The sequence below is a fragment of the Planococcus citri genome, chromosome 5 (assembly GCF_950023065.1).
Source record: "Planococcus citri chromosome 5, ihPlaCitr1.1, whole genome shotgun sequence".
Lineage (NCBI taxonomy): Eukaryota > Metazoa > Arthropoda > Insecta > Hemiptera > Pseudococcidae > Planococcus > Planococcus citri.
Window position 1 is genome coordinate 51,518,112 of NC_088681.1, and position 1,006,401 is coordinate 52,524,512.

At 34.9% G+C, this 1,006,401-nt stretch overlaps 8 protein-coding genes, 4 long non-coding RNA genes and 3 other non-coding genes across 19 annotated transcripts in view; 7 read left to right on the top strand and 8 right to left on the bottom strand.

Moving 5' to 3' along the window:
• Nucleotides 1-154,593: 154,593 nt before the first annotated feature.
• LOC135849538 (uncharacterized) lies at nt 154,594-156,334 on the bottom strand. The gene is made up of 3 exons (XR_010559562.1): nt 156,233-156,334; nt 155,931-156,104; nt 154,594-154,827 (listed from the first exon to the last, which is right to left on the bottom strand). It is a non-coding gene; the product is annotated as an uncharacterized LOC135849538 (long non-coding RNA).
• Nucleotides 156,335-158,270: 1,936 nt separating this feature from the next.
• On the bottom strand, nt 158,271-160,693 carry LOC135848386 (uncharacterized). The gene is made up of 6 exons (XM_065368286.1): nt 160,422-160,693; nt 160,190-160,264; nt 160,011-160,085; nt 159,734-159,916; nt 158,968-159,198; nt 158,271-158,838 (listed from the first exon to the last, which is right to left on the bottom strand). The coding sequence occupies exons 1-6, from the start codon at nt 160,503-160,505 to the stop codon at nt 158,278-158,280; spliced, it is 1,209 nt and encodes a 402-aa protein (XP_065224358.1). The 5' UTR covers nt 160,506-160,693; the 3' UTR covers nt 158,271-158,277.
• A 3,824-nt stretch (nt 160,694-164,517) lies between these two features.
• Nucleotides 164,518-166,866, bottom strand: LOC135847863 (uncharacterized). The gene is made up of 7 exons (XM_065367593.1): nt 166,595-166,866; nt 166,216-166,505; nt 166,063-166,128; nt 165,850-165,972; nt 165,520-165,693; nt 165,182-165,421; nt 164,518-165,095 (listed from the first exon to the last, which is right to left on the bottom strand). Exons 1-7 carry the CDS (start codon nt 166,674-166,676, stop codon nt 164,562-164,564), a joined length of 1,509 nt encoding a protein of 502 aa, XP_065223665.1. The 5' UTR covers nt 166,677-166,866; the 3' UTR covers nt 164,518-164,561.
• A 36,261-nt stretch (nt 166,867-203,127) lies between these two features.
• On the bottom strand, nt 203,128-204,495 carry LOC135848074 (uncharacterized). Its single transcript, XM_065367848.1, has 3 exons — nt 204,327-204,495; nt 204,021-204,230; nt 203,128-203,887 (listed from the first exon to the last, which is right to left on the bottom strand). The coding sequence occupies exons 1-3, from the start codon at nt 204,471-204,473 to the stop codon at nt 203,333-203,335; spliced, it is 912 nt and encodes a 303-aa protein (XP_065223920.1). The 5' UTR covers nt 204,474-204,495; the 3' UTR covers nt 203,128-203,332.
• A 22,491-nt stretch (nt 204,496-226,986) lies between these two features.
• Nucleotides 226,987-867,905, bottom strand: LOC135846965 (cell adhesion molecule DSCAM-like). 4 transcript variants are annotated; one of them, XM_065366342.1, is made up of 8 exons: nt 867,658-867,905; nt 809,871-810,000; nt 770,045-770,169; nt 290,451-290,635; nt 251,524-251,734; nt 237,616-237,660; nt 228,145-228,444; nt 226,987-227,876 (listed from the first exon to the last, which is right to left on the bottom strand). In XM_065366342.1, the coding sequence occupies exons 3-8, from the start codon at nt 770,154-770,156 to the stop codon at nt 227,770-227,772; spliced, it is 960 nt and encodes a 319-aa protein (XP_065222414.1). In that variant the 5' UTR covers nt 770,157-770,169; nt 809,871-810,000; nt 867,658-867,905; the 3' UTR covers nt 226,987-227,769. The 4 variants fall into 4 exon arrangements, with proteins under 4 accessions (XP_065222414.1, XP_065222413.1, XP_065222415.1 ...); XM_065366341.1 differs by lacking the exons at nt 809,871-810,000; nt 867,658-867,905 and adding an exon at nt 796,476-797,014; XM_065366343.1 differs by lacking the exons at nt 237,616-237,660; nt 809,871-810,000; nt 867,658-867,905 and adding an exon at nt 796,476-797,014.
• LOC135848920 (uncharacterized) lies at nt 487,126-495,494 on the top strand. The gene is made up of 6 exons (XM_065369016.1): nt 487,126-487,234; nt 487,425-487,717; nt 493,295-493,489; nt 493,581-493,757; nt 493,857-494,096; nt 494,223-495,494. Exons 1-6 carry the CDS (start codon nt 487,150-487,152, stop codon nt 495,207-495,209), a joined length of 1,977 nt encoding a protein of 658 aa, XP_065225088.1. The 5' UTR covers nt 487,126-487,149; the 3' UTR covers nt 495,210-495,494.
• On the top strand, nt 498,372-502,631 carry LOC135848966 (uncharacterized). Its single transcript, XM_065369077.1, has 6 exons — nt 498,372-498,483; nt 498,765-499,051; nt 500,095-500,289; nt 500,379-500,555; nt 500,662-500,901; nt 500,997-502,631. Exons 1-6 carry the CDS (start codon nt 498,399-498,401, stop codon nt 501,975-501,977), a joined length of 1,965 nt encoding a protein of 654 aa, XP_065225149.1. The 5' UTR covers nt 498,372-498,398; the 3' UTR covers nt 501,978-502,631.
• On the top strand, nt 576,548-578,737 carry LOC135846234 (uncharacterized). Its single transcript, XR_010558926.1, has 3 exons — nt 576,548-576,822; nt 576,910-576,979; nt 578,617-578,737. It is a non-coding gene; the product is annotated as an uncharacterized LOC135846234 (long non-coding RNA).
• LOC135848658 (maltase 1-like) lies at nt 596,777-600,932 on the top strand. Its single transcript, XM_065368611.1, has 10 exons — nt 596,777-597,114; nt 597,201-597,380; nt 597,465-597,625; nt 597,754-597,879; nt 597,992-598,236; nt 598,315-598,510; nt 599,317-599,557; nt 599,647-599,842; nt 600,336-600,479; nt 600,557-600,932. The coding sequence occupies exons 1-10, from the start codon at nt 596,952-596,954 to the stop codon at nt 600,699-600,701; spliced, it is 1,797 nt and encodes a 598-aa protein (XP_065224683.1). The 5' UTR covers nt 596,777-596,951; the 3' UTR covers nt 600,702-600,932.
• On the top strand, nt 773,156-774,701 carry LOC135848788 (uncharacterized). The gene is made up of 4 exons (XR_010559436.1): nt 773,156-773,336; nt 773,422-773,513; nt 773,699-773,869; nt 774,279-774,701. It is a non-coding gene; the product is annotated as an uncharacterized LOC135848788 (long non-coding RNA).
• Nucleotides 817,251-817,325, bottom strand: TRNAA-GGC (transfer RNA alanine (anticodon GGC)). Its single transcript has one exon. It is a non-coding gene; the product is annotated as a tRNA-Ala (tRNA).
• Nucleotides 817,570-817,644, bottom strand: TRNAA-GGC (transfer RNA alanine (anticodon GGC)). The gene has a single exon. It is a non-coding gene; the product is annotated as a tRNA-Ala (tRNA).
• On the bottom strand, nt 817,889-817,963 carry TRNAA-GGC (transfer RNA alanine (anticodon GGC)). The gene has a single exon. It is a non-coding gene; the product is annotated as a tRNA-Ala (tRNA).
• A 35,700-nt stretch (nt 867,906-903,605) lies between the features above and the next one.
• Nucleotides 903,606-904,474, top strand: LOC135847636 (uncharacterized). Its single transcript, XR_010559207.1, has 3 exons — nt 903,606-903,808; nt 903,904-904,113; nt 904,210-904,474. It is a non-coding gene; the product is annotated as an uncharacterized LOC135847636 (long non-coding RNA).
• Nucleotides 904,475-951,088: 46,614 nt separating this feature from the next.
• LOC135848551 (microtubule-associated protein futsch) overlaps nt 951,089-1,006,401 on the top strand; it is a 124,605-nt gene continuing 69,292 nt past the window's right edge. The window contains exons 1-2 of one of the 2 annotated variants that reach the window (XM_065368482.1): nt 951,089-951,186; nt 964,733-964,957. In XM_065368482.1, the coding sequence (XP_065224554.1) occupies nt 964,771-964,957 (187 nt within the window). In that variant the 5' untranslated portion in view covers nt 951,089-951,186; nt 964,733-964,770. Of the gene's footprint in view, nt 951,187-951,240; nt 951,473-964,732; nt 964,958-1,006,401 lie in introns of those variants that run through there. The other variant, XM_065368481.1, reaches the window with a different exon arrangement.

Here is a 1,006,401-nt window from a genome sequence, read left to right on the forward strand (position 1 = left end):
CTCGCATAATGTGGTAATTTTGGCTTTGCACTTTGAGCGTGATTTTCAACAGATGGGCAAATGCCAGGGGCAGGGAGGCAGCCAACTGTACACAGACGAAGCAGAAGCATGGTCGTAGAACTCTAAATGAGACAATGTTTCCTTCGCGAATTCACGAGTATTTTCTTCCTAAAGTACGGTTGTGTGATCTTTTAATGCTAAAGAGAGCAACAGACATGAGGCGATTAACAAAAATTACAAACAGTTTTGAGTATCTTACTTCAACTGAAGAAAAATGATTTTTTGAGTTATTTTCTACAGACTTGAGAACGATTTTATTCCACATTCTCCCCCTTTCTCCGTCTAGAATTACCTATAAATGGATTGCAAGAGTCTTATCTGATGAATACATCGATGAATAGAACAAATACAATCGAGTTTCAACCGCAACGTTTTCTAATACATACGAATGCGAAAAATTTGGTAAAATTGCGGATACAGGAGATGTCGAGCACGAGCGCCCATTATCGTACGATCGCCGGTCTTCAATTTACATACACAAACTGCGCCAAATGCGAAGCCAAATTCCAATACTTTGTCACGTTTTACTGTTTACTTTTCCAATTTTATTTGATTTTCGCGGAAATTAAAGAAAGAGAGTAGGAAATAGTGAAAATACGAGTCGATGAACTACACATGAATTTTCTTTACATCTTCTCGTCTTTTTTCTCGTCCTGGATTGAATTTATTTCTAAAGAAACTGCATCTTTTTTTGTTTTTTTTGTTTTTTTCAAAAAATTGCCCGAAAATTTAAAAATGAACTACAGTATCTGAAATTTTGATTGTGAGGAGGAGGACTTGGGGACTTATTTTTTTGATTTATTTTGATTTTGGCCAATTATAAGGTGTCAGTTCAAATTGACCCGATAAAGCTGAACAGTGAACATGTAGTCTAAAAAAAGAAAAAATCATTTTAAGAGGTTGAGAGGTCGATGGTGCCACAAACCCACGAAAAATTCTTCCTAGACACACTTGTGACAGAATGATACATTTCACAACACTCTCCTCAAATGCTTAGGTACTCATCTCCAAACTTCCTAAGATATTAATAAGAAATAATAATAATTTTAAAAAATGAAATAGAAAATTCGGCGCTAAATGATGTCTTATTTTAGAAAATCCAATTCAAAATCCTAAGGAACCCCTTACATTGATACCATGTTGAATACCATGTTGAATTTTTAAAAATAGGTATGTTTTGCACCCCTCTCCCCCTTTGATGGCTCATTTCAAGTTTTAGGGGAAAACGAATGCTAAAATTGATTTCAGCGACTCGGGAAACCCCTGTTTCGATACCCATGTCGAATTTGTCAAAATTTCATGTTTTGCATCCTCCCTTTTGAAGGCTCATTTCAAGTTTTTTGGTAATATGAATGCTAGAATTGACTTCAGCGACCCAAAAAACCTCTATTCGATACCCATGTCGAATTTTTTCGAAATCTCGTGTTTTTCACCCCCTTCGCTTGAGAGCTCATTTCGAGGTTTCTTTTGAGGGCTCAATTTCAGGTCAGTAAGGGGAATATGAATGCAAAAATCGACTTCAGAGACCCTGAAAATTCCTATTTCAATACCCATGTCGAATTCTTTCGAAAGTTTATGTTTTGAACCCCCTCCTCTAAAGAATTCATTTCCAGGTTAAAGGGAAAATCAGTGTCAAAATTGACTTCAGTGACCTAAAAACCCCCACATTCGAAATGTTACGAATTTGCTTTTAAAATTAGATTTTTGGCCCTTACTTCTTCATTTCAGACTACCATACGCAATCTCGCTCGATCTGAAACCAAAGTTAGATCGAAAGAGCATATTCTAGAACCCCCCCCCCCATTACATATAATTTCAAGTTCCAATGTTCATTTTTAAATTTTTGGTGATTCAATTTTTAAAAATTTAAAATTTTTAGATACCTAAGCTGTTTTTATTTTATGATGTTGTGATGAGCAGGATGGCCTTAACCGCCTAGCGGTTGATAATGTAGCTCCCCTTCTAGTAAATATTATTTGATCTTTTGATCTAATCTTGGAGAGAAGCTTCATTACTTGCTCTCTTTACAGTTCATCGCTCCCATCTCCTTCTACTGAAAGTATGGTAATGTCAAGGGATTCTCCGCTCGTGGATCTAAAGTCATTGACCAAAAGTCCACGAGCAAAGCTCTTCACTTAGCATCGGAATCTCGAGCTCTCTGGAGCTAAGTCAAAATGTAGATGTGTTAACCCTTTTGGCACAATAAAGTATAAGCGCATTGGCATTAGCCAGTGTCCTTCTGTTATCGTTTTATCCACTTTTAGCGTGGTAATTTGTGTTTTTATAACATGATGATTAATTCTGCTTACTGCTTAATCATTATTGCCCAATTTGATGCAGTTTGATCATCCCTGGCAACAAAAGCATTTCTCGTAATTACATTGGTCCTCACGTTTTACGTACCTATCATCGTACCTGGTTTAAGTGAGTACATAGGAAAGGATAGGGGAAATGTACAGTGTCTTTGGTAAGTATTGGGAAATACTTATTTGGACTTGACTAGTCCACTCAATTAATTATAGTTTTAACGTAAATAATGGGATTAGCTGAAATAGGTTAATTACATCAAAGATACCTATCTAGTTAATTTGAAATGATTGTAGTTACATCTCAATTATTGGTGTTATTTAGATTGATTAATTACCAAGTAGTCACTTAGTCGGTAGTTGATCTAAATTATTATTATTCATCAAGGTCATAAGTGGCAGGTAATTGCCTGACCATTTAATACAGAATAATCAGGTAATTATTGTGTATCTTACGTACCTTCTTTAATGTAACTAATCGATAATAAATACATTTTAGTAGTCACTACAAAATGTGTTTTATTATATGTAATTAAGATACATCTGTGTGTAGTTAGGATGGTTTGATCAACCTTTTACTCCTCATGAGCTAACCAGGACTCAGTTAAGAGGTAATTATTCCCCTCTTAGGGAATAATTATGTATTTCCCATCTCCAGTACGAATATAAAGGTAATTCCCGCTTATAATGATCACTCCTACCCTCACTATATCAACGTTTTTTAAATTTTTTTTACAGAATATATATTCTTTCATGTTAAATCAAAGACAAACGAATTTTCCATCTTTTCCCTCCCCTTTCCCCAACTCGACACAGGCACTAATAATATGAGAAATTTTTGGGGCTGAGCAAATTAAAAAAATTTGTTTTTCTTTCTTCGATTCAAGAGCTCTTTCCCCTACATTCAAAAAATAAAATTTTTGTTTTCTACAAAGAGTATAATTATGACATCAAAATTTGAAAAAAAAATTTAAAAACATGCAATCTCTTGCAAATTTTAAGAGTAAAAATTTCAGAATAATTGATCAAAAAGGAAAAAAACTGGAGTAAAGCATGAAAATCATCGAAACTTGCCAGAAAGTAATAAAATTTCAGTAAAAGTTGCCAAAAACTCCATGAATTATTAATTTTGAAAACATGTTAAAATTACGAAATAAATCATTAAAAATTTCCGAATTTGGCAAAAAATGCAATAATGTCATAAAAGCACGAAATACTTGAACATCCGAATTTATATCTATCAAAATCATGTAACAATACAGAATTAAGCATGACAGTTTTAATTCCAAAAACTGAAAGTAGATTGGCCATTGGCCCTGAAGTAAAGCGAGGGCAAAGGCTCTTGAAAGTTTATACATAATTCACGAAAGTAAAAAAGCATTTTTTTTTTCGGAGAGATGTTTTGCTGATTTGGAAATCGTTCAAATTTGAAAATTACGAAATTTTTAGAAATTCAAAGTTTTAAAAATAAAAAGCAAGTAGTTTGGCCGGAGCGAAGCGATGATGAAAGCTATCGAAAATTTATAATTCAAGAAACTAAAAAACTAGGTATTTTATTTTTCAAATTTGAACAGCATTGAGCAGAAATTCCAACTTTGAAAGATGGAAGTAGATGGGCTCGAGCCCAGCGAGGGCAAAAGCTTTCGATTTGAGAAAGCTAAAAATCATATTTTTGAAAATAGTCAGGTATTGTTTTCCATCAATAAATTTTCAAAGTGGTCGTATCCGATTTTGGATATTTCTGGAACTTTCAAAGAGTTTTAAATTTTCTCCAGAAATGTCAAATTTTTCTGGAATGGCTTAAAATTACTTTAAGCAGGTATATAGGCACTTTAAACTATGGTTGGTTCTCATTGGACACCCCATCGACCACTTGAGGTGGTTACACCAAAATTCCAAAAACATCAGCTCAAAAATGAATTTTTGACCAAACATCCACGTATTATACTTACTTACCTATTCCAGAATTTTTTTTCTTAATTTGATTTTTTAAAACGGTAAATATATCACGAGCAGTTTCTCATTGAGACATCGTCACATGTTTGCATGAGTCGTGTCTATTCATTGTTACCTACAAAATGGTAAAATTCCCTGTAGGCTAATTTTATTGAAAATTGATTTTTAATAATACTGTATTTTTGATTATTTTACTTTAAAGTAGTCTTTTTTCGGCATGAAAATTTTCAAGTGAGAGTAAGGCGTTCATTTTTGTCTAGTTGAGGCAGTTTTAATGATGAATACGAGTATATGTACTTAAACGGTTAAACGAAAAATAGAAAAAAATTCACTCAGAGTCGTAAATTTTATCAGAAATTTACCAGAAAATAGGATCTAAACCACCTCAAATTGAAAAACCCACGATACACGTTTTGGCTAAATTGTTGAAATTTTCACTTTATACTTATTGCTCGGTTGTTAAAGGCTGGTCGTGTTTTTTTTTCGCTCGCAAAGTCGTTAGCTTTTTTTCTCTTTCTATTCGTGTTATATCTTTTACAAAGACTTCGAGGTGGATTATTTATTGGTATTTGGCTCGTTAAGGTATAAATATAGGCGTTTTCGCAAATACACACGTGTGTAAATATCAACGTAGTGTAAACCGAAGCCAACAAATTAGATCGGGGCGCTTTTAAAAGCTTAATAAATTTCACATTACAGCCTCTTTATGAAAAGGGTTGCATTTTCACGATAGAATGGTCGTTCGTGTGTATATGGCAAATTAAGAGCTTACATATAATGCACGTCTGGACCGATAATTTTCGAGCCGACGATTTCATCGCCGTTTAAATATACCTACCTAGACTTGCTCGTAAAACTTGGACGTTGGCGAGAAAGTTTTTAATTTTTTTTTTTAAGGGAGTGAGTGGGATAAAAAAAAAGTAGCCTATAAGTATTGAAAAGGAAAATCGGAAACGTGACGATTTAATGGATATTATTTTCAAAGACGATGTATGAGGTGAATTATATGTTTTCGATTTTCGAACGATAAAGTTATTACTCGATGTTTTCTTTTTTTTTTCTTCTGTTAGTTGATGTTTTTACAAGACACCTTGTAGAAAACGTACCTAAGAAATAGGTAACCGAATATTAAAGCTTGTTACCCCGCAACCCGCGCTGATCATTGTCCCAAAATCTCAAGTAAGACAGCTGCGATACGCGAAATAATTCCAAATGTTTTTCACGAATCTCGACATCACATACACGCGTACCTAGTTGTTATATTGTACTTATTCTATTCGGATCGCTATAGCTGTAGAAATTTATGGTCCCAGCTGTAGAAGTAAATAAGAGACGAAGGCAAAGTTCGAGAAATAGTAATTATCGATGATGTCTGCGAGACTACGGGACAGGTGAATATGAGCGGGGGTGTTTTAATTGAACAACGCCTAACAGTAACACAGCCAAAGCCAAAAATTTAGCGAAACAAATTTGCTTTAATTTCGCGTTCGTCTTTCGCGTGCTCGTTTGTAAACGTATTTTTACGCTCCAGTTGTTTGTCGTTTTGATATCGCGATGGCAATTTTTGAAACGGTAATTTAAGCCGGAGTAAGCAGATGAGATTTTCTAAGACTGCGAAATACGTATAACGTAGATATTTTGTGAACGTGAATTGCTACATAGGTGTACAATTTGTAGGTATGTTTATGTATGTACATAGAATCCACCTTTTGTACGATTTGCATTCTTATCACAAAGAGTACTTCGCATGTTGTCGTCGAATTTAATCTCAAAGACGATGTCAAAAGTCTCGAAACTTTGGAAACCGAATCATTAACATAATGTAGATACTAATTATTAAATGTGTTACGACCTGTTTTTTTTGTAGACTTCGTCGAAAAAGGGAGTATCCAAGATTGTTCAATGTGACATAAAAAGAAGTTATCAAACGAAGAGGCGTTGCTCATCATTAAACCATTCAAATACAGGTAAGAGTTTTCTCATTTTTCTTACAAAAGAAAAAATTCGCTGAGAGATGGATACAAATTCTGTCACTGATGCTGCAGAAGCACAGAAGCATATTTCATCGCCTCGTGTAAGCCTCTCTTTTACCCATGATAATGTCACTTAAGAAGATGTGAAAATAGCACATTCCCAAATAAAAGTAAGTAGTTATTTGAGATTGTGCTTAGATCTACGATATGCTATTGTTAAAGCTATTGTTATCAAAATCCAAGACCGCTTTTATAGTGTTCTACGCAGCGGTTGAAAATTTGCAAATCGCTTATTACAGACATTGATTTTTGAATCAATTCGTTCGCGAAGGACTCACCGAAATTTAATCAATTTGTACGTGAATGATTCGACAAAAATTAATCAATTCGTTCGTGAACGATTCGCCAGAAATTGATTAAATCGAGTCGTTTGCGAATAATTCACTGAAAACTATTCAATTCGTTCGTGAACGATTCACCAAAAATTAATCAAATGAGTCGATTCATTTACGAACGAGTCACTTATACGAATCAATTTGCTCGCGAATGATTCACCGAAAATTAATCGAATCGTTCGTTTTTAAATTAATGATTCATAAATAATTATTCAATTCGTTCGCGAATGATTCACCAAAAATTTATCAATTCGTTCGTGAATTATTCCCCCAAAATTTATTCAATTCGTTCGTGAATGATTCACCAAAAATTAATCAAATCGTTCGCGAATGATTTAGGATTCACCAAAATTTATTCAATTTGTTCGTGAATGATTGACCAAAAATCAATAAAATGAATCGATTCGTTTGTGAATGAGTCACTTATACAAATCGAAATGAATTCGTTCGCGAATGATTCATCAAAAATTTATTCAATTTGTTCACGAATGATTTACCAAAATTTAGCCTTATTCAATTCATTCGCGAATGATTCACCAAAATGTATTCAATTTGTTTGTGAATGATTCTCCCAAAATTAAATAAATGAATCGATTCGTTTAAAAATGAGTCACTTATACAAATCAAATCGTTCGCGAATGATTCATCATAAATTTATTCTATTCGTTCTTGAATGATTCACCAAGATTTATTCAACTCGTTCGCGAATGAGTCACTTATACAAATCAATTCGTTCGCGAATGATTCATCAAAAATTTATTCAATACGTTCGTGAACGATTCACCAAAAATAAGTAAAATAAATCGATTCGTTCGCGAATGATTCACCAACATTCATTCAACTCGTTCGCGAATGAGTCACTTATACAAATCAATTCGTTCACGAATGATTCACCAAAAATAAATTAAATAAATCATTTCGTTCGCGAATGATTCACCAACATTCATTCAACTCGTTCGCGAATGAGTCACTTATACAAATCAATTCGTTCGCGAATGATTCACCAAAAATTAATTTAATAAATCGATTTGTTCACGAATGATTCACCAAAATTTTTTCAATTCCTTTGTGAATGATTCACAAAAATTATTCAATTCGTTCGCGAATGATTCTCCAAAAATCAAATAAATACATAAATCGATTCGTTCGCGAATGATTCACTAAAATTTTTTCAATTCGTTCGTGAATGATTCACCAAAAATTATTCAATTCGTTCGTGAATGATTCACCAAAAATTATTCAATTTGTTCGCGAATGATTCACCAAAATTTATTCAATTCGTTCATAAATGATTCACTGAAAATTAATCAATTCTTTCATGAATTATTCACAAAAAATCAATTATTCCGTTCGCAAATGATTCACCTAGAAATCAATTAATTTATTTAATTACTAATCGTTCGTGAATGATTCGATTCAACTTGCTTGAGAACATATCAATTCCCACACTAAAGTTTCACAAAAACCAAATCAATTCGTTCACATATCATTCACTTGAAAACAGCATCAATTCGTCATCAATAAAAAACCACGTGACATGTCGAAGTATTCCTTAGTAAATAGATGTACCACGTACGCCTTAGAAGACTACGTAAATTAATTGATCCATTTGTGAATGATTTGATTCGATCGTAAAAAGATCAATTTCAATGCAAATGTTTCACAAAAAGTGAATCAATTCGTTCACTTCAACTGTTCCATTTTCCTCCACATGTCAATATCCACAGACAAATTCTCTGCCCAAAAATACGTGCATATTATCCACGTCAGATATACCTACCTACGTTCGAACAAAAAATACCCGATTCTGGAAAATCCATTCAAACAAAATTAACGTTTCAAAAAAACGCGTTAAAAGAATAAAAAAGAAAGCGACGATGCAACACGCCGAGAGGGAAAAAATTGTTCTCGCGAAATCGCGTGTTATAAATGCGTCGTCATTTTTCCTCCGTTAATCTGTGAGCGAATAAGAGAAAAGTTTCCCAGGAAAGTGAAATATTTATGCGAGAACGAGATTGTAGTCAGAAGGCCGGGACGAGGGGAGGAAAAAGTACACGAAGGAATACATTGTTCGCTCGACTCATACAGTACCTCTATTTATATCTACCTGCGAGAAAAATACAAGTGAAAAAAATACACCGAATGAGAAACGTGAGAAGCCAGCAAATTCCACGCGAAGGTGAGCAGAGGTACGAGTATTTTGGACGCATCGACGAAGACCGACTTTTTCCAGATTTATATCACGTTCTTTAATGAGCAGCATTTTTCGAAGTGAGAACAAGAACGTAGGGACAGACAGAGGCACAGTTTCAACAGTTGTTTGCATCCTGGCCCTGGTATTTTGCGAGAAGAGAAACTATACCTACTGTTTCTTTTCGTCTCACGACGCCTGCCTCGTTTGGCATTTCGCTCGTTTCTTTTTGTTAACGTGTAAGTGAAAAATAACTATAAGGAAGTGGTGTCGTCTTCGTCTATCTTCCCTACTTCCCTACTTCTTCCTTGTCGTCCAGCGCGAATTATTTTATAGGCCCACCTGCCTGCCATCTTATTCTGAATGTTGACAAACGAAGATGAATACTTCGACGAAAGTTTTTTTACCTTTATGTTTTCTCCATTATAATACCGAGACCTACCTACGCAACGAGAAATAACTTTTGTTTTAGACTAATCCTTTTCGATGATGAAATGTTGCTATTTATACGTTGAAGTAAGTTGTATTTTTTTCTACAACGAAAACGTTTTATAATTTTTGAAATATCTGCCGGGTGAAATCAGATTTCATTTTATCTTGATGCGTAGGTGAGTAATTCATTAATCGTCACGAGTAAGTAGGTGAATGATGCAAAAAAGTTCGACGAAGGATGTTTTTGTTTTTAGCATTATACGTAATTCAGGCTGAAAATTTATTTGTCTTTTTATCCGAAAGATATTGAATATTGATGAAATAATTTTAGACATTGTTAGTAGACATCTTTTTTAGCTTATTGGAACAATTTTGTGGCAAACAATCTTCAAAAATTATGTTTCTATTTTCTTGAAAACTTCAACGAGCATCATCATAGGTAATTTCTCACTCTGTTATTTCTCCCTAAAAAGAGTCATTATATATTGAGACCATTTTTAAAAAGACTATATTGTTTGATGGAAACAGAGATCCGAAGAGACGAGGGGGGGGGGTTAAGAATTGAAAAAATTATCCGATATTTGTACTCACACTCAGAAAACTGTAGAATACTTTTTACAATAAATATCTTAGACATCGACGAACTTCTGAATTAATTATTCAGAAATCGTAACTCGCGAAATAAATCGTAAATTGCACTTCAAATCATATTCGACTTTAATCACATTAATATCACATTGAAAAAATTGAGTTTTTACAGAACAAAATGCAATACTCAAGACCATCATTTTACTGCATGTGATTCAATATTTTATTCAATCATGTATCCTGTGACACACTCGTCCCCCCACCACTTTCCAATTTACTTGCGAGATAATCAGATAGGTAGGGTTGTTTAATAATCTGCACAATTTGCTGGTGTATCATTCTGTATAAATTATATTTGTACAGTTATTCAAACTGTTTTGTTCAATCTGAATCCAGGTCTCTAACTGCAAATACCTATTATGTACAGTAGGTAGGTATAGGTAAGTACTATACGCAAATCACTGGCGTGAAAAAGTTTGATGAAATTAAAGTATAAAGTACGAGTATGAACAAATTTTAGGAAATAAGCATATAAAATTTCTAACGATTTTTTCGCCTAGAATGAGATTAAAAATTTTAAAGACCCATTCTTAATTTAGTGGTTTGCGCTGTTGAGAAGGCATAGACTGGGCAGCTTTTAAGGTAAACTGCGTTGCTTTGAAAGAGTTGGTCGATAGTGGCAGATTTTTTCCTATAGAGTCCCCCACCCGCCCCCCAAAAAAAAGAATGTAGTAGAGGATGAGAAAATTGTAAAGATTTTCAGGTGGTTAAATGTTATATCAAAGGGTACATAGTGGTACAGTAGAGTGGGGAAATAGGATGAAACTGCTTTTGAATCGAATTTTTCTTTAAAACACGATTTTCAGAGGTGTTACCTTACATCCAGGAGGGTCATTCCACGTCAATTGGACCAAGAAGTGGTAGGTGGGTTCGGCGATTTTTTTTGAAATTTTTCCTGTGGAAAGACCTTCCGAAGGGATGATCAATGGCGCAAATCGCAGCCCTCTAGCCCATTTTTAACGGCAGCCAGGGGGTGTCAAAGTTTTCCGTGAACCTAAAATATCATCCATTTCAGCAGTGGGTTACTCGATAACCGTGATACCTACCAAAATGGAACTTTTTCCCATAGTTAGGAGTTTTGAAGGGCTTTTTGGTGATATCATGAAAATCAGTGTTGCCACTTTTTTTCGTACAAAAATTAGCTCAAAAAGTTTCAAAACGTAGTTTTCATAATATCGTTCCGACTCTCAAAAATTCTGAAAAAAATATATTATGGACAACTGTTCATGCTGAACAACATATTGAAAAATTGGGATGGTAACTTGTCGCAAAATCGATTTTAAAAAACTTAAAGTTTGCAAAAAAATGAGATTTTTTTATTTAAAACATGAAACAAAGTTTTGATTGGTAAAGTTGATCCATTTGACCCCTATTTTTACGTACCCGTTGAAAAAGTTGAGAACCCTCCTTCACTCGATGAAATGAACTCCTCACAAAAAAATCAAAATTCGAAAAAATTCAAAAAATAAACAAATTTTATTTATTTTTTGCTGTGAGCGTGATTTTTATAAACTTTTTCATGAAATACGTCAGCAAGAGGTCAAAATAAGACAACAGAATGAATTTAAACTTTTTTTAAATTTTGGAATTGAAAATGGAATTTTTTCGAATTTCGATTTTTTTGTGATGAGTTCATTTCATCGAGTGAAAGGGTTTTTTCAAATTTTTCGACGGATACGTAAAAATAGAGGTCAAATGGGCCAACTTCACCACTCAAAACTTTTTTTCATGTTTTGAATAAAAAAATCGCATTTTTTCGCAAACTTTCAGTTTTTTTAAATCGACTTTGCGACAAGTTACCATTCAAATTTTTTAATATGTTGTTCAGCATGAACACTGAACAGTTGTCCATAATATATTTTTTTCAGAATTTTTGAAAGTCGGAACGATAAAAAAACTACGTTTTGAAACTTTTTGAGCCAATTTTTTGTACGAAAAAAAGTGGCAACATTGGTTTTTATGATATCACCAAAAGGCCCTTCAAAACCCCTAACTATGGGGAAAAGCTCCATTTTGGTAGGTATCATGGTTATCGAGTAATCCACTGCTGAAATGGATGATATTTTAGGTTCACTGAAAATTTTGACACCCCCTGGCTGCCGTTAAAAATGGGCTAGAGGGCTGCGATTTGCGCCATTGATCATCCCTTCGGAAGGTCTTTCCACAGGAAAAATTTCAAAAAAATCGCCGAACCCACAGTACCACTTCTTGGTCCAAATGACGTGGAATGACCCAGCTGTTTTGAACTGATTTAAAAATTGGTATGAAAGTGAAGATACTTGAGGGTAATGACCTTGAATTTTTGTCCACTTTTTTAACACTTCAGCAACAATTCCAAAATCCACTTTGAAAACTTCAAATCAATATGGAGGGGGATCCAAAATCTAGAAAAGTTGAGAAAAATTGAATACTTATTTTGTATACTACATATTAGACTTTTCAGTGCGTTTTCTACCACTAGTAACTTTATCAGAATTTTTAATAAATTGGATGCTGCTCCATGGCCATGAAACCATTTGGAAACGCGATTGTCTCGCTCAAAAAGTGGCCAATTTTGTTGGAAATTTTTTTTCTTTCACAATATCATCAAATATATGGAAAACAGGAATTTTTTTCAAAAAATGGATCAAAAAGATTCGTCAAAAACATTGGTCAAAAACTCTTTTTCATAAAAATAAAAAAATGAATTTGAAATGAAAATTTCATTCTTGTTTTCATTTTTATTTTTTTCAAATTCATTTTTATTTTATTTGTTTTGAAAAAGTGCTTTTGACCAACGTTCTTAATTGACTCGTCTTCTCATAGGTAGGTAAATATTCGTATTTTTGTCGGAAGTGTCACATTTGAGCTTATTTGAAATTTTCATTTTACAATAAGATTTTCTTTCAAAAGCTCTAATTTTTTTGATTCCGCCAATTGGGCAAGGCGTCCTATTACACTCTTCAAAGCAATTGAATATTTTTGAGCATTTATGCGTTTTTCAATTTTTGTTTCTGTCATTTTGAGGTCTACTTGAGAATATTTCCATATTCCTTACTCGACATTCTGTTTTTCAGCATTTTTCCGAAACGAGTTTATCAAAATTAAAAAAAAAACGCTCTGGTCCACCCTGACTACTACTTTCCTGATCTAATTTTATGAAAGCTCAACAATCAACGTGTTCATCCAAAAGTAGAGCAAAGTCTCCGTATATGAACTGTGAGTCAAAGTGAAACTTGTGTTGATCTAATTTAAGATATCGAAAGCATATTTTTTACATCGCACTACAGGATTCAGTTGGGCCTTTAAGAGTTAACCTGAATTTGGATCGAAGTCGTCAATTTTTCCATATTTTATCATTTTTGTTTGAAAAATTGGATTGAGTCATTTAGGGAACCCCTGACAACTCTAGTAATGTGTATTTTTCAAAACAGTCATTTTTCTATAGGTAGGTACATTTTCTGATTGATTTGTATTATTTTGTTAGAATGATTTGAGGCGTAACCCATCTAAAAAGTGGAAAAACTTGACTCTGACAAGTAATTGATTTTTTGTTACTTTTCAGGATATTGTCTGAATACGAGATTTTTATTCGTTAGGCCTACTGCTTGAAAAAATTCAAACGAGTCGAAATCTAAAATTATGTTGGTAGGTACACGAGATTTTCCCCACAATTGTTGTGGTTTGGATTTGGTAGTAGGTGTTCTAGAGGTCATTTTCAATGACAAATAATCAATAGTGTTTTCCAATTTTCATTAAAAATAAAAACAAAAGATATTAGAGACCTTGATAGTTACCAACTTTTAATGCAAATTTGTATGGTTGAATAAACAAAACTCTCGTCAATTGAATCTATCTGGTATTTGCCTACCTATCTGTTTGCTTTATGCTCGTCTTTTTGGCCACATAACCAAATAAAATAAAACTCTGGCGATGAGAATCACAAGTGTTGACTGTTGTAGGTAACTCGATCGAGTATAAATACACCTATAACGAATGAATTCAGGCAACTATATCGAATTCAAATTTTTCTCTTCATCAGTGCAGAGATTGTGCTTTTGTTGAAGTAAGTACAATACAAGTGTCGAGTTAGTGATCTAATATATAGGTATAGTTCACAAGTCTGCGCTTTCGTCTACACTTAAAATCGTTGAATTGATAATTTTTTTCTTTTTTAGAATGAAAGCCTCATCGTTGATTATAATTTCTATACTTTTCAATTTGTATTTGTTTCGGGCTACTGCCACCCCACGATTTTGGATATTGGAGGTTTTAATGACTCTCAGTGGTATTTACAGTGATGTCGCACTTGCTCAATATGATAATAGTTGTATGTTTCCACCATCGTTCGGTGAACCACCAGTCACTGCAACACTTACGATTGGTCCTCCATCACCACCTCATGGGTAGGACGACTAGTGAATAACATTCAAGCCTACTTATGCAGTATACATACTATAAAGCAGGGTTGTTGTGATCCGGATCATTACGTGATCCGGATCACATTTGAGTGATCTGTATCCGTGATCCGGATCATTTTCTGCAGTAGGAATCGTGATCCGTGATCCGGATCATTATTCCACAAGGATTCGTGATCTATGATCCGATTCAAAATATTCCGCAGATCATTTTTTCACGGATCTTTTTTTTCACCAGTAATGCTGCATTGCTGCATGTTTTTGCTTTGAAAATTCGATTTTATTAAAAATTAATGGAGTTGAACTCATTTTGTTGGATATTGATGCAGGTAAAATCGACATAATGTCATTGGTTTTTCGCTAGGATGCCTAGTTTACAAAAAACCGCAAGTAAAACTTTTTGAAAATTATTTTTTGAAAAATTTGCACACTGTGTTTCATAAAAGTCAATCTGGAGGCGAAAGGAAACGTCCTACGAAAAAATTACCCATGACCAAAATTGTAGAGAATTAATTTCCAATCGACATGGTCTCATTAGTTTTTCTCTAGGATGCTTACTTTTTGATTTATTGACAAAAAACAAAAATTTTTTGAAATGTAAAAATTTCATTTTTCAATTTCTGCAAATTTTCAAGCTGAGGCTGACTTTTTCCCACCCCTGTATAATGTGTTATTGCAAATTTTTTGAAAATAAAATAGAGACTATTTTGTTTTTTCACGTTTTTGTTCAATCTTCAATTTAAAAAAACCAATTTAGTACCTTTTTTTTTTTTTTTTTTTTTTTTTTTTTACAATCCTATCATACTGCACTTTGAAACTGCTCGTTTCTCCTACACACCAACCTCACCAACCGCTCAGACCACCTCGCGCTCACTCCACCCAACATGGCCGAAAGTCCCAAGCCCAAAAACCTGAAACCCACAACTCACGCGGGACAACTCACACAAGGGATCCACGGCCCCGGGAGAAGGTGCCGAGAATTTGCATTTATTATTATTTGTTTATTCAATTCTGCCCCTTGGTAGAGGCACCCAGCAGCGGGCCAAACTCGGTGGCTACCGACAAACGGTGTCTTGCCTCCAGAAAGCAGGTTTGCAGCGGAGTGTGGTTCTACCTGGAACAGTTAAGCAGCAGATCACATATCATTAAGTACATATCACATAAAGCATAAGGCATAAGCATATATAAAAACAACAAGAGACTTTGTACATGGTAAAGCTTCCCTAGGGCACCGGACTGTGCCTTGGACAGTGACTACTCCCACCGCACAGATGACCCCTGTCACAGATCAGCATGCCGGAACAGGAACGCAGGAAAAGCATTGCAAAACCCGAGAGTGGACCCAAAGGCCCACTAACTGCCGCGAAGACTTGACCGACGTGACCCTGAACAGCCAAGGGCTCCATCACCGTGGGTCACTGACCGGACCAATAACAAGAGAAATGAAAGGGAAGTCCTGCCAACCGGAGTAAATGGACCGTCACGTGCCTAGCCAAGGACCACCAACCAAGAGTGACTCCACTACAGAGATCTCTTGCCCAGTCTCCCCCTCAGGATAAAAAGAACGCTTGTCCTTTCGCGCAACGATCCAAGGCACCAGCCCGCAAGACAACTGGATGATAGATCACACACATTTGAGTGATCTGTATCCGTGATCCGGATCATTTTCTGCAGTAGGAATCGTGATCCGTGATCCGGATCATTATTCCACAAGGATTCGTGATCTATGATCCGATTCAAAATATTCCGCAGATCATTTTTTCACGGATCTTTTTTTTCACCAGTAATGCTGCATTGCTGCATGTTTTTGCTTTGAAAATTCAATTTTATTAAACATTAATGGAGTTGAACTCATTTTGTTGGATATTGATGCAGGTAAAATCGACATAATGTCATTGGTTTTTCGCTAGGATGCCTAGTTTTTGATTTTTTGACAAAAAACCGCAAGTAAAACTTTTTGAAAATTATTTTTTGAAAAATTTGCACACTGTGTTTCATAAAAGTCAATCTGGAGGCGAAAGGAAACGTCCTACGAAAAAATTACCCATGACCAAAATTGTAGAGAATTAATTTCCAATCGACATGGTCTCATTAGTTTTTCTCTAGGATGCTTACTTTTTGATTTATTGACAAAAAACAAAAATTTTTTGAAATGTAAAAATTTCATTTTTCAATTTCTGCAAATTTTCAAGCTGAGGCTGACTTTTTCCCACCCCTGTATAATGTGTTATTGCAAATTTTTTGAAAATAAAATAGAGACTATTTCGTTTTTTCACGTTTTTGTTCAATCTTCAATTTAAAAAAACCAATTTAGTACCTAGTACAATTTCCTTGAAATGATCCGAAAAACGATCCGTGAAATTTGATCCGGATCACTTTTTTCTGGAGTGATTCGTGATTCGTGATCCGGATCACAATTTCCCGGATGATCTTTGATCCGTGATCCGGATCACAAATTTCTCAATGATTCGTGATCCGTGATTCGGATCAAATTTCCGTGATCCGCAACAACCCTGCAATAAAGTATATAATTATTCCTACACTAAGCTTATCTCCTAGATAGAAATATTCACCTAATTACCTAAGTATAGGAAAATCTATTACTTATTCTTTACTACTACTACTACTACTACTACCTACGTATTATTATTTTCACGAGTTTACAGCGCTGTATTATTTGCAAATTATATGTACCTATACCTACGTAGGTATATGGGCGTCTTTCGATGCCTTCATTCTATCTTTGAAATTAATTTCTATAGGAACTTATTTTGAAGTTTGCGGTTGATTAAAGCCTCGATTTTGATATCCACATTGAAATTTTTGAAAACTTTCAATTTTGCGCTTCCACTTTTCAGAAAAATTGGGTGTAAAATTTCCTCTCCAGGAAAGCTTTCGTAGTAATTTTTTTCAAGCTTCAAAATTCCAATATAGTTATAATAAATTTTCAAGAGTGATAGAGTATGATATGAAAAGAAAATGCCAATAATTTGTCATTATTTCCATTGTTTTTTGAAAGTGTCTGACATAATGTCAAGAATTTATCGCAATTTTTTACAAGTTCTTAAGGCAGGCAAGTACCTCTACCTAGTACCTAAAATATTATGAAATCATTTGAAATTGATCAATTTTTTTCTAAGTCCTAGCTAGCAGACAAACATTTATCACATATGTAGGTAGGAGGCAGCTATTTTATCTTTGTTACATTGTTATGTCACCCCTTACTTCCATCGTTCACTTATCGGTAGTGGTCGTCTGCCTTTTGTTATAGGTATGTATTAAATACCTACTTTTTCAACGTTGCGGCACCAATATACATATGTACATATAGATAAGCAAGGCATTCCTCGTCTGGTTTTTTTCATCACCATTTCGTGTGCTAGGTAATATGACTAACGACTGCCTATAGTATTCGATGTTTCGCGTAGTGATTCGGTGACGAAAAATAAAATTCGGGTCGAATTTATTGGTGATTGAATAGTATGTTTTGAGCATGAAAAATTGAAGAAAACTTCATCGTTGATTTGATTTGAAGAAGAGCTTTGCTGTAACAGGTAATTTTCGCTTTTTTCTGTCTTGTTCGTCGATTTTTTTCGTTTCGTTATTTCGCAATGTTTTCAAGAAAAATGTGCATCCACAGAAAAATTTGATCACTTTTTTCCACAAAACATTTTTATTCTACATATCATTCAGTTTCATCGATAAACCCATTTCTAGACCTACTTACTTATATTTTCGTTTCAAACAACAGTTGTTTTTTTTTTTTGTATTTTCCTTCAAATCCTTCAACGTTTTCTCAGACGATTAAGATGTAGGTAGTAGTGTTAGGTACTATAGGTACATATTATGTAGATGCTCCAGTTTCATTCGATGAAAAGAACTCGACGATGGATTATTTAAAATGCTTTGAACTCGTACATACTTACCTAGTTATTGTGAAAGAGTAATACATAATTCGAATTACATATTTTCGTTTATCGAATGAACAAGTATACCTACTTGATATATTCTTATCAATGCTTACGAGAGGATACTTCGTGACACGTGTCTTATTATCCCATACACGATCTAGAGCAAGAGTACGATTTAAATATGTGTCGTATGTGTTTACGTATACAGAAGAATTGTTGCTCAACAAAAGGCGAAAGAGTTTCGAGTACACAGAGAGTAGATTTTTGTTGACAATGAGAAAGCAGAAGAACAGATTTACTGGAAAATTTCGCATAATATAATAACACTGTTGGATGAGGAATTGGATGTCACACTGACACCCTCTAGCACGCTATGTGTATTAATGAAAGTTACGTTTTTATGCAGACAATCAGACATACAGACAAAAGAGTTTGCAAACATAAGTACTATGACGTAGATAGAGTAAATTTTTATCTACGTAGGTACATTTTATTTTTATTGCTTTTGACTACAATTTCAGTATCTAAAACTGCTAATTTACAGCAAATAGTAGAGGTTTATCTCTTGACATTTCACTGCACTGCAGACTATTTACTCGTACTGATCTATTTCCATAATAGTACGCAGTTTTCGACCAAATATTTCATTCAATTTATTTTCAACTTCGTTCTGAATGTCAGGAGTCTCTCGATTTGATGTTTCATCCTTCCCTCGATGATCCGGGAAACTTTTCAAACTGAGAATACCTGTTACAGGTGTTCTTTGACCATAATTCAACTTTTCACGAAGGGTATCATTCAGTTCACAACAGTAAATAAACTGAGACTTTTCTTTTTTCACCGTTGTGCTCAAATACTGAATACTTTCCCATCCCCATTCCTCGCATCTATCGTTACAAAGATTTTCTTGCAATGATATCTCAGGCTCATTATGAATAACGATGACCATTACAAAGCTGCATTCAGATAATTTGTTGCAGTCTGGTGTTGTGGAGGAAACGGTTCTGTATAAAATTTTATGCACAGGGAGTCGTTTTTTCTTCGAATACAAGTATATTGGTATCAATTCTGGATTATTTTGATTTTTATTTGGAAAAGCAAGTATGTTGTGGACACCTGTTGTTACTTCTATTTCATTTCCAACCGTCTGAAATTCAACATTCAACTTGAAATGCTCAGTAAAAGCATATAAATTAGTAATTTTTTGTTTGGAAAATATCAGCAGAAAAGAACGTACTTGACTCAATGCAATTAAGATCTTTTCTGTATTATCCAATAAATCCTTGGTTCTTTTGTACCAAATCGGAATTGAAGTCAATTTTGAACATTCGATTTGTTCTGAAGTTGAGTTTTGAAAGCGGTAAGCTGCTACTAAGTCGTATTCATCCACACACTTATTATGTGATTTGCAAATTCCATCCACAGATTCGGGTAGTTGTAGCTGGCTGAAAATTTTTTCTTGATTTACGTGTCAAGACGGTGTTAGAAATCAGTCATTTCATCCGAAAAAGTACCTACCTATTTTTCTGAATTTTTTAAAAATATCATTCGGTTGATATCTTCATTTTGTTTCAACATTTTTGGGTTTGATTGATATGCACTTACATCTGAATAAAACTGATCCAATGTTTGTTTTTTGTGAAGACGATATAATTTTATTCCCAGGTTGAAGTTCTTGCAGGTAGCTTGTAATTGATCCATTTTCAAATTCATCGAGTACCATACCCATTCGAGTTTCCATTCTGAACGATCATATTTCAACCTAGCTCGTGATATCCATTGAAATTTCTGCAATACATGGCAATGTTGACTAAAAATTTATAATTTTTGTTTGTTTGATGCATAATTACCCAAATAATATTGAGTATTTTTTGAAATGAATTGATCACTTGGAATTTATATGTAAATGAAGCTAATAAGAAGAGACGCGAACAATTCCCAGAAACAAACTTTTGTTTTTATCAGCTCACCATGTACGATTCCCAAATATCACCCCTGATGTAACCGCATGGATCAATCGCATCGCGTCCTTGAATCCATGTCTTTGGCCTGTCGTTAGAATTGTTGAAAATAATATTAGTAGGTATTTTCGCAGTCAATAGGGCTTGTTTATCTATTTCAGTGTTGTGAAATTAGTTCTTTACCTTTCCAAATTCAATGTACTCATCATTCCATGGAACACTCTCTGGGAAGGATAGTCGCCGTTTATCGTAATAAATCTATTAAATAGCACGCATCAAAGTAGCGTAAAGCATCATAATTATTTATTCATTGTGTGACTTTCAAATAAAGAATTAAGATCATATCTTAATAACCATCCAGCCTGATGTGATACTAAAAGAAGTTTTCGGGGGAGGGGGGGGTGTGTGTGTGAAATGTGATATGCTGTGGACTAAAAATGTTGTAGATTTTTATTAGAAGGGATGAAATTACAATTTTGTCAATTGAAAATATTGGAATGTATTCATATTATGACTTGTAGAAATTTTCATTTGCCTTTTTAATTTTTGGTGTTTCATTTTGGAAAAGAATAGCGAATTTTTTCGAGCTACGTGAGGGGAGAAGCTTTCGAAAAGAAAGAAAACGTTATTTTTCATACGAGGATGTTATTTTTTTGGCTTCAATGTAGATGCTTTTTTTTATGTAAGATTCAAATTATTATTTCTTGTTTTGAAATTTCGAATTTGAAAAAAAAAAACGAACAGGTTCGAGTGAAGGGAGGGTTGAAGTTCTCAAAAATTCGTGGTTCGAGAAGTGAAAAAAAAAACAATGTTTTTTATGCAAGGATTGATTTTCTTCCGTTTAGCGTTTTTTGAATTTCAATGATGATTTTTGAGAAATTTCAATAAATTACGAGTACCTACTTACCTACAATCTACAAGCCAGATTCAAATTTTTAAATTAGTGAATTTCCGACTTCAACATTTGGCAATTTTTTTTTTCAAATTTAGTCAATTTTTATACTTTTTTTGAATCATTCAGACAATTTTTCAATATTTCGGAAAAATTTCATCGAATAAACTTTTCCGATTTTTGTAAGTAGTAGATATTAATTCTCGATTTTTAAAAAAAATACTCAAATCGTAATAATTTTGAAATGTGTTGATTTTTGTAGTCTATTTTTAAAATTTTTCGAAAAGTCTCGCGACAAATGTTTGAACGAGAAGTGGTTGACAACTCCCCCACCCCCAGATAGTTTCCGTCATGGAATCTAGCATACCTCAGTGCACTTTTTATGATAATTTATTATATGTATTTATTGCTTATTTGTAACTTTTTACTCACTTCATAGCCAAATTCCAGCAATCTTCCGTAATTTTTCATCTTATGATATACGACAGACATGCTATACGGTGTTTCACACTTGATCTTATGTAAACCAGGATCATCTTTTTTCAGCAATTGTTGTACAAATAACCCTTTGCCGTCGAATGATGAACTTTTATTGAGAGATAATTCCCTTTTAGAAATTGCCGGACAAGCCACAGCAAACGTACCTTTGTGTGGGCTTGATGCGATATTTTTCAAGTCTTGAATTTCCTTTGTGTGGGGGTTGAAAATAAGAGCTATTGGAATATAAAAATTGAATTCAAAAATTCGTTGCATCTGCTCTCACGTTCGTGCTTATTCATTGCAGGGTAATGGATATTTATTTTCGTACTTACGATCTATTGTGTGTCCTAAGTGAACCAGTGAGGTGAGTGTATGAAAAATCAGTGCATATCGCATCCACTTTTCATTCATTTTGATCCCCAAAAAGTTGTGTGTAGTTTAGGAAGAATAACTCTTGCTTCTCAGTTTTTACTATTTATTAGTGCAAAGCTTTTCAAACACCAAGTGTTCATCATCAGGCTTTCGTCTTACAGAGTAGTAGAGATAAGTAATGAAACATTCATCTGCGATTTTTTTGTGGCTTGTACAGATTGTGCGTAGTTAAACAAATCTCTACGTAGGTGTATCCGTCAGACATATTAAACAAACACATTTGGGGAAACATTGTCAACTCATGGCAGTGATGCAAGTGTCTTTGAATGTTTCGCGTAAATAATATTCTAGACCTGAATCATATTCATGAAGTTACGAGTAAGATTCCCATCTGAAACTATCTTGCTTCATCACGAACTCTTCATTACATTGTGCAAAGCTCTAATCAGACTTCTGAAAAATTCTGGGAAAAGGGAGTTGATCTTTCGAAACTGCTCAAAATTTAATTCTGTCGTAGGTTCGGTATGGTAAATTGATTAGGATGGCCTAAAGTAAATCACAAATACCCACGAGGGGACGGGTTGAAAGATGAGTTTTTTGACTTGTTGAAAAAGTCGAGGGAATTCCAAAATTTCCCATTCATGCAGAAAATTACTCTCAGCTGCAAGAAATCCCAAACTAACGAGAGAAGGTGGCCATCTTATCTATACGAGAAACAAGGAAACAGTTTTAATTCACATTCACTGATTTGAACAAAATCAAATTAGATCGAAAGACCATGTCCTAAAACTCTCGTAACCAAAATTTCAGGCGATAAAGTTAATTTTTGGATTCTTGGCATTTTTTTTTTTTAAATTAAAAAGAAATCAAAAAAGCTGTTTTAAAAACGATTTTAAAATTTTTTAATGGAATAATAACTTTCTGTGCAAAGTCAACCAATGCAAATAATTTCTTCAATTTAACTCCAGCTCATCCATAAATTACCAGTTTTGGGTCATTCTGGGACCTCTAGCAATTATTTTTCAATTCTTTCCAGAAATTTCAAATTGATTAGGGAGCGTTAAAAATTTGACCGGTGCTTATAGAGGGCCTTTTCGACCATTTTCCTGGAGTGTGACTTCAAAAGAAATAAATAAAGTTTTTTTTAACGCATTTGTATCTATAAATTCCAAAAAAAATTCGAAAAAATTTCAAATTTTCAAGGAAGGTGTAAGTATCACGAGCGGATTTCCTGCTGAGATATCGTCTGATGTGTCTACATGATCATCGGACTCGAAAACAATCTCAAATAGACTTTCATAGAGTTTGCAGCATAGTCGCGTCACATTTCTAGCCCTTGTCCTAAAAAAAAAACATGGCCCTACTCACAAAATGGCAGCCATTTTGATTGACATGGTCAGCCGAAATCGGAGATTTTTCGTTCCAACGTAGGACTTGCACAAAGCTTTGAACCGTACAAAAATAGATCGAAAGAACAGACAAAAATTTATCACCTGTCAAAATTTCAAAGGGCTAAAGTGCATTTTTCGATTTTTGGTGAATTTTTGAAAATCAAAAGGCCAGAAATAAGGGAAAAAATAAAAATCTTACCAAATTGACCTAGAAAGCTGAAATTTGAGATATACCCTATTTCCGACGCTCCAAATCGATTGGAAACTGTTTCAGACCGTTTAGAGTAGTTCTGGAGCCTCCAGCAGATTTTTGAAACTTGAAATTCCCACAAAATTTCATCAAATGGAGATGGAAAGCCGAAATTAATTTCGCAAACTAATTTAAATACGCTACGAAGTCGACTGCAGGTGGATTTCAAGTCATTTTGGAGCCTCCAGCGACTTTTTGAAAATTCCAGGAGTCTGCAGCAGATTTTTGAAACTTGAAATTTACTCAAAATTTCATCAAATGGAGATGGAAAGCCGAAATTCATCATTTTGCAAACTAATTTCAATACGCTACGAAGACGACTGCAGGTGAATTTCAAGTCGTTTTGGAGTTTTCAGCGACTTTTTGAAAATTATTGAAGCCGCCGGAAGATTTTTGAAATTTAAAATTTTTACAAAATTCGCATTTCCTACATTTTTTTTGAAAAAAATCAACAGCACAAATGAAAGAAAAACAACGAGGCATTCGTGGAGGGCAGGTACAAGAGAATATCCATCAAAAATGACTCGAAGAAAGCATGTTTGTGCAAAAATAGTCTAACGAAGAACGGTCGTCAAAGAGGAAAACTCCAAAAACCAGGGTAATAACGGTATTTACTCGGGTAAGCGTCATAATACAAGAAGAGAGGTACACTCGACGTGCTCTTACCGCCATAATAAATTGTTCGACATAACATTATCATGCAAATGGTGCTAACGCAAAATATAGGACTAGCATAAAGGCACAAATGCCGAATTCGAATGCTGCTATATAAGTACAGAAAAAGAGGGAAAGTGTCTCACAGCTCTTGCCATCGAAAAGATACATACAGAAGAGCATTGCGGGGGTGGCGTTAAATAATGCTACTTACGCAGCTAAAAGGATGAGGGAGTGAGAGGGTGACGTTATCTTTGTTTCTTTTGTTCGTTTTGTTCATTTCCTTTATTCGGAGAGGTATCGTCGTTACGTAAAATAGTACTATTCTTTCTCTCGCCGTCTCCCCCAGCCCCCTCGCCTTACCTCGACCGTGCCCAGGCATCGCGGCCGGAAAATACGCGCGCGTAAATTTATCGCGTTGTCGTCGAGTACCGCCGAAAGTACTTTTTCACCGACGAGTCGAGTCCGCCTTTTTTCTCGCGCGCTTTGCGTTGATTATTTCCTTCTCACTATACCTCCCCCCCTCTTGTCCGCACACTGGCTCTCTCAAGCCGCCGAAAATAAGGTATTAGTTTTTTTTTTATCTCACCAAATCCTCCTCTTCCTCACACAGCGGACCACGTGCTATATTCACCCACTCTCTCTATAGCAAAACAGTTTCCTATGTAATCGCGAAAAAGGCCGTTTTTTAAACACATTATCTGCTCATTTCTATACCTTATGTATCGTGGGTGAGATATGAGCGAGGGGAGGAAGCAAAGGAAAGCTGGAGGACCACCCACGAAGAATGGCCTGGTACTCGTCGCGTCGTATATATATCTGATCTTAATGGATTTTTAATCCGTATTCAGTGAAATAATTTTACTTTTAGCTCGGTCCAATTTTATGGAAAACGATCGAAAGGCCCAGCCGTTTTCTTTCTGCAACAGTCGCTCCTCGTCGACTTCATCCGACCATTTTTATCGTTCAGGAATTTCCTTCTTCGGAAGGGTTGCAGATTTTTAACCAACTGAACACGACTCTCTATACCTACTAATGCATTCATTCGTTATTCATCGTCTGTTCTGCGTAATACCGGAGCTGTATCTTATACTCGAAGCCTTGATTTTTTTTCACCCCTGCTAGTTGTTGACTTGCTTTTTTTCGTTAGTGTAAGTACGATGGAAAACCCATAAATTTGACAACCCCTACTTCCAAGATATTGTTATAGGTACATGTGAACGTTGTTTAAATTTCTGATAAAGCTGTTAAAATTTTTTTTTCTATTGCTACGAAATAAATAACTTTTTACTATGTACTCGTAGTATCTACCTAAGTTGAGATTTTTCGTGCTTTTTTGGCAATTTTTGGAGTGTTTTTTTGTTTTTGAATGAGATTTTAATTCAGGAAGTGAAAGATGAGGAGAATGAGTTGAATTTACTAACAATTTTGGTGCGCAGGTGTTCCAATGTTGAATTCGACTTTTGTGAAATTTCGTCAAGATGAACATAGTGTGAACAGAATTTATTTAAATCATCCAGAAACATGTTAATATGTAAACAAAATCTAAATTGTATCAAATTATTCTGGATTTTTTTTGAGTTTGTGAGAAATTAGAGGAACGTTCAAAAACAACGAAGTTAGAAGTGAGGAAATATTCCGAAAATTGAACAAAAAATCGAGAAATGGAAAATGTAAGCGATATCATGAGAAGTGTGTAAAATGATGAAAAAAATTACCTGCTTGAAAATTTTTGGCAAAACATCCACCATGCAACATTGTTTGAAAATAAAATCTAACAAATTTTGTGAAAAGAGACCACCACCCAACTCTTCCTTGCCATCCAATGATGGATATTTAGATACAGACAATGCTAGATTGATTTCATTTGCATAAATCTTTTAAAAACATTGGAATACTGGTGCTCCTGGCGCAGAACCACTTATTCGAAAGTACAACTTTCAGGGGTAAATTATCTCCGAAAAATTTTCTAATGAAAAAGAAATGAGTCCATTCCACCACCACCTACTTCCTCTACTAATTCTGATTTTGCTTTTGGTGCAGGAATCTCTGTTCATAAAACTTTTTTTCAGGGAATAAAACTTTCCAGATCAACCACATAAAATGCGATTAATTCAAAAAACAGTTTGATTCTCCATCTCTTTCCCCTTCTCCTAGCCATCCTGATCGAGCTTCGTCATGCACAGAATAATAACTAGAATTATTTGCATAAACTATTCGACAATATTCATCATGTTTTGCTCCTGGCGCAGAACCCTATTCAGAAAAAAATGAATTTTCCATCCTCCTACACTTTATCTGATCTATTTGCATAAATCTTACAAAAATACGGATCATATTGAGCTCCTGGCGCAGAAATCGCATCAAATCTAATGAATTCATAAATTACACCTTTGATCATATTTCTTTTTCACACCATTTGAGTAATGCTTGGGATTCGTGGGATTCGTGCACGGGAAATAGTAGATTGAAGCCCTTTTTAGAATGGCTATAGAAAGCTATGGCCATTATGAAAAAGCCTTCAATCTATGTGTATGCCTAAATTTTTCGGAAATACCAATCAAATTTTGCTCCTGGCGCAGAACCCCCTGTTTGAAAACACATCATTAATGAAATTAATTTTCAAACTAATTTTGCAAGATGTAAGTAATTAATCTGAAAAATGAGACCTTTCCTCTTCATCTCCTCTTTGCATAAATCCTTTGAAAATATGGATCACATTTTGCTCCTGGCGCAGAAACCCCTGCTCAGAAAACACGTATCCAAGAAAATTAACTTTCAGATAAATCATGTAGAATCTAGATATTGAATTAAACAGAAGGAAAGACCACCTCCCTCTAACAGAGATTCTTTTACATAAAACTTTTGGAAATATCAATCACATCATGCTCCTGGCGCACAACCCCCTTGTTTACAAAATACATCAGTAATGGAATACATTTTCAGACTAATCTTAGATCTGATTAATCTGAAAATGGGAGACCCTTCAATCTCGTCTCCTTCTTGCCAAAATACTTTGAAAATATGGATTACACTTTGCTCCTGGCGCAGATATCTTTGTTCAGAAAACACATCTTTTGGGAATATGTATCAATCACATCGTGCTACTGGCGCAGAAGCCCTTGTTCTGAAAATACTCCAATAATAGAATGAATTTTCAGACTAATCTTGTAAGATGTGATCAATCTGAAAATGAGACCTTTCAACCTCATCTAAATCATTTAAAAATGTGGATTATATTTTGCTCCTGGGGCAGAATCCTCTGTTCAGAAAACATGTTTACAAAAAAAATGAATTTTCAAATTTTATCGATTATGTATAATTTGTTAAATTAAACAGAAGGCGGGACCCCCTCTCCTTAATCTGGAGTTTTTTTCATGCAACTTTTTGGGAAAATATCAATTATGTAATGCTCCTGGCGCAGAACCCCTTCTTTGGAAAATACCTCAATAATCGAATTAATTTTCAGACTTAAGTATCTTGTAAGATTTAATTAAGTATTCTGAAAAATGAGACCTTTCAACTCCATCTCCTTCTTGCATCAATCCTTTGAAAACATGATTATATTTTTCTTCTGGCGCAGAAACCTCTATTTTGAAAACATGTTTCCCAAAACATGGCCTATTCTGAACTAAGTATATAGAAAATCTATTGAATTAAACAGATGGTGAGACTCCCTCCCTCTAATCATTTTTTTTTTTTCATTGGACTTCAGAAAAATTACAATCACATCATGCTCCTGGCGCAGAACCCCTTGTTTGGAAAATATGTCATTATTCAATTGAATTTTCAGACTAATCTTGTAAGATGTACCTAATTATAATCTGAAAAATGAGACCTTTCAACCTCATCTCATTCTTGCATAAATCCTTTGAAAATATGAATCACGTTTTGCTCCTGGCGCAGAAACCTCTGTTCAGAAAACGCGTCTCCAAAAAAAAAATGAATCTTCAAATTTTAATAATTATGTAAAATCTATTGAATTAAGCAGAGTGGGAGACCCCTTCTCCCTTTTCTGGATTTTCTTCTCATAAACCTTTTGGAAAAATATTGATTACATCATGCTCCTGGCTCAGAACCCGTTGTTTGGAAAATACATCATCAATTGAATGAATTTTCAGACTAATCTGGAAAATGAGACTTTTTCACCTCATCTCCTCTTTGCATAATCCTTTGAAAATGCGGATCACATTTTGCTCCTGGCGCAGAAATCCTCGCTCAGAAAACACATATCCAAAAAAATGAACTACTTATGTATCAGATTAATCATGTAGAATCCATTGAGTTAGCCTGAAAAAAAGACCACCTCCCCCTAATCTAAATTTTTTTATAAAAATGTTGGAAAAACAGCAATCACATCATGCTCCTGGCGCAGAGCTCCTTGCTTGGAAAATACATCATTTACCGAATGGAATTCCTGACTAATCTTGTAAGATGTAATTAATTCGAAAAAAAGACTTGACCCTCACCTCTCTCTTGCATATATCCTTTGAAAATATGGATTACATTTTACTCCTGGCGCTCAAACCTCTGTTCAGAAAACACATCTCAAAAAAAGGAATTTTCAGTTTAATTAGGTATGTAGAACTAGAATATTGATTCAAACAAAGATCGGACTCCTTCCTCTTGGCTGATTTTTTTTTTGTTCATGGGACTTTCAAAAACGTCAACAAATTGCTCCTGGTGCAAAACCCCCATTTGCAAAATATATCTTTAATGGAATGAATTTTCAGAATAATCCTCTAAAATGTAGTTAATCCAAGAAAGGACATTTTTCACCCTCTCAGAAAGATGAAAGAGGTCAATGAGCGAACGAGCTGTTCATAAATGATTAAACCTGTACTTATACCACTAGTGTTGATTGTGGCGCAATTATTTTTAATTTACCTCTTTTTTCCTCAATTGTTTATACTTTTTCGAGCTTGCCTAAACATACTTGAAGTTAAATTTTCAATGAAAAACAACACTCAAAAAAATGATTAATTTTTTCCATTTCTTTTCTATGTACCTAGCTACTTAGGTTAATCGGATTTTAAGCGAATCCTCTCATCAGCGCCGTTACTTTAATTTTTTCAAATTCGCGATCCGACGATAAAAAAGAGACGAGACGAAACGAGCATATTATATCCTAAGAAAACGGAACTTTCAGTGATCAAAATAAAAGAAAACATTACGCGGAATAAATTGATTCTCGTGTTTACAAAGCGTATACGGAAAAGTACCGGCGCGGAGGGAGGAAAACAAACGAAAAAGGAGTGGAAATGGGGCGGTTGCGGTTTGTGTTTTAAGGAAATTTTTTCTCACTCGCCAGCTCTCGGATTTTTTGCACTGTGCATAAATCGCGTCGCGCGTCGCGGCGAAAAGTTTCATCGATAAAAGTCTTAAAATTAATGGACAAAGTTAGCCCATAACAACCTTTCGTCGGCGAAATATTCATTTTATATATAGAAACAGTTTTACGAAGCGTAAATAAAAATTACGTTGCTAGAAATGAATTAAAATAATTTTTTATGTTCGTTTTCATTATATATAAATGAAGGGAGGAGAGTGAAAAAAAACTCCCTTAACGTTTTTCTTTAGTCGAGTTCAAATTGGATTTTTTTCTGTGCAGCGCGGAAGGCAAAGATGCTGGCGAAAAGACCAAGAAAATAAATTAAAACGGAGAAAAAAAGCATCTTTCGTTTTTTAAGGTCATTCAATTCGTATAATTTTAAATTGACTTTGAAAAAGTAAAAAATAAACAAAAAGTGTGGATGGGTAATTTTTTATATTTATTTTCAGATTTTTGCTGCTGGTAGTTTTACGTTGCATTAAGAGGACGATTTAATTTTTTTATTACGTCTGCGAGGTTTTCAAAGTTGAATTTGTAGTTTATGGGAGTATTTTTTCTTCTCTTAAGTGTAGGTATAATCACCGTAATAATTGATAAATTCAGTGAGAAGAATTTTTTACTGCTTTTAACAAAATTCACTCATCATTGATGAAGAATGTATTTGGACGATTTTGTATTCATATCAACATAGTAATATTGGTTGCAGATCGATATAAAAGAAGGAGTTTGTAAGAAGCATCCTAAACATGGGGAATTGTTTCAAAGCAGCATAAATTGCTTATATCACTCATTGAAGCCATAGAATATCGTTTGTATCATCTCGCGAATGATTTAAATTGCATATTTTGTTATAATTATTGACAGTTTAGTATAGGATTGAGAACCTTCCCTCCTTTGTGAGATTATTAAATTTTCGTTCAAACGAAACGTGAAACTACCAAGTTGAAAAAAAAATTACCGACAGAAACTGAATCCATACCAACGAGATAAACTAAAAGAGGTATAGGTACCAAACTAATGAAATATCAATGAAGTTTCTCGGATTCACTCCTCGTATACAGCACCGGTCGATCTTAAATGATTTGTAGCGAGCTTTTTTCCAGGTCGCTTGGTCATACTGGGCAGTGGGCAGTGAGTACATCGAAGTGAGCAGGGTTTTATTGTTTATTTCATCGTACACCACCTGTTTCTTTTGTATCTCTTGCCACGTTACTGTGTATCCCGAAAATAAAATGTCACCTTTGGTAAACTCCACTGGAAATTTATAGCGGTGTTGAAATAATCAAACGACGGATATTTTTCACCATCCGGCATAGCAATAATTTGATTTGGCCGATGATATACGAAGGCGAGTCTTCGTGTTGAGAAAAAAACCTGGATATAAGGTTGTGACAAATACAAAAATCCTTCTCGGAGGAATATGCTCGTATGAAAGGATTTTGGTGTGGAGATAATTATTTATAGTTATACCTATGTAAGTACTTATCGATTGATTCCGGCACGAGTAAGTCCATCTACAGGATAGGATCGGAGAGTAGAAGGAGAGAGGAAGTTCAAAAATTTAATCAGTGGTGATACAATTTCATTTTTTGATGCATTGCTTTGTATGTACTTGATAATGCAATATGTTCTCAGAATGCTCCTCAAAAAATTTAGCACAGATGACTCATTTTTTGTTCTTTTATGATTTATCGTGATAATATATTGTGTAAAAATTTATTTGAATTAATATGTACATTGTACGTAATTTAAAAAATATATTTTATGACTCAGTTTTAATTTTTTTTTTTTAAATTCAATTTTCAGATTGCCAAATACCTACTTGTACCTATGGTCTATATGGAGTAATAGGGCCTAAAAATCGAGAATCCTGGGGTAAGTTTTTCCTCTTTTTTAAAATTCCGTTCTCATGTGAAGTTTTCGTGTCACCAATTCCCAAATTTTGAATTCAGGAAATGTTTTGTTGAAAAATCGTCGAACATTCCTACGAAAAAAATTTATCATTGATCAATTTTTTTACGAATGGATAATTTGATTTTTTTTGAATTTTATTGGTTCATCTTGTCCAAAAAATAAAATTGTGAAAATCTCAGCTGAAAAAAAATTGACCCTTGGGAGGTTTTTCTGTTTTATAGGTACAACATAACTTACATATATCTAATTCTTCGTTTATAAACCTCCAAATTTGTATTATGTACTTATTCCATTTTGCATAAGATTATGAGCACAGAGATTTTTTGTGGGGGGGGGGGGGCTTACTGAAGTTTTCGATATTGAGGCTGACATTAAGAAAATCCTGGTCTCGTTGACTTTTTATTTAGATCAGGTCATATGTATTTAAGGTAGAGGGTCTCGAACTCAAAAGGGAAAGGGAGGGATAAGTGACCCAAGAATTGAGAAAATTAATGTTTCTGTTATTTTTGTACATTCATTTTTGTAATTTCGCGTTGACTTTATACTGATCCTAAAACCAAAAACATATGTACAACACACACTTCAGGAAATAATTTCAACCCTATAAAAACCCTTGAAAGAAAAAAAATATCAGCCTTGAAATTTTTATGAACTGTGAAAATCCTCCTAGTGATAGTAGGTATTTTTGGCTGAAAAATTGAGTTGAAAAAATGGAACCTCGAAACAACACCCCTCAATTTGAACGAAAGCAACTTAGATAAAAAGACCATATTCTGGAAACCCAATAACCAACATTTCAGATGTACAAGTTCATTTTTTGATTTTTGGTGAATTTCTGAAACGTTGGAAAATTCAAAAAAAGTTGTTTCGTATAACGATTTCTCAATTTTTTCATAACATATTTCATTTCGAACAAAATGAGTCAACTTCATGGAAGTCTGTGAGAGGAGTGGGAATTTTCCTCGAAATTTTTAAAAATAATGAACACTTCTCCAATTAAATGAACTTTTTTAATGAATAAATTCAGATGAATAATATAATCATGAAGCTTTCTAAAAACGAACACTGGAAGGGGGCGAATTTGACTTATTTTTGGAAAATTGAAAGGGAGATTCCATAAAAAGTTGTGGGGTGATTTCGTAAGACTCGCGTAAACAACTGTAATGTGACTAACGCTTGATATGTTTCGCATTTCAATGAATGTCATAATAAATTACGAACTCATTCTTAAGTGAGTCGTTTGGTGTTACACTAGAAAAAGGCTCAAGTTTTTATAAACACATGTCCAGTTGACTTTATTCAAGATCGATTTGTATACTTGAGTAGCTACGTAATAAAATGAGGCCTTTCCTTGTGTGGGATTTCAAATGGCCGCAGGAAAGTGAAATAGTAATAGTTCAGTATTCGTCTAAATTTTAAAATATTCGCAATCGATTCGAAATGCAGAAGGCAGAAGGAGGGGTTCACGGTTCACTCTCAGTGTGAAAATCTATTTTTCACATTCTTTTCTCAATATACGTGAGTAGATATAGGAGCGGTACCTACACTACCTATCAAATTTTTATACAAAATAATAATAATAGGTAATATGTAATAATAAATAGGAAAATGCATAAACCTACCAATGAGCTAGGTATTTTGTCCATTTCAAAAATTGTTTGAAAAATCAACTTTGATATTTTATTCTTTCAGGTCGAATTAAAATTAATTACATTATTTACATCAACAATACCTAACAATATTGAGCCTACTTACATTTTTTATTCCGTTTCAATTTCCTTTTGTAATTTTTCCATCCTATTATTGAAATCTTTCTTCCTATTTAAATGGAAGGTATTATCATTCTTCAAACTGTAGATAGGAAAATTGTGCAAATCCAAATTATCAACAATATTTTGGCTGCTTTTGTAACCCAATAGTTCTCTTAATTGTTCATCCCATTTGCAGCAATAAATATGTTCCGAGCTATCTTTTTCATTGGTTGATGCGTTTGTGAACTTGATTCGCTCCCATCCCCATTTTTCACACATATCTTTTTCGCAAAGTTTTTCTTCTTCGGAAACCTCGGGTTCATTATGAATAACAATAACAACATCGAACCAGCATAGGTCATTTTCTGCTTTGCATTGGTGAGTTTGGTAGCTGATAATTTTATAAATAATTCTGGGTACGGGGATTCGTTTTTCTCTCGGATACAAATATATAGGCATCGATGTCGATTTGGACATAAGAGACATCTTTTTTTTCGGAAATGAAAGCACACCGTGGACACCTGGTATAATTTTCAATTTGTTTCGAGTCAACTGCAATTGAAAGTTTCGTGTCGAATGAAGTACAATCTTAGGTATCTAGTGAATTGCTATAATAATTGAGAATTTCTGAATATTACTTGGCCCATGGCGATTAAAAATATCTCCAAATTATTGAGCAGCTTTTCGATTTTTTGATGCCAAATTGGAATTGTTGTAAGATTCGAGCATGAAACCGGAGAACCCTGGTATGGCTCAAAATGATAAGGCAATAATATGTCGTATTTCTTCACACATTCGTAAGTCAATTCGCATCCACTGCCTTTTGGTAGGTTTACTTTCTCGAAAATCTTTTTCTGATTGGCCTGTTTAAAGTTTATGTGTAGAATATCGAATTGAAGGAAATAATATTTGTTTTAAGACTTTTTGCTCTTCCAAAGTATTACTCGCTCATTTAGGTATGTATACTTACTGGGGAATAAAATTTATTGAAGGATCGATGCTTCATATCGTAAAGCTTATTTCCCAAATTGTGATCGTTGCATTTTACATTCAGTTGACGAGAAACATTCCGATGTATTGAATAATTTATCTGTATGAAATTCCATAATTCGACATTGTATCGTATTCTGATTTTTGTTAACCACAGGAACTCCTGTAACGTAATCATTAATATGAGTACCTTAATAGGTATATAATTATTTACGCAAGCTAATTGAATGAATTTACCAATTTATTATGATTGATGGTAGGTCCAGTATACTTGTAGTAATAACCATTATACATCGACAGTTTCTCAGTATACAAATATGTACGAAAAATTCGGGGCCAAATGGATCTCGCGTATGAAACCTACATGAGAATGATTTTTAAAAAAAATGAAATTATATGAAATGTCGTTCGTTTGGGGATTTAAGACGTCCGTCCTTTTGTATACCCGCAGATCTTTACCTGTTCGATTACACTGTCGTAGAGATTGAAGAAATGCATTTTTAATGTACTCTGTGTGAAATAAATCTGTCAAGCACACATTGATGAATATCAATTTTCTCGTGGTAACTCGTAATTGTACCTACTTTTTCGTTACTTACCTCGTAACCAAATTCGAAAACATTCCAATAAGTATCTGTACCAGTTCGAAATACAGCCGAAAGCTCAAAACCTTTCTTACACGAAGCGTATGGCTTTTCTGTTGGAAATGTCCGAAATTTTTTAACCATTAAACCTTTACCATCCCTTGTTATATTTTTATTTATTTTATTCTCTTCGCTGTCCTCTGTATCAAAAGGACAAGCTTCGGCGAATTCATCTCCAAACTGCAGATTCGACGAATCCACCGAATTGGTGTAAATCTCATGCGTTCTTGGGTTGAAAACCAAAGCTAAAATAATTAAAACGTAACAAATAACATTTATACGGGATAAAGATGTAATTTTTGGTGACTGAAAATGAGTAGGGAAGCTATAAATGTGAAATTTTGAGCGCGAGACAGGGCAAAACATTGAGCAAAATGAGAAATTATTTGATAGATCATATTTAATAGCGATGTACTTTTTATGCTACTTACGTTCTGCTGAATATGAATGATGAATCAGCAAAGAGAACAAGGAGAATAACAACAAAGATCCTTGTGTAAAGTTCATTTCCTTCGGATGGAATTTTTTTCAAAAATTGTTACCGGTTTGTAAACTGAAAAGTGATGAAAGAACTGTCGTCGTAATGTTTTTTCCCTTTTATTCTCACTTTTTCAAATCGTTTTTTGCTTATGACGATTACTTGAGTATTTGACAAAACTTGGTGTTGTGTTTTCCGAAACACTGTTCTTCAAACATTCAATGTGTAGGTAGCTGTCTATAGCGATGTTTGCAGGTTTGCAGCAGTGCTCGGCATAATGGCGATATCGGCGATGACGAATACTATATCGTAGCTTGTGCTTGATAGTCATGCTTAGTACCTGTTATCGTACCGAGTGTCCAAAAATGAGGGATTTTGATGTTATCAAAGAGAAAATTCCGTGCTTGCAAATTAGAAAATTGAATACTTAATGAAGTATTCAAAAAATGGACGTTTGAGTGCTTATTTGAATGAAATACGAAACAATAATTCAAAAGCACATTTTTTCGATTGATTAACTCAATATTTCAATTTTTACTTGGGGAAACTTTTCCCCCCATTTTGGCTTATCAGAACATATCAAATCCCCTCATTCTTGGACACCCAGTAGGGGAAGATAGGGACGATATTGGAGATTATCGTCGATGTGGCCGATTATCATGAGCACGAATTCATTTTTTTTTTAAAATCACAATTTAAATGCATTTTCTTCTCTCTTTTGTGGGAACCAAACAATTAAATTTTGCACTTCTCAGATGATATTTTATTCCCCTGATCAGAGGCAAATTCAGCATTTTCACGCCCCTAGACAAAATAAAAATTGCCACAGCCCCACCCGCCTTTAATTTTTTAAAATTAAAAATATACTTACATTAAGCATTGTTACCCGAGCATTGCTGTTTTTTATTTGCTATTCTCAACCTCTCAGGGATACCCTAAAAGTGGTTTTGGATTTTTTTGGTGGTGACCTAACCGGGTCATTTCCTCCAAAACAGGTTGGGTTGGAGCTGAAGTGAATTGTGAAAATGCCTCTCCTTTCAGGACCCATATCTTCCCTCCTAAGGCGTCTCCGGGCTAGTTCTTTGCGATCAACTTCGATAGACCACAATTTTTCAGCTCCGATCATACGAATCATTGAACAATGTTATAACCAGCAAATAAGTTTGAATTTTTTCAAAAATGTTGATGAATATCGAATAGTTTCTGTGCTTATTGAAACACATACCTACCTACCTACGTAAAATGTACACTACATACTCGTATTTCTCCGTATTCCACAACATATTACTCATCAGCATACGTAGATGAATGGTAGAAATGATGACGATTGAATAAACCACACTCACGGTATTTGCTCAGTCGGCGGTAGCGATAAAATATTCATAAAATTCGAGTTTTCTCGCCATTTGCTCACATAGCCATTTGTTTATTCAGTTTCGAGCCTTATTCACCAAAGAAAATGTGTTAATGTAACGAAAAATTTATCTTTCGCAATGGTTTCGTTTCGCATTGCCACACTCAACGATGTTTCTTCGTTGTTTCTCGATCAATTTGCTACGGGTTTTAGTTGCCTGCAGCAGGTCAATTTTTATTCTCGTCCAAGAAATCATCTCATCGGGGTGAGTGTTTTTTTAAAAAATCTTCGGAGGTTTCGACCCTACTCGTGCAGACTTTTATTTTGAGCTGAAAGTCACCCAGCTCCAGAAGTGCTCGCGGAGGGTTGATAAAAATACTTCAAAGAAGGAGAATTTTTATTAGTTGGTCGGAGGGCCCGCACAAGAATTTATTGCACAGTGCACACCCTCCCTCCCCCCGGTTGATCCTCTGTGACAACTTTTTTCTTAAAGGGGGAGTCCTAAGGAACATTTCTAGCCCTTGTCCTCAAAAAAAGAAAGTGGCCACAGTTACGAAATGGTGGTCATTTTGATTGACAGGTCAGCCGAAATCGCAGATTTTGCGTTCCAACATTGGACTTTTTTATACCGTACAAAGGTAAGTAGATTGAAAGATGAGGCAAAAATTCACCTGTCAAAATTTCAAGTGCTAAAGTGCCTTTTTCGATTTTTTGTGAATTTTTAAAAATCAAATTTAGACCAAAAATGAGGGAAAAAATCAAAATTTTACCAAATTGACCAAGAAAGCTGAAATTTGGGGTATACCCTATTTTCGACCTGCCAAATCGATTGGAAACTGTTTCAAACCGTTTTGAGCAGTTCTGCAGCCTCCAGTAGATGTTTTGAAACGTGAAATTCCCACAACATTTCATCAAATATGAGTTGGAATGCTGAAATTTATTCTGCAAACTGATTTGAATACGCTATAAAGTTCATTGCAGGATTTCAAGTCGTTCTTTTTTAAAGGTTGTATGCATCCCTGCAGGTGTCAATTGGACAAAGCTATATGAGATATTACGCGAGATGGGAGTTCCAGAGCACCTAATTGAGCTGATCAAATCGCTGTATGACAAGCACGAGATGATGGTGAGAGTAGGCGGAGAAGAGTAGAGAACCCATTTCATCCAGAACGGAGAGTAAGGCAGGGCTACGTACTCTCTCCTCTGCTGTTCAACATCTATGGCGAGTAGATACATCACGCGAAAAGCCTTGGAGAACTGGGAGGGCAGCATCAAGATAAGGAGTAAGAAGAATCTCCAACCTCCATTACGCTGATGATATACCACCTTAATAGCCGCAAATGAGGAGGAGCTGGCAGAACTGATCAGGGGGGTCAAGATGGTCAGTGAGGACATGGGACTCCTCAAATTTATATTATATTGTACTCGTTCCATTTTACATGAAATTATGAGCGCAGAGATGGGTTTTCGGAGGGGGAGGGGAGGTGCTGAAGTTTTCGATAATGAGGCTGAAATGAAAAAAGTCCTGGTCTTCTTAATTTTTTTTACACACAAACACTCAAAAATTCGCGAGAAGAGATCAAGTAAATAGTTATACCTATACCTATACTTATTAAAATATTGAAGTAAGTAATGAAAATTTTCTCAAGTCAAGAAATTTTGAATTTAGATCAGGTTATATTTGAGTTAAATATTCTTGAAACCAAGATGGAAGGGGAGGGGTAAACGACCTCAAAATTAGGAAAATCAGTGTTTCTGTTATTTTTGCACATTCATTTTTATCATTGCACGTGGACTTCATTAATCCTAAAACCGAATAATATAGTAAACACACACTTCAGGGAATACTTGATTATTTCAACCTTATGAAAGCCCTTGAGAGAATAATATAAAAGCCCCGAAATTTTTATAAACTGAAAATTGTCCTGATTAAGTATAGGATTTTTGGCAGAAAAATTGAAAGGATTGAAAGAGAACTTCTAACCAACACCCTATAATTTGAACGAAAGAAAGCTATATCAAAGGAGCATACCTAGGTATATTATGGAGTCTGGAAACCCAATAACTAACATTTCTGACACTTGAGTAGATTTTTTCATTTTTTTATAATTTCTGAAAAGTTGAAAAATTCAAATAATCTGTCATTATGACGATTTCTCAATTTTTCCATAACATAATATTTTCATTTGAACAGAATGATTCAATCTCATGAGAGTCCATGAGAGTGTAAGGGTGAGATATGGCCCAACCGCTATAGGTGGTTTATATTGTAAAGTTCTCGCAGCAAAGATTATTGAACTTATTCCATAGTGTGGACTGAAGGTTACGTGTACTAGTATATTCTCTATCCAAGGTCCCAAGCTCTGATCGTGAACCTCTAACAATCACTTGGTCCAGGTATCTCGAGCTCGCCTGTTCTAATGTCACGGAGTTAAACTACACCAGGCAGGAGTGGCCCAGTTCCACTCTCCCTATTTTATAATGTTACCCATCGTGTGGTGAATTTGTTGTATATGAACATTAATTACGTTATGTCGATTAATTAATGGTGCTATGGAAGAATCCCTTTTCGTTCCGGATCTAAGGGATGTCGACCCAATTGAACGTGTATCTACCAACCAATACCCTGCGACGTGCTTAGTATGAGTAGCACCCCGACAAGCAGGGAACATGTACAGTGTTGAGGTAAGAGATGTATCCTAAATCTTACCCAGTTTCCTTCACCACCCTATTAATTATAAGTAGTGTAACTTCACCGCACTTTTGTAATTAATCTCACTCGCTTATTGATTACAAGCCGGGCATGTTCCCGAGTTAGTTCTGCACAATCCGCATAATCGTGGCTGATTATGCTGCTGACAGTTTTCCATGTCAACACAAAGTAATCTTAACCTAGTTAAGATTATTTGGTATAATTATGCTAAGCCATTTTATTCAATTACATCGAATATAGGAGTAAAATAATTTGTCTACTGTGTTTCATTTCATAGGTAGATTCAGAATTAGTGTTGAATTGGAGCTAGGATAGATTGACAGCCTCTTCTCTGAGCTAGACAAGTCCGAATAAATATTACTTCCCTAAGGAATATTTATTGGAATCCCCGAGGCATTAAGTTATTATCAGAATATCCCCTATAACCAATCTTTCCCTGCCCCCTCTTTACAAGAGGAATGGAAATGTGCCTCAAAATTTTCAAAAATAGTGAAAACTCTCCCAATTAGAGAAACTTTTCGATTGAATAAAATTCACAGAAATGATAACTATAATCATGGAATTCTCTAAATAGACACCTGAGTGGGTCGTGTTTGAATTTTTTTTGGAAGATGGGAGGGAAGATTCGGTGAAAAGTTGTAGGGTGATTTCAAAAGACAGTATGAAAAATTTTTAGTCCCTTAACTTGAGTCATCACTTTTTTACCAAGAGTTCAAATTTTAAAATTTACATTGAAAATGAAAAAAAAGAAGGTTTTTTGAAAGGAAAAATTTGGTGTTGATTGATCCTATTATATCGACATAATAAAACCAATTTGAAAGATTTTTCACTGTTTTTAGGTCATTTAAATTTTTTTTGTGAATTTTTGAGAATTCGAAACGGACATCGATTTTTTAGTTTTTTCTGAAAGTTATCATTATTTTATTTATTTTTAAAAATAAAATGAGAAGCAGTGTGATTTATTATGTGCTTAATTTTGACTACATAGGTATCCCTTCCATCTCTCCACGTATAAAACCAACAGTTTTAGGTCATTTTGGAGCCCTGGGCGGTGATGCTTGAAATTCGTAATAGGTTTTATTGGCGTGATCAGTCGTAATGAAAATGTTGACGCAAACGGCGTGAACTGTCGTATTGGAAAACCTGCTATGCTTGAAAAGTTTGCTAAAAATCGAGAAATTGATTTTGGAAACTGAAAATTTTGTCTTGTGAGGATTTTTTAATAATTATTCTTTCCAAAGATTCAGATTTCATTTCACGCATTTTCAATCCATTGATTATCTGCAATCAGCAATATTGAAATGCTGTGATTGGTATACCAAATGGAAATTGAAACTCAATGGCGATAAAAGTGAAGCGAAAATTTTTGGTCTTCGGAACATTCAAACACAACGAACTCTATCCATCCAAAATACATCTCTGAACTGGAAAGAAGAAGCTGTAAGGTATTTAGGAGTTCTTCTAGATACCAGATTGAACTTCACCAGTCACATAGACTTCAAACTAAGTACAGCCTATACTCGACTTCGCCTGTTGTATCCACTCCTGAATCGTAAATCAAGATTGAATATTCGTTGTGGTAGAATACTGTATCTATCACTTCTACGTCCGATAATAACTTATTCATGTATTGCATGGATTGGAACTTCGAAAACGAATATAAAAAAATTGGAAACATTCCAAAATAAGATACTTCGCATAATCACAAAAAGTCCATGGTTCCTGCGAAATTCACAGATCCAACGTGAACTTTCAATAGATACTATCCAAGAATGCATCAAAACAACCACATTCAAATGCCTAAAAATATCGAACTTTTGATCTTCAATGTGGAACTACTATTTTTATGATTTTTTTTTCCAAGGACCAACAATATTTCTATGAATCATAATTCTACTGGTAAGCTTATATTTTTTCAGAAACAATCAATTTTTTAACATTTTGAAAATAGATGAATCGAAGAACAAAAAAAGACATTTCTCTTTCTTCTACGAGTATCTCAATTCCTGCTGAAATTTCTACTTATTCTGAATAAAAAATGAAAGAAAAAATCTCGATTTCACGGGAGTATAAATTTTATCCTTGATTTGTGCAGTTCAAGGTCTCGCATTTGCCATGCTCGCTACCGATGCCAATGGCAGGCAAATAATGAACGAATAAAAATTGAAATAAATCGAATGTGGAAAATGACGATTTCTCTTGGTATATGTACGCGGTACCGAATAATGAAAACAAATAAGTATTGTTTAGCTGTTTGATTTCTTTGCACACGTATGTATGCATAATACAGAGCGGAACCTCTAGCTACCCTCCTCGTCGCCTACCTGAATTCTCTACATAATGTAGTTGAGGAACAGAGTGTGAAATAGATTGTGTATTGCAGTCGTCGAGTATCGATGGTATACAATAGTAGTGGTTAATATTGGATACATAGACAAAGACATACACGCGAATTTACGGCCAAATAGAAATTAATATTGATTTTGCAGCACGCCGATGAGAAAATTTCCATTTATCTTGATTAGCATTTTGGTAAACGCTGCGGTACACCGCGTCGTCGACTCGGTATAACATTAATTTTCACGAAGCCCAAAGTCGCGCGATAAATGCTGGCTTTTTTATCTACCATATCGAACTCTGCTTCAGAAGAGCACATCGTGTAGCGTCGTAGTATAGGTACCTACTCGGTTATAATTTTGAAAAATGATGCTTCGATAGAGATTCGCGGTTTGTTGCTTGCTGTAGTTTTTTTCAGACGATATTTTGTAGGTGTCTGGGTAATTAATGTGCTTCGTCGAGGATCGATTTTTATCGCGGTTGTGAAGCTCGAGATTTGAGATCAAAGGAAAATAATTTTAAATTACCAAATAAAGGGATTAGAGGAGCATATCAGTTATTTTTTTCCCTGATTCGAGGTTCTAAATTATTGAAGCAAATTCTTGAAATTTGAATTTTGAATTTATTCATATTTAACAGTAATTTTTAGCGAAAAGTTTGAATTTACAAATTATTTAGGAATAACATACATACGGTTTCTATAATGTAAATTCATTCGACTTTCAACATCACTCATTATATAAGAAAAACCAGGTTCATCACCACTTACCCAATACACTGGAAATCGTTTCAAACTCAGAACTCCATTCGAAGGTGTTTTATCATCATAATTTAAACTTCTTTTCATATTGTCGTTCAATTCGCAGCAATAAATAAAATCTGAAGTTCCTCCCTTGCTTCTGTCCGTGTTCAAATACTTAATACTGCCCCATCCCCATTCTTCACATTTATCTACACAAAGCTTGTCTCTTGTGGCTAATTTGGGATGATTATGAATCACGATGACCATATCATATTTGCACGAATCTTCATCAGTTACTTTGCAAATATCTGGCGTATAAGTGACTATTTTATAGATGACTTTGGGTATTGGTATTTTTTTCTTTTTATGGTCCAAGTACAACGGAATCTGTTTAGGTGAGTTTACTGAGATGTCCGATGTGGACATTATATCATTGACACCGACTGTTACTTCTAATCCTTTGCCTACAACCTGAAATTATTCAACATTTTTTAGAATAAGATTTTTTTTAAAGAAAAGGTACCCTTGTTAAAAATAATGAATTCGACATGCGTACTTGAGCTGCTACAGTCAAAAATATTTCTGAATAATTCAATAATACGTCAACTTCTTCATCCCAAATAGGAATTATGGTCAGATTTGAGCACGAAACTGTTTCTAAATTTGATGTTTGGAAGTAATCAGCGGTTACCAAATTGTATCCTTTCAGGCACTCGTATTTCAGTTTACAATCGTCGGACACCCTCGGAGGCATTGGCACGTTGCTGAAAATGTCTTCTTGATTGTCCTATACTCATCAAATTTGTGAAAAATATTGTATTTAGATGATTTTATTCTGTAAATGGCAGTCTGGTCATTCCATATCAAAATGAGTCCGATTCTGAGTTTAGACTTTCCTATTTTCATTTTTTTCAGATTTTTTTTTTTTCAAGTGGTGCCAAGAGTCAATAGCATTTCTGGGGAGCTCAGTTCTGCTTCTGTTAGGGACCAACAAAACCTCGATAACAAATATTTGGAGTCAAAATATTATGCAATTAACTCGTTTTCCTTGCACTTACTTACTCGTAAGATTCTCCGGTAACGCAATTTCCTCTCTTTATATTTGACTCATTTTAGGGGCGTTGAAACCCAGTTTAAAAATCAATTTGTTAAATTTCACAAATGATTTTTAGAAAGTTGTGCATATTACAACATAAATAATGGGTTAACGAAATGTTTGAGTAAAATCAGAATACCTAAACCCAAAAGCGGACATTTTGTTGAGGTAGGTATATTTCTTTACTTTGGAATAAAGTTCATCCCAATTTATATCAAACCAGCGATTACTCAAGTTGTTGTCGTCACAGACTCTTTCCATTTGGTATTTTCTATAGTCAACTGGATATGATACTCTACTTACACTTCTTTTTTCGACATCGTATTGTACTTTGACTTTTGGTATCCAAGCAAAGATCTATGAAAATAAGTAACATGAATGATTTTTTTTAAGAGTTCAAAATTTTGATTATAATCCACAAAAAAAGGATTTCTTCCAAGTTGGTATTTACAGAGCTTTCAACATGATCTGCATTTTGCCTAGCCATGGTATGATCTACAATAACATCTATAGGTATATCAAGGTTTTTACCCATTTCACGTCTTGATCTTTAATTGAATTTGATTTTCCTATCAGCGATCGAAGGGCCTATTGAGAAAATCACAAAAGAGAATAGCTTTAAAAGGTATCTGGGTGGTTATAAATGCGATATTATAAAGTACCTACCTACCTTTCTAAATTCCTTGAATTGGGATTGCTTATAATCTTCTTTGAATTGGAATTCTTTGTAGTAAATCTGTTCATTTATTAGACATGCCAAAAATATTAAACACATAAGAAAATAATCTCGAGTCATTCCACTGATTTGATTATCCATGTTTCGATCTTAAACCAACCTCGTAGCCAAATTCTAAAAACTTTTCATCGTCACTGGAATGGAATACGATCGATAATTTATAACTTTCTTCGCACTTGATCTCGTTTAAATCGTGATTTGGATCGTTAGTGATGTTTTGCACAAATAATGCTTTATTATCCAAAGAAATGTTGGTATTCAGTGATATTTCTTTTTTTCCAACTCCTGGACAAGCGATAGCATATGAACCTGTTGTGATGTTCGATTTATCTTCTAAATTGTGTATTTCCAATGTACGTGGATTGAAAATCAAAGCTGTCGAATTGAAAATTATTAGACATGATGTAGATATGTTTAATTTTTTGGGTTTATTTTTTACTTACGTTGTTTGGTTGCCTTTGAGTGAATTGAAGAGATGAATGAGTGCAATATCAGCAAATTTATGAGCCCAAGAAACTTATTCATTTTTTTCTACACTTGATCGAATATTTCAATAATTTTTTATAACTACGTGTATGATCTGGTAAAGTGTACCTACGTTAGCGAATTTCAACGTTTATAGATTCAAATAGAGCAAATACTAGTGACAGCAGTTATACAAGTTTATGGCTATATGTTCGTATTTTTTATTGAAAAAAATGTAAACATTAAAGTTATATTTGTAGATATGTAGAACACGAATGTTACTGCTGAAGTGCTGACGTATTAATTATGTAAAAAAAGAAAAGAAACATAAATTATCAACTACAGTAATATTTTATGGTGAACTTCGTCTTCGAATAACACGGTGTTGTTTGAATAAGTATGAACGATGTGTTAAAAAATGAATTATTCCCTGGCAGTGCAGCAAAATTTATTTGGGTGGTTCCTGGATTTAGGTAGATTAGTAGAAGTCTCACAGTCTCAGGGCAGATCTATGTCTGAAATCTGTTACAAGCCAGCATCGATTTTCTTACACAAAACAAGGGATGCAAAAGACTGCAGAAATCATCATACCATCATCCTAATACCAAAAGTGAGAAAAATTTGTAAAGGGAGGAATTGCGCCATTTTCTATCGCTTAGGCGAGGGAAAATTGTTCTCTCTTTATTCCTTTTCGAATGTAGTACCAGTTCTCTTACGTAACCACGCTATCTAGCGGTTTAGTTTGCGTCAGTGAAGTGTTTCACGTTATCCGATCAGTTCTTCAGTCAATCACGGACTCACCAAGCGCAAGCTTGGTTTCCATTCGAGAGATAGGTCGAAGTGCAGAGCCCTATCTAGTACATTCTACGTATGGGTTGTGTACTTTCCACCTATCGGTTGCTAGAATATGTTATATTCTCTTACGTAAGGGTAAAGTGCCCTATTGTCGACCACCTAGTTTATTTTTGGAATTATGAGACCTGTAATTGACGTAGCTGCGCGCACAATGGCTTAAATGATAGCCACATACCTCTAGTTTAATGCCATAAAGCCACTAAACCTAAAACCCCCCCACAAATTTTTTATGACGTTTTTTCCAAAAACAGAGAAAATTGAAAATTGCAAAAATGGTGTCCTAATTCCGACCACACCAAAAAAATTGAAAAAAAGAAGGTAAATAATATGTCAACATCCTTGTTTATTAATTGAAATGACACAAATAGAAAGGCAATTAATTATTTAAGCAAAGGGGAACAAATATTCAATTTTTTTAAAAATTTTTCTGACCCCTCATCACAAATCTTATGTCCCCATTTGAAACACTTGGAAATTGTTCAGACGACTTTAGATACCCACATTCTCGTTTTCTTACAGCTTTTACAGCTTTGTTCATTGCATCAGCACACCATTTTTTACATTTTGGCGTTTTTTTCAAAAATCCAGGAAAATAAAAATTTCAAGTATATAGCCAAATCATTGGTGGTCGGAATTAGGGCACCCTATGAAAATAAATTTGATGGAAAATTTATGCAACTTACCTTTAATCGATCCAAAAATTAATAATCACCTTTTAGTCATAAAACTATGAACTTTTAAAATTAATCGGAGCTTTTTTTAGGAAGAATCACACATTTACGCAACAGGTGATTGAAGTTGTCGGAAAAGTTAATTTTCACTTTCTGAATTTCGTTTTTTGGCAATAATTTCGCGAGTTTTGGGTTTTGGGTTGTGATTTTGGTCTTAATCGTTTTATCTGTGAAAAATACATTAGAAAACATTTTCTCCCGGATAGTCGAGGCATTATTGGACGAGATATGCTGGTGGTCGGATTTAGGCACCTGGTCGGCAATAGGGCACTTTACCCTTAACGTTGTTCGGATCGGAAGTTGTGATCGTGGTTACTCAAGATGAACTGCAGTCATCTTTAAATTCACTCAAAAGAGTCACATATGATGGACCTGCCCTATCCGGCATATGTGCCCTCCTTCCCTGGGTGGTGTTTTTACACGCAAGTACGAATACTGAGTATTCAATTCCTGTTATATTCGTAATTCTATTACGTAACCTTGAATAATTAGACTATGTAAATACAAGTGCTTAATGAATAATAAAGCAAGTATCAATACATAGTCGTCCGAGTATTTATTTATTCTTATTCAGTGTGCATAAATATTTTATACTCTTATATCCGAAGAGTAGGTATACGAGGCGGTAAATCGCCAGTGCCTATCTGTGTATAGCACTAGGTATAAGTCCAACGCATTCGTAGGGTAAAGTTGGACCATGTAAGCTATTTAGCACGAAAGTGCTAAATACTGTCTTTACAAATTCTTTCGAGAATCATACACAACTGACTTTTAAAAAAAATTCATCATTCTTGCCAAAAAAAAATTGTTATTTTCAAATTTCAAAAATTCGAAAGTGGAAACACAAGAAATAAAAAACAAAATGTCATCCAACTTATACTTAGAAAGCAAAAAATTGATATTGTATACTCTATTTTCGACTTGCTGAATTGATTACAAAATATGGATTTGAATCGTTTTGAACAGTTCTGCAATAATCTCCAGCAGATTTTATGAAAATAGAAATTTTCTCAAAATGTTACCAAGTAAAGATGGAAAATGAAAATCACTCTACACCGCGATTCATTCAACCTACTGAATGGGCTGAAGATGGTCTCCAGTCGTTCTGGAGCCATCAGTAAGGTTTTGAAAATTCCATATTTTCATGAGATCTCCTTAAAGCATGTTTTCCAGGGGTTCTACGTTACCTCGGCCTGTTTTAAACCGATTGATTTTAACTTTGGTGTAGCAAGAATACTTTGGGATAATGATTTACCTAGTTTTTTTTTTTCAATTTTTTGACCCAAACAACGACTCCAGAGTTTTATTTACATTTTTCAGTGTATTTCCTACCTGTGGTCATTTTTTCAGAATTTTTCGAGTTGAATGTCCATTTTTATGTTTCTATTTTATTGGGAAGGGGGGGGGGTGGATCAAAGTTGTAAGCGTGATGCACGAAAATATTCAACAATTTCCAAAATTTTTAGTACATTTGACCATACGACCCTACGCTTAAGAAAGCTGGTCTCAGGAATACCTACTCACTTGATTTACCTACTTTTTTGATCAGAAAGTTTTTCTACATAAATGAAGTGATTTGGACTTCGTTTTCCTCTCCTGATTTTAGCTTCATAATTCTGTGGATAACCTTAAAAGAATCCCTCTCTTTGCCAATTTTTCATGTTTATTTACAAATGGATAAGTACCTACCACCTATCTACATTATTACTCCAAAAATCTGGAAATTTAGAAAAATTGGTCTAGAAAGTCGAGAGAAGTCATAAAAAAAATTTCTGTGAAAGAGAGATCATTTTGTATGTAGCATTATTTGACTTTAGGGATACCTATGTCGAAAGGTTTCAATTTTCACTCTTTTTAAATTTTATAATAAGTAATGTAAATTTTCAAATGTTTTCTTTTTTTCAATCTGATCACAATTTTTATCTAGAAATCCAATCAAAAATTTGAATTCTGAAAAAATTGATTTCCAGAGATGTTTGATTCGTTGAGTACGAACCTGAAGTTTTTAAGTCAAATTTTCGAGCAAAAAATGAAAAAAGCTACTCAAAAGTTTTTTTATACTCACATTCAGTTGAGTTTATTCAAGCGAGTCAATTCGGAAATGCCGATTTATGTACTAAGTACGTGATAAAATTGGGCATTTCCTTGTGTGGAATCGCAAATGGCCGGAGAAAAGTGAAATTTTGCTGCAGTATTCGTCTAGATTTCAAAATGTTCGAAATCGATTTTGAAATCCAGAAGGAGGGATTTACATTTACTGTGAAAATCAATTTTTCATGTACTTTTCTCGATATACGTAAAAGTACACTACCTATCTATTTTTTTATACAAAAAAAAAATAGGAAAATGCATAAACCTACCAATGAGCAATTTCGTCCATTTCAAAAATCGTTCGAAAAATCAACTTTGATATTTTATTCTCTCAGGTTCAATTAAAATTAATTACATTATTTACATCAACAATACCTATACAACAATATCGAGCCAGCTCATATTTTTTTATTACGTTTCAATTTCCTTTTTTAATTCTTCCATCCTTTTATTAAATTCTTCCTTCATATTTATATAGGAGGTGGCAGAATTCCACGGAATGTGTATAGGAAATTTATGCAAATCCAAATTACCAACAATTTCTTGGCTGCTTTCGTAACCCAATAGTTCTCCTAATTGTTCAGTCCATTTGCAGCAATAAATATGTTCCGAGCTATCTATTTCATTGGCTGATGCGTTTGTAAACTTGATTCGCTCCCATCCCCATTTTTCACACATATCTTCTTCGCAAAGTTTTTCTTCTTTTGAAACCTCGGGTTCATTATGAATAACAATAACAACTTCGAACCAGCATAGGTCATTTTCTGCTTTGCATTCGTAAGATTGATATCTGATAATTTTATAAATAATTCTGGGTATGGGGATTCGTTTTTCTCTCGGATACAAATACATAGGCATCGATGTCGATTTGAACATACTCGTAAGAGACATATGAGTATTTTTTTCCGGAAATGAAAGCACTCCGTGGACATCTGGTATAATTTCCAATTTGTTTCGAGTCAACTGCAATTGAAAGTTTCGTGTCGAATGAAGTACAGTTTCAGGTATCTAGTGAATTGCTATAATACTCGTAATTGAGAATTTCTGAATATTACTTGGCCCATGGCGATTAAAAATATCTCCAAATTATTCAGCAGCTTTTCGATTTTTTGATGCCAAATTGGAATTGTTGTAAGATTCGAGCATGAAACCGGAGAACCCTGGTATGGCTCAAAATGGTAGGGCATTAATATGTCGTATTTCTTCACACATTCGTAAGTCAATTCGCATCCACTGCCTTTTGGTAGATTTACTTTCTCGAAAATCTTTTTCTGATTGGCCTGTTTAAAGTTTATATGTTGAATATCGAATTGAAGGAAATAATATTTGTTTTAAGACTTTTTGCTCTTCCAAAGTATTACTCGCTCAATCAGGTAGGTACTTACTGGGGAATAAAATTTATTGAAAGATCGATGCTTCATATCGTAAAGCTTATTTCCCAAATTGTGATCGTTGCATTTTACCTTCAGTTGACGAGAATCGTTCCGATGTATTGAATACCTTATCTCTATGAAATTCCATAAATCGACATTGTATCGTATACTGATTTTTGTTAACCACATGAACTCCTGTAACGTTATCATTAATATGAGTACCTTAGGTAGATAATTATTTACGCATGTTAATTGAATGAATTTACCAATTCATTATTATTGATGGTAGGACCAGTATACTTGTAGTAATGACCATACTGCGACAAATGCAGAGTATACATATTGTGTCTGCGAAAAATTCGGTGCCAAAAAGATCTCGCGTATGAAACCTATATATGAGAATGATTTTTTTTTTTTTTTAATGAAATGATACGAAATGTCGTTCGTTAGGGGATTTAAGACGTCCGTCCCTTTGTATACCCGCAGATATTTACCTGTTCGATTACATCGTCGTAGTGATTGAATAAATGCTCTCGTAATGTATAATACATGAAATAAATCTGTCAAGCACACATTGATGAATACCAAGAAAAGTTATAAGATGGGTTAGGAAAGAAAGCGAGAAGTGATAAGACAAATGAAAGTTCAACGTTTTCATATTTCTGACGTAGACGCAAACGATATAATGAAAAAAACTAATCTAATAGGTACTATCAGATCTGAGTGTTGATCAGATTACAGATCTGTTCAGACCTGAGTGTTGATCAGATTACAGATCTGTTCAGACCTGACCAGATCTTCTTATTTTCTTGTGGTAACTCGTAATTATATGTACCTAGGTACTTTTTCGTTACTTACCTCGTAACCAAATTCGAAAACATCCCAATAAGTATCTGTACCAGTTCGGAATACAGCCGAAAGCTCAAAACCTTTCTTACACGAAGTGTCAGGCTCATCTTCTGTGGGAACTGTACGTAATATTTTAACTATTAAACCTTTACCATCCCTTGTTGTATTTTTATTTATTTTATTCTCTTCGCTGTTCTCTGTATCAAAAGGACAAGCTTCGGCGAATGGAGCACTTTGCAGATTCAACGAATCCAACGAATTGGTGTAAATCTTTCGCGTTTTTGGGTTGAAAACCAAAGCTAAAGTAATCAAAACGTAACAAATAACATATACGGGATAAAGATGTAATTTTTGGTGACTGAAAATGAGTAGGGAAGCTATAAATTTTGAGCGCTGGGAAAAATATACCTACGTATGTAGAGGTAGGGAAAAACATTGAGAACGATGAGAAATTATTCGATAGATTATATTTAATAGCGATGTACTTCTTATGCTACTTACGTTCTGCTGAATCTGAAAAATCAATCAGCGAAAAGAACAAGGGGAATAAAAATAAAGGGCCTTGCGTAAAGTTCATTTTCTTCGGATGGAATTTTTTTCAAATTTTTTCACCGGTTTGTAAACTGAAAAGTGATGAAAGAACTGTCTTCGTAATGTTTTTTCCCTTTTATTCTCTCTTTTTCAAATTGTTTTTTGCTTATGACGATGACTTGGAGTATTTGACAAAACTTGGTGTTGTGTTTTCCGAAACACTGTTCTTCAAACATTCAATGTGTAGGTAGCTGTCTATAGCGATGTTTGCAGGTTTGCAGCAGTGTTCGGCATAATGGTGATATCGGCGATGACGAATACTATATCGTAGCTTGTGCTTGATAGTCATGCTTAGTACCTGTTATCGTACCGGGTGTCCAAAAATGAGGAATTTTGATGTTATCAAATTCCCTGATTGAAAATTAGAAAATTGAATACTTGAACTTGATCATTTAAAAATGGGAGTTTGAGTGATTATTTGAATGAGACACGAAACAATCTTTCATTTTGCATCGAAACAATAATTCAATGCGCATTTTTTCGATTGTTACTCAATTTTTCAATTTGTATTTGCGGAAATTTTTTCCCCCATTTTGGCTTATCAGAACATATCAAAACCCCTCATTCTTGGACACCTAGTATGGGAAAATAGGGACGATTTCGGTGATTATCGTCGATGTAGTCGGTTATCGTAAGCACGGATTCATTTTTTTTTAAAATCACAATTTAAATTGCACTCCTCAGATGACATTTTTATTCCCCTGATCAGAGCCACAGCCCGCCCGAAATTTTTTTAAATTTAAAATATACCTACTTACACTACGCATTTTTTAAAATATACTTATTAAGCATCGATGATTTTTTTAAAATTTCTTTCATATTTAAAAAAATAAGTAATTGCAATTATCAACCACTCAGGATGAATACCCTAAAAGTACGTAGTTTTGGATTTTTTTGGCCGTTGACACAGATCTCAAACACTATTCTTTGTAACTGGGTCATTTTCTCCAAAACAGGTTGGGTTGGGGCTGAAGTGAATTGTGAAAATGCTTCTCCTTTGAGGATCCGTACCTTCCCTCCTAAGGCGTCTCCAGACCAAATTTTTTTCTGACTGACTTCAACTCAAAATGAAGGTCTACATATTTAATCAGAATTCTCCCGCCATTTTTTTTTTTTTTTTTTTTAGCAATCCACCCTACCACACATGCCTAGATTGCCTAGATCTTCGCGACCAACTTCGATTATAGACCACGATTTTTCAGCTCTGATCATACGAAACATTAAGCAATGATATAACCAGCAAATAAGTTTGAATTTTTTCGAAAATGTTGATGAATATCGAATAGGTTCTGCGCTTATTGAAACACTTACCTACCTACGTAAAACGTACATACTCGTATTTCCCCGTATTCCGCAACACATTACTCATCAGCATAGATGTATGGTAGAACCTACGACGATTAAATATCTAAACCACACTCCGGGTATTTACTCAGTCGACGGTATAGCGACAAAATATTCATAAAATTCGAGTTGGCTCATCATTTGCTCACATAGTTATTTGTTTATTCTGTTTCGAGTCTTATTCACCACACAAAATGTGACGAAAAATTTATCTTTCGCAATGGTTTCGTTTCGCATTGCCACACTTCGAACAATTCTCGAAAATTAATACTCTATAAAACGATGAAAAATCCTGCTGTGATCATTCAGTCTACACGAACCAGATTTTGATTGTACTGCTATAACGTGGATTAACGATGTTTCTCAATTTATTCTCGATGAATTTGTTACGGATTTTAGTTTCCAGCTGGTCAGTTTTTATTCTCGTCCAAGAAACAGTCTCGTTGGGTAAGTACTTTTTTAAAAAAATGTTCGGGGGGTTTCGACTCTTATTGTGAGCTGAAAGTCAACCAGCTCCGGAAATGCTCCCGGAGAATTGAAGAGCTCTATTCCAAAGTGCGTTAAGTCATTTTTTTAAAAAAAGCACGTTTTACAAAGATTTTTACTTCAAAAGTGAGTCAAGTCGTTGATTTTTCAAAATAAATTTTTCTACAAGCAATTGTTCTATGTTCAAAGAAAGGAAAGGTGCACCGACCTTTGGAAACAGAACAAATTTTAGCATCAAAAATTGTAAACGCATTTTTGGGTGGAAAAAATGACTTGACCCACTTTGGAATAGAGCTCTTCAATTGATAATAATACTTCAAAGAGGAGAAATTTTTTATTAGTTTGTCGGAGGGTTCGCACATAAATCTATTGCACCCCCTCCCTCCGTCGATCCTCCGGGACAACTTTTTTCTTAAAGGGGGAGTCCTCAGGAACATTTATAGCCCTTGTCCTAAAAAAAAAAGCGGTCCCAATTATAAAATGACATGAACATTGATTGACAGGTCAGCCGAAATCGCAGATTCTGCGTTCCAACATTGGGCTTGCAGGAAATTTTTTAAACCGTACAAAGGTAGATCGAAAGATTAGGCAAGCATTTATCACCTGTCAAAATTTCAAATGCTAAGTAAGTGCCTTTTTTGATTTTTTGGCTAATTTTTGAAAATCAAAAGACCAAAAATGAGGGCAAAAATCAAAATTTCACCAAATTTACCAAGAATGCTGAAATTTGGCTTTTTTGAGCTGTCAAATCGATTGGAAACTGTTTCAAACCGTTTTGAGCAGTTCTGGAGCCTCCAGTACATTTTTTAAAATCGAAATTCCCACAAAATTTCATCAAATGTAGTTGGAAAGCTGAAATTCATTCTGCAAACTAATTTCAATACGCTAAAAAGTCCACTGTAGCTGGATTTCAAGTCGTTTTGGATCCTCCTGTAACTTTTTAAGATTGTATGGCGTTTTTTGGTAAATTAAAATTTCCAAATAATAGCTGGAAGCTTCAAAACCATTTGAAACCACCATGCAGTCGACTTCATATCGTATTGAAATTAGTTTGCGAACTGAATTTCAGCTTGCCAACTCCATTTGATAAAATGTTGTGGGAATTTCGAGTTTCAAAAATTTGGTGGAGACTCTAGTAATTTTCAAAAAGTCGCTGGAGGCTCCAAAATGACTTGAACCCACCTGAAGTCGTCTTCAGATGGATGTTAAAATTGGAGTGCAGAATGAATTTTGGCTTTCCGTCTCCGTTTGATGAAATTTTGGGGAAATTCCAAGCTTCAAAAATCTACTGGAGGCTTCAGTAATTTTCAAAAAGTTGCTGGAGGCTCCAAAACGACTAGAAATCCACCTGCCGTGTACTTCGCAGGGTATTGAAATTAGTTTGCAGAATGAATTTCGGCTTTCCAACTTCATTTTGATGAAATTTTGTGAGAATTTCGAGTTTCAAAAATCTGCTGGAGTCTCCAGAACTGCTCAAAACGGTTTGAAGCAGTTTCCAATTGATTTGACAGATCGAAAATAGGTTGTATCACCAGCTTTCTTGGTGATCAATTTGGTGAAATTTTGATTTTTTCCCCTCATTTTTGGCCTAAATTTTGTTTTCAAAAATTCATCATAAAATCAAAAAATGCACCATTGAGACTCTCCTTTTAAGAAAAAATTTGTCCCGGAGGATCGATGGGGGGGGGGGTGAAATAGATTTTTATGCGGCTCCCCGACTGGGTGTTTTGAAAATTCATAAAAAATGTAGTTTCTTATTCTAATTGCCACTAAAGCATTGAAAAAATATAATTTCCGAAACTGAGGAAATATTTTGGTACAAAGTTGTGACAATTTTTTTTAGTCATGATTGCCAATTTCGAAAAATCTATACTTAGTTGAGCTCTAAGTATAAGTAGTCTTGCATTTTAAGGATTATAAAGTACGTCGATGCAGAATATTAAATACATAGGTATTATCTATTGGCACTTGAGCCATTTCCCCCAAAAATAGGTTGGGCAAGAGCTAAAGCGAAAAAAATTACGATTTTTTTTTTTTAAAAGGCTATCTTTTTGAGCACTCATATGTCCCCTTCAGGGGCACCTCTAGAGCTAAAAAAAATTTCTGGGTGACTTTCAACTTGAAATGATGGTTCTTATTGAATTTGATTGAAATCCTGCACATTTTTTTTAACGCAGTTCGTTCATCCCCGAAATACATAGTGCATACATGCCATATCATCAACTTGATTTTTAATATAATTTTCCCAAAACTGACGAAAAGTTCTCTTTAAAATACCTACAATTAAATATGATACAATTTGACGTACATTCCAGAGGAAGTTTTATTGCTGAAAGTAGCTTATGATACTCCACTAGCTGTGATTAAGAATCGCGACTCAACTCTAAAACTCGCAATACCTCACTATAAAAACAAATACGACGACTACGCTGCTTATAATTACGATGATACTGGAGGCGAAAAACTGCTGATCGCATGTCCTGCATCTGGTGATAAACAATTGAAAGTAGAAAAGAACAGGAAGCTGAATGGTGTTACGTTAAGTGAAAGCAAATTATTGTTTCTCTCCGAGTACACAGAACCCAAGGTGCAATGCTCGACAGAGGTAGCACCCACAGTACTTAAAGTCACGGAAGGAAAACACGTGGAACATTGTAGTCGATTGCAAGCAGAAATGTATGAAGTCGGATATCCGGTAAGATGATCGGATGAAATAATATTTCCAATATTTATCACTATCAAAGTACCTACGAACATACCTACATATCAATTAAAATTTCCCATTTTTTTTCTCAGGTATCAAACGACGATGAAGGAAAGGTAATTCAATGTAAATTATAAAGACAAATACTTATCATTGTTTTTTTAATTATTTTTTTTAAGACGCATAATTTTTTTTCTCTGAATTCGAATTGGATGCAGGTCATTCAGTTTTTATCCATTTATAAAATATGCTATTCCCATGCCGACGGTAAAGCAGCTACACTATACTCAATTCACCGTATAGAATCACCAAGTCTTTTGTTTATGGACTCAATATGGGAACTTCCTTCTAATGATAAACCGTTGTCGTCCTTTAGCCTTTATAAATCTGAGTTGGATATCAATCAAAGCACCAAAAAGTCATTTGAAGGCATGGTAAGTAATGAGCAGCCATCTCAGGAGATTCGATTCATATGAAAACGTCATCAATGTTATCAAAGTACTCGTACTGAGAGAGAGTTGAGATTTGGGAAGGTCCAGTAGAGTACGGCCCTAAATCTGACCTCATATTTGTGTTCATGAAGGTGAATTCTTATGAAAACGACTCCAATTTTATCACAGTATCCCTGTTTCAAAACTAGTAGAAGTTGGTAAAGGAGCTAAGACTGGGGCGAATTTAATCTCAATTGTCTAAAATTTCAATTTTACCCGTAGGTTTACTATAAACATCAGTTTGTTGGAAAACATGACATGTCATCAATCAGACGATGGGAACTGACAACTTATTTTCTTTTCAATTACACTCCTATCACCTTAAACGTGGATTTATACAAAGGCATAATAAGAGCTGAGTGGTACATTAGACTACTTAGTAAAAAAGTAACGATTAATTTTACTACAGAACACATAGTTCAACACTGACCTGATAATGTGAGCTTTATACCTCCTGTATGACAATTTTTGCTTCTCTAGGAAAACAAGCCACTGACTTTGTACTCTGGCACCCATCAACGAATAGGGGAAAATCGTCTTCTGTATTGGATAAAGAAAAGGATACATCTTGCGAAACTCGTTGATTTATTTTGGAGAGTTATATTGGACGATAAAGGTTACGCCATCATTTTGGTAATCCAGCATAATTTGAAGAAATGTGGTCGATCAGCATATTTATGCAAGGAACCTATTCATGTGAAAAAATATAAGAAAGGGGGGTGCATATATACGTGTTCGATGAAAGAGAACGAAAATCTGTTTGAATTGCTGGGCTTACCTCCGTTGCGGATTGCAGGAGACTTGGATTTCAGAATTCAATCAGAGAATGAAGTGGATGGACGACGAGGGCCAACCTATGATATCGTCGATTTTTTGAGCAATAAAAGTTTTCTGGAAGCCCTGACAAACGTTGATCCGAATATTCTTCGAAAGGGAGGTTTAGTTCAAGCATAGATTGAAGAGGGGGTTCTGCGCCAGGAGTGGAATTTCATGCTATGTGATGTCAACGTTTTCATTAATTTTATTTATTTCAATGTAACTAAGAGCACGTAAATTAATTTTTTATTTTTATTTTCAGTTATTTCTAAAGTATGTAATTATGTGCAGTATATTTTCATTTTTTACCTATCATTAAAAAAATAGAAAAATTTTACGATACATACCTAATTCATTTCAATACCCATACAGGGTGTTTCATAGCTTCATAGGTGACCTACCTCCTTCTACCGGGAAGTAGGCAACTTATGCTGAGCACTAGAAGAGGAAAACTTACACTCGCTTGAAAAAAAAATTGTTCAATGTTAGTTGGAAACTTCAACCTTTTGTAAGTCAAGAACCATAGTAGGTAGGTACCTATGTTGACGAATATAAATTGACAAAAATTATTGAAAATACGTTCACTTTTAACTAGCCATACACCCTAAGACAACGCTAGCGCACTAGGTAGAGTGATTTTGGGACTCTTTGCTAGTTTGTTTTATTAATTAGTATTTCACGTTAAAAAATAACTAGCAAAAAGCTAACGTGTTTGCTAATAAAAAGCGAGCCTCTGCTAGAAGAAAGCTAGCAGAAAGATTGTTTTCGGATTTTTTTGAACGATAGAAACACTAGCTTCATTCCAACAGCTCGCTATACGCTATCATTCCACTGATAAAATAATATTAACCCATTAGGATCAGAATTTTATTTTCAAAAATTAAAACAGTGGGGTTAGGTACCTTCAATTTTACATAAGTACATCTTCACATCTGAATTCTCCTCACTTCAACGAATTTTTCAAGACCAAATTTACCTACGAAAATTCAAACCCGCAATGGTATGCTCCTATCTACCTACGCTTAACGTCATGGCCACGAGTGAAGTGTTTGATTCAGGCCCTCGATATATTAATACGAATATGTAGGTGTATCACTATAATTTTTTTGGCTCCGGCATTTTTTTTAAAAGACATGAAATTTCAAGAATCCGAGGACAGGTGCATTTCACCTATTTTACCCGGGAATACCCTTTGAAAACAAAGACTACCTATAATCGTAATCATGTGATTGTGACGTCAAGAGTAGGAAAGCTAGCAAATGTTCAGTCGCAGATTGCTAGAATTACGCGAGCAAATCTATAACCATTTTTAAACTAGCTCAAGTGCGCGAGATGGTCGCTTGCTTTTTGCGAGCATCTAAAATGCTAGCTTACAATCGCTAGTGAACTGCTTGATTTGCGTGAGGAAGGAAATGTTGCTAGCTGGAAATCGCGAGAAATTCTCCAGATAAACGCGAGGTTCCGCTAGAAAAACGCTTACGATTTTGTCAATTGGGATATCGAATACTGCGCTTATTGAAACACAATACATACGTAAAACGTACGTACCTAGTCTCTCCGTATTCCACAATACATTACTCATCTGCAGCATAGATGTAGGATGTGCTATGTAAGTATGTAGAATCTGTGAATCACGTTCCCGGTATGGTATTTACTCAGTCGACGGTATAGCGACAAAATATTCATAAAATTCGAGTTTTCTCATCATTTGCTCACATAACCACTTGTTTAGGTATTTTGTTTTAAGCCTTATTCATCAAAGAAAATGTCACGATAAAATTTTTCACATTGCTGCACTTCGAACAATTCTCGAAAATTAATACTCTATAAAACGATGGAAAATTCTGCTGTGATCATTCAGTCTACACGAACCAGAGACGTTGATTGTACTGCTATAACGTGGATTAACGATGTTCCTTCATTTTTTCTCGATGAATTTTCTACGGATTTTAGTTGCCAGCTGGTCGATTTTTATTCGCGTCCAAGAAACCGTCTCATTGCGTAAGTACTTTTAAAAAATGTTTGGGGATTTCGACCAAATTCAGTGGAGACTTTTATTTTCATCTGAATGAGTCGCCCAGAAACATTTTCAACTCAAGAAGTGCTCCCAGAGGGTGGATACCTACAGATACCTCGAAGAGGGAGAATTTTTGCTCCGGTCCCTGCTCAATCTGTTTTGAAAAAAATATCAGTGTTTGGAAATATTTTATTGTTTTAATTAAGTATGGAAAAGCACTGAAAAGATATAATTTCTGAAACTGAGGGAATATTTCGGAGTACAGTGGTGCTAACTTTTTTGGACAATTGCCAATTTCAAAAAATTGATAAAATAGTCTCGGATTTTCAGGGTGATGGTACCAATTTTTTTTAGTCATGATTGCCAATTTTGAAAAATCTATACCTAGTTGAGCTCTAAGTATAAGTAGTCTTGGATTTTGAGGATTATAAAGTAGGTCTATGCATAATCTCAAATAGGTATTATCTATTGGCACTGGGCCATTTCCCCCGAGAGCTGAAGTGAAAAAAATCACGATTTTTTTAGAAAGGCTATCTCATTACCCATATCTTCAGGGACACCTCTAGAGCTAAAAAAAATTTCTGGGTGACTTTCAACTTGAAATTACGGTTTCATTGAATTTGGTCAAAAACCTGCCACCATTTTTTTCTCTAAATCCATCCCCAAAGTACATGTCTAATAATCAACTTGGTTTTTAATATCATTTTTCCAAAATTGATAAAAGGTTGTCCTTCAAATACCTAAAATTAATTATAACACAATTTGACGTACATTTCAGAGGAAGTTTTATTGCTGAAAGCAGCTAATCATACTCCACTAGCTGTGATTAGGAATCAGGACTCATCTCTGCAGCTCGCTATACCTCATTATAAAAAGTACGAAGATGATCACTACGCTGCTTATAATTATGATGATGTCGGAGGCGACAAACTGATGATGGCATGTCCTGCATCTGGTGATCAACTATTGGATCTAGAAAAAAATGGATTACTTTTTCTCTCCGAGTACACAGAACGCGACGCGCAATGCTCGACAGAGAGAGCCCCCACAATAAAAAAAGTCGCGGAAGGAAATACAGAAGACCATGTGGAACATTGTAGTCAGTTGCAAGCAGAAATGTATGAAGTCGGATATCCGGTAAGATGCCGGGATGAAATAATATTTCCAATATTCATCATTATCAAAGTGCCTATTAAGATACCTACTAAAATTGATTGAAATTTCCAACTTTTTTCTCAGGTATCAAAGGACGACGAGGGAAAGGTAATTCAATGTAAATTATGGATACAAGTATCAATATGCGTTTTTTTTAAAAATCGTTTTTAATGGCTCTTAATTTTTTTTCTTTGAATTCAAATTGTATGCAGGACGTTCAGTTTTTATCCATATATAAAATATGCTATTCACAAGCTGACGGTAAAGGAGCTACACTATACTCAATTCATCGTATAGAATCACCAAGTCTCTTGTTTATGAACTCAGTGTGGGAACTTCCTCCTGATGACATCCCTTTGGTGCCCAAGGACCTACATAAATCTGCTTTGGATATCAGTATAAGCCCCAAAGAGTCATTTGAAGGCATGGTAAGTAATGAGCAGTCATCTCAGGAGGTTCGATTCATATGAAAACGACACCAACATTAGGTACCTATCATAGTAACTTCTGCTTCAAAATAATCCTAAATATTGAAAAGGAGCCGAGGTTTAGGAAAGACCTGGAGAGTATGGCTCTAAATCTGGCCTCAAATTTGTGTTCACGAAGGTCAATACATATGAAATCATCTCCAATCTTATCAAAGTATCCCTGCTTCAAAACTACATAATAAGAATTGATATGAGGGATAAGGCTTGGGCTAATTCAATTTAAATATTCTGAAATTTCAATTTTACTCGTAGGTTTACTATAATCACCAGTTTGTTGGAGTAGATGACATGTCATCAATCAGACGATGGGAAGAGGCAACCTTTTTTCTTTTCAATTACACTCCTATCACTATAAACGAGGATTTATACAAAGGCTTGATAAGAGCTGAGTGGTTCATCAGACTATTCAGTAAAAAAGTAACTTCATTTTATTACAGTGCACACAATTCAACACCGACCTGAGACTATACGACCCTTTTTATTTTTCTAGAAAAACAAGCCATTGACTTTGTACTCTGGCACTCATCAACAAATAGAGGAAAGTGGCAAACTGTATTGGATAATGAAAAATATAGGTCTAGCGAAACCCACTGATTCATTTTGGAGAATTATAATGGACGATGAAGGTTCTGCCATCATTTTGGTAATCCAGCATAATCTGACGAATTGTGGATCAGCGTATTTATGCAAAAAAATCCTTGGAGTGAGAACATATGAGAAAGGGGGCTGCATATATACATGTTCGATGAAAGAAAACGACGATTTGTTTGAATTATTGAGCTTACCTCCGTTGAAGATTATAGGAGACTTGGATTTCACAATTCAAGCAAGTATGGGTTTAGGCGGAGGGAAATTCTACGATTTCATCAAATTTTTGAGTAAAGATAGTTTTGTGGATACCCTGATGAAGATTGATTCAGATATTCTTCCAAGGGAGAGATTTATAATGGCATAGATCGAGAGGGTGGTTCTGTGCCAGGAGTGGAAATTTGTGCTATGTGATATCAATATCTTCATTAATTTCGGATTGAAGATTTAGAAATTTGGCAATAGGTGAAAATTTAAGAACAAAAGTTATGCAAAATAGTGTTGATTTCATGGCCTCAAAAATTTATAATAAAGTACCTCAGGAACTAAAAAATACACCATCCAAAAAACTTTTTAGAAATAAACTTAAAAATTGGCTACAGAGATATGCGTTCTACAGTATTGAAGAAATGCTGCAGCTAGAGTGATAGAATTTTTCAAGTGCTATATAATTTTATTCTGCTGTTTTTTATTTTGTTTTATTTTTTTATTTTTTTGGAATTTTGCTTTTGTTTCTTATTCAAACTTACAACATGTACAAAAGTGGAGAGTATTATGCTAAATGTTATCTACATATGAGTATCCATTAATATGTTTTCTTTGTATCATTTTACCCTGACACTGTAAATACAGCAATGATTGTGATGTACAATAAAATAAATTTGAATTAAGAGGCAAACTTATGCTCGCTCGAAAACAATTTTTTTTCAGTGTTGGTTGGGAACTTCAACCTTTTGTAAGTCGAGAACCATAAACTTTTCTTCTTTACGCATGCGCATGGTTTTTATTGATGTTTCTCAAAGAAAGTCTGATCCTTTCAATGACCCAACGCGCATCTCCTTATCTTGATTACCTAGTTAAAAAGTTACCAGAGTTAACATTTTTATGAAAAACGAGAACAGAAAAATTCAAAATTTTTTTTCATGTTGGTTGGAAATTTCAACTTTGCGTAAGTCGAGAGCCAAGACTGATACAACCTTGCACTTTTCGCCATTGAATAGCAAATTTTGTCTACAATTTTTCCATGTGGATTATCATTATGGTAGTTGATCAGGAATACCCACACAAAATGAAATCACTAAAAAATTAGCCACTTTTATCAATTTCATTGAAAATCTAAAAAAAAAAAGTGTTCCTCTTCATACATAACTAGATATTATTATCGGTTCCTGAAGATAAAAGCTTGATCTTTTCAATGACATACTGCTCATTTACCTATCATGATTACAATCTGACGTTCTTATATGTACCTAACGACCAACAAGTACGGGTTTAAAATGATGGCTAAAAAAAGTACATACTAACATACTTACTCATTTCAAAGCTCGATAATCATTCATTTTCATAGTTTGAGAGTAAAACAATCAACAAAAATGGGATTTTTTTTTAAATTAAATATACCAACTTTAGAAATGTTTTTCTTTACTTTTTATCATTTTTCCATATTTTTGGCCTGAATGGATCATTTTTGTTTTTTAGCTCAAAACAGGTTGCATAATTTTAGATCAGAATCCTCAAAAACCTGTACTTCTGTGTTCACGTTTTCGTATAGATGTGAATAGGTTGGTCATGGTTTATTTTCATAGCCATAAAGATCAATCTTTCCAACTACCTACATACAGCCTTCTTAATAGGATTTTTTCAAAATGACCTCTCATAAGGCTTAATTGAAGCGTGCCAATGCAATCAAGTCACGTTTTATTGGAAAAACTTGAAAAATATAATTTCTGAAAGGAGCATCAGATACAAGGGAATTTAATCTTTAGTTTAATTAACTATTGAACAAGCCTAACGATAAAGTGCATAATTTTGTCTAATAAATCATGCGAAATAAAAAATAGAAATTGACAAACTGAAAAAAATGAACAAAATAAAACTGGGTTGGTACGATTAGAGATGCTTTGGTATGCAGATATGTCTATGTACCTACACTCGTGACATTTTTTTATTTAGGCATTAATTTTTGCAGCGCTGCTGCTTCCATTAAATCGTTGTTTGCTCCGTAATATCTGATTCTGATTTGAATTCAGCTAGTGATATGTAGCCTATACTTCTTCATTATTTATCCGCCGGAGATAAAAATGATTCATCATCTTTTCCTTTAAAATTTAAATTTGGAATGGTGTCCCAATCTACTGATGATCCGTCTAGTGGAAATAACTGATCCATTACTCGTTCAAACTCCTCCTGTCTGTCTTCAACTCCTCGTTCATTATTATTCTCATCATAATAAGGAAATTTTCTCAAATCCAGATCTTCGTATTTTAAGTTTTCTGGCGACATGTCCAATTTATTTTTCAATTCGTCGTCCAGTTTGCAACAGTAAATATGGTCCGAGACTTTCCACCGGTTTACGTTTTTATTGTAGTATTGCTGAATTTTCCCCCATCCCCATTCGAGACATTTGTCTTCCAAGCAAAGTTTATCATCGTCGTTGAAGTCTGGTTCATTATGAATAACAATTAATACCTCGTACAGGCACGTTTCTTTTTCTGTGTTGCATTTGTATGACTTGTATCTGACTATTTTGTAGATAATTTTATGGACGGGAATACTTGACCATTTAGGATCCAAGTACACATTTTTTAATTTATTTCCATCAATGGTTGGTAAAGCGAGTGTTCTATGGACTCCGGAGATTATTGTGAGTCTTCTTTCAGCGCACTAAAAGACAAGTAGAATTACGTTAAATTTTTTTGATGGGAGGGGGATTCTTGATTGGTGTTATTGCGAAAACCATCAAAAAGTAATTTTTTTGCATTTTTCACCTTGATCCTCCCTTCCCTTTTAAGCCAAAAATAGTAGCTCAGTAGGTCTATTAGCTTATAGATCAATATTTTGGCAAATAAATTTTTCCAGCAATTTTTTCAAGGTCGAAAGTTACACCAGTTTGAAATTTTATTTTAGGAATTTTTAATTAGAATGAACTGTAAAAAATGAGAAATTTCCATAAACTGACCCTTATCTTTCCTACACACCACAGAAATGTCAATATATTTCGTGAATTTGGCGATAAATCGAAATTTTTTGTAACATAGAGAGGATTAGGGGTAGGTAGGGTTACTATGGTATGCAGGTCAGCCTACTTGTGATGTTACACATGTGGGTCATTCCATGCCAAATCGGTGGATTTTTGCACGAGAGGTTTTAGATTTTTTTTTCAAAATCAGATCATTTGTAGAGGTCTTCAAACGATGACAATGACAAATGACGCAAATGACGCTTCAAAATTCTCCAAAATGGCCGAAAATGGAAAATTTCAGTTACAAATTGCTGTATAGAATTTTCAACTGTTTTAAAATTGTAGTACTTTGAGAGGGTAATCGACGAATGATGTCAAAATCAGTGTTGCCACCTTCAAAAGCCTAAAAAAATTGATTGAAAAACTTATAATTTATATGTAACCGTGATGTCCCCCAGTGAAAATTCTGAAAAATTCTCAGTTTTAGTCCTTTTCATGTAGAATAACATATCAAAAAATTGGACGGGCATTTTTTTTCATTTTCGAGAAAAAAAATTACAAGTTTTACAGTTGTTGCAAAAGTACCATCAGAAACCTAAAAAATGAAAATTTTGCATTTTTGAAATATTTCACCAATTTGTAGACGAATACGCGAAAAAAATACCCCCCCTCCCAATTTGTCAACGAATTGATGAAAAATGCATTTGTATTCCACTCTTAAAATAAAATTATAGCACGAAAAATGGCATATTTCGTCAATTGGTTGACAAATTGGGGGAGGGTATTTTTTTCATATATTCGTCTATAAATTCGTAAAATATTTGAAAAATGCAAACATTTTGATTTTTTAGGTTTCTGATGGTACTTTTGCAACAACTGTAGTAAGTACCCATACAACAATGACCATGCTAATTTCGATGTGAATGTCGACCCATCCACATCCGTCACTTTTGGATGCCACATGTCGATGTGAATTTCGACCCTGTGTTGAGCTAATTGTCGATGTGATTGTCGACTGATGTTGATCTACATTCGTGTCGACAATTGGCTCCACACAGGGTCGAAATTCACATCGACATGGGGCATCCAAAAGTGACGGATGTGGATGGATCGACATTCACATCAAAATTTATGTCGACCTCCTGTTTCGTTAAGTTATAGAATTTGAGTTTAAAAATTATTAATTTTTTTTCCAAAAATTATTTCCTCTGATGTGGCTATTGCTAGTGCTGAAAACAGCATCGATGCAAAGACCACTTCCGAAGAAGTACAGACGAAAAGTCTGTATAATCAAGAAGTTCAACAGAAATCCCTTATATCAAAGATGGTGCAATACTTTATCTGCGAGTACTAAACTAATCCATTTTCATGTCAACATTTCGATGTTAATGTTGATGTGAAATTCGACATCAACAAATACATCCACAATATCAACATCATATCATCTACAACTCCAAACTGCGGAAAAGTGAATAATTTCATCAATTCCCTGAAAAATTTGTTTTCCAAATTGAACAAGATCATATTTGTGAATGTTTACTAAAATTTTAAACACTAAAACAGAAATTTTAATTCTGAAAAATTGGTCGACATAGTTGTAGATGTAAATTTCGAGCATCGAATTTTACATCTACATGTCGAGATGGCATGTCGAGGTATCAGAAATAATGAGAAAATTTCGAAAATTTTCATTTACCTGGCTTTTGCATGGACAGAAGATTCCTACTAAATAATTAATTGATCACTTTTCCATCATATGTTGGAAAAAAACGTAGTCGATGTAAATGTCGACGTCAACAATTGTTGTGCGGGTAGGTAATTTTTTTCTCGAAAATGAAAAATAATGCCAGTCCAATTTTTTGATTGTTATTCTACATGAAAATGACTAAAACTGAGAATTGTGATATACTACCATGCCTGATGTACTTATTCGGAGTATTCCGGTGAGTCAACGTTGGTAACACTGATGCATCCGCTTGGTCCAGGAGGTCCAGGTATCTATACCTGGATGCTGCAGATGTATCGTCAGTCTCTATAGTTGGGTCCACACTTCTATTAGTTTCTCATAGTCAAATTGTTAATGCAACAATTATACTTAGCTTGTCCATTCGCTTGGATATTAACTTTCAATAGTCAAGGTGATAGTATAACGTGTTAATTTCTATAGTTAATTAGTTGATCGTACCAAGCAGTTTTATTTCAAGTTAATCGTCAAGTTGTTAAGAAGAAGAAATATAATCGTGGTAGGTAGTAAGTGATTGTGTTCAGTGATGGCAAAACTTTTTCATTTCAGTTCAAGTTTTTAGTTTTTAGTTAAAGTTTTATTTTTTTCAGTTCAAGTTTTCAGTTTTTAGTTTCAGTTTTATTTTTTTCAGTTCAAGTTTTAAGTTTTAAGTTTCAGTTTTACTTTTTTCAGTTCAAGTTTTTAGTTTCAGTTTTCAGTTTTGCTTTTTTCAGTTCAAGTTTTCATTTCAGTTTTCTATTTCAGTTTCAGTTTTCAAAATTTTTCTTAAAGTTCAAAAGGAAATGAAAAAAAATGTATTTTCTTTCATGAATTTTTTCATACATTAATCTAATTTGCTACTTGGCAACAAAAACTTCAAATTTCAAATTCAAACATTTCAAACTCAAAAATTATGAATAAATATGCAGGGCTGTGTAGAGAAAATCCGGGCCTGAGGGGGCCGAAGAAAAGACAAGTTATGCTATACTTGGGAGGAAGATCGCATCGTCCTTTTGCCGACAAAAAATTGTTATTTTGCCACAATAATCAAAATTTTAATTAACATGCTGAGCAGTGAGCACTGTATAGTATCAAAAAACTTTGAAAATCCAGTAGTTCTGTTCTGTTCAGAAAAAGTGAAATATTTGCATTTTTTGTACACCTACTTACAAGTGGGTCATTCCATGTCAACTCAACCAAAAAAAGGCGATTTTGAAAGTCATGTCTTTCGATTTCGCTCAATTTTATCTTACAATATCTACCCACCCAGTAAGTAAGAAAGTCGCAATCAGTTTGGCCCCAGCCCCCTCAGAGGACGGGTGGGGGAGGGCTTCCATTATTTTCACATTGTCTCGAGGTACTCAACTTCAGCAGCCCATTCCTCCAAAACTATGATACTTTGATCAAAACTGATTTCACAGTTCGAAAGGGCCTTGAATTTTGAACTTTCTAAGTATTTTGAAATTGTGATCTGTCACGAGAAAACCAGGTTAGTGTCCAAAAAATCGATTTGGTTTTTTTTATGGATATTGGTAGTACTCAGTGTGCAGAATCCACCAGTGGTGGTTAAAACGTTCGCGAACGATTCTTTTGACCCTAAATTCAAGGTTAAAAAAATAGAGCAACTACAAAAAAAGTTTGAAAAAATTTTTTTTTGTGATTTTCTCGAAAAGTATGTTCTGGGGAGTCAACATGCAAATTTTTGGGGCAATCGGCCCACATTTGGAGGATTAGTGCCATTTTATTGACATTTGAATGAGGCTTAAGCTGGAAAAATCAACTCTTTTCACCTTGGACAAAATTTTTGAAAAAATTGAAAAACTCAATAAATAACTTCATTTTATATTAATTATTCATTCTTAGTAGTTTTCGCGACATTTTTGGCGCAAAATTTTAAAAAAACGAAAAAATCGATTTGGGGAAATTTCGATTGTCGGCCTTTGGCAACCCTGATTTTGAAAAAAAATGTCAGGTTATGTTGGCAACCCTTGTGGCCAAAAGTGGTCCAAGTTTCAAGGACCTACAAATCATAGATCGCCGAACACATTGATTCAAAACTTCAAATGCCCGTCCTGTAAAATTTACGTTTTGGACACTAACCTGGTTTTCTTGTGACAGATCACAATTTTCAAAAGTTGAAAGTTGAACTTTGAATTTGAAAGTTCAAATTTCAAAATGGTGCTGTAAGTGGGAGCTACCATTTAAAATTTTGAAAAAATTTCCATAGATGTACATTTTGATACTTTTTCGAAATATTCAAGTTTCGAGATGGCACTCGTTGACGGAGGGGGAGCACCCCAACCCCAATTTTGGGTGAAACGTTCGAAAGAAAATCTGGGGCATGTGATATATCGAATTGTATGTTTTTGGCGACGCTGAACACGAATATGACGTTAGATTTTTGATAGGACCTCATCCATGGCCCCAGCACCTTCCCAAAGGGGATAAAAGTTCAAAAAAGTGTTTTGTTCATGCGACACATGGAATAATATGTTTTTGGTGATGCTGAACACAAATATGACGTCAGATTTTTGATTGGGCCTCATCCACGGCCCCCAACAATTTTTTTGAATTTTTACCTATTGGGGGAGGTTCTGGGGGCCATAGGTGAGGTCGATTTAAAAAACTATGGCTATATTCGTGTTCAGCGATATCGAAAACACACTATTTCATGTGTCACACGAATGTTACCATTGTTTTTTGGGTTACCCGCTTTGGGGGGGTGCAGGGGGCCGTGAACGGGTCAAATCAAAAATCTGACGTCATATTCGTGTTCAGCGTCACCAAAAACATATTATTCCACGTGTCACACGAACAAAACGCATTTTTGAACTTTCGTCCCCTTTGAGGAGGTGCTGGGGGCCGTGGATGGGGTTCTATCAAAAATCTGACGTCATATTCGTGTTCAGCGTCGCCGAAAACATACAATTCGATATATCACATGCCCCAGATTTTCTTTCGAACGTTTCACCCAAAATTGGGGGTGGGGATGCTCCCCCTCCGTCAAGGAGTGCCATCTCGAAACCTAAATATTTCGAAAAAGTATCAAAATGTACATCTATGGAAATTTTTTCAAAATTTTAAATGGTACCTAGCTCCCACTTACTTCAACTTTCAACTTTTGAAAATTTCAACGTACAAAAGTTCTAAATTCAATGCTTTTTCGAACTGTAAAATCAGTTTTTTTGATCAAAGTATTGAAAATAATAGAAGCCCCTCCATCCGCCCCCTGAGGGGGCTAAGACCAAACTGATTGCGGCTTTCTTACTTACTGGGTGGGTAGATATTGTAAAAAAAATTTGAGCGAAATCGAAGGACATGACCCAAAAACGTTGGTTGAGTTGACATGGAATGACCCAAGTAGCAACTAAAATGGCCCCAGCGACGCGAGGGCGAAAGTTTTCAGCTTTGGAAAATTTGTGATTTAAAAAGTAGAACGACATCAATTGATTTTAATGAAAAAAATAGGTTTTTCTTTTTGGTTTTTCTGATCTCAACATTTTTCAAATTCAATAGGTTTCTTGAAATTGTAACTCTGACTTCTGAGAAGAGTATCAAATTGACCCATGCAAAGCGAGGGCAAAAGATTGCATAACATTTTGTAGTTCAAAAAGTAGAACAATATCAATTTTAATGAGAGAATTCGCCATTCTGTTTTTCTGATTTCAACTTTTTCTAAATTTCATTTTCATCAATGTTTTTTTTTGGAAAGAAAAGATTCAAATTGGCCCGAGCGAAGCGAGGGCAAAAATTTTTGAAAAAATTAAGAATTTTGAGAATAGATTGATGATTTTGTCGACAAAATTCAGTGAATGGCAAAACTTTTACATTTCAGTTCAAGTTTTTAGTTTTTAGTTTCAGTTTCATTTTTTTCAGTTCAAGTTTTCAGTTTTTAGTTTCAGTTTTATTTTTTTCAGTTCAAGTTTTCAGTTTTAAGTTTCAGTTTTTCTCATTTCAGTTCTAGTTTCAGTTTTAGTTTCAGTTTCTCCATTTCAGTTCAAGTTTTTAACCAGTTTCAGTTTTAGTTTCAGTTTCAGTTTTCCATCACTGATTGTGTTATTATTGACTTCTATGGTAATATTTCTGTGGAGTGTGTAGGTATAAAGTGGAAGCTGTGCAAGTTACCCAGCGGAACGTGTATTTTCACAGGTAGTGTATCTCAGAATAACTCCGAGGAGTATATTCAAGATTTATCTCTGTAGGAAGGTTTTACATCTACATAGTCAATTCGTCACAAGTTTAATATACCTAAACTTTATTCCACTCTCACATTAGCGCCCAAAATGTGTTGAAGCTCAACTTTAATTAGTTAGAACTCAACTCCTGCAATTTCTCGTATTATATACAGAAATTCAACTCAATTTTGCAAATTTTCGCCTATAAAAGGGCTGAAAAATCACGAATTTGTAGTAATACAAATAAAAAAGATATACAAAAACGTGATAGTTTTATATTCGCGTAGGAGCAACAGACACCTGGTGCCAAATTCCAACGGTATGGTATAAGATACCATTTGTGTGGTGCAATATTTTTACTGGGGACATCACGGTTATATTTAAATTATAAGTTTTTGAATCAATTTTTTTTAGGTTTTTGAAGTTGACAACACTGATTTTGACATCATTCGTCAATTACCCTCTCAAAGTACTACAATTTCAAAAAAAGTTGAAAAAAAATGTCCGGTTTGCTCCATTTGTTATCGTTTGATGACCTCTACAAATGATCTAATTTTGAAAAAAAATCGAAGATCCCTCGTGCAAAAATCCAACGATTTGGCATGGAATGACCCATGTCCTAAATTTTCAGTCAATTGCTATCCATACCTAATATTGACAGTAAAAAGTCGTTCACCAACAAAATCACTTAATTTGACGATTAGTAAAGTTGGGTGGTCTTTTTGTGCACATCAAAGGTAGGTATTCTAAAAAAATTTCACGATTCAAAGTTACCAAGTTTGAATTGGTGTTTGGGGGGGGGGTGAATATTTGTGTTAAATTGAATCATCTCTCTTCAAAATTGAATGTTTTTCGATAACACTTGAAAATCAGCAATTCCTCACCTGAGCCATTGCGATTAAGAATTTATCCAACTGATCCAACAGAGGTTTCGATACTTCGTGCCATATTGGAACTGTTGTCAAACTCGTGCATGAGACCGGTGCTGAAGGCGATGACTGAAACATGTAGGGTTGTACAAAGTTGTACTTTTCGAAGCATAGACGTTTCATTTGGCAATCTCCGCGAGGTGATGTTGATTTTGGTAATTCAAACTCCTTCAGAGTAGTTTTCTGAGCTTCCTTCATAATGTGTTAGAACAGGATGGAAATTTCGTTTAATTTGTGCTAACCTAATCTATCCTAGAAAGGCTATAACTTTATAAGTTTTACTAAGCGTACTCACTCTGGAGTAATGTGTAACTAACGATCCGAATCCGTACAATGTGTTACCCAAACTGTAATCTTGGCATTCTACCTTTTGCTGCAACTGATCAGCGTGTCGATGGATCTCGTGAGTCATTTTTTTCAAACTCCATGATTCGATGTCGTATTCTAAACGCATCTTTTTGAGCCATACAAAGCCCTGTAATGCGAGCATGACCATTTTTTTATTGCAAAAATTCGATGTTAACTGTTTCATAGCTGCCTATTGAATCATTTATGTACCATTTTTTGCTTTTTATCCAATCTCAATCGAGGAGAACGTATTTTTAATATCTTGTTGATGGTTTTTTTGAATCCAGATTTGGTTGTTGTTGAAATCTGAAATTTTAAATGAACGGGAAAGAATTCGAGGTAATCTTGCTCTTACTGTACAGTATGTGGTATGTGTGTATTATTTTTTGTAGGTAGGTACTCGAAATACTCAAATGAATGTGTTGGTTTTTCTTACCTTGCCGAATCTGCTGTAAGAAAGAAAATTGGTGAATTTTGTGGGAAATTTTGATTTGTCGTAAAATACCTAAGTGTACGTTTCAAAATTTGAATTAAATGACATCAAAACTTTTTATGTATAATACCAAGGCATCGACGAATACTTGATCAGAAAGCTACTCTGGCCCTTTGACTTTGATTTCTAAAATTACCGAGCGTGTTTGAGAATTCATAAAATGACCTATTTATTTGCCAATAAAGAATGTTAAAATTTTGACCGCTTTTTAAAACAGGATTTTTAAAAGTTATTTCCTTGAAAATTTTCGGTAAATTATTAGGTGTTGTTAAAGTTTTTAAAAAGTCGTCAAAAATCAAAAAGTGGTATTTTTTGGTTGAAATCTCTCTCTAGAAAGAATGCAAACTAGTTTCGAAATCAAGACAAAAAAGTACCAGAGGAGTTTCGATCTGAATCTTATTTTTCACCATTTACTTCGTAACCTATTTGTAGTTCACTCCATGCTCGAGAAGTACCATAATATTCAGCTATGGATAATTCGAAGCCCTTTTTGCATTGTATTTTCTCCACCTCATCATATTTTTCTTGTAATCCTCCTCGTACAATCAATGACTTCTCATCCAAAGAATATTTCCTGTTGAAATTCTTTTCGTTATCGTTTTCGACGCTTGGACAAGCAGCAACGTAGACGGACGGATCATTTTTATGTGCGTGCATAGCACGTACATTGAAAACATCATGGGTGTATGGGTTGAATATCAAAGCTGAAATTAAATAAATAGTATATTCGCTAAAAATTGTAGGTATTCCAAGAAATTACAAGTTTTAATTTCAAAATCATATATATGTACTTGACAGCTTACGTTCTAACGCCGAAATGGAACAAGTCAATGACGTCAACATTATGCATAACTTTACCAGCGAGCATTCTCCTGTATTCCAGATCATCGTGATTTGTGCTCCTACTTATTTTGGATTTTTTCTGAAAAAAAAATCAAATTTTCCGGTTCAATTGTTACACTTTATGCTCCTTTTCGTGTAGGTACTGAATGTTCTATGTTATTACCTACTGTGATTCATTTTTTTCACTCATTGAAACAAACACAGGTGTTGAAAAAACTGCCAATGCGCGTGAAAAACTACCTACGTCATTTTATTTTTTTAATGGATCATAGATATGCCCATCGTGTGATTCAAATAAATCTAATGTATTGCAGGCACTTATACACATACATCAACGGTTGAACTTTGGGGTGAATTATGATTATTTGTAATTGGTGGTCTATAGCTCGTACTTATATCTACTTTTTACCTAGCTACGTTTTTTTTTTTTCAAATTTTTTCATACACATAGAAAATCTTTAAAAATGCGAAAAACTGATTTTTCTCACAATTTTTTCAGCCTAAATTTTTCGATTTCACTCGAAAAAAATATACCTATTTATCAAACCCACATTGAATTGCGCAATTTCGAGAACTCGTGAATCTCTTTCGAGGTCATTCAACTGGAAAAAATGTATGTCTAGACTAACGAGAATTCGAAAAACACTACTTGCTCATTACAATTTTAATGTCTCTGAAATTCCTATAACATCTGTTTCTATGTAGTTGATAGTATCAATCTAGACATGGAGTTTGGCTCGATGAGTCACCCGAAAAGGAGGTCGTTGATTTCCACAACTGCGCAATCCAAATCTTTTCAGTAAAAATTATAAAACACAGAAAAACTCAAGTAATTCTATGAAAAAAATCGTTCGCGAACGAATAAATCACTGAAAACTGATATTATAACGTGTATACTAATGATTTATGGAACCTTTAAAGAAGTTTTTATTATACGAATCGAACATTATAACATGATAAGTTATCTCTTAGAGTAACAACAAACGAATGAAATAATAATAAAAGAAAAAATGAAGTTTAGCATTACATAAACATCAAAATGAAGTAACCAACAGTATTTGAATTTAGAACAGAAACGTTAAAATAACGTAACGTAACAATTGAGTTTCTATAAATCAACACCTCCCCTGAAACTCAAGAAATTTAAAAATAAACATCCAAAATAAATGAAATTATGATAACGCGAAAAACGAATGGATAACAATATTTGCAATTTGAAATTTTCACTTTCTTTAAAATAATTAATAATTAAATGAAAATACATTATATTCTACATCTAGAGTATGACTCCGACCAATTCATCTCTGAATTACCATCACTACAATCAGACGAATTTCGATCAAATTTTCTCGGCATAACCGCTTCGTATTTTTCAACAAACTCAACTCTTTTTCTCCAACTTTCTACACTAATCTCAATTCTTTTTCTCCAAACAATAATACCATCAACAATACTAATCAATCTCATCCAACCAACAAAACTAACCGATCTCCAACCAACAAAACTAACCGATCTCATCCAACCAACGAAAATAAAAAACATCATCAACCAATACTTCACTTTTTCAAAAATAAAACTATCCTTCAATTCCATTTCCATCTCTACTTTCATGTCTTCCTTCTCTTCCGCCTCTTTCATCTCTTCCTCTTCTATATTACCAACAACATCATCATCAACTACATACTACAATTCCATCACTATCTTCAAAAAATAAACTCTCACTTTCCTCAGTTTCAACTAAAAACGTATAATTCCTACTTTCTTCTACCGAAAACAAATAACTTTCATCTGTACCTTCTTTTTCAACAAAATTCACTCCCTTTTCGTTTTCACAACTACAATTACATTTACATTTCGAAAAATTACCGTTACCTCCATTTGAAAAATTACTATTTCCACTTGAGGAATTATTACCTCCATTCGAAAAATTACTATTTCCTCCGCGACCTCTTCCGCGAAAATTATTTCCATAACTACCACGACCACGATTAAAATTATTCGAATAATTATTACTACTGAAATTTTGAACATCTTGAACATTGTTAACATTACTAGGACAAAAACGTGAAATATGACCAGGTTTTCCGCAGGTATAACAATTTCGAATGTTGGAAGAATACGATGTTAACATTACGGGATGCACAGAATCAGATATACGGATACTGAGGATGATGACACAGGATTTACAGGAACGACAGATGCTGACACAGGAACAGATTGCGACTGATGACTTAGGACGCTCATAAAATTTGGTTAAATTATGTTTCGCTAGTTCGATTGTCATTTCGTCTGCTGCTAAAATTATGTGAATCTGCGTTTTGTATTCATCTGGTAATGAAGTTACTAAATGCATAAGTTCGTCATTCGCATCTAAATTACCTCCAGCAGCTCGAAGGTCTTTCACGATCTCATCAAATACGACGAAATGAAGTTTTAAATCGCTGCCAGAAAGCATTTTTAATGAATTCAATTGTTTTTGAATAAGAACTTGTGAGAGAATGCCTTCATTTGGGTATGTGAGGTCCAATCTATTTACAATATCCTGACACGTAGGTACACCTCGAGCATGTACCAGTTGTGAATCAGCCAAACAATCGAAAATTACAGATTTACACCTAGCATTTTTTAATCGCCAAGCTCAATCTGGCGCTGCAGGAATTTCACCAAAAATTACGTCATCCAATTCCAACGCCTCCAATAATACAATCAACCGTTCTCTCCATGCAGAATAATTTTGACCATCGAATAACGGAATATGACTACGATTTCGATTTCTCAAAAATGTGTCGTTTTCATTACCAGCCGGAGCCGCCGCTACATTACGATTCAGATTTTGATTTTCAGCATCACCTCGACCATTATCCATTTTTCTGAATATTCAAAAAACAACGAAGAAATTTCTGAGAAAAATAAATACGACAAGAATTAAAAATTATTGAAACAAAATCAATATTCAGAATCTGGTATCAGACAGAAGACTCTGGGCCCATAACCTAATGATTTATGGAAACTTTAAAGAAGAAAAAATGAAGTTTAGCATTACATAAACATCAAAATGAAGTAACCAACAGTATTTGAATTTAGAACAGAAACGTTAAAATAACGTAACGTAACAATTGAGTTTCTATAAATCAACATATACTGTATAGCCGTATAGGTATAAAAAATATGAATGGCATCATGAAACCTTGGCTTGGCAGTTTTAACTTTTACCTAATCCTATCATCTAAAACTTGCCTGAATTCGTTCGCGGACAATTTGCTTAGAATTGACAAATCATTCGAGAACGACTGAATCACTGAATCTGAATCAAATTCAGGAATAACCTGACAAAATCATATGGCTTTTTCTAATTCATCAATGAAAATTGAAGATGATTTTGTTTGTGAATGATTTAACCTACTGTATTGTACCTAATCATTTTGTAAATCGACTAAATTCATTTAGTTTAAATTTTTGACTCAAAGTCACAGTGTATAGATACCATATTATTATTCGTGCTTTTTTGATAAATCTTCTATAGTTCCATTTCCAACGTTTTCATTTTGTTTTCAAATTGTTCTTTTATGTCGATATAATCATCTCGTTCCTTTTCTTTATCGTATACCGGAAACTTATTCAAATTCAATTCTCTGTTTTGATCTTTAGTAGGTCGAAAACCTAATGTTTTTTCTAGATTTTCATCTATTTCGCAGCAGTAAATATGTTCCGATCCTTCTCCTTCAATGGCCGATGCATTTATGAATTTGATTCGCTCCAAACCCCATTCTTTACATTTATCTTCGAGGCAAAGTTTTTCTTTTATTGTGGATTTGGGTTGATTATGAATCACAATAACAATATTGAACCAAAGGCATCTTATTTCATCTCGTACTTTGCAGTTGCGAGATTCGTATCTGACGATTTTATAAATAATTCTGGGTATGGGGATTCGTTTCTTTTTGGGGTATAAATACATGGGCACTGATGTGGATAACATACGTGATTTCTTTTTCGGAAGTTTTAGTAAATCGACAACACCAGGTATGATTACCAATTCGTTTTCGGTTACCTGAAAATTTTTCAACTGTGAATTTAACATAATCATTTGAAATTTTATCAAGATGATTCACAAACAATATTATGTACTTACTTGACCAATGGCAAATAATACTTTTTCCAAATTATCAAGCAGTTCTTCGATGTGGTCATGCCAAATGGGTTGTTGTGAGATTTGAGCATGAAACAGCTGAGCCGGGGTATGGTTCGAAGTGATAAGGTTTCAGTATATTGTATTTTTTAACGCATTTGTACGTCGATTCGCATCCACTTCCATTTGGTAATTGTACATTTTCAAAAATCTTTTTCTGATTATCCTGTTTAGGGAAAATCATGGATTAAAGCTCATATTATTAGATGATTCCATTTTTTTAACACTCAACACTTGCTTGTTGCGTTTTTTCAAAAACATATTATGATAAAAATATCCAAATTTCAGCTTCCTTGGCCATACCCACTCTTTTTAAGGTGGAAACCCCCGAAAATAGGGGTAAAAATAAGGGGGTTTCCACCTTAATTCCGCCATAAATAGAGTGGGTATGATCTAGGAAGCTGAAATTTGGATTTGTTGATCACAAAAGAGGTACTGACCAATAGTGTGATTTTGGACCCTTTTAATCCATTTGGGACCATATTATGCCCCTCTAAAAAAATGAACTTTTTGTAATTTTCAAATTTTGACCCTCATTTTCACTCTAGGGATCAACTCTAGGTCTCAAAAGAATCCCATTCCCCAAGTGAGACTTTGTTTGATCAATTAGAACAGGTTCCAAGTCCCAAGTCATTAAATGTAAAATTATTAAAAAAACGTCACTTTGATGGGTTGTAGCGCCGCCCCCATTGGGGCTAGGGAGTTGGTTGATAGCTCATTTGATAGGTATTTCAGAAGAGATGTATGGATTAACCCCTGGGCTACTCTTATGATGGTGCAAACATGCGTACTTACCAGAGAATAAAATGAATCAAATGAGCCATGTTTTTCATCGTAAAATGTGATACCCAAATCGTGATTTTGACATTCTACGTTCAATTGACGTGGATTATTTCGATGTAGCGTGTATCTTACATCTATGAAATTCCATAAATAGACGTGGTACAGTATGATGAATTTTTTTATCCATATAAAATCCTGTAAATAAATCACAATGAGATTTTTTTTGCAGTTCTTCCAAGTTCATCATCATTACATAGGTTACCATTTCTGAAAATTTTGCATTTAAATGGCTAACTGATAAAAATTATCATTTTTTGTAATCATTTTTATTTAGAAGCGAATTCATTATTGTAATAATTTGTTTTTGAAAATTTTGATCCTTCTTGAGGAATTTTTGGTAATTTTGAATGTTATTGTATTTTCCTAAGAAAAGGGGAGGGGGATCATCAGATTCAATTCCTTTTTTTATTGAGAGGTAAATGCAAAATGAGATCAGAAATGTATATGTCACGATTTCTTTTTTATTCAAATTACCAAAGTGCGATCTTTATTATTGGAGTGACACCCAAAGGCTGCACAATATATTTGCTTCCTCATGGAATGTGCGTATGAAATCTGAACGGAATAAAGTTTGTTTCAGATAAGTTATCGTTCAGTTAGGTAGTTCATTTTAAGGTAAGCGACGCTAAAAAATACTCAATTTGTTACATAATGTATTTACCGGTGTGAATGCTTCAAAATATGAGGAACTGTAGTTATATCCTCTTAATTGTTCTTGCCTGAAGTAAATCTATTCATTCATGAAGAAAACTTTATCAGTTTGACGTAGAGTTGAAAAAATGAATCGAATGAATTGAATAGGTAGATATCAAAATCTTTCAAAGCACGTTTTTAATTTCTATTCCATCTACATTATTCCAATTTTTCTTATATTTCAACGAATCTGTAATTCTTATTAGAGATTGACTCGATTTTTTAAAATATCTTCGACCTCCCTCTCATTCTCATTAAAATAATTCAATTTTCACACGTTTTTATTACACACATTTTCCTTACTTACTTCATAACCAAATTCAATGACAGGTTGAGAACCTCTGTTGTGAAATGCGGCCGCCAATTGGAAACCTTTCTTACACGATTGACCTTTCTGTACGACTGGCGAATTATAAGCACGTCTAACAAATAAACCTTTACCATCCAGAGTCTCATTTGCGTTTAATTCATTTTCCACTTCGTTTTCTGTATCGAAGGGACAAGCTTCACCGTACGGACCTTCGAAGTTTTCATTTGCTGAATCTGGCGAACTCTGGTACATTTTCAGTGTTGATAGTTGGAAAATTAAAGCTATTAAAGAAAACAAAATTTTGTTACGAACCAGTGCCAATGAAATTGGATTTGTGGAATCGGATGCATTTTTTGCACATTGAAAAATGATGCATAAAAACACAAAGAGAAAATGATGAGAGAAAGAGGATAAGAAAAATGACCAATTGACCAATCATGTTCAAAAAGATAGTTCAAAATACTAAAATGGCCAAAATGAAAGATACCTACATAATTATATTTTTTTTTCTTTTCATTCTTAATGTTTTTTTTTGTAATGAATTTTTTGTATTACTCACGTTCTGCAAAATCTGAAACTCGAATCAATGAAACGAATGAATAAAGCCGCAACAATTGCCACCCAGCAAACTTCATTTTGATTTGATTAAAAAAAATTTTCCTATGAAGAGGAACTGCTTTCGAAATAAAGATGTTTTCTATGAAAGGTTTCTTGTCTCTGATTTTTTCACAATTTTTGCTTGAATACTTCATTGCGACGAAGCTCAACCAACCTTGTGCTCAACTTTGTTGAACGTAGAATTGTTTGAATATTTTCTAGACGTACCTACTGTATGTACTTGGTATTAAGGCGTACCTACTACCTATGCAAGAGAACATGAGTTTTTTCTCATGGCTGTACATGTGTTGATTTTTACCGTTTATTTATGTAGGTATGTTCTCTGCAGGAAGAGCGTAAAGAAGTTTGTACTTACCCATTTCTCCACCCTCCCCCTTCCATCAAAAAATCAGGTGCTCTGTCTGCTTCTGTGTTTATTGAATAGGATTTTTCGTGAAATTTGGATTTGAAAAGTGTATGAAGGAGTAAACAAGCCAGTAATCATCACAAAAGGTGTTTTGTTTTCGAGTTGTTGAGTAATTTGTCTGGTAGACCAGCAAAACAACCCAAACTACGCAAATGTGAATTAATTTGCCGACCCTGTAATTTGAAGGAGTCAAATTATGACTTCGGATCTTCTAGATGATTTTAATACCTATGCTTAGGTATGCTTGTTGCAGAATATTAGAAAGAGCACCAAAAAAGTCTCCAAAATTCAAGGATCTATGATTGATAGAAAATTTGAAATTTTCCAAGTGCTCCAGCTCCTTTAATATTGAATGTTGATGAAATGTGAAAAGGTTTTCTCTGCAGAGAATTTTTAGTTTCATAAATTAAGGTCGTAGGTACCTATTCATATTTTTCATATTTTATCATCTAAGAATTCAATTTTGAAATTTAATTAAAATTAAAATAATACATCGTATTTTTGATAACAGGAAATAGAAATTAGGTACTCGTATACTTTCCCCTTGAAAAATTGCCTGGAATGAGTTTTGAAACTTTGAAAGTTAACGAACATCTAAGTCGTACCATAATATATTTTAAGAAATTCACAATTGTAACATTAATATCTAGCCTACGATTAACACAAATTATAAAAATAGGTGCAAAATGAAATGAAAATGGGAAAAAAGGAGACTTCCTGAAAAAAACCCATCACCACCCAATAAAAACTTGGAAAAATTTCAAAACTGATCCGTAGGAGATGAAGTTGCTGGTGGACTCTGATGCTCAGAATCCCTCTTTTTAAACATCGCCATCATTTCATCCATTTTTGCTTCGAATTTCTCTCGCATGTTTTCCACATATTCTAGTTTCTTGCTGTTTTCAATATATTGCGGGAAATGGTTCAAATTCAAATCTTCAATTACTGGTTTACCTTTCTTGGAGCCGAATTTTTCCAACAACTTGCCTTTGAAAGAGCAGCAGTAGATATTATCGTACGTTATTTTTGTTCCATTTTCGTCTCCTGTGCTCAAATACTGAATTCTGTCGAATCCAAATTCGTGACATTTATCTTTTGGGCAAAGCTTATCAGTCTCATTGATTTCTATTTGGTTATGATTATGTATGACTATGACCATACTGAACCAGCATAAAATATTTCTTTCGTCACAATCGTGAGATTTGTACTGTACAATTTTATAAATATGTCTTGGAATTGGAACTCTTTTCTGGTTAGGGTCTAGATACATTTTTTGTTGCTGATTGCCTGTAGTCGAGGGCAATGAGAGTATTTCATTGACTCCTGGTTGTATCACAAGTCGATGGCCCGTTACCTGTGAATTTGTTATTGGTTAAAAAGATTAGTTCAGATTCATGATATAACTAAATGTTATATGTACAGCCCAACGTTCAAGTAATTAAAAAAATGAAGTTTTTGTCAGATTTTTCTTTTTCTATCGGAATAATATGCTTTATTGTGCATGTTTCTGTTTCCTAACAGAAGGAAATTTCATCTGATCAGGCGACGCGGTAGCGTTGCCCCCCCGCCCTCCCACGGTTTCAAGCGCGTCATGAAACGCGTTCAACCGTAGGCGGCTCAACGCACACGGAGTTATATTCTGTAACTATTTCGTAATGCAATTCCGGGAGTTTTCAAACGTATTTTTCTCAAAAACTAAGCGTTTATTTAAAAAAAACGCAAATACAGTTTTTCTTATTTTTCAAAGACCTTTCAGAATATATAAGAATAATTTTTGTACGATGAAAATTCGCGAAGTTTCAAGTACCCTGTTTTTTGTCATTTTGGGTAAAATTCTTCTTAAAGTTCCACTTAAAGTTAGAAGGATTGGCCGAACCAATTTCGATGAAATTTGGAATATAGCTTTGATTTGCCAACCATTACTGACTAAAAGCAAAAAATTGTAAAATTTTTGAAAATTGACCCTGCACCCCCCCTTTTTGGGCCCCAAAAATTCTCGAAATTGACCCAAAATATCATAAGGCACTTCTCCACCACAAACTTGATGTTCATGCAAAAATTGAGCTTTGTAGCCCAATTACATCAAGCTTGAGTGGAGTCTAAAGATGCTGAAAAATGACAAATTTTGAAAAAATGAGCAGTATATTTATCCGAAGCACAACCAAACCAAAGCTGGGATAGATGTACGTACATCAAAAGGCACATCTACGATGTTGAAAGTACATTTGAACAAAATTTCAGCGTGATTTGTGCCCTATTCGAAGCTGTAGCTTTGTCTAAAGAAACAATAAATTTATAATACTAATTTTCGCCATTTTTGATTCTTTAGACAAAGCTATAGCTTCGAATACGGCACGAATTACGCTGAAATTTTGTTCAAATATACTTTGAACATCATAGAAGTGCCTTTTAATATTTTCAAATTGATATGAGCTTTCATTCATGCGCAATAATAATTATTATTGCACATAAACGTTCAATATCAAAATGTCCGTTAAGTTTAAAGCACAACACGTGTTGCCGTTACAACGTGAGCGTTGTATGCAGTTGAAATGCGCCGTTCTCTAAGCAGCCCAAGTGGTTGCTTGGTTTAAGCAGCGGCTCGCCATGCAGAAGGCCTGGGTTCGAACCCCATCCGATCCTAAATTTTTTTTCAATTTTTCAAGTTGATTTTTTCAAAGCAATTTTTATTTTTCATGTTTAATTTATAAAAATAAATTGTGAAATCAAAAACATACGGCTCATCACAAAACAACGTTGTTTTTCACTTCTGACTTCTAAAATAAATTTTCTTTTGCCCTAGCTTGGCTTGGACCTCTTGTGTTTTTTTTTCAAAGTCTAAGTACATTAAAAAAATTCCATTACTTAAATTTTTTAAAAATATTTGAAACAAATAAGATACACTTTTCACTTGAAAAAATATTGTTTTTTCACTTCACGAAATAACGTTTTGCCCTCCCTTTGCTCAGGTTTGTTTGGTTTTCATTTTCAAATTTAAATTTTTAAAAACTTGACATTTAAAATTCCAAAGTTTTGAAGCCAAAAAAATGAACAAAGTTCTGAAAAACACATCGTTTTTCACCTCTTGTATTTTTTTCACTCGCTTCACTCAGCTATTTTTTATCCATTTCCTAAACTAAAAAATTCCATTTTGAAACTTCAAAAAATTCAAAAAGGAAAATAACAATTTTTTAATAGGTATTAAATAGGTAGGTAATTATCAATTAGTGAACTTGTCATTTCATCTTTCATTTCAGTTTAAAAATTTGTATCCTCTATTCATCATTTTATTTGACAAAATTGAAATTTTTTCTTTTACTGGTTGGCGAATTTTTGGTGGCCACCCCCCTCTTCCATCATCCTTGAAACCCCACTGGTTTTATTCCAGTCAGTTCAATGAAAAATGTCCGGTAATCTTTCCACTATCTGCATGCTACTGCCTACAATGCTATTTTTCATTCATCAGATTAATCACTTCATCACAATCACAACATACCTACATAGAAAAAAAAATACTGATATCCTCCAAAAAAACTCTTCAAAAAAGAATTACACCCCACCCTCTCCACGATTCCTAATGAACCTACTCCATGAACAAAAATTAAAAATTTCAGTAAGAAAATGCTGTGATATCATGGTGGAATCCGCCCCTGATAAAAAATACCTACCACTTCACCAGATGGTATGAGACAAACTATGAAACAGTTAATGAGCCAAAAATTTGGGGCGGACAGATCTCTCAAATAAGTTTGATAATCTAACTTGACTCTGGAGTCTGGTAGATTTGTCAGCCCCCAAATTTTTGGCTCATTAACTGTTTCATAGTTTGTCTCATACCATCTGGTGAAGTGGTAGGTATTTTTTATCAGGGGCGGATTCCACCATGATATCACAGCATTTTCTTACTGAAATTTTTAATTTTTGTTCATGGAGTAGGTTCATTAGGAATCGTGGAGAGGGTGGGGTGTAATTCTTTTTTGAAGAGTTTTTTTGGAGGATTACAGGTACATTCTGTGATGTTTGATGAAGCTAGCAGGAAGGATCTTAACAATGGTTCCAATCATCATTTTCATCGTTGATGCGTAAGTAAATCTACGAATTTTCAATTTATTTTTGACAGTGAGTTTTCTGTTGTCATTCATTAGAAAATTTGTTCGTTTCTTTGTTGTGTTGCTCGAAAACTCAGGCAATTTTTTTAGCTTCTGAATGCTCGGATTGGTGGGGGGGGCTCAACTCAAAAAATTGTTTGGGATTGTTTTACATGAAAACTAACAGTTTGGGTGAGTTTCGTCAAAATTGGAGAAAAGTTCATTGGATTTTAGCGATTTACGGAATTTTAATGCATTTATTGAGTTTTAAGAGGGATCAACGATATTTTACTTAATTTTTGATAAATTTCATCATGCTCTGCTCCCCCTCAAAATAATATTGTTAACTATCGTCAACTCTATTGCATACGTATACTTACTTGAGATATCGCAATTAGAAATATTTCCAGTTGATCCAACAATGCGTTGGGTATTTTGTGCCAAAGGGGAACTGAAGTCACATCTGAGCAGGACACTTTACTCGAAGGATGTGCTTGAAAATGGTAGGGCATAATTAGATTGTATTTTTTTACACACTCGTATTGAAGTTTACAGGATGGTTCTGATATTGCTTGCAATTGCATTTGGCTGAAATTTGTTGCCTGATTATCCTAGTACAGGAAAAGATAACATTTAGAGTGATTGTCGTTGTGTACTTTTTAATTTTCCAATTAATATTGGTCTACCGAACTTTTTCAGGAGGATTGGGAGGTATCTAGTTATCTACTTACGGATTTATACAGATCATCTAATTTTGTATTTGAATCATATACAGTTGTACCATAATCGTATTGCTCGCATTTCACCACCAGCTGTTTCTCTTTGATGGGATGTATCGTATATTCCATTGTTTTGAACATCCAAGTGGAAACATCGAAATCAATCGAAATTTCAGGTATCCATATTATTCTCTGTGGTATTCAAAAATAGATAGGTACCAATTTGCTATTGTAGCGCCTATTTTAATTATTCGATTACTTATTAATAATTATTTACCCAATTTCGCATTCTTTTCTTTCGAGGATCCGTTGGATCAAAGCTATAATCTTGAATCGTCTTGGTCCAACGCTGAAACATTCTGCCTACTTCTGTAACCTACTCGTGCAATTGAAGAAAAAAAAAGCCCACAGGATTTACTTGTAAAACTTGCGAAAATTAGACAATTAAGGTAAATGAGAACGATACTCAACATATCCAAAATCGTATATGTCAGCGGTGGTAAAATCTTCGTTAAGATATTTTGACTTTGGGTAGTACACCTGTTGGTCGAAGTAGAATTAGTCAAGTACATCTCGAATTTATATTTTCTACTTATTCTAAACAATTCTTCACCTACCTCGTAACCAAATTCAATGAATCTACTCGAAGGTCGATATACTAAGGATAATCGAAAATATTTTTTACACTTGATCGCACTCTCGTCCTGTAGTTTTTTTTCGATGTAATTTTTTATGAATAGTGATTGATCACGTTGAGAAACAATGTCGACAAACTGTTCTTCGTCATTGTCTTCGGCCGGGCAAGCGAATACGAACTTATGTTCTGCATCAGATTTGGCATAATCTTCAGAGTCGTAAATTTGTAGCGTATGAGGGTCGAAAATGAAAGCTGCAAAAATATTGCAAACTGTGTAATCTCCACGTGTCTGGTTTTCATACTTTAACGCCATTTTTTTGATAAAAATTTGTGTTTTTCGATCTCTCCTGTCCTAAAGTTTTTAGTTTAAAATAACTAGGGATGATGGCCCGTTGGCTCATCTCCTACATTACTTAATACTCACGTTCTTTATCCGGCGATGATTGAGAATTCATCAATGAGACAGAAGAGAAAAACATCATCGTGTGAAGAAACCAGCTAATTTGAGTCATTTTATCTTGGAAATTTTTTAGATTTTTGAAGACTTACTCGACAGGATGGGAAAGTACAACAACTATCGAATAATGTCGAAATTTTCTTCGGCGATGCGAATTGTCAAGCAATAATGTAATTTGGTGAAACATGGAATTGTTGATTCATACCCTATTGTTTTGCCTGAAAATGATTTTTTGCCTTATGAAATGAATTATTGGTGTCTGTGAGAAGTGAATTTTACAACAATTTTTTCATATGGCGTGGAATTATTCATCAGCTATGGAAATTATCGAGTAATTTTTCAGTGTCTTAGTAAGTGTAGGTATCGTGTTATCTCTGTCTGTCTGGCTGAATTCTTATATCCAAGCACAACTGTTGTTTATGGTTTATTTTGTCAGCTGAAAGCTTCGTCATACGAAGTAATATCGGTTGTAGTGAGTGAGTCTCTTCAGTTGTTTTATTGTGTTTTTTGATTTTATGACTGCCGTCATCATCGCATTTCCCCATCATGATTATCCTTGATTTCACAACTTCAGGTAACGGAGTAAGTAAGGGGGTTGTTTGAAAAAATTTCAAGATTCGAATGAAAAATTAATACATACCTACGAGCTAGATTACGTTTTTTTAATTTTATTTCCGAGAAAAATCAAAATTCTTTTCAATTTTTTTTTTATTTCTCATTAATTTCGGAATTTTGGAATCCTTATTTCCAATAAATTTGCACGAGAGCATTGAAGAATAACTTTGTTTTCGTAGAGACCTGTTTTGAAAAAAATTTTACGAACGCTAAATTTTTCTAAAGTAATGGACATTCCCCCCTCCCCAATTGAAATTGATATGGGAATTTTTTAGCTGAAAAATTATTCCAAGTTCTCAAGTTGTGCTTGGAATAAAAGGGTATTGAAATTTTCAAAATCATTTTTGGTATTAGGTACTTATACCTATTTTTGAACATTTTGTAACAATTTTTCGTTTTTGAATTCAAATAAATACTCCAATTCATGTCATGAGGGATGTGAAGTGGCTGTGGAAGAGCCAACCTGGAAGCACAGTAGATACCTATTCACACACACAAAAAAAAACAAAAAAAAAACGTGATAGGTGTAACGATTTTACGAATTTTGGGATATTTCGAGCTGTTTTTCCTCTCTTGCAATCCTCAAAACTGTAAAAAATAATTTTCTATTCTAAGTATGAATGCTTTCTTATTCAAAAATTTTTTTTCAATTTATTCCATATAAATTAGCTTGTTTTTTAAAAAAGATACCTAATACTTACATACGTACACCTACACATATTTCTCATCTCGAATCAATTTAGCTTAATTTTCGATTACCATTAAACAATATCTAGGTACTTTATGTGAATAATTATTGAATTTGATGATCATCTAAAAAGCCTCTTCCTACACAGCTCAACAGGTATAAATGACTTGAGAAAACTTTAGGTGGCAGGGCATGCTTATTGGTTGCTCACTGGAGATGGCTTTACTACTTCTGTTGGTGGAACACTCGGTAGAGGAGAACCTAAATAACATAAACCAATAATTAAAAAAGTCACGTGTGGAGTTGATTATATAATAATATTTTATGCATTGTTAATTTTTATAGCTAAGATTTAATGCCTTTTTTAGCGTTCTCACCGAAGCGTCATCACTTTTTGATAATTTTCACTCGTTTAAAATTTTTTTTATTCTTTTTTTTACAAGAATGCTCACCTTTTCCCTGATTTTTTTCGTCGCAAGGATTCGCCACACCATATTTCTTCAGCTCGTCACAAAAAATTGTTTTTATCGTTTCATCCGTTGCTTCGGCTGTTTTTTTGCTAGTTTCTTTGTCGAAAGTCTGGTAAAAAAAAAATGGAACTTAATTAAAAAGCTCTCATTGATAATTTACTGATTATTATTATCACAAGAGAAGCTGTAGAAGGTGATTTATTGTACGTACCAATTCGTAACTGAATGATGGAAAATCCTTGGTATCCGGGTGTACTTTTGCGCTAGCCAAGCATAAGTTCTTACCCTCATCTCCTTTGGCGCATTTTTTTATTGGATCATATTTAACATTATTGTCTGCTGCGCACTGAATAATAAAGTATGCATAAGTACCTAGTTAGTTGGGTACGAACATTGTATTTTTTTATTTTTCTGACTTTTTCACTTCGTTGCTGAAGTTGTTGTAGCTTTTACAATTTTGTAAAATTCTTCCAAAAAATTCTTCGATGCATTCTTCTTCATTTCGAAATTAAAATCTAATCGGGGGTTTAATTTTTTGGGGGAGGGGGGTAGTTTTTTAACAGATATATGTAGTTTGTTGTTGTTGTTTTTTTTTGAATTTAAATTGTGAGATTTTGAATCAAAGTAATAGCTGAAATACAAATTTTTTAAATGAGTAATCATACTCATCTCTTTGTTGAAGAGAACACGACGGAGAACTGTTTACAATCGATGCGCAGCGTTTAAATTTTGATTTCATCCCATTTATTTGCCATATATGTATTTTGATTCTCAAAAATTTGGTTGGTACCTAACATTTTGTACTTACAGTCGAGGACATCATATTTTTTTGTGATGTGTTCATTTCGTAGAGTGAAAGGGTTTTTCAACTTTTTCAACTGATACGTAAACATAGGGGTCAAATGGGTCAACTTAACCAATCAAAACTTGTTTTCATGTTTTAAATTAAAAACTCACATTTTTCCGCAAAATTTCAATTTTTTTAAATCGACTTTACGAAATAACGCCATCCCAATTTTTTAATATGTTGTTTAGCATGAAAAGTTGTCCATGATATAATTTTTTTTCAGAATTTTTGAGAGTTGGATCGACATGAAAACTATGTTTTGAAATTTTTCGAGATAATTTTTCGTACGAAAAAAATTGGCAACACTGATTTTTATGATATCACCAAAAAGCTCTTCAAAACGCCGAACTATCGGAAAAAGTTCCATTTTGGTAGGTATCGCGATTATCGAGTAATAATATACTGCTGAAATGAATGATATTTCAATTTCACTGAAAACTTTTATACCCCATAGCAGCTTTTAAAAAGGGACCAAAGGGGTGCGATTTGCGCCATTGATCATCCCTTGGGAAGGTCTTTCCACAGAAAAAATTGCAAAAAAATCGCCGGCTCCCCCCTCACCACTTCTTGGTCTAATTGACGTGGAATGACCCACTTGGATAACGTGGGAAAAATGTAGGTAGGTAAGTACATACTAAGCATGATGCGAAAAAGCTTCAAGACGATTTAATTTTGTTTTCAAATCAATAAACCATTGCAAATAACAATTCTGATTCTTTTCCTTTCACAGAAAAAGATTGGAAAAAAGACATACATTATTTTTAAAGCTATCTTGTGGAATGGGGTATGATATTTTGAAAATTTGATAATAAGCACCCATTGAAGTTCATTATAATTCACTGAAAAATTTATTATAGTTGACTTACTTTTTCAAAATCTGGCAGCTGGTCAGTGCCTTGCATTGTACAAGTCAAAAAATGAAAAAGCGTTTTCTGATCATTAATAAGCGATATAGCACATACATGCGTTCTCCCAGCTATGCAATTGTCATCATTTTCGTCTTTGCAGTCTAGTTTATTTTTTACATGGCCTGGCAGCAATATGAAAAACATTTGATATTTTAGATAGTTAGGTATTTAGATATTTTGTAAAATACCTACCTTACGTTGTGTACTTAGGTAATTAAAGAGGGGAAAAAACTACCACTCACAATGAAAAAAGTGTACGAATTGACTCACCATTTCTTTTCAAGGGTATGAATTGATTCCCACTCTTTCTTTTCAAATGTACGAATTGATTCCCACTTTAAGTTTCTGCCTGTATTTCGAGGAGAACGCCAATAAAATTATAAATGCTGGGATGGGAAGAATATAGAGAATATAGAAATAGGAATTCAATTTAGAATGGAAACTTCCACAGGGATTGGTCGTTCTATTTATGGTTGCAGCATACCCAAAGTGCTGGCTAGAATAGAGATGATGTTGAGATGTAGTTTTTGTAGACATACCTATGTCTCAAATTCAGCAATCTTTGTCGTCCTTCGTTTTCTTTTCACGAAGATCAGTTGAGTTTGTGAAACACTCAGGCACATCTTCAGGAGAGAGGAAGGGAAGTCCGAAGAAGTACTTTAAAATGTTTTCCATCGTCATTGGTAGGTATTTTATTAGGTTTTGGTTAGGCCTGTTTCAACGTCGTGCAATGCTCAATGATTGAATCAAAAGCCACTTAGTAGACATTCTGTGTTTTGCCATTTAAGAGGAAGTAAACGAAAGGTACGAATACTGAATCTTTGTATCCATGAATCTATGTACATGGGAATCAATTCGTACGTCTGTCAAAATGACAAGGGGATTAATTCGTACACTTCCAAAAATGAGGTGGGAATCAATTCGCACACAGATATGGGAATCAATTCGTGCACTTGAAAATAAGAGGTGGGAATCAATTCGGACACTTTCATTTCTAAAAAAATCGAACGAGAATAAACTCACCTAAAGCCGTAACATCTACAAATTTCCACTCTGCTTGCATACAAGGTTGATACTGAAGAGTAATATAATCGCTAAATTCATCGAATACTTTAGAAAACGATTGGAACCATTCCTGTGATTTACTATCCATGGCTTTGTAGAAGACTCCAAGAACAATTTTCTGTAAGAAGCGATTTAATCCATCATTTCTAACTCGGGAATCTTTCGAACTGGCATGAGTTATTATTAAGAGAAACCTTGCATTTTTGCTTCATACACATCGAATTATTTACCATTTTTTGAGTGGATTTCTGCCCTTCTTCTGTAACACTTCCTTCCTTATCATCTATATCATCATCCTTTTTTACCATTTTAGGAGATCGTATTTTAGAAAACACTTCACCAACGCGATTTAATTTACTGGAAAGTGCTCGTGAAATCTGCAATTATTGTAATAGAATGAATAGGTACCTACACATAGAATTTGCGGTGATCGGATTCTATAGGTTTATTAATGGTTTATTAACAAAGGAACTTCTCAGTTACTCAGTCACAAATTTTGTTTATTTTATTTTTTACCAGCTGTAAGAAGAAGATTCAGGGTTCAATTCAGGTTTGAATTTTCTCAAAATAGTCCACAGAAAATGACGCTTTGAAGTTACAGGCTGAACATATGTAATACTTTTTGGTTAATTTTTCAAAAATCAGAGTAAAATTCTGTTTGCAACGCAAAGTTAACGCCAAGTTCTAGTGGTAAGAGGAGAGTCTGGCTACCGAAATATTTTCCAAAATTTTCTTCGAAAAAAAAGGGAATAAATTCTCATTTTTATTGTTTTTTTTTTTCAATTTTAATTGTTTACTCAATCAAGTGCAGCAGAATCAAGTTAAATTTTCGACATTGTAATCGAGAGACTTCTTTGTAAGTAATTTTTCAAGTCGCAAGATTGTTTGAAACTTAAAATAGTGGTTTCAGTATAGCTTACCTCGCCGATTCCGGAGTAAAAAGTATCACTGAAAGTTTCGGGATATGCTGATCTATCGTAGAATACCTGTTCAAAAAAATGTGAACGGTGAAAATTTTTATTAATTGAGATCTGTTAAGTTTTTAGCTATTTTTCTTGATTTTTTGAAATTGCATGACAATAATGACAAAAAAATTGGCACCACTACGTTCTAAAATATTTCCTCTGTTTTATAAATGATATCTTGGCTTGATTATTGTGAAACATTTAGGATGAAAACGTGCATTTTGAGGTCTCTCATGCATTTTTAAGCAGAGAAAATTTGAGAATATTCTCATTTCTGAGGTGAGAATATTCTCAAACTGACTACTCCTGATAACCTCAGATGATGATCTCTTGATGAGGGAAAATTCTCCAGAATGTTTTGACCCCGACCCCCCTATCTTATTTTTTCACAACTCACTTCGTAGCCCAATGACAGTATCTGTGAGTCTCCAAAGACGATGTGTGAATATCGCTCTACTATGGATAGTTCGAAGCTCTTTTCACAGTGAATTTTTTTCATATCCTCGTATTCAGTTGATGCTGGTCCTCGTATAAATAAGGATTTATGACCGGAAGAGTGCTTCGTATTGAAATCCTTTTCGCATCCGTCATCGAGAAACGGACAAGCAGCGACGTAAACAGGCCAATTACTTTTTTGTAGGTACATCGCTCGCACGTTGAAAACATCCAGAGTGTACCTATGGGTTGAATATCAAAGCTACAAATCAAGAGAAAATACATTTTGAATTGTGAATTTCTGGTAGGAAGAAATACTTGAAAATGCATACGTTCTGACGCAGATGTTGAATAAATCAACGAGATTAATCCACAAAACGCTACTAGCAAGCGTTTAAATTTAACCAAGATCATTGTTTCGTTATTTGTTACTGCTTTGGATGTTGTTTTGAAGAAAACTGCGAATTTTGTGGTTCGTGTTTGAATTCTTATATATTTCATTTCGTGCAATAAAATCCATAATTATTGCAATTTGCACCTGGTCTGAAGTACTTGATGATGTAGAAAACCACGTACCTATCTAACGCTAAGTACTTTGGAAGTCATGAAATACCTACGTGTGATATTGCCTATACAATTAAACATGGATATATTTATTGTAAGATATCGATCGTTTAGAATATTACAAAACGAGATAGTAAGATCCTCTGAGTCATTTGAAATTTGGTGCAATAAAATCCGTACTTATTGAAATTTGCACCTGCGTTGAAGTACTTGACGACGACGTATAAAATCACGTAGTAGGTACATAACGATATTTTACGAGTCATGAAATTCCTACGTGTTATGTTGCCTACAATTAAACATGGATGTATTTGTTGTAAGATACCGATCGTTTAGAATACTTACTCGTTGCATTACAAAAACGAGATAGTAATATCTTCTGAGCCTAGCCCTTTGGAGATTTTCTATGTAGGTTTCCATGTTGGGGAAACAAATTGCTTTGAAGAATGTAATAGGGTACTCTGCTCAGTGCTCAATTAATCAAATCACAAAAAAGTTGAGTTTTCAATGAAAAATAATTTTGGAAAATGAAATTTTTGAAAAAGCTCAAATCCTTAATTTCCAACAAAACAAATGAACATTCAAATCGGGAAATATTAATTCAAAAATAATTCCACGACATAAGTAAAAAAATTCACAGAATTTTACCCAGTGAAGCTGGAAAGCTGAAATTTACTTTGATTGTGTCTTGGTGGTTTTGAAGCCTTTTTAGAGCCTTCAGCGACTTCCAATCGACTCAGATAGTATTGAAATTATGGTATAAAGTAAATTTCAGCATTCCAACCACATTTCAAAGGTAAAATTTTGTGGAAATTTCAACTTTAAAAAATCTTCTGGTGACTTTTTAGAACTGCCCAAACAGTTTAAACTGTTTCTAGTTGATTTGGAAGCTCAGAAATGAGTTATTTACCAAAGTTGAGCTTTCTATGTCAATTTGGTGAAATTTTGATTTTTTTATTTGTAACCTGTTCCTTTGATTTTTTTTTAATTCACCAAAAATTTAAAAACACACTTTTGGCGCTCAAAATTGTGGCTGGTGATGCATTTTCAAGTGCTTTTTCGATTTAGTTTTGTATTACGGTTCAAACCTTTTTTTTACCAGTTGAGATTCTTCCCTTAAAGAGAAGAGGACCTGTGATGAAAATTGACATAAGAATGGTAGTATTTAAAATCCATTACAAATTGTGAACATTTGAAGAGTGATATTCCAAAACTCGCTTTGTCCATTTTCACATTTTTCAGGAAAGAGGAAAAACAGTTTCCCTTTAAACGGGTAAATTGGCATTTTAGGCGAGTTTAGCACTTTATTTGGGTGGATTTATGATGTAGAAGTGTAGGTATACACTTCATCCACTAAATACTACTGAAAAAATTTCAATAAAAATGGACCTAGTGCGTTTTGGAACATTTTTTTTTTTTAATTTTTAGTGAATTGGCTATTTAGGTGAGTTTAACACCTCATTTTGGTAGGTTGATGATGTAGGAATGTGAGTTAATATTTCATCTACCAGGTACCGCTGAAAACTCAACTTCGATAAAAATGGACAAAGCGAGTTTTGGAATATCACTCTTCATTTGAGAAAATTATGGAAGAGAATTTAAAAATTTGAAAGAAAGACAGGAAAAATGAGTTAAATTTAAAGGAAATGTATGGAAATGAAGTAAAACTTGATGAATATCATGAAAACTTCTCAAAATACGAGAAAAGTAGGTTCAAAAATCAACATAACAAATTTTACGTAGGTAGGTCAAAAATTATTGTAAATTTTGCAGAATATCAGGAAAGATGAGCATTAAGTAGAGCAGAAGGTACAAATATGGACCCCCTCTAGCTTTTTGGCTTTAAAGGGTAGAAAAAATCATCAAAATTTTTTTTCGAGTAGGTATACCATTTATGTCAAAGACTCTAGTAAGTATATTGTGTAAAAAAATTTTTTTTTTTTTTTGAAAACTCACGGAGAAATTTGAAATTTAGAAAAGTGACATAAAATGGTACAAATATGGACTCGGGTACAAATATGGACCCCCCTCAAAAAATGAATAAAAAGTTCAGAAAATTGAACAAAAATTTATTTAAAGATGTTTTTTGATGCTTTGGACTTGTCTTCTTTATTAATAACACTTTTCTCGGTATTCTAAAAACCATTGAATCAAAATTAGATTAAAAAAATTTAGGGGTCCATATTTATACCCATGCAAAAAATCGGCTCAGTTTATGAAAAATGAAAAAAATTATGAAAATCAGTTGAAGTACAGACAAATGAAGAGTGATATTCCAAAACTCGCTTTGTCCATTTTCACAACTTTTCAGGAAAGAGGAAAAACAGTTTTCCTTTAAACGGGTAAATTGGCTTTTTAGGCGAGTTTAGCACTTTATTTGGGCGGATTTATGATGTAGGAGTGTAGGTATAGGTACACTTCATCCACTAAATCCTGTTGAGAAAAATTTCAATAAAAATGGACAAAGCGCGTTTTGGAACATTTTTTTTTTTTTTAATTTTTAGTGAATTGGCTATTTAGGTGAGTTTAACACCTCATTTTGGTAGGTTGATGATGTAGGAATGTGAGTTAATACTTCATCTACCAGGTACCACTGAAAACCCAACTTTGATAAAAATGGACAAAGCGAGTTTTGGAATATCACTCTTCAAATATGAAAGTATATTTTGAAAGTACACATTGTAAGCTACTCACTTCGCTAATAATTTTTTTTCAAAACTTTATTTGAAGTTGATGAATTACCGAATGAAAAACTTGTAAAATTTTCCATTGGCAAGAAAATAATGCGCAAAAAAAAACAATTGCTGATGAGAGACACCCAAGTTTGCATGGATCCGAAATAAGTACATGGATCATTTATACTACACTACTAGTATAATTTTTAGTACCCAGCATGACCGTAGCGCTAGTGGTTGTACACTAAACCATGGGGGGTCCATAATTGTACCTTCTCCTCTACATATTTTATCCAGTCATGAAAATATTTTTTCAACTTTCTCTTAATTTTCTGCAATTTTTACATCAATTTTATTGATTTTTCTGATCAGTTCGATGTATTTCTTTCACTTTGAGTTTGTGCAGTTTTTGCCTATATTGAATAAATGTTGGTATTACTCTACTGATTTGCTGTCATTTTTAACGACCTTCGTAGCAATTTCCTGAAATTTTCGCCACATTTTTTCTGATGAGACTGGCTTTAATCATTTTCATCAAGCAATAAGTTGACCTCATTTTTATCTAATTTAAAGAAATTTATTGCATTATGATATTCTATCAATTCTTCCATTTAGGTACGTCACCTGTTTTTGTGATTACCAATAATTTTTGCATCATTTTTGTAATTAATTACATTTTTCTCAATTTTTTACCTGAAATTCTTATGCCCTTTATTCATGCTACTTTCATAATTCTGCTTTGTGGCGTAATCAGATTCAATTCGTACGTAATATTTATAAAATTGAGCAATTTTGAGGAACCAAAAAAAAAAAAAATGGATAGTCACTTTGTCCCTTCAATTTTTAGGGTGAGCCACTCAACTCACAACTGTGTAGTATTTATGAACACTCGAGGTGATAATTCTATGAAGTGAGACAACAAAGTATTCATCTAAGATTAGAAAATACTTAGGAATTTAATTTATCAGAGTAATATTAGAGGGGTAAGTGCTAATGTGATTAATTCTTATAGTTACTGCTATACTAAAAATGACGAAGATATCGTAATGAACTTGAAACAGAACCTGACTTTTGATCAAACAGTTCATTGACTTTATTCTCAACTTCACTCTGTATGTCTGGAGAAATACGTTTTGGTTCATCATTTTATTCCTTTATAAGCCTGAAAACTGTTCAAATTGAGAATTATTCTTTTTTCCACTTGTAATTTTTTATTGTCGGGTAGAAAGTACATAGGTACAGACATATTTGAAAGCTCGATAAACATATTATTTGCATAGTTCAAGAGTAAAAAAAATCAACAAAAATGGGTCTTTTTCGAATTACGAGTAACTATAGGTACCAATTTTTGCAACGGTTACACTAGGCAACGTTTTTGAACTTTTTTTGTGTTTGAGTTGAAAATGGGCTCAATCGATAGTTTAAACCCTAAAACTAAATACAGAGTGAGTTATTTTAAATTTGAGTTATTTTTGTGGCCAGAAGAGACTGGCAAAGTTGCGAAAATGACTGTTTTTGCCCTGCTTCAAGAGTTCGTAGCGACATGCGTATTTTATTTTTATTTTTTTTCAAAAGCTAGATAATTAAAATTAATAATTGGTACTTTTACTGTAGGTAGGTATAGATAGGTACTTGGATTAATAAAAACAGAAACATATTAGATCAGCATGATCATTATTAAGCATAGATTTTCATAAAGTCTCTTCTTCCAGTAGTTCTTTTTCTAATTGTTCCATTTGTACTTCGATGTCTTTCTTTTTGTCCTCATAGGTAGTGTCATATTTCTTTTTATCGAAAATAGGAAATTTATACAAATCCAAAGGTTGACCTTTACTTTTACTATCTTTGTAACCTAACTCATATCGTAACTTTTTATTCCATTCACAGCAGTAAATCCTTTCTGATCCGTTTCCTTTTTTGGGTGATGTGCTGGTAAACTTGATTCGCTCCCATCCCCATTTTTGGCACATGTCTTTGGGGCAAAGTTTTTTTTCCTTTTGAAAGTTGGGTGCATTATGAATAACAATAACTATATTGAACCGGCATAAGACTCTTCGTGCGTCGCACTTATAAGTTTGATATTTGACGATTTTATAAATAATTCTGGGCACAGGGATTCGTCTTTTCATCGGATACAAATACATAGGCGTTGATGAATTGAACGTAAATGACTTTTTTTTTGGAAATGAAAGTACGTCGAGGACACCAGGTAGAACATACAATTCATTCGGAGTTAACTGCATGAAAAAAAAAGGCGAAGCCAGTAAATTAGGCGTATGAATACCGAATTTCAACCAAAATTTGGTTCAAGATGATCTGAAGAAAGTAACATTAGGTACCTGGCCAATGGCGAATAAAAATGTTTCCAAATTGTTTAGAAGTTCTTCGACTCCCTCGTGCCAAATAGGAATTGTTGTAAGGTTGGTGCATGAAACAGGAGATCCAGGATATGGCTCGAAATGATAAGGTCTCAATAAGTCGTATTTCTTAAAGCACTCGTACGTCGATTCACATCCACTTCCTTCTGGTAATTCGACGTTTGCGAAAATGTCTTTCTGGTTGGCCTGGTTGAGAATAACATGGATGATGTTTTTATTTACTTCAATAGGGACCGGTTTTGTGCAGTCAGTTTCTCTGATTCAACTTACTACTGTGTAAAATGTATCAAAGGATCCGTGCTTTTTATCGTAAAACGTAATGCCCAAGTCGTGATCTTCGCATGTTATCTTTAGTTGCCGAGAAACATTACGATGTATGGTATGTCTTATATCTTTGAACTTCCACGAAGAGCTTTCATATCGTATTATTACTTTTTGTATCCAAATGCGCTCCTGTAACACATTAGGAAGTAAGTCGAGGTACCAGTGTTCCCATAACGTTAGAATAATGAGAAAATCAATCTTACTATTCCATCGTCATCGCTATCATCATCATCATCAATAGCATTATAGTATCTAATTTTATGTTCGATTTGCTTCCAAGGAGATCTCGCGTACGAAATCTGTGAAAAAAATTTCGTATGAAATAATGCAAAATGTTCTTTTAAGAAGATTACTTACGTACGTATAGCCTAAGAAAATTAGCATTGAATAGGAAACGCTGCCGTACAAGCTGAATTTTTGTATACTAGCCCATTTTGTACACAGAACACGACTCCGTTGTGTCCCCATCTGTCCCTAGCGAGCTTCTCCCCCAATTGTGGATTTTATCCCCCCAAATGAAGTTTTTCACCCCTATGTCCCCAAATTATGGTCCTATAGCCAAAAATGCATGGGGTCTATAAAAGTTGTTCTACATAAATCAAATTTCCTGTCAGATGAGCTATGAACCAACTTCGTCCCCCTAAGGGGGGTGGACCTATAATCGATAATGAGAAAATTAGCATTGAATGTGGAAACGCGGGGAGAGGCAAGCTGAATTTTGGTATACTGACCTTTTTTTGTACCCTGAAAACGAATCTGTGGAGGCTCCACCTGTCACAAGGGAGCTTTCCCCAAATTGTGGATTTTAGCCCCCCAAATGTTCAGACGTTTTTCACCCCTACCCCCTCCCCCAAGTTGCGATCCTGGCCCAAAAATGGGGTATTAAAGTTAATCTAAGTACGTCAAATTTCCGATCAGATGACCTACGAATCAACTTTATCCACCCAAGGGGTAGAGCTAGGCTCAATTAGATATAGGGGGTTCTTGAATATGAGTTGTGATAGGTATGAAATAATGGATAGAGGGGGTTCAGGACACCCCTGCTCTAATAATTTCAGGTCATAATTTATTTTCCTACGCTTTTGTGAGGTCAAAATTGGTGTAAAGAACATATTTCATGCTAATTATGTCTCATATTCAAAAATTTGATTGAGTCTAGCTCCGCCTCCTTTGGGAGACGAAGTTGGTTCATAAGTCATCTGATCGGAAATTTGACGTAGATTGACTTTTATGCCCCATTTTTGGGCTAGGACCGCAATTTGGGGTGGTAGGGGTGAAAAACGTCTGAAAATCCTCATTTGGGTGGCTAAAATCCACAATAGGAGGAAAGCTCCCTTGTGAAAGGTGGGGACTCCACGGATTCGTTTTCAGGGTATAAAAAAAGGCCAGTATATCAAAATTCAGCATGCCCCCGCGCGTTTCCCCATTCAATGCTAATTATCTTATTATCGACTATAGGTCCACCCCCCCTTAGGAGGACGAAGTTGGTTCATAGCTCATCTGACAGGAAACTTGATTTAGAACAATTTTTATAGACCCCTCCATTTTTGGGCTAGGACCATAATTTAGAGACATAGGGGCAAAAAACCTCATTTGGAGGCTAAAATCCACAATTGGGGAGAAGCTCGCTAAGGACAGGTGGGGACACCAACGATTCGTGTTCTGGGTACAAAAATGGGCTAGTATACCAAAATTCAGGTTGTACGACAGCGTTTCTCTATGACCCCTTTTTATTGGCTAATTTTCTTGGGCTAGTAAGGTAAACTCGGGTAAGATGGCCAACAGGGTAAGATGGCCAGATGGCCATTACTCGAATGTGGGACAGTAAATCGCGCTGCAAAACATATAGTTTATTCCTCAAAGAACTTACCATGACATAAAAATGTTTTTCAGTATGTACTTCATTTGTGTCTGTTTGAGAAGTGTTAATAATATTTCCAAGGCTAATTTTTTAGAAAAAAAAAAGAATTTCAGATTTTCATTTTGCAAAAAAAAAAAAAAAAACATTAAACGAAGTGATAAGTAAATATTCCATATATCATTCGAAACCTAGAACTCTCATCTTCATTTTTATATAAAGCTTTAGTCATTTTAAGACTTCACAGAGTCACCAGAATCAAAAATACATGACCGTGTCATTTGGCAAAGATGGCCAAGGGGAAGATGGCCATATGCTTTACATGTTTAATTCACACTGAAAATGAATTAATTGATCTAGTACATATTTCTGTGATTGTAATACATGTCTCTGTGTAATTTTACCGCTATAAAAAACGGAAAAGATAAATGTTTGGAATCTGTACCCCATTTAGGGTATAATGGCCACCTCGCTGTAAAAATGATTAAAATTGCAAATAAATTAACAAAATGCAAGTTTCTGAAGTTTTTATTAAATTTAAAAAATGTAGGTAATAAAAACCCTCGGAATTTGATTTTTGTTAATTTATTTGCATTTTTAATCACTCTTTATGGGGTAGCCATCTTTCTTTCCTGGGTTACTTTTTTGAGAACTGAAAAATCAACTTTTTAAATTTTTTTTTTACATGAACAAGTTTACTAAACCAGTTTTTAATTAATGGTAGTTGTAGAGGGATAACTAAGCTGGGTACATTAAAAAAAAAAAAAAAAAAAAAAAAAAAAAAAAAAAAAAAAAAAACAGAATCGGTCAATTTCTGTTGAACCCAGGGCGGTTTTCCCAAAACATGTCCATCTTAGACTGGTTTACCTTACTCAAAACCGATTGTGCACATATTTACTGGTAAATATTTTTCATAGTTGACGTTGTATAAATTCACTGGTAATTGATAATATTCGAAGTAAATCTGCAAAGTGGGTACATAATCATGCATTAAAAGAAGTAGGTACCTCGAATTCACCAGATGAGATAGTACGTGTAATGGCAGGGAAAAAGAAGGAAAAATCTCCTTCCAGATCAAGGTTAGTATTCACTATTCAGTGAAGTTGTTCGTGACTATCTACTTATGTATTACCTACTTACTTCGTAACCAAATTCGATAATATCCTGAGTACCTCCAGTATAGAATGCAGCTGCCAGTTCAAAACCTTTTTCACACGAAAGAGTAGGCTGTGCAGTCAATGAATAATGATACTTTCGAACCATTAAACCTTTACCATCCAATGTTATTTTTCGGTTTATTTTATTCTCTTTTTTGTTTTCTGTATCCAAAGGACAAGCTGCAGCGTATGGACCTTTGACGTTATGTTTCGACGAATCCGACGAGCTGATGTAAATTTGTAACTTGTGGGGGTTAAAAATTAAGGCTGAAAGAATACAAAAGTGTTCGATAAGAATTTCAGATGGTTGTTCAATACAAACTCATTTAGATACTTAGGCTTAGAAAAGAGAATTGAAAGTTGAATGCGAAATTACTCGAGAGGAAATCAAAAATATGAAATTTTTGAGTTTGATTTGAAGAAGTAGGTACTTTCAGAAAGAGAGAAAATTGAAGGAAATGACGAATTTAAGTATTGATGCACGATTAGATATTTTGCTGATTTTGTTTTACTCTCTATGCTACTTACGAGATGCTGAATCTGAATGATGAATCCATGAAATGAACACATATAATAGCATAACGTTCATTTTACTTGGGATTGAGAAACTGAGAAAAATCACGAATTTACTACTGAAGAATGACACGTAGGTACCTACTCGTACCTATCGATTCGCAGTGTTGTTAAAACGTTTTCTTATTCTCAAATTTTAATGTTTTCTGCTCGAAAACTTTATTACTTGCGTATTTGACGGAACATCGTTCTGTTTTGACGTATATCATTGTTCTCTAAACATTTACGTACAGATATAGGTACTAAGCGACGTCGCGTTTGAATTCGTTTCAAACTTCACCATCACCGTTACCTTTCATCATAAAAATGAATAATTTTTTTTGAAAAATTGAAAAATCGAGTGAATAAATCTCTTACTGCTGTGAGAGGAGGCTTCTGCCTGGTTTGGGTTTTTGAAGGCGTTGATTTTGATTCTGAAACACACTTGACCGCCTCAAAATCACAATTTTTGAAAAGAATATGATTTGAAACCTAAGTATCTAAGTAAAATTCCATCTGCCCAAATTGATTTTTTAATTTTTTTCAACTTTGAAAATTCAAAATTTGATACTTTCGATAGCCAATACCTTTTTTTTTTTTTTTTTTTTTTTTTTTTCAAGTATAACAATATAGGTACCTATTTTATTCAGTAAAAATGGCGAAAATTAGTCCTGAAACTAATACCAACTCCTCTTTTAATTAGAACTAGGTACAACAATATTTTTTGGCTGTATGAAGCCTCCAGCGTAATTTTCATTTTCTCCAGGCGCGTGTAAATTAATTTGGGCAGCTGAAAATGGAGTACCTAATGGCTCATTCTCGACCCGTTTAGAAAGTTTATTTATATTTTAAGCGATTTTCAGGCGTATGTAGATAATTATGCTTCGAGTATGTTTTTCTGATCAGCAGAAAAGATATCATTACAAAAAGTTGAAAGAATTAAAAATTTTATGTTTTTCGAATTTCACCATTCCAAGTCATTCAGGAGCATTCCACATGATTTTTTTAAAAATTTGTTCGGTAATTGTATAGCAAACTCGACGCGTCAATACGATTTTTGTCTTCAAACTGTAATGTTGTTAGAGCTTTTAAAGTTCGAGTTAGTTTATACGTACGGGTCTGTTGAACCATTTAGGTCAACGACCGCTTGAAATAAATAAAGAATTTCATTCTCTTATTTTTCGTTAGTGAGAATTTTATTCTCTTGTAAAATGTTAAAGTTTTGATTTTTCCGAAGACGTATTAAGTAGTCAGATTTATTTTCCGAGTCGACAGGAAGATTTATCGTACAAAATGTTTCTCTTTTTTCACGAAAATTGCGAAAAATCATATTTTGTTCGCCAAGTTAGGTAGAGACCTAATTAATTAAATCTATCTTACCATTATTTTAAAAATTTCACAATTTTAATAAGTTTAACTTTTTTTTAAATTCTAGAAAATTTTACTGTTTTGCCAGATTTTGCGAAAATTTGTCAAAGTTTTGCTTTTTTAAAAATGTAAAAAATTTTCCTTTTTCAGCTCAATGGCTAAACTTTAGAAATTGCGTGAAAATGTTATTTTTTTAGCATGACTACTTTTTATGATTTTTGCTGAAGTTTTCAAAGTCTTGCTTTTGGACTTAAATTCTCCTTAAGTATTTTACAAAATTGCCAATGATTCCTGAAAAATCACGTTTGTGTGTGTGTTTTTTTATAACTTACTATCAAAAATTTTTGCATATTAAAAATTGACAAAATTTTTTGTGTTCTATTAAAATGGCTGTAATCGTGTTTTTTTTCTGTAAATCACAAATAAAAAATTTTTCAAAAGTTTCGCTTTTTTGTCAGAAATTTCAAAAGGCTTCTCCTTTTACTATCTAGAATGTTTCAAGTTTCTCGCTTTTCTCAAAAATCGCTTTCCCCATCAAACTGCAAACATTTTGTCAAAAAGTCTTGCCGGGGAGGGAGGCGGAAAATTGCCAACTGTCTATGTATAGGAGCGCGAAAATGTTAAATATCTGGTTATGAAGTAAATTTTAGCTTTCCAACTTTGATTAGGTGACATTTTGTGGAATTTTCAACCTTCAGAAAAAATCTGGTTCTCAAAACGGCTCGAAACCGTCTCCACTTGATTTTGGAAAGTAAAAAATAGGGTTCATACCAAATTTCAGCTTTCTAGGACAATTTGATGGAATGTCAATTTATTTTTCACATTTTTGGCCCTTATACTTATACAATTTTTGTGCCTATAAAACAATAGGGTGGATTGCGAACGAAAAGTTGACTGGTTTTAACCAAATTCAGCAGAAAACTTCATTTTGAGTTGAAAGTGATCCACAAAAAATTTTAGTTTCCGGTGCCTCTGGATGAGAGATTTCGACCCTCAAAGAGGAGGCATGGTTTGGAACGCAGTGGTGCCAATTTTCGGTTCCTTTCGCCGATTTCATAAAATCAAAAAAATCACGAATGAGTAATATATTTCAATATTTTGGCATAATTAAATTAATGAATATCTCTGCAAGGTGAAGTGAGTTTTAAAATAGAAACCTATGTCATTCAAAGTCATTCTCTGCATTAATTTATCCAGAATGGAATACCCACTATTTGGAATTGAATAGTTCATCCATTTTATTTTCAACTTCATTCTGTATGTCTGGACATTCACGATTGGCTGAATCATCCATCCTTAAATTATAATTTTGATAACTTTTCAAATTAAGAACTCCATTTACGGGCGTCCTTTTTCCATAATTCAACTTTTCACGTAGTTTTCCATTCAACTCGCAGCAATAAATGAATAGAGATTTTTCTTCCTTATTTGTTGTGCTCAAATGCTGAATACTTTCCAATCCCAATTCCTCGCATCTATCCTCACAAAGTCTCTCATCTGGTAATATTTCAGGTCCATTATGAATAAAGATGACTACAGCGAAGCGATATGTGGATGTTGATTGACCACAATCGACTGCAGTGGAGGAAACAATTTTATAAATTATCCAAGGTACAGAAAGTTTTGTTTTTTTCCAATTCAAATATATCGGTATCGGTTTGGGTTTCTTTTGACTTTTTTTTGGAAACCTGAGTATATCGTGGACACCTATTGATACTTCTATTCTGTTTCGTACTACCTGAAATTGAGCACTGAATTGGAATCGTTCTGTATGAAGAATGTTCAATTTCAAGTAACATACTAATTGGTCCAATGCAATTATAAATTTTTCGGTGTAATCCAATAGTGTCCTTGTTCTTTTGTACCAAATTGGAATCGATGTTAATTTGGAACATTCGATGGGTTCCAAAATTGCTGCTTGGAAGTGGTAAGGTGCTACCAAGTTGTATTCTTCCAAGCACTCATTCTGCGATTTGCAAGTACCATCTACAGAATCAGGTAATTGTAGCTGGCTGAAAATTACTGCCTGACTTGACTATGCGAGGGAAGTTGGATATTGAAAGTGAGGCGTTAATTTCATTGATAAATAGACTGTGGTGTGATTCAACTAAGTGTGTACTTAGTATTTGGGCTTACTGTGGAATAAAAGTGGGACAACTTTTTCCCTTTGCGTAAACCATATAATCTGAAACCAAGGTCATCGTTCTTGCAGGTTGCTTGTAACTGATCAAGTTTCAAGTTCATTGGATACGAAACCCATTCAAGACCCCATGTAGGACGGTTGTACCGAAACATTACTTTTGAAATCCATACAAATCTCTGTAATAAGTATGCATAGGTAATTGTAACTAAGTTAATTGCAGATAGGAAGGTTTTGAATGAGTTTGCTTTTTATATCTATAGGAGTAGATATAAAATGTATTTCCTGGCACTGGAGTAAGAATTCTTACAATACTTTTTTAGATTCAAAACTATGTGAAGGTTTATGTGAAATTTTTCACATAAGTTTTCACATACTTTTCATTCAAACAAATGCAAAAATTCATTCAAAACCTAAACATTTCAAACAAATGCAAAAATTCATTCAAAACCTAAACATTTCAAACAAATGCAAAAATTCATTCAAAACTTAAACATTTCAATGAAATGCAAAAATTCATTCAAAACTTAAACATTTCAAACAAATGCAAAAATTTCATCACAACATTACCATTATACCACTAGTTAAAGAAAACATTATCTCTAATAAAGCGGTAACACAAACACCAACACCTTTATCATAGAAACTGATTCTTTTAACTAATGCACCCACCACATGTGGAGGTAGTTATTGAAGAGAAATTTTTGCATTTGATTAAAACAAATTGACATTTTTTTTTCTTTCTATTATAAAATAAATAATGAACACTATTGAAAAGAGCCACCTTGAATTAATAAAAGATTATGTTGATTGGGAGGGAATTTCTGAATATAAAAAACTATCAGAAGATTTCATGAGAGAATTCAAAGACAAAGTAAATTGGAGCGCAATTTCAAAATATCAAACACTATCAGAAAACTTTATAAGAGAATTCAAAGATCAAGTACATTGGAAAAAGATTTCAAGATATCAAGATCTATCTGAGTATTTCATAAGAGAATTCAAAGATCAAGTAAATTGGGAAAGGATTTCATGGCGTCAAAAACTATCAGAAAACTTTATAAGAGAATTCAAAGATGAAGTAGATTGGAGTGAAATTTCAGGAAATCAAGCACTATCAGAAAACTTTATAAGAGAGTTCAAAGATCAAGTAGATTTTAAATGGATTTCAAAACATCAAACACTATCAGAAAACTTTATAAGAGAATTCAAAGACCAAGTTGATTGGAGAATGATTTCAGAATATAAAAAACTATCAGAAAATTTCATAAGGGAATTCAAAGGCAAAGTAAATTGGGAAGAAATTTCACGTTATCAAGAACTATCAGAAGATTTCATCATGGAATTCAAAGATTGTGTAAATTGGCATTGGATTTCAGGTCATCAAAAACTGTCTGAACATTTCATTAGAGAATTCAAAGATCAAGTAAATTGGCATTGGATTTCATGCCATCAAAAACTGGCTGAAGATTTCATTAAAGAATTTAAAGACCAAGTAGATTGGTATAGAATTTCAAGGTATCAATATTTATCAGAAAATTTCATAATAGAGTTCAAAGACAAAGTAAATTGGGAAGAAATTTCACGTTATCAAGAACTATCAGAAGATTTCATCATGGAATTCAAAGATTGTGTAAATTGGCATTGGATTTCAGGTCATCAAAAACTGTCTGAACATTTCATTAGAGAATTCAAAGATCAAGTAAATTGGCATTGGATTTCATGCCATCAAAAACTGGCTGAAGATTTCATTAAAGAATTTAAAGACCAAGTAGATTGGTATAGAATTTCAAGGTATCAATATTTATCAGAAAATTTCATAATAGAGTTCAAAGACAAAGTAAATTGGTGCGCAATTTCAGAAAATGAAAAACTACCAAAAGAACTTAAAGACATAGCAAATCGCAATATTTCAAAAGGCTTAATTGAACATATTTTATGTAACTTAGACTCAAGTAATATTCATATTGTCAGACTTTAATGATGTGAATAAAAAACTTTTTTATGAAAAATTTTTTCATAAAAGATGTAAGATTAATTTACAACAGCTCTATTTGTGAAAGGGTTATAAGTAGAAACAACATTATAAATAGTTACAATGTGTATTACTGTATCAGCAGAAAGAGCTTCCTTGAATCTAAATTTTAATTTTACGTTTGTGGTACTCTCCTTTATGCTTTCAGGTTGGCAGGTACAATCAATAGCTATTATGGGATATTTGTTGGCATAATCATTTATAGAACAAATTGGTTTCCCTTCATTACCATAATAAGCTAGTTTGAAATTTTTAAACATTTGATAAATTTTATTATAATCATTTTCTGAACTATTTATATTTAGTTCAGTTTTAGGATAATGTTCATTATTGTTGAGAACAGCTTGAACGTTTTCAAGGCCACATAAATCAAATTGACTATTATCCACTTTGATGTTATCATTTCTATTTTTTTGCATCCCAATAAGAATAAATATTGGTTCCCCATCACAAGTATATTCACATGTATACTTTTTTGTTGTTATACCAGTTTTAAACTCATATCCCCAATGTCTATGAATTTGTTGTAAATCTTTTGAAGCCAGTATTTGTTTTAGACATTTGTTTTCCATTTCTCTTCTCAATTTTACCTGTGACATTATCAACGCAACATCTGTAAATTTTATAGTAATAGTATGTTCATTTGCAAAAGTACTATCAACTTGAAACATATTATTATAATTATTGAGATGGGTTTTTGTTAACCTTAATTCATGTGGGACGTGAAATACATAATCCTTGTGATCCTCATGATAACCAAATAGTGTTTCTAAAGGATCATACAAAGTAAAATACCCAGATTTGTTCAGAACATTTGAGTTTGGAGAGGAGATATTCCAGCCTCCATCATTGTAAATCGAATCAGAACCAAATGAAACAATTCCTTTCATAGTAGTAACCACACCTGGCTCTTCAACTGAATCTATTACTTTATCACATTCCAAATATTCAATTTTTGAAAATAAATGTGGTAGTGGATTAGTAACAAATGATATTTTTTTCAAATCAAGTTCTGCTACAGCACTCTTGTCAGAATTTTTAGTCACTGTAACAATTCCTTTCACAAGTAATCCACTTCTATGTGGATGGGTAATGACATCTTCATTGTATGTTCTTATACGAATTTTACTGTTTGGTTTATTTATATCATCTTGTGGAGAGGGTCTGTAGACTACAAAGTCTTCACTTTCAATGTAATTTTGTATCATATTTATAATAGGAAAAATTTTTTTTTATTAAAACTTGGATTTTAAAAGTTCTTCATTATAGAATTTCCCTTCAATTTCTTCACCATCAGTATCTTTAATAGAATAAGTTACAGGAGTTGTGTGAAATATTTCATCAACTACAAAAATTTCTTTAGTCCAGTTATTCTTGTACTTGTTATCAAAAACTTTTTTATATGCAAAAATTCTAACTCTATCTCCCTGCTTAAATTTCTGATTCGATTTACATTTGGGTTTATTTTTGTTAAATTTCATCAAAATTTCTTCTGCATTATCCTTATCAACTTTAATAGGTGGCATACCAATAGTTCTATGAACATCTTTTGTGTTATATTCTTCTAGTATTTTAGGTAAAATATCAATCCATCTGAAATTCTTCCTCATCTCAAAATAAATTTTCAACTTTTGATTTAATGTTCTGTTGAAACGTTCAATTATTGCAGACTTTTCCTCATTATTGGTATGATACATTTTAATGTTGTGTTTTTTCAACATTGTCTTGAAAGTTTGATTTACAAATTCCCCACCTTTGTCCACATGAAGTAAATTGGGTTTTCTTTTCGAGATTTTCAAAATATTTTCAAAAGCATCTGTAGCTGCTTTGCCTGACTTATTCTTCAAAGGTTCAATCCATACAAATTTAGAAAATGTATCTTCAACATTGAGCATATATTTAAAACCATCATTTTCTTTGGAATATTTGTCCATAATTAATAAATCAGCTGCCCATAAATCGTCAATACCTTTGGTTACAATACTTCTTTTACAAAATTTTTTCCTAATAGGTGCATGTAATTCTTTAGCTTCTTCCATTTATTTATTGTATATAAAAAAATCCTTTAAAACTTTGTTTAAAAATTTCATTCACATTATCACAATCTTTATCAATTACTAGAAAGCCATACTTAGTTTTCCAACAAATATTGCACATTTCCAAATATTCATCAAATGTTACTAAATGCGAGACATGATTATCGTAAATGTGTCTCGAATTTCTAAGATCTTGCATAAAAATTGCCAGTAAATTAAAATTATCTCTTATACATTGTTTTGGACATTTTGAATAGGATTGAGCTAGATAAAAGCAAGAAATATTGTAATGTCTTCCTCTCAGATAGAAATTTGCTATTTTATCTTGAGGGTCTGTCAAAACATCGTCAAAAATTATAACTGAATTTGGTTTCATTTCTTCAGGTTCTTTCAAATCTTGAGGTAATATAGTACTAAAACCAATGTTCTGTTCTGGTGATGTTCTGTTGATAATATCTATTATGTTTTTCAATCGAATATATTTTTCTTGATGAGATGTTTTTGAGCAAAGATAAATATGGGTATATGTATTTATTTCCATTAGAATTTGAATTAAAAGATTGGTTTTACCACAACCTGATGGACCAAATATACCAGCTCGAATTACATTTGGAAAATTTCTATTATATCGTGGACCCACCTCCTTGTAATCATAATTTTCAATTTCAATAGGTATATCACTTTTAACTACTTTTATAATACGTTTTTTCTTCATTTATATTAGGATTTTTTTTTTGTATTATAAATATGAGATTTGATTTAATAGGCGAACGTAAAGGAGAAACTTTATCTTCTTACATTCACACAATATTTAAAAATAGAGTTTATCTGTGTTCTAATAAACTCTATGGAGTTTGTTTACTCATTCTTAGTCTCTTTAATTCTTTAATGAATGTAAGAAAACATAACAACAGGCTTGATCTTGTAGATGATCAAGGAAATCACGAGGAAATTTATATTCCAGAAGGTGCCTACGAAGTTACGGATATTATCAACGCTATAAGAGATAAAAAATTCAACTCTTTATATAATGTTGAGAGAAAAAATATACGATTTGATCTTTCAGAAGATGAAAAGAAGATGATACCAGTTCCAGAAGGAATTTATGATGTGGATAATCTAGAGAGTACAATCAAAGCAAAGGAATTTGATAAACTAAATACAATAATACAAAAAAGGGAAGATTTACATCTAGATAAGTTATTAGATAAAGAGTGTCGTCATTACATTCACATTCCTGGAGATAAGTACAAAGTAGAAGATATCTTACAAGCAATTAAAGAGAGAAGGTGTGCAGCAGATAAATTAAAAATGAATTTGACACCATATACTCATAAAGTAAAGATAATATCTGAAGGTAAAAAAGTTGACTTTAGTGTACCCAACTCTATTTGTAGAGTTTTGGGTTATAGTGAAAGGGTTTTAGAAAAAGATGTAACACATCATTCAGATAGAATGATTGACATTTTTCCTCTTACTGCTATTCAAGTAAAATGTAATTTAGTGAATACAAATTATGAAAATGGAGAAGGAGGAGGTGGTGTAATATACTCCCACCCCTGGTCAGCTCCAACAGGTGAAAAATATTGGATAATCCCGTATCACTACTTATACTATGAAATAAATACACATTCTTTCAGGGAAATTGTAGTTCAGATTGTAGATCAAGATGGTAATCTGTTGGATTTTGGTGATGAAAAAATTTATGTAGCATTGGATATTAGAGAAATGTAATTTTAAGAGAATTTCTCTTAAAATACTTAGAACTCAGCTAAAAATTTCAAACAAAGATGTCCACAAATAACTTGATTGAAATTTTGCTTTTGGTCAACATTATAATATACATTCTTTTGAAAATAGTTTAGTACTTCACTAGGAGGTCTTTCACCAAAAGAATCAAAATAAATTATATAATCATCTTTCTTGAAAAAACAAACCCAATGAGATCCAGGTCCAATAGAATCATCTAAATTGATAATCATGCTTTCATTTCTTCCAATTTGTTTTGGTAGTTGATCTTTCATAAACACTCCCCTAAAATAAGGTATACACAATTCCTTTGCATATAATTCTAGTTCCATATTGGATAAGGGTTTAATAGGAATTTTTATTAACCTCCCTTCCTCTTTTTTTTTTTTTGCTTTCACATTAACCCCAGCACCTTCAACAGGTTTTCGATGAGAAGCTGGATTTAAATATAACCCCTCACCTTCAACAGGTTTTCGATGAGAAGCTGGATTCAAATATAATCCTTTTCCTACTTTCTTCATAGCTAATTTGATATCTTTAGAATTATTTATAAATTGCAAAACCTTTTCGTTGTTTTCCAAACCTGTACCAGACTTTACTGGTTCCTCTAGTATATCAGTTAGTTGTTTGTGAAGAGGTTTTTCTTCTTTATATCTTTTTTTAACTTCTTCAACTAACTGATTGTTTGCTCTATGATTGCTATAGGCATCAAAACCATTTTTAATTATGGATGATGCTGCAGCTATAGCTGGTAATGCAGCAACTAGAGCAGGTAAGAAACCTCCAGTTTTATTATTTGTGTTGATAAATTCCAATTGTTTTGCAGACAACTTTATCTTGACTGATTTCTTTTTAGTACGCGCTTTACTGATTTCCTTCTTTTGATATGTTGTCACTGGTAAATAAGTCTCTTTCATCACACTGTTTTTTGTTCGAATCAATTGTTTGTGATCCAAGTTTAAAGTAATTGGTTTCCCTAACTTTATTCCCTCTAGAATTAACAGTTGTTCTTTTTCATCTAAATTGACAGGAATTTTTTCATAATTTTCCTTTTTCATACCTGTACCAAAGTACCTTTTTACACCCATGGCAGCATCCACAAGCTGAGCTTGTTTTTCCAATTTTTTACTTGTATCTTTATCACGTGCAATATTTGAAGCTTCTCTCTGTAATATATAATCAGCTTCATGAAGTTCAGCAGGATCTTCCATCAATTCATAAGCAACATCATGTCTCCTAGATGCATAATCCAGTTTATTTCTTGGTTCAACTCCTTTCAATATTTGTAAAGTTGGATTTGTCCAGGGTCCAGTAAAATTATGATCTTCTAAATGCATGGGAGGTAATGGAAGCTTCTTTATTGCCCAATTTGCAACTGTACCCAACATACCACTACCTTCTTTCACTTCACCATCAAACATCACCTTGGGAATTCTTTGTCGAATTTTGTCATTCAATATAGTTTTAAAGTTGTTACTATTCATGTTTATTACAGAAAAAAAAATATCATTTCTTCTTTTTGCGTCTAATCACTTTTTTTCTAAATTTCCAAATACTTTTCAAGAGAATCCTCATCAAGAAAATACATGTTTTCATATTTTGATGCTGGGAGCTTGTTCTCCCACTTTGTGTATTAGAATTATTTCCTTCACTACTACATGGAGAGTCACTATTCATTTTATAATAGGAATTTTTTTTTTTCAAAGTTCTTTAAGTTCTTGCAAAATCCTAACAATTTCATTTCTTATATGAGGGTTGGAATTTCCAGCTTTCTTTTCACCATACAAAACAACTAATTTATCAAACAATTCAGGCAAGTTATCCCAATAAATACATTTATCCCCAGATGTGTTGGCATACAAATTAATTTTTTTGAGAAGATATAAAATTGGTACTATTGCACTAGCATCTAAAGATCCATTTTGAATCTTTAAGTAAGTTGTAACAAATTTTTCTAGATAAATATCTATGATATCATCAATTTGATACAACCCTCCTCCCTTTTTCAGATATTTATCTATGATATCATCAATTTGATACAACCCTCCTCCCTTTTTCAGATATTTATCTAGCAAAGGTTTTATTACAGAAATGTATTTGATTCCACAACTTGATTTCACTCTGGAAGATGGATTATTATTTTGTTTATAACTACTGGTTTTATCAATAATTTCCCAAAAATCCTTTAAATCTTCAGAATCATACTGATTTGGATCTGGATTTTTCAATGTCAACAACTGCCATAAACCATGAGTTCCTTTAAATTCAATACCACCTTTAAACTTGATGTTATTACCATTAAAAGTAATTTCTTCATTGCCAATCATCCATTTATTAATGTCTGGATCATATCGAATCCCAAAAGTAGTATCACAAATTTCTTTTTTATCATCAGCAGCATAAAATTGTAAATATTGTTTTGCTATTTCGCCAAGAACATTTTCATGAGAACTATTCCACTCAAGCATATTTTGGGTAGGTTGTGGGAAGGTTTCTGGAAGATTTTGGGAAGGTATTTGGATGGTTTCTGGAACATTTTGAGTTATTTGGTTTCTAATTTTTTCTAGTGGTGTAATGATTGGTTTAAACTGTTCTTCTAATACTTCTTGCTTATAAATTTTACCTGCTTTACTTGCCTGATACATTGCCTTCAATTCCTTTCTTATATTAACATTTTCATTTACTAAATTGTAATTATTGCTCATTTATAGTAGAAAAATTTTTTTTCCTATTATAAAATGAAGTGTGCTGGTATTATTCTGTTTACCCTTTTTGTATCAACTTTACAAGAACATGATTTATTCTTTAGATCTCAAAAAATAGTCAACAATGAGGGAGTTACACTATTTTGTAACGTTACATTTTCAGAACAAGAATTTGTGTATCAGCTGGAATGGCTTAAAGATGTTCCTTTTGACATTCCAGAACGTTTAAGTATCAATAAATTTGAATATTTGAATTCAACATCGAAGAAAAAGGTTGAGGTTGTATCATTTTTGAAAGTTATAAATGAAGGACAATACATGTGTCGAATTAGAACAAAAAAATTTGGTGAATCTTCAAGTAACTATTACTATGATTATTTGGTAGTGTCGCAGCAAAATTTAAAGAGTCAACAGCATTTGGTGACAAAAACTTGGGTAAAATTGCTTATGGAAACAGAGGGAGTCAATACAAAAATTGAATGTGTTTATAATTTTGAGAAATTTCAGTCAAATAATAAGTGGTTCAATTATAACAATGAATCCATCATTTCTAATGAGCGAATTCGTACCACAGACTTGTTTATTGAAATCAAAAATCTAACTTTTACAGATCAAAATGCGTACAGATGTGTGAGTCCAAACAATGAGTTTTATACAGCTTTAGTGGTTACAAAAAATTATAAAAAGTGGTAATATCTTTTAGAACAGTGTTCTAAAAGAACAAAGCAGTTAATTAGATGAATATTTCCATCCTAAAGAAAGGAATATTTTTCTGCATATTTCATCACATTCCCTCTTGTTGCCAAGTGAAATGAAATCTTCTGGATCAAAATTGTGACCATCTTTCAACATTAATTTATGTAAAAGAAATTTCATATTTATAAAGTTTTTTCTATGGCTATTTATCAAATCAAATTGATTGGAAAATTTTTCAAAATCATTTAGAAGTTGTTGTTCTAAATGGGAAATATCACTTGGTTTCTGCCCTGTTAAATTAGAATGAATTAGAATATAATCGTCATAGTGTTTATGATAACCTAGTTCTTTCAAGAAATAAAAAACAGTTGATTTTTTCACTTGTCCAAATGTAGATAAAGCTTCTTGTAAATGTATATAAACCTCTGGACTTATAAAATCAGTTTGTTTTCCTTGATATTTCTCCAAACACTTTTTGAAATTACTTAACCTATTGTAGTTTGAATTTTGTTTCTTGAAGCAATGAGGTTTAGAATTATGTTTGTAGTGAATTACCTCGGCAAAACATTTTTTGCATATTAAAATATTATCTCGATCTTTGAAAAATTCTCGAGTACTTCCACAGTTTTGACACCTTTTGGATGGATAATACTCTTTTTTTGATACATTGCATATGAGACCAAATCTCTGTGAAGCTTCCTTCATAATCTCATAAGGAATGATTTTTTTCATTTCATTCAAATATGTATTCACATTTGTTTTCATCAAGTTTTCTCTCGTTCTCAAATATAACATCAATATGCTTTCTGAAAATTGAAACTTGTCCATGTTTTTAAAATCATTCACAACTTCAGGAGAAAGAGCATCCTCAATGTTGTATGTTTTCACTCTTTGCTTAGATTCTTGAAATAATTGAATATTGTTCCTTAAAGTATTTGTTATAAAATTATCCAATTCTATAATAGAACTCATTTTATTATAGAAAACAATTCTTTTAACTATTACATTTTTTTCCTAGATACCCAATCTTTCAATTCACATATGAAATCTTCTGATAGTTCTTGATTTTCTAAGATTTCTTTCCAATCTACTTTGTCTTTGAATTCTCTAATGAAATGTTCAGACAGTTTTTGACTCCATGAAATACATTCCCAGCATACTTGGTCTTTAAATTCTTTAATGAAATCTTCAGCCAGTTTTTGATGGCATGAAATCCAATGCCAATTTACTTGATCTTTGAATTCTCTAATGAAATGTTCAGACAGTTTTTGATGACCTGAAATCCAATGCCAATTTACACAATCTTTGAATTCCATGATGAAATCTTCTGATAGTTCTTGATAACGTGAAATTTCTTCCCAATTTACTTTGCCTTTGAATTCCCTTATGAAATTTTCTGATAGTTTTTGATAACGTGAAATTTCTTTCCAATCAACTTGATCTTTGAATTCCCTTATGAAACGTTCTGATAGTTTTTGATAATGTGAAATTTCTTCCCAATTTACTTTGCCTTTGAATTCCCTAATGAAATCTTCTGACAGTTTTTGATGAACTGAAATTGCAAACCAATATACTTTGTCTTTGAATTCTCTGATTAAATTTTCTGATAGTTCCTGATTACTTGAAACATCATACCAATTTACATGAGAGAGTAATAATTTAAGATGTCCCTTTTCATTATTGATCATATTATTATTTTATAATAAGGAAAAAAAAATTTTAACCAAAGTTATTTATATTAGTGAAGAGAGAGTTTTCAAATGTGTGATAAAATTCTGTCTTTCTACTTCTAGTTTATAATGTCCCCAAGGTAAAGTTTCATTGTCAAATATACATCTCTTGTCATCAAATGGAGATAAACCTCTTTTATCTTGTTCAAATGTGTAAATATTATGATTTTTACTTTGTATAATTTTCTGCTTGAAACTCTTTGTTATTTTCTTCTCTAAGCATTCTTTATAATCATTATGGGTGATTTGATTTTTGATTACATGTTTCTTCACTCCTTTTGCTCTTTTCTTTTCATCTTCTTCAAATACTTTGATGGAGTACAATTTAGAAGCTAACCCTATGAATTCTTCAATACTTTTTCCTTTCATTTCATCTTTGAATTTACCAATAACTTTTTTATTAACTTGAGGAATACCATATATATTATTCTCAGGATAGTCTGATGTGTCAAATTCATCAATCATTCCTTTCATATCACTGTAAAAGTCTGGCGTTTTTATTGACAAAATTAATGAGTCTGTATCAGTATACAAAAGTTTAACATCATTTTTATATTCTCTCTTCAACCTATAATAGAAATCATACATCAATGTTTTTGAAATATCTAAAATAGAAACACCCACATAAATTGGTTGATTGAAATTGATGTGAGTTTTTTTCATGTGAACAGCTGCAAGATCTTCTGCAAAAAATGTTGATTTTACAAAATTTGGTTTTGAAACATACTTTGTATATTTTTTACCTTCACTAATCAATTTTATATCCACATGATTTCGCACATTCATCATTGTTCTACCAAACACCGAGTTATTCATCAATTTAAAAAAGTCTTTTTCAAATTCATTTTTTGCATTTTGTCTATGCTTTGTATTTTTATCAATATATACTTTCATCCAATCTGATTGGTTGAATTGAATAACTCTGTGAATTTTTTCCAATTTCAAACCTGCTTCAAGAGCCTGTCTAAGATTCAAATAATGTAAAACATATTTCTTCTTATCATATAATGTTGTGAATAATTTAGGAAGTCTATTTTCATCAATAATATTTTCTGCACAATAAGGTAGATCAGAATGATAATCATGTAATGTTTCTGGATAGCTTAAATCAACTTCAAACAGATATCCTTTGCTTTGGTTATCTCTCATTTTCAAAATTCTACTGTAAGTAAAATCGTTTGGATTTGCCCACCAAAACCCTCCATATGGTAAATGTTTACTCATAGCCCATCCATATAAATTATTTGCATCCAAATACTGAATGAATGTTGATTCTTTATTTTTATCAAATTTTTCACCCATGTACTTATGATTGGCTTTTTCATATCTATTTGAACATTGGGAAATTCCACCACGCTTGGCATTTTCAAACATGTACAACATGTCTACATCAGTTATCAATTCCAATTTTTGTTTTGTTGTTTTCAACATGCAATCCCAAGCAAATCCGGGGGTAGTATAATACCAAAGTGGATCTAACTTGTAAATTTCAAGTGCAGTTTTTCTGAAATTTTCAATCACATCTGCTAGCAAGAGTACATCAATTTTATTGTACAACATTGTAAACTCTTTTAGATTTTTAATGTTGAAATGTTCCCAAATTTTTTGAGCACGTAAAAATTCCTGTTCATCTACATGTTCATCATTCAAGGAGTTGTAGAAATTTCCCCTAGATGGTAACTCTTCCTCATCATATTTTTCTAATGAGTCCATATAATCGTAAGGGTAAGCCAATTTTTCAGTCAACAAATTGAACAATGAATCATTTCCAGGTGGTACTGTATTATCAAACCATTTCTTTAAATTTTTGAAATGACACATTTCCAAGTTTTTAGCCAATTTAGAAAGTGGTTCAGATAGAAATTTGTATGAATCTAAAAATCTAAGTTCTATTTTACCCTCTTTTCCTGAATAGTGTTGAAACTTTACAACTTTTGAGAAGCTGATGTAAGATTCCTCATTATTTGGAATTAGTTTTAAATTATCTGTAGTTCCAGCAAATTCTTTGACTAATAAGTGGGAATCATAACCAGAAAAGTTGTGAAACAAGACGGGTATGAAACTAGGTACATTGTAATTCAAGTTGCAAAGACTATGAGCTGCACCTCTATATTCACCTGTTATATGGTCATGATCCTGAACTTTCTTTTTATTTTTTTCTTCATCATCTAATTTCTCTTTCAAATCTAATTCTAATTTCTCTAGTCTATCAGTCAGTGTTTGATCATCATGATACTTTAAAATATTTGAAGTAATTTCTATTTCTTTTCTCAATTTATTAATATTTTTTTCCATCATAGGTGGGAAATCACTCAATTTTCTTTCACAAATATGACATATTGTTGCTTCTTTATATTCACATTTTTGTATATTGGTCAGTTTCTTCATTTTTTTACAATTATATATGTATTCATTAGCAATACGTACTGCATCTTCTGATAATTTTTCACACAATACTTGAGGGGTATTACTTCCAAAATATTCAAACATGTTCTCTGATATTTCTCCATTCTCATATAAAATGTAATAAACACAACTAATTGGTACGTGCTCTTGAATTTTTTGTGTTTTAGCATCTTCCTCTACTTTAGTTTTTTCAAGTTTTCTAAGTATACACTCAAAATCAGCTATTATTGTGAAAGGAATTTTCATTGATCGATTATAGTTTGTAAATTCACAAATGTTATCACTTTTAAGAGGAAGTTTTACTGCAACTGGATCATGTACTTTACAGCTTTCTCTATGTTCTAAATATTTAACTTCACTGTAAAAATGACAAAGGCACCTTTTGCACAAAAAATGTATTTTTTGAGTGTTTTTGGTTAATTGACTTTTAATCAATTTTGTTAGATCCTTAATCCAACAGTAGTGAGTATTTCTATCATTACTCTCTTCACATAAATACAATAAATCAACATGTTTTGTTTTCTCTTCTTTAGTAATATGTAAGGGATAAATTTTATAACGATCATCATGATGATAAACATTAATAGATAATCCACCTTCTACCAATTTCAATTCATTCACTTTATTTTCAAATTTCTCTATGTCTTTAATTTTCATCGGAAATTCAATATCTTTCAAAGCTTTATCAAAAGTTTTCTCATATGCTTTGTACTTTATTATTTCTTGTGGATTATCTTTTGCAGGATATAAACATGCTAAAAGTGACCATAAAAAGCATTTATTATCAGTATTTTTAACATTTATAATTGCTTTCTTATCTTTTAAAATTTTTGGAAGATCAATATAGGAACTTGCTCTAAGCGGGTCATATTTGTTTATATTTACTCTAAAACTATTGATTGATATTATTCGCCATGGACTACCTGTTAATTCATCAATGATATTTTCATGTCTATCAAGTACACTCTTCATTAAAGTTGAAATTCCATTTGTTAATTCACTTCTATTAGTAATTCTATCATTCTTAGTTTGCAAATGTTTGTATGCAATTTTTGTTTCATCTCGAGTGTCTACATAAGTTGCAGAAACACAAAAATTCACTTTAATACCACTATGCTTTTTCATCCATTCTTGAAGTAAAGAACTAACATGTTTTTTCATAAAATGTAAAAACTTTGACATATCTTTAATATCCCAGTTATTTTTCATATCAAATTGAGCATGTCTTGATTTAAAATTTTCATCCACAAATTCCCATTTAGGAAGAGGCAATGATTTGTTTGAGTGAAAATCAAGCAATCTGTCTATTATTTGATCTTTTCCCAATTTTTTATTGATATTAAATTTGTTATCCTGAATAAATTTGATCAAATTCTTTTCTGATAATTTCAACAATTTTTCTCTATCAATATTAATAGCCTTGATTTTATCTTTGTTCACTAACAAATCTGATTTTTTCATTTTATCAACATTTTTCATTCCATACCACTTCAATTCCGTCTTTAATTCTTTCACATTAATCTTGACTTCATTGTGTTTCTTTGTTTTTAAATGTCTGGCATAGTTCTTGTATGTAATTTTACACATACACTTCTCACATGTTCTTAAAGGTGCTTGGTTATCCATTTTATTATAGTTATTCATTTTATTATTGAAATTGATTTCTTTAACTAATGGATCAATTTCTAAAAGATGGTGTACTTCAAATGCAAAAAAATTCGTTCACAGTGGAAAAAATTCATTAGTTAAAAGAATCAGTTTCTATGATAAAGGTGTTGGTGTTTGTGTTACCACTTTATTAGAGATAACGTTTTCTTTAACTAGTGGTATAATTGTTAAAGTTTTGTATGATTTTTACAGTTCAATGAGTTTTGAAAGAATTTGTATTTCATTGAAATGTTTAAGTTTTGAATGAATTTTTGCATTTCATTGAAATGTTTAAGTTTTGAAAGAATTTTTGCATTTCATTGAAATGTTCAAGTTTTGATGAAATTTTTGCATTTGTTTGAAATGTTTAAGTATTGCAAAAAATTTTGCATTTCATTTCAATATCTAAGTTTTGTAAATATTTTTGCATTTGATTGAATGAAAAACTATGTGAAGGTTTATGTGAAATTTTTCACATAAGTTTCCACATACTTTTGAATTTAAAAAGTATTGTAAGAATTCTTACTCCAGTGCCAGGAAATACATTTTATATCTACTTATAGGTACCTAAGTATAGAACAGTTTTGAGCTCATAGTTTAGGTAATCATTTAAATGCATAACATTTTTTAAGAGGTTCAGCGAGTTGGAAACTGCATTTTTTGATAGTTCAACTTCGGAAATTAAACTCAGACTGCAATTTCAAAATGAATAGCCTAAGCTGATCTATCGTGGAATAAATACTAAATAGGTAGCCCGCGTCTGTTTCCAATAAAAACCACATTTTTTAAAATACTGAACAGAAGCATGACATCATTTTATCACGTTCGTTCCTTCAAAAAGTCATCCTTTGCAGAAACAAATAGGCCTACCGAACCGCGAAATTCGGTGAAAGCTCTCTAAAGCTAAATTCTACTTGGTATAAGTTGCGAAAAACTGTCTAAACTGTAAATCTTTAATGAATATTTAAAATGTTCACTTTATATATCATTGGAAGATATTCCCTGGCGAAAAATTGATAAAATGTTCGCAGCCTTGAGTTTTACTTCTTCAGCCTATAAATTAAACGAAAGTTAGTATTTACTCAATGGGACACATACATATAAGTAGGTACATAATTTAAAATAATATATTCATCACTTTTCCAAATACAATCGGAGTCTCGTGCCATATGGAACCTTTGGCCATTAGAAATTCAGAGTAATAAACCTATTGAATAATACAGTAATGATGAGTAATACACCAGTATGAAGCAGTCTTTTGTCATACCTACCTATTTGTACGTGCGAGTATGTAGTATGCAAGTTTACTATTGACTTTTTGCTCACCTCATAACGAAATTCTAACAATCAGCCGTAATTTTTCACATAGTGATACACGACTGCCATCCGATAATTTTTTTCGCACTTGAATTGATACAAAGCAGGGTCTCCTTTTTTGCACAATTTTTGCACAAATAACGATTTTTTGTCGTACGATGTATGCTTGTTGAAGTACAATTCCTGTTCTGTTTCTGCCGGACTAAGGAACTAAATACCAGGTATGGAAATACGCCATCTTTGGATATAGAAAAAAAATTTTAAGGACTCAATTTATTAATAATACCGCCAATTTACATTATTTTTTTACTTCATATTCATTTTAATACACAAAATAAACATTTTCCCACCATTTTTTTGATTTCATTTCTTTATATGACTGAAATGAAAAAATCACATCACCGTCAAAACTACGAAATCTATATCCAAAGATGGCGTATTTCCATACCTGGTATTTAGTTCCTTAGCCGGACAAGCTAGAGCGAACCAACCTTCATGTGTGCTCGATGCGACACTTGCCAGTTCATAAATTTCTAGTGTGTATGGGTTGAAGATGAAAGCTATTTGAGTATAAATTCAGTGTCACGAAATTATAGCCACCAAAAACTACCTAATCAAAGTAATGGAACATATCTAGATCTAGATGTGATTTTTCTCAAGCGTGTTTTCATACTTACGATCTATTGTGGGTTCTGAACGAATTGATGCGATGAATATATGAAATATCAGCTCGTATACTATGATCCAGTTTTTATTCATTTTGATCGAAAATCGAAGAATATAGGTTCTCGATAACGACTTCTATTCACCTGCTGCGACTTATGGTAGTAGAAAGACGTGTAACATGTTTTTGTATTTGTCATGTGTTTGGTTAGGAATGGTACATTTATGTAGTTATCTTGTGATTTCTTATACCTACTCGTACATATCTGAATTTAAGAAAACGAACATATGTGCAGGTGAAACAATGTAAGTTCACGGCAAGTTTTTTTCTTTCAATTGGAAATGGTGTACCTAGACCTTCTTATACGTTATCTAGGAAAGATGATATGTAAGTTTTTTGGAATTTCCTTCTACGAATACCTACCTAACGAATACCTACCTAACAAGGGAACTACCCAAGCTGTGACACGCCGATCGAAAAAATTTTTTCACAGGTGGATAGAGCATCAAAAAATATATCATGAGCCAAAATTTTAGCTGCTGAGGTTCACAGGGGGGAAACTTATGGGGGTTTGAATATCGAAAAATCGCAAAAATACACAAAAATACACTGAAAAAAATATAAAAATTGAAATCATTCGGCACCCTGATCGCCTCAGCAGCTAATTTTTTGGCCACGATCTACCATCGATATATGACGCCTTATGGTGGACAAGTCATTGCGATCTGCGTGTAACACCTTGGGGATGAATTTTCCCCCACCCCCTAATTTTGGGCGAAACCTTCGAAAGAAAATCTGGGGCATGTGATATATCGAATTGTATGTTTTTGGTGACGCTGAATACGAATATGACGTCAGATTTTTGATTGGACCCCATCCACGACCCCCAGCATCTCGCCAAAGGGGGTAAAAGTTCAAAAAACTGTTTTGTTCGTGCGACACATGAAATAGTATGTTTTTTGTGACGCTGAATACGAATACTTATGACGTCAGATTTTTGATTGGACAAGTCGCTGTGATCCGTGTGTAACACCTTGGGGATGAATTTTTCACTTATTCAAAAGAATAAAAACATACAAAATCAAAATAACTCGCCATCCTGTTTGCTTTGCAGCTATTTTTTTTATCATGAACCATCGTCGATATAATGATGTCCAAGGGTGGACAAGTCGCCTAAATTCGCTTGTGACACCCGAGGGGTGATTTTTTTACTCGTAAAAAATGATATCATTTTTAATAATTTTTGGTTTGCACAAAAATTCATTATTCATGTTCAAAAGTAAAAAAAAAAAAAAATTATTACATTTTCTGTCAAAAATCAACTCGTAGAAACAAAAATTAATGTAAAAAAACTTGAGCTCGAGGTGCGATTTGATCTTTGCATCTTCTGATCAACAATCTCGCACCAGTGGCAAAGGGCTAGCGCTGCAGTTTGCAGGGATGAGTTTTTTGACAGTATACACACGTTACTAAACAGCGTCGAAAACTACCTCCCCCTCCCCATCACGCACGTGTACGTATACGCGTACTATTTCATGTGTTGCATGAACAAAACACTTTTTTGAACTTTTACCCCCTTTGGCGAGGTGCTGGGGGCCATGGATTGGTCCAATCAAAAATCTGACGTCATATTCGTATTCAGCGTCACAAAAAACATACTATTTCATGTGTCGCACGAACAAAACAGTTTTTTGAACTTTTACCCCCTTTGGCGAGGTGCTGGGGGTCGTGGATAGGGTCCAATCAAAAATCTGACGTCATATTCGTATTCAGCGTCACCAAAAACATACAATTCGATATATCACATGCCCCAGATTTTCTTTCGAAGGTTTCGCCCAAAATTAGGGGGTGGGGGAAAATTCACCCCCAAGGTGTTACACGCAGATCGCAGTGCCTTGTCCACCATAAGGCGTCATATATCGATGGTAGATCGTGGCCAAAAAATTAGCTGCTGAGGCGAACAGGGTGCCGAATGATTTCAATTTTTATAATTTTTTCAGTGTATTTTTGTGTATTTTTGCGATTTTTCGATATTCAAACCCCCATAAGTTTCCCCCCTGTGAACCTCAGCAGCTAAAATTTTGGCTCGTGATATATTTTTTGATGCTCTATCCACCTGTGAAAAATTTTTTTCGATCGGCGTGTCACACCTTGGGTAGTTCCCTTGTAAGATGCTCGACGCGATGGTGATTATCAAAGCCTCATATCTTATGGGCTGACATCCATGAAAATTGAAATTTTAACCCTTAAAGACCCAGTCTAATCCTGAGATGTTGTGTGAAAATGCTTTCAATTTCCTGAATTAGATCATCACAAGCATCACTTTAACCCACAGTTTGCTCCCCAGCCCCTTAAAGCCGTCTCGTAAAAGCCGTACCAATTTATTTAATTTTCCTTGAAAACCGAGAAAGCAAAAACCCCAATGAGGTCAATCATGGAATTGAATGATATAGTATCATTATGTGTACTGAATGAGTGAAAGCATATCCCCAAAGAACATCCCATCCCTTTTTGGGGGGCAAATTTTCAAAAAAGTTGGGATAAAAAAATTGGACCCATGCTCCATTTTTGGATAAACATATTGATGGTAGACCCTTCACAAAATGAAATCATGAAAGGTGTGAAAATGGTGGACCAGAGCGATTTTTTGAAAATTTGATTCGCTTGTCTCGATAAAAACCCGAAAAAACAGAGCATGAATACGCAAAGTACATAATATGGGAAATATTATCAAGTAGGCTTGAAATGACAGAAACAAGAATTAAAAGGAACACAGATGCTTTTAACAGCACATAAGTTCAGATAATCTACAATCCACCCATCAAATCTGTTTATCACTCCGTGGATATTCTTTCTCGATATTTGTCACCAAATAGTTACATCCTACAAAGGTTAGCAGTACGATTGTTTTTCTGCAGAAATATCGAAATAGGTTTATCAACCACTTTGAAAAGCTTTACACAGTCAAATTGCAGCACTCCCTGGCATTTCATAATGTTCAAGCATTCATGAAGAAGTCACTATCCCTTCCCAATCATAGATAATGTAGTTCTACATCATGAAAATTGCACGAGCACAAGTCGTCGTTTACAATCATGAGATTGTGTCTAGCTTATGACTACAGGATTCAGGGGATTTGAGATTCAGTAAAAAGCTTTCAACTGTTGTTCAACCACAACTCTGAACTTTTGAATGTTTTGAGAAATTCCTGCTGAAGTTGATATTCTTTCTCGATATTTGTCAACAAATAGTTACATCCCGCAAAAGGTTAGTGGTACAATTGTTTTTCTGCAGAAGTATCGAAATAGGCTTATCTACCACTTTGAAAAGCTTTACACTGTCAAATTGCAGCTGTCTCTGGCATTTCATAATGTTGAAGCATTCATGAAGAAGTCACTATCCCTCCCCGATCATTGATAGTGAAGTTGTACATCTTGAAAATTGCTTGAGCAGAATTCGTTGTTTCCAATCATAATATTTCATGATGTTGAACTACACTATCAATGATCGAGGAGGGATAGTGACTTCTTCATGAATGCTTCAACATTATGAAATGCCAGGGAGTGCTGCAATTTGACAGTGTAAAGCTTTTCAAAGTGGTAGATAAGCCTATTTCGATACTTCTGCAGAAAAACAATTGTACCACTAAGCTTTTGCGGGATGTAACTATTTGTTGACAAATATCGAGAAAGAATATCAACTTCAGCAGGAATTTCTCAAAACATTCAAAAGTTCAGAGTTGTGGTTGAACAACAGTTGAAAGCTTTTTACTGAATCTCAAATCCCCTGAATCCTGTAGTCATAAGCTAGACACAATCTCATGATTGTAAACGACGACTTGTGCTCGTGCAATTTTCATGATGTAGAACTACATTATCTATGATCGGGAAGGGATAGTGACTTCTTCATGAATGCTTGAACATTATGAAATGCCAGGGAGTGCTGCAATTTGACTGTGTAAAGCTTTTCAAAGTGGTTGATAAACCTATTTCGATATTTCTGCAGAAAAACAATCGTACTGCTAACCTTTGTAGGATGTAACTATTTGGTGACAAATATCGAGAAAGAATATCCACGGAGTGATAAACAGATTTGATGGGTGGATTGTAGATTATCTGAACTTATGTGCTGTTAAAAGCATCTGTGTTCCTTTCAATTCTTGTTTCTGTCATTTCAAGCCTACTTGATAATATTTCCCATATTATGTACTTTGCGTATTCATGCTCTGTTTTTTCGGGTTTTTATCGAGACAAGCGAATCAAATTTTCAAAAAATCGCTCTGGTCCACCATTTTCACACCTTTCATGATTTCATTTTGTGAAGGGTCTACCATCAATATGTTTATCCAAAAATGGAGCATGGGTCCAATTTTTTTATCCCAACTTTTTTGAAAATTTGCCCCCCAAAAAGGGGTGGGATGTTCTTTGGGGATATGCTTTCACTCATTCAGTACACATAATGATACTATATCATTCAATTCCATGATTGACCTCATTGGGGTTTTTGCTTTCTCGGTTTTCAAGGAAAATTAAATAAATTGGTACGGCTTTTACGAGACGGCTTTAAGGGGCTGGGGAGCAAACTGTGGGTTAAAGTGATGCTTGTGATGATCTAATTCAGGAAATTGAAAGCATTTTCACACAACATCTCAGGATTAGACTGGGTCTTTAAGGGTTAATCAGCAAAACTCGATACCTTTCAATATTTTCTAATAAAGTAGGTACTACGTATCAAAAAAATAAAATCCACATTTTTTTTAGATTTTTTTAATTTTTGTTATCTTATTACCCAAGAAATTTTTTTCGAAAATCAAAATCCCAGTAAAAGGAGAAAATTAGAACACAAGGAGGACAGCAGGAAAAAGTACCTACCCGGAAAAAAAATCAGAACTTTTATAAAGACTCTTTCTAATCTGACTTTTTGACTATTACATATTTTCGCAAAAATAAAATACCTACCTAATTAAATAAATAAATATGTAGATATAGGTGACTTTAAGTTGAATATCTTCAATGATACAGAACAGCGTGAACGAAAGCAGTGATTCTGTTCTTATTCTAATTCACAGCTTCTAGAAAAAATTTGACACAGATTTTCCAATTTCCCAAAATTTCTGCAATACAAGTAGCTAAGCTACACAAGGTTTTTAATGGCGCGACTTCCACGTGCGTGCCTATAATTCATATGCGTGATTATATAATAGGTTCTGATCTGTGTCTATATGTGCCCAGTATACATGTAAAAAGTGAAAATGTGCACAATTTATCTAGGTACATTTTTTCAGTTTAAATACATGTACCTAACAAGGAAAATATTCCAACTATGGCACAAAAATTTCGGAGTCGGAGAAATGGGGATCGATAGAGGACCCAAAATACACTTCCAGCTAACCCTTTAGGTTCTAAAATTCATTTTTTGATTATTGGTGATTTAAAAAAAATTCAAATTTGGTTCAAAAATGAGGGGGGAAAATTGAAATTTCACCTTGCATTTAATGGCACTTGAAAATCTGGAATTACCAAAATTTGAAAATATGGCTGGCAGCTCCTGAATGGCTTGAAACTATCTTTAACTGACTCAGTAGATGTATATAAGTCAGAGTACGAAGTAAATCTTAGCTTTCCAATTTCAATGAGTGACACTTTCTGGAATTTTCAACTTTCAAAAATCTGCTGGAGGCTCCAGAATTGGTTCTCAAAACGGTTCGAAACAGTTTCCAATTGATTAAGGAAGTCGAAAATAGAGTTAATACCAAATTACAGCCTTCTAGGTCAATTTGATGAATTTTTGGCACATAGGGTATCGTATTTGATTTTTGAAAATTCACTAAAAATCAAAAAATGCGTTTGAGCTCCTGAAGTTTTTGGTGGTGATGTATTTCTGTATTATCTTTCGATTTACTTAGATTAGTTCGGTTAAAAATGTTTGTGCCGGTCGGGTTCCTCTCTTGTGCGTTGAAATTGTTCCATGAAAAATTTGAGAACTCTTGGCTCATTATGAACTCATCGCAAAAAAAATTAAAATTTGAAATAATTCAATTTTCAATTCCAAGCATCAAAAAAAGTTTAAATTTATTCAGTTGTCTTATTTTGACCTCTTTCTGACGTATTTCATGAAAGTTGATAAAAATTACACTAATAGCAAAAAAATTAAAATTCGTTCATTTTTTGAATTTTTTCGAATTTTGATTTTTTTGTGATGAGTTTATTTCATGGAGTGAAAGAGTTTTTTCAACTGATTTTCATGATACCACCAAAAAGCCTTTCCAAACCCCTAACTATTTGAAAACGTTTCATTTTGGTAGGTATCGCGTTTATCGAGTAATCCACTGCTGAAATGGATGATATTTCAAGTTCACTGAAAACTTTGACACCCCCTAGCTGCCTGTATAAAAAGGCTAGAGGGCAGCGATTTGCGCCATTGGTCACCCCTTCAGAAGGACTTTCCACAGGAAGAAATTTCAAAAAAATCGCCGACCCACCTTACCATCGCACTTCTTGGTCGAATTGACGTGAAATGATCCAAATGTAAACGTAACAGAATAATTATTCCGAACTTGGATAATTCGATGACCAGTGCGAAATATTGGAAATAATTTCATGAAAATTTTATTATCAAGTTCAAAATTGAACAAAATTATAACTGAATGTACCTAACCTAATATTATAGGTATGATAATTGAAAGTTCTAAAAACAAAACCTAAAATAAAATTCAATGCCTTAGTATTATGGTAATGCACCTAAAACAGAATACAACTTTGAAGTGAACAATTCATTCATTTTATTTTCAACTTCGGTCTGTATATCTGAACTGGAACTGTTCGGCAACCCACTCTTGCCTTTGTAATACTGGAAATTCCTCAAATTGAAAATTTCATTGGGGAATAACTTTCTACTGTAGGCTAATCTTTTGTGCAGTTTTTTATCCAACTCGCAGCAGCAAATGAACTGGGATTTCTCTTTTTTATTAGTTGTGCTCAAAAACTGAATGCTGTCCCATCCCCATTCTGTGCATTTGTCGTCACAAAGTCTCTCTTGTGGTGATATTTCAGGTCCGTTATGAATAACGATAACTACATTAAACCTGCATCCTGATTTTTTTTGGGCCACAATCTGGTACTTGAAAGTTGACGACTTTATAGATAATTTTCGGTGCTGGAAGTTTTGTGCCGTTCAAATATATTGGTACTCTTTTGGGCTTCTTTTGACCTTTTTTTGAAAAAGTTAGTAAGTCGTGGACACCTGTTAGTACTTTCATTCTATTTCTATCAACCGTCTGAAATAAGGGATTACTTTTATAATGTATTGTCTGTTCTTATTTCAATATAGGTATCGGTTTCCTATGTAATTACACACTTGAGCCAATGCAATTATGAAGTTTTGCGAGTAATCCAACAGTTCCCTGGTTGTTTTGTACCAAATCGGAATTGACGTCAAATTTGAACAAATTTACTGGCTGTGAAATGTACGTTTGAAAGCGGTAAGGTTTTACCAGATTGTATTTTTCCAAACACTTGTGCTGGGACGAGCAAATGGCATCTACAGATGTAGGTAAATTAACCGTGTTGAAGATTTTCTCTTGATTTTTCTGTCACAAAAACGTTTGAATTGTTTATGCTTTTTCGTGATTCATGTGTTTTTTCATACTGGAATTATCTAATTGACACACTCACCGGGGAATAAAAGTCAAGTACCTAACGTACTTCCTTCTGGTAGATTGTATAAGTACGACCCGAGGTCATCGGCTTCACAGATTACCTTGAGTTGATCAACTTTCAAATTCAAGGTATGCGATACCCACTTGACACTCCATTTGGAAGAGTTGTATGAAAAAGCCGTTTTCGATATCCATACAAATTTCTATAAAATGATGAAGAATTTTGATGAGGCGAGTAATTTCTTCAAATGAATTGATGGGTTTTCGTTTGATTTTTCAAATTAGATCTAGTAACTTGAAAAAAAATCTTAATTTTGACGCATCATTGATCTCACGAGTTTATTTCCATCTACCTGTGCTAATTTTCCATTTTCGAGGAGATCTGTACTTATAAATTGAATAAACCGTTCCATTCTAGAATCCATTTCCGCAGCCTGTGAATAAAATAAATCGATTTATTTGTATTTTCTGAATGGAATGATTATTGTGTTCGTTCATTTAAGTCTGATTGTGAGTAGTATAAAATTTCAGATTCATTACAATTCCAAACGAGAAGTCATAGTCATCCAGGATAAAATTCGGCTCCACTTGTAATTTGGTGTAATAAATCTATTCGATAAAAGAAGTAAAAATAATGTCATGTATTGTTGGTGGTGCTGAAATGAAAGAATTTTGTGTTGATTTTGGCAATAAACTTGGTTGAAAACTACAGTCAAAGTCTTCTACTCGCCTCATAGCCGAATTCCAAAAGGTCACCGTAATTTTTCACCTTATGATAAACGAGAGCGATGCGATATGAATTTTCACATTTGATTTGGTGTAATTTGGGGTCGTCTTTTTTCAGTAAACATCGTACAAATAATGCTTTACCCCCCAAAGAAACTACTCGATCAAATTTCGATTGCTCTGAGGTTTCTGCCGGGCAAGCCACAGCGAACAATCCGTCGTGTGTGCTGGATGCGATATTCTCCAGATCGTGAATTTCCAGCGTGTATGGGTTAAAAATCAAAGCTATCGGAATATGAATTTTTCACACAATTAGATCTACATTTATTTGAATCTCTTGATGATTTCGTTTTCATGAATATCTTATTGATTTTTTTATATTTTTGCACTTACGATCTTTTGTGGGATTTGAACAAAATGAAGAGTCAAATAAACAAATCATCAACGCAACCAGGATCCATTCTCGGTTCATTTTAATCGCGAAGAAATAATTAAGTGATTCGGAGTTTGTTCAATGACGACTTGACTGTTTGATATAAAAAAACTGATTCGATCATTCAACGAATTGTACAGTCAGCAAATACTGAAATACAGAATTTTCGACAGTACGGTACCTATTATAGGCATGTACTCACTCGATATCATGACATCACGTATTATTTTTAGCGTAAAATAAACATAAATGACAAAACGCATCTGTTCGCATTGTGCTCCTGTCAATTTTAAGTATTTTTGTCGCGAAATTTATAATCATATTCTCAAATCGAAATAAGAACGTGTTTTTTTTTTTTTGCAATATGAAATATGAAGAGTTTTCAAAACGTTCATCGTTGGTAGGCATTTTGGTTTCCGGGCATTTTCCCGAATTCGGATCCCCGAATGGAATTTTTCTCGAATAAAAAAATACCCGAATTTTTTCTTCCCGAATCCAATTTCCCGATTCCCTTTTCCCGATTCGCTTCTTACTATTCTGATAATTCAAAATACACCTCCCTCCACAAATAACATGACGTCGATCAATACATTTTTGAGAAAAAACTTTTTTTGTGGGTGGGGTAGGGTAGCAAAAATTATCTGTGCGTAAATATGAGGAGGGGTACGAAATTTCATGTTTGGAAGCAAGAAAACAGAATGAAGAAAGCAAGAAATTTGCTTTTTTGGTTTCAGTAGACACTTTGAGTACTTAATTTGAATTAAGACAAAAATTGGGTACTTTTATAATTCCGAAAACATTTGTTTAAACAATAGGTAAAAAAATAATTTGGTGATCAATTTTTTCCTCAAAAATTCAAATTATGTACAGTGCGGTGAGGGGGGGGGGGTGAGTGAGTATGAAAATTAGGGACTTGCAACTTCAATTTAGCGTCCCCCTCAGATGAATTTTTGAATTTTTAATTAGTGTTTTCATTTTTATTCTTTTTTTTTGGAGAATACCTACATATTTAAAGAGCGTAGATTTTTTTCAACTTGATGTCTCTGAAGTAAGTCTTTCCTAAACCACATTAAATTTTCACCCGAGTCACTGACCTCAAAAAAAAAAAATGGAAAAAATATTGAAAAAAATATATAATTACTTGCTAGGCAATTAGCAATAATTAATTAGGTAACGAATATACAAAGTTGAGTGAGTTTTAAAATATGCCATTAAAGTCATTCTCTGCATTAATGGTGAATTCAGAATGAAATACCCACTACTTGGAATTGAATAATTCATCCATTTTATTTTCAACTTCATTCTGTATGTCTGAACTTTCACGATAGACCGAATCATCCATTCCTATATAATTCTGGTAACTTTTTAAATTGAGAACTCCAGTTACAGGTGCCCTTTTACCATAGTTCAACTTGTTACACAGTTTTTCATCCAACTCGCAGCAATAGATGAATAGAGATTTTTCTTCCTTATTTGTTGTGCTCAAATACTGAATACTGTCCCATCCCCATCCTTTGCATTTATCCTTGCAAAGTCTCTCATCTGGAAGTATTTCAGGTCCATTATGAATAAAGATGACTACAGAGAAGCGATTTGTGGATGTTAATGGATCAGAATCGTCTGCTGTGGAGGAGACAGTTTTATAAATTATCTAAGGTACAGGGAGTTTTCTTTTTCTCCGATTCAAATATATTGGTATCTGTTTGGGATTCTTTTGATCTTTTTTTGGAAAACGAAGTATATCGTGGACACCAGTTGATACTTCTATTGTGTTTCCAACTGTCTGAAATTAGATATTCTGTATGAAGATTGTAATTCATGAAGAAGTCAATTTGAAGTTACATACTTTGTCCAATGCAATTATGAATTTTTCTGTGTAATCCAATAGTGCCCTAGTTCTTTTGTATAAAATTGGAATCGATGTTAATTTGGAACATTCGATGGGTTCTGAAATGGCTGCTTGGAAGTGGTAAGGTGCTACCAAATTGTATTCTTCCAAACACTTCTTCTGTGATTTGCAAATACCATCCACAGAATCAGGTAATTGTACCTGTCTGAAAATTGCTGCCTGACTTTTCTATGGGAGGGAGGTTAGAAATTGTAAGTGGGATGTTAATTTCAATGACGTGTACATTTATGTAGACGGTGAAGTGATTCAACTACTTATTTTGGCTTACTGTTGAATAAAAGTCGGATAACTTTTTCCCTTTGTGTAAACCATATAATCTGAGACCAAGGTCATCGTTTTTGCAGGTTGCTTGTAATTGATCGAGTTTCAAATCCATTGAATATGAAACCCATTGAAGACCCCATGTGGGACGGTTGTACCGAAACACAGCTTTTGAAATCCATACAAATCTCTGTAATAGGTAAGTATACATAGGTAATTGTAAGTAAATAACATACGTAGATATTTGCAGAATGGAAGATTTTGAATGAGTTTGCGGTTTACGAGTACATCTCAATTTGTTGAGGAAAACGATCAATATAAGGTACATTATGTATTTTTTGAAAAGAAACTATACACATAGGTAGAACAAGATAGATTTCGTCGTTTGGTTGAACATTTAAAAGTGTAATATTTCTTAAGAGGTTTAGCAAGTTGGAAGCTGCACTTTTTGACAGTTCAACTTTGGAAAATGAACTCAGACTACAATTTCAAAATGAATAAGCTGATCTGCAGATAATGGAATAAATGCCCTATGTCTGTTTTTAATGAAAAGCACAATTCTTAGAAATGATCAAGCCATGCGAAATGATCAAATTGCACGTTTTTTAATGTGCTGAACAGAAGCATGACCTCATTTTAATAATCTGACTCCTTTCACATTCCTTCAGAAAGTCACCCTTTGCAAAAATTTAAAAAAATACCGAATCGCGAATTTGGGGGACTGAGAGCTCTGAAGCTAAATTCTACTTGGTGGAACTGTAGAAGTTGCAAAAAAAAAAATGCCTAAACTGCAAGTCTTTATTAAATATTTGAAATGTTCACTTCATGTATCATAGGAAGATCTTCCTTGGTGAAAAAGTGATACAATCTTCGCCACCCTGAATTTACTTCTTCAGCCTATAAATTAAAAAAAAAATCAGTATTCTCCTAATTGGACACATTATTGTTCATAATGTATCTAATCATATATTTAAATATATTCTTCACATTTCCAAATACGATCGAAGAGTTGTGCCATATGAAACCTTCCGCCATAGAATGTTCAGAGTAATAAACCTATTGAATAATTCAGTAATGATGAGTAATACGACAGTATGAAGCAGTTTTTGGTCAAATATACAAGTTTAGTAATGACTTCTTGCTCACCTCATAACCGAATTCCAATAATCGGCCATAATTTTTCACATAGTGATACACGACTGCCATCCGATAATTTTTTTCGCACTTCAATTGATACAAAGCAGGGTTTCCTTTTTTGTATAATTTTCGTACAAATAATGATTTTCTGTCGAACGATTCATACTCGTCAAATTGCAATTGTACTCTCTAAATTTAAAGCAGTCAAATTTCACTGCTTAGCAGTCACGACATTTTGCCTTTTTAAAGCAGTATTTTTTTTTACTGCAAAACAGTGAAAAATTACTGAATTGGTCAGTCAAAATGATTTTTTACTGACCAATTCAGTAATTTTTCACTGTTTTGCAGTAAAAAAAAACTACTGCTTTAAAAAGGCAAAATGTCGTGACTGCTAAGCAGTGAAATTGACTGTTTCAAATTTAGAGAGTAGTTTTGTTTCTGCCGGACAAGCTAGAGCGAACCAATCTTCATGTGTACTTGATTCGATATCTGCCAGTTCATAAATTTCCAGTGTGTATGGGTTGAAGATGAAAGCTATTTGAATAAGTAAATAAATTCAGTGTCATGAATTAGGTACCAAAAACTTCCTGGAGCTTAGTTATCTAGATATGATTTTTTTCATTCGTATTTTTGTGCTTACGATCTATTGTGGGTTCTGAACGAATTGATGAGAGACATATTATATGAAATATCAGCTCGTATAAGATCGAATTTTTAGTCATTGTAATATAAAATCGAACAGAATATACGACGAATTCAATTCACCTGCTGCGACTTATGATACCCAGAAGAAAGACGTGAAATATGTTTTTGTATTTTTCATGTGTTTGGTTAGGAATGGTATGCAGTCATCTTGTGTTTTTATACCTGTCTGAGTTTAAGAAACAAACATATGTGGTGAAACATTGTCAGTTCAAGGCAAGTTTTTTTCATTTTCAATATCTTATCACTCGAGAAATTTTTTTTCGAAAATCAAAATCCCAGAAGAAGGAAATTTTAATGATTGAAATTTTTTTCAAAAAGTAGAACGTATCAAGCCAGCAGGAAAACAAGAAAACGTACTTATTTTTAAAAAAATCAGAACTTTTATGAAAACTCTTTTTCAAATCTGACTTTTTGACTACGTAGGTATTATTTCAGCGAAAATGAATAGGTACCTATTAAATAAATAAAATAGATAACCAGAAATTGAACAGCCTCAATCAAGCAGAACAGCGAACGAAAACAGTAATTCTGTTCTTACTCCAATGCACAGCTTCAAAAAAAAAAATTGACACTGTTTTTCCAATTTCCAAAAATTTCTTCATTACAAGTAGGTACGTAGCTATACAGAAGGTTTTGAATGACGCGACTTCCATGTGCCCAGTTCGTGTGCATGATTATTGGTTATGATCATTCTGTGCCTATGTGCCCAGTTTGCTTGTAAAAAAAAAGTGAACGTTCGTCCAATTTATATATTCTGAGTTGAAATACCTAACAAGGGAAATATTCCAAACGGTACCAAAATTTCGGAGTCAGAGAAGTGGGGATCGATAGAGGACCCAAAATACACCTCCAGTCAGCATTTTAGAATCTAAAAACAATTTTTTGATTTTTTGGAGATTTTTCAAAAATTTAAAATTGGGCCAAAAATGGGGAAAGTTCAAAATTTTACCAAATTGACCAAAAAAGCTGAAATTTGGTTTGTACCTACTACATTTTCGATCTATCGAGTTCATTGGTGATGGTTTCAAGCCCTTTGGAGACTTCAGCAGGGAATTTCCGGATTCTTCGGTTTTCGCAAAAATGCTGTAAGCAAAGATGAAACTTTGCCCTTGGAAATTGGATTATATAGTAGTTTATTTAACTTCTGAGCAAAAGTGAATTAGGACACATTTTCAAAATTTTTTTGGATCGGTTAAAATCTAAAAAAGTTTTGAGTGATTGTTTTTATTTTCAAGAACGAAAAATTCATCTTTCGAGAAATCGCAAAAGAAAAGAGTTGAATTTTGGTTTTTACCCGGTTTTCGACTTTCAAGTCTGTTGGCAGTGGTTTCGACTTGTACTGCTGTGGAATTCGTTTTTTTTTCTCATTTTTATCAAAAATAATTACTGTGGAGAGAATTTTTGGATTTGAACCAGTACCTACCTATAACAATTTTTTGAAAATGTGTGGCTGAATCGATTAAAAGAGTTACATTTGTAACTCAAGTACTTATCTACACAGCATTTTTGTAGAAACTGGCAAATCCGAAAATCCGCCGGAGGCTTCAGGATTGTTTGAATTTTGAAACTATTAGCAATCGATTCGGAAAGTAGAAAACAGGATACAAACTTTTCAGCTTATTTCTGGGTCAATTCCGTAAAATTTTTATTGTGTCCATTATTGCCTCTTTGGATTTTAAAAGATTCCCCAAAAGCCAAAATATCAAATTTGGTGCCCATCTTAGCTGGTGGTGTATTTTGAGGTCCTTTACCAATTTGTCTGTTCCAAAAAAAGTCTCGGGTAGGTACTCCGTTGCCAGCTTCTATAAATTATTTTAACTTGTCGATGTTGAGACTTGGAATTTTCAAATTTTCATCCCATCAAACCACCATCATGAGACTTCCAACAAGAATTCAGCATGAGCCATTTTCAAATGTTTTTGACTATGGGCTGCAGTCAAATTATGAAAGACGGAGTTCAAAACGAAAAAAGCTGCACAGTGCACATGGAAAACATTCACAATTTTTACATTTGAGAAAGACTTTATTTGGTTACCACTTACATTACACACACACTTACAATTGAATAGCTATTGCTGTACATATTTGAAAAATTTTTCAAAACTGAAATTGAAGTACTCAAGTATTTCTTATGGATGAGTGTACTTAACTAAAATTGAATACAATCACTCCTATAGATTGAATAGTTCATTCATTTTACCTTCAACTTCCTTCTGTATATCTGGATTTTTACGATTTGGTGAATCGTCTTTTCCTTTATAATTTTTAAAACTTTTCAAATCGAGAACCCCACTTATAGATTTATCTTCAGGGTAATTCAATTTTTCACGAATGTTTTTATCCAGCTCGCAACAATACACGAACGAGGATTTTTCTTTTTTTTCTGTTGTGCTCAAGTACTGAATACTGTCCCATCCCCATTCTGCGCATCCATCATCGCAAAGTTCATCTCTTGATAATATTTGTGGTCCATTGTGAATAACAATGACGACAGCGTAGCGACACGTCGATATAAACCTATCACAATTAGATGTTGTTGAGGTGACAATTTTATAGATGATTTTAGGCACAAGGAGTCTTTCGTTTTCTGAATCCAAATATACTGGTTTTGGTTTCTTTTTCTTTTTCTTTTTTCTAGAGAAAGTGAGTTCACCATAGACACCTGTTACTTCTCTGATTATGTTTCCAACCGTCTGAAATGAGATATTATTTTGCTTGAGATAGGAAATTTGGTTGTTTCTAAGAAATATCACCCCAAAATTAGATCTATACACGTACTTGGCTTAATGCGATTGCAAATTTTTCTGTGTAATCCAATAGTTCCTTAGTTCTTGTGTACCAAATTGGAATCGTTGTCAAATTCGAACATTCGATAGGGCCTGAAATGGGTGTTTCGAAGAGGTAAGGTGCTAATATGTTGTATTCTTTTACACAATTATTCTCTGATTTGCAAATTCCATCCACAGATTCGGGTAACTGTAGCTTGCTAAAAATTTTGTTTTGACTTTCCTATTGAGAAGATTTATAGATGTTTATTGTACTGACAAATTTTTTTATTATAGATATAATTTCTAAATTATTTTTATTTGAGTTGTTACTGTTTTTTTTTCGAGTAACATGCTCTTACCTTTGAATAAAAGTCAGAATACTTTTGTCCTTCGGCTAGACGAAATAATCTGATACCAAGGTCATCGTTTTTGCATGTTTTGTGGAATTGATCAACTTTCCATTTCTTTATACAACGTGATACCCATTTAACACCCCAATCGGATTTATTGTATTGGAACATAATTTTTGGTATCCACACAAAATTCTGCAATTTTGTTGGTAACACAAATTTTATGATCACAATGAAAGATATAAATGTTTCAATAGTGATAAAAAAATTGCCTAAACAAGGCCGTCGAGAACCAATTCGGGCCCGGAGCAAACACTGCAATTTGACTCCATTTCTAGGGACGAAACTATCGTGGAGGTCTTTGAGAGGGGGAGAGTTTCGACTAAAAATTTACCAAGGAAAAAATACCTCGATTGGTATTATTTATGTATACGTATGACTCATACAAATTTTCATTTACTGTATTGGATTTTTGGGGGCTCAAATGTGAATTTTTTAATTTTAAAACAAGAAATAAATTGTCGCGAGCGAATCAAGGGAGAAAGTTTTTGAAAATTTGATTTCAAGGATCCTAAAAACGAGTTTTTCTTAGGAAGTTGACTCTGAAAAAAACGAGGTGAAAACTTTTGAGAATTTTCATTTTGAGAGAACTAAAAACAATATTTCTTTATGCAAGGAGTTTCTTTCTTGGTTTTTTGAATTTTAAAATTTGAAATATATATCTATTTTTTTTTTGATGTTGATTTTGTTAAAGAAAAAAGAGTAGGCGCAAGCGAGAGTGAAAGCTCTTGAAAATTCTTATTTCGAGAGGCATAAAATCATAGGTACCTACTGCTTACATGAGAAGTTTATTTTTTCACTTCAAAACTTTAAAATTTGAATGATATTTTTTTAGAAACTTTAATTTTGAAAATTTGTCTTTGAAAAGTGAAAAAACTGGGGATTCTTTCATTACAAGCCTTTCTTCTGCCTGGCCCTCTAGAAAGCGTGGGCCTTTTGCCCCTATCTCGACAGCCCTGTGCCTAAAATGTGGTGCTTTAATAACTAAGGTGGGGGTCACCTTGATAAACTTGGAAGGAACGCACTCCCTGTCGAAAAATTGACAGAATCGTTTCCATTTTGAAAATGCTTCTTCGGCCTATCAAAATAATTGGTAGAAGGAACGTCAATAGTTATGGTGCATTTGTTTATCTACTCACATTTATGTTTGATACGATATTTCAGTTGAATAGGTACTTTACCTTTCCATATTCAAAGTTGAAATCTTTCTCAACGAAATCTTTGTGAAATGTATCATGTTGGTAATAAACCTTTTAAAAAGCGTAAAAATGATTCAGATCATTTCTAAAAATTTTCTACCTGCTCTATTTTTTTACTCACTTCATAACCGAATTCCAACACTCTACCATAATATTTCGAATTATGATACGCGACAGCCATACGATATGTCTCCTTGCATTTGAAATTGGTCGTTGGTGGATTTTGTTTGTAATACGTAAATCGTACATATAATGCTTTACCGTCCAAAGAATTGTACTTGGTAAATTCCTTTTGCTCGTCAGTTTCTGCCCGACAAGCTACGGCGAATGGACCCTTGTGTGGACTCGTGGCGATATTTTCCAGACTGTAAATTTGTAGTGTATATGGATCGAAAATGAAAGCTATTCGAATCAGAATATAATTCCAAAAATTAATTAGGTAAGTAGGTATCTGGCTACTTGAAGGTAATGGAAAGATATCGATTAGGTTTCTATCATCATCATACTTACGATCTTTTGTGCCTTCTGAACGAACTGTTGAGACAAACGTATGAAACAATAGCACGAATAAGATCCAGTTTTGATTCATTTTTTTTCACGATAAATTTTTTTAAAATTATGATTTTATATTGCTGTACGTATGTGAGGACTGAAGCAGTCGCTCGAGTTTTTCATTTGGTTGGTACTTGGTATGGTGTGTTCGCAGATGTCTGTTGTTTAGGTACCTGCATATTTGTTTTTATTATCGAGCAAACGCACGTGATAAAACATTGCAAGATTGTCTTCAATCCCAAAATGCTGATAGTATTCAAGGAGGTGCGAGAAGAATGTTTTTTGGTGTCTTCTTGCGATGCCTATAGGTATTTTTTAGACCATTTTGTTAATTTCTGCAGAATTCAAGTCGTGATTATTCAGTTCCAATTTCATCTTCCACGACGAAGAGACATCACAAGAGAATAAAGGAATTTTTTGAACCGACTGTCTCCGATCATAAAAAAACGAAACTGAATTGAAAGAGCATACTTACCCTAAAACCCCCGCAACTACGATTTCAGATGCTCAAGTTCATCTTTGGATATTTTGCAAATTGCAAATTTTTGAACCCTTAAAGAATTAAAAAAAATAGTTTGTGAGGAGCAGGAATGCCTTAACCGCGTATCGTGTATACTCGCGGGTATTAATGTAACTTTTCGTTATGAAAAACCAGTACACTATGATTTTCACGTACTTCTCTACCGTGGTGTGAGATTTGACTTTTGTCAAGGACTTTTCCGAATTCGCATAGGTCTCATCTCTATGCGAATCGCGCTCGATTCTCACTTGATCTTTTACGTCTGGCCAGGGTAGAACTTCTCGTCACCTAACGATTATTCATATCGTTCCAAATGGGTATTAGTATCCTTCCTTACACTTTATTTAAATTATCACCCGCTTGTTCGGTGTGAATTTGTGTCTATTAACGTAATGTAAATCGTGAGATGTATCGTCTCAATAAATCGTAATTATGGTATTTTGGATCACGTCCCATTATCCGGACATGGGGCTGTGATCTCGTTTCAAAAGGTATTCCTCAGACTTTTAGAATTATCGATCAGACCTAGTATTGGTGAGTCCACAGGAGAGATAATTTAACGTGAATAGTTTTGGGTAAGTAATAAAAAAAGCTTACTCGTGGAGCTAATTACTCCACTGCGGTTAACTCCTTTTAATAATTTAATTTAATTATTATTACGACTAACTACCTAATAGTGAATAGGTATAACTATTTCGTGCCTATGTTCATAGCAACGTTATTGCCTTAATTGATAACTAAGTGATTACGTGTTATCAAATGTTTTGTGTTTTGCTACATATTCAAATACCTATTTGTTCATTTGATATGTATTTCTTATATAAATCTCTCTTTGGCACACTTGATTTGTATAATTTACGTGTATAGATGTATTGAATGAATATAGGCTATCTATACATGAATCGGTGGGTGCAGAAAGGGAGCAAGTCACATTTTTGGAAATTTTTTTTTTCACCGATATAGGGGTTTCAAAGTACGGCGGATCGACTGGTGATGTCAGATTTCTACAAAACTGCCGGGAAAGTGGTATTTGGGCGCAGAAAAAGGGCGGATCCGCATTTATGACTTTTTTGTAAAATTTTTTAAATTCCTTGAAAAATAACTAACATTTTTGAGAAGACCATTTTTTGAAATTTAAGTTAATCTCTGAACTGAAAAATGATGAAAAAATTAACAACTTCGGCAAAAAGTCTTAGAACTAAAGGGGTTTTGGGTCAATTTAAACGAGATAGCAGTCTAAATGATGTACTTAGATGTAGAATAAAGCCCCATTCGTGCCCGAGCAATTTCAAAAGAAATTTTGTCGATTGGGTGCAGAAAGGGTCTAAGTCCCATTTGTTTAGGCAGCAACAGCGCCGGCGCACGTGAATATTTTTTTTTCTAAACAGTGCTGAAAATTGTGTCTTGGGGTCCTCTTTCAATGACCTTAAACATGTTTACCAAAAATTTTTGATTTTCAAATAAATCAGTTTTTTGTTATTCCTGAAAAATGCGAAAATGTGACTTAGCCCCTTTCCGTACCCACCGATTCACATGTTCTTTCGAGTTTTATTAATTCATACGTAAAGCTCAACTTTTATAAATGTTGGGAGAAGTTAATAGAAAGAGCCTGCCTCCAGAGCTAGTTAGGTATCGAGTAATTATTCCCCTCCCAGGGAATAATTATTAGATTCCCTTTTTATGAGCCGCAAGATAAAGGTAATTACCCTAAAAAGTAATTAGCTACTTTCTACCACTGCTATCTATTACGAATCACCCCATTACAAGTTTTGAAGGCGATTTTGAAACTTTTTCATAAAATGCAAATATTCTTGAGAAATATAAACTAATGAATTCAAGTTCCACTCATAAACAGTTACTAGTTTTGGACCGTTCTGGAGCTTCCAGCGATTTTCCAGGTTCATCTACGAGTAAATCCAGATCACTCTGGAAAGAGAAAAAATCAACTTCAGCTTTTGCAACTTTCGCCGGTCTCATTTGGTGTTTTTACACGATCGCCCGACTCGTAAGCAATCGCAGTTTGGCTCTAAAATTCATTTTTCGATTTTTCGGAGATTTTTGAAACAATGAATTAAATTTTGGCCAAAAATGGTGAAACAACTAAAATTCCATCAAATTGATCAAGAAACCTGAAATTTGGTTTGTACCATGAATTTTCGACTTGTCGAGTCTATTGGTGATCGTTTCAAGCTATTTGGAGCCTCCAGAAGATTTGCGGATTCTCCAGTTTTCGAAAAAGCCCTGTAAGCAAGTACCTACCCAAGGTAAAAATGAAATTTAGCCTCTGAAAACTGGATTTAACACGTTTGTAACCTTTTCAATCAATTCAGACACCTATTTGAAATTTTTTTGGACAAGTTTACATCCAAAATTTTATTTTGTGAAGGGGGGGGGGTTATTTTTTCAAAAGAGAAAAATTCATCGTTCGAGAAAACGTAAAGGAAAAGAGTTGAATTTTGATTTGTACCCCACTTTTGACTTTCCTGTCAGTTGGTGGTGGTTACGACTTTTATGTACTAGAGCTCCCAGTGGATTTAGATTTTTTCTTTCAGAAATAATCGCTGGAAATTTTTTTAGATTCGAACCAATACCTATAACATTTTTTTCCAGAATGGTTTGAATATTGAAACCATCGCCAATCGACTTGGAATGTCGAAAACCGGGAGCAAACATTTCAGCTTAAGTATTTCTTAATCAATTTTGTGAAATTTTGATTTTTTTTTCATTTGTCTCTTTGGATTTTGAAAAATTCCCAAAAAATTAAAAATCTAATTTATGTAGTGGCTATATTAGCTGGTGGTGCATTTTGAGGTTCTCTATCGATTTTATTTTGTCTGGATGGTTCCAAAATATTGATGTCAGTTGGGATACAATTTATTTGTAAGTAGGTATGTAGATATGGTACCTACCTTTTCTTAATTTTTATTGAATTTGACTACCAAGTGCGTTCAATTCAATTTCAAAAAGGTGAAAAATAAGCGAACAAAAATCACAGTTGAAATAATCACAGGCTGGATGGAATAAACTTTCTTGATGCTGAAACTTGGAATCATCGAATTTCATCTGATCAAAACATCTTGAGACTTTTCAAGCTCAACACGAAAAACATTCACATTTTTTGCATTTGATAAAGATTTTATTTAGTTTTTTACATTACTTACATGAACTCATGCACACTTGAAATTGAATCGGTACCTATAATAGGTTTATGTTGAAAATTTTTTGAAAACTGAAATCTAAGTTCTCAAGTATTTCTTATGGATGAATCACCTACAGACCGAATAGTTCATTCATTTTACCTTCAACTTTCTTCTGTATATCTGGATTTTCACGATCGGGTGAACCACCTTTTCCTTTATGATTTTTGAAACTTTTCAAATCGAGAACCCCACTTATAGATTTATTTTTAGGGTAATTCAATTTTTTACGCATGTTTTCATCCAGCTCGCAACAATACACGAACGAGGATTTTTCTTCTTTTTCTGTTGTGCTCAAGTACTGAATACTGTCCCAGCCCCATTCTGCGCATCTATCTTTGCAAAGTTCATATCCTGGTAATATTTCAGGTCCATTGTGAATTACAATGACGACAGCGTAGCGACACGTCGATATAAACCTATCACAATCATCTGATGTTGACGAGATAATTTTATAGATGATTTTAGACACAGGAAGTCTTCCGTTTTCTGAATCCAAATGTACTGGTTTGGGTTTCGGTTTGGTTTGATTTTTTCTGGAGAAAGTGAGTTTACCGTGGACACCTGTTAATTCTCTTATTATGTTTCCAACCGTCTGAAATGAGATATGAATATGCTTGAAAAATAAGAAATATTATGTTGTTTCTAAGAAATTCACCTATAAATTAAATCTACGTGCTTGGCTTAATGCAGTTGCAAATTTTTCTGTGTAATCCAATAGTTCCTTAGTTCTTGTGTACCAAATTGGAATCGTTGTCAAATTCGAGCATTCGATTGGGCCTGAAATAGGCGTTTCAAAGAGGTAAGGCGCTAATATGTTGTATTCTTGTAAACAATTATTCTCTGATTTGCAAATGCCATCCACAGATTCGGGTAACTGTAGCTTGCTAAAAATTTTGTTTTGACTTTCCTATTGAGAAGAAATTTTTTTATTATAGATATAATTTCTAAATTAGGATATTTTTATTTGAGTTGTTACTGTTTTTTTTTCGAGTAACATGCTTTTACCTTTGAATAAAAGTCAGAATACTTTTGTCCTTTGGCCAGCCGAAATAATTTGATACCCAGGTCATCGTTCTTGCATGTTTTCTGGAATTGATCAACTTTCCAGTTCTTCACATGTGATGCCCATTTAACACTCCAATTGGATTTACTGTATTGGAACATAACTTTTGGTATCCACACAAATTGCTGCAATTTAGTGGGTACACAAGTTTTAATGTCAATGAAAGATGTCGAATGGGAATTCGGTAGTTTTTTCAAGTTCAACACTGCATTACGAGTATATTGTTTCAATGGTGATAAAGAATTGCTTTACAAGGCCGTCGAGAGCCAATTCGAGTCAGAGGAAAATATAATTTTACCCCATTTCTAGAGAGGAAACTGTATAAAGGTTTTTTGAGAGGGGGTGCGGGAGGGAGTTCGATTGAAAGGGAAAAATACAAATTTTTTTAAATGATATCCTTATTCACACGACTCATGAAAATTGTCATTTATTGTTTTGAATTTTTGGGGGCTCAAATGTAATTTTTTTTATTTTAAAACTATAGATACATATAAATTGTCCCGAGCGAAGCAAGGGCGAAAGTTTTTGAAAATTTGATTTCGAGAGGCCTAAGAACGATGTTTTTTCAGGAATTTGATTTTGAAAAAAAAGAGGACAAGCCCGAGTGAATCGAGGGCGATAACTTCAAAGAATTTTTAATTTGGGAAAAATAAAAACGGTGTTTCATCACGCAAAGAGTTTATTTTTGGGTTTTTAAAATTTTAGAATTTGAAATGAGTATTCATTTTAGGATGTAAAATTTGAAAAATAGAAGGAAACAAGCGCACGTTAGGGTGAAAGCTCTTGAAAATTTGTACTTCGAGAGGCATAAAAACAATAATGTTTATGCGAGATGTTCATTTTTTCACTTTAAAAGTTGAGTGATATTATAAAGAAAACAAGCCCGAGCGAAGCGAGAGCAAAAGCTTTTGACAATTTTTGCTTTGAGAAGTGAAAAAACAGGGGGTTCTTTCATCGCAGGTCCTTCTTTTTCCAGGTCCTACAGAAATCTCGAGCCTCGAGCAAATTGTCCTTTTTGCCATCCCTTCACTCGATGGTCCTAAATTGTGGTGCTGGTAAAAAAAATTAAGTTGAATCACCTTGATAAACTTGGAAGGCACGTAGTCCCTGCCGAAAAATTGTTGGAATCGCCTCCAGTTTGAGAATGCTTCTTCAGCCTATCAAAAAAAGAAGAAACGTCAATAGATATAGTGTATTTGTGTATGTAAGCAATATGATATTTCAGTGGAATACTTTACCCTTCCATATTCAAAGTTGAAATCATTCGCAACGAAACCTTTCTGAAATGTATCACGTTGGTAATAAACCTTTTAAAAAGCGTAAAAATAAATTCAGGTCATTTCTGAAAATTATCTAATCATAGGTTTGATATGTTACAAAGCCCTATTTTTTTACTCACTTCATAACCGAATTCCAACAATTTACCATAATGTTTCGAATTATGATACACGACAGCCATACGATATGTCTCCTTGCATTTGAAATCATCGCTCGCGGGTGGATTTTGTTTCTTATAGGTGAATCGCACGTATAATGCTTTACCGTCCAGAGAATTTTTCTTGGTAAATTCCTTTTGCTCGTCAGTTTCTGCCGGACAAGCTACGGCGAACGGACCCTCACGTGGACTCGTGGCGATATTTTCCAGAGTGTAAATTTGTAGTGAATATGGAGTGAAAATTAAAGCTAATCGAATAAGAATTCAATTCCAAAAATTTATTAAATGCTTGGCTGCTTGAAAGTAATGGAAAGGTACCGATTTGGTTTCTTTAATCATCATACTTACGATCTTTTGTTCCTTCTGAACGAACCGATGAGACAAACATAAGATACAGAACGTATAAAATCCAGTTTTGATTCATTTTTTTCACAATAAATTTTTTAATCATGATTTTTTTATTGCTATACATATGTGAAGACTGGCAAGTATATTAAAGAAGTGAAGCAGTCGCACTACTTTTTCATTGGTTGGTAGGGTGTGTTCGCAGATGTCTGTTGTTTACGTACTTGTGTTTGTTTGTCTTATCTAGCAAACATATGCGATTGATATTGCAAGTTTTTCGTAACAATGGTAAAATGCTCATTGTTTTCAAGAAGATGCGAGAAGGATGTTTTTTAGTGTCTTCTTGTACCTATATCTAGCTATTTTTCAGAACGCGTTTTGTTAATTTCTACAGAATTTAAGCAGTGATTATTCAGTTCAAATTTCATCATTGGGTTGTGCGGATCCTTGAGGAATTTTTTGAACTGACTGTCTCCGATTTGAACAAAACGAAACTAAATTTAAAGAACATATCCTAACCCCCCTCCCACTATGATTTCAGGCGCTCTAGTTAAATTTCAGATTTTTTGCAAATTTTCGAACGCTTAAAGAATAAAAAAAAAAAACAGCTTCGAACGATTTTAAACATTTTTCATGAAATGTAATTTTTTTCTTGAGAAAGCTGAACTAATGAATTCAAGTTTCACGCATGAACAACTACTAGTTTTGGGCCGTTCTGAAGCTTCCAGCGATTTCCCAGTTTTTTCTAGCAAATTCAGATCACTCTAGAAAAAGTTGGCCTGTCTCATTTGGTGTTTTTACTCGATCAGACTCGAAAAAAATCGCAGTTTTATCCTTATTGGAGCCTCCACCGAATTTTAAAATTTCTCCTGGAAGCGCAAATCTCCTCGCAGGGTTCTAAAATGAACGTCAGCAGCTAAAAGTAACTACGGTTGATATTGATCGGCCCATTGGACCATTGATCTATTTATTTTAGTAAATTCCAGAAACTACGATAAGGGGGGAGGGGTGAAATTTCCCAAGGGTGAAATGTCACACTCGCGATTTCTCAGTCTGTATGCAACACAGCTGGGTGACATTTTTATGATTAATTTAGCGTTAATTATTATCGGCGTCGAAATATCGAAAGATATCATTCCTGAAACTGTGGAAATAATTTGGAACACGGTTGACCTTGGTGACATTTTTTTTTACCTATTCATAACCGCCAATTTCAACAAATTGAGATGCATTATCAAAAACTTGAAAATTCTTTTGAATTTCTTGAAATCGGCAGTAATGATTAGAAAATTAACACGACACGATGCGACGTTCCAAAATATTGTCCCAGTTCCAGGAAAATAGGGATATTGTAAAGTTGAAGTGGGGTGAAATCAAAAACTACCCTTACGGTACACTTTTGAAATTTTTGCCAGTTTTTGGGTTCATAAAAGAGCTATTTTGAAATGCGGTAAAAATCAGTGTTGCCACTTTTTTGAGCACCAAAAATTATCTGAAAAAATGGCAGTTTTCTATGGCTTCCACGGTCAAAAATTCTGAAAAAATGGGATATGGGTATAATCTACTTTCCATTCTTAAAAGTCAGACTTACCATTGTATCTAGAAGTCTACTTCATTGTAAGTGGTAATTTCAGAAATGGGTAATTTGTTCAGTTTTATTAAAAGTCTGACTCTGACATAATGTTGAGAATTCATAATAGTCTGGTAGAAAGTTGTGAAATCAAATTAATATTGGCAACTTTTGTTCGGAGTTTTCAGAAGTCTGACATTTAAAATGTCTGGTCTTTAAAAATCTGACATAATGTCAACAATTTATTCAAACATTTTCTAAGATTTCATTGCTTCAGTATTTTTGAGAGTTTGACAATTGTACATAAGGTGCACCGGGGGAAGTTGGAATTCGGGGTAAGTTAGAAAACTTGCTCTAGTGCCTAGAGGTTTATATCTGGCAAAGTGCCACTAAAGGTGACTTGAGGGTACTACCCCTACTTCATCACGACATGAAAATTTTCACGATTCAGTTTCATTTTAGATGTCTTTGGTTCAATTGTATTTTGTTGTTGTTTTGAACTTGTTTTGAATTTGTTCTAAAATGCAGACTTTCTATTTCTTAGTTTTTCGCATATAGCGGACAAACCGTGCGTCCTAGTGAAAATCTGATTAGAGTGATCTCAAAGAGAATGAAATTCTCTACAATTTTGCATTTGAGCAATTTTTCTAGGACGCTCCGTTTGTGATCTACGCCTCTGCAAAGTTTAGCCTGTTCTGACTTCCCCCAATTGGTGAAAGTCAGAACAGTTTATATTTTATTCCACTGAGCGAAAGCTACTGTGTCAATCGCGCTCAAATTTTCACCATAAGTTTAAGAACCCTTATGGAAACTTACATAATAAATTTGATCCATATTGGTTCATTAGAAAGGGAGTAACAGCTGGTCAAAGTTGAAATTGCAAAAAATCATTCTGACTTGCCACGGTGCACCTTATGTAAGTGAATTCATTAAGTAATTTCCAACAGTCAACCTGCTTTAAAAACATTCATAATCTATGTCGATATATACATATATATATTGTTTTCGATAAAAGGTTGCAACTGTGTGAATTGACATACTTTTATCAACTTCACATTCAAATAAAAAATTAGTTTAGCCACCTTCCAAGCAGCCGGAAAATATGCCCTTTTCAGACAAGAAGTGAACAGATTGGTGACCTATTCTTTATTATGGAGAAAAATAATTTTCATTACTTTGTTGTTGACATTGTCCACTCCAGGGGCCTTACCATCTTTCAAATTGCGGATGATTTCCTCAATTTCATCAGTAGTAGGATCTTCAAAATCATGTTGTAGTGGGTAACCAAGCATTTTATGGATATCCCTGTTTGTATTAATGTGTTGGTGCAGGTTAGCAGTATTTACAGGGTGCCCATCTTGAGGGAAGAGGTGGTGGAGGAGGAAGTTCACATTTTCATTGTCAGTTTTTGCATTAGAGTTGCGTAGCAGTGGTATTGTTCTGCTGTTCCCATACAACAATGACCATGCTAATTTCGATGTGAATGTCGACCCATCCACATCCGTCACTTTTGGATGCCACATGTCGATGTGAATTTCGACCCTGTGTCGAGCTAATTGTCGATGTAATTGTCGACTGATGTTGATCTACATTCGTGTCGACAATTGGCTCCACACAGGGTCGAAATTCACATCGACATAGGGCATCCAAAAGTGACGGATGTGGATGGATCGACATTCACATCTAAATTTATGTCGACCTCCTGCATCGTTAAGTTATAGAATTTGAGTTTTAAAATTTTTAATTTTTTTTCCAAAAATTATTTCCTCTGATGTGGCTATTGCTAGTGCTGAAAACAGCATCGATGCAAAGTCCACTTCCGAAGAAGTACTGACAAAAAGTCTGTATAATCAAGAAGTTCAACAGAAATCCCTTATATCAAAGATGGTGCAATACTTTATCTGGGAGTACTAAACTAATCCATTTTCATGTCAACATGTCGATGTTAATGTTGATGTGAAATTTGACATCAACAAATACATCCACAATATCAACATCATATCATCTACAACTACTCCAAACTGCGGAAAAGTGAATAATTTCATCAATTCCCTAAAAAAATTGTTTTCCACTGTAGTGCGAGAAAAAGAAAACTTTTATTTCCTCTAAGGGGGAAGAAAAGTAACTTCTTTTAGAATTTAGAGCAGTGCACCTACCTAACAGACCACGTACCTATCCGCTACGGCATGTATAGGGACGTTGTTAGGTAGGGATTCGTTAGCCATAATATGGCTAACGACGCGATGGCTCTACGTGTCAAAATTCAGTCTACATACGTCACTTACGAGTGCATGTACATAGCTCACAGGGTTACCTATCCGCTAGCTACGGAATAGGGAATCCGACCTTGTACCTACACCTTTTGGGTAGGTATGGAGTGAGGGTGCTCCTGTCTCTCGGATGCTTTTGTGCCCGGTACCGAGGGGTATAGGACTGGTAGGGTAGCGCTGGGATAATCCCACTCATTATTAACTATTTTTGTTTGCTTTTTGTTCCTTATTTTTTGCCTTTTTGTTCCTTTGTTTTGACCCATATATTGTCTTGTTTTATTCCTGAAATATATGGGATTTACCAGTGCTTAAAAAGTACTTCTTTTTTTTCATTTCACCGAAAAGCGAATGGTGAGGCGGTAATTCGCCAGACATTCGCGAAGCTACTAGATAGCTAGGTCTTCCCTTGGGATTGTCTTTAGTCAACCTAAGGGTTGTTTTAAATGCGTGTAAGATGGTATTTTAGGGCCTGTCTAAGGACAGAGAATTTAATTTATTTTTTCTTGCACGTCATTTTTGGTGCCGAAACCCGGGAACGTCCTTTAGATATACTAGTGATCTAAAAGTGCGTTATTTCAACATCACGCCTCGCCTAAAGAGCTATGGTTAGTTTTTTTTGCTTTTTCTTTCCTTTGTTTTGCCTAAGTCGAATGTTTCATTCATTCGCAAGCGTTCTCTATTTTCGCGCTATATGTGTAACATATTAGCAAATAGGATACTGATTCAGCTCACGCAGATCAAACATACTGATCAGATAGACCAGATCAACCTTTTTTTTAGTGTGTTCTGTATTACATAGCGAAAAGTAGTCACTGATAGTCATGCGCCTATCACACGATCAGTAGCCTCAGTAGTTAGACATACATAAGTGTTTGTGTTTGGGTATTTAGAACTGTGAAGAACACCTCAAGTCACTGGTAGGTTCGCCTATACATACAAGTAGGTAGTAACAGATTCTAGATACAATTGTGTTTTTTGTGTCTCATAATGGAGAAATCCTATCACCAGACAGTGCGATTTACGAACGCAAATCTAAAGCTAATTTTATCTCGAAGCCTATCATAGGTAATTTAGTTCAATTTACGAATTGATTAGCTGCACCTATTATAGGTATTTCTTCCTAGTGAAATATTTACTGAGCAAGTTATTATGCGAACGTGTCTATTCTCCTGAGTATAGATATGCATCGGCCAATGTATAGCTGTCCTAAGGGATTATGACGTTGTTTTAAATGTGCAAATATCTGTAAAGTTCTTCATTTCGCGAATTTTCGTGTATAATTCATACCAAAAATTATATGCGTTGTAGGTTGAAAATAAGTAGTAAAAACCCTGTTATCTAATGCAGACGTACCTACCTAGGTAACGTCGTGGGAAATTTCTACAGAGATATTGAACAAGATCATATTTTTGAATGTTTACTAAAATTTTAAACACTAAAACAGAAATTTTAATTCTGAAAAATTGGTCGACATAGTTGTAGATGTAAATTTCGAGCATCAAATTTTACATCTACATGTCGAGATGGCATGTCGAGGTATCAGAAATAATGAGAAAATTTCGAAAATTTTCATTTACCTGGCTTTTGTATGGACAGAAGATTCCTACTAAATAATTAATTGATCACTTTTCCATCATATGTTGGAAAAAAGACGTAGTCGATGTAAATGTCGACGTCGACAATTGTTGTGCGGGTTATTACTTGTTGCCATTTTTAGTAACTGTTGTGAGCCGAAAATCCTGTGATTTTGGTCAGATTTTTCGAGCAAAAGTGTGCCAAAACCAGAGAGAATCACAACCCGCACCTGGGGGTGCGAAAAAAACGAGGGAAAAACCTCTTACCTGGATAGCTCAAAAGGGGTATGAGGTTGATAAAACCATCCTAACTAATCACAGATGTATCCTAATTATAATAAAACATACTCATCGTAATTGATCATTATTTAAATGGTCAGACGATTACCTGCCACCCCACTTGACAATAGATTTGCCGATAAAAAAAAGGCCAGTGAAAAAGCCGGCTCAAAAATGACTGTAAGTTTGCCGTTAAAAAAACGCCAGAGAAAAATCGGCTGTTTAAATACCTAATGCATTAAATCACTGAATAAAAACCTGAAATCTACAAAAAATTTCTAGCCCGAGCGGGGATCGAACCCAGGATTTCCACTTGAAGATCCAATGCCCTAACCACACAGCTATCATTGCAAGGTGAAGATTTCTGTTTTCAAGCGGTATACATGTACTGCACTTCGTACTTTTATTCAATTTTTTAAAAGAAGTTGAGAATACCCATTGTGCATGTGCACTATAATCGGCGAATAAAAAACAGCTGATTAAAACAACTGTTTTTAATAAAGTAGCCGATTTGAACCCGCGACTTTTCACTTGCGAGAACTAGCAGTTTGGAAAATAAAAAATTCTGCCATTCACTGGTCAAAAACGGCTGTTTAAATGGCCGTTTTTATAAAAAGTAGCTGTTTCTAACCACCGTTTTTTCTACAGCAAATTTACTGTCATTTTTGCCCGCCTATTAAAACGGCAAATTTACGAAAATCAACTAGCGAATGGCAAATCTCTTGTCAAGTTGGACTTACGACCTGTATAAATAATAATAATTCAGACCAATTACCTATCAAGTGATTATGTATACTTAGTAATTAATCGATCTGAATAACACCAATTAATAATTGAGAATTGATTACAATTATTAAGAATTAACTTGATAGGTATCTTCGATGTACTTAATTAACCCATTTCAGCTAACTCCATTAATTAAAATAAACTGTAATTAATTGAGTGGACTTGCAAGGCCCAAATAAGTATTTCTCAATATTTACCAAAGACACTGTACACTTTCCATAGGTATCCTTTCTGTTGTACTCATTTAAACCAGGTACAGTGATAGGTTAGATAGGTATGTAATACGCATGAGGTCCAATGTAGTTATGACTATGAGAAATGATTTTGATGCTCAGGATGATCAAATTGCATCCAATCGAACCATGATGATTAAGCAGAATTAATCACCATGTTATAAAAAACACAAATTACCACGCTAAAAAGTGGATAAAACACGAAAAGAAGGACATTGGCGAATGCGAATGCGCTTGTACTTTTTATTGTGCTGAAAGGGTTAACACATCTACATTTTGACTCAGCTCCAGAAGGCTCGAGATTCCGATGCTAAGTGAAGAGCTTAGCTTGTAGTCTTTCAGTCAATGTCTTTAGATCCACGAGTAGAGAATCCCCCACGTTACCATTTTTGAAGGGAGCAAGTAGCAAAGCTTCTCTCTAAGAATAGATCGAATAATATTTTGTATAAGGGGAGCTACAATAATAACCACTAGGCGGTTAAGGCCATCTTGCTACTCACATATTTATGAGTTTTTTTCAAATAAAAACTTTTCTGTTCACAGAGAAATTTTTGAAATTTTTACAAAAAACTATCATAGTATCTTTAGTCAGGTCTCAATTGCACATAAGATCCAAGACAGTGTGATGTTTTATAACTGTTTGAACAACATTCGTTTCGAAGTACATATACATATTACATACTATAACTAACTTAATTATGAGAAAAATAATTCTACATATTACAATTAGGTATGATCAAATAGATTTAAATAGTATTAGCATTAGATATTCAGATCGCAGATTATCTCATTCTTATCATAATTAATACGTCCCTACTATACGATTAATTTTCTGTTCAATATTTCCCTGCCAGTTGTGATATTGTATTCCACCTACTTTTTTATTAAATTTAGGGAAATTATTCAATTTCAAATCCCCTCTAATAGGAGTGTCATTTTTATATCCCAATTTATTTTGCATATCTTCGTTTAGCTGGCAGCAGTAAATGAATCCGGTTTTCCAAGCTGCTTTCTCATAACCTTCTCTTACAGAATGAATACTTTCCCAACCCCATTGTTGGGATATATCTTCGCAAATTACATCTTGTGAACTAAAATCGGGCTCGTTATGGATCACGATAACTATATCGAACCAACACAACTCTTTCGTTTCATCGCAGTCGTGTGATTTGTACTTGACTATTTTGTAAACAATCTTGGATATTGGGATCAATTTCTTGCGGCGATGCTGGTGATTTAGATACATTTTTTGCCGTCTGTTATCATCTTTTATGGGGAATGTTAACGTTTCATAAGTTCCGACGATTATTTTTAGACTCAGATCTGCAACCTGTAATAACGTAAATTTTTAAAACAGTTTGAGTAAAACATTCGCATTTGGTTTTCTTCAAAAAAAAAAATCTTCACGGATTTCGTGTCGCATGTGGTGTGCCGTTAATCAATTGCTATTTGTATACTTAATTGAAGTTATCCATAAAATTTGTTAGGTATGTATGGATCAGTTCTTACATCAGCTACTGCGACTAAGAATTTTTCCGAGTAATCCAAAATCCTACCGGCGGTTTCTTCCCAAACGGGAATAGTGGACAACTGGGAACACGAAATTCGTTTCCTTGGAGAAGGTTCGAATAGATAAGGTGACAATAAATTGTACTGCATCACACATTCTCTTTCCAATTTACAATGTCCTTCATCCCTCAGTGCATATTCGGGTAAGGTCACTTTGTCGAATATTTCCTTTTGATTGCTCTGTCCATCAAATGAAACGAAATTAAATACTCAACAACGTGTATTGGGGCCGATTGCGAAAAAAATGTCGCAGAATTTTGACCGCATTTAATGGAGATCTTCATTTCAAGTTGAAAGTCAACAAGAAAAAATTGTGACTTCGGAGAGATTTTTTTTTCAAAATACGAATTTTCCCAAAAATAAGCGAAAGTGCTAAAAATGGTCTTGGATTTTGTTGACAATGGCCTAGGTGGATGCAGAATCTCAAATACTGCGTTTTTGAACCTTCTTTGATGTCCCATATCTTTGCTTCAGTGGCACATTTTGAGCTTTTCGGAGCAACTTTCAACTCGAAAAGAAGGCCACCACAAAATTAGTCAAAATATTTCGATTTTTTTTCACGATCTGTACAAATGCAGAATTGAGCTAGTCAAATTGACACCTTATACTTTTTTTTTTCAATCTGAATTTTGCCAAAAAGGTAGACTAAGATGAAGAAAATTCACAAAAATTTATACCCCGAGTGAAATTATTTTGGGAGTGGGAACCAAAATGTGATTTTTGTGGTCATTTTTTTCATTTTTATATGAAATTGAGAAAATAAGTTTTTATTTTTTATATTTAAGCGGTCATTTTTTGATGAAGTTTTAGAAATAGATACTGGAACTATTATTTCACGGAGTATGCCTAATTTATTTTTAAATATTCTAGAAAAAGTGTGAAGTTGTTCAACTGGTGTAACATTGCCAAAAAAAATGAAGGGATCAAGAAATTATTTAAAATGAAAAGCAAGCCGAAATTCAAAACTTTGCTCATGAAAATGATTTTCAAACAAATTCTTGAATTCTCTCAAGTACCTACTCATAGATTTCCATAGTTGAAACCTATAAAATTTTAGTGATTTTTTCACGAAGATTGGAAAAAAATTGAAGACCATTGAGAAAAAGTGCAGAAAACTTCTTAGTCCCCCACTTTCACAATAATTACGCCGAGGGTCCGAAATTTTTTCAAAAATATTTTAAGTCATCCGTTTGGTCGACTTTGAGGGGCTCATATGTATCTACTTAGGTATCTTGACCCATTTTTTTTTCTTTTCGTGTAGGTAGGTAATAATTTTTACATACTGTTGAATAATACTTCTTCAAATCTTCTGTCCCGTAGAATTGTATGCCTAAAAGTTCATCCCGACAATCTTTCCACAGTTCGCTGGCATCAAGAGTTATCCAATAAGTCAAACTTTGTACATTCCACGTAGAAAAGTCGTATTTTATTGCAGCTTTTGGCACCCACACAAAATCCTGTTATTCGCAGACCAATAAAAACAATTCAGTTTTAATCTCTTCTTCATTTGATAACTGGTCAGTTGATCACTTACCTATTTACACTTACCTAATTATTTTTATTCAATAAACGATTAGTTACTTACCAGTTTTTCGTTTATTGTACTTTTTGTACTATCGTCCAAAGTATCTGGATTTGCTTTCACTATGAAAGGAAAATCAGGCCTGGTAATTGAGGTAGATGGCAAATAAAGCTGTTTTATGTATGGAAATGAAATAAAAATTTACTGGCGGTCAACTCATTTTCTCAATACAAAAATCATGTGTCTTACCGGTCTGAAATGTTTGAAATCAGATTTCTTGAAATACTCGACAAAGATACTTGGATCGATGAATACCTGTGCAAGTGTGATAGGTATTCGTTATCGTATGAATATAAAAATTAATAGGTACCTACATAGGTAGGTATACCGAAGATGAGTTAATAGATTTCTATCGAACCTACCTCAAAACCAAATTCTATAAATTTCCCATCGGATTTTGGATCTGTGTGTAGTACAACTGCTAGTTTTATTTCTTCAAAGCATAAAAGCTTGTCAACAGAATTTGGCTTATTTGGAAAGTAGTCTTGTACAAATAGGGATTTATGATCTAGCGAACCGTTCCGGTTAAATTCTACTTCATTATACTCATTCGCCGGGCATGCCATTGCGTAAGGACCTACTTGTTGTGGCACACTTAGCCAGTCAGGGTAGATGTCCAACGTTACAGGTTGAAAAATAAGAGCTGAAAAAATAAACGAATAGTAAAAATCCTTGAATTTCGTTTCCAGAAGATCGTGAGTTAGTTTTATTGCACACTTACGTTGCTCTGTTCGTATTGAAGAAATTGAAGACACCAAGGAATAAGCCACCAGCGCACGTAAAATACAGGAAATGCAGCTCATTTTATAGGCTTTTGAGGTTGCTTCGATGAATTTTAATCAGTTTATCGAAGCTTGGAAAGAGATTTATTCTTCTGCAAAGATTCTAGATGAATTTTAGTCGCCTAGTTGAAACTGAACAATCTGTTTCACTGGCAGATCTTGAGAAACAACATATTTTTCGCAACTGCTGTCAAAATGTATCCAATTGCGGTGTTTTAAATGAATTCTCACTATTGCTCGTGGGAGGTTGAAGGGGAGAACATAACAGATATCGCAAGGATGTGTTTTTTCATTCGAATACAGCTGCGTTATCTTGCAGTTTGCAGTGTAACTTCAAAGATGAGGTTTTCTTTGCTATTTAATTGTTTGAGAAGGTTGTGACTATGTCTGGGGTGAATCATCATTAAGATGAACCATACTTGTCTGCTGGTACAAGGCATCGAAAAATTTAACGACGCGTAATGTAGGGGATTTATGCTAGTGAAATTAATCCATTCGATGTACCATTCAGAGATTTTGAATCATTTACTTAGTACGTAAAGTATAAAAATTTGATTTTGACGATATAAAATATCTAACAAGGGAACCTCTCGAGATGTTCACCTCCTATTTGAATGAAACAGCGATTTTTTGGGAACAGCACCACCTGACACCCCATAACCGAAATTTCAGTTACCCCAGATGATTTTTCTATTTTCGGTGAATTTTTGAAAATGCAAACTCAACTAGGTACCTTATGCTATTTTCGGCGATTTATGCTTTAAAAAAACGTAAGTATTGGTACTTATTCAATAAAAATTATGAGAATTAGTCTTGGAAAATATCAACCCCTTGAACAGAATTTCACAATTTCTGACCATTCTGGAGTCTCCTGCTTGATTTGTGATTTCTCCAAAATTTAAAAATTTTCTCCAAAAAGCGTGAAAATCAATGGGTTGCTAAAAGTCGAGTTGTGATTTATCTTCGACCTGTTAAAAAGATCTGTCAAGATTTGAGCCGATCTTTAGGTGGACTCCTCTAGTGATTTTCATCTCTGACCAGAACATATTTTACGAGGGGAAATTCAAAAAATCAAAATTTCTGTTTGTTCGCTTTTTTTTTAAATTTGCACGAATATCTGTAATCTGTATCTTAATATTGAAAATCATCCTTCCCCCACCCCCCGAATCCGAATCTCACAATTTCGACCTGTTTTGGAGCCTCCACAAAAATATCAACTTTCAATCAAAATAAAATTATAATTCATTCGTAAATTAATTAAGGTATCTATCCGGTTAATAAACCCAAAATAGAATACAATTTCGGACTAATTTGATCTAGTTCGTAAATTTTATTTTCAACATCATCCTGTATATCCGGATTGACACGATCTGGTGATCCATTCTTCCCTCTGTGATCTGGGTATCTTTTCAAATCGAGAATCCCAATTGCAGGTGTTCTACTACCATAATTCAACTTTTCACGCAGGCTTTTATCCAGTTCGCAACAGTAAATGAACTGGGATTTCTCCTTTTTATCTATGGTGCTCGAATACTGAACACTGTCCCATCCCCATTCTGTGCATCTATCCTCACAAAGCTTCTCTTCTGGTGATATTTCAGGTCCGTTATGAATAATGATGACAACAACGTAAAGGCATTCGGATATTTTTGTATCGCAGTCTGGATTTTGAGAGGAAATCGTTCTGTATAATATTTTAGGCACAGGGAGTCGTTTTTTCTTCGAATTCATGTATACTGGTATCATTTGAGGTTTCTTTTGATTTCCTTCTAGAAAAGCGAGTACGTCATGGGCTCCTGTAGTTACTTCTATTCTGTTTCCAACCGTCTGGAATTCAACATTGAACTTGAAATTCTCAGAAACGATATTTATGTATCGATATTGCTTGGTTAAAATAAAACAATTGGTAATGTTTTGCTGGCATATATCAGCAGAAAGGAACACAATATTATTTACTTGGCTCAATGCAATTAGGACTTTTTCTGTAAAATCCAATAAATCCTTGGTACTTTTGTACCAAATCGGAATGGAAGTCAATTTTGAACATTCGATTGGTTCTGAAGTGGAGGTTTGAAAGCGGTAAGGAGCTACCAAGTCGTATTCCTCCACACATTTTTTCTCTGATTTGCAAATACCATCTACCGATTCAGGTAACTGTAGCTTACTGAAAATCTCTTTTTGATTTATCTATCAAAAAAACGTTGAAAATTATTCATTTCCTTTCATCCACAAAAAGTATACCTTGCACTTTTCAGCATTTTTAAATTTACATTTGAAGAGTGATATTCCAAAACTCGCTTTGTCCATTTTCACAACTTTTCAGGAGAGAGGAAAAACAGTTTCCCTTTAAACGGGTAAATTGGCTTTTTAGGCGAGTTTAGCAATTTATTTGGGTGGATTTATGATGTAGGAGTGTAGGTATACATTTCATCCACTAAATACTGCTGAAAAAAATTTCAATAAAAATGGACAAAGCGCGTTTTGGAACATTATTTTTTTTAAAATTTTTAGTGAATTGGCTATTTAGGTGAGTTTAAAACTTCATTTTGGTAGGTTGATGATGTAGGAATGTGAGTTAATACTTCATCTACCAGGTACCACTGAAAACCCAACTTTGATAAAAATGGACAAAGCGAGTTTTGGAATATCACTCTTCATTTGTCGATTTTTTCATTTTTTATTTATTTTTTTAAATTTTAGAGTTTGATTGATACACACTTACAGTTGAATAAAAGTCATCCAATTTTTGTTTTTTGTGTAGACGATATAATCTCATACCCAGATTAAAGTTCTCGCAGGGGGCGTGCAATTGATCCAGTTTCAGCTCCATTGAGTACCATACCCATTCAAGCTGCCATTTTGAACGATTATATTTGAACTTGACCTTTGATATCCATAGAAATTTCTGTGATACGATAAAATTGAGATTTTGAATGAGTAATTGGACCAGAAAAAATTTGTGAAAATACTTATATCAGAAAAAACATTGAAAAGCTTACCATAGCCATGTCAGGAAGATAACTTCTGGAGAAAAATTTATAAATTCGTTTCACCTTTGAATTCATTTCTTCAGCCTATTAAAGGAACCGTTGAAAAATTAGGAGTATTTTTGTAGGTAATGAGGCATGCTCTTAATTTATTGTGGTAATGTGATTTATCAAATGAGTTATTTACTTACCTGTCCAAAATCAACGTTTGAATGATCCCATTGAAAATCGTCCTCGAACCCGGTTAGCCATTCACGGTAATAAACCTATATTGAATAGTACGCATTAAAAAGGCGTAAATTTACCTTAAGTAGGTATTCATTTGAAAACAGATCGATAGAACCACTTGGAATACTTTATGGTATTTTTCATGATATTATATTTTTCGTTGTCACATTATATCATGGATTTTCACCTACTCACCTCATAGCCGAATTCCAGCAATCTTCCGTAATCTTCCACTTTATGATAAATGACAGCCATACTATATGCTGTTGGACATTTCATCGTTGGCAAACGAGGATCATCTTTTTTGACCAAAATTGATACAAACAATGCTTTACGGTCGAACGATTCATTTTTATTGAATTGCAATTCATGTATAGTATCCGCCGGACAAGCCACAGCAAACACGCCATCACGACTTGATGAAATATTTTTCAAGTCGTGAATTTCTCTCGTGTATGGGTTGAAAATAAAAGCTATCAGAATGCAAATTCAGTTGAAAAATTTGATGCATCAGGGCTTATCTACTCGTCTATCTACTTGCTACAAGAAAGCTAATCGATACACATTGGATTTTGTTTTATTATAAATAGTATGTATGTACTTACGATTTTTTGTACGTGCTAAATGAACTAAGGATGAGATGAATATATGGAACGTCAGAGCATATGAGATCCATTTTTGATTCATTCTGATCGTGGAACAGTAATGTACGTATAATGTGCTTGCATTTCTGCTAACGATTTCGTGTGAACGAAGTAGTGAATATGTACATTCATCTGAGATTTTCACGCGGATCGCATGGATACGTGGGTAGTTGAACAAATATTTCGTCACGCTTTGTAAAACAAACACAAGTAGGAAAACATTGCCAGCTCATATGACTGTGATGCAATCGTCTTTGAATGTTTTCTCGTAAAAATGAAATCGTACCTACTCATGAGTAGGTATAAGAGTTCCATCTTAAACACTATGTTTCTCAATGGCAAACCTTTCAATCTCCAGTTGGATTACTGAGATACTCTGGACTAAAGGAGGAGTTGATGTTGCGGGCTTTCAACACCCCTGACAAGGTTTATTATAAGCGATTAGCAAATTTTCAACCGCTCAGTAGAACCCTAAAAATAGTCTTGAATCTTGATGGTAATTCCTGAATCCAATTTGAACTTTTCGATTTCTTTAGAATTACGAAATTCCCCAGAAAACGTGGAAATCAGTTTGTCTAGCTAAAAACTGAGTTGTAGCTTATCCTCGACCTGTCTAAAGGATTTAAGTGACATTGCGTATGAAGTGGAGAAATTTTGTAAAAAAAATCAAGTATTTGAGATGTCTGTTTAGAAATCAACTCAAATTTGGATAAATCCTTTACAAACGAGTCGAGGATAAGTCACAACTTGATTTTTAGCTAAACAAACAGATTTTCATGCTTTCTGCAGGAATTTTAAAATTCCGGAAAAATCAAAAATCAAGCTAAAGGTTTTACTCGTAGAATTGCCAGAAATCGTGATATTTTGTTTGATGGAATTAACAATTTCAGGATAAATTTCCATTACATTATTTTTATTTATTTTTTTTATTTTAAAGAAAATCGCATAAATTGTAAAAAGTTGCATAATCAATTTTGAATTTTCAAAAATTCAGCAGAAATCGAAAAATTAACATGAGTCCCTATGAAAGTTTGAGATAATACTCTTTCCAAAAATTGCGGTACAGTTTAAATTGGATGTGCACACCCGAGAAGTTCGTTAGTAAGAAATATTTTCAGTTATTACAAAAAATTTTGATTCGATATCTCCCCCATTTTCACAAATGGTCTGCCCCATTCGCAAAATAAATTGATTTCTCTCATTTCAACTGAAAATTTGAATCGTAATAAATGGAATTCCGTTCATAAAACATAAGCACCAAAACTGGAAACACGGCCAATTTTTTGGATCAGAGCATAGCACAAATTGAATTGAGAGTCGGGTAATTCTCAAACATTTGGCAAATTTCAATTTTTTTTTCAATTTTGAAAATTTTAAAATACGCACTTTTTTGAAATTTTCAAAATGGTACTCATAAATAGGTATACATACCCTCGACCTCATTTTTGGTATTGGTCTCAATCAACCCCCCCCCCTGGGGTAGTGGGAAGGAAGGTTTTAAGACTTCTTAAAGACACGACGAGGAAAAAATTATGCAGGGGAAATGTGAGAAAATCTCGAAAAAAAGGGCATTGGAAAATATCATTTGGTGAAATTTCTTGTATCAATGTAACCGTACATACCCTTTAAATATTTGTATACTTGTTTTCGGACAGAAGGCCGAACATTACCGCGAAAATATTGAGACACGGCTATGGAAGTTGAATTTGAGACATGTAAAAATTTCACATGTATTTCGATTTTTTTACGAGCTAAATTAATTGGGATTTGTCTTTTGAAATGTGGATAGCACTCTTATCAACCATTCGAATCGGTGTGACCATTTATCCACATAAAAAAATATTTTTAAAATGGTAAAAAAAAATCTGAAAAATGAACACGGCGATGGACATTAAAGTCGGGGACAGACTTTAAACCCCCTGTAAAGTTATTTGATAAACGTTTTGAGTTCAACTGATAGCGTCAAAATGTAAAAAATTTCACCTAGAACAATTTTGTATCCTTCAGTTTTTTTGATAAAATGCATATTTGTATCATAAAAACGGAGATTGAAAAAAAAACCTGTGCTGGGACAGGACACGACTAGGAACTTTTGGCCATTCAAGCGATTCCAGGTGTGGAAGGGGAGGGGGTCTAAGCATGTTTAAATAGTTAAATAGATGCCCTGGTGGTATTGAATCAAGTTCTGAAAAAAATTCACATATTTTGTATACTTTTGAAGAAATTGCTAGAAATTGTCTTGGGACAGAAATTTGCCAAATTTTTGAGAATTACCCAGTCTGTTGGCAACTGTTTGGATGAATTTGTACCTGGGTAATTCTCAGAAAAAGGTAAAATTCGTGTACATGGCAAATTTCTCAACGGTTTTAGCGTGAATTTTTTTTTTTTTTTTTGGTCCATTCAAGAATGACCCCGCACACATTTCACACATGGTATTGAGGTTTTTAGACCCTCCTTTCATTGGTGTACATTTGATTTTATACCCCAAATGTCCTTCGACTTGGCTGTCACACATCATGTTTTTGAAAATGAATGTTATTAAGTGTCATGAACTTCATTTTTTTTTTGGAAAAATTGACACATTCTCATTATCATAGAACATGAAGGTCTCTTATTGTGCAAATTGCAATTGCAATAAGTCTATAGGAAGCTCACAATTCACATTTGAAAACTGTCACACACTTTTTGCGCAAATTTTCGAGCAATTTTCAATTATTTTTGGTAGCTTCCCAATCCAACATTTTTTTCTGGTGAGTGGCTGCACTGGTTCACTGTTCTCATAGAAATGTTACCCCGCACCGTTCTTTTTAAAAACTACATTACAGCTCGTTCTGATCGTACTTATCTATGAAGTTTTGATATTTCGCAAAATCTGTGTCCTTCGGCTTGGTGTTTTCATTTACGCCAATGAACCCGCCAAAACCAATAATTGAGCACGGGAAGTTATTCTACATAATAAGTACACATTTATTACGTGTTAAAAATCGAATAATGTCCAGTAGGTAAGGCTAGAAACGAAAAAACGTTGAGATTGTCCTTCGGCTTGTCCAGCGCCCATTTGTCCTTCGACTTGGCCAAATTTCAGACAGCTGTACTTTTATCGCGCTAGTCAGCATATTACACGGTAATACAAGCAAAATTTTACATTTTCTCCCTCCCCACACTTCACCTCTACCCCTACCAAAAAAATAAGTCCAGATTCGAACTCTGCGGCCTGAAAAACATAAATCGACATATTACACGATAATATAAGCAAAATTTGACATTTTCCCCCTCCCCACGCCTCACCCTCCGCCTCTACAAAAAAAATAACTCCAGATTCGAATTCTACGACCTTGAAAACATGTCAATCGACATATTACACATCGATGAGGGTCGAATTCTAATTATCGCCGTTTTAGGGGGGCCGGGGTCCACAGTGGGGGGGATTGAATTGAGGCCAACACTAGAAAAGGGATCTGGGACACATATACAAATGATTCCCACTTGAAATTTTCCAAAAAAATGATTTTCGTTTTTCAAAATTATGCATATCAAAATCGACCCTTTTTTTGAGAATTACCCACCTATCATTATTTTTAATCAAGTAAGTAAGTATCCACCAAATCAAGTTTAATTTAAAAAATATCTATTTTTCTTTAGCACAATATATTATAAGTACTCACAATTTGTCCAACCATTATTCACCTCTCTATGAGCTCTGTTCAAACAAATCTCTCATTTTTTCTTCAAAATCTTTCTTCATCCCATCTACAAATTCTAATTTTTTTTCACCTTCATTGTAGTAAGGAAAATAATTCAATTTCAAGTCCCCCTTTCGTGTATCACTCACATAACCTAATTTCTTTCCTAATGTTTCATTCAGTTCGCAAACGTAAATAAACTTTGATTTTTCATCCACATTCTTGTTAGTTGTGCTCATGAAACGAATGCTTTCCCAGCCCCACTCTTCTGATTTATCTTCACAGATTATATCTGTTGGTAAGACTTCGGGTTGATTATGGATCACGATGACCATATCAAACCAACATATATTTTCTTCATCCTCACCAATGCATTCGTGCGAATTGTATCTGACTATTTTATAGATAAGTTTGGGTATTGGAATTTTGTTGGTTGTTTTAGATATTTGTAAATACATCTCTTGGTCGTTGTCATATTTTTTCGAGGGGAATTTGAGTATTTCGTGGGTACCGGCTATGATTTTTAGCTCTCTCTTGGTGACCTGTAATGTTCCCAAAAAATATGATTTGAATTAGAATTCGAATTGGAGAGTAAATGAAAAAGTATTGGATTCGATTTGATTCTTACTTTAGCCCCAGCGATTAGAAATTTTTCTGAATAATTAAGAGGTTCTTTGGCCGTTTCGTACCAAACAGGAATCGTTGTCAGCTCTGAACACGAGAATGATCTCGTAAGTGCAGATCGATACTGGTAAGACCACAATAAATTATATTGTTTCACACAATTCTGCGCTATCTTACATTCACCTCCATCCTTCAATAGGTCTTTCGGTAAAATTACCTCCTTGAAAATTCTCTCCTGAGCGCTCTGTTCAAACAAAATTATATTTTTATTCCATTTCATACTCCGATTAGATATGGTCCCATTGAAAATAAATTTCGATAATTTTTCACGAATTTACATACAAGCCAATAAAATCTGTTGGGTTCGTTCTTGTCGAAGAAATTTGCCCCTAATTCGTTATCCGTGCACATTGCATCTAATTGATCAACATCGGGAGTTATGAAATAAGTCAACTTTTCCACATTCCAAGTGTCAAAATTATATTTCAGTACTGCTCTCGAGAACCATATGAAATCCTGTAACAGAACGGTTGATTCTTTACTCATCGAGCTTTTTACAATTTATAAAATGGTCCTGTTTGCGAAAGGATAAGTTATTAAGATATAGACCTTAGTACATCTACCTTTCAATCCAGTTTTATTTTTCTGTGTATTCAATGAATCACTACTTACCAGCGTTTGGCTTACTGTCTTGCTACCAATATTGGTTTGTTCCTTTTTATCCATTGTAGGAGCATTGTTCGAATTAGCCATGAAACTCAAGGCTCGATTAAACGGACTCGTAGGTGGCAGAAGCTGTTTCGTGAAAGAAATAATAATGTTGAAAATAGCACACATTCTTGTTTTAAGTAGCACCTTAAAAAATTATATATTCCATATGCGTACCCTGCCAAATTGATTGAAATCAGATGTATTAAACTCTTGCTTGAATTGGGATGTATCGATGTAAACCTAATCATCAACGTAAGTATGCATACAGAATGTACATATTATAAATCTGAATATTAACACATATTTTTATCAGTTCATTATTCTCACCTCGTATCCAAATTCTACGAGTTTCTCTTTCTTGTCTGCCTCCGTAGTACGAACCACAACTGCCAGCTTGAGATATTTTTTACATAAAATGTCTCCCATATGATTTTCTTTGAGTGCAGAATAGTATCGTACAAACACCGATTTATTATCTAGAGATCTTCTCTGGTTGAATAATTCTTCATCGCCTCCTTTAGCAGGGCAAGCAAATGCGTAAGGTCCACTATTTACTTGTATTGATAAACTTTCCCAGTCAGGATATATTTCTAGCGTTTTGGTTTGAAAAATTAGAGCTGTAAAAGTAAACGAAATTGGAAAATAAAGTGGAGAAATTTTATATCTTAGGTATAGGTATTAAAATATGTTTTTTTTTGGCACTCACGTTTTTCTGTTGGATCCGAACGAACTGAGGAGATCAAAGAGTAAACAGCCAGCAGACGTAGAAACTGAAAGATTTCTTCCATTTTATCAATGAATTTGATTCACTTTTTAGTACAGCTTGAAGAAAGGATAGCGAAGATGTTGTTTTTTTGTCCAAAGTTTTAGACGAATTTCAGTAACTAGATTTTCTGATGAGGCTTGAATAGGTAAAAATGCAGCTCAATAGGAATCGTTCACAAAGTGTATCTTGATATTACGTAGTTTTCGATCAAGTTTAACAATTCGATTAAAGCTTGAAGACAACTGCGCAGTAAGTATTTGTCGTCATGATGATTTATTGCATTTTTTATTGCTACATTTCGTATAAAAAGTGGTATCGAAAGATTACGCTAGGTAAGCGTTGTACGAGTCGATTTCATGTCTTGTGTTGTAGGAATTTTGATTGTTAGTTACAAATCTGAATTTTGAGTTATCGTCTACTCGTACATTACATTGATTGATTGATTATGATTGATTGATTAATTGATTGGATGTAGATAATCTAGGTATTGAAAATATAGCATATATCTACTCAAGTTGACTTACAGCAATTCTGGAACCTTCAACAAATTTTCAGTCTTCAGTTCACAAAAAAATAAATAAAATAAAATAAAAAACACTTTGAACAGAGTTAGAACAAAATCCAGCACCCATGACCTCGAATTCACCATCTTTGTGACCCCTTCGATTGATTTGGGCATTTAGGGAGAAGTAGATGTTGGTGGAAAGATTGCAAAGTTCCTGAGAGTCACAGGACTGATAAATAGGACCCTGAGAAGCAGTAAGGTGCGAAAAGAAACAAGATTGAAGGTGTACAATACCCTAGCAATACCAATGATGACTTATGGAAGCGAGGTATGGGCACTGAAGAAATCTGATAAAAGAAGAATAATGGCAGCAGAGATGAAGTTCATGAGGAGAACGGCAGGGGTGACTCTCAGAGACAGAGTCCCATCTGAGAAAATAACAGCAGATCTCGGAGTGAAGCCAGTCATGAAGAAGATAAAACAGTATAGGAAAGATTGGAGAAATCATGTCAAAAGGATGGAGGAAACAAGATCACCGAAACAGGTCCTTCAATATACACCAACGGGGAAGAGAAGCAGAGGGAGACCAAGGAGGAAACTCACGGATACCTCAGGCTCATCCTCAACAGGTTCCACACCGCAGCAGACAGGCTAACAGGCCTACCGCTTATAATGAAACGACGACGACGACGACTTTCGTAATATTTTTGTGATATGTTGTATTCGAGTTTATAGGTGCTAAATTTCAGTTAGACCTGATTTAATTTGTTTTTTAAAATACTGAAGAATCTGAAAATCTGCTCGAGGCTCCAGAACGATTCAAAACCATCAACCTACTAGGCAAGTTGAAAACAAGAACCAAACCAAATGCAGATTACTGATAGGTCAATTTGGTATACCTAGTTTTGACTTTTTTCCATTCTTGACCCTTTGATTTTCAAAAATTCATCAAAAATCGAAAAATGAATTTCAGCACGTGAAATTTGAACTGCTGGGTGTATTTTTGAGTCTCATTTCGATTCCTTAATGTGAGGTTGAAATTTTTGTTTGCCTGTTGAGATACTTTCTTTGTTATGAAAAGTACTTATTTGAGGAAGCTACATCTGAAGCTCTCAAACTAATCTGATGCAAAAAATTTTCCTAGTGAAAACATTCAGCTAATTGTAAGTCAGCATATGAACCTGAACTGTAATTTCCCAAGTGAATGATACGAGAATCAAACGATCAACTGAAATGAATTCAAATTCGGAATTGTCATACAGGTGTTGTTTCGAATGTGAATTTTGTACACGTAAGTCTAGCTGGTGACGTGTGTACGACTGTACGTATCACGAGTATGAGTCAGCACTGCCTTCGACACGTGAAATTAAATAAAATATCGATTACTTTTCACTGATTTGTATGTTTCAAGAAGTTGCAGACAGGGACTTTATACCTATAGGTAGGTATCTATGTAGGTGGTAGGTAGGTGTTATGAAATGTACCTCTAGTACGAAGATAAATCACACAATGTTAAAAAGCTCAACCACAACTCCAAGTTCTGCATAAATTTTCAAACTGAACAGAAGAATTTTAAAATGAAATTCAAAAATACATCACTAAATCAAATTTCAGGAGCAAAAATTCAGTGTACATTTTTTACTTTTTTTTCTTCTTATTTTTTAATGTGAGAGCTTGAGTATATTTTTCATGAGGAAAAAAATCAAAATTGGTTCATATTGCGGTAAAAATGAGCAGAAACATTTTTTGAATTGACTTGCGAAAACAAATTCTTTAAATTTGCTCTTTCAAAGCATTCAAAACGATTTCAAGAACGGTTGATTCGAGTTCGTAGATTGAGGTGTCAAACATCAATTTCAACGACACCAGCGATTTTTGGAAACAGTAGGTATGATGTGGAACATCCTAAAATGGAATTAAAGCTGCGTACATTGATGGTGAATTTTTGAAAATTTATAATTTTTTGGTCATTTTTTGCGATTTGTGCCATTTTTGAATGTATTTGGACGGTACCAAAATTAATTCAAGCTGCTCGAGTTGTGGCTTATTCTTAACCTGGTTTATGAGCTACTTACGTATTTAAGCTTATTTAGAGGAAAAAATTCAAAATATCCAGGGCTTTTTTGAAGTGAGACGAGGGAGGGGGGACGCAGTCACCTCAGAGAAAAATTTGATAACATAAAAACATTGCCATAAAAACTAAAAAGTGAAAAAAATTGAAAAAAATTAGAAAAATAAGAAAGTTGGTAATTTTTTAAATAAATTTTGGGAATTTTTTGAATAAATTTAGTGGATTTTTAAAATGAATTTTGGTAAGTAATTTTTTCAAAAAGTTTTGAATTTTTTAAATAGGTAGGTCATTATTTGAGTACAAAATCTATAAATTTAAAACACTGGGGCCGAAGGGGGATGAAAATTAGAAACTTGCAACTTCAATTTAGCGTCCCCCTCCTAAGGAAAGAAATACCAAAAAAAATCTTGAAAAGATCAAAAAATTTATTCACGCAGGAGAATTTTTAAAACTTTGAGTGGCTGTTTTTTGTCCATAAAACCAACTGCTCGAATCTGAATTTTTCCACACTGGAGCCTTCAGCGCGATTTCTAATTTCGCCAGCGTTTTCGAAAATTTCTCTAGAAAGCGTGAAGAATGGATTTGAGCTTCTGAAATTCGAGTTCCATTATGGTTTACTCTTCAGCATTTATTTACTTTTATAGGTAAGGAAAATAATTCAAAAAAATCAATAATTTTTCGTTTGTCGGAAAATTTTTGTTTTTTTTTCTGAGTTATCGTTTTTTTCCCGTCTGAAATCAACCCCTAGAGTCCGAGGTTCTTCATTTCGGGTCATTCTGGAGTCTCCGGCGCGATTTTTAATTTTCTCTGAGTTTTAAAATAGGTACCTCTAGAGGCGTGGAAATTGATTCGAGCTGCTAAAAATTGAGCATTAGCGCATTCAGTTCATCCACATTGGAAACAATTTCTATGGACACCTTCAGTGTCTTTTTTGACCAGCAGGCAAAACAAAAAAAAACTTTGAATTTTCTCATCGTGCAGAAATAATTCTCATTCGCATAAATCGCTGTATTTTGTCTGAAATCGGCCCTGGAATCCAAATTTCATCATTTTTCAAACTATTCGAAGCTTCCAATGTGATTTTAGATTTCAGGTAGAATGTCTCCAGAAATCTTGGAAATTATTTTGGGGTGCTGAAAATTCAATTTGGCTTATTCTTGACCTGTATATAAGCAGCATATTCACCCATCGGGGAAAGAATTCAAAAAATAAGAAATTTCAAAATGTATATCTGAATGGCTGTTTATATTGTCTGAAACCAACCCCTACTTCTGTATTTTAAAAGGAACAGTAGAGTTGTTTCTGAAATTGTATTGATGTATAATGTATTCAGGTACAAATTAAATTACTTAGTGAATTAAAAATCATCAAACCCGCCGAATAAAAATATCTTAATCTAAGTTTATGAATAGGTAATTACACTCCTTACAAAACTACTTAAATGATAATAAACTACCTGTACCAATTTCTATATTAAATTGATTCATATTTCTTTCTATGTTTGTGACTTGTTAGAATCCACCACCGGCTCCGGGGTCGTTTCAAACAACTCTCGCATTCTTGTTTCAAACGCTTTCTTCCAGTCTTGAAATTCTATTCTAGTTTTCTTTTCATTATAGTAAGGGAAATAATCCAACTCGAAATTCCCCTCATAACGTTTATCAGTCTTGTAACCTAATTTCATTCGCATATCATCGTTTAGTTCGCAAACGTAAATAAAAGCAGATTTTCTATTCTCATCCCTGTTGGTTGTGCTCATGTATCGAAGACTTTCCCAGCCCCAGTATTCGGATTTATCTTGACAAATTATATCTTCCTGTTCGACTTTAGGTTGGTTGTGGATCACGATAACCGCATTAAACCAGCACGTTGATTTTTCAGTATCGCAATCGTGTGATTTGAATTGTACTATCTTGTAAATGATGTTAGGTATTGGCATCTTTTTTCCATGCAGAAACATTTCGTGTTTTTTATTTCCTTTTTCGAGTGTGAGCGTTTTGTAAGTTCCTACGATTATTTTTAGTCTTTGATTCGTTACCTGTAACAAATAATTTTATAAGAAAAGTGTGATTTTTGAATGGATTAGGTAAATTCTAGTAGGCTAAGTACCTGTTATGGTCATATTTAAATTAATTTACTTCCAGTAATAAATTTGGATGGAGATTTACTCGTGATTATATTTTTATTCTTACTTGAGCTGCGGCGACTAAAAACTTTTCAGAATAATTCAAGGGTTTTTCTGCTGTTTCGAACCAAATAGGAACTTCGACCAAACTGGAACATGAAATTACTTCTGAAGGAGCGGTTTGAAATTGATAAGGTGATAATAATGCGTACGGCGAGACATAAACGGTGCGAATTTCGGGTAAAGTCACACCCTTGAAAACGGTCTTCTGATTCACCTATTCAAACAGAATGAGATTCAATTTTTATTGTATTTGAACTGTTTGAAATGAGTTTATTTCTACGTTCACACGAATTTTTACTCACATCCGAGTAATATGTGTTCACGTTGTCTTTTGCGTAAAATTGCATTCCTAAATTCTTATCCATGCACTCTATCTGCAAATCACTTTTATTTTGTGTGATGAAATAAGTCAGACTTTCCACATTCCAGTTCGAGAAGTCATATTTCATGAAGGCTCTTGAAATCCATATAAAGTCCTGCGATAGGTATAACAATTTATTGTTTTGTACCAGTTTTGGCATAAATCATAAATTTTTTATTATTATTTGAAAATTTTAAATAGGTAGGTACTCATTTGGATTTGTGAATTTTGAGATACATAAAAATGTCTGTAATATTGGTCGAAACTATCTCAAATTTCACATGAGGTACATATCTTATCTACTATTCTCATTATTATTGGGTACACGAATAACAACTTACCAGGTCACTCTTTAATGGATAATTGAAAGGACTATCTTCATCTTTTTCCTCAACGTAAGGAGTTTTGTCATCGCCCAAATTCTTTACAAAATCTATAGTTTGTCGGATGATTGAAGGAGGTGGCAAAAGCTGGTTGAAATGGTGAAAAAATTCAAATCAGCATTTTGTTTGACAATTTTCTCACTTGCTTTACAGAAAAACGATTGGCTAGGTAAAATATATGGTGTATGGTACCGGACTAAATAGTTTGAAATCAGACTCGTTGAAATTTTCTTTTTCTTCCTCATTGTACACCTATTCATGGTAAAATATTACCTATATTTCAGCATTGTGTATGAAATACGCGAGAAATTTTTCATCAGCTCGATGTTGAATACCTACTTACCTCGTAACCAAATTCTACGAATTTGTCTTTAGATTTTGGATCTTCTTCTTTACGTACTACAGCGGCTAGTTTGAAGTGTTCATTGCACTTTTTGTCAAGCAGATACGAGTAATTCTCTTTAGATTTAGCATGGCCTCTTACAAATAGAGCTTTATGATCCAGCGAACCATCTTTGTCGAATTTCTGTTCCCTATCTAAATAGGCTGGACATGCAATCGCATAAGGACCAGGATTTTTCGTCGCAGTATTCCAATCGGGATAAATTTCTAGTGTATCGCCATTGAAAATTAAAGCTGAAACAAAGAGTAGTTATTAGGTACCCGATGAGATAGGATATTTACTATATTTACTTGAGTTCTACCTATATTGAGAAATACGAGTAATTTCGCTATGGAACTTACGTGGTGACTCTGTTCGAATCGAACCGATTGAGGAATAAATCACGAGTAGAGGTAAAATGCAGAAAATGTTGGCCATATCTTTGGCTTATGAATTCAATCGACTACCTACTTGAAAGATAAAGAATAAATGCGATGTTCTGGACGAATTTCAGTTACTTTATGTGTGATTCAGATCGATAGGTGCGACCAGCTCATCAGTAGGTACTGATATCAATATTTGATTTATTACGAATACCTACCTAGTACCTACCTTCGATGAATTTCAACACTTCGATATTGAAATTCAAAGAAAACAGCGCAGTATGGTTTTCTGTATCATACCTTGATACCTGATAGCACAGCTGCGTAACAGAACAATTAAATTTTTGCATGATAACATGACGTCAGACAAATTGACATCACGCAATGTCTCGAAATCGAACGTTTTATGCGGTGCTATCTGAAAAATTCGTGTGGCATGAATTATTGTAATTATTGTAAACTTGCTCAAGTTTTCGCATCAATGTCAAAACTGGTGCACGGTTATTACAAATTGTGGTAAAATATGGCATATATTTTTCTCAGGTTGGCATCTTTACAAACAAAAATGAGATATATAGGTACGATCCTTCATTATTTTTCTGTTGGAATTTGAATTTTTTAGAAGAAGGAGATGTACGAATTTTTATGATTTATGCTAAGTAGCTAGTAATTCTTATGAATAATAGAATTTGAAGTTCAAACTCCCTTCTTGATACAAAACCATTATTTTTACATGACACATCTACAATAAATGAGTACTGATCGAAAAAAAAAAAAGAAAACAGAATAAATAGGTAGGTATCTCTAGGTACGTTCCTAGTTACGGAACAAGAGATTGCTGGAAATCAAAAACTCCTGAATACCATACGTAGGCAATTTTTTTTCATTTTATTGCATTTTCGGATAGGTAGTGTTTTTCTTCCTCTTTTCAATGGGGCAAACAGATTTTTGAAATATTCAAATTTGATAAATCTACAACATTTAAATTTGTGTATTTTTTGTAATTAAAAAACAAAAAATTCCAAGAACAACCAATTTTTTAATTTTAATTTTAATTTTTTTTTTGCAAATTTATCGAAAACTAAGCCTTTTAGAAAAAAACTAGGTAACGATGAATTTCAACGGTTATATGAGGTATTGCCCGACAGAATAATTTAATGCACGTCTGTATAATACATTTAACGACAAATCGTGCCCGGCAAAGAAACGAACAACATAAAAAATACGAATTGCACGTACAAAAATTGATAAAAAGCACGGCATAAAAAAAACATACTTCATCTAGTATATATCTATTATTGCACAAGTGGTGCTTTTTTGGCTTTTGAGGGTCTGCCCCTCTTCCGCTTCTGTCCCGAAAGAATTGACTTCCCTTCAGCAGGAACTTCAATGAGCTTGAGATAAATGTGCATACCTATAGTATGCTTGCACAGTGCTGAATTTATTGCTGCAGGGGCAGGAACAAATTGACGTGCATACGCTTCCCTTTTAGTCCGGGAGCCAACCTGAAAAAAATGTACGAGGGGGATTGAAATTGGGGACCCGGCCCAAAAGTTACTATATGTAGTCCTCTTTCCAGAAATGTTACTCTGGCAATTCACAGGTGGGGCTTTTAAGCACAGCGAAAGCTCAAAGTTCACAATTTTTATGAACTTTCAACTTGGAAAGTATTATGGCTGAAACCGGGTAATTCTTATAGGATTTTTCACGCTGAATCCAAATATGTCGGTCTGTCGACCCCTAAGTGTCCCCAAAGGAGTTCCAGAGCGGGTTAAAGGGGTAAAAATCGCAAAAAATGCTGTATAGTTTTTGAATAAATTTTCGTAAAAATCAAATAGATGACAAAAAGTGGCGAATTCTTGTAGAATTTTTCGCGTTGAATCCAAATATGCCAGTCTGCCAACCCCTAAGTGCCTCCAAAGGGGTGCCAGACTACTTTAAAGGGATGAAAAAGGCAAAATATTGAGGTTTTTCACGTCTTAGGCGTATTAAACGTAGCATTATTTGGTACCTAATCATTTTATTCGAATGTAGCTTTCGAGCACATTTTTGAAAACAGCATAAAATACTTGTAGACATCCATACGCGAGGGATTTCGCGAGGTACAATTTTAGAAGCACGTTTTTTGGATGTATTTTTGACTCTTGAACATCATATTATACCTACCTATATTTTTTTCTTATTCAGTGGGTTTAAAATAATGGAGCTCCACTTTAAAACTATATAATAGAAATCGAGGATTAGGTTGAGGTTCAGACAGGACTTTTTCATGAGTATAACACGAAATTCAACGCCATTTCGTGTTCAGGAGGTTGGGTTCGGATCACAATGATACCATATGTTGTAAAAGTATGTAGCTTAACTTCAAAAATAGTCGAAATTTAGAAAGGAGCCAAGGCTCCGGATGCGCTACTTGAATTTAAAACGAATTCTGACGTCATCTTTGCGTTCAGGAAGTCCGGTTCATATGAAAACGACGCCAATATTGTAAGAGTAGCTCCATGTTGAAAATAATGGAAATTGAGGAGGGAGATGAGGCGCTGGAGGGGCTGTGTAAGTGTAAAACAAAATCTCAAAGAACTATTTCAAAAATAGCAAAAATTGAAGCCGCGGGGGGCGGGGCGGTTGAAGGCTCTGGAGGAGATTTGATGCGTGTAAACTAGTCGAAAATCTGAGGTCATATTCGTGCTCAACCGTATAGAATAATGCGGATATGACAAACTACTTATTCAATTATTTTCCTCAAAATTCCTATTTTACCCACTCTACGACTTATTATATCAATTTTTCATCGCGGCCCACCAGAACAAAAATTTTGAAAAAAATATGCAGTACTACTCAAGTACAATACCAGTACTACTTCCAGTATGTACTGTAATAGGTACTGAACTACAGTACAAAATAGTACCTACATGACTTTGAAAGAAGTACTGTAGTACTACTAATCTATGATTTTTTTGCTAGGGCCACTGATTGAAAACGGTGTTTGATTCAACCCCAGGTCTTTACTTGGTTCTGAAGGCACCCACTGATTGAAAACTGCGTTTGACTACCTCGCGAAATCTACAGTGTTAAAAATCATAAAATAAGTTGAAAAACGCCATTTCAAGGGGGAAATATGAGGAGAGGGGTTGAAAAATTTTGTCGGGACACCTCGCGCATGGATGTCTACAAGAATTTTATGCTGTTTTCAAAAATGTGCTCGAAAGTCACATTCAAATAAAATGATTAGGTACCAAATAATGCTAAGTTTAATGCGCCTAGGACGTGAAAAACCTCAATATTTTGCCTTTTTCATCCCTTTAAAGTAGTCTGGCACCCCTTTGGAGGCACTTCGGGGTTGGCAGACTGGCATATTTGGATTCAGCGTGAAAAATCCTATAAGAGTTACCCGGTTTCAGCCATAATACTTACCAAGTTGAAAGTTCCTTCATAAAAATTGTGAACTTTGAGCTTTCACTGTGCTTAAAAGCCCCACCTGCGAATTGCCAGAGTGGCATTTCTGGAAAGAGGACTACATAATTATAGTAACTTTTGGGCCGGGTCCCCAATTTCAATCCCTCTCGTACATTTTTTTCAGGTTGGGCTCCCTGACTATTTGCTCGACTTATGCGAATCACGGGCCAGCAAACCCAAATAAAAAATTGGAAACTCTTCAAACGAATTAAAGTTTGAGTTGAACTGAGCAAGAGGCAGGAGACAGTTCACCTTCCTCCAGGATGATTTTGAAGTTGAAAAATTGTTTAACAATGTGAAGAAATTGAGAAAATTTTCAGTATCTAATTGAAGAAAGAGAACATAGTGTTTTTAATTCAGGATTGTAACTCAAAATATATGAGTTTTTTGACCTTGCTCAGTAATTAGTTCAGTCATGAAATCAAGAAACTCAAAAATGAACTTCTTGCATAATCACAAAACGAGTTATTTTTCTGGATTTTTTTTCGGCGGAGAATAAGTATCTACCTAATTAATTTTTCCGGGAATTTTTTTTAGCGGGAAATAATCTATTTTTCAGGGCAATTATTTTTTTGGCGGGGAATAATTTATTTGGATGTGGATTACATATTTTTGAATTCCTCCAGCTAGACGGCACCGAAATTCATTCATCAGCTCAAGTTGTGGCTTATTCTTGACCTGTTTATGAGCTAGAAAAATTTGTAACTCAGGCTATACAGAGAAAAAAATTCAAAAAATCAAAACATTTTTTCACACAGAATTTAAAAAAATTTGAATGACTGGTTTTTGTCTAAAACCAACCTCTTGGACTTCAACATTTCCAGCCTTCAGCGTGATTTTTGATTTCTTCAGAATTTTCGCAAATTTTTCCAAAAAAACGTGTAAACTTTCTAATAATGGATTTTTGGTTTATTCTTAAGCATTTTTTCTTATACGTACCTAGCTATAGGTCAGGTAGGTACATACGAGTACCTATAAGTAAGAGAATTCAAAAATAATCAAGAATTTTCTGTACGTGGTAAAATTTTTTATTTTTTTCCAAGCGATCGTTTTTTGTTTTTTGTTTTGGTCTGAAACCAATCCGCAGAGTCCGATGTTCTCCATTTTGTGTCATTCTGCAATCTCTGGCGCGATTTTTAATTTTCCCGGAGTGTTCAATTTTCTCCATGGGTGTGGAAACTGATTTGAGCGGCCGAAAACTGAGTTGTGGCGCATTCTCAATCTGTTCAATGAGATCATCCTTATGTAGACAATTTCCGTGGACACCTCCATTGTGTTTTCTGACCAGCGGGGAAAAAAACTGAAAAATTTAAGATTTTCTGATCGTGTAAAAATAATTCATATTTGCATGAATAGCTATATTATATCTTGTCTGAAATCAACCCTTGAATCCAAATTTCATCATTTCGAGTCATTCGGAATGTCTAATACGATTTCAGATAGAATTTCAAAATTTCTCCAGAAATCCAGGAAATTAATTTGGGCAGCTGAAAATTGAATTGCGGCTTATTCTTGACGTTTTGACGTGGTTACATATGAACAGCATTGAGCATATTCAACCATTATAGGGTAAGAATTCAAAAAAATCAGGAATTTCAAAATGTATATGTACCTATCGCAGTGGATGTTTTTTGTCTAATACCAATCTTCACATCTCTGCACTTACTACGTAAGTAATACCTAGATATAATATGTTCAATTCAGCACATTTTTGAGCCATATAGGTGTGAATTGGATTTTTCAAGGAATAGCATGTATTAACAAGCGCTGTTTTCGAAATTGTAGGTATTTATTTGTACCTACTACCTAGCATATGCAAGTAAACACATTAAATTACTTGGTGAATTAAAAATCATCAAACACATCGAATAAAAATATATAATTATTCTAATTTTATAAATAATTACTCCTTACAAAATTACATAAATAGGTAATAATTACACCAATTTTCACATTGAATTATCTCTACTTAATTCATGTTTCATTCAATGTTTCTGATCTGTGGGAATCCATCTCCGGCACTGGGGTCGTTTCAAACAACTCTCGCATTCTTGCTTCGAACTTGTCCTGCCATCTTTTAAATTCTATTCTAGTTTCCTTTTCATTATAATAAGGAAAATAGTCCAATTCTAAATTTCCCTCATTAGGTGTATCGGTCTTGTAACCTAATTTAGTTTGCATATCTTCGTCTAGTTCGCAAACGTAAATAAAATCCGATTTTCTATCCTCATCCATGTTGGTTGTGCTCATGTATCGAAGACTTTCCCAGCCCCAATCTTTGGATTTATCTTCGCAAATTATATCTTCATTTTCGACTTTAGGTTGGTTGTGGATTACGATAACTGCAGTAAACCAGCATGTTAATTTTTTGGGGTCGCAATCGTGTGCTTTGTATTTGACTATCTTGTAAATTATGTTGGGTGTTGGCATCATTTTTCCGTGCAGAAACATTTTGTGTTTTTTATTTCCTTTTTTGAGTGTGAGCGTTTTGTAAGTTCCTACGATTATTTTTAGTCTTTGATTTGTGACCTGTGACAAAATTTTCGATTAGAAAGGTGTGATTTTTGAAACAAAATCGAGTGCCTGCTGCCTGGGGTCCATCTGAATTTGATTTCTTTAAAGTAATATGTTTAGGTGACGATTTACTCGTGATTATATTTTGATTTTTACTTGGGCTGCGGCGACTAAAAACTTTTCCGAATAATTCAAGGGTTTTTCTGCTGTTTTGAACCAAATAGGAACTTCGACCAAACTGGAACATGAAATTACTTCTGAAGGGGCAGTTTGAAATTGATAAGGTGCCAATAAAGCGTATGGCGACACATAAGCGCTGCGAATTTCCGGTAAAGTCACATCCATTGAAAACTTTATTTTGATTCGGCTATTCAAACACAATGAAGTTCAATTTTTATTATATTTGAACTGTTTGAAATGAGCATCTTTCTACGTTTGTAAGAATTTTTACTCACATCCAAGTAATACGTGTACACGTTGTCTTCTGCGTAAAATTGCATTCCTAAATTCTTATCCTTGCACTCTATCTGCAAATCACTTTTATTTTGTGTTATAAAATAAGTCAAACTTTCCACATTCCACGTTGAAAAGTCATATTTCATGGAGGCTCTTGAAAACCATATAATGTCCTGCAATAGGTACAACAATATTCATTGTTTAGTTTGAGTTTTGGCATGAATTACGAATTGTTTACTTATAGGTACCTACCTATAAGGCATTAAAACATTAGAAATACTCATTTGGATTTGTGAATTTCGAGAAACATAAAAATGTATAGGTATATATCCTCATTATTAGGTATTGAGTGCATGAACAGGAACTTACCAAGTCATATTTTATTGGATAATCGAAAGGACAATCCGAATCATCTTTCTCAACGTAAGGAGTCTTATTATTACTGCCCAAATTCTTTACGAAATCTAAAGTTTGTCGAATCAATGAAGGAGTTGGCAAAAGCTGATCGAAATGGTGAAAAAACTCAAATTAACATTTAGTTTGACAATTTTCTCATTTGCTCTAAAAAAAAATTATTAGGTTGGTAAAGTATATTGTGTACCGGACTGAATAGTTTGAAATCAGACTCCTTGAAAATTTCGTTGACTCCTGCTTTATCATTGTACACCTATTCGTTGTTAAATATCATAATTTAACATTGTATATGAAATACGCCAGACATTTTTTATTAGCTCGTTGTTGAGAACCGTACTTAGTACTTACCTCGTAACCAAATTCTATAAATTTGTCTTTAGATTTTGGATCATTTTCATTACGTACTACAGCAGCTAGTTTGAAGTGTTCTTCGCACTTTTTGCGAAGCAGATACGAGTAATCCTCTGTATCTTTAGCATAGTCTCTCACAAATAGAGCTTTCTGATCCAGCGAACGGTCTTCGTTGAATTTCTTTTCCCTATCACAATTGGCTGGACAAGCGATTGCATAAGGGCCAGGATTTTTCGTCGCAGTTTCCCAATCAGGATAAATTTCCAGTGTATCACCATTGAAAATTAAAGCTGAAACAAAGAGTACCCGATGTGATAGGATATTTATTAGAGTTCTATATTGAGAGATAATCTCAGTTTGAATCTTACGTGGTGGCTCGGTTCGAATCAAAGAAATTGAGGAATAAATCACAAGTAGACGTAAAGTGCACAAAATGTTGGTCATATTTTTCGCTAATGAATCCGATCGACTACCTACTTGAAATATGAAGAATGAATGCGAAGTTCTGGATGAATTTCAGTTACTTTATGTGTGGTTCAGGTCGAAATGTGCGACCAGCTCATCAGTACCTACGTAAATACTGATATAAATATTGATTTATTACGAATACCTATACCACATTTAGTGAATTTCAACACTTTGATATTGAAATTTCAATAAGACAGCACAGTGTGACTTTATGTATGTATCATACCTTGATATGTACTTACCTGCTGATAGCACAGCTGCGTAGCAGAAAAATTATATTTATGCATGATAACATGACGTCAGTCAAATTTGGCATCAGTAATATGTCTTGAAATTGAACGTTTTGTGCGTGCTATCTGAAAAATTTGTGTATTTAGCGTGAGTTATTGTAATTGTATACCTGCTTGCTTAGGTTTTGGCATTATGATATCATATTTGGTGAACGTTTATTACAAATGGTGGTAAATTATGCCATATATTTTTCTCAGTGTGGCATCTTCATAAACAGAAATGAGATATTGCTGGCAGTTTCTCCCTCATAGAAAATCACTACTAGTGATTTCAAAAAACTACTAGCGTTTCCGAAAACGTTACTAGCGTGAGTACTGACGCTACTAACGACCAACTTGACACTACTAGCGACCAGCTCGATGCTACTAGTGACCAACTCAACGCTACTAGTGACCAACTCAACGCTACTATTGTCAATTGTCAAGAGCTTTTGTCCAGGCTTGTTCACTGAGAAAAATGTATAGTACATATAAATTACAATAAATTTATAGTAAATGTGCTCCAGTTTTGGAATTATAGTCAAAATTACTATAACTATAGTAAATGAAATGCTATAATTATAATAAAAAATACTATAATATAGTAAATATTACCATAGGTATAGTATTTCATTTACTATAGTTATAGTAATTTCGACTATAATTCCAAAACTGGAGCACGTTAACTATAAATTATGATCATTCATACTAAAAAAAATTTTCTCAGTGTTCGGGTCCCATTTATATTTTTAAAAATATCACAACTTCCTGAAAAATTAAAATGCCTAAATCATGAAAACCAATTTTTTGCATCATTTTTAATTTGGATAAATTTCAAAAAAATTACAAATAAGGTAAGCTTATTTGTTTTTAGGTAGATATGACTCAATATCCATTTAATTTCTATCCAGAAGCATTAACATACCAAAAACTCATCCATATATGCGCAGTTTTAATTTTGTAAAGTCATCATACTTGAAATTTTTCCAAGTCTAGAGTGCTGAAAAGTGCATATACCTATATGCTTTAAGCACCGATTCTTCCAAACTTCCACAGTGGCCTAATAGGTTAGGCATGAGACTACGATGCGAGGGGTTGTAGGTTCGAAACCCACCCAGGGTGAGAAATTTTTTATGATTTTCAAAATTTTCTGGGGAGAATCCGTTGTCCTAGGAGGGTCTACGAGTACATATAGCTACTACTGTTAACATGTTTTTGACATGATTTTCAGTGCAAAATGCGCAAATATGCATGCGTCACTACTATTGACAAACGTTACTAGTCATTAGTAACATCTGTCAGTGTCAGTAGTAGTGACGCTACTTGCCGAAAAAGTTACTAGTGTTTTTTTTTTTTTTAGTAATGATTCTAGTAGTGATTTTCTATGAGGGCTTCTAGCATAAAGGTACCATGTTGCTAGCATGATATGAGCTAGTAAAAAGTACACTATCCATACACTAGTTAATCCTAGCAGAATAATTATCTTATCAACAATTTTACTAGCAGAATGCTAGCATTAGTAGCAGAATACTAGCACGGTGCTAGCATGGAATAAACTAGCAGATTACCAGTTAGAATGGTGTTAATAGCACTTAGCACTTTGCCAGCAGACATTTTATTGGAAAATTTATCCTAGCATAGAATTGGTATGACGCTAGCATGCGGTGAACTAGCAAAAGACAGGCCAGCAATTTGCTGGTTACATGCTAGCAGCATAACCACCAAGTAAAGTTAGCAGTAACTACTAGCATATTGCTAGTGCATTGCTAGAACCCTGTAATAATGGTGCTAGCATGAGGTGAACTAGCAAAAGGCATGCTAGCAATCTGCTAGTTACATGCTAGAAATACAATCACAGGTAAACTTGCACTAGTTCACTGCTAGCGCTATTCTAACCTTGGTAGAGCTAGCAGTCAAAGTACTAGCATGGTGCTGGATTTTTGTTAAAAGACTTCTTATCCGGGTGCTAGCAGTCAAGTGCTATAGCATAATGCTAGCAAATTGCTAGCGTTGTTCTTTATCATGATACACTTAACTTCTCTTGGATGAAGTATGTAGTCAAGTCGAATATAAGCTCAATACAGTTTCCTGTTTAAATTAATAAGAGTGAAGTTGGCAAACTAATCACTCAGTTTATACTAGCACAAGATGCTAGTGCAATGCTAGTTCTAAACTAGCATTGTAGGGCAATTTCCCATTTTTGGATATTTTTGGGAAACATACCATAATTAAAAATACCCTATTCTTTTATAAGGAAATTAATGCACTTCTAGCATTATACATATTATACACATGCTAGCATATGCTAGCAAAAAGCTAGCAACATCATGCTAGCACCAGTAGCACCATTTTGAACACCTGTACTAGCATATCTGCTAGCAAACTGACGCTGTCATAATGCTAATCCCCCTGCTAGAATTATGCCAATTGTATGCCAGCATATTATGCTAGAAATATGCTAGCATGACTATGCTAGCACCAATGGCACCATTTTGAACACCTGTACTAGCATATCTGCTAGCAAACCATCGCTAGCATAATGCTAGAAAAATGCTGCTAGCGTGGTGCTAGTACCATTTTCCTAGCATTGTGCTGGCAACAGTTTGCTAGCAGATATGCTAGGAAAGGTGTTCAAAATGGTGCAACCAGTGCTAGCATTCTGCCACTTGAAATTGTCAATAGGGCTGTGTCATATTTACCTTTCCAAATTCCTTGAAATTAGATTGCTCGTAACCTTCTTTCATTTGTGTTTCTTTAAATAATACCTGATGTAAAAATAAACAATACACAAAAGGAGGTCTCATATTGGTCATTCTAAAGTCTATTGAACATACCTCGTATCCAAATTCTAAATATTTTTCATCGCCAACAGAATGAAATACGAGGGATAATTTGAAGCTTTCCTCGCACTGGATTTCAAAATAAATGATAGGCTGGATCTTCAGAGATATTTTGTTCGAATAATGCTTTATTATCCAAAGAAATGTTCTTATTGACAGATTCCTCTTTTCTGCCCACTGCTGGGCAAGCGACCGAGTAAGCATTTTTTTTCTTGTATTATGCGTTGCTTGTCGTCATCCGAGTTGTATATTTCCCAATTACGTGGATTGAAAATCAAAGCTATAAGAATAGGTACAAATTAAAATTAAAAGATTAAGCTTACCTACTTGATGGATAAGGTGTTTTTTTTTCTGAATTACTTACGTGGTTTTGTGGAATTTGAATGAATTAACGATGAAAATGAATGCAGTAAAAATAAACTTAGCCACAAATTTGATTCATTTTCTTTTCTGCTTGGTAGAATATTTCAAAAATTTCAAATATTTTTTCAAAATTTATTTATTATGAACTTACACGTACTTAAGGTAACTACTGTAGAAACAAATACAAAATTTATTGAAGTGTTTGCTTCTTTATGGCTGAGTTCGTTTTCTATTGAAAAAATATGTATAAATAGTCAGATGAATTCTTTGTGAAGAAAGAACATAACATTAATCATCGATCATAAAAATATTTCATGGCAACTTTGTCATTCAATAACATACTGTAACTCAATAAATCAAAAATATGGTAACAAAAATTAAAATGTGGTGTAATAGGTATTTAAAATGAGAGAACTAAATTTTTGATCCATCATTTTTCAAAAATGCAGAATCAGAATGATATAAAATAGCATTTTATGGCTCTTGCAAATCTGGAATTGCCCAAATATGACAGAAAGCTCCAGAATGGCTTGAAACTACATATCTCTAATCGACTCAGTATGTTGAGATCAAGGTATGAAGTAAATTTCAGCTTTCCAACTTCATTAGGTGATATTTTGTGGAATTTTCAACTTTAAAAAATCTGCTAGGGTTCATACCAACTTTCAGCTTTCTACAAAACAATTTGATGAAATTTTGATTTCTTTTTCACCATTTCAGTCCATAATATCTACTTAGTGCATTTGAGCTTCTGAAATTTTTGCTGGTGATGTATTTCAGGATTTTCTTTTGATTTAGATGTGTTTAGTTGAAAAAAATTTTCTACCAGTTGGGCTCTTCCCTTGTGAGTTGAAATTGTCCCATGGACAATTTGAATATTTTTCTTCTACCATCCACCGACAAATTTTCAGTCCACACCACCTCCCTCTCAAAAATCTAAAAATAGCTTCTGCTTTAGGAATGGGGCGCATAATATGTTCTCGATCGAAATTTTTGGTTTTGCATTCGCAATGGCGTAGCCAATGGTGGCGACGGGGGCCATGGCCCCCTTGCGACCGAAAATTTGAAGTAAAACATGCAGAAAGGGACGTTTTTTTGTTGTTCTGACCCATTTTTTCTAAAAATTTTCGCTCTTCATTTTCATAAAGTCATGTCGCATCATGACAAGTTTCCAGAAAATTACCTCTAATTTCGAGTTTTTATGCCTAAAAATCTGGCCTCTGACAAAGTGCAATCATATTGATGTAAAACTGTGAAATAAATGAAATTATGGTGTCATAAATGTTTTTATGACGAACTACAAAATGTAATAATTAATGTAGAGATATGTATTTCACTGAACCATACACAAACTTTAGTCTGTTAGCACGATAAAATATGAAATTATGGCATCATAAATGTTTCTATGATGGACTTCACAATGTAATGTGGAGATTCTACTAAACACTAAACCAAACACGTACATCAGTCTGTTAGCACAAAATTCATAATTCAAAAAAAAAGCTATTGAAAAATCATTCGTTTGAACATCAATGTTATTTACATTTGGTACCTACTACGAATCATGTAAGCATGTTATGTAGATATGATGATGTGAAAAATTGAAAATGAATTTTATACAAAAACGTTCTGCTTGCAGAGATATTGCAGCATTCAGACTCATCACTTTTTGTTACACTCGTACAGACAGTAGATTTGGGTAAAATGTCTACAAATTGTTCATATCAGTTGTTGTTCTTGTATATTATAATAATAATAGAATTACTCATGCATCCAATCCGCAGCTTATCTCCTGCCGAATTCAACGCTTTTAAAGGGTAAGAGTAGACGTTTTTTACAATGTAAATTTTTATAAAACTTTCTCAGCTTTCAGCATAACAAAATTTTTCAGCAAACCTGTTGACACGATGACTAAGGACGAGCGGGACAGAATATGCAATAACGCATGTACAAAGGTGGGATCTAGTTGTGGTTCAGGGTTAACATCTGAGCTTATAGACTGCAAGATACATTATGGAGAAAGGGATAATGACTATACCATGAGTAAAGTATGTGAGTGTAAACTTAACGGTGATTACGTTTTCGCTTATGGCAGAGGACAATCGCAATATGGAGTCTGGCGTTATCTAGTTGATGCTAGCACTAATCCTCTGGTTTGCCATCATGGTGAAAATATCAAAGGACCTTTATGAATGAATTTTTTCCGTGCTTTTAAATAATAAATATGTAGGTAGGTACAATTTATTTTATTTTATCCTGTGAGTAGGTACGTAATTACGTATATATAGGTACTAGGTACCTAATGATATTTTAGTTACTTTATGTTTTCAAAAAAATACAGTGGGATGTGTGATTAAGACAATTATTACAACTCTGTGAATTTTTTTTCTCGATTCCCTGTACATTTTATTTAATAATTAACGGTGGTAATATTTCTAAATGGGCCAATGAGCGTACATATTGTTCAGCGAAACATTCAGTTTTCGTTTTGAAATTTGATACTACTGGTTGAATTGGTTCATTCACGTTTAGGGGCTCTCAATGAACTTTTTTTGAAGCACTCAGCTCCCATCCCTCTAGGAAAGGATATGCTTGTTTCCTCAATCAAAATAATATTTTATTTTTCTTGACGTCGATTGAATTTTGAAAAATGTCCCTCCCAAGACTCAAAAAAAGAAATACTTATAACTACCTTTATTTCTAAAATTTTTCCTATCTGAGAATTTTTGGATGCTGTTTCAGTTGTTTTGGCCTCGATTGTATAGATCAAAATATCGCATTTCACAAAGTTTTGAGCTTTCGCTTAGCCTTAACTGATAACTTTTGAAAGTTATTTTCTATCATAAACTGTTTTTCCGCGGAGATTTTTCAAGGTCCAATACATATAGGTACGTTTGTCTATCCACTCAATACGACATTATAGATTATTGAACTTTTTTGAGCTTACAGAGCAACTTTTTGAACTTTCAACATGAACCTGCACATCTATACACTTTGAAGCCTTAGGCCAATCACAACGCAGCATTCAGCGAGCAAAAAGTTTGTCCTAATTTCAGAAAAAAACTCAAGTGTTATGAACTTTTAAGCTTTTGATTAGCTTTGGCCGGAAACTTTCTTAAACTTTTGTTCACCAAGAAATGTTGTTTTGTGTAGCTCTTTCAAGGTACAATATACCTACTGCGTTGTACATAAGTATATGTCAAATAAGCTAAGTACGGTAATATACTGCATGGGTACCATTTGTTTCGCCGCGGACGTTTCGCCGCTGCCGAAAAAAGGTCATTTATGAAAAAGCGATCATTTCGCCGCCACAGTGATACATTACGCAATACACATCGGTTCATACATGAAATGAACTGAATGAGAAGTAGATGCGTAATACACGGCTGTTCATACAAGAAATTTTGTCGAGGCTGCAAATCGTCGATTACAAAATGAGTTGGATGCACACCCATCTTTTTGGAAGTTCATTTCCACTCTGAGGTAAATCCAAAAAGGACGCGATCTAGCTAAGACTTCAAGGAACTCAAATGACCAAAGTGCATAAAAAGGGCCTCCGGCCGAGGAGACCCTTTTTCCATCAGGCCCTTCATTTGTACTCGTAAACATGTGAATAATGTTCCTATTTCCTACTTACTTTACTTTGTACCTAATTTTATAATTCTCATTCTTATAAAAATATAATTCAATTTTTCATCATTACATAATGTTTCACTGTGGCGGCGAAACGATCGCTTTTTCATAAATGACCTTTTTTCGGCTGCGGCGAAACGTCCGCGGCGAAATGTCCGTGGCGAAATGTCCGCGGCGAAATGTCCGCGGCGAAACGTCCGCGGCGAAACAAACAGTTCCCATACTGCATATTATCAAGTTTTCTTTCGAAAGTTTTTTTCAGTCAAAAATTGCTAAAACATCTTGAGACTTTTCAAGCTTGACACGAAAAACATTCACAACTTTTGCACTTGAGAAAGATTTTATTTAGTTATTTACATTACATGAACTCATGCACACTTGAAGCATGAATAGGCACTTATATGTTGATAGCTTTTAGAAGACTGAAATCTAAGCTTTTAAGTACATATTTCTTATGGATGACGTATGTAGTTGACTAAAACTGAATACAATCACTTACAGATCGAATAGTTCATTCATTTTACCCTCAACTTCCTTCTGTATATCTGGATTTTCACGATTGGGTAAACCACTTTTTCATTATACATACTACGAAAATGTAGCATTTTACTCCCGTTTACACATCGCGAAAATACACATTTTCCTACTTTGATTGAAAAAATTCCTCTTTCCATCCCTAGGGATGGAAAAGAAATTCTTTTCCGTCACAGTGTGATGGAAAAGAATTTACGATATATAAGTCAATGTGAATTATTTTCCATCACACTGTGACGGAAAAGAATTTAGAACATATAGTCAATGTAAATTCTTTTCCGTCACAGTGTGATGGAAAAGAATTTCTTTTCCATCCCTAGGGATGGAAAGAGGAATTTTTTCAATCACAGTAGGAAAAAATTTTCGCGGTGGGTAAACGGGAGTAAATATGCTCTATTTTTTCGTAGCATTTATAATGAAAAATATCTTACAAGATAGTAGTCAAAAGTGAATGAATTCACTTTCGTCTACTGTGTTGTAATATACTATTTCCTTTATGATTTTTAAAACTTTTCAAATCGAGAACCCCACTTATAGATTTATTTTTAGGGTAATTCAATTTTTTACGCATGTTTTCATCCAGCTCGCAACAATACACGAACGCAGATTTTTCTTTTTTTTCTATTGTGCTCAAGTACTGAATACTGTCCCATCCCCATTCTACGCATCTATCATCGCAAAGTTCATCTCTTGGTAATATTTGTGGTCCATTGTGAATAACAATGACGACAGTGTAGCGACACGTCAATATAAACCTGTCACAATCAGCTGATGTTGAGGAGATAATTTTATAGATGATTTTAGACACAGGAAGTCTTCCGTTTTCTGAAACCAAATGTACTGGTTTGGGTTTTGGTTTGGTTTGATTTTTTCTGGAGAAAGTGAGTTTACCGTGGACACCTGTTAATTCTCTTATTATGTTTCCAACCGTCTAAAATGAGATATTATTGTGCTTGAAATAAGAAATATTATGTTGTTTCTAAGAAATTCGCCTATAAATTAAATCGATGTACTTGGCTTAATGCAGTTGCAAATTTTTCTGTGTAATCCAATAGTTCCTTAGTTCTTGTGTGCCAAATTGGAATCGTTGTCAAATTCGAACATTCGATTGGGCCTGAAATGGGCGTTTCAAAGAGATAAGGCGCTAACATGTTATATTCTTTTACACAATTAACAATTATTCTCCGATTTGCAAATGCCATCCACAGTTTCGGGTAACTGTAGCTCTTTGAAAATTTTGTTTTGACTTTCCTATTAAAATTTAAAAAATTTAGATGTTTACTAAGTACATTGACAATTTTTTTTATTATATACAGAGATAATTTCTAAATTATGTATTTTTATTTGAGTTTTCAATTTTTTTTTTTTTTTTTTTTTTTTAGTGTGTGTAGCACACTGTTACTTTCGTTCCGAAAGTTGAAAAATTCTTTGGCTCGAATGTTCTCTTAGAGGAATGGACCGACTTTTTTGAATCTTTCATATGTAGGTGAGGCTTAACTTGAGGGAGGGAATGTCGTAACTATAAATGTAACTAGAAAACCCGTTAAAACCGCGCATATTGCGCGGTTCTCCTAGAGCGTGGAAATATAAATGTTGAAAATATATATCCTCCAAAAAAAACTCTTCAAAAAAGAATTACACCCCGCCCACCCCACGATTCCTAATGAACCCACTTCATGAACAAAAATTAAAAATTTCAGTAAGAAAATGTTATGAACTGTTTTTATTCCAGTCAATTTAATGACAAATGTCCAGTAATCTGTCCACTCTCTGCATGCTCCTGCCACCAATGCTATTTTCATTCATTAGATTAAACACTTCATCACAATAATATAGAAAAAAAAGTACTGATATCCTCCAAAAAAACTCTTCAAAAAAGAATTACACACCGCCCTCTCCATGATTCCTAATGAACCTACTCCATGAACAAAAATTAAAAATTTCAGTAAGAAAATGTTATGATAGGTGGAATCCGCCTCTAAGAGAAACAACCTACCACTTCCCCATTTATTGTATGAGACAATCTATGAAACAGCTAATGAGCCAAAAATTTGGCTGACAAATCTCCCACACTCGAGAGACAAGTTAGATTACTAAACTTATTTGAGGGATCTGTCTGCCCAAATTTTTGGCTCATTAGCTGTTTCATAGATTGTCTCATACGATAAATGGTGAAGTGGTAGGTTGTTTCTCTTAGGGGCGGATTCCACCATGATATCATAACATTTTCTTACTGAAATGTTTAATTTTTGTTCATGGAGTGGGTTCATTAGGAATCGTGGAGAGGGCGGGGTGTAATTCTTTTTTGAAGAGTTTTTTTTGGAGGATATCAGTACTTTTTTTCTATATTATTGTGATGAAGTGTTTAATCTAATGAATGAAAATATCATTGGAGGCAGGAGCATGCAGAGAGTGGAATGATTACGGAACATTAAGCTGACTGGAATAAAACCAGTGCGTTTTCAAGGATGATGGCCTGATGGGGGAAGGGGTTGACCAAAAATTCGCTGATCAGTAAAAAAAAGAATTTCATTTTTGTCAAATAAAATGACAAATAGCGAATACAAATTTCTAAAATGAAATGAGAGATGAAATGACAAGTTTGCCAATAATTGATAAAAATAGCTATTAAAAAATTGTTATTTTCCTTTTTGAATTTTTTGAAGTTTCAAAATGGAATTTTTTAGTTTAGGAAAAAGGTAGAAAAAATAGCTGAGTGATACGAGTGAAAAAACGACGTGTTTTTCAGAAATTTGTTCATTTTTTGTCTTCAAAATTTTGGAATTTAAATGTCAACTTAACTATCATTGGTTTGTCTTCAACCCTCCTCGGGGGTTCATGAGGGTTGCTTGATTTTTCAAGTAACACACTACTGAATCATACATTTGAAAAACAAATCTGGACGTGCGATATATCGAATAGTATGTTTTCGAGGTCGCTGAATACGAATATGAACTCATTTTTTGCATACAACCCCTCAAAGCCCCTCTGTGCCCCAAAATGGGAGTCAAAATTTTGAAAAATCGTAAAAAGTCGAGTGATATATCGAATTGTACGTTTTCGAGGTCGCCGAGTGCGAATATGAACTTATTTTTTGGGTCCCACCCCCCAATGTCTTTCTGTGCACCAAAATGAGGGTTAAAATTTTGAAAAATCGTGAAAAGTCGAGTGATATATCGAATTGCATGTTTTAAAAGTCGCTAAGCACAAATATGGCCTTATTTTTTGGGCCCAACCCCGCACAGCTCCCAACTGCCCCAAAAAAGGCCAAAATTTTGAAAAAATGTGAAAAGTCGAGTGACATATTGAATGGTATGTTTTCGAAATCGCTGAGTACGAATATGAACTTATTTTTTGCCTACAGCCCCTCAAAGCCCCTCTGTGCCTCAAAATGAGGGTCAAAATTTTGAAAAATCGTGAATAGTCGAGTCATATATCGATTTGTATGTTTTCGAGACACTGAACTGGAATAACCCTATGCACTTTTTTCCTGCTCCACTTACGATTCCTCAAAATCTCCTTACGCCCCCTAAATAGAATAAAATTTTGAAAAGTCACCAAAACGCCCCCTAAATAGGATAACATTTCGAAAAGTCACCAAAAAACGTGTAATACATTCGAATAGTATGTTCTCAAGATCGTTGAATACGACTACAGACTCATTTTTATTATTTTACTCATTTTACTATTCAAACGTCCTACTAACGCCACAAAATTATCCTCAATGTCTTTAGTAGGTAAGATGTCGATCTTCTTGTCTATCTCAGCTCAGTGTTTTCATTTCGATTGTTTTCCTGTAAAGTTTTCGATTTCATTTTTTACAGTAGACTCCCAATTATCCGACTTTCAGGTTATACGGTACGAATTTATCCGACTTACTTTTCGCATTATGCGACCCACCAAGGTCGGATAATCCAAAAAACATCTAATTTTTGATTTTGGAGTGTAAATAATAATGCAGGATTCAGCATTTTGTATTCTAACAGTGTTATTTTCCTTGAAATCGATCCAACTTATCTCAAAAAATTATAATTTGAGTCAGTATTTCATTGTCTTTTATTAGTCCAAGAGCTATACCACTGCGATTGGGCCGAAATAACTGAAAGCTGGGGATGGTCTCAAAAGTTAGTATACATACCCCTATTTTGAAAACACTTGGTCTGCCGATCCGCAGCTGCTGCTTTAAAGCTCAGTGAAAGCTCGAAAGTTCAAAATTTTTCTGAACTTTCAGCTGAGAAAACTGATGGCTGAAGTTGGTGTCTAAATATAGCATTTTTCGCGCTGAATCCTAATATATCGGTCTGCCGACCCATAAGTTCCGCCAAAGCCCCACCAGACTGGGTCAAAAGGGGAGCAAATTTGACAAATTTCATGTTTTTGGGCTAAATTCTCATAAAAAGCTACATAATCGGGTTAAAAATTATTTTCAAGCAGTGTAACAGAATGCTCTATGGCTAAGATGATTTTTAGACACCGAAATTTTTCAAAATTTTCATTTTTTGAGGGGTGGGGCGTAAGGGGAGTAATAATGAATTCAGCAAATATGGCTTTGTGATACATCAAAATATATGTTTTTTGATCGTATTGTCCTCCAATGCAAAAAATATTGCCATAATCGAATTCTACAGCCCAAAAAACATATATTTTGATATATCACAAGACCATATTTGCTGAATTAATTAATACTCCCCTCATGCACCACCCCCCAAAAAATGAAAATTTTGAAAAATTTCGGTGTCTAAAAATCATCTTAGCCATAGAGCATTCCGTTAAACTGATTGAAAATAATTTTTAACCCGATTTTGTAGCTTTTTATGAGAATTTAGCCCAAAAACATGAAATTTGTCAAATTTGCTCCCCTTTTGACCCAGTCTGGTGGGGCTTTAGCGGCACTTATGGGTCAGCAGACCGATATATTCGGATTCAGCGCGAAAAATGCTATAATTAGACACCAATTTCAGCCATCAGTTTTCTCAGCTGAAAGTTCAGAAAAATTTTGAACTTTCGAGCTTTCACTGAGCTTTAAAGCAGCAGCTGCGGATCGGCAGACCAAGTGTTTTCAAAATAAGGGTATGTATACTAACTTTTGAGACCATCCCAAGCTTTCAGTTATTTCGGCCCAATCGCAGTGGTATAGCTCTTGGACTATATGTACAAAAGTACGTTATTTTTGTTTATTAGTTATTTTATCGGTTATTTGTTATATTTTCTGAATGAAAGCTTGTCGTCTCAAGCGTATGCACTTCATTTTTACGCTTAAAACATAAATTTTGGATTATCCGACCTTTTTGATATCCGACCCACCTTACACCCCCGATTAGGTCGGATAATCGGGAGTCTACTGTATTGGCTACCAATCGAAAACAAAATGAAATCATTTTTTTTTTTTTTTGATGGAAGAAAACATCGAAAATTAGTAGTTCGTAGTTCGTGCTTTTTAAAAAAAACATACCATTCGATATACGTATCAGTCGACTTTTCACGAGTTATTTTGACCCTCATTTTGAGGCACAGAGGGGCTTTGAGGGGCTGTAGGCAAAAAATAAGTTCATATTCGTACTCAGCGATTTCGAAAACATACCATTCAATATGTCACTCGACTTTTCACATTTTTTCAAAATTTTGGCCTTTTTTGGGGCAGTTGGGAGCTGTGCGGGGTTGGGCCCAAAAAATAAGGCCATATTTGTGCTTAGCGACTTTTAAAACATGCAATTCGATATATCACTCGACTTTTCACGATTTTTCAAAATTTTAACCCTCATTTTGGGGCACAGAAGGATATTGGGGGGTGGGACCCAAAAAATAAGTTCACATTCGCACTCGGCGACCTCGAAAACGTACCGTTCGATATATCACTCGACTTTTTACGATTTTTCAAAATTTTGACCCCCATTTTGGGGCACAGAGGGGCTTTGAGGGGTTGTATGCAAAAAATGAGTTCATATTCGTATTCAGCGACCTCGGAAAACATACTATTCGATATATCGCACGTCCAGATTTGTTTTTCAAATGTATGATTCAGTAGTGTGTTACTTGAAAAATCAAGCAACCCTCACGAACCCCCGAGGAGGGTTGAAGACAAACCAATGATAGTTTGATTAGTAGTTGGGTGAGTAGACTTTGTAAAAAAAATTTGAGCCAAAACGAATGATTTTAAGTGGTAATTTTGATTAATTTATTGGACTGACCTTTTTTGAAACACCTACTCTGTCCACCCCTTTTTTTGGACACCCCCCTTGAGCAATGGGTATCGAACGTAGCATCAAATGGTCGAGAATCTAAAGGGGAACATTTTTCGTCATGGTAGTTTTTCTCAAAAACCTAATATTTACGGAGTAAAACGCAAAAAACGTGAATCGGAACCGGTTTCAGCCCCCTAAAAAATTTTCCTCCAGGGATAGGAGAGTCGGCTTTTTTTTGGTGGTTCAGAGGGTTCATCCGAACACATTCCCGAAGAAAAAATTGATGTGCCAATTTTTTCCTTTTTAAAACCGCTATTTACCCGCTCTAGGTTGGTAGGTTGCGCATTTCAACACCATACAACCCAGGTTGTAGTGCCCGCATGTGTTGTGCTTCAAATCTAAAGGTCATTTTGATATTGAGCGCAATAATAATAATTATTGCATACAAACCAAAGCGCCAATTAGTTTAAAAATATTAAAAGTCACTTCTGCAATGTTCAAAGTATATTTGAACAAAATTTCAATTAACTGTTCCTCTAGACAAAGCTACAGCTTCGAATAGGGCACAGATCACGCTGAAATTTTGTTCAAATATACTTTGAACATTGCAGAAGTGACTTTTGATATACGTACATCGATCCCAGCTTTTGTTTGGTTGTATGTACTTAGAATAAATATACTCATCATTTTTTCAAAATTTGTCATTTTTCAGCGTCTTTAGACTGAGCTCAAGCTTGATGTAATCGAGCTACAAAGCTCAATTTTTGTATGAACATCAAGTTTGTAGTGAAAAAGTGCGTTTTAATATTTTGGGTCAATTTTGAAAATTTTTGGGGCCCAAAAAGGGGGGGGTTCAGGGTAAATTTTCAAAAAATTTGCAATTTTATACCCTTGGTCAGTAATGGATAACAAATCAAAGCTATATTCTAAATTTCATCAAAATTGGTTCAGCCAATTTTTCACTTGAGTTTTTTTGAATAAACGCATAGTTTTTGAGAAAATTGCGTTGGAAATATCCCCACTAACATGAATGAAATAGTTTGAGAATATAACTCCGTTGGTGTTGCCGTTTCATGACGCGTTTGGAATCGTGGGAGGGCGGGGTGGCAAGCACTACCGCGTCGCCTGATTATTGCACAAGTAGTGCTTTTTTGGCTTTTGAGGGTCTGCCTCTCTTCCGCTTCTGTCCCGAAATAATTGACTTCCCTTCAGCAGGAACTTCAATGAGCTTGAGATGAATGTGCATACCTATTGTATGCTTGCACAGTGCTGATTTATTGCTGCACGGGGCAGGAGCAAATTGACGTGCATACGCTTCCCTTTGCTCGACTTATGCGAATCACTGGGCAGCAAACCCAAATAAAAAATTGGAAACTCTTCAAACGAATTAAAGTCTGAGCTGAACTGAGCAAGAGGCAGGAGACAGTTCACCTTCCTCCAGGATGATTTTGAAGTTGAAAAATTGTTTAAAAATGTGAAGAAATTGAGAAAATTTTCAGTATCTAATTGAAGAAAGAGAACATAGTGTTTTTAATTCAGGTTTATAACTCAAAATATACATATGAGTTTTTTGACCTTGCTCAGTAATTAGTTCAGTCATATGAAATGAAGAAACTCAAAAATGAACTTCTTGCATAATCACAAAACGAGTTATTTTTCTGGATTTTTTTTTTGGCGGGGAATAAGTATCTACCTAATTAATTTTTCCGGGATTCTTTTTTAGCGGGAAATAATCTATTTTTCAGGGCAATTATTTTTTTGGCGGTGAATAATTTATCTGGATGTGGATAACATATTTTTGAATTCCTCCAGACGGCACCAAAATTCATTCATCAGCTCAAGTTGTGGCTTATTCTTGACCTGTTTATGAGCTACATAATTTGTAACTCAGGCTATACACAGAAAAAAATTCAAAAAATCAAAACATTTTTTCACACAGAATTTTAAAAAATTTGAATGACTGGTTTTCGTCTAAAACCAACCTCTTGGACTTCAACATTTCCAGCCTCAGCGTGATTTTTGATTTCTTCAGAATTTTCGCAAATTTTTCCAAAAAAACGTGTAAACTTTCTAATAATGGATTTTTGGTTTATTCTTGAGCATTTTTTCTTATACGTACCTAGCTATAGGTTAGGTTGGTACATACGAGTACCTATAAGTAAGAGAATTCAAATAATCAAGAATTTTCTGTAAGTGGTAAAATTTTTAATTTTTTCCCAAGCGATCGTTTTTTGTTTTTTGTTTTTTTTTTGGTCTGAAACCAATCCGCAGAGCCCGATGTTCTCCATTTTGTGTCATTCTGCAATCTCTGGCGCGATTTTTAATTTTCCCGGAGTGTTCAATTTTCTCCATGGATGTGGAAACTGATTTGAGCGGCCGAAAACTGAGTTGTGGCGCATTCTCAATCTGTTTAATGAGTTCATCCTTATGGAGACAATTTCCGTGGACACCTCCATTGTGTTTTCTGACCAGCGGGGAAAAAAACTGAAAAATTTAAGATTTTCTGTGCGTGTAAAAATAATTCATATTTGCATGAATAGCTACATTATATCTTGTCTGAAATCAACCCTTGAATCCAAATTTCATCATTTCGAGTCATTCGGAGTGTTAATACGATTTCAGATAGAATTTCAAAATTTCTCCAGAAACCCAGGAAATTAATTTGGGCAACTGAAAATTGAATTGCGGCTTATTCTTGACATTTTGACGTGGTTACATATGAACAGCATTGAACATATTCAACCATTATAGAGTAAGAATTCAAAAAAATCAGGAATTTCAAAATGTATGTACCTATCCCAGTGGATGTTTTTTGTCGAATACCAATCTTCATATCTCTGCCCTTACTACGTAAGTAATATAATATGTTCAATTCAGCACATTTTTGAGCCGTATAGGTGTGAATTGGATTTTTCAAGGAATAGCATGCATTAAGAGCTGTTTTCGAAATTGTAGGTATTTATTTGTACCTATACTACCTAGCATATGCAAGTACACATTAAATTACTTGGTGAATTAAAAATCATCAAACACATCGAATAAAAATATATAATTATTCTAATTTTATGAATAATTACTCCTTATAAAACTACATAAATAATAATTACACCAATTTTCATATTAAATTATCTACTTAATTCATGTTTCATTCAATGTTTCTGATCTGTTGGTATCCATCTCCGGCACTGGGGTCGTTTCAAACAATTCTCGCATTCTTGTTTCAAACTTTTCCTGCCAGTTTTCAAATTCTATTCTAGTTTTCTTTTCATTATAATAAGGAAACCAATCCAACTCTAAATTTCCCTCATTAGGTGTATCGGTCTTGTAACCTAACTTCGTTTTCATATCTGTGTCTAGTTCGCAAACGTAAATAAAACCCGATTTTGCATTCTCATCCCTGTTGGTTGTGCTCATGTATCGAAGACTTTCCCAGCCCCAATATTTGGATTTATCTTCGCAAATTATATCTTCATTTTCGACTTTAGGTTGGTTGTGGATCACAATAACTGCATTAAAACAGCATGTTGATTTTTCAGTATCGCAATCGTGTGATTTGAATTGTACTATCTTGTAAATTATGTTGGGTATTGGCATCATTTTTCCGTGCAGAAACATTTCGTGTTTTTTATTTCCTTTTTTGAGTGTGAGCGTTTTGTAAGTTCCTACGATTATTTTTAGTCTTTGATTTGTGACCTGTAACAAAATTTTCGATTAGAAAGGTGTGATTTTTGAAACAAAATCGAGTGCCTGCTGCCTGGGGTCCATCTGAATTTGATTTATTCAAAGTAATATGTTTAGGTGACGATTTACTCGTGATTATATTTTCATTCTTACTTGGGCTGCGGCGACTAAAAACTTTTCCGAATAATTCAAGGGTTTTTCTGCTGTTTCGAACCAAATAGGAACTTCGACCAAACTGGAACATGAAATCACTTCTGAAGGAGTAGTTTGAAATTGATAAGGTGCCAATAAAGCGTACGGTGACCCATAAGCGCTGCCAATTTCCGGTAAAGTCACATCTTTGAAAACTTTATTTTGATTCGGCTATTCAAACACAATGAAGTTCTGTAGAGGGTACTTGGGACTCCATGTTACCACTCTACAGTGGTAATTTGATGCCCAGGCCGGAGGCTGCACTGAGCCAGGCGCAACGCCATCTGGTGGACTGGTTCAGGGTAGTTGACGGCCGAGAGTAAGTTATAGAGTAGCTTGGCAGTTTCCTTTTATTCATCTTTACGAGTAGTATGAGCTTTCGCAGCTGGCTTATGCCACTTAAGGAAACGCCTTGTTCTCAGCAGAATCTTTCGTCATACGAATGGTAATGTTAGTACATCGTAGTAACGTGTGCTGTATTATTTTTATGTGCTCGAATAAATATTCAGAGTAAATTGCTTTGGCCATTTATTGCGTTTGGTATTTATAAGAGTACGTTTGTGGTAGGTAAAACAGATATAGGTGTCATACACCTTGGTACTTTTGGCCTAAACGGTCTGATCGAATTTAGTGGCCTCAGAGCCAGATGGTATAAGTATTCTGAAGCCATCTAAACGAGAAAGTAGAGGTTTTACCATTACAGTTCAATTTTTATTATATTTGAACTGTTTGAAATGAGCATCTTTCTACGTTTGTGAGAATTTTTACTCACATCCAAGTAATACGTGTACACGTTGTCTTCTGCGTAAAATTGCATTCCTAAATTCTTATCCTTGCACTCTATCTGCAAATCACTTTTAGTTTGTGTTATGAAATAAGTCAAACTTTCCACATTCCACGTTGAAAAGTCATATTTCATGGAGGCTCTTGAAAACCATATAAAGTCCTGCAATAGGTACAACAATTCATTGTTTAGTTTGAGTTTTGGCATGAATTACGAATTGTTTACTTATAGGTACCTATAAGGCATTAAAACATAAGAAATACTCATTTGGATTTGTGAATTTCGAGAAACATAAAAATGTGTAGGTATGTAATATTCTCATTATTAGGTATTGAGTGCATGAACAGGAACTTACCAAGTCATATTTTATTGGATAATCGAAAGGACTATCCGAATCATCTTTCTCAACGTAAGGAGTCTTATTATCACTGCCCAAATTCTTTACGAAATCTAAAGTTTGTCGAATCAATGAAGGAGTTGGCAAAAGCTGATCGAAATGGTGAAAAAACTCAAATTAACATTTAGTTTGACAATTTTCTCATTTGCTCTAAAAAAAAAGTTATTAGGTTGGTAAAGTATATTGTGTACCCGACTGAATAGTTTGAAATCAGACTCTTTGAAAATTTTGTCGACTTCTGCTTTATCATTGTACACCTATTCGTTGTTAAATATCATACGATTTAACATTGTGTATGAAATCAGCCGGACATTTTTTATTAGCTCATTGTTGAAAACCGTACTTAGTACTTACCTCGTAACCAAATTCTATAAATTTGTCTTTAGATTTTGGATCATTTTCATTACGTACTACAGCGGCTAGTTTGAAGTGTTCTTCGCACTTTTTGCGAAGCAGATACGAGTCATCCTCTGTATCTTCAGCATAGTCTCTCACAAATAGAGCTTTCTGATCCAGCGAACGGTCTTCGTTGAATTTCTTTTCCCTATCATAATCGGCTGGACAAGCGATTGCATAAGGGCCAGGATTTTTCGTTGCAGTTTCCCAATCAGGATAAATTTCCAGTGTATCACCATTGAAAATTAAAGCTGAAACAAAGAGTACCCGATGTGATAGGATATTTATTAGAGTTCTATATTGAGAGATAATCTCAGTTTGAATCTTACGTGGTGGCTCGGTTCGAATCAAAGAAATTGAGGAATAAATCACAAGTAGACGTAAAGTGCACAAAATGTTGGTCATATTTTTCGCTAATGAATTCGATCGACTGGCTATTTGAAAGATGAAGAATGAATGTGAAGTTCTGGATGAATTTCAGTTACTTTATGTGTGGTTCAGGTCGAAAGGTGCGACCAGCTCATCAGTACCTACGTATACTGATATAAATATTTGATTTATTACGAATACCTATACCACATTTAATGAATTTCAACACTTTGATATTGAAATTTCAATAAGACAGCACAGTGTGACTTTATGTATGTATCATACCTTGATATGTACTTACCTGCTGATAGCACAGTTGCGTGGCAGAAAAATTATATTTTTGCATGATAACATGACGTCAGTCACATTTGGCATCAGTAATGTCTTGAAATTGAACGTTTTGTGCGTGCTATCTGAAAAATTTGTGTATGTATAGCGTGAGTTATTGTAATTATTGTATACCTGCTTGCTTAGGTTTTGGCATTATGATATCAAATTTGGTGAACGTTTATTACAAATGGTGGTAAATTATGCCATATATTTTTCTCAGGGTGGCATCTTCATAAACAGAAATGAGATATATAGGTCGAGGTACGAGCATTCAATATTTTTCTGTTGGAATTTAAATTGTTTAGAAGACAGAGATGGGCGATTTTTTTATGTTTCATGCTACTTACGTAGCTTGTAATTCTTAAGAATAATAGAACCTGCTGTTCAAACTCCCTTCTTGATACAGAACCATTATTTTTACCTGAAACATTTAGAGTTACAATAAAGAAGCATTGATCAAAAAAAAGAATAAGTACGTTCCTAGTTACGGAACAAGAGTTTGCCGGAAATCGGAAATTCCTGAATGGCTCGAAACCACCAAAAAATAGTTCAAAATCGTTGCCTAGTGTAATGAGAAGAACATTTTTTGATTTAAACTTGCGAAAACCAATTTTAAAAATCTGTGCTCGAAATTGAAAACGTAGGTATGCTGTGAATCATTCATAAATGGAATTCAAGCTGTCCAAATTTATTTTTCAAATTTCGATGAATGCTTGAAAATTTATAATTTTTGGCAATTTTTTGCAAGTTATGCCATTCTTAAATACCTCCACAAGGCACTGAGATTTATCCAGCAGCTCCAGTTTTGGCTTATTCTTGGCCTGTTTATGAGCTGCATATTTTTAACTCGGGCTAGAGAGAAAAAAGTTCAAAACATCAAAAAATTTATTCACACAGAAGAATTTTAAAAATTTGAATGACGGTTTTTGTTGCCTGAAACCAACCTCTTGGACCTTAAAATTTCCATATCGAGCTATGTTGGAGCCTTCAGCGCAATTTTTGATTTCTCCTGCGTTTTTGCAAATTTCTACAGAAAGCTTGGGAACAGATTTGGGCTTCTAATGATCGATGTTTGATTTATTCTTGAGCATTTTTTTCATATATGTACATATAGGTTAGGTATAAGGAAAAGAATTCAACTATAATAAAGAATTTTCTGTAGGGGTGAAATTTTTATTTTTTCCCGGAGTAATTGTTTTTTTGTTTTTTTTTTTTCTGTCTGAAACCAGCCTCTAGAGTGCGATGTTCTCCATTTTGTGTCATTCTGCAGTCTCTGGCGTGACTTTTTAATTTTCCCTGAGTTTTCAAATTCTTCCAGAGGCGTGGAAATTGGTTTTAAGCCGCTAAAAATCGAGTTGTGGCGCATTCTCGACCTGTTTAACAAGTTCATCCACATTGGACAGAATTTCCATGGACACCTCCCGTACGGAAAAATACTATGGTCAACCATAGTATTTTTCCGTACGGGCTCCGGTGTGTTTTCTGACCAGCATGCAAAAACCCAAAAAATTTAAAATTTTCTGATCGTTTACAAATAGTTTTTATTTACATGAATGGCTGTATATTGTCTGAAATCAACCATTAAATCCGAATTTCATCATTTCCAGTCATTCGGAGTCTCCAATACGATTTTAGTTTTCAGGTAGAATTTTAAAATTTCTCCAGAAAACCTGAATATTAATTTAGACAGCAGAAAATGGAATTGTATTTGTGGCTTATTCTTGACCTGTTTATAAGCACTTAAGCAGCATGTTCAATTGTTCATCCATCAGGGAAAGAATTCAAAAAATCAGTAATTTAAAAATGTAAGTACATATAATAATAATACGAGTACCTTAGAGTCAAACCCAGAATTCTCCACTTTTCACCATTTTGAGAAAAACGCAAAAAACTGATGAAAGGTGGGAATCAGTAGTAGCAGGTTTCTGATCTCGCCTATATATAGTGCTTCGGGTAACAATCGAATTGACAAAAAAAAAAAAATTTCAAGTCTTTCCATTGCAGTAATTCACGATATCATTTTGGAGAATTCTGGTTTTGACTCCAAGTATGTAAAAAATATCGAAAATACACGAAAATGCATGATAAAATGAGGGATGATTCTAGATTCAAGTCCGTTGAAAGTATCTCAAGGTTGTTTATAGTCGACTAGAATAAAAAAAAAATTTTTTTGAAGTATTTTTTTCAAAGTTTGACTCGAACCCGGTACTTTTGGATCCCCTAACCATCATGGTATCGAATGAGGTAAAATGTTGAATGGCAATTGATGCGTACCTACTAACTGTACCCAAAACTACCATAATCTCATTTTTGAAAATTTTGGACATTTTTCGGAATTTGACTCTGACCCAGTACTTTGGACCCCCCCGACTACGTCATTGTGTCAGGTAGGTAAAAACGGAGAATGGCAATCGATGCGTACCTACTAACTGTACCCAAAACAATCATAACCTCATTTTTGAAAAATTTGGAGAATTCTGGGTTTGACTCTAAGGTACTCAATATGAGTGACGGTTTCTTGTCTAAAAGAAAACCAACCCTCACCTTAGTATTTTACAAGGAATAGTAGAGTTGTTTCTGAAAGTTGTATTTATGTATGTGCTGTACAATTGTGTAGCATATTATTCAGGTAGGTACAAATTAAATTACTTAGTGATTTAAAAACCACCAATCCCATCCACTAAAAATAACTTATTAATCTAATTTAATGAATAATTGCTTCTTACAAAACTACTTAAATAATAATTACCTACACCGTTTACCATATTGAATTGATTCATATTTCTTTCTGTGTTTCTGACCTGTTAGAATCCACCACCGGCTCCGGGGTCGTTTCAAACAAATCTCGCATTCTTGTTTCAAACTTTTCCTGCCAGTTTTCAAATTCTATTCTAGCGTTCTTTTTATTATAACTAGGAAAATAATCCAACTCTAAATTTAACTCATTAGATGTATAGTAACCTAATTTCGTTTGCATATCTTTGTCTAGTTCGCAAACGTAAATAAAATCTGATTTTGTATTCTCATCCCTGTTGGTTGTACTCATGTATCGGAGACTTTCCCAGCCCCAATATTTGGATTTATCTTCGCAAATTATATCTTCCTTATTGACTTGAGGTTGGTTGTGGATCACGATAACTGCATTAAACCAGTATGTTCTTTTTCCGACGCCACGATTGTGTGATTTGAATTTGACTATCTTGTAAATGATTTTGGGTATTGGTATCTTTTTTCCATTCAGAAACATTTCGTGTGGTTTATTACCTTTTTCTGTCTGGAGTGTGAGCGTTTCGTAAGTCCCCACGATTATTTTTAGTCTTTGACTTGTTACCTGTAACAAAATTTTTGATTAGAAATGTGTGATTTTTGAAAAAAAATGTCGAGTATTGTGATTCAATCTAAATTCAATTCACTTCTCGTAATGTTTAGATGAAGATTTACTCGTGATTATATTTGATTCTTACTTGAGATGCGGCGACTAAAAACTTTTCCGAATAATTCAAAGGTTCTTCTGCTGTTTCGTACCAAATAGGAACTTCGACCAAACTTGAACATGAAATTTCTTCTGAAGGGATGGTTTGAAATTGATAAGGTGCCAATAAAGCATGTGGCGACACATAAACGCTGCGAATTTTGGGTACAGTCACATCCTTAAAAACGGTCTTTTGGTTCCCCTATTCAAACAATATAATAAGGTTCAATGTTTATAGTACTGTATTTCAACTGTTTGAAATGAGTTTCTTTCTACGTTCGCAAGAATATTTACTCACATCCAAGTAATACGTGTACAGGTTATCTTTTGCGTAAAATTGCATTCCCAAGTTCTTATTCTTGCACTCTATTTGCAAATCACTGTCATTTTGTGTTATGAAATAAGTCAGCCTTTCCACATGCCACTTCGAGAAGTCATATTTCATGGATGCTCTTGAAAGCCATATAAAGTCCTACAATAGGTACAACAATTTATTGTTTTATACCAGTTTTCGCATAAATCATAAATTTTTTACTATCAAGTACCTATATGAAAATTTTAAAATAACTACTCATTTGGATTTGTGAATTTCGTTTCGTGAAACATAAAAATGTCTGCAATATTGGTCTGATCTATCTCGAGTTTCTCATAAGATACCTATTTTGCTATTCTCATTATTATTGGGTACACGAACAATAACTCACCAAGTCAACCTTTCGTGGATTTTCATAAATATCATCTGAATCATCTTTCTCAATGTAAGGAGTCTTGTCATCGTCCTTATTTACGAAATCTATACCTTTTAGGATGAATGAAGGCGATGGCAAAAGCTGGTCGAAATGGAACAAAAATTCAAATTAGCATTGTATTTGACAATTTTCATACTTGCTTTATAGAAAAATGATTAGGTAAGCAAGTACCGGACTAAATAGTTTGAAATCAGACGTCTTGAAGCTTTTGTTGACTTCTGATTTATCGTTGTACACCTATCAATTGTAAAATTACATTTCAACATTATGTATGAAATACGCGATAAATTTTTCATTCGCTCGATGTCGAATACCTACTTACTTCGTAACCAAATTCAATAAATTTGTCTTTAGATTTTGGATCTTCTTCTTTACGCACTACAGCGGCTATTTTGAAGTATTCCTTGCACTTTTTGCGAACCATATACTCGTACGGGTAATTCTCTGTATCTTTAGCATAATCTTTTACAAATAGAGCTTTATGATCCAACGAACCTTCTTCGTTGAATTTCTCTTCCTGATCATTATAGGCTGGACAAGCAATTGCATAAGGACCGGGATTTTTCGACGCAGTTTCCCAATCAGGATAAATTTCCAGTTTATCGCCATTGAAAATTAAAGCTGAAACAAAGAGTACCCGATGAGATAGGATATTTACTTGAGTTCTGTATTGAGAAATAAATTTCAGTTTGGAACTTACGTGGTGGCTCCGTTCGAATCAGAGAGATTGAGAAGTAAATCACGAGTAGGTGTAAAATGCACGAAATGTTGGTCATATTTTTCGTTTATGAATTCGATCGACTATACCTCGGTATTTGAAAGATGAAGAATGAATGTGAAGTTCTGGATGGATTTCAGTTACTTTATGAGTGATTCAGATCGAAAGATGCGACCAGCTCATCTGTAGGTACTGATATTGATATTTGATTTATTACGAATACCTACCACCTTCGATGAATTTCAACACTTTGATATTGAGATTTCAAGAAAACAGCTGCAGCGCAGTGTGGTTTTCTGTATCATATCTCGGTACCTGATAGCATAGCTTCATAGCAGAAAAATATGTTTGCATGATTGATAACATGACGTCAGATGAATTGGGCATCACTAAATGTCTTGAAATTGCAGGTTTTATGCGATGATACCTATCTGAAAAATTCGTGTAGGTAGCATGAATTATTGTAATTCTTGTAAACTTGCCCATGTTTTGGCATTAATGTCAAAACTGCTACACATTTATTACAAATTGTTATGAATTATGCTATAATTTTTCTCAGTGTGGCATATTCACAAACAGAAATACGGGCATTCAATATTTTTCTGTTGGAATTTGAATCGTTTAGAAGACAGATATGAGCGAATTTTCATGATTTATGCTACGTAGCTAATAAATCTTAAGAATTATAGTACACTATGAAGTTCAAATTCACCTTCTGATACGAAACTATTATTTTTACACGAAGCATTTAGAGTTACAATAAAAGTACCTACTACGTTCCTGCATTAGGGAACAAGAGTTTGCTGGAAATCGGAAATTCCAGAACGGCTTGAAACCGCCATCAAGATCCAGAAATTCACTTAAAAGTGAAAACCTCAGAATAGACAGCTTAAAAATTAAAATATTCCTACCTATAAAATCAGCCTTCAATGCCTTCTCAAATGTTGATTTTTTTGTGAAACAGGAGCCAAATTTGAATTTTTAAAAATCCTCCAAAAATTAAAAAGTGATGATCTACTCTAGAAATTAGACGTAGTGTTGTAGTCTTTAATGCTTATTCGATTTTTCTCCTGGCCACTATATTTTTTCTGCTGGCTAAGATAGACCAAGTTCCCTTTGAGAATCACTAATCTGAGTTTGAAAGTAACCAAGAAAAAAATTCAGCTCCGGAGGTTCCTTTGAAAGGGAGATATGGGTCCCCAGAGAGGGGACATTTTCGAGAAAAAATGTGGTTTTCAAGTCCAGCCTTCATCCAGCTTGTGCTGGAAATATGTAATTTCCCAGTTTCAACTGCTCATATTTTAGATTCTGCATTAACCAAGGCAAATGCTCTCAGGGTTATACTGAATAGTTGAAAATTTGTAAATCACTTATTTTTAGGTAAATTCGTTTTTAAAAAATTGTTTTCATCCCTAATATTTTGCATGAATTGTGCCAAAATATTGAAAGATATCATTTTTAAACTAGAGAAATATTTGAGGACTTTTTGTACCGATTTTTGGCTGTCATTGTGAATATTGAGAAGCTCAAAAAAGTGATAAGTTTTTGGCTATTTTTCTTGATTTTTTTCAAAACAGGTAACATCTCATGGCCGAAAATTGGCAATGGAATTCCTCGTAGTACTTCCTCTTGTACAACCACTGACTGGTCTACTTTCAAAACAGAGCTGGAAGAGCTTCCACCTATTACTGAAGAGATTTTACAGAGCACTGAAATTGACTCTCACCTTGACTTTCTGTCAAGAACAATTCTTAGTGCTGCCTCCAAAGCTCAATAAGCAATCTCTAAAGTCAGTGTAACAAATTCTAATCGTCCTTTTCCTATTGTTTGACTCATCCTAAAAAAAATCGCCTGAGAAGACAATGGCAAAGAACAAGAGACTATTCCTTGAAAAATCGCTTGAATCATCTAAACTATAATGTAAGTACAGAAAAGATTGGAAGAATATCAACATGCCAACTACCAAAGATATCTTGAGAGCCTATTGCCCAATTCTTCTTTATGGAATCATACTAGAAGTCTTCTCAACAAACCAACGATATTACCTCCACTAACTCATAATAACAAATCGGCGACTACAAACCACAAAAAATGTGAATTATTTGCTGATTTTTACGAAGATATTTTCTGCAATAGAAATACAGGCACTCTTGATATTTTGACTGAACCTAGCAATCATCGTCTTCGCAAAATGCTTTGTAGAACCTCAGTTGAAGAAATTCGCTATATTATTAAAAAAAATCAAAATCTGGACATCACTAGGCTCGGATAACATCAGTAACATTATGCTTAAAAACCTTCCAACAAATCGTTGCCTAAGCGTACGTCCATCTGTTCACTTGATACCTCATCTAAAATTGCCTTCAATCTGGAGCACTATCTATTGGGTTTTAGTGTTCAACCAATATGTAGATATGCTGGTGGCATGTCTCTAACATAGCTACCCATTGGTTGAACACTAAAACCCAATAGATGACACTCCAGATTGAAGGCACTTTGCAATTTAGACAACGAAATATCCTAACGAGCTTCAAAACACTTTTCAACTCTTGCCTTCAAATTGGTTACTTTCCTAATGCCTGGAAAATTGCCAAAGTAATTCTGCTATCTAAAAAAGAATCTCCTTCTTTGTCTCCTAATGATTATAGACCTATCAGTCTTCTCTCTTCTCCATCCAAAATCCTTGAAAAAATCATTTGTAAAGTCTTTTGGGCTTTCTGAAAAAGGAACAGATTTTGCCATCTTTTCAGTATGGTTTTCATAATAAAATGAGCACAGTTCATGAGTTGCATCGAATGGTACAACTTATTAACAATGGCTATGAAAAGAAGCAATTCACAACTGCAGCTTTTATAGACATCAAAAAGGCCTTCAACTCTGTATGGCATTGCGGTTTAATTCACAAATTAGTTACAATCGAAACATCCACCTTTCTACATAAAATCATTTCTTCCTTCTTTCAAAATAGGAAATTTTATGTTCAAATCAACCATGAAAGCTCTTCGCTTTGAGGAATCAGCCAAGGTGTACCGCAAGGCGCCTTATTGAGTCCAACATTGTTCATCTTATACTGCTATGATATTCCTAAACCAGCTGATAATGAAATAGCAATGTTTGCTGCTGATACGTGTTTACTCAGCCGAAATAATCTTCTAATTGCTTGTAATCAACTTCAAGCTGGTATCAAACCTCAGCTCTCAAAGTACATTTTCAGTACAGATAGAGGTGCTCAAAGTTTTGAGGAAAATAGGGATATTGTAAAGTTTGAGCGGGGTCAACTTGAAACCTACAAATGGCATACTTTTGGAACTTTTACCAGTTTGTGAATGTGAGCATATGGAAACGCTTTTCGGAGATGTGATGAAAATTAGTGTTGTCACTTTTTGAGCACCATAAATTAGCAGAAAAAGTTGAAAAATGATTTTTCTCCAGGGCATCTATGTGGAAAAATTCTGGAAAAATTACCCCAAGTAAATACAACTTTTTATGCTGGCGGCCTACCTTGTTGGATGAGATCGAGATGGAATAAATTTGATCCAATCAAAACTTTTGATCTGATCAGATTATGGTTTGATTTGACTAAATCCAATCGTTTTCTGACCTAGCTTTAAATATCTGGGCACGTTCACAATCGATGAATTTAACATTCAACGTGCACTTACTCAGAAATGGGAATTAAAATTCTAAGACAAAGTTTTAATTCAAATTTTATTTAAATTTTTTATCAGTGTATATAGTCATTTTATCTATGGATAATTCAATATACCTACAATACTTAATATTAGGTTAAAATTATTGTCTAAAGTAAGTTCAGATGCGGAATCTGCTATACTTCTAGTTAATTCCAATATTCAGCACATAACTTCTACTCGAACAAATCATACATTTCATTGTCAAACTTTTTCTGCCAATTCTGGAATTCTATTTCGCCTGTTTTGCCATTATAATAAGGGAACTGATTTAACTTCAAGTCCCCTTTTTTGAGCGTGTCATTCTTATACCATAATTCTTTTTCGACATCTTCGTCTATTTTGCAAACATAAACCAATCTCCATTTTGATTGAGCATCTCTGTCAGTCGTGCTCAAGAATTGAATACTTTCCCAACCCCATTCTTGGGTTCGATCTTGACAGAGTTTTATCTTTGGCTCGATGTCGGGTTGATTATGAATCACGATGACCGCATCGAACCAACACACCTCTTTTTCAGTATCGCAATCGTGCGATTTATATTTAACTATTTTGTAGATTATTTCGGGTATGGGGATTTTATCCTTCAGTAAATACATCTGTTGAGGTGTTTCGTTATCTTTCTTAGGGAACGTGAGTATTTTGTGAGTTCCTACGATTACTTTTAGTCTTTGATTTGTGACCTGCGAAATAATTTTTGATATGAGAAATTCAATATTAAAAAAATAATGATAATAATAAGTACTCATAAATCTAATTCGATTCTCACTACAGCCATTGCAACTAAAAATTTTTCCGTGTAATCCAAAAGATCTTCTGCTGTTTCGTGCCAAACTGGAATGGTAGGTATTTCTGAACATGAAATGGGTTTTGAGGGAGAAGATCGGAATTGATAAGGCCACAATAGAGTATAAGACGTCACACAGCGTTTATCCAATTTACATGTGCTTCCCTCTGAGAATGCGTTTTTAGGTAAAATTATTTGACCGAAGACTCTCTGCTGATTTCTCTGTCCAAACAAAATGAAAATCAATTTTCATTATGCTTGAATTATTTGAAATAATATTTTTGGTAGGTAGATAATAAATTTCAAATACATTTGAATAATACGAATCCAGGTTATCATCTCCATAAAACTGCTTTCCTAAATCGGAATCGGTACATGGTACCCGCATATCTTGAGCATTTTGTGTTACGTAATAGGTCAGATTTTCTAGATTCCATGTGGAGAAGTCGTATTTCATTGTGACTCTTGATAACCACACAAAGTCCTGAAACACAGTTATTGATTTTTACTCCTGGACGGAAAGATATGTAGATTTTTTCAAATCTGACTTCATAAGCTGCAGATGATGATCTTTTGAAATATACCTATCTTTGCATTGATGGAAGAATTCGTGATTTTTTTAAAATGAAAATCGGATTAAAAATTTTTAAAAGTAAGGTACCTAGTATATTAATGCGAAGAAGTCAATAAACAACTCCTTCCCCATTTTTTTGAGTATTTTAAATTCTGCGATTCTTTCGTATTCAAATTTAATGATTACCTACTTACTTTTTCATTATTATTCAATGTATCAGCACTATGCTTAATATCTGAATTATCTTCTGCCAGGGAAGAAGGAGAATTGTCAGTACTCAAATTGATTACAGAATTTGTGGACTGCTTGGCGAATGAATATAGTGGCAAAAGCTGTTCAATTTGGAGCAAATATTGAAATTAAAATGCAGTTTTCTGATTTGTGCTTAAGCATAAAAATCATGTTGCATACTGGGCCAAAGTTTTTGAAATCTGACGTCTTGAAAGTTTGAGTGAATTTTTCACGATCAATGTATACCTATTGATCATACAGATAATAAGTTCAGTATACGTAGACGTAGTCATGAGAGCTCATTTTTATCAGATAATTGCGAAATGCCTACTTCATGGCCAAATTCCACAAATTTTTCTGCTGAGTCAGCATTTGTGTGTAGTACAACTGCCATCTTGTAGTATTCGTTGCACAATATGCTAATGCTTTGAATCGATTCAGTTTTTTGGATAGAATAGTCTCTTACAAATAACGATTTGCGATCCAGCGAACTTTGAAGGTTGAATTGTATTTCTTCATCTAGTTCGGCTGGGCACGCAACTGCATAAGGATCGCCATTTTTAGGAGTACTTTTCCAATTGGAATAGATTTCTAGCGTTTCGGGATGGAAAATTAGAGCTGGAATGTTAACGAATGTGAAGTACGTCTAATGAAATTTGGGCACCATTCTTGGAAATAATTTATGTTCAAAACTTACGTTGCTCCTCGGGAACCGATTTGATCAAATAAATCGACGAAAAAAACGTCAGTATACGCAGAGGCCAATAAATGCCATCCATTGTGATACCTATGTATTTTTTGTTGAATCCTCCTTGGTCTTGATGAAGCCAGCAATAAGTACGTGTGAAATACTGGGAATGATGTGTCTTTCTATGACGTTCTGATTGAATTATAGTTTATACAGCCTCGAAAATAATATCGAGAACTTGGCATTGATATATTTAAGAAAATTCCACTGCGTGATTTTTTTGTTCAATTTTATTGATTGCACAGCTGCGCCTTGAGAAAATAATACGCCTGAATGCAAACATGTATCTACAACGTCAACCCACATCTGAACATTGAATTTCGCATTCACTTGAAAAATTGCAGATTTAGTAAAAAATTTGTAAAATCTATCTACTTTTATAAGTTGAATTTTTTTCCATCTTCTGAAACCTTATAGAAATGCTTACTCTGAAATGAGGGTATTCTATGACTAATTTCAGACTCAAATGTGAATGTGTGATGAAGCCAGGGGTCTTAAAAGTATGATCATTAGCCTGATTTGGCTTGGAACAAAGAAAAAATAAGGCTCAGGTACAGGTACAGCTTATCATAATTCTTGAATTGGTGGTGGGACCAATTTCAATTCACAAACTCTGTTTTGGGACCCCAGGAGTCCGAATTTTTTTTTATTATTTTTTTTTCGGAGCATAAAATTATCTCAGTCACAGGAATTTCAACAAAATTCGTTCAAATCCGATTTTTAAGCTTGATTTGGTGTAGGTATGAATCAAGATGTTTATGTGAGAATAATGTTGGGTCAAAATTCGTAAATGTCCATATTTTTGGTAGGGCGTGGAGAGGGATAGAAAAAATTGAAAAAATCAAACTGAGAACTCATTGAAAGGAAATCAATAGTATATTACAATGCAAGAAGCGACGTGAAGAATGTTTGGTCTCGTGCTTTAACTCACCTCACCTTCGCCTCGGCGAGTAAAATTGCACTCGACCAAACATACTTCACTTTCGCTCCTTCCATTGTAAGATATTTTTCATTATTCATGCTACGAAAATAAGTTTTACGCCCGTTTTTGGTTAAAGTGATGAGTATGACTCCTTTTTTGCATAGTAAATAATTATATCGAATACTAAGCCTCTTAGAAAAAAACTGAAGGCATTATGTCGATTGGAAATTTAATTCTCTACAATTTTCCTCGACTACATTTTTCCGTAGAATGCTTTTTTCCGCCTCCAGAGCGCTTTACAAGTTAAAAGATGTTCATTTTCGACCCGGGTAAACATGGAGCATTTTCGTAGCATGTACGGAGGGCGGAAAACTTATACTTTCGTAGCATGTATAATGAAAAAGTTGTATGACATTTTTAAAAATTAACCTCCTAGAGCAAGCTAGAGAGGAGGAATCAGTTTTTTTGACCTCGAAAAAATTTGTATCACGCCTCCATCTTTCCAAATGGACCTGGGAAACTGAAATTTGGCATGTAAGTACATCCGGAGGATGACCTGGAAGTATTCTTTGGCGGGGTCGACTTTTCAACCCCTCTCCCACCCCTTTACAACTGCAAAAAAGTGTGGGTAGGTAGTTGGTAATGGGGTATAGTCTTGTAGACCTCAAAGCCTTGCACAGCTCTCGAGTAGATCATGTTTCAACACTCTTAGAATGAGCCTTGAATGTGTTAACAGTATTTTCCAAAGGCGAAGTATAGTTATTCAAATTTTATTTTTCTAGTGTGCACAACTTAGTATGTCAGGGAAGTATGTACATGGATTAAATTAGTGAGTATTTTAAGAAGCATCAAACATATCAAATTGAAACATCCGATCATTCTATAAATAATCACTCCTTACAAAATTGAATAATATCTAATAATTTTAACCTATGGTGCTTTCGATACTTCTGATTTATCAGAACTCGCTATCTGAGGTTGTTCAAACAATTCTCGCATTCTTCTTTCAAACTTTTCCTGCCAATTTTTAAACTCTATTCTAGTCTTGTTTACATTGTAATAAGGAAAATGATTCAACTGCAGGTTCCTTTCATTTGGTGTATCGCTCTTGTAACTTAATTTCGTTCGCATACCCTTGTCCAGTTCGCAAACGTAAATGAACTTCGATTTTTCATCCGCATTCTTGTCAGCAGTTGTGCTCATGAATCGAATGCTTTCCCAACCCCATTCTTCTGATTTATCATCACAGATTAAGTCTTCAGGTTTGACTTCTGGTTGGTTATGGATCACGATGACCACATCAAACCAACATGATTCTTTCTCCGCGTTGCAATCTTGTGGTTTGAACTTGACTATCTTGTAAATGAGTTTGGGTATTGGCATCTTTTTATTGTGCAGAAACATTTCTTGTGGATTTTTATCTTTTTTTGACGGCAATGTTAGCGTTTTGTAAGTACCAACGATTATTTTTGATCTTTGATTTGTTACCTGAAACAAGATTTTTGATGTGAAATGGCGACCTTAAAAATTTTCTTTTGAACTGACACTCCTAGAATTTTGCGATGTTTACCTAAATTGGCCCAGAGGGTGCCCAACGAGCATGGGCCAAAGTTATGAATTTTAGAAATAATTTTTGGCCCATCAAGAGTAATTTGAAATTTTTGAAGAAATTTAGTAACTCGTCAAGTGCTTCAGAAAAAAGTAAAAATGAGATTGTTTTCGAGTTAGATGATCGTGTAGATACTTATTATACCAGACAATAATTTATGTTGCAAAAAAACGTGAAAAAGTGCATCTTAGTGAGATTTGAAATTATTTCTGGAGAAATCTGAAAGACCCCAAAATCGCGAAGAGTGCCACTTAGAAAAAAACCTTGATTAAGATTATAATATTAAGATCTGGATTCTTACTTGAGCTGCTGCTACTAAGAACTTTTCCAAATAATTCAAAGGTTCTTCCGCTGTTTCGTACCAAAGAGGAATTTTATCCAAACTTGAACAAGGAAACGCTTTCGAAGGAGAAGATCGAAATTGATAAGGAGACAATATGCTATATGGTGCCACACAAATTGTGTGAACTCGGCATTTGCCTCCATATGTCAATAAATTTTCGGGTAAAATCACTTCGTTGAATACAGTTTTTTGATTGGCCTGCCCAAACAAAGACAAAGTTGAATTAGATTTTTTTTTAATACTCAAATTGCTCGAAATGAACTTCTATCCTTAATTCTTACTCACGTCCAAGTAATACGAATTTACGTCGTCTTCACCATAAAATTCCATACCCAAAGTGTAATCGTTATTACAGCTTTCCAACAAATCACGAGCGTCTCGAGTTATGAAATAGGTCAACTTTTGTACATTCCACTTTGAGAAGTCATATTTCAAGTAGGCTCTTGGAACCCATAGAAAGTCCTGCAATAGGTTATAACGATGACCAATTGTTTTGAACCAGTAATGTATGCCATGATTTTTGAATCATCACTCACCAATTTGACGTACTCGTACGGACTTTCAGAAACATCATAATAATATATCTTCTCTTTCTTTACGTAAGGAGAATTGTCAGTGACTAAGTTTTGTATAAAATTCATGGGTTTCTTGATTAATGACGTTGGTGGCACAAGCTGTTTTACATGGTACAAAAATTAATGACGATTTTCTGATTTTCTCAGGATCAAAATAATCAAGTTGTTTACCCGGCTAAACTTTTTGAAATCAGAAACCTTGAAACGTCCGTCGACTACGGTTTTGTCAATGTATACCTATTCATCGTACAATGATTATTTCAACAAACATGTAGGTACATACCTATTTTGTTATCTCATAGTTGAATGTCTGTATTGCCTACCTCGTAGCCAAATTCTACGAACTTCTCTCTAGATTTTGCGTCTTTACGTACTACAGCAGCCAGGTTGATGTATTCATCGCACTTGTAATTTAACATATGGAAAGATATTTGTTCAGTATAGCCTCTTACAAATAGAGCTTCTTGATCCAGTGAACCATTCTCGTTGAATTCTTTTTCCCCGCTGGTATAGGGTGGACAAGCAACCGCATAAGGGCCCTTATTTTGCGTCGCAGTTGGCCAATCAGGATAAATTTCTAGCGTATCACCATTGAAAATTAGAGCTGAAACGAAGAGTGTGATGTCATGAGATATTCATTGCAGTTCTATAATTTATACATATTAAGAAATTATTTCTATTTTAAACTTACGTGGCTGCGTTCGAATCGGTAAGATCAAGGAATAAATTATTAGTAGTAGATGTAAAATGCGGAAAATGTTGGTCATATTTTCTGCTTGAATTCGATTGACTAACTATGTAAGTATACCTATGTATTGAAAGCATAAAAGGTGACGAATAAATGCGAAGTTCTAGATTAGTTTCAGTATTTATGTTATCCACATTGTATTACCTATGAACAGTGGTACCTGCTTCGATAAATTTCAACAATTCGATATTGGATTTTCAAGAAAACGTATTTTTGATAGCACAGCTGCGTTGTAACAAAATTGTATTTTTGTACGAAAGCATGACGTCAATCCAATTTGACATCGCCTGAGATCTTGAAATCGAATTTTTGTGCGCACAATTTGAGAAATTTGTGGGTGCATACGAGGGCTGATCAAAATGTTATTGGACAATCCCATATTTTGGGTTTAAAATAATGGTAGCGAGTTCGTAAACATACCGTTGGAAAGAGCAAACCTTCCTCTACAAAACAAGCATACGACGGGTTTTCTATGTGAAGGGGTTCCCAAACTGTAGCGGTTTAAAGGGTGGTGCCTCAGGTGTGTTCTGCGAATTTTTGATTTAGTGAAATAAACGTACAAAAAGCGCTCAAAAATTTTATTTAACAAGTCTACGGCGAACATTAGAGTCAAAATTAATATCCCCCTTAAAATATTCCCCCTTTTGAGCAATACTTCAAACTCGCACATTGCTCTAAACGACAACATTGCAACAAACACAAAATTTTGCACGCTGGTCTTGAGGATGTGTTCGTTTGAAGCGGATTGGCTCGCGTGTCCTTCAACCCACACAATTTTTTTTATCTCGTTGGAAAGAGGAAGGTTTGCTCTTTCCAGCGACATATTAACGAACTCGCCAGGATTATTTCAGCCTGTGTTTTCCGGACTTCAAGATGTGACAGGCCAACCACCATTTTCATTGTTTTCGACACTTTCAAAACCATTAAAAAAAATTTTACCCAAAATGCACTGTCACACGTTTAATAGAGTTCCCATACACTGCATTCATAACATTAAAATATTTGAAAAACGATTTATTCAACCGCAGTTGAACTTCGAACTCGCGCGCTACTCTAACAACAAACCCAAAATTTGCAGACTGGTCTCGAGGTAGGTTCGTTTAAAGCGGATTAGCTCGCGTGTCCTTCAACGCACACAACTTTTTATTATCTCGTTGGAAAGAGGAAGGTTTGCTCTTTCCAACGGTATGTTTACAAACTCGCTAACATTATATTAAACCCAAAATATGTGGATTGTCCAATAACATTTTGATCAGCCCTCGTACAACACACCTTATGTAAGTAGGAACCTACGATTATAGTACCTAACTAAACTTGCTAAAATTTCGGTATTTTTTTGTATGGTACAGGCTACATTTTTCTCGAAGTCGAATTTTAGTTAACAGAAATACGAGCATTCAATACTTTTCTGTCGGAATTTGAATTTTTCAGTGGACGGAAATTTGCAAATTTTCATGATTTACGTATGCTGTGTACCTACATACATACCGAGTACCTAATTAGAGAATGGATCTAAAATGCATACTCGCCTGTTGAAAAAAAACACATAAATTGAAAAACCTGTTTGGTCAAAAAAATTGATCCGGTTTTTATTGGCACAATGTTGCGGAGAGAGAAATATACGGAAAATTTCAAAAACTACCATAGATGGAAAAATTAAGAAATTTTTTTGAAGTTTTTGAATTTTCACCAAGAGTTCAAAAATGGAAATTTTTGAATCTTGATTTCTTTGAAGATAAGAAAATATAGACTAAGTAATTCAAATCCTCTTTGGCCATCTGGATATCTGTTCATGCACTCTCGTCCTGTTGGAAAATTAGTAATGGAAATATTAGTGATGTAAAATGATATCTCTCACAATTCTATAACTAGCTCAGCATGATCTCAGGATCGGACGAATCGCGGATGTAATAATTGGTTTCCCTCCCAAATATTTAAATATTTATAATATGTGGGGTTTAAAGCTGGATTAATTGAAGATGGCGCTATAATATGATTGAACTTTCGACAGAATGATATATTTGTGGTTAAGTTGGAAATATTTATTGGATTCTCAAAGTCTCGAAAGTTGAATAAAAGTCCAAGACAAATTCACATTTAGTACATTTATTCTTATACATACTTAGAGGGTAAAACAAAGACAAATGGGAATTTGGGAATTACTTAAGATTAGGAGCAACAAAAAGGAAAATAAGTACCTATTAAAAAAAGAAAAAAGAAAGGAAGACACAGTTAACCATGCGTCTGGACTTAAAACTAAAACGTGCGACGTGAACCAACCACCATTTTCAAACGGGGAAATATTTTTTGCACGACGAAAAAGGGCGTCATCACGACAAGCATTTTTTCGTTCATAAAATATGAATGAACGACAAACAATGATGAGGTTTCACGCCAGATGAAGCCTGACAAAAAAGTATTTTTGAACGACTACAATTTAAAAACGAAATAAGCAGTATTCACGCCAAAATAATTTCATACACGACAGAAAATTATCAGTTCGATTATGGTTGAATTAACGACTTTACAGTTATAATTTTGTACAAATTTTGACAAATAATCAACAGAGGGTTTCTTTCAAAAAAATTTCAGTGAAATTGTAACTCAGTAGTAGAGAACCAAACTGGCCTAAGCGAAGTGAGGACAAAAGCTTAGGGAAAAAATGAGAATTTTGAAGATTGATCGGTGATTTTGTCGGCAAATGAACGATAATTTAATACATCCTACTTTTGCGGGACCGGAGAGGTGCTTACTGTCACCCCTTAGTCCCCTTTCGTTTTGTCCCTGAGGTCAAAAGAGGAAGAGGGGTCGCCCAAAATCCACAAAACATTACTTCTATAAACAGCAATTTTTTACATACCAACTCGTTTTTTTGGTATCATTTCAATATTTTTTAATCGTTTATTTATGTCGGTAAAATATATCAGAGGGGTCGCCCAACGAAGTCAACGAAAGCTTTACTTTTATCAACACTAAACAGAAATTTTTCTAATAAATACTACGTTTCTTTGTATATTTTTCAAATTTCAATGTAATTTTTATATTTTTCAAAAATTAATTTCTGTCGGTGAAATGCCTGTTTTTGATAGAAAAATTTTGTCGTGCATTGCCTTATATAGCAGTTGAAAGTAATAAAATGTCGTGAATTTTTTAATTCGTCGTTTGATACTTTATTTTGTCGTTGGAGTACCTTTTATGTCGGGGTAGGCTCTTTATTGTCGGGAATTTCCTATTTAGTCGTGGTAATGATTTTTCTGGCGTGAAAGTGCCTATGCTTGTCGTGCTGACGCCCTTTTTTGTCGTGGTATTAAATCACACCCTTTTCAAACAAAGAGGAAAATAAAGACAATGTGAGCCAAGGTCTTGAACTTAAATCTAAAGATGGATAATGTGAACCAAAACCACTTGTTATTAAGACCTATCTCTGTGCATTTCAAAGAGTGATCCAAGACAGCTGAAGATTCACTAATTAACCCATAGGGACTTAACGTGAGAAACAATGTCATCGCAGATGATGGCAAAATCCGAGGCTGCAGATGCCAAAATTCATCCAAGTTCAATAAATCACGAAGTGTAGGAAGCTAAAGCTGGAAACAGTAGGAACTACAGTTGGAAATATTGAAACTAGAGATGGATTTATTGGTGCCTTCTGGCGGATGGGCTGGAGCCCATCCTTGGAGATGGAAGTAAAGTTGGATCTATACTTGGCGGTGTTGATGTCTGCAGTCCTGCCTATTTTGTCTCGGATCAGAGCTTTTATAACTGCGCTTTTTACGAAAATTGGGTGAGAAACATGTGGAGTCAGTGGCGCACGCGCTGAATGCTTCTAGCGGTGCTATCTTTTGCGGCTGGCGCTAGAATTACATCATGTTCGACTATACTCGGTGATATTCGTGTTAAACTTGCTTCTTATTGGTTAGTATCGCGAGAGTGGTGGACAACTTGGAGTCACCACCTAAAAAACGATGATGTATTCTAGTATAATCGGATATATTCGAGAATTAATTATCATTGGACGTAAGCGCCACCACCACTGAGTAGGAAGGTAAAAATTGTTGCGGCTTGGTCACTGATGTCATAATTGGTCACTAACATGATCGTAAATCTGTCACTTAGGGGGTAGAAAAATATTCTGCTGCTGAGGCAAATGAGAATTTCTCTCCCAGTTAGATGACAGGGAAATTTTCTCCCATTACAGGTGACTGAACTTTTCGTGTGTAAATTTCTCCCAGTATAAGTGACGGATAAAAATATTTTTCTCCCACATAAGTGGAAGAAAGCTGTGTATTTTTCTCCCACTACAATGTATTTTACACACTATATAAGACAACAAAAATGTGACATGAATTTTTTGAAACCGGTTCATCAATTTGCAACCAGTTTTTGACAATCACCCAAAAATTAGAGACTGAGAAAAAAAGCTTCAAACAAAAGTTGTAGGGCGTGAGAAATTACACAATTCTGTTTGATCATATTTTGAAACCCGTTCAATGGTTCACATTTAGCAACCAGTTTTTGACAATCGCCTAAAAAATTAGAGGTATAGAATAAAAAGCGTGAAACAATAGCTGTGGAGCGTGAAAAATTGTACTTTTTTGCCAATTGAATTTTGAAACTGGTTCATTGTAACCAGTTATCGAAAATTACATAAAAATTGGAGATGAAGAAAAAAGTTTGGAACAAAAGTTTATAGCGTTCGCTAATTAGATTTTGAAACCGGTTCATTAATTCGCAACCAGTTATCAATAATTACCTAAAAATCGGAGATGAAAAAAACTTGGAAACAAAAGTTGTAGGATGTGAAAAAGTACACAATTCTGTCTCATCATAATATTTTGAAACTAGTTCATTGGTTCACATTAACCAACTATAGTGTTTGACAATCACCTAAAAAATTTTAGGTGGAGAAGAAAGGTTGAAAAATTGTACATATACTATTTTTGCAAATCAGATTTTGAAACAGGTTCATGGATTTGCAACCAGTTATCCAAAATGACCTAAAAATTGGATCTGAACAAAAAAGCTTGGAACAAAAGTTGTAGAGCATGAAAAGTTGAACAATTTTCGAATAATTTTAGTTGATCGAATTTTAAAACCGGTTCATCAATATGAAACCAGTTATAAATAATTCCCAATAAGTAATTGGAGACAGAAAATAACTTGAAACAAAAGTTGTAGGGCGTGAAAAAATACATAATTCTGTCTCATCATATTTTGAAACCGGTTCATTGGTTCACATTTGCCAACCAGTTTTTGACAATCACCTAAAAAATACGAGGTGGAGAAAAACGTGAAAAATTGTACTATTTTTGCAAATCGGATTTTGAAACCGGTTTATTTATTTGCAACCAATTATCAAAAATTACCTAGAAATTGGATAAAGAGAAAAAAGCTTGATACAGAAGTTGTAGAGCGTGAAAAATTGAAGTATTTTCGCTAATTGTATTTTGAAACCGGTTCATTATAATGTGCAACCAGTTATCGAAAACTACCCAAAAACTATACAGATAGAGAAAAAAGCTTGAAACAAAAGTTGTAGAGTGCGAATAATTACACAACTCTGTCTAATAACATTTTGAAACCGGTTCATTGGTTCACATTTAGCAACTAGTTTTTGACAATCGCCTAAAAATTCGAGGTAGAAGAAAAAGCTTGAAACAGAAGTTGTAGAGTGTTAAAAATTTAACTATTTTCGCAAATTAGATTTTGAAACCGGTTTATTAATTTGCAACCAGTCATCAAAAATTAGGTACCTGAAAATTGGAGATAGAGAAAAAAGCCCAGAACAAAAGTTGTGGAGCGTTGAAAATTCAACTATTTTCGCTAATCAGATTTTGAAATCGGTTCATTAATTCGTAACCAGTTATAAAATATTACCAAAAATTAGAGATTAAAAAAAAACTCGAAACAAAAGTTGTAGGAAGTGAAAAATTACGGAGGGTGAGGATATGTAGATCACTATGGAGGTCACCAATGGTATGTTTTGGACCCTTGGCATCCATTTGCTGCCATATTATGCCCCTCTAACAAAAAATGGCCTTCTTGTAATTTTTAACGCTAACCATCCCTACTCCAGAGATCAATTCTAGGTTCCAAAAGAATCACATTCCCTAAGTTTGACTTTATTTGATCAATAACAGGTTTCAAGCCTCAAGTCATGAAATGTAAAATTATTAAAACTGCGTCACTTTGAAGAGTCATATCCTGGGGGAGGGGGGTTAAGCTGAATTGCAAATTTAATGCAATTTTTAGCAAATCAAAAATTGTTGAGCTTTAAAAACTTTTTAAATTTTAGAATAAGTAAAAAATGATTATACCTATCAAGATTTGTTTATTTTTTGGCTTAGCAATCATTTCCGCATTCATTTTTTTCATGACGATTTTTTGATACATAGGTACCTAATTTTGATCATTTCTTAAAGTACTATCGACCCCTATGGTCAAAATTGGATTTTGGCTCTTGGATTTTTAAAACGTACTTTGCCCCTGCAATTTTCAAAATAGGCAACTTGTTTATCTTACGGTTTTTTTTACTCGTACGCAGTTCCTTCTTATCCAAATCTGAAGTTTGTACCAACACTCTCCGGACACCCTGTATATTTTTTTCAAATTATATCAACCAGTGAATAGCTAGTTGATTCATTTGGGAGTGACCCTTCTACCTATTTTAAAAAAGCCACTTTTGACCCATTCTGGAGCCTCCAACAAATTAAAAAAGTTGTCCAGGATTTTCAAATCATTTGAAGAGGTTTAAAAATTATTTGGTTCAGCACAACCGTCTAAACAGGTGCTCATTTGAGACTTTGTTATCTCAGCCATTTCTGGGCATCAGTTATAATTTCAAAGAAATGCTAAGGAATCAAGCAAAAAGCAAGCGATGGCATGGCGTAGTATGGCATTCGATACCTAGTGGAGTTCGTGGTGGCAAAAGTTGCGCAAATCTTGTAAAGATGGTATATCATTTTGTAAAAGGGTGGACGCAGCAGCAGTCGTGAGTTTTCCATAAGTATTTCAACGAGCTGTAGCAAATATAGGCTAAGAAACGAACGTCGAGAAAATCTTTTCCTGTGAGGAAGCGCGGCTGAAATTCTCTCCATGAACGAAGAATGTTATGTCGCGAGCGAACCGTTCGTCTTATACACGAGCTTATTTATTATTTAAAATTGGAAAATTCTTCTCGGCCGCAACATTAATCTAAAATTTTACCAAATTCCGGCGTTTGTACGAGAACGTTGTTGCTGGTATAATGGAAATTTCGCTAATAGATAACAACGGTTTAGGCGTCAAGGCAGCGATGGTTGTTGCGCGAGATGAGAATACCAATCTTGTGTAATATTTTTCTCGCCTCGTTTCTGAAATCCGCGCGAATTACTTTGGAAATAAGAATAAGAAAGGAGAATCCGACGTTTTTACCCCCGTTCTCGTTCTTGCCAAATAAGAAAGGTGTGTAAAGATTTATTCGGTCGTTTAAATACATTACCGTTGAGCAAATGGTTCTCTCATAAACAAATATAATTGGTATCCATTATACGTAGCTTGAAAATCAATTTATCGAAGCCCCGAGCAGTTTCGTTTGCTTTTATTTCCGTATAGTTTAATTTTATTTTCGTTTTGTTTACAGCAACATTGTGGCGCATGCTTTGATTTGCTGGAGGTCGAGCTTGATTGGTTCTGGTCTTTGTATCACTTCTACTTCTACATATTATTTCGAGGAGTTTGCTGGGAAATGTAGGTAAGTTTGGAGAATGTTGCAGTTTATTCTTCGTCTAGCGAGCTTCTGGAGTGCTGGATATGGGTACCTGAAAGAATTTCTGCGGGGCTTTACTGTAAGTACGTCGAGTGTGGTAAATGTAGCAGATTCGTGTGATATTGTTAGTGTTATTGCCAATATTGTTGTTCTTTTTGTATAACCCTGTACCTAATTGTTGTAATTTATAAACACCATTAATCCTTTTGTTTCAATTCAAAAATATGTTGTACGAGTATGTACCTACCTACTAATTTTCTGAAAATATACATTTTGAACCTCGTTTATAATTTTTTGTAAAATATTTTGTTTTAATTATCCGAAGGAAGAAGGAGACCAAAGGGAAAATTCATTCAAATCCTTTACGATGACATTTAAAAAAAGGATTAGTGATGTGATCTAAAACTTTGCATTTTGGCACACATTTCAATAAAGGAAAAAAGTTCAATTTTTCATGAAATTTGAACTTTGGAGCGTACGAACACCAGAAATGGATTCTCCATATCAAAAAACAATATCGACGACTATTTGTACAAATCAAAAAGCTCCTTATACAGCTCAAAAACTAAATTCAAAAGTTCAAGTATTAGGAGTATAGATATAGAACCTCCTAATGTACTATATTCTCCTGATAGAATATGCCCATTTTTACATCCAAAACTAGTCAAACTAACAATTTGGTGAGTCGTTTTGGTTGCATATCTTGACAATTCGATGGGACAAAGTTGAACTTTAAAAAAATAATTTTTCTTCTTTAATTAAAAGCTAGTAAAGTGTACGAGGGAACGTTTATTTCTAATTAAGCATCGCTAATCACGATTATGACATTTATTTTAATCTTTACTGCATTTTAAAGCTTGAAAGTTCAACTTTTTTTCAAAGAGCTTGATTTTCACAAGAATCTTGAACTTTGGAGCGGTACGATCTTCAGAAATGGTTTCTCCATATCAAAAAACCTTACCGACTAAGTACTATTAGTAAACCTCAAAAGGCTCTGTAAAGCTCACAAAATCAATTCAAAGTTCAAGTATTAGGAGTATCGAACCTCCTAATACTCTATACTCCCCTAATGAAATTGGTCTTATTTTGAATCAAATATACTTACTCGAAAACGACTAAAACTAGCAAATATGAACGTTTTCAAAATTGAGCTTTTTGTCCGAATGAAAGCCAAATAGGCTGTACGAATAGTCGATTATCACTAACAAATAAGCTTCGCTGATCAAATCAAGCTCATTTATTTCAATCGATCGAGCTTTTTCGTACCTGAAAGTTCAACTTTTTCGAAAAAATTCTTCATTTTTCAGTGAACTTTGAGCTTTTTGGCAACACCAACACCGAAAACCGATTCTCCACCTACGAAAACCTCCCCATTCGTAAAGTTCGTACAACCTAAAAAGCTCTCTAAAGTTCGCAAAATTGATTCAATAGTTTAAAATTTATGAAACAGCGCTGCAGGCGGTGAAAATGAGAAGTTCTTTTGAAATCCGGATTTTGGGATACAGGAAAGGTGTATTTACGACGTATTTTTGACGATAACAAAAGAAGTTCCATTTTCTGCCACCTGCAGCGCTGCATCATTTTTTTCAAAATTGTGTTGTCTCAAAATCGATCTTTTTAGCCGAATGAGAGTCAAATAGCGTGTACGAATAGTCGATTATCACTAATTAAGCATCGATGATCTCGTCAAACTCGTTTATTTTGATCGATTGAGCTTTTCTGTACCTGAAAGTTCAACTTTTTTGAAAACAATATTCATTTTTCAGTGAACTTTGACCTTTTTGTTAGAACTAACACCGGAAACGGATTCTCCGTGTGTCAAAACCCCCACTACGACGGTTCGTATGGTCTAAAAAGCTCTCCAAAGCTCACAAAATTGATTCGAAAGTTCAAGTATTAGAAGCATCGAACCTCCTAGTACTCTATATTCTCCTAATGAAATTGGTCTCATTTAGCACCTAAATATACTCAAAGTACTAAAATTATCAAAAATGAATTTTTTAAAAATTGAGCTTTTCAGCCGAATGAAAGCCAAATAGGCTGTAAGAATGGTCGATTATTCCTGATTCGGCATCGCTGATTACATCAATCTTTCGGTCGATTGAGCTTTTTTTTACCTGAAAGCTCGATAATTATGAAAAAAATGTTCATTTTCGATGGAACTTTGAGCTTTTTGGCAGCAACGACACCGGAAACGGATTCTGCGTCTGCAAAAACCCCCTTATTCGTACGGTTCGTACAGTCTAAAAAGCTCTCTAAAGCTCGCAAAATTGATTCGAAAGTTCAAGTATTAGGAGTATCGAACCTCCTAATACTCTATATTCTCCTAATGAAATTGGTCTCATTTTGCATCTAATATACTCAAAAATGATCAAAACTGGAAAATTTGTACTTTTTCAAAATTATTGAGCTTTTTTAGTCAAATGAAAGCCAAATAGCCTGTACGAATAGTCGATTATCACTAATTCTGCATCGCTGATCACGTCAATCTCGTTTATTTTAGTCGATCGAGCTTTTTTCTACCTGAAAGCTCGATAATTATGAAAAAAAAGCTTCATTTTCGATGGAACTTTGAGCTTTTTGGCAGCACCAACGCCAGAAACGGATTCTGCGGCTGTAAAAACCCCCCTATTCGTACGGTTCGTACAGTCTAAAAAGCTATCTAAAGCTCGCAAAATTGATTCGAAAGTTCAAAATTTATGATGCAGCGCTGCAGGTGGAGAAAATAAGAAGTTATTTTGTAATCCTAATTTTGGGATACAGAAAAGGGTATTTACAACGTATTTTTGACGATAACAAAAGAAGTTCTGTTTTCTGTCGCCTGAAGCGCTGCATCATTTTTTAAAAAATTTGTTGTCTTCAAAATTGAGCTTTTTGGCCGAATGAAAGCCAAATAGGGTGTACGAATATTCGATTACCACTAATTGGGCATCGCTGATCACGTCAAGCTCATTTATTTTAAGTTTCGAAGCTTTTTTTCACCTGAAAGTTCAACTTTTTCGAAAAAATCTTCATTTTCAATGAAAGTTTGAGCTTTTTGGCAGCACCAACACCGGAAATGGATTCTCCGCCTGCAAAAACCCCCCCTCGTGCAGTTCGTACTGTCTAAAAAGCTCCCTGAAGCTCGCGAAATTGATTCAAAAGTTCAAGTATTAGGAGTATTGAACCTCCTAATACTCTATAATATTCTCGATTTCTCCTAATGAAATTGGTCTTATTTAACATTAAATAATACTCGAAAATGGCTAAAATTAGCCAAAATGAATTTTTTCAAAATTGAGCTTTTTGGCCGAATGAAAGCCAAATAGGCTGTACGAATAGTCGATTATCACTAAATCAGCATCGGTGATCACGTCAAGCTCGTTTATTGTAGTCAATCGAGCTTTTTGCCAGAATCAACATCAGAAACGGAGTTTGGCCTGCATCCTCATCTGAGTGAGAGGAAAACTTGAATTCGAAGCATACCTAGGTATAGTTCTATTGAAATTTACAGAAGCTTATAAAAAAATCTGAATGAGTCATTTTTGATATCATGTATATTACATTCGCTAAATTATTTACAAAGTACGTTAACAGTAAAATAGTTACAATTTTTGTCATATTGTTTGTAAAAAAAAAAATGTACAGAAAACAACATCTAAAATCTACCTTAGACGCGGATTGAAAAAATAAAATGAGGAGGGGGGAGGAAATGAAATCTCTAGTGAAATTTTCTTATAACGCGTAAATACAAATGGAAATACGAAAGGGTAAAAGGCACAATGTACAAAAGAATAAGGTGTTGGAAATATAACAAAAAAAAAAAAGTGACGTAACAATTATATTTACACAAAATCCACCTGAAATGGATTCAACTTTCGACATTACAAAAAAAGAAATACAGAAATAATAATAATACACATACTGGTTATATTTTTCCCCTCTTATCGAAAATCCCCATACATCAGCGATATTCCTACGTACACTTTGAAAGATTTATTTACCTATGCGAGGGTCGTTGACGACGACAAAAAAAGTAAATAAAAAAAAAAAACAAACAAAATCAATTTGGTAATTAAAAAGACAGAGATTCGTACAAATTACATATTTACGTCGCATCGTGACAATTTTTTTTTTATTTTTAATAAAAAAAAGTACAATATTCGATTACGAATAAAAAAAATCAACGTTTCTTTAGCCTCCAATTTTACATCCAATAGCCTAGATAGTCAATCGAGGGCGGAGGAGGTACTTTTGGCGACGGTTATGGCCTACTTCGAGGGCTTCGTCGTACTTGAATATATTTCGGGTGATTTCTCCGATCACCTGATTAAGATCACAAGTAAGGCAAACATGGTAATCCACGACCTGGTCATTAATTTGGTACTGGCTCCGAGTTCGCCATGTTGCATTGCTGCTGGATGTTCACCTGGGAATCAGAAACAAAAACGACGATGACATTAGTAAAGTTTTGAAGGATTAAATTTGGCAGACGAATCGTATAGTGAGGTTTGAAGTATTGCTCTGTGTCGGTGTCCACTCCTCACCTCCTTTCATGGCTCTATGGTTACCTATAAATTTCTCATCCCTTCTCTCTTTCATCGACAATACTTCAAATCTTTGTAATACGATTCGTCTACGTTGGGTTGGAATTTTCAGCACGTAGGAAAGCAAATTAAAGAAAATGAGCCTCTCACCGTTTAAAACGTGCACAAAAACGCTGGCCGGATTCGCATTCGAAGGCAGACACGTATAGTTTCCCGAATCAGCTAGACTAGCTTTGGTCACTAAGAGTTTGCTAGTTGTGCCAGCTTCGGTTTTTTCCGTTTCCAAACTAATTCCACCTCTGGAAGATTCGAAATCGACTATCGTATTACCTTGGTACCATACCACAGAACCGGGAGGCGAAGAATGAACGTTAACCGAACACGTTAGACTAATCGTGCTGCCTTTCTTCACGTATACGTCTTCGGCGCCTAAGATCATTGCCTGAGCAGCTGCACGTCCATAAAAACAGAAGAAAAAAGAACCATAAAAATTTACAGTCACATTTTGAGGTTTTGTTTTATTTATAAGTAGGTATATTAGGTAGGTAAGTATTAAACTCAAAGGTTCAGATTTACATATGAGAAGAAATTATAGAGACGAGGAGGAGAAAGGAGGAACCCGAACCAACCATGAAGCCAATTTCACACAAACTTTTTTCAAAAAGCATTTCTTATAAGTATTAATTTCAATGCCCCCCTCCCCATTGCCAATCTCATGCATGAGACATATCCAAAAATTCAACAAAAAAAATCGTACTATGAAAGTTCAAGGCAACCAATCAACTCTCTCGAAACACTGAAAAACTTGATAAAGCTCTCGATAAAATACAAAAAATTGAAGGAAAAAAAATCCAAGGCAGCGTTTTTAGCTCGTCCTTCAGTTAGGTTAAATATCTGCATTTACCAGCCATAAATAAATTAGCTAAAGAGGCCCCGTATTTCTCGTCGAATAATTAACGCGATTAACGAACGTAAAAGTTGTCTGAAAAAGAAAAAGGATGGCAGGGCGCGACACAGACATTTAACACCTCGACTTGACTGCGACAAAGACGCATTTAAAAACGTCTTTGTAAGATTATCCTATATAAGACAGGAGGTGGCGAACAAACCTCTTAAACGAAGATGAAATAAAATTCTCGATTGCGAGTGAAAAAAGAACAAGACTGCGAAACCAAATTAGCATAATTTTCTACGACGACGATGAAGAATCGCATGAAAAAACAACGCAGACGTAGAGACTCGACGATGAGGGGCTGCTTGTAGCTTTAGGGGATGAACGCCTCGTATTCGAAATAATTTCCAATTTATGCAAGAATCAGCGAGAGTGGGAAGAAAAGAAATATAAGAATATAGCGGAGATTTCGTTACAGTTTTGATACCTACACTTGTTTCTCATTTCGCGATTCGTGTCTTTGGGTAAGATGAAGAATCACGTGGCAGAGACATAGACAGCGACATCGGCGGCGGCGAAGATTCAATTTCGAGCACCGGAGATTAAATCTTGGGCAAAGAATTCGCGGCAGCGTGTATAAAAATAACGAATTTAGCGAGCTCGAGAGAACTTCATCGCTGTTTAAATAATTTTAGCAGAAAAATACTTGTAACAGCTTTTTACTAAGAGTCGAGGTGATTTAAAATTCGAGCAACAGACATTAATTATTTCATTTATAATCGAATTATTTATGAAGACAATTAGCTTGGTAAACATCTTGTCAATTTTTTTCGAATTTTAATCGTTGTATTAGTATAATAGTTGGATATACTTTGAGCCTTCCAATTGAACCTTACGAGTATTTTCCAGCTCGAAATCAAATTTTGCTAATTATGGTACTTCAGTCATCATTAGGAATCACCAACCACATGTCCTCCCTTACATCAATACACTGATCCGAAACTGGTTGGGGATAACGGGTTGGAAAATATAAATTCATGTTTGAATAATTTCTCAAAATACATTCCATAATTGAATCGGTGGGAACGGAAAGGGGCTAAGTCCATTTTCGCACTTTTCAGGAATAACAAAAAACTGATTTATTTGAAAATCAAAAATTTTTGGTAAACATGCTTAAGGTCATTTAAAGAGGACCCCAAGACACAATTTTTAGCTCTGTTTAGAAAAAAAAATATTCACGTGCACCGGCGCTGTTGCTGCCTAAACAAATGGGACTTAGACCCTTTCTGCACCCAATCGACAAAATTTCTTTTGAAATTGCTCGGGCACGAATGGGGCTTGATTCTACATCTAAGTACATCATTTAGACTGCTATCTCGTTTAAATTGACCAAAAACCCCTTGAGTTCTAAGACTTTTTGCCGAAGTTGTTAATTTTTTCATCATTTTTCAGTTCAGAGATTAACTTAAATTTCAAAAAATGGTCTTCTCAAAAATGTTAGTTATTTTTCAAGAAACCAAAAAAATTTTACAAAAAAGTCATAAATGCGGATCCGCCCTTTTTCTGCGCCCAAATACCACTTTCCTGGCAGTTTTGCGGAAATCTGACATCACCAGTCGATCCGCCGTACTTTGAAACCCCTATATCCGTGAAAAAATTTTTTTCCAAAAATGTGACTTGTTACCTTTCCGTTCCCACCGATTCAATTAACAAGAAAGCTACACTGCAAGCGAACTCATCAAAATAACATAATTGAACTGGTTTCTTCGGAAGGCACTTTGGAGAATATTTACAAATTAGATTATAAAACCCCAAGAAACCAGTTTCTACACCATCAAACACCCAAATTAGCAAGCTCGAAGCGTGAACACCAAACAAACCGTTACAATTCAACGTTAAAATCAGCTTATTATGCAGCATTTTTTGAATCACTGAACTGGTTGCGATAAAAATACACTTATTTGTTCTAAAAAAAGAAATCCCCAAAGTCTAGAAAAATAACAAAAAAGACAAATTTTGAAAAATCTGTGTAAAATGAAATATTTTACTCATTTTTATCACAATTCACAACCAGTTGAAACCGGTTTCTAACATATCAAACCGGTTTATCAAACTGATGCCAATATGAACAATTCTACATCAGATCAATGGATTGAATGAACGCCCACTGAATCATTGAATAAAATATTTTACACAATAGTAACTTTATTGAATCATAATTTGAAAAATATTGAACCGGTTTTGATGAAACTGCTTTTTTTTGACGAGCCACAAAACCTTTTCAAACAATTTAATGCGTAATATACAAAAGCCACACAAAAACTTTTGAAAATTCATCAGCCAATAAAACTCAAAAACTGCCGCCTCTTCCACACACATCCTGAACTCATTCGAAACCGGTTCTCTCATAACCATGAGCCAGTTTTTTCAAACTTATTTCAGAAATTTACATTTTCACATCACAGTTCTTGTTACAATCTAGTTTAGGTGAGACATCATAAAACAGAAGCAACTTAATTCTTCTGACAAAACAGTCTGAACCGGTTTCTCACTAACGACTTTCATCCGCAATCAACTAATCACCTTATACCTACATTCTATGTAACCATCTCACTTCCTCGTATCATTGAAAAATGTAGTGGAGACACTGATGATGATCAGCCCAGCTTCCTGGTAGTCACATGATTGAAACAACCAGCGAATTTAAACTGGTTTCACTCATCACCTCTCATCTTGAATGGAAAGGAATTAATTTCATGCCTTGATATATTTGGATCAAATTTTGAGGACCACTCACCATTGGAAATTATATTTCAAACACAAAACATCCGTCTCTGAATAAATTCATTCTTTGCCATGTTATTCCAGATCCGATGAAAACAGTTTTTCATCACACAAATACTGGTTCAAAACCGGTTTCATGAGTAAGTTTTCACAAAAGTTATAGCAACATGAATGAGATGAAAGATGACCGTTCTAAGTCAACTTATTCCTTGCCTCACCAATCTAAAGCAGATGAAACTGATTTATCAACAAACAAGTCCGGTTTGAAACTGGTTTATTCGCAGGTTGATGTTCACTATTTTACAAACTGTATGAGAAAGGAACACAAAAAAGTTTGAAAGATGAGACTTCTGAGTAAATTTATCCTGTGCCATAGATGCTCATTGAGAACAGGTGAAACTGGTTTCTCATCAGACAAATCCTGTTTAAAACCGGTTTTGTAAGTCGGTTTTTTGTAAGTCGGTTTTCTCCATTGACAAGCTATAGAAGAAAAGAGCAAGAGCGAGATTGAAAGATGTATTAGCCTTCCACTGAATTTATTCACTTCCTTACCCGTCTATACTTACAAGGGAGGTGCCCGAGGTGACATGCACCGATTTAAATGATTCTTGCACCATTGGATAGAGGACATCGAACATAGTCTACCACAGAATTTTCAGGTGCTGAAGTTGATATTTCGATTTTTCAGACCAATTTTTTGATTTTCACATTGCAATTTTGAAAAATTGGCCAAAAATAGTCGGCGGAGGTCGCATACCGAAACCTTCCATATTATTTGGGCATTTCAATACATATGATAAGAGTAGCCCACGGTGAAATTTTCAGCTGCTGAAGTTGATATTTGAGCCCTCCAGGGCGATTTTTTTATTTTTACATTGCGATTTTGAAAAATTGGCCAAAAGTAGTCGCGGAGGTCGCATACCGAAACCTCCCCTATTATTTGGGCATTTCAATACATATGATGAGACTAGCCCACGGTGAAATTTTCAGCTGCTGAAGTTGATATTTGAGCCCTCCAGGGCGATTTTTTGATTTTCACATTGCAATTTTGAAAAATTGGCCAAAAGTAGTCGGCGGAGGTCGCATACCGATACCTCCCATATTATTTGGGCATTTCAATACATATGATGAGACTAGCCCACGGTGAAATTTTCAGCTGCTGAAGTTGATATTTGAGCCCTCCAGGGCGATTTTTTGATTTTCACATTGCAATTTTGAAAAATTGGCCAAAAATAGTCGGTGGAGGTCGCATACCAAAACCTCCCATATTATTTGGGCATTTCAATACATATGATAAGAGTAGCCCACGGTGAAATTTTCAGCTGCTGAAGTTGATATTTGAGCCCTCCACCCAGTTGACCACATGCTAGCAAAAAGCTAGCGTTTTATTCGCGTTTTGATAAGTTGCTAGCAATTTACTCGATTTTTGTGGTCAGCAATAATTGTCTCCCTAAAAGTAAGCGATTTTCTTGCAGTTTTTCGCTAGCAAATTCAATTCTAGCAATTTTCAAGCTGTTTTCCAGCAACTCTCAGCTAGCTTTTACTTCACTATAACTTGCTCGCCTTATGCTAGCGTATTACTGGCAGATACTTGCTCGCAATTCTATGCTAGGACAGTTCAAGCAATATTCTCGCATATCTCAGCTAGCTTTTACTTCACTTCATACATGCTCGCCTGATGCTAGCGTATCACTGATGGATACTTGCTTGCAATTCTATGCCAAGAAAGTTCAAGCAATATTCTCGCATATCTCAGCTAGCTTTTGCCTCACTCTATACCTGCTCGCTTAATGCCAGCGTATCACTGACTAATATGTACCTGCTCACAGTTTTATGATAGGAAACTTCAGGTAATATTCTTGCATCTCTGAGCTAGCATTTACTTAGCCATCTGGCTCTAGAAAAATGTGAGCATATCTCTAGTTTCTGCATCTGGTGACTTGGCGTTTTCTTTGTAGCCAAATGATAGGAACGTGCTACCAGATCTTACGCATTTCTCACCAATAAACCTTTTTCTGCGTTATTTATTGTAGCAAAATGCGAGCAAGTATCTTTTCCATCCCACAGCGCGCGTACAAAAATCATTAAAAATATTCCTGCATATGACAATAAGAGTAATTGCACCCCCCCTGCCGATCTTCCAGGGCAACTTTTTTCTTAAAGGGGACAACAAAATTTCATCAAATGGACATGGAAAGCTGTAATTTACTCTACACTCCAATTATTTTAACACCCTCTGAAGACGACTTCAGGTGGGTTCAAGTCATTTTAGAGCCTCCAGTAGGCTTTTGAAACTTGAAATTCCCACAACATTAATTTATCAATTGGAGTTGGCAAGCTGAAATTTACTTCGTAGGTTTCAAATGGCTTTGAAGCTTCCAGCTACTTTTAGGAAATTCCAATTTTCCACAAAACGCCATACAACCTTCGAAAAGTCGCTGGAGGCTTCAAAACGACTTAAAATCCACAAGCAGTCGACTTCGTAGCGTATTAAAATTAGTTTGCAGAATGAATTTCGACTCTCTATCTCAGTTTGATGAAATTTTGTGAAAATTTAAAGTTTCAAAAATCTGCTGGAGGCTTCAGGAATTTTCAAAGAGTCGCTGGAGGCTCCAAAACGACTTGAAATTCACCTGCAGTACTTCGTAGCGTATTGAAATTAGTTTTCAGAATAAATTTGAGCTTTACAACTTCAATTTGAGTTTCAAAAATCTGCTGGAGGCTCCAGAACTGCTCAAAACAAGTTGAAACCGTTTCCCGTCGATTTGGCATGTCGAAAATAGGGTATATCCCAAATTTCAGGTTTCCTGGTCAATTTGGTAAAATTTTGATTTTTTTTCTCACATTTTGGCCAAAATTTGATTTTTGAAAATTCACCAAAAATCGAAAAAGGTACTTTACCACTTGAAATTTTGACAGGTGATGAATTTTTGCATGATCTTTCGATCTACGTTTGTAAGGTTTGAAAAATTTCGTGCACGTCCTATGTTGAAACGCAAAATCTGCGATTTCGGCTGACCTTTCAATCAAAATGGCCGCCATTTTGTAAGTAAGGCCAATTTTTTTTTCAGCAAGTTTGCTTTAAAATGTTCCTTAGGATGTCCCCTTTAAGGAAAAAGTTGTCCCGGAGGATCGGCAGGGGGTGCAATTACTCCCATTGCCGTGGACTAAAATGTTGTTCAAATGTTTTTGAAATTTTTCATTTTCATGGTTTGTTTGATACTTCATTTTCAAATTTTAAATTTTGACAATTTTTCTATTTAAAAAAAAAAAAAACTTCATTTTTTATTTAATAAAGAGATTTTTCAACCTAAGCGCTAGCATAATGCTAGCGAATTGCTAGCGTTGATCTCTCTCATGGTATAGTTTGCTACTCTTAGATAAAGTGTGTCATCAAGTTGAATATAAGCTCAAGGTGGTATCTTGTTGAAAAGTAAGAAGAGTGTCATTACTCTTCTTATACTGTCCCAAGATGCTAGCGTTATGCTAGCTCTGAGCTGGGACAGTCGCCTAATTTTTGGAATTTCCTGGAAAACTACCACCTGTTAAAGCAGGTTAACACCCAGAATTTTTAAAAATTAACTAATAGTAATTACTTTACTGATCAAAGTTTTTCTACGCTAGCAAAATGCTAGCTTCTTGCTAGCGTAATTTGCGCTAGCGTAAATGGTGCCGGAATATGAGACACTTTTTGCAAAAATTGCTAGCAAATCAGTCGCGATTTAGTCGCATGTACGTAGCAGAATGCAGAGCAAAGCGTCAACAAAATGCTAGCTTTTTGCTAGCTTTGTGCCAGCTACGTGCTAGCTATTTGTGCGCAATTCTGCTACTCTAATGCGACCTAATCGCAACTGATTTGCTAGCATTTTTTTAAAAAAGTGTCTCAAATTCCGGCACCATTTACGCTAGCGCAAATTACGCTAGCAAAAAGCTAGCATTTGGTCAACTGGGCAGGGCGATTTTTTGATTTTCACATTGCAATTTGGAAAAATTGGCCAAAAGTAGTCGGCGGAGGTCGCATACCGAAACCTCCCATATTATTTGGGCATTTCAATACATATGATGAGACTAGCCCACGGTGAAATTTTCAGCTGCTGAAGTTGATATTTGAGCCCTCCAGTGCGATTTTTTGATTTTCACATTGCAATTTTGAAAAATTGGCCAAAAGTAGTCGGCGGAGGTCGCATACCGATACCTCCCATATTATTTGGGCATTTCAATACATATGATAAGACTAGCCCATCGTGAAATTTTCAGCTGCTGAAGTTGATATTTGAGCCCTCCAGGGCGATTTTTTGATTTTCACATTGCAATTTTGAAAAATTGGCCAAAAATAGTCGGTGGAGGTCGCATACCAAAACCTCCCATATTATTTGGGCATTTCAATACATATGATAAGAGTAGCCCACGGTGAAATTTTCAGCTGCTGAAGTTGATATTTGAGCCCTCCAGGGCGATTTTTTTATTTTTACATTGCGATTTTGAAAAATTGGTCAAAAGTAGTCGCGGAGGTCGCATACCGAAACCTCCCCTATTATTTGGGCATTTCAATACATATGATAAGAGTAGCCCACGGTGAAATTTTCAGCTGCTGAAGTTGATATTTGACCCTCTCATGGCGATTTTTTGATTTTCACATTGCAATTTGGAAAAATTGGCCAAAAGTAGTCGGCGGAGGTCGCATACCGAAACGTCCCATATTATTTGGGCATTTCAATACATATGATGAGACTAGCCCACGGTGAAATTTTCAGCTGCTGAAGTTGATATTTGAGCCCTCCAGGGCGATTTTTTGATTTTCACATTGCAATTTAGAAAAATTGGCCAAAAATAGTCGGCGGAGGTCGCATTCCGAAACCTCCCATATTATTTGGGCATTTCAATACATATGATGAGACTAGCCCACGGTGAAATTTTCAGCTGCTGAAGTTGATATTTGACCCTTCCAGGGCGATTTTTCTATTTTCACAATTGCTATGTAAAAATCGAAAAATTGCTCTGAAAAATCGAAATATCAACTTCAGCTGCTGAAAATTTTGTGGTAGACTATGTTCGATGTCCTCTATCCAATGGTGCAAGAATCATTAAAATCGGTGCATGTCACCTGGGGCACCTCCCTTGTTAGTAAGAGAAACCAGTTTCTATCAATTTAAAACCAGTTTCATGGTTTGCTTTTTTATTAGTGGAAAGTAACACCAATGAGATCAAAACATGAAATCTCCAAAACAATTGATTCTTCCTGGCCTTTCCATAAAAACTGAAACCAGTTTCTCATCAAGTAAAGAACCCGGGCTCAAAAACCAGTTTCACTACTCTTTTTCCAAAAAATACAAGACAGAATTCCTGTTCCAATAATTAATTCTTTGCTAGGACTTTCTCACATGTACATTTTGTAGTATTTGAACCAGTTTCACATCCCCTCATCTGTTTTTCACTCTCATCACCGCAACTTCAATATTTCTCCTCCACATAATCAACGCTACACAACCAGTTCTGCCCCCCTCATCTTTATCATCATCACTATACGCAAAATCAACACCAGCATTATATGTATACAGATGCAAATCGCAAATAGATATAAAATATGCGCAAATTCAAACGGCTCAGCTCAAAATAGAATAGAGAAATTAAATAGCTTCTTTTCTACTCAACGAACGCGAAACTTCCGTCAAATAAAATGAAAGAAAAAAAAACACAATCTCCATTCGCAATATACACCAAGCTACTTCATGTCATTCGCCAAATAAGTTCAACTCAAATAAAAAAAAGAATAAAACACCTCAAATTGTAAAATACTGCCATTTTTACGATAGTAAAAAAAAAAGAAAAAAAAACGAAATTCAAGGCTACTCTTAACAAAGCAATTTATAGTATACTTGGCGTACGCCCGAAAAAATTATAAAGCCAAATGCGAGTACAACATTTCAAAAGATTTATATATAGACCTTTTGTAAAATTCATCAGCGGTCCGTTCAATCCATTGTTCATGTCTATAATGGCAAAAAAAGAAAAAAAAGAAACAAAAAAAAATCGCATCAGAAACCTCGTAGTAGTAGTAGTATTACACAACACATAAATCCTTTGGTGTTAATTACACAAAAACTTTGTATAAATTTACCGTACCATATAACTATAACAATATTGTCGTTGTATGTGAACAACGGTCATTATTCCGATATAACCCTCCGTTACCTCCTCCTCCTCGTCCTATAAGCTAGGCAAAATAATAATACTCATTTTTCTTAACGACATCGTATAACCATAGACTGATTATATGCTATAACACATTGTAACATATACGAATCGATTCCGAAACCCGGCTCTAATACCTGATAATTTACTCTCTTTTCTTTATGACCATTATAAACACGGACCCCTTATATAAATACGATAAATTTATACCACGCTTTACCCTCTCCATAACCTTTCCTCCGGAATTATACACATTGTAATGAGCGTGCAAAATTATTACCAAGATATCATCATCATCATCGTCATTATCATTTCACGAGTCAGTTGTATCGCTAATCCTTTCTCTTCCCTTGTACCTCTGCTTGCCTATAGATATATCGAATGTAATCTCATCAAGTACCCCGGTCCGCCGAAACCATCTTTACACACCAAGCTCTATGGTCAAAGAGACACATAGATGGAGATGGTTATTCATCTTTTAGCCTCCCTTTGCTCCTCTATACGTACCTATTCTGTTCATCAACGTATACGTGCCCAAGCGAGCTCACTTATACTGTCATTATTATTATTCCTGGGTATATTATACGGAGTGCGCTGTACTTTGTGGTACATGTACCTAGGTCAAAGTATACTAAGTATACGGGGTATTAACGTAAGCACTCTGGGACAGCGAGTACTTCGGTTAAGATCGTTGTTAATGTAATTACCAAACATCAAGAACCCTTTATTTTCTATCCCTCTTCATGTTGCGAATTTTTTTGCGCTACACTTCGTACTATCTACATCGTCGATGCTGTCCTCGTTATTTTTGTGTAAATGCTTCATTTTTTAGCATCGTTAGAAAATTGCTTAAATTAGGATAATAAAATTTTCGAAACTGCGAAGGAACATTTTCTATTAAATAGTGGCCAAATTGCCCGAATGAAAATGCTAAAAATTTCAGATGAGTATTTATTGCTTCCTCCTGGCGCAGAACTCCATACACAACAAGATGACACATTTCCTCATATTTTTTGAATTTTAAAAGCAGAGATGTTTTCACAGTGACCAAAATGACTCAAATAAACTTGCAAAAATTTCAGACCGGTATTTAGGGCCTCCTCCTGATACAGACTTCCATGCACAATAAGATGAAACATTTTCTCATTCTCATTATATTTTGATTTTAAAAACAGAGAGGTTTTCATAGTAATGAAAATGACTCGAATAAACGTGCTAAAAATTTCAAATTGATATTTGTCTCCTCCTGGCGCAGAACTCCATACATAACAAGATGACACATTTTCACAAATTTTTCGAATTGTGTAAGCAGAGATGTTTTTACAGTGACTAAAATGACTCAAATGAATGTGCAAAAAATTTCAGACCAGTATTTAGATGGGTCATGGGTGCTTCCTCCTGGCGCAGAACTCTAAACACAACGAGATGAGGTATTTTTCTTTTGTCTTGAATTTTGAAAAAGCAGAAGCCTCCATACTCGCCAATTTGACCCATGTAAGCGTGCTAAAAATTTCAGACTGATCAGTAACACCTCCTCCTGGCGCAGAACTCCATTACTAGGTAAGATGACACATTTTCTCATATTTTTTCAATTTTGAAACCACAGAGATTTTCATGCAGACCAAAATGACCCAAATGAAAGTGCAAAAGATTCTAGGCCATTATTTAGTGCCTCCTCCTGGCGCAGAGCTCCACACTCAATAATACAGCACATTTTTCCATATTTCTTGAATTTTGAAAATAGAGATCTGCATAGTGGCCAAATTGACCCAAATGAACGTTCTCAATGCCTCCTCCTGGCGCAGAACTCCATACACAATAATATGACACATTTTCACATATTTTTTCAATTTTAAAAACAGAGAGGTTTTTATAGTGGCCAAAATGACCAAAATGATGATGCTAAAAATTTCAGACACGTATTTTGTGACTCCTCCTCGCGCAGAGCCCCATACACAATAAGGCAATGTACGAGTAGTCAAGTATCCAAGTGTTTTTCTTTTATTTTGAATTTTGAAAAAAGACAGGTTTTTAAAGTATCCAGACTAAAAATGAACATTCCAAGAATTTCAGATCAGTGAGTATACCTCTTCCTGACGCAGAAATCCATATGTAATACAATGAGCATTTTTTTTTCATAATTTTGAAAAAGTAGGGGCCTTAATAGTGGTATTATGACACATTTTTCATACTTTTCAAGTTTGAAAAAAAAATGTCTTCATAATGACTAAATTGACTCAAATGAACGTGCAAAAAATTCAGAGCAGTATCAAAAGCTTCTTCCTGACACAGAAATCTATAGGTTGTACCTACATCATAAGATGAGGTATTTTCCTTTTATTTCAAATTTAATAAGAATACAGGTTTCAATAGCAGCCAAACTGTCCCAAATTAACGTGCTAAAAATTTCAGACCCCTGTGAAATACCTCTTCCTGGCGCAGAACTTCAATACACAATAACAAGACACATTTTTCATACTTATTTTTTAAATTTTGAAATAAGACAGGTCATGGCCCAATAACCCCAACTAAACTTGCCACAAATTCAAGACCAGCATTCGATGCCTCCTCCTGGCGCAGAACTCCACATGCAATAAGATGAAGCATTTTCATTTTATTCTGAGATTTGAAAACAAAAGGTTCTCCACAGTGGCCAAATTGATCCAAATGAACATTCTTAAAGTTCCAGACTGACTGGTTATATCTCCTCCTGGCGCAGAACTCCATATATAATAGAATCAGTGATTTTTTTTCATAATTTTGAATAAGTAAGTAGGGCTCCCAATAGTGGCCAAACTGAAAACTCAATACCAGTATTTGATGCTTTCTCCTGGCGCAGAACTCCATGCCCGGTGAAACGAGGTATTTTTCTTTTATTTTCAACTTTGAAAAAAAAAAACAGGTTTTCACAGTAGCTAAATTGACCCAAATGAACGTGCGAAAAATGGCGTACCACTGGGACAATACCTCCTCCTGGCGCAGAACTCCATAAATAATGGAATAATTGATTTTTTGAAAAAAGGGGGGTCTTAATAGTAGTGAAAATAGCTGACAGAAGCATGCTAAAAATTTCAGACGCTCTCCAATTAACTCTTATCTATCTACTAAGAATCTAAGTCTGGTTGGTCACTAACTCAAATTTGGAAAATATATCTGTGAAAATCACAATTCGAAGGAGGGGAGTACCAAAAAAAAAAAGTGAAAATCGAGCCACACCTGCTTTAAAATATGCAGGTAGGTATTAAGTACGTATTTCGATACAACACGAATACCCATATTAGGGTGACCCTTAAAATGCAAAAGTAAATATTTTTTCGGTCTGACCCCCTAAATTTTTTAATTATATCATAAAATTCTCGAATACAAAATTTTAGCCCATTTGGAGGTCATTAACCCGTGCCGAATTGACTAGAATGTTTAAATGGGATTTAACATGGGTTTTTAAGTGAAAATTGCATTTAAATTCCTCTTAGGCGCCTAAAAAATAATTCCGAGGGTTTTTTACAAGAAAATGCTACAAAAGCATGTCAAAAACCATATAAAACAATAACAGGTTCATGGGGACCCCCCTGCCCTTCCTTCCTGCCCTAAAAATATAGGGGAAAATTCAATATTTCCAGTGCGGGAAGGAAGGGTAGGGGGGTCCCCATGAACCTGTTATTGTTTTATATGGTTTTTGACATGCTTTTGTAGCATTTTCTTGTAAAAAACCCTCGGAATTATTTTTTAGGCGCCTAAGAGGAATTTAAATGCAATTTTCACTTAAAAACCCATGTTAAATCCCATTTAAACATTCTAGTCAATTCGGCACGGGTTAATGACCTCCAAATGGGCTAAAATTTTGTATTCGAGAATTTTATGATATAATTAAAAAATTTAGGGGGTCAGACCGAAAAAATATTTACTTTTGCATTTTAAGGGTCACCCTAACCCATATACGACTTCGATATCCAGAATAAAATCAGCCCATACCGACATCAAATAAATATTAAAACCGTATCTGCAAAAAAAAGTACCATTGTACCGTCTATTACTTGCAAAAGCCGTTAAAAATTCCATCATCGAAGGACATACACCAAACCATTGCTACACCATCATTTCACCGCGTATCTTTTCCAAAAAAAAAAGGCGCGTAGAGCAAAAAAAAATGTCAACTAAAACATCGCCAATTTCTTGTTGCTCAAACGAAAAATCTAAATTCATCATCAAATATTCAAAACTCGAGAAACCAAAAAGCACCTGTACTTTTTACTCTCAAACTGTGTTGCAGCTGTATTGAAAATAAATACGAGAGAGCAGGAACCTTTTCAGCTTCTTTTTCTGTATGCTTGACGCGGTTACGTTATTCGAATTACATTTGCACGTTTATTTACATACAGGTAGGAGCGACCTCCCTCTTCTAACCCCTGTCCCATTCTCGTACTACTTTTCACATCTCTGCGAGCTTTTTCTTTCCTTATTCTATTCGAAATGACAACTTTTTCCTTTTATATTTTCTCCTTACTTATTCTTTTTTCCTCCGTTGTGCTGATAATTGCGTCAACAAAACTGCATACATACAATTCTGAGAACGTAGCACAAGCTATACACAACGACAAATTAACTTTAATTTACTTCCCTCGTGCACCCTGCTTCACCGCAGTTACTTTTCGTATACGTAGCTATACGCTAATAAAGCAAATGCAAAACATGTTAATTCAAATGCAAACCTTTACGTATCGTAACAATTCTTCTCGATTCGTGGAATATTTCATTTAATTTCGACGCGCATAACGCGCCACCGACCGATACGAATAGGGTTGGAGGTGAGGCAAAAAATACGACAGTCGAGTTATCAACTCAGTCGAATGGAATCTAAATACACCGAATAAGAATTTCATTCGAATTTCGAAACTAAAAACCAAATTAATTATATAATGAAAAAGTTTATACCTTTCAACGTGCGCAATTTCACTAACAGAAACGGTAACTAGAAAACTTTATCTGTATGGAAAAATACTAAATGCTAACAACCCCTTTTCTCACGTTTTCCTCAGGTTCATTCTCATATTCTATCTTCATTGAATGTGCTTCACCTCCCCCTTTTTGGATCTCCCTCTTTCGCCAAGTTTACCAATAGTTCAAATCAGACTACACGTTTTTCTGTTAGGTAGCTAAAATTATGTGTATTATGACGGAATTGCCAACTGTCCTATGATAATTCAACATTTCAGCTCAATTTCCTCCCCTGCGCAAGTACAGTTTTTATTTTTTCCAGAAAGTTATCGTTCTAAACCTAGAAAACTCATTGGTATTCTAAGAGCATACGACTGCACGAAGTTTTTTTCCATCCTAATTTTTCCATTATAGACCACTGAAATTTAAGCTGGGCCATTCCACGTCAATTTTACCAAGAGGTGGTGGGGAGGGGGGGGTCAACGAATTTTTTTGTTAATTTTCCTGTGGAACGACCTTCCGAAGAAATGACTAATGGCGCAAATCGCAACCCTCTAGCCAATTTTTAAAGGCTTCTAGGGGATGTGAAAGTTTTCAGTGAACTTAAAATATCATCCATTTCAGCAAAGGATTACTCGATAACCACGATAACTACCAAAAAGGAACTTTTTCCAATAGTTAGGGGTTTTGAAAGGCTTTTTGGTGATAACATAAAAATCAGTGTTTCCACTTTATTTGTACGAAAAATCACCTCGAAAAGTTTCAAAACGTAGTTTTCATTTCGTTCCGACTCTCAAAAATTCTGAAAAAAAAATATTATAGACAACTTCTCATGCTGAACAACATATTAAAAAATTGTGATGGCATTATCTCGTAAAGTCGATTTTAAAAAATTGAAAGTTCACGAAAAAAATGCAATTTTTTGATTTAAAACATGAAAAAAAGTTTTGACTTTTGAAGTCGACCCATTTGACCCCTATTCTTACGTATTCGTTGAAAAAGTTGAAAAACCTCTCTCACTCGACAAAAATTAATTTCATCATAAAAAAATCAAAATTCTAAAAAATTCAATTTTCAAATTCCAAACATCAAAAAAAGTTTAAATTTATTCAGTTGTCTTATTTTGAGCTTTTCCTGACGTATTTCATGAAAAAGTTCACAAAAGGACACTAATAGAAAAAAAATTGAAATTCGTTGATTTTATGAATTTTTTCAAAGTTTGATTTTTTGTGATGAGTTCATTTCATCGAGTGAAAGGGGGTTTTCAACTTTTTCAATGGATACGTAAAAACAGGGGTCAAATGGGTCAACTTCACCAATCAAAACTTTTTTTCATATTTGAAATCAAAAAATCGCATTTTTTCGCCAACTTTCAATTTTTTTAAATCGACTTTACGAAATAATACTATCCAAATTTTTCAATAATAGGTATGCTGTTCAGCATGAAACTTTGTCCATGATATATTTTTTTTTCAGAATTTTTGAGAGTCAGAACGATATGAAAACTACATTATTTGAAACTCCAATAGAAGCCTTTAAAAAATACCAGAGGACTGCAATATGCGCCATTAGTCGTACCATTGGAAGGTGTTTCCACAGGAAAATTTTCAAAAAAATCACCGACCCCCCCTCCTCCCCTCCATTTTGGTCGAATGACGTGGAATGATCCAGCTCTGTGTTTCTTCCTCTAACTTCGAGAAATTGAGTCATAAAATATCCAGCAAATATTAAGTCAAAACTCTTTTTTGGTTGGAAAGCTGTGAATTTAATCACTCGAACATTTGTCCAATTCTCTCATCCTTCATTTGTTCTGAATCCCACAAAAGGAAAAAATATTTCTCCCAAGAAATTTAGAACGAAATTTATTTCAAATTGAAAACTGCTGCCACATTTTACTCTTGTTCTATTCTAATGATGTGAAAATGTTTCCATGTGAGTCATCGAAGTTGTAAATAAAAGAGCTTTTCCTTCTTTCGAATAGTTTGAAGTCTGTCTTGCTGGGGCTTCTTACCATTAAAATCGACTACCTCATGTTTTAAAAATTTTTTGAATTGCAGATTTTCTCGAATTTTTGTAATACGATGGTATTACTCGGCATCGTACAGTAGGTAGACAGGTACATTGTTACCCACCAGGTGTTGTGTGGAACATTTGGCAGTTCATCAAAATAAGCAAGTGACGTGTGTATAACGTTGCTCGAGATACAAATCTACAATATACCCCTCGTAACAAGACATACCTCAGTACCTCACCAATGCTTTATTGCTTTCACTAACGTGTTCGTAAGTTACTGTGCGACAAACTGTTGTTCACATTTTTCTTGTAGGCTTGAATAATCCTTAAAATCAAAACATGCTTCGCTATCTGATATCTGTTCAATACGAATGAACTACCTAATACATTGTTGAAATGTAAAGACGATGCATACGATATTCTACTCACATCTGCATACCTGGCATACTTAGTATTTCAAAACCAACATGTTTTCACGTTTCACCAGATTATTGAAATAATGAAAAACTTCGCGAAATTTTTCAAGGCGATCAAGTGACGTTAATCGTAGCATTTCGCCATTACAAAATAACCATAGAACTTTCGGTGTTCCACCATTAAGTTACCGTTCGCTTATCTATAGTCGGAAAGTTAACTTGAATTCGTTGTAAAATTTTGAGCTACCAGCGTAAATTGTCTGCATATAACCTATTACAGGTATCATTTTTCAAGATAAACCATCAAAAATCACAATGAGTATTCGTATTCTCAATTGTCTGATCTTCTTGTCGATTACTCTAAGCGTTGATTCGACGTTAAACATATCTAAGGCCGAATTTGATCGCATACAAGGGTAAGTTGTTCTACAAGTATACATTTTTTTACCGAAGGTTGGGTGTTCATCAAAGATCTTCTAAGATTTTGAATTTTTCGAAACTGGTCGAAAATTTCACTATTAGATAAGTAACTGAAACCGAGTAGCTGTTTTTTTTTATTACATATAATTACGGAAAACTACAGCCTTAATTTAAGATGAAAAACGTGTTTTGCTCCCATGAGAACAAGTCGAACAGTTTTTTGTTATCTAAATTGAGAAAACAGAATTCATGTAGGTACCTATGTATTTGGAGAATTTATTTTTACCTAATTTACCTATTTAAAAAAAAAAAATCGTTCGAAATCACGAAAAAATTTCAAACTTGAATTTTAAAAATGGAGTTCTGTGTCGCCAAAAAATTTGAAATCGCTCCCCCCTCTTCCGATAAAACACATTTAAAACCACCACAGACCCATTCTTCAAGTATCCAAATTCTGAATCACTGCAAAAAACATTAGGTAGGAATTCTGAATTGCCGGCAAAAAATTATTTTAAGAATCATCAAAGGAAAAATTCATTCAAAATTACAAAAAAAAAAAAAAAAAATGCAAACTAATTCAAGAATTGAAACATAATTCCAAATACCCCCCCCCATTCCATCTCCACCCCTAAGAAATAGGCATCATAATTTAACACTGATTCAATTGAAGCATTGGGTAAAAATTCATTTAGAATTGAAGAGTGATATTCCAAAACTCGCTTTGTCCATTTTTATCAAAGTTGGGTTTTCAGTGGTACCTGGTAGATGAAGTATTAACTCACATTCCTACATCATCAACCTACCAAAATGAGGTGTTAAACTCACCTAAATAGCCAATTCACTAGAAATTAAAAAAAAAAATAATGTTCCAAGACGCGCTTTGTCCATTTTTATTGAACTTTTTTTCAGCAGTATTTAGTGGATGAAATGTATACCTACACTCCTACATCATAAATCCACCCAAATAAAGTGCTAAACTCGCCTAAAAAGCCAATTTACCCGTTTAAAGGGAAACTGTTTTTCCTCTCTCCTGAAAAGTTGTGAAAATGGACAAAGCGAGTTTTGGAATATCACTCTTCAATTACAAAGTAGATATCTGCCAAAAAATCGAAATCAATTTGAAAAAAAAATTGATCACCAAAGAAATTTTTTTTCTAAATTACTACACAAAAATTAATTTTCGAATGTAGAAATCCGAAATCGCACGGAAAAGTTCATTTGAAATTAAAAATTTTCAAAATTGTTTAAAAATTGAAAATCTACGATAGATTCTAGAATACCTAGAACCCTCAACCACAAACAGCTATGGAGTGCTTAGGAATAAGTAAATCAAATTCAGCTTTATATGTATTATGTGATCCGCGCTGACAAAACCAACCATTTCGACTACATTTCAAAAAATGCTTTTTTTTTTCAAAAATCTGATCTTTCAACCCTTAAAATTCATTTTAAACGTCATTATTTCGGAAACTTTTTTTCGTCGAAATGGTCGGTTTTGTCGGAGCGGGTCAAATACATATCTTGAAATTTATGTATAAAGTCCCAATATTGAAATTAGTACACACATTTTTTTAGTTTTGGGAGGTGGAGTAAATTTTTTGTTGTTTTACAGCTCGAACGTCTGTCACAGTACATTTTTCGATGTGGATGGCGTCTGCAGCGAACTAGCCAGAGTTCCTGACGAACAGTGTAAGACGATAAATGTTGAATTTTCTGACGGCACATACCCGGTTCATCTAGTGGTTTGCTATATCAAGGATACCACTACAATTGTCGGATGCGCGTATTCTGACCACCTTAATTCTATAACGACCGATTACTGTGCATCAAGCAGCGCGTGTTGTTAGCACGTTTTCGAATTTTTAAGGAGAATTCATGTACTCGTATATTATTTTACGATTTTTCACATTGGTTAAATTTTAATTTATTTTACTTTAAATAGATTCATATTTATATTCGTAGTGTATTATTTGAAATTAATATATTTTAAGAGCATCCTACGTACGTGTTGATAAATTTTAAAATATTTCAATTGATTGATTACTATCAAGTAGGTTCACACAATTTCGGAATTCTATCAACGACTGGCAAGTTGAATGATTACTTAACGTATGAAAATTATCGTCGTCGTGGTTCCTTATCCTTTACAGGACATTGGAAATCGCATTTTTGTGGTACCCTAACAGGGCGAGGCGTATGCCTATTGCCACTGCGATTATTCTAGGGAATCGACGTTGTTTCGAGCTTCACTAATAGTTTCCCATTGCTTTCTAGTGACATCTACACAAGCACCTTGGAGCTAGCCAGGTAGTTTAGAGACCCTGAGCTCCTCAGTGTTGATCTCTATAGACGCTCGAACCAGTTTCAGAGCTTTCTGATTCTGCTAACAGATGGCATGCATTATCTGTTAGCTCGGCTAAACTGGTAGTCCCCGGTACTTGGCGTGTAATGTTGATAATTGCACGAAAGATTTTTTTAATTACATGCACAAGCTTGCCTCTGTAGCTGGGTTTGAACAGGGTACCTCGTGAACGGAGGTCTGTGGCTCTACCTACTACGCCACCGAGTGCTGAAAGGATAAAAAAATTTCGCTACAGACTGGATCACTGAAAAATCAAGTTAGGCATATATTTGTTAGGTGATATGATGTCGAAATTTGGCAGCTTCAATTTGAAAAACTATTATCAGAAATTAAACTCAATTCGTTCGCGAAAGATTTGCTTAAAATTGACAAATTATTCGCAAACGACTGAATCACTACTGAAATCCAGTGAATGTGACAGACGAAAAATTCGACTTTTTCAAATTCATCAATAAGAACTTTGATGATTTGTTGATGATGAATACATCATTACACTTGTGGAGGGAGAAATATTTGGAAAAACCCAAAAAGTACCATAAAATAAAAAATTAAATTTTTCATTTTGAAGTTTTTGATTTTTCACCAAGAATTCAAAAATGGAAATTTTTGAATCTTGATTTCTTTGAAGATAAGAAAATATAGACTAATTCAAATCCTCTTTGGCCATCTGGATATCGGATTCATGCACTCTAGTTCTGTTGGAAAAATAGTGATGGAAATATTGGTGATGTCAAAATTGATATCTCTCGCGATTCTATAACTAGCTCATCGAGACCTCAGGATCGGACGAATCGCGGATGTAAAATGGGTTCCCTCCCCAATATTTACATATTTATAATACATGGGGTTAAAGTTGGATTAATTGAAGCTTGAGCTAAGATATGATTGAACTTTTGACGGAATGATATATTTGTGGTAAAGTTGGAAATATTCATTGAATTCTCAAAGTCATGAAAGTTGAATAAAAGTCCAAGACAAATTCACATTTAGGACATTTATTCTTATACTTAAGGGATAAAACAAAGACAAATAAAAAGGATCACAACCCTGGGGAATTTTGGGAATACTTAAACTAGGAGCAACAAAAACAAAAATAAATATTAAAAAAAGAGAAAAGAAAGGAAGACACCCTGAACGATGTGTCTGAACTTAAAACTAAAATGCATGTCCTGAGCGATATACGTCATTTTCAAACAAAAAAGAAAATAAAGAAAGACAATGTGAGCTAAGGTCTTGAAACTTAAATCTAAAGTTGGAATGTGAACCAAGGCAACTTGTTATTAAAACCTACCTCTGTGCATTTCAAAGAGTGATCCGAGACAGCTGAAGACTCACTAATTGACCCATAGGGACTTAACTTGAGAAACGATGTCATCGCAGATGATGACAAAGTCCGAGGCTGCAGACGCCAAAATTCATCAAAGTCCAATAAATCACGAACTGCAGGAAGCTAAAGCTGGAAATGGTAGGAACTACAGTTGGAAATATTGAGCTAAAGATGGATTTATTGGTCTCTTCTGGCGAATGAGCTCCAGCCCATTTGCGGAGATGGAAGTAAATTTGGAACTATACTTGGTGGCGTCGATGTCTGCAGTCCTACCAGAATTGTCTCGGATCAGAGCTTTTATAACTGCGCTTTTTACAAGAAATCGGGCGGGGGAATGTATGCAGTCAGTGGTGCACGCGCTCAACGCTTCTAGCGGCGCTATCTTTCCTGGCTGGCGCTAGAATTACGTCATGTTCGATTATACTCGGCGATATTCGTGTTGAACTGGTTTTCTATTGATTATTATTGCAAGAGTGGTGGACAGCTTGGCGCCACCACCTAAAAAACGATGATGTAATCGAGTATAATCGGCCATGTTCGATAATTTCTTGATTATAATTGGATGTAAGCGCCACCACCACTGAGTAGGAAGTTTAAATTGTCGCGGCTTGGTCACTGACGTCATAATTGGTCACTAAAATGATTGAAAATCTGTCGCTTAGGGGGTAGAAAAATATTCTGCTGCTATGGTGAATGAGAATTTTCCTCCCAATTAGGAGACAGGAAAATTTTCTCCCATTAAGGTGACTGAACTTTTCGTGTGTAAATTTCTCCCAGTGTGACGGATAAAAATATTTTTCTTCCACGTAAGTGGGAGAACTGCGTGTATTTTTCTCCCACTACACACTTTTGAAAAACATGGTCCAAAATTTGGAAACACATACTTGAATGAGACTTTCAAAAAACTTGAAAAAAATAAACAACAACAAATGAACCAAGAGGCACGAAAAACACACCACCAAAACCACGTCGATTGTAATACCCACTCTTCGTCGTTTCAGATGAATCGAAGCGAGTGACAAGGTATGCAACTTGACACGAAGTTTACACCGTTTTAATTATCTTAATTAGAAATATACACAGAAACCATGTATAATATTTTACTGCTTCTATACCACTGTGTGGCTGGAAGCGGCATAAATGATGGGAAAAGAGCGAGGGGATGAGAGCATTCAAAAGTACAAATATAGTGTATGTTGTAACAGCCCCTCACTCTTCAGTACCCAACTAGGAGGGTTTTACAGTACAAACATAGCGAACAAAAGCAGAGCAGCGACGTAGACAATCTGACACCAGTTGTCTTTTCGCTTTCGGTTCGGTATTTTCCTGTTTTTATCTTTGTCGCACTTTCGAGCCTTACCATCGAATACAATTAAATATCGTTGTGTGAACCTCGACATCAATCTAGCAAACTTCTTTTTTGGGGCAAACCGCAAACACTCCGTTGTTGTAGACCTTTTTCTCATTTGTATTGTGAAGCGACAAATTTAACCCTTTTTTTTTTTTGTGAATCGTCTTTTAACATTTTACTGGGTGTGTTTATTTTTTACCGTTTAAGAGCTGACCTTTGCAGAATGCTCGCTTGATTTTTTTCCCCTTTACGTTCTCTTCGATGGCAAATTAGAAAACCTGCATTTGATATACATAATTGAAGAATTGTTTTGTTTTTTGTCAGACAAAATGAAGAGAAACTGCCCACTTTTATTTGGATATATCTTTCTGGGCTACTTACACATCCCATTGATCCTCTACAAGGGTCCATTTGGGTCTTTCAGTTGACTCTTGACCATTTTTTCTGCTTTGTTTTTTTTGTTTTTTTTTCTGAAGGTAGAAAGAGCAACATTAAAAGAACTAATTCCTTCATTTTCCACACTATTATCCTTCCCTCATCATGCCTCAAATCACACAGAAGATCTAATACACCACCAAAGACATCGAAAATACCAACACAAGTCTTTCTCTCTTACACACTCAAACATCTAATTGTTGAGGAAAATGACGTCATCGTTAGAACATTTTCAACCTTAGTAGATGGTGGAATTGATCCACATATCGGAAGGTATTTTCACCAAGAGCCACAAAACCGACCCCTCCCTCCTTCCATCATCGACCAGGTAGGTATATATTAGCAATTACAATGAATCCATTAAAATATATTATACCTTAGGTGGTGTATTTGCAAACTTACCTTCGACATTTAAAAGTATAGCCATGTTTATTTTAGGTTCGGTGTTTACTTGACACTCATATATGCCGGCGTCTCTTTTCTGCACGAATTCTATCTTCAAATTCCATTCGTCGCTGTTTTCCGGGTGTATCACGCTGAATCTTCCATCGCCGGTATACGTGTGAATATTCGAAGTCAATATATGTATATCTCGTTTCCTTATCCACGATACCTGATCATCCACGAACATGCAAAAAAACATAACCCAGATGAATATATCAGTTAGGTATTTTCTTTAATACAAACACGATATGGTAGAGAAAAAAAATAACAAAGGCCGGAAAGTTCAATCACATTAACGAGTAGGTTTTATCGATACTTTCTCTTATATTATACCACACACACACCCGCAGAGGAAGATAAAAAAAAAGCGAGAGAGAAAGTCACACCCGAGATGAAGAGGAGGAAAAAACCATCGAGAATAAATTAAAAGACCGATAACACGCGAAAACTCCACCCTCTTTGCCTCTGCCTTCTACACATATACTTTTAAAAGAGTATGGAACCTTGAAACACGACGCTTTTGCAAAACTATTCTCTCTCGCCTCTCTTCTCGCAGCGCTCTACAGATAAATTTAGGCAATTTATTTTAAAAGTATATTCCCGGCGGGTAAGAGTTATTTTCCGAAGAACAACTCTATACGTACTCTCGACCTCGCTTCCGCTACCAATTTTCTCTTCATAATTATATCTAAACAAAAACTTTTCACATGAAAAACACGATTATTCCAACGTTAAGGCAATGGAACTTCTTATATAGAATAACAATCATTGCCACTATAATGTTTTTAACCACCGTTATACACAATAATTTTTCTCCTTTTGAGTTTTTCTCCTTCCTCATCCTTTGCAACTATCTTTCTACTATCGTGCTTTGCTTAAGAACTTCGCTATTTTTTTCTTATGCTCGTTTTGGACTTTTTTCTTCGATAATGCTGCAGCTGCTGTTGCTGTTGGGTTTTCCTGGTACATAGTTTTAATTCATTTTTTCTTATATTTTTGTTTAGTTTGGGGTGAGATTAGAGACAAAATTTCGTACATGAATGAATTTTCATCTAAAAATATGTGAAAAATACATAATCTTAGAATGCCTGAAGTTACATTATCGTCCTGAGTGATCTGTGCAGGGATTTGGATACTTTTTTGACAAGTGAGGAACCCAAATTGAATTCTGCACTCAGAAACATAAGAAAAGTACCCAAAAATACGCCACCAGGTCAAATTTTAGGTCATGAATTTCATTTTTTAAGTGTTGGTGAATTATTAAAAAATCCTATTTGACTTTTCCTCAAAAAAAAAAAAAAAAAAAAAAAAACAGATTGGGGTAGAAATCTGGAATCGAGAGTTCACCCTGATTTTGATCTCCAGATTCGATTAATGGAAGTTTCGATTTCGAGACACGTTCTAAAGTTTTCAGAAGATTTTTGAATTTTTCAGTTTTGAAGAAATTATCATAAGGCGAGATGAGAGCTAAAGTGAAACTGAGTACGTTTGGTCAAAATTCTTTGAAAGTGGTCACAAAGTTGTTATATCCGAGTTCATAATTGGTGAATTTCATTTTAGATTTTTTTTTTACCCTAAATTTGGAAAATCAAAAAAATTATCTGGATGCTTCAGAACAGCTTGAAATTGCCAACGAATGGATTTGGGAAGCTCAAATAAAATCATATTTCAGCTCTGCATCAAATTGTGAATATTTCATAAAAAATTAGCTAAATTGTGAATCTTTCAAATTTTCCAAAAATCAAAAAATGAAATTCAGCTTTTGAAATTTTGTCTGATGGACTTCTTTTGGATACTCTGTCAATTTCCCTGCTTACTTTAAAATTTTTTCTGTCTGTCAAGGTGCTTCTTACGCCAGTAAATTTAAGCTTATTTTCAAAGTGAGAATCGCACCAAGAGAAGTGGTTTGCCCAAAAATTGCTCATTTTTGATCCCAAATTTTGGTCACATTTTCCAAAAACAGATCTTTAACAATTTGTGATTTAAAAAAAAAAAAACAAAAAACAATAATTTGGATTTACTGAATAAGAAAAGACTCTCAAAACTTGGGAAAAATGGTAATTTCTGAACTAAGCACCACCAGATTAAATTCATCGACCACAAAAATTAGTCAGATTTTTTTTTTTTAATCAGATGCACTTGAAAAAAAAACACACGAAAATCCAAGGCTAACCGAATTCGGAATTTGAAAATTTTATTGCAAGACCGGTAATATTTTTTGAATTTCTGCTTCATTTTTGATCATTCCCAAAACTCAATTACACACAATTCTAATAGGTAACTTTCTCTTTATTTTCAGATGTTTTTATATCAATTTCACCAATTTTCTGATACATGTTTCATATTTTCGCCAGAAGTTGCAAACTTTGAATTATTTTGAGTCATTTTAAACAATTTTTATAATACAGATTTCAAGAAGGTTGCACTAGCTCTCAATCATCTTTAGAGGCCATTTTGACGAGTTTTCTGATCATTTCAGGAAATCTTTTTGCATCTACATACCTACTCTTCTAACTTTTTAGGCTTACTTTACAGAATTCAACATTTTCTCAACTCTTTTTCAACATTTAGCAATGATCATGTCAATTTTCTGCAGTTTCTAAAAATTGCAAGCAGTACCTATTGTAATTGATATTTTTGTGGATTTTTTTCAAATGTTTAATCTTTTTCGTAATTTTACAGAACTTTTTGGCATTTTATTACCTTCTTAAGAATTTTAATGTTTTTTTTTTCATGTCAGACTTGACCTATTTCGTGATAGGTACCTTTCAAGCATTTTTTTTTTTAGTAGATATCTTTGTTAATACATATCTACTTACTTCATGAATTTTTGGTGATTTTTGGGTTCATTTCTATTAATTTATTACTTACTTAATATTTTATCGAGTTTTTCTAAATTTTCAACTGATAAAGAGTAAATTTCTATAATTTCATTTTTGTTTCACAATCACAAATTCTTGATTTTTTTTCAAAATTATCAATAAATAAATTTTTAGACTTTGACTGGTGGAACAGAATTTTGAAAATTTGGGCTTAAATTTATCAAAAGGGTCACTAAAAATCAAATTCTGAGTAGTTTGGCATGAATTTCATGTTGACTCTCATTCAAGTGAATTTTTGCAAAATTAGAAACTTCAAAATCTGCTGGAATCTCCAGAATGGCTTTCAGCTACCTCAAATCGTTTCTGAAAGACAAAAATAAAATGAGAATCCAATTTCAGATTTCTACCTCAATTTGATCAAATTTCAATTTCAATTTTTGAAAATTCTCCCAAAATCGAAAATTAATAATATTTTGAATACCTATTCTTTTGATTTTTCTTCGTACATTTGAAAAAAAAAAAACTCTCCAGATTGAGAGGTCTGCTTTGTGAGTGTTTGCAAACCTTCATAATTTTCCTAAGCAGTTCCCTAAGTGCTTCATTTCTTGGTAAAATAATGTTGAACCTTGAATTGAGCCAATGGTGGGAGAGGGAGCCGAGGGGTTTACTCAATTCAATCACTTTGGATCAATTTTCTTTCCAAATATTGGGACTGATTTTCATGAATTTGGAGCATTTTTCATCGACAGCAAAAAAATCTTTGAACTTGACAGAAAAAACAAAAATTTTCAATGCCCAAGTTGATTTTCAAGTCGAGTTTATTCTCCATTTTAAAAATAAAAATGCCATCAAATTGAGGCAATGAACTCGCTAGTTAGTTTCTTCCTAGTTCCTAACATTTGTGATGCTAAAAAATCATTTCGAAAAAATTGAATGTCTCCATTTTCATCCAACAGGTATTTCGGAAAGAGCAAAAGTGCATGGTGCCAAAACTCTTGGGAAAAAAATATACCTACTAGAGCAGGAGTGAGAAAATACTCGTTCATTTACCTTTTTTTTCATCTCCCTCTCACCTCTTTTGTGTTTCACTCCTCTCATCAACGAAAGGTTGGTGTACTCTTGTAAAACGAACCAAACAAGAGTGAGATGACCCCACACCAAAAAAAAAAAACAACAGAGGAGACACGAGAGAGTACATAGGTATTACAGAAAGCAGGCAACCGCTGTAAATAGTTTATCGCCTTCAGTCATTAATCATCTCGACGAACGAGTTTATTTAAATGGAGATCAGTAGGGTGGAAAAATTCGTAATAAAAGTATTCAAAATTGGCGGCGATACGAAAGGCTTTTTATTTATGAGTTTTTTCGCCAAGTGAAGCTTTTCTCCCCGTTCTCGGTTCGAGGTTTTTTTTCACACTATTATTCAGTCGCGTACTTCTACTCTTGTTATGCGTCGAGAGCGTGTCTACACTCTACATACAGTAGACTTATATCCAGCAACGTGTGATTTTGTCCTTATTTTTTGGGGTACAGATTTTGTCGGGATTTCGAAACGGATGATGAAGGCGGAGAGGAGAGAGCACATCGACGAGCATTGTTGCGAGCGAAAAGTTTGTTTAATGCGATTCGACACACGTGAGGGTGAGTAATGATGTTGGAAAACGAGAAAATCCCATATATTTTGGGTGAAAAATTCAACTTTATATGCGTAATGATGTTTCGCTAACCTTTCCGCATCGTTGAAACATATATCCGAATGGGTTACCGTGTTCATTTGGTGCAACAAAATGATGTGGTGCGAATAGTCGAGCTCTTCGCTCGAGATTATGGCAATTAGGTACTCGAAAGAGATGACTATAGTTTTTAGTGAATCGTGAAATAAAAAAAAAAAGAAATTGTATTTTATTGGGAGCTTGGTGAGATTTGGAAAGTGCTACGTGCGAAAGTAGGTACATTTGTGTGATGGGATAGGAGAGATGTGTGTATCTATATATGGCCCATACTTAAGCATCCCATCATACAATATCGTTCTGCTCGCTCGTTGTCGTCGAAATATGTATTCGAGCTTGTAATTCGGAATTAAAATAAGGTCGCTAGCTTAACGTCGAGATGCTTTTTGAGATTTTAAACACATACCAATGACCTTTTATAATAACATCTCTTCCTTTTGTAATCCTTTGTCGCCTTCGTCATTGGTTCGACTTTACCACACGAAATGATATAAAGCAACGCCTCCGCGTGCCCTTAAAATATGTACTTGGCTGTCAAACTGGACTCTCAGAATTGTATATTCGCGAAGATACTCGTGCTATTATTATCGTACCCACTCGTCCCCCGAATAAGGGTAAAGTTTGTGTGTTAGTGTTATGCATAGAGTTCCTTCTGGCAGAGCTGTAGTATAAGAGGATCGTTATGAGTCGAATAGGAGGAATACATATACACTTGTATAGTGTAAAGGGATAATGCGAATGCGACTCTTTTACTTCTTCCTTCGTCCTACGTGCCTTGTTTAATTTCCCTTTCGAATGTAATGTACTGCTATAATAGCTGAAACGTGAAATAATACTACGCCCGGTCTGTACATAAGAGGCTGGGTCGAGGTGGCAATCAAGAACCACCGTATAAATTATGCTAAATACCGTAGTGTGTGAGTGTATCGCGTGTGTTGTGTACTTTACCTAACCTAGTGTTCTGTGTGCTCACTTTCGTATGGAAATTAACTCATTTAAGCGCGTTTTCGTACAAAGGTACCTGACTATATGTATATGTAGTATAGGGATGTTTGGATTTGGAATGGTAGTTGGTGCCCTGCCCCCATGCCCGCGCACACCAACGCACATTTCAATGTGATATATACGTGTAAAGAAGTACGTATAGAGGTGTGTATTGTGTAAGCCCCAAGATAGCGCGTGTTTTGGAGAAGAGAAGTAATGTACCCTGGGTACAGTTAAGTTGTAAGAATGCGCATTATCATAGCCCGCATCGGAATTATTGCGTTATGGGGCTGGGGGAGACGATTCTGTTGATAGGATGGTGACTGCTGAGTGACAATACGAAAGAGCATTAGGAACATTTGAACCGATTTTGATCAAATTTAAAATTTCACCACTAGACTACTAGCCAGACATTTCGTCATCTTCATCTTATTTCAAAAGTTCAGAGTTTCCAAATTTATTGAGTGACAAGATTTCTATTCAAAATATTTCAGAACTCATTACCTAAATATGGCTGAACCGATTTCAATGAAATTTAAAATCTCATAAAGCCTCCACCATTCTTAACGAATTAACAAGTGGATCTGCTTTCAAACGAATTGTTGTTTACATACTCGTATAGGAAAATTAATTCAATTCTCAGTGAATTGTTTGTGAGAGTATTAATTCATTTAAGGGAATAAATCATGAACGAATCAATTAATTTTTTGAAAGAACCATTCGCGAACAAATTGATTAATTATTCAATTTATAAATCAATTCGTTCGCGAATGATTCACCAAAAATTATTCAATTTATGTGATCGTGAACGATTCACTTGTACGAATGAATTCGTTCACGAACGATTCACTTGTACAAATCAATTCGTTCGCGAATGATTCACTTGCGCAAATCAATTCGTTCGTGAATGATTTACCAAAAATTATTGAATTTATTGGATCGTGAAAGATTCACTTGTAGGAATGAATTCATTTGCGAACGATTCACTTGTACGTATCAATTCGTTCGCGAACAATTCACTTGAACGAATCAATTCGTTCGCGAACGATTCACTTGTACGAATCAATTCGTTCAAGAACGATCCACTTGTGCGAATCAATTCGTTCGCGAATGATTCACCAAGAATTATTCAATTTTTTGAATCACGAACGATTCCCTTGTACGAATCAATTCGATTGTGAACGATTCACTTGTACGAATCAACTCGTTCACGAACGAGTTACTTATACGAATCAATTAGTTCGCGAATGTGATTCACCAAAACTTATTCAATTTACTGGACTGTGAACGATTCACCAAAAATAAAGTAAATCAATAGATTCGTTCGCGAACGATTCACTTGTACGAATCAATTCGTTCGCGAACGATTCACTTGTACGAATCAATTCGTTCACGAACGATCCACTTGTGCGAATCAATTCGTTCGTGAATGATTCACCAAGAATTATTCAATTTTTTGGATCACGAACGATTCCCTTGTACGAATCAATTCGATCGTGAACGACTCACTTGTACGAATCAACTCGTTCACGTACGAGTTACTTATACGAATCAATTAGTTCGCGAATGTGATTCACCAAAAATAAAGTAAATCAATAGATTCGTTCGCGAACGATTCACTTGTACAAATCAATTCGCTCGCGAACAATTCACTTGTACAAAACAATTCATTCGCGAACGATTCACTTGCGCAAATCAATTGGTTCGCGAATGATTCACCAAAAGTTATTCAATTTATTGGATCGTGAACGATTCACTTGTAGGAATGAATTTGTTCGCGAACGATTCACTTGTACGAATCAATTTGTTCGCGAACGATTCACTTGTACGAATCAATTCGTTCACGAACGATTCACTTGTGCGAATCAATTCGTTTGCGAATGATTCACCAAAAACTATTCAATTTATTAGATCATGAACGATTCACTTTTACGAATCAATTCGTTCGCGAACGATTCACTTCTACGAATCAATTCGTTCGCGAACGATTCACTTCTACAAATCAATTCGTTCGCGAACGATTTACTTCTACGAATCATATCGTTCGCGAACGATTCACTTCTACGAATCAATTCGTTTGCGAACGATTCACTTCTACAAATCAATTCGTTCGTGAACGATTCACTTGTACGATTCAACTCATTCACGAATGAGTCATTTATACGAATCAATTCGTTCGCGAACGTGATTCACCAAAAATTATTCAATTTTTACTGGATCGTGAACGATTCACCTACATAAATCAATTCAGTCGCGAATGATTCGCCAAAAATTATTCATTTCATTGGATCGTGAACGAATGAACGATTCACCAAAAATAAAATAAATGAATCGATTCGTTCACGAACGATTCACTTGTACGAATCAATTCGTTCGCAAACGATTCACTTGTACGAATCAATTCGTTCGCGAACGAGTCACTTATACGAATCAATTCATTTGCGAATGATTCACTAAAAAATTCAATCCGTTCGCGAGTGATTAACCTAGAAATTAATCAATTTGTTCAATCGCCAACCGGTTGTGAATGATTCGATTCGACTCACTTCGCTTGAAAACAGATCAATTCTTATTACAATAGTTTCACTTTAAAAAAAAAAAAACCGAAATAATCGTGAATTAATTGATCCGTTTGCGAATGATTCACCAAGAAATCAATTAATTTATTTAATCACCAATGACGTTCGTAAATGATTCGACTTTATTGTAAACAAATCAATTACATGCAAGTACAAATGTTTCAAAAAAAGTGAGTTAATTTGTTCGTAAAAGATTTGTATTTTTTGAAGAAAAGTCAGTCGGCAATTTATTTCCGTATCATAATTTTGGAGTTATGTCCCGGTTTCCATTCCAACTACATATTTAAGCATTTACGATCAAAAGTGGACTCGTTCTGCCACAGAGATATTCCCGCAATCAGTACAAAAATTGAACTGGACCAAGTCAAAATCGATAGAGAACAATTCAAAAATACTTCACCAAGTACTCAACATTTCAGATGCTCAAAAATGCGTTTTTGGATTTTTGGTGAACTTTTAAAAATCCAACATGTGCAAAAAATAGGTAAAAAGTCCATATTAACACAGGCTGCTGAAATTAGCTAATGGATTCGTGCGAATTCCTTGCGATTTCGTACTGGCGGTTTCTGCACCAGGAGCTGTTTCCATCGAGCTTCACATCGAAAAAAACTAGAATTTTCGCAACTTAATTATCGAATAAATATACTCGTCTTTTTATAGGCATACTCAGATATTAAAAAAAGAAAAAAAATCCCAACTCGAAAAAAATAAGAATTATTAGACCTATTCCAATGAAAATTAGGTATCCATAAGCAGTAGGCGTTAAATGAAAACGAATTTTCTCAATATTATAAAGTTTCTTCTTTTATTCTCGTGTCTTTGGAGATATTTTCGAGTTTTAAAATAAATTTTATTCGAAAGCGACATCGTATAATTGGATCGATAGGTATGGCAAAAAAATTACAAAGTAATAAACTTATGAGTGACGATGGCAGCGCGAATGTCAAAAGCGTAAAAATTTATACCGAGTGTTTTTTTCATTCCCCTCCAGCCTCCTCTCACACAATCTTTCCTCATTCCGCGTTAAAGAATAAATGAAAAATAAACTTTCATCGTCAACTTATACCCCGATTTCGACGGCCACAATACCCCTCAGTGTACGCCTCATCATACCACCATAAGTATATTAATATGAAGATTGGGGTAAGGGGAAGGAAGAGAGACGCGAGCAGCGAGAAGTCTGTGACCTAAAACTTCAAAGCCAATAATCTTTTCAATTTGTTAAGTACCCACTCCCTACCTACATTTCCAGTTTGAATGTTTTAGACACGAGAAAACTTCACATGTACGAGTACAAATACAAGTTGGTTGAAGGCGCAGCAAGAAGGGGTATGAGAAAGACGAGAAAACCGCGAAATTCGTTGCATTTTATTATGTAGGTACGTCTACGTATACGAAAGTACGTATACTCGGTGATATACTTATTTATATTTTAACTTGACATGAAACGTTGTAAGTACACACGACGTAACATTATTTAAATTCCAGTTAATAAGTGGTGGTAATTTTACATATGTATGAGTAGGTCAAAGGTACCATACACTTGTGTAATATTACCTCAAGTTTTATTTTTAGCAAAATGTCAAACGCAAAATTTTGCCCGACTTGTAAAACGATGAAAGATACTAGTGCAACAAATGTAGGTACACGAAAAGAGCAATTCAACAAGTACGCGTGTTTCTTTTTTTTCACCCTCGAGCTGCTGAAAGCGCATTAAATACATTTAGAGCTTTTTTGATGTCCTCCCCTGCACCTTGTTGTATTTCAAAGCGTCGACATATGTATTGCATGCTGTAGGTAGCTACTGTTTGAATGCAGGAAACATCTGTATTATGTGTATGTTTTTTCCAACATTTTTACCATCGCAATAAGCAGCGTACCTATATTTTCGATAATCGGATCATCGTTTCTGGTATCGTTGTGAATCTACAATCTCTCAATAACAAATTTAGATGTAGGTATTTTCAGTACTCTATGAGAAGAAAAAAAGAGTTACAAGTGAGGTACAAATAAATCTACTTTATATTGCTCTTATTTAATGCAAATTCGAGCCTAGTATATTTATTAAGTACAAGCTAGAGGGCAAATGGACTCCTTTTTTTATTTAATTTTTCGTTTTAAAAAATCACGTCGCAGTATAGTCTGTAATCCGCCATTCGCGTTCGTAATGGTGGCAATTCATTTTAAAAATGGTACCGAATACGATTTTGTACTCACTACATTATATCGTGTAGAATTGTGCACGTCGCGTCGATCGTATGTGTATTATAGTGTATGGTTTAACTATACAGTAGTATTCATCACGACCGAGCGTATCTAATGCAGATTTAATTTGAAAAATGAATAAAAACCAGGCTGGAAAAATAATGAAAATTATTCGCGGTTTGAGCAACGATTATTTCCCCCTGGGTGTTCCCTCTCGACCTATATCGTATGGCCTTAAATACATTATCCGGATGCTTGGTAATCGTGCGATTCGCTGAGCTGTTTTTTTTTTTTTTAATCGGATATTGGCAGCTTCAATTAGCGCAATGGGGTTTTCCATCAGGAGAATTGGAGTGAAGTGGATGAATAAAGCATAGCTATGCATATTTTTGGGAAGGCATGATGCTATCGTGCTCCAGCTCTTGAATTATTTTGAGAATCTGTGTAAACTCTTTGGCATTATGGTACCTAAATAACTAGTGAATATTGACGAATAACCGGTAATTTTTGGTTAATTATTTGTTACTACCTGTGAAACTTTTGTTAATGGGTAGTAATTTTTAGTAAAATTACATGAGTGGTTATTTTTTGGTAAATTATTTTAAAATTTGATAGTAAATTTGAGTAAATTACATGTGATTCTAGTAAATTACCAACACATTGTGTAAGTAAACTGGTAAATCCTGGTTTACCTGAGATTTTTGGTAAATTACCTGTGATTTTTGGTAAGCTACTAGTAATTTTTTGATAAATTACCCGTAATTTTTGGGTAAATTACCCATAACTTTTTGGTAAATTACTTGTAATTTTTTGGTAAAATTAAATTACCCATAATTTTTTGGTAAATTACCCGTAATTTTTTGGTAAATTACCCGTAATTTTTTTTGGTAAATTACTTGTGATTGTTTGGCTCTCATGTAGGGATGGGTCAAGAATATCCCTATTAATGTCAGGCGGGGTCGCTTTAATAAAAAAAAAATTTTTTCTGCTCTGTACCATGCAGTGTAGAAAGATGTTTATGAAAAAATTGCACCTTTCAGTGTGTAAAGTACGTCAAAACGCACAAAATGACCTTTTTGTTTTTTGTTTTTTTTTGTGCCTCAAAATTGCCCTCAAAGGCCGTATCAAAGTCACCCACGAGATGGGGTCACTTTGATAGGGGTACTTTTTTTTTTCAAAAAATGATTTCTCATCACCTTTAGACCTACCATACAAAATTTCATCAATTTTGGCCGAGAGGAAGTCATCATATTATTGAAAAAGCGATAAAAGCCCCTGTACCTATTTCCCCAATTTTTTATAAAATTCAGTTTTTTAACAAAATTTTTATATATTCAATAAAATACCTTTGCGACCTATCAAAATGGGATGAAATTTCACACAGAATTCGAAAATGGCATTGATTTTCACTTTAGTCTCAAAACTTAAATTTTTAGCCTCAAAAATGAAAAATTGATAACATCCCCACTGAGAACAATGGGCCAAGGATCGGAGGCACCTCAACCTAGAAACTCAATACTTTTGGAGATATTTCCCAATGAGTGTAACTTTACGATAGACTATCAGCCAATGTTCTATTACATATCTGAAAATACTATAACATCAACTTTTGTTGAGTGATGAAAAATCTTGAAAAATTACCACTTTTAAAAAACTCGATTAAAAGCAGAGACGAAAATAATTATTTACCAACTCATCACTATTATCGTATCAATTCACCATTAGTGCAACCACTTCGCTTGGAAAAAAAATTTAATTAGACATTTTACTAGCTCAACAGATCAAAACGTGCAGAAAAATAAGCGCTATCAAAGTCACCTCGCAAAATCAAAGCGACCCCACCTGATGGTAACCCTCTGCCTGTTGTAAGGGGCGACTAAAAGAGGGCCAGGCAAGCATGGAGGCCTAGATAGCAGCCCTATCACCGTGATACATCTGGCATTGCTGGTAACCAAGTCAGATGAAAATCAACCTTACTCAAAATCAACAAACAACAGGAAAACGATGGAACTATGGGATCCCAGGCGGAGGTGAACCTCTGGTTAAAATAAAAACGCACGCAAACAAAAGAGAATATAAGTTTGGAAACTGGAATGTAAGAGGATTATGCAGCCAAGGAAGCAGAAATAAACGAAATTCTAAGCAACAGAAATAAATAGACTGCCATGATGTCTGAAACAAAGAAGAAAGGAAGTGGAACAATCAAACTTGGAAATTACATTGGTATCTACAGCGGAATCGACAAGAAACTGGAGCTGTAGGCAGAGTGATGTTACACATACATAATAAACACCGCAAAATCATTGACTCATATACCTAACATATGGCATGAAAGAATTGTATTAGCAAGGATGAGATTGAAAAAAAGACTTTCTTACAACAATCGGAGTATATGCACCAGAAGAGAGAAAATAGGAACAAAGTGAAGAGTTCTATGAGCAACTACAGAGGGCATGTACAAGCAGTACACAATATCATACCATGGAGAAGTAGATGTTGGTGGGAAAATTGCTAAGTACCTGAGAGTCATGGGACTGATAAATAGGACCCTGAGAAGTAGTAAAGTGCGAAAAGAAACAAGATTGAAGGTGTATACAATACCCTCGCAATACCGACGAGACTTATGGAAGCAAGGTATGGGCACTGAAGAAATCTGATAAAAGAAGAATAACGGCAGAAGAGATGAAATTCATGAGGAGAATGGCAGGGGTGACTCTCAGAGACAGAGTACCATCTGAGAAAATAGCAGCAGATCTCGGACTGAAGCCAGTCATGAAGAGGATAAAAAACTAAAGGAATGATGGGAGAAATCATGTCAAAAGGATGGAGGAAACGAGATCGCTGAAACAGGTCCTCCCAATACACACCAATGGGGAAAAGATGCAGAGGGAGACCAAGGAGGGAACTCACCAATACCTCAAAACTCATCCTCAGCAAGTTCCACACCATAGCAGACGGGCCAACAGGCCTACTGCTTATAAGGAAACAACAATGACGACGACTTGTGATCGCTTGGTAAACTACCAGTAATTTTTTGGTAAATTACCCGTAATTTTTTGGTAAATTACCCGTAATTTTTTGGTAAATTACCCGTAATTTTTTGGTAAATTACCCGTAATTTTTTTTTAAATTACCCGTAATTTTTTGGTAAATTACCTGTAATTTTTTGGAAAAATTACCAGTAATTTTTTGGTAAATTACCCGTAATTTTTTGGTAAATTACCCGTAATTTTTTGGTAAATTACCCGTAATTTTTTGGTAAATTACCCGTAATTTTTTGGTAAATTACCCGTAATTTTTTGGTAAATTACCCGTTATTTTTTGGTAAATTACCGGTAATTTTTTGGTAAATTACCGGTAATTTTTTGGTAAATTACCCGTAATTTTTTGGTAAATTACTTGTGATTGTTTGGCTCCCATGTAGGGATGGATCAAGAATATCCCTATTAACCCTCTGCCTGTTGTAAGAGGCGACTAAAAGAGGGCCAGGCAAGCATGGAGGCTCAGATAGCAGCCCTATCACCGTGATATATCTGGCATTGCTGGTAACCAAGTCAGATGAAAATCAACCTTACTCAAAATCAGCAAACAACAGGAAACCGATGGACCTATGGGATCCCAGGCGGAGGTGAACCCCTGGTTAAAATAAAAACGCACACAAACAAAAGAGAATATAAGTTTGGAAACTGGAATGTAAGAGGATTATGCAGCCAAGGAAGCAGAAATAAACGAAATTCTAAGCAACAGAAATATAGACTGCCATGATGTCTGAAACAAAGAAGAAAGGAAGTGGAACAATTGAACCTGGAAATTACATTGTTATCTACATCGGAGTCGACAAGAAAACCAGAGCTGCAGGCAGAGTGATGTTACACATACATAATAAACACCGCAAAAACATCGACTCATAAAACATATGGCATGAAAGAATTGTATTAGCAAGGATGAGATTGAAAAAAAGACTTTCTTACAATAATCGGAGTAAGTATATGCATCAGAAGAGAGAAAATAGGAACAAAGTGAAGAGTTTATGAGCAACTACAGAGGGCAGTACAAGCAGTACACAATATCATACCAGGGAGAAGTAGATGTTGGTGGGAAGATTGCTGAGTACCTGAGAGTCATGGGACTGATAAATAGGACCCTGAGAAGTAGTAAAGTGCGAAAAGAAACAAGATTGAAGGTGTATATAATACCCTCGCAAAACTGACGATGACTTATGGAAGCAAGGTATGGGCACTGAAGAAATCTGATAAAAGAATAATAACGGCAGAAGAGATGAAATTCATGAGGAGAATGGCAGGGGTGACTCTCAGAGACAGAGTACCATCTGAGAAAATAGCAGCAGATCTCGGACTGAAGCCAGTCATGAAGAGGATAAAAAACTAAAGGAATGATGGGAGAAATCATGTCAAAATGATGGAGGAAACGAGATCGCTGAAACAGGTCCTCCCAATACACACCAATGGGGAAAAGATGCAGAGGGAGACCAAGGAGGGAACTCACCAATACCTCAAAACTCATCCTCAGTGAGTTCCACACCATAGCAGACAGGCCAACAGGCCTACTGCTTATAAGGAAGCAACAACGACGACGACTTGTGATTGTTTGGTAAGCTACCAGTAATTTTTTGGTAAATTACCCGTAATTTTTTGGTAAATTACCAGTAATTTTTTGGTAAATTACCAGTAATTTTTTGGTAAATTACCCGTAATTTTTTGGTAAATTACCCGTATTTTTTTGGTAAATTACCCGTAATTTTTTGGTAAACTACCCGTAATTTTTTGGGTAAATTACTCGCACTTTTTTGGTAAATTTTCGATGAATTTGTTTGTTGGTGACATTTTTTGACCAGGTAAGTTTTGATAAATTATTTGACGTGGCAATTTTTTGTTGCTTTTACGAGGTGGAAAACCTTGAGTGATTTTTTGGCGAAAAAAACAGGTAATCAATTTTGACCTTTTTACAACTTGTAAAAAAAAAACATCTTTATTCAATCAGTCATCACTTCGAGTTCACGATTCACCTGCTGTGATCGATTCGAAATGTAGAACTTTAGGTGACAGGATCAAATTTTCAGCAATTCTGGAGAACCCAAATCGACTAGCTGGAAAATAGCGAAAAATCAATTTCGTCAGCTTAGAATTTGGTTCTGATTGTGAGAAGTGAGTGATGTGTTCTTTCGAAAGTGAGCAAAATTTCAGCTCAATCAAAATTATTGAGACAAGTTGTAAAAGTTTCTTTGTTAGTACGACTTTTCAAAACCAAAGGATCTACCCTGATAAAAAATTTCCATGTGCTTTTTACCGCTTTCTAAAAAATTTAACTCTCAAAATATCTAAAAAAAATACAAAAATAAGTCAAGTGGTTACTTGACAGCATTCTCGAAATTTGAATTTTATTCTCATTACGAAAACTCAACGCACCGTGTAGTGAGGATTATCTCATAATGACGTCGATTACCACACATGCGGTGACTCGAAATAATAATGGGTATAAGGCAGAGAGACTAAAAAGGTACCTATTTGAATTTTTTGTGCAAAAATTTTGACGCAAGCGAAGATCAACCGAGGAATTTTAGCCTCGAATAAATTACTCAACGAGGATTAAATTTTTTTCGTATATGGAAATACCATCAATATCGTATCGGTTAACATAGTATCCTTCGAGCTCTCATCCTACACACTTCGTCCCCGAATCTTCCTTCCCTCCAATTAAAAGGTTCATCGCAATCTGTGGTCGGCATCTCGTTAAAATATTAAAACGATTTAAACGTCGGCGTAAAAACCGCAATCCCTACGAGATTATGTTGTCCATCCATCGGAGAGAAATAAAATATGGCCGAACGTACTCGTAGGTCGTGGATAAAAGCATTCCACCTCTACTTCTTCCCTTCTCGATGGTTCTCTCGACCTGCCATACATCTATGCATCTAGTATAGGTGTGTAGTCTACCCTGTGATATACACAGTAGCATGCAAATACTTATACCTATACCTACTTAAAAAGTATATAGACTGGTTAGGTACACAGACACATACACCTTCATCCTTCTGTACGTAGACGTACCTATCTACATTATATAAAATGGCGTATAGTGTATACGTAAATATACCTATGTCCATCTCAATGCAGTTTCCAAACCAATACCGAACATATTACTCTTGTTTAACGGTGGCGAATTATTTACATTTGATTGCTACGATCTACCAGCTAAGGTGATTGATTTGAAATCATCGAACGTGCCTTATATCGCGCCAATTCCACCCCAGTCAGACAGCCTAAAACCACCTATTCATACTGTATTCTCGTGCGCCTTTAAAGTGGTAGCGTGGTACCGCAGTTGTGGTAACACCCCCACCTAACCTCAGGCTCACTGTATCGAGTGAAAGCTCTTTATCTTGCGAGTATATAATTTCCCATATCCCTCGTTTGTTTGTCCTAAAAGTGTACCTTGTACATTGTACCTATATTTCCTATATTGGTTCACCTACTAAAGCCACTAGGTAGGTATATGTAATCGTATCGCAAACGTGTGTACCTATTTATTCAGGTTGTACGTATTCGCAAAATCTTCGATTTTGCTCAACTTCAAATATGTTTTTGATCTGAACACTCCCACGTCCTACGAGTTTTTTTTCCTAATTCATCAATATTTTATCACGATGGCGATGAATTGTCCTCATTTTGTGTGTTACAAGTTACATTAGGGACATTCCACCTCAATTCGACGAAGAAGTGGTAAGGGAGGTCGGCGATTTTTTTGAAATTTTTCCTGTGGGAAGACCTTCTGAAGGGACGGCCAATGGCGCAAATCGCAGCCCTCTAGCCCTTTTTTGAAGACTACTAGGGTGTATCAAAGTTTTCAGTGATCTTAAAATATCACCCATTTCAGCAGTAGATAGTTTGATAACTACGATACTTACTAAAATGGAACTTTCTCCAATAGGGGGTTTTAAAAGGCTTTTTGGTGATATCGTAAAAATCAGTGTTGCCATTTTTTTCATACGAAAAATTAGCTCGAAAATATTCAAAACGTAGTTTTCATATCGTTCTGTCTCTCAAAAATCCTGAAAAAAATATACTTATTATGGACAACTTGGGATGGCATTATTTCGTAAAGTAGATTTAAAAAATTGAAAGTTTGCGAAAAAATACGATTTTTAGATTTATTGAAACATTGAAAAAAGTTTTATTCGGTGAAGTTGACCTATTTGACCCCTATTTTTACGTATCTATTGAAAAAGTTGAAAAACCCCTTTCACTAGATGAAATGAACTCCTCACAAAAAAATCAAAATTCGAAAAGATTCAAAAAATGAACGAATTTTCATTTTTATCGTTGTGAGGGTAATTTTTATCAACTTTTTCATGAAATACGTCAAAAAGAGGTCAAAATAAGACGACTGAATGAATTTAAACTTTTTTTGATGTTTAAAATTAAATTTTCTCGAATTTTGATTTTTTTGTGAGGAGTTTATTTCATTGAGTGAAAGGGGTGTTTTTCAACTTTTTTAACAGATATGTGAAAATAGGGATCACATGGGTCAACTTCACCTATCAAAACTTTTTTCATGTTTTAAATCTAAAAATCGTATTTTTTCGCAAACTTTAAATTTTTTAAAATCAACTTTGCAACATGGTACCATCCCAATTTTTTAATATGTTACTCAGCATAAAAAGTTGCCCATAATATATTTTTTTCAGAATTTTTGAGAGTCGAAACGATATGAAAACTACGTTTTTAAGCTTTTTGAGCTAACTTCTTGTACGAAAAAAAGTGGCAACACTGATTTTTATGATATCACCAAAAAGCCTTTCAAAACCCCTAACTATGGAAAAATGTTCCATTTTGGTAGGTATCGCGGTTATCGAGTGATCCACTGCTGAAATGGATGATATTTTAGGTTCACTGAAAACGTTGACACCCCTGGCTGCCTTTAAAAATGGGCTAGAGGGCTGCGATTTGTGCCATTGGTCATCTCTTCAAAAGGTCTTTCCACAGGAAAAATTTCAAAAAAATCGCCGAACCCCTTGATTGAATTAACGTGGAATGACCCATAGTGAATTTTAAAAAATTTGAGGGAGTCGTCAAAACGTTTTTGAAATTTAATTTTTTCAAAATTTAATTTGTATTCTCGGGGGAGTAAAGAAATCTGAGCCATGTGAGGGGGAGGGGGACGACTAGCAGATGTAGCTCGTGGGAAGTCATTTGTTCTGATGTTAGAGGATTTTCACTTGGCAAAGGGAAATTATTTTCTTTTTTTGTCCTTTATGAATATGTATACTTAAGTAGACGGTAGGTACCCCAAAAAATTTCCAACCTCTGAGCCAAAGATCGATTTTTTTATCTTTCAGACTCGTTTCTGAAGGGATGAGGAAATCATCTGTGAAATAGTGACCCATAAATTCAATCACGAAAATTAAGATCCGAATGACGAATTTCTTCCGGTTTGGCTCACTATTCTGATCACACTGTTTTCTATCTTCACCTGCATCTTGAAAAAAATACCTTTTAAGGCTGACACCACCAATCGATACCAATCTATTTTTTTCTTCAATTTCACATCGAAACACCACAGGGAAAAAACAACCGACGAAATTAATTTCAAATCAACATGGCGGCGCAAAAGAAAATGATGTATTATTACAAAAGACACACGATGACGAAGCGAAAATAAGTGAAAAAACTTCACGAGGCCGGTGTCGTCTTCACGTTGCCTTCCTGCAACTTGTCATCGCCTCTTTAGCTAGTTTTACAGATGTGAATCCGCACATCGGAACTATTTTCCTATAAATCACGCAGATACGAAGCTCGCTTGTAAATATGACACTTATTTCCATTTCTCTACTAAATTATAGTATGAATTTCGTATAGCATCGTTCTCCACTCCTTTTTTTCTACCCTGTATTCTCCTTCTAAACTTTCTCCTTCCTTTTTTTTTTTGTTAACGTAACTTTTTCAACGCTACAAAAACACAGAGAGAGCCAATTCCACAATATATATATACTCGAGCCCGTTATTCTTTGGCGAAATTCAAAAAAAATTCTCCTAACCCATTAAAAACCAACTCGTAGATAAATAATGTCTCCTACAATTCTGCACCATGCTCGTGGTTCAAAAAATCAAGACGAACCGAAAGCAGCCAGCCGAGCTGTAAAAATGAGAAGGTAACGTCCGATATGAAGAAGAAAAAAAATACAGCATTAAAATTTATATTATCATAATTGCGAACGATAGTAGAAGAAAAAAAAAAGAGTAAACTTTTCACATTTCACCGAATACAATGATAAAAGAATAGAAGGCGAAAAAAAGGTGCCGAAAAGTTGAAAGAAAAATCTCCAAAGATTTACAAAAAGAATACTGATAATTACCAGAATTTATTATTTTTTTCCACGAATTCGCGAGCTGAAAAAAAAGAGAAACGAAACAAAACGTCGACTAAAATGGTCTTTCAAAAAAAGAAACTTTTCGAGCGAGATTTTTTTTCTCTTTTCGAATGAAATGAAAAAATAGCATCTCAAATTAGGATACTCGAAAGTAACGCGAGGTTATATTTTGTAATTTTTTCTTCTTTTTTTAGTTAGTTGAATCAAAATATGATTCGAAATATTGTAAATTTGACTCGATTTGATTCGAAATATTCAACACGTCTTTTCTATATGAGGTTGTGTTACAATTTAACTCGTATTTTGGTTACTTAGGTACCCTTGTTTTTCTACTCGTACTTATTTTTTGTGCCTTTTTTTTCGATGCAAATTATATTAAACTTAAAATTCTGAAAACGTTTTTACTTGTCTGAGACTAAAACACAGACGATCATTTCTTTTGGCGAATTGTAAAGAAAATCGAATCGTTTAAACACCGCTCTATATTTTTTTCTCAGAGTAGGTACTCGAAATTGAAAATAAATCAGTTATTTAAATTGAACATTTCGATCAATGTTCGCGTATTTATTGTTTTTATCGTATTCACCCTACTCCCTGTCGTCTCTCCAATTCTATACGAAAGCGCAGGAAATGTTTACTTTCGACATTTCGCCCGAGAAAGAAAAATAAAACATTACGAAAAACGAAAAGTACCTCCCCCCTCCTTCCACGCCTCTCAAAGAGAAAAAATAGTACGTATAAAATTTTCATCGTATAAACGCGAAAAGAAGCATGTGTCGATCTGTTCAAATATCGTCTAGTCGTATAAGACGTCGTCGTAGTTATCGTCGTTTTTGCGTAATTCATTTTTATTTTATTCGTTTTGCTCGCTCTCTATGCCAACGATTTCTTCTCACGTGTAAATCGGCAAATAAATTTTTCTCGTGTACTTTTTTCCTCCTTGTTCTTATACCTACACGTAACTATCGTCGAGGGCGTGGAAAACTACGTACATTTTTCTACACCACGGTATAGTTATTTCAATTTTCACACTTTTACGGAACAGAGTTACCATCACATATACTCGACTCGTATGTACTTGGAAATATATTACACTCTTCTCTTCCTCAGCATCTTCATAGATATCCTATGAATCTTTGCATATAAATATGTAGGTGTATAGGTACATAGATACAACATGCGCACGTGGTCTGAGTATACGTGTTATTGTGTGTAGCGCAGAATACGATTTTGTTTTATTTCCATTTCGAATATGATTGCATTTGTTATTCATTCTAAAACCAAGACCTCGAAATTGCATTCAGGCGAAAGAACGAATATAAGAAGAAAACAAAGCGAAAGGTTTTTCAAATACCTCGTATTTCTCTATCTCATCTTTCTCCTTCCAAGTTCTGACAACTCCCCCCTATTCTTTTTGGATGTTTTTGTTTTGTAAAAAGAAAACTAGTACGTGGAATATGTGGAAGAATTTATCGTGATTTTCTTCATTCTTTTCTCTTTATTTTTTACATGCACAGGAATACCTGGAGGCTTACGTATCCTTTACCTAAGAGTTGAGAATAACGCGAGGAAGGGAGAAGCAAGGGTGCTGGAATTCTTTTCATAATTTTACCTTGAGATGTCAATTTAAGGCTATGAGATTCTCCATCCACCTGGGCTATTGTCATCAAAATCAAAGACCGCTTTTAGGGTTTTACTGAGCGGTTTAGAATTTAAAAACTGTTTATTTTAAAGTGATTTCGCACCTTGGGAGCAGTAAGGTTACATCTCAAAAAAGTGAAATTTTACAGGAGAGTGATTTTCTTTTTTTTAAAAAACTTTATTCATTATTTTCATCAACTTATAATTAATTGTGAGGAATGAATATAACCTCATTTTAAAGATCTGGTACCGTACCTTTATTTAGCATAAGAACACTTTGAAAAATAAAATCGTAAAGAGAAAATATTTCAATGTTTGGAAAACATTTTGAGTCATAACCTTTCATTAAAATTGATCTGGAGGCGAAAGCAAGCGTCCAAAAAAATTTCATTTTAACAAAGTTGTAAAGAATTAAATTTCCAATCAACGCAATGCCGTTAGTTTTTTTTCTAGAGTGCTTAGTTTTTGAGTTTTTCTCAAAAAACTAAAATTTCACTATACGTGCAAATTCTTTTTTCTGAAAAGTGATCAATTTGAAATTTTTTTTTCGTTTGGTACAAACCAATAAAAAATACATTTCTTGTGACTATTTCTATCTGACAAACATTCAAAACAATCAAAGCTGTTTGTTAACACTTTGTATGTACGAAATTTGCTCAAAAAATGTAGAGTTTTTTGAGATGTACCCTTAGCTCCAAACAATTTGCAATGTTGTTGGATTTTAAGCTAAGCCATTTGCGTTTTTACAAGATCTAGATAATATACCCAACTCAAAGTGTTATTTTTGGTTGAGGGGGGGGGGAGGGTCATACAAACCCCAAAAATGCAAAAATGTCAAAATCTATTTATTTATTTTTAGATTTAACCTTTGATATCTTCGATGTTTTGCCATGATCAATACAAAATATTTTCGAAACACGAAAGTAAATTTTTCTAAAACAGGTTAGGCAGAGGCTGGAGCAAAAAAATCACGATTTATTTCAAAAATTCCCCTTTTTGAAGACCCATATTTTTTCTTCCATAAAGGCAATTACGGAGTTGAAATTTTTTCTGAGCATTTTTCAAGGGTTTACATTGTAATTTATCTAAATTTACTTTCAAGTTTCAAAGTAATATGTATACCAAAAAATAACCACTTAAGTGGATGATACTTTGATCAAAACTGATTTCACAGTTTTAAAGGGCATTGCATTTGAACTTTGAAATTTTCAAAAGTTGAAAGTGGAAAATTTTAAACATTTTTGAGATGCGATCTTTTAATGGAGGGGGAGTGCCCCCTTCCAAATTTGGGTATAATTTCCAACAACAAAAATCTGGGGCGTGTGATATGTCAAATTGCATGTTTTATGATGACGCTGAAGACGAATATTACATCAAATTTTTTATTGGACTCCATATAAGGAAATCACTACCTATTTGAGGAGGTTCTGGGGGCCATGGGAGAGGTCAATTTGAAAAACTAGGGCTGTACCTATTCGTGTTTAGAGATATCGAAAACATACTATTTCATATGTCACACGAATGAAACCATTTTTTTGACTTTTACTTCCTTTGGGGAGGTGCTGGGGGCGTGGATGAGGTCCAATCAAAAATTTGACGTCATATACGTGTCCAGCGTCATCAAAAACATGCTATTCCATGTGTCGCATGAATAAATCACTTTTTTGAACTTTTACGCCATTTGGGGAGGTGCTGGGGGCTGTGGATGGAGTCCGATCAATAATCTGACCTCATATTCGTGTTCAACGTTACCATAAACCTACTATTCGCTGTATCACATGCATCAGATGTTTTTTTGAAAGTTTCGCTCAAATTTGGAGGAAGGGGTGCTCCCCTCCATTAAAAAATCCCATCTTGAAAATTAAATATTTCAAAAAGGCATAAAAAAGTCCATCTATGGAAATTTTTTCAGACTATTAAATGGTAGCTCCCACTTGCAGCGCCATTTTGAAATTTAAACTTTCACTTTGAAAGCTCAACTTTCAATTTTTAAAAATTTAAAAATGCTTAAAAAGTTCAAAATGTAATGCCCTTTTGAACTGTGAAATCAGTTTTCATCAAAAAATCGTAGCTTCGGAAGCCTGTGCTGCTCAAGTCGAGTACCTCGAGACAATGTGAAAATAATTGAAGCCCCCTCCACCCCGAGGAGGCTGAGACCAAACTGATTGCGGGTTTCTTACTTATTGGGTGGGTATAGACATTGTGAAAAAAAATTTGAGCGAAATCGAAAGGCATGGCATGACTCTCAAAATCGCATTTTTTTGGTCGAATTGACACGGAATGACCCTCACTTGAAAATGAAAATTTTGCACGCTTTACTTCAATGTTCATCTCAATTTTCTCAAATTTGACAAAGCTGTCGTTTTTCATGCAAAACGCCTCTATTATGTGTGTAGGTAATTAACAAATTAAAAAATCTGGGCTGTAATCTACTGTATTTCACTTTGCCTACATTTTTCTCGTGAATGAAATTATCACCGAATTTGCGGTAAAAATTAAATTTTTTAAATTGTAAGCTGAGTAATAAATGTAAAAATTGGAATGATTCGATTTGTTAATTTGAAAAATGACAACGAAAAAAATTTCGAAAAAAATTGTTTGTGTCTGAAAAGTGAGGTAGGTTTACTTCAAGTTGTAAAAATTTTTTATACTGCACAGAAACAATTGAAAGATTTCATAAAAATACACAATCGTGCTTACGTGTTGAATTTAATTTTTCATTTTTTCAGCGAAAGACATCTGGTTTGCTTAAAAAAAAATCAGAAAGACTGCTGAAATTTAATTTTTGTACCCAATTTTCAAACTCCCAGGTCTTGCATATGGTTGGGTTTCAATTCAAAATCAACTCAAGTTATGAGATCATGTACTTACACTTGCAAAAAGAGGAAAGAAAATATTATTTGTAACAAAAATAACTGCATGAATGATATTTTCCATGCTTGCGTAGGTGTTCCAAGTAGAACATCCCTACCTGGTGCAATATCTTTTTACTGATTCACGTCAGACAGTTTTGCAATAAATTGAAACGCACGTAGAAGATAGGAATAGGATACCCATTCAATTCATGAACGAGTACCTAGGGTATGCGTAGTTGTGTAACAAGAAAACAGATAAATTTAATTAAATCACCTTTAGAGCGATAAAAAAAAAAACTAAATAAAATTGAGTACTACTTTCTCCATTTCGTGGTTAATTTCTGTATCGTAATAGTTTCTGCGCATAACGATCGCAAACTGATGTAGGAAGAGAGAGGATAACCCTGAAAACATTTCGAGCTACGTACCACGTAAGTATCTAGGTAATTTAATTCAGGCTCGAAATGTGGGGCATCATTAAAAATAATTTCTTTTCTGAAATTTCTCTGTTCGATTTCATTTCGCAGGGGCAAATTAAGTACATACGAGACTGACTTTCACCAAGAAAGGCGAGGTGAAGAGGTATACGGCGATAGTTATAAGAGTGCATACGACAAGATCGCGCCTTCGTTAAAGTACACCTTCGAGAAGTGTTCTAAATCTTAGTCGCTACATAGTTTTCTTTACTCGTCCCTCCTCTCCGCGTGGCTTCATGTACCTACCTACGTACTTCTCGTTCATTTCTTTGGCACAGAAAAGCATAAAAAAGCTTCGTTAGCGAGTCACCCATCTGTATTTAATATCCAAAGTTACGTCGTTTTAATTAGATCACCAGATAAGGCAGTGAAGTGAGGTGCATCAAGGTAAGAAAACGTAATGCGGCGCGACCAATTACTAAGTAATTCAAGTCGTGTCCCAGTTTCCAAGCAGCTCGCAATATCCTGCTTCCTCAAACAGACCTTTTCTGCTGCTTCTTTGACACCGCGGCAAACAAATTACCAATCTCACCACCAACACATACTTGACGTGGGATTAATGAGACCGCCAGATCGTACTTCGAATCCCAACAGTAACTCGAGTATTCGAAAATGTGGCCACGAGGACTATTGCATCGACAAAAAACATCACACGTTTGGCTTTCAAAACTTTGCGAGTTACAACCGAAAAGCAACGAGCGTGTTTTTTATGTGTTTTCTTTTTCTTCAATTCGACGAGTAGTTCTTGTTGTGGGCCATCAGGTTGCCCTTCCTCTTGGCTTAATGCTCCTTCGATCTTTTTTTAAAACGCGTATAACAATGCTAAAGAAGTTTTAAAGTTGAGTCAGCAAAAACAAAGTTTCAATAAGCAGGGTACAGAAAAAAACAATTTTTTCTCTATTTGAAATAAATTACCGAAAATCCAAGATGGAATTATGGTAGCCTTTCCCCTCGTTTTTTTTTCAAGTTGTCGTCATTTTTTAATACAATACCTTAAGTATTTTAAAGGTGGTCAAAATATACTTACTCCAGTTCATTGAAAAAATGAAAATTTGAGCCAAAAAGAAACAAAATCTGTCCAATGAACTTAATATTTTAACAAAAATGTTCCCAAACCTACGAAGGATTTTTAATAAACCCTACGTGCACATTCGCAAACTCGTATCTTCGTATTATTTTCTTCATTCAGTCACTTTCACGTACTAGGTTAGTAGGTAGGCGCATTACGAAGACTCTACGACGACAAGTGGGTGGAAAAGCTTCGCAATCGCTACGAAAATTTGCCTCATCGTCAATTGTTTTCGAAATCGAATTAAATTCCGTTATTTGGTATCAAGACGATTGTAGCACTAGTAGCGTTGTAGTGAACGAAGTGGGACGAGGACGCCAGTCCTATAAATATTCACACCGTTGTTTACATTATTATTCCGTCTTCCAGGTATCTACTCTATCTCTCTTATTCTTTATACTTTTCGTACAAAATCGAATACGCGAAACGAATCGTCGTCATCCGAGAACGATGGGATAGAGAATTTGCGAATCGGATATCGAATTTTGCGTTTTTTTTGATACGCCTTCGCAGTTTTGCGTAATTCGATTATCACGCTATGCGCCCCTTCCAAAAGTATTACTCTCGATAAGATACCTTTATTTATCTGTCTCTTCTCGTACCTGTCAACCAAGTATTTTTTTCACACATAGTACCTACGTAATAGATAGATAGATAGATTTATTGATTGTTTTTCGCGGACCAGCGTGAAGTCGCTATAACTCGCAAACAAACAATATTACATACTTAAATCATATCAATTATGTCTTGAGCTAATTTAGGCCGTAGACGCCGATTTGGAGTAGGTGCTGTTAAATGAGTTATTTCTTCAATTTCTCGCATTTGATCAAGGCATTTCATGCTTAATAGTTGGATATGTTCTTTTATTGAGGGTAATTCGAGTTCTTTTCGTAGCTGGATGTTGCGTACAAACCATGGGCTCTTGGTAATAATTTGCATTATTTTGTTTTGAAAGATTTCCATCTTCTTGATATTGGTGTTTGATGTACTTAGCCATGTTATACATCCATAAGTTAAGATTGGTCTAAGTAAGCTGGTGTATATAATTTTTCCACAGCTGACATTAAGCTTTGATTTCTTGTTTAGGAGAGGATAGAGTAATCGAAGTCTTTGGTAAACCAATTGCAATTTCTTCTCGATGTGTGCAGTGAAATGAAGCTTCGAATCGAGCCATACACCAAGATATCTAACAGCGTCTGATTTCCATTGAATTTCGGAGTTGTTGACTGAGATGCAGTTTTGTGGCTGTCCTCTTCTTAATGTAAAGATTTTTGATTCGCATTTGGAAGGGTTAAGTTTCAGTTTCCATCGATTGTACCAGTAGCAGACTCCATTTATAGATGACTGTAATTTAGTGATAGCTTCTTCTAAGGAGTCATCCTGTGTTAAGAGGCAAACATCGTCAGCAAACATGAGTGCTTCACAGTCGATGGGTTTCAGATCGTGACAGTATATATTGTATAGAAGCGGGCTTAGTACTGCTCCTTGTGGTACTCCAATGGATACTCTTTTTTCGTTTGATATTTCTGTTCCAATTTTGACGACAAATTTTCGATCTTGCAAGAATGAGCGAATCATTTTAGTAATATATAGTGGAATGTTGAGGTTGGATAGTTTGTAAAGAAGGCCGAGATGCCAAATGGAATCGAATGCTTTTTCTACATCAAGGAAGGCAGCTGCTGTATACTTTTTCTTTTCGAAGCCATCATTGATAATTCTGCATGCTCTGTGAAGAAGGTACGTTGCACTATATTTTGCTTTAAATCCAAACTGGACCATTTGAATGATTTTTTTTCGTTCAATTATCGTATCAAGTCTTCTTTTGATAATTTTTTCAAGAATTTTAGATAATGAGCTGAGTAGGCTGATTGGTCTATAGGATGCAGGTTCATTTTTAGGTTTGCCTACGTAATGAATTAGGTACCTATTGAAGAGCAAAGTTAAGTAGCCTAATGTACATATGTGGGAGCGATTACTGGAGGCTGAATTTTATATTATTGATCAAGTTCCTAGGAAAAAGTTCCTTTTTGGAATTTTTGAATTTTTTTTTGCATTGCTTTCTTGCCTAAAACCTCGAATTTTGGAAAAATAAGAAAAAATTGAAGTAGTGCGACTTAATTTTGAATTGAAAATCGCCCAGAAAAAATTTCAGCTCAGTAAAGTGCCCTTGGTGGTGAAAATTTGGATCTTCAAAAAGCGGAATTTTTGAAAAAATCATTTTTTTTGCTCCAGCCTCTGCCCAACCTGTTTTAGAAAAAGTGACCTTTGTGTTTCAAAAATGTTTTTTCCTCGCAAATATTTTGCATACTCGTAGATCAAGGCAAAACATCAAAAAATATCATTTTTTAACCAGGCGAAATATTTTGAAATACAGTGGTGCCAATTTTATTTTCAATAAAAAAATGTTAGTGAGTTTTTGGCTATTTGTTTGAATTTTTTGAAATTCAAAATACTTACCCAATGAACAAAAAATTAGCATTATATCGCATTTCAAAACACATACGAGTTTCAAAAATTGTATTTTTCGATGTTATGATGACGTAACTAAGGCGAAATAATTATGATGAGCCCCCCCCCAAAAAAAACGCTTTGTGAATTTTCAACCGTTCATTTAGAACATTAAAAATGGTCTAAAATTTTGATGATAATGGGCTAGATTGACGCAGAATCTCATTCAACACCTTTTGCAAGTGAGTCATTTTTCCTAAAACCAGTTCAGTAGCAGCTGAAGCAAAAAAAAACACGAGTTTTTCAAAAATGACCCTTTTTTGAGGACCCATATCTCCTCTCCAGGTCCCACTACATTTAAGAAGCAAAAAATTTTCTGAGTAACTTTCAAGTCAAAGAAGGGTTTTTATTGAATTTGGTCAAAATCTTTCAACTTTTTTTCTGACGATTAATCTTTTTGAGCATAAAGGCACAGGGCGATACTGCAATAGATTCAGTTAAAAATGAGACTAAAACAAGCCAATTTCATTCACTTTTTGTCGTGCTATGAACTTGCAAAAAATCGATTTCAAAAAACTGAACTATTTTTATGAAAATGGGTTCAATTTGAAAGCCTGCATTCCCCCCCCACTCAAAAAAACTGGCATAAAACCAAGCATTTTACAAAAAGAACTGAAACTGTAAAGCCTAAAATTTCCTATCCTTTCTCAGAAGGGCCCTACTTGAACCCAGTCTATCTTTCTTTGAAAGATGACCCCAAACCACAGGTAGAATTAAATTTTTTATGGATTACTATGTACTTACAGAACGCACGTTGAAATCGAGTTTAAAATTGTTCAAAATTTGCCAAAATTGTGCGAAATGGAATTTTTAGGGCAAGCGGGTTCTGCGCCAGGAGGAAGTGAATAACCTCATAATTGGTCATTTGATGACTCACTGCTATTGTGATTGATGGTAGTCCAGTGAAGGGTTGACAGCAAGTCTGATGAGAAGGAGAGAGAGTGTCATGTCCCCTCTCATCACCACATTATCAGTTTGGAAATCATTTTTGTAAAAACTACACAGGCAATATACTATTGTGGTTCGTGTAATTTTCACATTTTCGTGTTTTTGCGACATTAACATTAATTTTATGAGAAAATTATGCACCCTAGAAAAAAAAAGTTGAAAATCTAATAATGTATACTCGCGGAGAACAACTATCAACTCCCCTTGACCAAATTTTTTCCAGTTTCAGTCATTTTGGAGCCTCTGGTACGGAATTTGATTCCTCTGGAATTTTGAAATTTCTCTCTGAGACGTGAAAATCAATTTGGGCAGCTAATAATCGAGCTGTGTCTCATTCTCGACCTGTATACGGGGTTCATTCACATTTGAGCCGATTTTTAAGGGGACACGTTCAATGCTTTATTTTGAACAGAATATTAAAAAAAGGAATTCAATAAGTATTTAAAAACAAGGTAGAACTGTTCGAAGAGATTTTTTTTTAACCTGTACGACTGACTCTATCTTGTTTAAAACCAGCTCCTAGAATCAGAATTCTAGAATTTTGAGCAATTCTGAAGCCTCAAGCGTGATTTTGAATTTCTCCAGAAGGCTTGAAAATTAATTTGGGCAACTGAAAATCGATATGTGGCTCATTCTCGGTCTGTTTAGAGGTTTCATTCATATTTGAGCCAATTCCCAGGTAAACATTTCGAGTGCGTATGTTTATACAGCATAATTTAATAAGAGAAAAAATTCACAAATTTCTGTTCATAGGAAATTTTTTGAAATTTTCACCAATGGCTGTGTCTGTCTGGAATTTATCCTTCAAAATCCGAATTTCACCATTTAGAGACATCCTGAGACCTCCATCGTGGTTTTCGATTTCTCCAGAATTTTTAAAAATTATCCAGAAGACGTGGAAATTGATTTGCGCAGTTTAAAAATTGAGTTGTGGCTTATTCTCTACATATTCGAAGAGTTTATCCAAATTTCACTCCACATTAAAATTCTCCTCGCCGTTTTTACTTACTTTCATTGATTCGTGTTAATAAAACTTATCTATACCTACTTTATAATTTGTTAAAATGAAACCCATCCAAAGCACCTCCTACTTCGAAATAAAAATGAACCAAAATAGGACCTCTCCTTTCACTCTCTCTTCCAATTTTTTTTTTTTTTTTTAATTTTCAGTGAGCACTGTTTCGCTAAAACAGATACTGACAATTTAAAAAATAGAAACGCAATCGTATTGTCTGGACTATAATGACATCTGAGGTGCAATTACGAGATCCCACTTCCCCTTCTATTTTCATCTTGCCCAGGGCATGGCAGGAGGCAGATACTAGTTTTTAGTATGGCAATAACGACGCGTATAACTTTTACACAAACTCTCCAGTGGGTAATTCATGTACTCTTCTATGTACACGGAGAGATTATAAAATTCAAGCTGAAAGACGTGCCGATGTGACTTGATCATACAACTGTGCCATCTTCGAGCCATTCAGTTACGTTATACGAGTATTCTACTACACGAGATGAAGACCAAGGCCACGAAGAGTCAGTTTGGGTCGAAACTGAGAAAATTCAATAGATAGTGAAGGTTTACGAGAGAATTTTTCAGGTATATACGTAATTTAATTTAATCTATGGCCATCTACTGCAGAAGACATTTAGTCAATTGTATTCTCGTTCTCATCACAGGAAATGAAGAATTAAGTTTTCGGAGCTATACATCGACACCAAAATCGTATCCGGACCGATCCTGTACGCGGAACGAATCTAAAACGAATCCTTATCTACGTTCATGAATTTGGTAAAGCGAAAAATTGATATTTATGTTACATCTCTCGTTCGCATTAATCGTAAATCATGTCGTGTTTCCTCAACCAACCATCGCAGCTTGGGAAAGATACATACAACAAAATGTGTTACGTTACGCTACAGAATGCGGTGCTCGCTGATGAAATAGCTAGAAAATAAAAGAAAAATCCGTAGGTATTTAAGGAGATTTCCGCGACGACCGCACGTACATATATCGCAATTCCCACGGAGCGAAGAAACTTTTTTCGCATGCCTTTGACACGATGACCGGTAGGGGAGGCGACGTCCGGAGGGTAATTTTTAATTAATTTTCGCCTTGTAACCGAGATGAATGACACAGCAAGGCAATCTACCCTCGTATGCTATACATTTGAACGATTATACCAAACGAGTTGACCGAGCTTGACCCTTACCAAATGTGTAATCTTATCCGAAGCGATGGGAAAAAAGTGACGATGAAAAAAGGTGATACGAGGCAAGACGTACGTACCAGCACCGGACCGCGATCCGAGCCGAGTCTTTGGTCGTTTTATATACCTATATATGTATGTATCTCGTAGATGTAATAAGAAGATGGTATATCGTGCCTTTTTCTCTCTCATTTTCGTACAACTTGCTCGACTATAAAAAATGAACAGGATTTCGCTTATTCGCAGCATCACACCATATACCATTACTCGAAGATGTGGTGCAGAAATAACGAAGCTAATACACGGTCTGTTGGGAATTCGGGCACGGATACGGTTTCTGTACCCGTGACTTGGGCTGTGCGGCCGTAGCTGACGATGTCGATGCCACCGCCGCTATCGCCATCATCGACACTGCGTTCAAAGTTGAAAATCTTGTATTTCCAATTTCGCTCAATCTTCACTCGTCACCGATTTCCGATTCCAGGTTTCCAATCATTTTTGCAGGGTTATTATACGAACGTACATACACAAAATACACAGATGTGTAAGCTCAATTCTTCGTGTTTGACGACGTTGTCGCATTTGAAGGAATATCGAGGTATTCGTTAGTAGATATTTTATCGAATTTATGATGTACATTTTTTTTTCGTAAGTCAACTGTCCCAGCTAACTGGGAAATCAAACTACACTAAGATAGTCTATGAAATAGATTATGAAGAAGTATACTAATAATTGAACTTTTCAGCACAAAAACATAACTTGCATTGCTTTCTGATTCTCATCATCCTTTTGATATAAGAGAAGGGAAATGGAGAAAATTCTAAATATTCCAATCATTTTAAATAGTGTTGTATTTCATTCGAAAAATTGAGAAAAGTTACTGACAATTTGAATAAGTATTTATACTCATGATAATGAGCGGCAACAAAATTCCTTCCCTTGAAGTGAGATGAAGAAACTCAGAAAAGTTGAACCAAAAAATACATCCACATTCTGCCACATTGCCACATCATTTTTGAAGTGTACTACCTACTTAATTGAAATTTGATCAAAATTAACGAATTTTGTAACTCTAAAGAACAATCTTAGGTAAGTAAACAAAATTTTCTGTTTTCTTTATTTTTTTATTTTTTTAAAAATAATTTTATAACACTTTTTTATCAGTAAAAAATTGTTTCGTTTCATCCAAATTTTTTTACATTTCGTTTTCTTGAAAAAAAAAATAAAAATTTCGTTTACTCAGATTTTTTACAAAAAAAATCAAAATTTGATAAAATCGAAATATGGAGAGTTTACGTTTTACTTCCATCCTATTTTCAACCCCTCCCCTCCCCTCCCCCTATTACCGGGTTAAGATAGTTCTGAAATTTAAAGCAGAGTTGCACATTTTTCAATTTTAGGGAAATTGATTAGAAAAAGACGTTGAAAATTAAACTCAGCCGCTACGAGCCCGGATTTAACGCGTTCGTAATATTTTCAATCGATCAAAAATTACTCTTGCAATTCAAATCTTATTTAAATCTTTCCTTTTGTAAGAAATTCAAAATTCAAAAATCAACAAATTTTTCGTTTTCCTTCGAAAAAAATTACTGGAAAATTTGCATTTTAACCAACAGAAATCGTTTTGAAATCAATCGAAATGGTCAAATACGATGGCGAATTCAAGTTTACTGGTGCTTCAGACGTCAACAATTTTTTCAGTAATTTTCAACGCTAAATGAAAGTCCCTGTCAAATTTGGTCGAAATCTGCAAACAACTCTTTCGTGAAGCAGGTTAATTCGAAAATCCACTGGAGGCTCCAGATCGGCTCGAAACCATATCCAATCTACTCGGAGAGTTGAAAGTAAACTACAAACAAAATTTCAACTCTTAAAGTGAATTTGGTGAAATTTTGATTTTTTTCATTATTGGCCTTTGGATTTCAAAAATTTGCCATCAATTGAAAAATGAATTTCAGAACCTGAAATTTGAGCTAGAAGATTACTTTGGAGTCTTCTATTGATTCTCTATTTTCTGGTTCGGAAATTGTTGTGTCGGTCACAAATGAGAAAATGATTCCTGTACAGATAAATTTTGAATTTCATGGGTACGTTGGATAAAAGTAAGTAGGTAGGTAGGTACTCATAAAAATACACATTTTGGCGAAAGAGTTTTTGTGCCCACCCCTTGAGTTTGGAACAATAGCGTTTAAAAATTTTCTTTTGTAAATTTCACTCCCACCACTAGAAAATTTGTGGAGGGAGAAAATACAGCGTAATTTTCTCCCACTACAAATTTTGAAAATATGGTGTCGATAGGCTCAAATTTTCTCTACATATTCCGAGTGATACCTAAAAGACGTGTGTTTTGACTATAGTGGCCAAGAGGGTGGAGCGGGGAGCAAAATTTTGGCTCGAAAATTTTTTCAGAGGTACTTAACAATAATCTATCATGATTTTCTGAATTTGGAAACAGGGACATTTCACCTATTTTACGTGGGAATGTTCTTTCATATTTCTTCTCTTAATTTCATCAAATTTCCTTCTTTTTTTAAAAAAAAGAAAATTAGTTCCATTTTAATTTTTGAAAATTTGTCAAAATTTGAAAAATGAAAATCAGTCTTAGAAATTGATTTGCTGGTATATTTCTGGATAATTTACCGAGAGTTCAGAAGGGTTTAATTTTATTTTGGCTCTTTTAATGGTGATGTTTTCAGAACTTGCCAATTCAAAATTTGGCAAAAGGCTTTAGAATAACTTTCGGAAATATTTTTTAAAAAAATTTCAGATTTCCACCTCAATTTGATCAAATTTTAAGTTTTTCGTCAAAAACAAGCCTTTGAATTTTTAAAAATTTGCAACAAATTAACAATTTGAAGAGTACATAGGTGCAGAATTTCATTCTAGCCCTTTTTTATGACATTTTTTCTTGAGCTGGAAAATCCTAATATTTTCTAGAACTTCCAGAACGAATTGAAAGCATCTCCAATTAATTCGAAAGATCAGAACATAATAAAGTTTGGTCTAATTTTAAGTTTGTTTCTTTTTTTGTAAAGATGGGTGTACAATTGGAATTTTTTTTAGATTCGTAGAAAATTAAATTCGTCAAAAAATCCACTGGATGCTCCAAAATGGCTCAAAACCAGAAGCAATAACCTAATTTTGAAATCAAACTAGGCTGAAGTTGTAAACTTTCAGCTTTCTAATCCTATTTAATCAAATTCCGATTTTTTTTTTCAAAAAAATGAGTCAGGTTAAATTAGAATTTTTTAAAAATTCGCCAAAAATTGAAAAATGTAATTCAGCACCTCAGAGTAGACCTGTTGATTTATTTTTAGATGCTCTTATTAGATTTTCCCAATTTCATCTATACCTATCTGGTTAAAAAATTTGCTGTCATTTGGAGCCCTTCATTGTAAGAGAATTGGGGGTTCACTAAGAGCGTTTTTCCCAGTTGGATGATTGGAGTTCGTAAAAAAAAAAAAAAAAAAAAAAAAAAAAAAAAAAAAAATGAAAACCGAGTGAAATCAGAAAAACATGAGGTTGTAACTCCGTTTAATTGACATGCAATGGTCCCATGTTCATGTACAAAAATTTGAACCAAAGCTCTCCTATACCTACTGCAAAAATTTAAAAAAAATCATCGAGTTTTCCTCAATTTCCAAATTTCGCCCCAATCTAATCTGAAAAACACCACAACATCAAATCATCATGATAAAACAAACTGCACAAACATCTCCAACCGTATCCATCAAGAAACCCAAACCCCAACCAGCACATAGCAAAACTCATACTCGACAAAACTTTCAGTCCGGAAACGTTATTTCGTGGTAGGCCTTTAATACTGGCACATTTATACACGATGAGAACAGATCTGGTATCGAATTCCATTCCAAAATAGGATATCGAACGAGAGAGAAAGAGAAAAGCATCGAGCTCGAGCTCGTTTAATTGGATACCATTAATTGTACGAGAACGCGGCTCGAATGTATGGTAAACGACATTTGGCCTCGGCGATTTGTGCCGCAGGATAAAATGAACATAGAAGAGACCGCGCGTTCAAAATGAACCATTTTGCCGTATCTGCGATTCCTCCTCCTCTCTTGCTGCCTTTCCTGCTTCTTCGTCGATGTGCACAAATCGTCTCTTCGCAGACTATAGCGACAAATGTGTTATTTTCTTTTTTGTGACATAAACGTTTAACAGCACAATTTCGCGATATTGATCAAGTTTTCCTTTTTATTTTGTTGGAAATTGAACAGCACCAATACACGCACACGTGCAATAGTGTATTCGCGTATTAAACTCGATATCAATTCGACCCTGATGCCGGCGGGGTATATTACATTTGAGCAGACATTTTTTACAGCTTTGTCGCGTGGTATCGTGTATCGTCGTCGTATATATATACGAGTATGCTGCTGCGGATGTGAAGCTGGAGGTGGAGGTGGATGTGGAGTATCGTTTATTTCGCGTGTCCTCCGGTCCGGCCCCAGTCCGTCGCCGGTCACCGATCGCCCTCCTGGACCGATGTAATCAAAAACCATAGCGTTTAATACAAATTGAACGATATTGTGTTTCGTTGAAATTTATTTTTATCGAGTTTGCGATGCCATTTTTCATTATTCTATTACTCATTGCCATATAGCTGCTGGAAATATTTATTTTGGATTACATTTTCAGTTCTCGATACGAAGAAATTCGTCATAATTTTGCGAGTAATCTCTCTCATAATCATCCTCGTTTTTTTTGTTTTTTTTTTTTTTTAGGAAATATTTCTGATCAATTCATTTTTTCCCACATCTCTGTACTTTTAAAATTTCAAGGAATATTTTATACCGGGATACGAGACTTTTCAAACATTCAAAACTGGGTCAATTTCTATTCGACGAATTCGTACACCTATTTCGAGAAACCCATTATAAAAATTACATATATCGACGATATACTCAAACGAACGTAATAAAGCACGACGATGACGATGATGAAAATACGCCACCAAAACCAAAATTTGCTCAACATTTCCCTCAATTTCTTCTCACATCTCATTTCACTTCATACGAGGAAAATCACACGATTCGATGTATTTTTTTTCTCACACCCTCAACACACATACGTATATGGTATTTCATCACGAACCTCGAGCAGAGCACCATTCAGGGCCTATTCTAAGGTTTTTTTGGAGCTACACAATACCGACTGAAATTTTTTGAGATTCGTCCTCCCCCCCAAAGAAAAAAATCAATGCAAAATTTTCATATTTTTTTGAAAAAGAAAACTTTTTACTTAAAAAAATACGTAATGTTGTTTTATTTTGAAAAATTATTAAATTTTCGAAAGTTTTTGCCCTAGCTTCGCTCGGGCTTTTAGACCTTTGTTTCTATTTTTGAAATTACATAATATTATAATTTCCTGAAAACTATTGTTAGAATTTTTAAATGTTGGAGCTATGAAAATCAACTTTTTGCATCAGCCATTTTACTTTTTGAATTTGTCAATTTTTTAAAAATTTTCAACAATGAAACATTACCTTCAGAAATTTAATAGACATAACACAATCAATACAGGGTTGGTATGGGGGCGAAGTAACGAAACAGCAAAAAATTATTCTATGTAACTCTGCAGAATAGCGAAAAAAAAGTGCAAGGATTCATTCGAAAATACCAAAAAGCTTGAAATTTAACGTTGAAACTTTTATATTGAAAATCATTATTTGATAGGTACTTCACAAATTGTGAGTTTTCTTAGTAAATCTTTTACCCTCACTTCGCTCGGGAAAAATTGAAAATTTTCCAAAAATTATGTTCTGTCCTCTTTTTAAATTTTGTTTTCACAGACCAAAAGCCGAAGAAAATCCACAAAAGATATGTACCTAATCAGAAAAAGGTGCGAATTTTTGATTTTTGATCTTATTACACGAGCCTTGCAAGTTACAATGGAACGATTCTTTGTTGTGATTCTAGGTAGCATCGTATCTGATAAATTTAAATTATTCAACATTTTTGCTTCCAACTCCTGACTAAATGGCTTGAAAAATCCGTGGAAAGGGGGGGGGGGGTACCTGGGGTAAAAAGTTGAGAAAATCTGGCAAAAAAAGATGAAAATATTTCAGTCTTACCCCCTCCCCTTGGAGCCCTGTAACTAAAATCAACTCCCATGAACTAACTTTTGTAATTTATAGCCATTTAGCCATTCTGGAACTTCCAACGCGATTTTTGTTCCCCCCAGAAATGTAATTTCAAAATTTCTCTTACGAAATGTGTGGAAATCAATTTGGGCAGCTAAAAATTGTGGTCCATTTTCGGGTCTATTCAACAAGTTTGTCCACATTTAATTTGATTTTCAGGCAAGCACATCAAGGACGTTTTTTTCAACCAGTATTCTCCACTAATCAATCATTTAAAAAAAGGTTGGTTAAAAAAATGTACTGTGGGTGACTATCTGGAAATTAGCTCAAATTTGGATAAACTCCTTTAATATGTAGATCAAAAATAAGCTGGTTTTTAGCTCTTCAGCTCCTCAAATTTTTTAAAAATGTTTTTAAAATAATGATGGATCGACATTATTGTAAAACTTGAAATAGGTAGTAGACATACGTTTCCCCAAGATTTCTTCAAAAAAGCATCAAAAGTTTTTTTTCTCCACAGAAATAGCTCATTAACAGTAGGAAGAACGTTACAAAATTGTCTTTGGATTTGTTTTTTCATCATTAGAAGTGAAAAGAACTGGCCCATAAAAAATTTCACATAACTCATGGCAATCATTTTTTCTGAAAAAAATGGGAGTCCTCCTGAAATTTTTTTGGGACCCTCAAAGATTCCGCAATAGCACATTTCTATCCTCTGGGCGCCACTGCTATTTAGTAATTTTTTCTACTACATTTATGTATCTACCTTTTACCTGATTATTAATTGTTTGATAGCATTGTGCAGTTTTTATAGTGTACCTTTCATACTGAAGTTACGTGTGTCCCAAATTTGTGTTTTTTTTTTTTCATTTGATTGATAACTGTTGTTGTTCATTATTTTATTACCTAGCAATTTTTTGTTTTTTAAAATTGGATTCTGAATAATTTTTTTTCAACTGCACAATTTTTTTTCCAACTGCACATCGATTTTTTGGAGCTACACAATATTGTTGGAACTACACGTTAGAATAGGCACTGGCACCATTTTATGGTCAAATCAAACTACTTAAATATGAATCGTGTTTTTTGACTCGTTTTCGCGTCAGTTTTCACGAGTGTGACGACACGTGTCAGTTTTACGCGAGTATAAAGAACACCAATCTATTGGGAACCTTGGTTCTACGTAACACGTCACTTAAGACAAGACACACCAACCTACTCGTAAAATTATATGACGAGGGTCTACAGCACAAGTGGTAACTCAAATGGGTGATTTACTGCTATGTATAATGCAGTATTGTATACGAGGGAAATTTGTGTAGGATGGTAAATTTTAATAATATTTTAAAAGCGGAGCTGCTTACCGTTCGATCACCGACGTGTTTGACGCGACAATTGAGCACTGATGGTTGGCCAACGATGGCGGTAACATTTCTGGGCGATATATCGTCGAAAAAAGGCTTCTGAACCATTCTAGTCGACACCAAACTTATCGTCGACATATCCGAGTGTCGTACCGAATTAGCCGACGCCGCTGCTGACGTTTCACCTGCGAAATTAAGAAATAATTAGTATTAGATAGGTATATTCACATAATTGTTCATCACAAAAAAAATAATAAGTTATCAAAAATATGAAACACGAGACATGATTACAAAAATCTAAATTAATTTTGGATTGCAGTGAATATGGAGGGATATTAAAAGCTCGAAGTTGGTATTTTTCAATTCAAAGAGCAAAAACTCTCTTCTCTTTCATTTCTGGAGAATTTGCACTCATTATGGGGAATAACTCGAGAACCAGTCATCAGTCAAGTGAGGGGAGAGAGATTAAAAAGTCAAAATTATGAATCATAAAACCTGAATCTCCACTGCCAATTTATTTGTAGACCTTTCAACTCTTCATTGATAATATTAATGGTTGGAGGGGAGGGGGATTTTGGCTCGGTTGTTTTGAAGTCTGAGCATTACATAGCTTCATGTAAATCTTCTCTTTTTATTCAGATTGAGGGGAGGGGGAAACACAAAGGTAAATATTACCTATAGGTATCACTCGTCTATTCAAGTGCCTTAAAAAAATATTTGAAACTCTTGAATGTGTGAATACTGAAATGTTAATAAAATTGCCTGACCAGTTTGCCGTAAATACGAATGCGGAGGGTGAGTCATTCCAACTCGATTCAGATGTGTTTCTGGAAGAACTAATCAACTTTGAGAGCCAGTGGTTTCTGAGCAGTAATTTGTACTCGATGTTGATCAGTTTGCATCATCAAAAAAATAATTCAAAGGAGATCATCGGAATTTTTTTTTCAAGTTTTAAAGGTTAAAAGTTGAACTTGATCAAGGAAAAATATCATCACGATGAAAAAAATTAATGCGGTATTTTTGAAAGGGATACTTTACTTATCGAGTCTATTTCAAACTTTTTAGTAGTAAAAATTGGAGCTTCTCGAACAGTAAGAAGGCCACCCTCTCTTATACCCTTTAGAAAGCTCAAATTGTAGTGCTTTCTTACTTAAATCAGAAATGTTCGAAAAATCCTAAATATTGGATTAAAATCTTCCATGCAAATTTTAAATTGTGGATATGATTTATTGATAGGAACTCTACGATTTTTTCCAAGTAAGTACATACATAAATTCAAAAATCTGAAAACATATCAGAGAGTCATTATTGAAAGACTGGGATGGAAATTTACTGATTAGTCTACTCGAATGTCTCTCAAAATTTTTCTAATCGAAGTCAGATAATATTATCGCAATCAACCCTTTTAAAAATATATTATCTGATCAGAATACTAGAAATTGATCACTGATCAGTTCTTTTTCCAGATACCAAACATCTGACAAAATGTTAGGAACTCATCCAAATTTTTGCCACTCAAACATAATGAATGTGTTCTGCAATGCTTTTCATTACAAGTAAGTATGCTTAAATCATTAAAAATTTCCAGTACTTAAAAGATTTATTTGAATTTCAAGTGAATTACATTCACTATCTATAAAATTCCAATATTTTCTCCAACAAATTGAAGAAAATATCATTAAAATACACCACTTGTTAGTAAACCCTATCCCACCTTGGCAATCTTTTAACCATATTATCGACCTATCCTTGACAGAATTTAACAAAAATCACACCAACTCCATCATACTTAAAAGACATTTTCTTCTCCTTCTTGATAAGCATGAAGAATTCAGTCATATATATACTGATGGTTCAAAAACTCAACAATTCACTGGTTGCGCAATCATTCATGGCGATGTATTTATCCCCATTGCCCTCCCCTCCCTTTGCACTATCCTTACTGCTGAACTATATGCAATTAAATCTGCAATTTCATATTCCCTTGATTTTTCTTTAAATAATGTCATAATTTTTACTGACTCTTTATCTGCTCTTTCATCAATAAAAAACTATAGGTCAAAGTATTCACATCCTATATCACTTAAGATCATTGAACTCCTTCAACTCTTCCAAAATAGCACACCCGTACTATGTTGGATACCTTCACACTCCCAGATTCAAGGAAATGAGCTAGCAGACAAAATAGCTAAACAGGCACACCTCCACCTCCCCCTTGCCAACATACCAATCCCTCTATCTGATTTGAAACTCCATTCCAAAACACTAATGCATGAAGCATTTCAATCTTCATGGTCTCAGGTCCCAAGTTCAAATAAACTCAAAAGCATAAAAAACACCACATCTTTGTGGAAAACTTCTGAGCAACCTCAACGTAAATCTGAGGTTCTTCTCACCCAACTCAGGACTGGCCACTCCCTTCTCACTCACCAATTCATATTCCCTTAAACTGCCTCCACCATTATGCCCAGAATGCAACAACATCCCCCTAAACATTGCTCATTTACTGATAGACTGCCCTTCCTATCAGAATGAACGCTCTAGACACCTAAGTTCTAACGAACTCCCGGTCCTCCTTTCTGACAACCCTTCTCACACAGACAAAGTTATTAAATTTCTAATCTCAACAAAATTAGATGGAAAAATTTAAAATTGTATGTACATACTCAACTTTAATTGTATCCGGTATAACCTAATTTTAAGCTTTTCACTTGTAAATACGAGCCTCTAGCCGATAAGTTGCTGTATATGGCTCATTAAATGAAATAAAAAATAAAAAAAACTTCCATAAAATCATCATTGAAAACTTACAGCAATCTCCAAAAATCACCAGAAATTCACCAACAATCAACAGTAGCTTACCGGAAATTACCGGTAATTTACCAAATATCATCGGTAATCTACACTAGAAATTACTCATATTTTACAATAGAAATTACCAGTAATTTACACCAGAAATTACCAATAATTCACATAACAAAAATTACCAATAATTTTTACCATAAATTACAGGAAATTTACTCCAGAAATGACAGAAAAATCACCTCAAAAATTACCAGTAATTTACACCCAAAATCACCGTGTAATTTACACCAGAAATTACCAATAATTTTCATCAAAAATGGCAGGAAATTGACTCCAGAAATAACAGAAAATTTACACCAAAAATTACCAGTGATTTATTACAGAAATTACCAGAAATTCCCTATTCACAATTGCCAGAAAATACCAGCAATTCGCCAAAAATCATCAGTCAATTTGTCAAAAATAACCAGCAATTCTTTACAAATCACCAGTCACCAAAAATTGCCAGCGATTTACCAAACATTTCCAAAAATTTAACATTACCAAGAAATTTTCTAAAATAATCCGTAAGATGTGTGTCAAGTCTCCTCTCCAAGGAAAGATTTGAATCATGGATATGTCTTTCGCTCAATTCAATTCAATGTTTGGAACTCTGAATTTTTTTCCAAAAAACAAAAGTATGTACCTAAATATCAGAAAGTAATTTTGAAAATTTGATAGGTACGAGTATAATTTTTGGCTATTTCTTGATTTTATTCTCCAATTTGAGGTTTTCAAAAGTCTGACACACCTAATGTCAGAATTAAGTCAACAAGATTTTTTTCATAAGCTTTTAAAAGTCTGTTAGAATGTCAGAAAATCAACTTCTCTTTCAAGTTTTCAAAAAGTAATCTCACACCGATTGATTGATTTCTTCCAATTTTTTCAGAAGTCGTAGGTCTGGCATAAGTGGTAGGTACATATCAGTAATTCAATATTTTCCAACTTTTTGAAAGTCAGTGTTACGGAAGTCAGAGTTTATTTAATGCCTGACATAATATCCATACCACAATCTGACAATCGAATTTTTTTCCAAGTTTTCAAAAATTAACGTCTCCAAAAGTTGATTAATTTTCAACCAATTTTTATAAGTCTAACATGTTCGTAATGTCAAAAAGTCGACTGATTTTTTTTTCAAGTTTTTGAAAGTCAGCATAATGCAAATTTCGGAACCCTCCCCCTTCCCGGTGCAAAAAAACATACACATGTCAAATTATGTAATTTAGGTAGATATGTAATTTGAAAGAAAACTACAGTATTTCACTGAGAAAAAAATCAATGGCGATTCATTTAAATTGATCATCAATTTACCAAAAATCACAAAAAAATACTAGTGATTTACAAAAGATTGCTATGGTGATTTTCTTGAGGTCAATTCTTTTAAAATCACTACCACAGTTATTTATTTACAATTACCAGTAATTTATCAAAGATAACCAGTAGCTCACCAAATATTAAACATTTTCATTGGGTACTTTACGAAATATTTCTGATAATGTAAGTATTTATAGAAGATTTCCAAAAATTAATTTTGAAAAATTGATACTTAATTTTGACGCAATTTCATTAATTTATTGGTTTCTTTTTCAAGGTTCTTGAAGTTCAATCTTAATATCAAAAAAGTCCACTTAAATGCTACTCAGAATGTTAGAAATTGGTGATTTTTTCAAGTTTTGGAAAATCTCACATCATGATTCATGACAAGAATTCATCATAATCATTCAACAAATAAAATCAGTAATTTATTTTCGATAAAGATACGAACTGAGAATAGAAAAATAGGAAGCACAAGAGAACTTCACACAATCATCATCGCAGTACATATGTACAAGTTTCATAACACCTAATCAATATGGAACTAAACATTGATTTCAGACAGAATTTTCCATGTACTGGGTAAGCATGATGTACCCCAGCAATCTACTTTTCAAGATCTACTCGTACATCAAAAACACATTCAAGCACCACTCACTTACTACGTATCGTTTCCTTCTCTCTGTAGCTCATTTCAACGAATAGTTTCGCAAAAGAAAAACTAAATTACTCGAATCACTCCGCGGTAATAATGAGAATAAGGAAAACCGAAACAAAAAACAAAAAAACCACCGAGAAAAAATCTCTTGATTTATGTAATAAAGTCAAAAGCTCGACTCGACGTTTACGAATCACTGAATTATCATTTATAAGTGGCTACGTTGAAGGAGGCATATACTCGTATATATGTACCAAATACACGAGGCGAGTAAAAAGAATGAAAAGTCACTACCAACGTACTGTATAGTTACTTTATATTATAAAAGACCATCTGAATAATTTAATTCTGTTAGCATTTTCGCGACAGAGAAAGAAAAAGCTAAGAGAAAAAAAAATTAAAATACTTTTGAAGTGGTTTTATTTTTAATGCCTAATAAAAAAAAATAAAACGAACAAAAAAAAGACCATCGCTTCGTATAGAAAAAAAACGACCGAAAATACATATAAAAAAAATCTCGAGAAGAAAAATAAAACAAAAGAGCGTACTATATAACTTTGAAATATAAATTAAAAAATGCAAAAAGTACACGATTAACTGGTTAACCGATGAATAAGTTTTTATTTTTGTCATTTTGTTCTCCTCTCTCGACGACTATAGTACTAGTTTTTTTTCTCTTTCTTTCTTTCTCTCAACCAAGAGGAAACTTTTTAAAGTTATACGCGAACGAAAAAAATAAAATAAAAATAAAGAGCAATGGGAGTAGAAGTGGAAAATCCTCTGGTATTCCTACACAGTATATACTATTTTAATGTACGTACCAATGCGTAAAATGAACTCTCGGCTATGATTAGTGGAAACTGCAAAATGTACGAAAGAGGAGCACAGGGAGAGTAAAAGACAAAAAAAAAAGTATAGAATGAAACCACACAGAGAAAAATGGAAAAATGGTGACGAAGGAGTAGCTATACAAGGCGAAACACACAGCCAGGCAGCCGGAGTTAATAATAAAATAAATATGTAAAAACTTTTCACTATTTCTACGCGAGTTTTTCCCTTTGATTCTCTCGCTCGGTGGGTTTTTTCCCTCTCTCGTGTGTCTTATTTTTTACGAAAACCAAGTAAAAAAAAAACAAACGACAGGAGAAAGAGAGAGAGAGGATAAAAGAGCAAAAAAACTCAACGTACCAGAAGCAAAACAAAAAAAAAACCTTAATATAGTTATGTATGAAGCAGCAAGAGTCACGAGTTGGTGTTTTTGGGGGGAGGGGGAGGTGAGAAGGGTAAAAGTACTATATAAAATCGAAAAACACTGAAAACATTGCAATTTTTCACCGAATAAAAATGCGAACTTTTTCTCCTCCCTGTCTTCGTGTGGAAGTAGCTTTAATATTGTCGTAAAAAGTTACCCGAACTAAATTTTAATCTTCTTATACTTTTCGCCCCTCCTCCATCTCATTGGAAGAGCTGACTATAGAGGAGAACCAGATGAGAGAAAAGTATACTGGGGGAAAAAAAAGTTTAGTCTTATTAAAATTTGCAGCGTATATTGTCGCAGAGAGTAGAGTAAGTATATTGGACAGGCAGGCGGATCCCCGGAGAGCCTGAGAATATGATTTAAATGAGATGGCGACGTTCAGCTACGAAAAACTTGGCCGTTTAAAAATTTTCCCTCATATATACGAATGGAGTTGTTCTCTCCACCTCTGGTTTTATTTCACTCCTCGGTCGTGTTCTTATAGTGGTGTGCCCCTGCCTCGTTGGTGCGCTTTTGAAGTAGTATAGGCTGCGAATGTGCCTCGCCGAGGAGTTGGAAATAATTACAAATGGTATTTTAATAACGTATAAGGATTAAAATATACACATTCCTTTGTATTTATGAAAAGAGGTCCTCGTTTGTATTACGTGGCACGATCTTAATACGAAAAACCCTTTTTCATATCTGTATTCTATAACGGTTTTTAATTAAAATTTATACCGTATGGGTATAGAAGTTGTGATGGTGTAGGCCTCTATATATATTTTATATATGCACACGATGGCTGGGAAAGATGGCGAATACCTCAGTCCAAGAAGCCATATTATAGTATCGAATACATCCATATCGTCGATTCCATATTTCATCATCATCATCGACAGAGTCCTTTATAATTTCATCGGATAATATTTAAACAGTAAAATTATTACACGAATATGAAACCAATATCCACCTTTTTACCTTGCTGCGTATTTGAGAAAATATGTGGGTATTTAATTGTCCAAAAGCTAACACCGCGACGCTTCATTTGCTGAGCAAATACCAAACCCTTTGATAAAAAAGTCCCCATAAAAATGATACCCTTCTTTACCAGCTTTCTTCTCCATATACTCGAGGATATGTTATTCTTACTCATTTCTGCTGCCAATACCAAAGTACGAATACGACTGTGGTTTTGATTTCCTTCTCATATGCCACCCTTTTAACACGAGTGAGAATATTTAAAACGTGTTAATCAAACCGTTTCGTTAATTTTGATATATCCGGAGCAGGAAATAAAACGTAATAGGGTCGGTCTCCGGTGGCGAATGTAAATTTCAGCGGTTCGTTCGTTTTACTATATGGGTTCACTATAAGTGAATATAGTAACCACGTTTGACCTGGTTTTCCATCTATATACTACATAGACGTACCTATACACGAGGATGATGAAGATGATGACGATGATGGTGATGGTGTATAGCTTTATACAGTGTTGTGTATTTTGTGTCTCATTTCGTACTACAGTCTTTCACAGCTGTATGTCTCTGTCTGTGCCTTTCTGTATTTGGTTTTCCACTACGTTTTCTTCGTCTCTGGTTTGGATCTCACACATACTGACACACACCCAGCCAACCCCTTTTAATCGGTTATTAGAATTTGTTGTACGAGAGTCGAGAGTAGGTACCTAACTGTGTGTGTAGTTTAGGTTGCCTTTGTGAGTGCTGCGCAGAATGCTTATAAGGAGATGGAAGAGAGAGTGGGGAGGAATATAGGGATAGAAGAACGTCCCGTGTCCGGTAGATTGGTCGGTTGTTTTTCTTTCGCTTAATTGGCGATGGTCGTAGTGGCGGAAATTGGCTGTAATTAGGGTGCTTAACCGATACCCGAAAGAAATTTAACCGGAAAAGGCGAGATACGACATAGTACAGGGTGTTTCGAAAAGTTTACGCGAGGAGAAATTGGCAGTATGGTAATACGTGGTTTATGGATGAGATGCAGAATTGAAAATGGAGATTTGAAATTAATCTTAGTGGTATAATTTTGAAATTTGCAATGTTGACAAATGTCATAATGGAGATAATTATCAAAGGTGATAATATCTTTTTCAATTTTGAAAAAATAGTCATAAAATAAATGCCAGAATACAATTCAGCCCTTGTAAACTTTCCAAAGAGTATCCAAAAATGCATCATCAGACCAAATTTCAAAAGCTGAATCTCTGTTTACGATTCTCTTTGTGAGTTTTTAAAAATACAAGTCGAGTCCACTTTCCAGAAAATTTTCTAAAATTGGGATATAAAGTTGAATTTTAGTTTATCTCCGAATATTGATCCTTTGAATCGATTGGTGAGGGGTTCCAGTTGTGCTGGAGCCTTCGACGAATTTTTCGATTGAACGTTTTGGAAACATATGTATTTTTAAAAAAGGGCCGAAATGAAAATTACAGCAGCAATGAATTCTCGAAAAATTAGGTAGGTACCTAGAAGATGTACACTACCAGCCCAAATTTACGAAGCTTAATTTTATTTTTCAATTTTTGATAAAGTCCAGAAAATCCAAATTATATGAATATTTTCTCTCCCAAAACTCTAAATTTGTTCAAATCAAGGTAGATGACTGACTTGATTTAATTTCCAATTTTGGGCCTTTCGAAATGACCCTTCAACGTCATGGAGAAGTTCAATTGATAAATTTCAAGAATTTTTATGAGAGAATTGGTGTGAATAATCAGATTGCACTCATTTTGGATTTGGATTTTTTTTTAATTTAGTGATTTCTCACTTCTTTGATTCTTACGTTGAAATGAGAAACTTACAAATCAATTTCTCTATCAAATTCCAAAAAGTTTTGTTTTATTCAAAGCAGAAATTTTTTTAAAATTCAAAAACAAGAACTTTGTTTCGTAAATTTCAATTTTTTGTGTAAGTATTTTTTTTTTTTAATTTTTGTTTAAAATGAGATTTCAAAATGAAGTTTGATCGAAATTGAAAACTCCGGCGTTATTTTACACAATTTTATTCCAATTTTGTTGCGACTTGCGAAGCAGACATTTTTCTTCAAGTTACCTACTGTTAAAATTTTTGAAGACAGAGTTGATATTTTTTATTTCGGAGCCTTTAAATTTTCCTTTTCTTGTCTTTGAAAAAACTTTTCAGCCCATCAAATTTTTATAAACTTGGTTTTTCATTCTGTCTCCTCGTGTACATTTGGCTTTGAAAATGAACACAATCTTTCAATGGAAATTGAAGAAAATTCTCAATTTCCAAAACACATGCTTTTTTCCACTCAATTTTTTCCAAGTTCTGGTGAATCCTGGTGACTTCTGGTGAATCAGTCATCAAGATTCACCAGAAGTCACCAGGTGTACAAAATCACTCAAATAGGGCCACTGCTTGGCAAATCTGTCACGAAAAAGAAACCAGGGTATAAAATATGACATTTCCATGTTCTGGGTAATCCTGGTGACTCCTGGTGAATCAGTCACCAGGTGTACAAAATCGCTTAAATATGGTCACTGCTTGGTGAATAATTCTCCAAAAAGTCACCAGGGTATAAAATATAACTTTTTCAAGTTCTAGTGATCAGTCACCAAGATTCACCAGAAGTCATCAGGTGTACAAAATCACTCAAATAGGGCCATTACTTGGCGAATCTGTCACTAAAAAGTCACCAGGTTATGAAACATGACTTTCCTATGTTCTGGTGAATCAGTCATCAAGATTCACCAGAAGTCACCAGGGGTACCAAATCGCTCAAACTTTGGTCACTGCTTGGTGAATCTGTCTCCAAAAAGTCACCAGGGTATAAAACATGACTTTTCCATGTTCTGGGGAATCCTGGTGACTCCTGGTGAATCAGTCATCAAGATTCACCAGAAGTCACCAGGTGTACAAAATCACTCAAATAGGGCCACTGCTTGGCAAATCTGTCACGAAAAAGAAACCAGGGTATAAAATATGACATTTCCATGTTCTGGGTAATCCTGGTGACTCCTGGTGAATCAGTCACCAGGTGTACAAAATCGCTTAAATATGGTCACTGCTTGGTGAATAATTCTCCAAAAAGTCACCAGGGTATAAAATATAACTTTTTCAAGTTCTGGTGAATCCTGGTGACTTCTGGCGACTCAGTCACCAAGATTCACCAGAAGTCATCAGGTGTACAAAATCACTCAAATAGGGCCATTACATGGCGAATCTGTCACTAAAAAGTCACCAGGTTATGAAACATGACTTTCCTATGTTCTGGTGAATCAGTCATCAAGATTCACCAGAAGTCACCAGGGGTACCAAATCGCTCAAACTTTGGTCACTGCTTGGTGAATCTGTCTCCAAAAAGTCACCAGGGTATAAAACATGACTTTTCCATGTTCTGGGGAATCCTGGTGACTCCTGGTGAATCAGTCACCAAGACTCACCAGAAGTCACCAGATGTACAAAATCGCTCAAATACATATGTCCACTGCTTGGCGAATCTGCCACCAAAAAGTCACCTGGTCATAAAATACGCCTTTTCTACATTGTGGTGAATCCTGGTGACTTCTGGCGAGTCAGTCACCAAGATTCACCAGAAGTCACCAGGTGTACAAAATCACTCAAATAGGGTCACTGCTTGGCAAATCTGTCACAAAGAAGTCACCAGGGTATAAAATAGGACTTTTCCAAGTTCTGGGGAATCCTGGTGACTCCTGGTGAATCAGTCACCAAGACTCACCAGAAGTCACCAGATGTACAAAATCGCTCAATTATGTCCACTGCTTGGCAAATCTGTCACAAAGAAGTCACAAGGGTATAAAATAGGACTTTTCCAAGTTCTGGGGAATCCTGGTGACTCCTGGTGAATCAGTCACCAAGATTCACCAGAAGTCACCAGGTGTACAAAATCACTCAAGTAGGGCCACTGCTTGGTGAATCTGTCTCCAAAAAGTCACCAGGGTATAAAATATGACTTTTCCAAGTTCTGGGGAATCCTGGTGACTTCTGGTGAATCAGTCATCAAGATTCACCAGAAGTCATTAGGTGTTCAAAATCAGTCATCAAGATTCACCAGAAGTCACCAGGTGTACAAAATCACTCAAATAGGGCCACTGCTTGGCAAATCTATCACAAAGAAGTCACCAGGTTATAAAACATGACTTTTCCAAGTTCTGGGGAATCCTGGTGACTCCTGGTGAATCAGTCACCAAGATTCACCAGAAGTCACCAGGTGTACAAAATCACTCAAGTAGGGCCACTGCTTGGTGAATCTGTCTCCAAAAAGTCACCAGGGTATAAAATATGACTTTTCCAAGTTCTGGTGAATCCTGGTGACTTCTGGTGAATCAGTCATCAAGATTCACCAGAAGTCATTAGGTGTTCAAAATCAGTCATCAAGATTCACCAGAAGTCACCAGGTGTACAAAATCACTCAAATAGGGTCACTGCTTGGCAAATCTATCACAAAGAAGTCACCTGGTTATAAAACATGACTTTTCCGAGTTCTGGGGAATCCTGGTGACTCCTGGTGAATCAGTCACCAAGATTCACCAGAAGTCACCAGGTGTACAAAATCACTCAAGTAGGGCCACTGCTTGGTGAATCTGTCTCCAAAAAGTCACCAGGGTATAAAATATGACTTTTCCAAGTTCTGGTGAATCCTGGTGACTTCTGGTGAATCAGTCATCAAGATTCACCAGAAGTCATTAGGTGTTCAAAATCAGTCATCAAGATTCACCAGAAGTCACCAGGTGTACAAAATCACTCAAATAGGGCCACTGCTTGGCAAATCTATCACAAAGAAGTCACCTGGTTATAAAACATGACTTTTCCAAGTTCTGGGGAATCCTGGTGACTCCTGGTGAATCAGTCACCAAGATTCACCAGAAGTCACCAGGTGTACAAAATCACTCAAGTAGGGCCACTGCTTGGTGAATCTGTCTCCAAAAAGTCACCAGGGTATAAAATATGACTTTTCCAAGTTCTGGTGAATCCTGGTGACTTCTGGTGAATCAGTCATCAAGATTCACCAGAAGTCATTAGGTGTTCAAAATCAGTCATCAAGATTCACCAGAAGTCACCAGGTGTACCAAATCACTCAAATAGGGCCACTGCTTGGCAAATCTATCACGAAGAAGTCACCAGGTTATAAAACATGACTTTTCCAAGTTCTGGTGAATCCTGGTGACTTTTGGTGAATCAGTCGCCAAGATTCACTAGAAGTCACCAGGTGTACAAAATCACTCAAATAAGACCACTACTCGGCGAATCTGTCACTAAAAAGTCACAAGGTTATAAAACATGACTTTCCCATGTTCTGGTGAATCAGTCATCAAGATTCACCAGAAGTCACCAGGGGTTCAAAATCGCTCAAATATGGTCGCTGCTTGGTAAATCTTTCTCCCAAAAAGTAAATTGGCATTTTTCAAAAAATTGCTTTAAAAATGGATCAAAATAAAATTCAGCATCTGTGATTTCTCCCAAAAAATATGCAAAACTCCTTACAAACACTTCAATTTTTATTGAATTTTTGAAAATTTATATTTATTTGGCTGCTTATTCCACGAAAATAAAATTTGGTCAAATAGAGACAAAAAAGTCTAATTCTTACCCCATTTTTTGAACTTCCCAATCAATCGATAATAAAATAATTTTTAATGGTTCTCGATCCTCCAGAAAATTTTTGAATCCTCTAGTTATGGAATTGAAAAATTTCCATCAAAATGAAATTTAGCGCTCAGTAACTCAATTACTTAACCGTTTTCGCGTCACTTTCCATCGATTAAAGGCACAAATTTTCAATAGTAGTTTTTGTTTGTTTCAATTAATATTTCTTTTGCCTCTTTTTTTTTTTCTTTCTATTTTTCAATCGAAAGAATTTAAAAATCTCCCTCTTTGCAAATCAACTCTCTTTCTTTCATCATAGAGTCAACCAATGAAAAATGACAAAAGACATTTTCTCGTGCATTAGAAAGCAGCTGTCAATTCTGCACATTTATCAAATCCGGTACTAAATTTCTACACGACATCTAACGGCAGTTTAATAACTCCTTTAATTTCGCACATCTCGTCGGCTACAAAAGTTTGTAAAGTTGAGTTCAAAAAGAAGAAAAAAATATCACACACTCGCAAACGTTAGATTAAGAATACAAACTACTATGCTACAAGTACTAATGCAAACTCAGTGGTGAAAAAACGAGCGGGCCTTCGACACAATACTTCATATCGTCATAACGTCGTCGTTTTCCCATCTTCCATCCAAGAATTCTATTTTTTCCCCTTATTCTTCTTACATGTAGTCAAATACTACGACAAACTTTATGCTTTTCAGCCGACTTTGCAAACGCATTTTCATCTCTTTGCCCTTCATCGCCACTCTCTTAGCTAGACTTTGGAAGAATATCATCGATAAATTTTCAACTTGCCAACCATTTACTGCTGGTTGAAAATCACTTCCATGTTCGACTGGCTTATTCGAGTCTTCTTCTAGTTTTGCAGTTATCGCATCCCCAAAAAATGACACTTTATAGGCACACGAAGAAGGAAAAAAAAGTAATTTTATTATCATCACGACGTGTTATCTGCGATGTAAACGGAAAATTATATAGAGAAAATTTTTAAGGGTTGAATTTCTTCTTTGATTAATGGGCTGCTACGCGGTTTAGTCTTTCTTTCTTTCCTTTTTTTTTTGAAAATGTATTTGTGTGTAAGTGTAGATTTCCACCGTAGTGTACTACACAATGATATATGTTGTGGATACGTACACGTACTGGTATACTCGTATGTACGTACACAAGCACAAATATCCACACACTGGGATGGTTACAAATGAAATATGAGATTTATAGCGCTGCTCTGTTGCACTCTTCCTAACCTTGCCTTACTCCCATCCTCTTGTGCTCCTTTCTATCTTCCACGAAGTCCTCGCTTTTCTCCTGTGCCTACTTCGTGCAGTCTTTTATATAAGCTTACCAGAGGGTTTACCGTGTCACTGAGTTATACCTCATAACCCCTCCAGCTCTATCCATCCACGACGAAGAAGGATACTGCAGCTTCTTCCATGTACCTAGTAACTATATTTCACACGCAATATATCAATTTTACCAAAATTACTCGTTGTTGCAGCCGTTCGCTGGTTCATCGAACCACATCCATGGCCAGCGAAGAGTAAAACGTTATCAAATAAAGATATCAGTGTTTGGAAAAAATACTCGTGGTAGGGCTTTCATTTGAGAAACACGACAAATTCATTCTTTGTGTTGGCTTGTAATCGAAACAGAGCATTTTCGCAGATCGTTAATCAGCCAAGATTGTTTTGTGACAAATTATAAGATAATTGAATTAAATGGAGCGTATTTTTTACTTCGAGGTTTGTACAATCAAGTTCGTATTCCTGTTCATGACATGTTTGAAAACATATTCGCACTTCTGAATTGACTCGTCTGTTGAGAAAGAGATCGAAAGTGTCGAGTGCTGCCTTGAAGCAGATTCAAACCAAAAAACTAAGGTAATATTCGTGTTCGGCATCCTTGTAAACATACAAATCGATGTGTCACACTTCCGGTATCGTAAGTTCGAATTTTTACTTTGTTGGGGAGGGAGAAGAGAAAAGAGATGCCAAGCGTCTTCAATGGGACCCAGTCGAAAAAGTAATGTTATTTTCAGGTTCACCGCGTTCAAACACAAACAATCGATATGTCACAAGCCCTAATTTTTTTTTGAACGTTTTTCGTAAATTTGGAGTGAGGGAAAGATGAGCCAGGCAATTGGGGTTGCCTATTTTTGTTTTTTGAGATTCTAGCTCTTCTTACGGAAATTTTTACAGAACTGGAAAATTCGAAAATTTGCTAGAGCCTTCATAACGGTTGAAAACAACCATCAGCTGACTCTAGAGGTTGAAAATAAAAATCAGACTGAAGCTGCCCACCTCAATTTGAATTTTTGAAAGCCATCGAAATAAGTTAGTCTTGAAGGCTGTAGAAATATTTTTTATAGTCCACCGAGAGTTTTTCCAACACCAAAAGAAAAATTTAATGGAGGTTCCAGAATGACTCGAAACCTCCATCAATCAATTAGAGAGGTTGAAAGTTGAGAATAAATGAAATTTCAGCTTTCTACCCAAACTTGACCAAATTTCGAGTTTCTTGAGGAAAATATTTTCAATTTCAATTCTCAAAAATTCTTCAAATATTTTGAAAAATGAAATTCGGTCCCTAAAATTTTGTCTCCTGGTGTATTTTTGGATATTTCGGGGGCTCATAATTAATTCTGAATTCCATTATTGATATTTCTAATGAAGTGATGACATTGAAAAATTCATTTAAGGCTATAGAATGGCTCAAAACCACTACCAATCAATTTGAGAGATCTGTAATAAGAAATAAACCGTAATTCAACTGGCCAACTCAACTTTATCAAATTTCGTAGAAAGTAAGCTTAACTTGGATTTTATTGAAAATTTTCTGAGAATTCCAATAAAGAAATTCATCTTCCAAAATTCGGTCAAATGGTGTATTGGATATTTTTTCAAAAATTCTCATGTGCTGAATTTTATCTAGGTCCTATAATGATATGAAATTGATTTTTTCCCATGATAATTTTGTTTCATAAATGTGCAATCGAAAAATTCTTTTAAAACTCCAGAATGACTTGAAATCACCAACAATGGATTTGGGAGGTCAATAATAGAAAATGAACCATAATTCAATTTTAAAACTCAATTTTAATGAATATTAGAAAATAAGCTTGACTTAAATTTTGAAAAATCCATCAAAACTTGAAAAAAGAAATTCAACCCATCAAAATTTGGTCTGGTAATGTATGGATATTCTGTCATGGCTCTTGTTATGGCAATTTTTCTAAAACTGAAAAGGAATCATTACCGATCAGATAATAAGTTTGTAAGAGTACCTGTGTACTGTGGAAATAAATCGAATTTTTGAAAGATCAAAAGTTAGCAATATCTAAATCAAATTTTGGATTTTCTACTCGTACTTCAATTCGATCAAATTTCGAGGTTTTTTGGAAAAAAGTACTTAGTCGAGTTTGAATTTTTAAAAATTTGGCGAGCAATTGATCACTAAGAAATGGTCGCAAACTCGCCAGAAGCTCCAAAATGGCCTGAAGCTGATATTTTTAGAACGGGTGGAGGGGAGAAAGGGGTCGCAATTAAGTAAAATTTTACACCAGTTCATTTCGTCTGAAAAAATAAAAAATAAATATGATGAAAAAGTTGAAAATTCTCATAGGAAAATATGTTTAGCGTATTTCAATTTTCAAAATTTTTAAAAATTCTAAAATGATCTCAGCTTTTGAAATTTTGATTTTGGTGGTTTTAAGACAATGCCTTTTCCATCAAGTTTGTTTTTACTCAAAATTGAAGAGTGTCGCTTTAAAAGATCCTTTTGTCAGGTAGGCATTTTTTCGTCATATGCATTATTATCAGCGCAGTCGATGTACAGGTAAAGCAATAGGTGGGTAACTGTAATAATAACTCATTTATTGTCATCATCGTGTATCCTTTCTCACAAAGGCAGTATCTACTAACAGAAGAAAAAAATAATAATCCTAATTACACAAAGAGAAACGAATCTGTGTTCTGTATATCGACAAAGCGAAGTAAGCATTCCGTCAAATTTAAACGGCTCTGGCTCTTTTCATCTGTTTCCCTCGTCGTGTATTTCGCGAAATTCAAAATGAAAGGGAAGGGGTACACAGGAGGAGAGAATGCTCGCACAACACAAAACAATAATAATGATAATAATAACCAAAAAAATGCGGTAATAACACGGTTCTGGTATCTCGTCAAGATGGAACTGGAGTGAACCAGGATAACTGTAGCTGCCTAGTCGGAGAGAAACAGCCATGGTATGGAGTATAGGGGGGAAAAATGAAAAAAAAAAATACACGCAAAATATTACACACAAAAACTACAAAAGAACTTCTGCCTGGTTTCGTTTTTTTCTCGTTTACTCGACGTAGCACAGAACAGCACAGCGCAGAGGGCAGCGTGGTGTAGATTTTATCAAAATTTTTTACACAATTTTTCGGGTCAGTAAGCGAAAATAACGAGTAAAGGTTTTTTCCCTTTTATTTCACTCTTGTATTTTTATTCGACTGGATTTCGCAGAGAACCCGCCGACAAGGTAATGAAGGCTGCTAACCTTTATTCTATAGGTACTATTTTTTACTCTAATTCTCCTCTTTAACGTCGCCTGCTGCTTGTGGCAACGTCATATACTTTTCTCAGTCTCTTTGTCTGTATCGGTAGCTAGGTACAGGTAAACTAATCCTTTCGGTCCTGATCCTTCTCCCTGTTCCTCTGAGTAAGTACTCATTTTAGTATTAAAAAGTACGAATATTTTTCGTGGATAAGGGTTTTATTGGAGTGAGGGAGGGAGGTGTAGTCGTTTTGTATTTTTTTTTTTCAAGTCAAATGGTCGAGTAAAATACTTAATCAAGAAAATTCAATTGAAAAAAATTAAGAAAATTTAATGTTTATTTTAATTGCGAAAAATTAATTAAATTCAATTTTTTTAACCTCTCGAAATTGATTTTTCCTCGATGAAAAATATCCCCAATATTGGAAACGAAATTTTCCATATAAAGAAAATATAATGAAAATTTTATGTGATCATATCATCAAAAGCTAACATTAGTTCAACTTACATTCGGTATCCATAAAATGCAATAAAAACCATAACGTTTTTTTCATCTTTTCTTTATTCTTTTTTGTAGGGTAAAAAAGAACATCTCAACCGCTCAAACTACTTACAAGTATTGGCGTGTGCATCAAAAGAACACACCAAAAAGGGGAGAAAATACCAGCAAAAAAAAAGTCCAACCACCTAACTACAGTAAGCGTCCTAAAAATTGTACCTTTTCCCTTTCGTTATTCCGATGCTCTTTTTCTCCTTCTATCTCTTATTTTCGTCGACCAAAGTACAAAACACAGTGAGAGAAAAAAAGAGAGAAAGAAGAAGAGACAAGGTCGGCGATAATATATCAGCCATTATTGATACTTAAAAACTTCAACACAATACCGACATTGTGAAAATATAAAGTACTGTTAAATTTCCAACTTAATGTTTGGGCTCGCGAAGAACCTTAGCCTTTTCCGCTTTTTAATGTCCGGCTCGAATGGCTCGGTGAGTAACGTATTTGGGAAAAAATCTAACTTTATGGTATCTTTATTGTTAAATTTAAAGAGTTTATGGTCGCTTCGAACACATCTTCGCGTTATTACATTTATTTAATTCGACTGACGGACGGTCGGATGCTGTAAGAGAAATCACCAGTATGGAGGAGAGGCGGTTGGGGAATGGAAAAAATAACCTTTTAAGAAAGATACCACATACGTAGTATATAGTTGTGTAGTGGATGGGTGTGGTAGGTAGGTAATGGGGAAGAGATGATGCCAAAATACGAGTGTGTGCGGTGAATGTGCGAGGCAGAGTTTGCATTGTCGTCCTCTTGTCGTCGTTCCAATAAACGACTTTAATTTTCTATCGTATTCTTGAGGAAACGAGTTTTTCTTCGATGCACTGATTTTCAAATCAAGGGAGGGGAGGTTCTTTCTCAACACGACGAATTGCAATTTTTCGGTAAAGAGGGGGAGGGGGGATGAATAAAAACAAAGGTTGAATTTGTACCTACTAGGTACGTAGCATCTTTTGAATACCTACTAATCGATTCGACGCTCATCAATTTTGACGCCAGTTTTAGAAAAAGGGGACGATTCTTATTCTGACCCCAACATCAAAATTTCACAGTTAGAATTTCGTGTTTCATTAAAAAAAATTTCAGTTTGCGTAACACTGTACCTATTACTTTCGGTCTAAAAGTTGAAGAATTCTTTGGCTCGAATGTTTTCTTGGAGGAATTCATTATGTAGGATAGATTTTTGCATGGTGATTTGGGATTTCATTTTAAATAATTTTTTAGTGTTGAATGAATTCTGATGATTTTTTTTTTAGTGATGGCAAATGAATTTTTTCGTGACCTCAGGTGCATTTTTTTAATGGTGATTCAGAATAAATTATTCAGCGATGATTTAGTTTGGAATTTCTTCATGATTATTTTAAAATGAATTTTTTGTAGTACTTCTGAATAATTTTTTTGATGATATTGAAAATAAGTTTCCGCCCAGTGATTTGGAATTTATTTTTTTTAAATTCAGCTTACTAAGTACCTAATTATTTCGAAAATTTGGGAGCATTAAATCTTCCTATCCATGCAAAAGTTTCAAACTTCAGGTTCCAAACTGTTTTCAAAATTTAAAAAAAATAATAGGTGAGTAGGTACCTACCTACCTGTTTCGGAAAAAACTACAAATACCTATATTCAAATGATTGGTGGTTTTTGAGTATTTACATCAACCCAAAAAATGTTACTAGAATCAATTTTTGAGGTGTTTGCGATTCAATCGTGGAATTTTTGAAATATCTATCCCTCCTTTCCACCCTACAATTCAATAGTGAGCTAGTTACAAATTTTGGGGAGTTGGTGGTTTCGTTTCAAAAAAATTAATTTGAACACTTTTTATGCTGAAATTATAGCAAAAATGTCAAATTTCAAGATTACACACCTTTTTACGTACTTTCAGTGAATACAGATTTTTTTTCAAAACTCGTTGAAGCATGATCCCCCTCAAAAAAAGGCGTTTTTTTCGCTATTGTGAGCAAGGGAAGTGGGGTGGGGGAATTTATTGACTCCAACATTTTTTTCAAAGGTACCCAACAACGCTTCATCAAAATTTCAGCAATCCGAGTACAGGGGAATTTCACCTACTTTACCCAGGAAAATCCTTTCAGCTATCTTGATATAAGCACAAATACTTCTACGCGGTATAAATGACTTTTCAATTACACATTCTGAGGTAAAATTTCACGCTGAACAACTTGGTTCTCTTCGATTTCCGCCATTTGTCCATATTTTTGGAGAAAAACGTAAAAAACGTGGTTTTTGAGAGTTTTTTGAGCTTTTGAGCTTGACCCAACACTCCCACGTGGCCGGGTGATGACTTCTATAGAAAGTAGACCTACTCTTTTGACAAAACTATGCTGAAAAGCATGCATAACAGTGTGTGATTTTGGACTGGTGTAAAAGCGTGCATTATCGCGTTAAAAATGTACATTTTCACATGCTAAACAGAAGCAATCTAGCAACCAAGTATTTTCTAAAATGCAGCAGTGAGTAAAAATTTTTGCAAGTCCAAAAATTTATAACATTTATGCAAAAATAACCTCTAATCTATTAAGCTGCTAGGTGGCGGAGTGAGTTGAGCGACCGCACATCGCAGGAACCTGAGATCAATCCCCCTACGCGCCGAATTTTAAAAATTTTTTTAAATAATTATTTATTAGAATGTCTTAAAATTCACAATTAATCGGTAGATAGTATTGCCTGTGAGTTTGAGCAATTTTTCTGCTAAAATTTCCGTACTTTTTGTACATACTTTTGGTTTACTTTTAAGCATGCTATTCACTGGCTGAATGGCATCCGATTTTTTGAAAAAGTCCAAATTCACGCATGCGTGTGATATGCAAAAAAGCATGCATTTCAGCATGTTGTACGCACAATTTTTGTCAATAGGGTAAAGATCCATATTTGACGAAAAAATTGTTTTGGTATGTTTTTTCGTTCCGGAGCAATGTCGATTTAAAGTTTTCTTTTGTCCCCCCTTCTCCCCTCATGCGATGAAAAATGCCGAAAAAATTCAGGAAAGTACCCCCATGTATCCTCTAACTACATTCGTTTACAGAATAAATGTATCTCAAACACGCGTTGATGCAGAATTTTTCCCCTGAAAAACGCGTTTTTGCCCCCCCCCCCGCTGTGGGGTGGGGTAGGGAGCAAGCTATGGGCCCAAAATTATTTTTTGGGGGTACTAAACATACCTTGTGAGTTTCATCTGAATCCGAGGTTAAGGGCATTTTGCCTATCTTATCGCGGGGGGGGGGGGTGTACCCTTTCTAAATACTTCAAAAGTTCAAAATGCAATGCCCTTTCAAACTGTGGAATCAGTTTTGATCAAAGTATCATAACTTTGGAGTAATGCGCTGCTGAAGTTGAGTACCTCGAGACAATGTGAAAATAATTGAAACCCCTCCCACGCGTCTCCTGAGGGGGCTGGGACCAAACTGATTGTGGGTTACTTATCTACTTATTGGGTGGATAGAACATTATAAAAAAAAATTCGAGTGAAATCGAAAGACATGACTTTCAAGATCTCATTTTTTTGATCGAATCGACATGGAATGGGTCACCTTCTCTCTCCTCTTTCCTCCTTTTGGCAGGAAGATGGCCGTGATAAGTTTCGGAATATATTTGAAGTCCTTTTTTGGGGGCACCCAGTGATGGATTTTTATCGCCAAAATGTAATTCACCATTTTATTTCGTCCTAAACCTCCTTAATTCAATTTTTTCATCTTCAAAAATTCCTCAATCACAATCTGAGGTTTTTTTCCTTTGGCTTCGTTTGCTTCGTATTTAGGTCTACGTCCAACAAAGAAAATTATAGCAAACGTATTTTATTCTCAGGCGAACTGATTTGTGGCCGTATTTGTAATTCAGCGCTGTCTTTTTCCACCCTCCTTGTGGTTGTTTGTAAAACTGGGTTAAGGCGAGTTTGAAAAATCACCTAGTGCCTCACCCGTGCACGAGACGACGTTAAATTCAATACAATGCGGGATACTCGTTCGTAGACGTATAATACGTACTACGTAGCCTATTATGTGTAACGAAACTGCCCGTAGAGAGAAAGAAAGCGAGAGTCGATAAACTGGAAAACGTTGATGAATGACGTCATGAAATTTTCAAAATGTTTTTACAAATTTATGCTGCTGTACGCCGCCATGCCACATACGACGAGTCTACGAATAACTCGTACAGGTTGCTGTAGAAGGGTGGCTGCGATAAACCCTTTTAAGTTAATAGATCACTGTGCTGTCCATGCCCACACTGTCCAGCTGCGTAGACGAGGCCACCGAATGAAAGAGCGATAGTGTGTCGAATGGCTGAGCAGTTTGGAGGGTTTCTTTTGGCCTAGTTTTTCAACTTTGAAGTTTGATACGAGGGAGTGGTATTTTAATGCGTAGTGAGAAACTTTGGATTGGCATGTTGTCTGTCTTGGAAATTACGAGTATGAAGGAGCGGGCAGAATTTACGCGGGAAAATTAAATTAATTTGCGATTACGAGATGTGACCCTCGAAAAAAGAGCGATTGATTAAACGAGTGTTTGGCTGAATTGTGAGTTGAGGAGGCTGCGAATAGAGCTTGAAAAGAAAAATCCAATTTGAAAAAAATATAGAGACTTAGTGGTATGGATGGGTGCTTATTTCTTATGCTGGAGTGAAATTTGAAAAGTTATCAAATTCTAGACGTATGTACCTTATAATTTTTGAAATCTTTTCCATCGACTTTGGAAAGTTTCTGAGTCTGCGCTAGATCAAAAAAGCATACAAAAATTCCCCTGCAAACAACATTTTCAAGCCTTAATTGAAATCTGTTTTATAAAATTTTGAAGAATTTTTGAAAATCGAAAGGTTGGAACTAATAAAATTAAAATGTTTTCCCAATTGAGTGGAAGACCTGAAATTTGGCGTGTACCCTTTTTTGGACACCCCTCTCTTTTCCAAAAAAATATCGAAACCGATTGAGTCATTTTGAACAGTTCTAGAACCTCGAGCAAATTTTTGGAGATTTTATTTCCATAAAACCTTTCATAGTGAAGATGAAAAATTGAAATTCGTCGTGTAGGTCTACTCTATTTTTGACACTGAAAATCAATTTTTGAGCAGTTCAGGTGCCTTTAATTGAAAATCACGCTGGAGGCTCCAGGATGGCTATAAATGGTGAAATTCGCCCTCGTGGGGTTTTCAGGGATAATTTATACCAAAAGTAACAAAATAAGCTACGCACGCTGCTATTGGATTGCGTGAGTGTCTTTATCATCTTCAAAATAAGGAGAAATTATTCCCAAAAATTGCATTTCGTTTTTTCTATTCCATTCGATAGTATTCTTATTGTTATGGGATTTAGATACTTATTTGGAAAACAATATTCATTACGTATTTTATTTCACATCTTTTAAGTTGGAACAAAAAGAGATAGAAAAAAGGCTAGAATTTCATCCTGATTCTGTTTCGATTCGATTAAGTTCATTATATACTTGAAATTCGATTCAACCGCAGCTGTTTCGTTGGAGCGTGTAATAAAAGCTTGGGAAAATAAAAAGCGAAGGAAAAAAAAGAGAACAGCGGCAACGTGCAGAGTGTGAGCGATAGAAAGAAAATCCGGAAATAATTCTTTAATCGATTAGAACAGTGTAAGTTATAGGAAAATTGATAAACCTTTTCTCGACCTAGTGTCTTATTATCTATATCCTACAGAGCGTATGGATGCCTATACATATAAAACTGGTATATAAGGAAAAGACCATCAGAAAGAAAAAGGGAGAAGGCAGATTGTTCGCTTTCCCTTCCCTCCCCCTACCATTATACTGCCGAAATACACTACTGTAAAACGTAGTATGAACTATGTATAGCAAATTCCAAATTCCATTGTCGGCAAAAACTAATTAACTCTGTGGAATCGTGTGGTCATATATGTGAGAGTGTATGTGTGCTTCTAAAGTCTTACGCGTACACGCTGACGATAAAATGTCGAATCACGTAAAGCTTTTAAAAATTTTCTCGTGTGTACGGCACAATGCGGTTAAATTCTCTTCATCTTCGACCAAGTCGAAAAACGCCAGTTTGCTGTGTGCCTGTGTATAAGTAAGAAGGAAAATAGACAGAAAGACAGAGAGATGAAGACGAACGGGACGTAATCGTAACCGCGTTCGCCACTTTCTCTCTCCGGTATATTATAGAGTTCGGTTTGTACAAACGAATGGCACTTTTTCGCGTTTACGACGATAAATTCGACGCTTGTGCGTTGTCCGAGTACGAGTTTAAAAACCAGAGAGACAAAAGACTCGGGAAAGCATTTCAATGTAACGAAAAATAGACCCAGAAGAAAAACAAAAACTTGATTATCGTAACTTTCCAGCTATATAGTACACGAAAAGCGCGACGATAGCGACGGCCTCAGCGTGTGGCACAATTCAAGAATTAGCACCGAAGCGGAGAGAATCGAAGGAAATGTCGGCTTACTCTGCGTTGGTAGGTATTACCTTTCTCGTCAGCGCAGATTTTGTTTTGTAGTTTTCTTCTCACGAGAGAAAAACACGACGAGAAAGAGTTGAGGATTTTGTTTTCTGACTGCTGGTTTGTTTTAATCCGGCTCGTTTACGTATTTAAAGATGAGGCAGAAATTTAGAAATATAATTTGCAGGAAGGTGAAATGAAAAAAAAAACGGAGGTAGGTACCCAGGATTTGGATAAAAATTGCTGAGGAAGTTTAATTTGAGTGGGAGATGGTTAAGAAAAAATTTGAGCTCCCTCTTGCTCAGGAGGCTAAGTTAAGGTTCTCAAAAGTAGGGCCATTTTCGTGTTCAGATATCGTAAGTTCGAATTTTGACTTTGTTTGGGCGAACTGTGAAATCAGTTTTGGTCAAAGTATCATAGCTTTGGAGTAATACACTGCTGAAGTTGAGTACCTCGAGAAAATGTGAAAAAAATTGAAGCCCCCCATCTGTCCCCTGAGGATATTGTTCATATAAGAGAAGATCCCCCACATTGGCAGCACTGACTGGGGCATAGAATCACTCTTGGATTCCACAAAGCACCAAGTATTGCATAGCAGGTATGTAGACATGGTCACTGAGTATCAGGGAGTATGGATGCTCCAGGCCTCCTTGAGTGAGCAACTGTCTCTGGGCTGATGAGATTATCCTCCTGGGTTCAGCCTCCTTTGAAGCCTCTTCCCAGTGCTGATATGCCACGGAAGTGGAGAGCTTGATAAAGTGATATTGGTAATGATTGGGGTAAGGTGATATAGGTGAGAAAGACTATCTGGTGGGTTTATAATAATACTTACTACCTATGGATTTTCTGATAAATATTTCTAAGGGATTATTTTCGTGCACCATGCTAGCTCAATAGGTGCTTGTACTGATCGTTACAAATACCCTTTATATACATACAATTTCTTATTATCATGTGGAAATAAAACACGAGACAGTTGTTTTACAAATTGTATTATTTGATATAAAACAATTGTGTACTTGTATTAATTATGGGGTTCGAAGTCATAATTAATCTAAAATAGGTATTATTGACCTAATGCTACACTAAACTAGTAGTTAACCAGATTTTGTAGTTATTTCTCAAAAAGTTAGTTAAAACTTAGAAAAGATTAAGCATATCAAATAAAGGGGATGATTCATTTTACCTTAATTTGATCAGGCGAACGCAACCCGGACAGGATTTAGGATACATCTCCTGCCTCAACACTGTACACGTTCCCTGCTCGTCGGGGTGCTACTCATACTAAGCAGGTTGCAGGGTATTGGTGGTAGATACACTTTGCCAGGGGTCGAATTCCTCAAGATCCGGATCGAATGAGGTATTCTCCAAAATTTCATTAATCAATCGACATAACATGATTAATGGTAAAATACAAAACATATTAACCTCGCAGTGGGTTACATCAAAAAGCTAGCGGATTAGATCCTTAAGGGATTAATCGGCGATAATTACTGAGGGTAGGAACTGAACATCGAATTAGCACTTGCGATTACCGAAACGAAGCACAGAACCATCCTTAAGGGGGCTCATACTTAGTAAGAGAGTTTATGTTGACATTATACTTTTTTGGAAATTATTCTAAGTCCAGCCTGTGAAGCAGACTGTCAGAGATTCATTCTACGAATACATTTTACCAAAATTGAGAAACATCACCGAAATTGAGAACTCTGAATATGGTCTGTGCAATGGGTTATATAGTCGAAAGTTCAAGGGTATGTGTCCGAGCTTGGAGCGACCTACGCTCGGATGTATTCGTACACGTTACCTTGGGCCCCGGAAATGTAGGAGAAGTACATTAAACTTCTTTGAAAGAGGGGTTACGATATAACCTCCAACAAGAGGTTATTGTCCTACATCTCTACGGAGTTAAGGCATATCTGCTCCTTACAAGCTCAGTGCTACTCTTTCTGGGAGTTGAGGGGAAGGAGGTGGTCCTTAGGAATATTATTTGTTGGTTCACATCCTCCGGATGTGTCTGTTCACATATTATGGTCCCATTGGTGCACATGTAGTATGACAGTGGTTTTTTGATGGCCAAGCTGTCCCCAATGGAGAAGGTTGAATGATCTTGTTTTGGTGTTTCCTCAGCTACAGAGCTTGGAGTCACACCTCCATGGATGAACTGTATTCTGTTTTTGTGACTCTCAAAGGCGTCGGCTACCTGATTGCAGGTTTTTATTCGGGGTAGACAATGTAAGAAAATTGAGCGAAATCGAAGGACATGATTCAAAAATGTTGGTCAAATTTAAGTGGAACGATCCAAGTAAAAACAAAATGGAGGAAAATACAAAAATATTCCCAACTCTGGTAAAAGGTGAATCTCGATAATACCACAAAACCGCGCCCAAGTAAGTATAAAATATGATAACCGAATAAAGTCATCTTCGTCTTCAGCATTCGCACGTAGTAAATTCTTAGCAGGCTTGACATTATCACCTTACGCGAGTAAGTAATTTTAACGCCGCAACGAAGTAAAATGATGGGTAAGGTAGATGGGTCGCAAGGCAGATAGATGGATGGATGGATGGAGCAGCATGATATACATTATCTGCTGTTAGTTGGTGTAAAATTTCGCGGCATCTCGAAACTTGCAACAGCACACAAAGTATACAAGAGGAGGAACCCGAAGCCCCGAAAAAAATAACCTATCGCGATTTTAATCTCTCTTGTTTCAACGTAAACTTTAAAATAAACTACAAAATGTTGTTGTGTTCTGAACAACTAAGAAGTAATTAAAACTTTTCTTGCCGCCAAGTTTTCTTTGGGTCGAATCGTACGGTTGGTTTGTAACAACCGAAGAAGAAGTAGCATTGGTAAAACAGCAGCAGGAAATATACTCGAAGGTATCAAAACCGTTCTACAGATACAAGGTGGGAAAATAGATGAGAAATTTTTGTGCTTCTTCGTTTCGAGTCTTAATTTTTTTTTACCAACCAGAGCAGATCATCTTCGCTTCGTATATTAAAACGCTACATACACCTTTTCTGCCTTCTCTACTCGAGGTATTCCATTTCTCTTCTTATCTATTTCGCAAAATCTGTGGAATGGAGAACGAAAAAGCGTAGGAATTTTCAGTTGCTCCGATTCGGGGTGTCAATTTAACGAAGCTCTATTAAATTTAATCAAAACCACGAATCAGATAGCTTCGGGCGAATATTCCAGCGTGAAATTTATTACTTTAGGTAGGCTATCTCCTCCTCTCCTCTCTACTCGTATTCGCTTTCTACATTCATAGTATATTTTAGGTTGTACTTTCAAGGATGAGATAGAGAAAGAATGGTAAAAGTGGAGTAGAAAGCAACACAGCAAAGCTCTACTTACAAATAACTTACAATTTGGCCGATAAAGAAGGTATAGGTATACGTAGAAACGCGAACAGGCACGACGAGGACGAGAAAGAGCCAAAAAATTACCCTCATTATTTCATTTATCAGCTTCTACGTCGATTTCACAGCCCCAGGCTTGTTTTTTAATCATAATATACTCACCTACTAGTGCCATGCATTATCGATTTCGTACCCCTTTGCTTCTACCTTACCTATTTTTCTAATTCAAGATTCAGATAGGTACTTACAAGTGGTATTTTTACCCTCGAGTTACGTATATAATAATTTATCGTCGTGAATATTGCTCGAGATACATATCTGACACTTTTCTCTTTACTATACGAACTCTCATCTCCGTGTCTGGTAATTCGTTTGTTAAATATTTGTAAGAAACCGAGCCCTGTGACAATGAAGTAGGACTATACAAGAGTGTGTAATTTGCTCTCAGAGTTGAAATTACCCACATACAATATGGCTCGGTACTTACACACGATCGTGTTTAAATTTTACACCTTGTAATTTGAGCTTTCGTCGAGCCACAAAAACAAAACACTCGAATAAAATTACCAACGTAGTCGTCGCCTACGCTCGTCACAACTGCCTGACACATTTATGTCAAAGACGAGCATCGAAGCTTCGTTTAGGTAATTAAATTACACCAGTTTGTGTACTCTGAACAAAGGTATATGCTATGCTCTTCAGCTAGCGTGTGGTTGGGTTTTTCATGCATGCTGACGTAGGTAATGTGAACTGCAAAAACATGTCCTACTTAATTGTGGATAAGCAGATAATAGACGAAGACTTGGTTTTCGAAAGTATAAATAGGCACGTAGGTGAATATGTAGATGCATGTAAATGGGACCATATGTCTCTGAAATGCATTAGAATACGTGCTTTGTACATGTCTTGAAGAAAAACAATACTTCAACTGCAGTATCTTGGCAGGATTTTACTCTAGTAAATTCCCCTCGAGTAAATTGGTGTATTGCCATTCTCGAAGGATTAATGAGCAACTAAAGATATCAGGAGTAGGTTTTTAAAAGTTGCCAACTCTCATAACCAAGATTCAGGCTGTCTGGATTCATTTTAAAATTTTTGGAGAATTTTTGAAAATTTAAAATTGATCATTTTTGGAAATGTTTTTTGAACAAAAATTTATTCAGTAAAAATGATGGAAATTATTCTCAAAATCCATATCAACATTTGAAAATCGAATTTCACCATTTCTTGACCTTTCCAAAGCCCCCAGCTCAATTTCCACGCCTCACAGTGGGCTGTGAGCACCCTCAAAACGGGCGTAATTCAAAAACTTACAATAAACCCAAAAACAATTGTAAAATGATATCCTCCCTTATGTTTTTGGGGTCGCAGAATACGAATTTGGCAATATTTTTTTTGTAGGGGTATGGGGTGGGGGGTGAGGGGGGTCAAAAATTCAAAATTTGACCATAATGACGTGTGATATGTCAAAATGTATGTTTTCGAGGGTGTAGATTACGAATCTGACAATACTTTTTTCGTAGGGGTGAATGGTGGGGGATGAAAGGGGTGAAAACGGTGAATAATTCAAAATTCGATTATAATGACGTGTGATATGTCGAAATGTATGTTTTCGAGGGTGTAGATCACGAATCTGACAATATTTTTTTCGTAGGGGTGAATGGTGGGGGATGAAGGGGGTGAAAAATTCAAAATTTGACCATAATAATGTGTGATATGTCGAAATGTATGTTTTTGAGGGTGTAGATGACGAATTTGACAATATTTTTTTCGTAGGAGTGAATGGTGGGGGATGAATGGGGTGAAAACAGCGAAAAATTCAAAATTTGACTATAATGACGTGTGATATGTCAAAATGTACGTTTTCGGGGGTGAAGGAGGGGTGAAGGGTGGGGGATGAAGGATTTTCTGTTGGGGAGCCGTCAAAGTCCTAGTAAGACAAAAATTTGTAACTTTTTAACAAAATTCACTATGATTTTTCACTACAATCGACTGTGGGGGGAGTTGGGTCACTTTCGGTCAAAAATGGCAATTGACATCTTGAAATACACTATCTCAAGTATTACCTGCCACTGGAATTTCCCGTGCATCTACGTGCGAAAATTTTTTCTATTCCAATTTGTGCAGCCGAGTAGGAGAAAAACAGGGTTTTGAGATGAATTTCATCTCTATAATTACTTTATAACAACTAAAATCCAGTAAATTGATGGAAAGTACTTACTTTCAGTTGAATTATTCATACTTGGTACATTTCAACATATCACACATCATTATAATCGAATTTTGAATTTTTCACCGTTTTTACCCCCTTCATCCCCCACCATTCACCCCAACGAAAAAAATATTGCCAGATTCGTGATCTACACCCTCGAAAACATACATTTCGACATATCACACGTCATTATCGTCAAATTTTGAATTTTTGAACCCCCTCACCCCATACCCCTACAAAAAAAATATTGTCAAATTCGTATTCTGCGACCCCAAAAACGTAAGGGAGGATATCTTTTTACAATTGTGTTTGGGTTTATTGTAAGTTTTTGAATTACGCCCGTTTTGAGGGTGCTCACAGCCCACTGTGCGCCTCCCGAGGAAATTTTAAAATTCTTCAGAAATCGAAAATCGCGCTGAAGACTCCAGAAAGATCCGAAATTGTAAAATTCGGATTCTGGAAGCTGATTTTAGACGAGACAAGGCCATTTGTGCACATTTCAAAAATTTCTCCACAAACAGATATTTTTGAATTTTAAAAATTTTTCCTCAACAAAAAATGTTGGCCAAAATTAAAAACATACTCTAGAAGTCGACCTGGAAGCTGGCTCAAATGTTGATAAACCCTTCAAACAGGTTGAGAATAAGCCAGAACTCGATTTCGAGCTGTTCAAATCGATTTCCACGCCTATTGGAGAAATCAAAAATCGTGATGGAGACTCCAAAATGATGAAAAATGGTGAAATTCGATTACAAAACTTGACCCCTTCAGCCCACAAGGCTGGCAACGCCACTCACACTTATGTAGTCTCAATTTTATAGAACACCCAGTAGATATATATAAAAAAAAAAAAAACGTCGCGAATTCGAGTACAAATAGCATCGTTGACAAGCTCTCTCATTCAGGAATCTTCTTTCGTCATCTCTTGTACCTACGTATAGGTACGTATAAAGAGTAATTATGTTAAAGCACTCGCACGAGATACCTATCTAACCTGGTATACCTAAACAAACACAATCTCTAACCCGAGCTAAAAGATCCATTACCACTTGAACCTAACGTGACGCTGTAGTGTTTCATAAGATAAATATAACTACTCCATATTTACCGCATAAAACACAAAACGCGAGCAGGTAAACACCTCATCTCGTATTACATCGCCACACCGCATCATAATAGCTCATTGTATAATGGCAAACAATTACCCATACCCATAGACAGACACACACATTTGTGTATAAACCTTTCTATAGTCGTATAAATGCGACTAGATACCTAAGTGTATGGTTACTCTTTCTGTGCGAAACTTAAACGAGTAAATATTTACTTTTGCAAGACGCAAAGAGGCCATATATTCACTTAGTACCTACACGTACGAGTACAATCGAATTGATGTGCTAGCTTCGCGAGTTTCCTTCTATGCTTTTTCAAAATGGCAGATCATTTCAGGCAGGGGAGTTATGATTTATGTATGTGGAATTGTGGAATGTAGGTATCGGAACATAATTTATACTTACTTATACAGGTAGCAGGTCCGAATTAGACCTTCTGATCATCATTAAAGATTTATTAATCAATTCTTTACGACTGGAATCAAAAATCAAAAATATGGATTTTTGGAAAAAAATTCTAGTCTCGTAAATTTTTTTCCAAATATAAAAACGAATTTGAACAGATCGATCATTTCTTATTATTGAAATCGAATGTCAAAAAATAGATTTTCATTGCATAAAAATTTCATTTTAGGAAGAAACCTGTAATTTCTGTCGATTTATGCGAAACAAAAACAACAATAGATCAAACAAAATGATGCAAAACAAATGATTATTTTCGAACAAGGTTGATGAAATGAATCGATTTTTGATCGTGAACAACACTATTGATTGTGAAGATTTATTTTATAGGCTAAAATGGTGTTGCATTATACGAACATGATCGATTATATGAGATCGAAAATCGCAATTCAATCGATTTTGGGGATATGATTACCCAATTGATTTTCGATCAGAAACGATTTTTTTTATCTGGAAATGTATTTTCGAAACTACATAAAAATTTATTTTTCTTTTTGAACATGATCGGTCATGAACGAGATAAAAAATCTCGACTGAATCAATTTTTGAAATTCCACCAATTAAATTTGAATCAATTCGATTATGATCGACTTTTTGACCTGAAAGTCAATTAGCTTATATCATTTTCAACACAACCAATCGTATGGCCAAAAATTGTGAATGAATCGATTTTCAACACTTGAATCAGTTTTGAAAATAAGAAGTGGTATTACTGATCACAGGACTGGTAATTTTAAGGAGCTAAGAAAACACAACTTTTGGATAATCCGGTTCTTAAATCAGGAAAATAAGTGAGATAATAATTCCATAATTTACAAAATATCAACTTACCCCAGTTACGGAATTCTCTTGTTACATATTATGAAGAAAATGCGTACTCACCTGCAACAACAAAATAAAAATAACATTACGTTAGTGGATTCACATCTTCATGTTTTGATTTTTAAGCGAAAAATGCGTAGGTACTTGTATTTGGGTTTGTATGACCAATTTTCAACATGAATGCTGAAAATAGGAAATAGGAAAAAATCGAACATATTTATAACGTTCTGAATGAGAAGGAACGACTTTATTAGATTTGGGAAAGTAAAAATGAACACAATAGGGCAATCCCAGATAAAATTAGTATACCACAAATGTGACCAAAACGAGTCGATTTTATTCACTTTTCATCATTTTCTAAACATTCAAGTTCCATTTTTTAAAAACGAACTTTTGATGAAAACTAATTCATCGTTTTTCATAAGTAGGTATGTAGCTTACTGACCAATTTTTTCAACATAAAAATCCGGATTATTCAACTAAAAAAATGCAAAGAACAAAAATTGTGCAGTTAAAAATTTTACTTCGATTTTAAGTTTTAAATTTTTTTTACAAAAACTGCAATTTATAAAATAGGTATTTAAAATAAACCTATGTATTCCCAACATTTTTATGGAGTTCATCTAATTTTACAATATTCTTTCCGAGTATTGATAACTTGAAAAATATTTTGACGAATTCTTAAAACATAATATTTTATTAGAACTGTAAAAAATTGAGAAAAAAATGGGTGAAAAGTCTTCTCTCTGCGGAAAGTTTTAAATCATGGATAATTATGTTTTTTGTTCAAGTTGATGTTGGAAGTCTGAAAAAAATATCAGAAAATTAAAGATTATTCTGGAACCAACCTAATTTTTTTGTTTTCGAAAGTCTAACATAATGTCAGGAATTGATTGAAATTTTTTCAAAGTTCTAAAAGTCAGATCAATTTTTGTAAAATCAGATTAATGCTGTGAGCATTGTATGTAAATTCATTAATTTTTTTTCAAAGTCTTGAAGTCTTTATAATATTAAGGTAATATTGAAATGAAATGTCTTAGAATGTGATTTTGCCCAGATCAAAATGCCAGAAACTGATCATTTTAAAAGTCCAACAAAACGACGAGGACGTATCACATATACCTACCTGTTTTTTTTTTTCAAGTTTTTAATAGTTGATATACTTAATGAAAATTTGAGCAATATTTCCGAGATCTCAAGTCAGAGTGATGCAGGTCAGCGTCGCACAGATCGACGTGGCGAGACGCGACGTGGTAAACGTTCAGAATAGAGCCCTTCTCCCAACAAAAACATAACTATCAATGTCAAATCCACCTCCTCCTGGCGCAGAACTCCATACACGATAAAACAAGGAATTTCTCATTTTTTTTTCGAATTTTGGAAAAAGATGTCTACAGGGCAGCAGAAATTGACTTAAATTAACGTTCTATGTAAAAAATTCAGAGTAGCTTGTAATACTTCTTTCTGGCGCAGAACTCCTTATACAATAAAATGATGGTATTTCGCAGATTAGCATCGCACAGATCGGCGTGGGGAGACGTGGTAAACGTTTTGAATAAAGCCCCTCCCCCCACCAAAAAAAACATACTCATCCACGTCAAGAGTTTGATCAATTTTCAACATTTACTTAAAATAAGTACCCACCTCCTCCTGGCGCAGAACTCCATACACAATAAGATGACACATCTTTCATATTTTTTGAATTTTGAAAAAAAAAAAAGGTTTTCAAAGTGATCAAAATAACTTACACGAATGTGCTAAAAATTTCAGACTCGTATTTAGTGCCTCCTCCTGGCGCAGAACTCCATACATAATAAGATGAGAGGTAATTTTCTTTCATTCCTAGTTTGAAAAAGTAGAAGTCACCGTAGTTGCCAATTTGAAACAGGTGAGCATGTTATAAATTTCGAACTGATTAGTAATACTTCCTCCTGGCGCTGAACTCCATGCGTGATGGACGGAGTGATTTTTATTTTTATTTATTTTTTCATAATTTGGAAAACGTAGTGGTCTGAATAGTGATTTAAAAATCTGACATGAGTACGCTGAAAATTCCAGACTCATAAAAAATACCTACTCCTGGCGCAGAACTCCTTATTGAATAAGATGGCAAATTTTTTGATATTCTTGAAATTTAAAAACAACATGGGTCTTCACACAGGCCGAATTGACCCCAATGAACGTGTTAAAAATTTCAGACCCGTATTTAATGCCTCCTCCGAGCAAAGAACTTCAGCCCATACTCAATAATACTCAAGTTTCAAGCAAAAAACGATATTCATGATTTGAAAATTTCCTTGGAAAAAAGACTTCACCCACATTTTCTTTTTCAGCCTTCAATCGTTGAATTCTGAATTTTTTATTTTTTCTACCAGGAAAATCCGGCTAAAAATAAGATATTAAGAATTGTGAAATATTTCGTTTTCCAATTACCTATAGGTCGTATTAAATCTCACGACACAGTAATAAAAGAGTAATAAAGATATTTTTAGCTGATAGGTAAAATGAATTCCTAAAAAAATAGCAAGGGTAAAATTACGGTTCACATTTACAGGAAAGAGAGTAGGCAAAAGCAATAGTATTTTTCCTTACGTATGGTGACCTATAGCCGACTACATCGCGAAGAGTAATCACGCGCAGTCTATGTATAAATTCCGTTTCATGGCGAAAGGGTTTTCAAGATGGTAATTTATCAAACAAAAAGCTCGTACAAAAAATAGCCAATTTAAAAGGAACCTCTTTTTCTTCTTCCTTGCATCCGATTGTGGGTTTTCTCTCGTCACATTGTGTAAATATAATATTTTGTTTTTGTTTCGTTGTATAATTTTCTCTCTCTTGTCAGTGTATTTTATTGTCGTGTGGTTTGTTGTGTGGGTATCTTGTAAAAAGATACTGCGACGCACATAGCACCAAGTACAAGAGGGGCAAAGAGTCACAAATGAGACTGGGTGGGAAAAAAATCGGTGGTCGCTACATCCCTTGTATACTAATGAATGAACAACGATGACGATGGGGGTGGGGTGAAGATTGTCGCGAAAATAAGGCACTAGCTCGTCGCTGGCTGGCACGACGACGGCGTTGTTTAATAAGTTATTTGGAAAAAATATAAGACGAGAATTTGTAATCATCAGGTTGAAAATAGTAAATTTACGACCTTGCGAGACAGCCACGTTAAAATACAACCATATTCTGCGCTAGCTTCGTCGTTAATTAATGAGTTTATTCGGCGAGAGGATGGAAAAACCACGTCTTAGAACGATACTTGGACAGCGAAGTGAAAACAGGAAGAGGGAGAGGTGTGAGAAAAGAAGAAAAAAGGGTGCGAGAAGGTTGATGAGTGCAGGGAAAACCGAAGCAATGTGTAAAAGTTATAGATGACCTCATTTAGGGTATACCTAAAGGGGTAACCTCGACGTGCTTATGTATAAACCTAAATACGAGAACGACAACAACGACGACGAGCATCTCTCGCCAGCTACATCGTCTTTATGTAGTATAGTACCTGAGGTAAGGTAAAACTTTGTCAAATGGCCAGAACAAACAGGCTACTATTTATCACCGAGAAAATAGTGGGAAGAGAAACGAGCAGGCTAGACGAGAGGGGAGCGAGAGGCAGCGGCAGCCTTAAAAAACGGCTCGGCTCGGCTCATGGTGTAAAAATGACCCTATTTTTCATGATATAATGGCAAGACGCTGTACGCATCCGGGCTTACTGTCATTTTTTCCATGCTTATATTTAGTTTTCAAGGTACCACGGCTATATCACGTCGTTGTAGAGTAGGTGATGATGCCGAATGTACCGTGTATAGCCTTCATTCCACCATGATGGGAGATTGGGCAGGGGGGCGACGATAACGTTTTGTTTTTTCTCTTAACCCAGCCAGCCACGAGCCGGCCTTATACTATATCGTATTACCGGCATAATACGAGTATTTTTTAACCATAGCATCGACCCTGTTCGGTAGCCAGGCCGAACCCGTTGAAATACATTTATTCGAAGATTACAAAATTTATTTATTTTTGCGCCAGGCGCTGCCATTTTTCTTCTGCGCCGCTTTGTTTATCGCTTCGCAAGTTAAAGGTTTCCGGAATAAGAGAAGTGTTTTTTTCTCTTCGTCGGGTTCGGTTGGATGGTGCAGAGAAAGAGAGGTGGAGAAGTTTTTGTGTGCGTAGACTCGATGAAAGGGTACAAGAGACGAGAAAGTTATTTCGTAAGAGGTAATGTATTCGTTCTGCGGGCGAGATATCTCGTATTATGGGTATTTTACCGCCAAGCTATCGTTTTACTGGAGTTGTGTGTGCGTGTGATGCTGCTGGCCAAGCTTGTCTAGGGCTCGTGTGGTGTGAATTATTCAAGTTTGATTTGCAAAAAAAGAGAAAGAAACCGAGGAGCAAGTTTTGCAAAGAACTTACTTTTGTCCCGAAGGTTGAAAGTTAGAGAGACGTGTAGTGAAACACGTGCCTTGAAATTAATTTTGAAGGCATTTTCTCAATTGATGTATTTTTCTCTGTACTTGGGTAGGTAGCAGAGAATTAAGTACGATGTTTTCTTGGTGAAAAAAACAACAACAACAACAATAGTATTGAGTCTTGGAGAACCTTATAAAATTTATATTGAATGTTTTTTATGTCACTTTTTGCAATTAAATGGAGAGGGGGATATGCACAGTGTGAGTAAATTTTTGAAAATTTCATGAGATGCTCAAATACGAAAATTGGATTGAAGTTCTTAAGTTATAAGAAAAATTAAGGTTGGTCAAATATGCACTTTGAAAATTGATAAAAATGCTATTTAAATTTTTTTTTACTTGAAAAAAATTTACAAATGGTCCTCATAAACTTTTTTTTAATGGCAATACATTTTTTTACAAAAATAAAACTCCGTATTATGTTTAATTTTTTTCAAATTTTACATTGAAATTTGAAATATTTTAAAATAGAAAAATGATTTTTGGTGAATCGAAAATTGAGCAAATATAGCGAATAAAAACTCTCAAAAGTGTGTTTGCAGCCCATCAATTTGATCGAGCTGAAATTCATAGTCCGGCATATGACAATAGGAGTAATTGCACCCAACCCCGCCGATCCTCCGGGACAACTTTTTTCTTAAAGGGGACATCCTAAGGAACATTTTGAAGCAAACTTGCCAAAAAAATTGGCCTTACTTACAAAATGGCCGCCATTTTGTAAGTAAGGCCAATTTTTTTTGGCAAGTTTGCTTTAAAATGTTCCTTAGGATGTCCCCTTTAAGAAAAAAGTTGTCCCGGAGGATCGGCGGGGGGGGGTGCAATTACTCCTATTGTCATATGCCTGACTATCAACTAACTAAAAAAGTATGTAATTCTTGTCTTGGAACCAAATCTTGAGATCCTGAGATTTATTTTCGAATTTTAGGCAAATTTTTGAAAATGGTAAAAACAGTCTACTGACACACCGATGCATGTTCAATGAAATCCTTATGCATTAATAAAGTACGAGTAAGTGCCAATCTGAAGCTTTCAGCTGAAATTTTTCTCCATAGAACTACAATTGTTTCAGATAACATGAAAGATAAACTTCAGTTCAGTTGATCAATTTTCGCTAATTTTCTTCAGGATTGATTGAACAGCTCTTTTCCAAAGTTCGATGTAGGTAATTCAAAGTTTTCACACCTTACCTCATTAAAGTGGAAACTTGCAACTTTGGAAAAGAGCTCTTCAACTGTTTTTGAAATTTAAAAAAAAAAAATTGAAAATCTTTAACAGCTCTTAAAGCTTAAAATTATATTTTTTACTATGTCCTAATCGGCCCACAAACTACAAAGTGAAACTTGAGATTATGTTTTCAACTGTCGAAATTAATTAAGTACCTACAGCGCTTTCTGGAGCACTTTGGACTCATTGGTGAAAAATAATTTTTCGCTGGAAGCCCCAGACCAGCTCGAAAATGATTGCATCAATAATTGGCAGGATCTTCCATAGGATGTACCAGCTTTTTTTTGGGAGAAATTGGGGCAAGTGTTGAGTAAATTTAGTGCAATTTTCAAAAGTTCACCAAAAATTGAAAAATTGACTGCGAGGGGGCTCCAAATCTAGTTCAAGGGTGTGGGTGACATCCTTCTCAAGTAAACCAAATCTCAATTTGAATAAAACTGGCAGATTTGAAAAGTTTTCTGGTAAATACTTCTACCTCTCAAAAGAGAGGGGAAATTATGAGATTTCAAACCATCGAATAAAGAAGTTTATGGGTATCGATACTTTTTTTTTTAAGGAAATGATTCCGATTTTGAAACCGGTTCAATTCCACAATTGAAAGTGAGCCTTCTCAGAGGGTGCTTTCAGGTCTGAAATTTTGAAAATGCAATATACAATAATATCGAATTATTGGTTTTTGAAGGCGATGATTCAGCTTCTGAAATCAGCACAACCTCAAAAGTTCACTAAGACTTACTACATATTTCTGTCATATTCTGATTTTACTCATTTGTTTGGGATGGGGGTGGTCCTCCTGCTGAGCTGATTACAAAATTGTTATTCTTTTTTTCTTCATTATGCAACTTCGGACAGTAAATTCAAAATAATTAATTGAAAAATTCAAAAAATTCGAATTTTTTTGTAAAAGTACAATTTTTTAACATAAATCACCATTCCTAAGACAACCATTTGAAAATTTAAAAATAGAATTCAGTAGATACGGATAACAAATTCGAATGCATTTTTTTCCCTGGGATCTCAGTTCTTCTGAAAAAAAGCACCTCCTTTCAGTGTTAAAAAAATGTTGAAAAAACTACAAAAATCATGTGACATATTATTTGTTGTGTTTCCGATATCGCGGAATTCCAATTTTGATTCAATTTTCTAATACAAGCCTCTTGAGTCTCACTATATAAGCCCTCATATTTCGAAAAATTGATGCCTACATTCGCATGACCATGAGAGCAATTTCGTGAAAAAAGTTGAACAAGAAAATTGAGTGCTCTCACAATAATTTGAGACTATAATTTTCAATCGAATAGGTACTAAGATTGAGAGTTGGTAAGTTTATTCCCAAAACACGAAAAATGGTCGAATTTATATCCATCTCGTTTTTACTGATGTACGAATTGATTCCCATCTTGTTTCTACTCATTGTATGGATTGTATTTGCAAAATTATGAAAACTGCCCAAATTTGACATTCAAGGATCCGATAATTGGCTCCCGAGTGACATTCAATAGAAAAAATCAGGGATTACGAATACTGCTTGTGATATAGAATCAACTTATACCTATACAGACAAAAACGACCTACGAATCAATTCGAGTACTCCCCATTCCTTAAAAATAATTTGAGAATCGAGTCACCTTCAGACCTAGAAAGAGTTCAATTTAGAGAAAAAATTCAAAAATATTTTTTTACATCAATTTACCCGCGAGAAAAATTTCCAACTCGATGCATCCGACCACTCGAATTGAAATTTGCAGCAGAATCATACCCTTTCTCAATTTTCACATCATCTAACTAACTAAATTAGACCCAGGTACCTCGACATTTCAAAGAAACCCCGAAAAACACACTCGCAAAATCTACGTCCACCAGTTCGGAAAATTGATGCACGTTTAACGCACAATTTGAAAAAGACCAAGGCCACCGCAAAAGCGACCTACGAGAAAAAGCAAAACACACATGCTACGTGGCAACTCTTTTGCGCCATTTCGCTTTGGTAGGCTTTTCGCAAAAACCGCCGACAACGGTTCAGTTTCTCGTTGTTATAATGGCGATGACGTTGCTGGCAGCTGAAGCACGCACTTCACACGCTTTATTAGAGACACCGAGAAAAAGAGAGAAAATCCGAAATACATACGGTAGGTATACCTCACTATACTACGCAGTATATACGCACACAAGCACGTATTCGAATCACTTCCACCGCTTCAAGATCAATGATCCTCGATGAAAGAAATATGCCTCGTCGAAAAACCACCAACAGAGGCGGATAGGAGACCAGCACCTCTCCACATGTACCAGGAAAAAATAACAATAGAAGCGGTTTCCGCCAGATTGAGTTTGAAATAGTATGAAAAATGGCCGAAAATTATGTCAGAACCACGAAAACACATGCCTTGGACAGTGGGCGATACACGAAGGGATAACAGGCTGTTTCCGCCATCGCTGCGTGGCCTAAAAGAATAGAATTATTGGGGTCACTAGTACGTACTATAAACGATCGGTATGTGCGTGGTTTTGTGCTCAGCTACGATGTGGTATATTTTCACGATCAAAAGGCCCATACATAGACAGAGAGGAGGATATTTTGTTACACGTTTTTCAACGACATTCGATCGTGTTTCTGAAATATACGAATGAGAATGCCGGACCGCAGCTTTTCGAGCCAAATTTCCGTATCGAGACCTTGGTGAAGATTTTCAATCTGAAAAACGTATTTCGTCCAAAATATTAAATTCTCTCTACAAGCTTTGGCAACAAACAATGCACAAAGATGCTGTGTCTGGTATCAGTCTAAAATTACATCTTCAAAATGACTGCCAGACATGACGGGAACAATAGAAAGCGAGAAATACAACGATACGTTCGCGGTTAAAAACCACATCAAGTATCTCCTTATATTGAGAACTAATTGAAAAGCTCAATATTTCGAGCTTTCGTGAAAACAAAAAAAGAAGAAAACACCAACAACAAGAACTAATCTGAAACACCATCGACGAAGAAACCCAAAATCACGATTGTACTGGTACTTTTACTTTACTTGCACGACTAGAAAAACGCGAGACAAGCTCGCAGGCAATATCATTGAAAGCATTCTCAAGGAGAGAAGATACCGCGAGAACAAGAAGCATGGAAAAGTACCAACACATATAGAAAATCTACACAACTCAAGAAGGAAAACTAGCTGTATTAAGAGTCTTGATTTAATTCGTTTTTATCAAATTAATCCACATATACCCATCCCTCTTCTTGCTTTTTCTTCACTAGGTACGCCGGAATTTGCGACCTTTTCGAGCGAATATCGTGTGTGATGTAGGTAGAGGTACTCGTACGAGTACGTAAAGTATACCTCTACCTACACAAAAGAGGCAAACCTGGTACAATACGTACGCTGTGTAGCGTAACACACAGCCAGAGTCTGAGCAAGGTGAGGATACGAGGTGGCATTCAAGGCAAAGGCAAGAATGACTCTGTAATATCTGTCAGAAAAACGCGGATTTGATATAATTAACTCGAGTTTCCAGAGCTGTACGTGCCTGGCTACGTGTATACATGGTGGGTGGGGGAGAGGATGGGTTGGTGGTGGGTGCTTATGGCTATAAGTTCGGTGTACTGTATGTGTGTTGGAAGCAAGTAGCATTGAAATTGGGGGGGGCAGAGGGTGGTAAAGAGGAGGTTAACTTATCGCTGCGCCGACCATCCGAACAACTTCAAGTTGAACGAATAAAAGTTACGACCTTCTTTGCTGCGTTTTATATCGTCGAGCTCTCTCGCAAAAAGAGTTAATTTATTTTACAACCTACGAGAACTTATTTCGAGTTGAATTGGCGACCAAACGAGCCTTTCTTTTTGAGATACCTCCTTAGTGCTTGTACAGATGCATTTTCTCACGATTTTTTTTTGAGTCCACAAAAAAACGCACCGACTATTTTTTCAGATAGAAATAGGTACTAGGTAAATGTTTTTGGGTGCAAGATGACTAAACAAATTTGGTAAAAAAATTTAAAAGAAAAAAAGGAGTATTTGGTAGCAAGAACAGAGCTGGGATAGTTCATTAGCATATCGAATCACGACTCGAAATCGGGATCATTTGACCTGTGGTTAATTTTTTTCAATGATTAATTTTTCGATGTAAAAACAAAAGAAAAATATTAAGGCTTGTACGATCTATCAAGATTTCGGAATTGGGATTTGGACCACTCACAAAATCCGTTTTGAGGTCTCATAAGGCCATTTTTAATGATTATTTTTTAATTTTTTTTACCGATTTATAAGGTTATCTCAGCCGAAGGCATTTCTAAAAAATTCGCTCGAATTCGGTATTTCGGCTTGGTTAAGAGTTTGACCCGAAGGAGTTTGAGTGAATATGACATTGACTTTGAAATCCGCGAATGTCCGGATTTTTGGGAGGTGGTTTAGGCGATTGAAAAAAATTCAACAAGTTACACTGGAAGTCACTCGATAAATATCCAAAAACCAATCACCTAAAGCATTTATGGGGGAGGGAGGAGAGGGAGACATTTCGGAGTTTTCGTGTTTTTTGACCTTGAAAAATCTTGTGTAACGCCCTCGTCTTTCCAAAATGTCTTATAGGTAGCTAAAACAGTTTCATATTGTCATTTTCACCTTTTTTTTTTTTCACATTTTTCAATTTTTTCCGAAAGGCTTTTCAGTCTACCACATTGAAATTCGATAATTTTTGAAATTTTGGGCTCTAAGTTTTTGGAAGAGGTTCGACTTTGATTTTTGCGTGAAACGAATTTCAAAATAAGGATCAACCCTTCAACCCCCTTCCCACCCTACAAAAAAATACTAGCACGATTCGATACCTATTTTGACTTTTTGATTTTTTTTTCGAAATTACGATTCTCGAGCTTGTTTTGGGGGTGAGATCAGTGGCCTCGAAAATACGAGTATACATTTTGATAGGTACCTATGTTGAGTTTTTTGAAATTTTATCCTCGACGTTCACTTTCATCCTTTCAGGGGCTCAATTCTGAAATGATTCATCTGCTACAAATACTTGCTTTACTGCCTTCCAAAAATTAACTACGATATTATTCGTGTACGTGTTAATAAAATTGCCTAACCAGTTTGCCGTAAATACGAATTAATTTCGATTCTTTGTTTAAAAATCTGTTTTCATTTTCTATTCAACGAAAAATGTTTTCAAAATGGGTTCAGAACTTCTTGGAGGCTACCTAGAGAGTTTCCAATTTTGATACCAATTTTAAAAATTTTGTTATGAAGAAAATACGAGTGTAGCGTATTGATTTTTACCAATTCGAAGACGATGAGTTTGAATATCGAGTTACATGTGTATTTCCTCTATTCAACCCATCCCCTCTCTCGTCCTCACGTAATGAGATGGAAATGCCTTTCATTCAATACCTACTCAAAAATGGCTACTTTTAGGAAAAAGTATGTCATAAAATTGGAAAGCTCTATTCCAAAGTGGGTCAAGTCATTTTGAAAAAAAAAACACGTTTTACGGAGATTTTAACTTCAAAAGTGGGTGAAGTCATCGATTTTTCAATGTAAATTTTTCTACATGTAATTGTTCTATGTCCAAAGAAAGGAAAGGTGCACTGACCTTTAGGAACAGAACAAATTTTAGCAACAAAAATTTTAAACGCATTTTTTGAGGAAAAAAATGACTTAACCCACTTTGGAATAGAGCTCTTCAATTGTACTCCCTCCTTTCGCATTCTGATTTCATTTTCAAAATTTTTTTTGAATCATTCAAAATTTATACTTAATATTTTGTGCAAGACATCCTTAGAACATACTTATTACTTGAGATGGCAAACAAATAATTAAAAATAATCAAAATCGTCAAAAATCACTGGAAACTGACGAAACTAGCAAAAATTGAGTAAAATTCAGCGAAAATTACATAAAACATCATCCAAACATTTGGAAAATGCTATAAAAATATTTAAAAGTCAATAAAATCTTTGAAAACAACAAAATAATGAAATTCAGCTAAAACTACTTCAAACATCATTAAATAACATTTGAACACTTCAGCATCATTTAAAAGTAATAAAAAGTACCAAAAATTGATAAAATTTCAAAAAAAATTGAGCGAAATTTTCGTAAAACATCATGAAAAAGTGCTAAAAATAAACAAAAATACGAAGGGGGTACCAATAACCCATTGAGACGAAATTCGGCTAAAAATTTATCAAAAAATATTCTGAAAACATGATTGAAATGGCAAAAAAATACGTGAAAAGCAGTTTAATTATTGAAAAGTACCAATGATTCAATAATTTTAGTATGTACTATTTTTATGTTTTTGTGCAACTGTTTGCTAAATTTGGCCTAATTTCACCAGTTTTTCATAATTTTTAATGATATTTTGACGCTTTATTTTCATTTGTGTTTTTATGTAATTTTCAACAGATTTTGAAACACTTTTAGCTCTTTTTTTTTTTTGAAATTCCATCAAATTTTGCTATGTAGATAACTATTTTGACTTTTTTTTTTCAATTTTCAATGATTTTAATGCTTTAAAAATATTTTTGAATTCTTTTTAACACGTTTAGATGACGGTTCCCATATTTTTTTCTGAATTTTCATCACTTTTTCTGAAATTGAAAATTTATAACTTTTAATAATTTTAATGCTTTTCAAGTAGATATTTTTATACAATTTCAACATAATTATAAATTTATTCTATTTTTGGTGACTTTCGATAAGTAGGTACCTAATTTCATTGATATTTTCGTGTTTTCACAGATACCATATTTACAAACAATTTCAACCACATTTCTTGCAGTTTTTCCCAACTTATGCCCAATTTCGCCAAAATTTCGCCAGTTTTTTTTTGTAATCTAAAATTATGTATTTCAATGCCTTTCTAATGATTGACTTTTACCCAATTTTGCTGACTGTCATCATTTTTTGTGGATCAAACTTCATTATACTCAACAGATATCCATGAAATAATGCGTATGTAGGTGTACCTGCCTTACTCCCTAAAAAATCATGTCCAAATCTTCGAACTGCCCGAAAACAAATTCTATATTCACAAACAAGGGTCTCAAAACATTACAAATTGTTTTCTCTTCACTTCTCGATAATCAACCCACCAGGAAAATTTTTTCCTCGCCGAATTCTAATCAGACAAGCGAGATTGGTTCTCCATTCGGAAGATGATGATGAACGAAGGGGGAGAGGAAGTTTTTGAACGTACCCTCATTCGAATAATTTGATGTAATAATTATTTTCCCACGCTTGTGTGAGGTTAAAACTCAAAATTGATGTAATTAAACTTTCATTGACCCCATTTTTGGGCTACGATCGCAATTTGAGGAGGTAAGGGTGAAACCCTCTGAAAACTCTCATTCGAGGGGCTAAAATCCACAACAAGGGGGAAGCTCACTAGGGACAGGTGGGGAACATGACAAAACTTCCCATATTAATATTTATGCATTCAGCATTTCAGATAAATGCAATTTTTCCTCCTTCTATGAGGGTGGGTAGTTGGATACTTTTCTATTACCTTTCATTTTTTGTTCCCTCCTCCTTTCGGGGTAAGATGACTTATCAATCATCACTAGTGTAAAGTATCGACAACTCTGCAGAGAGAAAATTATTTCGTCAGGCGAAGAAGAAAATAATGATGAGGGTACCTATGTGCATTAGCGAGTGATAAATTAACCAAACGATGAAAGAGTTTATAAATACGGCGATATCAACCCTTGGCATTTGTCTCATTCCTGGCTGGCTGAGTTTTACAGGGCTGGAATCACGTCTTACTGTGCTCTCATCTCCATCCTATATACTACATCTATAAGGCAAGTAGGTAAATGTACAGTAGCTAGCATATTAGAAGAAAAGACGAGGTTATCACGACACGAAATCTTGATAAATCTCGCATCATTCGATGCCGGCGTTAGATATGCTATATTCGTATAGGAATGCTGCTTTAGAGGCGTACCCGCGTGTGTATATACTCGTATGTGTAAAAGCCTCATCTCCATCTCCTCGTCCATCGACGTATACCTCATGTACACAGGAAAAAAGAAGACGACTACTACCACCACGATAGACATGTGCAGGTAATACGTGTCACGTATATGAGTCTGTGTAGATGGAACGTGCTACGACGCCTTATTATGAAAATTTATCGCCCTTTCATGCGCCACGATGCTTATTTACATATTTGCATCATTTGCGCTCCTTTGCATCATCGTCGTCGAATTGTGTGCTTGTGTGATGTGTGGCATGTTACATACATATAAGTTACCATACTTGTACTATATATATATACGTAGTAGCATTACATACAATATACCGCACACATTAACCACACCTACAACCAGAATGAGAAACGAAAACTAAAAAGAAAAAGAAAAAAAACCAGTCAAGAATAAAATACACATACACTATAAGGATTACTTCGCACGACAGACACGCCAAAAGGTCGAAAAAGATTAAAGAAAATGAACGAGATAAGGGACGAATTAAAGAGAGAGAGAGAGAGCGAAAAAAAAAGAAGAAAGAAATGATAACGTGTGAAAAACACACCGAGAATACGACGCGAAGCGATCTGCCTGCTTGTGTGATCCCGAGCCGAGAATTTGTCGACGATAATATCTTATTTTTCATTTTCATAAACGCCGGAGCATTGGTGCGAAACCACATTATACACCGGAGTAGTTTCCGGTTGAGTTGGCGCCTCCGAGAATTTTTTGCACTCTGTCTCCCTCTCTTCGCCTTCGTTATATCTATAAGCTCATTTAAACGAAGGAAAAAAATTGCTATCCTGGTTGAATATAAATATAGCCACAGCGACGAGGACGAGGACGATGACGACAAAGTGCGAAAAAAAAAGAGACGTCAACTAAGGCAATGGGTAGGTAAGGTAGCTGGTGGATGGATAGGTAGGCGACGTCGGAGGATATGAATTATTTGTATATATTTTAATTTTTACTATCTATATACTAATTTATAAGCGGAACCGATAATGTTTTCCCCCTTTTCGATTCTTTTTCTGTATTTGTGTCTTTTCGTAGGAATAAATTTGAATTATTATACGAACTGTGTACGAATGCGCCTGCCACAGACTTATTTCGACGACGACGTTGTGATTTAGGAATTATTTTCAACTTGCTTGTGCTGTATTTGCTTCGGTAGCATAGCTGAAGGGTGTGTAAGGTGGAGGAAAATGAAAAAATAAAAAACATTTTTTCTTGGCTTAGTCATCGATCCTTGATATTATTGAGATAGACAAGAATAAATCAGCCATTCCGAAAAAATTAGTTCTTTTGAACCCATATTTTCCTTAAGATTTTGACCAAATTCAGCAAAGACCTTCATTTTGAGTTTAAACTTACCCAGAAAAAATTTCAGTTGCGGAAGTGCCTCTGGAAGGTAGATGTAAGCATTCAAAAGAGGAGGCATTTTTTTTTTTTTTTTGAAAAAATCGTGGTTTTTTCGCTCCTATCGCCACTGAACCTGTTTTTGGAAAAATGGCTCAGTCTCAAATTACAGTATTAGAGATTCTACGTCGATCTAAGTATGCAATTGTCGTCAAAAAATCAAGAAAATTTATTGGGTTTCACTGAGCGATTACAAATTTGCAAATGGCGTATGGAGTAATGAGAATGGAAACAACAAGAATACCAGCCAGGAAAAATGAAAAGAAGATCAACACAAGAGCCCTGGATGACCCAACCAACCAATGGCTGTACCAAAGATGGATGAACATCATTAGTCAAGAGATACCAACAAGCCAGGACATAGAAGAAGAATGGGAAAATATCAAATCCATCGTGACAAAGGCGGCAAAAGAAAGCTTAGGAATGGTTCCTTGCAGAATTGGGGCGAAAAGAATAAAGAATTGGGACAACGAAATCCAAGAACTCATACAAAAGAAAAGACAGGCATTTAGAAAATTCATGAGCACAAAAAGCGAGGTTGATGGTGAAGAATATCGAAAACAGTCGGCAAAAGTCAAGAGAAAGTCCAGGAAATTACAGAGAGAGAGCTGGGAAAATTTCATCACATTCCTGGAGCATGACACATACAAGTTACGGCCAAAGGTGTACAAGATCATAAGGAGAATTGACACAAATTTTAACGAAAGAGTGGGTTTGCCAAAGATTAAAATCAATGATGCAAAGGAATATTTTGAAGAACTCTGGAGTGATGAAAATGCACAAGATACAAAGATAGAAGATGAAATTGGAGAAACAGAAGACAGAATTTCAATTAAAGAGCTTCAAGAAGCTTTGAGAACAGCAAAAAATGCAAAAGCTCCAGGAGAAGATGGCATACCAACAGAATTGTACAAATATGCAAGTGGCGAATTTAAAAGAAGACTTCCGGAATTCCTAAATAGGATGTACCAAGAAGAAAGGGTACCTGAAGATTTCAAAACAGCAATTGTAATACCACTGTTCAAGAAAGGCGATATGTCAAACCTGAAAAACTACCGAGGAATAAGTCTACTCCACACCTGCTACAAGATATATGCGAAAATACTGGCAAAATGACTGGCAGAGCATGCAGAAGAAAAGCTGTCAGAAAGTCAAAACGGATTTAGAAAAGGAAGATCATGCACTGACGCAAGTTATACTCTCTAAATTTGAAACAGTCAATTTCACTGCTTAGCAGTCACGACATTTTGCCTTTTTAAAGCAGTAGTTTTTTTTACTGCAAAACAGTGAAAAATTACTGAATTGGTCAGTAAAAAATCATTTTGACTGACCAATTCAGTAATTTTTCACTGTTTTGCAGTAAAAAAAACTACTGCTTTAAAAAGGCAAAATGTCGTGACTGCTAAGCAGTGAAATTGACTGTTTCAAATTTAGAGAGTACAGTAAAACTACTGATGGAAAAAAGGATCGAATACAACCTAGAAACACACAATTGTGCTTTATAGACCTAGAAAAAGCATATGATAGGGTTAATAGAAAAGAACTGTTTGAAGTCCTAACAGATGAAGAGATAACATATAAAATGCGAAAGGTGATAAACAGCATATATAAGAACACTAGAATAAGAGTACGAATTGGAAATAAACTCTCAGAACAAGCAGAAATAAACAGAGGAGTTCGCCAGGGATGTCCACTGTCTTGTGTTTTATTCAACATGTATATCCCAGTTGACCAAGTGCTAGCGGATTGCTAGCATTTTACTCACGTTTTGGGAAAGTGCTAGCATTTTTCTAGCTTTTTGTAGCTAGCATTAAATCTTTCGCAAAAAGCTAGCAATTTGCTAGCACTTTTTTTCTGGAAAATTATGTTCTAGCAATTCTTTAGCAATTCTCTGGCTTTTTTCAGCTAGCATTTGTATCACAATAATTGTGCTTGCTTAATGCTAGCGTTTTACTAACGGATAATTGCTTGCTTTTCTACACTACCAATACGCTTGCATTTATCTGCTTACATTTATCTAGCAATCTAATGCTAGCAAAATGCGAGCAGATCTCTAGTCTCTCTCGTCTAGCTTTTACTTTGCAATCTAGCAATAGAAAAACGCTAGGTGATTGCCCTCACTTTTCAGCTAGCTTTCTGTATGGAATTAGATTCTAGCAAAATGCGAGCAAGTATGTGGCATTTTTTTTCTAGCATGTTTTTCACTGGCATTTCCTTCATAGCCTACTCATGCAAGTACAGAAAAACTTCAGTGAATCTCTTTCACCCATTTTTCAGAAAAATACTTCCATTTCTTCATTTTTTAAATGGAATTTTTAAATATTTTTAACAGATAGGTACCTAAATACCTACGTAATTTTTCGTTTCTCAATGATTTTTTTATTTTCATTTTAAAAAAAAATTTCAAATTTGTTAATGCTTTTCATTTTGACAGGTAGGTTTTTTTCCTTTCCATTTTAGCTACTTTTCAACTTTGAACAATAATTTTGAAGAATATTCCATTATTGAAAAATCATTCTTGTAATTATTTCATTTTTTATAATGTATAATTTGTTCATTAAAAATGTTGTTCAAATGTTTTTGAAATTTCTTATTTTTAGTTTGTTTGATATTTCATTTTCAAATTTTAAATTTTGGCAATTTTTTAATTTAAAAAAAAAACTTTATTTTTCAATAAAGAGACTTCTAACCCAAGCGCTAGCTTAATGCTAGCAAATTGCTAGCGTTGTTCTCTCTCATGGTATACTTTGCTACTCTTAGATAAAGTATGTAGTCAATCTGAATATAAGCTCAAGGTAGTATTTTGTATGATAGTAAGAAGAGTGCTATCACTCTACTTACTCTGGCACACCTCACTAGCGCTATGCTAGCGGTGAGCTAGCGTAGGAGGTCAGTTGCCTATTTTTGGATATTGGAGAACTACCTTGACCTGATTGAAAACACCTCCTAGTATTTTTAAACGTTAATTAGTAAAAATAATTTTCCTTATAATCAAACTTTTCCTGCGCTAGCGAAATGCTAGCCTCATGCTAGCAAATTTTACGCTAGCACGAATGGTGCCGGAATTTGAGACACTTTTTTTAAAAATGCTAGCAAATCAGTCGCGATTTAGTCGCATTTACGTAGTAGAATTGCAAGCAAAGTTCTAACAAAATGCTAGCTTTTCGCTAGCTTTATGCTAGCTATACCCTAGCTGTTTGTGCTCAATTCTGCTACGCTAATGCGACCTAATCACTACTGATTTGCTAGCATTTTTAAAAAAAGTGTCTCAAATTCCGGCACCATTCGTGCTAGCGTAAAATTTGCTAGCATTTGGTCAACTGATACTGACGAGCGGTTGAAAATTTGCAAATCGCTTATTTTTGGATACATTCGCGTTTTGAAAATATTTTCTTGGTAAACATTTTGCATTAAGTTATGTCATAATATTGAAAGATATCATTTCCGAAACTGGAGGAATATTTTGGAACACAGTGGCGCCAATTTAGAAAATCGCAAAAATTTATAAGTTTTTGACTATTTTACTTATTTTTTTTTAATTTTTAAAGTTGGCAAAAAAAGATTTAAAAAAATTTACAGCTGTTTTTTCATTTAAGAATGGACCATTTTTCCTAAAACAAGTTGTGCGAGCAACAGGAGCGCAAAAACCAAATCCTCTCCAGGGTCACTTCCGGAGCTGACATTTTTTTGAGGTAACTTTCAACTCAAAATGAAGATCTCTGCAGAAGAACTTGAGGGAGGGGGCGTAGACACGGGAGCCCCTACCCCACTTTTAGCTAGGAGGTTCAAAATGGTGTCAACCGTTTGTGCTACGTTTGTGCGTGGTTTGTGCTGCCCTCTTCCCGAAGTATCGGAGAAAACGTGTGGGAGGCCGTACAAACGAGAGCCCCCCTTTTAGCTAAGAGGTCCGAAATGGTGTCAATCGTTTGTGCTACGTTTGTGCTGGTTTGTGCTGAAAAGCTTTTCGTTTGTGCTGCTCCCCTTCCTGTGGTGTCGAGGGGTTATTTATGGGGGGGCGCCGTAGACATGAATTTTAAAAAAGGGGTCAAGACGAAAGTTTGAAAAGAGAAAAATGAATGTATCTATTGGTGCTTCGTTTGTGCTAGTTTGTGCTGCCACCCGTAACCCTCTACCCCCCCCCCTCTCTGAAATAGGGCTCTTCCCCATTTATCAAGATTTTCAAAAAAATCGAAATTTGATCTACGCCTCCTACAGGGCTGAAATTTTGCCCAGCAGTTCCTGAAGGTTTGTGCAGACGACTCGATTTTTTTCGACCTCAAAATTCAAATTTAGCCTCCCAAATGGACCCCCTACAGGTACATTAATGATGCCCCCCCCCCAGGTACACATTAAAACCTCGAGAGCCACTTTTCTACCAAGTTTCAGATTTTTTCGACAATTTTTTGAAACTTTGTACTTAGCCAAATTTATGTACTTAGTCTGAAATCTCTCCAACTCAGAGTCGATTTTTTTTTGAAAATGTGAAAAAACCCAAACAGATCTACGCCTTTTAGAGGGCTGAATTTTGCACAGCTGTTCTTGAGAGCCTGAGCAAACGACTCGATTTTTTTCGACCTCAAATTTCAATTTCCTCCCCCCAATGGACCCCCCCCATTGTTTTGGACCCCCTACAGGTACCTTACTAATGCCCCTCACGGTCCACATTAAAGAATCCTTCTATTCAAACCTCCAGGGACACTTCTACCGATTTTCAGATTTTACTTATGGGAGAAATATACTGTGATGAGCGGATATGCCCTGCTCGCCTATTGTAGTTATTAGTGTAATCTTTTTATGAGTGTGGCTTATGGTAATTGTCCTGTGGGAGGAGCCATAAGCTATGTAATGTACTAGCGATCCGAGCCTTGTTGCAAGGATCGTGATACTAGAAAAATCACTTGGTCCAGGTACAATCTCGAGCTCTCCGGATCAACGTCAGTTGCAACAAATGTGTACAAGGCTGGTATGGCTCACTTCATACTCATTACTCCCTATTTGTGATGTACCCATCCTTAGGTGGCAATTAATCGATTTCATTTTATAACGCGAACTTCGTTAATTTCCTGCGTAAGATCGTGGTACTTTTTTAGTTATTGGCCAGATTAATCTGGAAATCTGAACCTTATATCTCTGCAAAAATGGTTCTACTAAGCGTCCTGCCAATTCTTTTCCCAGGGTTGCGTTCACCCTTACATAGTGCCCTTCTAGTAATTATTGAGATGACGTAAATGTCATTTGAGTACATTGCTATATTTTATGTCACGAAGTATACGATTGCCGAGTATGCTGTATTCACGCTAGTTGTCTACCTTGCTTTTGATTAATCCAATAAAATGAATGATAGGTGATGATGTGTTAATCACCTCAGCATTCGAAATGGAAAGAATACAACTACATCGTATTCTTTCGTTTTACAATCGCTTTATCATTAATTCTCAGGCTGTGCCTGTGTGTATTTTAAGTCACCAACTCAGAGAGTCAGAAGATAGGTAGTTTGTATTGTGTACGTATCTCACACACAGATTAATTATAAGTTTACTTGTAATTAGTTGGTATAATATGCTCAATTACTTGTTTTACACTCGTCGTCGTCGTCGTGGTTCCTTGTCCTTTACAGGACATTGGAAATCGCATTTTTGTGGTACCCTTACAGGGTGAGGCGAATGCCTATTGCCACTGCGATTATTCTGGGGAATCGACGTTGTTTCGAGCTTCCACTAGTAGTTTCCCGTTGCTTTCTAGTGACATCTACACAAGCACCTTGGAGCTAGCCGGGTAGTTTAGAGACCCTGAGCTCCTCAGTGTTGACCTCTATAGACGCTCGAACCAGTTTCAGCTTTTTGATTCTGCTAACAGATGGCGTGCATTATCTGTTAGCTCGGCTAAACTGGTAGTCCCCCGGTACTTGGCGTGTAATGTTGATAATTGCACGAACGATTTTTTAATTACACGCACAAGCTTGCCTCTGTAGCTGGGTTTGAACCGGGTACCTCTTGAACGGAGGTCCGCGGCTCTACCTACTACGCCACCGAGGGACTTGTTTTACACTAACATCTGTAAATAAAAACCATAAGTAATTGGTACGAGAAGGCTTTCTTTATTTATAGTATAGTAACTTCTCACTGTGTACATTGAGGTACATAGAAAGAATTGCCTATTCTAGAGCTAGCCAGGTATTTATTTGGAAAATGTTCCTTTTTAATGGAATATTTCTCAGAAAACCACCTTAGGAGAAAATTACCATAATCCCTTCTTCTAGCAGTCCTTACTAACCCCACTGTTACAATACCTCCCAATTTTGCCAATTGATATCTATCATTCATATGACTTATCAAAAATTTTCATTTTCTGATTTTGATTTTTGGAGGCCCTAATGTGAACTTTTTGATTTCAGAGCAATAAACAAACTGACCTGAGCGCTGCAATAGCGAAAAATACATTTTATTCCGAGAAGCTTAAAAAATATGATTTTTTAGGAAGTTGATTTTGAAAAAAAAAACCACAGGCTCGAGCGAAGCAAGGACGAAAACTTTTGAAAATTTATATTTTGAGAGAATTAAAAATGACGTTTTTTAATGCAAGGAGTTTATTTTTTGACTTTTAATAATTTTAGGATTTGAAAGACTTTTTTTTAAGATAAAATTTTGAAAAATAGCAGAAAACTGCCCCAAGGGAGGACAAAATCCCTTAAGAATTTGTATTTTATGTGAATAACTTGAAAATTTCAACAACAAAAACAACCTGCAATATCAATACTTATAATGCTGTAAGTATCATTCTAAACCACAAAAAATGTACTCATAAATCATGAAAAAAATATATATATGAAAATAGAGAACCATTGGCAAAAAATACTTCAGGTGAATACAACAAAGGAAGCAAAATACAACCTCGATGCGTGACAAATATCACACCTTTATTGCCCATCGTGAAAAAAATAAAAATAACGATCCTACACAAAACATCTCAAATACAGGTGCTCAGAGAGCCATTACGGTTCGATATCGATCTCCCGAGGCGAGGATGGTTTTTTTCATCGTTTCTCTGAAAACTACTATAAGTATACGCATATAAAAGATTTCCAAAACTAATATCATATTTGGGGCGTCAAGTGTGTGTATGTGTGTGGCTATGAGAACAAATATTAAACGACCATCGCGTAGTTCCACTTACCCAAAAACCCTTCTCGTGGTGTTTCTTTTTCTGGATATTTCTCGTCCCATACACGTTACCTACCACTACACGTGCAGCGTAGCAAGTTACACCGAGAATAATAAAAAATGAAAAAGAAAAAAAATGTCAAAAATAAAAATATTACTTTTGCAACTTTCTCAAACCGTAAACTATACCAATGCTGAACAGCAGCATTCCACGCACAAACACACTGGGGAAACCCTTGTCGTACATTACGAATACGTCGTCGTATCGTTGCTGCTGCCCCTGCCGCCCTCCTGCCGGTCACTTTGGTCTCAGTGTGCAATTTATATGTACACGAGCATATATCTATAACACACGTATACACATATTCACCTACATTATAATCAGCATTTTATAACGACTGTAATATATCAATGGACAATGCTACGTATAGCACTTTTCTTCTTATAGTACACGCTGCCCCACCTCCTAACCCCCCTTCTCACACTTGCAACTTTGCAGAACGTCGAAAAGCTCCGTAAAACTTCGTCGATCGCGCCAACTTTCCATATTTTTGGCGACGTAATTTTTTTCTGCTTTTTCGCGAACTCTGCCCTTCTCTTCGCTCACAAACTCTCTGGCTAATTTATCGACTGTACGTCGCGATGACGCAAATTAGCCCCGTACGACGATTTATCGCCCTTCTTTTTTCCCCCTGACCGAGTTCTCATCGCAGGCCCGCGGACTGGAGTATTTGTAACGAGATACTTGTCTTCGTAAATTACCAGACCTTATTACGAATATACATACACACATAAAAAAAAGGAGGGCTGAAAGTTTAAAAAGAAAATTGTCTAATATCTGCGAATTCGAAAAACATCGTAGTAACTTGTTTAAATTTTTTTTAGTCATCTTTATTATTCAGTCAAAAGACATATTTTTAACTTCATTTGTACTGTAATGATTTCAACATCGTGGAATTCCTCGTCTCTTTGATAAATATACTCGTCGCTTTGGTGTAATTATATTCTCGCGATTCTTATGTTATTTTTCCTCAATTCTGGAATTTTTTTTCCAATAACACGCAATTTTGCACGACTACAACAAGCTCTCTCGTTATTTCAATTATTTTTCTTATTTCAATAAAAATCTGGTAATATGACGGAAAATTTGGTCGTCATTTTTTTTTATTTGTACGTTATAAAATAAATCTACGCATCTCGATAACTGCTCGTCAACATCGAGCAATTATTTATTTATTGTCGTTGTCGTGCTTATGTATACGCGAATATTTCGCAAAACAACCGAACAGACTTTGTACTACAAAGTGTATTTTCAATAATAAAGGAAACGATGCGACGCAGCTCTATAGCTACGCAAAAGATGAACGAATTCCAACAATATTTCCATAAGTTATTAATTTAAAATTAAATACAAGGCGAAAAAATTGCCGACTCAGACGACAGACGGACTGGAATATAAACGATGCTTTTATTTCATATTACACAAAAGATATTCGTTTCATGTGCCTCGTTTTTTCCCTTCATCCGAGCCTTTTTCTGTTTCGGTGAATTGCTATGGTTCCACAGAGGTCTTGGATTTTACTGGAAAAAGCCATTTAAACAAAATGTGTGCGAATTTTTTGATACGAGGATGCATCTCTGCTTCGATCCTGCTGGATATTTACCGCAGAAAATGATAAGTTATCACAGAATCGACTGTTTCCTACATATTTTCTTCAACAGATGAGTTTCTGGATGCAAAAAAGTCCTAATGGAAAACAATCAGTGAAAAAATACCGAAGAACTCAAGTTTTGAAGATGAAAGTGAGGTTTCCGAAAATCAACAGAAAAGATGAATTGGGATCAGCGCCAATCAAGTATGTTTTAAACGATACTTTGTTGAGACAATGAGCCATGAAAATTTTTTCATACAATTTTTCTGTTTATTTTGGACTTTTTTAAATGTCATCTCTTGCATCAAATTCCAAAATGTCGAAAAAGTGACACTTTGTGAAATTTTGCTCAAAACTTTTCAATATTGAGAAAATATTAACACCAAAATAATTTTTCTCTCTTTTTCAGCAAGTAAATTTTTGTTGAAAGTTGCTGATACACGTTGGGGGGGGGCGGCATATGGATCAGTTGCACCCCCTGCCGATCCTCAGGGACAACTTTTTTCTTGGAGGGACAATCCTAAAGAACATTTCTGGCCCTGGCACTTGAAAAAAAAAAAAAAAAAACATGGCTCTACTAACGAAATGGTGGCTTTTTCGATTAACAGATCATCCGAAATCGCAGATTAATTAATTGTTTCGACATAGGACTTGTACGAAATTTTTTAAACGTTACAAAGGTATAGATCGAAAAAGCAGACAAAAATGTATCATCTGACAAAATTTCAAGTGGTAAAGTGTCTTTTTCGATTTTTGGTGAATTTTTGAAAATCAAATTATTAAGGCCAAAAAATGAAGGAAAAAATCAAAATCTTACCAAATCGACCTAGAAAGCTGAAATTTGAGATATACCCTATTTTCAACCTGCCAAATCGATTGTAAACTGTTTCAGACCGTTTAGAGCAGTTCTGAAGCCTCCAGCAGATTTTTAAAACTTGAAATTCCCACCAAATTTCATCAAATGGAGTTGGAAATCCGAAATTCATTCTGCAAACTAATTTAAATACGCTGCAAAGTTGACGACAGGTGAATTTTGAAAGTCATTTTGGAGTCTCCAGCGACTTTTTGAAAATTACTGAAGCTTCCAGTAGATTTCTGAAACTTGAAAATTCAACAAAAATTCATCAAATGGAGAGGAAAAGCGGAAATTTACTCTGCATTCCAATTTTAGCTCTCTCTGAAGACGACTTTAAGTGCGTTCAAGTCACTAGGAGCCTCCAGCGACTTTTTTAAAATTCCTGGAGTCTCCAGCAAATTTTTTAAACTTGAAATTTGAACAAAATTTCATCAAATAAAATTAGAAAACCAAAATTTACCATAGGTACATTTCAATTTTAAAACCTACTCATTCCTAAGACGGCGCATTTGACCTTATTTACAATTCTTGAGATTATGACAAGAGTTAGAAACCAAATGGTCCACGGCTTTGGTGGTGAGTAGTAGATAGTCTGAGTGACCTTCCATCAGATTTGTGTCCATTTTGGTTGGATAGATTAGGAGTATCAGGCTTCCGGAAAAAAAGTGTGCCATCTTAGGACAGGGTCACATAGTCCAGTTCGACACATATATTTTGTGTGCATCGATTTCATGCTTATTATTGAAAATTTTAAAAATTCACCCGTTCGCCTTCATTTGAGGTAGAAGCATGAGATTCAGTTAACATCATATTTTCAAGTTTTGGAGCCTCTTCCGCCTTTTTTAAAACTTCAGTTGTTTAAAAAATGACAAAAAATGCCACAAAATCTGTTCGAATTAACTCCAGCACGTTCTGTGCAGAGTGAATTTCATCTTTCCAACTCCATTTGAGGAAAGTTTCAGAAATCTACTGGAGACTTTAGTATAATTTACAAAAAGTCGCTGGAGACTCCAAAACGACTTGAAATCCACCAGCAGTCGACTTAGTAGCGTATTGAAATCAGTTTGCAGAATGAATTTCGTTTTTCCAACTCCATTATTGATAAAATTAGGTATATGGGAATTTCAAGTTTCAAAAATCTGCTGGAGGCTCCAGAACTACTCTAAACGGTCTGAAACAGTTTTCAATCGATTTGGCAGGTCGAAAATAAGGTATATCCCAAATTTCAGCTTTCTAGGTCAATTTGGTGAGATTTTCATTTTTTCCCTTATTTTGTGGCCTTAATTTGTTTTTCAAAGATTCACCAAAAATCAAAAAAGACCCTTTAGCACTTGAAATTTTGTTAGATGATGCATTTTTTCCTGCTCTTTCGATCTACATTTGTAAGTTTTAAAAAAATTCGTAAAAATCCTATGTTGGAACGCAGAACCTGCGATTTTGACCAGACATTACCAGTAATTCACCAGAAATTACCAGTAATTTACCAGAAATTACCAGTAATTTACCAGAAATTACCAGTATTTTACCAGAAATTACCGGTAATCTACCAGAAATTACCGGTAATGTACCAGAATTTACCAGTAATTTACCAAAAATAACCAGTAAATGTACTAAAAATTACCGGTAATGTACGAGAAATTACCAGTAATGTACCAGAAATTACTGGTAATGTACCAGAAATTACCAGTAATTCACCAGAAATTACCAGTAATTCACCAGAAATTACCAGTAATTATTGGTAATTTACCAGTAATTATCGGTAATTTACCAGTAATTATTGGTAATTTACCAGTAATTATTGGTGATTTACCAGAAATGGACAGTTATACCAGTAACTTGCCTAAAATTACCAGCAGTAATTTACCAAAAATTAGTAATTACTGGTAATTCACTAATAATTACACGTAATTTACCTGAATCTACCAGTAATTCACCAAAATCGCGGCCGGTAATTCACCAAAATCTACCGGTAATTAACCAAAATCTACTGGTAATTGACCAAAATCTACCGGTAAGTTACCAAGATGTACCAGTAATCACCAAAATATACCAGTAATATACCAAAAAATATAGGCAATTTATCTAAAATTACCTGTAATTTACCAAAAATTACCAGTGATTTACCAGATTGTTTATCAAGTTTTTCAAATCACTAATTAATTAGTAATTTCGAACAATTCCTCATTATTTGGCTAAATGGCCCATCAGTGGCTCTCACTTTTCATTGATTTTAACCTTCAGTGTCCCCAGCTTCTGAAAAATATTGAAGACTGGAGTGATTCAGGTATTTTCTAGATCTCGGATGAATAAACGAATGGCTTTGTTTACTTGCAAGACCTGTTGGATCCTTGGGGTAAAATCGAGCTTGAAGAAATTCAAAAATAAAATTCCAATATTTCCTTTCTTTCTCTACCACTCTCCTCTATTCTCCAACCTCCCAATTCTAATCGCAATACAAAATCAAGCTAGTAGGTACGCTATAGGTAGTGTAAAAACCCAAAAATCTTACCAACTGCTGACTTCGACGCAAAAATACACGCAATCGATATCCAAAATCGTAACATGTTCAACATTTCTTACCTACAACACATGAAAAACAAAATCATCATTAGTTAAACGTTGTTATATCGCAAAAATAAAACGAAATACAATTTCCTATCAGCTATTCCACGATAACAAAGTTTTCTCGATAATAATAAAAACCCCCATTTATTAGAATTTACTCATCGGTTCGTCGATTCTCAATATCAGAACGATGGTACATATAACAAAAACAACAACGATGACGTCGACTCAACGATGTACAATTTTTCCTCGCATTTGAAATAATGAGTTAAAAGGCGTACAACGATGCAGACGACGATGATGCGGCGAAGGTTATCGTAACATACAAAATGGTACAGTTGACGACGATAATGAAATAGTACATTACATACTCGTAGTCTCCCGTACCCTTCTCGAAGCTAAACTTTTCAAGTTTAGCTTCCTTTCGTTGTTCACACATTGTAAATGGTAAATGGTATCCGCGACTGCTCCCCGTCTTCTCTTCAGCCCCTCACCCCTTCTTTTCTGGTTTCCTCCGCGTATATATTCGCGAATATTACAACTTTTTCAATTGTATATGGCATGTGCAACGTAGCATAACGTTATAACGCTACACGTCATACAAGTACCTCTCTATCTCTGTCTTCATGTTATTCTTGTGGTGGTAAGTTGACGATGACTATACGAGAAACGTAGATATTTTTACACAACCATATCCGCATATACGCGCGTATAGTACCCAAGGGACAAATACGTCGAACTTTACAAGCGACGTTGAGAAGGCAGCGATATTAAATGGACTGCGGACTGGCGGAAAAGCGATCCTTATTTCATCTTCACGTGCTCCTGGCGCAGAACCCGCCTAGTCATGTACTCGTTAGATACAAGTTGAAGATACCGGTATTTTCGAAGTAAAAGTACCTCGAACCAATTACTTCCCCTCTCCCAATGTGCTCCCCAAATACTGATTGTATATTGCCACCTAGACAGTTATACGTTGGAACGTCGAAGAAAAACTAACACACTAGGATTTAATGAGCATGCAGAGAGTTTCATAGAAACAGAAACTATGACGTAGGTATCTTTATATAATTCCATTAAAATCAACGAACCGATGTTGAAATAACTCGAACCTACTCTACATATGCATATGTGTAGAGATATTATCTAACAACGTGATGGCAAATGTGACTCTTCAGTCTTCATCTTGCTCCTTCGTTCTTTTCTCGGTTCCGGAAGCTGTGTGACAATTTACGTATCCCAGTAATCGGCTCACATGTTCTTTTTTGACCCATAAAACAACACGAAAGTTGTAATATTCCAAAAACCAGCAATTTTTCCTCCTTTTTGGCATCGTGGAGAATTGAAAAAAATATGACGGTGATAGGAGGGGGAGGGAGGATTGAAACACATACGCATACACGAGAGAGGAAAGTTCTCATTCACTGTCAATAACGATCATCTCGAATCCAAGCCCTCTGTATACTAATATCTACCACAGCGTAGCTTTTTCTTCTATTAAACATTATACCTACTACACTGCACTTATGCCTACTCTGCCTGCCATCATCTGTGCGAGAAAAAAAACACCATCTCATTGCCTTTCTTTTAGGATGCGATAATCAGTCAATTCTGCGGCGTAAGCTGCTGCCTTGCTAAAAATACCCGTCAGCAATAAATCATCCTTTGTTTTGATGGTTTTTTGGCTCGTACTATACGAGTACGTACTCGTATAATATTGATAAGCCATCCACAAAATACGTACAGCAGACGAATAAGCGAGAGCGGAATGTACGAGAGAAGATTTTCGTAACCTATATGGCCAACGTAGAGCCGATCAATTTTCCACCTAATGCCTTATCTTTCTTCCATTAGGGTTCTGGTAATTCGTCGTCATTGTCTATCGAAGGTAATTCGCGTATTGTATATACGCGAAATATCGACGTGTGTATCGAACAAACGACGAATTCGATAGGAGGATAAGGTGAGGGGGATTAAAGATTATACTATAGCCTAATACGAGTACGAGCAGGTATACGTATAGTACATGCTACGTGTGACATCACACGGATTAGCGTGATGATCGGAGCTTTTTACAACTTTTTCCTGCAATGTTGGGAATCGGCGATCTTAATACTGATATTAGCGGATGAAACGTTCTGTAACATACTTTCATATTAGGCTTTTGGCAGGTCCATTCATCAGTATTATTGGTGAACTACGAGTAGGTAAATGGATTGGGATGAATTTGCAAATGCGATATTGAAACTTTTGAGGCTGTTTTTACAAAATATACAGAGCTTGTACCATATGCATTATGATTGAGCAATTAAGTAGGTATGTATATCATAGAACAGGTAATCCAAAAATTAAATTGAAGTAACTAGGTTAGTTTCAACTTGACTTCAACATTAATTTTTTCAAATGAAGGTCACTGATCAAACACATTGGGTAAAATTGTTGCTAAGTGTTTACGTTTGAATTAACTGAAAATAAGAATTTGAACCTTTATAATTTTGAATGTTCATGAAGTTATCTCAGAAAATAAACTGAAAAATAAACTAGACAGCTGCGCAAGTGTGCGTACTGTAAGCGTGGGTAACTTGGAACACTGAGATATTCAAACTTGAATTATTTTAAAACCAATCGGTGGAAAAAAAATGTTTTGGCTCAAAATTTGGGACCCCTCCTTCTCTTTGATATTTAGTAAATATCCAGTGCCCCAAAAAATTTTTCACCCCCTTTTTTTAAAAAAATAGGTGTTCCAAGTTTTTTTCAAAAAATAAATACTTGGAACACTCAAAAAAATTGGCCATTTTCCCCCTGTTAGATGGCTCTGGCAAGCACCTGGAACCCTTGAAATTGAAGAAAAACATCAACAAATAATATTCCCCAGCACCCCAACTTATACCAACGCTTTGTTCACTCACAATGACAAAAAAACGCGAAAATCTTGTTTTTTTTCAATTAAAAAAAATTACCTATAGAAACACAATTTTTTCAAATTGACATAACTCGCTCAAATATTAAGATAAGTAATTTAAAAAATTAAAAAACTATCATGTTGCAAATTAAATTTCCTACAAGATGGTTTTTTCATTTTTCAAATTATCTCAAAATTGAGAATTATAAAAAATATTGGAACAGGTAAAAAACTTCGAACAAAACTGATTTTTTTTTTTAAATGGCTGTCATTTTGAAACTATCACAGGTGCAGATTTGAATTCAACGCCATTGAGTAGCTCTTAACACATTCCTACTGTAATTATTTTGAAAAATTATTTCACTCGCCTTTATCCGAACAGCTGGGTAAAAGAAGTTTCAACACTATTGAATTTTGATGATTTTCAAATCACGTTTTCTTCATTTTTTAATAAGACCAAGCTATAAAAAATGACAAGGTATGATCGCTGCATAAAATCGACGACAACCATACAAAAAATATGAGACCACATAGAGCACACTAGCCAACATACATCCAGTGTGACCACAACTAGATCATAAAAAGTCACAAGTGTTTCAAGTTACACCCCCATTCCAAGTTACCCACGCTTACAGTAGCCTATTTTGTTACGAAAGCACAACGCGATTTCAAAAAAAAAACAATGCAATTTTTAAAAAAAGCACTGTAGAGGGTGGATGAGGACCCAAAGTACTCGTTATAGCAGGGAATATATGCCCTCGGACGTCGGTAACATTGCTGGTGCAGTGCCATCTAGCGGATTAGTTCCGCGAGATGCAGATGACCGAAACAGACTACGGTGTCCGCTTCACATTTGTCTCAGGTTTCTTAGAGTAATCACTCCTCTGGACGGACATTAGGACAACCAGCCTCTTGAGCAGAACTGCACGGACGCTTGTGTATCTATAGCTCTAGGTATTACCTATTAGTCGTGTGTAAATGTATGTTCATCAAGTGAAGCTCAATAAAGTGTTAAAAGTGATTTATCATCTTTTGGTTTATTGGTCGGACGAATAGTGACATACACACAATCTGTATGAGGGAAGGTGTATGGTGTTAATTAGCGGGGCATACCCCAGACAGGTACATCAGGGAACCAAATCCTCCCCTGGAGGACAAAGTGCCCACTTATCTTCTCTTTACAGCACAATGCAATTTTGAAAAAAAGCACAACATACCTTTTAAAAAAAGCACACAACGCAAATTCGAAAATGAAACATAATTTTTTTTTAAAAAAAGCACAACGCGATTTTGAAAAAAAAATCACAAAGCAACTTCGAAAATAAAACGCGATTGTAAAAAAAAGCACAACGTGATTTCAAAAAAAAAGCACAACGCGATTTTGAAAAAAAGCACACAACACAAATTTGAAAATGAAATGTGATTTTTAAAAAAAAGCACAACACGATTTTGAAAAAAAGCACAACGTGATTTTAAAAAAAAAACACAACGCAATTTTGAAAAAAAAGGCACACAACGCAAATTCAAAATGAAATGTGATTTAAAAAAAAAGAACAACGCGATACTTAATTTATTTTATTTAATTTTAAATTTTAATTTCCGAAGATTCCATTTCATTTTCAAGTTGTTTTCAGTGTTTACCTTCAATTACAGATTTTTCAATTTGGTTTTTATTTTTAATTTTATTTTCAGTTTCTAATTATATTATCTATTTCTTAATTTCATTCTCAGAGTTGTCAACTTTAAATTCTGCTGATAACTCCAAAAATAGGTATAATCAAAAACTGAAAATGAAATGATCACATGGAAAGTGAAATTAAAAACTGAAAATCAGTCCAAAATAAAAAACTGGAAAAGAAATTCAAAATATGTACTGAAAATAAAATTGAAGTCTCTGAGAAGTTTAAACATCTGAAAATAGAACAAAAAACTGAATACAAAATTGAAAAACCAGTAAATAAAATTTAGAAAACTAATGAATTGGAATTTAAAAGCCTGAACATCAACTTGAAATTACAGAATAAAATTTATGCATAAATACATAATAACTCAAAACTGAAATCAAAACTAAAAATAAAACAGGAAACTCTGAAAAAATCAAAAGCTGAAAATCAAATTGAAGATTCTGAAAATATAATTGAAATCTTCAAAAATATAAAATGGGGGATTGGGGGAGGAAAAAAACAGAAAACAAGCTTGAACGTATGGAGAGATGGAAATGGAATTGAAAATTTTGAACAGTAAACGTATGTATAAGAAAAAGAATTGGTCCCAATACACTTCTCTGCGGCACTCCTGCTTTCATATCTCTCCAACTACGTTTAAGCTGATTGGTATCTTCAAATTGGAGGTTGCTGTACCAAAAAAAAAAATGTATTTCAATTTCATCTTGGGTGTAGGAATTGACATAAATATCTTTACAAAAAATTAATATCACATTCGCACAATCACACGATTAACTCACAAAATCAAATAAAATAAGTAAAAAATCATTCAAAAGGAGGAAAAATTGTTTTATATCTGAAATACTCTCGCATTTAGCGTAGGATTCTGTTTCCAAACAAATAACAACCGATTGAAAGGCAAAAAAATAAAATAAAAAAGAATCATCATCGATATAAAACGAGCAATAAAAGAATTCGTACCTTTCTTCTACATGCTATAAACTTTTCAATACTCCCATATTAAGTAACGGTCGATTTACGATCGAAATGATACCATCGCGATAAAGTTCGCAGTCGAAATACACGCACATCTCACCACTATTCGCTCACATAAACAAAGACAGAGGGGAGCCAAAATACCAGAAAACGAAAAGGAAATGCCACAAAAGTTCTCGTCGATACTCACAGTAACAGCAAATAAGGGTAAAAACGACTTACGAGCTAATAACGCTATACCAGAGTATGCCATAAATGGAATTTCCATCTCATAAAGATTTCTCGTGCCGTCTTTCAACACAGCAGCAAATCCATACCATACACTATACCATACCTCGTACACGAAAAATAAACGCAACAACTCAGACAGCTAGGGAAAAACAAACCCCCATCCTTACCTCCTTTTCATCTTAAAATGATTCCATCTCCGCACCGAATCGAATTCCGAATTGTTCTACGTCAAAAATATCTCGTATTTTGCCAGCATCTTCGCGAGGTACAAAACAAATGTCTAGGCAACGCACATTTTATACAACTATGTGAAAAGGTTAACATTTTACCAAAACCTCCATTTCCATACATACATTTTGGCGCAAACAGCAATAAACCTCACTTCTCCCGACACACGAGATGTGGTAGGGAAGAGACTAGAGTAAGATAAAGAAGTAAAATAAAACACGCCGCGAAACGTCGATTACCATTAATTTCATTGCAGCTGGAAGAATTTTTTACGTGTTGAAATTTCTCCGACGCGAAACGAGCGACTGTGTACCGAAAAGTGTGCGATTTTCCTTATTCCATAACAACGACGCCGAGCACTTAAAAAGCGAGGAAAAATTTCGCTCGTTTATGTGCTCATATTGACGATTACTTTTCGACATAACCTAACTATTTGCTGTAATTGCAACATTCTCTTTTCGTCGAGTATTTCCAGCCACAGAATACATCGTTCCTTCCCCCCTCTTCCACACATATTAAAAGCGAAACGAGCACCAGTGACGTCATCGTAGAAGAACTCAAATTTATCCAAGTCTAAAACATGCCCCAAAGGCTCAATTTCTGGTAATTATTTTTCTATCAAAATTCAAGGGTGTTGATTGAGGAAAAAATTACAGTACAGGGCTTCCAAAAAAGTGATTAGTCCTTGACCTTTTCAGAAAATCCATCCGGATTTCTCGACACACAAAATTACTAAGTAGCCAAATTTAATAATTTCTAAACCTTTTTCCAGCATGGAAAAACAACGAAGAATGAAAAAAAACCTGCAAAATGACACTTTCGTACTAACACTTTCATTCCAGAGTAATTTGATTCGCAAGCTCTTTGTTCCTCACTTCTCCTGGGCCAGTTCGAATAAAAATTCCACTCTTATAGGTCGAGCAATGTGACATCACAGACTCGGTGCCTTCGCCGGTAAAACTCGTTAATCCTTAATTAGCAGATCAACGAGCTTTAATATCATCTGATGTACGTACTAAAAACTTGCAACGAGCAAGATTTCTCTCTTAATGAAGGATTTGCAAAGTAGTAACGAATTCAAAGCGCTGGTAAACAAATTCCGAGAAAAGTTTCATTTCACACCTTCTCCCCCTTCGTCTAGTCTTTCGCTTTGTTTATTCTATTTGTAAGATGTCGCGCAAAGTCACCAAAGAGCCGAAGTACACGAAGGTGTTAATGAGCGATACTTAGAATACTTACAACTCGTAGTACCTCTACCAACACTGGCGCACTAAGAATGAAACGATGAGTACACAACACGCTCCTTAATGAAGATAAGGGTCAGTAAGTTGTTTCCTTTTCCAAGGAAAAGACACGACTGAGAGTTTCGTTTCCGTGGTGTACACGCATTTATCACTCCGTTTCACACGTAAATTACGTACACACCGCCTTATGAAACTTGACCGTTGAAGAACAAACTTTCATCTGAAATTACCTACGTAGGTCTAGGTATATAGTACGCCTCCTTTTCTTAGCCTAGCTGTTCTGGTTGAACAACCGACAAATCAAACTACGATGACCTGTTTGAAAAGCTCAGCGAAGATTTCCGCTTTGGTCGTCTTATATTGCTTCGCTAATTCAGCTTCAATTTCCACGCAGTAAGCACTTTTGCGAAATTCAATATGGTAAAAGTTTCGCAGAACCGTTGCCGATCAAGTTTTTCTTTGTGTTAAATTCCAAATACCTGCCGGTGTTCGAGAACTAGCGCCGGTGAAATATTATCCCAAATAAAAGGTATAGAACACTGAATGAAACTTCTCATTCAATTTGCATTTCAGTTTATTAGAATTTTCCATACGAAATACGTGGAATCTCTGATTTACAAAATATGTGTTTTGGTTCAAAAATGTATCTACATTTATTTGCTTCTCTCAACTCTTCGGTTTAAACAGAGCAGTTGAGGTGTTCGGAGGGCCCTGGTTCATTGCTCTTGTGGAATTCTTGTGGTTTTTTCTGCAGAAGATTTCAGCTCCCCCCCTCCCCAAAAAATAAAGTTGCGCTGACAGCCCTTTGAAGCTGAAAACAACATTTAATGGAATAAAAAATTGTTGTTGAGAATTTCTGATTTATATAGCATTTTTAAACACTTAAATATGTATATGTTAATGATCTCCTAAAATTGACTCTGCATGGTACTGTATACTCTTTCGCTGATGACATTGCACTGGCTTGTGCTAGAATGATGGGAGGGGAACTGAAGAGAGTGTTGGAGGAAGATTTGAGAAAAATTGTTTGTTGGTTATGGTGTCATAAACTGAAATTAATCGTATCAAAATCAAAATGTGTGTACTATGCTTTTAAAATATTAGGGCATGAATGGAGACTCCCAGTTATTGTAAGTACATACCTACTTATGAAAATGAGGAAGTAGACTGATTATGCTTACCTTTAGAAAGAGTCTCAAATTACAAATACTTGGGAGTTGAAGTCAATGAAATACTCTCATGGATGGATCATAGCTTGTTATTAAGGGGCAAAATGAGAAGTCTACATTATCTTTTATTATTACTTGTTTAAATTTTAAGGGAAGTATCATTTGAGAAGGATTTATTGGCCTATTGGGGTTTTACAGCATAGGGCTGCCAAGACGTTGGTGGGTTTAGATAGGTATGCATTAGCCTCAGAGGAATTTCAGAAAGCAAAGGTACCTGCCTTGATTGATATGTTAAAAGTAGAAACATGTAGGCTAGTTGGAAAAATGGGTGGGACAGTTGGCAGGAGAGAGATGCGTTCAGACCAGTGTGGAGCTGATGACGTGTGGCTTAGGGTACCTGGGTGGGTCAAGGTGCACTAGCTCTCAAGCCCAGTTTGGCTTTAGGGGACCACAGATATACGTATAATAAACTACCAGCAACGATCAGAGGGATGGCTAGCAGGGGATTGAGGGACAGGGCCATAAAAAAATAACTCATTCGTGAAAAATTAATGTAAGTTTTGCTGCATTGGCTTATCTATTTGATAGAAAAGTGTACTTTTATCCAATACCCAATGAGGTGGGAATGTGTACAGTGTTGAGGTGAGAGATGTACCCTAAATCTTATCATTACAAGCCAGGTTTATTCCTGAGATAGTTTTACATCATCCGCATTATATTAACCTAGTTAAGATTATTTGGTATAACTATGCTAAGTCATTATCTATTTGTACTTTTTTCTTACTTTCTGCCTCCCCTCAAATATAAAGATTACCAGTGATTTACCTAAAATTACCAGTAATTTACCAAAAATTACCAGTAATTTGTTAAAGTGAGATTATGAAAGATTGGGTTATGGGGATGATTATCATAATTTTTGCCTTGGGAGAGTTCCAATAAATATACTTTGCGGAAGTAATATTGATTAGTACCTGTCTAGCTCAGAGAAGAGGCTTTCAATCTTTCTCAATTCAATTCAAACACTAATTCTAAATCTACCTATGAAATGAAACACAGTAAACAGACCATTTTACTCCTACATTCAATGCAATTGAATAAAATGACTTAGCATAGTTATACCAAATAATCTTACCTAGGTTAATATAATTTTGTGTTGACATGGAAAACTGTTGGCAGCATAATCTGCCCAGATTATGCGAATGATGTAAAACTATCTCAAGAATAAACCTGGCTTGTAATGATAAGATTTAGGGTACATCTCTCACCTCAACACTGTACACATTCCCACCTCATCGGGGCGCCCCCAATATGTACTAGACACTTTGGTGGGTATTGGATAAAAGTACACTTTTCCATGAGTAGAACCCCTAAGATCCGGATCGAATAGGGGTTCTTCCAAAATTCCGCAAACGAATTGGCATAATAACGTCAAATGCGTAAATTAAATACTAATTAACCACGCAATGGGTAACATTATAAAACAGGGAGAGTGGATCTGGGCCACTCCAGCCTTGTGTAGTATTACCTCCGTGACATTAGAACAGGTGAACTCGAGTTACCTGAACCAAGTGATTTCATGAGGTTCATGATCAGAGCTTAGAACCTCGGATAGAACATATTTGTACATGTAACGTTCAGTCCCCACCAAGTAGTAAGTTCAATAATCTTTGCTGCGAGAGAATTACATTAAGAACCACCTAAAGCAGTTGGGCCATATCTCACCCTCACAAATTTACCAAAAATTACCAGTAATTCACCAAAAAATACCAGTTATTTATCAGAAATCATCATTCAGCATAACTTACTAGAAATTACTAGTAATTTACCAAAAATTACTAGAAATTCACCAAAAATTACCAGTATTTTACCAAAAATTACTAGAAATTTACCAAAAATTACTAGAAGTTCACCAAAGTTACCAGTAATTTACCAAAAATTACCAGTAATTTATTAGAAATTATCATTCACTGTAACTTACCAGAAATTACCAGTAATTTACCAACAATTACCAGTAATTTACCAAAAATTACCAGTGATTTACCAAAAATTACTAGAAGTTTACCAAAATTACCAGTAATTTATCAAAAATAACCCAGTAACTTCCCAGAAATTATCATTCACTGTTACTTACCAGAAATTACCAGTAATTTACCAAAAATCACCAGTATTTACCAGAAATTACAAGTAATTCACCAAAAATACCCAATAATTTACCTAAAATTACTGCTTTTTACCGGAAATAGCCAGTAGTTCATCAAAAAACAATCACCAGTGATTCCCAAAAAAATTGTCAGTAGGTATCTGAGGGAAGGTTGAATTTCGCTTAGAATAGAACTGGAGATCAACTGGTTGGGAAATCATGGCTATAAATTTGCGGATTCTACTTTAGAATGGAAACCGAATTTCAATTTTTCATTCCTACTTAAATGCATTTACTCTTTTCATGGAAAATTGTTACCTATACGAGTGCCAATTAATGAACCATTTCCATAATTTTCAAAAATTCGCAAAAAATCGAATAAAAACATCGGTTGCTCAGAATTTGGTACAGACGAATGGATGACATGTGCTTTCAGAGAACCGAATATCACGAGGGTTCCCTTGTAGGACCAAAAACCATAATCCAAATGAGAAGCCATCATCTGGCGAAATAAATCACACAATTGCCACACATAAGAACACTACATACAAAGCTACACTGACACCACCGCGGTGGTATAACCTCAGACCCCTCTTCTTCATCTCCTCTCACCTTCAAAATACCTCTGAAGATATTTCTTTTCTTCGACTTTACTTTATTCTACAGAGAAATAAGATCTCTTTATCGTCTACTACACCATTCCAATCGCGATTATTCGTCTCGGGAACGAAACTCGGACGGGTATGCACCGGAGAGTCGTAATTTACCCGATATACAGAACAGTACGAGCAAGTACATCGGCTCTCCTGTCCCTTCTCTCCCTTCGTTTTGCTCGCTCGCCAGCCTTTGCTGGCGAAGTATTTATCGTAATATTACGCTCGCCTAACGCCAACTTTTTTTTTTGCCATTCTCTATACTGTACCTTGTTGGAAACACGTAGATAAGTTTTCAATTCATATAGCTTTCGGTTGGAGCGAGAACGTGAATGTTGCGCGTTAGCGGCGAATAAAGGCATTAAATCGTGTTACAATTTAATTAAAAGCCAGTTTTAATGCGCTTCCCAGCAGCCCAAAGTATACCGGGCCGACTAAAACTTCCAGTTCCTAATGTCAATACGAAGAATGAAGAAACATAATCGAAGCAGAAAATGGTCGGCTAACTGCGTTGCTGCGTTTTGCACAGACAAAATTCTCACGTTGTTGTGAAAAGTCTCTCAACTTGGAATAAGCCAAAGTTGCACTTTACTATGCCCAACTTTTCTCTTACACCACCATTTCTGCCTTCTTCTATTACAGACAGCCTCGAGACGGAGAATTTTACAGCTAACGTAAGCGCGAAACAAATTCTATGCTAAAGTCGACGATCGAATGGTTTTTATGAATAGAGAGAACGCGCGAGAACATCGGCAGACATCTCCGCCCGCTTTTCTACTTATTCCATCGTTTCTCGACTTTCGTACTTTCATCGTCTGAGCGTGCATAGTACAACGAGTATACTTGCAAATAACTTATGCAACGCTATAGTAAAGTCAGCTCAACCTTAACTACCTGTACAGTGTACATGGAAGAGATATTAGGGCAGGGAGACAAGTTTAGTAAATTTCCTTAAGAATACGAAACACACCGATAAACCATGGCTGTGATTTCAAAACAAAAAGGCACCGAGGTGAAAGAAGGATTTGAACGAGAGTGGGGAGATGATAGAGTGAAGAATGCAACGTCAGCCACTCGCCCATAGGTAAACGTCAAACAATGCATTTCGTTGCGACTTCAAACTGCAGACATTTTAGGGTCAATTTTAATACAGGGAGAGGGGACATTTCAAAAACGAATATTCTTCCTCATTGGAACGAATTAGATACACACGTCGTTTTTTCCCTGTTTTTTTTTTTCATCGAATCTTTAAAATAACGACGAGGAAGAATATTATTGAAAAATTTTATTTCAATCTTTTTTTCTGATTACTTAATACATAAATAAACAATATATTTTTTGAAAATCTGGAAACATGGCACAGTGGTCCATTCCCCTTAATCTCAAAATTAATCCTAAAAATGGAACCTCGAAATAAGCTCTCGAGGAGGGGAGGGGGTGCCAAACATGACATTTCGAAAAATTCTACATAATGGGTATCGAAATAGGTTTTTTTTGGGTCGCTGAAGTCGATTTAGCATTCATATTTCCCTTAATCTCATATTGAACCCTCAAAAGGGAATCTCGAAATCAGTCAAGGTATCTAGGACACGTGGTATTTTCCCTCTCTCGCGCATGCTTCATTTTAATTGTAGTTTTCACGTTGAAAATACAAAAAAAAAAAATGAAAAACACGAGTACAGGAGCTATGCAATTTCGCAAAGCAATTTTTTCATAGGGAGGAAGTTGAGGGAGGAAAATTTCGTGGATACTTTTCCTTATGCATAATTATGCCATAGTACCACAGGAACGTGATCTTTTTAATTGGCCTTGAAGGGGGTTTTTTAAATAAGAACTTTTACCTCAAAAATACCAAGAAAATTGAGTTTTTTGTGATGAGCAAGGTGGAAACCAAAATATTTTTGAAAAAATGGAATTAACGATTTTTATCCATAAACATTTCCATCCATAAAGTTTTGGAAAAAATAAAAATTGGTACCTACCTATGTTTAACAGAATTTTGAAATTGACAGTTTTTTCTGACTATTATGAGGTACCTATTTCAATTCAATAATTATTCTGTATGCACGATAATAATGGCGAAGTGTTTGAAGTTTTGAAACTTTTCTATTCATAGGATTTTCAAATATTGGCCCCTACTTTGCAATTCTAGACGACTGGGCAATGGGCATGGGCCTCTTCAACCTTCACTTCAGCATAAGGTTCTTATGGGAAGGAGATTTTTTCACCAAGTATGCTGATCTTTAGTTAATATCATTCTCCACTGACTTTTTAACTGAAGAGCATGAGCACTAAATGATCAAAATATTTTTAAATCGCTTCCAAAGTTGAAAAAAATCAATTAATGAAGTATAAAAATTGAAATTTCACTTCTTCCCCTCTTGGAAAGAAATATCTCCATACTTGGATGAAAATTTGAAAAAATGATATTGAATGAGTTAATCATTAAAAAAAATCTAGCCACACTTCAATTTCAAGTAGGTAAGTACACTTTGAAACTTAAATTGTCATTCTACTGAGAGAAAGAAGTGGATATTAATACCAGGGTCTCATTTTATTCAAAAAATTGGTTCAAGTGTCGAAAAATTTGTTTGAGCAGTATCGCATTTTGAGTCCATTTTTCGACCCGAGTGAGAAAATGTGTATTTTAAAAGGCTACTTCATGTCGAAAGTAGATCTCAAAATGCAGTATAACCAAAATAGTAGATGGATTTCTAGAGTTTCAAATTCCCAATCACAATTTTGAAATTTCTTGTGTTTTTTTCTCGTTTTTAGGTCAGAATCGGGCCATTGGAAGATTTTCTGCATTTCAGCAGCTGAACCGTTCTTATTTTTCAGTAGGCATTTTTCAACATTTGATCGCTAAAAAAAGTACCTATTTATTTCCCACAAAATGGTATAGATAAGAATTGGGCCTCGCAAAAAAATTGAGGTTAACAAATTGGCGAAAACAATGTTTTTTTGAAGTGATACCTACTTATAATTTTATTTCTTCTTATTTTGGGCTGTTTTGCAAAATTTCAAGTACTCAGTAGTGAAAGCATAAAATTACAAAATTTGCATTGCAAGTATAAATATAAGCTCGGTGAGTAGAAATAATGGCAGACTAAAACTGCGATGAGTTTCATATTTCAATCCAAATTTTGTGTTGAAACCACCATTTCTGCAAATTGAAAAAAAAAACAAAAATTATATTTTTCACACATCCTTTATAAAAAGTCTGAGAGGAAAATTATTCGAAAAACATTTTGAGTGAAAATTTTATCGTAAGCGAACCAATTTTCCAAATTTTTTTCTTCATTAAAAACAATTAAAAATTTTCTAACATTTTTATGAAAACCATTTTTTTCCAAATTCCAAATTCTGTCAAATTAAAATAAGACCAAAAAAAAAAAAACGATGAAATGGCTTTAAAATGTACGAGGTGAACATGAAATATCCTCTCGTTGGGTATTTTACTTAATCACAGGTAGGTACACACTTATCTATTATTTAAACTACAAAATGCGATCAAAAATTGCACTTGAACTGTTTCAATTGGTACTTAGGTACTATATTTCTTTCATTTTTGTATCAAAACTGACAATTTTATGGAATTTTTCATCTTTTGACTGCAACAAAATTTTCAACGACATGATCTCCTCAGCATATTCTCAGTGAGTAATTTTACATGCCTACAAAATTCTTCGTTTGGAATCGAGACCCGAGCAAAAAAGATACTTGACACGAGGCATTACTATATAGATACGTGTGTTCAAGTACACATGTATTTATTCGATGGAATTTCAGATATTTTCCAGCAAGAAAATGTTTTCGTCATGTGCTCTTCTTAGTGAAATAGTTCACGTATACATGAGATGAAATTGCGAAATTCAATCAGTTACTGAATGGATTGGAGTTGCCGGAAGGAGAGGGGGATCAGGCAAATGCCTTGTACATGTTACTTTGATCTTGTGTACGACTATACTTCGAAGCTAACTTTCGAGGACTGAACTATACCTGAAAGTATGTAAATGTATAGATATTTTCGAATTAGGTACACCTTTCTGAGTAGAAGAGCAGAGCAGCCTCACGAAATGGAAAAATACCTAATCAAGAACCGAGTAAAGATTTTTCCCCAGAAAAATACTCAAATCCGTCGTTTTAGAATGTCTACGTAAAACGGAGAATGAAAAGAAGGTAGGTAGGCAGGTATCTATACGAAATTCTGAACTGAATATTTTCTTCAAACTACGAAAATGATAGATATATTCACGGGAACGAACTTCTATTCGAGGATTTTGACGTTACTTTCAACAACGAGACTCAAAGAGAACTCGAGAAAGCATGGAGCCATAACCCAACTAAAATTTCGGTTTACGGTTTCAAAAGCTCTCAGGTTGTTTTCCTACATCGTATACATAGATACATCGTCGTCACTCGTCAGCCTCCAAAATATGCACTATAGATAAACCCAAAGTCTAACAAATGTTTTGGTGAGTCATTCCAAATGAGTATAACCTCGAGTTACGTTAGAGTACGTCGGATCGGTGCTCTCTAAATTTGAAACAGTCAATTTCACTGCTTAGCAGTCACGACATTTTGCCTTTTTAAAGCAGTAGTTTTTTTTACTGCAAAACAGTGAAAAATTACTGAATTGGTCAGTAAAAAATCATTTTGACTGACCAATTCAGTAATTTTTTACTGTTTTGCAGTAAAAAAAACTACTGCTTTAAAAAGGCAAAATGTCGTGACTGCTAAGCAGTGAAATTTGACTGCTTTAAAAGAGAGTGGTATTATAAAATACAAATATTCGCTATTTATGCGAAGGAGTATACTAAAAAGAGGTTCGCAAGGGTAGAGAAGGCGAGGGTGAGTTCATCGTCGTCGTAATTAATTTCTACGCGGCATATTCGTGTTTTAGAAATTCTAGCAGCGTACAAAAATGGCTAAGTTTTCAGATTCCGCGCGAATTTTCACAAGAAAGAGGTTGTTTAATGTGTAAGAAGACACGTATAAGAAGTACATATTTGTACATATATGTCTCGTATATGTAGGTACATTCTATATGGGGTAGGTACGTGTGATGTACATACATCTGAGAAGCTGTGCAAAGGCTGATGCCTCTTTCCCCTCGTACACGTACCACAAACAGGCTGGCTGAAGCAAGCGAAAAGTTTGGTGTATAAATTTTAAATGGAGTAACTTAGAGCAGGCTGTGTGGTATGTACGAAATTTTTATTATTAATCAAGTAGACGTATCAGAGTACCTACCTAAATTTTTAGCACAGAGACGAGCATGTTTTATGCTGATATAAGAGACGTCGGCGTCGCGTCGTCGACGATGGCGTAAAAAGCACACGTATGACTTTACTTTGCACACAGACGATGCAAAATATGCCCACCCAGTACCCATACACCTTTCCCTTACCAATTTACTTACCTTTGATTAATTATAATTTCGTATTTCGTAACGTGAAGTTTGTAAACCGAGGTATTTTCTGACGAAGTTTTCTGTATATGTGGTTCTTAAATACACCTAACGACATTGGGTTTGCAAAAAAAAAAATATTATGGAGTACAGAGTGAGATGGAGGAGGTAGGAAATATGGAAAAAGTACATACAGAAAGTGTGTAAACTTAGATAAATATTATGAGGGTGGATCGCCTAACAAAAAATCGTCCAATTTTGATTTAGTTTAGGAAAGAACCTTCATTTTTAATTGAAAGTGAACCACAAAAAAATGTTTGCTCTCAAGGTGTCTCTGGAGGGGAGATATAGGACGTCGAAGAGGGAAGGGGGGCTTTCAAACAGGCAGAAATCAATTTGGAAAAATGGTGCATAATCAGTCAAGGGTCATTCCACGTCAATTCGACCAAGAAGTAGTAAGGAGGGTCGGCAATATTTTTGAAATTTTTCTTGTCAGATGATCTTTCAAAGGGATGAACAATGACGCAAATTGCAGCCTTCTAGCCCCTTTTTTTTAAAGGCTGCTAGGGGGTGTCAATGTTTTCAGTGAACTCAAAATATCATCCATTTCAGCAGTGGATTACTCAATAACCGCGGTATCCAATCAAAATGGAACTTTTTCCAATAGTTGAGGGTTTTGATAGGTTTTTAGGATGTTATCATAAAAATCAGTTTTGGCACTTTTTTTTATCCAAAAAATTGTAAGAAATCGTTTTTATTTCAAGTATATTTTTGTGCGTTCTCACGCTATTTTCGTTGTTTTGGTGTGTTTGGCGTTTCCAATATCTCCTGGGGTGTAGGCTCACAGAGCTATTTGTGACTATGTGTTTGCTATACCTATATTTTTACAATGGACAAATTCGCGCTGCATCGAGTTGCATTTATTATGTGGGATTATCTCAGTGATCATGGGTGATGGGGGCAGAGGTTCTCCCACTTATTGAGTACAAATATACCAGTAAAGAGTTTGGCTGATCACTGAGATCTCAGTCAACATAAGACTGTGCTGTGAGTAAAGTGCCTGTGCTTGTTGCTGCTATTTTCCCTGGTTGCCTAAGAGATACCTGCTCCAATGATGCTGTATTGACAATTACAAATACGATACCAAGTATTACACAAATGTGTAAGTTATCTTACTGAGTAGGTACACTGATACATGAATGCTTGTTTAGAATATGCCTTTGCTTTAGTTATTTGAATGATATGTATCTTGGTGCATTGTGCATGCAATGTACCTAAATATGATTCTAACTGGGACAGTGATCGTGATTAATACAGTGGGTGCTATTTGATACACACATTGTACCTACATTTTGTCAGTGAGTCAGGACCCAGCAGGGGACTTGAAGGGGTAGCACTATGCAGTATGTGTGACGAGCCATACAGGCGAGGATGTGGTCCTCTCTAGTAAATCTGTGTTTGGTGCCTACTGACTAGGGCATCGCTGTTACAATGCTACTAGTTGGCCATTGAAGATCATTCCATTATACTGACACTGATGGGTATACCGCAGGTTAAATGGGTACTTGGGTCCGAAACATCCCCACATAGTTGGCCATGGCTGAAACTGCGCGGTCTAAGGCGGAGGTCTTTTAGAATTGATTGAGATATTTACAACTTATTTATTTACAGTCCTTTTGTGGTCAATTGGTCAATGAGTAGTACATGTGTGTACTCAAAAGCAGTTATTTTATTTACAGATCGCTTATCATCCATTAGAGCCCTGCGCCGCCGCACCGCGCTGCCGCCGCCACCGATTTTTCAAACATTTTTCAAGCCGCCGCCGCCGTTTCAAAAATTACTTCAGCCGCCGCAGCCGCCGCCGAGTAATCTGCTCGGCTGAGCCGGCTCAATTCACTCAATCAGCAAATTTCAGGAGGATTTTTCGAATATTTTGACTTTTTCAAAAACAAAAATCAAAACTTTTCGTCATTAAAAACAGCCAATCTTTTCAGCTCGGAAAAAATTGGTATTTTCATTTGAGAAGTTGAATTTGATTTTGCTTTCCAATTTTTATTTTGGGGTAATTTTAAAATTTACGAAAAATTACCCCAAAATTTCAACTTTGTAGCTGGCTGAGCCGCCTCCGAGCAAAATTTTGGCAGCCGCCAAGACCTTCGGCTGGAATCGGCTCCGCCGCCAGCCACAGTGCTGCGCGTACTGTAGCCGCCGCCGATCATTTCGCTGTCGGCGCAGGGCTCTATCATCCATCCAAGTTCCAGCCAAGCCAGAACTCTGGACCTGACAGATGCGTGATTGTACATGTCCGCAGTCGTTATTATGCCGGAGCATAACGTGGGCATTCGAATAGATCAACACGAGCGCGAAATAAAGAGAGCCCAGGCGAGGCTGAGCTTACAACGTATTTATTGGCATGTGTACATGTAGCTGAATACTAGATAACTAACTAGAGATGCGTCGTCAATGTATACGAGCCAGGAGAAGGAGCAACGAAGGAAACGCGCGTGAGGATGGCAACAGCATGAAGCGGGGCGAGGTGAGAGCGTGTAAGAGGCAGGATAACGGAACTGGTTCGAAGGAGAGCGAGCAGCTGCGTAGGCAGTGACGCAAGCATTGTGTACGGTTGCCACAGTAGGAGAAACGAGATGTGCTATGTTCACAGCACATACGGAACATGGACGGATGAACTAATGATTCAAATGTTCGATCACTGAACGTTATCATTTTCGCATTATTATTTTAGTTTTAGTTTATGAGTTTACTTTACATAGCGAATTAGGGATTCAGCGAATTTGTATAAATCATCGAAGCGGAATGTATTGGTATTAAGTATTAAATAAATAAATTATTGATACTTGATTGATTTCGTGCTTCCAATTTTCCAAAGGTGACAAAGGTCAGTTATCATCGAATTTCTGTAGCAGCTTCTGTTGCGATAACATAACACTTAACAGAAAATCATTTCCTGTGTCATAGGACGATAAAAAATATTTGTAGATTCGTCAGCTGCCAAATTATCAACTTTTGACTGAAGACTGAAGAGCGACTTGATCTATCTACGTACCGACTCTGTTTTGTAAAGTGAATTTTGCGATGTAGTTAGCAATTATTTTTTTAGATTGGTGAGAAGCTTTGGACATCTTCGAAATATTGTGGCCATCATCGACCTCCGAAACAAACTTGTTCAACGATGCTTTTATGAAAATGAAAAATGTGCTTGTGTATGCTGCTATCCATGAGTTTCCTGATTTAGTTTTGTACGCTATCATCTAGTTTCTGGTTTAGTTTGAGACATTTGAGTTGTCGTAATCGTAACTGGGTGATTATGAGCACTTGGGTGAGAGATAAATATATACTTGGTTAATTCTTTGGGTATTAGGTACTACAGACTACAGAGAAGTCGTATTTATTTATTCTTCCTTCAAATAAATGAAATAAAATTCATAAATTACTTCAACTTCACTAAGTCTATTCAATACTCAATAGAAAATTGTTTTGATATGAAAAATGCACTAAAAATAACAATTAAGAGCCGAATCACTCGTTCGAACAAAAAGAACGAATATTGCGTGATTCTTCAGGGTCATGTTCCGTATGTGCTGTGAACATAGAACATCTCAGGAGAAACAGATCGAGGAGAAAAAGTGCAAGAGCGTCAACAGCGGTGATGGGAGCATACAACGATTGCTGGAGAAGACAGAAGGAATGCAGGATCGTGGCAACAGCGCGAGGTTGCAAGAAGGACGACGACAACGAGGTATGCGATGACCATTGTATGGTCACCACACTGACAACCTCAGTTGATTGATTATCAATATTGATTCAGATAATTTGCATAATCTTTTGATGATGTTTTATTTTACCTGACAATTGATTACGTTTAATAATTAATAAATATGTAGCCATTTCGATGAAGTTTTTGATCAAATCTTTTACAAAATTTGCTCCAAAAGTTTCAAAACGTAGTTTTCAGATTGTTCCGACTATCAGAAATTCTGAAAAAAATATATTATGGACAACTGTTCATGCTGAACAACATATTAAAAAATTTGGGATGGCATTATTTTGTAAGTCGATTTGAAAAAATTGAAAGTTTGCGAAAAAATGCGATTTTTCCATTTAAAGCATGAAAAAAAGTTTTAACTTCATTCAATGAAATGCACTCATCACAAAAAAATCAAAATTTGAAATAATTCAATGTTCTATTCCAAGCATCAAAAAAAGTTTAGATTTATTCAGATGCTGACAACGTTAATGAAAATCAGATTATATGTAGCAAAACAATTAAAAATCATTTTATTTTTTGAATTTCTTCGAATTTTGATTTTTTTGTGATGAGTTTATTTTATCAAGTGAAAGGGTTTTTTCAACTTTTTCGACGGATACGTAAAAATAGGGGTCAAATGGGTCAACTTCATCCGTCAAAACTTTTTTTCTTATACTTACTTATGTTTTTAATCAAAAAATCGCATTTTTTTCGCAACCTCTTCGTTGTAAGTCGTGATTCTCACTCATAATGCGATGGGGGGCATGGGGTGTGAAAAGGAGAATGAAAGTAGAGATCCATCAAACGCAATAATTATCACTTATTCAAAATTCAAAGACATGAAAAAATATATGTACAACGTAAATAACCACATTACAAGTTGCCACTTGCCAGCGCGATGCGAGCAGCAGGCTTCGAAAAAAAAAATGTACGAAGACCAAACAAAAAATACGAGCCAGAAAAAATTAATAAATCCGAGCTCGTTCGGAGCATTAATTATGAAGTTTAAGTAGCATTAACGATGCTCGGTTTCGCCGAGCGTTTTGTGTTAGGTCTCTCGTACGTTGTACATAGCAGAGTATGGTATAGTGTACGAGTACTTTACGAGCAGCAGATGAAAAAGTTTACTTATTTTTCATTCTTTACGGTTGGAAAGGAAATTTTTAATTGAATTTTTCATTAATGTAATTCTCAACGCAATCTCAGCGCTGAAAGAAAGCTGTACTAGCTTATATAACCATAGAGACGGATATACTTACTACAGCCATCGTATGGTCGCGGAAGTCAAGAGAGGTCGATAGATGAGGAGGTGCAGAGTGTGGCTCGCGAGCAACTCGAGCCAAATCTTATCGTTAAAGGAGAAAGTTAAATAAAGCGTTGATTATTTAATTATATAAGTAAACTCGCCGAAGATTAAAATAAACTGCGAATTTGCCTTTTCGCTTTTCAAGCGAGACGGTTTGTTTTTCTATGAAGTTCTCTTCATCTCATTGTCGTCGTCGTAATGCTGCTGCGTGTTCCCTTGCTTTCTTGTTTCTTCTCTCGATACAGTATATGTAGATAGGAGATAGAATCGGTTATTAATTATGAAAAACATAGCCGAGTAGGTACTTAAGAAGTTTAGTTGCCAAATCTCGACGCTCTGGTTTTGTTTTCAAAGGGTCATTCCATGCCAAATCGGCGGATTTTTGCACGAGGGGTCTTCGATTTTTTTCAAAATCAGATCATTTGTAGAGGTCATCAAACGATGACGAATGACGCAAACCGGACATTTTTTCGATTTTTTTTGACGGAGCTGTGGCGCTTCAAAGTTCTCCAAAATGGCCGAAAATGGAAAATTTCAGTTGCAAATTGCTCCGGTTGTACGTGGTATAGAATTTTGAACTTTTTTTCAAATTGTAGTACTTTGAGAGGGTAATCGACGAGTGATGTCAAAATCAGTGTTGCCACTTTTAAAAACCTAAAAAAATCGATTTTAAAACTTATAATTTAAATATAACCACGATGTCCGCCAGTAAAAATTCTGAAAAAATTCTCAGTTTTAGTCCTTTTTATGTAGAATAACATATCAAAAAATTGGAGGGGCCTTTTTTTTCATTTTCGAGAAAAAAAAATTACAAGTTTTACAATTGCTGCAAAAGTACCATCAGAAACCTAAAAAATGAAAATTTTTGCATTTTTGAAATATTTTACCAATGTGTGGACGATAATGTGAAAAAAATCCCCCTCCCCCCAATTTGTCGACAAATTGACGAAAAATGCATATATTTCACTCTTGAAATAAAAATTTATAGCACGAAAAATGTCAATTCGTTGACAAATGGGGGGAGGGGGATTTTTTTCACATTATCGTCCACACATTGGTAAAATATTTCAAAAATGCAAAAATTTTCATTTTTTAGGTTTCTGATGGTACTTTTGCAGCAATTGTAAAACTTGTAATTTTTTTTTCTCGAAAATGAAAAAAAAGGCCCCTCCAATTTTTTGATATGTTATTCTACATAAAAAGGACTAAAACTGAGAATTTTTTCAGAATTTTTACTGGCGGACATCGTGGTTATATTTAAATTATAAGTTTTAAAATCGATTTTTTTAGGTTTTTAAAAGTGGCAACACTGATTTTGACATCACTCGTCGATTACCCTCTCAAAGTACTACAATTTGAAAAAAAGTTCAAAATTCTATACCACGTACAACCGGAGCAATTTGCAACTGAAATTTTCCATTTTCGGCCATTTTGGAGAACTTTGAAGCGCCACAGCTCCGTCAAAAAAAATCGAAAAAATGTCCGGTTTGCGTCATTCGTCATCGTTTGATGACCACTACAAATGATCTGATTTTGAAAAAAATCGAAGACCCCTCGTGCAAAAATCCGCCGATTTGGCATGGAATGACCCAAAGCTGGTGTTATTGTTTTTCTTTTCGAGTTGTATTACTTTATTGTTCAATGGAGGGTTTTGGTAACTGGATTTTCGCAGTCGAAGGAGATTTATTGAGAAGGTTTTGGACGAAGAGGGAGGTAACACATGACAAATTCAGAGTGAGGGTTTTCCAAAATGGAGAACCAGAAGGTAAAAAAAAAATAGAATAATTTTATTCGAAAATAAATTTACATGTTAATATTTTGAGAATTCCCCCCCCCCCCTATTGACAATTTTACTAGCAGAATGCTAGCATTACTAGCACCCACCTAGCATGAGTAGCAAGAAACTAGCATGATACTAGCATTATGCTAGCATAAAATGAACTAGCATAACATGCTAGCAAAATGCCAGCTTATTACTAGCATGATACAAACTAGCAAGAAGTATGTTAGCAATGAGCTAGCTACATGCTAGCAACAAAACTACCGAATAAAGCTAGCATTTCCCGCTAGCAAAATGCTATCATATATCTAGTATGAGATGAGCTAGCACAATGCATGCTAGCAATATGCTAGTTAAACTCTTGCCCCTTAATTACCAAGTGATGCTAGCAGTTCATACTAGCATAATGCTATCATATCGCTAGCATGGGGTGAGCTAGCAAAATGTATGCGAGCAATGTGCTAGTCAAACCCTTGCCTCATAATTACCTAGTAATGCCAGTTGTCCCTGCTAGCATGATGCTATCATATTGCTAATGTGAGATTATCTAGCAAAATGTATGCTAGGGATACGCTAGTTAAAACCCAGCACCCAAATTATCGAGTGATCCCAGCAGCTCCTGCTAGCAAAATTCTACCATAATACTAGCCTGAGATGAGCTAGCACAATGTATGCTAGCAACATGCTAGTTATATCCTAGCATCATAATTACCAAGCGATGCTAGCAGTTTCTCCTAGCATAAAGCTACCATGTTGCTAGTATGATATGAGCTAGTAAAAAGTACACTAGTCATGCACTAGTTAATCCTAGCAGAATAATTATCTTATCAACAATTTTACTAGCAGAATACTAGCACGGTGCTAGCATGGAATCAACTAGCAGATTACCAGTTAGAATGGTGTTAGCACTTAGCACTTTGCCAGTAGACATTTTATTGGAAAATTCATCCTAGCATAGAACTGGTATGATGCTAGCATGCGGTGAACTAGCAAAAGACAGGCCAGCAATTTGCTGGTTACATGCTAGCAGCATAACCATCGGGTAAAGCTAGCAGTCACTACTAGCATATTGCTAGTGCATTGCTGTCACCCTGTAATGGTGCTAGCATGAGGTGAACTAGCAAAAGGCATGCTAGCAATATGCTAGTTACATGCTAGAAATACAATCACTGGTAAACTTGCACTAGTCTACTGCTAGCGCTATTCTAACCTTGGTAAAGCTAGCAGTCAAAGTACTAGCATGGTGCTGGATTTTTGTTAAAAGACTTCTTATCCAGGTGCTAGCAGTCAAGTGCTAGCATAATGCTAGCAAATTGCTAGCGTTGTTCTTTACCATGATACACTTAACTTCTCTTAGATGAAGTATGTAGTCAAGTCGAATATAAGCTCAATACAGTTTCCTGTTTAAATTAAGAAGAGTGAAGTTGGCAAACTAATCACTCCGCTTATACTAGCACAAGATGCTAGTGCAATGCTAGTTCTAAACTAGCATTGTAGGGCAAATGTCCATTTTTGGATATTTTTGGGAAACGTACCATAATTAAAAATACCCTATTCTTTTATTAGGAAATTAATGCACTTCTAGCATTATATATACTATACACATGCTAGCATATGCTAGCAAAAAGCTAGCAAGATCATGCTAGCACCAGTAGCACCATTTTGAACACCTGTACTAGCATATCTGCTAGCAAACTGACGCTAGCATAATGCTAGTCCCCCTGCTAGAAATTATGGCAATTGTATGCCAGCATATGCTAGAAATATGCTAGAAATATGCTAGCATGACTATGCTAGCGTCATGCTAGCACCAATGGCACCATTTTGAACACCTGTACTAGCATATCTGCTAGCAAACCATCGCTAGCATAATGCTAGAAAAATGCTGCTAGCGTGGTGCTAGTTACCATTTTCCTAGCATTGTGCTGGCAACAGTTTGCTAGCAGATATGCTAGGAAAGGTGTTCAAAATGGTGCAACCAGTGCTAGCATGGTCATGCTAGCACTGTTGCTAGCATTCTGCCAATTGAAATTGTCAATAGGGCCCCCTCAAAAAAACCTATGATATCGTGCTTGTCTTTGACATCAGTATGCGACAGAAAAAAACACACACTCGATGGAAAATTTTCCAGATACATAAGTTATCGTACTAACGAGCAAGGTTCTTGTCCAAATACATCGTTCGAAGTAAGTACATGTATTCGATTTTGGCCCACATAAAATACCTACCAACGTGGAGAATTTCTATACCTTTGGTGGGGCCGAGCAACGGGCATTTCTCAAGCGTAAGATTAGGTAACATTGTAGTAGATGTTAGCGATTGTAAATTTCCACAGTCGACCTAATATTCTCGAGAGAATTGCACAATCGTTTTTATACTCGTATGTTCGAAACTAAACGCCTCAATAACGTAGATTTTTATGCGTAACGTTCGAAGGGTGAGTAGCGAGTGGTGAAGCTGATGGTTCTTTTTTTTTTTGCTTCTTTTTTTTTATTATTATACCTATGTAAGTTAGAGTGAAGTAGGCATATATACCTATTGGATGAGGACGAGAAAGGTGCGTATGTGGCCAGCTACTGCGATATATTTTATTGAAGAGCCTTTGGATTTTTAAACGCACCGTTTTTACCTTGTTATTCCCGTTGGTATTTTTGAATGGTATTGTCCGCGCGCATACCTTCTCTTCAATAGCATAAAGGTAAAAGATTTCATACGCTGAATAAAAATCAATCACGTATCGTAAATATACGTAGGTTGTACTTTGAATGCTTCTTCTATGTAAGTACTTTTAATATTGAAAAATGATGCTAAAAGTGCGTTGGTTTGACCTTTTTTTTCATGGGTCGCTGGACGGGTGGAAAACTGAAATTTTATCGATTTTGTGCTGAAAATTTGGCAGAATCGGTTTATTCAAAGGTGATAAAATTTACATTTTCGTAATGTCAATCTTAGTAGCACTGAAAGACTTTCCAAACCTTCGTTCTTTAGGTTTTTTTTTTTTTTTTTTAATTGGGAATCTCTCGAGGTGCCCACCCCCATAGTCAAAAATTCAAATGCAAGATTTGATTCTTCGCAGAATTCAAAATTGGCAATTTTCGAAAATCACGCTGGAAACTCCAGAATGGCTAGAAATGGTGAAATTTGGATGTGTAAGGTAGGTTTTAGACAAGACAAATCAATTTGTGTAAATTTTATTAATTTCCAGCATACAAAAAAATTTTTGATTCTTCAAAATTCTTATGGAAGTACCTATGTACCTATTCCTGGTTAAAGAAATTTACTGGAGAAGTTTGACTGAAATTCTGGCCAAATGTAGATTAACTTGTAAAATAGATCGAGATTGAGCTACAATTTGACTTTTAGCTGACTACACGTTATTATTATTACGCCTTTTATTGAAGAAATTTTCAAATTAAAAAATTGAAAACCACGATAGAGACTGCAGAATGGTTGGAAATGGTGAAATTTGTGCGGGGTTGGTGGAGGTGGAGGTCAGATGAGACGAAACCATTCGGGAAAATTTCAGAAATTTTCCCATGAACGAAAAACATTTGATTCAATATGCTTATTTCCATCATTTTTACTGAATGAATGTACATTTTCCTGAAAATAGGATAAATTGCTGAGAATAGTCAATTTTTAATATTTAAAAATTCGCCAAAAAATCAATTTTGATTTAAAAAAATAAATAAATTTTAGCTGAAAAAAATTTACCAGAATTATCTGCCCGGAAATTGGTTTAAGTGGGAATAATCCCATCAAACATGTTGACGATGATGCAGCAACTGACTTTTAGCTGTGCAAATTGATTTTCTGGCGTCTGGAGAAATTCAAAAATTCTGGGTACCTAATCGAAAATGGTGACAAAAAATGGTGAAAATATTCGAGAATTTGGTTCACAAAAAATACAATCAATCGTGCAAATCTCATAAATTTCCCAATGCGAACAAAAATGTTCTGATTTTTTAAATTTTTGTAAATATTATGGTCAAAAAACACATTTTTGAGATGTCCACCTGGAAATCGGCTCAAATGTAAAAAAAAAAACTTTTTAAACTGGTCAAAGATAAACCACAACTCGATTTTCAGCTGCTAAAATTGGCTCAAATTGATTTCCACATCTTCTGGTGAAATTTTAAAATTTTGGAGGAATTAAAAATCGCGCTGCAGTGCTGGAGGCTCTAAAATAGGTAAAAATGGGTAAATTCAGTTTGGGGGACTTGATGTCAGTTTCAGGACCAATTTTCATCATTATTAATAAATAAATGTAGTTACAAAGTTTTGTTTTTTAGCTCAATCACACCGAACTTGATAAATTTTGAATTTTCAAAAATTCGGATAAATCGAGAAATTAATTTGGACAGCTGAAATTTTGGTTATTGTGGGGGAGGAGGGGTTCCATACCATGTTCTTTCCTAAAATCCTGGTCTCCTTCAAATCGGGGACGAGCAACTTGAGAGGTCTCCTACTAACCTCTTCATTTTGAACAATTTCCACATTAATTTTGCTCAATTTCTTCAAAGTTGATTTTCGAAATTTTACTTCAATTGAGATTCAAAGTTTTTATGACGTCACTGGATAGCTTGAGAACTTTCTGAACTTGAATTTGGATAAAATTTCCATGGAAATGAAAATAACCTCAGATTATTTCTACGCATGAATTATTTTTTTGGTAGAAATGGTAGAGTATATAAAGGAGGCATTGAGGAGGGAGAGAAATTCAATTATCTTGTTAGCGTATGTGGCGTATCAATTTGCATGTTTTTTAGGCTTTGAAATTCAATTTTGTGAGTGATTTTGTTTTGTAAGACCGAAGAATAAGGGAGAATTTGAGATCTTGCTTATAATTCATCGTGTAGAATATAAATGTGGGGTCGGTTTTAAAATTACTAAACCTCAAAATTATGCTGATCTACTGATATATGTTACCTTTAAATTTCTAATTTCTCCCTCTCCCTCCCTCCCACCCCTGGTAAGCTTTTACTTGGCAATTTTTTTTGTTCACAAAGAAAAGGAAATTGGTCGTTTTTAATGTTTAAGTTGTCCTGGGCCTAAGTTATAGCGTTCTCAATTTTAAATTACCCACCAAATTCAGTTTTTTAAATTGCCGACATAAACATTTTACAAACATCAAATTTGGTCAATTTCTAAAAATTCCCTAAAATTTTTGGACAATTTTTCAAAAACTTGCCAAGAATTTGTCAAAATCATAATATTTTAAAATTTTGGTACTTCTATTAATTTTTTCCTGTTTTTTTTTTTAATCATTTTTATATCAATTTCACTTTTGTTGAAAAATTTGCGAATTTCAAACAAAATACATCAATTTTTCAACTTTTTTTTTGATTCAAAAAATTTTCCATTTTTTAAGTTTTTGAAAATGAATTTAGCAAAATAAGCTATTCATTTTCACACCCAATTTTCCAAATTTGAAACTCAACCAAGGATTTTCTTCCCAGATATTTCGATTTATTCGCCATTCCAGCAGAAAACGTACGCAAATTCATTGATTCATGCGAGAAAGAGACGACGAACAAGGGCACCTTTAAACATTCATAAACCGTTTCAGCGAGTTCGTGACAGGGTTGAGAGAACAACAAAATTTTGTTCCCGTTCTCCGTTCTCGACGTTCCTGACGCCAAATGAACCATATGATCTTTCCTTCGTTCTCACAATCGTTTGTGGAATTTGTTCTTTCGTTCCCGTTATCGTTCTCTTCTGATATGTTCGTTCTTTGTTCTCGTTCCCGTCGTTCGTTCCCACGTTTTTTTTATGCAATGTAAGGTAAAAAATACACAATTTTTTTAAAAAAAAGGTAAATAAAACGTGCATATGCTTCCAATTGCAATTTTTTTTACATAGTGCATCATTAAACGAACGTCAAATAGGTATTATCGATTTGCCTTTGCTAAAAAATTCAGCATTTATAAATTATAACAACGTTCAAGACACTTTTTTGCCAGATTTACACTCAAAAAACACAAAAAGTCGGAGAACGAGAACGCCATTCAAAACTAAGTAAGGGAACGGTTCTCGTTCTTCTGTTCCAAAAAAAATTCATTCTTCGTTCGTTCTTTAGTCCTCTGTTCTTTTCAAAAAGGCTTCAAAACATTCGTTCTTTCGTTCGTTCTCAGGAAAAAAATAGCTGTTCTTTTGTTCTTCGTTCTCGTTCTCTGTTCGTTCTCTCAACCCTGGTTCGTGAGCGTGGTCGGTTTCTCGTCTTTGCTAGGGAACTGTAACAGGGGGTATGCTGGACCGCCATTTTCTTCCTTCCCTAAACGTAAACAAACGAAACGCCATAAGTACGCATACAATTTTTCGAGTAATAAACGCAATTTTTTCGAATGTTCGCGAGTTCGGGTGAACTTCTATGCGGTCTCAAATTAAAGACGATGAAATTTCCTATCGATTGATGTTAAATTTTTGTCATTTCGAGTAAAAATAACGATTTTATGAATACTTCTATTCTACGGATTTTTGCATACTACGTACATCATCTTTGAACTAAAAATTCTCAAAATTTTCAGTGGACACATGCATGTTTCAAAGTACCAAAATGTTCGGAATTTCATCCTCTTTAAAATGAGCTATTACCGAAAGCTCTAGATGCAACCGATCAAATCTTCTGGACGTTTAAAGTTGCGAAAACAAGCTGCGCGCGGTAAGTATTGAACTTTGAACTAAAATTACTCAAAATTTAGAGCGGACACATAGGTATTTTAATACATCAAAATGTTCGTTATTTTATCCTCTTTAAAATGGTTGTTTACCGAAAGCTCTACCTTCAACCGTTCAAAAGTTTTTGAAGATAAAAGTCGCGAAAAGTGTTCAAGTCATGTTATCACTGTTATCAGTCAGCTATTTTTGATCAGTAACTACTTTTCGCAACTTCAATCTTCTAAAACTTTTGAACGGTTGGAGGTAGAGCTTTCGGTAAACAACCATTTTAAAGAGGATAAAATAACGAACATTTTGATGTATTAAAATACCTATGTGTCCACTCTAAATTTTGAGTAATTTTAGTTCAAAGTTCAATACTTACCGCGCGCAACTTGTTTTCGCAACTTTAAACGTCCAGAAGATTTGATCGGTTGCATCTAGAGCTTTCGCTAATAGCTCATTTTAAAGAGGATGAAAATCCGAACATTTTGGTACTTTGAAACATGCATGTGTCCGCTGAAAATTTTGAGAATTTTTAGTTTAAAGATGACGTACGTAGTATGCAAAAATCCGTAAAATAAAAGTATTCATAAAATCGTTATTTTTACACGAAATGACGAAAATTTAACATCAATCGATAGGGAATTTCATCGTCTTTAATTTGAGACCACATAAAATTCACCCGAACTCGCGAACAATCGAAAAAATTGCGTTTATTACTCGAAAAATTGTATGCGTACTTATGGCGTTTCGTTCGTTTACGTTTTGGGAAGGAATACAATGGCGGTCCAGCATACCCCCTGTTACAGTTCCCTAGTCTTTGCAAAGCCACGCCAACCAGCAGCCACGTAAATACAAGGTATTTCGATTATGATAGGTTTTTATGACACCAGGATGGATGGCGCAGTCAGTGTGACACAGAACGATGGTGGAAAGAGGAATGGAGACTGGAGAGGTACACAGGAGAAGAAAAGTCGACGGTAGTCGTCGAGAGTAAACCTCATTTCGCGTCGAGAGAACGATGCTACGTGCTTGTCCATACATTAGCTTTTTGATTGACGTAATTGTAAGTCCCCTTTTTCACGTTATCCCTGTACGTGGGGCGTCCTTCTCACAAACTTCACTCTTCATACTCTCTCTCACCTCTGCATACTCCGTTAGTTGTGAGACTCTTACACTATATCTATACATTTTGACATTATTCTCAAAAACTAGAACGCCAACTTATTGTGTATTCCTTGCAACTTCATGTTACTCATTTTCGAAGCGGCAAAACTTTCCAACATAGTACAAGGTAGTTAACATTCGTTGGCGCGTCACTTTTCTTATAGTCTTGCTTTAGGTACCGTTCTCTCTTGCCATTCTTCTTCTTCGCAACTCCCATCCATCGCCACACGTACCGATTATTCGACCAAATTACCGGAGATATAAAAAGAACACCTCAGTCTTGCAACATTGTCGTCGTCGTCAGAATCTTGGTGAAATTGTTTTCCAACTCGTTTTCCTGGTCTTTGCTTTTTCACACTTGATACTTTCCTGCCAACTGAACACCTCCGCACGTTTATCGTGAAGCATTTTTCTTCACCCTTGCGAGACTCACCCACTACCTTAATCTTAATAGGTATCTATTGAACCTACCCCTTCATACGTCATCTTGAATCGACGAATTTCGAACTCATTTTCAGCTCCCCTTCATCGCGTCGTGATTTTTCTGCATCTTGAATGGGGAAAAATTAAACCAACATCGACGTATACCATATATTTACCGAAATAATTCAATTTCACTCGCGATTAAACCAAAATAAATATCGAAGGATTTTTTTTCATCACGAGAAAATGCCTTCGACGATGTTAAAGGTTGATTATCCTCGTGTACACTTTCTCGATTGCGACGAATAATTTTCGCATTATTTTCGAGCCGATGAACCGTGATGTTAATAAATTCTTTTCTTATATAGCTTCTCTATATATTTTCTTGCTTATACACGATTCGTCGAAAATTGACGTTCGAAGACGACGACGATTTTGATGAAATCTTTTTTTCGCCCTTTTTACACATACGTACGAGTATTTTTTCCTCGTATACCGGATTGATTTTGTCAGGAATTAAACCACGATCGTTGAATTATCTATTTCATCCACGCTTTAATTTAAAAATATCGCATACGGGAATTTGAACTTTAAAAAAAGAGTAAAAATTACTGAACCGTGGTTTGCTGTTAGTCGTATTTTCGATTCTCGAATAACGTCCCCTCCTGTTCTCCTCTTCCATCGACATCTCGTTCCAATCACCTTTTAGCCAGATAGGTACACGTTGGGGAGGGGGGATCTAACTAGCTATCGAAGACCGTAATAAAATTCCAGCTACAGGTGCTTTTTATTATGCTTTTCATTGGTCGTAAAATTCAAAAATAGGTGTACTTCGATAACACATCTCTCGCTTTCTTTTTCCATACTCTTTTTTATGCACGCACACGCGGTCGAGCTCGAAAGCATAGAGCGGTGCAGGGTGCAGCGTGGTGTTGGAATCGAGCAAATCTGCGAGGTGTATTCGCCATATTATCCTTGTGTACTCTTCTTCTGCGTCCCTTCACTGGCAGGAATTCTATACGAAGGTCGTCATTTAAATTTAATCGCGTGTCTAGTTTCCTGGTTCAGCTTGCAACACCTGATGATGGTATTTTATCGTTTGAAGGTTTTTGCTATAATTTCTCGTGTGAAAAAATTTCTTGGGGAGAATTTCCTCGCCTGGCTGGACTTGTATATCTTAATCTCACCTCTCCCCCCCCCCCATTAGCAAAAGTAAAAAAATGATAAGTGTGCAATTTTTTGATTGAAAAACTATCTGTAGGTAGGTACTTACGAGAATTTTGAAGGAAAAAAATGTACGAAATCATTAGCTTGTGTTTTCTTCAATCTTCATCATTAAGCAGAATTCAAGTTAATTATCAACTCACCTGAAACAAAAATAGAAATATTCTAAATTAGTATACTGCAAATAGGTATATAATTCTACGTATGTATAGGAATTAGGAAAGCTACCCAGTAAATTATTGTAATTAACATTTGCAATAATAATTAGACCAATTAATGAAAATCAACCTAACGTAGAATACATATTTTTGAGCACACAGAAGCACAGATGGAGGAGAGGGGGTTGACGAACTCCTAAAGCTCTAAATACCATAAAAATTCGTCCAATTGAAGAATTTTTTGGTCAAAGAACGTGGAGACACTTACTGTGGGAGTAAGGAGGACAAACGATGAATTGGACGGTTTATTTTTCATGAATTTCCTGCTTTTACTTAGATGCAAAGTTTGGTTTAAAAAAATTGATTTTCAAAATTATCAGGCATTTTCTCCACCCACTGAAGGTCCACTGTTCCACATAAAAATTCAAAATTTGATCATATTGTGGTGGAAAGTTGAATTACGTAGTTTGGTTTACATTAATTGATCGTGTTCGACCTGGCGAATCGGTTGCTGGTGAATTCAAGTCGTTCTAAAGCCTCCAGGCTCCAGCTGATTTTTAAAGTTTATATGTAGTTTCGGAAAAATTGGCGTAAAAAGACCCAAAATAAAGTTCAATACTTGATAAACTTTAATTCATCACTTTTGCCATCATTTTGCTGGATTAAATCATAAATTTTGAAAATCTGTTTTTTACAGCTCAGTTCCAAAATTTTCTATAGGGAAAAATTACCAATTTTTCCAAATGATATGGTATTCTTAATACGACCAATAAAATATTTCATGTTCGTTTTTGAATTTTTGAAGACCAAAATGTGAATTTTTAAAATTTAAAACAAGAAACAAAAAAACAAAACTAACCCGAGGAAAGCAAAAGCAAAAATTTCTGAAAATTTTATTTTTCAAATTCAAAAAAAAAATTTTAGTATGTTGTTTTGAAAAAGAAAAGGGAACAGGCCCAAGTAAGGGCAAAAGTTCAAGAAAATTTGTATTTTGAGAGGCATGAAAACGATACTTTTTATGCGAGAAGTTTATTTTTTTACAGTAAAACTTGAAAAGTTGAATGATATTATTTTTTTAAGGAATTCTAATTGTGAAAAAGAAAAGAAAAGAAAACAAGCTCGAGCGCAGCGAGGGCAAAATCTTTTTAAAAATTTACAGTTTTTTTTTTCTTTCATCACAGGCTCTTCCTTTGCCAGGCCCTTCAGAAAGCGCGAGCCCGGAGAAAACTTCTCTCTTAACCCTCCCTCCCCCTCCCGCCAACTGGAAGCTCTCAAAAGTAAGAAAATTTTAAATTGTAATAAAATTAATTTTAATTGAAAACTTCTTATTTTCTTGATAAAATTGGTAACCCATTTTTAGAGAACTGAGCAGTCCCGCTCTCCAAAAAATTGCCCCCCCCCCCTGTACAAAGCGCCTCAATATCGAAAATAGAAAATAAAAATGGATAAGTGAGTAAAAATTTCTTTCAAATCCCTAATTTCTGGGTCAGAATCCCCCCTCCTAATCGTCTTCCGAACAATTTTGATGCCTTTGCGCAGAGATATGAAAATCGAACCAAAAATTGGGACTTTTTGACTAAGTTTCCAAAAATTGGAGCTTTTGGCTAGTTTTTTTTCGAAAATTGAGACTTTTTAACAAGTTTTTTAAAATTTGTGTCTTTTTGACTAGTTTTTTAAAAATTAAGACTTTTTGACAAGTTTTTCAAAAATTGGGACTATTTGACTAGTTTTCCAAAAATTGGGACTTTCTTACAAGTTTTTCAAAAAATGAAACCTTTTGACAAAACTTCCAAAACTTGAAACTTTTTGACTAGTTTTAAAAATTTGGACTTTTTGACAAGTTTTTAAAAAATTGAGACTAATTGGCAACTTTTAAAAAAATTAGGACCTTCAACTTGTTTTATCAAAACTTGAGACTTGAAAAAGTTTTCCAAAATTTGGGACTTATTGACCAGTTTTTCAAAAATTGAGACTTTCTGACAACTTTTTCAAAAATTGAGACTATTTGACACGTTTTCCAAAAATTGAGACTTTCTTACTAGTTTTTCAAAAATTGAGACTATTTAACACGTTTTCTAAAAATTGGGACTTTTTGACTAGTTTTCCAAAAATTGAAAGTTTTTTGACAACTTTTCCAAAAATTGAGACTTTTTGACAACTTTTTCAATAATTGAGACTTTCTGACAATTTTTTCAAATTTTTCTAAATAGGTAATCCTTATTTTTAGGGGGAAAAAACCTTGCCCAACTCACCCATAAATTTTTCAAAAGTTCGCCTCAATTCAAAATCAACATTGATCAAGAAACATGGTTGGTGGGGGGCTCGAGAGGAAGTTATTTTAGAGCAATTGAAGGGTTCCTTTCCAAGTCGGCCTAAGTCCATTTTTATCATTTTTGAGTTAGCAGCGCCATCTGCTGGTACAGGTCGGTTAACACCTTTATCACCTTGTCCCAACACCTGGCATTACTTTTTTCGCTCAGGAGCGCTGTTTTGCCGGCTCGAAAAAACAGCTGATTATTCCAAAGTGGCCTAAATCATACATTTTTTAAGAATTTGTATACAAGTGCGGTTGTGCCGTTTTTTTTTTCAAGTTTTTCAACGATTTTCGAGAGACGAAATTAGAAGGTGCTTCGAATGAAATTGTTTCAGAAATGTATTAAATTAATGATTCGTGAATTTTTTTTTGAAAAAACGCGTTTTTCAGCTCTTTTTCGAAATTTTTAACATCAGATAATTCCAAATGGGCCTAAGTCCACTTTTTCTGACTGTTTGACGCGCTCTGGAGCTGAAAATACGCAAAATTAAAAAAATACCTATACGGTACTTTAAAGCAGAAAGATCAAGCTTCACAACCATATAATCACATCATTTATTATTGAAGCGGAAGGGCGAGAAAAACACAAATAAGTGTTTTTCTCGAAACGAAAAAAATGGACTCAGGCCGACTTGGAAAGGAACCCTTCAATTCTTGCATAGAACAGATAATTACTGAAAAAAGTCAACCTAATTTTATTTTATTGATTTTTTCAACTGATAAGGTGAGGAAGGCTCAGTACAAAAGAAGGAAAATTATTGGTAAATTTGAAAAAAAATATTGAGAAGAAATTATTTACAGAAATTCTCATCCAAAAATTCGAAAATTCCTAAAAAAAAAAAAAAAAATGTTTATTAAGTACTTCAATTTTATTTTATTTTAATTGTTTTGATTTTTTTCAATTCTGGAGGCCTTTGTACAGAGGGCCAACATACTCGTAGCTTGTAAAACCGAGGGAGATTTCTTTTTAAAAAAGTCAAAGTACATACAACAACAACATTATCAGTACCAAAAAAAAAAAAAAAAAAAAAAAAAATAAAACACTGAAAAAGTTTGTCAACATTTTGAAAAAACAACAACAGGAGTCAATAAACGTTTTCTTACACCTTTCAGTTTCACCATATCTCATTAAGTACATACTTAGTAGGTACGTAGGATCTACGTTTTGGATTCTTCAAAATCGACTCAATCATACGTTGGAATCTTAGCAATACCGACGATTAAATTCTACTTAATTAAAGAAACGACCTACTACAATATATAGATACGTAGAAAAGCATTCCATCGCCACACCCTGACCTCTCACAACATACGATTAACAAAAGCAACGCGACAACTCGGTCCAAGCTTATAATTGTACAGCTACTGCAGTTGATTTACATAATCGAAACAGCTCACACTTCAGTTTCGCACCCTATACCAACCTAAACCAAAGACAAGAAAAGCAACAAAGACACCATCTCTACTCTCTATACACAACAAATAGCAATTTGTGTATAGTTAGAAGTCGAATCGCGTCTCGTATGTAATTTCTAACGCGATTTATTATCAATATTTATTTCATCAAGTACCGGATACAGTTCACCACCGCAGTCGAGTTACAGACAGTAAGAGTATCTAGAATGTACTGGAGGCGCACTTATACTTACGGCACGTACCGTACATCAACGACACTGCCATTGGCAGCGACGTCGACTACGAGAGAGAGTATCTAGTGAACATTTCGCTTTCGCGAAAGCGAAGAACGCTTTTGAAAACAAACCGTGCCGTTAAATAAATCGTTCTGGGAGCTTTTCGCCGCCACAACACCCAGAACCCATTTATGCATTATGGCAAAGGCGAGAAGAAAAATCATCGAACAAAGTTTAAGCACTGTATACCAACATCAGCGACTCAGTACGGAGACCAGCAGCTTACCACGAGAGTAAAGAGGAAAGAAACTGCGAGGGATACAGATGAGGGGGAAAAAACTACACCATTGAAACGATTCTCGTTCTCACGCCATCGAATCCGGCAGTACCCGACTCCCGGCTTCGGTCGCTAGCGCATTGCTGGCAATGATACATTGATCATATAAAGGCCCAATAAATCTACGGCTAAAAGAGATAATGCGAAAGTAAAATCGAGTTTAGGAGGAAATTTTCGGGACCGATTCGCCAGTTTTATTTCAGTTATTTCGCAGCTTTAGTGGTTTATTGGAAAACTGGTCTAATTTTAGAGGATATATAATGGTATTCAATGGTTTAGAGAATTACTGTCGTACGTGACTTAAATTACCAACAAAGATTCCCTTCTGTATGCCGTATACTGAACCCATATATATCTACACACACAAGGTTGTGCAGTGTGCACCCCTAACCTACTCTACTACTGTACACGTCTCGAAAACTCCTATATAGTATAGGCTTCGGGTCTGATTACAGTTAACACGTATAGCCGTCCGTTCTTTCCGCTTTTACCTGCTTCCACAAGCGTTCCTCTCTTTCTAACCCATTCACCTCTTCGTTAACCAACAGTCTGAACATTTTCTCGATCGCCATTGCAAGAGGGGTCATTTTAAACTGAAAAATACTACACATAAACCTATACACAAAGCTATACCTTTTTCCGTATCCGTTTCACGTGCTGCATTTCTTATCCTAAATACCTATATCTTATGGGCCTATGAGGTTCTCTTCCTCGTCCTCTCGAACCCATTTCGAATTGGCCATTCTACCCAGACTCCTCTCCTCTTTTTCAACCAAAATAAAAACAAATCGAAATAAAAAAAAACAATGACCTGGTGGGCGAAAAAATAACCAATGCATTATGGCAAAGGACACAAAACTGGGTCTGAAATTCGTCTACAACACACACGTATGGCAAAAATATGCCATCATGTCAAATCAATATAGCTTAGGTACCAATTTTCTCCCTTTTCCATTACCATTTGTGAGATGTTTTTTTTTCACTCTTAACACGTATTTTTGCTCTTTATAACGTTCTGCTGTTGCTTATTTTCAAGAAATGAAAATAAATTTAAGTTTGCAACATCGAATGAAGTTATTTCCCCTTTTTACTTTTCAAACTACAGATTTTTCAAAATACCTTTTATTGATTTTGTGCATGTACTCGAATCGGAAATGGGTCTGGGTAGTTTATTTAGCACACTTTCTTGGCCAGCATGTCTCAAGAGGATCGAAGTGAAAGAAACGAAGAAGAAAATGGTGCGTTTATCACTACAACACGAGAAGCTGTCTCGCCACCTTCATTCTCTCACCTTTCTTCAAAGTTCTAGTTTGCTCGCAATGCTACGAGTAATAGTAGGAGTGTGAGAAGATGCATCGTAGCTTTGTAAAATTATCTCCTAGTCAAGTGCTGCTTTCACCACTTAACATCACACGACGACGTTATAGCTCACCTCTATAAACGAGACCTACCTTTACGTAAGCATGCAAAGGCTAACTCTGCACGTCTGTGTAGTGTGTATCTCTCTTTGGTGCAGATATCACTCGACTCGAGCTATGTGCTCGTAAAAGTGCCAAGTTTTCCTTTCAGTTCGAACTACTCGTGATGCTTTGATCTTACAAACAACTAGAACAAGGAGAAGATGAAGAGCAAGAAGTAGGTTGGAAGAATTATATTACGTAGGTTCGCCCTTCCTCGTCTAGTTTTCAAGTCTATCTAAGTATTTCGATTTTCCTAATGCATATATTAGGAACAGAATATGTATATACCTATTCGAATTGGCACAAATACAGTAAGCTCCACTTAATAGACACGAGTTAAGAAAATATATGTTCAGACCCATATCTTCCCTCCAAAGGCATCTCCAGAGGCAAATTTTTTTCTGAGTGACTTTCAACTCGAAATGAAGGTCTCCATTATTATGGAGTCGAAATTCTCCCCGTCTCCCGCCACTTTTTTTAGCTATTCATATTACCACACATGCCTAATTCTTCGCGATCAACTACCTAATTTTTTTTTCATTTTTCAAGTTGATTTTTTCCTTGTTCAATTTCTAAAAAGAAATTGTTGGGAAGTGAAAAAAATACGACTCATCGCGAAAAAACATTTTTCACTTCTTGAAAATTATATAAAATAGGTACTTACAAATTTTCTTTGGCCCTATGTTGGCTTGGACCTCTCGTGTGTTTTTTTAAAAGTGAACATTGAAAAATACAATCACTCAAATTTATTTAAAACAAAAAAGATACACTTTTCACCTGAAAAAAACGTTCTTCGCTCTGGTTTTCATTTTCAAAATTCAAGTTTTCAAAAACTTGACATTTAAAATCTAAAATTTTGAAGCCAAAAAAATGATCAAATTTCTGAAAATTACATTGTTTTTCACCTCTTGAATTTCCAAAAATTCAAAATGGAAAGTAACAATATTCTAATTTTTAATAAGCTGTAGTGTGAGTAGGTACATACTTATTATATATGTAGGTAATTATCAATTGGTAAACTTGTTCATACTCCTATCTCATTTCATTCTAGAAATTTGTATTCATCATATTTTTATTTGACAAAATAATTGTTATTTTTTTCTTTTACTGATTGTCAAATTTTCAGTCAACCCCCCCCCCCCCATCCAATCACCCTTGAAAACCCATTAGTTTTATTCCAGTCAGTTCAATGAAAAATGTCTGGTAATCTTTCAACTCTTTGGATGCTCCTATCTCCAATGATATTTTCATTCATTGGATTGAACATTTCATCACGTACAATACATACTGATATCCTCCAAAAAAAAAACTCTTCAAAAAAGAATTACACCCCGCCCTCTCCCTGATTCCTAATGAACTTACTCAATGAATAAGAGGTAAAAATATTTCAGTAAGAAAATGTTATGATATATAATGGTGGAATCCGCCCCTAATAAAAAAATACCTACCACTTCACCAGATGATATGAGACAAACTATGAAACAGTAAATGAGCCAAAAATTTGGGGTGGACAGATCCCTCAAATAAGTTTAATAATCTAACCTGACTCTGGAGTATGGAAGATTTGTCAGCCCCCAAATTTTTGGCTCATTAACCTGTTTCATAGTTTGTCTCATACCATCTGGTGAAGTGGTAGGTATTTTTTATTAGGGGCGGATTCCACCATTATATATCATAACATTTTTTTACTGAAATATTTTTACCTCTTATTCATTTAGTAAGTTCATTAGGAATAGGGGGGAGGGCGGGGTGTAATTCTTTTTTGAAGAGTTTTTTTTGGAGGATTAATATATTCATCTTATGTAATTGGACAAGGAAGAAGTGTAGCGGCTCTGTAAGAAATATATATGAGGCCACGCAATGTTTGTTATTATTTTCGGTTGTTATTTATTGTTATCAGATATATGCATGTTACAACTCAACGACTCATCAGCTCTTCACATTTCCAATTTCATCTGTACCTACCATTACAGTACAAATTGGTGCCCCCCCCCATGTTTGAACACCTACACAACACCGTGATGGAATACGCCATTCCCAAGCCAGTAATGAGTATCAAAGACAAAATCATCTGTAAGTAAACTTTATTTCAATCATCATCAACAACTACAACAACAACAACAACCACAAAATCACCAATGCTGTCGAAAAATCGACTTCAAGTGGCTGCACTGACCAGTGTTGCCAGGTTGGGCAATAAATCGCGAATTGGGCGATTTGAACTTGCAGTTTTGCGGTCAAAAATTGTGCTTTGCGAATTGGGAGAATTGGGCGATTTGAGATTTTTTTGTGTTTTTTTAGTTTTTTTATGTTTTTGATGCTTTATAAGGTTTTTTTTTTATTTTTGCATTTTCATTTTTCAATGCAATTATCATAAAAATTTTCGCCCTCGCTTCGCTCGGGCAAAAATACCTTTCTTCTGTTTGTAAAACGCATCTTTATGGTCATATTTTATGAACGTTACCAAGAAATAATTGCTTGATTAGATGGTAGATTTTTCTCAAGTTTTTCTAATAGTAAACAAATAAAAATTTTGTAATTTTATAAATGATAAATCAATACTTGTGAAGAATCTGAACCCAATCTCTCAGTTTAGTTGTCAAAATTTTAATCTGTCTCCATTTGAGTTGGTTTGACTGAAATTTTCATTTCAAACACTCTAATTGCTTTATGGGCATTTTAAAACGCCCAAATTTGGGACTTTGCATCTCAGAAATTTGGTAGAATGGCTAAAAATGGTGATGAGGCGATTTTGGGCGATTTCAGGAGGAAAATCTTGCGATCTGTGCGCATACTTACCTGGCAACACTGGCACTGACGATCCACTTGAAAATCACAAAAATTTAGAGGTGGTAAATTATGTGGTAATTACCCGTAATTTCTCCCCCTCGATTTCAGAAGGATAGTGACCTCTTTGGAAGGGTGACTCACCCTATGAGTTGGTCAACTCTTAAAATGGCCACCAAAAATCCTGTTTGGGAATGACTTAAGCCCCCACAATGAACTACTATTCCTCTTAGCTAAAACTCTGCCATTTGCCCTTTGCATCTTAACTTGCTAACATTGTCCATTTTCAAGTTTGACCCTTAGCTGCAATGGAGCAGGACGAGACTATAAAACCTACAGTGAGTTATTTAATATGTATTTTTAGTGAAAACGTTAGACTTGTCAATTGTGCACATGGTGCACTCAAATTTACTAGAGGTCTTTTCCGGCCCCCTGGGTTAAGATCCCCCTTCTGACCATTTTTAGAAATTGCTTTAGGACCCCAAAAACTCTTCCACTAAATTCCTCTGCCTTTTTTAGTCTAAATTAAAATTACACTCACTTAGTTTCAATGAAACTAATTGGGCCCTGTGTTCTTTTTCTGCCTGTCTCCCCTTCAGGTTCCGGACGTCGTGGTAATATTGACCTAATCAATTACTCCAATTAATTCAGAAGATACTTATTATTATTTAGAAGATTAATTTTATTTGAACCAGAAGATTTATTATTTAATACAGACAGGAGAAATATCATTTAATCAACAGGTAATTTACTTGGTAATTCCTGAGTCAGAATGTCTTTACTTAATTTAGCTTAAATTTTCCACAGACGCCACTTCAGCAAGAATAATGTTGACTTCAATCCACAAAATGAGCAGCCTGGGTGCAAGAATCCGAAACAACGTGGAGTAGTGAGCCCCACAGACTTTGTCAAAATTCACTCGCCTCATCTGCCTAATCATAATCAACCAACCATCACAATGCAAATATCAACGATTCAACTGTCAATCTACAGTAGTTCACAATTCGCAACCTGGTCAGACATTCTGATAGACACAACCTCAATCATCCTGAATCATCATTTTCTGTTCAGAATCAACACATTTCAAAATCAGTCTTCGACTATAACCAATATTCAAAATCGACTCATTCAGTCTCATTGTGTTTTGAAATCATGGTTCCTCCGCTGGAGGGGGAGTTATGTAGCGGCTCTCCGTAAGAAATACGCGACCACTCATTCTAGTTACCAGAAAATATTTGTTATTATTTTCAGTTGTTATTTATTGTTATCAAATATATGTGCGTTACGACTCAACGACTCATCAGCTCTTCACATTTCCAATTTCATATTTACCATTAAGATACGAGAAGTATTCACAACCCTTCGACACCAATATTATCTACTGTTATTACCATTACAATACTCATTGATTTCATTTATGCATCATATGCATACATGAGAAATGAGAATAAAGAGGGACTAACTGTAAGTCTTTTTTTTTCAGTTGTCAGGAAATACAAGAAACTGAGTCATTTACTCAAAAATCAAACCGTTTTGGGAAAAACGTTTTTGGTTACTGAAAGAGGACCCCGCCCCCCAAAAAAAAAGACTTAGAACAATTGCGAAAAAAAAAGATTTGAAGGCACCGGAGCCAAATCTGATAAAATACCGAAAAATGTTTTTTTTTTTTTTTCTAAAATTACCAAAATTTCAGAATAGGTAATTTAATTTTTATGAGATTTCAACGTCGAAGGTGATTTGATTGTGAGAGGAAAAAACCATTCACACAAAATGAATACCTACCTACCTTACTCACCTACCTATGCTATTTGTGAACTCCACGAGATGTACCAGTCCCTATTCCATACAGGCAGACATACCCTACCGTAGATAGGTACTATTTTGTGTGTTCGTGATGTGTATAACGACTATAATGGGCTTGTTAACGAGTGAACGTGAGAAAAGTGACTTTTGTAAATATCGATACCGCTCGCAGTTCGAAACAGATAACGAGACTTTTGAAAGTTCAACTTGTTACCAGAAGTTGTGTTAATTTTGACTTTTTCGTGCCGAGTATAAGAGAGAGATGGAGAGAAATTCCGCTCTTTGATGTTTCGATATCGTTATAAATGAGTTCAATTGGTAAGTGTGACGAATGATTCGAAGCATTTCACCTAACGTTATTTCTCTCTTATCTCGTACATTTCTGTACCATTTTCAAGCAGGCTTTTTGTACCTACGTACATCAGTATAACTACATATAGCGCTTTTCGCGATGAAGGTAATGATTGGAATCGTGAATAAGGAGTATTATTCATACGTACAATATAGTCGATTGTTCGTATTCATACCTTTAGTTTAGTTACACACGCTTACTGTAGTTACGCGTTTTCTTTCTAGATGTTCCAAGTCGATTGAAATTTTAACAAGAGTTCATCGATGCACAAGTTATTATTACTTCGACTATTCTGATATTTTTCCCCCTCGTTGCTGCAGATATCTCGATACGTACGCGTGGTGCCCATTAAATTGTACCAAAAAAAAAACCGAAAGAATAAACGTGTTACTTGAGAAAAAACGCAAAATATGAAATTTATTCAAAATCGAACATAAAAGCGCGATAATTTAATGAGACAGTGGAAATTTGGCCAACTTTTGTAAGAAGAAAAAAAGGTCTTTCGTACTCGTACATGTAGATATTTTTATTCCGAGAGATTTTCTCGATCCGAAAATAAAAAAGTTATTCTTGTCTTATTTCGTGTTTGAAAAATTTCATCATTTTTTGGAATCTAATTTTTCTCGCTGAGAATATTATTAAAAGTTATTTTATACGTTTTTTTTTATCTTACTTTCAAAATTTCCGAATCTTATAGGTAGGTGTGTGAAAATACAGACTCGGACTATCACAGGGAGATTTTTTGCCGAGGTTTTATTTTTAAAAGACGATAAAAAAATTTCCCCAACACGGTTGAGCGTGGCAATTTAACGTCGACAATTTCATCTAAAACGTTACCAAGAGGCAGGCAAAGTGGCGAAAAAAATAACTTGAAAAATTCTCGACCATGACGTTTCGTTTGTGAGAACGAAAGGTTAGAACAAGAGAGAAGTGGGCATAGAGGGCGTAGGCAACGATGGATACTTCACGAGAGAAGAAAAATTTACCTCGATCACTTTACCAATATAATTTTCTTGGCAATTGGCAAAATTTACGACGACCCGTAAACTTTTTCCTGACATGATGTGGCCGTAATTTTCACCCCTTAGTATACGAAGAAACCCCCCTCTATATACCTACCGCCCTCAGCTTGAAATAAAATTTCACTCGTATAAAATTCATTGCCTTAAATGGGAAACTTTCTTCTTGTGTAAGTGTAATTTTGTTCGTAGTACTCGATTACCTACCTTACTTGCCTGCTGTGCGTGCAACATCGCCCTTTAACCCCCCCCCCCCCTACCTGAAGCTATTTACCAAAAGACCTCCCATTAAAGACCATTTTAATTCTGTTAAATTTCAAATTCCCAACAACCTTTCGCCAAAGGAAAAAGTTTTCGCGGTGGCGGTGATTTTAAGGCGTGAAATTTTTTCCTCCGGATTTCTCTTCTCCTTACCTCATCTTGTGTTGCCCACAGACTTTCTTTTATCTGTAGCATTTTAAGTACCATGCAAAGAGTAAATGAAGGGATGAAATTTATTCTTTTTTGTTTCGAATTATTATCAACGAAAGGTACGAAAAAATATCGGTATTTTATTCGCATCGAAAACAATAAAAAAAACAAAATGGGTACTTTGGCTCGATATATGGAAAGTTGCTGCACACGTTGCTTCTTTTTCTTCGAAATGGACAGTGTTGTTTTTTTGTTTGCTAGTGTGTTTTCGCGTGTCGCAGTATAAATCCCGAGACATTTGGACAATTCAGGCAAATGTTATAAAGTACCTACGCGATTTGTTCTCCTGCTACAGGGTCTAGCTGGTCTAGTCTGGTCGCGTTTTGAAAACAAAGAACAATTTTTTTAACGATATTGAATTCGTATAAGTTATACCGTCTTGTTTGAGTTAGTTGGGGTCGAAGTTTATACGACAGCGAGAAGAAAAATATACACGATGTCGAGCTAATACGAAAACTATAGATATTCATATGACTAGGGCACAAACAAGATGTATAGATAAGGGTATATACAGATAGATGGCACGATAATGGTATTTGTTTTAGGTCGATGACGATGTTGGCGACGAGCACAACGCAGAAATAGAAATGGAGAGAGAACGAGAGAGAGAGAGAGCTTTTGTCATTTGTAAAATTAAACTTTTTCAAATTGCTCGACAGTTGTAATTTTTCTACTACGAAAAGGAGACAGACGGACGACGACGAGGAGGATCCACTACGTGAATATTCGAAAAAGACAAAGTTCCATATTTTGTCGAAGAAGAAACGCGGCCAGGCGAATTTATTAGCTCGTCTGTCTCAAGTGCTTGGAAAGAAAGAGATGACTACTAAGGTTTCGCAGAAGTTTTCTGCCCAACTTGTAAGTTTGGCGTGTATAATTTCAGAAGAATTTGTCATAAATAAGGCTATATACGCAGTGGAACGCAGAGTCGAGCTCGTTTATTTTTGCTGTAGAAATTTTTCTCTGGTTTTGTTTTTAGATGAGTTTTCTTTGTGATAATCAAGGAGGTATTTGTAGTTGGGAGATGAGGAATTGTGGACTTTGGGTGAGTTGAAGAGGCGGAGGAGAAGGATGTAATCTGGAATAAAAGACAATAGGAATAGTTGCACAAACGCCTCCCAGACCCTTTGGGTCAACTTTTTTCTTAAAGGGGACATTCTAAGAAACATTTTAAAGTTGACTTGCCAAAAAATTGGCCTTATCAGCCAAATGACGGCTATTTTGATTCACAGCTGGCAGTCGAAATCGCAGATTTTGCATTTTTAACATAGGAATCGCACGAAATTTTTTCAACTGGAGAAAGCTAGATTAAAAGAGAATGTAAAAATTCATCACCAGCCTGAATTTAACGCGTTAAAGTGTATTTTTCGATTTTTGGTGAATCTATCAAATTTATACGAAAAATGAGAAAAAAATCAAAATTTAACCAAATCGACCTAGAAAGCTAAAATTTAGAGTATACACTATTTTTGACCTGTCAAATCGATTGGAAACAGTTTCAAACTGTTTTGAGCCGTTTTGGAGCCTCCAGAAGATTTTTGAAACTTGAAATTTCTACAAAATTTCATCAAATCGACTAATTTCAATAGGCTATGAAGTCGACTGCAGGTGGGTTTCAAGTTGTTTTGAAGCCTCCAGAGAGTTTTTGGAAACTATTGAAACCTCCAATAGATTTTTGAAACTAAAAATGTCTACAAAATTTCATCAAATAGAGTTGGAAAGCCAAAATTTACTCTGCAGAGTGCGGCATTCGGACAGATTTTGTCACAATTTTTGAAAAACAGAAGTTTCTAAAAATCCGCCGGAGGCTCCAAAACGGATTGAAATTGTCCAGAATCCTCAAACTTTATTTGAATAGGTATTTTTTTTCGAAATTTCAAGTTTCAAAAATCCCAAAATTTCCTCGCAAATGGGAAACTTTTGATTTTTTGGATATTTTTACTATGAAAAAATCTGGCCAAAAAACCACTCTTGAGTTATCTATCCCTCATCCCAAAATCGGCTCAATTGCGAATAAACTCGTTAAACAGGTCGAGTATAACACACAACTCGATTATTTTAGCTGCCCAATTTCATATTTACGCCTTGTGAAGCAAATTCAAAATTCTGGAGAGATTGAAAATTCGCGCTGGAGGCTCCAGAATGGCTGGAAATGGAGAAATTTAAATTTGGGGAATTAATTTCAGTTTTGAGATTTATTTTGATGATTTCTAGGTACAGATCAAATACGTACTTTTTTCAAAAAAGCATAAATCACCAAAAATAACAGTCAATTTTGAATTTTCAAACGTTTGCCAAAAATCAAAAAATGAAGTTGAGCAACTGAAAATTTGGTTTCGGAGGTTTTAGACCATGCTCTAAGTTGATCGAAAACGGTTTAAAACGATTTCAAGCAGTTCTGGAGCCACTAACAGTTTTTTAAAATTTAAAATTTCAAGTTTTTTGAATATTTCTTACCTATATTTAGTAAAATTTAAGAAGTAAAAGTACTAGTCGAAGAGCCCACATAAGGATCTACTGCACCGCCCCCCCTTCGACGATCCTCCTGGACAACTTTTTTTTCGAAGGGAGAGTCCTAAGGAACATTTCTATCCCTTTGTTCTCAAAAAAAGTGGTCCTACTCACAAAAGGGTATGATTTAATACCACGACAAAAAGGGAGTCAGCACGACAAGCATACGCACTTTCACGCCAGAAAAATCATTACCACGACTAAATTGGAAATTCTCGACAATAAAGAGCTTATCCCGACATAAAAGGCACTCCAACGACAAAATAATGTGTCAAACGACATTTTGATTGACAAGTCACCCGAATAAATCACAGGTTTTGCGTTCCAACATCCGACTTGCACAAAATTTTTAAACCGTACGAAGATAGATCGAAAGATCAGGCAAAAATGTATCACCTGACAAAATTTCAAGTGTTAAAGTGTCTTTTTCGATTTTTAGTGAATTTTTGAAAATCAAATTTAGGCCAAAAATGAGGGGAAAAATAAAAATTTTACCAAACTGACCAAGAAACCTGAAATTTGGAGTGTACCCTCTTTTCGAAATAACAAATCGATTGGAAACTGTTTCAAACCGTCTTAAGTAGTTCTGGAGCCTCGAGCAGATTTTTGAAACTCGAAATTCCCACAAAATTTGATCAAATTGATTTATGAAGCCGAAATTCACTCTGAAAACTAATGTCAATACGCTACGAAGTCGACTGAAGGTGGAATTTCAAGTCGTTTTGCAGCCTCCAGCGACTTTTTGAAAATTACTGGAGCCTCCAGTAGATTTTTGAAACTTGAAATTTCCCCAAAATTTCGTCGAATGGAGATGGAAAGCCGAAATTCATTCTGCAAACTAATTTCAATACCCTACGAAGTCGACTGCTGGTGGATTTCAAGTAGTTTTGGAGCCTCCAGCGACTTTTTGAAGGTTGTATGGCGTTTTTTTTGGAAAATTAAAATTTCCAAAAAGTAGCTGAAAGCTTCAAAACCATTTAAAACCACCATTCAGTCGACTTCGAATCGTATTGAAATTACGTAGTTTGCGAAGTAAATTTCAGCTTGCCAACTCCATTTTTGATAAAATGTTGTAGGAATTTCAAGTTCCAAAAATCTGGTGGATGAGACTCCTGTAATTTTCAAAAAGTTGCTGGAGGCTCCAAAATGACTCGAAATCCACCAGTAGTCGACTTCAAAGGGTACGTTAAAATTGGAGTGAATGCAGAGTAAATTTCGGCTTTCCGTCTCCGTTTGATAAAATTTTGGGGAAATTTCAAGTTTCAAAAATCTACTGGAGGTTCCAGTAATTTTCAAAAAGTTGCTGGATCTCCAAAAAACATTAGTTCCATAATAAATTTCGGTTTTCCAACTCGATTTGATGAAATTTTGATGGAAATTTAGAGTTTCAAAAATCTGCTGGAGGCTCCAGAACAGCTCAAAATCGTTTGATGCTGTTTCCAATCGATTTGGCATGTCGAAAATAGGGTATATCCCAAATTTCAGCTTTCTTGGTCATTTTGGTAAAATTTTGATTTTTCCCCTCATTTTTGGCCTAAATTTGATTTTCAAAAATTCACCAAAAATCGAAAAAGGCACTTTAGCACTTGAAATTTTGACAGGTGATGAATATTTGCCTGATCATTCGATCTACCTTTGTACGGTTTAAAAAATTTCGTGCAAAAGTCCTATGTTGGAACGCAAAATCTGCAATTTCGGCTGACCTGTTAATCAAAATAGCCGCCATTTTGTAAGTATAGGGTCACTTTTTTTTAGAACAAGAGCTAGAAATATTCCTTAGGACTCACCCTTTAAGAAAAAATTTGTCCCGGGGATCGACAAGGGCGAGGGGGTGCAATAGATCCTCATTCGGGCTCCCCGACAATACATTAAGGTGGGAATCATTTCCTAACGAGTTTTGTGCGCACCTACATATTATATTTTATACCTACTGCCTCATTCAAATTCAACAAAAAATCAAAAAAAAAAAAAAAAAAAATGAATTCAAGGTAAACAGAAAATAAATTTCCTCCTTCATTCTGCGTTGTTATCTTTACCGTCATCTTCCATTTTCACCTCTGCTTCGCGGTGTAAAATGTGTGAAAATTTGGTCTACGCTATGAGCAGAATGAGAGGGAACAGAAGTAGAGGGTTTTTGCTAAATTACGTATTATATCCTTTAACTCGGTAAATTATTATCAGCGTTTACGTGTACATATATTATGCAGTATTGTAAGCCTGAAACCGTCATACCTACGTACACTCGTTTATACATTTAGGCAGCCGAGTAGGTACAGTATATATTAAGGTATTTGCAGGCGCACATCATGCTCAGCTCAGGCGAAACGCGATGTTCTAAAGAGTTAGCATAATATATTAGTATATACTATACTACATACAGTATAAGAGAGTAAACTGAGGAAGGATAAGGGTAGGCAGAGGCGGCGGTGGGAAGCAGAATGAGTTAAGAGAGGTGGCAAAGCAAAGCGTTATTTTTGTTTGTTCGGTGTGTAAAATGTTTTCTCGTTATTTTATTTATGAGCTGAGGTAGGCTCGTCGTCGTGTATGTGATAAATAACCTAAAAGACTTATCAGCGAGACGCGACGGGGTGAGCTACTGATGCGAATGAATGCGTCGCGCCGCACTAGCAAAAGATCAAGAGTAAGTGCTGAATGGAGTGTATCAGCTATAGTCTATCTGCCTTACCCCTATACACATTCACTTAGACGTAGTGTATAGCTGTGAAGAGATATGTGTTAAGTAAGTAGCTATAGGTATGTACTTGCTAAATAATGCATACGATACGACATGAGCAGATTTATATATGTACGTAGTAGATGGCATGGATACACCTACGATGCTTCTTTGACACTCAAAACAATCTACAATGTTGCGTATTTTCAAAATTTGAGTCAAAGAGTCGATTCACCCATTTCCAGCGTCGATACCATTTTCTCAGACATGGCCTAGTTTTTTCGAGAAATACGCACCAACCTGTACGCATATACCTACGTCACGTCATCACACAGGCAACCTCATTGAATCGCATCAAAACTTCACAATTTCCAGGCATTTCCGAACCATTCGTAAAGTTCTCTGGTCGCGATGAATTGTTGTCAAAATAATACCTAAGCGAGTAATATACCAGCAGATAGGTATTATTCTGACAACAATTCATCGAGTATCCGCATACAATACCGCGGCACGTATCTACTTATACGTATCCTCTCTCGTACATAATACGTAAAAGCTGCACAGGACGAACGAGGCGACGTTAATTCGACGGTAAGAGTGCTTATATTAGACAGCGGGGCGTTATAATCAACGATTATATTATGACTTTACCAAACTTTCATTCATTCTTAATCTGTTCTCAAAGTTCGACTTTATCGTAATATCCGAAAGTCATTATGGTATTTTCAACTTGGCTATTACACGCTGCTATAGTACCTACCTACCTACTCTCTGTGTACTATAACACTTTTCTTCGTCTCATCGCCTCCTCTCGCCCTCTCCCACTCTTTCTATACATCAAATGAGCCGTATTATTTTACGTGTTTAATCGAAAAGGGTACAGAAAGCTATACGTTTTCGTGGATGAATGAGAAATTTGTGTGTGCGGTGCGATGACGATGATGGTGATGTTGGTGGTGGTGGAAACCGAGCTTTTCTGCTCTTTCGATATTTCGTTCGAATAGTTTAGCACGTCTTTTCATGTTCGTTGATGTACTGCTGAGCTTTCCAGGCGATAATAATGATAATAATAATAATCGTAATAATACGAACGTGGTCGTTTTCGTTCTCATTTTGATAATGGTGGTTTCTTCAAAGGACTATTTTTCTCTTCTCAATCACATAGAGATATTTGTTTTTCAAATAAAGGCACCAGAGTCATTCCACGTCAATTCAACGGAGAAGTGGTAAGGGGGTCGTCGCGATTTTTTTGAAAGGAGGAGTATCGATAAGGCTATTTTTTGGGCTCGGACAATTGTCGACTCGACCACTCTTAAAATATTGCAATAAATGTCCCAAATACGAATCCGAGGTTAGTTAACTCAAAAGGGACCATTCTTTGAGCTCTAGGGGCTCCCAAAGTTGCGAATAAAAAAATAATTTTAGGAACCACCGAGTATCATTTTCAAAAACATTTTCAGTATAATATATCTGTTTGAACGTAACGTTATGCGAGGTGATTTTTCTATTTTCGACCCTTGTAGGCAGAAATGAGGGAGTTTTGATTTTTTGAAAATTTTGAAACCACCATTTTGAACATAGTCCTTTGAACCCCGCTAAAAAGCTTTTTAGAATTTATTATTATCTAAAATACCTTCATCCTGCCAAATTTTTTGAACTCAATAAAATTTTGCGCTGGTACTCAAAAAACCAATTTTCCAATTTTTTGATATTTTGGGAACCCCTGGGAAACTAGAAACCTGCGATTTGCGCCAAACGTAACGTTTTGAGATATATATTCAATTATCTAGATAAAAAAGTTTATTTGAGCTCCCTGTATATTCGTAATTTTGAACCATTTTTTTAGAGTCTCCCACTTTAGGCACTCCTAAAAAAAGGCGTTTATGCATATTTTTTAAAATAAATTGAAGAATTTACAATTGATACACAATAGCAAGTGTTCGATAATTTTTCATAAGGTTTTTCCTGTAACTTTCAAAAATGAGCTATTTTGAGTCGAATTCTAAGATTGTTACTTCGTCGAAATCGTGAAAACGTGAATTTAACATCTTTTCGAAGAGTTATAATCTTGGAATTGGACCCAAAATGGCTCAATTTTGAAAGTTACAGAAAAAATCATAAGAAAAATTATTGAGCATTTTGCTAGTGTTTCAAATGTAAATTTTTCAATTTGTTTGAAAAAATATGCATAAACGCTTTTTTTTAGGGGTGCCTAAAGTGGGAAACTCTAAAAAAAAGGGTTCAAAATTACGAATATGCAGGGAACTTAATTGTACTTTTTCATTTGGATAATTAAATATATACCTCAAAACGTTACGTGTGGCGCTAATCGCAGGTTTCTAGTTTTCTAGGGGTTCCCAAAATATTGAAATTTCAAAAAATTGGAAAATTGGATATTTGAGTACCAGCGGAAAATTTTATTGAGTTAAAAATTCGGTAAGATGGAGGTCTTTCGAATACCAATAAACTGTAAAATGCTTTTTAGCGGGGTTCAAAGGGGTAGGTTCAAAATGGTGGTTCCAAAATTTTCAAAAAATCAAAACCCTCCCAATTTCTGCCCCCAAGGGTCCAAAATAGAAAAATCACCTCGCATAACATTTATTATGTTCAAACAGATATATTACGCTGAAAAAGTTTTTGAAAATAATACTCAGAGGTTCCTAAAATTATTTTTTATTTTCAACTTTCGGAACCCTCGGAGCCCAAAAAATGGTCATTTTGGGTCCACTAACCACGGATTTGCATTTGGGACATTTATTACAACATTTTAAGAGTGATCAAGTCGATAACTGTCCGGGCCGAGAAAATGGCCTTCGATACTCCTTTTTCCTGAGAAGAGACTTTTTCAAGGGATGGCCAATGGTGCGATTCCCAGCTCTCCAGCCCTTTTTTAGAGGCTGCTAGAGAGAAAAAATTGGAAAAACCCTCTCACTCAATGAAATGAACTCATCACAAAAAAATCAAAATTCGAAAAAATTCAATTTTCAATTCCAAACATCAAAAATAGTTGAAATTTATTTAGTTGTCTTATTTTGACCTCTTTCTGACGTATTTCATGAAAAAGTTGATAAAAATTACACTCATAGCAAACAAATTAAAATTCGTTAATTTTTTCAATTCACTCAGAATTTGGATTTTTAGTCATGAGTTCATTCCATCGAGTGAGATGGTTTTTTCAGCTTTTACTACGGATACGTAAAAATAGGGGTCAAATGGGTCAACTTCACTAATAAAAACTTTCCTTTATGTTTTAAATAAAAAAATCGCATTTTTTCGCAAACTTTGAATTTTTTTAAATCGACTTTACTGAATAATGCCATCCCAATTTTTCAATATGTTGTTCAACATAAAAATTTGTCCATAATATATTTTTTTCAGAATTTTTGAGAGTCGAAACGATATACAAACTACGTTTTGAAAGTTTTCGAGCTAATTTTTCGTACGAAAAAAAAAAGGCAACGCTGATTTTTATGATATCACTAAAAGGCCTTTCAAAACCCCTATCTTTTGAAAAATGTTCCATTCTGGTAGGTATCGCGGTTATCGAGTAATCCACTGCTGTAATGGATGATATTTCAAGTTCACTAAAAACTTTGACACCCCCTAGCAGCCTTTAAAAAAGGGCTAGAAGGCTGCTATTTGCGCCATTGGTCATCCCTAAAGAAAGGTCCTTCTGCAGGAAACATTTCAAAAAAATCGTCGACCCCCCTTACCACTTCTTGGTCGAATTAACATGGAATGACCCACCACGATAGTCGATTAAACGATATAACGTATCGAATTCGTTTCGTGTCACGTTAAAACTGAATCTCGAACTCGTACACTAGTGACTTTTTATTTTCTGTTCTAATTCCTCACTGAACTTTATCAAACAGTTGTTCCTTTCCTGCTTTTTTCTCATTTTGAAAAACTTTATCCTCGGACAAGACGAATTAACGATGAAACAAACACAGGCAGGGGGTGGTTCACTTCCCGTCATCTTTCTCGGCCAAGAAATATTAACCCTTCCAGATTAAATAGGTCGCTAGATGTACTTCCGTATTTCGCCCTAAGCGAGAGATTTCACTAAAGAGATACAAGATAGTAGGTAGTGATGGTGTGGAAAAGAAAAGGGAGAGGGGGCGTTAAACGCGAGATATTCCTTCATCCTCATGGTACACAAAGTTTTCGACGAAAATGTATTAGACAATAGTGAAGGAAATTTTCGCTCGACGAGGCCAAAACTCGAAATGATTTTTCACCAAATCGTACACCGTGAAATGGTAAACACCGTGTTCAAAATATATGCTACGAAGCCTAATACCCTCTTCTTCTCCAGCTCATTTTGAGCTTGTATTTGATTTTTAATTGTTTTCGCACCAATTATAATGTCTTATAGTTGAATTTAAACACCTTTCTAGTCACCAGTTCCCACGCAAATCGACCGTAAATCACCTCGAATCAACTCAGGTGCCAAGAACGTTCACACTGTTTTCTAGCTTTTTAACAAATGGCTCGTAATTTTTTTTCACACTGGTCGAAAATAAACTCTCGGCCGATCCTTTCGCTCAAGAGGAAATTTCCTACGTAGAAATTCAAATTGAAAACTCGAGTCATTTTTTTCTTCTATTCGTCGTCGTCTTTATTTCAATTACACTTCCGTCACTCTTCCTAATGTATAAAAACTTCCTTCGATTTTTCGCCACGAAAAAAAAATACTCGTAACACAAAACAGGATAAATCGCGTGGCTAAAAAAAAAACTTGCTCGACTTTTCACTCTCACGAGCACCGTAAGTTTGAAATAAGTTGAGAAAAAAAAACATAAAACATCAAATTTTTTGGTAGGAAAATGAAACAGAAAGGCTAAAACGTGAGAAAAATATACGAAAACGTAAACAAGGAAATACTGTAAATTTGAATCCGTATAGGACGTGACACGAAGTATATAGGCAGAGAAATATAAGACGGAGGGAAGGGGGAAGGAAAGAAATTGGTGCAAAAATAGGTCAACTATGGATATGTTTAAAATCGGCGTAATAGACGAAGGAGATGATGTTGACGTTGAATGTACTAGTAGAAGTAAAGGACAAAGAAGAAGGGGAGATATTCATACGAAGAGAGAATAATTTTAAATAAACCTACGGCTTATTATTAGAAAAATGTGTTGTAAGAATTTATATGATGAAAATGGGTCAATTGTAAACATTTTGGAAAACAAAACCACCGAGTGTGTCTTTCACCTTGTATTTGTATTTTACGTTCGCAACTCGACAATATCTGCCAGGAATTGTGATTGATCACAATTGTGAATTTTTTATTCTTCGTTTCTTCTCGAGCGAGAGAAAATTTCAACTATAGAACGTCACAGAGTAAGTTCAAGGAATACAGTTGAAAAATTTTCGTATGTGAAGTTGCACTGAAAAATTGAGTTGTGATTATGAAATTGAAAATGGGCCCTATGACTTTTTAACGCTTGCCATATTTAAGCACATGTTTTTTATTGGCGGAATTGGCCAAAAAAATAAATTTTGAGACCTTTGAGCTCCTGTGAAACCCATAATTTTGCGATTGGGCAGCTACAAATTTCGTGGTCGACTACCCTAGAGATTCTCTGACTTTTGCAAGAAGATAGGGTCAAATCGATTGCTGCACACTTGTGAATCTGAGTCATTATATGGCAGGTGGGAGGGGGGAGTAAAAGACTTCATTTTTTAGATTCGCCACTTGATTAATCTGAAAATATATTCCTTGAAAATGTGCACTCCGGACAAGGATTTCTGCGCCAGGAGCAAAATTTAATTTCCTGAATGTCCTTCTTTCTTTGGGAATTCTGCACCAGTTTCCGAGTGCAAAGGCACCGAGGGTCTTATTTTTCCATTATCAATCAGAAGTTTCTGCGCCAGGAGCAAATTTTTCAAAGAGATTTATGCAAATAGATTGCTTGTACCTGAATATTAACAAATGGACGTGCAGTAGGGTGACAATGAAATACACAGGGAAAAAATTTTTTCATTATTTTTTTTACAGCACACATGAAAAATGTGCTATGAGGTATCAAAAAATGATCCCCAAAGTTTCATCCCCCCAACTTGATTTTAACCCGTGCCGCAATGGCTCCAAAGTTTGGAACGTAACGCCCGAGCGCGACCTTACAAGTCTCACGGCGACGCGTGGTGGAGAAATCGTTGAGTCCGCGCTACATGTTCGAAGTGCAATAGAGTAAGGACACACCAATTTTTTTTTGGCGATAAGTTGATGGTTTTTTTTTCGTTACAAGCTGACTCTAAAACATTTTTCAAATTATATATTTTCGGCGAAAAAACATGATTTTTCTATTTTATTTACTGTAGAAAAAGATCGAGCCTTTATACGCACGTTTTTGTATGTGGATTTAGTTTCTAGCCAGTACATAAGGTAAATGATGGCCATTGGACATGGATGGTGAGTGAAGAAATATTGGATAAGTATAATAAGTGAATTTTATATCATTGTAACCTTCTGGTATAAAGAAAGGTACAAAAACTAGAACAGAATTGTGTTAAAAGATCAATTTTTTCTCAGGGCAGAATAAAATTAAAAAATTGTGTTTGTTTGTAGAAAATATAATTTAAAAAAAAAACTGTTCAAAAGAGTTGACTTGTGACCAAAAAAAACATCAAATTACCAGCAGAAAAAAAATACAGGGTACCGTTACTCTATTGCACTTCAAACATGTAGCGCGTACTCAACGATGTCTCCACCACGCGTCACCGTGCGACTCGTAAGGTCGCGCTCGGACGTTAGGTTCCAAACTTTGGAGCCATTGCGGCACGGGTTAAAATTAAGTTAGAGGGATGAAACTTTGGGAATCATTTTTTGACACCTCATAGCACATTTTTCAGGTGTGCTGCATTCGAAAATCCGAAATTTTTTTTTCATTGTCACCCTAACGTGCATGGAGGGTTGAAGGGGAAAAGTCTCATTTAATATTTCCATTTCCTAAAACTTCTCGATCGGGGTTTCTGCGCCACACCTGGTTCAGATTAAAATTTAGCGCACCAAAAATCAAAGCTTCTGTATTGTAAACTTCTAGATGTGTAATAAGGGGTAATTTGATTATTTTTTTACCCTAACCCCAAAATGGGCCCTCAAAGGGGGGTGCTGAGTGGTAAATCTTTGAATTTTTCGAGTGGGGTGTCAAAATCTACATATTTTTGCCTTCCAAATTCGTTTTTAACATCATTTTTTACCCTAGCCCCAAAATGGGCCCTCAAAGGGGGGTGCTGAGTTTTGAATTTTTGAATTTTTCGAGTAGGGTGTCAAAATTGACATATTTTTGCCTTCCAAATTCGTTGTTAACATTATTTTTTACCCTAGCCCCAAATTAAGCCCTCAAAGAGAGATGCTGAGTGGTATATTTTTGAATTTTTCGAGTGGGATGTCAAAAATATACCTATTTTTTGATGATTTAGACTGTATTATGTAAAATCTAAAATGTGTAAAAAGAGCCAAAGGTGGAAGAAGGTGGAAAAAGTGTATGCATAGTCTTAAACCTGATACTTGGGCCACACATTGGTTCAGATTGAAATTTAGCGCGCCAAAAATCAAAAAATTTAGTCTTCAAATAAAGTTTAAAATCATTCTAAAGTATTAAGCATAGTCTAGAACCTACATATCCAGAGTATTGAGACTGGAAGTAGCGCTATTGTTGCCTTATTTATGAGATAAAATGTCACTACACACATGATAAAAATAGTGGTTACTTGAGCCTATTTTTAAATTATGCATGTCTTTTCCAGTCATCATAAAATATGCAAAAGCAATAACCCAATATATCATTTTAAAGCTGAGTTTATCTAGTTTTGCATGGTGTTTGTGTTTTTTCATTTTCGTTTGATGGATGCTTCGATTTTGCAAAAAAAAAAGAAGCACATTTTTTGAATTTATTCTACTGATATTCTAGTGTCAAACTATTTCCGTCCAAGAGATACCAAAAAAAGCTCATTGGCATTTAGATGGTGCGCCGGGAGTTTTTTTTTCGATTTTTTTTGAGATTTGTGCAAACGGAATTGATCCTTATTTTTTCATTCCCAATAAATGCCCTTTTTATGATCAGGGTTTCTGCGCCAAGAGTAAAATTTTTTGAAAGGTTTATGCAAATGGAATTAGTTCAGTACTGCTTGTACCTGAACCTTGATGAATTGACGGCTAGAAGGGTGGAGAGGTGGAATTTACATCTGGGTATCAATAGGGTTGGAGGGGGAGATTGAAAAGTAACATTTTTATTAGATTTCACATGATTTCTGGTTACTGCCCCAGAAGCAAAATATGATCGATATTTTTGATGGATTCGTTCAAGTAGAATCAATCTGTTACCTAAACAATTTCGATAAATGGACGGTTAAGAGGAGAAAACAGAGGAGGCGGAAAATGAGGTTACAGATATGTACTAGATATTATTTTATTCGAATATTGGATTTCATCTGATTGATCTGAAAATTCCTTTCATGAAAATATGTTCGCTGAGCAGAGGGTTCTGCGCCAGGAGGCAACTGCAATCGTCATTTTCGAAAGATTTATGTGAATTTCAGATAGAATCGATTGTTAGAGAGGGGTAGGAGCTGAAAAGTCTCATTTATGTTGGATTTTATGTACATGATTTATCTGAAAATCCATTCCATGAAGATATGTTTTCTGAACAGGGATTTCTGCGCCAGGAGCAAAATTTGATCTGTATTTTTAAACGATAAAGGCTGTTAGGAGGGGGAGAAAGTTTAAAGTCTCATTTTTTAGAATTCATTATATTTCGTATGATTGATCTTAGAATTCATTCCCTGAAGATGAAGGTGTGAAAAGGATCTTCAAATCAAAAGAGGTAGGGCCTCTGTATAGTGATGTACCACTCCATAATAAGTAGTTTTATAAGATGTCGCTCACACATTGTCAATCAATTTCACTCTCAATTGGCTCAATATGGTACTCAACACGAAGCACACCTACTTATAAGATATACTTATCATATGTATTTATTGATTCAGAATTTCTGAACCACACACACGTACCGTTCCCATCACTCTTCACCGTATCCATAAGTTTCCGGAGCAAGGCTGTTCTCAATAAGATACGAAGATGATGAAAGGAATAGGTAACTTGAATTCGACGATTACGTTCACTCCAACTAACCCAATTGCCAATATCACCTTTAAATGCGCACACGGCCGAGACCGCAGGTATTTTCGTCTATTCTACACGGTAGTCGTCATCATCATCATCGAACATATCGTCTTTGAAATAGCAACTTTCATTAGGTAAACTTAATTCTACACATACACGAACACTTACACATCGAGTCAGCACAGAATAAGCACCAAACAGCCCCTTCTATGTACGAGTAAAATTAACCGATGCTATGAGCTACAAATTGAAAACTCTTTGTAGTAAGTTTAACATCGCTTGTGCCCTGTACACGTATAGGTGTTGGTACCCGTTTACATCATTCAAAAGAGCACCACCCGGACTACATAATGCTTTGTATACCCAACTCCCCTCTTGGTTCTGCTACTTTACGTACAACTTAATGACTTTCACTTGGCCTGCGTTTTCTGCTATATCAGTAGTGGCCTTATTCAACTCTCCTATACTCTTGCAAAGAGAAATGCAATCGTATTATTAAAGCGTCCATTCCTTTTCTGTGTTTTTCTTTTCATTAGCTGCAACTACTTACAAGATAAAACGTGTTTCACAAGGCGATCTAACTTCCTATACAATGCACATAGTTACTTCAACTAGTTTATAATTGTCTGAGCACTGCACCGTCTAACTATTGGAAACTTTCGACCATCGTTTATCTTCCCAGCAGCCAGGGTACCACGATGCGAGTACCCTCTTGTACTATTTGAAATGATCTCTCACTTCTCTTACGCTCTTATGCGAATGACTCAAAGCACGAATAATTATTATATCGTCGTGTAATAAAAGCTGCTACCTACAATGAAGTAATCGCCGACGGTATGCAATTGCTTTCTGCGCAAATATCTGTGCACTCGAGAAACTGTACCAGCGAGCTGTATAGCTAGGAAGGTAGTACTATAACTCACCCTGTTCTTTGTTCTTTTCACGCTGAACCAGGGTCATCCGACGGTGTAAATCAACGTAATTACTCTCTCGGTTAAAATACCGCTTTCAATTCGAATCTAAAGGATACTTCCGTACAATACAGAACTCTATTTATGTACTGAAGACAATCGAGAGTAATATAAAGCTTCTATTTTTATGGATGGTATCAAAACATACTAGTACGATGGCGAAACCAAGGTACCTGCCTCCCTTCCAGATTTCAGTTTTTTTTACTCCCATTTCCATCCAAGCTCTTTGTAATTTTTCGCATTCCTTCCTTCACGAAAATCGTCACCATACGAAAACTAATCACGAACCACATCGTACTGTTTACTTTCCAGCAGTCTAATGTGTACACATACATATAGAGAGATAGGTACTGGTACAGGCAGCGCAACGTTTATAGGGTCGCATTATGCAAACAAACGAGTCGCCATAATTTCGTTATTAGTTCGTCGTTCAAATTAACTAACGTACCATTTACCACGCTATTACATCTCATATACATCGCACACGCTGATTAAGCGCAATACATTAAATGTAAAATACGCCCCAGTACACCATATTACACAGCCTTGGTCTCGCCAGCCTTATACAGCATCCTAAATGTGAACATGGGACTGGGGGCATCGAAGAAACTTCAGAAATCGTAGCAATGACGCGGTACATACTTTATGACGTGCCATTAACGTCGCCTGGCGTCGTAGTAGCTGCAGCTGCTATTTCATTCGCAATATAACGTATGTGCATGAGTATAGTATGGTATGTTTATGAGTAGAGGTATACATTGTGCATGGTGCCAGAGTGGTGTAGGTACATGCGATATAATAATAATACTACGTACGTACGGTCCTACTACAACATCAATATAAATATGCATGTATACTGCACACATTATGTATACCGTACCACCAGCCCGTCCACATCATTGAGAAAGCCAAATAACACGCGTCGCTGGCTTACAATGTGTGTAGTGCATATACCAGGGCTATGTACACATGGTACACAGCATCATCGTATAGTACATAGCGTAGGTACCGAGAGAAACAACCATTCATATAGCTTTGCGTATATACAACACGAGGAAACAGGAAATACCGCGTGAAATTTGTATTCTCTTCAGTACGCTGGCGAAATAAATTTTCGGACTGGAATATTATCGTCGTTTTTAACCCCCCTCCCCACGGCTACATCGTACCCATCCACTTTACCGTTTAACCCATTATGGCTCGTTACATCGCACTATTACATAAACGTTTCTGTTCAAATGCTGCACCAATAATATGCCCTGGTCAAGCTTATGAGCATCTGCTTGCTGGAGACTACTGTGCAGCATGATGGGAAAAATTCCCAAACTCACAATTGCTTTGTAGGTACTCCTTCGTTGATGACGGATAGTCCCTCAGTGGCATAGTAGGTAGAGCTGCGGGCCTCCGTTCACGAGGTATCCGGTTCAAACCCAGCTGCAAAGGAAAGCTTGTGCGTGTAATCAACAAAAAATATTACTTGCAAGTATCAACATTGCACACCAAGTATGGGGGAAAAACCAGTTATTAGCCGAGCTAACAGATCATGCACGCCATCTGTTAGTAGAATCAAAAAGCTGAAACTGGTTCAAGCGTCTATAGAGGTCAAAACTGAGGAGCTCAGGGTCTCTAAACAACCCGGCTAGCTCCAAGGTGCTTGTGTAGATGTCACTAGTAAGCAAGCTAGAAACTACTGGTGGAAGCTCGAAAATAAATTTCCATGAGATGCGTAATCAATGCAATACAGGCAACACCAACATAAATTATGTTAGCCAAAATACCCAATTTGGCATAAGGGTACACGTGGATTTGAATGCAATTTCACCTTCAGCAGTTATATGACTCAATGATGATGATGTTGATGACGGACTTGCTATTTTAAACTCCTAAAAGTTGATGAATGAATTCTCATCAAAGCTCTGCAGTCTGAGTTCAAGATCGTTTCCAAAGAAGCAGACCAATTCCTTAGTATTTCGTTACCTTAAAGCCAATTCCATGTATGTCTATTGAAAAGAAATATATTTTTTTGTGTCACTGATAAAACTCTGGGATGCCCTGAATTGAAAAATTTGCATCTGAGTGCAGTGAAAGTGCTCCACCGATGATGCATGAATCAAAGCTGCCCAATGTTCAATCAGAACTCAACAAACCCTTCCTAGGGAGCATATCTGAACCTTATGAGTGATGCGTAAAATTGTTCTTGTTTTGTATGAACATACACTGATTTGGTTTTAAGGTAATCAATTTGTATATCTCAAACATTGATTGAGGATATTGCTTTGGACCAAATCCTTCACATTGGTAAAATAATGAGGCGATTTCAAGTGGCTGGTTGCAATCCAGTAGTGCTTTAATGGTGAAACATTCAGCACCATCATAAGACATTGATCAAAAGTATGATTTTCCCTATTGATCAGCAGTAGGGTGCTTTGCTGTATAATGTCACCAGAGGCACGTTGTTTGAAGCGAGTAATTAGATAAGGTGCACTGGGGGAAGTTGGAATTCGGGGTAAGTTAGAAAACTTGCTCTAGCGCCTAGAGGTTTATATCTGACGAAGTGCCACTAAAGGTGACTTGAGGGTACTACCCCTACTTCATCACTGCATAAAAATTTTCGCGATTCAGTTTCATTTTAGATGTCTTTGGTTCAATTGTATTTTGTTGTTGTTTTGAACTTATTTTGAATTTGGTCTAAAATACAGACTTTCTATTTCTTAGTTTTTCGCATATAGCGGACGAACCGTGCGTCCTAGTGAAAATCTGATGAGAGTGATCTCAAAGAGAATTACATTCTCTACAATTTTGTTTCTATGCAATTTTTCTAGGACGCTCGGTTTGTGATCTACGCCTCTGCAAAGTTTAGCCTGTTCTGACTTCCCCCAATTGGGGTAAGTCAGGACAGTTTATATTTTATTCCACTGAGTGAAAGCTACTGTGTCAATCGCGCTCAAATTTTTACCATAGGTTAAGAACCCTTATGGGAACCTACATAATAAATTTGATCCATTTTGGTTCATTAGAAGGGGAGTAACAGCTGGTCAAAGTTGAAATTGCGAAAAATCATTCTGACTTGCCCCGGTGCACCTTACTTGTCTGGTATGATGAGTTTCAAATTGGTTTATAAACACAATCCAATTTCAAAGCAGCTTGAGTGCTTCAGCCACTCAGATTTTCCCAGGTATCCAAGTACATATCAATTGACAACTGGTGTGCTAGTAAAATTTGCTTATGTGGCAGTATCCTGGATCAGCAAATGGTAGACACTTGTGGCTGATTCCAGTTGCAAATCAGAACTTAAAGCGGTGAATGAAGCATCAAAAGAAGTTATTTGGATCTTTAGGTTGTTTTGCGAACTAATCAGTCTATGTGAAGTTCCTATTTTAAATACTTAAGATAATAAAAATGCTATTAGAATAGTGGAAAATGTGGAATTTAATTCTTGGACAAAACATATTCAAAGAAAATATCTTTTCATTAGAGATCAAGTCAAAAAAGACATGCTTGCTATATGGTATGTAAGGGTAGGGGCATCAATTATGGACCAGTCTGCAATATGGACCAGCGCCCGTTCTTGTCGGTAATTAGCGCAATCTGTTAGGAAAAAATGTTTTCCAATTATTTTTCACCAAAAAAACGAATGAGACGAAAACTACAACTGTAAAGTCAAAACTCGGTGAGAAATTTACAAAACACTGTATTGAGACACTGAAAAATTTTTTTAGTGTGTTTTTCAACTTTTATTAAAATATATCCAATATATGTGGTGTAATTTTCTAAATGTTATTAACGTTTATAATATCAAAAAAGAATGTAGTTGCTGCTGGAGTGATCAGTTTTTGCTAAAAATGAGGGTATGAACTGAAATTTTTGATGCAAAGTTTTTTTAAATGGGGTGCGCTGATATGGACCACCTGTGATATTGATTTTTTTACTCATTATCATCATTTCTTACAGCCACTGAAGAGGGAAATGCTTGAAATACTTTTTTTGTTCATGTCCAATGATAAATATGATGTTTTGGAATGTAAAAATATGTTTATTTTGAAATTCTTTAGGTGGTCCATATTAGGCATCCAAAATTTTGAACTGTCATTTTGACACTCGTCATTCAACAATTTGAAAAAAATATTCAAAATTAACCTGCACTGCTCAGAATACATTTTTTTGTTCATTTCTACAAATAACTTGAATGTGACGTTTTGAAAAATGTGAAAGTATGTTTATTTTAAAATTTTATTGGTGGTCCATATCAGGCATCCAAAATTGTGAACTGTCATCTTGACACTCGTCACTTGACAATAAAAAAAACATACTTAAACTTGTTGGTTTGTGTTATCAGCTGCTTAATGTTATCAAATAGGGCTGGGACAACACCACCTATAGTAAAAGGCCTGGGCGCAGAAAAAGTTCTCGAAGGTGGCAACGTCGAAAGGAGGCTGAGACTTACATGGTGTACTATGGGAAAAGCACCATTTTCTTGTTTTTCGCGAATTTTTCAAAATTTTGAATGGGCACATGGGTGTTTAAGGCTTGAAAAATGATCTATTTTTTACGCTCTACAACGTCATCTTTCATTTGAAGCTCTAGCACTCATCAATCAAAAGATATAAAAGCTCAAAGCTCAAAAATCACAAATACCGAACTTTTGAATGAATGTTTCTCAAAATTTTGATCGAGCACATGGGTGTTTGAAACATGCTCTACAATTTGGTTTTTTTCCGAAAGCTCTAGCATCAATAGATCAAAAGTTGTGTAAGTTCAAAGTTGAGCTTTTTTCTAACTTTTGATCTATTGATGCTAGAGCTTTCGGGAAAAAACCCAAATTGTAGAGCGTGAAACGTAGATTATTTTTCATGTTTCAAACACCCATGTGCTCGATCAAAATTTTGAGAAACATTCATTCAAAAGTTCGGTATTTGTGATTTTTGAGCTTTGAGCTTTTATATCTTTTGATTTATGAGTGCTAGAGCTTCAAATGAAAGATGACGTTGTAGAGCGTAAAAAATAGATCATTTTTCATGCCTTAAACACCCATGTGCCCATTCAAAATTTTGAAAAATTCGCGAAAAACAAGAAAACGGTGCTTTTTCCATAAGACACCATGTAAGTCTCAGCCTCCTTGCGACGCTGCCCTTTTTGTGCGCCCAGACCTTTTACTATAGGTGGTGTTGGCTGGGACAAACGTGATATGATAACATTAAGCGGCCTTCACTGTATTAAAATTAAATAAAAATTGCGTCATCAGAGGTATTTATTCATTTCTTACTACATAATTACCTCGTAAACTCAAAATGAACTGGTTGAATACGATTTCCAAGAAGTCAATGAAGTTGAAAATGCGACTTTGAAAACATATTCAACTGGTTCATTTCCAGAATTACGAGGTAATTATGAGGTAATAAATAAATACCTCCAATGACATGATTTTTATTTATTTATTTTTTAAGTTCTGACTACTGCCTGAAAAACTACCTCTGGAGACTAATAACTTTTGCCTCTTCAAGACATTTTGACATAATCAACCTGTGAAGCGACCAGGAGGGCACGAGGGGTTTACTCCCTCCTTTTAGGCATTTTGAGAGTTGCCAAAGATTGATGATCTGATCTCTCAAAGAATGCATAAGTACATAGATATAATGTCACATGCTAAGAAAAGTTCTCAGGTGAAAAAATCCACCTTCAAGTCCACTCATTATTTTGCGCTCCCTGCAATAAAATTCCTGTCTTTTAGAGACAATTTTCCACTCCTTTGCCTCTTCTTTTTCACGCATATTTTCCTAAATCTTTTAAATCTAAACCATAGTCTGAGTATCGCAATAGGTGGAAAATTGAAAAAAAATCAAATCCCATTCCCAAATAGCTATTTCTGTACGATGAGTATAGCATTTAATAAACGTACCAACAAAGCTACTAGAACGCCAGCTCTGTGGAAGTCGTCGTCGCTGATGCGTACGCGACGTAAAGTAATGCAGTATATCAGATTCGCAACGTTGACATAATAAATTATTCCGAGCATAAAATTAACTTCCACTACGGTAACCTTCATCATTGTCTTTAATCTACTGCTCTAAATAGTAGTATAAGTTATACCTACCTATCCTTAATTCAACATTCTCTCGTTTTCCGTCATTCACCACACCACACTCTCGCTGCCTCGCTCTCTGTAGCCCTCTTCCAAGTTCCACCGATCCTTTTCCTTCTCCACGACAAAGGCGCGATGCCGAAGACGACACGAACATCTACGCAATTTCTATCATCTGTCTTCGCCGATACAAAAACTTATAGGTACCTACTATAGTGTGGAGAAAAGCACATCTCAGAAGTTCTCCTAGTCTTATTTAAGATGCATTCGTGGGCTACTTTCGTCCTATTCTCTCCTGTCATCTCAACATCGTTAAATAATTATAGTCAAGTTCAAGAGCTATTTTACTTGCTCTTTGCAGAATGTAAAAAACTACCTAGGTCAAACCGCACTTGGAGGGAAAATCAAAAGGTTGCGTTCAAAGTATCGAACAGACTTTTCGCTGGTGAAATCGTAATTTATTAATAAGAAGCCAGACACACGAAACCCATCAGACTATACACCTTTCATTGCTTAGAATGGCACTTGGATAACTTGGAATACCAACACGAAGGAAAAACACTAATCACTCTACGTGGAATTGAATATTTTGGGAAATTCCACGACACGTTTTCGTTGAGATAACCTCGTGGCTGTAAATCAATGGCAGAACAGTTATTTCTAAGCTCAAGTGCATTTAAAGTTACATAGCCACCAAATTTCCACAGATGAAGTCAATGTCTGATCGGACTGTAACTTGAGGAGAAAAACATGCAAAATGAATTACACAGTTAGCTAATTTAGTCTTCACAGAGACGTATTGGCAGTTTTATTAGCAAGTACATGTATTCAATTGAGATGTTATCTGAACTGAGTGTTGCAGTGTGCCAGATACATTGAGAAATGCCGTCGTTGAAGCGTTGAAACGAATAAGCGAGCTTCGAAGGAAAATTCCAACCATTAGTCGGTACATGGTTAATGAGAAAGTCAATCTTCTAAACTTTCAAGCGAGGGATGCTGAAAATCTAACGAAGCAAAATTTTTCCATTCGATACTCACGGCAGAGGAATGAGCTGGTACGAAGAGGTGGATTATTGAAAAAGGATACTCTGCAATCTTTTTTGCACATGAAGGATCCATTTTGCAGAATGCCCAAAATTTGTTTAAAAAATAATAAGAATTTGATAAATCACCCACCACAACTTGCAGATTTGAAAAAATAAAATATCTTTACAGGACACATTCCCAAACATTTTTAATAGGTACCTACTATCAGATCTCAACGTAAGCGGGGAACGAGCGAGCGAGGGTGCGTCGAAGGGGGAGAAAATTGTCAACATATTTACTGGGTTGCTTTGTAGTCTAAACGACACCAATATACCTCCTCTTCTTTTACTTGACCTTGGAAAACGCCCATAACGTTACAGCTGTTTCCAGCTACACTGCCTTTCAAAAATGAACCGCACTTCGCACAAGTTGATAAGATTGCCTAACCAGTTTGCCGTAAATAAAATGAATATATGTCCAGAACTGAAAAAATGGAGCCGAATTCCCCGATTTTGCTCAATTTTTTGTCTCTTCAAAATGCTACCTTCGATAGTTCAGAAAAAGAACCACTATTTCCATCCCAATATTCTGAGCAAACATGGTTCAAATCCATAAACATTATTTTCAATAACCAATCGTGCATTATTAAAATATTCATTAATTTTTTGGATGCGACTTCTCAATCACTTTTTAGCTTTCAACCTTGAAGGAAAAAAATCTAAAAAAAAAAATCAAAAATCGTGAACCTTTGACGTAACATACTTATCTAGGATTGGACGAACTGTTTTTGACATCGATTTAACACTCTTTATTCTCGGATTCAACTCATTTACAAGACAGTTGAAGTTGATCAATCAACTTACCTCTTTTAGGTAGGTAACTGAAACTTCTTTTATGAGAAATTGAATCATAATTTGATGATACTTCTCTGAAGAGATGAATTCCTTTTCGACTCTTTTTCAAGTATTCTCACACATTGAAAAAATGTTCACCTCTGAAGTAATATCAGGGAAAAAACTCAATACCAAGGTGACCAAATTGAAAATCAAATACAAAAACTGGCGGTTTCTCATTTTAAAAAATTCAAGTATCAAATACAACAACACGAATATAAAAAAAAGTTGCAACGAGTTAATGAAAGTGTTGGCCAAATTCAATGAAAAAAAAAAACAAACAAACAAACAAATTCAAAGATTCATGTTCTTATTAAATTCATTTTTGAAAAAATCAAACAAAGAGCCAACTCAGAATTGATTTAGATTTGACTTTGAGTTGGAAATTGAAAAAAAAAAAAAGTTCTTTGCCTAACAGTTCGATTCCTCGGTGCCCTCGACCCTCCTACGTGAAAAAACTATTGAGAAACACTGATCGATTGAATTCAAAAAATCTTTCTTCAAATGCTCATATCGACAGATCAAGGTACCTCTTGATACATTTTGGATTTATTTTTTTAAATAACACCATCAAAATTTTTGTAGCATCAATTTTTTGCACATCGATATACTTACCTTACAAGCGAATCAAAACTATATTTTACCAATAACGTGACCAATTTTCTAAGCTCTTGGCGATGTTGTCGTTGAAATTAAACAATAATTAACATTTGACATTTTAATAATGCATTTTTCGAAACACATCTTACCAGCGCGCCAGATCATCAGCACTACAATCAACATCAAGGAAACTTGATAAATTCACCACTCACCTAAAACAAGCAAAAAAAGGAAAAATTATTATAGCTGAGCGATTCCAAACTATTATTATAATTATATCAACGTGTAGACAATTCAGAATATTTTCATAGATAGAGTGCTAAAGATATGATTTATTCCAGGTCTTTATTTCTGGAAAGGCTTGAAAGGTACACTGAGAGAACTGTTTAGTAGAAGTTACTGTAAAATTTAGTTAAGCGGCCCTCTGATAACCCTTTTTGTAGAATTTACTACATTTTGTAGTACATAATACTAAGAAATGTAGTAGAAAAAGTACATTTTACTACGTTTCTTACGTCAGAATTCTTTAAAATTGCTCAAAAACTATTTTCGTTAAAATATTTTTGAATTCTCGAGAAATTTTAATGCATTTTAATAGATCACATATTATTTTTTCATGAATTACCCCCTTTTGAGCTTAAAATCGTTCAAAAATGCACAACAAAATTCTCGTTGAAATATTTGGATTTTTCGCAAAATTTTAACCCATTTGGGCTCGAGCTGCTTCGAAAATTTGAGGTTTTTATTTTAAAGCCCCACCTCCAATTATGCAGTTCTGCATACAAAAAGATCTAGATCCGCTGATATGATTATTTGTGAATATTCAATCTAACTTTTCTGCTCGAGTATGAAATTCAAACCAGATTCAGAGCCAAAATACATAAAGAAGAATACCGAGAAGCTGACGACAACGAAAGGAAGGAAGTTTTGTACCGAATTAACGCACCATATAGTCAAGCTCACCTCTCCATCTATCGTTCAGTCTCCGGAAAAGTGGTCAGTGTAATCGGACGAATTGGTCAGCTTTTGTGAAAGGAGGAAAGGGGAGCAGTACAGAGAGACAGAGAGACCGAAAAAAAAAAAACGATGTAGGCACACCAATCTAGTGTACATACGAAAAGAGATTGAGCCAGCCAAAGTATAAGAGGAGAGAGGTGAGCAGGAGAGTGATGGCGGCGACCACCATGACGGCAACGAATACATTGTGAATAGCGTGAAAAGGTTTTTTGATAAGGGTGGCATTTTGCCATGTTGTTCTTAAATTTTCCCATAGCAGCAGAGCCTAGTCGTAGAGAGCATTGCCGATGATGATTCGTAGTTCCGAAAAGTATATTCACCTATATTTTTGTAGGAGTATTAAACATTGACAGAGTAATTCTATGGGTGGCTATAGATGTGGAAGAAAGGAAGGGATAACTTCTTGAGGACACATTTTTTCAATCCAAAAATTAGCTTCTTGTTCATGGTTGTCGAATTGGTGTATTTTTTTTGGGGGGGGATTCAGAATTTTACCAACACAATCAACTTTAAATGGACTGCTTTTAGATAACCGAACTCGTAAAATTTTCCACCAACATTTTCAAGAACACCGATTTCCTTTTCGAAACACACTATGATTAAAAGTGGCCGATAACGGCGGCGTATACAGTGCGAAAGACTCGAAGAGAGCTTTGTCAAGTGAAAGCTCGACGACATTCTCAGGAAGGATCCGAGGGGGGGAGTCAAAAAAGGACCATGGAGGCGGTGTAATCGACGACTACGCGCGGTAAAACAAACTCCAACTTTCTCAAACTGTGGTACACATAAACTGCGACTGCAAACGACCGACCCCTTTCTCATATTTCTCTACTTAACTTACAATCCGCAGTCAGCCAGGCCTTTCCATATTGTTTTATCTGAGAGAAAATTGTCGTCACTGTGTGTGCGCATCTTTACGCATACCTTTGCCTTTCAGTGTGTTTGTGTTCTATCTCGAAAGCGTTGCCGCGACACGATTTATTGTGATAAATTAGCGCCAGGCCCGTTTCGAATTTCTTGGCCTGTTTAAGTCGAAACGGTGCTCTTGGTGATAGAAGAAGAGCTAACCCAAGACTGTTTTCCGCTTTAGTAGGAAGTATAAAAATATCGCGTTCTCTTCTTCTTCGCTCACCATCGTATAGTCTTTCTTCATTCCCATAGACCGAGAGAAATGATATTCGAATCGAACGTTTACATCCCACGCACAATCACTGTTTCATTCAGCCTTTGTCGAGTGTACCTAAAAATGCCTGTCTGAGCACATCTACACTAGTGTCCTACTTCAATTATGAATTGTGTAAGAGGAAAACACTCGTATTGTACGATAGAAGAAAACAGCCAGCGTCCAGAGAAATGTTAACATCCGTACCAAAAAAGGTCTCGTTCAGTGTCTGCGTTTATTTTTTACTCTATTTTTCCTCAAAAATATTTATTTGCGTAAAAGAACGAACACAGAAATGATACACATTTCCAGTAGGACGATTCGTCTTCTCGCGTCTGTTTCGCTGTTTACTCGATAGCCCACTCATACACCTTGTTTCTCGATGCCAGATTTTCGTTGTTGATAGTATTTTTATATGAAAACTCGGCTATCCTTTTCCTTTTGAACAATAATAAAGTGCACTTGGAATATCTATCGAAAAAAGTAAACGAGTTCGTGCCATTTTCGCGACCTATCGTATACGATGGCCTTCCTTTGTTGTTGGTGCTTAACATCGCGCATCAATTCCAAAAATAGCGCATTCTTCATTTTTAAAGTGGCTGAAAAGTGTGGAAGAGGAAACAGGAAGAGGAAAAAAGAAATATTTTTTATTTGTGTAAGGCGATTTTTTTGATGGAAATAGAGAAAGCAAACTCGGATGTGTGAATGAGTTCAAGGAATCGTAGAGGAGACTCCAGAATGGGTACAAAGTGGAGCAAAAAACACGGGTGATTTTTTTCTGCTTTTATGAGGATTATGAATGAAAAAATGTGCTCTGAGGTATTCACACAATATTGTGATGATGGATGAAATGAGTCGTTGTAGTGGAAGAAAACCAAATAAATACTTTGGCAATCCTATAGGTATAAATTCTACCTTACCTAAACTATTTTTCAAACAGTCAGCTGTTCTAACTCATATATGTACATACTATTAGCGATCCTATAGGACATGTAATGAAACTAGTCATTATAACAATCAGCTGATTTATCAAAATAAACAAACTGTCAACTATTTTATCTACTTAGCGATCCTATAGGAAGTCTGCCTAAATTAATTTCAATATATTAGTCAGCTGTTTAATCTTACTCTCAAGGAGTATACTCAGTCAGCTGATAAGTCTTATTTCACCATAGGGGAGACGCGTCTAAGATGGCATACTTCGCACATTTTGCAATCTGGAGGGCGCTATAATGAAATATCCGAAAAAATGAATACACTATCTGAAACTTTGAACATTTGGCTACAAATTCCTCCCCTGGTTTTCAAATTTTACTCATTTTTAGTACACGTAGTTTGCATTTTTAAAAAAAGTTCCAAGTATGCCATCTTGGACAGGGGTATGGATAAGATGGCATACCTATAAAAAATTTTCAAAAAAGTAGAAAAAGTCGATTAAAAGCTGTTTTTATTATGAAATTCAAGTAAAAAAGCTGAAATGTGTATGAGAATAATTCAAAAATGAAGAAAAACTAAAAGGAAAATGGTTTTTATTGCAAAATCTGAAATACCTGTGAAAATATTTCAAAAATGAAGAAAAACTCAATTAAAAGTGGCTTTTATTATGAAATTCAAGTACAAAAGCTGAAATACCAATAAAAATATTTCAAAAATGAAGAAAAACTCATTTTTAACATTTTTATGGAAATACAATGTTATTGGTAGGTGCCATCTTGGACAAAAAATGCTATGCCATCTTGGCCAAACTCGTTGATAATTTCAGAGTGCTATTAGAAGCACATAAGGTAATGAAATTATTATAACTACAGTCGTCGTCGTCGTCGTCGTAGTCGCGCTCCTTTACAGGAGATAGCGTATATGTCCATCTATATTAGCCGGTATCTAGCGTATCTAATTGTTTCTTTCAGGGTCTTGCAGGGGGAGTTGGCCGGTGAGTTTGTTGTTAACAGTTCCGATCGTTTCCTCCCTCTCGTCGATCTTCCTTGGATTTTCCCCTGTACCGCTAGCATGAAAATACCGTTTTCTCGTATTTTATGAGCTAAATACTTTAGCTTTCTGTTTTTGATGTCTTCAACTACGACTTTCCGCTCCTCTCCTATTCTTGCTAGTACTTCCTTGTTGGTAACGAAGTCCTTCCATGAGATCCGTAGTAGCCTTCGATAGCACCACATCTCAAAAGCGGATACTTTCTTCTCGCATTCTGCACTCATGGTCCATGTTTCGCAGGAATACTTCAGAACGGTCCATACGTAGCATCGCATAATTCTCTTCCTCAGATCAATACTCATCGTTCGATTTCCCAGCACATTGGCAAGGTTGTTGAAAGCAGTCTTTGCCATTCCAATCCGTGATTTGATTTCTTTATGATCTCTAGCATCGTTGTTTATCAGTGCTCCAAGGTACCTGAATTGCTTTACATTTTCAATTTCTTGTGATCCGATGTTGATTTTGACCTCTTTATCATCTCCTTTCGTAAATCTCATCACCTTGGTCTTGCCTGCATTTATTTTCATTCCATATTTTAATCCAGCACTGTTGATTTGGTTGATCATTTTCTGCATCTGCGCCTCTGTCTCAGCAAGGATCACTTTGTCGTCTGCATAACTTATTTCATTTATTCTCTTGCCAGTAAAAGCTCGTTATAACGCTTCCGGATATAACACGGATTTCGTTATAACGCTGATTTCTTCCGGTCCCTTGACATCCCCATTTAAACCAATGTAAAATTAATCGCGATATAACGCTCATGAACGATTATAAATCGCGTTTTAACGCTCTAAAATTCTGAAAAAATTGCATTTTTTTCACAATCTTGACAACAAAAACCCATTTTTGCGACAAAAAAGCAAGACTTTCTGAACATTTTGGCCGCATCAACAGTTTTTTTTTGCAATTTTGGTTTTAAAAAAAAGTAAAAAAAATTGTTGGCAAAATTTTGCCAAAAAATCTGTTTTTTTAGCTTTCAATAGTTTCAGTTCATGTACAAACAAGTAAAATTATTTTCGATTTTCGCCAAGAAAAGTATGTTTTTTTTTATAAATCAAACTTCATAATACAAGCTTGATTAAAATTCTTACAAAAAAAGGCAGATATCTACAGTTTTTATAGAAGAGTACAGTTCTAAATTTTTAGCCTGTGTAGAAAAGAAAACTGCAATAAAATTTTTCATAATTTTGGTAAGAAACTGATTACATTTTGGAAAATTTGGAACAAAAAAGCTAGGCTTTCTGAAAATTTTAACCAAAAAAAACAGTTTTGTAAAACTACGCATCAAAATCAAAGTAAAATTTAAGATTTTCAAAATAAAGTTCATGTTTCAACTTCCTTTTATTGCGCTTTTTTTGTTTTAAAACGAAACTTCAAAACATCATGTGTGTTCGTTTTCTACCACTACAGTCGTTAAAGTGGTTGATACCTACAAAGGAAACCTTTCAAAATGGCTCTCTACAATTTGAATAAAACTGAGCTGAGCTACATTAAAAGAACATATCCTAAAGAACCTCAATAACCAAAGTTGCATGTCCCAAAGTTCATTTTTTGGATTTTTTTACAAATTTGTGAAAATTTTAAGAATTGAAAGCAATAGCTTTAAGGGTGATTTTTAAACTTTTTTGTGAAATATAATTTTCTTTGTTGAGAAAATGAACTAAAATCCACGAATAATTCAAAACAAAAGTGATGCCCTTTGAGGGGAAAGAGCCAATATGCAGTAAAATTGTTGTAAATGGACTGTCAGTAGAACAAGTCAGAAGCTTTAAATATCTCGGGTGCAAGCTATCTTATGAGGGAGAGGTCGACGCACAACTTAAGATCAACAAATTCTTGAGAGTAAGCGAAGTGATAAACCGAGCCATCCCTTCAAGAAAAGTGAGAGCCAAAACTCAAATAAGAATCTACAATACTCTGGCAAGACCAATGCTGCTGTATGGGAAGCGAAACATGGACAATGAGAAATTATATAAAAAGCAGAGTAACCTCATAGGAAAAGGAATGAAGACATCCTGAAGGAGCTAGGAGCAGAGCCAATTATTGTACAGGTGAAAGGTTACAGAAAGGAATGGCGAAGACAATGCCTGTTGAATGGTCCCCTAGAAAAGTCAAAGAATACACTCCGACTGGCAAGAGGAGCAGAGGAAGACCGAGGAAAAAACTTGATGACACATCGGCGAGGAATTCTTCTACAGTTTCCCAGATGGCCTGAATCAGATCACTTGGTCAAAGTTCAATGATGCTGATGATCAAAAATAGAAAAAAATTATAACTCTCGAATTTGAACTTGAAATTCTTTAAAAAGAGGCAAAAAAGGTGTTGATTGAAAATTTTGATTCTCTGTCAAAATTTTAAGACATTTTGATAAGGTTAAAAGGCACTTTTTCAAATATTTGAAAAACTACCTTATCACCCTATTTTGAGCTCACATTTTTTTTAAAGTTCAATGAAGTTAGAACGTTAGAATTTCGATTTCCAACCGATTTGAAAGGTCGAAAATGAGGTGTTATGCCAACTTCCAGCTTTACTTGGTAATTTTTATAGAATTTTGATTTTTTTTTCTTGCATTTTTGGCCCTCTGATTTTCAAAAATTCATCAAAAATCGATACATTTTTTCACCACCTGAAATTTTGTCTGGATGTATTTTTGAACGTTCTAACCTTATTGATTTAGCTTTACCAGGTTCAAAAATTGTTCTGCCAATTGAGATATATGGCTGTCTCGTGAGTTTGGAATTTTAGAGGAAATTCTCGCTGAGCTACTCCGGGAAAAAGTACATCGGTATGTACGTGAAGTATCCGGCTAGAAAGGTTCGATAAAAATGGAATATTCCATTGTTGAAATAATACAACGAGGGTATTTTGTAGTCGTCGACGAGCAAGCCTGTAGCGCCTAGTCTGGCTGAGCACGGCACGGTGCGGCGTGAGCAAACAAAAACATTTTAATTAAGTTCTCTTTTGTATCGGCATTAGCGAGTTATGAAATTTTCTTCTCGCTATAATTGGCCAGCATCGGAGTTTAATTTTGAATGTGTTCAATTAAAAATAACGTAGGCAAACGTTTCTCGGTGGGAATTCTCGTACATTCATTGTTGATGATGGAGAAATACGAGGATGAGGATGAAGATCGAGTAGAAGTATGATGCTTGCGCTGATGCCGCCGCGTGCCGTGTTATAGAAGTAACAGATGGATGGATGAAAAATTTGGTTACGTGGCACGTTTTTAAAACTTATAAAATTTAAAGGAATACAATCACGTTGAAAATTTTTGTACGGTAATGTGGGGCTGATTTTTTGGGCGTGGAATTCGCCATTTAAATGCGAAAACCATTTGATTTTTCAATTAGGCACATCAACAAAATCTAAAGCTTAAACCGTAAAAAAATTCGACGAGCGGAAGCTCTCAATTTGTATTAAAAAGCGATGAAGTAGGCCAGCAGCGCAATGAACTTTTACGTTGAAAATTGAATTTCCATAAAAAAAATTTGCATAAGCGATACGCGAATATCGTCAATTTTTTTCTAATGTAAATATCAACGGAGCAAAATTCTTCCGATTAAAAAAAAAAACAGACATCCTATGGAATAGCTATTATGATTCGGTGTAAAATTTTCATGCTCGATTGACCAGAATGTATGGGCATAACGACTCATTTGGATCTCGACTGAAATACTGCATTATTTTGTAAAGTATTTATAAAGCTTGGTTTTCAATTAGAAATAAATTTTTAAAAAATTGTACATTCTGTCTGCGTTGTTTTTAATTTCAAGTTCGTACAGCGCATTGAATTGAGAACGAATTATTCAATTAAGAAATACACACACACACACACACACACACACACACACACACACACTTGTGTCAAAAACACGAATCAATGATAGTTTTCCACTCTAAAATGAAAATAATTTCGTCGAGATGAATTTTTACCTCGAACTAAAATGACAAAGAACAACGTGACAATGAAAGCATAACATATCAAAGAATAAAACAAAGAATTTGGCACGACTGACGCGAAATTCAATCGCATCTCACATCAAAACACCACTTCCCAGCATTTTTCTTTATTTTTATTCAAACACACAATCGCATTCATCAGTTCGGAACCCCTTCCCATCCTTCAGTGTATCTTATTTTCTCGTATTTATACGATATTTACCAAACTAATCATCGATGGATGAGGCAACAGTGTACATTTTTATACAATTTGGGGAATAAACGCGAACGTGCGCGAAATACCCTCTCGCGATTTTCTATTCGATTATTATCCATCATCTGTATGGTTCTCGACTCTTTAAAAAGCTCTCAACGTTTTGCGTATACACACCTCCCCAGCTTTCTTTATCTCACATATATACTATCTCTTCAACTCACGATCAGTCTTACGTTAATAGAACGAATGCTCGTTGTTTTTCACTCTCATTCCCCGCATCCATGCTTCATCTCTCCTGTACTCTTATTTTACTCTTTTTTTCCCGCATCTTTTGAAAAACTCGAAAAGCTCGCTCATCGTTAAATTATTTTCCAATATCGAACGCGTTAACGTTATACTCTTTGGCGTTTAACATCGCAATCAAATCTCTCTCGTATCGCCAGTCTCTCGTTCAAAGTTCACACGCGCGCTTGTCTATGAAAGTTAATCGAATAAATGAAAATTTACAAATAAAGCTCGAGTGTTGCTTTTGCCCCTGCCTCTGTTTTCTCTACTGCCCTCTCACCAATGCCTCCTCGTCACTGGTTCGTGTACTGTTTCCTCGATGATGCGAACTGAAGATTTTATCTTACTTACTGTATCTATCTACTCGTGTTCGTCCGTTCTCTCTTCTATACTCTTTTATGCATTCGTCTTTTTTTTCTCTCTCAATTCCAATAGTTTCGCAGATTCTTTAAGAGAACGTATTCACTATTCAGTCTGTTCTTCACTTACTTATCAATGTGTTCTTATTTATCTTCCATTTTCATCCAATCATTCGTGTCTTGTTTTGCTTGCACGGATTCTTCGATTTTCATCTGTCTCGTTGTATCATAAGTGGCAGATTCCCTACGCCATCGTCCTCTGGACGAGTTGATAATCCTGTCATTGCATCTACATACATTTTTTCGAATTTGAACTGATTACAAACATTCGGAATGTTTTTGAGCCTTACACCCCCCTCCCTCCCTAACCCAATTTGTTCGTTCTCAGCTTACTTTGAAATTTGGCAAAGTCAAAAATTTGAGAAATTACGTAAGTAAAGATGGAAGCAGCACCTGTCGTGGAGATTGTTAATCTTCTTTTTTTTGGTTGGGGGGAGGTCGTGAATGGGGTGGAAAATGTAATTTTTTTCAGTAATAAAATCTTTACCCACAAAACCTAAATCTTTCTTCCTTCATTAAACTCAAATAAAACGTACAATGATCATTCTTGTTTCATCCCTGTCCATCAAAAATGCATTGAAATTCGTGCATGTTAATAAAATTGCCTAATCAGTTTGCCGTAAATACGCATGAACAATACAGTAGAAGAATATGACGGTGAACGATTCTTCCGATTGTGCTTAAAATTTGTTTATGAATGCTTCTCACTTAGTAATAGGTTAATTAGAGAACCTCTACCATTTCACAATTGACCCTCTTCGTTGAAAGTTGGGGAGGAAGAAGGGTCTCAGTGTTTTTGTATATAGCTTCAATTTTTTACTTTAATAACCACACACGAGACTCAAAAGCTTCAAATCAAAGCCTCCGAAGCTCAAAACGATATTGAAAAAATTGTGCGATCCGTGGTTTGATGGGTCTCAAAGATACTTACATTGTTTCGAAATCTGATTTGCTTTTTGGTGCAAACTTTTAGTCCCTGTTCGGAAAAATTGAAAAATTTGCATCACAGACGACTTTGAGAGGCTGGACAGGCAGGCCAATGATCCTGAGAGGCTGGACGTTCGTTCGAATGGATGAATGGCCTTTAAAAGGGCAGACAGGAACAACAATGACCTTGAGAATCTGGGCATCCGGATAAACGACCTTGAGAGGCCAGACAGGCAAACAGATGACCTTGGGAATCTAGACAGGACCACACACGACCTCGAGACCGAGAGACCAGTTAGTCAGTCCGGTGACCTCAAGAGGCCAACAAACGGGTCAATGACCTTAGGGGGCCAGACAGACTGGAGATGATAAATTTCCAGAAATTTATAATATTGTGGAACAAACTTGTGGAAACTTTCCAGAAAGTTTCTGGAATCTCTCCAAAGATGTTAATTTTGAATTTTGAATTTTGATTTTTTTCAAACATGTTTTGTGAGACCGAAAATAGGTAAACCCCAAACGTTCGAATGATTTTTCATTCACCGAGGTATAATTTATGGTTTTCAAGGTTTTAAGAGAAGCTGATTGTGAATTTCTATTCAATTTTTCGATAAAACAACTCAAAATCTGAGCAATACGGCCTTCAAAATTCAAAAAAGTAGAAAAATTTGTGTAACGTGTAGATCGAAAGGGTTTCTATCTCCCTCCCGGTCAATCCTCCGGGGCAAGTTTTTTCTTAAATGGGAAGACCTCAGGAACATTTCCAGTCCTTGTCCTCAAAAAATAAAGTAGCCCCACTTACAAAATGGATTTTGTGTTCCAACCTAGGACTTGCATGCAATTTTTTCAACTGTACATAATGTAGATCAAAAGATCAGGCAAAAATTCATCACCTGTCAAGATTTCAAGTGCTAAAATACCTTTTTCGATTTTTGGTGAATTTTTGAAAATCAAATTTAGGTCAAAAATGAAGGGAAAAAATCAAAATTTTACCAACTTGATCAAGAAAGCTGAAATTTGGGATATACACTGATTTCGACATACCAAATCGATTGGAAACTGTTTTAAACCGTTTTGAGTACTTCTGAAGCCTCCAGCAGATTTTTGTAGTTCGAAATTTCCAAAAAATTTCATCAAATGGATTGGGAAGCCAAAATGCATTCTGGAAACTAATTTCAATATGCTAGGAAGTCAACTGCAGGTGGATTTTAAGTCACTTTGGAGCCTCCAGTAGATTTTTGAAACTTGAAATTTCCCCCAAAATTTCATCAAACGGAAATGGAAAGCCGAAATTTACTCTGCACTCCAATTGAGGAGGTGGATAGCAAAACGCAATAACTCCATTTTTGGTTTTTTTGGGAAATTAGGAAAAATTGTCAGGAGGGGAAGGGTGGGGGGTCGAGTTCCGAAATTGGTGTCAAATGAAAGGGGAAGGTGCCACAAATAAAATTTCCACTCAATTTCAAAATTTCGGTCACCTGGGTAAGCACAGTGAGGAAAAGAAAAAAAAGTTATTGCGTTGTGAACGCAAAATTTTTTTTTTGGTGTTTTTCTGCAAAAAAACGTATTTTTTATTTGAAAAAATTGATGTTTAATCGAGAATTTTCGATAAAAAACAATTAAAAAACTGGAATGTCAAATTCAAACAATTCCTGTGTGTGATATGGCATTCAGAGAGTGGCAACGAAAGCACCATTTTTTTAAGTAACTCCTACCCAACGATTTTCAGTACCCACCCGATGAAAAAAAACAGTGTTACCACATCTGCGCAACTGAAATGTATAAAAAGTAGTGGAGTTATTGCGTTTTGCAAACAAAATCTCATTTTTCAATGCATTTAGCTCTAAAATCAGACTTGTTTTCCTCGATTGCGCTATGATATTCAACTGATGGACAAAATCTGACACCGGGAATGGATTCCCCGTTGAATTTTACATAAGGATAGATATCAAACTCAATTTTCGTAATTTTGGAGTTATTGCGTTTTGCTATCCACCTCCTCAATTTTAACACCCTTTGAAGTCGACTGCTGGTGAATTTTCAGTCATTTTGGAGCCTCCAGCAACTTTTTGAAAATTACTGGAGTCTCCACCAGATTTTTGAAATTTTAAATTCCCACAACATTTTATCAAAATGGAGTTGGGAAGCTGAAATTTACTTCGAAAACTAATTTCAATACGATATGAAGTCGTCGCTGGAGGCTCCAAAACGACTTGAAATCTAGCAGCAGTCGACTCTGTAGCGTATTGACATTAGTTTTCAGAATTAATTTCGACTTTCCAACTCCATTTGATGAAATTTTGTGAGAATTTCGAGTTACAAAAATCTGCTGGATGCTCCAGAACTGCTGAAAACGGTTTGAAACGGTTTGAAACGGTTTCCAATCAATTGGGTACGTCGAAACCAGGGTATATATCCAAATTTCTGCTTTCTTGGTCAATTTGGTAACATTTTGATGTTTTCCTTCGTTTTTGACCTAAATTTTATTTTCAAAAATTCACCAGAAATCGAAAAAGGCATTTGAGCACTAGAAATTGGGACAGGTGATGAATTTTTGCCTGATCTTTCGATCTACTTATGTACAGTTTAAAAAATGTAGTGCAAGTCCTATGTTGGCACGCAAAATCTGCGATTTCGGCTGACCTGTTAATCGAAATAGCCGCCATTTTGTAAGTAGGGCCACTTTTTTTTCTGAGGACAAGGGCTGGAAATGTTCCTTAGGACTACCCATTTAAGAAAAAAGTTGTCCTAGAGGATCGACGGGGGGGTGTAATAGATCCTTATACAGGCTCATCCCCGACTATAATATGCGATTTATAAAAAAAAATCGATGCCAGTCCACATCACTATAGCTGGAATTTTACAGCACGATGGACGATGGCCACAATGTCGATTGTCTTCATCGTATGATAGAGCACCTTTGGTCAGAATATTTCTACTTTTTTTCTCGTTATCACTTCTATAATTTTCACCAGATGAAGCACAACTTCCTGAAGTCACCTCCAACAATACCACAATTAATATTACAAATTTTCCCCTCGCCTTGCTTCTCGCCCGTTTCAAAAACCATCCGCATTCTTCAACACATCCGTACTATCTCTTTGTACCAGTGAACTTTCAACGATACTCCATATACTAGATACGATACGAGATGCCCTAAATCGATCACTCCCCCTCTCTTCGTCTGTATTCGACTATTCGGCGTTCAAACGGAATCTCATCTCCATTAAAGAATATTCATTAGCTTTATCTCGAGCTACGCATTATTTCAAAGTGCTAGCAAAAACAACAACGTCACCCCGACATCCGCATCTTCATCCTTGTTTAAATCTACCGCTATCCGCGCCACATCGACGGTGCCTCGCCTTGCCTTGCCAACCCATTCCCAGCGGCTACCCATCGCCCTGCATATACCACCGTGCCCCGAAAAACGCGTGATTAAATAACCCTTAAAGCACTATATAATACTACGCGCGCGATGATGTGTTACAAAGAAGAAATTACCAGGGTTAACGAGCTTTTAGTCTTGTACTAGTATAACGTTGTTGTAGCGAGAGAAACGTTTCGACAAACGTACTACGAGCTCGCTTTCTGTACCAGTACCAGCTCAACGTCGTCGTCGTTCTCTCTTACTCTTTTTCTGACCCCTTTATGTCCCTCTGCACAGCCGTCTTCTTCATCGTGGAGCGTTCATTTTCGGCGGTATTGGTGGTGGTTGAGAGATGGGTGCAGGGGGAAAGGCTATCTTTTGGTATCGATTGTCTAATATGTGAGTAAGTTTATATGTATGTATGTAGGTACGTGGTAAACTATTCGAAAAATATTTCCGACGTTGAATGAGGTAAAATGTTTTAATTTATTGACGCTTGCTTACAGCTGCTCTATGCACTATGTAGATCAATTTTCAATCCACACATGACCAACTTTTTCTAGCCCAAAAAAAATTCCGGATCGGGAAATGCTTGTTCAAAAAATTCCCTTTTGAGTGAATTTCATCTTGACTGGAAAATCTCAGCTTTCAGTTTGAAAGTTCAATTTTGAGCTTTTCAAATTTGGAAAAGGTGGAGATCATTACAGAAGGCAATCTAAAAGAACATGTAGACTATAATCCATACACGAGAAAGTGCTCTAGAAGTCAATTTTGTATTTTTTTTTTTCGGGGACAAAAAAAATGCGCTGCCAAAATGAAGGTACTACCTGCCCCATTCAGAAAAGTGCAATTTTGAAATTTTTTCCCCGCACAACGAGGGGGTGGCCCCCTCAAAAAGGTGATTTTGTAATAAGGCAAAACGGAGACATTGCCATATAATGTGATAGTGGGATATAACATTACTGGTATTGGATAGACTAATTTTATCGTCATGATATGTTCAAAATTACTCCCAGGGAAAGGAGAATTTCCCTGGTCGTCGCTAGCTCTAGAGAATGAGTGTCTATGAATCCGAATTGCTTATTCATCATTAAAAAGGAGAGGGTTAAATAAAAAACACCTCTAAAATAATATGCACATTCTGTTTATTCTGATTTTTACATATTTTACAAATTTATACTCATAGAGTTATGATTGTTAGGTGCTATTTAACGTACAAAGTACAACTAGGCAATCTATTATACACTAGTGTTAGATAAATAGCTATATTATGTCACTAAAGAGGCATTAGGCCTGGTGCGTAAGAATATTTATATACTTACCCTATTGAAGGAGCGATAAATCATTCCTTGCGTCTGTGTAAGCTGGTTAGGCTTACTGCACATGATTTTATGACGATCACGTCATAAAACCCAGAAAAGAATGGGCGGCAATTACCTTGCGATAATTACGGCAAAACACTGTACACTTTCACACCCCTACTGAACCGCTCACGAATACTAGGCCTTATTGGTGTGTACATATCCTACTCTGCACTTTTACCAGATCACGCGGAACAATGTCCGGAATCATTATCCGCGAGTCGAAAATACCTTGTCCCACAACGACATAACGGGGGACAAGTTAATAACAATTATATCAACCCTCAAGGGGGTTACAACGGGGGAAGAATGTACGGCACAACCTAAATTAAATGGATTGAATGTCACTTGACTAGATCCTATCATCGCGAATAATAAGAACTTGTCTATTAAGATGGAGATTTGACAACCGGCGACACCACACTGGACCTCTGGTCCGGTGCATAACGACGACGCGAGAAGGCTCTTAAGAAGATGTTACCACTTCGTAAGACTTGAACGAACTCAACTTTCTTTCTCATCCGATGATCCGTCGAGGCACTCGCTCGGATCATCGTGGGAGTTAACACGTAAACCTTGACCATAAAGAGGTGGATCTTATTTCTCCTCTTTCGAGAAGAGTACATTAGAACCGGTATGGAGAAGCTTCTAGCAATTTCCCCTTACACGGTTGGGCCATACCTGTACCTTACAATTTTGGGGACATGGTCGGGACCGAAAAAACTTGACGGGGTTGTGTTGGGGGACTTCTCCCGATGCCAAATATGTAATTTTTTTCCGTGAAACCCTGCACAACTGCATTCTATGGCACTTTGAATGCGATTTTTATGCATTTTTGGCCATTTTTGATGGTAAAATGGCTCTTATGTCCAGGATATGGCTTGGGACCGAACGATTCTTGGACGTTTGTTAGACAGGGCTATTTGAAGCCCAACTGTGCAAAAACGGCGAAAAAATACGATCACAACGCGATTTTATGAGCACTAATAGGCTTGTTACCACTCCCCGACCCCCAGAATTAAATAATGCATTGTGTATTCGATAATATCGATGTGACCCATCAAAATAGTATAAAATTTCGCGCTGAACTCAAAAATCGCAATGATTTTTAATTCTGGCCCCCCGTGGTGAAGTTTTGCCCCCTGAACTGAATATAACGATGATATTAAACAAACTTTGCACATTACAGGTTGATACTGAGGATTTATGTGTACGCAATCAGAATGATTTTCATATTCGTTGCTTGGGAATATTTTTGCTTCAAAATTTTTCATTCAATCTCCATCCTCTCCCCTTCCCTTTAAAGACCATGTTTGAACATGGATTTGAAAACTTGAACATGACCTATCAAAATGGTATAAAATTTTGCACTGAGCTCAAAAATGGCAGTCATTTTTCAGTCCCGACCATGTCCCCAAAATCACCTTTTTGAGGGTCCACCCCCTTGTTGTGCGGGGAAAAAATTTCAAAATTGCACTTTTCTGAATAGGGCAGGTAGTACCTTCATTTTGGCAGCGCATTTTTTTGGTCCCCGAAAAAAAAAATACAAAATCGACTTCTAAAGCACTTTTTTGCGATGGATTATAGTCTATTGTGAATAAATTGAGTTATTTGCAATAAAACCTTCATCCGAACACAATTAATATGTGAGCTGAAATTCGAGATAAGCTTTTTGATTGTAAATATCTGATTTTCGTTCGCCTGAGAATCTCTTTATTTTTTCAAATGAGTACGAAAGGGTGAGTATTTTTTCGCAATGTTCAATTGCACTAGTATTTTATTTGACTAGTGAAATAACTGGGGGAAAAAGGAAAAATAAAAGGTTGTTGGACTTGAGGAAGAAAAAAAGGGGGGAAATAAAGAAAACGGAACACAAACGAAATCATTTAGGCGTTAACTGAATCATGAAACACTCGAGATAAGAGAATATATTATTATACAGAATAGAGTAAGTTGGATAGCTTGGTAAGTAGTTATGTAGGTACGTACCTCTCTACCTACATCGCCAGCAGTCGACGAATAATAAATTCATTCGCATATTGTATAGCAAGGCGTCTTGGAAACAATATAATGCGTATTGCAAAAGGCAAAGGTAGGTACGAGTAAAGTACCTACCTTGCACAATACATTTATACATTTTACACTACGTAAGGTAAGTACGAGTACATTCTACTTCTCTGTATGCAGTAAGTTGGCGAAAGTTTAACTCGACAATGGCAAAAAGGTTTACTAAATGTAAGAGAAAGAGAGAAAGGAAAGAGATGGTGGGAGATGACGACGGCTGGGAATTTAATTAACTTATTTTGTGTAATGTAACGGTGAAAAATTTTCATCACGTAGTTTGCTTTTTTGGTTTTATGCAACTGACAACGCAACAGCCCGCTAGCCAGCAACCGTGGATGAATATTCACAATACCAAAGAACGAACGAGAAGTGGTGAGTGAGGTAGTGGCAGAAATGCGAGCTTTTTATGTATATATTGAGTAAGCAGAGGAGCAGGTAGGTATATGGGAGATAGGTGGATATACATATACTCGTATACTATAATGAAAACCTGTACATTACCGAGTGTCGTAATTTACACGGTGTACTTTATATACATGTATGAACACATTGCACAGAGAGTAACTGAGAGCGAATAAAAAGAGAAAAAGGCAAAGACTGCGAAGGGGAGGTTTTACCGGTGTGTAAATTTTTTTACTCTTGTGTAGGTATCTCTGCTATATACCTACACGTTGTTGTTTTTCGTATGTATTTTTTCCCTTTCTGCCGGCCGCCCCTGCATCGTTTCTATAGTAGTCGCTCATCTCTGGTGTATATTTTTTTACGAGCTTCGTTCACTCTTTCGCCGGGTAAATATTTACAATCAGTAATGCGAAGCAAAGGTTCACTTCATAATGACGTTGCTGTTTTTAACATAAAACGAATAATATAACAAACAAAAGAGAGCTAAATCGTTGTGGCGTGTGTGAATTTTCCATTCAAAATTGTACCTACATAGAAAGCTATATTACACGTAGGTGTGTAGGTATATAACAAAAAGACTACGACGAGGACGAGGTACCATATCGTAAATACTGCAGCTGTATAGGTAGAGGTACTACACTTTGGAGGAGAGGGTGGAAAAAACAATGGGGAGAAGAGCTAGAAAAAAAAAGTCATTCCCGAATCAACATTCTATGCTTTGCTGGTGCATGCTGTGTGATGTTTAATTTGCACTGTCTCTCTCTGTCTCGTATTTTACCTACGTACCTTTGCTGCGATGTTGTTTTTTATTCGCGCGATCGTATAACAAAAAAACGAAAAACTTTCACCCTAAATGTCCACAGATCCATTTGGGGGTAACTTTCAGTTGTCAAAAATGTCTATGGTTTTTTTTTTGTTCTTTCACACAAGCACGTGATTTTTTTTTCGGTATCAATTAAAATTTAATAGGGTTCGTCTTGGCGTGAAATTCGAAACAAGGGTAGTGTTTTTTTCAAACGTGCATACCTTACACTGCCTCGTGTCTTTATTGACCACTATCTCGTGTGCATATCTATTTATCTGACCGAGTAGTTAGATGATTTCAAGTCATTCTGTAGCTTCCAGTAAACTTTAAATATTCCGGCTAGCGAAAAATACCATAAAAATACGACTTTCACCAGGCAGAAGCAAATCTTGTGCCGCAAACGATGAAGATGGTCACCAGAACGATGTTAAATGAGGGGACAGAATAAAATCTGAAAGTGGAATTCAGTGTGTGAAATTGTGCCTTTGGTACCAGATCTTCCTCGGTAAAGGGGAAACATGAAACGGTAGTTTATATGTAAGTAATTTGCTGTAACTCACTCGATTTGGAAATGATTTATTGCGATGAAATAGCCAGATGGTGATTTTGGGGAGAAATTTCAATGATATGAAGTATGTAACGCAATTTTTTGCAAAAGTTTACAAGGATCTCGATACTTTTGGTGAACTTGCGTCGATATTGAATGCTTTATCCACGTAAAAATCTAACTTGCTGGTTTTTTAACCGTGAAAAAACTCAAAACAACTTCATTCAAGTTGGATAATTTATTGGAAAATAGGAAAACTTGGTTTTTTGGTTGATTAAAATTCACTACTGATCCGAGGTAAGATTTGGTAAATTTTCGGCTTTTTCTTTATTGATTTTCGATAATTTACCGCAATTACCCAGGGATAATTTATCATTGTTACCAAGGGGTGATTTACCATAATTACCAAGAGGTAATTTACGGTAATTGCCAAGAAATAATTTACGACAATTACCCGGGAATAATTCACAGTAATTTCCGAGACGTAATTCACGGTAATTACCGTAATTTTTGAGACGTAATTCGCGGTAATTACTCTAATTTTCGAGACGTAATTCACGGTAATTATCGTAATTACCAAGAAGTAATTCACCGTAATTACTGTAATTTCTGAGACGTAATTCGCGGTAATTACCGTAATTTTTGAGACGTAATTTGCGGTAACTACCGTAATTTTTGAGACGTAATTCGTGGTAATTACCGTAATTTTTGAAATTATCAAGAGGTAATTTATCGTAATTACCGAGAAGTAATTTACTGTAATTACCGAGAAATAATTTACCGTAATTACCGAGAGGTAATTTATCATAATTACCAACGAGTAATTCACCTTAATTACTGAGGGGTAGGTAATTCACCATAATTACCTAGAAGAAATTTATTGTAATTACCAAGAAGTAATTTACTGTAATTACCAAGACGTAATTTACCGTGATTACCAAGAAGTAATTTACAGTGATTACAGAGAAGTAATTTACCGTAATTAATGAGAAGTAATTTACCATAATCACCCAGTAGTAATTTGATGTGATTGCGCCTATAGGGGTAATTTACTGTATTTACCTGCGGGTAATCTACTGTTATAACAGAGAAGTATTTCACTGTAATTACAGAGGAATAATTTACGGTAATTACCAATGAGTAATTTAAGGTAATTACCGAGGAATAATTTACCGTAATTACCGATGCGTAATTCACCGTAATTACCGATGCGTAATTCACCGTAATTACCGATGCGTAATTCACCGTAATTACCGATGAGTAATTCACCGTAATTACCGATGAGTAATCCACCGTAATTACCGATGAGTAATTTACTGTAATTACTGATGAGTAATTTACCGTAATTACCCATGAGTAATTTACCGTAATTACCAATGAGTAATTCACCGTAATTATCAATGAGTAATTCATTGCAATTACTGAGGGGTAGGTAATTCACAATAATTACCTAGAAGAAATTTATTGTGATTACCTAGGGGTAATTTACCGTTATTACTGAGGGGTAATTTACTGTAATTACTAACCCTCACAACAATTGTCGACGTCGACATTTACATCGACTACGTTTTTTTCCAACATATGATGGAAAAGTGATCAATTAATTATTTAGTAGGAATCTTCTGTCCATACAAAAGCCAGGTAAATGAAAATTTTCGTAATTTTCTCATTATTTCTGATACCTCGACATGCCATCTCGACATGTAGATGTAAAATTCGATGCTCGAAATTTACATCTACAACTATGTCGACCACTTTTTCAAAATTAAAATTTCTGTTTTAGTGTTTAAAATTTTAGTAAACATTCAAAAATATGATCTTGTTCAATGTGGAAAACAAATTTTTTAGGGAATTGATGAAATTATTCACTTTTCCGCAGTTTGGAGTTGTAGATGATATGAGGTTGTTATTGTGGATGTATTTGTTGATGTCGAATTTCACATCAACATCAACATCGACATGTCGACATGAAAATGGATTAGTTTGATACTCGCAGATAAAGTATTGCACCATCTTTGATATAAGGGATTTCTGTTGAACTTCTTGATTATACAGACTTTTCGTCTGTACTTCTTCGGAAGTGGACTTTGCATCGATGCTGTTTTCAGCACTAGCAATAGCCACATCAGAGGAAATAATTTTTGGAAAAAAAAATTAAAAATTTTGAAACTCAAATTCTATAACTTAACGAAGCAGGAGGTCGACAATGTCGACATAAATTGCGATGTGAATGTCGATCCATCCACATCCGTCACTTTTGGATGCCCCATGTCGATGTGAATTTTGACCCTGTGTGGAGCCAATTGTCGACACGAATGTAGATCAACATCAGTCGACAATTACATCGACAATTAGCTCGACACAGGGTCGAAATTCACATCGACATGTGGCATTCAAAAGTGACGGATGTGGATGGGTCGACATTCACATCGAAATTAGCATGGTCATTGTTGTACGGGAAGGAGAAATTTACTGTAATTACTAAGGAGTAATTTACTGTAATTACTAAGGAGTAATTTACTGTAATTACTAAGGAGTAATTTACTGTAATTACTAAGGAGTAATTCACGGTAATTACCGAGGAGTAATTCACGGTAACAACAGAGAAGTATTTTACTGTAATCACCGAGGAGTTATTTGCCGTAATCATTTTAGTTCATTTCTACCGTAAGTTATCAGAGGGTAATTTACAGTAATTACTGAGCATTTTGTTGGAAAATTTTTTGAAGTTTTGTCTCATGTATGAATGAAAAATTATTGTCATCATTCGCCTTTTTTGAAATTCGAAATTTTTTGACAGCTCAAGTACATATTTTCAAAAGTGCCTCCAAACTTTGAACCAGGGGTGGAAGAATACAGCAAAATTTTGGCCAAAATGTTGAAAATTGAAAAAATTTTATGATGGTTTAATAGATTGTTAGTGGTGCTAAATACGAATATTTCTCTTTTTTTTTCACTCGGTATCCCTTCACAACCGCCTATGTATTTGTCATTTGTGTAGGTATTTTTAAAAATACACTACAATTTGTTGGTAATAATTTCAAGAAACAGTACTTGAGTATAATTTGATCTAATCTCTGATTACTACTTACACCCAAGTCCAAACAGTTACGATACTTTAATGGGACACCCTGTACATTTTGAAGATGAGAGCAATGTTATACGTAGATTTACTATGCCTTGTGTACGCAGGTACATAGTTTAAAAGAAGCTTGAAGGAAGATGAAGGCATAGCTTTTACTTCTCTAGCTCTAAACGAAGCAAAAGTTACACCGACAACGCGTAGCTCGAATTTTCTAAGAGTACGGAAGAGACGAAGATTGCAGAAAGAGGGCGCAAGCATGAGGCAAAATACGATGAATTAGCGATAAAATTCGATCTTCGTATCGTCTCGGTTGTCGCTGCGGCGCGATGCTTTTGAAACGATGCCGATGATCGCATCAGCCAGTGAAAATAACGAGCTTTCACGCGACGCGACGACGTGAAAAAGCAAGAAAAATTCAATTCGACAATTTTCGTATATTTTACGCTTCGACGACGACGATCAAAACGACGTTATCTTGAAGGGAATTTTCTCGCGAAACTCGAGCCTCTTGCCTCGTCTTCGCTTCGTGCGCTTTTTGAACGATGCGACGTCACTATAGACTATAGGTAGGTATAGTGCATGTGTTTAATGATCTTTGATTTTTGTCGCCCTGCAATAGACTCATATAGAGAGCATGAAGGCAAGGTATGAGATGACGGTGGAGCGGAAATCGGAAGTGAACGACGAGGAAGTACATGTACCTACCCTAAAAGACACGCGTTTTCGTTCTTTTTTTTCTTCTTGTTCCCATTTTTCTTTTCTTTTTTTTTTGGTGGGTTGCGAAATAGGTGTGTAATTTTTTACGACGTGTGCGTGTACAATTTTGGTTCTGTGTTGAATGAGTCTTCTGCCTCGATAAATGACAAATGACAATACATCCATCGTCATTTTTACACCACATTGACATTCTCTCGTAATTCAAGTTGAATTTACTTGCTCGAGTTTTTCACTAAATAATAAAAAGCAGCGACGAACAGAAGGCATATTGAAAATGGTGAATTTTCTCACAATTTTGACACCTCTAAAATTACCTTCACATAATGACTTGAAAAAGCTGAAAATTTGAAGAAAAATTTTAGCCCAATAAAAATGATCTCTTTAATTTTTAAGGTACTAAAGTACTTGACATTATTTTTCTGCGAAAGTTTTTTTTGACCATCTTGAGTTACTCAACATTAGTTCATGCTAAAAACTTCAAATGTCAAAGGAAACATCTGGAATTTTTATACCTCATATTGGGACACCTTGTATACATATTTAGAGGTTTTCACCCACCCAAGCACCAAGCAACTTAACCTCTTCAGCAAAAACGTCTACCGTTCGTTCGGAAACTTTTTTCTTGAGAAAAAGCGCAAGAAATCGACGAAGTTGTAAATTAATTTCCAGTCGGGTTAAGGGTGCTGCACCTTCCTGCGGTATAGTATTATTTTTACGTCGAGTCATTACACGAGGTTGATCATTCGGCGATAAAAGTTTTACCCCGAGACGACAACGATGACAACGCGAGTAAAACTTATACAGCTTACGAAGCTCGACGGCGAATAAAATAGGTACGTACACCATAATCGCGAAGTGATTAAGAAAAACGCTCGACGTCATTTCACTCGATCTGTGCGAAGCAGAGACGAAGAGAAAGTTCGACGAGCTAGCTTTTTTTCAATTTTCTCTTTTTTTTCCACGATGAGGTTCGTTGTTCGAGTACCTCGTAGTATACAAAACACTCGTCAAAGGGAGATCGTCGATCTGTACACTTAATTTTAAGAGTCGAGAGTCGAGACGGCGGCATGAAGACAATAACGAGCGCATTACTAACTCTTTTGAGGTTATACCTACAATACTACTCGTATTTTTTTTCAAGAGGTGAGAAAAATTTCACAACGAGCCTGTTGGAAATGTTAATAACAGCACGAGTATCGTATAGGTAGATAGGTAGGAATGTTGGAAGCTATATAGGTGGAGATGTACTTAGGTGTATTATGAAGTATACATAATCAGCGGCGTGTTGTTCTAATTTCACGCCGCCAAAAGAGTACTTGGAATAATTTACCATTTTTCCCCGTCGAGCTTATTCGACTCTTTAGTGGGTCGCTTTTTTTCTTTCTTTCACGTATAGTCGTCCTCTTTGTATACGGATTCGTTTGCGAATTCAGTTCACAGAACTTATATGGTATCTAAGTGAAACATATTGATGTCAATTTTTGGTATTCGGATGATTTTTTAACGTACCTAGCTTCTATGTTTTTTGGAGGTCTTTGCCGATGAGGAGTATTAATTGAATTTATATAGTCCACAAGAGTATTTATAGCGACGCCAATTTTTTAGTCATAATTTCCTATTTTAAAAAAATGAGAAAAATATCTAAAGAACTCACCAATTATAAGCCAGATTTTCCTCAGAACAAAAGAAAACTCCACCATTCCTACAAGGGAACAAAATCACCGAGGTCCAAAAGTTCGCAGCTTTCAAATTATTTACAAGTGGATCTGTTTCCAAAAGAATTGTTTACGCACAAATTGATTCAATTCTGCGTGAATTGTTCCTAAGAGTATTGCTTCAGTTAAGAGAATCTTTCATAAACAAATTGATTAATTTTTTGAGAAAACCATTCGCGAACGAATCGATCAATTCTTGAATTTATGAATCAATCGTCCGCGAATGATTCATTAAACATTATTCAATTCGTTTGCAAATGATTCACCGGAAATTATTAAATTCTATCGCGAATGACTCGCCAAAAATTATTAAATTCATTCGTGAATGATTCGCCAAAAATTATTCAACTCGTTCGCGAATGATTCGCCAAAAATTGAGTAAATGAATCAATCGTCCGCGAATGATTCATTAAACATTATTCAATTCGTTCGCAAATGATTCACCGGAAATTATTAAATTCTATCGCGAATGATTCGCCAAAAAATATTAAATTCATTCGTGAATGATTCGCCAAAAATTATTCAACTCGTTCGCGAATGATTCGCCAAAAATTGAGTAAATGAATCGATTCGTTCGAGAATGATTCACCACAGATTATTCAATTCGTTCGCAAATGATTCACCGAAAATGAAATAATTGAATCGATTCGTTCGCGAATGAGTCACCTATATAAATCAATTTTGTTCATGAATGATTCACCAAAAATTATTTAATTCATTCGTGAATGATTCGCCAAAAACGAAATGAATGAATCGATTCGTTCGTGAATGATTCACCAAAAGTTACTCGATTTGTTCGCGAATAATTCATCAAAAAATATTCATTTCCTTCATGAACGATTCACCAAAAAATAATCAATTCGTTCGTGAATGATTCGCCAAAAGTTATTCAATTCGTTCGTGAATGATTCGCCAAAAATTATTCAGTTCGTTCACGAATGATTCACCAAAAATTATTCAGTTCGTTCACGAATGATTCACCAAAAATTATTCAATTCGTTCGCGAATGATTCGCCAAAAATCAAACAAATGAATCAATTCGTTTGCAATTATTCAATACGAATTATTGAATACGTTCGCGAATGATTCACCAAAAATTATATTCATTTCGTTCGCGAACGATTCACCAAAAATTATTCAATTCATTCGCGAATGATTCGCCAAAAATCAAATAAATGAATCGATTCGTTTGCAAATAATTCACTAAAAATTATTCATTTCGTTCGCGAACGATTCACCAAAAATTATTCAATTCGTTCGTGAATGATTCGCCAAAAATCTAATAATTGAATCGATTCGTTTCCAAATAATTCACTAAGAATTATTGAATTCGTTCGTGAATGATTCACCAAATGTTATTTAATTTGTTAGCGAATGATTAATCAAAAATCATTCCATTCGTTCGCGAATGATTCACCAAAAATTATTCATTTCCTTCATGAACGATTCACCAAAAACTAATCAATTCGTTCGTGAATGATTCGCCAAAAATGAAATAAATGAATCGATTCGTTCGTGAATGATTCACCAAAAGTTATTCAATTCGTTCGCGAATGATTCGCCAAAAATTATTCATTTCGTTCGCGAACGATTCACTAAAAATTATTCATTTCGTTCGCGAACGATTCACTAAAAATTATTCAATTCGTTCGCGAATGATTCGCTAAAAATTATTCAATTTGTTCGCGAATGAAAGTCTCTGGGCGAAAATCAGAAGGGGCGGGTGATAGAGAGGGTTTTTTCCCCTCTCAGAGTGTCTCACACACCATGATGCAAATTATAGACGACCATGACAGTGTGTAGAAAACCTTGAATAACCTCTGAAAAATGATACGCTTCATTTCGACAAAAAATTCAACACGAAACAAAAAATGACATTGAAATTGAAATCCTGATCTAATTTTCAAATTCCGAGTTGACGCTACACATCATATTTAAAATTTATATTCGTCGAGTTGGAAAAAAAATTCGCAAATTTGAACAATTTTTCGACTCAAACTCGTGTAAGACTTTTTTCCTCATCGCTGGTATAATTTAATTGGCTCTCGAAGAAACGCTTCTTTTCGCAACAAATGAGAAAACTGAATTAGAGAAAATGATTGATTGGCCAAAAATTCAACCAATCCATCTCGTATGTATGAAAGTTTCTCATCGTCTAGACTCGTTTCGCTTTCACGTTCTGTACCATCCATCAATCATTTCACTCTTGTACGTATTCATCTGATAAATTATACCTCTTCTTCTTCTCTTCCTCATCGATAGAAGGCATTGGCATAAAAATAAGATAAAATTCGAGCGATACGAATAAGCAAACTAGTATAAGGAAATTTTCCAACAAAAAATTGCGTTAATTAGGCTCGTTCGCGACTACAAATTCGTATCCCACTTTCGAGACGCTTTCTCGCAGTTCAACTCGAAGTCGAAATAGCAACAGCGCAGTCAGCACAGGTACATAAGGGCGAATAAAAACTCCGTCAAAATCGAGATAATCAGCTTGAAAGTAGGTACTTGGCCCATAGAATATGCAACCGGTACCTCGTCTCCTCTTGTACTTTTTAATACCGAGGCAAAAATATACAAACAATTTTCCGCTGTAATTCCCCGTAATGAAAAATTTTAATTAAACTTCCTTCCTCGAGTTATTCGCCGCATACTTCATCCGGCGCGGAGGAAATATGCGGGGCACAAAATAAGCCGGCGGTGGAGCAGAGGGACGAGAAGGGGACAGGAAAACTCCCGAGTAGCCCCCCTCCCCTTTAGCGACCATTCTCGGTATTTTGCGTGAATTTCCACAACAGTATAGAAGGAGGAGGGGAAAGAGTATTCGGCTGAGACCCAACAAATCCGTTTCAATTCTCGTTTCTTCTTTTCATTCGCGTACAATTGTTTCGAAAAGCTGAAATTTTCATAGACCAAGGATAGAGAATTTTTTCTTGTGTAAAAACTGGCTTCTTTTTTTTACTCCTTTTCGTTGTACTTTTGCGCTCCAGTTTGCTAATTTTTTCCTCTTCTTTTTCCAGCGAGTTTAATTCGGCCAAACTCCGGCTCTGGATGGTTTCTTCCGTTCATTCGCACTGCATGAAGGGATGAGGCTCTTCATAGTCGTCGACCGAAAAAATACCGCTGCGGAGGAGACTGGCTGCAAAATACCAAAATACCCGCGTATTTTTGAAGATTTATCGAGCGGAAAATCGTTTCACCGTCGAAAGCCACTTTTTTTTCACCAGGTAAGGGTACATAGCTCTGAGCACAACATTGCACAGTTGTATGCCTCTATCTACTCGTACTATGCCATCCCGAAGACGATAAGAAAAGTATTTTTTCACGCTCAAACTCTCGTGCTCTTCCGGTAAAGTAAACCCGTCTAGAAAAAAAATCCAGCCGTTGGTAATTAAAACCTTTCCCTCTTGCAGGTTTTTTCACTTTTTCTTTCATCTTCATCTTCAGCTGTTTGTTCCACATCGTGCATTTTTTGCCCTTCTCGTTTTATTTTTGTTTAAAGGGATGTTTGTTTGATGGTTTTTTTTTTTGGTTTTCCGCGAGAATTGTTTATCTATTAATTGGGTCGTTTTTGCGGCGATGCGATTTTATAGTAAGGTTTCGCCTTATTCGCGGATTGGTTAATTACGAATGTACGGAAACGGAATAAAAATTAATTGTAAGTTTCGTCGGGAGATTTGTCGTTACCTTTGCCTCGATTCTCCATAGTGAAATAATTGTATTTATTAATAAGAAATTGTGGTCCGAATTTAATTCATGAAAGGGTCGTTAGAATTTTTAAAGATTTGGGAGAAAGAGCCGAGGTGTGATGGGATATCAAAGGGAATGAAATAAAATTAACAATAGAAAATTTACGTCACACATCGAAGCAAACCCGCAGTTGAAAAAAAAGAAGTTAAATAAGGTTCAAGTGAAAAACGAGTAACTTACGTATTTCTTATTCATTTACTTATTTGAGGATTAATTCAGAACTCACCTGAAACATAGAAATAAAATAATTTGTAAATTATTCAATGACAATATGTAAATTATTCTTCTCTAAAAATTAAATTTTATGAAAGCCCTAAAACTCCTTTTCAATAGATATATTCAATTCTTAGCAACTCGCATTGAAAAAAAAAAAACATTCTGACTGCCACAATATTCAAGCTATTTTGTTTATATTTTCAATAACCTTTCAAAAAAATGTGAAATTTCTAACAATTTTACAAAATTGGTACGTTTCTTTGCAAAAATTTTATAATTTTGTCAATAAGTATTTCCTCAACTTTCTGAATTTTCTAGAAAAAAATTCAAATTCAGAGTAGATTTTAGAAAAAAATTATTGCAATTACCTACTCGTATCATCACATTTCATAAGTGTTGACTTCACTTGATTCACTGCAAGTTTAAAAATCAACTCATTTCTTCTTAAGTATGTTTTAGGATAATTTTTTGAATATTTTGAAGCTTTGCATTTATGTTGTGATTGGTTTTTGATTTCGTTTTTGTTTTTGGATTGCGAATTTCGATTTCAATTCTGAAGTTTTCTACTTCTAGTTTTCGGTTGATTTTGCATTTGTCACCTTTTTTCAATTCTGATTTCGTTTGGAAAATGTTTGAAGTATTTTTGAAGTTATTCGTTTTCAATTTCTTGTTTCCTTTTTTCAATAATATTTTTTCACGTTTGGTTCTGTTCTTGGAATTTTTAGTTTTCATTTTCCAATAATTTTGCTCTCAGCATATGTTTTTGTTTTCATTTCGAGTTGATGAAATTTTTTTTAAAATCTTTTTTTGAAATCTCTTGATTTTGAGCTTTTCTTTTCATTTCTTAGGGAGAGGGGATGGAAGAGTTCATAGTTTCCGTTTTCGTTTCTTCAGGCTTTGGATTTTCGTTTATTTCTGATTTTGTTTTTGGTTTTCAATTTCGTGTTTCCACGATCGATTTCGTTTTAATTCTGTTTCATTGAGTATTTCAAAGGTTGTAAAAATATTCCTGATTTTCAATTTTTGTATTCATTTTTTTTGAGAGGAGATTTTTGGTTTTTGTATTCGATTTTGAAGCTTTGTGTTTTCATTTTCAGTTTTCGATTTCGTTATTAGAAATTTTTGCTTTGTGTTTTAGATTTCATTTTCAATTTTTTTTATTGTTTCCGCTTTTCGATTTTGTTTCTATTCGAAATCGATTTCGATGATACACTTTGTTACTTATTTTTGAAGTTTCTTTGGAGGAAGGCGGAGAGGGGATGATTCGTTTTTAATCGGGTTTCTTACTTATTGGATGGGTAGACATTGTAAAAAAAATTGAGCGAAATCGAAAAACATGACTTTCCAAATCGTTTTTTTTTTTGGTCGAATTGACATGGAATGACCCGTCATTCATTTGTCCGCATTGTGAAATAAACTATACTCATCTGCTGCCAGATACGCAGCTTGAGCACGAAGAAGAGCAGCATAATAATAATTTGTTAAATAAATGAACTTCCCAAGCCCAAGAGCAATCAGACGATGAGGGGCTGTTGACAACAGTTTAACCCATACACGAGCTCGAATAATTTTCACTCAGTCAACAGACGAAGAAGATGGGGTAAACTATAACATAATTAGGTTTTCATTTTATATGGAAATTTTAATTTTCACGGCGGCTAAAGTATTTTTTTTTCTTTACTGTACTATTATCTTATTTCTCGTCGTATATTTATACCTATTTTTTCCTGCTGCGCTTTGTTGTACAACCAAATGACCCTATTAAGGCAGACAAATGCCCATCGTCTGCGAGCAAAAAGAAAAGAGACGATGTTAAGTTGTTGTACGCTACTGGGAGGATATCTCTGCCTATATAGCTGAGCCGAGATCCGACATAAAAGCCGAGCCAAGCCGAGTTATAAAAAGAAAAAGAATAGTAACAGTATAAAGGAACGAGGAAGAAAAGAAAGAAAATAGCATTTCTACTATACGTATACTCTTTAAATTAAAAACATTTGCGTGGAAAATGAATGTTCTATCTAACTCGTCCGAACGATGCAACGTGTATAATTTAAGGAATTTCCTTCGAGGTTATTTTTTTCCTCCAACGCGATCCTGCCCTTCCCCTTATTCCCTGCCTCATCGCACTATCAGCCTATTTCTCGATGCTAATGTACGTGTTTTCTTCTTCGTTCGAAGGCGCAGCTCTGCTTCGTTCGTTCAAGTGTATAGGCACGTGAGAGACGACGAGCAGGCAGATACCAGTACATTGAAAAATTTATCAAAACGGACGATTTACATTTGTAATACGAGATAGTGGAGCTATAGAGCCCCGGACGTAGTACCTTCCTTCTTCTACGAATTCGCAATTCGTTTCCAGCCGGTGAAATTAAATCAGTTTGCAGAGGGATTTTGATTCCTTGAAATGGCCCGAGAATCGTGACCGATGTCTGAATACCCTAACGTGTTTTCTTTTTTTTCTGCGGGTGTTCTGTATCTGTATACAGTAATGTATGTCTGTGTACTCGAGAATGTATAGTATGTAGACCGATCTTCGCTGCTTTTTCTTTATTTTAGTGCTCGCTTTTTGAAACGTGATATCCATTTTTGAATGTTGCGGTAATTTACGCGATGCATGAAATTAACTTGCAGTCATTGACTATTTCACCTTTCCCACTGGTGTGATCCCATCCTATCGTGGGCACAAGCCGAGAGCTAGAGCCACTCTTTGGTAAAGGATATTCCTGGGAAAAGTAGGTAGGTAAAATAGATTTCTGAAATTGTGATTGAGCATTGTTGGGTTTTTCTAACAAAATTTTGGATACAAAAAATGCTCTCACGCCTCACCTCTTTGTCCACAATGATGAAAACCTGTTTTTTCAGGGAAAATGTCCTACTTCAACGAGTTTTGAATGAAAAATTTTGATAGGTGCCACCCAAAATATAAATAATGTACCTACACTTTAAAAAAATTTCGTAGAAGAAAATTCCTCACTTTTTTGAATTTCTGACTCTTTTGAAGGGATTTGCTGAATTTTTAGCAGTAAATTGAAAAACGAAAACAAAAAACAAATACTCAGATTGAAAAACAAAAACAAAAACTTTTGAAAATTAGGTGAAGCCAAGAATGAAAATAGGAATACCTACTAAAAACCGAGGGAAAAACACTAAAAATTGTGGGACCTCGAAATGAAAACCAAAAAAAATTCTGAAAACAAAATCGAACATCAGAAACAAAATTTGAAAAATTGAAAACGAATCATCTTCCTTCCGCCTTCCTCCAAAAAAATTTCGAAAATAAGTAACAAAATGTATCATCCAAATCTCAAAATTGATCATGAAAAAACGAGGTCAAAAACCAAAACCACAAAAAAATTCAAAAATTAAATCAAAAGCTGTAAGGAGCAGATATGCCTTGACCTCTTGGAGAGTTCTTACGAGAACCTCTCTACAGAGTTCATATCGTAACCCCTCTTAAATGTAGTTAATGATGTAAGTACCTCTCTATATGTATAGTGGGGGGCAAGGTAACGTGCACAAATATCTCCGAGCTTAGGTTCACATCCAAGCTCAGAAAATCATTCTCATCACTTCGAATTTAGTAATCGCGCGAGCTAGTTCTTAGTCAAAACCATAGTAACAGGCTGTGGCCAAGTCCCCCCACAATTTTGATATTACCCACTGTGAGGTTAAAAAGTAATTATTCTACGCGTTCGACGTTATGCCGATTCGTCCGCGGATATTTTAGAAGAACCCCGATTCAATCCAGACCTTTGGGGTTCGACCCATAAAAATGTGTACTTTTATCCAATACCCACTGAAGCGCCTAATATTAGGGACACCCCGATGAGGTGGGAATGTGTATAGTGTTGAGGCAGGAGATTTATCCTAAATCCTGATATGTACCTAAAGGTAATTGTATCACATTAATTTATGTAATTAATATGCCTTGCTTAAATTAGAACTAGGTAACCTTGTTCATTTTAAAATAACATGAAAAACTGCTTTAATACTTGTATGTTAGAGCTTAGGACATTTCTATGTCTCCGCATGAATTATTCATGTAATCACATTATTAATTTTAATCTTGCTAAATCATTTTAAAATTACAATATAGAAGCTAAAGTCATTTGCACTGTGTTTTATTTCAGAACAATAACTTGAAATTATTCATATATAGGGAAACAGGGACCGATGTACCAGCACCCATTGAGCTAGTTAGGACCGAGAAAATAATCCTTTCCTATGGAGTATTTTCGAGAATAACCCCCTATTAAGTCCAAATTATAATAATATTCGCCAGAATTAATAATTACGATAATATTCCCCACAACTAGCCCTTCCTAGTTTCACTCTATCAAAGCTAGAAGCCAAAATCTCCAATAACAAAATAAAAAATTCAAAAAGGAAAATTCTTCAAAATCAAATACAAAAACCGAAAATCCCCTTTCAAAAAAAAAATGAAAACAAAAATTGAAATTCAGAACTATTTTTACAACCTTGATAAAAAATAAATAAATGAAATCAATCATGGAAAAACTAAATTGAAAACCAAAAACAAAATCAGAAAATTTAAATGAAAACACAAAGCTTCAAGAAACGGAAACAGAAACTATGAACCTCCCCCGCCAAAAAAGTGAAAACAAAAAATGCTAAAAAAAATTGGAAAATTAAAACTAAAAATTCCAAGAACAGAACCGAACATATAAAAACATAATTGAAAAAAGGAAACAAAAAATTAAAAACGAATTTTAAGAAGAAATGCACCAAGAAATTATCAAAAATGAATTGATAACTGAAATGTAATTTAAGAACAGAAACAAACGATCATCCTTGCAATTTCAAAAATAGATATTTCAAAAATTTTGCCAACAAAATCAGAATTGAAAGAAATTTACAAATGAAAAATAGACCGAAAACTAGAAAAAGAAAACTTTAGAAATGAAATCGAAATCCTCAATCCAAAAACAAAAAACTTTGGAAATAAAATCAAAAATCAATCACAACATGAACGTAAAGCTTCAAAAAATTAGAATATAACCCCCTCTCCCCCCTAAAAAATAGAAACTGAAAAAACGGAAAATCTAACAAATGCAGATAACGAGAAAACCGTAAAATGAAAACTGAAAACCAAAACATCTAGGTACAAACAAAAATTAAAATCCAAAAATATATTTTTCAATATTGCACAAAATATTTATAAAATCGCTCTAAGTCATTTGAAAATAAAAAATGAAGAAAACTGATGGTTATTGAAAATCTAAGAAACGCGTCTTGCATGCGTTAGACTGTTGGTAACTCTAGTGTTGAACGTCCGAACTAACGAAAAGGGGATGAAATTAGCGCACTCTACTGGAGGTGACAGTCGCCAATTTTTGAGAGCCAGAATGATATGAAAACTACGTTTTGAAGCTTTTCGAGCTAATTTTTCGTACGAAAAAAAGTGACAACACTGATTTTTATGGTATCACCAAAAAGCCTATCAAACCCCCTAACAATTGGAAAAAGTTCCATTTTGGTAGGTATCGCGGTTATCGAGTAATCCACTGCTGAAATGGATGATATTTCAAGTTCACTAAAATCTTTGACACCCCCTAGCAGCCTTTAAAAAAACTAGAGGGCTGCAATTTGCGCCATTGATTATCCCTTCAAAAGGTCTTTCCACACCACAAATTTCAAAAAAAATCACCGAATCCCTCCCCCTACCACTTCTTGGCCGAATTGACGTGGAATGACTCAATTAATAATCCCGAAAAGTACAAACATACCTACTCGTATTTGAAATTCTCGCAAAATTTCTGTATTTGTTCGTTTTTGACGATTTTCAAACTCTGTAGCTTTTTTAAAATCAATATTTTTGTAAATCCATCAGACACCAAAACGTCATCGTTGCCTTAAACATTGCCAAATTAGAAGACATTCTTTTATCACTTCGCTTTTTTTACACATACTCGTCACGTATGGTAAAATGAAGAAAATAACCATCACCCACGATTGAAATTGAAAAAGCCACCAGCGCTAAGATAAAAAAAAATCACTCTAGAACGCCACATACTCGTATTTACGAGCTTGCTATATCGCAGCATGACTGCGTTTCTTGTCAATATTAATCTCGCTACGTTTAACACATACTCGAGCCTTTTTAACGGAATTCTATTTAAGGCATCGTCGTCGTCGTTGCGACTTGCGAGTACGTAGTCCTAATTCTTACGAGTAATACATTTACCTGTTTTCTTCTCTCATCTCGCTCATGCATCTCTTTCTGCGTAACATTTCCGCTTTCATAATCGTCAAAATAGGTAGCAGTACGCGTGCAGTGTTGTGTAATGTGTACCATCAAAGTTGACGTGAGAAGGTGAAACTTTATAACTCGACGTACGTAGACACATATGTATGTTAAGGAGGTTATTACGAAACCTACGACGAAGCGATGTCATTACACACCCAACCCCAACATCTTATACGCTCGCGAGAGATGAACACAAAATACTCGTGCAGCAGCCTCCTCTGTCTTAAATCTGGTACAGTTTCAATAAACGTCGTGTAAATCCTCAGCAACCTGCTACTGAGACTTAAACAGGCGCGTGTATAAACTACAATATCCAATTTCCGCAGTTTTACCTCATCCACTGATTCTTATCCATTCCATTAACGTTAACTTGCTTTCTCCTCGTCAAAGAATGTGGTCTGATATCATTACACAAGCTCCTACCTAATTTCTATATTTTTTTTTCAACTGAAATAGGTGTACAGGGTGTCTAGCCAGCAAAAAAATTCATCAATTTTTGGATTTTTTATAACGATGACGCTTTCTCTTTTACAATTATGACCAAAAAAATGATTTTTTGCAATTTTTTCGGTAGAAATAGCAGAATTAAAATTTGATGAATTTGCCTATCCTAAGATTCAAAGGGACTGAGTTATACTACCGTAAATAGTTTTTGTTTTAGATCTTGCGAAACAATTTTAAGACCCACAAGAAGTCAAAAAATACAGTCACGAACCATCGTAGTTGCCAAATGTGCAAACATCATCGTCTCTCGTGACTTGAATTAAGCTGTTTCGCTCTCTAATTCTTGTACCTAAATCGAAAAACTGTTCGGTAAAAACTCGCATACTTGCATAATAAATGCATCTGTTCGAAAACTTACCTACGCTCGTGCAAAACACATTATTAAGCATTCGAATCGCCGTCAATAAGGTGTCTTAAACTATACACCAGACACTGTAAAAAAGAGCAAAATACAGCAAAAACGACGACAACAACATCAGATATGCCGCACGTCCACAAAAACAACGTTTCGCTTGTTCACCAACTTGAAATACCTGTACCTTACCTACCTATGTTAAATATTTACAATAATTCTTGTATTTTCTTTCAACATCCATGTTCCAAGATGCATGAGATTCATTCACCCCGAATAACCGCACTGCAGAAAGCACTCCCATTTTATACGATTCTCAAGTTCTCGTATTTCAATCTAGGAGTGATCCTATTTTAAGAATAAACTCTGCAGATTTGATGGAGGATCAAGGGAGATTTTTTTTTAGTAAAAAAAGCTATTTAAAAGAATTCCGATGTGCTTGAACAAATGAGAAATTCTTTGGTGATTTGGATTTGTTTTCATGGCTTTTAATTTTTAGTCGGAGAAAAGCTTCTCTGCATTACTATATCAGGTTGGAGGCCTAACAATTTTCAGTTTTTTTCTTAATACATACATATAAGAACTAACAATTTTGATGATGGGGGAGGGGGGGGACGAATACAGATAGGTGTATTTTCTTAAATTTTATACGACGATTACGTGTGTTCCTTGTTACAATATACCTTCCAAAAATAAGCTCTAACTCACACATGTTAATAAAATTGCCTAACCTGTTCGCCGTAAATACGTATACTCGTAAATAATTACCCATATAATTATTGTATCAATTAACACACAAGATATGGTTATTCTGACGTCTCCCACCCCCTCCCCATGAAGCTGTTAGATTTCACGAGGAAACAAGTTCTAATTTTTTTCCCTCATATTATAAAAAATGGCTACTGGAACCTCCAAATTTAAGAAAAATCATGAAAATAATAAATCAATTTTTATTCAAGATCTTACATTTCAGTGATGAAACTCTTCCCAAAAACAATCTCTTCAAGTTTTCCAAGCAGAGTTTTGATCTCCCAAAATAAAAATTTTAATGCAAAAGACCATTTTTTTTAGAAATTCTCAGTTATTGCGTTAATTTTTCCAAATAACTTCCCTTCTGAGACAAAACTTCCTTCTTATCTTCTAAGTGATGTTAATTCCTCCGTACAGAGCCCCCAAAAAACGAAAGAGTGAAAATCAAAACATGAATTGAAAGAAGATTTGATGAGATTTTTTTTCAATTTATTCAATTACCATAATGTGAGAATTTCTATTTCATTTTCAGGAAAAGGCCGTTCTTATCCCCCCCCCCCAAATAAACATTGAAAATTTACATTTACTTTTTTTTAATTTCTTGAGTTTTGAGTGATAAAATAAAAAAATAAAATAATAAGTATACAAGAAAATTTTGATGAAGATTTTTTTTTTAATTTCAGTTTTTGGATCAAAATTCTCAGCATTAAAAAAAATCGTCTTCATTCCCTCATATTTTTTTCAAAATTTTCATTTCATTTTTAATATTTGGGTAGTAAAAATTTTACCAAAACAAAAATCAAGAAGTGAAATAAAATGCAATTCGATGAAAGTTTTCGTACAGGTATCTAATCTCTCATTAATGCGTCAGATTTTCTCCTATTCTTAGAAAGAAATGTTTCTCACTCTCCCAATGTACGTAATGTTGAAAATTTTAATTTGATTGTTTTCTATTTTCCAATTATTAGGCACTAAAATTTTTAAAAAAATCAAAGAGTGAGATAAAATGAACTTTGATGAGAATTTAGCAGAATCTTCAATTTTGGTGTCAAAATCCCTACCATTTTTTTAAAAAATACTCCCTCATTCCAATTTTTTTTGAAAATTTCCTATTTTCCATTTTTAAAAACTTTGGATGGACGTCGAAATGTGAAATAAAAGGAAATTTGATGAAAAGTTGTCAGAATTTACAATTTCTGGGTTGCAGGGATTTTTACAATTTTTAAGGAAAAACTAAAAATTTCAATTTTATTATTTTCTACGATATTATTTTTTAATTTTTGTGTGCTAAAATTTGAAAAAAAAGATAAGAAAGAGAAACAAAGAAAATTGTTTAGACTGTTTTTAAAAAATCACGATTTTTGTGTCAGAATCCTTCATTTCTACAAAAAAAAAATCCTCCTCATTCCCCCAAAACTTTTTTTAAATTTGGAATTTCTGCGCTGAAATTTTTGCTGTTTTGATTCCCTCGTACAGAGCCCCCCCCCCAACCAAAAAATAAGATAAAATAAAATAATAAATAAAACCCGGAAGTCTCCAAAAAAATCGAAAATTTTTCATTTTTGGTCAGAATCCGTCTAAATGACCCAATTTCTCAAGAAAAAACCTTCCTCGAGATGGAGGATTTTTTTTTAAATTTTGAGGGCTCCATAAATGACCAAGAGTGTATATGAGCAGAGGATGGGGTTTTCTTTTTAAAAAATTACGTATTTGAAAGAATTGGCACATACGTGGAAACTTTCCACATTTTTTAAGGAAAAAACCTTCCACACTTCCCCTAAAAAATTTGAAGAATTTCCATTCCATAATTTTTCCATTTTCCAAACTTTGGATGCAAAAATTTGAAAAAAAAAAAAGATCACAAAGTGAAATAATGAAAGTTTGATCAAACTATTTGCAAAATTACAATCTTTGTGTTACAATCCTTCATTTTTAGAGAGGAAATCTTCCTCATTCCCACAAAAATGTTAGAAAATTGCAATTTCATTTTTTTATTACCTATATAAATTTTGAGCGTCAAAATTCAAAGAAAATTAGGAAAAAAAATAAAATAAATTTTGATGACTGTTCTTGATAAATTGCTGTTAGGTTTTCTACCTTTTTAAGAAAGGAAACCGTCTTCATTCCTCAAAAAATGTTTAAAATTTTCATTTTTGTGAAGGGTTAACATTTTTTTATAGATTGCTTCTAAAAAAAAAAGACACGTGTGAGACAACACAACTTACTGTGATGTACCTATTCGAATATTCATTCGGTTTTTCGATTCAACCTTTTACTTCCCTTCCAGCTCCGATCGATGACTACCAAGTCTGCACTTCCAACTACATTGAAAAATGCTGATGATTAATTTATGGGTTGCACAAAAAACCATATTTATGAGAAAGACGCTGACTATGCAATTCGACACATTTTAATTTTAATGGCTAATAAAATTCGATGAATGCGCCTATGTCTCTGAAATCCAAACTTATCAGTAATTTTATGCTTTTGCCAAGCAATCCGTAATTCCACAAAAATTCATCATCCTACTGCTGTACTCTCCAATTCTCCATTCATTCTATAATTGTCCTTCGGCGCGACGCAATCACCCAAATAAAAAAAAACGTTAACCGGTATTGAGCACTGAATGTGGAAAAATACGATGATATACGTTCAAAATGTATCCAAAAATTACGACGACGACGACGACTACAACGCCGGCACCTCAGATATCGAAAAGATCAAAGAAATCCAGCAAGAAGAAGAAGTCGGCGAAAAAAATGTTCCATGTGGATTTGAACGCCGTTCGTCAATCCAATCCGATCGAAGGTACCGAATACGTCATCGAGTACGTGCTGTCCGAGGAGAGAAAATTTCAAGTACGAAGAGGCCACTACAAAGGTATTTTGGCCAAGCCGACGTACGAGATTAGGACAAACAGAACTCACGATTTACGAGACGAGTTTGCTGGATATTGCGGACAGCGTAAGACCATTAAGAACTGGTTGTATACCGTATAGCGAGCGATTTCGCGCACGCTGGAGTGCAATTATTATTTTTTTTTAGGTATAAGATGATTGTGAAAATTTTTGTAGAAAAATATAATCCAAGGGAGTCTCTGAAAATGTGCTTGTGTTTTATTTTAAGATAATTTTCACTATTATGTTTGCCTTTTTCAAGAATTCCAGTTCAAATACTAAGACCTATCACTATAGGACGTCTTGAAAATTTGAAAATGAAATATATGTATCTAAACGAATATTACACAAATGTAAGGCGTCTGCATTGCTATGCTTTTCAACAGTCAAGACAACGACCCTCGATGTGACCTCATTATAAAAAGAAATCTTGTATCCTTCCTTCCTCCAACTCGCCTCCTCGCCCATTCTCCACATACGATACAACACAAGCTAACGTACGTCTACGTAGATATCTAATGTAACGAATTTAATTTTCTCCAAACGCTATAAGTCTCACCGTAGCTTAATATAATTCAGGCTGTACGCATCTTCTCCTCCTTCTCGCTCCTTCGACTACTCGTACCTCCAAGATGGCATCCAGCACCACCGAACGACGCCGAATGTACCGGAAATGATGGTCGAATTTAAGAAATCGTTATATCGCGACGTAGAATTGTCGTGACACTGGCTCGGAATAGATTTTCATTTTTCACTCGACTTAGGACGCGAATAAATTCCATTTAGAAACCATTCTAGATATACGTACGTATAGTGAGCGTTGCATTAGCGAATTCTACGTACATGGCTCATATTTGATTTAAAAGAATGACGTCATTGGATGGAAAAAAGTATAAGAGAATAAACAAGAGTCGAAGAACTAAATTAGGTGATCGGTGTGTTTTGTCAGTTATGGATCGTGAAACATAAATGGTAAATGATACTTCTACTATTAGATTCTTCATCTGCTTCCTAGTACATACTTCGTACCCTCTTCTGTCTGCTCTCTCCTTGATATTCTTAATTTACATTTTTCAACAGTATACAACTCCATTTGTGGGAGTGCTTCAACGTGTACTCGATGTCGTTGTATGATCATTCATTTTATTCAAGTATTTCTTTCATTATTTCTTCATTCCGTTGTTATTTTTATTTTCGTCATACACATCATTCAAATCGAGTTATTTCACGAGCAAAATTATATTACCTACTTTGTTTTCCAATATGTCACAAATAACATATATTTAAAGCATTATTCCATTATCTATTTAGATTATTCTAAAACGAGATTTTCCTTCGTTTCAATGCTACTACTCTTAAAAATTGGCAGAAATTGTCTCAATACCTATTCATCATCTAATGGAAGGTCTTAACAGAAATGCATCACTAAACTAAAACGAGTAGGTCATAGATACGAGTACATAAAGAAAAACAAAATAATCATCGTAAACAGAATCAAAACCCATTAAAATGACTCAAAAATCCACTCTTTTGTAGCTATCTACATCATGTTTCAGATGAACATGTCAAATTACAGGTTCCTAGGTCAACTTGAAGAGCCTCCAGTAATGACATGAAATCAAAATTTTTTGTTGGCATGCTCGTTTGGATCAATTTTCATGCCCTTGGAGACCTAATTTTTCAAAACTTGAAAAAAAAATGAAAATCACATAATTTTATTGTGAATGGAGTTCTGCGCCAGGAGGAGGTATTTTGTCGTAGTTTGAAATTGTTAGCATGCTTATTTAGTTCAATTTGATATCTTTGGAGACTTATTTTTTCAAAAATAAAAAAAAAAACGAAAAATACGTCATTTCATCGTGGATGGAGTTCTGCGCCAGGAGGAGGAATTCTTCAGTAACGTGAAATTTTTGGCATACTCATTTGGATCAATTTGGTATCTTTGGAGACTTATTTTTTCAAAATTTCAAAAAAAAATGAAAACTATGTCATTTTATTGTGAGTGGAGTTCTGCGCCAGGTAGAGGAATTCTTCAGTAATGTGAAATTTTTGACGTGCTCATTTGGATCAATTTGGTACTACCTCTGGAGACTCATTTTTTCAAAACTTCAAAGAAAAAATTGAAAACTACGTCATTTCATTATGGATGGAGTTCTGCGCCAGGAGGAGGAATTCTTCAGTAATGTGAAATTTTTGGCATGCTTACCTATTTGAATCAATTTTATCCCTACGAAAACTTCTCTTTTTTTATCTAAAAAAAAAAAAAAAAATGCAAATAGGTACTTCATTTTATTGTGTCACAGAGTTCTGCGCCAGGAGGAGGTGTCACATACCAGTTTATAGGAGGGGTGTTCCATAAATTGATCACTGCATCTAGGCTCTCAAAGTCAATGACCTACCAGGGCAGTCTCCCAATTTCGTCCATCTGCCATCCCGGGTCTCTCAAGGTCATTAACCTGTGCCTATGAACTTTCAAGGTCAATGACCTACCTATCTAGCCTTCCAAGGTCGTCTATCTGTCTAAACAGTGAAGCCTCTCAAGATCATATGTCCGCTTGTCTGGCATCTCAAGGTCATTGAACCGTATCCCTGGCCTCTTAAGGTTTTTAAAAACCTTTTTTCTGATTTAAAAAAAAAACTTTTTTTGTGATTTTGAATTACTTTTTTGTGATGAATGAATGCAGTTGAATGCTCTAAGTATTGCTCTCGGGCTGATTTAGAATGAGTTTTCTTAGTCTTGAATTCTAACGGATTTTTTCGAGGGTGGGTACGGATGGTGATTCAGAATAAATTTTTCGATGATGATTTAGTTTGGAAGTTTTTCATGAAATCATGATCATTTCGAATGAATTTTCAAGTAGTAGGTGATTTTGAATGACTTTTCTTGAGGCGAATTTCAAAATAAAGTTTTTAGCAGTGATTTGAAATACAAGGTACATACTTATGATTTTCTATTTGATAAAAAATTCATCTTTTATTATTCTGACAGAAATTTTTTTGGTGGGATTTCAAATTAAATTTTTTGTGATTTCAATAAAAAATCTTCGTATTACCTGGGTAATTAATTATGTATATATTTTTGCCACTTTTAAAATAAATTTTCAGGTGCTGATTTCATATTCCATATTGTTTATTTTAGTTTTTCAATCATTTTGATTTTGGGGGGGGGCGAAGGATGTGATAACGAAAAAGTGCTTTCGTTGTGGATAAGTAATTTTTAATTTTTTTTCAGTATTTTTCAGAATGACTTTTCTGATGGTGATTCAGAAATTTAATTATGTTTATTTTCAGTTCAGAATTCATTCCGGATTCTTATTCAATTTTTTTTTTTAGTTGGTACACTTAGTAATTTCAAATGAATTTTTCGAGGTGATTTCAAAAGGCGTGCTCTTACACAAATGATTTTTTATTCAAGGTGAGTTCGTCAGAATAAAATTTTTAGATACAATTTTATTTTAAATACACTTTTTGATGGCAACTGAGATCAATTCAATCAGAATTTTTGTGCATTTTTTCTGCATTTCTTCGTGTTTATGTCGAACGGATGCTTCAGTTATGATTTTAAAAATCTATTTTTTTTTTTTATAGTTAGGCATTGAGTTGGATTGATTTATTTTTGAGTACATTCGCTTCGTGTATTTTTTGAACTACAAAATTACGCCCTATGCTTTCTCACCGAGCTCAAAGTTGCTTTTTTTTCAGCTTGATTGGTGGGGGGGGGGGGTGAAGTCCTCCCCAAAAGCAGAAAAAAGTACCGTTGAAAAGCAAAGATTCATTTAATTTAGAAATAAACATTTTTTGAAAAAGTGGTTTTAGAGCGAATTTTTGCTTATATTTTTGCACTGTTTGGTCTGTTTTTAATGAAGGGGTTCTCCGAAGAAATAGGCGAGCTTCGTAGGGGTGAGTGGCGATGGAAAACTCAAAAATGCTCTTTTTTTCAATAAAAAAACTCAACCTTCAACTTTTGAAAATTTTTAAAGAACATTTTGATTCTCCGTTGAATTTGGCGAGCTTTTCCTTTTACAAACTGGAGGCTCTCAAAGTCAGGGATAGTTTCACTAAGAATCTGCGATGTGAAAAAAAACTTCTCTTTTGTGCTCCGTAAGTAAAGTAGATCTGGGGCAAAATGAAGGTGGTTTTTTTAGTTAGTAAGGACACATGGCTGACTATTAAAAAAATCAGAAAAAAGGAAGACCTCCCCCAAAAACTCGATGTACTCGTATGCCACTTCTTCCAAATTTTTCTAAGAGCGGAGGGGCCTTAAAAAAATTATGATCAAGAAATTCAGTTGATCAAGTTTTCAGTCATCGTCTTGTCTTTCGAATCTCAACATCCAACCATAGGTACCTACATATTTAGTACATGTATCTGCAACAAACCAACATACGATTTCCACACCACATACAATTTTTCTAACACAACCGCAACCGCATTACCTCCACATACAACAACCATTCAGTTATTATGTAGGTACAATGTACTTGCAGACACGTTTCATCGAACCACGCAACATCGAACACTGCTGCACATAAAGCTAATAAAATTAACGTTCTGGAAAATAATACTCGAATAATGCCAAGAAGACGTAGAATAGAAGACGACGACGAAGAAAAATAGCAAGTTAAAACGATTGTGTACTACGGTTACCCTGCTCTGTGTGAAGGCGAAAACTTACAAATTGTAACTTTATTATTATACGGCGGCGTATCGAAGTACGATAAATTTCGCCATTCTTTCTACCGCATCTGGTCCCCTGCTCTCTTTACCTAACCATATTCAATGTTCACTTCCCGGTTGCTTGATTCTTTCTTAATACGATTTTGCTTTGGATTCAGCATCGCCTTCGCCTCTACTGTTCTCTCCTATACAGTCTGAAACCAACACCATCCATTGAAATACTTATTATACCTGTACCTGTATCTAATGACTCAGTTAGGTATCGAAAAATTAATTTCTCTCGTTTGTGTATTTTTCTTGCACGGTTTCTTCTTCGCCTCCATTCTTCGTCGTGCAAAATTTTTAACATGCCAAGATTTCGAATTTTCTGCAGAAGGGTTTCTTCGAATTTTTTTCCATCGAGAACCCTTACAATGAAAACGCGAAAAATACTACATATTACAGAACAAATATTTTCAAATTGCACCACCCCGACTCAGCATTTCCCTTCCCCTCAGTCCCTATCCCAAAAACAAGATCAACAACACAATCATCACTATTTCCACGTAGTTTAATCTCGAGAAAGGAACTAATTGTAAGAAAAAAAGAACCAAACAGAGTCTAAATTTCCAGTTCCCTATTACTACACTACGTGCTTTTACCTCTTGAGGACTAGTAGTTCCCCTGTGGTACCATAAACCATCCGTATACCGGCTGCGAGGCGCCATTAAGTACGCAGGTAATATTTTAACGAGCTGCAGCGAGTCCTAAAATTACAGAATAAAACTAAAAGGGATACACGATGGTGATCCGTTCGCCTGTATTTAGGCTGCAGAAACATTGTCTTATCATTTTCATCTACACAACGATTACTGCAACACGTTGTGCGGACCCTTTTATGTTTTCATCTTGCCAGCTTTATACATTCTTCACTCGCTAATTACCGTTTAAACTTTATAAACGATCTGGCCGGTGGCAATGTGCGGATCTGCGAGCTCCACACACGTCTCTCATTCATCGGTATCAGTAAATTTACTCTCAAATTGTATACCAAATGCATACCATAGAATAGAAGGAAGTTGGATGAGCAAAAGTATCGTATTCGTATTAAACTACGTATCAGGGATCCAGGACTTGGATGATATTAAAAATCGTCGCTGAACTGAAGCCCATGCTACGTGACGAATAAGCTGATATGTACCTACCTAAATGAGTGGTCTCGTTTTTCGACAGACTTTCCAGCTGAATTCGTTCACTTTGACTACGTACACAATCATTTTTCCAAACTCGATAAACAGCGCAGAAATTTTTGAACTTAGCCATGTGAAATAATTGCGTTGGTGCAAGACCTACCTATACGTGCAATGCAGTCGACAACACTTGGATACATATTACATGCAATATAACGTTGTAGCGCCAGAAAGACACACACTAAGCCAATATACTGAACAGTCGAGTATGTCTCATCGTGTTATGTTGGCGGTCGCGTAATTTACGGCGATTGTGTATGCAATTTTATTAACGCCGAATGAACCGGCAATCATCGTTGATGCGTTTTTACCCTGCACCTTCGCCCGGACCATTGGAAGCGGTCTGTGATGAATGTGAACTTTGTTCTACCGCCAACGAGACACGTTTAGTTTAATGGTATTGTACCAATATCATGGATTGCTCAACAGGAATGAGGGGGAAAGAAGAGCGTGATACTTATGCTACGTGTACGAATACAAAATGGAATGAAAATGCCTATCAAAAGCGAGTACGTGAGTAATAATTATGGTTGAGAAAGAAAAGTAAAAATTCTCGAATTATTGGCTTGGTGAGATAATATGAGTTGAATTTTGTTTGAAATATACAAAGAATTGGAATAGGTATGTAGTTATGAATTATTGATGAATTTTTTCGTGAATCACAACCAACTTCAGACTCACTTATTATTATATAGGTAGGTACTTACTACTTAGGTAGTTAGTTAGGTATGTTTTTTCACTCTTTAGATGATAATCTGTACTCACCTGAAACAAAAAACACATTAAACAGTTGATTAGTGGGTTGATCATCATCTCACAACTCACAACGGTACCTATGTAGTATATGTATTATCTACACTGATACTTTTATTCGAAAATAAAAATAAAAATACAGCATTGGGGATGTTCAGTTCGACGAGGAAAAATGAATTTTTGAGGGTCTTCTTGAATTTGGTCAGATCGAATTGGATCGTGCAATGTTCTCATCTGATCACATCAGAGCTACAGAACTAACCAGCAGATTTAGATCTGATCAGATATGTATAAATATGTACAATCAGATCTCCCAAATTGGATCTGATCAGATCTGAATAAATCTAATCCAATCAAAACTTTTATAGGTCATATCTAATGAGATCGGATTAAAATGAGGAGGTGGATAGCAGAACGCAATAACTCCATTTTTGGTTTTTTTGGGAAATTAGGAAAAATGGTCAGGAGGGGAAGGGTGGGGGGTCGAGTTCCAAAATTGGTGTCAAATGAAAGGGGAGGGTGCCATAAATAAAATTTCCACTCAATTTAAAAATTTTGGTCACCTGGGTAAGTACAGAGAGGATAAGGAAAATAAGTTATTGCGTTTTGAACGCAAATTTTTTTTTTTGTGTTTTTCTGCAAAAAAAACGTATTTTTTATTTGAAAAAATTGAAAAATTATAGAAAAAAAGTATGTTTAATCGAAAATTTTCAATAAAAAGCTGGAATGCGAAATTCAAACAATTCCTGTCTGTGATATAGCATTCAGAGAGTGGGAACGAAAGCACAATTTTTTTTAGTAGGTAACTCCTACCCAATGAATTTCAGTATCTACCCGATGAAAAAAAACAGTGTTACCACATCTGCGCAACTGAAATGTATAAAAAGTAGTGGAGTTATTGCGTTTTGCAAACAAAATCTCATTTTTTAATGCATTTAGCTCTAAAATCAGACTTGTTTTCCTCGATTGCGCTATGATATTCAACTGATGGACAAAATCTAACACCGGGAATGGATTCCCCGTTGAATTTTACATAAGGATAGATATCTAACTCATTTTTCGTAATTTTGGAGTTATTGCGTTCTGCTATCCACCTCCTCAAATGTAGATCAAAAGAATGCCTACTTTTTATGTATTTATTTTATTGAATAAATGATACCTACGTAAAAAAAAAAAAATACAATAAAAACCGGTTATTCGTTTATTTTTCAAAAAAATGTTGCGCTCTCTCGCTTCTCACTGTTGAAAAAATGCATTAAAATTTTTTATTTCGATATTTAACTACTAAAAATTGAACATTTTTTCAAGATGGCTAATGGATATAAAATACACGCAGATTTGTTAGAAAAAATCTCCCAAATGTTGACATTTTTCAGTGAAACTATTATAAAGGAATTGATCTGCTTTTAAGCGAAGGGAATCGAATCGAATCATTCACAACCGATTGAACAAATTGATTTATTTCTATGTGAATAACTCGTGAACGAATTGATTAATGAGTACTTATAGTTGGTGAATGATTCGCGAACGAATTGAATTATTTAGTGAACCATTCGCGAACGAGTTGAATACTTATTGGTGAATCATTTGCGAATGAATTGATTCGTATAAGTGACTCGTTCGCGAACAAATCTATTAATTTACCTAATTTTTGATGAATCATTCGCGAACGAATGATCGATTTCTAGACGGATCACTCACGAACGAATTCAACTTTTTAGTGAATCACTCGTGAACGAATTGAATAATTTTTGGTGAATCGTTTGCAAATGAATATATTCGTATCAGCGACTCGTTCGCAAATGAATCGATTCATTTTCATTTACTCAATTTTGGGTGAATCATTCGCGTACGAAGGATTGATTTCTTGGTGAATCACTCGCGAACGAATTCAACTTTCAAGTGAATCATTCGTGAACGAATTGAATTTTTGGTCAATCACTCGTGAACGAATTGAATAATTTTTGGTGAATCGTTTTCAAATGAATATATTCGTATCAGTGACTCGTTCGCGAACGAATCGATTCATTTTCATTTACTTAATTTTGGGTGAACCATTCGCGAACGAATGATTGATTTCTAGGTGAATCACTCGTGAACGAATTCAACATTTTAGTGAATCATTCGCGAACGAATTGAATAATTTTTGGTGAATCATTTGAAAATTGCGAATGAATTTATTCGTGTAAGTGACTCGTTCGCGATCAAATCGATTCATTTTCATTCATTTAATTTTCGGCGAATCACTCGCGAACAAATTGAAGAAATTTTGATGAATCATTCGCGAACGAATTGAAGAATTTTTTGGTGAACCATTCATGAACGAATTGATTCGTATACTTGACTCGTTCGCAGACGAATCGATTCAGTTACTCAATTTTTGGTGAATCATTTGCGAACAAATTGAATATTTTTTCGTGAATCATTCGCAAACGAATCGATTCATTTTCATTCATTCAATTTTGGGTGAATCACTCGCGAACGAATCGATTCATTTTCATTTATTCAATTTTGGGTGAATCACTCACGAACGAATTGATTGATAATTGGTGAATCATTCGCGAACAAATTGAAGAAATTTTGATGAATCATTCGCGAACGAATTGAAGAATTTTTTGGTGAACCATTCATGAACGAATTGATTCGTATAATTGACTCGTTCGCAGACGAATCGATTCAGTTACTCAATTTTTGGTGAATCATTGGCAAACAAATTGAATATTTTTTCGTGAATCATTCGCGAACGAATCGATTCATTTACCTAATTCTTGGTGAATCATTCACGAACAAATTGAATAATTTTTGTTGAATCATTCGCAAACGAATTGAATAACTTTTGATGAATCATTCGCGAACGAATTCAATATTTTCTGGTGAATCATTCGCGAACGAATCGATTCATTTACCTAATTCTTGGTGAATCATTCACGAACGAATTAAATATTTTTTGGTGAATCACTCGCGAACGAATTGATTAATAATTGGTGAATCATTCGCGAACGAATCGATTCATTTGCCTAATTCTTGGTGAATCATTCACGAACGAATTAAATATTTTTTGGTGAATCACTCGCGAACGAATTGATTAATAATTGGTGAATCATTCGCGAACGAATCGATTCATTTACCTAATTCTTGGTGAATCATTCACTAACGAATTAGATATTTTTTGGTGAATCATTCGCAAATGAATTGAATAACTTGTGATGAATCATTCGCGAACGAATTGAATATTTTTTGGTGAATCATTCGCGAAAGAATTAGATAATTTTTGGTGAATCATTCGCGAACTAATCGATTCATTTACCTAATTCTTAGCGAATCATTCACGAACGAATTGAATAATTATTGGTGAATCATTCGTGAACGAATTGATTCATAAATTGAAGAATTGATCAATTCGTTCGCGAATGGTTTTTTCAAAAAATCCATCAAATTTCTCTGGTTTTTCAATTTTTTGATTCGCCAGTAATTCCATCCAAAATGTCCACATTTTGTCAAAATTAGGACATCTCGACTATCCAAGGCCACACCTGGCGCAAAAATAACCCAAATACAGCTTGTTTACCTTGCGGCAACACTTCTACGCCAGTATAATGGTAAAAAACCCCCATCCTATACGAATCTGCACTCGCGAGAAAAACACATTTAATATACGAGTAAAATCGGCCGGCTCGAACTAATTAGATTTTTAAGCTACACGCCTCCGCACCACGTCCTCTTTGTCGAGTTAATTTTCTAAATGGATTCCAGCTTGTAACAGCAGAGACTTCTCCTCGTCTTCGTCGTCTTTGTTTCTTCATCTGCTCTGTGTGTGTAGCGTTTATATGGCGAACGTACGCACTATACACATTATATCGCGGCACTACAGCAAAAGATGCTTTTCTTTTAGCCTGAAAAGGCTGCGGCATGAGCAGCCGCGGCAACACTTCGCCGCGAATTTATTAACACGCCTTCGTTAATGATCCGTTAAGGCTCTATATCTTTCAAAATTTCACCCTCAAAAATTACTACGAGCGATTTTAAAATTATGACTTTATTCGTCGTCCTTGTCCTATACTTACTCTCTATCGTGTTTACCTACTCTTTTCTCTTCTACTCGCTTTTTCGCTTTCTCCTCTTTTAACTTTCCGCAACAAAAACAACGACGCGAAGCACGCGGCAACTCGAGCTTTCGCGGGTAAAGATCGACTTATGGCGCGAACTAATTAGATAAATTTAATTTCTCTTCTCGCCCAAATCGTACTATAACGTTTGGCAATTTACGTGTTTCTCTACGTTCTACACCGAAGCGTAATAACAGCTCTATATACGACGACGACGACGACGCTGCCTGAGCCTTTACGTAAACTATACATAATCTCTCTCATTTTACTGTAATAGTATCTTTTGGCTCGTCTGCACTGTACACATTTCGGTAACGTATTTTCTAAACTATTCTCGGCGCGAGCTCGATGCAAGATGCACGATGGTGCAGGGGGCAGGGAGCAGGAGCAGGGGCGAAGCAAGACGTTTAACTAGCCTTTGCTCGTGTTAAGTTATAGCGAAAGCGATTTCCCCGAGTCCAAAATACCACCGCTGGATGCGTAATTTAAAAGAGGTTACACAGAGCATCGTCGTCGTACTTTCGCACCACTCGAGCCTTCCCCCTGCTGCCCCCCTCGAATGCCCGTTTTCTTCGGTCTTTTGGCGCGTCCCGCGATTAATTACTTTCAATTTAATTAATGTCTAGCCGCAATTGCTTTCAAACGATTAAGTTGAAAGATAGAACGTTATAATTGTTATACCCTGCCCTGCCTAGCCTTACCCTTACTCACATCCTACTTCATCACCGCCAATGGTACATTTCTTCGGGCAAAGGAATCCGCTCACAAATCTCATTCGTCGAATCCCATGACCACTCTTCTGCCAAAACCAATGGTAAGGAAAAAACCATCTTACCCCCTCTCCCTCTCCCCCTCACCCTTCACACAGAAAGAAACCCCATTCGCATAAATTAAGAAAACTATATTGTGTACTGTACACGCGAAATGGCTCTTGTGTCTGTCTTTGCTTCGTCCTTCCACTCGCCCCCCCGTCCCCTTCCCTTCCACTCACCTCAATCTACATCTTTTTCTTTCCAAATGAGCCAAAGTCGTAAAGCTCATCGTTTAAGACATTTACGTCGAGTTCTTCGTCTGTCCGTCTGTTAGTCTTCGAGTACCTACCCTTACTGTGTATTGTTAGGTTTTATACTGATTCTCCTTTATTCTTCACCCTTTTTGCTTTTTCGTCTGTCGCGCGTTAAGTTGCGAAATTTTAAATGTTTTTAATTAATACGGCTGAAAGATGTATTTAAAAAGGATTCCAGACAAGTCTACGAGTATTTCTTCAATTCTTTGCTGTGTGATATTGCAGCAAATAAGAAACTCGTCGTCTGCTTATTCGCTCGTTTGTTTGAAAAAGCTGAATTGTTTTGTATAATAATTGAAGAGAGTATTTTTAGAAAGTGGGCGAAACAACGTGACGATAAGGCAACGAAAAAGTCACCTTCGTGAAAAGAAAAACAACCCCTGTGGCCTTATTTTCTAATAACTCTGCAAAATTTCAAAGTGGATGGTCTTTGATTTGCAGTAAGTATTTTCATTTCATTACTTACCTATGTAATTTAATTTTTTGAGGGAGTAGAATTTGACGAACGACTTGATTTGATTTTTCAGTAAAGGCTCGTTTAGACTATGACAGTACTGTCATGAAAGTGCTGTCATGACAGCAACTTTCACAGTATAAATTGCACTGTCATGTACTGTCACCCCACTGTGACAGTACTGTCACACTATCATGCATGCATGATAGTAGAGCATGACAGTGAAAGTGAGGAAGGTGTTTCGAGTTTTTTTCTCACCTTTATAATTATGGCTAGTGTGAAATGAAGTTAAAAGTTCAGTATTTTCATATTTCTGGTGATATTTTATGATTTAAGGACAAAAGAAGCTCTTTAGGTCAGAATGAAGGGTTGAAAGTGTACTTTGTGTGTAAACACCTCTGTCATGAAAGCGTGAAAATCAACAACTTTCATGAAAGCACTATCACGACAGCACTGTCATAGTGTAAACGAGCCTTAACTGATTCGTTCGTGAACGAGTACCTATATTTCCCTTCGAGCAAATCGTGCGTGAACGAATCATTAATAAATTTTCAATACCTACATAGATATATTGTTTCATCTCTTCGCGTATTATCTGCTTTCATTTCCTAGTGCGGTTCTGTCGTTCACGAATAATTTGTTCAATCTGAGCGAATTATATGTGAAGAAATCGAGTTCAGATTTTGATGAAAGTATTATTAAATGCTGTCAAGTCCCATTATGTTATATTGAGCGTAATTTGATTTTTCCATAACACTTTCACTAATTCACGATTTTCTTTTTTTTTTGAGCTAATCGTTCGGGAGCGAATCATTCAGAATGTTTTATTCACAGACTGAAGAAGTGAAGAATCTCTAGCTTCATCTCCTCATTACGTAGCTTGTCATCTGATTCGATTTCAAATGATTCAGTAATTTTTTAAGAACTTCAAAAGTAGGTACATGGTCTTGGATTTTTTAAAAATTTCATAAATCAACACTGAATTTCAAATCTTTTGGAGCATGGTGACTTTTCCCAAAACAGGCTGAGTATGGGCTAAAGCGAAAAAACGATGATCTCTTCGAAAATGCCCCTTTTTTTGAGCACTCATATTTCTCTTCCAGGGGTACTTCTAGAGCCTAAATTATTCCTGAGTGACTTTCAACTCGAATGAACACCTGTAGTAAATTTGATGAAAATCCTCCGACATTTTTTTTTTTTTTGGTGATACACCTACACTAATGATTAGCATTGCAAAAAATGTGACAAAAATTGCAATAAATTTGTTCACAAAAATTGTGGAATCGATGGAGAAATTTTTTAAACCAAAAGTTATTAAGATGATATCGACAAAATAAAAATAAAAAATGCTTAAATCTCTAACAATTGGAAAGAACTGCACAAAATGTAGGGTAAACCTATTTTCTCTGTCACCAAAAAAAAATCAGCAAAATTGTCGTGAAAATAATTGCCAAAAAAGTAATATGACCAACACTTATATTTGTAGTAAAAAACATTATGTACAAAAATTGATGAAAATTCGAAATTCTGGGGAATTGATATCAAAATAATTATTGAGACCAAAATGTTGAAAAATTAATCAAAACTCCGAAAAAAGAATCGCTGAAAAATTGGTTAATACGACGTGAAAACTTTTAAAGCGTTCAAAAGTTGAACAAGGAAACGCGAAAATATCTCAAAAACTTGAAAAATTGCTCATATTGGTACAAAATTAGGACAAAATTATACCAAAGAGACTATTAGAAAACCAGAAAAATCAACGTGTCTAAAGGTATTTGGAATTTGTATAAAAATTTGGTAAGATTCACATAGCAAGAAAATACTCATCACGTGATTCAAAAAAACAAAAAACAAAAGAAAACAGAAAAACCAAAAAAGAATGGTGTGACCAATATTGCAAAATCTTTAAAAAGTTGATCAAAATTCCAGAAAAATATGTGAAATTTGAGAAAAATTGCTCACATCTTTAATGGCATAACAATTGTTAAAAAAAAGTTTTAAAAAATGAAAAAAGTTTTAAAAATTGAAGAAAAAATATCAAAAAAATACCTTCCAACAGCTATAAAAAAAAATCATACAAATCAGGTCTACATACAAGTTTGTTAGAAATTCACACAAAGAACCAAAAAAGTATGAAATGAAGCTTAAACTTTCCGAAATACATGAAAAATTTACTGGATTTTCATTAAAACTACATAATAATAAATGGAATAAAACTATCAAAAAACTGTAAAAATTGACAAAAAATTATTGCAAATTAAAACAATTCATTTGAAAAACTTGAATAATTCATACAATAAAAATGATATCTTGTGATGAGCAGGACTGCCCCGACCGCCTATACGTGGTCTTAGCGTAATTTCTCCTCAACGTAGTTTTATAATCTTGCCGACCTTGGGCAAGATTATGCGAATCTTACTGTAGGGGCACACTCAAGGCTATCGTGCGACAATTCTGTCGAAGCAGAGGTTCAGCTCCAGCTTTGTATTCCTTTAAAAAAATCAGTCTTAAAAGTAACAAGTTCGCGATATAGTTTCTCTTAAGCTCTAACCAGCTAAATAGGTGACCAGATAGCCCTGCCTCGGCTCTCTGGAAACCACACATTGAAGTACCCATCTGTAGATGGTGATTTTGTACGTCTTATAACGTGTCGCATCGTTAATTTCCTCGTACGGACATGGTACTATTTTAAATAACGTGATCTTCGTTAATTTCCCGCGTAAGATCGTGGTACTTTTTTAGTCACTGGCCAGATTTATCCGGAAATCTGAGCCTTTGTCTCCACAAAAATGGAACTCCGACCCAGACCTGCCAAAGCGACTATTATTGGGGTCGCCAGGGAGAGGCAGGCAATGTCAACAGACTAAACAGAAATGTACTCAGACCATCCTACGTAATCATTTATCCTTTTATTCAGGGTTATGTGCGCCCTTAATTTATCTAATTATGTTAATAATATATCTTACGTAATTGTATCAATTGGTAGATGACGATGTTTCAATCACCTATCAATTGATCTATTTTACCTCAGAACCTGTTTTATTTCGTTTGTATGTGTACTTTAATTCATCCCCCTGAACCAATCTTCCGAGCCTAGCTCGCGTGTGTTGTAATCTTGCCGCCTAATATTGGCCAGTTAGGCTCACGCCGTCGAATCTCATGGCAACACAGAATAATTTACGTTTTGACTCTTTGTAAATAATCTGCTCAGTTATGTAAATATTTCTTGATTAAACTATTTGTACATCATCGTTCCTTTCGTTATCATTTCTATTAATTAAAAGGTAACAAAGGATTGTTCTAAGTGAATAGTGTAGTTTGATTGACTAAAGTCTCTCCATCTTGAGCTAAGCAGGCGTCTAAGAAATATTTCCCTCTTAACGAATATTTCTTAGAATTAGCCTAACACAAAATTATAGGAATTTCTCTCATACAGTCAATATCATATTCCCTCTTTATCATAGTCCCTCTCACTCTCACTATTACAATCTATAAAAAGTAATTTCAAATATCGAGAAAGAATGATTAAATAAATTAAGCTGTTAAATCACTCAATAAGAAATGATCATTTCACAAGTTTCTTTTTTTCCTTCCATAAAAATAATAAGTAGGTATAAAAAAAAATAAAAAAAAGAACTGGAAAATAGAGAAATTACCAAAGCTGCACACAAGATAGAAAAGCAAAGTTACACAAAAATTATCATAAAATCAGTAAAATCAACGTTGAAATTCATTAAACTGGAGAAAAAAATGCCATAAAATATTATAAAAACCGTGTACAAGTAAAATGATTTTAAAATGTTCTGAGATTGATGAGAAATTATATTACAATATCACAGATTTCTCAATAGCAAATAAGCAAATTTTCTGGAATAACTGCAAAAAACCTACAAAATTACACTTAGCTTTAAAATCGTCGAAAATTATGAAAAAATTTATTAAAAATGACTAAAATAGACTAATTTATAGCTAGAATTGTTGAAAATTTCCACAAAAAAAGTAGGGTACCTACCTAAGGAAAAATTGTTGAAAAATTGACAAAATCCTCAGTTGACAGAAGAAAAAAGGTGAGAATTTTTCAAATGCCAAGAATTGCTTGAAACTATTTGAAAATTGGAGAATCGTATGAAACATCTTACCAAAGTTGAATTGGATTTGATAAAGTGAATTTGGCAACAAAAAGTACAGAAATAATTTACACGTGAGCTCATAATCATCGAATAGGTATTAAACTGCAAAGAAGATTATAGAAAAAAAAGTAATTTAATATCAACTTCTACGTTTATTTTCAACTGATAAGGTTGTATGTACTTGAAAGTTTCCTCGATTTCAATAGTCTATTAATGATATCAATTCGCAGTCTGGAAAAGTTATTTCAATTTAGGTACCTCGAATTGCAATTTTTTTGCTCTTCTATTCAGCAGATATACGAGACTTATCGAAATAAATTTCATTTATCTGGCAACCTTGACCGTTTCTCTGTTACACATCAATCTAATTTATCTTCTCGATTCAATCAAACGAATGAATTTCTTTATTCCAGAATCTACGTAGATAGATACACCGATAATTCAAATAGGTACGTGGAAAATGATGCTCTGTTTCGTGTTTTCTCTTCTTTTCTCTCTCATCGTCCATTTAACTCACTACAATTCTCGTATCATTTTATCAAAGACTATCTCTCACCTTTAGTAGCAACGTACAACGTACCTACCTATTTTTTCAGTCACACTCCTTTACAGTTTTCACGATAGAAGCTCAACTCATAGAACTCTTTAAATTACAGAAATCTTACATCAGGGGTCGAGGGAGGGAGGAGAAGAGGTAGCAAGCAACTGCGAATACGACATGAAAAAAAAAATACATCTTAAATTACTCTGTTTGTGCTAAAAAAAAAAAACACTCGATATAAAAAAGAGCTCCGGTTGAAAAAAAAGAGGAAAAAAAATCACCCAGCACCGACTGTTCGCGTCGGTAGCTAGAAAGTGGAAGAAAATTCGCTCGCTTCGCTTTCAATTGGAAATCTTTTTTGAAAACACCGCACCCTGAACTGTTGGCTGGCGTTGTACTTGACGAACGAGAAAGAGAAAAAGAGAATTTGAAATATTTAAAAATCTTTTCTCCCTAAATGAGCAAATGTTTTTCTAGCACATTGCAATTTCCAAAAGAAAATTGCTTTTCCTTTTTATAAAAAACGATTTCTATCGGTATAAACGACGACGCGAAGGCTGCCCTTCTCACTCCCCGCTCCCTCATCTCGTATCCCTTCTGCTACCGGAAACTCGACCGGTCCGTGAAATACGATCAAAGAAAATTGTTTTAATATAAAAGATTACTCTTTTAACGTTAATTAGAAACGGTATTTAACGTAATGATTTCGCTAGCAAGAAGGAAAATATAGCATCGGGAGCAATGCTATAAGGATAGGATCGTGCCAAGAAAAAAACACCGAAACAAATTTGTCGTTTTATGTACACTACACGAAGAGAAAAACGAGCTAGGAGATGGAGGAGAAACCATTCGACGATGAATGATAGCAAAACACAACGAGAGAAAACGACCAGAAAAATATTTATTTCGAGTCTTCGCATCTTTCATCTTTTCCTTTTTTTTTTCCTTTTTCTGGAACACGTAAAAGAACCCCGAGAGCTACAGATGGGGAAAGCAAGAGGAGAGAAAACCAAAGCCCAATTTCAGCTAAATTAAAAAGAAACCCAGCCTGGTGATCTTCGGCAATTCTTCAATCAACAACGAGAAGTATTGGTGGAAAAGGGACAGGAGGAGGTGAAAGTAGGAGAGGGAAAAAAATGCCTACGCATTTCGATCAATGCCACGTACACAACGCGCCAATATTACCCAAATTTCCCTTCATCTTTTTCATTATTTCGCCGGATTCTTTTGTGATGAGAATTTTTCCTCTTTAACAGACACAATAAATTTTTCTACTTTTTCACAAGCAGCAGTCGAGCGCTGAACAGTGAAAGAGAGTTGGAAAAAGGCCTCTTTTACCCAAAACGACGATCATTAAGTGAAATCGGTCTTTTAAAGGAATAAAAAGTAAGCTTTTCTTTTTTCTTTTTTTTTCTCTTATTCGACTCGGAATATTTTATTCATTTCTAACTTCTTACACGTAGTTTTCGGGCTGCTCTGCTTGTTCTCGTTCTTTTATCGAATATTTTATTAATGATCTGTTTAGTTCGATTTTTACGTTTTTTTTTTCGTTTTTTCGTTCTTCTGAAGGTATTTTACTTTTTACCTTAGCTTTTGATGTTTTCCTTTGGTATTTTTTTCCTCGCCACTTCCTATCGTTTATTTTCAGCCGTTTTCGTTTCGTTTCGTTATTTTTTTCATTTTCGATTCTCATTTAGCTTTTATCGCGAGCACGAGTATATAAAGAGAAAGTTAACCTTTTACCCTGCCTACTCGTCCACTTTCACTGCGAACAGAGCCATTCTTCTGCTCATTCATTCATTGTAGCCATTTGTGAAAACCAACTACTCTAATTATGCCCACTTTGAAATCAAATACTCACCTGTACCTACCCATCTGTCATCGAAGCCGAGTTTCACCAAAGCAAGAGCTCACAGAGTTCAACCTTGATACTGCTTTTCTCCTTCATCGTCGTCGTTCAATTTCACTCTTTTTACAAAACACGCTTGTTGTTACGTAGAAATAAAACAAAAAAAATGAAAGAGAAAGCTCGTGAAGGGAAGAGGAAAAGAGGAGAGAGGCGAATTTTCTTCTTTGAAAATTTTACTTTCTTTTGTAAGTTGAAAAGAAAACGCTCCGATAGCTGCTTTATTTAGACTACTGCCCCTGCCTCATCTTTCATCCTACATGAGTACACGATATTATCGCTGTAGTTGTATGAAACGGAACGCAGGGGCACGTTCTTCAGACACAAGCGAACAGAACAGAACAGCTTCGAGTTCTTCTAACGCTTCACTAACGTGATTCAGCTGTAATTGTATACTATCTTTCTTTCTCTTTCTTTCTTCAAGAAGCATGATGTGGTGAGGGGAAGGAGGGAAAAATAACCACCGTGCAGTCTGCTTTTTAAAAGGTTCTTTTTTTCGCTTGCTGTATTTTTTTGTACTTTCTTGTATGTTAGGTAGGTAGGTACTCGTTTTAGAGATCTCTTTATTATGTGCATCGAGAGGTTATTTACGACGCGCGATGCTATGGTGTTTTTTTCTCAGCGTTTACTTCGTTTGTATGTATACGATGCTGTAATTGGGATAATTGGGTAGGTACCATAGCAGGCAAGTATCGTGAGTATTTGCTGTGTTGCATCGTTTATAATGAGGTAATTAACGTCGTAGATAACTTGAAGTGTATGTGAATTGTATGTACGCGAATCATGACTTGAATTGTGCACTTAAAAGGGGAAAATTCTCAGAGAACAGGAAATTAGTAAACTGAAATGTTTGCATTAGTGGTCAAAATATTATATAAAAATTGACAATAATCATATTATCTAAGAGTGGAAAGAAGTGAGTTCAGATGAAAACATGTAAAAATTTAATGCTGCCTGTTTAGCTGTTATTTTTACAAAATTGGACAAAAATCACCAAGCACAAAAATTCTTCACACGACCAGGTAAGTACTTATCAATTACTGGACCATTTGAGAAAAATATCTCACTTAAGGGGGGGGGGGACTTCTTGAACTGGCACTCTTCGATTTAGACAACATCACAAGCTAGCAAAACCCCAGTGATTGGGTTCCCAAAATTTCAAGTTATGAATTTAATTTTTAGATTTTTGAGACATTTTTGAAAATTTATAAAATTTAAAAAAGCTTTTTTCAAACACATTTTTCAAACTAAATTATTAAATATTGGCCTAATTTTTTCGTGAAAAGTGGACCAATGTGAATAATTTTTCATTTCAAACTTCCTCACATCATGTTACTTCTAGCTTGGGACCATTCTGGAGCCTCCAACGATTTTTTAAATTTTTTCCAGAAACTTGAGAAAGGCCAGAAATGAACGTTCACACCTATAACTTTTGGTTAGCACAAAATTAAATTACCAGTTCAAAAGTGAGTTTTTGGTCAATTTGCAAATTGGATCCAGAAAAAGTGAAAAAATCAAAGTTTCAAAGAACAGGTATCGTCTTCTGGTATGTAATAGATCATCTTTGACCAGTGGCATCGCTCCGGAGGGGGGGGGGTGGTATAATATCCCTCCAGCTAAATTTTCATTCGACAATTCGGCATATCGAGTAAAATTTTAAAAAAATTCGGAATGTTAAGTATTATTCTTTATTTTCTGAAACATAAATTTTCGAAAGACTTTCCCCTTTCGCTTCGCTCGGGCTTGTTTTTTTTCTTTTCAAGATCAAGATGGAAATTTCTAAAAATAATCAAGTCTTAAAGCCAAAAAATAAACTCTTTGTTCTCACATTAAAAAACAACAAAAAAAAAACAGAGTTTTATGCCTCTCGAAATACAAATTTTCAAGACCTTACGCTCTCACTTGGGTCTGTTCAGTTTTATTTTTCAAATCAACTTCCATGAAAAAATATCATTCAAATTCTAAAATTTTTAAAGCCAAAAAATGAACTCTTCGTCCTCACATAAAAATAACATCACTTTATGCCTCTCGAAACACAAATTTTCAGAAGTTTTCGCCATCGCTTAATTGCTCAAGCCGGTTCTCTTCTCTTTTTCAAAATTAACATCCTAAAAAAATTCTGAAATTTTAAAAATCCAAAACATAAGCTCTTCGCGTTAAAAGAACCTTTTTTTTTTAGGTATCTCGAGGTAAAAAATTTTAGAAGGTCTCACCCTCGCTCTCGCTTCGCTTGACCCCATTTGTTATGTCACTCAACAAATTTCTTAGTTCTGTCAATAAAAATTGTTCTTCATTTTTGGATTTTCATTCGAACTTTTCGTAGCCATAATTCACCCCCCCCCCCCACCGAACTTATGGAGTACGACGTCTCTGCATTCGACTAAAAAATTATCATAATTTCACTTTTTTTAGAGATTCTAGTGTAAGCTTTTTCTCTAGAAGCATGAAAACTCGCAGAGAAGGTTCCCTTAAGCACTGAATTAAGTTATAAGTGCTGAAGTTCATTTTTTGGCCCCTTCAGAGTATAATTAGAAATTTCTGGAGAAGTTGGAGAGCTTGCATGGAGGCTCCAGAAAGGTCAAATTGAGATTGTTTTTGATTAAGACGATCATGTGGCACATTAGACGATATCATCGTAAAAATCCGATCTGAAAATCTAGTTTTTTCCACTTTTTATTGACTTCAAAATTGGCCAAAAATTCACTTTTGAATTAGTACCCCCGGATTTTAGATGTAATCACCTGAAATGATCGAGAAGGCGCCCAATAAGCAGCGACCAAAGTTATAGGTCCCGAAGTTCATTTTTGGCCTGTCCAGAGTGATTTGAAGTTTATGGAGAAAATTGCAAATTTGCTGAAGGCTTCAAGAAATTTTTCACATCGGTTCACTTCACTGAAAAACATTTATATTTTGATTAAAATATTTGAGGATCGCCCTTACAGAACAGTTTTTTTTTGGGATGTTTTAATTTTTCAAAAATGAGATTTAAGCACCTGTAAGTTTGGTTATGGAGGTTTTAGGGCATGTTTTTTCTTCGTTCGAATGGAAAAGTGCTAGTTAAAAATGTTCCTTCGTTAGTACGAGATCTGAGAATTTGGGTGTTCGAAAGAAGATACAAACAAGTTTCTGAAAAAAAAAATCACAATCCACTAAAATATTAAAGAAAACAATGTGCGGATGATGTTTCGAAAAAAAAAGGCAGCAGCTAAATTAATTTCTCCACTTTTAAAAATTCGCGACTTCGACTAAAATACTTCCACAAATAAATTGAACGATCGTAATGGCTTTCATGCTCAGTTCCATTCTACGATACCTTAACCTTGACCAAAACGGTGACAATTTTAATGTTCGTAAATTTTCAATGAAATTCAATGATCATCAACCAAAACAGAGTTCTATGCAGCCTTGAGGATTTTTCGAATGGATACGGAAAAAAATCGCTTGTCATAGAACGTTGGGAAAAATTTCAAGCTACAGGTACATAACTATTTGATATTTACATAATAGCAAATTTTTAAAAACACCTGTTTCACTCGTTCCAACAATTTTTCAACGAAATATAGGAACAGCTGCTGAAGATCCATGTGTTTGCACAATGCGTAAGTATGTAAGTAAATCAGCACTTCGAAGAGCAATAAAAATCACAAAAATGACGCGATCTTCAACACGAATTTCTTAATGTATATATATATTTTTTTTACAATTTCAAAGTCATATTACATAAGTTATTGATACGTTGAAGTCCCATTTTCTAGTATAAGATGAAGGGTATGTACAAGTTGAGCATCGCGATAGTGATCTGGTTCCAAATTTTGGTACAAGTTTTCGCTCAAAATGAACAACAAGGTAAACGATAACTTTTGTAAATACGTTCAATTTCTGCGAAAAATTGGAGTCGAGCTGATTTCACAAAACCGTTCTTAAACTCGCTTACTTCTTCCCCCTTTCCCATTCTACCAAAAAACGACGATACGATCTAGACAATTCTTTAAATACTTATTCCATAATTCTGTCAACTCGAACACAATGTTTCACCTATACGTACTTATATTTATGTAGATGTGTCGAAGTGACCTTCAATATCCTCCACTTGGTGTTCCACTGTCCAAGCCTTTACAAAGCCTTCTAATGCCAGCTTTTTGAATCATTTTGCAGCCCTCGTCTTCGACAGATACACTAGCACACTGTACGAAATACCATCGAGTATGCCAACCTTGGAAATTTGCGATTCTTGGGTTAACGCTTGCCCAGCAGAAAAAGAAGTCGAGAGAGAATTTGTGAAAACTCAGACGATCACTGAAAACGCTCTGATTGTAAAACAAATATGCGAGGAAGGGCTAACGCTGGATTCTGCTCCATTCCGTAAGAACATTTGCAAATACGGGTATAAAATTGTGGCGCTTTTCCGCAAGAATAATTGGTCTTTCGAGTTCGGCTATGAGGTAACGAACATATGATACTTCGATATGGTAAACTCTTAACCAAATTTAAGGAAAATCTTCATTTTGTGCTGAAAATCATTCATAACAAAACCTAGTTAACTCGCCAGCTCCGATTTGGCTGAAATTTGGCTGACTGAAAGTTCTTGCTTATCACCTACACCTCAGAACCAAAATGTTCAGCTGGCGAAATTGATTTTTTAAATTTTGGCGAATGTTTGATAATGGCCGAAATAGCTCTGCATTTATTGATCAAGCATTCATAAAAATGGTAAACTATACGAGATAAGAATCTGAAAATCGGTTCAAATATGAAAGTTGACCTCCCTAACCGATTGCGATCATTTTAGAGACGATAATGGAGCCTACAGCAGAAATTAGTTTTTCTCCAGCACACTGGAATCACTCCAGAAAGTGCTGTAATCAACTTGGGCAGCTGAAATTTTGGTTCTGATGTGTTGTTGACATGAATTTTTGGTTAGCCCAGCCAAATGAAAAAATTGAGGGTTTGCTGCTCAAGCTCATTTAATAAATAATTCGATTTGAATAAAAAATAAAAAATGAAAATATCCTACTCAACCTATTTCTGGGGTAAATGATCCCATCCCAAAGTATGCTAATTGAGATTCTGCAACAGTCTTAGCTACTCGAATCAATTACACCAAAATATCGAAAAATATTTTTTCTGAAATTGAAAAAATATTTTGGAGCAAAGAAGTGCTAATGTTTTGGTCATTATTGCCAATTTCAAAAAACCAAAAAAACTAATGAGTAAAAGTTTTTGACTATTTTTTATGATTTTTTTGATTGACAATAATGACAAATAAATGGCACCGCTGTATTCCAAAACACAAATTTTCGAACTACTTTATATGAAATACGTACCCATTTGATAAGAAAATAAGTAGATATTTTCAAATTAATCAATTTTTTTCAATCGTTTAGTGGAACCCTAAAAACGGTCTTGGACCTTGACGTAGAATCTGAAATACCTACTATCTTTAGGAGTCTGGTCATCCTTATCCCCCCCCCCAATAAAGTGTGGGTATTGATTGGAGCGAAGAAACACCATTTTTCAAAAATTCAGCCTTTTTGAGAACTCATATCTCCCCCTCAGAGACATCCTCCAGAGATTGAAAATTCTTCTGGGTCACTTTCAACTCAGAATGAAGGTTTCAGTTAAATTCGGCCAGAATCCTTCGAATTTTATTCTCGCGATCCACTACATAGTACCTACTAAAAGTTGGAGCAAATCGTTTCCTTATGGTTCAATTATTTTTCGTAGATTTACTACAGGATGGAGCACAAAGAATACTTTCACACATTTTACGATCGTACACAGTACATCAAACTGGCAGATCTATTTGCATCAGTGAATGCAAAAATGACTCGGAAGACCTTCCTTCACGCGATCAAAAAAGTAAAACGTTCGCATTTTGTCAAAAACAAAATCGTTTGGTTTAACGACGGTCAAAAAATGGTAAATACGAACTATTGAGTCGGGTATCGTAATTCACAGTGTGAGAACTATTCCCTAATCGTTTTCCGATTGGTTTGAAATTGATTTTCAGCATTTTATGTGGATCCCGTTATTTAAAATTAAATTCGATTTCTTTCAATGGACACCGGAGAAAATCACTTATGCGATTCGTAAAAATAATAGATGGCCTATTTCTTGGTCTTGTAAGTCGTACGCTTTGGCTCAAGAGGCCTACGAAGGTGTTGATCTGGATGAACTATACGCCGAAGTATGTAAATAAAAAAATCGAATATTCAATAATATTTATTCAATTTATCTGAATAGTTCTGGGAATAGGTAATTAATAATATGACGACTTTTGCGATAGGCTAATCAAGAAACCATATTTTCCAATTCACTGCTACCCGAAAAATCATCTGAAGCAGTTTGCGGAGGTGAAAGCGGGAAAGAATGCCTGAGTAAATGGCTGTTAATGCCAATTGATCAGTTTCACTTTGGCAGTTTTCAAGATTCGATTTGCTCAAATATGGCTACTGTCCCTTTATGGGCCAGTACGTTGGAACTGGTGATGAAAAAATTGGATAAATTTTTGTACGCTTTGTCTCGAGTGAGTATACCTATCTATTCAACAATTCAATTCATTGAGTGAACTTTATTTTATAAAAAAGTCATTGAAATGATTTTTAAAGATCAAAAACTATTAAATCATGGACTCGTATCAAGTATACTTAATTATCTATGTATTTTTAATTGCAGGAGGTTTTAAACGAACTGTATATCACACCGGGCACTCACGGTACGTTGCACTTGCCGCAAATTAAAACCAAACTCCACCAGAGAAATAAGACAGTGGCTGTGCATTTAGATTCTAAAAACTTGAAAATTCCTGCACCCAGTATAATTTTTAAAATCGTCAAATACAAATTACGCAACTGCGAATGTTGGGTTTCGGCCACGGTTATCATACACAACGATCCGTTTTTCGAACCAACTAGCGACAAAAAAGTCTGCAAACAAGACGTGACCTTTGCATGGGGCTGGGATGAGGTGACCAAATTCACTAAGCCTGATTTATTGAATTCTGAGTTCAAATCCAAGTACATCTACGTTTGTCCAACTAACTCTGACGTATTGGATCGCATAGGCCAAGGGAAAAGTTGGTGGAGATGGGGAAAGCAAAAGTTATCAGATTTCAATCTGAGGGAATTTTTCTACATTGATAATGAAAATAAAACTTTGACCAGACTTGAAACTGAAGTTAGAAAGAGATTGTCTCTACAAGGATTGGAACAGGGTGGCGAGAATGGCACAGGTGAGCTAATCAATCCGTCTCTGAAGAATGTTATTGTTATATCCAGTTGATCATTATTACTCTATGTATACCTTGTTTTAGTAAGTATATATGATTACAATGCAGTTGTCTTAGATATTAAGTTGTATATGTTTCATTCAATTAAAAAGTATAAAATGACAATCTCGTTATATTATTATATTTCAAGTCATATTAATTGGTGGCTAGTGTGAATTAATGTTTATTATTATGAAACGTGTGATAGGTAAATCAGTTCCGCATTATTTAATATCAAAGTGAGAATTAGAAAAGTGACAGTATTCGTTTGTACATCAGGCACATTTTCAATTTTTCAAAGCAAACATGCCGAGAAGCTGATTTCACTCACTCATACATTCAGCAAGTTTTACTCTGTTTTATTCAACAAATTATCTAATTTGCTATCACTATATGGTTGCGACACAGTTCCAACAATTTATGGCAGTACAGCAACAAATACTCACTGCAATCACTGCGCGTAGGTACTTCAGAACAAAATGCTGATAGTGAATCATCACAAACACAGTCCAGAGCCGCAGTTCCCAACTTTGATAATTTTGATCCATCAAAGGAATCTTTCTGAAGTTATAAACAACGTTTTGAAATCTACATCAATTGGAAGAAAGTTGCTGTTGATAAGCCATTCTGTGCAAAAGTACCTACTACTCAATTCAATTTTGAATTACACAGTTCAACATTTATTTCATCGCTTGCTGCTCCTAAAAAAATTGCTGATATTAGTAGCACAAAACCAGTTCCTATCAAAATACCAGGGTGATAATCAAAGCATCGGTGAGTTTGTAGCAGTATTTTAATGTGATTTAAATGATTGTGAATTTGAATGTGAATCACGCAAAAAATCAATTGTCGGTGTTATGCTGCGTTTTCAATTGATTTGTGGTGTTAAAGACAACGATATCCATGCTGCTTTGTTGCAATGTGATGACTACAAGTTTGATACGATTTTTCAAAAAGCCATAGCTTTGGAGGCAACCAAAACAAATTCAAATCAAATTTCAAAAACTCCTGCTTCTGATTCATCGCAGAATAATTCAGCGGTTCACACTGAAGTTAATCAAATCAAACCCAGTAAATTCGGTAATTGTCAGAATAAGAAGAAAAACAAACCCAGAATGATAACTGGAACCAGTATCAAAATAAACCTTCAAATTCAGAATTGAAGACCTATTACAAAGAACTGGGACTTGACAGTATTTGTTTACAATGTGGTAAAGACAACCATCTGAAATAGGAAACGTGCAGCCACTAATGTTATCATTAAACCCCAGTAAGTGAATTTTCAATAAATAAAATTGTGGATATCAGTCAGAAGAACAACCCACCTTTTGATGAAGATGACCAATATTTCACCAATATTTTTGTTGCGAACCAACCAGTTATATGTTCAAGGTGGATTCCAGTAGTAAATTTACTCTATTACTAAAGGACACTTTCAATGAAATGAAACTTGGCATCTCCCTGAAGCCACATGACATCCGTCTATGATTGTATATGCAGGATGTATTTTCCCCCTACAGTTATGCAATCGTGAATATATTGTACAAAGGCAAATCAATCTGGGATAAAATTTACATAGTGCCTAACGAATATTCGCCAGTTGTTGGTCGTTGGTGGAAACACCAAATTCGAATCAATCTCGAGAACATCAATCAAGAGAAGCCTCTAATACTCAGTGAACTTATCAAAGTGAACAATATCAGCACAACAGATGACAACGTCAATAAAATCAATCAACAATTTGCTGATATTTTCACAAAGAAGATCAGTTGTATGCCAAATGTCCTTGTAACTCATGAACTATGCAAAGGAACAAAACCATTTTCTCACAAAGAGCAACCAATCCCATAATTATGCTATTATTGATAAAATAGACAATGAATTAGACACCTTAGAAAACACCGGAATAAACAAAAATATTGAAGAAAACAATATGCGGATGATGTTTCGAAAAAAAAGTCGCAGCAGCTCAATTATTTTTTCCAACTTTTAAAAATTCATGGCTTCAACTAGAATACTCCCACAAATAAATTGAACGATCGTAATGGCATTCATGTTCAGTTTTATTCTACGATACCTTAACCTTGACCAAAACGTTGACAATTTTAATGTTCGTATATTTTCAATGAAATTCAAAGATTCACATCGAAAAAATGAATAAGTACCTTAAGATACACAGTTGGAAATCGCTTACAACAAGATTGAAGGGACCGGACATTTTGCTCGTTGTATCCGGTCTCTCGTACTAAAAGGTATTGCATTTATAACGAGTATCTTATAATAACCGGATGTAAAGAGCTTCTCGTTATAAATGATACTCGTATAACACGTGTAGGAAAAAAATTGTTAATTTTACTACTATTTTCGACTTGTCAAATCGATTGGTAACAATTTCAAATCATTTATTGAGCAGTTCTATAGCCTCCAGCAGCTTTTTAGAAAGTTTTGTTTTTCTAAAAATGCCACAAAATCTGTCTGAATTTCAAAATTTCACCAAATTAACTTACAAAACTTAAATTTGGGATTTAATGAATGTTTTTTGCATGAACACTCGTTATAAGCGGAAGAAAAGACAATAAAATGAACCAAATTTCAAGAATTTCAGCTCGTACTATCCGGATTCCTTGTTATAAATGAGCTCGTTCTAAAAGGTACCATATTGTACATGTTTAAATGGCGTTGTGCTCGGGACCGAGCATTTTGCTCGTTGTATCCGAAATCTCGTACTAACCGATCTCATTATAAGCGATTTCCACTGTATGTCATCAACTAAACCCGAATTCTATATAGCCTTGAAGATTTTTCAAACGAACAAGAAAGATACCTACTCACTTATCGTACACCGTTTCAGAAAATTTCACGCTACAGGTACATACCTATGGTACTTAAGTATCTGATATTTACACAATGACAAATTTTAAAAAACATCTGTTTCACTCGTTCCAACAATTTTGCAACGAAATATAATTGCAACAGCCGCTGACGATCATGTGTTTGCACATCGCGTCGATACGTATGTAGGTAAATAAATCAGCGCTTCGAACAGCAATAAAAATCACAAAAATGACGTACTCTTCAACACGAATTCTTAATCTTTTTTTTAAGCGATTTAAAGTTATATTATACATAAGTTATCGATACGTTGAAGTCCCATTTTCTAGTATAAGATGAAGGGTATGTACAAGTTGAACATCGCGATAGTGATCTCGCTCCAAATTTTGGTACAAGTTCTCGCTCAAAATAAACAAGCAGGTAAACGATAACTTTTGTAAATACGTTAAATTTCTGCAAGAAATTCGAATCGAGCTGATTTCGCAGAAATATTCTTAAACTCACTCACCCCGTTCCCCTTCAACCTTCCACCAAAAAAAGATCCAAACTCCACTCGATGGTCCAGTCCTTGAAACGCCTTCTAATGCCAGCTTTTTAAATAATTTTTCAGCTCTGGTCTTCAACAGATTCACCAGCTCGCTGTACGATATACCATCGAGTATGCCAAAAGTGGACGTGAAAGTTTGCCATTCTTGGGCTAACGCTTGCCCAGCAGAAAAAAAAGCGGAGAAAAAATTTGTGAAAACTCAGACGATCACTGAAAACGCTCTGATTGTAAAACAAATATGCGAGAAAAAGCAAACGCAGGATTCTGCTCCACTCAAGAGGAATATTTGCAAATACGGGCATAAAATTGTGGCGCTTTTCCGCAAGAATAATTGGTCTTTCGAGTTCGGCTATGAGGTAACGAACATGATACTTCGATATGGTAGACCTCTAACCAAAATGGAAGATCTTCATTTTCAGTTGAAAATTACTTTATTACCTACTCATAAAGAAACCTCGTCCACCCCTCATCTCCGATTTTGCTTAAATTTGGCTCACTGAAAGTTCGGCCACTCACGCCTCAGAGCGAAGTTGATTTTTCAAATTTTGGCAAATTTTGGTTGAAATAGCCCAGTTATTGATCAGGGTTTTCTAAAAATCGTAAACCTCGAGATGAAAATCTGAAATTTGGTTTGGATATTTTAAGTCGACCTCTCAAATCGATTGCGACCATTTTCAAGACAATTTAGAGCCTCCAGCAAATATGAGTTTTTCTCCAGCACACTGGAATCGTTCCAGAAATCGCTGTAATTAATTCCGGCAGCTGAAAATTTGATTACGAGGTGTTGTGTTGTTGACATTAATATTTGGTGAGCCCAATTTCAGCCAAATAAAAAAATTATGGGGTTTTTCACTCAAGCTTTTACACAACTTTTTTTTGGGAAAAATAACCTCATCCCAAAAGATTGCAATTGGGATTCTGCATCAATCTTAGTTATTCTCAATTAATCAAATCAAAATATCGAAATATATTTTTTCTGAGATTGGAAAAATATTTTGTAGCGTAGAGATGCTAATTTATTGGCCATTGCCAAAATCAAAAAACCAAAAAAAATTGATAAGTTTTTGACCAGGTACTTTTCTTGGTTTCTTTGATTGACAATAATGACCAAAATAATGGAACAACTGTATTCCAAAATGAAGAGTGATATTCCAAAACTCGCTTTGTCCATTTTCACAACTTTTCAGGAGAGAGGAAAAACAGTTTCCCTTTAAACGGGTAAATTGGCTTTTTAGGCGAGTTTAGCACTTTATTTGGGTGGATTTATGATGTAGGAGTGTAGGTATACATTTCATCCACTAAATACTGCTGAAAAATTTCAATAAAAATGGACAAAGCGCGTTTTGGAACATTATTTTAAATTTTTAGTGAATTGGCTATTTAGGTGAGTTTAACACCTCATTTTGGTAGGTTGATGATGTAGGAATGTGAGTTAATACTTTGACATAGTTAAGTCTAGACGCCTCGGTTAGAGGGAGAGGAGGAATTATTTGTTTTCCTTACTAGTAAGTTCTAGAAATATCACCTTAGAGGGTGAATATTTCCCTATTTGCCTGGATAGCTCAAGACTCTCTATCTAACCAATAACCTGACTTAGCTACGCAAAATCTATGTAATGAACGTTGAAATGAAAACAACCTACAGTACAATTTAAAGAATTTATTATAACGTATTTATACATAGGACTTCGGTTCTACCAATCGGTAGCCTACGTCTACTACGATCCGTCATAAGGAAGTATTAAGCATAATTTATAACTAGTACCGAGTGCACTTAATTAATTTCCTCGTAGCATTCCTCCTATTTAGGGAATGCTCACGAGTAGAAAAATAAGGAACCTATACACAAAATACACGATGAAGTCATGCAAAAACACCATTGATAAAATATTAGGTAGGCATGGAATTCTCCGATTCCACATACCTACCTATAACAATAATTAGTAATAAGCCAATTACCTTGATGATAAATGCGCTTTAACATTTACCTGAAAACTGTCCACATTGACCATCTCTATCTTGGGTCCTACTAACACTAAGGACGACGATGGCACCTTAACTAAACGAGATTTCACGTAACACTTCGCATAAGGGTATTCCCGGTTAAGATAGGTGAAATGGCCCTAATCTCAGATTTGGAAAATCACGATGGATTATTGTTGGGTACCTCCAATAAAAATTTTCGAGCGGAATTTCCGCCCCCCCAACCCACCCCCCTTGGTCAGTATAACCAAAAAACGCGTTTTTTGCGCGAAAAATTCGGTATCCATGAGTGGTGGGGATAAAATTCTGGTACCACGCGGAATGTGTAGGGAAAGCCTGGGCCTTTCAACACGATTTTTTTCAAAAATTTTTATCGTAGTGGTGGGGGTAAAATTGACAAAAGAAAACTTTGAAGCGCCACAGCTCCGAACTGAAGGGTGCTACACAAAAACCGTTTTCGCCAAAATGTGTCTTTTTACAAGTACTTTCTTCCTACTAATCCATGAAATTGAAATTTTGTCTGCAAAAGGCTCATATTTGCAAAAAACCCTGAAAAATACGCGGTTTTCACGTTTTTTTGCAAAATTATGCGAAATATGCGAAAAATGAATAGAACAAAAAATGTTGAGCGTCGAATTTCACCCTAGAAAACGTGTTCATGAGGTTGTCAAAACGCTCATCTACTGAAGTTAGCTTTGATTGTAATCATGAGCTCTGTGAATAAAAAAATACCAAAAAAATTCAAATTGAGGAAAGAGCGATTCGGTTATAATTTTCACAGTCTTCTCATTTCAAACTCGTTTCTACAATGCTTGGTCAAAAAAATCCGTAAAAATGAAAATATCGCAAGTCAAACTTACAAAAAGTTACCAAGAATGGGCAAATTACCCAAAAATTGTTCAGAAATCTAACTCAAAATCAGTATTTGCAGAAAATACGAGTACAAATTTCAATCTTACCAAAATTCAAAAACTTTGAAAAAAATCCCAAAATTGTACTAAAAGGTCATCTAAAATGGATTGGTTCAAAATCAGATTGATGTCCTAAAATCAAGGGGTAACTATTACAAACCATAAAAAAATTGACAAACTTAATCCAGGCTTGATAATGAGAGGAAAACAATTTTCAACCAAAATTGGCCCATCATGAGGGACAAATCGTTTGAAAAATCAATTTTTTAGCATTTTTGAAGATCCTTTACCAATACTACATATCCTGAAAAAAAATATACGTTGTGTATCTTACCCATAGATTGATGTGATAAACATAGGTACCTATCATTTTATTTATAAGTATAATTGAATATTTTTTTCGGGTCAGAATTTTTCTATTTTTAAAGAGAACTAGAAAAAAAGAATAGAAAAGAAAATCAAGAGAAGAAATATAAAATTACAAAATATTGATTTTAAAAATGGAAAAAGTTTTTTTTTACAACACCTAGGCATGTAATTTACGTCCTATTTATTTTGAAATAACTAGAAAAAAATTAAATTTTGACAATGATTTGGCAAAAAACAGGATTTTTTTAGGATAATTTTGGGAAAATCAAGAATTCTTGCCAATTTAGGCAACAAGATTTTTTGAACATTTCGGCAAAAAGCAGGAGTTTTCTTTTGGCAATTTTTACAAAAGTTGGGAGTTTTTTTTAATAATTCTGACAAAAAAGGAACTTATTTACGATTCTGACGCAAACGAGATTTTTTTGACAATTTAGGCAAGAACAGAACTTTGCAGACAATTCTGGCAAAAAACATAGCACTGACTTCTTAGGATCATTTTGGCAAAAGAAGGAAATTTTGAAATTTTGGCTACTAACAAAGTTTTTTGGTCATTTCTGCAAAAATATTAGGACTTTCTTAATAATGTCAAAAAAAGGTATTTTTTTTCAACAATTTTGGCATGAAACATGTACTTTCTTGACAATTTTTACAAAAAGTCACGATTTTTTGATAATTATGGAAAAAAATTGGAATTTTGAAATTTTGGACAACAACAGGTCTTTTCGTTCATTTTTTACAAAAAATATTAGGATTTTTTGGTAACGTCATTCAGAAGAAAACGTATTTTTCGACAATTATGACCAAAAACAGTGCTTTTTTGATAATGTCGATAGAAGTTAGAGTTTTTTTATTTCACCAAAAAGTGACTTTTTTGATAATTTTGGCTAAAGTAGGAATTTTTGACAAGTTTGCAGTAGCGATTTTTCGCCCCATACTATGTAGCGACATGACCAATGTGACATGCTGCAAAGATCTGATATGTGTGCGCGCGCTTAGCTCAGTAGATGAGCGTTTTGACAACCTTATGAACACGTTTTCTAGGGTGAAATTCGACGCTCAACATTTTTTGTTCTATTCATTTTTCGCATATTTCGCATAATTTTGCAAAAAAACGTGAAAACCGCGTATTTTTCAGGGTTTTTTGCAAATATGAGCCTTTTGCAGACAAAATTTCAATTTCATGGATTAGTAGGAAGAAAGTACTTGTAAAAAGACACATTTTGGCGAAAACGGTTTTTGTGTAGCACCCTTCAGTTCGGAGCTGTGGCGCTTCAAAGTTTTCTTTTGTCAATTTTACCCCCACCACTACGATAAAAATTTTTGAAAAAAATCGTTTTGAAAGGCCCAGGCTTTCCCTGCACATTCCGCGTGGTACCAGAATTTTATCCCCACCACTCATGGACACCGAATTTTTCGCGCAAAAAAACGCGTTTTTTGGTTATACTGACCAAGGGGGTGGGTTGGGGGGCGGAAATTCCGCTCGAAAATTTTTATTGGAGGTACCCAACAATAATCCATCATGATTTTCCAAATCTGAGATTAGGGCCATTTCACCTATCTTAACCAGGAATACCCTTTACAGGTGTCCGGATACACCTCAAACTACCGAAAAGAGCGCCAATACAATTGATCATCGGATCAATTGATCGTATAAATCAAATTAAATAATTTCACACGCGAGGTGTTAACAAATAAAAACTTATTACTAAATGACGAAGAACCATATTGCTGCAGCTAATGAAACTAAGTGGAGAAAATGCCGCGGACTACTTGTATATATAGTTTTTTGAGGTAGTCACGTGACCAAAGGCTAAGATCTTTGTCGGCATTTTTCCCTATTTTAAATAATAAGCTCGCGGCGCGAGCTCGATGCAAAGACCTAACTTGTCATCATAAATCTGTCATTTAATTGATGACAAATTGCTAACTATTTATATTATTTACCCTTCGTAAAGCACACGTTCTCAAACTTTTCAGTTTAAGGGGTTCATAAAATCATCCCCCTTTAGGCGATGGAGGCAGTATGCCCTATATCAACTTCATGTACCAGGAGCCACTGAAAACCCAACTTTGATAAAAATGGACAAAGCTAGTTTTGGAATATCACTCTTCAAATACATTTAATTTTTGGCCTAACTTATATGAAATACCTATTTGAGGAGTAAGTAAATAGATATTTTCAAAACACGAATTTTCCAAAAATAAATAAATTTGCAAATTCTTAATCGTTCAATGGAACCCAAAAAATGACCTCGTATTTTGACGACACAGAATCTGGAACACATACCATCTTTTGTTGATTATTTTTTGGAAAATTCGTATTTTGAAATTATCTATTTACTTACTCCTTAAATAGGTATTTCAAATGAATTAGGCCAAAAATTAATTGTATTTTGGAATACAGTTGTTCCATTATTGTGGTCATTATTGTCAATCAAAAAAATCAAGAGAAGTGCTACAATTTCTTTAAAAATTCTGCCTCTTTGAGGACTGATATCTTCATCTCAGAGACACCTCCAGAGCTTGAAATTTTTTCTGGGTGACTTTCAACTCACAATGAAAGTTTCAGTTAAATTTGGTCAGAATCTTTCCACTTTTTCTCTCTTGATATACCTAAGTGTACTAAAAATCCGAGAAAATCGTTTCCTTATGGTGCAATTATTTTTCACAGATTTACTTCAGGATGAGGAACAAAGAATACTTTCACACATTTTATGATCGTACGCAGTACATCAAACCTGAAGATCTATTTAAATCATTGCATGCAAAAATGACTTGGGAGAGCTTCCTTCACGCGATCAAAGAAGTAAATCGCTCGCTTTTCGTCAAAGACAAAATCGTTTGGTTTAACGACGATCATAAAATGGTAAATACGAAATATTGAGCTGAGTATCAAAATTTACGATATGAGAATCATTCCTTGATCGTTTTCGAATTTGTTTGGAATTGATTTTCAGTATTTTATGTGGATTCGGTTATTCAAAATTAAATTCGATTTCTTTCATTGGACACCGGAGAAAATCACTTATGAGATTCGTGACAATAATAAATGGCCTGTTTCTTGGTCTTGTGAGAAGTACAGTTTGGCTGAAGAGGCCTACAAAGGTGTTGGTCTGGATGAATTATACGCCGAAGTATGTAAAAAAAATCTCGAATATTTTAATTGATAATACTTAATTATTCATTGGTGTAGTTCTGGGATTAATTAATAACATTGATGACTCTTGCGATAGGCTAATCAAGAAAACATATTCTCTAATTTACTGCTACTCGAAAAATCATCTGAAGCAGCTTGCGGAGGTAAAAATGGTAAAGAATGCTTGAGTAAATGGCTGTTAATACCAATTGACCAGTTTCACTTTGGTAGTTATCGAGATTCGATTTGCTCAAATATGGCTACTGTTCCTTTATGGTCCAGTACGTTGGAACTGGTGATGAAAAAATTAGATAAATTTTTGTATGCTTTGTTTCGAGTGAGTATTTATTCAATTATTCAATTCATTGAGTGAACTTTATTTTTTAAAAAAGTCATTGAAATGATTTAAATAAAAAAATCAATTAATCATGGACTCAGATCAATTACCTATTCCTAATTACAGGAGCTTGGAACCGGATTGTATATCACATCGGGCATTCACGGTACATTGCACTTACCGAAAATTAAAAGCGGACTCTTCAAAGATAAGACAGCAGCTGTGTATTTAGATTTCCAAAACTCTAAAATTCCAGCACCCGACATAATTTTTAAAATCGTCAAATACAAATTACCCAAGTGCTCGGATAAAAGTGGATGTTGGCTTTCGGCCACGGTTATCCTACACAACGATCCACATTTCGAACCAACTAGCGACAAAAAAGTCTGCAAACAAGACGTGACCTCAGACTGGGGCTGGGATGAGGTGACTAAATTCACGAAGCCTGCGTTATTGAATTCTGCGTTATTGAATTCTGAGTTCAAATCCAAGTACATCTATGTTTGTCAAACCAATTCTGTCGTATTGGATCGCATAGGTCAAGGGAAAAGTTGGTGGAGATGGGGAAAGCAAAAAGTATCAGATTTCAATCTGAAGGAATTTCCCAAGTTTGATAATAAAAAGAAATTCTATCAAGTAGTTCCGATCGAACAAGATGTGATTGACAGGATATTAACTTTGACCAGTATTGAAAATGAAGTTAGGCAGAGATTGTCTCTACAAGGATTGGAAGAGGGTGGCGAGAATGGCAGTGGTGATGGAAAAGTAAATGAGATACGCCAATTAACCGAGCTAATCGATCCGCCTCCAAAAGATACTATCATTGAACGACCTCAAGCTAGACCTGTTCGTGAGATTGTTGATGAAGGAAATACCGATGACGAGGATGGAGAAATATCAAGCACTAAGGCCCATCCGTCATCCCCAGCTGACTCCGATGATGATTCACCATTTAGCACACCATTAAATGGGCAGTCCTATCGGGGATCTTATTCTGATGATGATGAGTTTTTCCAAGGAGATGGGCAACAGCCTGCAGCCTCTTCGAAGGCTAGCGATTCGCCTGGAAGACATCGCTCTCCCAATAGAGGTGAAAAATCAACGACCAGATAACTTTTCTCTGGAATCGAAAAATAAAGTACCTATTTCTGATTTTTAATGGGTAATTGTGACGATATTTTCGGGTATTTGTATAGTTTTAACAGGTTTTAATGATGTTTAATGCCATTTTTATCCAGTTTTGGTGAATTTCATCAAATTCCATCGGTTATGACTAATTTACAATGATTTTAATGCATTTGAAACCGTTTTCAGTTCACTTCATATAATATGTTTTAATGGGGTATTTTATATGATTTTTATTGATTTTAATACCTACTTTTATGACGTGTTATGCAATTCTCACATAATTTTGTCAATTTTTTTTTTGAAATTATGTTACTTTTATGTTTGTTATAAATGATTTCAATGTGTTTCAAAATGTTTTTACACTTTTTTCACATAATTTAACGGCTTTATAAAAATATGTTTTCGCAAATTTTGATAAGGGTACCAAGTTTTGGTGATTTTCTTCGATGGAAAATACGTAATATAATCCTCGTGTTTTAATATCATTTTTAAAGCCTCCAATGAGTTTCAAAATTTCTCCAGAAGTTTGAAAACTCGCAAAGAAGATTTCCAATAAGCACTGACCAATGTTATAGGTACTGAAGTTCATTTTTTGGCCCCTTCAAAGTGATTAGAAATTTCTGGAGAAATTGGAAAACTTGCTGGAGGCTCCAAGAAGGTCAAAGGGCGATTATTTTCAATTGGGACGATTGTGTGGCACATCAGACGGTATCTTGGTGGAAAACATCTCGTTATATAACTGTACTGGAAATTTGATATTTTTTTCACTTTTTCTGGAATTACTCAAATTGGCCAAAAATTCACTTTTGAAGTGGCGCCCCTTACTAAATAGTTACGTAATCACGACATCTACAGTTTTAGTTCTCTTCTAACCAATGAGCTGAGAGAGAAACGAATGAGAAACCAGTCATCATATGACTCCCTATGCGTTGCATACACTGAAAGAAATAAACAGTAATAGTTACATTAAAACGATGCACTCAGTGCATTAAAACGCAGTAATTTTGGTATAGGAATGAAACGCATTAATCAGTACATATTTAGAGAAGTAACTGTTACACAGAAGTGCAGTAACCATTCCATGGCTTTTATTCAACAATATTTAAAAAGTGGGGTTAGGTACTATCAATTTCACGTTTCTCCGCGCATCTAAATAATTCTCACTGCAACAAATTTTTCTAGACCTGCTTTCCCTAAGAAAATTTTCCTACCTGACTGGGATTCGAACCTGCGACCTTTTGTTCCTAACTACCTACACTTAACGACATGGCTGCGAGAAGAATATTCGATTCAGGCCCTCAAAGTATTTATAGGTTTTTCACTGTTTGAAAAAAAGGATTTCATTGCAGTTGGACGATGTACTTTACTGTATTCAGTAAATCACTGCATGGTTCTCAGTCATGTTTAAGAAATGTAATCATTGCTTACTATACGATGTAATTATTACCCACCAAATGATGTTTTGAATACCATGTCTGCAGGACTGAGTCCCCAAAGAAATGTAATGAGAACATAGATATGAATTTTGAAAAGTGATGCAATAAATCCATCCTGGCGATGTACTCATTCCATCACTTGATGCATTCTCTGATTTAACCTAATGTAATCATTACATCAAAATGAGGTAATTTGAAAATTACTGTACTGTTCAGTAATCATTGCATTAATTTCGGGATTGAATAAAGCATTTTGAAAATCATTTCTTTCAGTGTAGGTATCTGTGTTCCAGAAAATAGAAAGGCTTGTACCTATTCTATTATTTACCTAAAACACGATCAAAAGATTTGTTTGAGTTAATCTGTTCTATGTAGTATTCCATAAATATGAAATAGTTCCCGTGTTCCAGCATGTGTTCCTGTGATCGTGTGATCTATTTTGTAATACAACAGTTCCTGTTACCAGATATGTTCTGTAATGATGTACTTGGGCCCAGTAGCAATTGTGCTTAAGACTGTTAGCCCTTATTGCAAAATCTCAATTTATTGAGTATCACTGATGGACCTCCCTTCGTCCATTTGTTGATCGCTCTTGAGGTGATGTGTATTTTTACACTCCTTTACAACACTTTGTGTCCTCCCTTTTTCAATATTTTACTGGTTTATATAACTAGAGTAGATGATTCTAAGTGTACGTGTGATATTTACAAATAAACAGTACATAAAAGAATAATCAAAGAAGTTTTTGTTATTAAGGTATTTGTAACACATGTTATGTGTTTCATAAAATTTATTTGTATGTATTTGAAAAATAGGTACTGAGGCGGTAAGTTGCTGGGTACTCGTGAAGCTCGCAGAAGCTAGGTACAGCTCACTCCTTGAAGTAAGTAGGTATGTGAGCAAATGTAATACTCAATGCACAGTGTGCAAAATATGTCTTTACAAAAGTGAGTTTGCCAAAGGAGCTGCACTTTGATTTCAATACTTTAACTAATTCTGTATTATAAAAAATTAATGTAGATAGAATAAGAAACCAAAGTAATTGAAAAATTATGTAGGTTAGGTATAGGTACCTACTTCTTAAGAAAAAGAAGCATGGCTTCCTGGACTATAGCTATCAAACAACGTTACAAAATCGATTTTTCGAACGAATGAGAAAATACATCGCTCGTCATAAACCGTGGAAAAAAATTTCATGCCACAGGTCCCCTATCTGATATTTACACAATGACACATTTCAAAAAACGCCTGACGCACTTGTGCCAAAAATTAACGTATTTTCAACATCTGCAGTAATCGTACCTATATAGGTATTTCGTGTGCCTTTCCAATGTATTTTGCGTGTAGGTCTAGGTACCTACGTGAAATTACGTACTCTGGTCACAAATTATGTAGGTATCATATCACTGTCGTATGAAGGCGATTTTGATTGCTATCTCTCTGTAATTTTTTACAGGGTGACGCAGGTTCAAATAGTTTTTATGATTTTTCTATTGCGATTTGCGTTCGCATTGAGAAATGAAGTAACAACCTGCTTACAATTTTTCAACGAAATCTAACCAACAGCTGCTGACGATGACGATCATATGTGTGTGCACATCGATAAATCAACACGTTGAAAAGCAGTAAGGATTACAACAACAGCGTGATCTTCAACATGATTTCGCAATTTTTTTTTCACGAATTCAATGTCATATTACATAAGTTATCGAGACATTAAAGTCTCAGTTTCTATAAGATGAAGGGTATGTGCACGTTGAAAATCGCAATAGTGATCTGGTTCCAATTTTTGGTACAAGTGTTCGCTCAAAATGAACAAGCAGGTAAACGATAACTTTAGTGATGGTAAATTCGTCCAATTTCTGCAAAAAATTCGAATCGAGCTGATTTCACTAAAATGTTCTTAAACTCACTGACCCCTTTTCTCTTCCACCTCCCACCAAAAAAAAAATCCAAAAATACGACGATTCAAGATAATTCTTCAAATATCTCTAAATTTTGTCAACTCGAAGACACAATGTGTTAAAACTTCCCTTCAATCCTCCTCTTGATGTTCCAGTCTTTGAGAGACCTTCTAATGCCAGATTTTTAAATCGTTTTGCAGCCCTTGTCTTCAACAGATTCACCAGCTCGCTGTATGATATACCATCGAGTATGAAAAACGTGGAACTTTGCGATGCTTGGGCTAACGCTTGCCCAGCACAAGACCGCGCTGAGAGAAAATTTGTGAAAACGCAGACGATCACTGAAAACGCTCTGATTGTAAAACAAATATGTGAGAAAAGACAAACGCTGGATTCTGCTCCATTCCGGAGGAACATTTGCAGATACGGGTATCAAATTTCGGCGCTTTTCCGCAAGAATAATTGGTCTTTCGAGTTTGGCTACGAGGTAACGAACATGATACTCCGATATGATAGACCTAACCATGATTTTTAGGGAAGATCGTTTTGTGTTGAAAATTACCCAAAGAGGAACCTCGTCCACCCATCGTATCCGATTCAGCTGGAATTTGGCTCACTGATACTATTCGAATCACCCACACCTCAGAACCAAATTTTCAGCTAGCGAAGTTGATTTTTCGAATTTTGGCGAATTTTTGATAATGGATAAAATAGCCCATTCATTGGTCAAGTTTTCATAAAAAAATAATTATATTTTAATTCAACAAATTTTAATTATTGAATAAAATTTTAATTTATAAAAAATAAAAATATCCTACTCACCCCTCAACCTGTTTTTGGGAAAAATGACCTCGTCCCAAAAGATGCCATTTGAGATTCTTCATCAATCTTACCTTACATAGTGTGGTCTCGTATTCTCAATCAATTAAGAAGGTACCTACACCAAAATATCGAAAAATATTTTTTCTGAAATTGGAGAAATATTTTGGAGCACAGAAGGGCTGATTTTTTGGCCATTGTTGCAAATTTCAAAAAAACTATTTTTGTTGATTTTTTTGATTGACAATAATGACAAAAAATGGCACCACTGTATTCCAAAACACAAATTTTTGGACTAATTTATAAGAAATAGGTACCTGCCTATTCGAGAAGAAAATAGGTATATATTTTCGAAACACGAATTTTTCAAAAATACATACTTAATCAATTTGCAAATTTTTAATCGTCAGTGGAACCCTAAAAATGGTCTTGGATTTAGAAAACGCAAAATCTGAAAGACGTGTGAATATTGATTGCAGGGAGCGAAAAAAACATATTTTTTTCAAAAATGCTGCATCTTTGAGGACTCATAAATCTCCCCTTCAGAGACACCTCCAAAGCTTTGAATTTTTTCTGGGTGATTTTCAACTCAAAACGAAAGTTTTCGCTAAATTTGGTCAAAATCCTTTGACTTTTTGTCTCGCGATCCACTCCATTGTACTTAAAGCTCGAACAAATCGTTTCCACTTATGGGGCAATTATTTTTCGCAGATTTACTTCAGGATGAGGCACGAAGAATACTTTCATACATTTTACGATCGTAAACAGTACATCAAGCTTGAAGATCTATTTGCGTCAGTGAATGAAAAAATGACTTGGGAAACCTTCTTTCACGCGATCAAAGAAGTAAAACGCTCGCTATTCGGCAAAGACAAAATCGTTTGGTTTAACGACGATCATAAAGTGGTAAATACGAAATATTGAACTGGGTCATAATTTACGATATGAGAACTATTCCGTGATCATTTTCAAATTGGTTTGGAATTAATTTTCAGCATTTTATGTGGATTCGGTTATTCAAAATTAAATTCGATTTCTTCCGATGGACACCGCAGAAAATCCATTATGAGATTCGTAACAATAATAGATGGCCTGTTTCCTGGTCTTGTGAGGAGTACAGCTTGGCTGAAGAGGCCTACGAAGGTGTAGGTCTGGATGAATTATACGCCGAAGTATGTAAAAAAAAAAAAAAAAACTCGAATATTTTAATTAATGTATTACTTAATTTATCTGTACTAGTTCTGGGAATAATTGATAATTTTACGACTCTTGCGATAGGCTAATCAAGAAATCATATTTTCCAATTTACTGCTACCCGAAAAATCATCTGAAGCAGTTTGCGGAGGTAAAAATGGTAAAGAATGCCTGAGTAAATGGCTGTTAATACCAATTGATCAGTTTCACTTTGGTAGTTATCGAGATTCGATTTGCTCAAATATGGCTACTGTTCCTTTATGGTCCAGTACGTTGGAACTGGTGATGAAAAAATTGGATAAATTTTTGTACGCTTTGTTTCGAGTGAGTATTCAATCATTCAATTCATTGAGTGAACTTTATTTTTAAAAAAAAGTCATTGAATAATGGACTGATGTCATGTTTCTACCCAATTACAGGAGCTTGGAACCGGATTGTATATCACATCGGGCATACACGGTAAATTGCACTTGCCGAAAATTAAAAGCAGACTCTTCAGAGATAAGACAGCAGCTGTGTATTTAGATTCCGAAAACTCGAAAATTCCAGCACCCGATATAATTTTCAAAATCGTCAAATACAAATTACCCAAGTGCTCGGATAAAAGTGGATGCTGGCTTTCGGCCACAGTTATCCTACACAACGATCCGCATTTCGAACCAACTAGCGACAAGAAAGTCTGCAAACAAGACGTGACCTCAGACTGGGGCTGGGATGAGGTGACTAAATTCACGAAGCCTGAGTTATTGAATTCTGAGTTCAAATCCAAGTACATCTATGTTTGTCCAACCAATTCTGACGTACTTGATCGCATAGGTCAAGGGAAAAGTTTGTGGAGATGGAGATGGAGAAAGCAAAAATTATCAGATTTAAATTTGAACGGTTTTGTGGAGTTTGATCACGAAGAGAAAACCGATAAACCAGTTCCGGTAGAACGAAATGTGTATGAAAGGATGCTAACTTTGAACAGACTTGAAAATAAAGTCAGACCAAGAACGCCTCTACAAGGATTGCAAGAGGGTGGCGAGAATGGCAGTGATGATGGAGAAGTCAATGAATTACAACGGTTAACCGAGCTAATCGATCCGTCTCCGAAGGATATTATTATTGAAAGACCTCAAGCTGCACCTGTTCGTGAGATTGTTAATGAAGAAGATACCGATGACGAGAGAGAAATATCAAGCACTAGGGCCCATCCGTCATCCCCAGTTGACTCCGATGATGATTTACCATTTAGCACAACAATAAAAGGGCAGTCCTATCCGCTGGGATCGGATTCTGATGATGATCTGCAGTTTTTCCAAGGAGATGGGAAACAGCCTGCAGTCCCTTCAATGTCTATTGATTCGCCTGGAAGTCATCGCTCTCCCCGTAGAGATGAACAATCAACGACTACATAATTTTTCTATAGAATCGAAAAGTAAAATAGTTCTTGTCGAAAGTCAATTGTCGATACCTACAGAAATAACACACAACATAAAAATATTGTCATTAAATTTCAAGTTCACGTCTAATTTTCAATAAATGCCTCAAATGATTTAAACTGTTCCGCATATACTTACACTGAAAATTCGTATTTTAGTCACTTTTGGGCATTTGAGTATCGTACAACATTCTTGGATCAAAAAACCAAAAAATAAATGAAAATCAAACTTCATGCAATAAAGAGGAATCATAACCGCGCGAAGGCTCACTTGAGGGTATTTATGGACACCGAAATTTATTATGAACTGTGTAAATGTCCTTTATTCGATCACTTCTTCAAGTAAAACGCTGACATTGATAATCCGGAGGCGCGGCGTAAGGACATTTGAGAAATAATCAGAAGTTGGAAAGGAAGAAGAAAGATGTTTAAAATGTGCCAAAATTCAAGAGTTCGTTCATTTTCAAACATTTTGCCATCACGTTGACTTCTTCGGTATTCAAAAAATTTTGCACCATTTTCAAATAATTTATTGGTTTTTAACCAGATTTTACACACTTTTTGATAAATTTCACTCAAATTTCACCTATTGGAATTTTTTTAACGATTTGAGTGCTTCTCACCCGTTTTTATGTCATTTTAAACGCATTTTGATAATGTTTTATGCAATTTCTTTGCTAGATTTAGCCAAATTTAATCACTTTTTATTGGGTATTTTCATTTTTTTTTGTTTTTAACACGTTTTCACGATTCCTTCTGCAAATTTTGCAAAAAAGTTATCAGTTTTTAGTACCTAATTTTGAATGATTTCAATTTTTATTTTAGTTTTTACAACTTTTTAATATTTCACAAAATGTTACAGAATCTAATTAGTTTTTTGTAAATTTGAATAACATTAAATTGTTTTGAAGTATTTTTATGTCATTTTTTACACGTGTTTTAGCAAAGTTCTACGTATGCAATTTTCATCAAATTTCGCGAAACTTTCCTCCTAAATTTTAATCAGTTTTTGACAATTTCTATTGATTTTTATACTTTTTAAGTATTTTTATGTTAATTTAAATGTTTCAACGAAGTTTTATGCAATGTATGTGACGTTTGTCCAAATTATCCAAAAATTTTATTGCCCTTTGGTGAATTTAGAAAATTCCTACTTTTGCCAAAATTATTCTGAGAAGTCTCTGTTTTTGCCAAATCATTGTCAAAATTAATTGCTTTCGTAGTTATAAAAAAAAACTGTTTTTTTTTTTACCAAAAAATAGATTACCTTACTTATTGTAAAAAAAACTTTTGTTTCCAGCCAACATTTTCAAAACTCCTGCTTTTTGTTAAAATTGTCAGCAAGTTCTACTATTTTGACAAATATTGTACGCAAAGACCTTTTTTTGACAAGTTGGCCAAAAAATTCTGTTTTACGCCGAAATAGTCTGAAAGTAGTACTTTTGCAAAAATTGCCAAAAAGTCCAAACATTTGTCAAAATTTGTCTAAAAAATACTACTTTTTCCAATTTTAAAATCAATCTTCGTAATTTTATACTTTTCCTCTCGATTTCCTTTTCTATTCATTTTTTTTTTAGTTCTCTTCAAAAATACATTCAAAAATTCTGACCCGAAAAAAATGTGCAAATACCTGTATATTAAATGATACCTATGTTCATCACATTCACATCTATAGATAAGATACAGTGGCGAACTGGGTCGGTTTGGAGCCCCTGGCGGATGCACCGAATGGACCCCCCCAAAATGTTTCCTTTCCTCCTATAAATCTTCCTCGTTCTGTTTTTTTCACAGGTTTGGATACTTGAATGCAAGTTGTGCGATTGATTTTTGCTTATGTTTTTTTATTCAATATTTATTAATAGCAAAAAAGAGGCAATTTTTTGAGGGGAGGAGGCGGAGGAAAAATTGGCCATAAGAAAAAAATACCGCAATTTACTGAATGAAATGATAAGTTTTTAAAGTGGAAATAAAAAATGAAATGACAATTTTGTCAATTGATAATACTTACTTAATTCGAAATTGGGCTTATGCAAAATTCTTATTTTCCCTTCTGAATTTATGGAACCTTCAAAAAATAATTTTTTATGGTTTAGAGAAAGGATAGAAATTGACACGAGCAAAGCGAGGGCAAAAGCTTTTAAAAATTTTTATTTCAAGAGATGAAAAATTACGATGTTTTTGAAAAATGTGTTCACTTTTTCAGCTCAAAATTTTAGAACTTGAATGACTGTTTTTTAAAAATTTCAAATTTGAAAATGAAAAGCAAACAGGCCCAGAGCGGAGTAAGAGCAAAAGCTAGTATCAAAAAGAAGCAAAACAACGTTTTTTGAGGTGAAAAGTGCTTTTTCTGGTTAGAAAATTTCTTGAAAGAATGCCTACTCAATATAGGTAGATTTTTATAAAAGTTTGAATTCAATTTGAAAAAAAAATCACACACGCCCAAGTGAAGTGAGGGCAGAAAATTTCAAAAATTTGTATTTTGAGAGGTAGGTAATAATATTATTTGTGGTGACTGATAAGTTTGACCACAAAATTTTAGAATTTGAATGTACTAAGATTGAAAATTTAGATTTTTCGCTCGGGCAAAACCCTACAAAAATTTTTGTTGGAGAAAGTGAAAATATCATATTTTTTTGGTTTAATCAGGGCCCCGGGGCCACCTGGCGATCGCCAGGTAACATCATAGGACAGTCTGCCACTGATAAGATACACAACGTAGGTATATTTTTTTCAGAATATTTAGCATGGATGAAAGAACCTTCAAAAATGCTACATATAAAAAATTGATTTTTCAAACGATTTGTCTCTCTTGATAGGTCAATTTTGGTCGAAATTTCTTCTCCTCTCACTGTCGAGCCAAATCTGGATTGAAAGTTAGTCAATTTTTTTATTGTGTGTAATTTTTATTGAAAAATATTAATTTTATAATTTATCATTTGGCAATTTTTGGAATCAACTTTTTTTCATTCACTTTCACGGGACGTTGACCTGATTTTTCTGTAATCTGGTAAATTTTACCTCTTGATTTTGGGGATATCAAAGTGGATCTTTAGGTACACTGAAAGTTAGGAACGCCCTGTTTAATAAATTCGATACTTCTGATGTAAATGAACTGTTTGCATTAGAAACATGTAGGTATCGAATGAAAATATTAGACCTATATACCTACTCGTTTCCAGCTTGAATATTTGTCCATTGTAGGTGGATACTAATTGAAAAAGACTGTCAAACGATGTTTCATATTTCGATTGAATTAGCACCTAATCAACAAAAAAGATTTCCCAAAATTTTCTCCATCTTTGAAGTTCACAGAAACCCACGTGATTTCGCTAAAAACGAATTATACATATACCTACACGTTAACCTGAAAATCCGAAATACCGAATTAACATTTCTAGCCAAACATCGACAAATACGAAATCTCATCCTTTGTTCGACACGCGACGAGGACGATAGCGAAAATCAAATATATTATACGAAATTTCATAAAAATTCCTCTCTATTCTACCCAAATACATTATTGTAAAGGTACAAACTAACCGAACCGGCAACACATTCCATCAAAAGGTCGCCCGGCTTAGTTTATTCTCTCGAACGACGACGACGAGACGTGAAATATGAAAATTCGCACCTGGGAAAATTTTTCAATTCCAACTTGGTAATATAGCCATCGTGCTATCGTGTGTCGCAAATATTACAATCTTTTTCTATACATAATATAAAATGACCCATGAAATTCTGCTACCTCGCCAACGAGCTCTCTCCACTTCTGCCTCACTTTCACTGACGATAATACTCTTATATACCAGTAGGTGGGAGCCAGCGACGAGAAAATCTAAGCTAGAAAAAAAATTATTATTGAAAATACCTACAGGTAAGGTACCTTTACCCTGCCTACCTTTTCAGCTACCTACATATATCTATATTCAATATATAACATTTACAATAATAACATTCCCACACTATTTTTCACCTTATATCGAGGCCATGTATTGTACTGCAGCTAGAAATATTAGAGACTTGGAAGCGAGTTTTATTAAAAATCACTCTTTTTTCCACCATTATTAAAATCCTCCACACGTAAAATTTAATAGAAAATTTTTCACCCAAAATGAAATTTTTCTCGCAGCCAATCTTTGAAACGTCGTTCGATCGGTTCGGTGTACGCGAAATATTATATTAATACAAGTATTAGGTGCACAGACGACAAAGCTGCCTCGTACAACAATGATGGCGTCGTCGATGACGACGATGGACCAGAATGAACGAGAGAAGAAAAAAATTCGTACCATTTTTATCAGAAATTCTACGCGACGACGACGACGACTGACTGGATTCTTCATCTTGGCAAAAAATTTGGTATTCGTTCAAATTTATATATAAAATTTGGCATTCGAACTGCAGACACTTGAGTCCCCCTCCCCTTCCCCGACCACATCGTATCGTGTCGTTTTCGATTTACGACGAGTAAAATTTTACGTACCTAATTAATCGACCTTTTTGTCTGCCCTGTTCATCTTTCTCCTCGTTCGTTACATTTCTACGAGTATGCTGAAAATGAGGAGGCTTAATGGTGCCGATTTTATAAATTTCTGCGGACGATGTAAACTTAAAATACACGGGCTGCGCCGCAAGCGGAGCTGAGCCTCGTTCGAGCTTCGAGCACTATACAAAAAGAGCCATCATTTTATCGCATTCATTTCGTCTCACGGTTTGTCTGTTTCTCTTCGACTCTTCGAAAGGGCGGCGAATGAAACGCACAGGCGACAAACGGAGAATTAAATTTTCATGAATAATTCCGCCTTGTTTCGATTTACGATAGTAATGCAATTAAAATCAAATAATGAGAAAAATAAACAAGCCGTCGACGACGAATTAATATTCATAAATTATCGAAAAAGTGTTACTATACAGCCCTTCAACACCGCATGCCCATGAATAGGGACGGCGGTGAGGAGTGGAGGGTACACATAAACTTGGGTTCGTTTTTCAACACGTGTCATTTTACGTATACAATTACACGAACGTTCTACGTATTACGTTTGTGTTTCCAAACAAAACTTATCGAATCAATTGTTGTTTATATTCGAGAGTATGCCTCTGGTAATACTGTCATTGTCAACCGATTCTAATACACAGCACAAAATTTTCTCGACCAGAGACGTTTCATTTGGAAAAATTTTAGAAAGATTAAAAGTAGAGATTTCCAGACAATTTTTAGGAAATGTTCACGATTCGCCGTTAAAGATTCGCTGAAGGAATCTGTCTACTGGGTCATTCCACGTCAATTCGACCAAGAAGTGATGGGGGGTCGGCGATTTTTTTGAAATTTTTCCTGCGAAAAGAACTTCCAAACGGATGACCAATGGCGCAAATGGCAGCCCTCTAGCCATTTTTAGACGGCTGCTAGGGGGGGGGGCAAAGTTTTCAGTGAACTTAAAATATCATCCATTTCAGCAATGGATTACTCGATTTCAGCCTCTCACATCGATTCAAAAAAATAAAGCAAAATTTTACATGCTAGAAAAATATGTGCCAACAGAAAACGCTGGTTTTTCTCCCTCTGATTCCTATACGAATGCTAGTTTTTGAATATATTTATGTACGTATTTCACAACTCGAACTAGGTATTAGTCCGGCATATGACAATAGGAGTAATTGCACCCCCCCCCCCGCCGATCCTCCGGGACAACTTTTTTCTTAAAGGGGACATCCTAAGGAACATTTTAAAGCAAACTTTCGAAAAAAAATGTTGGCCTTACTTGCAAAATGGCGGCCATTTTGATTGACATGTCCGCCAAAATCGCAGATTTTGCGTTTTAACATAGGACTTGCACGAACTTTTTCAAACTTTACAAAGGTAGATCGAAAGATATCATGCAAAAATTTATCACCTGTCAAAATTTCAAGTGCTTTAAATGCGTTTTTCGATTTTTGGTGAATTTTTGAAAATCGAATTTAGGCCAAAAATGAGAAAAAAATCAAAATTTTACCAAATTGACCAAGAAAGCTGAAATTTGGGATATACTCTATTTTCGACATGCCAAATCGATTGGAAACGGTTTCAACCCGTTTTGAGCAGTTCTGGAGCCTCCAGCAGATTTTTGAAACTCGAAATTCCCACAAAATTCCATTAAATTGGACTTGTAATGCTGAAATCTATTCTAAAAACTAAATTCAATGTTCTACGAAGTACTGCAGGTGAATTTCAAGTCGTTTTGGATCCTCCAGCGACTTTTTGAAAATTACTGAAGCCTCCAGCAGATTTTTGAAACATTAAATTTTCACAAAATTTCATCAAATGGAGATGGAAATGTGAAATTTACTCTACACTCCAATTTTAACACCCTCTGAAAACAACTTCTGGTAGATTTCAAGTCATTTTAGAGCATCCAACGACTTTTTTGAAAATTACTGGAGCCTCCAGTAGATTTTTGAAACTTTAAATTTTCCCAAAATGTCATCAAACTAAAATGGAGAGTCGAAATTCATTCTGCAAACTAATTTCAATACGCTACAAAGTTGACTGCTGGTGAATTTCAAGTCGTTTTGGAGCCTCCAGCAACTTTTTGAAAGGTTGTATGACGTTTTTTTGGAAAATTGAAATTTCCTAAAAGTAGCTTGAAGCTTTAAAACCATTTGAAACCACCATGTAGTCTGCGAAGTAAATTTCAGCTTGCCAACTCCATTTGATAAACCCTTTGGAGGTTCTCTAGGTTTTCGGGTTAGAAAATTGAAGTGCCTTAATGAGTGTGATAGGGTACCTCGCCCAATTGGCCAAACCACAAAAAAGTCGAGCTTTTGATGAAAAGTTTTATAGGAAAATGAAAGTTTCCAAAAAACACAAATGTGACATTTCCTAAAAAAAAATTGAATGTATGCAGAATTTTTTTTTGAAAAAATGAACCAAAAACATGTGTCAAAAACATTGAACAAAAGCACTCTTTCAAAAAATGAAATTAAAATTGAATTGGAAAAAAATAAAAAAACAAGGTTGAAAAAAGTCATCTGGCAGTTCACAAATTCAGCGAGAATCAAATCTTGTTGGCAAAAATGCCTTTGTTTAAAGCATGAAGAGAAGAAAAATCTATGTCGCTAAGAGAGGATTTTTTATCAAGTCATAAAATCTTTTCGGAAATCGAGCCGAAATATGGGAAAAAATTTAGCAAAATTGCGAGCTTTCTGGTAGGGGGTAACTAATTATAAAAACATTTTCGCCTTTATTCACGAGATGTAGCATAGAATTTTCTTTCATTTTGGGAAAAAATGAGTATTTTATCACTTATTGGAGTATAGGAATATGAAGATGAAGATGAAGAGAAATAGTAAAAATAGTAAATAAAAATCCAAATTCATCTACGAGTTCAGTCTTTCATTTCGTTTACGCTGTGGATTTGTGTTTTTGTTCACTATTTCTCTTCATCTTCATCTTCATATTCCTATACTCCAATAAGTGATAAAATACTCATTTTTTCCCAAAATGAAAGAAAATTCTATGCTACATCTCGTGAATAAAGGCGAAAATGTTTTTATAATTAGTTACCTCCTGCCAGAAAGCTCGCAATTTCGCTCAATTTTTTCCCATATTTCGGCTCAATTTCCGAAAAGATTTTATGACTTGATAAAAAATCCTCTCTTAGCGACATAGATTTTTCTTCTCTTCATGCTTTAAACAAAGGCATTTTTGCCAACAAGATTTGATTCTCGCTGAATTTGTGAACTGCCAGATGACTTTTTTCAACCTTGTTTTTTTACTTTTTTCCAATTCAATTTTAATTTCATTTTTTGAAAGAGTGCTTTTGTTCAATGTTTTTGACACATGTATTTGGTTCATTTTTTCAAAAAAAATTCTGCATACATTCAATTTTTTTTTAGGAAATGTCACATTTGTATTTTTTGGAAACTTTCATTTTCCTATAAAACTTTTCATCAAAAGCTCGACTTTTTTGTGGTGTGGCCAATTGGGCGAGGTACCCTATCACACTCATTAAGGCACTTCAATTTTCTAACCCGAAAACCTAGAGAACCTCCAAAGGGTTAATGTTGGCGAAATTTCAAGTTTCAAAAATATACTGCAGGCTCCAGTAATTTTCAAAAAAGTCGCTGGAGGTCCTAAAATGACTAAAACTCACCTGAAGTCGCCTTCAGAGGGTGTTAAAATTGGAGTCTAGAGTAAATTTCAGATTTCCATCTCCATTTGATGAAATTTTGTGAAAAATTAAAGTTACAAAAATCTACTGGAGGCTCCAGTAATTTTCAAAGAAAGTCGTTGGATGCTCTAACATTAGTTGGAATCTACCAGAAGTTGTTTTCAGAGGGTGTTAAAATTGGAGTGTAGAGTAAATTTAAGATTTCCATCTCCATTTGATGAAATTTTGTGAAAATTTAAAGTTTCAAAAATCTGCTGGAGGCTGCAGGAATTTTCAAAAAGTCGCTGGAGGATCCAAAACGACTTAAAATTCACCTGCAGTACTTCGTAGCGTATTGAAATTAGTTTTTAGAATAAATTTCAGCTTTATAACTCCAATTTGATGGAATTTTCTGGGAATTTCGAGTTTCAAAAATCTGCTGGAGGCTCCAGAACTGCTCAAAACGGGTTGAAACTGTTTCCAATCGATTTGGCATCTTGAAAATAAGGTATATCCCAAATTTCAGCTTTCTTGGTCAATTTGGTAAGATTTTGATTTTTTCCCTCATTTTTGGCCTAAATTCGATTTTCAAAAATTCACCAAAAATCGAAAAACGCATATTTTAGCACTTGAAATTTTGACAGGTGATAAATTTTTGCATGATCTTTCGATCTACCTTTGTAAAGTTTGAAAAAGTTCCTGCAAGTCCCATGTTAAAACGCAAAATGCGATTTCGGCTGACCTGTCAATCAAAATGGCCGCCATTTTGTAAGTAAGGCCAACTTTTTTTTTGGATAGTTTGCTTTAAAATGTTCCTTAGGATGTCCCCTTTAAGAAAAAAGTTGTCCCGGATGATCGGCGGGGGGAGGGGTGCAATTACCCCTATTGTCACATGCCGGACTATTATAGGTTCACTTTCGATCCATAAAACCTAAATTAAATAATACCGAACCTTTTTAATAAAAATTTCAAACCCTGAAATTGTAAATACCAAATGTTGACAAAATCATGTTTCATGCCCATGTACCTACATTATAATAAAAATTTTATACATTTAGCATATTTTTCATATCAAAGGTGCGTTGCTTGGCATGAAAACCTTTGAATGTTTACGTGAAATATGCCTTCGCTGATTCATCAATTCTGTGGATATTGTGGTACCACGAAATGGCTTTTTCATCGTTTCGAGATACGTGCGTGTACATACTTGATATGGCGACAGAAACATAACAATACGATGGATTGTAATTCATGAAATGTGGAGTTCCATGGTTCAAGGAGGAAGGAGTACGCAGATATTGGGTACGAGTATTCTGGTATAGCTACAGGGAAGTATTTATGGACTCATCTACCTACTCGTTACACGTGATGGCAAACGATTTTGCCAAAAAAAAAAAAAAATACCTACATACTTTTGCATTACCAGCGAAATGAAGACAATATTGATAGTGACAAGCTATCACTGAAGGTTGAAAAAAGAACCCAGCACTCAGATTTTTTGAAGAGGGAGGGGGGTAGTAGAGTCGTCATCTCTGGTATTGTCATATTTGATGTTGACTGTGCAAGTGTGCAAAGAATTCATTGTCACGAGCAGGTCTTCGTGATTCTTACATATTTTGAGACTGCTGACGAAAATATAGAATGTACCACGTGGAAAATGACGTACAATAAACCGAATAAGGTCGCAAGAAATGGCCCAAGTATTCACGAGTACGGATGGCTGAAGAAAAGAACTTGTCGTAGATTTTGACCACGATGAATCTATAAATACCTAACCTATAGCATTTACATATATGCACAAATGAAAAAAATAATTTCAACGAATATGCTGGTACAAGTGGAAAGAAAAAAATTGAAGCGCACGTGGACTAAATTATACTTACGTGCAGATGAAGGGCACAATCATCTTCGGGGGAAAAAAAGGACAAGCCATTGAATAAAGCAAGAAGCAAAATAAGAAGAATCTTCCTATAACGCAGTAATAACGAAGAATCAAACACGACTACTACACATTTATATTTTATTGTACACGTTTGTGTGGTCTAACGCGGTGATTTCGTGCACCAGCGAAGAAGAGATTATACAACCGAGATGGCATTTTTCTACACAAAATAAACGTCATAAATTGAAATTTTTTCACCAGCTACCATCGCTGCTTCGTCTCTTGGATAGAAGACGTACAAGGGCCGGTATATTGTACGTCAAATGTATTCAATAAATGTCTAGTCCGCGAGAGATGGTCCATTGAGGAGGAGATGCGAGCTATAACACGTATTCGGGTGTCTCTGTGTTCTTCTATGTATGTATGTACATGTTATGCACTGGTGGCCAAGGTAGAGACGTTATATAAAAAACCTTTACGTGACAAGCATATAATAATATAGAGGTCAATTCTTCCCTGTGTATTTTTTTGCGTTTCTGAGCGTCGTCTTTGGTGTTGTAACGTTCTATACTGCAGGAGTTGTGTAAAATTACGTTCCCTTTTTTATTCTGTGGTGTATATGGAAAAGTACTGAGATGAGGTACAGGTGCATAATTTTTATAGGGATGTGATTGAAATTACGGAACAATGTCAGCGAATGATTTTTTTTATTCGTAGGTAACCTAAGTACCTTATGGTCGAATTGATCGGTAAATTGCTTATACACGAGGAATTTTTTCGGTGACTCAGTCAGCATGTTGCTCCTTTTTTCAATGGAGCATATGAGGTGAGGATCTAAGAGATATCTCGCACACAAAAAAAAGTATCTGCTCATTGAAGGTTTAAATCTTCCAAAGTGGTTCGAAAATTGGGTAAGTTGGCGAAAAAATCGATAACCAGAATATTGTTGGAGTCAATGCTGCCCACTCCCCGAAAAATGATAGCATACAACATCAGGCCCAAAATGGATAGATATTCATTATATTATACTTAATATCACATTTCATTGTTTGATCTGATCTGATCTGGAAATCCCAAGGATCCGATTCAGTTCGCCCAGATCAATAAGTCATCTTAAAACAATTTTGATCAGGTTTGATCTGCTCTGATTTGATGAAATTCAATTGGGAAAACCATTATTCGGATCTGATCAGACCTTTTTTCATCGAATAGGATCAGAGCAGATCCGTGCATTCCCCAGGATACCATTTTATTTGATCAGATCAAAGCTTCAAGCCTTTCTTATCGTTCAGATACTACAATAAGGATGTGCTGATCTGATCTGATCTCGACAAGGATCTAATTTCAATTGATCAGATCGAAATTTCAGGGCTTATCTTGTGGATCTGATCAGATCTTATCAGAGAAGATGTGATCAGCTGTAATCAGAGAAGATCTCATCAGATCTGATCAGAGAAGATGTGATCAGCTGTAATCAGAGAAGATCTGCTAAGATCTAATCAGAGAAGATGTGATCATGCAGATCTAATCAGAGAAGATGTGATCATGCAGATCTAATCAGAGAAGATGTGATCATGCAGATCTAATCAGAGAAGATGTGATCATGCAGATCTAATCAGAGAAGATGTGATCATGCAGATCTAATCAGAGAAGATGTGATCATGCAGATCTAATCAGAGAAGATCTGATCAGATCTAATCAGAGAAGATCTGATCAGATCTAATCAGAGAAGATCTGATCAGCTGTAATCAGAGAAGATCTGATCAGCTGTAATCAGAGAAGATCTGATCAGCTGTAATCAGAGAAGATCTGATCAGCTGTAATCAGAGAAGATCTGATCAGATCTAATCAGAGAAGATCAGGATCTCATCAGATCTAATCAGAGAAGATCTCATCAGATCTAATCAGAGAAGATCAGGATCTCATCAGATCTAATCAGAGAAGATCTCATCAGATCTAATCAGAGAAGATCTCATCTGATCTAATCAGAGAAGATCTCATCTGATCTAATCAGAGAAGATCTCATCAGATCTAATCAGAGAGGATCTCATCAGATCTGATCAGATCCGATCTGGACATTCCCACTACTGATTTGACCAATTGGATCATTTTTGGCCAGATTGATGTCTTGATTCGAGTGGACTTGTTCGGATCTGATCAGATTCAATTGAGAAAATCGCATGGGATTTCATCAGACCGGTTTCGTTGTAGATAAGACAAAATCATTCCTCTGTATCAAGTTTTATTTGATCAGATCAAATCTGATCCAGAAATTCCTCGGACCCAATTCGATTTCAAAAGATTTAACCAAATTTGGACGTTCCATAACTCTAATTTAATTTTACAAGATCCAATCAAAACCTTATTGATTTGTTCATATCTGATCAGATGCAGTAGTGGGGGCCGAAATGGATCTACCAGACCTGACTGATCGGATCAGATCAAGTCAATCAAAATATTCTCTAGAACCAATAATTTGATTTAGCCGAGTCTATAATCAGATCTGGTCAGATTACCTGCAGTGTAGAATGGATTAGATCGGTTTAGATTTTATCAGATTAGATTTGTTCTTTGCGTTTGTTTGGAACCACTTTAATCTGATTAGTGATAATCGAATAGAAGTCTCGATAAAATTTAACCTGTTCAGATAAGATTAGATCTGGGTATTTCTGGAACCAATTTCTTTTGACCGGATCTTAAAAGATCTGATCAGATTTTAGTTTTTATCTTATTTGTATATCTGTTTGGTCAAATCAGATTCGGTCTAGATATTTATGGAACTTATCATACCAGATCTGATCAGATTAAAGTTTTTATCTGATTATGTCTGTTTGGATCTTATCGAGCTTCAGTCATTTCAACAAACTGAGATTAGCATATACGGAGTAAATTTTATTTTTCCAACTTCATTTGGTTAAATTTCGCGGAAATTTACACTTTCAAAAACCTACTGGAGCCTCCAGAACTGCTCAAAATGACAAACATGCGCTCTCACATACCTCACTGAGTAAAACTAAGTATAATCTTGAGGTCAAAACTACGAAGTTGATGCGTAAATTTTCACCGCTAGAATTTCTTCGCCATTTTTACGCACGTTTATTATCTCTCTCGAACCAAGTTGAGACCAGAATTTCCATAGGTACGCAAAGTTTAATAAAAATTTCACCGATGGTGGAACTTTCTCCGAACCCGAGTAAGCAAGTAGACAAGTTCCTTATCACGTGTACATTTCTTCCGCTCTAAAAATTCTGAAATTGTTGCGGTTCACTCGGTGTGGCAAGGACATGGCTCCTTTAGAGTACACCCAAGTCGTTTTTTGAACCACTTAAAAGTAAAAAAAAAAATCCTTCGGTGAAGATATATCTACTTGCATTTTCAACCGGGTATCGTACATTGCATAAGCTATATGTAGATCCAAGAGGCGAGAGAAAAAACCAGGCTAAAACAAAAAAAAAAGAGGCTCGAGCCAGGGATGAGGGGTTCAAAGAGTGCGACAAAATAGCACCGCAATCGTATTACAACTGTACCGCAACACCGAAAGTGTACTGTATACGCATTCGAGGACACATACAAGCACTGGCGAGCGAGCTCTCTCTGGCCCATTTTCTTTCCTCCTCACCTACCCTGCCAACTAACATCATAAGACGACGTACACAGGGCGAAAAACAAGAAAGGAGGAAGAAGTTAGCGCGAGTTAAACGTTTTATTTAGATAAAACAATTATTTCTTTTAACTCGCGCCTTTCACATTTAAGCACACTTTTGTATAAAAATTTAATTAAAAATTTTTTCACTCCAATGACCATAGAAGAAGTGGAAAAAAACCCCGATGGCAGCGTCGTCGTCGACGACAACGACGGCGACGCGGCGACACCGACTAAAACTTCAAAAGTACCATTTCGGTTTATAGTCTTTTCTCGAATTCATTTTTTATTTACATTTAATCTTTGCACTGGGGCGTACTTTTGCTCTGCGACCGTAGCGAGACTTTTTTCCTTCTTATTTTTTTTTTCGCCTTCAACTCGGCGACTTTCTTTACGATACTTATTTTTTTAAATTTCTTTTCATCATAATTTTTTCCCCCTTATCTTTAAATCTACTCGCGCGTTGTTTAATTTCACTTTAAAATTACGTCTTATGGTCTCAATGGTCGCCTGAACGACGTAGCTGCAACAGCAGCAGTAGAGACAACCTCGTCATTCATTTTGGATTATCGTCGCTGCGACTTTGCCTTTAATTTCGAAGCTTTTTTTTATAATTTTCTTCGCGAGATCTCAAGCCCCCCCCCTCGACCTCTTTCTCATTTCAACTCTATCGTAGATTTTCATATTGTGGAAAAATTTATTAATTAATCGTTTCATAATTTCTATGCATTTATTTTGATCTTTTTTTTTCGTACATATTTCTGCAGAGATATCAGGTTGCATCAGAGTGTAAATTTTAAGGTCGAGTTATTTTGTAAACGTCTCGTCGTATTTTTTTTATCGAGTAAATATTTTTGTTGATAACTTGTTGAACGGTCTTCATCGTTTTATTTTCTCTCATTTTTTTTTTTACCATTTTCGAGCAAGTATGCGGTATAATATCTACATTGTTCTGCATACGACGTATTCCTACTCCGTGATAAAAGCTGCAAAAACATTAAAGTGTCGTCGTGGCGTAGAATTCGCGTCACTGCGACGAACAGAAAATTTTTCCGCAATGTGAAAGTTTTGTCAACAAATTTCGTGAAATTTTACACGCCACGACTAAGTGGAATTTCGTGGATTAAACGTCTTCTCCCCCTTAGTGCTCTTATTGCCGCAGCTTTCAGTGCCAGTTGGTATTAGCAAGGGATGTTTTCTCTTCTAAATTGAAACACTCTCGCTTTACAGACTTTGTTTACTTTCATTTTATCGATTTTATTATTTTTAATTACCTAAAGGCTCGTCATTGTTGTCGTTTACCATTATTTTTTCCATTCGACGAGGTCATTTCTTGTTTCGAAGATGAGATGGTGAGAAAAATAAGAAAAGCGGAGACTTTGAGGAGACGCGGATGAAAATTTCGATAAATTGTTATTCCTCTTTAAGCACTGTTGCCAAATTTTACTGCTGAAGGTCAGATTTATATGTACCATGATCCCTTTTCCAAATTCCAATAGCATAGAATTCCGCTTCTGAGACTATAAGATTCTACTTTCTATGCATTTTTTTAGTTAGGTACCTCCATACCTTATTTTATGCTGATTTATTCTGTACCTATAAGCACATATTTTTGTTAGTTCTTAGCTAATTTTCAACATTTCTGTTCCCTTACAAAGGTACATCGAAAGATCATGCAAAAATTTATCACCTGTCAAAATTTCAAGTGCTAAAGTGCGTTTTTCGATTTTTGGTGAATTTTTGAAAATCCCATTTAGGAAATCAAAATTTTACCAAATTGACCAAGAAAGCTTAAATTTGGGATGTACCCTATTTTTGACATGCCAAATCGATTTAAAACTGTTTCAAACCGTTTTGAGCAGTTCTGGAGCCTCCAGCAGATTTTTGAAAAACGAAATTCCCACAAAATTCCATCAAATTGGGGTTGTAAAGCTGAAATTCATTCTAAAAACTAATTTCAATACGCTACGAAGTACTGTAGGTGAATTTCAAGTCGTTTTAGAGCCTCCAGCGGCTTTTTGAAAATTACTGGAGCCTCCAGTAGATTTTTGAAACTTGAAATTTCCCCAAAATTTCGTCAAACTGAGATGGAGAGTCGAAATTCATTCTGCAAACTAATTTCAATACGCTATAAGAAGTTGACTGCTGGTGGATTTCAAGTCGTTTTGGAGCCTCCAGCGACTTTTTGAAAAGTTGTATGGCGTTTTTTAGGAAAATTGAAATTTCCTAAAAGTAGGTAGCTAGACGCTTCAAAACCATTTGAAACCATCATGTAGTCTGCGAAGTGAATTTCGGCTTGCCAACTCCATTCGATAAATTGATGTTGCGGGAATTTCAAGTTTCAAAAATCTACTGGAGGCTCCAGTAATTTTTAAAAAGTCGCTGGAGGCTCCAAAACTACTTGAAATTGACCTACAGTACTTCGTAGCGTATTGAAATTAGTTTTTAGAATAAATTTCAGCTTTACAACTCCAATTTGATGGAATTTTGTGGGAATTTTGAGTTTCAAAAATCTGCTGGAGGCTCCAGAACTGCTCAAAACAGTTTGAAACAGTTTCTAATCGATTTGGCATCTCAATAATAGGGTATATTCCAAGTTTCAGCTTTCTTGGTCAATTTGGTAAAATTTTGATTTTTCTCTCATTTTTGGCCTAAATGGGATTTTCAAAAATTCACCAAAAATCGAAAAACGCACTTTAGCACTTGAAATTTTGACAGGTGATAAATTTTTTCATGATCTTTCGATCTATCTTTGTAAAGTTTGAAAAAGTTCCTGCAAGTCCCCTGTTAAAACGCAAAATCTGCGATTTCGGCTGACCTGTCAATCAAAATGGCCGCCATTTTGTAAGTAAGGCCAACTTTTTTTTTTAGAAAGTTTGCTTTAAAATGTTCCTTAGGATGTCCTCTTTGAGAAAAAAGTTGTCCTGGAGGATCCGTGGGTGGGTGGGGGGGGGGTGCAATTACTCCTATTGTCATATGCCGGACTATAACTGGCAATTTTTTTTTCTGAATTTGCATCCGAAGAAATTGGTTGTCAGCTTCGTATTGATTGAAATTATTGAACTGATGGTTTTGTAAGTAACTCCAGACATTAATTGACTATGTAGTTTTTTTAATGCTCCGCGGTAAACACAGGTATCAAAGGTTGGCCTAATTTTCTTAGGAAAATATTTGAGAAGCACTGCTTGAAATTTTATTTTAAAATGTTGCGGCGTTGTCAAGTTTGATAATAAATGATGAGGGGTGGGGAGAGGGGAGAAGGTATATCAGTTGAAAAAAACTCCAGTGATAGAAGTTTTAATTGTAGTACAAAACAGTGAGAAAATTCAAGTTCTTTGGGCAAAAAAAAAAAATTGAAGAGGTGTTGTATACTCGTACGTACAGCTGAAAATCCCAAAAGACGTTCAAATGCATTCTTATAAGTAAATACCTATTAAATTTCAATATTCTGAGACCATCAAGTTGGGTTCCAGTGAAAAAAGAAGTCTTCCTTGTCAGATTTAGGTACAGTAACATTTCAGTGTCCTGAATTCCTAGGATTAGATCTGATTAAATACATAGGAACACTGAACAGAATGAAGTAATCCGATCAAAACCTCCGATCTGAGTAGTTCTGACACCAGAGGTTTTCAAAATAGGGGAATTTTAGGGGAAAAAGTGGTATGAGAGTTGTAAATTGTAAAATTGATTTCCAATTCGAACATAATGCACCAATCAATGCACCTAAGTGGGTGCCTGACGAAAGGGTCTCATTTCTCAATGATTAAAATTCCCTTCACAAGTTGGTGGCCTTCAGACCGTCTTCTGTCCTTGAATTTTGATGAAAAACAGAAATCTGGAATATTTTTCTGTTAAAGCGAACAAATTGGAAAATTGAAGGGTAAAGAGGGGAGAAAAAGTTTTCAAAACAAGAAAACAAAATCCACTAAAAATACTTATACTTTGTTATCTTAATAATGTACAATTCTAGTCGCGTCGCATCGTCTCTCCCAGCGAGAAAAAAAATTACTCTCCACTCTCTCTAATATCACCCTTCACCCGGTTTGCCTTCCTTATACAGATTTCGACTACATAGAAAAGAGAAACGTAACATTACGGTACACAAAGAGGGAAATTTTCTGCCAATATTACGTACCATGCGAGCACTCTCCGACCTAAATCGAGCTTATTTGAAATTTTTTTCAATAAACGTTCGCAACCGAACCGGCCCAGACTCGGTTTCGAAATTAACTTTGGCAGTAATAATGAAATTTGCCTCTGCGCTGCGAAGTTTTCGCCGCATTGGCCAAGGTCACAGCTGCTGCGGTCACCGATGCGACCGCGAATATCGTACGAAATATTTGTCAAATTCGCCAACGAGCCAGTATAACAAATTGACGAGACGAATGCGTAAAATCTATACTAACTGAATTATCGCTGCTCGGGTATTCGAACGTGATTATTTTCCTCTATATTGGCAATAAATTGCCGACAATTTCGCCGTATCAAATTTCCAGTTCGTTATTTATGCCATGCCGACGAGTGATGTGCGATGAGCAGCTTTGTTGGCGATAATTTTTGTTTGTTTTATGATTCTACGAGGTTTAAAGTATCGCCTATGGATAATTTATACCAGAATGCAGTTTTATCGTGGTTTTGATGGCTGTATAATTTTGTTATTTTGGTAGTATGGGATTGTGTTTTTGATCATTTTTGAATAAACTATAGTTTGTTTCAACGAAAGAAATTCGACGTTTCGAGTACGATGGATGAATAAAAACAGAGAAAAATAAAGAGTCAATTTGCTCAATTAATTAAAACCACAACCACATTCATTGACAGGTTCGTGTTCAACCTGAAGTCAATTTTGACATCCATTTCAAGTCCAATGCAACAAAAAATCAGCAATAAATCGATTTTAAAAAATACATCTTTTGGATACCTAAGATTAATCTCATTCTAGGTATATAAAATTTCCATCGACAGAAATATCAACTCTATCAATACTTAACTTACCTAAGGTAAGTGCAGGTAATTACGCCACCCTAAGGTTTGAGGTCATTTAGTGGGGTTAAAATGCATCTTTGGCAAAAATGTGAATGAACCACCTCAAAGTACATCTTATTAGCTACCTTTCACAAAAAAAAAATTTTTCCTTACCCCTCCCCCAATACCGCCAATCTCCTCCTGAAAATTTTTTACAAAAGTGGCGTAATTATCAACAGGTGCAGGTAATTACGCCACCATCCCAAAAAACTATTTAAAATCTATGAAAACATTGGTAAAAATCATTTGGCATTTTGGGCATCTTATTGGCTACCTTTCCCTAAAAAAAATGTTTTCCATTACACCTCCCCCTATCCCACCCCTCCATTTCTGAAAATGTGGTGTATTCATCAACATATGCAGGTAATTCCGCCACTCTGCCCCCACCACCAAAAAAAATTATTTAAAATTATTGATAAAAACATCGCTAAAAATTATTTCTTAGTATTTTGGTCAAATATGTAAAGTCCTGGAAGAGTTTTGTTAAAGTGGCGTAATTTTCAACATTGGTACTTTTGTATATTTTTCAACATTTCGATACTTACATTGAGAAATGACAAAAAACTGTTTATCCCATTGAAATCGTCATTAAATTTACTACAGGAAACATATCTTCAAAAATTTTTTTCGCCCCTTATTACAAATTACAGCACGTTTCCAAACTGTGGTCAATTTAACATGACGTTTTTTCTTGGCATCAAATTTACGAAAAAGTGAACCACAGATCAGAAAATTATCTGATCTGGTGATATTTTTGGTTTTCCTACCTTGGCTTTAACAGTACAATCACCTAAAAATCGTCACACGGCGCCGTCTACCCGTTTACTATGAGAACTGCAGTAGTGGCGTAATTGCCAACGTGGCGTAATTAGCTGCACTTACCTTACATCGAATAAATATTGTACAAAAATTATTAAAAAATCTCGATGTGTCGACTGAAAATGTCAATTAACACTCAATTTTTGCCAACTTTACCCTCGTATAATTTATCTAATTCAATATTCCATCCATTTTAATTTTCGATTACGTCTCTATCGTGCCACTTGAGTACACAAAGAGCGTTGTTTTTTCTCAGTCAACTTATTTGATGTGCTTCAAGAAATAAAAAAAAGAGAGAAAAAAAATGTGACGAGAACGACGATGAAAATTTCATTAATAAATAATTCGTATTCCTTTCTTTTCCTTTCTGCCCCTCCTCTTCGGTGCCTTCCTCCCGAAGTGTTCTTGCTTTTGCATTTTTCCTGTTTTGTGCAGCAGCCACCCTCTGCCTCATTCAGTCGTTTTAATATAAAAACGATGCTGTAGAAGCACATACTTAGTATACTTACTGCTACACAGTGTAGAAAGAGAACTCTAACGACGACGATGAGAGGGAACAGTTTTATGCATGTATGGGATGAAGCAGGTAGGTAGGTATCTGGTATGTTGAGTGAGCTCCGCACCTTTCTCTTACTCTGTTCTAGCCTCACTTGATTCGCATATGGTACCCAGTACATACATATTTTCAATTACATCGCTCTCTCGTGTATGTCAAGAGTGTAGACGAGTGTTTGCTTTACACCTTTGCACTCGACGAGGACGAGGATGAGTTAATGCAACCCGAAAATGTAAATGAGTTTACCCGTTAAATCTTTATTTTTATCGTAGAATAACGAACAGGAAAATAGGTAAGGTGCTGTAGGTAGGTATAATATATATAGGTGAAATACACATTGCGAGAATTATTTATTTATTTATTTACGAATGCATTAAAATGATACTGAGTCGGTGCATCCTTTTTTTTTTTTCATCTTTTTACGTACTCGTACATACGATGACACCTGCAGATTATTCGAATGAAATCGAAAACAATAAATTTTTCAAAATTAATTTCTCCCTGACCAAAGGGCATGAGTGAGGTTGCACTATTAGAAAGGAAATTTTTGCTTCGAGAAACATGAATAACAGTAATACGTGAAGAGGAGTTTTTTCCAGAGATTTTCAAGAAAAATGGTAGGTAGGTATCCAAAAAATATAACCAACTTTTGAAGACTTTTTTTCACACCTTTTTTCACACATTTTGTCTGGCATAGCCCTTCCTGATCAACTAGCATAAAGATCGACAGAATTTTCCCAACTTTTTTCGTTAGATTTTCCCAACTTGATACTCCAGACCCCCTTACCACCATCCAATATTTTTTATGCTAACGAGCCAAGATGTGGTTCGAACAAATTTTGGAAAGGAGAGTTGGAAATAAAAATGTTTGATAATTTCAAATGTTCAAAAAACGATGCTTTTACAATGGATATGTAAAACTACTTTTTCACTGCCTCTTTCAATATCTTTCTTCAACCAAATTTTCAGAAAGCTGTCCTCTTGACCCCCCCCCCCCCCCCCTCCATTCTACACACACAAAAAAATTAACAAAATCAATTTTATCACAAAACAATTTCAAAAAAAAAATTGAAATTGGAAGAAAATTTGTACTTTGAGATGCAAAGTATTTCTTAATTTTATTCAATTTTTTCAATAATTTGAAGGTTTTTGTTGCGCGTTTAAACTGTTTTATTTTTTCACCACTTTTTTGAATAAATTCACTACTTTTTCATTACTTTCACTATACCTGTTGGATCCTATACAGTATTTTTGAAAAAAAATGAAGCTAAAGTTGATTTGGATGGGTTTTAGATGACTTTTCAGAAAACCTGAAATTTCCAAAATATAGGTACCCGAAGGCTCCAGAACTGACTGAAACCACCTACAGTCGACTGAGCATATCAAAAATGGGGTACTAAGTAAATTTCACTTCAACGACTCAAGTTGGGTAAAATGTTGTGGAAATTTCAATTTTCAAAAATCTACCATGGTGCTACAGAGCCACCACTTAAAATGGTTCGAAACTGATTCCAGTCGATTGGAGGGAGGGGCTCGAAAACAGGGCACACACACCAAATTTCAACTCTCTTGGTGTATTTAGAAAAATTTTGATTATTTCCATTTTTGACCCAAAGTTGGATTTTTTTAAGATTCATTAAAAATCTAAATCGTTTGTGAACTCAAAAAGTTAATCTAAGCTGTTTCCAATTTCGTTTTCGGAAAATCAGATCATCTCAATTCGAATCTGATGAACAATCATTTCAGCTGATTTTCAAATTCCGTGATTTTAGAAATTTTTTTTTGATTAGTCATTGAAAATAAAAAGTCACTGGTGTAGAAGTGACTTAAGTAGGTATGTAACTTTTCTCATAAGTATTACAGTGAGTATTACAAAATTACTTACTTTATCTCATACGCCAGTTCATATTCAATCATTTTAGGAAGGAAATTTGTACTCACCTGAAACACAGAAAAATAAGGTGGATTAGTTAATTATAAAATTATTGATCAATCAACAGATATACTACATAAATCAAATAATAATGGTCGAAGGCCGAAGTAAAAATTCTGACGATCTCCATGTTAAGTATAAAGAGCCAGAAATTAATATTCAGAAATAAAGTATCATAAAAATTGTAAAATTGATTGTAAAAATCACTCAAAAATATCATAAGATGATGGAGACCATCAGAAAACGACCAAAATTCGAGAAAATATCTCATTTGAGTAAAATTTTACAGACTAGCTGCTTAGATTACCTATTGAAATATACGAAGAATTGAACGGAAATTCTCAAAATTGAACGACGATTTGCCAGAACTGCAGAAAGTGTCATAAAATTTGTCAAGTTGATCCCCCCCACCTCATATTGAAAATTACCAGAAGTTGATCATTGTAAATTAAAGGAATTTTTTTGAAAAAAATCACTACCTTTTTGTAACTAAATTTTCAGAAAGCTCGTGAAATGACCGAGGCAAAGTGAAGCGAGGGCGAAAGCTGTGAAAAATTGATATTTCGTTTCATGGCTTTAGCATTCTTAGTTTTCAGGAAATAATAGTACCGAAGTATTTTTAAAAATATGAATAGAGCCCGAGCAAAGCAAAGGCTAAAGCTCTCAAATATTCACACATCTTCATTTTTTCAAGACATAATTTTTATGTTTTCAAAAACTACCAATTTTGGCAAAAATTGGAAAAAAGTTATCAGCAATTGGCACTCAGAAATTGCCAATAATTCACTCAGAAATTACTGGTAATTTACTCAGAAATTACCGGTAATTTACTCAGAAATTACCGGTAATTTACTCAGAAATTACCAGTAATTTACTCAGAAATTACCAGTAATTTACTCAGAAATTACCAGTGATTTACTCAGAAATTATCCAGTGATTTACTCATAAATTACTAGCACTCAACTCAGAAATTTGCGGTAATTTACTCAGAAATTTCCTGTAATTTACCCTGAAATTTCCGGTAATTTACTCAGAAATTTCCTGTAATTTACTCAGAAATTTCCTGTAATTTACTCAGAAATTTCCTGTAATTTACTCTTAAATTTCCGGTAATTTACTCAGAAATTTCTGGTAATTTGCTCAGAAATTTCCGGTAATTTACTCAGAAATTTCCTGTAATCTACTCAGAAATTTCCGGTAATTTACTCAGAAATTAACCAGTAATTTACTCAGAAATTACCAATGATGTACTCAGAATTTACCCGTGATTTGAAAATTTTGAAGAGATATTAATTTTTCTAAGTGTCTAGCACCTGAATTTTTTGAATTTAGGCAAATTACTTGTACAACTTTAAATTCTCTGCAAATAAGGAATGATATTCAATTGATACGTGATAAGTATTTTATTCGTATTCGAAATTCAAGGCACGATTCCCAACTCTACAAAAATTCAAATCAATCAATAGTCAGTTTTCAGAACAGACGAAATCACGAACGTGATAGACGCAAAATTTGAAGAGCTTTAAAATTTGTTAAAAGCAGTGTTGCATTTTATGTTGGGCTTAGGCCAAAAATGAGGCAACTCGCCTAATGAAATAGATATACATTTTTTCCCCAAAGCTGTCATATTCGTGTTTTGTTTTCATTCAAAATTGAAGTCCTGCAATCACACTTCAAAAATTTTAATCAATCATAGCTCCATCAGTTTTAAATATGAGTCAAAATTGAACTGAACCTTTTTTCCCGAATTCCCAATTCAAAAAAACGTGCAGCTAAAAATAATTGACAAAGGTAAAACAACTCGAAATTCACCCATTCTGGTTTTGGGGTTAGCATCCCAATTCACACTCACCCTGGAATTCAAATCACCGTATTACCAGGCGAAAATTGGGCAACTGTACCAGAACACGACCTTGGTTGACGCACCATTTTAAAACTATGTAGGTCGAGAAAAAAATATTCTTTAATGGGAAAGAAAAACAGATTTCAAGAATGTGAAAAAAAACGAGCACTTCTGCAGCCCTCCCCCCTCCATGAAAAAAAATACAACGCGATGACGACCAAAAAAATTCAAGTATCAAGCATCTCAAAGAAAGAAAAAACCCCTCATAAGCGATCTGGTTACTAAAGTAGGTACTTTCATTTCTACTTATATTCTAACAAGTAAAATAACCTAACACAATTTTCTTCGGTAAACGGTATAATATTCTTTATCTTTTAATTATTTCTTTGCTTTTCTTCTCCTTTTTGAGGATTTTTTCGCTGTATCGTATGGCATCATTACACTCTACCCTTTCACAAACCCAGCTCACCTTTCGTATTTCTCGCCAAGAGGGAAAAAAACAACTCGCATTACGTGATTTCGCATTTAATTTTTGCACTTATCTTCGCGAGCATTGAAAGCAAAGCTCTACCGAGAGGGAGATTTTTACCATCGCGACGCAATAAATAATTTAAATTTAGTAGATAATTCGCGTTTAATTGAAATTTTTCAACAACAGGTAGGTAAACAAGACGACGACAATATTGGATTCGCCTTGTCGTCGTCATTGTCATCATTTTTTCTCAGCAGCAACAACAACGAGAGACTCGTGGAGAGAATCCCTTTGAAAATGTCATCCCTTTCTGTTCAAGTTCTCTGGTCGTGTTCGACTTTTCTTCGCATAGAATGGATGAGAGATGAGAAGAGTATTCACTTTGAAAAATTAGGTTCGCCAGCACCTACACACACATCATTCGATTTTCACACACAAAGTGCTACGTCAGCAACAAGTTCGACCTTTCGTTGCGTTTCAACACTGCTATACCAGATGTATCGGAAAACATCGAATTTTTAAGATGAAAAAAAAGTATAAGGAAAACGAGAAGCTGCGTCGCGCAATTCGCAAGCTCGTCAAAATGAAACATATTACTCTCGTCAATGGGAATATTTGTCGTTGTATTCTTCAAAAAGAAGCCCGAAACAACTGCCCTACTCTTCCTCATCCTCCCCATTTTACTTCTCTCTTCTCCTATACTATAATACCATGGAAAAGAGTTACGCAGTACGCACTACGCAGCGGATCTGTCGACGTCGATGTCGCAGTCGTCATCGCAGCATTATTTTAAACCCATATCCGAGAGACGAGAGTCCCGGAACGAGCTCGAGACCAGGTGTACAATTGCCGAAAACTAAATTAATAATGAGAATATTGATGCGTTTTCGATTTCGTTGATTAAATGTACAGAAACACGAAGGTCGATAGATAGGTAGTACCTATTTCCTCGAATTTGTACCAGAAACAGCAGCAAGAGAAGGAGGGAGGTTTGGTAGGTTACAATCCAATTCGTGTATTATGATAGGCTGGTGATGTTGACGCTGTCATCGTTGTCGAATACGATGATAACTTGCCTGAGCTGCGTGCGAGCTTCTCTATGCGAATACATACTTTACACGTCATCGTCTCCAGAGACAGACAGGCATCGAAACAATTGTCAAATTTACAAAATATCAGTGAAAACGTTAAACGTGAAAACGTCCATTAAAATACGCTTAATCGCGTGTCAATTCGTGTATACGAGTAAGTAAGCACTATGTAGACAAATGGTAGGTATCTGAGACTTGATAGGTCTTTAGATACGATTATTTGACCAAATACGTGGAGAAGACTGAATTGATATCAGTCCCATTTCCCCTCCTCGTCGCAAAAACATCCTGGATTTAACCCCTCTCCCACAAAAAAAAAGAAAGACAAAAAAAGCGTAAAAAAAAACACACCACTGAGCCAAATTTAAGTCACTGAATCATTTTTCTTAAAATGTTGGGTAAGTTTTTGAAAATTCAAAATCGCCTAATTTTTTGAAAAAATCAAACTTTAATAAAATTGAAATGAAAAACTGCTTGGTTCATATCTTTTTTTGACCTTTTAAAATCGATTGATGATGATTGTGAACTAGATGCTGAATTTCATGTTTTTTTCAACCACGAAGTTTCCCTGAACCTGGACTATTTGAGAATAAATGCTGCAGAAGATCTCAATTTTATCACAGATATACCGTTCGATCATTTGAATTTTCAAAACTTTTCCAAAAATCGAAAAATGAAATTCAACACTAACAATACCTACTGATAATAAGTTATGGTGAAGAACAGGGTGTGACACTTTCGCGTTTTTTTTCCCTTTGATAGAGCCGAACAAAAAATCAAGACCAAGATAGCCTCAACAAGAAGCATAAAAAATTTCAAATTTTCATGTCTATATTTAACTTTTCTGGCGTGACGAGGGCTGATAAGTTGTTAAACAAATTTTCAATATTTTTCAATATTGATTTACTTATACGTTTTTTTTTTTTTTTTTTTTTTTGTTTCAAAAGTGCCAAAGTGGTCTCTTGATGTCTTTATTATTTTCCTATAATTACGTTTAAACCATATAATTCATTTTTGTCAAGTTCAGAATTTCTCAAAATGGGTAGGTAATGTTCTTTCCTTCAGAATGTGATAATTTTGTAATTTCATCTTCTTAAGATGAAAATGATTGGAATTATTTTATTCGTGGTGCTCATTATGAAAAAAATCACCTAATCCCCCCCCAAAAAAAAACAAATTGTATCGACCCACGACATTTCTTTACGTTATTTACTTTTCGAGTTCTCACTGGGAGGGTATATAAAGGATGTCGTCGATGCTGACCCCAAAATCTGAAATTTTTCCTGCTTCTTTTTGAGCTTATTCGACCATGAATTTTTACGGGGATTCATAAAATTTCAGGAAAAATTTGGAAAAAAACATGCATAGTGAAGAATTAAAAAATACTTACGCATTATGCATGATAAGACCGACTTTTCTTCAAATGCAAGTCTTTTGCAAACAAATTGAGTCACATTTTTTGAAACATTTGTGTAGCAATTGATCTGTTTACAATCGAATCGAATCATTTACAACCGATTGGCAACTGAACAAATTAATTGATTTCTAGGTGAATCACTTGCGAACGAATTGATTCGTATAAGTGACTCGTTCACGAACGAATCAATTTATTTACTTGATTCTTGGTGAATCATTCACTAACGAATTGAACAATTTTTGGTGAATCATTCGTGAACGAATTGATTCGTATAAGTGACTCGTTCACGAACGAATCGATTCATTTACTTGATTTTTGGTGAATAATTCGCAAACGAATTGAATTTTTAGTGAATCATTCGAGAACGAATTGAATAATTTTTGGTGAATCATTCGCAAACGAATTGATTTGTATAAGTGACTCATTCGCGAACAAATCGATTCATCTACTTGATTTTTGGCGAATCATTCGCGAACGAATTGATAATTTTTGGTGAATCATTCGTGAACGAATTGAATTTTTAGTGAATTATTCGAGAACGAATTGAATAATTTTTGGTGAATTTTTCGAGAATGAATTGAATAATTGTTGGTGAATCGTTCGCGAACGAATTAACTCGTATGAGTGACTCGTTCACAAACGAATCAATTCATTTACTCGATTCTTGGTGAATCATTCACTAACGAATTGAACAATTTTTGGTGAATCATTCGCAAACGAATTGAATTTTTAGGGAATCATTCGAGAACGAATCGAATTATTGTTGGTGAATCATTCACGAACGAATTGAATTTTTACTGAATCATTCGAGAACGAATTGAATTATTTTTGGTGAATCATTCGCGAACGAATTGATTCGTATAAGTGACTCGTTCGCGAACAAATCGATTCATCTGTACTTGATTTTTGGTGAATCATTTGCGAACGAATTGAATAATTTTTGGTGAATCATTCGCGAACGAATTGATTCCTAAATTGATCATTTGATCAATTCGTTCGCGAACGGTTCTTTGAAAAAATTAATCAATTCGTTCGTGAATGATTCTCTTAAATGAATCAATACTCTCACGAGCAATTCACTGAGAATTGAATCAATTTATGTATACGTAAATAATATTGTTTGAAAATTGATCCACTTGTTAATAAATGATTTGTGAGGAATGGTGGAAGCTTTGTGAGATTTCAAGTTTCATCGATCATCGAAATAGGTTCAGCTGTTTTCTAGGTAATCAGTTTTTAAAAAATATTTGTCGTTCGATAAACTTGGAAGCTTTGAGCTTTATGACGATGTCGAAATGTCCGCGGCTGGTACATAGATTGTTGCTAGAGGAACGAATCATACATACATTGAAATACGAGAGTAGGTGTTAAATGTTAACATTTGAATTAAAACCAATATATTTTTTTGAAATTTACCAATTGAACTAATTATTTGAGAATAAAATACACATGTACTTATCCGATCTACTAAAATATATCATTTGCCAAATTACGTACTCGCATATTCCTCATTCTCTCTTCAAACTTCTCTCTCCAGTTCTCAAACTTCAGTTCACGTTTATCTTTGTTATACGAAGGAAACAGGTTCAAAATCAAGTCACCCTTATTGGGAGTATCGTTTTCATAACGTAATTGCGTTGCCAAAGTTTCATCTAATTTGCAAGTGTAAATAAAATTAGATTTATGTTCCACATTCCTCATGGTTGTGCTCCTAAATTGAATACTTTCCCATCCCCATTCTTGGGATTTATCTTTACATAGTATATCTTCGGGTTTGACCTCGAGTTGGTTATGGATTACGATGACCACATCGAACCAACATAACTCTACCTGAGGAGCGCACTCGTGTGACTTGAATTTCACTATTTTGTAGATTATTTTGGACATTGGGAGCTTTTCTTTTCCTAGATACATCTTTCGAGGAAGATTACCCTCTTTTGTCGGCAATGTTAGAATGTCGTCGTGAGTTCCTGCGATTATTTTCAGCCTTTGATTTGTGACCTGTAATTAATTTGCAATTTTAAGACTAGATGAGAATCAACTCGAGATTAGATTCGACTCTTACTTCGGCAATTGCATATAAAAATTTTTCCGAGTAGTTCAAAAGGTCTGCTACAGTCTCATTCCAAACAGGAATTCTTGGCAAATCTGAACACGAAATTGGCGACCCAGAGGAAGATTCAAATTGATGAGGCCATAATAAAGAGTAAGCCACTGCACAGTATTTCTTGTCTCGATATAGATCCCCGACTATCAGTGAGTTTTCGGGTAAGATCACCTCGTTAAATACTTTCTTTTGATTTTTCTGTTCCGACGAAATTAAATTAAATTTTCAAGCCAACTTTTTTTCTTATTTTTAAAATAATTTTCAACCTACATGTAGATAATACTTGAATGGCTTGTCTTCTGCGTAAAATTGACTACCTAAATTGTAATTGTCACAACGTGCTTGAAGGTCACGAGCATCGCGAGTTGTAAAATAAGTGACATTTTTTACATTCCACGTCGACAAGTCGTATTTCATGACGGCTTTGGATACCCAGATGAATTCCTAAAATGTTACAATGCAATTTTACTCGTAATATGTGATATCTAATGATTTTTATTCCATCAATCGAGACTTACTAATGGTTCCTGTATTGAACGAATATAAAAATCATCTGAATTGTTTTCCAATTCAGAAGGAAGATTGTTACCGCCCTTATTGTTTACAAAATTTAGGATCCATTTGAGGTAAGATACCGGTGGCAATAACTGTTTTATATAGAATAAAAATTCGAATTAATAAGTACATATATGATTTTCTAGCAAAAGTATGAAAATTATGCTGCATACTGGACTGAAACTTTTGAAACTAAAAGTCTTGAAATATTGGTCGAATTGATTTCCATTGAGGTATACCTATTAATCGATAGAAAAAATGTGAAATGAAAATTATTCATATAGGTAGTCACGTGCAAGGCTTTTTTGTGGAGGCACCTTTCAAGCTGTTTTGGAGCCTCCAGCATTTTGAAAATTTTCAACTTTGAATGATGAAATTTTATGGAAATTTCAACTTTCAAAAATCTGCTTCGTTTGGTTCAAAAAAGTTGATGCCAGTTTAGAGCCAAGTACCATGTTTGGTAAAATTTCATCAGTTGGATGTCTATAATGCCCACCTCGTAGCCAAATTCTACAAATTTCTCTCCATACTTCGAATGTAATACAACTGCCATTTCAAAGTATTCGTTGCACTTTGCTCGGCGAATTTCATCTGTTTTTTGCCTAGAATATTGTTGCACAAATAACGATTTATGATCCAGAGAACTTCCTTGATTGAATTGTATTTCGCTATCTAATGTAGCTGGGCAAGCAATCGCATAAACAACATCATTGTCCGGTGCCTTCGACCAATCGGGATAGATTTCCAGCGTGTCTGGATGGAAAATTAAGGCTGAAACAGCGAACGAGTGTAAATTCAGACGAATTAAACTAGGTACACCTACATAAATTTCGGATAAACAATTTCTGTTTGTAACTCACGATGCTCCAATGGATCTGAGAGAATCAGATACACACAGGAATAAATCGTCAGTAGACCTAAAAGCCTAGAAATTGTATTCATAGCAATGGACATTTTTAGCTGAATTTAAGCCACTCTATTGGAGCTTGAAGAAAACGAGGAAGAATAAGTACTGGATAGGTTGTATTTTCATACCAAGGTACAGGGTGCGGCATCTTTAGGTTATCATTTTGGTAACACTGCTGTGGTCTCTTCCGCGTGTCCGAGAAAAAAAATGAATACATGGTTGGAAAGAGGATAAAATGCCATTTTAAAAAAGTTCATTTGATTTTAAAAATTACATCTGCACAATGTTTACCAGTACCTTTTACAAAAGTTGTCGTTTTTCAACACTTTAAAACATTCTCCAAAATTGGTTTGTCAATTGCGGCACATTCAGCACAAATTCTTTCCTTCAAATCTTCCAAATCATGAACTTTGGTTAAATATACTTTTTTTCTTAAGATGTCACCATAGAAAAAAGCCACAGGCATTGCGAGATCCGGTGACCTCAGTGGCCAAGGAATGGAGCCGTTTTTTGAGATGATTCGGTTCCCAAACATCTTCTCCAAAAGTTGAATTGTCCTTGATCCTTGAACGAGTGCGTGGTGGCCCCATCTGCTCTTCATAGAAAACAAATATTGTCTACTTCTTATTTTCAACAAGATGTGGCCACCGCACACCCCTGTTCAAGGATCAAGGACAATTCAACTTTTGGAGAAGATGTTTGGGAACCGAATCATCTCAAAAAAACGGCTCCATTCCTTGGCCACTGAGGTCACCGGATCTCGCAATGCCTGTGGCTTTTTTCTATGGTGACATCTTAAGAAAAAAAGTATATTTAACCAAAGTTCATGATTTGGAAGATTTGAAGGAAAGAATTTGTGCTGAATGTGCCGCAATTGACAAACCAATTTTGGAGAATGTTTTAAAGTGTTGAAAAACGACAACTTTTGTAAAAGGTACTGGTAAACATTGTGCAGATGTAATTTTTAAAATCAAATGAACTTTTTTAAAATGGCATTTTATCCTCTTTCCAACCATGTATTCATTTTTTTTTCTCGGACACGCGGAAGAGACCACAGCAGTGTTACCAAAATGATAACCTAAAGATGCCGCACCCTGTAGCACAAAAAACGTCGACGCGTTTCAATTTCATTAGGTATGATTTCATGAGGTTTGATTTTCATATTTTTATGGTGCGAAAAATTATTCTTTGTGATGTTTTGATTGCTTAAAGAGTAGGGGATTATTCGATACTCTTATGGTAGGTACCTACGTATCAAAACCAGCAGTTGAGTAAACAATATAAGTACTTACCTATTTCTATGGTAGATATAGCTCGAATCGAGCACCTTGTGAACTTACAATATTTTTGAAATCAATTTTAGACGTTATTTACTCATAGAACAGATGTTCTTTTGCTCTGAATACTCGTCTAAAAATTACTTGATGATGTTTATTTTTAAATAATTCGAATCGAAAATAGAAAATTTTGAAATAAGAACAAGTTTATTTGAAATTTACACTTGAACGAAGGTTTTGAAGGTCACCAATCCATGGTATAGAAAATTAACGAACATCTGTTTTCATCGATTAAAATAATTATAGATCGACTTTAATCGCACTTTAATTCTATTTTTTGACACGTATGACGCATCTTGTTCGAAGTATGATTCATTTTGTTGCATTTACTACGATGATACTTTTTACCATCGGTTATGGTATAAGTATTGATGATAAGAATAAGTATTCGTCATTTCGCATAAAATGTACTCAATATTTTGAAAAAATTTCCGATCAAGAAACATAGTCAAGAGAGGAAAATTGACAAACCAGTGGAAATAATGAACCACATTCACGAGATACTACGTTTACTGACATTGTATTCACTTCAATCGTTAATTTTCGGGGGTTACTGTGAGCATACTACCTATATACCTACTTACCTCGTCGTCGTGGTTCCTTGTCCTTTACAGGACATTGGAAACCACAAAAAAAAAAGAAGTACCTATAAGTAATTCTTTACGAAGTGATATTGAATGTTTTTTTTTTTTCAGCTTTCGTTTTCAACCCATTAACTTTGCAACATTACGAACAGCAAAATACAATTGAAGCTTCTGCCAAGTTGGGTCCGTTTGCCGCAGCTTGTCCGGCTGAAGGTAAAAAAGAGCTTAAATTTAACCGTCATGCTTCACTGGATCAAAAAGCTTTATTCGTGACAGACTATTCCCAAACGACATATCACGAACTGAGTACCAAGAACTGTGCCAAAAATTACGAATTAGCCGTCGCATACCATTCTTCTAATGGACTAAAAACCATGGAATTTGGTTACGAGGTAAGAAAAACGAACTAATCTTGCTTACGAATTCGTGATAGATACCTACACACTAATGTACTTAGATATACCTAACTGATGATTGATAAAAATAGGTTTACTTCGTTAAAGATCGATTTCATGAGAATTTCTCAACATCTCCATATGGTAAATTTGGATCGGTAAGTATTTGACGCATATTATAGGGTGGCTCTTAATTATATATATATCTACTCGTGAAAAATCATTTCACCCAACTTCCAAAAATGACTGAAAATGCGCAGAGAAACCTTGAAAAATAGATCATTATGTTATGGTCCCATAAAATCCAACAGCCACTAGAGCCCGGGTCTCCGGAAGCGTAAATAAGCAAGACCTTTGAATTCCAAAATAAGAGCCACTCTGCTATGCATTATGTTGAAGTCATATAAAAATTTTCCTTATAATATGCACGGAAATCTAATTTTTTAATCAGACTTTTGAAGCGAAATCTAAACTGATGCGATTCCTAGGCGCGATCATAAGACCGACTCTACTGGAAATTAGAACTAGTGAAGAGAAAGATATGAAATTGGTAAGTAAATTTCCATAATATTCTGAACGAAATAAGAACATTTATTTCATACCTTACCAATCTAATATTTGTGAGACTGTAAAGTGAGAGGGTGAAATGCTTTGAGAAAATATATTTATGAAGTTGTAAAAGCAACAAACCATGAATTAATGTCCTCGCTACTCAAATACCGCAGGGTTTTGTGTGGATACCAAAAATCATAACGTTGTACCAAACCTCTTCGTGGAGCGTGGAAAAAGTATCATATCACATGCATCGTAAAACTGATCAAATGTTGGTAACTTGCAAAAATTACGATTTGGCTATGGAAATGTACAAAGAGAGTTTAAGTACATTTTACACACCTGTAAGTACATTATAGTAATCAACGAATTACTGACACCAATTTTACACCGTACGTTTTCAATTTTAAATCACGTTGACGACTTGTCTGTTTTAAGGAAAATCAAAACAAAATTTTCCACTTATTTCAATTACCAGAATCACCTCTAAGTGCATGTAAATCGACATCAGAATGTGTGGAAAAATACAACCTCGTTTCGCCAGCCCACTATTTCCAAGCATCTCCTTTGGGGCCAGTTTCTTGCTCAAATTTAACCACAATTCCAGTCTGGTCAAATACTACGAAGTTGTTACTGGAATATTTGGATAAATTCTTGGTGGCGATAACTGAAATCTGGGATTTTTTCGATTCTCGTTTCCAATATGAGGAGAATTCTATTCCAGTAATAAATCCACATATCTATAATCCTTTAATTTTAGACATAAATATTATACCAAAGTAATATAAATCACATTTACAGGGTGTCCTGCATTGAACATCTTCTATGCTTTGAGTTTAGATAATCGGTGGTTTGGCTTTATGCCTTTATGACATCACAGACGAATTGTTCAAAATTTTACACAAGTTTATTCTATTTGTATATTCATTGTGGATCCAACATTAAAAACAGTATTCTGTTTTAAAAATCAAAATTGAAAAAAAACCGTTCTTTGACATTTAATTTTATTTCAAAAATTCAAGCTCTTCCGATTAATAGTTTAGGTAAAATAAATAGGTAGGGTACATACTACATGATTGAAAAAAATAAGCACAAATTATCATAACGTCATAAGTTCATCTGCACCTTCTGAAAACTCCACGTACCCTGTCTATTTACAAATTTTCAATGTGGTATTGGCACATCTTGTATAAATCTCATCACGAAAGTAAGCTTCAAGTAAAATATAACTCGATGTTACAGGACCCAGAAAAAATATTAAGAGTGGTATCCGGCGTTCAAGGCGTTCTGAATTTACCAATGCAAAAATCAGGAAAACATAAACCAATATATTTACATCCTAAGAAGAAGAAAATCCCCATTCCTGAAATTATTTACAAAATCATCAGATACAGACCATACGATTGTGATCCGCAAGAAGTCCTGTGCGTATTCCACATACTCATCGTCATTCACAATTATCCCGAATTCAAACCAGAAAAGAAATTGTGTCAAGAAGAAAAATGTGCCGATTGGGGATGGGAAAGCATCCAGTATGCAGGAAAATCCAAAACCAATGCGAAAATACCTTCAATTTACTGTTGTCAACTTGAAAGAGAACTGAAGAAAAGGGCATATACAATTTCGGCACAAGATAAGTAAGCACACCAGGGGGTCAGTAATGACGCATACAAACTCGGCACATGAGAAAAAAAGAACGAAAGTAACACATACAAATTCGGCACATTAGAATGAGCGAACGAAATCGAAAAGAACACATACAAATTCGGCACATTGGAAAAAATGAACGAAACCGAAAAAAGAACATACCTACATACTAATTCGACACGCTAGAAAATAGTAAAATAGGTAAAATAGATAGAACATGTATCCACTCATTATGTTCTCAATAGATTTCATCCAAGGCAGATACGTACATACATACTTATCAAAAAAGTAGGTACCTACTACCTACTCTGTTAATTCATGTACTTACAATACTGGCAAGGGAGGTGCCTCAGGTGACATTCACCGATTTCAACGATTTCAACGATTCTTGCACCATATTGGTTAGAGGACACCGAACATACTTACCCCAAATTTTCAACTGCCAAAGATGATATTTCAGCGGTCTAGGGCGATTTTTCGATTTTTGACCAATTTTTATTTCAAAATTGCAATGTGAAAATCGAAAAATTGTCCTGCACGGCCGAAATATCAACTTCAGCAGTATAAAATTTCACTGTGGGTTAGTCTCATCATACGTACTATTAAAATGCCAAAATAATATGAGAGGATTTGGTATGCGACCTGGGCCAACTATTTTTGGACAATTTTTCATAATTGCTACGTAGGTATGATACTTATGTGAAAATCGAAAAATCGCCCTGGACGGCTGAAATATCAACTTCAGCAGCTTAAAATTTGTGGTTAAGCTATATTCGATGTCCTCTATCTAATGGTGCAAGAATCGTTGAGGTCACCTGGGGCACCTCCCTTGTTAGGTACCTAGTAGGCTAGTACCTACATAGAATTATCCCTATTATCCGTATTTGAGTACGTACCTAAACTAGGTACCTATCTACTTGCGTATTTATGCGTAGGTTAGGTGCGACAAGTTTTTTACATTCATGTTTTAAATGCGAGGTTCATTCTTTCCTATGTGCCGAGTTTGTATGTGTTAATTTCGTTCTTTTTTTTCTTGTGTGCCGAGTTTGTATGTGCCGAATTTGTATGTGTCATTAGGGAGCGATTTCTAGCATTGTGCCGAGTTTGTATGCAAGAAGTGAGAATGTGCCGAATTTGTATTTGCCCGAAGAAAAAATTGTTGCATTTTGGAAAAATTCAATCCGATACGATTAAGTCAGGAGTTTTGGATTTGAAGCATTTCCCATTTTATAACAAAAAAACTCTCGACTATGATTACTTTGACAAGCACAAAGACATTGAAAAAATGGCGCGCGAGTTTTTGAATCCAAAAAAGCCGGATGGGCAGAATTCTTGGAACCAACTGATTGACTTGTTTAGCCAACCCGACTAATTGATTGAAATGTTGTAAATTTATCATTAAATTAAGAATACTTATAAGTTATAATAACTTAGACTTATCGTATGTATAATCAAAATTCTTCACTATTGTACAAAAAAATATATAAATAAAAGTAAGCGTAGATAATTCACTAAAAACATCAATTTTTTAGTTTGTTTACACTTTTCAACCATTAAAAATTCATTAAAAAAAAATTAATTCCAAATTCGTGTTCTCATTTACTCTACGTATGACGTGTCTAGTTCGAGGAATGATTCATTACGTTGAATTTACTGAAATGCTACTTTTCGCTGTAGGTCTATGTATTGACGAATCTCCTGGTCCTCAGGTCCTGATTTCATTTTTTGAAACGTACCCATGACTATAATGTTGGCAATAAGAATATTCTCAGTTTAAACATTGGTAAATATTCCAATTTGGTTGTCTTGGAAATTCTCAAATCTTTGCGTTTGAAAGAAAAGTGACCAAATTTTGGACAAAATTTTGATTTTTGCTCGAATATTCGCGAACATTTGAGAACTTTGTTTCTTATTTTGTGTGAGGAAAAAATGCGTGAATTTGGGCTTTCAACAATGTTCCTCTAATAAATTGAACACGAGTAGTGCATCAGTCATTCTTACTTGAAAGTTTAAAAATGAACTATTTCGAATTTGAAAATTTTCATCAATGTTCTCAAATGTTCGCGAATATTCGCTACAAAAATCATATTTCGTGAACACTGCCAACACTACCTAGATGACGCGTCTTGTTCTAGGTATGATTGATTGTGTCGTACGTATTCACAACGATGTTAGTTTCTGTCATAAGAACCTACTCGTCATTCTGCATAAAATGTACCTATGTAAGAGGGTAAAATGGCTTAAAGTGATGATAGGGTGGTTCCTATAATCCTTATTGTGTTGTTTCCTGGAAATATTCCTTAGGGCATTTCTTCTAAATACTCACCAGAATTACTACATGCTCGGCTAGGGTGTGAGTAGGAAAGGTTGCATTTACACTCTTAACAGATGTTCACGCACACCATAAATAACAACAATAAAGACATGATGAAATAATATAATGTGCATGAGATTAACAACACTTTACATGACTTATCCAATTACACACGTAGATGTATTCAGATAGATTAACATGACAAATGATTCATACATTTACATTTGTTGATGTATTAGTATGTGTTAACATGATGCACCATCCACACATTGGTGGGGTTTCATTCGCACATTGGCGAGGGGGTGGCAATAAGGTATCCCTCAACGGAGATTCCTGATAAGGTTCCAATAACCTATTCTAACCGTGATGGCGACGAGAGGATGACCACTCCAACTCGCCTACTCACCTCGAACCTAATCGCAAGTGCATCGACCTTAATAATAAGTAAAGTAATTAAAACTAAATGAATAATTAACACTATCACTTAACACTCGAGAGTAAAACTTATATACTAAATGACTGCATTAACCGATTAACTGTGAATAACATACCCGCGTGCACTCGAATACGTTACTGACGTTCTGTACTCTCGTCGCTTGGCTCGTAGGGCTAGCTGACGAGAATACGACGCAGTGTTGCCTTCGTGCAACGCAGTGTTACCATGTGGGCGCGCCCTAAACATACCACGTACGGCATAGTAGTATATCACACCTAATGTTTTGAAAAGACTTCCGTTCAAGAAACATAGCTAGTCAGTCAGCGTATGAGGTAAATTCGTATTCTTTAGGCAAAAACTAACACCGCAGCAAATAAAATAAAATGAAATATAGGTACCTCGAACAAAATGCGCCATAGGTAGTGTTGGCGATACTCGCGAATTTTGATTTTTGCTGTGAATAGTCGTGAACATCCAAGAACATTTGGGAACACTATTAAAAATTTTCAAATTTGGAATAGTTCATATTTTTTAAATTTCAAGCAATAATAACTTATGCACTGGCAATAATGAACCATATTCAAGAGATACTACGTTTTCTGATATTGTATTCGCTTCAATTGCCAATTTTTGCGGGTTATTGTGAGTATAAAACTAGGGTAGAAGCAAGTAATATGGGGTACCCGATTTTTTTCGTAGTCTATGGAACGCTTATCTTACGAGGAAAAAATTTAAGGTATGTTTTAAAATGATTCTGAGATGATCAGCTAACCAGACCCGAAGTCTATTGGTCACATGTACACTTTTTTATCCATTGATAGTGATTTTTTTATGCAACTCTGAGAGTGTATGTCAAGTTTTTTTGGAAATTTTCTCGAAAAATATATACTTATTTCATTTCATTTTTAGTGTGCGTAGCACACTATTGGTTTCGTTCCGAAAGTTGAAAAATTCTTTGGCTCGAATGTTCTCTTAGAGGAATGGGCCGATTTTTTCGAATCTTTCGTAGGTAGGTGAGGCATAACTTGAGGGAGGGAATCTCGTAATTATAATTGCAATTACTCAATTAGCTTCTTGAGTAATTGCAATTAATTACAAAAATTTGTACCAAAAAAAGAATAAAAAAGGGAAAAGGGCCATATCAAAAGGGAAGCCGACAAAAGCGAAGCCGACTTTAAATTTTCAAAATTGAACAATGAGAAAGGTATCAAAAGCGGCGCCGACAGTCAGTTAAATTTCTAAATTTATGTAACTCCACAGGGGTGATTTTTCGGAAATTAAACAATGGGAAATGTTCTTACAACCCCATGCGGTGTTACATAAATTTAGAAATTTAACTGACTGTCGGCGCCGCTTTTGATACCTTTCTCATTGTTCAATTTTGAAAATTTAAAGCCGGCTTCGCTTTTGTCGGCTTCCTTTTTGATATGGCCTTTCCCTATATGTTCGCTTATCTGCCGGTTTTTATTGAATTGAGCGAACACAACGGGTGGTAAAAATTTAATTTTGAAGAGCATGTTGCGGCTCCACGTGGAGCTGAACTTTAAATTTTCAAAATTGAACAATGAGAAAGGTATCAAAAGGGAAGCCGACATCGGTTTTAAGATGTAACACTGCAGGGGTCCTAAAATATTCTTATCTACAGTGTTATCTTTCCCATTGTTCAATTTTAGACTAGATGCCGAAAGCAGGTGGTTACCCTTTCGGAATGAAAACCCACCAGTCATTTGTGAAACACCTGCAGGTGTTTCATTTACACACGTAGATGCCGAAAGCAGGTGGTTACCCTTTCAGAATCAAAACCTCCAGTCATTTGTGATTTTGCTGTGCTCCCAAGAGGTTCTCTCAATCTCTCAGTACTGCAGTGCTTATGCTTTCCTGATATATCGCGTTGTGCTCCGGAGCTTTCAGAATAGCATAGCATAGTGTATTTGGAATCGCGTTGTGCTTTTTTTTTCAAAATCGTGTTGTGCTTTTTATTTGAAATTGCGTTGTGCTTTTTTTTCAAAGTTCGCATTGCGCTTCTTTTTTAAAATCGCGTTGTGCTTTTTTTTCAAAATCGAGTTGTTTTTTTTTCAAAATCACATTGTGCTTTTTTTTCAAAGTTCATGTTGCGCTTCTTTTTTAAAATCGCGTTGTGCTTTTTTTTAAAAATTGTGTTGTGCTTTTTTTTCGAAATCTAGTGCTTTTCAATTCCTAAAATTTGCTTTGTGTTTTTTTTCAAAGTTCGCATTGTGCTTCTTTTTCTGAAATTGCGTGGTGCTTTTTTTCGAAAACGCGTTGTGCTTTTTTTCTAAAATTCGCGTTGTTTTTTATTTTGAAGTTCGCGTTGTTTTTTTATTTTGAAGTTCGCCTTGTGCTTTTTTTTCAAAATCGCGTTGTGCTTTTTTTTCGAAATTGTGTGGTGCTTTTTTTCGAAATTGCGTTGTGATTCTTTTTGAAGTTCACGTTGTGCTTTTTTTTCAAAATTGCGTTGTGCTTTTTTTTTAAATCTCGTGTTTTTTTTTTTTCAAAATCGCGTTATGCTTTTTTTCCAAAATGGTGTGGTGCTTTTTTTCAAAATTTTGTTGTGCCTTGATTTTTGAAGTTCGCGTTGTGCTTTTTTTTCAAAGTTCGCGTTGTGCTTTTTTTAAAAATCACGTTGTGCTTTTTTTTCAAAATTCGCGTTGTGCTTTTTTTTTTAAATCTCGTTGTGCTTTTTTTTTCAAAATCGCGTTATGCTTTTTTTCCAAAATGGTGTGGTGTTTTTTTTTCAAAATTTTGTTGTGCCTTTTTTTGAAGTTTGCGTTGTGCTTTTTTTTCGTTTGCGTTGGGCTTTTTTTTTAAAAATCACATTGTGCTTTTTTTCCAAAATTCCCGTTGTGCTTTTTTAAAAAAAAAATTGCGTTGTGCTTTATTTCTAAAATTTGCGTTGTGCTTTTTTTCCTAAAATTTGCATGGTTCTTTTTTTTTGAAGTTCGCGTTGTGCTTTTTTTTCAAAATCGCGTTGTGCTTTGTTTTTAAAAAATCTCGTTGTGCTTTTTTTCCAAAATGGTGTGGTGCTTTTTTTCAAAATTTTGTTGCGCTTTTTTTTTAAAATCACGTGCTTTTTTTCCAAAATTTGCGTTGTGTTTTTTTTTTTAAAAAATCGCGTTGTGCTTTTTTTCTAAAATTCACGTTGTGCTTTTTTTTTTAAATCTCGTTGTGCTTTTTTTTTCAAAATCGCGTTATGCTTTTTTTCCAAAATCGCATTATGCTTTTTTTCCAAAATGGTGTGGTGCTTTTTTTCCAAAATCGCGTTATGCTTTTTTCCAAAATGGTGTGCTTTTTTTCAAAATTTTGTTGTGCCTTTTTTTTCAAAGTTCGCGTTGCGCTTTTTTTTAAAATCACGTGCTTTTTTTCCAAAATTTGCGTTGTTTTTTTTTTTTTTTAAATCACGTTGTGCTTTTTTTCTAAAATTTGTGTTGTGCTTTTTTTCCTAAAATTCGCGTTGTGTTCTTTTTTTTGAAGTTCTCGTCGTGCTTTTTTTTAAAAATCGGGTTGTGCTTCTTTTTCTGAAATTGCGTGGTGCTTTTTTTTGAAATCGCGTTGTGCTTTTTTTTCAAAATCGCGTTGTGCGTTTTTTTTCAAAATCGCACTGTGCTTTTTTTCCAAAATTTGCTTTGTGCTTTTTTTCAAAGTTCGCGTTGTGCTTTTTAAAATGAAAATCGCGTTGTTTTTTTTGAAATTGCATTGTGTTTTTTTCCAACGTTCGAGTTGTTTTTTTTCAACGTTCACATTGTGCTTTTTTTCTGAAATTGTATTGTACTTTTTTTTCCAAAATTGTGTGGTGTTTTTTTTCAAAATCGCGTTCAAAATCTCGTTGTGCTTTTTTTTTGAAGTTCGCGTTGTGCTTTTTTTCGACGTTTGCATTGTGCTTTTTTTCGAAATCGCGGTGTTTTTTTTCCAAAATCCGCATTGTGCTTTTTTTTCAAAGTTGGCCTTGTGCTTTTTTCAGAATTCACGTTGAGCTTTTTTTTCACTAAAATTCGCGTTGTGCCTTTTTTTCAAAATTGTGTTGTGCTTTTTTTTCGAAGTCCTCATTGTGCTTTTTTTTTTGAAGTTCACGTTGTGCTTTTTTTCCAAAATCATGTTGTGCTTTTTTTTCAAAATCGCATTGTGCTTTTTTTTGAAATCGCGTTGTGATTTTTTTCAAAGTTCGCTTTTTTTTCAAAATCGCGTTGTGCTTTTTTCCGAAATTGTGTTGTTTTTTTTTCCAAAATTGTGTGGTGCTTTTTTTTCAAAATCCCGTTGTGCTTTTTTTCAAAGTTGGCCTTGTGCTTTTTTGAGAATTCGCGTTGATCATTTTTCAAAGTTCGCACTGTGCTTTTTTTCAAAATTGCGTTGTGCTTTTTTTTTCAAAATTGTGTTGTGCTTTTTTTAAACTAAAATTCGCGTTGTGCCTTTTTTCAAAATCGCGTTGTGCTTTTTTTAAAATCATCATTGCGTTCTGCTTTCAAAATCCCAATTGCTTTTTTCCAAAGTTGCTTTGTGCTTTTTTTGAAAATCGTGATGTGCTTTTTTTTCATAATCGTATTGTGATTTTTTTTTAAATCATGATTGCGTTCTGCTTTCAAAATTCCAATCGTTTTTTTTAAAAAGTTGTGTTATGCTTTTTTTTCAAAATCATATTTTGATTTTTTTTCGGAATCTTGTTCTATTTTTGAAATTTGCGTTGTGATTTTTTTCTAAATCGCATTGTGCTTATTATTTTGAAGTCGCATTGTGCTTTTTTCGAAGTTGCGCCTTTTTTTGAAATTTTGTTATGCTTCTTTTCCAAAATTGCGTTGCGCTTTCCAAACTAAAGAAGCTACGCACACTGTTACAGCTGCGCTTGGCGCAGCTGTCTAGTTTTTTTTTTTTTTTTTTACCTAATCATTGAAAATAGTAACAGTAATTTTTCGTGACAATAATTTTTTCCAAGGATGGGTAAATATTTGAATTTTTTAATGTCACAAAATTTTTTATTATTTTATCAATTTCTTTACATTGAAGAAGGGTATTAGCCTATGTACCCCACATTACCTGCATTCACCCCATATAGGTAGGCACTTGAAAAACCACAAAAGAAGACATGTAATTCTTTACAAAATGATATTGAACGATTCTTTTCAGCTTTCGTTTTCAACCCTAAAACTTTGCAACATTACGATCAGGAAAGTACAGTTGAAGCTTCTATCAAGTTGGGCCCATTTGCCGCAGCTTGTCCGGCTGACGGTGACAAACAGATTGAATTCAACCGCCGGAATTCACTGGATGAAAAAGCTTTATTCGTGAATGTCTATTCCCAAACAAAATATCACGAACTGAGCACCGGTGATTGTGAAAAAAATTACGAATTGGCCGCTGTATATCATTCTTTTAAGGGGATAAAGTACATACATCGAATTCGGCTACGAGGTAAGAAAAATAAACTAATTGTGCCTATATGAATTCGTGTTAGGTACTTACTTACTGAATACTTTTATCCGATAATTTATAAAAATAGGTTTACTTCGTGAAAGACTGGTTTCAAGATGCATTCTCAACATCTCCATATGGAGAATTTCGATCGGTAAGTGATGAATTTTTGACGCCTCATTTGGGTGGCTCTCATTTTTATATTATCTAGTCGTGAAAAAATATTTCAACCCATAACTTCTAAAAGTCGCTGAAAATGTACTGGAAAGCCTAGCATGCATTCAAAAGATGATAAAAATTCAAAATATCTGAAGTTTACCTTTTTTTTTCATTTTATGTAGTCGGGGAGTCCGCTTCCGGATATATTGCACCTCCCCCCCCCCCCGTTCGATCCTCCGGGACAACTTTTTTCTTAAAAGGGGAGTCCTAAGGAATATTTCTAGCCTTTGTACTCATAAAAAAAGTAGCCCTACTTACAAAATGGCGGCCATTTTGATTGACAGGTCAGCCGAAATCGCAGATTTTGCGTTTCAACATAGGACTTGCACAACATTTTTCAAACCATACAAGAATAAATCGGAAGATCACACAAAAATTCATCACCTGTCAAAATTTCAAGTGCTAAAGTGCGTTTTTCGATTTTTGGTGAATTTTTGAAAATCAAATTTAGGCCAAAAATGAGGGGGAAAATCAAAATTTCACCAAATTGACCAAGAAAGCTGAAATTTGGGATATACCCTGTTTTCGACATGCCAAATCGATTGGAAACTTGTTCAAACCGTTTTGAGCAGTTCTGGAGCCTCCAGCAGATTTTTGGAACTCGAAATTTCCACAAAATTTCATCAAAATGGAGTTGGAAAGCTGAAATTTATTCTGCAAACTAATTTCAATGCAATTTGAAGTACTGCAGGTAAATTTCAAGTCGTTTTGGAACCTCAAGCGACTTTTTGAAAATTACTGGAGCCTCCAGCAGATTTCTGAAACTTTAAATTTTCACAAAATTTTATCAAATGGCGATGGAAAGCTGATACGAGTATTTACTCCACACTCCAATTTTTACACCCTCTGAAGACGACTTCAGGTGGGTTCAAGTAATTTTGAAGCCTAGTTTTTTGCTTTTCGCAACATTGTGAGGCTCAAAGCAAAAGGACCCACACTGCTTGGGGAATTGGGGAGGATTCTTCTTTGAAAAAAAAAGAGTTGATATAACTTTTGAACTTGGAAAAATTCTGACACAGAAATGGAAAATAGTTCGAAAAATTAAATTTTTGATAATTATTCACAGCCGTTGCATACCATTCTTCTAATGGAATAAAAACCATGGAATTCGGCTACGAGGTAAGAAAAACAAACTAATATTTATTGCCTAAGAACTCGTGTTAAGTACTAAATACTCGTACTTACATCTGATATTGATAAAAATAGATTTACTTCGTTAAAGATCGGTTTAAGGAGAAGTTCTCAACATCTCCGTATCGTAACTTTGGAACAGTAAGTGATAAATTTATTGTTGACACATTTTAAGGTGGCTCTTGTACTTCAAATTTGGCCCTATAAATGAGAGGGTGAGAGTTAACACTGTTTTGGGATATGAAGGGTTTTTCCTGAAAAAGTTGAAGTTACTTATTCAGAAATGTTTGAAGCGTGGTTTTGAAAAAAATTTTTGAGTTTACATTTTACCGACTTTGCCGTGAAACGGAAAGTCAAGGTATTGTATTTGTCATGATGGTTGAGGATTTGGGTGGGGGTGGGTTTTCTTGACGAATTGAAGTGTGCTGATCACGATAAGACATATGGCGCAAAACGAGATAAGTTTATATAGATATACATTTTACCGACTTTGCCGTGAAACGGAAAGTCAAGGTATTGTATTTGTCATGATGGTTGAGGATTTGGGTGGGGGTGGGTTTTCTTGACGAATTGAAGTGTGCTGATCACGATAAGACATATGGCGCAAAACGAGATAAGTTTATATAGATAGATTTAAACTTAGTCATTGTGGTGCCCATTTTAAGTATACGTAGTCATTGTGGTGCCCGGTTTTGGTCTTGAGGTGCCCAAATCGGGCACCACAAGGTCTTTTTATATAAAACGATGTAGAATCTCATGAAATGCACTTTAAGGCGAAAAAAAATTTTTTGAGGCAGGCACCGCAAGTACCAAGTTTATATAACGGGCACCACTATGACTAAAAATACCAAAAAAACTAAACTGCTCCAAAACACCTTTATCATACGTATATATGTGATCCTCTATGTACGCGGGCAGCACAATTACCATAAAAGACCCGGGCACCACAAGGTACTAGGTACGTGTATTTATATATCAATTTATGTATAAATTTGTGCCGGGCTGAACTCAAAAGCTCCGAACTTCAAGTCGAAACTGATGATGGCAAAATATTGCTTTGATACTGAACTAGAGAAATTTTTAATTTGGTCGAAATCGATTCAGCCGTTTACGAGATATGAACGTTTAAGTGTGTTTCAACGTTATGGATAAGCAGAAATTCGTGTAAACCCTTATATCTCGCAAACGGCTCACCCCCAACAAACAGATGGGGTTGTTAGGGTGTGTAGGTTGCAGATTGGTGCAGCGGAGGTCGGGTGTTCGAATCCCGCGCGAGGCAAAAGGAGAAAATTGTTTGTTGATTTTTTTGTTAATTTTTTTGTTAATTTTATCCGTTCAAAATTTTTTTGCCTTAAAAAATCAAAAATTTTCAAAAGTTTCTAGTGTAATTTTTGTTTCAACAAAAAACATCAAGTTTTTGGTAAATAGCCAGTAAATTTTGATAATTTTTTTTTTTGGTGAATTAATAGTAATTTTTAGTAAATAAAATGATTAGTTATTTTTGGTGAATTACTTGTAATTAAAGTTGGTCGAAAATTTTGGTGAATTGCTCGGGTAATTTTTGTTTTGGTAAATTAATGGCGTAATTTTTATTGGTAAATTGGTATTCCAATTTGTTGGCAAAATTGGTCTTGTAACGTTAACGGTAACGATGTTAATCAATAACTTTTTATTTTTTATTTAAATAAAAATCAATTTCGTTTTCGCGAGTATGAAATTCTGTTTACGCGTAATGTAAATATCGTTGGTTACAAGTTGTGTGAATTTTATCCTCTTTTCGTAAGATCGCGTAATTGTTGGCTATTGTTTATTCGAGTAAGTTTAAAGTTAAAATCGTTATGTACGTATATCCGACGCGTTATTATTCTGTTAATCGTCATACTGTAAAGTTATATTTCGTTGAGCTTAAAGCTCTGTATTGTTGTTGTTGTTACCTTCGGGTCAACGACCTAGAATTAAAAATAAATCTTTTATTTTTTTATTCTGTGTAAGATGTTTTCGATTTGTTCGAGTTATTAGTCATCGTTAAGTTTGAGTCAGATATTTTCCAGTACCGAAGGAAATATCGTACACAATTGGTAAATTTTCGTAAATTGCTGGGGTAATTTTTGGTAAATTCGTAAATGTTGGTAAATTGGTAAATCTTAGTAAATTGGTAAATTTTGGTAAATTGGTAAATTTCGGTAAATTGGTAAATTTCGGTAAATTGGTAAATTTTGGTAAATTGGTAAATTTTGGTAAATTGGTACATTTTGCTAAATTGGTAAATTTAGATAAATCGGTAAATTTCGGTAAATTTTGGTAAATTCAGGTAAGTTGGTAAAAAAAATTGATAATCCGCTAATCCAAAAGTTGACAGAGAAACTCGTTTTAAATGGAGTTGATCAACTGTGAAGATCTGTCATTCGGAAAAAAAAATTCAGCACATACCAAAACCAAATGTGAGCCAAAAAAAATAAATAATACATTGATTCACCATAAAATAATTTTAGGCTCAAACGTGATTTGACCCCATACCTTCCACATCATGATCCGTCACACAGAGCACTAAGCCACGAAGGTAGCTTATAGCATGACAGAATGCTCGTTTCAACGAATACTGATCGCGTGTAAGTATGCATACAAACAAAATGTAGGTAGGCTAGGGAGTAGGTAGGTACCTAAATATTATAAACTGTGATATAATGACGTTATTGATATAGAACTGCAGAAACGAGGTGGGAATGAATTCTTACACTTGTAAAAACATGGTTAGTATCAATTCGTGCACTTGTAAAAACGACAAGGGAATCAAAATTCGACGATTTTCTATGCTTTGGGAATCGACTCAAAAACTCCCGATAACGCTACTCGTCAATTTGTATATGAAGTAGATACTTGATGTTTTGAAAAAATTTACGTTCAAGAAACATATGGTCATCAGATAAAAATTAATGAACGAGTAGAAATAATGAACCATATTCACGAGATACTACGTTTACATACGAGTACATATACTGACATTGTATTCACTTCAATCGTGAAACGAGGAGGGAATAAATTTATACACTTGTAACAACAATGTGAGAATCAATTCGTAGACTTGCAAGAACGATCAGAGAATCAATTCTACATTTTTCTATGATTTGGGAATCAAGCTACTCGTCACTTTGCTCAAAATGTACTTGATGTTTTGAAAAAATTTCCGTTCAAGAAACATAGTCAACAGAAAAAAATTGTCTAGACGTGTAAAAACCATGAACCATTTTCATCAGATCCTACGTTTACTGGCATTGTATTCACTTCAATCGTCAATTTTCGCGGGTCATTGTGAGTATACCTACTAAATATTCGACGAAAAACATAAAAATAGTTAAGTGTAGGTACTAATTCTTTATAAAGGGATATTGAACGATTTTTTTTTTTAGCTTTCGTTTTCAACCCTGTAACTTTACAACATTACGATCAGCAAAGTACAATTGAAGCTACTGTCAAGTCGGGTCCATTTGCTGCAGCTTGTCCGGCTTCAGGTGAAAACCAGCTTGAATTCAACAACAACAATTCACTGGATCAAAAAGCTTTATTCGTCACAAACTACGAGTATTTCCAAACAGGATATCGCGATCTGAGTACCAGATATTGCAACAATAATTACGAATTAGCCGTTGTATACCATTCTTCTAACGGAATAAAAACCATGGAATTCGGCTACGAGGTAACAAATTGAACAAACCAGTTGCGGACTGAGTCGCTTGGAGACTCCTGGCGAATGCACCGAATGAGGCCCTCAAAATTTAACCCCCCGCCCATCTTACTCCTGTTGTTTTTCCTCCTGTTCGGATACTTGAATGCGCCAGTCGCACAATTGTATTTTTTATATTTTTCATTCTTCTTTTGCGAAAATAGTACGTCAATCTGACAAGAAAAAAACTGAAGCTTTTTTGGGAGAGGTGAGTGGAAGGAGGGGGGAGGGGGTGTTGAATGAAAATTTTCCGAATGGTATGAGAAAAAAAATGTAAAAATGCGAGTAAAACATTTTTTAATAGGTCCTACTGAAAGAAAATTCCCGAAAAAAAAAAACAGAATATTACGAATTGAAATGAATTTAATTGTGAATAGTTAAACTATTTCAAAACTTTTTGATGAAAAACTAAGACTTTTAATGAATAGTTTTCTGACAGTTTCTAAAAAAAAAGACATTTGGACAATTTTTTCCAAAAAAAAGTAAAAATTCAAAATTTTCTGAAAAAAACTACTATTTTTAGACATTTTTCAAAAAACGAGTTCTTTTTTACAATTTTTGGCTAAAATCAGGATTTTGAGAATTTTAGCAAAAAGAAATAATCTTATGAGAATTATTGGCAAAAAGATGTATTTTGGCAATTTCTGCCAAAAGAGAATAAGAAATAAGTACATTTTACTGCAAAAAAACCGAGAATTTTGAAGATTTTCAGCAAAAAGCAAGAATGACTAGTTTCGGGAAAAGGCACCAATTTTTGGCAATTATTGGCCCAAAAATGACATTTTTTCTTAATCTTCGCTGAAAATGGAAGAAATTTTTCGGCCATTGGCATTTTTTCAGGCCAAAAGGTGGGATTTTTAGGTAATTTTTAGGAGAGCAAATGGCTACTTCTTGAATTTTTTTGCGAAAAAGTGACAATTTTTGGCTAGAAACGAGGCTATTTGGAAATTTTGACAAGAGGCGAGAGTTAAAATAGAATATTTTTTGTTTTAAAATAGTACCCTGGGGCCCGTGGCGGTCGCCAGTCAACATCATAGGCCAGTCCGTCACTGAATAAACAAACTGATCTTGCCTGAAAACTGGTGTTGGTTCTACTAAAAATACTTTTATCTGATATTGATGAAAATAGATTTACTTCGTTAAAGATCGGTTTCACGAAAAGCTCTCAACATCTCCATTTCATGAATTTGGATCGGTAAGTATCAGATGACTTGTTGACGCATTTTAGAGTGGCTCTTGTGCTTTAAGTTTGTCTCTAAATGGGAGGTTAACAGTGTTTTGGTAGATGAAGGATTTTTCTTGAAAATGTAGAATTTATTCGAAATGTTTTAAGCATAGTTTTGAAAAAAATTTCAGAGTCTACATTTTTCATTTTCTTTTCAACCTGGGGAGCTTCATTCAAGAAAACTAAATTTTTCTGTTCTTGTTTTTTTGCTACTTTGTGGGGCTCCAAGCAAGTGAACAGACACGGATTGCGGAATCAGGGGGGGTGTTGTTTTTATAAAGGAACTGATACAATGATACATATAAGCTTGGTACTTGGAAAAATGCTGATGCAGAAATGAAAAATCTTTAGAAAAATTGAATTTCTTGATAACTACACAAGTATTCAAGATGAAGCGGTTTGGCTACCGGAATGATATTTTTTTAAGAGCCACCCTATGTAGTATGTACATTATGTTTAAGTCACACTCGTATGAAAATTTCCCCATTAACATCAATCTACTTTTTATTAAAACCAAATTTTTTAATCAGACTGTTGAAGCGAGACATAAATTGATAAGATTCCTGACCAAGCTGGCAAGACCATCTCTTCTGGAAATTCGAAGTAATGAGGAGATAAGGTACGTGGATTTGTTTGCAGAAATCGTCGAAAAAGTATACCGAAAATTGGTAAGTAGGTAGATCTCCATAATATTCTAAAAACTAACAAGCACAAAAAACTTGAAAATGACGGTTTTGAAGGATCTGATTTCAAATGATCATCCAACTAGCAATAAATACATATTCAACCATGCAGCACTCATAATTTTCCGATTTGTTTCCAAACCATAAATTAATGTCTTCGCCACTAAATACCGCAGGGTTTTGTATGGATACCAAAAATCATCACTTTGTACCACAAATCTTCTTGGAGCGTGGAAAAAGTGACATATCGCATGCATCGTAAAACTAATCAAATGTTGGTAACTTGCGATAATCACGATTTGGCTATAGAAATGCACGAAGAGGGTTTAATTAAATTTTACACACCTGTGAGTAATTGAGTATATTAAATTACTGTAACCAATTTCACACCATTTTAAATCACGTTAACGATTTGCCTGCTTTTAGGAACATCAAAACATCATTTTCCAATCATTCAAATTATCAGAATCTCCTCGAAGTGCATGTAAATCGACCTCAGAATGTGTGGAAAAATACAACCTCGTTTCGCCAGCCTACTATTTTCAAGCATCTCCTTTCGGGCCAGTTTCGTGCTCAAATTTAACCACAATTCCAGTTTGGTCAAACACTACGAAGTCATTACTCGAGTATTTGGATAAATTCTTGGTGGCGATAACAGAAACCTGGGATTTTTACCCCTCTGGTTTCCAACAGAACGAAAATATCATTCCGGTAACAAATACACATCTAAGTGCAATCTTTCAATTATTTTAGACATAATATACATCACATTTACAGGGTGTCCTGCATTGAACATCTCCTATGCTTTGGATTTAAATACCGATGGTTTTGCTTTATAACATCACAGATGAATTGTTAAAAATAACACCCAAGTTAAACTACATTCTGTGTTTCAATTTTTTCGAAAATTCAAGCTGCTCCAATTTTTGAGTTTATGCAAAATAAACACAGGTACCTATCATATGTTGAAAAATGGATTGAAAAAAAGCATAAATTATTCTGCACTTTCTAAAATACCCCAATAAATAGCATTGAGTTTGTTATATCCTCATATGCCTAACCTGCCTGTGTGTACTATTATGTATTACTCCCTATGGTAACACTGCATTGTCCTACTCGGAGCTGCACCCTAGACGCAGCTACGAGCGTGTGGAACGGCGTAGTTCTGTTTCTTTCGGCCGGAGAGATGGACTTCCGTGTTAAAGAAGTGCTCGGATGCACTGATATATTAATTCTCAGACCAACATGTGTTGTAATCTGTGAATCTTGGTTAATTTCGGATAATCTTGGTTAATTTGGTGTTAATTTCGGTTTAATCGTCCATCGGGACACACTTCGTGATAAAATATACCATTTGTGTAACATGTGTGTGTATTTTATCCACATTCTGTGGTTTATTCTTATAACGCCATCCTGCTGAGCTAGCCAGGTAAGTTATTCTCCTCGGAGTATTTCTTAGTTCTCCCCTTTGAAGTAGTGATTCATTATATTACGGTAACAGGCATAAAGTAAGAATATTCTCACATTGGCGCCCAATAATCTTCGAAAAAGACAGATTGGTGACTTACACTCGTCATCTGCCTTTAAATTTCCATTCCCAGTTGAAATTTCACACCATTGTGTGTGAAATTGCAACAAAGAGCGGAAATTTCCCACTGAAAAAACCATTTGTGTTTGTCCCCTCGTAAGGACAATAAAATTAGGTATAATTTATTTTTAGTCAGTGTGAGAGTTGATATTATTATATATTAACCTTACTCAGATATTCACATCATCATATGTAATATCATAATAGATATTTTATACCATCGTGTGTAAATATTTCAAACTCAAATAAAGTTGATTCTAACTGAAAAATGAGTATCTTTTTCTTTTCATCTTCGATCTATTTTAGGTAGGTTTGCATAGTCAAAACCTACTTAAAAACGTGAAAACGTGGTCCCTCTATACCTCTGCTACCCCTGCCACCACCCAACGCAGGATAGCGCCAATTTTGGTTGCAAAAACAGCGTGAAGGTCATAGAGAATGTGAAAACGTGCTCGTCAGTTTTAGGTAGGTTTGCATAGTCAAAACCTACTTAAAGCCGCAAAAACGTGGTGCAATCTATACCTCCGCTACCCCTGCCACCTCCCAGCATAGGATCGCGCCAATTTTGGTACCAAAAACAGCGTGAAGGTTATAGAAAGAGCGCGAAGTCGCGAGCCAATCACGTTGCAGTAGCTACTTTACACCATATTGTGCTGTTGTATCTGCCGCACCCCACCCTAACAACAACGGACGTTTCGTAGCTAGCTAACCACGTTGCAAGCCGCTGTATCACACCACAACGGCCTGTTAGAGCTACCTCACCCTCCCTACACCAACGGACGCGACCGCATCATAGAGCGGGAAAATAACGTAAAAAAGCAGCGGCAAAAAGGAAAAAATTGGCACATCAATTTTTTCTTCGGGAATGTGTTCGGATGGACCCTCTGAACCACCAAAAAAAAGCCGACTCTCCTATCCCTGGAGGAAAATTTTTTAGGGGGCTGAAACCGGTTCCGATTCACGTTTTTTGCGTTTTTCTCCGTAAATATTAGGTTTTTGAGAAAAACTACCATGACGAAAAATGTTCCCCTTTCAATTCTCGACAATTTGATGCTACGCTCGATACCCATTGCTCAAGGGGGGTGTCCAAAAAAAGGGGTGGAAAGAGTAGGTGTTTCAAAAAAGGTCAGTCCAATAAATTAATCAAAATTACCACTTAAAATCATTCGTTTTGGCTCAAATTTTTTTTACAAAGTCTACTCACCCAACTACTAATCAAACTATCATTGGTTTGTCTTCAACCCTCCTCGGGGGTTCGTGAGGGTTGCTTGATTTTTCAAGTAACACACTACTGAATCATATATTTGAAAAACAAATCTGGACGTGCGATACATCGAATAGTATGTTTTCGAGGTCGCTGAATACGAATATGAACTCATTTTTTGCATACAACCCCTGAAAGCCCTTCTGTGCACCAAAATGGGGGTCAAAGTTTTGAAAAATCGTGAAAAATCGAGTGATATATCGAATGGTACGTTTTCGAGGTCGCCGAGTGCGAATATGAACTTATTTTTTGGGTCCCACCCCCCAATGTCCCTCTGTGCCCCAAAATGAGGGTGAAAATGTTGAAAAATCGTGAAAAGTCGAGTGATATATCGAATTGCATGTTTTAAAAGTCGCTGAGCACGAATATGGACTTATTTTCTGGGCCCAACCCCGCACAGCTCCCAACTGCCCCAAAAAAAGGCCAAAATTTTGAAAAAATATGAAAAGTCGAGTGACATATTGAATGGTATGTTTTTGAAATCGCTGAGTACGAATATGAACTTATTTTTGCCTACAGCCCCTCAAAGCCCCTCTGTGCCTCAAAATTAAGGTCAAAATTTTGAAAAATCGTGAATAGTCGAGTGATATATCGATTTGTATGTTTTCGAGACACTGAACTGGAATATGCACTTTTTTCCTGCTCTACTTACGATCCCTCAAAATCCCCTTACGCCCCCTAAATAGGATAAAATTTCGAAAAGTCACCAAAAAACGTGTAATACGTCGAATAGTATGTTTTCAAGATCGCTGAATACGACTACAGACTCATTTTTATTATTTCACTCATTTTACTATTCAAACGTCCTACTAACGCCACAAAACTATCCTCAATGTCTTTAGTACATAGGTAAGATGTGAATCTTCTTGTCTATCTCAGTGTTTTCTCATTTCGATTGTTTTCCTGTAAAGTTTTCGATTTCATTTTTCCAATTATCCGACTTTCAGGTTATCCGGTACGAATTTATCCGACTTACTTTTCGCATTATCCGACCCACCAAGGTCGGATAATCCAAAAAACATCTAATTTTTGATTTTGGAGTGTAAATAATAATGCAGTATTCAGCATTTTGTATTCTAACGGTGTTATTTTCCTTGAAATTGATCCAACTTATCTCCAAAAATTATAATTTGAGTCAGTATTTCATTGTTTTTTATGTACAAAAGTACATTATTTTTGTTCATTAGTTATTTTTTCGATTCTTTGTTCCTGTTTTGAGCCAAAACTTGATTTTCTGAATGAAAGCTTGTCGTCTCAATCTTATGCACTTCATTTTTACGATTAAAACATCAATTTTGGATTATCTGACTTTTTTGATATCCGACCCACCTTACACCCCCGATTAGGTCGGATAATCGGGAGTCTACTGTATTGGCTACCAATCGAAAACAAAATGAAATCATTTTTTTTTTTATGGAAGAAAACATCGAAAATCAGTAGTTCGTATTTTTTAAAAAAAAAACATACCATTCGATATATCAGTCGACTTTTCACGAGTCAAAATTTTGACCTTAATTTTGAGGCACAGAGGGGCTTTGAGGGCTGTAGGCAAAAAATAAGTTCATATTCGTACTCAGCAATTTCAAAAACATACCATTCAATATGTCACTCGACTTTTCATATTTTTTCAAAATTTTGGCCTTTTTTTGGGGCAGTTGGGAGCTGTGCGGGGTTGGGCCCAGAAAATAAGTCCATATTCGTGCTCAGCGACTTTTAAAACATGCAATTCGATATATCACTCGACTTTTCACGATTTTTCAACATTTTCACCCTCATTTTGGGGCACAGAAAGACATTGGGGGGTGGGACCCAAAAAATAAGTTCATATTCGCACTCGGCGACCTCGAAAACGTACCATTCGATATATCACTCGATTTTTCACGATTTTTCAAAATTTTGACCCTCATTTTGGGGCACAGAAGGGCTTTCAGGGGTTGTATGCAAAAAATGAGTTCATATTCGTATTCAGCGACCTCGAAAACATACTATTCGATGTATCGCACGTCCAGATTTGTTTTTCAAATATATGATTCAGTAGTGTGTTACTTGAAAAATCAAGCAACCCTCACGAACCCCCGAGGAGGGTTGAAGACAAACCAATGATAGTTTGATTAGTAGTTGGGTGAGTAGACTTTGTAAAAAAAATTTGAGCCAAAACGAATGATTTTAAGTGGTAATTTTGATTAATTTATTGGACTGACCTTTTTTGAAACACCTACTCTTTCCACCCCTTTTTTTGGACACCCCCCTTGAGCAATGGGTATCGAGCGTAGCATCAAATTGTCGAGAATTGAAAGGGGAACATTTTTCGTCATGGTAGTTTTTCTCAAAAACCTAATATTTACGGAGAAAAACGCAAAAAACGTGAATCGGAACCGGTTTCAGCCCCCTAAAAAATTTTCCTCCAGGGATAGGAGAGTCGGCTTTTTTTTGGTGGTTCAGAGGGTCCATCCGAACACATTCCCGAAGAAAAAATTGATGTGCCAATTTTTTCCTTTTTAAAACCGCTATTTGCCCGCTCTATCAAGCCAGTTGTGCTGTTGATGCAGCCGCGCCCTTTTTATTTCATCACTTTGCGCCTTAACTCAGTAGTTGTTTTTTGCCGTGTATCTCGTGTGCCCCGTGTGCTGAATTTATTCCAGGTAATCACTACGTGTGTTTTCGCTATTAGTGCTTTTCAATTTATTTCAAATTGTGCATATTTATTTTTTGCTTAGCTCATTTTTGCTTTTAAATACTGTGCATATTTCCGCATTTTATTTTTTGTGTCTTTTTGTGAATTTTGCCTCGTGTCAATTTTTCCCAAAATGCCTATTCAGACCCAAAGTAGTACTGGTTCAAAAACCAGATTCTACCACTGTCTCTGTGTATTAGGTAGACACAAAAAGTCTTGCCCAAACTATGTAAATAATTCGCAGGATCGTGATTCTAATTCCATTTGTGAACAGAATACTAGTGATCCTGTCACCCAACAGGCTGAGATTGCTAATAATTTAAGCCCATTTTCTTACATCTCATTTTTCAAAAGTAGGGATAATTCTCCAGTTACTCCACTCGATTCTGAGGTGGATGGAGAGGATTCAGAGGAGGTCGATTCTGACGACTCTGAATCCACTAATTTAGCTAAAACCACCCTCCCTCCCCCTATTAAGCCCATTAAAGACCCAACTTCCGAATCAAATGCACAACCAGACCAACAACTGCAACAGAAGAATTCTGTCATCGTCGGTACTGACGATTCAGAATTCCCAGAATTGCCAGAAGACGTTGATACTAACGATCCACTTCTGGGATTATTCAAGGACACGTGGTCATCGCAGGTGCAGATGATTAAGAAAGTTAGGGCAGGCCAGGCTGTACATGATAAGCACATTCACGAATTAGAGAAGGATAAGGAGGTGGTTGCTAAGGTATTGACTGCTAATACCAAAGCAATTAAAAAAACCCACGACCAGTTCAAGAAATTTGAACAAAAATGCAGTTCCTGGGCTGACAATCTTGTCAAAACAGCCGAGGAACATGCCACCCTAGCCACTAATACAGCCTCAAAAGCCCGCGAACTTGCTGCGAATACTGCACGCAAATTTCGCAAAGATAGGGAAGATAGGGATACCAGAATGGATCAACACGTGGCAGACTGCCAGGTGATGGCTTCGGAGCTTGCAAAAGTGAAAAAAGCCCAATTTGGTGGCTCTCACAATTGCAGCAACGCTATTAATGCGCCGAAGTCCAAAACCATGCCATTTGATTCAGCCTCCCTGAAAAGTGCAGGTATTTTTTATGATGAGTCTAGGAAATTTTTCCCCCACGAATTCGTTTCGCAATTTGAAAAATACTTCGAGAACTTGAATGTTGTGGAAGCTCACAAAATATTCTTGTTCATCGGGGCAGTGAAAGCGAAAAATGCCGACACCTGGAGAAGCAAAGTAGAGAATGTGATTTCTTACAATATGCTTATCCAGAAATTTTTTGATTTTTATTGGGACAAAGCCCATCAGAATGCTGCACTTAGGGAATGCGAATTAAGATTCCGATCCCCCTCAGGTCCTAAAGAAATGGCTGACCAAATGATTCGTTGGGCTAAAACCCTCATGAAACAAAAATATGCCATTGAAGAATGCATAGTCGATCTTCTGGTGAGCAAAGCCCCTTTAGAGTATAGAATTTACCTTAAGGAAGATGGCCAATCTGTGGAAAAACTCATCAGTAAATTGGAATTTTTTTCCAACGATGATGTTGACCCAGAAAACGAGGTACCTATTGTGTTCTCAGGTCCAGCTTACTCCAAGACTAGCTACCAACAATTTGGAACCCCAGTTTATAATAACAATGGTTCCAAGGAAGTTGAACTCCCTGATATGGCTGCCCTTCAACGTCAGTTTAGGAAAATGTTAGGTGGAAACATCAACGAACATGATGTTTTAATCACCCTTACCCCTAAAAAGAAGTTTGGTCAGTCAGAAACCAAGAATTCTAACTCTGATGCTCAGGAATCTGTGAATACTGCAAAACCTGAGCAATCCAGAGAAAAATTCCATGTGAAAATCCCATCTCACCCCCCTCCTACCTCGAATCCCATTGCTCTAATTTTTAATAAACATGGGCTGGAGCCAATTCATGCTTCCGATAGTGAAAGCAGTTCATCAGAGGAATCCGAGGATGAAGAAACCCCTCCAAAATAAACCCTGTCCTACATCCTAAAGTGATGACGATCCTGTCACACCCCCAGCTGAAAATCAACTTGAAATTCAGGTTGAAATTCACCCAGAGCCAGTTTGGGACCAAGAACCAAGTACCTCAACAGGGGTGAGTGTTGTTACTAACACCCCCACTGTACAATCTCCCACAACTTCCGTTGCTCAAACTCACGATACTGTGAATAACAGCATCCCCACTCCATCGATGTCAGCTGGGGCAAATGTCAATTTTGACACCCCTACAGACTCCATAGAACAACAAATGGAAACCACAGTCACCACTGCCTTGTAAATAGTTGAGAATGCACTGTCATTTTTAGCTATAATAAGCTTCCCCATGTTGTTCAATAAATACCTATTTTATAATAAATGGTCATTTTCAACAGATGAGTAATCTATTGACTTATAATAATCAATAGATTCCATTTTTAGCAATTTCCCATCCTTCAAACGAATGATTTGGTCTCGAATATGATTTTGACTCCAAAATTGTTCAAAAATTCACAATTTTGAGAAAATTTGAGCCAAAATTGCATTGTCATTTTTCAGATATCTCAAAAGTGTGAATTTTTACCTCGAAAATATTATTTCAATTTTGAACAATATTTTTCCCCCCAAATTTGAACAATTCAATGTGAAATGTAATTTTGCATTCGAAACCGCCCAAAAACTTTGCAATTTTGGGAAAATTTGAGCCAAGAATGCATGGTCATTTTTCAAATACCCTAAAAACGCAAATTTCGAGTCCAAAAAATACTAATTCAATGTTGAATGGTAGTTTTTCCCATGAAAACGAGTAATTTGGTCTCAAATATGATTTTGAGTCCAAAATTGTTCAGAAATTTGCAATTTTTGGGAAATTTGAATCAAAAATGCATGGTCATTTTTCAAATAACCTGAAAATGCAAGTTTCCAAATCAAAAATACTTATTCAATGTTGAAAAGTATTTTTTCCCATGATTAGTAATTTTTGGGAAATCTGAGCCAAAAATGCATTGTCATTTTTCAGATCTCTCGAAAAGGCCAATTTCAACTCTAAAAATATTTATTCAATCTTGAATAATGTTTTCCCCCATCAACGAATAATGCGGCACCAAATATGATTTTGTGTCCAAAATTGTTCAAAAATTCACGATTTTCAGAAAATTTGAGTCAAAAATGCATTTGTCATTTTTCAAAAATTCTGAAAATTCCAAATTCTACCCCAAAAACAAGTTATTTAATGTTAAATAATTGTTTCCCTCGTCAAAATGAAGAATTTTTTTGCGTCAAAAGCACATCTTAATAAAACCCCAAGTTGAGAAACCCTGGCACTACACAGTTGTAATTTTACAACTACGTAGTTCTTTGTGTTCCAGCAATCGGCTCATCAGCACAGGCCGCATTATGCATTTTGCCGCCATCCTGGCACCGAGACATCTGTCTCGACAGTTTGTTAGAAGGTGCGGGGTAGGGTGAATGTGATAAGCACACGAGCCAACAAGCGATTCTGCTATGAGCTCTCCGATCATTTCTTTTGTGTTCCTGCTTGTATCAAATCCAATATTGGAGAAATTTATTCCTTTTTATTTGAAATTGATTTACCCACACTGTTATTATACATGTGTTTCTTCTTACTTTTGATGCTATTTGTAAGAAGGCATAATCATTTTTTTCCATTTGTGAAAAATGTTGATTATGATGATTTCTTTTGAAGTTTTCCAGTTTTTGGAAATTTTAAGCTCTTTTTTCAAGTGACGTGATTTTTTTTTTTTTTTTAAACAATAAAATGTGTCGTACGCGTATGTATAATCGTTTTCGTTTTTCAATTTCTAATGTAAGCTGACAGTTCCTGATACTTGGAGTTCCTGATACTTGGTGAGTACAATCGTTATTTTATGCTTTTAAAATTTAAAATCAAAGTGTTAACGTAAACGTGTCAACGAGGCTCCCAACGCCAACTTGACAGACATATTATTTATCCCTAGTATTGCTTTTTTCACGCATTTCCGGTAATATTTTATTATTTTCGCAAGAATTCTGTCCAACTGACCCCCCCCCCCCATCACCTTTTCTGTTAGATTTTAGAAACAACTGAAATCCTCGATCATCTCTGTGAGGGGTGCAAGCTCTCTGTCACACACCTCAGCCCTACCAAGGTATCTGAAGCCAAGAGTGCGGAAGATCTTTCATCCAATTCTATCTCACACCCCAGTTCAATCACTGAGCAGTAATGATCCTATTTTTTGCAACACAGTGGTTGAAATTTTCAAATACCCAAATTGAGAATAGAAAATCCATCAGAAAGTGCTCAATCTTGAGCAATTTTTGAACCAAAGGTTTTTCCAAATACTCAAATAACTGCAATTTAAAAATTTACTTGAAAATTTTCAAAAAGCTAAGTCTTAGAAAATTACTTCAGGTGAATTTTTCCCAAATCAATGAAAATTTTGAAACGAAAACTTCCCACATTGAAATTCTAAACCAGGTGACAATGTTGTCAAATGGAGTAGAAGTATTTTTCACGATCTCAAACTATTAATTTTAATAGGTTGGGAGAAATCATTTCAAAATTTTGCAATTTGAAAAAATGAATTCGATACTGAATGAATTTTTTCTTCCTTTTTCCTTTTTTCCTTTTTTTTTTCTCTGGTTGTTTGGGAAGTTTACCCAAGTAACCAGTATAGCATGTGTCCCAAACCATGAACAGCAGAGTGCTCAAAATTGATAACTGAAATGTTTCAGTGTCATTTAAATCCAACATCAAATTAGGGTGGAGTTTCCTGGGAGAGTTTACACTCAAAAAGGCTCATTAACTTGCGATTATGCAATTTTTGACAAATTTTTGACTTATAATCTTTGCTCAAAAATTCCACTTAGCTAAGAAACACCCTCAGCAGGGGCAAGGACTTCCCCCTCCCCCTGCCATTGATTCCAATAGAACTGAAATAGCCCATCTTGAAAAATAATTCCATTGTGAAATTTTTCGAGAAATTTTTTCAAGGAAGTTTGTGTCCACTCCAAGCAGGTAAGAATAGAATTTCAATACTGATTTTCAAAATTCAAACCAAGATAGGCCAAAATTCCTACCATCCTGAATTTTCACTATATGACATTTTCCCAAAACTTTCAAAAATAGATTCGATACTGAATTTATTGATTTTTTTTTTTTTATGGAGAGACTACCTTACGAAAACAAACAGTATAAACGAGCCTTAATTTCTCTGAAGAAAATAACCCTGTCCCAAACCATTCCCAAAAGAATTGATTCCATAGTGAATTTAATTCAACTCCCTACGTCATATCCAAAAATTGAAATTCGAAATTTTTCAAATTCAATGTCCCCATTGTTTTCACAGAGACAGGGTAAAACACGCATCAGTCAGTTGTTGAGTGGGAAAATTGAAATTTTTCAATACCCAATCCAACAAGACAAATCAACAGACTGGTTGAATTTTGAAAAGATATGTATTTATTGTATCTCGAAAAATTCACCAAACTGCTGATTCTCATTTCAACAAGATGGAAAATGCACACACGATGAATAATATCACGTAGACATTTTTATCCAAATTGAAACGTGTTGAAATCTGAAAATAAACAATAACACTCCTGAGAAGTGAAAGCAGTGGCACTAAAACCACCAACACCACATTGCTCTCTCGTTTTGAAATTTACGAGTTATTATACTCAAATAATTTCCAAAACGAGCAACTTTTCACCTTACAGAAATCCCCCACAAAATTCTTTTCTCAAAAAATTGATTCGATAATGAATTCTATTAATTTTTGAGAGAGAATTTAGCCTACCAAAGGTGGATGTAACGTATGCTCCAAAATACCTTACTTTCAGCCAAAATAGGTACAACACAATACCTATTCCCAAATTTCAAAACCAAGATAGGGTAGATTTTCTCAGCTGAAAAAATCAGACAGTAGTTTTCCAAAATTCCAAACAATTTCATTTGAAAATAAATTCCATGGTGAATTTTTTCTTTCGAATTGATTGGAGAGAATATAACCATCAACAGGGGCAAAAACATCCACCCCCTCTCCCCCTCAAGCTATTGATCCTAATAACTTGGAGAAAAATGTTAGTAAAATTCCCAAAAAATGAATTCAAAACTGAATTTTTTTTTTTTTTTGAAGAATCACTCTACAAATACACCTGATACAACGTATGCCCCGCATATGTGGTATCCAGGTGTCAAACTTGCACAATTAGTTGCTTTTTGGCCCAGAGTAGAGTGAATTTCCAATACTTCAACCATGTGAAGAGATCAAATTCTCAAAACATGACGAGTTGGAAATTAAAAATACCCTTCCCTAAAACATCTTCAAAAATCCATTCTATGATGAATGCATTTTTCCCATTTTTTTTTTTTTTATTTTTACCATAAATTTACCCAACCAACTATAGATGTGACGTATGTCCCAACACACATTCAATTCAGAGAATTGAAGATTGAAATTTTTCAACTTCAGTTTAATTACCTTCCTATGAAGGGGTAAATTTTCATCAAATTGCTGATTCGTGATTCAACAAGATGAGAAAATCTACATGATGTCTACTATCACGTAGATATGTATCTTCCACCATACCTCTTTCATCGAATATTTACGAGTTATGATACTCAAGAATATCCTAAGAACACAACGTCACAACCTACAGTTGTCCGAATTTGAAATTTTGATGCTAAAATTCAAATTATAAGTCAATTGTTGAGAAGTATTTTCGATTCTGAAAATCAATTTCTACAAGTACCAAACGCTATAAATGAGAATGCTTTATAATAAGCTCTCTTTCTCACACAACTTTTCAATATTAAAAGTCAAAAAAACCCAATGATTTGTTTCCCACATAATTATGCTATTTTTCTTTGTAAATTTTTCAACATTTTCTTTGTATTTTATTAATTTTTTTATTTTTATTTTTTTTGAGATTGATGCCAAATGTATTTATCATTTATTGATGTAACTTTCCACTGTTATTTATTTCTGTGCATTGTATAACATAGATCTCTAGCTGTAAATTTTGTCTTTTTTTTTTTTGAATTTTTTCTTGTGTTATTGTACGATACCTGCATAGTCAGGATGTTCTCTTTGTTATCTAGTTGATTATCACATTTAACCTTTAAATTGTCAATACAATGGAATATCAAATCAACTGCTGGGTTTTAACAATCTAAAAGCTACACAAACGAACGAATCAATGAAAATTGGAATTGAGTACTTGTTAGATTTAAGTTGCGTTATCTTTTTAAGTTGTACCTTGTCTGTTCAAAATATCCATTGTGATAATTCTGAACCCAAATGACCATTTGTGTTATTTCTATTCCCTACTTATGATAGCAGTTGCCATTTGTGCAAGCTTTTCCCCAACAATTAGCACTTTTAGCCTAGGCTCTCCAAAACTTTCCCTTTTTAACATTGTTTGTTTGTTCATATCATTGTATATGAACAAACAGCTTATACGCTTCCGCGAACCATTGTGTTCAACGAAGGAAGGAACTCACCTTCCACACCCCTCCCTTGTTTTCGATCCATTTGTGATCAAAACGTGGTGTTACCTGCCGGAGTTTCTTCAACTCTCTTTTGATCCTGTCTTCGTGTCGTTTAGTATGCGTTCATGTCGATGTATTGTTATTGGTTGGTGCGTTGGTGATTTGGTGCCTTAGGGTGCCAGTTACCGGTGGCCAATTGTGGCAATACGGCATCATGGATAGCGCTTAACCTCACACTTCTAAATTTAACACACTTTTGTCTCTCTCGTAATTTTCTCATCGTAGAAAATACGGGGGGCAGAAGTATATACCCATGATATTACTCATAGTCAGGTTCTAGCTCATATGTGGTATATAATGTATCCGTAATTGTCTCCGATGAAGAAGCTCATCATCAAAGCTAATCTCGGAGGGGCATATGTTATATCCTCATATGCCTAACCTGCCTGTGTGTACTATTATGTATTACTCCCTATGGTAACACTGCATTGTCCTACTCGGAGCTGCACCCTAGACGCAGCTACGAGCGTGTGGAACGGCGTAGTTCTGTTTCTTTCGGCCGGAGAGATGGACTTCCGTGTTAAAGAAGTGCTCGGATGCACTGATATATTAATTCTCAGACCAACATGTGTTGTAATCTGTGAATCTTGGTTAATTTCGGATAATCTTGGTTAATTTGGTGTTAATTTCGGTTTAATCGTCCATCGGGACACACTTCGTGATAAAATATACCATTTGTGTAACATGTGTGTGTATTTTATCCACATTCTGTGGTTTATTCTTATAACGCCATCCTGCTGAGCTAGCCAGGTAAGTTATTCTCCTCGGAGTATTTCTTAGTTCTCCCCTTTGAAGTAGTGATTCATTATATTACGGTAACAGGCATAAAGTAAGAATATTCTCACAAGTTTTGTATTAAAATCTCGAGTACCTACCCTACCTTTTTTCCCTAGTGGTTTCCCAGTCCCAAACTGCTGGTGCCTATATAGATGTTCAATGTGACATAGGCACACCTTTTACAAATCTTGGCATGCAAATAAGCTCCAAGTTTCAACATAAATTTGTATTACAGGACTCAGAAAAGAAATTAAGATTGGTATCCGGCGTCCAAGGAATTCTGAATTTACCTATGCAAAAATCAGGCAAACTTAAACCAATATATTTACATCCTAAAAAGAAGAAAATCCCCGTTCCTGAAATTATTTACAAAATCATCAGATACAGATCATACGATTGTGACCAGGAAGAGTACCTATGCGTATTCGATATACTCATCGTCATTCACAATTACCCCGAATTCAATCCAGAGAAAAAACTATGTCAAGAAGACAAGTGTGCCGATTGGGGATGGAAAAGCATCCAGTATGCAGGAAACCCCAAGGAGAATGAGAAAACGCCTTCAATTTATTGTTGTGAACTTGAAGGAGAACTGAAGAAGAAATTGTCGCATTTTGGAAAGGTCAAAAACGATACAATTAAGTCAGGGGTTTTGAATTTGAAACGATTTCCATTTTATAACAAAAAAACTCTCGATTATGAATACTTTGACAAACAGGGTGACATTGAAAGAATAGCGCGTGAGTTATTGAATCCAAAAAAGCAGGATAGACAGAATTCCGTACCAACAGTTTCTGCACTTGATCAGCCAGACTGATCAGTTAATTTAATTGGTAGTTTGTAAACGTGTATGTACAAATAAACTAAGAATGTATAAGTTGTAATTTGCTGTTACAAAAAAAAAAAAAAAAAAAAACTTCAAAAATAATTGAGTAGATATTTTTTTGCCATTTTTTAAATTTTTTTTTCGATTTGGAACTAATTATGATCCAATAATTAGGCGGCACTATAGATTTTAAAATAATATTCTATCCAATTTGATCAAATTTTGCTTTGAAAAATGAAAAATAATCTTGCACCGTGAGATGTTTTTGTATGTACATCCTGGTTTTGTATTTCTACGATGTTTTGGGTTCAACTTGAAATCCACCACTAAGATACATAGGTAACTTATATTCAAAATGCCGTGCTATTGTACAAAGAAATAAATAAATCAAAGTACATAGGTATGTTTTGACTTCAACTTGAAATTCACAGCTAGAAGTATGGACCTTCACACGCTAATTTGAAAAAAATTGATAATCCCCTAATCCAAACGTTGACAGAGAAACTCGTTTTAAATGGAGTCGATCACCTGTGAAGATCTGCCTTTCGGAAAAAAAAATCGGTACATATCAAAATCAAACATGAACCAAAAAAAAAACAAAAAAAAATTATTCACCATATATATGTATTAATTTTAAGCTCAATCGTGATTTGACCCCATACCTTTTACATCATGATCCTTCGCACAGAGCACTACGCCACAAAGGTAGCTTCATAGCTTGACAGAATGCTCGTTTCAACGTAATACTGATCGCGTGTAGGTATGCATACAAACAAAATGTAGGTAGATACCTACCTACATAAATTGTAAACTGTGATATATGACGTTATTGATATACCTTAGAACTGCAGAAACGAGGTGGGAATGAATTCTTACACTTGTAAAAACATGGTTAGTGTCAATTCGTACACTTGCAATAACGACAAGGGAATCAAAATTCGACGATTTTCTATGCTTTGGGAATCGACTCAAAAACTCCCGATAACGCTACTCGTCAATTTGTATACAAATTATGTACTTAATGTTTTGAAAAAATTTACGTTCAAGAAACATAGTCATCAGATAAACATTTATGAACGATTGGAAATAATGAACCATATTCACGAGATACTACGTTCACATACATACTGGCATTATTCACTTCAATCGTGAAACGAGGAGGGAATAAATTTGTATGCTTGTAAAAACAATGAGAGAACCAATTCGTAAAGTTGCAAGAACGATAAGGGAATGAATTCGACATTTTTATATGATTTGGGAATCAAGTTACTCGTCATTTTGCATAAAATGTAGATACTTGATGTTTTGAAAAATTTCCGTTCAAGAAAACCAAAAAAATCGACAAACGAGTGGAAATAATGAACCATTTTCACGAGATCCTACGTTTACTGACATTGTATTCACTTCAATCGTCAATTTTCGCGGGTTATTGTGAGTATATCTACCTACCTACTAAATATCTGACGAACAACATAAAAACAGGTAGGTAATTCTTTATTATAAAGAGCGATACCGAACGATTTTTTTTTCAGCTTTCGTTTTCAACCCCGTAACTTTGCAACATTACGATCAGCAAAGTACAATTGAAGCTACTGTCAAGTCGGGTCCATTTGCTGCAGCTTGTCCAGCTACAGGTGAAAATCAGCTCGAATTCAACGATCACTATTCACTGGATCAAAAAGCTTTATTCGTGAAAGAATATTCCCAAACAGAATATCACGAACTGAGCACCAAGGACTGTGACAGAAATTACGAATTAGCCATTGTATACCATTCTACCAATGGACTAAAAACCATGGAATTCGGCTACGAGGTAAGAAAAATAGACTGATCTTGCCTGAAGAATTCATTTTAGGTACCTATACACCTACTACTAAATACATTTATCTGATATTGATAAAAATAGATTTACTTCGTAAAAGATCGGTTTCCCGATAAGTTCTCAACGTTTCCATATGGAAAATTTGGACCGGTAAGTTTTAGTTGAATTGTTGACGCATTTTAGAGTGGCTCTTGGTCTTCAATTTTGTCTCCAAATGGGAGGGTTAGAGGAAGAATTTTTCTTGAAAAAGTGGGATTTATTCAGAACCGCTGATGCAGAAATGAAAATTTTTTAGAAAAATTGAATTTCTTGATGCCTACGTCATTCAAGGTGGAGCGGCTTGGCTACCAGAATGATGCATTTTTAAGAGCCATTCTAATATATCACGTTGAAGTCACACTCGTATGAAAATTTTCCCATTAACATCAATCTACTTTTTATTAAAATCAATTTTTTAATCAGACTTTTGAAGCGAGATCTAAACTGATACGATTCCTAGGCAAGACCTTAAGACCGTATCTACTGAAAATTAGAAGTAACGAAGAGATAAGGTACAAGGATTTGTTTATGGAAATCGTCGAAAATGTATACCGAAAATTGGTAAGTAGACCTCCGTAATATTCTAAAAAGTAACAAGTGCAAAAAACTTGAAAATGACGGTTTTGAAGGATCTGATTTCAAATGTTCATCAGAACTAGCAATAAATACCAGACCACCAATACTTACCTACATAATCAACCATACAACACTCATAATTTTCCACTTTCTTTCCAAACCATAAATTAATGTCCTCGTTACCATATACCGCAGGGTTTTGTGTGGATACCAAAAATCATCACGTTGTACCACAAATCTTCGTGGAGCGTGGAAAAAGTGACATATCGCATGCATCATAAAACTGATCAAATGTTGGTAACTTGCGAAAATCACGATCTGGCTATGGAAATGCACGGAGAGGGTTTAATTAAATTTTACACACCTGTGAGTATAGTATGTTATCATTAAATTACCACGTAAACCAATTTTGTACCATACGTTTTCAATTATAAATCGTGTTGACGATTTGTCTGCTTTTAGGAAAACCAATACAAAATTTTCCAATCATTTCTAGTATCAGAATCGCCTACAAGTGCATGTAAATCGACATTAGAATGTGTGGAAAAATACAACCTCGTTTCGCCAGCCTACTATTTTCAAGCATCTCCTTTCGGGTCAGTTTCGTGCTCAAATTTAACCACAATTCCAGTTTGGTCAAATACTACGAGGTCATTACTCGAATATTTGGATAAATTCTTGGTGGCGATAACGGAAACCTGGGATTTTTACCCCTCTGGTTTCCAACAGAATGAAAAAATTATTCCGGTAACAAATCCACATCTAAGTACTTAACTACTTACAATCTTTCAATTAGACATAATGTACATTAGGGTGGTCCTTAACTAGGCCTACATGGCAAAAAAAATGTGCGATTTTTTCCACTCCCACCCCCTAAAGTGGTGACCTCTGGTGAGAAAATAATTCCCTATTTTTTATTTTTTCCATTTTCAAAAAATTTGAGCTGCGGTGGGCCCCTCAATTTTCAAAAGTTTGAAAAAAACCTAATCCAAAGAAAAATTTTAAAAAATTTTTAAAATTTTGAGTTCCATCATCTTTATAAGGTCCTTTTTGAGTAAAATAGACTGCCATGACGATTTTAACCCCCTCCCATTAAAACCAAGCTGACCCCCCCCCAGAATAGCTGAAATTCGTGTATTATGTGGGATGTCCTGAAATTAGTTTGTTTTCAGTCTTTCCTCCTCCCAACCCTTAAAGTGGTGTCCTTTGGTGAGAAAATAATTCCCTATATTTTTTATTTTTCACATTTTCAAAAAATTTGGGCTGGGGTGAGCCCCTCAATTTTCAAAAATTTGAAAAAAGCCTGATTCAAAGAAAAATGTTCAAAATTTCAAAATTGTGAGTTCCATCATCTCTAAAAGGTCCCTTTTCATTAAAATAAATTCTCATGACGATTTTAGCCCCCTCCCATGAAAACCAAGCTGACCGCTCGCCCCCCCAGAATAGCTAAAATTTGTATTTTAGGTACCTACCTAGCTACTTATGTGGGAAATCCTAAAATATGTCGTTTTTGGTCATTACTACCTAAATGTTGATGCGAATTGTTCACTTGCATACTAGCAATGAATTGAAACAACACACGAGTCTGCTCTTTCCCTTAAATGATTCAATGTATCAGTGGTCCATTTGATAACGAGCCCAAAATGGACCTTTTAGAGATGATGGAACTCAAAATTTTGTAATTTTGAACATTTTTCGTTGAATTAGATTTTTTTAGATTTTTGAGAGGCCCACCGCAGCCCAAATTTTTTGAAAATGTAAAAAATAAAATATAGGGAATTATTTTCTCACTAAGGGACACCAATTTGTGGGTTGGGAGGAGGAAAGACCGAAAACAACTAATTTCAGGACATCCCACATGATATACTTACAAATTTCAGCTATTCTGGGGGGGGGGTCAGCTTAATGGTTTTTATGGTAGGGGGATAAAATCGTCATGAGAGTCTATTTTATTCAAAAGGGACCTTTCTAGAAATGATGGAACTCAAAATTTTGAAATTTTGAAAATTTTTCGGTGAGTTAAGTTTTTTTTATATTTTTGAAAATTAAGGAACTCGCCGCAGCCCGAATTTTTCGAAAATGTAAAAAATAAAAAATAGGGAATTATTTTCTCACTTGAGGCCACGACTTTAGGGGATGGGAGCGCAAACAATCCCAACTTCAAAAATAAGGACCACCCTAATATACATCCCAATTTATGGTGTCCTACATTGAACATCTCCTATTCTTTGGATTTAGATACCGGCGGTTCTGCTTTATAACATCACAGATGAATTGTTCAAAATAATACCCAAGATAAACTACATTCATTTTTTCAATTTTTTCGAAAATTCAAGTTGCTCCAATTTTTGAGTTTTTGCAAAATAAACACATTGGGTATCATAACCATAACATTGAAAAATGGATTGAAAAAAAAAGCATAAATCATTGTCATAAGTTGATGTGAACCTTTTAAAAATTCCAATGAATAGCATTGAGTTTTGTATTAAAATCTCAAGTACCTACCCTACCTTTTTTCCCAACCTACTGGTGCCTTTTTTTTTGGGGCTGGTTTATTCGTAATATTATGAAACCAATACACTGTGCCACATAAATTTGTAATACAGGACTCAGAAAAGATACTAAGATTAGTATCCGGCGTCCAAGGAATTCTGAATTTACCTACGCAAAAATCAGGCAAACTTAAACCAATATATTTACATCCTAAAAAGAAGAAAATCCCCGTTCCTGAAATTATTTACAAACTCATCAGATACAGATCATACGATTGTGACCAGGAAGAATACCTATGCGTATTCGATATACTAATCGTCATTCACAATTACCCCGAATTCAATCCAGAGAAAAAACTATGTCAAGAAGACAAGTGTGCCGATTGGGGATGGGAAAGCATACAATATGCAGGAAAATCCAAAAAGAATGAGAAAACATCGTCAATTTATTGTTGTCAACTTGAAGGAGAACTGAAGAAAAAATTGTTGCATTTTGGAAAGCTCAAAAACGATACAATTAAGTCAGGGGTTTTGAATTTGAAACGATTTCCATTTTATAGCAGAAAAACTCTTAGTTATGATTACTTTGACAAGCAGGGAGACATTGAAAAAATTGCGCGTGAGTTATTGAATCCAAAAAAGCAGGATGGACAGAATTCACTACCAACTGTTTCTGCACTTGATCAGCCGGACTGATCAGTTGATTGGTAATTTGTCAATGTGTATATATGTACCATTAAACTAAGAATAATTATAAGTTTGTTGTAATGTGTAATGTGCTATTCAAAAAAAAAAAAAAAAATCGAAATAACTGACAAGGGAAGCCCTCCACATAATAATCTCTGATTTGAATGAAACTTGGACTGTTGGAAAGAGGACCTCAAAAAACACCCATCCCCCAATTTCCAGCTGCTCAAGTTGATTTTTCGATTTTTGGCGAATTTTTGAAGTTTTGTGCACACAGATAAAGCTGTTCAACTCAGAAAACTGGAAAAAATTCAAATATCCATCTCTCCCGTGTATTAACTTCCGGAGCTGAAATTTGGTCCAAAGGTAGTCTTCTAGATACCTGATCGACTCATACCACCATTGGCCGGATCCGGGCTTCCGGTCAAAAAACATGATTTTTTACTTTTTTTTCTCTTATTTTCGGTGAATTCGAAAAATGTCCGTTTCTCCCCACCACATGAACTTGAGCAGCTAAAATTTTGGCCAAGGGTTTATGCTTGATACTAATCGATTAATTTGAATTTTTGAGAAAAAAATCGAAGTACCCACACCAAATTATTTTTTTATTGTTTAAACAAATATGTTTGGGATTATAAAAAAGTATCCAACTTTTGTGTTAATTTAAGTATGTACTTACAAGATAAGTAATGAAACCAAAAACGCAAATTTCTTGCTTTTTTTTGCCTTCTTCGTCCTGTTTTCTTGCTACCAATCATGAAATTTCGTACTCCTCCTCATATTTACGCAAAGATAATTTTTGCAACCTTCCCCCACTCACCAAAAAGTTTTTTCTCAAAAATTTATGGATCGACGTCATGTTATTTGAGGATGGGAGGGGGGTGTAATGTGTATCATGTCTTTTTGCCGACAAAAATCAAAATTATGTAAAAAATGCCGAACATCAGTGACGTTTATAAAAAAATCGACATTTTAGATAAATTTTTAAAACCCCGTCTGAATGATTTATTATTTGATTGAAACGAAGGTAAAATTACTGCTTGAGCGAAGCGAGAGCAAAATTTGTCGAAAAAATTTGGTCGAAAAAACGAAAAAACGACCATTTTGTAAGTATGTTTTTATTTTACATTTTCACCGGAGAACAATGGCATCAAAAACTTTGAAAAGTTGACGGTTCTGTTCAGAAAAAATGAAAAATTCGCACTTTCCAAACAGCTTTGAGTATTACGAGTATTTTTGGAAATTTGTAATTCGAAAAGTGGAACAATATCAATTTTAATGAAAAGATTCGATTTTTCTGATCTCAACATACAAATATTTGGGGGTTTATGCGGATGCAAGTTTGTCTTGGAGGGTACATTGTGTGAATCTGAGAGACAAACTTTGCAAAATCGTTCATTTATTGAAATACCTCTCTGGTATGGTGTCTCAGGCTCATTTGCGGAGGTTCTACAGGGCTGTCTTCGAGGGGGCATTAAGGTATTGTGTCATAGTGTAGGGGGAGCAGCCAAATGCTGGATCTGGCCTTTACTGATGCTGCAAAAACGAGCCGTTAGGATAGTTGCTGGAGAACGCTGGGATACCCCATCCTTGCCAGTGTTCCAGTCACTCCGTTTGCTCAATATTCATCAGCTTTATAATATGTGTGCCTTATCAATTTTTTTCCATCGGTACAGAGACGCATTTGGTTTTCTGGTGGGAGAGACCAGCACCAGAAGGGCAGCATCAGGGGTTGCCTTGTTGCCAAATTGGCAAAGGTCAACTTCCCGGTCTCAATTTCGTTTCTATTCTGTCTACTTGTACACAAACCTGCCGTTGGAACTTAAGAACATGGGCTTGAGTGAATTTATACAAAAAATTGGTATGCATGTGACATCTAATATGAAGGAATGAGTTATTGAATGAATGAAAAGTTGAAAATTGGTAGTATCATGATGCTTTTCCATTTTATAATTGCGGTTGCCCTCTTTTTATACTGTTTTTATACTTTTTATTCATTTGTATCTGTATTTTATTTTTATTTTTGATTTTTCTTTTGTTTTCAAATTTTTGTTTTTCTCTTTCTTTGTTGGCGTGCGTAATGGTTTGATTTGTAAAGTCTCCTCGCTCACCTTTCGGTACAGAGGGGCTATTGCCTTCTAATTATGTGTAAATGTAACAGGATCTGAGAAATATATTCTATTCTATTCTATTATTCTAAAATTGGTGGGATACCTTCAATTTTTCAGGAATTTTTTGGATTCTTAGAAAATTTTCTTGCTTTCTTGCCACTCATGTGAATTTCTCGCCTTTTACTTGCTTTCTTGCTATTTTTTTGACAGTAGACACTGTGGTATTGAGGTACAAACTTGAATGCTAAATTTTAAATTTAGAGCAATTTCCAAATTTTCATCGTAATTCTGATTTTGGTTTCGCTTTTTACTTTTCTGATAATTCACAATTTTTTGAAAAAGTTACCAACTATTATTCATTTTTTTCATTTTTTCAAATTTGTTCATTTTTTTAATTTTTATGAAAATTTTTCGATATTTTCAAACTTTTGGGGGGGGGGACGGCGGCGTCCTCCTGTGCTCCCTCACAAAAAAGCTCTGATTATAAGTAAATGTCATACTGCATCAATCAACAAATTTTCAGTCGACACCACCCTCTCTCAAAAACCTAAAAATAGCTTCTGCTCTAGAATAGGGCCCAACATGATGTCTGTCCCGGGCCCTCATCGGCTGTAGACAAATTCGATGGGGTCAAGGTAAAGTTTTTGAATTTGAGACGATTTCCATTTTATAACAAAAGAACCCTCGATTATGATTACTTTAACAAGCAGGGAGACATTGAAAAAATTGCGCAAGAGTTATTGAATCCAAAAAAGCAGGATGTACAGAATCCTGTATCAACTGTTTCTGCTCTTGATCAACCAGACTGATCACTTAATTAGAAGTTTGTTAGTGTATCATTAAACTAAGAATTATTGTAAGTTGTGATCGGCCTAAATATAGGTACATAACATTATAATTAAAATGCAAATGCCGTGCTACTGTACAAACGAATGAATAAATAAAACTACATAGGTAGTTATGTTTTGGCTTCAACTTTGAAAAAAATTTACAATCCACTCATCCAAAAGTTAACAGAAAAAGTCGTTTTAAATGGAGTCACCTGTGAAGATCTTTCATTCGGAAAAAAATTGAGCATAGGTACACCAAAACCAAACATGAATCAAATATTTTTCTTAATTTTTTCAATTTGGGAACCAATATTGATCGAAAAATTGTTAACACTGCAGATTTCAAAATATTAGCCTATGAATATATAATTTGGTCAAATTTTGAATTTGAAAAATGTAATACCTACCCCCAGATTTTTTATTTCTTTATCGTTCTGACTTTGAATTGGGATCCCTCCACATGCTAATTTGAACTTTGAAAATTCAAAACTGAAAAATTGACTAGGTCTGCATTAAAAATCAAAAAATCGGAGATTTTCGAGCAAACTTTGAAGAACGTGAATCTCAAACATCAAGTTGTAAAAGTAGTCACAGGCTTAGCAGAAGCACAAAAAGCTTCGCCACTAAGACCACTTTCCATCCAAATGACGTAACTGTTTTACGTCCCCAGACCCGCAACTCATCATCGCTCCTTGATGAAATATTCAGCTGTGGTCGAGGTCACGATCAAGGCAGCTTGGCGGAATGCTCGTTTAAACGCAATACAGATCGCGCGTAATATGCATATACGCAAAATGTAAACAATGATGAGCCAGAACCTGCCTTCACGTTAAACTGTCAAAAACGAGATGGGAATAAATTCGCAGGCACACTTGTATAAACAAGGTAAGAATCAATCCGCACAGTTGTGATTGTGAAGAACGACTAGAGAATCAATTCGACGATTTTCTATGCCTTGGGAATCATCTCAACAGCTCCCGATGAAGCTACTCGTTATTTTGCATAAAAAGTACTCGACGTTTTGAAAAAAATTCCCGTTCAAGAAACATAGTCGACCGAAGAAAATCGAAAAACGAGTGGAAATAATGAACCATATTCAAGAAATACTACGTTTAATGACATTGTATTCACTTCAGTCGTCAATTTTCGCGGGTAATTGTGAGTATATTACCTATATATCTGACGACGAACCACATAAAACAGGTAGGAAATTATTTATAAATGGATATCGAACGATTTTTTTTTTCAGCATTCGTTTTCAATCCTAAAACTTTACAACATTACGATCAGGAAAGTACTGTTGAAGCTACTGTTAAGTCGGGTCCATTTGCTGCAGCTTGTCCGGCTGATAATAGTAAAGAGCGTGAATTCAACACTAACCGTTCACTGGGTGATAAAGCTTTATTTGTGACCGGCGATTCCGGAACAGATTATGAATATATGAGCAACAAGAATTGTGACGAAAATTACGAATTAACCGTTGTATACCACTCTTCTAAGGGAACAAAAACCATAGAATTTGGTTACGAGGTAACAAAAACAAACAAATCTTCCCTAAGAATTCGTGTCAAGAACTAAATACTTATACTATACTTATCTGATGATTGATAAAAATAGGTTTACTTCGTTAAAAAAACGGTATCAACACTATAACTTCTCAACATCGCCATTTCGTGAATTTGGATCGGTATGTGATGAATTTTTTACGCATATTTATGTAAGCAATAGGGTGGCTCTCATTTTCATGTCTACGTACTCGTAAAAAATCATTTTACGTTTTTTTTTCTTCATCCAACCTCTAAAAATCTCGAAAAATGTGTTGGGAAGTTTTGCAAGTGTTCTGAAGATCAGAAAAATTCATAACATTTGAACTACCTACCTACCTATGCTTACCGATCTTTTTGGATAATGGATGGTCCATTTTCATCTGAATAGCACTGATGTAGATGGGTAAATTTTTACCAGTTTTATTTTTATTTGAGAGGCGTTTCGCGATATGGGTCCTTGTGGTGATTCGATGTTTTTTTTTTTTTTTTTATTGGCGATTCCGACTTACTTTTTCACGAGAAATCGAATGGTGCAATCAGATTTCGCCTATCTCATCAACTTCTCGTTTTAAAAATTACTTGAACATGAATACTCAAAAACTCACATTTCTTGGAAGTTTTTGATTTAAAAAAAAAGAAAAAAAAGGTCGATGGAAAAATTATTTTATTGTTGTTACCTACGTAAAATTTCATGGCGAATCCGAATTTCTCGGTATTTTTTTGCGGGGTAGTCTGTAACGTTGTGTAAATTCGGCTGTTCACCAGAAGGTCCCTTTTCTAAATCACGGATATCAGGCGATGATGAACGAATTTCGTCAAAATTTCCCATCCAACCTATGCGCAAGACAACACTGCACCCGAAAATCAGAAAAAAAAAATCAAAAAAATCGAAGCAATTTGATGTTTTCTCTCTCCTGAAAAATCGAAATATCACCACAAGGGCCCTTATCGCAAAACCCCTCTAAATTTTCAATTTTTTGATTTTTTTTAAGGTGCGTAGCTTCTATGTATAATATTATAAGAAGATTGAAATTGCTGGACCAAAGATAAATTCTCGAATAAGGAATTACCTTATTGTGTATTGAAAAATTCAGACAGGGAGATTGAAATTGTTTCAAAACAATTTTTTACCCACCTACTTACCTTCTACTGTACTGTTTTATTTAATCCTCATATTAAGGTCAACGCTGCATTGGGGCAAATGGAGGATTTTTCTTGATTGGAAGAGGAGGGGGTATTCGTTTGAGAGGCCACAGAAGAGCTTTCGTTGAGAAAGGGGTATTAAGTGTTTAAAATAGCTCTGACATGGGAATAAAAAATTTGAAAAAATAACCTACCTACTTTAATTTATTCCAGTTTTGGTTTTTCGTAATTTTGAAGCTCTCCGAACAAAATTGGACCAACTCAGCTTGGGGAATCGAGGCGGTCCTTCTTAAAACGGAGCTCATATAACCTTGTTACTCGATAGAATGCTGACGTAAAAATGGAAAATCTTTCGAAAAATTGAATTTTTTTATGATTATTCAGGGCGGAGAGGCTCAACTACCGGCATGATATTTTTTTCGCACAAAGAGACGAAAATAAAAAATAAGTCATTCAGTTATACTCCCATAAAATCCCAACAGCCACAAGGGCTCGGGTATCCAGGAGCGCAAAAAACGAAAATTTAAAATTCCAAAGTACTCGTAAGAGCCACCCTAACGCATTATGTTGAAGTCATACGAAAATTTTACCATTGATATTGATACTTTTGATGGAAATCCAATTTGCGATTCAGATTTATGAAGCGAAATATAAAGTGGCACGATTCCTAGGCAAGCTCTTTACACCGAGTCATCCCAAAATTAGAAGTAGTGAAGAGATAAGGTACGTGAGTTTCTTGGAGGAAGTCGTCGAAAATGTATACCGAAAAATGGTAAGTGGACCTCGATAGTAGTATTCAGGCCGAAAAAAGTATAGTTATACATATTTCATACCAAATCAAACTCAAAATGAATGCACGTGCTCACTTTTGTCCCCGAATCTACTTTCCCGAAAGACATTTTCCCCAATTACTTACGCCCAAAAACTGAAAAAAAAAATTACCTACATTACAAAATTATTTATTTATCAGTATTATAGGTTAATGTTGTGTACCGAAGTTCTTCTATGTAGTCGATTCAAAGACCTTTGAAGATGCTTAAAAAAACGTGGACCAACTCTTTTTGAAAACTCTTACCGATTGGGGGAGGCTTTGGGGGCCATGGGTGATGTCAATGTGAAAAACTAATGCCATATTCGTGTTCAGCGTCACCAAAAACATACGATTTCAATTGTGTCGCACGAACAAAACACTTTTTGAAGTTTTACCTGGTTTGGGGAGGTGCTATGGGCCGTGGATAGGATCCAATCGAAAATCTGACGTCATATTCGTGTTCAGCGTCACCGAATTGATCAAAGTATCATAGTTTTGGAGGTATGTGCTGCTGATGTTGAGTACATACCTCGAGACAATGTGAAAATAATTAAGGCCTCCCACCCTTCTCTTGAGGAGGCTGGCACCTAACTGATTGCGGGCTTCCTTACTACTTGGGTGGGTAGACATTGTAAAAAAAAATTGAGCAAAATCGAAGGACATGACTCTAAAACGTTGGTCGAATTGAGGTGGAATGTCCCAGCACAAATAATTGTTAAAAATTTGATAAGAAATTTTTCGAAAAATCAGACGGAGCTTATATAAATTCGGGTAAAAAAATTCGGGATTTTGTAATTTGGGGAAGTGGATTTGGGAAAATTCCCGGTAATTTCAAATATTCATTTAATACATATTATTCAACCATACAATACTCTCATCGATTTCTGCTCCATTGCTAAGACAAAAATTAATATCCCTACTACCAAATACCGCAGAGTTTTGTGTGGATACCCAAAATCATCACGAAGTACGACACATCTTCGTGGAGCGTGGAAAAAGTGTCATATCGCATGCATCAAAAAACTGATCAAATGTTGGTAACTTGCAAAAATCACAATTTGGGCAAGGAAATGTACAGTAAGAGTTTAAATACATTTTACACGCCTGTAAGTATAGCACGTTAACATTAAATTACTGAAACTAATTTCGCATCATACGTTTTCAAATTTAAATCACGTTGACGATTTGTTTGCTTTTAGGAAAATCAAAAAATTATTTTCCAAACATTTCAAATATCGTCATCTCTTCTAAGTGCATGTAAACCGACATTGGAATGTGTGGAAAAATACAACCTCATCTCGCCAGCTTACTATTTCCAAGCATCTCCTGAGGGGGAAGTTTCCTGCTCAAATTTAACCACAATTCCAGTTTGGTCGAATACCACGATGTCTTTACTGCAATATTTAGATAAATTCTTGGTGGCGATAACGGAAATCTGGGATTTTTACGATTCTCGTTCCCAACTGGATGAGAATTTTATTCGGGTAACAAATCCAGCTCTAGTATAATCCTTCAATTTTTAAACATACCTATATAAATCACATTCACAGGGTGTTCTGCATTGAACATATACATATTACCACAATAAGCTTTAGGTATAATATAACTTGATATTACAGGATCCAGAAAAGAGATTAAGAGTGATATCCGGCGTCCAAGGCATTTTAAATTTACCTATGAAAAAATCGAAAAAACTTAAACCAATATATTTACACCATAAAAAGAAAATCCCCGTTCCTGAAATTATTTACAAAATCATCAGATACATATCATACCAATGTGAACCGCAAGAAAAACTATGCCTATTCGACATACTCATAGTCATTCACAATTACCCCGAATTCAATCCAGAAAAAAAACTATGTCAAGAAGACAAGTGTGCCGATTGGGGATGGGAAAGCATACAGTATGCAGGAAAATCCAAAAAGAATGGGAAAATACCTTCAATTTATTGCTGTCTACTTGATGGAGAACTGAAGAAAAAATTGATGTTTTTTGGAAAGGTTGAATACATTACGATGAAGTCAGGGGATCTGAATTTGAAACGATTTCCATTTTATAACAAAAAAACTCTCGATTACGATAACGTTGACAAGCACAAAGACATTGAAAATATAGCGCGCAAGTTATTGAATCCAAAAAAGGAAGATGGACAGAATTCAGTACCAACTGTTTCTGCACTTGATCAGCCAGACTGATCAGTTAATTAGAAGTTTGTCAACGTACCTATCACTAAACTAAGAATGATTGTAAGTTGTAATCGTCCTATGTAATCAAAATGCTGTGCTATTGTACAAAAGTATCAATAAATCAAAGTAGATACCCACAGACTATCATTTGCTCAAAATCTATTTTTAAAAACACATCAAAAATAATTGGGTGGGTAATTTTTCGGGCATTTTTCTTAAGCTTTTCGAATTGGAACCAGGAACTTTACGTGCTAATTTGAAGGATCCAACATGCAATCCAATATTGAGAAACGTGACTGCAGTGTAACTTTTATAAACGAGGAAGATACTTCAGCGGACACACAGGTACACAAAACTTTAAAATTACTCATCTTGGGTATCATCTTCCCCGCGTGAGAAATAATTTTCAAGAGCATTCGCCCTCACTTGGACCTGTCCAATTTTCTCTTTCAAAATCAACCTCCTTGTAAAAAAAAAACATCATTCTAATTATAAAATTTCAAAATCCAAAAAATAAACTCTTTATCCTCTCATTTAAAAAAACAAAAAAAAAACATTATTTTTACGTCTCTCGAAATACATACTTTTCAGAAGTTTTCGCTGGAGCCTATTCTTTTCTTTTTTAAAATCAACTTCCTTCTAAAAAACATCATTCAAATTTAAAAATTTTAAAAACCAAAAAATAAACCACCCACACCAAAAAACCCTTCGTTTTTAGGTATCTCAGAATAAAAATTTTCAAAAGCTCTCGCTCAGGTGAATTTGTTTCTCATTTTAAAATAAACAAACATCACATTTGAGGATTCCAAAAGTCAAAAAAAAAAATCATAAGTTATTATACTTGAGTAAATGTTATACTGCATTAATCAACAAATTTTCAGTCGACACCACCCCCTCTCAAAAAGTTAAAAATAGCTTCTGCTTTAGAATAGGGCCTAACATGATATCTGTCCCGGGCCCTCATCGGCTCTGGACGGCCTTTTTTTTCCTTTTTTCTTTTAGGGAAGCATTGTTTGATGTTGAAAAATTATGGCTACTTCTATACAGTGAAACTTTTTTATTTTATGATCTGCTGATAGGACCAGTCATTCGGAAACAAAAAATTCAGCACATACCACAATCAAACTTGAAACAAAAAAAAATTGATTCACCATGAAATAATTTTAGGCTCAGACGTGATTCAGCCCCATACCTTCCACACATGATCCGTCGAACAGAGCACTACGTCATGAAGGCAGCTTTACAGAAAGCTCGTTTAATCGCAATACCGATCGCGTGTGGCTATGCATACAAACAAAATGTAAACAATGATACAACATCGTTATTGATAATTATAAGGCTATAGAAACGAGGTGGAAATCAATTCGTGCACTTGTAAAAACAAGGTTTGAATCACTCCGTGCACTTGTAAAAACGACAAGGAGTCAATTCGACGATTATCTATGCATTGGGAATCGACAGGTAAACTCGCGATAGGGCTACACGTCAATTTGCATAAAAAGTACTCGATGTTTTGAAAAAATTTTAGTTCAAGAAACATAGTCAACAGAAGAAAATCGACAAACGAGTGGAAACAATGAACCACATTCGCGAAATACTACTTTTACTGACATTGTATTCACTTCAATCGTCAATTTTCGCGGGTTATTGTGAGTAACTATACCTAGACTACACATTTGACGAAACACATAAAAACAGGTCGTTAATTCTTTATAAAGGAATACTGAACGATTCTTTTTTCAGCTTTTGTTTTCAACCCTGTAACTTTGCAACATTACGATCAGGAAAGCACAGATAAAGCTTCTGTTAAGTTGGGGCCATTTTCTGCAGCTTGTCCGGCTGTAGGTGAAAAAGAGCTCGAATTCAACGATTATTCACTGTATCGAAAAGCTTTATTCGTGAAAGACTATTCCCAAACAAATTATCACAAACTGAGCACCACGGCTTGTAACGAAAATTACGAATTAGCCGTTGCATACCATTCTGAAGATGATGTAAAAACCTTGGAATTCGGCTACGAGGTAAGAGAACAAAATGATCTTGCCTAAGAACTCGAGTTAGCTAGGTAGGTACTAAATACGTATTTATATCTGATATTGATTGAAAATAGATTTACTTCGTTAAAGATCAATTTCATCAAAATTTCTCAACATCTTCATATCGTGAATTTGGACCAGCAGTAAGTGATGAATTGGTGACGCATTTTAGGGTGGCTCTTGTGCTTCAAATTTGGCTACAAATGAGAGGGTCAACATTGTTTTGTGAGATGAAGGATTTTTCTTGAAAAAGTACGTACCAACATAGAAGTTATTCAGAAATGATTTATCATGGTATTCAAAAAATGTTTAGATGCTTCAGTTTTTCTTTTCACTTTGGTAGCTTTATTCAAGAGAAACAACATAGTTTGGGGAACCAAAAATAGACTTTCTTTGAGAAAATGATTAGTATGTATTTAAACAAGTTCTGACATGGGAACGAGAAATTAAAAATAATAATAATAATAATAATAATAACCCATTCCAATTTATTTCATTTTCTGTTTTTCGCAACTCATAGTGCTCCAAATAGGTTGACAAACACAGAGGGGGGGAGTGTGTTATTTTTTAAAAGGAACTGATGTAGGTAACCTTGAGAAGAATTCTGATACAGAAATGGAAAATCTTTCGAAAAGTTGTATTTTTTTAGCAACTATTCAAGGCAGAGCGTCTTGTCTACCGGCATGATATTTTTTTGAACAAAAAAGAAACCAAACAATTTGCCATTATGATCCAACAGCCACGAAGCAACGCGGGTATCCGGGATCACAAAATAACGAAAATTTAAAATTCCAAAACAGGAGCCACCCTGATACATTATCTAGAAGTCATACCCGTATGAAAATTTTCACATTAATATCAATCTACGTAGTACTTTTTATTGAAATCAATTTTTAAATCAGATTTATGTTGCGAGATCCAAACTGATACGATTCCTAGGCAAGATCATAAGACCATCTCTTCTGGAAATTAGAAGTAGTGAAGAGAGAACGGTTGTGGGTCTGTTTAATGATTACGTCGAAAAAGTACTAATATACCGAAAACTGGTGAGTAGACCGCAATAATATTCTGCCCGAAATAAGTACCAACCTACATGTTTTATACCAACTCAAACTGAAAATGAAAACGCTTGCTAACATAAAATAAGTTATAGTTTTATTTCCAAACCATGAATTAATGCCCTCGTGCCAAACACCGCAGGGTTTTGTGTGGATACCAAAAATCGTCACCTTGTATCACAACTCTTCGTGGAGTGTGGAAAAAGTGTCATATCGCATGCATCATAAAACTGATCAAATGTTGGTAACTTGCGAAAATCACAATTTGGCTTTAGGAATGTACAAAGAAGATTTAAATACATTCTACACACGGGTGAGTAACAGCCCCCATAAAATTACTGAAACCAATTTCGCATCATACGTTTTCAATTTTAAATCTCGTTGACGAGTTGTCTGCCTTTAGGAAAATCAAGACAAAATTTTCCAATCATTTCAAGTATCAGATTCTTCTTTGAGTGCATGTAAATCGACATTAGAATGTGTGGAAAAATACAACCTCGTTTCGCCAGCCTACTATTTCCAAGCATCTCCTTTGGGGCCAGTTTCCTGCTCAAATTTAACCACAATTCCAGTTTGGTCAAATACTACAAAGGCGTTACTCTCATATTTAGATAAATTCTTGGTGGCGATAACGGAAATCTGGGATTTTTACGATTCTCGTTCCAAACAGGAGAAGAATTTTATTAGGGTAACAAATTCACATCTATATAAAATCCCTCAAATGCAGACACAATATAACTAGGTATATCACAGTTTCCAGGTGTCCTGCATCGAACATCTCCTATGCTTTGGGTACCGATAATTCTGCTTTATAACATCATAGATGAATTGTTCAAAACTTTTTACCCAAATCAAACTACATATCGAAGTACATTCATTGCTGGCCCAATAATCGCTGTTCTATTTCAAAAATTTAAAAAACATCCGAATTCGATACCTATTTTTAAATTTTTTTGAAGCTGCTCCAATTTTGAGTTTATGCAAAATTAATACATCACATTATGTTGAAAAATAGATTTAAAAAATAAGCATAAATGGTCATAAGCTGACCTGCACCTTCTACGTAAAAACTGCAATAAATAGTTCAGTCATTTTACCAAAATTTTTAGTCAAACCTCAAAAAAATTGGGGGAAAGCTGAATTTCACATTATTTGTTCAGATTAGTCTCTAAAACAAACCATCACAAGTTGCACTCCGTAACTTGCCGGCTACCCCCGCAAGAGGTCATTAACCTTTGCCGATACAGGTTTTTTCGGCTGTGTCGCCAAAATGAAGGATCCGAGAGGAAAAAATGTTCGATCAAAAATTATTCTACGCTAAATTTCCTATCAGCATGACCAGTTCAGCATTTCCCAAAATGGCGATTTCACCCTTACTGAGGAGGGAGTAAAGTTGTCAATTTTATGAGAATTGTTTTAAAAAATGAAAATCGACAATTTAAAACGTGAACTCGATTCACGGTAGACTCGAAAATATTATGATTAAAGTTGCACACCGCAACTTGTCTGCTACCCCCTCAAGAGGTCATTAACCTTACAATTTCCACAAAATTTCATCAAATGGAGTTTGAAAGCCGAAAGTTAATTCGGATAGATTTTGTGGCATTTTCTGAAAAACAGAAGTTTCTAAAAATCTGCTAGAGACTCCAAAACGGATTGAAACTGCCTATGATGTAGGTACCTCAGAATAATGTCAAAAATGAGGTGTCTCTGTTTTTAGTGAAATTTTATGGAAATTTCGAGCATTGAAAAATCTGCTGGAGGCTTCGGTAATTTCCAAAAAGGTGTTGGAGACTCCAAATCGACTTGAAATCTACTTGGAGTCGACTCCCTAGCGTATTGCAATAATTTACAGAATACATTTTAGCTATCCAACTGCTTTTGATGAAATTTTGTGTAAATTTCATGTTTCAAAAATGTTTAAATTGGATCGCAGCATGAATTTTAGCTTTCCAACTTTATTTGATTAAATGTTGTGGGAATTTCAAGTTTTGAAAATGTGCTGGAGGCTCCAGAACTACTCAAAACGGGTTGAAATAGTTATCAATCGATTTGGCAGGTCAAAAATAGGGTATGTCTCAAATTTCAGCTTTTTATCTCAATTTGGTAAAATTTTGATTTTTTTTCCTCATTTTTGGCCTAAATTTGATTTTCAAAAATTCACCAAAAATCGAAAAATATATTTCAACTGAACTATGTTATATCGGCACCCCTTGTATAAATATTAGCATGAAAATAAGCTTTTAGGTATAACATAACTTGGTATTACAGGACCCAGAAAAAAAATTAAGAGTGATATCCGGCGTTCAAGGCATTCTGAATTTACCTATGCAAAAATCAGGCAAACCTTCACCAATATATTTACACCCTAAAAATAAGAAAATCCCCGTCCCTGAAATTATTTACAAAGTCATCAGATACAGATCACACAATTGTGATGTGCAGGAATACCTATGCGTATTTGATATACTCATCGTCATTCACAATTACCCCGAATTCAAGCCAGAAGAAAAACTATGCCAAGAAGACAAGTGTGCCGATTGGGGATGGGAAAGCATACAGTATGCAAGAAATTCCAAAATTGATGAGAATAAAATACCTTCAATTTATTGCTGTCAACTTGAAGGAGAACTAAAAAAAAAATTGACGCATTTTGGAACGGTGAAACACGATACGATTAAGTCAGGAGTTTTGGATTTGAAGCAATTTCCATTTTATAACAAACAAACTCTTGATTATGATTACGTTGACAAGCACAAAGATATCGAAAAAGTGGCGCACGAGTTATTGAAACCAAAAAAGCAAGATGATTTGAATTCGGTACCAACTGCAGATTCACTTGATCAGCCAAACGGACCAGTTAATGGGAAGTTTGTAAATGTATCATTAGATTAAGAATGCTTTGTAAATATAAGATCAATTGCTGTTAAATCGAATTTTGTATCAAACATTAAAACGATTTATACAAAAATGTAGGTACAAAAGTGTTAATAATTCATAAATGAAGATGATGTGAGAATACTTAATCATAATGTAATTGGTCCACTTTATTATGTAGATGATCACTTTCTGAGAGATTTTTGGTATTAAGTGTACTAGGTAAAAAATGACTTACTCATTTTTGTCATTTTTAAGAACAGATTACAACATAATTCATCACCGTTGCGGTGTAAATCCAAACATGCACTCACCTGAAATAAAGAAAAAAAAATACAATGTTGGATTAGTTGATATCAATCGAATATTTTGAGAATAGCTTAAGAAATTTATCTCCATTCACTTCCGCAGTCTCATATGCAATAAGTAGGTACATATTATGTAAGTAAGTCATATTTGATTTTCTCCAATGGATCCAAAATTGGTGTATTCTTTGGTTTTAGGGTCAAACATGAAGATTTCTGCAAAATTTCGAGGATAATTAGGGGGTGGGAGAATAAAAGCTTTGGAAATACAAAAGGAGCTTTTACATATTTTCCTCTACCTAATTCTCGCGCAAAAAATATTGAAAAATGCCCAGTTTTCAACGATTTTAAAATTTTATTGAACTGAACGTTCTTCAATATTTTCTCACATTTTATGTAACATATTATGCAAGTTATGGAAAGAGGACAAGTAGAAATTGAGATAACTATCTCATAAATACGAAAATTACTGAAGTGCCTATTGTAGTGGGTGTAGGTCCCTTCTGTTGATCTAGTTTTGTTTTGCTCAACAAATTTTCCCTCAGTTGAGACACCTCTCTGGTAAAATATTGAAAAATTATCCTAAGAAAACCAAAATTATTTTTCAATCTATAATGATTACACAAATGTCCTGCAAATGCGAAAAAAAATATAATCAATTCTTACAAAAAAAATCAACTTGAAATTGCATTTTCCCCCTTTTATACTCATTTTCAAAAAAACAATTTACTAAAAGAAACAAGCGTAAAAAAAGCAAACATCAATTAACCCCCGCTCCTTCGCCAAGTTCTACTCCAATCACACTATTAACCCTCTCGACTTCACCCTATTAAGATCACAGAAACGAATTCAGAAAAAGAAAGAGTAACAAAAACAACTCCGAGAATAAAAAAAAACGCAGCCTCGTTGGCAAATTATTTAAATTCGTGGAACGAGAACGGACGAGCAGGCTGACAAGAGGTAGAGAAGGAGCCAGGAGACGAAGAGAATGAAAAGGACTACATTGGTACAAATGAATACACAAGCAAGTAGAGGAATAAAAAAAAACACAACACGGAAATCCCTGAAAAATAAAAGAATAGAAATGAAACAAGACTGTGCAAAATGGATTTTAATTTCCGTCTCCATTCTTGCTTTCAATTGAAAAGCAATTCATTGTGGAAACAGCCGAAGACGATGACGACAACGACAACGAGTCAACAAACTGGAAAAAGGGTAAACGTGCAGGTAGGATTTTTCTCTCTCGTTCCTGTGTATTTTTTCAATGCCTGTCTGCGATTTTCTATTCCTAAGTCGGTTTTTTTCTCTAATAAAGTGTATAAAAACAGATTCTATGGTTTGAATGTTTCCGAGATTCGGAAAGATGAACAGATAAGAGGAGTAGAGGTTGTATTCTTTTTGAATTGAGATATCAATGCTCAGTTTCAGCTATCTCAGTTTGTTGGTTTTATACTCGCTCTTTGACTTCGACCTTGTGAATTTATTCTTCAAAATTTCTTTGTTGAACGCAGAATTGAGGCTTTTTGAAATGCTCATTTCAACATTTTTTAGAGCCTCGTTCAGAACACTGATTAGATTTTCTCGAGAAAACAAAATTCAACAATCGAAGGAAAATTTGATTGGTTAATGGTTCAGGCATTTTCTATAAAAATGTCATTCAACCGATTGTCAAACTCATCGAAAAATCTACAAATCCTCGATTTGAAATTAATTGCGAACAAAATGAGCACTACCTGCCTATAAATTAAATTGTAAAGTCGGAATCCCTCGTCGCTTAATCCGTGATTGTTTCTAATCGAAAATTACAATCCTAAGGAACAAAAATACTCGTAAAGGCGAGAAAATACGATAAAAAGAAAATATTCTCAATTCGAAAGAAGGAACTGCGTCGAAGTTGAAGAAGAATATGGCTACTCCCCGACACCTTCTTCTCGTCGGACGTGATGAGGCAGCCGTCGTCGACGACGATGATAATTTAAAACAGAAATATAATGGAATATTTAATAATAAAATGTATAATTAGAGAAAACATTCGTCTACAAATGGGCTACACGCAGACCGTTCTCGTTATTCAACGGTGCTGCGGCGACGTATGCGACCCTTCGTCACCCTGTCTTCGATATTTCGCCTTCGCGTATATAAATTCGAAAATCCGCGTAGATTTGAAGCAGCTCAGCCCATTTGTTGTATACTGCGATTGTAATGAGTTGTCATTAGATGTTGGATACCATACCGTGCTGTGCTCGATTATATTCCGAGTCGAGAATCGAAAGGCGGTCGCAGAGTAATGAGAAGCTCGTCGGCCGCTGATGTCGAATAATGAAGCTATTATAATCTTGTTTTTTTTCTCGATTTTAATCGTCAGAGTGAGTATAGCGATAGCGCCGAAGCTTCGCGATGTGTTTTTAAGAGTTATTATGAATTTATGACGGAGATAAAGTTTGGGCAAAAAGACTAAGGTACGAGAGCAGGGTGACCAGTGGTGCCGAAATACCCCAAAGCGTTTGATGAATTACCCCCCACCCGCACCTTGAAAATCACACCACCTAAATTTTGCAGTCCGACATAATCAATTTTCCAACGCTTTGAAAAGCGATCAATCATCTTATCATTATAATCATTTCTAGAATAACCGATTCAACAGCGATTTCATGGTGACGGATTCACCAAAAGTAACAAAGCTTCAACAGAAGTCAGGAAGTACAAAATCAATTACAATGATCACTGCTTGGCGAATAAGTCACAATGATTCAACAAAAGTCATAAAGTTCAAAATCGATTAAAAATGGTCACTGCTAGGTGAATCTGTCACCAAGAAGTCACCATACTGTCAAATATGAATTTTCTGTGTTTCAATGACTTTTTGGTGACTGATTCACCAAAAGCCATCAAAATTCACCAAAGGTCACAAAGTCCAAAATCGATCAAAAATGGTCACTGCTTGCACCAAGAAGTCATTTGACAGTCAAATATGAATCTTCTATGTTTTGGTAACTTTTTGAAGAATGATTATCAAAAATCCCAAGAATTCACCAAAAGTCATAAAGTACAAAATTAATCACCAATGGTCACTGCTTGGTGAGTCTATCACCAGGAAGTCACCAGATAGTAAAATATGAATTTTCTGTGTTTCAGTGACTTTTTGATGACTGATTCACCAAAAGTCACTGTAGTAGCTCTCTGTATGAAATACTCGGCCGCTCATTCTAGTTACCAGAAACGTTTGTTATTATTTTTGGTTGTTATTCAATGTTATCAAATATATGTACACGTTACAACTCAACGACTCATTAGCTCTTCTCATTTTCAATTTCATATGTACCATTATGGTACAAATTGGTGATCACAACGTGGGAACGCCTACTCAACACAGAGATGGAGTACGCCATTCCTAAACCAGTAATGTGTATCAAAGACAAAATCATTTGTAAGTAAACCTTCAATTCAATCATTCTCAACAACTACAACGACGACATCGACAGCAAAATCATCGACGCCACTTTGGCCAGAATAATTTCGACTTCAATCCACAAAATATGATCAGCCTGGGTGCAAGAATCCGAAACAATGTGGAGTAGTGAGCCCCAAAAGCTTTGCCAAAATTCACTCGCCTCATCAGACGGTTCAACATGCTACAATCTTAATGCAAATATCAACGATTCAACTGTCAGTCTCCAGTAGTTCAGAAGTTGCAAACAGGTCACACATTCTCATAGATGCAACCTCAATCATCCTGAATCAACATTCTTTCTTCAGAATCAACAAATTTCAACATCAGTCATTGACTATATAAGTGAATCGGTCAGTACGGAAAGGGGATAAGTCCATTTTTGCGTTTTTCAGGAATAACAAAAAACTGATTCATTCAAAAATCAAAAAATTTTAGTAAACATGCTTAAGGTCATTGAAAGAGGACCCCAAGACACAACTTTTAGCGCAGTTTCCAAAAAAAAATATTCACGTGCGCCGGTGCTGTTGCTGCCTAAACAAATGGGACTTAGACCCTTTCTGCACTCAATCAACAAAATTTCTTTTGAAATTTCTCGGGCACGAATGGGGCTTGATTCTACATCTAAGTACATCATTTAGACTGCTATCTCATTTAAATTGACCAAAAACCCCTTGAGTTCTAAGACTTTTTGCCGAAGTTGTTAATTTTTTCATCATTTTTCAGTTCAGAGGTTAACTTAAATTTCAAAAAATGGTCTTCTCAAAAATGTTAAGGTAAAGTACCAGTTATGGATAGGTTTTTTCAACAATTTTTTTTGGGCCCAATTTTGAACCTTTTTCCAATCTGATGGTTTGTATGTGTAAAGTGAAGCTTTCTGCACAAAATATATGAAAAACAATTTTTTTATCGAAACCTCTATTTTACAGAGCCATCCAAAAAACCCTCAAATTATCCGCAACCGGGCCCGAAGTCCGGTTGCGGATAATTCAACCATTTCTTATGAAAAAAAAATACAAGCGTTGAATACACCCTAAACTATCATGCTATCTTGTCGGAACAGAAAAAAAATTTTTTGGTTCCAAGTTTTTCAAGAAAAAAAAAAGTAGGTACCAATTGAGGATAGAAAAATCCATTATCCGCAACCGGGCCCCATCTGGAATAAGTTCAAATTTGGTGCTATTTTGCTATAAAACGTGTTTTATTGTAATTAAGAACAATCAAGGCTATGAAAACGTAAAGAAAAAATTATTAAAAAATCAAGAAAAAATTGTTTTCAGAACACTTGAATAAGTGAATAAATCAGCATACTCTATGATGACATCAAATTTCAACTGGCCATAGCGCCCAAATGCGTCTATTTTCTCTAAATTGATCGATAAAATGAAAGCCCGGTTGAGGATAGGTCTGAACTAAAAAATTTGGGGCCCGGTTGCGGATAGGCCCCGCTTGAGGATAGAAATTTTTTTTCAAATTTAGAAAAAAAATTACCCGAAATACAGTCTACACCATAAATAAGTAATGTTTAAGCCACACTAGTTCTCCAAATTTGAAAACATGCTCAATTATCACACATTTTATACCTCATCAAATAAGTATGTACCAATGTGACTAAACATTCGCGAAAAATTTTGAAACCCTCAAAAACGGATTCTTTGACTTATTTGCTATCAGAATAGTCCATCAACCGCAAAAAATAACAAATTTATTTACCTTTTTCCATTTTTTCAAAATTTTACAAAATGAAACACCTCGAAAATCACCGAAAATTTTGCACTTTTATTTCAGAATTTTTTTATTAGGACTTCGGAGTTGAGAATCACGATGTAAAGCTGTACACATGTTAACCTGATGACAAAGAAAAAGATATAATTTTTTTTTTTTTTTTTGGTCACATAGAGCGCCACAAAATGATTATCCATAACTGGTGTCGATATCCGCAACTGGTACTTTACCTTAGTTATTTTTCAAGGAATTTAAAACATTTTACAAAAAAGTCATAAATGTGGATCCGCCCTTTTTCTGCGCCCAAATACCACTTTCCCGGCAGTTTTGCGGAAATCTGACATCACCAGTCGATCCGCCGTGCTTTGAAACCCCCATTTCCGCAAAAATTTTTTTTTCAAAAATGTGACTTGTTACCTTTCCATACTGACCGATTCAAGTATAACCAATTCAAAATCGATTCATTCTGTGTCATTGTTTTTTGAAATTGTGGCTCCTCTGCTGGAGGGGGAGTTATGTACCGGCTCTCTGTAAGAAATACGCGTCCACTTGTTCTACATTTGTTATTATTTTCGGTTGTTATTTATTGTTATCAAATATATGTATGTTATGACTTAAGGACTCATCAGCTCTTCTCATTCCCAATTTCATATGTACCATTACAGTATAGTCACGAAGTTCAAAATTGATCATGAATGGTCACTGCTTGGTGAATCTGTTGCCAACAAGTCACTAAATAATAGTCAAATATGAATTGTCTGACTTTTTGGCGAATGATTCACCAAAAGTAACCAGAATTCACCCATAGTCATCAAGTACAATATTGACTGAAAATGGTCACTGCTTGGTGATTCTGTCACTCAAGTCAAGAAGTTACTAGACAGGCAAACTTGAATAATTTTCCATGTTTTGGTGACTTTTTGGTAACTGATTTACCAAAAGTCACCAAGACTCAACAAAGGCCACCAAGATTCACCAAAAGTCACAAATACCAAAATCGATCAAAAATTGTCACTGCTAACGTCAAGAGGTCACTAGACAGTCAAATAGGAATTTTCTATGTTTAGGTGGCTTTTTGGTGACGCCAAAAGTTGAAAATTGATCATAAATGGTAAACTGGTCAAATCTGTCACCAAGACGTCACCAGCTTATGTAGTAAAATATGAATTTTCCAGTTATGGTGACTTCTTGGTGACAGATTGACCAAAATTCACCTGGATTCAACAAAAGTCACCAGGTCCAAAATCATTCACATTTGGTCACTGTTTGATGAATCTATATTCAAGAAGTCACCAGATGGTCAAGTATGAATTTTCTGTGTTTTGATGACTTCTTGGTGACAGATTCACCACAAGTCACCAAGTGCAAAATCGATCACATATGTATATGATCACTGCTTGGTGAATCAGTCACCAAGAAGTCACCAGATAGTAAAGTATGAATTTTCCAAGTAATTGTGACTTCTTCATGACAGATTCACAAAAAGTCAACAAAATTCACCAAAAGTCACAAAGTACAAAATCGATAACATGTGATCCTTGCTTGTTGAATCCGTCACCATGAATACAGTAAAATATGCATTTTCTATATTTTGGTGATTTCTTGGTGACAGATTCACCGAAAGTCACCAAGATTCAACAAAAGTCACCAGGTGCAAAATCAATCACATTTTGTCACTGCTTGGTGAATCTATATTCAAGAAGTCACAATACAGTCAAATATGAATTTTGTATGTTTCAACTAGCACTTTTCCGCTGACACTACGTCCGTCCTGAGTGCCAAACGTGCACATAGGGTATTTATAGCCCATGTCAAAAGTTGAGGATGTAAAAGAATTTGAAAAATTTAAAGGAATTATGCCCCCTTGAAGAATCAAAATTAATGTTTCTCATAACTTCACCCCTTAATTTTTCCAGGTCGGCAACTCAAGTAACCCGGGTGCAGTTTGAATTGCCACATTCGCAGGTGAATCATTGGCCATATCAAATGGCAGGGCACACCCAGTAAGTATGTGCATAAACATCACATTAACCCAAAATTATCCATACACCACGATACACTCGGGTTAAAAACCTCATTCTAAGCCATCGAAAACGAGCATTTTATGAAAGCGCCTCTTTCAACGCGGTTTTACGAAGCGTTGAAAAATTACGCGCGTATATAAAGTTTGCTACAGCGTATAGCTTTCACCTGCTTTGAAAGCTGCAAAGCTTTTGTAACTTTTATACAGTGTAAGTTTTATGTACTCGTAATATCGTATAGCTATATACGTGGGTTGGTTGAGTCAAGGTATTCGCTGCTTAGTACCTAGGTGAGGTGTGCACACAGAATGAGAAAATACACCAATAACTATTCTCATTATTGCTCGAAAACCCATTCCCTGTATATAACGTTAATTTTACCTGGTAACGTTTCCCTCTCACTTCCCCATCTCGTCGTCCTGGTATGGAATTGCAATTTGCAAAAACGTTCGAAAAATTTTGTTCGATACTAATTTATTACATACCTGATTTATGTATAGTATTGCTCCTTGTTTACTTTATTTGTTTCTTTTTGGCTCCCAAGGGGGTGAATTTTTTTATCGTATGTATTTTGATATTTGTGTTTGGTAACATCAACTTTCAGCACATGTAGTACACACATATTTACCTACAGAGGAGCATTTAACGATCTGTGCTCTGAAAACCTCACAGAACGTGGCTTTCAATTAATGAACATCAAAATCTATTCGTATTCGAAAATATATGTTTGAAGCTAGCAAGCTGCATAATAAATATCCAATTTACCTATTTCTATCAACTCGAGTATCATTATCGAGTCTTTAGACGCGTGATTTAAATTTCATTGGATTATCGATGATTATTTTACTTATCAAGGAGCAAACGCTGATATCATATACCAATCTACAAAAGCTCGACTCACGAGAGGAAGACTAGACTCATCTGTCAAAATACGACATAACGTACAGTAAGGATAGATACGTATATCTGCCTACTAATAATTCGGATAATTTCATCGCTCCCTATCTCTCGAACATGATAATTAAACGAAGAATCAAATTTAATTGCGGAAAAACGACCACACAACGATGACGACGATGACGACGATACGAATTAAAGGATACCTACATAAGTCGAGTATTTTTAAATGTAGGGCGCGAGAACGTTCGTCATCTTTTCAACGCACATAAATTATAATACGTTAGTAATCTGAAGACCTTTAAAAAAAACCATAGGGGTTCCAGTCGTTACGCATGCGACAAAAAAACAAGCAGAAGGAAATGTCGAACGCGATTCCATCTTCGAGGGATGATGTCAACTGTCGTCCTTTTCGCCTTCGTCTACGGCACACTTCTCGACTGCTGCAGCTTCTGATAGCGCATTACTCGTATTATGTTTCCAACGAAACATTAATCATCGAATTGTACAGACTTATCGAATATCAAAGCCCAAAGGTCGAGAAAATCAGACAATCTGAGCATTTCGCAAGTACAAATAGATAGGGTTAAAGAAGGGTTTGGATGAGAATTCCGCTAGCTTAGTTTGAAATATTCATGGTTACCAACAATCGCAGATTTCTTTTCTTTCAAGTAAAAAGAATGGAATCTCGATGTACAATTTATTCAATGAGAATTATGGTAATTGAACCTTAAACAAGCGAGAAAGTGGAAAAATTTCAAATCAATTAAAAAAGGTGATGGGATGATTATTGTGGATTTATGTTTTTTGAAGAGCAGAAACCCCATTTTTTTCTCGAAAATTCCCCTTCTTTGAGGACTCATATATTCCCCCCTTCTGGGACATCTCCAAAACTAAAAATTTTTCTGAGTGATTTTCAACTCAAAATGAAGGGGTCCACTGCATTTTTTGCAACGTATCATATTCTAACCATTAATAATAAATCAGTGCAGGCTTTGAATTGACTGAATTTTACAATATGATAGGTACAAACCTAATCCTATAATATTTTCTTGGAAATAAATTCCTAAAATATCCCTGCTGTGTAAAGACGATGCAACTACTATATCTCATGAAATTGGAAAATTACAAGTATCTAACGTCTATTAACATAGTTGCGAAATGAATATTGGATTTACATGCATCGTTATAATCCTTTAGACAACACAAAACCATGGACTGTGGGACTTCATATGCTCATAGAGTGAACACGTATTAAAGTACGCTGCATACGTGATTCTTATAGATAAAAGAATTGCTTCATTCTTCAGCGAAGATTTCGAGTGGAGGAAAATTATGAATTAATATTAAACATGTAACTGGATCCGAGTACTCAGACGTAGGATGCTCGAGTGTTTGACACTTGTTAGACGCACATAAGAATGATTTACTTAATATTTCAAGTTGTTATTTTCATTATTTGTTGAAAAATTAATCAATCAATCGAAAACAATTCGAAGAAAGCACCTATAAATTATTTCAGCGATTGCCTCGAGTCTCATTACACTCTTTACTCTTTAGTTTCCAGTCCAGTGTCGAGTGTGTGGCGAAAAAGAAAGCAGAATGTTCGACGTTAATTTCAAGTTTTTGATCATTTCAGTTTTGATTACTGCAGGCAACACTTTGTCAAATTTTGATACAGATTGGTGGAAACATACAATTTTGTACGAAATTTACATACCGTCTTTCAAAGACAGCAATGGAGATGGTATTGGCGATATTAAAGGTATTGTAGATAAGATATAAATTTAAATAATTAAAATCAATCAATGTAATTTTTTTTTGTAAATAAATCTTTTTGCAATATTTCAGGAATTACGAAAAAACTCGATCATTTTGTCGACTTGGGAATTGAGACGGTTTACATCTCATCATTCTTTCGTTCGCCAATGAGAGATTTAGGATTTGATATTTACGACTACGTCGACATTGATCCCATATTCGGTACAATGGAAGATTTTGACGAATTGATGAGTGGTATGAAACGTCGAGGTGAGTGTTAAATGCTATAATTTTAATCTTTTTTTGATGAATTTTTTGAATCTGGGAATGTACAATTTGAAAATCTTTTTTTAGGTTTGAAACTGATCAGTGACTTCGTGATCAATCACAGCAGCGATGAACATTCTTGGTTCAAGAAATCTATCGACAGAATCAACCCTTACACTGATTTCTACGTTTGGGCTGATCCAAAAGGAATCGACAATGATGGAAAACCTATCCCACCAAATAACTGGGTAAGCAAATAACAAATAGATATCTTGACTTTGAGTTAAAAATTCATATAAATAGGTACATCTGCCTACATAAATACATAATGACTAGGTACATATTTCATTGATAACATTTTTTTAAAATCACACAGCTGAGTATATTCGAAGGCTGCGGTTGGGAATGGAATGAAAAAAGAGGCCAATTCTATTTCCATCAGTTCGCCGTCGGAGAGCCAGATTTCAACTTACGAAGTGTCGAATTGAAAAAAGAAATAAAAGTAAGCTTAACATAAAATACCTATTCAATTTTTCAAAATAAGTAAAGGGCATAATAAATATTATTAAAATTAGAGCCAATCGTAAGAATAACATTTTCACGATTTATTCCAGAAAATTATGAAATTTTGGATGGATCGAGGCGTGGCTGGCTTTCGACTTGATGCAACGAAGCATTTCATCGAAGATGAGCAATTAAGAGACGAACCATTATCGAATCCAAACAAGAAGGAGGTTACATTATATAAAGATTTGAAACACATTTACACGACTGATTTGCCTGAAAGTTACGAATTTATACACGAACTTAGGGATTTCGTCGACCAATATAGCATGGGAAGAAAACAAGAATACGAAAAGTGAGTTTTTACAAAGATTCTCAATAGGTACTAAATTCCAAATATTTTCAGGGCCTGATTTTGTGTGTCTAATTTCAGAATTTTGGTAGCCGAAGCGTATACAAGTAGAACCAACACTATGGCGTACTATGGTTCGGAAGATCATACCGTAGCTAATTTTCCGTTTAATTTTGCATTTGTCCAACTGAACAGTTTCTTAAACGCTGAGTCTTATAATAATTTAATATCGCAATGGTTGAAAAATATGCCTAAAGGTGCAACTCCGAATTGGATGGTAAGTCACTTTTTCTTACAAAGGAAACTTTTGAAATTGTGTCCTTCTGATTTGAATGAAACTAAACTAAGTATTTGTAGATTAAGAAAGAATGTCTTAAAAATTTCCTAATCAAGATTTGAAATGCTAAAATTCATTTTTAGGGTTTTAGCGAATTTTTGAAAATTTTAAAAATTCCAAAAAGCTGCATCAAGGTTTATTTTAAAACTTTTTCCTGAAATAATAATTTTTTGAGTCAAGTGAATTAATGTGAATAATTTTTTGAGCCATTCAAGAGCTTCCGACGACTTTTAAATTTTTTCCATGAAATCCAAATCACATCTGCGAAGGTTAAAACTAAAATTATAGAAGCTCGAGGTTTTTTTTTGGCTCTTCCAAAGCCATTTGAAATTTCTGGAGAAAATTAAAAAAGTAATGGAGGCTCCAAAATAGCCTAAAACTGGCAGTTGTTGATCGTAATGGAAGTTGAATTGGACAATCAATCATTCACATTGATTCAATTTTCTCAAAAAAAATTTATTTCATGAAATTAAAGTTGAAAAATTGTCCTTAAAACCCATATTATTTTGAATTTTTCAAGTATATTCAAAAATTCGCCAAAAATCCAAAAATGAACTTCAGCACCTGAAATTTAGGTTCCAGGGATTTTAAGGCATACTCTTTTGATTTCGTTTGGTTTGGTTCAAATTGCAGAGTGTGAGTTCAAAATGTTCCGTTGTTAGAATTTCTGCAAATAAGTATCCCTATCAATGTTCTTTTTCCACTAACGACACTGTTACTTACTCCAATCTTGTTCAAAAAACCAGGCAGAAAACCACGATAACTTCAGAATAGGCACCAGATTATGTGAAGAGTACATGGACATAGTAACCATCACAATAATGATGTTGCCAGGAGTAGCATGCGTCTATTATGGACAAGAAATCGGTATGACCAACAGCCATGTTCGAAAGGATCAGAGGAAAGACGAGAATAATGATGGTGCAACAGGAGCTAGCAGGGATGGAGAACGACTACCGATGCAATGGGATGATACGATGAATTCAGGTTAGAATCATTTTCACTACTTTTGATCCCCACTGGGGTGTTTTCACATGGTTTCATTTATACAATTAATCAAAATTTAAAACCATCAGGATTCACATCGAGGTACAAGTCTTGGCTCCCTGTACATCCGAATTACTGGAAAACCAACGTTGAGAGGCAAAAATCAGAAAAAGTTAGCAGATACAATTCGTTTAAAGAACTGTCGCAAATTAGGAAAAGAAAAACTATGAAAAGTGGAGATTTTAAATCGTACATTGTTTCTGAATGGGTCTACACATTCACCAGGTAGGTTAGGTTCGAGGATTCTCCACTTGATCCATGATAAATCTATTTTATATCAGATCAGATCATCTTCCAGTTTCCCTGCGAGGAAATTGTATAGGATCTGATCAGATCAGGAAACAGATCTGATTAAAATCATATAGGTACCTACTGACTTACTGAGAAAAAAATTATCAGATCTGATTGGATCTTTTTCATCAGATTCAGTTAGTATATTTAATCAGATGTGATTAAATCTGTTTGATCTATTTAATCACTGATCAGATTAGATTGGATCAGTTTGATCAGATTTGATTAAATTTATTTGATCAGATCTTATTACATAAGTAGGTACCTATGTTTTATCAGCTCTGATTGCTATTCTGATGAAATCTGCGTGATCAGATCTGAAGGGATTTATTTGATTAAACCTGTTCAGATCTGTTTGATCAGGGGTCTGATCATATCTCTTTGATCAGCTTCATTAATTCTCTATATTTTTCATACCACTTCGCAGATCATATAACAAGCACGAAACATACATAACAGTTCTGAATTTGGGCACTGAAATCGAACTTATTGATTTACACGACGTCATCAGCGACTTACCATCGAATTTAGAAGTAGTGGTAGCCAGCGTTAACGCAGGATATGTAAAAGGGTACGTGCAAATCATTCCTATTTATCTACTCGGGCTATGTACATATTTGTCTACATCTCGATTCTTAATTTTCACAGAGATCAAATCCGAAGCATACCAAAGTTCCCGAAAATCTTCTCAATGAGGCCTTTATCAGCCATCGTTCTATCTACCAAAGTTCAAACTGAATCTCCAAAATTTGGAACGCAATTAATCGATCCCAGAATAAGCACGAGCTCATGATAAATCTAAAACGTAGCTTTATATCCAAGTACATAGGTACCTAGCAGATTTTCCACACTGCCATCAATCAATCAATCAATCGTATCTACATAATTAGGTATATTATGTTAATCGCATGATACGCAATCATCATACTTGAACAGTAGTATCTTTATCTGTAGAAGAGTATGTGTGATAATATAACATTTTTTTAACAATAAAATTAAAGTACCTCGTAACAACAATCGCCTTGAATTTGAGAGCAGTGCGTAAGTGCAGTTTTTCAAATTTTGATGTGACTCATTTTAATAAGCCAGACGTAATAATGACAAGTGGCCGATAGTTATGCATGATTTCTTCACATCATGCTTTAAATGTATGAGCCGATCAGTGTTTAGTCTATCGGAGCTGGTAATTTCCACCACACTATCGACATGAATGACCTTTTACAACACGATGAGTACCATCTAACTAGTAACTACCTACGCAAGTACTTGATGTTTATAGATAGGTAAGTGTAGAACTTTCAATAGACTGTCACATTGCTGACGTCAAACCTAAAACTGTGCACCTTTTCAAGCAAAGTTGTTTTTTTTTTGGTCAACAGAATACAACCAAATTTCATTACAGGAGCCATTTATTGCAGGAAAAATATTGGAATGACGTATGAACTTTTTTTCAAAAATTTTTACAAAAAATATGGTGGACAACTAATTGTAAGAGGATTTGAGTTTCTCGACGAAAAAATTTTCAAAGTGCATAAAATCACCTACCTAAACGCTTTGAAAAAATGGAAGAATTGAAAATTGCCTAAAACCGCCAAAACTAAGATGAAAGTTGTCCAAAAAGCAATAAAAATCCTTTAGAATGATACAAAAACACTAAAAATTAAAAATTATGTAAAATTACTGAAAACTACCAAAAAGTAATAGCAAAAAACAAGAAAAAAATAATTTCAGTAAAACACTTTTGAAATTTACGGTCAAATGTTTCAGTAAAAATTGCCAAAAATGTGTGAAAAAGTATCGAAGACTTGTCAACATGATGTGAAAACAATTTATCTCCTCTCTCTCTCAAAAAAAAAAAAAAAAAAAAATAAAAAAAATAAAAATAAAAATAAACAATACTTAGTGAAAATTATCATAAACTGCTGAAATTTCAATGAAAGTTGTCCAAAGTGCATGAAAAAGTGTTAAATGCTGTAAAAACTAACAACTGTTGAAAATACCTACCTGCTTGAGAATCGCTGAAAATAACTCCGTTGAAACTATAGAAATTTTACAAAAATCTCATTCAATTTTCGATGATGAATGGTGTTTGAAGCAGTTTCAACGATTTTTTTTACAACTTTTTCTTTATTTTGACAGTGTTCGCTGAAATTTTTGTCATTTTTCGTGTTTTGCTGTAGGTACAATTTTAATACACTTTTAAAATGTTCACATGAAAAATTTTCAAGTTCGTTTCACAGCTTTGTGCATTGAAATTTTAAATAGAAATAACTAAAAAAAATTGTTGATCAAATTTTTATAATACCTAATTTCAAAATTTTCCAACCAGATTTTCTAAATTTCTAAATTTTTATATTTTATTTTTTTTTATACTTAGAGATTTATACGTATCATAGTTTCTATCACTGAAAATGTGAAAAATCAGAATCTTGAAGTTTTGAATTTGGCACGCGAAGCTTTGAAACAAAATTTAAATTTTTTTCATCTCTTATTGTTTCAAAATCCTTGAGAATTGAATTTAGAATTATTTCCATTTCGGGAATCCAATTCTAAAAAAATGCAGAAAGATAAACCAGAAATTTCAAAATTTTCAAAAATTACATTTTAAAATCAGATTTTGAAAAAATGTAGATAAACCTCAAATTTGATTTTCAAAATTTTCAAAATTTCAAAATCAGTTATAAAATTTGTTTTTAACTCTTTTTTTAAAAATTGAAATTTCAAAAAAATGTTTTGAACAGTTCAATGTGATCAAAGAGTCAAAGTCTGAAAAATGAGCTTTCCCACTTCAAAAATAATGTTTAAAATAAGTAAAACTTTATAAGGATATGAAAAACAATTCCTTATAAGATCTAGAAGTGTTGCCTGATGAATTGAAACATTCCAATTTTTGATTTAAAAGCACCAGAAGAGGGGAGGGTATGGTGGATAGAAATCACGATTTTTCAAAATGATCTCTTCTGAAGGGTTTTAAGGAGTGGGCTGTTTCCTTTAGATCCAGTACTGTAATTTACCGCGCCATGGACTTGTAAGTTGTACAAGTTCTGGCATAAGTATTTACCTATATTCCAAAATGGCTACACTGATTGTGGTAGGTGTTCGGAATTAGCATCTTGAATAATTTCGAAAAAGAAAAAAATCAATGAACAGTATCATACTTCGACCATTATCAATGAACACTCAATTTAGTGAGCAGGTACTCAGACCTCCTTCAATTTAATAAGGAATACATAATAAAAATAATGAAAAAGAAACCAAAATCGATCCCTTCTATAATGGAATTTTCATTCGTACAATTATACATGAGTAATATGATACGAATTCAATCATAACAACTAAACTGAATCCCTCAGAAAGTCGTATTCACGTAATTTTTCACCTGCTTGCGCTCTGAGAATACGTTTATTGAAACAGTTGCCGGATAAATACAACGTAAATAAAGTATATCTAACCCTCATCGTTGGTAGCAACATCTACAACGAATAATATCTTCGTATAGGTATATTAAATGACATTTTAATACGTAGGTAGGTAGGTAGGTAGCTAGATACCTATGAAAATATCATTTTTGGGTATCAAATCGAACACGAAATAAACCTTCTCCATTTTTCCTCCGCAAATCGTCCGTTTTGGCTTCGTTGCGACGACTAACTTCATCCTTGTACGTATATTCGTGTCATTCTTTTTTTTTCTCTCTCCTAAATTTACTATCAGCCCTTGCATGAAATACATATACCTACTATCACGAATCATAAACACGATTTGACACACTACATACATATACAACCCATCATCTGAAAACTGTTGTATGTGGTATCTGAATGTAGCAGACCTTACCCCTGACTATGGTTGTATAGCACCTTGACATATTAAGTTGGCAGTTTATAGCCTGTCACGCTTCAAAAGTGATTTACATTTTGCCCCTTCGATTCTGCAGTATAACCATAAGCAATTATAATGAGACAAACACGATACGATATATGATTGTCTCTACAGAAGGAACAGGAGTAGAGGGTAGGAATTGAGGACTAAATAATAACAGGGTGGTTTGTTATATTTTTTATGCAGTTCACGACCGATATTCTGGTACATATAAATTGAAAAGAAGACAGACAGAAAATAGATTAATTTGAAAATACATAACGAGCGTAACGACGTAACAATTAGGGTACGTTCACACGTGAGCACATTGCGTGTGCCTTACAACTCGTCAGTCTATCTCTCTGTAGTCTGTACCTTCCTGCGAGTAGAGCTTCTCTTCATCTACATGTACATATTTTCTCCCTATGTGCCTTATTGTCTCTCTTTCTCTTCGCTTATTCTCTCATATAACGTGAAAATATATTAAACGAGGCCGACCCACCGCACTGAAAAGCTGGAAGCTTGCGAAATACATAAAATATCGTGTATGTGCAGACTACATGGTACACATAATGTGCGTTGTACAAGTCAAATTTACGAATACGTCGTAAGATATGGTATGGCGACGGCGGCCTTTGAAGGTAGGATGAGGGTGGTGAGGGGGCAGGGGGCAAAAAGAGTAAAACCCCATATGTGCGGTATTGTTGTATGGTTTATGCTAACCGTGAAACTATACCGCAATTTAGGCGCGTCGAGTCGTCATCTCGGAGCTATTTTACGAGATAGCAGACTGCCGCATCGTTGTTGTTGTTGTTGGTACACCCTACCTAGACAAATAATATCCAAATATTAAGTACTCGTGCAGTATAGTAGCCTATACAATTTATGTTTAAAATGATACTCTTGTTTCTCCCTGATGAACTATGGCCTGGTGTGTCGAGCCCTGTCTGGTATTAAAATTATATTAGAAGAGGATTTCTAATGTTGGCAAAAAAGAGATGAATACTTATGTGAAAAAAAATATGAGTTATGTTCTCACGAGGGAAGTATTCAAACCGGCTTAGCAATTTTTGGGCCGGACAAAAGGAAATTGAGATAAAACCATAAACTGTGTAAACAGCGTGAATTTCAGCTGCTAAAATTCATTTCTCGATTTTTGAAGAATTTTTAAATTTTCCAATTTAGGCGGCCAATTTTCCATGAAAAAAGATCAAAATCCGATTAAATTGACGTAGGTACCTAAAATGATGAAATTTGGTTATTACAACTTTTTCAACGTTTTGGGTCGATTGATGATGATTTACAGCTGTTATGGAGCCTTCAGCGACTTTTTGAATTTTTCATCGAGTCAAAATGAAATTCGACATCTAAGCTTATTTGTAACACTTTCAATCGGTTTAGGTGCTCATATCAATATTTTTCAAAAATACTTGATCACTGGATAAATTTTTAAATTTGAACCGTCACAAACTAATTTTGAAAAATTAAGCCAAAATCGATCTAAAGGGTCACAAGGACGATAATATTTTTCCAATGTAATTGATCGCTGGATAAATTTTTGAATTTGAACAGTCATAATTCATAAACGAATTTTGAAAATTATGCCTAAATCGCGATCTTACTCGTATTACTTATTTAATTTTTTCATAACCTGAAAAATCCAAAAGTCCGCTGAAGGCTTCAAAAAAGATTGAAATCATTACCAATCAGTTTGCCAGGTAGATAATCAGTCATAAACTAAATTTCATCATTTTATGTCAATTCAATTGAATTTTGACTTTTTTTTTTTTTTACAAAATAAGCTAAATCTTATGAACTTCAAAAATTCGCCAATATTCAAAAATTAAATTTCAGAAGCTGAAATGTGCACTGAACTTTAGGGTCCTCTACTCCAAAATATGTTTGTGCCCTTGGAATGCCTCCATTGTCAGCCAAGATTCATTGCGTTGAGGCTTAGAAAATATGGGAGAGAAGTTTGAAATTATAGTTACCATTTTTAAAACCGGATCTAAACATGTTTAAAAGGTCCCAAGGTCTGTAAGTCTGATCAAAATTTTTCAAAAAAAAAAGTAGAGAGGAATGTGAATCCAAGCTAAAATTTTTATTTATTTTTCCAAACTGAATCATGTGAATTTCCCGTAAGTACATACCCCCTCCCTTTCTTGATTTCCCTACCCTGACCTAGTTTTTTTTTTCTGAATTGAGACCAAAACAAGTTAATATTCGGACTCCAGGAAAAATGTATGTATATCACACCAAATGTCCATTATCCATCAATTTTCCTTTTTCCTTTCCATCCAAATTGCAGAGTTGGACGGACTTTGAACAATCCAATTCAAAAAAATACGTGGATAGTACTTTAACCATTCAACATTTGGGAAACAACGTCTCAAGCACTGCATTAATTATTCAAACTGAAGAATTACTCACTTATTTTCATACGTTGGTAGCTGGTTAACATTTTATTCTATTACTTTTGCATCAAAAATTCGTACTCACCTGAAACAAAGAACGATTACGATTGTGGATTAGGTGATTGATTTTAATTGATCGTTTCATAATTCAATTAGAAATTGTATTGAAATTGTCGATTCAAGTCAGGATAAAGAAATATGAGTCTGGCCAAAAAACAATGACGCAGGCTGTATTTTTGAAGAAAAAAAAATCGTGCTAGTAAAAAATAAATAGTCTGCATTTTTACCTTCTTAAATTTAAAACATGGGCTAAATATGGCCTTCGTAGTCTGAATCCAGGAAGTTAAAAATGAAGAAAAAACACGTAAGTATTTTCATGGCTCTTTAACAAATCAAGAAATTTTTAAATTTTTGCTCAACTGTGTTGATTTTTTTTATCAGTTTATGGTAATTTACTAATTTATAATCATTATTGGAAGACAGTTTCGCAAATTTTATAAGTAAGACTTTTTACAATTTTGATAAGTAATTATGTAGGCGAATTTTGCAAAGATTTCACTGAACTTTTGAGGCATTTCATCGAGTTTTGGTTATTTTTAGATTTTTTAATATGTCGATATATTGTTTTAAAAAGTTGTTTGATCGACTGATCCAAAATTCCATCAATCTTTGACCACTTATTGATGTAATTTCAATGCAAATTTTACGGTTTCTATGATGCTGTAGTAATAGGTCCAACTGTGTTATTTTTTCTTGATTTTTCTTAATTTTCAAAAAAAAAAAAAATTAAAAAGCATTTTCACGATATTTTTTGAATTTTTTTTCAATTTTTAGTCAATTTAAATTTTTTTTATGTCATGTTATCAAATTTTTGAGCAACTTTCGCAAAATGTTCCCAAATCAATATTTCTCGTTTTTTTAAAACGATTTATGGTATACCTACTTTTCGGATTTTTTTTTTTTAGAAATTATTATTCAATTTTAAAAATATTTAGGTATGTATTTCATTTTTTGTAATTTTCTGCTACCATTGTAGCAATTAATTCCGAATTTCTCCCAAATGTTGGCACATTCCTTCTGGTTTTGATCCTTTTGTAAATATGTATTACATCAAATTTTGGTAACTTTTGAATAATTTCTCAATTCTCACCAAAATTGTGCACTCATGATCAACTTTACTTGACTCGAAATTAAGGAACTAAAAAACAGTTTTATAAATGAACTCTGGCCATACCACTTGAGAGCATGAGGTCTTTCATATCACCAGAATAAAAAAAATCAATTTTTCAGTTGAATTGGAATTTTCTCCAAACTTTGAAATCAGCTTTAAAATAATCAGACATGAAAAAAAAGTGTATATTTGTTCGCTCTCAAAATAGAAAGCGAAAGTACCCGACACATGTAAGTGTAATAAAAGGCGTCTTGGTATGGTTTTAAATACGTATTTTACCTCGTGTACTACGTTATATGTAAAGCAAAGAAGCGTCACAGCCTTAGCATCGCCGTCGGCGACACTCTCGTGTACTTTATGGATAAGAGACGAAGGGAAGAACCGAGAAAAGGGTTAGGCTGGGTCAGGGAATACAGTGTGTATTGTAACACTATAAACGGATTTTCTGCACCGTCCGTCCTAAAGGGTATTTACACTTGTTTGTAGACCTGGGTTTATTTGTACTCGGGTACGTATGTTGTGCGTAGATTACTATATAGGTGAGAAGAAGCCGAAGGGAGGGTTGGGGATGACGTGTAAACAAAATTTACGAATATTTGTCCAGCTACTTATAGCGAAAAGTTGAGAATGGTTTATACTTGGGAGTTTTGCCAACAAAAATTACACGTTGCCTGCTGTTCTGAAGAAAAGGATCATTTCTACCTCATATTTTCCATTCGCTGTTTCATGAATATTTTCGTCTGACATGGTCTACTGTACCCATCGAAATATTATTTACGATATATTTATAGAGCAAAAGTAACAAAAAATTGGAATATTTCGCCTCCTCGTGAAATCCGAGAAAATGAGCAACATAGTCAGAAAAATATCTCTGCTCCAATGACAAAAGCCAGAGGAAAAAAATCCAGTCGCCGAGTCGATATTATACAGAACAGCTACCTGCGTTCCAAAGAACCCGCTTTCACGTTCAGATAACGTTTAATCTTAATTATAGGAGCTGGTACACGTTGAATTTTAATTAATAAAAGTCTGCAGACGGTGGAGACGAGGGAGGGAAAGGTTCATTCTGTCTTCTCGCCACCGAGCCACGTTATTGTACAATAACTACGACGACATCGTCTTCATCCTCCTCCATCTGGTTGTGCTTTTTCGTCTCTTTTACATCGGCGCTGCTAAGGCGAAATAGATGAACAGGAAAGGAAAACACCTTGTTTTAAGGGAACTCGACGTACTTTCCCCTGTTCTCCCCTCGGTTCTGCCATCGGTATCTTTCTCTGGGCGTTTTTCTTATATTTCGTCGAGCATTGTCAGAAGTGCCTTGAGCAAGGAATACGACAATATTTGGAACGCCGAGGTGTAATACGTGTCTGTATCGTCATCGTTTCGTTACACGAGGTGAGCAGAGAAGTAGAGTAGCAGCTACTACGTCTTTCGTATATAAAGGATTAATTAAAAGGAAGAGATGCTACAAGGAAAATGCAAGAAGAAGACCTTCTGAAACCTACAGTAGATCGGTCGTCGTCAACTCAGCTGCGATGCACTTGGAGTGAAAAAAACCTTACGTAAGACATCATCTAATGCCTTAATAAAAGGTGCCCGTACGGAAAAATACTATGGTCAACTATAGTATTTTCGCGAACTATAGTTAACTATAGTAACCATGAATTTTTTTTTCAATATTTTGGACAATTTATTGGCTTAAAATGCCTGAAAACACACAATTTATCACTGATAAATTGTGTGTTTTCAGGCATTGTAAGCCAATAAATTGTCCAAAATATTGAAAAAAAAATTCATGGTTACTATAGTTAACTATAGTTCGCGAAAATACTATAGTTGACCATAGTATTTTTCCGTACGGGTGTGAAATGAAAAAGAACACAACACGACACACGTGCTGCTTTAAATTTTCACCAACCCTTATTTACACAATAAACTACCTACTTCATTTATGAGAAAGATACGAGTATAAGTATGGTTAAATATATAATGCAAAACTGAATTTTCTACGTCAACTTACCCCATTTACGAATCAACTCAACTACTAATGTGTATGAAAGAAATAGAGGTCGATCTGCGGTGTCGCATGAAAAAAGAAAAAAAACACACGAGCACACATACGACACAGCTTCACCTTTTGAGACCCACGACGACGACCGACATGAGAAAATGAATAACTCGTTGAATCGTTTTTCTGTCTCGTATTATCTTTCTCTTTTCCTCTCACGTGTATAGTAGGTCGCTTGACTGTTAGAGGGGAAAAACCATCCTCATTTCACTTAATTCAATTTAAAGAACCGTCGAAAATGTCATTTTTCGCTTCCGCGTTCACACAACAACGTGAATGACGAGGAAGAGAGATAGAAACAGAGAAAAAAATACTCGGTCATTATCAAAGTTTAAATGAAAAAAAAAATTCAAAATTAATTTCCAAAATCATAAATATTTCATGAAAATACGAAAAATGCCACCGAGATCACGTTGCGAAGGGCGGAGCTTTCGTTGTACGATATGGTATGGAATACGTATCTACAATAATCGAGTTTTTTTGTTGGCCCAGCAAAATTTAGAAGAAAAAAAATTTATGTAATTTTTTCAGTTTCAATTTAAATTTAAATGATGGAGAAATAGAATTTTAAACGATATTTGAGTTCAGTCAAGATCTTCTGGCTTCCAATTTCAGTTTTTCAAATCAAATAAAATAAGTAGGTATATCGAATCAGCCTTGCATGGGCACAGGTTGTTGTCGCTAGAAGTAGTCTCTAGGTAGTAGCACGGATCATCAAGAGGAGCCAGTAGCCGAGGTCAGAAAATGTGAAGGTGAAGACAACACCAGGGGTATTCTGTGCGTCCACATTGTGCGGGATGGTAACATGTTGCTGCTTGATGGACTCGGGTCTCGGAATCAATAAACATGGCCAAAGCAGAGTTCCCGGCCATTTGGTGGAACTAAGGGGAGGATCGAGTGGCAAGCTGAAAGCCAAACATATACATAAATACAGATTACAAACAAGAATGCATAAGAGCTGCAGAACACCAACAACTCACTCGTTCCAGCCCAAGGGAAGCGCAAGAGCTTCAGAGTGAGAAGGTGAATAACTGAATACCAGTTCCTAAAAACTGGCAAATTTGGCTAAGGGAGTAAACCGGAACAGAAAATCATGGTGGGAGGCAATGGGAAACCAACACCATTACATCTCCCTAGAATTATTTGGAGATCAATTTAGCAATGGCCCTAAGTCTCCATCAGGCTGATCCTCATCCCCCAAGGCATCCTGATAGGGTGTGAAGAATATGCGGAGTTAAAACAAGGTGGAACAACATCTTCGTTGCCACTAGGAATGTGAGAATTTTATACAAAATTGGAAACTGGATAATGTGATTACAGAAGCCAGAAGATTACAAATCAATGTATTAGGAATAAGTGAGACCCAATGGACTGGAAATGGTAGAAACCAGGCAGATGAAGATTATGAAATGATTTATGTTGGGAAAGGCACACACAACTATGTGTAGGTATCAGTGTCCTGCACGATGCTGAGTAATATGTGCGTATTACTTGGCATCACATTGTAATGTTGTGATGTCAAGTATGTACATATATTCGTCGATTACTCGACAGCGGCACCGGCGCAGCAATGCAATGCCAATGCAAGCAATCCTGGCAATTCCCGACTTGAACGCAAGAGATTAAATGATCACTCTTTGCGCATGCATCGATGCCTGTAACTCTTTACATGGTGGCGATGCCAATGAGTAATTGGCAAAGCGATGCGGCATTGACAGATTACTCGCATGGACAATTAACAAGTAACGCATCGGCATTGTCATTGGCGATGCAATGCGATGAGTGCTTTTTTACTTACTCATGAGGACACTGGTAGGTATATTAAAACATAGCAGAATCAGTGATAAAATCAGTGCCATAATTCCAAAATCAGAGAAGACAATATTTGTGAGATTGGAGGTCAAGTCTAACCCAGTTGGGTGAAAATCTGCTCTTCTGCCAATAAATATGCGGTAAAGAGCAGTTCAATTGGCGTTTTATACTTCAACGCGACTTTAAACTGCTGCCATGCAGCAGATTTTACAGTTTTCAAAATCACGCTTCAATTCACGGGCGTAATTTGAAGCGACTTTTTAGGTTGTTACATTTTCTGCACAGCAGAATAAAATTTCTGCTGATAAACACGCCACCAGAATATTTCGTAGCGTATTTTTATCGCGTAAAGCCGCTATGCTTCTAAATTATGTGGCGTATTTTTGCACGTTGAAAAAACCAGCCACAAAATACGCTACGCAAATATTTCGTAGCGTATTTAATTGCGTATTTGCTGAAAAACGCGCGTAAATGTGGTATTTTGCGTGTGTGTTATAGGTTAGTATATAAATATTTGTTCTCTTCTACCAAGTTCCCTGGTGGAGTAGGTAGTAAGGAGTCCGCTTTCAGATCCAGGGACCCGAGTTTGATCCCCGCTAGTGCCAAAAAAATTTTCAAGAATATTGATCAATGGCAGATTTTTACACGTAAATAAAATACGCGCCGATTTATGGGCAGAAAAGGCATTGGCGTAAAGTGTTAAATCTCCTGCCCACGTTTTTATGTCGCGTAAGAGCAGATTTTCACCCAACTGGGAAACCAATTGTGATAATTCAAGTTTATGTGCCAACAGCAGAAATCAGTACAGCAGAAATCCACAAAACTTCTACAACGATCTAAAAAAAGTGATGACTGCTCAAAAATTGATGATGTTGTGCTTTTGATGGGAGACTTCAATGCCATAGTCGGGAATGATCATGGCAGCCAAGTTGTAGCGAGGTACACACTTGGAGAGCAGAACAAAAGAGGTGAAATGCTCATAGAGTTCGCAGAAAGACACGATCTAGTAATATACAATACCTGGTTCAATTTTCAAAAACTGATATTCGACTAACAAGGGAGGTGCCCCAGGTGACATTCGCTGATTTCAACGATTCTTGATCACTGGATAGAGGATATCGAACATAGTCTAACCCCAAATTTTCAGCTGCTGAAGTTGATATTTCAGCCTTCCAGGGTGATTTTTATATTTTCACATTGCAATTTTGGAAAAAAAAACCGGAAAATTGCCCTGGAATGCTGAAATACCAACTTCAGCAGCTGAAAATTTCACCGTGGGCTAGTCTCATCATATGTAAGTAAAACTGTTTTATTTCCATGGAAAAAAAGTTGTGGAATTTCATGAAGAGTCATTTTTAATAAAGGAATTTTGAGAAAAATTGTAAGATAATTTAACGTTCAATTCTTTGTAAAATGCAGCTCAGAATTTAATAGTGAATGAGGCGGAAAGATTGAACGATTTAAAAATCTTCACGTCTTATTTTTCACCATTATTTGATTTCTGATAGGAAAACGAAAATAGGTAGGTACCTTAAGCATTTACCTAGGTTTTTTTTTAGAGGAAGGAATTTGAGGGGCAGGTGGTCATAAATAATGAATAAGTTATTGAAAATATTTTTCAATATTGTGTTTTTCATTCAATTAATTTTTTCAGTTTTTTTTCTTTGTTTTTTTTTTTGGTTAGAAAAAACGAATAAACGGAAGAAAAATTGATAAAAATTGATTGAATGAAAAATACAATATTTATTGAAAGGTACTACTGAAAGGAGAGTACGTCATAGGTGTTTTATGATTAAAACTTCATGGGGGGGGAAGGGGATTGCACCCATGTTCAGCTATTTTTTCAAGTGATCATTTGAAAAAAAGTTACAAATAAATAAATGAATTTTTTGGAGGAAAAATGAAACAAAATGAAATCATTTTTTTATGAAACATGAACAGCTTCAAATATTCGAGAGTAAAGAGAGAATGGAGTAAGTACCTACAGATGAAAATATGGGCATTGAAATGAACCTCTACCTAATTGACAATATGAGCATTCCCATATCGCATACCTAATAATAGAATGGATGACTTGATTTTGCATGGCTTGTAATCTGTTCACCATTTCGTTTTTCAATCCCCAACTCAGCTTTCGCAGATTCGTTGATATTGATAAATTTCTGTTACCTTTTTTGGTAAGTACATATTTTCTTCCTACAAGTAAAAAACTATTTACTGGTATTTCGAGTCAAAACTTCTCGCACATATTTTTTTCATACGTCGTCAAATTTCCACCCTGCTTTCTCCAGTATAGGTATAAAAGGTACTTCTAAAAAGTCGATTCGATTTATTATTCAGTTTTAGTTCGTTTTCGTCGTATAATACGAGTCGTATTCCGAAAACGAAGTAAAAGTACGTATAAGGCACCTCCATACCTATTCCATGTACTCGTACATTCCACATTAGGGCGAACTATTGTGTAGTTTCATGTCATTAGGCTCTGGAAATTGTAGACGATCGTCGTCGAATGACGCTATAAAACAGTTTAGTAAGTTTTCAAATTCGCAAGTATATCGTTTTACGTTGCACAGATTCTAGAATATAGCGGTACTTTTGCTCGAATCATTTACAATACTCGTCCTTGTCGTATCATTTTGCCAGAGGTGGCGGTGGCGAGAAAAAGCCGGATATTATTTAAAAACGACGAAACGTTATACTTTCTTCATTCGAATGTGGTAATCAGAATTTTGAGCGAGGAGAGGGCAGGGGAAGGGTTGATGAAAAATCACAGGACTTAAGTTGACACAGAGAAGTATTCGTAAAGTCGTCTTGCCATATTGACAACTCGAAATGAGCTAAAAGTTCAACTTGGTAGGTAGTTTGATGTGTGTATAGAGAGCATGGCTCCAATTTTGTAGGTGTTTTACCTACTTTTTTACACGCAGCGAGAGTATAAATTGAAGCACGTATATTTCGGTTGTATGTACATGATGATGTTTTGTGAAGTGCGAGGAAATGACGATGCGAACTCGTATATAAATTATTTACAGACGTACAAACAATCATACCTAGTATACTATGTAGATTTACATGTAGACGGTATAGGGCCTACCTAAAACCTATATTCTGCCAGTTGTGTACATTTGTACGCTGGAATACGAAATTTCCTCGCATCGTTTTGGAGTAATATGGCGAGAAGACGTATTTCTTTCTATACGGTGTAAATTATTCATAAAAGATACCGGCTTGACGGAGCTAGCAGCCGATGTCGAATGGTAAGCATGTCTTTTATAAGAAGGCGCATAGCTACAGAGATACGTCTTTGTGAAATTTTAAAAACTTTATAAATTAGATTTTCATCGCGGATTAACGAACGAGAGATGAAATCCTGCCTTTTAGGTTTGCCAAGATTGGTAGGGAGGGGGTAGGGGAGGGAGCCGCGTGAATTGTTGATAACTTAATTTTATATCCGGCGTGTAGAGAGGCTTCAAATTCCCTGGGTTATTGCCCTTTTTCTTCGTCGACGAGTCCGCGAAACGTGAAACGTGCAGGAGTTTAATCTTTGCTGGTGAAAGTGGTTGATGGCGTGAACGAAGAAAGCCGAGATATTGCTGCCAACCTAACAGAGGATATAGTAAATGGACTATTTTAATATTTTATTAGGTTCGAGAAATGGTATAGGCAAGTAAATAGGTTTAGGTAGCTGGATGGGTGGATGCCAGTGTATTCCTTTGGTTGAATTATTTCCAAATGGGAGTATATTTTTTAAAGTAGGTACGTGCAGAATTTAAAGTGAATTTTGATTTGTGTTGGTGGGAATTTTAGGATTCAAAAATGCATACAACCAGAGTTGTTTTCTGTTCATTGGGGCAATGTTTAGTCCTTACGAAGGAGGTGCCCCAGGTAAAAAGCACCAATTTCAATGATTCTTGCACCATTGGATAGAGGACATTGAACATAGTCTACCACAAAGTTTTCAGCTGCTAAAGTTGATATTTCGATTTTTCAGAGCGATTTCTCGATTTTTCAGAGCGATTTCTTGATTTTTACATAGCAATTTTGAAAAACTGAGCAAAAATAGTTGGCGCAGGTCGCATACCAAAACTTCCCATATTATTTTGGCATTTTAATACACATGGTCAGACTAGCCCATGGTGAAATTTCCAGCTGCTGAAGTTGATATTTCAGCATTCCAGGGCGATTTTTCGATTTTCACATAATATGTAATTTTGAAAAAAATAGTCGGTGCTGGTCGCATACCAAAACCTTCCTTATTATTATTTGGGCATTTCAATAAGTATTTGATAAATGAACTGAGTGTTGAAAATGTTGGAAATTCTGAAGTTTTCTGCACTGAATTCACTCCCACTCCCACCCCCCTCCCCTAGGACCTTCCAAGTTCCAAAAAATTACTTTGAAATATTCTTCAACATCCCTCCAGGTATAAATAAAATCAGAAAGGAAACTGGATACTGAAAAAGCTACAGTTTTTGAACCTCCTTAGTTCCTTCAACTCTGAACTTTTTGAGCTTTTTTCACGAAAAAACAAAACAAAACACTTGTACATATAAAAACAGTAAGGATTGAGCTTTAAAAGCATAAACTTGATATTTTGAATGTTTCAACATCAGTCTCTTCCCCCCTCCCCCCCAAAAAACTACCAACCGATAAAATCTTCAAACTCTTGTCCAAAAAAAAAATTAGAGCAAAACAATGAGCTGCATGTTTGAAATGTTTCAAGTTTTGAAATCTTTTAATCTCCTTTCTCTACTCAGTTTGAAAGAAAAAACTTACACTTTTAACTCTATGTTACTGGTGAAACACGTTTAACTCTATGTTACTGGTGAAATAAAATGTTGGTGTGTGATTCGGAACTGGGTGCCTACTTCCTCAATCTTCTTTATTCTTTATTTTCCTCTTACTTGGGTCCAAAAACCAGCAATCATCAATTAAATGACCTATTTTTTTACAATTTGTGCAGGTTTTATTGGACTCATTTCGCACCTTGGGAGTTATAAGGTCACATCTCAAAAAAGTGAAATTTTACAGGAGAGTGATTTTCTTTTTTTTTAAAACTTGATTCATTATTTTCATCAACTTCATAAATGTAGTCACATCACTGTTGATTCCTGAGAATTTTTCAGGATGGAATGTAAGTGGTTTTATTATGGTTGTATTCGTTCCTGAACCTCCTATTGTCATTTTGAGAAAATCTAATACTTCTGGGTCTTGAGGAGATGTAATTAATTTTTCGTAAACTTCTTTAAAATATTTTGTTTTAAATTCAGTTCCTTCTTCAGCTCCTTCTTCACAAAATTTTCTCAATTTTGATCTGTATTTTTCAACTGCGGTTTCTCTTGGAATTTTTAATTCATCAAAATATTTATCAAATTTTTCTTTTGAAACACCAATAATCCAACTTGAATCCAGGTTTGCAATTTTTTCCAACTTTTGAGGAGATGAAGTAAATAAATTATCACTTGATATTTCTAATAAAATACTACTATTCAATTCTGATTCTATACTAGAGGTTAGTTCACATGAATCACTTTTAAAATAAATTTCACTTTGGTTATTGATTGAATTTTCATTCATTTACCTTGATCATAGTATAAGTAGGTACACTTTGTTCTTAGTAGGTCCGTTCGAGCGCCAATTTGTTGTATGAGATTAGGTGTAGGTATGGTGAGTTCTCCTACCAAATATTGAAACACAAGTGTCCTCTTCAGATAGGTTTATTCACAACTAAACTTGGTATACAAAATGATAAATTAAGCTATCAATTAGCTTATATTTATATGGATAATTTAGGCTTAAAACTAACAGTCGTTGTTTTATTGTTTTGATTTTATTTTCTCGCCTCTAGTCACGAACCTAGCAAGGCATCGTTTTACGTATGCCTTGTTTTGGTTCGTTGACCTTCTCTCTACCTATTCGCTCATATTTGCATACTGCAGGGCATTATTCTGTGCCAGGACACCCTGTATAATTCGATACCCTTTGTCGTCTTTACATATACTTGTAATTTATCATTCATCGTAATTACGTTCTGCTTAGACATGGCCGCAGAACTCAATGCAATAAAATTACCCTCCCCCTCCCCACAATCTTGCCAAATACCACGATAAAGATTCGATAGCACTGCGCTATAGTTAACTGGAATTACTACCGTATACTAATCTGTCCTGCATATAGCGAACTGATTTCAGTCGAGCGTCTTTATAGCATACTTTTAGTCGAAGTTCATAATAAAAACGGTACAAAAAAGTTGACTCAATTTAGCCCCGAGATAATCTAATATAGCCATTGGTTCTTCTTCTTATACTTATACATTACTAAACTAATGCTGTACCACTCGACTACACTCAATATACACCACTACATACACCTTTAAATACCGAATGGTATAGAGCCATTAAATAAGTAGCTGAAGAAAAAGAAAGAAAAAAAAAACCTAACTCAAACCAACTCAACTATAACTATAAATTAAAACTGAGAAAAAGTGCGAGAGAAAGAGAAGGGGAGAAAAAAGCTCGCGCATTATTCCAAGATAACAAAGATACATTAGCTTTTAAATGGCCAGTAAAAGTACCAAATGGATATTTCATTGTGGCGAATATCTTAAAAACCTTATACTATAGTATATTCCCGCAGGAAGAGAGTGAGAGGTAGAGTGAGGGCGTAGGGTATAAATCGCCACGAGAAGCTCTCGAGCGAGATATCGAGCGAAAAGAGAGTGAGTCGAGACGACCGACGATGGGCGAAAGACCAGGACACGTAGAAAAATCACTTTCGCAAATAATACCAAAAAAATGATAATAATTTCGACTCGATTCGTTTTATTAGTATAAAGTGTGCGATGGTGGCGGTCATTTTGTAAGTACGATGGTCGGTCGTTTCGACAAACTGCGTATATGCGTCTGGTTATTTATTAATCGTCCGCCAAAAATGTTGAAAAACTTTTCCGCTATGGCCGGATTCTCGACCATTCCAACGTAGTATATAATATCCAGTCCACCCACAGAGATATACAGTCCAAGATATAAAGCAGAAAAAAATTGTCGACGGTTTGGCCTCGTCACCTTATAGTATGTAGTCTGACCTTTTCAGAATTATTGTACGTCTCCATTTCAACAGCTCGAGTGCTTGAGCTGTGACTGTTTTTCACGTTGTTAAGCAAGTCAACCGTATGGAAAATATCGTGCAAGTACATAAGGATAACTCAGTGTACAGGGTGGTTCAAAAATGTTGGATTCTTCGAAGTTGACTATATTGGTAATTTTTGTGTAGGTAATGTTGATAAGCCATGGTGACTTTTTTTTATCAATTTTGAGATCTTTAGTTGGAATTAGATTGATGAGTGTGGGCAATACAAAGCAACGGGAGGATTGAGGAAAGGGGTTGAATTTGCCCCTGACATGTACTAACCTACATTGAAACATTCCCACTTCCTCCAGTGGTTCGATAATTTGATTTTATGTTTAAAAATTTCATTTTCGAAATTCTCAACCATACATTTTAAAATTTGAAGGGATGCTGGATTCTCTCATGAATCCTTAATGGTATTTTTTCAAAAATTCTAAGCCATTCATCGAAATAAAATTCTCATTCAAAAATTCCAAAACTTGATAGGTATCGTTAAATTGAATCGTTTGCGAACAAATCATCTTGAATTCTCGTAAATCATGTTTGAACAAGTCAAATTGCACCACTAAGTATATTTTCCAAGTGGATTAATTCACTCTTTATTCGTTTATTGTTTCAGAGTGATTCGGTCGTTCTCGAATGATTTGTGAACTCTGAGCAAATCGTTCTCGAACGATCCCAAATTAGTCTTTATGATACGATGAAAACTGTCAAGTTTCATGATGTCACGTATACCTGATTTGATTCATTAGTGATTCGTTCGTTCACGAGCGATTCATCTCCTCTGAACAAATCGTTCGCGAACGAATCATTCACAAATTTTATTGAACCTATGTTTCATTTTTTCTCGTGGTATATCATCTGATTTCATTTATGAGTGGTTCAGTCGTTCTCGAATGATTCGTCGTTTCTGAGCGAATCGTTCGCGAACGAATCCACATCAATTTTTTGATGATAGATTTTTAATGTAAAATTTTATAGTGGGATCTTTTATCTGGTTTCATTTTTTGTTGATGATTCATTCGTTCCCTCATTCGTGAACCATTTTTTTCCAACTGAACAAATCGTTCACGAACGAATCATTCGTGATTTTTATTGACAAATGGAAAATTAAGTACCTATGTTTCGTTTTGTCTTGTCCTTTATCGTCTGATTTAATGCCTAACTTTCAAATGATCGAGTCGTTCGCGACTGATTCATCGTTTCTTGGTGAATCGTTCGCGAATGAATCAGTTCCATTGTTAGTTTGATAGATTTGTAATTTCAAATTTCATAATGCAGTTTTTCATGTGGTCTGATTTATTAACGAGTTATTCATTAGTGAATCATTTTTTCCTCTGAACAAATCGTTCGGGACCGAATCATTCTTGATTTTAGCTGACAGATTAAAAATTATGTTCGATTTTGTCTTGTCGTCCATCATCTGATCTGAGTTCGAATTTTGACGCGATTGAGTCGTTCGCGAATGATTCATGATTCTGAATGAATCGCTCGCGAATGAATCAATTCAATTTTTTTTTTGACAAGTAGATTTATGTCCGGATTATTGACCAGTCTGTCTGAACTCCCAAGGTCACTGACCTACCTGTTTAGCTTCCCAGCTCGTAATATGTTTGCCTGTCTGGTATCTTGAGAATTCGCGTGTAGTTTTCACCTTTTTCGCACATTTTTGAATATTAAAAAACACCTTTTACAAAAAAAAAAAAAAAAAAAAAAAAAAAAATAAAAAGAAATATTCTATCTTTCAACCTTTACTTAACCTACCAAAGGCTGGTTTCAAATCTCTCTGCTATCGAGTTGGAAATTTTCATCGACAAAGTATATGAGTCAACAGGGGAAAAAATTCAGAAGGTAAAACAAAGACATGCTCGTAAAATAAGTAGATTACGCGGCATACTCGGCACAAATATCAACAGGGAACCCTTCTACCTGTATATTAAATTTACGACGCAATTTTTTGACTCTTGTACATTTGTTGATCTCCCCTCTACTTGTTCCATCGACGCATCTTTCTTGTTTATCTTCTGTATGTTACGTAACCTCATTCGTGATTGAAAATGGTCTCCGAGCAGACCGAAACGCGTCTCACGCTCATGTATTAATTTAGAATTTATTCTCATTAAAGTTTCGTATTTGTAAAAGGTGTTTTTTAATATGGTATCTTGAGGTCATCGACCCTTTGGCGTGGCCTTCCAAGGTCGTCTATCTGTTTGTCATCTGGCCTCTTAAGATCATTTACTCGTCAGTATGGTTTTCCTGAAAGGTCGCCTGTCTACTTATATGACCTCCTAAGGTCATTGACTCGTTTGACTGACCTCTTAAGGTCACTGGCCAGCCTGTCTAGCCTGGTATGGTCGTCTGTCTGCCTGTCTGGCTTCTTGAGGCCATTCATTGATCTTTCTGGCCTCTCTCAAGGTCGTCCGTATTCGCATCAAGTCTCTTAAGGTCATTGACCCGCCTGCCTAGACTCTCAAGGCAACTGACCTACCTATCTAGCTCTCCATAAAGTCACCTACCTGACATCTCAAGGTCATTGAACTACCAGTATAGCTTTTCATAGTCGTATTTTTGTACGGCCAGACTCTCAGGGTCATTGACCCGTCAGTATGACTTCTCAAGGTCGTCCCGTCCATTTCCAAAAATTCGTCAGAGACTCAATAGCGGCTTGACACCACTGCCAGCTGATTCTGAATGTTGAAAGTAGGGTATCAAGAAAATTTTCAGTTTTGCATCTTCTGTGTAGGTAAAATGTTGAGGAAATTTCAACACTTGAAAACGTTCTGGAAACTCCAGAACTGCTCAAAATGGTTCGAATGCGTTATCATTTAATTCAGAGATTCAAAAATAGAGTGAAATATCGAATTTTAGTCTTCTAGGTCAGCTTGGTAAAACTTTAGTTTTTTTTTTTTTTCATTTTTTGACCCAGATTTAATTTTTAAAAATCATCAAAAACCGAAAAACGCACCCATTTGGCTTCCAATTTTTTCAATCGAACTTCAAAGTACCTGGCCACTTCCAAAGTAGGTGCCTACATTTGGACATTTCACCTTGATGGAGGAAAATATGTAGTAAAACACCGATAGGTATACTTTTTTATCCGCTAATACTCTTCGGACATAATCAGTTCGATTGTTTTCATTCTGTGTATTGTGCGCACGTTATAACATATCGTAAATATACAGTGTTTTTACACAAATACCCCGGTGGACGGTATTAATGCTACGTGTGCGGTGACCAACTAGGCACATTATAAAAACCCTCGAATAAATCAAACATCAACGCCGGCCAAGCGACGACTACGACCGTAGAATCGCAGATTGCAAGATTATTTTACCTTTAAAGTGGACACTGTAGCGAGAGATTAACGCTAGGATGGTGTATTATAAACGGGTACACAACGAGGGGGCAGCTCGCAGGGTATATTTAGCAAAGATGAGGCAAAAAAACACGTACCATCGAGCAGAGGCTGCGACGAGAGCAGGACGTAGCCGCGACAAATATTAAAGAGCTTTTTATTACGTAGGTATTCGCAGCACCCTGCACTGTGCCCTTTTCCGAAGTGTTGTATGGTTTATTACGTGCAAAGGATAGGTCCCTTGCAGGCGGAGAAACAGGTGGAGAGATGGAGATAATTCGTACGATGACGATACTACACATATAAATGTGTGTTATATTAACAATACGTACATATAATACTTAATAGATATGGAGACAAAACGATAGGAAAATTACGATGTTCATCGAAAAAAAAAAAAAAACATTACAGTTTGAGATAATAGCATCTATATTGGGTGGACCACATAATGTAAATGATGGTGGTGATACTATCTCTATAATATAATGCCAATAAAATCGTTCTCGTTGCGAAGGTATTTATTACATATTTTTTAACCCTTGGATGAGAGAGTTCTCTCATCCTCTTTATATATTCATGTGTCAATGTTCGATACCAATTGGTATATGGTAATGAGCAGTGAGCGCCGTTTGAAGTATATTTTGCTATTTTTTTAATAGCTGTTCTCCTTCTGCCCTGTGTCTTCCCCCCTCACCCGTGAGTTTCCACTTTCCACTGTGTTAACGAATGAAAAATAAAAAAAAAGCTACAACGTAGCCATTATTTTAACAGCACACGCTGGTGTGCTTTACTTTGGTGTAGTCATTATTGTAGCTTTATACAACGTGCTACATATGATAGCTAATTAACACGTGAGTTACTCGATAAATACACGAGCAAAGTTTATCCGTAGGTACATATGAAAGTTTTTCTGAACGCTAAAGCACACTGTCTAGTACCTAGCTAAGCTACCTACTCGTTAGTGATATTCATTTTGTTGTTGTGCCATTCTTTATGTTGTATGGAAATTTATACCTACCTGTGTACAGCTAATGTTTGCAGAATGTACACAAAAAGAGTGAAATACATACTGGGTGTCGGTGTAGTTAGAGTGAGTTTTACAATGAGAAATTCAGCATTATTGGCTACGGAGTCCCTCAATATTGAGAGAACTTGTATTGGTTTGAAATTTGAATAGATTGAAAAATGACTCCACTCTCATCCTACAACTAGTCAGTACATTCGCCCTGTTCTATTCGCTGCTCAGAGCAACTCCGAGCAGAAATTTGACTTTATCTCGTTTTTTTCAGCTCTCATTTCGAATAAAGTAAAAAAATTGTGATTTTTGTTATCAGTGAACGACAAAGTTACTCCTTTTACTCTTCCTTTTTAAGTAGTGTAAAAAGAGCAGAAAAAATGAGTAAAATTTTTTGCTCGGAGCATGCTCTGAGCAGTGAATAGAACACAGCTATTATTTGGTTGAATGCTATTTTTTGTAAAAAAAAATCTGATATTTTTAATGATGAAGTTACGAAGAAAGGATTTGAGAAAAAGATCATCAGGTGCCCCCGGGGCCATATTCAAACCAAAAAAAAATTGTTATTTTCACTTTCTATAAACATAAATTTTTGCGAGATTTTGCCCTTGCTTTGCTCAAGCCATTTTGCTTTTCTTTTATTTTCAAAATCAAAATTTTCAATTAAGTACTCATACATTCAAATTCCAAGATTGTAGGTATGAAAGGTTAAAACAGCAGCAGAAAAGTCTATTTCACTCAAAGAAAAAAGAAAACACAAACCATGGATGACCCAAGATACTGGATCTGATGGAAGAACTGGAGAAAAATGCACACCAAAGTGAAGCAGATGATGGCCACCCACAAGAAAAGGAGAAGTGGAATAGGTAGCATATAAATGCGAAGAAAAGATGGAAAGTATTGTGTTAACAATCAAGAAACAGAAGAGGTCTGGATCAGCTACATACAAGAACTGTATGGAGATGACACATGTCTGGCTCAAATGGAAGTTCCATCCACAGAGTAGGCACCACAAATTGAAATGTGGGAGCTGAGGAACGCGGTGAAGAGAGCCAGAAACCCCAAAACAGTGGGAGAAGATCTCATACCAGTAAACTTGATTGAACATCTAACACTGGAGTATGAAAAGGAGCTGCTGACTATAATAAATGAAATACTTATATGTGACGCGACGCGACAAAATCGACCTTCGAGCCGAAAATAAGTTTTTGAGTTATGGGGGGTTAAAGTTTTCAGTCCAGTTCTGCTTGTTTAGCGGAAGCACTTGCGTTCTAATCAGGTTCTCGGGCTAAACTCAGCTAAACATAGTCTTGGATAACGTTTCTTGCCTGTTTTGTGTGAACATCACTGGGTAAAATGGTTATTTACATTGATACAGGGGGCTCAGCCGTGATTGTGCTCATTTTTTCAATTTTTTTTTTTTTTCATTTTTTCATCATTTCAATTTTGAAATAGATCTGGAGGCGAAACAAAGCGTTTTACGAGAAAAATACATGGAGCAAAGTTGTAGAGAATTAAATTTCCAATAACCTATAAGAAGTTTATTTTTCTCCTAAATGCATATTTTTTCTGTTTTTCTCAAAAAACAGAAATTTTATGGTAATCATCATGAGGTTTTAGTTTTTTGAGAAAAACGGAAAAACTATGCATTTTGGAGAAAAATAAACCTCTTATAGGTTTTTGGAAATTTAATTCTCTACAACTTTGCTCGGCGACGTATTTTTCTCGTAGAACGCTTTGTTTCGCTTCCAGGTCGATTTAAAAGTTGAAATAATGAAAAAATAAAAAAAAATAAAAAAAATGAGCACACTTCTGACTGGATTACCATGTATATGGAGCTATGCAAATCATAGGGACTTCTGGGTGGTTTTAAATGATTTTTGAATGTCCGAGTACCAAAAGTCCGTCAAAAAGTGAAAAATAATTTTTTAGGTCCAAAGGTCGATTTTGTCCTGTCACGTCACATATGATGAAGGTACACTGCCTCAGGACTTCAAAGCGATACATTTTGTACCAATACCAAAGAAGAACAACTCGCAAAAATGCTCTGAATATAGAACCATCGCATTAATGAGCCACACACTGAAGCTATCTACTACTCACCATCATAAATGCCAGAATTGAAAAGAAGATAGATGAAAATCCAAGTGAAACACAATGTGGCTTTGTAGCAAAAAAAGGGACGAGAGATGCAGTTGCCTTGCTGAAAGTGATCATTCAAAGAGCACTGAATGCAAACAGGGAAATCATTGCTTGCTTCGTTAATTATGAGAAAGCATTTGATCGTGTCAACCATGAGAGGATGTTGGAGATCCTGAAGAAATACAATATCAATGACAAAGACCTGCAAATAATCAAGAACATGTGCTGGGAGCAGAGCGTAAACATCAAAATTGGAACTGAGTACTTGGAGCACAGATGTGGTATAAAGAGAGGTGTGAGACAAGGATACCCCTCTCATCTAGGTTGTTCAACGTGTATGCAGAAGAAATAATGAGAGAAGCGCGAATTAAACAAATGGGATTCAAGATCAACTGCAAGAGAATAAATGAAATTAGTTATGCAGACAACAAATTGATCCTTGCTGGGACAGAAGCACAGATGCAGAAAATTATCAACCAAATCAACAGTGCTGGATTAAAATATATATATTTTTTTTTTTTTTACATTTTTTTATGATTGAAAATAAATGCAGGCAAGACCAAGGTTATGAGATTTACAAAAGGAGACGATAAAGAGGTTAAAATCAACATTGGAACTCAAGAAATTGAAAATGTAAACCAATTCAGATACCTTGGAGCGCTGATTAACAACGATGGTAGAGATCATAAAGAAATTAAATCACGGATTGGAATGGCAAAAAGTGCTTTCAATGGGAAATTGAACAATGAGTCTAGGTCTGAGAAAGAGAATTATGAGATGCTTTGTATGGACTGTTCTGAAGTATTCCTGTGAAACAGGGACCATTAGTGCAGAATGCGAGAAGAAAGTATCTGCTTTTGGAAAGTCGTAGTAGAAGATATCAAGAACAGAAAGCTAAAGTGTTTAGCACATACACATAAAATACAAGAAAATGGTATTTTTATGCTAACGGTACAGGGGAAAATCCAAGGAAAACCGACAAGAGGGAGAAACGATCAGAGCTGTTAACAACAAACTCACTTGTGAACTCTCCTTGTAAGACCCTGAAAGAAACTATCAGATAAGCTAGAAACTGGCTAATATAGATGGAAATATGCGCTATCTCCTGTAAAGGAGTGCAACCACGACGATGATGATTGTCAACAAAACAAAACTCATCACAAAAAACTTTGTTTTTTACCTCTCAAAATATGAATTTTTGATATTTTTTGCCCTCGCTTCGCGTGAGCCTCTGTGCCTTTTTTTTCAAATTGAGATTGAACTTTTATAAAAATTTATTAGGTAGGTATTCAAATTACAAGAAATGTTGAGAATTGTTATTTTTCCTCATGGAAAATTTTTTGTCACCCCCCCCCCCCAAAAAAAAAACTATTTATGCTCATGTCACGTTGACTAATTTTTGCAAAATTGATTAAGATGACAAAAACAAAAATCAATTGTACAATTTGCATTCGAGTTTCTGAACCTGAGAAAAAAAAGAACTAGAAAGATTCTCAAGAGGGGGTGAAATTTTGAAAGCCCCATTTGTCGATGCATCTCCCAGGAGTCAGAAACTGACCAAGTCCGCTATTGGAGCGAATCAAATTTTTAACCACAAATGACAAATGATACTAGATCCAACGCCTAATCGAAGGTTCACTTTTTATGAATGCTAAATTTCATTTTTGACATTTACAGGCTGAATTGAAATTTCTGGAGAAAACTTGAAAATTCGTTGGAGACTCTAAAAAGGTCACATTGCGATTGTTTTGGAGTCGAGTGATCGTATAAACTCACCAGACGATATTTGAGTGTTTTGAAACTTCTGGAAAAAGTTGAAAAATCGTCAGGGGCTCCAGAGTGGTCTAGAACCAGTATACAGTTGTTGATGAACTAGAGTTGTAATCGACTATTTTTTCAGACTGGCTTATCTTACTTTGCTCGTGAAAATTTATATCTCATGAGAAAGTTGAAAAATTGCCCTCATAAAACTGTTTTTTTGAATTTTAAAATAGATAACTAATAATCCGATCAATCTGATATCCTAATCATGCTGTACCAACGTGTAGCAAATAAGGTGCATTTCCATTCAAACGTGGTTAAACTCAGCACGAATTTTCCAAACACCCTGTACATAATGAAAAACACTCAACGTAAAAACGTTCCATATAGATTTGTCGCATGTAGGCAACATCCACGTATTTGCATTTTGAAATATCTCCTATAATACTACATACAACCAACCGTACGAGAGAAGTATTTTTTTGAACAGGCCTATCGCAAACGTCACCCAAAAAAAAAAAGTCGTCGTCATCCTCCTACGCTCAAAAGCTCGGAGGGGTTTACGGTGAACGATGGTTTTTGGCGCATTTCACCAAGACTGCGTTCAAAAATTACCCCGACCGTCAGGCTGTTTTTGCCTGATTCGTTCTCGCTTCGGTTTCGAATAAATTTTATCAATCCGTGTGTATTGATTACAAGCGCAATACGGAGTCGGAAACTCGAAATATAGCAATAAATCACGCCGCACATTCGCATTTCTATCTCGCGTCTCGCAGCATCATCCAACAATACGTAGATATACATACGCGAGTGTATGAGACTCGCACATGAGGCAGTACAATTCGAAGGATAAAACGGATCGTCGACGAAGCTGACGTGGTAGATGAAAAAAAAAACACCGGCAAATATACGTAGCCTACTATCTCTCTGGCTTGCTGGATATTATGCTACAAGAGAGAGAGAGAGAGAGAGAGAGAGAGAGAGAGAGAAAGGATGCGAGGATGAGAGAGGCATCGTGTACAGATAAATATGCGCGTGTATACAGAGTTTGCAAACACACCGAATGTATAGTATACAACAAGCATTAGTATAGTAGACGCATTATACATCATTATTTTGGCATTTTTCAACTTCGCCAGCGAAATGCACATTACCCTGTATGTATAGCCAGAGCTAAATACTGATCCATATGAGAGCAAGTGAGAGAGAAAAGCTTGACAATAACGACAAGCCATATATTCACGGTGCGTGTGTATGCTACACGCATTACACGTACCACATCCACCATCTCGCCTCCTCAACTGTGATCCTCCTGCTGCCATCCCTTATTGCTCTTCTTGTGTCCTCGGCAGCTTCCACATATACAGTGATAAAGTTTTCGATGTATCAAAAAGAAATTATTCCTACGTGTTTGTGTCGTCGCAAACGACCACTACCTACCTCAACCACCTCGGTTTTTCCATATTTTCCACCATCCTACATTTATTTTCGGCCATAAATATTTATTTGCATCTTTTTCGAGCTTCTTTCCCTCAGCTTTGAAATGAGCTTCTATAATAAGGTAATAAAATAACTTACCTAAAAACGCATATTTTCTCCCATAATAAAACCCACGCTTAATTTAAAATTTCATTTTGAAAAAAAAAAAAAAAACAACTTTAATCGAAAATACATTTTTAAGGGTATCGTGTCGACTATAGATATACTATTTGTCGGATGTAGATATCGCAACATCGATGCGGTGAAGGAATTTCCGGTTCAGAATTTCATAGACGAGAAAAACTCCATTTTTATAGCGGAAAAGTTTAAATCAACACGATTCTCTCTTATTTTGAAGAAAATTCCAACGAAAATATGTACTTAAACGATTTCAAAAGGCACAAAACTTTTCAGACGAATAATAATTTAGTTATTTTTTGCCCTTCTTGGTGGGAATTGAAATGAAATAACATAACAATTTCGAAACATTTATACTTATTAAGTAATAAACCAGTAGGTAGGTGTTCTTTTATAATTGTAAGTTTCAGAAATTTATTTTTGTTCAAGGCTGTCTCGCAAGATCCAAAGTTCATCTTTATGCTTACTTGTGGAAGATTTTCTTGTACTTTTTTTTCATTCCCACACTCGAAAGTTGTTGGTGTTCAGGGCAAAAAATCTTTGAAAATTTCAGCAATCGGACTGAGAATTAATTTTTATAAAAATTTTCAAATAATATTCACACATATAAGCAACAAAATTCTTCCAAAAACCTGATTTTCAAGAGAAAAAAAAAATACCCTTTTGGTCCTCAAACGAAACGTACTCTTCCAGTATACAGACTACAGAGCCCACATTACGTTTTAAAAATTTTCAACTTAGATTGTGATTGATAGAATTTTATGGGAAATTAAATATACATAATATTATGCCTACATATTGAAAATCTTTCAATTAACTGATCAGTCTGGCTAATCAATGTGAATCAGTTGATACCAAATTCTGCATATCCTGCTTTTTTGGATACGATAAAGTGTGTGCCATTTTCTCAAAGTCTTCCTGCTTGTCAAAGTGATCATAATCAAGAGTATTTTTGTCATAAAATGGAAATCGTTTCAAATTCAAAACCCCTGCCTTGGCCGAATCGGATTCAATAACCTTTCCAAAATGCAACAATTTTTTCTTCAGTTCTCCTTCAAGTTGACAACAATAAATTGAAGGTATTTTCTCTGTCGTTTTTGATTTTCCTGCATACTGTATGCTTTCCCATCCCCAATCGGTACACTTGTCTTCTTGGCATAGTTTTTCTTCTGGCTTGAATTCGGGGTAATTGTGAATGACGATGAGTATGTCGAATAGGCATAGTTTTACTTGCGGTTCACATTGGTATGATCTGTATCTGATGATTTTGTAAATAATTTCAGGGATGGGGATTTTCTTCTTTTTAGGATGTAAATATGTTGGTTCAAGTTTGTCTGTTTTTTGCCTAGGTAGATTCAGAATTCCTTGGACGCCAGATATCACTCTTAATTCTTTTTCTGGGTCCTGTAATACATAACAAGTTATGTTATACCTAAAAGGTTACTCCGCTCCGCGTCAATTTGACCAAGAAGTGGTAAGGGGGGGTCGGCGATTTTTTTAAAAAATTTTCCTATGAAAAGACCTTTCGAAGGGATGACCGATGGCGCAAATCGCAGCCCTCTAGCCCTTTTTCAAAGGCTGCTAGGGGGTGTCAAAGTTTTCAGTGAACTTGAAATATCATCCATTTCAGCAGGAGATTACTCGATAACTGCGAAACCTACCGAAATGGAACTTTTTCCAATAGTTCGGAGTTTTGAAAGGCTGTTTGGCTATATCATAAAAATCAGTGTTGCCACTTTTTTTGGACGAAAAATTAGCTCGAAATGTTTCAAAACGTAGTTTTCATATTGTTCCGACTCTCAAAAATTCTGAACAAAAATATAATTATTATGGCCAACTTTTCATGCTGAACAACATATAAAAAAATTGGGATGGAATATAATTCGTGAAGTCGATTTTAAAAAATTGAAATTTTGCGAAAGAATGTGATTTTTTAATTTGGAACATGAAAATAAGATTTGATTGGCGATGTTGATCCATTTGACCCCTATTTTTACGTATTCGTTGAAAAAGTCGAAAAAAACCGTTTCACTCGATGAAAATGAACTAATCACAAAAAATCAAAATTTTGAAAAAATTCAAAAAAAAACGAATTTAAATTTTTTTTGCCAAGAGTGTAATTTTTATCAACTTTTTCATTAAATACGTCAGAAAAAGGTCAAAATAAGACAACTGAATAAATTTTAACTTTTTTTGATGTTTGGAATTTAAAATTGAATTTTTTTCGAATTTGGATTTTTTTGCGATGAGTTCATTTCATTGAAGGAAAGGATTTTTTCGACTTTTTCAACGGATACGTAAAAATAGGGGTCGAATGAATCAACTTCACCTATGAAAACTTTTTTACATGCTTAAATAAAAAAATCGAATTTTTTCGAAAAATTAAAATTTTTTTCAGATCGACTTTACGAAATTATGCCATCTCGATTTTTTAATATGTTGTTCACCATAAGAAGTTGTCCATGTTATATTTTTTTCAGAATTTTTGAGAGTCGGAACAATATGAAAACTACGTTTTGAAACTTTTTGAGCTAATTTTTCGTACGAAAAAAAGTGGCAACACTGATTTTCATGATATAGCCAAACAGCCTTTCAAAACTCTGAACTATTGGAAAAAGTTCCATTTCGGTAGGTTTCGCAGTTATCTCCTGCTGAAATGGATGACATTTCAAGTTCACTGAAAACTTTGACACCCCCTAGCAGCCTTTGAAAAAAGGCTAAATGGTTGCAATTTGCGCCATCGGTCATCCCTCGGGAAGGCCTTTTTACAAGAAAAATTTCAAAAAAACCGCCGACCCCCCCCCCATCACTTCTTCGTCAAATTGACGTGGGATGACCCTAAAGCTCATTTTCATGCGAAGATTTGTACAAGGTGTGCCAATATCACAGAAAATTTACATCGTAGGTAGGGTAGGTACCTACTCGAGATTTTAATTGAAAACTCACTGCTATTTATTGGAGTTGTTTAGAAAGCGCAGATCAACTTATGGCATATTATTATTGTTTGCATTGAAAAGTTTGTTTGTTAAAATTGCCTAATCTGCTCCTACTTAAAATTTTGAATTGTTGAAATATCTCTATCTAAGTCCCTCAGTGAAGGGCTACGTAGAAACATAGCAGGAAAGGAGGAGGGGAGGAAGACCTACCTACCTACCTACCTACCTATAGCCTATAGGTTCCGCGCTACAAAGCAGCAAAAACCCCACAGAGAGAGACAGAGACAAAGGTCAGCGCCAATGGAAACCAAAGGCAGCCAAGACCTACTACATATATGTACAGAAACACAGGTCGGCGCCAAAGGCAGCCAAGACCCAGTACGTACATATACGTATAGGAGTTAGGATTTAATTCGGCGCCAAAATAGGCAGCCAAACATACCCCTAGACTGTCTGTTCGTCAGCGCTAGAAGCAGCCACGAACATATGGTCTAAGGGGTGAAGGAGGGTTAAGAAGGAAGTAAGAGAGAGAACACAACATTAAGAGAGAGAAGGGAATCTTCTCCAACCACCTTGGTAAAACGTAGCCAGCGCGAAACGCAGCCAAGACTACCTCCAAAAATACAAGGCAATAAACAGGTTTTAAATCTGTATATTTGATCGGAAGAAGATACTGGTTACAGCCTCTTCTTAGCTTATATTCACAAAGGTACATAAGTTATCTAAGAGTAGTAAACTACCCTTATTTTAATACTAAAACAACGCATCTCCGCGTTACAGTATAATAGCTATACTAACGTTCGCGTCATCCGCGCTATTCTATTCTATTTATTTTAATTTAAGTTAAAAGATCGCGTTATTCGCGATTAAAATATTATTTTATTTTAAATGATCGCATATTCGCGATTAAAAATATTTTATTTATTTACAAGCACGTAATTCGCGCCTAACACACTCCCCCCGGCTGAGGGGCATGAGCTTCCTCAGCAGATAACAACTTAACTACCCGAGTAACAGCTCGTTGATATTTACCAGTTGAAGTTTTCACCATAACATTTCGTATTTCACCTTCTTTGTCAGGGTAGACAGCAACGACGATTCCCATTGGCCAGTTTAGGACTGCAACGTTGTCTTCCTTCAGGGCAACAATATCATTGACAGCAATATTGGAATCTCGAGCTTGCCATTTGTTACGAATTTGAAGTGAATTGAGATAAGATTTTCTCCACTCATTCCAGAATGACTGAATAATCGACTGCTGGGCTTTGAGGCGAGAGCTTAAGTCCATGGAAGAATTATCATCATCGAGAGGTGGAGCAAGAAGATTTGAACCAATCAGAAAGTGACCTGGAGTAATTACACTAAACGGTTCATCTGCCAAAGTCTCCTTTTGGTAGCATAATGGACGGGAATTCAGGATACTTTCCACTTGACAAGTCACAGTATGCAAATCTTCCATATTGAGAACATGATTTTTGCAGGCCTTTACAATTAACGATTTGCCTGACTTAATTGCAGCTTCCCATAAGCCACCTTGATGCGGGGCACGAGGGGTGATGAACTGCCATTTGATTTGCTCATTTGCGGCATATTGTTGAATTTTATACTGTTCTTTTAGAATGTTGTTAGCACCAACAAAGTTTTTTCCATTGTCACTATAGACTTGGGAAGGTAGACCACGTCTAGCCACAAAACGGTGAAATGCCTTTAGAAAGACATCAGTAGACAGGTCAGTAACAAGTTCAATGTGCACAGCTCTTGTGCACATGCAGACAAAAAATGCAGCATACACCTTATTGTGTTTTAAGGAACGATGTCCAAGGCAGCGCACAGTGAAAGGTCCACACAGATCGATGCCAACATTGAGGAAGGGACGAGCTGGTGTGATACGAGTTGAGGGCAGTTGGCCCATAATTTGTTTTCCAGTGACAGCACGTAGTCGACGACAAAGAACGCATTCACGGATCACCTTTTTTATGGCATTGTTGACACCACCAACAATCCAATACTGATTTTGAATATAAGAGTAGACAACTACACGTGAACAGTGAAAATACTTCTCATGTACATAATCTACCAGTAAGTTTACAAGGTTGCATTTAGCAGACAAAATAATAGGATGGCGTTTATCAAAAGGAAGTTGAGCATTTTTCAACCTTCCACCTACTCGTAAAATACCCTTATCATCAATGAAAGGATCGAGAGATCGTAAACTGCTATCCTTTTTAAGGTTTTGACCATTGGCTAAGCGAGCCAGATCTTTTCCAAAGAACATATTTTGAGAATACTTAATTAAAGCATCTAATGAACGAATATTTTTGTCAGTAGTTAATTCGCCTTGATGTAGAATACCACGTTTTTTATCTACCCAACGAAACATATACGACACAGCATGAATCGCTTTTAAATAAGACGAAAAGGTTGATAAGGTCGAAGCCTCAATCGAGCAACACACAAATGCTATTTTAGGCGCACGCATTTCAAGTAATTCTATGTTGTCACTAATTTTGACATCAGAGTTTAAATGTTCATCAAAATCATTTTCCAACCATGTGGGTCCTTTCAACCACAATAAATTTTTTCTTTCCATAAATTCAGTTACGTTAAGACCACGAGTGGCCAGATCGGCCGGGTTGGATGCAGTATCAACATACATCCATCTTCCTACATGATCAAGAATTTTTTCGACTCTGTTTGAGACAAAGGTTTTCAAAGCATTCAGAGGTAGTTTTAACCAACTGAGAACTATCATTGAATCGGAAAATGCATATAAGTTATTTGAGTCAATGTTTAGATTGGTTTTTACACGAATCATGAGTTTTGCCAATAAGAGAGCAGCTTGTAGTTCTAACCGAGGTATAGTTAGTACAGGTTTGAGAGGTGCAACTTTTGTTTTTGAGCACACGAAGTTTACTTTGACATTACCGCACTTATCGACACACCGAATATACACAACTGCACAATACGCTTTCAGCGATGCGTCACAGAAACCGACCAATTCGATTCGCACTTTAAACGGAACGCACAAACGCGGCACAGAGTACTTTTTTAATTGACTTAATTCACGTCGGTATTTCAGAAATTTATCTTGGAGATGATCACTCAATTTATCATCCCATTTTATACTTTCACGCCACAAGTCTTGCAATATAATTTTAGCACGAACTGTGATTGGCGAGAGCACTCCAAGCACATCAAAAACACGCGTGATATCGGAGAGTAAAATACGTTTTGTTATTGAATCAGGCAAGGGATTCAAGTTTAACACGACACACAGGGTATCATTTTTAGTACACCAATTTAAACCGAGCACATTCACAGAATCGCGATCACCAAACGAACGAGATGTTAATGGCTCAACTAATGAAGAGTCAAGTTTACTGAGAAATTCTTCAGAGTTAGACTGATATTTCCGCAAAGGAAACCCATAATTTTTCAATTCTTGATGCACAGCATTTTGTAGCTCTAGAGCACCTTCAACAGTATCGTCACCAGTGGTGTAATCGTCAATGTAAAAATCATCTTCAATTGACTTTGCAGCACGAGGATTCCTCTTTTTCAAATTTTTAGCCACTTCACGCAAACATCTAGTTGCGATATATGCAGCAGGTTTAGTACCATATGTGATGGTGCAAAGTTCACAAACAGAAACTGGTTCACTTTCATCCTTACGCCACAAAATACACTGGTATTTGCGGTCTTCAGGATTTACAAACATTTGGCGATACATTTTTTCAATATCAGCACAAAATGCAATGATGAAGAAACGAAATCTCACCATATTGTCGAATAATTCGGGTTGCAATGTTGGACCAATCATCAGATGGTCATTTAGACAAGTTCCAGACAAATCGATACTGGAAGCATTAAAGACTACACGATATTTAGTAGTAGTACTTGTAGGTTTGCATACCATTTGATGAGGTATGAAATATTTAGCCAATTGAGCTTCGGATGCACTTAATTTGCGCATATGACCAAGTTGCTCATATTCTGTCATAAAATTGACATATTCTTTTCGAATATCTTTTGGAGTATGTTTTTCACTCCGTTTCAGCATAGCAAGGGCTTTTGAATATGAACCATTTAAAACGTCTATAGTAGGTTTCATTGGCAGCCTAACTATAAAACGACCATCTTCTGCCCTGGTATGAGTTTTTTCAAAGTGCTCTTCAATGAGCTTATATTCCAAGCATACATCATCTTTGTGAGACACATACAAATCGTTTAATTCTTCAGTTTGCCAGAATTTTTTAAGTTGAGAGTCAATATCAACTTGAGTCAATCCACAGTACACATTTGGTGATATTGCAGATGAATTGTTAATGCCAGAGACAACAAATCCAAATTCAGTTTCTCTTAAGCTCAGTTTTTCACAAAAATAGCGATGGTTTTTCATCACATATTCATAATGTTCAGCTCCAAGAATGATATCCACGTTAGAGTGTGGCAATTTACATTCTGCAAGAGGTAAGTTTGCGTATTCACCAGGAAGATTCAAGACAGCAGAATAATTCACTCGATAAGGTATTTTGGCAACCACTTCAGCTGAAATTGGAAGCTTGAAATCAGAAAATCTGGACTGCAAAACGATATCTGCAACTGTGTCTAGAATTTCGACACCTTCGACTATACCACCTAACGACGTAACTTCACCGGACTTACGCGTACGAATGTTGTTTGTTTTAATAAAGGGTTTCGCGACGAGGTTAACTTGAGAACAATTATCAAGAAGCACACGAGCGAGAACAGTTTGTTGATTTATGTTAGCCTTGACAACGGCTGAAGGGAGCAACACTGATTTGTTTTGAACAGTTAAAGTTGCAGAAAACGAAGATTTTGGCGTACCGGTACCTGTTTGGGGGTCTGGTTTTTCACCACCATTTCCATTTTGATTCTGTTGAACTGTTGTTGCTGGAGTCCAATGGAGCAGCGTATTATGTTTTCGAGAACAAGTACCACAAGTTGGCCTAGTACATTTATCTGTTGAATGGAACGGATTAAAACAATTAAGGCACAAGTCATTTTTCTTGACCACGTTATACCGTTCCTTTGGCATTTTTGCCATGAAATCTTTGCAATTGTTTAGGAAGTGTGATTGAGAACACACAACACAAGTTATTTTTCCAGCCACAAACGACTTTTTCTCATTACGTGATTTTCCACGATCAGTAGTTTTATCCATATGGGATTTTTGTTTTTTCGAATCGTTTTCTGAGCTCCGATCTTCAACAGAAAACGAGCGAATTTGAAGAAAATCTTCCAATTCGTCAAATGATGGATATCTTTTTGTTGTTTTGAAGGAATTTTCCCAATCTTTCAAAGTGACAGGATCAAGGCAAGTTCCAACTAAATAAGCGATGTACTGAGAAAAAGTATCATCAATTTCCAATCCAACGGCTTTCAAACCACGTAAGGTAACGTTTATTTTATCCAACAATGATCGAATACCTTGCTCATTTTTAATTGGCTCAAGGCAATGTAAGTTTCGAAAATGTGCACGGATAATAGCTCGAGGATTATTAAATCGTTTCATAACGTAATCCCATGCTTCAGGATACGTCGCTTCTTTCAAACCAAAATGGCGAAGAATTTGTTCAGCTTCTCCAATAAAAGCTCATTTTAAAAAACGCATTTTTTGCGTATTTGGAATTTCGTTATTGTTATGAACAAGACTTTCAAAACTTTCTTTGAAATCATTGAACTTTAAAATGTTTCCATCAAACGTTGGTACAGTAGCTCGTTCCATTTTTAAACCCACTGAATATGTTTTTTCAGAATTTTGGGAGGATAAGTTTGAGCTACTTTCCTCAGATTGAATAGTTTTCATGACTGACTGAATTTTTGCAGTCGCAGAAGCTGAAAAACTTCGGAATTCCGCCTGTTCAGTGAACATTTGTTCAGCACCATTATCATCTTCATCCAATAGCTCCAAAATCTCGAGAGTTAGCGAATCAAATTTCTCCTTCAACGGTGTAAACTCAGTGTTTAGTAGAGTCTCGATCCGGAGAGTAGTTTCAATGTTGAGATCAGCCTGTAGAAGAGATTCAAGTTCAGTTTTTTGGCGACGGAGATTCAGTTTAATACAACGAAGTGTTTTCTGTTTTGCTTCCATGTTTGTTTGTTTGTTTTGCTGTACCCGAAACGATACGAACGCAAATAAGCCGCAATCGCGAAAAGTTTATCGAACCGAAGAATAAAACAACAATCGAATTTTTATTTTTAGGCTAATATACCATAATATTAACCAGCTCGAAGTATTTGATTCCGCAAAAACCATCGATTAACATCACGTACCAACTTCTGTTTGTTTTTTCAAAAAAAGGAAAAACCTAATTTAAACGCCAGGAAATATATCCGACTCCTCGGAGGACCATAAAATGTTTGCATTGAAAAGTTTGTTTGTTAAAATTGCCTAATCTGCTCCTACTTAAAATTTTGAATTGTTGAAATATCTCTATCTAAGTCCCTCAGTGAAGGGCTACGTAGAAACATAGCAGGAAAGGAGGAGGGGAGGAAGACCTACCTACCTACCTACCTACCTACCTATAGCCTATAGGTTCCGCGCTACAAAGCAGCAAAAATCCCACAGAGAGAGACAGAGACAAAGGTCAGCGCCAATGGAAACCAAAGGCAGCCAAGACCTACTACATATATGTACAGAAACACAGGTCGGCGCCAAAGGCAGCCAAGACCCAGTACGTACATATACGTATAGGAGTTAGGATTTAATTCGGCGCCAAAATAGGCAGCCAAACATACCCCTAGACTGTCTGTTCGTCAGCGCTAGAAGCAGCCACGAACATATGGTCTAAGGGGTGAAGGAGGGTTAAGAAGGAAGTAAGAGAGAGAACACAACATTAAGAGAGAGAAGGGAATCTTCTCCAACCACCTTGGTAAAACGTAGCCAGCGCGAAACGCAGCCAAGACTACCTCCAAAAATACAAGGCAATAAACAGGTTTTAAATCTGTATATTTGATCGGAAGAAGATACTGGTTACAGCCTCTTCTTAGCTTATATTCACAAAGGTACATAAGTTATCTAAGAGTAGTAAACTACCCTTATTTTAATACTAAAACAACGCATCTCCGCGTTACAGTATAATAGCTATACTAACGTTCGCGTCATCCGCGCTATTCTATTCTATTTATTTTAATTTAAGTTAAAAGATCGCGTTATTCGCGATTAAAATATTATTTTATTTTAAATGATCGCATATTCGCGATTAAAAATATTTTATTTATTTACATGCACGTAATTCGCGCCTAACAATTATGCATATTTTTTTCAATCTATTTTTCAGCATAAATGATAATGTATGTATTTTGCTTAAACTCAAAATTAAGCAGCTTGAATTTAAGAAAAAATTGAAAAATGTCAAATTCGAATTTTGGATTTATTGCCAATAATGAATGTAATTGTTCGACTTGCGTAAAATTTTGAACAATTCATCTACATATGATGTTATATTAAAGCGAAACCACCGTGATCTAAATCTAAAGCTTGAGAGATGTTTATCAATGCAAGACACCCTGTAAACGTGATGTATATTATGTCTACAATTGAAAGACTGTAATTAGATGTGAATTTGTTACCGGAATAATATTTTCATTCTGTTGCGAACCAGAAGGGTAAAAATCCCAGGTCTCCGTTATCGCCACTAAGAATTTATCCAAATACTCAAGTAACGACTTCGTAGTATTTGACCAAACTGGAATTGTGGTTAAATTTGAGCAGGAAACTTCGCCCAACGGAGATGCTTGGAAATAATAGGCTGGCGAAACGAGGTTGTATTTTTCCACACATTCCAATGTCGTTTTACATGCACTTAGAGGAGATGTCGATATTTGAAATGATTGGAAAATTATTTTTTGATTCTCCTAAAAGCAGACAAATCGTCAACGCGATTTAAAATTGAAAACGTATGAAATCGGTTTCAGTCATTTAATGTTGACGTGTTATACTCACAGGTGTGTAAAATGTATTTAAACTCTTATTGTGCATTTCCTTAGCCAAATCGTGATTTTTGCAAGTTACCGACATTTGATCGGTTTTATGATGCATGCGATATGTCACTTTTTCCACGCTCCACGAAGATTTCTGGTACAACGTGATGATTTTTGGTATCCACACAAAACTCTGCGGTATTTGGTAGCGAGGACATTAGTTCATGGTTTGGAAATAAAGCGGAAAATTATATGAGTGTTGTATGGTTGAATAAGTATTAATTGCTAGTTGGATGAACATTTGAAATCAGATCCTTCAAAACCGTCATTTTCAAGTTTCTTATGATTGTTGGGTGGTATTTAGAATATTATGGAGGTCTACTTACCAATTCTCGGAATATATTTTTAACAACATTCACAAACACACCGTCGTACGTTGTCTTTTGACCAATATGAATTTCCAGACGAGGCGGTGTTACTTTATTGCGTAGGAATCGTATCAGTTTGGATCTCGCTTGACGAGTCTGATTTAAAAATGTATTTCAATAAAAAGTAAAATTAATGTTAATGGGAAAATTTTCACACGAGTATGACTTCGACAGTCAACACAATGTATTAGGGTGGCTCTTAAAAAAATATCAGTCCGGCAGCCAAACCGCTCCACCTTGAATGGTTATCAAAAAATTCCATTTTTGGAAAGATTTTCCATTCCTGCATCATTCTTCTATGTACTAAGAGGTTATATCAGTTCCCTTTTAAAAATAATATCCCCCCACTGATTCCGCAAGCCGTTTTGGTCCACTAGTTTGGAGCCCAAAAAAGTTACGAAAAACGAAAGCAGAAAAAGTTGGTTCTCTCGAATAAAGCTCCCGAAGTTGAAAAAAAAAATGAAAAATTTAGACTCTAAAAATTGTATTTAAAACCACGGTTAAAATATTTCTGAATAACTTTCACTTTTTCAAGATAGTTCCTTTATCTCCCAATACAGTGTTAACCCTCCCATTTGGAGCCAACTTTGAAGCACAAGAGTCACCCTAAAATGTTTCAACAATGAATTCATCACTTACTGATCCAAATTTATGAAATGGAGATGTTGAAAAATTTTCAGGAAACTGATCTTTAACGAAGTAAATCTATTTTTATCAATGTCAGATGTAAGTATTCAGTACGTAACACGAATTCTCAGGCAAGATCAGTTTGTTTTTCTTAATTCCTAACCGAATTCCATGGTTTTTACTCCATCAGAAGAATGGTACACAATGGCTAATTCGTAATCTCTTCTACAATCCTTGGTGCTGAGATCCCTATTGACAATTTCAAGTGGCAGAATGCTAGCAACAGTGCTAGCATGATCATGCTAGCACTGGTTGCACCATTTTGAACACCTTTCCTAGCATATCTGCTAGCAAACTGTTGCCAGCACAATGCTAGGAAAATGGTACTAGCACCACGCTAGCAGCATTTTTCTAGCATTATGCTAGCGATGGTTTGCTAGCAGATATGCTAGTACAGGTGTTCAAAATGGTGCCATTGGTGCTAGCATAATCATGCTAGCATATTTCTAGCATATGCTGGCATACAATTGGCATAATTCTAGCAGGGGGACTAGCATTATGCTAGCGTCAGTTTGCTAGCAGATATGCTAGTGCAGGTGTTCAAAAGGGTGCTACAGGTGCTAGCATGATCTTGCTAGCTTTTTGCTAGCATATGCTAGCATGTGTATAATATGTACAATGCTAGAAGTGCATTAATTTCCTCATAAAAGAATAGGGTATTTTTAATTATGGTACCTACGTTTCCCAAAAATATCCAAAAATGGGCAATTGCCCTACAATACTAATTTAGAACTAGCATTGCACTAGCATTGCACTAGCATCTTGTGCTAGTATAAACTGAGTGATTAGTTTGCCAACTTCACTCTTCTTAATTTAAACAGGAAACCGTATTGAGCTTATATTCGACTTGACTACATACTTCATCTAAGAGAAGTTAAGTGTATCATGATAAAGAACAACGCTAGCAATTAGCTAGCATTATGCTAGCACTTGACTGCTAGCACCTGGATAAGAAGTCTTTTAACAAAAATCCAGCACCATGCTAGTACTTTGACTGCTAGCTTTACCAAGGTTAGAATAGCGCTAGCAGTAGACTAGTGCAAGTTTACCTGTGATTGTATTTCTAGCATGTAACTAGCAGATTGCTAGCATGCCTTTTGCTAGTTCACCTCATGCTAGCACCATTACAGGGTGCTAGCAATGCACTAGCAATATGCTAGTAGTGACTGCTAGCTCTACTCGGTGGTTATGCTGCTAGCATGTAACCAGCAAATTGCTGGCCTGTCTTTTGCTAGTTCATTGCATGCTAGCATCATACCAGTTCTATGCTAGGATGAATTTTCCAATAAAATGTCTGCTGGCAAAGTGCTAAGTGCTAACACCATTCTAACTAGTAATCTGCTAGTTGATTCCATGCTAGCACTGTGCTAGTATTCTGCTAGTAAAATTGTTGATAAGATAATTATTCTGCTAGGATTAACTAGTGTATGGCAATGGCTAGTGTACTTTTTACTAGCTCATATCATGCTAGCAACATGGTAGCTTTATGCTAGGAGAAACTGCCAGCATCGTTCGGTAATTATGATGCTAGGATATAACTAGCATGTTGCTAGCATACATTGTGCTAGCTCATCTCAGGCTAGTATTATGGTAAAATTTTGCTAGCAGGAGCTGCTGGGATAACTCAATAATTATGGTGCTGGGTTTTAACTAGCATATCCCTAGCATACATTTTGCTAGATAATCTCACATTAGCAATATGATAGCATCACGCTAGCAGGGACAACTGGCATTACTAGGTAATTATGAGGCAAGGGTTTGACTAGCACATTGCTCGCATACATTGTGTTAGCTCATCTCATACTAGATATATGATAGCATTTTGCTAGCGGAAAATGCTAGCTTCATTCGGTAGTTATGTTGCTAGCATGTAGCTAGCTCATTGCTAACATGCTTCTTGCTAGTTTGTATCATGCTAGTAATACACTGGCATTTTGCTAGCATGTTATGCTAGTTCATTTCATGCTAGCATAACGCTAGTACCATGCTAGTTTCCTGCTACTCATGCTAGGTGGGTGCTACTAATACTAGCATTCTGCTAGTAAAATTGTCAACAGGGATCGTGATATCTTGTTTTGGAATATCCTCTCACGAATGAAGCTTTTTTATCTAGTGAATTGTACTTGTTGAATTCAAGCTCGTTTTCATCTATAGCCGGACAAGCTGTAGCAAATGGGCCCATCTCGACAGAAGCTTCAGCAATACTTTCCTGATCGTAATGTTGCAAAGTTAACGGGTTGTAAACGAAATCTGAAAAAAAAAGTCGTTCAATATCCCTTTATGAAGAACTGCCTACCTGTTTTTATGTGGTTCTTTGGATATTTAGTAGGTAGATATACTCACAGTAACCCGCAAAAATTGACGATTGAAGTAAATAGAATGTCAGCAAACGTAGTACTTCGCGAATGTGGTTCATTATTTCCACTCGTTTGTCGATTTTCTTCGGTCGACTATGTTTCTTGAACGGAAATTTTTTCAAACCGTTGAATACTTCTAGTGCAAAATCACGAGTAGCTTCATCGGGAGCTGGTGAGTTGATTCCCAAAGCATAGAAAATCGTCGAATTGATTCCCTAGTCGTTTTCACAACCACAACTGTACGGATTGATTCTCACATTGTTTTTACAAGTGTATGAAATGATTCCCATCTCGTTTTCTACAGTTTATCATGAAGGCAGGTTCTGATTCATCATTTTTCACATTTTGTTTATACACATACGCGCGATCTTTATTGCGTTTAAACGAGCATTCCGTCAAGCAGCCTTCATCATGGCCTCGACCACAGCTGAATATTTCACTTAGGAGCAATGATACTAGTTGCAGGTCTGAAGGCAACGGGCGTAAAACGGTGACATCATAACCAGAGCCAAATCCTGATTTTATGATGAGATATCTCCCCCATGATTTTGCAAGCCATACACCTGCCCCATTGCTGTATTGACAATTATGAATACGACACCAAGTATTATGCGAATACTCAAGTTATCTTACTGAGTACGCTGATATATGAATACTTGTTTATAATGTGCCTTGCTTTAATTGTTTGGATGATATTTTGGTGCATTGTACACCCAATGTACATAGATATAATTTTGCTTAGGACAGTGATTGTGATTAGTACAGTAGTCACCAATTAATACTATGACGCTGCGGGGGACTCAACGGGATACCACTATGCAGTATGTGTGACGAGCCATATAGGCGAAGACGTGGTCCTCACGGATAAATCAGGATTTGGTGCCTATGGCGTCTTGGTTACAATGCTGCTAGTTGGCCATTAAGGATCATTCCATTATACTGACACTGATGGGTGAATCACAGGTCAATTATTGGCACTTGGGTCCGAAGCATCCTCACAGTTGGTCATCACTGAGACGGCGAGACCTGAGACAGAGGTCTTTGAGGTGTTTATTTATGAGAAAAGATTATTCACAAGTTATCTACAAGTTATTTACGAGCCTTGCATGATTAATGAGTAGGGCAGAAGAACATATTCTTTAGCATATTTTTTTCTGTGCTGTTAGGTAAGGAGCATCCAACACATCTTTGCGAATCAAGAGATTTTGAGTTGAATGAGCCAATGATATTTTGCATATTTTAGCATATTGTCGCCTTAGTTGCAAAAACTCGTATCTCCAACTCTGAGATCACACCTTGTGTAAACCATTCTTTTTGCTCTGTAGGCACTCCCTATTGGACTTGAACGCTCAACTAAAAGGTAAGTAAGAGAGGGTGGTCCCATTCTGTTACCTATCTTTCAGTTGAGCATAAAGTCCAATTGGGAGTGCTACAGCGCAAAAAGAATGGTGCACACAAGGTGTGATTTCAGAGTTGGAGATATGAGTTTTTGCAACTAAGGTGACAAATTTCAACTATAAATGCATGTTTCAGAATATTTTTACCTGTTTTAGCGCATATTTCAGCATATTTATTCAATTTTCACAGTTTTTCCCTATTTTCAGGGAATATTTTCAAAAATTTTCAAAATTTCACTTCTTCATAATTTTTATAACGCAAAATTTTTTGAATGACTTTTTTTTTAATTTTTTGAACACAAATTTTTATTTTTTGTAATTTCTTGAACGCACATTTTTTAAAATGGAAAACGTCAACACTGCATAAAAAACTGCCTCAAAATATGAGATTAATCACTTTATCAAATTATCAATGTTACCATTGAATTAACTTTGTTTTTCCCTGTAAAATGATACCCATATTGTATAGGAAATGATGGAAATATTTTGGCATATTTTGACTTTTTAGGGAATTTTTTTGCATAAGTATTTTTGACAAAATTAGCGCATAAAATTTGTGCATATTTTCAGTTCTTTTAGAGAATATATTCTTCTGCCCTATATAATGAGTAGTAGGTACATATGTGTACTCAAAAGCGATTATTTTTATTACAGCTCGCTTATCATCCATCCAAGTTCCAGCCAAGCCAGAACTCAGGACCTGACAACCTCGATTGATTGATTGATTGATTGATTGATTTTTAATATTTATGTAGATTGAATTGCTTATGTTTATTAATTATTATATATTCGTGTGGTTTTGTAATGACTATTTCCTGACTTGGGTTGCGATTAGCGTATTTTATACTCGGCTTCTGAGTATCTTTTAGAGTACATTTTACACTTTTTTAGACAAAAAAAAGTATTTCAGTTTTCAGAAAGAAATTTTACCCGCTAATTCGATTCATTTTTCGAAAATATGTAAGGTGTTCAAAAAATGTGAATATCTTTCCACTGCACAATATAATATGATTCACTAAATTAGTTGAAAATTTCTAAAGACCGAGTGAAAAAGCTACTCTTCCCTGACCTATTAAAATACTAATTTAAAACAAAACTTCAAAACAAAACACTCCAGATGAATCTCAAGGTTCTTAACTCTTGTTCGATAAGAACCCACATAAATGCAAAATCCTGCTTATTAGATAACTATGTACATTGAAAAAGAAGTCATCCGCCATTTAAACTCACAGCTGGAACCTTGACTGGTATAATAAAATACAAATTACGCACGTTTGATAATTCAGTCGCTAAACTTCTTGTCTCCTACAAGTCTCGATTACTTTGTTGCGAGATTTGCAAAATATCTGTATCTATACTCGTATAACTGTCGCGAATATTGAGCTTCTTTATCAGAAATCGACACACAGTACTCTGATGGCTTCTTATCTCTCTTGAGCCGCTTTCTAGGACCTCATTCGAAGTAAAATATTTCCTGTTCGTTGTCTATTTTATATAAAAGGGTTGTCAGTCACGAATATCAACACAACGATGACACTACGAGTACAAAACGTTGAGGAAGTCGTGATACTACATATTGTACAAATACGCACATTTTGCTGACATTGTATCGCATTAATATTGTCTGTGGAGTATTTCGAGATCAACCAGAATAAGGTCAAGTTGTATATTGGTCACATTATGTATGCTACACGTAGTACACATGACTAATTTAATCTTCAATCTATAGGCACGCGAATTCATTAAGTCTCCAGAGGAGCTCTGCAGGCTTAATGAAATAGCCTGTCAATCCTTCGTATCCCTTATCTTTCTCAATTTCCAAACCATTTCGAACCGACAGAAGACAATTTACAATTCGATTCGTTTTAATGGTACACAAATCCGTTGTTCACATGCTTATTGAACTAAAATTATAGATTTGAAAAAAACAATTATTCGCAGTTACCATTAAAATTTTTAAGAAGGATTCGCGTTCTCTTTCTTACAGCCAGTTTCTAGAGAATTTTAGAATTTATAGGCAAAATTGAAAAAGGAAAATCGCCGACTCCGAGTGCAAAAAAATCGTCGATTTGACATGACACGACTCTAGAATATTCCATAACAGATAAAATGACGTACCCACTCTTCAGAATACACGCTTTGTAATGAAAATTCACACTTACCTGAAACAAATAAAAACACAATCTTATTAGAACATATTTTAAGACTAGAACCAGACTAATAAATATGCAACCACTGCTGCATAAAATTGAGCCCACAAGCTACAGTTCCCAAATAAACAAAAAATTTAACCAAAAATATTTGAATATTTACTTTTTAATTTCATTTTAAAACCATCAATAATTACTTTACCAATTTTCTTCAAATATTCATTTCCATAAAATACTTAAATTCATTTCGTAAAGAAAACATTCAACTAACAATATTCGCAGTTCAAGCCCCAAAATGACAAGTTCTCATGCAAAACTCATTTCGACTTTCTACCATCATTTTTCTCACTTCCAGCCCTCTTCTCCTTTCACATTTCAAGAGGCATTTCCTCGTTCACAACTCGCTACCGAAATGAGAAAAAAAGGGAAGGAACAAAATACAAACAAAAGAGTACAAAATGGATGTACTGGGTCTACATGATAATCGTTAACCAAGTCCCATTGTTCACACAACAATATCAAAAAGGAAGGAATTCTACTTTATCGATGTTTAAAAATGACAAAAAAAGACAGCATTTTAAACAATGACGTACTGAAATAAAATTCTCCACTATTTCGACATTATACACAAGTACAAAAAATAACGCGATGGAAATGAGACAGAGAAAGAAAAACCCACACTATATAAATGAATGAGGAAAACTACATAGCGAGGAAAACTGCGAAGAAAACACACGAATTTTTATATGCCTCTGTGAACGAAATGAACAACCGAAAAAAAAAGCGACGAGTGAAGAAGATCTTGTTATACGCTCACTCTTTCTGATATTCCTATCAACATTCGCCTCATAATATGTACTCTGCCTATACCTGCCTACTCGTTGCGTATACACATGTGAAAAAAAATAATCGCTTGTACGCGTGTTATACTTTTTCAGCAGCAGAAACAAAAAATTGTGCGAGAGAGAAAGATGAGTGAAAAAAAAAACGAAACGAAACGAAACAAAAGTCTAAATGAATAGGTTCGCGAAATACTTTAATCTGCAGACTTTGTATTATCTTTTGATACGTTTCACATTTTTCACGTTGAACACCGAACAAAAACCGTAATATAGGTAACCATTAAACGAGTGCACTGGTTTTTTTCTCTTCTTTTTTTCTGGTTGTGAGGTTTTTTGTAATTTTAACCATAGATAAAAACGAATATTCGCGTTCACAGAACAATGATAAGTGAACCATCATGATATACGAGTACATAGGTAGGTAGAGGTATGTATGTACCAACCTATTTGAAATAATATATTTACGTGATTCAAAAAAGTTCTCGTTGAAAACAATTTCAAGGTCAATTTTAAAAATTAATCTCGAGACCATTTTAATTGAAAAATTGAAACAATTAAGTGGGTGGATTCAAAACAATCATGTTTAATTCAAATGCCAAATTTTAAAATGCAGACATAAACAATGTCTTTAGAAAATTTTCCAAATTCCCTACGCCTCCATTTTTTTCAAAACCCACGACCCACAAAAAAATCTGAACACTGTTATGTAATTAATTCAATCTCTCAGTTTGGAATTTTCAGATCTTGCTGAAAAGATGAAATTTTTGGAAATTTTTGATCCCACAATTATTCGGTTTCTAAATTTGAAAAAATGCTCGGTTTGGGTTCTGAAAAATTTATTGAAATTTGGAAGAGAAAATTAACTTGATAATTTATGGGACATGGAGCATCAAAATATTTCATTTTGAGAGTCCTATGAAACAATTGATTTTTGTTTTCATCTCCATCTTTGAATTTGACTTTGGGAATCCATATCCTTGTTTTGAGGCATCATCAATTACCAAAGAGAATGAATGGCTCAAATTCATTTTTTTTTTCAAATAGCAATGAGATTTTTATTTTTTAGACCATGTTCTTGCATGAAAATTTTTAAAGTTTAGGTAGGTATTCTTCAAACTTCTTCTGTGAGTTGAAAGGTCAACACCAACATTTGGTACTCCTGATCAAAATTTATTATTTTCCACTAACTTGGTGCCCTGAATTGAAAATTTTTGAATACAATTTTTTTTGTTACGTTTTTTTCTTCATTTTTTCACATTTGGAGGCATCACTGTTTTTTTTTTTCAACTTACAAAATAATTTTACTCAACTTATAACTGACCTTTCCTGATTTAATGATAGAAATTGAAACAGTACGTCTTGAAAATTTCAGTAATATAAATCTTAGACGGACATTAGAGTTTATTCTTGAATGTTTTATAATCAAAAAATAGCAAAAAACTACTTTAATATGGAGCATTCTTCAATTTAAAAAAAAAACAATTCTCCCCATCCCCCCACTCCAAAAACTACCAGTTTCAGGCCTCTCCGAAGCCTCCAGCGAATTTATAATTTTCTCCAGAAATTTCAAATTGGCTTGGAAAAGCTGAAAATAAACTTCAGCATATTATAACGTTGATAATTGGAGAATTCTCTTAGCCTTTCAAGTGGTTACCGTAAAATTCCTGGAGTTGGAAATTTAATTTTATTTGTGGATTTTACACCTACAAATCGGCCAAAAATTCACTTTTGAACTGGAACACCTGAAATTCAACCAAGAACCTACTGAAACAGCCGAGAGTGCTCAATAATCGCCAAAACCCAAGTTGTGGCTGCTATAGTTCATTTTTGACCCATTTTACTTAGATCAATTTGAAATTTCTGGAGAAAATTGAAAACTTGCTGGAAGCTGCAGAATGACATAAAACTATTAATGTCCGAAGGTGGAAGGGTGAATGAGGATTTGAAGGAATTAATTGTTCATATAGTTGGTTCTGTATGGAGAGGAGATGGAAATAAGAAATCAAAAAAAATCGTCATAAAAATATTATTTTTGGTTTTTAAATTTTTTTAAAAATTTTTGTAAAAGTTCAAGAAATGCACTTTAGGAGTTAAAATTTTGGGTAAGGGAGTACTAGCTTGGATTCATTTGAATCGGAGATTTTAGTTCAAAAGGTTGTTTCGTTAGGAAGATGGAAAATTGCCATAAAAACAGCATTTAAATTAAGTGTTTGAATTTTCAAAGATCACTTGAAAACCCTTGTCGTCTAAAATTTTGCGGATGGGAATTTTAATGAATCTTTGCGTATAGGTACAGAAAATCCAGAAGTTTCTCTCGTTAGCCTCTTTGTACTTGGTCTTTCAATCAGGGTTGTTAGAACTAAATGATTTTGTTTCGGTTAGGTTCTTGGTTCTCAGTATATTTTGATCCCAGTTTTTGTTCTTAGTTTCCGTTCTTTACTGTTTGGTTCTTGGTTCTTATTCCGTTCTTGTTGTTCCCTGATTTTTAGTTCTCTGTTCTCTGTTTCCGTTCTGTTCTTACAAATATTTTGTTTCCGTTTTCAGTTCTGAACCGTTCCTGAGAACCGTTCTTTTATGTTCCCATCAATTTTTGTACTTTTTCAGATTTTTTATTTTTTTTTATATTTCTGTTTGAGTAATTAGTACTTTTAGGTAATACTTTTTGCTTTTTCCTTACTTTTTCTCATTTTTATCAACGCTAGTAACAAAATTGGAATTTGAAACCCTGATAAAATTGTGAAACTTTATTTGAACTATTTTTTGGAGATCAAAACATTGGAGAAAAACAGAAACAGAATGGAAACTGGCAACTAAATGCTGGTTTTTCTGTTCTTTTTTGTTTTCTTTTTAGTTCTTTTTTGTTCTTTTCTGTTCTTTTCCGTTCTTTGGATGAAAACCAGAGACAAACAAAGAACGGAAAAGAACAAAAAAGAACAGAAAAACTGGAATTTTGTTCCCAGTTTCCGTTCTGTTTCTGTTCTTCTCCAGTTTTTGATCTTTAGTTTTTGTTTCTGTTTCAGATCTTGTAATTTTATGTTCCTTGTTTCGGTTTTTGATTTTGTTCTTTCATTTTTTTGTTTTTGTTCTGTTCAATTTTGTTCGTTCCTGAAAAATTTCGTTTTTTTGGTTCTTTGGTTCCCGTTTCCGTTTCCGTTCTTTTTGTTCTAACAACCCTGCTTTCAATACTGATTACTTGATTAGTTTTTTGTAGCTTGGAGGAAAGGGGCACTTCTAAGCTTGAAATGTTCAAAATTTCCTTTTTAAAGAAACCCGTACAGCCATATTCAAAATACATACGTCAAAAATGTAGTGATACAATCAGCGAATTTCTCACCCAACGATGGTGTAAATGAATTCATGGTCTATCCTCCCATGGGTGATAGAGATAAGAAATCAATCTTTTTTTTTGTGCCTATAGTTCCCTAAAAATGTTTTTTACCCACATATCCCATTGATGAAAATTGATTAACAACTTTGATCAAAAAAATTTCAAAACACCAACTGAAAAAAATTTAAAATGGAACATGAAATACTCGTATTTAGAAAATATGCCGTAGAAATCACCCTCATTGTACTGACCAGCTCACCATATCGAACCCCTTCTATGTACAAATCAAGCTCTATTCATTCGAGTGATAATTTCTTTTGGTTTGGCAATTAATCGAACGAATTAGAACTCCTTTTGTACTTGATTTTGTATGTAGAATGATGGCCATAATGCGACGCGACGATAACTCCATCTCAACGGGTGGTCACGATTGGGAGCTGGTTGAAGAGGCGAAAAATGGTCAAGAATATCCGACATGGTATCGCCATAAGTTACTAGTATCTCTGGTATGCCTGTATACTGTAAAGTATACCTCCACCTCTACCCTGCGGACTAAATTATGCGCCAAATACGCGCTCCAGTAAAAGAAAACGCAACTCGATGTGATTTATTACACCCCACGGACACATTTTTCTAGGCTCTGCTGTTTGCTATATAACTGTGGTACATTTGATGTGCCCCGTTCGCGATTCTCTTCGCTTCTGCCACAATTCTATACTATTTTTGTACGCTTCGTTTGCCTGCTCTGCTCTGCTACCCCTTCGTATGGTTGATTTTGCAAGTGTTATTGGGTTTCACTGTCAATCGCCTATATACGTGTAACGAGCGCATCGATGATTTTATAATTCGTGGACCAACATAACTTGGGCATACTAAATGTAGTATTAAATGTTGGATTTTGGCTGGAATACGGAACGCGAAACTCGAAAGCGAATTTAAACTCGATCCAGCTTTTTCTGTCCCCCCTTCCTTGCCTCATCGCCTTGCGTTGTATTTCTCTCGACAGCACACCCAGCAAATGAACAAATATAAATCATGTTTTGACATATGGTGGAACAGAATTTTAATTAAATATCAAAAATTATTCTCGTATACAACCAACCTCTCTCGCTTCATAAAGTATAGGGGACCTAATAAGGCAATACACATGTATATTATTAAATTGGGTTTAACGTTTTTCTTCTTATTATTATTATGCTTTCTCCATTTTTTTTTTTTTTTTTTACGAATTTCATATTATACGTATTTTTTTTTACCATTCAGCTCGACGGATTTTCCTCCGAACACACAGCATATATGTACAGTGCATGAATATTTTTTTCTTTTTTTGCCCACGTAAAAACCAAAACGTTTTTAATTTACGACCTCATAAATATCGTAATAAGTCAATTCTAAATGCAAAACCACGTTGAAAAAAATTCACGCATTTTTTTCTTTCAAGTAAAAAAATAAAAAAGCAAGAAAAAAAATAGCTGCCTCGAATAAAATTATAGTGTACCTCCTTCTCGTGGGTGTGCGTGCAGTCAGATACATTAAAGTATATTCGAACCACATTAAAAAGGCATTGCTTTTGGAAAATATTAAAAAATTTCCATTTTCTGTTTTTTCTATGTAATGTCCCCTGCAATGTATATACAGAGTGGAATAACGACACGTGTTCTTTTTTTGGTGATGGTTTTTTTTTTTCTTCGAAATAATAGTAAAACTAATAAGTAGGTACCTACATATACTTAATGTAGGTAGTGTTACAAGAAATTATCTGGAGTTATTTCATTTTGAGTGATGACCAATTTAGATAAAAACACAATGCTTGGCTCAAATTCACAAAAATTATGATTCTTTTGAATTGGAACTGAAAGAGATTTTTATTCCTCAAGTATGTAAGTTCATTGATGCCTTTAAAAATTGTTAAGCTTTCCAGTCCAATTTATTTATTTTTTTAATTTAGCGAATTTTTGAAAATCCTTTGACTCAGTAATTCAAGTGATTTATTCTTTTTCAACAAAAATAAATAGTCAAAATGGTGAAAACTATACCTAGGTATCAACCCCCCCTCCTCAGAATCCGAATTTCACACTTTCGCGCCATTTTGCAGCCTCCCAGCCCAATTTTCGATTTCTACAGAATTTTGAAATGGCTTCAGAATGACTAGAAACTGTGAAATTCGGACTAAGAGGGTATTTTAGTTTAAAAACAGCAATTCCAAGGAATTCAAAAACTTTTCTTCTAAATGTGAAATTTTCATTTTGTTTTACTTTTTTTTTTGCAAAAATTCTGGTCAGCAAAAAAGGCACTTGAGGTGTCTGCCTAAAAATTGGCCTAAATGTGAATGAAATCATTAATCAGGTCGAGTATTACATATAATTCTCTAAACGATTTTTAGCTGGCCAAGGCAATTTTCACTTCTTTTGGAGAAATTTCGAAATTTTGGAAAAATTGAAAATCGCACTGGAAGTTCTAGAATGGCTCAAAATCAGTATTTTGTATTTGAGGTTTTGATATTATAGTCATCAGCATCATTGAACTTTGACCCGGTGGGCGGTTCAGCCCATCTGGGAAACTGCAGAAGAATTGTTCGCCAATGTGTCATCAATTTTTTCTTTGGTCTTCCTCTGCTCCTCCTGCCAGTTGGAGTGTACTCTTTGACTTTTCGAAGTCAAGGGGACCGTTCATCAGGCATTCTGTCAACGTGTTTTCGCCACTTCTTTATGTAATCTTTCACTCGTCTAATGATTGGCTCTGCTGCTAGCTCCTTCAGGATGTCTTTGTTCCTTTTCCTATCTTGTTTAGTATATCCTGCTGTGGCTCGCATGAATCTCATTTCCGCTGCGGTTACTCTGCTTTTTATATCCTTTCTCATTATCCATGTTTCACTTCCATACAGCAGCATTGTTCTTGCCAGCACATTGTAGATTCTTATTCGAGTTTCAGCTCTGACTGTTCTTGGAAGTATGGCTCAGTTAATCGATCCGCTTACTCTCAGGAATTTACTGATCTTAAGTTGTGTGTCAACTTCTCCTTCATATTATGATAGCTCACATCCGCGATATTTAAAGCTTTTAACTAGTTCCACTGGCAGTCCATTTACAACGGTTTTACTGCGTATTGGCTCTTTACCTTCCAAGGCCATCACTTTTGTTTTTGACGACGAGATTCTCATTCTGTACTTATCAGCTACTTTCTGAAGGTTGTACATCGCTCTCTGCAAGTCATCTTTGTTGTCAGCAAAGACCACCTGATCATCAGCGAACAACAGGGTATCGGTATTGACATGGGTGTTGTTGATATCTAGCCCTTTTGGCTTGGTTTTCAGCCATTCTTTAATCATGTCATCAAAGTAGGTGTTGAACAGACTACATGGCATTGGGCATCCCTGTCTTACTCCTCTTCCTATCTTCTTTGCTTCTGACATGTTTCCAGATCTTACTCTTATTACATTATCCGTGTATATTTCTTCAATTAAGCGTACTATTTGTTCGTTCACTTCTCTCTAAATTTGAAACAGTCAATTTCACTGCTTAGCAGTCACGACATTTTGCCTTTTTAAAGCAGTAGTTTTTTTTTACTGCAAAACAGTGAAAAATTACTGAATTGGTCAGTCAAAATGATTTTTTACTGACCAATTCAGTAATTTTTCACTGTTTTACAGTAAAAAAAAACTACTGCTTTAAAAAGGCAAAATGTCGTGACTGCTAAGCAGTGAAATTGACTGTTTCAAATTTAGAGAGTTCGATTTCCCTCAGGACTTCAAACAACTTCTTCCTTCATACTCAATCATATGCCTTCTCCAGATCAACAAAGCACATATGGGTTTCCAGGTTATATTCTCGCTTCTTCTCCATCAGCAGCTTTGTTGCGTATACTCCATCTGTACATGATCTCCCCTTTCGAAATCCATTTTGGTATTCCAATATTATTGGCTCCACATGGCTCTCAATTCTTCTATCTAGCATCTTTGCAAGTATGATATTATAGTTTAAGGCCTAATTAGTGTCATTTTGACTGAATAGGTATTCAATTTGAAAAAAAAAAAAAACACAAATAACGTGAATTATTTATAATTTTGATTTTCAAAAACTCTCCAAAAATCAAAAAACCAACTTGGGCAGCTGAAATTTCGGGTATGAGTAAGGCACTATAGCTTCACTCGCTATAGTGCCTTAGTATGAGGGTTTCAGATCATGTTATTTTCATACTACTAAGTACAGGTAGGCAACCTGCAAGGAAATTACTTTTAGGCCGGTGAGATAATTCAATTTTCATACATCGTGGTTCTTTATAAATAGAAGTCAAACCGAAATGGAAAGAAGTAGAGGAATAATATCACCCTCCACATGTCATAAAGTGCCAACTCTGAAAATTGAGGAGGCAAGGGTGTTTCATTTTCCAAAAACCAAATTCTTGACGATGGTTTCTAAAATTTCTGAAAGTCAACCCCACCACCACCTCCTCAACTTTTAAAAATCCGAAAAATTATAAAATGTGATGAAAAATTGAGATTTTTACTACTTTGAAGTCGTTCAGTCCGAATATTAATTCATTTTATACTTTTGACCCAGTAGTGTCCTACAGCTCACAAAGGTACCTACTTGAAGAAAATATGAGAATTACTTCAAAGATAACTCCTTTTCTCTTTTTTTCAGTTGAAAAAGATATTTCTAAAGGAGTTGGGGATTTCAAAAACAAAAAGTAATGAAAAAAATCTCATCATTATTTTTTAAAACTGGGAAATTTGGATCATGAGGATTTATCTTTTTTTTAACTGTTTGTTTCCTGAGTGAGACATTTTTGCTTTTTTCAAATTTTGAAAAATTAGTGGTCTCATTAGTGACTAAATGAGCTCAAAAAACATGCAAGAAATTGGAAATCTCCGACTTTTACATCTGTCGCCTAAATTTTTGAAAAATAGGTAGTCATCAACCTAACCTTAAAAAGTTAAAATGGCTTCAAAAAATTGCAGTTCTTTAAAAATTTACTGTGCTTGGGTACCTAAATTAAGTGCATACTTAGCTATTTTAATTTGGAACCACTGAAGGTGATTTTTCGAGTCTTTTGGCTCGTATTCCTTTTTGAGAGCTGCAGGGTGGTTTTAATTTAGGTATTTTAACCCATTTTTTTATGCTTGAAATGTGCTAAAGATGACCTATTTTTTAGAAGTTTTGTTTTTAAAAATAAAAAAAGTATCAAAACTACGTCACTCTAGTAAACATTTATAATGCACATTATTTGAGCATATTTCTTTCCTCATACAAAACAAGACAAAGTCACGAAAAAAATTATAATTTTTTTTCCAAAACCACTTCACTCTTTGATCATCCTTTCAAAACAATAGACTCGGATATTCGCAAAGATGCAGCCTAATTATTACCCGCACCTCTTCGTACATTCACATAGGTACCTAATACAAATTATGTACCACCCGGATTCTCAACACTTGTAGGTACTTTGCACAGGAAACCGTGAGCCGGCGTCAACGGCCAACAATAAAATTCGAATTACAGTTCCCAAAAGCCACTCAAGACCTGCGCTTATCACAACATAACCCTCTATTCATTTACCCGCCTCGATGACTTTCGCACCAAACAAACATCGAATTAACTTTTAAATCGTCTATAATTTCACATCAATCGCACACCAAGGTAGGCGGAGGCCATTCGCGCGAAATAAACCAACACAATATGAATGAATAACAGAGAGAGAGAGAGAGTGAGAGAGAAAAACCCCAAAACAACGAGCAAGAGAAAGATATCCAAACGAGGAAAAAAAACCTAAAAGCACCTCCTCTGATTTCGCTCTATATATACGGTATGCATAAACGCATTAACACAAACGACCCATTTAACCTCGTCATCCCTTTTTTTTTCTCTCGCTGTGCTACTGTACAGGTCTCCGAACACATAGCGAAGTCGCACACGCGATGGCAAGGGCAGACTTATTTTATTAAATATGAATTGGACTCGTTCTCCGGAGAGCGATAACTCTCAATAAATCGTATTTATTCATTAACCCCTGAACATCTCGTTCCTGGATGCAGCCTCTCTTCTCGTCGACTTTAACGACGCAAGCCTTCTATATCTAGAGTAGGTAGATGTAGCCTGTACAGTACAACGACCAGCACAGCAGCAAGTTATTTTACTTACCCTTTTGTTTGGGAAGAGGGAGGGGATCGGTAGCAATCCCTAAGCGCGGTCTACCTATTGATAAAAACGACAATTGTTTGAGAAGACCCTGCCCATTGCTCGGTACCGTAATATTGTGCACTATGCATAGTGTATACAGCTACAGTAATATGGTTCAATGTTCACTTCCTTTTACTTCCTCTATACCCTGCTACCCCTCCACTCACCTCACTGTATCTTTTTAAGCGAAATTATTCGCGTACGATATTCTCTCCGTGTCGCCAAAGGATTATAAAAAAAAACAATGAAACGTCCTTCTCATTTCGACGTGTCGAATTATCTACGATTTATTCCGCTGTCTAGCTGCGTACCTCGAAACACCTTGCTACCAGAGAAAAGCTCGAAGCTCGCTATGATTAGATTACACGACCTCCTGTCCTTTTTCCCTCTCAACCATGCTACGTTATTTCGTTGCAATTCTCGAGAATATCGCGAAAATGAGATGGAAAAAGGAGGGGTTAGCTACCTTTTCTGACAATGAACATGGCAATCCGCTATCATTTATCAAAATATTTACTTAATCATTTAACCTTTTTGTTTGTTTCGACCGCGTAGGTACGTGGACGACTGGACGTGCTACGAAATACAAACATCTTTCGTCCACAGATTCAAAAAATATATAAAAAAATACGAGGTGTCAGAAAAATACGGAAAAGATGCGAGTAAAACAAAAAAGAAATTGAAGAGAAAACAGCGTGTTGCATGATGTGAATTTCCAACGTGTCATGCATGTGGACTACTCGGTCTCGTTTGACTTGATGGAGGGAGGAAGAGGGGACAAAACCACCAAGTTTATGATATTTGTTGACATTTCATCGTAAGTACATAGGTATACGAGTTCTGAGCGAAATTCAAGCAAATTGCTTTCTATAGAATTCTCGCCCCTCTCTTTTCACAGGTCTTATAATGGCCTGTAGAAAATCTTAGGAAGCCAAGGTTCTGAAATCAGTATAACGAAGCGAAGACATTTTTCGTGGGGGGGGGCAAGTTTGATAAAAATTCCAACTCACTAAAATTTTTCTTACCTCTCCATCCACCGTTCTTATACACTGCTTACTCGCATACTCAGTATTCTAGATTTCATCAATCCAAATGGAAGGTCAAAGTTGCAAATTATAGGAAGGCCATTTTTGGAGGGGCCTAATAGGCCTCAAATAGATGAAAAGGGTCCAAAAACCCTCATTGTGATCAACATATCCAACTGAAATTTGGATACGTTGGATCACAATGGGGGTACTGATCAATGGTATGATCTTGGATCATTTTCATCTACCTATTGGGGCCATATTATTCCTCTCCAAAAAAATTACCTTTCTGTAATTTTCAACTTTGACCCTCCCCACTCCGCAGGTCAAATCTTGCTCCCAAAAGAATCCCATTTCCCAAGTTTGACTTCATTTGATCGATTAGAACAGGTTCCATGAGTCCCAAGTCATAAAATGTAAAATTATTTAAATCACGTCATTTTGAGGGAACGTAGGACCATCCCCAATGGGGCTAGGGAGATTGTCTCTAGCTCATTTGATAGGTATTGGAGAGCGGATGAAATAATCACTGAGGTCATTTTGCTCAAATGTTTATATTTTAGAAGTTTTTGACAAAAAAAAACTGATTTTGAGAGGCTTTGATCCACCGGTGGGAGGGGGGTATTTCCAGGGGAAGGGCGGGGACTTTGTCGTTCAGCACACCACCCTAAACAATATTCACCAAAAAAAAAAAAAACAACATTCGATCGCAATTATGTTTGGGTCAACTTGTATTCTGACTGGGCTAATACAAGCTAGGTATTGGAAAATTTGTAAAACCAGTTAAATCACACCTCACCTAATAGACTTCAGGGGCTCAAATTTTGGTCACACTGTCTGTGCTGGATACCGAATCGACTCATGGGATCATTCATCAGCTGGATCTGGCCGTGAGATCGGAAAACAGAATTTTTCACTACTTTTTCTCATTCAACTCCTCATTGATGTACTCTGTACCATTGTCACACCTAAGTGTTCCAATAGAGTATTTGTCTCCGAATTCTTTTTTGGTTTCATCCACAAACACCTTGAACATATCCTTCACATCACTTTTCTTTTGAATAGCTACCCTACCTATTTGAAAAATTCGATTTCTGATGAATTCCACTTTCATAAAATAGCCCTTCGTGAGTGACAAATAGAAAATAATGGTACCATATTTTCCAGAGTTAGAAAAATTTTAGTGAAAATGGTAAATAAAAATTCTGTTTTATCTCACTTTTTCGTTATATTGAAAAAAATAAAAATAAAAACGACAGTAAAATTTTCTCATTTGAGACAATATGAATAAAAATGGTGCCATATTATCCTCAGTTTGAAAGAATCTGCTCGAAAATGGTAAATAATTTCTTTTCAAATGGCCCATTTTTTTTATTATTATTAGAAAGTGCAAAAGTACAACTGTTCAATTTTCCAAGCTTGGGTAAGGAGGAGTCTCAATAAGGCCATTTTTGGACCCGGAAAGTTACCGACTCGACCATTCCTAAAATGTTTTAATAAATGTCCCAAATACGAATCTTGGTTTGTTAACCCAAAATTACAATTTTTTGGACTCCAGGAGTTTCCCAAGGTTGCGAATAAAAAAATAATTTTAGGAACCACAGAGTAACCTTATGCGAGGTGATTTTCCTATTTTAGACCCTCGGAGGCAGAAGTGAGGGGGGGGGTTCAATTTTTGGAAAATTTTGGAATCTGCATTTTGACATACCCGTTTGAACCCTACAAAAAAGCTTTTTACAGTTTATTAGTATCTGAAAGACCTTCATCCTACCAAATTTCGAGCTCAATAAAATTTTTCGTCGATACTCAAAAATCCAATTTTTCCTTTTTTCGTAATTTCGATATTTTGGGAACCTGTGGAATACTAGAAACCTGCGATTTACGCCAAATGAAACGTTTTGAGGTATACATTCAATTATCTGGATGAAAAAGTTTAATCAAGCTTCAGAGATAGGTCGTAATTTTAACCCTCTTTTCAGACCCCCCCCCATTTCAGGCGCCCCTAAAAAAGGCGTTTATGCATATTATTTCTTCAAATAAATTGAAGAATTTACATTCGAAACACACTAGCAAGTGCTCGAAAATTTTTCGTTTGATCATTCCTATAACTTTCACAATTCAGCTTTTTTGGGTAAAATTCTGAGATTTTACTGTCTGAAAAATCGTTGAAACACTTTTTCACGATTTCGACGAAATAAAATCTCTGAATTTGACCCAAAAGCTCAATAATTATGAAAGTAGGAAAAATCAAACGAAAAATTATCGAGCACTTGCTATGTAGTGTGATGTAAAATTCGTCAATTATTTGAAAAAATATGCATAAAGGGTGTCTAAAGTGGAGGGGGGTCTCTAAGAAGAGGGTTGAAAATTACGAATATAGAGGGAGCTCAACTACGTCCCTGTCTAAAACCTACATCCAGAGCAAGAGAGCTGGAAGAAGGAAGGTTTGGAAGACATGTCTTGAATAATTTTTTCACATGATCCTGACCAAGAAACCTCAATACGTTCAGAAAGAGGGAAAGATACCTGTGCTTTGAAATTTTCAAAAACATCGTGTGAAGTGTTCGAATCTACGTCGTTTTCTCGACAGCAAAATCCATTCCCAACATCGTATTATCCCAAGACTCAGAAAATGCCAGAGATCGTTGAAAACTGAAAAATTCGTGATAATTATTCAAACACATCAACATCTGCAGCAGATCTCTGTATCTTGTTAAAATACTGAATCATCGTTCATTTTGCGTCATCGAGTGTAGCATTCAATCGTTTCATACTTCTCACACCTGTGTAGTATTTCGTGATTCAACAACCGCAGATCATACGCATGTTGCTGAAGATGAAGTATCGATGTTTTGTGTTTGCATACAGAGCTATGAAGCAAGCATCTTCTCACAAGATTTGAAAGATGTTTCGAAAAAACAAAAATTTATGACACACGGTGTCGAGAATGACGCTGATCGCAGCATTTCAGCATTATATAATAACCACAAATTTGTAACTGTTCCATCATAATCGTTGTTAACTCGTTCAGTGCGTACCGGATTCGGGATTTTCAATCGAACGATTGTAATACTTATTTCGAAGTAGCTTACAAAGTATCATACCCACAATCGAAATGCACATTCAGAGTTCTTCGCGCCTAATAATTTTGTTGGTAATTTTACACGTCGGATTCGCATTGGATATGACTTCCGGCGAGTTTGATAACATCCAAGGGTAAGTTGTCTCGTGCTGAATAAAAAATACCTGCCTAAAGGAAGTGTGGGACGAATGTTATATTTTTTTTTACAAGTAGTGGTGGAATTCGATGGTATTTTTTTGTAATATCTTTTCAAATCGCATAGCCTAAGCATTGGGGAAAAATTGAATAAATGTTAAAAATCAGCAAAAAGGCACACGATTACTAGAATTGTATCAAATATGTACCTACTGAAAACGTTTAAGAAAACTGTTATATTTATGAATGAAAATACATAAGTAACATGTGTTTGCAGGTCAGCTATCTGTAATGAAGGTGTCGACTATATTGGAATTTGCCAGGGTATAAATAGTGATTCTTTGTTTGCCAGTTGTGATGATAAGAGCGTCCAATTCACCGACAAAAAAGAAACTAAGAATGTTTTACTTTGTATGACTGCAGTGGGAGGAATCTTAGCATGTGCGTACCACTCAGGTGGTAAATATCTAGAAATGAGTTACGCTAATGGAGTTTGCTATTAGTCACAGGAAATACTACAATGATTTCAGAGGTATGATTATTCCATCTTTTTTTCGTTGCATCGCACCAATATGTCATTTAGATGTAAGTATACGTATGTAGGTAATTTAAGTATATCTATCGAATATTTATTTATCATTTAAGCGTAATCCCAATTCATTTCAATTTTGTGCATCTATACCTATAATTTCATATTTTTATTATTTGAATAAGTACAATATAAAAATTTATTGGTGCCTATCTCATTTATACCTTTTAAGTATGTTTTTGTTTTTCTTTGATTGTTTTTTTAATTTTTTCTTTATTGAGGGCATTTTTACAAATCACACAATAAATCAACTATAGGCCTATGTTCACGAAAAATTTGAAAATTGACCATTCAGAAAAAAAATCGAAGACTGGTAACGTGCTTAAGTAATTCAAAAGTAAACCCTCAGGGCTTATATGTATGTATATGCAGTGTTTGATGCTCCCTAGCGTCACTTAGGACAGTGTTTAGCTTCTCAATTGTGCATGAATTTAAAATCACTTTGAATGATGTAAATTTGTTAATTACGGATGGGTTAGGTATGTGCTATGAGGTTGAATACGTAAAATACAAATATACGAGCATTCCATTCACCTTGTTGATTAATCGAGAGCCGACTCACGCAGTAAGTACCCTTTTTTCAGTTTCAAAGAGAACAGAAAACCGACATCAGTTAATTGAGCAGAATTTCGCAAAAAGACTTCGGTAAAATACTCAATAGAAATACCACAAAAAATATAATCTTCGAAGAACAGGGGAAAAATATAGACTCTGAGGAGGTCTCAACCGATCTGAACAGACCTGTTCTGCAGATGAAAACTCTAATTTGATCAGATCTGATCACATCTAAAGAAGTCGGATCAGACTCAATCAGGCTTTTCCTGTCGGATCTGATTATTTCTACAGCGATCGAAACTCTAATTTGATCTAATTGAATTCGCAAACGTCCGGGTCCGATCAGATCTCATATGAACTGACGTGATCAAATTAGTCTGATCAAATCTGTTCATATGTGATCACTGATCAGACTTAATCAGGAATTCTCTATTCGAACTGATCAGTTCTGAACTCGACAAAAACACTGATTTGATTAGTTACATTTAGTCTGATTAAAGTCGAGGAACATGCGAATCACAACATCCAATCAGGCAATTGGATCAGGTAAGCTCTGAACACGATCGAAAATCTCATATAGGTACTTAGTTAGATCTGGTAAGATTCAATCTGATCTGATTAGTTGCAGACTTTTGCCAAATATAATAGGATAAGATCAGGGGGTTTTCAATAAAGAAAACAAAGTGTTATAGTATTTGAATAGGTATGTAGATGTGATAATAAAGATTTGTTTGAATGAATCAGATCAGATGTGATCAGATCTGAACATTCTTGGTCAGATCAGAATTATCAGAACTGACCTGATCCGAAAGGCCTGATGGAATCCAATAAGGTTTTCCTTATTTTTCTGATTAGTTCTGAACGCGATGAGAACTCTCATCTGTTCTAATTGGATCCGAAAAATGTCTAGATCTGATCAGACTTGATCAAATTGTATTCATCAGGATGTATTCAGAAATTATCAGTTTCAATCCGAATTCTTCTATTGGACCTGATCGGTTATGAACAGATCTACAATCATATATTACCTATTGGATACGATCGGATCTGATCTAACTTGATCAAACCGGTCTCATTAGATCTATTCGGATATGATCACTTCCAATCAGGTTTTGATCAGCTCTTAATCCGATTAAACCTCTGATCTCGTTAAATTGAATAATATTAGGCGAATGTCTCTGGACTTGATCAGATCAGATCAGATCAGATTTTATCTGATCAAACGAGCCTGAAAGTGCTCTAGAGTTTTACTGATTTTATCTGGTCAGTTCTGAACAAAATAAAAATTCTTATCTGATCTGATTGGATCCAAAAAATATCTGGATCTGATCAGATCTAATCCAACGAGATCAAACAGATTATATCACATTTATTCAGAAAATATGATCAGTTCCAATCCTGGTTTCTCTATTGGATCTGATCAGTTCCGAACACAATCCAAACTTAATAATTTGATCCAATCGGATTCGATAAATGTCTGGACTTGATCAGATCTACTCATGTATGATTAAATTCTCCTTTTTCCCCACCAAATTTTGTCTTTTGAGGTGTTTCCAAAACACCCTGATGAGTGATGTCTAGGTCAAGTTCAAAGTACCGGAATCAATTTCCATATTTTTGATCAAATTCTATAGAGAACTACTCGTAACACTGAAAATTGAAACTTCTGTTTCGGAATAGAGTTGGAATGGAAACGTGTCTTATAATCTGACCCAGCACAAAACAAGTTCAAGTTATTCGACATTGAAAAATTCATGAAATCGAAGCACTACATCTGGATCTGGGGCACATGTGTGAATTTCTATGTCACAGCGCGTAACAATCAGCTGCTTCACAGTTTACAAAATATATTTACTCAGTCATAATTGATGATGATATGAGATCATATGTAAGTGAAGATGAAATGTGTTTCGTATTTGCATTGTATACTTCGAAGCAATGATCTTCTCTGGCTTAAGAGAACTAGATGAAAAAAACAAAGACTGGTGGAACATGTAAGGTAAAGTACCAGTTGCGGATATCAACACCAGATATGTAAAATTATTTTGTGGCGCTCTATGTGACCAAAAAAAAAAATGATATCTTTTTCTTCGCCATCACTCACATCTGGTTAACATGTGTACAACTTTAAATCGTGATTCTCAACTCCGAAGTCCTAAAAAAAAATTCTGAAATAAAAGTGCGAAATTCTCGGTGATTTTCGAAGTGTTTCATTTTGTGAAATTTTGAAAAAATGGAAAAAGGTAAATAAATTTGTTATTTTTTGCGGTTGATGGACTATTCTGATAACAAATAAGTCAAAGAATCCGTTTTTGAGGGTTTCAAAATTTTTCGCGAATGTTTAGTCACATTCGTACATACATGCTTATTTGATGAGGTATAAAATGTGTGATAATTGAGCATATGTTTTCAAATTTGGAGTACTAGTGTGGCTTAAACATTACTTATTTATAGTGTAGATTGTATTTCCGGTAATTTTTTTCTAAATTTGAAAAAAAATTTCTATCCTTAAGCGGGACTTATCCACAACCGGACCCCAACTTTTTTAGTTCGGACTTATCCTCAATCGGGCTTTTATATTCTCGATTAATTTAGAGAAAATGAACGCATTTTGGGCGATATGGCCAATTGAAGTTTGATGTTCATCATAGAGAATGCTGATTTACCTACTCACTTATTTTAGTGTTGTAAAAACAATTTTTTCTTGATTTTATTTTTTTTTTAAAGTTTTCACAGCCTTGATTTGTTTTCTAGTACAATAAAATACGTTTTTTTTTTTTTTTTTTTTTTTTTTTTTTTTAGCAAAAATAACATCAAATTTGAACTTATTCCAGATGGGGCCCGGTTGCGGATGCGGACAATGGATTTTCTATCCTCAATTAAGGTAGAGTGGGGTAATTGCAAAGCAGTATTTGATTAGTGACACTTTGAGAGGGCACTATGAGAAGACTATTGCACGGATGAAGCTGAAATATGTACCACTTATTCTTCAGGGGGTTCTTTATCAATGGTAAAATTTTGGTACAATTTGGTACACACATCGTGGAGAAAATTGCAATTTGAAAATTTGAAAATCGACTTTTGCATTTACCCTATGTTGGGGTAAATGCAAAAGTGGCCAATATTTTTTTTATTTTTTCATTTTTTTGCATTTTCAACACACTCACTGTATTACTACGTGTCATTTGCTAACTTTTGATGTTTCGTGGTCTTGATTCGGTAAAAAATTCGATAACTTTTCCACTTCCCAAAAAAAATTTTAGGGGAGTGAAAAAATGTTGAAAAATCATTTTTTTTAAAACTCGCTAAAATGAACAAAAAATCAACTACTGATCGTTTCTGATGTTTCTTATGTAAAAAACTCGTCATAGAAATACATTTTTCGTCAAATATATTAGTAAAACATTGAAAAAAAGCAATAATTTAAAAATTCAGTAAAACTGTTAATCACTTCTCTAACGTGTAACTCATCATGCGATCGTGGAAGTTCATTTTTTTTGTTTTTTGTAATTTTGAGCCATTTTCAAGTTATTTAAGGCAAAAAAAATATTTGTGGTAAGTGCAAAAATGAAAAAAAAGTCGTTTTTGCAAATTACCCCGAGTCCATTTTTCCTGGGGTAATTGCAAAAACGCAATTTACAGTCAAAATGAAAAAAAATTTTCAAATTGCGATATCTTACCTTAAACTTTAATCCTTCATGACCCTAAATCGTGAAAATTCCAGATAAATCGACAGTTTTTTCTATTTCACATGCACTTTTTAAAAAAACACCTCTCACTTTACTTACAAATATGAGTGATTTCAACATATGCTTTGATAAAAGTGTTTGCTACGGAGCGACAAGTTGAACCCCGCGAGTTGTGACCAGGTGAATATGTCGGTAAAGGTTGTTGCTTCGACACCCCCTAGTTGGCACAACCAAAAAATTGATATTTGTTTGCATGAGGTCACCATTTTGCAATTACCCCGTTTTTGCAACTACTCCACTCTACCTTAGTACTTTTTTTTGTTAAAAAACTTGGAACCAAAAATTTTTTTCTGTTCGGACCAATAGTAGATATGATATAGTTCAGGGTGTATTCAACGCGTGTAGGTATTTTTTTTTTTTCATAAGAAATGGTTGAATTACGGATAATTTGAGGGTTCGTAGAATGGCTCTATAAGATAGAGGTTTCGATAAAAAAAATTAGTTTTTCAAATATTTTGTGCAGAAAGCTTCACTTTACACGTACAAACCATCAGATTGAAAAAAGGTTTAAAATTGGGCTCAAATTTTTTTTTGTTGAAAAAACCTATCCACAACTGGTACTTTACCTTAATTCTGACCGAAAAACCTCAATACGTTCAGAAAGAGGGAGAGATACCTGTATTTTGAAATTTTCAAAAACATCGTGTGAAGCGTTCGAATCTACGTCGTTTTCTCGTCAGCAAAATCCATTCCCAACATTGTTTTATCCCAAAACTTGGAAAATATCAGAACTTGTTGAAAACCGAAAAATTCGTGATAATTATTCAAACATATAACACCTGCAGCAGATCTGAATCTTGTTAAAATACCGAATCGCAATTCAATTGCGTCATCGAGTGTATGCATTCAATCGTTTCATAGCTCCCACACTTGTGTAGTATCGCGTAATTCAACAAATCGTAAATCATACGCATGTTGCTGATCATATACAAAGCTTTGAAGTAAGGATTTTCTCATATTTCAAAGATGTTTCGAAAAAACAAAAGTTTCTGACACATATCTAGCATCGAGAATGACGTTGATCGTAGCATTTCAGCATAATATATAATAACCACAAATTGTAACTGTTCCATCATAATCGTTGTAAACTCATTCAGTGCGTACCGGATTTTCATTCGAACGATTGTAATACTTACTTATTTCGAAGTAGCTTACAAGTATCTTCTCATAATCGAAATCGAAATGTATGTTCAGAGTTTTTCGCGCCTAATAATTTTTTCGATAATTTTGCACGTCGGATTAGCATTGAATATTAGTTCTACCGATTTCGATACCAACCAAGGGTAAGTTGTCTCCTACTGGGGGAAAAAAATATCTAAAGGAAGAGTGGGGCGAATGTTTTGTAATATATTTTCAAATGGCATAGCATAAGCATTGGGGGAAAAAATTGAATCAATGTTGAAGATCAGCAAAAAGGCACCCGATTACTAGAATTGTGTCAAGTACCTACTGAAAAAGTTTAAGAAAACTTTTATATTTATGAATGACAATACATAATACTCGTATGTGTTTGCAGGTCTGCTATCTGTGATGAAGGTATCGACTATATTGGAATTTGCACCGGTATGAAAAGTAATACTTTGATTGCCATTTGTGGTGATACGAGCGTCCAATTCAGCGACGGAAAAAAAACTAAGAATGTTTTGCTTTGTATGACTGCAGCGGCAAAAATCTTAGCATGTGCATACCACTCAGATGGTCAATATCTAGAAATGAGTTACGATACTGATGATAAATTTTGCCATTAGTCACAGAAAGTACTACGAGTACAATGATTCTCATAGGTACGATTATTTACCTATTTATTTTTTTCGTTGCATCACATCATTAGGTTACTTGTAAGTAAGTATACGTAGTATGTAAGTAATTCAAGTATCTATCCAGTATTTACCTATAATTTTTTGAATAGACCTACCATCATGTGCAATACCAATTTATTTCAATTTTGTGCATTTAATTTCATATTTTTATTATTTATTTTCAAATTATAATATGATATTTATGAACGCATATAAAAATTCAGTTGTAAAGTACCTATCTCATTTACTGCATTTTTTTTTTTCTATCGAGGGAGTTTTTACAACTCACGCGAGGAATTGTTTATGTCCACGAAAAATTTGAAAATTGGCCATTCAGAAAAAAAAATGAAGACATGGTAACGTACTTAAAGTGATTCAAAAGTCAACCCTTAGGGCTTATTATAATGCAGTGTCTGATGTTCCTTAGCGTCACTTAGGACAGCATTCAGCATCTCAATCGTGCATGAATTTTAAATCACTTTGAATAAGTAGGTAATGTAAGTTTGTTAGTTACAGATAGGTTATGTGCTATGAAGTGCATACAGCCCCAAGTATATACTTTCGATGGATCAATGAAAAAGCACAAATTTCAGGTTTCAGAAAAATACTCACTACTACAATCAAACGATTTTATAAAATTCAAGCAGTGGAGAGTGAAGACATAAGTTACAAAATACGTTCGTAGATTTACAGCTATTGTTCTCGAAAATGTTCCCAAGCTTACGACACACCTATCCCACCTTCTTCATCGCAATTAAAAAAAAACGAGAAAAAAAATCAAGAAGATGCTCGTTCCGAGACATTTATGACGACAATAATTGTTCTCAAATTATCAACTCGTATCAGCTGCCTGGAGCTGTCGAAATATGCTCAGTTGACGATTTACGACTATACTGACAACGCCATTGTTTTAGTACATATTATTTTTACGTAGTCTTATTCGAAATTAAACGAACGACAGTGGTTTTATCGTCGTCTTTTTTTCCTTCCTTCAAATCTTTTATTCATTCGTACGCGTACCTTCGTCGATTAAATTTTTTTCTCTTCAAGTTGTCGTAAATTTTACTCGAGACGGGATACGAGCATTCAGCTAGTCGTCGTCGTAAACATCCGTTAAACGTCTCGGTTTCTTATTCCAGGTTTATTTTTAGAGAGGTGAAAAAATGATACGTACGAAGGATGGGAGCAAATTTTAATATTTATGCTTCAATGTTTGAGAACGATAGAGATAGATATGATTATACCGTTTTTACCCCCCTCCCCCCTCGGAGCACGAGCTGCCGTGGGCCTCACCTTTTATTTTTACCATGTTGTGTACCCGAACTAGGTACTCGTAACTATTCGGCTGTTTTTTTTTACACGTCGAGTATTCTACACGTTTCTCATGATGCGTAGAGATTTTACAAAGAGAAAAATAAATTTACCAATTTATAGTGTGCGTGTACGCTTCAACAAAACACGAGTACATAGGCCTACATTGCCACCACTTTTCTCCTCTTCTGAAGCTATATCTCATATCGATGATGCATTCGCAATGTGATATGGAAAAAGTTTTATAATCTGTTCTCTCTGTTTCTTTTTTTGTCCGTCAAATTTTTTCACAGAAGATGAAGTGACCTCTAAAATTGGAAATTTTATATTTTTGCGAGTGCTGAGTCTTTTTATTGTTTCAAAATAATTTCATACTCATACATTACGTAGAAATATTTTTATAAGAGCATTTTTGTATCATAACACATATTTAGGTGCCTGAACGATTCCTACAAAGAACTGTAATACGACCCTCATTCATCAATTTTTTGAAAGAACCATTCCCCAACGAATCGATCGATTCTTTAATTTATGAATCAATTCATTCGCGAATGATTCACAGAAAACAATTCAATTTGTTCGTGAATGATTCACCAAAAATTGAGTAGATGAATCGATTCGTTCGCGAACGAGTCACTTATACACATCGACTCGTTCGCGAACGAGTTACTTATACGAATCGATTCGTTCGCGAATGATTAAAAAATTGAGTGAATGAATCGATTCGTTCGCGAACGAGTCACTTATACGAATCGATTCGTTCGCGAATGATTCAAAAAAAATTGAATAAATGAGTCGAATCGTTCGCGAACAAGTCACTCAAACGAATCAATTCGTTCGCGAATGATTCAAAAAAAATTGAATGAATGAGTCGAATCGTTCGCGAACGAGTTACTCATACGAATCGATTCGTTCGCGAACCAGTCACTCAAACGAATCAATTTGTTCGCGAATGAGTCACTTATATGAATCGATTCGTTCCCGAATGATTTAAAAATTGAGTAAACGAATCGATTCGTTCCCGAACGAGTCCCTTATACGAATCAATTCGTTCGCGAACGAGTCACTTACACGAATCAATTCGTTCGCGAATGATTCAAAAAAAATTGATTAAATGAATCGATTCGTTCGCGAACGAGTCACTTGAACGAATCGATTCGTTCGCGAAAGAGTCACTTACATGAATCAATTCGTTCGCAAATGATTCACCTACAAATCAATCAGTTTGTTCAATCACCATTCGGCTGTGAATGATTCGATTCTATTTTGATTCACTTCGCTTGAAAATAGATCAATTTCTATACAATAGTTTCACAAAAACCGAATCAATTGTAAATTAAATGATCCGTTTGCGAATGATTCACCAAGAAATCAATCAATTTATTTAATCCCCAATCGTTCCTAAATGATTCCATTTCATTATGAACAGATCAATTACTTACTGTACAAAATATGTTTCAAAAAAGTTACCTAATCAATTCGTTCGTAATAGATTTTTATTTGAAGAAAAGTCGGTCTTCTCATGCTAAATGCGTAACCTTAAGTGTTTTCAGGATTCTACTGCATGAGCATTTGGAAATATGCAAATTACTTATTTTTAGGTAAATTCGCGTTCTAAAAATTTTTCCTTCTCAAATATTTCCGCATTAATTAAGCCAAAACAACAAAAGATATAATTTTTTAATTTTATGTAATTTCGAAAAATTGACAAAAATAACCAAAAACGTTGATCAGTTCTTTTCAAATTGCCAACAACGACAAAGAAATTGGCACCACTGTATTTCAAAATGTTTCCCCAGTTTTAGAATTGATACTTACTTGTCGACGTTTCAGCTTATTTAATGCGAAATAATTTCAAAAAAAAATTTCAAAATTGTACAAGTTCTTTCCAGAAATAAAAAGTGTAGAAACCCTCCAGATGATGGTTCAGATTCACTCAATAATGCAGAAATTGACCATGGAGATCAAAAATACGAGTACTAGATACATAAACCAAAGTGCAGCTAAATTTCAATTTTTTCAGAACCATTCACTGCCTTTGATCTTCTCTTTACCTTAAATTTTAAAAAATCCAACCAAAATTTCAAACCATGATCTTGAAACATTCGCGTTCCATTTCCATAGAACAGCTCACACGAAAAAAATCCGAATATCTTCTAACGTGACAGTGATTTGCAAAAACAAAACCATCCCACACACACACACGCGAATACTCGTAAAATAAATCCATTATACGAGACGAAGTTCACATCCAGTCTCGTACTGTAAATACAAATGTTATACTATGTACTAAAACTAAAGTACCTACTCGTATATTCTATGGCAATTCGTCGCATACAAATTACAAGAAACGTGGAGAAAACAGAAAAAAAAAGGAAAGAAAAGAGGTACCTACATATAAGATGGAAAGACAAAACTGCGTTGGCAATACATATGTACCATACAATGTATACATACATTACAAATATTTGATATGTACGGCGCTGATGGTAGGCAAAAGCAAAACAGCACGATTACATATGTTCAACTATGGACGTTGGGGGATAGGCAGTGGGCAGTTTTATAGCTGCAAAACTGAAGTATGGAGATACGTTGGAAGGAATATGTTTTCGAGAGGATACACAAAGTGTAGCATTCTATGGTGATGAGGTGAACGGTGCGGTGTAATAATAAAATTCATTCGACCAGAATGGAATGCTAAATAGTGGACGATGCCTTATATTGCTATAAGGCATCGGGTGTATCAAGATATGAAATGCTGTATAAGATGCGATGAGAGACCGGCAAAGAAAGGCACAACACGCAGAGTACCAGTATAAAGTTGGTCCATACGCGCGTTTTGTGTTCGGAATTACGATGAAACACTACTCTCTGGTTATTTTCCAGACAGGAATCGTGGCTGTTATTTCGTCTTCTATACGTGTACACCTTTGCATGTACTACTAGGTTGTATGTGCTTTGCAATGTTATGAATTTTACCGCAGCTCAGATAAAAACTCCCAGATGATAGAATAGCCTCGAGTATGAACGAATAAGCATCGCGAGCTTTATTTTCTTTCGATTTAAAGTCGAATAAGTAGGTATATGAAAGATGATCGTAAACTACACTCACGTTCTGGTTCTAATTTCCATTGAAAATCAATTAGGTATACCTATTATTGCAAAAACAATGATCCAATTCAACTCACCTGTAACAGAATAAAAATAGAAGAACGTAAGTAAATTAAAACCAAACCATATTAATTGTATGTACGTATAAAGCAAATATCATTGTCAACTTATAGGTATAGGAAGGTATCTTCATCAAATTAATCGAATCAAGTACATATAAACCCACAACCACAAATATTATACTAACCCATTCGCTACGAATAAATAAGTACATTTTAACGACAATTCGGCGTCAAATAACTTCTTCCGGTTTACTATACCGTTATTCCTAACCCCAAATTCGTTTACGATATTTAATGCTGTATAACTGGCGGAGTATATATAACGCAATTCATGCTCGCATACATCGCATAATGCATATAATACAGTAAAACCTCCATTAACTTCTCTCGTACAATATACTTACGTGAAAATATACGTACACAAAATGTACGTAGTGCATTATACTCTCGTATGTCGCGGATGCGTTCGTTTTAAAAGCCAAACCAGCATGCTGACTGCAAATTCTAATAAACATGCCAGCTAACCACCCTTTAGTAAGCCTGTATAAATTCGGCACAATGAAAAAATACCTCGTTGATTTCCTGCGAGTGTGTACGTAAATGTATACAAAGAGGAAGAAGAAGATACTAACTGCAATACGTAAATATGCCTATATTCAGCATTGTCATCACCCCTCAAAATTACCCCAAGTTTTGTGTATTATCGTCATAAATGTAACTTGTACCTACTTTACTTAAAAGTATATTAGGATAAAAAATGTACATTATCTGTATATTCAAAGCATCCCCAAAGCATCCTAAACTTATAGATTTATAACCAAATGAACCATTTTTACTAATAGTCATACAGAGTGTCCTTTATGGTGAACCTAATTCATCAGAAATATTACAAAAGCTAGACAGCTGTGCCAGATGCAGTTGTAACAGTGTGCGTAGCTCATTTTGAATTGAAATCGTGAAAAAAAATAAAATCACAAAAAATTAATTTGATTTGCAAAAAAAATCTACTTAACTGAATTTTAAAATAAAAATATCCAAAATTACCACTGAAAATTTTATTTTAACAATAACTAAAAAAATAATCCATCAAAAAGTACTACAAAGTTCATCTAAAATATTTGAAGCATTCCAAATTAATAGATAATAAATTGTCGCCAAAAATATTAATATTCTTCAACATCACAATAAAATGCAACTACTTACAAGTTTGAAAATGGTCACAAGAAAATTCACTAAATTCAGCATCAGAGAAAGCAACACCAAAATGTTCATTCGTCACAAAAAATAATTTTTAATCGCGAAAAAAAATTAAACATTCATTTTTTTACAAAAAATTGATCTGAAATTTCGAGAAAAAACATTTGAATCGCAATGGAAAATTCTTCACTAAATTTGAAATTGAATAATTCTATAATAGTAATCATCATAATCACCCCCAACCTCCAAAAAAAAAAAAAAAAAAAAAACATTTAAAATTGAATGCCACGAAAAAATATTGGTATTCACCCCCCCCCCCTCCACAAGTTGAGGCGAATGGTTCATAAAATCGCGAGAAAGGTCATTCCGAATTGTTTTACAGTAAAATTCATTCAAAATCACCAAACATGTACTTGGGACAACACAAAAAAAATTGGAAACTTGAAAAAAAATGAAATGAATCACCACCAAAAAAATTATTCTACCTAAATCACCTCAACAAAACTTACCTATTCTGAATCACCACAAAAAAATGCAAGAGGCAAGAGCTTCAAAATCTTAATCCCTACTGACGTAAACAAATTTTTAATCCCCCCCACATAATCCCCTCTAACAAAATAACCAGCCTTAGAGAGCTTATTAGCAACCCTGAAGTCAGTCTGTCACTTAGAAATAAAAGAAATTTGAATGCAATACATTATATGTAAAAGGCAAAAAAAAAAAACTAGTAACACGATGAGGGGTAGGTAGATAAAAAAGACGAGGAATATATTTTTCAACAAAAGAAATGTTCCAAAATATTTCAGCAGGTGGTAAAACCTATGGTATGGTATGACAATAAAATCTTCACAAAATTCACTTCGTATTACAAATGTATTTTAAATTTATAAAATAGTCGGATATTCCAACCCAGTGCATCATAAAAGCGTCACTCTGGCTTTCCAAATTACCTAATTGAAGATTCCATGGAAAAGGGGCCTTAGTCATTTTTTTTGTTTTGTTTTTTAATTTTCACAATTTAAAAATATTATTTTTTTTTATTATTAATTTCACCATATTTATGGTGACATTGAAGTGTTCTTCCATGAAAAAAAAAACGAATTGGAAAATATATCCTTGTAGAAAAAAATTTCAAGTCTATTTTTGAACATGTAAAAATCAGGGGAAAAAAAGAATGACTAAGGCCCCTTTTCCATTTAACCCCTCAATTTTATTGGCCATTTTGTAACAAAATTGGGGGGGGGGGGGTAACAAAGATGAATAAAATTTCAACAAAACAATGTTCCAAAATCTCACAGAAGGTGGTGAAAATTCTTAACTCAGGAGAATCTTCACAATATGACCTACGTACTTCATTTTTTTCAGATATGGAGTTTTGCGCCAGGAGGAGGTGTTACCCACAGGTCAGAAATTTATCAACATGTTGATTTGCATCAATTTCACTGCCATGGAACCCCCCTTCTTTAAAAATTAAAAATATATGAAAAATTCTTCATTCTATTGTGTGTAGAGTTCTGCGCCAGGAGGAGGTATTTTTAAGTGGTCTGAAATTGTTGGTATGCTTAATTGGATCAATCTGATCACTATAAAGACTCTTACTTTTTTTAAACACAAGACAACTGAAAAATACTTCATGATTGTGGCACGGAGTTCTGCGCCAGGAGGAGGTATCACATACCAGTCTGACTTTTTTTTTTTATTTGGTCGCCATGGAGCTCTCTTTTTTTTCAAAATTCAACAATTACGAAAAATATCGTTGTTTAATTGTCTATGAAGTTCTGCGCCAGGAGGAGGTGTTACTTACCCTTATGTAATTTGTGGTACGTTCATGTCAGCCTCTTTGATCACTATTGAGACCTCTAAAAATTTTGAAATTTCTGAAAAATCGTATATACGTAAATGACTCATCCCAGAGTTACGGATCTCTGCGCCAGGAGTTTGTTTGATATGAGAGATTTTTCAAATCCAAATGTTTCAATTTATCATTTCATGTGTCTGAAGTTCTAAGAGTGGTGTTTAAATTTGATATGGTTCTCGGAAAATATCAAAACAATGTCCTAAAGATGGAATTTTTCAAATTTTTTCACTTCAAGTTAAATTTTTAGTAGGTTAAATTTCTATCAACTATTCCTTTCGTATCGGATTTTTGATTTTTAAAAAGTTGTATTGTCGTCTTACCATAACTAAATTGACTAAAATTCCACCTACTCTCTAAATTTAAAGCAGTCAAATTTCACTGCTTAGCAATCACGACATTTTGCCTTTTTAAAGCAGTAGTTTTTTTACTGCAAAACAGTGAAAAATTACTGAATTGGTCAGTCAAAATGATTTTTTACTGACCAATTCAGTAATTTTTCACTGTTTTGCAGTAAAAAAAAACTACTGCTTTAAAAAGGCAAAATGTCGTGACTGCTAAGCAGTGAAATTGACTGTTTCAAATTTAGAGAGTATTGAAAAATTTGTCAACAGTTGATTATCAGCTCGCTCATTTGATTCGGTTTGACTTCCCATGAGACGTTTTTTTTTTTTCAAAATTTCACAAATGTTCAATGCAAGACTCTTTTTAGAGGGCGTTTCAGTTTGAATAATTTTTAATGTGGACAAATTGTACCCAATTATTGAAACTTTAAATTTAAAATGAAGAAAACCCTACTTGAAAAGATTTTTTCAGGTACTTTGTTCAATTTTAGAGACGAGAAGGTCGCCTGAAATGAAATTTTTAAATTTTTATAAGAAATGGAATTGTACCTAGAGAGAATTTTAGGGAACAACTTTTTCTTGAATTTTTTTTTCATGGAATAGGTACTGGTAATTGGTAGATAGGTACCTATTTTTGACACGAGAAATCTCAATTCGAAAAAAAGAATGCATTATTTGGGTAATATTCGTAGAACATAATTAGCTATTTCTGATTTTGTAACAGGCCATTTCACAAATGTTGCACTTAGATATCTCAAAGTATGTACCTCCAAAAACAATCGCCAGAATACCTAACCTCAATTTGGCACGTACCTAGACGTTAACTTTCCACAGTAAATGTTTTTTATTTAAAAATCCTTCGTCGTGTCGTGTCACTTCTTTTACTTTATCTCTTTTTATTTGCTCTTTTATGTATGTGAGCTGCATGCATAAGTCAGATGGAAAGTTCAGAAAATTTTGTCCAAAAAAGTTGTGATACCTTCTCAGATATTTTACGCCCACATGCACTTCATGTGTTACGTTGTTCGATGATAAATCAGGTACAAATTTTTGCTATAAATGGGAAACGTAAACAATAAACAAATTGCAGGTTTGTGAATAATGATGCCAATTCAGAACAATACAACTCACGTGAAAAAACAACACTCGCAGGACATACAATTTAAACAAGTAGGTAGCAAACAATGAGAGATGCAAAAGACATAGAAGAGGCATGAAAAAATAAGATACAATACAAAGTAAAATAAATATTTGAAGAATTTTTGGAGTTACAATTTTTTAATAAAGTCTCCTCCTGTTTGAGAGATCTCATCCTCACTCCAGTGACAACCTTTCAGATGAGAATGAAGGTCTCATCCTTCCTCTCTACCAACTACCTATATAAAATGATCAGGATTTTTATTCTGTTATGATAATGATAGACAAGATGGTAGGTACATACCTATACATATTATGCAATTTGAAAACAGAGTTGGAAGTATGTCTACAAAAAAAACGCTGATACTTGAAAAAAATCATTCCTTCAATCCTCATCTGAAAATATTAGAATGGGAGACAACCATACCGAGTGATGCTAACGCAGTAAATACCAATACAGATGGGAATCTACCACCCTCCCTTCGTATCATCAGCTCGTAAGGCTCGACTACGAAATCTGCTCATTGATATTCGAAGGATTGTTCGTGCACCGTGTTGTTATTTTGAAAATTAAAAAACTTATAAAATTCAACAGTCGTGGCCGCGTGAATATATTTATAATAAGAAGAAAAAAGTTTAAATACAGCCGGATAGTTTCGATGATGAAGTTCTTTCTATGCCAGAGTTTTCTTTTCCATCTCGTGTCTCTCTTTCTCTCTTACTCACCCTTACTCTTCTGTTCAGCCACCTCTACCATCGGTACGTTTTCTCTTCATTCGAACAGGGAACGAAATATACGTACGATGACGACGACGACAAATATTTACCACGAATTTTCATCTCACCACGTTGGGGGATTGTGGGGTGGAAAAAAAATGAAAGAAACCCTATAACAGTGTACAGAGTAGGTATAGGTAGGTATACCTTTTGAGAAAGAAGAAAGTTTCCTCAAGTACCAAATTTAGCACCGGTAAGATTATATTTTTCTTTCGTATTACGAATCGCAGAAAGAAACCCGGCCAAGTATACGCAGGCGATTTTTATTGTTTGCTTTGCTACGTTCAGCTTCAGCTCCGGAATACAGCGTATATACAGAATAGAAAACCCGGAGTAATTTGTAAATTGTATACGACCGACTTCGAAAGAGAGAAAGTTCAACTTCTTCTATGTTTTTTTCTCTTCTTTATTTTTCATCAGAGATACCATCTCAGATGTGTATAAGGCGGTATTAGTAGATAGCTGCACAGGATGCGTGAAATTATATATATTATACGTTGTTGTATATCGCTGAAGGAGCGTCCTCTGCTTTAGCGGAGATGGTAAGTTTTGTACGGACAGAAAACAGATGTACAGGGTGGTTGAAAATAATTCGTGGTAACAGTTGCCACAATACGAGGGTAATTTCGATGGTAACGAGTCAATGTTGTTGATTCGTTTCGTTTTCAATTTCTTTGTTTGGGTTTGGCAAAAATTACTGATGAAATGAAATTTTGCATAATTTTGGACACCTACGTTTTCTTTTCGATAATCTGAAATTCATTTTTGGATTTCGTTTTCATCAATAAAAGGTGTGTATTTGGCCTCTGGTAATTTTCAAAATTAAAAATGAAAAATTATTACCTCGAGATAAAATCTTCCGATTTTAGAATTTTTATAATGGTCCATTGAATTGGGATATGTGGCACTTTTACATATCAAAAAACCCCACCGCAAATGAACCCGAAAAAAATTTAAACTGGTTTGTGACACCCTTTCCTGGCGCAGAACTCTGTGACACTATAAATAGTGAAGTATTTTTCACTTATTTTGAGTTTTGAAAATAGAGGGGGCTCCGCAGGGATCAAATTGATGAAAATGAGCATGCCAACAGTTTCAGACCACCGAGGGATGCCTCCCCCTGAAGCAGAACTCCATCCACAATAGAAAGAAGTGGTTTCATTTTTTTTTCAAGTTTTGAAAAAATAAGTCCCAAAAAATATCAAATGGATTCGAATGAGCATGCCAACGACTTGGAACTACTGAGAAATACCTCCTCCTGGCGCAGAAGTCCATTCACAATAAAATGAGGTAGGTAGTTTCATTTTTTTTTCAAGTTTTGAAAAAAAAGTCTCCAAAGGTATCAGATTGATTGAAATGAGCATGCTAACAATTTCAAATTACCGTGGAATACCTCCTCCTGGCGCAGAACTACGTACATCCACAATAAAATGAGGTGATTTTTCAGTTTCTTTTCTAGTTTTGGAAAATGAAATCTCCATGTAATTTCCATGTACCGGCCCCCTCAAGGTACTTTCGCAGTCTTTTTAGAAAAATTGGAATTGATCCTTTCTACCTTACACATTGGTCATAGAGTCATTATTGGTGGTGATTTCAATGTAAATTTTCTAAAGGATACAAACAATTTGAGTTCATTACTAGATTTAACTTCTTCTTATAACCTTACTGTTAAAAATAATGATGCCACCCGTGCAACTAGCTGTCTAGATAACTTCTTTTGTACAACAAATCTCTCCTGTACTCCTGCACTGTGTAGATCGCATATATCAGACCATGAGGGTGTCATTCTACACCTAAAGCTTGACCAACTCAAAACTACCCCCCCTATATCCCATTTACACCGCAAAATTACCCCATACACCATGTTAACTTTTATTAATTCCTTACAATCACAAGAATGGGATATGCTGCTGTGTAAAGAAGAAGCAAACCTAAATTTTCAGTACTTCCTAACAATCTTTTTGAACCTATATACAAGTGTATTCCCTCTTTCTAGGCAAACTAATGCTGGAAAGAGTACTAATTTTGCTTTCAAAAATATGAAAATATCAAAACTCAAAGAAGAACTTCACACCCTATGGGACTTCTGTAAAATGTTTCCCAATTCCATATACTTCAAGGACAAGTACAAACAAAAAAAGAAGGAATATTCAATTACCATCACTACAGAAAAAAAAAACTACAATGCCAAGCGAATACAAAACTCATCCAATAAAAACAGAACTATATGGAATATAATCAATGGTACCAAAAATAAACCTCTCATTGGTGATCTTATGAATAGGATAACTAATGAGAAATTAGCCAATGATTTTAATAGGTACTTCACCCACCTTCCCCAAGACACCTCTAAAAAACTAAACTCTTCTTGTACCCCCCTCTCATACCTACCTGAAAAGATACAAGGCTCTATATTCCTCCACCCCACTACACCTACTGAGGTGTGTAAAACCATAGAAAATTTAAACAATTCAAAAGCAAAAGATATATACAACATAGATGTAAAGCTGATAAAGGATGTCAGATATGCTATATCTGAGGTACTGTCTATGCTATACAATGATTGTTTGGCACAAGGGGTCTTCCCAGATTGCTTGAAACATAGCATAACAACCCCAGTATATAAGAACAAAGGACAAAAAGATGACATATCTAATTTTCGACCAATATCTATAATACCAGTCTTTGCCAAAATTTTTGAAAAAATCATCTATGTGAGAATTTCATCCTATGTCAACTCCAAAAACATTCTTAATGCAAATCAATTTGGATTTAGATCAAAACTTAGTACCTCAGATGCAATTTATGAACTTGTCAACACAATTTCTGATATGCTACAAAATAATGAAAAACCTATTGGTATATTTTGTGACCTCTCCAAAGCTTTCGACAGAATAAAACATAATATCCTTGTGGCTAAATTAGAACACTATGGTATTCGGGGTGTTGCCAAAAAACTCATCAAATCCTACCTAACCAATAGAACACAAAGAGTGAAACTAGTGTCTAAAGAAGAGATTGTTATATCTGACCTAGAAAACATTACCATGGGAGTACCACAAGGTTCAAACCTAGGGCCATACTTTTTTATTATGTATGTAAATGATTTTCCCCACTGTACCAAAAACAAAACTATACAATTTGCAGATGACAACACAGCAATTACAAAAGGACTCAACTGGACCCTAGCAGTTGAGGAAGCTGAAAAAACCATTCTAGAAATGCAAACTTGGTTCATAGTAAATGGAATGGAACTAAATCTAAATAAAACAACAATTATGCCATTTTGTACATCTACTACCCAACCCTCATCTTTGATCTCTTCTCTTGACCTCATCCAAACCTGTGAAAATACCACATTCCTTGGCACTATAGTTTCTAACAACCTAAGATGGACAGCACAAACTGACAAACTAGCTAATCGCCTCTCTACAATAGCTTATATCATGACCCAACTACACCATATCACATCAACTCAAACTAAAAAAATTGCTTATTTTGGGCTATTTCAATCCATTGTAACCTACAATTTGGCGTTTTGGGGAGGTACCCCCACCCTGTTAAACAGAATATTCCTAATACAAAAACGAATTCTACGGAAAATTTATGGCTTAACTTGTACTGAATCATGTAAAGATCTATTCGTTTCAGAGAAAATCCTAACCCTTCCCTCGTTATACATTCTTGAAATCGGAGTTATGGTGAAGAAAAAAACAATAAAAACATCCACAACAAGCCATCAGTACCCCACACGAAATAGAAACCAGCTTGCAATAAACTACTTTAAAACAACAACTTTGCAATCCAATATCGATACGATGGCAGTAAAAATCTACAACTCTTTATCCTCTGATCTAAAAAACATAAATTCTACAAAAACATTTAAAAAATATCTGAAAGCATGGCTAGAGACAAAAGCTTTCTACACAGTGCAGGAACTTTTAGACCCTCAAACTCTGTAACCAATTATACGTCTACACCTACTATTACCTACCTGTATATTTATCTATATTTATGTATAACTTGTACAAGGCCAAAAGGCATAAATGTACTAAATAAAGAATTGAATTGAATTGAATTGATCCAAACAAGCACGCCAACATTTCGAATTACTGAAGAATACCTCCTCCTGGCGCAGAACTCCATCCACAATAAAAAGAGGTACTTTTCATTTTTTTTCAAGTTTTGATTAAAAAATTCTCTCAAGGTATCAAATTGATACCAATGAGCACTCCAACAATTTCAGACTACTAAGAAATACCTCCTCCTGGCGCAGACCTCCATCCTCATTAAAATGAGGTGATTTTCATTTTTTTTCAAGTTTTGAAGAATGAAGTCTCCAAAGATATCTAATTAATCCAAAGGAGCATGCAAACAAATTTAGACTTCTAGTGAGTATCTCCTTCTGGCGCAGAACTCCATCCACACTCCACAGTAAAATGAGGTGATTTTTCAGTTTCTTTTCTAGTTTTGGAAAATGAAATCTCCAAATGCATCAAATTGATCCAAACAAGCACGCCAACATTTCGAATTACTGAAGAATACCTCCTCCTGGCGCAGAACTCCATCCACAATAAAAAGAGGTACTTTTCATTTTTTTTTCAAGTTTTGAAAAAATAATTCTCTCAAGGTATCAAATTGATACAAATGAGCATTCCAACAATAATTTCAGACTACTAAGAAATACCTCCTCCTGGCGCAGACCTCCATCCTTAATAAAAATGAGGTGATTTTCATTTTTTTTCAAGTTTTGAAAAATGAAGTCTCCAAAGATATCTAAGTAATCCAAAGGAGCATGTAAACAAATTTAGACTTCTGATGAGTACCTCCTCCTGGCGCAGAACTCCATCTACAATGAAAAGAGGTAATTTTCATTGTTTTTCTAGTTATGGAAAATGAAATCTCCAAATGCATCAAATTGTTCCAAACAAGCATGCCAACATTTCAAATTATTACGGAATACCTCCTCTTGGCGCAGAACTCCATCCACAATAAAATGAGGTAATTTTCATTTTTTTTTTTTTTTTGGTTTCGAAGAAACAAGTCTCCAAAGATATCAAATTAACCCAAACAACCATGCCAATTATTTCAGACTAAAAGGAATACCTCTTCCTGGCGCAGAACTCAATCAATCATAAAATGAGGTAAGTAAGTAGTTTCAACTTTTTTTGTGTGTTTTGAAAAAGTAAGAGTTTTCATATCAGCCAATGTGTTCCAAATAAGCACACTAAAAATTTCCGATTATCTAGTACTTATGTGATACCTACTCCTGGCACACAACTCAATAGTTGATAAAATGAGTGAATTTTTCATTTTTTTTTTTTTCAATATTTAGAAAAAGTAAGGGGCTCTTTAATGACCAGGGTCAAGACCAAATCAATGGTAATCGAAATAAGCATTAGGAATTTTAGCCACATCTGCGAGTAAATTAGAACTGCAATCACAGCCATGCTTACAACCACACAAGATGAAGGTAGATACAAATGTGCACGAGTTTATCTAGAAAAGGGATGAGGTGTTTCCTTGAAGGGTACCACGAAGGTGTACAGTGTTAAACGCCCACACAAAAGCTTGCGGTTTGTCTGATATATTCGATATTGAATTCAATCCAGCCAAGTGCACCTCCGTCCTGGTCGACTTACGCTAGTACTAAATATCGAATAATTCAGCATTAACGCGTCGACGTCCATCGTCCACACACGGTCTACCGCAATATCCGGTCTTTTTAATTAAGACTGCGAAGAGGGTCGAGGTGTGCGAAAATACCCATCGGGAACCAGCCTTTCGCATCTTCCGGCCACGATCATCATATAGAGTAGGTGCAGCCGTCAACCACATACCAACAAACGAGGGTCCATTTTACCACCGAACAGTCTTCCGAATTAACACGTACCTACGCGTCGACGAGACGAGACGAGGCAATGTGACGGATGCGATGACTGGGAAAATTTTCTGATTCGAAATGGAAACGACGACGAACAAAAGATGGAAAAAATTACTTACGCTTCGAGATGGAAAAAATGAATTCGAATTGAAGCCAAAGGAAAGAAATCTTATTTTTTAATTTCTCAAAGATGGAAAAAGATAAAAATTAATAATTTATTACACCCTGATCCCCGCCGAATCCGTGAGTTTTACTCTGGATGTATTTTTTGACATAGTTTTATCCGATCGATCGGTCGTGCAAAAAAAAAAAAAATGGAAAAAATACGGAAAGTGCTTAAAATTCGTTCTCGCCGAATTAGTACGCTTTGTTCCTCTCTTCTCGTATTGTGTTCGCCGTCCTATGGCGCATTCTCGCTTCAGCAATTATATTTTAATTAAATTACATAACCAGATGTTTCAAATTCGTTGTTTAGACCTTTTACTCTTACCAACCGACTAAATTAATTTCGTAAAGGCCGCGGAAAAATGAACGAGTAATAAATTAAAAGTATAATTTCCCGACACCGATGCGATGTCGCCAGAGCGTCCTTGCGTTTCTGTACCGCAGAGTACGCGTCGTTATACAGATTTACGTGTGTAACAATTGTATGGATGTTGAACTTGGGTCATTCGATGTCAACTCGACTGTAAAATATGATTTTTAGCCTTACATATTTCAGTTTTCACTCGATTTTTTTTTCAAAATTGACCATCCGACATTTGGGAGAAACAATTCGAGCGGAGAGATCTCGAATCATTTTAATTTGAAGTACTGGAGAAATAAAAAATCGCGCTGGAGGCTCTAGAATAACTCGAAATAGCGGAGAACGACTTGAGACCACCTTTAATCTACTCAGAATACGTGCTTGACTTGGAGTATACAGAGTAAAATTTCAGCTTTCCAACTTCATTTGGTAAAATATTGTAAAACTTTCAACTTTCAAAAATCTGCTGGAGGCTCCAGATCTGCTAAAAACTGTTCGAAACCGTCAAGGACCATCGAGAGCCAATGCGGGCCCCAGGAAAATCAAATTTAGCCCCACTACTAGGGACGAAACAATTTATATTATGGAGGTTTTTTAAGAGAGGAAGAAAGAGGGGATCTGAATGAAAATTTGTCGTTTTCTGTTTTGGATTTTTGGAGGCTCAAACGTGATTTTTTTTCATTTTAAAACAATAAACAAATTGGCCCGAGCGGAGCATGGGCGAAAGCAGTTTTTGAAAATATGATTTTGAGGGGCCTAAAAATGATGCTTTTTTAAGAAATCGATTTTGAAAGAAAACTAGACAGCTGCGCTTAGCGCAGCTGTAACAGTGTGCGTAGCTTATTTTGTTACGAAAGTACAACCCAATTTCAAAAAGAACAAAGCAATTTTGGATTTTGAAAGCAGAACGCAATTTTGATTTTGAAAGCACAACGCGGTTTTGAAAAAACGCAATTGGGATTTCAAAAGCAGAACACGATTTTGATTTTGAAAGCACAACGCGATTTTTAAAAAAACACAACTTCCAAACAAAGCACAACATGATTCTTAAAAAAAGCACACACAGCGCAATTTAAAAAATAAAAACAAAGCAATTTCGAAAATAAAAACGTAATTTTGAAAAAATAAGCACAACACGATTTTGGAAAAAAAACATCCTGTTTTAAAAAAAGCACAACGCAAATACGAAATTAAAACGCGATTTCGAAAAAAAAACGCAAATTTGGAAAAAAAAGCACAACGTGAATTTGGAAAAAAGCACAACGCGATTTCGGAAAAAAGCACAACACAACTTCAAAAAAAAGCACCACGCGATTTCTGAAAAAAAGCACAACGCGATTTCGTAAAAAAGCACAACACTATTTTGAAAAAAAAGCACAACGCAATTTCGGTAAAAAAGCACAACGCGATTGCAGAAAAAAATGCACAACGCGATTTCAGTTAAGAAAAAAGCACAACGCGATTTCTAAAAAAATCAAAATGAAGCACAACGCGATTTCAAAAAAAAAAGCACAACGCGACTTCAATAAAAAGCAAAATAAAGCACAACGCAATTTTGGGGGAAAAAAGCACAACGCGATTTCGGTAAAAAAGCAAAATAAAGCACAACACAATTTTGAAAAAAAGCACAATGGGATTACAGAAAAAAGCACAACACGATTTCAGTACAAAAAAAAGCGCAATGCGATTTAGTAAAAAAGCACAATGCGATTTTGGTAAAAAAAATCACAACACGATTTCAAAGAAAAAGCAAAAAAAGCACAACGCGATTTCAGAAAAAAGCAAAATGAAGCACAGCGCGATTTTGGGAAAAAAAGCACAACGCGATTTTGAAAAAAATCAAAATAAAACACAACACGATTTCGAAAAAAAAGCACAACGCGATTTCAGTAAAAAAAAGCACAATGCGATTTCGGAAAAAAGCACAATGCGATTTTGGTAAAAAAAATCACAACACGATTTCAAAGAAAAAGCAAAAAAAGCACAACGCGATTTCAATAAAAAGCAAAATAAAGCACAACGCAATTTTGGGGAAAAAAAGCACAACGCGATTTCGGTAAAAAAGCAAAATAAAGCACAACACAATTTTGAAAAAAAGCACAATGGGATTACAGAAAAAAGCACAACACGATTTCAGTACAAAAAAAAGCGCAATGCGATTTAGTAAAAAAGCAAAAAAAAGCACAACGCGATTTCAGAAAAAAGCAAAATGAAGCACAGCGCGATTTTGGGAAAAAAAGCACAACGCGATTTTGAAAAAAATCAAAATAAAACACAACACGATTTCGAAAAAAAAGCACAACGCGATTTCAGTAAAAAAAAGCACAATGCGATTTCGGAAAAAAGCACAATGCGATTTTGGTAAAAAAAATCACAACACGATTTCAAAGAAAAAGCAAAAAAAGCACAACGCGATTTCAAAAAAAAAGCACAACGCGACTTCAAAAAAAAGCAAAATAAAGCACAACGCAATTTTGGGGGAAAAAGCACAACGCGATTTTGAAAAAAAGCACAATGCAATATTGAAAGTTCAAAAGCTCAAAAGCACAACACGATTAAAAAAGCACTACGCGATATTGAAAGCACTATGCGAATATGAAAGCCCGAAAGTATAAGGCAACACAGATAGAACTTCTCTGGAGCACAGCCAAAGCACAAATGACTGTGGAGATTTGATTACTAAGGGTAGCCACCTGCTTTTGTTGTATAGGTTTAGGTATCAAGCTTGTGTAAATGTAACACCGCAGGGGTTCTAAAACATTTTGGCCATTGTTTAAGTTTCCTAAAATCAAAATTTAAACAATGGGAAATGTTCTTACAACCCCATGTGGTGTTACATAAATTTGGAAATTCAACTGACTGTCGGCACCGCTTTTTATACCCTTTCTCATTGTTCAATTTTGAAAATTTAAAATTTAGCTCCATGTGGAGCCCCAACATGCTCTTCAAAATTAAATTTTTACCACCCGTTGTGTTCGCTCAATTCAATAAAAACCGGCAGATAAGCGAACACAAAGGGTGTCGGCCTCGCTTTTGATAAAATCTTTTTTAGAACCCCTGTGGTGTTAATAAATTTCGAAATTTAACTGACTGTCGGCGCCGCTTTTGATACCCTTTCTCATTGTTCAATTTTGAAAGTTTAAAATTTAGCTCCACGTGGAGCCCCAACATGCTCTTCAAAATTAAATTTTTACCACCCATTGTGTTCGCTCAATTCAATAAAAGCCGGCAGATAAGCGAACACAAAGGGTGTCGGCCTCGCTTTTGATAAAATCTTTTTTAGAACCCCTGTGGTGTTAATAAATTTCGAAATTTAACTGACGTCGGCTTCGCGTTTGTCGGCTTCCCTTTTGATATGGCCTTTTTCCCCTTTTTATTCTTTTTTTGGTACAAATTTTCGTAATTAATTGCAATTACTCAAGAAGCTAATTGAGTAATTGCAATTATAATTACGGCGTTCCATGCCTCACGTTAGACCACATCTACGTACGAAAATTTCAAAAAATTCTGCCTATCCATCTAAGAGAACATTCGTTCCAAAGATTTTTTCCACTCTCAGACCGAAACTAATAGTGTGCTACGCACACTAAAAAGAGGACACGACCAGAGCGAAGCCAGGATGGAAACTTCTGAAAATTTGTATTCTGAGAGAACTAAAAAAGATGTTTTTTATGCAAAGGATTTTATTTTTTGATTATTAAAAGAAAACAGACTCAAGTGAGGGCGAAAACTCTTGAAAAAATGTATTTCGAGAGGCATAAAAACGATACTTTTCATGCGAAAAGTTTATTTTTTCACTTCAGAACTATAAAAGTTAAATGATATTTTTTAATAGAAATTTCGATTTTGTAGAAGAAAATAAAATAAGCCAGAGCCAAGCCAGAGCAAAAGCTTTCAAAAACTTGTGTTTTTAGACGTCAACAAAAAAAAGTTTTTTTTCTATCACGGCCCCTCCTTTTGCCAGACTCTCCGGCTCCAGAAAGCGCGAGAACGGAACTAATCACCCCCTTTGCCCCCCTCTTGAAGGTCCTGGGAACCGTTTTCAATCGATTCGGGGAGTCTAAAACATGGCATATTCCAACATTCCGCTCTCGAGGTCAATTTGATAAGATTTTGGATTTTTCACCATTTATGGTCCAACATTCATCTTCAAAAATATTCCAAAAATCGAAAAATGCACATCAACATTCGAAGTTTTGACTGGTAATGTACTTACTTTTGCTTGCTTTTTCTATTTAGCCTTGTTCGGTTCAGAAATATTGGCGAAAATGTACGACCCAGAAGGATATTATGATTCTTTCGTCTCCATGTTTCTCAATCCTCATGTTACACTTCGACTAATGGAAATATTGAGTTTCCTGTTTGTGGATCTGACAAATCCTTTGTACTGTACAAGCCTTTTCAATGCATTTCAGCTTTAGGGTTACTCAAAGGAATACGAGTAATTCAATTAGTCAATTTAGGCTGTCAGCTTTGCCTCATCTAAGTGATTCAACGACATTAGTTTATCGCTTAAGGTTAAAATGCAGTATCTCTCATGCAGCGAGTACTATCACGTATAATTTACTCGAACCTCTTCCGGGCTCAGGACATACCAAAGAGGGTTTCTATAAAAAGATTGCATCGTTTTCAAGCTGCACTTGTGATATTTCTACTGGATTAGTACAGAGATACGACCAAATAATACCAACATATATCTAGTGGTAATTTTCCAATTGTCTCAGTTTACAAAAACACATTACTTAACGTTGTTAATTACCAACATCTATTTACACAGGCAAAAAAAGGCTCAATGTCGATTGTGTAAGACACTTATCTATAGGATCTTTCATCGTGAAACTCTGGTTTGGTGGTATTTCATCCAATTATCACGACAAGACTATTAAATTACCGTCGTATCGTCGTCGTAGATGCGACAAGTACGTACACTCGTAAGGGTAGCATATGTGCGAAGGATAAGGACATATGTACGAGTTATCGTTATTGATGACGCAGCAGTATAGGATGACAAGAAGAAGAAAAAAAAAAGTGGCTAACGATACATTTCGGTATTAGTTAATCGCATTACTACACAGTACACATACGAGAAGCTTGCTTGGTTACCGCAACGATAACGGCTGCGGTGGCAAATGTATCTCGATTGCCTGCGTTAAGTATTAGTACTTGCGTTTAAAAGCATCGAACAAGACAAAAACTTACAAAGTTCTTGCTACTATAGTATACTTCCTTGTAGTTTTTTTTTCTCATTTCACAAGCTGCTCTTCTGGTACAAATACTTTGTTATGGAAACCTTGAGAAGCTAAAGAGGGAACAACGACGCCATTGTGAGTGCTCCAGGATGAGGAAAACAGCGTGAAAAACAAAGTGTAAGCATGAAATTACTTTTCTACAGGAGGGTACCAAGTGATTTTTTTTTTCAATTGAGAAAACTGCAGCAGGATTCGAGTTGTGTAGGTAGGTAGTAGGTACACGTTGAACGTCGCTTCCTTCTACATATCTATTTCTCAACTTTATCCGTACTCGGTACTAAATTTTAACGCTGGGAGGGTCTAGCAGTGGGGAAAAAACTACACCAGTTGTTTGTAAACTCTGAGAGCACATGCCATAAAACAATACTGCTAAGTTATAACTTCCTGATAGTGGAAGATATCGCGAATGACAGTCGTACCGCAAAAACCAAAAGAATGAGGTGAGGAAATGAAAGATGGATTATAGAAAATAGTTGATTTATTGGTTTTAAATCCGCCAAAAGATTTTGTACGGGTGATCTAGGTCGGGCTTTTAGAAACTTGCAGAAAAATTTTATCAATTACCAAATTAAATGGTATTTGAATTCGCACAGAATGTTTCATTTGCCAATATATGGACAGGGGACCAGGAACTGGACACGTAGAGAGCTTCTCAAGGAGAACTATAAATTTCAAAAATATGTGCAACATTTTTAGCGATGCATTTTTCTTTGATGACATTGTCAGTTGACTTCAAGATGAATACATCGGACTTTACGAAATTTAAAAAAAAAATCAGTGAATAAAATTGTGTCTCGTTTTCACACATTTGGAAAGTAAGGCAGAAATATAGAAGTCCACTGGCAATGTCCCTAGAATCGTCAGTTCATGACAGAATTTCGATAGCTCGACATTAATTCTCTAAAATTTTCAAAAACTTGACAAAATATTGGAAAAATTTTCATTTTTTTGCAGTGTTTGACACAAATTACTGCAATTTATTCATTTTTGGTTTCATTACTCGTAATTTTTGGCAAATCAGCAGTAATGTTAAAAATTTATCATCACTTTTGGTAAATTACTGGTAATTTTTTGGTAAACTACTGGTAATTTTTTGGTAAATTACTGGTAATTTTTTGGTAAATCACTGGTAATTTTTTGGTAAATTACTGGTAATTTTTTGGTAAATTACTGGTAATTTTTTGGTAAATTACTGGTAATTTTTTGGTAAATTACTGGTAATTTTTTGGTAAATTACTGGTAATTTTTTGGTAAATCACTGGTAATTTTTTGGTAAATTACTGTTAAATTTTTGGTAAATCACTGGTAATTTTTTGGTAAATTACTGGTAATTTTTTAAAAAGTTACTGGCATTTTTTCAATAAATTACTGGTAACTTTCTAGTAAATTACTGGTAATTTTTCGGTAAATTACTGGTCATTTTATTGGTAAAAACAGGTCATTTTTTGGTAAATAACTGGTACTTTTTTGGTAAATTACTGGTCATTTTTGGTAAATTACTGGTGATGTTTTGGTAAATTACTGGTAATTTTATGGTCAACCTCTGGTAATTTTTGGTAATATACTGGTAATTTTTTGGTAAATTACCGGTAATTATGGATATTTTTTTGCCACTGGGTTCATTCCAAAATTTGTATGACGCTAATCTGTGTAACATCGACTTCTCAAACCGGTGAAAAAATGAAAATTTTGACAAAAATTGGATTGACTTTTTTCAAAATTTTGGGAAAAATCTCATTACTTTTCTTATTTTATGCCTGATTTTGAAACAAAAAAATCATGATTATTGAAAACTTGAAAAAAAGACTCAGTCAACTTCATTTAAAACCGAAGAAAATCAATCAACTTTTAGAGACGTTGACTTTTGAACGGGCGAGGGGATAACATCATTGGTTTTTTGACATTTTGCCAGCCAGACTTAAAAAGACAGTAGAATGCCAACTAATACGCGTGAGATTGACTTTTGCAAGCTTTTTTTTTTGTTTTGTTTTATGTCAACTTTCTAACATTATGCCAGATTTTTGAAAAATCAGGGAGAAAAATCTCCTTGATTTTTGTTCATTATCCTGATTATACCTATAAAGATTTTTTCAAATTTGGAAATCTGAACAATGAGTTACTTCAGCAACGATCGTATCCCTTTAGAAAATTACTACAAGGTAAACGAATTTTGGTAAATTATTTTTGTAAATTACTGGTAATTTTTGGAAATTTACCGATAATTAGATATTAGTAAATTACCGGTAATTTCATGAAATTTCAAACAAATTTCTAATTAGCAAATTTTGAAAATTTTTGGTCATTTCCGGTAAATTACTCGTAATTTTTGGTAAATTTCTCGTAATTTTTAGTAAATTACTCGTAATTTCTGGTAAATTACCCGTATTTTCTGGTAAAATACTCGTAATTATTGGTAAATTCCTGATAATTTCTGGTAAATTTCTGATAATTTCTGGTAAATTTCTGATAATTTCTGGTAAATTTCTGATAATTTCTGGTAAATTTCTGATAATTTCTGGTAAATTTCTGATAATTTCTGGTAAATTTCTGATAATTTCTGGTAAATTTCTGATATTTTTGGTGAACTAATCGTAATTTCAGGCAAAATATTCGTAATTTCTGACAAATTACTCGGTTGGCTCTCGACAGCACAGTTGGGGGGGGGAGTAGTGGAAAATTTGAACATAGGTATCTAAAAAATTGAAATTTTTCTTGCGTTCTGTTGAGATCATTTGGCCATAATTTTTTGCCAGTGATAAAATAATATTGCGTCGTGGGTAACGAGTTAATATAAGTGCGTATATTCGATACCTACTCAGAGTTACCTACTAGAATAAGCAGGTAATCAGACAGAAATGTACTACTGTAATGAAATAACTGTTTAAAGCTATCACTTACCTCGGCTATGGGTTTTACAGTACACTACCGAACACAATAAATTATCATAAGACAAGTTCGTGTCAACGAATATATTTGTCAATAAAGACACCACTTAAAACCGACTCGGAGTAATTAAAAGGGTTCAACACAACGATTATTCGGGGGGAAATTATAATTACGTTAACACTAATTATCGATAAGTTAAAACTATACAAAAACACTTTTAACCTAGGGCCGGAGCTCTAAAGATTTAAGGACATATTAACTTGGCAACTCGTATACTCGCGGATTCGAACTACGAGTTGGTCCTGTTGCCAAAGAAGCTGGAAGGCTCATTTGGCACCTTGAACACTCATTGTTACCAACCACATCACCGAACGGTGCTGGAAGGGTTAATTTACCTGTTTATACACATACGTGTTACCATTAAGGCATATCCGTCTAACACCAGCCTCCGTCAAAATTTTAAAAAAGTTGAAAAACGACCACCTACTTTATTGAGCATTTTCTCGACTATTTTAGGCGGTTACAGTGAATTTTTGGTGTGATTGTTCATATGTGAATTTTTTACCAATTTTGTTAATTCCAGAAAAAATGGAAGACACTCCGAAAAGACACATCAGATATCTGGCTTAGGCAAGTTGATTCTGACATTGTTTTTAGGGGGAGGGGGGAGTATAGGGATTAATGTTACCAGGTGCATTGATTCTTATGTCGTCGTTTTTGCCTGTCCTCTGATGCAATTTTGATTTGATCTGAATTTGGTCTTACCAGACCTCTTCACACCTATTCAATTGAATTTTCAAATCTACATCCGATCAGTTCATTTGAATTTAGATCTGATCAAACAAGATCAAATCGGATCAAATGGGAACCAAAGATCCAATTTGATCTGATCTAACTTTTTTGATCCCATTGTACTTTAAGTAGATCTTTCAAGTCCAGATCTAATCAGCTCTTTTTGAACCTGCTTGATCAGACCTCATAACATCTGATCTGATTGGATCATATCATATCATATACGAGTATCATATCAGATCAGAACACATCAGATCGAATCAAATCCGATTGACCCAAAATGACCCTGTCCCTTCATTGTTCAAAGATCTGCAAAGATTCACGCAAATGTTCAGTTTGGGCTGTCTCATTGTCAAGCACAACATTGGAAACCTTCAACAAGACGGACACCCTGTATAAAACATTGTTATGTCTTTTATCGAACGTCTGGTAACTGCCTGAGCGATGGATGTTATATGCTAAAAATGATGCTATTTGGCGACCTATCAAGCTTGTAAATTCGATTATATGTTCGCACTATCTACCTACTTACTTACTTCTAACATGAAAATTCTCGACGATACATACGAAGTCGAACAATTTATTCAACTGCTCTTTTTTTTTTGTTTATAAGCCAGCGCGAGAAAAATAAAGAGAAGAAGTAAGCAAGTAAAAAAGGACAAAAACGCCAGCACAGCCTTGCCCGATATATGTATGCGCTATAAAACAACACATGAAATAAGAGTAAAAGAGAGAGGCGAATAGAATGGTAGGGAAGGAGGGAGGGCTAAACGTAGGGCAAAAAATTTACGATATAAAGACGCTAAAAGCGTTATTTTACCTTTCTTTTTATTTGGGTAGCAGCGGGTTTATATCCGAATGTAAACTTTTGAGAAAAGCTTTAAGTGAATTTCGCATCTATAAAGTTTTTTATCTTCTTTATTTTTAGTGTACGTTTCGTAGGTACCTAGTGTACATTCTTTAAGGTATGGGTCACGAAAAACAACCATTCGACGATGTAGAAATTCAAGTATGGTACCTAGGTTTTTGGCTTCGCAAGTCTCTACTTTTGTTCTTTCATTTTTTTAAGAAAAATTTAAAAACTGGTTATACACGTGAGATGGAGACCATGCATTGGAATCAAAGGGTTAAATTTCCCAAGCCTGAATCAAAAACAACTTTTCTGAAGGACATATAGGCCAATTCAATTGTCAATTTTCGAACTCAAAAGGTGAAATTCTTCCAGACCGCTGTTCACTTTCTTTTTCAAAGTTTGCAGGATTTTTTTTCGAGCTCGGTGGAATTTTCCAAAAAGCATTTCAATCGAACACCATCGAAATACTTTCTTTCATGTTTGAAAATTCAATTCGGCGGTATCAAATTATAACGACCGAAATAACGCCACAATTGACTTTATATTACAGCTACAAACATTTTCAATTTTCTTATTACGAGTGCTCGTTTCAATGTCTCATTAGGTAGCGCCATAAAGTTTTCCCCTTTGGCGAAGGTTCGATTTATCCGTTGTAAAAGATTAATTTTCCAACACAAAACTCTTTTCTATAACTCGAACGGCTTACTTTTGTTTTGGTTGCCGATTTCGTAAAAGTAAACATCCCTAAATAGACACGGTTCAGCCAACTACCCGAAGGAATTACGAATAGATGAAGAAGAGGTGGAAGAAAAGTTGAGACCTATTTTCCGGCGTTTGATTTCGCTGGTTCGCGGCGCGATGTACGGTGGTTTAATTCGCACAGTGTCTCAGCGTCGTCGTCGTCGTGAAAATTATTTACGAGTTTCAACGCGCTTCCGCCTGCTATTTTTTTAGTTCGAGGTTTTTTCCCTCCTTTACAAAGTTTACTTTTAGTTTTAGCGAATCCACCTTCTCCGCAGCGTACACTGTTCGTGGTACACGAGCGAATGATAAATGGACTTCGGTAATTTCGTCATAAATTATTTCAAGAGAGCTTGGAATTTCACCCGCTGTTAAACTTAAAATTCGCCACTTTTCAGGCTCTCGCTTCCCGGATACAAATTTACATTCCGCAACACTCGCCGTAGTACAATGATTTGACGTCCGCCTTGTAGTTTTGTACTCTGGTTATGTTCAACTACCTACCCGTCTACAATCTATAGTGATATGAATATGTAGTGCGAAAAGTACTAGGTACTGGATGGGGCAAAGGGGTGGAAAGAGAGAGGAGTGTTGTATGACATTGTGTACGATGTTTGGGCCAACAACCTTCATCAAAATGTATAAGCGCTACTCGACCCAAAAAAACAACAACAGTTTGTAGATACTTACAAGAAGTAGGTACGTACATGCCCATGGTGCTTATTTTGTTTGTAGATTGATTTTGATCAACTTGGTTTCATTTGAAAACTTTGTAAAGTGGATTATTTTTCAATTCGTTTTTGGATGTTAGATATTAACTGAGCTCAATGATCTGCACTCACATTAAGAACTTGTTTTTTAAAAGCATTACCTAAAATCATTTCAGATTGGTAAAAAAGTTAAGAAATTCCAGTAAAATTTGGCAAAACTTGACAAAATTGCGTGAAGAATGGATTAAGAATCCATTAAAATGATATTAAACACGCAAAAATAATTCTTCAATCTGATTAAAATATAATTCAAAATTGCAAAGTATACATAGTTTGAGTAAGTACCTACTTATGAAATTTTGTCAAAATCTAATAATTCAGCATAATTCATACAAAAACTTTATGAACGTGATAAAACATGTTGGAAATGCTCCAAAAATATCCAAAAAGTCAGAAGATATACTGCAAAACAAATTATCCACCAAAAATTGATAAAATCTCTGGAGAATTCAGTAAAAAGTGTGAAAATCATCAAAACAAATAAAAAAAACTGATAAAATGCTGGTGAAATTTGGCAAAGTTTTGGTGAAATATGCACAAAACATAAAACATTGATGAAACTTGGCCAATCATTCGCGAACGAATTGAATAATTTTTGGAGAATCATTAGCCAACGAATAGAATAATTTTTTATGAGTCATTTTCGAACAAATTGATCCGTATAAGTGACTCGTTCGCGAACGAATCGATTCCTTTAATTAGTTGTTGGTGAATCATTCGTGAACGAATCGAATAATTCTTGGCAAACCATTCGCGAACGAATCGAATAATTTTTTATGAGTCAATTTCGAACAAATTGATTCGTATAAGTGACTCGTTTGCAAACGAATCGAATAATTCATGGAGAATTATTCGCGAACGAATCGAATAATTTTTGGTGAATCATTCGCGAACGAATTGAATAATTCTTGGTGAATCGTTCGCGAACGAATCGAATAATTTTTGGCGAATCATTCGCGAAAGAATCGAATAATTTTTATTGAATCACTTGTGAACAAATCGAATAATTTTTAGCGAATCGTTCGCGAACAAATCAAATAATTCTTGCCGAATCATTCGCGAACGAATCAAATATTTCTAGATGAATCATTCGCGAACGAATCGAATATTTCTTGATGAATCATTCGCGAACGAATCGAATAATTTTTGGCGAATCATTCGCGAACGAGTCAAATGATTTATTATGAGTCATTTTCGAACAAATTGATTTGTATAAGTGGCTCGTTCGCGAACGAATTGATTCGTTTAATTAATTGTAGGTGAATCATTCGCGAACGAATCGAATTCTTTTTGGCGAATCATTTGCTGACGAATCAAATAATTTTTTATGAGTCATTTTCGAACAAATTGATTTGTATAAGTGGCCCGTTCGCGAACGAATCGATTCGTTTAAATAATTGTTGGTGAATCATTCGCGAACGAATCGAATAACTTTTATCGAATCATTTGTGAACGAATCGAATAATTTTTGGCGAATCATTCGCGAACGAGTCAAATAATTTATTATGAGTCATTTTCGAACAAATGAATTTGTATAAGTGGCCCGTTCGCGAACGAATTGATTCGTTTAATTAATTGTAGGTGAATCATTTGCGAACGAATCCTTTTTGGCGAATCATTCGCTGACGAATCGAATAATTTTTGGCGAACCATTCGCGAACGAATCGAATGATTTTTTATGAATCATTATTGAACGAATTGGTTCGTATAAGTGACTCGTTCGCGGTGGTTCGCAAACGAATCGATTCGTTTAATTAATTGTTGGTAAATAATTCATTAACAATAAATCGAATAAGTTTTGGCGAATCATTCGCGAACGAATCGAATAACTTTTTATGAATAATTTTCGAATTAATTGTGATCTGTCACGAGAAAACCAAGTTAGTGTCCAAAAAATCGATTTGGTTTTATTTATGGATATTGGTAGTACTCAGTGTGCAGAATCCGTCTGTGGTGGTTAAAACGTTCGCGAACGATTCTTTTGACCCTAAATTCAAGGTTAAAAAAATAGAGCAACTAGAAAAAAAGTTTGAAATTATTTGAATGAGGCTTAAGCTGGAAAAATCAACTCTTTTCAGCTTGAACAAAATTTTTTAAAAAATTGAAAAACTCAATAAATAACTTTATTTTATATTAATTATTCATTCTTAGTAGTTTTCGCGAAATTTTTGGCGCAAAATATATAAAAAATGAAAAAATTGATTCGGGGAAATTTTGATTATCGGCCTTTGGCAACCCTGATTTTGAAAAACATGTCAGGTTATGTTGGCACCCCTTGTGGCCAAAAGTGGTCCAAGTTTCACGGACCTACGAATCATAGATCGCTGAACACATAGATTCAAAACTTCAAATGCCCATCCTGTAAAATTTACGTTTTGGACACTAACCTGGTTTTATCGTGACAGATCACGATTTATCAATTCGTATAAGTGACTCGTTCGAAAACGAATTGATTCGTTTAAATAATTCTTGGTGAATCATTCACGAATGACATTAAAACTAAAAATCTTAAAAATCATTCAAAGTGACAAAAAATTTAACAAACAGCAAAATTAATTACGAGTAATTCCCCAGAAATTACGAGCAGTTTACTAGAAATTACAACTTACGAGCAATTTACCAGAAATTACTAAAAGTTTTTCAAAACTTACTAGTAATTTACCAGAAATTTTCATGTATTCAATTTGAAATTTCAGTGATTCATTCATTCGAGAATGATTTTTCTCCTGAGCAAATCGTTCACGAACGAATCATTCACAATTTTTATCGTTTTTAGCGTATATAGGTGCCGTGAAAGAGTATGCCTACCTAATTATGAGCGTAAAAGAAGAAAAAAAATAATTTGTGGAGTAAGGTGTATCGTTCTCAAGAAACAAGTAGGTATAAAGCAGTCCCACCTGCAGTACCTACCTAAACTGATTTCAACCACTAATATATTATGTATATCTTAAATTTTGGGAACTATCTCGCAAATGTTGTACGCAAACACTGTAAATAAAAGCAAAAGGACCCGAAACGTGACCTTCTTTATTAGTTGGTTTATCTTTTAAACGGTTTATTCAAAATAAATGCAAATCAACTTGTAACTTGCTAATCTGCACTTAATGAAAGTTTCCATTTACAAACAACACGAACGTCTGCTCCATCCACCGCACAGCTTTTTCAACAATAAGGAAGGTGAATAAAGCGAATTACAGAGAGTCGAGGGGGCAGTGGTATTTTTTTTTTTTTTATCTTTCTCGAGGATTCGAAACATGATTTTTTTGAATGAGGAAAGGTAAACTGGAAAGTATTTTCAAATTGATCCCAAATTCAAATATTTTTACTGTACAGATTGTGCCTTCCGGCCTCGTACAATGTTTACTAAAAATACGAGCGTTCGAAACCATTAAATAAAAGGAGAGTTTTCATCCATGTTCAAGAAGTGCCCTTTATCGCGGTTTTCAAATTTATCATAATTAGGTACCCATACATTTGAAATTCATTGATCATATTTTTTGAGATGAAGCCAAACATTGTGATAAAAAGAGCTTTTATAGCAGAAATCGTCAAACAAGCACTTAGATATTATTAAAATGAATGAGGTGATGGCAAGCACTACCCAATCACAAGTGCATAAATTTTGAATATCACTTCTCGATCCAACATCTTTGGTAATATTGCCAAAAATCTGAACCGTTTTCTAGTCAAATGTGCAAAACAAAGGTAGTACGTAGATATTCCATTAGATTAGCAATTCGAACACTACAGTTGGTAAGCAGAGAGCTGAGGATATGGACATTCGCTTGCTCGTGGCTCGAAACGTAGCCAGGCAACCTTAATAGTTATACCCGTTCATCTATAATTAAGAGCCTAGCGAAATCTAATGAAACGGAAATTGTTAGATTATTCCTAGTCATGTAGCGAAAGTAATTTGCCGCTTTGTTCGGCCGCAGATAAAATGAATAGGTAATCGGCTCATAATTCATCTTTAAACGTGGTGATGTAGTAGAGTTAGGTAGCGAATCGTTCGCTACGCGTATATTATCGTAAAACGGACAGACACCGCAGCACACAAGCATGCAAGGGAGACGAAGACGAGAGATGTACAATTTAGGCCCGATTTCTGATTTTACACCGGCCACATGTAAAAGACTATCCGCAGCTTTGACTCGTGTATTTGTGTGCTGCTGTGCTGTGCTGTGCTGTATAGGTTCGCTTTTCGAGGTAACGAGTCGGGTTATTTCGTACAGTTGGGCAATGCTGGCTGATAACGGAGCTTTCCCCGCTACCCGTTGCCCAACTATGGCTCTTTCTCTTCCCAGGATACCTCTTTATATGAAAATAACGACCGTGCTATGGCCATATAGCTCGTCCTCTTCGTACAATAGTAAAGCTTCGAGTGTGTATAGCTAATGCTACCGCGTCAACGACCACCAAAATATAAGGTTTTCCTTTCGACCTTTGGTATTTCTCAGCCTTAATTTCTACATCGAATTTGAATATCACGATTTACGAGAGCTAGAGCTCGTACAGGCAATCTGCACCACAGCACAGTGCTTGGCCGATGATTTTATTCATTTTTTATTCCGCTGGTCGATTTTTTTGTATCGTTGAAAGTGAGTTTCGTCCGGATTAGGCATCAGATGGTGACTAAATAGGTTAATTTGATGAAATTTTGTCCTTTATTTTTCAATTGGTCATTTTTGAGTATGTTTTGGGAAGCCATTTTGGATTTTTACTATTTTGAAAGGTCACTTTTGCCCCCCCCCCCCATAAAAAACAACAAAATGACCAATATGTATACTCGTAAATAATATTCTTTACTTATAAGAATACAAGAGGAGAAAATATTTCTGGAATCTAGGATAGGTACCCCAAAGGCAGCATCTGACAATAATAGCACCATACCTCGATTTACCATTTCCCCTCCTTCTTTCTCTGCTCTCACCATTTATGATATTTACAAAAACTGCATACATCCAATAACCTGAAGCACTTGGATGCAACCAACAATACCATCAATAAAACCGACCTTGCTGTTGCTAAAAAAAATACACATCCTGGTATCAATATATAGTCTACAGAAGCAGCATATCGCAGCACAATATAACCACACAACGAAGAGAAGGGGAGAAGGGGATGCAGAGAGTAGATACTCTCGTACGAGTACTTCGCAGGTGTATATCTCAAATCATTCTGCTCTCATCCTCCAGTCTGGAAACCTTTCCTTCTAGCATAATATTCTAACCACGTTCGACAAAACCGTACTCATTATTCATGAAAATACCAACTTCCGTTCGTGAAATTTTTATACCTCCGTCCACCTTGTCGGGTCTTCGTATGGGACGCTGTATAATGAAAACGATAAAATTTCCACCGTGTAACGTGGTCTGAGTAGGAAAGAGCGATGGTGACGGTACCACCTGATGCTGCTGGACTTGCTTCGTCGACTCGTCGTCGTTTATATATGCTAAAGGTAGTACCTTTCTATGTGGAATAACGAGAGATGAGATCGTTCAACCTATATTGAGTGACGAACCCAGCATCTACAATGTGAAAAAAAGGTTTGAAACGGTTGAGAGTTGAGACACCCTCTGTATGGGGACAATGAACTCAGAATGATACGAATTGGCTCAGATTGAGCGATATTTTACAGAACTGTTCGACAAAAGTCCATACGTATCATTTATTGGTTTGAATATTTATTGAAGTTTTGATGTCTTGATCACTCCTTAAAAAATTAGATAGTTCCATTTCCATATTCCAGCATGATTGTGTTTTTCCTGATGTAGGTAAATAAATAATTTGTTCATTTTTTGATTTTTTTTTTTTTTTAATTCACGTATTAGTCCAAATTTTGTAGAAATTTGAAATAAAATGATCAATATATGTAATAGAGGTATAGAAAGGTGATTTTTGCTTTATGGAGGCCTAATTTTTGATCACTCATGGGGATTAGTAGAATTTCACCCCATTTTTAAGCTTCAGAATGTTTTTGTGATTTTTCTGTGTTGAAAATATGCTGAATTTCATTTTCAAGTTTTCTAAGATTTTTTTTTTTGTTTCAGTTCTCTGGAAATTTTGGTAAGTTATTATATGGTTGGGAGGCCGGCATAAGGGTCTATTGCACCCCCTCCCTCCTGTTGAAAATGATGTAAAATTATTGTGTCATTATCAGTACCTAATTATTTATTACAGCGTTTTTACTGGTAATTCTTTGTATTATCGTGATACATTGTAGGTACATATTTGTAAAGTCAACAAAAAACCTCCAATGACTTTTATAATTTTCTATTTGAATATCCGAAATCTTATTCGATTAATACCTATTACCATTTTACATTTTTCCATTAGCATTATGGCGATTTTCTATCCGTTTAATTTTCTGTAAGATATTTGTTCGTTTGTAAATACATATGTTTAATACATCGTTTTATTTTGAATAATTGTGCATTGTATTATGATGATATTTCATTAGGTTATGGGTACCAGACGTGTTACACTGTGCCTTTAGAGATAAAATGCTAATTGAGATGTATTTCGTTTGTAACTTCATCTGAATTCGTATTCTGGTCATTCCGCGTAAAGTGAGAATATCGTGTCCAGATGGGATAGCTCCAAAACTGTAAGGGGGACAATAATTTTTTGGGGGCCTATGGTTAGGGGACATTGTCCCCTACATTTTAGTACCAATTGGGCAGGTGGGGGTTGGGTCATTTTCCCCTACCAATCAAAAATATAGCTGAAATGTCCATCGTCGTGTGTGTCCCAGGGCATGTTTCTGTTGCCTTGTTATGGGTTTTTGGACCACTGATTTGAAGTTTAACTTGAATGAATGAAATATTCCATGTGATATAAGTTGAATATTCGCTTGATGGATCATAAATTTTTTTTGAGGTTCCTCAGTCTGAGTAAAACCAATTAAGAAAACTGTCCCATGGTTTTTATTTTTATTTGTCCATCGTCGTGCTTGATTTTGTTTTGGCCGTGAGGTGTACTTATATGAATTTTTTGAAATTCTAAAATGGCAATCCTGATGACATCTCATCATACCTACATGATCCAGGTATTTTTTTAATGTCATTGTGAGAGGCACTCACGCCACAGCAATAAATTTCTCTAAAACTAGAAATTCTGAACCTGAATGTCCATGGTCATGCCTTATTTTTTTCCCCCTTCCCTAATTTGAAAATTTTGATAACTTACACCAGAAGTGTATTCAAGTACACTAAGTTCAATAAGCCATCAACTTTTGCAAAAAAAAGTTAATCCCCTCCCTTAATTACTGAAAAAGAGAAATTTTGTCCATAGGCATGGCCAAAATTTTTTGTCCATCGTCGTGTTTCTGCTTTTTAAATAAGCAATTAGGCACAACAAAAGACTGATTGACACAATGACAGACATTTTTGACATTGACAGTCATCCATGACGTCGATTGCTTGTTTTATCCGCTATCACAGGCTCTCCTCATGTCAAACATGTCCATCGTCATGTGAATCATGTCCATCGTCGTGTAGAAAAAAGTGCCCCCTCGCCCCTAATAGTGGGGCTCCTGCTCCGGAAACATGCTCAGTGGTCTCCACCAACCCAACATTAACAATTTTGGCCAAAAAAATTTCCAAAAAATGATTTTAAAATTTGAAAAATTTTAGATCCAATTTTCTCACTTTATGCGGAATGACCCATTCAAAGGTTCATGTGCCGTTATATTATTCAAAAATTACATCACAGTTGTTAGCTATTGATATCTAATCGCGCATTATCATTCGATGTACAGATTGTGGATCGCAGTCGTGAGCTGTTGATATCCATATTTGTCTAATTGTTATCATGGATTACATCAAGAGTATAAAGCCTGTATCTGGTTCCTGTGATTAGCTGTTGTGTAAAAGATAAAGTGCTCGACGTACTCGCCTTGTTTAATGCCGTGGACATTGTCAAGGGTAAATCAACTTGCCTAGAAGAACCAAAATGACAGATAAAGCCGAAGACACCGCCAAAAGACATAAGTTGATTGCAACATGGCAAAAATCTTCACACCAAGCTAAGATAATTATTTCACAAACCGTTTCCCAAGAGCTACATAGTCGCATCACTGGTAGGTTCTCTGCGCGTGAAGCATGGTTAGAGCTCACAAAGGAATACAATGACAAGGCAGAAGATCAACTGTTCCGCAAATGCCATAATTTCTTCAGTACAGAGTGGAATGATTACGAAGACGCATCCTCTGTTGTGGCGAGAATTAAAAATCAACATTGAGAATTTTGAGCTGGATTATAAAATTGCAAAATTGAGACAGTCGATAAGCTGTTGGAATTGTTATTTTGTTTCACAAGTTTTATACATTCTTCCAAGTCATTTTGAATCATTTAAATCGAGCTACCTTCTTATCAAATCTCAAGCTGATGAGTCTCCAAGCAATTTGTCCGATTTGCTTATCATGCACAAGCGTAACATAGCACTGGTACATAGTTTGTCATCGTCATCTTCATCCAAATCTATGTTCGCTAAAACTGGTCAGAAGATGTACTTGAGATTTGTGCTTGTTAATGACCCTCATGACCGATAAAGTACCCGTTATTTTTTCACTGGAGACTCGTAAATGACTTGAACCCATATGAAGTTGTCTTCAGAGACTGTTCAAATTAGAAAGCAGAGTAAATTTCAGCTTTACTGGAGGCTCCAGTGATTTTCAAAAAATCGCTGGAGACTCCAAAACCACTTGTAATCCACATGCAGTCGACTTCTTAGCGTATTGTAATTAGTTTTCAAAATGAATTTCGACTTTCCAACACCATTAGATGAAATTTTGTGGGAATTTCAAGTTTAAAAAATCTGCTGGAGGCTCCAAAACTACTCAAAACGGTTTGAAACCGTTCATAATCGATTTGGCAGGTCCAAAGTAGGGTATATCCCAAATTTCAGCTTTCCTGGTCAATTTGGTAAAATTTTAATTTTTTCCTTCATTTTTGGCATAAATTTGATTTTCAAAAATTCACCAAAAATCGAAAAACAAACTTAAGCACTTGAAATTTTGACACGTGATAAATTTTTGCCTGCTCTTTCGATCTAATGAAGTACAGTTTAAAAAATGTCGTGCAAGTCCTATGTTGGAACGCAAAATCTGCGATTTTCGGCTGACCTGCCAATCAAAATGGCCGCCATTTTGTAATATGGCCATGGTTTTTTTTTTTTTTTTTTTTTTTTTGAGGGCAAGGACTATAAATGTTTCTTAGGACACCCATTTCAAGAAAAAAGTTACTCCGGAGGATTGACGGGGGGGGGGTGAAACAGATCCTTTTGCCCCCGACTAATAAGATATTGAAAGATATTTTCAGTCTATTTTCTCTGAAATTCACGCTATAATGTCAAAATTCCACCTCGAAGTTTTGTGCTCGCCGCCCTCACCCAAAAAAGAGTACAAAAAGTATTTATAATTTCACAAATACCCGAAATCGTGTTGTACGCATAAAAAATTGTATTTGCTCTTACTTACTTATTGTTCTCTTTGCGTCAACGAACGTATTACCCGCGTCAAAAGCAAATGCGATTTTCACGGCTGGAAATCTCTTTAAATAAAAGTTCATTTCTTACTAAGACGATACGCTCAATTTGAGAAAGAAAAACGAATGAACATAGCGAGAGAGAAGGCTGCGACGATGAGAAGGACATAAAAAGAAAGCAAAAAAAAACACTATACAGGAAACGTCTCTCGTAAACCTTGTCTTTAGCATCCAACAGTTGATTTTTTTCAAACAACTGTTTGCTATGGCTGAGCCTATATGTAGTAAGTATAAGTTTGCAGAGGGAAACAGAAATGAAAGTGAGAGAGAAAGTGAATAAAGAAAAACCTACAAATAATACCTCCCTCTTAGCTTCAATAAAAAATAAAAAACAGCAAAAAGAAACAACACAAACACGCACGTGAAAAGAAAAAAAAACGACCTTGTACGCACATTCTACATCATTTCCGAAAACTTACGACAACTTGTATAACTTCATTTTGAACGAGAACGCGAAGACCATACCATCGTGTCTATGTAATAAGAAAAGTAAACTCGAAAACAACAAATACGACTGCTGCAGCCCCATCTCAATCTCTCACACTCCCACTCGCCTTTTACCCTGCAGGATAAGAAGAAAAAAAAAACGCACACAGTTACGACTGTATATTGTACGTACACATTTGAGAAATAAAAGCTCGTCTAACAAAAAATCAACTTTATTCCGAGTACAAATATTGTAGAAAAAAAGTTCACGGTATTATTAACTTTTTCCAATACCGTAAGAAGAAAAGTTTTTTATTCGCTCGAATTTGCCCACCGCGCTGCTGCGCCACTTCTTCGTCTCATTTTTCCTGTCTCCCTCACTCTCTGACTCTGAGCCTGTTGTACTGCGAGAGAACTTTGTTCAATGTACAAGGTTTTCGTTACTGCCTATATCGTTGCGTTGAAACGAATAATGAACGCGAATTTTTTCCGCCTCGGTGATAGTCTAATGTTGGAAAAAGGCTGAAATTCGATGCACAGCGAGAAGAAGGTTGAGAAATAAAATTTTTATTAAATTCGTATCCCATCGAGTAATCTATTCGTTTACCCCGTACGGTGGTTTAACTCGATGTTGTACATTTGTGCGACATATTGAATGAGAAGAATTTCATCGAATGGCGAACAGCAGCGAGAGAATGTGAGTCATCATATTCTCAGAAAATTGTCAAAATTTGCTGCGTATTTGGTCAATTTCACGTACATAGAGGCGTGACGAACTGACGAAGTGATGTGACGATTGGGAGGGGGGGTGGGACTGAAATTTTCATCGACTTTTTTACCCAGATTTTTCCAACATTTCACCCCAGTCTCCCCCTCCATTAACTAGTATTTTTCATGCTGATTAGCCAGATGTGGCTCGACCAAATTTTGGAAGGAGGGAGTTGGAAACAAAAATGTTGAATAGTTTTTAATGTTCAAAAACAATGCTTTTATACATACTTGACAAAAAATTTGAATTGTTCAATTGCAAGGTTAATACCAAAATCAAAAATCTAAAATTTGAAATTTTTTCGTGTTTTTTTAGCCTTTTTACCTTTGAAAATCGAATTCAAAAAGAGAACAGAAGATTTTTTATTTTACCTGAACAATGCAAAAATGAAAGCCTCAGAAAAATTACAATTTGTGAGATACAAAAAAATCATGTTCAACATACGAAGTATACACAGGAGAGACTCTATTTTTTTGACAAATTTCTGGAGATTAGAAAAATTGTCTTCTCACATAAAGAAATGTTGATTTACTGTTTTTCCAAAAAAATATTCGCGTAATTGGGGGGATGTGATTCATATGGAAACGACACCAATATTATGAAAATATCTCAACTTTAGTAAAAATTGATGTGAGAGCAGAGGCACTTGAGGGGTTCGGATAAGAGTACCCAGAATAAAATTGGACGTAATTTTCGTGATCGGGGGAGGGGGGTTGATAACTTTCCTGGACGGGGAGGGTGCTCAATGGTACCCACCTTCCATGCAAATATCAACTCTAAAGATCTCAGGGGCAAATTCACCCTAGTGTTCATCAACATTGGTTTTTTCCAATAGATTCTAATTTACTAGTCTTTTTTCTGGGTTTTAAAATTTTCGAATTCAAAAAAATCTGGAAAAATTACTGAAAATAATGTAGTCTAACACACAGTTTTGGGTGAAAAAATTTTGCCTGAAATTCTTATATATAGGTGCTGAGCTACAGCAATTCAAAGTTTTCTCATGAGCTTTTTGATTATTTTCGGGGAAAAGATCGAATTTTGGCAATTATTGGCCAAAAAAAGGTACTTTTTGCAGTTTTCGTTGAAAATGGGAGAAATTTTTTGGTTATTGATATTTTTCTAGGCAAAAAAGCGGGATTTTTAGGTTAATTTTTAGGAAGGGGAACGCATATTTCTTGAATTTTTTCGCAAAGAAGTGGCAATTTTTGGAAAAAAACGAATCTATTTATGGAAATTTCGACAAAAAGTGAGATTTTTAGATATTTTTGGCAGAAAAGACTGTGACTATTTTGCATTTCAGTCAGTTGAAAAACAATACGAAAGGCAAAAGTTTTCGAAAATTCGTATTTTGAGAAAATGAAAAATAATGTTTTTTATGATCTTATTTTTTGACTCCACAATTTCAGAATTTGAATATTGCGTAATTTAAAATTTAAAATATGAAATAAAAGAAAAGCAAACAGTCCCAAGCCAAGCTAGGGCAAAAGTTTGCAAAACTTCATATTAGAAAGAGTGAAAATAGCATATTTTTGGTTTTAACATGGGGCCCTTGGTGTTTCGGGCCCCTGGCGACCGCCAGTCAACATCATAGACCACCACTCCGCCACTGGTTATGTGTTGATAATTGCAATTTGTCGATGGTGTAAAATGTGTTCAAAATATCGCGACGATGCGACGACGACGACCAAGTTGCGCCTTTAGCGTAGAAAAATGGCACGAATTACGAGAATATGAAGTATGTATGCGACTGTGTATCGTCTGGTGGATGAAAAAGAGGAGAGAAAAAAGCACCACCCGATTCCAGCTGTAAGGGTTGCAAATTGCAGATAAAACTGCATGTACGAGTTTAAACGAATGGAAGGAAACGCGTAAACAACGCAATTTTGTCTTTTTATTCGTAGAATTTAGAAGCCCTCGGAGAAATAAACGCTATAGTAATTTTTTCTGACGTTGTGTTGAATGTCACCGTCGACTTTTCACTCTTTCCTTCTTCTTTGCTCTCGCGCGATGTCGACAGTGTAACTGTGCATCACTACATAATCAAGTTTGCGAAGAGAAAATAAAATCGTTTTGTTATGTAAGTGTAAGTGTAAGAAGCATTCTTACCCCATTTTCATTTTCCTGATGTGTACTTCTCATCATTGTGATCCCACCAGAGTTAAATTGGCTTTTTATAAAAATAATTTTTTAGGATACATATTTTTTTTGATGTTTTGAAATTGGCAACAATGGCCAAAACATTGATACCTATGCATTCCAAAATATTTTCCCAGTTTTGGAAATGATATCTCTCGATATTTCAAGAAAGTTAATGCGGAATGTTTGAGAGGACACAAATTTCGAAATGTGAATTTCTTCAAAAATGAATAATTTGCAATTTTTGAATCCATTAGAACCCTGAAAGTGATCTTGAATTTAGACAAAAATGGCCTAGTTCGACGTAGACTCTCAAATACCATGTTTTGGAACTAGGTCATTTTTTCAAAAACAGGTTGGGCAAGGGCTAGAGCGAAAACCTCACAATTTTTTCGAAAATTCTCCCTCCTTGGGGGCCTATCTCCCCTCCAAGAGCATTTCCGGAGCTGATATTTTTTCTGAGTGACCTTCAACTCAAAATCGTGTCATTGAATTGGCGATGAAAAATTTCTCCAATTTAAATACAGCAGGTCCTTTTCACTCGGCTTGAAAAATTCTACCACCTCGAAATATACGTAGTCGAATCCTCCGCAAAGTGATAAAGAGAAAACAGCAGCAACCATTCCACTATTAAAGCTCGATGACGAGGTGAAAATGAACCATACACGAGATATAGAAGTTTTCACGTTTACGGAATGATGTAAGTGCTGCGGAGGAGGGTGAGGGGGGATACGTAAAGGAATGGAGAACGGATCGTCGAATTATTTCGACGAATACGAGGGCGGACGAAGGCACCGCTGACGGTTAATTTAGCCCGAACAAGAAAAAGAAAATGGGTACTTAGTAGCGCGAAGTAGGAGTAAAATTAAAGAAGCGAGAATATAAGAAGATGGGTCGTTATCGGAGGGAAAAGGTACGAAGAAGGGGGTGTTTAACGGGCGCCGATATTATACCGCAGAAACGATATTATTATAATGTGCGGGGGTTGGCTAAACTACCAACAAGAAGAAGACAGCGAGCTCGGGATGGAAAAGTATGCAATATAAGGTTATCTCCGGCTCATACCTCGTAATAAGGAAGGAGGAATGTAAAGATATGGATGTATAGTGCGGCGTCGGTCGCTTTCATTTTCGGCAATTTTAGTATCTTCATCGTCGATGCTGCTGATGCCAGCGGTTCACCTGCGTGAGAAAAAACTACCCACTTCGACGGGGTAAAAGGTGGAGGTGGTTTTCAAAAACCTGCGAAGAAATAATAAAATTACAAACTGCGGCTTCCTCTTGTTTTCTGTGTGTTTATTCATATAAAAGTGTGCAACAGCGAGAAGAGAACGACGATGAAGCGAGCATTGGGAAAAAACACCTATAGCGAGAGACGAAAGCAGGGTTTGGAACGAAGGTGAGGCGAGATTTACGAGCTTTATTATCAAGCTCGATTTACTGATAAGCGAATCTCCGGGCTGCGTTGTTCGGTTTGAAATTATCTTGTTACCGGGCGTCGTTGTTGGCTGGTGGGTATTCGCCGCCTTGCGCCCCCGCGTCCCCCCGCCGCGCCCCTAGCTGTGAACTAAAAGCGAAGTTGAAAGCGCAAAAAGCTCGAATTAACGGGCCAAGATTTGTCTCAGTTGCCGAATAATCTGATTAAAGGATTACAAAGAAGCAAATTGCTGTTAAGTTGGAATATATTTTTCCGGCAGTTCGCGTCTCTTATTCGCCCTACCCCGCTCACGCTCCCCCATTCCTCAATTTCTCACTGCCGTGCGATTTTTTCGTGTAGTATTTTTCCAAACAGCCTAGTGTAGGGCTAAAAAGGGGTACGAGGAGGGACAGTAAAACGCTAATCGAAAAACGCAAACGGCCGGATTTAAATTTTATATCGAAAATATTTGTAAGAAGGGTGAATTGGCCCGTTTTGCCGCCAGCATCGTAGGCTGGCGCGGAAAGCAGCCAGATTAAGCGGTAATTTACGACGAGTTCTTGAATAAAAAAAACTCAATAATACCAACGCCAACGGTGCTCGTTTGCTTTTCCTTTTCCATTCTTGCTTCACTATTTGCCTAAATTGTGCGGGGGGTTTTACCGAGTTCCTTTTGAAATTTTTTCCCACTCGTTCGAGGGTGGAAATTTCTCGAGAGTTCGTCAGTTTTCGAGTCGTGGAAAATTCCAAGTTGTATTATGTTTACAAAGCGAAAGCGAAACCTTCATGTATTTGTTTTTGTTTTGAAGCTGATGCACATAAATAAATCTTCTCAAATAGGTAGTGTGAAGTCGGAATGATTTTCTGATGATTTCGGATTTTTTTGGAGGGGGGGAGGAAGAGTGTTGAAATAAATTTAAAAATTGAGCCATTATCAGTAATTATTTATTATGGCGTTTTTACTGGTAATTCTTGGTATTATCGAGATACATTGTATTTGTAAAGTCAACAAAAACCTCCGATGACTTTGTAATATTTTTTACCCGCGATTCCGATAAGTATTCGAATTTGCCAACTAATGTTCAGATCGCGCTAATGTTTGCAATTATGGTGATTTTCTATTTCTTTATTTTACTGTACATATTTTAATCGTTGTAAATATGTTGTTTTATAAATACATTCAATTATTTCACCCTGCATAGTTTGTATTTTATCAGGTTATGGGCTGCAGACACACAACACTGTGCATACAGTTTGTTTTCAAGATAATCAGTTTGTATTTCGTCCGGCTCGTTATCTGAATTCGTTTCAAGGTTCATGTGCGGGTATAACATTTTAAAAATTAGATGGCAGTTGGTAGCTGTTGATATCTACATTATTGCGCGTTATGTCTCGACATTTAGAAATTAGATCGCAGTTGATATTTTCTTTCACCTAATTGTCATCATGGATTTCATCAAGGGAATCAAGCCTCTATCTGGTTCCAGTGATTGGCTGTTGTGGAAAGATAATGTGCTTGATGTACTCACCCTGTATACTGCTGTGGACATCATGGGGGGTAAATCCACCTGCCCAATGGAACCAGTAGCCGCAGATACAGCCACCAATGCCGCCGAAAAATGAAAGTTGATTGTAACATGGCAAAAATCTTCACACCAAGCAAAGATTATTATTTCACAAACCATTTCCCAAGAGCTACACAGTCGCATCACTGATGGCTCTCCATGCATGCGAAGCATGGTTAGTGCTCATGAAAGAATTTGACGATAAGGCTGAAGACCAATTATTCCGCGAGTGCCTTAATTTATTTAGCACTGAATGGAATGATATCGAAGATGCGCCCTCTGTGGTTGTGCGTAACAAAAAACAACATTGAGAATTTTGAGCTAGTCTAGAAAATTGCAAAATAGAGATAGTTGATAAGCTGTTGGAATTATTGTTTCAAAGGTTTTACACATTCTTCCGAGTCGTTTCAAATCTTTCAAATCAAGCTACTTTCTTCTCAAATCTCAAGCTGATAAGACACTAAGTGATCTGCCTGATTCACTTATCCTGCAAGAACATGATGTTGCACTGGAACATAGATCATTGTTGTCATCATCCGAAGCTATGTTTGCTAAATCTGGTCAGAAAGATAGTTCGAGATTTGTCGAAAAAACATCTGATGATCAATGCGTTAGAAATTACCAGAGAAACGACCTTGTGTGTAAATACAGTTTCCGTAAAGGTCACTGACTCAAAAAGTGTTCGAAGCGGTTCAGCGACGGTAAACCACCCTTTCCATTTCCCAGCTAGTCTCAGAATTTGAAAGTTTATACCCAAAACATGATTCTGGGACTTGAATTTACTGGCTAAAAATAAGTAGGTACATAATTAAAAGATGTGGAAAATCAGAAAAATTGGCCTTTTGAACCGCGAAAAAAGTGAAAAAATAATTCATTTGAGATGTGTTGCTATATGCTCCCAAAGTAGAGTCACTAAAAATAAAATCAAACATTACTGTATAGGTAGGTACTCTTTTCAGCTTTATGTATGTAGGCCTACTGAATGTCCCACCTTCTCCAAAAGCCTTTTCTTCAGTATTTTTTGCTCTTGAGCGAATAATTTTCGTCCCTACATTTCCTTCCCCCACTACCAGCAGAGGAAATTTACCAATCTACAGCGAATTCTTATATTGAACAACAACAAAATCTAAATAACATGAAAAATATTCCACCAAGTCGAATTTATTCAGGTGGTGAATTTAATTTTAGTATAAAAAATGATGTTTACAATCGGGATAGGTAACTGACAAAGTGATGTACTGTGATGTGCATATAACTCCCAATCGAGTTCGAGCGAAAATAGAGAAATTTTGGTGATCGAAAATAGAAAGGGGTATAAGTCACATTTTTTCAATCAGCCATGGTTCCGACTATTTTGGGGTCATTTTTTAATTAGGTATCAAAAGCGTGTTCCCCGAAATTGTTTAATTTTTGAATGAAATCAGTTCTTTGTATTTCCTGAAAAGTGCCAAAAGTGGATTTTGACTCCTTCTATTCTGGCCAATTCAATTGTTGCAATGAAGGACTTCAAAAAGTTCAAAATCACAATCCAAAACACTCAAGAAAATTGATACTTTACTTATGTTCAAAAAAATTAGGAAAAAATGCGAACAGTCACTTTGAAAATTTTAAAACCAATTTTTGAAGACCAAGAAACCTAGGAACAGTTCCAAAAATAGTTGACATTATTCATACTAGGAGTCTATATTTGAACCATGAAAATACCAAGAACTGAGCTAAAAACTAGAAAATCTTGATTTGTGAAGTGTCACACCATCTTTCCTTTTGGAAAAAAGTAGGTTTGATGATGATGGGCTCTACAAATCTGAAAAAATTCAATTATTTGAAAATTAAGTCCACAATAGGTATTTTTGTCTTGATCCAAATAATTTTTGAAGAAAGAAATCTGAAAATATTTTTAGTCATTTTTGCAGTGTGTGTGGAGCAAGGGGAGGGGAAAGAACTGGTATCGTATTTGACAAAGAGATGATCTATGAAAATTTCAATGATGAAACACCCCACTCAGCATTTAAAAAATTGATTTTGAACTTTCTAATGCACGAAGTTTCTTGAAAATATACCTAAAATAAGTTGACAATAACTTACGTTTGTTGGCTTTATTTTTCCATTATTATTTTAGATTGAATGTGATACTTCATCAATAAGAATCAACTCACCTGAAACATAAAAATATACAACATTGATTAAAATCACACAATTCATAAGAATATTTCAAACTTTAATTTTTAAATTGTGCTATTTTACAGAAACCTGGAGAAAAATAAATAGCTGCTCTGAGTCACTATTCATTGACAAAATATAGTTTTTTCCCTAAAAATTTGAGCATTTGTGAAAAATCAAAATCATTTCACTGAGAAACTATTTTTTTGGAGGGGGAAGTTGAAAAATTCAACACAAAAATACCGAGAAAAGATATAGTCAAGAACGATGCAACGAGCACAGTAAAATGCCTTTTTAAATCCCAAGGCCCGAAAACATCCCCGATATGAAAGAATTCTCCTTTAAGTGAAAACTGCAGACGATCTTTTCAAACTGGCAGATTACAAAAGAGAAAAGCCTGATGCAATTGTACGAGATTTTGCCACTTTTTCAATTCTACTTATTTGCTGGGTAAATGCGATAACGACGTGTCTGATATACGTATTCTGGAATTCTCGTCCAGTTAATTGTACTTTTTGTATTTCTTCTTTCCTCTATTTGATTTCACGTATAGTCGACGAAATAATGAAATCGCTCACGACACAGGCATTCAGCCGCTTAGTTTTTCAAGATAATTGAGTCCGGGTTCGCGTCGAAGTTAATTAAACTTCTGGTATAGTATTCGAAGAAAGCTGAAAAGATCTTATAGCAACAGTATCCGAATACGGTACAGTATTGAAAAGACTTGTATGTACAGTAGCCCTTTCATTGTGTCATCATCTATGTGGTGGGCGTTGGAAAAGGAAGGAGGAAAAAATGTCAAAATGATATTTTCATCGAGGCGAAGATTTCCGACGATGGTGATGAGAAGAATATTGTGTAAGATACGAAAGAAAGAAAGAGAGAGACCTATTGAGGTGAATTTATGAGAAAAACATTGACTTGTTTACCAAAGAAAGAGTTTTTTCCTGCTTGTGTTACACGTTCATGGGGCAATGTTGATCGGAGGGGTGGAAAGTAGCAGTGACACGCAGCATACCTCATTAAAAAGGATTTTCTTCCAGTTGCTGGCAATTCACATACACGACGGTCGGGGTATTATAGAGCGAAGCAGAGATGGTCTGTGATGCTGGGAAGACGTGCAAAAAAATGTTTGAATAATTCAACGAGCAGTCTACAGGCAATTTTTTTCGGGTTTATTTTTTTTCGTGACGACAAAGACCCAATTATAGATGCGTGATAATGTGTATCTATATTTCGAAGGTAGTGCCTATTTTTGGCACGAATATCGCGTTGATTTAACAAATCACGTTACACTTAGTGTAAAAGGTATTCTCGCTGCTTCGTACCTACCTATCGACTCTTGTACAAACACAGCATCCCTGCTTGCTTCGCTATAGGAACGAAATCTGCAGGGCTTATGGAACATAGCGCGAGAGTCTGCATTACAAAATATAAACGTTCTAATACGCGAAAATATCTTATACACCGGCACTCATATAATTTGCGAGATAGAAAAAGGGACACGTCGAAAGGTTCGGCGCGTTTTGAAGCCACCGGAGTCGAGGATGAGGGTAAAATATTATAGATACGCATTCGCATTCTTTGCGAAAAAGGTAGTTGAGCCGTACCATAGGTTGTAGGATTCTGAGAGTGGCTGGAGGGCCAAGTCCGGGTCCGGGTATTTTAATTTTTTTTTCTTTCGCATTAACGACACCGTATCCGGCTCGTTTACCTGCTCAAACGATTGTACTCGAATACTCGTATACATTTTATACCCTTATTATAGGCGATCGGCGTCCGTCGTTCATCGATCGTGTTGCTCGACGTAGACCGAATTAAAAGCTATGTGTAATATTTTGATGAGAGGTCGTTGAAGGATGAAAACGCTCGATTCTAAGCACGATATTCTCACTAAACTCTATTTAATTTGAAGAAATCTTTCAAAATCTCCAGAATTGTTCCTACTGAAGAATTTCGAGGGTAATTTTTTCTGAGGGATCTAAGAAAAAAATTAGACAATGATTAAATTTTCGAATTTGAGGTCAACTCATTGACGAAATTGGCATCACTTATTCAGCTTGGAGGGGTTATTTTTTTTGAGAATTCTTGACAATTTAAATACATCTATCTCTAGATTCATCAAAGTCCCTTCAAATTTGTAGAAAAGTAGGCCATTTTGATACAGGGTCTTTTTTGCATGCCTTATTCTATACAGCCTCCAGTAGTCTTGCAATTTTCTCGACAGTATGTAAGATCTGTAGGTAGCTATCAGAATAGCACACGTAGCTCGTCTCTAAAATATAATTTTAAAAATTCGAAACAAACCTCAAAAAACTGAAAATAATTTGAAAAAGACTCCTTCCTCAGTTACACGAAATTCTCGCGATAAATCTTGGTGTTTTTGATTATCCTCGAAAAAGTTTTAAAATTTAATTAACAAGTATCTCTTTGAAAGTTGCTGCTTTTGGCGCGATATCGTCTTGAAAACGTGTCGGTACTTAAATAGTTTTTAGGTACCTACAGAAGGAAGTGTGACTCTTAAGCAAACTGCCATCAGTCGACAATCTTTTTCACTTTTGCGAAGTTGTAATGTCTTTTTATTCGAGTAAAGTATTTTTTGTAAATGGAGTTATCCGAAATTGAGGATTATCAGATGGTTTGGACACATGAATCACGATCGTCTGGATTGTGAAAATTTTTGATTCATGATTCTAATTGTATTTGTGATGAGTCTATCATTCAGAAGTTCTGCAACATGTTCAGAGACATTTTCATCACTAAAGAAATGGATTTTCATTTTTTTTCTAATTGATCACAAAAATTTCAGCAATACAGATCATACAAAATTATAAATGAAGTGGAAAGTGGGAATTTCAGCAGATTTTTTTTTTAATTTTTAAAATCCAGAAAAAAAGCCTGATAATTATTTTTAAAGCCTGACATTTAGCAAAAATTGCAGAAAATTTTCATTGATTCACCTTGAGTACCAGAAAATAGTTGCAATTTGAACAGAAATATAGAATTTATTTTAAAAAATACCAGTAATTTACCCAACGTTACTGAATTACAAGGAATGAATAGAAGAATGAGTTCAGGTTCAATACCTATGGATGAATGGATGAATGGATGAACGGATGAAAAAATGGATAAATGAATGAATGAATTATTGAAAAATAAATTAAAACAAAATTTCAGTATTTAGTTCAATATTCAGTTCAGTTCAGAATTCAGGTCACTTCAGGTTCAGTATAGATGAATGGATGAATGAATGAAATAATAAATGAATCATTGAAAAATAGAATTAATTAAAATTAAATTTCATTATTCAGTTCAGTAATCAGTTCAGTATTATCAGTAATTTACCAAAATTTACCAAAATGACCATGTTAACATAAATATTGTTAATTTCAATAAAAATAATTTTATTACTCGATTTACTTAATCGAAGTTATCCTTTATTCAGGCATTTTATTTGAAATTGATTTTTTGAAAAAGCTTACCCAGAGTTACAAGTGATTTACAATAAATTACAAGTAATTTACTAGGAATGAGGAAAAGCTTACCCAAAATTACCAGTAATTTACCAAAAGTTACCAGTATTTTAGCGGAAATTACAAGTGATTTACCAGAAGTTATCAGTAATTTACTGGAAAATACCAGTAGTTTACCAGAAATTACCAGAAGTTTACCAGAAAATACCAATACATTACCAGACATTTCCAGTCATTTACCAAAAATTACCAGTAATTTACCAGAAATTACCCGTAATTTACTAGAAATTACCTGTAATTTACTAGAAATTACCTGTAATTTACTAGAAATTACCTGTAATTTACTAGAAATTACCTGTAATTTACCAGAAATTACCAGTAATTTATCAGAAATTACCAGTAATTTATCAAAAATTACCTGTAATTTACCAGAAATTACATGTAATTTACTAGAAATTACCTGTAATTTACCAGAAATTACACGTAATTTACCAGAAATTACACGTAATGTACCACAAATTACATGTAATGTACCAGAAATTACCTGTAATTTGCCGGAAATTACCAGAAATTACCAGTAGTTTACAAGTAGGTAATTGTCAGTAATTTACCAGAGAGTAAATCACCAGTAGTTATCAAAAATTTACTCAAAATTACCTGTAATTTACTTGAAATGACCAGGAATTCGCCAAAAGTTACCAGGAATTTGCCACAAATCACCAAAAATTTACCCAAAATTACTTGTAATTTACCAGAAGTTACCAGTTTTTTCCCCCAAAAATTATTGTAAAAATGATTAGTTGTTTTGTGAATTTTTCTGTAATTGACCATTTTGAGTGAACAATTGGTAATTTATTGTCGATTTACTAAAGACGAGTGGTTATTTACAAAAAATTATAGTAGAACCACTAATTTTATAAAATAGTGTTTATCAGAGGTTTGACGTGTCGATAACCTTCACGAAAGTCAACTGCTGGATGATCTGTCAGTCAGTCAGTTGGTCAATGAGTCAGTAGGTATGTCAGTTTATATGTTTGATTGTTTCTCCTGAGCCTTGTTCCTATTATCTTACGTACTTATTTATCTACCTGATTAGATCTTTTAAACGAAGGATCTGACTAAAGTTTGTATCTGATATGATGTATTCACAGAATCTGATCCAACCTGTATGATCAAATGTGATCAGATTAAATTGGATCAAGGGAATGTCAGGAGCGAATTTGTGCGATCTGATCCAATGTGATCAAATAAGTTACTTATGCGCAGATCTGATCTGATTTATTGATCATACATGATTATGGCTTATGCAAGCCTGATCAGATCTGATTGCTTTTTTTTTTTAGAAAGATATTTGAATGAGAAGATCTTTTTATTCTGGGAAAAACGATCCGATTAGGTCGTCTGAATAGTCATTATTTCATCTGTTTAGATGAGCCCATAAGTCAATCAGACGTGTTCGCCCAAACTGAGAACAGATAATTGAATTTGATAAAGTTTTGTCTGATTAAATTGGACCGAGATACTTACGAGCATAAATAAATTTTTTTTGCTTCTCTATGAATTGAGGTTCAGAAGCGTTTGAATATTTCTTTTGAAATGAAAATAATTTGGTACCTAATTAAAGAAAATAAATAATTATGTGAACTCCGAACTAAAAACCCAATTCATTGAACCACGAATCGCATAATTTCCACATCTCACCTCCTCTTCAAGACGAATTTTACCTTTTTACTTACCTACGTACAAGATTCTCAGCACGAATAACCACAACACTCGATTACATTCCAATAATCTCTCGTCTGCTGATTTGCTCTCATTTGCACGTTCCAATACGTTTCTTAATCCATCCTCCAATATATCCATCTCTCCGTCGAGAATCCTCCATGATCCATCACGTTGCACAAAATTCCACCCAACGGACCCGACCAATTATAACAATTCGTTGCCGACGACGACGAAGGTTCGAAGTTTAACGCGGGTGAAATCCCCACGGGAAGGATTTTTTCACGCTCTTTTTTTTTGTCACAGTTTCAATTTTCTCATTTATATTATAATTTATTTTCAGATAATGACTTTATACCCGTTTATTATGCAAAAAAATTTATAATTAATGGCCGAAGTTTTCGCATATTTTAACGAACGTGCTTAATTTCGGCAAAAGGATTTACGTATATTTTCGTTAGTTTGGAAAAACGCGCTGCTCCGCGCCGAGTGAAATTGATTTTTTTTTAGCAGCTCTTCTGCTTTTTCATCGTTTCTCATCCTTGTTTTCTCGCTCTCTCTTTATTGGTTCTCTTATCGTTTCGGCTCGTTTATAATTTCATGTAGTTGTTTTTTTATAAGCTATTTCTTTCTGCTGGCTTCTTTGTGAAGTTACCCTTTGCCTGATACGATTTCAACTTTTGGGTGCTCTGCCATAGATTACGGTTCGTGTAGTGCTATAAGAAATGGTGCATAGACGCTGTTGTGGAAATTCCAACCAGAAATTTTATACTAATGGCTTAAAATACTGGTTTTTTTTTCTCCCTTTGGGAGATCTGGAAATGGAGGTTTTCTTTCGCCGCTTCATATAGTCGTGGCACAAGTATTTTTTACATTTTTTTTTTGTATTATAAATCGATTACACCGCATGTACAGCGAGCTGTATAATACATTAGGCAACGAGTCGACACAATGTTGAAAAAAAAATACGCGCACATCTACAAACGAAAATGTTAATCCGAAATTTATTAAGTTTCGGCTGCTGGGCGTTTTGTGTGATTTATCGATGTAGGGGTTAAAGAGCAAGCGGCTCGTTTTGAATTTGAAATATTGCGTACGAGTTCAGCACTAGCAAAGTTATAGCTCCGTCGTCGATTTTTTATGTACATCGAGGTATTGTATGAGAAAGAGAGAGAAAAAAAATGGAAATAAAACGAAAATAAAAAATTAAAATTTTTCTGCCATAGTACGAGGTTACCTCGTTTATTTTTCAGTCGACTGAAAAAAAAATTCCATCACATCGTAGTACGTATTTTATACGATACTCGACTTTGACGAAATTTCATCAATTTCAACCCACCTTTCTTCTTCTGGGTGAAAATTCTAATTTCGATGAAATTTTTCGCCTTTCATCCTCGTAAAGAAACGTGTTCTATAAGACTACATTGAGTTTTTACTTCAGCAGCAGGCATCGTGGAAATTTTCTAACCGAGACTTTCACCCCGACGAACGACATCATTTTATCGATTTTCTCAAACTTATCATTACATTTTTGACAACGTAAGTTTATACAACACGTATTCCAGCGAAAAGGAAAGACTAAAAGAGAAAGAAAAAAATAGGTGACAATGTCGAACCATCGGGACACATGAGGCAAAAAATTCGCCGAGCGAGAAAAAAAAACCCTCGAAGAGAAGGCTAAAAAATACTCATCGATTTATTTTCGTTCACTCTCTCTCGTCGTGTCGTCGAAATCATTTTGCAAATCGCCACCACTTCGCCATAGCAGCGCGATAATATGAGTAGTAAATAGGCCACATTAAACTCTGCCTCGCCGGTATTTTTCTCTCTTCTTTGCAGCCCTACTCTTTTCGCGGGTACTAAAAAATGAAGAAAATTGCCCTCGTGTTATTTTATTATTATACCTACGTAGTTTACCAAGTTTTTTTTACACGTTGGCTAAACAGAAGGGAGGATGGAGAAAATATATACTTTTTCCTGTATAGTCGTCCGATTCTATGCGTGTGTGTTGCGATGTATCGCTATAAATACACGAATTTTTTTCCATTTATGCAATTTATAGGTCTATTTTAGTGTTATAAATAAACTTATGCTGTAGAAACGAATTCCGTCCACCATATGCTGGCAGTAAAGGCGTTCTAAAGCTATGAAATTTAACAATCCAATACATGATATCAAAATGACTGAGTTGAAGACAAATACTGGTTTCTCCACCTTTGATGATTTAGCAAGTACATACCATAATTTCTTTGGTGGAACATGTAGGTATTTTTGAATCATTCAATTCGGTAACAGCTACCTACTTTATGATTTCAATTTTCTCCAGGAATTTACAACCAGCCTGACAGAGCTGCCAGGTTGTTATTCACCAAATATTGCCAAAAACACCAAAAATTTACCAAAATTACCAATTGTACACCGAAAATTACCAAACTGACAAATTACCTGTAATTTACCAGAAATTACCTGTAATTTACCAGAAATTACCTGTAATTTACTAGAAATTACCTGTAATTTACCAGAAATTACCTGTAATTTACCAGAAATTACCTGTAATTTACCAGAAATTACCTGTACTTTACCAGAAATTACCAGTAATTTACCAGAAATTACCTGTAATTTACCAGAAATTACCTGTAATTTACCAGAAATTACCTGTAATTTACCAGAAATTACCAGTAATTTACCAGAAATTACCAGTAATTTACCGGAAATAACCAGTAATTTACCAGAAATTACCTGTAATTTACCAGAATATACCTGTAATTTACCAGAATATACCTGTAATTTACCAGAAATTACCTGTAATTTACCAGAAATTACCTGTAATTTACCAGAAATTACCTGTAATTTACCAGAAATTACCTGTAATTTACCAGAAATTACCTGTAATTTACCAGAAATTACCTGTAATTTACCAGAAATTACCTGTAATTTACCAGAAATTACCTGTAATTTACCAGAAATTACCTGTAATTTACCAGAAATTACCTGTAATTTACCAGAAATTACCTGTAATTTACCAGAAATTACCTGTAATTTACCAGAATATACCTGTAATTTACCAGAATATACCTGTAATTTACCAGAAATTACCTATAATTTACCAGAAATTACCTGTAATTTACCAGAAATTACCTGTAATTTACCAGAAATTACCTGTAATTTACCAAAAATTTACTAAAACTGAAATTATGTCAATTATTTGCTAAAATGATGTTGAATTTCCAAAAACAAACTAGGTATGTAGGTAGGTACCCATGTCTGAGTTTTCAATTGGAAAGAAATCAATCACTTGTTAAAATTGTTTCAAACTTTCAAAAGTGCGTATCAAAAGATTAATGTGACCCCACAATGTAAATTTTTTATTACTTACTAGCAAGTAACTCACTCGGATTGCTCTACGTCTCCTTTTTCTGCGGCTTTTGTTTTCCAAGCATGGCTCGGTTTCTAGTCTCGTCGTTTTTCTTGTGATCTTGATAATGGAGCAAACACGCGTGGAAATTTAATAATGCTCGAGTTGCAACGAATTAACACGAGTGTCGCGTCGTCTCACATAACTTCGTAGGCTAGGTTTTTTTCCCCCAAAGGTCTATGTCTAACTACTATCTCGCTTTCAAGGCATTTTCGTCCTTTCTTGCCTTTTCAGCATGAATGTATTCGTCGTTTTGAAATTTTCTACGAAAACTCGTGCATGGGGGAATTTGAAGTTGAATTTATGGCTTAAAGACAGGCACAGAAGATGTGCGTTCCAAGGAGGGCGACATTTCGTGGTTTAAAAATCTTATTGGAATGAGTTTAGTGTTGGATGGGTTAGAGTACCAGATTCCAACCTTCCTCCCCCCATAAGCGTTTAGTTTTCTCAAAGATTTGTGCATTTTACTTATTCCAATGGATCTCAACACATATTTCAAGGCAGAGGTAAGTTTTTTGTTACATGGTAGCAGAGCGTGGTTGTAAAAAAAAAATCCAACACATAACTTAATATGCATTGTACTAACGCATGAGATAGGATGAAAGGAATTTGAATTGTTGCTATAATGAGGCTCAAGGTTAAGCCAAATATTTAAAAAAAAAAATTCATGCAATGCTTATTTATATTTTAATTATACATCGATGGAGTTCACCCACACTGCTTTTATTTTTGTATTTTCATTTGTAAATACACCTACCTATTTATTCTAAAACACTTCTTTTTTTTTGGTGCAAAACGACAGAATAAATTACAATTTTTGCGAACGTTGAAATTTTTTCAAAAGAGAAAGCCTACAATATTAATAGGTCTACCTGATGGAAAAAGATTGCGAAAAGAATGAAGAGGGGTGACATATTTTAAAAAATTTTCCCTCGAGCAGGTAACTTGAAAATGTTTTATTAGTCTGCGCTGACAGTGAAAGAAAAATTCTCATTATGAAGAATAATGAATATAGCAAGCTAAGAGCGAGGAGCACGGGCCAAAAGAACTCTAACGAAATTTTTGCTATGGCCAAATTCAGGTTTCTTTGCGAAGCTGAAATTTTCTCTCTGATAGAATGGGAGAGAAAATGCTCGCTCAAGAGGAAAAAGAAACACGAAAATGAAGAGAAAAAGAAAAACAAATTTGTTTCTGAAGGTTTTCTTTTAGAATTCTTCATTTTGGAGGAAGCCTTTATTTTAGTTTTTGATTCAATGACTTACTACGCAGGTAAAATGTACGCTCATATTAGGAGAGAGGAAGGGGAATGGGGAAGAATAACGATAAAATTCAAATCGATCGTTTCGGAAACACACTCGTACGTATGAGTGAAGTTCCTACATATGAAACCGAAACAGTTGAAAATTGTGGAGGAGAGCTGCAGGGAAACAATTCATTCGATTACGCCAACAGACAATTCCAGCCTGTAAAATTTTACGACGACGATGCTGGTGCTGGGGAATATCTTTCAGTTATTTTTTCATCTTTTTGCTTTCGTTATATTCGTTCCATAGATATGCACTATAAAGTATGCAGAGAAAACAGCCCGCGTGAAACGAAACAGTGCAAAAAAAATTACGAGTGAATCGTCGGCTCAATTCGCGTCGAAAAAGTAAATCGTACGAGAAAAAAAAAGAAAGACAGAATATGAGGAAAAACTGAGAGGTATTTGTCTTGAAGAGTTGCGGCGTGCTCTCGAGAATTAACCACTCGCTTTGTCCAATTTAAAAGAATATAAAAGAACGCGAAACGAATAAAAGAGTTTTATGATGTTATATATGGAAGTATTATGCGAAAAAATGTGCAAGTACCATTTCGCAAATACGCCGAAGTTCGATTCGACAATTTACCGTTTATTCATAAATTTATATTTGAACGATGACGAAGGCGAGGAATGTGCTCTCTTTGATACTCGAATATAGCGTTTTGCGATTGAATTCTGTAGATATAGATATGTGTAGGTTTTTAATCTTCGATTCTTCGGCACATTCTTGTGATCTTTTGTATTTCTATTTTTATTTCACTTCGTGGATAGGAATTACTTATTTGAGCTCGATTTACGACACGATAGGTAACAAAGATGCGAGAGTCTTTCAAGAGGAGGTATTTTTGATGAAATTGTAGGGTTTTTGCGAATGGTTCTCTTTGGAGGACATACATTTTCTTGAAATTTTTGGAGGGTCTTCGGGATGAAATATGTACAGTCCAAAAAAATAGAGAAGAAAATTCCATGGAATCCTTAACCTCTCTATGGTTACCTACACCTTGGAAATTTCAAATTTCTGGTCAACATCGTGATGAATAAGCAATTTTTAGGGTGAAGAAGGGGAAATTTTTCTGACTCAAAAATAATTTTTTGATCCTCCTTTTAAGGGCTCATATTTCCCCTCCAACGACACCTCAACTGGTGAAATTCTTCTTGAATGATTTTCAATAAAAATTTCAAGTTTCCATCCAAGGTCAAAATTCACTGATCTTTTTTTTTCTGATCCTTTTCACCAGATCTCGTCGTACTAAATAAAATCAAGAAACTCTTGTAGCAGAACTTTCCCCTCGCAAATTTTCATATCTCGCCGGAAGAATCTTTCACAAAGTCGAAGTACTTAAGTGAAATAATAATTATTGTATAAAATACACAACAAGAGGAGAAGATAGCAAAGCAACACGAGGAAGCGGAAAGAACGAGTAAACATGAGAAAACTTTATCGCGACGGAATCGTGAGAACTAATTTACAAAAGAACAAAATGAAAAGTCTTTCGAACGATTTAGACTCGAACGAAACAACTCAATTAAAAAAGTAGAATATCTGCAGTACTTATGAAGAAAAAAACTCGCATTAAAAAAAATAATACGAAGAGAAAAAAATGCCTTAAAGAAGTTCTAATTCGTACATCGGTGCGTTCTTCATTTCTCATTTTTAAACCTTGTTTTCTTCTTGGCCATCCGTGTTCTTCGTCCTTTGATGTAAAGAAATGAAAGAAATAATTGAAAAAAAGACGAAGAAAAAAATTACGAGTTCGCGAAATGATATCAAAACCTAATTGAATTTTTATACTTCATCTTTTTAATTTTTCTTCTAGTATTATTGTTGTAATGAGATTTGTGCCTCTTTCTCATTTTTTTTCTCTTTTTACAACGAACAAGAAGACGGAAAAGAAGATCTCGAGGAAAAATATGTAGTAGGTATTTGAAGAAAAGGGCAAATACAGTTTTATCGAAGTTGTCTTCTTTGGAAAAACGTTAATGAAAAACGAAAAGAAGAAAGGAAAAAAATTACGCCGAGTTTTAAGTGAGAAAAAAAACAGGAAGGGAAGTCGTCGAAAACAAATCAACTCTACGTGTAATTTTATCTGGTGGGTTGATGTCTTCGTGTTGGCTTCCTGCTTTGAGACTTTTACAGTGTAAGTCACTTCCACATTTATGCTTCTGCTTTGGATGAAATTGTCGGCTTTAAAAACAATTAAATCCATCAAGCATCGTGGGTTTTTCATGGATGGGTATTTTGTAATATGTGTACTTTAACACTCGATAGCAGTTTTCGTTTTGTTTTTATACTCGATCCAATCCCAATCGGTTTGTCGATAGATTTGGAACGTGTACGAATTAAAAAAAAAAAAAACAGAAGAGTATAAAATGTAGTTTTCGATTCATTTTGTAATGTGTAACGACGTGTACTTTATGGAGAAGAAGCTGTTTCCTCGTTCGATAGAGTCGAGTATTAAAGCCTTTAGCGATGCAATATATACCAAAGCTGCAGCAGTTCGAGTTCGCCAACTTGAACCGAAGAATGAATGAATAAACGAACGATGAGAACGACGAGAGAATCCGGAGGGATTCATCGTAGTATAGTACACTATATATTCTGTGCAAATACCAAAATACAGTCTGATCCAAAGCTTTTCTATACGAATTGTACTGCTGTCTGCTCGTATCGCTCATAGCAATAGGTCGAAGCGATGCTAGCAGCCTAGAAAAGCCAGACTTGACGTTCAATTTCGCATTCAGAGTAATAAAATTTTATGTGTAGAACGTTCTATTGGACGCGATTTCGAATCGAGCAACTTCGACAACACGTGACGTAAGCTGTACGTGCGGGTTGCATCGCATCCAGGCCAAAGGCATTCGCTGAAATTCCATCATGTGCGCAAATACATCGGCAAAAAAGCCTGCTTCGTTACCCCGGAAAAAAAGAGGAGAAGAGGAAGGGATACGAAGAGATATACGTACGGTAGTACATATCGTTCGCATTACCCGTGAACGTCGACGAGATCCTGGTAATTATCGGTGTAAATGATGTTAAACGACATTTTTACGTGTTTACACGTGAATACACTTGTCGAAAAAATTTTCCATACGAGTTTTTCTCCCCCCAACCCCCCCTCTCTCATCTACACATTCGTTCGGCTTCCATAGATTGAAGCTCACTGATGCTTACTCTAGCCTGCTCCATTTTTTTTTTGCTCGGCATTTGTCTCCCATTGCCTGAGCGCTTTCGTTTTTGCCATTTTATAAGGCATAGAATACGAATATACATATATCGACAATCGGTCGCTTTTTACGAACCATTCGCGTCGACGACGAATAAGGCAATAAAATTAAATTGATATCAGTTAACAGAAAATGAAATCGTGAAAATGTTTTCATATCTGGCGTAGTATATAATGATATGGTTCTCGTTTCATCTTTCATCGGTTTTTCTACATATCTACTCGTAGATATGCCTTCTTTTGCTCGGTTTTCTTACATGCACGTTTTGAGCTGTGTTCTTGCGCTAACGTCGTCGCAGCCCACAACAGCGGCGTAGATCGAAGATGAGACTTAATATGGCATCTATGTATGTATGAGACGAAGAGTTACCAGCCAACCATCATTTCAATATTATACCAGAAAGCAATTTACTCGAGTCACCAATATCATTTGGGTCGGTAAACCGTTTTATGACTTTTTATTGGCTGAAACTGTAGATTATAGAACGACCAGACCACGAGGGTGTTTTTTCGCCGCTTGCTAGATGTATTCGTAATTGGCCCATTTTGCGAACGAATTTGATTAAGAGGAAGGAGAAGAGGGGCAATGTGATGTTGGCGGATGATGAATTTTCATTTTCAACTCGCAATTTATCTGTGGAAATTTAGTTTTTCGGAGCCTAAAATATGATTTGGTAATGTAATACAAACAGAATTTGATGGAAAAAGATGAAAAATTCCTACAGAAGAAGCCTTTTAAAATTCTCAACATTTTTCAAAAATAAGCTAAAAATTCAAAAATGAACTTCAGCTCCTGAAATTTATATTTGGAAGATGATGTGTATCTAGTTCAAAGGATTCCCTTACATTGCATCTTTTCAACAAAAATGTCCTCGATTTTACTTCATAACTGGCAATAAAAATATTTCCAGTGGAAGAAAAAGGGTGGAAAACAGTATCAAACCACAGAACTCCATCTTGAAGATAGATTCTGGTCATTTCCTCTTTGTTCTGGCTGATTTTTTTAGATTCCTGGCGCAGAACCCGCTCATCTCTTCAGTCATAAAAATATTTCCAGTGGAGGGGAAAGAGTGGAAAAAGTTTCAAATCTCAGAAATCCATCTTGAAGATAGATTCTGGTCATTTCCTGCTTCTTCTGACACAATTAAAGGCTGAACTCTTTCACTCCTGGGGCAGAACCCGTTCATCTCTTCAGTCAAAAAAATATTGTTGGTGGAGGGGAAAGAGTGGGAAATAAATATGCTCCAAACTCAAAATTTCAATATTTGATGATAGCCTTTGTTATTTCCCACTTGTTCCAACGCAATTGGTGGTTGAATGTTTCGCCCCTGGCGCAGAACCCGCTCATCTCTCTAGTCATACAAATATAGTCAGTGGGGGGGGGGGAAGAGTGGGAAAAAGTTTCAAATCGTGGAAATCCATCTTGAAGATAGATTCTGGTCATTTTCAGTTTGTTCTGACACGATTAAAGGCTGAACTCTTTCACTCCTGGGGCAGAACCCGTTCATCTCTTCAGTCAAAAAAATGTTGTTGGTGGAGGGGAAAGAGTAGGAAATAAATATGTTCCAAACTCAAAATTTCAATTTGAAGGTAGTTAGCTTTTGCCATGTCCTGCTTGTTCCATCGCAATTGGTGGTTGAATTTTTCGCTCCTGGCGCAGAACCCGATCATCTCTCTAGTCATACAAATATAGTCAGTGGAGGGGAAAGAGTGGGAAAAAGTTTCAAATCACAGAAATCCATCTTGAAGATAGATTCTGGTCATTTTCAGTTTGTTCTGACACAATTAAAGGCTGAACTCTTTCACTCCTGGGGGCAGAACCCATTCATCTCCTTCAGCCATAAAAATATTGCTGATGGTAGTGGGAGGGGGGGGGCATTGGAAAAATTTTCCATCCTCAGAATTTCAATTTACGCTATTCTCATTTTCTACTGGTTTTTTCGCAATTGGAGATTAAATTTTTTGCTCCTGGCGCAGAACCCGCAGATCTCTTTGGCCATTAAAATATTGCTGATGGAGGGGAAAGGATGGAAAAATTGTCCAACCTCAGAATTTCAATTTAAAGATAGCTTTTGTCATTTCCTACATGTTCTCCCGCAATTGGAGGTTGAATTTTTGCTCCTGGCACAGAACCCGCTCATCTCTTTGGTAATAAAAATGTAGCCGGTGGAGGGGAAAGTGTGGAAAAAATTGTCCAACCTCAAAATTTCAATTTGAAGGTAGCCTTTGCCAATTCCTGCTTCTTCACTTGCAATCTGAGGTTGCTTTTTTGCTCCTGGCACAGAACCCGCTCATCTCTTTGGTCATAAAAATATAGCCGTTGGAGGGAGAAGGGTAGAAAAAATTGTTCAACCTCAGAATTTCAAATTGAAGATAGCCTTTGTCAATTCCTGCTTGTTCTGTCGTAATGAAGGTTGAATTTTTCGCTCCTGGCGCAGAACCAGCCCGCGCCCACCTCTTCACCCATAAAAATATAAAATTGTCCAACCTCAAAATTTCAATTTGAAGGTAGCCTTTGACATTTCCTGCTTGTTCACTTGCAATCTGAGGTTGCTTTTTTGCTCCTGGCACAGAACCCGCTCATATCTTTGGTCATAAAAATATAGCCGATGGAGGGAGAAAGGTAGAAAAAATTGTTCAACCTCAGAATTACAATTTGAAAATAGCCTTTGTCAATTCTTGCTTGTTCTGTCGTAATTGAACATTGAATTTTTCGCTCCTGGCGCAGAACCCGCTCACCTCTTAACCCATAAAAATATTGTGGATGGAGGGGAAAGGGTTGAAAAAGCCTCAGAATTTCAATTTAAAGATATTCTTTCTCATTTCCTGCTTGTTCGGTCGCAATTGGAGGTTGAATTTTAGCTCCTGGCGCAGAACCCACTCATCTCTTCAGCCATAAAAATATAGCTGGTAGAGGGAAAACAGGGGAAAAATTTTTCCAACCTCAATATTTTAATTTTAAGATAGTTTTTGTAACTTCCTATTTGTTTTGTCGTAATTGGAGGTCGAATTTTTCATTCCTGGCGCAGAACCCGCCTACCTCTTCAGCCAAAATTTTTCACCACATTTTTTTAGACCTTTTTCGCAAACGACGAAATATCCATTTCTAATCCCTTTTTCGACTCCAATAATGAAATATTCGGATGACAATTGGTGAATAATTTGTTCCATCTTAGAGTTAGAAGGTCATTGACCAGTGAGATTGTCGAATTACACTTTTAGCTTGAATTTTAAAACTCACGTATATTTTTGTGCTGTAATTATTTTTCTGATATTGTTGATACATCTGAGGTGTAATTTAAGGTCAACTTGTTGATGAAGTTATCGTTAACGACGGTCTTCATTTTTTGGACCCTTTTGCCATAAAAATATACTATAAAAAAATCATGTGATTTGGCATGCTACAAATCTGAAAATCTTCTTTCTAGGTCGTTTTAGTGAAAGCTACTTCTAATATATACTTAGAAACAACAAATGGTGACAATTATTCTCTCCACACTTTATAATAATGTATTTTTTGAAAAATTTAACCCCCCAAAAATACTTTTTCCTCAATTGTGTCAAATGTGACCCTATATAAACGTGATTTTAACAGTTAAAAGTTAACTGAATGAGGGCTTTTCCGAGTCAGCTGCCAAATCTACCTTTTCCACGACGACGGTTGTTAACCATGAAACAACGATTTGTGGTAAAAGGTTATAAAACGAGTCTACGCTAAATAACGATGAAATGCAACAAACAAACAAACAACCATCAACAGCAACAATTCTTTACCCATGTATAGAATGCGGTACGGTGAATAAGTAGATATGGGTGGGTGCTGGGGTAGCTAGCTAGGTGTAGGTACGCTGCGTATACTAAAAACGTGTACAGCCAGCAACCTTTGTACGCGTAAATACGAGCTAAGTTCTTGCCTTTTTGCATAAATGATTAATTATTACGGTGGCGCGAGACTGTGTGCCCGTTTTATAAGGCCAACATTATAAACAAAAACCTAAGTTTGCTCTTAAGATCTATTTATTTTAACCACCGTCCCGCGTCCCGCTTCATTTCACTTCTCATCCGCTTATAGTCGTCGTACCTTTTACACTACCTATGTTCCTTCACAGGTCTAAAATTTCACTACGTTTATATACCAACACAAGCAACGTTGTAAATACATATACAAGCCCCCAAAGATGAAGCTGATGCGACCGCAGCTGCTGATTCTGCTGTTGTCGGCATCGCCGCCAAATTTGCACTAAATTAATAATTCTCTTCGCGTTACATAAGAATTTAATTACCCGGTTTTCGTTTTAACGCCTTGGCTCACGAAATCTGCGATACCAAAACCCATCGCTGCCGCGCCGTCTCGTCTCATAACGTACCGCAGTATAACAGTAAACCATCCATCTTTGGTAAATCTACTTCCCTTTTGAGATTTGAGACCAGTTCATTGAGGAGTTCGTTATACGTACAAATACATCATGTAAAATTCCAGCACCCCTTCATCAAATACCATATAAACAAGAGCAGCCAGTTGTGAAACAAACACTCGTCGAATCGTCACAAAAAGTAAACATAGTACAAATGCACGTAAAAGATTAGAAAAAAAAAATTACGCAAACAAACAAATAATACGAAAAATGTACCATATACGACACGAAACCTCTAAAACTTTCTCCATTCCGAACCATTCACGAGAATACTCGCTAGATACATTCGATTTATGTTTCGGATACAGCATCCGTATCGTCGCCGATTACATCCTTAATCAGGCATAAATATAATCCGAATATTATGTAGTTCTATCGTCGTCGCCGTTGTAGTAGTAAAAGTAACATGCAGGAAAAAAAACGACAAAAAATAGTACAGAAAAATTTACGTAAACTCATTCTACATCGATGAGTACACAGCACGTTACGATGAGAAGACGTGGTGCAGGGTGAGGTGGTTCAATGGGTTCGTTATCAATGACGTTTTCCTTCCATAAAATCTGCGAGTCCGCGTCGAGTTTGTTGAAACGAGAGAAAAAAATGTTTTTCCTGTTTTTAATATTACACCAACTACGTACCTACACTATTTTTTCGAGGGTTTTTATTTATTTATTTTGCATGCATGCGAAAAAATTAAGGGATGGAGAATAATATTGAAATAAAAAATTGGTGAGAATGAGGTTATTCGCGTTTTTAAATTACCAGATATTTACCTATATAAAATTGATTATCAACATTTTTTTGGGATAAAAGTTCAAGTTGTTTGGCCATTTTGTTACAATGATTTGAATAAATTCAAAACAAAAAACAAAACAAAAAAAAAATTGGTAAATTTGTGATACAAGAACCTTTTTGTGTTTTTTAAACACGTTTTGAACACTTCTTTGGGTGCAATTCTTGCTAAAACTTTACTGCAATTTTTCAAGTTTTTGTTGATTTACAGGGTGTTTAAAGTTTTATTCAAATTTTTAAGTAGTAGGTACCTAATCTTAAAACTGTATTATGCAATTTTCCCTTAACTTCGTCCAATTGTTCCCAAAACTTCTTTTTTGATAATTTTCATTGATTTGACGTGTTGTCTTTTTTTTGTGACATTTTGATATCTATTATTTTAGGCACATGTTTTTCTCACTTTTTTAGAGCAGACATTTTGCCAAATTTTTTTGAAATTCAATTAGGAACTGAATGCTATTTAGTACCTTACTTTCATCAATTCCAATAATTAAATGTTCATAAGACTTTTTCATGCAATTTTGTACAAGTTTTACATAAATTTCTTCACTTTTTAGTAACTCTACCTAATTTTTATGTTGTTCTTTGTTTCATATTTTTGTATTATTTTATCTTTGTATTTTCACGTTTGGTGATTTCTTGGGCTTACTGAAACTTCAATTGCCCTTTTTTCATCGTGTTTTCACACCATTTATTTAAAATGTTTTCAACACATGTATGCACAATTTTTGGAAAAAATTCAATCGAAATTTCCTCATTTTCTGTCGATTTGCAATTATTTAAATGCTTTGTTGCGTTTTCAAATAATTTTAACATGCTTTGAACCTTTTCTTCAGCAATTTTTTGTCAGATTTCCCAAAACTCGTAGGTAAGTATGTTTTTTTTGCTGATTTACCGTATTTTGATAAATGTACCTATTTTCAGTTTTCAAGCCATTTTAGCAACGCTTGATCAAATTTCTGACACGTTTTCCAATTTATTTAAAATTTGATCTTTCTTGTTAATTTTTATCAACTTTAATATGTTTTTTTTTTCAAAGTATGTTTTTTATGTTTTTGTTCTTTTTTGTAAATATGCAAAGTAAGGTGTAATTTTTGGTAAATTTCGTAACAGTAACTTTTGGTTGATTACCTATTTGAAATTCTTGAAATTGTAGGTAATTTTTGGTGAATTACTTGCAATTTTTTATTAAGAACCTATACTGGTAATTTTTGGTCAACCTTTGGTAATTTTTTTAATATACTGATCATTTTGGGTAAACCGTTGTGTCAAATAGATAACTGGTAATTTTTGGTAAATTACTGATCATTTTTTGTAAATAACTGGTAATTTTTGGTAAATTACTGGTAATTTCTGGTAAACTTTTGGTAATTCTGTTGAATTACTACCTGGTAACATTAAGATTATTTACCGATAATTCTTGGTAAATTACATGTTATTTTGGGTAAACGGCCGTTGAAGTTTTTGATGAAGTACCAGTAAAATGTATTAACTACCGGTAATTCTTGTCGAACAATTCGGAAATTTTGGTAAATTACAGGTAATTGTTGATATCAAACGATTTCTGAAAATTGTAACGAATGGGTGGGAGTGAGTCGACATTCACTGGTTTCAATCATTTTTATTGAATGATTCGGTACATTTTTCTACAGAGCATGAATCACACAGAAAGTGATCAATTCTGCATTATTCAGACTTTGCCAAAAGGCAAAAATGAAATTTTCAATTTGGGCAGCTGAAATTTTGCCAATAGGGGCTTTCATACAATGATCTTTCCAAACATCACAGTTTCGTTCAAATTGAGTGTTGAACCATACCCATCTAGGTACTTTCACGGGTTAGTTTCAAAAAAACAGCCGAGGACTGATCCACCATTCTTATTCAGCGATTACTTTTGATCGATGGCTTCACAAATAGAAAAAAAAAGCAAAAACAGCATGAGGCACGAACTCACGAAGTATAAGTAAATCGATAGAGGGATTTGAAATGGATATTTGGTGGTTCGCGAAAATGGACTAAAGAACTGTGATAAAGGGTGGGTTCTGCGCCAGGAATTTAAAATTCAACCTCGAATTGTGATAGAACAAGTAGAAAATAACAAAAGCTATCTTCAAATTGAAATTCTGAGTTTGGAATTTCTTTTTCACCATTTCCCTTTCACCGTCAATGTTTTTATGGCTGAAGAGATGAGCAAGTTCTGCGCCAGGAATGAAAAATTCAACCTCCAATTGCGACAGAACAAGGCAGAAAATGACAAAAGTTATCTTCAAATTGAAATTATGAGAGTGTAAAATTTTGTTCACTCTTTCTCCTCTTTCGGCAATAGTTTCATGACTGAAGAGATGGGAGAGTTCTTGCCAGGAATGAAAAAGTTTAGCCTTCAATTGCGTTAGAACAAACAGGAAATGGTCAGAATCTATCTTCAAGATGGCATTCTGATATTAAGTATAAACTTTTCCCCACTCTTTTCTTTCCAGCAGAAATAGTTTTATTGCCAGTTGTGAAGTAAAATTGTGAATCTAAATTTTAGGTGCTGAAGTTCATTTATGAATTATAAGCAGATTTTTGGAAAATGTTGAGAATTTTAAAATATGGTTTCTTTTGTAGCAATTTTTCATATTTTTCATCAAATTATTTTTGTATTTAATACATTACCAAATCATATTTCAGGCTCAAAAAACTTTTCCACAGATAAATTGCGAGTTAAAAATGAAAATTCATAATGTATGTATTTTAGAAAGCAAAATCTGCCATTTCTGCTGACCTGTCAATCAAAATAGCAGCAATTTTGTTGGTAATGCCAATTTTTTTTTACACGTTTTCTTCAAGGACTATTTCAACACCAATCAGTCAGCTAAAAAAAAACCACAAGAACATGACCAACATCTCGTTTCTAATTGTTGAAACTTAACACAAACCGAACAGATTGCACGAGGACGTCTTTTTATTTAGTTATCACGTGTCAAGGTATTAAAAGGATGAATGAGTCGATCCTCCCTACCTGTCTCGGGTATCCTTCAAGAACTCCGTCGTTCCCAATGTTAAAACCAATTACACGAGTGAACGAATCCACAGCTTCGCTTCGTCAAGATATAGCGACGCAGGAGGGTTATAAAATTGAACATAATGTGCCGCAGAGTCTTATTTTTACACCGATCATCAGTGAAGAATGCAGAAATACGTACACCTACAGGCAACCGAAGAGTGAATTTCCAAGTCGAGTAAAATTTGAAGGCGAAAATTTCGTAGCTTTTTTCGCAGTATAATAAATCCTTTCGTGTATTAAATATACGCGATCGAAGCTGCGGATTATGAGTATTATAGTGTAAGGACTCGCACGTGGACTCGATAACACAAAGTCTACAGCGTTTTATGTCTTATGGCGCTCGTAATTGTAATTTATCGTATACCGACTGCTCGAACATATAACGAATGACAATTTTAAGCAAAACAACCACTCGGATTATGCGAAAAGACACGAGTATAGAGGTACAGGTGTATCTCAGTAGGTAAATAGGTACCTACGCTGAAAGCGTCTTTGGAAATAATATTCTATACGACGAGCCAATTATAATGTAATTAACGAAAGATTCGAAAAGGGTGCAAGCAGAACCTAGTAGATGAATTTTAATTAAAAATTGTGTATTCGTATACACTTACTCGACTAGGGTAGATATAAATTTGCCAAAAGCGTCGAGTCGTGTAGTAATAATACAACGATGAAACTTGCAGACACGATGATTTCGCATCTAGTACACAGACCGAGAACCTAAAAAGCCAGGGGTCGTTGTCTCCCTCCATTCGAAATTTTTTTCATTCGTGTACCACATACATCGTGTTTTTTGAAAAAAATTTCTTCCAGTTTTTTTTATTATTTTTATTTTTACAACGATTCTTTCGTTGAGACGACCGTACGAGAGTTTTATGAAATGTAATTTTTTTTTTTACCCCTACAACTCATTTTTGGTACGACTCAGAGTGCAATAAAACGCCGCGATATTAAAAATGGATGCTCGTTCAGGATACTTGTAAATGAAATGAGTTGAAAAGTTATAATTTTTTTTAACGCGGCTATTACGCTGGGATTTTGATGGGTGTGTGCTACACGAATAAAAGGTCGAGGGCATGTAATTACGAGATTTTCAATTTATTTTCTCGCCTGAAATGTGCCGAGATAAAATGGAGCGGCTAAAATTTGAAATTTATTATAGACGCGTGGTGGTAAGATTTTAAAGAGCTTGTTGAGTGAGTTGAATGGAGAGGTATTTTTCTAAGTTGGAAAGGTTATTATAAAAATGTAATTCTTGAAACAAAAATGTCAGTTTTTTTTTCAAGGAATAGGCAGGATTTTGAAAAAGTTCATCGACGCTGCTACCCCCCCCCCCTCCTCCCAAAAAAAAAACAATAAAAAATGAATAAAATTCCACTGAAAAAAAAAACATAGGTACTCATCAATGACAGAAAATGTGAAGGAAGCTCTTTTTTCAAGAATAGGAAACCATAAAAAAATTAATATTCACCGAAAATTAATCCTCCAAAAATGATTTTAAAAACTCATCAAAAGTTCGTTCAAAATTTTTCAAAATTTCACGCAGAAGAATCGTGAGAAAATACACATCAAATATTTTCAACAATCTAGTCGAAATTTAAAAATAGAATCATCAAAAATCCTTCCAAAGTTCTATAAATAAGTATAAATCTATTTGAAAATTTAAAATCTTCAAAAAATTAAATGATAATCTATTCAAAATTACAACGTTTTAAAAAAAATTGAGCCCCCCTCCCCACCCCAAAAACATAAAATTTGCCTGAAAATACGATTTCTTGGATAATATTGGTAATTTGATTTTTCCAATAAGTACTATGATTTTGCAAATTTGTATAGTTTTTTTGAAAATTCAGAATTTTTGGTGCTGAACTATCAAAAAAAAAATGGTAAATCTTCAAGAAATCGAACGATAATTCATTCAAAATCGCAACTTTTTTTGAAAAATTGAGCACTCCCCACCAAAAAAATCAAATGTGCCTGAAAATGAGATTTTTTAGATAATTACTTATTGGTCATTCGATTTTTCCAACTCCTAGATTGTGGATAACTTTTTTGGAAATTCAGAATTTTTGGTGTCGACTTATCTACTTTATGGATTCGTGTGCATTTTTGAATACATAAATCATTGAAATTGGTGACTGAGAGGCCAAGAAATTCTCTCGTCGAAACACTGAAAGATCTCTAGTTGTGTACGATAGAGAAGTACATACAAGGGCATTAACCTCACCTAAAAATTGATAACATTGGCAGCATACCAAAGTTTTTCTTCTCCAAATTTTTTTGCATCAAGGTTTTTGGGTCTTAATAATTTTTGATCTTGAGAATTTTTTTTCAAAATTTTTGGTCATGGTATTTTTTAATCGCAGTCTCAGGAATTTCGCATCTTGAGATTTTTTGGTCTCAATATTTCTTTGTGTTATTCTCTTGAATATCTGGTCTCGAGGATCTCGAAATTTTTTGTCTCTGGATATTTGGGGTTTTTGAGTTTTTTTTTGCCTGCAGATTTTTTTGTCTGGTAATTTTTTTGATCTCGAGAATTTTCTGGCTCGAGATTTTTTTGTCTCGTGCCAATTTTTTTTAACTTTTGATTTTTTGATCTTGACAAAATATTAGAACACGAATGAACTCAATCTTTTTTTACAGATTTTGGAACGTTTCAAACCCATTTCTTCCCTCTTAATTCTTCATGTTTCTCAATTTTTTTTTCTGCATCCAGATAATCCATTTCGATTTCTTACAAGGGAATCTTGCCAACCGTCACCTCTGATTTGGTTGAAATTTGACTCCCAGAAAGTTCATGTCACCTGCACCTCAGAACCAAAAGGTTGGCTGCCGAAGTTGATTTTTCAAATTTTTGAAAATGACTGAAATAGTCGACTTACTCTGACAAGGTTTTTCTAAAAATGTAAAACCACGAGATGAAAGTCTGAAATTTTGGTTTGGCCTTACTGAACATTTTTACACGCGTAATTGTCCTCAAATGTCTCCTCTCTTTTGTGAGGTGAAAATCATAATTTGAGAATCCCTTTTATGTAGGTCTGGTCCTTTTTAACTTTTGGATAAGTCGAGGAAGTTGTTGCAGTGAGAAATGAGGTTAAGCTATGATCATTTACCCTTCCAGGCACAGCTTTCCACAATTATCGATTTTTTGGTAAAATCGAATCGTCTTATGTCGGATGAAATATCCCACTGTGAATTTTTCCCCTTTTATGAACCTTGAATCTCCGGTTACAGGCACGGTACTTCTCTGTCTCCACTTTTCTTCCTTGTTTTCTCAAATACTGTATAGTTTATCGAGCTCTGCGTATTATTTAAAGGCCTCTGGTCGACCTTTGCAGCAAAGTAAGGCGATCGGCTTGCGAGTTGCGTTGCGTCCACATTGTTCTATCATTTCATAAATACATAAAATTATAAATTACTCGCCGGGAGTAAACGCGTAAATACAGTAAGAAGCTAGGCTTTGGCGGAAATAATAAAAGCGCGCTTCAATTTAATACTATAATTTTATTATTTTCGGCATTAAATTCCATTGCGCCCTTCTTGGCGGTGTATACCTACTACAGATACCCATAGTACAGTACAGTATACACCGCGCTTCGGTACTTCAAATTACGTAATTCGTTACCCCATTTTATTAATTTACTGCTGCCGAGGTATTTAGTACATTTTGAATACAATATACATATTATAAATATAACGCGAGGAGCTTCGCCATAATATAATCGGACGTTGCTACCCTCATTGCCACGCGTTGCCACCGAAACAACAACGAAATTAGTCTCATCATTTCTTATACTCCCCTCTGTAGAAGTATTTTATAGAAATGGTGGCGTCTTTTGTTTACTAAAAACAATCGCTGTGCTGTTTATAGTTTTGTTTACAAGTGTTTCTAATGGGGTGGCCGAGAATTGAGTCGTTTTTGTAAGATTCGAAGTAAGTAGGTAGATATTATTGAATAAATAAAATGGAATTGCAAGATACTGTACAGGGTGTGTAGAAATATCCAGTACCCCCAAAGAAATTTTTTTGTAAAAAATAGGTGGATGCCATGCTGTTGGTAGTTACAAAATCCAAAAAAAAATTATTTTCCCATCAAGCAAGAATAAATAAGTTGTTGGAGAAGGGGGTACATTTTTACATTGACTTGCTTTGCAATAAACAAAAATGAAATAACTTTGTTCAATGAAAAGAAATTATCGTCAAAAAAAATTTTACAACACCTGTGTAGAAACATCAAAAATTCCTCGATCATGGAGGCAGGCCCACATCATTGCTAACCAGAAGCCAGGCAAAGACCCAGATGACCCTGAAAGTTACCGACCTATATTGTTTCTTATGTCATCTGTATAAGATATTTGAGCGAGTGGTCCTAAATTGCGTAGCTGAGCATATTGACAAGAACCTAATCAGTCAGCAAGCAGGTTTCAGACCTGGGAAATCTTGTACTGGTCAGGTCATGAGTTTAACACAGCATATGGAGGATGGTTTTGAACAGCGTAAGGTCACTGGTGCTGTATTTGTGGACTTCACTGCAGCGTTTGACACAGTGTGTCATTGGATACTTCGGTACCAGATTTATGAACTGACCGTCGTCGTCATCGTTGTTGTGGTTCCTTGTCCTTTCAAGGACATTGGAAATCTCATTTTTGTGGTACCCTAACAGGGTGAGGTGAATGCCTATTGCCACTGCGATTATTCTAAGGAATATCGACGTTGTTTTGAGCTTTCACGTAGTAGTTTCCTGTTGCTTTCTACACTATTTACAAAGTAGCTCATACATCACTAGCTGGATTTTTACAACCCTGAGTTCTGTAATCACCACTACCTATAGTTGCTCAACCAGTTACAGCTTTTAACAGATTGCGTGCATTTCTGTTGCCTCTGCTGTTCTGGTGCTTGGAGCTTAACATGCAATAGATGTTAAATGCATTACAATGTATACATTACACGTTAATGCCTGTGTTCTAGCGGGATTTGAACCCACAACCTCTTGTTCAGAAAGCCGTGGCTCAACCCACTACACCACTGAGCGGAATGAGCTGACCAGGGACTATAAATTTACAGAAATCATCACGACACTGCTTAAAAACTGGAGGTTTTAAGTGACTTTAGATGGAAAGAAAAGCACTTGGAGAAGGCAAAAGATTGGCTTGCTGTGGGGAAGTGTCCTGTCACACATACTTTTTAATATCTACACCAATGACCAACCAATTGGAGGTCCTGCACTTTGCTTCTTTTATGCAGACGACTTGGCTCTCACAGCACAGTGTGACACATTTGTAGAGGTGGAAGACACACTGAATCAGGCAATAGAAGAACTCGACAAATACTATATAGCTAACCATGTTAGGCCGAATCCATCCAAGACAGAAACCTGTTTGTTTCACCTGCAAAACCAATAGGCCAAAAGACAGCTCAACATCCAATGGGGAAACACTGCACTGAATCACAATGACCACCCCAAATATCTAGGAGTGACACTGGATAGATCACTCACCTACTAGCAACACTGTGAAAAAACCAAAATGAAAGTGGCTGCTAGAACAAACTTGATCTGAAAGCTGGTAGGTAGCAGATGGGGAGCTAAACCACAGGTCCTGCGTACATCGCCAGCACTGGCGCTGTGTTACTCAGTTGCAGAATACACTTATCCAGCATTGGGACAATCAGTACATGCTAAGCAAGTACAGTAAAAGCTCATTATAACGCTCTTCAAGGGACCAGAGAAAAAGAGCGTTATAAGCCTAAGCGCGTTATAACCGAAAGTCTCATTTTAACGTTGATTAGTGTTATACCACAAATTCTCGTTTTAAAGCGAAAAAAGTGTTATATAGGAGGTGGAAACATGAACTTTATTTTGAATTTTAACAACTGTTCCATGCAGTTGAAAATAAAAAAAATCTGAAATTTTACTTTGATTTTGAGGTCTGCCATAATAATATAAATGATTTTTGGCAAAATTTTGCCATAAAAGTTTTTTTTTGCTTTTTTAAAAATCAAAACCACAAAAATTGCAAAAAATAAAACTGTTCTTGCTGCCAAAATTTTCAGAAAGTGATAATTTTTTACACATGTACGTTTTTTTTGCAAAAAATTAGGTTCTTCTTGTTAGAATTATGAAAAAAATGTGATTTTTCCTGAACTTTAGAGCGTTAAAACGCGATTTATAATCGCTCATGAGCGTTATATTGCGATTAATTTTACGTTGGTTTAAAACGGGGATGTCAAGGGACTGGAAGAAATCAGAGTTATATCCGAAAGCGTTATAACGAGCTTTTACTGTAGATGTGCCCCTGAATGAAGCCTGTCAATTGGTGACGGGATACCTCAGACAAACTCCACTCACAGCTCTGCATTGTCTTGCAGGGATTGCGCCACCAGAGGTATGTAGAGAGGTGGCTGCCAGAGCAGAAAAAACTAACTGAACACACAACCTCCCACGCCCCATGCATGGCCACAACAAATTACCAGAGAGCAGACTAAAATCCAGACACAGTTTCCTGAGAACAGTGAATGAATTAAGTGCTCCTGTCAAAGTTGAACCCTGTCAAATCTGGAACACAGCATCAAGTAGCAGTACTATGAGCGAATCATTGCCCCAAGGCAACCAACTGAAGTACAGCCTCTGGAAAACGCTGAATAGAATTAAAATCGGAACAACACGCTCAAAATCTAACCTATACAGATGGCACTTGGCTGATGACGATCTATGCGAATGTGGTGAGGTACAAGATGGCAGGACACCTTTTCAGGTGTTGATTATATGGTGACTCTGACGCAGACAAACTGGACCTAACAATTGATGACGAGGGGATGAAGTTCCTCAAATATTGGGACAAGAAAGAAATTTAGATAGTATTGCCAACCGGACAAGAGAGAAAAAAATCGTCAAAAAATTGAAAAGGGCTTGGAATAAGAGTGCCAACATGTAAGACACTGGCTCATCACTTCCCTGTCCATTCACAATACGATAGATTGGTCTCAGCAATTCGTCGATGAATTTTCAGCCTCCTCCTTTCTCCTCCACCACAGCATTTCACCGAGTAATTTGGTAATTCAAAATTACAGCTGCTTTCACGTTTCTATTGGCTCATTTTAAAATAAAATTTTTCTAAGAAAAGATACCAAAACTCTTCCTAGCATACCTATCTAAGAAGAAATTATATAATTATTTAAATCGACAGAACATCTGTGCCTTATGCTGAGTAAGCAGTCAACCCTTTCCAACCACTTCGACGATAAAATAGCGGAAACAAAAAACAACACAATATGTGTAGGCAGGTGATGTTGGTATACTTACGCTACGCTGTGATGAGAATCTCGAGAGTCGAGATTCGCCAACATGCAGCACAAAGTTCGACTACACCAACCGACACCGTGATAGGATGGGGATGTAGGAAGGGAAGAAATCGTGTAATGTGTGGCGGAAAAGTTGGAATTTAACCAAGTTAAAGGTAATTACAAAATCATGGAAGAAATGGCGAAAGATGGCGAAGGTAAAGGAGGGGCAGTTAAAGTGCGGTATGTACGTTGCATAAGCTGCTCCGCTCGTAATACTAAACGTTTAGCCAGTTTATACTGCGTTTTTCATCGACGACGTCGCGGTGCCCTTACTCGAAAGTGTACGAATTAAAGGAAGAGAAATTTATGTTGCTGAAATTTAATTCGTTTAGTTTAAACAAATAAATTACAAAAGTTTCCGAACTATGTGCGTATTACACGTGCCCTCTCGTATACTCTGTACAGTCGCAGAGGTTTACTGCTTTTAGATGGATTGGATACACGTGGATTTGAGGTGTGTGAGCAGACACCACCAGAGAATGAGAGAGATAAAGACGCAGAGCATTTGAGCAAAGTAAGTACCTACGAATGAAGTCTGCAGAAGAGCAGGTGTACCAATACGAATTTTGGTGCATAACACTCCGTTTACCGCACCACGAGTAAAAGATAGGAGAAGATGAGACGGGGGGAGGAGGCCTTTTTCGAGCCTTTTTTCCGCTTAGCTGGCGCAAAGATCGCTGATTTATGCGCCGTTAAGGAAAGAAAAATACGCAGGTTTTTTTCCCTAAATTTCGCTAGGTACCCACTTTACGCTCGAAATACGCGTCTTTGTTTGGAAATTGGTTACTTAAAAAATTAAGCCCTCTTCTTTTCTCCTTGCCATGGGTTTTTACGCTTTCACAAGGTATAATATAGCTGGCTAGGTTGATGGTTTTATAGCAGAATGTTGGACGTAGGTACTCGTATTTTACGACACGACGATCCACGGTGAATGAAAAAAAACACGAGTGGGGGTACAAAGGGGACAAAATATAGGCGCTTCGGTTATCGTGCAGGTATATTGATTTTACTTATACGTGCTCGGTTGGATAATTTGGTAAAAAAGCTCACACACTCGCACACTTCAAATACTCGAATATTTTTTCGAACCTGGCTAGGATTTGGCGATAGGCTGAAAAATGATCTGTTGCTGCGTATTTTTTTCAACACGAGATTCGGATAAAAGCGAAATGATATGGGAGCAGATTTACGCCCAAGTTGAAATATTCCATCAACAGAGTTTCAGGTAACACAAGGGGGAAGAGAAGGGGGCAATATGAAACGGTTTTTGCTCCACCTTTAGCTATGTGTATATACGAGTAGTTACACAAGTATACTTTTTTTCACTCGAGGTACTTGTGAAATTGCGAGCCTTTTTTTGCCCTTTATTCTATCGTCGAAATCTTGGCTAAAATGCTGGGGAAACGCAAATAGGAAACATTTTTACTGACCCGTGCGAACGCGCTGTTTACAGCGAATTTCGCGCTTAAATTGGTCTACATAGTACAGAGACGTACTTTAACGTAGGTAGCGTGCTTTGTATTTATATGGAGTAGATCGCTTACTCTTTTCGCGCAGCGAAAATTCTCACTGTGGATTTATTTTTTCCGCTGTTCAGTTTTAACGTTATATTTTTCCGGTTTCGCGGTATCTCGAGGTTTCCTTTTTCGCCATCGTGGGGTAGCGTAAAGTTTTTTTTTTTTTTGCAGCCTTTTCGAGTTCCGCGTTTGAAGGTACGGGGTGAGTTGGGGGTTGTGGTGTTTTGTAATGACAAAAGAAAACAGAATTTCGCGGTTATGGCTGTGTAGGTACAGTTTGGAAGAAGCCTTATATTGTGTTCGAGTGGATGAAAAGCTGCTGCTGAGTAGGCTGATGGAGATTTTAAACGTGAGCGAGAAGAATTACCTACGTAACATATTAGACGTAATTTTCAAAGATGAATGTCTGGTGCAATTTGAAAATTTGCTTGGTGTTTCGAAAAATTTAAATTGCGATCGTTTTTGAGTCGAAAGAACGAGCAGACAAACCATACGATCTATCAACGAAAAACCTGCTCGTTATAAACAGCTTCTCTGACAATTTAATTTTTTTCACATTTTCATGGAATTAACAAATTGCTCCAAAATTCACTTTCGAACTGGTACTCCTGGAATTTCACGTCATCTACCTGAAATGGTCGAGAACGTGACCAGGTCGATGACGTGACCAACAAGCACTTACCAAAGTTATAGATTCTAAAGTAAAGTTCATTTCTGATCCCTTCAGAGCAATTTGAAAATTTCTGGAGAAAATTGAAAATTCGCTGGAGTCTGCAAGATAACCCAAAACTGGTAGGTGTTGGTGCTAGGGAGTTTATTTGAAAGAGTTATTCCAATTAGTTCCCTTTGCTTTATAAAAAAAAAAACTATATTTCATAAAGAAAAAAAATGGATTTTAAAAAGTGATAAAAAATCCAAAAGTGAAATTTGGACTTGAAATTTTGGTAACAGCGGTTTTTGGACATGATCTTTCGATCTATGAGTATCTTAGCTCATTTCAAATAGGAGAAGGTCTGCCATTGAAAGGAGAGAAATGATGCATATCTCTTGCTTGAAAATGGAAAGTTTTGATGAAAATTATAAACACAAGATCACAACAGAAAACTTCTTGGAATTTTTGGTAATTTTAGCCCAATTCTGATAGGTACCTATTTCTTTTTTCAAAGGGAAAATTCTGGCTTTTTTTTGTTTTTTAATAATTTTTTTTTCAAGCCCAAGGTACGAGTAAATCTTGAGGATGGGCAACACTGTGAAGGAGTAATTTAAAATGAAGTGAAGGAAAATTGAAACTGAAGCTGAAAATGTGCAGAAAATGAAATTAAAACTGGATTCCAATTTCCACCCAAAATATTAGGTACGATACCTACGAATTTGATGAAAAAATGACTAAAAATGAAAATATCTAGATAAAATAATTGAAACTGAAATATAAAAAAATCAGACTAAAATTAAAATTAAAACTGAAATGAACAATACGTTTTGCAGAGTGCTTATGAAGGTATAATAAGAATTGGGGTGTGAGGATGACTCTCATTTCACTTCAAGAATTTTTCAACTGGAAAATTCAATTAGGTATATGAACTCTGTTCATAAGTATTTGGTCTAAATTTCGCTGATTCAAAAACTAACAAGGAAGCCTTTCGACTTGGACGAAACTAAGCTAGATCGAAAAACAATAAGTTTAAAACCCCCGTAACCAAACTTTGAGGTGCTGAAGTTCATTTTTGAATTTTTTGAAAATTTAAATATTTATAAAAGTTGCTTTGTCACGATTTTTAAACTTTTTCACAAAAATACTTTTTCAAATACATTGAACCGTATTTTGATGTTAAATGAAAAGAAGGAAGAAGTTAAATGCCTTGAGAATGTCAAAAAATTAGCATTTCAGTCATTTTAGAACATTTTGAAATCACACTGACCCAAAAATGGAAAAATTTATCAAAAAAAAAAAAAAAAAAAAAACTCAGAAAATCATTTAATCTTCACAAGTGCCCATTTCAGAGAATTTATGCTCACTTGAATTTTTGAGGGGATATTAGAGAGTCATGGTGAGTTACGAGGGAAGAGAGGATACTGAAAAAATCCAAAACTTGAGAAATTACAGAATTTCATTCATTTTGTCACTGTGTTGAATTTTTCTCAGCTCTAATGTAGTAAACTAATTCCCTACTCTTTTTTTTTGTTTTTTAGTTTGTGCAACTTTCCAAAAATGTTTAAAAAAATTGATAGATTTTCAACTTTTTCCCTCTTCTAGCCCCTTACAAGACTCTCATGCTTGAAATCGAAAATCAAAGAGCCTTGAATTAGACGAATTTTTACAGTTTTCACTTTTGAGGTAGGTATAAAACTTCGCAAAAATTTTCAGAGCAAAATGAGAGCCATCACATTATGCAGGATTTTCAAAGTGATGGGAATTCATCCCACCTCCTACCATATATAGTTTCAAGATATTTATACTTCGAACACAATAGAAGCATTTACTTCAATTCTAATTTTGAAAAATTGTTTTTTTTTTTTCTTCAAAATAGATAGAAACCTCTGATTTGAAAAAAACAAAGTTGGATCAAAGAAGCATGTTCCAGAACTTTCGTAACGTAAGTATCAGATACCTACTTATTAAAATTCATTCCTAGTGGATTTTTGAAAATTTAAGAATCCAAAAATGCTACTTGTACGTATGACGATTTTAAAACTTTTTCATAAAATGAGTAAATGTAGGTATTGTATTTCATTATGAATTTTAAATGCAATAAACCAGCATGTAATGTCTTCAATTAACCCTCTCTCTCTCCCTTCGATTGGAGAGTTACCTGCATTGGCCAGTTCTAAAAGCCTCCAAATTAGTGTTTAACTTTTTTACAGAAATGCAAAATCGCCATGGGGAAGTCAAAAATTTGCTTTTGAGCTCAAAACTGACCGAGATGGATGATTAATAAACTTAAACCAGAGTTATGGATCCTAAAGTTGATTTTTGGTTCTTCCAAAGCAACTTGAAATTTCTGAAGAAATTTGAAAACTTGTCGAAGGCTCCAAAATGGCCAAAAACTGATAGTTTTTGAAGTAATGATAGGAGGAAGGGGGCGAATTGAGGAAATTATTCTTTTTTAAAACACTGGTTCAATTTATTTGAAAAAGTATTTTTGTGAAAAAGTTTAAAAATCGTGACAAAGCAACTTTTATAAATATTTAAATTTTCAGAAAATCCAAAAATAAACTTCAGCACCTCAAAGTTTGGTTACGGGGGTTTTAAACCATTATTTTTCGATCTAGCTTGATCTCGTCCAAGTCGAAAAGCTTCCTTGTTAGTTTTTGAATCAGCAAAATTTCGATCAAACAAAGTTAATCTGTAGTAATACCTCCTCCTGGCGCAGAACTCCCCTATAGGTACAAGAACATATCCACCACTACATTTAGCAGGCACAAGCAGTTGCACCACAAAAAATAGTCTGCCCAACAACTTGAGCCAGTTGAAAAAAATTGCATCAATTTCCCATTCGCTGTTTACCGGAGTTGCGATCAAGACGATTAGTATGGTAGTAGAAGCTTTACTTCTTCATGGAGAAGCACTTAACAAAAACAGGAAACGGTTTCATCGCGGAAAAACGGCTCGATTCTGTGGCGGATAAGAGTAAAAGTATGTATGGCGTATAAAAGAGGAACTTACACTGTATACACGTTAGACTCGAAGTTATTTAATACCGCAGAATCGACGAAGTGAAAAAAAAAAGAAGAAGAAAAAACGGAATACGGATATAAGTAAATACATAGGAGCATCTTTTTAGCAAGAATAAAGAATACGGTACGTACAAAAGCTTGGAAAATAAACAACAACGAACGTACCCAGATAGTAAGAATAACTGCATACTTTTTATACCTGGTTCAGAGATTCTTTCAATGGCCTAAAATGTAACCAGCACACAGGTGCTCTTGTGAAAAATATTCACTCATTCGATAATTCAAAAAATATTTTTCCAAATGTGGGCTAGACTGAGTACTTGAAATTGAACATTTACATTGGTACGAAGATTGTGTGTACCTACATACCTCAAATGGATACAGTTTTTGTTACCCCTTCTCTTCACCTTTCGGTTGAGTCTGCATTGTGGGACGATTGGGGGGATTTTTTTGGAATGTATACAAAATTTCAGTAATTGAATAAGGAAATCGAGAAAGCTGCGTCCATCTCGTAAAGTTCGAATTGGCTGACACAGTTTTAACGATACAATTCCCTATTGTTTTCTTCGCGGCGTAAATACCAAACGCGAATGAAACTGTTTGGAAGATTCGTTGTTTATTTTTTCTTTTTCTTTTTCCATACTTTAAACCTCAGATGCGACTTACTATACAGCCAGTGTATAGTTTTATGGTATAGTTCGCTCGCTATGGCGTATAGCCAAGTGCATTATGTGTATTGCAAGATATTGTTCACTTATGGTCTCTCTAAAAGGTTTGCGAAGCATTTTTCCCATCATACGTGAGTCGATATTGTATGTATAGCGTGATATAGTAAGATACGAGTATCATCAGGCACATTGATACGAATAGCCAAGTTTGTAATGAGGTGAGAGAGTATTTTAACAGGATGGAATTGTATGTACGAATTGCATAAAATGTCGAATACTGATCTCGGATAAGGTTATTTGTTCCCTAATTTGGTTAATTCGACCCTTCGGAATGATCTGGTTTTTGTCAAGATATCAGCAATATGTATAGGGTGTTCCTCAACGATGCCAAATAATTCGCCTGGATAATGCAGCAATTTAAACCACAATGATGTAAATTGATTTGCTGACTTGGAAATTGAACAAATTATGCAAAAAATCAAAAACATTCGAAAACTTTCGAACAGAAGACCCTTGCGGATATTTTTCACTATTTTGGCGCTGTTATGGACCATATGTTCTATTGTGAGAGTATCCGATAGGGTGAAATTTTAACAAACTGCCTACGTATCTACATCTGCACTGGTAGGTAATACTCGAGGCTTTTCAACTCTTTTTTTCACAAGTGTACGAGTATTTTTGTTTTATTTACTTTCCTGTTCGAATTTCGCAGCAACAGAGTATTGTTTGCTGCAGGCGACGACGTCGACTATACGACTATGACGACGGATTTAGCGTGAGTTCTGACACCGATGAAATATTAGCGCGTTATTTCGAAGCTTTTAAAATTTTACGTAGGTAAGGTAGGTATACAGTAAAAGAGAAAGAGTATTAAGCACACATCTAGTACGTGGTTGGAGGAGGTGGGTTAGTTGTAGCGTATGTATGTAGTAGGTATGTACTCTGCTAACCTGGTCTGCTCCTCGTCTCTATTCCAGCAGTCGTGCTTTTCGGGTACACGACGATGGTGATGTCGGCGCGTATTTAATTAAAAAACATCAAAAGGGCACGACTACGTTATTTGTAACGCATTCTCGCGACATAGAATGCTTTTAGCTCATTACCACCGTCGTCGTCATCATCGTGTGCGTATAGCTAGAGCTATACGTAGGTACTGTTCCACTTACAGACATACGCGTTAAATTCTTCAGATAGGTATGTGGATTATAACGAAGAGTAAATTTTTCCATCGCGAAAGGCAATATGAATGGAGGATACAGGAGTAAAGGGAAGTGTAAGACACACGTTGCGTTATGAAAGGCATCGCGTTGCCAGGAATTTGAGAAAATTTGGTGTAAAGTTATGAAACTTGTATTATATGTAGCTGTAGCTACAGTAGATGATGAGGGTGTATAAAGAAGCGTGAAAATGTAGACAAAGTGAATGAAGAGAAAATTTGAGATTTTTTGGCAGCAGAGATATGAGCCTCTCAAATTTATGAAATTTCATAAAAACTTCATTTACAAATCCTTTCATTGAGCACAGTGCTTAATCTGCGATTTTTGAAATGAATTTGAGTGATTGCAAGCCTTATAGGTACTGAATGCCCGTACGGAAAAATACTATGGTTGACTATAGTCTACTATAGTTACTATGCAAATTTTTGTGGTCAACTATAGTAAGTAGTAGTCAACTATAGTAACCACGAAAATTTTCAAAGTCAACTATAGTTACTATGATAAATTTTTGTGGTCAACATAGTAAGTTGTAGTCCACTATAGTAACTATGAAAATTTTCATAGTCAGCTATAGAAACTACAAAAATTTTTATAGTCAACAATACTAACTATGAAAATTTTTGTAGTCAACTATGATGACGCAAAAATTTTATAAAAATCACGGTGAAAATCATTTTTTTTTTTTAATTCAAAGAGAAACATGTGTTTTATTTGAAGTAAAGTACCTACCTACGTAATATAGATCTGAAATGATTCGTGATTCGAAAATTTCAATGATTCGTGTTGATGATTATTCGGATCATTTTTTCTACTTTTAATTAAATTTTTGAACGTTTTCACTTTTCTACCTGATAAGAATTGCGTTTTTTGATCATGTCCAACCTCAATTTCGATTAAGTAAGTTGTTTTACAATTTAATATAAATTTGCTCAGGTATCTTTGGAAACAAAATGACTGATAGAAAAAAACAATGAAAGGACAAAATCAGTGATTTCTAAAAAAAAATCGATTCACACTTTAATTTGAAAGCATATGAGATTATATGATGCAATTTGTGGAAAAAAAATCGAACACACATTTTGTATCTAAATTCAGATCGTTTTTTTGTGTTTTTGAAGGACTTTGCACCATAAACCTGTAGGTATAAAAAATTTTCAAAATGAAATATTGAACAATTTTCATCCGGTGTTTTGGCGAAAAATAAATAATATTTTTTCAAATTGTCACACTTTATACCAAAATTTTAGCTCAGTTTTTTTTTCAAGACATAGTACTTATACCCAAATAAATCATTTATCAATTCATCAAAAATTATTCATCATTGGTATTCAAAACAATGTTCATCAACTTTCAAAAACACCCATATTTGTAACATTGAAAAAAAAAAAAAAAATCAAAAAGTTGAAAAATGTATAAGTCCAGACCTAAAAATATAGAATATATGCACAAATAAACCCATAACCCTCAAGCAGCGTGGTGGCCGAGTGGGTTAGGTAGGTGGAATGTTCGGTGTTAAGTGATGCGACGCGATGGTCGGGGGATCGAGCCCCGCCGGTGCCAAAATTTTTTGAAATTTTTTTTTCGTTTTTTGGAAAATTTATTGCCTTACAATGCCTGAAAGTACAGAATTCATCGATGGGCATTCCATTATTGGTGTTTTTACGCTATTTTTTACCTAAAATTTTCGTACTACACTATACTATACTATACTATACTATGATTTACTATAGTAACTGTAGTCGCGAAAATACCATGGTTTACTATAGTACTTTTTCTTCATAGTCAACCATGGTTTTTTTCCGTACGGGTGTCTAAATGAATTGGGTCCATTCGCATCAATTCGACCAGCGTTTCAAAGAAATGTCTTTCGATTTTTGACATTACTTTTTCACAAGATCATGCCCCGTAAATAAGGGAATCGCCATGGATTATGCTTGAACCCCCCCCCCCTCCCCCCATGAAAGGAATCTTAATTTTCACGATTTTCATGATAGCTCGTGATGCTCAAATCCACATCGTTCAAAAGTGTGCTAAAATTTGGTTTAAAAACATACGAGTAAATCGATGTTTTCAAAACTTGAAATTTGAACTTTCAAAATGACTATTCAATTTTCAAAATAACGCTGATGATACGTAGGTCGTAGATAGCCTACTTACAAGCAATAGGTAAGTAAATGAAAACGATTTAAAAATTGACACAGAATATTTAGATGGTTCATTCACAAACGATTTGAATGGTTCACTCACCACTTCACCAGCGATTCAAGTGATTCATTTAGTCGAACTACTGAAATGATAAGTTCATCTATTACTCGGATGATTCCTATACAAACGATTACGATAATTCGTTCACGAACGACTCTCATGTTTTGTTCACGAACGACTCTAATAATTTGTTCATAAACGACTCTGATGATTCGTTCACAAACAACTCTGATGATTCGTTCACAAACGACTCTGAGGTCTAATGACTCGTTCACGAACGACATTGATGACTCGTTCACGAACAACTTTAATGACTCGTTCATGAACGACTTCAATGACTCGTTCACGAACTACTCTAATGACTCGTTCACGAACGTTTCTAATGATTTGTTCACGAACGACTCTAATGATTCGTTTACAAACGATTCTAATTATTCGTTCACGAACGATTCTGATGATTCATTCATGAACGCTTCTGATGTTTTGTTCACGAAAGAGTCTGATGCTGATGATTCGTTCACGAACGATTCTAATTCTGATGATTCGTTAACGAACGATTCTGAATCGAATGATTCATTCACAAACAATTCTAAATCTTATGATTCATTCACGATTCGTTAACGAACGATTCTGAATCGAATGATTCATTCACAAAAAATTCTAATTCTTATGATTCATTCACAAACGATCCTGATTCTGATAGTTCGTTCACGAACGATTCTGATTCTCATGATTCATTTACAATAAATTCTGATTCTTTTGATTCGTATACGAAGGATTCTGATTCTTATGATTCGTTCACGAACGATTCAGATTTTTATGATTCGAGCACAAACAATTCTGATTCTTATGATTTGTTCACGAACGATTCTGATTTTTATGGTTCATCCACAAACGATTCAGATTTTTATGATTCGTTCACGAACGATTCTGATTCTGATAGTTTGTTCACAAACAATTCTGATGCTTATGATTCGTTTACGAATGATTCTGATGATTCGTTTACAAACGACAGCTAAGGTCTAATGACTCATTCACGAACAATTCTGATTCTTATGATTTGTTCACAAAACGATTTTGATTCTTGTGATTCGTTCACAAGCGATGCTGATTCTTATGATTCGTTCACGAACGATTCAGATTCCTATGATTCGTTTACAAACAATTCTGATTCTTATGATTCGTTCACAAACGATTATGATTTTTATGATTCATTCACAAACGATTCAGATTTTTATGATTCGTTTACGAATGTGGAATCGCGATATATCGAACTCATCCTTTAACTCGAAAACCTCTGTAACTCGAAGGTCTGTTTCTTCAACTCCCCATCAGACTCAATGCAAAATTCACCTCGTTATCTCGAAAACTCCGATAACTCGAAGTCAACTCCTTTCCCTTCAGCTTCGAGTTATCAAGATTCCACTGTAATTCACATTCTGATGATTCGTTTACAATTAATTTCTGATTCTTTTGATTCGTATACGAAGGATTCTGATTCTTATGATTCGTTCACGAACGATTCAGATTTTTATGATTCGAGCACAAACAATTCTGATTCTTATGATTCGTTCACGAACGATTCTGATTTTAATGGTTCATCCAAAACGATTCAGATTTTTATGATTTGTTCACGAATGATTCAGATTCTTATGATTCGTTCACAAACAATTCTGATTATGATGATTCGTTCACGAACGATTCTGATTCTGATAGTTTGTTCACAAACAATTCTGATGCTTATGATTCGTTTACAAATGATTCTGATGATTCGTTTACAAACGACTCTAAGGTCTAATGACTCGTTCACGAACAATTCTGATTCTTATGATTCATTCACAAAACGATTTTGATTCTCATGATTCGTTCACGAGCGATTCTGATTCTTATGTTTCGTTCACAAACGATTCAGATTCCTATGATTCGTTCACAAACGATTCTGATTTTTATGATTCATTCACAAACGATTCAGATTTTTATGATTCGTTCACGAATAATTCACGTTCTGATGATTCGTTCCCAAACAATTCTGATTATGATGATTCGTTCACAAACAATTCTGATTCTTATGATTCGTTCACGAACAATTCTGATTCTCATGATTCGTTTACGAACGATTCTGATTCTTATGATTCGTTCTCGAGCGATTCTGATTCTCCTTATTCGTTCACGAACGATTCTGATTCTCATTATTCATTCACGAACGATGTTGATTCTGATGGTTCGTTCACAAACGATTCTGATTCTGATGATTCGTCCACGAACGATTCTGTTGATTTGCTCACGAATGATTATAATGGTTTGTTTATCGAATGATTCAAGTGATTTTCATACCCACGCAATTCAGAAAACTCGTTAACGAATGATTCAAATCATGTTTCGAGAATATCCTCAGAAGTCGGATATTCTCGAAATGATAAGGGCTGGTTTTTTCACCCGAATTCGGTTCAGAATTCTATGAAACAAGGTGGGTATACCCGGATGCATTTAATTACGGATGCATACCAAGTGATTATCTGATATCATTTGAATTCTTTCATAAATTTCAGTAATTGTTGAACCATTTTGAAAAATCCGAATCATTTTACGACATTCAATGTTTCGTTTCGATGACTCAGTTTCTGAGAGATTCAGTTACCAGTGTGATGGCATCGACTTCCGTAGTGTCTAAAAACTAAAAAGTACTTACATTTTCTACCAATGTCCAATTTGAGATTGCACAATTGATTGGAATCACGGACCAAACGTCCTTCATGAGATAGCCCTGTAGGCGAACTCCGAGAAACTCCGAGTAACTGAAAAGGTAATACTCAACACAGCTATATAGATACAGCTTTAGTTCGGTACGGGCATCCGCGACGGCTGCTGGTGAAAAGCTGTAGGAAGAAATGACGTTTTGTACGATGCGGCGAATGTGCGATGAAAGATACGCAGAAAGCAAGCTTACGTAAGCCGATTATAAGAAGTTGGTCGGTTAGGCGATGCGGAGCGGTGCGGTAAAGACGATTAATATCTGTCGCCGGATGCGGACGACTTCATATAGGTTGACGGGCGATGACGACGACAAAAGAAGTCGATCTAATGCAATAAACCTTAACGCTGAAAAGATGACAAAAGCTACGTCACTTTTTTTCTACTCTTCTCCTCGTCTCTTTTTTTTCTCTCTCTCTCGCTGACGACGAGGTCTCATCCGTATATATATTTCTCGTGGTATATTGCAAGTATGTATAGTATCTTTCTCGGTTTAAAAACTTTCGACGAAGCGATATCGAATGTGCTAATACGATTTGAAGCAGAAAACTCGAAGAATTTTGTAGCATGCTGCCTACTTGCGGGTGTGTCTGGGTGTTCTCTTCAGAATATACGACGATGGGTACGAAAAATAAGCCCTTTTCTGGCATATACACCGCCAGAAGATAAGCGAAGCTGCTTTATAGAGGTGAATTATCGCTTAGTCGTCGTTCGGTGCAAGGGAGAAACGTGTGCGTAGATACCTTTACGTATAGTACCACGTAAGCGTGCCATCGGATGGCTCGCAGCAATGTACGAGTACGTGGCAAAATTCCCTCGAATTGCTGCATTTGTCTGATAATGCCATCTCGGGCTGTGAGAAGATTTTTCCAAAATATTTGGTCTCCCTTTTTCTTTCCTGTTCAAAGCTGTGCTAAAAAAGAGAGAACAGGTAGTAAATACTCGTATGTATTGAGTATGATTAGGCGATGATGTATATTATTCAGACTTTCCCACAAAAAGTTGGAGAATCGATAAAGGGAAGATATAAGTACAGGGTGACGTGCTGCATTGAAATAATATATATCCAAGGGTAGCTACACGTACGAGCTTTGCTCATATGGGTAATCGTAAAGGCCATAAAAAATAGATAAAAGAGATTTTCAAATTAATCTGGAAATTTTCGCCTCTGCTTCCAATGTAACACAGCATTATATAGGTTTTTGCCAACAAGTGGCAGGTTGTACCTACTACCTGCTATATTATCCATCTCGTTGTAATTTGTAGCCGCTGCCTCGTGTATATTGTGTACTTGTATTTTGTAGTGGATATCGTGTTAGTGGCTTTTCTAGGGGTTTTCTACCTTTCATGTTATGTGCACAGAAACAAGGCGATTTCGTTGCAAAATTTTTATGATAAGTATTTTTTAAAAATTCATTCTAGGGCTGTAAATACTCGTAGAACTTTACAAATCATCCGTCGCGTTGAATATTCAACCAGTCTCTTCACAATACTTACTTAATACCAAAGCGATTGAGCAAATTGATTGATTTCAAGGGGAATCATTTGAGAACAAATTGATTATTAGTTGGTGAATCATTCTCGAACGAATTGAACTTTTAGTGAATCATTCGCGAAAGAATTGATTCGTATAAGTGACTCGTTAGCGAACGAATCGATTCATTACTTGGTTTTTGGTGAATCATTCACGAAGGAATTGACAAATTTTTTGACAGAACCATCCGCGAACGAATTGATTAATAATTCAATTTATAATTCAATTCGTTCGAGAATGATTCACCAAAAATTACTCAAATTCCTTTGTGAATGATTCGTAAAAATTTATTCAATTCGTTCGCTAATGATTCACCAAAAATTATTCAAATTCCTTCGTGAATGATTCGTAAAAATTTATTCAATTCGTTCTCGAATGATTCACCAAAAATTATTCAAATTCCTCCGTGAATGATTCGCCAAAAATAGAGTAAATTAATCGATCGATTCGTTCGTGAACGAGTCACTTACACAAATCAATTCGTTCACGATTGATTCACCAAAAAATCTTCAATTCGTTCGCGAATGATTCACAAAGAAATCTTCAATTCGTTCGAGAATGATTTACCACAAATTATTTCATTCCTTCGTGAATGATTCGCCAAAAATAAGGTAAATGAATCGATTCGTTCGCGAACGAGTCACTTAAACAAATCAATTTGTTCACGAATGATTCACCAAAAAATCTTGAATTCGTTCGCGAATGATTCACAAAAAATTATTCAATTCGTTCGAGAATGATTCACCAAAAATTAAGTAAATGAATCGATTCGTTCGCGAACGAGTCACTTACACAAATCAATTCGTTTGCGAATGATTCACAAAAAAATCTTCAATTCGTTCGCAAATGATAAATGAATCTTCAATTTGTTCGCGAATGATTCACCAAAAATTATTCAATTCATTCATGAATGATTCATTAAAAATCTAGTAAATGAATCGATTCGTTCACGAATGAGTCACTTCTACGAATCAATTCGTTCACGAATGATTCACAAAAAATTATCCAATTTGTTCGAGAATGATTCACCAAAAATTATTCAATTCCTTCGTGAATGATTCACCAAAAAATTAAGTAAATGAATCGATTCGTTCGCGAACGAGTCACTTATGCAAATCAATTGGTTCACGAATGATTCACAAAAAAATCTTCAATTTGTTCGCGAATGATTCACCAAAAATTATTCAATTCATTCATGAATGATTCATCCAAAATCTAGTAAATGAATCGATTCGTTCACGAATGAGTCACTTATACGAATCAATTCGTTCGCGAATGATTCACAAATAAATCTTCAATTTGTTCGCGAATGATTCACAAAAAATTATTCAATTTGTTCGAGAATGATTCACCAAAAATTTTTCAAATTCCTTCGTGAATGATTCACCAAAAATTTAGTAAATGAATCGATTTGTTCGCGAACGAGTCACGTATGCAAATCAATTCGTTCGCGAACGAGTCACTTTTACGAATCTATTCGTTCGCGAATGATTCACCAAAAATTATTCAATTCATTCATGAATGATTCATCCAAAATCTAGTAAATGAATCGATTCGTTCACGAATGAGTCACTTATACAAATCAATTCGTTCGCGAATGATTCACCAAAAATCAAGTAAATGAATGGATTCGTTCGCGAACGAGTCATCTATACGAATCAATTCGTTCACGAATGATTCAGCAAAAAATCACCAATTCGTTCACGTATGATTCACAAAAAAATTCAATTCGTTCGCGAATGATTCACCAACTATTAATAAATTTATTCAATCGCCAATCGGTTGTGAATGATTCACCAAGAAATCAATCAATTTACTTAATCACCAATCGTTCGTAAATGATCCGATTCGATTGTATACAGATCAATTTCTATATAAATGATACAAAAAAAGCGGATCAATTCGTTCGTAAAGATTTTTATATGAAGAAAAGTCGGTCTTCTCACGCATAATGCGTGAATGTTTTTTTTACAAATGCACCTAAATTCAGTCGATCTCGAGTGATTTATCGTATCCACGCGTATCGTTTGCAAACAAATTCGATTTGTTGGTATTCATCACCTCTGATTGAATCGTTCACGAACGAATCATCTTCGATTGCTGATAATGGATTTGAAATTGTCACAACTCGTGACAAAAACAAATCGACTTGTACCTACTTACTCAAAATGCATCCCCCGTTTTCAATTAAATGATTGAGATGAGGGTCACTTTCATTCCTCATCGAGAAACTCCCAGGCCCGTTTTCAAATTACAAGTTTAACTCGTCATCTCTGACCATCTGTTTGGGTAAATTTCTCAACAAACCCGTCCCGAAATTAATTCGGAATCGGTAAGTTTTCGCTGGGTAATGGCCTTAGCATTATTTGAAATAGTTACACTGCCTTCAAATGGATAAGGCATGTGCAGAGGGCAGCGTGTTAAATGCTACCCGCCGTTGAGTTTATTAAGTCTATTCAGACGGAGTGCCCGATCCCGATGCCGAAGCCCAGAGTAGAGTGTATGAGCAATGAATTAAAATTATTGACCAAATAATCACCATCCCTGTTCTCGGTTAAGCATAACGAACGGCGTGTTAAAGTTGCGTTAATACCATTAAATCCTTCCCAACCGCCGTTGAACGAAGGACGGGCTAGCCTTTAACGTTGTAGATGGATGAGACCAGCGAGTATAGGCCGGGTTCGAGGTGCAGGGCACTGCTGGAAATATCGTGAGGCGCGATGAATAAGCTGCCAAAACAAAGCGTTTTCCTGTTCCGTCATCTTCGTTTATGTGAATTTAATCTGCGATGAAATATCTAAATTAGCCGTGTTTAATCGGCTCAGCTTCCAGTCTAGATGGAGTGCTGTCTAAAGGGAGCGGATTGTGCGGAAAGTTGATAAAATGTTGTCGGAGTTTACTGCGTGCTTCGTGCTGTTATAGCTTTGCTGCTCCCGCCGGTCGCTTTGGCTGAGGAAGATGGTCTTTAGACACTCTAAAGAGTGTTTTCAACGCTGGCCAACTTTCGTAGTATGTAGGCGCGATAAGGACGAGAAGATTATTGTTTTACAGGCCAATGTTTGATGAAAGCAACTTTCCACTGGTTTATTAAAGCCACCCTACTTGAGATAGTTTGTGAAAAATTTGATAAAACAAGCATATCGTCGATGCTTCTACCTCATTTTTGGGAGGTTAATGCCCGAGCACTCATTTTCGAGTGTATCTGATAATGAATAGAAAACCACTTTAAATTTTGGCAGCCACAACAAATTACCATTTTCGTGGCTCTTAATTGAGATCAATTTGCGAAAAAGCATTCGCAACTCGGTTGAAATGCCACAATAAAATAAATTCGTATTACCTAATTCAATAATCACCATCATTTTTATATAGGATAACGATGTACTCGAAAATGTCCGAATTATAGGAAATTTCCAAAACGATACTCCTATTTATGTAGTCGAGCTAAAAGCACATCATCGTGAAAATTCTTCAAATCGCCGATATGGACGTACTTGAAATTTGTTTTTTGTCGGCCCTCGGCCAGAGCCAACGACGACCCAAAGCTCGTTTACTCGAATCGCTGTGATAACAAATTAATTGACTTTTGGTAAAATTAATTAACCCTAGTGTAATTAAAAGTATAATAGGAGGTCTGGACGAACGAGAGTTAAATCCGCTTGCTTCTACCCTCGTCACATTGTTGTCATCCGAGGAATCTAATTAATTTCAAGTTGTCGGTAGAGGTGGCGGTGGCTGTAGTTACGAATTCAAATGACACGTACGAATTACGTACCTCTTACCTATCCAGGTACTAGCAGAGCAGCAGAGAGTGGCGACTTTCATGCTACAGAATAGGTATGTGTTATTGGTAGTATAGGTACGTTAGGGCACTTAGGGCACTTGGGTACACCTATTGTGCCAAGTGTTTTGCTTACACAAGCGACAATAATTCGTCGCCAATCGGATGTGCTTGCTGTTTCAGATACAATAATATTAGTACACACGATGATGACATTGCTGTGTGCATACAAATACAATTTAATTTCAGATAGCTTTGCCTTTGGTGATTGAATTCGAGATATTGGCTACGTATTAGTGTGCTCATTACTTAACTGGAGTAAAAAGTTGTGGATGAGTGTCTCATGAACTAGGTTTCACAAAATTTTGAGAAGGGGTTCATTTACAAAATCTGTAAAAATGACCCAAGGTGGGAGATGGAGTTGAAACTGAGCTGCTGGAGTATGCTCCTTAGCTATAAGAATAGTGGGGGAAAAAATCAATAAAAAAATTATGTAAACAAAAAAAAAATACAACAGAATACTTGAAAACTCTAAAAATGAAATCAAGGACTCTGAAGATGAATTTGAAATTGAAAACCGAAAATAAAATTAAAAACTGGAAAAGAAATTTGAAAACTCTGGAAATTTAATCAGAAATCAAGATTAAAATTGTGCAATTAATGAACAAAATCATAAAATGGTAATCAAGCTGGAATTTGGAAACTTGAGTGAGAAATTGACAATTGAACCAAAAAATTCGAAAATGAAATTAAACACCGACAGTGAACGATTTACCCACAGAAAAAAAATCGTGCATGAACGAATGAATCACTGAAAGCTCAAATTAGATATCAGTGATTTGACAAAACTTCGACAGTTTCAGTTATAAAATCAAACAAAAACTGGGCTCATTTCAGTCACGAACGATTTGCTCAGAATCAACAAATCATTCGTGAACGACTGAATCAAATCCTGTGAACGAAGGTCTGGCAAAATTTGCCTTTTTGAGGACAATGTACGCAACCGATGAATGAATCATCCAATAAATCACCAGCACATTGTTGTTAATTCGTTCGCGAACGATTTGCTCAGATATGATGAATCATTCGAGAACGATTGAATCACTTTAGAATTAAATCAAATAATGTATGACATGATAAACAAATCCTTCTTCAGTCTATCACCAAATATATTTTGGATAGTTCGTTCGCGAACGATGTGCTCAGAGTAGAAAAATCGTTCGCGAACGACTGAATCATCAAAGAATCTAATTTAGTAATTAAAATGACTTGACGAAACTCAACAGTCAATAGTTTTAATCCTGTCACCAAAAACTGATTCGTTCACGAACGATTTGCTCAGAATGAGTAAATCATTCAAGAACAACAGAATCAAATCCTGTGAACGAAGACCTGGCAAAATTTGCCTTTTTCAGGTACCTACATTAATAAAATTGAAGACAATGTACGCAACCGCAATGAATGAATCGTCCAATAAATCACCAACACATTGTTGTTGATTCGTTCACGAACGATTTGCTCGGATACTCAGGTAATGAATCATACGAGAACGGCTGAATCACTTTGGAATCAAATCAAATAATATATGACAAGACAAACAAATCTTTCTTCAATCCATCACTAAATAAATATATTGTGGATAGTTCGTTCGCGAATGATTCGCTCAGAGGAGAAAAATCGTTCGCGAACGAATGAATCACAAAAAAATCAAGTTCAGTATAAATGACTCGACGAAACTCAACAGTCAACAGTTTTAATCCTGTCATCAAAAATATGATTCGTTCGCGAACGATTTGCTCATATATGATGAATCATTTGAGAACGACTGAATCACTTTTGAATCAAATCAAATAATGTATGACAAGACAAACAAATCCTACTTCAATTCATCACTAAATAAATATAATTGTGGATAGTTCGTTCGTGAACGATTTGCTCAGAGGAGAAAAATCGTTCGCGAACGAATGAATCACTAAAAAATCAAATTCAGTATAAATGACTCGACGAAACTCAATGGCTAACAGTTTTAATCCTGTCATCAAAAATATGATTCGTTCGCGAACGATTTGCTCATATATGATGAATCATTCGAGAACGACTGAATCACTTTGGAATCAAATCAAATAATATATGATAAGATAAACAAATCTTTCTTCAATCCACCACTAAATAAATATATTGTGGATAGATCGTTCGTGAACGATTCGCTCAGAGGAGAAACATCGTTCGCGAACGAATGAATCACAAAAAAATCAAGTTCAGTACGACGAAACTCAATAGATGGACATTTTTAATCCTGTCATCGAAAATCTGATTCGTTCGCGAACGATTTACTCAGAATCGACAAATCTTTTGGGAACGACTGAATTGTTACTGATTCAAATCTATACTGAAAAAAGGCGTGGCAAAAGACTTTTTTTGATCCATAAATCAGATTTGAGAATGGATTCGTTCGTGAACGATTTACTTCACGGCAAAAAAATGATCGGGAATGAATAAATGAACGAATCACCAAAAAATCAAACCAGAAAAAACATTATCTATGCATTCTATCCAAGTATCAACAAAAATTAGGGTTGATTTGTTTTGTGGGCGATTTGCTCAAATGTAATGAATCATTCGAGAACGACTGAATCACTTGGAAATCAAATCAGGTAATAAACAAAAAAAGCAAAACAAAACCTTCTTCAGTCTGTCACGAAAAGTATTGCGAATGATTCGTTCGAGAACGATTTGTTCAGATGAAAAAAACTCGTTCACGAACGAATGAATCACTGAAATCAAATTAGATATCTAGATGGCTTTATATGTAAAACCCTGCAGTTTCGATCCCTCAGAAACTGGGCTCAATTCGTTCGCGAACGATTAGCTCGGAATCGATAAAAAAAATCACTCAAAAACGACTGCATCGCCAAATTAAGGAAATAGGTAAGTAAATATAAAGAAAAATAATATGTAGCAAACTTCGAGTTTTTCAAATCCACCAATAAGAATAAATTAAAGATGATTCGTTCGCGAACGATGGAACGAGTTAATCAAAGATGAAAAATCGGTCGTGTCGTGAACGAATGAATCACCAATAAAAATGAAACCAGATAAAATTAAATAGCATTACTTCATGACATATTTATATGCATCAACCAAACTAAAATTGGAGTTGTTTCGTTCGCGAACGACTTGCTCAGAAATAATTCATCATTCAAGAACAACTTGATCACTCCAGAATCAAATCAGATGATACATGACATTATTCTACTCATTTAAAATCGTAAAAGATTCGGTCTTGGTGAACGATTCGTTCAAAAAAGTAAAATCGTTTGTGAACGAACGAATGAATCACTCAATACTCGAATTAAGATACAGGTACCTATTTAAATAAGTCGATGAAACTTTGGTACCTAGTTCTGATCTTATCATGAAAATCTGGACTCAATTCGTTCGTGAACGATTTTCTCAGAATCAGCAACTATAATATTGAATGCATTTAGGAATTTCCAACCATCGTTCTCCCTCTACTGTTTATTGTTGCGAAGTGAGAGTGAAGGAGAGGATGTTTCATAGAACTGATTCAAATGTTTTGTTTAAATTTTCAATTTTTAGGCCAATTTAATGAAGTTTTACCCACCTTTCTCTTTGTATTTTTGCCATTCAACTTGAAAATGAACTTCGACATTTGATTCGAGTTTCATAGACAGACTATAGGAATATTCTACGAGTATAGGTAATTGCTCAACGCGAGAATTTCTTCTTAGGTGGATGTCAAAACGATTGAAAAATTGTGCATCTGGCAGAGCGATGTTTTTGAAAATGTTGTTGAGGAATTACACTCGTGAGAATTCGAAAACTGAAGATAAGCAGATGTGACGCTGCTGTAATTAGATTTCAGTTGTTTAGGCTCACATGAGCGATATGTCTGGGTTTGTGGTAGACCTTGAACATGTAATACGTTCTTATACAGAGATAATATCGCATACCTGGTATCTAGATTGTATATTTGAGAATCACAAGTTACCTTTATTTCATCTTCGTGGTGTTTTTGCAACTTGAGTGGGTGGAAAATTGAATCTTCACTACCTATTTTAATGAAGTGGTACGTCGTCAGTGGCAGTAACTGTAGAAGTCCTTATTGTTCAAAGTACGGATGCAATCATCTTAATAGGAAAAGTTTCACGCAGTTATATTGGGGAGGGGGAGAAGGACAGCTTATTCATGATGGAAAAATGAGTCTGTTCAGTGATGAAAAAATCAAATTGATAAACAAATGGGAAGAATCCTTGAAATTATTTCAAAAACAGGGAACTCTTGATATTTTCAGACGATGAGAAAAGGATGAGGGGCTGAAAATTTGGCAAAAGATAGAAATATGTGCAAAGACGATTGAAGTCATCAAAGTTACACAATTTTCGAAATAATTCTTTTAGTAAACATAGGAACTTGAAAATCAGTTCGAGATAAGTTATTCGTATCAAGATGAGGGACGATTACCGCAAAAATTACGTCCACTCGAAGAACTTGACCAAGTTACAGAGGTCACTAAAACAAAGCAGCTATGTTTAGAACCGCTTGAAATAAACTTAGAAACCTGGCATTTGGAGAAAGTTTTCATTAAAGACCAACGTCCATTAATTGATTTGCACGGTCACGAAAAAGTATAGGTATAGAATTAATAATTTTAATTAATTTCGCTCGCTATAGTCAATTATATCACACCTTTAACGCAATATCGAGGATTTTGAAAGGAAATTGGTGCGGTTTGTACAGCTCAGCTTGCGTATAGAGCTCTCTATATACGTTGAATTTCACATCTTCCAGTCAAACTATCTATCGTCGTTTTCGTCGTCTTTGGTACCTACTTTGGGAAATTAATTTCGATACCATCACCGATTGAAAACATGCCTTTCAGCTTTCCGCGCATACGCATTTACCCACCTGTTCATTTCACACAAAAAGTAAATGCCAAAAAAACACCAAGTATTAAAAGATATCATCGTAAGTGACGGCTGCTTCGAAGTTTTGCCGAATTTTTCGCCTTTTCCCAACTCTCTGGGGACTGAATTATACTACACGATAAACGAAGTGTCAATGACCCGAGGATGTGAGGTATCTGAGCAACCCTATTTGAAAAGTAAAAAGAGAAAAAAAGGTTTAAAAAATTGCAAATGTCACGAATGAGGCAATGCTGCGAGTACAGGAGAAGGGGGAGGACATTATATACGACGCTATGAAGATTTTGGCTAGGAAAAAAAAACTAGGTACTCTGATAGTAGAACATTGTGCGGAAATTGTTCGATGTGATGGATGTTTATGCGCGAGAGAAATAGCTTGGAAAATTCCAACGAACGAAGAAAATTTCTCACGCAAAAATGCGAAATTAGTTGATAAATTGGATGGAATTTTGAGGAAATAACTTGACATTTTTGAATATCCGCCAAATAAAATTATATTGCAAATTGTCTGAAAACGATGTAGAATTTTCCTCGACTTATACTCGATTATATTTAATCATAGGTTAATTTACTCTCGTCGCTCGTTTTTTTTTACGTATTTCCTCGAGAAGTGATGGAAAAAAAAGAACCCAATGAAGAGGTAAAAAGGAGGGAAAATACCTTCGCAAGGTATTATATACCTTCTCGGCGATGAAATGTAAACTGTAATCTGCGAAAAGAACGTATATAGACGACGATGTGATGATGGCGCATGGTGGCAGTGGTGGTGAAAATAATTGAAATCTCAAGCGATAAAAAATGAGAAAAGACAACTTTTCGCACGATCTCTGCCATCTCTTCGCCATTGTGCCATTCTACCGACACTTCCGGCTACGAGACGACGCGAAAATTAAAATTTGAATTTCAATTCGAACGGAAAATCCTTGCTGGGAGTTTTTTTTTTCCTCGCCGAGCATACGATAGAGTTAAAATTGAGTCGAATTGTTATCTGTGGAAATATTTCAAAAATTGTTCGCGCGATATGAATACACAATACGATTTGTAATTTTATTTATTCATTTATTTTTATGTATTTTTTCTCGAGAGCAACTTTTATATGCACGTAATGTATTCCGCTTGTCTTCACCGAGCTTATTTTACAGCTCTGCTTTTTCATTATTCGAGAACGAGAGATTCGATTATCTTCGATGAAGAACACTGCAACGTAGGTACACTGAGATAGGATTTCAAAATGGGTACTCGTGAAAGTTTATTTTTTTGAAAAAAAGCTTCAAGAGGGGGAGGGGAATGGAAAAAAGTGAGAAAGATGAAAAATTATCATCAAAGGATTAATAATGAGATAGGAAACCCGGGGAAAAAAGTTCAAACTTGGCCATACATGATCATGTATGGTGGATGAACTCGAGCATACATGATGATACATAAACCGAAGTTTCCATACATGCTCATGTTACAAAATTGTCCCCCACATGATCATACATGTCATATATGATCATGTATGATCAAGTATGATTTAGTGTAACCATGATCATGTGTAAATGCGGGGATTTTTTTTAACATGAACATGTATGATCATACTTAAAATTCGAGAATTTATGAATTTTTATAGTAAAAATATTGTCAGTATAAAATATATGGGATGATTTGCTGAATGGTATAAGTACATAAGATGTGCTAAGAATGCAAGACAAATGTGGATAAATGAATTTCAGACATTTTTCCAGATTATAGTCACTTTTCTAGATTATAGAATAAAATGTATGATATAAAACATGCAATTTCATACAAATGATCCATACATGAGCATGTGGGGGACAATTTTTTAGTATGATCATGTATGAAGTCGTCATACATGATCATGTATGGCCAAGTTTGAACTTTTTTCCCCGGGAAATTTGCATTTCTTTTATGTACTCAATTCTGGGTGAGAAAAAAAGACCAAAAAATGCCATATACAGTATTTTGAATCGCACAAAAGGGAATCACACAAATAAGAATAATTTCAAAGAGTGAGATCCATTTTTTGAATTTTGGTGAACTTCTAAAAAATCCAAATTTGGCTCATGTCAGTCGTCTTCCATGAAAAAATCAAAATTCGAGAAATTAGCATAGGTATAGGGCTAAAATGATTTGTACCTAGTCTATTTTGGACTTCCCAGAAGATTTTGAAATTAAGTTGGCACGAAAAAATGTCGAACGATACGAGTCACTAATCGACTTGAGAGATCCAAAATGGAGTACTTATGAAGTGGGCAAAAGTCAGCTTGCAAATTTGCAAAAATTGAAAAATAAAATTTTCACATTTCAAAAATTTCAGTTTTTTGAAAAAAAATCAAAAACTATAAAAAATCCTATAAAAAAATTAATGACATTACGTCGATATGAAAATTTAATCCTCCACGGTTTTCTTGGACGTCATTTTTTTGTAGGACGGTTCCTTTTGCCTCCAGATCAATTTTTATGATTTTATGAAACTCGTTTGCAAATTTTTCAAAACTTAATTTCGAAAAGTCTTAGCTTTTTGACAAAAATCAAAAACCAAGCATCCTAGAAAAAAGTTAATAATATTAGGTCGATTGGAAATTGAATTCTCTGCAATTGAATTTTTGAAACTTTGACAAAAATCTAAAAATGAATTTCAGCACCCGATATTTTTCCTGGTGAAGTACGTATTTTTAGTCCTCTATCAATTTCCTATTGTTCAGCTCAAAAATGTTGATGCTGGTTGATTGAAATAATTCCCTTTTTGGCAGTGAATTTCTAATTGCATTGAATTGACTTTCATTTATTGCAAAAAATTGATAAAATTTTTCATTTTACTGCCACTTGATCCCCAAAGTTTTTGTTTTTTATGACAAGAAATCCTTTGGAAAGTTTAGGGCCCCATCTTAAAATTGAGTCTTACCAAAAAACCCACTCTAAAGAAATAAAAAAATGAAAATTTTCACAGTTTTGTATTCCAATTGTTGGATTTTGTCCATTTTGTCAGAAAAACACGATTCCTAATATTGAGCTTTCCCTCTCTCCCTTGATGAAAAAGTGAAATTTGGCCTCTCTCAAAAAGTAAGAAAAAAAAATCAAAATTTTGACGTTTTCTTCTTCTAATGTTTCAATTTAGTCCATTATCAAAAAAAAAATTATACTTACTCGTATTCAATTGTTTTGATGCCCTCCTCTATTTTACTTGGTTCCCCTTACCTAAGTCAAAATTGTTTAAATTGAAAAGAAAGTTGATTTATTGAATTATTTTGATTTTTTTTTCAAATTTTGGAGCAACTTTACGAGGAGCTATCAATTTTTGGAGGATAGAGGAAGGTTTTTTCTAGACAGGCCGGTGAAAAATTTGCAAAAAAAAAATAAGTAAATCAAAAATGCAGACTGTTTAGAAAGCATCATACGTGGACTGTACTAGGGTTACTCAAAAATATTTTCATCAGAAATGGAAAATTTCCTACAAAAAATTGGGGACTTCAATTTTTAATTTTTTATTTACTTTAAGGAGCCTCTAGAATGAGGCCAACATTGTTGAGGGGCTGATGGATTTTTCTGAAAAAGAGATGACATAATTCGAAAGGACTCTTTACCATGAATAAAAAATTTTCAACAATTTTTTATTAACAATTAAATTTTTATTTTCTTGTGAATTGGGAAGGGGCTTCATACATGGAGACATTGGAGACCACTATTATTCGAGGAACCAAGGAAGATTTTTTCTTGAGGAAAGAGTTGAAATAATTCTGACCTGGAAATGGGAAATTTTCAAACAAAAAATCGACTTTGATTTGTTCCATTTTTTAAAAAATTTGTCAGTTTTTTTAGTGTTTTATTTTTATTGGCTTTTCTCAACTTTGGGGAGGTGGACGCCATAGAAAGGGAGCAATTCTGCAGGACCAAGGGTGATTCTTGAAAAATGATTTAGGTAGGTACTCAGAAGAATTCTGACGTATAAATTGAAATTGAAAAAAAGTGTCATTGTCATCTTATTTAATTCTTTTGTTTTTTCTTGACCAGGGGGGGGGGCTGAAGCTATGTTTAAGAGGACGAACATGGTTTGATGAATGAGAGAGAATTTTTTTTTGAATAGATGAGTAATTTAAATTTTTTCAAAGGTCAAATCCAATTTTTAAATCAATGTATTTTCTTGATTTTTCGGCAAAAGGGGGCTACTTTTGACACAGCTTTTTTGGACTTGAAGGAAAATATAAAAATGGGTAATTATTTGTTCACAAAATCCAACAACTTCGAGGGCTGAAACGCAACGTTCCATCAAAAAAAAGTTGAAAAAAGTGCTCACAGGACGCGAACAACGTTGAAACATCATTACGATTTGTACTGACAAAAAAAAAAAAAAAAAAAAGTTGTATGTACTTCATTGGCGCTACAGGAAGTCATCAAGAGGTGGAGCGTGGTTGGGATTTAAACGAGCAACTCGAGCGCACATTCTTTTGATCTTAATAGCTTTTTTCTTTTTTTAAATTAATTGAGCGACATAAAAAGCTGCGGGCTCTTGAGTAATGCAAATTGCCGCAAAAGGGTCACGTTATGTAGTGTTATATTTTTCATTTTGTAGATTACTTACTCGTATGTATCTGCTTTTAGGTACATATCTCTCAATCTCGAGCATGTGTTGATGGGTATCTGGTCTGGGTAAGTACTTGGGGATTTCTAAATGATTTCATTTTCCAGTTGAGGGAAAGGTTGAAATTTTGTTACGAGAAGGAAGCAATACCAATGATATCTGCATGAGAAGTTGCTCAAAATTTGAATTTTTCTATCCGATCTCATTAATTTACAATCTTCTTGTTTCCTGTTTGCACACAGAGGATTTACTTTTTTACGCTATGATCTTTCGCTTTCTTTCCAGTGCCACCTTTCTATAGGTAATTGCTGTATCTGTTACACAGTGGAAAAATTACACTAATGAAATTTCACCAACACAACATCCGAATCAAAGAGGCTTTTTCCCCTAAAAATGAACTAAAGGAAAAAAATGTAAAAGAAAAAAAAACAACCTTAGCTTAGTTATCACGTTACATGGGATACTGATACACCTTTGTCGATATCAAATATCCATTATACCATCTTGGTTGAAGATTATTTTTGAAAAGCATATATTTTTCATCCATCTTCACAGGCAAGCGTTTACGTTGCGTATAAATGAATACCTACACAGTATTATATATCCAATTTGCCAAAATACTAGTAGGTATTTACGTCGACCAAAATGGCTCAATTTTTCGCAGCGACGCAAAATCCAGAAGCCGCCAGCTCTGCTCGCGAATAATTAAAAAACTTGCGTCGATATTATCGTCGCTCGCCTTCTTCGATGTGGTTTTTTAGGGGAAAGCCTATTCGAAGAAAGAGAAAATATTCGCGGGGATCTGTTTGTGACACGTTTTAAAATACTCGCTTCGGCAACTCTTTCCGCAAACGCGACCAAAAAATACCAGCTAGGCATACTCGCGTATAATCGAATATGTATAAGCTGTGATATTTACCGCGTACATTGCAGCACCGCAGTATTCCTTTCAACCTGGTTGGCTGTGTTAGACCAGCATTTCACACATATCAAGGTGTGTGGACCCAAAAAGTCACGTATCATTTGAAACTTCTGTATGTGAAGTGTGTCTTGTGACGTTATCGGTTGTAAATTTTTAAGCAAACGCCATCAAATTTTACCAACTAGGTGATTTCACGTGGATTAAAACGTCGTCGTCGTCGTGGAAATTTCCACATAGATGAGTAAGTAATTAGGTAGGTTTAAAAGGTTGTGTGGATTTGTTTTTTCGAGAATTTCGTTGAGTGGAGAACTTTATTAGCTGTACTTCCTACCTTACTGATAGGACTAAATAGTAGGTAAATTTGTAATTTTTTAGATCTAATCAGACCTAATCAGATCAAATCACTTTCATCTGGATACCTCGTATTCATAAATGGCATCTGAAAATGTTCCTTACGAGATTTATTTTTAAAATGAATTCAATGGTTCCAAACAATTTCGTCTAATTTGAGAAAATTCCAGTTATTGTTTCATCTATAAAATCAATTCAATAGGTTTTTCACTCACCGTTTGAAATCACAGATGCGAAAACCTTCAAGTTTGCTGCAAACATCAATGAAAACCCGTACAATACGAGGACTGCTGCAGAATTGTGATTCATGTCTTTGTTGAATGGCATCAAATGGAATTTCCTGTAAATAAATGAATAAATAAATACAAAATTAGGTACACAAAAATTAGGTGTGTAACAAGTACATAGTAATAATATTACTAATCTGACAAATTCACTTATCAATTTTGAGGAAATTTGTAAATTTTGATAAAATGTTACCCATGGAACTCCCTCTCATGGGTACCATGGAGGTCAAAATTGTTCTCCAGATGTAAATAAATGAATAAATAAATACAAAATTAGGTACACAAAAATTAGGTGTGTAACAAGTACATAGTAATAATATTACTAATCTGACAAATTGACTTATCAATTTTGAGGAAATTTGTAAATTTTGATAAAATGTTACCCATGGAACTCCCTCTCATGGGTACCATGGAGGTCAAAATTGTTCTCCAGAGCTCATTTTTCATTCATATTCAGCTCCGTTCAATTTCAACCCCAAGCAGACTCCTAGAGAGGGATTCAAATTTTTGGTAACCCCAATGGGTGGGTTAAATTTGATTTTTAAGGTCGAAAAAAATCGAGTCGTCTACTCAGACTCTCAAGAACAGCTGTGCAAAATTTTAGCCCTCTAGAAGGCATAGATCAAATTTAGGTTTTTTCAAATTTTCATTCTGAGTTGCCAAGTAAGAAATTTCGGAAAATTGACGAAAAAAACTGAAAATTGGTAGAAGTGGCCTTCGGGGTCTAAATATGTAGAAGGATTCTTCAATATGGACTTGTGGGGGGCATTAGTGAGGTATCTGTATGGGGTCCAAAACAATGGGGGGGGCTAAATTTGATTTTTGAGGTCAAAAAAAATCGAGTCGTCTGCTCAGACCCTCAAGAACAGCTGTACAAAATTTCAGCCCTCCAGGGGGCGTAGATCAAATTTCGATTTTTTTGCATCTTGATAAATGGTGAAAATCCCTATTTCAGAGGGGGAGGGGGTTAGAGGGTAACGGGTGGCAGCAAAAACCAGCACAAACGAAGCACAATAGATACATCCATTTTTCTCTTTTCAAACTTTCGTCTAACCTTTTTTTTAAATTCCTTTCTACGCCCCCCACAAATGACCCATTGATACCACAGGAAGGGGAGTAACACAAACGAAAAGCTTTTCAACACAAACCAGCACAAACGATTGACACCATTTCGAACCCCCTAGCTGAAAATGAGGGGCTCCCGAGTCCACGCCCCCAAAAAAAGTTTTGTCCAATACCTCTTGAAGGGAGGGGGCAGAACAAACAAAAAGTTTTTCAGCACAAACCAGCACAAACGTAGCACAGACGACTGACACCATTTTAGACCTCCTAGCTAAAAGTGGGGGGCTTCCAATTCTACGCTACCCCCCCCCAAGTTGTCTCTAATATCTCGGGAAGGGGGCAGCACAACCGAAAGTCTTTTCAGCACAAACCATCACAAACGTAGCACAAACGATTTACACCATTTTGGACCTCGTAGCTGAGAGTTGGGGGGGGGTTTCTTTGTCTACCCCTCCCCCCCAGTTATCTCAAATACCTCGGGAAGGGGGTCAGCACAAACAAAAAACTTTGCAGCACAAACGTAGCACAAACGAATGGAATGTGTTTGAAGTCAATCGGTGAGGAGGGGGGCCGTGGACATGCACCTCTTTTTTACAGTTCCACAAAGAATTGGGATCACGAGTTCAGCAATTTCGTTTAAAAAAGATAATATTGTCGACTAATAGCGAATTTTGATCAAAAACTGATTTTTTTTGCAAAAAAAGTAGACTATTCGTTGCAATTCTAGAAAAAAAATTGAAAATTTTGAAGATTTTGATAAAAAACATATTTTTTGGAGACACAAAGCGCACAGATTTTCTGGAGATTTTCACCAAAAAGAAGTACTTTTTGCTCCTGAAAAAAAAAGTTTCTGACAAAGATTTTGAAAAAAACAAGCTTTGTTAGTAATTTTGACAAAGCATCTCAATTGCTTTTTTTCCACTAAAAGCTACCACTTTTCTACAATTTTGACAGAAAAATCAGATTTTTACTCGTTATTTACCAAAAAAAGTTCTTTAACAAACACTTCATTCGGCAATTTCGACAAATCACACCTCTTTTTTACAATTTTTACAAAAAAAGTAAGATTATTTGCAATTTTTGACAAAAAAAGGAAAACTTTTCTAGTACCTATTTTTGTTTTTGTCAGAAGGTAAGTCTTTTTAAAATTTTTACAAAAAAGTGAGTTTTTCTTGCAATTTTAATTGAAATTTTGGTAAATAATTTTTTTTTACAATTTTGATAAAAAATCAATACTTTTTAGAAATTTGACCAAACAAATGTGTTTTCTGCTAACTTATTGGCAAAAACACGTTACAAGACTCTTCAGCAATTTTGTAAAAAAATATTCTAATTTTTCTTAATTCGAACCACAAAAGATTTTCTTTCATAATTTTGATGTTAAACAAAGTAGTTTTTTTTTTACAATTCCGGCAAAAAAACAAGACCTTTCTGAATTTTTTTTTGGAAATTATACCCATTCAGAAAAATGGCAATTCTTCCAGTTCCTTCATTTGGGAAAGTGTATTTGGAGGAATGTTAGGTAATCCCCATTGATGTCAAAAGGTTGATCTAATGTTATACCTAAAATCTTATCGAACATGTTTAAAGTAGAGATCTGGTCACTAATCAAATCTCATTAAACAATTCTGAACAAATCGGATTTGATCTAATCACAATTCACATTTCCTGAATAAATATGATTTGATTCGGACATCAGTGCAATTCACAAAACTTCTCGTGTCTCCGTCAAAAAAAGCCCAAACAGTTAGGTAAATTTTTGTACCATGCTTCATAAAGTTTGTTTCAAATCATATTTCAATAACACGTGCAGCTGAGATAAAATCAATTCCTACAGTGTAATTAAGAAGGTACCTATCTAAATGAAAATTTGCTCAAATCAAACTACTTTATCATAACTGATAATCTGAAAAAAAATTCCATACTACTACAGAATATCTAATCAAGAAATTTCAAGACATGATGTAGGTACTTCGATTTTCTAGCGGTTATATTATTTAGTGCGGTAAATGAAAGAAGTCTCCTGGCCTAGTGTGTCGCTTAAGTTTTTGCCACGGAAACGTCGTGGTAAAATTCTAATCGACATGCTGGGTCTGGAAGACTTGATTTATTTACCGTGACCGTGTGCAAGAAATATGTTGATTTTTATTATCTCCGAGTGAGTATATTCATCTAAGGATTTATGTTATAGTTGAAATACCAAACTATTTTACTTTTATTGACAAAGGTGTTTATTTTCACAGTGCACCACAGAGCAAGATAAAGAGAGCACTAGGTATAAAGAATCTGGTACTACATTCGTCAGGTCGGTGACAAAATCTGCGCCAAAAAGCTAGTAAGTGCATTTGGCTTACATTTTTTTTATTAGCTTTTGAATGCATTTATTTTTCAACTTGAGCCGTTCAATGAATGGATTTCAAAAATTTCAGTTCATGACAGAGTTGTAGGACGAATTGAAATTAAAATCATTAGATACCTATATATGTACTTTAAAACATTGTAGATATTTTTATTTTCCAGCAAGAAGTTAAGATCGAATGAATAAAGATATCGAAAACAAGTACAGGGAACTATAGCAGAAAAGAAAATATTCGTGGACAGATACAATCAACTAAAGAAGATTCGGCCGATGAAGAAAGAAATATAAAAGTTGCAGTTCAAAATATCACGATGAACATGAAGAAAAATTCAGTGAGTACCAAGACTAGAAAATTGAAGTTATCGAGCATTTATTTGACGTTACGTTTGCGATGTTATGATTATTTTTAATGTTGCTTAGCATCCCTCGATTTTGTGAAATTTGCAATATTGATTAAAACATTGGCACCACTGTACTCCAAAATATTTCTCCAGTTTCAAAAGTGATGATTTTTTTCAAAAATTTCTGTTCTTTGAGGACTAATACTCGTATCTCCATTCTAGGGCCATCTTGGGAGCTAAGAATTTTTCTGGGTGATTTTCAACTCAAAATGAAGGTCTCCAGTGAATTTGTTCAGAATCTTTCGGAATTTTTCTATCGCGATCGATTCACTTTATTTACACCTCAACATTTTATCATAATATTCAGATTTGAGAACCACTTTTTCTATTTTATTTTCAGGGGAAATTCATTAAAGTACATTTGAAAACTTTGCACGAAATTGTCCTCACGAAACGAATTTGTTTCCTAAGGAAAATTTCGTATAACGTTTTCCAGTGTACTTTCAAAAAAAATATAAATGGCTTCTTCTATATCCAGCTGGAGTTGAATAGTAACAGAGCAACCTGGCCGAATCATCACAGCCAAAATCCAAAAACGTCTAGATCAATTTGCAGTTGACGTGGATGAGTCTGTTGAGAAATGAAAGCTGCTTTCTCCACACACTCATAAATGCAAGTATTTCATCTAGATGAGTATATCAATGAAGATGTTAAAATTTCATTGAAAAAGACATTATCATTCGAGAGCAGATTCCATGAAGCAATACTCAAAATTTTATTGTGAAAAATGAAAAGTTCAATTGAATAAATATTTTTCTTATTATTTTTTTTGAATCACATTAATTCACAGCCTTCTCCTAGCACTTTGATCAGGGGCCCTAAAAAAAAGGCCACAGCAGTAGTCAATTCCAATTAAGTACCTCTGGGTCTTTAAATTCGCAGATAAACTTATGTACACCAAATGTTTAATATTTCCCTTCAAACACTTCGTTATTTCACGCTTACAATGCAAAAATGTACCAGAGACAGCGAGAAAAAAAAAACACCTAAAAGTTACATAAACTTGATTTTATCGGTAATACACGAGTTCAGTAGGCAAAGAAATACCGTACCAGGCGTAGCATATACCACCATCAGAAAGGGACAAATACACTCCCACCATGACATAGTATAGGATGGAGGTTCTCACAGAACTATACACAGAGAATGGTGGCAAAAGAGAACTAGTACAAAGAAGGAGAAAAGCAGCATCGTAGCTTGCCACAGAGATTGTGATGTACCTAATATAAAGACCTAGCTGCTCGTATACTATGCCGAAAATAAGAAAAACTTTTTCAAAAGAGAATTAACGAAGTTTATCTTTTTAAAGTATCGAGTTACTTTGCGAAGCGAAAATTACAAGGTACATAGAAGCAGCGGCTGATGAGAAGAAAAAGCTACGAAAGATTCGCTTTGTTAATGAATAATTTTAACGAACTTTTTAACCAGGTGTAATTATCCTTGAATACGATAGAATACACCACGTTCACTCCCACCCCCTTCCTCGTTTCAGCAGCAGTGACACCAACTTTTTACCCCATTCCTAATCAAATGAAGCGTAAAGAATATTTCGGTGGTTTATTCCATTCGAGAGGAATTTCATCTCACTCCTTCATCCTCCCCTTTACCCTTCTCTTCGGCAATTTGATCATGTTACTGTATTATCTGAAAAGTGTACACTATAGAGGTAATGACGATGATGAGTATCAACAGCTTACAAGCCTACAAAGCGATCCTATCTCTGGTTTTATATTTTTTTCTAGCGATGAGGATAAAGGCGAACCAAGTTTTAAAATTTTTAACGCCTCGAGAAACACTGACTTTGGAAACGAATTCCAAGTACTGCACAAAGAAGCGCGAAATTGTAATTGACACGAGCCTAATCGGGCGTGTGCCTGTGCTGGTGGTTTACGTACTCGTATTTCGATTTTTCCTATATAGAAATGGTTGGTGCAGTGAAAAGCAGGTGTTCTGTTTTTCATTACCAACTTATTATTAGTAGACCTAATATTATTACGCAGTTCGATGCTCGTGTCTAATTTTTGAGCAAGGATGAGTGAATTTCGAAGGGCTGATTGATGAGATGAAATTATTGCAAAAGACAGGGATTACTTTATCGTGCAGCTGCGCATGATTCAAAGATTTGGAGTGTAGCTCCAAATAAAAGTGCTTATTCTGGAGAAAAATTAACACAAAAATACTAGGAAATGTCAAAAATACTAGAAAATGTCGAAAATACTAGAAAATGTCAAAAATACTTCAGTATCTACCAAGCTTTGCATTAAAAACGATCTTGATTTGAAATAGGTAGTGTTGTATGAGGATCTGAGTTTATAGAGAGTGTGCTAGTTGGATATGTGAGTCAGAATTCGAGGAATAGCGGAGGAGTGTGAGAATGAGTAAGTAGGACAGTATGACGTGAGTGTAAACTGTGGGAGTAGGATAGAATTAGAGTAAGTTAGATTTGATGTGAGTACTATGTACTCAATCAGTTGCATTGTGGACTTACAATTGAATACATTGTTTCGAAACCAGACTCAGACCATTATTTCATACCACAGAATAGGCGCCCAACGTGGGGCACAAACAAACAAACTGAACTGAAAATAGACTATGAAATGCCAGGAGCCATTTCTATTCAAATGCCCTGTAGAACAGCCATATATGAAATTTCAAACAAAACTGAAGCTGAAGTACCTAATAGTAGATTATGCAACTAGGGAGATAATGTGATTTTCAACAAGATGGTTGAAGATCACATTATCTTCCTTGTTCCATAAGATATTTTACGTTTTAAGGGAGAAAATTGCTAGTTTGTCCACCGAGCGATTAGCGAGCGGGAGATAATGTAGCGGATTATCTCCCTAGAAATGCAAACATAATTATACTTACCTGAAACATTTCCCTGTACCAAGTTGGACCAGGAATAGACATGTGCGTCGCCGATTTCACGCCAGCGCGCCGCCGCGGATAATTTAAATTTTGACGCGCCGATGTCTTATCGGCGTGAAACGGCGCGGAAAATGGTCATTTAAAATTATCTTAGAGCCCTTAAAACCCCACATTTTGGTACTAATGTCGAATTTTTAAAAAATTTTCAATTCTCTCCTTTTAGGTTTTTAGATTTTTGGTCAAATAGTGATCAAAAACTTCAAAGTTGAAAATGGGGCCCTCAAAACATCCATTACCAAATTTTCTCTTTTTTTTGGGCAAAACTAAAACTATGGTGTACGCCGTACGCCATGTTCACGCCGCCGCGCCGCCGTCAATTTAGAATCGGCGTGACATTCGGCGCACGCCGTTAAAACGCCGCCGCGCTGATAAAAATTGACCTCACGCCGCCGCCGTGCAATTTCCTAACGGCGCACATGTCTAACCAGGAAGAGATGAAAATAGAAAGAGTACTATCATTACAGTGGACCAATTTGGACATAGGATCAGGGCTGTAAAGTAATTTATGTTGGTAAATTACAGCGGTATTTTGCCGTATTTTACCAAAAGTTTATTACCGTATTTTACCATAATTTACCAAAAAGCCAAATTGAACACTTTTTTTCTATCTTTCTTTCCAAATTTCAATGGAAATTTATGATTCGCCAAGAATTTTCCCCATAAATTTCCAAAAAATGTCGATGGAAAATTTCCTATAATCTCTAATAACACCTAAAAGAGATGAAAATTTACTTCAGAGGCAGATCAGAAGTTCAGAACTTCAAAGTTCGAAGTCAAACTACAAATAACTCTTCATATCCAAATTGGTAAAATACCATAAATACCGTAAAATACTGTATTTTACCGTATTTTACCACCGTATTTTACCAGCGAATAAATTACGCTAATTTAACAGCCCTGCACAGGATTGCTGGATATCAACACACAAAACAACTTTAAAACATGACGACAATTTTCAATAGAGACTGGAAAAATTCAATCCCATATTTCGAGATCAAAACTAACCAAACGGACTTGGACGGGAAGCTGAAAGCACTGGAAATGAAGAAAATCCCAAAATCAATATTTTTGTCAGTGATTACCTAGGAGATGTATTATACTTAACATGGCTAGTGATACTCACAATGGCCACAGGATTAATTTTAATTGAAACTTATCAAATTAAGTTAAAAGGAGTTGAGGATGGAGCAAAGATTAAAGTGATAACAGAGGGAAAGGCGAAGAGTAGAGTGAATGAGATAAGGATGATGAGAACTGTGAAAAGGAAAAGAAGAGGAACTATGTGAGTAAAATTTTGTAAATACTTTGAAAAAATAAGAAGGTAAATTTTTTTCTAGGAAAATTATATCTACTTACATAAGAATTTTTGGGGGAAATTTTTATGGTAGGTACTTGAGTGTAACCTTAAAACGAAAATTTTGAGATTTTTAGCATTTTTAATATGTTTTTAAGTTGAAAATTCATTTTTCAGAATTATTAGCACTTAAGTATAACCTTAAGTAAAATTTTTGTTATTCTCAAGTTTCAGTTTAGTATACCTAAGCTAAGAAAAATATTGTTATAATTAAGTGAGGACCTAGGCATCTCCAAATTTTTACAATTCCACCCCTACTTATATATACGTAGGTATATAAATATATAGCTCCTTTCAACTTCAAAAATAGACTATAAGTATTTCTCAAAGTAACACTTTTTGCTTGTCTCAAAAATTCACACATGAGTTCACCTTAAATGTCAACAAAGTTCAACTTTCAAAGGAGGTATCTAATTTTTTTTTCAAAATTAAACCTTTTTTTTTGTTTCAAATCTAATCAAAACTTTGATCTGATCAGATCAAAACAGATCAAGGGAATGTCTGGATCAGATCTGATCCCATTCAGTTGGGCTGATTACATTCAAATTTAATTTGATCAAGTTTTCCTCTATTGAATGTGTTGATCAGATCTGAACAGATCCAATCCGGTCAAAATTCAGATCAAATTGTATCAACTCATCTGATCTAATTAGACAGATCTGATCAGATGCGGACAAATGTACTTAAATCACCTCTTTCTTCTGATCAGATCTGACTGAATCCGATCTGGTGAAATTGGATACTTAAAGGAAATATCCAAATCTGATTGGCTTGGTCAGATCAAGCTGCTTCAGGAACGATATTACAACAAATTACAAAAATTAAAATGAAAAAAAACCACACAGTAAAAAAACACTATCCTTCATTTCATCATCTTCCCTCTGCCTCTCGTCTCTCCTCCATAAACTCAAATTAACCGGTAATTCATTCGTAAAACCGGCTAATAACCGAAAGCGAGGAGGAAATAAACCATCGTCATCCATTGGCGAACAAATCCTCGCGTTAATAAAATTAAATCTCAACTTTTATACGGCAATTTAACCTTGAAAATGTGTTTTTATGAAGCTCCCCGAAGCATCATGCCACGCACGTTTAAAGTTACTCTATTCCATTTACTGCCTCTTTTGCGCCATTTTCTTCTTCCCCTTTAGCTCTGTCGAAATGGTAATTCAACAGTCAACACGTACGAAAATATGGTAACAAATTTACTAACCCTCCTGCAGTTCTAATGTATATAGTCATACAATCTGAACTAGAAAGTTGAATGGCAAAGAGAGAGGAGGGGAAAATGTAACGGATTAAATTCAGCGTTGTAGACGAGTACGCGGATATCGTCGTCTTAGTCGCATGAGCGGGGTAAGAAAAAAAAAGAAAACTTTCGTACAAAATACAATTTTACAAGCGACCTAATTTCATCAAGAAGTTAAGTGTACTTAAATTCTCTTCAACGAAATAAATTTAATCAAAAGTTGCCAACTTTTTCAGCGTATATATCTTTTTTTTCTTTTTTATCCTCCCGCTTCCAGTCAAGCTGATGGTTCATTGTGGTTTCATTTTCACTTCTTGGTTTATTTGTTCTTGCAGGCGGGGTATTTTTTTTGTCACCTGTGATGTATGTTGTGATTATGATGTGATTTAGAGTAGGTATAGGAGATTTGTATCACTGGCTTTCTCGAAAATAATCTAAAATCATAGATTTTTTTTGGTCACTTTGATAAATTTTGTTAGGAAAAAATTTTTTCTTTTCTTCACAATCAAGAATATTTTAACTCTGGGGAGAGAAACTCTACAATCTACACTAAAAACAATAGCAAATGTAAACAAACCCCTCTCTTTACCGCAACAAAGTAAAAACGAAAATACACGCAAGAGTTCGGAAATTGGCCCAAAAATCCGCCACTCTGTTTCCAGTGCATCTGGAGCAACATAGCAGAATTGTTACTATTGCCATAATCAAAGCGAGAATCGACAACGAAGTGGAATACACAAAGACCAGCAGGAGGGGTTGGGTGAGAATAAGCTTAGGTTCACAGAAGAGGAAAAAAATCAAAATAATATCAATCAGTTTTCCCTTTGAAGGCCGATAAAAACATATTTTTTCCATCAAACGGAAAAAGCAAAAAAAAAAAAAAGAAATCAACTATAAAGTAAAAAACTGCCTATCGAATTTCCTCATCTTTCTACCGCTCACCTCTTCATTTTTCCGCGAACAAAATCCATCCTACTCTTTTCCTATTGAATTTCTTTTCCTCGGGTACTTTTCTGTCGTTTTTTTTTCCAATATTGAGCCTTTTAAAATGTATTTATAAATATACAATACGTATAAACGGAGGAAATGTACAAATCAACCAAGGTTAGGTATATACTACGATATTCTATACAATCTATTTACTCTTTTATTTTCATCGGTACGCGAATTTTATTTTTTACTTTGGGTACAAAGCGAGCGCTATTTAAGAGAAAAATTTTCCATCAATTTGAAATTTAAAAAACATCACAACCAACAGCAACAGGTGTGGGTATATAAAGTGAATTGTGTGGGTAAATTTATTCACAGCTGCAGCGTAGGCAATTGTAGGTATTTGTATTTCAGTTTGATGTACTTTTTTACTCGTCAAATTACGAAGCATTCTCTACGATAATTTGAAAGGTTGAGCATTCACAAACTTCGAGGTGAAATGACCTAATGTGGTAGGGGCGAGTTGGCCTATGCGGCGATCGTCAGGGGCCCCGAGACACCAAGAGGCCCAAAATATACTGTTTTTACAGTCTGACTTTATAAGCCAATCTGGTCAGATAAGAGTTTTAATTACCTACATATGTTTAAATAAAATTTGTTCAGTGCTAATATTCAATGCAGAAAACCTGACAAGAAGTAATATGTGATCAGACATTGATCTAATTCAATTTGGCCAAATTCAGTCGGGTCAGAGTTTTGATGGGTTAGATCTGTTGAAGATAAATCAGATCCAGGATCTGAGATATCAATTCGACTAGAAAAGTATAGGTGGGTAATGTTGCGAGGAATTTAAATAGGTATTCCAACGTAAGTACATAAATGTTTGGTTTTTTAAAGGAAGTTTTGAAGAATTTCAAGATAAAAATTGGGTCATGATTTTTTGAGATTTTTAAAAAGGTGCATGTGACTTATCAAAACAGGTCAAAATATCAGAAAGCCTTAATTTCTATCAAACTGTTTTTATTCGACCATTTTTCAGAAATTGTTGATCAGAAATCGGGGGATGACTTTTGGTACCTACCTATTTAAGTATCATTTGACCTACCATCGAAATGGGTTAAAATTTGCAGAATTTCTATTTTGATCTTCTAAAGTGGCTTAAAATTTTAGCAGAAGAAGATTTTCTATGAAAACTTTTTTTGGGGTATTTCTTATGAATTTTGAGCCAGAATTGCCAGAAATTGGGCGATGACTTTCATTATATGTATCTCAAAAGGTACGAGTATTTTGTAATCTATCAAAATTTATTAAAATTTCTCAATTCAGAAAAAATATTTTTTGAGCATTTTTGAACAATTTTTAGCCTAAAATTGAATTATGGTTTTTGATAGGTATTTTTGAGAAACGCGTCACGCAACGTATTAAATGCATTAAAATTTTTACAGAAAAACAAAAATTTTGACGAAACTGTTTTTTGAGCCTAAAGTTGGTTTTGGTATGATTTTTAAAATTTTGGAAGAGGTGTCATGGGATGCATCATATAAATCATAGTAGGAGTAAGTTAACATTTTGGCAGAAGATCCAAAATTTCTGTAGAAACAATTTTTGAGCATTTTTGAACAATGTTTTAAGAGTTATATTTGGTTCATTTTCAAAAAAAAAAATATTTTCTGACATTTTCATTCACCTAAAATCCATGGCTCAGGTGAGTGGCAGGGAGAAGTACCTATCTATCAATGAGAGGTGTAAGTATGTCAAACCCTCGCTACACTGACAACACAACCCTCATCACCTCAAAAGTCAAAAATATGACCAGTTTTCTGAAATGTCTGGAAGAGGTGAGTGCAAAATATGGCTTGCTGATAAATAAAACAAAGACAAAGATCATGATTGTGAATCAGCCTGAGAACAACTTGCCTGAAATCCAAGAAATTCAGGGAATCAAAGTGGTGAATAAATTTGTGTACCTGGGATCCATTGTTGATAACAAAGGTGGCAGTGAAGCCGAGATAAGACGCAGAGTGAAAATCACACTAAGTGCCATGTCTTGCCTAAAGAAGACATGGGCAGATGCAGCAGTGAGCAATAAGACCTGAAAATAAGGCTTGTAAATGCTCTGGTTTTCTCAGTTTTTCTCAATGGGTCAGAAATATGCACAGTATGCTATACAGAGACGAAAGAAAAATTGATGCGCTCAAGATGTGGTGATGGAGGAGAATGCTTCGGATCCCATGGATGAAGAAGAAGACTAACGTGTCTGTCCTGGAGAAAATTGCTGTCCAGAAGAGGTTGTTGGCAGTGGTACTCAGCCAAATCCAGCATGTGTCAGGAGTGCCCAAAACAGAGACAGCTGAAGGGAGCTGGTGTATTGCGTCATGGAAATGGTGTAGTAAGTAGTAGTTGCATCATAGTCACAATACTCCCTTAGTGATGAAAAGGCACCAAAAAGAAGAGAAAATCCAAACCAAATTCCATTTCCAAGGTATTTTTTGCCAGTTGACTGCATCCCACTTGGGTGAAAATCTGCCCTCCTCCAATAAAAACGCCTTAACCCTTTCACGCCGGCTGGGACAGCATATGTCCCAGCAACTTTGAACAAATCTGCTGGGAACTTCTGGGACACATTTTTCCTGCGGACTGGGTCCCATCAGTAGAGTAAAGTGTCAGGAATCGATTGAGACCACTCCCAATTTTTTTGCTCGTGTTATGGCAACACTGTGAATTATTTTTCCTGCAAAAACGCGTTTTTCAGTGAAAATGTGAAATCTGAGCAACTAGTTGGTAGTAATTAAAAATTTATTGCAAACACAGGGAGTGATTGTGCCCGGCAACAAATTTATATTTGAAAATAGATACTTAGAATAAGCTACATTTTGGTATAAAAAAAGTAATTTTGATTAATTTTTGAGGGAGCAAATTCAAAAATAAAAACATAAAAAGTTTTATTCAATAATTTTTCGATATTTTCGAGCTGTTTTCGGTGTTATTTTTTCAAGAAATCGAAAAAAGGACGATGTCAGTCTATCAGGAATGTTTTTCTGCATATAATGTCCAAATGTCATCGAATTTGATGCATTACCCGCACAACAATTGTCGACGTCGACATTTACATCGACTATGTTTTTTTTCAACATAATGATGGAAAAGCGATCAATTAATTATTTTGTAGGAATCTTCTGTCTGTACAAAAGCCAGGTAAATGAAGAGTTTCAAAATTTTCTCATTATTTCTGATACCTCGACATGCCATCTCGACATGTAGATGTGAAATTCGATGCTCAAAATTTACATCTACAAGTATGTCGACCAATTTTTCAAAATTAAAATTTCTGTTTTAGTGTTTAAAAGTTTAGTAAACATTCAAAGATATGATCTTGTTCAATGAGGAAAACAAATTTTTTAGGGCATTGACCAAATTATGCACTTTTCCACAGTTTGGACTGTAGATGATATGATGTTGACATTGTGGATGTATTTGTTGATGTCGAATTTCACATCAACATTAACATCAACATGTCGACATGAAAAATGGATTAGTTTACTACTCTTAGATAAAGTATTGCACCATCTTTGATATAAAGAATTTCTGTTGAACTATTTGATTGTACAGACTTTTTGTCTGTATGTCCTCGGAAGTGGACTTTATGTCGATGCTATTGTCAGCACGAGCAATAGCCACATCAGAGGAAATAATTTTTGGAAAAAAAAATTTCAATTTTTAAACTCAAATTTTATAATGTTACGACGCAGGAGGTCGACATAAATTTCAATGTGAATGTCGATCCATCCACATCCGTCACTTTTGGATGCCACATGTCGATGTGAATTTCGACCCTGTGTTGAGCCAATTGTCGACACGAATGCAGATCAACATCAGTCGACAATTACATCGACAATTAGCTCGACACAGGGTCGAAATTCACATCGACATGTGGCATCCAAAAGTGACGGATGTGGATGGGTCGACATTCACATCAAAATTAGCATGGCCATTGTTGTACGGGTACTCACAGAGAAATCCTCTGTCAAAGGAAATTGATGTCTCAATTTTGGTAAAATTTCATAAAAATGTCAATTTTTGAAATTTTAAGATTTTATTAGCAAAAGTGTGTTTTTCTGAATTTTTTTCTCGTTTGCATCCAAAATACAAATTTTTCACATGACTTTTTGCATACTGGAATGATATTATTGGAATTGTCCCACTTGTCGCAGCAATTTTTGCAAATTTTAAGCACTGATGGGACATATGCTGTCCCGGGACAAATTTTCAAAGTCCATGGCTGGGACATACGTGTTCCCACCTCAATATCTTCAGTGTGAGTTAAGGAAGAAATCTGTAACAAACTTATGTTGCTTAGAGATGCCCAAGGAACAATTTTATGTAAAAAAAATTGTGGGTGGGATGCAAAACCAATATTTGGCGCGAAAGGGTTAAAGAGCAGTTTAATTGGTGTTTTATACTTAATGCCAATTCACGGGTGTAATTTGAAGCGATTTTTCAGGTTGTTACATTTTCTGCACCACAGAAAAAAATTTCTGCTTAAAAACACGCTACAAGAATATTTTGTAGTGTATTTTTGTCGTGTAAGACCACTACACTTTTAAATTAAGTGGCATATTCTCGCTCTCTGTTTCAGAGACCCGAGTTTGATCCCCAGTTGAGCCAAAAAAAAATTCATGAACTAACAGCGCGCAATGGCAGATTTTTACGCTTAGGGGCAGAAAAACCAAATACGCGCTGATTAATGGAAAGATATCCTTGGTGGCGTAGTAGGTAGAGCCGCGGACCTCTATTCACAAGGTACCCAGTTCAAACCCAGCTACAGAGGCAAGCTTGTTCGTGTAATTAAAAATCTTACATGCACTTATCAACATTACACACCAAGTACCGAATGATCACCAGTTATGAGCCGAGCTAACAGATCATGCACGCCATCTGTTAGCAGAATCAAAAAAGCTGAAACTGGTTCGAGCATCTATCGAGGTCAACACTGAGGAGCTCAGGGTCTCTAAACAACCCAGCTATCTTCAAGGTGCTTGTGTAGATGTCACTAGTAAGCAAGCAATAAACTACATAGGTACTAGTGGGAGCTCAAAAATAAATTTCCATGAGATATGTAATCAACGCAATAGAGGCAACACCAACATAAAGGAGTAAGCCCAAATACCCAATTCGGCATAATGGTATGCGTTGATTGGTATGCGTTGATTTGTATGTGATACCACCTTGAGCAGTTATATGACTTGATGATGATGATGTATTGGCATAAAGTGCCGGAATTCCTGCCCGCGTTTTTATGTCGTGTAAGGGCAGATTTTCACCCAACTGGGATGGAGAATAAAAACATTGCCATAAGCAGTGTTGTCATAACGTTATTCATAATGTAACGAAAAAACGAAAAAACGGAAAAAACCGGAATTTTTTCCGTTATAATAACGTAACGATAAACGAAAACGAAATTTGTTGCAGAAGAAACCGTAACGAAATTATAACGTTACAAAAAATCTTAATGCTATAACGAAACGGAAAACGAAAAAAATTCCGTTATTTTTTCGTTTTTTTTTTCGTTTTTTTTTCGCTTTTTTCTTCAATTTTTTGGGAAAAATGATTAAAAAATGATTAATCAATAAAAAATTGAAAAAGTTGATTTGAAAATTGAAAAATACTGTAGGTAGGTACTTGAAAATGAAATTGATGTAAAAATTTAAGAGCAGAAAAATACACATGTATCGAAAAATCAAGGTGTCTGACAGGTCCTATACTGGTTAAACTTGAAAAATTGGAATAAAATTTCACATTTTTTGCAAAAGTTTGGTTAAGAATTTGAACGTAAATTTTGACACCACTGCCCCCCCCAAATTCCATAAGTGCTAGATAGATGACCTGCTGAAAGTCGTACTAAAGTCCTATTTTGTCATTTTTCAATAATTTTGTTAGACATCCTAAAGAATAGAAGTACTGACAATTGGAAAAATTTCATAAAAATAACTGCATAAAGTGGCTCAATTGACATAAAAGTTCATCTATTAAAAAAATGTTGCAAAAATAGAGAAAAGTGCTTAAAAGTTGGAATGAAATTGCATAAAGTTACTGAGAAATGAAGGTACACTTTAGGTATACTGACCAACCTTGTACTTTTTTCATTTTTTTTCAGAGAAACCCCCTTTTTGGGCATTTTTGTGGTATAACGAAAAACGAAACGAAATAAAATAACGAAATAACGGAAAAACAAAATGATGTAATAACGTTAAACGAAAAACATAACGTAACGGAATTATCTGTGCAACGAAATAACGGAAAAATAACGTAACGAAAAATTTCACAAAGCTGAAACGAAACGATATAACGTAACGAAAAAAAAATTTCGTTATGACAACACTGGCCATAAGAATATCTTTTCACTTCAATTTTTTCTGAGTTTCAAAAATTTTCCAAAAATCGAATTCAATTTCTAAAATTTTTATAATCAAGGCTTTAGCGTATAAGCTCTCTTTCATGCTAGCCAGGTTTTGTTCAAATCAGAGGATGTCAGTTCAAATGGTTCCCTTGAGAGAGGAAAAGCATCAAATGATACGAAAATAATCTGTCTTCTTGTGAGCCTCTAAGGAAGTGCTGATAGAGAGATGAACACCAGAAGGTCAATCAACTGTTCTTTAGAATATAAGTACAATTATGAAAGTTAGTAAAAATAGGTAGTGCAATATAAACGAGAAAAATAAAAATAAGCTGAGAAGGTATAGCAAAGAAGAGAAGGGAAGAAAAGGGTATCCGTCAAATAGCATGCCACCCTTCTTCCAGTCTCTTTGTATGTACCTACTACTCATAAAACGACGCGGAACGCACAATACAGAATAATATAAGTAAACAATAGATTTTGATTTAACATTTTGCCTTTATGTGTCTGTCTATGTGTTCTATATTACGTACCTTTGAGTGTAGTGTACGTGTGGTCGTATTACATTAATAGTGTACCTTAATGGTATGTGCATTGTGCCCTATATGTACATATACTCGTTAGCAGATAGATATGTATGTTCCTGTCTATATGCATCACACGTAGATTGATACTACGTAATACCTAACGTTTCGTACTTTGTACACTCATTTCATCTATTACCTATATTTTGTGATATATTATGTTGGCTTTTTGGCAAGAAATTCCGTTTGTTGCAATTGCAAAAGAGATGAATACCTGGGTAACGATTTATTGTACTATGAGTTTTCATTTACGTTCGAGGTTTTGAAAGTTTTCGCATCTCTGATTCAAACACTGATTACACCTATAGCTCGTGGTATGTGGGAAAAACAACCATAGGTAGGTACACCTAATGTTATTTTAATTATTGTGGCGAGGAATCGCGTGCATCTAGTACATTGCACTTCCAGATCTATACGTGAGGCTATATTCATCCATACATAAGTGATGGAAGTTTTATTGGTTGTATTTTATTGTTTTGATATCCTTATGTAGATAGCATGAATCAGGGTACCTATCTACGTATAAAACATGAAATCAGATTTCAAATGCCAGTATTGTGTGTTTACGTCACCTTGGAGACAATCAAGAGGAAGGTGAACGAACACTTTTTTTCTCAACTTTATATACACGTGTGAAATTTCACCATTTCTCGATTTACACAATTTTGCAACTTAATTATAAATCAAAAGCAAAACACCGGGAATTTTTTTCCTACCAAATTTCCAGCTAATTAATGCCTTTTGTGAACAAAAATGCTCTACGATGTTGAGCTCAAACGAAGAGCTAACGACATTCCGAAGACGATGAGAAAAAAATAAGCCTAGTTCGTTATGAAAATTGTGAGAAAAGAAAGTTCTCGTACAAGATACAGTCAATGTAAAGACAATCAGATAGAAAGAGGGCAGCGCAGGAGGGAAGAGGCTGTAGCTTGAGTAAAATCTTGCTAAGAATAACGCGCCTCTGGTGAAAAATTCCTTACGTATTTTTCCATTTAAGAATATTAATTATTTAAAGTCGTTCGTCGTTCACCGTTAAAAGCTTTATACTTTTAAACCGTATTTCTCTCTCTGTTTGGCTGGCTCGCGTCTTGATTAAAATTTCAAAACGTTAATTTTAATAAATTAATAAACCGCAACGGTGTGGTGGTAGTGGTAACCACCTAACCCCCTGCCCCAAAGCTTAGATCAGCGGTGCTCTCCACCTCTGTATAAGCATCTTTTTCTCTAGTTTACATCGCGGATAAGCTGTGTGAGATGGTTTTGTTCTCTCCCAAAAGTTTCTCTGTATTCGTGTACTTTTTACAGTATTATTATAATCGTAATTACGCTTCTTTGCTTCCCTTCTCCTCTTTTTTTTTTACACAAGATGATAAAGTTGCAATGTAAAAATGGCAAAAAAAAACCTAAAGCAGCGATACAAAAGCCTAAACATAAACAAAGAAGTTTTCAAAGTAAAGATCCGCGCGAACAACGGAGAGAGAGAGAAAAAAAAGCCAACTTGAAAAGCCTCTCTGGTGGAGGTGTTCTCATCGAGATTTTCAATAGACAGCGAGATGAGCTGATGATGACGACGATGACGAGAAGGAAAATAAAAGAAGCCACGCGTTACGTAGTAGTAAACTGATAGGGCATTTTAGATAAAGAAATTATTTATAACTCGAGTCGAGTCGAGTCTTTTCTCTGTTTTAAAACTCATTTTCGTCACTTTCTCATTCTTATACTTATTGCTATGCTGCAAAAGGTGTAAGTGTAAGTGTTTGAAGAACAGCAATATGGAAGGGTGAGGGGGACTGGTATCTCCACTTTCTTTAGTTTTCGTTTTGGGTGCGTTTAAAGACAGGGCACGTACACCTTAACACGGTTCATTTATTTGTTGAAAATTGCAAAATTTAATCCAACTCTGGTGTTGAAAATAAAACACGATACTGTTCTCCTCTTCTCTCTGTGAATTTCTACCCTCGAGTCAACATCTCCACTAAGCCAATCGACGACTCCCCTATTGCTTGAGATTGGGTTACATACAAATCGAAGACGAAAAAATATGCCACGAAGGAGGGTAGGTGCTGTCTTGTTTCATATTTCGTTGACAACACCCCCCCCCTCCCTGCTCTGTCGCATTTCCTCGGTCGAATGATTTGTGAGTATTTGAATGAGTATTAACGACGAAAAAATGAATAATCATTTCGATAATTTATCGAGAAAAAGACGCTTTTTCAATGCCCCAACTGTGCTGTTCAAAGGTTCCCTATCTTTTTCGTACCTACCTTTTTCGGTTGGTATAACGAATTCTGAAGATTAAAAGAGAAGCGTTGTGCAACGTGAAAAAGTTAATTACATGGTGAAATATGGAAATACGATCATTTTCGATTATTCCCAAGCAAAACACGTACCCATCGTAAATATATTACACAAAAATGAGAAAAATACCTCGTTTTAGATTTTTTCTCCACTACCCACGTTCTGTTTCGCGATATCGTTTTTCTATACAGGGATTTGTTTTGCTTTGTTTTGTTTATTTTTCGATGTACATATAATCCTTCGTTTCGCGTAAAATGAGGTTGATTATTTTTCTCTTTACTGTGCCTAAATTTGATAGATCAAAAAGATTTTCGAGAATTCCTCAGGAAGAAAAATTCCCATTATATCTATAGAAATCTGGCCCAGTATAGACAGTAAAATTTCGAGCAATATCCCATTTCCAATAATCGAATTTTCAGTCTTTTCAAATAGGTAAGTACTAAGTACACATATTTCGAAAATGAACTCTCCAAAAAAATTCATTAATTGTTATAGATTGAAAAAAAAGCATCACTCAGTAGAGAGGGTATGATGATAGTCGGGGAGTCCGCTTAAGGATCTATTGCACCCCCCCGCACCACCGTAGATCCTCCGGGACAACTTTTTTCTTAAAGGGGGAGTCCTAAGGAACATTTCTAGCCCTGGTCTCAAAAAAAAGTGGCCCTACTTACAAAATGGCGGCCATTTTGATTGACAGGTTAGCCGAAATCGCAGATTTTGCGTTCCAACATAGGACTTGCACGAAATTTTTCAAACCGTACAAAGGTAGATCAAAAGATTAGACAATAATTCATCACCTGTCAAAATTTCAAGTGCTAAAGTGCGTTTTTCGATTTTCGGTGAATTTTTAAAAATCAGATTTAGGCCAATAATGAGGGAAAAAATCAAAATTTTACCAAGTTGGCCAAGAAAGATGAAATTTGGGATACAGGTATCCTATTTTCCACACGCCAAATCGATTGGAAACGATTTCAAACCGTTTTTGAGCAGTTCTGGAGCTTCCAGCAGATTTTTGAAACTAAATGGAGTTGGAAAGCTGAAATTTATTTAGCAAACTGATTTCAATGCGATACGAAGTAATGCAGGTGAATTTCAAATCGTTTTGGAGCCTCCAGCAATTTTTTGAAAATCACTGGAGCCTCCAGCAGATTTTTTAAACTTCAAATTTTTACAAAATTTCAACAAAAATGGAGATGGAAAGCTGAAATTTACTCTACACTCCAATTTTAACACCCTCAGAAGACGACTTCAGGTGGGTTCGAGTCATTTTGGAGCCTCCAGCAACTTTTTAAAAATTGCTGGAGATTCCAGTAGATTTTTGAAACTTGAAATTCTCGGTATATTTTACCAAATGGAGTTGGCAAGCTGAAATTTATTTCGCAAACCAATTTCAATACGACATGAAGTCGACTACATGCTGGTTTCAAGTGGTTTTGAAGCTTCCAGCTACTTTTTGGAAATTTAAATTTTCCAAGAAACGCCATACGACCTTTCAAAAAGTCGCTGGAAGCTCCAAAACGACTTGAAATCCACCAGCAGTCGACTTCGTAGCGTATTGAAATTAGTTTACAGAATGAATTTCGACTTTCCATCTCCGTTAAATGACATTTTGGGGAAATTTCAAGTTTCAAAAATCTGCTGGAGGCTCCAAAACGACTTGAAATCCCTCTGCAGTTGACTTCGTAGCGTATTGAAATTAGTTTGCAAAGTAAATTTCGGTTATCAAACTCCATTTGATGAAATTTTGTGGGAATTTCGTGTTCTAAAAATCTGCTGGAGGCTCCAGAACTGCTCAAAAACGGTTTGAAATCGTTTCCAATCAATTTAGTGTGTCGAAAAAATAGGGTATATACCAAATTTCAGCTTTCTCGGTCAATTTGGTAAAATTTTGATTTTTTCCCTAATTGGCCTAAATTTGATTTTCAAAAATTCACCAAAAATCGAAAAACGCACTTCAGCACTTGAAATTTTGACAGATGATAAATTTTTGCCTGATCTTTCGACCTACCTTTGTATGTACGGTTTGAAAAATGTTGTGCAAATTCTATGTTGGAACGCAAAATCTGCGATTTCGGCTAACCTGTCAATCACAATGGCCGCCATTTTGTAAGTAGGGCCACTTTTTTTTAGTACAAGGGCTAGAAATGTTCCTTAGGAACTGTCCCTTCAAGAAAAAAGTTGTCCCAGAGGATGGAGGGGGAAGGTGCAATAGATCCTTAAGCGGGCTCCCCGACTAATTATTTGTAATTCCTTCAATTCAACTTCCCTGCATCAAAATGTTCAGAAACATTCAAGATTTTTTTCTGAATGTCAAGAAATTTTTTTGAAATTAAAAACTTGAAAATTTTCACCTGTGAGCATTCCGAAGATATCAAACAAATAGATGAAGTGCTGCGTTTAAATTTTTCCTCCGCGAGTCCTGAAAAAGTCGAATAGTAGTCAATTGAAAAAATTTTCAGGTAATATAATTTCATAGAAACGTTTTCAACATTGGCCTTCTTTCGTTTCCATAGAATACACTTCGAGACATCCAGCTGGAAATCGCTACAGTCGCAAACTCATTGAAAAGGTCAAAAATTAGCCAAGAGTAAATGTTTTTATGCCAAAATTAATTTCTGCGACTTCTAAAAAATTCAAAATATCTGGAGAAATCGAAAATCGCAGATAAAGACTGCAAAATCTTTGGAATTGGTGAAATTTTTTCTCTCACAGAGAGAGAGAATTGACAACAGCTTTAGAACTGATTTGCATCATTCTTACTGGAAAATCAATTTATTGAAAAAAAACACGAATTGCAAAAAAATTAAATTGCTTGGATTTTTAAAAATCCAGAGCTTAATTTCTAACCACCAAAAATTGATTTCCAGGCTTTTGGATAAAACGAAAATTGCTCTGAAATTTTTAAAACGGCTAAAATTGATGGATTTCAGTTTTGGAGAAGAAGTCGCAATATCAACTTTTAGAACTAATTTGCATATTATTCTTCACTACAAAAAAAAAAAAAAATCAAAAAGAAAAAACAAATAAAATCACTAATTTTTAGATTTTAAAAATTCTCAAAAAATGAAAAAATCAATTTTAGTCAACTTGGTTGAAGAATTTTCAAACCAGGTTTTTTCAACTTGGAGACAGACATTTCGAGTAGTTTCCTCGTTGGAACTATTTGACTGCTTCTTCCAAAACGGGGCTTACTCTAACTATGGAGATAAATCGAACTTTCGACAAATTCACTCGAAACATCCAATCACACACGTCACACAAATTTCTCGAATTTTCTCACCCGAAAATCGAAATAATACACCCAACATAATATTTCACCAGCATCTCGTAAATCACACTTTCAATTCTTCCATTACAAACAAAAACCTGTAAAATTCTCCAAAAAAAATCTACGCAATTTTCTTTCAATCACCACCAAAGCCTTTATAATATCTTCACAAACGTTATCTCTTTTCCAGCAGTATTTTTACACACATTCTTCTCTCAAGCACTTGAGAAATCATCAAAACCCTTAATACGTACGTCTCGAAGTATCGTCGTCATCGGTATATATAGGAGAAGAGGCATCAGGCAGTGCACGTCGAGGAGGGAAAAAAAGGCGAGAAAAATTCGCATTGAAATTCGACGCCACGAACGAAACGTTGTATTCGCATACAAAAGTTATAGAGGCACATACGCGATGGTTTACTCACAAGAAGCAAGCAGGCAGCAGCGAAATATAAGGCACAGGCCTAATAAATTGAACCATTTCGAATTGATTAAAATCTAAAGTGACATATACGCTTGAAATAAAAACAAGCGCGCACACTAAAAACGACCTAATACATAAGTTTATTCAATACTTTTACATCTACACAAGCAGCTATTGCATGTTGTCGTGAGCTTGCCATTCAATTGTACCGACGACGACGACGACGACGACGAACGAATGAAAAAAAACATAAGGTTTTCCGCTGCAAAATCTAGATTTATACGATTTTTCTTCGTTGAACAAAAACTTAACATTCTTATAGCCTAATTTGAGTTGAAAGAGGAAGAAAAAAAAACAATAAGTGATAGTAAAATTATTTACAATTGAAAAATAATATTATGACTTCGTGAATTCTTACTGTATTTTTGTGTATGTACTGCGTTCCAAAAATGGCGTTTTTATAGACGAAGACACTTAAAAAAAAATTGTGTTAGGTATTGGGTCGTTCTTTTTTCCCTTTACCTTTCTTACGAGTAAGTACCACTATTAAAAGATACGGTTTTTTTTTGCTGGGTACCTACAAATTTATAAGGAGCAATTTTTTTCTTTATGCTGGGTAAATTTAATTTGACGATTTTACGAGATTTTTTACGTTTTTCCGCGATTGGAATTTTTCACGACGAACGAGATTTTTTCAGTTGGAATAGAAAAAATTTAGCAACGTTGAAAACAACGTGAACTATTTGTTTTTCTTTCGACGAATTAGCGTTTTTTGAACTCTGTCTGTGTTTGGAAAATATCGTCGATGTCAATTTTAGCAATGAATTTTCAAATTTTTATTTGTTTTATTTGAAAAAAAACTAACAAACAAATGAAACAAAAAGGCAATAAGAATGTTCCTTCTGTCTCAACATTCCTCTGAACAGAATTTAAAATTGAATAAGACGAATCGTAGACAAAAAAAAATCGAGAATTGAAAAATAATTGACATAATTTACCTATCTACCTATTCACTGATACCTACTTACTTATGCATTTATTAGCAGTGAAATAATTCAAAGATCGCTCGTTGTTGTTTTCACGAATCTTTAAAATAAAAAAATCTCGTCTATTCAAAAAATAAAAAAAAAAAATTGACAAAACCAAAATTTGGAAAAAAATCTCAACTTGACATACTTAACTGATAATTATTCACCTATTGATGTTGATGTAAGTTAAAAGGACTCGATCTCACAAGAACCAAATTTTGAGGTGCTAAAATTAATTTTTTGATTTCTGGTAAATCTTCAAAAATTGAGGAAATATTTCATCGATGCACCAATTTTTATAAAAGGGTAAATCTTTGGATAAAAATCTGAAATGGTCCCCCTCTTCAGATTCGACCATTTTCGAGCCCGTGTGGAGCATCGATTACTTCGACTTTCAGAATCGATTAGGGCAGGTGAATCCCAATCCAATGAGAGTTTTTTTTTCACAAGTTGAAAGTATGAAATTATTTTAAAATCCCAAATCGTACATTTTTGAGAAAAATTTACTTAGAATGTTCTCAAGTCTCTAAAACTGACCTCTCCTCTTTTCCCCTCAAATCAATCGCTATCTTTTTTTAAAAGCCTACAGCCAAGGTTGACTTTTTTCCATCAGATACTTTCAAAGGTCTTCAGAAAACGACGTCATAATGGAAGCTCGAAAATGTATAATTTCATTTCATGATTCGACATTCTGAATCAATTGAAAAGAGTATCGTATTTTTTTAGAAATTAAAAATCTCTAATTTTGTGGAAAAAAATCCCAAATTGTCTATTTTTGAAAAAATTACTCAATACTTTTGCTTCCTCTGAAATTCACCTGTCCAGAAAGTATTCAAACCACTTTCAAACCAAACCGGAGTCTCCTGAAAAAATTCTGAATTACCTATCAATGTGCTACACAAATTGACGATTTTTTTTTATTTGAGATTTTTTGACATTGGGATTCAAATTGGCTCGAAAATGATCCAAATTTGGAGGGAAGGGGAGAGAAGAACTGCTTTACTTTCTAAACCGAGTTTCAGATTTTTGTTTCGAGATTATTTTCAACATTCTCAAAAAATATTCAAAAATCAAAAAAATATTTTTGATCGCTTGAAATGAAGGTAGGCTATTCCTAAAATTTCAATGACGTGCTCTTTCAATAGGCCAAATTTCAACTTAATCAGGGTTTGTGGGTGATAAATTTCTACAGTCAAATCTATTTTTACCGAATTTTCGTTGAAAACGAAATTCAGGTACCTATTTTATTTTGTTTCCATGGCAGAAAAAATGGGAAGGGGACAGTGTTTTTTAGCAAAATTTTTTGTTTGTTTTTTTTTTCAAGTCATTTTTCTCTTGTAAAATAAGAGCAAAACAATTATGTAAAAATCCATTGAAAAACTGAGAAACCTTCTCATAAAATTCGACAACATTTTCAATTTTAAAGAAGACTCTTTTTTTAAAAAAAATTCTTCAAAATTTAGATTCTCTTTCTTTCCATATTCTAGCTGTAAAATGAACTTGGAATTTTTTCAAAACAAAATCTGAGGATTTCACAGAAACTCAGAAATTTTATTTTAGAAAAAAAATTAGAACGATGAACCAAAAAAAAAAAAAACAAATAAAAGAGAGAAAAATTATACACAATCTCCGCGAAAAATAAACCCAATTTTTATATTTTCATCGTCATCCTCGCTTACAAAACGAAAAAGCAACCTCGACCTCGATTTCATTCAGTAATCTTGTATAAATTTTGAGGAATTCCAGCATCATCGTATTACAACACTCGGAGGAGATTTTCATCAAACGGCTAAAACAATCACTCGAGCCATTGGAGTACACTTGGTAATTGGGTAAATACTCAGGCGATGAAACACTCGAGACACGCTAATTAATTAAAACCGCTCTTGAAAAACCCTCGAGTTTTTTTTTCTCAATTCGATATAACGAGCTGTTCGATTGGCTCTCAATTTATACTCCAGTTCAACTTGTGTAATTTCGCAGCTTTCACGATGCGAGAAAAAAAAATATAGGTAAACTTTCCTTTCAAATTTATACAGAATGTGGGGAAAAAAACTACACAATGATGTAAAACTTACGTGTCGTTAGATTACAGCCGGAAGTGTATGTCCGTTTTTGAAATACCACATCGTATAAATAATAGCACTTCTGCTAATCATATTTTCACGTACAAAAGCACCACAACAACTGGTTATAAAAACTCGAAATAAAAAACGAAAAAAAATTGGAGCGAACTTGTCTCACGATGGGAAAAAATTCACCGAGAATAATTAACCGAAAAATGTAAAACTAACGCCATGAAAAATGTAGAGTAAAAAGAACACTTCGCGATATGATAAAATTTCTTCACATGACGATGATAGATGAAAAAATTACACCTCGAGGAAGAAAATTTCACCGGTATGAAAATTATCTGGCCGTTTTTCCAAATATCTCTAGATCGTCGAAGAACTTCTGAAATAAATTCGTTAAATATGATCGAGCAAAAAACCGCACGACACGAGATTTCGAATCCGAGCCGAAAAAAATAAAACCAGAATATTTACGTACGCAAAATACACACGGTTTCGATTCGCATATGACACGACTTCCAAAACATGGAACAAGTACCGCGAAACTGATTACAAGTCGCAGATTATAGCTGGAGATTTTGGGATTTCGGCATTCGTCCGAAATCGGCTGAATTCGGCTCACCGGCCCGACACTGTAGCATTCGCGCCGCCGCACCTTTCAACTCACCCTCGGCGCTTTCACATTTGCAAACGTTGTGTACCCGGCTTCAACCCTTCGAACCATCCCTAGTCTTGGAAAATACCCGCGGATACGAATATTCGGTCGCTGGTTCGGATAGTACAAAGGGGTCCAACAGAGAAGTACCTAAGCTGGTAGCTCGCGTGAAATTTTTACGCGAAATTTTTTTCTATGGGAGTTCTGCGCCAGGAGTGAGCTACGATCGTATGTACTTCTACCTCGCCGCAAGCTGTGAATGTGGAAGTACTTTGAAAAAGAACTGTAAATGTGTGTTCGAATGCGAGTGTGTGATCGCAAAGAGTTGCAGAAGCTCGTGAAAAGTATAAATTATCTGTGGTCAGCCGGATTAATTTTTGAAATCGAACAGATGCTTCGAAGATTTATTACGTTATGTTGCGAAGTGAAAAAATAGCGGAAATCAATACCCACAAACACTCATTTTTCATGGTTTTTTTCATGTCTTTTTTCGATTTTGTAGATAAGAGAGAAGTAGATCTATAGTCTAGTCAAACAAAAAATTAATGGATTTCTATACCTAATCAAAATTGAAGTAGAAATAATCTAAAATGATCATTAAAATGAAATAAGTAGATATCTAAAATTTAATTTCCAGAGATGTCCTCACCTCATTTTCCAAGTCTTGCGTACGTTTTTAGTTTCAAAATTTTCAATTATACGTACTCTCCTTAATTTTTTAATTTTATTTTCAGTTCTATACCTACTCAATTTTCAAAATTTTCAATTTAATTTCCAGTTTTTGATTTTATTTAGGTCTAAGATTTCAAATTTTGGTTTTTGATTCCATTTTCAGAGCTTTAAATTTTATTCACCTTGAACACACTTGAGAAAAGGCAAAACTTTTGGTCCCTCCAAACATCAAACAAGCTCTATCACCATAAAGAAGCAATTCAACCTTTGAAAAGTCTATCTCAACTAAGTAAATAAGGAAACTAGAAGAAATCATTGTAACCAGATTGAGATTTCAGAATCAGCCACACACAAACCCCTCACGAGTACCTCTATGAAAGGGCCCCAAAACCCACATGCCAATTCTGCGACTACCCCTACAATCAGATGAAAGCCCCTTATTCATACCACACAACCCTTCAGAAATTAAAAAATTCATTGATCTAATCAAAAAACACAATCTAACCAACTGGATATAAGCTCTCACACAACGGGTGTAATAATCATGCAATTACAAACACTCCTATCCCCCCTCCTCCAAAAAAGGTCAGAGTTCTCCGTTTATTATGATGTTTTTGATTCAATATTCAGAATTTTCATTTTCATTTTCTGTTTTCAATTTATTTTCATATTTTTTGACTTTGACACAGATATACTTATTTTTTGTTTTGGGGGTTTTTCTAAAATTCTTAAGACGCTGATCCTTTTGAGACTCAATTTTGAAATCTTGAAAAAAAAGTTTACAGTACTAAATTATTCATTTCATGTTCCTTTAAGACTTCTAAAAACATGGAAAAAATTGATTTTCTCAACTCCGACAAATTTTTTGCATCATAATATCAGACTTTCAAAAACTTTGGAAAGAGTTTCATTAATTCTCAATAACTCAATAAGTATTCAGAACCTCTAATTTTGCAATATTTTTTCTGACTTTTCAAACTTTTGAGAATTGGGAAAAAATCAAAGTTTTAAAAACTTCTTGAAAAATGACAAATTTTTGAAATTTTGATATTCAATTTCAGACTTTGATATGAGGAAATATGCCCTGATAGCCCTAGCAGTTAATAAAATGATCTCCCTTATAGACTGGAGAAGTATGGTAATGTGGGGAACTATTTATATGTAGATATCCATGTATTGTAGCTGGAGTGCTCGTGCATCGAATCTCCTACCAGCAACTTTACTTGGTTATGGTTACTCGTGATCAGGGCTGTAAGGTAACTTATGTTGGTAAATTACGGCGGTATTTTACAGTATTTTACCAAAAATCTATTACCTACCATATTTTACCAAAAGTTTGTAGTGGGGACTAGGGACTCCTAGTTACCTACCTAGTGGGGTAATTATGCCCAGGCTGGGGGTAAGCTAACTGGATTAGCGCCCTCTGGTGGATTAGTTCCAACCAGAGGTAGACCCTGCCGAAAGCTCCTGCCTCTGTGCAGTTCTTTTATTATCTTTGACGAAGCAGCTTTAACGCTGGCCGCTATCCGTCTATAAAGGAATGCTCAGCAGAACAATACTTGCTATTGTATCGTGTCAGACGTATGACCGTCTGACCATTTGTGCCTTATATAATAAACGTTAGTAAGCAACTGGATTGTTCCTTATTTGGGTATTATATGGTACATTGTTGGCTTCCATCATAGCTTAGGCTATTTAGTCCCCGATTCTAGTGAGGCCCTCGAGAGTGTTAGAGTGTGGAGGGCACTCCAGGGAGGGAAAGGTTGGAAATACCCCAACAAGTTTATTACCGTATTTTACCATAGTTTACCAAAAAGCCAAATTGAACACTTTTTTTCCATCTTTCCCCAATAAATTTCCAAATTTTCCATGGAAATTTATGATTTGAAAGTTACCAAAAATTTTCTCCATAAATTTCCAAAAAATGTCCATGGAAAATTGCCTATAATCTCTAATAACACCTAAAACAACTGAAAATTTACTTCATAGGCAGGTCAGAAGTTCAGAACTTTGAAGTCAAACTACAAATAACTCTTCATATTCAAAATTGTAAAATACCATAAATACCGTATTTTACCGTATTTTACCGCTGTAGTTTACCAGTGAATAAATTACGGTAATTTAACAGCCCTGCTCGCGATGGCTGGTTCCTTGTCAATATATAGACGTAAAAGCAACGGAGCTTTTCCCATCCGTCCCTCTTTTCTGGCCTAGCCCACTGTCTAAGTGGATAATTCGTGCCATTTAACGTGATTAATAATTATGTTTATTAATTATGGAACAATGGATGTTTCTCCAATCTCACCAGTCATCGGAGGTACCTCTCAAATAATAAGAACTTTGTGTAATCCATTCCTGTCAATGCTCTTAGCTTGAGTAGAATCCGCGAAAGAGACAGAAAATAAGTACAGTGTCAATAAGTAAGTAGTGAAATAAGTAGGTATGCTTATTTACTTAGTTTAATTAATGCACTTTTTCCCTATAGGTGTGGATCTTAAGACTTAGACAAAAGGCATAACCTAACCGTGTCTTATTAATTTTACGTTACTTCATCACTAATTAATAATAATTAAGCTTAAAAATCTAACATCATTATTAAGATTTTTCTATTCACTAACGCGAGTCGTAAGATGCGAGCAAAGGCTTCTGTCCATTATAAAATAATTCTAGTATTATTTTATAATTGATTTATCCTTACAATGTATTTTCAAATTATTCTTATAACTAACTCATCGATTTTGTGTATGTATTTATTTGGTATTTTCGAATGATTCTGTGCATAGAAAGACTAGTTTTATTGTACCCATCTACCTACTTCAAGCTATCCAGGACAAGGTAATTATTCCTTCTCTAAGGAATAATTACCCTATCCCAGTAATCCCAAGTATCACTCTATCAACTTTTAAAAATTTGGAAACATCTGATCAATTTTCAAATATCTACAATGTACATCCAAGCCTTTAATTATTTGTCAAACTTCTTTTCTGGGGGAACGCCAACTCTCGAATGTTGTAACTTGTGAGTCCTAATTTTTTGTAGTCCCTCATCACTACAAACATCCGAAAAGAATTGATTTCTGCCTTATCTGTTTAAAAAGTCTTTTTTTTGTTTAAAAATTATCAAACAAAAGTTATATTTTATTGGGATGAAACTTTCTTATAAAATTGTGTTGTTGTTTTCCTAATTTTCCCAAATCTAAAATTGGAAAAGTTGTCAAAAAATGTCAAAAAGCTTCAATTTTTGTCAAAATAGTCAAACAGTCCTGCTCTTGCACAGATTCCCCAAAAAAATCATGTTATTTGCCAAGATTATCAAAAAATTCGGTTTTTGTCAGAATTGTCAAAGAGTGTCAATTTTTGATGAGTTGACAAAAAGTTTTATTGTTTTTTTGCCAAAATTTCTGAAAAAAACTCGTGCTTTTTTGCAAAAACATCCAAAAAGCATTGATTTTTGTCTTGCCTGGTTAAAAAGCCCTCTTTTTGTTTCCAAATATTTGCCAAACAAAATTCATAGTTTTTGCTCACATAATTCTGTTTTTTGTCAAATTCCCCCAAATTCTTTCATTTCATTCAGTTTTTATGGAATTTGTAGACGATTTTGGAAATTTTCTTTGAGGGAAATTTGAGGGCACTGTATTCCTCAGCGTGCCCCCACAAAAAATCTTTGTCTATATCTAATTTTAGAATATTCAGTCTGGCTACCAAAAACTTGAAAAAGATTTCAAGAAATTTGGAAAATTATCTTGACTTTTTGGAAACTTTGAAAAAAATTGACAAATTTTCGAAAATTATGCACGTGTATTCATTAAAAAAAAAATTGGCCAATTATTTAGATTTATCGTATACTTTGCATTCTTTGAAAAAAAAAGTAGGTCCCTCCACCTGTCTTCTAGTCTTAATTAGACTCCTCAACTCCTTAAATATGGTAACGAGTTAATTCTGAAGAAAGGGATTTTGTGATCTACTACAAACACATGTTCGAAAATAAAAGCTATCTACAATTTGGTTACTCAAGCTAGCTCCAGCAGAAAAATTGTAGCAACGTTTCATTAATAACGAAATCAAAAAAAAAAACTAAAGAATTTTCACGTGTTTTTTTTTTATCCAACTTTCTCCATTTTACGGATTCTCTTTTCTTCTTTTTTTCTTTTTCACTGCCAAGTGTCATCGGCAGAAGCTGCGAAATGCTTATAATTAACGCGTTTGTAAATGAAAAATCAACTTTTAATTTGCATTTTTTCGAATTGCGTTGATTTTTTTCTCTTTTCATCCCTCTTGCCTCTCGCGATTCTCATTTCGCACGTTCCATAGCGTTGAGCTAACGTAAGACTGGGACCGAAATGTAATTATAATTTGGCCAGATTTTTGGAATTTGCTTTATCGCGACGAGATTCTCGGTTCGGTGCGGTTTTGTGGTAATGAATTCTGCAAGTGATGAAAATTTTCAATTTTAGGGTAGTTGGCTGAGTGAGGTTGGTGTTGTTGAGTTGCTGGCGATGGTGGCGGTTGCAAGAGGTCCACGTGTTGTCTTGTAAAAATAAGATTATATTTTTAATCTCGTGGCATGTGGCAGAAGTGTGCGCAATAGTTAGAGATGAGAGTATAGAAATACCTAAATTTTGATAGGTAGTTGGGTAGATAGGTAGACTAAAAACTACTGATTTTAAAATAAATTCAATTAGAAAAATTATCTACTCAAAATTTCATTTAATTTGTTTGAAACAAAAAAATACCAATTTTGATCAACTGATTTAGTTCAATTCAATTATTAATGATGAAATCGAATCGATTTAGCGTATGAAAAAAATGAACATTTTTTGATATTTTCAATCGAGTGAATGAATACAAAAAAAAAGTAAAATGAAATAAAAAGTATGATTTCACCACTAGAAAAACTACATACAATCGTAATGCTTTCTGTAATCTAGATAAACATTAAGTAATGTTACAAGTGAAAAAAAAAAGAAACCTTGAAAATAAGGAAAAGAAAAAACCAGCAGATTAAATCGCATAAGTAATTAGAAACAAATGTTTTCCAAAACACTGTTGCTACAGCACACACAACGACACATTTCAAGAATAATTTAATAAATGAAACTCTTATTTGTTATGTGTATTTTTCATTGCTGGATTTTGTTACCCAACAGTGAGCCTCGCACTGCCCTGCACACCAAACCCTTTAGGCTGATTAAGGAAAAACGATAGTTTATTGTTAGTATACGTTACTCGTAGGTATGTATTTGCAACAGCAGCAGCATTGTACATATACAGACTGTAAGAAGGGAACAAATTTGACCGACACGAACTCTCGTTCTCTTTCTCGCTCACATATATGTATGATGTTTGATTAGATTTAACGTTTTTTTTTTCCTTTTATTTTTTCTCTTCAAATTGCTGCAAGGAAGAAAACACAGTAGGAAAAGTTTTAGAGGAAAAAATGGAGAAAGAAATGAGAAAAAAACAACGTCTACCTACGCGCGTTTATTAGCTCAATTCACGCAATTTTAGAAGTACGCTATTACGAAAACGTAAAAATAAAATGGAACGAAAATTGGTAAATTTAATCAAAATGAAACGCGATAATTCGGCAACAAGTATCCCGTTGCTCGTTTATATCAGCTGGGCACACGTAGAATAAATACATACGTGTGAGTTGTGCTTTTAAAATACAACGTTTATTCAACTCCTTTGCTGTAGTAGATACTTCTTTGCTGCGTTTTTTGTTTTTTTTTTAGTCAAAATGGACATGAATGGAAACAAAGAAGGAAGAAAAATAAGAACAAAATCATCAAAAACTAAATCAAAAATTCTGAAAATTAAAGCAAAACTCCAATACATGGTACCTATAATTATACCTATAGGCACTCACCTCAAATGAAAATTGGCAACTTCTTGATGAGACTGCAAAATGAAAGTAAAATTGAAAAACAGAATCAAAAACGAATTGAAAACTCTAAAAATAAAAAACCCAAACTGAAAATGAAACAAAAACTTGAAAATAAAATTGGAAAATGAAATTCAAAATTGACGGTGAAATGGAATGACCTGAACATAACACCTACTGAAAACCTTGAAAATGGAATCGAAATCAGTTTTCAATTTCATCTTCAATTTTCATTTTTTTGAGGGGTTTTTAGTACTTTGTTTTCAGAATTTTCAATTTAATGTTCAGATTTTTCATTTTTATTTTGAACTACCTATAGTGAACAGACTTTTCCTCTAAATTTCAATTTTACAATAAAATTTCAAAAAATCGTTAGTTTTTGATTTTAATAAGTACGTAAAGGGTCTGTTGTGTACCTACTTGCTTTCTAATTTTCAGGGTTCTCGGTTTTAGTTTTGAGCTGAGAATTTTGAAATTTTGGTTGAATTTTCTATTTTCTTTTTTTTTTAGAGTTTTTTATTTTATTTTCATTTTCAAGCTCATAATTAAAACTTTGAAAATAAAATTTGTGAACTGAAACTAAAATTTAAAATTGAATACTGAAGATGGAATTAAAAACTGAAAATAAAATAATTGAACACTCCGAAAATGAAACCGAAAACGTTAGCAATAAAAATTTAAAATTCTACAAATAAAACCAAGAATTCAAAAAAGTAAAACGTAAAAACTGGACACGAAATTGAATAAAATTTTCAATGGCTCAGACGACATTTTCGTGATCTATTCACCATAAATTCCCCTGAAAAAAATTCAAAAACTGACTTGGTGAGTTCATGGTGAATCTGACACCAGAAGTCACCAGATATTCGAAAACAATTTCTGAGGTCATTATGACATTCTGGTGATTTTCTCACCATAAATTCAGCAGAAAAAAAGTCTGAAACTCATCTGGTGACTTCTGGTGAATCTGTCACCAGGATTCACCAAGGAGTCACTGAGCACTCAAAAAAATTTCCAATGACACTGACGACAATTTCGTGATTTCTTCACTATAAATTCACCTGAAGAAAGTCAGAAACTGACTTGGTGAGTTCTGGTGAATCTGACACCACAAGTCACCAGGATTCACCAATGGGTCACCATTATATTCTAAAACAATTTCTAGTGTCATTAGGACATTCTGGTGTATTTTTCACCATAAATTCAGCTGGAAAAAAGTCGAAAACTCATCTGGTGACTTCTGGTGAATCTGGTGAATGTGTCACCATAAGTCACCAGGATTCACGAAGGAGTCACCGAGCCCTGAAAAAAGTTATCAAAGGTTCTGTGGACATTTTCGTGATCTATTCACCATAAATTCCCCTGAAAAAAATTCAAAAACTGACTTGGTGAGTTCATGGTGAATCTGACACCAGAAGTCACCAGATATTCGAAAACAATTTCTGAGGTCATTATGACATTCTGGTGATTTTCTCACCATAAATTCAGCAGAAAAAAAGTCTGAAACTCATCTGGTGACTTCTGGTGAATCTGTCACCAGGATTCACCAAGGAGTCACTGAGCACTCAAAAAAATTTCCAATGACACTGACGACAATTTCGTGATTTCTTCACTATAAATTCACCTGAAGAAAGTCAGAAACTGACTTGGTGAGTTCTGGTGAATCTGACACCACAAGTCACCAGGATTCACCAATGGGTCACCATTATATTCTAAAACAATTTCTAGTGTCATTAGGACATTCTGGTGTATTTTTCACCATAAATTCAGCTGGAAAAAAGTCGAAAACTCATCTGGTGACTTCTGGTGAATCTGGTGAATGTGTCACCATAAGTCACCAGGATTCACGAAGGAGTCACCGAGCCCTGAAAAAAGTTATCAAAGGTTCTGTGGACATTTTCGTGATCTATTCACCATAAATTCCCCTGAAAAAAATTCAAAAACTGACTTGGTGAGTTCATGGTGAATCTGACACCAGAAGTCACCAGATATTCGAAAACAATTTCTGAGGTCATTATGACATTCTGGTGATTTTCTCACCATAAATTCAGCAGAAAAAAAGTCTGAAACTCATCTGGTGACTTCTGGTGAATCTGTCACCAGGATTCACCAAGGAGTCACTGAGCACTCAAAAAAATTTCCAATGACACTGACGACAATTTCGTGATTTCTTCACTATAAATTCACCTGAAGAAAGTCAGAAACTGACTTGGTGAGTTCTGGTGAATCTGACACCACAAGTCACCAGGATTCACCAATGGGTCACCATTATATTCTAAAACAATTTCTAGTGTCATTAGGACATTCTGGTGTATTTTTCACCATAAATTCAGCTGGAAAAAAGTCGAAAACTCATCTGGTGACTTCTGGTGAATCTGGTGAATGTGTCACCATAAGTCACCAGGATTCACGAAGGAGTCACCGAGCCCTGAAAAAAGTTATCAAAGGTTCTGTGGACATTTTCGTGATCTATTCACCTTAAATTCACCTGAAAAAAGTCAAAAAATGACTTGGTAAGTTCTGATGAATCTGACACCAGAAGTCATCAGGATTAACCAAGACGTCACCAGATATTCGAAAACAATTTCTGAAGTCATTTGGACATCCTAGTGAGTTTTTTACCGTAAATTCAGCAGCAGGAAAAAAAATCGAAAACTCACCTGGTGACTTCTGGTGACAGATTCACCACAGTCACCAGAAATTCGACACAATTTCTAGAGTCAGGAGGATATTGTGGTGATTTTTTTTATCTTAAAATCACCTTCAAAAAAGTCTAAACTCACTTGGTGACTTTTGGTGAATCTGTCACCAGAAGTCACCAGGAGTCACCAAGGAGTCACCAGATATTCGAAATCAATTTCTAGGGTCATTAGGGCATTCTGGTGTCACCAATGAGTCACCGAGTACTGAAAAAAATTTTCAAGGGCTCTGAGGACATTTTTGTGATTTTTTCTATGTAGGTACATACATGACTCCACCTTAAAAAATCCGAAAACTCACTTGGTGACTTCTGGTGAATCTGTCACCAGAAGTTACCAGAAGTCACCAGGACACACCCAGGAGTTACCAGATATTCGAAATCAACTTCTAGGGTCAATAGGGCATTCTGGTGTATTATTCACCACAAATTCAGCTGGAAAAAGTGAAAACCCCACCTGGTGACTTCTGGTGAATCTGTCACCAGAAGTCACCAGGATACACCAAGGAGTCACTGAGAACTCAAAAAAAAAATTTCAATGGCTCTGAGGACATTTTCGTGATTCATTCACCACAAATGGAATTGAAAACTGAATCTGAAAGTGCTAAAAAAATTGAAAATTGAAAATGAAATTATAAACTTATTTCAATTTTCCATTTTTAATTTCAGTTTTCGACTTCATTTTCAAAGTTTCCAATTTGCTGTTATGATGTAAGGTTAAAGAATTTCTCTTTCATTTTCAGTTTTCAATTTTTATTTTCAGATTTTTCTGTTTTATTTCCAGAATTTACTATATTTTTGATCTAAAATGAAATTAAAATTGAAAATTATATCAATGGAATGTTCTGAAAATAGTTCTGAAAACTCTGAAAATGAAATTGAAAACTGAAACTCAAAGTTGAAATTGAAAATCCTAAAAAAATTCCAAAAACTCTAGAAAAATTATAAACTGATTTCAATTTTTCATTTTTAATTCAGTTTTCAAATTCATCTTCAGACTTTTCAGCAAATGAAGGTAAGAATTATTCAAGTATGTAGGTATCAACCCAAATTCAATTTTCAATTCAATTTTAGATTTTTGTTTTAATTTTCAAAGTTTCCAATTTGTTAATTTGATGTGCAGAATTTCCCAATCAATTTCAGTTTTTATTTTGTATTTTCAGAGTTTATGGTTTTATTTCCAGAATTTTCTATTTTTGACCTAAAATGAAGTTAAAATTGAAAATCATGTCAAGAAAATAGTTCTGAAAACTCTGAAAATAAAATTGAGAACTAAAACTGAAAGTTGAAATGAAAAATCCTGGAAAAGTAACCAAACACTCTGGAAAATTGTAAATTGAAGATGGGATTAAAAACTGATTTCAATTTTCAATTTCAGTTCTCAATCTCATCTTCACTTATCATTTCATTTTCAATTTTCAATTTTATTTTCCGAATTTTTAGTTTTATTTTTAGAGTTTGAGCGTCATCAGAGGCTCTGAAAAGGTCAAATTCAAATTGCGATTGGTTTCAAGTTGATTAATCGTGTAGACATACTTACACAATATCTTGATCCCCTCCGCTTAAAAAATAGAAATTCCATTTTTTTACATTGCCTGAAATTCAACAAGTCGGTCATCCCTGGAATTTTTCAATAGGTTCCAAAGTTCATTTTTGGTCCCTGCAACTTGAAATTTCCGAATTTAAAATTGAAGGAAATTATTATCCACATCCATTCACCTTATTCTAAAAAAAATTTAGTTCATGAAAATGATCAAAAATTGCTTTCAAAACAGCCTCTTTAAATTTTTTTCAATTTTCAAAAATGTTTCAAAAATCTGAAAATGAGTTTCAGCATTGATTTCGTTCAAATCGTACAGTGCAAATTTAAAACATCCCCTTTGTCCTAATCGTTTCTTACTCGTATTTCAACGCAACTGCCATATTAAAACCGTCGCAGCGCTAGGAAAGATTAATTGGTACCAAATATAGACACGAATCTTTTGAAGTGAAAAACCGTTAGGGCTACATGTACAGTGTACAGTGTACACGCAGTAGAAGCAAAAAGAAACCGTCGACCGTCGTCCTTCGTCGACAATAAGGGAAGAGAAAACAGCCAGGAAAAAGTTTTAAAAAGAGGAAAAAATGACGTTGAAAGTTTCAGACGTGGTCGCGTTTCGCCTTAATTGTCGCGATCGCACGTCTTTATGGTCATTTTACGCTTTCAACCAAACATGGGTGTGCAGGGAACAGGGAGATGTAGGCCTTTTTGTAATCGTAGTAGTCGTAGTTATACCTGGTCCAGCACACGAGAAAAAGATATCTCGTCCAAATGAACGTTTTTCATATTTTTCTATCTAATTTATCATCGTAGATACGACTTTGGCGACCTGCTTTTCTCACTTTTCCTCCATCGTACTTCGCTGGTCTTTCACTTCCTCGTGTAAATATTTCAGAATGTGAAACCAAGCGACGAAAATTAATATTACATTTCTTTGAACGTTTATTCACTCGGAAATGGTGCTTTTTAGAGTGGGCTAATTTGATTATTTTTCAGATGGTTGGAAAGTTCAAATTAAAATTATTTTTATTAATCTGAAATAAAATTTATGCTGGAAATGGTATCTAACTGACGACATGAGAGAAAAACTGAAATTTTCGAAATAATTAAATTAGGTTGCAGTATATTCTTGAACGAAAATAAAAAATAAACCTTTTTCTAGAACCATCCTCAAAACAAGTCTGATGGGTTTTCAAAACCTTGACAACAATTCGCTCAATAAAAATAAAATAAACGCAGCAATTATCGAACCGTAAGAGATAATTTTTGCTCCCTTTTCAAAAAACATAAAACGCAATTAAAATGCCATAAAAAAGTTCTCTTTTCATTACCAGCGATATGGTATTCTTTCACTCGGTCACTGATAAAATACCCATTTTTTGAAAGGTTTCAAAAAGCGTAGCGAGGAAATAGTTAAACGACAACGACAACGATGGCGACGACGAGAAGATTATGAAGTGACGATGACAGTAGCGACGATATCGGAGAACTTTTTGCAGTCGAGATGAAGACTGGAGGGTTATAAGGGACGACACGGTGGAAAAAAAATCGACGGACGATCTTATCGCATAGTGTATCGAAACCGTCAATTATTTCAACGTAATACTTTTTTAATCCGTACAAAAGGTAGACATTTGAAAAGTTGAAAGCGCATTGCGAAACATTCGAACTCAGCGAAGCATCTCGAATGGACGTTAAATACTTAATATTTTTTTCTCAATGGAATTTTTTCCCTGTTTTTCGCAGTCAAATTCGTGTCAAATTAGTCTGTACGAGTATCTGTTTTGTATTCATTGTTTTGAGAAAAGGAGTTACCTACCCTGACTACATCTCTTTGTTTGTATAAATGAGTACATATATAGATATATGATCTGCTGTTTTCATTTCTCAAGGGGTATATTTACAGCTTTGGAGTTTGAAAATTGAACCAATTTTGATACAATGACTTCTTACCTTTTTTTAAATGTCACATGGAAATGGAAACTTCAGTTTTTTATGCTGAAAATGAAATAATAATCACGATAAAATGCAGTCATTTTCCAAATCGTTCAGCTTCTGAATTTCAACCATCCTTCGAGCATCTCTGAAAAAAAAATTACAACCATTTGAAATGAAATTACCTACAGTTACTTATAAATTCAAGAAGATTATAATTTCAAAAACTGATCTATGTAATCGTGATCCTTGACCCTTGAAATCAGAAAAACACTACCCCCTCCCCTCCAATTTCTCCGTCATCGAAATAAAAACATGTAGGTAGATAGGTAGCTGACTTTTCAAACCCGAAAAGAGATCGGTAATTGAGAAAATCCAACGACAATGCAATATCACCACGAATACGAACATCTCTTATATTCTTGCAAGTTGAGAATAAAAAGCACAAGGGATAAGGTAAAAATTTCATCAAAAATTGACCCGAACGAAAAAGAAAAAGAACGGGACAGCATCTCTTAAGCTATACATACACCAACGATGCCGATGGCGATGTGGGAAGTTTAATAACATTATCGCGCAAGTGTTGCACGGTTAATATTGTTTTTTAAAAGTTCATCTCACCGTCGCGTTGTTTTCAACTTATATATATACCGAAGAAGCAAAAGTTTTATTCTGACGATCGTGCAAAGCACAACGGTACTTTGACTTTTCTACGCCAACTTCTTGGGGTAGAAGTTGTACAACGATGTGGTGTATGGTATGAGACCACGACACAACGGTGCTTTGGGAGCAGGTACTATAAGCACCGTCGTCGCTGTAAAAGGAGATCGAAGAGAAAAGTATGCAGGAGAACGTGATGGATTTAAGGATTTATCAAGTTTCATTGATAGTTTTGGTTTCGGTATCGAAGAGTTGAATTTTTAACGCAGAAGTGTGATGTTTTTTTTTTCAGGGAATAAAGAGTTGGTTTGCAGTGTAAACATGGAGCATATTGAGAGATAATTTGTGAGAAAGAATATTTAAGGCATAAAATTTGCGAAGAGAGCGTAAGAGGGGGAAGAGGAGAGAACGCTATTGGTAATGATTATGATGATTAGTTTGAGGGGTGATAAGCTCACGTCAGAATATATTCACAGAGAATAGACGTATTGTCCCTTATAGTTTTCCTGGATAGCTTACGGGATTCTGCCTGATTCAACTCTACATTAATGTAGTCTCACCTACTCAAACTACCAAGTATAGGCTTTACAATATTCACAACTGATACAATAGTTAGAGTGTCTATTTAGTTGTAGGGGAACTCCTATATCTGCACTTGTATATTTGCAGTAAATTTACAAATACCCGTACAACAATTGTTGACGTTGACATTTACATCGACTACATTTTTTTCCAACATGATGATGGAAAAGTGACCAATAAGTTATTTAATAGGAATCTTCTGTCCGTAAAGAAGCCAGGTTATTGAAAATTTTCAAAATTTTCTCATTATTTCTGATACCTCGACATGCGATGTCGACATGTTGATGTAAAATTTGATGCTTGAAATTTACATCCACAACTATGTCGATCAATTTTTCAGAATTAAAATTTCTGTTTCAGAATTTAAAATCTCAGTAAACATTTGAAAAGATGGTCTTTGTTTGAAGGGAGAAAAATGTTTTAATGGCCTGGATAAAATTATTCACTTTTCCATAGTTTGGAGTTGTCAATGTTATGTCGATGTGAAAGTTGATCGTCCACAAATACATCAACACTAACATCGATCAAATTTTCATAGATTTCTCAAATTTGAAAAATTAAGTTGATATTGTGGATGTATTTGTTGATGTCGAATTTCACATCAACATTAACATCTACATGTTGTCGACATGAAAATGTATTAGTTTAGTACTCTTAGATAACCTATTGCACCTTTCAGTATAAAGAGTTTATTGTTCAACTATACTGAATATGGACTTTGTCTGTACTTCTCGGGGGTGGCCTCCCATCGATGCTGCTTTCGCTTTCAGCATGAGCAATGGCCACCCAAGTGTGTAAGAGAAAATTATTTTTGGAAAAAATACCAATTTTGAAAGTTGAAACTAAAATTTAACAAGAGTTCGACCCTGTGTCGAGCCAATTGTCGACATAAATGCCTATCAACATTGGTCGACAATTACATCAACAATTGGCTCGACACAGAGTCGAATTTCACATCAACATGTGGCATCCAAAAGTGACGGATGTGGATGGGTCAACATTCACATAACTGAGTCAGTCATTTCGAAAACCCCATAAATCACCATTTAAGGGGTTTTTATGGTTTTCTCTGATTCTGATGGTGCGTTGCACGCTCTATCTGATAAAGTTGGAAGGTAGCTCAAAAGTGCATATTTCAGGGTTTGTCATTTCGAAAACCCCGTAACTTCTGCAGTTACGGGGTTTTTGAAATCATTTTTTTATAAGACACACAAAGAACATTAATTTCATAAACGTCAACCCAATTCAATTTTTGAATTTATGCTGTAAAATGGATAAAAGTTTTGTTGCTTCTTTATCACATTAATTTAATTAAATCGTAGATTGCCGGTATAACCTCAATAAATGAATGAAAATCCGTATACAATCATTTTGGGTATTGGAGTTATGTGATTTTGTAGGATTTTGCGTCACTTTACAGAGTTGAAAAAAAAGTCATTTCAAAAACCCCATAATTCCACATATTTCACAATGGAATTGCTCGCAGCCTACAAAACTTCAAGTTCTGGTAAAGGTACAGAAATATTTGTAACCATAAGACCTATCGATTACTGCACAAGTTTACTGTTTTACCATGAAAATAAAGCGCCCAAACAGTTTTTTTCATTTCCTGGAAAATTTTAAAAAGTTTAGAATGGGGTTTTCGAAATGACTCACTCAACTGTACCTTACAATAATAAGAAAATACTTACTATACACATACCACAAAAATGATGAGAAGGAATCCATGTTTGAGAGAAACCTCCTAATAGTAACAAATATCCCAACAATTTAAGGGCTTGACGTTAAATAAGTAAAATCACATGCTTAGGTATAACAACATGACACACACAAAGGGCTCACGTATTGATCAGGTACCCGAGATTGCCATTTTTGGTCACCTATAGTGCGAGGACATACACAAGCATAATGATGCAAATTCTCCTTCAATGCTACGACAACACAGCTACTCACACAGTGATGAGAGATATTTCCAGTTCAGTGCATGAAGCCTCAAACTGTTACAGTCACTTTTGGGTTTGGCTTAATAATGGGAGTTAACACATAGATCTGGGCGGCTATTACCGAAATATTTTTGCCTCCGCAATCGACGTAATCGAATGCAATGAACGTTACAAGATTGCGTCGTTTGCGTCGATGAAAACCAACCGTGTTGAGCGTAATGTGCGTTATTTTAATATTTGAGGAGCAATTATGTTTATAAAAGCCCAATCAACAATTAAAATTTCTTTTTTTTCAAGATAACGCCAATAATTTGCAACGCTCATTACGTCGATTGCGGAGATTGCGGAGGCAAAAATATTTCGGTAATAGCCGCCCAGGGAGGAGAATTATACATACAGTCAGGATCATAATAACATGTATTGGCATGATGCTACCTCACAAGAGGATTAAGTATGGTGACAATTGATTTGGAGGGTCAATTTTAGAAAATGGATAAAGTTTTGAGAACCTATTTTTTTTTTTTTTTTTGCAAAATTTATCAATTGTAAGATTGGCTCTGTGGTGGGAGAAAAAACTGGAACCCAATCAAAAACTACCATAAAACAAAAAATTCAGAAAATTTTTTCGTTTTGAGTTTTGAGGTTTTTGATTTTTGGAATTTCCCAGAAATTTTCCAGAAGGAAAATTTCTGATTTCTTTGAAGATATGAGAGCCGACGATACACAACTTAATTGTAACTAATAACCTCATACCCACTTAGTTGTACTGGATATCCTATTATGCACTCTCCTGGTTTTAATGGATGTGGTCGTGCATACAATTAATATCTCTCACGATTCGTACACTAGCTCAGTGCAATGATCTTAGGGTCATATGAATCGCGGACGAGGAATTATTCCTAATTCCCACCGGAATATTTAAATTTATTTATATTTGTCATGGGGACACGATAAAATACTTCGTATAGGTATTGTATGAGTCTGTGCAGTCTCGAACGCCAAAATACCATATTTACTCATACCGTAGAAATACTTACTTTATTTGTGGAAATACTTACTTTTGTCGTAGATGGAATGATTTACCAAGAATAATAATTCGACGATTCGACAATCGTCGATAAATAAGAAAAGAACTCGTGAAATAACTTATATATTATAATTATGCCAAGAGTAAAAGGTGGACATTTTGATACAAAATTGTCCTTTTTGATTTGTGTACTTATCAGAATAACTTATCAGAATAAAGGGATTTTTATTGGGAAAGGGAGAACTTATCAGAATAAAACTTATCAGAATAACTTATCAGAATAAAGGAAATTTTGGAAAAAAAGGAAAAGAAAAGCCCTAAAGTGCCTACCTCTGTACTAAATTGTCAGTAACCGATCTGAGACAGACGAGAATCGATAACTTATCCTTAATGGAAACAGTGCTAAGGACATAAAATCATCTATGGCGACGAAAATGCCCGAGTCGTGGATGTCTAATCCATTTAGTATCGTAGGTTTCATATGACCGAATTGCCTACTTAACTTGAACACAAACTGTACTGGATTTAATTCATCTCTTGGATTGAGCTGCAGATCAATCCAAGTAGACGATGACAACGACATCGGAAGTTGTAGTACTTACCAACTAACAACCTGTAACTTGACATTACAGATTCTTGAAGAACGACTCATTGATAGCTAACCGAAGCTATGGCGCTTGTGTGCCGGTTAGCGGATATCATTCCTAGCTATGGCGCTAATAGAACGAATATCAATGATTTCGTCTCGGATCGGCGTATTTATAACCTTCGGTAGTCGAAAATCGTGCAGTAGCTGGGTGGGGTAAGTGGCGCACGCGTATATCGCATCTAGCGGCGCTAACGTAGGCGACCGGCGCTCGTATTACGTCATATTCGCGTATATTCGGCGAAAATCGTAAAAAAAACTTGCTTGTTATTGGTTAATATATCGGAAGTGGAGGTAAACTCGGTGCCACCACCAGAAATACGAAGCTATAATCGTGTATAATCGTCGATATTCGATAATCTCGCGATTGCTATTGGTTGTAGGCGCCACCACCACTAAATAGGTTTGGGAAAAATGTCGCATTTGATCACTGACGTCATAAATGGTCATAAAAATGGTCGAATATTCGTCGTTAAGGGGACAGCAAAATATGTATTCGCCCAAAGGACCGGATAAAATCCATTCTATACAGAGATAGAATTATTTTCTCCCACGTAAGTAGACAGAAATACGACGAAATAAATTTCTCCCAGTATATAGGCGATAGAAAAATATAAAATTAGGTTTCTCCCAGCTTAAGTGACGGAAGAAAATTGTTTTCTCCCACTTAGTGGGAGAAATTGCTGTAATTTTCTCCCACTACAGCTCATTCAGCAAGCCAAATTTCAACTCATGATTCAAACTTTTGATTTTGTTGATAGCAGCATAAATTCTTTGACAAAAAATGTGACCTGGTCTGACAAAAGGAGCCACAAATTGGTTGTTTGACATTTGAACTATTATGTGACAAAGGCCACAACACAAAATTTAGCTGAAAAGTGTATTGAAAGAGAACTTGAAGTGAGCATCTGCGGACTAGAAAAAGGGGCCACAAGTCTCTTTCTGTATCCCTGTTTTCAATGAGTGGCTATCATCAGGGTTTGATACTACTTTTTTTTTTTTTTTTTTATGTTGGTCACTTTTCATGTTTTTTTCTTTAAAATGCATTTATCTCAAAACACTTGTTTTGATATGACTGCTTGCTTGACTCAAAAGCAGTAGTAGTTAGACCATGTCAGAGTCTCATGGAGATTGAAATTGTAATCTAAGTACAGTAAAATATCCTGGTGCTTCTGCTTACTGTAACTCTGACCACAAGCTATTGGCTGCGAAATGCCAGATAGTCTAGAAGAGCCAGAAGAAGAGCAAAGAGCTATGCCAACAACTCGACATCACAAAAATCAAATCACAACGCATGCAAAAGAAATTCTGAGAAGAACTGGAAAAACAAAAGGAAGACAAGTTGGAAGAACAAGGTATTGAAACAGTAGACTTGATTAAAGAATTATGTAATACCAAAGTATGAAAAGGAGCTGTTGAAGATAATAAACAAAATATACAATGAAAGTACGCTGCCTAAGGACTTCAAAGAAGTAAATACCAAAAAAGAATAACTCGCAAAAATGCTCTGAATATACAAGAACCATCGTATTAATGAGCCATGCACTGAAGCTACATACATACTCACCATTATAAATGCCAGAATTAAAAAGAAGATAGATGAAAATCTCAATGAAACACAATATGGCCTTGTAGTGAAAAAACGGACTAGAGACGCAATCGTTCTGCTGAAAGTGATCATTCAAAGAGCACTGAATGCAAAATAAATAGGGAAATCATTGCTTGCTTTGTCAAATATGAGAAAGCATTTTGATTGTGTCAACCATGAGAGGATGTTGGAGATATTGAAGCAACACAGCATCAATGACTTTTAAAAAGTGTTTGGACTTAATAAAAAATCCACTTTACTGACTTTTATGGAACTTGAATTATACATTTTTGAAAGCTCTTGCTCTCGCTTCGCTTGTACCAAATTACCTCAAAACTGAAATTTTTGAGAGAATTTGCCCTTTTTTCGTTTGGGCCTGTTTACTTTTCTCTTTCAAAGTTGGAATATTCTGAAAAACCATCATTCAAATTCTAAAATTTTGAAACCAAAAAATTCAAACTCTTCACATGGTAAAAAAAAACCATTGCGTTTTCATCATCTATCAGAAATTAATTTTTGAAAGTTTTTGCCCTCAGTTCATTCTAGTCTATTTGCTTTTTTTCAAACTTGGAATTTCTAAAAAAAATCATCATTTAAATTCAAAAATTTCAAACATGAAAAAAACAGACTCTTTACATAAAAAGCAATAATGTGTTTTCACCCATAAAAATACAAATGTTTGAAAGCTTTTGCCCTCGCTACGCTAGAGCTCACTTGTTTCTCTTTTACAAAATAATTTTTTTTTTCATGGTTGAGGCTTCTAAAAAATTGAACAAGAAAAACAAAATTTTTTTATAAGCCTTGATAGGCTATAAGAACACTAAGTACAGGTAGGCAACCTGCAAGGAAATTACTTTTAGGCCAGGAGATAATTCAAATAAGAAGAAGTCTCTTTTCTTTTACTGACCTATAATTGACCTGTTTTCTAATGCATCTAACGTACGAAAAATTCGTGCCCAGCCTGGGAATCGAACCCAGGCCCTCCGGATTGCCGGTCCAGCGTGCATTCCACTACACCACTGAGGCAACGAGATTAATCGCCGTTTTAGATGCATTATCAAACAAGGTACGTTTCCGAGACCAGTACAAAGACTAGGTACATCGGAGGTTTTTTGTATGTGCCGAATACACAAATCCTACTAAGTACAGGTAGGCAACCTGCAAGGAAATTACTTTTAGGCCAGGAGATAATTCAAATAAGAAGAAGTCTCTTTTCTTTTACTGACCTATAATTGACCTGTTTTCTAATGCATCTAACGTACGAAAAATTCGTGCCCAGCCTGGGAATCGAACCCAGGCCCTCCGGATTGCCGGTCCAGCGTGCATTCCACTACACCACTGAGGCAACGAGATTAATCGCCGTTTTAGATGCATTATCAAACAAGGTACGTTTCCGAGACCAGTACAAAGACTAGGTACATCGGAGGTTTTTTGTATGTGCCGAATACACAAATCCTACTAAGTACAGGTAGGCAACCTGCAAGGAAATTACTTTTAGGCCAGGAGATAATTCAAATAAGAAGAAGTCTCTTTTCTTTTACTGACCTATAATTGACCTGTTTTCTAATGCATCTAACGTACGAAAAATTCGTGCCCAGCCTGGGAATCGAACCCAGGCCCTCCGGATTGCCGGTCCAGCGTGCATTCCACTACACCACTGAGGCAACGAGATTAATCGCCGTTTTAGATGCATTATCAAACAAGGTACGTTTCCGAGACCAGTACAAAGACTAGGTACATCGGAGGTTTTTTGTATGTGCCGAATACACAAATCCTACTAAGTACAGGTAGGCAACCTGCAAGGAAATTACTTTTAGGCCAGGAGATAATTCAAATAAGAAGAAGTCTCTTTTCTTTTACTGACCTATAAAGGCTGGGCACGAATTTTTCGTACGTTAGATGCATTAGAAAACAGGTCAATTATAGGTCAGTAAAAGAAAAGAGACTTCTTCTTATTTGAACTATAAGAACACTTACCTCTAATGTCAACTGGTAGAATTGTTTTTCCATCTTTCATTTTATTCGGAAAAATTTATATTTTTTTCTCCCCTCCTCACCCCCTTCCCAACGAAACCTTCAATTTTGTCTTTGCTCATTTCACACAAAATCTTTTTGGAAAATAATCATATTTCGAGAAAAAGCAAGGGAAGATGATAGAGGTATCTTATTTACAAAATATCACGAAACGGACCAAGCATAAAAATATCTTCCAAAGTTGAGATTGCGATGGAATGGCCCACCGTAAAAATCTGCCATGTAGCTGTACGAACTTGGACGTTGGTTCGTTTCGCATCTTTGGCGAAAAACCGCTCGCGAGGCTCGTAAAGTGGCCGTCGAAAGTTGCGCCACGAAGGAGCAAATAAAAGGGAGAGTATGATATAAAAAAATTTTTCAACTGAACAATGACTCTCGACCTGAGATACAGATTTGGTTAAACGAGCTCTCTCATTCTCTCTCTCGATGAGTAGTATAATAATAGCTGATGTAGTCTCGGCCGAAGCAAATGGCGCAGGGGTTGAGAAAGGGAAACACTGCCGCATCACACATATTCGCGTTTTGAGAGTTGAAGTTCTCATAAGTCGTAAAAATATACTTAATAAAATAATAAACTCAGCCTATGAAACACGTTACAGCGTATTTATCAGAAAAAAGCACTTTTTTACGCCTTCACGTCTTCCGTGTCCCCAATTTTTTTATATTTTTTCTTTGTTGAGCTGTGAGTTTTCGTATTCGTCATTTTGTTGATGTTTTTGCTGCTTTTAGCAAGAATATATTTTACTTCAATTGCAACTTCCCAATTTTTAACTGTGATTTGAAAAACAAATCACTGAGGTATCTTGCTCACCGCTCCTCAATTGATCAAGGTCATTCAAGTATGTATTCGAGCTAGTCTATGTTCATATATCTTCATTTATAGGTGCTGATTTTAAGAACCAAGAAGCACAATGTACTGGTGCTCCGCATTGTACCAATAATTAAATCAAATCAAATCATTCCTCTATTTCAACTTTTTCTCCATCTGTACCTCTTTTCATTTCCTCGCACGTCTTTTAATAACCAAAATAAACATACTCGCGAGCCTCGAATAGCTTGAAAATCCAGACGTGACTTTCTGTTTGAATTACACACATTGTGCAGTTCTTCCAAGTTCTCATTCTTTCTTTTATTCATTGCGGGAAAAAGACTACAGGAAAGATGAAGTGAGAACGAAGAACGAAAAAAAATAAGAAAACAGTAAAAGAAATCAAATATCTTCTCGTGTAAGAATAAACACGAAGAAAGAGAAGAGAAGAGGAGTGAAATAAAAAATAAAAATAAGGAAAACGAGGACGTTAGAGCTCGATATCGAATTAAGAGCGTTAAATCCCTGTGTGTTTTCTTTTGAACTGGATCTTAATTTAATCAGCCGAAAATAATGGACTAAATACCGCTCTTTCTCTATCTGATTTTGGCTAACCTTTCAATTTGATTATACTTCCATTCGGCCAAACTGCATCCTCTCCCCCTCCCAGTCCCCCCCAACAACCGTAGTCATTTTAATGCATGGTATCGTATCGTATTATCGTATCTCGCGAAATATACAACAGCTATTCGCGAATACTATGTATGTATATTTGCGGAAATTCAATTCCATTAAACTGTTCTACAGTCTCATCGTTTTGTGTTGTTGTGACGTTCTTGTGCCTCCTCATTTTCAATTTTGTACTTTTGTTTTACCGTTTCATCGTGAGTGTGAGTGTACTGTGTACTGTGTACTGTGTGTAGTGGTTCATGACACGAATGATACGATGTGATGCTCCATTTTTCGGTAAGATCTAACACTGGGGTGGATTGGAGGGGAAAAATGTGGAAAGGATTTTGACCAAATTATTGGGAGACCTAAAACCACTCAGGATGTGGTGGTGAAGTGTTCTCTGCGAGGAACATTTATTTAAAAATAAGTACACAAAAGTGTAGGTGTGTATCAAATTTTGGTTTTTCAAAATTGGAAATAATGACCAAAAAATTAGGGCTTAAGTGTACATGTACACTTAAGCCCTAATTTTTTGGTAAGGAGAGGGGGCGATACCTCTCTGCAGAGAGGTATCGCCCCCTCTCCTTACCACTCCCACATTTTAAAAATTCGGAAATAATCAGCAAAATCGTTCATATTTATTGTGAGAATTTTTTTTTTGAAAAAATGGAACAAAAACATTACATTGGTTAAGAGCACTTTTTCAAAAGAAATGAAATAAAAAATGAATTTAAAAAACAATAAAAAACGAAATTAACATTTTTTTCAAACTCATTTTTTAATTTTGTTTTGAAAAAGTGCTCTTAACCCATCTTTTTGATCCGTTAAAAAAAATCTCATACATTCGTGTTCTTTGTCAGAAATGTCACATTTGAGGTTTTTTGAATCTTTTATTTTCCAATAAGATTTTTTTTCGAAAGCTCGATTTTTTGTTTGTGATTCGACTAATTGAGCATGGTCCCTATCACACTCTTCAAAGTACATAATTCAATATTTTAGAGCGTTTATGCGTTTTTCAATTTTTGTTTTTGTCGTTTGAGGTCTACTTGGGATTTCCATATTTTTAACTCGACATTCTGTTTTTTTTTTTTTTTTTTTTTTTTTTTTGGCATTTTTCCGAAACGAGTTTATCAAATTTGTGAAAAAACGCTCTAGTTCACTCTGACCACCTCATTCCTGATTTCATTTTATGATAGCTCAACAACCAATGCGTTCATCCAAAAGTAGAGCATTGGGGGTCATTCCACGTAAATTGGACCAAGAAGTGGTAGGAGGGTTCGGCGATTTTTTTTTTAATTTTTCCTGTGGAAAGACCTTCCGAAAGGATGACCAATGGCGCAAATCGCAGCCCTCTAGCCCATTTTTAAAAGCAGCCAGGGGGTGTCAAAGTTTTCAATGAACCTAAAATATCATCGATTTCAGCAGTGGATTATTCGATAACCGCGATACCTACCAAAATGAAACTTTTTTCCATAGTTAGGAGTTTTGCAAGGCTTTTTTATGATATCATAAAAATCAGTGTCGCCACTTTTTTTCGTACAAAAAATTAGCTCGAAATGTTTCAAAACGTAGTTTTCATATCATTCCGACTCTCAAAAATTCTGAAAAAAATATTATGGACAACTTTTTGTGCTGAACAACATTAAAAAATTAGGATGGTAACATGTTTCAAAATTGATTTTAAAAAATTTAAATATTGTGAAAAAATGCGATTTTTTTATTTAAAACATGAAAAAAAGTTCTAATAGGTGAAGTTGACCCATTTGACCCCTATTTTTACGTATCTGTTGAATAAGTTGAAAAAACCATTTCACTAGATGAAATGAACTCCTCACGAAAAAATCAAAATTCAAAAAAATCCAATTTACAATTTATTCAAACATCAAAAAAAGTTTAAATTTATTCAGTTGTCTTATTTTGACCTCTTTCTGACGTATTTCATGAAAGTGTTGATAAAAATTACACTCGCAACGAAAAAATTAAAATTCGTTCATTTTTTGAATCTTTTCGAATTTTGATTTTTTTGTGAGAAGTTCATTTCATCGAGTAAAAGGGGTTTTTCAACTTTTTTAACAGGTACGTAAAAATAGTGGTCAAATGGGTCAACTTCACCAATCAGAACATTTTTTCATGTTTTAAATCAAAAAATCGCATTTTTTCGCAAACTTTAAATTTTTTTAAAATCAACTTTGCAACATGTTACCATCCTAATTTTTCAATATGTTGTTCAGCACAAAAAGTTGTCCATAACATATTTTTTTCAGAATTTTTGAGAGTCGGAACGATATGAAAACTACGTTTTGAAACATTTCGAGCTAATTTTTTGTACGAAAAAAAGTGGCAACACTGATTTGTATGATATCACCAAAAAGCCTTGCTAAACCCCTAACTATGGAAAAAAGTTTCATTTTGGTAGGTATCGCGGTTATCGAATAATCCACTGCTGAAATCGATGATATTTTAGCTTCACTGAAAACTTTGACACCCCCTGGCTGCTTTTAAAAATAGGCTAGAGGGCTGCGATTTGCGCCATTGGTCATCCCTTCGGAAGGTCTTTCCGCAGGAAAAATTTAAAAAAAATCGACGAAACCCCCTACCACTTCTTGGTCCAATTGACGTGGAATGATCCTTGGTCCTCGTATTTTATTACAACTTTTATCAAAAAATGTTCCCCAAAAAGGGATGAGGTGTTTATCCAAAGTATGCTTTCACTCATTCATTACATCGAATTAAACCATATCATATAGGTAGTTCAAAATTTGACCCAATAAGATTTTATTTCTTTTCAGATTTGGAGGATAATCAAATCAACAAGCCCATCATTTCCGAAATGGTTTTAAGGGACTGAGGGGAAAATTGTGAATAAAAGTGAAATAAAATAAACTTCTCACGTGAAAAATTTCGTTTTTATGCTTCTCGAAATACAAATTTTCAAGAAGTTTTGCCCTAACTTGAACGAATTTTCTTTTTCAAAATTAACACCCTAAAAAAAATCCTTTCAAATTCTAAGATTTTAAAAGCCAAAAAATCTCTCAAAATACAAATTTTCAAAAGTTTTTACCCTCGCTTGGCTCGGGCCCGTCCTCTTTATCCTTCTCCCCCCTCCCAAAAAAATAAGATCGAAAAAGAATATTCTTTTGCCTAAAACAGAAAATTAAAATGTTTTTAATTAGGTAGGGTACTAATTAGTCATTTGACCATGGTATCAATCGGCGAAATTGGTATTTTTTCCCGATGTATATCAGTGGGCAAAATTTCATCCCACTCCCCCTCCCCCTCCCCCTCCCGCTCTCAAAAACCTCTACATAGTTTCGGCCCTAGAAATGAGGCAAAATCTTGACGGCCCTGATCGCAGTGCTCAGCACCTTGAAATTTTGATTATTTTCGAAAAAATTACAATTTGTGTCGGTAAAATGACGTGGTGCACCCCCTCCCATCACTAGCATGATTTCGATTCGCCTCTGGTTTTAGAACATGATCTTTTGATCTAATTTGGTTTCGTTCGAATTGAAAAATATCATTTGAAAGGTTCCTTCTTGGCACAGAAAAAATACAAAACTTTTGAAATTACCTCTCCCAACCCTTTGGAAGCTGCAATTTTTGTCATTTTCCAACTGCAACACGTCGCATCACTCTCTTTACTGTCGCTGCAGTTGTGCTTGGCAGAGTTGAATATTCCATCTCAAGCATATCCGTTCTCATTGAAATAATAAACGAACACCTTTCCTCCCCTCAATACCTCATCCATGGTAGGTACGTACCAGAGTATAAAAGATAAGGTAAATAACAATTTCTCGTTTTGCATGTTTTTGCATAAACTGCACGTACACGCTTGCTGGCTTTTGCCCAGCTCGCAGTCTCAGTGCTGCTAACGTAAGCACCATGATGTTTAAAAGACAAGTGCACACAAACTATATGGAAAGGAGTAAAAATAAGGAGTAGACATACTACACCTGCTATGTACTTAGAACCACATAGCACAGTTATGTTTACGCATATATACGAGTATGCCATCTACTCGAGGTAACGCGTGTAAGATAAAACGAGTAAATATTCTAACATTTTCTCAACAAGATACTGCACCTCATTTTTGCCATTCTATACTTCACACCTATTAAAATCTTTAGTAGGGGTAGTGTTGAAGAAGAAACCAGCCATATAGAGTACATTTACATATAACTTATAATGTAAGTGTGGCTTTAAAAGGAAGATGATCGTGCTTAACTTGCTCATTCAGTTCAGTGTTAATGTGCCATCATCTTATAATGACGGTTCTGAACTGCTTTCTTCATCTACCAGTTACAGTAAATTGATTATTATATCCTGTTGATATTACATGGCTACTATAATCTTTATTGTTACACGACAAATCAGCTACGTAAGCCTAAAGCTCAATATTATAATCGTACGTACAGTTTTGTCGAGTAAGCCGAAGGAGAACACATATAAATACATACCTACCTACTTCGCACCTTAGTTTACCAAGTCAATTATAGAAAAGTCCTCCCCTCCTTTTTGAACTATATGGTAAAAGAATGAGCGACCAGCTCCTGGTTCCCTGGTTACTACACCATGCCAATTTATAACAGGCAGACGAATACGATTTTTGGGCTCTGAGGTGATACGAAACGTATAAGACATGTACAGGGTACACTTATATGTGGTAGGTATAGGTACTTGGTTCATCTTTGAACCTTGGAAGATGAGAAAAAAAAGAGAAATATTTACAGCACTGAGCAGCCCCGAGTTGGACGAAAAGGAAAAGTGTAATATAAAATACGTGAAATAGACGAGAGAAAACTAAAAATACATTTTTATATATATCGAGCAACGAAAACGAAACGAGGAATGGTGGTACGTAGTAGCAGCACAATGCCACAGGGAGTTGGAAATATTCCGAACGTTTTTGGTTCACAAGAACGAACCGTAGGTAGGTAGTGTAGCAGATAAAGAAAAAATGTGAGAATAAAATGTTTGAATTGCGGTCGTGAAAAAGAATAAGAAAAAAAATATCAGATATATATGAGATAGAAGAAAGGTGTACTAGAGAGTTGGAAAGATAGGTAACTTCACAAGGTAACTGTACAGTACAAGTTCGACTAGCAGCGTATCTTGGTAATACCAAAACGGATATAAGGTTAGGTTAATTTCAGTTTAGACCACAGGGGAGATTCGATGTAGGTACTATATTGTCTGAATTCTTATACTCGTTCACGTAGTATTATACTTCTTTCTCATCTTTTCTGCCCCTCTCATCACTCCACCTGCGTAGGTTACACCTTGTTCGTTCTTCGTCATCGTCGAATTATCAGCATTGAGAATTGGAAGATGAGATAGTGATGAGGAAATTCTTTATTTTTTTCTTCTTCTCTATGGTGTATTTTTGACGATGCTTTCATGCTGCTATACGAACGAACAGTAGTATGAAGGATTTCATATCTTTCACATCGTATCTTCTCTCTTATAAGGAAATTTTTTGAACTGGCGCTGTCTGATTTCAACGAAACCAAGGCTAGATTGAAAGAGCATGTTTGAAAACACCCAAAACCAAAATTTCAGAGGCTAAAGCTCAGTTTTGGATTTTTGGGTGATTTTTTAAGATTTGAAAATTTTCAAAAAAGTTGTTTTGAGCACGATTTTTAAATTTTTTGTGAAATATAAATTTTTTGAGCGAAATGAACTAATACCATATTGATCAACAAATGACAAGTTTTAGATATTCCAGATTCTCCAGCGAGTTTCAAATTTCTTCAGAAATTTCAAATCACACCGAAAGATCCCAAAATGTACTCGATTCGAGCGCTTATAATATAACATTAACTGGTAGACTGGTACTTATTGAGCACTCTCTCGACTTGAATTTTTTAAAATGAAAAATGTTGAAATAGGTACATATAATTTAGAGACTCTATCAACTCTCTTATCACAATAGCAATGTGAAGAATATGGTTTCACTAAAATTTTTCAAAAGCTTAAGATTTATTTTTTTTGAAAAATTGATTTGAGCTTTTAAAATTTTAATTATTTATTTTTGAATCTCCCATTTATTTTTTCCAAAATCTCACAAGCATATTTATGCTAAGTTCAGTCAGTTTCAAAGGCAAGCCGAATGAGAGGGGTGAGGGTGTCTGACCCCCCTCCCCTTCACTCCACAACAGAAAAATGTTGAGAAGATTTGGGTGAGTTGAAAAAAATGAAGAAATTTGGGAAAAGTTGGGAAGAAATTGTGAAAGCTGAGAAAATTAAAGAATTACCAAAAACAATGAGATTTACTTCTTATTGAATTATAAATTTTCAAAAGCTTTTACTCTCGCTTCGCTCGGGCCAGACCATTTTCCTTTTCCTCTTTCAAACCAAAGTTGGAGAATAGAAAAACTGACTTTTCACATCAATAATAATGTTGTTTAACTTGAAATGTTCCAGAAAAAGTCTGTCAAATGTATTGCAATCAAATCTGCCAGAAAGTCTCAACTTTTGCTAAAATATCAAAAATGTCCCATTTTTAGCCTGAAATTCGTAAACAATTTCTAATTCTTGCTAAAATTAATCCTTTGTTAAAAAATGAACATAAAAATTATATTATGTCCTGAAAAAAATTAAGAATTGTGAATTTTTGAGAGCTCTGTCCTCGCCTTGCTCGAGCCTTATTCATTTAAAAATATCATAATTTCCTGAAAACCGAAAAATGCTAACGCCATGAGAATCAACGTTTTACATCATCAAAAATTCAAGAATGATATTTTTCTGTTCGAATTATCAATTTTTTAGTTTTCGCTTTCGCTTTGCTCGGTCAAAAAAATGTTCTGTGCTATATTTAAATTCTATTTTCAAAAATCAGAACAGACGCCTAAAAAAATACACAAAAAATGTGCCAATTTAACCCTGCAATAGAACAATTGAGGAGCTTAGTGGAAAAGGGGCCTTAGTCATTTTTTTTTTTTTTTTTTTTTTATTTTCACAATTCTGAATGTATTTTAATTTTTTTTTTATTAAATTCCACCGTATTCAGTGATATTGAAGGTGTTCTTCCATGGAAAAAAACGAATTGGAAAATGTTTGCTTGTATGTAGAAAAAATTCTCAAGTCTATTTGAACTTGTAAAAATCAATGAAAAAAATTGACTAAGGCCTCTTTTCCATGCAGCCCCTCAATTATCAAATTTTTTGTAACTATGATGGCAACATTTTTGTTTGGCCACCCCCCCCCCCCTTCCAAAATGTGTTCAAACCACATCTGGCTAATTACCTGAAAAAATCCAAAAGGACGGATGTGGGGTAAAAAATTGGAAAAATCTGTCGAAAAAAGTTTGAAAATTTTCAGTCTCACTCCCCTTCCCATTTCACCGACACAACCGCGATGCATGTAAAAATTAAACTCTCCCTCGTTCTTTGCACTCTCTGAAGAGTTCAAACGAAAATCCTGGTCAATCATTCAAGGAAATTCACGAAAAAAATTATCATACCTAAACAAAATCGGAGGTAAAAATTTCATTCAAAGTTCAGTTTTCATAATAAGGTAATACCTATTGTTCAAGTTAGAAGACAAGGTAAGTATAGTGAGGTTAATAAAATTGCATACTCAGTTCGCCGTAAATACAGAGTATTATTTACGGCGAACCGAGTATGCAATCCTTTTGACATCTACTTTACTATAGGTACTTCTGCGTGTGATTTCTTTCAGAATGCCAAACTATGAGGAATCTATCTCAGACTGCAGCTTGAACTGGGAATAAAATATATTTGCAAGGTTTCACAGAAAATAGAGGATATTAAAATTTTGTTACAACGCTCTGTAAAGTTCAAAGCTAAACTTTCAAATTGAAGACTAAATTTCTTGTAAATACATAAATTGAAAACTTTAATTTATAAATCTGAAAAAAAAAACGACGTGGAAGACCATTTTACTCTGTTTTTAACAAACTTGGGGAAGGGGAGACAAAAAATTTTAATTCTTGCCAAAACATTAAAATCATTTGAAAAATGAACTGTCATCGAGTTCAGTAATATGACTTACATTTTTACCTAATCTTTCCAACCCAACTCTCTCTCTCTCTCTTCCATGATTCCATGATCTGTGCCTTCAAACGTGTTCATCTAAAAGGAACAAGATTGGGAGAACATGCAAAAATACCCCAGTACCCAAAATTCATGAGCCGTAGTTTATTTTTCGATTTTAGGTCATTTTAAAAAATCAAATCTCAGCCAAAAATGTGAAAAATTCAAAATTTAGTCAACTGAACAATAGAAATCAGAAATTTGGCATGTGCTCTGTTTTCAAACCCCCTCCCCTTTCGAATCATTTTGGAAACGGTTTCGAGCAGTTCTGACTGTGAGCTGTTCAGGAGTCTCCAACCAACAGATATTACAAAAATAACACTTCCTTAAAATCTTACAATTAGTTGGAATGCTACATTATGAATTTATAATACTTTATCCTATTTTCAACATGTTGGGTCGATTGAGTATGGGTTTAAACTGTTTGAAGCTATTCTGGAGTCTCTAATGACAATTTTCAAACTCCAGCTTTCAAAAAAATGGAAGGTAGTCGTTCAAACGGATCTTTAAAAAGCACCAATCATAATCAAACGTGCTAAGTTTAATTTCCTGGAATTTTTTTGAAAAAGTGGAATTTTCAAAACATTGCTAAAAGCTTCAGAATGGCATAAAATCACCGTCAATCGACTCGTCAGCTCGTTAAAAATAGGGTATAATTTAAATTTCAGCTTCCAAAAATCTGCTGGTGGCCGGAGAACAGCTCAAAATGTCTCAAAACTGTTTTTTCAGTCAATAGTTTTGTTTTTTTTTTTTTTTTTTTTGCTGAGGGAAAGCGATGGTTAAAGCTTTGGAAAATGTGAAGAAGGTTGCTTTTTTGTCTTCAAAGTTTGAAATGTTAGAATTTGAATAATGGTTTTTTAGAAAATGTCAATTGGCAGAGGGAATTCGAACATTTTTATATTGACGGGAAAGAAAAACAAACAAGCCAGAGTGAAGCGATGGCTGACACTCGTCGTAAAAGTCATCTTTAGTCTCGAATCACTATGTAAGTTAGCTTTTCTTCTAATGTAGGTACTTACTATATAGTAAGTATATGATTTGTTTCGAAAGTACCCACTCATATGTAGCCTATTTAACTCTACGTCTCGGATGTTGTTTGATAATGGATGACAGAATGAACTAAAAACGGCGCGAACAAAATGATGGATGATGCATTATCGAGTTTCTATAACTAAATGTGGTAAGAATGGTCAGGTTGTGTGGATGTGGAGCATCAATATACCTACATTATAGCGTAGGTGTTTGGTACACACATTCATTCATTTATGCTCCTGCAGACTGTAACATCTCTCTATAAACTACTAGGCTGATTTTTGAAATTTCATTTTTCAAATTTGTTTCAATTCGTCGACGAAATCCTGCGAATATGCAGTTCTGATGTGAGTTGATCCAATCAAATCTTTCGTGAAAAAAGTTTAAAGTCGTCCTCAAAACAGCTTTTTGAATTTTTTTGCATTTTTAAAAATTTTCCAAAAATTCAAAAACGAGCTTTAGTACCTACCTGAAGTTTTGGTTACGTGAGTCTTAGGACATGTGCTTTAGATCCTAGATTGGTTTTGTTCAAATCGGAAGAGCGAGTTCGAAAGCGTTCCCATGGTCATTTTTAGACCTAATATTTTCCCCCTTGAGCCAAAAGGACACGAGATGCAGTAATTTTTGAATGATTGTATGATTGTATGTATGAGTTGCACTCTCAATTCATCAAAATCATGTGAAAAAATTTTTAAAAAATGGAAAAAACAATCTATACTTGAATAGGTAGGCACTCTATAGCCACCACGTGCACCTTTTACGTCGTACTACTCGTATTTGTAGCCGAAATAAAAAAAAACCACCATCACGAAGGAACTTTTTCTCACTCCTCAATGTCTTCTTGACATTTTCTACGCTCTTCAGCCGACACACGTTTAATTTCCAGTAATATAATTTCATCGTGGCGGCAATTTGGTTTGTATGAAAACATGCCTTTATAGAAAACTGTTAGTGCGAGAGAGGCCAAGAGTGCGAAAAGTTGGTCTCCTATTCATATTCGCGTAAAAAGACGCCCAAATGAAAAAATTCTTTCGACGTATAATTATTATTACGTTTACGACTACGTCAAGCTGGGACGACTCGCTGTACACCGAGTTGGAAATATTATTTGATTACGATATCGTCGCCAGCATCGTCAGCGTCCTAAAAATTCTGCACACCTACGAACAGATGACGAAGAGTATCGTAGTCGTCATCGTTGTTGAAAAACCTCGTGTTACTAAAAAACCGCGTAATTTTTCCATCTCTTCTCTTCTTTTCACCAATCCATTTTAATAACCTGTCATCGCCGAAGTAAGATACGCAAGATTTTCAGCCGTGAAATAAATTATGAATAAAAAAAAAATCCCGGATGAAAATACCAACCAACGAATAACCTAACGCGTTTGTAATGTCGAAAACCGCGAGCGAAAAATGAAAAAAAAAAGAAGAAAAAAATACTTCACCTCGTAACACAAATATCGCGACGCGATTTTCGAGCAGAGAAAAGGGCACACGATGCAGAATGGAGGCGAGGGAAGGACCATGAGATTCTGAAAATGGAGGTTAGGGGGTTTGGGCTGCAGCAGGGGGAGGATACGCGTCAAAATGATACACGTCATAACATAACTCGAGCGAGCGAAACTTTTGAAAATATTAATTTTTCACTCGACTCGTGGAATATAATTTAACACGGTGAGGCATCCGCGACGGCCGCCCAAAACGATGAAATTGCAGATGCTTTACACGCGTTTACTATTTAATTATAAGAGCGAACTGAACGAAGCTTTTTGAAAAGATACCCATCGTCCTTGCATCTCTTTATACGCTTCACAAGAACACCTAGTTGATTTTTTCACTCGTAAAATAGTCATATTTTCAGCTGCATTGATTTGAGCAGACCTCACCTCGTTTTCTTAGAACCCTCTTTGAAAATCATTTCTGATTAAAATTCCCATACAATAGTTCAAAGTCACGAGTGATATGATCTTCATGTAGGTATAAATACAAGCACCATGATAACTCTCCACCTACAATATACGTATTTTTCTATAAACATGAGATTTTTCTTGCGCAAATATTTTCCTTCCTAATACGAAATACACGTCACATCTTACCATTCTTACTCAGGGCTCGAATAAAATTATTCATCATTAAAACGTAATTTATTCGGCGGCGTTTTACGCGGCGCTGCGTCGTAAATTATACATATTCTTTTAGCCTCTTTCAAGCGCTCAGGTAAATCAGAGTGGAGCTCTAAAGTCGCGTTAAAATTCACTAAAAAGTACTTAACGGTATTTCCACAACGTCGTCGTTGTAGTCGTCTTTATCTGCACAGAGTATATGCTATATCCGCTTATATATAAAAAAGAAAAAAAAATGAGAAGAATATAGGTGAAAAAAAGAGAGAAGAAATGCGAAAAAAAATAAAAAAATAAAAATACTTACATAAAAAGCTCGAGAAAGTTATAATAAAATTAAAGCTTCTCGGGTCGCGCAACCTCCTCATTACTTTTTACATGCCCGGGAAAAAAAAGGCAAAAATGGTGCAAGTTGTGGTTAAATATTAGAACGATTTTTATTACGTTTTCATCTCGCTTACCCCTTTCCGATCTTCTATGCCAATTCTACAGTATACATCTCATGGACTAGCTCTCTGCCATAATTCACCATCTATTACAAATACCGCAAGTACGCAGTTGAACTATACATATAAATCATAATGTAATTTCGATGTCACAATTCCAGCCGTATCGCGACTCAGCTCTAGCCATTCTGAAAATGAATTCGCTTGGCGCGAAGCGAAGGGTAGGTATCATAAATGAGGAAAATGAAAATGCATTTTAGCAAGTGCATGTGAAAAAAAAATCAATTACAGAAAAATGTAAGAGCGGAGTTATGAAGGAGGGTAGGCTACTTTAACGATCAGAAAATTTGTTGAGCCAAGCTAGATTGAAACAGCTTGAAAAAATACTTCATTGATAAAAATTCCAAATACTGAAGAGAATTTTTCGATTTTTATTGTTAAATAAGGAAAACAAGTTTTAAAATAAAAATCTTTTACGAACGAATTGATTCATTTTTTTTGAAACATTTGTACAGCAATTGATCTGTTTACAATCGAATCGAATCATTCACGAACGATTGGCGATTAAAAAATTAATTGATTACTTGGCGAATCATTCGCAAACGGATCAATTGATTTACGATTGATTCGGTTTTTGTGAAACTGTTGTATACAATAGAAATTTATCTCTTTTCAAGCGAAGTGAATCGATTCAAATCGTATCATTCACAACCGATTGGCGATTGAACAAACTAATCAATTTCTAGGTGAATCATTCGCGAACGAATTGATTTCTATAAGTGACTCGTTCGCGAATGAATCGTTTCATTTACTCAATTTTTGATGAATCATTCGTGAACGAATTGATTTGTATAAGTGACTCGTTCGCGAACGATTCAACTCATCTACTCGATTTTTAATGAATCATTCGCGAACAAAATGATTCGTTTAAGTGACTCGTTCGTGAATAAATCGACTCATTTGTTCAATTTTTGATGAATCATTCGCGAACGAATTGATTAGTATAAGTGACTCGTTCGCGAACAAATCGATTCGTATAAGTGAATCGTTCGCGAACGAATCGATTTATCTACTCAATTTTTGAAGAATCATTCGCGAACGAATCGATTTGTATAAGTGACTCATTCGCGAACGAATCGACTCATCAACTCAATTTTTGATGAATCATTTGCGAACGAAATGATTCGTATAAGTGACTCATTCGCGAACGAATAGATTCGTAAAAGTGACTCGTTCACGAACGAATCGATTCATTTGCTCACTTTTTGATAAATCATTCCCGAACGAATTGATTACTTTGTATGTGACTCGTTCACGAACGAACCGATTCATTTGCTCACTTTTTGATAAATCATTTGCGAACAAATCGATTCATTTGCTCAATTTTTGATGAATCATTCGCGAACGATTTGATTCGTATGAGTGAATCGTTCGCGAACGAATCGATTCATTTACTCAATTTTTGATGAATCATTCGCGAACTAATTGATTCGTAGAAGTGACTCGTTCGCGAACGAATCTATTCATTTGCTCACTTTTTGATAGATTATTTGCGAACGAATTGATTATTTTGTATGTGACTGGTTCACGAACGAATCGATTCATTTGCTCACTTTTTGATAAATGATTTGCGAAAAAATCGATTCATCTGCTCCATTTTTGATGATTATTCGCGAACGATTTGATTCGTAGAAGTGACTCGTTCGCGAACAAAAATCTATTCATTTGCTCAATTTTTGATAAATCTTTTTGCGAACGAATCGATTCATTTACTCAATGTTTGATGAATCATTCGCGAACGAATTGATTTGTAGAAGTGACTCGTTCGCGAAAGAATCTATTCATTTGCTCACTTTTTGATAAATCATTCGCGAACAAATTGATTATGTTGTATGTGACTCGTTCACGAACGAATCGATTCATTTGCTCACTTTTTGATAAATCATTCGCGAAAGAATCGATTTGTATAAGTAATTCGTTTGCGAACGAATCGATTCATCTGCTCACATTTTGATGAATCATTCGCGAACAAATTGAATCATTTTTTGGGAATCATTCGCGAACGAATTGATTCATAAATTAGAGAATTAATGGATTCATTGGCGAATGGTTCTTTCAAAAAATTGATCAGTTCGTTCATGAATGATTCAACAAAATTGAGGATCGTATCAGTACTTTGTACGTAGGAATCGTGCAGGCCTAGTGAGATTTCAAATTTCATCAAAAGCGGTTCAGCCATTTTCTAGGTTGCTGCTCTGTTTGAACTATTCTCACATTTGTTCCCAACGGGCGGGTTGATAAGACTGCGAAAGATGGAATGAATTTTTCAATGATTTTCTTAGAAGTGAACCCATTTCATGGTTGTTCGGGATTGGTGAGCGAAAAAATCCAAATCATGTTCCACTGGAGGAAGAGTGTCGTGATTTAACAGGTCTTTTTTGTCACTTATTTATTTAGGAGAACTTCAAGTTTCGAAGGTTGTAATTCCATAATTTTTTATATTCTCTCCCCATCCAAAACATCCAAAAAGAATTTATCATCGCTTTACCTCTTTACGAAGTCTTCTTTTTGCTTCTAAATTGCCAAACAAAAGTCCTGTTTCTTGCCAAAGTTACTCATGTACATCGTTCTGTTCTTTTTTTCGCCAAGTGGTGTCAATTTTTTGGAAAAGCTGTAAAAAAAGTGCCAACTTCAGGGGAGAGGATGTCAAATAACGTCAATTTATGGTAAAATAGGTACGAGTAGTCAAGAATTGCTCATTTTTGCCGAAATTATCAAAAAATAACCTTTTTTCTTAAAATTGCCAAACAATCCTGTTCCTGCCAAAATTTCTTATAAATACCATTTTTTCCAAGTCAATTTTTTTGTCAAAATCGTCGGAGAATGTTAATTTATGGCAAGTCAAAAAAAGTTTGTATGTGTTTTTTTTTTTTTTTTTTTTTTTGATGAAGTTGTCAAATGGATGTAATTTTTGCCAAAAGCCAAAATCGCTACAAAAAATTGTGCTCTTTTTCTGGCAAGGCGTTAGAAAAGCATTGATTTTCGCTGGTTCCTTTTTTTGGTCAAATTTCACCTTTTTCAGTTTTTTTGAAATTTCCTTCAGGGGCACCGTGTCTCTGCAGAAAAAGCCACTGTGATTAAATAAGGTCCATGTTTTTGAAAATTTCGCATGAGCTTCTTGCTTCTGAATTATGCTGTAGCTCAGCTAATTTTAATAAAGTGGCAATAGTATGTAAAAAGAAATACGTGAAGTCTGTCTTTCGCCTCTTTCCCTTCATCAAAAAAAACTTTCGGTGAGGAAAATCAAAAGGATAGAGATGTACAAAATGAAGCTCGACACATGCTACACAAAAAATATCACCGAAAGGATCGATTCAACGGTCGTGTTTTTGCAAGGTGGTGTGGTCGATTTCGCTCTTCCAACACCAACTCGGTGCTCAAATTTTCTCAACAATGGAGAAGTTTTTTGTGTGCTAGATAGAGTATTTATATGTAAGTGCCTTTCATCCTCCCCTTACATCTATGATCTGAGTAACTCATCCTTACTTTGGTGGCTCGTCTATGAGAATGAGATAGCTAACGACAATGGAGCTATAAATAAGGATTGGAGGAGGAGGAAGAAGAGGTGAACATGGAGAAGTAGGTACCTAGATGTACCTATTAACCTTTTAACGTACCTACTATTATTTTATTTGATACCATCTCAAGCTACTACAATGTTTGCTTTCTGCTACCGAATCATACTTAAAACTAAAATTCTCCAAATTTCGAATAAAGTTACCTATTCTTTCATTTCTGAATGTCCATCGGAAGAATAATATCGATACCTAAAGCAACATACCTGCGCAGCCTATGTATTTTAAAATTAATTATTCTATAAATTTACGCAACTGCGTAATCTTTTTCCCTTACTTAAATCTATCTCTCCAATAGCATACTTAACGCGGATCACTGGAAAATTACCGGACACGAGATATACCTTTATTTCAAGTACCTACCCATTAAAGAACTTGAAGAATGGTTCTTAGGATATTTATACAACGAATTACACTATTTGCGAATAAATCTACGTTCACTTAAAAAGGATTACCCGGCATTATTCGACAATCACCGTAACCGGCGTTACCCATACCTTCCAATCAACCTGTCAACGAAAAATAATTGCGCATTGTTCGACTGTGCGAGCCTTTGCGAACATTTAGAATAGAATTTATCGAATACAATGACTCGAGAAATACAATTTACCGGCTCATTAAAACCGAATAAATACCCGATAGGTATTAGGGAAATTCCATTGGTGTTTTCGAAATGTTCAGAGATGCTTTCTCGGTTTCGAGGATTTTTTTTCGAAGGTATCGAAGCCGATACACTGCAGTGATTTTCTATGTTTGCTTTGCTAAAGATGATTTTCGATAGTGAAAGAATTGATGCATGTCTAATATTTCTTAGAGAAATCAAAGGTATTTGATTGAAAAATATAAGTAGGCTCAGTAAATAATTTAAAACAAATTCTTGTTCTCGTTGAATTTTTTTTTGTGCCTTATTGGTTTACCTATGTACATTTATAAAGCATTCATCACGTGAAATACTTATTCATCAAAACTCTAATACACCTACACAAAAATATTCAAAATACATATTCAACCTCTTAATGAAAAAAAGAAGCCTACAATAGGCTGCCAAATTTTCGACTAGAAAAAAAAACGTTTAAAAATACTTATTGATTTCGAATAACATCTGGCTATATTCTGTCAACTGGAATGGTATGCTTTAGTAACTTTTAAAGCCTCAATTAACGAAATTTTTCGAACACTATGCTTTAAAAATTTATACCATCTCAGCAATTCGTGAATTTTTTTTCTTCATTTCGTTTCTAAATCGTTTGGTTTTTTTTTTCAACTTCGAGTCTGTTTTTTCAGCAGTCAGATGTTTTCAATTTAAATCAAAAAAAAAAGAAAAGAGGAATTCTTTAAATTAAGTTTTTCTTAAATGAAGCTTCATCGTTTTTCGCCTTTGTTTGCCTTTTGCTGTTGCTTATAGGCCGTAGTAGGTATTTTGTACTCCGAAATGTAGGGGTATTTTTTTTAATTCGAATAAACTGTTGTGAAAGAAGGCCACGTGATGGTATATATTTCAAATCGTTCGGTGGGTTCGCGAATGCGATAAAAATGCTTTTCATCTTCTTCAGTTAATCACGAAATGACGCAGTTACGACTCTCAAAAAAGGAGGCATTTTCGAAAAAAAAATTGTAACTGAAAACTTGAAAATTTGCAAATCACTTATTTTTGAATAAATTTGTGTTTTGAAAATTTTTTCTTCGCTGATATTTCGTATTAATTAGTCTGAAATATTAAAAGATATCATTCCTAAAACTAAAGAAACATTTTGGCTCGCAGTGGTACCAATTTTTTTAATCATTATTGTCAATTTTAAAAATTCGAAAAAAATAGCGAAAAACTTGGAAAAATTAGATTTTTTGAAATTGAAAATATGGACTGAAAAATTGGCACCACTGCGATCCAAAATATTTTTCCAGTTTCAGGAATGATATCTCTTTATATTTCAGCATCATTGATGTTGAAGAGTAAGTAATTAAGTTTTTCAACTCAAAATGAAGGTCTTTGCTGAATTTGATCAAAACTTGTCGAATTTTTTTTCTGGACGATCCACTTTAATATATATCTACACACAAAGATACTTCTGCAACCACAACATTGAAATATGTTTGTAATTGGAATGCTTTATTCACTTCATTAATTTTCCATTCTATTCATTTTTTTTGCTGGCTTTCCCATTAGATTACCTTTGAGCTTCATACCTACCACTGAAAATAGGCATCCTTTCACATCAAACAATTTGTTTTAGTGAACTCAACCGAACACACAATCGCGTAAAATATTACTCGGCGTGAAATTTTCACAGCGATGGCTGACGCATTAATTACATTGAATTTTGATGCCCATCGATGCCTGTCCAGTGTTCAGTCATCATTCAGCTGTCAAATTTTCTCTATCTACCTTTCATTCCTCTCCTTATGAGTGAAAAATTACGCACGTGCGTCAAATTGTTTCATACGTAGAAATACAAATTGAAATTGGTTGAGTTAAAATTTTTCACGAAACTGACACGTTCAAGTTCAACTACCCTTTTTTGTTCGTTCACCTTCTGCTAGCTCAAGGATTCAGATTCAAATAACAGTAGTTATTTTTCTCTCATCTACTACTCAAAAATTTTTGTGAATTAATTTGGAAATTTTTTTCTAGAAAATAACACCTCAAATTTCTTTTTCTTTATTTATTCCTCAACTTGACAATGGTACTTTTAATACGAATAAAATAATACTGAGTAAGGGTATAAAATCGATGATAAATCTCGATACGAGCATTTTGGCCGGGTAAACTATAACTACACGTTTATGAAGACAGGTCGGGTAGCCTGCTAAAGGAGGATGTTGAGGTAGGTGAAGGGTTCTATAGAGGCGCGGCGGTGACCTAGTCGACGCAGTATTAGGTGATTGATGACGTTCGAATACAATTATACAGGCGAGAAGGCCTCTGGCGAAAACGTTAAATAAGATTTATTATTAAGGTATCCCCGTCACGTTGCCACCTCTGCTGCCTTCGTGGCTGTCGTGTGCTTCGTACAAAAAGGTCAGAAGCTTGGGTGTGAAAGCTGTGCAGGGTGGGTTCTGGTTTAGGTGTTGTTTTTATGTGATGATTTTACGCGTCGATGAAGTATAAGTGGTATTTTGTTGTGGTCACGTTGTCGAGTAATAATGGAAAAGAAAACATACCCATTGTTTTAAGGGGGAGGGGGAAATACTGCTTGAACGCAAAATTTGAAAAAATATCTGATAACATGATTTCTCAAAAATTACAAATTGGAAATTAACGTTCAAATTATATCATGTGATGAATTTTTTAAAAATTTCCCTTTTTCTGTTTAACTTTTCCTCTTCTCTTTTTTAAAATATTTTTTTCAATTTTCAATATACAAATTTTGGCATATTATAATACTTCCATAGTACGCTTAGCCTGACATAAAAAACGACCAAAAGAGAAAACAGGAGTTGAAACCCACTCTCCTCCCAGCTCCTTCCACTGGTAGTGGTTTATATTTAGCAGCCTTGTTTGAAACTGAGCAATCGTATTTTTTGGGAGTCTCGTCAGCTGATGTGGTGTTTTTTTTCTTCTTTAAGTAATATACGGTCTTTGGATGATGCATGTACGATGAAATTTGCACACACGCCTACCCTAGCTCTACATACATTAGCTTGATGTCTAGAATATAAAATAGACGTAGGTAATGGAAAACTATTGTAGGTAAAGTTATCCGTACACAGTCAATAAGCCGAGCGTTTATTTCGAATTTTACTGCATACTTACTTTGTGTATTGTACAACAAATGCAGGAAAAGTTGATTTTTCGTTTAAATGTACTCGTAAATGCCATTTTTCCAACTTTTTTTTACACAGTCTCTCACTTCCGAGTTCTCAATTTGTTCTGCTTTTGCTACAATTTTCAGTTTCCTTTTATTTGACGTGTTGGATTCGCTCTAGAAATCGATGACCAATGATTGTGGTTGACCTGAATCTCATCTTCTGAAGGAATTTTAAAATTTTGGAGAAATCGAAAATCACACTGAAGGCTTTAGAACGACTCGAAGTTGAGAAATTTGGATTCAGGTGGTTGGCTTTAGACAAGATGCAACTATTTATGCAAATCGGAAAAAGTTTCGTACAAACAGAACAGTTTCGATTTTTTGAATTTTTCCCTTAACAAGAGAACTTCCTACAACTCGTCAACTCCGATCCAGCTGAAATTTAGCTCATTGAAAGAGAATGTCACCTAAACTTCAGAATAAAATTTTCAGCTGGCTAGGTTGATTTTTCAATTTTTGGCGAATTTTTTAAAATGGCAGAAATATCCTATTAATTGGTATACCTAATATTATTCATTTTCTACAAGAAGAGCAAGCATAGCGATAAAGTTAACCCCGGCCCTCCAATCGATTGGCACTATTTTCCAGCCGATCTGGAGCCTCCAGAAAAAATTTTCTCTTCTGCAGCAACTTCAAATCGTTCCAGAAGGGGTTGAAATCAACTTCGGCAGCTGAAAATTCAATCCTACATATTATAAATTTGGTATCACAAATTGATTAGTGTCACTGAATCAAAAATCCAAGGTGACAAGTTGAGAAATCTAAATTTTCAAAAAATTCCAGAATCCCTCATTTTTGCGACAAATTAAGTACTCGATACTTCGTCTGCGCTCCCAAATCGACCCCCCCCCCTAACATCCATTGCAATACTTCGATATCCGATCCGGAGTCTCCAGCAAACTGCAGCGACTTTTCTCCAGAAATTTCAAATCGCTTCAGAAGGCGTTATGCACTTAATCAACTTCGGCAACAGAAAATTTAATCCTATCAAGTTCAGTATTGCTGAACGATTAGTGTCGTTGAATCGAAAATTCGAGGTGACTAGTTAAAAAGTACCAACATTCTTTCGCAAAATGACAATTTTTTTGAAAAAAATCCCGAAGTCGTCAATTTTGTAACAATTTTTCCAAAGCTTTAAGGGAGGGGAGGAGTGGTCAACCAAAAATTTGCTCACTGATATGAGAAAAAAAAAATACTAATTTCGACGGATAAAAAGCTGAGTTTTTAAAGTGAAATAAAAGAAGAGAAGACAATTTTGCCAATTGAGATAATCAGCAGGTAATTAGGTTATAGTCTTTGACTTGAAAAAATTTTCGTTTTCATTTTTCAATTTTTAGAAGCCTCAAACATAACATTTTTCATTTTGTAAAAAAAAAAAAAAAAAAAAAAAAATCCCAAACGTAAAAAAAACGCAACAACTTATAAGTGGAAAAACAATTACTTTTTCATGGGAGGAGACTGATTTTTCTGGTGTAAAAATTTCAGAATTCGAATGATTTTTTTTTAGAAATTTCAGTCCTCAAACTGTCGTATCTCGAGATTGGATTTAAACATTTTTTTAAATTTGAACAATCGATTTTTTGAAACTAAGTCAAGAAAAGTCAGGAAACAAGACTCTTTACGGAGAGTAAAATTTTCAAAATAGGGCTTTGTAGCGACGTGTAGATGGGTTTGAAGACACTTTTCATATTTATTTGCGAAGTTTTTCATCTCTTTGCGCCGGAAAAATATCTTATACTTATACGATATGATTGATTTTGTACAATTGTGTATTCAACAGATATTTGGATCAGTATCGTTCGATTCCTCAATTTCAAATCATTGATTCGTGAAATTATTTTATGTTTTGGAAGCTAAATGCATTGAATAAATTCTATTTATCTAAGTCAAATTAAAAGCGAAAAATATTTGAAATTTCATTTACCGTACGTATTTTGAAAATTTTCATCTACAAACTTTTTTATCCATTAATCCATTATTTAGATTTTTTTCCTGATGAACGACATTGATTGTTTATCAAAATTACAAAGTCGTAAATTCAACTGAAATGAACCAATACCACCTATATTAAAAGGCCTGAGCGCTGTTTTGTGACGTCATCACTAGCGGGGAATACTTACGTATCTAACATATCTTGATACACTATAGAAATGAATGAAAAATGCACTCAAACAAATTAAATCTGGCGAAAATTTCATTTTTCATATTTTATTTACATGAATAATGAATTTATGATCACATGATTTAAATGAAAAAAAAATGAAAAAATTAGGTTACAAACAACACTGTTTTTCAACATTTAAGATGAAACTTATACATAAACTTGACAAAATTATACCTTCTGGCGGATATTACAACACTCACTGGTGAAATAGAATGAAATATTCGTGGAAGATTCGTTAATTTGTCAAAATCACACAAAAATTAAATGATATCAACTCTATTCCAAAGTATGTATTCCATTTCCATTTCAACTACAGGTAAAAAACCACACATGACAGGGGTAACTGTTCAGTTTCTTCATCAGCAATGTGATTGATAACTAGAGCTCGGATTCTTATGAGTGGTCATATTTTGATTCATTACAGAAGATCGCGCATATCCTATGGATTTTTGCGAAACACACAATTCTGAGTAAAATGAGCCCAACTTGATAGCGCATATTTTGCATATTTTGGGTATGAATGCATATAAATGCATATTTTAGACATTTTGAGCGCATATTCGTCATATTTTGGCCATTTTTTCAATTTTTCAGTCATATTTTGGAAATTTTGGTCAATAATAATTTTTTGGTAGTATTTTTCATTAAAAATGGAAAAACTTTTTTAAAAAACTTGAAAAAATATTTTAAATTTTTTTTTGCTACTTTGAGAAGATTTGTATCTTGAATTAAAATTGATTATTCAAAATAAAATTGAAGACTTTAACCTCTTTTTTTGAATTTCTTAATTTTCTAGCCTTCCTTCACCTTTGAAATGAAAAATCCTTTCTATAGATACCCATATTGATGTTGCATAAAAGTGCATATTTTGATGAATAAGAGCAAATTTTGTCATAATTTGATCAAAATAAATGCATATTTTATGCGCATAAAATGATTTTTTAAGGGCATAAAAATCCGAGCTCTATTGATAACCAACTTGAGTGATAAATTAATGACTAGAACACTTTCAGCTAATTGATTTCAGTTTTGAGATGTTGATGGTTTCTTCATCTTGATTAGATTATCCATTGTACTTTGTAGTTGGATTGGAGGGTTGTACTCAATATGTAGATTTAAAATGCATTGTAGATTTTATGGTTCACATCTATTCATTTCACTGTGACATTTGACATTATTCCAGTAAAGAGTAAAACACAAGCACATACACACATCAGTTTTCATTTTTCAATTCACTTGATAGTTGATATCTACATGTTCAAATCACACAACACAAACAGATTGCGAATTGTACAAAAAGAAAGTGAATCAACACCACCAATGATTGAAAACAACAACATTTCATCACTATACCACATTTTAGAACGAATACTAATTAAAATTTCATCATTTTAATAATATTTTCAACGAAAGTTTAACTCAATTTCACGAATTCGCCATTTAAACGTACGTTAAAATTCAAATGGTAAACACAATCGAGTCCCCTTTAGGTGTGACGTCAGAAGGTGATAACGATTCAGCGCTCAGGCCTTCTACTATAGGTGGTATTGAATGAACAGCCATGTATTTTTAAACAATTTTCAACTACCTATTTTCTCAATTTTTTGGAAGCTAAAGTACACCCTTAATGGAACATGTTTAGGTACATTATCAAAAAAATGAGTGTCCTTTGGATGAAATCATCTTGTCGTGTTTTGGGCAGCATTGTAAGCAATTTGAATTAGCTCAAGCCGAGTCAACTTTTGCTTGAGGCTTCAGATCAATCCAAAAATGGTAGAAATCGATCTTGAGGGTTGACTTTGGGAGGAAGGTAAAGGTTTGAGCAACCTGTTAAAAAAATTTACGACTCGGAATTTTTCGAAAATTTGAGATTTTTTAACCTGTAGGTGAAAAAACTTGCTTTTCAATTCGTCACCTCCAATTTTTGATTTACCGGCACTACACATATAATCATATTCGTTGAAGTTGCTGGAGAAAAACCTGTTTTTGCTGCAGACTCCAGATCGGCTGAAAAATGGTGTCAATCGGGGGGGGGGAGGGGGTCGACTCTAGTATATAAACCGAGTTTCAGATTTCTATCTCTATGCCTGACTCTTTGTAGAAAATTAATTATACTTAACAATAAATAAGATATTTCCGCCATTTTTGAAAATTTGCCAAAAATCAACTTTGGCAGCTGAAAGTTTGGTTCTGAGGTCTGGGCGACTGCTCAAATTAATTTTTGTACCATCTGGAGAAATCGAAAATTCCGCTGGAGACTCCAGAGTGTCCAAAAATAGTGAAACTCGGTTCGAGGGAGTTAATTTTATTATCAAGACAAATTAATTTCCATCATTTTTACTAATTTTTTTTGAAAAAGCATAAATCCCCAAAAATAGTCGATTTTGAATTTTCAAAAATTTCCCAAAGATCTAGAAATCAATTTGAACACTTGAAATTTTGGTTATGAGGGGTTTTACCCCACACTCTTTCCAAAAATCACTGTCCCATTAAAGTCGGAGGCGGACACCAATTTCTGAGCAGATCATCCAATCTTATTCGTAAAGGATGATTAGTGCAAGACTATACAATTAAATACGTACCATATAACTAGATAGTGAAGGGATTGGCCCAATTTAAATAACTCGAGTGTGTGTTACGAGTATTTCTGTTACAAATACTCGAAAATAAAACAGATTTAAAAAACAGACCCGATCGAAACCCTGAAAATCGTCGTTGTAACGTCGATGTCTGAAAAAAAGGTCATGTTTTTCGCGCTTATGTTTTCGTCGAAATGTTTACGCGAAATATTATTACCCCATTATGTGTAGCGAACAGCGAAAAACTGTTTTATGGGGTGCTTTTTCGCTTAATTTTTCGTTTCCTGGTTTTAACAACACGGTGACTATGAAGAGTGAGAGAAAACCTAGCAGGATGAAAGGTGCAACGAGAAACGAAGAAGGGTGCGTACTGTGCCTTGCTTATGCGGTTATGTACACCGTTTAGCTTGTTTGACTTTAACGGCTTTCAGATACTTTAACATTTCACAGCTATACATATTAGTGAGTTTTAAGTACCCTTTTTTTTCCTGCAACTTGCTTACTTCTTCCTCTTAGCTATGGGTTTTTTCTTTCACTTGTTTACCCTTCTGCTTCGTCCTTGTGGAGAGTCTTGACGTGCTCGTGGGTATTGTATGAGTTTAAATATGATGAACGTAGTATATGGTATAGTACGTTACGTACACAAGTAATAAGTGGTTAGTGTTTTAAATGCAATGCGACTTTTTAGTTACACGTATTTTACTTACTTGATACGTCGTAGTGGCAAGTTTAGCTTTTTAGATGGTGTTTTGTGTGTATGTGTAGACATTTTAATGTTTTCTGGTAACGGGAGACGACTGTTATACCGGAAGCGTTTCTCATTTCCTTATTAACGTTATTGCGCGTCGTTGTCGTCCTTATTCTTTGCAGCTATGTGGATATGTGTAGTACATAGTTTCTACTCTCTTACTCGACGTACGTATATGCTGTATGTATACTTGTGTACATGTAACTACATACATAGTCGCATACATTACATACTCTTGTACATAAAAGGCCATCAAGCTTTAAAGTAATCTGCTAAAAACCTCCACCAACCGCAACAAAACAGACTTGATGAACGTTTACACCGCACATTGTATGTATGTACATTCAAGGATCACCTCTTCCTTCTACTAGTAAGGGTTCCTGTTACATCTTATATGTAGTAATGATTCTACCTAATGGGAAAAGGAAAGGAGAGAGGTACTCTTTGGTATAGCAAAGCAACTAGCAATTGAATACCAGGGTAATCTGAGTCGATTAATTTTTTCTCTGTTCTTTTGTTCATAAAGAATGCAGTATTCCTGCTGTACGAAGTCGTCAATTCTTTTTATGTTTTGTGCATTTTTTCTGTCGTTTATTGCAAATTTCTGTTTTGCTGGATTTCTCAAATTAAGTAGGTACATTAATTTGAAGTAATTTAATGATGTAACTAAAAAAACCTGCACAAAAAATATTGTTAGAAAAAAAACTAGAAAAATTATGTGGAAAAAAACTGAAAACCAATAAAGTAGGCATGAAGACGAAAATAAAAACTTTTAAATTAATAGTGGAGACATGCACTTTTTTTGGCAAGAAAAAATAAGAGGTATCTTGAGTTTAAAGAATGCAAGGTTCTCAGATTTTTGGATTTTTTTTCCATTGATTTTTGTACGTAGTAGATACCTTGTAATGATTGGTCCTGGATAGATTGGTATTGGGAGAGAGGATGATAATATACATATAAGGTAATTACGAGTATCTATTTTTAACGGCGTATGTAAAAATCCAAGAAATATTCCTTAGGGAGGGAATATTTCCTAGGAACCAGACTAGCTCAGTGAAAAGGCTCTTGGTCTATCTAGTGCCAAAATACATTATAAATTGAGATTATCGCTACCAAATAAAACTCAAAACAACTAGTATTGACCTCCTGTATTAGGTGTATATTCAATACAAGTTGGACATCTTATAAGTAAAGGATGCATTATTCCTAATTATAAGAAGGGAGAATGCCGTGGAACAAATCACTGCATCACTAATGAAGAAAAAATACTCAATAATCATACAAGTATCGATCATTAATTAAGGTATAATTACGAAACGAGTTGGACATAATGGTAAGTCGTTATCTCGCTGTCATTTAAATTAATTACGATAAAGTTATAATTAATTCTAGTTGGAGGAACGCACTCCATAATTTAAAAGGCTTTTTCCATTACCTTGACTGTTCACGTTAGTCATCTCTTCGGTGGCTCACCAATACTAGGCCAGTCGATGACTATGAATAAAATCTCTGAATACACTTTGAAACTGGGTACACACTCCCATGTCCGGAAAATGGGAGATGATCCAAGATACCGAAATAAGGGTCGATCCCTTTGATACGATCCACAAATTTACGTTAATATACACAATTTTATCCGAACAAGCGGGTAATAAGAAATCGTTAATCGAAGTGCAAGGGTGGACATAGTCCACAGGTGACATAAAGTCGATCGTTGACGAGAAGATCTACCGTGGCCACGGGTAAAAACTCAAGTGAGAATCGACCAGGATTCACATAGAGACGAGCCCTATGTGAACCTGGGAAATATAGGTAAAAATCACCTCGTAACCTTCAAATCTCAACGAGGTAAAAAAAGTAGTTTTCGCGGGAAGCAAGTAATATTTTAATATCTACGATACCTAGTTATTTTAAGAATAACTAGGATACGTGGTAAGTACAATAGGCACTACTATACGTAGTGGAGGCATTCCTGCTCATCACAACCTACTTGGTTATTTCAATCGAAAACAAAAAAACTGAGAATGAAAACTACTAAACACAAAACAAAAACAAAAACTGACCCCCACCCTCCCCCTCCCCAACAAAAAACCAACACGAAACTGAAAATTATAAAAAAAATGCCTGAAAATAAGAATCAAAACTGAATCATTCCCTCTCCCTCCACCACTCCCTTTAAAAAAACAAAAAAAACAACAAACACTAAAAATGAACAACTAAACTCTTAAAAAATTAAACATAAAGACTACAAACTGAAAATTAAAAAAAAAAAAAAACAGAAAAATAAGTGATACTGAAAAGCATGCGGAAAAGTCATGAAAAAACTAAAATTGAAATCTGAAAGCCAAAAAAAAAAGTAGAAGACAAAAAACCATTGACAATCAAACTTGCCTAAAAAACAAAAACAAAGCCGAGACCAAAAAAAAACTATGAAAAAACTCTAAAAAAAAAACAAAAAAAAAACAAATATGCATCCAGATACTAAAACAAAACCGAAATAGAGAACCAAATAAATCTTTGAAAATAAACATGACTAAATCCCATCAAAAAACCAACATCAAAATTGAAAAAAAAAACCTGGAAACTTACAAGTTGCCAAACAAATCCAAGGACGAAAACAAAAGCTTAAAACATGAAACAACCACAAATTCACCAAAAATCTAAAAACAGAACAAAAAAATGAAAAATTGAACACAAAAAACAGGAAAGAACAATCTCCCTTCTCCAAAAAAAATTGAACTCCACACAAAACCAAGAGAACTTGAAAACCGAATCAAAATCTAAAAACAGAAACGTAATTATGTAATTGATATGAAAACCACAACAAAAAAAAACTGAAATTGGTGGAGAAAATTGAAAAAAGGATTTCAATGTAGGAAAAAAACAAACCTAAGAATAACAATAAATACTGCAAAAATAACGAATAAGAAAGCTGAAAAAAAAAACAATTTTCACTGAAAAACAGGGTTGTAAAAACCAAAAAATGTTAAATAAAATACAGGAAAAACAAAAATGAAAATAAAACCCAAAACCAAAAACTGAAAACTGAATAACCTTACAGGAAAACCAAAAATCAAATAAAACTAAAAAAAAAATTGAAAACCTGAAAAAATTGTTTTTCAATTTCATTTTTAGTTTTCATGCTCGTAGGTAAGAAATGATCGTGGCAATGACAATGCTTGCTCAAAAATGGCGATTAATTCATGTTTTTTTCATTAAAAAATTTTTTTTGAGCATTGTAAGTAGATACTTTTTTTTAGTAAAAATGATGAAATTAAAATCTGAAGCTAATATATGACTTCTTGAAACCGAAACTCGCCATTTTTAGGTGATCTGGAATCTGAAATGTGATTTCTGAATTCCTGAATTTCTCCAGAAAGCGTCGAAAATAATTTGGGCTGGTAATAAAACCGAGATCGAGCTTATTTTTGACAAGTTTATTGCGTTAATCTTCAGTTGAAGTAATTTTCAGACGTATATACTCCTCAAAGTTGTATTTTTTTTGTTTTTTAATTTTTTTTATCAAAAATTTTTGATTAGTTGTGATTTTTTAAAAACACACACACTCAATATACGAGTATCAGCTTGGAAATCGCCTGAATTTTGGAAAAACTCGTTAAACCAGACCGATGTAAGCTAAAACTTGATTTTAACCTATCCAGATTAATTTCAACATCTTCTGGAGAAATCATAAAATTGTGAAAAATTTGAAAATCGCTCTGGAAGCTCCAGACTGACTTGAAATCATACAATTCTGTTTGGTGAAGTCGATATTTTCCAAACTACATGATGTACATTCAAAAAAGAAAACCAAAAATTTGAGAAAAATCGTCATTTTTGATTTGGTAGGTAATTCAAAAATTCGTTGAAAATTGATAAATTTCAGTTGGCTGAAATTTTCGTTTCTCAGGGTATCAAACGAAAGTTCCAGATACTAATCCTCAGTGGTCAAATTTCCAGAATAATCTCGGCATCTTGTAGTGAAATTTAAAAATTCTGGAAAAATTTAAAATCGTGCTGGAAGCTCTAAAATAACAGGAAATTATGAAATTCAGATGTGAAAGCTGGTTTTACGTGAAACACTGGAGAAAGAGACACTCGATGTGTGCCCCTGGAAGTCTCTTCAATTGTAGGCAAACTCATTAAACCGGTCGAAAATATGTCAGAACTCGATTTTCAGCAACCCAAATGAATGTCCTGCGCAATTTCGAGTAATTCAAAAATTCTAAAATACCTAATGGAAAATTGTGCTGAAAGCTACAGAATGGCTAGATATAATGGAATTTGCCTCGGAGATTAGCTTCAGATCTCAATTTCATATTTTTCAAATAGGTAATATATATTTTTTAAACACCTTTTTTGAAAATCGTTATAAAGTTTTGGCCAAGAGAGTTTCACTTCATTATTTTTTCCACAAATTGTATTCTGTTTCGAATCGAAGGCAGATTTCTCGAGCAGTTCTCTTAAAGGCCAAACAATGAAAATTAAAAAAAATTATGAAATATTCAAAAAGCTTCAAGCAGGGAGAGTACATTTTAAAAACACTTCTACTTTCCTCTGGTTGAAAAAAAAATCCTGTTCTAGATCACATCGAAGACTATATAACAACGACCAAGATGGAATTTTCCGTTACCTACTACGTCTGAAATTTTCCACACACTCCTCCTCACTATTCGCTTCATCTTTCTTAAACGTAAACAAATACATAGTCATCTTGCCTCATACAGGGAAACGTTTATAAAAAACGTGTGCATGAAAGGGCCATTTCTGCTTTCTACACGCGCATTCTTTTATTGTATAGGACGAAATTCCCAATGAAAATAGCCAGTTTAGCCATCCCATATACCTAATACCTTTGATAGGAAGAAAAGGCTCGATGGTGGCTACGTACGTGTTATCATTTCCGCAGTTATAAAGTATGAGCTTTGTGTGTGTTCGACTGGGAGAAATGAATACTCGTGTAGAGGGATACGGTAGTCTTCCTTTTTTGCTTTTTATCTATTCTCGATACATTTTTATACTGTTACGATATGCCAAACACGCCGAGAATTTTTACCAAATTTTCACCTCGAGGAAAAAAAATAAAGAGAAGCTCATCTAAAAAGGTACATCGTTGACCATCGAAACGAATAAATGATTTTAAAAGATGGTTGGAATGTCTTTACAAGGCACACCGAAAAAAAAAAGAAGAAGAAAAAAAATATATTGCAAAAACCCCAGCTCGTAAATACATATATACCAATTTAAACGACGGTAAAGATCTTTTCACGTCTGCATCGGTTCCTCTTGCTCTTCGGCAGCCGATCAGCTCTCGTTTAATACACATAGGTAACATTTTTTTCCACTACGTAAAACCATAATATGACTTAGTTAAACTCTTAAAATTCAAAACACGCGCGCTTTTACTCGACAGCACAAAGAGAGAGAGAGCAATCCGACCAGCTCTCTAAAAACCTTTGCCGCTTAATTCTATTAAAACGAATTTTCCACTTAACTTGGTCGGCGAGAACTAATGTTTACTGATTTTCCAAAAACACCACCACAACGAAGTGAGACCATGAACAGTAACGCTTTACCACAGCAAAGGCAACAAACAAAACGAAAAAGAAAAAAACCTTTCTCTAAATAAAATACCGAAGCTAATCGAATTACCAACCAATGTCGGTGGATAGTGTTCTGGATACTGTATTACCATTTCTTGGTTCCTCAACCCTTTCCTCGTCATACCTACCCACGTCTGTATATTCAGTTCTTCTTTTCCGCTTCTCTGCTACCCTCTTGTTTATCCTTTGATTCTTCATACTGACGTTAACGTAAACGGTATGTGGCTCATTTTGCTCGTGCCCGTATCTGTAGCTACTAACCAGGCAAACATTCCAAAAAAACGATATATTTGTGGTCTCTAACCCTTTTTCCAATACCTATAGAAAGGATACGATGATCATTTCCTCTAACGAATATACCTATAGCTGGATGTAGGGAATGTTATGGAAGTATCTGAGCCCACCCACACCGTCATCTTGGTCCCAACGTCCCTAAATTAATTAGTAATTGGTAAATGGAAATTGGCTATCGGAAGTATGGGTCGTAGTCGTTGAATTAAGTAACCTGACTCCAGAATTAGCGGCGAAAAAACATTTCGCCTTCGGTTTTTAACTCGCTGGTAAACGATTAAATAGTAAATTTGTCGAATCAAGTAATTACTACAAAGAAGTAGGTACCTATCTATTAGATTTTGAATCTGCACTGTTTTATTTTATTGGGATATATCCCTTTACTTTCTCTTCTTACCTATTTGTACCTAATAGCGATGTGATTATTTTCTGACTATAAGTTTTTGGTGCCTTCAAAGAATAACTCCTCGATTATCTTGTTTTAAAAGGTGCACTTAAGCTGATTAGGGCAAAAAAAGTAGTACCTTGAGAATATTGAATTGGATGGCCGATGGGTACCCAGAAGAGGAGCTAATTGTCGGAGTTTGATAATTGAGAAATCAATAGGGTCATCCCACGTCAATTCAAACAAGAAGTGGTAAGGGGGTTCGGGGATTTTTTTGAAATTTTTCCTGTGGAAAGATCTTTCAAAGGGATGGCCAATGAAGCAAATCGCAGCCCTCTAGCTCTTTTTTTAAAGACTGCTAGGGGGTATCAAAGTTTTCAGTGAACATGAAAATATCATTTATTTCATGAATGGATTACTTGATAACCGTGATACCTACCAAAATGGAATTTTTTCCAATAGTCAAGGGTTTTGAAAGGCCTTTTGGTGATATCATAAAAATCAGTGCTGCCAGTTTTTTTTTTGTACAAAAAATTAGCTCAAAAACTTTCAAAATGTAGTTTTTATTAGGTATGTATTTTTCCGACTCTCAATAAAAATTCTGAAAAAAATATATTATGGACAACTTTTCATGCTGAGCAACATATTAAAAAATTGGAATGGCATTATTTCGTAAAGTCGATTTTAAAAAATTGAAAGTTTGCGAAAAAATATTTAAAACACGAAAAAAAGTTTTGATTAACGAAGTTGACCCATTTGACCCCTATTTTTACATATCCGTTGAAAAAGTTGAAAAACCCCTTTCATTCAATGAAATGAACTCATCACAAAAGATTCAAAAAATAAACGAATTTTAATTTATTTGCTATGAGTGTGATTATTATCAACTTTTGTGATGAGCAGGATTGCCCTGACCGCCTGTGGGTGTTCCTAACGTAATCCCTCTGCGATGTAGTTTTATGATCTTGCAGACCTTAGGCAAGATTACGCGAATTTTACTGTAGGGGCGCGCTCAAGGCTATCATGCGATAATTCTGTATAGGCTGGGGTCCAGCTCCAGCTTCGCATTCATTAAAAAATCAGTCTTCTGACGGAACAGTCTGCCATAGTTTCCTCTTAAGCTCGACCAGCTAAATCGGTGACCAGGGAGCCCTGCCTAGGCTCTCTGGAAACCACACATTCGATGTACCCATCCATAGATGGTAATTTTGTACTTATAACGTGTTGCATCGTTAATTTCCTCCTACAGACATGGTACTATTTAATGTAACGCGATTCTTCGTTTATTTCCTCGAAAGATCATGGTACTTTTTTGGTTATTATCCAGATTTATCCGGAAATCTGAGATACTATCCCTACAAAAATGGGCCTTCTAAGCATACCTGCCGAAGCGACTATTATTGGGGTTGCCAGGGAGAGGCAGGCAACGTGAACATGTAATTTAGAAATGTACTGCATCATCTCAGGTAATCGTAGAACCTTTTATACAGGGTTGCGTGCACCCGAATTACTCTAATTACATATATTTTATCGTCAGTGTAATTGTATCAATCTATGGATGACGATGTGTTAATCACCCATAGATTGATCTACTTAATTTAAAGACGCTGTTGTAATTTACCTCTTATTGTCTTACACTGCTTTTGCCCAATCTGCCGAGATCTACTCATGAACATTTCAAGACATCTGCATAATTCTGGCAGATTATGCTGTCGCCATTGTAACATCATGGCAATACAGAATAGTTGTATATTTTATGTATAATTATTTGGTACACTTTGCTCAATTAATGTATATATTTCTGATTAAAATTATTGTACATAATTGCTCCTTGAGATATCATTTCGTTTTGATTAAAAAGGTAACCAAGGATTGTTCTAAATGAATAGTGAAGTTGATTGACTAAGTCTCTCCATCTTGAGCTAAGCAGGCACCTGAGAAATATTTCCTCTCTAACGAAAATTTCTCAAAATTCGCCTATCACAAAATTATTAGAATTCTTCTCATACACAGTCCAGTTGATAATTTTTCCTTCTATTAGTCATTCTCACTTCCACTATTACACTTTTTCATGAAAAACATCAGAAAGAGACCAAAATAGATGAATGAAAAAATTTAAACTTTTTTTGATGTTTGGAATTGAAAATTGAATTTTTACAAATTTTGGTTTTATTGTGATGACTTTTATTTAATCGAGTGAAGGGGTGTTTTTCAAATTTTTCAACAGATACCTAAAAGTAGGTGTCAAATGGGTCAACTTCACCTATCAAAACTTTTTTTCATGTAGAAAGAAGACCCAGCCAAGTGTGCCAATTGTGATGGAGATCATACAGCCAACTGGAGAGGGTGTCCAGTATATCAAGCCAAAATTGCTGCTATATCTAAACCAAAGATGACAGTAATTGATCGTGTTAAGCAGAGGACCACTCAAAGCCAGGAGCAGATAACAACTCAGAAACCTGAACAAGCCAAAATTGTCAAAAGAAACCTTCCAAAGAATAACACGGATGAATCGGATGAACCAGTGGAACTGGAAGAGCAGGCGAGCTTAAAAGACATTTGGGAACTGCTTAAAAAAATGGATAAAAGAATTTCTCAAGTTGAAAACACACAAAACAAGATCAAAGCAAAGAAACATCCATCAGTTAAAACCTCGCGACTTAGTCATAGATATTATAAAAATTAGAGTACTCTCACTGGAGAGATACTTTATAAAATAGCAGAGTATACTCTCACTGGAGAGAACCCTGCACATGTCATGTAACTAACTTGTTTAAAGTCAGAAATATTACTTATTTAAGGTCTCCTTAAGATTGTAATAAACCTTGTTAAATAAAAAAAAAAAAAAAAAATGTTTTAAATAAAAAATCGCATTATTTCGCAAACTTTATATTTTTTAAAATCAACTTTGCAACATGCTACCATTCCAATTTTTTAATATGTTGTTCAGCATGAAAAGTTGTCCATAATATATTTTTTTCAGAATTTTTGAGAGTTGAAACGATATGAAAACTACATTTTGAAACTTTTCGAGCTAATTAAGTATGAAAAAAAGTGGCAACACTGATTTTTGTGATATCACCAAAAAGTCTTTCAAAACACTTGACTATTGGAAAAATTTTCATTTAGGTAGGTATCGCGGTTATCGGGTAATCCACTGCTGAAATGGATGATATTTCAAATTCATTAAAAACTTTGGCACCCCCTAGCAGCCTTTTAAAAAAGGCTAGAGAGCTGCGATTCGCGCAATTGGTCATCTCATCTCTTTAGAAGATCTTTCCACAGGAAAAATTTCAAAAAAATCGCCGACCTCCACCCTCACCACTTCTTGGTCGAATAGACGTGGAATAACGCAATAGAGAGTGTAACATTGAAAAATTCCATTTAAAAAAATCATCCAAGCGATATGTAGCTTATAATTTCAAGTTTTGTGGATTCAAAGTGATCCTTAAATTATAAGTAATGTTTTGAACAAGAAAAAAACGATCAGATCGAGTTGCGAATCGAAAGAATATCTAGATTTGATCATTAATACAAATATATTATTTTAAAACCAACAAAAAATCAAAACGTATTGTTTATCATGGCTCGTTTCTGATTCCATAATGCATTCAACTATTTTTGAGACAAACGCTTCATCAAAATTCTAAAAAAAAAAAAAAAAAATGCAATAACAACTCACCCTACAGCATTATATTTTTCATCACAGCAAATATGTAGTAAGTATTTTTATAGATAAAGTGAATTTCGTGATTTTCGGAGGAAAAAATAATCTTTTTGATATTTCTGTTTCATAAAAACTTTTTTTTGGCACAACATTAAATTTTCCACTCAATGACGATACTTAGTTGAAAATTTTTAAAAATAAACTAAATGTCCTCAGAGCCTACAACTAGGTGAGATAGGTACGCAAATACGAAAATCGAAAAATAAAAAAAGAAATATTACCACCGAACAAACAAGTTCATACATATAATACACACACCAAATAAATATAATAGATTCGCACGTTTATTCAGATTTTATCAACGCAATACTACGACTCAGTATTTCACCTCATTTAGAACCTATTTATGACTCGCGTATTGATAATGACCTTGAAAAAGATTCAGAAAAAATACCTATTATAGGTACACGATTCGACTATTTTCCAAGCTTCAGCATCGCAATGAAACGAACATTCAACTGTGTAAATAACACGCAGATTTTCGCAGTTAAAAGAAATAAACTGTCATTTATTACTCGCTTTGGTTTCCAATTTCAAAAAATATAACTACCATGACGTATGATAGAAAAAGATATATATAATGAAAAAAAAGAAGAGCTCGATTACAGTTTTCTAAAATCACTCGTACTTGGATCATTTGTGTGAAACGTGAAATTTTTACTTTATCACACACGCGTTTAAAATGACTGTAAAAATTATTGGTGTTCTTTTCACGTTAATATGCCTTTTTACATACGCGTTCGGTGGATTATCTTTAACTAAAGCGGATTTAAAACAATTGAAAGGGTAAGATGGCTCATGAACCTAACATGCCTATCGTACTCATGGTCAGATTTTTTCCCTACTCAGAATTTTTCAAACCTCTCGAGTTTCATATGTATTTCGTTACATAATGGATAAATTTTCAGTTTTCTTGTAATTTCAGGTCAAAAAAGTAAATTTGAAAATCAAGGCAGTTTTCCTACATCAATTATGAATTAAATTATTCTTGTACGCATGTGGCAATATTTTGAGTAAATAATTTTTTTGGTCAAAAATGTGTTTTTCTCACCTCGATATTTTGAATAGGTATACGAGATTTTTTTGATTGCCACCTCACGAAAAAAAAAATGGTTTTGGAATAAGTATGTCAAGCTTCTCTGTGATACCATGGGTTCTCGACATTTTAAAACCCAAAAAATGATTCTGAAATTCTAAATCAGATGCTCGAAACTTTGGTGTGCTGGTGATGGGGGGGGGGTGAAAGAAAGGCACCACGACTAGAATGATAAGAATCAAAGTAAACCTTTATCTTGAGTGAAAAGTTACTCAGAAAAATTTTAGCTCAGGCCAGAAGAGGGGGCATTTTTGAAGAACCCGTGATTTTTTACTCTCTAAATTTAAAGCAGTCAAATTTCACTGCTTAGCAGTCACGACATTTTGCCTTTTTAAAGCAGTAGTTTTTTTTACTGCAAAACAGTGAAAAATTACTGAATTGGTCTGTCAAAATGATTTTTTACTGACCAATTCAGTAATTTTTCACTGTTTTGCAGTAAAAAAAACTACTGCTTTAAAAAGGCAAAATGTCGTGACTGCTAAGCAGTGAAATTGACTGTTTCAAATTTAGAGAGTAGATAGTATTTGAGATTCTGCATCGATCAGGATCATTGACATCATAATCTAAGACCATTTTTAGAGTTCTTCTATTATTTTATGCAGTTGAAAAATTTGCAATTATTTTTCAGATACCTAAATTTGTGTTCATCTCGTCGCCAATTGTTTTTATCGTATGTTGAATGAAACAAATTTTTGGTAGAAGGCACATTTTGGAGTTCAAAATCATAAATTTGATAATTGAATGGCTTTCGATTTGAACTAAAATTTGTTTGCTGACCACCCCCCCCCCGAATGATTTGCCTCGTGACTGAATAATCTAAATTAATCGCCATTTATTTCATTTTTCAGGTCAGATCCTACATCTCATTGCGGATGTACCCAACAAATGACGGACGAATGCAATAAGCTTGGAAGCGCCCTAGGAGTGAATCATGGAAAAACAAAGCAAATAAAGGGTTTCCCAAGGTGCGATAGTAAGGATTCCGTTAAACTCTCGGATGGTACAGGTACAGTCAAAATACTCGGTTGTGCATGGGAAGAAGGAAAATTTATGTTTGTCGGTAAAGGTAAAACACCAGGCCATTATATGAGTTATCTTACCGACAAGTGTGGCACTCTATGTCCTAATATGGAATTAAAGTATCCAGGTTGTTAATAACAGAGGAGTAAAAACCAGCTGGAAATGTAATATTCGTGTTGATTACAGACGTTATGTTATGCATAATTTTAGTTATAAGACAAACTTGTCATTATCTATCTATTAATAAAATTAAAAATACATCATGATTTTATCTTTGTCAAAATTTTAACTTTAAGACACGAAGAGAGATGAGGAATCTCCAATCATGACTGATCAATACTTATCGAAAAAATCACATATTTTTCAGGAAAATGATGTAGATTTTAAAATATCAAAGCAATTCTCAATTCTAGGCTTATTATTGATTACACCCCGTAGAACTTCAATGATAAAAATCTCAGGTTTTCGGTATGGTAGAGGAAGGTACGAATATTTTTCAACTACCCACAACACGATTTTATAGCTTTCCAGGGACCAATCCGGAAATTGATTTCGGTCACGCGATATATTGTCAAAAAATGTGAACTAAGAAATAAAAAGAAAATGAAAAAAAAACAACAACAACGAATAGGAATAAAAAAATCAAAAATCTAATTACTGACCAGAGTGTTTTTTGTGCCATAAAGTTATGTCTATTTTCTTGACTTTCGAGCGAGAAACATATGGATAAAAATAATTGGCGACGAGATGAATCTGTTTTGAAGATTTTTCTCTCGCCTTGGCTTTCATATTTTTTTTATTCGTCGTCGTCGTCGAAATAACGAACAAAGTAGGCTCACTAAGTTGAATTGTTCTAACGGAAAATCGAATAAGCGGAAATGACACGTCGAGATTGGATGTACCTTACTATAGTACTTCGTAGACGTACTCGATAAGATGTTCATACGATTCGAAGGGAAGAAATAGTGAGAGACTCGAATCGGCGTATTTTTTTTTTCTTTTTTCATTTTTTTTAACAAGCTATAAAAAAATAATTTTTGACCTATGTGAGTGAGAAGACGACAAGTGAGAGAAGAATGAAAAATTATTCTCGTATAAAGATAACATTATAGTCTCGTATAATCCCCATTTCAATTTTAATCAGATTCTCGTATTTAATGGAAACTACATTGAAGAAACTTGAACTATACGAATTAAACTTGGAATAACTAATTGAATCGACGAAAACTGCAATCGAGCTGACAGCAGAAGCAAAACACGTTGTTTCGCGTAGTCAGCGAGTGAAAACTTTTGCCAGACAAGATTGGTGAAAAGTCAGTGGACAGATGAAGCAGGTAAAAGGTATCAAGCATGAAGAAGGCGAGAGAAAAAAACGTGTAACCTGCCAAGTTTTGGAACAAGATAACGCTATGGTATTAAGTAGGTAGTTAGTAACTTGGCTAAAACTAGATGAGATTCTTGATGTTTTTTATTTTCTCCTTCGAATAAGCGTTGGTTGTTTCGTCTCAACATTACAGAGGTGTAAAAACTTGATGAAACATTACTAAATCAATTTGTTTTTGTTACCTAGTTTAATACTTGAAACAAGAATTAATCTCGTTCTCGTTCTTCCAACTGGAGAGCTTTTTGATCATACCATCTCTGGTTTGAACTAAACCAAACTAGATTGGAAGAGCATGCTCTGAAATCTCCTCAAACCAAAATTTCAAGTCCTAAAATTCATTTTTGGATTTTTGACAAATTTTTAAAAATTAAAAAAATTGAAAAAAATTATTTTAAAGGTTAGATTTTAATTTTTTTTACGAAATGTAATTTTCTTTGTCAAAGTGAACCAATGAGAATAAATTCGTCCTTAAATTAAACTCCTACGCATCAAAAATACCACTTTGGGCTATTCTGAAGCCTCCAGCAATTTTTCAATTTTCTCCAAAAATTTCAAATAACTCCGAAGGGGTCAAAAACACCCTTGGTTCACCATCCTACACGTTTCCAAAATAAATTACGAATTCGAGCCAAAAATACGACGTTTCGTTCGAGGACCAAGTGTATCTAGATAGGTGTAGGGATCCAACCCACGAACCTGTAAAGAAAACGAAATCGTCAAGCCAGTTTATATGGCATGGTGGACGCGCTGAGATACGTTATAGGTTATACTATTCGATTACCGTGTAAATAGTAAAGGATACCGGCCGAAGCAGACAAATTACGTTATTTTCAAAAGGCCCGGCCAAATTCCATTATCTAATGAACGTATATTACAACAGTTGACCGTTCGATGAGCCGAGTTCGAGTCGTGGTCGGATAGCAGAGCAGTTGAAGCTCGCAGAGGGAAGAATACGAGGAGTTGGATAAGAGTATAAAGAGTTGAGTTCGTAAATGACATTTTTTCGTACATTTTCCCTTCGTTTCTAAGGGTATAGAGCGACGAAAATAACGCGCAACGAACTCTGTGTATCGTCGATAGATGGGGTAATATTGTATTCGCGTCAGACCATAAGGTCGAAGGCGTTGTGGTTATTTGATTGTGTTTACGTGTCTTTCCCTTATGGGTAGTTTTATCATCTCAGGTTTGAAATGATAATTTGAAATGTGCGTTGTGTAGTTGAAATTTTACTCTTAATTGAGACGAACTTTAAAAATTATTATTTTTTGACAAAATTTCAATGAGGTATCTTCGTATGTGTGTCTTTTTTTGAAACCTCATTTTATTAAAATTAGGTAAGTATCGTTAAATCACTTCAATTAACTTTTTAAGCAGGTTTAATTTAAGCCAGAACTGGATTTCCAGCCAATCAAGTCAATTTCTATACATTCTGCAGAAATTCAAAAATCCTCGATGAATTGAAAATCAAGCTAGAGGCTCGGGGGGGGGGGAGCTAGAAATGATGAAATTTAGTTCAAAGGAGTCGATGCCAGCTTTAGGACTGATTTTATTAATTTATTGAAGAATTATGGATATTTTGAAAATTACCAATCTAAATCCTGAAAATCACCATTTTTGAATTTAAATTGAAAAATCAATTTTGAAGGCTAAAATCTTTCTTGCGGGTTTTCATAGCCTGATTTCTCCAAAAATCACATTATAGTTTATATCAGAGGCTGGCTTGGACACCTCAAGTGTTTCTTCTATGAGATAGATTAATTATGTATGGTCGGATTCCAAATGTGTATTATCATGGTTATGTTCGAAAAAAGTTTTGCCCAAATTTGTAGAAAGAATTGTGAAGAAAATTGACAAATCGTTCAATTACTGCTATGTTTCATCTGCTGAAAATCCTGCTGATATAGCCAGTCGAGGCGCATAAGTACAAGATTTGAATTCATTCTGGTGGGAAGGCCCCACATGGTTGAAAGAGATGGAAGTCGCTTGGCCAAAGGCAATGAATTTACAATTCGAGTCCGAACCTGAACCTGAACCAGAACCAATACTTATCTCGAATAATACTGCTGTAATTCAGCCTCCATTTAAAATTGATTGTACTCAATTTAAAACCCTCAACTATCTATTTGATGCAACGTTACCTAATTGGCACATTTCTGGTGATATCTGACTAGTCATTTCTGCGGTCAGAAATTGCTGTTTTGACAGTCAGATTCGCAGTCTCAACCAATCAGAAACAAGTATTTTTTTGATATTCCAAGATGGCGCTGACTAGTCAGAAGACTGAGTGGAGATCTGAGTGTGGATTTGACTAGTCAGATCCACACTCAGAATCACAGTCAGATATTGCCGTTTTGGCAGTCAGAAAATACATTCTGACTGATATGTGGTCATATCCCTATTCAGATGCACTGTCTAAAAAATGCCGTTTTGCCAACAGGGTAAGCTATATGAAAAACATCAATTCAAATAATACTTATTGTTCAGAAAACTGAAGAAGCTTTCAACCAGTGGATTATGTATATTATCCAAAACAAAACTATCCTAATATTTCGCAACCTAATGCGCTTGGTTTAAAGCGTGATGCTCAAAATATTATACGTTGTCATGGACACTTGGTTGAATCATGTCTCAATGATAATGCAAAGTTTCCAATACTTCTACCTGAGAAAGAATTCTTCACTCCTTTATTAATTGAAAAAATTCATATTGATAACTATCATGTCGGAATTTCGCATACTCTATCCGAATTGAGAAAAAATTTCTGGATTCCAAAGGGCAGATTGACTGTGTACTATGTTCTAAAAAAATGTGCTAACTGCAAATACTATGATGGTGGTCCTTATAAATATCCGACAATTCCTCCATTACCTGAATTTTGTGTAAATCAAAGCAGTCCATTTTCCTGTTGTGGTTATCAACACATTTGGCCCTTTATACGTCAGTGATAACTCAGTCCAGAAAAAAGTATTTGTTAGTATTTTTGTTTGTATGATAACAGGTGCGATTCATTTAGAACTTTTAGTGAATATGACAACTCAAGAATTCCTACTCGCTTTTTGTAATTTTATAGTGTTACGCACAATTCCAAAATTTGTAATAAGTGATAACGCACCACAATTTAAAATAACCAAATCAGCTTTTGAAAATCATTGGCAACAAATAATAATTTCTGATGATGATGTATTAGATTTTTGTAAAAATGATTCAATAGAATGGAAACTGTTGCCCGAATATGCCCCGTGGCATGGCTCACCATGGATGCACAAATAGCGAACAAATTATCGACAAAGAAGGATCAAATACTGGAAAAAAATGGACAAAATTTACAGCCTGAAAATGTCGACTCAAAATTATCCACTTTTTCAAATATGATGGGAAAAGGTACACATATTCAGCCTTATTTGTTTTCTGTTCGTTTTGAAGCAGTTGAAGGCCAAGTTTTCCATTCCTGGTGCAGAACCCGCTCGCCTCCACGGTGTAAATTTCTCATCATAGCCCATCAGTAACTCTCTTAATACTTATTTCCAGTTACGTCCAGATTTTCTAGTCCAAGCTTTGTCAAGTAGGATATTTTTTAAATGGGTTTATGATTTGGGGACGTGGGGGGACACAGTCCTCCCAAAGAAAAGTTTGAAAATATCAAAAAATTGTCATAAAAACCACAAAAGAAATAAATAAACTAAAAACCAGTTTTATTAAAGTGAAGTCGGATCAATTTCTTATAAATTTAAACATTCAAATTTATAAAAACATTAATATACAGGGTGGCCCAAAAGTCAGGCTGCAAATTTGCAAAACCAATGAGCTTAGTAAAATTTTCACAGAATTTTCAACTGTTTGTATGCAAACAAATAAAAAATTGAATTCTTAATCAGTCTTGGATTTGACATTGGTACTCCAGATAGCGCTAGTATCGAAGTGTTGAAAAACTGAAAAACTGAAAACTTGAGCGATTTTAATAGGGTTCCCCCATTGGTGGGAGTAAGGGGACCCTAAAAAGAAAGAATTTGAAAAAAATTTAATTTTGGTAACTTTTTCAAAGAATTTTTTTTTTTTTTAGTTCAAAATTATCCAAATACAAAATCTATTGACGTTGCTGCATTGAAATTTTTGAATAATGGAACATCATGACCTACTTGAACAGCGAAAAAAGGTGATCAAAATTTTTTATTTCAAAAATGGTCAAAAACAAAAGTACTTTTTTATATTTCCAAAAATATTTTTTTAAACAATAATAAAATGATTTAGGTATACCTACTTCGATTTTTTTCTCAAAACACAAGAGGGAGGGGTATGAAAATTAGTGACTTACAGCTTCAATTTAGCATCCCTCCTCCCCCAAAGAAAGAAAAAACAAAAAAGGTCTGCGTGCTCAAGTTGATGAAGCTGAGATCTTCAACTAAAAATCAATCAAAACTTGGAGAACATTTTTCAAATCAACTTCTTTATTTTTCATTATTTTTTCTGTCTCATTTTTCCAAAGTTTGTTATTGAACTTTATGAGCATCTTTGGAAAATGTCTGCCCTCTAATTTAAAATAATTTAAAAATAAGTTTTTCAAGAAAGTCCTCAAAAACTGAAGAATAGGTAAATGGAGAAAATTAAATTCATCCGAAAACATGCCACTTTTGTGTCAGATTTCTTTTCGCAGGTAATCTCCATTTCAAGAATATACTTCATTCGATTCCCGAAACTATTTTTTCCTATCTAGGGGTGAAAAGTACTACTTTCCACCCTCGTTCAGGAAAAATTACTTCACTAAACTCGGAGAAAAAGTGATTTTTCGGTCCTCGTTGTGTAATATACTATTGTATCCTACACACCGTTATGTGCAGCCCCCTCCTCACCCTCTCCCCCACCAAAAAAGTTGAAAAATCGAATAATTAAAAATGTCGGTAAGTTTTTGACATACCTACCTACTCACCTTTGACAAAATAGTGGTTCTAATACAAAGTAATTTTGAGCATTAAGTTACTTTTATTGTCATTTAACAGTCGAAAAGAATGATTCAAAATTTCAAATTTTTTAAACATTTCTTTCAAATATCTACTTATTTAGACCTATACGTCCTCAAACCAACTACCTATACAAGAGTCAAATTGATAACTGAGTGATCGAGAAATTCCCTACAGCACGTGTTTCATCTTCAGCCTATACGTATCAATCCCATATAGGTTGATTTCACAGGACGCTGAGAAACATTACGAAATTTCTTCTTTTTTTCATCAAGCACACCCAACCCTAAATAAAGATTTTTCAAGTATTGGGTAAATACAAATTAGGTAGCTTTATCGAAAGCATCCTGAACTCATTTCATGCCATCTGTACCCACAGCTTCTCATTACGTGATTCTTCGTCCATATTTTAATTTTTTTTCTCCTGCCTCTAGCAGATTCTTATTCGAGAACGAACGCCGATGCAAATCAACTGCTACCTAGAATTTTTCAGCGAGTTGAATTTAATTACTATTCTTGATTGCGAGAGTATCGATATCGCTAACGAACAAAATGAATGAAATCTGAATCGAAAGAGGCAGAAGAAAACCAACAGTTGTGACACCGAATACAGACATTTAATGTTTAAGATTGTTTTTTTTTCTGACGCAATACTAGTCTCTCTTTTTTATGCATCGAATTACTACAGTTTAGAAAAAAATTGACGCATTTGCATTAGCTAGTAGGCCTTACTGATTATATTCCTCTAAATAATTTTAATTAAATTTCATTTGAAGATATAAAAAAATTAGGTAGAAGATTAAAGCTCATAAAATCATCGTAAAATACGTCGCGTCATTTTCCGACGATACATCGTCAGAAACTTGCTATAATTCGTGATTAAGCATCATGATCGTGGGTCTTCGTAGGCTTACACAGAACTACAAAATCCCAAGCTAGGGGAAGAAAAAGTTTGCTAAATACCTAGAAACAGACGAAACGTGCCTTGGAAGACAACTCTAGACAAAGTAGATAACGAAAAATATAAAATGAAAAGAAAAGCAAAAAATTGAGAAAGAAGAAAAAAAACAAATTACGCAGAAAATGCGGAAGCAGTAACAATAAACAACGATCTGCGAAGAGCCAAAAAGTTTAAAGGACGTCGTATAGTATACAAACGCGAGATATTTATACGCTCTGCCTGAGATTTTCAGTTCAAATGCCGTTTATTGGTGCGAGAGGAAATATTTATGAAATAATCTTCCTAGATAAGACTTTTCTCAACTGCTTGTAATATATTTTTTAGGAAATTTCAGAGTTATCTAGCGAATATAGGTATCTATTTTAATATTTCGAAGTGTTATTTTACATTGGATTAGATGTCAATTAAGTATTTTGTTTTAGTATGGGTAGGTACCCATTTCGATTAGTTTAGGTACATGGACGATTTGAAATTTCGAATATCCCCAAAATGAAATGGCCATGGCCAAGGCATTTATAGTGGAATACACCAGAAATAGTAATAACATCGAACCATTTCAATTAATTTGAAACGTATAAGCACTATATTTAGTTTATATATACGAGGCTTTTCTTTTTAAATTGCATTTTATACGTCGATTTCCATGATTTTAAAATACTAACTCGTCGTTGAGCTGCCGCCAACCACCGCCCATGTTTTAGAATGTCGCCATCATTATTGTTTACGTTTACGGTTAGAAGAACGAAATACGAGAAAATTGGAAACATTCTACCGTTTACAGATGAAGAGGTCTCTACTCTCATTAGTACTTCGAAAAGTAATCTTGAAGTACAATAAATCAAAAAATGCTCGACTATTACACCAATAAAATGAAATGGCATCGCAGTCGAATTTTTTTACTTCGAACTTACAATATTCAATTCGAAAGTTTCAATTGCAACGAGTACCAACGAATTGATGTGCAATTGGCTTCGAAAATATGTTCAATGTACTGTGCAATTTCTGATTACATAAAAAATAAGTAGGTGTACTTATTACTCATCTCTGGCAGTAATTTTTGGAGGGCCCTGAAAGTACAAGTCTTTTGGGAGGACTAGAAAGCCCTATGGATTTCTAATTGGACTCTCGGGGCTCACAAAACAGAAACTCTTCTAAGAGCCCTACAAAAAACTCTAGTTGATTTTTGGACGATTTCTTCAATTTTATAATTGTGGTAGGCTTACTTATTTGAAAATAATTATTGCATTCTCGCTTTTTCCATCACCAGAATTCGATATCAATTTTTTCGATTTCTAGGATTTCTTGAATTATAATTTTTCGAAAGTTTTTGCTCCCACTTCAATTTACTTTTCTGTTCCAAAATTATATAATATGTTTTTAAATTTAAGACGTATTGTTCGAATTTTGAAAATTTCAAGACTGGAAAAATCAAATTTCAATATCTAAAAAATGATGCATGTTTTGCTTCTTGGGCTAAGAATAAATTTTCTGAAGCTTTTGCCCTCACTTTGCTCGAGCTAAACTTATTTTATCCTGCTCCAAAATCCGAATTTCTGAAATTTGAATAATGTAGAAGGTCAACCAGCACCCAGCTGGGACAAAACTAAGTATTCTCTGAGAAGGGGGGTGTTTACCAAAAATTTATCGAATGATACATGAGAAAAAAATTCCAAATTTTCCAAATAAAAAGGTGAGTTTTTCAATGTGAAATAAAAAATGAGAAAACAATTTTTCCAAAGTAAGTAGTTAATTGGGGTTTATTCATAGCCTTTTATAGCATGACTTATGAACAGATGTTTTTCAATTTTCAGTATTTAGAAGCCTCAACTATCGAATTTTTTTTATTAAGGAAAAGAAAAACAACTTAGCCCGAGTGTGACAGCTTTTGAAAATTCCTATTTTAATAAGTGAAAGATCGCAATGTTTTTTTATGAAATTGATTTTTTTTTGCTTAAAAATTTCTGAATTTCAAATTTCAATGATTTTTTTTTCGAAATCTCAGTTCTGAAGAATGAAAGCAAAAGGGCCGAACGAAGTAAGGAAAAAAAGCTCTCAAGATTTCGTATTTCGAGAAATAAAAGGAAACAAACATTGTTTTCTCCAAGTTATTAATTTTGAATTATTTTGAACATTTTTTTTGGGTTCAAATTTCTTAAATTTTAGGAAAGCTTGTTTTTGAAAAAAAAAATAAAAAAAATCAACAGGTCAGAGCGGAACGAGGAGGGCTGAAATTTTCAAAAATTTGAAATTGAAGTATCTAGTAAATTACTTATAGTCAATTTCTCAGAAAAATTGTATTTAGCTCGAGCGAAGCGAGGGCAAAAGATTTCAAAAATGTGCAATTCAATTTTTAAAAAAGTCGACTATTGAGTAAGACTGAAAATTTACAAAATATATCGATTTCGTCGAGTCTCGGCCAAGTCGGAAAATTTGTCGACTTTTTCAAGATTTGATACCTTGGGAGGTCCACCCTCCACCCTCCCCTCCCCCCAAAATCACTCCCAGTTACGTATCTGCAGCCAGTAAAATCAATTTATTCTCGCTTCAAATTTGATGCTATTTGAACAAAGGATTTTCAAAACTGTTTGCACTTTTTGATCATGACATTCTCTGATTTTAACGAAATCAAGTTGATCAAAATAATATATCTTAAAACTCGTGTAACCCATATTTCGGGTCCTACTAATAAATTTTTGTTTTTTGGCGAATTTTATAAAAATTTTAAAATTTTAAAACCCTGCTTTTAAAGATTTTTTTGAGCAAAGTTAACTAATGTGAACAATGTTTTTGGTTCAACTCGCTCACATCAACAAATTGAGCTACTGCTCTCGACCTTTGAGCCATTCTATCCCCTTTTTCGATTCTTCAAATTTCTCCAGGTTACAAAATCACTCTAAAAGGGCCAAAAATGAGCTTCCTAAATGGCCGAAAGGGGTGCTCAATAAGCACCGACGAAAATTGTAGGTGACAAGTTCATTTTTGGGTCCTCATAAAGCAATTTGAAATTTCTGGAGAAAATTGAAAAATCGCTGGAAGCTTCAAAAAGGTCAAATTGGGATTTTTTTCCGAGTCAGGAGATCGTGTAGAGGTAGACACACCCGAAGAAATCTCACTGAAAAAAATGCTCTTGAATATTCGGTCTTTGAAAATTGATTTTTTTTTTTATTTTTCTTGAATTTACCTACAAGTTGGTGGAAAATTTACCTACTTTTGAGCTACTGGAACCCCTTAGAATTTCGTTGAAACACCTGAAACGGTCGAGAGAATATGTAAGAGAAGATGCTGAAGTTCATGTTTGGCCTTTTCAAAGTGATCCAAATTTTATTGATTCACTTTTCTAATCAAATTTATATTCAATGAAAAATTCACCCTCTATACTACTTTATTGAATTTTTTGAATTTTCAAAAATTCTTCAATAGTCCAAAAATGAACTTCGACACCTGAAGTTTTGATTAATGAGAGTTATAACACATGCTCTTACAATCTAGCTTGGTTTCGTTCAAATCACAGTGTGCTAGTCAGTAAGTTTCCTCGTGAGAATAGAAAAATCAACTCCAAAGGATTCATATCTAGCTGCACTAATAATTTTGGAAATTCTCAATTTTTCGAGTAAAAAAATGACGAAGGGAAGGTTGTAGCGTTAATTTTTATGATTCAGCCTTTCATGTTGGATCTGCCATTGATTTTTTATAATATTATTATCGAAGAACCATTTAAAAAATTCAAATCCAGAAGGATACCATAATACATAATTAGGTACATACATATACCTATATAGTTATTAGTTAGTTATCTACTCATTGAGTTACGAATTAAAAATCATTGAGTAAGTACTTACGTATTAACTAATTTGGTCAATAATTCGTTTATTCTTTCGTACTAGTGATAATATAGCCTTCGGAAAATCATCCGAGTTTTTATCGCGAAATAAAAACAAAAATATCTAACTTCACATTCAATCATTTTTCTAAAACAAATTATCCACGAATCAAAAAAAGTAAAGAGTTGCAAACACTTCAAGAAAATTACCGAAAATCCGGTATTGCGATAGAATGCTGTCGCGAAACACGTCACTACACCAAATAAACGTACGGAGACTGATTAGAAATCAAAATCACTACTAATCAAAAACGTTCGACTCGACTCAACTTCGCTAGAAGGTTGATTATGAATAATCGTTGATGGAAGGTGCCAGGTGGGATTAAGAAACCGGAATGATTTTAGATAACGAAAAAATCCCCCACCCCCACTCTTCGGTTAGTCACATAATACATACGATGAAGACATTTAGCGTAGCTCTTGCAGTTTCAGGGTGACTAAAATGCGCAATAGATAAGCTATCGATAAGATAACAGATGTGAATAGAATTGAATTAAAGTAGACATAATCGCACTTGATACATGTACTATTGTTGTACCTAACTACTACATTCGAAGGAGCGCCGTAAAAATATATTAGCGGTTTGCGATTCGGGAAGTGTAGATAAGGAATCGTTGGCGAGCTTGGTATCTCACGTAGGTATTAGAAATGTAGCCAAAGACCAGAGGATAAAGCCAACTACTCCGCATTAAATCGCAATAAAGTATCTATGGTCGATGAACACCATAAAAAAAGACCAACAGAGACCAGAAAGGGAGTTCCTTTACCTAGTATCTAACTACCTACCTACCTACTTGTGACAGAAAAAATATGTTCACTCTGTTTTCTCATTATTTCAGGGTAGGTATTTATTCTCCCACACTTACATTCGTGTGCCAGACTTGGATTTCAAGTACTTTGAGATCAGATTAAGTCATCAGGTTAGCATCAAACTTAAAATTTCCACCTAAACTCCTCTCGATTCACTTTCCCAGTTCCTGGGATAGCACACCATCAAACCATATTAAGCCATTATTTTGCTAGTTTTTGTTTTAGTAACCTAGTTAAAAACTCGAACAGACTAATAGTCAGACCTTACCTAATGGAAACCAAGTGGGATTTTCCTAATACATGGCGAATGATCTTTTTAAAACTCACCACATCCTAGAGATACGATATACATGATGCATCTAAGGCCCATGCTACATATTTCAAAGTATACTTACTTACTCTTACTCGTACTATACTGAAACGTAGATAGGTATAAGTAGACCTATATTCATCTCATCGTTGACTGAAACGTAGATAGGCTTCTATACCCCAAGATTCCAGCACACTTGGGTTATACGTACATACTATAACCGCATCGTAAATAGTATTTAACTCGAAAGTATATCTACCCAGAAGCTTATACTTATATCGAGCAAAGAATAGCATCCTTTAGCGTGCGAATTCGACTTTGGTGGTTTATGGAAGAATGTATCAGCATCAGCCTACTCTATCTATAGTAAGTATTAGCTCACAAGGAGCTCGAAGTGACTTGAGGAAACGAGTTGGTGCGATGCAGGTGTTTTAATGGAAATACCAACGGATGGGATTTTTCTTCCTTATTGTTGTTGAGGGAAATTTAAATGTGCCAGATTTTCTCGCGAAAGATTAACGAGAAAAGCTTACCTTTAAGATTATTAAGTGGGATTAATATAGGCGAAACTTGTTAGCACCTTTTATGGTATCTACTTAATCTGTTCGTTGGTGAATCCAATTTGGAATGTGTTGAGTGAAAAAAGCCGAGAGATTTTCTTTCAAGAATTAGGTTAGGTAGTAGGTACTTTTCAAGGAAGGGGTTTATTTGGCTGCACAGTGGACAGGATTTGGGACGAACCGAAGTGATTTCTTAAGGGAGAGGGAGGTGGGTAAAACAGCTAAAATACCACTAAAATTTTACAGGTTTTTTTTTGTTTCATGAGTTTAAAAATAAGGTAAAATATTTTTAATTTTGGAAAAAATGAACAAATTTGCTCAAGCGAAGCAAAGGCAAAAACTTGAAAACTCAAATTTCAAAAAATAAAAAAAAAAAAATTTCGTGTTAGTAGTTTAGTTTAGTGCTGTAAAAACGAAACGAAACGAATCAAAAAATGAAACAAAATGCAACAAAATAACAAACAATTGTGATAGGTGGGACTACCCTTGGTATTCAGAGGGATAGTCTTGTGCTATTCAGCATATAGTTAAGCCCAGGGAACCCAAACTTGACTGATGACCTTACGAAAGTACATCGAACAGCAAAGGTGACGAAACACCGCATAAATGATCATAGACCGCAAATGAAGTGTTATGCTTTATTTGTACACATCTCTGATATAAAACCGAATCGATTAAATACAAAAAAGACACACTAATCATTATAAAAAGACACTTGCAATGTCGATTGCAAGTGGAAGCTCTGAAATGCATCCGAACCGGAACACCAGTGAAAAAATACCTAACGTTTTGTAACGTCTCTAATGTCGGAGTGGCTATACTCGAACTAATCCGACAGAGTGCACTACTTAGTCAGTGCTGCCACTCCGAGGGAACACATCTTCCCTTTAGGTGGAAGCTGTGGGCGCATCCCCTACCGTCACATATGCCCCGCTTCCATTTGAACAGCGTGGACATCGGAGATGCTGGAACATTGAAGCCAAAAACTGGCCAACGGACAACGGACGGGAGGGCCCATCTGCCCCGCTTCATATGAACCCGCAGCTTCCAGATGTTGACTGGCTGGGTCCTTCGGAATCCGATTTCAGCCTCCAACTGCTGATTTTTAAAACGTCTCTGCTATTTTTCACGGCACCAGCGACTTAAAATTACCTTAGATGCGAACAATTTCCGAAAATAAATTAATTACATTCACATCTTAGTCGCTAAGTGCTACAAAAATTCACAAACAATAAATATTTACATAAATAGCAGAAAAACAACACATAATTTCAAAAATAAACCAAAATCCGGAATTACACACGAAGCTATCACAGATGATTGAAAACCATTAATAGAGATGATTGAAAATTCCAAAACAAGGCTCCAGTACTCGAGAATAATAACAGGTACGTTGAATTCACGTTGAGCTTGCTTCTTTCTCAATACTCGAACTAATTTTCATTTTTCTCTGTTATCAGCAAGCTGATATTTTCGTCAAGTTGGAGTTAAACGATACTGGAGCTGGAAACTGCTTTAAGTCATCTCTGCTAAAGTAAGTACTCCGTTGATTAAATTGTTTTCGCGAACTCTGCTCTCGTGTAGTTTCTTATTGGAGCCACGTTACTGTCACCGACAGCTAGCCACACGTCGCTATGTTCACCCACAGCTGGGAATGTTTACGTTATTCCCACTGACAGCTGGGACAATGCTATTTTCCCAGACAGCTGGCCGGAACTGAATTTTTCGTGAGTTTTCAAGTCGCATTTTCTCTGTTTTTTCTGCAACTGGAATACTTCTCGCGCCTTTCTTGACCATTGCTCGAACAAGTTTCAAGTTTCTCTGATTTCCGGAACTCGCTCACAAGGTTTTTCAGTTTCTCTGTTTGATGATACCAAGTATTTACAATAAAATGATACTAAAACTAAGTCAATTAAAAATTAGTCTAAAATTACACTAAAAATAAATTCGTCATAAATTAACCATAAAAAACTTGCTCCGAGTGCAATTTTTCATAAATAAATCAACAATGTAACAAATTATCCAACATTTTTCATTTTCTCTGATTTAAAACTTATTAAAACGAAATGTACCACTAATTATGAGCTAAACGCAATACCGTAATACAAATTGATCTATTCACTATGCTTCCAAGTTGACGAATGAAAGTTCTAACTGTTGTGCATCAAAAGTTCTGGCAATAGATAAGTTTGCACAAAATGGCGTTTTTAGAGATAAACTTTTACGTAGCTACAGTTATCTAATTTACAATCTTATCTCTAACACTGCACTCGGATGTTAGAATATAATTACACTGGTCTACATAAAAGTAGTTGGCCTTGAAAGTTTTCAAAGCTTCAAAACTCGTTTACTTCATCTTTAAAACGATAACAATTGAAAGCCTGAACAAAATATGCTCTCTCAAAATCATCAAGCATTTCAAGCTGTATGAAATTCAAGGTCTTTTTGCGCTTTCTATTTCTCTGATTTCCAAGGTCATCCGGTGCATTTCGAGTATGCAAGTTCGAGCTTTCGAGATTAGTAGGTACCTGCTTAGCTTTGGAACGCGTTTCGTACCTCTCCCGCGCCGCCTCTCTCCTCTCCCTGTACATTTTCTTATCAGGAAATGTTTGTTCGAGGCAATCTTCGAGCTTTCGTTCTTCGGAGGGGGGGAGCTTTCTGCGTAATCTCTTCTTTATCTCTCGGAATGCTGCATCATGTTTGGATATCTCTTTTTTAGGCATCTCTGATTGGCAAGTTTGGCGAATTTTTTCCAGGGTTTTTTCAGGTTGTTTTCGCGAACCTCTGGGCAAATACTCTGGATCCTTGGGGTCGTCGACCTCCTCCTCATCTTCGCTTTCCTCATTTTCCAACTTCTCTGTTTGCTCGATGGTTTTCTGCTTTGAGTAATCTCTGATTTTCTCCACCAAGTCTCTGTTATCGAATTTTGATCTCTGCTTTAAATCATTTTTCAACTCCTCCAGCTGGTTTTTGTTAAGATATGACGTCATTTGGCGAGTGTTGACAATTTGCTCATCAGTAGGGTCAGCCACATTTTTGACCATGTAACAATTGCTACCAACGTGCTGTTCTACCGTATAAGGACCATAACACTTTTGAAATAGCTTTTTTGACAGGCCTTTTTCATACGACGACAGGCGATGCGAAGTCAACATGACCAATTCACCATTCTCAAAAATAGTGGGGGGCCCATGTAATTTGTTGAATGCGACTTCGTTATTGATTCTCTGTTGCATTCTTTTCTCACGAATAAAATTCACCAACGCCTGCTGGTCAGTCATATTGTCAATATTTTCATCAATGACTTCTTGAGTGTAGACTGCTTTTCTGGCCAGCTTGTCTGCTACAAAATTATTATGGTCATATTTTCTCGCTCTGACATGTCTTAACTCGAACTCCTTGAATTTTTTGGACAGTTCAATGACCTGCTGGAAAGCTGCTTTATGATGAACTGGTTTTTTGTTCGAATTTTTCCAGTTATTTTTAATCCACCTTTTGGAGTTGTGGTTGACTGCAGTAACCAGGTAGTTGGAATCGGAAAATACTTTGAGCTTCTCTACTTCATTTTTTAAGGCAATTTCCATCGCTTTGATCAACGCAATGATTTCAGCCAAATTGTTGGAATTTTTATAATCAGGGTGCACGACTCGTTCGGAAATATTGAAATCTCCACTGGGTGTCCAACTGATTCCGATACCCGCAATTGCTTCATCAGTGCCATTTTGAGAACAGGCACCGTCTACTGCTACCCATACAAATCCTTTCTTATCAACAATGAGCTTTTTGGGGTCCATTTTCATTTTTAGAGCCTCTTCTGATGTTATTGATGGAACATTGTTGGCACGTTGCTCCTCTCGTAACTTTCTCAACTCGAATTTGGCATTTATGCCAACACTTGGCACTGGCAAATCCTGAGCTAAATCATCTCTGATTCCCCAAGCTTCATTTGGCTTCACTCCAAACTCCGTTGGTGTATTATTAATCTCATTTTCGACTTGTTTGGCATATTTGTGCCAGCCGTGATGAGTGTAATCGAAGTTCTCTGCTGACTGATTTATCTTGACTCTCAGTCTATCGCCAATTATTCTCATTGTTCTTTCCACTAGGCTTGATTGTGGATTATATTTTGTAGTGTGACCAACTTTCACACCATAGGATTTGAGTAGGTCATTCCAAGCATCACTCACAAATTGAGTACCATTATCAGTAATGACTTTACGCACTTTGTGCCCCAGTTTCTTGATTTCTTCCAAGATTTCTTTCATTGCTTTAGAAACCTCTTCTTTGGTAGCCACAATCAGGGTTTTTAGCCAAACTTTGGCAGTGAATACACATTTCACAACTAACATGTATTTTGGGTCACTGGCCTTGTTAGCAATTTGTCCAATTAGATCAGCTGATAGTACATCTGCTATGCCATAAGCTTCAATTTGAGCATACTCTAGCTTCTTTTTCTGCCCAAAGTTCTTGTTATGTTTACAATCAAGGCATTCGCTTGTGGCCAATTTGGCAGATTTTGGTACATTTGGCGAATAGTACATGCGTCGAAAAATAGCATCGATTTTGGCAGCTCCTACATGGCCGTATTCCTCATGTAGGTACATTATGGTATCTTTGTACAGCTCATCTGGCATACATGGCACTTTTGAGCCATCTTCTCTGATTCGATGAAGTACTCTGACACCTTCTTCTTCTTCCAAAATGACATATTTTTTCTCGAGCTGTCTCTTCGCTTTTCTCTGCTTTGAAGTCATGTCCAGTTCTTCAGCTTGGAGTCTTCGTATGACCTTGGACCAATTTTCATCTCTGTTTTGGTACAAGTCCAGCCTCTTCAGACAGTCTACCAATTGTTCTTTTACTAGGTCTTTGTAAACAACGCCAAGTGGCACCATTCTGGTCCAGTTCGTTTCATATAGGGTCAGCTCCGGTGCCTGCATTTCCCACCATTTACCAACTCTTTTTGGCAAATCATAAACCAAATCATGGCAATTAAAATGGGTAATCCATGCTGCTGCTTTGCGGTGTATTTGAGCCAAAGTATTAAATCTGTGCACAATTGACATGATATCTTTTCTAATATGCACTTTGTAACCATGAAGCCACATTTCGAGTTTTTTTAATGCATTCGCCAACGAGTACATTTCTTTCTCTATTATGGTGTACTTCTTCTGATGGTCTTTGAATGTGTTGCTCACAAATAAAATTACATGATCTGTGCCATCTTCTCCTTTTTGGTACACTACAGCATTCATGGCATCATGTGTAAAACTGGTCTCAAGATAAAAGTCTTGCCCCTCGATCGGAGATGCCAGCTCAAACTTCTTCCGGTACTCAGTTTCCAACTTCTCTAATGCATTCTGCTGCTCTTCTCCCCACTTGAAGTTTTCTTTTCGTATGACTTCATAAAGTGGCACTGCTAACTGCTGGTAATCTGCTATGAAGCGTTTGTAAAATCCAACGATGCCCAAAAATGCCATAACATCTTTTTCATTTTTGAGTTTGAATTCACCTTTCTTGTTGGTGTGCTTGGCTTTGAATTGATCAAGCTTTTCGAGTTTTTTATTCTGCTTCAAAATTCTGCCAGGTTGGAGCTGGAATCCCAAATGGTTTATCTTACTCTTGAAAAACTTTGACTTCCTTGGATTAAGCCTAAGTCCATTATCTCTGATAATCTTGAGTGTGTCAACAAGTAGTTCCATCATCTCTTCGAAAGTTGCAGCTTTAAGTAGCACATCGTCAACGTACTTAGTTCTGCCTTTTTTCACTGGCATAATTGTGTTCATCATTTTCACAAACAATGCAGACGACACCTTCAATCCATATGGCACTCTGATAAATTGGTGGACTTCTCCGTCAACAATGAAAGCGCAATACTTTCTACATGCTTCATGTAACACCATCTGCCAAAATCCTGCCACAAAATCCAAGCAGCAGTAAATTTTGGCACGTCCATCTGTCGTTATAATTCTATCAAGCAATCCAGCCTCGTTGTAACCATTTTCGAGTATAGGATTTAATTCCATAGGATTTAGGCATAATCTCACGTCGCCATTTTTCTTAATATTGACAACCAATGCGTTGATATAAGGTGAACTGGACGGTTCAACGATCTTTTTTGCAACCATCACTCTGAGAGCTTCTCTCACAAGTGGCATCTGCTTATTCGAAGGAGTGTATTTAGGACCATGAAATCTCTTGATGTTTTTAGGGTCTTTAAATCTCAGCTTCATAGGTGGTCCTACCCATTTTCCTGGGTACTTGCTGAATATACAGGCAAACTCTCTAAGTATGTCGAAAGCTTTTTTAGCCTGTTTCTTCGTAATGGTTTCTTCATTAACAGCTTGCTCCAAATCTGCTCGCAGTGTTTCCAAAAATATTTCTGGACCATCATCAACATCCTCAGGCTCTTCTGCCTGATACTTATCAGCAGTGTTGGCTTTTTTCATGATGCGATCAATTTGCTCAACATTCTTTTTCTTTACTCTGATTCGCCTGAGTGTGATTTTTTCTCTGTACTCCTGCTCTGACATAAATTTCAACGTCTCTGTTTTCTCCTCTCCTGGAGGGCAGCAGGTAGCTTGTTGATTTTCCACATCAGGTTTAATTCCAAGCACTTTCATTGTTTTTGTGCCAATAATGAAAATTTGATTGCACCCTTTTAAGATATAAAATGGGATTTTGAGTTCACAATCTCCAAATTTGAGCTTCAGCACTATGACATAGCGATATGACTCTACTTTTGAATCGTCTGCCAAGTTACACACTATAGGTCTTTTCAGCATGATATACTCAACATTGTCATAGTGGTCTCTGAGTAGAATGTTGGCTGTTTCCTCTGATACTACGTTGGGAGTGGCACCTGTGTCGAGTTGAGCCGGATAGGCGGTGCCATTTACCGTTAGTGGCACTACACACGTATCAAATTTATCTTTTTCTCTGAGAATCTGCTCTCTGACTCGAGCTTCAGCAGGGCTGACAGGTGTTTCTGCCGTCTCTGATAAGTTTCGTTCCTCACCGGGAGGGGAGGGGATTCCTATCCTGTTGAGTAGCTTGTGGAGTGTCTGAGGTTTGATGAATTTTTTTAACTTCTCTATTTTTTTAACAGCATCAGCAACTTCTTTTTCAATGTTTTTAGGATTCTCTGCTTTTTTCTTCTCTATCAGGGTCTTTTTTCTGATAATTTCGTACTGCAATCCATCTTCTTCTGTTACAATTTCTCTGCTCTCCTGAGTTTCAGCGCCATCTTGATCAGTGATGATTTCAGGAGGTGTCTTCTTATGCCAATCGTAATTGTACATTTTATCCATTTCCTGAATCAACTCTGTTTTGCGTGCAAATCTCGGATAGTATCTACCATTTTTCTTACTTAAATGGAATTTGTGCATCACTGGTATCATGTTGTAGTGTTCATCCACTCTGAACTGACGCATAGCTTGATTTTGCTGGTCTCTTTTTAAGTCCAAAAATACAGCAGCAGGTGTCCACCAGAATGATACAATATCATCTTCTAGTGATTCCAAAGCTCTTCTGTACGCAAAGTATCTGTCCAGCGAAACTGGATTACTTGCAGCAACTTTTGGCTTAACCAGTGGAAACAATAAAATAATCTTCGTGAAGCCTTTCTTTTTTAACATCTCTAATATCTGCGACGCATAATTCTTCATAGCTTGTGAACTCATGTCAGAGTAATTCAGCTCGTACTGAGCCAACGATACAATAGCTTTTTTCTTCGTAAAGTTGGCAGCTTTGGCAGCTTTTAACAGGTCACTGATGTTAAGTTGTTCTTTGAGGTAGGGCTGAGAAATTTCAGGCCTTCGTCGTGGTATAACATTCGCTAAAAATACAGCGAGTGAGTCGCCAATCAGCTCAAATTCATCTTGTGGTAGCTCATGGAAATCCTCCACTTGTGCTAAATTGCACGCGTCAGCTACTCGTTTCCCGACGGCATTCCTGTTGAATCAATAGACCCCTCTGGTGATGTAGGGGGGGTCTGTTCATCTGAAACTTCAGTCTCTGATTGCGTTTCTTCTTTTCCAGTGACTGAATTCACCTGATGAGCGTTTTCTTTGTTAGGCTTTTTATACCTGTGCTCATCTTTTTTCTCTTTCTGACCATTTTTCATCGTCTCTGATTTGGGCTGGTTTCTATACTTGTCATACGATTTTTTCTGCTGATCAGTTGTGCGCTCATTTTTGCTCTCACTGTTGTTGTTGCGAGAATTGTACGAATTAGAGCGTCTATCATTTCCACCAAAGCTAGATCGACGATTTTCAGATCTCTGCTGAATATTTCGAGTCTGAGTAGGCCTTTCAGGTTCAGCTGGTTTCTGAGCAAACTCTTCCACACGAGTCATCGCGTTTAGCCTTTTTTCGAAGATGTTGATGTCTTGAAGTTCAATCTCAGTAAAACGAGGTCTGAGACTGGATGTTAGTTTATAATAAATCATCATTATTATATCTTCGAATGGTGAATTGGTGGTCTTCAGAACTTTCAACCATATCATTAACTCAGAGCACTGAGTGGTTGATGACGTTTTGCACACTGACATATTCCTAAAGTGATTTCTCGCCTCATTTTGCCTCTGAGGGCTCCAAGCGCAATCAATAAAATCCTTTCTGAGTTGATAATAATCAGTGCTATTTTCCTGAAGATCTTTCCAGGGTGCCATATGTATCAGCTTATCATCGATAAGCACCATCAGAGCATCACAGTATTGACTTTGAGATACCTGATATGGCTGCATACGTCTCTCAAAACGGTGAATAAAATTGTAAACTTGGTACTTATTTTCTTCTGAATAACTAACACCAAATTCGCGCAATCTATCAGGCCTAATGTTGGTATTGGTACCGCCAAACTGGATTCGATAATTTAGCCTGCGCTCTGGGGGGTGGTTTTGCTGCTCACGCTCAGCCTGAAGCCATCTTGGATCAATTTCAGGCTCTCGATCATCGTTACGTCGACTGTTTCGATCATCTCTGTTGCCATTGTTGTTATTGGCATTGTAATTGCGATTACTGTTATTGTTATAATCGCTGCTCCTTCGATCATCGCCACTACGATTATTTCGATCATCTCTGTTATCTCGATCGCGACTATTGTAGCTGTCGCGTCGATCACGACGATCACTGTGATCACTGCTGCCGTTACCGTCTCGCCTATCGCGGCTGTCTCTGCTTTCGCGTCGATCGCTGCTGCCTCGGCTGTCGCGGCTGTCGCGTTGCGGTGTGTTACTTCGCGAACGCGATCTACGGGATCTAGAATCTCTGGATGATGATCTATTTCTATTACCGTTACTCGGAGTGCGATGTCTGTCGTTATTGAAGTTGTTATTGTTCGAATTCGAGTTGCCCCTGGAAGGGGCGGGGGATCTAGATCGATCATTTGAGTCCCTCCTTCCTCGGAAGAGACCCGCTCCTTTACTGGTATTTGCACCGCTGCGACTGGCGGTGTTACCAACGATATTACTATTCAAGTTGTGCGCAACTGGTGGCACAACAGGGGGCTGGTAGGGTGGTTCATCCGGTTCGTGGAGATTTTCTATAAATCCATCCACGTGATCTTTCCATTCAAAATATGCAGCACGTTCTTCTTCCATATTCTCGATAAACTCAACATGTTGTAACTGCATCTGATATAATAGGCCACCTTGGTACATATTTCTTTCCTTCATTTTATTCATAATGAGGACGTGAGATGTGAGTACTCTATCGGTGGTTTCTTTGTAAGCTTTAAAAATTGATTTCATCTCTGATTTCAAATCTTCGATTTTTTTATCATTTTCTCTTTTTAACTCTGATTTCATAACCGCCATTTGAGCACGAAGCTCCAGATATAGGTTGCCTACATCTTCTCTGGTTTTTGAGATGGCTTTTTCAGAATCAATGACTCGTTGAGCGATGACTTTATTGTTGCTATCGTGATTGTCAGCAGATGAATAGGCCCATTTATGGAAAATTAATTCCTCCTCTGTTAAAGTTTTCGGAAACAATTCTTCTGGCCTTTTTTCAATTTTTATTTCAATCTTTTTATCGAAATTCACCGGATCAAAATTACAAATTTGAGCCATTTTGGACTCTGCTATATTTTTCATGTACTTATCCGACCGGGAAAGTTCACCTTCAAGTTCATAATCAGGTTCATAGTGTAAAATCGACGCCTCAGGGATTTCTGCACCTGATGGTTGTGCACCGCTTCCAGCTTTCGCCTCGTCAGCGCCGCTTGCGTCGATCTCATCTTGATCATTGTTCAGGAAAAATAAATCGCCTTCTTCGAGTGCTTCTTGATACTCGATCGAATCAATTTTTATTTCAGCACTGCGCCATTCTCTTCTCTGATCTAAAATATTCTCGTGCAATCTGCGCAATAATTTTCGATCCTTCATTTTAGGCTTGATTTTCGGCGTAGCTTGAATTCCCAATTGATTCCGGCGTTGAATATCAGCATTCTTCGCAGCATTTCTACTCGAACGTCGTAACTGCTGATTGTGAGTATTTTGATTTTTACAGCTTTCATGGTTTGTATTACTCTGATTTTGGAAACCATCGCTATCGTAATCCCTGTTATTTGTTTCAGGTCTCAATTCGGTTACACGTGCATCCTGACTGACCAATGGAAAGCTGAATCTACGTGCATTGTCAATTCCAGGATTCGGAGAATTTCGATCGGCCGTCATCTCAAATAATCGTCGCATTCGATCAGGTAAGTGATCCAAAAATTCCTCTGATAAATATTCCGGTAACCGCATCGGCATGTCGAAGCTTTGTATTGTCTCTGTTAGGTACGTAGCACGGTACAAGCTTGCAACGAGCTTTCAACGCTTGACCTTGAACTTTGGTACGAGCTTGTTCAACTATGCTCAGTTTTTCCAAACCAAAGCTTGTCGAACTTGGAACGAAAGCTCTAATAACGCGATTTTTCGGCACTTTTTCGCGATTCTTTCGAGAAATAAACTCTCACGTACCTTTTTAACGAACGTTGCAGTCGCCTAGTTGACTGATTGATACGATGTAGTCGCCTGGTTGACCAATTTTCGCCGTAGTCGCCTGGTTGACCAAATTTTGACTGGAATTCTGGGGTTTGTAAAAACTCTGATAAGTAAAAAACTCTGGTTGGAATACGCGATTCCGCCTGTACTAGGTACAGTTTGCCTCTTTCGAGAGCAGTAATAGCGGTTAGGCTAGAGGTTAGGCTAGAGGTCGCGATACCTCGTGACTTTGCCCTAATTTGTGACACAAAAAGTGCACTTGAAAAGCCCTGGGTACAGTTTTTACCACGTTTAGGGCGCCAAATATGTGATAGGTGGGACTACCCTTGGTATTCAGAGGGATAGTCTTGTGCTATTCAGCATATAGTTAAGCCCAGGGAACCCAAACTTGACTGATGACCTTACGAAAGTACATCGAACAGCAAAGGTGACGAAACACCGCATAAATGATCATAGACCGCAAATGAAGTGTTATGCTTTATTTGTACACATCTCTGATATAAAACCGAATCGATTAAATACAAAAAAGACACACTAATCATTATAAAAAGACACTTGCAATGTCGATTGCAAGTGGAAGCTCTGAAATGCATCCGAACCGGAACACCAGTGAAAAAATACCTAACGTTTTGTAACGTCTCTAATGTCGGAGTGGCTATACTCGAACTAATCCGACAGAGTGCACTACTTAGTCAGTGCTGCCACTCCGAGGGAACACATCTTCCCTTTAGGTGGAAGCTGTGGGCGCATCCCCTACCGTCACACAATATCATTTTTGAACGTGTTTCGGTTTCTCCAATTTTTGGATTTTCATTGCAAGCTTCTTTCAAATTTTAGTCAACTATTGCATCTCATCTAGAGGTGAAACGAGCCCTTAAAATTGAGACTTGGAGTCTTCAGACGAGTCTTTTGTTACGACTCTGAGTTCATGAATACGGTAGTTTTCATTCGAAAGGATTTCGAGTCTCATGCGTGCAAGTCTCTTTACGAGTCTTTATTGTAAATTCAAAAATCCTCCAAAGTTGGCTTTTTATCCATTCTCTGGTTATTTCGAGTTGAAAAAGTCGATGCAGGGACAAAATGTGTCAGAAATGCCCAAAATACTGATTTTTAAATACCTATACATTTTGGATTATTTCAATATTCCTTCCCCTTATCCCATCTTTAAACAGCTTAAAATTATTATCCACTTGCTAAATGTTCCACAAAATTTGAAAAAAGTGCATTTCTTGCAAAACAAACAATTTGTATCGCGAGAATACGCATAAAAAGAAAGAAAATACTCATTACAAGCTGACTTGCTTTATTACATGCAATATGATATACACAACGGATAAAAGTGGACTGCAAGGAGGCAGATAAAAAATGTAGATACAAGGAGATATGGTAACTAAATCAATAGAGAGTGCAAATAGTATCTATACAGAGCTCCCACAGGAAGACCAGGGGTCTTATAATAAATATAAATTATATACATCGAGTAGTACCCCTACAACAATTGTCAACGTCGACATTTACATCAACTACGTTTTTTTCCAACATGATGATGGAAAAGTGACCAATAAGTTATTTAATAGGAATCTTCTGTCCGTAAAGAAGCCAGGTTAATGAAAATTTTCGAAATTTTCTCATTATTTCTGATACCTCGACATGCGATGTCAACATGTTGATTGTTGATGTAAAATTCGATGCTCGAAATTTACATCCACAACTATGTCGACCAATTTTTCAGATTTAAAATTTCTGTTTCAGTGTTTAAAAGCTCAGTAAACATTTGAAAAGATGATCTCTGTTTGAAGGCAGAAAAATTTTTTAATGGCCTTGATAAAATTATTCACTTTTCCATAGTTTGGAGTTGTCGATGTTATGTCGATGTGAAAGTTGATCGTCCACAAATACATCAACACTAACATCGACCAAATTTTCATAGATTTCTCAAATTTGAAAAATTAGGTTGATATTGTGGATGTATGTATTTGTTGATGTCGAATTTCACATCAACATCAACATCGACATGAAAATGTATTGCAGTAAAAGCTCGTTATAACGCTTTCGGATATAACGCCGATTTCTTCCGGTCCCTTGACATCCCCATTTATTGTTAAACCAATGTAAAATTAATCGCGATATAACGCTCATGAGAGATTATAAATCGCGTTTCAACACTCTAAAATTCCGGGAAAATCACATTTTTTTCATAATTTTAACAACAAAAACCCAATTTGTTGCAAAAAAAAGCTTACTCATGTGTAAAAAATTATCACTTTCTGAAAATTTTGGCCACAACTAGTTTTGATTATTAAAAAAGCAAAAAAAAACTTTTATGGCAAAATTTTGCCAAAAAATCATTTATATTATTATAGCAGACCTCAAGATCAAAATAAAATTTCAGATTTTTTTAGTTCCAACTGGAATAGTTGTTCAAATGTAAAATAAAGTTCACACTTCCACTTTCTTTATAACGCTTTTTTCGCTTTAAAACGAGAATTTGCGGTATAACGCTAATCAGTGTTAAAACGAAACTTTTGGTTATGACGCGCTTCGGCTTATAACGCTTTTTTTCTCCGGTCCCTTGAAGAGCATTATAACAAGCTTTTACTGTAGTTTAGTGCTCTTAGATAACCTATTGCACCTTTTAGTATAAAGAGTTTAATGTTCAACTATACTGAATATGGACTTTCTGCCTGTACTTCTCGGAGGTGGCCTCCGCATCAATGCAGCTTTCGCTTTCAGCTCACCACCTGAGTGTGTAAGAGAAAATGATTTTTGGAAAAAAAATTTCAATTTTGAAACTAAAATTTAACAATTTTGCGTAGCTGGAGGTCGACAAAAATTTTGATGCCAATGTCGATCCATCCATATCTGTCACATTTGGACTCCCACATGTCGATGTAAATGTTGACCCTGCCCTGTGTCGAGCCAATTGTCTTGAAATTTACATTCAAAACAATTTTCATGACTATTTGAAGTTCATTCTCGAGAGATATTTGATTCAATAGGAAGTTTTACAAGTTCTTGGACACCTCGTTGGAAAATTGATCCTTTGGCCTTCACACTGACTTTTCGCAAGTGGCCTTTGGCATCTGGTTTGCCGTCAACAATGTGTCCAAGTGGTCAAGAACACGGTGACAAATTCTCTTTCAAGATGACGGTATCACCAATTGAGAGATTAGGTTCGGATTTTTTCCATTTAAAGCGAGTCTGAAGTTTGGCTAGATAGCTCGATTTCAGATTATGCCAGAAAGTCTCAATAATCTGACGTTGAAGAGTCAATCGTTCGCCCAAAAAAACAAAGAAAAATGATATTTTTCATGTGAGGAGTTCAGTCTATATTTTTTTTACGCTTCAATATTTCAGAATTTGAATTGTTTTTGTTGTGGAAATTGTAGTTGTGAGACAGAAAAGCAATCAGTCCTCAGCAAAGAGAGGGCAAAAGTTTAGAAAACCTCGAGAAGTAAAAAAGTTGGGAATTTTCTGTGTTTTCTATAAAAGGGTTTGGTCTAATAATTTTTGGTTTCAAAATTTTAGAATTTAATTTTTTTTAGAAATTTTAATTCTGAAACTGAAAATTAAACTGGCTTGAACGAAGTGAGGACAAAAGCTTCTGAAAATTTGTATTTTGGGAAGTGAAAAAGAATTAAGTATTTTTTATAGAAGTTTATTTTGCGATAAATATTTCTTGAAATTGTAACTTTAGAATTCATATAAATTTTCCTGCTTTAGCATTTTACGATCTTTTTTAATTCGGTAAATTTAATTGTGTATTTTATTTAGTTCTTTTTATTTTCTATCCAGCAATTGATAAAATGTCAACTTTGCCAACTTCCGCCAAAAAAGACAAATTTTCCAACTTTTTCAACTTTGGATTGCCCCCTACCCCCTGCCCTCTTTGGTTTCATCCCTGGACAGGAATGTATTTTCAAGTAGGTACTGAAAACTGAATTGCTCCATTAATGATGAAAATTTTAATTTTTTCATTTTCAACTCGATCTTAAAAGAGCCCTAAAATGTGATATGAAAGAAATCTTCGAGAGAAATAAAGAATCATTCTGTATTTATCCACTCCATCTGCACTCATTTCCACATTTTCAGACATATTTTCACGCAGAACATAGAGGCATACATAACAATACATAGAAGATTTCCTACTCCTATTTTTGCTCTTTTTATTCGATCGCTTATTTTCCAATTCTGATAATTTCATCCCGAAGTAATTTCCTCGTTACACGTCGATGGATAATCTCGCTCTTACAACCCGCTTACCACACAATACCCACCTGGGAACAATATCCCATACCCCACTCTCCTGCTTGCGACTGACGATGCACCATCGTAATTTCTTCTCAAAGCTTTCACTAACCACGTACTTACCCAATCGAATTAACCAAATACAAACATCGTAAAATGGATGAAATTCGTATAAAAAAACGCACCGTTATCGACTTCTCCCCTGCTCCATGCTCTGGTAATTCCACTTTTCTGTACATAAAGGGGGAACACGAAAAAGGAAAAAAAAGGTACAATAGAAGCAGCGACACAATTGTTAGTAGTACTAAAGCTATTGAGCCGTGAACGAAAGTTACGATTTTAACGTATCTGCTGGCAGCCTTTAACGACCAATAAAAGGCGAAAAATGTTTCCTCGCATAAGAAGACGTAGACGAGACGGTGGTAAAAACGAGTAAAATTCGCTAACGTTTTTTCTCTTCTTCTCCCTCTCTCTCACTCTCTCTCTCTGTCTATCTACCTCTTATACGCTGAGAATTGCTGTTCTTTTTGTAGGTACTCATTTTTCTTCACTTGTTCTCTCACTCACTCGGTTCTGCTTAGTATACTACATCATCGCGCAGCAAGGCTATGCTGAGAGAAAAATATGCCTCACCTCTCCGCGATTCTCGATCAAATGTTCTTCCGTTATATCTACACGGTCTAATAGGCTCTGGCAGTTCGCGCTCTTTTCTTTTTATTCAACAGTTGAAAAAAAAGTTGGAGTATTTTTATTTTAATATCGCGCCATATACTCGAGCGTTTTTATCAATTGTACAGGGTGGTTCGAGAAGAATGCGTTATCTCTGATCACGAATACGTGGAATCAATTCTCTGGTATTGAGGGTAGAAATACTTCAAAGGCTGATTTTTTCGGTTTCAAAATTTTAAAATTTGAATTATGATTTTTTAGAACCGGCCCAAACGAAACTATGGGCAAAAGCTTCCGAAAACTCGTATTTTGATAGGTGATTGTTTTTTTATGTGAGGAATTTGATTTTTTTGGTTTCAAAATTTCAGAATGTGAATGATCGTTTTTTGGGAATTCCAACTTCGAAAAAGAAAATCAAACAGGCTCGAATGAAGCGAGGGCGAACGATTTCGAAAATTTGAGTTTCGAGAAGAAAAAAAAATGTTTATTTTTTTATGTGGGGAGTTCGTTTTTTGATTTAAAATACAATTTCTTCATTCAGTTCAGTATTTAGTTCAGTATTCAGTTATGTGTATTCAGTTCAGTTCAAAGATGGACGTCCAGCTCCTCCATTCGATTTCTGTGACACTGCTGATATTCACTATTACCGAAAAGTAGTCCAATTGAAGAGTCCACGGAAAGAACCAGACAAGTACGTAACTTTTTCAAACTTTTGTGTTATGGCGTTTTGAAGTGGGTACCTATCAGAATGCACCAATTTTGTAGTCGATGACAATCGATTATTTTGATGACATGATGAAAAATTTTCGCATGCTAAATAACTAATGATGTTGAAATTTTCTTCCTTTCGCCTCAGATTTGGTCTAGGCTCATTTCTCTCCCCTCCTCTTTTTTTTAAAGACCATTGTAACCTCAAAAAACAGATTTTTTAAAAAATCTAAATAGACTACATTTTTCCACTCCTTAGTGTGAATTTAATTCGACCCTAAACTCATTTTTGGAAAAAAGTGACTTACTTGGTTCTTTCCATGTGGTCTTCAATTACCTACTGTGGATTCTCAAACGTAATCGATCTCATGTTATAACTTCTCCTAGATTATGATTAATTGAATATGTTCCTCTTGTTTTTATTGCCCCCTTTTTTTCAACCTAGATACAATTTTCGCTTCCTAATCATATTGTCCATTTTAGATATTTTCAATTAGTGTGTATTCTTTACTGTACTTAATGTTCATTTCTTGTATATTGTGTAATTTGGTAACCTTCAAAAACAGATTGACCAATTATCCGATCACCTAGTTATTGAGGATGAAGAGGTTCCAATAACAGGAAACATTAAATACCTTGGTGTAATAATAAACAGCACGCTCACATGGGAGGATCATATCGATTACACCATTGAACGATCAACAAGGTATCTCCCTCTGATGGAAACTTTTTGCAGAAATCCATACGGATATCCTCATGGGCCAGGAGAATCATGTACTACTGTACTGTAGTCACAACACTGTTGTATTGTTCAAGCCTGTTTTACCAGGAACTACGTGACACACAACATATCAGATCACTGCAAAAAAATAAGAAGAAGAATTGCTACCAACATTGGCAGGTTGTATCGCACAACTGGAGTTGAATCTGCTGGTGTGATATCAACGTGACACACAACATATCAGATCACTGCAAAAAATAAGAAGAAGAATTGCTACCAACATTGACAGGTTGTATCGCACAACTGGAGTTGAATCTGCTGGTGTGATATCAGGATTCCCTCCTATAGATCTTATAATAATCGAACGCAGCATTCTGTGGCTTATCAAAAAGCAGCTACCAGTACCAGATCACTATGGATACCCGCACCAAGTCGAGTTTGAGGGCAACAGCTTAGAACTTAGAACAAGTTACAGAGCTCACTCCCTGAATATCTGGCAAGCCCGCTGGAGATCTTACCAACATGAGAATTGGACCAAGAGGCTCATTCCATCAGTACACAGGCTTCTCCCAATACAGGAACTGGACTTCTGGCTCGGACAAGCTGTGACAGGCCATGGCTGCTTTCGCAAATATCTACTTACCATGAAGAAATGTGACTCCCCAACATGCTCCTGCGGCAAGGCACCAGAGAGCGTTGACCACGTAATACTTGCTTGTCACCGTAGTCAGGCAGCAAGACCATCAAACATCACGTCAACAAATTTACCAGATGTTCATGACCCCATTCATCGAAAGTACCTACGACAAACAGTGAGGGAACTGCAGTGGGCAGCCGAACAAGCTCGACAAATAAAACCTCCTCAATGCCGACTTTGAAAGGAGGCACTGGAAGCATAATCACGAAACACTCTTTATAGTTTTCCTCCAGCAGGCCTCATTGGTCCCAGACAGGGGTGCCATGACAGGGAATGGCTCAAATTCAGTTGTTGTAGTGAAGCAAATATACTTATAAGCCTAAGGCATAGTGTATTGGCTTAAACACATTACAAGTAGACAACCAACAAACCCAAAAAAAAAAAAGGGCTATGGTTTATGATGAGAGCCAATAGGCATTCGTAAGTTGTTCCTTAGTAGATAAGTATTACTTACACAATAAATTTCCTCCAACCACCCATGGGGTATGGTGTCAATTTGAAAAAAACATTCAGTTCAGGTTCATTGTTAGAAGACATTTATAAGTAGTTTTTGTGATATAGGTAGGTATTTTTGATGGTATCTATTTCAAGCTATAGTTCAGGTTCAGTAAGTATAAGTAGATGAATGGATGAATGGATGAAAAAATAAACGAAAGAATGATTGAAAAAATGAATGAAAGAGTGGATGAAAGAATGAATGGAAGAAGGAAAGATGAAGCCAAAAAAGACGAAAAAGATGAAAAAGGTGAAACAGGCGAAAAAGGTGAAATAGGCGAAATATGTGAAAAAGGTGAAAAAGACGAAAAAGACAAAAAATACAAAAAAGACAAAAATGACAGAAGAGACAAAAAAGGCGAAAAAGACGAAAAAGACGAAAAAGATGAAAAAGACGAAAAAGACGAAAAAGACGAAACAGACGAAAAAGGCAAAAAGGAGAAAATGTGAAAAGATGAAAAGATGAAAAGACAAAAAGACGAAAAGATGAAGAATGAATAAATGAGGCTCCTGCTCCAGATCGACTGAAAATGGTTGGAATCCATTTGGAGTGGGGGGGGGGGGGCATCGACTTTCGTACATGAAACGAGTTTTGGGGTTTTTTATCTCTATGCTTGCCATTTTTGTAGAAAATTAAGAATTTTACCAATAAATAGGATATTTTCTCCATTTTCAAAACTTCACCAAAAATCAAAAAATCTACTTCGGATGCTGAAAATTTGGTTCTGAGATCAGCGTGACATGTTCTTTTAGTGAGCCGAATTTCAGCTTGATCGGAATTGATGAGTTGTAAAGGTTCCCTAGGTAAGTTAAAACTCAATTTTCAGCCTCTTAAATTGATTTTCGTGCCTTCTGGGAAATCCAAACTTGCGCTGGAGGCTCCAGAGAGTCCAGAGCTGCTAGAAATAGTGAAATTCGGTTCCAGGGAGTTGATAGTTTTAGAACAAGGTAATTTCAGTGGCGGATTTAACAGGCGGCGAAAGGGGCAGTAGCCCCCTGGGCCCCAAGGCAAAATGGGCCCCCAAGGTACATTTGGGCCCCATAAAAGTAATTCAAATGATAGTTTTTTATTGCAGAATGAACGACCTAGGTATGTAATTAGCGATGTCATTTTTGCTGATTTAATAACACAGACATGATCCAATAAAATAGAGGAGTACCTCTACCTACCTACTATCTCGAAAATACAAATACTTTTATGAGTTTCTTCTTATTATGATTTGGAGTTTTCATCGTGTAATTCATATAACACATTCTGCGTATTTCCGGACCTGTGCACTGAGGAGAAAAAGGGGGTTTCCCCCGCGGGCCCGAGCTTTTTTGAAAGCCCGACGAGGGCTCGTAAAAAATTCCATTCTAAAAATTCTTATTTTTTTTCAAAAGCTTTTGCCCTCACTTCGCTCGGGCCAATTTGATTTCCTTCTTTTCACTTGAAATTTTAAAAAAAAACCATTGATGAAATTTAGGAAAAGTTGAAATAAAAAAAAAAACAAATTCTCAATTTCACCCTCGCTTTGCTCGAGCCAGATCGTTCTTCATTTCTTTTCTCTGACCAAAGTTCAAGAGTAATAAAATTGACTTCTCCTACTGACATCAAAAATAATGTTATTTTACTACAAATTTTAATATCTACAAAAATCCAATGCATTCAAATCTAAACTGTCAGAAACTCCCAATTTTTGATTTTTGCAAACATAGGTTGTTTTGAGCATATAAATGTCCCAAAAAAATGAAGAATTGTGAATTTTCAGGGGCTTTCGCCCTCGCTTTGCTCGGGTCTTAGTTATTCATGTTTTTTTAAACATTTATTATAATTTCCAAAACTAAAAATGCTGAAGCCATGAAAATCAGTTTTTTGCATCTTCAAGAATGATGTTGTTTTACGTTTCTATTCATCAATTTTTCACAGCTTTCGCCCTCGCTTCGCTCGGGATAGATCATTTTCCTTTTCTTTTCTCTAAAGGGGCGTACACATGATCCAATATATTTGACAAACTCGATTTGTCAAATCAAATTGAATTTAATCAAACATATTCGGTTGTGTGGACGCTCTGATGATGTCTTTCTCAAATTTTTAACGTTTTGTTGATCGGAGACACCATAGACACAACTCTGAAAATAATTCTGAAAATATAAATAATTTCTATTTTCAGAATTGGTGTCATCGATCAACAAAACGTTGAAAATTTGGGAAAAAAACTTAGATTATCAGAGCGTTTACATGATCTAATATATTTGACTTTCCATGCAACCAAATATATGTTGATTATATGTTGATAAATTTTATCAACGATGTCAATTTGACAAACCGGGTTTGTCAAATATATTGGATCGTGTATACGCCCCTTAACAAAAGTGGGTGGGTAAAAATATCAACTTCTCACATCGAAAATGTTGTTGTTTTAATTTGAAAAATTAATAATTTTCAAAAGCTTCTGCCCTCGCTTCCCTCGGGCCTTAGGTATTCCTTTTTTAAAAAGTATTAGGTGGATATAATTTCCTGAAAACTAATGTTGATATTTCTAAGTGTTGAAGCTATGAAAATCAACTTCTGGCGTCAGTTATTCAACTTTTCAAAACATCAAATGTTTCAAAGCTTTTGCCCGAGCGAAGCGAGGGCAGATTCAAATTCTACTACACAATTTTTCATACATTTTTAAGAATGAGAAATTTAATTCAGAAATTCAATAAACATAACCAAATCAATACAGGGTTGGTATCGGTGTGAAAAAGTGCGAAACAACAAAAACAAAGCAAAATTTCTCTACAAATATAGCACGAAATAGCGAAAGAAAGTGAGAAAATTCATTTTAAAATCCCATAAAAAGCACAGAACTTTGGCGTTGACATTTTTTACATTAAAAATTATTTGTTTGTGCCTCCAAAATAAAATTGTATATTTTCTAAAGCTTTCGCCCTCGCTTCGCTCGGGCAAATCAAAATTTTTTTCAGCAACACTGTTGAATAGACAGTTTTAAATTTTCAAATACGAAGCTCGTAATTACAAAAAATTGAATTGTTCTATTGCAAAGTTGGTATACTAAAATCCACAATCAAAAAATCGCACCTTTTTCTTAATATCTAAGTAGGTAAGTACCTCTTTTTTGTGTTTTTTTTGGGAGGCGTTTGGTTTGTGAAAATAAAGTTGAAAATTAATGATAGCTGGAAAAATCCAGCAGAGAAAGAGAGAGAGGAATATGGGGTAAAAAGTTGGGAGAATTTCAGCGTCTCTCCCCCTGGACAAACCACTTCGTCACGCCTCCGAACCGATTGAATTTGAAAAATGTCGAGATCGGAAAAACCGAATTCTTCCATTAAAATTGATGTTGTTTCAAGTACTTATCAAAACACAAATTTTCCAAAATCAAAAACTTTTGCCCTCGCTTCGCTCGGGCCATTCAGGATGCTCCTTTTGGTGGTGTTATAAATATGAAAATTAAACATAAACAGAACAATTTCAGAAATATTTACACTCATAATACTCACAGCATAAATGAAAAATGCAAATGCAAGGGTTAAAGACAAGAATATAGCATGGAGCACATTTTTGAACTCAGCACCCTAGCAAACCTGTTACACAATATTTCACTTGATAATTCAACTTTGGGCCCTTCTTTGCAATTTGCCCCCTGGGCCTAAATCCTTAAATCCACCACTGGGTAATTTTCATCATTTTCACTGAATACTTAAGTATATAGGTAACAATTTTTTTTAAAGCATGAATTCCAAAAAATCGTCTATTTTGAAATTTCAAAAATTCTCCAAAAATCGAAAAATCAATTCAGGCAGTTGAAATTTTGGTCATGAGGGGTGTTAGACCTGAATTTTCAGCTGTCGAAGTTGATTATAACCTAGCTTCTAGAGCAATTTGAAGTTTCTGGAAAAAAGTCACTTTTTGTTGGAGGCTTCAGATCGACTGGAAAATGGTGGAAGTGGGGGGAGGGGTTAGACTTTGAGTATACTTTTTCAGTGAGCCAAATTTCAGATCGATCGCAGAACGAGTTGTAGAGGTTCACTCGCGAGTTCAGTTCAAGATTTGACTCAGATAGGACTCTTTTACAGATGGAGTTCGGAAGAGTTGGAAAAAATCTTTTGAGGACCTTTCAAATACGTACCAAATTTCAGCTTTTTAACTCGATTGGGAAGAAATCTGCTTGAAGCCACTTTCAATATTCATTGGGGGGGGGGGGGTGAAGCACATATGAGTGCCAAAGATCAGCTTTCTATCTCAGCAATTGCAATTTTTATTTTGTTCACCATCAGCCTCAAAGAGTTTTTTGAATCCTTCAAAGCTGAAAAAATCAACTTCAAACCTTGAATTGAATGGAGTTGTAAGACGAGTTGACTTTTTTAACGCAATCAGAATCTGATAAATTGTGCTTCTCGAAGACTTCAGCCTGCAAAACCGATTCGTCTACTCAATTTTACGATCGAAGGAACCGCGGACAATTTGCGAATCACCCTGTATTCGTGTTTTCCATAAAGGCGTGTAAAGTGAACGAGCACGTGGCTAAATTAGGCAAATCGAGCAACTCCCTCTCGTGTATTTTCTAATGGATCTTCTTTTTCGCGTCTTTTATTCATTTTTGGTCGTTTAACGCGTTCGCAAATCGTCATTTAGCCCGAGATAAGAGCGAATCTTATTTTTCTTTCCACTTTGAATCGTTTCGGTGGCGGCTTTTTACCATCTTCCTGCCTCTTTCTCGACTTTCTTTATCTCTGCTCTGCACACGCACGTACAATACATTGTACAACAAACCGAGAGACCTTACAACAAGCGACAACAGTCCCGGTAGTATTTTAGCCTGCTTTTTCCTCTGCTCTTTGCTAAACAGTTGAACGTAGTCGTATCACTTGCACATTGCCTACGTTCGTACTTATTCTGTCTCTCTTTTTTTTTTTTTGAAAGTCCAACACTACATAGCGTACTTGGATATACCACACATAAGCGTATGTGGTACCCGCGTCAGTGGTCTCAGAGCGTATTTTTTTCTCTCGTTTCCTTTTCTCGTCCTGGTACTTCCATATTTTAGCGTTGAATCGGAATGACAAGATAATCCCGGGACGTTGAAACTTCTCGCGCCGCAGTCTATTATATTCCCTAATCTTGTTAAGTTTTCGTTTCCTTTAGAATTAGTATTTCGTCGTGCTTATTTTTTTCCCTCCATCGCTGTTGTCGTTGTTCTTGGTTGCCGTTTTAGTTTCGAGTATTTTTTCTCCTCCTTTTCATAGAATTGCGTATGAGCCGACTTGAACAATCGTCGTCGGATCTGCTTGTTATCCAAAACTGTTGTTTTGTTGGCTGCACGAGAATCCAAATCTGCCACTAGGTACCTACTTATGGTTGTTTTTTTGCGTCCCTGCTTCATTCAAAATGACCATTCGTTTGTAATTAACGACTGTATTCAGTCAACTACACGAGCTTCTCGGTCTCAGCCCTTCATCTGGTCGAGCTGCTGAGTGCTTTTTTCAAACAACATACGATTATTTATACTGTATTTGGTTTATTGTGATCTTATTCCCGATTACTGCAAGCCAGAAAAGTATTCAGAGACCATATCGTTTCACATAAAAATATTGACTTTTTATTTTACTGCGGTACCGTGCACTTTTAGCTATAAGTTGAATGGGATTTCTCTTCACTGTGAACTTTTAAATGTATCTCAAATGTGGCTAGGTACCTACGTTTATTATATAAGCGATAATTTCCCTCTGCCTATCTTCATCGTCATAAACGTTAAACGACCTAACATACGTCTTTTTCGCTAACGACGAGCACATATTATTTGTATAAGCTGAGTGTAAAGTGAACAGGGAGTGAAAACTTTAGCACACTATCCATGCCAATGCTGCAATAATCTCGAGCAAAGTAGTAAATTCATGTTCGACGCATACGTATAGTGCTATGATCTAAATAAGTACACATTTTCTTATGCTAAACAGGAATAGTACACGGAAATATAGCAATTCTAATTTTTTATGGAAGAGTAGGTTCACTGTATAGAAGTTCTTGCAATGGGTTACGAGTAGATATATAGACGAGACAGCAAGTCCGTTGTCGATTAAGTATCAACTATTTACTTCCAGTACGTAAACAACTATTTGAACCAAACCCATCCTACATGTATTTTATAGTGAATTATTGGACTGAACGAATAAGTGCATTTTTCCAATGCATTATTACAGTTCAACTTTTTGCTAAAATTATTGCCGAATGGTAAAAGTAGACGAGTAAGTAGGTACTTTACATAGGTACTTGAAATAATCTTTATGATTCGATTCATTTTAAAAGTGGGTAGGTCCCATTTTAAAAATATTTTTTTAATCTCCTGCAATAAAATGTTTTTTTTTTTTTTACGAGTAAATTAGAAATTTTTGTAAGTACTGTCCGTAATTAAGAGGTCTTAAGATTGGACCATTTTTAATGCTTCAGTATAGATACTTAAAAGAAGCATGAATACCAGAACAGGGTACTGATCACATCAGGAAATTGAATGTGTCTGAATGGATCTGATTTTTCTAGAATTATCTTTTATCCCACGTTGATGGTATGTATTTGATAAATATTATTGATGCCTGATATTTGATAATCTGCACAACTTTTATAAAATGTTGCTCGAATTCGAGATATTTCTTCAATTTTTGACCATTTTAAACCATTTTTATGTCAATTTGACAAAAAAAATGAAGTTTTGCAATTTTTTGCAATGTTTTCAGCAATTTTCGAGTCAATTCTGCAGATTACTTAGATAGAATTCAGAGCACTCATGGATACAAAAAAAGACCAGTTGATCAGAAAATCAATTTCTTTTTTTTTCACCTAATTTTTGTAGGAACTCTTCGAGAATTGAATGGAACCTCCCACAGACCCACATTTCAAAGCATAAAAAATTTAATTATCAATAGGGTCATTCCATGCCAAATCGGCGGATTTTTGCACGAGGGTTCTTCGATTTTTTTCAAAATCAGATCATGTGTAGAGGTCATCAAACGATGACGAATGACGCAAACCAGACATTTTTTCGATTTTTTTTGACGAAGCTGTGGCGCTTCAAAGTTCTCCAAAATGGCCTAAAATGGGAAATTTCAGTTGCAAATTGCTCCGGCGCGGTTGTATGTGGTATAGCTTTGAGAGGGTAATCGACGAATGATGTCAAAATCAGTGTTGCCACTTTCTGAAACCTAAAAAACTCGATTTAAAAACTTAGTCTATAATTTAAATATAACCACGATGTCCCCCAGTAAAAATTCTGAAAAATTCTCAGTTTTAGTCCTTTTTATGTAGAATAACATATCAAAAAATGGGGGGGGCATTTTCTTTCACTTACCAGAAAAAAATTACAAGTTTACAAAATCTACTTCTCTAAAAAATAGTAAACTGAAGTGAACTGCAAATGTGTAATTGTGTAATTGTGTAAACATGTGAATGAGTCGTGCAAATGTGCAGTCGTGCAAACGTGCAGTCGTGAAAACGTGCAGTCGTGCAAACGTGCAGTCGTGCAGTTGTGTAGTCATGCAGTCGTGCAAACGTGCAGTCGTGCAGTCGTGCAAACGTGCAGTCGTGCAAACGTGCAGTTGTGCGGTCGTGCAAACGTGCAGTCGTGCAAACGTGCGGTCGTGCAAACGTGCAGTCGTGCAAACGTGCAGTCGTGCAAACGTGCAGTCGTGCAAACGTGCAAACGTGCAGTCGTGCAGTCGTGCAAACGTGCAGTTGTGCAAACGTGCAGTTGTGCAAACGTGCAGTCGTGCAAACGTGCAGTTGTGCAAACGTGCAGTCGTGCAAACGTGCAGTTGTGCAAACGTGCAGTCGTGCAAACGTGCAGTTGTGCAGTTGTGCAGTTGTGCAGTCGTGCAGTCGTGCAGTCGTGCAAACGTGCAGTTGTGCAAACATGCAGTCGTGCAAACATGCAGTTGTGCAAACGTGCAGTCGTGCAAATAGGCAAACGTGTAAATGGGAAAACATGGAGGAAGGCAAACGTGTAAATGGGAAAACATGGAGGCAGGCAAACTTGTAAACAGGCGAGAAAATTTTGCAGATATCAGACACCTATCAATTTGAAAAATCAAGCCAAAAAATATCAAGAAATGAAGTAAATGAAGTATAGTGATCAAATTTTAAAATTACTGACCTTTTGGAAGTCAAATAATTATCTACGTAATATTGAACAAATTTACCATTCAAAAAGACACCTATGCGTAAGCAAATTCTCATCCTTTGGAAAGTATAATACTACCCACCAATTGGCTAGACTTGCCATCACCTACTGGCATGAATCATTATGCCTATATTTATATGTATATATGTACATTGTCTAATTTTGCCACTGTTTATTGGTTCTTCTTGATTATAAAAACAAAAAGTAACAGTAAACCAAAATTAAAATAAAACACAACAATAACAAGAACCAAAAGGTGAAAAAATGTACCCCTTGATATTAATATACTCAAGCTTATTTCCTAAAGAAAAAATACAAATAAAATCACAAATCCAATCTCTGAAACTGAAGGTAAAACAAACAAGTAAAAAATACATAATATAAAACACTTGCTCACTCATTAGGTATGAGCTTGATCCACTTATTTAATTCACCTTATCACTGCAAATACAAAGTCATTCTGACAGAAGCCTGTAAACACCAATGATAAGAATTAAAAATGAAAACTGTTTAAAAATGCACTCATTGTACTATAAAAAATTTTTAAAAACACTCATACCTATATAACAGACATGCAGATGTGCAGTTGTGCAGTTGTGCAAATGTGCAGTTGTGCAGTCGTGCAGTTGTGCAGTCGTGCAAACGTGCAGTCGTGCAAACGTGCAGTCGTGCAAATGTGCAGTCGTGCAAATGTGCAGTCGTGCAAACGTGCAGTCGTGCAAACGTGCAGTCGTGCAAACAGGCAGTCGTGCAAACAGGCAGTCGTGCAAACGTGCAGTCGTGCAAACATGCAGTCGTGCAAACGTGCAGTCGTGCAGTCGTGCAAATGTGCAGTTGTGCAGTCGTGCAAACATGCAGTCGTGCAAACGTGCAGTCGTGCAAACATGCAGTTGTACAGTTGTGCAAACGTGCAGTTGTGCAGTTGTGCAGTCATGCAAACGTGCAGTCGTGCAGTCATGCAAACGTGCAGTCGTGCAGTCGTGCAAACGTGCAGTCGTGCAGTTGTGCGGTTGTGCAAACGTGCAGTTGTGCAAACATGCAGTTGTGCAAATGTGCAGTCGTGCAAACGTGCAGTCGTGCAGTTGTGCAGTCGTGCAAACGTGCAGTTGTGCAGTCGTGCAGTTGTGCAGTCGTGCAAACGTGCAGTCGTGCAAACATGCAGTTGTGCAAACGTGCAGTCGTGCAAATGTGCAGTCATGCAAACGTGCAGTCGTGCAAACATGCAGTTGTGCAAATGTGCAGTCGTGCAAACTTGCAGTCGTGCAAACGTGCAGTCGTGCAGTCATGCAAACGTGCAGTCGTGCAGTTGTGCGGCCGTGCAAACGTGCAGTCGTGCAAACATGCAGTCGTGCAAACATGCAGTTGTGCAAACGTGCAGTCGTGCAAACGTGCAGTCGTGCAGACTTGCAGTTGTGCGGACATGCAGTAGTGCGGTCATGCAGTGGTGCGGACGTGCAGACGTGCGGACGTGCAGTCGTGTGAATGTGTAAATGTCGGAACACCCAAACTTGCAGAATTAAAATAAATATGCCTGTACTTAGTGTACTTATTGACTTCAATTGCTTCACCTGTGTGCTAGAATTGCAATTGCTTATTGGCTGAAATAATTAAGCCTCTTTACATAATAGTGTTAATGTGCCACTATTTATTGGTTCTTTATTATAAAAACAAAAAAACCTGGCAAACCAAAATTAAAATAAAATTGAGCAATAACAAGAACCAAAAGGTGAAAGAATGTACACATTGATAATATACTCAAGCTTAATTCTGCATAAAAAATACAAATGGAATTGCAAATCCAATCTATGAAACTAGTGAGAAAACAAACAACTAAAAAATACATAATACATATAATATAATTGTTCACCTAATAGGTACTCACATGATCCTCTTATTTTATTCACCTAATCACTGCAAATACAAACTCATTCTGACATTGGCCTGTAAAAACCAAAGATATGAATTTAAAATGAAAACAATTTAAAAAAGCACTCATATCAATTTTATCACTTCATCAAGGCAGACTTCTTCTATGTTAAACACAATGCTGATTTTGAAATGTTTTCGAGTCATTTTAACGGGTTTATGATTTTTTAGTGAATCAGTAATCATTGCGATATTTTGCGCAATTTCACTATGTTTTCTCGAAACTAAAGATTCATTTGTCGAAAATCAGTTATTTTTGTGAGCCTATGCTACACCTTTTCTGCCTATTCTTGATACTTAATTATGTTCATAAGACTAAGTACAAAATACTTACACACATTAAGTATTGAAGGACGAATGAAGAAGGCTCGACCTGAACTTCGAGGTCGAGAATAATACTACTTCGGAGCGATGGTGGCGGCGGCGACGACGACGACTACGCGACGCAAAAGACTCTGCAATGGCTTTTTATAAACGTTTGGGAAGTAATTTCAGCGAGGTATAAGACAGTTATGTGATAATTTCCTTTTCGTTTGAAATTCGCGCAGCAGTTATACAATAATATAGTATCACGGTAAGGCACAAAGCTTTTGGCATTTTATTTGAAGTACGTTACAAAGCCATTGTTAAAGTTATGTTAACATTAAGAGAAGAAAACGACGACGAAGACGTGGGTCCGGAATGTTAGCAAAATAATATAGTAGTTGTATGTACGGGTCTACTCTTCTCTATATAGTTTACACCGCCTTGTAGTTAGGCCTTGACTCACCCATAAGTTGAATTTTCAGTGGTAATCAGCGGCGTTTTGCAGGGTTCTAGGTTGAGATTCGTTTGCAAAATTGTGATACTTACGTAATATTATATTAATCGGAGCAGATTCGAGTTATGTATTTACAAAGTGGTTCGTGTGAAAACTTCCTGTAAAAAAATGGATCAATTTTTAAAAATAGAACGATAGATGTGATATTTTTTTCAATCAATTATACCGGGTCCAGTCCACTGGTAATTTTATAATTCCATCAATTTCTCACTCGTTAAAAGATTAAAGATGACCTACATAGTCTGTATTTTATTCATCTTCAAACCATGCGTTCCGCATTTTAGAAAGAGGATGGCTTATGTACCACCGCACCAGCAATATAGTCGACTGAAATTAGGAATCACTTCGAATGAGAAGGAACAGTCCGAGTGGAAATTATTCGCTAGTAATAGGATAACGAAGATGGCAAAGGCGCGGAGAAACTGAAGAGAACCGAAAGAGAAAGAAAGACGCAACGAGAAGGCGAATGTTTAAGGAATGCCTGGAGTTTATTATTTAACTTTGCCATTAAAGTTTTCCAAGTTGTAAACTACTTCTCGCGTCCGCGTCCAGATACATATAACGGTAGAGCAGCGAGAGAGATGCACAGAGATGGTAAAAGGAAGATAGTACCTAGTCTGAGAAAGATTTGCTGATACAGAGAAGGACAGAAAGGATGGCTTTTCGTAAGTCTGTTAATCTGACATCATAAAGTGAGGCTGCCGCAATAGTATAAGCTTTTGTGTTCTGTGTACTGTGTGATTTGAAGCAGAGGTAGGTAGATGTGGCTAATTCTAATGCATACTAATAAATTAGTTGATTTTTTAATGGAGGCAATGCCCCTCATAAAACAATTAACGATTAACATAATGTTGGGTTTTTATATTCCATCGTTAATTTTTGCGATAATTTTTTCATTCTGATGAAGAAAATTCGACCTCATCTTACTTCAAAGTTCATCTCATGAAACTTCTACGACCAAAATTTTGGTCAAATTGTGGAAAATTCAAAAAATCCTGGTGACTATTTTATTTTTACCCTATTCTCTAGCAATAAAATAATCGTGTAAGGTCCCATAAAAATATTCAGAATTCAGATTAAAATTCTCTGAGCTGGTCAACAGATTTTACACAGTATAGGTAGAGGTACCTACCTATCGCATTCAAATACTCTCTACCAGAATTTGCTGACTTTAGCATCAAGCTTCGAACTCGCTGGCATGGCACACATAACTCTGAAGCTTGAGCTTTCGATAATTAAGCCTCGATGAAAATATATCTAAAAAAATTATATATCGAGCCTGTTATTTTAAAAAGATATTAAAGATAGTCGAAAACATAAATAATCCGCTATACTGGCTGCGTTTATACTCCCTCGCGTTCTTTTTTTCTTCTCTACTTCTTCACTTCGCCGTACATATAACATTTTTATTTCCCATTTTTCCGTTTTTTTTCCTCTACTTCTTTCGTTTTTGGGTTAGATTTTTCTATATACGAGCAGCTAAAAATAGTTCGATAAAGTAGTTAATATAAATTGCGATATTCATTTTCGAATATTTACGGCTTCGAAAATTTCCAAACCGCAACGGGGTGAAAAGCGGGTATTTAGATAATATAGGAACCATAAACCTTTAATGGCGTATATAAATTTTCTTTTGGTTTTCTTGTTTATGGCGCAGCTTCGAGTAAAAACTGGCCCATTTTACATGATAGAGGCTGCAAGGGCGAAGGCAGATTTTGTGGAGAATCATAGGGTAAGTACTGCCCAAATGAGAAAATGAGCAACGAATAATTTAAATTCGAAACGTAAGTAATTAAAACCACCAATCTATAATAATAATAATAATAATTGAGAGAACATCTATACAGCTGGGTGGAAAAGATGAATGGTCCATGGGCTTTGATTATGAAACTAAACAAACTGAGAGAAGTTAATTATTCGTTATATTTATGATTTAACCCCCTCCCCCCTTCATAAAATTTGTAGATCACTCTCCCCTAACCCCTTCAAAAGTGATGAAATATTTCAATTTCAGTTTGAAATATCCATAATACATATCATCAAAGCTGTTCAACACACGACCTGAATTTGTAAATTTTTATGTGTTCCTATTTTATAATACGCATTTAAAAAAATTGAACAATGCAACTTTGGGAATCCCTGATCCTCACTTTCGAGTAGGTATCTTCTCTCCTATTCATGTCTACATCAGTTCGAAATGCATATTTAGATTCAAGATAAATGAAAAATCTTCAATTTTTTCACTCATTTTCATTGAAGTGTTTTTTTTTTTCAAGTTGTGAAAATTCAGGTCGATATGAATTTGTATTAATATCTACAAAATAATACTAGAAATATTGCAAGGTTTTTTGAACTCGGGGTCAGCGATTTGACTAACTTTTCAACTCTCAAAACAGGTTCAACAGAAGAATTTCAAAAATTTTCATACACGCGAAGTTGAACTGAAAAATCATGTTGTGATATTTGAAAAACAAACAAACAAACAATTGAATTGGAGTCATCTAACTTTGGAAATTGAAGAATCCTCAGAACGAGAATGTAAATTTCCAAATCCATAGTTAATGCAGCAAGCAATTTTCTCGCCAATAATTGTTCTTTCGAACAGACACAGAAAAATTTACCCAATGCCCTTTAAAATTTTTGTACTTTTTCTCTTCACACAAATTTTCATTTTTTCCAAAATGATTTTTTTTCATTAAATTCAAAAACATTAAAATTTTGTTGATGGTCAAAAATTTTTTATTTTTTTTTCAAAATTGGAAATTCTTCAAGTATTTTATTCGGTTTTTTTTTTAAAGAAACGAAATACTTACTGTATTTAATTTTATCCTTTGTGATTCCTAAAAATATTAAGGACATAAGGAGAAAAGAATAATTGGGAAAATTTTCAGATGATAGAATTTTGTAGCAAAAAATAAACGAATTTTAATTTTTCTGCTATGGAGTGTGATTTTTAACAAATTTTTCATAAACTACGTCAGAAAAGAGGTCAAAATCAGGCAACTAAATTTTTAACTTTTTTTGATGTTTTGAAAATTTAATTTTTTCAAATTTTGATTTTTTGCGATGAGTTTATTTCATCGAATGAAGGTTTTTTTTTCAACTTTTTCAACGAATACGTAAAAACAGGGGTCAAAATGGTCAACTCTTCATCACTCAAAACTTTTTTCATGTTTTAAATCGAAGAATCACATTTTTTTGCAAACTTTCAATTTTTTTAAATCGACTTTTCGAAATAACGCCATCCCAATTTTTAAATATTTTGTTTAGCAGGAAAAGTTGTCCATCATCATCATCATCATCATCCTTATATAATATATATTAAAAGAATTTTAAGTTGTTGAAAACGTGAAAAACCTGGTGACAATCCGCCAGCCTCTCCTACTGAACCGATTTTGCTCAATTTTTCTTTTAAATGTTCCTTATGGCATGTAGATGTGTTATGAAATTTGAGCTCAAAAAATTAAAAAAGCATTATTTTGAACGATTTTATCTTCGATCTTTGGCCGAATATTTTAATTTGCTAAGCATTTTCTTTATTCAACATGGATATCAAAATAGGGCTTTATAGGGTCGATGAAGTTGATTTTAGCATTCATATTCACTTTAACCTCTAAATGAACCATCCAAAGAGAATTTCGAAATGAACCCTCAATTTGGGGAGAGGGTGTAAAACGTGCAATTTTGAAAAATTCAATGTGGGTATCGAAATAGAGGTTTTTAGGGTCGCTAAAGTCGATTTTAGCATTCACATATCCACCTTGACCTCGATAAAAGCCCAAGAGGGGGCGGTGGGAAACATAAAATTTAAAAAATTTAATCTGGATATCAATGTATTGGTTTTTTGGTATTTTTATAGGTGAAAAAGCTTTGTTTTTTTTTAATGCGAGGAGTCAATTTTTTTTATTTAAAATTTTAGAATTCGAATGATGTTTTTTTTTTAGAAATTTCAATGTCAAAAGAGAAAGCTTTATCAAAATTTACCGATTTTTTCAAAATTTGACAACTGGGGGGAATACGCCCCTTACTTTCGTTTCTGTGGGTTTGTAGAGACACTTCTGATTTAGGACATTATATAGCTGGTTATTGGGAATTGAATGATGGTACCTTGATGCTCAGATTTTTGTCTCAGGCTAAAATGTGAGCTCTGAGGGAAAATCTGAGGAGGGGTGTACAATTCTCTACAAAAATTTGCCCACAAAATATATGAGGGGATGTGAGTATTGAAAAAATGTGGTGCTTTTGGATGTTCTCCGAGAGTCTGATTGGCATGAAAACTACGTTTTGAAACTTTTTGAGCTCATTTTTTGTACTAAAAGGAGTGGCAATGATACCACCAAAAAGCCTTTCAAAATCCCTCACTATTGAAAAAAATTCCATTTTGGTAGGTATAGTGGTTTTTGAGTAATCCACTGTTAAAATAGAACATAATTCAAGTTCACTAAAAACTTTGACACCCCCTAGGAGCATTTAAAAAAGGGCTAGAGGGCTGCGATTTGCGGCATTGATCGTCTCTTCAAAAGGTCTTTCCACGGGAAAAATTTCAAAAAAATCGTCGACCCCCCCCCTTACCACCTCTTGGTCGAATTGACGTGGAATGGCCCACCATAAAAAATATTAATTTTTCCACAATCCTCCCTTTATTGAGTAAAAATTCAAAACCAGGAGCGCCATCTAGTTGTCATGACACAGCCATTTCAGTTCGATATGGCAACACTGGCGTTGGAAAAAAAGGCTGCCTGTAAAGCAACGCCCAAAATTGTCATCTACCTACCTACAATGGAGTCCTGCAACAGAATATCTTGTAAATATATTCATAAGTTGGTTTTTAGCTTGTGTACATGTGCCTAGTGCTATTAAATAGGTAGTTATACTTATGCATCTAGATTAGTAGTGCATGTAATAAGTAGATACATAATTATAAAGTAGTCCTGAATACAGCAATTTTTTTTTATTCGTTTTTTTCTTGTTCAAATCAAACATAAACAATGAATTCTGACAAGGTAAGTTTCATACTCATATCCTACCAAAATGTTGTTGTACCTATTGTGTGAATATTGAACATGCAAATTTTACTTTTCTCTTTATCCTGTTTTAGAATAGAGATTTCATCAGGGAACTGAGTGAAATATCATATGAACTTGCACAAGCGAACAGATGTCAAGATATGAGATGCCCACACCTATTTTGTGTACGAAGAAAAGGACAAATATTTCATTGGAGAAACTGCCAAAGGGGAGTGGTGGGATCCTGCAAAGATTGCCAGAGCATGAGAGCTTTTCTCACGGTGCATGCCAGATATTGTGATGTAAGTGAAATGCATTTTATGAGAAATACATAGTTTTTGGAATAAAATTCATACTCCAACAAAAATTAATTCTCCTGATGTGTTATGATTATGAAGAAACCTATAGACTCATGCCAGGTTCCAGATTGCGCGATCAGTAAACGGAGTCTTAAACCAATTGCAGCATAAATCACATCTTCATCTTATTAGGTGTAGCTTTTCATATCACCTACTTTGGAAATCAAGGAAACAAATCAAATACTTTTGTGAAGGCTGACAGTGAACTCATATTTTTAATTAAACCAACTACCTATTTTTAATTCAATTTATATTTTTCTCAAAATACCTAATTATGTATGTACATTTATAATACAGTATATTTCTGCCATTAATAGGTATTCTCTTCTTATTTATTTATTTTTTTGAAAACTATCAACCAGCAATTTAAATAAAACTAGATGACCCGTTTTTCGCGCATACTGCGCTCCTCTTCTAGACGTGAATTCTTCATTTTGAAAATTTTGAAAATATCTTTTTTCGCCTATAATTCCCAAAAAGTCTTGCTTTTTGCTAACATTGTTATTGTTGCTTTTTGTCGGAAATTGTGAAAGTTTATGGCTGTTTTAATAATTGACAGAAAAAAAATTGTTTCAAAGCAAAAATTCCAATAATTGTTACTTTTTCATCAAAAATAACCCAAAGCGTAAATTGTTCTCTAAAATATCCTGAAAAGCATCACTCTGTCATCGCTTTATCATTCATTAAAATAATGTCCTACTTTTCTACAAAAATTGAAAAAAAGTATCAGCTTTCTTATAACAATTGCCTGAAAAGTCATGGTTTCATTTAAAGTTGGCAAAAATTTCAAGTTTTAGGCAAAATTGCGAATTAGGCTACCTACTTATCACTTTTTTAGCAGAAGTTGCTGAAAAATTCCAAAAATACTTGTTTTTTTTTCCTACAGTTGAAATGAAACTAACACATTGGATTGGATCTAATACCACATAACTGAAAATTTCAAAGTTTCACTTAACTTTGACCTGGAACTTTTTTAAGCTTTCTTCAAAACTGCGAATGTGTCAAAATGTATTTTATGGCAAGCTTTTTCTAAGAAAACTATGAGTACTCTAAATATTGGTTTGGTACTGGAGAATACTTCAATAAAATACTTACTTGACACAATTTTAGAAATATTCCAAGATTTCCGAGTCAAAAATGCAATTAGGAATTTCCTTAAAACGTGATTCTAATTTTGTCAAGGACTCACAAAAAAAATTCAACCCCTCAGTTGAAAAATCTAAACTCCTACATATAACAGTAGAGATTTTCCCAAATAGTCTGAAACTTGCATAAGTTGATGAAAAAGTGAGATGCTAGATATATCCACTCTAGAACTCAAAAAAATGAAACCATGGTTCCAGGATTAATTTTGATACCCAATGTGCTGAAAATAGCACTTTTTCATGTGTACTTCAACACCGTTGTTTTTCTGTTTTGAGCTATTTAAAAACTTTTTAAAGATCCCTTCAGAAACTTTTCAACTTTTGATAAAAACCATCACAACTAAAGTTTAAAAGCTATTTTCAAATTAAAATATTATTGAGTAGTAGAGAATACTGATTGTATGAAGCTTTTTCATGTTTTTTAAGCTTTAGGATTTCATTTAAGCTTTCTTCAAAACTGCGAATGTGTCAAAATGTATTTTATGGCAAGCTTTTTCTAAGTAGACTATGAGTACTCTAAATTGGTTCGGTACTGGAGAATACTAATTTTTTATGTCATATCTGAAGCTTTCTAAAAAATTTTTAGCTTTAGGCTTTCTTCAAAATTTCACGAATATGGTCAAAAAGTATTTTTTGGCAAGCTCGATATAGGTAGACTATACATACTTTAAAATATTCATTGGGCACTGGAGTATTCTAATTTTTACATTATATCTGAAGCTTTTTGAACTTTTTTCAGCTTTAAGCTTCCTTCAGAATTTTGCAAATATGGTCAAAAAGTATTTTTTGGGGAGCTCTTTTTAGGGAGACTATACATACTTAAAATATTCATTGGACACGGGAGAATTTTAATTGTTCTTAAATATGAAGTATGACGCTTTTTGAACTTTTTAAAGCTTTAAGCTCCTCCATGACTCACCCCACAACCTCACCAAAAAAATGACTCCAGTTTCGAACTCTACGACTTCGAAAACATATCAATCGACATATCACACGATAATATAAGGAACATTTGACATTTGAGCTTTTTTGAACTTTAAGCTTTTTTCAAAACTTTACGAATATGGTCAAAAAGTATTTTTGGCAAGCACATTCTAGGTAGACCATACATACATTAAAATAGTTATTCGGTACAGAAAAATTCTAATTGTTTATGTCATGTATAACGTTTTGAACTTTTTCGAGCTTTGAACTTTTTCCAAAATTTTACAAATATGGTCAAAAAACATTTTTTGGCAAGCACTTTCTAGGTAGACTATACGTACTCGCGCGTATACATCAACACAGTCATTTATACTGCATTGAACTTTTTGAGCTTTTTAAAGCTTTTCAAAGCTTTAATCAGAACTTTCCGAAGTTTTGATACCACAACCACACCAAAAAAATGACTCCAGATTCGAACTGTACGACCTCGAAAACATATCAATCGACATATTTCACAATAATATAAGGAAAATTTGACATTTGAGCTTTTTTGAGCTTTTAGCTTTTTTCAAAACTTTACGAATGTGGCCAAAAAATATTTTTTGGCAAGCACTTTCTAAGGTAATTTAAAATGTTTATGGGATATTGAAGAATTCTAATTGTTTATGTCATGTACAAAGCTTTTTCAACTTTTTCGAGCTTTAGGCTTTCTATAAAACTTGACAAAATATGGTCAAAAAGTATTTTTTGGCAAGCTCTATCTAGGTGGACCTTAAGTACTTTCGCGTATACATCGTCACGCTTGTTTATACTGTATCAATTTTTGAGCTTTTTGAAGCTTTTGAAAGCTTTTTTCAAAACTTTTTGGACTTTTGACCAAAACCTGCACATCTACGGGTCAAAAGCTTTTTTTTGAGACATCGTCGAACAAAATCGGTTCGGCGGTTCTTCCAAACGAACGATCACAAAAAAAACACCTTGCTATTAATATATAGATTATTGAGCTTTTTTGAGCTTTAAGGCATACTTTTTTGTAAACTTTTTTTTGACATTGGACTTCTTTCAATGCTCTTTCAAGGTATAATAGACGCACTTCTCTGTATTTATGTCGAATGCTGTATGTATAGGCTAAAATCAATGGTTAAAATCAATTATTGAGCTTTTTTGAGCTTTAAGGCACAACTTTTTTGTAAACCTATTTCTTCGACATTAGACTTCTTTCGATGCTCTTTCAAGGTATAATATACGTACTTCTCTGTATACATTAAATGCGCTAGATACAGGCTAAAATCAATTATTCAGCTTTTTTCAGCTTTAAGGCGCAACTTTTTGTAAACTTTTTTCTTCGACATTAGACTTCTTTCGATGCTCTTTCAAGGTATAATATACGTACTACTATGTATACGTCGAATGCGCTACGTAAAGGCTAAAATCAATTAATGAGCTTTTTTGAGCTTTTTTGAGCTTTCCGGCGCAACTTTTCGAACTTTCAATGAAAACCTGCACATGTACGGGTCAAAAGCTTTTTTTTGAGACATCACCCAGCAAAATCGGTTCAGACGTTCCTGAGATCTCAGAGTCAAAAGAATTATTGAGCTTTTTTGAGCTTTAAGGCGCAGCTTTTTTGTAAACTTTTTTCTTCGACATTAGACTTCTTTCGATGCTCTTTCAAGGTATAATATACGTACTACTATGTATACGTCAAATGCGCTACGTAAAGGCTAAAATCAATTATTGAGCTTTTTTGAGCTTTTCGGCGAAACTTTTCGAACTTTCAATGAAAACCTGCACATCTACGGGTCAAAAGCTTTCTTTTGAGACATCACCCAGCAAAATCGGTTCAGCCGTTCCTGAGATCTCAGAGTCAAAAGAATCCGGTCATAATTTTAATATATAGATGGTTCGTAAATCACCTTGCGACCTTGCGAAGGAATTTAATCATTTGCGAGAGATGCATAAAAATTACCTTTCCTCGAACAGATTCTACTCTTAAGAGAATTGTCATTTGTGTCAGTTCTTTCGCTAGGTAGGTATAGTACGTATAGCCCTACAAAAGCAAAACAGGTTTAAATTTTGCTGACAAAAACATCTCTGCTACCATATACTGTTGAATAGAACAATAGACGGAGTCAAATCCGCCATCATTAACATCACATATATACATACACAAAAATAATCTCTCACATTCAAACCCACACACACACCTACACCCTGCAGGGAAAATCTTTCCTCCTGTAGGTTTTATTTTTCGTTACTCGTGTTGTACAAGTGTTGGCATGTAGTGTAGTAAACTGCAGCAGTGAATTTCATTAAAATGGATAAATTTGGCAACATTTAAAAGTTTGAAATTTACTATTTTCTCTGGGTTTAAATTTATATTTACTTTGCTGTTTGCAAGAGTAAAAGGTTATATCCTTTTAACGCGAACGTTTTCCCGGTTCCCGTACGCGCTTTTTAAGACCAACGCGACCTCTCCTTCGGGTATCATTCATCGTCGACTACGACGGCTTTTCTCTTCTCCTGCGAAAAATACTGCTAACAACAACAAGTTAGGAAAAAAACAAAATAAAATAATCCCGAAATGAAATCTTCGTCTCTTTCTACAGCTTCAGCCTGGTTTGCCTTTACTTTCTCCAGCAGCTTTGTTGCTCTGTGTCTTTCCTTCGACGACTTGATATTCACGAAACTGTTTTGTGAAACGGCAGACTTCTTAACTGCTTTAATTTCCCTTCGTTTTGCCAGTTTGTTGGAAGAAGTATTTTGTTGTATACGGGTTTGCGAGTGAGCTACCAGAAACTCTAAGTTGAAGCTCATTATTGTGTATTCCTATGTAACGTTTTTCTTCAGTTCTTCACATTCGCTGTTCCCCTCTAGTTCTTTTTCTAATTGTGATAAGGTACTTTGTCTTTATTAAACGTTTTGTTATTTTTTGAAATATTTCGAGTAGGTGTTTTGAAAGAATATCGCGTGATTTTGTTGAAAATCGAGCCACAGATTTTTAATCCTCACAAAAATCATTTTTGCAATGATCTTCGTGCATAGTTTCTCGAACAAACAAACTTTTCCAAAAATACATACTGCTAACCTTGAAATCCAAGGAAAGTTTCTCATCCTTGGCATCTAATCTGTATATATCTACACAAGGAATCGAAGAAATTTACGATATCAAACAGAGAACTAAATTTATCGACTCTCCGGAGTCTGCGAAGAAAACTTGGTGAAAAGAGAACTCCTTCTCGGTTTCGTCGTATCGTTCGAGTTCAAGTCGATTTTTCACGCTAGAAAATTACCAGCGCCAAATTTTCATCGCCAAGAAGTTTTTCTCTGGGGATAAAGACAGCCTCTCGCCTGCGCCATCGTATCGTGTGCATAAGAAACGAAATTAGCTAGAGTATTTTGTTGGAAAAGTTTGGAAAATAATCAATCGATGTGATGATCTGAGAGGAAGTTGTGCCTTGGGTCGCTGTATAGCTCACATAAATTCAACAGATTTTGTTTTCGGTGTCTTCTTCCATTATAGTATACTCTCGTTTGTAAGCTCGAAGCTGTGAGACTCTAAAGGAAATTTCTCATTTTACAGTAATAGAAGTTGAAGGAGGGGTTCTTCTTGTGTTAGTTTATTTAATCGTAAAGTGAAGGACAAGATTACGATTTGAGATAAGTACTTAACCTTACAATATGCTCCAAGTTGATTTTCTTTGGTTAAAAATTATTGATGGTAATAGGTATGTAGGTGTAAAATTAAACAGAGGTAGGCTATAGCGGATAACGTTTTGCTTGAGTTGGCTCTTGTTAACGACATCTTAATTTTAGTGCATCTTGAGATACAAAGTACCTACCTACGTACGTACCTATCGAGATATTTTGTAGGCGTTTTCACTTTTGAATTTAACAAAAGATGATGGTTAATAATTAGACCTTACAAATGTGCGAAGTCAATCTTAGAATATGATGACGAGAAAGGATCAAAGGTAAAATTATACCAATAAAAAAGGTGCCTACCTGAATCATGATCTTTTCATTTTGCAATGTGGGCAGCGAAACAATCTAAAATTGTAGTAAAGGCTCACACGTTTTAATTAAGGTTTTATACCTCTCAAAATACAAATGTTTAAAACTTTTTGTCCTCGCTTCGTTTGGATCTCTGTTTTTTTTTCAAATTGAGATTGAACCTTTATGAAAATCTGTTATCTACATAGGGGTCATTCCAGGTCAATTGAACCAAGAAGTGGTAGGGGGTTCGGCGATTTTTTTGAAATTTTTCCTGTAGAAAGACCTACCGAAGATATGATCAATGACGCGAATCGCAGCCCTTCAGTCCATTTTTAAAGACAGTCAGGGGGTGTCAAAGTTTTCGTTGAACTTGAAATAGGAATCATCCATTTCAACAGTGGATTACTCGATAACCGCGATACCAACCACAATGGAACATTTTCCCATAGTTAGGGGTTTTAAAAGGCTTTTTGGTGATATCATAAAAATCAGTGTTGCCACTTTTTTTCGTACAAAAAATTAGCTCAAAAAGTTTCGAAACGTAGTTTTCACATCGTTCCGACTCTCAAAAATTCTGAAAAAAAATATATTATGGACAACTTTTCATGCTGAACAACATATTAAAAAATCGGAATGGTAGCATGTTGCAAAGTTGATTTTAAAAAATATAAAGTTTGCGAAAAAATGCGATTTTTGATTTAAAACATGAAAAAAAGTTTTGATAGGTGAAGTTGACCCATTTGACCCCTATTTTTACGTATCTGTTGAAAAAGTTGAAAACCCCCTTTCACTCGATGAAATAAACTCCTCACAAAAAAATCAAAATTCTAAAAAATTTAATTTTTAATTTCAAACATCAAAAAAAGTTTAAATTCATTCAGTCGTCTTATTTTGACCTCTTTCTGACGTATTTCATGAAAAAGTTGGTAAAAATTACATTCACACCAAAAAAATAAAAATTCGTTCATTTTTTGAATCTTTTCGAATTTTGATTTTTTTGTGAGGAGTTCATTTCATCAAGTGAAAGGGGGTTTTCAACTTTTTCAACAGATACGTAAAAATAGGTGTCAAATGGGTCAACTTCACCTATCAAAACTTTTTTTCATGTTTTAAATCAAAAAATCGCATTTTTTTCGCAAACTTAAAATTTTTTAAAATCAACTTTGCAACATGTCATCATCCCAATTTTTTAATATGTTGTTTAGCATGAAAAGTGGTCCATAATATATTTTTTTTCAGAATTTTTGAGAGTCGGAACGATGTAAAAACTACGCTTTGAAACTTTTTGAGCTAATTTTTTGTACGAAAAAAAGTGGCAACACTGATTTTTATGATATCACCAAAAAGCCTTTCAAAACCCCTAACTATGGGAAAATGTTCCATTTTGGCAGGTATTGCGGTTATCGAGTAATCCACTGCTGAAATGGATGATACTTTTGGTTCACTGAAAACTTTGACACCCCCTAGCTGCCTTTAAAAATGGGCTAGAGGGCTGCGATTTGCGTCATTGGTCATCCCTTCGGTAGGTCTTTCCACAGGAAAAATTTCAAAAAAATTGCCGAACCTTTCTATCACTTCATGCGTCCTATTGACGTGGAATGACCCATAGGTAATTTTAAGAAATGTATGGTGCTATTCAAGAAGGTCCTATCGACAAAAAACTGGTTTTGAGAAAAACGCATTTTTATATTTCAGTGTTTTGCCATTTTGGTTTAAAATGATATAGCGAGCTCCGGTTTTTTTTGTTGAATAGAAGCATCTTTCCACTATTTATTTCCTGCGTAGTAATTTTTTTCCACCACCAACATTTCCATGGGAGCGCTTTACAAAAGAGACCTCGATAGGACCTTCTTGAAACGACAGGACCTTCTTGCGGTTATTCACCTAAAAATCGATTTTATTCCTTCTCAAACCCACCAAAAACATGAAATAGTTCAGACAACTTGTTAGATACGTAATTTACAAGTTTAATACACCAAGTCTTGAGGAAAATATTTAATTCAGATGTTGCCACACTGGGCCAGCATGCTGGAAAATGCGCGAATGATTTTTTTCTCCGAAATGGTTGATCACAACTACACCAAAAGGCACTCTTAAGTAGTAATTTTCAACGCAGAATTCAAATTTTGAGTCAATTTTGCCCCTCGACTCCCAGGGGGGGTGGTACCAAATGAAAATTTGGGGAAAATGTGAAAAAATCGAGTATAGTGTCGAAATCTTGATACTTTGGGTTAAAAACAACGATTTTTGAGTCAATTTCCCTCGTAGCCCCCAGGGGGGGTGGTACCAAATAAAAATACGAAAAAATCGAGTATAGTGTCGAAATCTTGGTACATTTGGGCTGAAAACCCAATTTTCGAGTCAATTTTGTCCCTCGGCTTTCGGGGGGGAAGGGCGTGGTACCTAATCAAAATTTAGGATAGAAGTGAAAAAATTGAGTACTTTAATGTAATATCTTTAATACTGTAGGGCAGAAGTTTCTTCCGCCAGCATCCGCCAAAACGACGAATATGAAAAATTATGCATTTTAGCGTATGTAAAACAACTGCGATCGATTTACCTGCGGAAACCTGCGGAAATCTGTATCATCTCATACTTTAGCCATGCATTTGTGAGTGCGCACTCGATTTTTTCACTGTTTTCCCCAAATTTCGATTTAATACCACCTCCTTCCTCCCTGGAGTGCGAAGGACAAAATTGACTCGAAAATCGGGTTTTCAGCCCAAATGTACCAAGATTTCGACACTATACTCGATTTTTTCGCATTTTTATTTGATACCACCCCCCCTGGGGAGCTACGAGGTAAATTGACTCAAAAATCGTGGTTTTTAGCCTAAAGTATCAAGATTTCGACACTGTACTCGATTTTTTCACATTTTCCCCAAATTTTCATTTGGTACCACCCCCCCCCCTTGGAGTCGGGGGGAAAAATTGACTCAAAATTTGAATTCTGCGTAGAAAATTACTACCTAATTAAGAATTTTGGTGTAGTCATGATTGACCATTTTGGAGAAGAAGGTAATGCGCGCATTTTCCAGTTGCGTGGCCTAGCCAACTTCATATAGCTGCTGTTTGTGAACAACACCACATGGAGCGCTGCGGTTTGCACCATCTTGTGTAGAAAACGTCAGAGATTCAAATTTCATGAACTCCTCAAAAAGGTCCTATCGGTCGATAGGACCTTCTTGAATAGCACCATTCAAATGTTCAAATCAAAAAAAAAAAAAGAAATACCTGAGAAAACATTTTTTTCCACTATTCTCGAAACTAGCTTTTGCTCTCACATTACTCAGGGTACTGTTTGCTTTTCATTTTCAAAATGCCAATTTTTAAAAACACGTCATTCCAATTCTAAAATTTCGAGCTAAAAAAGCAAGAAAAGTTTTTACCTCTTGAAATACGAATTTTCAAAAGATTCTGTCCTTGTTTTGCTCGGGTCAATTTCGATCTGTTTTCTAAACAAAACAAAACAAAAAAAATTGACTTCCATGAATTCAAAAGGGAAAATAAGAATTTTTGATAAGCGATTATCGAATAATAAGTATTAAGTATGTAAGCACGTATCAATTGGCAAAATTGTCATTTCATCTTCATTACTTCACTTTAAACACTGTTCGGAAAAATTGGAATTGGTACCTATTTTATTCTCATGGAAAATTTTTCAGCTCCCCCCCAAAAAAAAAACCACCTCTAATTTTTTTCATGTCAGATTGACTCGCATTTAAGTACTATCCATTTTTGAGAAAGAAAACAGGTCGTGAAAGAATCTTCAGGGGAGGGATACAATTTTGAGATGTGCTTATAACGAACTGATTTGAAATAGGTACCTACATACATGTGATGTATATTACGTATGTAATTGAAATAAAAACTCGAATTCAATGATCAAAGGGAACTTGTCAAATAAAAAAATAAAAAATGAATTCAACAAACATTATTTTAAAAAAGATTACACGAAAACACTGGCGTCGCCAGCGGTGTGCCTCTGTACAGTGTACGTCAGGCACAGTTTTTCATTCTCAAAAAAAAAAAAATTGAATAAAAATTAAAATTGATGAGTAAATAATGAAAAATTTAAAAATTGAAAATAAAATAAACGTCAACTGTCAACTTTTTTGCAATCTGAAATGGATAGTTTTGTGATATTGTACTCAGATTCCGAGACACTTCATCAATTTTTTAAAACATTTTCAATGGTTTTAATGTGATTTTTACAAGTTCGTACAATGTTTCATGCAACATTTGCAAAATTTCGGCTCAATTTTATCAAGACTACCAGGTTTTGGCAATTTTAAGAAATTTTTAGCCGATTTTACGTTTTTTAATATTTTTTTTACTATACCTACTGAAGTATTTAATGTAATTTTTCCAGTAATGTATTCACTTTGAATTTATATTCAATCATTCGTAATTTGAACATTTGCCCCCCCCCTCAGGTATTCAGACATTTGACAACAATTTGTGAATTCTACTGTTTTTATAACATTTTAAAAAATTTTGAAGCAATTTTGGTAAAATTTTGGTAGGTACCTAGGTACTTAATTATGGTGCTTTTTCATGAATTTTTAAAATTTTTAAAACACCTACCTAAAGTGCGTAATTTTGATTATTTTTTTAAAATGTCATTCAATTTCTTGAAACATTTGATTAATTCTTTAATTCACATAGGTAGGTACACACAATGTCAATTTTCAATAATTTAAGCGACTTTTGCAAGATTTGTCTGAAAAGTTTGAGGTACCTATTTTATCATCTTCCAGTCGTTTTGACAATTTTCGCCATGTATGTATTTGGCCTTTTTTACCAAGTTTGGCTCTATTTTGCTGAAATTTCATCAATTTTATTGTGTTTACGTAATTTCAACAAGTTTCGAGCTTATTTTACGAGATTTTTGTGAAATTTATTCAATTTTATCGAAGTTTTATTAATTTTTGAAGATTTTGAGTGATTTCTATACCAAATTTGTATCTTTTATGATATAAGTACCTACTTCTACGCAATTTTTACATCGTTTCGATAAAATTTTGAGATAAGTATTTTTCCAACTTTTAACCGTTTTTACTTAGGTATTGTGTTTTAATGTGTGATTTTTCATTTTGACAAATCAAATTTTCAAAATGTTTTACGCAATTTTTGTTAGCATTTATTAATTCAATTTCACCTGAGGTAAAAAATTGGAAGTTTTGGTGGAGGGGAGGGGGCGTAAAATTACAACTTTGATCATTTTTCGAAAATTTGGCACACTTTTTCCAAATGCCTGGTGACGCTACTGCACGAAAAAAAAGTGATTAAATGATTCCTCACATTTCCAAAGATGAAAAAGTTTGCATTTCTTGATCCTTTTTAATCTTAAAATAATCGTGTGTAAGAAGTTATAAAATTCGTAGCCCTACATATGATAATACTTTCAGAACACAGACAAACAGTAAACATGTGGAGCCCACTTTGAGCACTCCTGCGCTGTCGTCATTAGGTAGATATACAATACGAATCTCATGAATACATTTTACGAGTAGGAAGCGGTCACGAGTGGTATCTTCATAGCACTTCTATTCTCCTAATATAAGTTCATATAAAGTTGCCATGAAACTGATCTACTTTCCTTCAAGCGTCACTGTGCACACGTGTACTTGTGTACCGTTGTGCTACTTCAGGCAATTCACAGTTAGAACCTACCTAGTTATTAAAATTCTATTATTTTATTTAGATACGTCACTTGACGTGATTACATATTTTATGAATTGATGAAATTATGGAATTCAGTGATATATGTACACCTAGGTAGGTACTTAGGTAGATAGGTACCTTGGTAATTGCTTCATTTTATCTCCTTCTACACTGATTTTCATTTCATTCAAGGGACCAGAATGTTGCAATAATCATCGATATTCGAAAAGAATTGTTAACCACGGGCTGGCTATATCGTTCTCTAGTCTGATTTTATAGTTCCTTCACTTTGCAGTTTGCAAATCGTTTTCGTCTCGAATACTAAAATACTGGTAGGTAAGTTCGTTTTTTTTTTTTTTTTTTTTTTTAATAACCAATTAACCATGGACTCGCAAATGCTACCAGTCCAGTGCTCTTGTTCTCAATGGAAAACAGACCAATGGAATTTATGAGGCTGGTTCGTCATTTATTCAGAGTTTTGAAAAATTTTCATTACGTATTTTTATAAATAGGTACACATTTCTAGAATTGAATGATTTTCATAGGAGCATTGTCGAAGGGATGAAACTTTAGAAGTATTTATTCTCAATTTTGATGCATTTTTAATTTAATATGTAATAATGCCAAATCTGAATATTCCAAAATATATTTGTGCAATATCAAGTCCAGTCATATTAATCAAGAAAATTATCAGAAGATCCAGAAGCTCTGCGGATGAGGGATGAACTCGTATACTCGATCTAGCAACTTGACTTACCTGACATCAGGCCTATGATTTTTGACATGGAATGTGTGGCATGCGTATTTACAATTCAGTGGTGGTAATTGGAATACGCGGACCATTAGGATCATATAAGATACAAAGTAGTACCTACCTGTTTTTTTATTTTAGCACACACGAGTCTTCTTTCTTGAAACATCGAGTAATTCTAGTTACATCAAGTACATTGGCATTTAGAATAACCTACTCACAATATTGACAATTTGAAGTAATGATGGAGTTTACTTGAGATGTGATAGGTAGAGGTGCCATTTCTTCCCAAACTCAGAAATTCCTGCATCGTCTTATGAAGTAGGTAACCCATCGCATGATTCGTGCCTGATCCACAATGAATTTATGCATGGCTATCTTAGTCTCAGGTCAGGAAAAAAGACATTCAAAGGTTTCTGGATCTCTTATTGGAACAACCACCTAATAAAAAAATCTGCAAATAAGAACAAAATTCAGGTAGCCGAAAAAAGACAGGAGAGAAGAACCGAAGAAAAACCACGAATCCGGCCGGCAATTTATTCCATATAGGAAAACACTAACCTACTTAAGTAGGTCACGAGACGAAAAGTAGTCCACCGGCTCGGCCGAGTAATCGTGTCGTCACACGCGGTTGCAGAAATTCGAACATTTGTGCCCGGCAAGCATAATACCGCAGGAGATCGTACATTCACTCCTAACAGCTGATCATACCAAGAGCATTAAGCAAGTCTACATAATACAGCAGTACAGTCTACCGTTAGATGGTTGAACTACTAAGTAAGGTTAGGTTAGTACTAGGGAACAATTTCGCGTGTTTTTTCTTCTATATTTTCGTTTTAATAACTTGGTTCTCGATATAGCCGAATTTCAATGACCGTGCAATGTTATCGTCGCTCGGGCAAAACTCGACAATTTGCTAAATTTCTCCACTTTTTGCAAAAAACCCGACATTTTCTTGCATTTTCCCCTGTTTTTGAATAACATTTATTAGGAAAGTATAAACGTTCAGGTGGTTTGAACAATGGGGAGACCTGGCGTGAGATAAATTTTCCGAAAGAGTTTTTCCGACATGCGCTCCCCGTATGCACCACCATGGCTTTCCATTCTCGACACTAAATACCACCGCTACTCGTCTTTTTTCCTATAATTATGCGTGTATAGGTATAGTGAGCTCTTAGTTTTTCCAAGTGTTTTTCGTTGCAGTCCCTTATGATTGTGGTAATGGAAAGCTCTTGGAGCTTGGGTGGAAAACTGAATGCCCAAGTGGGTGCCCTCAGATCATAAATGGGGACATTATAATTATATGGAGGTTTTGGATGAATTTCTGAATGCATTGATAGGCATAGTATGAGGAACACAGCTCATTTTGTGAGTTATAAATGTTGAATATTTTCCAAAGAGAGAAAAAAGTCCTAGGAGGGAATTGATCTTGGTATGGCAGAATATATTTTGAAGATGGGGTGATCCATGAATGATGTGAAAAAATGTCTTTCAACTTATAGATAGATGAGGAAAACTGGAACACAGCAGTACAGAAAAACTTCCAAACATTGGTTCAGTTGATTGAAAAAGAAATCCATTGAAAATTGAGTTGTATAATAGAGCAATTTGCTTGATTCCATATTGCTCCATGATTGCTCAAACGATCTAAATAAATTTCTCAGACCTTTCTTAAAGCTCCATTTCTGCCATGAAATAAGAAAGATAGGAGAGTAAATATTTTTTTCGTCTTATTTTATCAAATTACTTATGTTATTTTCTCATTTGTTCCTCATTTCGTGATAAAATAAAATAATCAACATTATGAATTTAATTTCAAATTATTTTAGGTACCTATATATATTTTTTTGGCAACAGTTTCTGCAATAAGCTCCTATGTACGATACCAATTTTTAAAATAGACTGTCAAACATCTCAATGGATTTTACAATAAAGATCCAAGTATTTTGATTGTGTATAATTCTGAGCATAACAGTAAGTATAATTATCTACTCACGAGAATCCTGGTCGATTGTTCCTCAGCACATCAATCTCTCTCACAAACGACGAGGTCAATTTTGAGAAAATAAATTAACTTAACACAGAAGCTAAGACATATTTTCACTTGTTTTCATGACGATTTGATTTCAATTCTTCACAACGACAAATCGAAAACCAACGATCATGCAAGTCAATATAGACTCATCGTCTTAAAAATGAAGCATTGAAATCGCCAAGCCCACGCAACAACAGGAGTTTGAGTCGTTTTATGATTAGGCGAATAGCCATAGCTAGAGGGTACATGGTTTGTTTTTTTTTTTTATCGGAAGAATAGTAAATCTGATACTCCTATGTATTGGGCAATGCATTTCAGGTACCAGTCGCATGTGCACATAGGATCCTAATACAGCATACGAATAATGTTCCATTGAATTGTATGAATTTATAAGTATCATGCACTGCCTTATAAGCGAACGTTTTGTATGTTTTGTACCACTCAATCATATCCTTCGATTTGAACGAAACCAAGCTAGATCGACAAAATATGTCTAAAAACCTCCATAATCAAAATTTCAGTGGCTGAAATTCATTTCGAATTTTCGGCCAATTTGTGAACATTTTAAAAGCTGCTTCAAAAGCGATTTTTGAACTTTTTTACATGAAACGCGAATTCTATTGAACGAAGTCAACTTGTGAATAGTTAATTAAATTCAACTCCCACACATCAACAGCTATATAGTAGGTATATCTAGTTTTCAGACATTAGTAGAGCATCCAGCGATTTTTGAAATTTCTCCAAAAATTAAAAATCTCTGCGGAGGTGCTCCATGGGCGGAGCAGTAAATTTTTCTGACATATTGAAAAATTTTGCGGGAAAAAAATCACAATAGAGCTCGTAACTTCTCCTTTTTCCTCAAAAAAAAAAAAAATTGTTCACCTTAACTGTAGTACATACTTGACCAAGACAGAAAATAAACAACACAAAACGTGAGCCAAAAATGTTCATACAGAAAAAAATCATCAAAAAAATCTTCGTAATTAGATTTTATGTAAAAAAATTGCGCAACAGAACATTCCATCAAACAATTGAAATCCATTTAGCAAAATAGACAAACAAAAGCGAGACTTTATAGCACTAATTGAGAAAAATAAAGACCAACTGCAAAAAAGCAACAATTTTAAGTGAATTTTTAGCACAAAAAAAAAGAGACTTTAGGGCACTTATGACGAATAGCGAGATTTTTTGCCTATTGCTATTTTTGGCTAAACACGAGAGTATGAAAATTTCAGTAAAAGACAAGGCTTAATTTTAGCAATTTTCAGCAAAAAAAAGTAAAATTTCGACAAATTATGAAAGCAAATCAGGAGTTTTTGCAACTACCATGTAAAAAAGCGAGACTTTGGCAATTTTGCGGTGAATATGAGCGAGAATTTTCCTGTAAAATTTTTCGCAAAAAGATGGACTTTTTGGCAGTTATTGACCAAGAAAGTGATATTTTTTCTGAATAATTGTTTTCGAAAAACGAAATTTTTTACACTTCATGGATATAAAACAGTGAAAATTTTTGAATTTTTGGCCACAAAAATTAATGATTTTCAGATATCATTTTTTTCCGAGAAACGAGAGTTCCAAAAATTCCCTCTTGCAGCCTTCCATCCCTGGAATTTATGCGAAAAGCTGAGAAGTTTTTAAAAAAATTGGGTCACTTGGAAAAAGTTGAGAAATTTGGGAAAATGGGAAAGAATTTGAGCAAGCAGGGAAAATCAAATAATTACCTACCAAAAACCATAGTTTTTAGGTATTTCGAAAATGTTCGCTTGAGAGTTAAAAAATTGACTTTGACTTCTCACATCAAAAATAATGTTGTTTCACTTGAAAAAAAAAGGTCTCTCCAATGCTTTCCAGTCAAAACTGCCAAAAAGTTCCAATTTTTGCTGAAATATCAAGTATTTTGCCAAAAATTTGGAAACAATAATTTTTATTTTCTACCCAAATTTATTGCTTTTGAAAATATGTAAGTTAGTTTCATATAAAAATTATTAACCCTAAAAAAATTGAAAAATTGTGAATTTTCGAGAGCTTTTGTATACTGGTCTCTCTCTGGCCCCATTCATCATATTTTTAAAAATATAATTTCCTGAAAACTGAAAATGCTAAAGCCATAAAAATCAAATTTTTGCATCATCATAATAATAAAGGTACCTATCTCTTTTTCATCATTACCTCGTAGAATATCGTTTTCCGAATTTATAACCTTTTCTTCTTCTCTCATGCAGTCCGATTCCTCAGCCGTTTAAATTATAATCCTAATTAAAATTATTACACCCATTTCCAATACCAATTTCGAGATTCTTTTGCACACGAGTTATGCTATATACACGTGCGGAACACACAGTTAACAGCTCAACACAGGACACAGCTGTCGTCGGAATTCCAGCGGCGTTGTAGCTGAGAAAATAAATTCCTTCGCTCTGAGCCATGCCTCGTTTCATCCCTTTTTTAAGGGTACCTATGTCCTTTTGTCATCGGCGTCTTTGTCTAGGTAGTTATCGGTCCAAAATTCGCACGTACATTCGATAAAATTATTTTCTCTCGAATAAGCGCCTATCTGTCAATTAAATTTAATGCGAAAGTTCTTCGTCCAGAAATACCAGCAAAAAGAAGAGAATAAAAATATAAAAGAGAAGCGAAAAAATACGTATCGTAGTACATAGTAGTATGAAGAGAGAAAACCACATCAATACACCAGAGACGTGGAATCGAGCGATATTTCGACCATTCGACGTTATTTTTGACCATCGAAATGCCGTTCTCTTTTATCATCCAGCTCGCACACATCTCTTCGTGTGTAAAGACGCCAACGATATCCTATATATATATGAGATCGGATTAATTTGTCCATTCCCTCAGAGGCTCGGGCAAATACTCATGTCAAGAATTCGTCTCCATCGTCGTTAGTGTTCGTATTAAATTCTCTGCTCGTATCGATACTTATACTATGTAGGAATAGTTGCCTTTTCACGAGTACATGGTGATTGACCCACCAATATAATCGTGACAGAGCTTTCAAATTTGATCTCGCAAATTAGATTTATTCCTACAGCTTGTCATTATACCAACAAGTAGGTAGTCCTTGGATTGAATTAACCAAGTGTCGTCCTGATTAATGGCCCTACTTTGAGGACCCCTGACTCGATTCTTGAACGTTTAGGGGGTTCAAGATTTGTCTGGGTAGTCTATCACTCAAAAAGTAAATTTTCTTGTTATTTTTGTTTGTCGAAATCGAAGATTTTGTAAAACTCTATTGTAACCACTTTATTTCTTCTTCAGATCAACACATAGCCAATCTGCGAACAGTATTTCTGATAAGTCAATCAACATTAGTGTTTATAAATGCTTAGCAAGATTATTTTGGCTCCAAATTTGAAAAAGTAACCAGCAGTTGTTTACTTTTGGGATGATTAGAAATTTTAGCACTGGGTAGCTATTCCTGAAATTTCAGTATGCGTGATAAGCGAGTTATGAGAGTTTCAAAACGGTTAACTAACGCAGTTACCACAGTTACGGATCGGTAACATGTCGGTAACTTACTTACGTTAACTCCAAAGTTAAGCTAAAAAAAGGCTAAAAAAACTAATGGTTGCAGTCTTGGAGATGTAGGTAAATGAAGTTTCTTTATTGCTTCATTTTGTTTTGATTGCGATTTTTCAACTATTTTGATTAAAATGTAATTTTGCTATGGCACTTAAAGTATTAGCAAATGATGAAAATACAAAATACGGATTTAAAATGTTGGTTCAATTTAAAAATATGAAAATAGTTTATGATGGTGCGAGTAGTGCCCATTCCATTATTCCGAAAACTTGTGGCTACTCATCAGTTAACGTCTATCGATAAGAGTGATAGTATAGTGATAGAAAATGTTAATGCTGAACGTTATTTGCGGAACTTAACCATCATAACTGGCTTATCACGCTTACCGAAATTTGAGGAATAGCTACCCTTGAGGAATAGCTACCCAGGGTAGCTATTCCTCAAATTTCGGTAAGCGTGATAAGCCAGTTATGATGGTTAAGTTCCGCAAATAACGTGCGGTATTTTTTTTTACTATCACCGTACTATCACGCGTAACATTGGACATTAACTGATGAGTAGCCACAAGTTTTCAGAATAATGGAATGGGCACTACTCGCACCGTCATAAACTATTTTCATATTTTTAAATTGAACTAACATTTTTAATCCGTATTTTATATTTTCATCATTTGCTAATACTTTAGGTGTCATAGCAAAATTACATTTTAATCAAAATAGTTGAAAAATCGCAATTAAAACAAAATGAAGCAATAAAGAAACTTCATTTACCTACATCTCAAAGACTGCAACCATTAGTTTTTTAGCCTTTTTTTAGCTTAACTTTGGAGTTAACGTAAGTAAGTTACCGACATGTTACCGATCCGTAACATGTGGTAACTGCGTTAGTTAACGGTTTTGAAACTCTCATAACTCGCTTATCACGCATACCGAAATTTCAGGAATAGCTACCCAGTATTCATCAGAAACTTAACGCAATTTTTGAGTGGCTAAGACTTGAATATGAAATTTTAAGTTTATAGCCAATCAACAACAGAATTTTGACATAAAGGTAATTAGCAATTACTGTTCATAAAAACCGAAGTAGGGACTGATTCGGAATTTAATTTTCAATATTTTTTTTATTCATGTAGGTAGGAATGATTTTATTTAGTTTAATGTTTTAATTTACGAGAAATTTATTTGACATCATTTTAATGAAAGTAGTGAGTCTAGGTATATTCTACTTTATAAATTAGGTACCTACTTACCTATAGAAAAGATCAAGAAATGAAAAATCAGCTCCAAATTGATATTTAAAAGCAAACTTAGCAACCAGTGCAACCATCCAGTGGCGTACTCACAGGAGGATTTGGGTACAACCCCCCCCCCCAGAAGCCATGCAAAAATGAATTTTTCGCTCGCAATGGCCACGTCATCGCGTAAAAATACACTTATGATTTATATTTCTCAAACTTACCTTTCACATCAAAATTACTACTGTTTTGCTTCTTGAAACAACAAATTTTCAAAAGCTCGCTTCGCTCTGGCCAATTTTGCTCTCATCATTCCCACTTCAAATTTCAAGAAACAACTGATAAGTAAAATTTTTAAAAAGTTGAAATAGGAAAAATTGTATTCTTAAATTAGAATCAATGTTCTACTTTTTGAATTATAAATCTGTGATTGAATTTTAAAAATGTTGAGATCAAAAAAACCGAATTCCTTCATTAAAATTGATGTGAATTCAAAATTTTTAAGGGAAATTCCTGAAATACTCAAAGTACCCAAACCATTTGAAAAGTGCTTCATTTTTTCTGAACAGAGCCATTAACGGTCATGTTATTTAACCAGTTTTTTCAAAAAAATGTCGCTCTCGCTTCGCTCAAGCAGTAATTTAATTTTGTTTTCAATAAATTAACCTTTTTTTAAAGAGTTTTCAGAAAATTAAAATTTCAATTTTTTCATGTCCAAAAATCTCCACTGGTCTATTCAGCAGAAAAATCACAATTTTTTGTCTGCAAAATGGCATGATACACCCCCCCCCCCAATAGCATGACTGCGATTCGCCTCTGATGATATCTTGTATCTTGATTTCAACCCCCCCCCCCCCCCCGGGGAGTCAAGTTACGCTACTGAAACCATCAACCAATATGGTGAAAGCAAATGCAAAAACTATCTTGCAATCAGCGAATAGCATGCAGATGGCTTGTTTTCACTTCACCCTGATGCACAATTTGATAAAAATATTCTTGATAGATGATAAATAATTATTCTTCAATAAATTCAACTGTCAAAATGTTCACAAGGAAACCTTTTTTTTGCCAGCTTTTTTCAATTTTTTACCTCAGACCCCTTCCTCTTCCTTCCAGCTTTAGTACTTTTCATGCTAATTAACCAGATGTGGCTCGAACAAATTTTGGAAGAGTGAGTTGGAAACAACAATTTTGAATAGGTAATTTTAAATGTTCCAAAACGATGCTTTTATACTTGACAAAAAATTTGAATTGTTCTACTGCAAGGTTTGGTAGTGAAATCAAGAGTAAAAAATTCACAATTTTTTTTGTGTCATTGTACATTGATTTTTCAGCGTTTTGGCCTTTGAAAATCAAATTCATAAAGAGAACAAAACATTCTCTCAATTTTTTCTGGAGCAATGCAAAAGTGAAAGTTCCAGAAAATTACAACTTGTGAGGCACAAAAAAATTATTTTCAATATAAGAAATTTCAACGCTAAAATTTTATGCTTTTTGGTACGAAATATTCTTTGACAAAATTGCTCATCTTCAAAATTGAAAGGAGCCAGTAGTAAGTAAGAAAATTCTCATCTGAAACTTCAACTTGTAAAGTAAGGCCTACCTTTCATATTTCCATATTCTTAAACATTGTGCGCATATGCATTTAAAATAAATAATTAGCCTAGGTTAATTAAAACAATACGTGATTACCTGCCTATACATTGTTATCCACGACCCACTTACTCGTAGTATTGTCAACCACCAATACTCGTTACGAAATTCACTCTCCTGTATAGTCAACACTGCTTCTACTCGAGCCAATACTTGTACTGCAAGTGAACTGTGCTACCTCCAACATACTGCTATTCTCCGAATACTTGGCGCTCTGTTTTTATCTTTTGTTGAGTCGCTGACAGGATGATTGACGGCCTACCTCTCTCTCACCTCATCTACACCAAGCCTTATACAAGGCGTATAATCAGTGATACTCAACATTACGAAAACCGATATGCTCTAACGATTAAGAAATAAATAATAACCGTAATTAAATTACGGCTACTTTTTCGCTACATAATCGGCTGTTGTATTCCTAATGTAATAATACTTGATGCGAGAGATACTGTATTGAATACACTGCTATCTGTAGCTGAACAGCTGCACTAGCAGTATTGTGGTGTGAACAAAAGATTGCATTGCATGGTTCGTTTTACGAGGGAATGCCGATGTATCAGCTGTATTGTATAGTAGTGATCTTTCAACGAGTTATGTGCTCCTAATGATAACATACGTGATCCATTTTTTTGATGCGAGAATCATTGCGTAGCTTACGTTCCATGCATTTTTGGCATTTCGCAGAAGCAAGCAAGCGGTCTAATATGAGTGACGCGCGCAGTACAGGCTTAAAGTATTGTATTGCCTGCGTTTAGGGCTGTGATGTTGCTGAAGTTGCTAAAGGGTGAAGGATATTCGCTTTACTTTCTATGGTTCCAATTTTTTTCACTAAACGGACCCAAAATGAAAAGCATTCCGCTCATTGATTAATGGATCAAGCAATAAGTATGCAATTGCAATAATTTTTCAGTCGTGTTCTTAAAATTATGAAAATAATCAGTATAGCTTAAGTGCATAATTATTCTCGAGGTCTAACAATAAGTCACATCCAAATTCTGTACTAAAATTCCAATGTTCCATTTTTCTAGTAAGTAGGTACTGTACTGACTAATAACACTATAGGTACAACTTGAATGGAATGCATGCATTCAGGTGTACAAGGTAGACTCTCGTAAGTCCTACCAGGTACCACTTGGTACCAGTTAGCACATTCTGTTCTCCTAATGAAAGAACATAAAAAATAACTGTATATCAGCTTCGTGAGGCGTGAAAGTCACCATTAAATTGACTACTGCCGCTTATGACTCCGTAGTCGATTACGATCGTTGTAGGAGGTGGGATGATAAAATGTTCTGGTCGTATACATGCACACAGCGCTGACTAACAACTGCATTATAATGTTTCACTGCGAGCACTGAAGCGATACTTTATGGAATTTCTTAAGCTGTACATTGCGCTTACATACTTATGTACCTACCTTGACATCATTGAATACTTTTGCCACCTAACAGGAATGGATTGGGTTAGAGAAGATGGAGGATTCCCCTCTTGGAGCCCTGAAGTTTAGGGCATCAGGACCACTGATGAAATATATTTTTAAATTAATGATATATGTATACAAGGTATTCTTGAATTATAACAAATCATCATCTTCTGAAAATATTATCTGTTATTGAAAATACATGAGAAAATAGAACTTAGTGGACCCTTTAAATCTTCTTATTATATGAAACAACACTTTCTGAAGGGCGAAGAGGCTGGAAGGGCCACATTCAATGAGAACTGTCATCTGGTACAGAAATTTTTGAATCGGACGTGTAGGAATTAAAAGCTACAGACCCCCAAAAATACCACCAGAAAAAATTTCAGATGCTGAAATTCATTTCTCGATTTTTGGCAAACTTTTAAAAATGCATACCTATATTTGGTGCATTTCTTATGAGAAAAAAAATCAAACTTTGATCAAACTTGACAGAGAAGGCCGAAATTGAGTTTGTATTGGTATTTTCGACCCTTCGAGTTGATTGATAGTTTCAATCCGCTCTGGAGCCTCCAGTATAAATCTTCGAATTTTCCAGCGTTGAAAAAAAAAAACTGAAAAATAAAGTGAAAAGAAATTAAGCATCGATAAACTCGGATTTACCATATTTGTGACCCTATCAACTGATTTAGGAATATATTTTCTAAATATTTGTCTGCATAGTTGAAATTCAAAATTTTCTCTCTATTGAATTTTTTTTGTACTTGAAAGAAAAAAAGAAAATTCATCAAAATCTGCTTGAGGCTCCATATAGCTGCAAAATCGATTAAAATGATCCCAAAGATGATCAATCCTATATAGTTTATGGTGCTGAATTTCATTTTCACCTTGTTCCTATTTCAGGTAGGTAGATACCTTCCTACCTAAGTAACTATTTACAGTACTGGAGAATCTGAGAATCTCCTTGAGGCTCCGGAGCGGTTCGAAACCATCCAATTCAAAATCAGAAGGTTAAAATTGCAGTTTTATGGTAAAATTGTATATTTTGTGAGTGGTTTGCCAATAAAACATGCTCAAATATTAAGTAAGTATAATGTCTTTTTGTGATTAAAATAAATAATTACCTACCTAGGTATATTATATTTAAATTTTCACTTACCTATACCTCACCATACTCATGCACAATATACATATGTACTCGTTCTTTTGTTTCAGGATGGGATATTAAGCTTTTGGGAGCTGGTTTTCCTGAATTGAAAACTTACAACGAGAATGCAACTTCTTTATCAACTGAAATTAAGATGAAATTTATATTTTTATTACCCATGATAAATCCTTGCATATCTATACCAATGACGAATTGGGATGGATTGCAAAGAAAAACTAGACAGCTGCGCCAAGCGCAGCTGTAACAGTGTGCGTAGCTTCTTTAGTTTGGAAAGCGCAACGCAATTTTGGAAAAGAAGCATAACAAAATTTCAAAAAAAGGCGCAACTTCGAAAAAAGCACAATGCGACTTCAAAATAATAAGCACAATGCGATTTAGAAAAAAATCACAACACAAATTTCAAAAATAGAACAAGATTCCGAAAAAAATCAAAATATGATTTTGAAAAAAAAGCATAACGCAACTTTTTAAAAAAAACGATTGGAATTTTGAAAGCAGAACGCAATCATGATTTTTAAAAAAATCACAATACGATTATGAAAAAAAAGCACATCACGATTTTCAAAAAAAGCACAAAGCAACTTTGGAAAAAAGCAATTGGGATTTTGAAAGCAGAACGCAATGATGATTTAAAAAAAAGCACAACGCGATTTTGAAAAAAGGCACAACGCGAATTTTAGTTTAAAAAAAGCACAACGCGATTTCTAAAAAAAAGCACAACACAATTTTGAAAAAAAAGCACAACGCAATTTTGAAAAAAAGCACAGTGCGAACTTTGAAAAAAGATCAACGCGAATTCTCAAAAAAGCACAAGGCCAACTTTGAAAAAAAGCACAATGCGACTTCGGAAAAAAAAGCACAACGCAAATGTTGAAAAAAAAACAGAACGCGAACTTCAAAAAAAAAGCACAACTCGATTTTGAACGCGATTTGAAAAAAAAGCACCACGCAATTTTGGAAAAAAAGCGAACTTTGAAAAAAAGCACAACGCGATTTCAAAAAAAAGCACAATGCAATTTTGAAAAAAAACATGATTTTGAAAAAAAGCACAACACGATTTTGGAAAAAAAGCACAACGTGAACTTCAAAAAAAAAGCACAATGAGGACTTCGAAAAAAAAGCACAACACGATTTTGAAAAAAAGGCACAACGCGAATTTTAGTGAAAAAAAAGCACAACGCGATTTTGAAAAAAAACCACAATGCAAACTTTGAAAAAAAGCTCAACGTGAATTCTGAAAAAAGCACAAGGCCAACTTTGAAAAAAAAACACAATGCGGATTTTGGAAAAAAAACACCGCGATTTCGAAAAAAAGCACAACGCTATTTCAGAAAAAAAAGCACAATGCAAACGTCGAAAAAAAGCACAACGCAAACTTCAAAAAAAAAGCACAACGAGATTTTGAACGCGATTTTGAAAAAAAAACACCACGCAATTTTGGAAAAACACCACGCAATTTTGGAAAAAAAAGTACAATACAATTTCAGAAAAAAAGCACAATGTGAACGTTGAAAAAAAACAACTCGAACGTTGGAAAAAAACACAATGCGATTTCAAAAAAAAAACGAGATTTTCATTTTAAAAAGCACAACGCGAACTTTGAAAAAAAGCACAAAGCAAATTTTGGAAAAAAAGCACAGCGCGATTTTGAAAAAAAACGCACAACGCAATTTTGAAAAAAAAGCACAACGCGATTTCAGAAAAAGAAGCACAACGCGATTTTTAAAAAAAAGCACAACGCGATTTTTAAAAAAAGAACACAACGCGAATTTTAGGAAAAAAAGCACAACGCGAATTTTAGAAAAAAAGCACAACGCGAATTTTAGAAAAAAAGCACAACGCGATTTTTTAAAAAAAAAACACAACGCAAATTTTGGAAAAAAAGCATGTGATTTTAAAAAAAAAGCGCAACGCGAACTTTGAAAAATAAGGCACAACAAAATTTTGAAAAAAAGCACCACACCATTTTGGAAAAAAAGCATAACGCGATTTTGGAAAAAAAGCATAACGCGATTTTGAAAAAAAAGCACAACGAGATTTAAAAAAAAAGCACAACACGAATTTTAGAAAAAAATCACAACGCGATTTTTTTAAAAAAAAAAACACAATGCAAATTTTGGAAAAAAAGCACGTGATTTTAAAAAAAAAGCGCAACGCGAACTTTGAAAAAAAAGGCACAACAAAATTTTGAAAAAAAGCACCACACCATTTTGGAAAAAAAGCACAACGAGATTTTTTAAAAACAAAGCACAGCGCGATTTTGAAAAAAAACGCACAACGCAATTTTGAAAAAAAAGCACAACGCGATTTCAAAAAAAAGCACCACGCAATTTCAGAAAAAGAAGCACAACGCGATTTTTAAAAAAAAGCATGACGAGAACTTCAAAAAAAAAGAACACAACGCGAATTTTAGGGAAAAAAGCACAACGCAAATTTTAGAAAAAAAGCACGTGATTTTTAAAAAAAAGCGCAACGCGAACTTTGAAAAAAAAGGCACAACAAAATTTTGAAAAAAAGCACCACACCATTTTGGAAAAAAAGCACAAGATTTTTTAAAAACAAAGCACAACGCGAACTTCAAAAAAAAAGAACACAACGCAAATTTTAGGAAAAAAAGCACAACGCAAATTTTAGAAAAAAAAGCACAACGCGATTTTTTTTTAAAAAAAGCACAACGGGAATTTTGGAAAAAAAGCACAATGTGATTTTTAAAAAAAAAGTCCAACGCAAACTTTGAAAAAAAAGCACAACGCGAACTTCAAAAAAAAGGCACAACAAAATTTTGAAAAAAAAGCACCACACCATTTTGGAAAAAAAGCATAACGCGATTTTGAAAAAAAAAGCACAACGAGATTTAAAAAAAAAAGCACAACGCGATTTTAAAAAAAAAGCACAACGCGAATTTTGAAAAAAAAGCACAACGTGATTTTTAAAAAAAAGCGCAACGCGAACTTTGAAAAAAAAAGCACAACGCGAACTTCAAAAATCAAGGCACAACAAAATTTTGAAAAAAAGCACCACACCATTTTGAAAAAAAAGCATAACGCGATTTTGAAAAAAAAGCATAACGCGATTTTGAAAAAAAAAGCACAAGGAGATTTAAAAAAAAAAGCACAACGCGAATTTTAGAAAAAAAGCACAACGCGATTTTTTTAAAAAAAAAAACACAACGCAAATTTTGGAAAAAAAGCACGTGATTTTAAAAAAAAAGCGCAACGCGATTTTGAAAAAAAGCACAACGTGAACTTCAAAAAGAATCACAACGCAATTTCGAAAAAAAGCACCACACAATTTCGAAAAAAAAGCACAACGCGATTTTGAAAAAAAGCACAACGCGAACTTCAAAATAAAAAAATAACGCGAATTTTAGAAAAAAAGCACAACGCGTTTTCGAAAAAAAGCACCACGCAATTTCAGAAAAAGAAGCACAACGCGAACTTTGAAAAAAAACACAATGCAAATTTTAGGAATTGAAAAGCACTAGATTTCAAAAAAAAGCACAACACAATTTTTAAAAAAAAGCACAACGCGATTTTAAAAAAGAAGCGCAACGTGAACTTTGAAAAAAAGCACAATGTGATTTTTAAAAAAAACTCGATTTTGAAAAAAAAGCACAACGCGATTTCAAAAAAAAAGCACAACACGATTTTGAAAAAAAAAAGCACAACGCGATTCCGAATACACTATGCTATGCTATTCTGAAAGCTCCGGAGCACAACGTACATGCTCTTCAAAATTAAATTTTTACCACCCGTTGTGTTCGCTCAATTCAATAAAAACCGGCAGATAAGCGAACACAAAGGGAAAGGCCATATCAAAAGGGAAGCCGACAAAAGCGAAGCCGACTTTAAATTTTCAAAATTGAACAATGAGAAAGGTATCAAAAGCGGCGCCGACAGTCAGTTAAATTTCCAAATTTATGTAACACCGCATGGGGTTGTAAGAACATTTCCCATTGTTTAATTTCCGAAAAATCACCCCTGTGGAGTTACATAAATTTAGAAATTTAACTGACTGTCGGCGCCGCTTTTGATACCTTTCTCATTGTTCAATTTTGAAAATTTAAAGTCGGCTTCGCTTTTGTCGGCTTCCCTTTTGATATGGCCCTTTTCCCTTTTTTATTCTTTTTTTGGTACAAATTTTCGTAATTAATTGCAATTACTCAAGAAGCTAATTGAGTAATTGCAATTATAATTACGACATTCCCTCCCTCAAGTTATGCCTCACCTACCTACGAAAGATTCAAAAAAATCAGTCCATTCCTCTAAGAGAACATTCGAGCCAAAGAATTTTTCAACTTTCGGAACGAAACCAATAGTGTGCTACGCACACTAAAAAAATGTGGGAGGATTCTGCCCAAATTCATTAAAGACCTGAATTTTGAATTGAAAGTTACCCAGACAAATTTTCAGTTCCAGAGGTTTCATTGGAAGAAAATAATGGGTTCTCAAAAAATGTAACATTTTCGAAAAAATTGTGTTTTTTTCACTCTACCCCCTGCCCAACCTGTTCCAAAGAAAATGGCTCAGTTTCAGTGCCAATTTTTTATCCATGATAGTTTGGCAACCGTGGTCAACTGGTCATAAATTGATGATGCCTACCACTGCATTTCAAAATATTCCTCCAGTTTCAAAAATTATATTCTGTCGTTGTTTATAGGCATAGATATAGGCAAATGTGTACTCTCTAAATTTAAAGCAGTCAAATTCCACTGCTTAGCAGTCACGACATTTTGCCTTTTTAAAGCAGTAGTTTTTTTTACAGCAAAACAGTGAAAAAGGTCAGTCAAAATGATTTTTTACTGACCAATTCAGTAATTTTTCACTGTTTTGCAGTAAAAAAACTACTGCTTTAAAAAGGCAAAATGTCGTGACTGCTAAGCAGTGAAATTGACTGTTTCAAATTTAGAAAAACACGATTTTGAAAAAAATGCAATTATTTGAGAACTGTATCTGTTTTTCATAAGTTTTTCTTACTGGGATCCTCATGAAATGCCCCTACCCCCCACCCCCCCCCCCGATTTAATGGAAAGTGGCCCAAGTATCACACCATTCAAATTTTAGCTGCCAGTTTTGAGTTTAGCTTCCACAGTGAAAATTCGTATTTTTTTCAAATTTTCAAAAATCGCTTCCCCGTCACTCATGTTTTCCCACGGCGTTGTCGTGGGAAAATTTTGACTCTCGCGCTTGACCAAGGGACTTAGGGACTTGTTTCATTTCTTGTTACAACTAAATTTTAGGTACCTACATTTTATATTTTTCAAAGATTATTCAAATTCTTCATTTTTGATGAAAATTTGAATAATCCTTGAAAGATGTAGGTAGGTAATATGAAAAATTTAGTAAAATGCAAATAGTCGCTTGTGCAAGCTCGTGAGTCACAATTTTCCCACGGCAACACCGTGGGAAAAACTTGAGCGTCGGGGTAGCGATTTTTCAGAATTTTTAAATTCAAAATTTTACTGTTTGGTTGAAATCTTTGAACATTAATTTTTCTTCACGATCTATTCCTAATGATAGATGTCTGAAAACATGCAAAAACATTCCCTTCCCACCAATAAAATTCTAGGTGCTGGAGATATTTTTTTTTTTCAGCATTTCACAAAGTTTTGGAAACTACATTTATACCAACATTAAAAATCAGATTTTAGACAAACATGAAAAAACAAAATCCCATCATTCCCATCCAGGAGGCTGAATTTTAATATGTCTGTGTATCTATCTTATTTTACCCCTCCCCCTTCCTTCCTACTCTCACTTGCGAATTCAAAATAGCTTTTGGAGGGTTTCTGGAGCTCGTTGAAGTATATTTAAGGTGAATTTTAGAGCGTTTTTGGCAAAGAGGAATCCTCAAAAATTTGCAAGAAACCCCGGAATCAATCAAAACAATTCACAACCTTTATTTTTTCATCAAATTGCAAAATTCCCAAAAACCTTAGAAATACACCTACTTCAGTGTGCTGGACATTTTTTTTTTTACAGATTTAGATTTAAAATCTGAAGAATTATCTGCATCAAGTATTCCCCTACTCTTATTCATTTATTTATTTTCTTCATTAGTGAACTGACTTTTGGTTGTCGTGAACAATATTGCAAGCACCAAAAAGCCAACCTATATCTATGCAAACTTTCGTACCTACACAGTGTGCTGTTGTTGTTTGCATCTGTATATGAAGTATGATTCATCAAAGGATAATTTTTGAAGTCTCTCTCCTTCGTCCATTCTTTATGGCGAGAGATCATCATAAATCACTTAACTGTCTACAATTTAATCCAATAAAGTGCATGCGTAGTTTTCTATCTATCTACAACGTGTGTTTCATTCATCATCATTAATGTATCCAGAACCGAGCTCATCGTGTAACCAAGAGCGCGTTGCTATTCTCCCAATACTAAAAATGGTAGAACTCCTGTTGTTGCGTAAACTCTTCAATTCCGTCAGTAAATAAACATTTCAAGAGTACTCTATACTCCGTCTAAATAACCTACCTACTGGTAAAATGTATCCGTAAAAGATAAAAAAGTTTACTTTTAAAGCCGCATAGAGTCTTGATTTTCAGCAGCGAATAAAGTTTACCTATTTTTAGCATCTATGTACCTGGTGCTTGAAAGAATTTATTGAAAGTACCTACTCGCACGAAATTTGTCTCATTTTATTCAAAATTTTAGAAATGAGAAAAAAATACCTCGTATTTTTTGCATACATATGTTCCTATACCTACGTGGAAAGAGTCTGGTAATTATAGGTCAGTTCTGTAGATACCTATTAATTTAATCTATTCGTCATAATTTTCACATTTTTATCTCAAAAACAAATGATAACTACCTATCCCTATTACTCCTATCACACTATTGCAATATTTTCTATATCAATGAGCGATAACATTATCTGTATACTACTCCATTCACCTCCCCGACGTTTTTTCAACTCCAAGCTTCAAGGTACACATTATACGAACAATTCTATGCACGAGTACATGTGTAGGTACATTTTATGACGACTCCATTACCAAAACTCGACATCCACACACGTTACATTCGCCTGATACGTGAATGTATCAATTTTACTATATACACGTGTTCGTTAAACCACAAGCATACATGTAAATTTGTCGACGAAATACGACTCTTCTAGCACTTCGTATTTTCCTGATACGTTAACATGCTTAAAACGACGAACATACCTACATCTGGCTTACGAACTTATATAACACACCTGTGTATTGTGGTTTACATACCTGCACGTGTAGGTAAAAAGGAAGGTGTCCTAGAGCCGAAGCTATGTGTTTACCTGCAGCTACGATGTAGGTAGTTGAAAGAAGAGGCTAAATTTGAGTAGGTAGCCTACCTACACAGTCATGGTTTGATGGGGTTCCATAGACTGCAGAGTGCAGCCTTGATTGTGTGAGGTGCGTTTTATTTCACGCTAGCGTTACGTTTTACGTACACGCAGCGTATACATTTCCATTTTAACGCATTTCATCAGCAGGAGAATATGGATGTGTTGAAGGTAGTCTAGTGATACTTGCGATGATGTTTACATTCGACATGAGTTAGTATCAATGACCTCCATAGGTATGAATTTCTATAACCGTGTGATGTGGTTGTGTTAAATTGATTGTGAGACTACTTCAGTGACAAATTCAGTGTTTTAGATGTCATATTTTTCAAATGCTTTCACCCTTGAGACATTTCACGAGCAAGATTTTTAATAGATCAAAAAACTGTCCTAAAACCCCCATTTTTGACAAAAAATTTTAGATTCTAAAGTTCATTTTTGAATTTTTTGTGAATTTTTGATCACTTGAAAAATTCTAAATACCTAGCTGTTTTGAGTGTTCAAGTATAAGGTCGATTTTCCAACTTTCTCACGAAACGTGAATTTTTTTAGCAATAAAGTGAACCAATGCAAATATAATTCCTTCAATTTGACGTCTGCACGTCATGTAGGGGGAATGCGCGAGAAGGATGCTGAGAAAAGATACAAAAACCATACGTACGTATGTACGTACGTACACATTTAGGCTCGCGATGACGATTTCTCTTTTCTCAGCAGGCATTCTCTCGCATTCTCCCTCTATTTTGTAAGATGTACATTTTCTACCCTGGACTGGCTCGGATATAAATACTCGGACAGTCCAGTGTAAAAATTAGTCTGTGTTTAGAACTTGACGAAATAAACTTCTTTAAAGTACTCTTGTTCTGTTCGCGACTCTTTCTCCCTTGTTGGCTATTCAGTTGGCCGCCACAAGGAAGTCCGTACGACCATTCGGTTGGTCACGACGGAAGATAGGTTTTCTGCAGCCTGTGCTCGGCCATTCAGTTGACCACCGCACAGAAGTCCGTACGGCCATTTAGTTGGCCACAACGGAGATAGGGACGCAGCCCGCGTACGGCCATTGAGTTAGCCACGACGCGGAAGCCTGTAAGGCTCTTCAGTGAGCCACAACAGGGACAGGGGTATAAAACATCACGGCCGCAATAGGGTGGTCCTTATTTTATCGAAGTTGGAATTTTCTTGCTCCCATCCCCCAAAGTTGTTCCATTTGATGAAAAAATAAATCCTACGAAGTTTCAACCCCCTATGTAAAAAAAAATGATGCCGAAATGCCCCCCAATTTTTCAAAAAATTGAAAAATAGAAAATGATGCAATTTTTTAAAATTTTTGATTGTTTTCAATCTATTGCATCCCCATATTCCCCCTTTGAACCAAAACAGCCCCCAGAAATTTCTTATCCCCTCCCCCCGTGAGAAAACAGTAATTTGCTATTTTGCCATACTTAGGTATTGGGGTGGAGTGGAAAAATTTATATTCTCAATTTCGCTGAAATTGAAGTATGTTGGAGATTGTGAGTTGAAATGACCCTGAAAAAATTTTCAGCCCCCCACGTGCCCCTGGGGTGGAACTGTGGCCCCCAAAGTAGGGCCATTTTGGGGAAAAAAACCCTGTTTTTTGAATTTAAAAGTACCAATACCCATTTTTTCCGAAAACAAGTAGCATTCAAAAGGTGCGATTTGAGATGATGAATCAAATGGCGTAATCGGTTTTTTGATTTGACCCCCGCTAACCCCTCCAAAAAACGCTTGAAAAGTCGCAAATCGGCGGTTTTCTGCTATTTTAATTGAAAAAATACAGTCGATCTTGACTTTTAATGTAATTTTATGACTGTTTATTACTTTTCACATTGAAACACATGAATTTAGCTCGTATTCCAATTTACACTTTTCCCCCTTTCTTGAAGGCACCCCTCCCCACATTCAAAACTTCCCTACCACCTTGAATTCCAACAAGAAAAATCATGGAATAAAAGTTGTTTCTTGGAGAATTTTCTAATTTTTGGTTCTTACAAAAATTTCATTTGGCGCTACCCTTGGGCCCCAGATTCCCAAAAACAATTTCCAAAAAAAGTTCAAAAAATAATGTTTTTTTCATTTTTCATTTTAAGCTGCCATAAAATTTTGCCATTGGTCAAAATTGCCAAAACTATTTCCCCTTATTTGCCAGAATTGTCTAAAATTCTCACTTGATTAGCGAAATTTCTCAAAAATCCTGCTTTTCTGACAGAACATCTATAAAATTTGACCTTTGGTCAAGATTCTTGTTCTTTTTCCAGAATCGTAAAAAAATGTCACTCAATGTTAAAATTGCTAAAAAAATCCTGCTTTTTTAGCAAAAGTGCCATAAAATATGTTATTTTTTTTTAAGAGCCACAATTTCTTTTGCCAAAATTATGTGCCTTCAAAAAAAAAGTTGTAATTTGTTCCCAAAAATGAAACAAGGTGCTTATTTTTTTTTATTGAATTTTCAAATTTTTTTCCCATTTTTTTCTCAGAGTTTTGTTTTCCCACAATTTTTTCCAGTTGTCTCTGAAAATGAGGATTGTGGACCTGAAAAATTCCAACTTGAATGAATTCTAATCCCCTTTTTTACCCGCCTTTCTTCCTCCACTAACTATCGGAATATTTCAAAAAAGGTCTCTTCTACTTTTTAAAATTCAATTAAAATAGCAAAAAAACGCCGATTTGCGACTTTTCAAGCGTTTTTTGGAGGGGTTAGCGGGGGTCAAATCAAAAAACCGATTACGCCATTTGATTCATCATCTCAAATCGCACCTTTTGAATGCTACTTGTTTTCGGAAAAAATGGGTATTGGTACTTTTATGTAAATTCAAAAAACAGGGTTTTTTTCCCAAAACGGCCCTACTTTGGGGGCCACAGTTCCACCCCAGGGGCACGTGGGGGGCTGAAAATTTTTTCAGGGTCATTTCAACTCACAATCTCCAACATACTTCAATTTCAGCGAAATTGAGAATATAAATTTTTCCACTCCACCCCAATACCTAGGTATGGCAAAATAGCAAATTACTGTTTTCTCACGGGGGGAGGGGATAAGAAATTTCTGGGGGCTGTTTTGGTTCAAAGGGGGAATATGGGGATGCAATAGATTGAAAACAATCAAAAATTTTAAAAAATTGCATCATTTTCTATTTTTCAATTTTTTGAAAAATTGGGGGGCATTTCGGCACCACTTTTTTTTTACATAGGGGGTTGAAACTTCGTAGGATTTATTTTTTTATCAAATGGAACAACTTTGGGGGGTGGGAGCAAGAAAATTCCAACTTTGATAAAATAAGGACCACCCTAGGCCGCAAATACCTATAATTTGCGACCCAATAGGTGTATACGTAGGTCTACATCGCTCTCCCCTCCACGACCTCGTACCAAACCTACAGTCATTTTTATTAAATCTGCAGAGAAACTTTTAGGCCTGCAGCAATTTTTCAATTATCTTTAGAAATCTGAATTGGTCAAAAATAAGCATCGACCAAACATACAAGTTCTAAAGTTGTTTTTTTTAAATTTTTTTTTCGAGATTTGAAGTTTCTGGATAAAATTGAAAAATCGCAGGAGACTCCAGAATGGCCCAAAACTAAAAGTTGTTGATGGATGACTTTGATATTGAAGAAATTATTCATATTGGTTTATTTTTCTAAAAAAAAAAACTCATGTCTGAGGAGAAATTTAAAAATCGCCCTTGCAACAGATTTTTTACATTTTTTACATTTTCGAATATTCTTGGACGAAGATTTAAAAATGATCTTTTTTAGAAATTAGAACTTGAAATTTTGATTACTGAAATTTTAGGACAACTCTTCTGGTCAATTTTAGTTCTGTTCAAATTGGAGAGAAGCACCATGTTCAGAAGGTTCCATTGTAAAAAAAAAATGTTAGAAAATAAATGTCTTTTTTTATGATTGTTTTTTATATTAATTTTGTAAGTTGAATTTAAAATAACCGTTGTGGCATTCAATGGTACCTATATGCCTTTTTTCATTCTCCTCGGTGCAATGAACAATGAACCCTCTTTTATTTAAATCAAACTTCCATATTTTTTTTTTTTTTTTTTTTTTTTTGGTGGTTAGTTGGGATTACTTACACATGGTAAACATAGGGTAGCCAAAGTTACAAAGCGTGAAGCATATAATTATGACGGTTAAAGGAAATTATGCCTAACGTATGTTCGGTATGTTTAAAATGAGTATAAACCCTGTGTGTGTAGTATAGAAATAAAGTGGTCGCGCTGCGTGTATTAATGAGGTAAGCAAAGCAGTGATATGACTTCGCGGTTTGTATTTGATTCATTTTTTGTCGCTGATGTATTAGGAGAGTAGCAATGAGAAAGGTATGTTTTGAACATAGAGGAAAAAAATATTTATCTAGACCTAGGTATTTATTCACAGTGGGTTTACACTCATAAAGCAAGTGTGTCTATTTTATATGAAGGCAAATGGGTTAAAAGATGACAGAAATGAGAAGAAATGGTAATTTTTGAAGAGTTGTGATCACCTGGGTCATTTTTTCCGAGTATGATGCTTTAAATGAGGTATCTGTTTCGAGGGCGATTAATTTTTAAGTATTATAGACTTATAATTATACCTACCTGTGTACTATTTTTTGAAGGATTCAAGTAGGTATATGAAATTTATTTCGATTATCCAAATAAAAAGTATTTCTGATTCAGTTACCTATTGTTCAAATGTTAAGTACGTCTTGCTACTTGTGGGGACCCGCGTTGAAATCTGGAGTCTAGACAAATCTCACATAGAGAATCCCCCTAGCCCTAACCTAGAAGGAACCTATATAGAATATCCATGCAGCAAAGATTTGGACAATTTATTTCCATTCGTCATCACCTTGAGACTTGAAAAAAAAATTACAATGTGGATTTTCAGTACCTACTTATAGGTACCTATCTCCTCCACAGTTGCTCCTATTGGACACTATATTATGCCTACTCGTTTCTTTATTCATTGGTTTTTAGATACTTACTTAGGTACGTATAAGTAAAGTACTTGGAGAAGCCACTGAACAAACAAAAGACTGAAATCGACTGAGAGATTAATTGGTACACTCGGATCAAGTACATTACATACTTTAGAGATCATTTCGTACCCTAAATGAGATTTTATTCTCGTCTTGTGAAGTATTGCTCGTTAACAAAACACAATCTTGAATCGAATAATAGCGCACGTTTTGCAAAAAAATAAAACATGAAAGAAAAAAACCGACCTAGCCAGCGATTTCGCGTTTTTGTATTAGGATAATAGAAACGTACCAATGATATTTCGCGTTAGGCGAGATTTTTTATGCGATTCGCACAAGATGAAAATAACATAGGTACACGTTTATCTGAAATGATTGAATAATTTTGTTATGCCTATTTCACGACTAATTATGTAGGTAATTTCCTCCAAATAAAAAAAAAAAAAAAAAAAATGATAACCTCAAAAAAATAATCATAATGTAGAATTGTATAGAGTAACCATTTGTGATGTGTCATTTGTTGACTTTTCAAGTGAAATGATCTTAAAATTTACTCATTATTTTTTTGTATAGGTAACACACTCAATGATTTTTGTATCTCATACGTCATACCCATAAAAAAATTAAAAAATAATAAAAACACATCCACTAAAACTTGCCAAATTCCAAAAATCTGTGATTTCTAAGTTCATCTTGACTTTTTTTTCTCATTGATTTTCAAAATTTTCAATCATTCTTGAAAAAAGTTACTGATTTAGAAAACGACACTTAGGTATGTGTGTGCAAGACCATCGAAAGGGGGGCCAAGAGTGCAATTGACTTGAGCCAGCGTTTTTTGAAGGGCCCGGAAAAATGAGTACCTACCTAAAGTGAAAAACTAAAACTTCTCGTATAAAAAGTAGGTATCGTTTTTGATATGTTTCTCGAAACACAAATTTTCAAGAGCTTTCGCCCTCACTTGGGTTTGTTCTCTTTTCTTTTTCAAAAATAACACCCTGAAAAAATAACTTAGAAATTCTAAAGATCTTAAAAGACAAAAAATAATCTCGTTCTCGGGTCAACCCTCTTTTTTTCAAAATCAACCTTTCAAAAAAAACATCGTTCTTAGGGCTCCCGAAATCAAATTTTCTAATAAAACCTTCGCCCTTGCTTCACTCGAGTCAAAATTGTTTCTTTGTTTTGAAAAAAAAAATTAAAAATGGGCCTCCAAAAAATCCAAAACAGAAAATGAAAATTTTTATAAGTCATATGAATATGATATCTATCAGAAAAATGGGTATTTTTGACCTATATTGGGCAGAAAATTTTCAGTCGAACTTCCCCCCTCTTCCCTTCTCAAAAAAACATCTAATAGTAATTATGTAGTTTCGTCCCTATAGAAATGAGGCCAAATTAAAATTTCTCAGGACCTGCATTGGCTCTCAATGGACCTGTGTATGTATATTTTTCTTACTTACAAGTCAAAATAAATAACAACATTCTAGGAGAATTCCAAAATTTTTTCAAGATACATATTAACTTTATTTGAGTACAGTTTTGAATTCTGGTCCAATTTTCACGCGAGTTTATTTATTGCGATGTCGAAAAATGGGCACTCGAGATTTTCATTATAAATAAGTAGCTTATAGTAGTTTCATTTCAGGACATCTCTGTTCAAAAATTTTGAAATTCCTTCAAATTAGAAATTAGAAATCAAAGATGAAATGAAACACTGCTTGGCTATATAATGTGAATAAAGAAGTAAGAGGGAAGACGAACATGAAGATCAAAAGGCAAAGACTAAAATTCTGTTTCAAGTTCATTGCAAAGTTGATTTTAAAAAATTTTAAGCTTTCGAAAAAATGCGATTTTTTGATTTAAAACATGAAAAAAGTTTTGACAGGCGAAGTTGACCCATTTGATCCCTATTTTTACGCATCTGTTGAAACAGTTGAAAAACCTCTTTCACTCGATGAAATGAGCTCCTCCCAAAAAAAATCAAAATTCGAAGAGATTCAAAAAATAAACGAATTTTAATTTTTTTTTGTTGTGAGTGTAATTTTTATCAACTTTTTCATGAAACACGTCAGAAAGCGATCAAAATAAGACAACTGAATAAATTTAAACTTTTTTTAATGTTTGAAATTGAAAATTGAATTTTTTCGAATTTTAATTTTTTGTGAGGAGTTCATTTCATCGAGTGAAAAGGGTTTTTCAAAATTTTCAACAGATACGTGAAAATAGGGGTCAAATGGGTCAACTTCACCTATAAAAACTTTTTTTCATGTTTTAAATAAAAAAATCGCATTTTTTTCGCAAACTCTAAATTTTTTAAAATGAACTGGGCAACATGGTACCATCCCAATTTTTTAATATCTTGTTTAGCATGAAAAGTTGTCCATAATATATTTTTTTCAGAATTTTTGAGAGTCGGAACGATATGAAAACTACCTATACGTTTCAAAATTTTTGAGCTAATTTTTTGTACGAAAAAAAAGTGGCAACACTGATTTTTATGATATCACCAGAAAGCCTTTCAAAATCCCTAACTATGGGAAAATGTTACATTTTGGGAGGTTTCGCGGTTATCTAGTAATCCACTGCTGAAATGGGTGATATTTTAGGTTCACTGAAAACTTTGACACCCCCTGGCTGCCTTTAAAAATCGACTGGAGGGCTGCGATTTGCGCCATTGATCACCCCTTCGGAAGGTCTTTCCACAGGAAAAATTTCAAAAAAATCGCCGAACCCCCGTACCGTTTCTTGGTCCAATTGACGTGGAATGACCCAGAATAATTATTAATTGGCTGGTTATGGTTTTCTTCATCCTTGGAAAATGGAAACCCACTGAAAATAGTTTCTACGATTGTGGTTTTGAAGTGTTTTTTTTCTCTCAAGTTTTGAATTTTTTTCTCGACGGTTTGTCATTTCAAAAAATTATCTAATATTTCATTTTTTTAACGTAAAAATTCTGCAGGCTTTAAGAACGGCTCAAAACAGCGAATTTCGGACGGGAGGGGGAGGGGTGTTTTGATCTCGATACAGTGATTCGTGCCAATTTCCAAAATTTTATCGCAAATGGCAAACTTTTGATTTTTTTGGATATTTTTATTATGAAAAAAGCTGATTACTAATATCAGTTTTAGGACTTATTTTGATCACTTTTACTGATCAAGTACGTACTTTTTTTTAAAAAAGCATAAATCACCAAAAACAGTCAATTTTAAATTTTCAAACGTTCGCCAAAAATCGAAAAATTAAGTTGGGCCTGTAGGGCAGCTGTAAATTTGGTTTTGGGTGTTTTCGACCATTCTACTCCTGCCAAAAATCACCGCCCAGTTCAAATCGGAGGGTGACACCTCAAATGGTTCCCTTGTTAGTCTTTCAAAAAAGAAAAAAACAAAAAACGCTCCAATACTAATATGTATGTACCTACCTAACTAAAAATAACAGTAAAGTAAGCCCTGCTATCTCGTTAGAGTAATATGAATCCACACTTCGGCAACATTGTACCTTGTATCTATAGTAAACTTGTATTCGCCGCGACCAGCTGCTTTCCCTGCCTTTTGCCTCTCAAACGTACACAACATCGAAGCACGAGAAGGAGTTACCCTACATTCAATGGTACACAGCTTGCATACTTGGCACCTCCTTCATCATTGACTGCTATAGTCAGTGTCAGTATGTAATGTACTTTATGTAGGTTATAGTCTTAATACCTCCTGAAATATTCTACTTGCCTGATATGCAATGTATTTAAAAGACTTGTTTTGACTCCTAGAAACATTCGTGGAATGCGTAAATGACATACACGTTCGTCGAGTAGGTTTCCACTACATTCAGTACAGGAGCGCTGTATTCTATTTTCGTGATCTTGCTCTCGAATTTTTATTCATTTTTTTCTCTCTTTCTTCGCACTTTTTTTTCTTATGCTTATTCCGGATTCTGCTCGTTTAATATAATAAAACATATTACGAGAGTATACCTTAAGCATGCATTGCATTCCCTCAGCAGCCAACACTTCCATAACAACAAGTTTTTCTCTCTACTGCATTATTTATTCAGTGGCGCAGCGCTGATTTGAATTCATAAGTTGTATTCGCGATGAGGTGCAAATTTTCTTAACTTTTTTTTGTACGTTTTTCGATTGATTTTACGTTGCTAGGTTAGGTTCTAGGTATATGTTCGTGGGACCTACGTTTTTCTCGATGGAAATTTTTTTCGAAATGTATGACGGAGTTTATTCTTTCATCATATTGGAAGGAGAAGGAAATGGAAAACTTGTAAAAAATCTAAATTTGATAAATAAAAGTTGCGAGCATCTACATATGCTTACTCATTTTCGAAGAAAGTTTGCTAAAAAAATAAATTAAAATTAAAGTCACATGCGATAACACGTCAGCTGACGAATACAGAAACAGGATGTTTTAAACAAGCACATGTTTTAAAACTTGAGCCCAACAGAGTGAAAAAAAAAACACACCAAGAAACGTTACCTGCATTAGGCATATGTATGATAGTTATTCAATTTATAGTTGATATAATTTTTTTCTTCACTGCTTTTTTATTGTTTTTGACAATTACCTATGCTTAATTATAGCTGTCATTTTCATCCTTAAGCCTAATTGTTTTTCCTTTCTCCATATCTAGGATATGATATGGACACGTGATAAATGTGACGCCAATTCATCAAATCATAGAGTTTATTCATGAGGATTTAATCAAGGATCACGTTATTCCACTCGAGCATGTGTAAGTACGCACAATACATCTCTCCAAGCAAATAATTTCTGTATAAATTCAGAATATTTTTTTGACAATGTGTGATGAAGATAAGCTATATAAGACACGAGAGATAAAACGTGGTGGAATGACGTAAAAAGAGAAATGGTACGAATAGTTTATCTGAAAGCTCTCAAATTCGACTACAAATTCTTTCAAAAGTTCCAAAAATTAAGAAAATTTTGATTGAAATTGGGCCCCTCTCAAATCAAATAAAATTTACCTACTTACTCAAAAAGTTGAATTTTGAATTTTCATGTTTTAGTATCTAACCCCAATTTTTTTTTTAAAAATCAGGTTTTAATTTTATTTAGAGATTCTTTGATTTTATTGTTTTGAAAATCGAATCTCAGAATCTAAAAAAAAAAAATGACATCATTTTACAACTTTTTTTCCCAGCTCGTTTATCTAGGAACCTACCTACTATAGAAAAAAATAATGTCACGTCCAAATTATTTTTTTTAATCGCCATTCTCTTTTATTACGAAACGAGCAAATTTTTGGTCAGATAATGCATTACCTAACACTTACAACATTTCAAAAATAAAATCAATATAGCTCGTTCGAGTTTTTATTAAAAGGCTTCGCCTTGCAAAATACACAAGTACATCGTACAAGGCTTCGAACTAGATTATAACTCATTTTAGAGTAATTTATTGACCATCGATTCAATCGGCCCTTCAGTTGAATTTTCCAATAAGACGAACGAAACAAGCAACGTACAAGTACTTTAACAATTTTTTTCATTTAGATAAAGCTTCATTCCCTTGTTCATGGATTACACTCGATATCATTCTCACGATGTAACTGCGAATTTTTCGTGGAGGCTGAGGGGATATGATTTTAAAATTGCATTTACACGAGGATAACATTGAATACCATTTTTTTGTACAGAGCAAAATTTGAAATAAGAAATATTTACTTACCTACATAATTATGTACTATCTGTCGGTTTCTCAAACACTGATCATACCAATTAACATTTCCACCAAATCGACGGATTTCAGGCACCTAAACTGGAAATTCAAAGTTTCACAAGATCCTTGATTTTTCAAAATTGACCAAAAATTGCATAAACTGATTTAAAAAATAAATAGATAACCATGTTAATCCAAAGATCATCTTGGTATTGATGTTAACACATTGAAGCTCTCTGCCCCTTTTGTTGCTTACCCCCTTGCTACACTCTTCAATGAATCCATAGAAAATGGTGTTTATCCAAATGAAATGAAAACTAGCATAGTAACCCCTGTCTTCAAAAATGGAGAGAGAAATAAACTAAATAATTACAGACCAATATCAATTACCCCAGTTTTTTCCAAAGTATTCGAAAAATTATTCCATAAAAGATTAGCAGCCTTCTTTGAAAAACATAACTTACTCCACCCATCCCAGTTTGGCTTCCGGAAAAACATGAATACTACTTCTGCAATCTATAAATTTGTTCATGAGATATTAAATGGTCTCCAACATAAGAAAAGTTTATTGGCAATTCTTTGTGACTTGTCCAAGGCCTTTGATAGGGTTGACCACAAAATTCTGATAGAAAAACTGGAGAGATATGGTGTTAGAGGAATACTACTAGATTGGGTCAAAAGCTACCTATCTGATAGATTTCAAATTGTAAAAATCAACAATAGCACATTTTCTGATGTAGAACCTATTAAACAAGGGGTACTTCAAGGATCTATCTTAGGCCCACTGTTTTTCATTATTTATATCAATGACTTACCACCTTATTTTGGATACAGTCTCACAGAATTTGCTGATGATACAACAGCTCTTCTAGAAATTAATGAAGGTGTTGATAGTGAACAGATTCAAGGCATCATAAACGATTTGATAGCTTGGTTTTCAGCAAACAAAATGATACTCAACTTGAATAAAACACATTACATGGGATTTGGGAAGGTACCTTCCTCAATAACTGAAACTTACAGCATAATTGAATCAACTAAATTTTTAGGTGTCATAATAGACTCTGACTTGAAATGGAATATCCAAGTGGATCATTTAATCAAAAAACTCTCCACCTATACCTACTTAATAAGACAACTCCGTGAAATTACACACTCACATACTCTAAAACTTGCATATTTCGGCCTATTTCATTCTAATCTGAGCTATGGAATAGCACTTTGGGGTGGTAATCACAGTCAACTCCAACGTGTACTTCTAATACAAAAAAGGGTTTTAAGAATCATGTTTCGAAAACATCCAAGAGAATCCTGTAAATCTGTCTTCATTGATAATAACATACTGCCAGCTCCATGTGAGTACATACTTCAACTGTGTATTATGATAAAGAATGGAATAATTAACCTAAAGGTACCTTCCCACTCCTATGAAACACGATTTAAAAATTTGGCAATTGGTGAAAATTTAAGAACAAAAATCATGCAAAACAATGTTGATTTTATGGCCTCAAAAATTTATAATAAAATACCACAGGATTTAAAAAATATACCATCAAAGAAACATTTCAAAAATAAACTTAAAAATTGGTTACAGAGATATGCGTTCTACAGTGTTGAAGAAATGCTGCAGCTAGATGGATAGCAGTTCTTCAAGTTTATTTTATCCCTATTGTTTTTCTATATTTTTTATTTTTATTTTTTTACCTTAATCTATCTTGTAACATATTTGCAAAATGGCATGTACTTTGTTTATTTGTATCTATTAATACCTAAATTTTTGTATGTACTGCCCTGACATTGTAATACAGCGAAAGCTGTCGACTACAATAAAAGAATTTGAATTTGAATTTGAATTTAATATGGAAAGAAAAACAACAATAACAACAATAACAACAAAATTTATAGTCACATCTGAAAATCACGTTTACAGTAGAAAATTTTATTTGGGCCACTTTAAGGGAATTTTTCCATAACCATGAATTCAGAGATCCACTATAGGATCTATATAGTGACTCAAGCTTATATCAGCCCCCCTCACAGGTGCTTTGAAAGTCATGGACTAGATTTCTATTTTATCCATAAACCAAAGTGGAGTTGTCAAAATTTTCCAAAATTAAAAATGAAATGCATCCAAATTTGCATAGTAAGCTAATAATATTGATGCTCAGCTTTTTGATTTTTTTTTTTTTCAAAAATGTGCATGGAATTTGAAAAAAAACAATTGTTCAAAATTCTTGGGATGCAACAAAATAGATAAATGATTCTTTTGGGGGTTGGGATGATTTTCATTTTGCCAGGGGCACAAAAATGACTTACCTTCTTTCCTTCCTCTTTCCATCTCTCCTTCCCTCCCGGGCAACCAACAAATTACATATGAGTGATGGAATCGAGTTTTCAATTCCACATCAATAAAAAAAATTCACAGAACTGGTAAAATAGGCTACTTGTAATTGAGATAATTTTCATTTCAACTTCTTGTGAATTCTTGTTGAAACGAATACCTAATTAATATGTACATACTTGGGCTTCAAGTACGTTATAATTCTCAAAAACAATTAAATACAGATACCTAGGTATACCTGAATAAATAAATAAATAAATAATTTAAAATGCAATTTTTCACTCAAAAATTTTTGATTTTGTGAAGGCTGCATTCATGATTCTTTTCAACTAGATCGTTAATTTCGTTAAATTTCCCAACTTTGAGGCCTTAAATTGGAATTTCTTGTCAAGTAAAAAACAATTTCGTTCTACTTCTCGAATCAGAAATTTCTTAAAGCTTTCGATCTCGCGAAATTATTTCCTTTTTTTCAACATTTTTTTAAATTTTGAGAGCTGAAATATTTTCTACTTATTTGCATAAAAAAGGATGGTGCGAGTATTTTACTTCTTGAATTAAGTAAATATAAACTTTCGAAAGCTTTTGCTGTCCTTATGAAATTTTTGAAAGAATTTTATTCCAATTCAAAAAGTAATGAATCGAGTATCATGCACTAGAAATTATTTTTTTCATCGCTTTGATTAGAAAATTTTCAAAACTTCTGCCTTCGCTTCGCTCGGGTCAATTCGCTCCTTTTTCATAGCAGTTTTTTTGAATTCAAATCAGAAAAATATTAAATCCGGAAGAAAATTTCACACATTATATGTAAATGATTTTCTTGTTACTTCTTGGTTAAAAAATGTCGAAAGAAGACTTTTCAAACTTTTCTGAAAAAACCCTTCTTTTCAATAACTTGGAAAAATGCGATGAAGTCTTGATATTAGTAGGTACATACTTACGTCAGCTCTTTTTGAAAATTACGTATAATTTTTACAAACTTGAAAAAAGAATCAATCTTAGTGCGGTGACAAAGTTTCAAAAATGACTTGAAAAAAAATATATTTAAAAAGGGGCCATTTTTTGGCATCAGCTAGTTATCGATTCAACCACTCTTAAAATGTTGTAATAAATATACGATATACGAACCCGTGGTTAGTTAACCCAAAATGAATTTTCCAATTTTTCGTAATTTCGATATTTTAGGAACCCCTGGAAAACTAGAAACCTGCGATTTGCGCTAAACGTAACGTTTTGAGGTATATATTCAATAATCTGGATGAAAATGGTTAATTAAGCTCCCTGTATATTCGTAATTTTGGAACTTTTTTTAGAGCCCCCCCCCCCCCCTTTTGGTACCCGTAAATATGACGTTCGAGCATATTTTTTCAAATAAATTGAAGAATTTACATTTGAAACACACTAGCGAGTGGGTCATTCCACGTCAATTAGACCAAGAAGTGGTAGGGGGGTTCGGCGATTTTTTTGAAATTTTTCCTGAGGAAAGACCTTCCAAAGGGATGACCAATGGCGCAAATCGCAGCCCTCTAGCCCATTTTTAAAGGCAGCCAGGGGATGTCAAAGTTTTCAGTGAACCTAAAATTTCATCCATTTCAGCAGTGGATTACTCGATAACCGCGATACCTACCAAAGTGGAACATTTTCTCATAATTAGGGGTTTTGAAAGGCTTTTTGGTGATATCATAAAAATCAGTGTTGCCACTTTTTTTTCGTACAAAAAATTAGCTCAAAAAGTTTCGAAACGTATAGTTTTCACATCGTTCCGACTCTCAAAAATTCTGAAAAAAATATATCAAGAACAAATTTTTATGCTGAACAACATTTATTGAAAAATTGGGATGGTAACATGTAGCAAAGTTGATTTAAAAAAATTTAAAGTTTGCGAAAAAAAATGTGATTTTTTTATTTAAAACATTAAAAAAAGTTCTGATAGGTGAAGTTGACCCATTTGACCTCTATTTTTACGTATCTGTTGAAAAAGTTTTCAAATACCCTTTCACTCAATGAAATGAACTCATCACAAAAAATCAAAATTTGAAAAAATTCAATTTTCAATTTGAAACATCAAAAAATGTTAAAATTTATTCAGTTGTCTTATTTTGACCTTTTTCTGACGTATTTCATGAAAAAGTTGATAAAAATTACACTCAACCCAAAAAAATAAAAATTTGTTCATTTTTTGAATTTTTTTGAATTTTGATTTTTTTGTGATGAGCTCATTTCATCGAGTGAAAGGGTTTTTTCAACGTTTTCAACAGATACGTAAAAATAGGGATCAAATGGGTTAACTTCACGAATCAAAACTTTTTTTCATGTCTTAAATCAAAAAATCGCATTTTTTTGCAAACTTTAATTTTTTTTTAATTCAACTTTGCTGCATGTTACCATTCCAATTTTTTAATATGTTGTTCAGCATAAAAAGTTGTCCATAATATATTTTTTTCAGAATTTTTGAGAGTCGGAACGATCTGAAAGTATAACTTTCAATAATTCTAGGATCGAACATTCCAAAATTAAAAATAAAGATCACTCAAATGAGTACATACTATCTTTACAGACATAATACTGTACTTTGTACGTAATATCGCAACACTGTTTTTATGTTTCATCACAGCAATTTGACCTCTACAATCCTCTAGTCCAAATATCATCGCCGTCGCCTCACAAGGCAAACTAGGCAACTTGCATATCCCATCATTAATGTGATTTTCACGACTAACTAAGCCCAATATACTCGTAATAAAAATAACGAAAACCCATACAAAATTATTGCATAATCAAATCAGCGAAACTCTATCTCAAAAAAAAGTAAAAAAAAAAAAAATAGAAAAAAAGAAGAAAAAAACTACCACCCTAAAGCTCTGCGGCGCTATCACGACCACTCCACGTATACACCTCAACCCCTTCAGCAAATTGCGGTATCCCTCTTCTCTTCAAAGGCTCGAGCGCCGGTCTACTGAATGAGACGCGACGCACTGCGGCGCATCGCCGCCAAAATACCGGGTGAGCCGAAGGGTGAAACGGGGTGCCGGCTTAGCACCGGTCTCCTGTGTCTCGATACACAGAACTCCATTCTGGTTATCCTGCCGTAGTGGAAATATTCTTACGCAACGTTGAATTTCCTGCTACATATTTCCCATCGAAAGGTATGCTCATTTTATCGTTTCTTTCTCTCTCTTATAGTACAAAGTAGTGTATTCGATTTTCATAGCGGTGTTTTCGTCGTTTTGCCAAAGTTCTTCATAATTTCCATTTTATTAATTGTCGAGAGTTTTATTATTATTTTTAATTTCATTATCATTACCTATTTTCATATCGATAGGTACGTGTGCTTTCGTCGCGATATTGATTTTCTGCTTTCTTTTTATTTTTTCGCATTTTTTTTTCTCTCTATTCCTCTACATATAATATCGAACTAGGTCAACAGATAAGGTACGTTTTTATTGCTTTTATTATTATTTACTCGTGAGTTTTTCTAGTTTTTTTTATCGTTTAATGACATTATTGGTGCCATTTTTATTTTTTTTTCAACTTTTAGAATTTTTTGCTGAATTTTCGAACTTCTCTTTCTATAATTTTGACTTTTTTTCAAGCCGGTAGGCGAATATGGTTTGATGAAAATGCGATTGAATTATGATTATTTTACTTATTTCAATGAAATCTCCGAATGAATTACTCCCAATTTATTGTAATTTAAATACGTATCCACTCGAGGGAAACAGTTGGATGATATTTTTTCAATTTTTTTTTTACTCCTTCGCAGGCCTATAAATAAGTAAAAAAGTCGTCGAGTTTTTTCGTTCGGTTATTTAAACTTCAGACTGAATTATTTATGTTTTTCCATCTTCTAAACCAAATTTTAAATGTAGTTCGTGGAAGATTCGGCGAAGTAAAAAAAAAAATAGTTGGGATTTAATTTTAGCACGAGTATAATCACCGCATGCTCTTAACTCGGAGCCGGATTAAATCTACTTTTAATGGTATCTCATTATTTAAATTCTTCTCTCGTGCAATTTGTGTTTGTTGAAGAATCCGGCTCCTTAAAGGTATAGAAGAGGCTTACTTCGAACGTTTTATTAATTTTGGCTGAATTTTCTCGCCTCTTTTTTGACTAATCGAACTTATATAAGTAAGAATTACCATACCATTCCTATAATTCGTAGTATTTTTCTCTAGTAGAAAGCTACATTGACCCTAAAGGTTCACCGTATAGGCGAATACATTTCTCGAGTTAGGCTTCAACTTGGGTGGTGTTGTACTTGTAATTTAGGCCTGTATATAGCAACGTTTGCGAGACATATCGTTATACCCACAGCTGGTCGTTCGTCTGCTAATATCGTAGAATATACCGAGCGACCGACGACGCCTTGTGAGAAACTTGATAAATTTTCTTATCCCCTTTAAATTCCCAATCGATTCATCAATTTTCTTTATTTTTAAACGTGCGCGAATATACGCGACAGTTTGACGTATTCCATCGCTGTTGGTACGTAGGTATAAGACGATGGAAAAAGTTTTATAAATGGGAGGAAAATTATACTACGTGAGATAAAATTTACGACAACGTTGTTAATAAATTTTCCACCTCTCCAATAGCCTGCTAGGTACCTAATACCTATACTTGGATTTCGTGAGAAACGTGAAAAAAATTACACTTTGAAACGCTCGAAGAGAAAATTATTATTTCTAGGTGATTAATTTTGTAATACGATGTCATGTCGATGTCGTAGGTACCTCTACGTTGAATGAAAAATTATCACTCGTAGAGGTTATGTTCTATCGAGTAGTCAATTTTTTCTCATGGATTGGCCATTGATAATTGATAACGATTTCCTTGAATTTTTTAAATCGTGTAAAATTTGATGCTAGCGTAATTAGGTTTATTTTAAGGTCAACTCTTTTCAATTATTCAGAATTAGGATATCGATCTAAAAGTTTGACGAGCCTGAATATTAAAATAACGGAATGTCTAGACACCTCCTCGAGCCCCTCCTCCGAATTTCGGTGCCTTTTAACCCTCTTCCCTACGTAAAAATGTATTGCGAGCATCTGCATATCTTTATCCCCATCCCTCTTAATAATCTATCTAATCTTTATATTTTTTGCTAGCATAGATTAAGTGATTAAATTCAAAATTGTGATTTTGAAAAAAACCAGTGTTCAAAATATGAGGATTAAAAGCGAACCCATTATTATATTATTTTATACTCAGACAGTCACTTCTTCCCCCACCCTCGCCCTCTTCCTCTTTCTTTTTTTTCAAACAAAAAAAGTTTATTCACAACTATTTTAATGAAAAATTTTTAAATGATCTTCAGATTTTTTCGCAAAAGTGCCTCCACCTAAACGTTTTATAGATGGATTTTTTTTTTATTAGGTACCAAATCACAAAATTAAAATAAAATTGTGCAGTTGGAAAATTTATTAACCACAAGCTGTCTTACTACAAAATGAAATTCCAACTGAAAAAGCTCCAATTTGAAGTTCATGTTTTATTTCAAATCTTTGCTAGGAATTTTCAAACCGGGGACTTGGGAGCGATGGAGATCAGGGTTTTTTCTTCAAATGATTGTAATGAGGCAAACGCATGATTGAGTAATTAAGTTAATAAAAATTTCCGAAATTTAAAAAATATATATATTTATGACATTCTTTAAAGCAATTAAGTAGATAGGCTGGTAGGCCTACTGAATTTTAAGATGAATGTATAAATTGTGTACTTGTCGCTCTTTCAAGATAAAATCCTCAAAATATGACCATTTTCATGCAAAATTTTCATCATCCTTCCAATTTATTGAATAAGTAAATGTTTTTCAGCAATTTACTTTGTGATTAGATAATGAATTTGATATTAATTTCAAAAATTTTATTTCTGTTTGAAAAATCAAAAAAAAAAAAAAATCAACAAAAAATTCAGATCAAGCTTATAGGGGAGAACAATTGGATAAGGTTTAAGAAGATCTAATCTGATCAAAACTCTGTTCTAATCAAATCTGGCCAAATGGAAATGAATCCAGAGGATGTCCAGATCTGAGAAAATCTTTCCAGAAATATGTCCCTAATCAGATCTGATAAGGTTTTTTCTGAAATTGGATCCACATATGCATGAATCAGGTCTAAATTGGGTCCAAGGAATGTTTAAGTACGATGTGATCTGATCACATATACTTAGATAAATCTGCTCTGATTAAAATTTTGATCTGATCAAATTAGGTGTAGAGGGGCTCTCCAAATCTGATCTAATCTGATAAGATCGAAGCATTTTGGCTATGATCACGTCTGGAAAAATCAGGTTAAATCTGATTAGATTTAGTCGAATGAAATGATAGGTAGTCGTAAGTTGTTCCTTATATTACACAATAAATTCCCCCATCCCCTTGTGGGGAATGGGGACAATTTTTTAAAAAAAAAGAAGTGCGGAACGTCCAGACCTGATCAGATCCAATGACGTTTCTGATCAGATCAAATACCTAAGTGAATGATCTTTCAATTTTACCAGATCTGATCAAATGAAATTAGAACTGGAATGTTAAAATTCTATCTGACCTGATCAGATCCAACCATTGATGATCAGAACTTCGATCTGATCGTATCTGACTTATCAGATGCAAAGATGAGAAATTTTGATCTGATAAGCTCTGATTAGATTGGTTAGATCAATTTGGGTCCTTAGAATATTTAAATCTAATCGGATCTGATCTGACCTGATCAGATTCAATCATTGAGTCTGATCATTTTCTAGACTTATCTAATTTGATCAGAACTTTGATCTGATCATATCTGATTGGATTTGTTCAAGTCAAGTTGGCCTAGGAAATGCCAGGATCTCATCTTATCTCACTCATCAGATTCAAACATGAGAAATTTTGGTCTGATGAGCTCTGATTAGATTTGGTCAGATCAATTTGGGCTCATAAAATATTTAAATCTAATCTGATTTGATATGATATGATCTGATATGATCAGATTCCATCATTAAGTCTGATCGTTTTCTGGAATTATCTAAATTGATCAGAACTTTGATCTGATCATATCTGATTAGATTTGTTCGAGTCAGATTGGCCTAGGAAATGCCAGGATCTGATCTTATTTGGCTTATCAGATGCAAACATGAGAAATTTTGATCTGATGAGCTCTGATTAGATTAGATTAAATCAAATTGGGCCCAAAGAATATTTAAATCTAATGTGACGGTAGGGGATGCGCCCACAGCTTCCACCTAAAGGGAAGATGTGTTCCTCCGGAGTGGCAGCACTGACTAAGTAGTGCACTCTGTCGGATTAGTTCGAGTATAGCCACTCCGCCATTAGAGAAGTGACAAAACTTCGAGTATATTTTCACTGGTGCTACCCTTCAGATGCATTTGAAGAGTGATATTCCAAAACTCGCTTTGTCCATTTTCATAACTTTTTAGGAAAGAGGAAAAACAGTTTCCCTTTAAATGGGTGATTTGGCTTTTTAGGCGAGTTTAGCACTTTATTTGGGTGGATTTATGATGTAGGAGTGTAGGTATACACTTCATCCCCTAAATACTGCTGAAAAAATTTCAATAAAAATGGACAACGCGCGTTTTGGAACATTATTTTTTTTTTAATTTTTAGTGAATTGGCTATTTAGGTGAGTTTAACACCTCATTTTGGTAGGTTGATGATGTAGGAATGTGAGTTAATACTTCATCTACCAGGTACCACTGAAAACCCAACTTCGATAAAAATGGACAAAGCAAGTTTTGGAATATCACTCTTCATTTCAGAGCTTCCACTAGTAATCGCTATTACTAGTGCTTTTTTTAATAATGTTTGTGCGTCGTTATTTGTATATTTCGTATTCGGTTTTATATCAGAGAAATTACAATAAATGTTCCACATCATTTGCGGTCATCTTTGATCTTATTTGCGGTGCTTCATCACCTCTGCTGATTGATATCTTTCGTAAGGATATCGGGCAAGTTTAGGTTCCCTGGGCTTACTATATTGTGGTTTAAGCACTGGACTTTCCCTCTGAATACCAAGGACCGTCCCAGTCACCACACTAATTTGATCCGATTTGACCTAATCAGATTCAATCATTGAGTCTGATCATTTTCTGGACATATCTAATTTGATCAAAACTTTGATCTGATCATACTTATCTGATTAGATTTGTTCAATTCAAGTTGGCCTAGGAAATGCCATGATCTGATCTTATCTGACTTATCAGATGCAAACATGGGAAATTTTGATCTGATGAGTTCTGATTAGATTTGGTCAGATCAAATTGGGTCCAAAGAATATTTAAATCCGAACTGTTCTGATCTGATCTGATCAGATTCAATTATTGAGCGCGTTTTTGTACGAGCAGATGTGATCTGATCGAATCAAGCTAAGCTTACAAGATCTGATCTGATTTGATCACATTAAATCAGACCTGATCACATAAATCATTGCGTGTCATTAGGTGTAAACAGATTTTATTCTGACCAAAACTTTCATTCGAGGAACGCCGAATCTGATCAGATTCAATTAGATTTCTTCCATTTGATTCTGATCCAATAAAAACATTTATCTGATCGGATCAAGTCAGATCTTTGGTCAACGAACGCCTGAATCCGGCGTGACCTTCAGATCCAATAATTGGGTCCATTGAGCCTGATCATGTCTGAACGTATCCAATCAGATCGCAACTTTCATCTGATGTCTAATTAGGTTTAGTCAGATCAAACTGGATTCAGAAAATGTCCGGATTTAGTTTTATCTGCATGTGATCAGATCCGATCATTTTCCGCAGGGAGAGGAGAAGGCTGGTGGGTTTAATGAGATTTTGAAAATGGCTATACTCGAGCTGATTTCATCTGGACAGAATACCTAATATCATATGATTCATTGGAAAGAGATCAGATCTGAACCCATTTCGATTAAATCTGATCCGGCCTGTTTACCTGTGTTTTTCAGATCTGATTAAATCAGATCCGGATTTGATCAGAATCAGAACCAATTATTTTTCGAGTTTTTGGTAATCCTGATCAGCTCAAATTTTTCCTGTTGGATATTCAGATAAGTGCATATCAAATCACGTCTGTTGAAATGCGATTCATTTGCAGATCTTATGTTTTTCTACCAGGAAGAGCAAAATGGTCGAATTTTTTTGAGATTTTGGGCAACAATTTTCGGAAACATCTTGTAAATCTTGAGGTATTTAGAAATACCTAGTCTATTTTTAAAACTGGCTACACTGAGCCGAGAAAACACAAAAATTCAGAAAATTCATTCTCACTGTTTGAACCTTCAATGATTTAATAATAATTTGACTTTTCAGGGATCAAGGCATTTTCTCAGTACATTTTCGTGGCTCCAGTGCTTGATTTTTCTGATGTACATATTAAACATGATCGATCATCAGAGATCACAAATTGCAAATTAATCGATTTTAGGGATTTCGATTAATCGATTTTCAATCATGATTGATTTTAAAAGCCGAAAATTATAAGTTCTTGAAATAAGGGAGGATTATATCTTCTCATTTCCTATACCTTCTTTTTTTTTCATAGGCCGCACTCTTTACCAACATATTATTAAAAGGATATTTCTAGAACTCGTATACTGGTCTCTGCGGAACACCTCATTAAATTTTTGAGCCAGGATTTCGATTACGTCGTTTTTTGATATCATAAATGAACGAAATAAGAAGCTCCCTTTGAAACCGATACCATACCATATAGGTACCTAACATCAAAGAAGTCGGTATCGCGATAAAACCACCCTCCCTCATCCTCTTCCTCTTTTCTTCTACTATAAGGTGCAATACGAAGTTGGTGGTAGGTGCCTAGGATATGTTATGTATAGAAATAAGGTATTATAAAGATGTCGGCATTGAGATGAATATCGTGTGCGCGATATTTGCATCGCATCTTACGAACCTAACCCAGCTCAGCGAAAGATGGTAAATTATAGCGAACTCGGCTAATTTCAAAAGGATCGCACCATGGCACGTTTTTGCCGCGGGAAATTAATTACTTGGGCAGATAACGAGCGCACGAAAAGGGATTCGTACCCACTCCTACCTTCTCAGTATTATCGTATAGTAGTATTTCGGCTACGTGCACCATCGATTTCGGCCAGTCAAGGTTGTACTAGTAACCTACAAAGAAAAAGAGCAATGTGTCTGGCTGGGACCGGGTGCCCTGTATTTGTTCGAAGTAAGATAAATGCTAAGAAGATGGTGCTTGTGATAGTTTTATTGTGTAAGTGCAAGATTGTGGGTTGGTTTTCCTTACTTTATTGCATCGTATGGTACTTACTATTAGTTGCAATGTAATTATATTTAGGTAGATGCGAAGAGTGTATGTTCTTATAAGGATGGAGATGAGCGTGGAAAAGTTAACCATCGGTGCTGAAAACAACATGGGCTCTTAATGTTGATGGATGTGTTTAATATACGTTCGTATTCGCGAAATTATGCCGCACGTTGTTGGGTTTTCGCGAATTAAATTGAAACTTACTCGTATGTACCTACTTCTTGAGATAGGTACTCGTACTCGTGATATAAAATTTATTAAGTAACAATGATGCAAATTTAGATGGGTATTTTTTTGCTTCCAACTCGAGAAAGAATTATTTTACACTGAGAAAGGGTGGATTTGTAGATGTACAATATGCGGATGGGGTTCAATTTGAAATTCATTTTTTTGTTTTCGATGGTATTTTGGTTCTGAAAAATTAAAACTCTGATTTCAATTAAAGTAGGATTTCTCGAGACAGGATGTTTCAAACCATCGTAAACAACTACTCTATTCGATATTTCGAAAAATTTGTTCGAAAATGGCCATTCGACGAATCGAATACGAGAAATTTTTTATTTCCAATACGAAGCTTACGAAGTTCTTTTTACCTTATCTTCGCAAAGCTCATCAATTACACGAGCTAACAGCAACATAGCTATAAACGAGCCAATATTCTAGAAGCAATTTTCTCTCAGTAGGTGGCTTCGACAAGATCTAAGCTTCATCTTGTCCGAATCGTTTCCAATTTCTATAAACGAATCGTAGGTTCCTATAACCTACCCTGCAAAGTAGCACATTTTTATACCTACTTGGAATTGAAAAAAAGGTTCATGGGTAGTAGGTACAAATTGCATATAAATTAAATGCAAATGAAGCGTGAAAGAAAAACCCACCCAAGTATGTACCGTACTACCTGTACTATAATCTGATTTATGGACTAACTTCTGCTCTTACCCTTCACCCTATTATTTCACCCAGAGTTTTTCTCTCTTTTTCTTCGCCAAAGTTATCTGATTCTTGAGTTACCTCGACGATGAATTTTTCGAATATTTGAAAATTAAACGGGGGAAACTTTCCATTTGATTTTTCACGCGTGTAATTCGACCTCGAACATTTACAAATATTTCGACAGAATGTTAATGATTTCTCGTCTTTTGTCTTTATTTTCTCCGAAAATAGGTGTTCGACGTGACGTTGTTATTTTGTCGTAAAAATTTCCATCGACAGCTTCATTTATGTGCCCCATGTTTACTCGTTGAGAAATAATTCACTGGTATGGTAGGCACTTACTCAAAGTCGAACTCGAATTCGCGATAAAAATATTCATCGTGCCACGAAAAGAGAGTTTTATTGCAAAAAAAAACATACCTACATCAGACAGAGGTATATTTGCTCGAGTATCGTTTATTTCTTTGAGAGAACTGGCAACAATGTCTCGTCAAGGTGTTGTTATATATTTTCTGAAAAATTTTATAGTTCGAAATTATTTAACGTCAGTGAGAAGTTGAGCGAAATTTAAAGCGAAGAAATAACAAATCATGAATTATTCACGAATTCAGACTGAATTTTTGATTAAAAATAAAGTTTACTTACATTTCACCACGAAGTCTATATAAGCTTTTCGATTCGCGATCGTAATTTGTTTTGTTTTTCATACGCCAAAAAAAATCCAGTCAAAGCATAATTAAAAGTATGTAAACGTATGCCAACCTTTTGTGTACACATTGGTGTAGGCCCTTCATTACTAATAATAATTACCTACTTTTTGAACAGAGAGAGTTTATATTATTTATTTCTCAGATTTTCTATAAATTTTCAATTTAATCAGAAATGCTTGAAAAAAAGTTCTGATTGACAAGATAAAGGTTTTGTGAAAGTGTATTATTTTCGAATCTTCAAAAATTTTCTCTGTTGAATGGAAAATGAAATGTTTATTAATAACTTGGATTTTTTCGCCTTAAAACTTTTGTTCGAACAGAATGTAGTCCTAATGTTGTCTTCTTTTTTTGCACATTATTCTTGAAATCGTCTTAAAAATGGGTTTAAATCAGAAAAAACTACTTGAAATACTATTAAAAAAGTGTAAGAAAGTGCAAAAATTCCTTCAACTTATAAAAAATCCCTCTCCTTAATCATTAAACTTTTTGTTTTTTTTTAATCGAACTGGGCAAAAATTTTCCAAGAGAAAAATTGGCTTTCATATCGAATTTATTGAAACTTCGATCGCGAAAAAATGTTTGAAAATAAACAGAAAATCAAAAAAATTTCTACAAAAACTGTTTTTTAAAAAAAATATGTAGTTGAAAAAGTTGGAAATTGAAAATAAGTTGACAAAATTTAACAAAAATTAAATAAAATAGGTATGAAGCCAAAATCTTTTTAAAAAAATTTCATCAAAATTGATAACAAAAGTAGAGAAATTGCAAAATTGACGCAACAATTGTTGAAAAATTTTGTAAGTATTGATGAAAATATGATTAAAATTGCCTACATAAAATACATAGGCATGTACATCCAAAAATGCCAAAACTTCCAGAAAAGTTTCCAAAAAATATTGAATTTATAGAAAAATTAAAATGCAAAAAATTGAATAAAATTCTGAGTAAAATGACAAAGAATGTCAATATTTTTTTTAATCAATGGAAAATCATCAAAGTTTGCATAAGAATTATAATCATTCATTAGTCACTTAAGTGAAATAAGATAGAAATTCACATTGCGACATTACCTACTCAAAAATATGTTGGCACGATTTGGAAAATAATTGTATCTGATCAGATCAAAATTTTTATCACATTAGACCTATTTGGACCTGCTCAGATTTGATCTTTTTTTCATATAAGTAGATCTGAATATATCTATTAGACCTGTTTGATCACATCAGATTAAATCGGGTCTGGAAACTCCCTGGATTCAAGCCGAAAAAATATAGGATTTGATCTGATTCAAAAAATGATCACATCTGAGCGGATCTGATTAAATCTGATGAAACCTGATCTGATTAGATTTGTTTGGACTTCTCTGAATAGATCTTATCAAACTTCTATACAAATTTGATCAGATCAGATATAATCTGAATATTCTTTTGATCCAATTTAATCTTACCAGAAGTAATTAGAGATGGTCAGATTAATGTTTGAATTTGATCATAAGAGAAATTTGCTTGAATCTGATTGAATCTGAATAAATCTGACTTGGTCTGTTTAATCAGATCAGATCAAAAACCTTTGATTAGATTAGATCGGTCCAAATTTATTGATTAGATTCGATCTTCTTCACCTGGCTAGATCTGATAAAATCTGATTAGACTTTCATTGATCAGATCAGATCAGATCAAATTCAAATCAGATCTAGAAATTCTCCGGATTAAATCTCCAGTGACCGAAAAAAATGAGTTTTGATCAGATGAAGATAATGGCCACATTTGAGCAGATTGGATTTGATCACGTCCATCCAATAGAGGAACTTTGATTGGATCATCTGATCGAATATCTGAATAGATTTAATCAGATCAGATGATGAAATGAAGAGTGCCCGGTTGGCAAAACGGCATTTTTTAGACAGTGCATCTGAATAGGGATCTGACTACATATCAGTCAGAATGTATTTTCTGACTGCCAAAACGGCAATATCTGACTGTGGTTCTGAGTGTGGATCTGACTAGTCAGATCCACGCTCAGATCTCCACTCAGTCTTCTGACGAGTCACCGCCATCTTGGAATTTCAAAAAAATACTTGTTTCTGATTGGTTGATTGTAGTCAGACTGCGAATCTGACTGTCAAAACGGCAATTTCTGACTGCAGAAATGATTAGTCAGACATCACCAGAAATGTGCCAATCGGGTGATATTCCAAAACTCGCTTTGTCCATTTTCACAACTTTTCAGGAGAGAGGAAAAACAGTTTCCCTTTAAACGAGTAAATTGGCTTTTTAGGCGAGTTTAGCACTTTATTTGGGTGGATTTATGATGTAGGAGTGTAGGTATACATTTCATCCACTAAATACTGCTGAAAAAAATTTCAATAAAAATGGACAAAACGCGTTTTGGAACATTATTTTTTTTTTAATTTTTAGTGAATTGGCTATTTAGGTGAGTTTAACACCTCATTTTGGTAGGTTGATGATGTAGGAATGTGAGTTGATACTTCATCTACCAGGTACCACTGAAAACCCAACTTTGATAAAAATGGACAAAGCGAGTTTTGGAATATCACTTTTCAAATCTGATCAGGTACGAACATTTTCCGGATCTAATTTGATGTGATTCTGATTGTGATCAGATATAGGTATTTAATCAGATCACAGTTTTAATCGGATTAGATTTGGTAGGATCTGATTGCTTTAACCCTTTTCCCCTGGGCTACGTTCAACCAAAAATCTGCAAAATGGACTCTTAAATTGAAAGAAATATGAGTGTAGATTGGTGAAACAGCTTCAAAGTGTGGTCAAATACTGCAAATATTCTGAAAACAAAACATCAAACAGAGCAGCTAGCCTAAAAATTATTACAATTTTGATGCATTAGAAAGCAAGAAGAAGTTGAAAAACATCATTCAACGTAATTGTGTAAGCTGATGTAAAAAATTCTTTAAAAGTGACTGATTTAAAAAAATCTTTGCCTGGAAATCAATGAAAAGAAAAAATCTCATCAAGTAGGTGGCAAATCGCAGAACTTATCAAGAACTAAAATTTGCGAAAAATTAGCAAAGTTGACAAAATAAAATATTAAAAGTTGCGTAGAAAATTGATGGAAATTTGCACCAAAATAATCAGTAAAACATTTCAATGATCACCCAGAATTTCTCAAAATTAGGTACAAGATAATCAATGAAATCAGCATTAAAAAATTTGCTTTTGATAAAATATGATCAAAATGCTAGCAAATTTAAGTAGGTAGTACGTCAAAATTTCTGAAAAGTCAATTACATTTTACTTAAAAATTATTCACGACGCAATAATTGCACTATATTTGCTGAAATCAATAAAAAATTTAATAAAATTGACACACAAATCGTTGCAAATTCGGTACAAAAAATTGTTTGAAATTGTGAACCAAAAATTGCTCTAAATTTTAAAAAAATGCTAAAAAAAAGGATTCTTCTTCAAAATACCCCCTTCTCCTCACCCTCTCTCATTAGTGCCGAATAAATCCAAATTTCCAATAATTTTTCAACTTCATTTCCTTCATAATTCGATTTTATCAAACTAAACCTCCAACTCTTTCCCAGAAATTATTTGGAATTCTCGCATTCAGAAAATCCATTTCTCCGAAATAATTTTTTCGTTTAAACTAATGTTCACAACTGTCACTAAAAGGCCTTCAAAGTTCAAACAATAAGTAAATCAACGCGAGTTAACCGTCGTGTCGAGAAAACGACTCGTTTCACGTCATTAACGCCATTCTCAGGTCACAGGTATAAAATTACTGATTTAAAAAAAGGGGGAGAAAAACTTACATCCGAGCATTTTTTTTAAAAAAAGTCAATTTACAAGAGGAAAATCAATGTAAAAGGTACCTAGACCTACCATCGTTTTTCCAGCTTGCAGACATCGCACCGACGTACGAATTCTTCTTTAATAATTACTTGCTTTGTCGAGCACTATGATGATGTAGTGTACACTGTGTACAATACACGTATGTGTACGTAGCTATAGAGCTACAGTCAACGACATAACATTTTAAATCCCACTGGAGAATTTGCGATGCATTGTATACTTACAAATTTCAAGTTGTCGTATGAATATTACATCATTTCGTTGGCATTAACACCACTGTAGTAGGTATACATACACGTTCATGCTTCATGTTACTATAGGTATATAGTCGTACAAAGTATAAGTACATATCGAAACATGTGTTAGTAGGTATCTCTTTACATACCTTATGCTATACTGCGCCTGGTTGGCTGCAAAGATAAAAGAAAGCTCTCTGGAATTGTACGTATGTACGAGCTTCGTATTATCTATGGCTGCTCTCTGGATTTTATGTCATCCATGTGTCGCCATTTTACTTTTTTTTTTCTGGATTTCCTCACTCATCGGTTTAGAAAATTCTTCATATTTTCGTAGTTTTTTTCTATATACCTACTCGTAGCAGTGTGAAGAAGTTTGTTTTATCTTAATTTGCTATATTTCCCAAGGTGAAGGTCTCTCTACCTTGCGAAGTTCGCTGTTGAATTTATTTTCATTTCGTATTCTCTTAACAATAAAGCAGCTGGGTTTTTGGTAATTGTGATCAAATATTTATAAGTATCTAACATAAAGGCGTCTTAGGATCCGTATGTATGCATAGTTTTGGTTCAGGCTCACGTAGATCTTAAAAATATTACCTGCTTATACGTACATTTACCTATAGCTCAAATTCACACGTGCCTTGTTATTCTTAATGGTAATTTTCTGACTAGTCTAATTTATGCCTTCGATTATTTTACAGAACCTCAACGAAACCTCAGGAAGCTGGATCCTTCAGCAATGGAGGAATCCACAGCGACCGTCCCAAAAGATGTACCACTACCTCCGCTATCGACGGCTTCGGCCACTCAACCGTACAGTGGCCGGCCCCCTCCATCGCCATTATCCGGTGGCTATCTCTTGATCGTGATCAGTGAAACGTTAACAGATGCCCATAAGGCCGTTATACTGCAGAAACTCTCCAAAGGTAAGTTTTCAATTTATCTCGAAACATCATAAATTTCAAATTTTGCTTCATCTTAGTACAATTAGTCATACTCGACTTGATACTTGTAAGTACGAGTATGTTCGTATAAATATGCAGAGAAGAGAAACTTTCCCCTAATGGCAAATGGTGCACAGGTGTGAGTCGCGTGTACACAGCACACACTCGCACGTGGATTTTGGATACGATCCAATCAACCTTTCAAGTTTTGACAATACGTTCTGCCTTTCTCTTCGTTCATAAGCCCTTTTAATTTATACCATCGCTATTTTGTATACCTAACTATACTTACTCAGTTACTCGTTTCACCATCACCGCAGTGTCGCACAGCTTCTTATACTGGTGGTATTTTTAGATCAGCTGATGCTTGTTATATTGACTCAACTGTTGGCATACGTCTGTATTGTCCCACCTTTTATATATCTCAAGAGTTTCCGATGAAATAGTGCAGTGGAGGTGAAAGGTGTGAGATGGGTGGATAGAGAAGGGGAGGGCGATCGTGGCCCAAACATAAGCACGTGTTATTTGTGTCTGTCGTCCTTTGAAAGATTCACGGGCTCGAGTCATTGACAATATTGTGAGTTCAAGGTAAAATACGATTAGTTTTTATTGAAAAATTCGTTTTGAATTTTTGACTTGCGACTACATTCTTTGCATTTTTACTCACGTAATCGCATTATTAAGGCCAGGAGTGGGGACGTCAGCTTAACTCTTGAGGTATTTTTATTATTCAAGTTTTGTAAATGATAATGCAAGTAAGTAGGTACAGAAAAACCACAAATCTATAGAAATGATTTTTTTTTTTAAATCCTGCCGAATTAACTGAAGTGAAGAGAAAATCAAAATTCTGAGAGAAAGAGGGAATAAAAGAAAAATTTCGTGGTTTGGTTGAAAAAAATGGAAAAAGTCAGACTAGCATTCAATTCATTCAAGTCAAAAAATTTTCAATTCACTAAGAACTGGAAAAAATGGGGGGAAAAAATCAAAACTTTGAAAGAAGAATATAATGACGAGTAGAAAATTGCGTAAAAAGTAGGTCAAGTGCTTTTTTTAGAAATTTTGGTTTAAAAGAAAAAGAATAAGAAATCTTGAGAAAATAAAAAAATCAAGATTTTGATAGAAGGAGAAAATTAATGAAGAATTACAAAATGTGATGGAAAAAATGGAAAACATGGGACTTTTCAGCAATTTTGCCAAATAAAGTGGCATAATTTTTAATAAAAGAAAAATTTTTCCAAACATCTTTTAATTTGGGTCAAAGTTTAAGTATTGAGAACTAGAAAAATAATTTGAAAAATGAAAATTTTGAAAACTTTGAGATGAATTGAAATTTTATCCCATAATTATTGGAACATATTGCCAGTTTTCAGAAGTCGAATTTTGAAAAAAAAAGTCAAATAATTTTCAGCATGACGAGAGGTTTGGCCCCAAAATGAAAAATTTCTTCATTTTTCGTGGCAGTTGATTATTGAATTTTTTTGCCGGATCAAGAATTTGAACATTTGAAAATTGCTGTTTGGTTTTTGATTCACAGTTTCAATAATTATTTTGAAAATTGATTTCATTTTAAAAGTTGAATTTCACCACAAGCATTTGTCCAAATGAAAATAAGTTCAGATGATTTTTACTTTTCGTCATAAAAATAGATACCCTACCAGCCTACCTACCAAACATTATGAAAAAATTGACAATTTTAAAAACATTTACCACGCCTGAATTTAGAAAGAAAAAAAACAACAACGATAAAAATGTCTTATATATGAAATCGAAATGTGTTCAAAGTAAAAATTCCGATTACCTTTCTGTTTGAAAAAATTATTTTTTGAATTCCACAATTCCCAAAAATTGTTACCACTCATTGAAATTTTTCATATTATTGATTAAATGTTGGCCTTTTCACGTTAATGGTAAACAGTAAAAAAATAAAGACCTCTGAATAATGAAAATTTCAACAATCGCTTGTACATATCAGGGCAAGTTTTCTAACCATTGGACTTTGATTCGGTCAAAATTTGGCTCATTGAAGCGTAAAATGAAAAAATTTTGAGTTTTGAAGATTCTTCAGTTCTTTAATAATTTTTTTTTTTCAATTCAAGAAATATCCAATCTATTTTGTGAATTTTTCATAAACAGGGGTAAATCTGATTTTCAATCTAAAATCTGCAACTTGCTCGTTTGAGAATTAAATAGCGACCACTTTCAGCCTCTAGTAAAAGTTGACTTATCTCCAAAGCATTTTTAGGCCGGCCAACCAGATATCTCAACCCAGCAAGGTACTCCTAAACATCATACACAAACGCATCAAGGCATTTACACTTCCTCAAATACCTCCAGAACTGGCAGGTTTTGTCCCAGGAAGAGGAACAAGAGAACAAATCCTCAACATTTGTCAGATACTTACCTAATTGAAAAGGCACGAGAATTCAACAAAACCATCTACCTTTGCTTCATCGATTATAAAAAAGCCTTTGGCAACGTTAAGTGGAAGACATTTTGGGGAAACCTTGGAATAATGGGAGTACCAAAACACTCGATAGACCTGATGAAGAACCTGTACAAAAGCAACAACACACAGGTAAAGGTAGAAGGGGAACTGACTGATCACTTCAAGACCTGCCAAGGAGTGAGACAGGGATGCATCCTCAGCCCAACACTACGCATATGGAGAATGGATAATGAGGTAAACTCTAGAGGGATGGAAGAAAGGAGTTATGCTAGGAGACAAGAAAATATCAAATCTGAGGTAGGTACGCAGATGACACCACAATACTGGCTGAAAACATCGACAGCATGAGGGAGATCATGGGCAAGATTGAACAAGTTAGCCTAGCTCAGGGTCTGAAGTTGAACAAATCAAAGACCAAGATGATGATAATAGATAGGGCAAACAACAACCATCCTGAGCTGCAAGAGGTAGATGGAATAGAGGTGGTACAGAGCTTTGTATATTTAGGCTCCCTAATAACCAACAATGGTGGTTCAGAGGATGAGATAAGAAGGCGTGCATCAATTGCAAAAACAGCTGTAGGAAAACTCTACCAAATCTGGAAAAGACATGGAATCATCAAGAGAACAAAATTAAAGATTGTAAAAACGCTTGTATTCTCAATATTTCTATATTATGCCACAGAGATGTGGACAGTGAAGAAAACAGATCAGTGCCAGATAGATGCATTTGAAAAGTATTGTTATAGATGAATGCTTACTTGCGTAGCACTGATGAGATCATCAATGGCTTCAACAAAAATATCGACATGATTTTACATGATTGTTGATTGAAAAAAGTTGGAACATTATCCACAACGGGGTTAATTGAACTACATTTACAATAATTGATTGAAAATTAACATTATTTTCAAAACTTATGACGGAAATGCTGATGGTCATCATTGCAGTCTACAATTCTATTTATGTACAATAATCTGCAAGTCTTCAATATTTTGTAGATACTTTTGTAGACCTTAGATCAATATCAAAATTCAGGTTGTCTTGTCGATCCAAAGTTGATGTCGACTATAAGATCTACAAAATTTTGATCTTGCATAGTTACTTTTGTCGATCTTACAATTGACATAAACTTTGGATCAGCAAGATGGGCCTGAATTTCAATATCAATTATAGGGTCTACAAGAGTATCTACAAGATGTCCTCATCAAGCAGATACTTCTATAGATCTTGTAATCAACATCCACCATCTTGATGCGGAAGTTGATGTTGATTACAAGATCTATAAAATACCTTTAGAAATTTTGAGGTGTTGTCAACACATTTGTCGATGTCTGAGTCAACAACACAATGAGAAAAATTTTCTAAGTCCCGAATAAAATGGACTGAATATTCTTTTAAGACCTCTTGGGACAACAGTGTCAATGGTCCAGTGGTTAGAGAACATGACAGAAGCGTGTGGCAACCTAGGTTCAATCCCTACCCAGGGCAAGTTTTTTTCTTTAAAATGAATTTTTTTAGGGAGGAATATTTTTGAAATAGGCTAATGAATTTTATTTGAATCAAAAAAAGTGTTTTGGGCACATTACTCACATTTCAATCAAAATTTGCCACTTTTACACTCGAAAAAAATGATGACAATGTCTAGACCTTGTCGAGACAAAAATGAAAAGTGACGACAGTCGATTTTGAAATCAACTTCTCACTCGTCATGTATCGACAAAACTTGTGTCGACCAGTGACGGATTAGTGATCTCGTCTTATCCATCAACTTTGGCATCACTTGTGCTATACAGGTAGAATCTCATGAACCAAGAAAAGAACAAACAGGTCAATACTGGAAGAGCTAGGTGTGAAGGATAGACTCAGCACCATTATAAGGAGGAGGATCCTGAAATATTTCGGACATATGGTGCGGCAAGACAATGCTAGAGAAGCTGATTGTACAGGAGGTCATGAGGGAGATCACCCACAAGGTACACGGACCTTATCAAAAGGGCTACAGGGCTCACCCTCAGGGAGTGCTCCAGACAGGCCCAAGACAGAGAAGGTTGGAGGCAGCTGATTGAGGAGGCTCCATAGTCATGATGCTCATATACTTTTATTTTTTTTATTTTTTTTTTATTTTACAATTTAGGTCTCTCCAACAGCTAAAGCCAATTACAGGAGAGACCATTTATAATTAAAGAGATAAGACTATGATTTGCTCCAGAGAAACAAGTTTGAGAAATACAAAAATACAAAAGCGAGCAAAAAGGAGAAAAAAAACAAAAGAAATATTTATAAATGTAGTTCTTCCTATCTAAAAGAGAAGTTAAGAAATAAGCAAAAAGATATAACACCAAACAGAAGAAATACTTAGGAAAAGATACAGAATATGAAATGGTTCACAAACAGCTCCCATTGCACCCCCACTCCTACTCCCATGCCATCCTCACTGCACGCCTGAAAGCAGATCTACCCATACTAAAAATATCAGCATCTGCACACCTACAGAGGAAAGCGTCAGAGATATACCCATGACATTGTTCATAGGAGATACCTTCATCCTAAATGTGTTGTAATTGTTTAAGGATAATATTTTTTTCTGCCTGGAGTGGATTTTTGGGGCCCAGAAATTGATTTTTCCCAAAAGGTTACTGTCACTTATGTTGCAGTGGATGAGATCATATAGAAACATTAATGCAATTATTGTTTCTCTTCTTTTTTCCAACGGATCCACTTCAAACCCTTCCAAATGAAGAAGAGAAGAAAACAAAAATAATAATCGGGCTGTACTAACAGGAACTTTGACCAAGTCTGCCATTTTGTTCCTTCGTAGGCATTCATGTTTTTCTTAGGAACCTCTAATCATGTACTTATTATTTTCTCAACAAACAAAAAATTAATAAATAAATAAAAATGATTTTTATGGAGAAAAAAGTGAACATGGATATAAAAAGTGAAAAAGATTGACAAATTCTAATTATAGAAACAATTAGCCCTACTTTCCACGATTTTTTTGGCTTTCATTGCAAACCTTCATTTTGACAATTTTTTTTTGTTTCAAAATTGAATGTATAGATACATATTTGGCAAGGTTGAGGATAAATCAGAAGATCTGGAAGTAAATCAATGACTTTCCATCGGGTAATTCAAAAGCCTATAGGTGAAATTTTTAGGCCTCAAACATGGATAACATGTATATAATTATGTATATGTAAGTACTTTGAAGCTTCCACACGTAATGTCCAAGGAATATCTTCTTCAAAAAAGGCTCTTAAGCGCCTATATTATTATATCGACGGAAAATATCTCGAAAGCAGGCGCGCGCACGCTTTCAAAAGAAAATCCGCAGCATCTGTCGTCACATTAGAAATTCGGCATGATACACGATGCGACGATGCGACATTTAGTGTGGAGGAAAAACAGCATTATTATGAGGTCAGTTAAGTTAGCTGTATCGCAACGTATAATATACGGTAAAATAGCCATTGCAGGGTTAATTTATTAGGATTTTTTTCGCTCGTCGACTCGCGCTCTCAAAAAGGGACACGGATGTCGGAGAAAATATTAATAAATACGGTTCGTGTATACGCTGTTTAGTCGGCATAACGAGTAAAGAACGCGACTTAGCCGGCTTTTAAACGGTATAAATAATATTTCATGGAACAGAGTGAGAGAGAAAGAGAATAAAGAGAGCGAAAAAGATACGCAGACGAATATAGGTACTCGTGTGCGAACGACAATAACACTGTCGTCGTTGGTCGTTGTCGTTGTGTATATTCAGCTATAGCAATTGTACGAAATAGTGAGCTACGTGTACGTACACAGCTAAATCGCTTATGCAAACGAATTCAACTGTACAGCTTCGAGCCGAGAGCGAGATTTATATACGAAATGAAAATAATACGCGTATAATTACAATTGTAAACTCTCTTACTTAGCAGCGAAAGCTCGCAGTTAATCATAATGTAGAGAGCTTTCGAATGACACGACAACGACTAACGTAAAAGCGACGACTAACGATTATTTCAACAAAGACTAACTCTATTGCTAGCCTAGCTCTGTACAGTGTACATATTCTGTTAATCCTCAAGAGTCGATGGATGGCGAGACCTCGATTACGATTAAGCTGCTTTAAAGCTAAAAGTCTAATAGCTCTCGATGTCCTGTTGCAATTTGTGAAATAGGCGATGATTGAAGATCGGTGAAATTTAAAGTAACTACTATAAGCTGACGAAGCCGGAACTATACATAAATACTGTAGGCGTTGGCTGGAGAAAATGGCCCTTCTTTTGTTGTTGCCTCGTTAACAACAATAGGGATGAAAAAAAGTGTGTCGCATGCGAGTGGACTCGTTTAATTATGAATATGGACAACGAGAACGAACAAAAATAAATTTCGAGAGAAAAATAAAACGCTTTTTTTACGTATGTAGTAGGTAGGTACCTACTCTTTAATGCTTGTAGCTGCTTAGATTCCGGATTTGGCCCCACACACTCGAAAAAAAGCAGAATAGTTTTTTTTAAATTTCATAAAAATGGCCGTGTTTTCATTTGGAAGCTAGTCTCTTGTGTTTTTCCACATTTTGGTGGGCATTAGGTAAACCTTTTTGTTCGAAGTAGGTAGGCTGTGTTTAAAAGGGCATATTCTGTGGTATCGTAGATTGGAGTGGATGCGAAGAAATTATTTATTCGAACGAATGGCAATGTTTGCTGGCCTGTTTACAATCCTGGAAACGTCTGTGGAAATTTTCACCTTGATGCTTTTTCATTCGGTTCGTCAGTCGAATTCATCGTTGAAAATAAGAAAGTATTGATTGAATACTGTATAAAAAAGGAATAAGTAGTCCTTTAGTTTTGAAACATCGACGTCTCCATAAATTTCACTCGTTATATACCGAATTGAAAAAATAAATAAATAAAAAAATAAGTAGGTATCTAAAAAAGTTTTTATTCATTTCCTCGGCATTTTTTTTTTTTCAATTTTTCAGTTAAATTTGATTTCAAAAAATTGTCTTTTTCTAATTCTAAAATCGTATAAAATTTTTTGCCATTGGAAAAGTTTGAAATATAGCTAAGAAAAGTTCAAAGTTGAATAATGGTCAAAAACGGCAGCAAAACTTTCCACAAACAGTGCACCCAATAGAACTAAAAAAAAAAATGTTCACTTTTTTCTACATAAAAATGAATTTTTCTTTTTGAGAAAATTGAGGATCCTGAGAAAAACACGAATACGAGGAAACAAAATCGCAGGCTCAGTCAAATTTTCTACCAGTAAAACCTGATTGTTTTTTTTTTTGCTTAAAAAGTTCTGTCTTCAAGGTATTTGCGATAAAAAATGAAAGTTCAAATTTTGATTCTGGAGGAGAAATGTTTCAAAACTGCTTTGAGACGCCACTGATGAGAAATTTCACGTAGCTTGATAACCACAGAAAATCAAGTTCCAATTTCGAAATTTAAAAATTAAGAAAATGGAGAGAGTTTTCAACTAAAAAATAAATTTATCAGAAAAATCTTAACCCCTCTACTTGCAATTTATTTCGGCCATTTTTAAGTTGATCTTGAACCTCCAAATGAAATTTCAAACTCTATGCATAATCACCTCTTGTTGCAAATTTTGTTGCTTAAATTTTGATTTAAATAATATACCTAGGGCTATTTTTTTTTTTTTTTTGGATATAGGTACTCACCTAATTATTCTTGAATATTCTTGTAAATCAATCCAATTATTCTTCCAAAGGATTTTTCAAAATTTTTTAGTGCTTCAATTTGATTAACCAATTTTTCATTTCCATTTTCATATCACATTTTCTGGTCTCCCTTGAATTTTCTTTTTGTTCTTTGCAATTTAGGAAGTGAGAAGCATTTTTTCTCCATACATTTACCAATCATTCAGCATTTTTTTGCTGGTTTTAGTCAATTTTTGAGAAGTCCTCTGAATTGTTTACTTGAAAAATTGAGACAATTTTTTTTGAATCATTCTATGTCAAAAGCAAGGATTTAAAATATCTTCAAACTGCCAATATTTTGGAATTCAGACATGCTTTTTTGTTTACGACCTGTCTTCCCCCTCCCAAATTGTCAAAAAGTCTATTATTTCACCCCGCGAGGGCACAGGTTGTTGTTGCTAGAGGTAGTCTCTAGGTAGTAGCTCGGATCGTCAAGAGGAGCCAGTCCCCAAGGACAGATGAGAAGGCAAAGACAACACCAGGGGTATTCTGAACATCCACGTCGTGCGGGGTGGTAACATGTTGCTGTTCGGTGGACTCGGAATCGATAAACATGGCTAAAGCAGAATTCTCCAGTTGGTGGAACAATTGAGAGGAGTGGCAAGTCGAAGGCCAAGCCTCTACATAAATACAGATTACAAACAAGAATGCATAAGAGCTGTAGAACACCAACCACCCACTCGTTCCAGCCCCAGGGAAGCGCAAGAGCTTCAGAGTGAGTAGGCGAATACCAGTGCCTAAAAACTGGCAAATTTGGCTAAGGGAGTAAACCCCAACAGAAAATCACGGTGGAAGGCAATGGGAAGCCAACACCATTATATTTCCCTAGAATTATATGGACATCAATTTAGCAACAGCCCTAAGTCTCCATCAGGGTGATCCTCATCCGCCAAGGCAGCCGGATAGGGTGCTAAGAATACGCGGAGTCAAAATAAGGCGGAACAACATCAACGTCGCAACCTGGAATGTATGAACTTTGTATAAAATTGGACAACTTGCTAATGTAATTAAAGAAGCCAGGAGGTTGCAAATTGACGTATTAGGAATAAGTGAGACCCGATGGACTGGAAATGGCAGAAACTGGGTAAATACAGATTACAAAATGATCTACACTGGAAAAGACACACACAAACTAGGTGTGGGTATATTAATACATACCAGAATCAGTGATAAAATCAGTGCCATAATTCCAAAATCAGTGAGATTGGAGGTCAAGCCGAAACCAATTGTGATAATTCAAGTTTATGCGCCAACAGCAGAAAGCAGTACAGTGGAAATCAACAACTTCTACAATGACCTAGAAGAAGTGATGAGCTGCTCAAAAGACAACGATGTTGTGTTTTTGATGGGAGACTTTAATGCCAAAGTTGGAAAGGATCATGGCAGCCAAGTTGCAGGGAGATAGGGGCTTGGTAGTGGTGTCGATTAAAAATCGATATAATCCAAAATCAATAAAATCAGCCTCAAATCATAAATTTTTTTCTGATTTTTTGATCGGCCAATTTTTTTGATTCCGATTTTAATTTTCGTTACCTTAATGCCAAATCCGAGTATGTCCATACAAGAAAAGGACGATTTTACGCATCACTGATAAGGCTCGGATATGCTCGGAAGGGTTCGTTGAGTTCTGATTGAACATCGGTCAGCTTTGAGCATCTTTGGTGGTGCATTTTAACTGTACTCCGATGCAAATTTTTCAATTCAGGGCTTCCCAGAGCCTTATCAGTGACGCAAAACGACGATGTTTTTTTGGATGGACATACTCTTACAAGAATCGATTATTTCGATTTTTTCAAAAAATATGAGAGAATTAGTTGAAAATGCTCCGAAAAAAGACAAAAATTCTGCAAGAATTGAAAAATTGATTAAATTTACACCAGAAATTGCAGTTTTCTCATTAATGTAAATTCACTGTTGAAAAGTTGAGAAATTCCAAAACACAATCATTCAAGAAATCATTTAAAAAATGTGAAAAAAATCGAAAATCGGAAAAAATCAATTATACAGAATCGATTATTTTTGGGCCAATTTTTTTGAAAAAGATTTTTTCAAAAAATCAATTTTCAAAATTGATGTTTTTTTCAAATTATTGACACCACTAGCGCTTGGAGAGCAGAATGAAAGAGGTGAGATGCTCGTAGAGTTTGCAGAAAGACATGATCTAATAATATGCAATACTTGGTTCAAACAACATGCAAGAAGATTATACACATGGGTCAGTCCTGGAGATCGAGCCAGAAACCAGATGGACTATATACTTGTAAAAGGAAGATTCAAGAACACAGTGAAGAACTGTCACCAGAAGAAGAGCAAAGAACGATACTGACAACTTGACATTGCAAAAATCAAATCAAAAGAAGCGCAAAAGAAATTCCGAGAAGATCTGGAAAAGCAAAAGGAAGACATGTTGGAAGAAGAACAAGGTATTGAGGAAAAGTGGCAAGCATGGAAGCGAAATGTTAAAACAGCAGCAGAAAAGTCTATTCCATTCAAAGGAAGAAGAAAACACAAACCATGGATGACTCAAGAGATACTGGATCTGATGGAAGAACGAAGAAAAGCAAAAAGACCAAATTGCACAGAAGAAGTCATCAAATGTTGGTTTAACTCGCTATATTTCTTTTGTGGCTATGTAGAGGACGTACTTTCCTTTGGTAAATATTTCTACTACATCCCCAACTTTTGAGACTGTTGACTTCAAAGTGTCGACATTGCCAAAGGCTCCCCTGAACTTGAGCGCAATGCCCTCACTCATTTCAAAGTCTTGGCTGACACAGTGAGGCAATAAGGCATATTCCGGGGATTGTATCATAAGGTCGTCTTCTAATTGTACCATTGTAAACTTTCCGTTGGATTTTACGGTTATTCGACCCCAGTTGTTTTTTCCAAAACAGTTTGGTTAAGAACTAGGAGGGCAACATTCGATTTTTGCTACCCTGCCACTCAACCAAGATGACCTTTTTTAGTAAAACTGTCGCCCTCTAAAAAAAATGAAAAATAACTCGGCCACAGTTCGTATACTCATGTGCAGTATCCAGCCCTTGTGAAACGATAAAGCAATTTATGGTCACATAGGATATTTTATGCTTAGATGCTTGCAGTAGTAAATTTGATTGATTCGACCCAAATACCCTGGGCCTGACAGATACACGAGAATACGACACGATGAGATGGAAAATTCTAGGCAAATATGAGACGTATATAGTACATACGAATAGCTATACGTACCCCGTACATTAATAAAAACAGCCCCGAGCGACGCCGTCTTTCATAAAGATAGAGTACATATAAAGAGCCTCAAGGAGGAAGAAGGCAGAACTCTGTAAGGAGCATGTACGAATTTAGAAATTTTGCTACACACACACGTGAAATGAAAGGCCCTATACTCCTGCTGGCAAAATACCTAGTTAATGCGGCGCATGTGTAGGTAGGTAATAGGTACCAACCTATAGCACGTTATAGGACGACTACGATATAATTAAAAGCTGAAAATTAGATTAAAACATGGTCTGGTCGTTTGTAACAGTACATGTGTCGACAGCGAGGATTAGATTTCGTTATTAAGTGTATTAAAGGCACAGCAGTATAGGCTAGATAGCACATTTCTATCCATCTCTTTAATTAGGTAGCTACACGAAGACGCAAGTAACACAATATTTAAGTAGACGAATTAGAATGGATGTAAAAGTTGCCTGGTTTGATTCGATTTCTTTTTCTTTACAAAAAATTGGAATTTTACATTCGAAAAAAAAATCATATAATCATTTTGGATATTTGAGGACTACTAGGGTACTTTTCTAGATTTTTATTCGAAATTTTAACGAGGAAATGAGAAAAATCTTCAAATTTCAATATTGGTTTAATTTTTGTGAAGAATGATCGATACGACACTTGAGAAAAATCGGTACCAATATTGAGGTTAAATTTTTTTTGTGCACCAGTTTCTCGTAAAATAAAAGGGGAGAGATGTTGAAATTGTTTTTGAAAATTTTACGAACCCCTCCCATATTCATTCTATTCGAGGAAAAAAGAAAAAGAAGTAGGATCATTAGTTGGCGATATTATAGAGTGAAAAAAAGGATAGACTTTTCAGAAGCCAGCTATCAAGTTCGTAGCTCGTTATGCAAATTGATTGAATTTTTATCGAATTACAATATACACGTAGGTAGTTGTACGTGTAGAGAAAGATGACAGTGGCAGGGTTGGTATCAGAGTATACCTAATATTCAACTGCTGCGAGCAAATCGTCGGTATTTAAAGCGTCCCGGTTTAACCTTGGCAGAAAGGCAAAGGGCGAAAAATGGAAACGATCGCGATAGATAATTGACACCAATGTGAGAGTATAGGCTTGGTCTATACTCTATAGGCCTTATTCATATAATCTAGGCAGGTACCTGTGCCTTTCAATTTTTTTTATTATAAACTCTCGTTTTCGATTTTCTTTTTGAAAAATATACGTAGGTAAACGATATTGATAAATTTATGAATGATGTAAGAGGGATACACCGCAGGGTATATTTTATCGACATAACAGCGTGACGGCATTTTCTATGAAAATTAGCTCTATTGTGCAAAGCTTAAAGAATAACACAGAGGCAGACATAGACGACGACACAATACGTAAAGCAAACGACGATAAATGTCATAAAAGCCAAACGAACCCGGTCGAATAAGTACGTATAGGCTGGGCCCGGCTCCCTCAGTGTTGTTGTGGCGATCGATGTTTGGCTAAAGCTGTATAACGTTTTGCAGCCACAGAAAGGGTGTAGTTGTGTATGCAATTGTTAGATATACTATAAGTTATAGGGCCAATCGAGTAATGTAATTTCCAACCTAATGGGCAAAGAGTTGTGAGAGTTTGAAGTTTGATAGAAAGTTTCCAGAATACGAGGCAAGCTATACTGTGATACCTCTGTTACGATGGGTACAGAGAAATTTTGACCGAAAGAAAAATTATTGGATATTGGGATAACTTTTGTCAGTGTTTTATTTGAGGTCGTGAAAGTTAAAAAGAGGACGAAGCTCGTTAGTGGAAAAGAGATATGATTTTTTTTACGAGTGAGGGTTGTTTTTGAAATAAAAAATTGGTCGAGTGTGAGTGTAGGGGAGGAGTATTTTTTATGTGCTGCGGTAGGTGTTTTTCAATGCTAATTATGAAATTATGAAATGCTTGATAATTTGTGAAATTAATATTAGTGGAATAAGGTGATTGAATTTGAATTTGGTTCTTCTCCAATGTTCGTTTATGAAATAATCTAGTATCATATAGGTACTCAAAAATCTACCAATTTTGGTCTGGTTTTCTGATTTTATATTATGTATCATGTAGATTTATTGTTCTTCAAATTAGGTATTTGCTCAAATGACATTTTTTTTGTTGTTTTCTGTTTCAGGTGAGTTGACAACAATTTGTGTCTTAATAGTAAGAGAACATGATTAGGTATAAGTAAGTTAATAGTTCATAATAATTATCTATCTATTTTTAAGAAATTTCATTGATTGATGACTTGAAATATGTAGGTATACCTAGCATTATTTGCAAGCTTCTATAATCTCTCTAAATTGACTGCCATTGAAGTGTTGAAATCCAATGATTTTAAATTTAAATCATCAATACCTACTTATGGGAAAATGTTTTGTAAAAAAAAAACTCAAGTGAAAAAAGTAACCTCATTTTCTGTTCTAAGCCTCAAAAGCCTGCCTGAAAAGCCTAAAACTCTGATGTTTGCAGTGGTTACCATGACTTTGGACATTGGATCTCTTGCCTATCAAGCTCTTCAAAAAAATATCTAGGCCTCATTAGATTCCTTTCTTTATTTTCAATGAACAGAAATTATGTTCAAAAAATGTTGGTTTATAGTACCAAATTTTTCAAAATATTCTGCGACTCAAAGAACACAAATAATGAGAAAATACCTAGAGGCCCTGGAGAACAATCCCCTTGCCAGTTGTCCCTCTCACAAGAAATGTATACCAATTCCCAACTGGTACCAGATTTTTAGACCAAACGAAACTAAATTGAAGGAGCATGTTTTAATGCTACGTCGGTATCAAAAGCTCAAATTTCAGAAGCAAAGTAGATAGGTACATTTTTTAATTTTTGGAGAATTTTTGAAAATCCGATTAGGGGGAAAATTGAAAAAAAAAATCGAAATTTTATCAAATTGATCTACTCGTAGAAAGCTAAAATTTGGTATGAACCTTTTTTATGGCCTCTCAAATCGATTGGAAATCGTTTAGAATTATTTTTAGCAGTTCTAGAGCCTCCAGCTTATTTTCGATGTTTTCAAAAGTTGAAATTTTCATACAATTTTATCTAATGAATTTGAAGAGCTGAAATTTACTTCATACCCTAACTACAACATTCTGAATCGATTAGGGATGGTTTTGAGCCATTCTGGAGTCTCCAGCCATTTTCGAAAATTCAAAATTTCCAACAAAAAATTGTTTCCTGTCAGTTCGGAAACAGATGACTTTTTTCCAGCGATTTTTAAGCTGTAAATTTGAAACATTTTTTTGTATTCGTTCCATTTTGACCAAAAAAAGCTGAAATTTAGTGTATACCCCATCGACTGAAGATGATTTCAGGCCATTTTTGAAGCCTCCAGAAATTTGTTGAAAATTCCACTTCTCAAAAAAAATTCCATAAAAATCTGTAGGAATAAACTTTAGCTCCAACAAACGCATCCATGCAGCTCGTTTTGGTGATCCATGGGACTGATTACACACAAATTTTTCAAAATTGGTTTCTGTTGGTCCAGAACATTATATTTTTCAAAATTTTTGAATACAAAATCACTGGAGAAGTGAACGATTTTGAACTGACAGGAGCTGATTTTGGGAAAATGGTACCAGGTATGTAATTATTGGTCAAGTGGAGGATGCCTATAGCAAAAGACAATCGTCCATATAAAACGCTACAGTTAATTTAGACGGTTTTCTATGGTTCTTTTTGGAACTCTAGGATTTTCAAAACATGACTAGAGGTTCCAGAACAGCTTGAAACCATCCTCCAATCAACTCAACATGTTGAAATTAAATTATCAAGGAAACTCAAGTTTTTCATTTTTCATTTGGTAGATAAAATTTTGTCAAAACTTCAACTTTCAAAAATCTGCTGAATGCTCCAAAACTGCTCAAAACAGTTCATAACCGTTTTCAACTAACTCTGGGGTTCCGAAATAGGGCACATGTCAATCAAATTTCAACTCTCTAGATCAGTTGGGTAAAATTTTGATTTTTCTAATTTTTAGTCAAAATTTGATTTTTTTAAAATTCACCAAAAATCTAAAAATTAGTTTCAGCACCTGAAACTTTGACTGATGATGTATTTTTAAATTCTCTTTCGATTTAGGTTCGTTCGGTTCAAAATTTACCCGTCATTTGGAAGGAGATTTTCCTCGTGACTCGGGTGGACAATTTTGTAAAAACCCTAATTTTCAAAAATTGACTAGGGTTCCAGAATTTTTCAAAACAGTTTAAAACCATTTTAAATCAATATGAGAGGTCAAAAATAAAGCACATACCAAACTTCAACTTTCTGGGTTAATTTGAATAAATTTTGATTTTTTCTCATTTTGGGCCCAAATTTGATTTTAAAAAATTCATCAAAAATACAAAAATGCAATTTAGCTCCTGAAATTCAGTCTGATATTCATCACTCGAGAAAAGAGCAATAAAGGATCGAATTTCAGTAACTGAATATCATTTTTCAGCTTTTAGCGAATTTTTGAAGATTCAAATTTGAGCCACTTCCTGTTTTCCTAAAAAAAAATCCTGGTGGTTTCAAACAGCTTTAGAGTTAATTATCAGCAAATTTTTAAATTTTCCAATTTTTCAAAACTCCTGCAAACAAAAAAAAAAGCTTGCGAAGGATTTATCAAATTGTAATAATTCCCAATAACTCTCTAAAAATCGAACAATGAAACTCCATCTCCTGAAAATCCTAGAAGTGTATTTTTCATTGCACTATCAACTTTTTTCTCTACTTAGACTAAGAAATTCTATATCGTAGGAAATGAGTACTTACCTCTTTTTTGTAAAAATAACTCAATTGTTGACAAACTGCAAAAATTGGCCCAATTTTCCAAATCCATCATCATCATGTGAAGCTCATTCAATTCGTTCTAGAAGATCAGTTTTTGACAAAATTGACCAACTCATCATCCTAATAGCACTCGAGAGTCGAACTCGAAAGAACTAAAATTCTCGCTTCTCGCAGAAAAGTTCGACTTTAACCTACTTAATTCACGATCTGTGCCTCTTCCTTTCCTAGTCACAAATTGCAAGAGATAGTAGGTAGGTATTTGAAGGTCGTGGAGATTACACAGCCACAGGGTGTGTAAAAAAAAACTGTTCAAAATCTTACCTATATCGAATGACACTGAGCTTTTTTTAATTAAAAAACTTGACGACGATTATTCGCTAGGTGTACGCTATACCTTACTATGTACAGTACTCGTATACTTACTCGGGATTATAAAAGTTTCGTCGTCTTGACGTTGTTTGGCGGTTAAGGTGGAAAGACGAACGAATAGAACGATTAATCGGGTTTATATAGAGTGTACTTTACCAATGTACGGGGTGAATTCTCCGAGGAATTTTTCTCGCTTTACGAAGTAGGTTTCGCTAGTCGAGGCGGATAAATAAGACGTGAAATTTCTAAATGGAAAAATTTTTCTCCCAGATGAAATGACGTAACACGTAGCTAAGAGTGAGGAAGGGTACAAGATAAGTCAGCTCGTGAGCTCGTATGTGTGCAAAAGTACCTTGTATAAAGTAGGTATACGTGTTCTAATGGGGGTCGTATAGTCGTCGTAGTTGTAATAGAAGTTATCCTAATATATTAAAGGAGAAAGAAACGAAGAATGAACGGTCGCTCGGACGAAAGGATGGATAGATGACGACCTAGCTGAACGAATGAAGCTGACAAGGCTCAAGACGGAAGTCTACTATAGGGTAGTATTGGGGGGAGGGGTGGGGTAGGTAGGTATATAAGGTAATCGTCGTGTATTTTGGGAAATATGCTCCAAACGGAAAGAGCTAGACCGAGGATCGTAAATTTTATACGACACGTTAAACGGGCGGTGGTTGGTGGATTTTTTTTTTCATTAAGGCGCCGAGTCGAGTCAATTCCGCGTACCACCAACCAGCACCTTTCCTTGCAAGAGAGCGTTCTTCGCCAACGATGAGATATTTATTATGAATTTCTCCACTTTACATACTCGTACATGGGACAAGTAGGTATAATATGCGTTATTAAAGAGCACTGTATAAACTTTCCAGCTCGTCACGCCAGCCTGATCCGGCCCCACTTGACGGGGAGGCCGCATCTCGAAAAATGGGGTAGCTTTATATATTCATTCGAGGAGAAGTTGCATGCCTCCTCGAAGACTGCGCTATCTCGGTCGAGACATGAAATAATTTTTCATTCTAGCGAATATTTATTATCTTGGGCTCGGTGGAAAGGAAGGGGGTAAGTTTACAAATTGCAATTAATCGAGATTTGAGCCCCTCGTTGAGTTAAAATTTATGAAGTATGTGTAATTGAGCGAACTTCGACGAGTTTTTCCAATCCTTTCCCGACTTACCTCAGATCTGTCTTAATAATAATATAAACCTATTTGTAATTGAGTAAGTTTTTACCTCTCCCCTTCCCTTTTCCCCACCCCTTGGTGTCTATAAGGCAAATACAACATTTCTGGTTGCATACCTGCCCCTTACGTTTTTGGCTTAAAATGCATTTAAAATGTGATAGTTGATCTGGTATTACGCAAAATTTTCAGTGGACAGATAAGTATTTTAAATTTTTAATACATTAAAATGTTCAGAATTTCATCTTCTTTCTAATGGTTTTTTACCAAAAGCGCTAGCGTTTACCGTTCAAAAGTTTCTAAAGCTCAAAGTTGTAAGAAGTAGCCGCTCACAGGAAAAATCAAACTTTAAATTAAAATTACACGAAATTTTCATCGAACACATAGGTATTTTAATGCATCAAAATTTTTAGAATCTTATTCTCTTTCGAATGGTATACTAGCGAAAGCGCTAACGTTTACTGTCCAAAAATGTTTAAAGCTCAAAGTTGTAAAAATTAGCTACTCGTGGTAAAAATTCAACTTTAAATTAAAATTACTCGAAATTTTCATCGAACACATAGGTTTTTTAATCCATCAGAATTTTCAGAATTTTTTTCTCTTTCATATGACTGTATGATGAAAGTGCTAGCGTTTACTGTTCAAAAGTTTCTGAAGCTCACAGTTGTAAGAAGTAGCCACTCACCGTAAAAATCCAAGTTTAATAGGTAAAAATCAAACTTCAAATTAAAATTATGTAAAATTTTCGGCGAACACATAGGTATTTTAATAATCAAAATTTTTAGAATCTTATTCTCTTTCGAATGATATTTTAGCGAAAGCGTTAGCGTTCACTGTTCAAAAGTTTTAAAAGCTCAAAGTTGTAAAAAGTAGCTAGTCGCGGTAAAAATCCAAACTTTAAATTAAACTTACTCGAAATTTTCAATGAACACATTAGTATTTTAATGCGTCAAAATGTTCAGATTTTTATTCTCTTTCAAGTGGTCCTTCACCGAGAGTGCTAACGTTTACCATTCAAAAGTTTTTAAAGTTCAACGTTGTAAGAAGTAGTTACTCACAGTAAAAATCCAACTCTAAATTAAGATTACGCAAAGTTTTTACTGAACATATAGGTATTTTAATACATCAAAATGTCCAGAATTCCATTCTCTTTTGAATGGTTTTTTAACGAAAGCGCTAGCATTTAACGTTCAAAAGTTTCTGAAGCTCAAAGTTGTAAAAAGTAGCCATCCGTCATCTAAAAACCATTCCATTCGAGCCAAACACGGACGGGGAATCAAGATATGCAACCATTTATACGCTTTGTGACGTCAATTGTATTTGCCCTATACCAAACCTGCTACACGTGAATTTGCAGGTGTTTAGCTGAGAAAATAGGGTGGCATTTTAATTAGATAATGCGTAGGTTGAACGATGTAGTCGAGCACATCATACCTATTAATTATTATTGGCTCATGCTTCTCTCGTCATAGATGGATGAAGATTTTTGTCGGCTTGAAATTTCATCAGCGAGCGTTTGAAGTGAAGAAGGTGTTTGTGGAAAGAACACATTTCTGGCTGTTTGATAAATGATGGAAAATTAATTTCATCGAGAGTAAAGAGAGCGCTGGTATGTTAGGTGATGCTTGAAATTTATCTAGTATTTTTTTTCCGCTGGAATCAGTTTTCAATCCTGAAGATAATTTATGTAATTTTTCGAGGTAAAAAATTGGCGAGAAAATATTATTGCAAATTTACAAATAGGTTGTCTGAGGGGGAATGGTGAATAAGTTTTGATTGTGATTATCAAACGAAAACGTGTAGAAGAAATTTTAGTGAAGTCATTAAAAAAAATAAACCCCCGCCCCTCCTCCTGAAGTAATGAAAATTTAGGCTCACTCGAGTACTTAATGAAAATGAAAGAATTGCCTTAAAAAGTTGAAAGTTCTCCATAAGTCAACATTGTGTACCTGCATATATTTTGGAAATTCAAAATTGATCATTTTCATCAATTTATCTTGGTTAAAAAAAAAAAAAAAACACTCACGCATTTAGCGTGAGAAGATCGACTTTTCTTTGAATAAAAATTTTTTTCGAACGAATTGATTCATTTTTTTTGAAACATTTGTACAACAATTGATCTGTTTACAATCGAATCGAATCATTTACGAACAATTGGCGATTGAGTAAACAAATTGATTGATTTCTTCGCGAATCATTCGATTGATTTGTACATAGGTGAATCATTCGATTGATTTGTACATAGGTGAATCATTCGATTGATTTGTAGGTGAATCATTCGCTAACGAGTTGATCAATAGTTACTAAATCATTCGCGAACGAATTGATTCGTATAAGTGACTCGTTCGTGAACGAATCGATTCGTACAAGTGACTTGTTCGCGAACGAATCGATTCGTATAAGTGACTCGTTCGCGAACGAATCGATTCATTTACTCAATTGTTGATGAATCATTCGCGAACGAATTGATTCGTATTAGTGACTCATTTGCGGACGAATCGATTCAAATGCTCAATTTATGGTGAATCATTCGCGAACGAATTGATTTGTATAAGTGAATCATTCGTGAACGAATTGATTCGTATTAGTGACTCATTTCCGGACGAATTGATTCAATTGCTTAATTGAGGAGGTGGATAGCAAAACGCAATAACTCCATTTTTGGTTTTTTTGGGAAATTAGGAAAAATTGTCAGGAGGGGAAGGGTGGGGGGTCGAGTTCCGAAATTGGTGTCAAATGAAAGGGGAAGGTGCCACAAATAAAATTTCCACTCAATTTCAAAATTTCGGTCACCTGGGTAAGCACAGTGAGGAAAAGAAAAAAAAGTTATTGCGTTTTGAACGCAAAATTTTTTTTTGGTGTTTTTCTGCAAAAAAACGTATTTTTTATTTGAAAAAATTGAAAAATTATAGAAAAAAACTTATGCTTAATCGAGAATTTTCAATAAAAAACAATTAAAAAACTGGAATGTGAAATTCAAACAATTCCTGTGTGTGATATGGCATTCAGAGAGTGGCAACGAAAGCCCATTTTTTTAAGTAACTCCTACCCAACGATTTTCAGTACCCACCCGATGAAAAAAAAACAGTGTTACCACATCTGCGCAACTGAAATGTATAAAAAGTAGTGGAGTTATTGCGTTTTGCAAACAAAATCTCATTTTTTAATGCATTTAGCTCTAAAATCAGACTTGTTTTCCTCGATTGCGCTATGATATTCAACTGATGGACAAAATCTGACACCGGGAATGGATTCCTCGTTGAATTTTACGTAAGGATAGATATCAAACTCAATTTTCGTAATTTTGGAGTTATTGCGTTTTGCTATCCACCTCCTCAATTTATGATGAACTATTCGCGAACGAATTGATTCGTATAAGTGAATCATTCGCGAACGAATTGATTCGTACAAGTGACTCGTTCACGAGCGAATCGATTCGTATAAGTGACTCGTTCGCGAACGAATCGATTCATTTACTCAATTTATGGTGAATCATTCGCGAACGAATTGATTCGTATTAGTGACTCATTTGCAGACGAATCGATTCAATTGCTCAATTTATGGTGAATCATTCGCGAACGAATTGATTCGTATTAGTGACTCATTTGCGGACGAGTCGATTCAAGGGCTCAATTTATGGTGAATCATTCGCGAACGAATTGATTCGTATAAGTGAATCATTCGCGAACGAATTGATTCGTATAAGTGAATCATTCGCGAACGAATTGATTCGTATAAGTGACTCATTTGCGAACGAATCGATTCATAAATCGAAGAATTGATCAATTCGTTGGCGTTTGGCGAATGGTGATTTCAAAAAAAAATCAATTCGTTCATGAATGATTCACCAAAAATTGAGGGTCGTATTAGTACTTTGTAGGAATCGTGCAGGCCTAGTGAGATTTCAAATTTGATCAGAAAAATTCACCAATGAAGAAGCGTTTTAATGTGTTAAAATTTCGAAAGAAATTCAAATACTTCTACCTACTAAAACTTATTCTGAGTAAGTATGAAGAATTTTTAATTTTCAAAATTTTTATGCTACTCGTCAAAAAGACGCACTCGAGCTGTCTGTCTTTAAATCGATTTAAATGCGAATAAATTCGTTGAAGAGGTTGAGAATAATTCTGAAGAAACCGAAAATTGCACTGGTATCTTCAGAATAGGCCTTCCTAGATATAGGAAAATTCGGTCCAAGGGAGTTGATATTCGTTTCAGGAATCATTTCCACTATTTTTACTGAATAAATAGTTTTTTAAAAAGCCTAGAAATGGTCCATTATAAGTTCTCAAATACCTAATCGCCAAAATTTAATTTGATGCAGGCGAACTTTTGGATGGGAGTTTCAGACTATGCTATTTCCAAAAATCACGGTTTCGTTCAATTTGTAGGTGGAAACCTCGAGATCGAGGTTCCTTTGTTAGCCTTTTTTTTGTTTCTAGTTAGTAGTTATATGGATTACTTACTACATAGGTACTTAAATCTAGCCATTTTAGTCAAAACTAAAAAATTTCTTCTTAAAAATGCCTGCAGAAACGGACAAAGTTTTTGGGATTTTTTTTCTCCAGAAATACATACTTACATAACACCATCAATTTGAAAGTTTTCTCTTTCTCGTTTTTTTTTTTGAGAAAGAAGATTACAAAAAAAGCGAAAAGAAACCGTTATTGTTTGGAAGGGGGAGAAGGGAGGGGGGTTATAAAGAGAATACAAAATGAAAAAAAAATATTACATACTTTATTTTTTGAATTTTTTTATGGATAAGTTGGTGTGTTAGAGACTTTGCCAATTTCTCTAAATAGGCGTTTTTCTCCCCCCTCCTTTTCTATTTTTTTGATTTTCAAGAAGCCTTCGATTTTTGAACTTTTTTCATCAATTTTACCAATCTAAAAAATTTGAATGAACCAATTACCAATTTGCATTTGTTTATTTTCAAAGATTAAAACGAACTTAGGTAAGTAAGTGAGTATTCTTTAAACTTTTGAATTTAACCTGAATTTCCAATTTCGAATTGCTAGAGAAATGATAGTACTTGGTAATGTAAATGATAAGTACCTACCTCATGAAGTACCTAATTCAAAATACAGAATAGGTACACTTTTTACTCAAGTCAAGGCCATGGCCCAATTGGCCCATCATAGGTATTAATTATTCTCACAATTTATGTTTTATTTCCAACATTAGTTATTCCCAGGTTATTTTGATAATTAAGTACTCAAGTACCTATTATAATAGGTAATATCTACCTACCCAATTTAAATATTGCTATATTCTTCGTTCTTTTTTCAAAAAGTGATTCAACTTTTTGTAGCGAGTTTGTCATACAATATTTTATACCACCTAATTAATTTTTTTTAAATGTAAAATGAGTGTTTATAATTTTTTAAAGCATTACATTCAGTGGCCAAAGCCGCACCGGTGTTAAGACAGGACATTTATGAATCAGTTTGGCCGAATTGTTGAGTACTTTTGCATAATTACGTCGAACAGTGAACATTAAGACTCGAAATAATTTCTTCCATAGTGTGTTTGAATTCGAGTTCGCTGCCCCAGAAAAAAATATAAATTATATTAGATCATGAAAGGTATCATACTTCCATCGATTTACTATCAGGATATGAATAATTCTTTCAATTTGAAATGAAATTATTTATACCTATTCTCAAATTAGAATCGCATGCGAAGAGGGATTTTTTTTTGCAAATATTTCTCTAAAAAATTTCCTTTAAAAGATGAATATTTTTCGATGGAACTCTCTGAGGCTTATTTGATCTACCTGCAATGAATTATTCCAAGATTGGATATGCATATGAGTACCTACCTATCTCTTCAAAACCTCCTCTCCTTTCTCCCAGTCTTCAATTTGGTTTTATTTAGGCTCAAAAATTAAGTAATTATTGACTTTTCGAATGGAAATCCATCCATATTCAGGGCCGGCGGAAGTCCATGTGCAAGCGGGCGCTTGCACTGGGCGAAGATTTTCACCCGGTGCAACGCACCGGGCGAAGATTTCAAAACATGATCCTTTTTTTTGTATACAAATTTCAAAACAAATCAAAATCCCTCAAATTTAAAAAATATTTCAATTTAAAAAAAAAATAAATAGGCACAACATTTCCAAAAATAACCCTATTTCTTGCATACAAATTTCAAAACAAATCAAAATTCACTCCTCAAATTGAAATTATTTCAATTTTTAAAAAAAGTGAAAGTTTCATTTCTGTTGCATAAATTGCATAGCTGACCACTCTGTCATGTAAAGAAGGAGTAGGTAAAAAGAAAAGTAATATCCTGAATTTTGACAAAAAATTCGCGACGAAATTTACGGAGTGGGAGATTACTCAGAAAATGATGTCCCTTGTGTAAAAAAATACACAAGTTTTTATACAAACCCCCTCCCCCAAAAAAAGTCCAAAAACTGATACTTTTTTGATTATGTAATTAAATGCCCCTGTGTTTTCAAAAATTTGTTTTTTCTCAAAAATAATAAAATTTTAAACATTTTGGCGCTTTTAAACTGATGGCGAGAGAAGGTAGATCACAATATTTTTTCAGAGTTCCAGTTTTCATCATTCTCTTCTTTTAAAAATCATTCAATTCTTGTTGAAAATTGACCCTGAGTTCCTGCCTATTGAATTTTTTCAAACTTGGAAAACCCTATTGAATGAAATCTAATCTATTGTGTAATTTTTTATATTTTTGCAACGTGCCTCATGCATACTTGAGAAAGTTGTGAAAAAATTGGACTGATCTCAAAAACCAATTTTGGAAGACGGGGAGTTTGAAGCTATATTTTGTATTAAATAATTCCAAAGTGGAAAAAAGTACAAAAAAATACAAAAAAACAGTGTTGATTAATGATCCAGAATCTGTATGGATTATGTTTCCAAACCAAAAACCTGATCATTTTCAGATCTTTTTCGAAAATTTATTAAAAATTGAGGGATCAATCGATTTTTTTCAGCTCAAAAATTCTGAAGTTCAATTCGAAATTTTGTTCAATCTACATCACAATTTGAAAAATCAAAACAATTGAAACATTTTCCGTTTTCTTTCCATGCTAGCTGTGTTTGTATAAAAAACGCCGTGGTACTGCTGCAATCTCACTTATTTTCCTTTCATCATAGCTAATTCAAGATTTTTTGTGCTTTTTGTTTACCCCCCCCCCCCCCCACAAAGTGATTCACACTTTTCACCAAATTATGAACATTTAGATCTTGCACCGGGCGGGAAAATGAAAAAGTGCCGGCCCTGTCCATATTTTCCCCACTCATTTCCAATCGATACCACAATTTGAAAAAATTCATATATGAAATTCTGTCTAAATTTCAAACAAACATGACACCTTCCTACGTAGACACGTAAGATTCGTCAATGTACAGACCTACGTCAATTTCAACGTAAAAAAAAATGTGTCTACATCACACCTACGACTTGAAATGAAACCCCAAAATATACAAAGCACCATGTCTGATAACTTTTCCTTCGGTTATTTGCCGGTGTTAAGCTTAATATTATTTGTGCATTTTTAGTGTGTAAAATAACATCGTCGTCGTCGTCGTCGTCGTCGTCATCAACGTCTTTAGATTCGTGTAAAAATATACTTACAGAAAAAAAAATCAATGCTAGAGGTCGGGTTTCTGCTTAGCAGACGCGGACACACCGCAGATAAAACGTCCAGCAAGGCATCGGTACAATTCACGTTGCACTTAGTATGGTTTTTTTTTCTTTTCTACATTTTCTTTTAAAACTATACTTACTCCGCTGCCTTGTAGCAATTTGCTAATTTATACCCCCGATATTAGCCTCCTTAGCTGTGCTAGGAATTGTTATCAAGATACGGGCACTTACTTCTAGAAACTAGTGGTTCGACGTCGTCGTAGTTTTTTTTTATTTTCCAGCGGTTTTTCCTGGTTTTTTGAAATTTCTCATGTACACTAAAACGTACGGTACACGTAAAGTTATTCGTAGATTATGTTTACTTGGTAGTACACGAACCACAGCCAGAGGCTTGTTTCTGCTGCAATACCATAAAATACAACGTATATTAAGGCCACTTAGCGATGCCGAGCCGGCGTTTTGCCGGCTAGGCTTTTCTTTTTGCACGGTTTGCTTGGCGAAAAGCCGTATTTATACAGAGGCCGATGTATGTACAGTACTAATAGTAACAACTCGTCGTGGTACTCGTTTCGTATACCGAACGACTTTTATTACTCTTGCATTACAATTTATATTACAGAGTGCTCAGCTAGAACGTATCTAGATGTTTGGTATAGTTCTGTACGCGTAGTTTTATTGATTTTTTCTCGGTCTCAGGTTGGCTGGTGTGTTTGCCATTCTAGTATATTATCGTTGTAGGCATTTACATATCCAAATACTCGTGTATATCAATACCATTAAAGGCTATATAGTCAATGAAATGAAAGCATCAAAGGTACTTACTTTTCCATGGACCGAAGAAGTGTACAGCGAAATAATAATGTAAATTTGACCTCAAATATGGGGCCAGATTTTCGTTTGTGAGATAGGTATTTTTAAAAAAAATTTCATTTGATTCTTCGATACACTCTTCAGTTTCGTGTGAACAAATGGCTTTAGGAGTCAGTAAGTAGGTATACAGTGTTCTTCGATGCTCGTACACTGAAAGAAATAAACAGTAATAGTTGCATTAAAACGATGCACTCAGTGCATTAAAATGCGGTAATTTTGGTATAGGAATGAAACGCATTAATCAGTACACATTTAGAGAAGTAACTATTACATAGAAGTGCAGTAACCATTCCATCGTTTTTATTCAACAGTATTTAAATTTTAAAAAGTGGGGTTAGGTATTTTTTTTTTTTTTTTTTTTTTTATCAATTTCAAGTTTCTCCGCACATCTAATAATGTTTTTCACTGCACCGAATTTTTCAAGACCTAATATCCCTACGAAAATTTTCCTACCTAACCGGGATTCGAACCTGCGACCTCTCGTTCTAACTGCCTGCACTTAACGACATGGCCGCGAGTAGAATGTTTAATTCAGGCCCTAGAAAGTATTTATAAGTTTTTCACTGTTTGGGAATGTTTACCACTGACGATGTACTGAGTACATCGTTTACTGTATTCAGTAAATCACTACATGGTTCTCAGCCATGTTTAAAGAATGTAATCATTGCTTACTATACGATGTAACTATTACCCACCAAATGATGTTCTGAATACCATGTCTGCAGGACTGAGTCCCCCAAGAAATGTAATGAGAACACAGAAATGAATTTTAGAAGGTGATGCAATAAATCCATCCTGGCGATGTACTCATTCCATTATTTGATGCATTCTCTGATCTGAACTATGTAATCATTACATCAAAATGAGGTAACTTGAAAATTACTGTACTGTGCAGTAACCATTGCATCAATTTCGAGACTGAATACAGCGTTTTGAAAATCATTTCTTTCAGTGTATGAGATAACTGCGGAGCTATTTCAGTTGTAAGTGCTGGTTTTACAATGTGAAAGCTCTAAGCCGATACCTTACTATGATAATAACAAGTACCTATGAATATACCTGTATCGAATTCCCATAATCGTATTTACTTCACGATGCTTTACTCGAGTTTAAAAATATACCCCCATCAGGTGTCTTGTTGTGATATCCGTTTTATATGTGCATTAGAGTTCAGTGGAAACCTTCAATTTTGAATTTAAAGTTACTCAGGAAAAATTCCAACTTTAGAGGTAGGTACCTCTGGAGCGAAGATATGGGTCCTTTCAGAAAAGAATTTTTGAAAAAATTGTGATTTTTTTGCTCTGAGCCCTACCCAATATGTTCTGGAAGAAATGGCTCAGTTCCAAAAAATGGTATTTTGAAATTTTGCGTCGATTTAGGTTATTGCTATCAAAATTCTAGATCATTTTTGGATTCTACTGAACAGTCGATTTGAAATTTGCTCATTTTAGGGTGAGTTTTATTTTTTCATCGCAGGTGTTTTGCATTAATGATGCCCAAAATATCAAAAGCTGATATCATTTCTGTACCTGGGGAAATATTTTTTAACGATGTAATGCCAATTTTCAGTCATTATTGCCAATTTCAAAAAAATGAAAAAATTTCAAAAATTTTTGACTATTTTTCTCGATTTTTTGAAACAGGCTACTGGCGATGACGATCTAAAAATTGGCTTCAAAATATGCCTAGATTTTGGTGAAAAAGATGTGCGTTAAATATCACCGAAAAATAACCCTTTTTTCTGTGAAGAGATGCCTAAATTTTTAAAAAGTTGGAAACATTGACTAATGAATGTATCCCAACTAGCAGAAAACTTTGAAAAAAATTAAAAGAGAGTCATTCCTCGTCAGTTGGAACAAGAAGTGGTGGGGGGGATTCGGCGATTTTTTTGAAATTTTTCCTGTGGAAAGACCTTCCGAAGGGATGACCAATGGCGCAAATCGTATCCCTCTAGCCCATTTTTAAAGGCAGCCAGGGGGTGTCAAAGTTTTCAGTGAACTTGAAATTTTTCAATTCAATTCAAATATTTATTGCAGGTCACAGCTTTCGCTGCATTTACAATGTCATATAAAATATAGGTACTAATACAGATAGGTATCAATAACATGTAGCATACAGGCCATTTTTTCAATGTTACATACATTCATAGAAGGGTTTAAAATGATAAAAATTATTGAAAATGGAATTAAAAAAGAAAAGAAATACATAAATGAAATAAAATAATGAAAATAAATGAATAAAAAAAGCAAAAAGAAAACAAGGAAAACAAGTAAACTTATGCGTTTAGCTGCAGCATTTCTTCAACATCATAGAACGCATATCTCTGTAGCCAATTTTTTGGTTTCTTTTTAAAAAGGTTTTTGGATTGTATATTTTTTAGTTCTTGTGGTATTTTATTATAAATTTTTGAGGCCATGAAATCAACGTTATTTTGCATAATTTTTGTTCTTAAATTTTCACCTATTGCCAAATGTTTGAATCTTGTTTCATATGTGTGAGAAGGTACCTTGAGATTTATTATTCCATTCTTTATCATAATACACAGTTGAAGTATGTACTCACACGGAGCTGGCAGTATGTTGTTTTCAATAAAGACTGGTTTACAGGATTCTCTTGGATGTTTTCGAAACATTATTCTTACAGCTCTTTTTTGTACACCCATTTCAGCTGTGGATTACTCGGTAACCGCGATACTTACCAAAATGAAACATTTTCCCATAGTTAGGGGTTTTGAACGGCTTTTTGGTGATATCATAAAAGTCAGTGTTTCCACTTTTTTTCGTACAAAAAATTAGCTGAAAAAGTTTCAAAACGTAGTTTTCATTTGGTTCAGACTCTCAAAAATTCTAAAAAAAATCTATTATGGACAACTTTTCATGCTGAACAACGTATCAAAAAATTAGGATGGTAACATGTTGCAAAGATGATTTTAAAAAATTGAAAGTTTTCGAAAAAATGCAATTTTTTCATTTAAAACATAAAAAAAAGTTTTGAGTGGTGAAGTTGACCCATTTGACCTCTATTTTTACGTATCTGTTGAAAAAGTTTTCAAATACCCTTTCACTCGATGAAATGAACTACTCATAAAAAATCAAAATTCGAAAAAATTCAATTTTCAATTTCAAACATCAAAAAATGTTAAAATTTATTCAGTTGTCTTATTTTGACCTCTTTCTGGCGTATTTCATGAAAAAGTTGATAGAAATTACACTCACAACAATAAAATAAAAATTAGCTCATTTTTTGAATCTTTTCGAATTTTGATTTTTTGTGAGGAGTTCATTTCATCCAGTGAAAGGATTTTTTCAACTTTTTCAACAGATACGTTGAAATAGGGGTCAAATGGGTCAACTTAACCTATCAGAACTTTTTTTTATGTTTTAAATAAAAAAATCGCAATTTTTTTGAACGAAAAAAAGTGGCAACACTGACTTTTATGATATCACAAAAAATCCGTTCAAAATTCCTAACTATGGGAAAATGTTTCATTTTGGTAGGTATCGCGGTTATCGAGTAATCCACTGCTGAAATGGATGATATTTTAGGTTTACTGAAAACTTTGACACCCCCTGGCTGCCTTTAAAAATGGGCTACAGGGATACGATTTGCGCCATTGGTCATCCCTTCGGAAGGTCTTTCCACAGGAAAAATTTCAAAAAAACTGCCAAACCCCCGTGGAATGACCCAGTAGGTGTCCAAAAATTCGACACCAGATTGAATTTCTCACCCTGAATTTAATTTTTCGATTTCCGACGAATTTTCGAATGATTCATTTTCGCCTCCTTTTTCTTGAAAAGGTTAATATGGATGTGATCCATTGAAGGTAAGAAGCTGAAATTTTGTTTATAGGTAGTAGGTACATAGCATACCATACTTTGTAACACCCAAATCAATAATTAATGATGGGTTTGAGCTATTCTGGAGCCTCCAACAGATATTTGCATTTTTCAGTTTTGAACAAAATTTCATAAACAGAACCAAAATGAAATTCAGCTTCTGTTAACTTTGAGTTGCAGTCTTGGTGGTCCTTTTAATCGATTTCAACATAAATTTTGGTCATTTGTTTCTGCTTGTTCAGATCCATGTTTTACACATTAACTTTTGCATTTTTTGTTTTTTTTTTTCATTTTTTAAAAAAATTTGAATTTTGATGTTTACAATAGTTACGACTTGAGGAACAATCTGACACCATTTCAAGATCACTGATGTCCAATTGGTCAGTTGGAAACAATTTTTGAAAATGAAATTTTCAAAAACAAGTTTTGGATTAATTTTCATAACTGTGTGGAAAATCTGATAACAGGAGTGAATTTTCCTTGTCGGACCCCCCCCCCCACCCCTCTCCTCGAGCTGAAATTTCGTATGAACTAAACAGATCTTTTGGAGGACTAAAAATATTGAAAATCTGTCGGATGCTCATGAATGGCTCTTGACTAATAGTCAGAAGCACCGCTGATTTATTTTATTAGAAGTAAAAAATCCAGCAAAACTTCTCGCTTTTCAACACAAGTTGATAAAATAATCTCAGCTTTTTCTAAAAATTGAGTTTTTTTTACGAATTTCTGAGTTTACGTATCCCAAAATTACTCAGATTGGCCGAAGAATGGTGTTTTCATCAAATTTTGAATTTCACGATGAGAAAATTCAACTCCAAAAGTTTTTTAAATTTGAATATTTTCGATCGAATCTGATTTTTTCGTTTAAAAAAACGCCTAATTTGAATATTCTAAACTAGGAAGGTTCCATTCAGTTCCTAAAATTCGACCTATATAGTAGATACATTTTTAGATAGTCAGATGTTGTTTTTTTCAGCTGTCCAAAAAAAAAATTGTTCGCGATTTTGAAAGTCTAACCCTTATATTTTTTAGAAGAAATTTTTTGCCAGTCATTTAAATAGGTACCTATATACTCAAGTAAAATTCGATTACCTACCCATCAGAATATATTTTTCAAGGATTACCTACCTATTTCAATTAACTTGAAATGTGAACAAAACGTTTGCCAAAATTTTTAGATCGTTCCTACCCATTTGAACGAATTTATTTCATGTTTTTTAGAAGTGAAAAAAATACAGTTGTTCCTTTAATTTTTTCATGTTTTTCCCCCAAGAAGTTGAAAAGTAGATATTCATTTTCGAGGCTCATTTTTATATTGTTTCATTTTTCGTACAAATTTTCCATTCTCTTTTTAATTTTCTCACACTAAAAAATTCTTCAATATTTTATATCGTCATGAAAAAAGTATGCCTATAAATTCTCATGTTTTTTTTTTCAATTTGTTTCGTTTTTGTTTTTTCTGCAAGAATTCATCTATCAACGAAAGGTCATAATAAGTTTTGCTTGATGACTTTTTAAAAATTTTCTTCGATGAAAACAGTAGGTATTGGAACATTCAAATTTCAAAGATTATTTTTTAATTGCTTGACAAAAAATATTTTATATAGCAAAGTCACGTCTCAAAGTACAGGGCTAAATTTAAATTTTTCAATTATCGTCATACTGTCTCGCGTGTGCTGTTTATGTACACAACACAAGGTGGGCCATTAGTCGATACTCGACCATACCTACTTATTAAACTCAGCTGGGATCGTGTCTGTGTGAAAACTTCCGCATAACGTGATATGGGTATCTACTATAAGTGTAAGTATATAATTCATGTGGATGCTCGAACTTCTGCACGATTTATGACCCAGTTTTTTGAGCACGTGTTAGGAGTATTTTTTTTTCTGAAGTGCATGAGGCGTTTTTAAAAAGGAAAATTTGCGATCTGTTTTTTTCTTTTTTTGTTTTTTAATATGGGTTGTCAATGACGAGCAATTGTTTTAAGGTGTCGAGAATTTGAACGATAAGAGCAGCTCTCATGTGTTTGTCTTTTTATTGGTGATTGGAACAAGTGGCATAAAGAGATGAATAAGGCTTATTGTCTTTTTTAGCTAGGTAATATTTAAATTTTTATTATTAGAAATTGGTCTCTCGATTATCTTATTTTTAAAAGTTACGTAGGTACATTGAAAAAATTGTTTATCATCTCATAGAATTCATATTTCATTAAGAAGACCCAAGCACAAGTATTTTGAGAATTCTTTTACTTACGTGTTACTGGAAAAATATCAACACAAACACAGCTTGCTCCGTTTCCTCTCGTTCCAATACCAAAGATCGAAAGGAACCAGGAACCACCCATAGTTACAATAACGGAAATAAAGCTCACAACATCTCCATCTCCGCTGCTTCGGTTCAAAAACACTCAGATATTGGGAAGTAAGAATAGGTGAACCCGAAATACATACAACCATCTCTTATTATTACTATTATCGTCGTATTCGTCGTCGTCATCAGCTTCCATTGTCTTAGGTTAAGGCGAGATGGCACACTTGTCCCCTTCGTGCCGCCACACATGCTTCATATCACGTTGACAGGAAGCTATATACCGCAGTAAAAGGGCGACGACGACGACGCTGGCATATTCTCGACAGAGAAAAATAAACTAAGAGCTGGCCATCTCCATCTCTCTTCTCTTCATACACAATACAACGGCGTTTACTATTTTCAAGAACACACTCTCCTCTTCTCTTCGGTGTCTGTGAAAAAAACCTCTCGTATCACATATAAAGTTAACTTCGTCATTTAAAAAAATTTATACACTGTACCACGATAATACCATTTTACGAAAGGATTTACCTTCTGCTCGCGTCTTCCTCTATCTAGACGAAAACTTTGCTCGAGGATATTAGACAGCTAGCCCAAGAGCATACTCGAAAAATTACTTTTTTCTTTCAATTTTCCTCTAACATGCTCTCCGTACATTTTTATACGAGTACGAGCACACTGAATAGAGCAAATACCCGCTTAGTTTGTTGCCAATACATGTGTTTTTCTACCCTTATTTCTTTCTGTTTTTTTGCTGTTGTTTTTTTTACTTGCTTGAACAATAATAATGAACTAGTAAGAAGATACCTACATATTAAAGGTAGAATTAGAGTGTATTTCAACGTGAACTCATGGCCGTAGAGCAATGCCTAGATGAATGTAGTATAACTTACTATACTTGAACTGCATTTAATTAATTTTTCATTTGATTGAAAATTTGGTGTGGACTTTATGAGATGGTCTGATCGGCTCTTTATGGTGTTTTTTCAAACAAAACTAGACAGAAAAAGTTGACGAAGATGTGGAAAATTTTGGACCCTAGTGCAATTATTTTCGGAGTGAGGGCCAAAGTGTGATTTTTATGGTAAATTTTCTCATTGTTCACAAAGTAGAGGACTAGAGGTAAACAAGATATATTCTCTGAAATGTGTTTCCAGTTATGAGAAAAGCCTGCGGAATTATTTCATGCCGGTAATTTTCAGTGGTAAATATTTCACCAAAAGTTACTGATGATTTACCAAAAATACGGGTAATTTACCAAAAATTACGGGTAATTTACCAAAAATTGCGGGTTATTTACCAAAAATTACGGGTGATTTACCAAAAATTGCTAGTTATGTTCCAAACATTATTGTCAATTCTTCAAAAATTACTAATATAATCAACTTAAAGGTAACTTACCTACTGAAACTTGCTGGTAACTTACCAGATATTACTGGTAAATTACCAAAAATGGCTTTTAATTTACCAAAAAACACTGATAATTTGACTCAAAGTACTGGTAATTCAACAAAAATTACAGGTAATTTACCAAACATTGCTAGTTGTGTTTCAAACATTATTGTCAATTTTTCAAAAATTACTACTAATAATTTACCAAAAGGTAATTTACCAAAAATTGCTGGTAATTTACGAAATGTTAATAGAAAATTACTGATATTACAGGTAATTTACCAAAAAATGTCATATGATTTACCAAAAATTACTGGTAATTTACCAAGATTACTGGTAATTTGCCAAAAAAATTACTGGTAATTTACCAAAAAATTACTGGTAATTTACCAAAAAATTACTGGTGATTTACCAAAAAATTACTGGTAATTTACCGAAAAATTACTGGTAATTTACCAAAAAATTACTAGTAATTGAACAAAAAAATCTGGTAATTACCAAAAAAAAACTGGTAATTCGCCTAAGAAAAAAACTGTTAATTCACCAAAAGTTACCGATAATTTACCAAATATTGCTAGTTATGTTCCAAACATTATTGTCAATTTTTCAAAAATTACTAGTAATTTACCAAAAGGTAATTTACTAAAAATTGTTGGTAATTCACCAAATATTACTGGTAAATTACCAAAAATTACAGCTAAGCTGCTAAAAATCACTAGTAATTACCAAAAATGACCGAAAATTTGACAAAATTAAATGAATCTATGAGAATGGTGAAGACCATCAAAAGATATGGACTTACTTAGATGATCCCTTTTTATTCTCATCGATTCCAATTATTTTACCAAAAATTACAAGTAAGTACCGAAACTGGTTGCTAATTTACTGAAAATTACCAGAAAATTAGGTATGGAAAAATGACGGTAATTTATCAAAAGTTACTGGTAATTCACTTCTAAATACTATGAGGAAAGGTCCAGGGTCTAAAAATTCTACCAACGAGTTTTAAAGAAATAAGAACAAGCTGGGAACCGATCCTGTACCTAAGTTATACTTTCCATCCAAAGAGTTTTGATTTATTTGTGATAGGTAATTATGTGTAAGTACGTACTTACAAAGTAAGGTCAATATAACGGACTTGGTTGCAATTTTCTCGAAATTTAATTCTGATAACTTATTTGATAAATCATCTCTTGAACTCGAATAAAATAAATACCTGTGCCATGAAACTTTTATTTGATCTGTAACTTCGAAACTGATCTTGTTTGTTAAAAATGAACCCATCCGAGAAATAAAGACTGCCCAAAATTGAACGAAATTTCTTATCAAATATACCTGAACATAAATAAAACCCATCAAGCCTACGTATACACATTTGAATAAACAGCGACTCGACGACAAAACTGGCGCGATATTTTATGGAAAAATATCCTCGTTTACGACGAGTTTAATCGAATGTAAAAAACAAAATAAACGGTCGACATGGTCGTAAAACTTTCTTCCCTTTCTTTTAATACTCTCGTTATAAAAGTGAAAGTAAAATACGTTTACGAACTTTATTCGGTTGTTGTGTAACGAGGCAGGCTCGGTTGCGTAGGTACCTTTTTTTCTTTTTTCTGTGGAAAATTTCATTTCAGTCCTGAACGATGAGTTGGTACCTTTTGAAAAGAAATTCAACGAGTAAGTTTTTCGATGGGTTGTTGGAAGAATGAAAACTTGAAAGTAGCGCCTGCCTATTATCTTTTTAGAGAAAATTTCTATCGCACCTACTTAGCCATGGCGTGATTTTCCAATAAGGCCACTTTATGTCGAATAGTCTTTACTTTTTGACGGCTCATTTAAAAGATTCTACGGTTTCGGCGCCAAAGAACAGGAAACGGGGAGAAAATTCGGCGTTCTTGGGTGAATGATTTTTTACTGCGGATGAAATTTAACGACTTACACGAAATAATTTTAATGTGTTGCGGTTTTAGACCTCTACGAAATATACACGAAACCACGGATATAGGTTTACGGAGACAGATCAGTAATTTTTTCATCCTTAGATAATTTCACGCCGCACCGAAGCTTTCAACCCAGAGTACGATTTATAACCAGGGATACTTTTTTCCTCGAATTTTTTTCTAGTGCACCGTACCTACATTGGCTATGTTTGCGAAAACCATCGCATTGTGATTCTGGTGGCGAAAGTTTATCCCCACGAATACGATACGAAAACTGCTTACAAAGTCGTATGTACGCATTCGTTTTTCAGTTTAAATGCTCGTTTTCTCCGAGCACAGAGTCTAAAACTTGGCAAATTTAGAGCTCCATTGTCGTCTGCTTGTCTGCTGGCAATTGGAACGCATCCTACGAGCGTATAGTATTTTATATTATTACAGGATGGGGTGGTTTACAGAGGGGCAAGTGTCGTATACACGACAAAATATTATCCTTATACCCCGACCCAGGCCGTGAATCGTTGCTCACGTACTCGTATATTTCGTTTCGCATGTACCAGTCAGTAAAATGCCTGTTTGTGTATTTTATGGTGCTGCGGTGACCTTGTTTCTAGAGAGATTTTTTCCAAATTAGTACACGAGAACAGCAAACATAGATAAGTATTAACTTGAGTAGGTATACTTACTCGTGCACTACGAGTATCTTTACGTTTGAAAGATAGTCGAACGAGTATTCGGGATATTTTTTAGCCATCGACGTACGTATTTGTAAGTTTGGATACGTTCTTGTTCTTGGTAGGATAAGCTCTACTTACTACGTAGGTATCTTTCAAGTTGATGAAGATGGGGAAATAAGAAAAGGAGGAGGCCAGTAACGAAAAAGTGTATTGAGAAAATGATAAATTGACGAGTATAACAATAACGCGGCGATGGTATATCGAAGCGTTTCTTTTACTTCTATTTTTTTGCCAGCACGTATCAATCAACAAATGGAGCGGCAAAGAAAAGTAAACGAAGTGAAATGAGGAAAAAATTATCCACGCTGAGATGAATCCGCCCGAAGAAACCGTATGAGTGGAATTTTCCTTAATATTTATACGCGGATTGGTTCGACGGATTTGGTTATATGAACAATAAAGAATTTTATGATTGTGAGATAAAAGATGATGTTTGTGTTGGTGAACATTCTGTTAGCCTACTGAAATGATGTCTTGAGGTTATACCTACATACATAAAAAGAGGTGGGCCATTTTTGATTTTTTGGAAAAATTGAAAAAGGGAGTGAAGAAGTCGAAAAATCATAGAAAAAATTCCAAGTCTCCGAGTCGACCTCCGCTCTACCGATTTTCTTCTTTTTTGAACAAAAAAAGAAAACTTCATCTCATTTTTGGAGAGAAAATGTAAAATTTATTTTGAAGAAAAAATGCAACCTTTCGCTTTATTTTTGAAGAAAAACTGAAAACTTCATTTTTGAAGGGAAAATTGAAACTTCGTAGGAAAAATGCAATTTTTGAAAAGGAACTTCTTTAACAAGAAAAGAAATGTCCATCTTGAATTGTTCGTCATGTAACAAGATTTGTTTAGGACTCAGGACACTTTAAACAGGAGAAGATCTCTTCTTTGTGAAAACTAGGTAATTTTTGAATAAACTTTCTCAGAAGAACTTCTCTGATAACCTTTTTTTGTAAGATAAATTATCTCTTTTTCAGAGGGGAAGGGAGAATGACTTTTTATGGGGGGGGGGAATTTGTTGAAAAACTACATAAAACACCTACTGGTTATTTTATTTTTGATAAATCTCTGGTAATTCTTGGTAAATAACTGGTAATTTTCCGCGTAAATTACTATAGTGATTCTTTGGTAAATTCCTAGCAATTTTACAGCAATTTTTTGGTAATTTATTAGCAAATTACTGCCTATGCTTTCGGTAAATTATCGGTATTTTTGTGGTAAATTACTGGCGATTTTCAGTGAATTACAGATTTCGGTAATTTTTGTCAAATTACAAATTATGGTAATTTTCTGTAAATTATAAAAATTACTGTAATTTTTGGTAAATTACAAATTACGGTAATTTTTGGTAAATTATAAATTACTGTAATTTTCTGGTAAATTGCGGGCGATTTTCTTGTAAAAATTACAGTAATTCTTGATAAATTACAAATAACGGTAATTTTTGGTAAATTACAAATTACGGTGATTTTCTGTAAATTACAAATTATGGTAATTTTCTGTAAATTACAAATTATGATAATTATCAGTAATTTTTAAATTACGGTAATTTTTTGTAAATTACAAATTACTGGTATTTTTTTGATAAATTACTGGCGATTTTTTGGTGAAAATTACAGTAATTCTTGGTAAATTACAAGTTACAGTAATTTTTGGTAAATTACAAAGTATGGAAATTACGGTAATTTTTTGTAAATTACAAAGTTTAAATGTTTAAAAATTACGGTAATTTTTGGTAAATAACAAATTTTGGTAGTTTCTGGTAAATTACAGGTTACAGTAATTTTTGGTGAATTACAAATTATGGTAATTTTCTGTAAATTACAAATTGCGGTAATTTTTGGTAAATTACAGATTCATGTAATTTTTGGTCAATTACGAATTACTGGTAATTTTCTTGTAAATTACCAGCAATATCCTGGTGAAAATTACGGTAATTTTTGATAAATTACAAAATATCATAGTTTTTGATCAATTACAAATTACCAAAATTTTCTGTAAATTACAAATCATGGTAATTTTCTATAAATTACAAATTACAGTAATTTTCTATAAATTACAAATTACAGTAATTTTCTATAAAATACAAATTACAGTAATTTTCTATAAAATACAAATTACAGTAATTTTCTATAAAATACAAATTACAGTAATTTTCTATAAAATACAAATTACAGTAATTTTCTATAAAATACAAATTACAGTAATTTTTGGTAAATTACAAATTACAGTAATTTTTGCAAATTACAAATTACAGTAATTTTTGGTAAATTACAAATTACAGTAACTTTTGGTAAATTACAGATTTTTGTACACAGTAATTTTTTTTGATAAATTACAAATTACAGTAATTTTCGGTAAATTACGAATTACGGTAATTTTCGGTAAATTACAAATTACGGTAATTTTCGGTAAATTACGAATTACGGTAATTTTCGGTAAATTACGAATTACGGTAATTTTTGGTAAATTACGAATTACGGTAATTTTCGGTAAATTACAAATTACGGTAATTTTTTATTATTCACAATTATTTGCTGGTAAATTACGGTAACTTTTGGTAAAATACGGAAATTCTTGGTAAATGGCCACAATTTTTGGTAAATTACCACTCAATTTTTATAAATAACTGGTATTAGTTTTTGTTAAAGTACTGTGTTCTTGCTCTGACATTTTGAGTTAAATCAAAATAGTTTTCTTTGGGGGAAAAAAGTCATACAGGTACCTAGAGTTCTTTTCAATATAACCTTTCATTTTATGAAGTACCTACTCAATGGAATGTTATCGAAAAGAAAATTTAACGTTTTTTCAAAGTTTCAAAGTCTCATATTATTGATGTCAACAATAATTATTGGAAGTTTACAGCAAAAAATAAATTCGTGGTTTGAAATTTTCCTTGCAAATGAGACTTTACCCTAATTTTTTCACTTTTTTTTTGAATCTCGGGAGCTTCGCTGACATAAGATAAGACTTCATTTTGAATACTTACAGGGATAAAATTTTTAGGAAATTTTTTTTCGTGAAAACCAAAAATTTTGAAAACGTTGCAGCAAAAAAACCTCAATGGTGCCTGGATATATTGAAATGTGAAATAGCTGCACGTTCATCAACCATTTCTTTCTTTTTGATGATACCGGGTACCTACTTCACAAAGAAATTGAAATCATGTCACTGAGAATCCCCATCAACCGCACACTCAGTTCACTGAATTGATGACTAAAAAAAAAAAAATGAAAAGATGTGTTGAAATTTCCACCCTCTAGATTGATCTCGATGCAATAAATTTCGATCCCTCTTGGCGTTCTATTCAAAAGAACAAATTCTGCCACCGTGTAGGTACGAAACACAACGAGGAAAAACGATCCTCTAAACACACCAAATTATCAAAGAGAACAGGGAAAAAATGTGCTAAAGTAAAACAAAACATCCAAAATGTCGATTCGGTGCACGCACAATAACACACCACGGTGACGATTTTAAAAGGCGAAACGACGCTCGACGTTTAAATTACTCTAGACGACCAAGCTATAGGCGAAGTGTAGGCAACCCATTTTTCCTTCATTCTCTCTCTCTCTCTCTATTTTACGATGTTTCATCGGCGCTCTTTCCTCACACAAAGGTTGGTGTTCTTTCTCAACACTGTCTCTTGATGTAGAAAATTATCATCCCGGGTTCGTTGTGTACATAGTACATACGGTTCGTCTCGAGCCTCGTGTATTGTCAACGCCCTTGCATTACGTGCCTCGAATACTACATTTTTAAAATTCGACCTGTGCTTTCTCTACTCACCGTGAAGACGCGTTTATATGGTACCCATAGCTCAGCTGACTGTACAGTTAGACAATTTGGGATGACGAAAATCAGCAGAAAAAAATTTACAGAAGCTATATAAACATAATGTGAAGCCTCAGAGAGTATAAAGAAGTCAGAAGTGAAAACTGATATCTACGAGTGTGGCATAATATACGTAGGTACTATAATAAGGGCAAACGTAAAAACGAATCGTATCGTAGGTACGTGTAATAAAGGTCTATAGAATAAATAAGATAGGTAGGTTGGTACCTAATATTAAACATATTTGAAAATCGAATTCGCAATTTCTGACACAATATAAATTTTTCCCTTCTTTCCATCATCGATGAAGAGAAAAAATTCACTGCTTTATTATATTTTTCCTTTGTGAATTGTAAATTCCAGTAACAACGAGAATGATACTGTCATCGCGTCGTATACGTTTAATAATAAAAGCTATGGGTCTGCAAAGGCGTTGTTATTGGGATAATAAAAGCCTCCATCGACTTGCCAATAGCGAACAAAATCGCAAAAATTCCTGCACAACGTTTCAATTAAATTTATCCCGTGTTACGTCTTTTTTCAGTAGACTAAAACTTATTGAAAAACAACCACACGTTGATCATTTTGAAATTAAACAGAACTTAGGAAAATGAAAGCAGTTGGAATGAAAAATTTCATTTTCTGTAATTTTCAACTGTCGAAGAATTCCATTGTTTGATTTTTGACGAATTTCATATCTTTTCTCGTGAGACAGAAAATAAAGTTTGTGAGAATTAATTTTTTAGATTCTCTTCTCTTTATTTTCATGAAAAATGGAGAAAAAAATTCAAAGAAAATAATATCACCCAGCTGGAAATTTTTCTATTACTATCCACTAAACTGAAAAAAAAGTAGCTCGACTTCCATTCAATACTTGGATTTTTCAATTTTCTAAATCTGCATGAAATTTTGGTGACTTTGTAAAGGTTGAGAGTGTAATGGTAAGGATAGGTAATCTGGGTTATAGTCTCTGACAGGGAGTGATGTACTGAAATATTTTCCTAAGGGGTGAGAATTTACCTGTACCTAGTTGCATATTGCAATGCAATTTATATTACACAATCAACCATACATACTAATTATCAAGCACATAACTTATGAATAAATAACGAGACAACATATTTAAACCATTTATTGA

Coding starts and splice junctions, on each gene's coding strand:
- LOC135848386 (XM_065368286.1), bottom strand. CDS start 160,505: ATGAAATGTCCAACAGCATATAGTATGGCTGTCATTTATCATAAAGTG. Junction 160,265..160,421: donor TGCTGGAATTCGGCTATGAG/GTGAGTAGGTGA, acceptor TATTCAATATAG/GTTTATTACCGTGAATGGCT. Junction 160,086..160,189: donor CAAACGTTGATTTTGGACAG/GTAAGTAAATAA, acceptor TTCCTTTAATAG/GCTGAAGAAATGAATTCAAA.
- LOC135847863 (XM_065367593.1), bottom strand. CDS start 166,676: ATGGAAGAAATCTTTCAGTTTCTACGTCTGCTGGCTGTTTACTCTTTG. Junction 165,694..165,849: donor AGACAGTAAGCCAAACGCTG/GTAAGTAGTGAT, acceptor GTTCTGTTACAG/GATTTCATATGGTTCTCGAG. Junction 165,096..165,181: donor TTCTAATCGCTGGGGCTAAA/GTAAGAATCAAA, acceptor GGAACATTACAG/GTCACCAAGAGAGAGCTAAA.
- LOC135848074 (XM_065367848.1), bottom strand. CDS start 204,473: ATGAAATATGACTTCTCGAAGTGGCATGTGGAAAGGCTGACTTATTTC. Junction 204,231..204,326: donor TGTACACGTATTACTTGGAT/GTGAGTAAATAT, acceptor TTGTTTGAATAG/GGGAACCAAAAGACCGTTTT. Junction 203,888..204,020: donor TTTTAGTCGCCGCATCTCAA/GTAAGAATCAAA, acceptor ATTTTGTTACAG/GTAACAAGTCAAAGACTAAA.
- LOC135848920 (XM_065369016.1), top strand. CDS start 487,150: ATGAAGGGTATGTACAAGTTGAACATCGCGATAGTGATCTCGCTCCAA. Junction 487,718..493,294: donor CTTTCGAGTTCGGCTATGAG/GTAACGAACATG, acceptor TATTTTTCACAG/ATTTACTTCAGGATGAGGAA. Junction 494,097..494,222: donor TTTTGTATGCTTTGTTTCGA/GTGAGTATTTAT, acceptor TCCTAATTACAG/GAGCTTGGAACCGGATTGTA.
- LOC135848966 (XM_065369077.1), top strand. CDS start 498,399: ATGAAGGGTATGTGCACGTTGAAAATCGCAATAGTGATCTGGTTCCAA. Junction 500,290..500,378: donor TTAACGACGATCATAAAGTG/GTAAATACGAAA, acceptor ATTAATTTTCAG/CATTTTATGTGGATTCGGTT. Junction 500,902..500,996: donor TTTTGTACGCTTTGTTTCGA/GTGAGTATTCAA, acceptor ACCCAATTACAG/GAGCTTGGAACCGGATTGTA.
- LOC135848658 (XM_065368611.1), top strand. CDS start 596,952: ATGTTCGACGTTAATTTCAAGTTTTTGATCATTTCAGTTTTGATTACT. Junction 599,558..599,646: donor GGATGATACGATGAATTCAG/GTTAGAATCATT, acceptor TAAAACCATCAG/GATTCACATCGAGGTACAAG. Junction 599,843..600,335: donor TGGGTCTACACATTCACCAG/GTAGGTTAGGTT, acceptor ACCACTTCGCAG/ATCATATAACAAGCACGAAA.
- LOC135846965 (XM_065366342.1), bottom strand. CDS start 770,156: ATGCCATTCAACAAAGACATGAATCACAATTCTGCAGCAGTCCTCGTA. Junction 290,636..770,044: donor CGCATCTGTGATTTCAAACG/GTGAGTGAAAAA, acceptor TTAATTTCGCAG/GTGAAACGTCAGCAGCGGCG. Junction 251,735..290,450: donor AACACGTCGGTGATCGAACG/GTAAGCAGCTCC, acceptor GTGGATGATCAG/GTATCGTGGATAAGGAAACG.